Source organism: Eleutherodactylus coqui, chromosome 8, assembly GCF_035609145.1.
Source record: "Eleutherodactylus coqui strain aEleCoq1 chromosome 8, aEleCoq1.hap1, whole genome shotgun sequence".
Taxonomy (NCBI): domain Eukaryota; kingdom Metazoa; phylum Chordata; class Amphibia; order Anura; family Eleutherodactylidae; genus Eleutherodactylus; species Eleutherodactylus coqui.
In genome coordinates, this window is record NC_089844.1 from 102,358,082 (window position 1) to 103,511,514 (window position 1,153,433).

General features: G+C 41.9%; 1 protein-coding gene across 3 annotated transcripts; it reads left to right on the plus strand.

The window, feature by feature from the left end:
* The first annotated feature begins 124,606 nt into the window (after window positions 1–124,606).
* RBFOX1 (RNA binding fox-1 homolog 1) lies at window positions 124,607–869,126 on the plus strand. Of its 3 annotated transcripts, XM_066576152.1 has the most exons (13): window positions 124,607–124,809; window positions 566,064–566,306; window positions 643,446–643,589; window positions 653,904–653,957; window positions 662,319–662,411; window positions 664,740–664,800; window positions 671,099–671,152; window positions 748,697–748,829; window positions 764,400–764,439; window positions 801,853–801,917; window positions 840,503–840,555; window positions 864,744–864,819; window positions 867,563–867,697. In XM_066576152.1, coding segments are annotated over exons 1-13 (1,161 nt in total). In that variant the 5' UTR covers window positions 124,607–124,665; the 3' UTR covers window positions 867,564–867,697. The 3 variants fall into 3 exon arrangements, with proteins under 3 accessions (XP_066432249.1, XP_066432248.1, XP_066432250.1); XM_066576151.1 differs by lacking the exon at window positions 840,503–840,555 and having other exon boundaries at window positions 867,563–869,126; XM_066576153.1 differs by lacking the exons at window positions 124,607–124,809; window positions 840,503–840,555 and adding an exon at window positions 534,406–534,533 and having other exon boundaries at window positions 867,563–869,126.
* The last annotated feature ends 284,307 nt before the right edge of the window (window positions 869,127–1,153,433 follow it).

Sequence of the window (1,153,433 nt, forward strand, 5' to 3'; positions counted from 1 at the left end):
CCCACCCCCAGAATTGCGGGCCCCAGATCGGTGCTGGTATCTGCGGCGGTGTATGCCACCTCCACTAAACCTTCTTCCTCCTCCTCCAACGCAACCTCTGTCTTGCAATCAAGACTTGTCACCAGCAGCACGTCGTCAGCAGTCAGTGTCGTGCGGCGCGGCAGCACAGCGGTGGGCAAGCGTCAGCAGGCCGTGCTGAAACTACTCAGCTTAGGAGAGAAGAGGCCCACGGCCCACGAACTGTTGCACAGTCTGACAGAGCAGACCGACCGCTGGCTTGTGCCACTGAGCCTCCAACCGGGCATGGTCGTGTGTGACAACGGCCGTAACCTTGTGGCGGCTCTGCAGCTCGGCAGCCTCACGCACGTGCCATGCCTGACCCACGTCTTTAATTTGGTGGTTCAGCGGTTTCTGAAGGGCTACCCACACTTGTCAGACCTCCTCGTCAAGGTGCGCCGGGTCAGCGCACATTTCCGCAAGTCCAACACGGACGCTACCACCCTGCGCACCCTGCATAATCGGTTTAATCTGCCAGTGCACCGACTGCTTTGCGATGTGCCCACACGGTGGAACTCTACGCTTCACATGTTGTCCCGGCTGTATGAGCAGCGTAGAGCTATAGTGGAATACCAACTCCAACATGGCCGGCAAAGTGGGAGTCAGCCTCCTCAATTCTTTACAGAGGAGTGGGCCTGAATCGCAGATATCTGCCAGGTCCTTGGAAACTTTGAGGAGTCCACCCTGATGGTGAGCGGCGATGCTGCAATCATTAGCGTCACCATTCCCCTGCTATGCCTGTTGAGAAGTTCCCTGCAAAGCATAAAGGCTGCTTCTTTGGGGGCGGAAACGGAGGTGGGGGAAGACAGTATGTCGCTGGATAGTCAGAGCACCCTCATGTCTATATCTCAGCGTGTTGAGGAGGAGGAGGAGGAAGAGGGGGAGGAGCCTGAGGAGGAAGAGACAGCTGGGCCCACTGCAGAGGGTGCCCATCCAGCTTGCCTCTCATGCATTCAGCGTGTATGGCCTGAGGAGGAGGAGGAGGAGGATACTCAAAGTGATCTTACTAGTGAAGACAGCCATATGTTGCGTACAGGTACCCTGGCACACCTAGCTGACTTTATGTTAGCATGCCTTTCTCGTGACCCTCGTGTTAGACGCATTCTGGCCACTACGGATTACTGGGTATACACACTGCTTGACCCACGGTATAAGGAGAACCTTTCCACTCTCATTCCCGAAGAGGAAAGGGGTTTGAGAGTGATGCAATACCACAAGGCCCTGGTGGACAAACTGATGGTAAACTTCCCATCTGATAGCGCTAGTGGCAGAAGGCACAGTTCCGAGGGCCACGTAGAAGGGGAGGCGCGGAGATCAGGCAGCATGTTCAGCGCAGGCAGGGGAACACTTTCCAAGGCCTTTGCCAGCTTTATGGCTCCCCAGCAAGACTGTCTCTCACCTCCCCAGTCCAGGCTGAGTTGGAGGGAGCACTGTAAGAAGATGGTGAGGGAGTACGCAGCCGATCGTACCACCGTCCTCCGTGACGCCTCTGCACCGTACAACTACTGGGTGTCAAAGCTGGACATGTGGCCCGAACTCGCGCTGCATGCCCTGGAGGTGTTGGCGTGCCTTGCGGCTAGCGTCTTGCCAGAGAGGGTGTTTAGTGCAGCTGGGGGAATCATCATGGACAAGCGTACCTGCCTGTCAACTGACAGCGCCGACAGGCTTACACTCATCAAGATGAACAAAGCCTGGATTTCCCCAGACTTCTCTTCTCCACCAGCGGACAGCAGCGCTACCTAAAGAACTTTGTCAATTTGTGTATGGCATTCGTCCTCCTCCTCCGGCTCCTCCTCCTGAAACCTCTCGTAATCACTGCGAATGGGCAATTTTTCTGTGGGCCAAAAGGCTCATATAACTTTTCTAAATAATATTTATCTGTTTTAATTCTCATTAGAGCATTGCAACTTCCACCTGAACCAATTGTTTTTTAGACTGGGCTGCCTCCAGGCCTAGTTAATAATAAAGCCACAGTACGCTAAGCGATTAATGGGTTTCACCTGCCCTCTGGGTTGGGCATGGGCAATTTTTCTGGGGTACATTTGTACTGTCGGTACAACAATTTTTCGGGCCCTCGTCTACAATGTAATCCAAGTAATTTTTATGGGCTTCGCCTGCACTCATGGTACACCACTGTGTCTGGGGTTGGCCTACACTTTTGCTACAGAAATGTAACTCAGTTCTGCCTACCTATACTTCTGCCACAGTAATGCTACAGGGGTCTGACTATACTTCAGCAACAGAAATGTTACTTCGGTCTGACGATACTTCTGCTCCTGAAATGTTACCTTGGTTGGTGTATACTGTTACTACTGTAATTTTACTAATACTGGGCTCTGCCCATAATGCTTCAACGGAAATGTTACTGTGGCAGGTCTATACTGCTATAACAGAAATGTAACTAATAGTGGGCTTTGCCCATACTGCTTCTACGTTAATGTTACTGGGGCCTGTCTATACTCCAACTACTGAAATCTTACCAATACTATGCTCTCCCTACACTGCTACCAGGGAAATGTGAATCTGCTGTTTTGTCCCTACTGCTTCTATGTTACTGTTGCTGGGACCTGTCTATACTCCTACTACTGAAATCTTACCAATACTATGCTCTCCCTACACTGCTGCCAGGGAAATGTGAATCTGCTGCTTTGTCCCTACTGCTTCTACGTTACTGTTGCTGGGGCCTGACTATACTCCTACTACTGAAATCGTACCAATACTATGCTCTCCCTACACTGCTGCCCGGGAAATGTGAATCTGCTGCTTTGTCCCTACTGCTTCTACGTTACTGTTGCTGGGGCCTGACTATACTCCTACTACTGAAATTTTACCAATACTATGCTCTCTCTACACTGCTGCCAGGGAAATGTGAATCTGCTGCTTTGCCCATACTGCTTCTACGTTACTGTTGCTGGGGCCTGACTGTACTCCTACTACTGAAATCATACCAAAACTATGCTCTCCCTACACTGCTGCCAGGTAAATGTGAATCTGCTGCTTTGCCCATACTGCTTCTACGTTACTGTTACTGGGGTCTGTCTATACTGATACTACTGAAATGTTACTGGGGTCTGTGTATACTGCTGCAAATGAAATGTTAGAGGGGTCTGTCCTCACTGCTGCCAATGAAATGTTACAGGGGTTTGTGCATACTTACCGCTGAAATGTAACTAATTCTCGGCTCTGCCTATACTGCTGCTACTGCAATGTTACAGGGTAGTGGAAACGGAGGCTTCCCAAAGACATGATGGTGGCGAGGCCACGCTACTAGGTTCCACAAGCGCGACAACTTTCCAGCGACGTGGTCACTGGGAAGGTGCATATAACCACGGACACTGGGACAGGACACGTACTGCCTCAAAAACTTTCCCGTCCTCCTCCTCCAACAATGAAAACATTCTTGGCTGAAGCCCACCTGCATTTAATCTGACGTTAGCTCTGCTGTCCAGGGCACTGCAATGGGATATATTTATGTACCGCCAGTGGCTTCCTGGGCCGAAGCCCACCTGCATCTAATCTGACGTTACCTCAGCTGTGCTGGGCACTGCAATGGGATATATTTATGTACCGCTGGTGGGTTCCAGGGAGCCACCCATGCTGTGGGTCCACAGGGACTTCACATAGGGGATTTGTACCTGCCTGTGTCTATGAACTAAAAACCCCGGTCAGGTTGGGGCATGCAGTGTGGGCCCAATCCCACCTGCATTTAATCTGACGTTACCTCAGCTGTGCTGGGCAATGCAATGGGATTTATTTATGTACCGCCGGTGGTTTCCTGCTGCCAGGGAAATGTGAATCTGCTGCTTTGCCCATACTGCTTCAACGTTACTGTTACTGGGGTCTGTCTATACTGATACTACTGAAATGTTACTGGGGTCTGTGTATACTGCTGCAAATGAAATGTTAGTGGGGTCTGTCCTCACTGCTGCCAATGAAATGTTACAGGGGTTTGTGCATACTCTTACCGCTGAAATGTTACTAATTCTTGGCTCTGCCTATACTGCTTCTACGTTACTGTTACTGGGGTCTGTCTATACTGATACTACTGAAATGTTACTGGGGTCTGCGTATACTGCTGCAAATGAAATGTTAGAGGGGTCTGTCCTCACTGCTGCCAATAAAATGTTACAGGGGTTTGTGCATACTCTCACCGCTGAAATGTTACTAATTCTCAGCTCTGCCTATACTGCTGCTACTGCAATGTTACAGGGTAGTGGAAACGGAGGCTTCCCAAAGACATGATGGTGGCGAGGCCACGCTACTAGGTTCCACAAGCGCGACAACTTTTCAGCGATGTGGTCACTGGGAAGGTGCATATAACCACGGACACTGGGACAGGACATGTACTGCCTCAAAAACTTTCCCGTCCTCCTCCTCCAACAATGAAAACATTCTTGGCTGAAGCCCACCTGCATTTAATTTGACGTTAGCTCTGCTGTCCAGGGCACTGCAATGGGATATATTTATGTACCGCCAGTGACTTCCTGGGCCGAAGCCCACCTGCATCTAATCTGACGTTACCTCAGCTGTGCTGGGCACTGCAATGGGATATATTTATGTACCGCTGGTGGGTTCCAGGGAGCCACCCATGCTGTGGGTCCACAGGGACTTCACATAGGGGATTTGTACCTGCCTGTGTCTATGAACTAAAAACCCCGGTCAGGTTGGGGCATGCAGTGTGGGCCGAAGCCCACCTGCATTTAATCTGACGTTACCTCAGCTGTGCTGGGCAATGCAATGGGATTTATTTAGGTACCGCCGGTGGCTTCCTGGGACCCACCCATGCTGTCGGTCCACACGGAGTTGTAACTGCATGTGTCTACTTATAAAGAACCGCAGTCTGACTGGGGCAGGCAGTGTGGGCCGAAGCCAAACTGCATCTAATCTGACGTTACCTCAGCTGTGCTGGGCACTGCAATGGGATATATTTATGTACCGCCGGTGGGTTCCAGGGAGCCACCCATGCTGTGGGTCCACAGGGACTTCACATATGGGATTTGTACCTGCCTGTGTCTATGAATTAAAAACCCCAGTCTGACTGGGGCATGCAGTGTGGGCCGAAGCCAAACTGCATTAAATCTGACGTTACCTCAGCTGTGCTGGGCACTGCAATGGGATTTATTTATGTACCGCCGGTGGGTTCCAGGGAGCCACCCATGCTGTGGGTCCACAAGGACTTCACATAGGGGATTTGTACCTGCCTGTGTCTATGAACTAAAAACCCCGGTCAGGTTGGGGCATGCAGTGTGGGCCGAAGCCCACCTGCATTTAATCTGACGTTACCTCAGCTGTGCTGGGCAATGCAATGGGATTTATTTATGTACCGCCGGTGGCTTCCTGGGACCCTCCCATGCTGTTAGTCCACAAGGACTTCACAATAGGGAGTTGTACCTGCCTGTGTCTACTTATAAAAAACCCCAGTCTGACTGGGGCATGCAGTGTGGGCCGAAGTCCACCTGCATTTAATCTGACGATAGCTCTGCTGTCCAGGGCACTGCAATGGGATATATTAATGTACCGCCGGTGGGTTCCAGGGAGCCACCCATGCTGTGGGTGCACACGGAATTCCCATTGCGGAGTTGTACCTGCCTGTGCCTATTTATAAAAAAACGCGGTCAGACTGGGGCATGCAGTGTGGGCCGAAGCCCACCTGTATTTAATCTGATGTTAGCTCTACTATCTGGGGCACTGCATTGGGACAAACTACAGGAGCAATACAGCGCTAATGAGACGTGCACAGCTACGCTAGCATAGGAGTCCGCTGTAGGCCCGCGATTGCTGAGGGTTTGTGCAGAGGCCTATGTCCTGGGTGCAGTGAAAGTCCGCTTCCTGCCAAGGATTGCTGAAGCTGTGGGCCGAGGCCTATGTCCTGGGCGCGGTGCAAGTCTGCCATGTTTGGCCGCTCAGATCAATTTTTTGTTCATGTCTTGGGCTTCCTAGGACCCACCTATGCTGTTGGTGCAAACTTAGTTCCCATCGCGGTGTTTGACCTGTCTGGCACAAAGACACTGACTGACTTGGGTAGGGGGCAGAGCGCTGACGGCTTTCCCCTTGCAGTGTGGATTGAGCTATGCGACACCTTGACAGAATGAATACTGTGTGGCACATGGATTCCCCATTGCTATGCCCACGTTTGCAGCTTCTGACGGAGGTGGCACAGGATTGGATGTCTCATTGCTTCTGTACAGCATTGTGGGCTATTGCCCCGCCCCTTTTAAAGAGGGTGGCTGCCTGGCCCTGCCAACCCTCTGCAGTGTGTGCCTCCGGTTCCTCTTCATGGCTGACGCACTTATAAATAGACATGAGGGTGGTGTGGCTGTGAGGCTAGCGTGTGGCATGAGGGCAGCTGAAGGCTGCGCAGGGACACTTTGGTGTGCGCTGTGGACACTGGGTCGTGCGGGGGGGTTGGGCAGCATGTAACCCAGGAGAAGAGGCAGGGGTGTGTCCCGCAGGCAGTGCTTGTGCTTAGTTCGAGGTAGTGTGGTGCTTAGCTAAGGTGTGCCTTACTAATGAGGGTTTGTCCGAAGTAAAAATTGTTAGGGGGGGGCCCACTCTTAGCGCTATTGTGGCTGAATAGTGGGACCTGGGAACCTGAAATGCAGCCCAGCATGTTGCCCCTCGCCTCCCCTATCCGTTTCTGTGTCGTTTCCATCACTTTCTTGGGTTTTGCAGATTTTCACCAATGAAAACCTTAGCGGAGCATGGGTCATATACAAAAATGCTCGGGTCGCCCATTGACTTCAATGGGGTTCGTTACTCGAAACAAACCCTCGAGCATCGAGGAAAGTTCAACTCGAGCAACGAGCACCCGAGCATTTTGGTGCTCGCTCATTTCTATCTGCTATCCCTTTGACATCATCTTTTAGATGTGGCATGCAACTGTGATCGCTATTCGCTTTGCAATGTGAATGACAACGACAACACTACGCAAATAGCAGAGCGTTATTGACATAATATGCCAGCGATCAGGATGACACATGCTACATTTATACATATGAGGTGGGCATCGCTCAGTGGTTAGACGTACAGCCTTGCAACACTGGTGTTCCTGTTTTAAATTTGACTTTAGCATTATTCGCATGAGATTGGTATTTTTTCTTATTTTTGCATGGGCCAACCTACTTTTCCCCAACCTTTCAAAACATGGTGCCAGTTAAAACTATGTGGACAAAGATTATAAGTGCATTATCTAGACAATGAATGTCAGCCATACAGTACATAAAAATAAATAAGCAAGCCAAACTTAGTGAAACCACAGATGGGCATTTGCTCTAAGGTGGGTTTCACACGAAGCAGAATTGCCGCAGAATGTCTGTGTGGACCCTCCGCACGGAAATTCCGCTGCATTTACAGTAGCGGAAACTGACTTGACCTGTGCGGAAACTGACTTACGATGCAGAATTCAAATCCGCGACATGTCACATTTGCACTTTACATTTTGTGTTGGTGCTTACTGAATGCAGAAACAGTAACACTGTGAAACCAAAGTTCACCTTAAAGGATTCATTTTAATCTTGTAACAGTAAATATATATCCAAGGGAGTATCCAAAATAAACAGGAATCTTCTTCTGGTTTAGCGGGGCATTACTAGTAAAGGCTTCTGTTGCTAGGTGAATGTCTGCGGAACCCTTCTGAGAAGGTGTTTCAGCCAACGTTGTAGGGAAAGGTTGGGTCCGGAACCCAGTTTCTTTTTTTCAACAAGTGTTTCAGTTTTTCACCAATTTTGTGATGATGGATTCATACAAACAACATGCAGCCATGAAATGTTGTGTCCTTTTCCACTGCTCAAAGGAGTATTAAGAAAAAGTTGAACAGAGTTAGATTGGGTAAATAGGGAAGGTGAGGCTTGTACACCTGCAACATCAAAAATATAACTAAATTATATTTACTTATGAGTAATTTGACCCTACTGAAGAGTGATACCACTTACTATCCTTTCCCTAACATTTCTACTTATAGACCACTCTCTACCTAGTTTTCATAGTTTGCCATTAAAATTCAAAGTTTTGAATTTTTACATTTTTTCCAATGCACAGCATAATCTAAAGAGGTATCATGGGTTCAGCACATAAAGGTCAATCTTTGTATAAAGAAAAGTTATACAATTGTCCAATATACTTTCTGTAACAGTTCCTTTTAGTTTTCAAGATCCCTGTAAGAGGTAGTTTAGATGACACCTGCAACCACTTCTTAGATCTCCTTGCCAACTATGTGTCTAAACTGAATACTATCATTGTATACTGAACTGTAATTATTCTAGTAAAGACAACTGAGGCTGGCAATACAGAGTTATGTTTTGCACTATTTGAAACCACTGTGTGCTATAACTTTTTTCTTTGCAGTTACTGTGTTTTATAACAGTTTGCAGATGGCTATGTAACTTGTGCGTGGTTACAAGTGGGCACCAGGGTCACAGCGTTCTCTTACCACGAGTGTAAAAACTACAGCATGGTGTTGCAAGGTAACACCCAATTTAATAACTAGCAAAATTGAAAATCACTTTATTTACTTAAAATGATGCTTTTCTGCTGAAAAATCCCTCCAAACTGTAACCCTTTATTCTAATTTGCTGTCCACTGTTTCTTAAGTGGTCCCATTTCCAATAACAGATATGAGCACAGAGAACAAGAAGTGGAAAAAGAAGGTGACTCATGATGGCCACAGAAATCTGAGGGGAGGCAAAAGCAGAGACTTATACAGATGTGCTACTGGAGCTAATGATGAGTTATGTACTATGTTACAGCTACTGAAATTACATCTACACTATTCAGTACATCTGTATAATGTACTATCTGTGTACGTCAGGTAGTTAAGGTGCAGAATCTGCTGTTTTCTCCATGTGCAGTGCATAGAGCACAGAATAACCGCTACTCACATCCCACCATCTCAAAGAGGACTGAAAATTAGATATAACGCCTGCAGGTGCTGTCCCCATATGATAACTTATTCTGAAAAGTTATCTGAAAGTCAGACCACGTTAAGCTTTTTCATATTTTCTTTTGGGGATATTTGGACTAGTATGAACATTAATAAATTATTATTATTGCTAGAATCCTTAAAGTCACATTGGATATTAACAAACAATATTAGTATCTCTAATTAAGCAATGCACTTAAAACATATAACGTAGGAAGGAAATCAAAATGACTACTATTATATTATTTTAGGAGTAATCTTGCCTTCAATTGCAGTCTTAAGTTTTGGAGTACAAATGAAATTATCACCCTCAACTGGACTGAATTTACTTCTTGCCAGAAACCCCCCTACACTAAATTGGCTCATGCTAATTTTTTTATTCTGTAAGACTACTTTCAGATGGTAACAAGGGTAGATTTTAGCATTCATATTCCAAAAAAATGAAAACTTCCGCAGAACAGCGGGACATCCAGGTACCACATTGTGATAGTGATATAGATGATGATCTAAGTCCATTTCAGTAGAGCTGTGTGAGGTTGCATTGGGATAGTGCCCAGCCCATATAGCAAACATTTCCACAGGGTCCTATTCACCCAACATATCCCAAAGAGTGTACTTCTGACATCCAATGGACTAGTATTAGAGATGAGCGAACGTACTCGTTTCGAGTACTTACGCACCCGAGTACCGCCATTTTCGAGTACTTCAGTACTCGGGTGAAAAGATTCGGGGGGCGCCGGGGGGCGGGGAGAGGCGTGGCGGTGCGGAGGGTAGCAGCGGGGAACAGGGGGGAGCCCTCTCTCTCTCCCTCTCCCCCCCCCACTCCCCACTGCTACCCCCCGTGCCACCACGGCGCCCCCCGAATTTTTTCGCCCGAGTACGGAAGTACTCGGAAATCACGGTATTCGGGCGAAAAAGGGGCGTGGGGCGAGCACGTTCGCTCATCTCTAACTAGTATGCATTGGTATACCTTTTTCTATTTGTATATGAACTGTGTTTCTGTTTTGTCTTTTTTTTTTGTACAAAGTATCCCACAAAAATGTTTATTATTTGATAAATCATTTTTCTATAATATAAATGTATTTGCGACAAATGCCACTGAATGCCTATACATGTGGGAGGCTTCTGTTGGAGGTGTATATCAGAAGTATTTCCCAACATATAGCTCTGAAATACACTGCAAACACAGTTTGAACACATCCTTTAAGAGATGAGCGAGCGTACTCAGTAAGGACAAATACTCGAGCGAGTATCGTCCTTACCGAGTACCTGCCTGCTCGCCCGCAAAGATTCGGGTGCCGGTGTGGTTGAGCGCTGTGTTGTGGGAGTGAGCAGGAGGGAGCAGGGGGGAGAGAGATGTCCCTCCCGTTCCCCCTCGCTCTCCCCCACCGCTCCCCGCCCCCCGCCGGCACCCGAATCTTTGCGGGCGAGCAGGCAGGTACTCGGTAAGGACGATACTCGTTCAAGTATCTGTCCTTACCGAGTACACTCGCTCATCACTAACCCTTATCTAAACACAATGTATTTTTGATTTTGACATTTTCTTTTCCTCTTTGTTTCTTTTTTTGGTTAGTTTTTTAATGCACTAAAATGTGTCGTCTAAGGGGTTTTCTGAAACTCACAAACCCAATTAAATGAATCATAATACTGTAGTTACAAGTGGAATAGCCCAATGTATAAGGTGAAGTGTGCTGATGTATTAAATGTGACGCTTTTAAAACATTCTTTGAATTATACCTGTATATATATCTACTCATACGCATCTGAGATAAAATTATAAATTTGTGTAAAAAAATGACCATGACATCACAAAAGGTCATTTGTGCTGCTAGGACACATTTTTGCAGTTTCTCAACTGACCTTTATTAGGTTCTTATTCCTGCAGCTGTAGTAAAAATGAAATATGAGCTCTATGAAAATGGGTGATTCTGAAGGAAATAGCTTGTTGGAAATTAATTACAGAAACTGCTCTTTTCCTAATCATTTCAAATTCATTGTAAGAGAAATCACTTTCATTAGATCAAAACTAAGGATGTCGATGGAATTTGTTTTTTTTATTTATTTATTTTTTTACAGTATTATGCTGCACCTTACGTATAGTTTTCCTCCACTTTATGCATGATTTTCAGTGACATTTTACTATAGAACTGCCTGTAACACATATTTTATTGTATAAATAAATAATTTATCTTGATTAATTGTTTCTATTGTGGGGAATCAAAGTTGATCCTTTTTTCACCCCCCCCCCCCCCCCCCTTAATATTTGCAAGCAATATTATTTCTCTGGTAATGGAAGTCCTGCAACAATTCCTGCCCCCGTTAGCAAAGGAAGTGTGACAAGTCATAATGTACAGTACTCTCTATATGGTCCCAAGGCAGCTACATTATGTGCTTCTTTCGTATGCATTTCACTGATTAAAGGACCGATTGTGGTAAGGGCTATTTAAACAGGATGATTATCACTCAAAATTCGTTCAAACAAACAAATTTGGGTGATAATCGTCCCGTGTAAATGCAAAAAGTTGTTTACTCTTCGTTAACATGACTTTCAGTCAGCATAAAATACATTATTGAATGGTGCAAACACATCCCACTCAGCACTTCACACAGAAAGTGAAGCACTGAGCAAGAAGTCAGCAAGAAGCTCGCAATCCAGTGGTGATCTCGGCCTGTCTAAATGCTCTGCACAAGCGCTAATGACCTTAGTGGTGACTTCAGCACTTGCGCAGTCATTTAGTTGACTATCATCCTATCTAAATGGGACATTACTGTGAAATGATTCCCATTTCCATCGCAATGAACTAGATGATATAGATATCTAGATGATATAGATATAGTTCACAGTAGAAAAATACATGGATTTCGAGGTACAACGATTCCCTTTTCTGGGTCATTCTGATCATGGGATTACCAGCAATAGCTGTTTCAGGGTTTTTTTTTGCCAAACGTCTCTGTTTATTTAGAAAAAACAAAAAAACACAGCATAGACTGTATACACGTTTCAAGGTCATCCAGACCTCTTCCTCTGTACTTTCTGGGGAAACATATCTGGATGCTGATGGTGTGTTTGAGAGGTGGGGCAGATTGTAACTCAGACTGACTGTTTTCGAGTTGCCCCATCACGGAGAGTTGTCTAGCCCCACCATTATCAGGAGGTATGGACGAATAAACTCTAATGTGTTCCAGTTTTTTTTTAGTAAGGAATCAGCTATATCAAAAATTGATAAATGTCTTTCATAGTCTGTTAAGTCTTTTCATAGAGTTGTGGCAACTTTAACGCATGTTTAGGCTTACTTTTCACATTATCTGATTCCCGCTTTATCTATTTAGGGCTCATTTGCATGCTCGTGTTTTGCGTCCATATAATGCACACACTCAGTATAAACACAGAAGGCACAAACATGTAATAAGGAAACTTAAAATAGGAAACCAGGGAAATCTAACCCTAACCTTTTTGATGATCACTTAACAACATGTTCTAATTACAATCAAAAACACCCTGTTGTCTACCAACTTTCATCACCTATCCACAGAATAGGCAATAAATGTATGATCATTTGGGGTCTGATCAGGAGGTTTCTGCTTGTGTAAGAGGAGCTGATAATATTCATGGGTCTTATTGCTTCTTTAAATCTTTTGCTCCTGCAAATGTTTACCAGGTCTCCTTATGCCTCGTCAAATAATTATATTAATGGTACAAAATGTATGTGTAGTCCTCATTCATGAGGTTATTAACTCGTGTCACAGGGAAGCTTTAATGAGCAAAAACTTACTACTCCTAGTTCAGAGTGGGTGGGTGAAATTTGACAAGATCAATGACTTAGACATGCAGTTCGTTAACTTAATTTGCAATCTCTTTATGAAAAATATCAATGTTCTAATAACACCTGCTGTGCTACACTATTGACAAGTTTAATATATGTTGAATAGTGTATATATGTATGCGGTGAAGTTCACAATAATTAAACTTGTAAAAGGCCAAAAACGTGTATAGTCGCATGGAATACTATTGGTAAGCTTGTGTTTTATTCAATTTTTTTCTTAAAAACTACTGGAATTAAAATATCTTATGACTAGAGATGAGCGAACGTACTCGTCCGAGCTTGATATTCGTGCGAATATTAGGGTGTTCGGGATGCTCGTTACTCTTAAGGAGCACCACGCGGTGTTCCGGTTACTTTCAGTTTCCTCTCTGAGACGTTAGCGCGCTTTTCTGGCCAATTGAAAGACAGGGAAGGCATTACAACTTCCCCCTGTGACGTTCAAGCCCTATACCACCCCCCTACTGTGAGTGGCTGGGGAGATCTGATGTCACCCGAGTATAAAAATCGGCCCCTCCCGCGGCTCGCCACACATGCCTTGTGACTTAGCTGAGGGAAAGTACTATCGTTCTGGAGCTGCTGTAGGGAGAGCATTAGGAGTTAGTGTAGGCTTCAAGAACCCCAACGGCCCTTCTTAGGGCCACATCTACTAGTGTGCAGTACTGTGTTAGCACAGTATTTTTTTTTTTTTTCCAAAATTGGATCTGCAGAGCATTGCGCCCTGCAATAGGGACAGAAGTGGGGGTTAGGCAGGGAGAGTGTTAGGAGTTAGTGTAGGCTTCAAGAACCCCAACGGTCCTTTCTAGGGCCACATCTATCCGTGTGCAGTACTGTCCAGGCTGCTGTTAGCAGTGTTGCATATTTTTTTTTTTTTCTCAAAACCGGCTGTGCAGAGCATTGCACCCGGCATTAATACTACAGGGATAGAATTGTGTAGGCAGGGCCAGAAGACATACATTATTCATTGAATACACGCAGTGTGGGTGTTCCTTGTAAAAAGCAGGGAAAAAATTCTATTTGGCCTGCCTGTGTCAGTCCTAAGGGCTCTGGGTACGTGTGTGCTGCGTGGAGAACGTAAAAAAATCAGACGCAACCAGCTACGGTTGAGTGCAGCCTTGCGCCAATTTCTTTCCTGCCTGGGAAATACCTGCTCTGCCACAGTTAGTAACTCTGCAACAGTAAAGTTCTGTGACAGTTTTGCAGGGCCGCAACACAGTTATTAAAATTATTATTCAGTGAATAGACGCAGTGGGCCTATCCTTTTAAACAAAAGGGAAGAAAGTATATTTGCCCTGCCTGTGTCAGTCCTAAGGGATCTGGGTACGTGTGTGCTGCGTGGAAAACGTAAAAAAATCAGACGCAACCAGCTACGGTTGAGTGCAGCCTTGCGCCAATTTCTTTCCTGCCTGGGAAATCAAATCACTGGTAATACAGCATGCTGAGGGGTAGGGGTAGGCCTAGAGGATGTGGACGCGGCCGAGGACGCGGAGGGCCAAGTGAGGGTGTGGGCACAGGCCGAGCCAGTGCGGTGGCCAGGGGTAGAGGCAGGGCCAGACCGAATAATCCACCAACTGTTTCCCAAAGCGCCCCCTCGCGCCATGCCACCCTGCACAGGTCAAGGTGCTCTACGGTGTGGCAGTTTTTCACAGAGACGCCTGACGACCGACGAACAGTGGTGTGCAACCTTTGTCGCGCCAAGATCAGCTGGGGAGGCACCACCAACAGCATGCGCAGGCATATGATGGCCAAGCACCCCACAAGGTGGGACGATGCCCGTTCACCGCCTCCGGTTTGCACCACTGCCTCTCCCCCTGTGCCCCAACCTGCCACTGAGATCCAACCCCCCTCTGAGGACACAGGCACTACCGTCTCCTGGCCTGCACCCACAACCTCACCTCCGCTGTCCTCGGCCCCATCCAGCAATGTCTCTCAGCGCAGCGTCCAGACGTCGCTAGTGCCACAGTTTGAGCGCAAGTACGACGCCACGCACCCGCACGCTCAAGCGTTAAACGTGCACATTGCAAAATTGATCAGCCTAGAGATGCTGCCGTATAGGCTTGTGGAAACGGAGGCTTTCAAAAGCATGATGGCGGCGGCTGCCCCGCGCTACTCGGTTCCCAGTCGCCACTACTTTTCCCGATGTGCCGTCCCAGCCCTGCACGACCACGTCTCCCGCAACATTGTACGCGCCCTCACCAACGCGGTTACTGCCAAGGTCCACTTAACAACGGACACGTGGACAAGCACAGGCGGGAAGGGCCACTATATCTCCCTGACGGCACATTGGGTGAATTTAGTGGAGGCTGGGACAGAGTCAGAGCCTGGGACCGCTCACATCCTACCCACCCCCAGAATTGCGGGCTACAGCTCGGTGGTGGTATCTGCGGCGGCGTATGCTTCCTCCACTAAAGCACCTTCCTCCTCCTCCTCCTACAACGCAACCTCTGTCTCGCAATCAAGATGTGTCAGCAGCACGTCGCCAGCAGTCGGTGTCACGCGGCGTGGCAGCACAGCGGTGGGCAAGCGTCAGCAGGCCATGCTGAAACTACTCAGCTTAGGAGAGAAGAGGCACACGGTCCACGAACTGCTGCAGGGTCTGACAGAGCAGACCGACCACTGGCTTGCGCCGCTGAGCCTCCAACCGGGCATGGTCGTGTGTGACAACGGCCGTAAGCTGGTGGCGGCTTTGCAGCTCGGCAGCCTCACGCACGTGCCATGCCGGGCCTATGTCTTTAATTTGGTGGTTCAGCGCTTTCTGAAAAGCTACCCCCACTTGTCATACCTGCTCGGAAAGGCGCGCCAGCTCTGCGCACGTTTCCGCAAATCCCACACGCACACTGCCACCCTGCGGACACTGCAACACAGGTTTAATCTGCCAGTGCACCGACTGCTGTGCGACGTGCCCACACAGTGGAACTCTACGCTCCACATGTTGGCCAGACTCTATGAGCAGCGTAGAGCTATAGTGGAATACCAACTCCAACTTGCGCGACGCTGTGGGAGTCAGCCTCCTCAATTATCTACAGAAGAGTGGCCCTGGTTGGCAGCCATCTGCCAGGTCCTTGGAAAATTTGAGGAGTCTACCCAGGTGGTGAGCGGCGATGCTGCAATCATTAGCGTCACCATTCCTCTGCTATGCATCTTGAGAAGTTCCCTGCAAAGCATAAAGGCAGATGCTTTGCGCTCGGAAACAGAGCCGGGGGAAGACAGTATGTCGCTGGATAGTCAGGGCACCCTCCTGTCTATATCTCAGCGCGTTCAGGAGGAGGAGGAGGAGCATGAGGAGGATGAGGAGGAGGGGGAAGAGACAGCTTGGCCCACTGCTGACGGTACCCATGCTGCTTGCCTGTCATCATTTCAGCGTGTATGGCCTGAGGAGGCGGAGGAGGAGGAGGAGGAGGAGGAGGATCCTGAAAGTGATCTTCCTAGTGAAGACAGCCATGTGTTGCGTACAGGTACCCTGGCACACATGGCTGACTTCATGTTAGGATGCCTTTCTCGTGACCCTCGCGTTACACGCATTCTGGCCACTACGGATTACTGGGTGTACACACTGCTCAATCCACGGTATAAGGAGAGCCTTTGCACTCTCATTCCCGAAGAGGAAAGGGGTTCGAGAATGATGCTATACCACAGGGCGCTGGTGGACAAACTGATGGTAAACTTCCCATCCGACAGCGCTAGTGGCAGAAGGCGCAGTTCCGAGGGCCAGGTAGCAGGGGAGGCGCAGAGATCAGGCAGCATGTACAGCGCAGGCAGGGGAACATTCTCCAAGGCCTTTGCCAGCTTTATGGCTCCCCAGCAAGACTGTGTCACCGCTCCCCAGTCAAGGCTGAGTCGGCGGGAGCACTGTAAAAGGATGGTGAGGGAGTACGTAGCCGATCGCACGACCGTCCTCGGTGACGCCTCTGCCCCCTACAACTACTGGGTGTCGAAGCTGGACACGTGGCCTGAACTTGCGCTGTATGCCCTGGAGGTGCTTGCTTGTCCTGCGGCTAGCGTCTTGTCAGAGAGTGTGTTTAGTGTGGCTAGGGGAATCATCACGGATAAGCGTACCCACCTGTCAACCGACAGTGCCGACAGGCTTACACTCATCAAGATGAACAAAGCCTGGATTTCCCCAGACTTCTCTTCTCCACTAGCGGACAGCAGCGATACGTAAGCAATACGTAGGCTGCACCCGCGGATGGAAGCTACGTTCTCTCTCACCATCCAAAACGGGGACATTTGTGCTTCATCAATCTGTGTCTAATATTCCTCCTCCTCCTCCTGCTCCTCCTCCTGAAACCTCACGTAATCACGCTGAACGGGCAATTTTTTTCTTAGGGCCACAAGGCTCACTCATATAATTTTTCTAAACAATTTTTATATGTTTCAATGCTCTTAAAAGCGTTGAAACTTTAACTTGAACCAATTTTTCGTTAAACTGGGCTGCCTCCAGGCCTAGTTACCACTTAAGCCACATTAACCAAAGCGATTAATGGGTTTCACCTGCCCTCTTGGTTCGCCATGGCCAATTTTTTTGATGTACATTAGTACTGTTGATACAGCAATTTTTGTGGGCCCTCGCCTACAGTGTAATCAAATGAATTTTTAGCCCACCTGCATTACAGCTGACGTTACATCCGCTGTGTTGGGCAATGCAATGTGATATTTCTGTGTACCGCCGGTGGCTTCCTGGCACCCACCCATGCTGTGGGTCCACAGGGAATTATAAATGCATCTGATTCCACTTGTAAAGAACCCCAGTCTGACTGGGGCATGCAGTGTGGGCCGAAGCCTCCTGCATTAAGCACGACATTACTACCTCAGCTGTGTTGGGCAATGCAATGGGATATTTTTGTGTATCGCCGGTGGCTTCCTGGCACCCACCCATGCTGTGGGTCCACAGCGAGTTGTTACTACATCTGTCCACTTGTAAAGAACCCCAGTCTGACTGGGGCATGCAGTGTGGGCCAAAGCCCACCTGCATTAAGCACGACATTACTACCTCAGCTGTGATGGGCACTGCAATGGGATATTTTTATGTACCGCCGGTGGGTTCCAGGGAGCCACCCATGCTGTGGGTCCACAGGGAATTATAAATGCATCTGTTTCCACTTCTAAAGAACCCCAGTCAGACTGGGGCATGCAGTGTGGGCCGAACCCCACCTGCATTAAGCACGACATTACTACCTCAGCTGTGATGGGCACTGCAATGGGATATTTTTATGTACCGTCGGTGGGTTCCAGGGAGCCACCCATGCTGTGGGTCCACAGGGAATTATAAATGCATCTGTTTCCACTTCTAAAGAACCCCAGTCAGACTGGGGCATGCAGTGTGGGCCGAAGCCCACCTGCATTAAGCACGACATTACTACGTCAGCTGTGTTGGGCAATGCAATGGGATATTTTTATGTACCGCCGGTGGGTTCCAGGGAGCCACCCATGCTGTAGGTGCACACGGAGATTAACCTACATCTGTCCACTTGTAAAGAACCCCAGTCTGACTGGGGCATGCAGTGTGGGCCGAAGCCCACCTGTATTAAGCACGACATTACTACCTCAGCTGTGTTGAGCAATGCAATGGGATATATTTATGTACCGCCGGTGGCTTCCTGGCACCCACCCATGCTGTGGGTCCACAGGGAATTATAAATGCATCTGTTTCCACTTCTAAAGAACCCCAGTCTGACTGGGGCATGCAGTGTGGGCCGAAGCCCACCTGCATTAAACATGACATTACTACCTCAGCTGTGATGGGCACTGCAATGGGATATTTTTATGTACCGCCGGTGGGTTCCAGGGAGCCACCCATGCTGTCGGTCCACAGGGACTTCACAATAGGGAGTTGTACCTGCCTGTGTCTATGAATTAAAAAGCCCGGTCTGACTGGGGCATGCAGACACCTTGACAGAATGAATAGTGTGTGGCACATAGGTTCCCCATTGCTATGCCCACGTGTGCAGCTCCTGATGGCGGTGGCACAGGATTCTATTTCTCATTGCTTCTGTACAGCATTGTGGGCTATCGCCCCGCCCCTTTTAAAGAGGGTCGCTGCCTAGCCGTGCCAACCCTCTGCAGTGTGTGCCTGCGGTTCCTCCTCATGGCAGACGCACTTATAAATAGACATGAGTGTGGCGTGGCATGAGGGCAGCTGAAGGCTGCGCAGGGACAATTTGGTGTGCGCTGTGGACACTGGGTCGTGCGGGGGGGAGGGGTGGGCAGCATGTAACCCAGGAGAAGTGGCAGCGGAGTGTCATGCAGGCAGTGATTGTGCTTTGTTGGAGGTAGTGTGGTGCTTAGCTAAGGTATGCATTGCTAATGAGGGCTTTTCAGAAGTAAAAGTTGTTGGGAGGGGGGGGCCCACTCTTGCCGGTATTGTGGCTTAATAGTGGGACCTGTGAACTTGAGATGCAGCCCAACATGTAGCCCCTCGCCTGCCCTATCCGTTGCTGTGTTGTTCCCATCACTTTCTTGAATTGCCCAGATTTTCACACATGAAAACCTTAGCGAGCATCGGCGAAATACAAAAATGCTCGGGTCGCCCATTGACTTTAATGGGGTTCGTTACTCGAAACGAACCCTCGAGCATCGCGATAATTTCGTCCCGAGTAAGGAGCACCCGAGCATTTTGGTGCTCGCTCATCTCTACTTATGACATTAACATATTCATTTTGGATTCCAACGGAATACAACAATAAACTGAAAAAATAAATTGGTGCTTATTCTAAGAAGAGCGAATGATTCAAATGTTACTATTACGCTATCAAGAGAATTAAAGAAGGTGTCCAGGGTTAGAAAAACAAGTTTCTTTCTTCCAAACACCGTGATTCCATTGTCCTTGGCTTGTTTCTGGTATTGTTGCTTAGCTCCCATTCACTTCGATGCAGCAGATCTGCAATACCACAAACAACCCTATGGACAGGGTTTTTCTAACCCTGAACAACCCCTTTAATCCCTTCAATGGCGGGTTTCCTACCACCCTGTCAGACCCACCAGGGCAGGTTTTCTTTAAATGGTCCAATCATTTAATTTCCACTAATTTTGCAGTCGCGTTCCAAGAGCCATAACTTTTTCCTTTCTCCATTGACACAGCCATATGAGGGCTTGTTTTTTGCGGGACAAGTTGTATTTTCGATGGCATCATTTTTGGGTATATATAATGCATTGCATAACTTTTGTGAAAAAAATTGTAGGGAGATTGGGGGGAAAAAAGAAACTCTGCCATTTGTTTTTTGGATTTCATTTTTACGGTGTTCAGCATTCAAAATAAATAATGTGCTAACATTATTCTCTGAGTGAACATGATTCCAGCGATATTAAGTTTATACAGTTTTTTTATGTTTTGCTATTTTCGTACATTTAAAACTTTTTTTCTTAAAGGTTTGCTTTTGTGTCGCCACATTCCAAGAGCCGTATTCATTTTTTTTCTATTGCCAGAGCTCTAGAAGGGCTTGTTTTTTTTGTAGGATGAATTCTTGTCTTCATTTATTAATTTTTAGGAACATGTAAAATTTTGATCGCTTTTTATTCCATTTTTCTAGGGGCAAAATTGACAAAATCTGTAATTTTGGCATGTTTTTTATTTTTATTTTTCACTGCATTCTCTGAGCAGCATAAATAATATATTAAAGTCATTCTACAGGCCAGTACGATTATGCCCATGCTAAATTGTAATAGTTTTTTTCTTTTTCGTGACTTTTTCACAGTTTAAAAAAAAAAAAAGTAATAAAAGTTTAAACCACCCTCCTTTTGCCATATCTATAATAAAAAAAATCTAAATCATAAAAGAAAAATACATATTTGGTATTAGTGCATCCATAAAAGTCCGATCTATCAAATTAGTGCATTATTTACCCCACACAGTGAACATAGTCCGAAAAAAAATAAAGAACGCCAGAAATGCACTTTTTCAGTCACCCTGTCTCCCAGACAAAATGCAATAAAAAGCGATCGAAAAGTCATATGTATGCCAAATATGTACTAGCATAAACTACAGGACATCCCACAAAAAAATGAGCCCTTGCTCAACTACATTGACAGAAAAATAAAAAAGTTGTTGTATCCAATTAAATGTCTTTGAAAAAAATGCTAAGTACTACAAAGTACTACAGCAAAAAAAAAAAGCCTATACAAGTTTGGTATCGTAGTGATTGTACCGACCCATAGAATAAAGTCATCATGTCATTTTTGTTGCAGTTTGAATGCCGTAGAAACAAAACGTACTGAATGATGGTGGAATGTCATTTTTTGTTTTTATTTTACTCCACTTAGAATTTTGTAAAAGTTTTTCAGTACATTACATGGTACTTTAAATAGCACCATTAAAAAATGTGTCCCGCAAAAAACACGCTGTCATACAGCGACGTCAATGGATAAATAAAGGAATTATGATCTTTTAAAAGGGGGGAGGAAAAAACGAAAAGGGGGGAAAAAAGGAGCCACGTCATTAAGGGATTAAATAATGTACTAACTTCCTTCTCTGGGTCATTGCGATGCAGGCATATCACATGTGTAATTTTGTTTTGAATTTTTTACAAAGTAAAGGGAGAAAGGTGTTTTTTATTTTTTTTTATTTTTTTTACTATTTTTTTTTTTATTTTTTTTAAATTTTTTGTCCCTATAGGTAACTTCCACAGAGACCCATCAGGACCCCCTGATCCCATTGCAGGGGTCCAATGGTGTCAGCCTTTTATATGTTGCGGCCGCAACAGCAGAGTTAAACAGGGTTAAACAGCAGAGATTGGAGGTTTTCTCCATTCTCTGCTGTGCAAGAGCTGGTGCCCAGCTATCCTCTGACAGAGGGAGCCCCCTCCCTCTGTCAGTCCTTTACATGCTGCGGTCACATAGACCGTTGCATGTAAAGGGTTAACACAGCAGAGATCTGAGGTTTTCTTCATTCTCTGCTGTGTAATTGCTGGTGCCCGGCTATCCTCTGACAGTCAAGCACCAGCCCTTACCCTGCCACAGAGACCATTGGCCGGCTTCGTACAAGCCGATGGTCTCCGTGTGGCAACCTGTACACAAAGCAGTGCAGGAGTTTAAAAATAGAAGCGGGAAGTTGCCCGCAGATCGGTAATATCTTCCTGCTTCTTTGTTTAAAGTACTGCACTGTTCTGTGTGGGACTGTGCAGGCAGAGCACAATGCCACAGCTTATGGCATTGTGGTCTGCAGGTCCAGGCTATATCACTATGGTCAGTGGAGCTTGTCCCGGAAAAGTTCCGGGCGTGCCACTCAAGAGGTTAATGAAACTATTTACACCAGTTTTTTGACATATGAAAGTTGCAGATATTGCCATATTTAATATTTGCACTAAAGTTTGCAATTTTACATTTTTTCCGCACTTTTGAGAAGTGTGAGAAAAAGGGTGGGAGTCTAGTGGAGGGGCATGGCTTTCCACAAACAAACACATTTACTATAGATTACTTGAGAAATTGGTATAAATTATTGTTCAAATTTATGCCTGCTCATAGCAGGTGTATATTAGATTTTTTCTGGTGTGTGGACAGGCAAATATGCAAGAAATTTATTAAAAAACTTGCACCCCATAATACCTTTCTCACTTCCTACTCCAGCACACTTAGCTTTATGACTGGCATGCAAGATGCTAGTCTTAACAAAGCTCTCCTTTATCATACTTTTCAGTATGTGTCCACATGGAGCGTATTTTTGTGCAGATCCACACCAAAATGAACAGCAAAAGCCACACCATTTGGTGTGGATTTTGACATAGTTTTTTGACATGGATTTGCAGCAGATTCCAACCTTTAAATTGAAGAGGCATCATTTAATCAACATTTCCATTTTTGATGGATCCACATCAAAATCGATGTCATAATCCTCATCACTGATGAAAATTTTGATAACACCTATATGTAGATAACACAGGTTCCTCTATTCATAATAGGTATAAGCTTTGGCTATGTATTCCTTCTCCCTGTAAAATGACCTCTACACATGTCACAGAACATGTCCAGAACAGTCTCCCATACAAGTCAAACAATAGAGAAAGAGTACAAAATCGAGACAGAATCAAGCTAACTTTTAGTTTGTAAATTCTCATACCATTCATGGCTTTCTTATTGAAAATGATCACTTTTCTCTTAGGGCGAAGTCAGACGAGCGCTTTTTTGCACGTAAAAATTTGATTTCAATGAAAGGCTGGGAACTGCCTCTGATTGGCTGAGCGCTGTGACCAATCACAGGCAGCGCTCAACTGTCATTCAATGATTGGCTGAGTGTAGCTGAGTGCTGCCTGTGATTGGCTGAGCGCTCAGCCAATCAGAAACAGCCCTTTCAGGAGGCAGGGATTTTTGAATCCTGGCAGGAGAATAAGCTGCAGAAGAGTGCCAGGGAACCAGCGACAGCGGCAGAAGGTGATTTTTTTGTTTTTTTTTTACAGCAGCTAGGGATGATTTTCAGGGAAGGGCTTATATTTCAAGGTTGCCTGCATCCCATTGCTTTCAATGGGGCCAGCGCTACATCGAAAGCAATGGGAATGGAGCTTCGGTCACGAGCCTTTATAACATGCATGGACAGGGTTTTTTTGTGCATATAGATTCACAAAAAACAATGCTTTTCTGACTGAGCCCTTAGGAGGCAGCTGTTCTTTAGTGACATTTAGAACATTGTCCTTACATAGTAACATAGTATCATAGTAACATAGTATGTAAGGCCGAATGAAGACAATGTCCATCTAGTTCAGCCTGTTAACCTCCTTGTTGATCCAGAGGAAGGCAAAAAAAAACAAGAGGCAGAAGCCAATTAGCCCTTTTGGGGGAAAATTTCCTTTCCGACTCCCTAATGGCAGTCAGACTAATCCCTGGATCAACCTCTAGTAGTTCCTACCTGTCTGTAAACCCAGATCAACAACCATAACCTAAAATTTATATCCTGTAATATCCTTCCAGTCTAGAAAGACATCAAGTCCCCTCTTAAACTCCTCTATGGATTTTGCCATCACCACACCCTCAGGGAGAGAGTTCCACAGTCTCACTGCTCTTACAGTAAAGAACCCTTTTCTGTGTTGGCCATGAAACCTACATTCTTCTAGACATAGCGGATGCCCTCTTGTTACCGTCGCAGTCCTGCGTATGAACAGATCATGGGAGAGATCCTTGTATTGTCCCCTCATGTATTTATACATATTTATATGGTCGCCCCTTAGCCATCTTTTTTCCAGGGTAAATAATCCCAATTTGGATAGCCTCTCTGGGTATTCCAGTCCCTTCATTCCATGTATTACTTCAGTTACCCTTCTTTGAACACCTTCAAGAACTGTAACATCTTTCCTGAGTACCGGTGTCCAAAACTGTACACAGTATTCCATGCAGGGCCTGACAAGTGCCTTATATAGTGGTAGAATAATGTTCTCATCCTTCACCCCTATACCTCTTTTAATGCACCCCAAGACTTTATTAGCTTTTGCAGCAGCTGACTGGCATTGGTTACTCCAGTTGTCATATTAGATGTCATTAATATGGTTAGGGTCCTCTATAGGCCTGTTTATATGCAAAGAATTTTTCAAAAGACTGGAAGATTGAAAGATTTTGCAATTTATTTGCATAAAGTGTTAATGGTCATTTATGGCCATTAACATTTTATCATATTCATTTGCATGTGAAAGGGCCTCCAGGAGCTGTTTGCAGAGCCCAGCATGTGTTTAATCAAATACACAGCTGTGCAAACAGCTGCATTGTTCTCCTTGTGATTGCCAGCAAATTACAATGTTGCCTGCCGACTCCCATGGGGATAACAGCATGTGGTCTATTAAGAGATACTTTATCTCTCACTAGCTGAATGATCGATTTTAAGTTCACCTTAAAATCATTGTTCAAGTGAAAACTGCCTAATGCTTGCATGTACATGATAATCATTGCATGTCAATGGGCCTTAACAGTGTCAATGAGATGCAGCTGGAGAAGGTGATATTATTTGTGTCTTTTATGTGTTTGAATGCAGTACGTTAAGGCTTTTGTAAATGGTGATCAAAGGTAAGCTAATATCCCAATCCTGATTGTTAATTATTAGAGATGAGCGAGCACCAAAATGCTCGGGTGCTTGTTGCTCGAGTCGAGCTTTCCACGATGCTGGAGGGTTCGTTTCGAGTAACGAACCCCATTGAAGTCAATGGGCGACTCGAGCATTTTTGTATATGACCGATGCTCGCTAAGGTTTTCATTTGTGCAAATCTGCATAACCTATGAAAGTGATGGAAACGACACAGAAACGGACAGGGCAGGCGAGGGGCAACATGCAGGGCTGCATCTCAGGTTCCCAGGTCTCACTATTAAGCCACAATAGCGGCAAGAGTGCCCCCCCCCTAACTATTTTTACTTCAGATAAACCCCCATTAGCAAGGCACACCTTAGCTAAGCACCACACTACCTCCAACCAAGCACAATCACTGCCTGCGGGACACACCGCTGCCTCTTCTCCTGGGTTACATGCTGCCCAACCCCCCCCCCCCCCCCCGCATGACCCTGCGTCCGCGGCGCACACAAAAGTGCCCCTGCGCAGCCCTCAGCTGCCCTCATGCCACACGCTGGCCTCATAGCCACACCACCCTCATGTCTATTTATAAGTGCATCTGTCATGAGGAGGAAGCGGAGGCACACACTGCAAAGGGTTGGCAGGGCCAGGCAGCGACCCTCTTCGAAAGTGTGGGTGATAGCCCACAATGCTGTGGAGAATTAATAATAGATTGACGTTCCATCTTCATTCCAATCCTTTGCCACCTCCGTCAGGAGCTGCAAACGTGGGCATAAAGGGGACTCCGCTGCCAGCCCAGCACTTCTACACATCTCCACAATGCAGCAATACTCTGTGTGGGAAGTATGTGAGCAGGCCCTGGGTAAGCGTCTGTCCCAGCAAGCACCTTGTGTGGCCCAAGGTGCTGCGAGTGACATAGCAATGGGGACTCCATGTGTCCACACACTACTCATTCTGTTTGGGTGTCGGATACCTCATTGACAACGCAAGGAGTAAACCATCCGCACTCTGCACCCTACCCAAGTCTGTCAGTGTTTTGGGGACAGACAGGTACAACTCCGCTATGGCAAGTCTGTTTGCACCCACAGCATGGGTGGCTAGCAGGTACACACAGACGGTACATAAAGAAATCCCATTGCAGTTACCCGGATAACTGAGGTTACGTGAGAGGGAATACATGTTGGCTGCGGCCCACACGCCATGACCTAGACATTCTGTTGTTTTTTTAAATGCCAGGCAGGTACAACTCCGCTATGGCAAGTCTGTGTGCACCCACAGCATGGGGGGCTAGCAGGAACACACAGACGGTACATAAAGAAATCCCATTGCAGTGCCCTGGATAGCTGAGGTTACGTGAGAGGGAATACATGTTGGCTGTGGCCCACACGCCATGCCCTAGACATTCTGTTTTGTTTTTTTTTAAATGCCAGGCAGGTACAACTCCGCTATGGCAAGTCTGTGTGCACCCGCAGCATGGGGGGCTAGCAGGAACACAAAGGCGGTACAGAAAAAAATCCCATTGCAGTGCCTGGATAGCTGAGGTTACGGGAGAGGAAATACATGTTGGCTGCGGCCCACACGCCATGCCCGAGGACAGCGGAGGTGAGGGTGTGGGTGCAGGCTGGGAGACGCTTGTGCCTGTGTCCTGAGAGGGGGGTTGGATCTGAGTGGCAGGTTGGGGCCCTGGGGAAGCGGCAGTGGTGCAAACCGGAGGCGGTGAACGGCCTTCGTCCCACCTTGTGGGCTGCTTGGCTATCATATGCCTGTGCATGCTAGTGGTGGTGAGGCTGGTACTGGTGGCTCCCCGGCTGATCTTGGCGCGACACAGGTTGCACACCACTGTTCGTCGGTCGTCCGCACTCTCACTGAAAAACATCCACACCTTTGAAGACCTAGGCCTCTGCAGGGTGGCTTGGCGCGAGAGGGTGCTTTGGGAAACAGTTGGGGGAGTCTTCGCTCTGGCCCTGTCTCTACCCCTGGCCACCCCACTGCCTCTTCCAACCTGTCCTGCTGCTGCACTTGCCTCCCCCTCTGAAGACCTCTCCTCAGTTGGCTTAGCAAACCAGGTGGGGTCAGTCACCTCATCGTCCAGCGGCTCTTCCTCCGAATCCTCTGTGCGCTCCTCCCTCGAACTCACTGCCCTTACTACTACCTCACAGATAGACAACTGTGTCTCATCATCATCGGCCTCCTCACCCACTGAAAGCTCCTGAGACAGTTTCCGGAAGTCCCCAGCCCCATCACCCGGACCCCGGGAGCTTTCCAAAGGTTGGGCATCGGTCACGACAAACTCCTCAGGTGGGAGAGGAACTATTTTTTCCCAATCAAGGCAGAGGCCCGAGAACAGTTCATGGGAGTCTGTCTGCTCATCAGAATGTGTCATTTTCATGGAGTGAGGAGGCTGGGAGGAAGGAGGATCAGCAGCGAGAGGATACAGAGTTGCAGCAGTGGACAGCGTAGAAGACTGGGTGGTTGATACATTGCTGGATGCATTTTCTGCCATCCACTATAGGAGCTGCTCACACTGCTCATTTTGTAATAAAGGTCTACCACGTGGACCCATAAATTGTGATATGAAGCTGGGGACCCCAGAAACTTGCCTCACTCCTAATCCTGCAGCAGCCGGCTGCGATTCTCCAGGACCAGGAACTCGGCCTGTGCCCACACCCTCACTTGGACCTCCGCGTCCTCGCCTGCGTCCACGGCCACAGCCACGTCCTCTAGGCCTACCCCTACCCCTCAGCATGGTGTATTACGAATAGAGCAGACACAGAGCGGTGTGAATAATTATGCAATTAGTGGCCTGCAGTTGGAGGCTGACAGCAGTTAAGTTACGCACACTGCAGTCCGCAAAACATTATACGCTTGGCTGCAAAAAGGCCTATCTGGGTAATAGTAAACCACTACAACTCCCAGCGGCCACGCAGTAAAATGCACACGGTCACAGGTAGCCCTAAGAAGGAGCTTTTTTTCAAATTTTTTTGAAAAAGCAAACAGCCTAGATAGCGTGTATATGTCTTTCCCTCTATCACCAGCAGTGGGCGAATGCTGCGAGTGAAGTTGACGGGACGCACAGAGCGGTGTAAAAAATTAGGGAATTATTGGCCTGCACTTGGAGGGTCATAGCGGTTATGTAACGCACACTGTAGGCCGAAAAAAATATACGCTGGGCTGCAGAAAGGCCTAGCTGGCTAATAGTGAGCCACTACAACAGTAATGCACACGCTCACAGGTAGTCCTAAGGAGAAGTGTTTTTTCTGTTTTTTTTTTAAACCAGCAGCCTAGATAGCATGTATATGTCTTTCCCTCTATCAGCGGCTGTGGGCGTACGCTGTGCGTGAAGTTGACGGGACGCACAGAGCAGTGTAAAAAATTAGGCAATTATTGGCCTGCACTTGGAGGGTCACAGCGGTTATGTAACGCACACTGTAGGCCGAAAAAAATATACACTGGGCTGCAGAAAGGCCTAGCTGGCTAATAGTGAGCCACTACAACAGTAATGCACACGCTCACAGGTAGCCCTAAGTAGGAGCTTTTTTTGGGGTACTTGTTGACAGGATTCTACACTACCACTGTCCCTGCTTGACGAGTACTGCCCCTATACTCTGTATAATTGGCTGCAGACTGAGAGCGCAATAGTCTGCATAGCCCAAGATGAAAAAAAAAAGTGCAAAACTGCTCCCAGCTGCCACAACAGTAATGCACACGGTCACAGGTAGCCCAAAGAAGGACCGTTGGGTACTTGTTGACATGATTCTACACTACCACTGTCCCTGCCTGACCAGTACTGCCCCTATACTCTGTATAATAGACTGCAGGCTGAGAATGCTATAGCTGTAATAGCCTGCACAGCCCGAGATGGAAAAAAAAAAAAAATGTGCAAAACTGCTCCCAGCAGCCACAACAGTAATGCACACGGTCAGATGTGGCCCTAAGAAGGACCGTTGGGGTTCTTGAAGACACTAACACTATGCCTGAATGAGCAACAGCACCTTCCCTAATCTCTGCCAGCGTTTGTCTGAGGCGAGCCGCGGGCGGGACCGCTTTAAGTACTGGGCGGTCACTTGATCTCCCCAGCCACTCACTGCAGGGGGGTGGGATAGGGCTGGAACATCACAGGAGGAAGTTGGAATGCCTTCCCTGCATGTCTATTGGCCAGAAAGTGGCACAAAACATGCAGGGAAGGAAATAGAATTGACTCGAGTACCGCGTGGTGCTCGTCTCGAGTAATGAGCATCTCGAGTACCCTAATATTCGAGCGAGCATCAAGCTCAGACAAGTACGTTCGCTCATCTCTATTATTATATTTTCTGCATCTTACTGTATAATTGGGCCAGTAAATCAGTCAGTCTTTTGTTACTAGTTCCCTAGTGGTATGAACTCTGCAATTGGTACTGAAAGGTGCAGTCAACTAAAGGTTGCCCCATTGAGTGCTTTGTAAATGGCGTCCAATGATTAATCATTGATATGGTGTCTGGAGGTTAGTGTTCATCATGTGCTCCATGGTAGTCAGTAAAAAGCTCAGCTATTCCTTTCACTATATAAATGCATTGCTATATTGCTGACTCATAGGTTGGTCAAAATAGTTGGAGAAGAAGGTGTTTGCACTCCACAAGGGAAATAGTGTATTTCTTCAAGATCATCCCAGGAATTGGGAGCCGTAGGTAACTGTTCAGTAACCTAAAACACACACGCACAAAGGGGTATTTCTAGTACTTCTTTCCTCCCTGTCTCCCTGCCACATACAGGACCTCTGGCACATCAAAAAAACCTTTGGAATTGTGTCACCCCCTGGCATGCTGTCGTGTTGAATCCAGTCGAACTGACGAATTGACTCGGCCCCGAAATGCGTTTTCACTTGCTGTTTTTTATTTTGGTAAATAATAAAAAAGAAGTGCTTTCACTATCGCATATTGGACCTTAATCTTCTAGGAGCTTAGAGTGTTGCGCCTTCACACCAGTATTTTTCCACACTCTTTTCATTATACTCACGCCCACCTGGGTGGAGCGTCATCTAGTTGGCAGCACCTCCATCATTTGAAACACTTCGTACTCCAGAACTATTTCACCATTCTCACTGGGTCTTTCTCCTCCCTCCTTTTTCATCTCTTTTACTCACATTACTGGTACCGTATATACCGGCGTATAAGACGACTTTTGAACCCCGAAAAATCTGCTCTGCAGTCGGGGGTCGTCTTATGCGCCGGTAATACAAAAAAAAAAAAAGTGTAAAAAAAAAAAATTTATTACTCACCTCCCACGGCGTTCTGTCGCGCTCCGGCAGGATGTCGCTCGCTCCGGCAGGCTGTCGCTCGCTCCTCGTCCCCGGCGCAGCATAGCTTTCTGAATGCGGGGCTTGAAATCCCCGCTTCCAGAAAGCTAATACACACGCCGGCAGCCATGACAGCATTGAATGGCTGTGATTGGCTGAAGGCGCACGTGTTAGCAATCACACCCATTCAATGATGTCATTGAATAGTGTGATTGGCTGAAGCCACGTGTGCTTTAGCCAATCACAGCCATTCAATGATGTCATGGCTGCCGGCGTGTGTATTAGCTTTCTGGAAGCGGGGATTTCAAGCCCCGCATTCAGAAAGCTATGCTGCGGCGGGGACGAGGAGCGAGCGACAGCCTGCCGGAGCGAGCGACATCCTGCCGGAGCGCGACAGAACGCCGTGGGAGGTGAGTAATGAATTTTTTTTTTTTTCTCCACTGAATACCGGCGTATAAGGTGACAGTTGGGGGGTCGTCTTATACGCCCCGTCGCCTTATACGCCGGTATATACGGTAGTTGTAGCTGGTGGCCGGTCTGGGAGCTAGTATGTAGGTGCTCCAGAGATCCTGGCCACCCAGCAGAGCATTGCCTAGGGAGTGTGCAACCACCAGCCATCTCAATAGTGGAGGTGGTCAGTTTTCCCTAGCAATAAACAGTGAACAACTTGAAAGAACACAACGGTCTTTCAATAGAAAGGGGCATTTTTCAAACAGGCATGTAATGGGTGAGTGCTCTACTCTCATATTTGCGGCACATTGAAATGGGGTTCCTAAGATGAGAATACCCCTTTAAGCCGGTGATTACTGAACTCATTACCAAGTACTTTTTATTTGGGGTTTACCAAGTAATAAAAAATCTTCCTTTGTTTTTTAGTCTGTTTCCTCCTACATTATAAACATACATTACTATTCTCACTTCTATAAATTTTAATTGAAAATATAACATAAAAAGAAAAAATCCATTGATAAGAGAATTTGCAGGCCTGACACGGCAACAAGGAGTTATTTTAAATTTGATCGGGATTTAATTTTAAAATAAATTGTCAGTATGTTGCTGCCAACTGGTTAAAACGTTAGACACATTTAATTAATAATTTTAAGGTACTCATGAATATGATTTTATGCCAGCTTTATACAGCATAATATCACAATGCAGAACTTCCTGCGTATTGAGTTAAACTTCTTTGACAAGTTATTAAATTAAGACATCAGTAATGAACCAAGTTATTCAGCTCTCCCTTCAAAATGAGCAGTCATATGTAGTAAGGGGTGTCAATCAAACATAAACATTGTGATAGTCTGAACATCTAATCAGGATTATTTCTACTCAATTGTCAAACCTGACTATATGATTTCTGCCGCTTGTTTATTCTGCGGCACTTTGTAGTAAGTAGTCATTTCAATCCTTCTATTGTCTCTACCATTCTATAAGGATATTAGTATCTTTAAATATCTGAGAGCAAATATCTGTATCATTTATACTGTATGATTATCTTAGCTCCCCACTTTAATCCATTAACCACGCACACCAAGTATTATATTGTTATTCAGCACCATCTGTCAGCCCCCTCTTGGCAGGGTTGGCAAGAACACGGGTTGTACATATGCAGCCACGCAGCCAATCAGAGGACTAGCTGCCATATTTAAAATGGCAACACAATGCGAAGTGCCAAGTTTCCATAGCTAGACTTGTTTGTTGCAGCACATTTGTTGTATTAGAATTTGACTTCCTATTTAAACATTGGCTTGACTACTCTTCTGGTTCATCGCTGCTGTACTACATACTCTGCTATGTTACATCTCCAGAAATGAACATTGGCGTATCTCTTTTTCTGTACTACTGCTACTGTACCTCCTACTAGGCTATGACACTTTACTGTTACCAACCTATGCATCTGTCTCTGATCTGACTTCCTTGGGCTACTTCTGAGCTGTCCTGGGTCTGCTCAGTACCTTGACCCTAACCAAAGTCATGGAAAAGGGGCTTTGTAGTTGAAATTTTTGGATACTTTTCTGTGTATTGCAAGACTGAGATTATTATATTTCCATATATAAAAGAATGTGAACAATTGTTGTAAGAAACCTTGGTAACAGTGTTATTTGTCACTGTGAGTTAATTATTGCACTTGTTCCACAAACATCATTGTGTTGCTTCTCAACGCTGCCCTACTCTTTGCTAGAGTGTACGAAGTATATTAGCCATCAAAGAGTTTGTGAGGCTGACACAAGCTAAGAACATTTGCTGAGACTTACAGTACAATTACTTGTATCACCTTAACCCCTTCCCAACATTTACTGTACAAGTATGGCTGATGCTGGACTACCGATCCTGGTAGTTAATCCTTTAGATGTTGTTAATTCTGAGAACAACATTTAAATGGCCTAATAGAGAGAGAAGGCTCCGTCTGCCACCCGAATGCCCACCTGCAACATGATAGTGAGCATCTGCTCAGTTACTGTGACCTCCTGGTGCCCTTAATCCAACCATGGATGTCTTCAAGTTAAGCCCTATCTGTAGCAGGGTTTTGTCACAGCACCTACAGCGATGTGACTTCCTAGCCATTGATCCTGGTGTGGGGTTACGTAACAATATCATTCCTGGACCATGTGATGCATGTGCAGTATGATTAAGTGCTGGACACCAAGGGATTAACATCCCTCTTTGGTTCCAGTGCTGACAGGCTAGCTGGGCAGTCTTTCAGCCAAGTCAGCCTATCAGTTTATCTGCGAGGGTATTTGAACTACCTCCTATGTGCAAAGGATGCTGGTAATACTTCTTATGGTTCTAGCCAGTGTTTTGTGGACTGTAATCAGTAGTTCTATGCTTAATGGTCCTGTATCCAGAGGTGTAGTGCTCAGTTTCTCTGTATTTTGTGCCTAATACTCTAGTACTTTGTGACTCGGGGTTCAAAAGCCAGCGCTGCATATTCATCTTGGACCTTCTCTCCCGAAGCAGGTTTGCCCTTTTCAGGGTGGGTTCTTTGCATGGATGTGTTTTAATCTCCTTCATTTGACCAAAGATATCCTGTCAATCCGTCCTCTGGTCTAACCCTGCGCCTAGCTCTGGAATTTGATTGTACCAACAAGTCTCATCATACATAACCGATTTAATAGAATACCTGTAAAAGAATAATATGCTGCAATACTAAAGTACTGCAGTGTATTGTTAATGTGATCAAATGATTGTCAGCTCAAGTTCCCTGTGGGGAATTTAAAAAAGTAAAAAGAGTAATAACGTTTTTTAATTATTAGTACATTAAAAAGTATTAAAACTTTAAAAGAAACATTCATTTTCCAAGTTGTCATTTTTATCCCATGCTTAAAATGCTGGCAGAAACCATTTTTTAAAAGACTCCATTCACAGTAAAGAAGATTCACTCATAAATTGAGCAACTCCTATTTACACTGAGCAAGAAGCCACTCAGCAGTTGTTCCATTTCAATGAGCTGAAATAGAATGACTAGTCACAACCAAGAGACATTTTGCACAGTGCTCTTTTAGGGGTGATGTGTACACAAGCTGAAAACGATCGTATGAGCAATTACTCTGTTGTTCCGTGTAAAGGTACCTTAACAAAAAAACTCCTGTTGCATAATGCCCTTTCTACATGACACAAGAATCTCATGATTTTCGTTTGCTTGAGCGAACGAGCTGGTGACGTCATCACCACTTCATTTGCACTTGGGCAGCATGTTTAGACTGCATGATTCTCACTGTGAATCATGCAGTTATCATGCACTAATTGCACTAATTTCACATTCCTATGTGAAACACTGAACGATCAGTGTTTAAATGGCACAATCAGTGCACGGACCAGCGCTGATTTTTATGCCAGCTGAAACTGAATGAAGAAAAAGAAGCACACAATTTTTTATTCGTCATTCAATCACTGGCTGTGTTTAAACTAAACAATTATACTGGGTCACAATTTGGAACAAAATTTTTGTTGACTTCATTTTTACAGGCTATTTAAACTAAAATATGCATGCTGATTTCAAAAATGCAGTTTGTTTTCTTCTATTGTGTCAGTTTTTTTTTCTCTACAGCTTATCTAAAAGTGATTACTCAAGCCTGAGTTGAGTGGAGCACTATTATTCTTCTGTTGGCCAAGAGTAAAGCTCCCTTGAGTTGGGAGGGGTGGAAGATGTCCTTGGCGACCGGCAACCGGTTGTTATTTGTCTAGGCTATTCAGTTACACGTGCGACAGTGTGGTGAAACGTGATGTGCTGCTCTATATAGTGAATTAGCAAAAAAATTTGTATTTATTTACACACTTATTTCCTTTCCTTCAGATTGTGTCTGCATCTGCTATTTCTCGTCATAGGTGCCTAAACAGCCCTGATTCCTTTTGCTATATCAGTAGCAGTTTCACCATTCCCAGTCAAAGGTGAACATCAGCACATTTGTCAAGTAAGCCTATTTTGCATATTTCAAAGCTACACTTGATGATCAAGATAAGTCTTGGCCCCCTTACAAGGTGTGCAGGCAGTGTGTTGAGAGTTTATGGATGCGGATGAAGGGAACATGTTGCCTTTTGGTGTACTTATGGTTTGGTGAGAACCAAAAGATCATTCCAGTGAAAACTTCAGAATATAACAGGAAAAAATTATGTAAAATAGAGTACCCTAGTCTACCATCAGCTATACCTCCAGTGTCTCATTCAGCTGAAATCCCAGTGTCAGTTTTCGTTGAACTACTCTCTCTTGAAGAACATGATTATGGTGAATAACGAAGTGAGAGCAATGGTGAAGATTTTGAAATTGAAGATGACTTAGTTCATAAGGGATTTGATCAGCATGAGCTGAATGATTTGGCACGAAATTTGGAACTATCAAAAAAGACTTCAAAACTCCTACCATCAAGACTGCATGATGAAAACTTGCTTGGAAAAGGACCAAAGGTATCCTACTTTCCATCCAGAGCAATTGCATTTCTGCAATACTTTAGAAGTGACAGTGGCTTTATATATTGCCATAACATACATGTTTGGATGGTGGAATTGGGAAATCCAATCTATATCTCAACTGAATGGCAACTGTTCATCAATAGCTCAAAGCGGAGCATAAAGCGTGTTCTCCTTCACAATGAAAATGTATTTGGTGCAGTCCCACTTGACCATTCAGTTTCTGTTTGTAAAGAATATGGAGACATAAAGAGAGTCATTGAGTTGTTGCAATATCACAAACACAATTGGATCATCTGTGTTGATCTGTAAATCTTATTGGTCAGCAACACGGATACACCAAGTATCCCTGTTATCTGTGTATGTCGGACAGCGGAGCTCGTGAGAAACATTGGGTGGAAAGGAATTGGCCTTCAAGATCTTACCTCAAACCTGGTAATTCAAACATTCTATAAGAGCCACGTGTTGACAGAAAGAACATTATATTCCCATCTCGGCACATGAAACTGGGTCTCATGAAACAATTCATTAAAGCTTTGCCAAGTGAAGGAGACTGTTTCAATTACCTAATTTTGGCATTTCCTAGCCTGTAATTTGAAAAAATAAAAGGCAGTGTTTTTGATGGTTCACAAATTTGGCAACTCATCAAAGATGAACATTTCATTGGGACAATGTCAGAATTCCAAAAGAATGCTTGGTTATCATTCAAAGACATTGTCAAGGACTTTCTTGGAAATAAGCGAGCAAAGAATTATACCAAAATTGGCCAGAAACTCTTGGAAAGCTGCAAAATGCTTGGTTGCAACATGAATATCAGGGTGCATTTTTTGCATAGCCATCTTGATAACTTCCCAGAAAACCTTGGTGCAGTCAGTGATGGCCAAGGGAACAATTCCACCAAGATTTGAAAGTCATGGAGGAATGATATCAGGGTAGATGGGATGTACATATGATGGTCAACTATTGTTGGAGCATCAGGGAAGATTGTCCGCAGATTGAACACTCCAGGAAATGCTATAAACATACGTTTTTACCTTAACTGCTACTCCATGCACACAATTTGACATAGAAAAACAATATACCGTATATACTCGAGTATAAGCCGAGGCAATAAGTTTTACCACAAAAACTGGTAAAACCTATTGACTCGAGTATAAGCCTAGCTATACTCGAGTATATACTAGGTAAAAAAAAAAACACAATACTCAGCTCCCAGCCGGCGTCTGTGCCCCTGGCGCAATGGTCTCCCCGGCGGTGCGGCAAGCTGCTTCAGACTTCTCCCCGCTCTCATATCCCTGCTTGGTTTTCAATTCCCCTGCCGTCAGCACTGTGTAAGTAAGCACTGTGATTGGATTGAGCGACAGCCAATCCCAGCTGGCGTTCCATAAACCAATCACAGCCATTCAGTGATGTCATTCATTGAATGGCTGTGAATGATCGAGCTTCAGCTGTGATTGGCTGACGCTCGATCCAATCACAGCACTTACCTACACAGCGCTGACGGCTGGGTAATTCAAAGCTGAGCAGGGAGATGACAGCGAGGACAATTCTCAATCAGCTTGCCTCATGGTGTTTGTACACTATTCAGCCTTCTTGCAGTCCTATCATTTAAGTCAAGTTTTGGCATTTAGCATACAGTTGGCATTGTTACAGCTACCCCATAGTCTGTTGTAGAAATAATTTAATAGGTATGAAACCCACACCAAAGGTTATGCTGATGTTCTTTCTGTCAATGGTTGACATGATCCTTCAAGAAACCTGTAGTGGAAATATCAGGAAAAGTACTGATATCAGACATGCAGTAAAGGAAAACTTTACCAGGACTCACTAGGATTTGTAAGTACTCAGAGGAGCTCAAAAGTCCACATACAATAAATCAAGAGTAGTCACTGCAGTGAAGGATATATAATATATGAGTGCATCTCCCTCATCAAGATTTCATAATCTGTTAAGTGTCTATATTTGCATATATTACTATTAGAGATGAGCGAACACCAAAATGTTCGGGTGTTCGTTATTCGTAACGAACTTCCCGTGATGCTCGAGGGTTCGTTTCGAACAACGAACCCCATTGAAGTCAATGGGCGACCAGAACATTTTTGTATTTCGCCGATGCTCGCTAAGGTTTTCATGTGTGAAAATCTGGGCAATTCAGGAAAGTGATGGGAATGACACAGTGACGGATAGGGCAGGCGAGGGGCTACATGTTGGGCTGCATCCTAAGTTCACAGGTCCCACTATTAAGCCACAATAGCGGCAAGAGTGGGCCCCCCCCCCTCCCAACAACTTTTACTTCTGAAAAGCCCTCATTAGCATGGCATACCTTTGCTAAGCACCACACTACCTCCAACAAAGCACAATCACTGCCTGCATGACACTCCACTGCCACTTCTCCTGAGTTACATGCTGCCCAACCGCACCCCCTCCCCCCCACAGCGCACACCAAAGTGTCCCTGCGCAGCCTTCAGCTGCCCTCATGCCACACCACGCTCATGTCTATTTAGAATTGCGTCTGCCATGACGAGGGACCTCAGGCATACACTGCAGAGGTTGGCACGGCTAGGCAGCGACCCTCTTTAAAAGTGGCGGAGCGATAGCCCACAATGCTGTACAGAAGCAATGAGAAATAGAATCCTGTGCCACCGCCATCAGGAGCTGCACACGTGGGCATAGCAATGGGGAACCTATGTGCCACACACTATTCATTCTGTCAAGGTGTCTGCATGCCCCAGTCAGACCGGGCTTTTTAATTCATAGACACAGGCAGGTACAACTCCCTATTGTGAAGTCCCTGTCGACCCACAGCATGGGTGGCTCCCTGGAACCCACCGGCGGTACACAGAAATATCCCATTGCATTGCCCAACACAGCTGAGGTAGTAATGTCGTGCTTAATGCAGGTGGGCTTCGGCCCACACTGCATGCCCCAGTCAGACTGGGGTTCTTTACAAGTGGACACATGTAGGTTTAACTCCCTGTGGACCCACTGCCTGGGTGGGTGCCAGGAAGCCACCGGCGGTACATAGAAATATCCCATTGCATTGCCCAACACAGCTGAGGTAGTAATGTCGTGCGTAATACAGGTGGGCTTCGGCCCACACTGCATGCCCCAGTCAGACGGGTTCTTTAGAAGTGTACAGATGTATTAAAAACTCAGTGTGCACCTACAGCATGGGTGGCTCCCTGGAACCCACCGGCGGTACACAAAAATATCCCATTGCATTGCCCAACACAGCTGAGGTAGTAATGTCGTGCGTAATACAGGTGGGCTTCGGCCCACACTGCATGCCCCAGTCAGACTGGGGTTCTTTACAAGTGGACACATGTAGGTTTAACTCCCTGTGGACCCACTGCCTGGGTGGGTGCCAGGAAGCCACCGGCGGTACATAGAAATATCCCATTGCATTGCCCAACACAGCTGAGGTAGTAATGTCGTGCGTAATACAGGTGGGCTTCGGCCCACACTGCATGCCCCAGTCAGACGGGTTCTTTAGAAGTGTACAGATGTATTAAAAACTCAGTGTGCACCTACAGCATGGGTGGCTCCCTGGAACCCACCGGCGGTACACAAAAATATCCCATTGCATTGCCCAACACAGCTGAGGTAGTAATGTCGTGCGTAATACAGGTGGGCTTCGGCCCACACTGCATGCCCCAGTCAGACGGGTTCTTTAGAAGTGTACAGATGTATTAAAAACTCAGTGTGCACCTACAGCATGGGTGGCTCCCTGGAACCCACCGGCGGTACACAAAAATATCCCATTGCATTGCCCAACACAGCTGAGGTAGTAATGTCGTGCGTAATACAGGTGGGCTTCGGCCCACACTGCATGCCCCAGTCAGACGGGTTCTTTAGAAGTGTACAGATGTATTAAAAACTCAGTGTGCACCTACAGCATGGGTGGCTCCCTGGAACCCACCGGCGGTACACAAAAATATCCCATTGCATTGCCCAACACAGCTGAGGTAGTAATGTCGTGCGTAATACAGGTGGGCTTCGGCCCACACTGCATGCCCCAGTCAGACTGGGGTTCTTTACAAGTGGACACATGTAGGTTTAACTCCCTGTGGACCCACTGCCTGGGTGGGTGCCAGGAAGCCACCGGCGGTACATAGAAATATCCCATTGCATTGCCCAACACAGCTGAGGTAACGTCAGCTGTAATGCAGGTGGGCTAAAAATTAATTTGATTACACTGTAGGCGAGGGCCCACAAAAATTGCTGTATCAACAGTACTAATGTACATCCCAAAAATTGGCCATGGCCAGCCAAGAGGGCAGGTGAAACCCATTAATCGCTTTGGTTAATGTGGCTTAAGTGGTAACTAGGCCTGGAGGCAGCCCAGTGTAACGAAAAATTGGTTCAAGTTAAAGTTCCAACGCTTTTAAGCTAATTGAAACTTATAAAAATTGTTCTGAAAAATTATTTGAGTGAGCCTTGTGGCCCTAAGAAAAATTGCCCGTTCAGCGTGATTACGTGAGGTTTCAGGAGGAGGAGCAGGAGGAGGAGGAGGAGGAATATTAGACACAGATTGATGAAGCACAAATGTCCCCGTTTTGGATGGTGAGAGAGAACGTAGCTTCCATCCGCGGGTGCAGCCTACGTATTGCTTACGTATCGCTGCTGTCCGCTGGTGGAGAACAGAAGTCTGGCGAAATCCAGCCTTTGTTCATCTTGATGAGTGTTAGCCTGTCGGCACTGTCGGTTGACAAGCGGCTACGCTTATCGGTGATGATTCCCCCAGCCGCACTAAACACCCTCTCCGACAACACGCTAGCCGCAGGACAAGCAAGCACCTCAAGGGCATACAGGGCTAGTTCAGGCCACGTGTCCAGCTTCGACACCCAGTAGTTGTAGGGGGCAGAGGCGTCACCAAGGATGGTCGTGCGATCCGCTACGTACTCCCTCACCATCCTTTTGCAGTGCTCCCGCCGACTCAGCCGTGACTGGGGAGCGGTGACACAGTCTTGGTGGGGAGCCATAAAGCTGGCCAGGCCCTTAAAGACTGTTGCACTGCCTGGGATGTACATGCTGCTCGATCTACGCACATCCCCTGCAACATGGCCCTCGGAACTGCGCCTTCTGCCACTAGCGCTGTCGGCTGGGAATTTTACCATCAGCTTGTCCGCAAGGGTCCTGTGGTATAGCAACACTCTCGAACCCCTTTCCTCTTCGGGAATCAGAGTGGGCAGGTTCTCCTTATACCGTGGATCGAGCAGTGTGTACACCCAGTAATCCGTAGTGGCCAGAATGCGTGCAACGCGAGGGTCACGAGAAAGGCATCCTAACATGAAGTCAGCCATGTGTGCCAGGGTACCTGTACGCAACACATGGCTGTCTTCACTAGGAAGATCACTTTCAGGATCCTCCTCCTCCTCCTCCTCCTCAGGCCATACACGCTGAAAGGATGACAGGCAATCAGCCGGTGTACCGTCAGCAGCGGGCCAAGCTGTCTCTTCCCCCTCCTCCTCATCCTCCTCCTCCTCCTGTACGCGCTGTGAAATAGACAGGAGGGTGCCCTGACTATCCAGCGGCATACTGTCTTCCCCCGCCCCCGTTTCCGAGCGCAAAGCAGCTGCCTTTATGGTTTGCAGGGAATTTCTCAAGATGCATAGCAGAGGAATGGTGACGCTAATGATTGTAGCATCGCCGCTCACCACCTGGGTAGACTCCTCAAAATTACCAAGGACATGGCAGATGTCTGCCAACCAGGCCCACTCTTCTGAAAGGAATTGAGGAGGCTGACTCCCACTGCGCCGCCCATGTTGGAGTTGGTATTCGACTATAGCTCTACGCTGTTCATAGAGCCTGGCCAACATGTGGAGCGTAGAGTTCCACCGTGTGGGCACGTCGCACAGCAGTCGGTGCACTGGCAGCTTAAAGTGATGTTGCAGGGTGCGCAGGGTGGCAGCGTCCGTGTGGGACTTGCGGAAATGTGCGCAGAGCCGGCGCGCCTTTACGAGCAGGTCTGACAAGCGTGGGTAGCTTTTCAGAAACCGCTGAACCACCAAATTAAAGACGTGGGCCAGGCATGGCACGTGCGTGAGGCTGCCGAGCTGCAGAGCCGCCACCAGGTTACGGCCGTTGTCACACACGACCATGCCCGGTTGGAGGCTCAGCGGCGCAAGCCAGCGGTCGGTCTGCTGTGTCAGACCCTGCAGCAGTTCGTGGGCCGTGTGCCTCTTATCGCCTAAGCTGAGTAGTTTCAGCACGGCCTGCTGACGCTTGCCCACCGCTGTGCTGCCACACCGCGCGACACCGACTGCTGGCGACATGCTGCTGCTAACACATCTTGATTGTGAGACAGAGGAGGAGGAGGAGGAGGAGGAGGGTGCTTTAGTGGAGGAAGCATACACCTCCGCAGATACCACCACCGAGCTGGGGCCCGCAATTCTGGGGGTGGGTAGGACGTGAGCGGTCCCAGGCTCTGACTCTGTCCCAGCCTCCACTAAATTCACCCAATGTGCCGTCAGGGAGATGTAGTGGCCCTGCCCGCCTGTGCTTGTCCACGTGTCCGTAGTTAAGTGGACCGTGGCAGTAACCGCGTTGGTGAGGGCGCGCACAATGTTGCGGGAGACGTGGTCGTGCAGGGCTGGGACGGCACATCGGGAAAAGTAGTGGCGACTGGGAACTGAGTAGCGCGGGGCCGCCGCCTCCATGATACTTTTGAAGGACTCCGTTTCCACAACCCTATACGGCAGCATCTCAAGGCTGATGAATTTTGCGATGCGGACGGTTAACGTTTGAGCGTGCGGGTGCGTGGCGGCGTACTTGCGCTTGCGCTCGAACACTTGCGCAAGCGACGGCTGAACGGTGCGCTGAACTACACTGCTGGATGGGGCCGAGGACAGCGGAGATGAGGGTGTGGGTGCAGGCCATGAGGCGGTAGTGCCTGTGTCCTGAGAGGGGGGTTGCATCTCAGTGGCAGGTTGGGGCACAGGGGGAGAGGCAGGGGTGCAAACCGGAGGCGGTGAACGGCCTTCGTCCCACCTTGTGGGGTGCTTGGCCATCATATGTCTGCGCATGGTGGTGGTGGTGAGGCTGTTGGTGTTGGCTCCCCGGCTGAGCTTTGCGCAACAAAGGTTGCACACCACTGTTCGTCGGTCGTCAGGCGTCTCTGTGAAAAACTGCCAGACCTTAGAGCACCTCGGCCTCTGCAGGGTGGCATGGCGCGGGGGGGCGCTTTGGGAAACACTTGGTGGATTATTCGGTCTGGCCCTGCCTCTACCCCTGGCCCTGGCCACCGCACTGCCTCTTGCAACCTGCCCTGCTGATGCCCTTGACTCCCCCTCTGAAGACCTGTCCTCCTGAGTAAGCGTTGCACACCAGGTGGGGTCAGTCACCTCATCGTCCTGCTGCTCTTCCTCCGAATCCTCTGTGCGCTGCTCCCTGGGACTTACTGCCCTTACTACTACCTCACTGCAAGACAACTGTGTCTGATCGTCATCGTCCTCCTCACCCACAGAAAGTTGTTGAGACAGTTGGCGGAAGTCCCCAGCCTCTTCCCCCGGACCCCGGGAACTTTCGAATGGTTGGGCATCAGTGACGATAAACTCCTCTGGTGGGAGAGGAACCGCTGCTGCCCAATCTAAGCAGGGGCCCGAGAACAGTTCCTGGGAGTGTTCCCGCTCCTGAGCAGGTGTCATTGTAGTGGAGTGAGGAGGCTGGGAGGAAGGAGGAGCAGCAGACAGAGGATTCGGATTGGCAGCAGTGGACGGCGCAGAACTGCGGGTAGACGATAGGTTGCTCGAAGCACTTTCTGCCATCCAGGACAGGACCTGCTCACACTGCTCATTTTCTAATAACCGTCTCCCGCGTGGACCCATTAATTGGGCGATGAATGTGGGGACGCCAGAAACGTGCCTCTCTCCTAATCGCGCAGCAGACAGCTGCGACACACCTGGATCAGGAGCTTGGCCTGTGCCCACACCCTCACTTGGCCCTCCGCGTCCTCGGCCACGTCCACGTCCACGTCCTCTAGGCTTACCCCTACCCCTCAGCATGCTGTATTACCAGTGATTAGATTTCCCAGGCAGGAAATAAATTGGCGCAAGACTGCAGGCCAAATATAATTTTTGCCCTTTTTGGAAAACGAAAGGCCCCACTGCCTCTAGTGAATGAATTATCTAAGTTTAATAACTGCGCTGTGTCCCTGCTTATGTGTCACAGAACGTGAGGGTAGCAGAGTTATTAACTGTGGCAGAGCAGGTATTTTTTTTCCCAATTAAGGAAAGCAAATGGCGAAGCCAGCAGTAAAGCGTAGCTGGCTGCGTATGATTTAGCAATGTTTTTCACGCAGCTCACACGTCTCCACAGGCGTAAGGACGGACACAGGCTGGACAAATAGATTTCTTTTCAGTTTTTTCCCACCAACAGGCAGCACTGCGTATATTCAATGAACCTGCGAAGTTTAATAACTGCGCTGTGTCCCTGCTTATGTGTCACAGAACGTGAGGGTAGCAGAGTTATTAACTGTGGCAGAGCAGGTATTTTTTTTCCCAATTAAGGAAAGCAAATGGCGAAGCCAGCAGTAAAGCGTAGCTGGCTGCGTATGATTTAGCAATGTTTTTCACGCAGCTCACACGTCTCCACAGGCGTAAGGACGGACACAGGCTGGACAAATAGATTTCTTTTCAGTTTTTTCCCACCAACAGGCAGCACTGCGTATATTCAATGAACCTGCGAAGTTTAATAACTGCGCTGTGTCCCTGCTTATGTGTCACAGAACGTGAGGGTAGCAGAGTTATTATAACTCTTGGAGAGCAGGTATTTTTTTTCCCAATTAAGGAAAGCAAATGGCGAAGCCAGCAGTAAAGCGTAGCTGGCTGCGTATGATTTAGCAATGTTTTTCACGCAGCTCACACGTCTCCACAGGCGTAAGGACGGACACAGGCTGGACAAATAGATTTCTTTTCAGTTTTTTCCCACCAACAGGCAGCACTGCGTATATTCAATGAACCTGCGAAGTTTAATAACTGCGCTGTGTCCCTGCTTATGTGTCACAGAACGTGAGGGTAGCAGAGTTATTAACTGTGGCAGAGCAGGTATTTTTTTTCCCAATTAAGGAAAGCAAATGGCGAAGCCAGCAGTAAAGCGTAGCTGGCTGCGTATGATTTAGCAATGTTTTTCACGCAGCTCACACGTCTCCACAGGCGTAAGGACGGACACAGGCTGGACAAATAGATTTCTTTTCAGTTTTTTCCCACCAACAGGCAGCACTGCGTATATTCAATGAACCTGCGAAGTTTAATAACTGCGCTGTGTCCCTGCTTATGTGTCACAGAACGTGAGGGTAGCAGAGTTATTAACTGTGGCAGAGCAGGTATTTTTTTTCCCAATTAAGGAAAGCAAATGGCGAAGCCAGCAGTAAAGCGTAGCTGGCTGCGTATGATTTAGCAATGTTTTTCACGCAGCTCACACGTCTCCACAGGCGTAAGGACGGACACAGGCTGGACAAATAGATTTCTTTTCAGTTTTTTCCCACCAACAGGCAGCACTGCGTATATTCAATGAACCTGCGAAGTTTAATAACTGCGCTGTGTCCCTGCTTATGTGTCACAGAACGTGAGGGTAGCAGAGTTATTATAACTCTTGGAGAGCAGGTATTTTTTTTCCCAATTAAGGAAAGCAAATGGCGAAGCCAGCAGTAAAGCGTAGCTGGCTGCGTATGATTTAGCAATGTTTTTCACGCAGCTCACACGTCTCCACAGGCGTTAGGACGGACACAGGCTGGACAAATAGATTTCTTTTCAGTTTTTTCCCACCAACAGGCAGCACTGCGTATATTCAATGAACCTGAGAAGTTTAATAACTGCGCTGTGTCCCTGCTTATGTGTCACAGAACGTGAGGGTAGCAGAGTTATTAACTGTGGCAGAGCAGGTATTTTTTTTCCCAATTAAGGAAAGCAAATGGCGAAGCCAGCAGTAAAGCGTAGCTGGGTGCGTATGATTTAGCAATGTTTTTCACGCAGCTCACACGTGTCCACAGGCGTTAGGACGGACAGAGGCTGGACAAATAGATTTGTTTTCAGGTTTTTCCCACCAACAGGCAGCACTGCGTATATTCTATGAATAATAACTGTGTTGTGGCCCTGCCTATACAATTCTTTCCCTGCAGTATCAATGGAGGGTGGAATGCTCTGCAGAGGCGATTTTGAGAAGCCCAAAAAAAATGCAGCACAGCCAACAGCAGCCTGGACAGTACTGCACACGGATAAATATGGCCCTAGAAAGGACCGTTGAGGTTCTTGAAGGCTACACTCACTCCTAACACTCTCCCTGCCTATGCAGCACTTCTGTCCCTAATGCCAGGTGCAACGGTCTGCAGAGGCGACTTTGAGAAAAAAAAAAATCCCACTGCTAACAGCAGCCAACACACAGCTATCAGTGGCCCTAATAAGGACCTTTGGGGGGTCTTGAAGCCTACACTAACTACCAATTCTTTCCCTACAGCAGCTCCGGTATAAACAGCACTGTCCCTCATCTAACTCACACCGCATCTGAGGCGAGCCGCGGGAGGGGCCGACTTTTATATTAGGCGAACACCTGATCTCGCCAGCCACTCACAGCAGGGGGGTGGTATAGGGCTTAAACGTTGCAGGGGGAAGTTGTAATGCCTTCCCTGTCTTTCAATTGGCCAGAAAAGCGCGCTAACGTCTCAGGGAAGGAAGTGAAAGTAACCAGAACACCGCATGGTGTTCGTCACGAATAACGAACATCCCGAACACCCTAATATTCGCACGAATATCAAGCTCGGACGAACGCGTTCGCTCATCTCTAATTACTATCCAAACTATTCTCCCTTCTTATTCATATACAATCAAAACTTAATTTGTTGTGTCAATTATAATGTTTCTTGTGGCTACCAGAGCTTTTACCTTCAAATCTCAGATTGTATTAGACTTACTTATGGAGATCCAGCTGGTACACAGAGTTTTAGAAGCAATGCTTCCTGGGAAAAAGTATGCAAATTAGCTCTTCTCCAAAAGGGGGGAAGCTGTTTTTCTAGGGCCACCCATAAGTAGGTAAGCCAATGTCTGACCTATTAAAGAGCCTAGAACCATAACTGAAGATATCAACCAAACCAGAGACACATGTCTGTAGACAACTGTGTCAGAGCTCTTGCTGCTCATCAGTATATAGCAGGGTAACTGGTTGAGGTGCTTTTGCAGCAGCTCTCAGGGTTATTAGTTTTTCATGTGGACAGATGGTCCATGTAAAAGGAATTGCTGCATGTCCTATTCTAACCTGTTTTAATGGAAGAGATTAGGACATGGAGTTTATGGGATATGGGTACATTGTACAAAACCTTGACAGCGTCCATGTGCTGAGCAATGTTTTTCGCACCCTTTTTATAAAGGCATAACTTGGACACAAAAGTCAAAGTAAAGACTTTTTAGTATAATTTATGTTCCTGTGAAGCAATGACATTCTGTAAATTTACCAATGTAAGAGTTTTTATGCTGAAAGATAACTTCTGCACTATGATATTTTACCTGTTTCTGGTGAAAATGTCTAGACTGGACATGACAATAATAAAATTATTAAAAGAAATCTATTGTACTTGGCTTAGTAAACATACTTCTTTTGGCATATAGAATGCTTAAAATATGTCATACATAAATACACATTTTATTAAATGCTCATCTCTGAAGACATGGAATTCAAGCATTTCAGAGGGGGATTTGTCAGTGTCGTGAATTAGAATTTTTCATCTGTGATTTTCAATACAGCTATAAGTATATTTTCTTTTATAGTTTTCCCAATAAAATTATATTTACTTTAAACCTTTTTTATAAAGTTTAAAGGGGCAATAACTTTTCAGACAACTTATGCTTATGTAATAGCCTATGTGTGCCCCATCAATCTTGCAATATACTTTCATTAAAAATGCTGTTGTTTTACTGCTGTAAATCAAGTTTGAAGTGTCTGCCACTAAGGGTCTCCCTTTCAGCTTTTCTGTAATCCACTGTCTGTTGTTCGGTATTAGACTTCAGTAGTTACTGGGATGCTGTGGAGGGGAGACTATCTTCACAGGCTGACAGGTCTGCAGACACAATGTCTGCAATCTTAAAGGGGTTTTCCAGGGAGAATACTATTTATGACCTATCCTTAGGATAGGTCATCAATAGTTGATTGGTTGGGGTCTGTCACTTGGGAGATTGACTGATCAGCTGAGCAGGTGCATGCTGCCAGCGCCACAAATATACAGAGGTCAGAATGGAAGCAGCAGAAGCAGGCCGATGCTTAAAAACTGCAGGCACAGCTTGTGTTGATTTCAATGAGAGCTGTGCCTGCAGTTACAAGCACCAGCCAATACACAGAATCCGGCATGGAGACTTATGCTGCTTCCACTCCAACCTCTGTGTATTTGCAGCGCTGACAGCACGCTTCTACTCAGCTGATTGGTTGGGGTCCCAAGCGATGGATCCCAGCCGATGAACTATTGATGTCCTATCCTGAGGATAGGTCATCAGTAGTATTCTCCCTGAAAAACACCTTTAGGAATACATGCCTCTCCTGCTGTTACAGCAAATACATATGTGTGTGTTTGTGTGTGTACATCATATTGTGTTTACTAACCATTTGGGCAGAATATCTCTGAATGCCTTATTCATACAATCATCCTTGGAAATCAGATGGGTGAACATTGCCTCTCTGCCGATTGGACCAAAGAAAAAGCAAAGAAGCATGGAAAGTGAGGGAAAGGTAGTACAGGGTTGTGAATTACTGGTAGAATGGTAGGCTTGTGAAACATCCCCTACCTGAAAGTGGATTGCAAACAGCAGATGACAGAAAAATTGGAAAGATCACCTAAGAATCTGAACCTATGAACATGAAACAGGATGCAAACAGCAGCAAATGGGCGGGTAATGAGAACCTGGTCTATTTTAGAAAACTCGTTGAATACTCTGGTATGCTTTAATTTTACCCCAATACGTGTCTTCAACATAACATAACTTTAGACAAAGTCTTGCAATCATATAGCCATGGCAGTCATGAGCATCTTGTAACTCATTAATGCAAGTGGCGTAAGATAGGAAGCCCCTATCTGTCTAACCACTTAAATACCATTGTTGCTATTAATCGTAAGGGGTTAAATGACCAAAAAAAAAGTTATCTCCTACTCTGTTACAGCAAGATATTAGTTGTATATTACAGCTGACACCAACTAATGATACAGGCACAACTTTAGCACCCAAGTTAACCCAATAGAATCATAGAATGGTGGAGTTGGAAGGGACCTCCAGGGTCATCGGGTCCAACCCCCTGCTCAGTGCAGTGTTTACTAAATCATCCCAGACAGATGTCTGTCCAGCCTTTGTTTGAACACTTCCATTGAAGGATAACTCACCACCTCCCGTGGTAACCTGTTCCACTCATTGATCACCCTCACTTTTAGAAAGTTTTTTCTAATATCTAATTTGTGTCTCCTTCCTTTCAGTTTCATCCCATTGCTTCTAGTCTTTCCTTGTGCAAATGAGAATAGGGCTGATCCCTCTGACAGTCCTTCAGATATTTGTAGACAGCTATTAAGTCTCCTCTCAGCCTTCTTTTTTGCAAGCTAAACATTCCCAGATCCTTTACTGCAATACTGTTCACTAATGACACGGTGTGGAAAGTTCTTCTAACCCATACCGTAAATGTGTGCTGAAGGAACGGATTAATGAGATTGGTAATTTAGGGAATACAGAAATTGTAGTCATAGGTAAGGGAATAGATTGGCCCCCCACAGCATGCAGCCTCACATATATAATTAGAGAAAGACATTTAGATTGCATTCTATATGTATTGGTTTAAACTACAAGGTCTTCTTTTTTAAACTGGCCATGTTTCTGGCAGCAATAGAGATATTGTACGGCGCTGGGCAGCAGGGCTGGTTTCAGGGGTGGAGTAAGTGGCTCTGACAGAAGGTCAGAAAGATGCTATTTTACTATATTTTACTAAATTTTTATACATTTACATGTACAGCACTGTATTCACATCTACTGTAAAAACAAACAGCGAGAAAAACTAATAATTCACTTAGGAAATGAGTGGGAATTTGTGCACAATGTTAAAGTATATATTATAAATAGAGATGAGCGAACGTACTCGTCCGAGCTTGATGCTCGGGCGAATATTAGGGTGTTCGGGATGTTCGTTATTCGTAACGAACACCACACGATGTTCGGATGTTCGGGTTACTTTAACTTTCTTCCCTGAGAAATCATTTCTATATGCGCTCAATGGGGCCGGCGGCAGCAGCGCCAACCCCATTGAGAACATATAGAAGACAAATCCTTCTTCTCTGCCACAGCTGTAACAGCTGTGACAGAGAAGAACGATGTTTGCCCATTGAATTCAATGGAACCAGCAATACAGCCGACTCCACTGAATGCAATGGGCTGCCGGCGATCGCGGGATGAATTGTCGGAAAGGGGTTAAATATATAAGCCCTTTCCTGCAATTCATCCAGAAATGTGTAAAAATAAAAAATATATATATACTCACCTGGTGCCGACAGACGGAGTTCAGCGCAGCAGGCTGCAGTTCTCCTGAACTGCTCTGAACAGCTGTGAGTAGTATTCAGCAGCCGGGGATTTAAAATCCCCGCCTGCTGAATAAGATGCCTCTGAATGGTCACAGCCTGACCAATCAGAGGCCAGCCCTCACTCACACCCATTCATGAATTCATGAATGGGTGAGTGAGGGCTGGCCTCTGATTGGTCAGGCTGTGACCATTCAGAGGCATCTTATTCAGCAGGCGGGGATTTTAAATCCCCGGCTGCTGAATATTACTCACAGCTGTTCAGAGCAGTTCAGGAGAACTGCAGCCTGCCGCGCTGAACTCCGTCTGTCGGCACCAGGTGAGTATATATATATTTTTTATTTTTACACATTTCTGGATGAATTGCAGGAAAGGGCTTATATATTTAACCCCTTTCCGACAATTCATCCCGTGATCGCCGGCAGCCCATTGCATTCAGTGGAGTCGGCTGTATTGACGGCTCCATTGAATTCAATGGGCTAACATCGTTCTTCTCTGCCACAGCTGTTACAGCTGTGGCAGAGGAGAACTTGCTGTGTCGTTCCCATCATTTTCTTGAATTGCCAAGATTTTCACACATGAAAACCTTAGCGAGCATCGGCGAAATACAAAAATGTTCCGGTCGCCCATTGACTTCAATGGGGTTCGTTATTCGAAACGAACACCCGAACATCGCGGGAAGTTCGTTTCGAATAACGCGAACCCGAACATTTTGGTGTTCGCTCATCTTTAATTATAAAGCATCATCTTGTAGACGTTGAGTCACGTCCTCATTGTACTGTATTGTGCTGTACTGAATGGCGTAGAGCTATGATTTTTCTCTGGGATATATCAGGATATAATGTAGTATTATACTGCAAATCAAATTCTTTATGTTATCATTGACTAAATGGCATAACTCTATTAACAACTACAATATAAGAATAAGAGTGCAAATAATTAGAGGAAGTAAGAAGTATTGAAGGTCATCCATCACAAGCAGCAATGAAAAGGAATATCAAAAAAGTTTTAACTATAACAAAAGATCATATAGGAAGAATAACTTCAAATAGTATAAATAAAGTGCACAAGTTTGTTAGGTAGGAAATTACTTTAAATTGAGCTAATTATTGTCGTTATATTTATATATCTCTAGCATCTGTTTAGTCGTGGCTGACTCTCGGACACTTTATGGATCACCCCTCTACCCTTTGTCTCTTTCAATTAAATCATTTTTATGTTGGTGATGGCTTTGATAGTATCAGGCCAGTGTGTTCTTTGGTGGCCAGATCTTCTTTTGCTGCTGACCACTCCAAACATTATTGATGTTTCTAATGAATTATCTTGCATTATGTGGCTGAAGTATGAGAGTCTCTGCTTCATAATTTTGCCGTCCAATGAAAACTTTCCTTTGATGTGTCTAGGACTGTTTTGTTCATGGCCTTAGTTGTTCAAAGAATTCACAAGAGTTTCCTCCAGCACCAAAGTTTGAAGGCATCAATCTTCCTCCAGTCTGTCATTCACAGCTATAAGTTCTGATTGGGAAGATGATTAACTTGACTATCCAGCATTTCAATCCTTATGTCTTAGTTTTTCCAGATCTTTTCCATACTCAACAATACTCTGCGACCTAATGCAATTTGTCCTTTTATTTGAGTTTTGATTCTCCACTGCAGTCGATTTTCGATCCGAGGAAGTTGAAGTTGAATTGCTTTGATTTCTTTATTGTTGAGTTTGTTTTTTCCAGTACCATTACCGGCTGTTGTCATGATCTTAGTTTTATTAATACTCAACTATAGGCCTGCTTTTTCACTTTCTTCTTTAACTTTTAGTATAAATTGTTAAAGATGTTTCTGAATTTCTGCAAGCAAGGTTGCAGCATCTGCATATCTGAGATTGTTGAGGTTTCTTCCACTGATCTTGACTCCAATGTTGGATTCATCTGAATTGCATTGCCTCAAGATTGCCTCTGCATACAGGTTAAACAATGCACAGGATAAGACACAGCCTTGGTGTATGCCTTTCCAAATTCCGAACCATTCTGTGTTACAATTGGAAGTGCTGACTGTAGTCTCTTGGTTCACATGTAATGACTGTGTGAGTTGCCCCAGATGCCCTGGGACCCACATTTGTTTTAGGCATGGCCACAGCTTGCCATGTTCAATGCATACGAAGGCTTTCCTGTAATGGATAAAGCATATGTACACCTTGTGGTATTCCTAGGCCTTTCCCATGATCCATCAGAGATTTACAATGTAGTCTCTTGTTTCTATTTCTTTGCAAAAAAACCAGCATGTGCATTATGGAGTTACCATTCCACTATCATCATCATGCATTTTTGTATAATCTTTAGTAGGCTTTTGCTTGCATGCGACATTAGGGCTATCATGCAGTAGTTTAAGCATTTTCTCAGGTCGCCTTTTTTTGGGAAGCGGCATTTAAACTGGCCTTGCCCAATCTTTTGGCCCCAATTTGGTTTCCCAAATCTTGCGACAAAGTGTTGTTAATGTCTGGACTGGCAAGGGTTTGAGCAGCTCAACAGGTATGCAGGTGATTCTATGGGCTTTCGATCAGTGCCCACTCAACTTCATCCTCCAGGTTATCAGGTTCTAATTCTGTTAGTTCTTGTGTTTGCGGTTGATGGTTTCCACAAGCGTTTACATACAGACCTTCTTTATATCCCTACCATCTATGCTCGATTTGTTCAGGATCATGTAAAACCTTGCCACTGTGATAAAAAAATTGAGGTTGCATTGTGCGACGCAAAAGTAACACAAGCCTTTTTAACATGAGTGAAGAGATCTGGTGTGTCTTTTTTTGTTTGCTTTTACCAATTCCATGCAGCGTGCATTTCAAAACCGTTCTCTGTTTTTCCCCGCTTAATGCTGAAACGGGACATTCAGTCACCAGAAATCTTTCCTGTTTCCAGTAGCTTTTGCTACTCGTTGCATGTTGGCGATTCTGATGGTGTCTGCTGATAGCCAGGTTGTTTTTCTTTTTGCTTTTTTTTGCACTGCATATTTTTCTTTGCTGTTTTGATTGTAATGCTTTTTATTTCCTCCATGGATCTTTTTCAAAGGTATTAATGCATATGAAACAATTCATTACTCCTACTGCATAATCGAGAGGCACTGAGTCAGTGTTGAAATTCAATGCTGCTGCTGTTTTTCTGCGATTGCAGAAACATAGTTTGAGTTTGGCAACAAGCAGTCAGTGGTCAGAACTAGAATCTGTGCCTGGGAAAGTTTTTGCTGCTAGAGCACAACTTTTCTACTTTTGGGGGCACAAGATGTAATTGATTTGATTGTGGTGAACTTTGTTAGGCGACGTCCAGGTGTACAAGTAACGTTTTCGTTGTGCAAACAATGTGTTCATAATCATTAATTGGTTTTCTTGGCAAAATTGGAAAAGTCAATCACCACCAGCATCATTTCGTTCTCCTAGTCCAAATTTTCTACTATTGGTGTTTCTTCTCCTGCACCAATTTTTGAATTGAAATCGACAATGATGTAAATGGTGTCCTTTTCTGGGATTTGCAAGGTTTCTTGGATGTCAGCATGACATTTTTTGATTTGTTAATCTGTTGTGTTACTGGTAGGGGCATACATTTGTACTACAAATATGATGCGAGGGTTTCCCATTGATGCGGATGGTTATGATACTATCACTTATGACATGGAAAACATGAACAGCTTTATTAATCTTTATGTTTCCAATGCAAGAGACACCATTCCTTCAGATGTTTTCATTTCCTGAGTAGTTTACTATGAAATCACCGCTGGTAAAATATTTGTTTCCTGTCCTGTGAAGTTCACTGATTTCCAGAAGTTTGATGCCTAATCATTACATTTCGTTCTTTTGAATGTCTAATTTGCCAATGTTCATTCCATGTATGTTCCAATTTTATGTATTTAAGTAAAGTGTGTGTGATCTCTTTCACCGCAGGAAACATCAGGAGGCTGATGGGTTTCCACTGTCAGCATCACAAATTCTTAGTTACTTGAAACTCCATGAAGCATTCTGGTGGTGTATAGTGGAGTCGGTCACCACGTTTTTCTCCACCTCTCTCCATTGCCAGGCTTGGGACTGGCATATAGCTATGCTATGAAAGCTGTGTTTAGTTGCTAAAACAATCATGCAGCTGAGTTGTTTATATATAAGGATCTGGAAGAAAGATGTAATGAACTTTTTGCATGACAGGTTCATAGGTGACAAAATGACATCCACTGCAACAAAAAGAAAGATGGTTTCGCTATCACAATAGTAATTGGTTATTCCGCCTGAAGTTATTTAGTCTATAAGATTCTCTATCAAGGGAGGTGCTGATGGCAGATTTACTAACTGGATTTAAATTGAACTGAAGGACTTTCTGGTAAGAAATTATATTATAGTTGTGATTACAGATCATTCTCACAGCTATAGCAGATCTAAGAAATTCACCCTTATGGTAAAAGGAAGTTCATGGACACAGGAAAGAAATGTTTTTCCTAAGGGCATTGGAGATATTATTAATCATTTTCTAGCAGAACAGGTGTACTGTTTTTAATATTATTTGCAGTTATAACCATTTTGGAGTTGTAGCAAATTTGCTTTTAATGATTTTTTTGGAAGGAGCCATAGGGTATTCCACTTCAAGGGGTTTTCCAAGATTCAGATTTTGATGACTAGAGATGAGCGAGCACCAAAATGCTCGGGTACTCGTTACTCGGGATGAAATTATCGTGATGCTCGAGGGTTCGTTTCGAGTAACGAACCCCATTGAAGTCAATGGGCGACCCGAGCATTTTTGTATTTCGCCGATGCTTGCTAAGGTTTTCATGTGTGAAAATCTGGGCAATTCAAGAAAGTGATGGGAATGACACAGCAACGGATAGGGCAGGCGAGGGGCTACATGTTGGGCTGCATCTCAAGTTCACAGGTCCCACTATTAAGCCACAATACCGGCAAGAGTGGGCCCCCCCCCCTCCCAACAACTTTTACTTCTGAAAAGCCCTCATTAGCAATGCATACCTTAGCTAAGCACCACACTACCTCCAGCAAAGCACAATCACTGCCTGCATGACACTCCGCTGCCACTTCTCCTGGGTTACATGCTGCCCAACCCCCCCCCCCCCCGCACGACAGTGTCCACAGCGTACACCAAATTGTCCCTGCCCAGCCTTCAGCTGCCCTCATGCCACGCCACCCTCATGTCTATTTATAAGTGCGTCTGCCAGAGGAAAAGCAGGTACACACTGCAGAGGGTTGGCATGGCTAGGCAGCGACCCCCCCATAAAAGGGGCGGGCCGATAGTCCACAATGCTGTACAGAAGGAATGAGAAATCCAATCCTGTGCCACCTCCATCTGGAGCTGCACACGTGGGCATAGCAATGTGGAACCTATGTGCCACACACTATTCATTCTGTCAAGGTGTCTGCATGCCCCAGTCAGACCGCGGTTTTTTATAAATAGTCACAGGCAGGTACAACTCCGCAATGGGAATGCCGTGTGCACCCACAGCATGGGTGGCTCCCTGGAACCCACCGGCGGTACATAAAAATATCCCATTGCATTGCCCATCACAGCTGAGGTAATGTCGTGGTTAATGCAGGTGGGCTTCGGCCCACACTGCATGCCCCAGTCAGACTGGGGTTCTTTACAAGTGGACAGATGTAGTAACAACTCCCTGTGGACCCACAGCATGGGTGGGTGCCAGGAAGCTACCGGCGGTACATAAAAAAATCCCATTGCATTGCCCATCACAGCTGAGGTAATGTCGTGGTTAATGCAGGTAGGCTTCGGCCCACACTGCATGCCCCAGTCAGACTGGGGTTCTTTACAAGTGGACACATGTAGGTTAAACTCCGTGTGCACCTACAGCATGGGTGGCTCCCTGGAACCCACCGGTGGTACATAAAAAAATCCCATTGCATTGCCCATCACAGCTGAGGTAATGTCGTGGTTAATGCAGGTGGGCTTCGGCCCACACTGCATGCCCCAGTCAGACTGGGGTTCTTTACAAGTGGACAGATGTAGGTTAAACTCCGTGTGCACCTACAGCATGGGTGGCTCCCTGGAACCCACCGCTGGTACATAAAAAAATCCCATTGCATTGCCCATCACAGCTGAGGTAATGTCGTGGTTAATGCAGGTGGGCTTCGGCCCACACTGCATGCCCCAGTCAGACTGGGGTTCTTTACAAGTGGACAGATGTAGTAACAACTCCCTGTGGACCCACAGCATGGGTGGGTGCCAGGAAGCCACCGGCGGTACATAAATAAATCCCATTGCATTGCCCATCACAGCTGAGGTAATGTCGTGGTTAACGCAGGTGGGCTTCGGCCCACACTGCATGCCCCAGTCAGACTGGGGTTCTTTACAAGTGGACAGATGTAGGTTAAACTCCGTGTGCACCTACAGCATGGGTGGCTCCCTGGAACCCACCGGCGGTACATAAATATATCCCATTGCAGTGCCCTACTCAGCAGAGCTAACGTCAGATACAATACAGGTGGGCTCCAGCCCACACTGCATGCCCCAGTCAGACTGGTAATATGTACCTTAACAGTAACCTCGTTGGTGGTAATGTGGTGGTGACTGCGGACCTAGTAGCGCGGTTTTATGTAGTTGGTTTTCGGAATGTGGCCAGGATTAAGTGGGCCGTGGCGGGGGGATGGTGGTGGTGCTCTCTTGTTGTGTCGTTGAAGGTGAAATTCTTGGACTGCCACCAGACGGACCAATGCAAAGGTATTTGCCAAGAATGTTTTCATTGTTGGAGGAGGAGGGGGATGTTTTGGAGGCACTATGTGTCCTCTACACGTGTCCGTGGTTATATGCACCTTAACAGTAACAGCGTTGGTGGGAAATGGCCTCGCCGCCATCATGTCTTTGTGAAGCCTCTGTTTCCACACCCCAGTGACATACCATTAGCAGCGGTATAGGCAGAGCCCAGAATTATTAACATTTCAGCGGTAGCATTAGGGACAGGCCCCACTAACATATCACTAGCAGCAGTATAGGGGGAGCGCAGTCTTAGTTCCATTTCAGTAATAGTAGCACGCAAGACAGGCCCCAGTAACATTACCATTGCAGCAGTTTAGGGAGATAACAGTCTCTTTTACATTTCAGTAGCTGCAGTATAGACAAGGCCCCAGTTACATTTATGTAGCTAAAGTGTAGGCCAACCCCACACACCTTTCTGTACCATGAGTGCAGGCGAAGAACATAGAAATTACTATGATTACACTGTAGGTGAGGGCCCAAAAAAATTGGTGTACCAACAGTACTAATGTACCTCAGAAAAAATTGGCCATGCCCAACCAAGATGGCAGGTTAAACCCATTAATCGCTTTGGTTAATGTGGCTTAAGTGGTAAAACTAGGCCTGGAGGCAGCCCAGTTTAATGAACAATTGGTTCAAGTTAAAGTTTCAACGCTTTTAAGAGCATTGAAACGTATAAAAATGGTTTAGAAAAATTATATGAGTGAGCCTTGTGGCCCTAAGAAAAATTGCCCGTTCGGCGCGATTACGTGAGGTTTCAGGAGGAGGAGCAGGAGAAGGAGGAGGAATATTATACACAGATTGATGAAGCAGAAATGTCCCCGTTTTGGATGGTGATTGAGAACGATGCTTCCATCCGCGGGTGCAGCCTACGTATTGCTTATGTATCGCTGCTGTCCGCTGGTGGAGAAGAGAAGTCTGGGGAAATCCAGGCTTTGTTCATCTTGATGAGTGTAAGCCTGTCGGCACTGTCGGTTGACAGGCGGGTACGCTTATCTGTGATGATTCCCCCAGCCGCACTAATCACCCTCTCTGACAAGACGCTAGCCGCAGGACAAGCAAGCACCTCCAGGGCATACAGCGCGAGTTCAGGCCACGTGTCCAGCTTCGATACCCAGTAGTTGTAGGGGGCAGAGGCGTCACGGAGGACGGTCGTGCGATCGGCTGCGTACTCCCTCACCATCCTTTTACAGTGCTCCCGCCGACTCAGCCTTGACTGGGGAGCGGTGACACAGTCTTGCTGGGGAGCCATAAAGCTGTCCAGGGCCTTAGAGAGTGTTGCACTGCCTGTGCTGTACATGCTGCTCGATCTCCGCACCTCCCCTGCTACCTGGCCCTCGGAACTGCGCCTTCTGCCACTAGCGCCGTCGGATGGGAATTTTACCATCAGCTTGTCCACCAGGGTCCTGTGGTATAGCAACACTCTCGAACCCCTTTCCTCTTCGGGAATAAGAGTGGAAAGGCTCTCCTTATACCGTGGGTCGAGCAGTGTGTACACCCAGTAATCCGTAGTGGCCAGAATACGTGCAACGCGAGGGTCACGAGAAAGGCATCCTAACATGAAGTCAGCCATGTGTGCCAGGGTACCTGTACGCAACACATGGTTGTCTTCACTAGGAAGATCACTTTCAGGATCCTCCTCCTCCTCCTCCTCCGGCCATACACGCTGAAAGGATGACAGGCAAGCAGCATGGGTACCGTCAGCAGTGGGCCAAGCTGTCTCTTCCCCCTCCTCCTCATCCTCCTCCCCCTCCTCCTCCTCCTCCTCAACGCGCTGAGATATAGACAGGAGGGTGCTCTGACTATCCAGCGACATACTGTCTTCCTCCGCCTCCGTTTCCGAGCGCAAAGCATCTGCCTTTATGCTTTGCAGGGAACTTCTCAAGAGGCATAGCAGAGGAATGGTGACGCTAATGATTGCAGCATCGCCGCTCACCACCTGGGTAGACTGCTCAAACTTTCCAAGGACCTGGCAGATGTCTGCCAACCAGGCCCACTCTTCTGAAAATAATTGAGGAGGCTGACTCCCACTGCGCCGCCCATGTTGGAGTTGGTATTCCACTATAGCTCTACGCTGCTCATAGAGCCTGGCCAACATGTGGAGCGTAGAGTTCCACCGTGTCGGCACGTCGCACAGCAGTCGGTGCACTGGCAGATTAAACCGATGTTGCAGGGTGCGCAGGGTGGCAGCGTCCGTGTGGGACTTGCGGAAATGTGCGCAGAGCCGGCGCACCTTTACGAGCAGGTCTGACAAGCGTGGGTAGCTTTTCAGAAAGCGCTGAACCACCAAATTAAAGACGTGGGCCAGGCATGGCACGTGCGTGAGGCTGCCGAGCTGCAGAGCCGCCACCAGGTTACGGCCGTTGTCACACACGACCATGCCCGGTTGGAGGCTCAGCGGCGCAAGCCAACGGTCGGTCTGCTCTGTTAGACCCCGCAGCAGTTTGTGGGCCGTGTGCCTCTTATCTCCTAAGCTGAGTAGTTTCAGCACGGCCTGCTGACGCTTGCCCACCGCTGTGCTGCCACGCCGCACTACACCGACTGCTGGCGACGTCCTGCTGCTGCTGACACATCTAGATTGCGAGACAGAGGTTGCGGAGGAGGAGGAGGAGTGTGGTTTAGTGGAGGAAGCATACACCGCCGAAGATACCACCACCGAGCTGGGGCCTGCAATTCTGGGGGTGGGTAGGACGTGAGCGGTCCCAGGCTCTGACTCTGTCCCAGCCTCCACTAAATTCACCGAATGTGCCGTCAGGGAGATGTAGTGGCCCTGCCCGCCTGTGCTTGTCCACGTGTCCGTTGTTAAGTGGACCTTGGCAGTAACCGCGTTAGTGAGGGCGCGTACAATGTTCCGGGAGACGTGGTCGTGCAGGGCTGGGATGGCACATCGGGAAAAGTATCGCCGCCGCCATCATACTTTTGAAGGACTCTGTTTCCACAACCCTATATGGCAGCATCTCAAGGCTGATAAATTTCGCTATGTAGACGGTTAACGCTTGAGTGTGCGGGTGCGTGGCGGCGTACTTGCGCTTGCGCTCAAAGACTTGCGCTAGCGACGGCTGGACGGTGCGGTGCGAGACATTGCTGGACGGGGCCGAGGACAGCGGAGGTGAGGGTGTGGGTGCAGGCCAGGAGACGGTAGTGCCTGTGTCCTCAGAGGGGGGTTGGATCTCAGTGGCAGGTTGGGGCACAGGGGGAGAGGCAGCGGTGCAAACCGGAGGCGGTGAACGGCCTTCGTCCCACCTTGTGGGGTGCTTGGCCATCATATGTCTGCGCATGCTGGTGGTGGTGAGGCTGTTGGTGGTGGCTCCCCGGCTGATCTTGGCGCGACAAAGGTTGCACACCACTGTTCGTCGGTCGTCAGGCGTCTCTGTGAAAAACTGCCAGACCTTAGAGCACCTCGGCCTCTGCAGGGTGGCATGGCGCGAGGGTGCTCTTTGGGAAACAGTTGGTGGATTATTCAGTCTGGCCCTGCCTCTACCCCTGGACACCACACTGCCTCTTGCAACCTGCCCTGCTGCTGCCCTTGCCTCCCCCTCTGAAGACCTGTCCTGAGTAGGCGTTGCAAACCAGGTGGGGTCAGTCACCTCATCGTCCTGCTGCTCTTCCTCCGAATCCTCTGTGCGCTCCTCCCTCGGACTTACTGCCCTTACTACTACCTCACCGATAGACAACTGTGTCTCATCGTCATCGTCCTCCTCACCCACTGAAAGGTCTTGAGACAGTTGCCGGAAGTCCCCAGCCTCATCCCCCGGACCCCGGGAACTTTCCAATGGTTGGGCATCAGTGACGATAAACTCCTCTGGTGGGAGAGGAACCACTGCGGCCCAATCTGAGCAGGGGCCCGAGAACAGTTCCTGGGAGTCTTCCCGCTCCTGAGCATGTGTCATTGTAGTGGAGTGAGGAGGCTGGGAGGAAGGAGGAGCAGCAGCCAGAGGATTCGGATTTGCAGCACTGGACGGCGCAGAACTGTGGGTGGATGATAGGTTGCTCGAAGCACTTTCTGCCATCCACGACAGGACCTGCTCACACTGCTGATTTTCTAATAAAGGTCTCCCGCGTGGACCCATTAATTGTGCGATGAATGTGGGGACGCCAGAAACGTGCCTCTCTCCTAATCGCGCAGCAGTCGGCTGCGATACACCTGGATCAGGAGCTCGGCCTGTGCCCACACCCTCACTTGGGCCTACGCGTCCTCGGCCGCGTCCACGTCCTCTAGGCCTACCCCTACCCCTCAGCATGCTGTATTACTAGTGATTTGATTTCCCAGCCAGGAAAGAAATTGGCGCAAGCCTGCAGGCCAAATAGAATTTTTGCCCTTTTTTTTTAAAAGGAAAGGCCCACTGACTATATTCAATTAATAATGTGTTGTGGCCCTGCTGTGTGTCACAGAACTGCAGTGCTATTAACTGCAGCAGAGCTGTGATTTCCCAGCCAGGAAATAAATTGGCGCAAGCCTGCTGTTAAACTTAGCTGGCTGCGTATGATTTTTTTTACCTTCTCCAACCAGCACACACGTACCCAGAACGCTGAGGACTGTCAGAGACAGGCCAAATAGAATTTTTTTGCCCTTTTTTTTAAAAGGAAAGGCCCACTGACTATATTCCATCAATAATGTGTTGTGGCCCTGCTGTGTGTCACAGAACTGCAGTGTTATTAACTGCAGCAGAGCGGTGATTTCCCAGTCAGGAAATAAATTGGCGCAAGCCTGCAGGCCAAATAGAATTTTTGCCCTTTTTTTTTAAAGGAAAGGCCCACTGCGTATATTCAATCAATAAAATATGTCTTCTGGCCCCTGCCTACACAATTCTGTCCCTGGAGTAATATTGCAGGGCGCAATGCTCTGCACGGCCGATTTGGAAAAAAAAAAAAGTGCAACACTGCTAACAGCAGCCTCCACAGTACTGCACACTGTTAGATGTGGCCCTAAGAAGTACCGTTGGGGTTCTTGAAGCCTACACTAACTCCTAACACTCTCCCTGCCTAACCACCACTTCTGTCCCTGTAGTATTACTGCAGGGCGCAATGCTCTGCATGGCCGATTTGGGAAAAAAAAAAAAATGTGCAACACTGCTAACAGCAGCCTCCACACTACTGCACACTGTTAGATGTGGCCCTAAGAAGGACCGTTGGGGTTCTTGAAGCCTACACTAACTCCTAACGCTCTCCCTACAGCAGCTCCAACACTATAGCACTGTCCCTCAGCTATCTCACAAGGCATCTGAAGCGAGCCGCGGGAGGGGCCGACTTTTATACTCGGGTGACATCTGATCTCCCCAGCCACTCACAGCAGGGGGGTGGTATAGGGCTGGAACATCACAGGGGGAAGTTGTAATGCCTTCCCTGTCTTTCAATTGGCCAGAAAAGCGCGCTAACGTCTCAGAGATGAAAGTGAAAGTAACCCGAACATCACGTGGTACTCGTTACGAGTAACGAGCATCCCGAACACCCTAATATTCGCCCGAGCATCAAGCTCGGACGAGTACGTTCGCTCATCTCTATTGATGACTCATCCTCTGGATAAGTCATCAATATAAAATCAGAGGAGGTCCGCTGCTTGGGGCGCCCACTGATCAGCTGAGAATGTGGTGAGATTTCCTTGTTCATCAGTCACATGACCTTAAAGCAGCTAAATCCAATCCAACTTAATAAGATTGAGCTACTAGCCACTATACAGTCCTGATATGCACTGACTTTGTCATGGTGCTCACCTAACAACTTCAAACAGGAAATTGGTGGGGTCCTGTGTCATAGACCACCATCAATTTGATATTAATGACGTGTTTTGAAGAAAGGTGATCAATATCTGATTATCTGAAAATCCCTTTAACAAATTTACTGCTTATAGTGTTAAACTGATTTGTAATGGTAGAATGAGAAATCTCATAATACAAAAAAGTTACTGTTACGATCGTGTGGGCGACTAAGCACAGGGCCCACACGATCGTGACCAAAGAATACACACGGGTTTCAGACAACTGATCATGAACTACAGGGAGGCTGAGATGGCCCTACCTAAGTGGGGACATCATCCCAATAAAGGGCGGCCCAGCGGTCTTTGGATCTGGGCCCTAGCTACTCCTAGGAACCATGCACCAGAACAGGACACATAAACATGCCACATTAGAGGGACAAGTGGACAGAGCAAGCTGGCAAACAAAGCTGGAATTACACCATACAGCAGCCAAAATGCAAACACTAATAGCAGATAGTAAAGCTGAATATAAATGCCAGGTATTAGTTGACATTTTGATCAAAACATGGAAGCTAGTGAGCCACTTCATGGCTCCTGGCTATACCGCTAGTCCCTACACTAACCAGGAGTCCAGCAGCACTAGAGACAGTTCACACCGCAAGCTGCAACAGCACAGATAACAGGACAAATCACACGGCAAGCTGCAACAGCAGACAACAGGTCACAAGTCGCACAGCAAGCTGTACAGGACTGACAACAGGACACAAGTCACACAGAAAGCTGTATAGGACAGACAACAGGGCACAGGTCACACAGCAAGCTGTACAGGACAGACAACAGGTCACAAGTCACACAGCAAGCTGCATGCTGAAGTAACATGACTGCTCACCCTGAACACCAGCCAAACACTGATAGGACTTGGGTTTATATGTGCTGCAGACTAAAGGAGATTGGCTGCTGGAGAATACCACAACCAGCCAGCTCAATTACCCCTACCTGTGAAGGTGTGCTCCTGGAACCCTGTAGTACAACAGATCCCAGCAGCCCACCCTGAAAGTTACCTTCTTCAAAATTTTAAAGGGATACTCTGGTGAATTTCTTTTCTATTCATTATGTAACTAGCTCCCCTGTATGTCAGGAAAGGTACCATTTCTCCTTAGGGAGAGCACTTAGAAGGTGTGAGGAGACTTATAAGGCAATCCATGCCAGAAACCTACTGCACACAGTTGTATGTTTATGGTTAGCGTTGGCTCAGAATTCCCAGTTATTGTTACAAGGCTTGATAAAAGGTCTGATATTGACTCTTGGAAGCCCTGCCATGAGATAATGATAATCTTTATTTATATAGTGCCAATATATTCCACAGAAGTTAAGAGGCAACATATGGCTGCAGGATGTCCTGAACCTATCACTGAGTTGTCATTGCCCATCATTTCACTATTAGGGGTGACCAACTGTTGTATCCTATGCCCCCCTAGACCATCACACAAGCAGTGGAAATAGGGTGCCACTCCACAGCAAAATCTGGATTGAAGCCCTCGCCCATAGATCTCCAGACATGAACACAACTGTTCTCAGTGCCAAAACTAAACCTGGATTCATCACTAAAGACAACTCAGTACCCCACCCCCAGCAATCCAGTTTCAATGTTCACAACACTACTGAAAATGGAGGTGAGGGTTTGTGGGTGTCAACGGTAGTACACATAATGGGATCTCTGCAACCAAATGTCCTTCACCCAAGTGCTTGGAAATGGTTCCAACAGACACAGGGGCCTGTAATGATGGTGCCACCTTTCTTTAGATGGCAGACAACAAAACAGTTGGAGCTGCTCGTTCTTCTTGGATGATCAAATGATCCTCTCTACTGGTGGTTTGTCAAGGGTTTCCTTAATCCAGTCACCTTGTGTGTGTGCCCTCATGCATCCACTGGTCTCAACACCTCCTAACAGTCCGATCAGAATGGCTCAGATAGCAGGCAATTTGTCGATACGACCATCCAGCTTCTTGCATTCCAATAATGTACCCCTTCTCAAACTCTGTTAACATGACAAATTCTCTTTGATTGCTTCATAAAGGCATGTTTAGTAGTCAACAAGCTCTACACAAGCTAAAAAAGAGGTCCACTACACACAAGTAGCCTCTGAGAGCATTTTTATACGCCAAGGGTAGAAACACTTTTAATGCCTCAAGTGGCAATACGGTTCATCTAATCATGTCACAAGTCTAATCATTTGCATACCTGCCTGAAATGTAACTGCATGCGGTATTTAGCAGCAAAACAACAACTCCTTCTAGGAGCTTTATTTTTTTCTTTTTGACAAAAAGTGTACATTAGATAGCTAGTATTACCTTAGTTAGCTATTCCTTTCTTCCTGACACTTCCTGCAGTCCTTCTCCTCAGATAGGTCATATGATCTAATTTTGACCACCTGAGATTTAGTTGCCTTTCTATTCTCTCACAATGTCAATTTTCTCAGTTATTATAATTCCTGTGTATTGATATTACATGGATTCTACCACATAAGCTCTTCATGGGGGATACATAAACTCCTATCACAGTTATTGCTGATGATTAGAGACTACTGTCACACAGTTATAATGTAGAAGATCACAGCTGAGCTCCTTGACTGTATAATTATGGTCTATCGTTTATTTAGGTGTTTATAGAATGCAGACAGGAATGCCAGTAACTGCCAGCAGGCAGGGATGGTACTAGCACTAGTTGGTCATGTTATGCTGTGCTAAAGCATCGTTGGCGTATTAGCAGACCATAGGTAAAATGAGCATGGAGAAATCTCAATATCAAAATGGTGCCTGATAAGTATCGGAAAGGAGGCTGCACTGCATTTAAGAGAGTGCAATATACATAGGAGATGTCCAGAGTGTAACAGGCAATCAGGTGAGGAGGCAAGCATAGAAATATTTGTTTTTGGCACAGTGCCCCCTTAAAAAAAATACAGTTCTTGATACAGTTATCCTTGGAATTCTTCATTGTTCCCTTGCCAGATTTTTTTGAGGTCCCTTTTGTAGTCCCATTTACACTTGAATGCCATGATGTTTCATGCATAGTGTCAACACACCCGTTATAGTGAGGTCACTATCATTGACAAGTCATTCCAGTGGCCTGTGATTGGCCAGCCTTTTCACTGATGGCCATCATGCAAATGTGTAAGCAGATGTAAAGCAAAAATAAATATTGTAATGGATTGTAATAAAAAGTAAAATGCCTATTGCAAATATGTGCTTCTGTTCTACACTTCCTAACACAGCTACCTGCTAAAGTGCTGACCAACGACTCACTCCCCCCTCCACCGTGCTTCTAACAGTATACTCAAGATGATGCCTCCAGAGAGGAATGCAACCAAGATACCACAGATGATGACATCAGCTCCTAGGCAATAACCAATCAGCTACAGATTCATACTTCGTGATGTACTAACTATGCATACTATCTATAAAACCCCATGCAGCTCGATTAGATAAAGGAAGTGTCATTCAACTGAACTTTGTGTCAGCGTGTGATTCTTCGTTCTAGTGCATGCACTTGTTTCTTAATTAGTAAGGGGAAGATATTCATTAGGCACACTCAGTACCAACACAGCCATGAGAGGAGTTGCTAGGACTGGCCGAGCAGACAGACGCAGTTGGAGACTGATCACCTCCTAGAGTTCGTTAGGACACCTTCTGTTACCTTGCCCATACACCTGTCTCCCTCTTGGATGGTTTCTGTGACTTACACGGCTGTGTCTATGGCCACCAAAGACAGGTAATATTCTTGCCCGGTGTCTGATAACCCAAACCTGTCATATAGAATATCTGCTGTCCAGTTTTATGTTATGTGTGCGATGCTGATTGGAAGAAACTTGGAGGATTAAGTGAACCGGCGGTTAAGTCTGCAGGAAATTAGCGCAGGTATACTGCCTTAGTGACATTGCGGTAAAGAAAGCCACTGAAGCAGGGTGCTGGATATATGCTCACGGTAGAGTGAAGCGAGGATGCCCTTAGGAACAAGTATCCTCCATAGTCTCTTATGACCGGTGTTGTCTAATATTATGTCATGTGTTAAGAGTGTTACTGGACTTAGGTTGGTATAGATGAGGGTGAATGGGGTCTAGTTAACACTAAGAGACCAGGATTTGAGGTTAGAGTGCCACCCCATTAAGCCATATTCACCTGAAGTCCTGGTTTTCCACCTTAACGTTCAATACCCAGTTGAAGAGAAGGTGGGATTGTCTCTGAGGAGCAAGGGATATCAAGTGAACATGGTATTGAGTGTCCACACCACCAGAATCAGCCAGAGATAGAACTGGCTGTGAGAAAACAGAGCAGGAAAGGGTTAATCAGTTAGAGTTTCAGTTAAGGAATCCGAAGGACAAGCAAGGGGGAGAAGATGGGTGCTAAACAATCTAAACCTCAGGAAGGCAGTTTAGCATGTGACCTTGTAGCATCACGAGAGGGTGAACAATGCCATAAGAAGTTAAAAAAGTTAATGAAAGTTTGCTGGTTACCATACACAGAGAGTGGGAGATTACAGGTGGAGGAATGGCGGAAAGTCATAAGGGACAAGAAAGGAGTATTAATATATAACAATCTGCTTAAATCAGTAGAAGGTTTGTATAACATAGCTAGGGCAATACATAGAGACCATTGGGTGAAGAGATTTGTGAAAAAACACTCCCTTGAACCTAAATAGGACTGTCCCTACCAGGTGCTACTGACCATAGCCACGTCCGTGAAACTAGACGGAAAGAGCTCCTGGATCCACGCCTCCCATTGCAAGAAGGCTGAGGCGCAGACATAATTATGCTATATATCCTTCTCCTACTGGGGCTGTTTAGGGAGGGGGCAGATCTCAGGTAGCCATCACAAGAGAAAAGGATGGGAACTGGAACCCCTGGTTGATGGCATACGAGGGTACAGTTACATTCTGGTAAATTCATCCAACACCCATGTAGCCACATTCTCATTTGATTATTGTGACCTAGCCCCCTGCCCTCATGCTTCATGGTAGTGTAACGGATACGTGGGCATAATATACATATGCATCACGGATTCTTACTGGAGACGGGATTATAGCTATTGGGGATCCGTGGGGTGGAACACAGGGACAGACTGGGGCTACAAACCACCGAGTGCCTTAGACAAGAAAGACAGAAACAGGAAATCCTAATTAGTCACATGACCCTACTCCAGACTGGTAGATGCCTCCACATCGGAAGATCAGACTTCAGCATGCTCCTCACCCTAACTGTAGAAAGTCCTGGGGATGCCGGAATATATTTGTTGGGGACCAATATATTGGTGGGCTCAGACTGTTCCCTTGGGAAATCCGAACTAGGGGACATGATAGACGCCCCAGAGTGGAAACATTCCCCCAGTCCTGCACCTGTAGCCAACCCCCTATGCCCTAAAATACAAACTTTGAACAACATGATAGCTATAGCTGACCCTACCTTTGAGGACACCTGACAACTTGCCATGTGGACCATCCGCAGCACAGATTGAAAACTGAAAGTACAGGTAAACACGGACACCGCTGCTCCCAGTGCCAGATTCTGCTGCAGGATTCCGCATGCGAAATCCGTCCCTGCCATGTGCAAGTGCCTTTGTCTCTCTTGGGGCTCCTGCACACTTGCGTTTTTCTTGCGTGTTTTTTTTTCACGCAATATCGCTGCGTTTTTTAAACGCGATTGTCATTCGGACTTTCGAATGTTAAAAACGCATTGCAGCAAAATTGCAAAGCACCAACTTGCGATGTGTTTTTAACATTTGAAATTCCCATTGACAATCGGGTAAAAAAACTCAGCAATATCGCATGGAAAAAACACGCAAGAAAAATGCAAGTGTGCAGGAGCCCTTATTGAGAACAATAACATTTTTCTCTACTTGCTAACACTGTACCAAACTATTTTTTTTCCAGAAATGGTATCATGTCTGTCCATGGGCTGTGGCTATCGTTGCATGGAGATGAACTCCAAGATTACACACAGCCCATATACAGACGTGGCACTGTTTCTGGATAAAAACAGACCTCTTTTGCTAGTCCTGGACAATACCCTATAATTTATCCTAGGTTCATGCACTGTTTGCATACAGAGTGTGTCACCAACAATATTCATGCATATGTTCTTAGTTTAAAAAAAAGTTTCAACATTCTAATTGCTTGATTTACACTCATTTATGTGTATTTGAAGTGGTCTATCCAGAATGAAATTTTATTACAGGCATCAACAACCAGATCATAGAGGCAAAATTGCTATAGTCCTAGACATGAGTTTAAGTATTTAATCTCAATTGCTGAAATATTGGAATCCCATTTGGAAGCTAGGGATGTAATATATTATACATCATCTAAATTTTGGGGTTTCTGCATTCTGCCATTAATCACTTGAGTCTGAAATTAAACACTAAATGACTGACACTTTTCTAAGAGAGGAAATGGGTCTTGAACCGGAGAATGAAAGCTTTATCTTTCTGAAAAAAAACTGTAGGAATCATTTAGACTATTTTTAAAGGAAATACAAGTGGAAACTACATCTAGAAGACAATGTATCAAGCTTTACTTACTGATGCAAATTGTCAGCAGCTCTGCAAAGTGTAAGCAGTTCTACAGCTGGCTTGCTTCTCTTCCTTTAGGTCTAATAATTGATGCATATTTTAGGGTGTGATTAGGTTGGATTTAAGGTTCTACAATTGAATTTTATGGTATTAAAGGTATTATTTCATTCTGATTCAAATTTAATATGAGTTTTGTATAATACAGAAGGCACGACCTATTATTTGAAGCCAAGAGCTTTGTCCAGAAGAGGAAGTCCAATGCGGCAGACTAAAATGGCCATTACAAGCATAATTAAACCATTTACAATTAAACTGAACAGTTTTCTGCATATTTGACTCTGATGCCACTTATCTGAGGTAAAACAATGAAATGGGACAGTTGGTTTGATTATTTGTACAATAGAATAGCAGGTATTGCAGCTATTAGAACAAGATCACCTCCAGTGATCTGTTGACAATATGCTAACGTTTAATATATGTTGCACTAGACTATTGCTATGCCACTTCATCTGCTGTAGTTTTGATTGTCCTTTCTAGGTAACCACATGGATGGCCATTAGGGTCAATGATAAAGATGAGCGAACGTACTCGTCCGAGCTTAATACTCGTTCGAGTATTAGCGTGTTCGGGATGCTCGTTACTCGTAACGAGTACCACGCGATGTTCGGGTTACTTTCACTTTCATCTCTGAGACGTTAGCGCGCTTTTCTGGCCAATTGAAAGACAGGGAAGGCATTACAACTTCCCCCTGCGACGTTCAAGCCCTATACCACCCCCCTGCAGTGAGTGGCTGGGGAGATCAGGTGTCACCCAAGTATAAAAATCGGCCCCTCCCGCGGCTCGCCTCAGATGCGTTGTGAGATAGCTGAGGGACAGTGCTGTTGGTGCCGGAGCTGCTATAGGGAGAGTGTTAGGAGTTAGTGTAGGCTTCAAGAACCCCAACGGTCCTTCTTAGGGCCACATCTAACCGTGTGCAGTAGTGTGGAGGCTGCTTTTAGCAGTGTTGCACATTATTTTTTTTTGGTATATCGGCCGTGCAGAGCATTGCGCCCTGCAGTAATACTCCAGGGACAGAAGTGTGTAGGCAGGGACAGAAGACATATATTATAGATTGAATATACGCAGTGGTCCTTTTGAAAAAAATATTGGAAAAAAATCTATTTGGCCTGCCTGTCACTGTGCTCAGTGTTCTGGGTCCGTGTCTGCTGGGGGTAGTAGTTCTCCAAATAAATACGCAGCCAGCTAAGTGTTAGAGCAGGCTTGCGCCAAATTATTTCCTGGCTCTGAAATCACCGGTCTGTTGCAGTTAATAACAGTGCAACACTGCAGTTCCGTGACACACACATCAGGGACAGAATTGTGTAGGCAGGGCCAGAAGACATATATTATAGATTGAATATACGCAGTGGTCCTTTTCAAAAAAATATTGGAAAAAAATCTATTTGGCCTGCTGTCACTGTGCTCAGTGTTCTGGGTCCGTGTCTGCTGGGGGTAGTAGTTCTTCAAATAAATACGCAGCCAGCTAAGTGTTACAGCAGGCGTGCGCCAAATTATTTCCTGGGGTTCCGTAAACGAAGTCAGCCTCCAACCACAGGCCAATAAGCGGCACATTTAATTACAGCGTTCTGTTTCTGCACTACTGCTAATACACCATGCTGAGGGGTAGGGGTAGGCCTATAGGACGTGGACGCGGGCAAGGACGCAGAGGCCCAAGTCAGGGTGTGGGCACAGGCCGAGCCAGTGCGGTGGCCAGGGGTAGAGGCAGGGCCAGACCGAATAATCCACCAACTGGTTCCCAAAGCGCCCCCTCGCGCCATGCCACCCTGCAGAGGTCAAGGTGCTCTACGGTGTGGCAGTTTTTCACAAAGACGCCTGATGACCGACGAACAGTGGTGTGCAACCTTTGTCGCGCCAAGATCAGCTGGGGAGGCACCACCACTAGCATGCGCAGGCATATGATGGCCAAGCACCCCACAAGGTGGGACGATGCCCGTTCACCGCCTCCGGTTTGCACCACTGCCTCTCCCCCTGTGCCCCAACCTGCCACTGAGATCCAACCCCCCTCTGAGGACACAGGCAGTACCGTCTCCTGGCCTGCACCCACACCCTCACCTCCGCTGTCCTCGGCCCCATCCAGCAATGTCTCTCAGCGTAGCGTCCAGACGTCGCTAGCGCCACAGTTTGAGCGCAAGCGCAAGTGCGACGCCACGCACCCGCACGCTCAAGCGTTAAACGTGCACATTGCAAAATTGATCAGCCTAGAGATGCTGCCGTATAGGCTTGTGGAAACGGAGGCTTTCAAAAGCATGATGGCGGCGGCGGCCCCGCGCTACTCGGTTCCCAGTCGCCACTACTTTTCCCGGTGTGCCGTCCCAGGCCTGCACGACCACGTCTCCCGCAACATTGTACGCGCCCTCACCAACGCGGTTACTGCCAAGGTCCACTTAACAACAGACACGTGGACAAGCACAGGCGGGCAGGGCCACTATATCTCCCTGACGGCACATTGGGTGAATTTAGTGGAGGCTGGGACTGAGTCAGAGCCTGGGACCGCTCACGTCCTACCCACCCCCGGAATTGCGTGCCCCAGCTCTGTGGTGGTATCTGCGGGGGTGTATGCTTCCTCCACTAAGCCACCCTCCTCCTCCTCCTACGCAACCTCTGTCTCGCAATCAAGATGTGTCAGCAGCAGCACGTCGCCAGCAGTCGGTGTCACGCGGCGTGGCAGCACAGCGGTGGGCAAGCGTCAGCAGGCCGTGCTGAAACTACTCAGCTTAGGAGAGAAGAGCCACACGGCCCACGAACTGCTGCAGGGTCTGACAGAGCAGACCGACCGCTGGCTTGCGCCGCTGAGCCTCCAACCGGGCATGGTCGTGTGTGACAACGGCCGTAACCTGGTGGCAGCTCTGCAGCTCGGCAGCCTCACGCACGTGCCATGCCTGGCCCATGTCTTTAATTTTGTGGTTCAGCGCTTTCTGAAAAGCTACCCCCACTTGTCATACCTGCTCGGAAAGGTGCGCCAGCTCTGCGCACATTTCCGCAAATCCCACACGCACACTGCCACCCTGCGGACACTGCAACATCGGTTTAATCTGCCAGTGCACCGACTGCTGTGCGACGTGCCCACACAGTGGAACTCTATGCTCCACATGTTGGCCAGACTCTATGAGCAGCGTAGAGCTATAGTGGAATACCAACTCCAACTTGCGCGGCGCAGTGGGAGTCAGCCTCCTCAATTATTTTCAGAAGAGTGGGCCTGGTTGGCAGTCATCTGCCAGGTCCTTGGAAAATTTGAGGAGTCTACCCAGATGGTGAGCGGGGATGCTGCAATCATTAGCGTCACCATTCCTCTGCTATGCCTCTTGAGAAGTTCCCTGCAAAGCATAAAGGCAGACGCTTTGGAATCAGAAACGGAGGCGGGGAGAGACAGTATGTCGCTGGATAGTCAGAGCAACCTCATGTCTATATCTCATTGCGTTGAGGAGGAGGGGGAGGAGCATGAGGAGGAGGAGGAAGAGACAGCTTGGCCCACTGCTGAGGGGACAGATACTGCTTGCCTGTCATCCTTTCAGCGTGTATGGCCAGAGGAGGAGGAGGGGGAGGAGCATGAGGAGGAGGGGGAAGAGACAGCTTGGCCCACTGCTGAGGGTACAGATGCAGCTTGCCTGTCATCCTTTCAGCGTGTATGGCTAGAGGAGGAGGAGGAGGAGGAGGATCCTGAAAGTGATCTTCCGAGTGAGGACAGCCATGTGTTGCGTACAGGTACCCTGGCACACATGGCTGACTTCATGTTAGGATGCCTTTCTCGTGACCCTCGCGTTACGCGCATTATGGCCACTACGGATTACTGGGTGTACACACTGCTCGATCCACGGTATAAGGAGAGCCTTTCCACTCTCATTCCCGAAGAGGAAAGGGGTTCGAGAATGATGCTATACCACAGGGCGCTGGTGGACAAACTGATGGTAAAATTCCCATCCGACAGCGCTAGTGGCCGAAGGCGCATTTCCGCGGCCCAGGTAGCAGGGGAGGCGCAGAGATCGGGCAGCATGTACAGCGCAGGCAGGGGAACACTCTCTAAGGCCTTTGACAGCTTTATGGCTCCCCAGCAAGACTGTGTCACCGGTCCCCAGTCAAGGCTGAGTTGGCGGAAGCACTGTAAAAGGATGGTGACTGAGTACGTAGCCGATTGCACCACCGTCCTCGGTGACGCCTCTGCCCCCTACAACTACTGGGTGTTGAAGCTGGACATGTGGCCTGAACTCGCGCTGTATGCCCTGGAGGTGCTTGCTTGTCCTGCGGCTAGCGTCTTGTCAGAGAGGGTGATTAGTGCGGCTGGGGGAATCATCACGGATAAGCGTACCCACCTGTCAACCGACAGTGCCGACAGGCTTACACTCATCAAGATGAACAAAGCCTGGATTTCACCAGACTTCTCTTCTCCACCAGCGGACAGCAGCGATACCTAAGCAATACGTAGGCTGCACCCGCGGATGGAGGCATTGTTCTCTATCACCATCCAAAACGGGGACCTTTTTGCTTCATCAATCTGTGTATAATATTCATCCTCCTCCTCCTGCTCCTCCTCCTGAAACCTGACGTAATCACGCCGAACGTGCAATTTTTCTTAGGCCCACAAGGCTCAGTCATATAATTTTTCTAAACAATTTTTATACGTTTCAATGCTCATTAAAGCGTTGAAACTTTCACCTCAACCAATTATTATTTTAACTGGGCTGCCTCCAGGCCTAGTTACCAATTAAGCCACATTAACCAAAGCCATTAATGGGTTTCACCTGCCCTCTCGGTTGGGCATGGGCAATTTTTCTCAGGTACATTAGTACTGTTGGTACACCAATTTTTGTGGGCCCTCGCCTACAGTGTAATCCAATAAATGTTTGGCCCACCTGCATTACAGCTGACATAACATCAGCTGTGATGGGCAATGCAATGGGATATATTTATGTACCGCCGGTGGGTTCCAGGGAGCCACCCATGCCGTGGGTCCACAGGGAGTTGTAAATGCATCTGTTTCCACTTCTAAAGAACCCCAGTCTGACTGGGGCATGCAGTGTGGGCCGAAGCCCACCTGCATTAAACATGACATTACTACCTCAGCTGTGATGGGCAATGCAATGTGATATTGTTATGTACTGCCGGTGGCTTCCTGGCACCCACCCATGCTGTGGGTCCACAGGGAGTTGTAAATGCATCTGTTTCCACTTCTAAAGAACCCCAGTCTGACTGGGGCATGCAGTGTGGGCCGAAGCCCACCTGCATTAAACATGACATTATTACCTCAGCTGTGATGGGCAATGCAATGGGATATTTTTATCTACCGCCGGTGAGTTCCAGGGAGCCACCCATGCTGTGGGTCCACAGGGAGTTGTAAATGCATCTGTTTCCACTTCTAAAGAACCCCAGTGTGACTGGGGCATGCAGTGTGGGCCGAAGCCCACCTGCATTAAACATGACATTACTACCTCAGCTGTGATGGGCAATGCAATGGGATATTGTTATGTACCGCCGGTGGCTTCCTGGCACCCACCCATGCTGTGGGTCCACAGGGAGTTGTAAATGCATCTGTTTCCACTTCTAAAGAACCCCAGTCTGACTGGGGCATGCAGTGTGGGCCGAAGCCCACCTGCATTAAACATGACATTATTACCTCAGCTGTGATGGGCAATGCAATGGGATATATTTATGTACCGCCGGTGGGTTCCAGGGAGCCACCCATGCTGTGGGTGCACACGGAATTCCCATTGCGGAGTTGTACCTGCCTGTGACTATTTATAAAAAACCGCGGTCTGACTGGGGCATGCAGACACCTTGACAGAATGAATAGTGTGTGGCACATAGGTTCCCCATTGCTATGCCCACGTGTGCAGCTCCAGATGGAGGTGGCACAGGATTGGATTTCTCATTGCTTCTGTACAGCATTGTGGACTATCGCCCAGCCCCTTTTAAAGAGGGTCGCTGCCTTGCCGTGCCAACCCTCTGCAGTGTGTGCCTGCGGTTCCTCTGGCAGACGCACTTATAAATAGACATGAGTGTGGCGTGGCATGAGGGCAGCTGAAGGCTGCGCAGGGACAATTTGGTGTGCGCTGTGGACACTGGGTCGTGCAGGGGGGGTTGGGCAGCATGTAACCCAGGAGATGTGGCAGCGGAGTGTCATGCAGGCAGTGATTGTGCTTTGTTGGAGGTAGTGTGGTGCTTAGCTAAGGTATGCATTGCTAATGAGGGTTTTTCAGAAGTAAAAATTGTTGGGAGGGGGGGGCCCACTCTTGCCGCTATTGTGGCTTAATAGTGGGACCTGGGAACTTGAGATGCAGCCCAACATGTAGCCCCTCGCCTGCCCTATCCGTTGCTGTGTTGTTCCCATCACTTTCTTGAATTGCCCAGATTTTCACAAATGAAAACCTTAGCGAGCATCGGCGATATACAAAAATGCTCGGGTCGCCCATTGACTTCAATGGGGTTCGTTACTCCAAACGAACCCTCGAGCATCGCGAAAAGTTCGTCTCGAGTAACGAGCACCCAAGCATTTTGGTGCTCGCTCATCTCTAGTCAATGATCATTCATTTGCCTGACATTGGCAGCATATTTAAGGTCTTTCGTTGAGACAATCCCTTTAAAGGAATTATTCTTTTGACAGAAGGATTAGTAAATATTCTGATATATACCTTGTATTGATTTTGCTTCCTTTACTAATTGCAGTTTTTGTTAGTACAGGTAGTGGAACTGTAGAAGAACTAGTTTAACTAGTCCAGGAAGTGTTTTTCTAAGGTTCAGAGCTGGCACTTTTTTGCATATAGGGGACTACTGCTGATTATCAGCAAGTATGCACATATCTACTGATGACATCTCTCTTAACTTGGCCCTTAACTCAACATGTCCTGTGATGTGTGATGCAAGTTGGAAAAAAAGTCTTTAAGTCTGATTAGGTGCCTCCGACGAAAGCCATTGAGAAAGTATCAAGATGATCTGTGTTACACTTGTCTTTCATGGGTTACTACAACTTTTAGGCTGAAGCTCTTAAAGCAGCACAGACCTGACTGAGCTATTCTAGATAGGCGGGAGGTTTAAACATTCCCTAGAGACCATACTTAAGGACCACTTAGATACAACAAAATTCACTCAAAAGCCGTCTTTTGATGACAATCGTGTTTAAGCGCACGGCCATTATGCACTTTTTTTCTTACACTATTCGTTCATCGCTAACTTTTAGCAAGCTAAAAGTCAGCGATGACTCTTATTAGCACCACGCGCTGAGTACTCAGCGGGATACCACTGATACTATTCTTTCAGCTAGTATCCTGCTCAGAGCTCTTAGTGATAGCTCAGAGAACAAAGCAGCTGTTAGTGCTCTTGCTGTACTCGGAGCTATTAGCTCAGCGGGATACCAGCTGAGAGCTGCAAGAACAAAGCAGCTGTATGCAGATGACTGCACTCCCGCTGTTTTCTGCATACAGCGACTGCCGTGATTTACACGCTAATAAACTCTTAAATAGCTAATTAGCTGCTTAAGAGTTTATGCAAAGTGATCGTTCAAAACTGTCACTCAAACTGCGGTTTGAACGATTTTTAAGTAATCATCTTCCGCGTAAATGGGCCCTTAGTCATTGTATCCGCATTTCTGAACTCTTATCATTAAAAGATAATGTATCCATACTGAAGTGTTAGACTTTTGTAGGAATTGTTACTTTTTACAGCATAGGACATTGTCCATAGTGATTGGTCTATTATAGACCTTTTTTGTTCAAGTTTTTGCAGCTCTTGGTTTTAGAAGGGCATTGGAACAACACTGGATTGTTCCATGTTGTGTTCTCCTCTAGTGCACCATACAGATAATTGGGCATACTTGGTTGATGAGGCTTTGGTACCCCTTGAGTATCACCTAAATTTTGCATTGTGAGATTTAAAACCAAAGACAGTGACCTGAGCTGAACTGTAGTGGCTATTCTCATGATCCCATGTGCCCCGGTAGAATAGGAAGAAATCACTTTTGACTGGTGAATCTGCACTTTGTTCTTTTGTTCTATGCTCAAGAGACAGATCTTGATTGGGTCATACGAAATAAAGCATGTGCTCAAGGTTAGATAAATAGACTTGTTTGTAATTGTAGAGGACTGCATGTGAATAACCTATACAAATGAATGTAACATTGTTGTGAGATTAATCTACATTAGATAGATGTGCGTTGTGTCAAAGATGTCACTCTCATACTGATAGTTTTGTGTTTATTTGGTCTGTGGATTTGTTATACAGTTGTTATAGATCAGAGAAAGAGCTACCCGACTACCAAGTTGGTGTAATTAAAGTCAAAGATTCCTCCCAAAAACAAATTATAAGCTTCTGTCAAGAAGCTGCAGCACAGCCCATTTGAGATGAGCACTCAAAGCAATTAATGTCCAAGGGGACAAAGCAATGACCAGGGTGGGGCCATGCTAATTTATTCTGGCAAATGGGCACTTTAGGAGTCCAAAAAATATTTAAGAATGCGGGTATGCCAAAGACAGGATATCTGGATGTAGGAAAGTGGAGAACATTTGAAAGATAATGTAATGGTTCATGAGGTAAAGAAAGAAGTGGATGAGTAAATTAAAATGTCACAGAAAGTATGTACTGGAGGTTACAATGAAGTTGAATTGAAAGGTTGTTCTATGTACAGTGACTTGAATTTGGCTTGAAACAAATAAGGGCATGGAGAGCAGGGCAACTTCACTTGGAGTGGCCTTGGCCCCACTTTTGTGTCTTTCACTGACTCGTTATCACAATGTAACAAAGCAGTAGAGTTGGACTTATACTAACTGTGGCCAACAGAACCCACCTATTGCTGATTAATAAAATGGCGACAGACAGATATATCTGGAACCTTTGCATTACAAGACAATGTTCCTCCTCAGCAAAGGAGAGATCCAACATGGTCCAAATGTTACAATTGCCAGCAAGTGGGCTACTAGGCTTGCAATTGTCCACAAAACTATCTGCAGAAGCCATATGGCAGTGCCCCAAGCCAATTAGGAAATCTTGATGTTCCATATCCACTAGACAATAGAAAATCTTGATGTTTCATATCCCCTTACTGCACCTGCCTTCCTGTGAGAAGAGAGTCAACCTGCTACAACCACTCTCACCCTACAGGAAAGTGAACCCATCAGTTGCTTAGTGAAAATGAGAGAAGCCAGATCAGTTTTAAGGGCATCTGATGTACGAACAGAATTGCTTTCGGGAGTAGTGGCATATAGAATGGCAATAGGAGGAAAAGAGATGTAGTTACAAGAGACAAAACAATTGATTTACATGACACTCAAAAAGTTGTAGGTATGTTTTTGGTGTCGGAGACCTGTTCAGTTAATCTATTAGGGGCAGATATACTTGCAGCAATGCAAGTGACAATCGATACCCCAAATTGTATCAAGGAAATTAGCTCTCTAACTAACCAACAGTTAACTATCATTTGCGCTGTGCTTACTGTTACAGACTCTCAGGAAAATGTGTCTGCCTATATGCAATACATTCTTGCTGAAATGCTGTGGGCTAAAACAAAATGGATGTTGGATGGCTATCTGTTACTCCAGTTGATTTACAAATCAAACCTGGCATACAACAGCCCAACATCAAACAATACCTTTAGAGTACTGCTCAGGAGGCCGGTATTGATGAGCAAGTCCAGGCCTACCTAGAAAATAGGATTATAAAGGAATGTCATTCTCCTTAAAACATTTCCAGTCAAAACAAAGGTTGCCAAAGGACAACCTCAAACTTTTGCATGGTCCATGACCTGTGAGCAGTAAATGTTGTTAGGATTGTAAACACTCTATGAGTACTGAACCCCCACACCTTACTGTCTCAGGTGCCAGACAACTATACCTTGTTATGGAAGTGGATCTCACAAACCTCACCGAAGGGACAAAAAGTTTCAATAAAGACCTATGAAAGACCCTGTGAACCCTCCATGTAGCTGGCAAGTCCAGTTCATAGGCAAGAGGATTCACTACACGTGTGACAACAAAGGGCCCCACGTAACGCGGCGCCAGCTTCAAAGACGGGACCTTTAATTTGAGATTTTTAGAAGACAGGTATACCTTCTGCCCTACGCTGTAAGGTCCAGACACAAGCAGACTCCTCCCACTATGCAAATGCATACGAGCCCCCATTGCTTCCAAGTTTTTCTGTACTTCTTTCCATACTCCTTGCAGCGTATCTGTGGCGACGTCAGCTGCAGGGCAGACAGAGTAGAAATCGTTGTATGAAAGCGAGGATGCTGCCCGTATACACAAAAGAATGGAGACACCCCAGTGGAAGAACAAGTGCGGTTGTGCAGCACAAACTCTGCCAACGGCAGGAACTCTGCCCACTGATGAGCCCTTTCACTAGCAAACAACCGTAGATATTGCAGTAAATCTTGTTTCTTCCTCTCAGTCTGACCATTAGTTTGCGGGTGGAATGCTGACGAGAATAAAAGCGACGTTTCTAGATTTCTGCAGAAGGCTCGCCAAAACTGCGCAACAAACTGAACCTCGCAAACAGATACAAATGTTTTCAGGGACCCCATGTAGGCGAATGATTTCTTTTACAAAAATCCTAGAAAATTCTATTGCCGAAGGTAGCTTCTTTAACCCCACAAAATGTGTCATCTTCGAGAACCGATCGACAACCACTAAAATAGTGGTGAACTTCTAAAATCCCTAGGTCGGTGATAAAATCTACCGCTACCTGCGACCACGGGCACGAAGGTACCAGTAACTATCTCAGAGGCCCCTCTGGAGGACGCTGCCGACTTTTATTGCGTGCACAGACAGAGCATCCCTTAACAAAGTCGTGGATCTCCTAAGCCATGCCTGGCCACCAGAAGTGTCTGGAACAAAGATCCAGAGTCCCCTGTACCCCCGGATGGCCTGCGAAAACCGAAGAGTGAGATTCTTCAATGATTCTGAGACGTAAGGTCTCTGGCACAAACCATCTGCCCTCTGGCACCCTCGAAGGAGCATCCTGCTGACAGTTCTGTAGTTCAGGGACGAGGTTAGTTTATACAGCTGCCACCACCACCCCAGGTGCCAATATACTCTCAGGAGTAACTGTCTCACTTTCCGGCGACCCGAAACTCCGTGACAGGGCATCCGCCTTCACATTCTTTTCTCTCGGAATATAAGTCATGACGAAATTAAACCTGGCGAAAAACAATGCCAACCTGGCTTGACGAGCGGTGAGTCTTTTAGCATTGGTGAGATATACCAAGTTTTTGTGATCGGTATACACGTTAATGGGGTGTCTAGCTCCCTCAAGATGGTGTCACCACTCTTCAAGGGCCCATTTGATCGCAAGTAACTCACGGTTACCAACGTCATAGTTACGTTCTGCTGAGCTAAACTTCCGTGAAAAGAACGCACATGGGCAATACCTGGATCTCCCACTGACTTCCTGAGACAACAAAGCTCTTGCTCCTACCTCAAATGCATCTGCCTCAACGAAAAATGGTCGCCACGCGTCCAGCTGTACTAACACAGGGGCAGTAGTAAATGCTCCTTTTAGATGACTAAAAGCCTCTAGGGCCACAGGCAACCATCTTACCAAGTCGGCCCCTTTCTTAGTAAGATCGGTCAAGGGTTGAGCAATAACTGAGTAATTCTTAATGAACTTTCGGTAAAAATTTGCGAAACCTAAAAACCACTGGAGAGCCTTAAGGTTATCTGGTCTGACCCATTGAAAGATTGCTGCTACTTTATCAGACTCCATCTGATTCTCCGTGGGTGAAATCACGTAACCCAGGAAAGATACTTGTTTGGTACCAAATATACATTTCTCCAACTTGACAAACAATTTGTACTCGCGCAAACAGGTCAGAACCAACCTCAATCTGCCACACATGTGAATCTCAGTCAGGGGAATACACCAGAATGTCATCAAGATATATGACCAGAAACACCCCCAAGAAGTCGTGGAAGACCGCTTTCATAAAACCCTGAAACACAGCAGGGGCGTTACAGAGTCCGAAGGGCATAACCAGACATTCAAAATGTCCTAACGGGGTGTTGAATGCGGTCTTCCATTCATCTCCTTCTCGAATGCGAATTAAATTGTAAGCCTCCCTTAAGTCCAGTTTGGAAAACCAGTGAGCCCCTACCACTTGACTCAACAAGTCCGGAATCAGAGGCATGGAGCACTGGTTCTTCACTGTAATTTTATTCAGAGCCCGATAATCCACACAAGGCCTCAATGTCCCATTCTTCTTCTCTACAAAGAAGAGACCTGACCCAGCAGGGGACCTGGACGGATATTTTGTTTGGCCAGAGACTCTGAGATATAGGACTTAAAGGCTTCGTGCTCACACCCCGACAAATTGAAAATGGCTCCCTTAGGGATGGGACTGTCGAGAATCAAATCAATACCACAGTCCCACTCCCTATGGGGAGGCAAAGTCTTAGACAGTTTCTTAGAGAATACATCCTGAAAATCAGACAAATACTCCGGGACAAGCATGGTACCTGCTGAGCACAGGGATATAGTAATTAAGGGATTATGACAGGACGACCACCAATGTGTCAATTCCTGGGTGGACCAATCAAATTGGGGGTTGTGCAGTGCCAACCAGGTCATTCCAAGCACCACATCAACAGACATGCTTTCCATAACCAGGAAGGACAGATTCTCAGAATGGAGAACACCCACAGTGAACTGTAGAATGGGAGTCCTCCATTGGACAACACCTGCAGACAGAGGAGTTGAATCAATACTGGTAAAGTGTATGGGGGACTTTAGCGTGGAGAATTCGGTTATCAGGGGTCGGACAAAATTTAAATTAATCAGATTGGTAGCAGCACCCGAATCAATAAAGGCTTGACCGGACCGAATAAAATCCTGGAAGCCAACCCGACAAGGCACCCACAACTTAGGGAGTACCTGTGATCCTAGGCGATCTTCCCAACAATCACCTAGGAACTGTAGTTTTCCGCCACTTCAGACTGATGTTGCCATTGCTTCTGTGGACAGGTTGCTACCCTATGTCTGGCTTCCCCACAGTAGAGGCAAAGACGGTGAGTCATCCGGAACCATTGCCGTTCCTTGGGACTTAGCTGGTCCACTTCCATAAGCTCGGCTCCAGGAGTTGGCATGGGAGAAGTAGGAGCGGGTCTGTAGGAATCCCTAGTTTTACAGGCCTGTCGTTCCTTTTGTCTACATCTTAGCCTCCTGTCAGCTTTTACTGCTAATTCCATCGCCTCGCTAAGTGTTGCGGGAGCGGGACGGGAAATAAGTAGATCCTTTACAGCCTCAGAAAGGCCCACCAAAAACAAATCTTTGAAGGCACTATCGTTCCAGGAGGTTTCACCGGCATATTGTCCAAACTTAGAGCAATAATCTTCAGCACATTGCTGCCCCTGATGAGATACTGCTAACCCCGCCCGGTCCGGATCATCAAAAATACCTCCTAGTTCCCGAAAAAACGAATCAACAGACTGCAAGCAAGCCAAATGCTGGGGGAAGGAGTAGGCCTATGTCTGGGGGGGCTGCTGCATCACATTGTTAACTCATGTTCAGTCTATGATCTATTAGTATACCCAAGTCTTTTTCACATGTGCTGCAACTTCACCCAATTCCTCCCAATCTCTATGTGCTTTTTTCTTTTTTCTTATCCAGATGTAGGACTTTGCATTTCTCCTTGTTAAATACCACTCTGTTAGCCGCCGTCCACTGTTCAAGCTTTCCTAAATCTTTTTGAGTACTTTTTCTATCTTCCCTAGTGTTAGCTATCCCTCCTAGCTTTGTGTCATTGGCAAATTTGGTCAGTTTCCATCAATTCTCTCCTCTAGATTATTTATAAAAATATTGAATGACATGTTGAGAAAGCCAAACTTTTAAATTCCTATTTTGTATCTTTTTTCTCTTAGAAAGTAGATGGAACATCAACTGATCTTTCCTGTGCTAATGGGGGGAATAAAAGAATGTCACCATGGGTGGTGATGAGTTTTCAAGTGTTTAGTCAAAGGCTAGACAAATATCTGTCTGGGATGATTCAGTGAATCCTGCACTGAGCAGGGGGTTGGACTAGATGACCCTAGAGGTCTCTTCCAACTCTACCATTCTATGATCCTATGAGGAAAGGTAAACACCTGTGCCTCCCTTGAACACTCTACTCTTTGATGTCACATTTGGGCCACAGACCAACTCACCAGTTAAAGAAGGGAATGTGTGGTGTAGTGTCTTTTGCTTGGATTGCCCCAGGATTCCCCTGTGACCAGGATTGTGCAGGGATACATGACTTGCTCCCGACACAACTCAAGAAAAGTTGCCAAATTACCACCTTGCTGTATTCCTAGGCCAGGCTACTTATTCCAGCGACTGCAGATTGACTGCTTAAGGTAGGTACATGGGAGTTTGTGTTGGTTTGCATAGACCTCTTTTCTGGTTGACTGGAGGCATGGCCTATAAAAAATGCCAATGCCAAGACTACAGCTAAAAAATTGCTGAGCAAAGTAATTTGTAGATATGGTGTACCACTAGCCATAGAAAGTGCTAGAGGTACACATTTTACTGCCCAAATTCTTCAGGAGATCCCAGAGGGGTCAGGAATTATGCAAGCATTTGGTAGAAAGGTCTAATAGTACCTTGAAGTTGAAAATACAGAAAGCCATGAAGAAGACAGGGAAACCATGGTCAAAGTGTCTTCTATTAGCTCTCTATTTAGTAAGAACCATACCTATGGGGAAGACCAAGCTGTAACAGGCCTTTATTTTCCCCAACAGTTGCAGGCCCAGCATGGGGACTAGAGATGAGCAAACGTACTCGGATAAGCACTACTCGTCCTAGTAATGTGCTTTATCCGAGTATCTCTCCGCTCGTCCTGAAAGATTCGGGGCGCTCCGCTGCTGACAGGTGAGTCGCAGCGGGGAGCGGGGCAGAGCGGGCGGGAGAGAAGGAGAGAAAGATCTCTCCTCCGTTCCTCCCCGCTCTCCCCTGCAGCTCCCCGCTCCGCAGCGCGTCCCGAATCTTTCAGGACGAGCGGGGAGGTACTCGGATAAAGCACATTACTCGGACGAGTAGTGCTTATCTGAGTACGTTCGCTCATCTCTAATGGGGACCTTACCTCCTATGTAAGTGCTCTCCACCATAAATTGACTGCCACACATTAACGTGTATTTTTTTCACTTCCAGATTAAGACTAAAAAGAGGGGTCACCTAACTTGCTTCTAGGAGACTGGATTGTCCTCAAAAGACATGTATGAAAAGTTTAGGACTGAGATTTGATGCTCCATATCAAATTCAGCAGGCAACTGCCACTTCAGTCAAAAAGGAAGGAAAGGACACCTGGTACATGACAACCATTGCAAAAACTTTCTGGCTTCAGAGTCTGAGAAATGCTTGGAAGTAGAAACTATTATGGCCAATTCTCAGTACAGAGGAACTTAATGTTGTACTAATGGATGATTGGGAGAATACGTTTGTTAAGCATTGTTAGACTATTGTTAAAGCTTTTGATAATTTAGAAAAACTTAAAAACTGTTGTATATGTACACATAGCCCCATAATTGCAAAAAAACTATGCCTTATATAGCTATTCCTCTTAATGCATCAGAATGAAGTGAATACTCCCATACCTCATTATATATGGGGGTAAGTAGTAATCTAAGAACAAAGCAGTCTTCACTCTCGGTGCCCATCTGATATCAAGATCCCCGGTTGATTCTTAAACGATCATTGCTTGATGAGGAAACTTAGTGCATAAGGGGTATCAGGGATCAAGGGAGGGGTGGAATTACATTGTGTTCATTACACAATCCAATAAGCCAGATGTACTTGCAGATGTGGGACACGTTAGTAGTGGCTACTGACTATTTAGATGACCAAATATTTGCTGTATTAGGTTTAGTAAATCAAACTAATGCGGTACAAGCCTAGTTGATTGTGTTAGCCAATCAACATACCATAGTACTGGATTACCTAACAGCTGCACAGGGTGGGATGTGCCAAATTATGGGACAGAGTTGTTGCCATTATGTGGATCTTGAAGGCAATATGCAAGTTAAAACTAGTGTGCAGGTAGTGGCTGAGATGAGAGGCAAATGACTACAAAAACATGAGCAAAGGAGGATACATGGTAGAGTGACATTTTTGCAGTATGCAATCCTTGTAATTGGTTCAAATCCATTAAAGGATAGACTGTGTATAGTTCAAGCTTTATTCCAAATGTTATTGTTATGCCTAGCTGTTTATGTTAAAACTTTAATGATTTGTATACCTTATTTCTTTAAAATGTGTAAGAAACAAACCAAATGAGTTACCAAAGTTGTACACCCTAGGGAATACCAATGTGAAGATGCTCACCCCCTGTCACAACTATAATCTGCAATACCGAGCACTCAAGGATTCTCTAACCCAGAGGAGTTCTCAAATTGGGGAACGGAGTAAAGACAAGTCCTCCCTAGGGGCTAGCTCCAAGACATTGAAGCACTGAAGTCTCCCGTGTGGGACTAACCCATGGGATATACCTAGTTTGTGAATAAACGTGTCATCAAAAGGGGAGAAGATGTAAAAGTATTAAGATGATCTGTGTTACACTTGTCATTCATAGGTTAATACAACTTTAAGTCTGAGACTCTTAAGGCAGCACAGACCTGCCTAAGCTGTTCTCGGTGGGGGGAGGTTTGAGCATTTCCCAGAAACTATATTTAATCCTTATATCCACATTTCTGTACTCCTATCAGTAAAAGATAATGTATTAATATGGAAAAGTGCTTTACACAGAACGATTATCGTATGGATTCCCGTGATCCATCAAGAATCTGAACAATTATCATTCAGTGCAAATGCATACAGCAACTGAACAATGAATGAGGACTAGCTTGTTTCTTCTCCATCTTTCAGTTTCTGCATGCAGAAAACTGAATGATGTATCATTCCATGTAAACAGACAGTCATTCACTTATGAACAACTGTCTGCTTACTGTGAATGTAGGTGGGTGGGAACAATCTGCGCTCTGCTCCACCTCCATTCAATTAGCGATATTTGTACTTGTGTAAAACCACAGGAATGACTATCGCTGAGATGAATGGACAGACAATCTGTGCCCAACAGATTGTTCTGTATAAAATCACCCTAAGTATTAGACTTTTGTAGGATTTGTTACTTTTTACAGCAAAGAGATGTAACATAGGGCGTTGTATATAGTGATCGGTCTATTATAGACTTCTTTGTTCAAGTTTTTGCAATAAAATCTCTGGTAGCCAAGCTCTTTCTTTTAGAGGGGCTTTGGAACAACACTTGGCTGCTCCATGTTGTGTTCTTCTCCAGTGCACTGTACTGAAAATTGGGCACACCTGGTTGATGAGGCTTCGATGACACTTGAGTATCACATACATTAAAAGACAACTCTTGACACAATCCATTGGCCACCCATCACCATACACTCTCATTTTAAAGATAAATGTATACATTTAACATGTACTTTTCTACTGCATGGTTGTGATGGATGCCTCTGACTTATGCCATCCATCAGCAATCTGCCATCCACAGACTCCCATGTTAAATAAAGAAAGCATATACACTATTCTATCAAAAGTATCTGGACCCATGAGCAAAAATCAAAGGTAGTATTTTTTACATAATACTTAGAGGGGCCTCATTTGGCCCTAATGACATTGGATACTCTCTATGGCATACTTTTTTCTATGATACACTCCACTGGCATTTCCTTTCATTTATCCTGCAAACATCTGAAAGTTCTCTAAAGAAAATGGACACTGTTCAAATTTACCAAACTGACATTCCACTTTGACCCAAAGATCTTCAATAGGGTTTGGATCTGGACTCCATACAGGCCAGTCCAATCATGGAACATTCATATCCTCAAACCAATGTAAAACAGTGTTGGATTTGTGATAAGACGCGTTGTCTTGTTGAAAGTATTGCTGACCATTCTCAGAGTATTGCCACATTGTCAACAGCACATTATTGTCTAGAATATGAAGGTACACCTCCATGTTTATGGGCTTTGCTGATACAACCAATGGACAGAGACCATGGCATGTAAAATATCCCCAAACGATAATGGAACTTCTGCTTTACTTAACTGTTAAAGAGTCCAATATCTTTTTTGTATAATGAGAGATTGTGTTCCTTAATTAAATCGAAGCCTACATAGAAGTGGATACCTCTCTATATCCTTAACACAGCCCCTTCAAGGGCAGATTAAGATATACATAGCATAACACAACAAAAATATAATCAATGAGATAAACGCCAATCTTAAAACGTGTGAAAGAAGTGAAAAAAAGTTGCCATATTGAACAATCAATAATATTTCTTTACCTACTGTATGTAAATAAGAATGAAACAATTTTAGTGCGTACATAGCAATGGAAGGAAGGGGTATATAACAAGGGTATAAGGCATATATAACAAAATTTAAAAAGGACAGCATTTTATATGAGCTATGCATTAAATTCCTGGCAGGACAATTAAGTTGGTACTATGTGTAAGTACAAAGTCTCTATGAGAGTCATCTGTTGCAGCAATGGGCTGTGAGTCTGTATCATCACTTAGTAAGGTAGCTGCACGCATTTCTATTCTTGTCTTGCCATGGTGTCCATTTCCATATAGTGTGATCTATATCATTCTTTAAAAAGGTAGAATATCTCTTGTACTTTATTGAGCCATTGCCATACCTATGCAAGGTTCTCTTTGCAGAAGATAAAAATGATAAGCAGATAGCAGATGTCAATAGGGGTATAACTAAATTATGCTTACAAGGATGATTGTTTCTCAGGGTTACTACAAATATAAAAAGCATAAACAATGTTACTGAGCAACAGTAATCAGATTCTAAAAGGATTCTTGCCAGTGGTACCCCTTACGATAAGTGATACATTTCAAATGCATTTACTTGACAGACAACCTTGGAGATATTGTTGGAAGAGCAAAATAACTGCTTGATACAATAGAAACTTAAGTCTATTTGTATCGTTCTATCTTTTACACTTACACTCATTTCAATTTGCCTTGAAATAATCAATATATTTTTGTTTCCAGTGGTTTATTTACCTTTTTTTTATTTTGTTTCTGTTTCGTTTTGCATTGAAGTATGAAGTATTTTGATAGTGTGTACAGAAACATTCAACACAGAGCACTGAGGTGGCATCGTCTCTTACAAGGACTGTAACAAGAGGGACTTAACATTGTGATCTTGGAACAAGCCTTTTCCTCTTATTTTACAAAGTACACACTCCAGATTATTTGTCTGAAATGTTTTCAAATTGAATAAACTGCAATAGTTGTAAGGTTAGTGATGTTTTATCTAAAGCGCTTACACTGATTATAGTATAGCTGAATACGCTTTGTTCTCTTTGAATGTCTAAGTGCTTTCTAAGAGGATACCATGGGGCACTGGGCTTGCCTTTCTATTATTCTGTACAAGAAATTTTCAAAGGCTCACTTGCAGGTTCTAAATTGACCCTTTTACAAATTCTGCCATTTTTCCTGTTGTGGCACAATAATGAGACACTTTGGAGACTGCTCACATGTAGAACTGCCAGAAAAACATGATTCACGTGTCACCGCTTGCTATTATATAGAACTATGCCTGACAACAATGTTGAGACTGCTCCTTTCCAGCATCACAACAGACATACTGTATGCCTTCTGTTGCCGGCATGGATGATCACACAACGCATGATGTAGTCCAGACCCTGGAATAGATCTTATGAGATGAAAAGTCTCCAATGTCGTTTAGAAAATGAGATGAAAAAGCTAAATAATGTTATTACATTTCAAAAGTAGATTGGAATAGTTTCTTTTGCTTAAGTAGAAATGTTCAAGTAGATAGATAGATCGATAGATTGATTATAAGCTGGATATTCAGTCCATCATATAAATGTAGTAGAACTCAATGCAATGGAGAAGAGTTGTCATGTGGTACAGGGGATGCAACGTGTTATGTATTATCTGTTTTGCACAATACTAAAAAAAACAGTCCACTTATACACTTTTTTTACTCAGTCTTTGGTTACTTCTGATGCAGGAGGGTGAAAGAGGCTGGAATAGATACAAAAATGAGTCTATATATATCTATTGTACAAGAAGGTTTGTATGTATGCATATATATATATATATATATATATATATATATATGGAAATATGTGTGTAGATAGATAGATAGATATACATCTATATGTATAGATCTCTCTCTCTCTCATATATATATATATATATATATATATATATATATATATATATCATAGGAATGTTATTTGCCAAACAAAGCAGTTTAGTAACAAACTGGGATCTGCTACATCTGTAGTTACCTGCAGTTAATATCTACGTTTCCATCATTCACATATCTAAGGGAATACAGTATTGGTAGCACTATTTGACATGTATGCTTTTTGCTAAATAATTTTACTTCTTTGCATCATCTTACTCATTTGTGCTTTTTCTTTTTGGGCAAACATTTTGTTTTGCATTTGCTTACAACATAACTACTTACTTCCAGATTACAGCCCATGGATAATAAAAAAAAGTTTGTGTGCATCCAGTATTATTAATTATCCCATAAAGTTCTTGCAAATTATAGTTTTATTAAAGCGTCATTGTCTTATTTACAACTATAACATTGTTTGGAGTCTGCTTAAAGGTCTTACTGTATATAACCAGTGCTTTATTTATATACATTGAAACACGCAATTTATGCTTTATGGCGCTATGAAAGATCAAACATGGTCAAAAATAGCAAAATACATATTGTATACTTAAGCCAGAGGGAGAGTCTATAAATTTCTATAAGTAGTTACTACCCTTATGAAATACCCATAAGGAAAATACAGAGAATCTAAAACAATATATATTTATTTGGCAGTAAAATCCACTTTATTTACTGCATATTTTTGAGAATGTGTCTGCTAAATACATTTTATCTGTGCCAGTAATTTTCCAGCCATTTGCCCCTAGGAAGCCATGTTAGTGTTCATAAATTGTCCTAATTATATATTCAGCTTAATTAGAATTCGTTTTCATGAATACATGGTTTCTCTATAACGTGTGTGCAGTGATCCCTATGACAGCCCCCAATGCTTTTGGTGTGGGAATTTGAATTTAATACTATGTATACTGTTTCCAAGCTCAATACACAGAGATAGTGTGGTATCATTACTATTTTTATTAATATTGAAGTGCCATTAAGGTACTTTTGAGTCCTGGTGAACATGCAAATAGCAATTTTCCAGTAAAGCGGGTTTTCTTTAACTTGACTCTAATGCAACGTGATATCATGGTGCGCCGTGCTATCAGGGTGGTTTATTTACACTTCAAATAGCTTTACAATGCATTTTGTTGTGTTAAGGTAAGAAAACAATGGCTTTTTAATGGATTAAAATAAGATAACTTTCTGCACTTTTGCTATCATAGTCAAGGTAAAATTTTCTGCATTTGTACGTCCTCTCTTCTATTTGGGTATTCAGGCTTACAGAATCAAACAAGAGCATATAAATGTGTTTCTAAAAGGAGTGGAGTATTGGCGGGTCCTCCATAGTCCCAACTAGTGATAAGCAAACGTTTCAAAAGCTTGGTTTGGGCAAAAAGTTTTTTTTTTAATCTAAATTAGTTCTAACCGAACCCAAACTTTTCCAATACTCCTAAAATTGGTGTATAACACGGTCTAAGAGCCATTAAAGTCTTCCATAATACTCTTTGGTCACCTAGGAGTGTATCTAAGTGACTGAAGAGTATTAGGAGAGTATTGAGCTGTTTTTAACCCCTTAAGGACCAGGTTGTTTTGTACCTTAAGGACCAGACACTTTTTAGGGATTTTACCCATGTAGCAGTTTTACTGCTCCATTTTTTTCCTTTAGCTACCAAAATTATTTTTGCTGCATTTTTTTTTCCGTGACATATAGGACTATTTTTAAAATATCTTTTTCACTGACTTTTTTTTCCGTTTTTTAGTTTTATTGGGGGTAAAATGCTAAAAAATATGATTTTTTTTAACATTTATAGCTTTTTTAAAAATTATTTTTATATTTACACTAAAATAAAGTATGGGAATGGGTTTCTCTATTTGTTTCGGACGTTTTGATATATAGTATGTATGGTTTTGGTTTACAGGGCGCATACGGCGACGGTTTTTGTTGGCGTCTGCTTTGTGTTATTCTCTTTCTTATGTATGTATTGTTGTTTTATTCTGTTATTTTGGCTTACTTATGTATGTAATTATGTTTTTTTACTATCTGTGTCCCCCATGACATCATATAAGACCTCTGGGGGACATTCCCTTTTTTTTTTTTTTACTTTATTTGACACTTTCCCACTATAGTTGGGGTGTCCATAGGAGCCCTAATTATAGGGGAAAGCAACCCCTCTAGTGACTTTAGTCACCTGCAGAGCTGCCAGGGTCTAAGACTGACCCTCCAGCTCTGCATAGCAGGGAATCCCGGGAGGTCACATGACCCCCCGAGGCTCCCGTAGTGAAAGAACATGTTACTTTCACTTTGCCCAGACAGTGCTCATTGAGCACTGTATATCGGGGAAGCAGAAGGCAGGAAGGGTAAAAAACCCCTCCTGCCTTCTGCCCCGGGTTATCAGCTGTCACTAACAGCTGATAACCCGTTCCTGCCTCTGACTGATTGCAGAGGCAGGAGACTTAGAGCACCGCCGTATTTTTACCGTCGGCGGTCCTCTAAGCCTAGGACCAGACGCCGTATATATACAGTGGCTGGTCTTAAATGGGTTAAGACAAAGTTAATGTGAACGTTATGGCAACATGTATGACTACAGGTAAGACTGCTTTCACACCTGCGTTAAGGTTCATTTCAGGGTTTCTATCTCTGTGCTCCATTTTTGGAGGAGAGAAACTGAAATAAAGCTAGAAAAAACTATCTGTTTTTTTCCCATTCGATTTGAATGGGATTACAAAAAAAAAGGAAAACATACAATAAGGCTCCCACTTGCTTCCATTCCATCAGGTTTCCATTTATTTTTATAGAAAAATAATGCTGCAGACTGCGCTTTTTTTCCATCCAAATAAACAGAAACCTGTCAGGAGGAAGCAAACGGAAGCCTTTCTGTTTGCTTTCTGCTTTCTGAGAGCTGCCCCTGATTGGTCCCTGCGTTGAGCCAATCAGAGGCAGCACTTACTCACCCATTCATGAATTCATGAATGGGTAAGTGAGAGCTGCTTCTGATTGGTGAGGCTGTGACCAATCAGAGGCAGCTCATTCAGCAGGCGGGGATTTTAAATCCCCGGCTGCTGAATACTACTCAGAGCAGTTCAGGAGAACTGCCGGCCGGCCACGGCTGAACTCCGTCTGCCGGGACCAGGTGAGTATATATATTTTTTTTGTTTTTACACATTTCTGGATGAATTTCAGGGAAGGGCTTATATTTTTAAGCCCTTCTCAACAATACATCGTGCGATTGCCGACAGCCCATTGCTTTCAATGGAGCCGGCTGTATTGCCGGCTCCATAGAATTCAATGGGCAAACATCATTTTTCTCTGCCACAGCTGTTACAGCTGTGGCAGAGGAGAATGATTTGTCTTGTATATGTTCTCAATGGGGTCGGCGCTGCTGATAGGTGCGATCTGTGATTTCTGTTCTATAATTTATCGGACGAGCGCATAAAAAGCGCTCATGTGTCCGATACCATTGCAAAGCAATGGTTTTATAAAATCGCCGGACGCATGCGCAAATCGCGTGAAAAAACGCCCATCTGACCGAGGCCTTAAGCAATAGACAGGATAGTAAATTTGTGGTTGTATAGGCCTGGTAGTATTGGCAGCTGCAGGTGTGGTGGAGCATTGACTCACAGGAGGGTGGAGATTTTCCCCCCACCTCAGTCAGACATAGGCCCCCTGCACAGGGGCGGAAATTCCGTGGCGGGATTTCACACAGAATTTTTGCCCGTGCCCACCTGCATAGGATTGCATTACAAAACACAATCCTAGGCAGACGGCTGTGATTAGTCTGCGTGAAAATACATGCAGAAAACAAATCGCGGCATGTTCTATTTCTGTGCGGGTCTCGCAGAGGCCTGCACAGAAATGTCTCTCCCAACGCGCCGGCTCTGCTCTGCACATGCACCGGCTGGGCGGCAGCCGGCACATCACATAGAGGAGAATATGTGGAAGCAGGTAAGCCGCACTGCTCACTGCAGGGCGTGGGTCGGATCCTGCTGCTAGAATTCTCGCAGCGGATCTGACTTGGCCATCTGCAAGCCGCCATACTTGTGGCAGATGTCTGTTGTTTGAAAGCCATGCCAAGTTGTTTTCATTTGAGCTTCTCGTAGCTTCTCTCCATATAAAGCCAATTAAAGCCTTTCTTTATGCTAACAATATGGCTACCAGCATACAAGCAACAAAGCATACAGCCATATTATTATGGTTGTTCATTAACATAGTCATCATCGACACCATCACTGTCATCATGTTGGATGTCTGCCTTGCGATTTGAGCCTTCTTTCGTCTCCTTTCTGTCATGCGGCAGACACCATTTTAGTGGGTTCGGGACTGACTTAAAAGTGTTCTTGTTACGTCTGCAAATGACGTGCTGGACCTGCACCTGTGGTTATGCACAATAGTAGCCCAAAGTGCAGCAACTGAAATAAACAACAAAAAATAAATGGGAAGCCTTTCCCTAAATACATGACGACAAGGGAGAGGGCCCTGCCTAACACGGCAGACTGATCGTCCGATAGATGCGGGCCTGCACTCGTTCCTGGAACCTATGTAACCCTACTTGGCCAACAACATAAAGGACAAAGCAAACCCCAAAGGGAAATACAACTAAAACACCACACTTAGCTGGTGGTGAAGCCGCAGCACACAGAGCCATCCTCTGTTCATGTCACAATGGAGACCACACTGTCCACGGGAGCCACTTACTACCAGCTGAGACAGCGAGCAACTGGTAATACACAGCAGTTTAGCTCAGGATGAAGCCAAGGTAAATAGCAAGCTAATCACCCCCAGGTGTGACTACATTACATCACACCTACTGCGCTAGAAGATGCAGAACCAAGTCTAAAACCTGCATCAGACTTCGTTAATTCGGCAGCGATCTCAGCACTGCTGCAAAGGTTCCACCAGGATCACAAGCTATCCCTTATTCACAGTATAGGAGATAACTTGCTGATTGTTGGGGTTTCACCGCTGAGACCCCCACCAATAAAGAGAGCACGGTTCTCATGTCCCCTGTCTTTCTTATTGCAGGCTTACTGCACCCCTCCCAGCAGTGAGTAGGGGACTGAATGGAGCGCTGGTTGTGCAAGCTTGGCCAGCCCTCCATTCACTCAGACATAGCTGAAGTGGTTGGGTAGACTGAACCAAAAAGAGGCCTATAACGACGCCTGTAACCTTAAACTTAATCATCATTTGGGTCCAAAGAAGATTTATTTTAATTCGGGAATAGTCTTAGCCATGGGTTCCACGTCTCATTAAATTTCAGAATCGTGTCGTTTCGTAAGGAAATTATTTTTTCAAATGAGCTATGTTAAGATATCAGGTGTATGAGTTCTGATCGATTTGGTGGAGTTTCAGATTTCCATTTTTTAGTAACTAAATATTTTGCGCCCAATAGGATATGTCCTATAAGGTTTTTTGATTGGGGATCTATTACACCCGGATCTATCAAAAGAAGGGCTAATTTCGGATTGAAGGGCAGGAGTATACCAGAAACATCCTGTATTATTTTGTAGGTTTCCTTCCAGAAAGATTTCAAATGTGGGCATGTCCAGAAAATATGTAGCAGGGATCCTCAACCCCCACACCCTCTCCAACATAAATCATTTGGGGATATTTCTCAACTTTTTAGCAAAGTTGGAGTGAAATACCATCTGGTGAGTAGTTTTAAATGAGTTTCTATCAGGTTTGCCCCACGTGAGGCCCGTCTTACCCATCTAAAGGCTTTCAGCCATTGGTCTATGGGTATTTCTTGCTCTAAGTCTTTTTCCCAATTCAGTAAGTGACATTTTTTCGTTGGTCTTAACAGACCTGTGAAAATATCATAAAATGATCTTGTGTTAAATTTCTTTTGGGTGCTATTAAGTATAGATAGTGCTGTTTTTGGGATTTTCAAAGACTTAGTATCTTGTGTTTGAAGGAAAGAGGCGATCTGTAGGTGTTTGAAGACTTCGGAAGCTGTTATGTGATATTTAGATTGAAGGTCTTGGAAGGAGATAAGATGTTCCTTGGAGAACAAATCTGAGATGAATAGAATTCCTCTGTCTGTCCACGATTTTAACTGAAGGTTGGGTATAAAATATTCCAGTGTTCTAAGGGGTATGTTGTGCAAGGCACCAAGAGAGTCCTTTTCAGTTTTTTGTAGTAGTTCTTTCCTGGCTTCTATCGAGGCCTGCATGGGAGGAGATAAACTAGATAGATTTAGGTGTTTCTTAAAGTAGGGGACGAATGTGGCCAAAGTTTGCGCATAAAGCAGTAAATTTAAAGGTCTTTGTCTATTGTGTTCTAACTCTAGAGCAGGCCAGCTTATGTTTGGATTGTAACTAGAGATGAGCAAGCATACTCGTCCGAGCTTGATACTCGTTCGAGTATTAAGGTGTTCGAGAAGCTCGTTACTCGTAACGAGTACCACGCGGTGTTCGGGTTACTTTCATTTTCTTCGCTGAGAAATTTACGCGCTTTTCTGGCCAATAGAAAGACAGGGAAGGCATTACAACTTCCCCCTGCAACGTTCAAGCCCTATACCACCCCCCTGCAGTGAGTGGCTGGCGAGATTAGGTGTCACCGGAGTATTAAAATCTGCCCCTCCCGCGGCTCGCCACAGATGCGTTCTGACATAGTTCAGGGAAAGTGGTATCTTGGTGGAGCTGCTATAGGGAGAGTGTTAGGAGTGATTTTAGGTTTCAAGAACTCCAACGGTCCTTCTTAAGGCCATAAATCTTCTCTATATGCGCTCAATGGGGCCGGCGGCAGCAGCGCCGACCCCATTGAGAACATATAGAAGACAAATCCTTCTTCTCTGCCACAGCTGTAACAGCTGTGGAAGAGAAGAACGATGTTTGCCTATTGAATTCAATGGAGCCAGCAATACAGCAGGTTCCACTGAAAGCAATGGGCTGCCGGCGAGCGCGGGGATGAATTGTCGGGAAGGGCTTAAATATATAAGCCCTTCCCTGCAATTCATCCAGAAATGTGTTACAATAAAAATATATACCGGCGTATAAGGCGACGGGGCGTATAAGACGACCCCCCAACTGTCACCTTATACGCCGGCAATACAGTGGAGCAAAGAATAAAAATCATTACTCACTTCTTCTGACGTTCTGCGCCGCTGCTGCAGGCTGTCGCTCCCTCCTGGTTCCCAGCAGAGCATTGATTTCTCTACGAAGGGCTTTAAATCCCCGCCTCCAGAAACACACGTGCCTTCAGCCAATCACAGCCAATGACAATGATGTCATTGAATGGCTGTGATTGGCTGTGTTTCTGGAGGCGGGGATTTCAAGCCCTGCGTCCAGAAAGCAATGCTCTGCCGTGGAACCAGGAGGGAGCGACAGCCTGCAGGAGCGGCGCAGAACGTCAGAAGAAGTGAGTAATGATTTTCATTCTTTGCTCCACTGTATTGCCGGCGTATAAGGTGACAGTTGGGGGGTCGTCTTATACGCCCCATCGCCTTATACGCCGGTATATATTTTTATTGTAACACATTTCTGGATGAATTGCAGGGAAGGGCTTATATATTTAACCCCTTCCCGACAATTCATCCTGCGATCGCCGTCAGCCCATTGCTTTCAGTGGAACCTGCTGTATTGCTGGCTCCATTGAATTCAATGGGTAAACATCGTTCTTCTCTGCCACAGCTGTTACAGCTATGGCAGAGGAGAACGATCTTTACGCTGACAGTGCGGGGCGGGGGGGCCCACTCTTGCCGCTATTGTGGCCTAATAGTGGGACCTGTGAACTTGAGATGCAGCCCAACATGTAGCCCCTCGCCTGCCCTATCCGTTGCTGTGTCGTTCCCATCACTTTCTTGAATTGCCCAGATTTTCACAAACGAAAACCTTAGCGAGCATCGGCGATATACAAAAATGCTCGGGTCGCCCATTGACTTCAATGGGGTTCGTTACTCGAAACGAACCCTCGAGCATTGCGAAAATTTCGTCCCGAGTAACGAGCACCCGAGCATTTTGGTGCTCGCTCATCTCTAATTGTAACGAATCCAGGAGGATAGTTGGCTTAGAATCGTGGATTTGCGATAGGATTCCAGGTTGGGAAGGCCCAAACCTCCTTGTTCTCTATTTAATGATAAGATAGAAAGGGCTATTCTTGGTTTTTTATTTTGCCAGATATATTTGGATAGTTGTTTTTGAAAACTTTCAATCGTTTGCTTCGGGACTTGTATAGGTAGAGTTCGGAAGAAATGGAGAATTTTAGGCAGGATAATCATCTTGTATGTTATCACTCTTCCCAGCCACGATAAAGGACGTGAGCTGAAGGAATCTAGTTCTTTCTGTATATCCGTAAGCAGAGGGGGAAAGTTAACAGAGATTAAATCTGAAATGGGAAAGCATAATTTTATCCCTAAATATGGGATACTTTTAGTTTGCCATTGAATCAGAAATTCTCTTTTAATATCTTGTTTTAGATTTTCATTTATGTGCATGCCCAGAATTTGAGATTTAGTAATGTTTAGTTTGTAGAAGGATGCCTCTGCGAATTTAGTTAGGGTGTGGTGAACTTTCCTAAGGGACTGGAGTGGGTTTGTAAGGGTGAGTAAGATGTCGTCCGCAAATAGACTAATTTTGTGCTGACGTGATCCTGCGTGTATTCCTTGTATGTCAGGGTTGTTTCTAATGTGTTCAGCTAAGGGTTCCATGACCAATGTGAACAGTAAAGGTGACAAGGGACAGCCTTGGCGGGTACCATTGGTTATGGGAAATGAGTTTGATAGTGTTCCATCAACTAGTACCTTTGCAGATGGGACTGTATATAATGCTGTTATTGCGTTAAAGATATTGCCACAGAATCCGAATTTATTTAATGTAGAAAAAGCAAATTCCCAATTTGGCGGTCAAATGCTTTTTCAGCATCAAGGGCAACTAGTATTGAGGGGGAATGTGTACTGGTATTTTTGTGGATCAGATTTAGGATTCTTCTGGTCGCATTTGATGCCTGCCTTCCACTGGTGAAACCCACCTGATCTGAATGCACTATGTCGGGTAGAATTTTTAGGAGTCTGCGGGCAATGGTTTTTGCGTATATTTTAATATCGCAGTTTAATAGCGAGATGGGCCTAAAGTTAGCAGGTGAGATAGGATTTTTCCTGGGTTTAGGTATTGTCACTATTGTTGCTTCCAGCATCTCTGGAGGGGAGGAACATTGCTGGATGCCTTGATTGAATGCTTGCGACATATGGGAGATGAGAGGCGAGTAGAAAATTTTATAATAATCGTTCGAGAATCCATCTGGTCCAGGTGCTTTCTGGGGTTTTAGAGATTGGATGGTGTCTTTGATTTCCGTTGGTGAGATAGGGGTGTTTAGGTGGATAAGATGTTTTTTTGTGAGAGTTGGGAGTTTTATCCCTTTTAGAAAAGAGTCTATTATTTGGGCTGTCGGTTGGGGTGTGTCTTTGTCGTCCTTTAGGTTGTAGAGTCTATTGTAATATTGCCGAAAGGCTTCTGCAATTCGGAGAGGGTGATATAATTTGGTCTTTTGGTTATTTGGGTCTAAGATGTAGGGGATTGAAGATTTTTGTATTCTTTTTTTATATATTGTAGCCAGCATGCATGAGGGTTTATTATTTGAAATGTAAAAGGTAGAGCCGAAGGATTTTTGTTCCCTATCATAATTGTCTAACAGAGTGTTTCTAAGTTTGTGTCTTAGTTCAAAAAGCTCCTTATGTAAATTTTCCGTAGGGAGCTCCCGCATTTTTTGTTCTGTATTGGAGATTTGTGTTATAAGTGTGTCCAGCTGCTTCGTTTTCTCTTTTTTGTGTTGTGAACTGATTTTAATTAAAGTTCCTCTTATGTATGCTTTATGGGCATTCCATATGGTGAGTGGAGATACTTCAGGGGTGGTGTTCTTTACGAAATATTCTTTAAGGTCTGCTAGGATCTTTTCACGAAATTTTGGGAGTTTCATGAGATAGATGTTGTTCCTCCAGGTTTTTGTTTTATCCTGTGTGTTCTCCAAGTTTATGGAGAGTAATGTTGGGGCATGGTCAGACCAAGTTATTGTGCCTATTTGAGCTTCTTTGAGCAGTGGAAGAGCGTTTTTGTTGACTAAAATCAGATCAATTCTGGAGAAGGACTTGTATCTGGCCGAGTAGAAAGAAAATTCTTTCGAAGATGCGTTTAAACATCTAAATGTGTCGAAGATATTTTCTTTATGTAGCCAAGGTAGCAAGGAGGGAGAGGATCTCAGGAGACCTCTTGACGAGTCCATTAGTTTACCCGGAACCGCATTGAAGTCTCCGCATATAATTAAGGTTCCCGTTTCGCATTTCCTAATTTTCCTCATTATTTTGTTTAAGAAACGCAGCGGGGCGTGGTTAGGCGCGTATAGATTGACAAGCGTGAAAGGTTTGGAGTTTATCAGCCCCCTCAGGATGAGGTATCTACCACCAGAGTCTGCGGTTTGCGAAAGAATTTCAGTGTGTATGGTTTCCCTGAACGCAATTAGGACCCCTGCTTGCTTTTTGGAGGAGCATGCTGTAAAAAGTTTTGGGAATTTTTTGTGGAGTAATGTTAAGGATGTGGAGGATGCGAGGTGGGTCTCCTGCACACATACAATGTCCGCATTAGAAGAGATTGCTTCTTTCCATAGGGAGGATCTTTTAAAGGGGGAATTTAGCCCATTAGCGTTAATAGAAAATATTTTTATTGGCATTTTGTCTTTGTTTATGGGAGATCGACGTTTGAGACGTGGATAGTTAAGTACTACGTGGACCTATAAATGGGTAAAAAAATTAACAATGTAGAGAAGAGAACTAGAATATTTCTATTGCATAACAATTAGCTGATATTCCTTAATACACCTAAAATTGTTGTCTCAGAATTTAGCTATAAGAAAATGCAAGTGTGAAACAAACAGGAGAATTTCACTTTTCAGATGTGAAATAAGGGGGGTAGAATTTGTCTCAGGCTAGGAGCCTGTACAATATTGGTGGGGGGAAAAGTTTGCCTGGGATTAGCCGGGCATAACCACCTCACATTTTTGAGGGGGGGGGAACTTCCTCTTCCTGAGAGGTGCTCATTTGTAGGGCAATTCTTGATCTTTCGCATGAGAATTCTTCTGAGAGGGATGTTGGTTTTGAGGCGAAGGTATATTTATCCCCCACGATCTACAAATCTGGATAGCGTCCTCAGGATTGAGAATTACGTGGGTAGTGTCGTCCTTCCTTATCAGGATTTTGGTCGGAAAGCCCCATCTATAAGGAATTTTTGCTGGGCGTAAAGCAGCGGTGATCAAGGAGAATTTCTTCCTTTCAAGCATAGTAGTTTTGGATAGATCTGTAAATAGGCGGATATTTTCGTAGGGAGCTGGTAGCGGATTAAATTTCCGCACAGCTAGCATGAGGGCTTCCTTTGTCTGAAAGAAATGTATTCTTGCAATAATGTCTCTTGGGATGGAGTCGGCGAGGTATCTCGGCTTAGGCAGCCTATGCGCTCTGTCGATAGATAGATCTATATGGGAGGCGTTAGGAAGCAGAGTGACCATTAAGCGGTTTAAGTATACAGGAATCTCAGATGTTGTGATATTTTCCGGTACTCCACGGATTTTAATGTTATTTCTCCTATTCCTATCCTCCATATCCGCTATTTTCGTTTTGAGTTGGGCTACTTCATCTACCAACTCGTAATGCGCATCTATCAATGCGTTGTGCGACTGTGAGAATTCTCCCATTTTATTTTCTGTGTGTGATACTCTTTCTCCTATATCCTCTATTGTGGTTTTCAGGGAGGTTTTCAGAGAGTTGAAGTTAAGTTGTAGGGAGTCGCTTAAAGTGATTACCATATCTTTAATAAAAGATTCCGAAGCTGGTTGAGAGGATGAAGGGAGAGCCGTGATGCATTCTTTCAGAGAAGGAGTTTGCTGCTCTATATTTAATGGATCTTCTATCCTGGGCCTCTGTTTGAGCGGGCTTACTGTGGGGGACTGATCTTCCATAGCATGTATAGAAGAGGCCGACGCCATTTTGTGGGCAGCGTGTGAAATTGTGTTGTGTCTTTTTTCCGGAGTTTTTTGTTGTGCAGGGGATTTATGAAGCTCACTTCCAGAATTGTGTAGTGAGCGTTCTGTTGAAGAGCTCTCCCGGGACCAAGATCTCTGCTTAGTCGGGCTACTTGAGGCAGTTTTCTCTTGTGGCATATGCTTAGGGGTGTCGGGCGCCATTTTGTGGGCATGTTGTGGGGCACTGCTATGTCTCTTGTCTGCCTTTTTGTGGTGTGCAGAGGTGTTTGCTGCTTCACTCACCGATTTTCTAGAAGAGCGTTCCGGTGGGGATCCCTCATGTGCCGGTGGGGAGAGTGAGCCCTCTCTTCTGCTTCCCGCACTAGACAGGGGAGAAGTCGGAGCGCTCGCTGCAGGGGCTTGTCTGGCTGTCGGCGTTGCAAAGAAGTCGTCCAGCCGCTTCGGTTGCGGGCGCTGAGTTCGGCGTCGGGACATCTCCGTGTGAGTGCTTTGATCTAGAGAGGTTGCTGGGGTCAAACTGCAGGAGAGGAAGCTTTTTAGTTGGCTATGGGTTGCTTTTAGGTGGTGTGCCGAGCGGAGCTCCGGGATTACGCTGCCATCTTGAGCTCGTCCAGGCCACGCCCCCCCATCTAAATTTGGTTTTATCATAATTATACTGACCCACAGGATGAAGTTATCATTTCCGTTTTGCCGCAGTATGTGCACTCTAAAAAGAAGTCCCTCTCAGAGATGGGGGAATTGTGTATTTGTTTCCATTTTCCACTCCATTTGGAAATGTTTTTAAGTTTTTTTGGTAAATTATATTAAATAGTATCATCAAGACAGACAGACAGCTACATCAATAAACAAAAGAGTTATAATTTTTTGAAAGTGGGGGCTAAAAAACGAAAATGAAAATGGAAAAAAAAAAGGCCGTGCCTTAACCCCTTCATGACGCGGCCCTTTTTCTTTCCATTTTCGTTTTTTCCTCCCCCCCTTAAAAAAATCATAACTCCTTTATTTATAAATCAACATCGCTGTATGAGGGCTTGTTTTTGCAGGACGAGTTGCATTTTTCCATGGTGCTATTTAATGTACCATATAATGTACTGAAAAACTTTTAAAAATTCTAAGTGGAGTAAAATGAAAAAAAAAAAACATTCCACCATCTTTCAGTACGTCTTGTTTCTACGGCGCACAAACTGCAACAAGAATGACATGGTAACTTTATTCTATGGGTCAGCACGATTGCTACGATACCCAACTTGTATATTTTTTTTTTACTATACTACTCTTTTTTTCTTCTCATAGACATTTAATTTTTTTAAATTATTTTCTGCAGTCATCTTGTGCGCGCAATAACTTTTTTATTTTTCTGTCGACGTAGTTCAGCAATAACTCATTACGGAATGCCCCGTAGTTTCTGTTAGTACTAATTGGGAATACGTACAACTTTTTGATAGCTTTTTATTGCGTTTTTTCTGGGAGACAGGGTGACTAAAAAAGTGCAATTCTGGCGTTCTTTTTTTTTTTTTTGGAAGACGTTCACCGCGCAGGGTAAATAATGCTCTACTTTGATAGATCGGACTTTTACAGACGTGGCGATACCAAATATGTATTTTTATTTTATTATTTAGACTTTTTAATTATAGATATGGCAAAAAGGGGGTGATTTAAACATTTATTACTTTTTTTTTACAATTAAAAAAACTTTATTGCTCTTTTTTTCACTTTACTTTTAAGTCCCCCAGGGGGACTACAATATGCAATACTTTGATCGCTCCTGCATTATGACGTAATGCTATAGCATTACGTCATACTGCATTCTGACAGGCAGCCTATCAAGCCACCCCACGGGGATGGCTTGATAGGTAATCTCTCAAGGCAGCCCTGGGGCCTTTCAGAAGGCCCCCAGCAACCATGACAACTGCACGGCTCCCCCTATCTCACCGTGGGGGGGCGTACGGGACCCCCGAACAGCGGGGGCTTTAAATGTCGCTGTCAGAACTGACAGCGGCATTTAAAGGGTTAATAGCCACGATCGGCCATTCGGCTATTGCCCACTGACGCCCACGCTGTATGCAGAGACGTCGCCCTGCGACCTCTCTGCATACATACCCAAACGCTCCAAGATGAAAATGTACGCCCTGAAGTGGGAAGGGGTTAATGGAGTTTTCCAGGCAGCACTGGCTGGCAATGCCAGGCTACATTTATTTTGTGAGCTGCGCTTGCATTTACAGGCCCCAGCCACTGCACTTCTGCTCTCACCCTGGTGTGGCCCGGCACTGAAAGCTGGCACTGCATGGAAAACCCCTTTAATGGGTTAAACGTAAATGCATCTTACTCATGGTCTGTGGGCTCCTTCTGGCTATCAGCCACTGACCTAATGCCACAATAGTCACCCAACCCCCCCCCCCCCAGTGTCATTTGTCTAGTGTAAACTGTAGCCGAATCTGCACATTTCATCTTGTTCCCCTTATGAGTGTTTTTGTGATTTACAATACGAAATACAAAACCATCTTACTCATAAAATATTTATTCATTCGTCTGTTCGCTCACATCATTTCTAAATTCACAATCAGCAGTTTTGCAATTCACTTCATTAGCAGGAACCATGGAGTAATTATGTATCATAACTCTCACCTACGGGGTATTCTTCCCAGCAAAGTATGAAAATGTAACATTACTGTACGTACAGTGCCCGTAATTAATGGAATCTTTAAATACAAATCAGCTATCGATCAAAAGCATTCTAATGGATGCTACGGAGAAGATCTCTAATCCTTTGTATATTAAAGGAGTTTTTGAGACTTATGAGCACATACGTATCTGCTTGAGCAAGAGCATAGCATTTTTGCGGAACGAATGTTGCTTTTTTTTTTGATCGCATTGGCGTATTTTACTGTACTTTTTGCGTGCACAAAAAAATATGCACTGTTACTCCCTAATTACTCCCTAATTAGTCTAATGAGTTAAAAAGTGTTATTTCTCCTGCACAATTACACAATATTTCACGCATCTCACATTTGTGCTGTGAATAAGGCGCTTTTGCGTGAATGTTGGCACATTGTACTGTGCTGCATATGCAGGCCATGTTCACATGGGCATAGGACACCCCCCCCCCCCCCCCCTATCAAGTCCAGATGTGTTCTTTTTTCATGGAGTTCTGCAGCATATTGCTCATTTGCGTATGCATTGAGCACGCTTTTGCGCACCTCCCATAGACTTGGATCCTTGGTGCGGAAATGCTCACAAAAATAGAGCATGTCCTAGGTTTTTTTTCGCACATGCAAAAAAGGAGAATGAGAATGCACCCATCTAAATCAATTGGTTCCATTCTCTGCATATTGCCTGTGTGATGTATTTCATTTAAAACCTGTGATATGCATCAGATTTACTTTCGTTTTTCATGTGCATTAAAGTAGTTGCAATAGTTAAAAAATGCATCACACTCGCATCCAAATCGGCAAAAATTGGGGATTATTGCAGAGGAATTGCCCAAAAATAAGACATGCTGCAATTTCTTGATCTGTGAGAGCAAAAAATCACTTGTGTATAAAACTATTGAAAATATATATATTTTTTTTTCACGTGCGAATTCTGACCATATCACAATTGAATGGAACTTGCATGGGAAAATTACCCATATGTATTCACCCTAATCAAATTTCTGAGCCCCGCTTCCCCATACATAAGCTTATTAACCCTTAAGTACCTTTGCACAGGACGATTATCACCCAAATTCCCACTTGGAAACAGCGAATTCAAATGATAACACGCGGCCACCGACGGGTTACTAAGCGAGAAATAGCTCACTTGTTGGAGTCATTTGGTTTTTAGCAGAACTAAAGCAAAGCCACAATTTGGGTCGTGCAAACATGAGCCGCTCCTGTTCAATGTGAATGGAGGTGGGCGGGCCAAAATAATTCCGCCTCCATTCACTTGAATGACTATTGCTCCTGTGTAAAAAAAGAAAAGAAGAGCGGTCTAGAGAAGAAGAGCTGTCCTGTAAAGCAAGTGGGAGATACAGACACCAGCCTGAACTTCTGATGAGAAAGTTGAATGCACATTACCTTAAACAATGCAGCCAAAGCTAAATTCTGTTTTTTTGCACTTATGGCACATAAAGAGGAAAGCTAGTGGCATTAACCATATAAAGTAATTAAAACATGGTGGAAGTATGACCCAACTGGCTGTTAATGGACATATTACTTGGTTACTTGGAGAACTGCACAATTCAAACCCAACTTTTACACATTAAAGGGATTGGCCACCTTATACAGTATTTACTCATGCAGCAAAGTGGTTTATAAGAATATTGGTAATTTACTAGTATGCAGTGTTCAGAAGTATTGACTATTTTTTTTGAGGTCGTCAGGTCATGCCTTCTTCCTTTCCTCAATTGTTGCAGGTAGGTGGTATTGCAATGCAGATTCAGGAAATGATGCAGCATATGCAGTCACAAAACAATGTTTGCTTGCTAACACAGAAATTGAAATGAGTAGTGTTATAACAACAAACTAGCAGGTTAACTTTTACTGCAGAGTCACCTGTCGCCAGCAACAGCTAACAAATCCTAGGTGTGTTAGGGTGCATTCACACGACCATATATCGGCTGGGTTTTCACGCCCATCCGATATACGGCATATCTCTCTGCAGGGGGAGGAGGCAGGAAGAGCCAGGACCAGTGCTCTGAGCTCCCGCCCCCTCTCTGCCTCCTCTCCACCCCCCTGCACTATTTTCAATGAGGAGAGGTAGGGCGTCGGCAGAGCTAATTCCCAGAACTTACCCCCGCCCCCGTCCCACCTCCTCTCATTGCAAATAGTGCAGAGGGACAGAGAGGATGTGGAGAGGAGGCAGAGAGGGGGCGGGAGCTCAGAGCACTGCTCCCGGCTCTTCCAGCCTCCTCCCACTGCAGAGAGAGATGCCGTATATTGGCTGGGCTTAAAAACCCAGCCGATATATGGTCGTGTGTATGCACCCTTAGGTTGTGCTATCGGAACCTGTTGTTCTATGGGTTTCCAGCAGGACAGCTTCACAGGTGTGGGATAATTGTGCTGTCTGGGTGTTGAGTTCTCCAGCAAGCCAATCCCCACTGGTCTGATGCACATATATATCAGCCTCGCTGGAAAGAGGTTGCTGGTTTTCCAATACCCTGGTGTTTACAGTAATGGATGTTGTTGTGTAGGTATGAACAGTGTCGAGTTATGTGTGTCTTTGCAGGTGGCCGGACATGTAGTGAACATGCATGTTCAGTTTGTGTAGGTTTGAACAGTGTCATGTTCGACATGACTGTGCAGATGGCTGGACATGGGGTTAACAGACATGTTCAGTGTGAATTGGTGTGAACAGCGACTTGTTCCATGTGTCTGTCCAGGTAGCTGGACATGTTGTGTGAACAGTCCTGCTCAGGGTGCATGGTGTTCTGTGTGGTATACAATCCCTGGGTGTTGGTATGCACAGTGCCCTGTCTGATTGAATTGTTTACTACCATGGACAAATTAGGTCTTTAGGTTTCAGCGGGGGCCATCCCTGTTGGGACGATCGCCCCACTGGCAGGCAGGATTCATAGAGTATGTTGTCTTGAGAGAGTAGGGACCCACAAGACAATGAGATCCCTTGTCAGCAGACTTGGGGGTTAAGCATGTTTCCCAGAATACAGACGAATATCTTGTACCATATCTATTCCATCTGTGTATGCATGCAGATATGCTAAGTGAATGTTTGGGGAGTTTTTCAGTTCTGTTGGTGGTCTGGTGGGAGCAGGTTGGAGCCTCTATTCTGAAGTCATCTCCATACAGATAAGTGCTAATTTATCTTTCCTTTCTTTATTGGTGTTTTTCACAATAGCTTTGCTTTATTTAGTACATCATTTCAGGTACCCTCTTAGGGATAATCAGGTCCCAGGAGAAGACCATGGTGCTGTCCTTATCAGGTGCTAACTCTGCGATCAGGCAGGGGTCCCCCATCTTCCTGTTATGTAAGGGACTGGTATTTTCCACCTTCTCTAGCCTGGTGTGGCTCAAAGCATCAAACTGCAGGTATCTTTGCAATTCCTGCGTCCCTGGCTGGGCATAGTGTCTAGTGCCACTCGGGCGCAACACTAGGATTAATACTTTATGTGTGATCAGAAACAGTAATACTTTTTATTTAGCATGAAATAATAACAGCTCCAGCTAAACAATATCAAGAATGTTGTAACGGGATCAGTTCTGTAGAACAGAAATATAAACCTCACAACATAATGCACAGTTCATCCATGAAAAGGTTAACACTTCCCTTTCTGCCTTTCTGTGATCAATACTTCACTAAGTCCTTTAAAAAAAGCTGGTTTCTCTATCCAAGTACAGCGTCTCTTTAAATATTACAAGTCCATAACCTAGATTCAAGCACTTGGAATTTACACAATTTCAGTGTCCATACTAATAGAACTTCCTAAAGCAAGCTAATGTATCATCCCTAGCGATGTGCACACCTAGTAGTTTTACTGAGGGTTGCCTCACTTACAACTTCTTGCCAACACACTCATTGGTCTTGATCAGTGGCTCTACAGCACAATCCCATTGTCACATCTGTCTGAGACTGCTGATAAAACTAGAGAAGAAGGTATGGGAGGGGTCTGGACGGGCATGCGTACACGAGACTTATGGTGACTTGGTGTAGGACAGAAACAAACACAGGGCTACAGATTTGAGCGGAATCCCGGAACCTCTACAACAGGACCTGCCTTGAAGCGGAGCAGCCATCCCGGAAGGGACGACCCCACTGCTTGAATCAGGTGAGGTCCAAAGTCAGAGAGGAACTGGGGAACTGAACCAGGGTCTAAAACATGGAACTCCAACAAAACTGATAGTAAACAAGCAGACTTCAGACAATAGACAAAAATGCAGACAATAAAAAACAGACAGAAACATTGAGTGTAACAAGTACTAAGAAGACCAGGATAATAGAAGTATAATCACCACTTTCAGCCAGGCAGAGACAGATTATATATCAAAGGGGAAGTTGCTGATTGGTTGACAGAGCTGTCAATCCTCACTGACAGCACAGTTGCTGACATAATTAATGAGGATACTGATTAGCTGACAGAGCTGTAAATCACCAACTAGAACTTCTACTAAACAGCAGAAAGGAGAGGTTTAACCCTAGCTAGTCAGGATTAACTGGTGTGTGTGCCGGTGGCAACATGACACCCGCACTCTCATTTGCTGGCAGCAAACAGTCTCAATTTCCTCTGCACAGTACTCTCCGCCTTCAATAAACAGCAACTCTCTAAGGGCTCCTTTCCACTGGCGAGGTAATCGCACATTTTCAGTGCGATGCGAGAGTGCGAGATCTCACAAGAAAGTCCCACAAATGTTCTATGACAGCCTTTCCACTAGCGATGTTTGAGGGCAAGCTGCGATGTGAGGATTAAAAATCGCAGCAGGAGGATTGTTTCAGCGTTTTGCATTTTTCTGTCACCCATATAGTGCAATGGCAAAACAGATTCTCGCATCGCAATGCAGAAGCTTGCAATTTTGCAGCGTTGCGATGCGTTTTTAACATTGCGATTTTCTTGCAGCGATATCTCTATCGCCAGTGGAAAGGAGCCCCTAGGGTGACTACCAACTACAGTTTTTTTTCACTGCGAAATTCGCAGCATTTTTTTTTCTGCAGGCGTCTATGGGACTTGTAATGTTAAAATCACGATCGTGCGATCACGATTTTAACATTACAGGTCCCATAGACGCCTGCAGAAAAAAAAACGCTGCGAATTTCGCAGTGAAAAAAAACTGTAGTGTGTAGTCACTAAGGATGAGTGAGTATACTCGCTAAAGCACTACTCGCTCGAGTATCTCCCCACTCGTCCCTGAAGATTCGGTGGACACCGCAGCTGACAGGTGAGTTGTGGCGGGGAGCGGGGCAGAGCGGGCGGGAGAGAGAGATCTCCCCTCTGTTCCTCCCCGCTCTCCCCTGCAGCTCCCCACCCCGCGCTGGCCCACGAATCTTCAGGGACGAGCAGGGAGATACTCGTCTAAAGCACATTACTCGAGCGAGTAGTGCTTTGGCGAGTATACTCGCTCATCCCTAGTACTCACCCTAAAATTCAGGATTTTAGGCTCCTGCTGTTCTACTGCAGATCATTGTGCCCTTTCAGCAGCATCTCAGCTCATTTACACATTTATTTCTCTATTGTGATACACTTCCAAAACCTTATAAAGTGCTCATATCATATCACTAGAAAGTTTCCAGGGAAACCATCTTGGTGCTCCACTGAGAAGCCCAGTACACCCTTCAGGCTGGGATCACACGAACGGGTCAGATTCTGCTTGCAGATATCCACAGCAGAAGACCTGCAAGTGATCGCAGAAACGAATTGCGAATGGTCACATATGCATGCAGTTTTCCGCGCGGATATACATGGATGGACAGCGTATTGTTCGCGCAGAAGAAAGATTGCAAGCTGGGAATGACATCAGAAAGTATCCCAACCCCCCAGAAGCCCCCTTCTATCGCTCTAGCGACCAGCCAGGCGACATTCTTTTGTGCTATCATGCTGAGAGATGTTCTGAGAGCTTTTTTAGAACGGGAGGTCTAGGCTTGGTTGGTTTTATACTACTTATTTTGGAAGTAGCATACACTATTTAAAAAAACATAAAACACTTATTCGTGTGGGGGAAGAGCCCAGAAGAATAAGCGTCGGTTGCACACAGCAGTCTGGATGGGGGTGTTGCTCCCCAGTCTCTGTCCTGCATTGCCTGTCCATAAAATCCTGCTTTCTTTATTCCATTTGTATCTGGTCTGCTAGCAACTTACGAGCAAATCCGCGTCCTTACACAATGCATACACATAATTGCGTATGTACTGCAGATCGAACACTTCCATGGAGATCAATGGAACCCATATGCGTGGAATCAGCAGTAAAATAGAGCATGCTATGATTTTCCTTCCGCTTGCAGAATCCGCAATTCCTATACACAAGTGTGAGCGAAACGGCGATAGTCTATGCCTTTCAATGCCTGCTTATTACCAGACGGTAATTGTGGAATCTGCAATTGAAATCCTTTTGTGTGAGACCGACCTTAGAGGAGTCCCTTCCCCTAACAGCTGCACTGCTCTAGACCTGGAGAGGTAAGTGAAATTGACATCATCTATCAGCACCGCCCACTGAAGCAAACTGTGCCAGTTTCCTACCTGGACACAGGTCTTGGACAAGCAACCGGCTGGTGTGGGCGCTGTGCATTTCAGTGGGAGGCAATGCTGGACAGGATTGCATCTTGTATCCTCCATCAGTGGCCATTTGCAAGATGGAAGGGAAGAAAAAGGGGGCATGGCTACTAAAAGAAAAAGAAGTCTTACCTACCTCATTGCCTCCTTACCAACTGTGTTGCACTAAGTAAATATAGGGTAACCAGGTATATTTAAGGTAACCATCCACTTTAAAGGGGTCACCTGGTTAGAAATTGACTTTTTAAATCTACTTAAAACAATAAAACAAATGGGTACTTACCTTCATTAGCCCCAGCGATGCACCTCGGCTATTCTCCTGATCTTTACTGACAGCTGAAGTCAGGTGACTGCTGTTTTCCAATCAGAGGCGCTCACATCCTGGGCGCCATTATGCCAAGAGTTCCGATTGATGATGCTGCAGCTCTGATTGTCACTTAGCTTCCATTGTCAATCGAGATTAGGAGAATCGCAGAGCTAGATCGCTGGGGCTGAGGGAGGTAAGTACCGTTCATTTAATTGTTTTAAGTGATTTGGCCATAAATTTAAAAAGTGAATTTCTAACTGGGCAACCCCTTTAAGTGACGATCTAACATCTATTTAGGAAAATCTTTGAACTGCCAACTAGTTCTCAGCATACCTGCCTATAGTTTTAGTACCATCTCACATTTCCCTACCTGCTTGTGTGGCTCTGTCTTTTCACGGTTTCCCAATTATGCATATGTGTGTGCTTTATTCTTGTCTAGCTAGATTTGCTTTTTGATTTATTGTTAAGTAAACATTTATTGATGTCGACATGTTCCTATAATTGGATGCTCTTAGACCCAGGGCAGAGATCAAAGACTTTCCTTCCTTTTTTGGCTCTTTATACATTATTCTAAATGATTAGATAACCCCAGAGGTATTACTATATCCAGCTTTGGGGACATAACGATAATCATCACACATTTTCTAATGTAATAATATAAGTTTGGATAGAACTGATTTCAAAGATTGGCGATACACAACTGAAATGAAACAACCTATACTGGATTGAGGCCTTGTCATTTACATTCCATTAAAAGGTGGATACATCCTGTAACAGTGAGGTTCGCAGATCCTGATACCCGTACCCAGCATTTACAATAATGTGTTATGTACAGCGGTTTTCTGCAATGTATATAGAAGTTACAGAAAATTGCATTCAGCAAGATTCAAGCAGTGCAAAATAAATAATTCATATGTTATAACTTGTGACACAGAGGCACATCATAAACCATGCATGTGATATAAATTCTGTATGAATATACCAAGTTTTCGGAAGGGGGGGATTTTTTCTTGATGGTGATGGTGGGGGGAAATCCATCACAATATTGCCGACCTCTGCTGTGAAGAATCCAGTTCTGTAGCTCACTGTTACCATACAGCGCGGCACGGGATCCCGCGGTCGGCGCGCGTCGCTCCGGCGTCGGCTCCAGCAGCCTGGAGCCCTGTGTCGAGGTTATCCCAGCAGCTTGGGACGGCCGGTGGGCGGCGGCATGGGCGTGTCCACCCGTAGGGTGCCGCCCGCACTCCTCCGTTCGTCTTATACAGCAGTGGGTGGAGTTGCCTCCTCCCACTCTCCGCCCGGGGGCGGAACCTTGTGGTTAAGAGACTGGCAGTGATGTGAGCTCACTGCCAGTTATTGGTTCTGCTAGCCTCTAGTCAGGTCTATTCTAGTCTGTCCTAGTTGCTTGTCAGTTTCCTTTCGTTTGCCTGTGAGCTCCACCTCCAGCCTTGTTTCACCTCGTAGTTTTGTTGGTCTGTTTCACCTGCCTCTTCTGTCGGCACTCTGTCCCCTGTTAGTTGTTCCATCCAGGTAGTCGCCAGGTCCCTAGCCAGTGCAGGGACTGCCGCCCAGTTGTCCGCCTGGGGTTAGCCAGGGCCGAGGCAAGTAGGCAGGGACAGTGGGGTGCAGGAGATCAGGGCACCCCAACTGGCGCTCGGGGGGCAGAGTGCCGTAACATAATAACTGGCCCTTTAAAACCGTTTTTGTCATGGAGGCGATCAGTTCCCTCACGAACCAGCTGCAGGCCCTGGTGCCTGTGATCCAGGATTTATCCGCCCGCATGGTGACCGCCCAGGTGGGTCACATTCTCGGGTTGGTACAGCGTTTTCGCAGCCGCCTCCTGGATAAGTCTGGTCGAGTTTCCGGGGGCCCGGAGGTCCCCCGTCAGAGGGGGGGTAATGTTACCATACAGCGCGGCACGGGATCCCGCGGTCGGCGCGCGTCGCTCCGGCGTCGGCTCCAGCAGCCTGGAGCCCTGTGTCGAGGTTATCCCAGCAGCTTGGGACGGCCGGTGGGCGGCGGCATGGGCGTGTCCACCCGTAGGGTGCCGCCCGCACTCCTCCGTTCGTCTTATACAGCAGTGGGTGGAGTTGCCTCCTCCCACTCTCCGCCCGGGGGCGGAACCTTGTGGTTAAGAGACTGGCAGTGATGTGAGCTCACTGCCAGTTATTGGTTCTGCTAGCCTCTAGTCAGGTCTATTCTAGTCTGTCCTAGTTGCTTGTCAGTTTCCTTTCGTTTGCCTGTGAGCTCCACCTCCAGCCTTGTTTCACCTCGTAGTTTTGTTGGTCTGTTTCACCTGCCTCTTCTGTCGGCACTCTGTCCCCTGTTAGTTGTTCCATCCAGGTAGTCGCCAGGTCCCTAGCCAGTGCAGGGACTGCCGCCCAGTTGTCCGCCTGGGGTTAGCCAGGGCCGAGGCAAGTAGGCAGGGACAGTGGGGTGCAGGAGATCAGGGCACCCCAACTGGCGCTCGGGGGGCAGAGTGCCGTAACACTCACCCTCTCCACTCTGTGTATTCTGCACTTTTTCTGCCAGCCTCCAGCCAATATGACTAGCATTCTGACAACGCTCTGTGCCCTGCAGTTAGTGGGTCAGCTTTATGATACTGCCTAAACTGTCTTTCTTGCCCAAAGCAACCAATCACAGTGCAGCTTTCATTTTACACTCTGCTCTTGAAAAATGGCTGCTATTGGCAAGAAAGACAGTTTTTCTTTATGGTAGATAATATAAAGCTGACCCATTAACTGCAGGACACAGAACATGGTCAGAGTGTTGCTCATGTGACCCAAAGACCGAAAGAAAAAGGGCAAAATGCACAGCCTGGAGTAGATGAGCTACAGAACTAGATTCTTCACAACAGAGGTCATTGATAAAGTGATGTATCCACCCACCAAAAAAAATAGGAAAACCTGGAGTGCTTCTTTAATAAATATGTAAATGTGAATCAACGTAGATTGTCTAGGAAACTGTGAAGAGTAATACTTTTAGTATTCCTTCTAATCTTAGCAATTGAAAAAAGAGGTTCACTTGAAAGATTTGTGAAAAATGTATTTAGGGTTAGGCCTCTTTCACTTGACCGTATGCATTTTTATGCTCTGCCATTCGTGGTGAAAAATCGCATAAAAGAAGAAAAGCCGCAATCAAGTCCTGATCTTAATTAGCATTTTATAGGCCATTCACATGGGTGGCTGCCACGTGATGGCAAAACAATACGCTGCAGCAAGGAAATCCCTCGGAATGAATGCTAATTCTTAAATAGAGCCAGCTGTCTTGTTTTCCAAGCGTTGGGCACAGCTAGACTCCCTCCTCCTCCCTTTTATTTAGCTCCCATAGTCTTATATGGGACCTTCTAGCATATCTCGGCAAAAGATAGGGCAAGACCGTCTTATTCTTCCCGGCGCAATTTCTCCTTTACATGCCCAAACATCATTCATCTGAATGAATACATTGGAATCCAATGCTTCGGATAGTCACGAGAGAGGTGTTGTGATCTGACAAGCTTGTTGCTAGGATAATGTGATAATGTTGCTTTTTACTATCTCTGGTGGAGATAGTGAATAGGGCAGTAGTTAAGCATACACACCACAACTCCTTTCATTTGAGTCCAGAGGATTCGGAGTGCACTGTTCTCATGATCCCTAGTGGTTCCAGCAATTAGATCCCCAGCGATAAAATATTTATCACTTCTCCTGGTGATGGGTGATCAATAATTTTGGTGGCATAACCCATTAAAGTATGAATGCTATACTAGTGTCCCAATTTTAGTGCTGGTCCTCTGGATGAGGACGCTCTACGTCCATATTTCTTCCAACACATGCAGAGAGCTCCCCCTCTCTCTATCTGTTAGTGACATGATTGAAGAGGGCTGGCTGTCTGGCTCAGTTCAATAGCTAAGCTAGCCCTGTTCTTTGTCATGGCTGATTAAGAGACAGAGAAGGAATCTGGCGTATCTAAACATTTTATTTTGTGTTACATACGGAGACCCATGCTCTTCCCCTAAGGCTACATTATCTCCATCATTACAGCCTACACTACATAGAAGATACTGTATTCTTGTACACAATATTGCACCTTGCGGATATGCACCCGAGTTATGCTCCGTCAGTGCAGTGCGACAAATAATATGGATGGCTAATTGAAAATGTCCAAACATCTCAGTTTCTGATTGCTTGCTCACTTGTTCGTTGCTCACATTCACTTAGCTTATAATACCTAATGACACATTCTATGGGTTTCCTAAGGTATAGGCAGCAGACTTGTGATATACTATACAAATGTCTAAGCATGAAACAGCATTTAATCCTCTCCTGTGCATTAGCAATGCATTATTATTGATCCTAATTATTTCTAGACCCACAATAAGAGCTCTAGATTGGTTTTGCTTATCCATTATTAATATTACACATGTCAGATTGAAGCAAAACGATAAAGTATGAGTGCATGTACAATGACTATGCCTGCAGATACATGTGTGTGAATGGGGCGGTATTAGTGTAAATGTATGGTATAAGGGTATATAAGCGTGTATCTCTAGTAGTGTGTATGTACAATGACTATGCCTGCAGATACATGTGTGTGAATGGGGCGGTATTAGTGTAAATGTATAGTATAAGGGTATATAAGCGTGTATCTCTAGTAACGTGTATGTACAATGACTATGCCTGCTGATACATGTGTGTGAATGGGGTGGTATTAGTGTAAATGTATAGTATAAGGGTATATAAGTATGTATCTCTAGTAGTGTGTATGTACAATGACTATGCCTGCAGATACATGTGTGTGTGAATGGGGTGGTATTAGTGTAAATGTATGGTATAAGGGTATATAAGCGTGTATCTCTAGTAGTGTGTATGTACAATGACTATGCCTGCAGATACATGTGTGTGTGAATGGGGTGGTATTAGTGTAAATGTATGGTATAAGGGTATATAAGCGTGTATCTCTAGTAGTGTGTATGTACAATGACTATGTCTGCAGATACATGAGTGTGAATGGGGTGGTATTAGTGTAAATGTATAGTATAAGGGTATATAAGCATGTATTTCTAGTAGTGTGTATGTACAATGACTATGCCTGCAGATACATGAGTGTGAATGGGATGGTATTAGTGTAAATGTATGGTATAAGGGTATATAAGCGTGTATCTCTAGTAGTGTGTATGTACAATGACTATGTCTGCAGATACATGAGTGTAAATGGGGTGATATTAGTGTATGGTATAAGGGTATATAAGCATGTATCTCTAGTAGTGTGTATGTACAATGACTATGTCTGCAGATACATGAGTGTGAATGGGGTGATAGTAGTGTAAATGTATGGTATAAGGGTATATAAGCGTGTATCTCTAGTAGTGTGTATGTACAATGACTATGCCTGCAGATACATGTGTGTGAATGGGGTGGTATTAGTGTAAATGTATGGTATAAGGGTATATAAGCGTGTATCTCTAGTAGTGTGTATGTACAATGACTATGTCTGCAGATACATGAGTGTAAATGGGGTGATATTAGTGTATGGTATAAGGGTATATAAGCATGTATCTCTAGTAGTGTGTATGTACAATGACTATGCCTGCAGATACATGTGTGTGTGAATGGGGTGGTATTAGTGTAAATGTATGGTATAAGGGTATATAAGCATGTATCTCTAGTAGTGTGTATGTACAATGACTATGCCTGCAGATACATGTGCGTGTGAATGGGGTGGTATTAGTGTAAATGTATAGTATAAGGGTATATAAGCGTGTATCTCTAGTAGTGTGTATGTACAATGACTATGCCTGCAGATACATGTGCGTGAATGGGGCGGTATTAGTGTAAATGTATAGTATAAGGGTATATAAGCGTGTATCTCTAGTAGTGTGTATGTACAATGACTATGCCTGCAGATACATGAGTGTGAATGGGGTGATATTAGTGTATGGTATAAGGGTATATAAGCGTGTATCTTTAGTAGTGTGTATGTACAATGACTATGCCTGCAGATACATGTGTGTGAATGGGGTGGTATTAGTGTAAATGTATAGTATAAGGGTATATAAGCGTGTATCTCTAGTAGTGTGTATGTACAATGACTATGCCTGCAGATACATGTGTGTGTGAATGGGGTGGTATTAGTGTAAATGTATGGTATAAGGGTATATAAGCGTGTATCTCTAGTAGTGTGTATGTACAATGACTATGCCTGCAGATACATGTGTGTGTGAATGGGGTGGTATTAGTGTAAATGTATGGTATAAGGGTATATAAGCGTGTATCTCTAGTAGTGTGTATGTACAATGACTATGCCTGCAGATACATGTGTGTGAATGGGGTGGTATTAGTGTAAATGTATAGTATAAGGGTATATAAGCGTGTATCTCTAGTAGTGTGTATGTACAATGACTATGTCTGCAGATACATGAGTGTAAATGGGGTGATATTAGTGTATGGTATAAGGGTATATAAGCATGTATCTCTAGTAGTGTGTATGTACAATGACTATGCCTGCAGATACATGTGTGTGTGAATGGGGTGGTATTAGTGTAAATGTATGGTATAAGGGTATATAAGCATGTATCTCTAGTAGTGTGTATGTACAATGACTATGCCTGCAGATACATGTGCGTGTGAATGGGGTGGTATTAGTGTAAATGTATAGTATAAGGGTATATATAAGCGTGTATCTCTAGTAGTGTGTATGTACAATGACTATGCCTGCAGATACATGTGCGTGAATGGGGCGGTATTAGTGTAAATGTATAGTATAAGGGTATATAAGCGTGTATCTCTAGTAGTGTGTATGTACAATGACTATGCCTGCAGATACATGAGTGTGAATGGGGTGATATTAGTGTATGGTATAAGGGTATATAAGCGTGTATCTTTAGTAGTGTGTATGTACAATGACTATGCCTGCAGATACATGTGTGTGAATGGGGTGGTATTAGTGTAAATGTATAGTATAAGGGTATATAAGCGTGTATCTCTAGTAGTGTGTATGTACAATGACTATGCCTGCATATACATGTGTGTGTGAATGGGGTGGTATTAGTGTAAATGTATGGTATAAGGGTATATAAGCGTGTATCTCTAGTAGTGTGTATGTACAATGACTATGCCTGCAGATACATGTGCGTGAATGGGGCGGTATTAGTGTAAATGTATAGTATAAGGGTATATAAGCGTGTATCTCTAGTAGTGTGTATGTACAATGACTATGCCTGCAGATACATGAGTGTGAATGGGGTGATATTAGTGTATGGTATAAGGGTATATAAGCGTGTATCTCTAGTAGTGTGTATGTACAATGACTATGCCTGCAGATACATGTGTGTGAATGGGGTGGTATTAGTGTAAATGTATGGTATAAGGGTATATAAGCGTGTATCTCTAGTAGTGTGTATGTACAATGACTATGCCTGCTGATACGAGTGTGAATGGGGTGATATTAGTGTATGGTATAAGGGTATATAAGCGTGTATCTCTAGTAGTGTGCATGTACAATGACTATGTCTGCAGATACATGTGTGTGAATGGGGTGGTATTAGTGTAAATGTATGGTATAAGGGTATATAAGCGTGTATCTCTAGTAGTGTGTATGTACAATGACTATGTCTGCAGATACATGAGTGTAAATGGGGTGGTATTAGTGTAAATGTATAGTATAAGGGTATATAAGCGTGTATCTCTAGTAGTGTGTATGTACAATGACTATGCCTGCTGATACGAGTGTGAATGGGGTGATATTAGTGTATGGTATAAGGGTATATAAGCGTGTATCTCTAGTAGTGTGCATGTACAATGACTATGTCTGCAGATACATGTGTGTGTGAATGGGGTGGTATTAGTGTAAATGTATAGTATAAGGGTATATAAGCGTGTATCTCTAGTAGTGTGTATGTGGTGAAATTGTGGAAACCAGTGAGTGCGTGTGAAAGGCCTGGTCACATTCACATTTTTGGGTTCTGTCTTCCTGCTTCATTATGGATAAGAAAAACGACACCAAGTGCCCAAAAGAAATCATAGAACAGAACCAAACAGCGCCAAATGGACCCTATTGTCTATAATGGCGTCTCTTTGGTTTCCGGCCAGGGTTCCTGCATCTTACACAGTGAAATAACACACCGAGCAGAAACTCCAACACTGATAGGCATGAGTCCCGCGAAATGTATACGCAAATACGCTTGCTGCAACGGAGCGTATTTATGCATGAAAAAGGTTTGTTCGCGGGGTCACACACCCCCCCCCCCCCTTGCTTTTTTTAACCTGCCATAGAATTCTATGGCGGCTTTCTGTGTAACACACAGAAAGATAGGATAGGTCCTATCTTTTCTTGTGCGCATGAAACGTGTTTGCGCAGGTTTTTGCATGCATGAAACTCATGGCCGTAAAATGTAATAAATTAAACCTATTAATTTCAAGAGGTTCGTTCTCACAAACGTGTTTCTCGCATGCAAATTCTGGACCCTGCTCGCTTTTTGCAGGATGCTGCCATAGAAGTCTATGAAATCACAGTGAAGGGTATGACAACCCTTGCTCATGTGCAAATTCACACTGTTGCGGCGACCGTATTTACGCATACATTTGCTTGTGGAAGCCCTTAGGCCACTCTCACACAGGGACGCGGCAAAGCATCGTGATTTTACTTTCGTTTTTTGCCGACAGCCTGTCTTAGCGCATCCCATCGTTGTGATGGGCGATGAGGTGCGCAAACGCAGAAAAATAGAGCAGACAGCTCTCGAAAATCGTGGCGCTGGAAAGCGTCATCCAACGCCCTGAATTGAACGCATGTCTGCGAGGCCCCGTTGAAATCAATGGGAGCGTTATATGACGATTACCGCGGCATTTAAAACGCTGCAGTAATCGTGGTAAACAGCGCCTGTGTGAGAGAGGCCTTCATTTGTATTGTGTGTGTGTGATGAGAGGGTGTATGATTGTTTGATCTGTTGATATGTGTGTTTGCAGTGTATGTGAGAGATGTGTAGGGGTATGAGAATTCTGTGTGTAGTATGAGGGTGTAAGCATATCTGTGATGGTGGGGTGTATGAGTATCTGTGGATGGATGTATTTGTATTAGGCTTCATGTCCACGGGCAGAACGGGTTCCGTGGGCGGCAGCCCCGCCACAGGATCCCACCCTGCCCGCAGCATGAAGACATTCTGGATGCCTACGGGTCGTCCGGCGTCTCCTCCATGCATGTTGGTGGGCACGCCGGCCGGCACCCCCCCCCCCATCCCCTCACATGCGCAGTGCAGATTTTTTTTTTTTTTAAATCTCCTGCTTTCCCGCAGCACACCCAGAGTGACAGTTCCGGGTGTGCCGCACACCAGACGGCTTCCATTAATTTCAATAGAAGCCGTCCCTGTGGGTCCCGTGGCAAAACGCAGCATGCTGCGACCTGTGTTTTCGGACCTTCAGGCCCTAAAAACAAACCCACATGCTTTAAGTAAGCTGCGGGTGCCCATGCTTGAACTCCGGATCGTCCGCGCGGGTGCCCCACATGGATTTTCGGGGGGGAGCTTGAAATATAAGCCCTACTTGGAAAATAAGCCCTCGCTCCAGATTTTTATATATTTTTTAAAGTATACATCACCTTAGAAGCGCTGTCCGGCGCTGCTGTATCCTCTTCCGGTCCCCGGAACTGTTTGTCATTTCTTTTGGCCGGAGATTGAAAAATCTCTGCCCCCTGGAAGCACTAGCTGAGATTGGCTGACTCTTATCTAATCAGAGCCAGAGCCCGATCAATGGCTGTGATTGATTCATCGAGCGCTGGCTGTGATTGTCTAAGCGTGAACCAATCAGATGCAGCACTTCCAGGAGGCAGGGATTTTTCAATCCCCGGCCAGAAGAGATGAAGGGGAATAGTGCCGGTGACTGCGGAAAAGACGCGATGGAGATGACAGCGCTTCTAAGGTGATGTATACTTTTTTTTTTTTAATTTCCTGCAGCTACGGCTTAGGTTATGGCTTTGACAGTAGGATTTCCTACTATCAAAGTAGCATCGCACCGCACGAAAAGTGCGTTTTCGTGCGATGCGATGCAACAGAGAGGAAGGCTCCATAGGGAAACATGGGCTACAAAAGCTCACGAGTCACGTGCATATCGCACAACCAGCAAGGTTTTTATGTCGGAATGTCCCATGCTACAAAACATTGCATGTGGGAATTAAACCATAGGAAAGCATGGGCTTCACATACATGCGATTTGTAGCATTGTAGCAACGCGACAAAATCGCACGACTTTGTCACACATGTGAACGAGACCTTACTGAAACAGAAAAGCTTAAGAAGCATCATGTGGCGCACTACGTAGTTATTGTACTGCGCCTGCACTATTTGTGTAGCTCAACAGTCATTATATGACAATGTCTATGTAAATAGCATAAGGCGCTATATGAACATTAACCCTTTCCAATCCACTGTCTGACATCTGAAGACATTCTGATTGCAGCCTGTACAGCTTTGATGTCGGAAGACGTCCGGTAGGGTATTCTCACTGTATATTACTGGCCGCTCTGTTGTCGGGGGGCCTCTCCAGCATGTCACATACTGCAGTACTGGCACTAGCGAGCAGATGGCGCCATTGTATAATGGCAGAAAGAGAAAGCCCCCTAGGAAACCCTGAATCCAAAATTGGATAGCAAAGGGTTAAGCGCGTTAAACGAAAAGATGTAGAATTCCGCACATTTGTTTGGCACCTTTTTGGTTGCCATATGTGGACTGTAAGGGTGTACGGCCTCTTTCACACGGGTGACAGTGATATTGCCGTGAGAAAATCACAGCCATATCGCATCAGTGTTCTGTGCAATACCGCTGCATTTTCTCACTGCGATATCGCGATTATGAGTATCGCGACTTTGTAGCTCTCTTTTGCTGGGATTTTTAGGGGTGGTGGGGTGATCTTGAAATATAAGCCCTGCCCCGAAAATAAGCCCTAGCTGCATAAAAAAAAATACATCGCATAAGAGGCACTGTCCAGCTCCGCCACACGTCTCCTCAGGTCCCTGACAGACTTGCTTGTAGTTTTCCCTCAGCGCTTCCTGATCAGGAGTGTGAATCAATCACAGCCATTTGATGAATGTAGGATTTCCTACTGTAAAAGTTGCATCGCACCACATAAAAACCGCGTTTTCGTGCGATGCGATGCAACACATAGGAAGGCTCCATAGGGAAACATGGGCTACAAAACCTCGCAAATCACAGCAATATTTAGCAACCCGTAGTTTGCTTTTCTCGCAATGTATCAGGCTACAAAACATGGCTAATGTAAGGGACCCATTGGAAAGCATGGGCCTCACATACATGCGATTTGTAGCGCTGTCGCATCGCAAGAAAAGTGCGTGATTTTGTCACCCGGGTGATACTGGCCTAGGTGTATTATTAGTGATGTGAGGGTACATGAGTGAATAACTGTGAATGTGTCTGTTTCTATTGATTGTGTATATCTCTGATGTGAGGCTGTATGATTAAAAGCAGTTTTATACGGACATATTTGCGTGTGTTTTGGGCACACAAAAATCACGTGCGCAATACACAAAGAACAGAACCCTTTGATATCAGTGAGTTATTTCTCATTTCCCATTATTGTGCGTTAAAAAAAAGACCTGCTCTATTTTCCTGCGTATTTGGGCACCAAGACCCCCATAGAAGTCTATGGGAGTTGCGCAAGTACACATGCAAAACACAAGAACATGCACATTACGATGTGCAATTTCCGGGAAAGGAGAACACATCTGGACCTCATTACGCTAAACCAGGGTGGGGGGGGGTCACATGTGCATGTGAACAGTCCCTGGATGTGCAGAAAAATTACAGCCAATATGCGCAAATCAACCTTGTTCACCGCGCAAATATGTTGCACTGAGGCAAGTGTATTTGTGCCTGCGCTTGACACAGCACGGTGTATTTGCGTATGTGCGAGGTTTGGAGATGTATATAATATACATCTTGCACGTGTGTTTGCATTAAATACTGTAATTATTGACCATGTAAGGCCAGTTGCCACATCCTTTTTGTGGATTTCAAGGCTATTTAAAGCCTAATGAGCTGCAGATGTGTTCTTTCCCCTGCATTCGCGCAGTGTCACACCTTTCCTCTTGCGTATTTTCACACCTCCCATAGACTTCTATGGGACCATTGATGCACCAAATGTAGGTCATACTTTTTTACGTGTGTGTGAAGTGTGTGCACAAAACACGCTTATAAGAATGAACCCATTCAAATCAATGGGTTCTATTCTCTGTGTTTAGCGCGTGCAGATTTTGCTGTTGCAAATACCTGCGCAAACACGGTCGTGTGAAGAAGCCGTTATGGGTGAATTAGTTGATGTATTTGATTTAAGTATTTCTGAGTGCCTGTTAGTGTTATTTGTGAATGTGTGTGATGTGAAGCTATGTAAGTGTATAGTAAATGCATGATTGAGGGCTCCTTCAGATGAGCATATTCCAAAACACGCTTGCTCCTGCAGCATTTCTTTGCGCAGAGAACAAGTGTACTTTGCATGCGTGCCTGCGCAAATACTGTACGTATTTTCACAGGCGCCGCTAGTTCACATGGGCAGGGGAATCACCCTACCCCGATTTAAATGGCTATTAAGCAAAACAAGGTGCCGGTGTTCATTCCGCGTAAATTAATGCAGAGACTGAGCGATGAACAATAATTCATTTGTTTATCGTTCGTCATTCAGTTTATGCATGCAGAAAACTGAATGATGACCAGCCCATGTTTACTGTGAATGGAGGCGGGTTGGTTGGAATGCCTCCATTCACTCAGTAATGATCACTCCTGTGTAAAAGTACAGGAACGATCATGGCTGGGCCGACCGGTTGGGCATCTGCACCCAACAAGTCATCCCATGTGAAAGGGCCATAAGTGCGTATTATGAATGTATGCGTTAGTATTACTTGGGTGAGTGTATGATGCAAGTGTCTGAATTTGTATGTGTTTGGTCATGTGTTGGCATTACATATATGTGACATGAAGACGTATGAGTGTATGAGTATATCTGTGAGTGCATGTGTTTGTAAACATGACGGGAAAGCACATGAGTTGCATCCTTGCATGCATGCCTTTGTCTTATGTGTGTGATGTGAAGGTGTGTGAGCCTGCGCCTATCAGCATGTATGTTTGCACTCCGTATCTGTGCCCTATATGTTTCGTGATGACGCATATACCAACTGCTTATACTTCCCTATCTCAGCAATCTAATGTTAATGAGTTCATCGCAATTATAATATTTAAATGCTTCTAAAGTTTTTAAGCCAACCCCAAACTTCATCGGATCCCTTAAAGCTTCTGCAGGCAACCTAATATTCTCCTACACAACCCCTACAGAATCCACACGTGTTCCAAACCTAGACCCTAACCCCTCAGTCCAAGCATATAGTGTCAATCCTCCTATCGCCTCTCCACAAGGACACCTAAAGTAAAAAAAAAATACTTTGATCTGCAAGTCACATTCTGTTTTATTACATAAAGGTTAACTAGCCCTCCTAATGAACAATTATGACTCTATAAAACAAAGAAAAAGAGTGTGCAAGAGCGGAATATTAATTTGAAACATAGGTAATTCTATTCGCAAAGGGAAAAAAGTACATATTAAATAATAAAAAGACAAATTTCATTTTAAAAATGGATTCTGATAGACTAATCTCCTGTAATAGACTGAATATAAGACCAATTTAAATTCTAATTGTAGTTGAAGATGGTGTCTAAGCCTTTTCGCCATTTAAAAAAAAAAAACAAGTCTGGATCCTAGTGAATTGTTAACTTTGCTACTGTATAGCAGGGACGTGGAATCCTGCAAAGTAGGATGTAATAAGGATTAAAAAAAAAAAAGATGGTATTGGCTAACTAAGATAAGGATCATCATCAATGTACATACAGTATCTGGCAAAAAAAAAAAAGAAAATATATATGATTTGGTGCTGAGTCTGCTGACCAACAGCAATGCAAAAGAAATTCTAATAGACACTGGGTCCCAGCTGGGCAATGACATTAATTGCCTAAATCTCACGGTTGTCTGTGATGCAGCTTTCTCATTCAATCCCTTGCTCTCTCCCTCTCTCTCTCTCTCTCTCCTTCTCACTAGCTCACTCGATCTCTCTCTATTTCTCTCCACCCTCCCTGGGGATTTTAAAAATGCAGTATTTGAATTTTGGTGAGTGGTAAAGCCTCTGCCCTAGGACCCATTTGACAAATGAGAAGCCGTGCAGCATCAACACCAGCCGACTGAGCTTCAGTGAGTCAATCTCTCTGCTAGTCAGCAAGCTCCTGTTGGGAAACGCCGAAGCTCCCTTCTCTTCGCTGTCATTGAGGAAGTTACATTGACTCTTCATTAAGGCTGCAGGCTTTGGTTTAAATCCCTCGTTTTTGTATTCTATCCATTTAAGCGGTTTCACTTTTAATTTGCCTAGTTGCCTTAGCTGACAAATGAACACACGTTTCCAGCAGTAAGGATAGCAAAGGGGACATTTAAAAAAAAAAAAAAAAAGACTTTTTTTTTTCTTTTTTTGGTAACTTTAAGTAACCGCAACTTAAAAAAAAAAGACGATTTAAAAGCTGCTGACAAGACAGGACAAACGTGCTTGCATGCTAGCCCCTTCACTTGTTCTACGTCGACTCCAGAGCAACACCATGCAGCATCCTCTGACGGGTGCAACCTGCGTGGCACTGCCGAATGTGGGCATGTGTCCACAGCTCTCTTGTGCCTTGACTTTTATGTACTTGCAGCAGGTAAGTTTTCTTCTTGCTTTGCTCTTTTCTCATGTTGCTTTTTTTTGTAACAGATGAACTTGACTGTAGCTTTCTAGTCTCATTCTGAATGTAACCTATTATTTAACAAGTTGGGAGAAAGCAGCGATAAGACTGGCATAGATTGCTTCCACTGGAATGTCTTCTAGGTTGTGAGGTTAAGATGTGAGTGTGCTGTATAGAATCTCAGCAGCTTCTTCTTCCTGCAATAGGCATCTTATCTGGGAATCATGGATTCAGGCTGCTGCTGCTGTTAGAAAACATAACCTGGACATTAAATGATAACATGTAAACCCATTCTGCATCATTCTAATTCAGGCTTGTGTATCTGTCCATGACTTGCTGCAGTCCTGGGGAAGTGTCTGCTTTAGTGGCTTTCTCTAAAATACTAGGCAGCATTATTTTAATGAGATGTAAATGTCTCCTTTTGTGAACTTGAAACGTTCTGTTAAAGCTAATAACCTAATAATAGGGAGAGAAGCAATGGATGTTGCCTGCAAAACCTTGGCTTCCTAGGACATGAAAAGAGTTAACGCATAGGAATTAAGCATTGCACCAGTGTAAGTGGTTAAAGTGTGATCTTATTGCCTGATCCTGCTTCATAGGCTTGCAGAAGCAAAATGCCTTGATATATATCTCAGGAGGGTGTCTATTTTCTAATCTCTCTCTAGTCTGGACTGTATTAATTTCCTCACCTGTGACTTAAGTCTTCACAATGGCTATCTTTGTGCTGCATAATCATAAATGGACCTTTTCAGTGATATTAAATGGTAATGACTGTGCACATGTAGTACATGGAGAAAGCAGCATTCATATACATTGTCATGTGGGGTATAGCAATCTGTTTATGCACCAGTGTGGTCCTATTCATAGACACCTACTTACATACAAACTTTATCTGTAGACCGCCTGTGCATGTCACCGAGGAGAGACATATATGTATATGAGACGTACCTGCTGCAATATTTGTACACAGTCTTTGCTGCATTAGTGGGGTGCGCTGCTATCTCCATTGTACCGTATTTACATATCATAATTTATAGCGAACTACATTGGGCAGGTTAGAAAGGAAGCAATATAGGCGACACTTTACTGTATATTTATGTGAATTTTATTGCAATTTTGCAAAAAAAAACCTAAACTTGGATTTGTATCATGTGACTTAGTGTAAACTATACTACAGTAGCAGTCTTTTTTTTTTTTATTACCCATGCAGTAATAATAATATCCTGCACAGGACTGAGTGTGATGCATACATGCTGTTCTAGTAAAAGGTCCATACATTTTATTTGGTTATTCTTCACGCTGGCTCGTAAGTAATTTAATTAAACAATGCTAGATTTCCTCTATAATATCCTGGTATGGTGTGGTTCACCTGGTGTCCTGATATAGCATGAGTTTCTTGCCTATGCAAAGGGCAAGGCAGTAAACAATAAGACCTGCAGCTTATTCTCTGCTGCCCTATGGGCTTTGTTGTCACTTTAGCATATTATAATATATGCATACTAAAAGATTTATGTGTACATAGATTGTGACGGTGATTTGGGAACAGCAATGCGAGTTCATGTTTTTGCATTCCCAATTCGAATTTGCATTTGATAAATGCTGAATACATCAACTTTCTAGGATTGTCTTTTTAATTACCTCTTCCCTAATAACTGGCTGTCCTTTTGCTTTAAATAAATCTTTCATAGATCTAATCTGCACCACAGCTCCTTTTTTTTTTTAATTAGCTTTGCTTTAGGTATTGGTCAAAGTCTTGCTATTGTATATGACCTGCTTGGTCATCTGTTTGCACTATTTCTTTCATGATTTGGATATTTAGTATTAGCAGTAAAGAGTGAAATGCATTTGGAGGTGAGAGGTCAGAAGGACCTTACGAAGGGTTGGGAGATTTACATGGGGGCAATTGTGATTTAATGTGATCATTCCACTCCATCTGCAGTCCTATGCAAGCACATTACTACTGCAGGTAAGGTGCAACCTCTCTTTAAATATGTTCTCAATACAGTAACGTGACTGATAGTGTATTACTGTATGGATTTAGCTATAGGGAAAACCGCATTAACCATTTACACTCTCGCTGGACCTGATGTGCACTAAGAACATAATCCATTCCTGGACTCAGTGGCACCAGGAGTGGCTGATACAAATTCCATTCCATCAGTAACTTGTCTGATTGCATATAGGTTTGATGTGTAACCAAGGCATATACGCATTTCATTGACTCGTTTTTCCTTATGTAATATGGAAGCCGTCTGCATATAGTAATAAGGGATAGACCATTACGACGTAAACAATGTGCAATAAAAGCCCACCAATATTTATTGCCACTAACTCCAAACGCAGTGTAAATTTTAGATTTGTCTTGAATATTTTAACAGATACTTTTCGCCTTTGCCAGTAGTTTTTAACAGTTGTCTGCATTATTTATAAACCAGGAAAATACATGCAGATGTCAACAGGCTGCCGCTATACGCTTTATTATTACAAATAATGCCACATAAAGCACAATAGGAGGGGGACCATATCTGTATGAATGACAAGTTGGATGAAACAGAACTAAATGGAACCAAGAAATTACACCAGTAAAAAAAAACTATTTGGTTTATTGTCATTTTTTCATTGTAAAGAATCTTAAAGGACTTCTGGTGAGCAGATATTATGGAAATACATGATTTTCTTGTCAACGGTTTTTTTTTTTCCCGCTACCGTGCCAACTATAGCTCCTTAAAGAATTGCCAATTTTTGCATTGAGAGCGTCTGCATTATACACAACATAATTCTCTATAAAAATACACACACTCTGCAGGGTACGACTATAGTATTCTGATATAGTTTACAAAGGAACATTCACTGTTGTTGTGTACTGCCAGGCTTTTACTATGCAGCATAGAGTAGTTCTGCTTTCAAAAGAATATTTCCGCTTTTGAAGCCACACAAATAGTTAATGTGCAAGATACACACATGAACCTGCATAATGTTTATATCCATACAATAGTAGACATTGGACAACTCCATAGAATATACACTATATCATCATACAATAATACTCATCCTTACAAGATAAATTTACATGAACATCTATGTAATATACACCTATTCAATAATATATCCATACACCGCTAACATTTATACAGATATACACACCCATACAATAATACGCATCCAATAATACACGTCTATACATTCATACAATATGACACATCCATTCAACATTACACATCTCTACATGTCAATACAAAAGTACACAGTGATACGCCTACACATCTATATACTACACTACATATCTACAGACCAGACATCCCATTACACCTCATATTCGCAGACAGTAATACGCCTTAATTCAATTATTCACTTCTAGACACAACCATGCAGTAATATGCATATATATACTGCACAGCAATACAAATCTGAACACTGTACACATTCATGTAATAATACTCATATACATTTACACATCCAGACAAATATACACATTTATATGAAAATGCATATGCATTCATGAACACATATCTGTACATGGCACACATGTATGATACATACATGCATAGAATGTACATGGTTATACAACAAGATACATTTATGCCACAAACACACAATAATAATAATAATGAAAAGAATAACAATATACAAAATACATATCCAAACACTGTACATATTGATACACATCTACACAACACTCACATCTGTACAATAATACACATGCATACATGGTACACAACACTACTGTATTACACATTGATTGGCTGTCACGCTATAAATTGGTTATAGACTGATGGGATGGCTTTAACAAGCTGTTTGATGCAAAGTTCTGCATAGGCTTATACTTGTTAGCCATTTGTATCGGGAAGGTAAAATATCAGAGAACTGAATGTTGTCACTTAGCACTTTGGGCTGCATTGTTTTTCCATTCTTTTAACTCTAAAACTTATAACAACTCGTAGCATCACAGCGTAGTAGCAATATTTGCAGTCCTATGCAAAAAAAAAAAGACAACTCTGCTACATTTATGCCATAATAGAAAAGGCGCCACTCATTTTTTACTTTATGTCATAGTGGGAAAAAGCGGCAGTGCAACATACCTTCAGGAAAGAGAAAGTCCCGATTTTGCCAAATTTGAATGTAATGAAAAAATGTATAAAATGAATCACAATTGTGTATCTTTACAGTTCATGTATCGGTAGTATGTTATATACCTAGCACATAACTAACACCTTTTATAAATTACCAAATAACTATCCATGTGTCCCATATCTGGAACCAGCAGACCGTGAACGCGGCTCACTTATAATGCGATCGCCTCCCTTTGTAGATGCTTGAAGAGCCTATAGAATTGTCCAGTATAAATGTTACTAATTGATTGTTTCCTGTTGATTATCAGACAGGTATGGCCTACAAAATCCTCTTCTAGGTACAAAGTTCATAGCATTGCACTTAAGAGACCCTTACAAGTTTCATACCTACTTTGTTACTTTGCAGTTTTATTTTAGAGTGACATTTATAATGTTTAGTTGGTGTTGAATTAACATATAGTGCGTGTGCATCCATGTTTTCATCTACGACATATGTTTCTGCATGCATTTTTGTACATGTATGTTTTTTCTTTAGTGATACTTTATATCACAAGTACTCTTTGCGCGTATTTGCTGTGTATATTTGTGTATATCTGCTTAATATTTCATACATGCACATCCTTAGTTACGCTCATATGATGTGATATGCGTATGTTGTCTGTTTGTTTACTGTATGGGTATTTCCTTATATGTGTGTTTGCATGAATTGTATTTCATATATACATATTTCTATTAGCTTTATCCATATATCCCAATGTGATATTGTGTATGCTTGCTGGTATGTTTGTGTATGACTCTGTCTTCATATACGCATGTGTGTTTGTGAAATACTTGATATGTATGTTCCTGCTAAATTCATGCACATATTTATGTGTTTTGCTACTCTGTATCATAATATAGTCTCCCACCATACAGAACTTTGTGTCTAACAAAAATATAAAACATCCCTTAGTGTAGAAAAACATGTTTTCCCCCCCATGTAGAATAACTGCCTTGCTGTGGATAATAATCCTAGTCCACCTTAGTAGTAATATCTTACTACATTACACAATGTATTCTATTTACTCACAAGAAAGCAAAGTTTTGTTACATGTTGCTCTAAACATTCGTTTTAACCAGTGGTCAAACTGCCATCTGTTCAAGTACACTACAATAAGTTATCTTACAGTGGGCCATGCCCTTGTCAACGTGCTTGAAATGTTAATTTGTATTCCTCACTTAATGATGATGCATTGGGTTTATTTTTCAAAATGAAGTCATCCGTAATCTGGGAATAATTTAGCTAAAATGGAGACATTGCTCAAGGTGGACATACCTAGATCGAAAGCAATTGAACTAAAACTTCTGGATCAACTTTTTTTTAATTAGAAAGTAGCCTGCAGTAGATCATTAATGGCGGCTGTGACTGGTCATTCTTAAGTGCTTAAACAGTAGAAAATTGGCATTTGGGAAGTGCTGGGCTTGCAGGAATAGGTATCAGCTGTGCAGGCCGATGGCCCTAAGGAGATGAAGAGAAGTAGAGCTGTTAACCGTGTTCTTTAAATAGTGCGCAATAAGTCAATCAGCATCTTCAATAAGTTAATTTGCTGTCCGGTGGTTAGTCGTCTTTGCTGCTTAATAAATAAGTCAAGTCGAACAATAATATGAATTATTTAGTTTGGATTTTGCCTTGAAAACCTGTCATTTTGTTTAGCCATAGAAATAAAAAGGGGCATTGAAATAGTTTATGATAGATCTGCATATTTGATGAGTTGGATTGAGCAATATACAATAATAGAGTAGAATTATCTACAACCGTATGCATATTGTATAGGATGCTAGGAGACGTTACATTTATCCTATTTATATCCTTAGCTCTGCATGTTTAAGCAAATTTAGTATAAAAATCCGAGGTGTAACCGCTGCCTGCTTGTATAATTCGAAGCTACACTGCATAGAGTCCTAGCTGAATATACTTTGTTTCCTTTGTAAGCTCCAGCTATCAGCATGCAAAAAGATCTGTCATACGATGATACGTAGCACTTTAAAGCTATGTTTCCAGAAGAGACTTGTGCCGCAGGAACATAATCACTGCGGCAATTCACCTAAAATGTGAACCCATATGTTGGATAGAGCTTACTCTGCAATCGACTGTAACAGTCTATGGTGGAAGTACTGCATGTGTTATCTGCACTGCAGTCTAATGATGCTGCAGGCAGATTGTTCTATACTGCTTCTTGTCATTGCAATTCCCAGTTGATAGGGAAGCTGCCTGGAATCTCAGCAGTGACGTGCGAGATGGGAAAAACCCCATCCTCCCTCCTCCCAGCAATTGTGATCTCATGCAGCAGAAATTGCAACTCCAAATAGGGTTTGTGGAAAACATGACCGTCATCTTGGTGGTAGACACTTGCCCTAAGCTTGAACTGGAGAGCAGCTCAATAGATCATGCTGTGATAACTGGATGTGATTACATAACCATGTCTGATAATATAAGCTGCACATCCAGAAGGACCGGGGGAGAAATGCCTGAGCTGCTCTTTTATAGAGTTCTGAAATACATGAGCATCAGGCTGGACATTGTATCGAGGAACAAGATTTTAAATACAGAAAGCGTAATTCAGGCATGTGTGAGCAATCAAGCATACTGGAAGCATTGTTCCTGGTTATCACAAATCAGCAATCATTTTAACCTTCATTTGGAGGAACAGTAAAGATACAATAAAACGAGGATAGATATAAGATAGATAGATATGAAATAGATATAGATTTGAGATGGATGGATGGATGGATGGATGGATAATGGGGAGACATATTAGATAAATATTGGAAAAGAGATGAAAACTAAGAGATGGTAAGACAGAGGGAAAGTGAGAGAGCGAGAGAAAAATAGATGTGTATATATAGAACAGTGAATATACAATAATAGGATGATAGATAGATAGATAGATAGATAGATAGATAGATAGATAGATAGATAGATAGATAGATATGAGATGCATGCATGGCCTAACATGTACTGTTCTTTTGAGGTGCAAAAAAGGAGGGTCTCAAAGGTGAAATAAGCTACTGACAGAGGTGGCTCATGGTATCTTTTGTTAAAAGATAGATAGAGAGATATTAGATATGAGATAGATAGATAAAAATATAGATATGAAATAGGGGTATATAGATTTGTAAAGTATAGGGGACAGATAGATGGATAGATATGAGACGTATAGACATTAGACGCATAGACATTAGACGCATAGACATTAGACGCATAGACATTAGACGCATAGACATTAGACGCATAGACATTAGACGCATAGACATTAGACGCATAGACATTGGACGCATAGACATTGGACGCATAGACATTAGACGGATGTACATTAGGTGGATAGATATTAGATGGATAGGTATGAGACGGATAGATGAATAGATGTCAGATGAATAGATGAATAGATATCAGACAGTTAGATATGAGACAGATAGATATTATACGGATTGATATGAGACGGATAGATATGAAACAGATATCTATATCTAAATACAAATAGATGTATAGATATGAGCCGGAGAGATGGACAGATATGAGATGGAGAGATGGACAGATATGAGCTGGAGAGACAGATAGAGAGATACATTAGATTGATAGATATGATATGTATGCAGGGCCTAACATGTACTGTTCTTACTAAACTTGAGGTGCAAAAAAGGGGTTGTTATAGGTGGAATAAGCTACTAACCGAGGTAGCTCATGGTATATTTTGTTAAAAGATAGATAGATATTAGATATGGGAAAGATAGAAAAAAAGACACACATAAAATAGAGACATATAGATTTTTTCAAAAGGATATGAGACAGATAGATATGAGACGTATAGATGGATAGATATAAGCTGCATTGATATGAGACCGATAAGATGGGTAAATAAGAGACACATAGATGGATAGATATGAAACATATAGACATTAGACAGATAGATATTAAATGGGTAGATATGAGACAGATAGATGGATAGATATGAGACGGAAAGATAGATAGATATGAGACGGAAAGATGGATAGATATGAGACGGATAGATATAAGACGGATAGCTGAATAGATATGAGACGGAAAGATGGATAGATATGAGATGGACTGATATGAGATGGATAGATATGAGACAGATAGATGGATAGATATGAGACCGATTAGATGGATAAATAAGAGACGCATAGATGGATAGATATGAGACGTATAGACATTAGACGGATGTACATTAGGCGGATAGGTATGAGACGGATAGATGTATAGATATGAGATGAATAGATATGGGACGGATAGACATAGGATGGATAAATGGATAAATATGAGATGAATAGATGGATAGATATGAGACGGATAGATATAAGTCAGATAGCCGAATAGATATGAGACGGAAAGATGGATAGATATGAGATGAATAGATGGATAGATATGAGACGGATAGATACAAGACGGATAGCCAAATAGATATGAGACGGAAGGATGGATAGATATGAGACGGATAGATGGATAGATACGAAACGGATAGATCAATAGATATGAGCCGCAGAGATGGACAGATATGAGCCGGAGAGATGGATAAATAGATTAGATATTAGAAAAAAGATGAAAACTAAGAGATGGCAAGACACAAGGAAAGTAAGAGAACGAGTGAAAAATAGATGTGTATCTATATATATATGGAGTGCAAAAGACAAGAAATGGATACACAGGGAGAGAGAGATAAAAAATTGGAGTGTGAGATCAATAAGATTAATAGATTATCTGCGTTTGTTAATAGAAAATTAGAATATTGCGTGATTTAAAATCCCTGTTCTTCATTTTCCGTAAACCCTGATTGGCCGCAGTCTGTTACTCACTAATTATTCTGCATGTATTAAACCAGTAAAGATGCATTTTTCTCAGCACATTGTACATACGCAGTGCCATTTTCACATGAGAAATGTCAGTGCTTTGCCTACTTGAGTGAAAAGGAGCCCACATTACCACTAATGCTCATTCGCCATCTGTTTTCCTTACAGCTGGGCCTTGACGGATTGTCCGGGGCAGGGAGTAGATGTTTTTGTTTTGTTTTCTGATTAATGTAACTGCTGTACAGTAGATGATGTGAAAGAGAGAGCAACTGCTCCGTATTCACTAACACACAGGCCCATTGTCTAACAAATTAAGCTTTGTAAATGTGCACCATGGTGTTATGCAGATTATGACTCCACGCTTGTCTCTTCACCAGAGGGGGCAGTGTGGCACTCATGTACAGCATCTCCACTTAGGGGAACGTATAGTCTATGCATGACTGCAGCATCTGGAGCTACCTTAAATTACATAAGAGGGATATCCATGAGTGTTGTGTTCCTTTTAATTATATGCATTCATTATAATCTGGTTAGGTCTTTGTTTTGCATTTTACAGCAATAATATGCAATACTTTATAAGGCTGCAGTGTACAAGCAGTATCAGGTCAACACACAGCGAGAAGATTAAGATTTTATTTGTAGTCATGTCTGCTGATATCTAGAAACCAAGTGCAGATCTCAGGGACTGTGGTGATCTTCATAAGCATGTGTGTATAACAACCCATATGGATGTGATGTGTTCATAAACATCGTGGATGTATTTATGTGTCTCCATATAGACTACTATGGGAACACATATATATGCCCATTTACATGAAATAATAAAAAAATAAACAAAATACAAATATGTGTTATATATTTTTAAATCATTCATTTGCATTTTAAGCGTTTCCAGTGCAAAAGATTATTTGATGACATTCTAGAATGATTGTTGGTTAATTTACATTCATTGCCTGATTGAGCCATATTGTACTTTAATATGCCTTACTTTTCCTATGCAAATGCCCATAGTTTTAATAATAATAGAGTTATTCACCCAAGAAACCATGGTATAGCTATAGGGGGTACAGAGGAAACAGTTGCATCTGAGCCTTGGGGCAAAGCTACATAAGAAGTGACTAGTACAATCGACGGCATATAGAATATTAGATGCCCTGTTACAGTTTTAGCATTGAGGCCCACGATCTTTAAAAAAGTTATCTGTCTCTGTCAAATTGATGGTCAATCCTGAGGATAGGCCATCATCAATATTAGATTGTGGGGGTCCAACTCTTAGCACCCACGCTCATTAGCTGATTCAAGGGATGTCGTATCCCCTTCTTTGTTTACACAGGTTCATACTGCAGAGCGCCATACGTTTAGTAGTGACTGTATTTGGTATTGTAGCTTTGTCTCATTCACTTTAATGTGATTACACCCCCACTGATCTTAAATAGATACCTGTTCTAAGTAGAGGCCGTCGATTTTAAAGACCTGAATAGCCCCTTACAGCTATGCTTCTGACTAGAAGCATAACTTTTAGCAGAAAATACGACCGTGATACGATGCTGTACAAAGGTAGCAAATAGGCATCAGGAAAAATCATTTATTTTTTGTCTACTACTAATAAGCTGTATGACTCTACAAAATAAAAGATGGCTATACAGTGACTTCAGCTTGAATAATTTTCAGATTAGAGATCTGCATTGGAATAGCTATTAAAAGGGTATTCCGGGACTTTGTTAACTTTTTATTGGCGGTCATTAATAGAAAAAGTTAGCAAAGTCCCAGAATACCCCTTTAATACTGTACATAAATAGCTTGATGTGAATAAAGGCCCCACTATTGTATTAATTATCTTTTGTATCCCTTTTTATTTTATAAGCCGTCGGTGGAATATTCCTTTTGTACAAGTTCTAGAAATACTTTTTTCTGTTGCTCTAAGATTAAGTGAAAATTCAGCTTTATCTAGGATAGGGTCAATTTTTCTTTAACCTTTTTTCCCACTAAATTTTACTTACTTTGAAGTAGGCCACAATAATCTCAAACCTTTCGCATTCTAGAATGCTTTGTAAGGCTTTTTTTATAATATGGACTTCCTTAGAGCCCATATGATGATTGCAACATGTGGATCCCCACAGTTCAGGAATTATAAGGTTAAATGGGGATCAGTTGACCCACAAAGGTTCTGAGTCTTGCAGCCATAATAAGGACCTTAAATGTGAGGTTATTACAGTCATCTGAAATAGGCAACAGTGAGATTCTAGGGACTGAAATGCAAAGCCTATTTAGGTATACAGGGCGTAGTCGCACCACATTTTCGATGCCTGGGGTGGCCCAAAGACCTTTTTTACCATGTAAGAAGACCCCAATATTATAAATGATACTATACTAAATGGGTTCATCATTGCAGATTTTGCATCAGGGCCCAGGAACTTCAAGTTATGTTCCTGGCTCAAATCCAGATGAACATTTTTACTTTAAAGGAGCCAGCTAAGAATTAAATATTAGGATAGGTAATCAATGTCAGAACAATGGGGGTGCAGCTTCCAGCACCAAAATCATTAATATTGGAACCTGCAGATCCATCTTCCAGCATGCTTCTAATCAGAAGGGGCTATTGCACTCTGACTCTGCCTGGTTTTACAACTCACTGTCATTCTTTTGAATAGGATTGATCTACTAAACCATGTGATGATGAACATGACATCACAGGTTGCAGAAGAGACCGCAGAGCTCACTTGAGTGCTATAACTAAAGATGAGCGAGTATACTCGCTAAGGGCAATTGCTCGAGTGAGCATTGCCCTTAGCGAGTACCTGTCCGCTCGGGAGCAAAGATTCGGCTGCCGGCGGCGGGCGGGGAGAGCGGGGAGGAACGGAGGGGAGATCTCTCTCTCCCTCTCTCCCCCCCGCTCCCCCCTGCTGACTGCCGCAACTCACCTGTCACCCGCGCCGGCAGCCGAACCTTCTCTGCCGGCGCGGGTGACATACTCGCTAAGGACAATGCTCAATCGAGCAGTTGTCCTTAGCGAGTATACTCGCTCATCTCTAGCTAAAACCCTTTCAGTTAGGTGATCAGAGGGGGTGCTAGAGTTGGATCTCCACCAATTTGAGACTAATCACCTATCCAAATAGTCAATGGTCCTTTTACACACTGTCGGGCAAATGACTCCCGACACTCATCCCAGTAATGCTCGCTCCTGTACTATTACATATAAGTGAGTATCGTTGGCATCCCTCACAGCACTGCCAGACTAGAAGTGGAGTGGGCCGGGTAGCATTCCCCCGTCCCCCTATCTGCCTCCATTCACAGTAAACAGAAAGTTGTTCAAAAGGCAACGACTGCTACTTACCCAGAACGTCTCGTCGTTCAGTTTCCTGCATGATCTGAATGACTAAACTACTTGTTCAGTTGCATGCATTTACCTGGGACAATCATAATTGAAATTCCCGCGGCAGCCTGAACAATTTTGAGCGATAACAGTTCCATGTAAAAGCGCCATAAGGATACAGTAGGCCATCAATACGTCCTAGATAACGTCTTTAACTTTCCCTAGTTATTGCTGTAGTCTTGATGCTAATAAGCTTTGCTCCAGATCGTGCGGGAGACATAAATTCTGGCTGCACATTCCATGTTGTGAGCTCTGCTAAAATATGGAGGTTAACATTCCAGTTTGTAGTGTTTTTCTGCCCTAATTATTTGCCGGTTGATTATATGAGCACTTGGTTTGTGAGGCAAGAGCTATTTACAGCCGTCTGCTCATTGGAATGCACTGCATAGAACTGTGATATTTTTATAGTCTTCCGTATAAGTGGCTTTATTGTATTATTTACCAAGCAAAGATAAAGTTGTTTTCCTTTTCTGCCTCACACGCCGTGCTTTATTTTATTACATGTTTTTTTTGTTTGCCACATAATGTACACAAAGAAAGTCTATTGTGCTGTCTCTGTCTTAAGCTTTGGTAAAATCCTGCAGGCTTTGAGGTGGAGAAAAGAAAAAAAGAAGTGACAATGGCTTTCTGCAACAGAGTATATCACTTTGCATTAAGAGCCGTAATGACATTAGTGAGAGCTGAAGCTGAACCTTTCCATATGAAAAGATCCCTAAAGGTCTGCAGTCTTTTCAAGGCACTGGTGAAATTGATTTATCAGTTTGAAATTGAAGTATTTAATGCATTGGATTCTCTTGAGGAAATTATGCCATTCCTCTGCTAGCATCTCTCATTTACCTCCTGACTAGACCAATGCACAATCATTTTACTTCTTTTGCATTATATTCCCTTTCCTGGCAGTGCTGTAAACTTAATTAGACAAAAACTAGACTTATGAGCTGAGCGAAAGGGCTATTAATATTATGCGGCATTGAGGTTCAGCGTCAGTGTATTTCTTAATTTGTGCTAGGATGAAGAAAAATTAACTAAATTGGATCAACAGAATGAAATCCCCCAACAGGATGTCATTAGAGTCGTTCACCACGGAGGTGTCCACTTGGACGGTTAAGGGTATATTCACACACAGTCGATGTATTCCAGAAAATTAGTTCATACATCTGGATGGGGTGTTTCTGCCACATGTGCATGAATTTCTGTAAGCCCCATTAACATGAACGAGACGGAATGTTGCAACAAATATGTGAATCCTCGTACCCTAGAGGCTTTGCTTCCAGTGGAGAACCTAAATTGGACAGTATCAGTGTAAAGGGTACTCGAAGAGGAGCAGATCACGCTGTAATAGTTTGTGCGTGGTTAGAATTTGGAGAAGGTTAATATACGTATGAGGGTTAGAGCGCTTTCATATATGCGTATTTGCACGCGCAGTACGCATAGAATAGAAGTCAGGAATTCAGTGGGTGCATTCACATTTCTTTTTTGGCGTGCATATTTGGAGCACGTACAAAAAAAATATGACCTGCTCTATTTTTGTGCACATTTACGCAACAAGGGTCCCAATAGAAGTCTATGGAAGGTGCGCAAATGCGTGTGTAATGCGGACACAGATGCAGAACATGTGAATAAAAAAACACATCTGGAACTCATTAGGCTGAATAGCCATTTAAATCGGGATGTGTCCGTCTGCCTCACGCAAACGAACATGCCCTGCGTTCGCGAAAAGTACAGTAAAATACGCTAATATGTTGCACTGGGGCATGCACAAAAACACATATACCCAAGTGAAGGAGCCCTAAGGCTAACCTCACAGCGTGATATGGGAGTGGGATTCAGAGCCCTATATTGCACTGCTCACCATATGAATTCCCCAGGGATGCGAGGCGTTTACATGGGAAAACAGCCTCATATCACTTTGAGGAAGAAGCAATCCTTCGCCGCGGCTGTCGCACCCAGAGGATCGCGGAGTTTGCTTTTAATGGGGACAACATTGTAAAAAATGGAGCTGCCATGCGAGAGGACGCAACAAGATAGAACATGCCGCGCTTTGTTTCCCACATAGATTGCGTCAAGGTGCATGCAGGAAAACATCGCTCATGTATATGACTCCATAAAAAAGAATGGCGTCATACACGAATCTCGTGCAGTTTTTCATGCCTGTGTGAGGGCGGCCGCAGTGTTTAGTGAATGTTGTGCCTTTATTCAATGCACACAACCATTCAATGAGAAATCTATGGAACTAAGCAGAGAAATAAGACAAGCCACAACCTAAAACTAATATGCTTTCTGTTAATACTGTATAGTTCTTAAGGCTGTAGGGGCCAATGCTTGTTTCTATATATCTTAGGGCCCTCTCATGTGAGCGTTCTTTGTGGGCATATCTCCCGCATGAGAAGCACGCAATGCATTATGTACTGCTGTGTACCGAAAAATCCCCATACACTATCTTGACGTATATGTGTGTGTAATAAGCAACAGATAGAGCATAATGCATTCTTTTCTTCACAGGTATTTCACATGCTGTGTGTGAGAGGCACTGTTGAAAGCAATGTAAAGTTTATTTCCGTGTATTATATGCGCAAAACTCTCGAGCATAAAACGCAATACCAAATGCTCATGTGAGAGAGTCCTTAGTGGGGGACATTTGGCTCAGACATGTGTGTGTGTTCCAAATCTATGGGCAAAGTATAAATCATGCTCTCCACCAAGGGCATAACTATAGAGGATGCAGGGGATGCGGTTGACCCGGGCCCAGGAGCCTTAGGGGGCCCATAACACCTCTCTTTTCCATATATGGAGCCCAGTACTATGAATAAAGCATTATAGTTCGGGGCCCGGTTACAGGTTTTGCATTGAGGCCCAGAAGCTTCGAGTTATGCCTCTGCTCTCCACCATTCTTTAGCTCCATCCTATGCTTTGTTACTATACTTCTACTTTAGGTGGCTATGCACATTCAATAACTGTCGTTCGGCTCACAGGTATTCCCCCGACTTCCCTTATATACATGCATGCTCGTTTGGCCAAGCATGTATTTGTTCTCAATGGGGAGAGTGAATAAACTGCTGCCGGACACCCCTGTTGGCAGCTTATAGCCTTTGAGGACAGAGGATTGACATGTTGAAATTCAACATGCTGGTCTTTTTTCCCAACATCTGCAGAATGAATGTTTTCTGATTGGTTAGTCCCACTGGAATCAATGAGTTTGGCCAAATTTAGTTTACGTTCTATGGCCACCTTTAGGGCTTAGTAATAATTGCTGTTTTAATCTTTATTGGTTTTAACTAATATAACTACTATGCACAATCTATCCATAAATATAATGAACTAGTTTAATCTCTTATGTTCCACTGCATTGATAATCATTCAGTTCAATGTATGGGGAGATGATCATATAGAAAGTCGACAAAAATCAATATGATTCAGACTGGGTTCCACGGTGCGCCAGCAGAAAAATGGGACCAGGGTGATGTCATAGTGGCAGCCTTGGTCCATGTGATCTTCTTTCTAGTGCATTCTCACTGTCATTTTGGCACTGAATGCCGACAGAAATACATCTATTCTGCAGTTCTGACTGATTGGTTGGCCTGCTAGAGGAACCGACTAAGCCAGCTAATGAGCATTTGTCTGCGTACATTTATTCCTACTGCTACTCTCATAGAGTGCGAGTTAAATTTTTGGTCAAGTCTGAGAATACACAGGTCTGAAAGTATTCTTCGTTTGGTCTGCGGGCTTTTGTCTGAAAAATGCTGTCTTAAGGTGTTCTTGTCCTGGCTGCGGTTTCCTGCCTGATCTGAGTCTCCAGCCAAACGAGATTTGCTGCACATTCACTTTAACACCTGTGAAGCTGTTTAACATTTGCTGTCCTGGGTCTTAGTGGTTAGTCACATATTATAGTGTCATCTATCCTTTGCCACAATTCCCTGTCAGCACTTAGGGAGAGTCAGGATCACCTCAAGTTCCTGATGTGGGGTTGCTCTTATCAGGGTAAGCACTCTGCTTTTAGGCAGGGATATCAGAAGTCTAGAATCAGATTCCCATATGCCCTTTTTGTGTTTCCTTTTATAGATATTTTGTGCCCTTCTCATTAGTATTTTGTGGGTGTATCTGCCTTGTTTGGATATTATATATACACCCATATAGGCCACATTTGATAAGCCCTGCAGAGATTTAGCAATGGGCTTAGGCATCGTTCAGACGAGCGTGGTTTATACGCTGTTACAACAGCGTGTAAACCTTGCTGCTGATATGCAAGAAATCTGCGGTGAATAAGCTGCTTCGTGGAGCAGCCTGTTCACATGTCCGTGCTGCAGGCAGAGTGCTGCCATGGCTCCCATAGGAGCCGATGATCAGCACCATGGTCAGTACCTATTGTTTGCTATAGAAGCGTGGTTTACACGCTGTCGTAACAGCCTGTAAACTACCCTCATGTGAACGAGGCCTTAAACACTATAACTGTGATAGTGTTAGATACAAAAACTAATTGAATTATTATGATTACAAGAATTGTACAAAGAGTGTGAGATTTATCAAAACTGGTACAAAGGACAAGTAAAGTAGTTGTCCATTGCAACAAATCATATTCTATATCTAATTTTTTAGAGACCCTTTTGGAAATTGTTTATTTAATCAGATGATTGTTGTGGGCAACTCTTCCACATTTCATTTACACAGTTTCATAAATGTTAATGCACAACAATGGAAACGATTAAATAGCATTTTACAGTGCAGAACATTCATTTGTGTCGTATCTTGATGACATAAAAGACTCTATTGAAACTAAAAAAAAATAGGGCTCATTGGTGTAAGGACACAAATTGTGACATAACCGATTCATTTCAATCACAGAGCCAATGATTATCATAAAATGAAAATTGTTCTTACAGGTCATTTACATAGAACATATTAGGATGGGTTCATACAGCATTTCTGTGTGCACCCAACATTTCCATCCGGGATTCTGTCTGAATTACCTAAAACAACATTCATATGGAATCCTGGCTGGAACCATTGGCTTTTGTTAGTTACCCCTTTAGTTTCTGCTTGACTAAGTTTTCATTCACTCCTGGCATATTTGCCTGCAAGGAATGCAAACTAGGTCAAATGGAGACCAAAGTGGTCTCCCTTTGACTACTTAAAGCCTGTGGTTTCATCCAAGGTTCCATCTGGATGCTATCTTGGGGGATTCAGATGGATACCTGGTGCAGAAAGGCTGGATAAACACCGACATGTAATGTGACCTAAGCCTTAATTGGGTCTCAGAAAATGTTATATCATACAAACACACCCAAAAACATAGTGCCTGATGAGTGGATCCATCCAAGTTCACCTATATTATGACTTCCACACACATAGGTAAAAAAACATGATCATTTTATAAAGAAAACTGTATGTATGAGAGGAGTCAAGTTTTTGTTATATGGTATAGGGTGTATTTTGAGTGGAACATTGGGAAGGTTCCCTTATATATGCCCTTTTACTTCCTGCCTGTGCAATGATTGCCACATTCATTAACTATCACACAAAAAACAGGTCTGCCACAGTGCTGCTAGCACCAGTGGCTTCCGTGTCTTGGGATTGGGTCTGGGTGATGTCCCTTCATCAGCCCTGGATCATGTGATGCACACGTGTTTTAGTCAGTCATCAAGGGTTAAACATGTCTTTGCAACTGTTCATCTGAAGGAATGGCTGATGATTGACAGTCCAGCCAGCTAAACAGTAATCTTATTAGAAGTGTTTAGCTGTTGGGCTGGCTGGATTGATTGGCAGCCTAGTCAGGCAGTGTGCTGCTTTCTTTTTATATACAATTCAGCTCCTCCTTGCTGAGGGTGTTGGTTATAATTCTTGTATTCTGGGCCTGGCTAGACTTTCAGCTTATCTGTCTGTTACCAGTGTTCTATGTCCAATCCTTCCATAGTCCCTGGTCCGGTTCATTTCTGACTTTAGACTTTGTTTCAAACAAGCAGTGGGGTCGTCCTTTTCAGGACGGGAGCTCTGCTTTGAGACAGGTCCAGACTAGAATGTTCAGGGTGTTTTGTTCATAACTGTACCCCAGTGTTCAGTCTGGTCCTGTATCTAACTACCATTAGTCTCCTGTATTCACACCTGTCTAGACTGCTCTGGTATTCATCGGCAGTTTCGCCAGCAGTATCCGACAGCTGCGACAGGGCAGAAGGGACTTCACAAATATGGCACTCAGCCAAAAACAGACATTTGTTAATTTGTTCATACCAGTAAATTACCCTAAATGCATTTAATGAATTTGTCATTATGGTCTGTTTTGTTTGTTTGCCCTTAAAGCTAGAGCCACACAGCAACTTGGGTTTTGTGATTGTGAGTTACACAAGCAAAATTGTGTCACATTGATTTTATGTGACTATTTCATGGTGTTATTTTGCATGCAATTTAACATTTTTAACACCCTTTACACACCCAAAAAAATGCAGACCTCACAAGGGAGTCGCACACATCTTCCATTGAAGTCTATGCTGGTGCGTCATATAGCCTGTGACCAAAAATCCCAAAGTTTACATTTTTCATAACTGTCATGTCGCAGTCACGGTAGGTTATGTGCCGCAGATTCCCATTCATTACTTACGATGCTGCATTATGACATTGCGTTCTTCATATCACATGACTCCTATTTCTGGGTATAAAATGTAGCATGCAACCAAAACGAAACAACAAATAAGGCTCATTTTAGCGCATTTCACGGCTGAGCCTGCATTACCGAGTCAGATGCGGTGCTGGACGGCGCATACAGATGTATTGTGTAGATTTCTTTCTACTGAATCAGGTGAAAGTTTTGTATTTGTGAAAAGATAATAAGCAGGCAGGCTTTCTTCTCTCCGAATGAGGCAGTACTCTGTCTCAGTTGTAACATAACTGCACAGCTCAATTAATGCACCGTGGCAGGAGGAGGAAAAAATGGTCTCTCTCTTGTCAGAAGCCAAGTTATTTACTTTCAAAGGCTGACAGAATAGCACTGCAGGGGCTTCATTTATTTCCATTCAGAATGTCATTATTGGGTAATACAGAGTGACTCCTTCATGCAGTTTGGGCTTATTCTTATAATCTTTATTATTCTCAAACACTTAAGTGTTTATTTACACCCTAGGTGTCAGAATAACCTGCAATGCAATGAGGAACAATGTTCGCTCGCTTGCTTTCTAAATATTTTTGTGTTGAGTATCATTAGCCGTGTTATTTTAGTGGCTGGTTAAAAGTCTAAAAAAAAATATTAGTATGAATGAAGAACTATAAATGGGAACTTATCTATGGACAGAAGTAGCAGAGCTGAAAATTACAATGCGCCAGGTAGTTTCTCACGCAGCCTTTTTTTTTAATAGAAAATGTCACTGCGGTATTTGATGCAGCTCCAAAGCCAGAAGTGGATCCAGCAGGACGGAGAAGTAGAAGTCCTTTCTTTATATTTCCTACTCCTTTAAATCCACTTTTGGCTTTGGCATGAAATACTACATGAAGAACTGCCATGTTTTCCCTAAAAATGGGTAAAACTCCCCTTAAAGGGGTATTCCAACTAGAAATGTATTCCATGTTGTTTCTATAAACTCCATATAGTTTGTATGAAGCCGTGCACATGCTGCTCCGTACAAGCTGATTCTCATTGCAGATGTATGGTTGTGGGGACGGGAGAGAAGGAGGGTCCTTGGTTCTGGCAATCTTAGAGGTGGCGTTTCAGCCTCAAGAACACCATGAGTCTGCCTTAATTTCATAATAATGATTGATTGGATTTGCTTCCGTATTTGCTGTCATTAGTTTAATTTTCTATTGATTCCTATTTGCCTAGTAGAAAATCATACTAATACGAAGGCTAAAATGGACAAAAAAATAGGTCATGCTGTGTTTTTGAAAAATATGGCCCTGCGAATAGATACTATTTATCTATATTAGTCCCCAAAATACGGACTACATACGTACTTAAAATACACTCAAAATGGCCTAAAAAGGTGTAGTTTCTTGTTTGAACAGCGGAGCCCCACCGCCGCCACTAACATTTGTCCCATATATGCTTATAGCGGGAAGACTCCTTTAACTCTTGATGGTGTACCGTGCCGACTTTCTACGTTAAAGTCCTAGTCATCATCACAGACGATATCCCAACGAGTGATTCCAAATCTGCTGTGATATACTTGCCCCAACATAACAGTGCTAATAGATCATGTACCCCCACCCTCATTGACTTTTCCTTACCCCTTCCCCACCCCATATATACATTAGCCTTCTTCTTCTACTATACCATAATTAAATTCTGTGCACAAAAATGCCTTGACATCTAATTTCATTCCCCCGCATGCTATTGCTATTTTTTAGGGTAACGATCTAACTGTATGGATATAGAAGAGCTGTATATATCATTTAACTCCTTGTGCGCAGTGTTTGTGCATCCCGCTGATGTGAGATAGCATAATGCAGTAGGTTTGCCTGCAGATGTATAGATAACAATAGATACCACTTCGTGACATTACGATGAGTTGAGCTAAAGCACTAATTCGGCTCTGCTACATTTTAATGCAATGCTTCAAATCTGTTTATTAAATGTATTATTTTGTTACAGTATTACTTATGCTACTGATTAATTCTGTAATTAGTCCAATAAAACGCTTCAATGTCTTCTTCATCCCAGAAATAATTAGATTAAAAACGGATCCTAAGGTCTTGTGTTTTTTTTATCTCTTTATTCTGAAATTCTTTAATACGTGACTGTACTCAATAAACAAGTGTCAAAACCCAACAGACCTCATTTGACAAAGTGCATCATTGTATCTGCAGAACTGTCTGTTTTCGGATGATGTGTCTTTTTATTTCACAGCATGCTACTGGTGTAAACGATATTAACATTTTCCTCCATGCTTTATTGTCAATTACTTTTCAGAATTCTAATGTATCATTATTGTTATTATTTTTTCTTATTATCCCCAGAATAATTTTCCATCAGTCGCAGAGCTGTGATGATATGTCACTTGTGCTCATTGTTGCAGTGACATCAAACAAAAGGAAGATGCAAATCTATTTTAATTGCTTAGTTTTATTTTAATATGTATGGCCATGTAATGCATCAGAATGGGGGCTAAGAGCAAATGTAGCAGAGCTGAGTTTACTCTTAGCCCCCATTTTACTCCAACTCAGGCAAATTATCTGTGGTTTTACATAAGATTGCAGATACACCAGCTTCTATACTACTACAACACAATGAATTACAACTTTTTACAGCCCCAATGAGATAAATTTAAAATATTCAGTTCTGCTACATCTGTAGTTCTTTATAGTCTTCCTTTGTTACATACAGGTGTCTATTCGTATTTGCTATACTTTACAGATATGAGAACCTTTTGCACTTTGCCGGTTATTCAAGAGGGATAGTAGACTGTAGATTTTAAAATCTGAAGGTTTAAGACACTAATGTTAATGTCTTTTATCCTTAGTATTTCACGGCATGATAAATTATAGTACTTCATCGATTTAAGCATTTCTATATAGGAAACAATTTGTCCAAGTTTATTTATCATCTACTTACATTGAAAACAGAAGAATTTAAAAGCATACTTCCAGGAATTGTCTGTAGATGCAGATGGGTGTGATATATAGAAAGCCAATCCTATGCTAAATATATAATTTATATGTTTAGTATTGAAGTTGCCATCTATATATCAGATCCATCTCTGTCTACAGACAATTCCCCGAAGTGTGCTTTTAAGGTTTCTTGCATACTCCATTTAAAATGCAACCGTAATAGTGTTACCATTGATGCCCTGTAATGTACCTCCGTATGCCAAGTCCAATGGAGCCTATACTGCAGGGTATGTAGCCAGGAGTGTAACTAAAGGCTCAGGGGCCCGGGTGCAAAAGTTTAGCTGGAGCTCCCCTTCCTCTGTACCCATACCCAGAGGCTTAACATGAAGATTCGGGCCGCCAATGCAAAATCTGTAACAGGGCCCCTCAACTATAATGCTTTATTCATACTACTAGGCTCTCTATATGTAGAAGAAATGCCTTATAGGCCCCCTAAGGGTCCTAGGCCTGGGTGCTACCGCATCTATTGCATCCCCTATAGTTACGCCACTTTATGTAGCCTGTATGGCCCCATGCGAAGGAAAAATACCAATGGTCCAACCATATGTAGACCCCAGGACTCACATAGTTAAAGGGGTTGTCCCGCGGCAGCAAGTGGGTCTATACACTTCTGTATGGCCATATTAATGCACTTTGTAATGTACATTGTGCATTAATTATGAGCCATACAGAAGTTATAAAAAGTTTTATACTTACCTGCTCCGTTGCTGGCGTCCTCGTTCCCATGGAGCCGACTAATTTTCGCCCTCCGATGGCCAAATTAGCCGCGCTTGCGCAGTCCGGGTCTTCTGCTCTCTTCAATGGAGCCGCTCGTGCAGAATGCCGGCTCCGTGTAGCTCCGCCCCGTCACGTGCCGATTCCAGCCAATCAGGAGGCTGGAATCGGCAATGGACTGCACAGAAGAGCTGCGGTCCACGGAGGGAGCAGACCCCGGCGGCCATCTTCAGCAGGTAAGTATGAAGACGCCGGACCGCCGGGATTCAGGTAAGCGCTGAGCGGTTTGTTTTTTTAACCCCTGCATTGGGGTTGTCTCGCGCCGAACAGGGGGGGGGGGGTGTTAAAAAAAAAAACCCGTTTCGGCGCGGGACAACCCCTTTAAATACCACCTTTTATGACACTTATTAACCATACCCAATGATGAGTCACTGGAACCATTGTTTTGTTACTGGGCAGCATGAGGTGTACTGGGAACTAGAGTGCTGTAATATCTACACTGATGTAACCTATTGGTGACGTAAATCACTCAAACTGATCATCCCTTTTTCATCAGTGGAGGATGAGACACCTCCTTTTTATGCCGATTTTCCCCAGTCATTTATGCCTTATCTTTGTGATGCTTTTTTATGCCCGTTTTAGGTCCTACTGCATTATGCCTTCTGAAATATGTCATTATGGCTCCTGAAACATCTGAGTCTTTATGGAGTTTAGTGATGGCTTGATATTATTTCTTTTGTAAAAGAAGAAAGAACTCTGTATCCATGAACTACAAATTGTCTTGAAAGGAAATGTATCCTTGACTTTACAATGAAGTTTTTGGTCCACAGAAAGTTTCAAGGCTGTATGCAGTATTAAGAGTGTTAATCCCTATCATTCCCAGCAGTATCAAAGCAAGAAGGGCCTAAGAATTCAGCTTTTCCTTTGGTGAATATCTACAAATATATTAGGGAATTGCTAATGTAATGATGAATGATGCTGCTATAATGATGAATTGCTGATGTGCCAATGTAATAAATTCCCATTACCATAATCTCTCATTTAAAGGGGCGTTGAATAAATCATTATCATGCAAAACTGGCATAAAATACCTCTTTCATCATTTTTCCATGTGACCTCCTTTGCTGCTGGGGGCGGGCTTTGGACAGAATCAGTCTCCTTCCCCTTCTGGTAGCTGTCAATATAGGCCCTTCTTACTTTCCCTGTAGAAGGCAGCTTCTAAGTTATACTGCCATATTACTGCTGATACTACCGACAGCCAATATATGTCCAAACATTTGCAGACTCCTTTATACCGGACCAGTCTGCCTTTATATTTGACATCCCTGATCACTGCCTATTACTCACATAATGTAGTTTTGAGGATATTTTTATGCTTTAATTAACCAAACTAACATTGTATTCAAGAAGGGGGCTAATATAATTCCTTCTTTACACCTCTCCCCAATGGATCCATTTCTGGACGCATCAAAATTGCTTCAAACTACATTGTGTGAACCTGGCATTGGGCCCATGCAGAAATGCAGCTATTCAAATGTTTGCTATTATCTGAATTTCATATTTTCTGATCACCGTATGTATCTTAGCATGTTAGCAGATGAACAACTATCTGTTTACAGCTGGCCATAGAGGTAATGACTATCATTAACAATAATCACTAGGTCTGCGGTACTAAAAATGATCTATTACTAGACGCTTGGCATAAGTGCCCAATGAACTCTTGCTTTATTGGTTCTCTTGGGCAGGGGTGTTTGCTGTGGTCCTTTTCTGTTGCCTTATATTGATTGGTTCCGACTCATAAAAATCTGCTGCACTGGTCCTGCAAATGCGCAACACTTTTTTATAACTCCTATTATAAGCAATATGGTTGTATATGTCTCCTTTCCTGACAAGCCCCCAAAAATCTGAATGCTTGCCGCATTGTCTTCTATGTTTAGTACTCTTAGCTTATAGTTAACAAAAAAGGTCAGAAATCATCTTTACATAATAAACGCTTCCTAAACCAACGTCAGCCAGTCCTAGGGTATGCGTGAAATGACACACATATCATGACAGCCCCATAGCTAGGGTGGTCTTGTACAGATCAGAAGTAATACATAGCAGATAATGCAGTGTATTTAAGTGCACACACTTAACGAGCAGCGTTCTGCATCTATGTGCACTGCACACAATGTGTATCTCACAATGTAGATAGTCCCAACCTCTGCATAGGTGGAATAGCACCGGCTCTGAACCTATAGCTATTTGTTGGATGTATTTACTTGAATCCTACTGCAGTGAAGGGTGTGAAAGAAGCAGAAAGCTGCAGCAAAGATGAAGTCAGAGAGAATGATGGAGTGTATTTCATAGCAGCCAATTCTATCCCCCAAATCCCTGTTGTGCAGAAAGGTTTTCCTGCTAACGCAGCAAATTCAGCCATTGCATAGCATAGTATTAATGATTTATACACACCGCACCAGTGCTTTTGTTCACTAGAAAGGCTCAACTGTATTAATAAACTAATTTCAGGGAACAGACTACTGCATAGAGATTTAGGAAAGCTTTTAGCCGTATCTACGAACGGTTTTGTCTTCCGTTTCCATTTACTTGTAGGATAAAATGTAGGATATTTATTAAAAGGAAAGCCTCCCTTTCCCTGCGTTGGTACAGTCTGCCTCTGCATCTTCTGTCTCGTGTCTATATAGGGTTTCACCAGATTATACCGTTTTCCGAAATGTTAATAGGTTTGCTATGAAATTGGCCCTCTGTGCGTGGTGTATGAATATGGATTTGGGCTGAGATTTATATCAGGGAGTGCAATCTGTGTACGGCACTGCAGAATATACGTAATGCTATATAGATATGAGGACATAGTGCCACATACAGCATATATAGTCCTCCTACTACATAATATAGTCTCTTTTCATTGCAGTCCCTGGGCGCTGATCTCAGAACTGCAGCTGTATGCTGTACCATTCTCTCCTGCTAATATGCTGGATGTTGGCAGTTCTGCTCTGAATTATGACTTCCCACAGGGGACAGTATTTATAACTGATGTATATCTAATGTATGTAATATGATGAAAGCAAAAATGTACATTCATTATTGCGATACTGTATCATACTGTATCAAACTAATGCATTACTTGCAAATCCTATGCAATTCCTGTGCTAAAGGGTTTCATTATGTTTGTGGCATGCCAGCAAAAGGGGCTCCTGTATGTAACAGGGAACGTGCTGTGTTGTACTCCTAGAGGGCCCAGCTGGTTTATCATTTACATTCACTTTGTATGTGACCTTTTTTGGGACCATTTAGACGTTTCGGGATATTTCTTCCACTAAAAGATGCAGAAATTCTGCACCATAATCTGCATGTGTGAATGTGGATAATGGAGTAAGAATCCGCAGCAGCAGATTAAGGAGATAGACGTATTTGTGCGGCACATTATGTGCGTGGAATTAGCACATGCAATACGCATAGAATAGAATTACTTGATGTCAATGGGTTTATTTTTTATTAAAGATTTTTTGTGCATATTTTGTGTGCGCACAAAAAAAGGTCCTATTTTATTTTTTTGCATATTTGCGCAGCAAAGAGCCCCATGGAAATCTATGGGAGGTGCACAAATTAGCGCGCAATACGCTGCGCAAAACCACAGGGAAAATAATACATCTGGACCTCATTAGGCTAAGTAGCCTTTTAAATCAGGGTGCTGGTGTGTCACATGTGCATAGGAACAGGCCCAGTGTGCACAAAAACGTGCACAGACATGCACAAAAATCAACCTAGCTCACTGCGCAAATACGTTGTGCTAAGGCGAGCGTATGCACAAATAAAAAATGAAAAAGCGCTAACCTGAGTCTTTAGGTGAATATGGCAGAAATATTCTGCACGTGTGAAATGTCCCTTAGTAGTCCTAACATAACCACATTAGTAGCAAATTACATTTAGGTATAAAATGTGGTGTGGCAGGAACTGATTATTGTGGAATATAGAATGCAATTCTAAATTCTGCCATACTGCATCATGCTGGTGTGTGGTGTACACCTCAGGTTTAGGGTAATGTGCACTATTACTGTACATTAGGTGATTGCATGCTATACTTTGACTAGGAGATTTAGGAATAGTAGTGATCTGATGGTAAAGGAGGGCAGCCAAGGAAAGATCTAATTCCCTGCACAGGAAGCTTGTCACCCATTTACAGACTGCTGCATGTAAAAAGCTGTAGTCCACCATACATAATGACCTGTATGTTTAGCAATGGACTAAAGGCAGGAACGATTAAAAGTGCATCAAGACCTTGCATGCAAGTCTGCTTCACACATGCAGTTTTTGGAGAATTTTTTTTTAATGCCCAACACAGGAGTGTAGACATTCAAGAGATGAGAAGCTCACAACTTTCTTTTTATGCTCTAGTTTTTTAATACTTTCCTGGCTTTGGCTGCAAAAGACTATGTAAAAAAATGGCAGAAAAAAAGAATATATGTGAATTCAGTTTAAGGCAATACCCTAGTGTTGGAGGTCAGCTATAGTAACTATAAAGTGGAGGTACGGTATAATTAACACACTCCAAACCCCACAATGTACAGCATTTGCATCATTACCGTATATTTTAGTGTAGGAAAGCAATATACAAAGCAGCTGAGCTTAACCAATAGGTCTATCTCTATCTATCTATCTATCTATCTATCTATCTATCTATCTATCTATCTATCTATCTATCTGTCTATCTGTCTATCTATCTATCTCATATCTATTTCCCTATCTATCTATCTATCTATCTATCTATCCCTATATCTATCTATCTATCTATCTATCTATCTATCTATCTATCTATCTATCTATCTATCTATCTATCTATCTATCTATCTATCTATCCCTATATCTATCTATCTATCTATCTATCTATCTATCTATCTATCTATCTATCTATCTATCTATCTATCCCTATATCTATCTCTCATATATTTTTATTATATACAGGTGTTGATTTGCCATGTGTTCCATTTGAAAATTTCTTTAGGGTGGATTTTAGCCCAAATCAGCATCAAAATTCGCATCATATTTTACACTGCATCACTTTTGTGTGGATTTTACAGCATATTTTGCAGCATCGTAGATTTCATCCGTTCAATTGAAGTGATGAAGTCTGCTAAGGATCCCTGGCAAAACACATCAAATTCTGCACCAATGGTGATTCTGCTGCAGAACATCCGCACTAAATCATTACATGTGAATACACCCTCAGGGTATGTCTAGACAGAGCGGAATTTTGCTGCAAAGTATCCGCAGTGGATATTCTGCAGCAGATCTGCAGCATAAAACCTGCACTATTTGGTGTCAATTTTGACTCAGATTTTAATGCAGCTTTTGGTGTGGAATTCACCCCCTTATTTAAAGAAATGGAATCCCCACCACAAACCCGCTGCAGCTAATTTTCTCTGCAATGTGAGAACAAGATTTTGAAAATCTCATTCCTACTGCTGCTACTGTAAATGCTGCGATCTCCCCCGTGTGAACACACCCTTTAGATGGTTTAGTTTCTTTGCTCTTGAGAACATGAAAAACTAAAATATGAACATGACTTTTTCATCATTAGGATACATTAACATAACGAATTTTCCTCGCTGGAAAGTCTGCCATGTATGTGATCCAACCCGATGTGGATTATGGATGGTTTCCGCATGCTATCAGTAAGCAGTTGCCACTTTTTCCCGTCCCTAATACAGATTCCAAAACTCCATGGAATTCAGTAGGATGCAAAAACCTAATGATTATTTTTTGTTTAGATTGCTATTCCTAATATTTATGGAATATAACATTGTTTGCCATCGTATGTGATGTTAAATATGCTTGTATAACAAGACCCCTACCAAAATCATGGTCTTGGGAAAAGTGTCTAAACAGTTTAACTCTTTAATAGGTTGCATCATCTATAATCTACTCCTCGTCTAACCTGTATGTCAACAGCCATTCTGTGGCCACTAAGAGAGTTCATGGTCAAACAAAGAGTTGGTGGAGTCAAGTGACAAGAGCCATTCATTGTGAATGCAGAGTTTGTTTAGTTCCAATTTTTGGAGCCTAATTGAGAAGCATATTGTGGAGAATACATAGTGTCCTAATGTGGATTAATAACAGGCAGGTGTCCTTTAAATGACGCTCGTGTTTACACTGTACAGTTTTTATTTGTTTGTCCTCTATTATTCGGTTGCATGAGTGTCTCATTGTGTTTAATTATGTCTATGAAGCGTAAGACAGCAGTCAACATCTGCTCTATTGTTTCCTCGATTTACACAGAACTTTGATGGGTTAGTAAGCAATCTATTTTTGAACTAAAAGAAAGAAACAGCCAAATTGTATAATATCATACAAAGGTGCATTATCCAATATCCGCCATCACTTGTTACACCAGACAAACTGATTCATACAAAGAAAAACTCCGGTGCATTACATAAACAAGTGCAGATGAAAGGCAGAACCTCCTTATGGAAGACAAGAGCATCAATAGACAGGAAGGTAATGAAGAAATATTAGACTGTCAAAAGCCACCTCTGATTATTATGAAAATTGGTTATGATTGTACGGTAATTCATGTTTTAAAAACATTTATGACAGAGATGATTGGCTGTTATGTATGCAAATTGTTTGCTTTGCCTCTTTTGCATTCCTTTTACATACTTTTCTTAGCAAAAAAAAAAAAATCCAGTGCGGCAATAAAGTTAAGAATCTTATCAGCAATGATATCTTGCTATATCAACTATAACTGATACATGATACAATATTATCACATAGGGAAGAGCAGAGCCTGAGGTCGCACTTATGCCACCGATCACTAGTATACTGTTCACATATACTACAGCAGAGATTATTATATCCCATGCCCAAGCATTCATTCCCTCTACTGCATACCTTTTCATTCATAATTAATATCCTTGGGATTACACCTTTGTAATTCTGCTAAAGGGTGGCATTAAATGTTCTTAAAAAAGAGGGTGACTCTTAGAGAATTTTCGCCTATATATAAGAGAACTGTATATCAATTCTCCAATGCAACATACTGTATACCCATTGCCAGCATTGCTTCACTAGCAAGGGAGAGCGAGTATAAAGAAATAAGATGCCCTGCCGCATGGAGCAACTGTCAAGAGAAAGGGGATAATTAATTAAAACAAGACAGCGCTCTGACAATAAGTACAATAAGGGCAAGAAATATGGTGGAAAAGTAGTATGGGGCTTCCCAGATGGGGCAGAAATGCCCAAATAGGGCACCCCATGACATCAACAGTCTTAAATAGGGCACCCCATGACATCAACAATCTCAGAGAGCCTTGTAACAATTCAAGAATCTGGTTTCGGTTTGGTATCAATTTTCCCCCTAGGATATGCACAAAAGTGAGAATGCTTTTAGTAAAAAATCCCAAGGTCCCAGTGAGTCTTGGTCACAGTAGGAAAAACATCGAAGAGACAAAATAGCACTAGCGCACAGGGGTGAATGCTATATTATGTCAGTTCATAGAAGAAATAGATATATTAGAGAATGGAGAACCTTTTTTTAAGGGGGATAGTGAAATACACTAACACCTCCAAATCCAGAAGCACATGTATGTTAATCACTTTCGAGTTTCAGGGTGCTGGTTCAAAGCATGAAGACCATCAGGGAGCTTCCATACATTTATTGTGGTAACCCACAGCAATAACACAACCTGCGACGCCTTTCGAAGAACTACAAACCTATTGCTCCCTTTCTAAAGCAGAAATACAAAGATGCTAAACCACAGAAATACCAAAAATGTATAGCAACTTACATTATTGGTATCTATGGCATAAATGTCGCTTTCGCTCTGCAGCGATCGGTAGGCTTATGTCACCAAAGATGGCTCTGTGTTCCAGAGAACGGTAATGGCATTAAGCTGTATGCAAAAACCAATCCAAGGAAATCCACGGCCAAATATGCACCAGTTAGGTGCGGATTTGGGGACTGCGGATCTCAAGCATATTTGCTGCGGGTTTTCCACTGCAGAGAGCCCTCAGCAGATACGCAGTGTGTGAAGCTGCCCCAAGGCTGCAAATGCTGCAGAATTGCTGTGGAAGTACAAGCTATATGGGGGAGATTTAAAAAATCTACTTCACACATCGCAGAAAAGTTGCACAAAGAATTTGCAGCATTTTTCAAAAAAATGCTGTTCTAAATTTGCAGCATGCCTATTTATGCTACAGACTTAGGCCTCTTTCACAAGTGCTTTGCGATTTTCGCTGATTCACACTGCTGGGTGTGGTATATATACTGCATATTTGGCCGCAATGTCTTATCTTCGCTAGCTGAGATGTTGTGACGCGGCTGAAAATCGTCCATCTGAACAAATACATTACAATCCAATGGTTCAGATGGTCGCGATGTTCAACATTTAATGATGGCAAAATAGCTGTGATAAAATGCTTGCATGAAGAAGGCCTTATGCTGCGATTTTCAATCCTTGAAATACAAGTGTTAAAACCCATAGCAGATCAGCAAAGATATACTAGGCCAAATATGCTCTATTTAGGAACATATTTAGCAGATATGCCTTTTGTGAAGTTGACTTTGGTGTAATACATTTTTTTTTAACAATGGTGACTCTTTCTTATAGATAGATAGATAGATAGATAGATAGATAGATAGATAGATAGATAGATAGATAGATAGATGGATATGAGATAGATGGATATGAGATAGATGGATATGAGATAGATAGATAGATAGATAGATAGATAGATAGATAGATAGATAGATAGATAGATAGATAGATAGATAGGAGATAGATATGAGATAGATAGATAGGAGATAGATGGATATGAGATAGATAGATAGATAGATATGAGATAGATAGATATGAGATAGATGGATATGAGATGGATATGAGATAGATAGATAGATAGATAGATAGATAGATAGATAGATAGATAGATAGGAGATAGATGGATATGAGATAGATAGATAGATAGATGGATGGATATGAGATAGATGGATATGAGATAGATGGATATGAGATAGATAGATAGATAGATAGATATCAATAGCGGATTTACTGGATATAACAGTACAGAATGCATCATGTGTATATTTATGCCAGAACGCGGTGTATGTATATTTTTCTGGTAAAGTAATAATTTGTTTAACAGAAAGTATAGCAGAGGAATAGTTTTGCTTCCTGTGACGTTGTAAGTAAGAACACTTGCTAACCTCCCACTCAGCTTTCAATCAGGTTGGGGCTTACTGCAATTTGACACCAATTTAGAAAGTTGTCCCTTTAAATGTCACCATACAATCTATACTTTTTTAAAGATTTTCAACTGCTTCTGACAGGTGGTAATTTAAACCAGAACAATATCTAGCACCTTTCCAAAAGATATGCAATTATAGCTAACCTTTCAAATCCAGAACACTGCAGCAATTTATGCTCGGGATATATTATTGTAAGTTCAGCACCAATGTATTTTTCTTACAATTATCATGTCCTGAACCTACTAATATTTGGGGTCAAAATTGGTTTTACTTAACTAAAATCAGGTGGCAGTGTTAATAAAAAAAAACGTTAACAATAAACTGATGAGTAATTTAATTAACAGACGTTACAATAGATGACAGTGTGACAAATCAACCTCTGCCTTTTCTTCCTCTTTAGAGATGTTCTCAGCTCTTCCTCCCACATTAGTCACAAAGTATTATGCCTTTTCCTATATTTTCCTCCAACCTCAGCCCTAAATCAATCTTATGATTGACAGAAACATCCAATGCTCATAGCACTTCTCTTAAACACAAAACGTGTCAAAAGGTAAAATCCCTTAGCAGGTACATGCATGTAAGAATGTATTTTAGATGAGATGACAGTGGGTGAATGGGGATGGCATAACTAAGGGTGAATCCAAAAAGTCCATGTATTTTGGAGAATTAGGAGTACAATTTTATATGATCTTTTTTTCCCTTTAGTCAGTCAAGTATGCTGGACATCAAGAGAACATGATCCTTCAACAGCTGTAAACTACATCCTCTGGAATCTCATATTACAGTATATATTGAAACTTGTATGTTAACAATTAATATTTTTTGTTTTGTTGCTGATCTATTTTGATCGATTTTTAAAGGCATTGTCTACTTTGAAAAATTCCCTTATGGAGCATGACTTCCCCAATGGTTGTTTGGCGCAATCAGGAAGTGGAGCTGGGGTAACTTCACAACATCAGCCGAGGTCCACGTGACCTTAGCTTTGGCACTGGGTACTGATGAGTGCCTTCTTCCTGTCACTACCGAAGGCCCATGAAGAGTCATCTGTCGGAAATCTCTCAGTAGGGGTTCAGTGCCTTTCTTCCAACCCTGCTACAATATCTCCTGTGGTGTTTGGATTTATTGGGCAACAGGAAGGTTTTTCACTTAGCTGACCAATCAGCCATAATGGAAGTATATTTATTCCGGGTCAACCTCTACATGGATGCTGGCTATTGCCCTGACGGAGGTGTCTGGGTTGGTAGCAGTCATCTGCAGATGATTACCAATGGTTATACATTTTCTGTGGGGTTTATTCACCTTATTATAGATTACTTTTCTATTTGCATTATATTCTTTTCTACCCTCCAACTGGGTCCGCTGCTTTCAAGATGTGGGGCCAATCCTATTGGGATGATCACCCAACGTTTAAGCAGGTTACGGCACAAAAGTTGATTAGGGGTAGCATTGCCACCCCTGTATTTTTGTTATGGTTTTTTGACCCCTTCTGTGTTCCCTTTGTTTTTAGTGTTTAACACTTTGCAATCCAATATTGGATTCAGAATTTCCTAGGGGGCTTTCTCTTTCTGCCATTATGGCACTGTCTGCTGGCTAGAGCCAGTACTGCGTTATGGGACATGCTGGAAAGGCCCCTGACAACAGAGCGGCCAGTGATATACAGTAAGAATACCCTGCCGGGCGTCTTCCGACATCGGAGCTGTACAGCCTTAAATCAGAATGTCTTCAGATGTCAGACAGTGGATTGGAAAGGGTTAAATATATGTCTATATATTTGTCCCTCATTGACAAGAGAAACGTCTTGGTGAGATGCGTCTATGACACCTGTGAGTGGTGCCATTTCTAAGCTCCACACGAATGTAACAATGGTAAGCTGATTATTGGGAGTCCCACTACTGAGACCCCCAGTGATCAGCAGTAATCTGCAGTTGAACCTGGTGTCAAATATTAAATTCCCCTGCGGTGCTTGTACAGGGTTAATTAAGTATTACACAGTTCTTATTGAAATTACTATGCTGTCTGCGTAGTGGCTTATTCAGACAAGTGTATTTCACATTTGTATACTGTCAATATGCCCAATGGACATCACACAGACCAATAGAACGCATACATCGTTTTTTTTATGCACTATTCTGGTTGGGACAAGACTCACCCATTCATGTTAATAGGTCCGTGAAATACGGTGTCCATGTGCCGTCTTTCTTCTTTTTTGTGGATGTAACTCAGAAACTCTGAATAAGCCCTTATTCATTAATGTTCTGGTTCCTCCAGACTGAGTGATGCTCATTATAGCCGACATTGACTTTGACTAACAGATGAGACTTCTGAATAGGGGACCTTCTGTATCAACCCCTCTAATGGGCTTTCTAAAGTAGAAAATGAATTTAAGGTCAATAGACCGGTAATTTGCTGCAGCAAATCTAATACTTAACCAGCTATGCAGTTACTGCAGTCTTATTTCATACTGCAGGTTAAAGCTATACGTCTATGCATATTTTTCAGTAAAAATATGGTCAAACCGTTTCAAAAGTTACATAGTAAATAATCTTAATAACTTTCTAGCATAGAACTTTGAACAGTGATTTAACAGCTCAAGCTCTGTAATCAAGTTGATCATATTTTAGCCAGTCTCGATGGCTGCCTGGAGAGTTTATTTACAACATCATTATACGGGGGACAGATCTGAACATTCACAATTTGGACCCTAGACTGCACATAGCTGCAAACAGCAAGTGCTTGTCACATTTTCAGACAGAATGCTGCACAGACGGGCTACTAGAGGTCAACGTTTTGACCACAATTATATCTTGTGCTCATTTTACATATACTGACAGTCTTTTGCTCCTGGACAATATAGACTGTAAAAAATTACTAGGAAGTATGAGGCAAGCTCAGTTATGTTTGTTTGACTCTCCATGCTGTATGGTAAACTATGAGAAGAGAACCATACTGTTTGCTCCACCTATTCTGCATATTTCTTCTGAATTAGCATATTTTATTTCAGCAATACTTGACTACTAGAAATCAGAATAGACATCTTGGAAATGAAATATCTAAAGTGCTCAAAGTAAAGGACAGAATGCCTTTCATGTATGGCTAACCAGCTTTGATGTTATGCAATGTAAATGCACTTATTCTCCTTAAAGGGCTTGTACCAAGATACACACTATTCATAGTATAGGTGACAAGTCTGATTGGTGGGATTCTCAGCGCTGAGACCCCCCTTCCAATCCTGAGAATGGGGGTCACTGCGGGCATGCTTCTCCCACCAACAGTAACATCAGTATAAATGGATCTGTGTCCGTGTATGAGCAGCCATCACTCCATTCATTTCGTGGGGCTGACAGAAATAGCAGAGCACTTGTACTTGGCTATTTCCAGCAGTCCCATTGAAAATTAATGGAGCAGCACAGCACATGTGCAGCCATAGCTCTAGTTAATCTCCTCACTGTGGAGTCCTGCAATGAGGAGGACAGGGGAAACGGACCCCAATCTCAGGATTAATGGGGGGTCTCAACTGTGAGTTTGTGTATCTTATAGATCACAGACTGAATATGAGTCAACAATGTGATGCAGCAGCAAAAAAGGCAAACACAGTTCTGGGATGTATTAAGAGAAGCATAGAGTCTAGATCACGTGAGGTAATTATCCCCCTCTACTCTTCCTTGGCCAGACCTCATCTGGAATACTGTGTCCAGTTCTGGGCACCCCAATTAAAAAAAAACATAAACAACCTAGAGAAAGTTCAGAGAAGAGCTACTAGGAAATCATGTCCTATGAGGAATGGTTAATGGATCTGGGAATGTTTAGCTTGCAAAAAAGAAGGCTGAAAGGAGATTTAATAACTGTCTACAAATATCTAAATGGCTGTCACAATGCAGAGGGAACAGCCCATTCTCAGCTGCACAAGGAAAGACTAGAAGCAATGAGATGAAACTGAAAGGGAGGAGACACAAATTAGATATTAGAAAATTTATCTGACAGTGAGGGTGATCAATGAATGGAACAGGTTGCCACAGGGAGTGGTGAGTTCTCCTTCAATGGAGGTCTTCAAACAGAGGCTGGACAGACATCTGTCTGGGATGATTTAGTGAATCCTGCACTGAGCAGGGGGTTGGACCAGATGACCCCACCATTCTATGATTCTATGCAACTCCTTTAATCCAATTATAAGAGTTGTTTCAGCCAAGCAACTTTTTCCACATGCCCTGTATAAAGGTCTATAGACAGGATTGGTGGGAGGCCTATAAAAAGCTTCTGTTACAAAGACCTTTCTGCAACCATATATAACATGGTCACCAAGTCATTGTGGTGGTTATTTTTTAACCCCATATCTGCCATTTAAGACTCTGTTGATACCATATTTGTGGTGCATGATGCTGAATAGATAGTTCTGATGTATAAGACTCCTAGAGGTGTGTTCCCATTTCAGCCTTTCATGGCCAGGATGAGAATACCCATTTGGATACTGTGGCCTGAAGTAAAGAAATAGCCCAGCAGACTGCAGTATGCTGTTTCCATAACTCCCATAAAAGCAAATGGGAGTTACGGAAAAAGCGTAGCAGAGTGATCTACGCTATTTCCGCAACTTAGGCATTGCAAACATTGCATAGATTGCTGTGCTGCCCTGTTTGCATAACTTATGAAAACAGCCTATTCAGCTATTTCTACAACTCCTGACTATCCCTGATCACTGCATACTGTTGGGCCAACTGTGATTGGGCTCAGATCTTGAGATAGGTGCGGGTCCTACCTTTGGAATCTGCTCCTGTCGGACTTTTGTGGCATATCCTGTGAATATGCCATAAAGTTCAAGGTGGAGTATTGTAAAAAAGCAAACAGACAAAAAATGTATGTAATATATGCCTAAATGACACCCTTAGAATAAGTCAGCCCTATTATACAATTATGCCCAATGGTCTCATTCATTGTAAATGCCTGACTCCTGAACCATCTTCTATAATGAAACTACACTCAAAAGCTATTGAAAATATATTATCCATTACTTTATTTGTAGGTTTGCTCACCGTTTATGAGTGGTCATTTTTTAAAGTAAGGCACATCTTGGCAAGTGAAAAAGTCCTCCTGTAAAGACGTATTTCTTATAGTGTAGGTTTATTTCTCTCTTTTCTCCTATGTATTTATTTTTGCTAAATGTACACTTTTCTACAGATTGACTGTAATATAACCAGGCTGTCAAATAAAGACATGTAGACACCTATTACAAAGATGATCCTTATGGGTGCCATGATATACTGTAACCTAGATTTAGTGTCTGCAGTGAAATGGAAAATATTTAAATAATAAAACTCAAATCTTCGTTATAGCAGAGTCCAGAGTGTTTATAGCTATCGATTCATGTGTTGAAATCCATAGCGAAGAATTGTATGACATACTCAAGTAACATGATATCAACAAAAAGCTGAATCATTTATAACCCATAAGTAGTCTGATGTTTTTGGAAAGCTGAGATAGTTAATGGTTTTCCAGTCATTGTTAACAAAATGACTAAATGTAAATCCTTTGTAGAGGTAATATTAATATGACCACATAATACATGACATAATGTAATTTCTGGAGTATTACAAAGACTATGCTTTATATCTACCATATAGAGATAAGCTTGATTTTATATATGCTGTTGTGTATTTATTTCCTACCAATGTGGAGACATGGAAGGACGTATTATCACTTCTACTGTACCTTAAGTGTTTGACTGAGGTCCCTTGGGCCTATCAGAGGAAATCACTGGGAGGGTTCACTTTCCATCTAAACAGAACATCCAACTTTAAAGCAACCCTCTGGTGTTTTGGGACACAATTTTGTCCTGGGACTCGAGGAGTGAGAGGATATACTATCTGCAGTTGTTCTTCTCCGCTGCCCTAACGATCTGCTGGTTTCATCCATCCAAGATGGTTGCAGCAATTTTTATATCTACCTAATGCATGCTGTGTACTGCCCTCCGATTGGCCAGTGCTGATCACATGAGCAGTTCTGGCCATAGAGCAGGTATAATGCATTAGTAGTCCAACACCACCAATGCACTGTGGAGATTAGGTAGTCTGAAGATTGTGTTGGCCATTTAGATGGCTGAAAACAGGACCTGGAACCAGTAGATTGGAGGGATGGCAGAGAATAACAACTGCAGGTAATTAACCCTCTGCTTTCTCCAGTCCCAGGACATAATGTTGTCCCAAATAGGTTATTTGTGAATCAACCTAAGAAATAGACCCTAGTAATAGGATGTTGACTCTAAAGTCAACGCCAAATGAGGCTGTCTTCTACTGAGCTTTTTGTGTTAGGGTCAAACCGTACCAGAACATCCTACTGTGTGCCAGGCAATGTCTAGATTCTAGTTATTATGGTAAGAAGGAAACTGATAGAAATAGATTGGTTCCTCCACAGTTATGTTCAACATATGCCTGGGGATAGCTCTCATATACGAATATATGTCCCATTGTTTCTGATGTATACCTCTGGGGGAAGGGTCTAGCACAGTGTGAATAGAGCATAAGCTGCTATTGTCTGCTTGTTATAGAGGAGAAGCTCTGAAGAGCTTCATATCATCTTTGAGGTAGCGCATAATGTTAAGGATTAGCTTGGCCATACCACATTAGATGTACATTAGATGAACCCACCAATTTCAGAGGGTAGAGCTGATCATCTAATATGCATAGTGGCATCCCGACTCTCCCAGTGGCAGATATTGGGGGAAATAAGGCTCAGGAAGTTAGATTTCAACTGCCAGATCCTTTTTTATATCACGGGGATATTCCACTACCAGAGGTATCTACATTTAGAGCATAAGCACACTATCAGGAAAGATATCTGTCAAACAAGCATTTGGCCAAAAATTTTCAAATGTGTATGGCTACCCTTAGGCATCTAAAGACATAAAATCTATTAGTACATATAGTATCTTTTGCATGATTAATATATCTAGTATGCCCGGAGCCTATAGGATTAGGGATTTGAGTTTGTTAAATATATTTATTTATGTATCTATTTTATATTGGGTTACTACTCTTAATTTCTTCTCTTGTCTTGTGGTATATCAAAACGTCCAAGTGCAGGAGATTTCTGCAACATACTATGTGAGGATCACCACATAACATTAAAATTATATAATATTGGTAAATATTAGAAAATGCTAAGTGAACATAGACTAGCTTATGCATGAAAACTACCATATTGCTGCTCTGAATTATTTGTAGAGTGCTTACTCATTTTCATGGCCCGCAGTCCAACACTATATTTTCCTGACTGGTTTATTGCAGGAGCTGCTTACAACACAGTGAATTACATTTTATGGTAAAGGCCAGTGGTTGTTAATAAGAATCAATGGATTGTCAGATAGAAATAAAAGTGATAGATTCAATTATATCCATTCTTGCATGTATAAGCATACATGAATTTCTGGGAGTAATGTACAGATATGAACTATTCAATGAGTCTTGCTTTACTTTTCTAATATTTGCCATAAACCATCATGTTAGAATAAAGAGATTTACTAAAGTCCTGCAGTGTGCACTGCGTTCATTAATACTTGTACACAATATTACAGAGACCTTTATTCCCACATGAATCCTTCTTCTTGCACATTCCTCATGATTCCTGTGGTCACATGCTCGACAAAACACACCATTTTGAATATTAGATATTGAATATCAAACAAGAACATGACTGAAAGTAAATCTTAAAGGGGTAGTCTGGATCTGAACTATTCATGACCTATCCTCAGGATAAGCCTTCAATAGTTGATCGTCAGTGGACTACCACTTTGCACCCCGATAATTAGCTGTTATCCAGTCCTGTTGTCAGTGTGTACAAAACTGTAAGCAGACCGCTCTGTATACATTGCAGCTACAAAAAGTTGGGTACAGCTCCCATTGAATTCAACCAATGCTTATCTTGAGGATAGATCATCAATACTTCGGACCTGGACAATCCCTTAAAAAGAGTTGCCTTGTTTTATAAAACCAGCTCAAAGATCTTGTTAGAGAATGTTAAAGTATAACTAACTTTTTAAAAAACTTTTGACATGTCATAGTGACATTTCAGAAGATTTGATTGGTGGAGTTTGGGTGCTGAAACCCAATCAATCGCTAAAACGAACAGGCACAAGCATTTAGCTGAGCACTATGCTCCTTCGGCTGTCATTACGAGCAGTATAGGGGCTCCATAGACTTTATATGTAGCCTATACTCTGCCTCGGGTAATGCAGAAACAGTTGAATGTTTCTGTCCATTTGTTTTAGCAACTGGTGAGGGTTTCTAGACCTGGACCCTACCAATCAAAACTTTGGACATGTCACTATGATATGTCAGAAATGTATAAACAGGTTAATTAGCTTTTAAGTTTATAGAGAGGTCCTCCATTTTGAACTCCCTGTGGTGATGTTGCAGTGATATTGAAAGCTTGGGACCTGGTTCCTCTAAAAACTGCAGCTGGGCACTGAGGGGTTCAGCAGCATGACAGCTGGTGATAGTTCATCAATGGGCACCCTCCTAACCAAAAAAGATTTGACATAAGCGGACAACTTCTTTAACCAAAAAGTGTAGAGCGTAATCGATAAAGACACGTAGCAACATGAACTTTTACAACTGTAAAAACTTTTGGCCTTAATGGATCTGAGGGCTGACAGCAAAAACTGGTGAAAATCAAGAGCAATTAGAACGGGCTGTTGACTCACCCATCAGCATGAACTGTTTTGGTTTTGTCAGGCAAATGTCTTTCGACACACCGATTTGGCTTTGGGCTAACTGAGGAGGCAGCACTTGGGGAAGCCGGGTTTTCACCCATTACCTCTCCAAGCCTGATTCACTCTTTGCTGTGGGGTTTCCAAGCTCTTACTCACACTGACAGTACTGAAAGTGTGGCTGTTGATGTTGCACGGAACCAAGGTGCAGTACTTGATGGTGTGAACAGGAGGTTGACCAGTAATGTAGCCGACATCAGAGCCGGTGGCACAGAATCAAGAATGAAATCCAAGCAGAAGGTCAGGTTAGGCAGCGAACAATAACATAGTCCGGAAGTAAGAGCCAAGGTCATGGCATACAGAAGTCAGAGTAGTCAAAGGTTGGGCAGAAGTCAAAATCAAAGTACACAGAAACAGGGGCTTTATCACAAATGGCATAAGGAGACCTATTGCTTAGACATCCGTTCTAGGGTGTGGATGTGTAATATAGGAGGTGGACAGATATAAACAGTATGCACTGGCCATATAGAAGGAGGATGGAAATGTGCCCAGCAGAGGAGTGAGATCCGCATGTAGTGCGTGAACAACAGCGGCTCCTGAGCACAGTCCCAACAACAGGTGAGTGCGATGGGCAGCTCTGACCTACAGGTCTTGGAACTTATCTAAATATGGAGTACCAAAATGCATGATGACCTTAGTAGTACACATCACCATGCCTGAGTAAGTACTCAATCAATATGCACAATTTAGTTCACATCTGCATTGGGCTTTCCATGTCAATTGCATCTCTGTTTCATTTTTGGAGCAAAAAATAGAATTTAACCGGAATTAAACATTTTCAAACAGTGCTTATGAGAGAGAACCCATTGGAATTAATGGGTTCTATTCTCTGTGTTTTGCGTGCACAAAAACACGCGCAAACACGGCCGTATGAAGCCGTCCTTAGATTATCACCTTCTTTTTTGATTTCCGAATGGTTAAGACTGAACTGTGTAATATAACTACATGATTATGCTGTAAATAACTATTAGTTTGCATATAAGCATTACAGTTTGTGCATTAGATATGATGCTAATTTCTTATTACGTGTTGAAGCATATGGAGGAAGGTGAACAGTTGATATCCCCTCATCTATATTTGTAATTTCATCCTATTACATCATCTTCATCTTGCTATCACCGAATGCTGAGAACAGACACAGCTTCTTACTTCTTGCCTTCGTGCTTATGCTTTCATGCTGAGAGTACATATCTGGGCAGTCGGCCAGTAATCATGCTGTAGTTTAGGTTTTTTGTTTTTTCTTAAGTAGTCAAATGCCACACACTCTTCATAGTATTGATACCCCTGCAAGTGCGCGGTATATGACAAGATTTTGCTCATCAGCATCACAAAGCTATTTCTAAATGGAACACCTGTGTAGTTATGAATGCATGTGTATATAGTATATATTCCATTAATAAAGCTACAATGTAAGACAATGAGAGAGGTTTCTCCAAAATCAAACTGGTGACCAAGAACCAGAATGTTCAATTTGCCCAAAAGGCATTTAGTCTGTGTTTTGTCATCTGTATTGCTGTATATATTACTGTGCAATAGTTTTAGGCAAGTGTTGAAAAAATGCTGCAAAGTAAGAATGATTTCAAACATAGAGGCGCTAATACATTTTTGGTCCGTTAACAAAATGCAAAGTTAGGGCTCATTCAGAAGAGCAAAAAAAAGTGCTTCACGCATGTTCAAAATGCACGTGACCGTAGCTCTGTGCCCATTGCTTTCAATGTGGCCGGCGCTACTGCCACCGGCCCCATTGAAAACAATGGGATGCAGGCAACCCCTGCAGTGATTTTCAGGGAAGGGCTTTAAATATAAGCCCTTCCCTGAAAATCATCCCTAGCTGCTGTAAAAAAAAAAAAAAAAACATCACCTCTCTGCCGCTGTCGGGGCTCCGGCGCGTCTTCTCTCTGGCATCCCGGCACTGATCTAAAGCACTTTCTCCTGGCCGGGGATTTGAAAATCCCTGCCTCTTGAAAGTGCTGGGTCTGATTAGTCACAGCAATCTGCCAATCAGAGACAGTGCTCAGCTAGTCATTGAATTCACATAGGCGTGGCCAAAAAACGCTTGTCTTACTTCACCCTAAATTAACAAAAGAGAAGTCAAAATCAAATGAATATTTGGTGTGACCATCCTTTGCCTTCAAAACAGCATCAATTCTACTAGGTACACTTGCACACAGTTTTTGAAGGAACTCGGCAGGGAGGTTGCTCCAGACATCTTGGAGAACTAACTACAAATCTTTTGTGGATGTAAGCTCACTCAAATCCTTCTGTCTCTTCATGTAAGCCCAGACAGACTGGATGATGTTGAGGTCAGGGCTCTGTGGGGCCATATCATCACTTCCAGGACTCCTTGTTCTTCTTTATGCTAAGGATAGTTCTTAAAGAAGTTGTCTGAGTTATAGTTTATAGGTAAAAGCTCTTCTGCATCCAGTAAAATAACAAATAAAAGTGATGTCCCGTAAACTAGGAGGGACTGCAGCCTGTACACAAACACAGACGCGGAGGACCGAGCAGCACCGTGTGACACAGCGGGAGTGGGGGGAGGTGCACATTTCACTATTAGCCATTTTACTGCATGTTTTTACCTATAAGCTATAACTCGGGCAGCCCTGTTAGGCTGGTGTCACACGGGCATAAGTACGTTTATGTGAACATTTGCGCTGCATTTCTTCACAATAAGCATTGTGTATGTGCGTGTTTTAATGTACTTTTTACGCTCACAAATTGTACACGTTTGTGCATGCAAAAAAGCATTCAATCATGCTCCTATTCATTGAAGTGGGCAATTTAGATAATTGGTTCAATATATGGCATTTTCATGCACAGATATGCAGGAAAAAAGCATGCAGCATATTTTTTGCATGACCAAAATGCGCACGCAAAATGCACTCATTTGAACAAACCCATTAAAATGAACTAGTCACAGAGTGCAGGATAGTCTAAGAAACTCTGAATAGCCCTTCACAGAGTAGACTATTACTAAAATCCTTGCTTTATTAAATTCAATTAAAAAACACACACATAAGGGCACAGACGGACCCTAGAAGACACCCTCACTTGGGTGGGAAGTCAGGACCGGTCGACGACAACAATCTTAATGCACACTAGGACATTAACATATAAAGCTGATAACCAGAGGACCAGTAAGTTGAGTACACTTTAATGGCTCCCTGTACAGGATTCAGTGTTGTGTTTAAATAGGAAACGAGTCCTTAAAGACCCATCTGATTTCCAGTAGATGCTGGTTCCTATAATGCCTAGACCCGTAGAGATAGCGTCTTTCCCTAAATAGTAGGTAGACGCATGGTCTAGGTTTAATACAGTGGCTCAAACAATTTAAGCTATACACACTCGAGAGTTACCAACTCATACCTAGACCCGTAAAAGTGGTGTCTTTCCCTAGATTTTAAGTAGACGCCTGGTCCAGGTTTATTACGGTGGCTCAAACAATTTAAGCTAAACACACTCGAGAGTTACCAACTCATACCTAGACCCGTAAAAGTGGTGTCTTTCCCTAGATTTTAAGTAGACGCCTGGTCCAGGTTTATTACGGTGGCTCAAACAATTTAAGCTAAACACACTCGAGAGTTACCAACTCATGCCTAGACCCGTAAAGGTGGTGTCTTTCCCTAGATTGTAAGTAGACAACTGGTCCAGGTTTAATACGGTGGGTCAAACATTTAAGCTAAACACACTCAAAGGTTACCTACTCAACGCATTTCACCGCTGATTTAGCAGATCTTCAGGAGGTTGGCAAGCTATAGAGTGTTGTATAAGCCAAAACAGAAAAGAGAAAGACAGAAAGAACAGGTAATTTAAAGCCTGAGTGTAGGCGTAGCAGTCGCCAATGGTCCTGCAGGATTTATTGACTTGTGAATAACAATACATGCAGGAGATTGTGGCGAGTCTGTTGAGTATTTAGTATGGGTAGATGCCCATAGGTGCAAAGTCTCTCTGCTGGAGGAGGATGTTTGGAGTCAATCAAACGCCTTTTACTTTCCAGCAGTTTTTTCACACCTGGCAGAAAAAATATTATTACTATTATTATTGTGCCAAACAGCAACCTTTTATTTAGTAAACATGGGTTGTATTGCATGGAATATATTTTAATAACAGATGTAATAAACGTACTAAAATATAGAAACCAAATGAAATAAGATTTTGCTGAATAAACAGGTTGAATGATTTTTATACATCACTATCCGAGTGGATATTCATTGACATATTGGGCACAGATATGAGAAATGCACACAGAGATGGTTTCAAACATGGAAACATAATATTAAAACATTGCCTCTAGTTGAGGCACGCAGCGCAGGACGGGTCGCTTCAGGCAAGCCTCTGAATATAAAGCAAATAGTGGAACGGTTCCAAGCATAATAACACGCTCCACATGTAGTAAGTATAGGGGTGCTCGGGTTAAAAGGAGCCCCCTACCTCTCAACCATAAGCAGGATAAATACAGCTCTACAGTTTTGATAGAAAACATTTCATATTAGACATTAGGAATGATTATAAGTAGCAGAGAAGCAATTAAATAAACCGATTTTACTAGTTGGAAATGATTGTATCAAAAAAAGACAAAAGTGTGGGAAGTGAGGCTGTATACGAATTAAAGCCTGTAAATGATGGCGATATTAATAGGATAATTAGAAAGAGAAGCTTATCATGACTGTTAAGCAGTAAGTCCCATGGGTATTGTGGTTTACAGTGAAAATCTGTATTTCATTGCACATTTACAAAGCTGGAAAAATAAATAGTCAATATAAGAAAAAACAGCCCAATCAATGCGACATATTTGTATTGAATGCTGAAATTCATGCAAAACAAATCAATGTTATTAAAAGCTGGAATATATTGACATAATTTTTTTAATGTATCAAATCTCCTTTTGTTAGGTGCCCATTATGCATTCACAACTCTCTATTCATTACTATGCCATGTGCATACTGCTACGGCACCACCATCTGCCACACTGCCACCAATTGCTCAATGCATTGTCCTATCCATTTTTCTAGGAGATCAATCACCCGGTCATGGGACCCCTCACAGGGCTGTTTTCCCAAGTTCCAATGATGTTGCGTTCATTCTGTTCTCCAGTACTTCTGGCCAGCTTCATCTGCAGCGGCATCATTGCACATGCTCAGTCTGGAATAGTAGGTGGGACAAACAGGATTTATGTGCACACTAAAAGGGCAAAAGTCGAGCATGGAAGCTAGTGCTACTGTGGATGGGTAATGACCCCGTTGGCTGGAATCAGAAGCGATGTGGCTGCTCTTCCGGGACCTTAACAAAGCTGCAGAAGCAATGTACAGATGCAGCACATCACATCACATCTTGAATTTTGCAGGACACTATGTCATTAACATAGAACACCTACGCTATTTGCATAGCCTGACAGTTATTTAGCTGTAATGACTATGTAAATAGCATAACACGCCAAACTATTGTGCGATGCATTAAATAAACAGGCCTAGTGCGCCAAAAACATGCTAGATCTGTACATGGAATAGGAGAGAAGTGCGCGAAGGTGAAAAACTACTTTAAGGCTAGGTTCACACGGGGTGGATTTGCTGTGGAATTTCCGTGCGGATTGTCCGCACGGAAATTCCACACGCGGCTCCTAATCCCTGGATTAGCCAGCAAAGTGAACAAGATTTAGCAAAAATCTCTTCCACATGCTGCGGCCAATCCATTGCGGAAAAAGGCTGCGGAAATGACCATGCGGCGCAGAAATGAAACATGCAGCATGTCAATTCTTTTTTTTTTCTCCAGCGATCTCTCTTCTCTTTATGGGGAGAGATGGCCACAGCGGAAATACAGGATCCAAAATCCACAGCTACGGTTTTCCAGCAAAATTCTCGCAGATTTTCGGTGTGGTCAATCCATGAGAATTCCGCAGCAAATCCTCCCCATGGGAACTTAGCCTTAGAGATTGCTAATGCTGTGCAGGACACTTTTAGGGGCAACTAAAAAATAAACCATTGGAGTGGGAAAATCCCTTTACAAAAGTTATCCAAAAGAAGGTGCCCTGACAACTGGCTGATCCCCTTGGGTTTAGCAGCTGAGACTTGCAGCCATTACTCACTGTAGGACAAAGGCAGTATAAGAGTACATTCACATGTATTGGAAATACTGCAAAGTGGCAAATTCCACAGTGTTTCCACATAGAAATCTGCATCATATCAAAATTACCTGACCAGTGGCTTGGTTCTCACTAGTGGCTGCCAGGTGATGTGTGATGTGGAACGATGTAGCTGCTAAAATCAGCTACAGATAGGCATCTGATTCTTGGGTCAAAATTCACATTGATGGTTATGCGTTGTGTGAATTTTGCAGTATTTCCGCCATGTGTGAACGTACCTTAACATAGACCCCATTCAAAGGAATGGGTGACTGCAATACAAGCAGTCCAAGTTTTCAACAGCTGCCATCTCTAAATAAGGGCCCATTCACACGGCCCTGTGCTGTCTGATCTTCACACCGACCAAAGGCCTACATTGAAAGATAAAAATCAGCATGTCCTATTCTCCTTCTTTTTACACAGACAAGAGTAAGATGAACCGTGTATGATGTGCAGGAATATCGCACAGCACATGGACTGTGCTCGTGGGCAGTGCAATTTTAGTGTACCTATGTTGTACAGGCACAACGTTCACATGGCCATGTGAATACAGTCTAACAGAAAGGGGGCAGAGTGAGGGATTTCTACATGTCCAAATGTTCTAATACACAATATAGACAAAGTTTGTTCAATTGGGACAACCCCTTTAATTCTATAATCAAGCAGTTATTGAATATAAGATTTTTTGATAGGATACTATACAATGATGTGCTATTAAAATATCTTTCATAGCGTCTGCTCTAAAAAAAATCTAAGAATAAGCATAAATGACATTCACATTAATAGCAAGCATCTATATATTAGCCATATCAATAATTACTACAGTTCCCAATATATAAATGTCTTCAACTGACCCTCCACCACTTCTTCACTATGACACTGTATTGTCCTTTATATCACTCTGCTCCACATATTTACTACACCTGCTCAGGGACACTTTCTAAACATGTCCTCAAATGATATGTAGTGATATTAGCTTTATTCAACAAGAGGATCCATCAACAGCCGGATTGTATCTGCTGACTGTTCCTTCTTACAAACCGTAATTTTCCAGGAGCCAATAATGCAAACTGAAGAAAAAGATGAAGTAAATAAAATAAAGGACCACTCCAGGCACTGTGTTATGTCAATCGTAGTGCCTGAGGGGGCTCCACGTGACACAAAGATTCAAAGAACACCAAAAAGAATTTCATTGTCAAACACCGCCCCCTCAGGCCCTATGGTAGGCACAGCATAATCTACCAGTTTTGCCTGGAGGGTTTCTTTAAATATTTAGTATAAATTACAAAGCTGTATTTGCTGATCATTATTAATTAAAATGCACCAAAATGTGAAGTTTCACATAATTTGGCCGATGATATTTAAAGTTAACTTTAAGGCATATAGTAGTTCCTCCTAGTTGCACATGAAGCCATAACTTTTGTCAATGTTTCATCAGTTTAATAAGGCACACCTAGGCAGTAAAGAGAATCTCCTGCTGAATCATGACAGCACCTCATCATTATGGAAGATCAGAACCGACGAGGGGTGAAATATTGTATTATTTCGCCAGACCAAAAAAGAAGCTGTTACTGGAGTTTATCTTTATGTAGCCCATACTAATGTAAATATCTGAAATACAAAATAACAACTGAAAAAATAATAAACAATGATAGTAGCAACAACAATGATAGTAATAGCAACAGCAATGGAAAGAACAAGCTGTTGGTACAATATATCATACAGCCTCAGTGCTTTTTCATTACAGACATGACATTGACTTTATAACAGCATTTAGGTTATTTGGATTATCAACCCCATTTGCACAGATCATTAACACATTTTCTCCATTCAAGCGCACAAGAATAGTCTGTGACATGATGTATCACTGTTCATTCAAGTCTGCTGCATCTGTATATTTGTTTTCTTCAATAGATGCCTTTATATCACTGATGCCCAACTGGCAGCCCTCTAGTACTTTACCTGAGGCCTTTAACCTTGGAGGAATAGCAGCAGAAAATAAGTCCTTTCTGTCAATGCCAGTGATCTTAGAAGCAACATTGTGATGTTAGACATCCTGGAAGAATTGTTAGGCAATTGTAGGAGATTTTATTTTTTACTTAAAGACTTACAGCTCATGCAGACAACACTATTACAACTCTGTACAATCTCCAAGTTTTATGAAGCTGTAATACTGAACTCATAAAGGTACATGGGAACTTATTGTACCTCTCTGTCCTTCCATATTACATCCTGTCAAATTTTGGGGACAAAAAAGGAAGAAGGACCTTAAATAAATCTATCCAGTATATTATCAGCAATGCAAATGCTCACAGGGAATGGCTTATAATATTAAAATGTAACATCAATTAGATACACATAAAATAGGTAATAAAAAAGATGAACACAGCACTTGACAAATAACCTCATGTATCCAGTATATAAGGTAGAGATATATATCAATGTTTTAAACCTCCACTGTACGTGTGGAGCATAGAAAAGCATAACTATCTCACCAAACCAAAGATGGTTTCCAACTAAGGTCAGATGGTAGCGCTTGAGGATCCTAAATCTGTAGTACGGATTTAAATCAAGCAGTATACCAGCAGCACAGCAGAAGGAACAGAAATGGGATTCTGTCAATGACCTATTGTTCCCTGCAGACTATAACATCCTATGATGACGGCGTGGCCGCCCTGATCAGAGCGACAACCTATTAAAGAGACCCTAATGAAGTCACTATTAGGTGATATGTATTCAGCAATGTTTGGAGGTTTAAAACACTGATGTGTATATATATATATATATATATATATCTTTTATACTGGATACAAATTGTTGTTTGATGGTTATCAGGTGGTGTTTTAAATGTCACATTTTAGTATAAGCCATTCCCCCATTTTACGTGAGCAAATTTTGGAGACGGCACACAGCTGCACAACTGTATAAACAAATGTCATTGATCTTTATAGATTGGTGCTGATCATTCATGTCAGCATTCATTTATTCTGTGAAGATTATAACGAGCAAATGTAGGAATCAAGGGAACTTTACACCTTTTGTTTATTTCAGTAAAATAAATGAGAAAATATGATATACATGGTCATTGTTACTTTCCTATTATCATCTTCTTGCATATTATGTTCATACATCATTATTTTTTCTCAGAGGAACTATAATAACGTGTAAATGAAATGCTGTCACTTCCCAAATAGTCCTGTGGTTCCAATTCTGTTATACAAATTTATGGAGAATCTAACTTTAATTGTTCCTTCATTTTCCTTAAATGGTCGCTAACTTTTTAACAAATGTGAAAGCCAATATGATAACCAGCAAAAGTGCAATTCACTTTAGTTAAACCTAATATGTTGAGTTTTATTGTGCTGAAATATTGCTTCAAAGTGCTAGCCACTGGAGTCTCACTTTTTTCTAATTCATCGTCCACTGCCTGTTGTCAAGTGAAATGTGGAGATGGATTACAAAAAGGTTGTGGGCATCTTTGCTTGTTGCTTTCTTAGTCTATGGGGAGCTGAAGGGAGAGGAGGAAGTTGCTCAAGGCAGAAGCAGAGAGACACACGGAGACAGGGCTGCCATTTCTAGTAAGTGTTTTAGTTCACTCCAGTGCAGTATTCACAGCTGTACTGCTGTAATGTCCACCATGTTGTTGCTGATTCTTCTATATCACAGATAGAGAATACAAAATTTTGTTTCTTGTCTCTATGTGCTGTAAATAGGAGACATCATAGCAGCTAGTCTATACCCACCAGCTCGGTAAAAACTCAGACTTGGAGACAAAACATACAAAGGGTGAAAAATGCCATATACCATTGATATAATGGCCAGAAATAGCAGCTTGGGACACATAGGTCAGAGGCAGTGCTAATAGGCCTTCATGGCCCAGGTCAGGCCATACCAGGTCAATCTGGGCCCATGATAGTGCATGGACCCGCAGGCGGCCATAAGTTGTATGTTCACTCAACCCCATTGTGTTGCTCATAAAACTTTAATGCAAACATCAGCAAAGGAAAAGCTAGAATCAAAATTCATTTTGAAAGATTACAATATTGCCCGATCGATGGTTGGTTCTCAAGACCGTTGAGCGAGGCAAATGCTTTCCAAGGAATCTGAGATACTTACAAGCCACACACATGACCGCTTATGCTGAAAAGTTGGATACATTTTGTACAAAGCATACTATACCTTTAAAATTGCGATAGAATAATTTCTGTGGGATACAGTGAATTTGATTATTTTACACTCCAAGCAGGCAGCTATGAGAGTCCTCCTTTGTGTTCCCCTGTAATCTATTACTTTCTCTTGCCCCTAGCTTTCTCATCTGTAAAGAAAGATTTGATAAGAAGACGACTTACTTTGCTTCTGCCATCATCTGAGTGTTAATGGGAAAGCAGTGATACTTTATGTTGTAGTTTATTTTATCAGATATTTATTTAGAGGCTAGGAAGATAATGGGGAGAAGAGTTGAGAATAGCGTATTTGTTATGGCTACTGTGTACAGACAAGATCAAACTATTTCATTAAAAAAATATATTTTACTTTTGGATAAGTAAAAAGATCCTCCTGTTTTCTGAACAGGATGAACGGGAATAGAAAAGATTTAGGCGTACACAAGCAGATCAGTAGCCAGGCTGCATAGCAATACACTTTTATACATTAGATTCCATTGAAGATTGTAGAATGCTTTCTGGCACTAAAATGCCATTAGTAGTTCTCAAGTATCTGTTAATTCTTGTAGGAACCATTGTATATGGGGACAACCTACGTTTTTAAGTCTGTAGCTCAATGCTCTACAAGTTTGAAATGTAGCAAATCTCTGGTCTTTTGATACTTTAGAACTTTCAAGTTTAAGTAGGTTGTCCGTCTTTGCTTTGCTATAACTTGTTACTATTGAGGGTTACAATGGAAAGCTGTCCAGTTTTTCAAATAACAATTGGGGCTTATTTAGTTATTCTTGTACACCAGATTATTGGTGAAGTTACAGAAGTCACAGTTGTAGTGCAAGTACTAAAACTGTTACTTTTCTATGTTTTATTACAAGCCTTGCCACGTTTTTAAAAAGTGGGCAGGGCCTAGAATTAGGGGATGTAGTTGTGCTTGACCAATCAAATGTACTCTTATCTATTTCAGAAACTGGTATAAATTATAGCTGAGACCTCTGCTAGCTCATAGCGGACATACGTTTCAGTCTGGTGCGTGGAGATGACACTAGCAATGACATATTTATTAGGGGGCTTGTGCCTTTTAATACATTAGTCACACTTATGCCAACACATGTTTTACTTAGACTGCCATATGAAAGATCGGTCTAAGTAAATGTGCCCCAACATTTTTAAGGAGCCTTCTCTACTTTGTGCAATACCAAGTGTATAACAGAAAAACTGGATTTGTTGGGCATAGCCATCAATCAGACCACAGCTTTTATTTCCTAAACTCCTATGGCAACAAGAAGGCTGTGCTGTGATTGGTTGATATGGGCAACAAAGAAAGTTTTTTTTTAAATCTTATAAATCAAAAATGGGGCAAAGTACTTCCTCTGATAGTCCTTCAACAACAAATAGGCAAAATGAATACAAATGGCTGCTCACCTCTGATTGTTGTGCATAGCCACAACTACTGATATGTCACCTTCCAGGGTTTGTTGCACTCATAAATACCAGTGCATGCCGTGGGCTGATTGAGATAACCAGCTTCCAAAAAATACACAAATGTGCATCTATAAGGGTTGTAAATGCACCAATAGTTCCGATATGAAGTCGCATCAATTTGCTAAAATATCACAGAGATGCGTTTTCAAAGTAGCAAACTCCTTTCTCAATCCACAGACATGTAAAAGCCAATGCTCGTCCCAGTGATACTTACTGTATACCCATTACATATTTATATTATATTTTGGTTATTACATGTTTGCGGCCTGAGAAATCGGTTTCTTACTCTGAAACGTATCTCTGTGACAATTTAATAAATTCAAGCTATTTTACGTAGGAACTATTGGGAACACTAGTCTGGCCCATTCACTACCGTAGGGGTATATATTTGTGTATTTTTGGAAGCTATTTTTCCTTTTAGACGCTTTTGATATTTATGGCCTTATGTGTTTATGCTTTGATTAATGATGTTTGTTTCACGTACACGCTTCTGCTACTGGTGGTCCTCCATGATCTTAATAGGGCTTTGAGTATGTCTGTTGGTTCTCACCATGTGCATCTTTAATCCTTTGGTAGGTTATATTGCCATGTATATTTCCTTTATACAGTTCATTTTTTGTGATTTAAAGATTGTTCTTGGAATTAAATATTGATGAACTATCCTTACGATAGGTCACCAATCTCAGATCACAAGGGGGCTGATGTCTGGCATACCCATTGGTCAGCTTTTTGAAACCAAGCACAAGCACCCTATATTATACAGTGGCTGTGCCTGGTACTGCAGCTCAATTCCATTAATTTGAATTTGACTAAGCTGCAGAAAGGCCATGTGACTAATTAACGTGACATCACAGGCTAATCACCTGAGCACCATGGCCTCTGCAAAAAGTTGATCAATGAGGGTACTGGTAGTCGTAAGGATTTTGACCCTATCAATATCTGAGTACCAGTAAACTCCTTTTTTTAAGTCTGCAAAGCCTAGGAATTTCTATATTCGGTCTACTACACCATGTATGCCCTTGCTGGTACTCCTTTATAATTTTGATGGCCACATACATTACACTATTGATAGCCTACATGTTCTTGTAACTTAGATAATATTTGATCTACTGCTTGTATTAATTACACTAGCAATCAGAAAAAAGAGAAATAATACCTCCATGGGCTTTGATTTCTTTCTTCCTTTTACCTGATTTCCCATTTCTGTCTATGCCATTAAACTGTTGTAAACAAACTCTTTGGATTTGTAACAGCATTGTAACGTAAATGTTTGGGAAATTAGCGCAACCATTTTCTTTCAGCTTCCTGTTGAGGTTGGACAAGTAAGTGGAAAAAACTAAGTACATCAGAGTTTTACCTTACTTACAAAGTCATTAAACCATGTCTGGTAAATTAGCATTAGAGCCGACAACCTCATCTTTTGTTGCTAATGACTAATCAGTTTCAGTCTCTCAGAAGATTTTTCTTACCATTAAACTGTTTTGCTGCTGGAAACTTTAATGCAATGCTTATTAGTCGCCTGTGAGTATGCCTACCTGTTAAGGCTACAGAGAAAGTGAATCAGCTGACATATAAGATTTATAGGTTAGGTTATCACCTCTAAGAATAGAACTACTATTAGGCCATTCATAGCAGGGGCTACTATGTCACTTCTGAAGGTAACTTTAATTCATTTGGTACTCTAACTGTCTTATATAGGAGTCAATTATTGACAATGTGTTATATATGACATTAAGCTCTAGAATATTTTTCTGATAGCAGCAGTAACAAACCCATTGCTCTACCTGTATGATTATATTCACTATGTTGTTAAACTGTATTATATTGTGTAAGCAAGCATATTAAAAAGACTACTACATAGTATTTTGTAAAATGTTATACTAGAAGTTATAAATTCAGTGATGTACTAGGGTTCCTAGAGCCCACTGGAAGTAATAAAGAAGCTTGCAATGACCACAAATTGGTTCTCACTATTAGACCAGTTTCACTATAGGGCATTTGTGCACTCACAAGTATGAGTGTCCGAGGCCAACTACGGGTATCTTGACCCAAGCTGAGAGCATCATAGATTCCCATTATATGCTCATGTGAAACAGGCCTTTTAGACAATAGGGTGGATTCATTATTCCCGGGCTTCATCTTTCAGTGATTTGTGCATTTTCTTTGGCTGTCATTTACTAGCCAAGGACTACATGGCGACTTTTGGCTGTGATAGTGGTCTCACGGCCACAGATTGCTTTATAGCCCTGGGACCTGGCACTCTAATTAAGGTCAATGGAGATATTTAGTGAGTTGCAAGTGGCTGTGACCACAACCAGCAGATAGGATAAAATACAACCTTGTGGATTTTTTGTGACCTGCAGTTCATGGTCACAGCCACTAGTGACTTGCACCACAACCCCAGTGACCTTGATAAGAGAATCAAGTTACAGGACTACACAGTGATCTTTAGTTTTAAGACCCCTGTCTCAGTCACTGTGCAGCCCTAGCCTTATTATCTTGGTTCAAAAAAAGTACAGTACTTTATAACACAGTCGCCAGCCGGAGTTAAAGTAGAAAAAAAAGAGGTGCTCCAGACAAGGGATAAAATCCAATTAACTTCATCCAATCACCATTAAAATCCAGCATATGCAGCATTCGAACCCCAGGTCCAGTGCTCTAGTTCAAGCCCGTTTCAAACCTTGCAGTTCTTACTCATGGCATGAACAAAGTGGTATGCATGCTTGCTGTAAGAACCAAATGGACCAATAGGATATTGCCATTAGCCCTTCCAAAACCATGTAGTACATTTCTCACAAATATCTATTACATAACTTATTACAAGACCATTATGCTTACAAAACAATTATCATGTTAATGCTAATAAAATTATAATGCATCTTGTTTCATATTCATGCCATTGGGTGCTCTGGTATTGCAAAACAAAATCCAATGAGTCTCCCGAGAATATAGTTTATGTTGCCAGTTCCCAATCGTCAAGGGTTTATTAACCGTCTCTATATCGAAGAATGAAAGAGACTTTGTATCTTGTGTGTGTATAAAAGGACATGCTGCTCCTGATGGCTGGGGATTGTTTTTATATATGTAAGGGCGCTTGCACATGAGCGGAAATTCCGCGGCGGGATTTCCGCCGCTGGAAGCTTGCATAGGATTGTGTTAACTAACGCAATCCTATGCAGCCGGCCGCGGTTTGGCCGCGCGAAAGTTTGAGCGGCAAACAAACCGCGGCATGTTCTATTTCTCTGCGGGGCTTGCTTCACTCACTCGCCGCCAGCTCCGGTCTGCGCATGCGCCGGCTGCCCGGCAAGCTGGCACATCAAACAGCCGGAGCCGCGGGCACAGGTGAGTACGCGCCGCTCTCTGCAGGCGCTCGGGTCGGGTCCCGTGGCGAGAATCCTCGCCGCCGGATCCAACCCGCCCGTCTGCAGGCGGCCTAAGAAAGATGTTCTGATATTCTCATTGTAAGCATGCAGGATGTGCATGCAATAGATTTGATATTATAAGTAGTGTATTGTATACCATACATGTTAAGTTCTACAATTGATAAACACATTAAAATGACTTCCTTATCCAAATGACTTCCTACCAGACTGCACATTGGGAAAAAACGCATTTGTAAAAACCTTTTGAAGACAATCACATAGTCTGAAGAGCGGACCTATGATAATCACTGAGCGATACAATATTTCACAGTATCAATCCTCATTTAGCAATTACTCATGACTAAGAACAGTATGTAAACTTTCATTTTTGTGTAAAATGGGAAAATGTCTGAAAAAAACATTTTTAATTTGTGAAAAAACATTACTATATGGTGTAGAAAAAAACGGGTACACTTTTCTCATTTTTATTTGCATTATTAGGAGTTCGGGAAAAAAGATCATGTCTAGCTAGATATATTGTAATTAAGGCAGATGCCCTCTGTAGCACCCAAGGCTTGTATTGTCTTTCTCTGAATCTGGTCTGTAAATTCTTTGTTTTCATGACAATTCCTGAAATCTGAATGTGCTCGTTTCATTCTGGTAAATTCTCCCACAGGTATAGATTTTATTGTATGTCTGGGGTGGCTAGATGTAGTTTGCGATATGGAATCTACTGAGAGGGATTTTATATAGATAGTAGATAAAGTCCTGCTAACCACAATATCCCCTCTGAGTGTTAAGTCCAAAGAATTAATTTTATTGTTAGAACAATTCCCCATGAATTTCAGATTCTAGGTGTTATCATTAACGAAATGAAAGAACCCTGATAAGGACGTCTCATTGTGACCCCACACAATGAGCAGGTCATTGATGAACTGTCCATACCATATAATGTATTAATGGAAAGGATTACCAAATGTAAACATATATTTTTTTATTCCCAATAAGCCATCACTATATTGGCCAGGGATGGGGAGAATTTAAATCCCATAGGGGCTCCCTAGGTCTGCAGGCAAAAATCAGCATCAAACCTAAAATAGTTATGTTCAAGCAAACATGAGACTGAAATCATTATAAATTCACAAAAATCCTTGTTATATTGACTATATTTGTTCAAGTGATTTTGTAGAGCTTGTAATGCAATGATCTATGGTATGTAAGAATATAATGCAATTACATCCTATGTCATGTATATGGCCCACTCCATGAAAAGTGAGAGAACGTCTGCAGCAACTGTTTGCTGTCTCCCAAATAACCAGGAGAGGATTGTACCAGTGGTTGTAGATGACAGTCCACCCATTGTGATAATCTTTGACATAGGGAGCCTATTCCCGCAATGATGGGACGGAGAGGGGGGCAGGGGGTGTACATTTTTATTTACCTTAGGGGCTCCATGTAAGATTGCTGTCACAGTATGTGCTACTAGCAAATATCACATATTATATCTAGAAATAACTCCTACGCTATGGCCCTACTTAATCAGATTAGACGGGAAATGTTTGACTACACCAGTAGGATCGCTTGTCAGCTTGCAGTATGTGTGAACACAGTGTAATATAGACAGAACCTGTAACTGATACTGATTTTTATCCAGGACTACAACTGCTCCTCCCTTGTCAGCACAACATATAATTATGTGAGAATTGTTTTTAAGGCCACAAATTGCTTGTTGTGACCTAGTAAAACTGCATTGAAGGGGCGGTGCAGTTATCTAGAAATTCTCTCTATAGAGGTGTAGTAAATTAACTCCATTGCCTGAAACTTGTCCGTTACTGGTGACCTCGAATTGATGGGGTAAAAGTTAGAATTCCGTGCCTTAAAGTGTACAGTCGGTGACACATGTGTATTGGGTCTGTTTAGACTAGCCTATTAGTTTGAATGAGCGAACAATGTCAGAGTTGGCCCGTTCACTCGGGCAGCCTGTTTATATGGGCAGATACATTGTCGGTTCCTTCAAATGGGAATCGTTCAGTCTTTCACATTTACTGTATAAAGTCCTTGGGTTGTTGACTTTGATTATTGGCATGGTTATGGCTACCACCAAGCCTCATTTATTAAAGTTTGGTATTGGCACACAGAAAATTGATGCTTTGTATACTAGTGCCTATTCTACTTGGTTTAAACTGAGACCACCAAGCAAGACAATGTTCTGACTCAGTCTGGCACAAGTGCCAATGTGTCCAATTGATGTAGTTCCATAAATCAGAATAATAAATCAAACACAATTAGAACTACCTGACCCAGATTTAGCAAGCACAAAGAAAGACACAAATAGTAAATCTGTTCTAATGCTTTATTAGATATTTCGAGCCATTGTGTGTAGGATTATAAAAAAAGATTCAATTAAAAGGATACTTTTTCTAAACCTATCTAGGAATAAAAGAATAATTAAGCAAAAGGTCAATTATCTGCAATTAACATTTTAACTAATTGAACCGAGAAAATGTTAACAAAACTTTATGGAGCATTTTCATACAGAAGGTACTTTAACTTTGCATAGTTTATAACAGAGCTCTTATTCTTGGCCCCACCATCAAGGTGAATGAAGACCAATTCACTTACAGTATTTTCATTCTTGTCAAGGTTTATCTCTCAAACTTTGCTTCGGCAATAACAAGACCGTGCTTCATTGATGATGCTTATCTTACAGTTTACAAGGCACTGACTATACCACGCACAGGCTCAGATCATGCATAGTTGTCAATGTAATTTGGGGCATTTAAGCTCCACTGTAAGACCACTAAGGAACCCCACCCCCCCACCCCCAATCTGCGGGACTTTCCACAAACCTCCCACATTGGGGTAAATTTGCACAAATCGCAACCCCTTTGCAAATTTTTCCCATGGATGATGACAACTATGTTTATTTAACAGATAAGAATAGATTGCATTGATAAGGGTGGTTTCCCAAATTGAAGTAATATTGCCATTAAAATGCATATAAATATATATACATTTATGAAAACCTATTATTTTCCTTTTCCTTTTCCCTCACTTCTAATTCCCTATTTTTCAGTGATATCCAGCATACCTTTATAGCTATATCTACTATAATAATAAATCAAGTAATCAGACTTCTTTATCTCCAGTGTATTACATTCTACAAAAGAAACTACTGCTATAAAAATATGAAATTATAGTTGGAAAGGAATGGCAGACAGGCCAATAATAAAAGAAGCGAGGCACCTTTATCTTGAAATTGTTGTCTTTTTAGAAAATACTTAGCTCTAATACCTGCTGCCGATGACTCTGGCCTGTCGGAGATAATCTTGCCTCGAGCTCACAAGTTCAGATGGGCTGTTTTGATGTTCCTTTGACTTTTCACTGATGTGTTTAGCTATAGAGGGACTTATGCAATCAGTCAAATCATGCTGTCATCTCAAGGAGTTTTGTCACATCCCCATGGACTGGCCATGATTCTGTCTGTAGATCCATACTTCACAGGAGTTATTCAGGTAATACAAGGCCACTTGCAACAAGCAGCTTAACTCTAGTGCACTTAGTGTAATAATTGGAATTTTTATGGTTGAGAAAGCAAACACTTTTAATACAGGCAAAAGCTCTCATGTAGTCACTGAGAAGACAGTAGGAAATCAAAAAGATGGATCACCCTAATCTGTATATTGACATCTCTCATGGCTGAATAAATGGTGTAGTTGAGCTATATTTGCTTGTATTGATCTGACTCCTGTTTAAAATTCATACCATCACTTTGCAAGGTTGACCACAGGGCAGAGAAGAGGATTTTCTATCCATTTCAGCTTTCTAAGGGACTCAGCATTCCCATGACTGATCATAAAGCATAGCAGAAGATTATGGTGTGGCTGTAATGTTCAGCATAAGTACCATATAAAGACATAGTCATTTATAAAACTCAGGATTCCATCTCTAGATCTGTCCTTTAAGATGTAATTTTCCTTTTTTTTTTGTTGCAATGGCATGGAAAGGTTTAAATAAATTAAGGTTTAATTATGATCATTGACATATGTAACTTTTACATGCAAACCTGTTTACAGTGGCATGCTACATAATAACACAATATCTTCATCATCACCTCTGGGGGAAACGGAGTAAGTTCAAAAACCCTTGAAATTTCAGTAGATGCTTTTTTCTGGATCTGTAGCATGACTAAATGAATCAGTACGGGGGTAGTACCATGGAAATGACCTTTTTCCAATTACAAGGTGTGGGAAGTAAATGATCCTGAAATCTGTTATTCTGCTAAGAATGATAGGTGCGCACAGATTTGCCATTTCCACCGCATGAAGTTAGATGTGGGTCAAAATGCCAAATAATTAATGTTTCTATTATTCATCTGTCTGCATACATGAGACCCACAGCATTATTTTGCCCTTTGAAAACTACGATACAATGTAGATGTGCTCATAACAGTTTATTAATGAGCATGATCTTGTTAAGATTACTGCCAGACAATGGGCATGTCACATTCTCCTTTTCTCTGTAAGGCAAAATCATATATAGTTCAGATTTGATACATCTTTCCACTCCATAGGAGGGTACTTTAAACATTACGTATTAACTTTAACCGGAAGTTACAGTTACAATATATAGCATTCTTGGAACTGCAAGGCACTTGTATCACAACTACATCAATGCATCTCCGTTGTCATACTTCACGCTATCATCATCGTCGTTTTTAAGGGTGCTTGGCATGACACAAACGTCGTGGTCCTATGCACCGTAGAGGCAAATGTCTGCACGTGATATAGACCGTTTCTCCCATTTATATGTAATTACAGAACTTCGAACTCACAACACCATAGGGGCAAAGTACATCATCTTTGTGTAAGTGCCTTGCTTTCCCGTTACACAGCATCTTCATGCAACATCAATTAACTTCCAACCCCCATTAACCAGTTTTCTAACTCTCTTCAACTTGCTACTATTATTAATATAGTACCTATAATGTGACGTCACCATCCCCATGTAACTTAGTCCTCTTTGAAGGAGATGGTCCCTCAGTCCATATCCATCACATCATCATTTTCCGTCAAGTATGCACACACTTAGTCGCCGGAAAGCAGCCTCACGTGTGTCTGGCAGCCTCTGACCTCCAGCGTCATGTGAACCAAAGACTGCAATGTTTAGTGATTACATCAAAATGTGTGTCATGTGATTTTCTAGCCTACTTGTCCCAACCTTAGATGGAACAAGGCAGTGGAACAAAGAAACAAACTGCTTACTCCACTATGTGCTTCGGCTGTTATGCTCGATGGAAGTGGTGAGATGAGCAGGCAGTGGTTACTAGTGATTATATAAGTAACTTAATAATGACCCTTTACTTTGAGTGCAGCCGCTGATGCCTGTTGTACCACAGGGTGATGAGAACTTAAGACTGTGGTGTTACAGCAGGATCACATTGCCAATCATGTGATCTTCTCCCTTGCCTATCCCACTACTTCTATGGACCATGACAGCTGACTGCTCCATTCTACAGCCAAAGTCCATAGTGGAGCAGTAGGTTGTATGTTTGTATCAAAGTCTTGTTCCATTTAAGGGTAGGACTAGTAGGCTAGAAGATCACATGATCAACAGACAGATGTCTTGCGCAGCCACTGAACATCACTGTCTTCGGGTCACATGGTTCTCGGGATCAGAGACTGCACTCCAAATAAAGGGCTATTGGTAAGTTATTTGTATAAATGCTACTAAATCATTGCCATAGTTTATTAAACAAACAACCCTTTCAAGTGTCAAGTTGTTTGCTATATCTATGCATGAGCATGTATATGTATGTACAGAAGTCGGAAACGTTGACTTGGTACAAAGCTTTAAATGCAGTTTCAGTGCACTGTAAATCAACACTTAATGCAACAACCCATTGAAAAAATCAAGTTACAGTATAGGAGTGATAGTCAGGCGGCAACCCATGGGACAGCTGTTGGGCGCTTATGTGCCCAATAGTCGTACCATGTAAAGGTACCCTTATTCTGAAAAGTTATCTTAAAACTCTGCTACGGTTTAAAGTTTGCTGTACCTGTAAATGCATAAAATTGAAATGTAATTACTGAATAGGCTTGGACTCTGAACAGCTCATTATCACCATACTACATACTACAGACTGGTATATTAACCCATAAATATCTGATGCAAAAATTAGACACTCATACATTATTTATATGTTAATGGACACTGGGTATGTCAGAGATAATGCTTAAGCAGCAGTTTTTCTGCTTGTGACAGGTTCCCAAATTTTTTTTTCTACAATGCACATAGTACATATAAACTGAAAAATAAGGAAAACCAGAAGAAAGCCACATAAATAACAAAACAGGTGCAGCCTCGCCTATTAGATGGCCCTATGGAGTCCAACAGGAAACACATGACATGTTCAGAGCGGAACTTCTCTCTCATCGATTGATCTATCTGTCCATAGTATTGAAGTGCTCATTCATCTTCAACAGCTATTGGTTGAAGACAGCTATTTCCCCAACTTCCCCAAGCATGTGAATGTTAAGTTCAGCCAAGCGTTTGTGTTTTCAATGGTAAGAAGGAAGTAAACCGAGCAGCCAGGGTAGCAAAAGGATCAGGCATTGAAATTCAGTATTCCCGACCCTCGTTTTTTTCCTGACGTCAGCTTGCATAAACATGCAAGAGTTGTCCGGTGTCGCTGAAATTGTCGGGTCTGGACGACTAAACTCCAATTCGTGTCACCTTTAGGTTTGCTGATTTTTTGCTGTTTCTTTGTTAGGCTTATTGCTTAGGCATTTGTAGTCACAAGATACAGCTTCTAGACACCTAACCATTAGTAAACAATTTATCTAATCTGCAAATGAAGTGTGGAAGCCGCTAACTTTAGCTGAGCTTTAATTTGTTTAGCTCAGGTGTTATAATAACAAAATTAGAATGTATTCATCATTTTCATTTAAATAGATGCTTTCAATTTGTATAATTAGAATGCATATGAATAAATGATCAAGTTAATGAGCTAATCCTCATTATTAAACATGCTCTGTTCCTAAATAAACTTTTCTGCAGCAGTAACAATTTTTGATTGAAGGTATTAAAGAAAGAGAAACATAATTTAAGTCATTTCAAGACCACAGTAAAAATAGAACGCGCTGGCATCATTTACATTCATTACTACATTTTCAGAAGATTCTCTTTGGGCGCACTAAATAATAATGATAGTTTACTATTTAATCTTGGATAAAATATTCCTAATTTTTCATATTTAATCATATGAGTAATGTGTGTTTTAAGAACTAGAAGCTATGTTGAATTATTACTATTGGCCCCACCTGGCCAGTAATCTTGATTAATTCAGATTTTTGCACACATCATATTTATGTATAGTAAGTCATTAAAAACCTGTTCCAATTTGGAGATAACTGGGCCTAAAAATGACTCCACTCTTTTATGTACAATTCTTGACTATACGTCATTGGCTTAAAAGTCCTTATGTAAGCAGAAGAGATGTAATTACAAGGAGAGTGGCAACCACAAAGAATTCAGATTTGTTGTCTTTAGAGCCCACCGACTCTTTTCTATGCCAGGACTGAAGGGGTACAGAGATTTCATGAGACATGGATTCTGTTTTACTGTTTGTAGAGTCCATATGTCTTGGGTTGTACTGCTTCTACTTGTGAAGAAAGTCACAATAGTGTTTGGAGTCTTATATGCCAAGCTGTGCTTCCTGGGAAACGTCTATGGAAATGGGGATGCAACAGTGCCTCCATAGCACCACATATTAGAAAGTAGCTACACTATAAGTCAATATGTGACCTTTCAACAGGTTTTTCAAAAGAACTAGAAAAAACACCAATCTGGAGACAACTGTTTTGGGGTTTTTGCCCCTCATCAATGTAGAGCAGGGTTCTGGTTGGCTGGGTGAGAGGCCTGTAACGTCTGACCTCCACACCCATGTCAAAGGTCTCTCATTCATTAGTCATGTTGAAAGTCAACCACAAAGAATTCAGTTTTGCTGGCTTTAGAGCCCATTGGCATACCTCTACAACTGGTGCAGGACCGAAGGGAAGCAAGGCTTTCGCAATCAAGGAATTCTAAATTTGGTGTTTTTTTAGTCACTGTCTAGGATAGTTTTTCCCAAACGTCAGTCCTCATGGACCCCCACAGTCATGTTTTATGGATTTCCTCAGTGTTGCACGGGTGTAATCATCAGTACCTCTGACATTGCCACAGGTTTTCTTTCTATAGAATATCCTGAAAAAAATGACCCGTGGGGTCGATGAGGACTGGAGTTTGGGAAACACTGGTCTAGAGGAGCACAGATTCGACTTGTGAAGAATGTTACAATACTGTAAGGAGTCATATATACCATGCAATGCTCCCTGGGAAAAGTATATAGAAATGCAGGATTAAAAAATTCCTTCATAGCGCCAACTATGGCAGGTAACTACTATATAAGTCAATGTCCGACCTCCTAACAGGCTTTGCAATATGACTAAGAATGTAAGCCAAACCATAGTCTTCTCCATAAAGAAAAGGCACCAATTTACAGATAGCTATTTTGGGGTTCTTGCCCTTCATCATTATGGAAAAGGGTTCTGTCTGGCAGCGTGAATGGCCTCTGAATTCTGACCATGAGACCCATTTCAAAAGTCTCTCAATCTTTAGTCAAGGCCTGTTGACAGGTTAGTCATTGATTTATAGGATAACTACCTTCTGAGAGGTGGCACTATGGAGAAAATATTCCATCCCCTATTTGCCTATATTTAGTACCTTTTGCCATGCATTACCTTCTCAAGCATTGTATTAGGCATAATGTAGTATTGGTTTTAATATGGTGTTTGTAGGAAGTACAGCAATAAGGCTCTGATAGATGTCCATGAGGCCTCTGGGTGCCTCTCAACACCTCTGACTTCATATTCCATCATATAGAGTTTTTTCAGCTCTTTAATTCCATACTAATCTGACAATAAAAAACCCTCATAACATTGTTTCTAGGGGAGAATATCTTTGTGCGGTCAGAATCTGTACTAAGAAGCTGCATTGCCTTTGTGCACTGCCATATAGGCTGTTACTCTTTTCTGCAGTGAGCATGTAGTCTGCCTATGGGATGCATGCACACTGCAGTAAGGGAATATGAATTCCCCATCATGGCTCTTCACCTCTGTGTTTGAAATGTTCCTGCTACTTCGGCTTGCCTTGTTACCTGCAGCAGTACATTCACATAGTGTATTCTTGCCAATACATTTGCAGTAACAGTTGTGAAACTTTTTCCAGCATATAGAACTGAACTACAGTTTAGCTCCACCTTGCAACTAATAGTTCTACCAGTTCTTATGGAATTGTTGATAAGGGCTCCCTTCATATGAACGTATTTGTGCTGCACATTGCGTGTGCGGAATTGGCGCACACAATACACAGAGAATAGAAACCATTGATGTCAATAGGTTCGTTTACATTAATTATTTATTTGTGCGCACAAAACATAGGAACTGCTCTAATTTGTGAACTAAAGAGTCCCATAGAAGTCTATGGGAGGTGTGCATATGTGTGCGCAATATGTAATATGATGCACAATACACTGCACAAAACCACAGGGGAAAAAACACATCTGAACATCACTAGGCTAAATAGACTTTTAAATCAGGGCTGGGAGTGGAGTTGCGCATGTATATGAACATGTCTTGAGTGAACAAAAAAGTATAGTACAATGTGTCTACATGCACGGAAATCAACCTTGTTCAATGCGCAAATACGTTGCACTGAGGTGAACGTATTTTTGCACATACACTCGTCTGAAGGAATCCTAATAGAAACATTTACTAAATATTAGAGATGAGCGAGTATACTCGCTAAGGCACATTACTCGAGGTGAGGAGTGCCTTAGCCGAGTATCTCCCCGCTCGTCTCTAAAGATTCAAGGGCCGGCGCGGGTGACAGATGAGTTGCGGCGGGGAGCAGGGGGGAGTAGGGGGGGGGGGGGAAGAGGGAGAGAGAGATCTCCCCTCCGTTCCTCCCCGCTCTCCCGCACTGCTCCCTGCCCCCCCCCCACCCCGGCCCCCAAATCTTTAGAGGCGAGCGGGGAGATACTCGGCTAAGGCACTACTCGCTCGAGTAATGTGCCTTAGCGAGTATACTCGCTCATCTCTACTAAATATGTCAATTAATTCTTGATCTTCTTTGTTTCAATTTCTCACCATTTCAAAGAGCTTTGCATACTGTCAAGAACTTAAGGTGCATTTAAACTAAAAGATGATTGCTCAAAAATCGCTTAAGTGGCAGTTTGAGTGACAGTTTTGAGCGATCATCTTTGCATAACTCTTAAGTAGCTAATTAGCTACTTAAAGAGTTAAATGCAGGCGGGGCCGGACATCCCTGATAACTCAGAGAAAGCAGCTGTTTTGTACATGCAAATAGCTGCTTTGTTATCACAGTTATCAGCGGTGTCCTGCTGAGCTGATAGCTCCAAGAAACAGCAGGAGCGCTGACAGGTCCTTTGTTCTTGGAGCTTTTAGCTGGTATCTTGCTGGGAAGCCCCAGGACGATTCCAGCTGAAAGAATGCTATCAGCGTGCGACGCTGATAACAGTCATAGGTGATTTCTAGTTTGCTAGAAATCAGCAATGAACGAATAATGCACGATGACAACATGTTTAGACACAACGATTATCGCTCAAAAGATGGCTTTCGAGCGAATTTCGACCTATAATCGCTGTGTTACAAAAATGGGCCTTAGACAATCTTATGTACAGAGGCTACAAACTTGCCCTTAGTTCATTAACTGTTGGCACAAAAGGTTTTCCCCAGGCATTCTCATCACCCAGGTATGTCCATGTAATTAGAAGATTAAATAGCATGATTTGTCACTCCACATAGCATTCTTCCATTGCTCGACTGTCCAATGACAATCGGCAGAGGCATCTTCTTTGAGTGAACTTGCCATTTATTTGCAGGATGAATGGAGGGAAATTCCAACTGAATTGTATCAGATATTAGTAGAAAGTATACCATGAAGAGTATCCAATGTCATTAGAGCCAAAGGTGGGCCAATAAGTATGAGTATTTGTGAATAAAACTACTTATGATTCTTCTCAGGTGTCCAGTTACTTTTGAGAGGATGGTATATAGCGCTGCGGAATATGTTGTCGCTATACAAATAAAGATTATTATTATTATGTCCAAATGATAGAAAAAGACATCTCTTTTGACCAGCACTTCAGGTTTAGACCTCCGAATGTTTCTATTCACAGACCACAGGTAGAGATTTTGAAAATAGTCAGGAATTGATACACACAGCATCAATCTCATAGTGTCATAAAACTTGTTGTATCTTTAGTCAGTTGCAAAGATATTTCTGGTGATTACTATATCCTATATCACTGAGGTCAGTGATAGACTTGTTTACGGTATATGGCAATTTCCTAGGGTGAAAATAGGACATCCAAAAAGGAGTCACTACATTTTAAGATGACCACTTTGCACATCATCAATGATACCTATTTGCCCCAGAAGTATTACCACCACTAACTGTGTTAGGACAGATATCTGGCAATATGGTCTAATATTAACTATTAATTCTATTTGGTTTTATGATAATAACATGGAACAGTGTAAATATTGGAAACACTAAACTGTCCATCACATCTTTTTTTTGTTTTGGATGAGTGAAGGTCGGATTTTGGAGCTCAGTCAAACCCATTGCCATCCAGTCCAATAAATAATTACAAGAAAATTGTGCCTTTCACTATATGCTGATTGATGCTCAAATTGCTTTTGAAAGTTCTCATAAGTTCCTGTTATAGATTAAGTGCCGGTGTAGGAAAAATAACTGCACCCAACTGAAATGGGTGAATGTAATCAGGTTTAATGGACTTGAGAGCTTGTTGGGAATTAAATAACTATTGATTCTTTGGGATGTTGCTGTCATTACAAAATGCCAAATCTGCAAGCATTACGAGGGTGGATAGATTAGAGCCAGGGACAACTCTTAAATAAAATAAAGAGATAAACATATTTAAAACATTTATAAAGTGAACAGTGTTATAGAAAATTTAAGTACCAGAAAGCAGGTATGAGAGATGAATGAAATGGAAAACTGAAATGCCGAGCTGAGAAATTAAGTTTCTTAACTTTTAAACATGTTTTCCAGTAGTAAACTGCTTATGGTCTATTCTCAGGACAGGTCATCAATAGTAGAATGGTGGGGGTCCATCATTCATGACCCCCACCCATTCGCTCTTTGCTAGGCCGGTGCATGTGTATACTGAACAGATTTCTATAGGAAGCAGACAGCTCCAATTGGATCCCCTATGATCTATGATTGATGACCTGTCCTTAGGATAGATCATCAATAGTTTATACCTGGAAAACCACTTTAAAGCAAACCTGAGTTTTCAAGAAATTTTCTGAATTATACCAGGTTCTCCTTACCCACTCATTTGCTGCTATTTGCACCCTGTTTCATGCCTGTAAGTTTTGATTTTCAGGTGGTCTTCCCCATTTTTCTGTTGCCTTGCTGTTTGCATTCCACTCTCAGGGAAGAGGTCTGTAGCAAGCCTAGCATTCTGTTAGTACTTCACTGTCCTGTACTTCCTTTCCCTCACTTCCAATGCTTTACACTGTTTCTGGTCCAATCAGGGGGGGGAGGTAGTATCTGAATGCCCACTTCTCTGCTTTCACAGGATGATCAGGCATTTAGAGACATTCTGGCCAAATAGTTAGTAAACCTACTATAAAGTGTGCACACACAGACACAGACCCAGCTGTAGTAACAGTAGAAGAGGCAGAGAATATGGAGATCATTATCACAGTGTCTGCAGATCTGTCGGCCTGCAGTCTGTAGGTGTAGTGGAGTCACCTTTGAAGATAGCTCCTCCCCTGTTGCAATGCAATTGTTCTTGTTACTTAGAAAAGTCTGTACCTAATGACAGAGACTGAATCGCAGAGAAGCTGGAAGGGAGACTCCTAGTGACGGCCTCTTTAAATGTGATTTACTGGGGTAAAGCAACTACATTTTTAATGCAAGTATATTGCAGAGATTATAGGACTAAAAAAAGGTAGTAGATGTGTTAGTCCTACTTTGTGCCCCTTAAAGTAAAATTCTAGTCATTCTATAATACTAAATGGAGGAGATCTTTCTAGAGTGATGATTACACTTGAAGATTCATAATTGGCAACATATGCAAACTTTATTGTTTTCTTTTTATGTCTCATAAGATTATGTATTGTCAAGTGGTTGACAAAATCGGCTCAAAGTAGAGTTGTCTCTTGCCAGACTCTTGAGCATTCTTATATTAGGAAATAGGCAAATAACTTATGGAGGTGGAATCTGATGCAATCACTAGCTACTACAATGTAGAAAGCATATTGTAACAGCTCATATAGTGAGCACATGCAATAGCTTTTATATAGTCAAAAAACAGATACTTTTGCTGCAGCTTCTCTACCGCAACATTTTAATTGTATTTCAAATAGTTGAAAAAAATGTAGAACATGAAATGAAAGAACACATGCATGTCTAACATTGCTATAGATTTAGCAGGGCTCAGTTTGTCATTTTGTTAGGGGCACTCATTTATGTTTTAGTATTTGTTCTTCAGCAATGTTTGTTGTATAGCACTGTCACTTAGTGGTGATGTTTCTAGACTAGACTGGCTACTAAGATAATGTAAATTTGTGATTGCCTGCCTAAGGTGAGGACTGACCATCACAGCGTGAGGCCATATATAAAAGGATGTTGTGACCCTGGAAGGTAAGAATTGAGAAGAATCTTTAGGGCAAGCAGAGGGAGGGTATTAGTGTATCTTGACACCACCAGGAACTACTGGTGGAGTAAAGTTTGACGGGGAGGTGACGCCCCCTGAACATGATTGGCTGCTGAGGTGGATGGAATTTAGGTCCTGGCTGCCCACTAAGGATTGTCGCGGAAAGCCCAAACATTCCCCTGCGGCAGGTCCGCTGCCAGCTGCAGCTGAAATGTATTTCCCCGCCGCCGGTGCAGAATGCATCTGATCATGCCGCTGGTTGCCGGCGGCTCACTCACTGGACAGGGTGCGACTCAGCAGGGACAGCAGAGGAGCGTGAAGCCGCTTTCCTGGCAGTGCATCAGCACGGAGGGCACACCGCCCGCGGACACTTAGTGGAAGCCGGCACCTGGGTACACTAACTGTAAGCCACCGGCTGCAGGTACCCCGCAGGTCCCCCACTCCAGCCACGCATTTGTAGTTCTGAAAGGGGCTTCCCCGGTCACGTTAGCACCCTCTATCTTACACTGCAGAGCGTGGTCAGCCTCAGGCAGTGGACAGGCAGGTAAAGCGGTTTTGGTGGCACTGGCCCCCTTCCCTGACCCTCATCATCCGCTGGCATATTACTGTAGTATAAGCAGGTCGCCAGCACCGAGAACACAGCATGGGGGGTACAGTGCAGCACTCCAGGGAGCCATAATGCAGCAGGGTCGGGGGACATGCTGCCATCTGCGGTGCAGCACACGGAGCGATTCTCTGTGACAGCACAGAAACCATGGCCAGGGAACAGCCATGTAACACCACCTTGTAGGACCTTCCGATCCTGACCCAATCGGCAGCTAGGTATGTGACGGGCGTATCCCCTGTCAAACCCCTAGTTTCCAGTGGCGTCAAGATACACTAATACCCAGAGGGAGTTACTTCAGTCTCTCTCCCCCTCCCCCAATGTGTTTGCCCTACGCAGTACCTCTGAGGCCTCAGTCAGACGGGCGTTTTTTCGCCCGATTTGCGCATGCGCATGTGTCCGGCGATTTTTAAAAATCATTGTTTTGCAATAGTATCGGACACATGAGCGCTTTTTATGCGCTCGTCCGATAAATTATAGAACAGAAATCGCAGATCGCACCTATCTGCGATCTGCGATTCCTGTTCTCTTCTCTATATGCGCTCAATGGGGCTGGCGGCAGCAGCGCCAACCCCGTTGAGAACATATAGAAGACAAATCATTCTTCTCTGCCACAGCTGTAACAGCTGTGGCAGAGAAGAACGATGTTTGCCCATTGAATTCAATGGAGCCGGCAATACAGCCGGCTCCATTGAAAGCAATGGGCTGCCGGACAGCGCTGGATGAATTGTCGGGAAGGGCTTAAATATATAAGCCCTTCCCTGCAATTCATCCAGAAATGTGTTAAAATAAAAAATATATATATACTTACCTTGTCCCGGCAGACGGAGTTCAGCGCGGCCGGCCTGCAGTGGGTGTGAAGGGGGTGTGAGTCAGACCTGCCCCTGATTGGCTCAGCCTGAGCCAATCAGAGGCAGGTCTCACTCAAACCCATTCATGAACACCCCCTTCACACCCACTGCAGACTGGCCCGCGCTGAACTCCGTCTGCCGGGACAAGGTAAGTATATATATTTTTTTTATTTTAACACATTTCTGGATGAATTGCAGGGAAGGGCTTATATATTTAAGCCCTTCCCGACAGTTCATCCCGCGCTCGCCCGCAGCGCATTGCTTTCAATGGAGCCGGCTCATTGAATGCAATGCGCTGGACAGCTCCGGCCCGTTTCTAATGAAACGCGGCTAGGAGCAGATTTTCGGGCGATTTTTGGGCATCGGTCACGCGATTTGCAGATGCGCATCCGTCATGCGATCCGCAAATCGCGCGAAAAAACACCCGTGTGACTAAGGCCTGAGGCACACAGAGTGGCGGTATCTACTGCTGTACCACAAAAAGCAATAGGAACGAAGATGAATGGGAAGACTCGATTTGAGCCTAATTGTGAGAAATCCTGACTGGGCCTTACGCCCTTGCTGGTCTCCCTTTCCTACGGGATTCTTCAGCAGCAAGCGACCACTCATTATTCCAGTTCCAAGTTTGAAGCATTCAGATGGAGCAAGAGTCATCCATTTTTCACAACCTGGCCTTACAGTAACTAGGCGAAACATCTGCCGCCGCACCAATTTTGCCAAACACCTCATCACGACGGGGCCATACATGGACTATATTCCATATCCCAGAGGGGCTATAACCCTGCAGATTCTACCTCATAACCCGCAGGCCCCTTAGGAAAGATCCTGGCCGAGATCCTTAATACCACCCTGGGGCTCCTATTACAATTGAATGGTTTCTTTTGTACATAGTGATAGGTAACAAAGATTAACCTGCATTTCTATAGAAAACTACAGATACCATAATATAGCACTACATGTCAAATGACAAACCCAGCTCTGAGTATTGTCAATTGAGCTTTGTTTTATGCGTATGCCGATTGATCGTACTGACAAACTGCATTTTCTCATATTATTTATTGACTTCAAGAAAAAGCTGCAGTGGACATGTTGCCAAAATCTAAATAATATACACAATTTCAAAGACTATACAAAATGTATTGATTTGTGGTCAGAAAACAACATACTTTGGGCCAAAATAAGATTGCAAGTACTTGAGAATCTGTCATGTAAAATGTCCCCATACAGTCTATAGAACATTATCAGGGAATAGAAGTGGTAGACGACTTATACTTAATATTTGAGTCACAAATTAGACATTAATCATTATAACAGTTGAATTGACCATTGAAACCAGGTCTTCTTTCCCTCTTTAAAATGCATTTTGACCAGTTATCAGTTACTTACGATGTCAACCATCTTGAGTGCTGTCACTGAATATGACACATCTCAAGATACAATTATTTGTGAATGTTACAAGATGACTTCATATTGGATGAGATTTGTCTGAGACGTATAGCTTCAGGCTGGTACATTTGACAACTTCTGTGGAATAATATTGTCAGGCTCTTTGGGGACATTGTAAATGATTACCTGTTTGACAATGATAAAATCGGCTGATGTCGGCATGGTCATTTAGGTTATACCATGGTGAGATAGTTCAGATGGGACATACTGCAGACAGATGTACTGTACGCTCGACATTTGGAGACTGACCAGGGGTATGGTAGCTCTTTACAATATAACCCTAAATATATAGACAAAATAATCATATCCATACAAGATATTGCAATAAGATTGTATTTATGAGCCAAGAAGCCTAAATTATCAGCAATAGAAGCCCTGGCAGTGAGGAAACTACATTGCAGGAGCTTATTTCTGGATATTAGAATGCATTGGTTTTCTATGCTTATGTATATCAAAGCTTGAAATCTGCAGACTGGCTTTTTTTTCTATTGGAAAATGACTATCTAATCTCTTTAGCCAGTTATCTTAATCCTCTACATAAAATGATCTAAATACCATGACAGAGGCAGAGTGGCTTGCTGGCAATCCCCTCCCGGCACCCAGTACCTGGAGTATGTCTTGCCAATCCTTCTTCCTCCCTGGCTACACCGCTGGCTTGAGCAATGACTTTCACTAAATAAATGCAACATTATTATTATACCCAAAAAGCAGTACAACACGAGAACACAATCATAGTTTGGTAGTTTGTCTTCATAGTACATCAGGAAACACTAAGGAACCTAGGAAGACATTCTGTATCATGCATGATGCATGCAAAGCCCAGCAGTGTGACCTTTTGTAACTGACAGATGTAAATATTGAGTTTTTTTCAATAATATTGAAACCGCAATATTTTTAACAATATTGAGTTGTTTCAAATGTTGGTCAAGGTCTTTAAGCACGGCACCCAGTGTGCCAATAACTACCTGAACCATCACTGTTGGCTTGTGCCAGAGATGCTGTATTTCGACCTTCAAATCTTCATATTTGGCCATTTTCTTGTGTTGTTTCTCATTGACCCTGCCATCACCAAGTATAGCAATGTTAGGAAGTCACACCATTTTCTTATCAATGATGGTCAAAGCAGTCGTATTATGGGCCAAGACTTTGTCTTTTTGTATACGGAAATTCTACTGTATTTTACAACTTCATTTTAAACCACTTTTTTGGCTTTTAGTCCCACAACTTCTTCATTGTGACTAGATATTAGTTTTTGTAGAGGTTTCAATGAATTATCTTTGCCAGCAAATTGTGTCTTTGTACTCAGCCTGTGCAATTCTTCTTTTATAACAGTTGAGTACATGGTCGTCTGTTTCATCAGCATCTTTGCAGCTAGATGTTTCCACCCTGGCTGTTATCACATTAGTCCTGATTGCCCGTTCTTGTGCTACTAATTTAAGTCCTTCTGGTTTATGTTTTTCAGAGTGCCTGATGTCAACCATAGCCAGGTCTTTTATTTATCTACTTTACCGTTGATTTCTGTCTAGAAACTGGCCATGTAATGCTTTGTTGTGCCACAGCAATCTAAGGAGTAATCCTGGCTTGAGCAAGAATTTTCAATGGAGCAAAGCAATATTATTATTATTGTACTATTTTTTAAAACCATAATTTTCACAATGTCACTTAAGCTAGAATTGAAAAAAAACTCAGAAGTGGGGGCATGACTGGATTTTGTTACATCTGCACTCAAGTGTGCTAAGCTGGCCAGAGATTTTAGACATCTGCTTTTTGAAAGATGTATTGTCCTTGGTAGGTCTGTGAAGGCTATCATTATGGATGACAATGCCATAAGTTACAATGATAAGTTGACAATAATTGGCTGATTGATCTCTCCAGTGATCTGGGCTAGGCTTCTATTGATGGGATCTAAATCTATTGTTCGGTTAAGATTACTTTCCAAGTATTGCCAACCACTGCAACCAACAATGATCGGAAAAAAAATTGCAACAGGTCAAATTTTGCCTTTGGTGGACGTCTTTTTAGTGCTTGTGCTTCATTGATTACAATAAACAGAAAGTGGTATAAATTGGGTATCTGAAATCTTCAGCAGAAAAAAACAACTATCAGATATGCTTCTTATTAGATTTAGGACCTGTCAATATTTTTTGTTTAGGTATATGCTCGCTCTATGTAGTAATGCTGAGGATGGTTATTTATTATTAAGCAATAATGTAGTAGAATACAAGAACTGGAAATAAAGTTGTAATAGTTGTCTATTAATGGGAGCCAGTGCATTTTCTATGATAGTTATATGCACCACCTAACTGTGTATACAGGACTATTGTTAGAGTGAAAAAGTCTTTAACTTCATCAGTGAGCAAAGGAGGCAGGAGGTGAGACAATGTTTCTTCTCCAGAGAACCCATAGTTGGAGGATGGTCTGTTAAAAATTCTTAGTAGTTTAACAAAAGGGATTTCATTTCGCATGAGCAACTAAAGATCTCCTAGGTAGTTGGGAGACATTATCCTTTGCCATCTTTAAGCTACAGATATAGTGATTGCCACCTTGATCGTCATGACATGCAGACCTGAAGGTCGATATCGTTCATTGTTATAGATTAAATTTGCTCCTGTCATGTACTGGAAATAGAATTGATTTTTTTTGCCCACCTTTTATACCCGATCATCAAATTGAAATAATACATCTTTAAATTATTACTACCTAATTCCTTTTTACTACAATTCTCTTCAATGGCAATCCTCCAATTACACTAAAATGCAGCCAAATGAAACAAATTGAATATTTCTGTGCAGCTTCTTTCTTGTTGAGGTTTGTGACCTTTAACTTTCTCAATGGGACATCACATGTCAGTGAATGCCTTGTGTACAGAGATTTGTTCTCAATTACTATGCAAATTTTGGGAGCAGCTGTGGTTGAATCTACTTTTTTTTATATCCAAACATTGGATTTCCCTGCATGTAAACATAAATAGTGATCAGGAATCCTTGTGATGTAATTCAGTTTCTCTCTCAGCCATGTATAATATATTTAAACATAGCTAGTTTTTGCAATAATAGAATTTATCAACCACAGATAGATAGATAGATAGATAGATAGATAGATAGATAGATAGACAGACCAGAAGTCTGATCTGCTTTTCCCATATACGTAACCCTGTGTGGTCTGATCCTACAGTCATAGTGCTTTCTATATGACCCATATTTCTTGCTTCCCTACTGAATGTAAATAAGGAAGAAGCAGGGAACAGAAATAAGGAAGTTTAACTTTAGGATCAGACTACTCACGGTTTGTTTGTAGTCTGTTGTCATGGAAACATACATTTGCAAAGAAGCTGTAAATATTAAATAGTGGAGTATTTTTAATCAGCGTTACACAGGTTGTAAGAAGACAAAAGTCTATCAAGTTCAACCTTTTTTCACCCATTATACATCATTATTTGTTTGATTAATTCTAAAATTAATGCAATCAGTAATTACATGAGCATTTAGTTCTTTATAAATGATGTCATTGTCTCTGCCATTACTACCCCTTGGGTAAAGTATTCCATAGTTTAATTACTCTAACTGTAAAGAACCTTTCCCTGTATATATGCCTATATCACTTTTCCTCCACATGTAATGAATGTCACCTGGTTTTTTGAAAGGCCTTGGGAAGAATATATCCTGTGCTAGTTCTTTGCCTTGCATGCACATATAATGTAGTCACTGAACTTTCAACCCTCTCCAACTCTACTATATCATTTTTAGAGGGATTCCTAGAGGGGTAATACTAAATTGGAATCACCTTTCCTTTTATACATCCCAAAATTTCATTTGCTTTTGCAGCTGCTGCTTGACATTGAGTATTGTTGCTTAGTTTACTTGCAACCAGAATACACAAGTCCTTCTCTTGTTCTGTTATACCCAGTTTTATTCCATTTACTTTATATACAGTAATATGATTATGGCAAGACATTTAAAAACATCCAACCTTAGGGTTGATCCCCGATATCACTTGTAATATGGCAATGTATCTTTCTAGCATTCAAGACTGACCAAAAATTTATAGTTTGTCTAATGCAGAAAGAACTTGTCAAATTAATTGCTATGTGTGTTTTTCCTTCCTCAGAAATCTTCAATGCTTAATATAGAAGGGCACAGCTCCTGTACGTTTCCTTTAATATTCAGTGCAGGAGATTTATGAATCTGCATTAGCTTTCTCTGAAGTCTCTTTTACTCCCAGCAGACCAGTAGTGAAATGTTTATTTCATTTTCCCCGTTCATATCTTTTGTTCGGAACTTGGAAAGTCCTTTAAATTTACATGTTCAGGACTTTTGTGAGCAAATGTTCTTGTTTTTACATAAAACTTACTGTCCTATAATTAAAAGATTAAAACAACTTTGTCAATCTCTTCTGATTAAGATCAGCAAGCCAACAAAAATATTTGCTTCTGCAGTTACCATCTGTCATTCTGACAATTTTAAAGACCTGCAGCCTCAGCAAGTATGCCTTTTTTAGAATAAATTGGCATTGTGGTATGTAGGGACCACAAAAGCCAGAATATTAGATTCGCCCTTAGAGGATTTTATACACTAAAATTCAAATATAGAAGCAAACAACTTCAAAAATGTAATTTCCTGTGAACTCTGTAGGTTTATGTATTCCATACATTATATGAACTGCATACAGAGTGTAGTTTTGCTTATATCGCCTATGTTCACAATAAACAATAGCAGGGAAGAAATGTAATAGAGCAGTCGGTCAATAGAACAAGGCTATCCCTTTGACAATGCTTTGCCCAGGATCCTGAATAACATCTGAGGTTCTAAATACGTAACTTATCTTGTCGGGAACTCTTAAATGATGTCTTCATGATGATGAAAAACCAAAAACCAATAGAATTACTGTAAAGTACCACTGATTTAGCATCACTTTCAAACAGTCCATTGGCGGACAGAACTAACTTTGTGAAAGGAATACAAGGTGGAAACCTTCTTTTATCCAACTTCTACTGTGTAGAATCTCCTTAGTGAAGGAGATCTGATGTGAGATGTTATTGTGTTTCCTGTGGTTTTTGCTTACAAGAAAGTACTAATGATGCTATATGTATTTCCACAGTTTAGCATACCATAATGCCACAGTACATACGTTTACATCCTGGCAGGGTAATAGGTAATGCAACAGGATGTATACCTACATCCTGTCGATGGCACGGGCTCAGAAGTGAGACTGTGCCATACTATGCCCTGTGGGAGCTGGCTTTGACTGTCAGCCAGCCTCCCGCTGCAATAGTCAGGATCAGTGAGAAATCCTTTGTGACGTCATCAGCCCTCTGCTATATAATCATGTAGGGCTGATGGATTGCCATGGCAACTGGATGCCAGACACTGGGGTCCGGGCCTACCCTGGCCTGTGAATGCTATTGTAAGCGATTATGCATTTCAGTACAGAAGTATTGCAATGCATTATCATAGCTATCAGAACTTTTATGGGTCAAATTCCCTACAGGGAAATTAAAAATACAAAGAAAAAAATGGTCTAAAAAAACATGTAAAAAATACCCAACTTTTTTGCAAACTTTCCCCCATTTGTATAAAATTAATAAAAAAAAAACATATTTAGTATCATCGTATCTGTAAGAACCTGTACAATAAATTGAACACACTATTTATCATGCACAGCAAAAGACATTAAAAAAACCCTAAAAAATGGAGGCAAAATGATAATTTAGTTAATTTTACCTCTCTCCAAAAAAACACAATAAGGCCTTAGTCACACGGGCGTTTTTTCCCGCGATTTGCGGATCGCATGACGGATGCGCATCCGCAAATCGCGTGACCGGGCCGAAAAATCGCCCGAAAAAACTGCTCCTAGCCGCGTTTCAATAGAAACGGGCCGGAGCTGTCCAGCGCATTGAATTCAATGGAGCCGGTAATACAGCCGGCTCCATTGAAAGCAATGCGCTGCGGGCGATCTCACGATGAATTGTCGGAAAGGGCTTAACTATATAAGCCCTTCCCTGCAATTCATCCAGAAATGTGTAAAAAAAAAAAATATATATATATACTCACCTTGTCTCGGCAGACGGAGTTCAGCCGCGGCCGCCGGCAGTTCTCCTGAACTGCTCTCTGTAGTATTCAGCAGCCAGGGATTTAAAATCCCCGCCTGCTGAATGAGCTGCCTCTGATTGGTCACAGCCTGACCAATCAGAGGCAGCTCTTAGTCACACCCATCCATTCATGAATGGGTGTGACTAAGAGCTGCCTCTGATTGGTCAGGCTGTGACCAATCAGAGGCAGCTCATTCAGCAGGCGGGGATTTTAAATCCCCGGCTGCTGAATACCACAGAGAGCAGTTCAGGAGAACTGCCGGCGGCTGCGGCTGAACTCCGTCTGCCGGGACAAGGTGAGTATATATATATTTTTTTATTTTTACACATTTCTGGATGAATTGCAGGGAAGGGCTTATATATTTAAGCCCTTTCCGACAATTCATCCCGCGATCGCCGGCAGCCCATTGCTTTCAATGGAGCCGGCTGTATTGCCGGCTCCATTGAATTCAATGGGCAAACATCATTCTTCTCTGCCACAGCTGTTACAGCTGTGGCAGAGAAGAATGATTTGTCTAGTATATGTTCTCAATGGGGTCGGCGCTGCTGCCGCCGGCCCCATTGAGCGCATATAGAGAAGAGAACAGGAATCGCAGATCGCAGATAGGTGCGATCTGCAATTTCTGTTCTATAATTTATTGGACGAGCGCATAACAAGTGCTCATGTGTCTGATACCATTGCAAAGCAATGGTTTTATAAAATCGCCGGACGCATGCGCATGCGCAAATCGCGCGAAAAAACGCCCGTCTGACTAAGCCCTAAAAGTGATCAAAAAAGCCTTGTGTACTCCAAAATGGTACTGCTAAAAACTACAACTCATCATGCAAAAAAAAAGACCTCATGGAGCTCCATCCATGAATGCAATAATGTAAGAAAAAAATGATTTCCAAAATAAAGGGCTTTAATTGTGCAAAAGTGGGTTTTAATCGTCATGATCGTACCGACCCGCAGAAAAGAATTGATCATGCCATTTATGCTCCTTGATTAATGCTGTAAAAATAAATAAACAATGTCAGTATTGATGTTTTTTTTTCTTGCTGCCCTCCAAAACATATAGATAAAAGTTTTACAAAACATTATATGTATCCAAAAATGATGCCAATAAAAACTACAGTTTGTAATGCAAAAAAAAGCCCAAGTATGGCAATGTTGACGGTAAAAATAAAAAGTTATGGCTTTTGAAAAGTGGAGATGAAAATCTTCAAAAAACATTGCAGTAAAGTTTTGACGCACTGAAACGTTCTCTATTTACAGGGGCATCTGCTATTAGGCCTAATGAATTCAAGTCACACATTTCAAGCTTTTCCAAGTTGTAAAAAAACACCCAGATGAAGTGCCAAAGCTGTTCTGCCTGTTATGAGCCTTGGTAGAGATCCTTACTCATGGACTCTCATAAATGTTATCATTCGACATGTCTTACAGACATGGTAGAGGATAATTGAATTTCCCCCTGAGGCTGGGTTCATATACATTAGTTGTGTCTGTCCAGTTATTTCATGATGGAGCTATATGTAACTAATAGTATTTTTCTGCACACGTCCAGCATCCATGGCCAGATGTTGCCAGACAAAAAAAATACCTTGCATCAAAGCTAAAGACTCATAAGCAATTCCATAGATAGAAAAATTTGGAATCAGTTCTGCCATGAGTTTTCCCCTGGCATTTCCCTACAACGATGGAAAGAGAAAAAAAGTTGAAAATTGGATATATGGAAACTCGGTCCGAGGTGGATCCTCAATGGTAGAATAGCAGAAAGTTTTCCCAGACCACTAATATCCTAAGGGGTACAAAGAGAAAGAGATTTCCCATGTAAAGTAATGTGTAATATAATACGTTCCTCACCATCTCCTCAGTTATGGCCACTTTAAAACTTTTTATAGGTAAATAGATTGCTTTATAGAAATCCTCATGACATCATGAGAAGGATGGGGACTTAGCGTATAATTATATGACATCATATAATTGGTATTAGCAATTGTGTTCTCTCTCTCTTTCTTTCTCTCTGTTTAGGAATTTCATTGCAGCATTCACTGCCGTCTGTTGCTTCTCCTCTGTTTATAAATCTATCCTATTCCTGTCTATATGGTCTTATACTTCAACGTCATTGACACCAATCTTGTTGGGTCAATTCAATTACTGCACCTTTACCCCATCCCCCATTACAAATACACAGCTGCTTTATACCTAGTGGTTTCCTCTTGCCGGTATTCTTTGTACAACTGCAAGGTTTTCTGAACTGGTCTGTCTGCTCTACACATATACTATTGATACATAAAGTCACATTGATGCAATTTAAATATTGGTAATTCTTCATACTTGATCTTAACACACAAAGGAAAGGAACAGGAAACATGTTGATAGAAACTTGTTATTTGATCTTAATCATTTTCAAACATTTTCTTCGTAATTTAGTTTCTATTTTTTTTCTAAATCCAAAGGGAATTAATTGTGTCTATGACTGCATTTATAAATGAGGATTTTGGTCCCATGGAATGTTCCAGTAATTCATGATTGAGGCATATTTCAGAACTGACCACTTACTGTAGAGTAATGTTGGCACTACGGGAACAGGAGTAATTGGTCCCATGGTAACAAAATAAATATCTGCTGTTCCTAATGATGATCAGTGACTATATTATCCCTAATTATCATCATTATCACACAATGTTATAGATGCTGAAATAAATAGGCCTTTTAATTCCTAATAGTTTTGACTGATTTGCAGTCATCACCAAAATGTTGATCCGATTTGGATTTTTTACACATCCTAGATTATCATACCGCAATTAGCAATAATCACTACAATCAGATGATAGTAAGAAATTCTACATTTTAAAGGGCTCTTCCAATCTCAGCAATCTTATTTCACCCATTACAGAATATCATTTAGTTAGTTTAGCAAATACATGTTTTTTTTCGAAGCTGTGCCATTATGAAGATATAGATTTCTCTCTCTCCAATATTCCCTTTATTGTTTTTCAGTTGTTCCATATGGTTGAGCTTGTGCTGTTACGTATAGTGCTTGTGCTGGTCTTTCTAATTATATTAGTATTAGTATTGACCTCAGGAGCACACATGCTAGAGCACTTGCAGTAACTCCCTGCCCGGCCAACTCTTTACAACTCCCTTGATGCAAGGGGCAGCGTACAATCTACAAATCATCTGGACAGGGGAGTGGAGCTTGAAAAAGAAGTTGGGAAAAGAAGATTTCCTGATAGGAAATCTGAATGAAGAAGATGGATAGCATTGTTTTTTAGTGGTTTAAGCTAGGCCAAAAAAAAAGAGGGGTGGGGGGCAAGCCTAGATTGTAATCAGTCACTTGACATCATTTACAGTCTTTCAGGATATGTAGTATTGTATTTTATATTGACATTTTGTATAAACTATGGGGTGAACATAGTGAGACTAAGCATAATAAGATACAAAAATCTAAAATGCCTAAAAGTATAATAGAAATAAGGACTATGTGGGAAGTAAGAATAGAAATATCAGTAAACCAATCAAAGTAAGATACTTTCTGATGTATTGGTCCTTTTATATGGGCCAAATTTTTCGCCCAATGTAACTATTGCTGATTGATGCGCATGTCAATCGGAACTTGTTTCTTTTTTTTCACACAGAAGCCAAAAATTGGCCTATGCATATGAGTGATTGCTAATACAATCATTCATCCATTGGGTCAGCTGTATGAATATATGAGATGATACACCGCCAACCAGCAACCATGTTTATGCTTGCATAAATGAGCCAATCAGGTGACAAATGGGGTTTGCTCATTTGTCTTCTGATCGTGTGTCCCTTCCATGGCCCAATTGTTAGATGAACAAGCTTTGTTGGAATGCTCAGTCCCGATAATTAACTCGGGTAAAAAGACCATTAGTCTTACTGAAGTTGTGTGAGATTATTAATAAACATGTCTGCTTTCTTCCAGAAATGGTTCCAGTCTTGAACTACCGTACATGCGCTATTGCAGTTTTCAATGGAATGAGGCTGAGGTGCAATATCAGCCACAGCCCATAGACTAGAGTAGCATCTTTTTTTTAAGAAAGCAGCCATGTTTTCTAGTTTTCTACAACCCCTTTAATCTTATTTTATTTAGAAACAAAATGATAGTGAATGACACTAAAGTAGGCAAAAATAACAGGCTCGGTTCTACCTTGAACATTGCCAATGTCTGTAGCAGGAATAACTCCCGTGAACCTTCTGTTCTTCATCTTTTATAATTCCTTTCATTTGCCATTCCAGCAGAATAGTAATTTTCTCCGTGAAGTTTATATGCACAAAAATAGCATTCAATTATACATTGTCATTATTAGTAGGTAGACCCCGCTACACATCCTATTTTCTCTTCAGCTATACGTTGATGTGATTTGTGTTATGTTCACATCAAGTCCTCACATAATTATGGTGCAGTTCATTCAGTGTTCCAATGTCGTGGACCGTTGTCATTGTCATTGATAGATAACTCAGATTCCCACTTCTTAAGAAGATGTAGTGCTAGATCATGACAAAGGAAGCAAAGAACCATGATAAGGTGGGTGACATGGCCTGTATTTATTTGTTTACAATGACTCCTTTGCAGTTATCAGTGTCTCAAGCTCCGGGAAAGATGGCTTCAATTTCAGATTTAAAACATGGATCAAGCAATGTTACCAACACATATTCTCTGTCAAACTTGTCAGTTGCTCTTGAGGCTGTAAGCAGCTCGAGAGCTATGTATTCTATCAATGTTACTGCCAGAGTATATCTATTTTCCCTATACTATATTTTTGATGTGTTCCTGTAGAAATGTGTAGATGTCAAATATGTAGAAAGTTTCCATATAAAAAAGTACTGACACTGCCTTTACTTGTGACCTTCACTATTTAGCTTCTTTGGGGTTTCAGCAGTTATTATATCAATATCCAAAGTCGACCTATTTTTGGAGAACTAGATCAGAATATTGTTATTCTGTTACAATGTGCAGCATAACACCACTTGTATCTAATAAACTGCTTCTTCCTTTCGGTTCATTCGTCCCAGTTAATGCATATCAATATTTTAGCCATTTCAGGGTGAATTTACACATACAAGTGCAATATCGTTCCGAGAAAATCGGATCCACATTGCACTCATAAACCTGTGAATTTGCAGTGATTGCAAGGCATTTCGGCTTTAAAAATGCATATATATGCGATTTTCAAACACATTTTTCATGCGTGTGAAAAATTGTATGTTGTTCCAATAGTAAAACAGAAAAAAACGCATTATACTCACATGGCATGCAGATGTGATGTGATTTTTTTGGCACCCACAGGAAATAATGGGTGATTCTTGAACAAGAATTACCCCAAAGTCGGACATGCTTTATTCCTTCTATCTCAGACTCTTGGTTCAGAGAGAAAAATCGCTGATGTGCAGAGGCGTAACTTGAAGCTGCTGGGTCCCAGTGCAAAATCTGGAACTAGCCCCCCACTATAAAGCTTCATTGATAGTATTGTTTTGCAATATGGGGGAGAGAGACTTTATGGACCCCTCAGGGCTCCTCGGCCCAGGTGTGACCGCACCCTCTGTACCCCCTTTACTTACACCCATGCCCATGTGTATAAACCCATAGAAGATAATGGATTATTTACTTGTGCTCTTTTCTTTCATATTGCATGAGATGGAATTTCCTTCCCATGTAAATACTTTTCATTGAGCTTAAATTTCAACTACCTGTAAAGAGTATGATATACCAGCTCACACAATAGCGGCTATAACAGAGATTGGAGTCATGATGCACAATCATACCTTGTACTTTTTCTCCTGGGCGGCATGAGAAAAAGTACAAGGTATGATTGTCAATGCAGATTGTTTCTGCTCCCATGAATGTAAAATTCTATCATGTCAACCTGGATTCCATGGCTGACATACAGTGACATACAAAGCTGTTCCTTTGTAAAAGCTCTCTCATCATATTGACCTAAACTGCTGAAGAAGTTTCGGTTGCATCCCCCTTTCCAGTCTGTCACAACCTTTTGCTCTCACCTAGTTGAAGACCAGTTACAATTAGTTTTTATTGGCATTTTGAAATCATTATAAGTAAGAAATATTGATCCAATTAAGTAGCATTTGGAGCTGCATCTCATTTGTGTTTTAATGTGCTGAGTGGAATACTACAAAGGCATTTCTCTTTGTTTCCCCATTCACAAGCTAGTTTCTCTACAGGTGTTTGCAGGTGGTTTAATGATATTTCAAGACAGGAGTTTTCATCATTTTTTATTTCTGCTCTACATATTTTATGTCATATTGTACCACCACTTAACGATATACCTCTAACTCTAATTAATAGGTTTTATAGTAAAAAACAGTAGACAGCATATGAATAAAAATTGTTTCTAGTCTCCATAGGCTGATGACCATTATTGTAAGCCTAATCTTTGTACTGGGATCATTCCCTTTAACCCTTAAATTCATCCAACACTATATTTGCCTTATGTTGCGTTCACATATTGTTGATTTGATGCAGGTTTTGTCACAACTTTTTGTGTAGATCTGTAGCAGATTTCACCCATTCAATTGAATTCACATTGATGGAATGGAATTTGCTGCAGATCGCAACAAAATCTGCAGCAAATCAGCAACTCGTGAACACACCCTTAAAGTGGTATTTCAGACTCCAAAATTGATTACCACTATCTGATAGGTGAGGATCCACCACTTGGAACCCATTTCGATCAGCACTTGGGTTAGTGCCCTAGCCTTTTCACTGTATACCTGGTACAATACCATACATTTCATAGCAGTGGTGCCTGGTATAACGACTGAACCTCATTCAAACAGCTGATTGGGAGGGGTGCAAAAGTGTGGACTCATGCCAATCAAGTATTGATGAAGCTATACTAAGGATTGGTCATCATTATAGGAGTCCTAGAAAGCTAATTCATGCTCCCATACACTTCAGATAGCTATTAGATGGGATAACTGTCTTGCCTATCCCTCCCACTACACAAGCACACTTGTTTGGCCAACAGCTATATTGTGGGGCAAACAGGCACTCTCGGTCAATTGTTCATGTCTTGTGAATAAAGGGAGAGAAGAAAACCAGTGCCAGGCACCTTTGGTGTGGCTTATCCCAGAAGAACAAGAGCATCAGGCAGTTGAAATCCAACTGTTCTATCCTTATCTTCCCTGACATCTGCCATCGGAATAGTCAGAAGGCCCTCATATTAGATGATTGAACAGTCTTGCCAAAACCAGAGAGTGGTTGAGAAAGACTGCTGATGCTGGCAGACAGGACCTTCCAGCACTCTAAAGTGCACATGAGCAATACAGATTAGCTCCTGTCAATCTTTTACTGCTTACGAGATGTTGGAGGCTATGGACAAGGAAGGAAGTGGCAAATGTGGACAAGATGGGGAGATATGTTTCATGCGACGGGTCATGTGACATAGAAAAGGACGGAAGTAGCTAAACCTGGTACAGTAAACCTGGTACCAAACAACTTATTGTGATGATGTACATTAGATTTTAAAATGCTGGTCTATGCCTGCAATACCCCTTTAGGATGTCAGGAAGATATTGAAAGCTAGTTGGTTTTCTTATTGCTACCTACGCAGCATTTTAAAGCTGAATGGATTGTGTTACATTACAGATCCTTATGGGAAACAACTGAGTTGTGGTACATGAGTAAGAAACACATAATTTGCTCAAAGGATAAGGCCCTTTTACATGGAATGATTATTGTTGGGATTCTCGCTTCATCGTGGGAATCTGAATGATCACTCAGTGTAACCGCTGCCAGCGACTGAATGACAACTGATAACTTGTTCACTTATCGTTTGTTGTTCAATTGGTGGATACATAAAATCAAACATTGATGGGCCTATGTAAACAGCAGTCATTCATCTATTAAAGTACAGGAATAGTCATTGTTGGGAAGACTGTCGGATGGCTAAGCACCCAATAATCATCCCGTGTAAAAGAACCCTAAGTGTCTCTATAAATTAGCCTCCTTGTTTTCTTGGTTGAACCTTCATGCAGATGGTTTTATGATTTTGTTGAATTGGATTGCTAATGTTTAACCCTTTCCAATCCAATTTGTATCCTGGTTTTCCTAGGGGGTTTACTCTTTTTACTCGGCGCTATATGCTGGCTAAAGCCAGTACTGCATGAGGTGATATGTTGGATAGGCTCCAACAGCAGAGAGCCTGGCAATATACAGTAAGAGAACCCGGACGGACGTCTTCCAACATCGGAGCTGTATAGCCTTAAATCATAATGTCTTCAGAGGTCAAACAGTGGATTGGAAAGGGTTAATGGCTCATATTGTATTTTTGTATTCCCTAACCAGTGGCATAGGAGCAACATGTGGTTTTTGGGCACTCTCCAGGTGTCTTTCAGTTGGCAACTACAGATACTATTGTGCACTAGTGACATCAGGAAGGTCAAAGTACTAATAGGAGCTGTTACCAGAATGAAAACCATATTACCACATATGGATAAGAGCCATATCACTCAGTTATATATTTTTGCATTTTAATATTCGGTGTGGCTGACAACCACATGTTATATTAGAAAATGGCTCTCAGCCCACAAAAGGTTGGGGACCTCTGCTGTAAGTAAAGAATAATTGATAGAGAACAAGATATGCATTACTAATATCTGTCACATATAAGTCCATAAGCATTTCCTTGACTAAGACTATGAAGTATGGACACTCATACGTCCCTTCATTATACATTAATCTTCATGGTGTCCAACGATGGGATGTAGTAAACAAACAATTTCACCTTCTCGTCCAGCCGCAATCCTACATTTCAGTGTTCAGGAAATACATAGTAACAAATAGTGTTAAAGGAAAGTAGGGCATCTTGTGCTCTGTCAAGTATCTGCTCCTGGAGAACCTCCTTCAAATAACCATTCTTATAAGACGCACAATGGATTATCACAGAATAATCAATGGATGCCTACATTTTAATTATCCTGAGTACTCGGTCATATACAAGATACATGATGTTAAAATATTTTTTCGTGATTAGATACCTTGATATTTCATCTCTGAGATATCTTATGCATTTTTACTCTTTGTAATAAATCCTTGCACATAAACACAGACAAAATGCAAATAGCAGAATTGGCTATATCAATAGAGAGCCTTGCACTTTATGGTAATGATCTCATAAAGAGTGGGGGAAGAAGAGCAAGAGAATATTGAATGCTATCAAGTGTGAAACATCTAATAAAATAACCTGTAATGACATTTTTTATTAATATAATATAAACTGCAACCAGTGTGGAACAAAGGTATGTTTAAAGAATGTGCTAAATGAAAAAATAAGGGGGGGGGGTAAAGACAAGGGAAAATCCAGTCGTCCTAATTTATCTCATAAATAACATAGTAGATTTGTACCATATTATTGATGGCACTATAGACGTGGGAAATGGGGCAATTACCCTTGGACGTCTACTACCTATGGACCATATTTTGGGCATTGACCTTCCATACAGCAAAATAACTCTCCAATATTGTATGGCTGATAATTTAGATACTGTGATGCTACTATTATTTTAGGCAAGTATGAGCGGTGGCATGCAGGATAACAGTACTATTTGGGTATGGTAATTGAACTGTTCTGTTCATCCTCATCCCAAGAAAGAAGCAAAAGGGACTATATACGTTTTACCCAGCACCTCCACAGTGCATTTTCTTGCCCTCGCTATACCCATGAGGTTGATGCATGTAACTGTATGTTTCATACAATATATTATATTAGAAGCTCTTTTCCAAAATGAGTCAAGTCTGTTTTTAAAGATTTCATGCCTTATGATACAATATGAGTTTCCTTATGATACAATATGAGTTTCTTTGCTTCTGTTCACATGTCTACAAGGCAATATTTAAGCAAAGTGCATTATTTCTCATTGTATAACAACTTTATTTAATGCCGCCAGAACAAAATAAATAGTACAGTTCTTAAGAGTTAGATTTTCTCTGAAACATTTCCTTGTGACTTGACTCATTTTGGAAAAAAATGCACCTCATATGCACTCAGGGGTGCATTTTACCTAAATGACCTGTTGTGCTTCTATATAACATCGACACTAGTTCTCATTCATAAATCCCCATTTACACGCAAAGATGATCACTCAAAATTTGTTGAAAAGATAGGGAGAATGACAGTTTAAGTGATCATTTTGCACAAGCTGCTAATGGGCACTAATGCCCATTAGGGGCTTATTAGCTTCATTTGCATGTAATTGAGCCTCCTTGAGCTGTATGTATAGAACAGTAGGGGGTCTGTTATCCGCATACAACCCCTTTGTTCTGCCATGGGATTGCAGCTGAATACAATGTTATCAGTGCTCCCGTGGAGAATCCCAGCGTGTGGTCCCTGCTATCAGCTCTCAGTCCGAACAATGGATTTTAAACTCAACTAAAAATCATCATTCAGACAAAAAGCAAACGATGGTAGCATTTATACGCAGCTATTATCGCTAAAAATACATTGAGCGAATTTTGAGCGATGATCATTGCGTGTAAATAGGGCTTTACATTGTAGTTTACCTTCACTGGATCAAGGACATCTGCAATGTCTCTTAGGCCTTGTTTCGATGACAGTATTTTGGTCAATATTTTGCATAAGTATTTGTAAACCAAAATCAGAAGTGGGTTCAATACACAGAAGGGTTGCAAATCTTTCCATTATAGTTTTTGTCTCTTTATGATCCACTCCTAGTTTTGGCAAGACACTGATGAGAGCACTGCAATCTGAATGACGCCTAAGTGAGAGGGAAAAAACAACTGAACAACTAGCTAATGTGTCTGAAATTACATTGCAGCGGGGAAATGAATAACAACAGTTTTGAACAGAAGATAGTTTTGAGAAGTATAATGAACACCTTAAAAAGCAAACATATGCCTAATGATTTAATTCTGGTTCGTTCTAAGAAGTATACAAAGCTTTGTATAGCTTCAAGATACTTTTGCTATTTGTCAATCGCCATTCTTTACCTGTATAGCGGACTAAGATACGTAAGAAAAAAAACTCCAGCAGCAATATTAAAAGATATAACTGAAGCTCGTGGTCCCTTTTCTCCATATAATTGTCTTGATTTTTGAGGGTAACAATCTTGGAAGTTAATTCACCAAAGATAATTTCCACAAATTTACATGAGGATTTGAAAATATCTATCTATCTATCTATCTATCTATCTATCTATCTATCTATCTATCTATCTATCTATCTCCTATTTAGCTATCTATCTCATATCTATCTATCCTATCTATCTATCTATCTATCTATCTATCTATCTATCTCCTATCTATCTATCTATCTCATATCTATCCATCTCCTATTTATCTATTTATCTATCTATCTCATATCTATCTATCTATATCTATCTCCTATCTATCTATCTATCTATCTATCTATCTATCTCCTATTTATCTATCTATCTCCTATCTATCTATCTATCTATCTATCTATCTATCTATCTATCTCCTATCTATCTATCTATCTCATATCTATCCATCTCCTATTTATCTATTTATCTATCTATCTATCTCATATCTATCTATCTATATCTATCTCCTATCTATCTATCTATCTATCTCCTATTTATCTATCTATCTCCTATCTATCTATCTATCTATCTATCTATCTATCTATCTATCTATCTATCTATCTCCTATTTATCTATCTATCTCATATCTATCCATCTCCTATTTATCTATATCTATCTATCTATCTATCTATCTATCTCATATCTATCTATCTATCTATCTATCTCCTATTTATCTATCTATCTCATATCTATCTATCTCCTATCTATCTATCTATCTCATATCTATCTATCTCCTATCTATCTATCTATCTATCTATCTATCTATCTATCTATCTATCTATCTATCTATCTCCTATTTATCTATCTATCTCATATCTATCTATCTCCTATTTATCTATTTATCTATCTATCTCATATCTATCTAGTTTGCAGTATGTATGGTATTTATGTTCACTGTTGAATTTCTTTCTCTCACTTTTTCCTTTTTGGTCTAAGCAGTGCAAAAACACAGTTACATTTTATTCTCAAAGCCAACCTTTCTTCCTTTGAATAGAGCTAGAATGGATGCAGAAATCATGAAGAGAAAGTATTTATTCAATATCAAAGTCTCCCTTTTACAGACTCACTTAATTTCCCAGGTGGACGCTTTTAAAATTGGCAAAACAGGCTTTACCAACAAAGAACAATACATGACAAGAATAAGCTGAGGAGTGCAATCTCACAGTTAGGCAAGCATGCTATCAGAACAAGGCACTGCATCAGCTTGCAAGCTGTCAGAAGTACATCCACAAAAAATAGAATATTACACAAGTCAGAGACATACTCCAGGTTTGGCATTAGAAAACTGAACGTGGTTTTATTTCACTACAGTAATTCTATGTAGTCTAGAAAATATCTAAAAGTCTTGGAACAAAAGGAAAGACAGAGAAAACAAAAGGGAATAAGACAGAGGGAAGGCGGGTAGGAAGCATTGAGAAGAGGGAGGCAAGGAAGGAAGAATGGAAGGAAGAGAGGAAGGTGTTATGTAAGAGGAGGAAGGAGGTGAAGAACAAAGAGCAAAAGGAAGGAAGGGTGGAAAGCGGAGAAGAAAGAGATAGATATGATAAAGTAAGAGACATAAGTGAAAGAAGAGTGATGTGAAGAACAAATGAAAGAATAGGGAGAGAGATAGAAGTTTGGAAACCTAATTATAGTGTAAACCATATAGTTGAGAATTGTATAAAAAAAACTATTCCATAATATTGTTCATAACAATTACCAAAATTGCTCTCTTTAGTTTAGGGTGAATGCAGACGGCCGGGTCGGATTCTGACTGCAAGATCCTCGCAGCGGGATGCGACCCATGCCCCTGCAGTGACCCCCGGCTTACCTGCCCAGCGTCTTCGCTCTGCTCTGGGGATGTGCTGGCAGGTGCACAGCTGCACATGTGCAGTGCAGAGCCGGCACGTTAACGATCGCACTGTAATAGGACATGCCGCGATTTTGTTATTGCACAAGTTTTCTGCAATCTAAATCCCAGCTGTCTGCATAGGATTGCATAAACCAATGCAATCCTATGGCAGCGTGCAACGGCGGAAATTCCATGTGAAATCTCCCCGCGGAATTTCTGCCTGTGTGCATTCAGCCTAATGTGATCCAATATTATAGCACAGATGGAGTCATGACTGTCAGTCCATCAATGAATAAAAGCTAGTAAAGTCCTTGGAGCTCTTTATTCCTACTATTGAAATACTTCTGCTTCTACTTGCTGTTAGGCCGCCTGCAGATGGGCAGAAATTCCGCAGCGGGATTTCCCGCAGAATTTCCGCCCTTGGAAGCTGCCATAGGATTGCGTTAGCAAACGCAATCCTATGCAGACGGACGGTTTCCCCACACAGAAACGTCACTCACCCACCGCCGGCACATGAAAGATACGGAGCTGCAGGACGCGGGTGATTACGCGCTCCTCTCTGCAGGCGATCGGGTTGGGTCTCGTGGCGAGAATTCTTGCTGCAGGATCCGACCCGGCCGTCTGCAGGCGGCCTTATTCACATATAACTAATTGCTATTTATGTAATTCTGTAATGTATGCAAATATTCACCACAACGTCTGTATACGGTCAATAGAAGGACTACATACAGCTTCAGTGCAGTTTATATTTTAATAGTAAAGTAATATCTAACATCTCTGAGGTTATAAGGCTTTTTAAATAAATGGCTTTATTAATGACTGAAGAAGTTTATACAGTAAGAGTGGTGAAGCTAGAAAATATCCTAAAATATGGATTTCTCAAAAAAGGAATAGATGCTTATAATGATTAGTATTAGGGATGAGCGAGTATACTCGCTAAGGCACTACTCGCTCGAGTAATGTGCCTTAGACGAGTATCTCCCTGCTTGTCCCTAAAGATTCGGGGGCCGCCGCAGCTGACAGGGGAGTTATGGCGGGGAGCAGGGGAGAGCGGGCGGGAGAGAGGGAGAGAGAGATCTCCCCTCCGTTCCTCTCCACTCTCCCCCGCCCCACGCCGGCCCCGAATCTTTAGGGACCAGCGGGGAGATACTCGGCTAAGGCACATTACTCGAGCAAGTAGTGCCTTAGCGAGTATACTCGCTCATCCCTAATTAGTATCACAAGTTGTAGCTAGGCTTTCCTTCACAAAGATTTTGTTCGCTGCTCAGGGCCCGTTCACATTATGTTTCCTCTAACATCCTGGGGTTTTGTCATGGCTAATGTCTAAAATTCTGCAAATGGGATCGAGAAAGATTCCATAGATGGAAGCTATCTTTGCAATTGTGGAAATCTGCTGTAAAGTAGATATACAGGTTTCCGATTTAGCAGGCTTCCATTAGTTTGTGGCATTTTTTACGGAAAACAATAATGTGGTCCTCCATTGACATTCAAGTTTTTTTAATGTCTTTTTTAACCTTATGTAAACATATAACATTACTGTTACAACTATTAGGAAACTCATTAAATTACAGGGTATCTTTGATATTAAAGGTCCACAAAAATGACCATTTAGTTTTATTTTGCATTATGATTAAATAAGAGTAATAATAATAGTCTTTTTTCATAGGCAAAATGAATTTAGAATGCAGGCATCATAAAAGACATGTGCTTTTTCTCAGATAAATAAAAACTGTCATCGCACTTGGCAAATATGTCCACGCACATTAATTATCAGAATTTCAGTACAAAAATGCCTATTCAGCAGTTAATTAGCATGCACAACACCATTGGCTCATGTACTGCACATATGTCAGAAAGACCAAATCTGGCAATATACCAGTGTTTTCCAAGAATATGCAGCTGACTTGGAAAATAACTCATTGAATTTTACTTTTTGTTTACTGCTTATTAATTCTGTATGCGGTTGAAGCAGATGAAGCATTTTTTACATGCTCAGTATTTACCCATAAACAGTAAGAGTCATCATTGACTCCATGAGCTTTCTGCATATAATTCACAATGGGCGATATATACATAAGCTTGTAGTCTAGCAACCATAGTGGATTGAAACAAGTTAATGAACAATCTAGATTGCATTAAATGTAACTGATTTTGCGTTCTTAGTAAGCCTGGCATTGTGAGACTAAAATAGAGGGGATGAAGATCATAACAAAGCTTTTCATGAATGAATTCCCCCTCCTCAAAAAAAAAGTAATTTTAGATTACTAGCTAGTGATACATAAAAGAAAGGAGTAGAGCAGCCCCAATAGAAAGTGGATCGGATAGAATAAAGATTCTCAGTTGGAAGAATTTCTTTTGACCGGTCTATGCATAAAGTGGCAGGTGCAGCCAACCCAGATAATGTCAATCCCGCAAGGAAGAAACCCTTTAAAGTAAACCTATCACATTGAACATGCTGTGTGATTGGCAGACAGCATCTAAAAGAGTACAATAAGCTGTGCAGATTGATAAATGGCTTTGTGGGAGAAGATTCAGTATATCTTGTATTTTATGCATTTAATTCCCTGCTCTTTTTATGTGTTAGGAGTCTAGTAGGCGGTCCTATTTACTAGTCACTAAGTAGCACCGCCCACTGGACTCCTATGCCCAGAAAGAGGAGGGATTTCAATAAATAAAGCACAAGATATTTGGAATCCTTTCTCAGAAAAGTATACAACAATCTACTTGGCTATTCCTGCTCTATGATATGATCCCCTTAAATAAGCTTACATGTACAACATGACAGGTTTCCTTAAAGCAATTGCTTTCCTACTATTGGAAACCTTTTTTGTTTGCTCCATGTCCTCATTATGCAATTGTCTTGTACATAAATACGCTTAATTACACACAAATTATTGTTACATTTTTAGAATTATTGTATCTTTATTATATTTTTTGGACAAACATTAATGTAATAGGTATCTTTTTCAAAATAATATTATGACTATATAATTAGTTTGAATATAATCTTTCTGGCATCCGAGCTGAAGAAATGCAGCTATATACAGGCATATGAAAATATTTGAAGTCTATTTTGTGCTAAGAGCATCTTCAATCACTTCAGAGGTTGACACGTAGGCTTCCTATCATACATATGAATAAAATACCACATGGAACATTCATTAGTGAGAAGGATAAATATGTTTCAAGCTAAAAACAGATTGGATTACATAATACAGATGCCAAGCATATTTATCATGAAAATAATGCCTTCTGTGGCCTAATTAAAAGTGCAGTCAATGTAACTCTGTTTAAAAACATCTTTTACTTGACATTATAAAAAATAAAGCATGTACTCTTAATTATCCAGTAAGTAAGCAATGGGTTATATTTCAGTATTCTTTGAATAACATAAAATGAGCATTTTGTCAAAAACTGTCATGGACAATATCAGAAGGGTGCAAGTTCTTGGGGTATGCTCTATGTCCAAATTGGGCATTGGCCTCAGTGGACACAGCCAAGACCTGTGATTCAGTAGTGTTTCCTGCTGAGTAGAGATGAGCGAGTATACTCGCTAAGGCACATTACTCGGCGCGGGTGACAGGTGAGTTGCGGCGGGGAGCGGAGGGAGAGAGGGAGAGAAAGATCTCCCCTCCGTTCCTCCCTGCTCTCCCCCGCCGCTCCCCGGCCCCTGAATCTTTAGAGACGAGCAGGGAGATACTCAGCTAAGGCACTACTCGCTCAAGTAATGTGCCTTAGCGAGTATATTCGCTCATCTCTACTCCTGAGTGTTCTCACATGATTTGGCTTTGGGGAAAGGTTCCCTCTTGGGTTTCTATAATTTATAAATGCCCAAATGCCGGTGTTTCTCTCAATGGTCAATCATTCCCCTGCTTACTTTGCACTGCAGCACTTGTCAAGGATGTCCTTTGTTTCCCCTTCTTTTTGCTATTTTTATAGAGTCCCTTTCCCTTAAATTTTGAATGTCCCCAATTTATTAAGGTATTTCCTATGGTCCCTGTACTGATAAAAATGGCCTCTATGTGGACAACCTTATTCTTTTTATGCCTTTCCCTAATTTGTGATTACCAGGGAACCTCATCTAGAGTAGAATAAGAGTGAAATATTGCAGCCTTATTAGAGTATGTCAAGTTTGCCGTTTGGAAGGGTCTCCTATTTAATGTAGCTGGACAAACTAATTTAGTTAAAATGATAATTATGCCTAAATTCTTTTATACAATATATCATGTATCTAACCCGATCCCCTGATCTTTTTTTCATTAGGTGAATTCCCTCATTGCTCCATTTATAAGGGGGTCCTTTCATCATAAGCTTAAATTATCTACCCTGCGACATCCTATGGATATGGGAGGGCTGATGTCAGTTTTATACCTTATCTAGCTGGACAATTGTGATTTGTAAAATATTCCGTTAATACTAACCCACTTCCCAGCTTGGTTTCCTATAGGATGACATTCTTTGTGGCCTATAATAGAATATCCTGTTTTAGCTACTCGCCTTCCAATACCTGTACTGAAATTTGCCCATGGAGTGTGGGTTGCAGTAGTGGAAAAATTGTTTTTACTGGCTTTTGTCACAGATATGCCCCTGTGGCATAAGCCCATAATGACTCTTGACTGCTCCCTTTGTTGGGAATCATGTGGAGTACGTAAACCAGTATATGTTTACCCAGAGGGGGGGGGGGGGGGGGCAGACCTTATGGCCATAGAAAACCTTCATAAAAAGGCAGAATCCAACCAACCACATGTAGATGTATTCCTGCCAATGTCCGGCACATGTAATGACATTGCCCATCTCTTTAATATATTTATTTGACATTCTTGATGTTGAGCAGTGGCAGCACTATCACCATATTTGTTTTATTAGGGAAGCATTGTTTTTGCTTGTTAGGCCATTGCTCTGCACTTGTGTTTATAGAAATCTATAGTTAATCAGAAGATCTCATATGAGAAGATAGTCTGCAAAAATCACTTCCGATCACCTGCCTCCATTCACAGTAAACAGGCAGTTGTTTATAGATGAATGATTGTTTGCACAGGCCGATCGTTGTTTGATTTTTATGCTTGCAGGAAATGAACAATAAGTGAACAAATTATCATTAGTTGTTCAGTTGCTGGCAGCGTTCACACTGAATGATTATCATTCAGATTTGCACGATCCAGCGAGAATCTGATTAATAATCCTTCTGTTTAAATGAGCCATAAAGCTGCCTATATACATTAGATATCAATTGGCTGAACTCTTGATTTTTGGCAGGCCTGACAGATTATCCAGATAAGGATTGGACAGTTGGATTACATCTACCTAATTCTTTTGTTTTCAGGGAGATAGACAGCTTTCTACCCTATCTAAGCCAGGTATTGATATGTATGGGGGTGATGGACCTGATAGCTGTTGGCCAAGCAAGTATTATGTGTATGGGCAGCCTTAGCTTTTCTCAGAAAGCAAAACCAACAGCCAACTCTTTGAGTTCCATTCCAGCACCTAGAGTCTGGTGTGTAACACTACACAAGTAAATCCCCCCCACCTCCACAATAACAACCAAGCAGAGAGGTTCCAGGAACCAGACCTGCAACAATCATCTCATCAATGAGTTGTCTGTCTTCGAACAACGGGTTGTCTTCATGAGATGACCTCTTTAAGGCCCCTAAGTGCAAATAAAACCACATAAGAGAACTTATGGTGCTGTACTCCTCTAAATCTATAGTACATAAGAGTACAATTGGGTGTTTATTCCAACCTTGTGTATTCTCAGTAGTTATTGAATGAACCAAATGCTTTTTTTTATAATCAGTATTAGGCCTTAGTCACACGGGCGTTTATTGCCGCGATTTGCGCATGCGCATGCGTCCGGCGATTTTTTAAAACCATTGCTTTGCAATGGTATCGGACACATGAGCGCTTTTTATGTGCTCGTCCGATAAATTATAGAACAGAAATCGCAGATCGCACCTATCTGCGATCTGCGATTCCTGTTCTCTTCTCTATATGCGCTCAATGGGGCTCAGCGCTGAGCCAATCAGGGGGCAGGTCTGACACCCCCTTCACACCCACTGCAGGCCGGCCGCACGGAACTCCGGCTGCCGGGAGCAGGTAAGTATATATATATTTTTTTTATTTTAACACTTTTCTGGATGAATTGCAGGGAAGGGCTTATATATTTAAGCCCTTCCCGACAATTCATCGCGCGCACGCCGGCAGCCCATTGCTTTCAATGGAGCGGCTGTATTGCCGCTCCATTGAATTCAATGGGCAAACATCGTTCTTCTCTGCCACAGCTGTTACAGCTGTGGCAGAGAAGAATGATTTGTCTTCTATATGTTCTCAGTGGGGTCGGCGCTGCTGCCGCCGGCCCCATTGAGCGCATATAGAGAAGAGAACAGGAATCGCAGATCGCAGATAGGTGCGATCTGCGATTTCTGTTCTGTAATTTATCGGACGAGCGCATAAAAAGCGCTCATGTGTCCGATACCATTGCAAAGCAATGGTTTTAAAAAATCGCCGGACGCATGCGCATGCGCAAATCGCGCAAAAAAAACGCCCGTCTGACTAAGGCCTAAGGCCTCAAACTGTATTCTATGTGAAGTGTATTAAAAGGTTATTCCGGTGATTCAAAGTGAAAGTTAGGGCAGTTTCACATGTGCGTCGGAACCTCCGGCTGAAGGGTCCGTCACAGATCCTGTTTAAAATACCGTAAGAAAAAACGCCCAAAAGCCGAGCACCTGGGCAGAAAGTTGACAGACTCTATTATAGTCAATGGGGTCTGTCCGACACTGATTGGTTTTGTCCAAAAATGGAACCATGGGGATTCCCCTTTCCTGCTCCCCAAATGGAGCAGAAAAGGGGAATCTTCAGTGCAGGTGTAAAACCACCCTCATAAGGTGATAGCATGTAATTTTGCAATAAAATGTTATACCTTATTTTACAAAGCTGTAGAGATATTGGTTAACCTTTGGTCCTCCCACCCCATACCGCTTAGTTTTCCATTGGTATCCAATAGTTACAATCTGTATGCTCCACTGTCTTACTGGTCAGGCATTCTCAATGTCTTCAAATTCTGCAATTACGGCAGTTTATACAGTCATGAATGTGCACTCCTCCGTAACTGGCCATGATGCATTATGGACATGTAGTCTTTGTACTCCCGGGTAGCCATTTAAAATAACAATGTGGAGATCTGAAGCTGGCTGGAAAGCAGATTGGCAAAAAAAGTTACTGGAGTTCAGTTTGATAATTGAGATGGATGTTTGGAATAATGGCTATAAGGGCTCAGTCACACGGGCGCATCGGCACCCGTACACCGGCGCCGATGCGCCCGTGTGACTGACAGTTAGAAGACGGCCGTACCTGAAGACGGACGTTTCTCTGCAGCGCTGATGAAAGAACACATGACCGGCAATGAAGCCGGTCACATGTTCTTTCCTCCGGCGCTGCAGAGAGACGTCTGTCTTGAGGTATGACCCTCTGCTACCTACAGTCACACGGGCGCCGATGCGCCCATGTGACTGAGCCCTAAGTTGAAACATTTTGCCAAATCTCTGGAATACTCTTTTAAATTTCCCAACACATAATTATCATAAAGTATATGTAATTGTTGCTAATGCTACTAAATACTAAATTGGTCCACTTCCGGTATAAAGAAGCTGGTTATACATAGCTTTTTATAATTAACTTCAGGCTCAGGTTTATTAAATTCCTGAAAATGATTTGTTGAAATCAAGGAGGGGATGAGATACGACACAAGAAATGCTTAATATCTCTTAAAATGAAATGTACAGGGTGTAATTAAAGAGATGCTTACGCCTTCTTTGTTTTCATTAATGTACTTAATGTATTCCGTTTGAACATCAGAAACATGTAACTTCTAATTGTATGGAATTCAGTGGTTCAATGCTTTGGGCTGTTTAAAACGCCTTCCTTCCATTTCATGCCTAAGTAATATAGAGCTGTATCTCTGTAAAATGCCCACTGGATTAAAAAAACATTATGTCACATGTTTATCAAAGCCGAGTCCTGTATAAATGCTTTACACTTCAGAGGCATGAGTTATAGCTGTGTTCTATTAAAGCGGCTTGCTATATTACCTTCACAGAAGCATTTCTATGTCTTTTCCGCCCCTGAATCTGTATGCTATTAGAGATATCAGGATTCTATTAATATAAAATAGCAATAATTTAGCACATGCAATAAATTACCCAACAGACAATTCCTCACATACAATGAGTCCCAAGTCTGTTCACTGTGGATAAAAAGCTTAGATTTTGCATCCTTTCTTTAACCAAATGCTGAATTTCTTGCTGGAAGTTGGTAACTTATTCAACCCCGGCAATGAAAAATATAAAATATAACACACATTTTAAAAAGTAGAAAAAATAGGAAAATATATGTGTGTGTGTGTGTGTGTGTGTGTGTGTATATATATATATATATATATATATATATATATATATATATATATATATATATATATATATATATATATATATATACACACAAAAATAAATAAATAGCTATATTTACATACATATATATATATATATATATATATATATATATATATATATATATATGTATGTAAATATAGCTATTTATTTATTTTTTTATAAATATAAAATGGTTGGAAAAAAGTAAGTGAACCCCTTGGAATTACTTGGGGAACCTTTGTAAAAATGCATGCATTTTTAAAATCGTATGTATGGTGTCCAATTTTTTTATATATATGAAAAGCTTATGCTTTTCAATATAAACTCTTTATTTCTTAAAAAAGTTTTGTAGTTCAACAATTTTTTTCCTTAATGAAAAAAACCCATATACATTATGTGGATGGGATCATATATGGTAGCCATACGTTTCCATCAGTTTTCCATTGACTGCAATCTTGCAATCTTAAAAAAGAAATGTGCATTTCCTTACATTTTTTGGTGGCACAGAAAAGCATAGTAAGCGACGCTTTTCAACCCCATACTAAAAAAAAAGAAAAACACAGTAAGGTATGTCTTGCGAAGCTTAGCAAAAAAATGCATTGTTTGACTATGTTTAACCACCTATAGCCTATGGGTCCACTAAACGCTACATTTTCATCTGTTTTTGCGAGCAAAAACATGTATGTTTCACGGAGAACCATATGACAGTGTGGATAGGTCCTAAATCACAATTATAGACAAACACAATTTAATTAAACTAAAAACATAAATAGTTATAAGATTTCTCTATTTTATTGAGCACAGTAAGTACACATCCACAGTGTAGGTGGAAAAAGTAAGTGAACCTCTGTGTTAATGACTTTTGCAGAAATGCAGAGTTTCCAGTATTTTGACAGCAAAAATAGCCTAATCTATCCTAAATACCAAAACCTGATAGAAACCATCAGTTGGATTCATCAGGATTTTTAGTATCCATTTAGAAATGCATCCAACATCGCTGTCATGGAGGAGATATATATATAGTTAATGATTCATGGATTTCAGGCAGCTCTCGTCATTTTCTACACTTATGAGAAGATACAGCTTTTACGCATTTTATTGAATTATAGAAACGTGACCCTTATAATTGGGACATTGAGAAGACGACTGCTGTAATTGCAAATCTTCCTTTGTGTTATTAACATACAGTTCACTTTGAAACTCTCGTTCTAAGGCTGATATTATGTGAGGAATATTACTTTGCCAGATGGTGAAAATTTATTACAGACAACAATGATTATGCCGAGAATTGCATTTATTGATACAATGCATATTTCTATGTGTTCAGTCATCAGTCTCTTATCTTCCTGTAGACACGGCAGATGATAGTGGTTTTACTGTTGGGTTTCCCATTCTGTATTACGAGAGTATTTCTAGTTTGATGTGTGTGTGTGTGTGTGTAGTAACAAATCCCATTAAAAAGTAAGAAAATGACTGTAAAACCCAATAGCTTTGATGTCTCAGATTAAAATGTATTTTCTGGGTTCATTGATTTGATACCAAATGGAAAAATTGAAACCTGGTGTTTTCTGCTACTATGTATTTTAATGAAATATACTATAAATCAGCAACCTTTGTAGATAACTCATATTATGCCTTTAAGCAACACCAAAGACATTGCCATAAGAAAAAGGAGGCAAATCAGGGTCCTCTGTGCTTTAGAAAGCCAATGGTGAACTGTGTAAACATGGTCTACTCTTGTCAAGATGTAGGTGGTGTATATACGGCTCTCCCTGTACTCTCTCACTCAAGGGCCCACATATATCCAAGCCTGTTTCTTTTGAAATTTATAGCTACACAATGGCTACTATGCTGGGAGGTGCAGAGAACACCTAGAGAAGTATTGCTTCTTATCTATTTTTAAGGAAAAGGAGTCCCATAGCAAAATCCTCCTCTGGAACATAAGAAAATTGCACCTTAAAGTGGTTTTCCAGTATTATAATTTTGATGAGCTATCCCAGGGTTGTCCATCAATATCAGATAAGTAAGGTGCCACAACCAGCATCCTAGCTGATCAGCTGTTCCCTGAACCAAAAAGCATCGAAAAAAGTACAAAACCATTCACTGTGTAGTGGTCCGGAATGGTACTGCAGCAGTCTTCCAATCAGTCTAGTTAGAGGGAGCTTCAGTACCATTCCAAGCTACTGTACAGTGAACAGTAGAGATGAGTGAACTTTTCAAAAGTTCAGTTCAGCCAGCTCGTTGAGTTTCTTTGAGTTTGGGTGGGTCTTAAATAGTTCCACCCAAACTGAAAGCTCATAAAGAACATTATAGCTAGTATTAGACATTGTCTAAGAGCCCTGAAATGAAGATGGCGGTGCTGTAATGGATGTGGTTCAGTTGTTAGCACTGCTGCCTTGCAGCGCTGAGGTCCTAGGTTCAAATCTGACTTTGTAAAACTCCATGTAGATGTTGTCCTCAGTCAGATTTGAACCTAAAGAGAATGTGATAAAATACTGGTGGTGAAGGCGCAATACTCTAAACTAGTTGAAAGCTAAAGGTCCAAAATGCAATAGTGAAGGCACTTCTATTTATTTAACAACATAGAGAACCAGCAACTGAATATGCATTTCGTGGGTCGAGCCCCTTCGTCAATTCGGCTGGATTAAACATGGCAGGAGGCCTGGGGGTGACACAATTCCAAAGGTCTTCCAAAGGATGTGCCAGAAGTCCTGTATGTAACACGAAGACAGGGAGGAAAGAGGTGCTTCAGCCCACCTTGGTAGCATTATTTGGTTGGCAGCACCTCCATCATTTGAATCACTTTTTACTCCAGAATCATTCCACCACTCTCACTGGGTCTTCCTCCACCATCATTTTTTATCTCCGCTACTCAAATTTGAACCTAAGACTCCAGCACTATATGGTAACAGTGCTAATCACTGAGACACCTTCTTCTCTCGCCCTTTTCTTCCTTCTTTCTACTCTGGAGGATGACAAGAACAAGAAGAAGCACAGGGGAACATATAAGCTCCATGCAAATGTTGTCCACAGTCAAATTCTAACCTAGGACTCCAGTATTGCAAGGCAGCCGTGTTAACCATTGAACCACCACCACTGCTGTCATTTTAGCATTCTTAGACAGTGTTCAGTACTACATTTAGGAATTTTTATGATCTTCCAGTTTGGCAGAAAGTAACTGTCTGAGTTTTGGGTTCTCACCGAACCAGATTTTTAGCAAAGTTCGACCCGGAACAGAGTTTTACTGGTTTGGTTCTCTCAACACCAGTGAACAGTATTGTGCTCCTTCACAACTGTGGCTTCTTCACATCAGCTGACCTTCTCTGATATAATATTAATGACTATTCTAAGGATAGAGCATCAAAATTATAATACTAGAAATCCCATTTATGGAAATGGTTGCACATTGTGAAAATGCTGCTGATTTTCCACATAGCATTGGCTGAGGAAAATCTGCAGTATTTTACAGTACCATCTGGGTGAATGAGTTTTCAAGAAATGTTATCAACACAATGCACAAAAAAAAAATCAACAGCATAAATTAACATACAGTTTGGATTTTAAATCTGCAGCCTGTCAATTTATGCTATGGATTTTTGGTATGGATTTTTCAATCAGCATCAAAATCAAATTTGCAGCGGATCAATGTGAATGTAGCCTAACGGTGGTGTGATGCAGAGTTGGAGGCTGTAAAGGTGCTTTCACAGGGGAAGAATTAATCTGCCAGGATGCAGCGGACTTTGTGGAATATTCTCTACTGAAATTCACATGGCTAATGTATGGATTTTGACGCAGAATTGAAAATGGCCTAATCCTGTCTGTAATACCACATCAAAATCCACATTTAGCCTTGCCTATTTTGCTCCAGATTGGTGCAACTGCAAATTCTGCTGCACCACTGCAAAATATTTCCAGACAAGCAGAATATTTCTGCAAGGCACATCTAAATACACATCTTAATCTGCTGCTGTGGATTTCTGCTCCATAACCCGCGTGTATACATGCAGATTCTGTATACATGCAATTTCTTGCATCTATAGGTGTGTCTTGCAGAAATTCCGCACGTGTGAAAGGTCCCTTGTGGTTCACAACTCCTAAGGGGAAAAATGTGGCTCAGGGAAACTCTCTTATCCAACACATTTCCGTTTCTATGAGCAAAAGTATAAATGCAGCTTGTATCTCCACCATGTCGCTGTAAGGTATATCTCGTTTTACCTTATGCAGCAATTTCTAGGCTCGAATAGTCATTCGCTGCATCTTGCAAAGTGCTACAATGCAGCGGCTACATCTGTATCACACCATTTTTATGTAATGCACTTTGTCATTTTGTTTAGACTCATTTTATCTTTTAGTAGCTGTCATTTAATATTACAGCACATAGCACTTCACATCTCAAAGAAGGCAAACAATTTAAACACAAATCATTCACAAATCACTTTTATTTAGGTTAAATTTAGAATCAAGGCCAACATGTATTACTAGATGACAATGTTACTTTATGTTCACTGCTGATTTTCAGGTCAGTATTCACCCTTTTAGCCAACCAGCTGATAACATATTTTTATTCTTTATACTTCTTCTAGACACCTGCATTTTTTTCGGTTCAGGGATGTTATAGTAGCGGTTTGTCTTCCATGCTTATTATTGTGTCTTGGAGAGATTCCGATACAAGATTGTGGAGCTATTAGGAGATACTAAGTAAAATGAAGGAACACCTCGGGGCACAAAATAAACCCCCTCAGTACTAGGCCTTGCTAGATAGGTGCTGTGGAAAAGGTTGAAATGTCATCACGAGAACAAGATGTAGGAGAATTACTATTAATGAGAAAACAATGGACACAGAGCTGAACTTCATTTACTCTACCATGGCTGCCTTAGGCCACTGAGAGCATATCATGAAGTGCCGTCAGTATATGTAATCTAATTCTATAAAGAATACCTCTCCATCTTAGTCATCAGAGAAAAATTGAAGCCGCAATCCTATAATGCAATAAATGATGTGGACCTGAGCGATGGAAAGTCTCAGTTACTTTGCCTTTAACCTTTCTCTCAAACTGCATCTCTGGTAGATCCTAGTGATAAGTTAAATGAGTAGCATAAATCGTGAATGCTGGCAATGTCCAGGGAAATGACCATCTTTCATCACTTCAATTAAATGTAAATGCTTTGTCTTCAGAACTTAAGGACACCTTTTACCCAGTAGCTAGAAGTAATTGGATGTACAATAAGTATTTGACATCCAAAGTTCTGCTCTATAGTATATCATATAAGATACATATAGAAATACCTATCTATCTATCTATCTATCTATCTATCTATCTATCTCATATCTATCTATCTATCTATCTATCTATCTATCTATCTCATATCTATCTATCTATCTATCTATCTCATATCTATCTATCTATCTCATATCTATCTATCTATCTATCTCATATCTATCTATCTATCTATCTATCTATCTATCTATCTTCTATCTATCTATCTATGTTTTAACAAAAGATACTGTAAGCCACCTTGGTTAGTAGCTTATACCACCTAGAACAACCCTTTTTTTCTACTTCAAGGTTAGTAAAGAACACTACATTAGGCTGTGCATACATGCGGCAGATACATTCTGCTGCAAACATGACCCGGCATAACTCACATTGCGTTTCATATTGATTTTGCCATGCATTGTGATACAATTTTTTAAAAATCCAGAAGAAAAAAAAAAAACGACTTTTGCTGCTCTCTCCTCAGTAACATCAGAATTGAGGGAGAGCTTGGCCAAGTATTCATAATTAGCACTCCATTTATTTCAGTGGGGCTAACCGAAATATCTGAGAGCTTCACGCTCAGCTATCTCTGCCTTCCTGTTAAAACTGAATGGAGCATCAGGATTCTTGCATGACCAGCACAACATTCAGTCTCTTCTTCACTGCGCAGGGTGCAGTAAACCCACAGTGAGGAGGATGGGGAACACAGGATTGTGGGTGTTTCAGTGGTGAAGCCCCCCACTGACCAGCAAGTTATCTCTATCTTGTGGATAGGGGATAACTTGTGATCCTGGTACAACCCCCATAAATAGCACCGCTTGCTGTGCTATATTGTCCAAAAGAATGTCAGAAGAACATGACAGAAACCCAGAGAACCCCATTATAGTCAATGGAATCTGTCAGACACCATTCATTTCCCATGTAGGATGTATATGTCCCCAGATGGCATAATGAAATGCCCAATTGCAAGTGTGGACAAAGACTTAATGCTTTCTAATCCAATTTTGGATTCAGGTTTTCCTAATAGGTTTTCTCTTTTTGCTGTTATACAACAGTGACATCTGCTGGCTAAAGCCAGTGTCTGTGCGCCAGAGAGACTCTGACAACAGAGTGGCTGGCAATAGACGGTAAGAATACCCTGTCAGACGTCTTCTGACATTAAAGCCGTACAAGCTTCAATCAGAATGTAGGAAGACGTCAGACAGTGGATTGGAAAGGGTTAATATCGTAGCGTGCTGGTGTTGATATTTACAAATACTATATTTGTTTATTTATTGGGGCAACTTTATTAAACACAATACACCAAAAAAGTGTTGCTAAACAAGTGGCATAAGGGGCTGACCCTTTTAGACGGGCATCCTTTTATCTTGTTTGTAACATGCTTGCATTATAGGGGAGTTTCTCAGTTTGAGCCAATTTATTGTGGACTTACATCATAATAAGGCATTTTTTAGAAGACATTTATTCCCAGGCGCCATACAAGTGTTTTGGTTGCTCACATAAGAAATCCTTACTGCGGTATATTACCTAGCAGACGCATACCTGTCAAGAGGCTTTTTTTAAAGCCTAAACTAAATTTTCACAGTCATATTTCCTCGAAGTTAATGAATTCTTATTTCAACACTGATGCAAAGGTATTGAAATAAAAGTATTAGTGACCTACAACATCCATTTATTCAAGTGTATCTATCATGGGTCTATGAGGTTAATTAAAGTATTATTTTGACCAAAGGAAATGTTTGACTATTTGAATAGTAGATAATTTACTTAAGCAATAAATCTCTCAAAGCTCATATTAAGAATCAGTTAATTTTCTCACTGGCAGAACCACAGAGTAAAAATAGGTTTCCTGCGTGTTGTATTTTCAGAATGTGTTTGATAGATGGAATATCCTTTAGAGCATTTATATCAATTATGGGTAAGGCATATGTTTCTATGACTTCACACACTAAGCAATTGACTCTGGGTCTTTATTTTTAGTGAAACAAAGGCAAATGCATTATATTTCTCTTATACAAAATTGAAAAAAAAATGAAAATTGTACAATGTGTGTAAATGCAGTACCCTATACAGATCAACATTGGAGTTTCTGTTATGCCTCCTGGTGGAGAATAGGGTTAATGCAGTTTGCTGAATAGCCTCTAACAATTCGCTAATATATTTTACTCATCATCATACTTTCTTAATCATTAAACTTTTTCCCCCCCTAAATACATCCAAAATTCTAGGCTGATCATTGCTTCAAAATATCTTTATAGACGCTGGAGGTTCATTTTCCCTAAATTCCCTTAAAGGGATATTCCCGAAATCATGATGATGGCTCATTGTCCTATTTATGTAAAATAAATTAATTTAGAAAAGTCATATATTTTTTTATAAATGTCCCATTGCTGTATACAGACACCTCCACCGCCCATAATGTTATATTGTTGATCATTGCTACTGGACACATCCTCTAGTAGTTTTCTTCACATGATGAGCATGTGCCCTTGTGAAGCACTATCTCAGTATAATGGTTTATTTGCTCTTCCATTTCAGTAAGTCTATGCATGTGCAGTTTACCTGTCCTTGCTGCACATATTGGGTATGTGCAGTGGAGACAGTTGTGCTCAGCTGCTTAGTCTGATCAAGCAGTTCCTGCACAGCCGATCTGTGCAGCTCAGTTGTGTTACAGGTATAGCTGAGCATGTGTAGAAGATTATCCATCAATATAGAACCCCCAATGAATTAAGGTTTGTTCCCATGTACAGATAATGGCTTGCTGCTGAGATTCCACAAAGACGGCTGTCAAGGAAAGACGAGGCTTGCCAATAAGGTCAACAAGATCATGCAGCTATTGGCAGCCATGGTTGAACGGGAATAAACCCTTAATGTATGTATAATACGTTATCTTACCAAAAGTAATTGGACACCTGAGCAAAAATCAAAAGTAGCATTTATTTCTATATGTTAATTCTTAGAGAGGCCTCCTTTGGCCCTAATGACATTTGATACTCTCCATTGCATACTTTCTGCTCCGATACACTTCAGCTGATATTTCCCTCCATTTATCTTGCCAATGTCTGGAACTTTCTCCCAAAGAAGATGGACACTGTTCATATTTCCTGTCCCAACATTCCAGTTCATCCCAAAGATGTTCACGAGGTTTCACGTCTGGACTCTGCGCAGGCCAGTCCAATCATAGGACATTCATATTCTCAAACCAATATAAAGCATAATGTGGCATAAAAGGCACGTTGTCTTGTTGGAAGTGTTGTTGACCATTTCCAGAATATTGCCACATTGTCGAATGTCAAAGTACAACTCCGTCTTCATGGTTCTTGCCCCTACAATCAGTGGACCAAGCCATGTAAAACATGCGCAGGCCATATTGGAATCTTTTCCATGCTTAAATATTCGCACAATACACTCAGGCAAAAGGCATTCTCCATGCTCCTCCACACACAGGTGTGTCCATCTGATTTGAAGAAGGAGTAGTGTGATTCATCACTCCATAGAACTTTCTTCCATTGCTTAACTGTCCAATGATGATGCCCATTGCACCATTGTAGATGGCCCAATGCATCTTCTATGAGAGAACCAGTGCGATGCTTGCAGGACAAATAGAGGGAAATACCAGCTATAGTGTATCCGACGTTAGTAGAAAGTATACTATAGAGTGTATTCAATGTCATTAGGGCCAAGGGAAGCCCCATTTAGTATTAACATATGTAAATAAATACTCTTTGCTCAGGTGTCCAAATAATTTGGTAGGATAATATAAAGAAGGGCATGCCTATTTATGATGCTACCCATAACTAAGCAGCATACACTATGTAGGGTGGTTTTGGAAATTGAAGTCCAAGCCTCAAATGTGGGCTGAGCATCAGGACCACCCTGTTTACACAGTAAACATTGGAGGAGCAATGCGAGTCCAAAACAAATGAAGGAAATCACTTACCAAGTATATTTCAACAGTCTATTATCATAAGTTAAGAAGTTAGTTGGCTTTGGAAAACAAATATCCGATTGTGAAACAACCCATTCCATAGAAAAAGAGTTACATGATTAATTCTTTGTTGTCTGCAGCCACCTCTAGAGGGAGCTTAGCAACTTTCTGCTTCCTCTTTGTGGATTTAATAAAAAAGTAAGTACTGAGCTCATTATCTCACCCTAGTTGTGGTGTCAGGAAGCTAGAATTTCATCATTTAACTCTGTCTATACAAGGGATTTGCAGCTCTGAAGCACTAAAAGGGAGCTTGAACTACTATAAAATTATATTAGGAAATTAATTAGAACAGAATGTTGGAACCTAAAGTGACATAGTGTTAAAAGGTGGACATTTGCTTTAATATTAATAACCCACAAGGATGCACTTAAGGCTTTGGAATCTTACAGGCACTTATGGGAAAACTCAGTAGCTAATGGGAGCAGCTCTGATAATTACTTACAGGACTACATAGAAGTTAAGACAATGTCTATAGTGCACCCCCTCCAGGTTATTAATTGGATTACCCCATAGTTACAAATATCATATTTGTGCAATTTCCTGATACTGTATGTTATTTAATGTGATCACAGAGATCATCCCCCCTATTAGCTGTCAACAAATAGACTGCTAGATTTAGTGCTAGACTGGAAAAGTTTTGAAACATGTAGAATTGCCATTAGTGTAGTCTTTATAGTATACTTTTCTTGAAAGGAGCTAAATGGAGACACAGGTTAAGTTGTAATATTGCACTAGAAATGACATTGCCTATTTCAAATGGAATGGCAACCTATCACAATGTGTATTTGAGTCAGCAAACATTTGCTTTCTTATCTCTACCAAAGATATGAATGTCATACAGTGTGTATATTCATTTTCATCTTGTTTACTTGGTGATGCACTAGGACTGTTTATTTAGTCACTGGTCAAATAATTGCCTAGATTAATTAGAAAACAAGTCATCCCATTGGCATTATTTGACTGTTGACTTTGCGGAAATATGAATAAAATAAAACATATATTACATTCTCATCTTCCAAGTTCTTTGTAAGTTGTTCTTGTTTCTAGTACTCTTAGAAGCACTGGTGTGATTTAGATTTAGGCCACCGAGTCTCATTTGTAGAGATGAGCTAAACTTTAAAACTTTGCTGCACCATCATTTTGCTGGTGGGCAGAATCTCTGAAACAGAATTGTATGTGCGTTCTGCAAAAGTGGTTTCATAGACAGTTTCTTTTTCCTTTAGAAGAAAAGCTGCAGTTTTTCTGTGGCCGTCTTTGATGTCGTTATTTTGGAGCCAAAGCCAAAAGTGGATCCAGCAGAAAGGAGAAGTCCTTTTTTTAATATTTCCTTTTCCTTTTGAATACACTCCTGGCTTAGGCTCAAAAACGACATCAAAGACAGACAAAAACTTGCTGGCTTTTTAATAAAAAAAAACTAAACATTGTGCATGAAACCACCCTAGAGGCCCATTCAGAAAAGCATATTTTGAGTCCCTGTGCTGTCCATGTATTCCAAAGACAGCAATGGTGCATGTGAAAAATATCACTGCATGTCTTATTTTTATCCATTTTCACAGACAAGAATGGGGTCTGTGAAAATTGGACAGCATATGACCTAAGACAATAATGGGTGGATGATGGACCTTTATCTCAGCATTTTAGCGTCCCTTGTTTTATAATGGGAAGTTCTTCCATTGCCAAAGTGCCAGCGAAGTATATTCCCTTAATAATTAGGTATGGTAGTAGATGTAAAGTACATTTTTTACAGTAAAAAATCATTATAGTGTTCTTTCTCAGGACAGATAATCAACTAAATAAGTGTTCATATGAATACTTCTTGTCGATTATTGCCCTTCCTAAACAGGACAGTGATCAGCCAACAAACAAGAGTGTTTTGTGCCGACACAAAAATTATCGTTGTCGGCAGCACATCTCCCCAAGTAAATAAGGGATGTGCTGTCAACAATAATGAAGAGTATGCAGAGCAAATGATTGTAACTAGAGATGAGCGAGCATACTCGGAAAAGCACTACTCGCTCGAGTAATTTGCTTTATCCGAGTATCGCTGTGCTCGTCCCTGAAGATTCGGGTGCCGGCACGGAGCAGGGAGCTGCAGGGGAGAGGGGGGGAGGAACGGAGGTAAGATCTTTCTCTCCCTCTCTCCCGCCCACTCTCCCCTGCTCCCCACTGCGGCTCACCTGTCAGCCGCAGCGGCACCCGAATCTTCAGACCCGAGCACAGCGATACTCGGATAAAGCAAATTACTCGAGCGAGTAGTGCTTTTCCGAGTACGCTCGCTCATCTCTAATTGTAACCTCTTCTGTGAAGGCCCTTTAAATGAGGTTTGATATTGTTGATCATTAATAGTGAAAAACAAACTTTTGAAAAGTTGGCTAGTTGGCTAGTTCGATGAACTTTTGCAAAAAGTTCAATTTGGCCCAAATGATCTCAAACCAAATGACATATGTATCAATATCCCTAAAACTGGTGTGTAACACTGTCTAAGAGCCATAATAGCCCTGAATAACATTCTCAGAGCTTTTGTAGCTCTTAGACAGTGTTACACACCAGTGTTCCGGACCATTGTTGAATGAACTAAACCAGTAGAACCCTGTTTTGAATAGAACTTTGTTAAAAGCTCAGCTTGTATTCATGCTGAACCGAACCCAAAACAGGCTTCTACTAGTTCAGTTCGCTCAACACTAATCAGCAATCATCATCTGGCGCAAACCGATCTGTCTAAAAGGGCTGTGAGTGTTGTTCATGCTGCTACACTCTATTTGATCTTTGACAAAATCCACAGCCCCCCATATCAATGAGCTCTGTCCAACTATTAGGACGGCCAATGAGAGACTCTAGGGACTTGACTACTCCCCATCCCAAACTTTATAAGATCTTTTAAAATGGGGTACTATAGATAATACTGCACATTCTTTTTGCCAACGGGCTACCAAAGCTCAAGTATCAATAGGTTTGCACAGTAAAAGTGTTTCAAACAACAGATACAATGTTATTGAAAACACGTTGTTCTACTATGCATTGTTATTCGACCTCAATACCTCTGCATGGCTTTTCTACATAACCGTGTAGCTATAGACATGCATTGCTGAGCCACCTGAAATGGGTGCTAACTTCTTTTTATAGGTGCTAAAAGTGTAACAAGGTTGGTAAACTGCTATAAATGGAAAATGGAAAACAGATAAAGAAGAAGCCTGGGATTACACAAGCTCATCTCTTAGATGCTCCAGGAATCCAAATGCCAGAATAAATAAAGCAGAGCCATTAGAGCTAAAATGACAGGGTGCTTTTATTAGCAAAAAATGTGAGCCATAAAAGCCTGATAGTAAGAAGTGCTGAAACAGCTCTCACAGAAACTTTGACTACAGGTTATGATTTTCATATTGACGTCCGTCCGTTGTCTCTGGTCTAGCGATATTTACATGTAATCTTTGCAGAATTGTAAAGGCCTTGAAGGGCTACAAAGAAAGACAGATGGTTTCCCACAGACTTCCCCTGCAGCTCTTTCATCTTTCATCTAACTATTAATTTATCTGTTTGGATGGATAGATTCAAGCATGGAACTAAGAGGAATAATAATGAGATTTTTAATAACTCGATACATTTGCATTCCTGGTAACTCTTTACATGGGTCTGCCTGATTAAAATGAATCATTTACATAATTAACATATGGTTACACTGTTGGCTTTAATATGCTGATTATCTCAATACTTTTGTCTAGAGTCAATTGGATTCAAACTGTAACAATTGTTTGAAGCAAGAATAGTTTATTCCTGTGAGGGTTGGGGAATAAGTGCCATAGGGACTGATTAAATATAGCTGAACTGTCCATTGAATCTATTTAAAGCAATTGAGCAAGCGCTTTAGAAAAAGTAGAGCTGTGTGTTGTTAGTGTGCTTGCATCTACACCATTTACCCTGGTTATACATACTATTAGCACAATAGTATACATATTAGATAGATTAAGTAGGGTATGAATAGTAGTGAGTTGCTCAAGATCTCATCCGGTCTCACATCATGGTCTGTGTCCTAGAATGACCCTGGACTTTTAAGTTACTATTGTGTGTCCTCAGCAGACATTTGGAAGACGCAGCAATTTCTTATCTTTGCTTTCTGTGGATAAAGTCCCATCATGAAGTCAATGATTTATTATATTAGGATTGTGTGCAGGCCTGTGTACATGGGGAGATTAATGTTACAGTGCTAATGATAACGAACAGTCATAATGATAATCAGCTCACGTAAATGAGAGAAAAATGTGATTTTTTTATTTATTTAGGAAATTAATTTTCATGCCAAAAAAGGAAAATAATTGTCAACATTCTGTGACGTGAACTTACGTGTACCACAGAGTATGGAAGTCCAATGGTCTTCTTACAAAAGGAACAATCATTGTGGAAAAAGCTAAAAAAAATGTTTGTCATAAAGGATAATTAAATTTTTTTCCCCATAAAAGTGAACTATATAATCATTTTCATTGAAGTAGGATATGTGATAAATGCTCGGCGGGGGCCCAGTGGTAATGGGAATTGGGGTCTTGTGTACTGTTGCTCCTTATATACTAGTCACCAAGGGGCACACATGTTAGAAAGTTGACTTTTTTTTTAGTACCTCCCCTTATAGTGCAAAGGAAGTGCAGAGGGAGGTGGAGCTACTCCAACAGACTCAGGAGTCCGAATGGGCATGACTATATGTGATAGTGATAAAGTGATTTCAGAGTACACCACAGGTATATAACAGACGTGCCAATATAGCTGAGGCAGAAAGAAGAAAAACTGAGCAACTGGTGCAGCTCTTTTTTTTACCAGTAATGGTTGAAACCAGGAATATAACAGTAACACCTCTTTATTAGAAAACAGAGCTAGCACATTGATGCATTTCGGGGACACAGCCCCTAGCTTGGTAGAACACAGCTTCTAAGTGGTGTGCAGCTTGAATGCGTCAACTCTTTTCACTGTGAACATGTCCAGGCTGCACACCACTTAGGAGCCATGTTCTACTTAGCCATTCTGAGGAAGGGGCTATGTCCCAGAAACACGTCAATGTGCTGGTTCAAAGGAGTCAGGTTCAAATTCCCGGTCTCAGGCATTATTTGTAAAAAAGGGCTATGCCACTTGCCCAGTTTTTCTTCTTTCTCCTCATGTAATGGACATCTGATTCTCCCCTGCTTCTCCCTCTCATGTCATCTAAGTTCTAAGGAGCAATAGGTAACATGGGTTACTTGGTCTGATTTTGTGGAGGGCTCATTGAGGCGACCCCACCTGTCAATCGTTTATAGCATTTGGATAGTTCCTATTGAAGCTATGTTCTTTGCTTAAAGCATATTCAATATGGTATAGTAATACTTTCTGGAATTATTTACACATGAAATAACTATTAAAATATTTTAGAATTTAGTCAGTTGTGAAGAAAAAGGTAATAATTAACCTCTGATTGACATATTTTCTAATGTGAACCAATATAGGATACAGAAATAACAGCCTTTGGCTGCTACAATGCGGAAACTATACTGTAACAGGGAATACAAGGAGCCCAGTCTTTTCAATGTGGATTAGGCTGGTCAGTGGCTTATATTCATTTTTGAGTGTTTTCCTTTAAGTTTTATAATTTGAAAGAATAGTCAGACTTGGAAGCAATGTCCATTAGGCCTTTTTCGAGAAGATATGCTTACCATTGTCATTACGCAGCCTACACAAATCAATGGACTTAAAGAATGAGCGGAATATATTGTATATTTGGTCTTAAAGGAATGGGACACCACTGTCAATAAATCAATTGTAATAAATTGTGTATGTGTGTTACATTGTTATTTATTGCAGTGTTTGGCTATAGTCATGTGTAATGTCGAGCTGCAAATTATGCATATTGACATATCTCATCCTACCACCTCTGCCAACAATAGATAGCATACAATTTCATGTAGAGGTACAATTAATTAGAAATATGCTCTTTGGTTAAAACCAATTAGTATAAATTTAGTTTTTTCATTAGTGCAACCCTTTATTATGCCAATAAGTATATCTTTTAGTTGTAAAAGTGCATGTCCTACTCTACTCTTTCACGTCCGAACAGGCAGTGTTGTATCAGTGAAAATGGATGGTTAGTAAGTTATATTTTAGTTAGTCATTACTAATGTATAGATAACCAACATTCAGCTTCTATATGAATAGTTATCATGGCAAACTCTTCTAGTAAGTATCTCTCAGGGAAAGTTGGGTAGAAGACCGCTGATCAGGCGAATACAAAGTAATTGAGAGTTCTGACTTTAAAGATTTTATCTACAACCAGAAATCAAATGTTCCCTTATTGATAGAGATTTAATGTTAATCAACAATTTAATATTTTTTTAAATTAAGTCATAAGGCCCATTTAGACACAACGATTATCGCTCAAAGCTGTCTTTTGAGTCATCATCGTTGTGTGTAACTGCACTGACATTGTGCAGTTTTCGTTAAGCGGTCGCTTATTGTTGTCTTTCAGCATGCTGAAAGACAATGATGAGCCTTATCAGAGATTCACAGTGCGATACAGCTGATACTATTGTTTCAGCTGTATCCCGCTCCCTGATGACAGCTGGATATGAAGAACAGACCGGTCCAGCTCAGTTCTCCCTACCCCGCGCAAAGCGCCCGGCTGTATTACAGCCAGGCGCTCAGAGCAGAGAACAGCTGGATGCAGAAAGCAAGTGGGGACGACCTGCTTGTCTTCTGCATCCTCCGCTCAGAGCACTAGGCTGTATAACAGCCAGGCGCTCCATGCAGAAAACAGCTGGATGCAGAAGGCAAGCAGGGACACCCCCCTTGTCTTCTGCATCCTCCGCTCAGAGCGCTCAACTGTATAACAGCTGGATGCTTGGAGGAAAGAACAGCTGGATGCAGAAGACAAGTGGGGACACAAAGCGGGGAACAGCTGGATGCAGAGAACAAGCGGCCCCCCGCTTATCTCCTGCATCCTCCGGAGCACAAGGTGATCGCTCAACATTTGAGCGATCATCTTGCGATGTAAATGACACAACGATTATCACTAAAAAGTCACTCAAAAGACATCTTTTGAGTGAAAATCGTTGTGTCTAAATGGGCCTTTAGAATTAGCAACAATGTCCATTGTGCGATAAAATACAACAGGCTCTAAAAAATGTCACTGATCATTCTGCAGATTTAACACCGTTTTCACATGGATTTAGCTTCAAATTCATCACCAGTCTGAATCCATTAGAGCTCCTGCACACTTGCCTTTTTTTCACGTGATATTGCTGCTTTTTTTTCACGCGATTGTCAATGGGACTTACTAATGTTAAAAACTCTTTGCAACTTGGTGCGTTTTTTAACATTAGACAGTCCCATTGACAATCGCGTGAAAAAAAAGCAGTGATATCACGTGTAAAAAAGGGCAAGCTATAATATGTGGAAAAAACGCAAGTGTGCAGGAGCCCTTAAAGGGGTTGTCCCGCGGCAGCAAGTGGGGTTATACACTTCTGTATGGCCATATTAATGCACTTTGTAATATACATCGTGCATTAAATATGAGCCATACAGAAGTTATTCACTTACCTGCTCCGTTGCTGGCATCCCCGTCGCCATGGTGCCGTCTAGTTTCAGCGTCTAATCGCCGGATTAGACGTGCTTGCGCAGATGGGTCTTTTCCCTTCGGCTCGCTCCGGCAGTAGCGGCGTTCTGGCTCCGTCCCCTTGTACGCGTCATCGCGTAGCTCCGCCCCCCGTCACATGTGCCGATTCCAGCCAATCAGGAGTTGTGGAATTAGGAAGGAAATGTTTCCTTTTCCAAAGCTTGCCCAATTTGAAACACACATTCTCATGTACCTCATAAGGCCTTGTCCACATCTGCGCCAGAGGTGCAGGGCAGAAGTGAACTAAGGAACAGCCTATCACTGGTGTGAATTCTGAGTTCATAGAATGAACCCTTTGTTTATGATCCTTAACTCTTAGTCGAAATCCAAGAAGGAGAACACTTTGTGGTTTGCTTGTTGCCAATGCATCATTCTAACAAGTACAGATAGTCCAGAATAGAGATCTCTTTAAGGGCTCGTATTTAATCTTTACTTTTTACCTTTCTGTAGATCAACAATGGAAACCAAAATGTAACTCCCCCACACCACCTTTCCCTCTTCCTCTGGTTGAATTTCATTGACTTGTAGCTTTTACAACCATACTAACTATGCAACTACAGTATGTATCTTTAGATTAATGTTTGCTCTAGCTGCATCTCAGCACTACAGTGGGCATTTCCATTTGTTATTTTGAAATCATTTTTTTAGTTAAAAGACTAAATATAGAGATGAGCGAGTATACTCGCCAAAGCACTACTCATCCGAGTAATGTGCCTTAGCCGAGTATCTCCCTGCTCGTCCCTAAAGATTCGGGGGCCGCCGCAGCTGACAGGTGAGTTGCGGCCGGGAGCGGGGCAGAGCGGGTGGGAGAGAGAGATCTCCCCTCCGTTCCTCCCTGCTCTCCCCCGCGGCAGCACCCGAATCTTTCGGGACGAGCGGGGAGATACTCGGCTAAGGCACATTATTCGAGCGAGTAGTGCCTTAGCGAGTATACTCACTCATCCCTAATTAAATACATTGTACGAAATTAAAATACTGTCTACAATACCAGACATAGCCCAAAAGTAGCAGTGGTGGTAATTCTATAAAAATCAGCTTTCTTCTATTCTCATACCACTCCTTTAAGGGCATCATTAAAGAGCATCACACATTTTCAATTACATGAAAGTCACGTCAAGATTGTGCTGCACACCACATATCACAGTCTGTTGTTTATGTCTAGTCTAAAATGAAGATGAGATCCTAATTAATGGGGAATGTTGTGCTCCTAAAGCTGCCTTCATACATAGCGTAAATGCTGTTTAATTTGTGTAGCGGATTTAGTTGTGGAAATTCCACAGCATTTATAGTATAGGCCATGTGGAGGATATCTCCTCACAAAAAGTGAAATATTTCTATTCCAAATCTGCAGAATATGTGAGGAACACTGAAGAATTTAAATCCGCAGCTTGCATATTTACTCTGCGGATCTCAATCCTTGAATTACTGTACAAGGGTTAAAATTCACAGCAGATCCGCAAGAAAATCTGCGACAAAGTCTGCATCACTTATGTGTGGATTTGCCCATTGTGGACTTGCAGTGTATTCGCTTATGTTTCCTTAAACTATTGCAAACTGGTAAATTGTAAGTTGTGTATAAAAGTAGATGTAAGCAATATCATTTAATATTATTATTACATTGGAACACAATTGTATAGGTCATAGTTTATAAATGTAACGACTCAAAGTGCATACATCATTTCAGTTTCTGTAAATGCTATACTAATTAATTTTATATTATGTGGATTTTTGTGTTGGGGGGCAGAACTTCCCTTTACAGGGTCACAGAGTTAAAATTCTGACTCTTTGCAGCTGTCACTAGGGGGTGCTTAGAAGCTTACTGATGTATTATTGATTTCTGTATAAATCTATCTTCACCCTAGTCCTGATCACATGCTGCCAGAATTTCATAAAGGGAACCTGCAAGTAGATTAATGTTGCCTTTTTGTCCACATTTCAAAGAACTATGTGTTATTCTGAAATGCTGCAAATGTTCCAGAGAAAACATATAGCGTAGCTTTAAAAAAAAACCTGAGCACAGCTAGAAGTGTCTGCAGGGCAACCGGCTTGACTTGCATGACAGGCCTCTCCCTATTTACTTCTAAAGAGAGACCTGTCAATTAAGTCAAATAATATGGCGAGATGCAAGAAATGAGTTTAGAGTTAAGCGAACATACTCTGCCGAGCTTGATGCTGGTTCGAGTATTAGCGTACTCGATGGTGCTCGTTACTCGAATGAGCATCAAGCCGTGTTCGACCCCGCCCCAGTTTTTGGCTCCTCCCCGCTGTGACATGCCTGTTTTGGCCCCTCCCTGCCGCATCGTGTGTCATTGGCAAATTTTTTGTCTGGCAGGCAGGGGGGAGAGAGAGAGAGAGAGAGAGAGAGAGAGAGACAAACTTAGAAAAAAAAAAGGCTCGGCACCCAGCGTCCCACATACAAAAATGCTCGAGTCTCCCATTGTAGTCAATGGGGTTCGTTACTCGAGTAAAGCTCTCGAATTTTACGAAAAGCTCGACTCGAATAACGCGGACCCGAGCATTTGGGTGCTCACTCATCTCCAAATGAGTTGTCCAACAGATACTTCTTCTTATGCCCAGCTGTTTTTAAAACTATAGTATGCTTTCTCTGAAACACTACAGCATTTCATAGTTCTTTGTAACATAGGAGCCTATCAGTATTCCATGCTGCCCATGGTTAGGGAAGCATGACTCTACAGACAAGTTCCCTTTAAGTTTATGGCTGTATGAAGATAGGCAGAGGATTTGGAGCTTTGAACTTGAAAATTAACCCCAATCCCTAATATACATAATGAAATAAAATGGTTACTGTGTATAAAATAATAATCTACTCAATTCACAGATTTAGTACAAGCACAGACACACTTTAGTGGCAAAGATGATTCATTGGGACCTTTACAACAATTACTATCTGCCTACAACGAAGAATCGGTAGAACCATAAACCCGAAAAAGTGTTCAAAATGAAGCAGTAAAAATACTGCTATATTTACGTATACAAACAAAGTCTTGGCCTATAACATACACCATTTGACCATCTTTAAAAAGAAAAGGGTATAAGTTGCCAACATTGCTGAACACGGTGATGGCAGGGTCGGTGAGAAACAATAGCAGAAAACAGACAAACATGATGATTTGAAGGTCAAAATACAGCATCTCTGGCACAAGCCAGCAGTTGTGGTCCCAGTGGCAATCGACACATTGGGTGTCATGCCTAAAGACATTCACCGGCACGTAAAATAACTCCCTATTGACAAATTATATGTCACAAAAGGCCACACTGCTGGGCAGTGCAAGCATTTTACGCTGAAACATGTTATTCTAGGTTCCTGGGTGGCTCCTGATGGTTATCAAGATGAACCTCCAAGCTAAGATCTCATGCTTTGTTTTGTACTACTTTTTTTGTTTATAATATTAATTACACTTTAGTGGTCATGTGTATATTGTGAAGTAATTCAACTAAAGCTTCTTTTTGAGGTCGTCCATAACAATAACCACCACTATTTTCTAAGCATTACACCATTTTGAATACTATTCATTCATTTATAAACTCTCCCAACAATCCAAAAATTTAATACTGTATTAGGACATGTTCATACTGCCTTTTACATAGGCAGCGCCATATTGAATTATTTTGTTGTAGATCTTTCACAATAACGTGTGTCAGAGGTCCAAGGCTGATCTTCGGATTTACATGTGGATATAGCCCCAATGAATGTGGCAAATACATGTGCGGCTGCCAGACGCAGTCTCCATGTGACAACTCTGTCAAGAACTTGGTGAACAAAAAGTAAACCATTAAGGAGTAATGTTGGATGATTTGGATTGGATGATAAAAGTTCCTAGAAGAGAATTGACCAAAAATGTAACAATGATTTTTGTGGCTGACTTAAAGGGGTTTTCTGAGTTATTGAGTTTATATAGTTTTTGGCTCCTTATATCCAAGACTATATAAAATCAATATACTCACCATGGCACTGGACGCTTCTTTGGTGGTCCATCACTGCAGCATCTGACAGGTGACATAACCCAGCCAGAGGGCCTGATGATGTCCCAAAAAACAGTCACATGAGCTTCTCATTTAAAAGCCCTGAATCAGATGTACAGGACCTCATTGATGATGTCCCTTTCTGGCCTCGTATTGGCTGCAGTGGTTAAGTGGGTAAACAGCCTATATAATTGAGAGACAGAGCGCAGTGGGACAGCAGGAGGCACGTATTTAGCTTTATTTTTTTATATACAATGTATCCCTCCATTGCCACCCATGTTAGGGGTACTTGGAAAACCCCCTTTAACTGTAACCGACAATTTCAGACTCCATTACCATATAAAATGTCACACATTTAATTGCTCTTTGCTCATACAATTGGGAGTTTCCTTTCTAAATAAAAATAGAGGATTGCATTCTTTACACATCATGTTAATGGCATTGCCTTAGTTTGCATTGCAGATTTTGTGACAGGTTCTCCTGTGTTAGAATATAAATTTACTGATGATTAAGAACATGTTGTTTCACAGACTGAGAGCTTGCTGGTCAGAAAAGGTAACGTTAATATCTGAATTAAAGATATTAATCTCTTGCAGCCTGGTAATAAATGTTGGAATGTTGAAAGGCAATGACTGGGAAACAGAGTGCCTGTGCAAACCTTAATCTCTTGTAAGGTGCAGTGCTAGTCTATAACTGTCAGGGGATGACAGAGGAACAGCGCCTTCTCAAAACCTGCTTAGAATTGAAATATGGCACTTGTCTTAGGAAGCTTTTTTTAATTTGGAATGCAAACCAGTGATTATCTATTTATTCACCGTAAATTGGTTTATATAGTGATGTAGCACAATTTAATATCATTAATATGTTTTGTGCACGGTGATAACTGGATACGTTAAGATAACTCAAAAAATATACTTGCGGTATATGGAAATACACTGATGACCCAACACATCATAATACACAGATGCAAGAGCAAAAAATAATGAACTTTTTGTGATTACCTGGATTTTTGCATTGTTTACTAATAAAATGTGGTTTTATTGCTACACAAGAACCAATTATAGACAAACACAATCTAAACAAATAACACTAACGATTATACTACTCACTTCTTTTAATGGACACATTGACTAAACATCCACAGTGCAGGGATAAAAAGTAAGTGAACCCTTGAATTTAATCAATTATACATTCCCTTTATTACTAATCACGTCCACCAAGCTGCAAATATGATTTATGCAATATTAAGAAAGAAGCAATCTTCAACCACTCCTCTTTACAAATGTGCTTCAGTTTATTACTATTTCATCAGGTCTACCATAGTATTTCATTAGGGCTTAGTCAGACGGGCGTTTTTAGCCGCGATTTGCGCATGCGCATGCGTCCGGCGATTTTTTAAAACCATTGCTTTGCAATGGTATCGGACACATGAGCGCTTTTTATGCGCTCGTCCGATAAATTATAGAACAAAAAATCGCAGATCGCACCTATCTGCGATTCCTGTTCTCTTCTGTATATGCGCTCAATGGGGCCGGCGGCTGCAGCGCCGACCCCATTGAGAACATATAGAAGACATATGAAAGCAATGGGCTGCCGGCGTGCGCGGGGTGAATTGTCGGGAAGGGGTTAAATATATAACCCCTTCCCGGCAATTCATCCTAAAATGTGTTAAAATAAAAAAAAATTGTATACTCACCTTTCCGCTGCAGCCGGAGTCCAGCCGCGGCCGCTGTCAGTTCTCCTGAACTGCTTCTCGGCACTATTCAGCCGGTGGGGCTTTAAAATCCCTGCCTGCTGAATGATCTGCCTCTGATTGGTCACAGCCCTGACCAATCAGAGGCTGAAAACACTCACACACCCATTCATGAATTCATGAATGGGTGAGTGACTGCTGCCTTAGGGGCAGGTCTGACTCACATCCATTCATGAATTCATGAATGGGTGTGAGTGAGGCATGCCTCTGATTGGCTCAGCGCTGAGCCAATCAGGGGGCAGGTCTGACTCACACCCCCTTCACACCCACTGCAGGAACGGCCGCGCGGAGCTTCGGCTGCCGGCAGAAGGTGAGTATACAATTTTTTTTTATTTTAACACATTTTAGGATGAATTGCAGGTAAGGGCTTATATATTTAAGCCCTTACCGACAATTCATCCCGGGCTCGCCCGCAGCGCATTGCTTTCAATGGAGACGGCTGTATTGCCGTCTCCATTGAATGCACTGCGCTGGACAGCTCCGGCCCGTTTCTAATGAAACGCGGCTAGGAGCAGATTTTCGGGCGATTTGCGGATGCGCATCCGTCATGCGATCTGCAAATCGCGCGAAAAAACGCCCGTCTGACTGAGCCCTCAGGGTTAAGATCAGGACTCTGATTTGGCCATTCCAAAAAAGGAACTCCCTATTAACCATTCTTTAGTTTGAGGTCATGGACGGCTGCCATTACATTCTCCTGTAAAATGTTTTGATATACCTTAGAATTAAAGGAGATGTCCCGAGGCAGCAAGTGGGTCTATACACTTCTGTATGGCCATAATAATGCACTTTGTAATGTACATTGTGCATTAATTATGAGCCATACAGAAGTTATAAAAAGTTTTTTACTTACCTGCTCCGTTGCTGGCGTCCTCGTCTCCATGGAGCCGACTAATTTTTGGCCTCCGATGGCCAAATTAGCCGCGCTTGCGCAGTCCGGGTCTTCTGCAGTCTTCTATGGGGCTCCGTGTAGCTCCGTGTAGCTCCGCCCCGTCACGTGCCGATTCCAGCCAATCAGGAGGCTGGAATCGGCAGTGGACCGCACAGAAGAGCTGCGGTCCACGGAGGAAGAGGCCATCTTCAGCGGTGAGTAGAGAAGTCACCGGAGCGCGGGGATTAAGGTAAGCGCTCCGGTGAGCTTTCTTTACCTCCCTGCATCGGGGTTGTCTCGCGCCGAACGGGGGGGGGGTTGAAAAAAAAAAAAACCCGTTTCGGCGCGGGACAACCCCTTTAATGATTTCCTCAATAATTGCAAGGCGTCCAGACCCTGAGGCAGCAAAGCAGTCCCAAACCATGATACTCTCTACACCATGCTTCACAGTTGGGATGAGGTTTGGGTGTTGGGTACGAATGTTTTTCAACCAAACATAGTATTGTGCATTTGTGCAAAAAATGACCCTCTTCTGATAGACATAGACAACTATTTGCTGCCATAAGCATCAGAAGCACTTCCCTATTTCTTTCTATGCTCTTTCTGGTTCAGCTCCTATCGACATAACCACATGAATATCCAAGAATACCTAATAACATGGGATCGGTGGCAGGGAAAAAAATGGAGGTAACCAACAGAGGACTTTAAAATGCGAAAAAATAACAAAAACAATAACATGTGCTTCTTATGTTAATTCTACTTTTGTCCGATTAATAGAAAGTCCTTATATAATTTACTACCACATAAATTGTTATACACACAGACAATATACAATCGCTATGATGCCTGGAAACAGTTTAGAAATATATGTACGTTTTTGCCCTTTGCTGTTAACGTTTGACTTTCATTTCTGTAGTTCACACACAAAAAGAAAAAAAAACAATTTTCTTTTTATACTTTGTTTTTATGAAACTGCTTTACAAGGATATAACATAAAGTGGACATGTCATTCCCATATAAACTTACCTTGGTATCTCCAACACATCAAAGATTTATCTAACTTTAGTTTAAACAAAACTGGAACAATAAAAGCGCAGGCTCAAGTATATAGTACAATTATCTTTATTTTACCAGAATTCAGCTGAATGTTTTCCCATCATGTAGTTACTTACTGAGGTCATTTCCATCTGAAATACAAATTTAACTGTCATTACAACCACAAAACCGCATTCCAAATGGTGAAAATAGCATTGTGAAGACATAGGAGAGGATTTTGTTTTGAACACCATTTTATGCTTCTATATAATATCAAGTAATAGTGCCAATAATTCCCTTTACTGATCTTGCACTTAGACTCAGTTCACATCCAAAGTTTCAGTTCTAAGCTTACATCTTCTAACGATTCCTACTGGTTCAGATTATATACAGAGCATATTCGGATGGTGAACATTTTTGGTTGGGATACTATCATTTTACTAGGATGTCGAATAGTCTACTGAAGAATTGGGCTAGGCTTTCTTTGGTCTAACAGGAGAAATTATTCAGTTTACTCACTATGCATACAGAACATGTGCATGTCCACTCTTACTGCAGTAACGTGAAATCGGTAGTCAGTAGAGATGAGCGAGCATATACACTAAGGGCAAATACTCGAGCGAGTATTGCCTTTTTCGAGTACATGCCCAATCGTCTCAAAAGATTCGGGTGCCGGCGGGGTGGAACGATGAGTTGCGGGAGTGAGCAGGGGGGAGAAAGAGATCTACCCCCCCCATTCCTTCCTGCTCTCCCCCACTGGCACCCGAGTATTTGCCCTTAGCGAGTATGCTCGCTCATCTCTAGTGGTCAGTGAAGCAACCCAATCCTAATGGCAAATAATTGATTGCAAAGTCAACTCCAAATAGCATTATATTGCATTATGATCCAAAACTCAGCAGTGGATGGTCTGGGAATCTAGTGGTTTAGTTTGACCTTGGTCTGATGTAGTACAGACTCAGCATTGCATTATAGTACAGAAGCATTGCATTATGGTAAAGTAGCTCCAATTAGAGTTTAGGGTTTTGTCAATGCATCAGTGTTCCTTGTCAACACGGGGAAATGTCCATTAACCATCAGAATTGTGGAGGCATTATTCTTCATGAGTACTATTAAGTTCATGTAGGGCAAGAAAATGGCACTTCTCACAGACATCATGGATACATAACACCTAGATGTTACTTTTGTCCATTAGGGACAAATATAGAGATATACAGTATTTAAAAACCAAAAAACAGGGAACACAGAAGGGATCAAAAAACTATAATAAAATGTGTGTGGTGGACGCTACCTAAAAGTGAGGTGATCATTTCTATAGGGACAGCCCCACATCTCAAATCTAGGGGACCTAGTCTATCCTTGAATAGTGGGGAAAGAAATATATAGATTATCCCCACAATAAAAGAATCACCACCAGTAGTTAGCTACAGATGACTGTTGCCACACCAAACCCATCAGGCAGAAAAATAACAAGCACCCATATAGAGGCGGACCCAGAATAAATGCATTTCCATTACGGCCAGCCTCCCTGTTGGTTGATCAGTCCCTTAGATGTTGTGGCATGGTTGACAAGAAGGGCATATAATACACTGACCCCTACTGACGGATTTTCAACAGACAACATCTCAGGGACCTTCCACAGTAATAGGAAGAAGGCACTCATCAATGCCCAGTGCCAAGGGTACAGTCATATGGACCTGGGCTGAGGTCATGACACTAGCCCGACTCCACTTTTTGATCATGCAGCAACACATATGCAGCAATTTAAGATCAGTAAAGTAAATTTTTGCAACATTACTTATTATTAGACTTCATTCACATGAACATATTAAAATAATGTTGAAATATGGGGACAAGCATAGTCACAAATTATGGATTATATTATATGTATTTACCCCAGTGTTTATGTTCTGATTGATCTTTTAGGATTTGTGTTGTCAATATTCTTTATTCTTCATACCATTGCCTTACCGCAAAACGGATCCAATACCGATAGACATAAAAGACTACAGATTCTAGGGTAAGGAGGAAGCCTCCATTACTTATAGCGAGAGAATCTGGACAATATAACAATGTGCATATCTATCTATAATGTTAGATTGTGCTCAGAAGTTCTGAAATCCTGAAAGCCACTTTTATTCCTATGAGATTATTGTTACTTTACCATCTTTTTTACTTTCTCTTCTCAAAACAGAAGGGAAAAAGACTCCTAAACTGTCAGTGTACCTAAATTTGTTTGCTTTCGTTAGAATATAAAGACCATTGAAATGTAATTTCAATGCTATTATAAACGAGTATCCCTATTGTATTCCAGGCATGGCAGCAGTCCTTCCATAATTAATTAAAATAATCACGGTATTGGTTATCTTGATATTTACAAAATATTCATTACATTTTTACTAATGCAACAATTTTCCTGCTGTGAAAACATTGCTGATTTTCTGGAGTCATGATTGGAAAACCAATGTGAGCCACACAGCTAATCAAGTGTAAATTCATTATTAATGAATGTACTGCATTCGCAATGATATTGCCTTTACCTGGAGATAATGTTATAATGTAAATGACCTACATAAGGAATGAAGTAACATTTCGTTGATTCTGTTGTTGCACTCGCTGCCTTTTCTATTATATTTGCAGTTAATAAATATCTGTATTTCTTTTATGTGTTTACAAAGGACATTGCTATCACAAGCATTATATTATTGTACTGTGCAGTGTGAGTTTAACAGGGGCCCATAATTCAATGAAATTCCTTTATGTACAATTACTTTGGTAAGAATTAGTCACCATAGATAAGAAGTTATCTAAGATGAATTAGAAGCTCCGGGTTCGAGCCACTTGGGCTTTTATTCTAGAAAATGATATTATGAACAATGCTCTCATCTTATGTTTTGCAGCCTTTCAGATTACAGATGTTGTTTAAAGCAACCTGTATTCTGTTAATGGACCTTTGTCAGTGCTAGCAAGCAATTTATTGGAGGGAAGTAATGATAATTGAATTCCTCTAGAGCACTGCAAGCAAGGGGCATAACTATAGGGGATGCAGAGGATGCGGTTGCTCCCAGGCCCAGGAGCCTCAGGGGGCCCGTAAGGCCCATCTTCTCCATATAGTAAGCCTAGTAGTATGAATAAAGCATTATAGTTGGGGGCCCTGTTACAGGTTTTACATTGGGGCCCAGAAGCTTCAAGTTACACCTATGCTGCAGGCTAATATGGGAATCTCTCATGTAACCTGAGGGAAAACACAAATGAACATTGCCGTAACTCATGTGCCAACATCTGAGTGAGAGGGGGACAGGAAGGCACCTAGAAGCGGAACTTCTCGTTGTGAGGGGTAAGTAATGTGATAACTCTTATGGAAGCCATTTTGTAGCACCAAAATGCTTGCAAATCTTTGTACCAGGTAATACGCTGCAGCTTAATGAATCAACTGCATTATATACTGCTACACAAACTGCACCTAGAGTGGTCTCCTCATGGAAATGTTCTTTAAAGATTTTATCCATGGTCAATTATTTTTTTCAAAGCCTCTCAGCCTGCCGTAAAGAAAAAAATTAAGTGAATATAGACTTCAAGAACTATCACTTAAGGGTGCTTCTTGCTAAACGGTCTTGGGATTCACTATGTAGTTTCTAAAAATGGTACTATCACAATACAGTCATCTGTAGCTTAACGATTTTATTGTGGCATAAATAGCACTCACAGGAATAGTACAGGGTGAGAGAATGCAGCCCTGTCGGACGATCCCAAACCGATCTGTGTCCCCATACTGTGTTCTCACACTGGCTTCTTGATTGGTATAAAGTGATTTTATTAGCTTGACTAGATGTGCCGATACGCCCAGCTCTTGTAGGCCCTGCCATAGCTTGTCATGGTCGAGGCAGTCAAAGGCCTTGATGTATTCAATGGGTTGATTTAACAAGCAATGCCCTCTTATGATGGCTCTTGAAGTCTAGGTTCATTTAAGTGGGTTGAGTTTTTTGTATCTGAATGTTCCCGCTCCCCTCATGGCTTGAAGTGGTTAACCTTGGATACTACAGATATATAGTACATAAACTATTGGAGCAGTGCCCAACTTTGCACTACAATATCAGGTGAGAGTTTATATATCACCTCTTGCATTTATATTCACCAGTTTAATCCATTACGCTTAGATCTGTGCCCAAATCTCTCTTATTTTTATCTGGTTGGGTCCTTGAAAAAAGAAAAACAATTTCACCTAACCTGATCTCTTACCACTTTTGTTCTTCTGGTGCCCCGTCCCCAGCTGTTCTTTACTTTTGGGTGCAGCAGCAATGTTTTCTGAATAACTGGACACATGACTATAGCAACCAATCACTGGCCACAATGAATAGATGCAGCAGTCACATATTCCTTCTGTTGGTAATATCATCACTGGCCTGATATGGAGAGCATCGGGACTCTGCATTGACAGAATGCGAGCGAGAGGGCATCATGTAAGATGAGTTAGGCTACTTTTGTCTTTGAAGAGGTTTGCAAAAAATGTTTTCTTAAAATGGGGTATGTACTAAAGTATAGAAATAGCATTACAATAACACACAGAATGCACTCTTCTTCACTTGTTTTGTATCTTTTTTAATTTCAGAGCCCTAATGGAATAGTTTTTGCTATAAATATATGAAACTCTGAAAATAATTCGCAAATAATAACAATGCTTTCGCTAACTAAGCATCATAATTGACTAATATAGCAGGGCTCGCACATTTCACTTGTGACTGTTATTTCTCTATTACACCAGATTTCGAAAAATTGTTTTATTTATTTTTTTCTGGAACTCACCCACATAAATGCCTGTCAAAGAATAAAGTTCAATAACAAAACCGAAGTGACAATGCCTAACATTATGGTGTCATCCAGCAGAATGACAGCATAATCATGAAAAATTCTTCTACTGACCAGAATGAGAGGCTCTGACAAGCTCAGTTAGGATGTTACTCTTAAGCTGTGCTTTCTGTCACTGCTTGCTAAAGGCTATATTTTTATTTTGCTAATGAATGAAGGACGTGGAATTATTTTCTACCTATACCTCATTTTTCCTTCATTACAATTTATTGTTATACTAAGTCTAAAGTTAATCATCACAGATTATATATTTCTAAATACACTAATTGGTTGGCATAGATTAGTTATTTTATGAAATAATGCGAAGAAGAAACAGAACTAGCCATTTGGAGTAAGTCTTCAATTATTACTATTACACTGTATAGAGTTTAATACATTTGCAACTACTTTTTCCTATGAGGGGCTTAAAACCTTATTCACTTTGTACATAGTACCACTGACCAGAGCAGTAACTATATGCCATAAAGACCCCTACATGAAAAATTGGCAGCTTTAATTTCAAACTCTATACTGTAGTTGAGTCAGATTAATGCTTAAAGGGGTTGTCTGTTTACTGGATAACATGCTTCCTTTAATTCCTCTTGTGCCAAAATAAAAAAGGAGCAGTACTTACCTGTTCCCTGCCACCACACTCCATCACTGCAGCCCCACTGTGGTCCCAGTGTTTGTTGTGACAGCTGACGGCATCGGAAGTCAGGTGACCGCTGCAGCCAACAAAAGGCTGCAGCATCATGTTCCCAAACAACTGGCATGATAGTGCCAAGGATGTGAGTGTTGATGCCAGGAGTATGAACAGTTATGCTGCAGCCTCTGATTGGCTACCACAGTCATCTGACTATTGGTGACTTCAGCTGTCATAGCAAACAGTACTGCAGCACTGGATTGCAGTAGTAGGGAGCAGGAAAGTACTTCTCCTTTTCTTATTTTATCACAGGGGGCACTAAAGTGGGCATGTTGTCCAGTAACCGGATAATCTCTTTCACTGCCTGACCTGCATGTTTTTTTTCAAATCAAGCCAAAATTGACATTATAATTAGAACATTTTCATTCTTGTAAACATCCCTGTTTGTAAATTGTCATATCAAGCTGAAACAAAAGTAATTGGAAGGAAAGATTTGTCTTATCGAAGACGAAATGTTAAACGAGTTGTCCCAACTAGACATTGTCATCTGCTTTACTAAAGCATATGGATCTTTTTCGGGACTCTTCTCTGTAATGTAGAAGGCACCTGATAACAAATGTTTCCCCTCTAGTGGACCAAGTATTACCATTTGTGGCCATCCACAGCTTCCTCCAGTTGAAGAATTTTAGAAATCTGAACCTGCACAAATCTACTGATCTTGGGAGAGACTTCAAGAGTTTTTGACAAGGCGATTTCTAAATAGGGAATTCCTGAAGGGCGAATTTGCACATCACATATCTGTTTCGGAACTTTGCTTGCAGAATCCACAACACATTTCTGCAGCAAAGTATGTTACAATGTAAGCAAATTAGGGTTTAGCAAACCCCATTTGCTCACGGTATAAAAATATGCTGTTGTGTAAGTGAAATCCATGGCTCAATCCACACCAAGATCAACAATTAAATCCTAATTGAAAATATGCTCTTTCATTATGGATTTTGTGCGGACATTTAGGAGGGTTCCATGGGGTTATTTTAACACTGTGTGGGCACATACCATTATTGTGTAGACCCTGGTTAGGACATGAACCGCTTTAAAGAACATTTTAGAGTAAAAAAACAAATAGTCAGTTGTTCATTCCCATTTGTCTACTCTACTAATTATTACTATTTCATTATGAAAGTGCATTTTAAAAGCTTCCAGTGACAGAGATTTATCATACAAAAATGACCAATTAATGCTTCAAGAAATTTTAATAGCACAATCTAAAATATTTTAGTTTAGTTGTTTCAAAAAAACAATGCATTCAAGTAAGGACTAATTGCTTCTTTTTTATTCAATGTGACAAAAGCCAATACATCACACTTAGGCACAAAGAGAACTCCTTTTCAAGAAACTAATTAAACTTCATCCTATCTATATTCATTACTCCCTGTTCAACTAAATATTTGAAAACCTTCCATTCTATTAGATTACGTAAATTATATTACTCATAGGAAGCATATGATGATGTTTGGATAAGTAGCAATTGTTACATCCCAGAAATGTAATAAACATCTTTGAAAGTATAATTTGACTTAATTGTTTCTTCATATTTTAAAATGAAACATTAATTAAATGAATTTGGTTTATAGTGTATTCGTCTTGTGCTGGTATTAGTAAATTAATATTTACTAATAATTTGCTAAACGATACCTCTGTCTCTCTATTGTGACTTTAAAATGTGGAAATAATATATACCGTATTATACTGTATTGTGTATTGCTGTCACAAAACTTCCAATAGTATGCCAAGTAAAGATAAAACTCATTCCAGACATACTGATTTAAACCCTTAACGACCGCCCATCCGTCTTTTGATGGCAGACATTAATAGGTTTATTCTGACGCAATTGCCTTTTTATGGCGGCTACACAGGAGCCTGGCATGGGTCTACTGTGCCAGGAGGTCAGGGTGCTCAGCTGTTGATAACAGCCAGGCACCTGCTCAAACAGCAGGGACTAGGGAAACCTCCAATCCTTGCTGTTTAACTCTTTACATGCCATGGTCAATGCCATCGCGGCATGTAAAAGGCTGATAGAGGGAGGAGGCTCCCTCTCTCACCCATCGGATTCCAATGTGATTTCGGGGTCCTGGTAGGTTGTTATGGCAAGTGGAGCCTTGAATATGGTCTCAGGGTCTGCCAGCAATGTTGGCCTATGAGGCTTAGCCTCAGAATGAGCTACCTAGGCTTTATAATACACTGATAAACTAAAGTGCAGTAGTGTATTATAAGTAATAAAATATAGTGATATTCAAGTCTGCTAGGACAAAAATAAAAAGTTTAAAGTATTAAAAAATAGTGAAAACATCATAAAAATAAAAAGATCAAAACCACCTTTTACTATGTAAAAAAGAAAAAAAATTACAAATCTGGTATCACTGCATTTGTAATAACCCAGAGAAAAAAGTTAGCACATTATTTAACCCGTGCGGTGCACGCCATGAAAATAAGATGCAAAAAACGTGGCAAAAACAGCTAATATTGCCTATCTCACCTTCTAAAAAATGGAATAAAAAGAGATCAAAATGTCACATGGATCAACAAAATGTAGTATTAAAATGTACAACTCATTCTGCAAAAAAAGAAAACCCTCCCACAGCACCATTGACAAGAAAGAATATTGCTAAGGGTCTTTGAATGCAGCGATAACAAAAAAATAAAAAGTTGCAAAAGAAACCCTAAATAAATTTTGCTGAATTAATACAGCCTATTATTTATAGTGCACTGTGAACGCTAAAAATAAAAAACATGCCACAATTGCAGATTTTGTTAACCTTGCCTCTAGAAAAAAAAATGGAATAAAAAGCAATCAAAATGTTATATGTTCCCAAAGATTGGATAACTGAAGACGAGAGGTCATCCCGCAAAAAAAACAAGCCCTTATAGAGCTTCGTCCATGGAAAAATAAAATAGTTATGGTTATTGGAATGCGGCAACAAAAAGCACATCTTACAAAAAAATAAAAGGATTTTTAGTGCACAAAAATAGCAAAACACAAAAAAACTGTATAAACTCGGTATCACCGAAATCATGCTGACCCAGAGAATAACATTATCACACATAAAAATGAAATCTAAAGAACAAATGGCAGAATTTCTTTTTTTTTCCACAATCCCCCTAAAAAATGAATGAAAGTTATACAATACATTATATTATTCCCAAAAATGATGTTAATAAAAATACAACAAAAAATACAAAAAACAAGCCCCCATATGGCTATGTCGATGGAAATATTAAAAAGTTACGGCTCTAAAGAAAAAAAATAGGTATTTGGAAATTGTCTAAAACCCATGGATATAATTATCAGAAAGTACACATTGCTGAGCTATAAAATACTGCTAATGTGCCTGCTCTACGTTATATTGCTAGATAAATTTATAGCCCACTCATCAGTTTAATTAGATTTGTAACAGCTTTTCTAGAATTTTGTTTTCTAATTTATATAATCTACAATTTTAACCTTAAACAAAGAAATTCATCAAAGCTTGATCTCTTCTTTTTTATTATACATTAAAGGTAACTACACCCAAAGTGTCTACTGCCAAAACCCATAGAGTGAATGTGCTCCCCGTGTGATATATTAATAGAAATGATAGGAGCTCGAGTACATTAGGTAATGTTTCTTCCTGTCAAGAAAGACCAAAATGAATAGTGTTACTGAACTCCACTCAGAGATAAGCTTTACATTCCTAATTCTTTAAATTGTTTCGCATGCTACATGCTTTAGGCTGGCTTGATACAGACTTATTTCTTATTAACCTTAAGACACCATGCACACAGCGGAGCAGTATACATCAAGCCTGTATGGAGATATATAGAGTGCCTATATACAGAGCCAAAGACACTCAATGTGCCAGTATATGGAATCTTTATAGTGTAATGTGCTACTAATACATTCTCTCCTCCAACCAATGCTTTTAGGGAAGAATAATTTAATAACACATATTTGGGGTAGCATGCCAAAAAATTGGATTCATACGTGCCAACAGAAGTATAGTAGAGTTCCATAGACTTCAGAGATTAAAGCACTGCTGACAGCTATATAATGTATATGGGTAAGGCCGGCTTCACGCAGCCGATAAAATCATGTGAGATTTGTGCGTTGTGAGATACACAAATCTTGCATTATTATGAACCGCATTCAAATTGGATCATACACATGAGCGATGCGATGCAATGCGGAAAAAATTAATTGTGGCATGTTCTATCTGGCTGCGTGATCTCGCATCACAGCCTCATTGCTTCTAATAGGGCTGGCGGCAGCAGTACCAGCCCCATTGAAAGAAATGGAATCCTTTGCCACAGCTGTCACAGTGATGCAAGGCTGTGTTAACATGAATACGCCTCGCATCCATGGGGCTTTCACATGATGGGGAGCGCGATATGGGGCGCGATTCATATCGTGTGTTAGGTACCATTACACAGGACGACTATCGGGTGCATAAATGCCCGTCAGGCATCCCACGGACTGCTGCCCGACTATTGCTCCTGTATTTATACAGGAGTGATAGTCATTCGAGAGAATGGATCATTCCAGCCCACTCACCTCCATTCACAGTAGACAGTAGTTGCCCAAACATTGAGTGGCTTTTGTTTATACGGCCAATAGTTGCTTAATTTTTTAGTTTTGCTAAAAACCAAACAACTCCGACAAGTGAGCGATTTCTCTCCCAGTGCCCTCTCGGTGGCCGGATGTACACGGGACAACTATCATCCAAATGTGCTGTTTTCAGCAAGAATTCGGGCTATAATTGCCCAATGCAAAGTACCCTTAACTTCCACTCTGTCTGCATTGTCCTTCCAGCCATCTAGTAAGGATAGAATCTAGCCATGTATGGCAAATCTAAGCCTTCTAAAGCATTGGATGCTTCATTCTAGCTACAAACGTATTTGAATGTAGCATATTGCTCACATTATTCCACCCGTTGAACATAGCAGATCCATTCTCCTTTTCAAGCTGTATGTCTACCTGCAGAACAGATAAGGTTTATTAACAGGGCATTATGAAGAATACTGTACACAATTATTTAGACAAGCAGAATCAATATAGAGAGTTGAGGATAATGCATATGATTATAGCAAAGGTGAGAAGTCAGAGAGGTAATGTTTTCATATAATTATTCTTAGTAAAAATAAGTACCTGAATAAATCATAGGTACAATACATGGTAAACAAGGTATACATATTAAGAAGCACTTAGTAAACACATATTTACATGTCAAGAGTACTCAGGGGTTAAGTCAATAGAATGCATTATCTATTAACAAGAGTGCTTCAGAAAAGCTGAAAAGGAAAAATACATAAGTGCACACCACTTGAAACTAAATTGCTGACTACTTACACAAGTGTAATGCAATTAAGCAACTAGCTATAAGCTTTAGAAAATGGTCAAATTTACTTTAGATGTTCACACTTTTGGAATTTTAGAGAGCTCTTAGTTAAAGTGCTCTCGTAAAGCATATTTAAGAAGGAAAGTGTGTTTCCTGGAACAATAACAGTAAAGGAAAAAGTCCCAATTAGAAAGGAGAGTTGTATCCTCAGCCAAAACACGGAGAGCTTATTTATGAAGTGGGAGAAAGGAGCATTAGTTCCTTTTAATTTGTTACCAGCTAAAATATGTTAAATGTCCATTAGAATGGTTGTTATGGGCTGTTACCCAACATACAAAACATGTTAATGGGGTTAAAGGAAACATGTTAGCAAGTCATTTGTTTGTGTTAAGTCATTTGAGATAGATAGATAGATAGATAGATGATAGATAGATAGATAGATAGATAGATAGATAGATAGATAGATAGATGTGGGATAGATAGATAGATAGATAGATAGATATGAGATTGATAGATATGAGATAGATAGTTTGATAGATATGAGATAGATAGTTTGATAGATATGAGATCGATAGATAGATATGAGATAGATTTTAGATAGATATGAGATAGATAGATAGACACATAGATAGGTAGATATGAGATAGATAGACAGGTAGATAGATAAATACCGTAGATAGATAGATAGATATGAGATCGATAGATAGATAGATAGATAGATATGAGATAGACAGATATTAGATGGATATGAGATAGATAGATATTAGATAGATATTAGATGGATATGAGATAGATAGATAGATATTAGATAGATATGAGATCGATGGATAGACACATAGATAGGTAGATAGAGATAGATTGACAGGTCGATAGATAAATACTGTAGATAGATAGATATGAGATACATAGATCAGAGATCACACTTGAAGATTATACATGATTACAAAGTTACTTCACTTTGAAAATGTCCTAAACTATAGTTTTACATTAAGAGACCATGTTTGGAATTTGTGGTGGCACAGTCCATTAATTTCAAAGTACTATTGGTTTGTCTCCCACCCTTCCCAATATGCATTTGCATTCTTGATACTATGAAGACCCCTATATATCCATCTTTAAGTAAGTACATCTGCTGGACATATAAATGTTGTGTAGTTTTACATCACTGGTTTATCTTTACACATTTTGGAAAGAGAAACCTTCAGTAAGATTGTGCTTGGAACCTGTGATCAATATAGCAATTATCTTTTCATTATCTGTTGACATCTAGAAGCAAGGGAAAAGCTACCAGTCCCTTCAATCCATGGATTAAGGCAACAGACATATCTAAATGAAATACAGCTCTTTGAGATTTATTTTTGTTTTAGGGTTACCCGAGGGCAGAGGAGAAGTCACAGTGACATATCAAAGAAAGAGACATTGCTACATCCAGGTTGAAATGTGGAGACAGTTGCAGAATTCAATACCTTTATTACCTATTGATAGAAGGTTATAAAAGAAAATGCATTTTCCTATGTACTGTACATTTTGGCATTGACTTTTCGCATTAATGGGACATTTGACTTTGACAATATTGCGGTTGGAGCTTGTGATAAACAAAACAACATGTATTTCCTCGGAGACCATACAAGAGATCAAATTTGAGGATAATAATTCAATACCGCATGCGTTGTTTACAGTTTGATGTTATAAAAGGAACATGAATGATGAAGAGGATTTATAGTGTTATTACTAGAAATATGATTAGTAATAGGGGTACAGATTTGCACAGAAGATTTCCAACTCATATACTGTGAGTTTGTAGCTACGCATGATCTACCAATAGGATATCAATAATAGAAAAGAGTTGGGCACAGCCTAATAACCCTATCCAAGGGAGGGCGCACTACAACCAAAGCATGCAAAAAGAGAAAATAGTTGCATGCAAATTGTGAGTCACACCAACAGAAACGGTAAGCTAAAATGTCATGTTTTATTGAGGCACAAATATCAATATAAACACAAGACAAGTTTAAAAACATTATAAAACACACATGTGGAAACATAGTAACCACCGTGATAAGTAGTCCCTATCCTAACCACGCCTACGCCAAAATACGGCACATGAAAAAATGGTCCACAGTTATACCGTATCAAAAAAATGCAAGTGCAAGTGATAATTGTATCCAATATAGATAGATGAGATAAACAAATATCATATTTCCCAAACATTATTGAGGCTGCATGCCAATATTCCTCAATAGAAAAAGTCAAACCCAATATGGAGCACCAGGCGAGGGTGGAATAAAAATAGACCTTGCGCGTATGGCTAGGGACAACCTAGCTTTATCAGGGATAGTCATTAACTCTCCTGTGATAAATATATGGTACAAATAATAAAGATCCCACCGATTGGTGAGTAATTAGTCTCAAAAACTCTCATAATGAAGAGCATCGGTAGTAGTGTACTTGTGCCAGGCATGCCGGTTATCTGGTCAACCAGGGAGTAAGCATCACTAAAAATGCCAGCCACATGATAACATAACCATTAGAGTTGAGCGGACGTACTCTGCTGAGCTTGATGTTCGTTCGAGTATTATCGCACTCGATGGTGCTCGTTACTCGAGCGAGCATCAAGCCGTGTTCGACCCCGCCCCAGTTTTGGCTCCTCCCCTCTGTGACGTGCCTATTTTGGCCCCTCCCTGCCTCGATGCAGCATGCATCAATGGCAAATTTTTGGTCTGGCAAGCAGGAGAGAGAGAGAGAGAGAGAGAGAGAGAGAGAGACGAACCTAGAAAAAATAAATAAATAAAAGCTCAGCACCCGGCGTCCGACATACAAAAATGCTCGAGTCTCCCATTGTAGTCAATGGGGTTCATTACTCGAGTAGAGCTCTCGAATTTTACAAAAAGCTCGACTCGAAAAACGCGGACCCGAGCATTTGGGTGTTCGCTCATCTCAATAACCATGCGTGTTATAAACGTAATCTTTCACAAACCTGTAAAGTGCATGCACAACAAACCACCATGAAAACAATGTTCCATGTGAAAGATAGTATTTCATAAAGTAACGAACATTTCATATAATGGCACAATCGCATAGTAACTTATACAGCCCGATTTTAGTTCAGATCTGCATCTTCTAAAAAAAAAAAAAAGCGCTAACTGCTGCATACCAAGTTATCATGAAAGAGGATATTAAGGATATATATCACTCAGAGAACCACGTAACACCTAGTTGTAAGCTAAGTGCATAAATAGCTACATATAGGATATAATCACAAACATTGATAACACATCAGGTACCAATTTATGCATAGGTTACCTGGTCTACCAGGAAGCCAATGTCACTAAGTACGCCATTCACACGGTATCACCGGCTCATGTATTATAAGAATGATAATTGATAATCCATTCAAGTGTGTCCCCCAACTGATAAATAATATACACGACAGCAAACCACAATATATACAGTGATCCATAACCACCATGAATATTATTGTTGTTGTCTGTGGTTTGTAATAATACTATGAGCACCAATTGTATGTGGTCTATATAATTTTGTAATTAACATCGATTTCTGGGCTGTGATATGCACAAATTTGTTATTAATGTCCATGACTATTTGATCTGTTGGGGCTTTGAACTGTGTTATATATAAATTTATGATTTATATACAGTAACCTATGGGAAACGTCTATTAGAATAGTACTTTTTTCATTCATAGATTTCATTTGGCATCTCCCTTCAACCGCCTTTTCTTACATCCTTTGAATGGGTCAGATTCCATACGTGTTTCATTGTGTTATATAGACTCGAATTAACCATGACGTTAATTATGCACTGTGCTGACACATTTCTCTTATATAGAGCACTATATATATTGTGGTTTGCTGTGCATGTGTATAATGTATCGGTTGGGTGACACATTAGCATGGATTGTCAAGCCTATAATACATTTGCCTGCAATACCGGGTGATCTTGGCTTCCTGGTTGACTGGGTGACCTATGCATTATTGCCATTCTGATTCCATCTTGCTCTGGCTGGCTTTTCATCTCTGTGCACTTGAGGCTAATTACCTACTAATTGGTGGGATCTTTATTATTTGTACTATATATTTACTCACAGAAGAGGTAATGGCCATTCCCTGATGAAGCTCGGTTGTCCCTAGCGATACACATGGGGTCTATTCTTATTTCCACCCCTCCGTCTGCTCTGCTTTGGGTTTGACCTTGTTTATGGGGAGATATTGGTATGATGTGTTTTTTAGCTATTTGGGTGAGGGTGCATTCACACGAACGTATATCGGCTCGGTTTTCACGCTGAGCCGATATACGTTGTCCTCGTGTGCAGAGGGGGGAGGATGGAAGAGCCAGGGCCAGGAAATGTGCTCCCGCCCCCTCTCTGCCTCCTCTCCGCCCCTCTGCACTATTTGCAATGAGAGGAGGCAGGGCGGGGGCGGGGCTAAGGTCCGGGAATTAGCCCTGCCCCCGTCCTGCCTCCTCTCATTGCAAATAGTGCAGAGGGGCGGAGAGGAGGCAGAGAGGGGGCGGGAGCACATTTCCTGGCCCTGGCTCTTCCATCCTCCCCCCTCTGCACACGAGGACAACGTATATCGGCTCAGCGTGAAAACCGAGCCGATATACGTTCGTGTGAATGCACCCTGATATTGTATTTTTTTACCTCATATATCTGTATTGAATACAAACCTTACACTTGTACTTTTTCTGATATAACTATATAGCATTTTTAGCCATATTTTGGCAAGGGAGGGGTTAGGATGGGGACTATTTATTATCATGTTTGCTATTTTTCTATGTGTGTTTTTTGAAGCTTTTAATCTTGTCTTGTGATTGCTTATATTAATATTGTGTCAATAAAACATGAAATGTTAGCTTCGCAATTGTCTTGGTGACCTACCAACATGTACAGCAAGACCTGCATAGGCTTTAACTGTAGCACAGAAAGTATGTAATTGCATACAAACATGTCCTTTGCCTCTAGGAAATTAATGTTCTGTGCAAAGAAGAAAGTCCAACTGTGAGTGAAGACTGATGATTGATGAAACATGTTCTTTTAGATGTTGAACAGCAGGATAAAGGGACACTATGTTTACTCATTGTTGGGTTACTATAAAATGTATTCTCTCTTTTTATATATATATTAATAAGCTTGATTAGGATATTCCCCATTGGGGATTATTCACCATTCATCCATAACGGTAGAAACAGCTGCCTAATATTGTGTAGGACTCCCTTGCAATGCCAAAACAGCACTCACCCAATGAGGTATGGACTCTACAAGACTGATGAAGGTGTCTTGCAGTATTTGGCACCAGGATGTTTGCAAAAAAAATTAAGTCCAGTAGGTTATCAGATGAAATTTGTATGGATCAGACTTATTTTTCCAGCACATTCCATAGATGCTCAATCCAATTGATAGCTGATGAGTTTGGAGGCCAAGTCAATGCCTTGAGCTCTTTGGCCTGTTCCTCAAAGCATCCCTGTATAAATTTTGCAGTTAAAAGGGTATTAAAAATATGCAGACATTGCATTCCATCACCATAGATCCTATATATTAGGCTTCTGTGTTATACAACTGTTCTTATAGGAAACATGCAGAACGCATATGAGATTAATGTCTACAAAGCACAATCTATGTGGCTACTTGGTTCTAAATATGTAATGACCAAAAAGCAAATACCTTAATAAAGTACTGAAGTATTAAGAGTACTTAATAAATGATCCTTGTATTATATGTAATCTGTAAAGATTATTATTTGGGACTTCAGTACATGTTGATTTAAAATATTAATGATTTATCTACATTAATGGATTAACTATATTATCATGCTTTAGGGCTTTGACTGAGCCCTCACTGCAGGAAGAAGACGGCCGTACTTCAAGACGGACGACTCCCCGCAGCAATGAAGAAAGAACACATGACCGGCAATGAAGCCGGTCACATGTTCTTCCTTCCAGCGCTGCAGAGACGTCCGTCCTGAAGTGCGGCCGTCTTCTACCTGCAGTAACACGGGCGTTGATGCGCCCATGTGACTAAGCCCTTAAGGTGCATTTAGACACAAAGATGATCGCTCAAAAGATGGCTTTTGAGTAATCATTTTGCATAATCTACTAATTGGTACTAACTAATGCCTATTAGTACCAATTAGTAGCGTGTGAGCCGCCTGGAGCTGAATTTATTCAGAGAACCACCTGCAGTTCTCTGAATAAATTATCTTTGTTCTGCCGCGCTGATTACAGCTGAGACAATGTAATCAGCTGTTATCAGTGGTCCCTCCACAGAACACAGTGTGCAAGCCATCTTATCAGCTATTTTGCTGGAGAACGGATTAAAAGCCGAACTGAAGTCCATCGTTTGGCAGAAAACTGAAAGATGGGCACATTTACACGCAATGATTATCGGTCAAAAGATGGCTTTAGAGCGAATTTTGAGCAATAATTGTTGAGTCTAAATGGGCCTTTGGCCTAACTGCAACACAAAAGATGTATATTCCGACATACTGATGATAATGATACATTTCTATGCCTAACTTTGTTTTGAAAACACAACAAAGTCAGACCCACTTAATTTAATCTAAAAGTATAGGACTGTATCACTCATTTAGTTCATTGCATTATATAGACAGCTATATAGTGGGTGTTCCTAAAATAAAATGAATACAGTAAATAGCTTTACAAATGCATGTCAGTGCAGTAAAATATATATATTGAAGAAGGTGGATTTTTTGTACAATACGTAATTGCAGTAGTATTCTGAAATTTTGTAGACATAGCTAAAATACAAAGAAAAATCAGTACTCTAATACCCTAATATAATTTGGATTAACAATTGATCCAGAATGCTAATCTCGAAGACCACAATTGGGTAGTAGTGGGTTTTTATATTTGTTTCAACCATTTTGGCTACCCTATAAAACATACATGGAATTTTTCCATTAGTTTAAAAAAAATGCGAAATCCTATGCACAAAACTCTCCCTTAAATCGATAGCTAGAATTTGCATTATGCAAAATATTATGGAGCCATGTAAGGGTTTTATAATGCAGAGGATGGATTGAATATAGCATCAAACCATGTCTGCATCCTAAACATAGATATCTACATAATGAGTCCCACAATTTTCTCATAAAAAGACTGACAGGAGATTTGTAAGCTACTTCTATCTAAGTGCTCCAGGTCAGAGTCCCTTAACACTGCAATCCTCACTATAGTTATCTCAGTATTATTCTTGCCTAGCCGAATCTGCCAACATGAATTAATAGGACTGTAATTTATCTTCTAGGTGTCAGAAGAACATCAATAAATACCTTTCTCTGACAAGCTACTGTGTTTGATACATCAGTTACTTCTTTTTGTAAACTCCATTGGGGGCTGTTTATATATTGACCTAGCTGTAAGGAATTTGGGTGATTTTGCATAGAAATCAGCACTGACATAATATGAGCTGATTAAAATGCACAGACGATATTATAAGAAAGAGAAAACAAACAATTGTAAAATATCAGTTTAACATATCAAAGCAAGTACAGAATGTCCTATCCAAATGAGGTGGTCACCAGTGACAGACATCCCTTTGTAGATTACTTTTATCTCAAACTCAATGGATATATTGTCTTCTATATTGTAAATATTGTTTTAATGATGGAATGAATATATTCCTCAGATTCTTGTTATCTATCCCATTTAGAGTCTATTGCAAATGGTACACAGCAGAACTTGGCAAATGTACACTTTATATCATTGCTTTGAGAGTCTTAAGAACCTTTAGCACTACCTGATAATCGTGAAGGTGCCATGTGACTGTGCCGTCTATCACCATATGGACGAGCAAACGCTTGTTTGTCAAGTGATAGTATCTTTCATGTGCTACAAAAAAGTCATAGCCAGTGACACATTTCCTTGTAGGAACGGGGGATGTATTACTGACATCAATGAAACCGAATGGTGGATGAATCATGAATGATTCCCCCCCCCCCCTCCCATTCTTTATGAATCAGCCTATATGAGATCCAGAAGATTTGGTGCCAACCTTATTGATCGGAACTCATTATATGACTCAGATCATGCCATGTAAACGAAGCCATAGGGTAGCTGTATACATTAAATGTATATAGGTTGAATATGAGCCCAATTCCACTGGGTCCAGACTATCCTCCATTCTGTCTTCCAATTCTCTCCCAATGGTAGATGTTGGAAGAGATGAAGATAGAGCAGTTGGAGGTGCCAGAGATGCCCAGAAAAGTCTTACCACACACTACGTACAAAACACATGTTGTGTATGGCGAGGATTGGGAGAGATAGCTGTTGGCCAGATGAGCATTCAGTCAACAGCTATCTAATGTGTATGGTCACCCTTTGTTAAGAAGGATCTTTTATTGTGTCTTGGGATGGTTTAAAACATGTAGCCTTTTTAAATTTCACTATATGTAACAATATCACCATTCACAATATGTAATGATAACAATATGCAAACCTATATGCAGAATGATATAGAATGTATAGGGTATGCTGCAATATTCAGACCTCAGCACACATTAAAGTTATATTCTAATCTCAGATTTTCATAACTGAAATTGGAAACCGCTGCTTTAGTTACCGGCCACCGGATTGGTAACTATGAGATAGCTGAGCACTTCAGTGCAGCTTTGCTTGCGTAGCCCTCATTGAAGGTAATGATCAGTTAATTTTAACAGCATATTTAATGCTATGTTATTTATCTAGTTCTCATTCACTTCAATAAGAGCTACACCGAAGCTTTCGGCTGTTTCCGACAGGTGGTCAGATATAGAGGGCCAAGTTTTCTTATATCAGCTATGAAACCCCCCTTTGATATTAAGAACTCAGGGTACTCAACTCATGGAAAGTAGAGGTAATTCCCTCAGGATTCAAGTGAACCACTGTAGAATGGTCTATGATTGATGAAATACACAATACATATTCTTCAACACTACCAATGAATTACAACACATGGAAAATGCCACCACGGTACATTCTAATACAGTGTACTCTACATATCAATTCATTGGTTATTCCCATCTTATAATGTTATGGTGTATACTGTGTATATATAACATATGCCATAATATTATGATCAGTGAAGGTCCAACTTCTGGGACCACCTCCAATCCTGAGAATGAAGGTTCCTTTGGCTTCTTTACTTAACCATAGCCACCAACGTCTACCTCTACAGGGAGTAAAAGCCGGAATGTGCAAATCTCTAGGCTCAGCCTTATATTTTGTTACCTACTCCAGCACTTATGCATACTCAAAGTCATGCAAAAATATGAATAGAAATTACGTTAGCAGTAATAATGGTGTATAAACATATGTAGTTATACGTGGAATTTACATTCAACCAAAAATGACTTCTCAGTATGACCTTAGATGAATCATTTTCAGTGTATCTATACTCCTCAAGTGTTACAAATTGTAAGCAGCCTGAGTACTCATTATTCTAGTGAGTACTGTTCTATTATCTGAAGTACCACCACGTGCAACGGGATTGCATTGTTTCAATAATTCTTTGCCAAGTCAGCAGCTTCTCTGCTCTCTGGAAATCTCTCTGTCCAAAGGTTAAACAGCTCTAATCGATTAATAATAAAATCATTGCTTTCTCTAATTTGGAAAGATGCCTTTATGAGGATAGGTTTCCATTCCTAGCGTGATACATGTCTGGAATAATACAAAGTGTGCAGACAATAAAATCCCTCTAAAATGCTAATAATATAGCAGCCCCAGATTAACTATTGCAGCAATTGTAAAATCAGGACAACCAGCTAAAAAATTAAATCCATAAACATCAATGGAGTCTCAAAAAAAATAAAAACTAGTAATGTTTGAAATGAGATCCTAGATTTTTATTACACATTTGTAGATATCTATATACTCTCTCTGCATATATTATAGCAGCACTTCCTTTGACCACAAATGTATATAGCATGTGTAGACAGTTTTAATTTTTTTAAATAGAACATTGGATGGCACTAATCAGGGTGCCATATTTCCAAATCCTTTGAGGATTTTTTTTAAGATACTCAATTGTATATTTTACATCGGATCATTTTTAACCCTTTGCAATCCAATTTTGGATTCAGAGTTTCCTAGGGGGCGTTCTCTTTCTGCCATTATACAATGGCACCATCTGCTGGCCAGAGCTAGTACTGCAGTATTGGACATGCTGGAGAGGCCCCCTACAATAGACCGGCCAGTAATTTACAGTAAGAATACCCTGCCGGATTTCTTCCAACATCAGAGCTGTACAACTCTCAATCAGAATGTCTTTAGACGTCAGACAGTAGATTGGAAAGGGTTAAAGTGGTTTTTCACACAAATACTATTGCTGAGCTATGCTCAGCATAGGTCATCCATAGTTGACTGGTCTGCCACTCAGGACCCCAGCCGATCAGCTCACAAGTCTACATGGCATGTGTAGACAGCTTTAAATTTACAGACGCCCTACAAGTTAACTGAATACACCTCTTTATGACAGGAACACTTTTTATACTAATATATACTATGGAAATGCTATGCATGCACCTTCCTTATATAATATTTAAAGTGTTTCCAAAAGTTGCACTTCACTTTAATAATTCACATACCTATACATTTTTTATGTTATTATGAGAAAACTTGAACTATTAACCGCATCAGTTAGTTAAATAACAATGAATATAGCAACTTGTAGACATTCCAGATAATGCATTTTTCATTTGACTACTAAATCTTAAGGGGATTATCCAGGACGTAAATATTAATGACTTATTCTTAGGATAGGTCATCAATATCAGAGTGGTGGGGCCCAACTCCTGGCACCCTTGACGATCGGCTATTAGAAGGGGCTGCAGCATTCAGCCTAGTGTTGTGGCCTTTTACTGTGCCTAGTAAAGCAGCTCAATCCCATTCACTTGATTAGGACTGAGCCGCAGAAAAGCCATTTGACCAATAATTGTGATATCACCGAAGAAGAGGCCACAGCACTTACCTGACTGACAGGGCTCATTCAAACACCGGACTGGAGAGTTGGACACACACCAATCTGATATTCATGACCTATATTAAGGAGAGGTCATCAATATTTAAGTCCCAAATAACCTCCAACTCTAAGGGTCCATTTAGACGGGGTGAATGTCGGGCAGACGTTGCCCTACACTTATTCCCGAATACACTAGCTCCATGCTGTTACACGGGAGCTAGTATCACTGGCTCACTCACAGAGCCGCCAGCAGGAGGCCGGGGAGGCTGCAGGAGATTTCACTCCTCGCCCTGCCCTGCCCCTCTCCATTGACTTAACATAGCAGCATAAACGATGGGCGATGAGCTGAACGCTGATCGCTCAGTGTAAATAGCAGCCGTTTAGTACTGAACAGCTGCTATGTTAAGTCAATAGAGAGGTGCGGGGGAGAGAGCAAGGAGAGAAATCTTCTCCTGCTGCGCCGCTGTCAGCCAGCGATACTAGCTCCCGTGCAGCAGCATGAGAGCGAGTATGTGCGGGGATGGGTGTCGGGCATCGTTTGCCCGACATTCGTCCCATCTAAATGGACAAACTTAGCTGTGTAAGTGGTGCAGATAAAAAAAGGGACCCATATCAAGATCAAAATTGGCAATCCAGTATGATTTCAAATTCCATCACTCAGTACAGAAGGATGTAGTGTTGTTGATTCCTCCCCCCCCCCCCTTTTATAACCAATGGCAATTCACCAACCTCTTTTTTGCTTAAAATTAATTTTTTTTGGAAAGGTTAATCCCACACTGGCTTTTGTCACCCAATAGAACAGTCAATGGCACTAAACAGGGAGCCAAATTTCCAAATTCTCAGAGGATTTTCTGTAATATATTCAATTGTATATTTTACATCAGATCATTTTAAAGTGTTTTTTCACACAAATACTATTTATGAGCTATCCTCAGGATAGGTAGTTAATAGTTGGTTAATAGTTGGTTGGTCCACCAGTCAGGACCCCAGCCAATTAGCTCATCTGCTGCCCACTGTCAGTTCCACAATACACAGGGTACGGAGCGGAAGCAGTTGGCTTCGACCTCTGTAATTGCAGGCACCGCTCTCATTAAAATCAATTGCAATTGTGTCTGCAATTATAAGCGCCAGCTACTACACAGACGTTAAAGCCAACTACTTCTGCTCCATACCCTGTGCATTGTGGCATTGACAGCAGGCACCCGGTCAGCTGACTGGCCGTAGTACTGAGTGGTGGACCCCAACTGTTCGAATGTTGATGACCTATCCTTAGGATGAGTCAGCAATAATATTTTGCCTGGAAAACCCCTTTAAATACAATTTTTGGATGCTTTATCAAAGAAATCAGCATTTTCCCACCAGCAGGGATTACAGTAACATGTCTTTGTATTACAAATGCTTAATACACAATCCAAGAACCCAAACAATATTCTATTTCTTACCAATGTTTCAGGAAACACAATAATCATTAAAATTAATAATGCTGAATTATTAATGGATGATATTAGTAGCAATGTCTGACTTTCCTGTTCCACATTAACATGGCCTAAATCTGTCACCAAACATGGATCTTAACATTTTTCAATTACCATTATTGAACTCCTAACCATGCGCAACTTTAGTGGTTTATAAAATATATGTATTCTTCCAAGAAGATTTTTATAAAACAATAGACTGTGGCTATAATAAATGGATTAGTTACGTATGAAGGAGCATCTGCTTTTCTCTTTTCCGGATTCCTCATACTGTTTTACATTATTTTTTTCATATCACTGTAGATTAATGTTGGAAAAAAAATAACAGAAAGGTACAAATAGCTGCTTGCATGCAGGGCCCATAGATTCACCAATATTGTATCTTATCCTACCCTCATTTAGCAGTTAGAGTGATATGACGTGATAAATCAGGTCATCATAGCTTGCAAAACAATAGGTTTGACAAATAGAAATGTATTACAGCGGGGTCAATTAACATGCTGTAGATTCATCAAAGGAGTTTCTGCAGCTGAAAACATATTTTAAACATTTGAATGGAGTTTATTCTGCAAAATATGCATAGATTTATGAAAGAATCATTCAGAGAAATGGAACAAAAGCAGAAATATATGCTACAAGTCTAAGGGCTTCTTCACATGAGTCCATTTTTGCATGTAATATGCAGAGAATAGAACCCATTGATTTCAATGAGTTCTCTCACATTATGCATTTTTGGACGCGCATTTGCGTGCACAAAAAAAAATGCAACGTGCTCTAATTTGGTGCGCATTTGCACACCAAAAGTCCCCATAGGAGTCATATGTATGCACAAGTACACCGCGAACATCGGCACTTCATAGACATTTAAATCAGGGCAAGGGTGATTCCCCTCTCCCGTGTGAATTTGCGATGCCTGCACAAATACTCCTTCACTGCACAAATACATTGCGCAGGAGCGAGCATTTTTGAGCTCACGCTTGTGTGAAGAAGCCCTAACACATGAGCTTATACTTAGGCCTTAGTCAGACGGGCGTTTTGAGCCGCGATTTGCGCATGCGTCCGGCGATTTTTTAAAACCATTGCTTTGCAATGGTATCGGACACATGAGCGCTTTTTATGCGCTCGTCCGATAAATTATAGAACAAAAAATCGCAGATTGCACCTATCTGCGATCTGCGATTTCTGTTCTCTTCTGTATATGCACTCAATGGGGCCGGCGGCAGCAGCGCCGACCCCATTGAGAACATATAGAAGACAAATCATTCTTCTCTGCCACAGCTGTAACAGCTGTGGCAGAGAAGAACGATGTTTGCCCATTGAATTCAATGGAGCGGCAATACAGCCGCTCCATTGAAAGCAATGGGCTGCCGGCGTGCGCGGGGTGAATTGTCGGGAAGGGGTTAAATATATAAGCCCTTCCCGGCAATTCAACCTAAAATGTGTTAAAATAAAAAAAAATTGTATACTCACCTTTCCGCTGCAGCCGGAGTCCAGCCGCGGCCGCTGTCAGTTCTCCTGAACTGCTTCTCGGCACTATTCAGCCGGCGGGGCTTTAAAATCCCCGCCTGCTAAATGATCTGTCTCTGATTGGTCACAGCCCTGACCAATCAGAGGCTGAAAACACTCACACACCCATTCATGAATTCATGAATGGGTGAGTGACTGCTGCCTCTCAGCGCTGAGCCAATCAGGGGCAGGTCTGACTCACATCCATTCATGAATTCATGAATGGGAGTGAGTGAGGCATGCCTCTGATTGGCTCAGCGCTGAGCCAATCAGGGGGCAGGTCTGACTCACACCCCTTCACACCCACTGCAGGACGGCCGCGCTGAGCTCCGGCTGCCGGCAGAAGGTGAGTATACAATTTTTTTTAATTTTTACACATTTTAGGATGAATTGCAGGTAAGGGCTTATATATTTAAGCCCTTACCGACAATTCATCCCGGGCTCGCCCGCAGCGCATTGCTTTAAATGGAGCCAGCTCTATTGCCGTCTCCATTGAATGCAATGCCCTGGACAGCTCCGGCCCGTTTCTAATGAAACGCGGCTAAGAGCAGATTTTCGGGCGATTTGCGGGCGACTTGCGCGCACCGGTCACGCGATTTGCGGATGCGCATCCGTCATGCGATCCGCAAATCGCGCGAAAAAACGCCCGTCTGACTAAGGCCTTAGGCCTTACTCAGATGGCCATATGTGAGTTGCAAGTCACATCGGACAGTACATGCGCTATTCTCATCCTTGAAAATGGAAGAGAATAAGATATGCAGCTAGTCTCAATGGTCCGTGTGAAACAATATTCTTGTGAATAGCCTCATAGGCTATTATTGGGCTGTCTGCTGTCTGTGGAATACAAGGGTAGCACATAGCCCACCTGGCCTAAATATACAGGCATCTGATTGGATCCTTAAAGCGTGATACACATGGTTATAATTAGTGATGAGCAAAGTTTTAAAAGTTGAGTTCGGACAGTTTACTAGAGTTTTGTAAAAAAGTTTGGTTCGGTCTGAATTAGTTCGAACCAAACCAGAAATTCACCAAAACCCCTAAGACTGGTGTATAACATTGTCCTCTAACAGTGTTATACAGGGCTTTCATGGCTCTTAGACGGTGTTATACAACAGTATTCACGATTAATGTTGAGTGAAGCAAACCAGAAGAACTTTGTTTTGGGTAGAACTTTGTTAAAATGCTCATTTTGGGTTTTTGTCGAACTGAACTTCTAGCAAAGTGCAGCCCAAAACAGAGTTCTGTTGGTTTGGTTCGCTCAACATTAGTTATAATACAGCTCCATATAATCTTTGTGTTGTGTGAAGCGGTATATATTATAGTATAGCTACCCCTATGCCACAGTGTAGTACTTGTAAACAATCTACATATCAGGAGATCATCTACATATCAGAGATGAGTCACGCCTCTGTACAATGAGATAGGGAGTTCCTTCTAAGGTACAATGTTGCCTCTTGGACTTCTCTGGGTCCTTTTGGGTACTTATATATATTCCGGTTTTGACGGCAGAGGCCAACTATCTAATATGTTTGGGAGTCTTCCTACTGTCACCCAACTCAACAGCAGATGTCAGGGAAGGTAAGGATATGGCAAACTGCCAAATCTTTTTGTTTTCAGTAAAGTCAATGTCGGCAGTAGCTTTTTCTCCTCACCACATACAAAACACATGCATGCTCGGCTAATCTGAGCATGCATGTGTATAGGGTGGGGTCAGGAGAGACAACTGTAGGTTAAACAAGCATTCAGTTGACGCCTTTGAGATATGTATACACAGCCTTATCTATTTGGTCAATTATCTTTAATGAAATAACAGACTGTATTGAGAAGGGCTCGTCATGCAACGGTTTTAGCTTTTATATTTTTTTTAAGTCATGTTGCTTAAAAAATTGTATTCCACAGATTTTAGTGAGCTTGGATAGCAGAATCCTTTTTTTTCCAAAAAGAATTGACATTCAATGCTTTTCGAAAAAACTCTCACCCACTCAGCAAAACGAAAAAAGAGCTGCATCTTAACTAACTAGCCAAACTATATTTTTTTCTGAAGCTATTCCCTTTTTGTTCGTTTTTTTCTTTTAAAAACCTGTGACGTTCTAGATCAATGCAGAAGCTCAGAGGACCCGCTCTAACCAGCTTCCTCTAATTAAGTGATTTGTAGTGCGGCTCCTATTTATCATATAAACAGGTACTGCAGGGATCCTCCACAATGCCGGCTCCATCACAGTTATTTATAAATGTGCCTCATTTGTTAGACCTATTGCTGTACATCTGGGGGATTTTTTTCCAATACATTCTGTCATGGTTTAGTCTACCTATCAGGGCATCTTTCTGTTAAAATTTTGTAGCTGTTCATCTGACATAAGAATAACGTCCCTAAGGACATGAACTGAAGCAATTACTTATTGTATCCTAACAGCAGAACATTCTTCTCATGGGAGTTTGAGTTGGGAGAGGGGTTTTTTTCATAATCTGAGTGTTTTCCATGTTAAACTGTAGCTGAATTCTAGATGATCACATCTAAAGTAACCGAGTTTTACTTAGCATTCAGATTAGTAAAAACTGCTTTAATAGCTTGATAATCTTAGTCTTAAAAAAGGGGCTTTGTATTTAACAACGGCTAAATAAATGATCCACATGCTATTATTTTCAGATTTTTTTTTGCCTGGCCCACACCTAAACCCCATGTGATGACATCATACTGTATATATAGTTTATAGAGGATTAGATTTTTGCCTATGAATCCGATATATGGTGTCCCTGTTACTTTAGGTGGCTTATAGACCCCTTTCTTGTCCATGTCACGAAGCCAATATGATGGTAATGCAATTCCGAAAGCTTAGAGGGGTGTTCTGGAGGTGTAAAATTAATTAACAACTGCTCTGTCCTTCCTGGTTGCTGCTGACCAGGGCATGTGACTGCTGCAGCCAATCACTGGTTTTAGAAGGTCACTGCTATGGGCCTGTTTCATGTACCAATGTATCCTTGAACAGCTGTATAAAATGTGAGCTCGTTGTACATTTAGAAGTCGAGATCCTGGATGTAAATGAGCAGCTTGCAATACTGAGATCCATTAGTAACAAGGAAAGGGGTTTGCTGCTTACTGAGCAGGCACTCTCTGGGGTAGATGTGGGGCTCCCATAGGAGTCAATGGAAACTCCTGCCCGTCACGCACCGAAGATAGTGCATGTTCTATCTTGCTTAGGTGCATGGTGTTTAGTGGTCCTAACTTGGCTCATCTAAACAACTTCTATAGGAATCCATTGGTTCTTTTAGAAGAGGTAATTTTGCTCGCACAAAAAGCACGCTCATCTGACCGAGGCCTAAATGAGTTTTCCTGTATTAGAGAAGAATGGGCCATTTTTTTTCCAGAAAAATGCCACTATTGACCATGGGTTGTATGCAATACAGCATCTCTGCTGCATTTACTAGAATGGTGGAATTAAATGCTTAAGAATGAACTGTGATTTAAATAGCAATACCAATCACAGCCAATGGTGAAGAGCGGTGCTGTTTCTGGAAAAAGTTGACTTTTTTTTCTAACCACAGCACCTTTAATTTAAAAAAAAAAATATATATATATATATATATATATATATATATATACCACAACACATAGCTATACCTATTCTATACCGAAGTCTAGTATGACACATAGCAACTATTAGAAAATACAAGTATTATTGTATTAGCAAGTCAATATAATCTGGTGAATTTTATATAAGGCTGAGCTGCACTTTAGAAATGACACTCGTCTGGATTCATGCAGACAAATTAAAACACTGTCAAATCCAATACAGTAAATAATAATTGAGCAATTCCCAATTTAACTAATGGTATTCCTAATTGTTATTCCTCTTGTGTTCCTTTCTTGGCAGCCAGGCATATATCTAGCTAGCAATTATTATGTGCACCTTTATGTATCCTATGATGGTTATCATACTTGAGAAAAACCTACATGGTATAAAATTAATTGCAGGGACATCTTTAGTTTCATCTGGAGAAGTAGTGTGGTACTCCTCTAGGACCCTGACCTTTACGATGAAGGTTTATAATCTAATTACTGGTTTTCTTTTATCACATATGATCCTTATTTATTTGCTTTTCCTTGTAATTAATATAGTTAAAATGGATATAAATAAAACCAAGCACATGTTTAATTCTGATCACATTCAACATGAGATAGCAATAGCGTTCCTATTTCCCTATAAGAAACAAGCCTCAAGAAAACATGGAATTTGATGGCAGATAAGGCTTACTTTAATCATGTCACCCATTTCCTTATCGGTTCTAAAACATTGCTCTATTTGTGACTTTGCTAATGTAGAAGGGGTGATATAGAGTGTGTTACAGGGTCCACATGGGTATAGAAAGATAGGAAGGGCAACATCTTAAGAGCAAGGTATGTGGAGGAGAGTAGAAATAATTTACAAAAGTTCTTAAATATTAAGTTCAATACATGAGTTCACTTTTAAGGGTCTGACGGTCGAATGGTGGTACATGTCTGGTTATGATAAGGGTAGGGGTCTACAGATTCTCACTGCAAATTGTGTGGCTGGCAATCAACATAGAGAAGTAGAAAACAGGCAATATGTACCTTATATAAAAGAGGGGTAATATAAAAATTATATAACATTGACATAGCCGCCCCTTTAATATTGTTCTCTAGAGCCCAGAAGACAACAATCTGGGTACCAAATAATGACATTGATAGTTTCTCCCATCTGAATTGTCCTACAGCTTATTAAATCGGCAACCTCTTATCAATATCTCCAACCTCTTTCTCTGCATTCACACTTTAGATTTGGTTTATTTATAGCACTAATACTAATATTAAGTAGTTGAAATCATTTTCTTACAGTTATAAAGACATTTTAGATAAGCCTTAGTTTAAATCAGATATCAAATGGGTTTTCCTTGACTTTTCAAAAAGTTTTTAAGAGCAAGGAATGCACTACAATGGAAAAATAAGCAGCACTTATCCATTAAAAGTTTTGCTGATCCAGCATGGTTGCTCCAGTCCCCGTAAACTCCCATAGTGGTCATGTGCGCTATTTATCATTCTTATATCCACTGCAGTCAATCACTAGCTTCTGTAGTCATGTTGTCTTAATGCACACATGGCCACTAAAGCCAGTGATTGGTTGCAGCAGTCACATGAATGATGAATGGCATGTAACTTTCTAGACCAGAACAGTGGAGACTAGGGTAATTGCAGTGAACTAGTAAAGTTAACGAGTGAGTACTGCTTAGTGTTATTTTAGTCCATGACCTGTTTTTACCAGCTTTTGAAAAGTCCCTGAAAACCCCTCTAAAGTTTGACCTCATTTAAACACAAAATCCAACTCTAACGTACTTAAAGATTTTCAAGAAGCTGAGATATATGAAGTTTTTTTTTACAAGGTCTTCAGGCAAAAGAGCTTCTTTAGGCATACCTGTGCTTTCCTGTGACTTGGAGGAAGCAAGGGGATTGAGGTGAATGTACAGTATTTTCAAGACTAGAGACTCCTCTAGTTTTAGTCTTACAAATGGAATTTTTTGACCCTACAGAAATGTCCTTCTTTTAGTGAATTAAATAAAAAAAACCATAGGTGGCCTGCATACAGCTTCTTATAAACATATGAATATGAAATAAGGTGTTGGATATTTAGAGTTAGGGTTCATTCACATCAGGGTCGGAGATTCCATTCGGAACCTCCATCGCTGATTTCCTGCAAAAAAAAAAAAAACAGGACAAAATAGTACTGCAAGCAGCGCTATTTTGTCCTGTAAAATCCAGCAAAATGTCAGACTGCTCATTGGAAACCCAACAGATCCCCATTAAATGCCAATGGTGGCTGTTTGGTTCCATTACATGGGACCATTTGGCCTGGTTGTGCCATTTTCCTGCTCCCCGAACAGTGCAGGAAAATGGAATACCTAACACTGATGTGACCAAGCCCTTAACTGTAGTGACATCTAAATATTTAGTGGATTTAGGCCTTAAAGGTGTGGTGACACGTTCCCTTTAAATATTTCAATGATGGTAAAATCCATAGTATCTCCAGAGATCTTAAACCGGTGCTTTTTGATGCAATCAAGCCAACACAGCTGAGAGGAAGTGTAGGGTTTTATTAAATACTGTATAGTTAATGGATGGTGTGAAATGTGCAATAAAAGCGAGGCCCTAATGTGCTCACAGCATAGTACAGTATTTCTCCATTAACTTGAATTGAACAGGATGATACTACAAGACAATGCCAATCTTAGATATGTGATGAAGAAGATGAGAAAACATGTCTACATAACCCGAAATTAGGACATGTCTTGGTGGGTTTGATAACACATAAAAAAACAACGTATTATTTTCCTTCATTTTCCTTCATACAGACCACCTACATGCAACTCTCTATTATGAGCAGCTATTTTCATATATTGTTAGCAGTCTTACTGATTCAGCAACCCAAAAGTAAATGTTAATACTAGGCATCAGTTTTATCGAACTTCTGATTATGTTATACTAATGCTGTCAGGATTCCTTTTTGATAAAGTCTATATGTGTTTGCTGTATTTATAAATGTGAACATTACGCAGCACAGGGATGATGGTTAGGTGCCATACGGTGGAAGTGAGGATTAAGGCACCGACTACCACTCCTATGCTTCCACACAGAATAGTCATTCAGAGAATAGAGGCAGAGTGGCCGGAGATCTCTTCTGGCTGCTCGCCTCCAATCACTGCAAAATGCAGTTGTTCATAGATGAATGACTACCTGTTTACATGGGCCAATAGTCACTTGGTTTTATAGGTGAGCTGAAAACCAAGCAATTCTAACAGGCGAACAATTCTGAAAGGTTACAATGACTATGTAACTGTTTTTTGGATGGTGGATAACAAAACAGTTGGAGCTGCTTGTACTCGTCGGATGATGAGACGATCCTCTCTACTGGTGGTCTGTTGAGGGTGTCCTGAGCCCAATCCTCTTGTGTGCAGGCCCTCATGCATCCGCTGGTCCCAACGCCTCCTAACAGTCTGGTCAGAATGACCCAAGTGGTTGGAAATTTGCTATTACAACCATTCAACTTTTCGCATTCCAATAATGTGCCCCCTCTCAAACTGTGTGAAATATCTTTGATGACATCATAGAGGAAATGTCTAGTGGTCCAAAAGCTCTACACAAGTGGAAAAAAGGTCCACAACGCACAAGTAGCCTCTGAAAGCCTTTTTATAAGCCAAGGAGGAACCACTTTTAGGGCCTTGGGTGGGAAGACAGTTCATCTAATCGCGCCACAACTCTAATCATTTACATATCCGCCTGAGATGTAACTGTATGCCAGGTTTTGCAGTAAAACAACAACTCCTTCTAGGTGCTTGTTTTTATTTTTTTTCACAAACTGTGTAATAGATAATTTTAGCTATCTTTCCCAAAAGACAGCTCAGAGTGAGATACTCCTAGTAGAAGATCAACAGGAAAACAAAGCAATGGAAGTTGAAATCCTGCATGGTCGTAAAAGCTGCAATTTATTAAACTAACTCCATTAAAGATAAAAGGAGGGGAAAAGAACAAATGACACACAAGCACAATTCACATTCAAGGTGCTTACTCATTGAGTTTAATGGAGTTTGTCTAATAAATTCAAGCTTTTATGTGCACTGAAGTCTCTGGCGTTAGCTACTTCTTTTTTCATTTAGGTGATAGGTGAATAATTGAGGAGCAATTTTGGTGAATTATTATTCGGTTTCCTGACCATAAACAATGTAATTTCTAAGTAATTGTCTATGTATCTGGAAATATATTGTATTCAAATTACTATATTTTATATAAAATTTTCATTTGTGTAATCAATGCTATATATATATTTAATATATTCAAATAGATATCTACGTCAGTAAACTATCATGCATCAGAATACCCTCAAACCCACTGAGCTACATAATCAGGTTGTTTCATTAAAATTACCCCTCAATTCATTATTATCTAGAATTTTGAGGGTACGATCCATTGATATGGGGCTGTATTGATGCAGCACCATAACTGCACTGGAGTCATGGTAAACTACAGCATAAACAATATGTATTTACATGTGGCATTGCTACAGTGCAATAATAGTGCAACACCCTTCTATACCATTACTGCCCAATGTGATTGTACCACAATACTGTATACGGAAGTGACAGGGCCCATAGGGGCACCCTTGTGTTGCTGGCTAACACAAACACAACTATAACCACAATGTGTAGTCCTCCATTCGTTCTTTTGACCATTGTCAATAGCCACTCTAAGTGAAATATGGCTGACCTCAATAATTTGCACCTTGTACGGTTGGACACAGTGCTTGGTTATCACTATCTCTTTTTTGTGAACCTCAGTTTATTTTGCACACCATTGTTTCCTAATATTACAAACTTGAGAAAGAAGAGAGGAGTGATATACAAAAGAGTGAAGATGCTGCCAGCCTAGTACGCTGGTCGGCCTGTGGTTAAATTAGCATATAATGGCATGATGAAGAGGAGGCTAAAAAGCTAGGATTCTGGCGCAACCTGTTGGTGACCGTTATCTTAAGTGGTTCATAAAGTCAATGGTCTACATAAAAATGATGCTTTATGTAAAACCGGCGAATGTTATGTGTTTTGAAGTTCACAGAGCTCTTCATCAAACAGCTGGGTGAACATGTGACAGCATATTCAGCATCTTAAAAACTTAAAAAAAATTTCTAAGTGGAGTGAAATGGAAAAACACCATTTGCCTTTTTTAAGGGGGGAGGTTAGAGCATACATACTGTGGCAAAAACATGACATAACATTATTCTGTACAGTTTCGATGATGCCAAATTTGTAGCATTTTTGTGTTGTACTACTTTTAAAAAATGAAATATCTTAAAAAAACAAAATTTGTGTCACCCTTGTCTGACTGCTGTGCACTGCAGGCGTCATCCAGAGGGTTAACACCATGCATGTTTTTTGGTTAATACGGCACAACTATTAGGACAACTTCCATGCAACATATACGTTTTATCCAACATTTCATAAGTATTTAGGCTAGGCATTGTACTTAGTTTTGATACTGTATCTTTGTAGTAAGCTTGGTTCTGGTACCGGTATGTTATAAGCCCAGGTTTGGTATCATATCAATGCAGTAAGTACAATTTTTCTTACCTTTTCATTGTAGTATGCTCGGTTCTGGTATCATATTTATGTAGTAAGTTCTGTTCTGTTACTGCATCTATACAGTAAGCTTGGTTCTGGTATCATATATGTGGTAAGTTTTCATCTGGTATCATATTTATGTAGAAAGCTTGGTTCCGTTACCGTATCTATGTAGTAAGCTCAGTTCTGGTACTGTATCTAGGTAGTATGCCTATTTTTGGTACCATGTCTATTCAATATGAATCAGATCCTTTTAAATCTTTAGACTGGTGAAGGTCCATATTCTTCATACAGTCCAGGTCACATACAATGTGCCAATAAGAGTTTGTTCCAATCTGTATTAGGGCTCCATTTGGACTTTTCATCTCGCTGTTCCATTTCTACAGCAGAGAAACTGAATAAAAACAGAATTAAATGCTTCCATTTTTTCCCCATTGATTGTAATTGGTTTTCAAAAAACGCAATGCCTTCAGTTTGTTTCCATTCTGTTACGTTTTTGTTCTTTAGACCGGGTATTGGTTGCTGTAAAAAACATAGAAACCTAATGGAACAGAAGCAAATAAACTCTTCTGTTTGCTTTCTATTTTTTGTACCAGGGCCTATGGGTCTTTTGCTGTGCCCCTAGGGAACACTGTAACTGTTTGGGAGAGTGCAGCACTGTAATTGTAGGGGTGGCAGAAGAAGACATTATAACTGTATGGGGCAAATGGAGGGAAGCAATGTAATTGTGGGAGACAAGAGAGGGGTGCACTACTAGTGTGAAGGAAGCACTCAGAGGAGTTGGGAGCAGCAGGATAGGGAGTACATGCAGAGTTGAGTAGTGGCTGGAAGATATTATAACGGTCAGATAGAAGAAAACTAAAAATGGATGACGCCAATCAAAGAGGGTATAACCTGTGATCACTAGAGGTAACTGCATTGTAATCACTACCACTGTATAGAACTGGCATCTGACTGCTGTTATTACTGCATTATTTAGAGGTACACTAGAGCTGAGCTGCTGTATTTAAGCCTGCTGAGTTACAAAAGTTTTCTAACAAATATGTCCTCTGTGCTTTTTTTTCTCTTTTTGTACGTGAGGGTGGGGGATGATGCATGTGTTTCGGAGCTTGTGACCTTAATACTTAAAAAACTCTAGCAATGCCCCTTGCTGTTAGTGCTGTGCCTTTGGGCTACTTAAGAGACCCAGCTATGCAGGAGAATGTTTCAGGCAAACCACTGCCAACAGCTATGAAGAGCATTAGGGAGGTGTGCCCAAGATGAACATCTTACGTCCGAGTCCATGGACATTTGACCAGGCCCCTGGCCATCATCCATAGTCTAGTTTCCCTATTCTGATCTGTAGTGTAAGATTTACAGCTACTTAAGAGACCTAGCTATGCAGGAGAATGTTTCAGGCAAACCACTGCCAACAGCTATGAAGAGCAGTAGGGAGGTGAGCCCAAGATGAACATCTTACATCCGAGCCCATGGACATTTGGCCAGGCCCCTTGTGATCATCCATAGTCTAGTTTCCCTATTCCAATCTGTAGTGTAAGATTTACAGCTAACTTTCCATAGGTTCCTTACATGTAAGTTGCTCTCCAAGGCGCCGTTGAAGAAATTGAGATTATATGAGACTGTAGAAAATTGAATTAAATAAATTCAGACATCGGAATGAAAAAATTCCATAGTTTTGCAGTCTTGTAACCCATTTACTTCGGTGACAGTATAATTTTATCAACATCTTGCGCTTCGATCCATGCCGCCTTAACACGTTGGTATTTTTTACACACATTTGCTTGTGACAAAGAAAACCATTTATTGATCCAAACTGATTTTTTTTTTCTGTCGCAGCCTGATCTTTTCAGGAGAATTGCTGACCACAGCATAAAGCTAATTGCATTTTTTTTCCATTTTGACAGACCCGGCCAAGTAACTCTTCACTGATCCATGTAACTGCTTTGTGTGCATTACAAAGAATATGCTACAGAATTGTTCTCAGTTTCGCCAACTTATACACACCTGTCTTCTGACTAGGCGAGAATGCATAAGTCATCGTTTCTTCAGGAAGCCAAACAGATGATTGAAATTATTTCTCACTACTAATTCCCCTTTTAGCAGAGATAAGCTGCTTTGTTCAGCTGTAAATGAAACATTAGGGTATTAGCTGTCAAGGCAAAAGTATTGGGGAAGCTGAGATTTTATCAGCAGTTGTAACATTTTGGGCAATAAATTGTTTTGTTGGATTGAATACTAATCTCTTGTGGGACAAAGAACCAAAGCTCATTAAGGTAAATGCTTAAAGCAGGCAAAAAAAAGCCAAGGCAAAAGCATATTACTTTTGCTATGGAAACAGAAAATGAGCTTCCACTACACACATCCTCATAGACATTGCTGTATGCCTGGTTATAGCGGATGCTGCAGTAGTATATAATGTAACTATTATTACTGAAAAGCTGCAGACTAAATTGTATTATGGAATCCGCTGAGTAAAATGATAAACTAATTCAAAAATAATTAAATACTGGATGTGAATTGTGCATTTCAGTAAAGCAATGGAATAGTTTCATTGCCTAAATGTGATATCTGTTTATGGACAATATACTGTATGTAGAGGAGCTGAATGTGTTATTTTACTGAGACTGCAATGTTTCTGCTCACTGATAACTTACGGAATTAAAGGGAAGGTCCGCTCTTAAGCAACGATTTACGATATTCTATTTATAAAAATCTACATGAACATTGAGTAACTTTTTAAACTATTCGATTTACTTTTTTTTGTACCGAGTAATAAATCACATCATGCTGTTTTTTCTCCATTAATGTCTAAGGGCTCAGTCACATGGGTGCATCGGCGCCCGTGTTACTGCAGGTAGCAGACGGCCGTACCTCAAGATGGACGTCTCTCTGCAGTGGCGGTAGAAAGAACATGTGACCGGCTTCATTGCCGGTCATGTGTTCTTTCATCAACGCTGCAGAGAGACATCTGTCTTGAGGTACAGCCGTCTTCTAATTGTCAGTCACACGGGCGCATCGGCGCCGGTGTACGGGTGCCGATACGCCCGTGTGACTGAGCCCTCAAGCTAAGTTCTGAATTCTACTGGTTTCCTGTTGTCTGAGAGCAGAAGCCAGTACACATTTAATGCTCACACACACTACCATATTATTGCTCCTTACAAGCTCCATATTGCACATACCCAGAATATAACACCCATACAAATCTAAGGAACCCTACTGTACCTCTCTATGTCACCAACTTAATATGGAAGTATTGCATCATGTTCCACTGGATGCTGTATCTATCGTGTGTGTGAAACCTTACAACTGAGCTGTTAGGTCACATGTCTAAAGGCCCTTCTACACGCAAAGATAATCTTTCAAGCGACTGAAAGATAAAGCAATCTATTTGCATAGAGTGTTAATGGCCATTAACACTTTATCAGATTTATTTGCATGCAAAAGGACATCCATGAGTTGTTTGCAGAGCCCAGTGTGTGTTTAAACACACTCACAGCAGTGCAAACAGCTGCTGGCATATTCCATTGCTCTGCTCGCGGCTGCTGGCAGATTGCATTGTTCTCCTCGCGGCTAGTGTAAACATGCCGTGGGGAGAATGTACTGCAGGCTTTTGAAAGATGAGCGAAATGCATTCAAATGGAAGGTAGTTGCTCAGTCTTTCAGCGGCTGAACAATTAATTTTATGTGAACTAAAATCCATAATTCAAACGAAAAGTGCATGATGCCCACACTTACATGTAATGATTATCGCTCATTTTCGGCCGTTTGGGCAAATTTTGAGAGATAATCTTTGCATGTAAAAGGGCCTTAACAGAGAGTTTAAGATTAGAGATGAGCGAGCGAGTAGTGCCTTATGCGAGTACTTGCCCGCTCATCTCAAAAGATTTGAGTGTCGGCGGGGGAGAGCGGGGATGAACGGGGGGGGGGGGGAGATCACTCTCTCACTCTCCCCCTGCTCCCCCCCCCCTGCTCACACCTGCAACTCACCGCTCTCCCCCACCGTCACCCGAATCTTTTGAGATGAGCAGGCAGGTACTCGCATAAGGCACTGCTCGCTCGAGTAGCTTGCCTTAGCGAGTACGCTCGCTCATTTCTATTTAAGATCAATTGTTAACTGTTTCCAAATTAATCCAGAAAAAATGTTTAAAGTAGAATAGGAATTGTGATGGGGAAAAAAATGATGTGAAATAACCTTAAAATGAAATACAAATTATAAAACAAGTGTTAGCAAAGTTACTCAACTCCTCCACACATATTAAAAATGTGAGATTTTGTTAAAATTGCTCTTGCATCTGAAAAACTTCCTAAGGGCTTAGTCACACGGGCACATCCGGGTGCCGATGCGCCCTTCTTCCTGCAGGATAAGACGGCCGCACTGCAGGTACGGACGATTCTCCGCACCGCCAGCAGAAAGAACACATGACCGGCTCCATTGCTGGTCATGTGTTCTTTCTTCCGGCGCTGCAGAGAGTCGTCCGCACTGCAGGTTATTATTAACCTAATGGCACCTTTACAAGATACAAGTCTCAGGCGCATTAGTGCCCGACAGCCATGCCAGTAACTATCGCTCCTTGTTCAAGTGAATGGAAGCAGAGCAGGCTGGAATCTTTCCGACCTACCCGCCTCCATTCACATTCAGCAGTCGTCACCCAAAAATTGAGAGATTCCTGTTTACACGGCTCAACAGTCACTTGATTCTTAGTTCTGCTTAAAGTAAGCAACTCCAACAAATGAAGTGATATGATATTCAGTGCCCTGTCAGCGACTGCTTGTATATGCGATTATTATTGCCTAAATTCTCTTTTCCTACCAATGATTTGGGTGATAACTGCCCCGTGTTAAGACACCTTTATTAGTGGTCAATGTGAAAACTGCAAGATACTAGGATTTTGTAAAAAAAAATCATACATAGTGAAGTAGAAAATAAAAAAAAAAATCACCAAAAAGTTTATAAAAATTGTTTTTAACATAAAAACTTGATTTAAATAGTAGCTCAGTGTGCATGATACATACTCGTTAAATGGGTTGCCTACAGTATTCTCTTTGGGAAAAGCTGAATGAATAGAGGGAGATTCTCCACTCATGACCCTATGCATTAGTCATAAATGAGAAGATCTACAAAGTGCATCTCTTACTGAGAACCCAGCACATTCATGCATTACATGGACGGCCTTAGATTTCAACAATAACTGTATAAAGCCTTTTTTCCCTGTGGTGGTGCTGCGGGGGAATTGTACACTTATATCTAGCTTCCCTCACATGTTAGCTGGGGTCCTAGATAGACAAGTAGGTAGATATGAATCTTTTATGTTCCTTACATAATTTACAGTTCAATTAGACACAAATTTATGTTGCATAGCAAAGCTAATTCCAATGCATTTAATTAACATTATCACCATTTACCAACCAGGAGCGTATATTGTGCCAGTAGAGGAAATGTGCTATGTATTTATTACTTATTATAGACACACACAAAGTGCATTCTGCTGATACTGGGAATCTTTTTTCTTCCCGCTCAGTCACATGTTGCTGTTGGTTAGAAGACAACCGGAACAAAGAGCATGTGATTTTACCTTCTATATAAATTCAAATGCTATTATGTTGAAGACTTTTTGCAGACTTGCAGTCTTCTGGATGACAGAGAAACTAGGAAAATCCATCAGCAAAGGCACACAATGGATAAGCAACATTCCTCAAATAATCCAGTCAATTAAAAATTGATTTTTGTTCTAGGCAGCATGGCGGTAATGTAGTGGGAAGCGGGTATATGCATTACCAACAGAGCGCACATCAGTTAAGTGATATTTAGGTGATCTTCTATCATGGGAGAAAGCAGTGCAGTTGATGATCTTTGCTGCTGAAGAAGCTAAATTGAAGTGTCAGATACTAGAATTGCATTTTATTTCTAATATGTTGCCCTGCCAGCGTGGTAGAAGCTATGTGTAGTCTGTGAATACAAAGGGACAAAAGTGTTAAATCTAGCAGAAGCCTATTGCTTTAGGAAAGATTACACTTAAAACACAGCTTTTAAAGCATTGAGTGATAAAAAATTGTTTAAATACACCCGGAGTTCACAAACAGTTTTTGCTGAGAGGCTATGTGACCTCATAGAAAATAAATATACTTACATGCATTTCAGTGTACTGTAGTTTTGCCTTAAATCGTTTTTTTGTATTATTTGTACAGATATACTTTTAGCCTAGTATAAATCATTACAATGAGATTTAGAAAAAAGAATCCCAAGCTGTATTGAATACAATGAGAAGGAAACAACGAACCATAGGAAGCATTCACTGATAATTATATTAGAGATTAGATGCTCTTATTCATTCATGTATAGAAATGCTGAAAGAAATAGTAAAGTCTTTCTATATATTATGTATAATAATGTAGGGAAGAGAAGAGGGACATTCTACATGGTCCATTCCAAAAACTAGTTATAGCACCCAAACGTGGTTTTGTAAGGCTCCATCTACTTGGCAGAGCTGTGTGCATGGAGCCTGTTTGGTGATACATGGACTCCCTACAGCTCTGTATTATGGAGCCATAGACCCTTGCTGCGCCACCGTATGGCCCCTCTGCACCACAATGTATAATAGAGATATTCTTCCTTCTAGGGAAGACTATCTCTGCAACAGGGCATCAATAGGAAAATTGAACAATGTCTCTACAACACTAGCTATTGGAAGGCAGCATTCCTACAAGTCAATATCAGAACTTTTAACAAGCCTTGTAACAAAGACTGGGAATGTAGTCCAAAGCTTGAGTCTTCTCCAGAAGGAAAAGATAACCATGCACAAACAGCCTGTTTTGGGGTTTTTGCTTCTGATCAGTGTGCAGTAGGTGGCTGGCTTGGCTAGGTGAGAGGCCTACAACATAGGTTAAGAAGGGTATGGTTTCTCCTTAGGGAGAGCACCTCAAAGGTGTGAGGAGACTTATAAGGTTATAAATGCTCTTCCTAAGGAGAAACCATACCCTTCCTGACTCATGTCACATGCCTCTCACCTAGCCAAGCCAGCAAAGTACTGCACACTGATGTAGGTCCAAACCCTGAAAGAGGCTGTCTGGGAATATAAGCCAAAGCTAGAGTCTTCTCCGCAAGGGAAAAATAAATCATGCACAGTCATTAATACAAGACTCATTAAAAGATCTGACATGGACTTGCAGGAATGCTGCCTTCCAATACATGACAAAATTAGGAAAGCATCTCAGAAAGAGATTCAACAAAAATTAATAAAGTCTAGATAAAAAACATGTAAGGACTCACCTGGTGTGGTCACCTGGACCCAAGAAGGGATAACCAGGTGCCACACCTGTAGTCCTGGTCTTTGTTTCTGAATTGATCTTTCTTATGCCTTAGGTATCCAGTCATATGAAGAAGAGCTGCATGGATTTCAGAGGACTCTAAAAAGAGATCTCCGAAGCATAAAACAAATACTAAGTCCAAGTTTGTAGGAGGAAATGTAGAGGTGTTGTTCCATCGTCTAAATTTCCCATAGGAGCATGCATGACCTTAAAGGTCTTCTCCCACTAGATGCTCTCCCTAAGAAGAAACCATACCCTTCCTGACCTATAGCATCAATAGAGCATGCTCCATTTTTTCATTATTGATTCTGATTTCCTACAGAGCTCCAATATATAGTATGACTGCATACATCCCAATACTTAGTATTGCAGTTTATTAAAACGAAACAAACCACTGAACAAAATCCCAAACTACTAATATATTGAACGTACATATCAATCTGAAACCGTGGTTTAAAATATTACTGCTGTACAATGCTCAAATGCATTTACAGTCGTGATCTATCATAGCAGCCATGTCTGATAGGTACAGATGCAGAAGAGCTGAACTAGTCATTGAACGCTTTTGTTTTTTAGATAGCTGGGCCACATTTGTATTTGCTCCCAGTACAATAATATAAACCAATCAATTTAAGAACAATGACTGACTTTTCATAGATATTCTCAGTCCAATAATGGCTTTGAGTCCTTTGTTTATGCCTGCACTGCTGGACATCATTATTCTAGTTCTCCAAATTGCCCAGCGCACAATCATCACAATAACTCATCCTGTCAATTTACTAGGAAATAAATAAAGGTTCCCGTCATTATATGACTATTTTATTTACTCTAACTTCTAAATATTTCCTCATATTCTCTACACAAATAAAGTAAATGTGCTTGTGGATAATGACATGTAGAATCATGCCATAGTCCCATCTCCTTTCATGACAGTCTAATGCATTGTTAATCGCAGCATCTGGTACATTAACCGTAATGTACTAACAAATGCCAACAGGTGCAGTAACGTCTACTAAATCTATAGTAGTCATTTATGTTTTCGTCTGTACAGTCTATTCATCTTTTATATGATCATTTTGTAAATTTATATGTGGCTTGTGTTCTGTTTATCTATTAGTGTTCACATAAAACTGGCTTTCATGGTCTCCCATAATTTTGCATGCAGTAACTGTGAAAACACACACACTTTATTCATGCAAAAAACACACATTGGACATAAATAGCGGAAATTGTACAATATAATATAATATCACCAATATATTTATACCCACAAATTCCCCTATATCCACCAATATCCCCAGCTCTATGTACAGTTCTATAGTCTCCATTGTGAGAATGCTGAAAGGCATTTTCCCAATTAAAATAAAGTGTGCTAAAGTGCTAAAAAGTGAAAAAATAAACATATTTGTAATCTATTTCAGTTTCTGAGGCCTCGTTCAGATGAGCATGGTTTACACGCTGCTACAGCAGTGTGTAAACTACGCTTTTATAGCAATCAATAGGTTGCTATGGAAGTGCTCACATGGAGCTTTTTTACCAGTGCAGAATCTGCGCTAGTAAAAAAAGATAGGATAGCGAATGTTGACTTGCCTGTCAGCTCCGTGCTGCAGCACTGTCCATGGTGCTGACCACAGGCATTTATGGGAGCCATGGCAGCACACTGTTTGCGGCACCAACATGTGAATAGGCTGCTCCATGGAGCAGATTGGTTACCGCAGGATTCCTGCATGTCAGCAGCGTGGTTTACACGCTGCTGTAGCAGCATGTAAACCTTGCTCATCTGAATGAGGCCTAATATTGCACTATTTGTAAATGAGCTATGTACTTGTCCTCCATGTGTTTTGAGGTCCGGTTGCTGATAGTTTACCACCAGTGGAAATTGATTTTGGTGGTCACACATGGGCAGTGCAGTTCTATTCTTCTATCTCTGTACAGAGACAACTACTACAAGGGGAGCTGTGGGCATCCCACGACAGCACAGCATCATGTAACCATAGACCTGGGGAATTGTTTGAGAGTAGCAATATAGAATATAAATGCAAAATAAAAGGTTAAAAAAAACACAGCTCATAGCCTTTGAATGAATTGCTAGAGACACATGTGGTCCTCAGTATCTAGATGAAAGGTGGACGGAGAAATGGAAGATACCAGTGCAGATCCTGGGAAATTCATCAAAGAACAAAGTGAAAAACGTCTAGTGGTATCCTTGTCAATTAAAGGGGTTTTACCAGAATTAGAAATGATCCCTTATCCACAAGATAGGAGAAAAATTGCTGATTGGTGGGTCTCACCACTGAGACCCCTGCTGATCTTAAGAACGGGTCTCCTGCATCCCCCTCTGCCTGTCACTGCTGGGGATGCAGCAGTGATGACACTTTGAATGGAGTGCTGTCCGAGCATGTGCAGTGAGCGCTCTATTCACTTTCAGTGGGAGTGCGGAGGTACCCGAGTTATGCCGGCTCCGGTATTTCCGTCACTCCCATTGAAATGAATAGGAAGTAGATAGTAGGTTTAGTTTTCTCTTACAGTGTGTATTTTACTTAAGTAAGGGTCTATTGTCTAGCTTTTACCATATATTTTGTTTCTTCTGACTCTCCTGCTATAAGAATGATAACATATACCACAATTTTGTTGCATGTGATTTCTATCGCTTGTAAAGTTTGTTATACAATTTTTAAAAAAGTTTAACTTTTTAACATAAAAAAAACTTGATTTAAACAATAGTTCATTTTCTGAACACTTTCTTACTTTTAAGCTTTGCTAATTAGCAATGAGAAAATTGTAAGGTCGTGTCGTCAAACGTAAATGTACATGTGGGGACATTTATTATTAACAAGCCCAGTGAATATACTAAAAGGCATTGCAATAAAGAAAGAGCGAGGAAAAAAATGGAAGGCAACGTCTATGATATGAATATGCATACAATTAGAGTTATTGGTTTTGTCCTTTTCCCATCCCATCTGCCCTTAGGATGTTCAATCAGCATTTCATGCAAACCTAGATAAAGGCTGCAAGCCATTTCATGAGTATCCATAAAATGTGCTATTCATTATCTGTTTTATAATGTGCAGAAGCACTGCAGAGACCTGCAGAATCCAGAAAACAATATAGAAAAAGGAGACTGCTATTTTTCCTAAGCCCTTTACAGTATTTCATCTCATTTGAACAACTTACTAGACTCTGGTAGAAATTACAATAATGCTATGGTTTGAGCAGACGTGCCATATATATAACTTTTTACATTCAATGTGTAGGTAAACATACTAATGAAGATACATCTGCTGCTCGGACCATGATTTTCTCATTTTTTCTCTCTATTATGATGATCCAATTGTCTCAGTCCAATGAAATCTTGTTTCATTGTTTGAAAACTTTACTAAACATGTTTATGAATGATTTTTGATTTTTGCTACAACATTGTTTACCAACATTTGAAAAAAAAACGTCACATACGGAGTTATACACATAGCAGATCCATGTGTACAGAGCTGGACAGAGACTCACAGCATCTCTGTACTGCGGAGCCACAGGCACTCTGTGTGCTGCCATATGGTGTCTCCATATGGCAGCACATTATGTAGGTATTCTCCCCTAGACACTTATATTGCAGAATACCTCCATAATATGACATCTGAATGAGCATGATTATGTATATAGAGCTGTAGTAGGCTCTATGGACCTTTTCAGTTGCCATACGTTGTCTCCATGCAACTTAGGAGTTAATGCAGCTGGTAATAATATGTGCATAAGGCTTTGGGGTCAGTGCAATAATATCTAAATACTCGTTTTATACTTAAAAAAGAAAAAATGTCTAACTTCTTTTATACATTAAATAATTGCATCTGGAACTCATTAAATATTCAATGGTCCAGCACAGTGCTAAAAAGACAATAACTGCTAATTGATGGCTCTGTTCAAAGTGGGGCTTCGTCTTTGGTGGAACTACATTTCTGTATAAAGTGACTACGTTGACAGCAAATTCCTAGTAATGTACCGTATATTGGTGTTGTCTTATTTTTTTCCTATACAAGGTGGCGTGATTTGAGTAATAGTGGAGAGTAGACTGGAGAATAAGATCTGTCAGCATAATATCCAGACTGTTTGTGACACCTGCTTTTAATCAATGAAGGTTGAAAATGGCTGTGACGATAAGTGTGGTGACAAGTGTCTACATTCAGAGAACAAAGAGACTATACATGGCACCTGTATTCTGCCTAAAGTATTGAGGAGAGCTAAACAATATAGGAAAAAATATATAAAAGCTCCGCTCACCCCAATATGTTCACTTCACTTTCGTGTGCGGCTGCTGCTGATATAAGGACAGTGCTTGGAAGTTCCGGAGGACAACCAGGTCAGAGAAGCACAATTCAAATACTCTATTTAATCCATGAATAAAATATTCCACTGACATCACTGAATAGGGCCAATTTAACTTGTTTACAGTCATGGCAATGTGAAAAATAATATTAAAAACATTAAGAGCATCTTGGGACTCATTTTCTGCTTCTCCTGGGGTCATGGCCCTGGCCATCAGTACTTTTGGGTCCATATCCCTGCAGTTCTAAGAGTGACTGATGAAGGGCTTCACCCCGAAATGCAAATCTTCTGCTGGCTTTTAAATGTATTTGATAAGGAAGTTAGATATTTCATCCTATTGTCTTATGACTTGGAGAGTGCCACCAAGATACCAGTTTTTTGATTTCGCACATGGGTACATTTTCTCCTACAAATTTGTATCTCTAAAAGTTCTTTTACATGAGCCGATGAATAGGCATGAATTTGTCTGACCATTGGCCCATCTGACATAACAAGCAAACACTCATTCATTGGTTGATTTGATCTTCTATATGGGCATAAAAATGTTTGCCCTTCAGCAGCACATACCCCCGTGTAAACATGGTATGTCTTGTAGATGAATGTATGGGGAGAAACAATTGTATCAATTATTGTTTCACCACCTAACTATTGATCTTCTGTTGCATGTAAATGACAGTAACGAGCGCTGATCGACATGCTATTTGTCAATTGGTGCTCCTTAAATCTGCAGATAAGAATTGGCCCTTCTAAAAGGGCCCTTACTCATCTTCATTTGTGTATTAGGTCCATAGCGAAAGAATTGCTGCATAGGTGGTTCCTTTGATACCTAAGTAACAACATCACTTTAAGATAAAACAATCTTCTGTATGGTCTACATTAAGCAAAACAAGGCTTAAGGCTTGAGTGGATAAATGATGTGGGTTGTGGTAGTACTCACCTGTGCTGACCTCAAGATGTTCACAAAGAGCTGTAAGGTACTGTACATGGTTAAACACTGCAGTGAAACTACTGCAGCGAAAATAACATTCGTTTTATAGTGGCAGAAGCTATAAGGAAATTGTGCAGGGATGGAGTAGTTAAGATGCAAACTGCAGACTGTATAAAAGATACAGACCGGCAAGGCTATCTTAATGATCCTTGTAATGTGAATATTAACAAAAGGTATAATTACTGTTTGAATATTAGGGCAGGACTTCAATTACTGGATGGATGCTCATTACCTGCCTGTTGTTATGAATACATACATTTTTAGCTCACATTGTATAATTAGTCTTATGGGGGAATGAAATCCATGGCCGAATCTCATATTTACTAGCATGCGTCAGGAAAACTGGATGGCATTTAATCAAAACAAGCCAAAGAGGTTGCCCCAATATTTGCTATATGGATTATGTGTCTTACCTTCAGAATGAAAATACAAATGACTTTTCTTTACTGAAATTGCATTTATTTTAACATTTTATTCTATAAGCTTATCATGGAGGATGGTCGCCATCAATTATTTGCTAATAGAGAGTGCAATGTATTCATTTTTCCTATAGTTACTCAAGGTAAAATAAAGCATCATAAGGTGTCCATAAGGCAGGTCATATGGCTTCTAGGGGCCCACCCATAGTTGTTGCATACTCTATTTTAAAGGGTGGAATGAAGCTGTGCAGGCATTCTGCCTCCCTAAAACGTTAGCAAATAAGATTATAAGAAATAGAGATGGGGTAGGGGAGCAAATAAGTATCAAGTAAACTTGTCCCTAGTGGTAAGGGACATGTCCCTTGGAAATCCACTCTGCTCAAGCCCATTACTCTGTTACCCAGTATTTAGGGGTATGAGTTCCCAGCACTACTGATGAAAGGGTTTACCCCGAAACGCGTTTATTAGCTGGATTTTAAATTTTAATATTCTAAATATTCATCTATGTGTTCTGGTACCTTTATTAGCACCTCCAGTTGTGCCTACACAGCAGATTTAACTTTTAGCATATTCTACCCTCCCACCATTGGTGGGTTAATCTGGGTGGCAGCACCTCCTGTTATCTACCATATCCACTCTAAGCACTTTAAGACCAGGGTATCTTCCCAGGCATTTAGTCCCAGTCTTCACTGTGGGTTTGCTCCACGTCTCTCTTCACCTATTTCCCTAGTGGTAAGGGGCATGGTGATTGATAAAAGCAGGAGACCCAATATTATTCTTTGCTATAGGACCCCATCATCTCATTGTATGCCTATAGCCCATATTGATATAATAGGATGTCCATCCATTCCACCTTTGGCAGCAGAGCCCACTTCTGTGCCAGCTATATATTAACATGGTTAGTTCAGTATGAGCTGTTACATACCATACAACCACATTATATCTAAAATAATACTAAGGTGTGAATAGCGCCAGGAAATTGTTTTTACAGGTCCTTGTCATAACAAATAATCCACATTTTAGATTTCTATAATCATTTCTACTCTAAAAGGGTTGTGCCACTATTCACTAGCTACTTTATATACAATATTCTCCAAAGTCTGTATCCCTGAATGTTCAGATCATCTTTTTTTCACTTTTTTCATCTACTCTCTTCAACAGAAAATTAAGTCTCCAATGGTTTTTTAAAAGGTTATTGTTAGGCATAAAATGCCCCTGGGTTTTGGTGCAATGATAATGGAAAATATATTTCTTAGATTTCAACCACTTTAACATGATTTGAATACAAGTGGCTTACTGCGATAAGTATGTTAGGTTCCCTTATGTTAATTACAGTATTTTAAATGAGGCTAATTTGACAGCCACTGGCATATTATATGCTAAATAGTTCATATACCATCTCAAAGAAAACGCAGGCTTGCCTCCTGTGAATACCTTCTTATAGGACAATGATGTCCTGAAGTACTGGTCTGTTAAAAGATAATATCCAATTACAAATCCGAGCCATGTTCACCGATATATCCTAAATAAGAAGAAATTAAAACCTTAACAATAACTACTTTGCCTGTTATTAATTCTGCAGAATAGGATTTTGCAAGACTTACTGTATGTCCTGAAGTAAGTCATTCAGTCAGCAAAGTATTCATCAAATAATACAATCTGATCTGGGGCCCCCTCTCTCCAAGGGCCCCAGAGCAGCCACATAGTCTGCATCTATGGTATGTACACCCTTAGACCTTGACTGAAGCGCCATTTACACGCATTGATGATCGCTCAAAATTTGTTCAAAAGATAGGGAGAATGACAGTTAAAGTGACGATTTTGCATAAGCATTTTGCACTAATGCCCATTAGCAGCTTATTCGCTTCATTTGCATGTAAATGAGCCTCCCTAAGCTGTATGCAGAGAACAGCAGGTGGTCTGTTATTTGCATGCAGCCTCTTTGTTCTGCTTATTGATTTCACTTTTGAATTGTGGCACCACCTGAGCATTTAGGTATGTTTGAAATGTGTATATTTATTTCTTGTCACATATGGTTGTGGCCAAGGCTGTTTGGATCCTTGTATACATTTCTGTGGATGTCCTGGATTGGATGAGATGTTTTTGGTTACACTCGCCATTGAAGCTTCAAGGCTATTCTGGACTATGGGTGTGACTGTTTGTCCTCAATGGAAATACTGATCACACCAGGTGAGTCCTCCATTATTTTGCTTCTTTGTACACCGCATTCCGGAGTGATGTCATATATATTTTTTAATTGTGACTTTTTGTAAAGAAAAAAAAGTGTATACTAAAACTAAGCAAGGACACCTATCAGTTAGCTGTAATCTGTTGGAGAACCAAGCATCAAATATGCAATTTCTTCACAGACCAGGGACATTAAGCATTGCATGATGCCCATTAAAATCAGTGGGTTGCCCTTACACTACATGGGCAGGCTGGGTTCTCCAGAGAGAGAAAGTGATACTCTTTATAGCTGCCATGGTCAGACTGCCCATCTGGCAATTCTGGCAAATGTTAGATGGGCCATTATTGGCAGTAGGCTTCTGTGCCCCGTGCCCCAGGCAAGCGTCATTTTCAACTGTATTTGTGTCCACAGGACAAAGGTCCAGTTGAAAACTCTGGCAGAGCAGACAGCCATCAACTCCCTGTTCCACTTAGTCTCATTTGGCACAGGCTGCTTTAGGCCTGTGGCCTATGAGAGGTTGGCAGCATGTAAAGCCCAGCTGGAATAATAAAATGTTCATTTTAATATCAGGTGGGAAAACTTTCAGAAAAGATTATACAGCCATTCTGACATGCATTTTCAAAATCAGTATACCAGTCTTATCAGGTCAAAGAGATCTATTTAGTATTTATGCAATTTTTTATTGTGAAATATGATAATAGATCCTCTTTAATGCAGATTTATGTCTTCCTCTTCTCGGAACACTGAGTTAATCATCAGAACCATTCCTTTTTAATTTCCCATTCACTTTATATGAATGCTAATAGTATAGTGAGGGTTCTGACCATTTCACTTGTAGTCAATGGAAAATAAATGATCAAGATATTGAATTTTTGGGGTAGGGTTTATAACCCAATAGACAACCCATTCCCTTCTCTAATATTATATCGGTGGATTACGAATAGCTCAAAACAAGTTCTTCTGTCCTTGGTGCTGAAATGAAAGCTGCCACAAGGACATTTGGTTGTTTGCATTCATTTTAGAAAACATTAATATACTGACATTGTCACAGTATAGTAAATACCTGCTAACTTCCAAACTGCCAGCACACATTTATTTCCCAGTTGGAAGTCCCAGATGAACTACAAGGATATAGGTACTGAAGAGGAAAAGTGGGATTATTAAAAATTGAAGCTGTACAAGTATGTGACAAAAATATTCAACATTCACTTTATTGTTATGTATCTGCTTCTGTTCATCAAATTAAGTTTAATACAGTTATACCCAAATAAGTGGCTTTGAATAAAACAATATTAATTGATCATTTAGAATAGGGTGCACTATTGTAAAAAAAATAGCTTTCATTCTTCTATTTTCATCTAATTCAAATCTCTCCAGAGTTGCAGCATGTTTTATGGAAATTGCAATTCTATCAGACTGTGAGAACCATGATCATTCACTTCTTGATCATTTACTACTAGATCTGAACATAGCATTGTGACATTTTCAAATTAGATTAATTTATCCTATTTTGCATCCAGGTATGCCACATAGACCACAACAAAGACGGAAATGTCGACATATGGATATATATTTTAGTCTCCATTATCTTTCTGGTGGTAGATTTATTTAATAGCAAATTCATCTAGCTGATGCAAAGTTTCAAAGTTTTGCTCATCTATAGTTAAAGGAGTTGTTTCATGAAGATATCCTTCCTCGATATTAGTTGATCTCTGCAAGTTTGGCTTTACAAGCCTTTAGTAATCAACTGTCATCACCAGAGAACTCTGCAGACAACTATACAATGTCTGATCTATCATGTATTACATGGATGAACAGAGTCGCCCAGAGTAAAAGCCACTTTAGCTAATAGAGGTGCCAGGTGGGCAACCCTAATCTGTTAGGCCGTTGTGTGCTAAAAAATCGTAAATTTTGTCAGAAAACTGGCACATGACTTTTGTTTTTGAATTTTTGGATACACTCAGTGCTTTACAAGAAGAGGGTGGAACTTATCCGGAGAGGAAATTGCCTCTCATTTCCCAACAACATTAATAAAAATTTATCCTAGTAACTTGCAAATGTACGCTAGCTCATAGCTAGCCTAGATTTCTCTTGCAGGCGAAAGGACAGTCAAAAGATGCCCCAAACTTATTAGGTGTGCGCCTTTCAATTAATTAGACAAAAAAGAGAATAGCAAGTGTGTATATAAAAACATCAGCACACCAATATCAATGTAACCAAAGGGGGATTTTTCTATAACAAACTTTATTATACACTTATGAGTATATCGACAAACAAATTAAAAATAACTAAAAAACTGTTGAGACAAAACTGATCACAGCTCAACACAATCACTATAAGGGCTCAGTCAGAAGAGTGTTTGTTTGCTCGCACCTATGCGCAAAAAAGTGCGCTCCACGAATGAGCAAAATGCGTGTGACCGAAGGTCCATGATTGTGCTCTGTAGAAGCGCAGCTGCTCCAGGAAGGTCCCCTCATCACTGAACACCGTGATACCGCTGTCACAGTGTTCAGTGATGAGGGGACACCCCACGGGGGTTAAAGAATTCCCTGCCATAGCTATGAACAGCTGTGGCAGAGGACCACAGTGCTATCCCATTGAATTTAAGGGCTCAGTCACATGAGCGCATCGGCGCCCGTGTTACTGCAGGAGGAAGACGGCCGTACCTCAAGATGGACGTCTCTCTGCAGCGCCGGGAGAAAGAACATGTGACGGCTTCACTGCCAGTCATGGTTCTTTCTTCAGCGCTGCAGAGAGACGTCCGTCTTGAGGTACAGCCATCTTCTTCCTGCAGGAAGTGCCAATGCGCCCGTGTGACTGAGCCCTAATGGAACCAATGCTACAACTGGCTCCATTGAAAGCAGTGAGATGCTGGCCACCCCACCGCAGTGATTTTCAGGTAAGGGCTTGAAATACAAGCCCTTCCCTGAAAATAAGCCCTAGGTAAAAGGGGAAAAAAATGAATACATCACCTAGCGGCGCTGTCCAGGGTTCGGTGCGCCTTCTGGGCTCAGTCACATGGGCTCTGACCCACCTGTGTTTCTGGACGATAAGATGCCCCCACTGCGTGCGGACGACTCTCTGCATGACCGGCTACATTGCTGGCCATTTGTTCTTTTTTCCGGTGTGTCTATATATTCATATGTGGTTTAATAAAGTTTGTTGTAGTTGGTGTGCTGAGGTTTTTATATACACACTTGCTATTTTATTATTTTTTGTCTAACATTACAGTTTTCAGTGTGTTGCCTTCAGCACCCTACTTATTGTGTTTGTTTTTTTATTCAAGCTGTGCCCCTTCTCTTTCATTGTTATTACTGGACTTGTAATAAATGAAGTGCATCTTGCTCCAGCAGACTTTATATTAAAACAGACGTTTGAAACACCTGCCTTAATAAATCTGGATCATTGTGTTTCTACAGTTTATAGTAAGGTCAGTTTCACCATAGCTTTCATTTCGTAAAAGTTTTATAATAGTCAAGTTTATAATAAACACAATTTTTTACTTTATGGGACTTCTTTAGACTTAGGATACTTTTAAACAGGCCAACTATGGGCTCAAAAATTACACAAATGAGCGATTTTGACCAATAGTTCCCCGGGCAGGGTACTGAGCAATGAATCGCTCATTGAAAAGAACCTGTCATGTCCCCATAGCACCATAAACTAACTTATAGTGCTGTTAGAGCATATAACAGGGAGCTGGGTGATGTATTTTTTATACTCACTTGTTCCCATGGTGTTCCCCTCTGAAGTCAGCATGCAGCACAAAAATCTGACTCTCGTCCATGTCCCGTACATGCACTCTTCCATAGACTTGTAGAGGAGAACGCACGCACAGGATTCTGAAAAAGTCAGATTTCCAAGCCACAAGATCTTCACTGGATGACAGCACTAGATGGCAAGAGCAGGTGAGTATAAAAAATGCATCACCCAGCTCCCTGTCACATCCCCTAACAGCACCATAACTTTGTGTATGGTGCTGTGGTGATGTAACATGTTTCCTTTAATCGCTAGTCCCTTTGTATCAGCTCACTGAAATGAAATTATTAAAGAGGAACTTCTCATTTAGTATAAACAGGCAGTTGTTTACTTTTGAGCAACTTCCTGTTCACAGTGAATGAAGGCAGCTAGCCATGGAAGATCTCCGGTGCGCTCCATCTCTACTCACTGAATGACTATTGCTCCTTTGTAAAAGCTCAGGAGTAAAGATGAGTGAGCGTGCTCGTTTAAGCCTACTACTCGAGCAAGTAGCAGTCTTTTCAAGTAACTGTGTACTCGCCAGAGAAGCATGCGGGGGGGGGGAGCTGGAGGGAACGGGGGAGAGGGAGAGAGATCTCCCCCCCCCCCGCGCTGCCCCCCGCCCCCGCATGCTGCTCTGGCGAGTACACAGTTACTCTAAAAGACTGCTACTCGCTTGAGTAGTAGGCTTAAACAAGCATGCTTGCTAATCTCTACCCAGGAGCAGTAGTCATTGGGTGGACTGTTGGGCACTTAAGCACAATCATCCTATCTAAGAGTATTCTAAGGTTGGGTTCAGTTGCAAATTACAATGCAATTTATATGCATGAGGCTTTGAAAACCTCAATCACGTGCAGCAAAAAATATCGGAGCAGAAAAATTAGTATTCTGTGGATTGTCAAATCTACAACATTTTAATTCAGTTGCCGATTTGTTGTGGATTTCCACCATGGCTTTCACTCCTTTAGGATGGCCTTACATGGGCATATACGCTCGCTATCACAAGACATATATGCGCTTTGCAGGGCACACAATTGTGGGTTACTGTGCCTGCATCGACGCATTGACTATACTTTATTACGCTTACGGGACCGCTCACATCGGCATGGTCCCAGCAGCGTCATGTTTGAGTAGGTGGGACAGCCAACTTAGTAGCTCGGTCAGCTGACTTGGTTAGCAGGTCAGATGATTTGGTAGGTGGGTCAGCTCACCTAGTACGCCCAGATGGCATTGTTCTGTGCTTAATTTCGGGTAGACAGAGGCCTTCATGCGCAATCACGCCTGAAAATAGAGAATGTTTCGTTTTTTTCCCCCCACATTCAAAAAGTGCTTGTAAAAAACATGTGAAGGAACCCATTAAAGTCAATGGGCTCTATTTGCTGTGCATTGCGAGTGCAGACTTTGCTGCCGCAAATACGCCTGTGTGAGGCCGCCGTTATTGTATACAGTTAAAGGGGTTGTCCCGCGCCGAAACGGGTTTTTTTTTTTTTCAACCCCCCCCCCCCCGGTCGGCGCGAGACAACCCCGATGCAGGGAGGTAAAGAAAGCTTACCGGAGCGCTTACCTTAATCCCCGCGCTCCGGTGACTTCAATACTTACCGCTGAAGATGGCCGCCGGGATCCTCTGTCTCCGTGGACCGCAGCTCTTCTGTGCGGTCCATTGCCGATTCCAGCCTCCTGATTGGCTGGAATCGGCACGTGACGGGGCGGAGCTACACGGAGCCTGCATTCTGCACTAGCGGCTCCATAGAAGACTGCAGAAGACCCGGACTGCGCAAGCGCGGCTAATTTGGCCATCGGAGGGCGAAAATTAGTCGGCACCATGGAGACGAGGACGCCAGCAACGGAGCAGGTAAGTATAAAACTTTTTATAACTTCTGTATGGCTCATAATTAATGCACAATGTATATTACAAAGTGCATTAATATGGCCATACAGAAGTGTATAGACCCACTTGCTGCCGCGGGACAACCCCTTTAATTCCAGAGTGTATCTGCGGCACAACCTGCCTAAAATCCCCATATAACACATGGATTTTGTTTAAGAATGCCTGTTGGTTTGTGGAGGCTTTTTTTCCCACTGCACATGGAGCCAGCCTAAAGCAAACACATTAATAAAATGTGCATTTATTTATTGCTTAGCTTTGTGAGATTTTATGTTTTTTTGTTTCCATGGTAATATCTATCAATCAAATAAATAGGTAAACATTAAAACAGTATTAAAAAGCATTCAAATCCATTCATTATAAACATTTCAGAATTCCTTCCTTTATATTCATGTTTTCTCTGCACACCAAATGTAGGTGTTTCTTCAGAATATGCTGTCAGCTGATATGCTTTATGATTTCAATTACACATTTAACCTCATCTTCCAGAGCTTTCTCTGTTTGTTTTCTACAGTAACATCGGGAGTTCTGGATAGATTGAAGACAGCAGTGTGGCATAGTAATCGGGTCGCTGGAGATGCATTGTGGCATTTTAATTGCCATTAAAATAATTACTCCATTGGGAAATAGATGTGGATTGCAAATGTTTTGATTAGAATTGTTGTAATTTTGCCATTACCATCATGAAATTGAAACAGAGTAAATAGAATGAATAATAATATTTAAAAATGGGGGAAAATACATACTTTAATGAAGTCAGCCCTTGATATGTAAGCTACTAAGGGTTTAACCGTTATCTAAAAAAAAGTCTATTCCCATTGCAGAACAAGCATAGTGTATGTAGAAATGTAATAGAAATCTACTGGGCTTTGTTTGTACGTTTGTTTATTTCTTTTTTTTTTTTTTTTTTTTAGTTTTACTGCAAAAAGACTAAGGCCAGTAATGCAGGGATCATCGACTTAGTGGACCTCATTTATAAAACATGCTCTAATGAATAGTGTTGCCTATAGCGACCAATTACATTACATATGGTTGAAAATTAGAAATGCAGCCTGATCAGTGGCCTTGGTCAACATTCAAAGGCTTTGTTAATATACAATATGCCCCAAGGATGCAAACAATGAGTTGATTCCAAAGTCTTTAGATTATTGTTTATTTGTATATACAAAAACATTTCTTGTAGAGGCCAAAACCTAGCAAAGAAAAAAGGTAGGTCATAGAGCTGCTTTAATTTTTTAGAGGATCTTAATAAGAGATGGAATTAAATTTGTTGGTATGGAAAACTACTCCAAGCCTTCTCAATGTATGTGCATTGTAGCTTTCTTGCTCAGGGCTCAGTCACACGGGCGCATCGGCGCCCGTGTTACTGCAGGTAGCTGACGGCTGTACCTGAAGACGGACGTCTCTCTGCAGCGCCGGAGGAAAGAATATGTGACCGGCTTCATTGTCTTCTAACTGTCAGTCACACGGGCACATCGGCGCCGGTGTACGGGTGCCGATGCGCCCGTGTGACTGAGCCCTTAATAAGATTGATTACAAGTGGAATATATTTTCTTTAATAACATTTTTTTATCTGTTCATATTGAGTAATAATATAAAAGTTTACAACATCATTTAAGGCAAATGTCTAGACCACTGATCCCCAACCAGTGACTTCGGAGCCCAATGTGGCTCTTGACCCTTTGCTATGTGGCTGACAATAGGAGTCCTCAGTTATGATAGTATGTACTGTCAATTGACATTATTGTACAAATATCCTAACTAGAGATGAGCGAACACCAAAATGCTCGGGTTCTTGTTATTCGACCTGAGCTTTTTGTAATATTCGAGAGCTCTGTTCGAGTAACGAACCCCATTGAAGTCAACGGGAGACTCGAGCATTTCTGCAATGGACCCGCCAGGTGTCGAGCCTTTTTTTTCTCTCTCTCTCTCTCTCCCTCTTTCTTTATATCTCTCTCTCCTCCAGCCAGTCACTGCTGTAGACATGCACATGTTTGGCACGTCTCAGCAGGAAGTGGTAAAGCGGGGAGTGGCCATAAAATTTTCACGAACATGTCGTAGTACTCGCTCAAGTAACGAGCTATTACTCGAACGAGCATCAAGCTCGGACGAGCTAGCTCGCTCATCTCTAATCCTAACCATTGAACAGTTTTGATGCTGATTAGAGATAAGCGAGCATACTCGTCCGAGCTTGATACTCGTTCGAGTATTAGGGTGTTCGAGATGCTCGTTACTCGTGACAAGTACCACGCGATGTTCGGGTTACTTTCATTTTCTTCCCTGAGAAATTTGCGCGCTTTTCTGGCCAATAGAAAGACAGGGAAGGCATTACAACTTCCCCCTGCGACGTTCAAGCCCTATACCACCCCCCTGCAGTGAGTGGCTGGCGAGATCAGGTGTCACCCGAGTATATAAATCGGCCCCTCCCGCGGCTCGCCACAGATGCATTCTGACATAGTTCAGGGAAAGTGTTGTTGATGCCGGAGCTGCTATAGGGAGAGTGTTAGGAGTGATTTTAGGTTTCAAGAACCCCAACGGTCCTTCTTAGGCCATAGAAATCGCAGATCGCACCCATGTGCGATCTGCGATTTCTGTTCTCTTCTCTATATGCGCTCAATGGGGCCGGCGGCAGCAGCGCCGACCCCATTGAGAACATGTAGAAGACAAATCATTCTTCTCTGCCACAGCTGTAACAGCTGTGGCAGAGAAGAACGATGTTTGCCCATTGAATTCAATGGAGCCAGCAATACAGCAGGTTCCACTGAAAGCAATGGGCTGCCGGCGTGCATGGGATGAATTGTCGGGAAGGGCTTAAATATAGAAGCCCTTCCCTGCAATTCATCCAGAAATGTGTTACAATAAAAATATATACCGGCGTATAAGGCGACGGGGCGTATAAGACGACCCCCCAACTGTCACCTTATACGCCGGTAATACAGCGGAGCAAAGAATAAAAATCATTACTCACTTCACCGGGCGTTCTGCGGTGCTCCTGCAGGCTGTCGCTCCCTCCTGGTCCCCGGCAGAGCATTGCTTTCTCTACGAAGGGCTTTAAATCCCCGCCTCCAGAAACACACGTGCCTTCAGCCAATCACAGCCAATGACAATGATGTCATTGAATGGCTTGGATTGGCTGAAGGCACGTGTGTTTCTGGAGGCGGGGATTTCAACCACTGTGTCCAGAAAGCAATGCTCTGCCTGGGACCAGGAGGGAGCGACAGCCTGCAGGAGCACCGCAGAACGCCCGGGGAAGTGAGTAATGATTTTTATTCTTTGCTCCGCTGTATTCCCGGCGTATAAGGTGACAGTTGGGGGGTCGTCTTATACGCCCCATCGCCTTATACGCCGGTATATATTTTTATTGTAACACATTTCTGGATGAATTGCAGGGAAGGGCTTCTATATTTAAGCCCTTCCCGACAATTCATCCCGCGATCGCCGGGAGCCCATTGCTTTCAGTGGAACCTGCTGTATTGCTGGCTCCATTGAATTCAATGGTCTAACATTGTTCTTCTCTGCCACAGCTGTTACAGCAGTGGCAGAGGAGAACGATCTTTATGCTGACAGTGCGGGGGGAGGGGGGGGCCCACTCTTGCCGCTATTGTGGCTTAATAGTGGGACCTGGGAACTTGAGATGCAGCCCAACATGTAGCCCCTCGCCTGCCCTATCCGTTGCTGTGTCGTTCCCATCACTTTCTTGAATTGCCCCGATTTTCACAAATGAAAACCTTAGCGAGCATCGGCGATATACAAAAATGCTCGGGTCGCCCATTGACTTCAATGGGGTTCGTTACTCGAAACGAACCCCCGAGCATCGCGAAAAGTTCGTCCCGAGTAACGAGCACCCGAGCATTTTGGTGCTCGCTCATCTCTAATGCTGATTCTAGTGTTAAATGTTGCACATACGTATATATAAATGCAAGTGTTAGCAAATGTGTAATTTTTGTTTCTCCATATATATGTCTCTTCTCCATTTTTGAGTTGAATGTTGCTGCCAACCAACACAAACATTGACTGTAGCTCAAAAGGTAAAAAAAAAAAGCTTGGGGTCTTCTAGTCTCCCCAGTAATTTGCAGTTTTTCCCATAAGGAATTTTTGAAAGCTTGCGATCACGCTTTGTTCATGGAAGCATAGTTTCTTATCTGTACCCATGTTGAATCACACCACAAATGTATTAGCCTATCATCCTGAAGACAGAAAAAAGATAACGATACTAAAAATTGTATATTTTTTTAGATTTTGGGATTAGGTAAAAATATAAATAGAAAAACAATTATTGTATCTGAGGTTAAATGCAATTGTGAGGATCTTCACTAACTATATATAGAAATAAAGCAGTAAACATTATGTAAGCCATCACATTGGTTGGATATAAGACAACATGTTTATTGTTTTGTGTCTTCTCTTCGAGGGAATTCAATATCCCCCTTTTTATTTAATGCTATAAGCTGAATCGCTGCATGTCATCCTATAAGGATAAGTTAGCAGAAACTGATTGCAGACATCAATCACTGCCTCTGTTACATTTCCATTGACAAGTAGATGTTAGTCATATTAGTGATGGTTGGTATTCTAGTGTCAAGAATTCATGTAAACACGACAAGTCAAGTATAAAAAGTCGGAAAAGTCAAACACATTGTATACATTGTAAGCTGATGAGCACAGAAATCTAGACCGATAAAACTCAACAATGCAAACTATAATGAGAATGAAAAAGTATCTGTAAGCAGATTCATGAGTTCAATGAGACGGTCTAAACTACAAATGGGTGTACTGCACCCGTATTGAAAAGGATTGTTTGGAATTAGCGAGAAGAGGACTATTTTTATTTATTTTTTTAATTAGCTGAAATTCTTGTCTATATGTTTGGAAATAAAACTCTGTAATAGCAGAACCAGCCCATGTACAGGAATCACACTAGTCCGGGTGAAAAGCTGAAATATTTTCTCTAGTCTCGGACAACTATTTTAACTGCCCACTTTAGGGATGTAATGCATGGACTCCCAAGGTTCAACTGAATCAAATTTCAATCACTAAAAAACTATGGCTTTATTTATTAAAATTGAGCTTTGACTCTTACTTTCATTCTATGGCCTCCAACACACTAGCATATTTAGGTTTGTGTGCTGTCTAATTAATGGATAGCACATATTGATCAGTTATAGCCTATGGAGATATACACACTGCCTATTTTTCACATGGACCATGGCATCTCATAGCATATCTTATTCTTGTCCGTATGATGGACAAAAATTAGGACATGCAAATACATGTCAATGAGCAGGCCATCCATGCATCAGACAGTACAAAGACAGGTGTCCATGTGATGTCCAATGCGAGTTGTACCTGAGCCTTTCAGGTACAACTCGCACACACGGCAATTGTCTGCCCAGCCGTAGAATGAGGTTTATTCAAAGACGGTCATTCCAGAGGTCAAACTAATTTGCTAACTGACCCATAAAATAAGCATGTCTGACAGTTCAACCCACTTGCTATAAAAAAAATTTCACTTTCATATGAAGCATCTGTGCAACAACTATTCTAAAATGGGGCTGTTAGCCATAAAATTGTATACTTGGATATCATTTTGCAACAATTTGACAAGATCATTTTTTTTGCTATTCTAGTATTTCTATACCCTGCTACTGTGAACTGCTAACAAAGTGGTTTACCCCCAGGCTTTACACTATCCTGGTACATAGGCAGATCCATCATCTTCCAACCTTATTTAATCCAAACTATCTGCCTGGGGTGTAGTCAGTTGAAGTCCCCTCAGTGGTACTATCTATGTACTTGTTGTTTCAGGATGACAAAGTTGTTAAGGGCCCATAATGTCAGTCCGCATACATATAATGGAAAGCCAATTGAGGAATATGCTTTATGTACCTATACATGTCAATGCCATTAGTTTGCTGCTGTTATGCGTCATGTAGTATATTAGAAAAACGACTTTCTTAGACACTGGCCAAAAACTGGCAAATATCTCTATGACATTACACAGGTTGGTTATGGTTGGAGAAGCACATTTTGCATATGGATTTATCACCATCCATGGAGCATTCTGCAGAAATCCAAATTGAGTCATTGTGGGTGTTTGCAGTGGTGTATAAAGATAAACATGAATTCATTGTATGTAACTTTTCTTTTTCATCTGCTTCTATATTGCTTCATCTGTTTTGTGCAGAATAGGAATCCACATGCAATAAATAATTGTCTTCTAGCTCTGGTCTGCATGTTGTATAGTAACAGCAAAATATAATGAATGAATTAGTGTAATTTTACCCAGATTCCACCAGGTGCTGCCAAAGAACATTTTGCTTAAGAGAGTTTAGCGTAGAAGAAACAAGATCCAATTAACATCTATGAATTTGTAAGTGCATAATTAAAACTGAAATGAGATGTTTGTTTATCTTTATATACCTTTGATGTCACAAGGGAAAAGTACAGGAAAGCTGCATCACAATACCATGCATAACATTGGAATGTAATACATTTCTGGAACTAATGTGTAAGTGTAGATAGATAATTAGATGACAGATAATGTCTGGTAAATAACACTTGTTTTGTACAGTTCCTACAGTACTTAACAAGATATATGTCCATTCTCATATCCCTAAGAGTATGTTCATATAGGGCGTATATGTATGCCGCAGATTTTTCACATGAAAATCCACAGCATTTACACTACAAAGCAATGGAATGAGATTTAATCAAGATCATCCACATGGTGTGGAAAAAATTTCTGCAGAATCCAGATTGGAATGGTCGCACGCTGTGGATTTTAAATGTTGGCTGTGGATCTGAGGGAAGATTTTACCCTTTGCAATATAGGCACAGGTTTCGCCACTGGGGTTTAGCTTCTGCAAATGCAGCTGGTATACCCTAAAGGTTGCTGGTGAACAGTGGCTATCTGATCTTACCCGCACTAGGCACAATTTCATGCAAGACTAAAAATTATGATAATAATGTATTGTATATCCATCCGTAGTCCAATCTAACCAATGTTTAAAAACAGTTTGTTAGTTTTCTTGATTTTCCTAAGAGTCAAACTTAGATTTCCTCAACATTAACTGTGTTCTGTTCATTTCTTATGTGCTTTACTGCTTGGTCAGCAGGTTACTCTCCTGACACTATGTTCCTCTTATATCTGGGTTCCGTAAACAGCAGACTCCCTTATTGATTAGGAATCAATTCATCACAAAGTCGTATAGACATTATAAGAAAATATAGTCTCTGTTTTCCCCTCCCTCATTTCCTCTCTTCTCTGTCTTTCTCTCACTGTAGCTTCTCTGCTTGCCTTTAGATTGGAATTAGTATTGAGTGAACTGGAAAAGTAGAACCCTGTTTCAATTTGAACTTTACTAAAAGTTCGTTTCAGCGCCAAGCCGAACTTCTGTCAGTTTATCTTAGCAAAACCCACTAAAAATGTTGTTTTCTTCTTCCTATTTATATTCCTTTCCCTTCTTTCTCTTCTTCTTCCTCTTTCTATTACTTTCCCTTGTTCCTTTTCCTTTGCCCCTTCCTTTTCTCCATTTCTTCTCCGTCTTCTTTCTATTCCTTTTCATTCTTCTTCCATTGCCCGTTCCTTTTCTTCCTTTGCTTCTTCCTCTTCTTCTTTATTAACTTTGCTGCAAAACAAACTAAAATTACTTAGATATACTGCTAGGTGACATAAGAGTGTTATTCAGGGCTTTTATGGCTTTTAGACAGTGTTATACATCAGTTTTAGGAGTATTGGTGAAGTTGCAGTTTTGTTTGAACTAACTTGGACCAAACTAAACTTTTTGCAGAAATTCGTCGAACCAACCAAACTGAACTCTTGAAAGTTTGCTCATCAATAATTGGAAGTTAAGGCCTAAAAAAATAATTTAAGACTAGGGATGAGCGAGTATACTCGCTAAGGCACTACTCGCTCGAGTAATGTGCCTTAGCCGAGTATCTCTCTGCTCGTCCCTAAAGATTCGGGGGCTGCCGCAGCTGACAGGTGAGTTGCGGCGGGGAGCGGGGCAGAGTGGGCGGGAGAGAGGGAGAGAGAAATCTCCCTTCCATTCCTCCCTGCTCTCCCCCGCAGCTCCCCGCCCCGCGGCGGCAGCCGAATCTTTCGGGACGAGCAGGGAGATACTCGGCTATGGCACATTACACGAGCGAGTAGTGCCTTATGAGTATACTCGCTCATCCCTATTTAACCCCTTAACGACCAGCCCATAGTGTTTTTACGTCCTCCCGAAGTGGGCTCTATTCTCTGAGGACGTAAAAACATGCTTCCTGCAGAGAATAGTGCCCCTCGGGCTGTGGACGTGACAGCTCCATGCTGTCGGTGTCCGCAGGTAGCTGACAGCATGGAGCTGTCATCCCGGGCTGTTCGGAGCCCCCCCCCGGCATTGCGATCGGCGCTATGCAATGGATAGCGCCGATCGCAAAAAAAGTAAATAAAAGTGCCCAAAAAGTTAAAGATTCAGCTGCTCTGATGGATCGGATCCATCGGAGCAGCTGAAATTACTCACCGAGGTCTGGCACGCTGCTCCCCGCTCTCCTGCCGCTCCGGGGCCCGAAGCCGGTCTTCTGCGCATGCGCGCCAGGCGGCATTACGTCAGCCGCATGCGCAGAAGGCCCGGCGGCGCGGGAGATTTAAAATCTCCTGGCTCCCGGCTCCTGTAGGTAGCCGGGAGGCAGGAGATGTCAGCGGGGACTGCGGTGAGCGGTCCCCGGTACCGCGATCGCCGTTATCCAATGGTTAGCGGCGATCGCGAAAAAGTTAAAAAAAAGTTTTAAAGAAGTCAGTTTCACCTCCCCTCATGGATCGGATCCATGAGGGGAGGTGAAAATACTCACCCCCAGTCCTCAGCGGTGTCCCGATGTCCCGAGACCCGAATCCCCGTCTGCGCATGCGCGCCCGATGATTGACATCGGGCGCGTGCACAGACGGGCTCGAGCCCCGGGAAATTTAAAATCCCTCTGCTTCTGGCTGCCATGTGTAGCTAGGAGCAGAGAGATTATACCGGGGACATGATCACTGTCATCCAATGGATGACAGTGATCATGTAAAGTGAAAAAAAAGTGTAAAAAAGTAAAAAAAAAAAAAAGTAAAAAAAAAGTTTTTAAAAGTTTAAAAAGCGTACGTTTCATCTCCCCTCATGGATCATATCCGTGAGGGAGGATGAAAGTACGTACCTAAGGCCCCCAGATTTATCCGCGGACCTTACCACAGCTTCTGCACACGCGCCCGTCGCCAAAATGGCGGGCGCATGCGCAAAAGCTGTGGATTGCCAGGATAATTTAAATTCTCCCTGCTCCTGGCTACAAAACGTAGCCAAGAGCATGGAGATTTCACAGGGGGCCGCGGTGAGCGGTTCCTGATCACGTGTTCGCCATTATCCAATAATGGCGATCACGTAAAAGTTTAAAAAAAAATTTGAAGTTTCATCTCCCCTCACTGATGCGATCGGTGAGAGGAGATGAAACTTTTTACCGGAGGCCTGCGTATTTGAATCCCGACGCGATCTTCCTCCGTGGACCTTCCAGGATTCTGCACATGCGATTGCCGGCAAAAAGCCGGACACATGCGCAGGAGTCAGGGAGCCCAGGAAACTTAAAATCTCCTTGCTCCCAGCGACCAATGGTCACCGAGAGCCTGGAGCAGTGACGGATGGCCTCGTTGAGCGGTCCCCGGTCACGTGATAAAAAGGTAGCGATCTACCTTAGGCCGGTCTCACATGACCGGATAGGAATGACGGATTCCGCATGTGTCTGATCCGTGGTATTATGCAGATCAATCGCATTGGATTACACAATTCCGCTCACATTAGCGGGTCGGAATTGCGTAATCCACTCGCAGAAAAGAGAACGCAGCAGGTTCTATTTTACTGCGGATATCGGCAACATAGAGCCCATTGTGCTCCATGGTCGCGGATATACCCGCAGCCCATACACAACTACATTGTATACGGGCTGCGGGTACCCGCGTCATCGCTAAGCGATGGTGCGGGAAATACAAACAAAAAAAAGGTGTATTGTGCATGACCGCCTGTGTGAGTAGGCAGTTATGCGCAGTACATTACGCGGCCGTACGCAGGGTCACAGCCGGGCTCACAGATGGGATCCGCTGTGGGCCTCCGCAAGCGGATTCCGCCTGCACCCGCGTGAGCCCGGCGTTATTCAGACCGCTACCTGTGATACGTATTTTACAAGAAGCCCCGGGAACGCTCGCTTTCCTGCAGTTCCAGGAGCACCTTGTTGAGCGCCTTCTGTGTGAGACCGCCGCACCTCATCAAGCTTACGGAGACTCACGGAACGCCACTTTTTACACCCCATACCCGCCACTGAGGTCATGAAATACCCCCAAAAAGCATGAGAGGAGGGGGGGGGGATACCCGGTTTTATTGCCCCATGGGCCCATTCCAACCAGCCTCCGTAATTACCCCTGTCTTCGGAAATACTACACAGTTCACATTTTTACTTTTATCTAAGATTTGCGAACGCCAAAAAGGGCGTGGAGGGGGAGGGGGGGAGTTTTTAGGGAGTCAATCTTTATTCTGTACAAATAAGCAATGGGGCCTGGAATTTATTCAGTTGTGCCCTAAAATCCAACAGGTGTTCCGTCCTTTATAGGCCTTGCCATGCGTCCTGTAAGTAGATTAGGGCCACAATGGGTATGTTTCTGAACTCGGGACAAACGGGGGTATCCATTTTGGGGTGAACGTCTTCATTCCTATGTGCACTGTACAAAAAAACTGTTTTTAAATTGAAAAAATTGCCAAAAAAATTGAAAATCGTAACTTTTTCCTTCTGCTTTGCTTAGATTCATTCAAATACTGTGGGGTCAAAATACGCAGTACACCCCTAGATGAATTCGTTAAGGGGTCTAGTTTTCAAAATGGGGTCATTTGAGGGGGTTCTTTATAGTTTTGGCCGCTCAATGGCTCTACAAGTGGGCAATGGGGCCTGAAATTTATTCAGTGGTACCCTGAAATCCAACGGGTATTCCTTTCATTGTAGGCCTAGCCATGGGTCCTGTAAGTCTATTAGGGCCACAATGGGTATGTTTCTGAACACGGGACAAACAGGGGTATCCATTTTGGGGTGAAAGCCTTCATTATATGTGTGCTGTACAAAAAAACCTGTTTTTAAATTGACACAATAGCCCAAAAAATGAAAATCCTATTTTTTTCCTTTTGCTTTGCTTGAATTTATTCAAAAACTGTGGGGTCAAAATATGCAGTACATCCCTAGATAAATTCGTTAAGGGGTCTAGTTTTCAAAATGGGGTCATTTGTGGGGGTTCTATATGGTTTTGGGCGCTCAAGAACTCTACAAGTGGGCAATGGGGCCTAAAAGGACTTCAAGCAAAATCTATGTTCTGAAAGCCACCGATTACTCCTTTTATTTTGGGCCCCGTTGTGCATGCGGACATAAGATTAGGGCCACAATGGGTATATTTCTGAAAACAGCACAAACAGGGGTATCCATTTTGGGGTGTAAGTCTTCCTTCATATGTGTGCTGTACAAAAAAAGCTGTTTTTAAAATGACAGAATTGCCAAAAAAACAAAAATCCAAATTTTTTCCTTTTGCTTTGCTTGAATTTATTCAAAAACTGTGGGGTCAAAATGCGCAGTACACCCCTAGATAAATTCGTTAAGGAGTCTAGTTTTCAAAATGGGGTCATTTGTGGGGGTTCTCTATGGTTTTGGGCGCTCAAGAACTCTACAAGTGGGCAATGGGGCCTAAAAGGACTTCAAGCAAAATTTGTGTTCCGAAAGCCACCGGTCGCTCCTTTCATTTTGGGCTCCGTTGTGTATCCAGACATAAGATTAGGGCCACAATGGGTATGTCTCTGAACACGGGACAAACAGGGGTATCCATTTTTGGGTGCAAGTCTTCCTTCATATGTGTGCTGTACAAAAAAAGCTGTTTTTAAAATGACAGAATTGCCAAAAAAACGAAAATCACAATTTTTTCCTTTTGCTTGGTTTGAATTCATTCAAAAACTGTGGGGTCAAAATATGCAGTACACCCCTAGATAAATTCCTTAAGGGGTCTAGTTTTCAAAATGGGGTCATTTGTGGGGGTTTTCTATGGTTTTGGGCGCTCAAGAACTCTACATGTGTGCTATGGGGCCTAAAAGGACTTCAAGCAAAATTTCTGTTTTGAAAGACACTGACTACTCCTTTCATTTTGGGCCCCGTTGTGGACTCAGATATAACAATAGGGCCACAATGGGTATATTTCTGAACACGGGAGAAATAGGGGTATCCATTTTGGGGTGTAAATCCTGATTTTCATGTAAACTATAGGAAAAAAATATGTCTTTAAAATGACAGATTTGCAAAAATATGAAATTTTACTTTTTCTCCTCTAAATTGAATTAATTCCTGAAAAAAAACTGTGGGGTCAAAATACTCATGACACCACTCAGTGAATACGTTAAGGGGTGTAGTTTTTAAAATGAGGTCATTTGGGGGGGTATCTATTATTCTGACACTCATGAGCCTTTCCAATCTCGGCTTGGTATAGGAAAACAAAGTGTTCCTCAAAATGCTAAAAAGTAATGTTAAATTTGTACGTCTCCTAAATAGTTAAAAAAAAACAAAAGTTTTTCCAATGTGCGCCCAAAATAAAGTAAACGGGTGGAAATATAAATCTTAGCAAAAATTTCTATATTATGTTTGCACATATTTAAGATATTGCAGTTGGAAATGTGAAAAAATGACGATTTTTTCAAAATTTTCCCAATTTTGGCGCTTTTAATAAATAAACACAATTTCTATCGGTCTATTTTTTCCGCCTAAATGAAGCACAACATGTGGCGAAAAAACAATGTCAGAATCGCTTGGATATGCAAAACCTTTCTGGTGTTTTTCCATGTTAAAGTGACACATGTCAGATTTGCAAAATTTGGCCTGGTCATTAAGGCGCAAACAGGCTTGGTCACTAAGGGGTTAAGACATTAGTATAAATTTGAAGAAACCTACTGATAAAGGCCACTGATAGTTTGCCTTAAGCTTCACCAGTCCACAAAAGTAAAGTCGGTGCAGGATATATTAATACTAATGTTTCACTATGTTACAGTGAGTCATTTTAGTTCACAGTTAACTCTGCACAGTGAGATATTTTAATGACAGATTTGTTTCTCACATACAGTATTAGGATAACATACATATCAGTTATAGCTACCAGAGAGACCACACTTTAGTAATTTGTAAGCTGACTTGCTAATATTATGTTTCTAATACTTAACAGCGGAGGTTCATTTCTATATAAATGTCATTTCAATTGTTGCAGTAAATTTCACATACTTAAAGCCAGATCACCTGTATCGAGCCAGCAATTTACATCCTTTCATTTTAAGAAGAAAGCAATTTAATTGATTGGTTATTCATATACAATATTTTGGATCATGCTAAGCTAGGAAACCGTTTGAACTTAAGAGGGTTGATGCTAAGATTGTAATCACTGCAGTCAACAATCTATTAAATATGAAGGCTCTGCAATTTTAATAGATTGGTAGCTCATGAAATGTTAGTTAAATAAGCCTCTGTAATTATGGGAATTTTGGAATTGCTAATCACAGTATATTAAATGAGAGATGACAGAATTTGAAAATAAGCATGAATTGTGTTGGCACATAAGAATTTATTATTTATTATACATGCCAGGCATCATGACTTCTCCTAACAGAATGCTAAAAAATAATTAATATTCTCTAGATATGTGTTTTGTAGTGATTAAACCTTTATACGCTTTGGAGAACTGCCACCCGTGTTGTCCAAAAAGATTGCTGGGAAATGAGGAAATCCATTTGAACAGATCCTATGAGATCTCTGGTTTCCAGTTCATGTAGAGCAACATGGCTTCTGGCAGTCACATGACACGCCTTTTGTTTCAAGTAGAAATCCAGAGAAGCAACTGTGAATTTCATGGACATCTCTCAATTTAATGCCACTAGCTTTTGAAAATGTCCAATAGAGTAGTGTTGATTTATAAGTATTATTGGGAACATTAAAGCCACCTTTCAGTACCATTTTCATTCAATTGTGTAGTTAGGGGTGCAAGTCCCTGTGGAGTAGAGGCACCAACAAGCCAACCTGTCTTGACTGGGTTATTTCCACATAGGGCTAGGGCTATGTCAGCAAACTGAATCTTTGCCCAGTCTCAGGCTGCATTCAGACGAACGTATATCGGTTCGGTTTTCACGCCGAGCCGATATACGTTGTCCTCGTGTGCAGGGGGGGGGATGGAAGAGCCAGGAGCAGGAACTGAGCTACCGCCCCCTCTCTGCCTCCTCTCCGCCCCTCTATATACCGATATACGTTCATGTGAATCCAGCCTTAAAGAGTTTGTCCCACCAAATGAAGTTATTAATAGTGATGAGTGAGCATATTCACTAAGGGCAATTGCTCGAACAAACATTGCCCTTAGCGAGTACCTGCCCGCTCGAGAGAAAACGTTCAGGTGCCGGCGACGGACAGGGAGCTGCAGCGGAGAGCGGGGAGGAATGGAGGGGAGATCTCTCTTTCCCTCTCTTCCCCCTGCTCCCCCCTGCTGACTGCCACAACTCACGGCTCCCCCGCGCCGGCACCCGAACTTTTTCTCTCGAGCGGGCAGGTACTCGCTAAGTGCAATGCTCGCTCAAGCAATTGCCCTTAGCGAGTATGCTCACTCATCTCTAGGTATTAACTATTGACCGCTACTACAAACCTGAGTCTTGAAGACTTCTGAATGGTTTGATCACTGTTTGAGCATGCATATTACAGCTCAATTCGTTTTAATGGCACTGCTGGAGATATCCGAGCGCTTGAATTCTTAGCAGTCCTATTGAAATGCATGGAGCAGTAGTATACATGCTCAACCATTCATTCACGGACTTTTAGAGGTTTAATTCTTGGGAATGGTGGAGTTCCAGCAGATAGAGGATAACTTAATTTGGTTTGACCATCATTTTAAGGGAGGTCCAGTTATGCCTCCGCATAACAACTTACTAATGTGCAGTAGTTATTGAAGTATGCAATGCAGAGTTGGATTGCACATCAGATTCATTGTTTGACTAGATATTGTTGATCTTTATGTTTGTGTTAAATTGCAGCATAACTTCCATATATTTCTGCTTGTAAATTGATTACTAAGATGGTCGTCTCTGACCATATAGGATCACATGTCAGAGCACATATCTGGACATTGAAAACCAGTATTCATCATTTCCCTTCCATGACACGTAACTGCACTGCATGGAAATGACTGCAATATACAGAGCGGATATCTAGAGTGTGACAGCCAATCAGGTGATGGGTTAAGGATGGAACAATGTGTTTTGCTGGAGTGGCCCTTTAAAGGGTTTTAAACTCCCAATAACTCAATTCCTACTGCTGGGAACCCACACGATCAGATCTAATTTGAAGGGGTAAGGACAGAAAAAGTTTCATTCCCCTGCAGTAACTTCACAAGCAGTACATTGTGGTCATTTAAATTAATGGACTGCCTGTATAATGCAATTTCACTAACTTATGTCAGAATTCTCAATAGATTACTTAAAAATGGCTTTTTGAAACCAGCTAAAAATAAAATCGATTTATTTCTGATTAGTACTCAAACTTTCCACATTTGTTTTGCTGCATTGTGTTCTATTAAATGTTACTATAGCGGATTTTGCTTCAGCACTGCATTAACATAGGAGTCAACTGGCAACCACAGTCATATAGAAGTGGAAGCTAGAGTAGAATATGTAATATATGGATGTTAATATATTGCAGGAGACTTATAAACTGTCTTAGATTTGTGTTCTGTCTCCTGGAAGATTTACTTTCAAGAAAGAAGAGTGTTTCAAGTACTTACTGCTGTTCTTCCGTATAATATAGCAGGGCATTTGCCAATGAGTGTCTCTGCTGTGTCTCAATAAAAACTCTAAGCCATCTCTAAGGAAGTAGACAAGCAGAGCTCTATTTGCTAAAACAGACACAGCTGCTTGTGTAAATATGAAAGGGAAATTCAGTTCCATCAACCCAGTCAAATAAAATCATATCAGAAAAACTGCAAATTCTTTCGAGACAGACAGTATGGATTGCACTTGAAATATATAGATCACCATATAGACATAAAAGTAGCCAATAGCCTCAAACGTGTAAATTGTGCTTTGCGCTACATCAAAAAGTGCGAGAATTATGTAGAATTACTACAGTTGCAGGTGGATTAAATTCATGGTATTTTCCCTTGCCATTGGTGCGTTCTATTGGCAATTTATAGACTATGATAGCAGCAGATTATAGTCAGGACAACCACTACCGTACATCAAGGGCTAGAAAACAAAAAGCCATGGTCCTTCCCATTGTACACTGTGTGGATAATACAAAGATACACAGGCAAGCAGCTGGTGATCTGCTCACAAAATATGTGTGAATGTTGTTTTTTTTTTTTTTTTTGCTGACATACTACACTGTATTACTATATCTACTTATGTATTGCAGTGTAGTATGCCTGTGCGATATTACCTATTAGACCTTACCAAAAACAGGGGCTAATAGGCCAACTTACATGGCAGCCTTGACTAAGGGTAGCTTTACATAGGTAAACTATCAGCCCAAAAAAAATCACTGAAACAAAGCAACTACTGAGTGAGTTCTTACTTAGTATAAACAAGCAGTTCATCTTTGAATGACTGCCTGTTCACTGTCCTGTATGTCACTAGTTTATTATCAGCTTGCATCTTACGCCCAGCTTTATCCATTTTTGATTGTATTATTATTAGAAAGTAGTCTCTTCTTTGACGGGTCTCTTGTGATCCTTTCAGTCTGATTTCTTCTTAAATGTATGATTATAGGCACTACAGGTAACTTCTGAAACTTTCTGTTTCTGTCCTCCCTGAGCTTGCCTTAGGACATCTAGTTTACGGTTTGACAGGTGTACCGCCATGGTCAAACTCCCCACCTGTTGCTGTTCTTGGACTATTCTTTACCTGGTGTAAGATGTTTCTTGCTTATTGAGCATAAATAGAATTCTGTGGTGGTTAGAGAGATGTGTGATGGTGTGTTATAGTGCCACTGTGTCTTTGCATTTCTATTGGCACTGCCGCAACCATATCTGACTACCATAAACTATTAAGTAATTCTTTTGCTGACCCTGTTATGTAGCTGGCACAACTGTATGCATAATTATGCATGGTAGGCTCAACAGTATGCGTAAATAAATGTGTATATTAAAAGATGCATTAATGCTATTAATGGACCAACACTAGTGTATGGACCCTGCAGTGTGAAATATCTACAAAGCAGCACAATAGTGTATGGGGTATCTGACAATATTGTGGGGCAGTTTGCTGGGTTCTGCCTATCATCAGGGATGAACATGAAGAGAACACTATTATAAGTACAATCAGTGGAGGTTTTTTGAGATGTGGAAAAAACATTTTCGTTGTCTATCCTTGTGTTCGGCTTGCATTAAAAAAATAACATGTTGGCCACTTAAAGCATATCTGTAATGTCACAAATTCCTAGGGATCAAATGGCAACCCTGGTTAATATGTATGTATTCCATGATTTACAACTAGAGATGAGCGAACGCGTTCGTCCGAGCTTGATATTCGTGCGAATATTAGGGTGTTCGGGATGTTCGTTATTCGTGACGAACACCATGCGGTGTTCTGGTTACTTTCACTTCCTTCCCTGAGACGTTAGCGCGCTTTTCTGGCCAATTGAAAGACAGGGAAGGCATTACAACTTCCCCCTGCAACGTTTAAGCCCTATACCACCCCCCTGCTGTGAGTGGCTGGCGAGATCAGGTGTTCGCCTAATATAAAAGTCGGCCCCTCCCGCGGCTCGCCTCAGATGCGGTGTGAGTTAGATGAGGGACAGTGCTGTTTATACCGGAGCTGCTGTAGGGAAAGAATTGGTAGTTAGTGTAGGCTTCAAGACCCCCCAAAGGTCCTTATTAGGGCCACTGATAGCTGTGTGTTGGCTGCTGTTAGCAGTGGGATTTTTTTTTTCTCAAAATCGCCTCTGCAGACCGTTGCACCTGGCATTAGGGACAGAAGTGCTGCATAGGCAGGGAGAGTGTTAGGAGTGAGTGTAGCCTTCAAGAACCTCAACGGTCCTTTCTAGGGCCATATTTATCCGTGTGCAGTACTGTCCAGGCTGCTGTTGGCTGTGCTGCATTTTTTTTGGGCTTCTCAAAATCGCCTCTGCAGAGCATTCCACCCTCCATTGATACTGCAGGGAAAGAATTGTATAGGCAGGGCCACAACACAGTTATTATTCATAGAATATACGCAGTGCTGCCTGTTGGTGGGAAAAAACTGAAAACAAATCTATTTGTCCAGCCTGTGTCCGTCCTTACGGGCGGTGGACACGTGTGAGCTGCGTGAAAAACATTGCTAAATCATACGCAGCCAGCTACGCTTTACTGCTGGGTTCGCCATTTGCTTTCCTTAATTGGGAAAAAAAATACCTGCTCTCCAAGAGTTATAATAACTCTGCTACCCTCACGTTCTGTGACACATAAGCAGGGACACAGCACAGTTATTAAACTTCTCAGGTTCATTGAATATACGCAGTGCTGCCTGTTGGTGGGAAAAAACTGAAAACAAATCTATTTGTCCAGCCTGTGTCCGTCCTTACGCCTGTGGAGACGTGTGAGCTGCGTGAAAAACATTGCTAAATCATACGCAGCCAGCTACGCTTTACTGCTGGGTTCGCCATTTGCTTTCCTTAAGTGGGAAAAAAAATACCTGCTCTGCCACAGTTAATAACTCTGCTACCCTCACGTTCTGTGACACATAAGCAGGGACACAGCACAGTTATTAAACTTCTCAGGTTCATTGAATATACGCAGTGCTGCCTGTTGGTGGGAAAAAACTGAAAACAAATCTATTTGTCCAGCCTGTGTCCGTCCTTACGCCTGTGGAGACGTGTGAGCTGCGTGAAAAACATTGCTAAATCATACGCAGCCAGCTACGCTTTACTGCTGGGTTCGCCATTTGCTTTCCTTAAGTGGGAAAAAAAATACCTGCTCTGCCACAGTTAATAACTCTGCTACCCTCACGTTCTGTGACACATAAGCAGGGACACAGCACAGTTATTAAACTTCTCAGGTTCATTGAATATACGCAGTGCTGCCTGTTGGTGGGAAAAAACTGAAAACAAATCTATTTGTCCAGCCTCTGTCCGTCCTTACGGGCGGTGGACACGTGTGAGCTGCGTGAAAAACATTGCTAAATCATACGCAGCCAGCTACGCTTTACTGCTGGGTTCGCCATTTGCTTTCCTTAATTGGGAAAAAAAATACCTGCTCTCCAAGAGTTATAATAACTCTGCTACCCTCACGTTCTGTGACACATAAGCAGGGACACAGCACAGTTATTAAACTTCTCAGGTTCATTGAATATACGCAGTGCTGCCTGTTGGTGGGAAAAAACTGAAAACAAATCTATTTGTCCAGCCTGTGTCCGTCCTTACGCCTGTGGAGACGTGTGAGCTGCGTGAAAAACATTGCTAAATCATACGCAGCCAGCTACGCTTTACTGCTGGGTTCGCCATTTGCTTTCCTTAATTGGGAAAAAAAATACCTGCTCTCCAAGAGTTATAATAACTCTGCTACCCTCACGTTCTGTGACACATAAGCAGGGACACAGCACAGTTATTAAACTTAGATTATTCATTCACTAGAGGCAGTGGGGCCTTTCGTTTTCCAAAAAGGGCAAAAATTATATTTGGCCTGCAGTCTTGCGCCAATTTATTTCCTGCCTGGGAAATCTAATCACTGGTAATACAGCATGCTGAGGGGTAGGGGTAAGCCTAGAGGACGTGGACGTGGACGTGGCCGAGGACGCGGAGGGCCAAGTCAGGGTGTGGGCACAGGCCAAGCTCCTGATCCAGGTGTGTCGCAGCCGACTGCTGCGCGATTAGGAGAGAGGCACGTTTCTGGCGTCCCCACATTCATCGCCCAATTAATGGGTCCACGCGGGAGACGGTTATTAGAAAATGAGCAGTGTGAGCAGGTCCTGTCCTGGATGGCAGAAAGTGCTTCGAGCAACCTATCGTCTACCCGCAGTTCTGCGCCGTCCACTGCTGCCAATCCGAATCCTCTGTCTGCTGCTCCTCCTTCCTCCCAGCCTCCTCACTCCACTACAATAACACCTGCTCAGGAGCGGGAACACTCCCAGGAACTGTTCTCGGGCCCCTGCTTAGATTGGGCAGCAGCGGTTCCTCTCCCACCAGAGGAGTTTATCGTCACTGATGCCCAACCATTCGAAAGTTCCCGGGGTCCGGGGGAAGAGGCTGGGGACTTCCGCCAACTGTCTCAACAACTTTCTGTGGAGGACGATGACGATCAGACACAGTTGTCTTGCAGTGAGGTAGTAGTAAGGGCAGTAAGTCCGAGGGAGCAGCGCACAGAGGATTCGGAGGAAGAGCAGCAGGACGATGAGGTGACTGACCCCACCTGGTGTGCAACGCTTACTCAGGAGGACAGGTCTTCAGAGGGGGAGTCAAGGGCATCAGCAGGGCAGGTTGCAAGAGGCAGTGCGGTGGCCAGGGGTAGAGGCAGGGCCAGACCGAATAATCCACCAAGTGTTTCCCAAAGCGCCCCCTCGCGCCATGCCACCCTGCAGAGGCCGAGGTGCTCTAAGGTCTGGCAGTTTTTCACAGAGACGCCTGACGACCGACGAACAGTGGTGTGCAACCTTTGTTGCGCAAAGCTCAGCCGGGGAGCCAACACCAACAGCCTCACCACCACCAGCATGCGCAGACATATGATGGCCAAGCACCCCACAAGGTGGGATGAAGGCCGTTCACCGCCTCCGGTTTGCACCCCTGCCTCTCCCCCTGTGCCCCAACCTGCCACTGAGATGCAACCCCCCTCTCAGGACACAGGCACTACCGCCTCATGGCCTGCACCCACACCCTCATCTCCGCTGTCCTCGGCCCCATCCAGCAGTGTAGTTCAGCGCACCGTTCAGCCGTCGCTTGCGCAAGTGTTCGAGCGCAAGCGCAAGTACGCCGCCACGCACCCGCACGCTCAAACGTTAACCGTCCGCATCGCAAAATTCATCAGCCTTGAGATGCTGCCGTATAGGGTTGTGGAAACGGAGTCCTTCAAAAGTATCATGGAGGCGGCGGCCCCGCGCTACTCAGTTCCCAGTCGCCACTACTTTTCCCGATGTGCCGTCCCAGCCCTGCACGACCACGTCTCCCGCAACATTGTGCGCGCCCTCACCAACGCGGTTACTGCCACGGTCCACTTAACTACGGACACGTGGACAAGCACAGGCGGGCAGGGCCACTACATCTCCCTGACGGCACATTGGGTGAATTTAGTGGAGGCTGGGACAGAGTCAGAGCCTGGGACCGCTCACGTCCTACCCACCCCCAGAATTGCGGGCCCCAGCTCGGTGCTGGTATCTGCGGAGGTGTATGCTTCCTCCACTAAAGCACCCTCCTCCTCCTCCTCCTCCTCTGTCTCACAATCAAGATGTGTTAGCAGCAGCATGTCGCCAGCAGTCGGTGTCGCGCGGTGTGGCAGCACAGCGGTGGGCAAGCGTCAGCAGGCCGTGCTGAAACTACTCAGCTTAGGCGATAAGAGGCACACGGCCCACGAACTGCTGCAGGGTCTGACACAGCAGACCGACCGCTGGCTTGCGCCGCTGAGCCTCCAACCGGGCATGGTCGTGTGTGACAACGGCCGTAACCTGGTGGCGGCTCTGCAGCTCGGCAGCCTCACGCACGTGCCATGCCTGGCCCACGTCTTTAATTTGGTGGTTCAGCGCTTTCTGAAAAGCTACCCACGCTTGTCAGACCTGCTCGTAAAGGCGCGCCGGCTCTGCGCACATTTCCGCAAGTCCCACACGGACGCTGCCACCCTGCGCACCCTGCAACATCACTTTAAGCTGCCAGTGCACCGACTGCTGTGCGACGTGCCCACACGGTGGAACTCTACGCTCCACATGTTGGCCAGGCTCTATGAACAGCGTAGAGCTATAGTCGAATACCAACTCCAACATGGGCGGCGCAGTGGGAGTCAGCCTCCTCAATTCCTTTCAGAAGAGTGGGCCTGGTTGGCAGACATCTGCCATGTCCTTGGTAATTTTGAGGAGTCTACCCAGGTGGTGAGCGGCGATGCTACAATCATTAGCGTCACCATTCCTCTGCTATGCATCTTGAGAAATTCCCTGCAAACCATAAAGGCAGCTGCTTTGCGCTCGGAAACGGGGGCGGGGGAAGACAGTATGCCGCTGGATAGTCAGGGCACCCTCCTGTCTATTTCTCAGCGCGTACAGGAGGAGGAGGAGGAGGAGGATGAGGAGGAGGGGGAAGAGACAGCTTGGGCCGCTGCTGACGGTACACCGGCTGATTGCCTGTCATCCTTTCAGCGTGTATGGCCTGAGGAGGAGGAGGAGGAGGAGGAGGAGGATCCTGAAAGTGATCTTCCTAGTGAAGACAGCCATGTGTTGCGTACAGGTACCCTGGCACACATGGCTGACTTCATGTTAGGATGCCTTTCTCGTGACCCTCGCGTTGCACGCATTCTGGCCACTACGGATTACTGGGTGTACACACTGCTCGATCCACGGTATAAGGAGAACCTGCCCACTCTGATTCCCGAAGAGGAAAGGGGTTCGAGAGTGTTGCTATACCACAGGACCCTTGCGGACAAGCTGATGGTAAAATTCCCAGCCGACAGCGCTAGTGGCAGAAGGCGCAGTTCCGAGGGCCATGTTGCAGGGGATGTGCGTAGATCGAGCAGCATGTACATCCCAGGCAGTGCAACAGTCTTTAAGGGCCTGGCCAGCTTTATGGCTCCCCACCAAGACTGTGTCACCGCTCCCCAGTCACGGCTGAGTCGGCGGGAGCACTGCAAAAGGATGGTGAGGGAGTACGTAGCGGATCGCACGACCATCCTTGGTGACGCCTCTGCCCCCTACAACTACTGGGTGTCGAAGCTGGACACGTGGCCTGAACTAGCCCTGTATGCCCTTGAGGTGCTTGCTTGTCCTGCGGCTAGCGTGTTGTCGGAGAGGGTGTTTAGTGCGGCTGGGGGAATCATCACAGATAAGCGTAGCCGCTTGTCAACCGACAGTGCCGACAGGCTAACACTCATCAAGATGAACAAAGGCTGGATTTCGCCAGACTTCTGTTCTCCACCAGCGGACAGCAGCGATACGTAAGCAATACGTAGGCTGCACCCGCGGATGGAAGCTACGTTCTCTCTCACCATCCAAAACGGGGACATTTCTGCTTCATCAATCTGTGTCTAATATTCCTCCTCCTCCTCCTCCTGCTCCTCCTCCTGAAACCTCACGTAATCACGCTGAACGGGCAATTTTTCTTAGGGCCACAAGGCTCACTCAAATAATTTTTCTGAACAATTTTTATAAGTTTCAATGCGCTTAAAAGCATTGGAACTTTAACTTGAACCAATTTTTCGTTACACTGGGCTGCCTCCAGGCCTAGTTACCACTTAAGCCACATTAACCAAAGCGATTAATGGGTTTCACCTGCCCTCTTGGCTGGCCATGGCCAATTTTTGGGATGTACATTAGTACTGTTGATACAGCAATTTTTGTGGGCCCTCGCCTACAGTGTAATCAAATTAATTTTTAGCCCACCTGCATTACAGCTGACGTTACCTCAGCTGTGTTGGGCAATGCAATGGGATATTTTTGTGTACCGCCGGTGGGTTCCAGGGAGCCACCCATGCTGTAGGTGCACACTGAGTTTTTAATACTTCTGTACACTTCTAAAGAACCCGTCTGACTGGGGCATGCAGTGTGGGCCGAAGCCCACCTGTATTACGCACGACATTACTACCTCAGCTGTGTTGGGCAATGCAATGGGATATTTCTATGTACCGCCGGTGGCTTCCTGGCACCCACCCAGGCAGTGGGTCCACAGGGAGTTAAACCTACATGTGTCCACTTGTAAAGAACCCCAGTCTGACTGGGGCATGCAGTGTGGGCCGAAGCCCACCTGCATTACGCACGACATTACTACCTCAGCTGTGTTGGGCAATGCAATGGGATATTTTTGTGTACCGCCGGTGGGTTCCAGGGAGCCACCCATGCTGTAGGTGCACACTGAGTTTTTAATACTTCTGTACACTTCTAAAGAACCCGTCTGACTGGGGCATGCAGTGTGGGCCGAAGCCCACCTGTATTACGCACGACATTACTACCTCAGCTGTGTTGGGCAATGCAATGGGATATTTCTATGTACCGCCGGTGGCTTCCTGGCACCCACCCAGGCAGTGGGTCCACAGGGAGTTAAACCTACATGTGTCCACTTGTAAAGAACCCCAGTCTGACTGGGGCATGCAGTGTGGGCCGAAGCCCACCTGCATTACGCACGACATTACTACCTCAGCTGTGTTGGGCAATGCAATGGGATATTTTTGTGTACCGCCGGTGGGTTCCAGGGAGCCACCCATGCTGTAGGTGCACACTGAGTTTTTAATACTTCTGTACACTTCTAAAGAACCCGTCTGACTGGGGCATGCAGTGTGGGCCGAAGCCCACCTGTATTACGCACGACATTACTACCTCAGCTGTGTTGGGCAATGCAATGGGATATTTCTATGTACCGCCGGTGGCTTCCTGGCACCCACCCAGGCAGTGGGTCCACAGGGAGTTAAACCTACATGTGTCCACTTGTAAAGAACCCCAGTCTGACTGGGGCATGCAGTGTGGGCCGAAGCCCACCTGCATTAACCCTTTCCAGTCCACTGTGTGACCTGTGAAGACATTAGGGTTTAAGGCTGTACAGCTCCGTTGTTGGTAGACGTCCGTCGGGGTTCTCTTACTGTATATTGCCAGCCTCTCTGCTGTCGGAGCCTATCCTACGTGTCAGCTCATGCAGTACTGGCTTTAGCCAGCATATAGCGCCGTTGTATAACAGCAGAAAAAGAGTAAGCCCCCTAGGAAAACCATATACAAATTGGATTGGAAAGGGTTAAGCACAACATTACTACCTCAGCTGTGTTGGGCAATGCAATGGGATATTTCTATGTACCGCCGGTGGCTTCCTGGCACCCACCCATGCTGTAGGTGCACACGGAGTTTTTACTACATCTGTACACTTATAAAGAACCCCAGTCAGACTGGGGCATGCAGTGTGGGCCGAAGCCCACCTGCATTAAGCACGACATTACTACCTCAGCTGTGTTGGGCAATGCAATGGGATATTTCTGTGTACCGCCAGTGGGTTCCAGGGAGCCACCCATGCTGTGGGTCGACAGGGACTTCACAATAGGGAGTTGTACCTGCCTGTGTCTATGAATTAAAAAGCCCGGTCTGACTGGGGCATGCAGACACCTTGACAGAATGAATAGTGTGTGGCACATAGGTTCCCCATTGCTATGCCCACGTGTGCAGCTCCTGATGGCGGTGGCACAGGATTCTATTTCTCATTGCTTCTGTACAGCATTGTGGGCTATCGCTCCGCCACTTTTAAAGAGGGTCGCTGCCTAGCCGTGCCAACCTCTGCAGTGTGTGCCTGCGGTCCCTCGTCATGGCAGACGCAATTCTAAATAGACATGAGCGTGGTGTGGCATGAGGGCAGCTGAAGGCTGCGCAGGGACACTTTGGTGTGCGCTGTGGGGGGGAGGGGGGGCGGTTGGGCAGCATGTAACCCAGGAGAAGTGTCAGTGGAGTGTCATGCAGGCAGTGATTGTGCTTTGTTGGAGGTAGTGTGGTGCTTAGCAAAGGTATGCCATGCTAATGAGGGCTTTTCAGAAGTAAAAGTTGTTGGGAGGGGGGGGGGCCCACTCTTGCCGGTATTGTGGCTTAATAGTGGGACCTGGGAACTTGAGATGCAGCCCAACATGTAGCCCCTCGCCTGCCCTATCCGTCACTGTGTCATTCCCATCACTTTCCTGAATTGCCCAGATTTTCACACATGAAAACCTTAGCGAGCATCGGCGAAATACAAAAATGTTCTGGTCGCCCATTGACTTCAATGGGGTTCGTTGTTCGAAACGAACCCTCGAGCATCACGGGAAGTTCGTTACGAATAACGAACACCCGAACATTTTGGTGTTCGCTCATCTCTATTTACAACTAATAGCCCTTCTGCACAGGACAATTATCATCCAGAATCGTGCAGATTCCTGCGATCCCGTGGGAATTTGTAGGATAATCGTCCCGTGTAAGTGCATACAGAAAACTGAACGCCACAAGATTCAGTGTAAACAGCTGTCATTCACCTTTGATCGACTGTCCGCTCGCTCTGAATAGAGGCGGGTGGGAGGAGAATGCGCCTTGGCCAACTCAACCTCCATGCCAGCAGCGCTGTGACCGATGCCAGCAATACTCACTCCTGTTTGCCTGACAGCTCATCCCATCTAAATGGGCCATAAACCAGTGATCAATTACTAATGAAGTCATCACCATTTGTTTTATACTTTTAAGAGCCTATTATTTTTTTAAATGACCAATAGCCTCTAAAAGCCACCAAATGAAGTATATATGAAATCTTTGACCCATCTTAATGGAAAGATATTTTATATTGTTCCCATTTTCTGAGATGAGACATGATATTTAGCCAGTTCTGGGAACAAATATAGGTTATAGACTTTATGGAGTGTGTGGACATCTGCATTCTACAATAGAGAATTGGTATGATATTCAGTAAGGAATTCTGCTATTTGTATTCACTCTTTTAGGTGAATAGTTGCGTAGCTAATATCAATTTCATTGAGAATTTGTGCAGAGATTGCAGTTGTTTTCCCTTTCATATAGTAATCTACAGGGTATTTTCCTCATGCATTTTCCAAAGGACACAACCAGCTTTTGATAATGTTTTTAAGTGCTTTTTATCCGCCATAGGCAGCAGTTGGACTAATGCTATATAACATACTCCAAATGCCATGAGAAGTGCATTATCCTGTAAATGTTAGATTAGATCAAAATTACACCCTGATAAGCATAATCGAGATGCTGTGATCAGGTGCTCAGAGCCAAAGAACCTCACAGCTATGCAGCTATTCCAATCAAAGGTAGATTGAGCAGTTTCTCTGATGTGGTCTTATCAGTCTCAGTTTAATGTAAATCCTGTTACAGCAGCTTTGTCCGATGTGCCTGTAGCTTTGTTCTGAACCTTTCAGTAACAACTCATTGAAGCAGAAACAGCTCTGTGAATTGATATTATAAGCCTGCTTGTTTTATTCATTGTTGAGGCAACAGTATATAACAAAAAAAGTATCTGTTTTAGATACATTTCCTGTTTGGTGAGAGAAAAAAAATGTGCTTGGTTGCCCTCTATAAATAAATAGCTTTGACATCAAAAGAATAAACAGTCTTAAGTGCATAGAACAAGGCAAAACATATTTCCAAGTGAAACAGTAGATCAGGAATGATCCTTCTTCTATCAGAATGTCTTGTGTAGGGGTGTAGCTCTAGAAAGGTAGAAGACACTTATGAATCCTGGTCATTAAAGACCTTAATTACTTATCTAAAGGTCCCCCTAGGTAATGGACTGATGGTGCACATACATCACTTCTATGGGACCAAGGTAGATAGCCAAGCTCATCGCTCACTAGCTTCATAGACAGTGAATGAATGCATGCACACTACTACTTCATTCACAAGAGGGACTTGGGGTGCAGCGTGCTTCAGGCCATCGTTCTTGTGATCCCTGGGGTGTTGCAGCTGTTGGACCCCAAGCTACCATACATTTATCACCTATCCCATGGATACGTGATAAATATGTTTAGTGGGAAATCCCTTTAAGGAGTCCAAAGGCTTACTTGTCATATGAAAAGGAAACAGTATTATAAATACCGTAGCACATGATTGGTGGAGGGCTCTGTTCCAAGTTTCGGACTTGGAGCTAAGAACTTCAAGATATTAAAAAATTGGACAGTTCATATAGAGCGGAATGGTATAAACCCAAAGGTTGGGAATAGGGTGCAACCCTTAAATGGACATGCCCATACATAGGTGTTTCATATAGAGGAATGAAACAATGCCATGGTAAAGTGTGGCAAAATTATACATAGTCAAATGGTGGGAATAATTATATGTAAAGCACAAAAGGGGAAATAATAAATAAATGGATAGAGTAGATGAGAAACCCAGTAAATATTTGCACAAATAAAGAAAATCAAAGAGGGAGAACAGTGAAGAGCGAATATGGGGGAATATGCTTGTATAAAACTTGGTAACGGAATTACAGTCCAATTGGGAGTATTGATAGACAGCTGGTGGTGACGGTTAAAATGTGAAAAGGGAAGGAGTCAGGGTATGGGCAGAGCTTATTTTGAGACCTGAGAAAATAGATATGAAGATGTTTTTTCAAGCTGCTACATCATGGTTGAGCAGAGGGAATTATCTTCATATGGTTTTATTTGCACATCACCCTCTTTTTGTCTGAAATGGCCAATGTACATTACATAATTTTCACCGATGTCAGAATGCTCAGTCCTTTACTTTGCCAGGAGATAAGCCCTCATTATAAGTGTCCTACAGTGCCTTGTGGCTCATATTGCTCTTCGCTTTCACAAAAACATGCCTGCAGGGTCAAACGTGTACGCTAGGCTTGGCTGGGTAGATATCTATTGGGAGGTTGGGCAGATACAGTGGTGTCTTATGTGTATGGCCAGCATTAATGTGCACATCATGATCTTACAATTCTTAATATTTTTTTCCCTTATATCAGGATTCGTTTCATATTTCTTTTCCCAGACCAGACATATCCCAGTGATCTTTTTCTCTTGTTTTTATCTTTTTCTACTGAATTCATTGCCAGGTGAAGGCTGTGTTTCCTGGAAAGAAACAGGGGTGTTTTCTGGCTTTACAGTAAAGCCATTCAGCTAATCAAAGCTTAGTGAATCCCTCTGATAGTAATAGATAGTAATTCTTAACCATAAGACTTGGGTCAAGAATGATAAGTTAAAAGTCAATGTAGGAAAAACACATCCATCTAACCTGGATTGTAGCCAGAGCTGATGCAAAACCTTTTATGAATCACATTGTGTTTCAATTAAGGGAATTAACTCAGTTTTTGACCATAGAAAATGTTTAATGTGTGCTTATTATGATGATTCCTATTGTTCACGGCTAGAATAAAATGAAGACGCTAATTAAATAAGTCTATGATACTCAAAGGCGTTCAACCATTACTTAAATTATGTTACATTGCTAATGTATTCCTTCTCTGTATATTATTTCATCCAGTAGTTAAACTTTTTGTGACACCTAAGGAACATTCTGCAATACAACTTAATTTTATTTCGCCCTTCACTCATTTTCCTGCTAGCGTTCATCTCATCACTAGACGATTTCAGTCAAAATTATTCAATTTTGGTGGCCTAGCAAGCGAGGAGAGAAGTCGCACGTTGCCCTGCTCCTCCATAGAACCCACACTTTAAGTGTTTTCTGGACCCAATCCAGGGACCCAAACAGGGACAAAACACCCAGGGACCCTCCAGAACCTGTACCTGACCCGGTGAGAGCTTACCCGGAGTCCCTCATCGCCGGGAAAGAGCCGGAGAGCCACGGCCCTGCACAGCAGCACGCGCCTGCCTACACCCTGTACCGGGAGACCCGCGCCTGGAGGCACCCAGCGGAGACCAGCAGCGGAGTTTCAGACAGGAGAGAACAGCTTAAGGTAACCCCCGCAGAGGGGAACCTCCATTACCACCGGCAGCCGCCCTCCCGCTAAGCATACCACCACCAGCACTGTCGGCCCATAACCCACTTACTGCGGGCGATCCCCTGCTCACTGGGACCCTCGGGCAGCGCTCTCACCCCTCACTCTGCTCCTCAGAAGCAGCAGCTAACAAAGCCCCACAGACAGTTGCACCCGGAGATCAGCTCCCAGCTCTGTGAAGCGGCGGCCATCTTGCCCCCCAGGAGATAACAAGCTGCCCAATAAATCATCCGGAGTACAAACTGCTAACGGAGCAGGGCAGCAAACCCAAGCAGGGAGAAATCTGTAACCCCAGCCCACTCATACCGGCAGCAAGGGGGAATCTAAAGTAAAGCACACACCCCACAGCATTACTCACCATATTCGGAGTCCAGCAGGGGCACGGAGACTTGCTTCCCGGGACTCTCAGTTATCAGCAGGCTCCATTAAGTAAATCCCCTGCCTTCTCATCAAAGTGTACCACAGCACCATCTAGTGGCCAAAATCAATAAAAGCAGGACCTGACATCCTATTCATTACTGCTTCAAAGCATCCTGAACTATATTATAAAGCCAATCCTAGCTGCCAGGCAAAGAAAGATTTACACTCTCTCTCCCCCCTTGCAATTAAAGTTTACAAAGCCGGGAAAGTGTCTCACCCCGCAAAACACCTGTCAAACAACGCTATACTAGGGGGCGTGGCCTAACCTGCATAGTGTGAAGGCGCACTGAAACTGGGCTCCCGAGCCATAGAAGCTTTACAGCCTCTATTATTACCCCTAAACGGGCAGTTTCACTCCACACCAGCTAGAACAACCCAGACGGCAGTGCAGGGAACGTTTGCAGTGGTCTCCTGACAAAATCGGAGGAGCTGTATACAAGGGCATAGCCCTAATTTTTCCGGAGCTGGCTCGCCCAGCTCCATAAAAAAAAAAAAAAAAAAAAACACAATTTTTTCTTTTCCCTAAAGGCAATAGCTGCCTGTTGACCAGAAACAAACCTGTCTAAACCACCTGATACGACACACAGTTTCGCCCCCCACAGGATATTACCTGACGCCCATTAACACAAGAAACCTCTTAAGAGCATTGCTTAAAAAAAAAAAAAAAAAAAAAAAAATTTTTTATGGAACTGAACCTCTCAGATCTGCTGCAAACATAATTTTTCTTTGTTGAAGAACTCGTGATCAAAGTTCACTCCAACTACAAAACTTCATTTTCTAAAGGTCAGGCTTGACCGCTGAGAGACATGGCGGCCGAGAACTGAACCTCCGTGCAGTGGCGCCTAACCAGACCGACAGTAACAGCAAATAGATGCGGAGGATGGTGAAAACAACAAAGGAAAAGGGCAGAGAACACCTCGGCACCCCGCGACCGGCCAGGAACCAAGCAGACATGCAAAGGTACTTAAAAGAGAGGGCATCTCGCTCCCCCCACATGGCCGGCAGGGGGACACCGAGCCAAGACTCGGCTACTATAGCTACAGAGGAGCGGGAAGATGACTCTTACTCAGAAGGGGAGGAGAGCGATAGAATCTCAAAAGGATTCATGAAGGATCTACTAGCCAAAACTATGCGCCCAGTTCTTGCAGAACTAATGGAGATAAAAGAGGAAGTTAAAAGCACGGGAAAGAGAGTGGAGGACTTGGAGACCGCTACCTCCTCTATCACCTCACACTCCCTGGAGATGGCCCAGACGCTGAACGAACATCATGCCTATTTAAACAAAATGCTTCTCTCACAAGAGGACCTCGAAAACAGAAATAGGCGCAATAACATCAGGATAAAGAACTTACCTGAGTCCTGGGCGTCAGAGGCCCTTCCTAAAATTGCGAAAGAGCTCTTTACCTCACTCCTAGGCGCAGAGAAAGCTGACGCAATGATAATTGAGCGTATTCATAGAGCCCTTCGTCCACCTCCAGCACACTCTGAACCACCGAGAGACATTATTTGCAAATTTCTCTCCTTTCAAGATGCAGCGGCGGTTCTTAACGCTGCGAGAAATTTCCAGAACCTGCAGTATGGCAATATAACAATAAAAATTTTCCAGGATCTCACTCCCTCTACCCTTTCAAAACGCCGCCTACTCCGCCCACTAACAGACGCCCTTCGTTCAAAAGAAATACGATATGCATGGCTCTTTCCTTTTGGCATAGGGTTTACCTATAAAGAAAGAAGGCACAACATCCGCACGCCAGAGGACCTAAAGAACTGTTGGCATCACCTGGGACTTGATCCAATAGAAATACCAAATTGGATGCCACTCCCAGAGCCACCCTCGTTCTCGCAGCTACTGACATCAGATACCTGGCAACTCGTGGGACCCGCCAAATCTCCTAAAAGCAAAAAGAAGAAGAGCAAAGAAGACCTAAATAGAAGCGGAACATGAAGCTAAAGCCAAGCGTGGCTTGGGAAATCCAGACTTCTCCCTGAGATTCCGCTGATTACTGTTGTTGTAGCATCATCGCTACTCACATTCCTTTTACAATTTTGAAGGACTTTGATCCTCACATTATTTAGTCGGTTTCGTTGGCGCCTGCACCGATCAGGCCCACTTTGATACTTTGATACGTTTTATTTCTAACCAATATCCTGTTGATATTGATATTGATATTATTGTTACACCTCCTCCCTGTTCTTTACTCAGAGTGACCCACCGAGCGGGATTATCCCAACTGTCGGACGGCCAGATTGGTGGATACCTGAGGACTAGAACAGGCTTTTGCCTAACTTTGCTCCCTACCTAATAACTCTTTTACCCTTGTGTGTCTCTCCCCACCTCTTCCAGTCTCCCTGAGCCTTCCCAACACCTCCGGATCTCTATTTCTACAGACTCTCTGGTGTGACCCCATACAAGGTGCTCTTAAAGGCATAGAATAAATCTGTCTAACTGTTTGTAAACCTTTATATTTAGTCGCCTCAGTTGAGAGGAGAGAACTCTCCTTTCTGACGCCAGAAAACTCCAATGGCAGACATTCGGATCACTACATTCAACATACGAGGTTTGAACTCCCCACTTAAGAGGCACAACCTCTCCCTCCTGCTGAGAAGGTATGGCACGAAAATACTATTTTTACAAGAGACACATTTTAAAGGTGATAGGTGTCTGGCCTTACCAGGCAAACACTTTCCTCAAGCCTTCCACAACACACACCCTACTTCGGCTTCAAAAGGGGTATCCATTCTATTCCACAAATCGCTGGTCTTTAAATGCGAGGCACAATATGCAGATGGCGAGGGTAGGGCCTTGTTCCTCAGGGGATCGCTTAATAACACCAAAGTGACTTTGGCGAACTTGTACGCTCCTAATGTAGATCAGGTATCTTGGCTAATTAAGCAACTGGAGGCGCTTGGTAGCTTCGCCTCAGGCCAGGTCATTGTGGGGGGCGATTGGAATTTGACTCTCAACCCATTGCTGGACTCCTCCGGGGGTAGGTCCCAGGTCTCGCAGAGGAAACTGAGGGCACTGGGCAGACACCTCCAAAAATTAAATGTAATAGATACCTGGCGACATCTTTACCCAGCCTCTAAAGATTTCACCTATTATTCCACAGTGCATTCTTCTTATCAGAGGTTGGATTACCTCTGTGTCTCCTCCAGGCTCCTGCCCTCCCTAAAGAGTGCCAATATTGACCCCATGACGATTTCGGATCACGCCCCCTTACATGTCAATATCCGATCTTTCCAAGAAGGCCCAAAAGAGTGGAGATGGCGCCTTAACGATTCACTATTAGACACACCAGAAAACCAATCGCTGATAGCGGAATTGCTCCAAGAATACTTCCAGCTTAACAATAACGGCGAAACAAGTACCCCGATAGTGTGGGAAGCCCATAAAGCGTTTATAAGAGGCCGCCTCATCGACTTAGGGTCAAGAACCAAAAAGCAGCAACAAAAAGACATAGATGAGAAACTCACACAAATAGCGGCCCTTGAACAAGTTGCTAAAAGCTCCCAAAATAAAGATAACTTAGAAAAATTAACGGATCTGCGACGAGAGCTACGAAATACCCTTGAGTCAAGATTTAATAAGAAATACCTCTACTTAAAACATACCCTTTACGCACATGGAAACAGAGGGAGTAAATTTGTGACAGCCCTAATAAAAAAAAACCGCAGCAGAAATCACATAAATTCCATAAAGACCCAAACAGGGGAAGTGGCGTCCTCATCAAAGGGAATTGCCGGGGAGTTCCACCAATTTTACTCGTCACTCTACGACCTACAGGGACAAAACCCCAACACAGACCCACAGCAAACTAGAGAACAAATTAAGGCATTCCTAGACTCAGTACACTTACCCAAAATGGAAATAGAGAACGCTCAATCCCTTCTGACCCCAATAACCCAAAAGGAAATCGAAGAGACAATAGATTCCTGCGCACAGGGAAAAAGCCCCGGTCCAGACGGCCTCACCTTGACTTACTTTAAAGCTTTTAAATCAATTCTAATCCCACAGTTAACAAGTCTATTTAACGCACTACTACAGGGGGAACCCCTACCTAAACAGGCACTAGAAGCTCAGATTTCGTTAATACATAAAGAAGGCAAAGACCCCCAAGAGTGTAGTAGCTACAGGCCGATATCTCTAATTAATTTAGATTTGAAATTATGGGCCAAACTGCTATCTAAACGCCTGGAAAACTACATACCCTCGCTAATTAATAGCGAACAAGCAGGCTTTGTGAGGGGAAGGGAGGGCCGCGACAATTGCTACCGCTTGCTACACGCAATAAGATATGCACGGACCCAGAATATCCCAATGGTCATCGCTAGCACTGACGCTGAAAAAGCGTTCGATAGGGTTAGTTGGACCTACATGGCAGCGGTGCTGGAAAAGTTCGGCCTTCCTGAACCCTTCATCAGAGCCATATTCTCACTATACTCCAAACCATATGCCAGAATAAAGACCAATGAAATATTATCAGCCCCATTAGATATACATAATGGGACGCGACAAGGCTGCCCATTATCCCCCTCTCTCTTCATCTTAACACTCGAGCCTCTCCTACAGAGTATTAGACAAGACCCACATATACACGGCCTAAAGTACGGCCAAGACACCCTCTCGACCGCAGCATTCGCAGACGACATAGCAATAGTCATCACAGAGCCAGAAAAAAGTCTGCCCAATTTGATCACGCAACTAAAAGATTTCGGGAAAATATCAAACTTTAAAATCAACTTCTCAAAGTCCACCATCCTAAATATTTCAGTACCAGAACTGACTTTTCGCAATCTAAAATCCCGCTCTCCCTTCACATGGTCAAACTCGGCAATCGATTATCTTGGCATTAAATTGACCAAAAAAATTGAGGACCTCTACACCTATAACTTTAAGCCCCTCATAATACACATAAAAAGCAAGTTATCCTCCTTCGACCTTCCCTTTCTGTCGTGGTTCGGCAGAAAAAACATAATAAAAGCATATGTCTTACCAATAATATTGTATAAAATACGCATGATCCCGATCTCTCTACCTAGAACCTTTTTTGAAAGCATAAGGAGAGCTTTCTCCAGCTATGTTTGGAGACAGAGGAGACCGCGTTTGGCATATAGCCTAATGGTGAGGCGACGATCAGAAGGAGGAATTGACTTACCCTGCATAAGGGAGTACCATAAAGCAACCCAGTTAAGCTACTGGATGGAGCTGGCACACCCTACGAAAGATTGTCGGCTATTTAACCTAGCAGAAAAATCACACGGCCCATCTTTAATGGAGGACTTATGGTATCCCACGAAACCCAAATATAAAACAACAAACTTTAACCCCCTCCTTAGGGGCCCCTGCGAGGCCTGGGACGACCTTAGAGAATCCCTAGCCCCCACACCCTCCCCGCTCTCCCCACTGAGAGCCCTACATAAGTTAATAGGGGTCCCCCCAGACCCTGCAACGGAGAGCCTTTGGAAAAGCTTCTCCTCAAAGAAGGTGGAGGAGATACAACTCCAAGCCCACAAAAAACCTGAGGAGATCCTCCAGAACCTACTTCCCAACCATAAATTCTCATACCTACAGACAGCCCACATAACCAGCTCTATAGGGAAATTCTTGAACTCCTACAAATCTACAAGACCCAAAACCCCCTTCGAAAAGATCCTAGGCGAGGGGTCCACTGTACCAAGAAAAATTTCTAACTTAAGGAGGAAGTTCACCTCCCCAGCCACAGCTACCAAGACTGCATTCTTAACATCATGGGAAAAGGAACTGAATATATCACTTTCCCCAGCAGAAGTAAAACTCATTTTAAACACAGCATTCGGCCTTTCCCCATGTGTACTAATGCAAGAATGCCATTATAAGCTCTTGGTACGGTGGTATAAAACCCCTCAATGGTTGGCCGCCTATAAACTAACCACCCAAGACAAGTGTTGGAGGTGTAACCAGGGAGTGGGCTCATATCTTCACATATGGTGGGAATGCCCTCTTATCATCCCATTCTGGAAGGGAGTAGAAAAAATGCTAATAGGCATATCTCCAGACCTAAAACTTAGTGCCGATCTGATCTTTCTCTGGAGACCCTCTGCAGCCTTCCATCCTCTAAGGAACAAACTAATCGCCCTAGCCATTGATGCAGCAAAGGCCCTGATCCCCCTATTGTGGCTAAAGGAACTTCCCCCATCACTGAATCAGTGGAGGGAAAAAGTAGACTTGATCTGCAACATAGAAGAACTAGCGAGCTGGGGAAGAGGAAAACATGACGAATTCATTCAGAGATGGAGCCCGTGGAAGGCCCTGGTGTGGAAGGACTGATAAAGTATATATGAGATGGTTTGTGCCGTACCTTCTCAGAGGACCCTCTCCCCCCACAAATGGATTACCACATACACACTAAGACAAACCTACATAAGCAAAGAACCTAAAATACACCTATAGAGTGATCTGAAGCATAGAAGAGATGATCTGACTGCCGCACTAAGATTGCTTACAGGATACACCAGGAGAGCTGTGGAATGGAAAGACGGGTGAAAAACTCGGACGCATGACACCTTACTTATCCCACACCCCTTTCCCTCTCCTATCTACCCCGCCCCCGCAGTTCTTCCCACTCCCACTCCTCCGTACACCCCCCCCCCCCCACTGTATTGTCTAACAATATAATATGCACCAAGAGCTATTCACGAGAGACATTAGAATACCCGGTGTAAGGGTGAAAGCTGGTGCTAAACATTATGTTTATTTACAGTTGCTATTTTTTATGGCTGCCATATAGCTCCTAGCCCAATGGACTAGGCTTTAAATTGATTCTTATATCTGCCAAATTACATGTATGTTTATACAATGATACAAAAAATCCAATAAAACTGATTTTCAAAAAAAAAAAAATTATTCAATTTTATGTTGATAGCAGATCAAATAAAACTTATGGAGAGCCTGATCTAAGGTGTAACTTTAAGCTTGCCTACAATAATGCTTGCACATCGTTACTATGGTCTAATATTTACATAAATGTGGTCACTTCAACCATTATATACTTTAAGTACATTTTCAGTTCTTAACCATCTCCAGTGTCCCATACTGTACAATGCCCACACATCAGACTGCAATATGACTTTTGAGTAGATCTTCAATTAATAATACCATTGAGAAATTTATAGAACAGTTTCATTTTGATACTTTTGCAGAATTACATGAAAAACCTAAAACTATTAAATAATAATGGATTCCCTGATAACTGTTTTATATAGATGCAGCGGTGTTGTCTTTCAAAGCAACTAAGCTAAAGTGGGTATACAATTTTGGCTGTTTCCATCCTCAAGGCCGGAGTCGACAAACTGGTCTCTGTTGGATGTGTGTAGCACGGCTACATCTGTACCTTCAAAGGAAATACAGCAACGCATCCACATTGCTGCTATATTCCCTATGTGCTCAGGATGCATTCATGGGAGACCAGGATGTTTACTTCAGCCCTAAGAGAGGATACAGATGAAAGTGAAGAGATCCGTCACATAAAATGCCTGCAAAACTAAACCTGCAACTCCACTAGTTGAGATAGAAAATAAAAAATTGAAACCCAAACATCAAACCCAATAACTGTTTGATATTTAAATATCATTACATTTCTCATATTGTATCCTTTAGCATAATTATCATTTAACAAAGAACTAAATAAGATTGTAGTATTATTCACTGATGCTAGTAAAAAGATGACCATGATAACATCCCATGAAGAGACAATAGTTATTAGGCTGGGTTCACACAGTGTTTAGCACTACTTTGAATTTTTCAGTCCCAGTATTTAGTTTGAAAAGTTGAAAGTGATATTGAAATGGAATCCAGAATGAAGTCATTGACTTTCATGAGGCAAATGGAAACGAAAAGTGCAAATTTTGGTCTCCATTTGACCTTGTTTCTGTTTGTTTCAGTTTTTTTTGAGAATGCAATAGTGTAGTCAACTGGATGGAAACCATGTCAAATGGAAACCCAAGTGTTAGGTATAGCAGACCGGTCTGCTGCTCTGCCCTTTCTGCTATCTGAGTTTGTATTTCTTCTGCTCCAGCATCTCCGGAGTTAACAGTCCTCACTACTCCACTCAGATGGAGGCTGTTTGCCAATCACTCCACAATATAGTTGCACCAGATCTGCTATTCAGTGCTTCTGGGTTGTTGTACTCCTATGATGGCACATGGCTGCTGCTCCTGCAGTCTCTCTGTGACTACTGATCTCAAGTCTGCTATAGCTGTAAGCTACTTGTGCTTTATCCTGATCTTTTGTTCCTGCTCATATCCTCGGTTCCTGTTTCTGCTCAGTACATCCTGTTCTGGTTAGGGCCTTGACAGGGTTTACAGCAGCCAGGTTCCAGCTCGCGGCCAACCTTGTTGGGATGATCACTACGATCTGTTAGGCAGGGACTTTATTAACCCTCACCAGCTCAGGGCTAGCTCAGTTCCAGTCTCTGCCTTGTACCAAGCTTCATTTTTGGCTTTTCAAACCGAACCGTGGGATGCTGTGTGAACCCAATGCTACCAACTCAAAAAGAAATACATATCCTTGTATTATTAAAGGGTATGCTATTTTTTGACAATTGATTTTTTTAGAATGGTTTTTAAATGCTTAGCTGTTCATATTGTATTCTAGCCAACTGAGGCTATCTGCCGCAAAACCTGGCAGGAAGTGCTCAATTTTACTACATGATAGCCATAAGTGGATGCACCTCTTCCATCAAATCATAATTCTATAAAGCAGTACAGATGTGTCTACGCTTAACTTTTCTTCAATTTAATTAAGGTATGCAATTTGTCATTTTACTAATTCGATATGATCTCATGCTATGCAGTAAAAAAGTGCATTAAAAATATTTGGTTTTGGGGGCCTATGGTGACAGGTAGTGGATGGATGGCATCTGTTCAGACAACAGTTAGATGTATACCTTTTTTATGTTAGTTTAACATCTCATATCATACATCGTTGGTTATGTCCTATTTAGAGACTAATGTAACGACACATTTTATATCTGAAAATTAATTTTTCAAATCCCTTTCAAAGTAGATTTTCTCCTGAATCTCACATTCCATTATAAGGCCGAGGTCAGACGAGTGTGTTTTTTTGCACGGAAAACGCGTGAACGAACAAAGTTTCATATGTGCAGTGCACAAAACTTTGCCCGTTCACTGGAGCAGCTGTGCTTAGAGAAGTGCATCTTCTCCACGAATCTCCCCTCATCACTGAACACTGTGACAGCACTGTTACAGTGTTCAGTGATGACAGGACTCCCCGCGGGGATGAAAGAATCCCCTGTCACAGCTGCTGCTGCCCCATTGAAAGCAATGGGATGAAGGCAACCCCCGCAGCAATGATTTTTGGGATGGGGTGGGGCTTGAAACATAAGCCCTACCCTGAAAATCATCCCTAGCTGAAAAAAAAATCGTAACTCACCTAGAAGTGCTGTCTGGCTCTTCTCTGTGGACCCCAGTCTTCTTTTGTTTTTCTTCTGTGCGAGGATTGGATATTCCATGCCTCCTGAAAGCACTGCCTCTAATTGGCTGAGCACTGTAACCACAGCTGAGTGCTGCCTCTGATTGAACACAGCGCTCAGCCAATCAGAGGCAGCACTTTAAGGAGGCAGAGATTTTTCAATCCCCACACAGAAGAAGACTGCTGAGGAGCATAGAGAAGAGACAGACAGCGCTTCTAGGTGAGTTTTTTTTCTGCAACTAGGAATGATTTTCATGGTAGGGCTTATATTTCAAGCCACCACCCCACCCAAAAATCATCGCTGCAGGGCTTGCCTTCATCCCATTGCTTTCAATGGGGTGGCATCAGCGCAGGCCCCATTAAAAGCAATGGGAGACGATTACAGCTGTAATGGCTGTGGCAGGGGATTCTTTCATTACCATGGGGAGTCTCCTGATCACTGAACACTGTGGCAGTGCTGTCACAGTGTTCAGTGATGAGGGGACTCTTCGTGGTGATTGACAGAACTCTCTTGGAGTCCCCTCATCTCTGTTGGGACTAAGGACTTAACAACGGGACTTTTAAAATGTGCTTCTGGCCAGAAGCATTTTAAATGTCCTGCTGTAAGCAGCGGGAAAGCTTTTGGCAGTGCAGGAGTTTCTATTAACTCCTGCTCCCATAGGAGTCAATGGAAACTCCTGCAAAACACGGCCAAAGATATTGCATGTCCTATGTTTTTCAGGTGCGTTTTGCGCTTCAAATATGAGCACTTCTATAGGTACCCATTGGTTCTTTTGGAAGTGTGCATTATGCGCATGCAAAACACACACTCGTCTGAACGAGCCCTAAAGGAAGTGCTATCCAAATAATAAAGTACCTTAATTTGCTATATTCTCCCTGGTATATTTATTGTATAAGGCAAGATTCACAAAAACACATTTTGACAGCCAAAACAAGAAGTGGAAAAAAAATTAAAAAAGAGAATTCTTCTCTTTGTACATTTCCTTCCTTTAGGATCTACTTCTGGCTCCAACTCTGCAATAATTGCATTCCAAACTGCACCACAGTGTAAAATTAGCAAAGTAATAAGGCAACTTAGTTTTTGGGTGTTGCTGTCTTTTATTGTATTGAGATGCAATTCTTAATACTTTCTTTTGAAAATATTGTTACTTAGTGTGTTTTTCTAGACCTTTTGCAAAATATTTCAGTATGACTTAACCTCTCATTTAAGGCTTTACATGTTTTACGACTTGCATGTATCTCATTATTAGATGATTTGATTCCAAGTTGTTCTCCAGAGGGATAATGGTAGAGAGAAGCAAACCTTCAGAGAACTAGATCTAAAGTATATCTTAAAGCTTGGCTGTAATAAGGCCTCTGCAAAAATGTACCAAACGGGTTTCCAGATAGTTTTAATGTCTGCAACAATTATATATTTAGATTTTATATATTTAGATTTTCAAAGTGCATTTTAAGGGCACATTCAGTGGTGTGCTGGAATATGAACCATACCATGAAAAAAAAGTACATATTCCTTGACTGTAATATGGCTACTGGCCTGTCATTAATTTCAATGACTGTGTGTATAATAAAAATGCCCATTAAGGCCTTAGTCAGAGGGGCGTTTTTTCGCACGATTTGCGCATGCGTCCGGCGATTTTATAAAACCATTGCTTTGCAATGGTATCGGACACATGAGCGCTTTTTATGCTCTCGTCCGATAAATTATAGAACAGAAATCGCAGATCGCACCTATCTGCGATCTGCGATTCCTGTTCTCTTCTCTATATGAGCTCAATGGGGCCGCCGGCAGCAGCGCCGACCCCATTGAGAATATATACTAGACACATCATTCTCCTCTGCCATAGCTGTAACAGCTGTGGCAGAGAAGAACGATGTTTGCCCATTGAAAGCAATGGGCTGCCGGCGAGCGCGGGATGAATTTTCGGGAAGGGCTTAAATATATAAGCCCTTCCCTGCAATTCATCCAGAAATGTGTAAAAATGAAAAAAAAAATATATACTCACCTTGTCCCGGCAGACGGAGTTCAGCGCGGCCGGCCGGCAGTTCTCTGAACTGCTCTCTGTAGTATTCAGCAGCCGGGGAATTAAAATCCCTGCCTGCTGAATGAGCTGCCTCTGATTGGTCACAGCCTGACCAATCAGAGGCAGCTCTCACTCACACCCATCCATGAATTCATGAGCTCCCTCTAATTGGCTCAGCTCAGGGACCAATCAGGGGCAGCTCTCACTCACGGCCGGCCGCGCTGAACTCCGTCTGCCGGGACAAGGTGAGTATATATATTTTTTTTATTTTTACACATTTCTGGATGAATTGCAGGGAAGGGCTTATATATTTAAGCCCTTCCCAACAATTCATCCCGCGCTCGCCCGCAGCGCATTGCTTTCAATGGAGCCGGCTGTATTGCTGGCTCCATTGAATTCAATGAGCTGGACAGCTCCGGCCCGTTTCTATTGAAAAGCGGCTAGGAGCAGTTTTTTCGGGCGATTTTTCGGCCCCGGTCAAGCGATTTGCGGATGCGCATCCGTCATGCGATCCGCAAATCGCGACAAAGAACGCCCGTGTGACTAAGGCCTAATAGAGTATAAGTTGTGAGCATACTGAGCATGTTGCTTTCAATTTTGTAAGATAGGCAGTGTTATATATGTTATCAAATTCCCACTGATTAATCCCATTGTTGTTAGCTGTGTTTTTCAGCAGTTCTATATAATGAGCCCTGTGTGGCACAGAGTGCTAAGGCAGCAGAAATGCAGTCCTAAGCTCTTGCTCACAACCTGAAGGTTGCAAGTTCAATCCCTGATTGGTTCAGGTAGCTAGAGCAAGGTTAACTTAGCCTTCCATCCTTCTGAGATCCGTAAAATGAGGTGAGATTTTCAAAAATGTAGCGTTCCGGAATAAGTTGTCACTATAAAATAACAAGATTTATTTATAATGTTACATATTTGAAAATCTCACCTTTTTTGAGTAAAAACGTAATCACCACCACCTTTGTTTACTACCATGTGAAATTTGAGACAGAAATCAATGAATTAACAAATTGAATGCACTAGTTCACCTATACATGTGGAAGTGCCTATACCAATGCAAGTGAGCCTTCTTTAATATACACCTCAAACCAGACACTTTACTATAAAATGATGTATATTTATAAACTTAATTGAGTCAAATGAAATCCAGACTTATGAAAACCAGTCTATGAGAAGAAGGTTGCACAGACAATTGGAGGCAGTAGACTAGGGTGAACATACTATATCCTACACATTATCACAAATGTATAGTCCATACCATCGAAAACTCCATACTAGAAATGTAGGGTGACAGTAAAGTGCCCCATAATGGTGTTCATATAACTTTTTCTTACATTGCTTGAAATGTACCTGAACTTTCAGATGACTTTTCAGAATAGCCTTTCATATGTGTACATGAAGAATAACACTATTTCCACTCCGCAGGCTGTATCTGTAATTTTCATTTTTTTTTCTCTGGCAGCAAGTCTCTGTGAGTGTTTATCCCTCTTCTCCCCCTCCCCTTTCCTCTCTATAGACTTCAATGGGCTGGATGAGTCATGTTCTTTCTTTATTTCCTGTGTCAACCTTGTTATCCCTATTGCTGGAGATGTATTTTTCCGAAATGAGCAGGTGTTGACTTTCCAATTATTCAATGTGTTATATGAAAGCAATATTTACAGCTATGAATATGATGTACCCTCAATTATCTAGTCCTAAAGAGCATTACTATAGCTTCAATGGTAGAGATAAGACAATGAACAATGAGTATGTCACAAACATCTAAGTAATTACAAATATAAATGATTGTGACATGATCATAAGTCATTGCTTTTATAAGCCGGAACCGTTGGGATAGACTGTACCCGAGGTGATACCTCTGTTGCAGGGTTAACTATCATTTTCTGCACTATTCTCAAAGTTATAACACCTCTAATTGCCTGTAGCTGTTGTTATTGATTTTTATTGCCTTTCACAGCCAAAAGACTCAAAAAAATGAGTGTACTTCTCCTCTTTTCATTTGAAGTTGCAGCAAGTTTACACTTGTAGATCATGGTTCATTGCCTGTGACCTGTTCTTCTGCTTCATAAAAATTCATAAATTGTGTTGTGTGTCATTTACTGCAGGCCACAATAGGACTGAATGCATAAAACCTTCCCCAGTGATGTTCGGCTAGTATGTTTGCTACCGCTATGTTGCCTACTGAGACCTTTTTGATGGTATAGCTGAAAATGCAATCAGTGTGCACAAATGTGAAGACATCTTCACTTAGTACAACATAGAAGTGAATTCTAGCCCATTACACAGGGCTTGAACTTCAATATTTTTTGTGGTAAGCTATTTTGATCTTGATCCATTTGCTTTGCTTGAGTATCATTTAATTTGAAGACTGAAGGCAACCCAGTTGTGATGATTTCAACCTTTGCTTGTTCATTTATAAATATTGGGTTAGTTCAACCAAATAAGAGTTATTTAACAGTTTTTGCTGCAAGAAGAGTCAATGTCTCTCTGGGGAAAGTTTGATTTTGTTCTTTGCCCGAGGATATCACTACTGTAAGTGACCTGTACCGGTAACTACAAAGTTTTTAGAACTCTATGGAGAGAAATTAGAGGGCTCAATTATATTTCTCAGCTGTAGCTTTCAAAAATTGGGACAGTGGGTATTTGGTGAGTAAATACCTCAAGAACTTGTTACAACGTATACAGAACTATACTGTGTGTAGTGTAACCTATTGGATTACTCATCATTAAATCACAGAAAACACTTTATTGGGAGAATGTAATATTTAAAAAGTTATTTTTTTAGTTGTTATGAGAATTATTGAGCTATTTCTGTACTTTGTGGTCAATATGTCTGAACACCATAAATATATAACTGTATCTTGCCTAAGTAATTAAATGCTGTAGGCGATGTATGAAAATGGGACAACAGTTACCAGAGTGAATTGGGGGGATTTAACCATTTTATGAACAAGGGTCATTAATGCTCCTGTGTCCAAGTTACATTCTGCAGTTCTGGTATTGCCACTTTAAAAAAAAACATAATTTTTTTTATATTTCTGGTGACATATCTACATGAGGCCTTATTTTTGTGGGACAAGTTATAGTTTTCAATTGTATCATTTAAGACATACCACAAGCACATCTTAATAGACAAACAATCATGGCAACCCTTGGGGCCTTCAGAAGGCCACAGGGTACCATGACACCTAGATAGCACTCCCATGATCTTATTGTGGCGGAGCCATTTTTGCAAATTTAAATAAGGATTGAGCAAGTTATTTTAATGCCACTGTGAGGATTGAGTCATCTCCAATTGAGGCTGTTGCAGGCAGGTGTTAGTCTGTCAAAGACAGTCCATATCCACCGAGTATGGCAAGAGCTTGACTCCTGAGCCTGCTCTACGTGTAGCATGTGCTGCGGATGTCTATAATTGTACAGGGTATATGCAGTTAGGATGTATATAGATGTATGTCTGACGGGTAGGAGTTTAGGAAATAGTAGTACACCTATGCAGATTACGTCAGAACATTTCAATCCCACACAACTCCAACATGCTAATGTTTAAAAAACATTTTATTTGAGATGATAGATTATGTAAATGGGAACCTATTTTTGTAAAATGTTAAAGGTTCTTCAGATGTGTAAAGATACCTTTCGACCTAATAAGCACTCAAAAGAGCAAATTCAAACAATGGGTTCTGCATGGGTTTTGTGTCAAGAATTTATTCAACTTTGGCACCAATTTCTATTGAAAATAGTAGAATGTGGAAACTAAGTGGATCCTGATGTGGATCAGCATTGGAATCTGCGCACACAATCCACTATGTGGATAAAACCTTATACCTGAAACCATCAGCTTTCTAATTAATTCAAGCTAATAAAAAGTTTCTGTCTTTATACATTACTGTATGAAGACAAGACACTACTTGACTGTGATGTTTTCAATAGTTTAAAGAAATAAGGACAAATTTGTTTTTAGATGTAATATCTTACTGGCCATTATATGTAATTGCCTGGAAGTAAGGGGAGAAACTTTTTTTTACCAATTAGAAATAACTGCACTATGTGCCACCATTATAATTGCTACCATGATACCTTGACCAGGAAACTCAGATGTTCCTCTCCCATCCTGAAGTCATATCACTAGTAAGAGAATTAAGCCAATGTGACTTGGAGAAACACCATTTAGAAAGTTAACAATGTCTCTGGGGTTTTAAGGCAAAGCTTAATGTGTAATTAAGGTCTAATTATGTTGCCAGTAACATCTCATCTTGTATTTTATTCCTACACTGTGGATTTAAGTATGTACTAAGGGTTCTTTCCACTCATTGCAATCCTACTTTGAAAATTACCTTCACTTATGAAGCATTAAAATAGCAAAGGGGTCTGAAGAAAATAAACTCATTTTAATATTTCATGGGCTATTGCATTATTGGATTTAATATATTAATGCAGTTGTAAGGCTCAATATAGTCCTGTTAACCATTGTGTAAGTTTTTAGTTAAAAGGACAAATTTGCACATGGCATGGTAGAAAACCTTCGCATGGTCTTATGACCAATTACTGGTTTACATTTTACTAAGCCTGCTCTTCTTGAATTGAGTTTCATAACCGATAATGTCATCATAAGTAAAAGTGTGCAAATAAAATCCGTAATCCTGTAGAAACATTGCCTTTCCATCTGCACTTCAACTTTTGTTGGGGCCTTTTCTAAGAATAAAATACACAATAACATGCACTGGGCAGACCTTCAAACCAAACAGAGTGCAAAACCTCAATACACTGTTTCTTTTGTAGTGGCTACTATTGTATTTTCCTTGTGCCTGTCAAGCAAGAGATCAAATGGGTGCTGAAAAACAGGAAGGATCCTATGTAGAACTTTTCAAGTACTGTTTTCCTGCTGCTAGAAAGAAAGCCCTAGAATACAGAGGGATTTTTCAGTAGCTTTTGTCTAGTTCTTGACATGCTCTTGTGCGAGTTGTTTCTTAGATTTTTTTTAGATGTCCACTCGGTTCTTTAGTTGGCTGTAACATATACCCAAAAGTCAGCACTACTTATTACACATATTTATTTTTCAGGAGGAATTTTTATTTGACCATATATATATATATATATATATATATATATATATATATATATAAGCCTACTATAAAGAAATTAACCAGCCCTAAGAGTTTCACTTTTAAAGCTACTCAGCATGGTGGAATACTATGCCAATAGACTTACTCCCCCAATTCCTTGCTGCTCCCTTTCCAATAGTTCCAAGTCCCCTGAAGCTCTCTACTTTCTACTTCAGTGATAACATTCTGACAATGGGATATGTGACCACTGAAGCAAATAACTGACCAAAGTAAGCCAAGGACTGACTGTTGGTCACATGTCCTATTGCTGGGACATCATTGCTGCAGGAAGTAGAGCGCAGCGGTAGACTGTGCACCGTTAGAACATGACCAGTGGGGATTCGAGAAAGAGTGAATTTTTTCATGTTTTCCCATAATGTTAAGCAGCTTTCAAAATTATTTTTGGAGTGGGTTGGATAACCCTTTTAATCTAGCTGTATGCTAAAAAAATTAGCAGTTGGTTGATATACAGTTTTGACCTATTGTAATTGAATGTGTGATACACAGTATGTCCTGTTCATAGACTCGATATAATATTGCAGAATTATTGTACAGAATCCCCATCCTGATGTTAATTATTTCTGAATATCCTTGCATCCTCCTCAAGTTATCAGGCACGGTGTATCCTGTTTAGTATTCTGAAGGGGTAGTAGTTGACCAGTGATGAGCTTTATTCACGAGTTTGTTAACTGAAATAAGAAGTGACAGACTTACTAAAAGAACATTTCAATGCCAAAGGAAGATATTATTCCTTTTTCACATATTGCTTTGTGACTGATCATTGCAGACAGAGTACCTTCAGACAGGCCAATGATTTACATTGATCCATCTCAGGTTAATTTAATCCATATACAATGCTCTATATACTGTAATGCATCTTTTTTTTAGGAATTATTAAACTGTACACGATAGCCATGTCACTGTGACAATGGAACAGTAAAGTCGTGAAATCCATCATATCATAATATGACATATTGTATTTATAGAAAAAAAGGGCACTGTGATATTTCAAAAACATTACATATACAGGATTAAAGCGGCCCTCTGGCTTCAAGACAAAATTCGGCCCTGGGGCCAGAGTGTGGAGGCAATAGATTACCTGATCTTCTCAGTGGTCTCTACATTCTCTTGGTTAAAGGAGGGGGGTGTTGAGTGATCAACAGGACCACCACCATCCTTAGACAACCCAGTCACACATAGTGCAATATCAGAAGTTTGAAAGACCATTACAAGTCAATATGATTCATCAAATGTCATCGGCATCCATTCAAAAATCTGGCATAGCTCCAATGGAAGTGATAAGGCTAGTGTGAAAATAGCGTAAATGATTTAAAAAGGTTCTCTCACCAAATTTCACAATATAAACAGCATCATTTTTTTAGATTGTAGATCTCTTACGGTGGCCATACACGTTAGATAGAAATAGGGTGATGGTTGGGCAATGTTAAACGAAGAATACCTGGTGACTGATTGTTTTGCAAATGCAGCATGCACATTTTAGTCCATACTAGCTATTATACTTTTTCAAACTGGCCATACATATTCAATGACACCAGGTGAAGAATGAAAGGTCTTTCAGGAAACATTCTTTCACAAAAAGACTTTGCTTGGATGAACATCTTACATGAAAACAAAATCTCTCTTTTTTTCAAATAGTGGATGAAAATTTAAACTTCCTTTCAGATCATGATCGCCTTTCATCAGTTGTCTCAAACCATCGTTCATTGTTACATCTCAGCCGACGAATAATTGTATTTGTAGAAATCATCCCTTTTCATCAACTTTAATGTAATGCATATTAGCACCTTTAAACCGAATGAGGCTGGTGTACTTATTTTGAAAATCCATGTCAGAAGGGCTATATAATCTTTTTTGAAAGTTTTCCCACCTGATATTAAAATTAGTATTTTTTGGATTTTCAAGGTAAGTAAACCAGGCTCATCTGGTCTAAGAAATCTGTTTAATAATGTATGCCGTTTATATTGTGAAATCTGGTGACAGATCCTCTTTAAATATGTTCAAAGACTGCCAACTACTTGTCAGTCTACATTCATGTTTATTTAGTGCCAGTCCAGTGTGCTTTAGAACAAAAGTTCATTTCCAACTACACTTTTCTTTTGCATCAGTTTTGATACATCTTCCCTGATGTTCTTTTTTTGCTTCTTACAAAACACAGCATGCTGTAGATATGATATTTTTGAGGATTTTTCCATTTACTGATGTCAATTCCAACAAAAATAGAAGGAATAACTGTAATCATGTGTGACCAACTCTACTGGTTTTGGAGCAGAATTTTAATGACCTCTTTTTGATAAATTTAATAAATGCACAAAAATAAACATACAAGAAAGTAATTTCATGTACAGTGTTTTTTTGGGGGTTTAGGGAGGGGGGAGGGACATTTTTAGTTTAGTGGTAGAAGTCTGACCAATAAGACTGATTATTTGTCTAAAAAAAACTATGATATAGTCAGAATAACTGAGACCTGGTTGGATGAAAGCTGTGACTGCGCAGTGAAATTACAGGATTACTGTCTGTTCAGAAGAGATAGTAGAAACCAGGAAGGGAGAGGTGGGTTGTCATTATGTAACATCCTGTTTGAAGCCCACACTACGAGAATATATATGTTAGGGAGATGAACATGTGTAGTCTCTATGAGTAGAGGGAAAAACTCATAGGGGTTTTCTATAAACCACCAAATATAACAGAAGTCATTAAAAATCCATCACTGAGGCAAAAAGATAAATCAGCAAATCACAATGAGGTAATTATTATGGGAGACTAAATATCTGGATACAACACCCAGAGAGGTTATTAAAATTGAGGTTATTTAGTCTAAAGAATAGATGGGCAACCTAATAACTATGTATAGATATATTAGGGGCCAATATAAGGAACTCTCCCATCATCTATTTACACCCAGGAGTGTGACTGTAACAAGGGGGCATCCTCTACATCTAGAGAAAAGAAGGTGTCTACACTGACATAGAAGGGGTTTTTTTACTGTAAACGTAGTGAGAGTATGGAACTCTCTATCTGAGGACGTGGTGATGTCAAACTTACTAAAAAGGTTCAAGAGGGGCATGGACACCTTTGCTGAGTGCAACAATATTACAAGTTATAGTCACTGATTAATTCAGAAGGGTTGATTCAGGGAGTTATTCAGATTGCCAGATTTAGAGTTAGGAAGGATTTTTCTTCCTAGAATGAGGAAAATTACCTTCTACATCACTGTTTTGGTTTTTTTTGCCTTCCTCTGGATCAACATCGAGGGTAATAAGCTGAACTTGAGGGACGCAAGTCTGTTTTAAACCCAACATACTATGTTACTACATAATATAATGAATCATCATTATGCTGTTGCCGATTTTTGCTACTTTTCTCCCCAGTCCACATACCGTACTTATTGATGTAGCCTTTTAACAGTGAAACATATCAAAACTGTAACATAAATGTATGAATATATATATATATTGTTCCAATTTACACCCCATGTTACAATGCATGCGTAAATTATATTGTCATGAGTTTTATGAATTGCTTGTGACTTGTAAATTTTTAGCCACCCGCACTGAAAGAGAGAGAAGTTAATTACATGCAGTTAATTTATGGGCATGCAATGTATTAATCTACAGTCTGCTCAGATCATCCCAAATTGAAAACACTACTACAGATATAATTGCAATTTAGTGGTTGCTACCCTTGCTGTGCAGAATATCTCAACTGGAATGATTCTGTAAGGGAATTAATGGTGTGATCTCCGGTGTATTTGTATCACACGTACAGATTCAAACTGGTGGCTTGGGTTATAAAATACTGATTGTCTCAATCCTTTCCACAGCAATGGGCATATGGAGATGCTATTATAAGATTAAAGTGACTTTAAAGGCAACTGAAAGTGAGCAACAGGTTGACACTAATGTAAGGTAAAAATCCCGAACTGATCTCTTCATATATCTCCCGCAGCAGTCTGTGGATTCTGTTATCACAGCTCAATGGGATACGAGCTGGTTTACAGAGCAATCTTGTTCAGATAGGAACACAAATATTGGAATTCATGGTTTGGTAGAGCTCTGTAGTCTATCTGCAGCCTGAATGTTAGTGTTTTTGCAGCAGTTAGATTTCCCTTTTGTTCATTCACTTTGCATTTTGTTATTTGACAAAAAAAGTATTAAAAATTAACTATTGTATTTTTGAAAGATTTTTTCCACTGCAGCATTTTTTCCACACCTGCCTTGAATATATATATATATATATATATATGTGTGTGTCTGTATATATATATATATATATATATATATATATATATATATGTGTGTGTGTGTGTGTGTGTGTGTATATATATATATATATATATATATATATATATATATATATATATATATATATATATATATATATATACATGTGTGTGTGTGTATGTGTATATATATATATATATATATATATATATATATATATATATATATAAAATTCACCAGAGGCACCTTCTGCTACTCAGATCAATTCCCTGTGTATTTCCACTTTGTGCAATTGGGCATTGAACAGCTGTCCAGCTTAACAGCTATTATGCTGGCTGTAGGCATTAGATAATTGTCCAAGGATCCCGCTGATTTTCCCTGCCTACTGGAATCATGTATGGGACAAGTTGAATTTTAACTAATCAGATTCTTTGTGTCCTCTGAGACAAAGGTTGACATGGAGTAGTCTAGCAATCGCTTATCACTTTAGAAATAACACACCCATTCAGCTTTTATATCAATGATGGAGCCAAGAAAGATATATCTGTGTCCAGCTTTACTGCATCCTTTTCATAGGCTGATTATAAATTAGTATTTCCTACATACAAACATAATACACACTGCATATATTAGTTATATCTCCCATTGGGAGGTATTAAATGCTATTAATGTAACTTATTTTTTTTATTTAGTACGTTTCAAGGCTGCATTTCCTTTTACATCTGCTGCCTGGCATTGAGTGCTAACGCTAGTTCATGGCTATGCAGGGTTTCTAAGTCCTTCTAGAGCCATGTTTCCAATGTAGACTGTGTGTTATTTAAATACATGACCTTACATTTATTAACTTTACACTTCATGTACAATTTTACAGTCCATGCTGTCATTCTCTCAATGACTATCTATGACAACTACCAGTCATTACAAGCTCTAATAATTTAATACACCATCAAGAGCAAAAACAATGCCATTGGCTTCTATTTTATCCACCTAGACATTAATAATTGATTTAAATCATCCATTATTTTGAGTAGTCTCCAAATACGTCTAAGAGTACGGTATGTGACTACAGAAACCCCAAAGAAGGTGATCCAACATTTGCACCTTTCACTTTGCTCTGAAATTATTGAGGTATTGTGCTTTGTCCAAGTTAGGGCTTATTCCCAAGAGTGTATATCGGACGGCGTTTTCACGTCTGGCCGATATACGCTTCCATCTAAGCAGTCCCCCCCCCCCCCTTCCCTCACCGGCTCTCAGCTTCTCTCCTCCCCTCTGAGCGGTTTACAATGGGAGTGGGCAGGGTGGGGGTGGAGGTAAGCCCCCACCCCTCCCCACCCCTTGTCCATAGCCAGCAATGGGCGTGGGCAGGACAGAGTGGAGCTTAGCTCCGCCCTGCCCAGCCCCCTCCCATTGCAAATGCTGGAGTGGAGGAGAGAAGCAGAGAGCCGGTGAGGGGGAGGGAACGGGGGACTGCTTAGATGGAAGCATATATCAGCTGGCCGTGAAAACACCGGACGATGTACGCTTGTGGGAAAAAGCCCTTAGACAACGGAAGCTTAAAAAATGAATACGTAAATTATATTGAAGACCCCTAATATGCTTTGAAGACTCCATTTTCTTAGCTGAGCCAAATCCAGCTCTAAAATAAGAATTTTATGAGCAAATTCCAAAATTGTCCATCTTAGGTATGCACATCATCTGTCGTGCATAAAGTATAATGGCACAAAGAATTTTTATTCTGAACTTCTTTACGCATTCCCCGATCATCCTAATTATTGAGACCTATAGTACATGTACAGAACAGATTTAAAATGGTGATATACAACTTACACATTTGGTTGCCTATTACATCGTTTGCAATAGTGTATACAACAATTCACACTGATGAAGAGCAAAACCCCCGAAATAGCTGGCTGTGTATGGATTCTAGCTTGGCTTTCAATTCCCGGTCATTGTTACAAGGCTTGTATAAAGAGTCTAACATTGACTTGCAGGAATGCTGCCTTCCAATAGGTGGCGCTACATAGGTATTTTTCCATCCCCGTTATTTGCATACAGCAATTCAGAAACTCCCAAATCATATCATAAGGCAATAATCATATTTTACCTTCAAGAGTGGAATTTCTAAAGTATCTTTTGCAGTGTGATTTTTTTTGTATCCTTCTAGCTATGCAATCTTTTATATACATGAGAATTGTAATGCTTTTTGTTGTAATAAAAAGCTACTAGAGACCACTCACTGCTGTTCTAGAGACAACTGCAAATACTTGCCAAGATAAGCAGACACAAGTTACCATGTCAACAACTACACTAGGCGGAAATCCAGACATGTGCAGATGGGTACTACAATACTGTCGCAATCTGTTTTGTTTTTTTTTTTTTCCCGAACGCAAATGCTCTGCAGCAGCCAGTCCTGATGAATGGCTTCAGATCTAGCAGTCCAGTCTGTGACCAATGTATATAATGCAAGTATAAAAAATTTCACATAATGATTTAAGCCACTTAGGTTATTATTTGTAAATAGCATTTAAACTGCTACAATGGGATGAGAATCAGAGAAGTTACAGTCCTAATGTAGTTTTAGGATGACCATACATTTCAGCCCAAATTCATTTGGGCTGGATAGATCTGATGCCAGTAAAACAATACATAATTCATCTTTTCTTCTAAAGAACACCGCAGTAATGGGATGCCTGGTCACTCACTATAATGTAGTAATAAATAATAAAGGCAGCAGTGCTTGGTGGGCAGAATTCTAAAGCAGAGAAGTGTAGATGTTACTTATATAAAGACAGCAATGTTCAGATGGGGATTTCCTAAAACAGCTTATGAAATAACAAACTGCTGCTAAACAAATTGTTTATTAAAAAAAAAAACTCCCATCAGAGCAGAAGTTCTTGATGACAATTTAAGAAATCAGTGCAGTATCATTGATGCCACTGATCTTTGGAGAGCACCTGGACCAGATTTTCTGCAATATGCTCTTGCCTCTCCTGTGACTTCTGATTGGCCAATAACGATAGATTTGATATAATTAACTTCAGTCACTGTTAATGAGGTTTTTATGTCTGGAGAGTATAACAAAAAACAACAACATGACACATTTAGGCTGCAATAACAACAACAGCCCTGACTGAGGCAATGCATCAATATCAACACGTAGCTCAGAAATTTCATTTCCTTAGATTGTGTTCTTCATCGGAGAGATGTTGGGCGTAGACAAGACATTTTATATCAGTCGAGTAACTTGCAGCTTCTGAACCTCGAGACAAAGTGTAGACGTGGTCTTTCAACTGCCACGTGCCATCTATAATGTGGTTATACCACAGAAATGTCTTGGGGGTTCCTAAATACCGATGTCTGCTATATGTGTGATTGCAAACTTGGCTATTCCACTGGTTGGTGTGTAATGCATGTACAGATGTGGACTTCTTAACTTTTTGCCTGTTTTGAGATATCCCAAGATAACTGCTGCAAGATGACCAGCTTTGAAAATAAAATGTTTGAATTAAGGGCCTTTTATATGCCCTGATGATTGAGAAAGAATGCTCCTAGGAACATTCATTTGTCTGATCAGTGGGTCACGTGAAGGTCTTGCCGATCACTTGATGAACGAGCCAATGTTCATCCGGTGATTGCGTCATTCATGCAGTACAAAAATAAAATCATAATTGTTAATTACATCTCCCCATATAATGAGAGGACATGCATCCAACAGTGATGATACTATATGGGGTCAAACAATTGTATAAATGATCATTCATCCCTCAATAGAGTCTGAATTGACTGTGTGAAGACCAGGTAAACGAATGTCAAGCTTGTTGAAAGGTGCTCATCATAGGTGCCCACAGGGTAGGGGATAACTTACTGATCAGTGGGGGTCTCATTGCTAAGACCCATGCTGATCTTGAGAACTATATCCCCCCCACCTCATCACTGGGGGCTTACTGCACCCCCCCACAGTAAGGAGGAGACTGAATGAAGTGCTAGTAGTGCAAGAGCTTTGGCACTCCATTTATTTTCAATGCGACTGCAAGAGATAGCCCAGGGATAAGCGCTTGGGTATTTCCGTCAGCCCCATTGTAATGAATGAAGCGCTAACTGTGCATGCTCTGCCAGTTCCCCTTTCATTCTGATGTCACTACAGGGAGAGAAGCAACCGAATAGGTGCAAGCAAAGAGGTGACATGGGTCCCTTGTTCTTATGATTGATGGAAGTCTCAGCAGTGAGACCCCCACTGATCACAAAGTCATCCTCCATCCTGTGGATAGGGGATAGCTTGTGATTCTGGTATAACACCTTTAAATAATACATGTTTCAATAAAGTATAATTATTCGAGTCATTCATAAAGTATCATTATATAGTCATTGTACTTCCTCATAATCTCTCACATCACCATACAGCCATTGTACCCCATATAATGTAACGCAACATAGCAAGCATATCTGTATATAATCTCACATACCACCAGAAAGCCGGGATGCCTCCACATTTCATCACTAGCAACCATGCAGTCAATATATCATTGTATAACATCACACACTACCATACAAGCAGTAAACATCCATACAACGTCACACACCATCATATAGCCAGTATGTCTCTGTACGACCAGTCAGGAGGGGTAGCGTCACTCCTTAAGGAGAGCACCTAGGAGGTCAGTGAGGAGACTTATAAGGCCACTCATGATCCTCTGGGAAATATATGTAAATAAGGAAGATAGAACAATACTTCTGCAGTGCCACCTATCCAAAGACCTGTATAAAGGGTCGGACATCGATTTGCAGTTATGCTGCCATCCAATAGTTGGCGATGCAGAGGTATTGTTCCATCTTCCTTGTCTGTACCACCAAACATACTGTTGGACAGTAGGTTAGATCAACATACAATCATATAACCATATAACCATACAGGCAGTATACACCTAGACACTCTTTCACACATATAGACAGGCAATAAGTTTTCATTAAGACTGTACACAACCATGCTGTTATACCCAGTATGCCTACAAATCATGAAACCAGACTACATGCAATTGGACTAGAGATGAGCGAGCATACTCGCTAAGGGCAATTGCTCAAGCGAGCATTGTCCTTAGCGAGTACCTGCCCGCTCGAGAGACAAGGTTCGGGTGCCGGCGCAGGGGAGCGGTGAGTTGCGGCAGTCAGCAGGGGGGAGCAGGGGGGAGAGAGATCTCCCCTCCGTTCCTCCCCGCTCTCCCTCGCCGCTTCCTGCCCGCCGCTGGCAGCCGAACCTTGTCTCTCGAGCGGGCAAGTACTCGCTAAGGGCAATGCCCGCTCAAGCAATTGCCCTTAGCGACTATGCTCGCTCATCACTAAATTGGACAGTGAGTCCACCAAGCAACATGCTATAATTTTTTCTTTTTAAAACCCACACATTGGCAACATTTGAAAACTGTTCACACCCCAGTGCATATGTCCATCGGCTAGAAACCGCAAATTCTGCATTAAAAAAGAACATGTTTCTAATTATGCGATCTATAGAAATGTCTTTATATTGAATTACCATATACAGGTTTGGAATACACATATGTCCCTTCCCTACTTTTCCTCGACATATTCTGAGATGAGTGGCGCAAGATGACCAGCTTTGGAAAAAAAAGACAATTTAGCGATACTCCGTCAGGAGATGTCTATGATATATTTGTCTATGTGTAGCCACCCAGTGGTTGTGCCATGATTTGCAGCCTGTTGAGGATCTTATTAGTATGTCGCGAGAACATATTGAATTTGTGTAATAAAAAGTTTGAGCCCTTAACGACACTGAAGATTGTAAAGTTACACTGGATCTATATTTCGGCCATTCCAGCAGGTCGTGCTATAAATCTGTGAATAAAAGATTGACATAAAATAAGATATTTCATCTCCATTCCCTAGTAAATGAATTTCTGCAGTCCTCTTGGTTCACCAAAACAAGTGCCGGCAGCTTCCTGTATATAAATTTGATGTCAGATATTTAATATACAACAATACTGTGCACACTTTGCTTCTTAAAATGACTTGTCAAAAAGACCTGACTGAAAGCTATTGAACTTCCCAGACTCTTTGTTATTAGAGAGGCTTTGGGGGCATACATAGGGACTGAAATCAATAAGTACACAGTGTGTGATGAACTACTCTGAAATCATGAATTCCTTGTGGATCTTCTTTTAACCTATTAAATTCTGTAGAATTCCTTCAGCAGAGACTGGTGTCTTAAAATGACTTGTCAAAAAAGTGCTCCTGACTGAAAGCTATGAAACCGCATAGCCCCTTTGTTATTAGATAGGCTTTTGGGGCATATATTGTGAGTAAAATCAATAAGGACCTAGTCTGAGATGAATTAGTTAGAAGTCTGATTCCTGAAAGATTTTTTTTAAACTATTAAATTTGGTTCCAAAGCTGCCTCCATAACAGTGCAAGGTCAAATTGGCCACGTCTACTGAAAAAATAGACTTATTTTAAAGTCTGTTAGGGCTTCTACACGCTAGCGTTTTTTTTTTAGTGCTGCGATATCACTGCCTTTTTTTCAATGGGACTTTCTAATGTTAAAATCGCATCGCACAAAAATCGCAAGTTTGTGCTTTTGCGTTTTTTGCGCGATGCAATTCTAACATTAGAGAGTCCCATTGAAAAAACGCAGCGATATCGTAGCGTTAAAAAAAACCAAAAACTAGTGGGTAGAAGCCCTAATGTAGGATAATCTCTCTCTCTATCTAATCTCTTTCATTTCTATCTAGCTAGCTATCTCATATCTAACTAGCTATCTCATATCTATCTATCTATCTATCTATCTCATATCTATCTATCTCATATCTATCTATCCATCTATCTTATATCTATCTATCTATCTATCTATCTATCTATCTATCTATCTATCTCATATCTATCTATCTCATATCTATCTATCTATGTCATATCTATCTATCTATCTCATATCTGTCTGATATCTATCTATCTATCTATCTATCTATCTCATATCTATCTATCTCCTATCTATCTCATATCTATCTATCTCTCTCATATCTATCTATCTCATATCTATCTATCTATCTATCTATCTATCTCATATCTGTCTGATATCTATCTATCTCATATCTATCTATCTCATATCTATCTATCTATCTATCTATCTATCTATCTATCTATCTCATATCTATCTATCTATCTATCTATCTATCTATCTATCTATCTATCTATCTATCTATCTCATATCTATCTATCCCATATCTATCTATCTATCTATCTATCTATCTCATATCTATCTATCCCATATCTATCTATCTATCTATCTATCTATCTATCTCCTATCTATCTATCTATCTATCTATCTATCTATCCCATATCTATCTATCTCATAATCTATCTATCTCATATCTATCTATCTATCTATCTATCTATCTCCTATCTATCTATCTATCTATCTATCTATCTCCTATCTATCTATCTATCTATCTATCTCCTATCTATCTATCTATCTATCTATCTATGAATAAGAACCATTGTTAGGAACTGAAATACTTTAGAACGGGGGTGTCAAACTGTCAAACTTACTTTCGCCGAGGTCCACATCAGCACTATGGTTGCCTTCAAAAGGCTATTTGTAAGGGTTCATTCACACAGGTGTATTTTTGCTTCTAATTACATGCATATTTTTAACTTGCGTAAATCCGGACAGCTTAAACCCCATTGATTCATATTGGGGTATTCCGACGTGTTTTTCTTGCGTGTATTTTACACTCATGAAAAAAACTGCAACATGTCCTATTTCGGTCTGTATTATGGACCAAAATTGTCCATCAAGTCAATGGAATAGTGTAAATACGTAGTGAAAACATATGATTCATGTGTATTTACGCATAAAGGCAGGAGAAATTTATGGGACCTTCTTGCACGCAATACATGCGCCAAAAAAAGTGCAGGAAGGTCCAAATACTCATTGAAAACGCTGTATATTTCATGGAACAAGGGTAAGGGTATGATTATTTGGGATGCATTAGCTGTACAAAATGTGCATGATTATGGATTTGTCTCTGCAAAACAGTTAAAGGACAAAACATTTATTTACTCATCTTCATCATGTTTTCCAAGCTCCTATGAAGAATCTTGCCTGCTCCCCACTGGTTAGTCCTAGCCTCCAGCAATGACATCTCAACCCATGTGACTGTTGCAGCCTGTAATTGGCTGCTGTGATCACATGTCTGTAGGACATGTCATCTTTGGTAGCAAGGATGCAGGAACCGGCAGTCAGCAGGCAAGACGTTTCCTAGGAGATCAGAGAAGATGAGTAAATATATGTTTTTTACAACACTATTTCACAGATTCTTTTATTTTACAACTTTTTTTCCCCAGTGTTATCCTTTTATATTCTGCCGCTGAAATGGCTTAATAGGGTGACTATGATGGTAGACCTAGGGGCCTGCATTATGCTCCTGGCTGCCATGACAATCCATTAGCAATCCTAATCCTCTGTCTAACTACTTAGATGCCATGGTTGTTAATGACCACAATATATAAAAAGAACCTGTCACCTCCCAACAGCACCATAAACAAAGTGGTGATGTGTTTCTTTTTACAATCACCTGTTCCAGCTCCGTCACCCACAGAAGATTGTGTAGTATGAAAATCGGACTAATTTCAGACTCCCATAGGGAGAGTGCATGCATGACAATCTGCAAAGTGATATAGTGTGGCATCGGGAGAACAAGTGAGTGTAAAACACACATTACCTAGCTCTCCATCACGTCCTCTTAGTTTATGGTGCTGTTGGGAGGTGATAGGTTCCCTCTAAGGGGTTTAACAGCCAGCATCAGATTTATCTCTGATCCTTGCCAATGCCGCAATGTGTCAGCTATAATATAGAGTGCACATTCACTTCATATGGAGTGAGTTCAACTATATGTGAACAGCCGCTCTATATACTACTTGGTGTCTTCTGTCAAAAATATACTGCAGACCTAGCAGTTTAGGATGGGCATTTTTAAATCTACCCCCCGCCCCCCTCCTCTCAGAGCTCTGATTGAAGGAGAGCTGGAACAATCATCCAATAGCAATGCTTATGCAGTAGTATGGAGAAAAACTATAAACTGCAGTGTATGAAAATGCATTGATTATTTTCACCTATGTATATATATCCAATGTTCTGAACAAAATCAGATTCATCAAAGTAAATGTACTGGTGTGGAGTCACTATGTATTTCACACTAGATTATTGTCAACTTTCATAAGTCTACTTAAGGGATGGAGCAATCAGTCTTTATTTTCTTTCACGCACAAAAATACATCCCTGACAAGAATTCAGCTGGTTCCTATGTGAGATTGTCCCTTGCAAAGAGATAAGCTGTTTCACTGTACAGAATATTGTTGACGAGTCAGAAACAGAGCAGGGGATCAATTATCATGGTCTCATGGGAGATGCAAGTGCTTTGAATTGCAGCTATTCCATCAACTGAGACAACATATGACCACAGCAATCAGCACTATTTTACCATCCAAATAATTTAGTAGTCTCCGGTGAAAAAACACGAATGTGCTGTGTTAAAACTGCAATGCAAAGAAATAAGGAGAAAACTCTCTGCTGCCTTTCTAAATTTCGAGATTAATAATCTTATGAAAACCCTTCCTGATTTTGGAACAAGCTATTAAAAGACCCTTGATGCAGGAATTCTTAGTGCTTGTGCTCCTTTTACACTGACCTCCGGCGAAATAAACCAAGCGACCATTATTGTAGTCCAAGGGGACATTCATAAGCAGCACAAAGGGGTCAGAGAGGAGATTATTCATAACCCAGATGTCTAACAATGCTGAATATAAATCTCCTTCCATAGATCTGGCATTATTCCCACAGTCCACCTTATTGTATTTGTTTAGATGTTGTTAATATGATACTAAATTATCTACTGTAATCTGCAACGTTGATCATCTACAACAGGGGTGTCAAACTCATTTTCACCGAGGGCCACATCAGGTTTTTGGTGAACTTCAAAGGGCCGATTGTAAGACAGTACAGTAAGGGCTCGTTCACACCAGCGTATTTGCGTACATAATATGCAGAGAACAGAAGCCATTGATGTCAATGATTTCATTCACATGATGTATATTCTCACACAGCACGACCTATATTGTTTCAAACTACGCACCCCGATAGGCCATTGAAGTGAATGGGCCGCGCAAATACGTGGTGAATGCGCAGGAAGCCTATGTATTCAATGCATATTTGCGCACCATCTCAGGGGCCCATCTGCGTTCTTTTCTGCGTGCCCAAATACGCAGGCATAAGCGATTTTCGATTGCGCAAATACGTAGCGTATTTGTGCGACCGAAATGCAATTACGCCCGTGTGAACGAGCCCTAATAGTGACCCCCATAGTGGTCGCAGTAGTAATAGTGACTCTGATAGTGGCCTCAGTAAAAATAGTGACCCCTATAGTGGTCGCAGTAATAATAGTGACTCTCATAGTTGCTCTAGTAAAAATATTGACCCCCACAGTAGACCAGTTAGTAATAGCGATCCCCACAGTGGCCCCAGTAGTAATAGCGACCCCTACAGTAATATTACCCCCTCCCAGCAGCAATATTACCCCCTCCCAGCAGCAATATTAACCCCCACCAGCAATATTACCACCCCACCCGACCCCCGCAGCAATATTAACCCCCTGCCAGCAACAATTTAATATTAACTCCCTCAGCCCCGGCAGCAATCAGCATTATTAACCTTCTCCCAGCAACAACAATATTAACCCTCACCCCCCAGCAGCAATATTAACTTCCCCCTTCCCCAGCCATATGCTTACCTCCTCCTTGCTGTCAGCACCGTTCCTCCTCGGATCGTGCTGAGCCCGGGTGGCATATGAACTTTTCCCACAAGACTTCTGCACTATTGAGCAATTCCAGCAACCTGATTGGTTGTTTGGTTCTCTGGGTTGGCTGATTCCCCAATCAGATTGCTGGAATTGCTGACAAGTGCAGAAGTCTTGTGGAAAAAGTTCATATGCGTCCGGGTGTGCACTGACATCAGTGAGCAGCACGGCACGCTTCCTCCCTGAGTCCTCTCCTGCGGAACTGAAGAGCAGGGGACTCAGGGGAGAAGGGATCAGCGCTGTCAGTGTGATTACCAGCGGGGAGCTGCGGCACCCCAGCTGGTAATCACTACTCGGCACGCCGCGGGCCACATAACACAAGGCAGCGGGCCGGATTCGGCCCGCGGGCCTTGTGTTTGACACATGTGATCTACAAGATATAAAGTAAAGAGATCTCTTGACAGAGTATCGCGAAATCATGTTTTTTTTTATTTTTAAAGCTTGCTGATTGGTGGGGGTCTGGACCAATGTGATCTTCACTGATCTCAGAAATGGAGATCCCATGTCCCCCTCTGCTTGTCACTGTGGGGGTTTGCTTTCCACCACAGTGATGTCTGAATGAATGGAGCATTGGCTCATCGACGCTCCATTCATTTCAATGGGGCTGACTGAAATATCTCAGCACTTGCCACTTGGCTATCATCAAAGTCCCTTTGAAAGTGAATGGAGTTTCAGCACCCTTGCACGACCAGCACTTCATTCAGTCTCCTCCTTACTGCCAGGGGCGCAGTAATTCCGTAGTGAGGAGGACAGGGAGCACAGGACCCCTTTTCTTGAAATTGGCAGGGTTTTTAGTGGTGAGACCCTCATTGATCAGCAAGTTATTCCCTATACTATGGATGTTATTCAGCAATTTCTAGGGCTGTGTCCATCTCATAATTGGGATGTGTGTTTGGTGTATATGCCAAAAAAACTTTTGACATACAGAGGTGTGTGCAAAACATTTGCATCACGTGCTCCACTTGGCGTTTGGTACTGAAAATAGCAAGTGAGCTGCATAAAACCTCCATGAATTGCTGTAAATATTAGAAGAAAAAACCTTAAAAAATTAATTACATTTTATTGAAGAAAATATTTACAACAGTTCACAGAGGCTTTAATGAGTTAACTTGTTGTTTTCGATATTAAACACTGAAGGGAGTGTGGGATGCAATTTGTTTGCACATCTCTGTATATGATGATGGGCTTATAGACTTTCATATCTAAATATATGCCAAAAAAGTATCCTTTTGGCTCATGTTTAGTGAGTGTATTATAGGTCTCTTTTTAACCATATTGAAAAGTGTAACTTCAAGTTTCGAATTTGAAGTCTACCATGTGGTATATTTATGGGTTCATCCTTTCTTATAATTAGAGTCAATGGCGAACATGTGAATCTACAACGGCATGTAATTGCATATGTCTGGGGCATATGTTCAGCAGTGCACTTCAGACCAGACTGCCAAGCATATGCTGTGAATGCAGTGTGAACAGAGTCTTAGTTACAGAAATGTATACATTTTGTTTCCGCCAAATTGACATTAGAGTCAGAGACGTAAGTGATCTAAACAAAAATACAAGTTTCAATCAGACATCAGAGAATAAAGAGAATGACATTTGACATAAGCCTTAGCATGAACCTTCCTTTGAGGAAATCCTAGGTAGAATGCTGTCTTGTACAGTCAAGATAAGTACTATATTCGCAATGATTAAAGGGAACCTGTCAGTTTGAAAATGCAGTCCATTCTACGGGCATCATGTTATAGAGCAGGGGGAGCTGAGCAGATTAATATATAGGCTTGTGGGAAAATTTCCAGTATAACTTGTATTTTACTCATTTTAATCTCCCCTCTTCCTGAGCCCCGCAGTCCAGTGGGCGGTCCTACCAGTGATTGACAGCCACCTCTGTATACACAGATATTCCCAGACAGCTGTCAATCACTGATAGGACCGCCCACTGGACCATTAAGCTCACATAGAACAGAGATCAAAATGAGTAAAATACAACTTATACTTAATCTTTCCCCATAATACAATATATCAATCTGTTCAGCTCCTCCTGCTCTATAACATGCTGCCTGCAGAATGGACTGCATTTCCATGCTGACAGGTTCCCTTTAAAATATATAGGATTGTAGAAGTGATTTCTTAATATTAAATCTAGATTGGTAGAATACCTTCAGTATCACAGAAATAGAAGATGGAATTGTGTTATACATTTTTTTACTTGTTTGTGAAAGTGATATCATATGTAATTTTAATGAGATTCTCAACATGATTTATTGAAGATGATGTTAGGTCATTAAGCTACTACACCATTCAATACAATGTGGTAACAAAAAAACAAAAAACACAACAAAATAAAGGCAAGCCGATATATAACAGAGACAGATAATGGACAGACTCAAATGTAGTGGAGCTGACTTTGTCAGTATAATGGTAGAATCTGTCATTTGTCACAACTCAACCTAATATCATCATGTATTATCTACAGTACTGCAGGTAAATCTATTGAAGCACTCAGTAATTCAGCGAGTTATCACAGCATATACAGCAAAGAGGATAGTTAAGCGATGAAGTAAGCACTGCTACATCTTTTCAAAGTGACGGATAGATAGATAGATAGATAGATAGATAGATAGATAGATAGATAGATAGATAGACTGCCCCTACCTTTGTGACCATTGTTTAGTAACCTAGTGGTGGCCTTACCACATATCCCTCTGTGTATCTGGCCTACCATGGCTAATGATTTTCTTGATCATGTTGTTCCGCATGAGATACCTTGTGAACTTCTATACGCAATGTTGCACTACTACTCTAATGACCCATCAAGTGTCCAGTGCATCTGTATTGACTTAGATGGAAATGGCATTCCATTTTGTTTTGTAATTATACTTTGGGGATTTAGATCTACTTACTTGAAATCGATCCTGGTAAAAGCTGTACAAGGCTTAGACTAAAAATGGAAAACTTTAGAATATTTCTCGAAAAAAATGTTTATGATCCATGAAGACCTATGCAGTGACACAATATTTGGGTATTGTTAGGTTCTGTCATTTAAACTTTATGAGTTTTATATGTATGATATATATAGTTGTGTGCTTCTTCCAAATGATGTTGCCTGTTAACACAATATCTTACTGCTGAATGTTACCCTTTTCATATCTAGAGGGTTTTCACCCACTTATCTTTTTAATTTGAACCTGATACTGTAGAATTGTCCCGTGTGATCATATTTGAGCCAGTGGCCCTCATTTCTTAAACTGTCTAGCACAGGACCCATCCTTATTGACCATAGCAGCCAATCATAGATCGGCTTTAAATCAGCAGGCACAAAAGGCACAGTGTGGTTTGATCTTTTAATTAGTGATGAGCAAATGTTTGAAAAGTTTGGTTTAGCCCGTTCGCCAAACTTTTGCAAAACGTTCGATTCAGTCCGAGTAAGTTCGAACTGACTCGAACGTTCACCAAAACCCCTAAAACTGGTGTATAGCACTAGCTAAGAACCATAATAGACCTGTATAACACTCTGAGAGTTTTACGCTGAGTTTTTATGGCTCTTAGACAGTGTTACACATCAGTGTTCTGGACTAGTGTTGAGCAAACTGAACCAGTAAAACCCTGTTTTGGGTAGAACTTTAGTAAAAGCTCGGTTCTGGGTTGTGTTCAACTTAACTTTTAGCAAAGTTTTACCTGAAACAGGGTTCTACTGGTTTGGTTCGCTCAACACTGCTTTTAACTAAATCCTCCATACACAAATAATGAAAAGTCATTAGCAATCACTGATTACTGCAGAAACAGCAGACAGTTTTATGTGTATGAGGCCTCCTGACTTTCCACCAGTAGATGAATTTCAACACCACTCATTTTTTCTTCCCGGAGATGACCACCATCAAAGGTGTCTGGCTGCGGCTTTCTCCATCCTCAACATGGAAAACAGAACTGGACATTAATGATTATAGGCGAGTTTGTTGAAGAAGCTGTTTGCTGAACCACTAGTCGGCTGACAACTATTAAAATTGTAATGGCAGTTTTAAGATAAGTGAGCATCTTCCATTTGCTAATAAAATAAGCCCCATCACTGGTACATTGACCTCTTTTGGCATACGCCTTCACCAATATAACTGATGGACATGTTCAGGGTAAACATTGGGATCCTTTCGTAACATATACAAAACATATATTCTAAATGTGCACATGGCCAAACTGCTGCTTGCGAAGGCACTCATTTTAGTCTGGCCCAGATCAATCAGCTAGGTAATGCAAAATGTATGTTAATTATTGGTAATATTAAGATGGATTGTAACTAGGCTGATAGATGTAACTGTTGAGTGGGCCGTTTTACTCAATTTACTTTTTTAATTTCTTTTTTTATGATTCCTTTTTTAATATCGCATGATTATATTTTAATTTTTTTTATAGGCTTAGTGTTAAAGGAGTTATCCAGCCTTTAAAAATTGATGACCTATCATCAGGATATCTGATCAATGGGGGTCCACCACTGGAATCTCCATTTATCAGCTGAATGAAGAGGTCGCAGTGCTGTTTGAGTACTGCAGACTCTTCAATGTTTATATCTGAGCACAAAGCTGTTCAATCTTAATATATTAGTTATAGCACCTGTCCTGAGTACTACAGGTTTTTCCCATTCACTGCATTGGGACAAACCTATAGTACTCAGAACAGCCTCTATAAATAATATGGTGTTCTGTTTATGAACAGGTTCACGCTTAGATGAAAACATTGAAAATGCTGCACCTCTTGCACCAGTGACGCAGCCCCTTCAATCAGCTCATTGGCAAGGAGCATGAATTGCGGACCCCAATGCTCTGATATATATACAAAGACAAAGACTCTGATCTGTTTGCGAGGCTCTAAAACTATAAGTTGTCAGGGCTCTATACACACTATATGTTTCCTATCCAGCCCTGGTTCCATCCTGGTTTCCATCTTTCATGCAGGAAACCATATGGGGATGGAAACCAGGAAAGAACCCAGACAGTACCATAGGGTGTAAAAGACTCACATGGATGGGAACCAAAGAGGTCTCCATCTCACTTAGTCTCCCGTATGGTGCTCTCCAGTTTCTGCAGTTTTCCTTATGGGAGACGGAAAGCAGGGACAGAACCAGCACTGGATTGAACTGTGCAATGTGAGGTTTGCCATAATACCCTTGGGTTATATTCCGAATCAGTAGTTGTTTATGGCTTAACTCAAATAGATAAGAAGGTGAGCTTACCATTTTCTTATATGTAATCAAACCCCATAGTCCTCATCTGAATTGTAAGCACATCTCCGATGCATCTCCATTTGAAATGTTAGTCTTTATGGCTATCTTTAATATGTGACTTCTCTGGGGTTTTATATGAGCTTATGATCACCATTACAATTCTTTCTCTAAAAGTATAGGATGTCACCTGAAATTATCGTCTGTTCTCCCCGACTTTTATATCCCTATTTTTCATGTCCACAGAGAGAATGCGGTGATTCTACGCCGCTATGAAATATGTTCATAGTTTGGACTTGAAGCATTCATGAAATATCAATACAATTTATTTTCTTTATTTGTTCTTATGTGAAGATATTTCTGCAGCACCTCTGAATAAGAAGATTGCATTCTGCCTTGTCACAATTGCAAATGCTTTTGTTTTGTCTGCCATTTGAATAATACATTTGATTACTGTGGCAAATGTGCGCAGGCCTGACTGTAGTGCCTAATTAACTGATGATAACAAGGCAGGATTGCCCTCTTCCCTTTCATAAGCAATCATATACATGACAGTTCTTTTATCCTTCCTCAAAATTGACTTGCTCTTCTGACCTCTTTGCAGCTCCCGTTTTGTGTGTTTACCTCTGATGTCTTTGCAAGACTGTTAATTTTGTATGGCACATCGTATCTGCTCGCAATTAACACATTGAAAGCTGGAGATGTAGTTCTGCATGTAAATGTCTGATAGAGCAATATGTTCTTCGCTTACTTACAGCACAATCTACAAGCTGTTTATTATAATTAAATGGGAACCCATCTAAAGCATCTGAAATTCTAGGATAGGTTCACTGCAAGGACCCTGAAATACCAAAATCTAAGACAGTATTAGGTTGGTGACTTAAAGGGGTTGTGTCAGGTTATACAGTTATCCCCCCATACGATAGGGGATAACTTTGATTGGTAGGGACCTGAATACCAGGACTTCTACCAATCCTGAGAATTAGGGTCCAGTTGGTCCTCGAATGAATGGAGTTGAGGTCGCTCAGGTGCTCCACCACTTCATTCATTTTGATGATGCCACCGGAGATAACCAAAGCACTTGAACTTGGCAATCTCTGTTGCTATCACTGAAATACATGAAGCCGTTGTGTGACTGCATGGTCTCTGCTTCATTTACTCAGGGGCCAGTCAGGTCTCTGTCCTCAAGATTAGTTGGGGTCTCAGCAGTCAGACCACCACTCATCAAAAGTGATCCCCTATCCTGTTGACCCATCTAAAGCATCTGAAATTCTAGAATAGGTTCATTGCAAGGACCCTGAAATACCAAAATCGCAGACAGTATTAGGTTGGGTTAGTGACTTAAAGGGGTTGTGTCAGGTTATATAGTTGTCCCCCCATAGGATAGAGAATAACTTTGATTGGTGGGGACCTGAATGCCAGTACTTCTACCAATCCTGAGAATGGGGGTCCAGTTGGTCCTTGAATGAATGGAGTGGAGGTTGCTCAGGCGTTCCACCACTTCATTCATTTTCATTTACTCAGGGGCCAGCCAGGCCTCTGTCCTCAAGATTAGTTTGGGTCTCAGCAGTCAGACCACCACTCATCAAAAGTGATCCCCTATCCTTTGGATAGGGTATAACTTTTAAACTTGGCACAACCCCTTTAGAGCAGTAATCAATTTTTGGTAAATAAAGTTAAAACTATTCTCTTAAATAACTTTATGTATTAATTCATTATTGTTTATAAGATCTCTGATTGGATACATTGAATGGAAAGAAGCTTTAAGGCTTACAACCACATTGGGCAGCATTTCTGCAGCAGATATTCTGCTGTGAATGTAAACATTGAAAGAGGCCATTTTGAACATAATTACAAAATTTTAAATTGAAAGTAATTAATATTTAAGTGGATCCTGACTTTTGAATCTATTGATTTGATCTAAGCTTCAAATAAGCATAGACCATACCGTATGTACATCTTATGTTGTGTATTTCTGTTTGGAAGGTATATAGGCATATACTGTCATTTCCTCTAGACCTCTACTATTATTACAAACCCCAAAAGAGTGCCATTTAGGCTTGTTTCTCAGGTGTTCCAAATGTTATTAAAAAATTCTGAACATTTCATTGCATTTTATTTGGTGATTTTGATACCAGAGGTGTTATGAGTTTCCGCTAAGAAGGCTCATTACTTGTTGTTGTAAGAAAAATGTATTACATTTATGGCCAGAAAAACTCGGCCTTATGGGCTTTCTTTTTTATTGATTTGAAGTTAAAATTAGATTGTAAGTTCCGCTAGTGGAGCATGTATGTGACTGAATGTAGCTGTAGTGTTTTTGGAGGTATATAAATATAAAAAAAATGAAATTTTTTTTTTTTTGGAAAGTAAATGTAATTAGTACATCCAATATTTAAAGTGAAATGTCAATTTACTGTCCATCTTGCTGAAGGCTAGTTGAAGGCAAAGGAAGAAGTATCTAGAGAGACATAACAGATGGTGCATTACATTGTGAGTTCTACAAAGCGAAACACAGAAATATACTCATAATAATGAAAATGTAACACTTAAGGCATGACTAAAAATCATACAAATAAGACAACACCAAATGTCATATGTAAAAACAAAGGGATTGACATAGTGAGCCATGTTCCTTTTTAGCGTGTCACCCCTTCATCATGTTCCCCTGCAAAACATGGATTGAATTTAGTAGGTATGTAATTGAGAAAGTGGAACTAATAACAAGATTAAGAAGGATTAGTCATCCCCTATCTGAGAAATAACCTACATTGTACAGATCTTGTTATGGATTACTAACCTTATGTTCAGCTAAAGGACTATCCATCCATTGCCAAGTTATCAAAATATTCTGCCTTACTCCATGATGTCTTTTTTTTTTAGGTTATTATTAGCAAACCACTAGATAAGCACTACATCTAATACATATGAATGTCTATCAAATTACCAGACTGTCATCTAGAAAAAAGAGCGGACCTTTTAAAACAAGTGCATAAAATAAAATTCAAATATTTGTGCATTAGAGGTATCATCAGTGGTACACGTCTGGATAATCAACTAGAGTAGATTGCCGAGTCCACAGGAATAATGGCTGTCAATCCCCTTTACAGTTTCACCCCACTTAACATTAATCAGATGAATGCAAGCTGGAATGGGCGCATTTCGTTAAAAAAGCTTTATGTGTTTATTACAGGAAAAACGCTAACACATGCAAACATTAGTGAGGACGGACCTCGCGCTCGGAGGTCAACCTCATCTTCCTGGCATGTGTTGTATCATTTCGGAAGATAACTATACTCCTTTTAGCCTGTTTTATATTAACTACTTAGCATACAGTATTTTGTCAGGGTTATTGGTCATTTTGAGCCTTGTTTGAAGGTAGAAACGCATCAAGACATAAAAATATCCAAGGCACCATTAGAGGAGATAACACTAATGGCATTTCGCTTCCATTTCATTTCTCTGTGTAAAAGAAAAACACAGAACTATTCTTTATTGCAATTAATTATTTAGATAGTACTAAAGTATTCAGTACACCGGGAAAGTAATGATTACACTGAAAGTCAGATACAACCTAATGTAAATGACGATGAGCTCTATCTCGGGAGCTCCTCCTCTATAGAACATGGGCCATCCATTTGTTTTATACTAATAAACTCGTAGACTGTAAGAGCATGTCATCCACAAGGGATAGGTCTTACAGTTCGGCTATCAATATGCCATTTTTCAGTCTTTCTTTTAGACTTGTTTGATATGTTTGTGATGTTTTTTCAGAATCAGATTTAAAACTACAGAAGTAAAAGTCCTCATTACTGCGATTATATTATGGCTCTGGATAAACGTTGAGTTATACGGACCTGTAATACAGCATTCACATCTATAGGGTCCTATCTTAAGTCTTTAGCCCCTCAATTTTCAGAATCTGTGAGATTGTGTATGAATTAGGCCTCCTTCACATGAGCGTATATCGGCCGCCATTTTCACGGCCGGCCGATATACGCTATGATCAGATGCATCAGATCACATGGCCATATTCCCGTGGTGTGAGTGCTTTCACGATGGCCTGCAGATAGTCCTGGAACTATCTTTCAGGCCGGAATACGTCGGCCGCTGTATGGGCTCCTATGGTAGCCAATGACAGCCGCCAGAGAAGGGAGGTGGGAGGGAGCTTAGCATGTGACTGCTAAACTCCCTCCCTTTTCTCTCCTCCCCTGCGGCTGTTTGCAATAGGAGGGGGCGGGGCGGGGGCAGAGCTAAGGACGGGAGGAGAGAGGAGGTGAGCCAGCGAGGGGCAAGGAGGGGAGGCCCAATGGCATTGAAGCTTCGGGGTGTATGCGTCGGGGACTGTGCCGTCTGAACGGGCGCACAAATGTTAGATTTATCCGCCCGTTCATGCGTTTTTACGGCACCGGCGGGCGCACGTAAAAATGCCTACAGCCGTGTGAATGAGCACTTAGAAAAGAATTCTGCTGTCTTGAATGGGACAACATATTATGGAGCTACTGTATTTTCCTCTAGAAGCCTTGTTTCAATAGGAGGTTATTTCTGCATTACAACACTGTCTGAATTATGTTCCAAACTGGAGGGTCGCTTTAATAGGTTTTCTGGAACTTTAATGTTGATGCCTGTCCTTAGGATAGACCATCAATGTCGGATTGATGAGGCTTTGACTACTGGCACCCCTTCTGATCATCTGATTTTTGGTGCTCAAGTGAGTGCTATGACCTCTTCTGTTACATTCGTGTGGGCTAGTGAGCACCGGGCCTACACAAACATTACCTGGATAGGGATCACCAGGTGAAACAACCACCGATTAACACCTCTCCCTATCTTCTACAAAGGAAGATGACCAAGGACCTACCTGAGTGGTGACATCACCCCAATAGGGGGTGGCCAAGTGGTCTTCAGATCTTGGCCCTTGTTGCCCCTAGGAACCCACACACCCAGGCTAGGACACATACACATGTCACTACCCACAGGGACAACTGGACAGGATAAGAAGACACACGCAGCCAAAATCACGTCATACAGCAGCCAATATGCAAACACTAGTAGCAGATGTTAATGCTATAAATGCCAGGTATTTGTTGACATTTTGGCCAAAATATGGAAGTGGGCCACATCACGGCTCCTGGCTATACCGCTAGTCCTTACACTAACCAGGCGTCCAGCAACATAACCAAACAAAACCACAAGACACAAACCTTTCTTGCAGCCACCACACATAGAACCTGCTCACACATCACAGAGAGAGAAATAAGAACAGAGAAAGCTGAACACTGACCAGTAGTGATTGGCTGACTGGAGACACACACACACACCAGCCAGCACAATCCCCCACACATGAGCAGGAAAACTCCATTCCACCTGTAGTACAACAGATCTCAGTAGACAGATGTGACATCTTCATTGATTACTAGACACAGCTCTGTACATTTTTGAGTGGATGTGCCTGGTACTGCAGCTTGGAATCTAACATGCATCTGTCCAAAATAACTTCATTGCATGCTGGCAAGTTGCAGCAGCTGTACACATTGAAATATTCAATCTCAACTATATAGATTGCAGAGAGATGCCATGTAATTTGGAAAGAAATGACCTCAATATGATCTCATTCTCTGTCTCTCAGTTACCCGTGAATTAAATGAATGAAGGAAAGCTGAGGCCTAGTGAAGCTACTGATGCATAGAATAGAAGATACAAACTAGTTCTTGTCATGTTTCTCAGTAAAAGTGTTGGAAATCTGTCTAAAGCCATTTTCACGCATCAGTATTTGTAAGCCAAAACCAGGGTGCAAAATGCAGAAGGGGTGCAAATCTTTCCACTCTAGTTTTTCTCTTTTTATGTCCTACTCCTGGTTTTTGGCTCACAACGACAGATGGAAATGCTAACCAGAATGCTGTCATGTGAAAATGGCCCTTGGCACAGTTAAACAACAGTAATGTATGGACATTTTAGAACCCATATACATATGTATGCCTGGACCTTCTATGGCTCAACTTTGGCCAACTAAGACCACCACAACATTCTGTGGTGAAATAAGTTTGATTCAGTTGAACCACTGTGGGTCCAATTATTGCATATGTAGTATGGATGCCAAACTTTGTTTGCATTGTGCTGAAAGAGCAGCCTAAGGGATCCAGTGAGCATCATATGCCTAATTTATGACATGATGAAGGTGATAGTCTAATGGTGAAACGAGTTGCCTGTAAACTGCTATAAAGGAGTTTTATACTTATCTTTCTTGTTCCCTGGTGTGTGCCTTTTAAACCCCCAGGGATTACGGTAACAGGATCTAGGAGGTTTAAGATAGCACAGTGGGGCAACCACTAAAATGGCTTAGTGCTTACCAGCATCCAGATGGCTAGGCACTAGTATTGCTGCGGTCACCAGTTGCTATAATGCCTGTACTGGCTTAGGGCAAATTCAGACAAGCGTTTTTTTGCGTGTGCCTATGTGCACAAAAAAAAGCACATCTGATAAAGCCATTGCTTCCCTATGGTGTGTTCACATGTCTGTCTTTTACAGGCACAAAAAACTTGCATCTCCAAAAGATAGGGCATCCGTGCGTCGGGAAGGTCCATGCTGCGCATAAAGGTTCCCCGTAGGTAGTCCCCTCATCACTGAACACTGTAACAGCATTGTCACAGTGTTCAGTGACAAGGGGACTTCCCACGGGGATGATTATGACAGCTGTAGCAAAGGACTATGATGCCATCCCAATGCTATCACTGGGGCCGGTGCTATTGCCACTGGCCCCATTGAAAGCAATTGGATGCAGGCAACCTCCACAGTGATTTTCAGGGAAGAGCTTGAAATATCATCCCTAGCTGCTGTAAAAAATAAAAAAAAAGACTATTCATCACCTCTTTGCCACTGTCAGGGCTCCAGCGTGTCTTCTGCCTGGCTCCTGGCACTGCTCTGAAGCACTTTCGGCTGGCGAAGGATTTAAAAATCCCCATCTCCTGAAAGTGCTGTGTCTGATTTGCTGAGCGCTCAGCCATTCATTGAATGACAGCTAAGCGCTGCCTGTGATTGGTCACAGCACTCAGCCAATCTGAGGCAGCGCTCAGCCATTCATTGATTCAGGCAACTGTGCGGTTGCCTGCAGCACAACCCAGTTCGGTTCTTGTGGTACTTGTTTGTGGAGGAAGGTTTGATGTTGACTGATTGTCAGGATTCTCTACCCTCTCCTTGCAACCGTTTTTCTACGCTTCCTCCCTGGCAGCATTAGATGGAGATGACTGGTTGGCAATAACCCACAAATGTAACAAAATATGCGTCAGCATAGATCCGGTGAAGATAACATTTTTAAATCTTTATTCCTCCATGATTAAGAATGCAACGTTTCAACCTCTCTAGGTCTTTCTCAAGCATGGTTGGCAATAAGTGGCGGCACCCCCTTCAAAGGACACAGGCCCTTTTATAGCCTTCCAATCCCATTCCCTCTCATAAGAGTTACTTGCTGCACTTCATGCTCAACTGACAACCTGGATACTGACCTGCATTTAAAGAGACAGAAGCCTTTTAAGGGCTTATTCACACAACCGTATTTGCGCAGCTTATTAAACACAAAAAAATGTGTGCATGCAATACGCAATGAATAGAACCATTGATTTTAATGTGTTTGTTCACAAAAGCATATTTTGCGCACACATTTTGTTTGCACCAAAAATACACTACTTGTTCTATTTTCCTACATATTTGCACAGGGAAAGAGCACATAATGAACTAATTGCTCTAATTGCCCATTTCAATGGATGGAAGCATGATTGTGCATGCAAAAATTACAATAAAATACGCACATGCCAAATGCAAATGCGCAACGCCCATTGCACAAAACCATTCCTAAATGTGCTTACGCCCATGTGCCACCAGTGTAGGAACAACAATAATAAAATGTAAGTGTACATAACATTACAGCATGCATCTTAGCCAACAGACTAAACTTTGTAGACCCCCCTCGGGTGAGTAGCACTGTTTCGGGGCTTTTATCAGATATCAGTAGGTGCGACACATGGCGCTTCTTTTTCATTCTTTACATATCTTAATATGTCATCTGACAATTCTATAAATGTGATGCAGACATTAAAACGTAGATTAAAAAAATGATAGTTTTTAGCACTTTGCAGAATTAAAGCTAAGGCCTGAGTAGTTGTCATTGGCGGGAGAATCTTCTCTGTACCGCTACCTGTTTATAAAGTTTCATAAATGGATAAAGTTGTCAAATATATGGAAAGGTATAAAATGGAACAGTTTTTGTTTACTATTTCATACATAAAGTTTAGATTGAATAGCAGAAATGATGAGAAGTTCAAATGTATGAGGTGTAAGAGGAAGGTTTGTAGATTCTGCAATAAAAACAGGGCCAAAGGAGCAACTTTCCTGAAGGACTCAGGCTAGAATAATAATGATAGAATTGTCTAAATCGATATACCTCTTGTCAGCCTTATGTCTGATGTTTGAATCAGCTCAGGCCTCTTCCGCTAGAGCTTTCCTCAGGAATATTGAATTATTTATTATTTGTGTCCTTTTTTTCTTCTCTTTTCTGATGATATTCCACTATTTTTTCAGACCTAGTAAAATTTGTTTTTATGCTGCCAGGTTTTATGTTATCTTCTCTTTGATAAATAGCAGTAATTGGGAGTAGAGCAGAAGTTGGGTAAAATGTATGACTTCAATTACATCCACTGTGATTTTTTTATATTGATCTTTTATTTCTTCTAAAATATGTTCTCTATAGTTTACAGTGCAAAGCTGTTTGAAAAAGCATATGTCCAATGTGCCCACGTGTAAACCTCACCTTTGGGAATAAAATTCACATACGTTGTTTCCAAAGATCCCTCTGGATAATTTTAGTGTGACTTATGTTAGTATCCCAGTGGCTTTGCTGGTTTGGTTAAATAGGCAGGCTAACTGCTGAATTAACAATAGACCGAACAATTACATTTTTTAAGGTTTAGATAGCCTATATTGTACAGTAAAAAATGACTTTTTAACATAGTTATATATTTTTTTCTTTATAGCTGAGTTAAAGGCAGCAGGAGAGACACAAATGTGTATTCCCTGCTTTTTCTTATGTACAGAGATAACAGTTATCTAAAGGTGTTACTGGAGGTTGTTGGAGACAGGAAAATGCAGGGAAGACATATATTGGGGCACATTTCTGAAGCCTTTTACACTAGTTTCTGGCATTAAAAATTTTACATAGAAGGGTATTTATGCTAAAATTTGCAACTTTTCTTCTTTTTCCTCATTTCCAAAAACTGGTGTAAATGATACCATGATGTGTATGCCAGGTTGGACCTGGTATACATCACTCTGAAGGTGCCAGAATGCGCCTAATACATGAAGAGGTGCAGTGTGCATTGGGATAAATTATTCTAAGACCGGCTTTGGAAATGCTGGCCTTTGTAAATTTTCCTCCTTATGTCTTCCAAGTAATTCAAAGCCATCTCTCCTGAAGCCAATGTTGTCACTTATTAATACAGTCCTAAGAAAGTTAAACTCGACCGTGATAATTTTTTGTGCCAAATTATCTTGTCTTAAGCCATTGAAAAGCTATTCTTTTCCTAACAGAACAAAAGTCATTGAAAAGCCATTTAAATGGCAAATATGCCATAAAACTGAACTTTTTTAATGCATTAAATCCCAAGCTAAACTTTGCTGCAATTGTAGTTCCCTTTTACATTTCTAAAATAGTCTCAGTGACAGGTGCGATAGCCCATCTTATAATGGTAATGTGACATTGAAGGGTTGTCTAGGGAAATAGACTTACTTGAATTCAGTTCGGGTATAGGGGTACTGGCACCTTCCTCCCTCTTCCCTATGTTGATGATGTGTAGGGGGCTGGCTAACTGGACAATTTCAATAATAGTCATTCCTACTCAGTCACAGCCACAGTCTGCAATAGAGTTACAGCTATAAATATGACATTATTTAAGTGCATAACATGAAGAATTAGTCAAAGACTTTATAACTTGTACTATTAAATATAAGCTTTTTATATCATAATTTCATCTGATCTTGTGTACTATTTTTTTCCATGCTCATATATATATATATATATATATATATATATATATATATATATATATATATATATATATATATATATATATATATATATTCTAATGTAAAGGTGTATTTTCATGTATGTAATCACAACTACATTGCTCACTTTCTTAGCTTAAACCAAGATAATTGATGTTATTTATGTTATAAATTTTTGACAGGGACACTATATTGGCCATTGTAGTAAAATTAGAGCCGCAGCAGTGAGCGAAAAAAAATTACAGACTAGAGAATTTACAGATTTTTTTATGTTCTCAACCCCTTATTTAGCTGTTCTTTAGGTATAAAAGCTGAAAAATTATATTAACATAAAGCATACAACATGAACGCAATGTATATGATTGCTCCCACCAGTCTTATAGCTACAAGCAACTTCTTTATTTGTAATTACAAAAATGTGAGTGTGGCCTTCCTATCACATGAGTGCAACAGGAATGCATCCTTTAGTAGCCTGCTATTCAGAGTACCTGATGCTTCAGGAGAATGTTTCAGAATAAGATGTCATATGTGTGTACATGAGGAATGTCACCAGGGTATTTCTGGCAATTATACTTGTTTGTTTGTAATTTCTCCCTGTACAAGTTTCATCTCTAATTTTCAGTTTTCTGAGAGACTCTGCTCCCCCATCACTATTTATCATATGCAGAGAAGCAGCAGAAACATGGAAGACATTGTAGAGTAGTACTGAGCAGCGTTGATGTGATTTCACCAGCTGCAAGACAGTACAAAACTCACTACTATAGTCTGCCTTGTGAAGAGAATACAGCTGATAGCAGCATCATTGAGTTAATCACTCCACTGTTTGTGGTTAGAGGATTAGTCAACTGTGACAAACATCACAGGTGCCAATCACATGGCTGTCTCTGTTAACTAGAGGGGAGGCATCTTCTCACCACAAAGAACACAATGATACATGCAAGTTTACCGCAATCGGCTGCATTATCTTTGTGAGACAGATTATAGCTACAGCAACCTATAAAAATTCTCTCAGAAGCTACTTGTTTGTATTGGACCTCTTGTGTAGAGCTTTTTGACTATTAAACATGTCTCTACGATGAAATGAAATAGATTTTAACCAAATAACAGAGTTTGAGAGCTGGCATGAAATTGGAATGCAAGAAGCTGTATGGTTGTATCAACAAGTTTCCTTCCACCTGGGCCATTGTGACTAGACTGTTAGGAAGTTTTGAGACCAGTGGATGCATGAGGGCTCGCATACAAGATGACTGGGCTCAGGACACCCTCGACATACCACCAGTAGAGAGGATTGTCTGATCATCCGACAAGCATGAGCAGCTCCAACTCTTTCATTGGCCGCCATTCAGAGAAAGGTGGCATTATTTTTACAGGCCCCTGGGTCAGTCGTAACTATTTCCAGGTGCTTGGCTGATGGACATTTGGTCTCACGGCTCCCATTATGTGTGCCCCCTTTGACACCCATTCACTCTAACCTCTGTTTGCAGTGTTGCCATGAATGATAAAACTGGAAAGCTGCAGAGTTGAACCAGATTGTCTTCTGCAATAAATCCAGGTTCAGTTTTGGCACTGACGATGGCTGTGTTAGTGTATGCAGACCTAGGGGTGAGTGCCTTAATCCTACCTTTGCTATGGAGTGGCACACTGCTTCCATTGCTGGTGTGATGATCTGGGTGGGTCATCACATAGGATAGTCAGTCATCTCTAGTAGTGGTATGAGGGACAATGACAGCTTAGTGATATTTTCAGGACATCCTCAAGCCACATGTGTTGCATCTCATGAGAGGGTTTCCAAGAGATATTTTCCAGCAGGATAATGTTCGGTTGCACACAGCAAGGGTGTCACAGGAATGCCTCCACAACATTGCCACACTCATGTGGCCTGCAGGGTTGTCAGATTTATTGCCAGTAAATCATGTATGGGTCCATCTGAGACATCAACTTCAACAGCCTATGAGTTTGTACATTCTAGATGTACAATCTCGTCCACACGGGACGGCAAATACGCTGCGGCTAAGCCGGCAGAAGCCGCTGCTGCGGAGCGGATTAGCCTACTGCAGCATGTCTATTTTTTTCTTTTCCGCTGCGGCCGCACTCTCCTCTATGGAAGCGTCGGCCGCAGCAGAAGTGCGAGCGGCTGGGCTGCTTCAAAGCCACCGCGGCTCTAGCTGTGGTGGTTCTCCCAGCGGAAATGTCATGGTTTTTCGCTGCGGCCAAACCGCAACATTTCCGTCGGGAATCCGCCCTGTGTGACCGTGACCTAAAGTGAAGGGGTCTGTTTCAATGAATTGGCTCATAGCCAATGTGGTACCAATATTCACAAAGGGGTCAAAAAGTGAACCAGGAAACAGCAGGCTGGTAAGTCTTACTTCTATTGTGTGTAAAATGTTTGAGGATTTCTAAGAGATACTATTCTGGAGTACCTCAATGAAAATAGGTGTATAACACCCTATTAGCATGGATCTATGATGGGTTACTCATGTCAAGCCAACCTGATCAGCTTCTTTGAGGAGGTAAGTTCTAGACTGGATCGAGGAGAGTCATTGGATTTCGCATATCTTGACATTTCCAAAGTGTTTGATACTATGCCACATAAAAGGTTTGTATATAAAAGGAGAATGCTTGGTTTGGGTGAAAATGTGTAACTGGTTTAATGATAGAAAGTAGAGGGTGGTTATTAATGGGTCACCATTACTAGTAGGGTACAACAGGGGGCAGTATTGGGCCCTATTCTTTTTAATATATTTATTAATGACCTGGTAGAAGGACTACACAGTAAAATAGCAATATTTTCAAATGATACAAAACTATGCAGAGTAATTAACACAAGAGAGGACAGAATGCGGTTGCAAAGGGATCTGTATATTTTGGAGGATTAGGCAGAAAAGTGGCAAATGAGGTTTAAGGGTGGCTTCGCACGAGCATATATGCTGACCTCAGCACAACATATTCACGCCAAGAACAAGGTTGGTGAGGTTGATTTGTGCATATATTAGTGCATAGTACTGTACGTTTTTACACAGCCAGGGTTAGTTTACTAGCTCACATGACACTCGCCTTTCGTAGTTTAAAAAGCTATATTTCCTGATGAGGTCCAAATGTGTTCTTTTTCCCATGGAGTTCCACAGTGTATTGCGCATTTGCATGCGTATTGAGTGTGTATTTGTGTGCATATTGAGTGTGTATTTGCACACCTCCCGTAGACTTCTATGGGGCCCTTGGTGAGCAAATACGCATGAAAATAGAGCAGCACCTATTTTTCTGTTCTCACAAATCACGCTCATGAAAACGAATCCTTTGACATCATTCTCTGCACAAAACGTGGACACACATGGACAAATATAGCATATATGCTATACCAAATACAGCTTAAAGGGGTTGTCCCGCGCCGAAACGGGTTTTTTTTTTTTCAATAGCCCCCCCGTTCGGCGCGAGACAAACCCGATGCAGGGATAAAAAAAAAAAACGGGTAGTACTTACCCGAATCCCCACGCTCCGGTGACTTCTTACTTACCTTGTGAAGATGGCCGCCGGGATCTTCACCCTCGGTGGACCGCAGGTCTTCTGTGCGGTCCATTGCCGATTCCAGCCTCCTGATTGGCTGGAATTGGCACACGTGACGGGGCGGAGCTACGAGGAGCAGCTCTCCAGCACGAGCGCCCCATTCAACACAGAGAAGACCGGACTGCGCAAGCGCATCTAATCGGGCGATTAGACGCTGAAAATTAGAGGGCACCATGGAGACGAGGATGCTAACAACGGAGCAGGTAAGTGAATAACTTCTGTATGGCTCATAATTAATGCACGATGTACATTACAAAGTGCATTAATATGGCCATACAGAAGTGTATACCCCCACTTGCTTTCGCGGGACAACCCCTTTAAACATCTCCTGACAGAGTATCACAAAGCCAAGTTTTTTTCTTGCTAAGGCCAGTCATTGTATCTCACATAGGTCAGATATACAGTATTTAGCCAAGAGGAAAAGCAAGGAGGAATTGCGTATGTATATGTGTAACTTTTACATGCATGTATATGTATGTATATATAGATCTGTATAGATGTATAAAGTGTGTATATATAAATATATGAGGTGTTGACCTCATATGTGTGGTTGTGTGTGATTAACATTTGGATCGGCAGTGATCATCAAAGTTTGCGTCATTGTGGCTCTATTTAAAATGCATGTAAATGTTTGCTAGTAATAACTAATGAAACGTGAGGAAATGAGTGCATGTCACAATAGCTAAAACATTGCTTTCATCTATTTCGAAGGTGTTTAACTATCAATTAAAATTAATTTTAAAATATCTAGGGCTCCCTATGTGTTTTCAAAAGTGAGGCATCCTTAGATCTTGATCAATAAGCGTGCTGGAAACTGACAGAATAAAAGACGTGTTGGAAGCACCTGACAATCACAGCAGGGAGATCTCATTAGAAACACAAAATACAACTGAGCTATAACTGGGAAATTTAAATTTTCTTGGGAAATCTGGCAGAAATCCAGATTTAGGGAAACACTAATAAATGGTTCACCATTTGTTTAAACAAGGAGCTTTAGCTTATTTGTCTAAACAATTATGGCAGACAGGGGCCGGTGCATTTCTTTGGTTCAGATATTGACTTCTGAAACCTTTTCAGGCTGTTATGTTTACTCCTCTGTCATTATGAACACAAATATTGAATATATTTCTGTCTTGATTCTAAAGGGGTTCAGCCATTTCCTATACATATCACTAATAGAACAAGATGTATCAGTCAAATGTGCCCCTGCTCCCAGTGGCTTGGAGCGTGTTTTTTGCAATACGCACTTCAGTATGTGGCATTCAGGTTCTTCGAGTGTATGTTTTCTTGTTGATGTAGCCTCTTCACAATAACAACCCTTATAGGAATCGAATAGCTTGAATAATGCAGAAATAGGATGAACAAACTCATTGGAAAAGTGTAATGCCCTAGTAATTGCTCTCAATTAAAACTCAGCTTACTGCTAGAGATGAGCGAGCATACTCGCTAAGGGCAATTACTCGAGCGAGTATTGTCCTTAGCGAGTACCTGCCTGCTTGGAAGAAAAGATTCGGGTGCCTGCGGGGGAGAACGGTGAGTTGTGGGAATGAGCAGGGGGGAGTGTGGGGGGGGGGGGGGGAGAGGAAGAGAGAGATCTCCCCTCCGTCCCCCCTCGCTTCCCCCCGCCGGCACCTGAATCTTTTCTTCCGAGCAGGCAGGTACTCGCTAAGGACAATGCTCATTTGAGTAATTGCCCTTAGCGAGTATGCTCGCTCATCTCTGTTTACTGCCCATCTTTTCTTATGAAGATTGAATGCTTATATGTTTTAGTTCATGTATCTGTTGCACTGGCATGTAGCTGAAATAACTCATCTTCCACTAAGGACCATTTACATATTTCTAATAGATAGCATACTTAGACTGCTATAAATAACTATTCCAGAAGGTTCCACAAATTGCCCTTAGAAATGAATTAGTGTTTACGGGTAGTAATAATAATATTTTATAAATAATCATCATCTTGGCCGATAGCATACCTGATTTGAACATCATCGAAAAGAAAAGGGTGTTGACATTGTTAACCCTGGTGATGAGAAACAACAACAGAAAATGGCCAAATAGGAAGAGTTGAACGTCTAAGAACAGCGTTTCAGGCACAAGCTGGCAGTGGTGGTCCCAATGGTTATTGGCATACTGGTTGCCATGCCTAAAGACCTTGAGTGGCACTTGAAATAACTCAATATCAACAGAATTAACATGTGTCAGTTACAAAAGACCACCCTGCTGGGCTCTGCATTCATCATGCATGATACATAATGTCATCCTAGGCTCCTGGGTGGTCACCATTGCGTTATGAAGATGAACTACCAAGCTATGATATTGTGCTTGTGTTGTACTGCTTTTCTGTATATAATCATCATCATCAGGATATAACCAATTGAGTATATTTGGTATGCTCTCACTGGATTCCATTACCACATCACTTTCCTAACAGACTGTTCACATCTAATTTTTGGGTTATATTTAGCATATATGCTGGGAAAACCTCCCGATGTATACATTAAATGGAGGCTGTGACAAATGCCTATCAGTGGCATTAGCCCAGCATAGACTAATATGCGATCCATTAAAAGGACACATTGTAAGCTTTTTGATGCCACTGTTTTGCTTTCAGATCATTATTCATAGACTATAATGGTATCCATTTAACAGATCCATCATGAAAAGCCTATAATGCATCCGTTAAATGGATGCTGGTGACTGATGCCATATAGGTGCATCACCACCCATACTCTAATAAGATATCTGCTTAGTGACAGCAGACTTCAGTGGATGCGTTTCGAAAGCCACATCAATTGGTACAGATTTTGATGCAGATTTTTCCACTGCGGTGTCCATATTTAGCAGATATGTTTTTTGACAGAACTCAATGGAATGGAATAGAATAATCTACTACATTTTTCCATGCCTCTTTTGGCCTCAGTCTGATAATGGACCCCATAGACATATTTAGCGCATATGTTGGAAGCTATCCCGATGTTCATCCTAAAGGTGACCAAATATGTAAACATGTTAAATGAACGTCAGCTGAACCCGCTTTGTTCTCATAGGAAATAAGCAGCTGCCAATGTTCCTATTGATGGCACTGAAATGTTTTGTTCTATCTGGAAACCACTGTACATTTCAATTATTTAGAGGATAATTATGCGTATACTGCTCTTAATTAACTTCAGATAATGTGATCATTCATTTCCAAGTTGCTATTTGACTTATTGTAAAATCTATAGAAAAAGTAATTAATTCTATGATTAGTAGAGCAATAGGTTTATATATGCTAAAGCGGTTGAGTATATAATATCGCTAGCATTAATGTATTTTACTAATGTAACTTCCAATTAATGTATCTGTGCTCTGTTGAATATCGCTTTATTACCTCTCTTCATTCTAACGTTCAAAGATGCTGCCTGTGATATTTGGCCATTTCTGTGGTCTACCATTATCTAGAGCAGATGAAGGATAAACACAAATGCCTGACCCTTGCAGCTATGTAGTCGTGAATCCCATGTCCATATGGCAAATTACAATAATATATGCTCAAATGTTAATGGGAATATATATTGACGGTGATATAATGGGCATTTTGTCAAATTGAAAAATTTTTTTTTGAATATGTTGAAAAATTAACCAAAATGAGCAGATCCATTGGACTCCATTCATGTCCATAGCATTTAAATGGATGCCAACACACTAAAGGCTTTCATCAGTTTTTTTTTTCCACATTTTTTGGATGGAAATAAGTCAGAAAAATCACAAATGCTCCTCTTTGTCTGGTGCCTGTGTTTAATTAGAGACTTTTGTGAGGATTTTGATGCGGAATTGAAAGTGGCTTAATTCTGCTGGCAATTCCACATCAAAATCTGCTATGAGACTTGGTGCAGAATTTGCAGTGGCGGATTAAGCTACGGATTTGGGTACTCAATGCAGGCTAATTCCGGCCCATGTGACAGCACTCTTTTTTGGTGGCAGTTATTAGTCACACAAGCATTTTTTTATTTAGCATTTTTTTCCTATAGAGACGCCTAAGAAAAAGTACCAGAAAAAAAACGCCATACCAACCACATGCAACGATTTGTAAAACACACCAAGGAGCTAAAAAGAAAGGCAGTGAAATTAAGAAAAAAACAAAACAAAAATACATCGTTTTTACATCATTTCATATTTTACTATTACCTTCAGCAAATACCTGGAGGCAACTATTTGGGCTGGAAAAACATGTGCGACAAATCGCCAAAGCATGGGGCATTTTTGCAAAAAGTCGGTGTGTAAAGCCACCATTAGGCTAGTTTCAGAAAAAAATGAAGAAAAAAACACGTCCATAACATGGATCCGTATTACGGACGTCTTTCAAAACTCATTACATCCGTATGTCATCGGTTTTTTTCGTACATCCGTATTTTTTTCCGTATTTGTATTATTTTCTATTGGGCAAGTACTGATCTGTATTTGAACAATAGAAACGAATACGCAAACAAAGGTAAATACGCAAAAAATAGATCATGCTTCGTTTTCAAAAAACAGCCATTAAAAATACAGACTTTTTTTTAGCCCTGTAGATTTATCTCCGTATTGCGGGCGCCTCAACAGATACCTAATACGGAGCAGAAATACGCTAGTCTGAAAGCGGCCTTATTCTACTTTTTCCAATAGACTAAAAAAGTAATAATGTAATCGGGATTCAATTGTCCAATCACCTTGGTTCCATTGTAAGAATGTAAGAAAACATTTTGGGACAATTTGTGTGTTGGAATCATCATAGGAATTTACAATGTGGGATGCCTGGTTGAATTTAGCCCTTAGAATGTTATATTCATGAAGTGCTTCCATAAGAAAATGCGACAGAGAAAAAATAAAATTTGTTTTTTGGCTTTAAACATCAACAAACGAGGAAAATTGTAAAACTGGGCCATAAAATATTTATTTTCCACATTTTTGGGCTTGAAATGCCGTCTTGACCTTCTTGTTGGATTTTTCTTCCAATTATTTGCCGGCATAGAAAATGTTATGTTCATCATTTTCAATTTTTAATCATATTAAAAATCTTAATCTATCACGTCATCAGAATTGATTTAGCTGTCAGAGCAATCCCGTTGTTTAACAATTATTCTTTTCCTCGTCCTACTGAGTTTCTTGATAGTTGACAACAGTCACTGGGAGCACATATCCTTTCTGCTTGATTGAAAAGGATACAGTATATCTTGTTCTCCATGCAGGGTCATGCTGATTCAGCCTTGCAGTGCTTTGTACATGGGGAGAAGAGGATTACTTATCAAAGTGTTCCAGCTGCAAAACTGGGATAATACATAAGCAAACACAGGGGGGGATTCATTAAACTTCGTTAAGGGTTAACTTGGCTGTTCAGACTGCAACTTTGATTCAGGTCATTGGTCCAGAGTCAATAGAAAATCTTAAGCTGTGGCAAATCTAAACTCCTCTCCATGCAGTTTAGTGCCCATTAGTGGATCCTTTGTCAATATGAGCGACAGCTCAAAAGTTTAGTTTAACCCTAGATCTTAATAATGACTCATGCCTTATTCTAGGAGCCTGCTGATCTGTATGTAGGGAAACTGCTGCGCAAAGACATTCATTCTTAGGCAATCAAAACTATTGCTTCTGCGATCCTTTCCACCAGCTGTGCAGCCATGCAGCCATTTATAGGTCATCCCCCCCCCCCTGGAAATTAGGAGGCAAGTAGAGAACATATACATGTATATGCACCTGTATACATGCAAAAATGGGTTATCAAAGACCTAAACGAATGTATATATGGATATATACTGCCCACATTCATTCAGTTATGTTAATAATGTGATTACTTTACCTATAATGCCTTTTTTGGGTCATGTATTGTATTCTGCACAGATACATAGCGTCTATGGGTTTGGGGATACTTTAGTAGCAACATGTAATCTGCAAGCTTTCCTACATTGGTTCTGCATAAATAATATTAACCCTGAAGGTTTACATTGTAAAGTGCACCTTTTCTGTCGATTGCACAGAAGAGGGAAAATGGAACATCACTTAAATATTTATAATGAACGCAATTCATATAAAAAAAAAAAAACACGTCAATTGGAAACAGCCAAAAGCCAGACAAGATTAACCCTTTCGAGACTAGCGCATTTTAGAGCAAAATGATCCAACGTCGTAAATACCGAGAAACGGTTAACAGCAAGAGTTGTGATACCCATAAAGTGCAAGCATCCTAACGTGCCCTCCCTTGATTTCAGTCCTGTTTATACGGCTGTCTGTCTCGCCGCTGATTTGTCTAGAGCCAGCAAACACACCATTTTCAATAAATCATAGAAGCTGTGTAATGAAAATGCACCCATAAAGAGAAAAAAAAAAAAGAATACATTTATTTAAATCCCAGCTCTCTTCTACTGTCCAGCCTTCCCTTCGCCCTCCCTTCCTATGTAAGGGGATCATACTGACAAAATTGTCTTTACTATCAGCAGCCTGTTAGGTTGCTTTCACAGACAAAACCCTATTGTTTTAGATTTTCTTTCATATCATGTAGGTGTCTATGCCATGCCACCCACACAGTAAAGCAAGTGAGCTGTGAAATATATTCATTGTTAGAGTACAGGGGAAATGGAGGCAAGCAATCGGCAGTAATAATGTACGACAGCAATGGGAGGCTGGCAACATTACCTGCATTATTTCGGTTGCCTTTTTCATTATAGGTTTGGGAAATAGGCAGCAATTCGATTATGGTATGATTTGGGATGGAATTGCTTGCCGTTCACTGACCCTGTCACAGGGGTATCAAATGGGAAATCAGCTCAAATAAAGTTTATAGTGCATTAACTGGACAAAAGCATTGCCTAGCCTGAGAGAAGGGTTTTTCATCTTCCAGGGTTTTGTAACTGCTTCACAGATATACAGTATTTGTACCTTTAGGCAAAAAACGAAGGATTGGCTGTGATGTATAGGAATGAGCACAGTCGGCCAATGATGTCTGCTCCCCTCCCCTACCCATGTGCAAATCTCAGCTCCTCTCGAGCTTGTGAGAAGCAGCATGATTAATAACACTGAGAGAACCTGCCTGTTGGATTATTAATTTCCCATCCCTCTTTCTTTCTCTTGCGCCTTCCACTGATGCTTTTTTTAATGCTTTTTGTCTTCCTTTTTTTGCATGGAGCTACCTAGTAGCCACTAGCACTGTCTCGTGGCTAGCCAACCTCGCAAGAGGCACACTTCACAGTGGGGTGAGTTTGTATATTTAATGTAAGCAATTTTAGCCATAAAGACCGTCAGAAAGGGGAAGCGTTAAATGCTTGATCACAGTTGCTGTCGCCTTCACGTGCTGTAACAACTGTTAAGAATGACCTACAAAGCAGGTGGAATAGAACTGCATTGGCAGGCTGACAATATTATACTCAGCTGCAATGAGTCCAGTACATTGCTTGTAGAACACAATGAAAAATGTTGCCATTTCAGCGAGTTTCATATGTCCCCTTTGAAGTCTTTATTTCAATGAGGGGGGACAAATTGAAAGGCACTGGGACTTTGTGGTGAGTAATTGCACAAGCTGTGATTGTTGTTGCAATTCAGCCTCATTATATTAGAAGCGGTTGTGTCTGCATCAAGGTTACAATTACATATACATAACTCCTCGTGTTTGTTTATGGCTGTGGAATAAGGAATTCTGCATACACTTGACTAGTCGATGGCGTTGATTTAATTGCACCGGCGTGACGACTGTGTTTGTTTTGGATGGAAGGACCATTTATACTGTGTCGTTTTTTTTTTTTTTTGCCTCTTATACCAGTCTGTTGTGATTGGCTGACCTGGTCATGTGTCCAGCCGTATAAAAAGTGGCTCCACACTGGCGTGCCATAGGCTATGTAACGTAATAGGTGTGTCTGCAAACTTCACTGGGACAATTGGTGCAGCGTCATTATTGGAGCATCTATACTTTGGATGGACTAGTTTGGAAAAGCTTCAGAGCTTCTTGCACATATGTAATGAGCATTCTGCATGTGTCACATCGGGATAGTGTGTGATACATATTGATGATAGCATTCCTTTTTTTTTTTGAAACCTAATTTTGAAGTGTTTACCCTGTAATGAGAGAGAATCTTCGATCCCCTATTTACCCTGATAACATCAGACTGCTGGATTGAAATAATATCACCACCCCAAAATGTGGTCCTATTTTAGGGCATAAGGAAGAAAGTGATGTATGTACTATTAAAAAGGAGTCAGTTGATTGGCTGTATGGCTTCTATATAACAAAGGTGCCATGGAGCTTGCCAAGTGATTCTCGTTGCCTGATGAGACGCATTATTACACACACGGCCTTACTTACAGCGCCTTGACTTTGGGGGTGCTGTTCTGTAAGTGCTATTGGGTAAGGTTATTAATAAAGCTATACCTTATTATTATTAGGAATTCAAGTAGTCACCCCAAATAGTCTCTGACATATTCTCAGAATGTTATATAAAAATATACAGCAGCATTTTACCATTACGTCCATTGGGATAGTGTATATAGGGCGAAAACAACACCGCACATTTTATGCTATTTACTAATATATGCTTTATACACCTGAACTCTGAACAAACAATTTGCTACATCTCTATGGATGGCTACATGGAATGGCTACATAATGCTATGTTTGTATCTATGTTATCATAGTAGGTTCGCTATTAGCTACAAATAAACAAATATTGCTCCATCCCTATAGTGGCCGTTATGATACAGTTGTAACATGATATATTTTAGTATCGTCTGAACATGTAGCCGCCCACCTGAGGTCCCCGTGATCAATGTTTGATACCAGACTAGTGCAAATTAGTCAATTGGAGCGCTAAACTTCAGTGTTACTTTAGGCCACTTTCTGAGTAGCATATTTTACCTCCGTATTCGGTCTGTGTTTTGTGGACCGTAATACGGAACTAATGTTTATCTATGTGTTTATGAACATGCCCGTATTTTTCATGGCCATTTTTTTTAATGCAACATGACCTTTTTTTCTGAATTTGCCTCCGGGTTGCTATTCTTTTCTATTGCGTAAAAATGGATCGGTATTTGACCAGCTGACCAAAAAATATATGAAGGTAAATACTGATCAAATAGTGATGACATACGGTTGTGATGTCATCTGTAGCATGTCTGTAATATGGATCCGTATTATGGACATATGACTATACGATCGTTGGGGTATGTGCACACAGCGCAGAGAAAATCTGCATAAAAATCAACACCATATCCATGTGTGTATGTTGATGAACATTTTGGTGTGGATTTTGACCAATAAATGAATTTCACGTTCAAAATCTGCAACATCTGGGGTTCCTTCACATGGGTGTATGCGCACGCACAATATGCAAAGAATAGAACCCAATGATTTCAATGGGTTCATTCTCAATTAATTTTTTTGCATCCACGGAAGAAAATACAGCATGCTCTACTTTTGTGCGTAGACTTCTATGAGAGTGCGCAAAGGAATGCGCAATTATACAGGAAAAAGAACACAACTGGAACTCATAAGGCTAAATGGTTATTTAAATCGGGGCGTGTTTATCTACCACGAGCAAATAAAGATGCCCTGCGCGCGCAATTGCGCCTAGGACTTTGTGAAGGAGCCCATAGAGCATGCCGCAGGTTCCAAAGTCCACAGCATGACACTCTTCCACTGTGGATTTTTTCTGCTGTAAGTGTACAGGATTTGATACAACCCAATGCACTTACATTTTGCTGTACATTGTTGGATAATTTTGGTGCAAAATTTGCAACCGAAATTCCACAGCAAATCCGAAATGTGTGAACTCGCCAATTCCCATAAACATGGTACACTATTATGCTGCCATGCCATATGGGGAAAACCTATCAACACGTTTTGGTGCTGACTTTTTTCTTTTTCAATTTTGCCACTTTTCTTTTATAAGTGGCCAGGGCATGGCCTTATGTAGCCGCAGAGTTTTTTATTATATACTCCAAAAACTGGCACAGATTCTAGCACACATCTGCTCATAGTGCATATATTTTGCTTTCAGATACATAGGCAATTGAGAGATGCACCAAATTTATTAATAAGCATGACCTCTTAATAACTTAGGCCCATCTTACTTCTGTACACCTCATAGTAAGAGCTTCTTCAGACAACCCTATTTGCACACATCTTGATGTGCGAATATTGCACGTGCACAAAGCACAGGCTATAAAACTCATTGACGTTCATGGGTTCATTCTTAGGAACGTGTTTTGCGCACACATTTCATGCATGCGCAAAAAAATAGGACCTGCTATATCTTTCTGTGTATTGCACAACAAAGGTCCCCATAAAAGTCTATGGGAGATGTGCAAATACGTGCTCAGTGCGTGCGTGAGGGCTTATTAAGATGACCATATTTACGCAGGTATTTAGCGGCGTTAAAAAAAAAATCGGTAAAAAAACGCGACCATGCTAAGCTTTGCATTCCAGTGAGTTCCTTCAGGTGAATGATTTATGCCATGTAAAATAACTGCGCCGGGAAAAATAGCACATGCACCACCGCTTTCGTTCCCGATTTTATACACTGCGTGAAAAGATAGGTTTTCCCCTATCTTTGCCGAAATACGCAGCAAGCTCCCATAGACTTCTATGGAAGCTGGAAAAAAGGGAGGGGGAGGGAGTTACCCCTCATACAACGCTGGGAAAAGAACACAGCTGGCCCAATTTAAGCATTAGTCATTCCAAGGATTTCTGCCGATTGCTGGTTGCCAACGTTTCAGCGTACTTTCTTGCCTATACTCAGCAGCTCGTTGTGTGAATGGCATGAAATACGTGAATAGGGATCAGATCTCGATTGAGGCAAATCTTAATTTATGTGATTATACGGTGTGTATGGGTGGACGTAAGAACACATACGGTTGTATGAAAGAGGCCTAAAAGTGCAGTATGCTGCGCAATTCTGTGAAAAACAACACATTGGGACCTCTTTAGTCTAAATAGCCTTTTAAATCAGGACAGGGGTGTTTTGTGTGTGCATGTGAACAGGCCCTGCAGGGGCAAAGACTATAGTACTATGGGCCGATATGCATGCAATCTACCTCGTTCACAGCGCAACTGCGTATACGCTCATCCGAATCTGCTGTAAGACAGGTGTAAGGAATGCCAGGGTTTATTCATATGTGCCATTAAGTTTATTTTTACATATACATTCTTATAGACACATCCCCATACATACACGCCATATATATACCGCTCACACATACTTTGATAGAAATACATACATAGTCATACATACATACATAATATATATGTATGTATATAGACACATAAGTACGTAATCATATATGTAGACACACACAGTACACATATATACAGTACATAGACTTAACCTACACATAGTTTCATCGACATACATGCATACATACATTTATACATAAACACATATAGAAAACCCATAAATACATTCAAACATACCTATCCATTCTTATAGCCACACAGTACATACATATAACCACATATACAGTATATACACATTTATATGCACACACATACTCAGGGCGGCTTCAGATGACTGTATGCGCAAATACGCTCGCCTCGGCACAATATACTTGCACAGCGAATGAGTTTTTATTTGCGCACGTATCGGCACATTGTACTGTACTTTTTGCGCACGCATGGCCTGTTTACACGTAACGCACCCCTTCCATGATTTGAAGGGCTATTTATTCTAATGAGGACGATATGAGTTCTTTTTCCAGTGGAATTGCACAGCATATTGCTCACTCCATTGCATATTGCGTGCGCATATTTGTGCAGCCCCATAGACTTCTGTGAACAAAAGTAGAGCATGCTGTGTTTTTTTCCGTAAAAAAAAAAGACAATTTGGGATTTCTCTGCGTACTACACATGCAAATACGCCTGTGTGAAGGAGTCCTAAAGGCTCCTTCACACTGGCGATCGCGATATCGCCTCGATAAAATCACGGCAAAGATGCAACCTTTTTCGACAATTTTTGAGCTTCAGCTCTGCTTTTTCTCGCAATATCATCGCTGCTTGCGAATTTCTTGCGCCCTTTTTTGCCCGATTTTGCAGCACTTTTCTTAGCCCGAAACTCAAAAGGACTTTCTAATGTTAAAAACACATCACACAAAAATTGCACGTTTGTGCTTTATGATGCAATAAAAAGGGGAACATGGGAAATTTTTAAAAAACGCAGAAAGATACGGGCAAGCCACATTTTTTTTTCCTCACTACATCACATCAGTCAAAACATCGTAAATGTGAAGGAAACCATTGAAAATCATTGGTTTCATAATTCCTTTTTCATTCACTCTCACATCGGTGGAAAAATCGTGCAATTTTCTCGCTAGTGTGCAGGCAGCCTAAGTGTTGCAGAAATAGTACGGATTTTCAACGTGAAACATTCAGTGCATTTGCCTATTCAGTGTGCACCTCCTATAGACTTCTATGGGGCCCCTGGTGCGAAAATACACCGGAAAGTAGAGCAAGGCCTATTTTCGCTCATTAGAACGAACCCATTGACATCAATGGGTTCTACTCTCTGCACATTGCGCGCGTATATTTCACTCGTGCATCTGAAGAAGCCACATGTGTTCTCACAAGCACAACTGGTCGGGTACAGTAAGGGCGTGAATGACAGGACAATTTGTGGCCAATGCCTGTATTTGGATGAAGGGATCCAGGTTTTTACAAGGTAAATACTGCTTTCCCGTAGAATGCTTTACTATACTTAGCCCATCAAGCTGTTGATCCATTAATAACACTACAGATCATTTCTGCCTTTTTCCTCCGGTAGCTGTGTTTTCACAGTTGTTTTCCCACTTCTCCTGGCAATCTCACTTCAGCTAATATACAATTAATGTTTATTAAAAGCAGTTTTGCTATCAGGGATAATACAGGAGCTATTCAACTTTAATTGCTGCGAAGGATATTTTTGGCAATAGCTGAAGAACAATTATTTTCACAGGAGCAAACAAGCTTGTCGGTGGCTTTTGTTCTTCTTATCTAGATAAATAAATATGTTATTAGGAAATAATAGGAAGCGAGCGGTAATTGTTGTCATGTATGTCTCCATCCAGCAGGCTTTGGGTGGACGCGGTGAAGAATTCGCACCCCTAGCATGCTTGCATTCCAATATGCTTGCAAAGAAGATAGAAATGTAATTCGGGCCTGACACAGTTAATGCAAGCAGAAGCAAAGACAAGTTTTTTCTTCTCTAGTCTGAATCATAAGTAGGAGTAGAGAAGTAACACTGGTGATATGGCTGTTGGCTGTCATTGATTTAGCACATATTGGCTTCCCCCCCGCCACCCCCTCCGCTTGTGCTTTATTTCTTTTTTTCTTCCTCTGACTTGATTGGTTACTGCACATTAGAGCAAAAATATTTAACCAATTTGATGCCAAATCGATGGAAGACATAAATATTTGATTTCCGCGAGCTTGAGTGGAAAAAAAAAATGTTTAACGACAAATCAAGTCTATACAGTTCCATCTTCTGCTTATTGAAGTCGGCACGTACAGTATACTGAAAGACGCCATAAAACCTTGCGAATAATGAATACTAATGAGTCTATTACAGAGGAGTTAAAATCTTCTGATTCCTTGGCCTAAAAATGCATTTGAAGCTATTTATGCCGAAATACTAAAGAACAAATAATGTAAATGCGAAGTAGGCTGAATGGGGAAGGTGTAGTGGAATACCTCAGCTGTTGCACGAGCAGCTGTTTGATCTTTCTGTTTTTTAATGAGTCTCTGACTCTGAAGGTTTTGAGGACAGAAGGGTTGATCAAAAGCATAATACATGGCATTATCATAAGACTGTATAAAGGCGCATCTGCAGTCATTTTCCTTCATGAACCAGAAAACATAGGAAATACAGGAACTACAATAATACAGAGATACAAGGACTAGTTCTCAGTATCTGATTGTTTACACTAAAACACAGGCAGCCATTTTCCGGCGTGGAGAATATTGATTCCCTTGGCAAAGTCCCAAGCCCTGGTACAAAAACTATGCTTGTGCCCGCTCCACCAGCCCTAGAAGTGGTGGCTCAGCATGGCACTGTATGAAAAGATGTCCTATACCACATAGCTGTATAGGCTATATTAAAGTATTTATTATATCCCTACACACAGAATAATTTGCCTTAGCTCCTTTCCCTCGAACGTATATCAGACGCCATTTTTAAGGCCAGATGATATACGCTACGTTGGGAGAGATAAAACTGGAGAACAGGCACACAAATCAAATGTTTGTGCGCCTGTTCAGACGGCATGGGTACCGGCACATATACACCGCGATAACCATGCCATCGGCTATTTCCCCTCCCTCTGCATCGCAGGCTCACTTCTGCTCTCTTCCCCGCTCGTTCTATGGACAAGGGACAGGGAGAGGGTGGAAGCTTAGCTCTGCCCCCATCCAACCCCCTCCTATTGCAGAGAGTCAGCGGGGAGGAGAGCAGAGGTGAGTCTGCATGGGGGGGAGGAGAGCAGCCATGCTGCTAAACTCTCTCCTCCGGCCGCTGCCATGGGCTCCCGAGCCCATGCAGCAGCCAACGTATTCCAGCCCAAAAGATAGTTCCAGGACTATCTTTTGGGCTCAACGTAAAAACGCCTAGCTCTATATTGGCTGGCCAGGAGCTTCTACGTCTTAGGAATACAGCGTATATCACAGCATATATCAGCCAGCCGTGAAATGGCCGGCTGATATATGCTTGTGGGAAAGAGGCCTTAGGTTGGTCTCACGCGACCAGATTTCAATTGCGAAATCCGTGATCATCACCTGCACTGATGATCTGTGGTATTCTGCACACATTGAAAAAATAGAACATTCTCAGATGAGCAGATAGCGATTGTGATTTCTGCAAGGGGAAATAAAATTGTAGCATGTACTATTTTTGTGTAAACTCCGCATGGACGGCTTCCATCAAAGTCAATGGAAGCCATCTGACCAGCAGTCCATCTGCAATTGATATTGCATGTAGGCCATGGGTATTCACATCATTGCCTAGTGACATCGCCGATCGCATCCGACCCGTCCGTGTAAGACCAGCCTTGCTTCCCAGTTTGTGCAGCAGATCTCTAGCTCTACTGTTCTCTTCCGTAGCAGCCTACAACTTATCTACCATATTTCTCGGACTATAAGATGCATCTGACCATAGTACACACCCTAGATTTAAACTTATGAAAATAGGGGGGGGGGAAATGTTTTGGTCTTGGTCAGATGTTTCTTATAGCAGTTGAAAAATTATACCGGACATAGCTCCGCTGTGTAGTCAGGGGGCAGGAGCTAGATGCCTTCATTGCTGTCTAGTTTCTGCTCTTTCAACTTCTTGCACCCTGCTGTCATATCAGTCTATCATACCTACATGTGTTTCCCTTACATTTGACCCTTGTCTGCTCCTGTCACTGCCTTGCCTAACCTATTGCATGAAGCAGGAGGATCAGGCCTCCCAAGATAGAGGAACAGTATGCCACTGGTCTTTTTACTAGGTTTCCACTCAGTAAGAACACTGTCACCAGGCATTTTCTACTTTAAGCCACAATCAGACGAGCAATTTTTTTTGCGCGCCTATGTGCGCAAAAAAAAATCACGTCTATTAGAACCATTAGTTTCCTATGCAGTGATCACATGTCCATTTTTTTTAGAGGCACAAAATACTTGCACCTGCAATAGATAGGACATGTGTGCCTATAATGCACGCCTGTAAGGTCTGCGCTGCGCGTAAATGCTTCGTGTGGTGTTCCGTTAATCCCCGTGGGGAGTCCCTTTATTACTGAACACTGTGATAGCACTGTCACACTGTTCAGTGATGTGGGTAGTCCATGTGGGGATGAAAGAATTCCCTGCCACAGCTGTGGCAGAGGACTGCAATGCTATCCCATTGCTCTCAATGCCCTACACTAGGACTGGGCAATTAATTAAATTAATTTGTTTAATTATTATTTTATTGAGGTACAATTCTAGCTCTCATCAGAATTGTAAAATTGAGATTAGCCCTGCCCCTGTAGGTGGGGATAATATCAAGCAGGGGGGAGTGGAGTGTGCAGGATCATTAGGAGGGGGACTGTGATAAGTTGTCTGGCAGCAGCTTTGTCCACTGTTCCCATGGAAAAGACATGAACGCTCAGCCAAAACCAAGCATTCATGTGTATGAGAGAGTTGGGAGAAATAGCTACCAGATGAACAACAGTTTAGCCAATAGCTACTGAAGGTTCATGGGAACCTTAAGACATCTGCATGTGTGTTGTAACCATTTTTTACATTAATGGATAGCTTTAAAATTGGAACAGCCAACACAATGGAAGTGGATTATAGTGCAAAAATTACACATTAATCATTTTTACAATATACAATACAAATACAACCAAACTTGTAAATTTAAATAAATAAAAAATAATAAAATATATGTAGGGTTTTTTTAACCAGTCAGTTTTATGAAATTGAGACTCAGCTAATCTGTAAAGCAACGGATTATCAACGGATTATCATGGATTATCAAGTGCTATGTGTAACTCACACCGGAAAGACTCAACATGGCATTAAAGAATGATAAATACATTTCATATCCTAAATATGTTTCTTCCTATAGCACCTATAGTGCATAAAATAATATACAAAAATGTAAAATATCTTGTATATGTTGCAGGCAATGTGTGAAATGCATAATTATATAAAATGCCTAGGTAATCTATAGAATACAAAAATATTTCATACATTTCTTAGACATTCTATATCATGCCAAAAGGCAAACCAGCAAAACATAAAATACTTTCACCTGCAGTTGACCCACCCATTCTTCCCCCAGAAACACCATTTTTCCCTTACAGTAAAAATATGATTCCACCCTTTGCATAACCAACCCCAATCATCTTCTTCCAATGTCCCACAATCAACCCCATCATCTTCTTCCAATGTCCTACAACCCAACCCTCATCATCTTCCAATGTCCCACAATCCAACCCTCATCCTTCTCCATCTTCTTCCAATGTACGACAATCCAGCCCCCATCATCTTCCAATGTCCAACAATCAACCACCATCATCATCTTCCAATGTCCCACAATCCGACTCTCATCCTCCTCCATCTTCTTCCAATGTACAACAGTCCAACCCCCATCATCATCTTTCAATGTCCAGCAATCCAACTCTGATCCTTCTCCATCTTCTTCCAATGTACGACACACCAACCCCCATGATCTTTTCGAATGTCCAACAATCCAACTCTCATCCTTCTCTATCTTATTTTAATGTCCGGAAATCCAACCCCCACCATCTTTTTTTTCAATGTACTACAATCAATACCCACCATCTTCCAATGTCCCACAACCCAAACCTCATCTTCCTTCAAGGTGCACTACTACAGTCCCACGGCCAGTCACCAATGACAGAGCCAGCCCGACCCCTGCTATCTAGCTCCTCCACTGCACTCACACTGATAGACACTTTCAGACTCCAGAAACCACACCACCTGTAGGCTGGACAGGTCTGGCTCTCTGTCTGCCAGCGCGATGCTACCACCACATAGTTTCAGGGCACAAGTCCTCTTCGGCTCCCCTTACTCAGTACCCTATGCACTGTAAAACCCATGCCACAGGAGTCAAGAAAAATTCAACTCCCCACTTCCCCTGGCGTCGAAAATCTGACTTACTAAGAAAAAAAAAGATAGACAATGTAGGGCTAACTCACCACCATGGAGCCCTGAAGGACTCGGAAACACCGGTACTTTCTGCCGCTAGGGCAATATTGTTTTTTTCCCCCTTTTTCACTAAAAAAATCTGTACTTTAGTTTTATATTTTTTATATACATCTTTTTTTCCATAAAGACCTTTTCATGACTCTCTTTTCATACTTTGTCTAAATAGCACTTGTCGTTCTGTAGAATGTATTCTATACAGTGCCCAGGGAAAGTATATATCATATTCAAATAAAGTACACATTTTGTACATTGCCTGCTTTTGACACATTGCCTGTAACATATATCATTATTATTATTTCATAATAAATATACATTTCCCCCTTAGGTCTGGAATCAAGCAGTATTTAATGCATATCCCTTGCCATTTCTAATGCCTCCTTTTTATATCATGATTTCATTGTCATCCTTCAATGCCACTTTTATGCAGGGCAAACCTTATCTTGCACAAACCAAGATAAATATCACAAAAGTAGGTACGACTGAACTGCGTAGGTGTGACACCATACCATGCGAGATATCTAAGTGTATAATAATAGCCATATTATAATACTGATTGACAGGATAGTGTACCGTATTTGATAGACCATAACCTATAACTAGTCATCTACAACCTAGAACTAGACAAGACCAAAAACTACAATCTACTTAATTCCCCACTCACCTTGCTATCATAAACCAATCTCTATCCTGCCCTCCAGCCCCGCACTGGAGTTCAATGATAAGAGGACATCACTACATGTTGACATCTTTCATGAACGCAAGGGTGAAACTATTTTACTTTTCTCACTGCCAGGCTGATCCTTGTCTCCTTTATCTGTCAGGTTTGTAAGCTACTGACAGTGACAGATATCATCCACCATAACCAATGTGTTCATTAAACCATTCAGTATCATACAGTATAATGGAAATGAAATAATGGAGTTTTCACTATGTAGAGCATATGTATCCTATGCTATAAACATGACGATGAAAACATATGCGCTGCGTAAATGTACAATTAACTCTAGCCCGTCATTTTGCTAATTATTTAAGGTACAGATGGAATGAATGTTGGCAATTTAAAGGAACAGATTTTGGCCCACGTTCTTTTCTTCATGACTAAAAGACTTTCTCTCCTTTTTAATGGTTATTTTTGCACTAATTTCTCAGCCCACAGCACTAATTATTCCCTTTGGCAATACAGTAAATCCACAGAGCTTTACAAGGAATAAACCATATGCATATTTTATCTGAACACAATCTATTTACTTTGCCATTGCAATTTCAGACAATGCCATGTGGCTGCTACGTGAATGTAGAAAACGGCTCAAGTAGCCATTTCTAGCTTTGTAAAGGAAGTGATTATAGAGTCGGGATGGATTGCAAATTGAGCCCCTTTTCAGCCTGACATTGATCCTATGATCGTTTTCATACTTAATGCTCGCTAGCAATTTGCCTATGGTTGCAGCTTGCAGGAGGTGATTACAGGGGAGTTCTCTGTCGCTGTTTTAGGGCTCTGGAAACGGCATGCTAGACAGAGGCAAGTGAATCAATGCTGTTTTTTCTATTAGCTCAACACCTCCTCACACATTAGGCTCACAGTTATCTAATAACTGAGAAACACCACTAATGCAGCTGTACATGTACAATTTTATTCAAATGGGTATTATAAAAATATCCAGCAGAGTATATGAACGCTCACATTTTACTTTCTTCAGCCTTGCAGTGAATATATTTGCTGTTTGCAGCATTTTCGAAATTCCTTGATTATGGGAATGAGTTAAGTACTGAGATGTTAAATGTGTTTTACTATAGAAAATAGCTACCTATTGTACTCGCTCCATTCATCGGTCTATGCAGAAAGACTCATACAACATATACCTCACACTGGTGGTGAATGTATGGGGAATAGTCAATGAATGTGACAATCAAGGAGGTAGAAAAGGAGTGCAACATACAATAAATAGACAATGTACAGGAATAGGCCGGATTTGGCCTTGTATTGACTTGGTATAACAATGGAGAGCAAGAGAGGATGGGAGGCAGCTTGTTTTGCTAGTCGGGTCCTGCTTTTTATATCTGGTTATTGGCCTTGAAAGTAAATCTCATTCATTGTATAATGACGAGTTCTGCAACTTTGTAGTATATATTGCATATCAGCTCCTCAAAATCTTCAAGATACTATACCTTCTTATTTAAGTGAATGGAAACATTTGTGTACCCTTGCTGAGGCTTATAGCACAGCCTGACGATTTTATGCTCATAAGGATGGTGTCACATGAGCGTACTGCAAAATATACGCACTCCTATGCACCTTTTTTTGCACGGTGATCAAGGGTACTGTGCAAATTTGTGCAGGCACTAGTTAAGATGGGCAGAGGAATCACCCCTGTCCTGATTTAAATGGCTATTAAGTCAAATGCGGTGCTGGTGTGTGGGGGTTTGTGTAATGTTTTGTGCATACCCGTGCGTATATCTGTAAATCCATGGGTTCTATTCTCTGTGTTCTGCATGCAAAGACGCCCTAAAATATGGTTGTGTGACTGAGCCCTAAAGTTGTAGATTGGCGCAGCGTATCAGTGTTGTATTGGATAGAAAGGATTGCCTGTACAGATACATTATAGCATACCAGTTGTGTAAGCAGAATGGGGCCACGGCTGTATTTTCCTTTGAACTTCTGGATATAAGTAATGAATATATCAATTCAGTAAGGGTCCTTTTACACGAGACGATTGTGGGGCACTTAAGCACCACACAAACATTGCAGAAATAATCACTCCTGTTCCTTCATGCAGAAGCAATGATCGCTCAGTGAATGGAGGGGGTGCGGGCAAGAGATCGCTTCCACCCTCCAGCACTTTGCATGGCCTATTTGATGGTGTTTTTTTTACCAAATATTTTGTGGACAAATGTCTTAGGGGTTGCACCAGAATTTGGAATGATCCCCTAGCCATGGAATAGGGCATTACTTGCTAATCGTTGGGGGTATGACTAGTGATACTCTGCCGATCCTGAGAACTGGACTCCCGTGTCCAGCTCTCCTGTCACTGTGGGGCTTTCTTCTCCTCCAGCAGGGCCATCATCATGAAGGGAGCACTGCCGAGCATGAGTGACTAGTGCATCATTTATTCCATTCAGTCTCCTTATCACTGTGAGGGAGGGGTACAATAACCCACCAATAAGCAACTTCAAATTATACTACAACCCCTTTAAAGTTTGTAGCAAATTTTTGAAAGGTCTACATACACAGCATTTCGTTTTTGCTGTTTTAACATTTTGGATTTGTGGCATTTTTTTCTCAAAATGCAGTGTACTCTGGGCCTTGAACTTTCTATAGTGTTTTTTTTCTATGGGCTTCTCTTTAGGACTTGAAAAATGGCAGAAAAAAACACATAACAAATGTAACAAAATAAAAACTGCCACTAAAACATTTGTAAGGATGATTTCACAAGCCGTGTTCCATTGAAATATACCACTGCAGTTTTTGGTGCAGTTTTATGATCAAAGCCAAGAGTACTTTCACAAAGAATGTGAAATATATAGGAAGGACTTGTACTTCTCCTTCCTGCTGGATCCACTTCTGGATTTGACTCAATAAACTGCTGGCATTTTTTCTCAAAAAAGCTGTGTGAAACTATTCTTAAGAACTCTAGCAGGAATGCTATCTTTTCTCCTTAGGGAGAGCACCCAGAAGGTGAGTGAGGACACTTATAAGGCCATTCCTGCTCCTCTGGGTAATATGCAAATAAGGGAGATAGAACAATACCTCTGCAGCGCCACCTATTGGAAGACAGCTTCCTGCAAGTCAATGTTAGACCCTTTATACAAGCCTTGTAACAATGAATAGGAATTGAAAGCCTAGCCAGAATACCATTCACAGACAGCTGTTTCAGGGTGTTTGCCCCTCATCAGTGTGCAATAGGTTTCTGGCTTGTATAGAAATAGAACATGTCGCGTTGTTTTCACGCGAGTGCAAAAAGCACCAGTGAGAAGGAACCCATAATGGGCTCTATTCTCTGTGTATTGTTTATGCAGTCTTTGCTCAAGTGAGCACACCCATGTAATTAAGCCCTAAAGATAAGACTGGTATTTGTCTCTTTTGTATTCTCCTGTGTTTGGCTCAATAACTGTCACAAAATATGCATGTATGATTCAACCCAATGTTTGCTTTCACAGCAGTGGAATATTTAGGCAATCCACACATAAAGACACTAGAAACTCAGCACCAAATTCCATATGTAGACAAGCGAATTACGCCGTGCAGACAGGCGATTTTGCGTAGAACCCATTCATTTCAATAGGTTCTCTCACATGCAGCATTTTTGCGCTATATTTTCATGTGTGAAAATATACACGACATGCTCTGATTTTATGCGCAAGGCACCATAGAAGAAGCCCATCCGCATGAAATTTAATAGTGTTAATCGATAACACTCAGGACTAATAAGGCTGCCCAGCCGGTTCAATCACGGGGCGAATGTGTCCCGCGCCAATGTGTACGGCCCTGCAGCATAGAAAAGTACAATAGAATGCTCGGTTATGCTCACGGAAGCACATGGTAGTGCTCTCTCCACAGCGCGATCACGTCACGCTCTCACGAGCGTATATATGCCTACGCTTGTCTTCAGGACCATAAGTTGCTGCTTTAGGTGCAGATTCCAGAAGTTCATCTTGTGTGAAAGCACCTTAAAGGGGTTGTCTCGCGAAATCAAGTGGGGTTATACACTTCTGTATGGCCATATTAATGCACTTTGTAATATACATCGTGCATTAATTATGAGCCATACAGAAGTTATACACTTACCTGCTCCGTTGCTAGCGTCCCCGTCGCCATGGTTCCGTCTAATTTCGGTGTCTTCTTGCTTTTTTAGACGCGCTTGCGCTGTGCAGTCTTCTCCCTTCGGCTCCGCTCGGCAGCATCGGCGTTTTGGCTCTGCCCCCTTGTACGCGTCATCGCGTAGCTCCGCCCCCGTCATGTGCCGTTTCCAGCCAATCAGGAGGCTGGAACCGGCACACGTCATGGGGTGGAGCTACGCGGTGACGCGTACAAGGGGGCAGAGCCAAAACGCCGATGCTGCCGAGCGGAGCCGAAGGGAGAAGACTGCACAGCGCAAGCGCGTCTAAAAAAGCAAGAAGACACCGAAATTAGACGGAACCATGGCGACGGGGACGCTAGCAACGGAGCAGGTAAGCGATAACTTCTGTATGGCTCATATTTAATGCACGATGTATATTACAAAGTGCATTAATATGGCCATACAAAAGTGTATAACCCCACTTGATTTCGCAAGACAACCCCTTTAAGATCGGCTTTAGATGGACATATTTATGCGTGTTTTTGCGCACATAATATATACACGTTCAATACACAGAGAATAGAACCCATTGATATCAATGTGTTCATTCAGATTTACAAATTATGTGCGCAAATGTCTCTTGACCCATGTCACAGGCCTCTCAGTAGCCAAACCAGAATGTTACTGTACACTGATGAGGGCCAACCCCCCCCCCGAAACAGCTGTCTGTGTATGGATTCTAGATTGGCTTTTAATTCTCAATCATTGTTTTACAGACTTGTTAAAGAGTCGTACATTGATTTGCAGGAATGCTGCCATCCAATAGGTGGCGCTGCAGAGGTATCACTCCATCTTCCTTATTTGCAAAAAAAATAGAGCATGCTCTATTTTCTAGCATATTTGCGCACCAAAGGGCCCCATAGAGATCTATGGGGTGTGTACAAATTTGCACGCAATATGCTGCGCAATTCCACAGGAAAAGGAACACATCTGGAACTCATTAGCGTAAATAGCCTTTTAAATCATGGCGGGGTGTCCCTCACCCATGTAAGCATGGCGTGCAGCGTTTTCGGCGCGTTTTTGCCCTGTTTTCCGTGCATTTTTCGCGGCGTTTTTTGCGGGGTTTTCGCGGCTTTTTCGCGCCTTTTCCATTAATTTCCATTGACATTCATGGGTGCATTAGGAGAAAAATTAGGACACATATGCAACTGACAGTTCCTATGTTAAAAATTGCAACGGACTGAAAAAAAAAACGCAAGTGGACAGGAACACATTCAATTCTAATTGCTCTTGAGAAAAAACGCAAAACGCAAAGGGAAAAAAATCGCCAGTGGGTGGGCGCCCTAAGGGCAAAATATGAGCGCAGATCCGTAGCAAAAACTGCGGCAGAAAGCCACAGATTTTAATGTGGTTTTTTTAGACCGAATTCACCACGGAAAATTGAGCCATGATCCCTCCATCTGAACATGACCTAAGGCCGACTTCACACAGTGGGGTAGATGCAGTAATCCGACAGTGTAAAGTTAAACCAGACAGTCTAAGACCATATGCGCAACTATGCTCGCTGCTACGGAGCATAGTTGCGCATGAACAGGGTTTTCTTTTTTAGCGGGCCATTCAAACTCTGCGACAAAGTGTGTGAGTTTGAAAAAAAACCAGCAGAAATATACGTCCTGCCCGATCTTTTCTCAGCCGTACTACTAACGGGCAACAATACGGCTAGTGAAAATGAAACCATTGACATTTTTCCCCTTATGCAGCCGTGATTATCCCATCACGGCCGTGTAAAAAACCTTAAAAATGTGCTAATTATCACAATGTGTAAATGTGGATGATAAACGTGTTGCATCTTTATACACTTTGGTCCAACTTTATACCACCAACCTCCAAAATTTGGGGCATTTTGTCACATTTAGACCACACCCCTCTCCACTATCACACTGGGGTTTGTTTCTGTGTTTAGCACTGCGTTTTCAGTACAGCGCTAAATGCTGTCAATCACTATCATTGCTTTCAATGGGGCTTCTTAGACAAGCGTTAAAACGCAGCATTTTTCAAGCACTGTCCTATTTTCATACGTGCTTTGCCCATCAAAATGAATGGGATACATTTTCAGCGCTGCTGAAAATTTTGTAGATTGTGGTTACCGCGTTTGTGACTGCATTTTGAGCTGTTTTTTCCGTTCTGTCATAGTCAGCTTACTTGGCTGCGTTTATAACTGTGCTGAAAACGTTATAAAAAATGCATGTCGTTACAGCAAACGCAGCGTTAAAAAAAGTCAACATTTTTACAAGAACATGTGTGAAAGTGGCCTTAGGCCTCCTGCACACAGGCGGGTCAGACCCCGTATCTGGGATTCCCATAGCGGAGTTTGACCCAGTGCCCGGCTGGTGACCCCTGCATACCTGTCCGGTGTCTTCTGTTCAGCACTGCGTCATGCATGTGCAGTGGCGGCCGGCACTCTGCGGTGACATGGATCCCGCGATACTTCCTCAGTGCTCACTGTGGAAGTGACACAGGACGGGCAGCTTCCATTGACTTCAATGGGAGCCGGTCGTGCGTAGCCCGCACAAAATCGCAGATTGCTGCGATTTCTCATAATTGATTTCTGCTTGTGGGCAGGAAATTGCAGATTGTCATTGCATGCTATGAGCTGGATTTGCTGCAGAATCCAGAGTCACAATCCTGCTCCAGATTTCACAATGCAAATCCGCCGGTGTGCAGGAGGCCTTAGACCTCCCTCACACACGCGATCGAGTAGCTGTCCGAGAGGCTCCATTGTAAACAAAGGGAGCGTTATATCGCGATTAGCATGACGCTGGCAACTCCACGCTAATCGCAGAAAAAAATATCTGCATGAGGGAGGCCTTAGTCACACTTTTTCCCTAAAACCCATGCCCGCTTTGATAGCATTTTGGCACATCTGCTTCGTATGTTTCTAAGTGTGCTTTCACACAAGCAAAATATTTCCACAATCCGCACCTAAAGACGCAGTTTAATTGCTGCTGTGGATTTTTGTTCCATGACTGTAGCGTATACACGCAGATTTTGCTGCAGGATGTTCTTTTGTGATACATTTGACTATCCGTTGGGTGAAGCGTTGCGAGGGAATGCGGATAAATAGAACATGTCATGCTTTTTTTCCCCTTGCAGCATCACTGTGAGGGAACAAAAAATCGCTCATGTTTATGACTCCATTAAAAAAATAGAGGTAATATTTGCGTGATTTTTGTGCGTCTCCCAACTCACAAAACTCGCCCAAGATTCACGCTCGCTTAGTGTAAAACATATTTTATTAAAAGAATTTTGGTGACTTTTTTTTAATGTTTTCATCCACAATCTATATTTTTCAAGAAATCATAAAATCCTGCATTTTTCGTACTGACCACAGAGCCTAATAATAGTTTGACACTTCCCGGTCTGAAGAGAAAGCTTCGCAGCAGGCATCTCGTTAACATCACAGGCAGGATTACACTGACCGGTAACACCTATATGTAGATAACAAAAGATCCACCAATCCCAATAGGTATAAGCTGGGACTTTCTACTCCCCCTCCCTGCAAAATAACCCCTGCACAGGTCACAGAATCACAGAACATGTCGAGAACAATCTCCCTTACAAGTCAATGGGTCCCCTTGGGTGAGTGGCCCATGAAGCTGCTGTAAGGCATATCTTCTAAATGCTATTAAATGTAGCTCAGGAAAGATGCCCCCCCCCCCCCCTCATAGTCACATACAGACAATAGAATAATAAATCCTGCAATTAGTAGAAAATTAAACCTGGTTAGAAAAATCTGATTTTAATTATACAGAAAAAAAATATTGCTGATCTAATCCCTTTTAAAATGGCTAATTCAATGGACATACTCTCGTTAGTGAATATTTCCCCTTTTATCTCGCACCTCCCTCCTTCTATCTGCAGAGTATACTAGAAATGTAACATATTTGCTCTTTTTCAGCTGTATTACATAAAGCTATAGAGCCCTTTTAAATTCTGCTTTCAGTGATTAACCACCATCTTTAACATTGGGATTGATTTTCCATCATCATGAAGTAGTTAATACACTGCATTTATTGCTGACTTGAAATGTTCTCTTAAGTATGGCAAGACAAGAAGCTCTGTAGACTGGTTACGTCCTAAAATGAGAAAAAGCCACATGTTGCCTGTCACTACGCTGCTGCCTCTGGTACAGATAGAGTTGCAACATCCCGTCTCTGCTGACAAAGTGCTGCATTGCAGCAATGGCTACAGTAACACTATACCAATCTGTGCACACATTCACTCTTTATTTATTAATGTCTGATTGATTGATCTGTGATCCGCTAGGATATCCTCTAAGATTGTCTGCTGGAAGGATTGGAGTATTAGATTTGCTGTGCTGACCTGACTAATGATCCTGAACAAGTGAAATTTGTAGGAGCCTCCAGGTGACGCAATGTCGGATGTTAGTAACTCGATGTTGTTGGCAGCACATATTTTATTCAGCAAAGTGGGGGCAGCATGCTAAAATATTAAGCATTAGAGACCACATAGAATTACATTGTAAGTCATTCATTTATACTGCAGAATTTTCCAATCTGTTGTATAGATGAATGAAATATATTTTATACATTCTACATACTTTATAGTATCAGTTCGCCATTGGTGCATTACTTTATATAACACTCTTAATTTCTACTTTTATTGTATTTATTTTTTAGCTCAAGCTTATACAAATACAATTTTGGTAATTAGTTTATTAAGATGCACAACTGACAATTATGTATACATAGTACTTGGACCCCATGGATAACTCCCTTCCATGTATTCTATGCTTCCCACTTTGGATTCTCTTCTATTAGAGATGTTATTGCACTTGGTCTACGGCTCTTGGGGACTTCTCTGGTTCCTATTGATTTCGGTAGGTGCCATGTAATGCTTCCTCTTCTAGAAATCGTCACTGTACTGAAATTGAGCAATTAGCAGCCATTTCCTCCAGCAAGAACAATTGATCATTGCAGTTTCCATCGTCAAGACCCTCCAGAATTATCATCAAAAAGCTTAATAACTGAAAAGTGGCTTGTTTAAGGTGCCAGAGTCCAAACTATATTGCTGGCAGTCAACATAGGGATAAAAACTATATTACTTAGGTATATAGTATATTAATAGGTTTTATCCATTTAAATATTCATTGCAGCTCAATCCTAAAAAGGTTGAGGACCACAAGTTACAGTTGTTTCATAGAGTATAACTGTTATGGTGCGTCTGTGAAGGAACAGGATGAGGCTGACGTCACAGCACTAGCCCTGGTCCATTTGATCCAATTTCCTGCACCCGTGCCCTGTCATTGCAGAAGTTGCCTTAAGTGTTGTCTGTCAGAACTCTCTCAGCGAGGCTCAGTCTAATTATGTGTCCTGTCAATGCAGTAAGTTTCTTAAGGTTTAGACTATCGGAAATCTTTCAGTGGGCCCTTCTTCATAACCCTGCTACAGCATCTCCTATGGTGTATGGACAGATTGGCCAACAAGATCCATTTTTTTCCCCAGTAAACCAATCAGCACTAATGGTTGTGTATTAATCCAGTCCCACCTCCAAATGGGTGCTGGTTATTTTGCCTGTCTATGGTGTTTGGTGAAGCAGCAGACTCCTGTCAGCTAAGTGTCTCTAACTGTATGTTAATCTTTCTTTTTGCCTTTATCATCTTCCCTTTCAACCATCTAGGGACAGTCCAGGCCCCCTAGGTTCCGGACGTGAGGCCATCCTTATCACGATGATCACTTTGCATTTATTTATTTTTTAATCAAGTTTTATTAACATTTTCCAATATTTTCCATGCATAGCATCGGCGAATTGAAACAAGATATTTTTAACATAATCCCTTCTTTGGGACTAATAAAGAAAAAAAAGTCGTACAGCAAATACTGTGGTACTGTTTAGCATTATCCAAAAGAACGGCACAATATCATATCTTCTCATTTGTGCCAGTAAATATTTCCAAACTAAAAAGGAAAACCAGGGAAGAGGAAAGGAAAGGGTAAGACAGAGAAGGAGGAGGCAGGGGGTACAAGGGGGAGGGGAGAGGAGGGGGGCCCTGAGATATACGCACTTCTTCACTACCTTGTTCCTCATTGGGCCCATCAAGGTCTCCACTGTTCACGCCCATGACCATGGCCTCAACACTTAGTGATGGTGAGAGAAATACCTTAAGAAACCAGGGAGCACTTCAGTACTTAGCCAGTTATTTTGTCCACATTTGCATTAAGTAACCGTGTCCATACCGCCTAGGGTCTCTGGCCCAGGGATCGCCAGGGGCTCCACAATCTCACGAATCCATCATGGTTGCCCTTAGACCAGCTCGAAAATTCCTCCAAATTGTATATTAAGTCCACCTTCTCTCCCCACTGAGCTAGAGAAGGTGGATCACTTTGCTTTTAGGCAGGGTCTGCCCTACCTAAATTGGTTAGGGATAGCGTTCCTATCCCCATATTTATGTTACCATTATTTGCTCTCTTTCTGTGTTCCTCGCATTTCAGTACTATTTTATATTCTTAGTCTGGTCCGCTTAGGACCTTTATTACATCTAGCTCTGTTGTGTTGGTGATGACTGTGAAGGCCATGGTATTTGTGCACTGCATGAACATAACAGTAACATTAGTATCCTATCCTTAGTACCCAGCACAATGCAGGGTCCATATAAGAAAGCCTTTGTGGTACTGAAACTCATCCATGCCCAGCCCCATTCACTTGTTTGGACTGATCTGCAATGCCAGGCTCAACCACACTTACACGAGTGTCACTGTGGCTGCTACTAGAGTGAACGGATCGTAGAATTTGCAGAGCATCAAACTTTGATGGTCTATCCTCTAAAACATATTTAAAGCAACAAATCTAATGTATTTCATACAGTTTGCTTTATGCAAAAAAGTTGCATAAGGTAGCCTTATTGTTTATCTAAAAATGCATTAATATTCATATGCTAAGATGTTCAATAATATTTGCCAGTCTAAATACTACCTGTCTGGTTACATCTAAGGAAACAAATTATAAGCTTCATACAAATAATGTGCCTAGAAAGACAAGAGAGCAAATCACATCTGAAATGCAGTTGATTAGTAAATGTTATATCTGCAGTACCTGTATGCACATCTTTAACACACAGCCTCTCCTTACACAATGGTCAGAGGCGTTCAACACTGAGGGAGATTACTATACTCAGGAATATTGAATTGAAAGCACATATTGCCAGATAAAGCCCCAGACACCTGCACTGGTATCTAATTCATTTTCCTTCTGCTGCATTCTTTCTTCCAGCTTTGCTGAGAACTAAGACCTCTACTATTTGCTTTGATGCTACATTATGCTGAGTTCTGTTGACAAACACTTTCACGTCACTTATCATTACTTCCAAATAGATCATTTTTTCAGTTCTCAAAATTACGTCCTTTATACAGTATTTCCAAATCACATGTAAACTCCCCAGACTAACAATCCATAATTAATCTACAATTGGGTGCACATTACTCAATCCTGTGCAGCAGCATAACTAGCAGTAGTTCTTCATCCTTGTTCAAGTGGGTTCACATGTATCGTTTTTTTTTTTACAATTTCGCTAAATCCTTTTAAGACCATAAGCCCGAACCCATGGGCATGTTGTGTGTTTCAGGTTCCCATAAATAACCCTTATTGACTGTATAATCAAAAGTTTTGCACATTTCTAATATAATTAGTTTTTAATTTTCTTGCTATTATGGAATAAGAACATTCTTCTTAACATGCTGAAAAGTTATCCTGATGATGCTTAGCTCACACAGGCTGATAGATATAGATGCATGGACCAAAGTGGTGAAGTTAAAGCCCTTAGTGATTACTATTAGAGATGAGCGAACGTGCTCGGCCCCGCCCCTTTTTCGCCCGAATACCGCGATTTTCGAGTACTTCTGTACTCGGGCGAAAAAATTCGGGGGGCGCCGTGGCGGCGCGGGGGGTTGCAGCGGGGAGTGGGGGGGGGAGGGAGAGAGGGCTCCCCCCTGTTCCCCTCTGCTACCCCCCGCACCGCCGCGCCTCTCCCCGCCCCCCGGCGCCCCCCGAATCTTTACGCGCGAGTACTGAAGTACTCGAAAATGGCGGTACTCGGGTGCGTAAGTACTCATTACGAGTACGTTCGCTCATCTCTAATTACTATACATTGTAGCACCAGACTGGAAGCTTCATTGGGAAGCCTAATGAAGGCACCAGTTTGGTGCTACAAAATATAGTAATCACTAAGGGCTTTAATTTCACCACTTTGGTCCATGCATCTATATCTATCAGCCTGTGTGAGTTTAGCGTCATCGGGATAACTTTTCAACATGTTCCTATTCTGTGACAGCACTGTGTTCCCAACATTTATATCCAACAGTTGCAGAGTTGATCCACAAGTCTTCATTTCTACAGTGAAGCAACTGAAGACTGTAATAATCTCACCCCTGTGCTAGATTCACATCTACACTGCTCAGTACTACTCCATGATGTCCTTCATGGTGCTCCTGCTTCTGAGAGTATGCTACAGAAAGAAATGAAAGTCGGATCTCCTCTTCTCTGTGTGTGGTGTATGGAGACATTACAATACTTAGCCTTCACCCATCACCTCAGGAAAAATTGAGAATTTGAAATGAAGCCAACTGAGGGGAAATCTGCCATTTACAAGTGATATAATGGCTAGAAATAATGCCAATCCTCATAGACACACATGAAAGCTTATTCTGAAATTGTCTACAATGAAAGATAAGCTTAAGGGCTCATGCCCACGGCCGTGACGGGCTCCGCAAGTGGAATTCCGCAGTGACATCCGTCATGGTGCCCCCCAAAGACCCCATACTCACCTGCCGGATCCGCAGTTAGAGTCCCGCATGACGCGCCGGCAGTGTCATATGACGCGACCAGTGGTGGGCAGGTAAGTGTATTCATGCTATACTGCCGCTGTGCTACAGCAGAAGTATAGCGTGACAGCCGGCTTCCATTGATTACAATGGAAGCCGGCTGCGCATATTCCCGCGACAAATAGGACATGCCGCATGTTATTTCAGGCTGCAGAATTCCACAGCGTGAACATTGAGCTAATAGGTTCAATAGAACCTAATAACTGTGGTGTAACGCCGCGGATTCATGCTACAGCGGAAGTATAGCGTGATGGCTGGCTTCCATTGACTACAATGGAAGCCGGCCGTGCGTATTCTCGCGGCAAATAGGACATGCCGCAGGTTATTTCAGGCTGCGGAAATTCCACAGTGTGAACATTGAGCTATTAGGTTCACTAGAACCTAATAGCTGCGGTGTTTTACGTGGTGAAAATCCGTCCGTGGGCATTAGCCCTAAAAGGGTTGCCCAAGTTGTATCATCTCTGGACAACTCCTTCACCTTGCACTAATATAACAAACTCAGCTCCGCTCTTGCTGTGTCTCGCATTGGTTCTCGGTCCCCCACTCCGGTTGACAGCTGTAGTCCCGGAAAGGTTACGGGATGTCACAGAGGCTGCAGCCAATAACAGAGCTCAGCGATCGATCGAGACTGCAGCTGCCAACAGAGACCGAGACGGGGCATCGAATGTCGTGGGACACAGCAGGAGCGGGGAGAGGTGAGTATATGACAGAGGGGGTACAACTCAGACAAACCCTTTGACACATACTTTTTACTTGGCAGCTTTAAAAGTGTTTTTATAGCATTTTTTACAAAGTGTTTTTAGTGTTGTTATTACGCTGTGATGTTTAAAGCATGCTTTTCTTTTTTGGAATTTTTCAAGCACCTGCATCTATACTATGTCCTGCATGGTAGAGATGCTGTACTTTTTTTCTGTCAGTTTCCCGTCGGTTTCTTTGTCCGACTTATGCATGACTTAAATGTTACAAAATAACATTTTTGTTTGATAAAAACCACTTGACTTTTTTTTACAAACATTTAAAAACTTGGAAAAATGTGTATGTGAAGCATGTGTTAAGGAGATTTTCTGGTGTGGATAATCCTTTTTCATACGCCCATGAGTTGTATTAGGACATGCTGAGCAAGGGACCTTTCACACGGGATGCAATTGGCAATGGAATTTGCTGTTGTGCGGAAAATTCCACACCAAAATCCACGTCTATGATGTAGAATGTGATGCAGAATTGAAAATGGTTTAAATCTACTAGCAATTCCACATCAAAATCTGCCTTTTGTAGATTTTAGTTTGGATTTCTGCATCTGTACATTCCACTCCTTGTTGCTGAAAAATTCCATCCCGTGTGAAAGGTCCCTAAAAGAGCCTCCATCTGTCAGGACTTCTGTGAAAAATAATGGGCACCAATGTTTTCAATGGCGTCTATGCAATATTTTGTATTTCCTAAAGCACCTCTTTATGCAAAAGCAGGATCCCCACACTCAGCTTCAGAGAATTCGTCAATTTACAAACCCCCTTTAATCCAGCATTAAAGTGATCCTCCGGTCCTGGGCAAACAAAGATGGCTGCAACACTTCTCTGACTACCTGAGGCACACTGTGCATTAGTATGCAATAGTAGTCAAAAGACACTACATGCTGCTCTGACTGGCTGGCATTGATCATATGGGAAGCTCTGGTCAATCAATGCAGGTATAGATAATGATGATACATATTAATGCACAGTGTGCATTAGGTAGTCCGAAAAGCCGATGCAGCCAACTCTGTTTGTCCAGGTCCAAAGGGTAACTTTAACCATTTATGCTGTCAGTGAAGGAGCTTGCTATTGCTCTATCCATACTTGTTGTCTGTTTTGCAGGGACACATCACAAAAAAGGCGTCAAATCTGCTTAAAATCACAAAAGATTTACTGAAACAAGGGCAGGTGCAAACACCAATTCCCAACATCATGCAAAGCCATAATGATATATGGGTGGGAGGAACAGGTGCAAAATACTGATGATCAGCCGCTCGTGCATGTACCATCCATTGGGGGTGGCTGCTTAGTATCATAGTAACCCATAGATAATCCTTCTATATGGTCCAGTCGCAGGTTACATGTAGTGCACCTCATAGGTTTGCAGTCTATTAGTTGAGCTCATACTATTAGTATGTGCAAGGACGCCTGCATAATCTAAGTGTACCACACAAAGCACTGACACCTCCGGCTCTCCCGACATCTCAGGGTAAAACTGCTTCTGCAAATGTAATAGGAAATATAAGGTATAAGTTGATATTTTGGCTAAAATACACCCACATCAAGGCTCCTTGTGTCTTGCAAGTCCCTACAATAAGCTTACAAACAAATCACAGAAAAAGTGATCAAATCTGTTCAGAACTCACTGGAAAAAGTCATATTTAGGGCTCATTCACACGGCCATATGCATTTCCCTGCCATGTGATCCGGTTATCACCGCCTATGGCAGCAACTATGCACAATGCATAACAGAGTATCTCACGCATGCTAGTAACTAGACTAGTACCTTCTTTTTTTAAAGGGGTTGTCTCGCGGCAGCAAGTGGGGTTAAGCACTTCTGTATGGCCATATTAATGCACTTTGTAATATACATCGTGCATTAAATATGAGCCATACAGAAGTTATTCACTTACCTGCTCCGTTGCTAGCGTCCCCGTCTCCATGGCTCCGACTAATTCTGATGTCTTCTGGCGTTTTTAGACGCGCTTGCGCAGTCCGTGCTTCTGCCTGGTGAATGGGGCCGCTCGTGCCGGAGAGCTGGTCACTGCGTCATCATCGTAGCTCCGCCCCGTCACGTGTGCCGATTCCAGCCAATCAGGAGGCTGGAATCGGCAATGGAACGCACAGAGCCCATGGTGCACCGTGGGAGAAGACCCGCGGTGCACCATGGGAGAAAACCGCAGTGCATCCCTGGGAAAGGACCGGCGGCCATCTTAGAGAGAAGATTTTTAAAACTTCATATTTCGTCGGATCAGTGAGTAGCAAGCGGTTTAAAAACCGCTTTAATTTGCTATTTTATGCCGGGGGGGGGGGGGGTAACAGGGGTAATGGGGTAATGTAACATTTTGATGTGTGCCGCGAGACAACCCCTTTAATACGCAACCTATAGAGAACAATAGTGCTGTAAGCTGTAAAATAGGACATGCTGTGTTCTTTTTTATGTGTGTATTGCACGTAGTTTATATATGCTAATGTGAATGGAGCAATGAAAAGTAATGCACTTTCATTGACCCCATTCACAGCGTATTTCACACCTGTAATACGTGTCAAAATTACACTCATGGGAATGAGCCTTTACTGATATACTGATTCACAGGTAGAAGGACAAGTACAAACAGCAATACCCACAGCAGTATGCAGAAAAGGCAAAATACTATAAGGAGGAAATGGCACAGATGCAAAATACCACTGAACAACCACTCACACTAACCATACATTGGAGGTGGGGGGCTGCTTAGTACACTAATTGTCAAAAAAATCCCTCCCCTAGAAGGAGTTGTCAGAACCAAATGAAACTTTCTGTGTGTGATTGTAACATTGATATAAGTAAGTGATTGCAATATCAGAGCAAAGGAATCATTTATTGTGGAAAATGGAACACTGAATGGGAGGCTCCAGTACCCTGTTGTACCGCCTCTAGCTTGAATACAAGATGTGATATGAGGGGCATGGAGGCTCTAGTACCCTGTTGTACCACCTCTAGTTTGAATGCAAGATATCATATGGGTGGGCATGGAGGATCTAGTACCCTGTTGTTCTGACTCTAGCTTGGATACAAGATGTGATATGAGGGGCATGGAGGCTCTAGTACCCTGTTGTACCACCTCTAGCTTGGATACAAGATGTGATATGGGGGACATGGAGGCTCTAGTACCCTGTTGTACCACCTCTAGCTTGGATACACAATGTGATACAGGTGGGCATGGAGGCTCTAGTACCCTGTTAGGCCACCTCTAGCTTGGATACAAGATGTGATATAGGCAGGCATGGAGGCTCTAGTACCCTGTTGTACCACCTCTAGCTTGGATACACAATGTGATACAGGTGGGCATGGAGGCTCTAGTACCCTGTTAGGCCACCTCTAGCTTGGATACAAGATGTGATATAGGCAGGCATGGAGGCTCTAGTACCCTGTTGTACCACCTCTAGCTTGGATACACAATGTGATACAGGTGGGCATGGAGGCTCTAGTACCCTGTTAGGCCACCTCTAGCTTGGATACAAGATGTGATACGGGCGGGCATAGAGGCTCTAGTACCCTGTTGTACTGACTCTAGCTTCGATACAAGATGTGATATGGGCAGGCATGGAGGCATAAAGGCTCCATATACTATCCTGTGGTATATCAATCCACATTTGCTGTAACTGAGCCTCTAGATCATGTAAACTCATAGGTTGTCAAAGTTTGTGTCCCAGATGGTCTTATACATGCTCTATTGGCGATAAATCTGGTGACTGGGTAGGATGTTGTGAAGACATTCCTGTGACACCTTGATGTTTGCAGCGGGGCATTATCTTGCTGTAAAATGCCTCTTGGAAGCCCTGCCATCAGAGGACACACAATCACAACTGCACCAAAGACTTAGTGAAGGAGTGACACTGTCTTCTTGTGGATGGAGATTCGGGATCACCAGGGGAGGGTTGGTTGGGTTGCTGCACTGCACCTTCGGTTAACATATTTTCCCCTAACTTTTGAGACAGGTTGCAATTGTGACCCCTGCGTCCCCTATAGGTATGCCACTGACTTACAAATAGATAAGATATATAAAGTGCACCAGTCACACAGATACATGTAGTGCACCATACATGCTTATAGCCTATTAGTGATTCTCATACTGTTAGATCAGGTGGGCTGTTTTGCATCTTCTAAGAGTACCACACAAAGCACTCACATCCATGTAGAAGTCTTATCTAGGCGTAAGTATGATACGAAGCAGTCAGCCCCCATTGAATGGTAGGTGTGTAAAAGAGTGATAATCAGTATTTTCTACCTGTGCCCTTCCGCCCTATAACATTTTGCCTTTTAGGAATTAGTGTTCATACCTGCCCTCGTATCAGTAAATATGGCTGGTTTCTGTGATTTTTAACTGTTTTGCAGGGATTATCTAAAGCTATTCCCATGTACAGACATAAAATATCATTTATATCCCAACCTTTCTAATGTCACCTATAAATAGCATTTGCTATATTTACTTTAAGCTATATCCCTTTATTTAATATAGTTTCCTTCCTTCCATGAAATAGTCGCGTAGATTGTAATTGTGAATTGAATTGCTATTGAAACCATAAGCCAATTGCAGAAAATAGAAAGTAATTAAATGATTCAAGCAGATAATAAATTAGATATTACCTTGACAGCTTGCATTGTTCTGGCAGAATGATAGATATCAGTATTGTATGTAGAAAAACAGCCATGCAACCGTATGATTTTGTTCCAAAAAAACAGATAAAACATATAAAACACAGTTATCGAGTGTATTACATTTTGTGTGCAAAAAGCATTTAACATCAAATCTCAGGCAGCAGCATTACCAGATAGGGCAAGGGGCCAGGAATGTTCTCAGAAACTTCAGCTTTCTAGATACTGTATTGCACTGAAACGCTAATGGGCGAATTTAAGGGATATTAGTGAAATTGGGCGCAATGTGTATTAGGGAACATGACATCCAATTCCTTGTTCTATCTAGTTTCCTTCTTTTCTTCTAATACAGCTGGATTTACCCTTGTTTTGCTCCAGTTTACAATAAAGCATTGGAAGCAACCATCTCATGTGATCAGTTAGTGCTTCGTCTACATGACAGACATATTTGGGTCAACCCTTATACATGCTTTAGCTGTCTATTTTGAGTATTTACGTGTTTATGAAGCATAAATAGAGAAAATAAATTTCCGAATGCACAGAAAATATTGTGTCTTGATTTACTTATATAATAAGTCTATATAACATCTCTCTGAAGATGGGCAACTATTGTGATGGATACATGTCAGATCTCATCCATGTTTTCTTTACAAAAAAAAAAAATATATATATATATACATATATATATATATATATATATATATATATATATATATATATATATATATATATATATATATATATATATATATATTACTTTCTAGCCATAGTATATGAAATTAATAAATCAATCATTTAATTAATGACCCAATCAATCATTTAATAGGGGTCCATCAATTACACTCATGCATAATATTGATGCTGGGCCATGCTGTCTGCAAGCAGTATAATGACCCTGCAAAGCATATGGGCCAGGTTGCAATTTGTCTGCTGTTTATCATATCACCATAAACCATTTATTTTTGGCTGTAGAGTTAGATTGTCCATGCATATTATATAGATGTCCGCCAAAAGCTTGTTTGACCAAAGCTACCTCCCTTGATGCCCCTACAAACATGGATGCCCAGCTGAGCGTGCATGTTGTGTGTAACAAGGGTAAAAAAAATCACTACCGGACTTTCCTGCCATTAAAGCTGAGTTGGGAGGCTCCTGTAACATTAGACAATTGGCCAATCCCACCTAGGTCAATGAGTTTGGCCTATTTATATCTAATATGTATGGCCACCCTTAGTATTAGTATTGAACTGCTATCTTTAAATTGTACATAAATGCATATACAGTAGTAGAAAGACCACCCTAAGTCCAATAACTGCAATCAAAATACTATGCTAACGACCACCTGTCTGTAAGTGTTGGATGACGGTGGGAGATACATGTGATGATGTCACCATCACGTGATCAGTCACCAGGGCTCTGAGCTCCGCCCCTTATCACATGACGGTGATGTCATCACAGGTCCTAAATCATGCAGAGTCTGACAGCAGCCTTAAGCTTACAGGACCTGTGATGATTAGTAAGTGGTGCATTGCATCACCAGTAACACTAGTACTAGTCTACTAATATATAAATATCTATGATCAGAAAAAATATTCAATAGATTTAAGAATAATAGTTATAATACAAAGGTGTCAGCTATTTCAAGTGCACAAAATACTCAAGTCAAACCAACATGGAGGTCCCATTGCCTGTTGCCCCATTGGCCTACTTTTGTAGACACTAGTGAAATTTTTCAAGTTTCCACAGAGTTTTCTTGTATTCTTAATGCATCTAATTAAAATATTTCCCAGTAAACAATATTCCAATGAAATGTGTAGTACAGAGTGAGCTGTCTAAAAGAATATGTTCATTGCCTATAACAACCAATCACAACACAGCTTTCATTTTTCCCCAGCAGTATAAGAAATGAAAGGTGCGCTGTGATTGCTTGCTATGGGCAACAAAGACAGATTTTCTTTTAGACAGTACTAATAAGAGTGTGGTGCCAGGCTATTTTTTTGTGGCCCACCCTGTTGATGCTATGGTGATGATGAGTGAGTGTGAGGCATATTATTTAGTTACATAATGCAAAAACACAAGGGCAGAATTGTTTTCATAACAAACAGTACCACATCATCTAAGATCTATATATATTAGATTGGCACAGGCCAGGATTAATATGATGTAAATAACAAACGTGAGCTGTCGCAATATCTCAGCCTTTTGGTATTTTCCCATGATAAAGACACTGGTTGTTAAGCTGGCTATACACATTAAATAATGGTCAGATGATCCTACCACTTTTGCTAGGATCGGCCAACCATCTAATGTGTATGATGATGTCATGACTTTCCCCCAATGGCAGATTTCTCTGGTGGTGGCTCTTCTCTCCCAATTATTTTGTTTGAAGTTACTCTCCTCATCCAATTAGAACACATACATGCGTGACCAAGCTGTTGATATCTATCTAAAGTGTATGACCAGATTTACACTTGCAAGGTTGTCTGCTTTATATAACTTTATCCCATGACATTCATGTATTAAGTTATGGAATACAGCACTATTAAACAAAGACTTGTGGCCATGGAGGACCTTGAAGAAGAACAATAATTCTAAAAATTAGCTCCTCCTTCACTCTGGGTGTTCCCTATCATCCGGGAATAATATTTCAAGTTTTAGAATAAGAATTTAGGATGATGGCTTTAAACAATATCAAAATCCTAATTATAACAAGCAGCTCGTGGTCTTCATAAGTTAGCCGCATTGGAGGCTGTTTTATTTAAGTCTTGATCTAATGTATAATTTGTCTCCCAATATAACCTTCTCTGTTGTCTCTTCATTTTAGTCATTCAATCATAATTTTGTACATCTGTAGGTCTTCATTCATAGTCACAGATTTTAGTCTAAATAAATGAGATTTGTGAACAGATTCATCCCCAAACCTGGAGCAGAGAACTTACATTTTTCATGTCTGCTGAAACACCTGAGATCTCATTAGAGAAATTGTATTTTTACATTCAGGAGAGCAGACCATAATATCCCATTTAATGTTTCTTACTATGCTAAAATTCAAGACTTTCCAGTATGAGTCACTTTCCCTGCACAGCAGATTTGTTTCTAAAACTTTGAGTGAGCGTTCCATCCGGCAATTAAAAAGTTAGACTTCATGTTCGAATTTAGAGGTCATTTCAAAACATAAAAGCCAGACCGTTGGTTCCATTATTTTAATCCTTCGCCTATTTATGAGAATGGTGGAGTCTTAATGCTATAGACATCAGCTTTGTATAGTATCAGCTGCATTTCCCTTTGTAGCTCAGTTGTACTACCATGTGCTAACAGCTAGCATGAACAATTGCTCATTTTAAACCTATTTCTGTAAATTTGTCAAATATACTCAATTCATTATTTTTTATGTAAAGTAACAATATTTGCAAAGACGTATCTGTATTAGTTGTACATCTTAAACAGCTTATTCTATCAGAGCAATTATTTTTCATATGTTCTGTTTGGGCATGTGGAAATTAAAGGGAGGTCACCCATTATGATTCCAAGCAGAGAACCGGTGCAAGGAAAGGCTCCAATTCTGGAGAACTTTACACAACCATGTATTACATGTTGTCCATTCATTTAAATCGGCATTGTATAATTCTACATTTTTGCAGGGAAGATAAATGTCCACATGAAGCTTCCTCCAATGATAACATATGATTTTTAGGGCTTAGAGATGCCAGACTCTTGATCATTTCTTTTTTTCTGAAAACAACTGTTTCAGATTAAGGACAGGCTAATTGTTGTATTCTTCATCATTAGGAATATTGGCCTGAAGTCTATAAAATGTCTCTCTTCACAGATTTATCTCATATAGTTCCATTTCTGAAAACCTCCAGAAATTCAATATATCATTGAGCTAATTTTCTCGTATATCCAGATGATTGGACCTCCATTCATTTGCTCCATAGAATATTTGCTGTTTATTATTATGACACTGGAAAGATGATGCTAGGGCTCAGAATCTACTTCCAGTCTTGACATCAATAAACACTTATGACATTAAGATCCATGTTTACCATTAGTGCTGAGTCAGATGAACCAGTAGAATCCTATTTCAGGTCAAACTTTACTAAAAGTTCAATCCAAAACAGAGTTCTACTGGTTTGATCCGCTCAACACTAACCTAGTCCTGAATATTGGTGTGTAACACTGTCTGAGAATCAAAAAAAGGCCTGCAAAATGTTTATACAGGGCTTTGATGGCTCTTAGACAGTGTTATACACCACTTTTAGGGATTATTGGTGAACTTTCGGTTTGGTTCGAACTAACTTGGACTGAACCAAACTTTTTGTAAAAGTTCAGCAAAAAAGCCAAACCAAACTTTGCAAAAATTCACTCATCACTATTTGCCATATTGATGCACAATGCATATGCAATTATAACATTTAAATTCAATCAAAGTGGGATCACTAAAAAATGTATTGTTTAGCAATTACAAATTCAATTCTAAGCCTTCCATCTCAGAAATCTGGATTAGCGATAGTTATCAGAGTTTTCTATTGTGTACAGAGCAGAGAGGCAGAAGACATAGTTTTGGCATACATCCTGGCCAGTTCTGTTCACTATTGATGGAAATGCTAGCTAAGGCTGGAAAGTAAAACTATGCCCAGAATCTCAGAAATACAAAATCCTTGCTAAGTAATCCTTGTGGGTGATGGAAAAGTGTTGCCTGGAGATTGATTTTGACTTTTCACTAATAGACCATACTTTCCAAACAAATACATTTTCCATCAAATTTTGTATGTTCCAAAAAACAAAATTGAAAAAAATACTGAAAACTGTTGAAGAGGGTGTATTTAATGGCAAACATTTAAATCCCATAACATACCAAATACTGTATAACAAACACTTCAATAGATATTCCTCCTTAAATATCTAATTCTTAAGAATTGCCAAGAGAGTCCAAATGACTAGCAATTAAAAAGTTATGTTATAGCTATTAAATGTCTACATAGCCAATAGGTAAGTAATTTAAACACAAGAAGGGTTATATTTTATAGTTCTATAAATGAATTAGTTCATTTCCATTTTTATGACAAGTCATAATCGTTGTATTTTTTCAATCTAAAGGGTTCCACCATTGGGTAAACTCTCAGTGACTCCATAACTTATAGAAAGCAAGTTATAGTGATTTTATGTAGTATGATGGTCCATAAACATTTGAAATTACAAAAGTCACGAGAAGGCTGCAGAGATTTCTTGTCAACAGACTATAAATAATATATTCAGCTCTAAATGTTAGGTAATGGAAAATCATTTGATTGCTATTGGTTTCTCAGAAGAGATCAGTAACAAACCAATTAGATTTCTGCCTGTTAGAAAATAAAGGTCTTACATTAAAGTGAATGTCGACATGATTTTTTTTTCCAGCTAAATGAGTTCAAACTTCTGTGCCAATTAACTTTTTATTTTATCTATATTTAATCCTCAAAATAGAAATAAAAGACAAAAATAAGGGAAGCGCTGAGGTAGAGGACTTGTGAATATGTTAGAAGTAGCTAAACAAGAGTACTTACTTCACTGAGGGAGGGCTGCATTTTCGAGTGAAGGGTGTGTTTCAGAGTCAGAATGACTCCTTCTTCAGGCCTTATCATATGCTTGGACTGAGGAAGGGGTCATTCTGACCCTGAAATACATTGCCTGCCCTTTGGTAATATGGTTTGCATAGAGTCTATTGATGTGCTTATACAAGAGATGTCCTTCCATCTGTGATCTCCCCTGCCACTGTTGATGAATAAACGTTTGGATAAAACTTCACAACTTTTGGACTACAGTTTCCTTCTGATATTGTGACAGGTACCTTTGGATTAGATGAGTGACCAGTATACCTCTCTCAGGGAAGTAATTGTCTTTATCATATTCACAAGTCCTCAACCTGAGCGCTGGAGTGGCAGAGCCGAGTGACTATATCTTGGAATTCAGGATCACATGATTGTTGCTGAATCCAGCATATTTTTTGCAACACCAGTATGATCTACTGCCTAAGAAATGTGGATCTGGCTGTGGACCAACTAAGGCCGCCTGCAGGTGGCCGGGTCGGATATGGCTGCGAGTATTCTCGCAGCAGGACCCAACCCGAGCGTCTGCAAGAGCAGAGTGACACTCACCTGCTCCCGTGGCCGCGGCCCTTTCATGTGCCGGCTGCCGGGCAGCCGGCACATGCGCGGAGCGGAGCTGGTGGCCGGTGAGTGACGCTTCTGTGTGGGGCTCTGCGAGCCCCGCACAGAAATAGAGCATGCCGCGGTTTGTTTGCCGTGCGAGATTTCACGCGCCCAAATCGCGGCCGTCTGCATAGGATTGCGTTTGTTAACGCAAACCTATGGCAGCTTCCAGGGGCGGAAATTCCGCGGGAAAGCCTGACGCGGAATTTCCACCCGTCTGCAGGCAGCCTAAGTGGGCAACACCTGGGGAACCCTGTTTTCCATGCTTAACCCCTCCAAGTGGGATACCAGCTTTGCTGCTGGGTCCCCAGGCTGTTACATACACAGATCCACACACACAGGTCCAGGCTGTAGGTCAGGACAGGTAGCAATAATAGCACAGTCCAAGATAGTGAGTTGAGGACAGGGAGCACAGAAGTTAGAATAGTCAATAAACAGGCAAGGGTCAGAGCCAGGAATACACATGAACTGGGGCTTTGTCACAATGGCTGTATGAGACCAATTGCTTAGGCATCCACCTTAGGGTGTGGATGCCTAATGTAGCATATGTCAACTGGTCATTGGTGGAGTCCAAAGCAGGAAGATTAATTGTTAGTTTACTCATGTAGGATGAAGCACGGCTGGCTGGATCAAAAACTGCAAATGGTGCATAGTTCATGACAGCTACCCTTATTTTCCTCTTTTGTTTCTATGCCAATTCGGTATCCTAGTTGAATAGTGGACCATGGTCCAGCATTCTTCTCTTGCTGGATGTCGAGGACAGGGAGGCTGGAGCATTATTGAGTACTGCAGTGTTTTTCTGGGCCTCAGATATACAGGGGTATATTAGTATATCCTCTGTACATTTCAAGTAAGTTCTTTCCTCACCTTTCTTTTCTTCATACATTTTGCTGGGTCTTCCTAGTCCATTTAGAGCGTGGATCTGTTTTTCACATTATTTTTTTAACCCTCAAAATAGTCATAGATTTATATGATAAATGTTCAGGCGGCCTGCATATGCCACTTTGGGCTATGGAGAGCTTATTGCTTAACTCCTAAGCTTACCCTGGTGATCGCTGCATGCAGTTTGAATTTTATTATTTAACTCTTCCGAAATAATTCTTTAATACTAGCCAACATAGTGATTCTTATGAGGCACATCATGATGACACCAATGGTACAGGCAGTACATTAGCTAATAGCATTGAGATATTGAAATGTTGAGCAATCTTGATACCGCGACATTAGGGGCTAACATAATGCTTGTAATGCTGAATGTAAGACTGACTGAAGTGGACAGCCATTGAGAGCGATTACTATGATGTCTGCATGCTATTGAGAGATCCATGCTCATATTGTGCTCAGTCAGACAGGAAGTTCTGTCCCCTGTAAAGGGGCTCATTTTCACAAACTCCTATTGTAAATTCCCAGCGAAGATTTTATTCTTTATGTGGCTTGATCTAATCCAGTTATAAACATGTTGTTCCGGCTCGCGTCATTTAGGATTTCATCATTTTTACTACAAATACAAGGAATTGGAAGCATATTTGAAATTTATATTTCTGTATTTTAATAAATAACCCTTTAAAGCTTCAGTGAGAACGGTTGGCCTAAACAATTCGCTATGGACCTTTTCATGGACCATATACTGTATTAAAGGGATTGTACCAGAATCGCAAGTTGTGCCCAATCAACAAGATAGGAGATAACTTGCTGATTGGTGTGGAATCACTGCTGAGACCCCTGACAATCTTGAGTACTGGGGACAAGACTGCGGGTGAGCGTGTGCACAGCAATCTGAAAAGTGTCAGATTCTCATGCGATGCAAGACTTTTAGTGGCAGACACTGTGGGAACCAAGGATCGGGTGAGCATAAAAAATATATCACCCGGCTCCCTGTAATCTTCCCTATCTGCACCGTAACTTAGTTTAAGTTGTTATAGGGAGGTGACGGGTTCTCATTAAGGTGTTCATTTGTACAAACCGATAACGGTTTTGTTTCCTCTGCATTTGTTCGGCATACAGGATATGAAGTGCACCTGTATTCCGATGCCTCAGGCTATATTTATACTACGTTTGCAGGCATTTTTCCAGCGCATATGTCGAATGTATCTATAGGGCACCATAAACCTAACAGATGCCAAATGAGTGTCCTTTTGGCATCTGCAAAGCAGTTATGCATTAGTATAATTAGTTTTAATGTTCTAAGTAGGCATATTCTGCTGTGCTTTCCTATACAGTAAGCATCCCCTCCCAAAAAACAAATACTGTACAACGCATTATATTTTTTTGCATAAAGGTCTATGCATGATGTTTGCCGCAGTCCAGCATACAGTGGTATATGCTTGGCTGTACATAGGGTGCATACACTGGGAGATTTCCCAAGCTTATGCACCAATTAGAGATGAGCGAGCATACTCGCTAAGACAAACTACTCGAGTGAGTAGTGCCTTTTTCAAGTACCTGCCCGCTTGTCTCTAAAGATTCAGCTGCCGGCTGGGGGTGGGGGCGGGGAGCGGCGTGGGAGAGCGGGGAGGAACGGAGGTAAGATCTCTCTCCCACTCTCTCCCCCCCCCCCCCCCCCGCTTCCCCTGCTCACTCCCGCAACTCACCTGTCACCCGCATCGGCCCCTGAATCTTTAGAGACGAGTGGGCAGGTACTGGAATAAGGCACTACTCGCTCGAGTAGTTTGCCTTAGCGAGTATGCTCGCTCATCTCTAGCACCAATCTTCAGCCCAAATGTGGTTTGAGGAGAGCCTTCGACATATTAGGTGTCTTAAACTGTAGATAGCCAAATTAAAAGGAACCTAACCTAGAAAACAATCTGAATATTTTCCTGTACATTTTGTATGAGCTTACTCTGTAGCAGAAGTTCTCTTCATTTTTATACTTTGTGAGCCACACTCAGCTTTGACTGGTTCTTGGACGCCACATTCAAGTAAAAGACATTAATATATTAAACATGAAGAAACAAAAAATCATGAAATTTCTATTTGGAGATAAATATTTCAGTTTCAAACTTATACTCTGGTATTACATTGCCCAAGTTGTGAATTTTCTGAGGATAGGGTAAATCTGTAATGTTGTTAGTGAATGTAAATCTGATCGAAACGTTGTATGGTGCTTGGAGGAATAAAGAAGCTTTTTATTTAAACTGCATCGTTGCTTGCTGCCACGGTCCTTCTTTTCCCGTTGTGCTGTTTGGGGTCAAGCGATCCGGATCCCTTCCGTGGCTTGCACATGGACAGTCCCACCCTGAGGGTTTGATGGAGTAGTGCTGCCTTGCATTCTATTTCACAACTTCTCTGAAACTTACTGAAATAGTAAAGCACAGGGTGTGTTATGTTTGAGCCAGATGCCAAAATTACCTCATTCAGGTGGGAAATAATAGTTGTGTCATGAACTATGGACTTCTTGCGCTGTGTTTGATCCTGCTGGATCTGTTATTCCATTTCCTGGGTCTACTGTTCTGTTTCCCGGTTCTGCTACATGTCATTCTTCAGTCAAGAGACAGTTAATCCTTTCCTGTGTTGGACTTTACAATACTTCACTTGTTTACAGTTTTCAATTAGGTTTTGCTATATCTACCTTGTCAGTTTGCTCATTCATTGCTTGATGGTCAGTGTCCATGCCATATCTCATGTTTTGTAGTGTCCCGTTCCTGTTTCCTGACCCTAGCCATCGGTACCACTTATGCCCTGTTTTCATGACTGTTCCTGCCTTGTTCTTCTGAGTTATTTTCTGTTTAAGAAATGTTGTCTTCACATGAAAAGTTGTCCAAAAGGAAGGATTTACAGACTTGCAATAACTTGGAGAACAAAATGACTCAACAAAGCAAAACAATGGGAAAAAGGGAAATTTCACCCTGATAATCGAATACGGGAAAACCCTGCCTAGAATAGTGCAATCACCCTAACTAGGTCAGTCCACGTTCGGAACCTGGGGGCTTCCTAGTCTGTCCCTAGATGATAAAAAGGATACAATTTCTTGTACATCTGCTACTGTAGTTCAGCTGTTATTACTATTGATATTTAAAAACCAGATAAGAGTATTAAGACCAGGGACTTATCTGAGTAAGAGTTGGTACCCAGAGAACGTGGACTGGACCAGAACTCCACTGGTACCCTCTAAGTGGAAGACACTGAAATATATACATTAGTATTATGGTTAATTGGTTGGTTATGGAAACCACCTTCACACTGGCCAAACCCACCCCATTACAGCAGATGATAAGCCCACTGCGGAATGACAAGACTGATGCCATAGTCACATGGGCTGTGCTGATGGCACGACTTGCTTCCATAACACTGTCACAGTTAACATGCTGTGACAGGGTGCTTGGCTGTTTCCGTAAAACCCTGCCACCTCTTGTATGTTGCTAGATGGGCTCGAAGACCCTCTTTCTAAATATATATATATAGATAGAGATAGAGTTGGAAATATCCCTTTAAGATAAAATAAAGAGTCCAATGTCCAATTAATCAGTTATTTCACTTTAAGACCATATTTCAGTACATGAGCATAAGGGAGAAATTAATGCTTGAGTTGGCCAAGGAGAATACATAGTATAACATCTAGAAATAGAAATATCTACATTGCTTAGGGTAAAATAAGGAGCACAAAGAGTATTAACCATGTTACAACTTGGTTGTATAGACCTTGCGTACCAGAATCGATATACACAAGTCAATACTGTTCAGTTGTAGACGTTCCTTTAGATTTTAAAGGCAGCTAAAGAGCAACTTACAAAAGAAGGAGAAAATAATTCCAAGTCCATTTGTAAAATGTTCCAGACATACAGTACCTATGCAGTGCCCTGCCCTAAATACCAATCATCTGCTTAATTATATCCTTATTCCTAGATGAAGTGTCTGGCCTGAAAAGATCACAGTCTAATATACACAAATATGGAAATTGCTTCTAATTCAAGTCTTAAGTGGGCAACAGCAGCCCCGTGGTGTCCTGCTTGGGGAAATTATTTCAGTCCAGGCAGAGGACACTGTGATTTTAATGTTCAAGGATTGGTGATTTCTGTGCAGTGTGATTTTCTAATTAGAGGAAGAGCCAGAGAGGACCATTTTCTTAATCAGCTAGGGAGTATAAACTCAGCACATTTCTGTGTATTTGCAATGAAAATGCTTCATGGCAACATACAAATGGCTTTTATTATATAAAGGCTGTAATTAGAGTAAGTCAAATCAGTTGGAAATGACTCAAGCTGGAGATGGCTAAGCTGCCTTCTGAATTTTGGTCTAGAGATTAGCGCTACTGTTATAGCCTCTGAGAAGCATCTTTGATTTACTTATAATGCTTGACGTAGCAAATATAATCCAGCAGAAATAAAACGAACATAAATTTAGTTGTACTGTTAGAATCTCTTTGTGATTTGACAGAAAGTGGCACATTGCGAGTGATGTAGGGAAAATGAGTATAGGGTCTTATTGGGCAAATTATTTTAAAAAGCTCCTTTTGAAGATTCCCATTATTTGAAGTCTCATAGTTTTCGAAGCTTTTAGGATGCACTTTAATAGTCCACATGGAATATTTTTGTGCACGTCAGTGAGACAGTTGACGCGTGCCTCATTGTGTTTTAAATTATAGTCCTAACATGGGACTTCCAGCATGTTGCTTATCTGACATCAGTTATTTAAATGCATATAAAGCTTGGCAGGTATAAATTTAAAGAAGAAAAGAGATTATTCCGAAGAATAGAATTTGTTAATATGAATGTGCGGTTCCCGGATTTTAGGCTTTTTTTGTGTGTGTTGAAGAATGTAGCATTATAAGCTACTTCTTTACACCGCACATCCACTGCTCAGGCACTTACTATTAAGATATGCTTGTTTGTACGACGGACCATTCTAATTTCCAGAAAAAAATACATAGTATCTGTGGTGCCAAAAAAACTATGTTTCTTTTTAGGAGTTGTTTGTATCACGTTTTTTGTTTAACTGTAGCATGTATGCAGGGAAAACTCCGAGCATGCGCAATCCACATAGCCATAGAGGTGCATTCGGTAGACAGAAGACAGAAAAGTGTCCTTTTGGCCTTAGGCCTCCTTCCCACGAACGGATTTACGCCGCGTAAATTCGCGGCAAAAATCCGCTGCGTTGCCCGCAGCTATTAGGTTCTATTGAACCTAATAGCACAATGCTCACGATGCGGAATTCCACCGCGGAATTTCGCACCGTGAAATCTCCCGTCCTCACCCGCAGCATGCTCTATTTGCCGCGGGTGTACGCGCTGACGGCTTCCATTGCAGTCAATGGAAGCCGTCCGTTCACGCTATCTCCCGCTGTAACACAGCGGAAGATAGCGTGAAAACGCTTCCCCGCCTACCGCCGCCGTGTCATATGACGCGGCCGGCGCGTCACGTGACACGGCCGGCAGCGTCATGTGGCACGGTGGGCGTGTCACATGACGCGACGGCGGTGGGCGGGGAAGCGTCTTCACGCTATCTTCCGCTGGTAAGTATGGGGTCTCTGGGGGGCGCCGTGACGGGCTTCACTGCGGAATATTCCGCGGCGGAGCCCGTCACGCTCGTGTGAAGCTGGCCTTAATCTGACCAGTATATGTCAGTATAAGGGCTCCCACACACTTGCGTTTGCGTTTTTTGTTAACGCGATTGTCAATGGGACTTTCTAATGTTAAAAACGCATTGCAATGCACCAAAAACGCAAGTTGCTTTGCGTTTTTTACATTAGAAAGTCTCATTGACAATCGAGTTAACAAAAAGTGCAACGCAAGTGTGTGGGAGCCATAAAGCAAAAGAAAGTCAGCAAAAAAATGGATATGTTAAACAAACATATTGTATACATTTCTTTTAACATGGTAACATATATGTGGTAGAAGCCACTGTATGGCAACCGTTATAGGCATCTGTTCAACATGCACATCACAAGCTTTTCATGAACTACTCATTAAACTAGAGGAATTACCCTATGAGTGAAGGATGCGTTAAATGGGTGCCTATAGGTGGCATCAGACACTCATAGATTGTATTGACATCTGGCGAATGGATACATCATGAAAGGCTATTTAAAATATGTATTAAAGGGCTATCCCGGGCACAAAAGAACATTTGAAAATATATAATGCACAGCAGTGTATTCAGGCTTTTTGTGATATGGTTACTTTACCCTTTCTCGCTCCTTATTTCATTCTTCTTGCCAGTCACATGACCCTTCACCAGAATAATTGCGCCGCTTCCTCTAATGTCTTGTTCCCATCTGCACTTCCTTCCCTGTCCATAGCCTTCAGAAAAAATAAAAATAAATAAATCTTGTTATTTGTATAGCGCCAACTTATTTCGCAGCACTTTCTGGTAATTTATTTATTACACTCCACCAAGCCAGGTACTCATTTTACCAACCTTGGAAAGATGGAAGACTGAGTTTACCTTGAGCCGGCTACCTGAACCATACAGGGATAAAACTTGCAACCTTCAGGTCGTGAGCAAGAGCTTAGAAGTGCATTTCTGCTGCCTTAACACTCTGCACCACACAAGAGTAGTGCAGGGTGGAAGGACAGGATTGGACAGGAGCCAATGTGCTGAACTGTACAGTGCAGAGTGACAGAATATCCTGTGTGCCTGATTTGGGCATGCTCCTTATGGTGACAGTGATCCAGGAAAATGGCTAGCAGCGCCGCTGATGGGTGCAGAGGGAAATGCCACATTAGTTAGTTGCACGACCCGTCAAAGGTGGTCTGGGCTACAACACTGGACTGGAGACCAGTGCTATGCGTCCTGGAAGTTATAGACAAGATGTTGCCGCTGTGTTTACTGTGGAAGTGAAGCATGTAAAAAAAAGCATCAGATCGGCACTAGAACGGGAATGATGAACAGGGCAGAGTGCGCTGTTACAAAGTACTGGTTACTACTCCCTTCTAGTAGCTTCTAAATACTTTGGTTGTAGAATTTTTGCATTGAGCCTGGAAAATCTATGTCAACTGATACACTAAGGCTGGTCTCAAATGACTGGATTTCTGTTGCGGAATCAGCGATCGTCACCCATGCGGATGTATTCTGCACAGATTAAAATAATAGAACATCTGCATATCAGATGAGTGGATAGCGATTGCAATTTCCACGAGCGGAAATAAAACCGCAGCATGTTCTATTTTTGTGTGGACTCTGCATGGACGGCTTCCATGGAAGTCAAGGGAAGCCATCTGACCCGCGTCATCGCCTAGCCACGGCATGGGAAATACAAATATAAATATTTTAAAATCCCTACCACACATGACCAACGGTCATTTGCGGTAAAGATAATTCAGGTACGCAGGGTCCCCGGCCACGGCCAGAGCCGGATTCTGCTGTGGGCTCCTGCATGTGGAATCTGACCGGTCCGTGTAAGACTGGCCTTATAGTCTATGGATGACAGATGGCACTGTTTGGCATCCGTCACAACCTCTGTTTAGCATACGCAATGGGAACTTTACCCAATATATCCTGTACATTATACAGAGACAAAACATGATGTGAACAGGGCCAAATACTGTGTTCAAGGACTCCACATAGGCATATTATTTATACATGTACAGGTATATAGGGTGTAAAATCTATTTGCATTGTAATAGCAGCACAAAACATATAGACGCAGTGTAAGTGCTTTAAGCATTGAAAACAAGTTTGGACAAGGTAACCGGTATAGTCTGAAAGGCAACCTCTTAAATGAAGAGAATTCATAAGAGGCTCATAGTATTGTGCTTCAACTTACGCTGTTGCAACTGCTGATTGCCACTTTGATCTCCTGTTCTGCGCCTCCCAGCCTGATTGAAAAGGCACCACAGAGTTGCAGCTGCAAATCCTTTTGGCACACACTTGGCATGGCTATGATGCCTCTCTGCAAATCAGATTGGTTAGGGGCACTATAATTAGCAAAATGCACACGCTTTTGTTAAATGCCTTGCAGTGGAGTTTGGGGTGCTGTTTAACACCCACTGAAGCACAATGCTATGAAGATGTTACAGATTGTTACATATTATAAAATTGTGACAACTTTCCTTTAGCATATAGTAAATGACAACTATTTATCCTCACTGTTACTTCTCTTGGGTGCAAGAATTTTTAGAAATTGTGCTGCTTTCACTCGTGTGTATAATAATCTATTGCTGTACAGCAAAGTTTGTTCTTTAAGGCACAATTCTCACATATAGGCTATGCAGTGCCTTTTAAAGGGGCACTGACTTTTCAGACAACTTAAGCTCATCTGATAGCCTGTGTATGTCTCATCAATCTGGTAATATACTTTGATTAAAAATGTGTTTTTTTTACCAATGTAAATCCAGTTTGAAATGGCTGCCACTAGGGATATCCTTACTAGCCCTCTGAAATACACTGCTTGTTGTTAGGTATTGAGCTTCTGTAGTTACTGGGGTGCTAGAACATTTTCTTAGCTGAGGGGTGGAGCTTTCCTCATAGGCTACTCCCTTACACCCCCAGACTGACAGATCTGCAGACACTGGGGCTTAATTACTAATAATATATAAAAGTTAGACAGTGATAACTTAGTCTAGACAGTTTTAAAATGCATCAGTTTATCACAATAGCTATGCTGAATGATAATTCTGTCAAATTTTAAGATTGTCTAGTTTAAGTTTTAAACCACCTATAAGTTTGCTTGTCAAAATTTTGGTGCAATTCATGGCAATTTGGCACAATTTTTGGCACTCCTTGGAAAAGTCAGAGAAACTGTCTGAAAATGTCTAAAAACACATAGTAAATGTGGTGCAGAGCATGTAGGACAGTTTTCTGGAGTAATTTGCACAAGAAAACTGTCATATTTTGAATAGCAACTAAGCACCCTTTTCTCTCCTGCTGTTACAGCACATGTTTGTGTGTGTGTTTTGTATGTGTGTGTACAATACTTTGGGTCTACTAACCATTTGGCTGGAATGTCTGTGAATATGTACATTGTCTTGGGACAGCAGAGGGTACTACCTCCCTGCTGATTAATCTAGAGACAATTCAATACAGCATGGGAAGTGAGGAAAAGGAAATACAGGACAGTAAACTACTGGCAAAATGCTCGGCTGGTTAAATGAACCCTGCTTGAAAGTGGATCCCAAACACAGGGCAGCAGAAAAATGGGAAAGACCACCTGAAAATCAGAACTTAAAAACATGAAATAGGGTGCAAACATCAGCAACTGAGTGGGTAAGGAGAACCTGTTATGTTTTGGAAAACCTGTTGAAAACTCAAGTATGCATTAATTGAGGAAAGACTTCTCATAGACATCAAATGGTCACATTTTTATACACAGTAGCTGTTGCTCAATGCCAGACTATTATCCAAACCTTGCAACCTAAAAGTTTGACAAGCAAGATTAACTTCTCTAACTATATGCTAAAATTAAATGCAGAGGCAATAATAAAATACCCTTTAAAACACTTTAAAGTGTGTATAGAAATAACCTATATAGCATACACCTGTTGTTTTAAGATCTTTGGCACAACATAAAACGTGCTACTAAACCAACTGTTCGTGGGAATTGCTAATTCTATCACTTGAGGAAACTTGCTACGGTTTGGTTACTAAAATACATTCTGCAGCTATACAATGTGTGCTAGTGCAAGTGAAAGGGGAATAGCTCAGTAGGAAGCAACACATACTGTGACAGAATCTGAAGCAGGGAAGCCTGGTTTGATTCCTGCGTCCCAAGTTCCTCGTGACCTTGGGCAAGTCATTTTATCTTTCAGTGCCTCAGGCAGAGACTCACTGTGCCTGAAACTTCTTTCAGTACATTGCCAGCATTATATGAAAAAACTAATACCATGCAGGAGTTAAGTACATGTAAGTAATAACAGTGGAACTCGGATACAGCTCTAATTACAGATGAAAACACTGCTCTGTTATAGTCAGTGCATTTGTTTAATAGTTAAATCTAATTCAAACTAGATATTCTACAAAGGGTGGAAACTAGAAATGCTTTTAAAATCTTTTTGGCTGTCATTATCCTTATAGAGATATAGTAAAACGTAACTTGGCACTTAACGCGTTACAATCACATTCGCAACAAACTTTAACCAACTTTATCAATGGCTTTTATTGTGTTTAAGGGAACCTCTTACTAGATTCCTGCTGTCCAAACTATGTAGTCCGGATAGGCGGTCACATTAGGGATAGGTATGTTTTATTCTGAAGCGCTGCGGCATTTTAGAAAAAACATACTTTAGAAAGCAGCCAGGAAAGGGGAGAAGAGTCATGGGGGCGGCTCCCTACTGGCTTTTCCACAACCTGAAGGCTGCACAGAAAAAAGTCTCCTTATACAAAAACAGCCGATCTGGGGTTTACCTATGGTTCCTCAGCAGCAAATGTTTATCACTGTGGTGCGGTAGGATGGCATGTGACCAAAGTTAGCCAAACACAATGTAATGTTTTTTGAAGATTCACCAAAGGAGCAGTGTATTCAACAACTTGAACTATCATAAGGCTATATTCGCACGACCGATATTCCCACACGAAGTCCGTCTGATTTTGATATGGACAAAACTTGAACGACAAAAGGACTCATTGATTTGAATGGATGCATGCACATGAGTGATTTTTCATTCAGAATGGTTGTCCAAGTTTGAAAAATCTCACACGAGAATAGAACATGTAATGTGTGGTGCACCGTACATCGCACAGCGCAAGGATGGTGGGTCCATGTGCTGTGCAATTCAAGTTTCACGTGAGAAACTTGGCTGCAACTCACTCTCAGCCACGTGCACATGTCCTGAGTGATGTCAACTAATCTAATCTGTTTTTCTATAGTATTAATCTCCAACCTGTAAATTTCCAGATTTTGGGAAACTACAACTACCAATATGCCCTTATAGCTCGATTGTCACGGCACACTGAAAGTTGTAGTTTTTCAACATCACTCTACAGAAAGCATCATGCAATAGATGTTTTGGCGTCAGTTCAGGGTAGCTCAGAACCTTGTCCTACCATGTGTTCGCGAAAATTAGACCTACCCAAAAAATAAGCCTTATCTTGATTTTTTGGGATGTTTGGGGGGTGGGAAGGGGGGCTTGAAATTTACCCTGAAAATAAACCCTAAGATCACTTCTCAGTTACGGGATTCATAAATCCCACCTCCAGGAAGTGATGGTTCTGATCAGTTCTGCCAATCAGTGCAGTGCTTGATTAATCAATGTGATGGCTTGATTGATTCATTGAGCACTGCATTGATTGGCTGAGCAGCAGTCAAAGAATCAATCACAATAATTGCGTTGTGGAAGCGAGATTTATGAATTGACTGAGCATTCATTGGCCAATCATAAATCCCACCTCCACAACTCGATGGCTGTGATTGGTTCATTGACCGCTGTTCAGCCGATCAATGCAACATTCGAGAACTAATCACACCCATCACACTACTGGCCCAGCGATCACAGAAAAGAGGGCAACCCACTGTAGTTTTTCAGGGAATGTAAGTCGTGCTAATATGAAATAATAGTAAGGGGAATGTCTTCACGTTGTATTCTATATATGCATCTGGGGGAAAGAAACTGATGCGGAAAAAAAAACCCTTTTCATATAAAAACTTTAAATATAGTTTCTGTTTCCATCAATACAAAAACTATAATTAGTCATAGCCAAAGCCATGCATTCCAGGACAAACTTCACAAAGCAATATAGTTTACGGAGTAACTTTTCCCCTGCTTTAATACTTCTAAAAAGTTTGTGTTTCCATCTTGCCATTTAACCACAGTAAATCTAATCAGTCTAATGCATTCTTTTATTGAATTTTAAACTAGCCCATTAAAACCCCTTTAACGTGCTAAAGTAAGCTTCAGAGACTGTTTCCATTTCATCTTTATTGAACTGAGACTGTAGCACTCCTTTCCTTTGCACCACTCTGAGAGGCTGTCAATAATTCAATAGCCATGGCCTTGATGGGCCAAGGCCTAAGTTAGACTTTAAACAGCACCAAACAGCTTGTCAAAGTCTGATGCGCTGTCAATGTCTGACTGATCTATACTGCATGAATTCCCCCTTAGCTCTTGATGTGTTCCTGCGAGTAAAAAGAAAGCAATTTTAGAAGTATACCCAGTGTGAAACACCTGTTTGTTGAGAATCTCTAATGAGCAGAGGCTGCGACAGCATCCGAGTCCTGTTGTCATTGCACCTCTGTAAATCCGTGACAGCCCGATAACTTTTGTAGGCTACCGCTCAATAGCGAGTTTGTTTATACGTGACCCTGACAATATTAGAAGCATAAGTATTTATCTTCAATTATTGGCTAACCCTATACTTTGTTGCAAGATTTTTACCGCATGATTCCAGTTGCTATAGCAACTTCCTTGTATTTAATGTTTGTAAATGCTACCAGCCATCTAATAATGGGGAGGTATGTTTTCAGAAGCCCCCCAGAGTGTGACCATAGGTTCTGAAATGTACCTATTATTTTTTCCAAGCAGAGAGAAACGCTTTTTCACACTAAAATGAAAGAAAAAAGATATCAGGAGAAGCATTAATATTCCTGTGCTCTTGCTGGTGTTCAGCCTAACAGTGTGCACAGCTATGATAAATTCTCTCCACACTTTCATTGGCTTCATTCTGCTCCTGGCTTTTCTAGGCAGTCTGATGATGCTGCAGCTCCTTTATGTATCCCTGGCCTGTTCATGCTTCTGTTCTCACTCTGTTCTTTTGCCTGCTGCAGTCAATTTGTTCACAATCTTAACTCATCTTGTGTATTAGCCGCAATATTCCAGCCATAGCAAGCTGGAAAATTCTGTTCTACTTCTAATATAACATGAATTCTAAGTTATATTATGTTTGAAGCAAATATTATCACCCTTGTACGATGAGAGATGAAATAAAGTAGGTGAGGAAAAATGTTGTCATTTCCAGTGAAATTCCTATGGTCCAGTATCTGAATGATTGGAGTTTCTACTTTTTTTTGAATCAAAGTAGTCTCAAACTCAATTCCATATGTACAATGGTAATACAATGAAGTTAATTTGTGGAGGTCACCACTAGATCAAAGAATTAAGGCGGCCAAAGATATTAGATTTTTGGTAGTTGATCCAGCCAATTTTGGCAAAATCTGTTGACAATCTAATACCCGTGACCCATTAAAGACGTTACATTGTTAGCAAATGATATCTTTACTGGGCTATTTGTAAGTTTAGCTTACGGTAGAAGTTTAGCTTATGGTAGAAAGAGTTTTTTAGATTCTGGCTTGTTTGTGAAGAAGGCTTAGAACGGCTGCACACGAACGGGTCGGATTCCGGATGTGGGATCCCACAGCAGAATCCGACCCTGTGCCCAGCTGGTCACCCCTTGTACCTGTCTTCTTTCTTCTTTATCTGTACTGCGGATGGTCCAGATGGCTCGCTGTTGCACATGTGCAGTAAAGATTTTACTAGCAATGATGCCGGTACCGTGACCTTTCCGCAATATTGATTGCAGAAGGGCTGCAGGTCAGATGGCTTCCATTGACTTCCTTGGAAGCTGTCCATGCGGACACCGCACAAAAATAGAGTATTCTGCGGGTTTTTCCTCCGCGAGCGGAAAATCGCAATTGATGTTGTTATAGGAATAAATCACATTCCAGAAGATTTCACTGGTTTGCTCCAAATTGGTTATAATGAGAAGCTTCATGCATGAATATATGTATTTGGACTGAGGGGTATTCCCCTTAAGCCCCCATACCCTTCTGCTTTCTTGTAAGGAAGTACAATACAGTTATACTGAATACCCCTACCCATCCCGACATCATAACAACTCATGATTGGCCTAGTATGTAACAACACTGATGATTAACATATGTTTACGCCCCAGGTGTATGTTGCTATGTGAACACGTAATTTCTAGGAAACACAACTGGAATAGACTTTCAATATCTCTGCCTGGACTTAGGAATCCAAGACATAGATAAGAAGTAGCCCCCCTTTTATGAGCGGAGGGCATCACAGATGTGTTTCTCATGAAAAACACATCTTAGGACCTTGTAGAACTTGTGTAGGAGTGTATTTCAGTATACCAGCATAAGAATGAACCAGTTAACCATTTCACTGCTAGCTATTTTCTATGAAGGTGGATATATGAATATATACATACATATATTTGCATAGGCTACTTTAAGAAACACATTTATATTATTATTACTACAACAATGTCCACTCATGTGCAGGAAAAAGCTCTTTTCTATAGCATGCTCTGGATGGTATTTGCTGAGGAACCATTGGTCAGATGCCCGGCCCAGATTCCACAATGCAAATATGTCCGTGTGCAGGCTGCCAATATCTCACAATGTTTACATCCATTGCATTTTGACAATTTAGGTTGGAGAAACCATTCATTTTTAGTAGTTGGATCTTCCAGTGATGGCGGACCATACTCTTTCTTGCATTTTAACTGAACACAACTAATATCTTTGTATTGTATATGTATAGTCTTCACACAGTCTGCAACACTATACAAAGAAGATATTTATGTATATAAGGACTTCTTTAGAGAGACGGGTATTTTTGCACACACCTAGGCGCAACGCATTTGTGTCATGAAAGAGGCACTTTTGCGCGCATATCGACTTTTTACTATACTTTTTTGCATATATAGGGCATGTTTACATGGTTTAGGACACCCCCCACCCTCATTTAATTGACTATTTAGTCTAATTAGGTCCAGATGTGTTCTTTTTCCCATGATTTGCGCTGTATTTTGCATTTCCCTTTGCGTATTGTGTGCACATTCTATGGGGCCCTTTGGTGCACAAATGTGCACAAAATAGAGCATGTTCTATATCTATATAGGAAATGTGAATTAACCCATTGAAATCAATGGGTTCAATTCTGTATGTATTGCGCACACAATTTTTGCATGTGCAAGTATGCTTGTGTGAAGGAGCCCTAAGCCTCAAACACCACACAGACATGCCTATAATAGGAACAATGTCATGAGAAGACTGACATCCTAAAGGTAAATATAAGACAAAATTCGACTCACAAATAAAAAAAAAATAATGAGTGATTATTTAGTATTATTTTTTTAATGCACTGGCAGTAAACGCTAAGCAAGTTCTTTTATTATAGGAATTATCCCCAATAAACGTCAAGAGGGCAGTTTTCTGCAATGGGAATTCCTCCCAGCAAAAGCTAGAGGAGATGTGTTCTGCAATGGGGTTACTGACCCAGTAACGTCTGACGTTTCGTGCAGTAGGCATTACCCCCAATAAAAGCTTAAGCAGATGTTTTCTGCAGTATGCCTTGTCCCTAGCAAAAGCTAGATGAGGAGTATTCTGTAATGAGCATTATCCTCCATTAAAAGCTAGAAGAGGAGTTTTCTGCAGTAGGCATTACCCCCAGCAAAAGCTAGAGGAAGAGTGTGCTGTAGAGATGAGCGAACGTACTCGTTTCGAGTAATTACTCGATCGAGCACCGTGATTTTCGAGTACTTCAGTACTCGGGTGAAAAGATTTGGGGGGCGCCGGGGGGCGGGGGGAGGCGTGGCAGCGCGGGGGGTAGCAGCGGGGAACATGGGGGAGCCCTCTCTCTCTCCCTCTCCCCCCCACTCTCCGTTGCAACCCCCCACTCACCCACGGCGCCCCCCGAATCGTTTCGCCCGAGTACGGAAGTACTCGAAAATCGCGGTACTCGGGTGAAAAAGGAGCGTGGCCGAGTAGTGTTCTGCAATGGGTATTACCCCACCCAATAAACGCTAGAGGAGGATGTTTCTGCACTTGGCATCCTTCTAGTAGGCATTATCCCTAACAAAGACTGTAGCTATCAACCCCCAACTAAAAGCTAGAGGAGTAGTTTTCTGCCATGAGCATTACCCCCTTGAAAATCCAGAGGACCAGCAGGTTACAAGTGACAGCATCTCTGAGCTGTAGATAAAGCCGTCCTTTAATGAATCAATTGGCCTAACCGGTGATGGGAAATTAGTCCGACTTATACTTTTTATTTTTTTAACTGTGTTTCATTATGATTTCCAATTGTCAGTAAATATCATTCAGTTAAAATGTATTTAATTAGGATTCTCTCCTAATGCTATTACAGCTAATATCTTATTGGCTGCTATGGTAACAGAACATAGTTGCCATATAAGCCATCTTGCTTATTCTAAAATGTCTATTTTTTTAACCTGCCAAAACGTGAGACATTTCCAGCTATGTTTACTAATGCAGCTTTAATATCTATACATCCTTCTGGTTGTTATCCTCAATAGAATATAGATAAACTCATTCAATAATACAATACATGAAATAGCACTAACTAGCAAGATTAGATGCATTTGTACAAGCACTCTCTCTATTCTCGTGAGATAACACATTAGCACTTGAACAGTAGAAATGAGCAAGATTGAGTAGCATCTATGAATGTGGCTATAAAGCCCTTGGGGCTATGTTGTTCTGCCTTATTCCTGTGCAGCATGTACATTGATGATGATGGCAATAATCAGGCCAACTCCTTATGTATGGAAGATTAAGGTTCAGTCAGCACTATGATAGCTTCTTTCATGCCAAGAAAGGTCATTTGGCAAGCTGCAATAATGCAAATGCATTAAGAAATGGATGTCTGTTTATTGGCCATACTGTATATGGAACTGTCGTTTGATGATAAACTGTAATGCACATTAAGTACACCATAGATTTGCTGTATTTGCGTTTGGGATGCTGACTACATCTGTAAGTACATTAAAGTTTTAAGAAGGAAGTGAATCTAGTATAATCTGACAGCTTCTAAATGTCGTGTGCAAATTCAATGATTTGCCATTGTGTATTATTGCGAGATGTAGTGTATTTGCACTTTGCAATCATTGGTAAAATATTTCTTCTACTGATAAATTAAGGACTTGCTGGGTACAAGAGGTTAATATGTCCCTTAAGCTTGCAGAAATAAAATGTTTAGATTGGTCAAGAGGGTCAAGACTTTTAACTATAGCATTGACCAGAAATAAAAAAAAAAATATATATATATATAGAGCTTTCTTTAACATTTTGACCCCACAATTTAAAAATTTTATGTCTGCAAGCTTAAGGTACACACTAACCTCTTGTACCCAGAGCAAATCCTTAATCCTGCTCCCTAACTCTCTGAAGCACACATACTGAAATAACAGCAGCATAGAAAACATTATAGAGAGGTCCTGAGCAGTGTAGATGTGATTTCAGTGGTTATTAGACAGTAAACACTGACTATTAGCTGCAGCTGCATGTCTGTGTGATTCCCTTTGCTCATTCTTCAGTAGCTCCTTCCTCCTCTCTCCTCTCCATAAACTTCTATGTACAACATGAGACAACACCAACCCTCACTTCCTATAATCCCTTTCAGTATCTCTGTTGCAAGAGACGAACTTCACACAACAACTGGCAGTGTTAAGTTCCTCAACTAGCCATAAAATCACCCATACATAGATCATACAGAACCAAATCTACCTTCTACTTTGGAATCGGTCAATGATCTAATGTAATTCTTCCCGATAGTTTCTCGAAAAAGCAAGCGGTACATTGAGCATGTTGCAAGCCAAATTCAGGTAATTTGTTGCAAATGAGGCCTGGCAATTGCCTACCGTCTTTCCCACTGTCTACTAAAACCAACATGAACACTTAGCCGAGTATATATATTTTTATGGGACAGTTGGAAAAAATAGTTTTTGACTGAATGAACACTCGACTAACAATCCAGTGTGTGGCTCGATAGAGTAAAGCAAATTTGCATAATTAAATTATAACCCCACCCAAAACATTTCAGAATTCTTCCAAACTATGGTTGAGGAAATTTTATACATAATAGACCTTTTTATCTCTGAAGTGGCATAATAATCAACATTCTGAATGCATGTGCAAGAATACATCCAAATGCTAGATTTAAAGGCCCTTTAGGCTGGGTTCACTCAGGGCATAATTGACGCAGAATTTTCGTGCGAAAAGTCCACACGGCTATTCCGCCTGCTGCTCCTAATCCCGGGATTAGCCAGCAAAGTGGACGAGATTTTGCAAAAAAAGCTGCAAGAAAGCTGACATGCGTTGCAGAATTCAATTCCGCAACATGTCAATTCTTTTTTTTTCTGCCGCGGCCTCTCTCCTCTCAATCCATTCCAAATCCCACGGTTTTTCGGTGCGGTCATTCCACGAGATTTCTGTGGGATTTCCATCCTGTGTGACCCCAGCCTTAACCCTTTCCAATCCAATTAGTATCCTGGTTTTCCTAGGGGGCTTACTCTTTTACTGCCATTATACAACAGCGCTATCTGCTGGCTAAAGCCAGCACTGCATGAGGTGACACGTTGGATAGTTGAACAGCAGAGAGGCTGGCAATATGCAGTAAGAGAACCCTGACAGACGTCTTCCAACGTCGGAGCTCTACAGCCTTAAATCATAATGTCTCAAGACATCAGACAGTGGATTGGAAAGGGTTAAAGGGGCCGATGATCAACCAAATGAAAATTAATTCCTGAACAGTGCCCAACGTCAATATGATCAACAACACAATAAGAAGTGATAAAACGCTTGTTTGTTACTTCTTTTATGTGGGTGCAAAAACGATTGCTTGTTGGTAGAACATCTCCCCGTGAACAGAGAGGTTGTGCTGCCAACATAATGTAGAGTGTATGGGAGAAAACAGTGATTCCATTACTGCACCTCATCACCCCTTCACAATCAATGCAACCCGTGAAACTGAAAGTTAAATGAGTGCCTAACGACTTGCATATAGTCGATCCCCACTCGCTATGGCCAGATAATCTGCCTGTGTAACAGGACCCTTGCTTTCACGAAAATGTGGAACAGAGAAATGTGTGTAAAAATAGCTTGGTGTATAAATAAGCCTGGAAACCGATTAATGTTACAACGGCATTTTACACTTGCTGAAGAAACATGATTCGTATACCTCTGTGTCTCTTGTTCCCTTTCTGTCATTAATTTGGCACTTAACCATCAAAAGCGATATAAATTAGCAGAGCTGCATTAGCTTTGGCAAGCGTAAAGGAGCTGTATTTGTAAGCTGCTGCGAATCGGAGGCCTCAAAACAGTCCTGCTTATTGTACAGAATCATTAAAAGCTCAGTATCCGGCAAACACAAGAAACTCAAATGGTTAGGTGAAAGTGAATAAAAATGAGGAAGCTTGCAAACTGCTTTCGCTCCAGGGCTGGTTTTAATGAGCCTGTCCCTAATGAGTTGTCCCCGCAACTAGCTTCAGGCCTAAACAGATGAGGCAGGGGTTCTACTAAATTTTTGATGGGATTTGCACTGTTTTTGTGAGAAAGCAAGCATACGAAAGTGCAAAGTTGTGTCATGAATCTTTTACGAGACAGGATTGTTGTCCATGTTGCCATAAGGGATGATGAAACATGATTGCTTAAAGAAGATGTGGCACCTACATATTTTACTTGCAAATGTAGATAAATAGTAGAGCTTTTATTTCACTGGAAACATTTAAATTGACAGGGGTTTGACAAGCAGTTTATGAGTAATTTTCATGTGATTGCTCTTGGTTACTAAATAAACATCATGTCTAAAGCGATTCTCTGTGTATGTCAGCATTATGTAACCCCTAGAATTATACTAAAACGTTAACACATACCGAGTTCTGTAGAAACAATCTTTTTATGAAATGACATTTTTGAAATACACAGTATTTGGATAGTCCTGTCTCCTCTCCTGGTAGTAAATAAAGTCTTGTGAGTTGCTTGACCAGCAAATGGGTAATGCTACAGTGTTTTCCTGAAAATAAGCCCTACCCTGAAAATAAGCCCTAGCTAGATTACATTAAAAAAAGGAACACATCACCTAGCATGCACAGTCTGGATCTCTCATGCTGCTCTCCAGAGGTCCGCGCTCAGCCAATTCATAAATCCAAATTCCACAACGTGATGGCTGTATTGAAAAAAATAAAAAATTACTTCCAAATCGCCCATGGCTCTAGTGCCGCCATGCCATCCTACATGTCACTCTGGCTGTAGTGGTGACTAGCTTGTACAGCCACATGACTGATTCAACCAGGCTTCTGCTAGCAGCCTGCCCTGAACAGAACATTACCATTGATCTGCTGTATGAAGGATTAGAACTTACTCCTTCAAGCCCATGTTAACTGTATATGAGATGTTGCTGGGCCATGATGCAAACAGGTCATGTGACAGACCACTGTGTAGAAGAATGAGTGCATTGGCAGAGTGGTATACGCACTCTCTGTCAAAAAAAAAATATTAGAGTTGTGCTGATGAATAGTCTTGTCACCTGAGGCCCTAAAACTGGTTCCACCCTTGGCCTATTAAAAGGTGCTCAGAGGCTTCTTGCGTGTAGTGGACCACTTTTTCCACTTGTATAGAGCTGGTTGACCATTAGACATGCCTCTATGATACAATCGAAGAGTTGTATTGTTTCTGGATGATTTTTTTAAATTATAGGTTCTAACAAATTAAAATAACAAAAGCAAGGGTACTTACTTACCCCTCCTCTACCCCAGTGATCCAGCATTGCTGGCCAGCGGTACTCCCATTCTTTGCTGTGGAATGGCTACCATCTGACTGCTACAACCAATCAGACTCCATAGTGGTCAGGTAGCATTCTCTCTGGCATCATGGCTCCCACCATCTGAGCAGTGATGTCAGGAGAATGACACATGACTGCAGTAGTCAGGTAGTAGGAGGACCGCGGGGCTGTAGCTCTGGATAGCCGGGGCAGAGGACTGGTAAGTACCTCTGCTTTTGTTATTTTAACCCATTTACACCTATATTTAAAAAAAATGTTCGGCAACCAGAAAACTCCTTTAAGTTCCAATATTCTGATCCTTAAGCTAAATGTGAATAAACTCAACCCATTTTGACAAATTGTCCTCTCTTTAATGTAGTCCTCAGTAAATTTACCTCATTTACCTTAAAGTGGTATTACTTAAAACAAATGCTCTTTTTAATAAAGCTAATGCTGTCAGCTATAGGATGCAACATTTGCACTGTACACTGTGACTACTGATGGTATGACCAAGAATTCTCTTACTCTCATCAGAGTATCAGGAACATTAATCTGAGCTAGTTAAAACTAACATCTATTGCAGTTAAACCCTTGAACTCTGGGGTTAATGTGCAAAGTAGACTAAGGTGGATCAATGGCCTTCTGGTTATCTAACTTTCACAGGCAACAAGGTAATCAGTAATTTGAAGCTAGACTGTATTATTCAGGGGATTGAAAATTGTGAAAAATATACTAAAATTCATCTTCACGTAAAGATGTCCACAAAATGTAAATATTCTTAGAAATTAGGTTTTTCGAAAGCAATTATCAGAAAAATCACTGTTATTGAAGTGGGTCGTATAGCTTTTTATCTCTCTCTCTTTCTCTCTCTCTCTAGATATATATATATATAGATAGATAGATAGATAGATAGATATATTATATATATATATATATATATATATATATATATATATATATATATATGAAATATTATACAAATGAATATCTCACTTCACATTCTATGTTATATTAGATGAAGGGGCCGTTATTGCAGATATTCTGCTTATTATTCATATGATCATAAAAGTTTTATTACAAAATGACAATACCCTTTTCTTGCACTACAGGAGACATTAGTTTCCTATTAATTCCTTATTGGCAAAAGTTCAAAGCAACTGCAAACTTTTAAGAGTTAATTCATATTGTATAAAAATCTGAAACCCACAACCGAAAAATTCTATTTTCTGTCTACAGCACAATGATAAATTCATTGACTTTGTCTCTAGGGCAGTCAAAGCAGCAAAAGCAATTTTAAAAATCAATACATCTGCCGAAAATGGCCGTACGTGAATCAGATTACAAAATATAGTCCATGCAAACATAAAACAGTCCTATTTTCCATTTTTGTGGATATATAGAAAAATGATGATTCAAATTGGTAGCAAAAGTGCTGTTAAATGTCGTAATCTAAAATAGATAGCAGACTTAATGGATAATATCTGGATGGATAGATACGGAGATGCTTTTCTGAGAAAATGCAATGTATATGGTCTCGGGGCCCTATTGAACAGAACAGATAATTGATGGATACAGCGCTAAATGATAATTGTTCTGTGTACAAACGACTAACGATTCAATGACAAACAATAATTTGTTTGCTTTTTGTTTGTCGTTCATTTTGTTTAGGCATATAAACCGGATGACAGTTGGCCCATATAAACAGGCAGTCATTCATCTATGAAGGACTGCCTGTTTACTCTGAATAGAGGAGGGGGTCTGAGGGCTCTTTCACATTAGCGTTGTTTTAACACTCTAAAACAGCACGTTAAATTGGGTGAACGGATAGCAGCCGCGAGCAAATCGCAACTGCTTTTAGGGAGTATGCAGCTCTCCCTTCCTCCCCCTGTTCCCTCTCTTTGCCGGATGGCTCCCACAGGTGTCTATGGGAGCTGCCGGTGCTGTGCCGTCAAAAGATAGGACATGTCCTGTCTTTTGATGGAGAGAAATCTCTGCATCAATAAAACGCCCCTATTGAGCTATCTTTTGACGTAAATTTTTTTGGATGCGTCACAAAATCGTTGATCTGAAAGAATCCATAGAAAACCATGGGTTCTTTTAGATGCAATTGTTTGACGCACCTACTCAGCATTAAAACGACGCTCGTGTAAAAGTGCCCTCCATTAAGTGAGTGATTACTGTTGCTGTCGGAAAACATAGGAACAACAATTGTTGGTATGGCTGTCCCATGTGAAACCACCCCAATATAACCCTTCATAACCTACACACAATGGTCCTGAAACCCCTCAATACTGTTGAAAAAAAGACTCATCAATAAATGATTCCGTTAAATCAAATGCATATAATTATATCTTTAAAGAGGCTTTGCGATAGTATATTATGTTTTGGTCACACAGTAAAATGAACAAGTGGGCGATAATGATACAGTGCGCACACATTTATCAATGGGCTGTCCTTTCCAGACCTATTTAGAAAAAACTTCAATACATACTGTACAAATACTTAAGGGCTTATTCACGGAGGTGTATTGTCACCACGTGTTATGCATGTGTATATCCCGTGCATAACACACAGTGAATGGAGGCAATGAAAGTCAATGGACTTTCATTCCTCTATGCATACCTGCATGTGGGCACTGCGTATCGATACGCAGGAGAAAGAAATCACATTTTTCTGCAAATCATACACAGCCTTTGTATGGGCTTCATATGAAATTCTGTCCATACGCATTTCAATACGCATTCCCATTCTGAAATGAGCGGAGAATAGAAAAAAAATCACACTGCGCTTGTCAGTGATCGCATCATTCGCAACGAATGCAGCCCAAATGTGGTCTCTGCCAGCAGAGCGTAAGTGCTGTAATGTGTACAACACTGCGGGAGATCCGCAGCGTTGTACGTATACGCCCATGTGAACGAACCCTAATACACAATGGGGAAAATTTACTGAACCTGACGATTTTGGCAGGATCAGCCACCTGTCACATATGTATCAAGGCTTTCCAATTCTTCCACAGCAGATGATATGCAGGCAATAGAATCGGGCATGTTGAATTTTAATGCCTAATCCTTTTGTACTCCATGGATATGTCACCACCAGAGCTGTCTGGCGCTGCTTACCTACCTCTGTCCATTCAAAACACACTCAGTGGAATCAAATGTTCAATGTGTATAGGGGATTTAGGAGAAATAGCTGTCCGCTACATACTATATGTAAACTAGTATTAATTTGCGACACATGCCCCAAAAAAACATTTCCATGAGAACAAAGTAAGATATATCACCTAAATATACCAAACGACCACAGTGATGACATGTGACATCCCAATGGGTGAAATTATGCAATTATCATCTCCTCATTGTAAACTGATTTTCCAAGACCCCTATCAGCCAGGATGCAATTCAATCTCTAGATTACAATTACCAAAAAATCATACATTCCCCAAAAAACAGGAGAAGTCTATCAGTATACTTGAGCAAGAAGATGATTCCCATGTAATAGATAGGTAGGCAGTAGTTGTTGACCTCAGTGTAATTCAGTGCAAGCAATTCTAGAAGAAAGCTAGTAGGACAAGATATTTAAGATATTTAACTTGTATCTTGCCACTGAGTTGAGCTACCATGGTACTTACAGATTTCTTCTTGCCTGAGTGCACATAGCAAAGGAATAAAATTGGTTACCAAGGTCTGTTGCTCAAAAATAATACTTGTTTTTACAGCATGTCCTTTACTCCCCAAATGACTGAAATACCTGGAACTTTTTAAAGCCAGATACTTTCACATTTTCGACGTGTTGCTTTGAAGTCATTGCGGTTTTCTTAAAACAATTAAGGCTACATATAATCTTTGTTTTGTGTTAGGCTTTAATTCTTTTGTGTTAACCACTTATGTGATAGCCTTTGTGTGTAGGAGAAAATTAAAACTTATAGGCCATAATACAAATTTGTTGTCAGGACTAGTGATGAGCGAGCATACTCGCTAAGGGCAATTGCTCGAGCGAGCATTGCCCTTAGCGAGTACCTGCCCGCTCGAGAGGAAAGGTTCGGGTGCCAGCGGCGGGCAGGGAGCTGCGGGGGAGGAACGGAGGGGAGATCTCTCTCTCCCTCTCTCCCCCCTGCTCACTCCCGCAATCACCGCTCCCCCATGCCGGCACCCGAACCTTTTCTCTCGAGCGGGCAGGTACTCGCTAAGGGCAATGCTCGCTCGAGTAATTGCCCTTAGCAAGTATGCTTGCTCATTTCTAGTCAGGACCCTCAAGACTGTTATAATATAACCTGTCTATAGGATCTATGGAGATTCTTTATATATACTTGAACCTACAGTGAAACATAGTCTATTTCGATTTGGGATAGTCCTAGTCATGTGACTTGCACAGAACTTTTTCATGTCATGTCTTTCTTATTAGTTTTTGTGGCATAGAAGTTGCATACCATAGTGTTGTACAACTTAATAATATTTCTGTAGACTATGTGATTTTTACCATATTGCAACAAAATATCTGCTTGAAGACCTGAATTGTGTAAAAAAGTTTCTTTAGAGCCATACCCAGTTATCACCAGAGGTGCAGTATTTATGATGTTCTTTTTGATACCTTTATTAATTATACTGGTATAAATATCCCATACACAGTTCCTATGCTGAGATCAAAAGTGATTAGGAACTATCATAAAATACAATAGAAGATAATTTACTTAGGCAATTAATACTATTGTTTTCTGAACAAGGGAAAAATAGGATGTATTAATTAACTTTGTCATAAAGTAACAAGTGTTCTTTTTTTGTTCTCTCTTTCTCTCCTGTCACGATAAGATTTATTTTCCGATATCTATAATGACAATATGCATGTGTTAAAAATAACATGTTACAGGCATAAAAAGCATGAAAGTCTGGAAATTGAACGTGTGCGTTTTATAGTCATTGTGAGATTCTCACCTTGTTATATTTTTGTATTAATATGAAAATGTAATTACTAGTCAACATGTCTTACCTTCTCACAGCAAACATAGTAACTCATCTAAATTGATGCAGAACAGCTAATCAGCAGTGATGCAGCAGCAGTTTGATTGTGCAGCTCACAACCTATCTTTCACTTCTATTCCATAAAAGGGAAAATTGATCCACTCCAACAGGCTCCCCTTTCACAAGAATAAATGGTTTATTGGGAAAAGCTATGGTGTTTCAGAGAAAGCATAACTTTAAAAAGAGCTAAGTTCCAAAAGCAGTGTCTAAGCAACTCTCTTTTGTCTTTTCCCTATCTGGCTTGCCTTGATTAACATATCTCTCCCTATAAGTCTTTAAATAGTGACCTGTCAATCAAGCTGCAGAGGTAGGGGAAGCCAGAGGGGAGCTACTCAGTGAACATTTTTCCCCATGGCTGGCTCTTAATAAAAGGACACTAACTTTTCAGATAATGTTTGATCATCTAATAGCCTGAGTATGTCTTAGCAATCTTGGAATATACTTTCATTAATCTTTTTTTGGTTTGCCACTGTAAATCAAGTTTAAAATAGAGCCCCTCTGTAATCCACTGCCTGTTGTTTGGCATTCAGCTGCTAAAGAAGCTAGGATATTAAGATGGTTTCTTAGCTGTGGGGGAGGGACTGTCTGTACAGGCTCAGCTAGCACTGGTACTGCTTTCAGATCTGCAGTTAGTGTGTTAGAATCTCTGCCTCTGCTATGTCCAGTTATCTTTACTGCATATTGTAAGCAAAAAGCATATTTTGGAGGGATTTTTCTTTATTAGCTGCTTTACTAGGCCTGCATGTTCAAATCATGCATAGACCTGATATAGAGATCTTTGGAAATCTTCAGAAATGCTGTGATCATGCAAACACACAAGACTTGGTAAAGCAGCTAATAAAGATTAGTCTAATGTGAATTATGATGCTTTCCCTACAATATAAAGATAAGCGCACATACCAAATTAGTTAAATCTAACATCAGGAGAGACAGAGCTTGTGTACATACCTACTGCAGATCTGAGTGCAGTGTGTGTGCAAGGAAGCAGAACCTGTGAAGACAGCCTCTCTACCACAGCTAAGGAGGTGTCCTAACATCCTTGTTGCTAAAGAAGCTGAATGACTAACAATAGGCAGTGGATTGAAGGGGGCTGCAGTTCAAGCTTAATTTGCAAATTTAATGAACATAACTTGAAAGATGGATGAGACACAAAGCCTATTAGATGACAATAAGTTGTCTGCAAAGTTAGTGTTGCCTTAAAACTATGTTTCCGATGAGTTTCATAGAGTTTCAGAGTAAAGCAAAGGCTTCTGTCATGAAATTGACTGCACTGAAGTAAAAAGTGCCCCATTTTTAAGAGGCACACAACTCTTAACTGTTTCAGTACTACACCTTCCCGGATAGAAGACAACATTACATCAGGGTGAATTTTCACCTAGTCTGCTTTTTGACATAAAAGCAAAAAAATATATGCAGATAATAACTTTATTTTTCAAAAGTAGTTGTACAGTAATTGCCATATATATCATCATACATAAAAAAGCTTAAAGGGGTGGTCTCGCGAAACCAAGTGGGGTTATACACTTCCGTATGGCCATATTAATGCACTTTGTAATATACATCGTGCATTAAATATGAGCCATACAGAAGTTATTCCACTTACCTGCTCCGTTGCTAGCGTCCTCGTCTCCATGGTTCCGTCTAAATTCGCTGGCAGCTTGCTTTTTTAGACGCGCTTGCGCAGTCCGGTCTTCTCCATTCAGCACGAGCCGCTTCAGTGTGCTCCCCGCTACAGCTCTTCTGCGCATGCGCAGACGAGCTGTCACTGCTCGGGAGCGCGCTGAAGCGGCCATTCTGCACCATCCTCTGTTAGAGGAAGGTGCAGAAACTGGAGCTGCCCAGCGGAGAAGACCAGCCCAGCCCAGCCCAGCAGCCCCGAGAAGCCTCCCAGGTAAGTGATGGGTCGGGGGGGGCTGCCGCTGCGCCGGGCTGCGCCGGGGGGGGCTGCCGCTGCGCCGGGGGAGCTAGCGCTAGGCCGGGGGGGCTGTCGCTGCGATGGGGGGGGGCTGTCGCTAGGCCGGGGGGGCTGTCGCTAGGCCGGGGGGGCTGCCGCTGCGCCGGGGGAGCTAGCGCTAGGCCGGGGGGGCTGTCGCTGCGATGGGGGGGGCTGTCGCTGCGCCGGGGGAGCTAGCGCTAGGCCGGGGGGGCTGTCGCTAGGCCGGGGGGGCTGTCGCTAGGCCGGGGGGGCTGTCGCTAGGCCGGGGGGGCTGTCGCTAGGCCGGGGGAGCTAGCGCTAGGCCGGGGGGGCTGTCGCTGCGCCGGGGGAGCTAGCGCTAGGCCGGGGGGGCTGTCGCTGCGATGGGGGGGGCTGTCGCTGCGCCGGGGGAGCTAGCGCTGGGGAGCCGGGGGCTAGCGCCGGTTACCTGCTGTCTGGTCGGCGGCTGCGGGGCGTCTGGTCGGCGGCTGCGATGCGTCCGGTTGCCATGGAGACACAGCTGGCGGCGTCTCGGGAGCGCGCACGTCGGGCTGCAGCGAGCGACGGGGAAAGAGCCGGCGGCCATCTTGAGGAAACTTTTATAACTTGCTGAAACGCTGGAACGGTAAGTACGAACCAGCTAGAAATGTCATTTACAGGGGGGCTTAGTAATGTGTGTTTAATGGGGGGGACTGGGCAAAAAAAAAAATTAACTGCTTCCTCGAGACATCTCCTTTAACACAGTTTGGTTGTAATAAAACAAAAGGCACCAATTTCAAAATTCAATCAGGTGAGTTTTCATCCAGGCTAGCATTCCAGGGTTAATACATTTAAAGTTTCTTTTAGCAGTCCATGCACCACAGACAAAATGTAGGTCACCTATGTGCTGATATAGATTTTCTCCATGATTTCTATCAGATTCTGGCATAAACTATGCTAAATATGGTAGGCCATGTCAGGCTGCGCCCTCTCAAAGAAAGCAATGCCCAATTTTTTGAAAAAGTGGGAAGTGTTCCATAAAAACTTTAAAAACACCCCAAATATTATAATAATGGAACCGCACAGCCAACAATAGGTGCTCAGTGGAAGGACTCTTCAATCCCCTACAGACTTCCTCTCCCTCAGTTTGACTCAGCTGCACATTAATTTAGGGCTTTAGGTGCTCATATCTGACCCAACTCGAAAAAAGGTCTGTGACAGACAGGTATTCTAGTCATGATATATCTTTCTTTTAGATGAATGGAGTTTGCATTCAAAGTCATCTATCTGTGAAGCATAATAAAAAAATCAAGTACCGTATATACCGGCGTATAAGACGACTTTTGAACCCCGAAAAATCTGCTCTGCAGTCGGGGGTCGTCTTATGCGCCGGTAAAACAAAAAAAAAAAAAGTGTAAAAAAAAAAAATTTTATTACTCACCTCCCACGACGTTCTGTCGCGCTCCGGCAGGATGTCGCTCGCTCCGGCAGGCTGTCGCTCGCTCCTCGTCCCCGCCGCAGCATAGCTTTCTGAATGCGGGGCTTGAAATCCCCGCTTCCAGAAAGCTAATACACACGCCGGCAGCCATGACAGCATTGAATGGCTGTGATTGGCTAAAGCACATGTGGCTTCAGCCAATCACACTATTCAATGACATCATTGAATGGCTGTGATTGGCTGAAGGCGCACGTGTTAGCAATCACACCCATTCAATGATGTCATTGAATAGTGTGATTGGCTGAAGCCACGTGTGCTTTAGCCAATCACAGCCATTCAATGATGTCATGGCTGCCGGCGTGTGTATTAGCTTTCTGGAAGCGGGGATTTCAAGCCCCACATTCAGAAAGCTATGCTGCGCCGGGGACGAGGAGCGAGCGACAGCCTGCCGGAGCGAGCGACATCCTGCCGGAGCGCGACAGAACGCCGTGGGAGGTGAGTAATAAAATTTTTTTTTTTTTCTCCACTGAATACCGGCGTATAAGGTGACAGTTGGGGGGTCGTCTTATACGCCCCGTCGCCTTATACGCCGGTATATACGGTAACAAGTAAAACAAATATAATTTATTAATTGTTTTAAAGAGTGTGCCTTGGTTTTCCATATAACTGTAAAAAACTAAAATGTCACACTTTTTTGGTTAAAAAAAGCTGACGTCAAAATTTGCAGTTTCTCAACAGCTAAAAACTGGCACAAGTGCCTTGATAAATCAAGTCCATTGTTCTTTGTAATGCACCTTTTACATGGAACAATTCTTGTTTGAATGAGCGAGTCATCCCTAGTTGTTTGTGCTCATGCTGAATGTCTAGCTAGTCAGATCATCACTGAGAATTGTTCACTTCTCGCTCACGTCTTGCTCATTGCTCACATTCCTATGTGAAATACTGAGCGGAGAGTTTTTAGGCCTTACGAGAAGTGTGCAAGCCGGCAATGATTTTTATGCAGACTGAAACTGAGCGACAAACGAAAAGCAAAAAAGAAGTGCCTGATGGCTCGTGTTTACATGTAACAATTATCATGCACTCTTGCCCCTGATTGGCTCAGCGCAGGGACCAATCAGGGGCAGCTCTCAGCTGTCATTCAATAGCTGAGAGCTGCCCTTGATTGGTCCTTGCGCTGAGCCAATCAGAGGCAGCACTCACTCACCCATTCATGAATTCATGAATGGGTGAGTGAGAGCTGCCTCTGATTGGTGAGGGCTGTGACAAATCAGAGGCAGCCCATTCAGCAGGCAGGGATTTTAAATCCCCGTCTGCTGAATACTACACAGAGCAGTTCAGGAGAACTGCCGGCCGGCCGGCCGTGGATGAACTCCGGCTGCAGGGACAAGGTGAGTATATTTTTTATTTTTTTTTTTTACACATTTTTGGATGTTTTTCAGGGAAGGGCTTATATTTTTAAGCCCTTCCCGAAAAGTCATCCAGCGCTCGCCAGCAGCCCATTGCTTTCAATGGAGCCGGCTGTATTGCCGGCTCCATTGAATTCAATGGGCGAACATCGTTCTTCTCTGCCACAGCTGTTACAGCTATGGCAGAGGAGAATAATCTTTGTAGTATATGTTCTCAATGGGGTCGGCGCTGCTGCCGCCGGCCCCTTTGAGCGCATATATAGAACACAAGGAATTGCAGAACGCAGATAGGTGCGATCTGCTATTCCTCATGTCCTATAATTTATCGGACATCCGCATAAAAAGCGGCCATGTGACCGATCCCATTGCAAAGCAATGGTTCTATATATGCGCAGATCGCATGCACAAATCGCGCGAAAAAAAAACGCCCGTCTGACCGAGGCCTAAAGAGGGAATCTATCAATGTTTCAGGCCATTCTTAATTAGGTTAGCATCAAACTGATGATAGGTTCACTTTAACATGAAGGCTAGTTTCAGGAGTGTAGCTTGGAGCTCTTGGGCCCCAGTGTAAAGCAGTAACAGGACCTCTCAGCTATTGTATATAATTTATAGTGCTGTCTCCAAATGTGGGACAGTTCAGACAAGGATAAAACGACATTTGACCCATGTAAGCAGGCAGTCGTTTATCTATGAGTGACTTCCTGTTCACTGTGAATGGATACGGGTGGCCAGAAGAAATCTCCGGCCCGCTCAACCTCCATTCATTGAGCGATCATCACTGGGACATTTGTTGGACCCTTAAGCATCCCACAATCGTCTCGTCTAAAAGGGCCATAAGTGAACTGCATTTACTATACTATGCAGTATCTACCACATGGAAAAGAACAGATATACTTTCTTTATCCTACATGCTATTCCCCTTTGGATTTCTTCTAGCCATTATACTATGCTGAGATGGCAATAAGGTGCAGCTGCTGGATCAGCTATAGAGACATCACTAAGTAGCAGTAAAGCCTTCTGAGATCCAAGTAGGGCTCTTTATGTGATGTATTGTAATACTCTTTATAAAATGACATTTCATGACCAGCACATTTATTAAAAATAACAATCCTCCAACCAAAAATACACAAAAAACAATTAAAGTTTTCACAGAAGTAGAAATATAATGAAAGAACTTTAAGGATTTCTTTTCCTCAAAGGATTACCACAATACAGGCATAACGTAAACTGAAGAATTGTGTCACTGTGTTGTAGAATCAATTAGGAAGATACATTTTAGGTTTGACATTTGTAAATGTAAGCTTATATTAATCATTTGCATTTGGCAAACACAGGTCAAAAAAAAGTACAGAGACAGACACCCAATCCAAGAATGTTAATGTAGCCTTTATGCAGAAGCTCATGTCTGGCTGCCATTTACCACTGAGAAATAGTACTGATTTAACCATTGTACACAAGGTTCTAGGAGCAGACCTTTGTCGTAAATCAGCCATTAAGCAGATTAAAACAAATGTTTGGACTCATTTAATTATTGGAACATCTTTGCTTGCGCTCTGTCTGGGATGCCTACGCTAAAATGGTGGTCAACTTTGCATTACAAGCATTTACATATATTTCGGTAATTACGCCTATGAAGTTAATATGGGGCTCATGGAGAGAATAACAAATCAGCATTCTCTTTTATAGTAGATATAGCAATGTCAACTTCAAAGTCCAACTTCTTTCCCAAGTGGAGTATGAATTAGGAACAAGTAACATAAAGGAAACTGTTCACATTGTGCATGCAGTCCTATGTGTGGGCAGCATGTATAGAGCAAGAGGAGCTGAGCAGATTGATATATATATATATAGTTTTGTGGAAATAGATTCAGTATAACTTCATTTATTTAAATCCCTTCTTGCACTAAGCTTAGAGGTCCAGTGGATGGTCCTATGTGGTGCTTCACATGTTCCCTTTCAAGGGTTGTAGAAGAATTTTGGGAACAAAGAGTATCTTTTTCTAGAGACAGTAACACATTTGTTGTGTTTAGTATTACATTTCAGGTCTATTCATTTGGATAGGAAGAAGATGTAATACCACTCACAACCTGTACAGAAGGGTGGCACTGTTTCTAGAAGAAAAACAGTTTTGAGTCCCAGACCATGCTTTTAACTAATAGCAGATATTCATGTGCAGAATAATCATAAACCAGTCTCTAGTCCTTTATGGACCATGGTGCCAAGATTGGACCAATGTACAATGATAATCTTGGGCAGATATGTTAAGACTGGTGTTTTATGCATGGGTCTTAATGTGCTGCCTGCCATCAGAAGATATGTATGTCACTTAATTCATTCATGAGCCATAGAAAGCAATCTACATTGTCTATGATATGGTGTAGATCTCAGCTCTAATTTTGATAGATTCTGGTGTAGAGTAAAGTAAATGTCATGGGCTGGGAGCAGACATTCCCCACTGCTAAGCGCCATCCACTTTTTTAAAAGGGCAAGGCTGACGTAAAACATCAAAAAGTCACAATTTTGTCACAAAAGCTCAGTGAAAATTGTGTTTTTTTTAACTCCAGAATTCGAGTGTAAATGGGTTAATAAATACCCTCTCTTGTGATTTACTGTTGAAAAGGTCTCCACTAAGGGTTGTCCAGGTGTAAACTGTTGATGGCCTGTCCACAGGAAAGGTCATTAAGAGTAGTGGGGTGTTTACTGAGTTGGGATGCTTTTACGTTGAACTGATTTCCACAGGAAGTAGACAACTGTGTTCTCACTGCAGTGGCCCAACTTGGTATTACAGGCCAAGCTCCCATTCACTTCAATGCAAACATTGCCTGCAACACCAAACTTTGCCTCTGCAGTGGAAACAAAGCTGTGTGAAGAAAGAGCATGGAGTGGCTCAAAATCACCAAAAAATATATAACTCAAAAACAGTAATATGCTAAAAAAGAAGAAAAACAATTAAATAGGAAACCGCAGAGCAAAGTTTAGAAGTAATTTGTCAACAAACCAGATTTATTCATGTATTCTGGTAATTTTAATATTTAATCTTACGGAATGGGTTACCTAGTTTTCTGTCCAGTTGTTCAGTCTTGCTCCGGGCATTATATTTTAATAATACTATATGTTAGCATAGTTTATGAACATATTTGACAAGCGACATATGTCATTTTAAGAGTAGACCAAGGTTACAGATATTTGCATAATCCCATAATTACCATTTACGGGAAAGATTAGCAGGCACCATTAGCAGTATTGTATGTATTTGCTAGCATTGGCTTGGATGTATTGTATTTTGAAGAGTCGGGGTCAAAAAGGAATATCATCGGACCTTTATAATCGATCTGTATAAAGGTGTGTGAATAAACCCCGTCACTCTGTGACTGCATTAGGCCCTAGGTTACTATCAATACTATTTGCGTACTCTTAGGACATCTTGAAATACTACTGCTTGAAATTGCTTATTTAAAGGGGTTATCCGGAGGGAAAAAAAGGAAAAGTGCTCAGCCTACAATACAACGAAAAAGAAGACATACTCACATCACCCAAACAAGGGAGGAGTAGCCCATCGAGAGCAAATGTGCATCCACAAAGAGGCTTTGCACTGGATACTTCTAGGGGCCTCAGTTTTTTAACCTTTAACCCCTTTAAGAGGGATATGGCTTTGGCTGCTTACGATCCTCAGGTTGTGTCCTCAGACCACCTGCTGGTTTGTGGTGCTAACAGGCAACAGAGTTAGGCTGCTTTCACATCTGCATTAGGGCTCAGTTTAGGGTTTTCTCTCTGCTTAGTTTTTTTAGAGGAGAGAAACTAAAATAAAACAGAAAATATATATATATTTTCCCATTAATTTAAATGGGGTTTCAAAAAATGGAAAGGCTTCTATTTTCTTCCATTCCATCAGGTTTCCACTTTTCCTGTAGGAAAAAATAATACTGCAGACTGCCTTTCCGTTTTTTTTAAAGCCTATTGAAATCAATTGGGGGAAAAAAGCGATCAGATTTTTACCATTTTGTTTCAGTTTATCTCCTCCAAAAATAAAGCAGAGAAACGGAAACCCTGAGCTCAGCCCTAATACAGGCGTGAAAGCAGCCTTAGACAAGCCAGAGAGGTTAGGACCAGAGTATAAGAAGTTATATTAAAGCTAAAGGATAATATATCAGAGTCAGGGATAGAGCAGGAACCGACACCTAAAGGACTACAAGAAACAACAGGCAAACAAAAAGTCAGACAGGCCAAAGTCAGATTGCAGGTACCTAGGAGTACAGGTAATCTGATTAAATTATCCCATATGAACTGATCTGATCTGAATCAGAAAAACAGAGACCAGAGAGTGGAATATATACCAGGAAAACTCTATAACTACAGACAGGGTATGAAGGGCTGAGTAGATATAATTAGAGCAGCGAGCACATTCATTTAATATTTGGCACTGTACGCGAATGGTATGGCATATATACTGCAGCTGGTGAAAGGACTCTGTCAATCCATTATTCAGATTGCTACAGTACAACTGCAGTGCTATGGCTCTCACATTGCCTGTACGTGACTTACTGATTGAGCTTTATTAACAGCATATGTACAAGAAGCATATATAGAACCATATCTATAGTTTTTTCACCATGGTAAGCTATCCTATAGTAACCATAATCATGTCACAAACCACAATGGATTATTCTTAGCCATTAATTGTGATGAACTCCTATATCTTACACTTCAATGGTACCACAAACCACATATTTCCCTGGCATCAACATTCGGTACTATTTTTTTTTTTGAGAAATCTAAGCCCCATAGTCCACTATGTATACACACCAACTTTTATTGGATTCCGACCCATATTGTTTTTGCTAGAGACCTTTGAACACCTGTAGTTTCATTATGTGAACCCTGTAGATAAAGCATTACGGATATCATTGTATTATTAAATATGGCCCATTCTACCACCATGGCTTTCTTGCTCTATCAAGTCTTTGGAGTGAGGTGACATTCATGCAGATATCACATGACCATGGAGGCCAATCACAGCTCATCATAGTGGACACAATATTTAACAATGCAGCAACAATTAGGAGGAAACACCTTTTATGATACAGCTAACTGAGCCAAGTATAATATCTGAAACCTTTTCTGATTTGACTATATGAATGCATCTCATGCCATATTTTACATTGCACTATACAATGTTGAACTAGTTGAGTAGTACTTTTTTTTTCATCATCATTATTAAACTATTTTTTGACACATATTGCACCCTTATTTCAATTGAAGCAACTCATTTGGAACCATTAAATAAGGGTATCGGTAGTAAGTAGAGATGAGCGAGCATACTAGATACTTCGGCTGCCGGCGCGAGTGACAGGTGAGTTGTGGCGGTGAGCAGGGGGGAGCGGGGGGAGAGAGAGATCTCCCTTCCGCTCCTCCCCGCTCTCCCCTGCCGCTCCCTGCCCTCTGCCGGCACCCGAATCTTTAGAGACGAGCAGGCAGGTACTCGAATAAGGCACTACTCGATCGAGTAGTTTGCCTTATCTAGTATGCTCGCTCATCTCTAGTAGTAAGTTCTCTAATCTGACTTGCTTTATAGGAAATGCAAAATTCATCTTGGCCCCTCAAATTGCTATCCAAACACCACGACCACTAAATGTAGCGATTTCAGTAATCTCATATGGATTATCTATTTATGCAATTCCAAATAAGTTGTTTCATGTGAATTCTCTTTAAGAAAATGAAAATCATGAAAACAATGTCAACTCTACATTATAGCGGTATTAGCATCAATTATCACAAATGGGAAATATGAAGCATTGTGTCAAGGGAAGTATACAACAGGAGACATTTGTTGAAAACCAATTTTCTCAGGCAGGGGAAGCTATTAGAATTTAATGAAGTAGTTAGTCAGCTTTGTATAAATTTCAAACATGCATCATTTGCAAAGTCCATGCACGATTAGTGCAAACCATCTTTCAAACACATTTGATCTAAGTATCAAAAATTGATGACAGGTCCGTCGATCAAAAGGCTGGAATCTGACTGGAAAGATCAAAGTAACATTTAAAAATAGGCCTGTTTTTTCAATCTGAGCAAATCATAAGTGTGGATCTTATAGAAAAGTATAAAATGTAGCCTAGACTCTCACCTCATTAGAACATGAACGTATATTAAATTGTCCTGGTGTGATTCTTATTCATTAATTTGTTTATTGATCTTCTGGTCAGGAACATTCATTGACTTTCAGAAGTATCATTAGGAATCCTGAACAGTGCTTTTTGACTATGCTTCACTGAATTACTGATGGATATACTGATCTGTAAAATGGTTCACCCAGCTCAAGATACATACCATATGTACAGATGCCATCTTGACATTGAGTTCACTATGCAATTAGTATAGTAGTACCACAATATTTGAGTAGTGTGGCGCAGAGTGTTTAGGCAGCAGAACTGCAGTCTTAAGCTCTCACTCACAACCTGAAGGTTGTGGGTTCATGGTTGACTCAGCTTTCCATCCTTCCAAGGTCGGTAAAATGAGCACTCAGCTGCTGGGGGTGAAAAAGATGACTTGGGATTGGGAAGTCAATGGTAAACTACCCCAAAAAACAGTCTGCCGAGAATGCATCACATTGTGACATCACCCGAGGAGTTCGTCATGACTCGGTGATTGCATCAGGGGGCTTTACCTTTATCTTCTACGATATCTAGTGCAGCCATTGACATTCATTTTGAATGGCCTACATGCCACATAAATAGTATAGTAAGACCACACTGCTATCAACATAGCATGCTAAAGTGATATGTGTTAGTGCTAGATAGATAGACACAGTACTGTGGAAACGTTTTAGACAGGAAAAAAAAAATGCTGCAAAATAAGATTTTTTTTCAAAAATAGAAGCATCTGATTGACTCCAAATTTATTCTGCAGCAAGACAGCAACCCCAAACATACAGCCAATGTCATTAGGAACTATCTTTAGCGTAAAGAAGAACATGGAGTCCTGGAAGTGATGATGTGGCCACCACAGAGCCCCGATCTCAACATTATAAGTCTGTCTGGGATTACGTGAAGAGACAGAAGGATTTGAGGAAGTGTACATCTACAGAAGATCTGTGGTTAGTTCTCCAAGATGTTTAGAACAACCCCCCCTACCAAGTTCCATCAAAACTGTGTGCAAGTGTACCTAGAAGAATTGATGCTGTTGGGAAAGCAAAGGAGGGTAGTCACCCCAAATATTGATTTGATTTAGATTTATCTTTTTTTCATTCACTTTGCATTTGGTAATTGACCAAAAACCTATTAAAACTTCTATTTTTAAAAGTATTCTTACTTTGCAGCATTTTTTGCACACCTGTCTAAAACCTTTGCACGTCACTCTATATATAGTCTGCTGCTTAACACTAGGTAAAGATCCAGAGATCTAAAGTACTTGATCAAGAAAATAAAGCGTAATTAAAAAGAAGTGTACATACAACCAAATAATTACAAACATGTGAGAATCAATTCTTTGAAACTCTCAGCACTTCTAAGTTTAAGGGAGATCCAAAGATCATGGATGTAACTACAAGCAGGCATAACAGTCATTCTGGGGTCCAGCAGCTAGAGGGCACTATAACATTTAAAGATGAGGGCAGCTTAATGGAAAGACAGTAGAAAGTTGAATGCAGTAGGACAGAGATGCGTCCAAAATACAGTAATTATTAGTTGTTGCATGTTCTAAACTCATTTCCTATTGAAGTTAGTCATGGACAGGCTTCCGTATGATATTTAGCTATGAGGATCCATAGTTCCTTGTTTTACCCACTTAGATGCCCATTAAGTTAACCCTTTCCAATCCAATTTCTATACAGGTTTTCCTAGGGGGCTTACTCTTTTTCTGCCGTTACGCAACGGCACTATATGCTGGCTAAAGCCAGTACTGCATGAGGTGACACGTTGGATAGGTTCCGACAGCAGAGAGGCTGGCAATATACAGTAAGAGAACCCCGACGGACGTCTTCCAACATCGAAGCTGTACAGCCTTCAATCAAAATGTCTTTAGATGTCAGACAATGGATTGGAAAGGGTTAATTACTTAGATCCCTTTGGCACTGCTTATATATTGTATCTGCAATTATATATATTATATCTGCAATTATAAAGCCAGTATGTTTTGTTTTGTACTGCCTGATATACTGTAGGATATAAAGCAGTATAAAAATGGTTCCGAAGTGGCTGGCGTTGGCATGATTTAGAAAAATTATGAGATTCCTGGGAAATAAAAATGTACACATTATCATTAATTGTTTCATTAGCCTGAATTTCTTCTTTGATTTGTAGCTGTTTCTAAGTGGAAATTAGGGGAGGTTCGCGTAGCATTTTGCTCTGCATTTACCCTTTCTTTTCCACGGTTTATCTGTATCACTGACAGCAGCATTCAGATGAAACCCTGGACAGAACTATAGGTTTGCATTACCCAAATAGAAAGAAAATGTGCAAGCTTGGGTTTCCATTTCAACAGGTTTTTATTCATTTCTATTTTTGCTAGTCAAAATAGCGTAGTCAGCTTTCCTATTCTGTCCTGCAAAAATGGAAAGGACTGGAAATCTGGTCAAATGCATATTATAGCTTTCCATTTATGTAATGAAAGTATATGGGGGGAAATTTACTAAGGCCGTCTTTTTAATGCTAGTCTTAATATAATTTGCACAGGTTCATAATATATATTGCTAATACATGAGGAGGCGCACACCTTTTCATATCTTAGGTGTGTCTTGGTTCCTCTATGCACTTACACAGAAATCTAGGAGCTGCCGTAGATTTCTGGTATAATTTATGCTATTTTTTCTGACATAAATTACACATAATATTTCAGTCCATGCTCCTTCGTAACAAGCCATGCTCCCTTTTCGGGAAAGTGGTGCAGAGCAGTATATGACTCAAAAAGGAACATAATTTTTCCCCATGCTTGTGCCAAATTGGGCAACTTTTTCACAACAAAAGAAGTGTTGATGAGTTCCAAAGTTTCATATAAATTCCATTTTTCGAGATTCAGGCAGAATCCCTGGGATTAAAGGGGTGCACTTACTTTGAGAGTTTAGGCTTAGAAGCTCATGACTGGTAGACAAGTTTGATTGTATGCAATAATGCAGTCAGGACAACCCAAGACAACGGGAGGTTTGACCCGATTTTGTTCTTTTCATATATATATATATATATATATATATATATATATATATATATATATATATATATATATATATATGTATATATGTATATATATATATATATATATATATATATATATATATATATAATGATATACCACTATGCTGGTATATCATAATATTTAGCTTCCATGCTGCACAGTTTAAATAGCTGCATGTTATTGTATTATACATAGTTGACATATGCAGTACACTTAAAACTAACTGAAAAAGTTAATTCCTTTTTATATATAAAAGTTTTTAAAAAGCATACAAAGCAATAAATATATGATTACTTATATACAAAATCAAATTCTGAGAGTAGAAAATATCAATTCTATTGCTTTAGTAGAGTAAGAAATGCGTTACATATAAAAAAGCATATTCAGCACCTCTGACAGCTCCTATCTGGTTCATTTGAGACCAGTGGCCATGCTTTCTGCACATATCCCAATTCCCTAATCTAATCTAACTCTGTGGGGTTTATGGGGGTTCATTTACGCAGCAGAAGCTGTACTATAATTGTCACATGTGCCAGCAGTGCTTTGTGCCATCTGGGTATAAAAAAAGAGCAGATACTACTACCAGAGAGAAAGATCTTTATTCGATTACCAAGGTAATATAAAATAAGAGCGGCTGCAGAGCAATTGCAGGCTGAGAAATAGCCAGCTATGTAGTTATAGTGAAATGTCAAAGTATAATGAAACAGGGGAACTGTACTGCTTTATGATATGAGCTGAGTTACAAGCAGGTGGCAGCAGTAAATATGTATATAAATAACAATGTGAAGACATGTCAGAACTATACCTCATCTCTTACAGCAAGTCTTCTAGGAAATAGCATTGGAGACTTTTTACAACTTTACTTTTATATTAGCATTTGTAGTATGAAACATCTTACTTGTTAGGAAACTATATGTTTATCAAAGCTGTTTATTTAATAATAAACGGGACCCTGGATAGTAAACAAAGTGGAACCTGCACATTCTTCATTCCCAATACAACAGTCTACTTAGTGACCACATAGTACTACAATAAATGTCTAACAAATATCTCCAAACACTACCTAAATAATGCTACTATGATACTACCATCAAATACCTAAATAAAACTGCCCTTCAGTGTTCAAATAATAACTCGTTATTTTGTGTAACTCATAAAGTCTGCCATGGCTTAAAGGGGTCTTCCGGCATTGAACTATTCATAACCTATACTCAGGATCGGTTATCAATGGTTGATCAGTGGGGTTCTGCCACTCAGGTGATCACCGCTGTCACTTCAGTCCATACCAGACACAGTGCCTTATATTGTATAGTGGCTGTGCCTGGTATTACAGCTCAGTCCTATTCCCTTGAATAGAGCTGAGCTGCTCTCAGTCCTTGTGACCAATGAAAGAGATGTTGCATGCACGATGCCACAGCAGTCACCCAAGTGCCACAGCCTCTGATCAGCGGGGATCACAAGATGCAGACCCCCACCAATCAACTATTGAATAAGCCATCAATAGTTTAGTCCTGGAAAAACCTCTTAACTCAGTGAAGTAGTTAAAGGCAAATTTCCTTATGATCTAGGAAAGTGAAATTTTACATGTTCTACTCTCATTTATTCATGGGGGTTCAGTCCTTCGGGGCATGCCAAAAAGCAGGGTCCCTGAGCAAAGTCACAGTTCGCTATGCCCAAAGACTTACCCTGCTTACGCATATACTCATTTTGTAGAGCATAGATATATATAGCATAGTTGATTTTGTAATTGAATGTAACACAGCAGGTTAACTGGCAGTCCTATGTAAAAAAAAATAGAATAGAATAAAATAAAAACAACACTGAACTTGTTTTGTTGGCTTCATTTGGCATTATTTCTATTATTGTCAGTCAGTTTAGCAAGCAATAAAACAACAAAGCCAAGCTGAAGTCCCATTTTCAATGCCAACTGAGCTTAAACAGTCTTATGCCACCTGTCTATTGTCGTATTTGCTAAGTGAGCACAGCCAGAGAATATTTTGTTCATTGCTGCCTCTAAGCATTGTACCTCTGTAAAACACACTACATGCATTCACTCTTCTAAACTGCTCTCACCTGTAAGAAGATGCCAGTAATGAAACTAGCTGGCACCTTAGATGTGTTACTAATGATGTTCTGCAATGGTTCATGTTTCTTTTATACCTGTGTATAGTTCCTAAAATGCGTCTGTCTTATTGATATATTAGAGGTTTCTATAGGCAACGGCTTCCTCTAGTGTAAACACCTTGGCCTATTAGAAATGGATGCATGTCATCTAACAAAGCAACATAAATACCTACTGTGCATTGTACCTGGTAAGATGCCATTGGTACGCCTTCTTCGTCATGCCGGTGAAGCTGTGTAGGCATGGAGTAAACATTTTATCTTGCCTTATGTTTGTGCCCAAAAGACAAAGGACGTCAGCAACTGGCACTATAGCCAGGTAATAGTAAACTGCATATATATCTACAGTATATTATTCTGGGGCAAGAGACCCTTACACTAGCCCATTCGTAAATAAACTGTGGTTGTGCTCAAGCAGTCAAACAGTACAGTAAATAGCAATCTACTTAGACTTCAGAACAGGGAATGAAGCCTTCAGAGACTTTAGCATAAATGTCTTCCCTATGTACACATGATATGGCAGTATTATTTGGTCCCCGAGTGGCAGTTTTATTTAGGTATTTAATGACAGTGTTAGTTCACCAGGCCATTTATTGCTGGCTTCAACATAGAAGTATGCAAGTAAACTAGGTATACAATAGTTTCTGCTTCAGCTTTATTTTAGCAAATTGCTCATTGAGGAATTGATAGGCACGTATGAGTCTCAATCAGTCCTTGTTTAGGTCTCATACACTCCTTTATCCACTCTGGCCATTGCTGTGGCGAAAATGTAAGAAGTAATTGATGATTGCGGATCACTATTTTGGGAACACTAGGGCATCTGAAAAAGGAACATGCAAATCACGTGCAGAAATGGCTTCCACATACAGCATAATCCTATGCTTGGTCCCCTGGTCTACAAGCGAAAAGAGTTTGTCAACTCCTTTCTTAACCAAAGGTCAATAGCATAGTCAATGTCCAGTCTAGATCAAATCTTGATGTCCAGTCAGTGTTCAGTAGTATACATCTCAATAACCACCATCATTGACCTTGTATACATATGAAAAAAGTATAAAAGCTTTAAAGGGGTTGCCCCATCAGAGACAACACTGTTCAGAGTAAAGCCCTTGGGGAAATCAGCTGATTACCTCAAGTCCTTCTTGCGGCATTATTGTTGAGCGAACTGAACCAGTTGAACCTTAATAAAAGTTGACTTCACCTGAACCTCAGTCAGTTTGTCACGACTAAACCACAGGTGTAGAAGTAGATTCTTTTCTCCTGCGGCTCAGCAATTAGCAGTGTTGTCTTCTGATCCTGGGATGCTAGGTTCAAATCTTACAGCTTCTGCATGGAGTTTGTATGTTCTCCCTGTGTTTCATAATAATCCCATTTATTTAACTCGATGCAGATATTGCACTTGGTCAGATTTGAACCTAGGACCCCGATGCGTCAAGGCAACAGTGCTAACCACTGAGCCAATGTATCCACTACATTAATAGTAGTGATTACTATTATTATGAAGAAAATCACACAACCAACATGAAAACTCCATGCAGACATTGCTCTTGGTCAGAGTTGAAACATGGGCCCTAGCACTGCAAGGCAACAGTGCTAACTACTGTGCCACAGGAGAAGAGGAACCATGACCACCACAAACTCGACTACCATCATTTTTACTGCTAAAGGTTTGGTTTTAACTAACTCGGGCCGATCCAAACTTTTAGGTGAACTGGCCGAACCAAACCTTTCAAAGATTCGCTCATCACTACCCAGCCCCCCATCAAATGATTTTGCTAGGGAAAGCTGCAGTCAGCCAGACACGCTTCAGGGAAAATGTAGCATTATATGATGACCATTCAGATGAGTGGCTATCTTTGTTATACAAGTATGGTTCTAGGTCTGTTCCCACTCTATTATATCCATATGCCCTAATGGGGATAACCTCTGTAAGCAGATATCCTACATTCTGTATAGCTATAAATGCCAATGATTTCATTAGGAGCTGTACAATGTGAAGGTCAAATCTGAATGTAACTTGTTCAGAATTGACACATTTCTTTATTTCACGCTCCAAGTTTCTTCATTCTTCAATAAACTCTTATAGAGAAATCCCACAAAGTAGCACTGGACAAACATGCAGTAATAGTCTAATTACCTCACTGCTCAGAGCAATGTAGAATTTCTACTGATAGCCAAATTGCTTTCTGTTTTTCAAACAACCCAGCAGCTTTGTTACACAATAGTATAAACAGCATTGAGAGCTGCACTTTATGAATCTATCTGAACCGCTCACATTTCTCTACATGTCACTTTGAAGTTAATTTGTAAGTGAATGCCGAACAAAAGTTGTACGTAATACAAAAATTTACCTAATCGGCACGCACAAATGCCTCCTTCATTTAAATAATTTGTAATTACAGCGACTTGAGGAAGCATTCTGTATAGATTGGCTCTAATTTAGTTCCCACTGAATAATCTTGAGCTGCAGAAGTTCAACTGCACAGATACAAGTTTATTAAAACAACAATTTAGATGACTGCCAGTGATGACTCCATAATATTCAGTTTCCTTGGCTTGATACGTTTATTTTTCCTTTTCAGAAAATAAATATGATTACATTTTGCAGTTTAATTCGTTTCCAAACCAATGGTTGTTTTTGCTTGGAACTTGTTTTCCACAATGTAACAGTTTTGTATTATATAGTCATAGCAATCTCATGACTGCTGTTGGTGATTACTCAAAAGATTGTCATAATATGAGTGTATGTACATATGATTGTAATATTTGTGCTTTATATGTACAGTATACATGTATGTTTGTGTATTCTTATATGTGTATATACTGTATAGGCACTAGCGTAACTATAGGGGATGCAGGGGATGCGGTTGCACCCGGGCCCAGGAGCCTTAGGGGGCCCATAAGGCATCTCTTCTCCAGATAGGGAGCCCAGTAATATGAATAAAGCATTATAGTTGGGGGCCCTGTTACAGGTTTTGCATTGGGGCCCAGGAGCTTCAAGGTACGCCTCAGTGTATACACATGAGTATACAATGTGCGTGTGTATCTGTTTGCAGTGTTTTTAGGGTTGAGCAGATTGTGTGGTACATTTGAATGAATTTGAATGTGGTGGCTATGAATTAGAACTGTGTTTTTAGGCTTGAACCCACAGAAGTGCAGGAGTTTTGCTTCTATTGCTGTTCATGGTGTAACTGCACTTGTACATGCACCCAGTAGGAAGTGTATCCATATGGTGAGCTGGCAGTTGGAGTAGCATTGGATTTAGGTGAATAATGCATGCTGCATGCTGTGAAATTACACCATTTGAATAGGGCCTAAGGGGAAGTTGGTGATCAAAAGTGCCTAACATTAATATTAAAGGAGTTGTACCAAAGTATAAAGCTATTCCCTATCCAAAAGATATGGGATAATTATTTGATCAGTGGGTGTCCGACTGCTAGGACTCCCACTAATCCCAAGAATAGGAACCCAACAATCCCTGAATGAATTAAGTAGCGATTGCAAATTTGTGTTACTGCACAATTCATTTCACTGACTGCATTGTAAATTGACCAGTTTGAGCACTCGGCAGTATCTGGTGCTGTCATTGAAATGAATGGAGTGATGGTGAACATGTTCGAACACTGCTTCATTCATGTACAGACCATCGGAAAGTTCTCAGAATCAGTGGTGGACCCAGCAGTCAGAACCTTTCTGAAAAGGCTTTCAGAGGCTACTTGCGTATAGTGGACCTCTTCTTCCCTTGTATAGAGCTTGTTGACCACTAGACGCCTCTATGATGCAATCGAAGAGCTTTCATTTAGTTAGAGAGAGGGATTTGAGAGGGGTGCATTATTGAAATGCGAGGAGCTGGATGGTCATATTAACGAACTGCTCACCACCTGGGCTGTTCTGATCAGACTGTCAGGAGGTGTTGGGACAAGAGGATGCATGAGGGCACGGACACAAGGCAACCGGGCTCAGGAAGATCTCAACAGACCACAAGTAGAGAGGATAATCTGATCATCTGACAAACATGAGCAGCTCCAACTGTTTCATTGTCCGCCATCCAGAAACAGGTGGCACCATCATTACAGGCACCTGTGTGTCTGACCCATTATCAGGCATTTAGCTGAGGGACAATGACAGCTCAGCGATATCTTCAGGACATCCTGCAGTCACGTGTTCCTCTCATGGTGGCTTCCAAGAGGCATTTTCCAGCAGGATAATGCTTAGACGCATACACAAGGGTGTCGCAGAAATGCCTCAACAATATGGTCACACTTCTGTGGCCTGTCCAGTGGCTAGATTTATCAGCAATAGAACATGTATGAGACCATCTGGGAAACTAATGTTGGCAGATTACGAGTTTGCACAATCTTGAGGCTCAGTTACAGCAAATCTAGACCAATATGCTGCAGGATGCAATACAGAACCTGTATGCCCTCATGTCTACTCTTATCACATCATGTATTCAAGCAAGAGGCAGTATAACATGGTACTAGAGCCTCCACGCCCCCCGTATCACATCTTGTATCCAAGCTAGAGGTGGTACAACAGGGTACTAGAGCCTCCATGCCCGCCCGTATCACATCTTGCATCCAAGCTAGAGGTGGTACAACAGGGTACTAGAGCCTCCATGCCCTCTCCCCCCATATCACATATTGTATCTAAGCTAGAGGCGGTACAACAGGGTACTAGAGCCTCCCTTCAAGTGTTTAGTTTTCCGCAATAAATTATGGCTTTGCTCTGATATTGTAATCACTCATATCAATGTTACTTTCGCACTTAGAAAGTTTGATTTGATTCTGACAACTCCTTCTAGGTGCTTGATTTTTTTTGACAATGAGTATATTAAAGCTAATTAAAGTAAGCATTTCTATTTTTCAATACACATTAAGCAATCAAAGTCTAATAGTCTAACAAAGATGAAGAAATAAAATCTAAGAACATTCAATGGCTAATGGAAGTGAGTCTAACCCGTGTATGAACTGCATTGTACAACCTCACAATGTTTCAGAAAGCTTCACAAAATGCTTCACAAGCTGCTCACCACAGGACTCCAGCTGACATTCAGATCTAGTTCTAGCAAATCAGAGGAACCCTGCTATGACATTAGCCGTTTGTGGGAAACATTACCACTGGATTCCTAGGACAGTTATAGGATTAGAATCGAAATCCATATTGCAGCTATACATGGTGGAAGTTTTTCTCCACATTATCGTGCTTAGGAAAAATAGTAGATAGAGCCATGCAATAAGCATTAATAGGCAAAATTGGAGACTATGGGAATGTAATTCTCCCTTATACTGTCTATCTAGTAGCAATATCTAAATAATATCAATAGCAATATCCAAATTTTGTAATTAGGTAGGCAAGTGAATTTTCAGATGAAATGTACTAGAATGACAAAGGAGGAGATGTGGAACCTCTCAAGTGTGTTGCTGTCTATATCGTTAGTACCTGTATTCCAGTCTGAATACATTTGGATGGCACAGTGTTACCATACAGCACGGCACGGGGTCCCGCGGTCGGCGCGCGTCGCTCCGGCGTCAGCTCCGGCGGCCTGGAGCCCTGTGTCGAGGTTATCCCAGCAGCTTGGGGCGGCCAGTGGGCGGCGGCGTGGGCGTGTCCGCCCGTAGGGTGCCGCCCGCACTCCTCCGTTCTTCTTATACAGCAGTGGGTGGAGTTGCCTCCTCCCACTCTCCGCCCCTGGGTGGAACCTTGTGGTTAAAAGACTGGCAGTGAAGTGAGCTCACTGCCAGTTATTGGTTCTGCTTGCACCTAGCCAGTCTGTCTGCGGTTATCCTCAGCCAGTCCCTAGTTGCCGGTCAGCTCCTTCTGGTTCCCTATTTTTCTGTTTGTTCTTGTTAGTTCGTTTAGCCTCTAGTCTAGTCTGGCCCAGTCAGCACTAGTTGCTATCCAGCATCCTTCCAGTTTGCCTGTGAGCTCCATCTCCAGCCTTGTAAGTTTTGTTGGTCTGATCCATCTGCCTCCCCTGTCGGCACTCTGTTCCCCCCTATTAGGTAGCTTTCTTCTTGTCAGCCGCCAGGTCCCTAGCCAGGGCAGGGACCGCCGTCCAGTTGTCCGTCTGGGGTTAGCCAGGGCCGAGGCAAGTAGGCAGGGACAGTGGGGTGCGGGAAGATCAGGGCACCCCACTTGGCGCTCGGGGGGCAGAGTGCCGTAACACACAGCCATTGACTGAAGTCTGATTGAGACTATGTGATATTGAACTATGGGCATGCTGGTAGTGGAGGGTGGGGAGTGAGGTCCTTAGGTGCCTATACACACAACCGCCTTTGGGGAGCAGGTAATGTTTCCACTATTCTGGATTTCTTATAATTTCCTGTCTGAATTGCACTCATCTGAGCGCTGTAATATATATATATATATATACATTTTCTTTACTTTGTATCTGGTATATAATCTATCATGTCCAACTGAATTCTTGAACTTTATATGGTGCCCTTCAACTTGGATGCCATGAAGAGACTAGGGAAGCCCCCATGCTAGTAGGGTTTACTTGAAGACTTTCCTGGCTTATGATGGAGGACCCCACAACTGTGGGTCTCACTGAGACACTGGAGGACTTTGTTCTACTCTTGATTTTTTCTCTTTATTCTTTCTTTTAGTCCATCTCAAAGAGCTGTCTATTTTGGATATTGATTTTGTTTATCAGTGGTAGATTGACTATTTATGTAATCAAGCACATGGGGGCCGAGAGCTTTGGGGATCCATAGCCCCAAACCTAAAAACTGTATCAAATATCTTCAATTATAAAATTCTGACTGCCACCAGTAACTACTAAGAAGAACTCGCTGCACGCAGATTCAAGCAGCTGAAAATATTCAGATTTTTTTTGCAGCTGTTGTATCAAGTTTAAGACATATGCCTTATCAATAGGATAGGTAATAGCTGTCTGATTGGTGAGGGTCTGACCACTGGGATCCACACTGATCACAAGAATAGGGGTCCCATTACCCCTCATTAGAATGGAGCAACAAATGTGTGCCGCTGCTCCATTCAACTCTGCCAGAGACTGCAAGGTGCTTCTATTTATCTATCACCAACAGTCCCATAGAGGTGAATTGAGCAGCATTAAGCATGCTCAACTAATACTCCATTTATATGGGTAGCCACAGGAATACCGTACTCATGATTAGTGGGGGTCACAGCAACTGTACCTTCTCAATCTGGTACATATTCCCTATTCTGTGGGGGAGGGGGGTAAGTTGTAACCCTTTCCAATCCACTGTCTGACGTCTTCCTATATTCTGACTGAAGCTTGAACAGCTCAAATGTCAGAAGACGTCCGACAGGGTATTCTTACCATCAATTGCCAGCCACTCCACTGTCAGAGCCTCCTGGCGCACACACACTGGCTTTATCCAGCAGATGGCACCATTGTATAACAGTAAAAAGAGAAATCCTTATAGGAAACCCTGAATCCAAAATTAGATTGGAAAGGGTTACAATTGGCAAAACTCCTTTTTCATACAACTTAAAATTACTTTACAACCACTCTCTCCTTCTTGGTTGCTGCTGATCAGGATGTGTAACTGCTGCAGCCAATCATTGGCTATAGAAGGTCACTGCTGTGGCAAGTGATTGGCTGCAGCAATCACATATCTTGGTCAGCAGGAACCAAGGAGGACAGAGTGGTTGTAAAGTAATTATAAGTCATAAGAAAACCGCTTTAAGCAAATACAACGAAAATGCACTATTAAAAAATATTGCACTTTGGGTGGTAAATGGGCCTATAACTCTTATTGCCCCAGGGACACAAAGAATTCTTGATCTGCCACTTCTCACTATTTTGCTTAGTTATCATATATTTATTTGAAATATAACATAAAAAGAGAACCTTTTTTTTAAGAAAAAAATGCAATTCGTCAAAACATGACCTGAATTTCTTGATAATGTATTTCCATGCACACACTTCTTATGTCCACAGGTTGGCCTGTTACACTGTTAAGTGAAGTATTTCTTTGAATATTCAGTTTAATTCCCACTACACAACTGCCGGCTGATAAACATCTTACCCAGTGCTGTAAGAAGATATAGCAGAACATTATCTGTTCAGATTAAGATAAACCACTTTTTCTCATAAAGTCTGTTTGCCTAGTGGGTTGAAGAACATGACAATAAATAGCAGGAGATGCAGAATGAATCACCCCTCAGACCCTGTAATGTAAATACGATGGGTGAAAAAAAAGCAAAGAAACTGCGAAATATAGAGGATTTAAAGAACAAAAAGCATGCACAAGCAGGGGCTTAACTACTGCGAATGCAATGCCATTGCACACAAGCGCAAAACTGTACAAGTACACTGTGCCAAGGTATATACAGTAGATCCTTTCTCTCCGCATATTCATTTGTTAGTCATTTAGAAGATGGGTATCGTTTCTGTTTTTTATATAAGTAATGTGGTAATATATGTAGTAGTATATGTAGTTTATCTGTCGTTAAACCCTTATTCTTTAATGGCGATTTAAGATAAATAATAATAATAACTTGGGAACTCTAAAAAAAAGAACAGAAGGACTGAATTTAGCCGCACAATAACAGGGGATCAGAACTAAAGCGATAAAAGCCAGAGTGGAAAAATCTATAATAGATGCAAAATGCAGACTCTGTAAAGAAGCTGATGAAACAATCGACCACATACTCAGCTGTCGTGAAAAAAATGGCATGGACTTATAGAAGCCAAAATTTAGATTAAAAGGAAAATTTAGCTAACTCAAAAATGGCACAAGATAGAAACTAAGGATATTATGTCTTATCAAAACTTTACGCAACTTTCACCCCTATAAAGTTTTCATCTAAATAATATGAACTTTGAGTACAAATTTTGCAATGTCAGAATCTAATACTTGTGAACATACATTATCATTTTGAATATACATAACGTTGTTTAACCTTGCTTTGTATAATTCCTATTAGAAAACAATAAACCCTTTAGAATTGAAAAAAATTGCGCAGGCTGAGTACAAACAAAGACACAGGTCGGTGGCAGATAGCTGATTCATTGGAACCTCTGTGAAAACTACCATCTGCCCACAGCGAAGAACGGTTAGGACCATAAGCCTGGAAAAGTGGCTCAAAATGAAGCAGTAAAAATACTGTGTGATTTTCGTATACAAACAGATGAAGTATTGTCCCATAACATGGCCGATTTGACCATCGTTGAAAAGAGAAGGGTGTAGTTAATCGACATTTCAATACCCGGTGATGGCAGGGTAAATGATAAGCAACAATAGAAAATGGCCAAATATGAAGCTTTGAAGGTGTAAATACAGCGACTCTACCACTGGGACCATAACTGCCAGTTTGTGCCAATCGGCACACTGGGTGCTCTGCCTAAAGACCTTGACCGGCACTTAAAACAACTCAATATTGACAAAATTAACACCTGTCTTTTACAGAAGGCAACACTGCTGAACTTTTCAGTATTTTACACCTATATATAACATCATCCTAGGTTCCTAGGCGGATCCCAATGCTTTATGAAGATGAGCTACTAAGTTGTGATCATGTGCTCGTGTTGTACTCCTTTTTATGTATAAAAATAATATTTCTAAATGTAACTATACGGAGCTGTAGCTAAACTGTTTTGGTCCCCAGTCTAAAATCTGTAACAGGGTTCCTACTTACCTTGCTGGTGTCTTTTTTATGTGACAGAGGGTTCTTTGGGACAACTCATGTACCAGGGCCAAAGAGTGACTGCTACTTCTGCATCCCTTTAGCTACTCCTCAACTTCTTACGGTGGAGTAGACACAGTATTACTGAAGCAGACCCGATCATCTGGTAGAATAACAGGGTTAACGCAGGGGAAATGACTCTATTGTGTCCTCCCTTGTCACTCGAAGATGGCATAGTAAATGAGGAGTACACCAGTGATTGACCCAAGAATACTTTGCTCCATAGATGAAACAAGCAATAGTAAGTGTTTGGTAATTATAGGGTCTATATAAAGCCCTGTGCTTGGTGGTTACAGCCTCCCACTGAGGGCACTTAGCTTGGCTGCTGCAGATAACAATAAATAGTCATTTCCCAGGGCACATAGTTTAAAGGAGTATTCTCATCTTGGCTTTTGATGGTCAAAATGGGAAAACCTCAATGCTCTGTTCCGACCACCAGTCAGGGCGTTAAAGAAGCCGTATATGGGCTGTGCTATGCTGTTTTCATACCACTCATTCACTTCAATGAGAGCTACAGAAACAGCACAGAACTAAGCACTTGGCTTTTTCATAGACTTCGTAGGTGTTCAGTAGCCATATCAGAAAATTCCCACATTGGCTATTAAAAGCCAAGATAAGAATACCAATTTAATGGTTACATCATAGGGAACTCGCTTGAACAGAACAATAGATTATGTCCAACATATGGCTCTTTTACTCCAGTCATTCTAGGCTCATGGACATTGTTCACTGACTCAGACTCTGCCCTTCACGAAACCAGTGTGTCGCTATGCTCAGCATCTGTACCCGTGACACAGGACCAATCCTATGCAAGATAACATATTTGGTAGTTAACTGTATAGACTCAACAATACTTGCAAATGAACATGGCATGTTAAACATTGCAACAGACACACCACAATGCTAAACATTATAGTCCTAGTTATGGTGACTTGGACCTCTGCAGTAATAACAACACTCAGTTCTCATGCAGTATTGGTAAAGGAGTGCGGTAAATGGTTGTAGACAGTACATTTTAACCCCCCCTCTCCCCATACCATAAATATTTGATAGGTTTGGCAACTGATAATCAAATAATTCAATGTATAGACTGTATCATCTAAAGTGTTTGATAAGGGCAAACTGAGTGTTCTACAAAGAGGAAGTGCCTGATAGCCTTACAACTGCATTTACCCACAGGGCCTCCCTATGCCCCTTGATAATGATGGACCCTACTGGTAGATCCTTGTCTGAAGTTGACTGCCTTACACTACTGTATACTCACTGAGAAATATTTGACAGCTGGGAGTCTCAGATTTAATGATAACACCATGTCTACATGGTAAGGTCACTAATTCCCATCTGGGGCCATCAGACATTATTAAAAGTTACAGCTTTTTATTGTCTATGGTTTAAAAAAAACCCACAAATGTTTATAGTTTTTTGGTGAAATGCAGAGTAGCTTTATATGTATGATAGCACTGTGTTTTATTATTTACTTGTGAAAAGTCTGTGTTTTCAAGCAGAAATAAATAATCAAAATGTGTCACTTCTTATGCAAATGAGATTAGGATTTTGCTTTATTTTTTCCGAACAGTATGTTCTTTGGTATTTGTGGTAGATTGAGCCGAGAACACAGTGACAGCCTGGAGTTATAATTTCTTTGGTTTTATTGGTTTGTGTGTGAACTCTAACATTGTTTTAATGTAGTTTTTATAATACATGTATACGGCTAATAATTGAACTCTGCCTAGCTGAGAAATAATGCTGTAATTCAGCGAATTGACATCAAGAATAGCCTATAATTCACTGTAGTGATGTCACACACTTGAGTTATAGCATGCTATATCACAGAGGAAAGAGAAAGTGGTGATGAAGGAGGTAGCGTACAATATACTCAGATGCATTGCACTATAAAGAAAAGAAGGAGATCACTGTAAATCAACTGGCAGGACAATTCTGTAAGTACCACTAGCATTCAAAACATTTGGGTGTAAAACAAACTAATGTTCTGCATTGTGCACGATCCAGTGCAGAAAATGGAATTTGCTATATTTCTACTTTGATGCAATGAACAAGAATAAAATGCAATTAGTACAAGGAGAGTAGCAACAAATGTTCTGTGTAATCAAAGGAAGAGGAAATATAGGGTTAAAATGCGGTTAGCTATGAATATTCTCATAAATTGTACAATACTATTGTATGATTTATTTTATTGTGTTATTAGCTTCCAGGGCTGTGTAATGTACATATAAAATACACATCACATATGCTGTGTATGAACACATAACTACAATAGACTACACAAGCATATAAAGTAACAGACTAACATGGAAGAACAGAGGGCTATGGCCAAGAAAACTTACAATCTACGATGCAGCAAATTAAAAAGTAAGGGGATGCATTAAAGAATTCTTAGAGATAAATGTTGCATGGTGCTTATGGGTGGGAAGGCATCAAGAGCAGAGGTTAGTGCAGAAATGTATGGAGCACCTTGTATATCTTTGCAATTGCCATTTTGAAATGTGCTAGTTTATGGGTAGCCAATGAAGGGAGTAGCACAAAGGAGAGGTGGTATCATGGTACCGACAGCACCGTGACTTCAGGGTTGTGTTGACTGGTCAAGGGTGACATCACAGGGCAGTGCATGCGTGATGTCATTCTGTATTTAACACTGACGGAATAACTTCTCCATCTGGTGCCAGCACTGATGGGCTGGCTTGTCTTTCAGTACAGTCAGCCTATCAGTCTTCTTCTAAAAGTATTTAAACCAGCCACTTGGTGCAACCGCTGCCAGTCATACTTCCTGAAAACTGGCATCAAACTGTGCCAGTGTGTTCAATGGTTTACAGTTCAGAGTCCCTATGTTTAGCATTTCTGTGCAGTTAGTTATGTTCTTAGTTAATGTTTAGTATTTGGTGTTACCAGTATGATTTGGACTGGTATTTGGTCTCTTTCCTGCAGTGGAGTCGCCCTATTCAGGGCAGTTGCCCAGTTTGATGGACCAATCTGATTCAGGTGATTCTGTAAATTAGTTTGCAAATTTCCATGTTTCCTGTTGCACTTTGCTATAGTATTCATTGCTAATCTAAAAAAAATTCAGACCACCCGCCCACTGGTTTGACTCTGTCTTCAGACCTGGAATTTGTTACCCACAGTTGTGCTACTGGTCAGATGCAACAGGTAGCTTTTCTGTGTTGTAGAGTTGTGGATGAATAAGATGGGTAAGATTACAAAGAAAATGTTGCAGTAGTCTAGACACAATATAATGATGGCATGTGCAATCATTTTGGTTGACTCAAGGTTTAGGAAAGGGCAGATTCAGAACTTGGATGTGTAGTCTGAAGGGCAATTTGGAATAAAAGGTTACCCCTTGTAAGACTGGTGAAAGTATTTATTGTGGGGAAAGCTGACGAATTTGGTATTATTCTTGTTGAGCTTTAGAAATTGAGAGGAAAAGGAGAAGGAGATAGAGAATTTGGAATTATGGCTAGGATTTAGGTAATATCAGTACCAGAAAGGTAAATTTGAGTATTGTAAAGTGTGCTGCATAGCTAATACCCTGTTTCCCTGAAAATAAGACATACCCTGAATATAAGACATAGTATGATTTTCCAGAATTTTTGAGGATACAAAATGATTTTTCAGGTTTTTTGAGGATGCTTGAAATATAAGCCCTACTCCATAATTAAGCCCTGCTAACAGTTAATTTAAAAAGTCAATTTAAATAGTGTCCAGGCAGCTATACATGTAAAAAAGTTAAACCTTTTTGAACAAAAATTAATATAAGACACTGTCCTATTTTCAGGGAAACAAGGTAGTTTACTCTGACATCAAATACCTTCCATATGTTGGTATCATAAATTCAGCTACATACCACAAAAAATGTCCTCAATCTATAGGATGTTTGGGAGTGGGTTGCTGAATTGCAGAAAGAGAGCTGAACCGCAACATGCTGTGCAGCAACTTTAATAACTGCTGAATCTCTACCGATATATCTTTTTGGTGTCGTGGAACCAGCCTGCAGTATGGTGATGGTTTGTGTGATGGCAGCTTTATGTTCTTATATCCCACAGTGTTATTGCATTCTCCACCAAGTGTCCAATAATACTCAGACACTTTGTCATGGTAATGACTGCTGTATCGCCAGCTGGTGGTTCCTGCCCAAAGTTTACCTTAGAGCTAAAATGCAAGCCAGATGTATCTCCTCTCCTGATCAACACTCATTGTTCTCCTGCTTCTTCTTTTGTCTCCCTCTCTCTACTACGTCATCAAGCTCATGTAGTTTCTTTTACTTTCCAGAAGGGACTGTTGCATGTTATCGGTCACTCTCCTATACAGATCCCTGCTGCTCTATACCCTATCACCCTACAACATCATGAGTGTAACAATGGTATTAAAGCAGTAAGAGCTTAGTTAACTAGTTCTTCAATAAAGTGGTTGCATGAGGTTAATACAAATGTTGCTGTTTTTTTTTTTTTTTTTAAGAAACAGTGCCATTCTTATACATGGGCTGTCTGATACCGCAGCTCAGCCTGAATCACCTTAATGGAGCCGAGCTGCAGTGCCATAAACATCCCATGTAAACAAATAAGATTTAAATGACTCTTAACTTATAACCTATAAATATACAGGAACACAAACAAATGTATCAACTTGAGTGTATAAAAAAGAATACTATACACATACAAATAAATACACTCAAACACAAAAGTTCAATTATACATATTTTCTTATGAAAACTCATACAATACATAAACAATGGGTGAGAAGATCATAAAATGGCTACGCCACAGGTATGATTAATTACAAAACATGATCAAAAGGGTGCTATATGAGTAACTGAATAGTAAAGTGCAATAACCAGCAACCTGATATGGGAAAACTACTTCATAAATGACAAGCAATGACATAAAAAAATAAAGACCCAGATGACAGCTTACTATTCAGTTACTGATATAGTACCTTTTTGATCATGTTTTGTGGTTAATTATACCTGTGATGGAACTTCATATGAGTTTCTGTCCTCATCGTTTTTGTATTTTATAAGTTTTCATAATAAAATATGTGTAGTTTTACTCTTACATTGGAGAGTATTTACTTGTAGGTGTAAAGTATTGACTCTAAAGGTACCATTACATAGAACAATTGTCAGGCGCATAAGCATCTGACAGCCATCCCGTAGACTATCACTCCTGAGCTTTCACACGGTAGTCGTAGTCATTCAGGGAATGGAGGCGGAGCTGCTGTAGATGAATGACTTCCTGTTTACACCGGCCAATAGTGTCAGTGGCTGAGTGTACACAAGATGACTATCAACCACAATTGCTATTTGCAGTGATGATTCAGTGATAATCCTCCTATAAAACATTGCTGCATCGGTACAAGAATGGCGCCATTTATGCAAATAAATAGCAGACCCTTTTTTATAATCTAATACAACCACTTTAAGATAACATTTTGATTAGCAAATTGAGCTATTGAGTATATTGATGCAGGTCCTGAAAAATCACAACATTTTAGTTTTTTAAGTAAAATTTATTTCATATTTCTATGAATTTAACGTTCTATAAATCGTGAGTCGTGGAATGGAAAACATAATTCTGTTGATTTTTATAGTTAGAAATATTGCGTTAGCCTTTTTCCCTTTCCACAAGCACATAACTAATGTGGCCATATTCACCTTTTAATATTTAATATTCCATTTACAGGACTACGTGTGAAGCAATGCAACACTGAATAATACATATTTTATAGCCATGCTGAATTATATGGGATGCCTAGTGGCACTGCATATAAGTCATTATTTGTTTGAGCGGCCAGCACCCTGTAGTTTATTGGAATACACGTGTTAGTATGTGTGTCAAGGGAAGAGTATCAATGAAATAGTAAAGTACATAAATAAATAAACACAATTCATACAACTTTCTTTTCAGTGCTCAAGGAATAATAAAAAAAAGGTAAGAAATCGTGGGGAAAAGGTGAAATAAGCTAACATACTGTATTCTTGGTCTGTAGGGTAGTACGCAACCATTTTGGTAAAAGCATATTTGTATTTTTCTTTGTATGTTGGTTAAAAGATTGCATGACATTAAAGAAGTTCTGCTTTTTCTACACACAGCACTGCTACTTTTCATGGTTTTTCCCCCATGTTATAGCTTAACTACATTTGTTTCAAGTTGAGTTATAATACCAGTTACTGACTCGCTTGCTTTGGACCTGACTTTGCCTTCACCTGACCCCTTGTACCGCGTTCTCTCCTGTTTCCGACTCGGATTGCCTGACCAGCTTTTGTGTTTGCTTGTTTTCCTGTATTTGTCTGTGAATCTAATTCCTTTCCCACATCCCTAGTGATGCTAGAGACTGTTGCCCAGTTGTCGCCCCAGGGCCTAGCCTAGGGGGGCAAGTAGGTAAGGACAGGGGTTGCGGGTAGGACTAGGGACTTCCACCTGCCTGGACTCCAGTCGTGACAGTTACAGTCCATGGACAAGAGTGGTGTTGTTTTTTATACAACCCCTATGATGTATACTTAAAGTGTGTCCATAATGTCACAAATTGCTTTATGCAAAAGTGTAAGTTATTTTATTATAACAGCATGTTTTATACATGTCCCTCTAGATATCTAAAGCACAAGTCCACTTTCACTAAGGCTAACATTATGTCATGCTCCTTAGGCCATAGCAGAAACTGGACAGTGATGTCATCAGCCAGTTGGAGTATTTTGTCAGCTAAATTTAATATGTGGCTCAGTGTCATGTCGAACATGTAGAAAAACAAAAGCTTTACAAGGGGTTTTTTCCAACGTTCTACTATTGATGGCCTATCCTCAGGATTGATTTATTTGTAGTTAATAATCGGGAATCCATTGTCCATAAACCATGCTAATTCACTGATTGCGAGGTGTCTGCTGTCTAGGACCCCCGTCAATCAACTAATTGCCAGGCCAGTGCACTAGTGTATGGAGCTGATGTGTTGCCAGAAACATACCGTTTCCTACACAATGCAGTGGCCTAAAATGGTGTAATCGGCAAAATTCCCATTTACTTGAATAGGAAGTTTGCCTGTAATGCCTACCGAGACCATTGAAGTTTATACAGAGCTGTGCTTTTCTGGCAATACATTGATTTGTATGGCTTGGTGATCAGCTGACTGGTGGGTGCGCCAGATAGTGGATCCCCACCAATGAATTGTTGATTACCTATCCTGAAGATAGGCTGTCTTATACTGTCAAAAACCTCCTTAATAATGGTGTCATCAAGGCAAAAAAAACTTTGGGAGAATGCAAAATATGTCAGCTAAATTTTTTTGTGTCAAAATCAGAGCAGAGTATAACCAAAATGATGTCTATTTTGTGTGGGTTTACAAAATTTTATGTGTGCTATGTGCCTTCAAATCTTGTAAGACCATAAGAGTACCATTTTTGTAATACTTTTGAAATTGTTTGACACAAAAGTTCTAAGTGCATACTGATCTGAATGGCTAAGTTGGCACATCATTAAAGGGTATTCTGCTCTTTTTTTTTTAGACCATCAGAAGTTGATGGATGGGGGATCCATTATTTGAGACCCCCTGTCCATCAACTGATCATCCAGCCTGCTGTGCAGTGCAGTGGGCCAGATATTGTCCTAAGCGGACATGGAAGGAAGTGGGAGCACTGACTTCACTCCCTTTGAAATAAATGGGGGTGCTGTGCTGCTATTCCTCTTCCAGCTCAGGATGGGATTATCTCAATGGGAGTGAAGCCTCCACTCCCATTTTGTACCCTTTCTGCTAATGACAATGTCCGATCCGGGCTGGTTGATCAGCTAATGGATGGGGACCCCAAGTGCTGGACCCCTGTCCATCAACTACTGATGGCATATCCAGAGGAAAAGTCATCATTAGAAAAGTGCCTAGACTACCTCCTTACTTTTTTTCCATGATCTTGCTGAAATGGCATCATCACATTCCCTTTTTCCCACTTTTCAGTAAAAGTGATAAAGAACTACAAATTACCGAATTATAATATATAAATTTGACTGGAATATTTACACGATAATTGAACACATACCTATATAACAGATTATACGGCCAACATGACCTTTGTAACCATTGACCCGGAGACATCCTTGACCACATGCTTGTGTTTCTAATCTTCAATGATTCAAGAGGACAAGTTCAAAAACCCAATTCATGTTTCAGCTTCTAAAACTCTTCCTTCCTACTTAGTATATAAATTTGCCCTGCACAGTTTTTTGTTGCTACTGCATAATATGATTCTAGACATTATCCAAGCATATTGTACAAAGCATGTTTCAAATTGTCTCCTTCAATATAAGTGAATACCCAAAAGAGGCTCCCTGGAGATGTAATGTTGCATATATGCGAGAGAAATTTAGAGATGCATGGTCTAGCTCAGAGGATCCTTAAGGCTACAAAAGTGGATTCATGCCAAAAGTCAACTACAGGAGATATTATTATACAAGGCATGGAAAACAAACCAACTGACTAGATTTTACATGTTCCTTCTGCCATTTTTATCTATGTGCTTTGTCAGGTAGAAGGCTTAAAATGATCTCCAATCTCAGAACATAGGACTGCTCTGTGTTGTTGTAGGTATTGTGTTGTTGCCCGTGGAGCAGTCTAATTATTCCTTATTTTACAGTCAAACACATGTTAATTTAAAATTGAATTTTTTGGTTCAGTACTCCAGCCTGTACCAGTATTAGCCTGAAGATCTCAACAGCATTCTGTTTATTCACATCTAGTTTGCCTGACTGACTCCCCACAGCTAAAATTCACTAAGTGAACTTGACAGATTCCAGGCTGACTCCATATGGCAGGGATTGGGCTGCAGTGTCTGAATCTGCCGGGGACTCGGAAACTGCTCTCACCTTATTAAGATGGCAGCAGTTACATGCAATTCAGACTCATAGGAGCTTGTTTTCACTTTTTTTTTTTTTTAGTTTGCTCTTGAGACTTGGTTTCAGATTTCAGTTTTTGAAATTAGCCTTAACATGACTTGAAGGAAATGGCATTTTTCTTTACTGTAACTAAAATATTTAAAATGACAGGTTACAGCCACACGTGGAGTCAGGCTGCTGTTTTTACAAGTTGCCTTCAGTGATCTTTATGAAGCGACTCAAAATAATGTTAAACTCTCGAATTTAGGAATGATACTGTAAAATATGGAGCTTGTTTATCCTAAGGCTTCTACTACAAGTTTATGCTTCTTGCTGATGGTTTACAAGATGTTCAGCTTCAAATCTGTATCATTGAATTTAAAAAAGACGCTACATATGTATGGCACCAATATGGTATCCAAACAGCTTCATTCGTATACAAAAGACACAAAACATGTTGATAAAGAGAACGGAATAATTACAATTAAAAACCATATCCAGGCGGAACATAAAAAACCATCTAAAACCCATAGAATGATGGGAAGAGAAAGACCATATTAGCTAGTCACAATGGAAATAGGATGGTATTAATGCACTATAATGAATCGCTCCAGAAATATTACATTGTGTTGTATAGGTGGCAATTATGCAATACGAAATGCAAAGCAATGGTACATGCTAAGCACTGGAGATAAGGCAAACCTGGAGACCATATAGAAAAAATGTGAAATGTCAGAGAATATACCCATCCATGGAATAGTGTCAACGAAGGGAAATATCCCACTTGTATCACTACGCCATGGGTAGCTTCATCGAACTATATGATATGGAGTTTGTTCATTCCAAGTCTTCTATTACAAGTCTATGCTTCTTTCTGATGGTTTACAAGTTTGAAATCCATACTTAGGGAAGATTATTACCCATGTGAATGCACACTTAGGTCTTATTCACACGACCGTGTATACGCAGCTAGCTGCGTCCAAAAATTGCGACCATCTGAAGAATTCGATTCCAATCTATTCATTCAGATGAGCAATTTTTGGCCATGTATAAAAATCATGCTGGCAAAAATAGCATATTGGTGACTGTTTTCAGTCCTCGATTTTATACGCTGTGTCCAAAGACAGGTCTTCCCTATCTTTGGCCGAGCTATGCTGAAAGCTCCCACAGTCTCCAATGGTAGCTGAAAGAAGAGGGGGGGAGTTTATCTGCATCCAACGCTGGGAAAAGAAGACAATTGGCTCTATTTAAGCATTAGCAGTCATTCTGGGGATTTCTGCCGATCGAGGGATTTTTGCGCAGAAGCGTCTTTTTTGTCGATTCACTGCAGCCGCCCATGTGAACGGCAGAAAATAAGTGGCTGAAGATCGGGACTCACATGCGGCTATTCTTCATTCATGCGATTCTACTTCAGTCTACTTTTCACATGATTTCTATCCCTGTCAGTAATTTTAGCTGAATGGAAAAGTGTTAATGACGATAAAGAGGTACCTGTTACACACATTAAAATCTATGGCTCTATCCCACTTTTGTCCAGGTTTCCATATCCATGCTGTTCTTGGTAGAAAAAATGGAAACCCAAGACAGAGTTGGTGCTGGATTCAAAAACATTATGTAAAAAAGCCTAATGGACCGATAATGAAAAATTAGAAATTTAATTGGAATTATGCACATGGGCATATTGCAGCTTTGTAAAAACTCTGAGTTATATGTAACTATAATATCTAATATAGTAACATGATGATCACCTGTGCAGCACTGTGATACATACTAAAGTCTAGCAATACACTTAACATACTGCAATATATTTTTGACCAAGCTGCATATTTATTTTTACAAACATAAATAAATGAATGAATAAATAAATGAGTAAATAGGTAAATTAAATACAATATTAAAAGAATGCATTAATATATATAAAAGTATCAAATATGTCGTTGAAATATTTTTACTAAAGCGTAATTAGAATAATCCGTGTTTTTTTATCTTTTCCACTCAGTTTCCATTCTTCTACATTACAGGCGCTTTTTTTTTATTTTTACCAAGGTTGAAACTGTCTGTCTTTATTACCTCACTTTTTCTTTGCCAACGCCAGCCTAGTGCTTATGGTGTTTAGAGCTTTCTCTGCAGGATTAAATTCATGTGCACTAGATTTATACAGATTATCCCTTAAATCTAATTTATGTAAAGGCTAAAGAGATCAGAAAAAGACTTTATTGGTCAACTGTTGCGCTGTAATGCCATCATGATATTGTATCACAACAAATACATTTAGCACTGAAGTATCATTCAATATGGACTGATAATAGTCATTAATTAATGACCATACTGTTATCCATGGGGAATTATGGACAGTGGAGATAACATAGAACATTTTATTCTATTAGGACCATTTTCAAAGACATAATCTACAGATAATGCGTCGGCTATGTCTTCACATTGTTATTTGTACATGTTAGTTAGAGGATGGATCTGATATATTGTGGAACATATGGTATCGATGTGATCAGCTAAATCATTCTTTGTAAAGATGCAAAAATTAAGCGAAACTCCATCTTATGTACTTGAGTTAAATGTAACCTGGAAAACCCTAATCACATAACCTTAGAAATATATTATGAGTAGTGTTGAGCGAACTAAACCAGTAGAGCCCTGTTTCGGGTCGAACGTTGTTAAAAGTTTGGTTCTGCATAAACTCAAACTGAATTTTTAGCCAAGTTCTAACTGAAAAATGGTTCAACTGGGTTTGCTAAAACACTAGTCCTGAACACTGCTGTATAGCACTGGTGTGAACTCCTTGTTCAGTTTGAAGTAATTTGCACCAAATCAAATTTTTGTAAAAGTTTGGGAAGCCAGCTGAACCAAACTTTTCAAAAGTTTGCTCATCTCTAATTATGAATGTAAAAATAGAAATTATACTTAGTAGATAAATACATTAGAGGAGAGGATGCATTGAATCAGTTGTGACATGAAAAGGACGGAAAGGACTTTTGCATTTAAGTAGCAATTATCGTCTAGAAAACATTGACTGTGTGATCTCATGGTGCAAAAGGGAGTGTAAGATCGTCTTACAAACGTTGGTAAAATTGATCCACTTAATTATTGAGTTAAAGATGACTAACCCCTGAGTATGATCTTTGGAAAATGAGAAGCAAAGCTGCTGATAAAATGTGTAGAATCAGTCACAGCTGGTGCCATGACCAGGCAAACCTAGGAAGGTGCCAGAGTTAAGGCCCATTTACACATACAGATATCTTTCAAAAGATTAAAAGATCTGTGATCGTTTGGCATAAGATATTAATAGGCACTTATTGCTCTTAGTACTTTATTAGTTTCATTTACATGCAAATCAGCTTCTGGACCTGTTATAGAACTCAGCAGGAGGTCTGAGCTCTGTTATTAACTCAATTCTTTAGCCCCGGGCTCCCCATGGAGAATTTAGCAAGATGGACAGCAGACACAGCATGCGGTCATGCTTATCAGCTGTTCTGCATTTGGGGCAGAGAACTGAGAACAGCTGTCACAATGTAATCAGCTGTAATCAGCTCTCTGCAGGCAGAACACAGCATGCAGTCCAGCTTATCAGCTGCTCTGCTGAACAATGGTTTTCAAGCAGAGCTGAAAACCATCGTTCGGCTGAACAGTGAAAGATGGGCACATTAGGACACAAAGATTATCGCTCAAAAGACGGCTTTTGAGCGAATTTTGAGTAATAATCGTTGTGTCTAAATGGGCCTTTACTGAGCTTGGAGGACCCAGGTTAAGCTTGAAAAACATAGTGCCAATGTGTGAAGCCAAGATTGAAGTGGACAGGAAGCCCACTCTATGTTTGGTAGAATTCTTATTGTTATTTGGCACATTTTGATTATGTTGGTTAACATCTAGGGCCTATATGTAGACGATTTTGGACAAGACACCCAAAAATGTATATGCATTCTTTTTATGGCTCAGGATAAGCTTTATAGAGTGCTATTGTATTCTTCTTGGTATGGCAAAAAATATGACTGACATTTTTTTTTCAATCAGACAGTTATCAGATGCAAAAGAAGAGAAAAAACACTGAATTATGTAACAGCTACACTATGTCACAGGCCAGGTTACATACAAAGCTACATAAATAGCAATAAGAATCTCCAAGTGTTAAATAAAAGTTGCATTACATTACAGGGTGCTTTTATTATTCCCACCTGCGGAGCCGTCATAGAATATTTTGCTGTACTTAACACACATTTTTCCCTTAGATTTTTCTAATCACTACATTTTTGTCTTATTTAGCTAGATAGAGAATTTAAGATTTATCACCAAAGAATTGTGCTGCAATCTACTTGTAAAGCAACAAATATTTCTAATAAATGTAATTTTAAACAAACATTTACATGGAGGAAAGAAAAGCACAATCCAGCATTATGTTCTGTGGCCATAAATATTATAAAGCACAAATTCCATGTTTATTCATTTGGTGTGATTTTAGAAGAGAGATAAGATGATTTACGGTCTGTGTTTATTATAATGCTCATGGTGTGTCATCCATAGTGCAGAAATGTAAGATATTCATAGACTAAAGCTCTTTCGAAGAAATACAGTTACAGTGACATCTTCAGGTTTCTGCAGAGTATGAAGTTAAGGTGGAGGAGCAACACAACAGTAAATGGAACTGATAAAACACACTGAATCTTGGGCCAAACTCTATGAAGTCTTTAAATGACTATTTTAAGACCCAATGGCAAAATATAAAGAATTACTGTTGTATGCAGGTTCTATAGGTTAAAGCGAATGTATCAACTATATTATTTTTTTACTTTCATAATATCAGTGAGTGAAACATTTTACATTTTCTAATGCTCTTTTGTGATTATAGATTTTTTTCTTATTGTCTTTACATGACTATAGGGGTGGCAGGCATCTTGCCTGAGTTGCTACTAACAGCAGTTTTACTGCAAAACTCATGTGCCATTCACACAATAGACAGGAGGGGACCCATTGACTTCTATGGTCGATTGTTGTAGAGATGCTCTGTGGCTAGTGCAAAGGCAATTGGGAGGGGAGGAGGGGAGTAGAAGAGATGTTGCCATCTCCTGTTGTGAATGGTGGATTCTGGGTTATGTGTATATATATATATATATATATATATATATATATATATATATATATAGTCTGTGTGCGCGCCAACTAGCTGTAAATGTAAAAGTATCTTTCTAGCATTGTGTAGATGGAATTTACAAGACTTCTGAGGGTGTTCTCTGGTATTTGGCACCAAGATAGTAGTAGCAGATCCTTTAGGTCATTCAAGTTGTGAGGTGGAACCTCCATGGCCTGGACTTATTTTACCAGCATGTCCTACACAAGCTCCAGCAGATGATCAGGTTGAAGTCTGGGGAGTTTGGAAGATAAATTTATACCTTGAACTTTTTGTTATATTCCTCAAGCCATTCCTGAACAAATTTTGCAGTGTGGTGGGACACAATATCTTGCTGAAAGAGGCCACTGCCATTAGGGAATACTGTCACAATGAATGGGTGTAAACAATAATGTTTTGGTAAATGGTAAGTATGCACCCAGCCATGTACATAATGTAAAAGAAAATGTGATACATCAAATCAGACCACTTTCTTTCATTTCTTCATATCCATGCTCACATGTGCATTGAAGGCATTTTCATCAATATGGTCAGTAGGAACACTCTGACTAGTCTGGATCTACATAGCCCCATACACCAGCATGCTGTGTGTTCTAACATCTTTCTATCATAGCCATCAGTAACTTTATCAGTGTTTTGAGCTGCAGTAACTCCTCTGTGGGTTTGGATCAGATAGGCTAGAGTTTGCTCTCAGTGTACATTACTGAGCCTTGAGCAGCCAAGATGTTGGCTGCTCAAGGCTTATCAATTGCCTTTCCATGAATCACTATAGGTAGGTACTAATCATTGCATATCCGGAGGACACCTAAGGGCTGACATTTTGGAGATAATCTGACCCAATAGTTTAGCCATCACAATTTGGCCCCTGTGAAAATTACAAATACTTACACTTGACAATTTTTCCTGCTTGAAACCATTAACTTCTAAAACTGACTGTTCACTTGCTGCCTAATATATTCCCCTCTTTGACAGGTGCCATTGTCACAAGATAATTATATTTGTTCACTTCGCTTGCCAGGGATTTAATGCTATGGCTCATCAATGTGTAGAGATAGATGGATAGACAGATGGATAGATAGATAGATAGATAGATAGATAGATAGATAGATAGATAGATAGATAGATATGAGGTAGCCTAGCACCAGTGTTTCTAGAGGTGCAATGTACCACTTACTAATATAATATAATGAAAGGGATTGGAGTTGGTCAAAATATTTCCACGCAAATAGTAAGCTATTGCCATTATTGGAGTCTCCACACAGGTGTGCAGCTGTCTCACAATCAGTTACAAAGTTCCAGACTGAGTACTGCTGTATCCATAGCAACTGAGGTCACGGGGGTTTGTGGGGGATGTAGTCCGCCCATAATCCCTCATTCAGGGCACAGGGATGGAGAACCTGTAATGACATCACCATCATGTGACCGGAGCAGAGCTCAGAGCCCTGGTGACTGATCACATGACAGTGATATCATCACATGTAACTAACACAGTAAACTCATCACTCACAGACAGGTGGTCATTAGTATTTTGATGGATGGATGGATGTGTATGGAAAAAAGATAAAATGAAGAGCCATGTGTTCAGCATTTGTGTGCAGTCCTCAGGGCATGGACCCATTGTCTCACTGATATCAGAATCAAGAATCAAAATTAGAGAGCAAAGTATTAAAGTAAGAAAAAGGGTTGCTTTAGTCACCCATATGTGCAATGTTTCAGCCCAAATTTATGAAGCCTTTTTCAACTGTAATTCTTTTCTTCATTTTACAGCTATGCAGAAGTTATACTGTGCTATGAAAATACATAAAGCCACCGATAGTCACAAATTACCCTGCACAATAAAAAGATATGCTTAAGTCTGAAGCTGCCGTAAGATGTTTCATAAAAAATTAATTAGAAATCCTGTTAGTGGGTTTGATGGTTGGACTTTAATGCCTTTCTAAGACCATTTCTTTTCCAGATAACTTTGTGAATGCACGTTCCAGCCATGCATAAAGAAGTTATTGGACTATGTGCTTTTAGAAAATCTAAAATTCACATTTGCTAGAATTAAGCTGTAGGATGTTTTTGTTTACTTTACCACCATCCCTGACTTGCATTAAGTTAAGTAAATGCCTCACACACTTAAAGAGTTTTATCTCATGAATTATTGTTGTACCAAAAGTCCACAAAGACTGTTAACAGTGTTCTTAATATATATATATGTATATAAAAACTTTCTTTTTAAATTCATTTTTACTTCATTATGCCCCCCCTTTAGTACTGCTGCTAACCTGTGCTGCTGCAAGCAGGCTCTGGACAGAATAACTCTCCTACCCCCTCTGGCAGCTGATAATCTAGTCCCATCTTATCCTGCAGAATGAGTTCTTTTCAGCTATATTGCCATCCTACCGCAGAGGCTCAGGTCATTCTCTGAAATGCAGAAAACTATTTATATGGGCTCCCCTGCAGCGGATAGGGAATTGCTATGCAGAGACTTGAGTGTGACTGAGTGTCATCAGCGCTCAGCTAATTTAATTACGGGGATCTGTACATTGCTTTATTTTAAAACACCAGTTGGCACCATGCTTTGTAAGTAAATATCTTAGCTTTCAACTGGATATTTTTAAAGTATCATATAAATTGAAAGCACTCTTAAAGGGACACTGTCATCGCCTAGACTGTTATGGGTCTCAAAGGTGGGGGAACAGTGAGTCCAGGGAGCTGTGTTTCATTCTCACTGGGTGTCCCATTCCAGCACCGTGTCTCCTTGAAGTCTCTATGGGAGATGCACACGCTGAAAGAGTCAAGCTGCTGGCACACGGCAACTTCACGGGCACACAGTATTGGAACAGGATGCCTAGTAAAATAAAACAAAGCTTCTCAAACTGCCTGTTCCCTCACCTTTTAGCCTCATAATGTAGTTTATGGATCTCAAGGGTGATGACAAAGCATAAGATATTCATAGCTGAAGATAAGTTTTAAAAGATAGACACCATAATCTTTATATTTGTAACCATGTCATGGTTAGTTTATTTCCTAATGTGGAATGAAGAAAATATCTCCTGGTCAGTAGCAACCAGAAAGAACAGAATGGTTGTGAGTCAATTTGAAGTAATGGGAAAACCCCTTTAATTAAGCGAATAGCAGGAGCAATACAAACAGTCTTAGGCCTAGTACCCACGGCCGTGACAGGCTCCGCAAGCGGAATACAGCAGCGGAACCTGTCACAGCGCCCCCCCAGAGACCCCATACTTACCTCCAGATCCGCCGCCCGACGTCCTGCATGACGATCCGGAGCGCATGCGCAGTAGAGCACATGACGCGCCGGCAGTGTCATGCGACACGCTGGCAGTGTCATGTGACGCACCGGCAGTGTCATATGACGCGCCGGTAGCGTCACATGATGCACCGGCCGCTTCATATGACATAGCTGGCGGTGGGCGGGGAAGCATTTTCACGCTATCTTCAGCTGTGCTACAGTGTAAGATAGCGTGACGGACGGCTTCCATTGACTGCAATGGAAGCCAATCGCGCGTACAAAATAGAGCATGCCGCGGGTGAGTACGTGTGATTTCACAGTGCGGTATTCCACAGTGGAATTCCGCACCGTGAGCATTGCGCTATTAGGTTCAATAGAACCTAATAGCTGCGGGGCAACTCGGCAGAAATCCGCCTGTGGGAATTAGCCCTTATCTATGTATATAATATATACTGTTGCTATCCTGCCTTCTGTACACCTCCACCAGCACAGCTGTCATCTGTCATTAAACACGTACTCTCTAATAAGACGTCTCTTTCCCGGTCTATATAGGAGAGTTGACGACTACGGTAAAGTCAGCCTATTGTATGTGCTCCAGTGGCTAGTGTAAAAGCTAGTATATGTTAGGATTTATTATATCTGTATAGTCATATAGGAAAAGTAAAAAAATATATATTTATATAGTAAAACCTGATATGGAATTTGTATCCCCTTTAGGGCTCAGTCACACGGGCGTTTTTTTGCCCGATTTGCAGATGTGCTTGTGATCCGCATATATATACACAATGCTTTGCAATGGGATCGGTCACATGTCCGTTTTTTATGCGGATGTGCCGAAAATTATATGACACAACGATTCGCAAAACGCATGTAACTGCGTTCAGCTTCGGTCACGCGATTTTTTTGTGCGCATCAGTTTTGCGCACAAAAAAATCGCACGAAAAAACGCCCGTGTGACTAAGCCCTTAAAGTAAAACCAAAGAAAGGACTTAATTTTATACCTTTCCTATATACTATGTATATGATTACTATGCCTATGTATATGATTGCAATGTCTTATAAGAGGGATTACAATTAATAATACGCAGTAAGTGGCCATGTGTTTATATTCCCTGTTTGCCTAAAAGGAGAAAAAAAGAGTGTTAAAGTTTAATTTCACATCAGAAAATCCCATGCCGAGTGCTCTTTAGGAGCTGAATTTTCTGTGCCACACAGCTCATAATAATGCATTTACATAATAGGGAAACTACACATGATTTTCTCAATTCAAAGCAGTCAAGTTGTTAAAGTTTATATGAAAATCCCCAAGGTCTGAGATACCAGAAATGCAGGATAATGTCTGACTGTTAATGCATTTTAAACTATTTCTGTGTTTAATTCAGCCAACATCCAGTGAATCTGAGCTACTTAGGTTAGGAATGGAAGTGAAACAATCTACTATACATTGTTAACATATCAGCACTTCTTAAAGCTAACCTCCAGTTATACAAACATTGCTGCCCTCTGCCACATTCCCGCATTATCAGATTCTTCTGACTGCTTGTTTTCACCATCTATCCTTTGGCTGGGTACTATCTTCCAGCTTCCTGCCTGTATCCGTAAGCAGATCACCAGTGATGTTCAGTGACCACATCTATTGTATCTTTTATACTGTATATATACACATAATGGTTACCAATACCATTAATTAATTATTATTAGTGAAGTACAGAAAAAAGGAGTAATATATTTTTATTATATTCTCCCTTCTCTATCAAAATGTAGCATTAAATAAGACAGTAAAGGGACTGTCTAATTGTAAACTATTGATGAGGTATCTTCAAAGATGGCGATCAACAGGAACTCTGGCAATCCACTGTGCACTGGCCGTTACGCTATTGACTGGAGCTGATTTACACTGGAAGTAAGCAACTCTTTTCCCATCGTAGTTGCCCAACTTAGTATTACATGCAAAGTTCCCATTCACTTCAATGGGAACTTGGCATGTAATACCAATTCAGGTTCCTGTTTCTGGCAGAAATCAACTCTGGGCCTAAGCGCACCAGCTCAGCACACAACTGATCATCGGAGGTCCCATACGGTGCGCCCTGCCAATCTACTATTGAGGTTACAACTGTACCTATTGTACATTACAAACCATCACTGATGATAAGCATCCAATTCCCCTTTTTGATATTCAAGGGATTAATTACGTATCCTCTGGTATTGCTTTTTAATATGTGCCATCGCCAACTCTGATCTATAGCAAGTAGCATTATTTAACTTCTCTGTTACCTAGCATGCACCAATACTGAGAAAAGTATATGCTTTAACCTTATGCTTAGCACATTACATAATTGTATTCAGCAAATTTTAAATTGACATTATCAATGGTATGAGATGTAAAAAATGTCAAGTTAAATTTTGTTGCATAGTGGTATGTAATTTGTTAAAGTTCAAGTTAAAATGTGCTAAATCTGTTCTAGAAAGGATGAAGGACATCTGAGTGAACAGTTACAATGGGAAGCTTTGTTTTCACTGGTGCTTTTCTGAATGCATAACACTGGGAAATTTCAGAGGAAGCAGTTGTTTGACCCACTCAAAGTAGACCTGTCACCACTCCTGCCATGTCTGTTTAGTAAATAGTTTGAATCCTCCTATGTAATCAAGTTTATTAACATTTCAAAAAGAACACAAACATACAATCCAGCAGTAAAGTAATCAGTATCAGAGAAATACCAAATGGCATATGATAACTTGTGACACAAAGAGAAATCGGGAATGGTTTAAAATACCACAGACCCAAGGCCTGTAGAAATGCACAAAAAACACAAAACAAGCAAAATATAAGACGCAGCACGAACACCAATAAAAAACAGAACCAAACACACAAAGTAAAAAGAGGAAAGAAAAAAAAGAGAGGGGAGGGAATTAAGGGGGACATTACATAGTAACATAGTATGTTAGACTGAAAGAAGACAATGTCCATCTAGCTCAGCCTGTTTCCATCCCCACCCCCCTTGTTAATCCAGAGGAAGGCTAAAAAAACATCCAATGAGGCAGAAGCCAATTTAGCCAATTTGGGGGAAAAATATATTTTCCAACTCCATAATAGCAATCGGAATAATCCCTGCATCAACGTTTGAAAGTTCCTACCCCATGCCAAGCCCCAGATAAACAACGCCGCTGGTTATTTAATGTCTATATCCTGTAATGTGATAGTGTTCTAGAAAGGCATCCAGTCCCCTCTTAAAACCCTCTATGGATTTTGCCATCATCATGTCCTTAGGCAGAGAGTTCCACAGTCTCACTGTTCTTACAGTAAAGAACCCCCTTCTATGTTGGTGATGAAACCTTCTTTCTTCTAGAAGTAGAGGATGCCATCTTGTTACCAACGCAGTCCTGGGCATAAACAGATCATGGGAGAGATCCTTGTATTGCCTCCTATTGTATTTATACATAGTTATTGGGTAGCCCCTTAAACGTCTTTTTCCAGGGTGAATAATCCTAATTTTGATAGCCTCTCTGGGTATTCCAGTCCTCCCATTCCATTTAATAATTTAGTTGCCCTTCTTTGAACCCCCTCAAGCACTGTGACATCCTTCTTGAGCATCGGTGTCCAGAACTGTACACAGTATTCCATGTGAGGCCTGACAAGTGCCTTATATAGTGGAAGAATAATGTTCTCATCCCTCGCCCCTATACCTCTTTTAATGCACCCAAGACTTTATTTGTAGCAGCTGACTGGCATTGATTGCTCAAGTGAAGTCTACAGGCCACTAGTACCCCCAGGTCTTTTTCCATATCACTTTTCCCTAGCGGTACCCCATTTAGTGTGTATTGGTGACATCCATTTCTTCTGCCCATGTGCAAAGCCTTTCTTTTCTACCCAAGCCCCCAATCTATCTAGGTCCATTTGCAGCCGTATATTGTCCTTTGCTGTATTAATGACCTTACATTATTTCGTATCGTCTGCAAATATCGAAATATTACTGTGCAGTCCTTCTATCAGGTCATTGCTAAATATATTGAACAGAATTAGGTTACAAGATGGTCAAAAATGATGTTGTGCCATTCCTCTGCTATTACTCCTAGAAATGTATGAATCAAGTAACAATTGGTTGTTATCATTGCATTTGCCAAAAGGGTGTGTCCTGACTCACTCTCACTGTCAGCACTAATTTGAAAATGTCTTACTGTGTAGACAAACTGGTAACAGTCAGCTGTCAATTTATTCTTACACTAATAGAAAGCCCATCCCAGGATGTAGTCTAAATAAATATATTTGCTCTGGAAAATAATGAAATGGAATTACCAAGGTGTCGGTTATTTCGAATATATGAAATACTCAATGCAAACTAATGTGGGAGTTACTTTGCATGTCGCCTCACTGGCCTCCTTTTATAGAAACTAGAAGAATTTTTTAAAAGCCTCTGCAGGATTTTCTTTTATTCCTAGCACATCGAATTAAAAGACTTCCCTGTAAACAGCATTGCAATAAAGTTTGTTTTACAGGTTTCACCACACTCTAATTAAAGCTGTATATAGCAACCAATCACAGCACAGCTTTCTTTTCATTTCAGCAGTATAATAAATAAAAGCTGAGCTGTGATTGGTCGCTATGGGCCACAGCAATAGATTTTCTTTTAGACAGCTCTCATAAGAGCCTGGTGTTGGGCTACTTTTCCATGGCCCACCCTGTTGATGCTATGGTGACGATGAGTGAGTGTGAGACATAGCGTGAAGTTACATAATGCATACATATGAGGTCAGACTTGTTTTGATAACACACCCCACCACATCTGGCTTAGATGTACAGTCAGTATATTATATTTCTAGGCGGAATAACAGAGAAACGGCGCAAGACAGAGTTCGAATAGAAGGTGGTCCAGAATTGTTAGAATATGGGGAAGTTGTCACTAATCCCCATCATGTTTCAGATTTCAATTTTATTTTATCCTAGAATGGACCTTTGGTTTTATTCTTTCTATCTCCACAAGCTTTTTTTTAAATAAGATTTTATCCATATCTAAACCCAAGTCATACAAGTGAAAATGTCAAATGCAATTCGTATTTTACCATTGGTATGTTACTTTAAAATGCCATGCCTGTTACAGGATATGCTGCATATTTGATGAGAACACAATGACCTTGTCCAGCTGTTTGATGTGAGCTCTGAAGTATCTATTGTTCCCATAGATCCATTTAATATACAGGAACCGGTCTGTAGAAGTTATAATTAATGATTGATGTGTTTTCAGCAAACTGTTTATATTCCCAACAATGCAGTATCCTTGAGATTCTCCATATATTGTCAAGCAATGCCTGTCATGGTTATCATGCTCCTTGCAGATCTCATTTTGCACATCTGTCTTATCTGGAGAACTAAGAACCTGCTTACTTTGTTAAGAATTCTAATAGTAGTTTACACACATAAAGAAAGCTCTCCATAATGAACCTGACAGAATGCATGTGATTGAAACTTGGTCTAGAGTCCCTTGTTCTGTGAAGGATTTGGCACAGCAACAGATGGAAAATCGCATGCATATTCTTGACATTGATCCCAACTCTTGGATCAATAGCTGTGCCAAGTCCTTGACTAAATAACAAGTTTGATTCTTTTTGCAGTTCTCTGTTGTTCTTTTCATGATGGATTTAGGCAAAACAAGGTTGTCTCTTCCTGCAAGGAAAATATAAGTTGTTGATTTTCCCATAGAAGAATATAAGCACTTAATCTTACGACTTTAGAACTTCAGAATTAAATATATTATGTCTTATTCACTCGCATTAGGATTTATTCGAACGCAGGACTAGGCCTTTGATCAAGTAGACTGCAGCAGATGGCCCATGTAAGGTCCAAAAAATATAGAGAATGAATGAATAAATGGATGAATGAATGTAGTGTATGGTACATTAGTAGATTAATAAAATGGGTCTTATATTTATAGAATGATGTTTGCCTAAAGCATCAAGTCCAGCAAGCAATGCAGCAAAACTTGTAATAGTATTTGTCTCTATTTAATGTGGCGAGCCAATATGCATCATGTCATGGACCATTTTGGATGACCTTATTATATGAAAATTATTATATACCTCTCATTGTACAGTGAGGGAACGTCTTAAAGGGAACATAACACTGGAACATGGTCTCTTTACATTAGGGCATTTAAAAAATATATAAGTTGGAAGCTGAAAAAATAGTGCTAGTCAAAAGACCATAAGAAATGTGTCCAGCCTTGAATAACCTTTATGGACAGGGATCTTCCTATTTTTGGTCAGTCAGGTCATCAGGGGAAAAGAACAACAATATGTGACCCTTCTGAATAATTGGCTGGGGATGAGGGACATATGTAGCACAATATTTTCCAACTCCATGATTAATTTTTTTGGCTACTATTAAGTAGACACAATTTCACCCTAGAACTGAACATCACTAATACATCTGTTCACCATGTCTATGGGGTACGGAAAGACAGCTAACCTGAGCTGGAGTTTCCTTTCCTCCGGGCTTCTTAACAACTGGCAAAGCTCCTCGTATGTATATCCTTGATTATTATAAACTAGGGGTGCACAGGCTTTTCTTGTTCAAGAGCCATAATGATACTATTCCCAAGAGTTCCTATAAAACTTTATGGGGTAATCCCCATCTGTGACATTTATGGCAGTAAATGCAGAAAACGACTGATTGGTTTGGTTTAACGTCTGAGATTCCTGAAGTTTAAAAAAATTAAGGTGCCCTGCTTGGAACTCAAGAAAAGAGCATATGAGGTGTTAATTTTCATTGTAGTCTGCTTCTCTCTGATATGCTGGACCTATCAGAAATTTATGGTACATACTGTGGCTATGCCATATATGTGTCAGGAAGGAAGATGCAATCTGGGTAAAACTGATGGTCATGCACTAGGCATAGCACAGAAACTTCTTTGCTTGAATTACTCCTTAAGGTTGCTTAAAATGACACTCATACAGCCCTATAGCACCTGCCACACAATACCCTATGTAACAAGGCCAGCCATACAGTACCCATCATAACAGTGCCATCAGTAGGATCGATTTGTCAAAGCTGTTTATTCCTAAAGTACCAGTATGTCTGTGTCTTGATGGTTGAGGGCTATAGTAAAGGGCATTGTAGACCACATGTGGCACCCAGGCTGCAGGTTGTGTTACCATGTTATAAAAAATGTTTCGATATTAGAAGATTAGAGATGAGGTTATTATTCTAGAGCCTCGGTATCAATTAATATTATACCTGCCTGCATACAATGACCCCACTGTAAGCTAAACTAATACTTTTAACACTATACTTTGTTCCTGATCCAGCTGTAAATGAGACACTAGTCGAATAACTTGACTTTTCCAGTAAATGGCACTGTTTCTCTGTTTTAGCTGAATAAATTATTTAGATATCACTTGTACTAGGAATAGTATTATAAGACTTCACTCATACGAAAAAAAAGGACTCGGTTCTCATAAAACCTCTTGTATGAGGAAACCTGACATTTATGACAAAGATACAACAGGACTAATAGATACTATTGGTTTACAGATAAATGCAATCCTGGTACGTGAATATTCATTAGAGTTTCTTACACAAAGCCATGAGAAAAAAATGCATTTGCCATAAAAGAAACCTGTGATCAGGTCTTTAATGTCTTAAAGGGAATCTGTCATCACCTTTAAGCCCCATAAACTCCGTTATGGGACTCAAAGGTGAGGCAGAGAGGTGCATAGAGCCCTGTTTTACACTCACCTGGTGCCCTATTCCTTTGCTGTGTCCATGGTAAGTTGGCGCATGCACAGAGCTTGACTCTTTTTAGACGGTTCTTATGAGAATAATGGGAAAGTGCATGTACAGAACCATATAAAAAAGTCAAGCTGTGTACCGGCGCCAACTTTGCGGGGACATGGTTCAGGGACAGGAGACCCAGTGAATATCAAACACAGATCCCTGGACTTCCCGTTCACTTAACTTTAAGCTCCATAACAAAGTTTATGGGCTGAAAGGTGATGACAGATTCCCTTTAATGAAGTTCGACTAGTGGGTTCAGTTGTATGCAGTTGTATGCCCCATACTTTATATCAAACTGCTGCAAGGTGACCTAGCGCATGCTATGCAATGCAGTATCACAGTTCATTGTTACATTGCAATGTTATGTGATGTTGTATCACAGAAAAAAAAAAATGTCTGCACTTTCCGGGTGAAAGCTTTCTTTGTGAAGGGGAAAAAATGGCCATATGTAAGCATAAGTCACATACTGTATATACTCGAGTATAAGCCCACTTTTTCAGCACTTTTTTTTGTGCTGAAAAAGCCCCTCTCTGCTTATATTCGAGTCAGGGGAGGCTTAAAAAAACCTTTCCATACTCACCTCCCAGCCGGCGTCTGTGTCCCCGGTGGCGGTGTGGCAGGCTGCTTGAATTCTCCCCGCTGTCATCCCCCGCCGTCCTCTTTGCTCAGCTCTGTCATCCCCCACTGTCAGCGCTGTGTAAGTAAGAGCTGTGATTGGATCGAGCATCAGCCAATCACAGCCTTTGCTCGATCATTCACAGCCAATCAAGCTGCTTTAGAATTCTCCCTGCTGTCATCTCCCTGCTCTGCTTCCAAATCCCCTGCCATCAGTGCTGTGTAAGTAAGCGCTGTGATTGGATCGAGCGCCAGCTGTGATTGGATCGAGCGCCAGCTGTGATTGGCTGGCGCTCAATCCAATCACAGCGCTTACTTACATAGCACTGACAAAGCCAAGCAGAGAGGACAGCGGGGGGGATGACAGCGGGGAGAACTCAAGCAGCTTGTCGCACAGACACAGACGCCGGCTGGGAGGCGAGTATGGAGGTTTTTTTTTTTACCTAGTATATACTTGAGTCTAGCTCGGCTTATACTCGAGTCAATAAGTTTTCCCAGTCTTTTGTGGTGAAACTTATTGTCTCGGCTTATACTCGGGTCGGCTAATACTCGAGTATATACAGTAATTTGCAATAATCACAAGCAAAAAAAATATGTATTTTTTAAAGACTTACACGAGTAATAGTTAAGGGATGAGGGTGACGGCAGGCTTTGTGTCCCAAATGATGAGTCCTGGGGAATGGTGCAACAAGGCACCCTGTCTTGGCCAGGTTATTTAGAAACAGGGCTAACAAACTACAGTTCTGCCCCTGGTGAAAGAAAAACATTTAGAAGTAATGTTGAAACACTGATGTAAAATAAGCTGATAATGTGTATGTTGCTTCATTTTATTTGTAGGCTCTTTAAGAACCGATGTCACAATATGTCTCTAAATTTTAAATGTTTTTCTATTTAAAAAAAATACCATTTCTTCAATGTGATCAACCATGGCAGTATAAATAAATAAGCTCTAATATAATGATGCAGATTTTAATTTGCATGTAGGGACTTGTCCAGTTAACCCAATATCAAACAATGGTGAACTGTACATTTGTCCATTATTAACATGTCACCAGGGATCATGGTTGATAGGCAGTTTAATGACTCAGTAATTAGCAACTACTATACTCTCTGCACTATCATTTACTGCTAATATAGTACATGCTGGAAAGGATTAGGGCTCTTGTGTGGAAGTAAGACACATAATATATCTAGGTGACCATGATACTTGACATATATTGGAATCTATAGTGGTATAAAGGGATGATACCTGAGTATTTAACAGAGGTATAAACTTTATTGATACCTGACTATTCAAGAGAGACATATAGTGCCTCTTTGAATGTTCATAAATGGCATAATGCTTAGGATTGCTTCAGAAACAAGATAAATGTAAGTGTCTCAACATTAAAGTAAAATTCTAACTTTTAAGAAATTGTAAAGGCAATATTTGAAAAATTCTCAATTAAATAAATTTTAAATATAATATTTTTTATACATTTATTTACATTGATAACCTAGACTGGGCCGATATATTAAGGGGATTTTTCAAGAATACATGTTGATGGCCTATTCGTGTGAAGGTACCCCTCAGGGTCGCTGGGTTGGTCATATGCAGGAAGAAGGGGCATAGGGAGAGCCATTTCATACGTCAGGTACATGGGTGATAGGGTTGCAGAGCAGTCTTGGGTTGGAACTGTAAGTGACTTGGGGTACATAATATTCTCAGCAGTTGCAGTTCACAAGACCAATCAATAGATCTTATTTAAATGCTGGCACACAAATTTACTGTGGATGACTGTAACAGGTCCCTTAACCCTTTCCAATCCAATTTGTATCCTGGTTTTCCTAGGGGGCTTACTCTTTTTCTGCCATTCTACAATGGCGCTATCTGCTGGCTAAAGCCAGTACTGCATAAGGTGACATGTTGAATAGGCTCCGACAGCAGAGAGGCTGGCAATATACAGTAAGACAACCCTAACGGATGTCTTCCAACATCGGAGCTGTACAGCATTAAATCATAATGTCTTTAGACGTCAGACAGTGGATTGGAAAGGGTTAACAACTATGGTGCTAATTCTGGCTGAGGCAGAGAAGCTGTACACTAATTAGAGGCTGTACGTTGACAAAAGGTCGTACACGGATGAGAGTCCAGCAAGCGATTTGTCCTCCAACTGAACCAAATGTGATGTTTGTCCCATAGGAGTGGCGTCCGTTATCACTTTCCCCCCATGTACAAGACATCAGAGGTGCCTTTCTCACTCACACTCCTCTGCGGCCTTAGGTAGCAAGCCTCCTTTATCTCCTCCTACCACATAAAGTCTCCTCCAACACAGGAACTGGCATCACAAGCACTTAAAGAGACACAACTTATAAAAATTTACATAAGATAGGATATAATCATTCAATTAAACTCAATGCTCCAATCATTGTAATGAGGGTTACCACACCCCCCATTACACTTATGAGATCAGGGGCTCTAACCCCAGGACCTGAACCAATCAGCAAAATTAAAATGGGACTTTAATGTATTTTTTTAGGAGCAGCACCATCTCAATAGTACTTGTAGCTGTTCTTGGTACTAAAGCTCAGCCCCATTCTTGATAGTCCATCAATGCATATTCCCAAAAAAGCCTCTTTAAATCCGGATGAAATAAATCCCTTAAGACATCTTCAAAAAATACGTTTTTTATTATGCTAATTTTTATTATCATTCTATTATATGGTAAACTGTGATAGGAAGTTATGATTTAATATTGTAAAAATCAAGGCCCATAAGCTGCTTAATCACCTCCTACATCTTTCATGTGTGTAAGTGAATAATTCACCTCTGAATAGGTGATATTTCTTGGACCTATTCCTGAATCAATTAAAAACTTCATCCTTAATATCAACCATTAAAGTTTGCCTTCCTTTAGCAGTCAGTGTTACAAGATCAAGTCTCCACAAAGGTTTTCATAATGCTTCATTAGTACTGCAGTGCTGCTCTTGTACCTGCCCTGGCCCTTTCTCAGGGCATCCTGACAAGTCACGGTTCAGAGTGAGAAGCCTAAATTTAATGATGGCTATTTAACTTGTTATTTTAAGTCCAAAGAATGGCAAATCTTAATAATATATGTATGGATAATTTCTGTTCAGGGAATATCACCAGTGCTTAATGAATATTTTTTCTCATGGTTTTTTTTTCTAATTAACTCCAGTGTGTAGATTAGGGAAAGCTAGCCTTCAGTACTGAGCCCTTCATTGGTAATAGGCACTTGAGGTGATGTTTAATTAAACTGGAGTGGTGATCGGAAAGAGACCTGTGCAGACTGAAGTGCTAATCCTTTTGCTTTACTTGGTGTCCCTGTGAGGTTGTGATTGATGAGCTGATTTCTTTTTACATCTTCATTTGCATCTTCTGCTAATACCCATAGACAGAGGTGTTTTGCATTACCATATAAGAACTCTCAATTAATGTGGTGCTCTATTGTAATGTGCTGTTGCTTTCTGAACATCTTACCTTGGCTCAACTTGGAGTAAAAGGACTTTTACATTGTCTGTGTGAAAATGCTGGGAAACACTCATTTGGCATCTTTCATGCAATACCAAAAATCATCTGTTGTCAGCGGTACATCACCCTGTGTAAACAGGGATGTGCTGCCAATAACAATGGAACCATATGTGCTTGAATGACGCCACTAACAAGGCACTATGCAAATAGTGTAAAATGCTAGAGTGAAATGACGCCAAATGAATGCTGATTGACTAGCAAAAATCCCAATCAGATTAATTCCCGGCAGAAAATCTGGCAACCTTAATTCTAACTAGAACATATAAGTTTTCACCCATCCACTAGATAAGTGATTGAAAGAAGTAACCCAACAAATGAGAAATGGGGGGGGGGGGGTCTCGCGTTCTCAGGATTTGTAGGGTTCAACGGTTGAACCCCCACCAATCTCTCAGTTTTCACAATTCCAAAGAATGGCTTAAAACTTTTAATCTCTCGAATACCCCTTTAATTATTGAGCTCTATGACCCGCTTCACACACAGACTTTTAGTTTTTGATAAAGCAGGGCTAAAAACACTATAAACATGAATATTGAGGTTTAGCAGTCCCTAAAAAATACTACATCTAGAGCATGTTACATTTTGTAGAAATAGTGCCATCAAGACAAAATACAGGACTAGAATTTTGGTTCATTGCAAGCCCGAACCTGAGCCTCTTCATTTTGGATAAACCCACTAAAATGTTTATTTTTCTTCTCCTGCTTCTCTACTTCCTCTTCCTCCTCCTTACTCCTCCTCTTCCCTTTTCTCCTTCTCTTCTCCATTCATCTTGTTTTTCTCGTCCTAAGGAGGAGAAAGTAGGGGGAAGAAGAAAGCAGAAGCATGGTGGTTTCGTGGTCACACTGTTGCCTTGCAGCGCTGAGGTCCTAGGGTCAAATCTGATCAAAGACAATATCTACATGGAGTTTGTGTCCTCCTCCTCCTCCTCCTCCTCCTCCTCCAGAAGAATTAAGGCAGAAGAAGCATGGTGGCTCAGTGGTTAGCACTTTGGCCTTGCAGTGCTGGGGTTCTAGGCTTGAATCTGACCAAGTAGATGTTGTCCTTGATTGCATTTGAATCTAGGAGGCTAGGAGCACAGAAATTTAAGTCACTGAAAGTTGTTATATGGCTCTTAGACAATCCTATACAACAGTTTTAGAGGTTTTGGCAAAATTCTGGTTGATTTCAAAGTAATTCAGTCTGATCCAAACTTTTTGTTGACATCCGGCAGACTGGCCAAACCCAACTTTTCAAACGTCAGCTCAACACTATCTAAAACCATAACTAAATCACCAAACAACTGGATTCAAAGCCTGTATGAGGTACAAAATAAACTAGACATATGACAATAAAATAGACTAATGGATGCAAGTGAATGTGGCTCCCTAGCACAGCAATCATAGTAAGTGGACTTTGGACAGTGCCATTGTTAGAGGAGCAATAAAAATGAAATGCTCAATCAATAAATGTTTGTAGCAGGAGCAAATGTATACATATGGAGCCCACTGCTCATACAGTATGTTCTATGACACCTTAAAATGTAATGTGCTGAGTCCTACTACCATTGCCTATAGATGCACACTATTTAACTAGTTATTGGTTGCAGCAGAGAGCTCTAATCCATGCACAACCAACATGCAGTACATTTCCCTAAGCAATATTCTCAGTATAAATGGAAGAAGTGTATAAAATAAGTGTATTTATAATCAGAATTCCACATTTCTGTAGAATTGCAAGATAGGGAAGGAAGCAATAGTAAGAGGGAACAGTTTTCTAATTATGCAATTCTGGCTGGCTGTCACAAAAATTGAAATGTCCACTATTCAAGGGATAACAATAATGATGTTATATCTGCATTCTAAAACCGACCAGATAAGTCAATATATTGGTCTTTTTTACTTTGGAATGAGCAGCTAATAAAGAAATAGATTTAGTAAAAATATTTACTCTTTGCAATGGGAAAATAGGTTAACACTTGCTTATCTCATAATGAAGAATAAAGATCCATTGTATAGTTCTTTGTAAACAACATGAGAAAGTGAACCATACCTGCATGGGGACTGTGCTTCAGACAGAATAATTCATTATCATGGAGAAAGGCTATACTTTATTTAGTTTGAAGTTAAGACCTGTGAAGTGTCTCGCAAGGATTGTTATATAATATTGTGCATCAGGAGATTCACGATTCTACAACAAAGTCAAGAAACCAATTCAGTAATGATTCCCACGTATTCTAATCAAGTTCTTTTATCACAAACTGGTAATTAGAAGTTACTTTGGTTACAATTGCTCAATATAGTATGAGTTCACTGCTTCTAAATCTCATGTAGAATTGTATATTAGGATTAGAGAAATTGCTCCCTCTGCTGGCAGAATTAATATTATAATGTGACAAAGCAGTGTGTGGGGGCAAAGTCCTAGGTTGGAGCATTATGTTTAAAAGGGTTTAGCCAGGACTCAGACATTGGTGTGCTTAGACTGGTGTGTGTCTGACTCCTGGCACCACCGCTAATCAGCTGTTTGAAGGAGTCGTGGCACTTAGGCAAGCGATACGGCCTCTTCCTCGGTCCAGGATATCAGGTATATCTGTCACATGGCTTTTGTGCCCTTCTGCTTGGTATACTATTGAGAGGCTGCAACATCACCCCCATCCCTTCAACCAACTAATCTCTGGGAGATCTGAGTTGCAAAAATTTATATTATATGTAATATATTACCGTATCTTTAAATCCTTACTCCTTTTTCGTAATAAAGATCCTGGTTAACTGTAATACCTTTTAGCTCTGGTCCCCCAATGTGAAATCTAACAGGGCTCTCAAATTATCATGACACAATTGGGGCCCATTCCCAAGGGCGTTTTTCTCACCCGTGTGTTCTTTATATTTGTTATTGACTGAATACGGACAGTGCATGGACCCATTACAGTAAGTTGGGCTAGTCACAAGTGTGTTTTTTATGTTGGCCGATTGTCTGTGTAAAAAAATTGCAACATAACTTATTCTGGTCCATATTCATGGAACAAAACAGAGCATAAAAGTTTATGGGAGTGTTAAAAAGAAAACGACAAACATGGATATTTTATCCATGTAGAGATGAGCGAGCATACTCGGTAAAGCAAACTACTCGAGCGAGTAGTGCCTTATTCGAGTACCTGCCCGCTCGTCTCTAAAGATTCGGGTTCCGGCGGGGGAGAGCGGTGAGTTGTGGGAGTGGGCAGGGAGGAGCGGGGGGTAGAGAGTGAGAGAGAGATCTCCCCCCCCCGTTCCTCCCCGCTCTCCCCCGCCGCTCCCCGCCTCCCGCCGGCAGCCAAATCTTTAGAGATGAGCGTGCAGGTACTCGAATAAGGCACTACTCGCTCGAGTAGTTTGCCTTACCGAGCATGCTCGCTCATCTCTATATCCATGTGTTCTTCAATTTTGACGCATGTTCCTGGAGACGGTAAAAAAAAAGTGATATAAATTGGCCTTTTTAATTTTTTTGCATGTGTGAAAAAAGGATTACACACAGATAACTCATAGACATATAATAAAGCACACATACACAACAAAAATGCATGCAACACGCACATACGCATGCAGTAAAATCAGTTCTCTATCACACAACTGTCATTTCGATGCTAAGTTAGCAGCGCAAAAAAATTGCGACTAACTCAGTTGTAAATTGGATGAACTTAGAATAGCCACAACGAGCTCGTTATGAGCTCTTCACGATTATATCGTTTATTCACATGGTTGGCTGAGTTGAAATAATGCCGCAGTCCCGAAAACACACTGTCGGCGGAAGTAGTTTAATGACTTTTAAATACCTCAACTAAAGGCACCTGTCAATGTTTAGCATGGCTCGCCGCTGCTAAACTCCCCCCCCCCCCACTGCTTTTTTTGGACAGCTCCCGTAGACTCCTCAAAGAGTCTATGGAGCCTCCTGGGCTAGTCTGTCAAAAGATAGGACAAGACCTATCTTTCAGCGCAGCAAGAAATTTTGGCATTGACATAACGCCCTTATGTCCTATCTTTTGTGGTACAAATTCTTTGTTGCATCAAAAACTCGTTCATCTGAAGAAATCCATAGGAAATCATTGGTTCTAATGGCCGCGATTTTTTGAAGCGCCTACTTAGCATCAAAGTAACGCTCGTGTGGCCTAAGGGTTGCTTCACATGTGCGTAATTTGCTGTGCATCACTGGCATCAGACAATCGTGCAGCAAGTACACAATGACATTGTGTACTTGCTGTGTGCCACCAATCGCTGTACACTAACTTGGCATGTATGCAAGTGTAATATGTGCCAAGATAGCACATTCTGCGATCTTTTTTGCATGCGTATTTTGTGCGATTTATGTGAAGGCCAACATGGAAGCCTATGGCAGATTGATTTAGTGTGTACACATACAAAACCTGTACGTTTAATATGCTGCAACCATACATTTGTGTAAAGGAGCCTTGAAATTGCATATGCACATGCGAATAAGCCCTTATAGTACTGTTCTCCTCATATGGGCAGAGGGACCTGTTGGGGCTCTCGCAGGGTTCAGTGCACAGTCTGACTACAGCCTCACAACCTTCTATAGTTAGTCCTTTGCCTTTTCTATTAATATAAAGGTGAAAGCCCTCACTGACTGACTTGCCACTAATTCTCTAACTTCCCGGTGTCGTACAAACATGAAATTTGGCACAAGCATTCTTTAGGTCCTAAATAGAAAAAATAAAGGGGGCGCAACACAATTATTTAATGCTAAGTGCAAAAGTATTGATACCCCTGTATAATTAACCTAACCTAATTATCTAACGTCCCTGTGTCGTACAAATAGGAAAAGTAAACTGGTCACAACTCAATTATACAATGCTAATTGCAAAAGTAAGTGCACCCCTATGTGATATAACTTCCTGATGACATACAAGCATGAAATTTGGTGTGAGCATTCTTTAGGTCCTAAATGAGGAGAATGGGAGGGGTGGTACATTCTGCAGAGGGACATCAGTATATGCAGCCTGAGGAGAATCCAACGCTTCTCTATGTGTATACATATTTTACTCCTCGGTTCCTCTAAAGTGACCTTGACTTCATAACATTTTCCATGTGAACAACATGTAAGCACCTGTATCAAATTAACTCGGGCGAAGCCAGGTATATCAGCTAGTCATTTTATAGGGACTTGAATATGGTTGTTGGTCTAGGCTTAGATAAAACTTTACAGATAGGCTGAATTCTTTGCAGACGCCTTCACTGTATAAGGGCTCATTCACACATCTGTATCTGTAAAACACTGCAGGGGTCCCATAGCATTTTACCGGTCTGTCTGAACCGACAGAAACCACATATGGCAGCAATTGCACTGTTCATGACCACATACCTCACACACGCAGTGTGACTCTGTCTTTTTTTCTTTTTTAACTCCCTGCTTTTTTTCATAGCAGGGTTGAGTATGGATCACCGCCCATATGCAATGTATTGCGTATGGACACCCTTGCATATGCTGCCTATACAAAAGTATAGGACTCATGCTGCATGGTACGCGGAGAAATAGAGCATGCTGCAATCTTTTTTCGTGCGTGCCTACGTGCTCATGTGAACGAATCAATGCAAGTCTATTTACTTTCATTGACTCCATTCACCGCGAGTCACACGGCCTTGCATCGCGGCTGTAATATGTGCCGAAATCACGGTCGTGTGACGGAGCCCTAAAGCAGAGGTGGGGAGAAAGCAAAATACTGGAAAAAAGTATAAGGTTAATGCGTCTCTGTCTCCCGCAGAACTGAATTTTTTGCTCTTTTTACATATAATGCATTAAATGATGCTTTTTGCAAATACTGTACAATATCGTTAGTGACCAGATGATAGGATTTCTTCAGCTTCACTGTATCATCTATGGTTACTAAGTATACTGGCCTACACTATATCTTTCTCACTATCCCTCTCTGTTAGAAACATCAGATTAAATTTCACCTCTCCAAGCAGTAGATGCTACATCTTTTACTATGAAACCCTGAACATTATCCACATTCTATAACCACAGAACTCCAGAGGGATCTTCTTAAATACTGCTGTGGTGACACATAGGTCATTTTTTTTCTTTTACCTTTTAGCTCTGGTAACAGTGAGTGTTTGATTTGATAAATAACTGTTTTAGTGTTGCAGCCATGCTGGCATTCTCATTTTTCATCTACGTAGGAACTCATTTTATCCCTCCATGGGGTTATAATATAAAATAAATATACATACATAGTAATGGAAAAGGATTCAGTCCAACAGATCCTTTGTATATTTCAATGCTGAACTGAATATTAACAGTGGAATAGCTATATAAATTATTTGATTGTAGAAGCACAGTGGTTATTTCAATTCCCCACAGTATGACCTTTCTGAATTGCACATAAATATAATGCATACATTATAATATTACCCGTTTGCAAGGCATAATCCTTTATTTACCACCTTCTCATCAGGGATCCTTCTCATTTTATATATCAGCTACCTGGTTTGTATTTCCGTATTTTAATTAATTCATTACTGGGAAACAACATTTTCTACCAGTTTATCATTTTTAATATAATCAGCACTATATAAAATGGCCATACAGTTGCATATATCAGCTCGATGCCGCCGGTGATGTTAAGGTTGTTATGATAATAGCAATGCAGAAACGTAGCAAGCATCATTGTATGATCTAGGCCTGCACTAGATAGTGGGAGGATTGCTATAAAAAGACCCGAAGCGTTTCCATTTCATGCATGTAATTTGAACACAGCACACTTTATGCAGTATCCCAGGGACTTGTATCTTGTACTTGGATATATCTTGTATCTGTTGTAACCAAGCAGGATTTTTCTTAGAATAGGAGCAGAGTATACGAAGAATAAGGCATGTCCTACTATTATGTAATGATTATGAAAGCAATATGAAGAATAAAATAAGCTAATTGAGATTAGTTGAATTAAAAAAATAAATGATTTCTCGGCTAAATACATGTATGTAGGGCCAACAAATTACAGATACAGGTCCATAAAATTAGATCAATGGCACAAAATTGAATTTGTCTAATACGAGCGATGAAAGAATACAACAGACTCGTAGTCATGTATCTGTTGTATTCATGGGTAGAGTGCTCCTCCGCCTTTCCTCACATCCTTCTCATCACTCGTGGTGGTGATTGACAGGCTGATGTGTATACATGTATACACATCATTCTGTAAGCCCCAGTGGGGAGAGCTGAGGGAGTGCCCTTTCCCATGGATACAGTTGACTTGGTAAACTAAACTTCCGACTTCAATTCCTTGATAAAGCATGATGCCATATGAAATAGACGGAATGCTGGAATTTGTATCTACATTCTGTAATCATTCATTCATAATACCAAAGATTCAATGCCTACTTGGTGAATGCCATTGTCTTATTGTCTGTGGGTTATATTGGTGAAGACTGGTGTTAAGTTGGTGCAGGGTGCAAGTATGGCAACCTTCACAGATGTCACCAACACATAAGACCTAGACATAATTAATGTACACAATGGACCAATATAGACATAGAATGGTAGATTTGGAAGGGACCTCCAGGATCATTGGGTCCAACCCCCTGATCAGAGCAGGATTCACTAAATCATCCCAGACAGATATTTGTCCAGCCTTTGTTTGAACACTTCCATTGAAGGAGAACTCACTATCTCCTGTGGTAACCTGTTCCACTCATTGATCACCCTCACTGTCAGAAAGGTTTTTCTAATATCTAATATCTAAATTGTGTCTCCTCCCTTTCAGTTTCATCCCATTGCTTCTAGTCTTTCCTTGTGCAGATGAGAATAGGGCTGATCCCTCTGCACTGTGACAGTCCTTCAGATATTTGCAGACAGCTATTAAGTCTCCTCTCAACATATATCACCAAAACAACATCACCAAAACACGGAGAACACAAAAAAAGGGGAAATCATCGTAACAGAATTATGAGGATGGGAATATTATCCCTATCCGACTTTGCCGTGGAAGGCCCTTCCTTGAAAGTGATCACCCTGATAGTGTCAGCTCCATGTCAGGAACCTAAGGGACCTAGTCTTTCCCTAGATGGAAGATAGACAAAATGTTTAATGTAGATCAAAAGAGCAATACATATAATACAGTATTTGGTAGAGGTGCATAAGACCTGCACAGAATAAATATCTATAGCTAACAGGAGTTACCTCACCAAAAACCTCAAGCAGGACAATAACCAGCACCCATTTAGAGGTGGGCCCAGGATCAATACACTTTCACTATTGTTCATTGGCCAACTAGGAAAAATGCCTTCCTGTCAGCCAATCAGTCCATGCACCACAGGAGATGTTGTAGTAGGGTTGTGAGGAGGGTCACATTATACATCAAGCCCATTGAGGAGTTCCCAACAGATGACACTTCAAGGACCTCCTGCAGTGACAGGAAGATGGCACTCATTATCATCCAGCGTCAAATGACAGGGCATATACATCATCCCGGCTCCACTACCTGATTTTGGTGAACACGCCGCAACAACTGGCCTGTAGAACACCGCAATTGGCATTTGAACAGCTAATTCTGTATTGTTATTCTATAACAAAACACTGCAGAACAATGCCAGTGCCTATTAACTTTTATTGATCTATTATATATAATATTCAATATTTTCTTTTAATACCCAAGTTGAAGTCAGTGTATTTCTACTCCAAACAAAACTTACTGACTCCACAGCCCTGCTGACGACTACAAGTCCACTGTATTCTTTGTTTCATTGTTCCTATTCATCCTATTAGGAAAATAGACCTGTCTTTGTCATATGATATCCTTACATAGAGCAGCATATACAGATCTGCTTTAAATGACTTGTATGAGATTAAAGTGAAGGGTTTACGGTTTTTTTTTCCAGAAACAGTAACACTCTTATTTATTGACTGGGCCTTGTGGTGCAGCTCAGCCTCATGGACCTGAATGGGTCTGAGCTGCAATACAAGAAGCAACTCATAGACAACAATGTCACTGTTTCAGAAAAAAAATAGCAGATCCTTATTTAATCGATATATATTGACTGCAAGGCCTCATTCACATTGGAGTTTTGGTGCAGATGTAGGTGTGGATTCTGCAGCCAAATCTGTGAAATCCACCATTTAACATTCCATTAAATCTCAGGACTTTCTGCGCCATAAGTAATATGGAAGAGATTTTTCCGCAAGCGCATTCTGAAATGACAATTTTTTTGTGCGTTCTCCATGCAGAATCAGTATAAGGTAGCAACACGAGGATTTTCCTCATTGACTGATGCTAAATGCATATGCAGATCTGCATGACAATGCATAGCAGAACTCCGAGGCTCAGACTTGGTGTTCTGCCGTGGATTAAAGTATCAGATTCACGTCAGAAAAGTATGACGGTGATCTGACATACATAAAGCTCATGTGAACATGCCCTAAAGGGAATTATTACATTCAGTAATAGTATAGAAGGTCACTATTTTGAGCTATTGGGTTTAGTATTCTTCTTGTATGATTATTATAGAGTAATGTACAGGTATTACATTTCGGCTTTATGAATTACAAATTCCACAATGCACTGCATATTTTTTAGCCTCCGCTTTCAAAAGTATATGCGCTTGTATTTACAAAACTTGAATCACAAAGAGGAATAACTGAGCATGCATTTCAGAGATAAGCGACTCGATCCGAAAAGTTTAGAGCATATATTGTATGCACCTTTGAGCATCTTCTGACATGTCATTGAGACATGTTAGAAGATGCTATCGGCTGAGCCTGCTATTATCGCTGGAATGAAAAAGGTGCATGCATATTACATTCCCATTGATTTCAATAGAAGCGTCATCAGCTTCACTTAAGGATACTGAGATGTAGTGAAATAACCGAAGTGAACCAAAGGGGTTCAGTGCTTGTTACAGAGTGCTATATGCCTTTGGTAGGAGTCTTGGCTCAGACTAACACCATTAACATCCTTCTGGTATGTCTCAATAATTTATCAGAAGATGTTCAAAGGTACGCATAACCTTTAAGACTCACAGTTCAGAATATGATTTGCACACCTTTTGGTCAATTTTCAGAGCTGGAAAATAAAATTCACATAACCACTTAACATTTTGTTTCAAATTTGGAATATGACTTTTCTCATAATTGGAAGGGTTTGTCTGGTATAAGGAAGATATTTTTTAAACTCCCTTTAAAAAAATTCCAAGTTAATAGCAAAATACTCTAATTTCAGGATGCTGACCTATAAGGGAGCAGCTATTAATCTGGAGGACCCAGCATGTTCATGCAGTATATGCACAGCCTGTTAATATTAGTGTTAATTGTGTAATGCTTTATTTACCCTGTGGGGGTGCTGCAGGGAAGCTTAACAGTTCATGCATAAAGATTACAGCTGATCACTGTGGGTCCTAGCAGCAGCCAGACTTGTGATATGTGTTGATCATCAAAGGACCTTTAAAAAAAAAAAAAGAATTGTACAAATCCAAAGATTGTACTATTCTTTTAAACTAAATATGTGCATACTGATTCTAGCTTTCCAATTACATTCTTTTAACAGTGTGTCTGTCTCCAAATCCATTGTACAAAATTTGCATTCAAATTGCGACAAACGATCATGCAAATTCCTATAGAATCTATAAGCACTTTAAGCTGGCACAATATAAATGAACTTGAAGTGAATAGTTCACTCCCATTTGCAAGTGGTTCACTAATTTCAATATGATCCTTAATTCGCTTTTTAATGATGTGCCTTTTCCTGACAACAGCCGGGGAAATGCAATAAATAAAAATGAGGCTATTTTATCAAGTGGAAGACCAAAGGATGCCGGTGGGACTTCTGCTTTCAGGCTACTGGAGATCAGGTGCACTGCAGAGGTGAAATGTCTCAAGGGAGGAATACAGAATGTTCCTTTTGTAGAAGGCTCCATGGTTCAGAAACATCTAATTAATACATTAGCAGCTGTCAAACAAACAGACTCCTTGGGAGATTTTTTATCTTTGTGTTTTAATCAGAATTGTATAGCATTTTGGTGTGATATAAAACAGATACATATTTATTCAGAGACGCTGCTTTGCTTTGTGCCTAAGAATGTGACATAGACGATAAAACCTCTAGTAATAAATATGACGTTATGACAAGCTGGCAGTAAAAGTAAATGAACTGAATTATACAAATTCTATAGAGTGCTGTATGTGCTCTGACAAAGTGACAGATGAATGTAGGCTCTATTTAGAATATGTCCATCATTAATATAACCATGCGGGGCTATGTTATAATGTGATTGAAGGTCTTGTGTGATATATTCCATTCTATGTCTACTGGTATACATTGATATTCTGCATTACTGCTAATTTTTGCACACATTTGGAAAATTCATGTTCCAGTTCAGTCAGTATACAAAAACTCCAAAGAGAAAAGCAATCTCAGAGCTAGACCATCTAAAGTATGTGACTGGCCAGGTGCTCGGGCCCTAGAACAATTCATCCTCCATGGCAGGGGCATAGTTGTAGGGGCTAGTGGGGCATGTATTTTGAGTGCCAGCTACCTGGGTAAGTTGACTCAATAAAACTCAGTAATTTATTAGATATACCCAAAAATATTTACATAAACAGTAATATTAGAATAAAAATGTGGCATACAGTGAAATTAAGAAAATAGATAATCGCTTTGTCATACACTGAAGATAATAGTATAAATAGTCACTTACTTTAAGATGTTTACAAATCAACTTAGAGATGATATATCCATATATTCTATAAGTAACGATGTACTATATTGATTAGAGATGAGCGAGTATACTCGCTCAGGCACATTACTCGAGCGAGTAGTGCCTTAGCCGAGTATCTCCCCGCTCCTCTCTAAAGATTAGGGGGCCGTCGGGGGGCGGAGAGCGGCAGGGAGAGCGGGGAGGAACGGAGGGGAGATCTCTCTCTCCCTCTCTCCCCCCCCGCCGCAACTCACCTGTCACCAGCGCCGGCCCCCGAATCTTTAGAGACGAGCGGGCAGATACTCGGCTAATGCACTACTCGCTCGAGTAATGTGCCTTAGCGAGTATACTCGCTCATCTCTAATATTGATAGCTGGCATCAAGTTGTAAGAAGGTGATAATAATAAGGAAACAAGGTCACTAAGTAAAAAGCCCCTAGCTTGTCTCCTGCACTGACCCTTACCTACCTGCAGGGCAACTACCCTGAGAAGGATGCCCCTACTCAACTGGTAGCTGTCACCTGTCTAGCACCTAATGCATCCTAACTATTAAATACACATCCCAACGTGTTTTCCCAGAACTGTAACTGCTGGGATCATCAAAGTGATAGAAAACAAAGAGTAAGGTCCAAACTGGGTCAGTCAGATAATCTCCTTAAAACAATAAGGCCATCCTGATGGTGGACATGGTGGACATGCTCAAGCACCACAAATTGTGGGATATGTAAGCTATTCCTAGATCCTCCTTCATAAGAAAACAACCAATGTTAGCATTCTACTAATGGCATTAGCCTTTAATACTGGCCCCACAGCCATGACAGCTTCTGTCTGCTGGGTACACGGAAGTTTTTATTTTGCTGCACAGTAATTATAGAATGTAGAGCTTCATTTACAGGTATTTATCAGTGAAGTGATAATTTGTGGCAGATCTCATACTATTTATAAGGGAGGTGATAATTTGTGAAAGTATTAGAGTAAGAAAATTGCTTTTCATTGTCAATGTTTTAATGCACAAATGGTGTTACACGTACTGTGAAACTAAAGCCGAATACAGTAAACACATGTAATGTTGTGTGGTAACAGAATTCACCCTTTTATCGTGGGAATGGAAGCAAACAACATGGGATAAAAGATTTCATTGTATTCCTGTAGTGGTTGTAGTAGAACAGCAAACTGTGTGCTATCTCTTGTAGCGATGAGCGAACTTTTGAAAAGTTAAGCTCAGCTGAAAATGTGCAACACGTACAGTTTGGGCCAAATAAGTTTGAACCGAACCAAAAGTTCACCAAAACTCCTAAAACTGGTCTATAATACTGCGTAAGAGCCATAAAAGCCTCTCAGAGTGTTATAGATGGACCTTATGGCCCTTAGGGCATGTTATAACCAATGTTCAGAACTAGTGTAGAACTCCGCTCAAAGCTCACTTCAGGTTTGTGCCAAATCGTGCCGACCCGAAACTGTTCTACCGTTTGGTTCACTCAACACTAATCTCTTGTATACAGCCAAGCTAAAGATTCTGTACATAGAGACATAAATATCTCAACATATATTACATGGACATCATCTAAAACAAATGCTTGACAAACACTGAGGCATAATATTAGGCTAGATAGGGAGAAATTCAGCACTGAGATGGTCAGGCATTCTCAATTATCACGCAAGCAGATTTTCCATCCTCTGTGCAAATAATTGATCCTAGCTCTTTCTTCTAGGAAGGTGACCCTAGGCATATGGGGGAGAGACAGCTGTTTGAAAGCACTTGATAAAATCACCCTCAGCTCCACTGGATTTCTGATTCATTATGACCAAATAGAAGAGTATTTGGTAAAGGCATAGCTTTATTTTATTTTTGTATATGAAAGGGGCAATCAACAGAATATTATGATATGCAATCACTAGGAGAGAGCTAAACCTATACATAACGCACTCCATACAGTTAGAGGCTGTGTATACCTTCACAGTACATTTTTCTTGTCCCAATAAATAGATCTTAAAGGGTTTCTGGGCTATTTATATTCAAGATATTTTTAATTTCAGTATAGGTCCTCAACAGTTGATTGACTGGAGTCTTCCGCTTGAGACTCCAACCAATCAGGTATTCGGGAGCCCATTGATTGTAATGGGAGCTGCGCCTGCAATTACCAGCACTGGCTACTACACAGTGGTTGGAGCTATCTGCTTGTTCTCCGTACACTGTGTTTTGCCAGTGTCAGCGGGCACCTAAACAGCTTATCGTCTGTGGTCCTAAGCTGTGGACCCCAGTCGATAAACTATTGATAACCTATCCTGAGGATAGATCATCAATAAAAATATCTTGGAAAATCCCTTAGATTAAAAATTTCCTTTTGTTTTGTTGCAACAGCTCCTATCCAGGCTATGTGTCGCCATGGTAACAAACAACAAACTCCATAATGTAATCCTGCAGTCTCATACTTTCTTCCATTTATCCCCTACTTTACGTGAACAAATATTTGGTGGTTTATGCAGAAGTAGAGGACAGATAGAAATGAATATGATATCAGGAGTGTACTACACAGAGTTTGGTAACTGAAGAGAAAAAAATAGGCATCTTTAAACACAACCTTTTACAAATTTGCTACATTCATTTTTTTAAATACAAAGAAAGAATACAAAAAAATGCCTGAAAAGGTAAACTTTAAAGGAGTTATCCTACTTTTTAAAATTGATGGCCTATGCTTAGTATCAATACTAGTACCAGTGTTTCTGGTTTCGTAATGCGCCACATACTAATATAATATAGTGAAAGGGATTGGAGTTGGTCACAGGTCCTAAACCAGCAGAGCTGGACAGCAGCCGTGTACTTATAGGACCTTTGATGATGTTACTATTATGTGATCAGCCACCGGGGGCTCTGAGCTCTGCCCCTGATCACATGATGGTGACATCATAGTCCTGTAAGCACACGGCTGCTGTCGGGCTCTGCATGTTTTAAGACCTGTGATGACATTACCGTCATGTGATCAGGGGTGGAGCTCAGAGCCCTGGTGACTGATCACATGATGGTGACATCATCACATGTAACACACAGTCACTCACAGACAGCTTGTCATTAGTATTTTGATTATATTAGTGAGGGGGAGTGCTCAAGCGAGCACTTCAACTTCTTCAATAGTTACATCAGCTTCAGCCTCGTTCACATTTACAAGCATCATACACTTTGTATCAGTGGTTCAAAGTACTGCAGTGCTGTCCCATTCACTTTAAGAGGACAACACTACAATATCTTGCACCGTCCCTATGAAAAATAAAGCATTTGCAAATTCAAACTAAAGCTGATTATAATTCTTGCACGTTTTTGCAGGTGAAATAGCTATTTTTTAGCAAAGTCATGCAGCCACTTAACAATCAATTTAAAAACCACAGCAGCCGTGTCAGAGCTGCTTCACTGCTCCGTGTGTCTCGATCCTTATGTTCATACCACTCCTCTCTTCTATAAGATGTAGGAAGAAAAAGGCTAAAAGCACCAAGCCCTCATGTCCTGGGATAAAGGTAATTGGGATACATCAGATTATTCCTCTATGGGCATCTCTGAGGACTACTCCTCTATAGACCTCCCCCTACTATATACTCAACTGCACTTTCCATACTAGCAAAATCTTGTGTGTCTTGCTTTTGTGCAGTGCTCAAAACATTACTGTAATTGATTCCTTGAAATTGCATGCGCACAGTTTAACCACAAAATAAATATGTCCATTAGCAACAATGTGAAGGGATAAAATTGTGTATAGCTGCTTAGTATTCACAGCACTGAAAGAATATTGTGGGCAATGCTGAATCACAAAATCTTATACACAGTAATAATTTGTACTTGCTGAGTTTAGAATGTTTTCACATAAGATCTATCATTGATTTTCCAGGTATGCTAATACGCATTTTCTGTGAACAGATGTCATACATGTCTATTTCTTGATGCCATGAACTAATTTGTCTTGGGGCCATATCCAGGGGCAGCACCTTGGGCTCCCCAGTTTTTACCCTTCCACCCAACAAATTGAGGATCTGGTCTTTGCTGTAGGAATCCCCAGTCCATTGTCCTAGAAACCAACTAACACAGTTGCCTAAATTTTCCCTAATGTGGCACTGGATGGTGTAGGCATGGACATAGCCACAGAATGAAGCATCAACTGTGGCAGTCGGAGTACTTTTACTACATAGAACAGGCCAAGGTGCAGAGCAGGCAACAGACAAGGTAAAGCATAAGGTCAGGATTGGAGAGGTCAGAAAAGCTGGGTAGTTCAGGCATGGATCAAGTACTAGTAGATCAGACAGAAACGCATGTTCACCATGACACAGTAAAGAGAGTCGAGGAATGGGCAGAATAGCCCTAAATAGCCCAAGAACTGTGAGGATTGCTTGGGGACTGAATAGCTGGGTGCACATGCTGGCCATTCAAGAGGTAGACCGACATGTGTGTACATTCCATGAGGACCTAGAAACTGATAGGAGATGTGTTGTTTGCTGCAGACAACAGAGGAGACAGGATGTTGTCTATGCCCATCGGCAGGAGGGGGTAGAGGTGCTGCTGGTTATAACTAGTGGCCATGGCGATACATACATCAATAGATGTATAAATAAATATTAGAGAGATACTGGCATACATCAATAGAGATATTAGATTGCCAGATAAATAGATAGACAGATAGATAGACAGACAAACAGACAGACAGATAGACAGACAGACAGATAGATAGATAGATAGATAGATAGATAGATAGATATGTGATAGATAGATAGATATATAGATAGATAGATATGTAATAGATAGATAGATATGTAATAGATAGATAGATATGTGATAGATAGATATGTGATAGATAGATATGAGATAGATAGATAGATAGATAGATAATTAGATAGATAGACACAATCTAAAATAGTATCGTTTCTGAAAGAAAATCCAATGACCAGATTATCATTTTAATTCCAGACAAAGAAAATTTGAGCAAAAACACTATCTTTCTGTATGTTCTATAATTCAGGTGACTTAGCTAAGTTTTAAGGCAGGTGTCTCCTGAATAAGCAATCAATCTTATCCAGTATGTTAGTGTGACCCGGCTAAAGTTATGCATGAAAAAAGTGTGCTTGCCTTATTATCTATCAAAGACTTCCAAGGTTATGCAAAATCCTCTGAAACAGAATTATCTTAAAGAGCAACTCCTGAGAGATATGATTTTTTTTATCTCTTCAGGCCCTTAATGTTGTCCTTAGGGTGCAGTATTATAATAGTTACTGCCGGTATGGTAGAGCTATTTAGCTTAGACACCTTGTACATCACGTTCTGAAGATCCGTTCTCCCGTACATCTTTTTTAATTAAAAGCGGACGGATCCCAGTAAAAGGAAGAGAGGAAACAGCTAATATTTTCTTAGGGACTGTTTCCTTCTCTTTTTGCTAAGATCGAAACTTCTGGATAGCAGAACTCTTAAATATAATGTGCAAGGGTCCTAAACTTGTCAAATCCATGGCTGAATGAGGTAATAAAGGGACATCCACTTTTCTGACTGATAAATGTGTTCAGAGCAGTTGCTACTTCCTTATTCAGATGGGCGTAATTCTTGTCCGTGTGTGCAACTGACTGTACATGGATAGCCCATGTACCCATTACAGTCAATAGGGCTATTCAGACATGTTTTAAACTGACTGTCATTTGAAAATATTGTAGCATGTCCTATTCTGGTCTGATTTATTGGTTGACAATTGCCTAATCATGTCAATGGGTGCGCTAAAAGCTAGGTGCACACTAGCCATAAGCACAACTCACATCAGATAGCACATAAATACCAGTACATGTGCTGTATGATTTATGCAGAGATGGGATATTGACATACGCTGGCATGTCCTATTTCTCATCCATGAAACAGATAGGAATAGGTAATGATATGAGTTTTTTTCATGAAGAACGCTGGTCCGCTTAAAAAATAAAATCAGTTTGCATAGCCTCATAGGCATATAGCGAGGCCGTGGGCTGTCCGTGGATTAACACAGCACATGGCCCAAAATATGATAGTGTGCTGGGGTCCTTCCACAGATAACATCGATGATTACTCTGCTTCTCACAGGATGTTGCTGAACACTGCTTGAAAGAAAAATGGGCTTCCTATTTTTTCGGGATGCAAGGAAGGCCTCCTGTTCACGGGTGGATATTTGCTGCGGAATCTGCGTCGGGTGTCCGCATTGCGGATCCGCAGCAACTACCACCCATAGCATTCTATGGGAAATGCGAGCCGTGTGGACGATCCACAGTATAGATACATACAAAAGTGACAAGGTATGTGCAGATGCCGCTGCTCCCAGGACCAGATTCTGCTGTGGGATTCCGCATGCAGAATCCACCTCTGCCATGTGCAGGAGTCCTGAAGCAGATGGCATACAGAAGTAAAAAATGGACACATGAAATGCATATGGATAACACTCTCATGCACACGGATTATAATAAATCAATTTTTTCCGGACCGAAATCTGACAACATCATTAGAATAAGCTCTTATATACTTGACGAGAAACGGTTCATCAATTCAATCTGCTTGCGCCAAATTCTGACCTCCCATTAACATGGCGCAACAGAAATCTGCATTCATCTGACCAGGCGATGTTTTCCACTGCTCAGTGATCCAAGTTTTGCACTCTTTGGCTCACTGGAGTCTCACCTTTCTGTTTCTCTTAATTTTCCCTGGAGCTGGTCGCTTGTTGTTTCTATGGAATGACAATTTGCGCATTCAGACATGCTAGATGGAACACCAGTGCTGGATTCAATGCATTTGATTTACTTGACTGTGCACTGATTGTTCATCAGAACAATTCTTGACGTTCTTCTCTCACCCCTTTCGTCAATCAGCTGCTTACGTCCACAGTATTCCTTCACACCATTTTCCACACACTTGCCAATATTACATGAGAAAAACACACAAAGTTGGCAATTTTTCTAAAATTTGGTCCCAGTTAGTCTAGCACCAATGAACGGGCCTCACTTGACGTTGTTCAGATCTTTTCCCATTCTATTGTGGATTCACATTGAAACTAATAAAAAAAATGCTACACTCTGGGGGTCACATGACTAATTTCAGCACAAGGAAGCTCCAATCATGGAATCGTAGGTCTATATACAGTAGCCATTCGGTATATGAAAAAATTCTCAAAATTCAATGAAAAAATATTTAATGTTAAAGTGAATCTTAGTGTTAAGTAAAAAATTCAGTTTAACTCTGTGTAATTAATTGGATCTGGTGGGGCTCTTTAAAGGAATATTATAGGCAAACCTGATTCTGCTTTATTACGTAATGCAAGGCCTGATTCGGAGGCGCATGGGTTCTCTCTCCTGTTTGTTTGAGAATCTGACTAATGCATTGCCCTTTCACTGGACATACAGTAATACAGTGTAACAGTTTCTTTTAGATTAATTACTTATTCCTTTGCTATCTGACACATACACAAGCCCTTTCACCTGGAACTTGCTATGCTTGCTGTAAATAGACCAATCATCTGAAATGTATAGGTTTCTTAACTCAGAATTATTAAGTGTTGCGTACCATGGGATATACCGTGTTGCGTACCATGGGATATACCGTGTAAAGTGTTGGCTAAAGGGGGTACAGAGGTTGCAGTCACATTTAGACTATGGAATATATACACAATAAGTAATTTGGATGTTGTCTAAAATGCAATATTTCAATATTTGTTACTGTTACCGGAAGAAATAATACTGTCTAGTTGGTTATATCTAACTAATGTCCCTTTTACACGGGCCGACAGTTGGGTAAATGACTGCATGAGCGTTGAGGTCGTTAGCGCTCGCGTAGAGAGTTTAACTTCACCGTTGGATCGCGGGCTTCTCACTCAGCGCTTCAGTTCCTATGTAAAGCGCTGAGCGGGCTGCGTTTACAGTGAACAACAAGCCCGCGATCCAGCAATGGATTTTATGCTGATTAAAAGTCAGTGATAAGAACCTGTGAGCAAATAGTAAGCGATAATCGTCCCATAATGTAAATGGTCCATAAATCTCATGGAAGACTGATCAAAATTCATGATTGATGAGATAGGTGCAAACTTACGGCATGTGTCTCCTATTGTATAATATCAGGATTGTAGCTATAGGGGGGCATAGAGTTACCAATTACATCCAAAGGCTGGTTAAGGCTCAAAAGTCCAATATTATAAATGTCACATGGCAGCTTAGGGGCTTTGGTAGGGATTGTGCATTGAGGCTCAGAGTCTTCATCTGTGCCTCCACAAAGTAGACCTTGTAAGTGCAGTTCATATATACGGTATATACAGCAGGTAGACAGACTCACAGTATAGCCTAATACTGGTCAACTTCTAGCCTTAAACTAAGTGACAGCGTCTTCAGCTATGTACTTCCCATAGCATTCTGTCTATTAGGGCTCACACTCACTTGCGATAGTGTTTTTGCGAGAAAAAAATCGCAGTGATATCGCAGGTACAAATTTGCATCTTCTGTGTGATTGCGATGCGTTTTAGTTCTCTGAAAACTCGCATTGCATGGCAGGAGTATTTAATGCCTCTCTTGCGTTTTATTATGGTCTTCTTTGGTCTAAACTTCCTCCGCACTGCTGACGTACTGCTGTTTCCTTGTAAAAGCCGTCCTTCCCATTAGTCACTATTCCACACAGAAAACATAGCACCATCGCACCGCATTCTCGCACACGTTATGCATTTTGCGATGCGATAGTACAGCACTCCATTGATTTACATGGGTGAGAAGAAAATAGCACATCGCAAGGAAATAGGACCATTGCACGCAAGAAAAAAACGCAACCTCGCAGACGTGAAAACATCGCAATGACGACAATGTTATATAAAAAAACCACAGCCAAGATCGCAAAAACACTATTGCAAGTGAGTGTGAGCCCTTAGTCATCCTAAGGCCTTAGTCAGACGGGCGTTTTTTCGCGCGATTTGCGGATCGCATGACGGATGCGCATCCGCAAATCGCGTGACCGGTGCGCGCAAGTCGCCCGCAAATCGCCCGAAAATCTGATCCTAGCCGCGTTTCATTAGAAACGGGCCGGAGCTGTCCAGCGCATTGCATTCAATGGAGACAGCAATAGAGCCGGCTCCATTTAAAGCAATGCGCTGCGGGCGAGCCCGGGATGAATTGTCGGTAAGGGCTTAAATATATAAGCCCTTCCCTGCAATTCATCCTAAAATGTGTAAAAATAAAAAATATATGTACTCACCTTCTCCCGGCAGCCGGAGCTCCGCGCGGCCGTCCTGCAGTGGGTGTGAAGGGGGTGTGAGTCAGACCTGCCCCCTGATTGGCTCAGCGCTGAGCCAATCAGAGGCATGTCTCACTCACACCCATTCATGAATTCATGAATGGATGTGAGTCAGACCTGTCCCTGATTGGCTCAGCGCTGAGAGGCAGCAGTCACTCACCCATTCATGAATTCATGAATGGGTGTCTGAGTGAAACCTGCCTCTGATTGGTCAGGGCTGTGACCAATCAGAGGCAGATCATTAAGCAGGCGGGGATTTTAAAGCCCCGCCGGCTGAATAGTGCCGAGAAGCAGTTCAGGAGAACTGACAGCGGCCGCGGCTGGACTCCGGCTGCAGCGGAAAGGTGAGTATACAATTTTTTTTATTTTAACACATTTTAGGATGAATTGCAGGGAAGGGCTTATATATTTAAGCCCTTCCCGACAATTCACCCCGCGCACACCGGCAGCCCATTGCTTTCAATGGAGCGGCTGTATTGCCGCCTCCATTGAATTCAATGGGCAAACATCGTTCTTCTCTGCCACAGCTGTTACAGCTGTGGCAGAGAAGAATGATTTGTCTTCTATATGTTCTCAATGGGGTCGGCGCTGCTGCCGCCGGCCCCATTGAGCGCATATACAGAAGAGAACAGGAATCGCAGATCGCAGATAGGTGCGATCTGCGATTTTTTGTTCTATAATTTATCGGACGAGCGCATAAAAAGCGCTCATGTGTCCGATACCATTGCAAAGCAATGGTTTTATAAAATCGCCGGACGCATGCGCATGCGCAAATCGCGGCTAAAAACGCCCGTCTGACTAAGGCCTAAGGAGAAAGTTTGGTACTGTGTTAGCCATAACGTTTTTATTCTCTTAGTTGTCTGTCATGGATTCTGTGGCTGTTAGTTCTGACTCTCTTTAGACCTTTTTTGAGTCTTTACTACTCTCTATTTTTTGTTCATTGTTCTTAGAGCTAAAAGTGGATATGTCATCATTATAATTGATGGAAACATTTGGTCCATAATTGGGACATGTTTACAACTTTAGTCTGTTGAAGTGACTATAGAACCAATACAAACAGACATAGCAGAGATTAATATGCCAATAAACTCTAATATGGTCTCAGTTTGTATTGTGTTCTTAGTACTAATTGTACCACCCATTACACCAGAATTCCCCCAAATTAGTTATTGGGTATCTGTAAACAATGCGATCATAAAAAGGTCTTTTTACGTATATTTTTATTAAGAAACCCTTTAATATTAGTGTCAATTTACATATCCATTACCTAACTATTGTACTTACAGTGTTAGGCCTCAATCACACGGGCGCATCGGCATCCGTGCACCGGCGCCGATGCGCCTGTGTGACTGCAGGAAGGAGACGTACGTACCTAAAGATGGCCGTCTCTCTGCAGCGCCGGAGGAAAGAACACATGACAGGCAATGAAGCCAGTCACATGTTCTTTCCTCCGGCGCTGCAGAGAGACGGCCGTCTTCAGGTACGTCCGTCTGCTGTCGTCAGCTACATGGGCGCATCGGCGCCGGTGTACGGGTGCCAATGCGCCCGTGTGACTGAGGCCTAAGTGTTAAAGGACTTGTACCAGGGTTACAAGTTATCCATTATGTGCAGGACAGTGGATAACTTGCTGATCAGTGGGAGTCTCAATGTTGAGATGCCCACCAATCCCAAGAACAGAGGTCCATTGTGCCCCCCACCTTTCCTTTTCACTGCAGTGTGATTGCACCCCCCACAGTCAAAAGGGGTCTGAATGGAGTGATAATCACGCAGGTGAGCTGCTGCTCCATTGATTTTTGATAGTTCTGCTGGAGATAGGTAAGCAGCAAGCGCTCAGGTATTTCCATCAATCAATTGAAATGAATGGAGCGCCAACCATGCATGCTCGGTCAGTACTCCTTTTAGTGTGAAGTAAATGTGGGTGAGAGAGCCATCCCCGCGGTGACAAGAACATGGGGACATGGGCCCCTTGTTCTCAAATTTGCTTGGGGTCTCGGCAGCAAGGCCTCCACCGATCAGCATGTTATCTCTTATCCTGTGGATAGGGGATAACTTGTCATTCTGGTACAATCCCTTTAAGGCCGGATTCACATGAGCGTGTGGTAAAACGCTGTGTGTATAATCCAAACATTTTGCTGCTGTGTGAGTCGGCATATCGCTGCATATGGCAGCAATTTCTGGCTGTGCATGACAGCGTATTTCATATGACAGCATATATTATGGACCCATAGAGAACAACAGGGCTCTATCATGTGTAATATGCGGTAGAATTAACATGCTGTGTTCCTTTTTATGTGCAATTATTATTATTCATAATGAATATATGCAAGTGTGAATGGATTAATGAAAATCAATGTACTTTCATGCACCGCATAATATGCGTGAATATACAGCATGCGTAATACGTAATGAAACTATGAGCGTGTGAGCCTAATACTGCATTACAATCAGCAATATATTTACTGTAAAGGCATAATGAATACTTGCAGTGTGGTGGCTCAGTGGTTAGCAATGTTGCAGCATTGAGGTCCTGGGTTGAAATCCAAACAAGGACAACATCTGCATGGAGTTTGTATGTTCTCCCCAGTTTTCATGTTTGCTTGGGGTTCCTCGCACACTCTAAAACACAGGTGAATATCATCTCACCCCCATGAGGACTGAGTCCAATGTAAAGGGATGACAGTCTGAATAGCGCTACAGAATATGTATTCACTATATAAATGAGTAAAATAAATACATTTGTGTATGTCAGCATACAGTAACAATTTTGCTAGTCCAATTTATCTATGCCGGCTACACACAGGCATATCTGCATTGTGGAATCCGGAGCGGGCATCCACCTATGGATTCCACAGCAAATACAGCCCATAGCATGCTATGGAAAAATGTTTTTTTTTTGGTGCACGAGAGGAAAGCAATTGCGATTTTACGCTCACGGAGGAAAAATTGCAGCATGCTCTATTCCGCGGATTCTGCACGGACGGCTTCCATTGAACTCAATGGAAGCCATCTGAGCCACGGCCCTTCCGCATAGACATTGCGGAAAGGTCGCAGGTACAAAAAACTCTACTGCGCATGTCCGAAGGCTTGCCGTGCGGACCATCTGCAGTGCAGAAAAGAAGAAGAAAAAACAGTTACGCGCGAATGCCGGCAAGACACAGGGTCAGATTCCGCTGCAGGCTCCCGCAAGCGAAATCTGACCCAGTTGTGTGCAGTCCCCTGTAGTTTTACCAGAATGTAGCTTCTCAGTCTGCTGCAATAACATAAAAGACAACATACTGGAATCCCCTGATTCCCTGCCGCTCCTCTTCCTCCCCATGCTGCTCTCCACTTCCAGGTGCATTGAAGCAGCAATGACGTCACTAACATCAAGGGCATGTGGCTACTGCAGCCAATCACCTGCTCAGTTCTGCTGGTGATTACCTGCAGTGGTCACATGTCCCTGTGGCGGGATGTCTACACTGCTGCAGCCGGAAGTGGATACCGGCGGCAGTGCAATTACACAATGGCAGAATGAGAGCAATTGGGGATCGGATGAGGCGAGTATCCCCTCTTGTATTTTTTCATAGCATTCTGAGCAGCTCCGAATTTTTTTTTGTCCCCGGATAAACTCTAAAATAAATGCGGTGTATACTTTACCACAGCCTACAACATCCTCCGCTACACACAGCCTATTAGGGAATCAATATTCGTCCAGCTATATATTCTTTGATACGACTACCTAAATATAGCAAATGATCTTACCCTTCCCCAAGGGAAAGAAGCCCACCAGAAATCCAGCACTAGAATGCTATATTATTTAGTAGACTTTATATGTGAAATGGAAGAGTCCCTACAAAACAAATTTTAGTGTAAAAGATGAATAAATCTTTTTAAAAATATGTAAAAAAGCATCGTTATATTAATATATTCATTTTCAGGGATCCTCTAAGCTGTGTTAAGCCAGGAAGCATCTCAGGCCCATAGCTTGTAATATTCTGCTGTATTTTATGCATGCAGATGCCGTATGACTGGAGTGCCTTTAGAATAATATCGGAGAAGCAAAGATGCCGCCCAGATAAATCTCTGCACCTATTGTTTACATCCTGATGACATTAAACTTTCGATCTCCATACTATACAGAATACCTTGCGCTTAGATCAGACTCAATGCGCTCCCAATTCTCCAATTGTGCTTGTATCCATCTCAGCTTGTGTCGCCTCCTTGCCGTGGCCAGAACTGGCCTTGTGTGACTTGTTTAATGACATGTAGATGTTCCTGCTGCATCCTGCAATTTGTTGTGCTACCTCAGAACACAGACATTAGTCCTCTTACTTTTCCCTAGAAAGAAAGACTAATTTGTGAATAAACAACTTTGCTGCACTCTCCCTTGCATATTTAACACATTCTTTCCAATTTGCATATTTATTGCTTTCCCTCTTAACACTTGTTTACAACATCGGTGACCTTCCTTTATAGGCTCTTATGCAAATCACTTGGCTTCCTTGGTCACCTTGAGTGCAAGTTAAAAAAAATATATATGGTATGATCCAGGAGTATTTGTTATGTCTTCTGTTTATAAATAGTATTCATTTTGTATCAACCTTTGTAACTATTTACTTTTCTCTTTTAGATACACTTTCTTATTTTGTATTTGACGTTAGTCATCGAAAGGTTAAGAAAAAAAAAAAATCATATTTACTTTGTTCTTTTCCATGTAATCATCTTCCCAGCAGTGTGCTATAGGGTCTGGCAATGATAGACAGAGGCGTGCCTTGCTGTGATTGATGGAGTGAGCTGCAGCAAGCTAAAAGAGTCCCATCTGGATTAGGTTTTAGGAGCAGTCAGATGTTGAGTGGGAGGTCAGTAAGGCTTGAATGTAGCTCCCCCTCCTTCGACACCCCTGCCATCTACACTTATACACACATTACACAGAATATGCACGCCTTCATCCATAATTGATGCTTGCTTTTGGGCAGATGCTGCAGGGCCTGGGACTCAAACAGCTGCTAAGTTTATGGAGAAGAAAGGGAGCAGGATGGTACAGCAGGTATATTGACTTTCTTTCTCTATTACATTGGCATTGCACATGCTAGAAGTGTAGTAGGCTTCACACACTGCAAGCAAGCAAGAAGGCTTCCACTGTCTTAAGATGTATTTTGCTTCTGATAGCATTCTGGAGGATGGAGAGAATGCAGCAGTGTGTTTTTCTGCTTTGCTTGATCCATCTATCTGAGTTGCTTTTCTAACCAGCAGGTTTACAGAGTAATTTTGCATTTCTCTTCTTTGTTTCCATGCCCTGAGGAAAAAGACACTGCTTGGCTCATTTAACTACTGTAGGAGAGGCGTCCTTTGCATATGCAATGCTGTTGGCAGGAGCAATGGAACACAGGAAAACAAATCTAATACAAAGGCAATTTGTCAGCTAGAGGTAAACTGGGTACAGGCACATAGAGGAGTGCAGCGTGATATAACAGAGCCAAGGAAAATAAATGCATTGTGTCACAAACAGGAGCTTTTTAATAGATTTAAGGAACTCAAAACAGAGCTGAAGTCTATATTGGGGTTTAAATATTGTCTTATTACGCTTGTGATTGGAATTTTTTTTTTTTCGCGAAAGTTTTGTGTTCGCTGGGAACCGGCGGCAGCAGAATGAAATATGTTTTTATTCATCGCAGTTTCTGGCTTTAAAATTACCATTCTGAGCATTGGAGAAGTCCCTGTAAAGCATATCATTTTCCCCGTTTCTGGTTCGTTCGGGTTCATGGCAGAAAGGCAATAAACTATATTTAATACACTGCCACGTAATGCATATTTTGGAGTTGAAATGTGGTTTTCATTAAATTTCTGTCCAAAACATTTAGCAAATGCTGACTGTCTGCCATCCTTCGTTTCTCTCTCCATTGCCAGCAAGTTACTTTAAAAGGGCTTACAACCTTCACAGCAGCTTAAGAAACCTAATGACTAAAATATTAGAATCCCAAGAACACTGGGGAACGGCCTTCACTTGTAGCGTACACACTCACTGTATAGCAACCTAATAGAAAGAAATTAGACAAAACCTCAGTGCTCTTAATTAAATATTAGTTGTAATTAGCACTAAGTGAGAACTCTTTGAATATTAATTTGGGTCTCCTGGAACTCCTGCCAGTGTTAATGAGAAACTACAGGGGTCCCAGTAACATCTGTTTTATAACTCAAGGTAGCCTAAAAGGCTTTAGATGACATGCACCTGCATATTTCGGGGATGTTTCCGTCGTTAGTATCATTTTTTTTAACCAAAGTCTGATTATTACCGATGTTTAGATTAGGTGCGTTAGATAAATTCCAACTTTTTGCTCATTTTCTTGTTATCTATCACTCACACATAAATAAACGGGCTGCATTTGTCACTTCACTACCTCTTTTGCACTGTTTGGGGTAATGCAATGTGTGTTTGCTTGCAGTCCTATGTAAAATTGTGCTTCATTGATGCACACAGCTATATTTCATGTTTATAGCCTTCTGCTGTGGTTTGATTAACATTAGAAGGGCATTCGAGGAATTCCATGACGTTATGCAAAGCCACAGACCGGCCACTGTCATCTGTTATAATGTTGTTAGAAATACAGTCATTTGAAACATATATTATATGGATGAGTAAATGAAGTAATAAAGAACATAATGAAACGAGAACATGCAATCATGGTTAGTGCATTGCAAGACATTCCTTGTCGGTTTTCTCTGAATTAATGGATGACCTGGCAGCGGTTTGTGCAGAGGTTGACAGTGATGAGGATATCACACACATTGGCTTGTGCATATAAACAATGTGATCTCTAATTTGATCATAACTACCATGGCCTGTATTTGGATAAGAAAAGCTGTTGTAGGCCTTACGTGGGGAGCTAAAGCTTTATTCATTCCATTTACAGAAATAGGTCAGAAAATGGTAGCAGACATGGAGTTGACTATTTTGCGGTATGTTGGGATAAGTTGATTTCTGAACAGCAAGGAACTAGATTAGTAAACTTTTGTGACTATTGGATATTTTAAGACTTAAAGGGGTTGTCCCGCGAAAGCAAGTGGGGTTAAGCACTTCTGTATGGCCATATAAATGCACTTTGTAATATACATCGTGCATTAAATATTGGCCATACAGAAGTTATATACTTACCCCCTCCGGTGCTGGCGTCCCCGTTTCCATGGCTCCGACCGAAGCCTTCTTCTCCCTCGATTAGACGCGCTTGCGCAGTCTGCTCTTCTGTCCCGTTGAATGGGGCCGCTCCGGCGTGCTCGCGCCGCACAGGGCTTCTGCTTTAAGGCCGTTTTACATGGCATGACTATTGTGAGAATATTCAGAAAATCAAGTGGATTGCATGGTAATGTGTTGTGACTAGAGATGAGCGAGCATCAAAATGCTCGGGTGCTCGTTATTCGAGTCGAGCTTTTTGTAATATTCGAGAGCTCTATTCGAGTAACGAACCCCATTGAAGTCAATGGGCGACTCGAGCATTTTTGCAATGGACCCGCCGAGTGCCGAGCTTTTTTTTTTCTCTCTCTCTCTATCTCTCACCCTCCCCCCCCAGTCAGCCACATACTGCTGTGGACGTGCGTGCGTGCATGACAAGTTAATGCGGGGAGGGGTCAAAACAGGGAGGGGTCGAACATGGCTTGGTACTCGCTCGAGTAACGAGCACCATCGAGTATGCCAATACTCAAACGAGCATCAAGCTCGGACGAGCATGTTCGCTCATCTCTAGTTGTGACCAAACGATCAGTGATAAATCATTAGACCTAAAAATCATTCATTTGTCTGCTGCAAATCATTTGGTATAAACAGGCGTCGTAACGATTTGCTGAATAGAAAGCAGTGGTAGAAGGGTTGACTAGAGGCCTGGTTATGATTCAATGAATGGTTGAAACTATCCAATTATTGTTCAGTGTAAATGCATGCCGAATGAAAGATATACGATCACTACTTCACCTCTGGTTGCAGCTCATTCCAGTTTATCTTGCGGTCTAGAAGGGTCTTTGCCCAGGTCTGCACAGGTTGTCCCCAGAACATCTCTATTGCCTATAAACATGCTTTTGAAATATTGTATTTCCTAACCTTTGGGTAATTCCAAGTATTCCCACATTGGGATTAAAGGGGTTGTCCCGCGCCGAAACGGGTTTTTTTGGTTTTTTTTAACCCCCACCCATCCCCCGTTCGGCGCGAGACAACCCCCGATGCAGGGACTTTAAAAAAAAACAGCACAGCGCTTACCTGAATCCCCGCGCTCCAGTGACTTCTTACTTACCGGTTGAAGATGGCCGCCGGGGTCTTCTCCCTCCGTGGACCGCAGCTCTTCTGTGCGGTCCATTGCCGATTCCAGCCTCCTGATTGGCTGGAATCGGCACGTGACGGGGCGGAGCTATACGGAGCTACACGGAGCCCCATTGAGAAGATAAGAAGACCCGGACTGCGCAAGCGCGTCTAATTTGGCCATTAGACGGCGAAAATTAGACGGCAAGCATGGAGACGAGGACGCTAGCAACGGAGCAGGTAAGTGAAAAACTTTTTATAACTTCTGTATGGCTCATAATTAATGCACAATGTACATTACAAAGTGCATTATTATGGCCATACAGAAGTGTATAGACCCACTTGCTGCCGCGGGACAACCCCTTTAAGTTTACTGGATGCCAATTGACAAGGTTTACAGCATGATCAGGATAGGGGATAAATGTCTGATAACTGAGAGACCCACTGTTTGGATTCCTATGTTCACTTGAACGGAGGTCCTGAGTCATCACTTCTTCCTCACTACATAACTGCAGTCAGGAGGAGTTTGAATGGAGTGGCAGTAGAGCATGCGTGCTTCCTTTACATTCATCGTCTATGAAGCAGTTGGAAACAGCGGAGTGATGTGCCTGGCTGCCTTCGTTAGTCCTATGTACTTCCAATGTTGCAGAAGGGTACCTGCTTGACCCTGACTCCATTCAAACTCCTTACGGCATAACCTTGGGATCTCCATTGCAATGATAGTTGGTGTCCCCAGCAATCAGATAACTGAAAAATGTCTTTTGTGTGAAAACCCCACAAAAGCATCTGACCACCTCTTTCCTTATTATTTAGATGTTAATATTTATATGTCTATTTTATTTTTAACTTAAGGCCTCAGTCAGATGAGTGTGTTTTTTGTGCGCCTGTGTGCTCAAAAAAAGTGCTCCGTGGATGTGCAAAATGCGTGTAAATGTGTGCATTGGCACTCGCATGTCCTATCTTTTGCAAGTATTTTACGCCTCTCAAAAACTGACATGTGGACACTTCATGGGAAACCAATGGTTCTAATAGATGCAATTTTTTCCGCGTGCATAGACGCACAAAAAGGCACGCTCATCTGACCACGGCCTGAAGTGGCAGTACAGTTACGGTAAGTTGCTGTCAAATGACTGCTAATGAAATGTTATTAAAGTTTGCAAAGTGGTGCTGCTTCATATTTTGTGCCTGTAGCTCTATAAGCTATTACCTTTTCCTGGCACTTTAGAAATGTTTATTCCCAGGTTGTCCTGGATATGACCAGTAGGCAGTCTAGCACTACAGGTTGGGCTTAAGGCTGGTTTAGACACAACGATTATCGCTCTTTTGAGCGATAATCGTTGTGTTCTTTTTACAGTTTGAACGATCACCTTGCACTCCGAGCAGAGGATGCATAAGTCAAGCGGGGTGTCTTCTACATCCAGTTGTTCCCCGCTCGGAGTGCCCAGCTTTTATTCTGCTGTTATTCTGCTCGTCTTCTGCATCCAGCTGTTCCCTGCTCGGAGTGCCCGACTGTTATACAGCCGAGCGCTCCGAGCGGGAGATGCAGAAGACAAGCATGGCCGCTTGTCCTCTGCATCCAGCTGTTTCCCACTTGGAGTGCCTGGCTGTTATACAGCTAGGCACTCTGAGCGGAGGATGCAGAAGACAATCAGGGTGTCCCTGCTTGTCTTCTGCATCCAGCTGTTCCCTGCTCGGAGTGCCCGGCTGTTATACAGCCGGGCACTCTGAGTGGAGGATACAGAAGACAAGTAGGGTGGCCCCGCTTGTTTTCTGCATCCAGCTATTCTCTGCTCGGAGCGCCCTGCTGTTATACAGCCGAGTGCTCCAAGTGGGGTATGGAAAACACAGCTGGACAGCTCTGTTCTTCATACCCAGCCTGTCATCAGGGAGCGGGATACAGCTGAGACAATAGTATCAGCTGTATCCCGCTGTGAATTCCTGATAACCGTGATCAGCAACGGCTTAACGAAAACTGTACGATGTCAATGCAGTTAGATACAACGATTATCGCTGAAAAGATGGCTTTGAGCGATTTCTGAGCGAAAATAATTGTGTCTAAAAGGGCCTTTACTTAGTAAGAATGATCTGGGACAATTTTTTTGTATATTCAGCATTGCTGACTAATAATGGGGCAGTGCTTGCATAAACATGGCACAAACACCCTTCATATCTGATATTTTTGAAAATTAACTTTACAGCCAGAATATGCCTTTAAGAACAATTTATCTATTAATTATGATCCAGTACTTAAGGAGATGTCTAGGAATTTTCCCATATGTTTGACAACATGCTGGTATTTTTGACACTGATTAGGCCTTAATAGTAAAAGCTGTTCATTCACTGCAATGTAAAACTGTCCACATTTTGTACAGTTATTAACACCTTTCTACTAAAGACATCATCCTGATATTTCCTCATTGCCTGACATTCATATGCTTGTACAACAGTGAGATGGAGACAGCTAATAAGGACATTTTTCTCCAATGTTTTAAGCAGTATTTTTTCAATTCTTCATCTTGTTATTTGCTGTAATGTTAATTTTCCACTTATAAGTGATAATGCTTTGTGTCGATCCCACATACTCTGGGCATGACGAGTTGACCTAGATTTATAAGTTTCAAAGGCAGCATTTTCACATGATTGCAACTGCTTTTCTGCTTTCATAATTTAGGCTTTCTGGCCTATTTCAAAGATCAAACTTACTTGATAAAACAGAGTATCCCTAGGGCATTATGTGAATTGTATTATATTTGTGAGTTCAATTGTTTGCAATTAACTTGATGCTGTTTAGGGGGGAGTACTTTCTTGAATTAAAAGTGTATGAAGCAATCTTCAGTCAACCTGGACAAATTCACTGAGCATTAGTAAATGGAAACATGTCCTTATTGCAGAAAGGAGCCATTGGTTGTTTTATTCATTTGAGTACTATTTTGGGTGTCAGTATGCAATTCGACAGTATATGAATGTTGCTTCCAATAGATATAGACCTAAAGATTTGCCCCCCAATCACATCAACCATCCTCCAATATTTAATTGATATCTGATAATTTTTATAATACCAACAGTCACGACAGTTTTTGCCCCAATTAGCCCACACAGCATATTCTCCTGAAATTCTTGTCGTTATGATGACTGACCAAGAATAATTTCGGTTAACCATTATATTTATGTGAGCCATCTTTCAACTTTTTTCTGCCTCTCTGTTCCCACCCAAAGAAAGGCGTGAAGTCCAGTGCAAGGATCTCTATCTAAGGCCTTAGTCACACGGGCGTTTTTTCACGCGATTTGCGGATCGCATGACGGATGCGCATCCGCAAATCGCGTGACCGGTGTGCGCAAGTCGCCGCAAATCGCCCGAAAATCTGCTCCTAGCCGCGTTTCATTAGAAACGGGCCGGAGCTGTCCAGCGCATTGCATTCAATGGAGACGGCAATAGAGCCGGCTCCATTTAAAGCAATGCGCTGCGGGCGAGCCTGGGATGAATTGTCGGGAAGGGCTTTAATATATAAGCCCTTCCCTGCAATTCATCCTAAAATGTGTAAAAATAAAAAATATATATTTACTCACCTTCTTCCGGCAGCCGGAGCTCCGCGCGGCCGTCCTGCAGTGGGTGTGAAGGGGGTGTGAGTCAGACCTGCCCCCTGATTGGCTCAGCGCTGAGCCAATCAGAGGCATGTCTCACTCACACCCATTCATGAATTCATGAATGGATGTGAGTCAGACCTGCCCCTGATTGCTCAGCGCTGAGAGGCAGCAGTCACTCACCCATTCATGAATTCATGAATGGGTGTGTGAGTGAAACCTGCCTCTGATTGGTCAGGGCTGTGACCAATCAGAGGCAGATCATTCAGCAGGCAGGGATTTTAAAGCCCCGCCGGCTGAATAGTGCCGAGAAGCAGTTCAGGAGAACTGACAGCGGCCGCGGCTGGACTCCGGCTGCAGCGGAAAGGTGAGTATACAATTTTTTTTTTATTTTAACACATTTTAGGATAAATTGCAGGGAAGGGCTTATATATTTAAGCCATTCCCGACAATTCACCCCACGCACGCCGGCAGCCCATTGCTTTCAATGGAGTGGCTGTATTGTCGGCTCCATTGAATTCAATGGGCAAACATCGTTCTTCTCTGTCACAGCTGTTACAGCTGTGGCAGAGAAGAATGATTTGTCTTCTATATGTTCTCAATGGGGTCGGCGCTGCTGCCGCCGGCCCCATTGAGCGCATATAGAGAAGAGAACAGGAATCGCAGAACGCAGATAGGTGCGATCTGCGATTTCTGTTCTATAATTTATCGGACGAGCGCATAAAAAGCGCTCATGTGTCCGATACCATTGCAAAGCAATGGCTTTATAAAATCGCCGGACGCATGCGCATGCGCAAATCGCGACAAAAAACGCCCGTCTGACTAAGGCCTAAGATGTCAATATGTCGTAATAGACCATGCGAAAAAGCGTTGACTCCATCAGACAACTGCTTTCAAAATATTATTTTTAGCAGATTTGATACATTTTTGTATTATGAGAACCACAATAATCGGAAATAAATAGACCGGCTGCAGCGATTATCAAGATTGGGCCAACATCGTTACTTCTATGTCTGTCTTCATCTTTCACTTTATCATTGGGATTATAGTTGGTCGTCAAGAACAATTTATAAGGTAAAAAGAGGTACAGAACTGAGGCTCATGCATAACCTGTTGGAAGGTGGTAGCTCGAAGGAAAGTGAAGATGATGGAATAGGTAGAATTAAAGCAATACTTTATTCCAAAGCCTCAGGCAACGTATTTCAAGTTACACAGACATCTTCATCAGACCCTAGATTCATATATCGAAATGCAAATTCCTCAGGGTCCAATATTCATAAACCTCTTGACCATTGGTGGCCAGTGGATAGGCATGAGTGGCCCAGAGCAATAAATGCTTTTAAGAACAATTTCTGGACTTATGGAACTAATTTCATATCAGGACCAAAGGTTATTGTACTTGGGGCCAGCAATATTGGATCCACATTTAGGACCATCTTTATTTTTGCTCCCTAAACCTACCATATTTTATGATCTATAGTGTTTGAATTGTTTAGCTGTCTTGATGTACAGTTTGGTATTGAGAATGTTTGTTGATAGATCTTTGGTGCTCATAGATAAATGATAAGTGTTTTGTTTTGTTGTATGAGCTTAATTACATTGCTATAAATCTGTACATGTCTAGATGTTTTCCAGTTCACAAGAACAAACCTTGTATTGTGTATCTGAATCTATACTTTTCAGTTAGTAATGGATATTTGACCCACATTAAGCAAGATACACTGGGGTCGGATGTCTGATTTATAGTATCATTAACTATGCAGAGCAGTGGGTCGATTTTGTATTATTTATAGCATTTTTATGACTTCATCCATTTTTACATTTTTTTTCTCCACAGTAAACTGCACGTGCTACCATGGCCTACGTGCCAGTTATACAGCTTTTAGCAAATGTACACTTAGTACCAAAATAGGTCAAGCACCTAGAAGGAATTGTTGGAATCAAGTTAAACTTTCTCTGTGTGATTGTATTGTTGATTTAAGTAAGTGATTACAATATCAGAGCAAAAGGATAATTTATTGCGAAAAACTGAACACTTGAAAGAGGCTCTGGTACCAAGTTGTACCACCTGTAGCTTGGATACAAGATGTAATACAGGTGGGCATGGAGATATACAGGCTCCATATTCTATCGTGTGGCATATCACTCCAAATTTGTTGTAACTGAAACTCTAGATTGCGCAAACTCGTAGGCTGTCGAAGCTGGCATCCCCGATGGTCCCATATATGTTCTGCTCGTGATATATCAGGTGACCTGGCAGGCCATGGAAGTGTGGCAATGTTGTGGAGGCATTCCTGTGACACCGTTGCTGTGTGTGTCTGAACATTATCCTGCTGAAAAATGCCTCTTGGAAGCCGGCATGAGAGGAACACATGTGGCTGCAGGATGTCCTGAACATATCGCTGAGCTGTCATTGTCCCTCATACCACTACTAGGGGGGACTGACTATCATATGCAATGGCCTTCTAGACCATCAGACCAGCAGTGGGAACAATGTGCTGCTGCACAGCATTGATAGGATTGAATTGCTCTAGGTCTGCAGACACTAAACAGCCATTGTCAGTCCCCAAATAACCCCTGGATTTGTCACTAAAGACAATCTGGTTCCACTCTGTAGGAGTCCAGTTTCGTTGTTCACGTCACCACTGCAAATGGAGATGATGATGGGTGGTTGTCAAAGGCTGTAAATGTAATGGGCTCTGTGATACCAAATGTAGGGGCAGGGGCCTGTAACAATGGTGCCACTTGTTTATGCATGGTGGACAATGAAACAGTTGGAGCTACTCATGCTTGTTGGAAGATCAGATGTTCCTCTCTACTGGTGGTCTGTTGAGGGTATCCTGAGCCCGGTTGCCTTATAGGTGTTGAGTGTATTTATTACTTCATTTGCAAGGCCTAAATTTGTAATATCCTATTGCAATGTTTATTCTTGTAGGCATGAATGTTGTGAGTAGCTGTCGAGTAATTTCAAAGCACACTGAGATTTTTTTATCACCTGACTATTCCCATTTCATTGGGGTAAACAACATCTGAACAGTATTGAGGGGTTTAGGGAATGGGAAGTTGCCTGGTCAACCATACTTGTTAGCAAGTGATGTATGCAGGGGCGTAACTATAGAGGATGCAGGGGATGCGGTTGCACCCGGGACCAGGAGCATTAGGGGACCCATAATGCCTCTCTTCTCCATATAGGTAACCCAGTACTTTGAGTAAAGCATTATAGTTGGGGGCCCTGTTACAAGTTTTGCATCGGGGCCCGGGAGCTTCAAGTTACTAAGACTCTGTTTAGACTGAGGGTTTTTTTTGTGTGACTTCTGCACTGAAAGTTGTGTCGAAATCTGCATCACTTTAATATGCAATTGAGTTCAAGGCGAATCCAAACTCATATGGCAAGAATTTGGAATCTACATTGTGGGGGGAAAAAATTGCGGTTTCCACGTCAGGTTGCCACATGCAGATTTGCACCATTGAATAGGGTTAAATTTATGTGTACGCACGTCCGTCGCATTTTAAAACGTAAATTCACATCAGATTTTTCCTCCAGAAGAATCCGCTATGTGAACATGCTGTACGAATTCTTGCCTAGTACAGCATGTGTGGTAACATTATTTATTCTTACAAATTGCATGAAAATTACAAATCCCAAGGCATATATAGGTACAGTATGGCCTATAGAATTTTCTCGGTTGTCTCATTGTGGTTCCTTGCAGCATGGATCATACAACTGTGTACATGAGGTCTTAGGTTATTATAACAATCTGTATTGACTTCTAAAAGATAACTAGAGCATTCCATCCATATGTACATGATAAATCTGGTAACACTCTATATACTGTTCACTACATATACAGCATGATCCACTATAACACTTTGTATTTTAACAGGCCTAACTGCCATTTTGCTATTTGTTTATGGTGGTGTCTTGGAAAAAGTGACACTGCCCAAATCAGTGAAATGGACATTTAATGTAGTGTATTGATTTGCCCATAAATATATTTTCCACAGTGAGCAGTATTTATTGACAAAGCGATCTAAATTTAATTGCCTTTTCACCAAAAAAGCTGAGTCAGATGCTGCTGACTTTACTGAGTGTCTCCACCTGTGACTTCATTTTTATCTACCCTTTCAGTCTAGTTTCAGTTTGATTATAAAGTTGGCCGGCGCGACCAAAGAGATTCAAGCTTTGACTTTGTAGAAGAGATAATATTATGTTTTGATTGGTTGATAAGGGCAATACTTCTGCTTTTTGCCTGCATTAGTCTTCATACATGTGGCCGAGCAGGGCATAGATATATGGGATGTAGAGGTAGCACTCATCCATGACTAGACACTGATCATTCTAAAATCTAAGGAATATTATTGGTAGAAGAACTAGATCAGCTTTTGCTTTTATATGGCTCAGACTGAAATAACCCAATCTATATAGCAATGCCTGAATTCCTAGACGTAGTGTTAGAGTTTCCAACTCTAATATATTTCCAGTGTGAAGCAGAATTAAAAGGATTTTCTCACCAAAACCAGTTTTAGTCACGTTTCAGAAAAAAAAAGTTGTACTTCTTCCAGGTTTGTGAGTCAATGCTGAACATAGGTTTCCATGGGCTGGATAGAAATTTGAGCTTGGAACTATTTAGGGGAATATAAACTAGTAGGAACTATTTGTTGTCAAGTGAGAAACATGCAAATGTACCTTATTTTAAAGAGAAATATGTTCATTACATTCTGTTCTCATTCTTCTCAAAACTATTTTTAGTTTTGGAAATATCCATACACTTGCTTATTGTTGCAGCTCGCTGGCCACAATTAGGAAGTGGCGCTGGAGTTACATCACTATGTCAGCCCTGACCTACTTGATTATGCCTTAGGTGCACAATCATGCCTTGGATGCATGCCCCTACCATTTGGTGTTGGTCATTCAAGAATGCCCCGTCTGGCAGAAATCCCTTTGCTTTTCCTGCCATTGCAGAAGGTTCCTTAGGTGGTGTTTGTCAAAACATTTTCAGTCATTGATGTCCTCTTCTTCTCTTCCCTCTTTCAACATCTCCTGTGGTGTATAGACTGGTTGGCTGAGAGGCAGTTGTTGTCCCTAGCCGGCCTACCAGCCATAATGGAAGTATATTTATTCCAGGATGCTGATTATTTTCCTGCCTGTGGTGCTTGATGTGGGATAAGACCCCTGCCAGCAAAGTACTACCTAATACTATACCTACCTAATACTATGTTATATACACTGTCTTTCCTTTGGCATTAAACATCTTCCCCATCCTCCATCTAGGGAAGGTATAAACCCCCTATGTTCTTAAAGTGGTCTGCCACACCAAAATTGGTTAGGGATAGCATTTCCATCCCCATATTTCAGTTACTTTTACTTGCCCTATTTTGTGTATCCCTTGTTTTGGTGATATTATACATGTATATATAGGTTGACTGTGAACATTAATTATGTTTTAGTTAGATGTGTTATTGACATCTGTGTGAGAGATGCCGTACTTTATACCATGCATGAGCATGACTCTTAGTTTTAGTCAAAGTATAATATGAAAACTAGAGATGAGCGAGCACCAAAATGCTCGGGTGCTCGTTACTCGAGTCGAACTTTCAGTGATGCTCGAGAGTTCGTTTCGAGTAACGAACCCCATTGAAGTCAATGGGTGACTCGAGCATTTTTGTATATCGCCGATGCTCGCTAAGGTTTTCATTTGTGAAAATCTGCAAAACACAAGAAAGTGATGGAAACGACACAGAAAAGAATAGAGCAGGCGAGGAGCTACATTTTGGGCTGTATCTCAAGTTCCCAGGTCCCACTATTAAGCCACAGTAGCGGCAAGAGTGAGACCCCCCCCCCCCCCCCACTGTCAGCATAAAGATCGTTCTCCTCTGCCACAGCTGTAACAGCTGTGGCAGAGAAGTACGATGTTAGCCCATTGAATTCAATGGAGCCGTCAATACAGCCGACTCCATTGAAAGTAATGGGCTGCCGGCGATCGCGGGATGAATTGTCGGAAAGGGGTTAAATATATAAGCCCTTCCCTGCAATTCATCCAGAAATGTGTAAAAATAAAAAATATATATATACTCACCTGGTGCCGGCAGACGGAGTTCAGCGCGGCAGGCTGCAGTTCTCCTGAACTGCTCTGAACAGCTGTGAGTAGTATTCAGCAGCCGGGGATTTAAAATCCCCGCCTGCTGAATAAGATGCCTCTGATTGGTCACAGCCTGACCAATCAGAGGCCAGCCCTCACTCACACCCATTCATGAATTCATGAATTTGGGTATCGTCTGAACTTTTTTTTTGCATATATTTTATATAATGTAGTTTCCCTTACCAGATAAAGATTCAGTAATTGATTTTGCAATGACTTTCTTTAGAAAGCTATGTATGTTTTATGTGCTTATATGTATGGTTCTTTCTATCGCAGAGAAAGCAAACTTTGACTCGGTCACGTAACATAAATGAAATTCTGATTGTGTAAGTTACCATGTACAGACAGGGATGTAGATAGTGGAGAAAGTTGAAAAGTGCCAAAATGTAGAGGTCAAGAAAAGGAGGACATGCAGGATATGACAGACTTCTCAATAGGACCATTTGGCCGATGGCCGGCTGTTGACCGCGCTGTCACACAGAGCCTGTGTCATGTGATCAAATGAAATCATTCTTATATTGGGCTTGTAACAGATGGAGAGGTAAATCTGAGTTTGTATGATGGTGTAATATGGCTCAGCTGTTCTCATGGGGCAATGAAGGGTGAACATTTTTTTTCTGTAATAGTGTCTATGGGTGTATTTAATCAATAACCAATAAAAGGGGTAAAGTAAATGAATGATCCGTCTTCTAAGTCATAATTGAAAGATCAGATGAACAGAATTTAGGTCCTTTACAGCTCTGGATATATACATATAACATATGTCCAGGTTAACTCAGAAAATACCGTATATGCAGTCATTTCTTTATGGAGCTGAAGCCTGACAGTTTGCAGTGAGTTATAATGAAGCAATCAAGGAGAATAGTGCTGCAAACTATGCTAAAATATGTGTGTTTTTCTTAAGATGTTCTATCAGCTCTTAGCACTGGAGGATTCAGTTTACTAATTATTGCAGTTTCATATACTGTAGGATATTACTCTCCCTGTCAAGGCTTCTGACAGCAGAATTGGGCACATTTCAGCTTCAATGCAGTATAGAATCAATGAACTGAAACTGCTATTTTATTAATTAGAGAGAGAATGAAAGAGCAATGGCAAAAGGAAAACGCATTAAGAACTTTCCATTGACAAAATTGTTGGTTTCACAGATTTGAATACATGTATTATAGTATATAAAAGGTTGCAAATTGCTAGTGTAGAACAGTAAAAAAAGCCAATATCAGAATTTCAATAGATTATATTAGGAAGTGAAGAATGTAATTAAACACTCATTTATCTTAGATATAAAATGCTCCCATTTTTCTCAGGCCATGTTACGATGGTTAGATAAGTGCAAGCTTTGCAGTAAAGTAGTGAGAGATTAATGGCTACATTGTATGTCAGATATTTTAGACTTCTTTTTCTCCTTCAAGTCCAATCTTGAATACCCTTTTCTTTTAACAATTTTTCATCTTGACTCTTGATGGAAGCTGAAAGCTATGAAAGGATCAGAAAAAGTAGGTTAATAAAGTCAAATAGGCACACTTAACATTAACAACTGTAAATAATGACAGAGAAGTGTTCTCCGCTCCATGAATAACTTGTTTATAAAGTGCTGGCAAATTGGCAGCACGCTCATTGTAAAGACTGTTTCTTTGTAAGGATACAAAGCCGGTACTAGTGAATGAAGAACCAGCAATGTAGAAAAGAGTTTCAACGTATATTAATGAATAAAAAATGCATCTTCTCAAAAGTATCTTGTTAGAAAGTATATTTCTTTATGGTTTCTTTCTGTGTTTTATACTTAACAGCTCAATTTTAATTACAATACACATTGATGTTGTAGTACTGATGCCTTGGCTTGACTGTCCATCAGGGCATCGCTTACATTAACTATATATGTTCTTCTATGTTTTCAGGGATAGTTCATTAATAGAGATGAGCAAGTATACTCGCTAAAGCCAATTGCTCGAGTGAGCATTGCCTTTAGCGAGTACCTGCCCGCTTGAGACGAAAGGTTCGGGTGCCAGCGGCGGGCAGGGAGCTGCAGGGGAGAATGGGGCGGAACGGAGGGGGGATCTCTCTCTCCCTCTCTCCCCCCCGCTCCCTCCTGCTGACTGCCGCTACTCACCGCTCCCCCGCGCCGGCACCCGAACCTTTCGTCTCAAGCGGGCAGGTACTCGCTAAAGGCAATGCTCGCTTGAGCAATTGCCTTTAGCGAGTATACTCGCTCATCTCTATTCATTAAGAGTTATCTTGAGCTCTGAATTGCTTAATTGTAAAAAGAAGAAAATGATGGACTATGGGCACAGTCCTTGCAGTGCATAAAAGCATAGGATTAGCCAAATTTCTTCTTTATTAATTAAATTATAGCCAGCATAAATAACAGGTTTCGGGGATGCAAACGCTACTTCAGAAATTGCAGGAAAGACGACAGCGATGTTGCTGGATATTTATGTCCTATACTCCCAGGAAAGAAGAAATGGCGGTTCACCCATTCCCGTAGTTTGCTGCATACAGTACTTTCTATCCTGCATCATCTGGCTATTGATGTTTGACCGATGCAGGAAGGGGAGTAAAATGTCATCAGTTGTGACCAGCTCCAGCATAAAACCACTGGCCAGACACATCTCATATATGGGAACCTAGACTAAAACTCTTAGTTATGATAACTTCTAGGCCCATAGGATGGTAGAGTTGCAGATAGGTTTTACTTCATTAATGGCCGCCCTAGTCAATGTTCCCACTAAGATATGTGCTTCATAAGTGATACAGTTGAAAGTTTCAAAATCTGTAGACGTGGAGCTGCTATTGGCCTCATTAATCTTCATTAATATGTTGTTTAAAAGGGTCACTCCAGTAATTGTTTTTTCTATTCATGATGTAACTAGCCACCCAAGGTATATAAATGAGCTAATGTTACCTTGGTTAGTTATTTCTTCTTGTGAAACTCCTGGCCTTTTTTTTTTCTTACATGATCATGTGATCTCAGTCCCGACCAGTTACTTGGGGCTATGCTGTCTAACACTAGGCAGTTTCTGTATGATGCTATTACATGGATCCGACCACAGAAACTGCCTAGAGTGAGACACAGAGACTCTTATCACAGCCACTGATGATGATCACACAGCTCTTGTCACATGGTTATAATAGAGGAGATCACAGCCCGTCCTCCTGACTGTATATTTATGGTCTGTAGCTTATTTAGGTAGATATAAAAGGTGATGGTAATGAAACTGTTCCCCCAGCAAGCAAAAATGGTATAGCCTCAGCTAATGCTGGGCTCATACATCATTGGATAGATGCTGGAGATGGGGAGACCCGGAGATCTATGAGTCTGCCATCTTGAGGATCTGGTGTCTTGACATGCCATTTGGTGGAGACTACTTAAAGCCTATCTATCCACAAAAAGGGGGTCTCCAAGGAGGGGACCTCCCTAAGAAGCAAGTGCTTCTATAGAAAAGAGAAAATATACATGTATATTTTACACTTCATCCCTATAAGAAGCGCAGCACTACCATATATTTTTTTTTTCTATGATTGGATAGATGTGAGACTGAAAGTAAAGGTTCTCACTCTCAATATGGTGCCTGATAAGCATCAGACAGAGAGCTACACTGCAGGGTAGTGGCTGGAATACAGAGAAGAGACCTCCAAAGTATGACAGGCAATCAGGCGAGGAAGGGGGGGGCAGGGATGGAAAGATGTTTTTTTTGTTTTTGCTGGAGAGGCTCTTTAATTAATTATTTTCTTTCTAGAGTGCAGAGCTTAGTGGGAACAGCCACTCTAGCCCTGTGCAAAAGTATCTTGAACAAGGAAGAGTGACTTGTTGGCTCTCTCCTCCCAGGGTAAAACATTCTGGGCATATGCAACACTAGGTTTCCCCGTTACCTGTCGGGCCTCAGGTGCTAGTCGCCTGAGCCCTACCAGATTTGACTTTTTGATAGTGGAATACATTACTATCAGCACATTTTGACAATTGCGTTATTGAACTGTAATCCTAAATAAGCAACAGTATAAACCACCAATCTTCTTAAATACCTTAAAACCATAATTACAAGATTTCTCTAATCATACAGTTGCAGTAGATTCATTACAATTTTGATTATAAAGATGGACTAGCTTCTAATGTTTCCATAAAATTAATTTAAGGTCTAAACATTCCAGTCTAGATCTCGGTAAAAATTGCAGATGAGGGTCTTCCAAGCTTCTTTGTAAGGGATTTTTTTACAGCGTTATTTACTGCGCTGTAGGATTACATCAAGTGTTCCGTCACAGCTGCCAAAAACATCCACTGTGATGGAATCCCTGAACGGAAAGGAACAAAACCATTCACTGTCATTAAGGCAAGGGACACCACTTTGGTTTGTTTCCATTATATTTTGAGTATAGAATAGCTGAGTTGACTTCATTATTCTATACCCCAAATATAACAGGAACAAACAGAACCCTTGTAAAACAGACACCGAAGTGGTGTCCCTTTCAGTAATGACAGTGAATAGTTCTGTTCCTTTCCATTCAAGGATTCCGTCAAAGTGCTATTTTTGGCAGCTATGATGGAATCCATGACATAATCCCACAGTATAGTAAAAAATGCTGTGGGAACGCTCCCTGAGTAATATTTTACCATAGATGATAGTACAAACTAGTATGCAGAGACGGGACGATGAATAAGTGATAGTTGCTTAGAATACCACCATGGAGGAAAGACAGAGTCTATGAATAAAGCAATGTACAGATTTTATCAAATTAAGCAGTGTTTAACTATGTAAACAATAAAATTAAGAATGCTAGAGATGCAACCGAGAACAGTTAAAAAATGTTCCAGGCAAAAACTACAGAAGTGTCCTTCCTTACGTCTCTTCTTAGCTCAATATACTGTGTCCAGGGATGTGTGGTGCAAAAGAACCAGCTTTGAAATAAAGATATGGGGAAAAAAAGAGTATAGAGCGGCATTGCTGAGACCGGACCACAATCCAGAAGTGTTGAGCATTCAAATCTATTAGACAACACGTTTTGGTATCAGAATCGCACCTTCCTCAGGCCATTTGCAAAACAGATGCACTAAGTGCAGCGAGTTGGGCCATCCGAACACATGATCACTAATAGTGATCAATGATGAAGCACATGCAATAAAAACAACTGAAATTATGCATTAAAAATCCCATCAATTGGTACATAAAAATAAAACATAAAAAACACACAAGAAAACAAAGGATTTGGTAAATTCTGTTTTAAGCTTGTTTGCGTTCCTTTGCATATGCATATAAGTGTTAAAAACCTTTTTAACAAATCCTTTGTTTATTTGCTTTATTTTTACATACCCATTAATGTTACTGTATAGGTTTGGTTGATTTTATTGCTTGTGTTTCGTCAAATTGGTCACAATTGATGCCATTCACTGTATTTAGTGCATTTATTTTGTGCAATCTTGTACCATAACGCATTGCTTAACCCCTTCCAATCCACTGTCTGATGTCTTAAGATATTATGATTTAAGGCTGTACAGCTCAGATGTTGGAAGACGTCCACCAGGGTTCTCTTACTGCATATTGCCAGCCTCTCTGCTGTCGGAGCCTATTCAACGTGTCACCTCATGCAGTACTGGATTTAGCCAGCAAATAGCAACATTGTATAATGGCAGAAAAAGAGTAAGCCCCCTAGGAAAACCAAGATACAAATTGGATTGGAAAGGATTAATAAACATGAATTCTCAACACTTCTGGATTGTGTTCTGGTTTCAGCAGTGCCAGCTTTATCTTCCTTTTCCCCATATCCTAATCAACCACCTAATGTCCAAAAAACTGAAAAAACATCTAATAATTGAGGGCATGGATAATGATGTCATTATCCACAAAGCAGTGCTAGATAGCAGAAGGTCACTCACTTGCACCTGAGTGGATCTCCTCAACCTTTGGGTCCCATAACATCTGGTATAGCTTCTACAGTTACACGCATTGGAGGAAACATCTGCTGAACTTTTAGTGGCCAAGAGAGAAGGAAGGAGGGGGGTGCGTTTTGACACCGCAAGAGCTTCCCTGTTCCCAATGCACACTATAAACCCATGTAAAACATTCTATAGTCTGATGTTGAACTGCATGAAAGCAAAACTATTGAGAATTTGAAGGGAAGAGAATCCAATTCACTGTACTAATGTATTCGGTAATGTACCTAAAATAGTGGATGTAGATTCGAAATTCACTATATATTGCCATAGATATGATGTAGAAAATGTCCTGAGTACAATTCTGGCAAGAGTAAATCAGATCCAGATGGTGTATACTTCTGCTTAGCAAGATGACACCTTAGCTAAATACACAAATACCGGCCTTGGATGAAGGAATTATTTAGGATCTAACATTTCCTTCCTATAAAACATGAATTGGAACTATTCTGCTATTTTGGATTTGAATGCTTCTGCTACAGTTTGCTGCGCACATAGGTGTAAATGTGCTTTCCACAAGCTGTCACATTTAACATAACAGAAGATAACTTAAGAAAATCTATCTCCTGGTGAAAAATCTATTTCCTTATGGCTGCTTCACATGGTAATTGTATATGCTTTATATTCTAGGTATTTGGGGCACAAAGCATCCAATTCTTTTATATCTACTCCTACACTGAGTTTAACAGAATTCTAGAAACTGAATAAGGTCAAAGTCAACGCGCACGCACATTTTTAATTTGGAAAACATAAAGGACATCTGTTTGATTGCCATTTTCCTAACACTACAGGATAGTTGAATTTCATTTTTCCCCCTGTAACATGAACAGCATTGAATATCCTTTACCTTAATGAGCACTGAAAATGTCAGCAAATCTGTGCACCTGGAAATGTTATTAATAGAGATACTAAGGCAAAACGTATGACTTTATTATGGCAGTTAGTACTGCAGATACCATACAGCAACTTACTAAAATCTCTGACTTGGTGCCAACATCCGTATAATATTTGTACTCAACAAAATTAGAGTTGTATTTTAATATCTTAAAACTGCCAATTTATTCCAATAAAATAAAGCATTGGAATTACTCCTATTAATACAGCTTGACGCTGGTATAACTTGGTGTAATACAATTATCAGCTTATGTTCAGAAGCAGAACCTAAGCTGCAGACTGTGCAGTAGTGGGCCATTGACAAGGCTGTACATTTTAGCTTTAGTTCATGCTTTATAGAGATGTTAGACATGTATGTAAATAAGGCTTCAGTAGCCAAGTGGATATTATGCTCTGGCTTGATAATATATGGTCATTTTGATTACAGGTTGGTATACAGATGCAGAATGTGCATTAAAAGGAAAATCTCAGCATGAAAATGCAGTTCTAACCGCAGATATCATGTTATAGAGCAGGAGGAGCTGAACAGATTGATATATTGTTTTATGGGGAAAGATTCAGTATAACTTGTATTTTATTCATTTATATCTCTGCTCATTCTGAGCTGAACAGTCCAATGGGCGGAGCTATCAGTGAATGACAGCTATCAGACTGTATGACTGTACATACCAGGAAAGCGATCGATCACTGATAGGGCCGCCCTCTGGACTGTTCAGCTCCGATATTAATAAATAAAATATGAGTTATACTGAATCTTTCTCCATAAAACTATACATCTTCTCATCTCCTCCTTTTCTATAACATGATGCCCGCTTTTGACAGAATTTTGAAGCCGACAGATTCCCTTTAATTCCTGTATATTTCACCCATATAGTACATAGTTCTATTTAAATACAGTACATTTTGTCTGAAGCATTTGGTTTAAATAGCCTTTGTATGTGTATGTATAGATGCAGTAGTGAACCAATAACATCTGGTGTTGCAACTTTGTAAAGTTTTGTATTATAGTTTTGTCTACAAGCAACATTTAAGAGGCACTAAGTTTTCAAACAACTTATGCTCATTTACTAGCAAGTGTTAGGCATCATGTCCATGGGCACGCACGGTTTCCAAGTGTGGAATCCCGCAGTGGTTTCCACCCGTGCCCACAGCCATGAGGGCAAAAATGACATTTACTCAGCTATCCGGACGCTGCGAGACTATGCTCTGTTGCGGCCGGATCTTCTTTCTTCTGCCTGGTGGATGCACTTGGCACGCATGCGCCATGCTTTCTTTTTTTTTTTTTTGAATCTCCTGCTTTCCCCCAGTGACATCTGTGGCTGTGCCGTGGATATGACGGGTTCCATTGACTTCAATGGAAGCCGTCCTTGCGGGATCCGCAGAAAAATGGAGCATGCTGCGATTTCTTCCCACATATGGAAAAATCACATCCACATGCATTAAATTGCCCTGCGGATGCTTATGCATTCCTATGGGCTTCTAGATCTGCGGATCTCCCGCTCTGCAGATATGCACAGATTTTATAATTAAATTCTGCCTGTAGACATTGGGCCTTGGTCTCATCATTTTTGTAATATACTTCCAGTAAAAATATACTACTGTAAATCATATTTGAAGTGGCTGCTTCTGGAGGTCTCAATCCAGCTTTTCTGGTATCCACTATCTGTCATTAGGTACAGAGTGTTAGGGCTCTGGCTGTGAATCCACTGTGCTAACCAACCAAACCTGGCTTTTAGACCAGACGGCTGGCAGCTGACCCCAGTGATCAGAGGTACAGAGGCAGGGAAAACTCAGATGGGTTACTTGCCCTTAGCTAAGCAGGAAAATGGGAAGACCCCTGCCTATAAGCAGGGTAAGCATCCTGATAAGAACGGCCCAGCACTGGAAACTTGGGGCTGATTATACCTGACAGGAAATAGAGACAGTGTACACAAAGCACAGAACAGAGCTGACTACCACAGAAACAGGAACAATGCACAGACAGGACAGAAATGGACAAACACACACAGGCTAAAGCATAGGACAAAGAACATACACAATAAACAGATGCAGATACCAGCTCAAAAGACAGAATACAGATACTAGCTCAAAAGACAGAACAATCTTAAGACAGGTGTCCTAGATGTGCTGGACGTCCGAAGCAAACATACATCAATTCTGAGGCAAAGAGGGAGGGTCTCCAGTTTGCTAAAATAGAAGAGTAATTGCTATTTAAGCTGCAGCTCGGCTGTGAGCACTGAGTGGAGTTAACTCCCTCATTGCTGGTAGAAAATAGAACAAAGTGTACATTCAACTAGAAGAAGAGTGATGCCTGCATCTTCCGGAATAGCAAGAGGGCTGCAGACAGAGGTAGCAGACCTAAAATAGAGCTTCTGTAGTAAGGACACAGAAATGTTTCCTTAGCAACTGGAGAGGAGCTATCTTCACAGGGGTACACTCAGAGACTGCAGGCTGACAGATGTACAGACATTGTGATAACAAACTCCACAATCTCTGCCTCTCTAGGGAATGTGCCTCTGTGTGTACACACATTATATTAGGTTCACTCACCATTTGACTAGGATGCCTGAATTACCCCAGGGAAGCAGTGGAGCAGGCATTCAGATACTGCCCCCATGCTTATTGGACCAGGGAAAGTGCAATGCAGCATGGGAAGTCAGTGCAAGGAAGTTCACGACAGTAAACTACAGATTTGCTACATGGTACATGCCCCCTGCATGAAGTGAATTGCAAACAGCAAAGAAACAGAAAAAGTGGAGAGGAGCTCCTGATAATCAGAACTTACAGACATAAAATAGGGTGCAATCTGCAGCAAATGAGTGGGTAAAGAGAACCTGTTATATTCTAGAAAACCTGTTGCAAACTCAGTTATGCTTTAAAGACTGCTATATGTATGTATTATTATCTTGATTTCTGTGGACATCATACTTATGTCGCAGTTACATCTGGATGAACACTGTTACAATGCTCATTTTGGCTTAAACTGTCGCTTTAATATAGGTTTAGGAGTTTGCACAAATACTAATTCTATATTCAGCAAATCTATAATGTAAACTGAATGGCCATTTTATTAGGGAGACCAATCTAGTACCATGTAGACTTCCTTTGGTCATTAGCACTGTAGCAATTCACCATGACATAGATTCTACTAGATGTTGAAATCATTCTGCTGGAATATTGGCCCATGCCGACTGCTTGTTGCAGTAGACGCAGACTAGATGATGGAACTGATATGCTCTGAATAGCTGGCAGGAAGGGTTCATCAATTCTTGCTGCTTATGCCAAATTCTGACCCTCTCATCAGCATGGTGCAACACAAATCTGGGTTCACCTAACCAGGCAATGTTTTTCCACAGCTCAGTAATCCAATTTTTGTTCCGTGCGCTAAGGTAGTGCGCAGTGGTGCTGCAGTTTGCCTGACTGGTCAGAAGAAAATGTCAAGAATTGCTTTGACAAATGGGTAGTGCAAACTTTCATTAATAGTTATTTATAGCCTTAGTATCCATTTTCACTGGATGTTTTTTCATGATCACACCATTCTTAGTATACTCTCGGCACTATTGCATGCAAAACCCCCACAAGATTGGGAGCTTTTGAAATTCTGGCCCTGGCTAGTATATCACCAATGACTAGTGATGAACGAGCGTACTCGCTAAGGGCAATTGCTCGAGCGAGCATTGCCCTTAGCGAATACCTGCCCGCTCGAGAGAAAAGGTTCGGGTGCCGACACGGGGGAGCGGTGAGTTGCGGCAGTCAGCAGGGGGGAGCGGGGGGAAGAGAGGGAGAGAGAGATCTTCCCTCTGTTCCGCCCTGCTCTCCCCCGCAGCTCCCTGCCCGCCGCCAGCAGCCGAACCTTTTCTCTCGAGCGGGCAGGTACTCGCTAAGGGCAATGCTCGCTCGAGCAATTGCCGTTAGCAAGTATGCTCGCTCATCTCTACCAATGACCATACCTCGTGGAAAGTCACTCGGATTTAGATTATTTAGATTCACACTGAAACTGATCCATGGTAAACTTGCTCACTTGATTTTAGGCTATACTCCAGGATCATATGTCTAATTTCCATACAGGAAAGCTCCAATCTTGAAAGGGAATTATCTCTAATAAAGTGAACATTCTGAATCCTCTGTGTTACAATCAGTCCCAAGAACTTGATCGCAGCTTTTCTGCAGCACTGCTTATGTACATGTATTCTTATAGGCTACACTTAATATGCACAACAGTAGCTGAGCACATATAGAAATTTCACTATGTCATACATGTTCTTACAATTCATACTGAGCCTAGAAATTAATGTTACTTTGTTACAGTTTGCTTACATATAGTTTTCAATTTCCTTGAGCAATGTGGACACGCCACGTCTCAATATATTGTACTTATCTACCCAATCACCTGATATCCCACCCATGCCATTTTTTAGCTGCACTTCCCAAATCAATAGTCTTCAGGCACTTAACTGTAACACAAAACACATTGCAAAACTTGACCACTCCATATGCATAGTTATAAAAGCTAGACTACCAGAAACATATTTAACCCTTTAAATGGTACCTATGTTTAAAAAAAAAAAAAAGAAAAAACTTTCCCCAAATGTTTTATGCAGTGGTCGCTGCACTTTGTAGCTGCACAGATGCTGCAGTTTTGTTTTTAACTACCAACTTGTTAGTCTAGTTTTTATTTATGGATCTTGACTTTGAATGAAAATGAATGAAAAAGTTTCATATAAGAGCCAGGAGCTTATATGTAACCTGCAGCTTGTCATATAGATTCCTTATTTCAGCAAGATTCCATTATTAACAGGCAGTGGGGACATCTGCTGGAGTAGCTATGTAATCATTCGGAGTAATAAAGGAGGGAGGGATCTTATACAGAGGCTAAAATAAAGGAAATTTAGTTCTATATGATATTTCACATGATATTTTTAGCCCGTTGACAGGCGGTTCGGCTTCCCTTCTGCAGTACTATATATCAACAATCTAAATAGGGTATTTCGCTACAGTATGTAACCTTGCTACATTAAGCAAACAGTGGGATGCTCATGTTTTTGCATCCCTACATCTGTAGAGCTTTTGATACATAGGAGGAATTGTGCATATATGCTATATTTTCCATATTTATTGGAAACTTGCTACAGCATTGAAGCCAATTGATTATGGTGGTAATGTGTAAGACTTGCACATCCTTTGTACTGTTAATGTTGTTGATCTGTTCATATCCATGACAGACAGATATTTCCTAGGTAACAGAACTCCCTTAATCGGATCAGCATAGTCCCATCTCTTAAAACTGCAGTTATATAATATTCTGCCAAGTCTAGAAAATATTAAACCTGGAGAACACTTTAAAGAGGTTATCCAGCACCAAGCATTTTTTTGAAACCTGTCTAGGGTGGTGGAAAAGAACATAAAAAAGCTCTACTCACCTCATCTGATGCCCCACTACACCCATTCTGTTAGTCCCCGATCCCTTACTGCTCTACATTTCCTTCCACCATAGAGTTGATGTCCTGACATATAGACATGTGACTGCTGCAGCTAATCATTGACTGAAGTGAGACAATGATTGGCTGCAGTCGTCACATGTTTCTGGTGTTGGTGATGTCATTGTTGCAGTAGGAAGTGGAAAGCAGCATTGGATTCGGCACTGGTGGAATAGAAGTAGTAGGGGTTTGAGTGAGGTCTGTCTAAATTTTTTATGTTTTTATACCACCCTGGGTAAGTTTAAAAAAAAAAATGGGGGGTTGAATAACCCATTTTAATACTGACTAAAAGTAATATCACAAGCATCTCCAAATTGATCTAGTTCAATTGTGATTCTCTTGAAACCAAGAAAGTTTGTATACCCTCTGAATTTGAGGGTTCAGATTTTTCTCCAATTTAGCAATTTATATGGGAGGACAAATTTAGATTATGGGTTTAGTATCAGAACTGGCTAGTATTTCACATGTAGGGATGATATGGCGTATTTAAAGGGGATGCTCAGTTGCAAACTTACTTTTTTTTAAAATCAAAGCCGAATGATTTAAAAGAATGAAAAAAAGCAGTACTTGCCTGTCCTCAGCCCCGGCAATCCAGTTCTGCAACTCCATGATCCTCCTGGTCTGTGTTCACAGTGGAAGTCAGGTGACTGCATGCTGCCAATCGTAGGATGCAACATTGCCACCTGTTCTCCTTGCATCAGCACTCACATCCTAGGTGCCATGATGCTAGGAGTTTTTAACAGTTACTACTAATTGGTAGGCAATGGTCACCTGACCTCTGCTGTCAACACAGACAGGGAGAATTGCAAAGCTAAGGATCGGAAAGTACCCTTGGTTTTATTGTATTAACTTATTTGGCTCTGATTTTTAAAAGTGAATTTGTACCAGACAACTCCTTTAATATCCAAAGAAAATTGGGGCAATGCATCTCCCCAAGGATCAATAGAGAGGACAAGTTATGATCTAATACTTTTTGACTGCTTTATACTATTCATTTTTACTATATCTAGCTTTATGGTATAAAGGACAATGATTACAGCAGCAATAATCAAATGGCATAGCTTTAAATGAAGTGCTTTCTAAATGTCATGAAATCCCTTACTTGGGGATTTGTCATTAGTACAATAATTCCATGCACGGAAATGATACATTTATTTTTATAAGAGGAATATGCATATTTTTGTGATAAGGCAAAATTAGAACTTGAATATGAAAAAGCAATATATGAAGTCACATCTAACATCATCTCAGCCAATTCATCTGACTAGCTGACTAAGCGGTTCTGAAATTATATTTTCTAATTTAACTTGGCTGTTTCTCAAAAACATTATAGTCTGGAGGATTCGGTGTCATAAATCTTCTGTGCTGAGAACATAAAACTGTATTCGTAGATGTGGCTTTTAGTTTTCAAGTAGATGTTTATAAAGTTTGCAGAAAGTGAGCAATTGGTGTAAAATCAGGACTGAATATTAGTGATATTTGCAATAAAATATAATTGTATTCAACATTGGGCCTCATTTATGACAACTGGTAAGGCCGAATAAGGATAGAGTTGTCCTTATTGCCGGTCATACCCTTCACTTTCTACCTCAATGCCAATTGGAATCTGGAATCCCATTGGTAATTTTGGGCAACTCCTGCTATATATAAATGACAATACCAACAGGGGAGATATAAAAACCATGATATTTGTGCTACATTATTGTACTAGGAAGCGACTCATATTCATGAATGTACGCAGCCATCTATCCCACTTTACACCACAATGACAACACGCATGTTCTTATCCAATAAATTCATGATGAGATTCATTAAGACTGGCATGCCACTCCGGAGTATGCCAACCAGACTTGACGGGAGATTATATTCACCATATCACCTAACAAGGCTCACTGTTGAGGAATGATGAGTAGGCCGCTGAATACTTACCACATTGTACATGAAGCTGTTCTCACCTCTTTTTCCTAAACAGAAAAGTGTCAGCAATAAGTCATATTTGGCACATCATGACCTCCTTTTACCCACACAAACAACATTTAATGAAATTGTTGCTAATGCAGTTGCTATCTTCTTTCTGTATTTGGCTGCACATGTACCGTATACTCAGGACTTAAGTCAAAAGTGGAGTTGAAGCTTTTTCAAAGACAGCTGCATTTCTCGTTTAAGGAGGAAGTTCAGCAAAACCTCTGTTGATTCACTCATTGCATGCTACAGTCATTACTGATTGGAGTGTAAAGAAGGGAAACTGGAACAACTTTTGGTAGTATTTGAACAGTAAAGGCTTTTTACATGGATAGATGATCATGAACAAATATTCTTCAAAATGTTTGTTCACTTGATTATCTGCCCATGGGAAGGTGATGCCGATCACCCAATAATGTACAAATACTCATTTGTTGGGCGATTGTATCTTTTGTGGAACCAAAAATCATGTATTATAGGCAGTACATTGCCTTATGTAAGCAGCAATGTGCTGCTGACATAAGTGGAACTGCATGTTCCTGAACAATTGCATTAACAAATTGTTTGGGCACATATAGTGCCATGGCATAGCTCCATGAAAATGATGCTAAACAAGCCTTGATCAACTTGCAAAACTGTCGATCAGGCTTAAACTACACTACATGTCCTTTGAAAAGGCCATACAGCTGTAGTTCAAAGAACAAATAATATGCAAAGTTTTATATGCATAAACCCATATGTTGTTTTTAGCTGTTTAGTCGTTCACGATTGTCGGTGACCCTAAAGACAAGCTCCCTCCATGTTTGTTGGTTTTGCACTGCTTCTTTCAGTTGGTTGATATTCATGCCACTATCAGCTTTGACAGTATCAAGCATATAACAATCCATAATGTAAAAAGCAGTTAATGCATACTAATAAATGATGATCAGTGAAAGATGTGCAAAAGGACAGGGAAGGGGTTACTGTTTTACATCCCCCCCCCCCCCCCATGATAGAAATTTATAAATTCTAAATTGATATTAAATGGGTATACCTATCTCAGCTTTTCATAACCAAGATGGGAAAACCCAGCCCCCTGTCACTGATCACCTTTCGGAAACAGTTGAATGCTCCAGCACAGCGTTATTTGTGTAGCTCTTATTATAGTGAATGGGAGCTATGTGGATGCAGAATAGCATGCTGGGCTGAAACGCTCGACTGTATTCTTAGTTACCGGACATATTGCTGTGTTAATGATCATCTTGATTAGTATTGGATAACCATATTGGGGAGCATCCATATAAATGGTGAACCTTGTCCACGTTGCTCTAGCCCTCTAAAAGAAATGGATATTTCATCCTTTTTGAATAGACTCAACAATTATATAATGATACAAAGGAATAGAGGTTACTTTAAAACATTATGGAGTACAGGAATTAAAACAGCTATAGAGATACACTAGCCCACTATTGGGTTAATATGATTCATGACCTGTGATTGGCATGTTTTCCCGGTTGGGCTGTGCTGTGGGCGACAATACATGCATGTGCGACTGTGTGGACGTCAGTGTCAGCCGTGTGTGCTGTGGTGCTGGCTATGATGCGTGTGCTGGATGGTAGACCATTCCGACGGCTTATTCAGAAATGGGTGAAGGCAGGAATGGGCAAGCATTTGGCCTTAGATACTCGACGTCCATGCTGATACCATGCTATTATCAACATAATACCCAGCCTACCATCAAGGCTGGGCATCCTTTATTATTTTATATTTATCTCTATATCTAGTAATGGTGTGACTATTGATCTAGTATCATGCCCCTGATAAGGCAGGTTAGGTTATATGGATGAAACACGTGATAGTTTGGTTACTAGTTATCAGATTAGTCTTATCTACACCAACTTATTAAGTATTAATATATGCAAGTTTATTATTGGAAATTGACTGTTTAGGGTCTTACTGATGGAAGATATAGGGATGAGATAGCCTTTAGGAAGGAATAAACTAGTCAGGGAGTATCTGACTGATTGACTGACTGAGTGATATTATAAGTACAAATGGATATCCCTTCTTCTAGTTTTGATCTTTCCATGTGAGACAAGGGATTGAACCAGCTAGTTGCATGCTTGATGTATTACAGTATCTTTGGATTCATTATCAGCTCCATGTGTTTTTAATATGTATGAAATAAAAGTTATGCTTTATATTTTGTAACTCTCCTGCAGTGAATAGAGAACTGAAAATCAAAATGATGTAATATAATATAATGTAGTAAGGAGATAAAGAGGTGAACTTTTTAATTGTTATTTGGAATTGCACTTCTAGTTTCTTTTGCACAGAAACAGTCAAATATTAAACATTAGCGGAGCTCACGCTCATTGAAATACAAGCCTATTGTCTTTGAAATATTTATACCATCATTTAAATGTCATGCTTCAGGTTATTCACTCACAGACAAAACAACTTGTTTACCAAAGAAATAATCTATGAGTTTCAAACATAATTTTCTACTGCAGTCATAAAGGCCACATGCTATTGTGGTAATAAAGACTATGATGTACTGACGTGACTTTAGGGCTGCCACCTGGCACATGAACAGCCTACGATGTTCCTTTACTAAGGCCTTGAGGTATAATTAGGGAAATTCCGCTTGAAGTGAGATTACTCAGACACCTGTTTAAAGGGAAACCAAACATTTTTTCCTTAAGTATAATAAAGTTTTCCTTATAAATTTTGCTCCATGAATATCCTCTATTTTCCCACTGTGAAATACATCTCAGTACGTAATATCTCTCTTCTTAAGTTTAGTAGTTATATCAATATTCACTATGTTGTAATGGGGTGTAAAGGTACCTTCTAGAGATGAGCGAGCGTACTCTGATAAGCACTACTCGCTCGAGTAATTGGCTTTATCCGAGTATCGCTGTGCTCGTCCCTGAAGATTCGGGTGTCGGCACGGAGCGGGGAGCTGCAGGGGAGAGCGGGGAGGAACGGAGGTAAGATCTTTCTCTCCTTCTCTCCCGCCCGCTCTCCCCTGCTCCCCGCTGCGACTCACCTGTCAGCCGCAGCGGCACCCGAATCTTTAGCCCCGAGCACAGCGATACTCGGATAGAGCCAATTACTCGAGAGAGTAGTGCTTATCCGAGTACGCTCGCTCATCTCTAGTACCTTCCCATTCAGTATATCTGCTGTGGGAATTTTGCAACAAGAAACCTGCAGCGATTAGTGCGTAAGCGCATATACTGTCCCATATATGCGCTATGCAGGTTGTGTGGCCGACTGCTATCGCGCCTGCATCAGTGCTTTTTATTGTACTTTTTTGTATTGCCGGGACCGCTCATATCGGCACTGTCCCAGCAGTACCATATTTTAGTTGGCCGACTAGGTAGGTGGACCAGCCTGCTTAGTCCCAGGTGTTTTCAGTTTTCACCATAAAAACGCGCATCTCAGTGCACAGTTTTGTGCAGACCAAAATAGAGCATGGCACCTTTTTTTTCCATGCGCTCAGAACGCGTGCAGAAAAAAACACCAAGTAAAGGAATCCATTTCAATCAATGGATTCTATTCGCTGCGTATTTCGCATGAAGATTTCGTAGGTGCAAATACGCACACAAATGCGCCCATGTGCGGGAGCCCTTACAATGGAAAATCATACTGGGCAGATACGCACTTAAATGGTGCATATTTGACTGTTGATTTTTGTAGCTGATCTGTTAGGTGATTTAGGCCTCTCTGACACATATTTATGCGGCGTTTTGAATATCGCGTTAATCTCAGTATAACACTCCCTTTGAAATCAATGGGGCCTCACAGACATGCGCTCCATTGCGGCGCTAGATGTCGCTTTCCAGCACCACAATTTTCGAGTCTGCTCTATCTTTGTCTGTTTAGCGCACCTCATCACCCATCACAATGATGGGGTGTACTAAAACACGCTTTCGGAGGCAGGGAGCTGGAGTCGAAAGCGAAGCTAAAATCACGGCAAAGCGCCGCAGCATTTCCCCCATGTGTCAAGATGCCCTAACATGAGCAAATCCTCTTCCTACACAACAAAGTTGTGAAAGGGAACTTGTCACCGGCTATGAGCATCATAATCTTAGTTATAGTACTCATAGAACAGGTTCGCAGGAGCCACGGGGAGTATTTTTTATTCTGTCTCCCAGTGCCCGCCAAAAGCTGGTGCATGGCCCGTGCATTCAGATAGTGCACCGTGTCATCAGACGTATAACTGTCTGAGTAATACTTACAGATTCTACGGGGTAACTGATTACAATGATGATTTCTGTCAATATCTGTCAGTAAAAATCCAATATTGAATGTCTGAATTTCTTTTTTTTAGGGTAATCAGGAAGCTACAGCACCTCCCGATACAATGGCTCAACCTTATGCTTCTGCTCAGTTTGCTCCACCCCAAAATGGTATTCCGGCAGAATACACAACTCCACATCCTCACCCCGCTCCAGACTACACAGGCCAGTCCACAGTTCCAGAGCACACGTTAAGTATTTACACCCCGGCGCAGACACACTCTGAACAGAGTGCTACAGATTCAAATGCACAAACTGTCTCTGGCACAGCAACAGTAAGTCAACACAAAATTATAGTATTCTTTGCTAATGTATTACGTTTTACGCACTTTTTCTTAGTCTACTGTATTTGTCATTTTCGGGTGCTCCTTTGTTTGATGAGATAAGTACTGATTGATATAGAGCTACTGTTTGGCCGATCTTTGAATATGCTGAGTGAAGTTCTAGTGTACTGTAAAGAGAAACAGAATGCTCCAGAAAGTGCAGAATGCAAAACAGCAAAAAAGCTAATAAAGAGACAAATAAGACAAACACTCAGCTGGTTGTGTTGCGGCAAAACAGTCACAAAACTACTATTAATGGTTAGTGAACAGTTAGAAAAGCTGCTGCTATGGGCTTAATTTGAGGATTCAGCTTTTAGGAATTTTGACAGACTATGGTACAATCTGCCTGGGAACGTGATGATGGCAAAATCGATAGAGGAGTCTAAGAGGGGACTAGATGTCTTTCTAGAGCGCTACGGTATTACAGAATATAGACATTAAAAAGCCACAAGGGTTACTGATCCGGGGATCTTCCGACTGCCGTACTTGGAGTCAGGAGGCAAGCTTCTCTGAAGAGTGTTGATCCAGGGATTATTCTGACTATCATTATGGAGTCAGGAAGGATTATTGTCCCCACGGTGGGATAAATTGGCTTCTGCCTCATTGGGGTTTTTTTTGCCTTCCTCTGGGTCAACATGGGAGGGCAGAAACAGGCTGAACTAGATGAACAATTGTCTTTATTCAGCCTAGCATACTATGGTATTATCTTGGGTTCCATGGATTGAAGGTGATTGAGTTGATAAAGCTACACGCAGTCTTCACATAAAGGAGTGAAGGAAACTAGTTTATTTATCAAACGTTTAGGTCTTCTTAAGAAAAGAACAAGTCTGTGCAGCGATCCTAGAAAGGGCGAAGTTTTAATTGAAACTTCATTTGATAACGACATTTAAAAATATCCATGGTCACCATAAAGGGGTAGTATGATTAAAACATATATTTTTTTAAGGCTGGGCAGGTGATAAAATAAGAAGAAACTGCATACTCACCTGTCTTTGGCCCGCTGTTACCCAACTGAGTGCCCCCCGATGTCTTGTCCCTGGTGCGGACAGATTCCAGAATTCAGGTGACTTCTGTGGCCAATCAGAGGCTGCAGCGTCACTGTACCAAACTCCTGACATCATGGTGTCCAGCATGTGAGAACTGATGCCAAGAGTTTGAAGGTCACCTGCCTTCCAACAGCCATTGACGTTGGGTGATGGAAATGTGACAGTGGGATGCACTCAGCTATGACCCAGGGGGCTGAATGAAGGTGAGTATATGTTTTGTTTTGTTTTTTTCACCTGCCAGTTGTTATAAAATTGCATAGCCCCTTTAACGGTTCGTAGACACATAACAGATTTTAGTGTGGATTGGCATCAAAGTCTGTAATAGGTTTTGCGCTGTGCATTTTAAGGCCTCATTCACATGAGTTTGTGTTTTGCGCATGCATAATGCACACTTCTAAAAGAACCAATGGGTTCCTATAGAAGCGTTCATATGTGCGGAATTTGAAGCACAAAACAGCGCGCACTTACAAAATATAGGACATGCACTATCTTTGGTGCGAGTTTTGCAGGAATTTCCTTTGACTCCTATGGAAGCAGGAGTAAATGGAAACTACTGCGCATAGAACTGATTCCCCGCTGCTTACAGCAGGACATTTAAAAGGTGCTTCTGGCCAGAAGCACCTTTTAAATGTCACGCTTTTAACTCCTTCGTCCCCGTGTTCAGTGATGAGGGGACTGCAACGGGGATGAAGGAATCCCCTGCCACAGTTGTGACTGAAATAAATGGGAGCGGATCGCTATCCCCTGCTGTGGCTGTGACAGCTGCAGCAGGGGATTCCCTGCATGTGATACCTCTGGATGCTCTCACATCTAGGGGCTTCACCTTGTTGTCAATGGGGCCGGCAGCAGCGCCGGCCCCATTGAAAACATAGGGAGAAAATGCGCTCCTCTGTCACAACTATGGCAGCTATGAAGGAATCCCCTGTCATAGCTGTGGCAGAGGAGCGCAATGCCCTCCCATTGCTTTTAATGGGGCCGTCGCTGGCACCATTGAAAGCAATAGGATGAAGGCAATCCCTGCAGCAATGATTTTCGGGGAAGGGCTTGAAATGTGGCAGGGGATGCAGTCCCCTCATCCCTGAACACCGTGACAATGCTGTCACAGCGATCAGTGATAAGGGGACCTTCGAGAAGCAGCTGCTACAGTGAACGGGCAAAATTTCATGCACAAACTTTACCCGCTCACGCGTTTTCTGCTTACGCAAGCAGCGGGTCTTTTTCATGCACATAGGCGCACAAAAAAACACATTTGTGTTAATAAGGCCTAATGCAGATCTGCACCATGTGATGTAGATTTTGATATGGACTGTAGTGCAGATCTGCCCAAGATTTTACTCTTTCAGGGCTCAGTCAGACAAGCGTTTTTTTTTTGTGCACCTACGTGCACAAAAAATCTGCACTCCACGCATGTTCAAAATGCGCGTGACCATAGCTCCATTCCCATTGCTTTCAATGGGGCCAGTTCTACTGCTGCCGGCCGCATTGAAAGCAATAAGATGCAGGCAACCCCCACAGTGATTTCCGGGGAAGGGCTTGAAATATAAGCCCTTCTCTGAAAATGATCCCTATGCTGTAAAGAATATAAAAAAAATACATCACCTCTCTGCCGCTGTCGGGGCTCCAACGCTTCTTCTCTCTGGCATCCCGGCACTGATCTAAAGCATTTTCTCCTCTTGAAAGTGCTGCCTCTGATTGGCTGAGCACCATTGAAATCAGAGGCAGCGCTTTCTGGAAGCGGGAAATTTTCAATCCCTGGCCACTAGAAGACAGATGAAGACTGCTGGGGAGCCATAGAGAAGAAGTGCAGGAGCCCCCTCAGCGCTGCTAGGTGAGTTAATGTTTTTTTTTTCTACAGCTAGGGATGATTTTCAGGGAAGGGCTTACATTTAAAGCCCTTCCCCGAAAATCACTGTGGGAATTGCCTGCATCCCATTGCTTTCACTGGGGCCAGTGGAAGCAGTGATGGCCCCATTAAAAGCAATAGGAGAACATTGTGTTCCTTTGCCACAGCTGTCACATAGCTTCCACAGCTTCCCTGCAGAAAGTCCCATCATCACTGAACACTGTGACAGTGCTGTCACAGTGTTCAATGATGAGGGGACTCCCTGTGGGGAATCTTTACGCGCAGTACGGACCTCCTCAGCGCACGAATGTCCTATCTTTTGCAGGTGCGAGTATTTTGCGCCTGTAGAAGATGGACATGTGAACACATCATAGTGAACCGATGGTTCTATCAGACGCGTTTTTTTGCGCACATAGTCGTGCACATAAAAACGCTCATCTGACTTCGCCCTCAATTAAAGGGGTGAAGTTTGTTGCAGATCCATGTCAAAACCTACATTAAAATCCGCACCAATGGTGCCGATTTTGTTGCGGATTGTTCATTGCACAAAATGCACACCAATTCCACTGTGTGTGAATGTTCCCAAAGACTGCCGATACCCAGATCCTCTGTAGTCCTACTGAAACTTATCTAGATCACGATATCGTAATCCTACTGTAATGTAAGCTAGATTCAGTACAACTGTAAAAGATCTGATAATGGGGGTTCAAACATTTGCAGCATGCCCTCAAATCTGTACTGATTTTGTCTGTTGCATATAAATAGGGTTTTATAAAACCCCATTGACTAAGGGCTTCTTCAGACGAGCACATGCGCATATACGCTCACATGAACCAGTCAGAAGTCTCATTAAAAAATCAAAAAGATAGAATCGGACCTATCTTTTCTCGCATGTATAAATATTTGCTTGGTCACATTTTTCGGTGTGATTTTCACTCCCGCAAAACGATTTGAAAACACGCTTGTCTGTTTAAGCCCTGAGGCCTTAGTCAGACGGGCGTTTTTTCGCGCGATTTGCGGATCGCATGACGGATGCGCATCCGCAAATCGCGTGACTGGTGCCCGAAAATCGCCCGAAAATCTGCTCCTAGCCGCATTTCATTAGAAACGGGCCGGAGCTGTCCAGCGCATTGCATTCAATGGAGACGGCACTAGAGTCGGCTCCATTTAAAGCAATGCGCTGCGGGCGATCCCGGGATGAATTGTCGGGAAGGGCTTAAATATATAAGCCCTTCCCTGCAATTCATCCTAAAATGTGTAAAAATAAAAAATATATATATACTCACCTTCTCCCGGCAGCCGGAGCTCCACGCAGCCGTCCTGCAGTGGGTGTGAAGGGGGTGTGAGTCAGACCTGCCCCCTGATTGGCTCAGCGCTGAGCCAATCAGAGGCATGTCTCACTCACACCCATTCATGAATTCATGAATGGATGTGAGTCAGACCTGCCCCTGATTGGCTCAGCGCTGAGAGGCAGCAGTCACTCACCCATTCATGAATTCATGAATGGGTGTGTGAGTGAAACCTGCCTCTGATTGGTCAGGGCTGTGACCAATCAGAGGCAGATCATTCAGCAGGCGGGGATTTTAAAGCCCCGCCGGCTGAATAGTGCCGTGAAGCAGTTCAGGAGAACTGACAGCGGCCGCGGCTGGACTCCGGCTGCAGCGGAAAGGTGAGTATCCAATTTTTTTTTATTTTAACACATTTTAGGATGAATTGCAGGGAAGGGCTTATATATTTAAGCCCTTCCCGACAATTCACCCCACGCACGCCGGCAGCCCATTGCTTTCAATGGAGCGGCTGTATTGCCGGCTCCATTGAATTCAATGGGCAAACATCGTTCTTCTCTGTCACAGCTGTTACTGCTGTGGCAGAGAAGAATGATTTGTCTTCTATATGTTCTCAATGGGGTCGGCGCTGCTGCCGCCGGCCCCATTGAGCGCATATAGAGAAGAGAACAGGAATCGCAGATCGCAGATAGGTGCGATCTGCGATTTCTGTTCTATAATTTATCGGACGAGCGCATAAAAAGCGCTCATGTGTCCGATACCATTGCAAAGCAATGGTTTTATAAAATCGCCGGACGCATGCGCATGTGCAAATCGCGGCTAAAAACGCCCGTCTGACTAAGGCCTTATACTGTATATTAAAGCTTACTCAGATGACCGTATGTGCAAAGATGTTCGCCGTAATGCAATGTATTTGCGCACAAATGAGGAAAGCTGAGGTACATTTGTGCATGTATCTGCGCATATTACAGTACTTTTTGCTTACGCAGGTCTAGTTCACAAGCATGCGCGACACACCTTTTCCATAGCTTTAGGCCTCATGTCCACGGGATAAAATCTGCAGCGTTTTTCCGGCACGCAGATCCGCGCCCCATAGGGATGCATTAGACACCCGCAGGTAGTTAAATACCTGCGGATGTCATTTTTCCCTTCAGGCGCGGATCCACGTGCGGGAAAAAAAATGCAACATGCTCCATTTTCGTGCGGGTCTCCCGCGGGGACGGCTCCCTGGCTTTTATTGAAGCCTACGGAAGCCGTCCGGATCCGCGGAACACCCGTACCAGAATTAAAACTTACCTGTCAGGACGCTGCGGAACTTCCCTCCGTCGCAGACGGATCTTCTTTCTTCGGCCCAGCGGATGTGCCCGGCACATGCGCTCGGCCCGCTGCCGGCGTGCCGAGCACATGCGCCGGGCCGAAGAAAGAAGATCCGGCTGCGACGGAGGGAAGATCTGCAGCGTCCAGACAGGTGAGTTTATTCTTATTTTCAGCCTCATGTCCCTGGGAAAGGAGGGACCCGCTGCGGGATTCTGCATGGAGAATCCGCGGCGGGCCTGAATTTCCCCGTGGACATGAGGCCTAAAAGGCTAATGAGGTCCAGATGTATTCTTTTCCCTGCATTTTGTGCAGTGTTTCAGGCTTCCCCTTGCGTATTTGTATATTTTCCATAGACATCTATAGGGCCCTTACTGCGCAAAACGCAAGAAAATAGAATTGGTCCTACTTTTTTTCCGCAAGTGTGAAATGCAGGTTAAAAAAATGCTCATGGGAACAAACCCATTGATTTCAATGGGTTCTATTCTCCGTACTTAGTGTGTGCTGATTTTGCGTGCTCAAATACTGGCGCAAACACGGTCGTGTGAAGAAGCCCTTATTCTGTTTAGGATTTTTGGCCCAGAATATGCACCTAAAATCCCCAATAAGTACTAGACATGTGAACGAGGCCAAAGGGAAATCATGACTTATACTAGGATGTTTTATGTGCAAAGCCATCACTGCTCTTATCCACTACTCATGTGTCCTACTTCCTTATAAGAAGAGAAAAGTCTTCCAAGGGTTCATTTTCCTTCACACAACCGTCATTCCTCTCCTTCACATCATCTGTTTGATATGTTAAATATCTTTTCCTTATCCAATAATTTATTTTACTGATAACGACAGGTTCCTAATTCCCTGTGCTTTGGTGGCTGCAGGATTCAAATGTCTTTCTTAAGCAGTCGGTATTAAGACAGCAGGGGGTATCGCAGCATAAAAGAAGTCACCTTAAATCACAGCCAAGTGTTTTTTCTTGTCATTGCCTTTGGTATTTACTTTCTATGCAATTTACCTTTGTAAATTGTAGCATTTCATATTTTGACTCAGCAGATGCATTTTTACGGAGCTCATGCAGGCGACTTATCTCCCCTTATTATTTCCTAATCTGTTGTGAATGGAGTCGATAGGTGTTGAAAGAAAAAATATTGTCTTCAAGAAGTCACAGGAAAAAAGCTTTCTAATGCATTCCTTGTAAAATGTCCAACTAACCCAAGCAGTCAGAAAACACATGGAGAATACATTCTCTGATTGTCTGCATCAATACTTTCTCAGAGCTATGGGGAAGAAAATATCCCATTCTGTAAAAGCAACTCTACCTGGAATTGCTCTGCAGTGGTGTGGTGCAGAATATAATTGAAGATCCTGCAGCATTTGGGCTGTTCATACAGGGCAGTGTTAATGCTGGCTTTAATTTCACTTCTTTTATTTGAAACCAGAAGTGAATCCTATAGGAAGGAGAATCACTAGGGAAAGCTACATAAATCTAGACTCTCAAACTGCCTGTAACTGACTTATGCTACATTTCTTTACTGTACTTCAGCTATAGAGCCAGGAGTAGAAATCAGAGTCTTTAAAAAAAACTCCCCATTAAAGTGGCAATTAGGCCGGCTTCACACGGGCGATAAAATCGCACAAGATTTATGCGTTGCAAGACGCATAAATCTCGCATCAAATATGAACCCCATTCTTTTGAATGGGGTCATATACATGAGCGATGCATGGCACCGCGATGTGGGAAACAAATCGCGGCATGTTCTATCTTGTGTGTGCACTTGCGTTGCACCGTCCATTGTTTTCAATGAGGTTGATGGCAGCATTGCACCATGTACAAAGTGCACGGGATGCGAGGTCTCCCATTGAAAACTATGGGAGAAACTCCACGAACCTCAACGCGGCTGATATGAAAACACCTCGCATTGTCGGGGATTTCATATGGATGGCGAACGCGATATGGGGGCGGGATTAACGGCCCCATGTTGCGCTCGGCCGTGTAAAGTTGACCTCAGAGTTATTTCTTCATCTCCACCAGTTGTCCTTGCCCTCCTAGAATTCATCTACTAGGCACTTTCTGACAGCATTGGGCTCCTGTATATGTGCACAAGTTATCAATAATTTGTTACAAAGTTAAATTCTTTAATTTTTAGTTTTATATCAGTGAGGCCTTAGTCAGACGGCCGTTTTTAACCGCGATTTGCGCATGCGCATGCGTCCGGCGATTTTTTAAAACCATTGCTTTGCAATGGTATCGGACACATGAGCGCTTTTTATGCGCTCGTCCGATAAATTATAGAACAAAAAATCGCAGATCGCACCTATCTGCGATCTGCGATTCCTGTTCTCTTCTGTATATGCGCTCAATGGGGCCGTCGGCAGCAGCGCCGACCCCATTGAGAACATATAGAAGACAAATCATTCTTCTCTGCCACAGCTGTAACAGCTGTGACAGAGAAGAACGATGTTTGCCCATTGAATTCAATGGAGCCAGCAATACAACCGTCTCCATTGAAAGCAATGGGCTGCCGGCGTGCGCGGGGTGAATTGTCGGGAAGGGGTTAAATATATAAACCCTTCCCTGCAATTCATCCTAAAATGTGTTAAAATAAAAAAAAAATGTATACTCACCTTTCCGCTGCAGCCGGAGTCCAGCCGCGGCCGCTGTCAGTTCTCCTGAACTGCTTCTTGGCACTATTCAGCCGGCGGGGCTTTAAAATCCCCGCCTGCTGAATGATCTGCCTCTGATTGGTCACAGCCCTGACCAATCAGAGGCTGAAAACACTCACACACCCATTCATGAATTCATGAATGGGTGAGTGACTGCTGCCTCTCAGCGCTGAGCCAATCAGGGGCAGGTCTGACTCACATCCATTCATGAATTCATGAATGGGTGTGAGTGAGGCATGCCTCTGATTGGCTCAGCGCTGAGCCAATCAGGGGGCAGGTCTGACTCACACCCCCTTCACACCCACTGCAGGACGGCCGCACGGAGCTCCGGCTGCAGGCAGAAGGTGAGTATACAATTTTTTTTTATTTTAACACATTTTAGGATGGCTTGCAGGGAAGGGCTTATATACTTAAGCCCTTCCCGACAATTCATCCCGGGCTCGCCCGCAGCGCATTGCTTTCAATGGAGACGACTGTATTGCCGTCTCCATTGAATGCAATGCGCTGGACAGCTCCGGCCCGTTTCTAATGAAACGCGGCTAGGAGCAGATTTTTGGGCGATTTGCGGGCGACTTGCGCGCACCGGTCACGTGATTTGTGGATGCGCATCCGTCATGCGATCCGCAAATCGCGCGAAAAATCGCCCGTCTGACTAAGGCCTTAACCAGATTGTGTGAATTATCAACCAGTCATAATGTAAAAGCATTGTAGAAGTGATATCTTTATTAGCTAACCAGAAAAAGTATAAATGCAAGATATAGCCTTTGGCAGCCAGGAGCTGGGAGATTTTTAAATTTACCGGGCAATCCTTGACTTTTGCGCATGTGCCTGCCAATATGTTGACCTGCGCATGTGCCGAAGCCTGGATAAGATCCGTGGATAGAGATCCCATCGGGGGACAAATCCAGGGACCTTAGTTATGTAATTGTGGCTCCCCTTATGGATACAATCTGTAAGGGGAGATGAAACTTTAACGTTTTAAACTTTTTTTTTTTTTTTACACTTTTTATCTTTCTATGATCACTGTTATCCAGTGGATAACAGTGATCATGTGACCAGGGACTGCATACAGTGGTCCTTGCGACATCTCCCTGCACTCAACTATCTTTGACAGCTGGGTGCAGGGAAATTTTAAATTTGCCGGACTCTCCGGCCTTCTGCACATGCGCGCCCCATCGACGCAAGCCCTTGGCAGTTCCTGATCTCCGTGGGACATCACGGAGGACCGGGGTGAGTATTTTCACCTCCCCTCATGGATCCAATCCATGAGGGGAAATGAAACTTTAACTTTTATTAACCTTTTTTTCACTTTTCCGTGATCACCATTATCCATTGGATAATGGCGATCACAGGCTCGGGGACTGCCCATCGTGGTTTCCAGTGACATCTCCTGCCTCCTGGCTACCTTCAGGAGCCAGGAGCCTGGAGATTTCAAATTTGCCGGGGTTCCTGGCCTCCTGCGCATGTGGCTGACATAATGAGGCCTGGCGCGCATGCGCAGAAGTCCATCGTCAGGTCCTGGAGGACCAGTTCACCACAGAACAGCATAGAGGACCGGGGTGAGTAATCTTAGCTGCCCCCATGGATTTAATCCATGAGGGCAGCTGAATCTATGACTTTTTAAAAACTTTTTTGCACTTTATTGCGATCAGCGCTATCCACTGGTCACTAAGGGGTTAAAGGCAGAAAGTCTAAAATATTCTTTCCAAAAATAGAAATGAATACACCTTACAGAAACAGTATAGCACAGCAAGGGTAGTTACGCATAGTAGCACGGTAGTAACGCAAATAGCATAACATTCTGGGCTATGCTGTTTCTGTAACTCCTATTCATTTTAGTGGGGGTTACGAAAAGGGTGTAAGAATGCCATACTCGGCTGTTTCTGAGATTGGACAACCCCTTTAACAAAAAATTTCCTACCTTCTTTTAATTTTTAAGCAGAGTAATTTCCTGTTTTGTTTCAACCTTTTTAGCATTTCGTCTTGTAAAATTTCATAATATATTGTAATTCTCACCATGTTTGATAAAACAAGAGTCCTATGTAAATAGACAGACAGAGAGACAGTCTGATGATAGATAGATAGATAGATAGATAGATAGATAGATAGATAGATAGATAGATAGATAGATAATGATAGATAGATAGATAGATAGATAGATAGATAGATAGACTGTATGCAATAACCCAGATAGATAGATAGATATGAGATAGATAGATAGATAATGATAGATAGATAGATAGATAGATAGATAGATAGATAGATAGATAATGATAGATAGATAGATAGATAGATAGATAGACAGATAAATAGATATGAGATAGATATATATAAGATAGATAAATAGGAGAGAGATAGTTAGATAGATATATAGATATGAGATAGATAGATGTATAGATATGAGATAGATAGATGTATAGATGTGAGATAGATAGATAGATAGATATGAGATAGATAGATAGATAGATAGATATGAGATAGATAGATAGATATGAGATAGATAGATAGATAGATAGATAGATAGATAATGATAGATAGATAGATAGATAATGATAGATAGATAGATAGATAGATAGATAGATAGATAGATAGATAGATAGATAGATAATGATAGATAGATAGATAGATAGATAGATAGATAGATAGATAGATAGATAGATAGATAGATAGATAATGATAGATAGATAGACAGATAAATAGATATGAGATAGATATATATATATATAAGATAGATAAATAGGAGAGAGATAGTTAGATAGATATATAGATATGAGATAGATAGATGTATAGATATGAGATAGATAGATGTATAGATATGAGATAGATAGATAGATATGAGATAGATAGATAGATATGAGATAGATAGATAGATAGATATGAGATAGATAGATATAAGATAGATATAAGATAGATGTGAGATAGATAGATAGATAGATAGATAGATTTGTGATAGATAGATAGATAGATATAAGATAGATGTGAGATAGATAGATAGATAGAATAAATTTGATCCTTTAAAACGATCCGTGTCATGTAATCCTCTACTATTTATTATCCACATTTTACAGATGTTCTGTCAATTGAACACATATTCCCTAGATTAACAAAAGCAAGCTTATGTTGTAAGCCTGACAAATAATTCTAAATATCAGTGTGTGACCCTTGTCTTGCAATGTGTTCTCACGTATGGTGCTGATTTAAGAATTAAATATTCATGAAGCATTCATGAATAGATTTTAAAAATTGCTTACTTACTGTACTTCATCCTATAACAGTCCATGACCATAACTGACTTTACATTGGCACAATATCTTTTTCTCTCCCTCCATGTAAGCACACATCAGACATCAGCTTCAGCTGTGTTATTAAGCACATTTTAAAAATATGGAAGCATTTACGACTTGGATAAGAATTGCAGTAGGTTTTATATTCAGAATGTGAGCGATGGTCTCCATGATATAGAGCAAGAAATAACAGTGAATTTATAGAATTAAATAAATATGGCTGCTCACATAGATTTGGGGTTTAACATATCCAATACACAAAACACTCAGCCTATTTCAATTTATCAAATGCATCTCTATGCGATATAAACTGAGGCTAAAATGTTACAGTCCTTATTTTTTCAGTGCTAATTTTTTTTTCCATGCGTTCTTTTTGTATTATTAAGCCTCATTCACACGATTGTGTGTTTTGCCCACGCATAATGCACGCTTTTAAAAGAGCCAATGGGATCCTATAGAAGCATTCATATGCGCAGAATTAGAAGCGCAAATCAGCACGCACCTAAAATAGATAGGACATCGGCTATCTTTGGTGCGCGTTTTGCCAGAGTTACCATTGAGTCAATTGAATTTAATAAATGGCTGAGCACTGGCTCTGATTGGCTGAGCGCAGGGACCAATCACAGCCATTCAATGATTGACAAACAATTAGAGGCAGCGCTTCCAGGAGGTGGGGATTTTTAAATCCCCGGCCAGAAGAACATGATGCAGAACAGTGCTGTGGAGCCAAGGAGAAGACGTGCCAGAGCCCCGACAGCGCTGCCAGGTGAGTTAAGATTTTTTTCATTTTCAGCATCTGGGGGTTATTTTCAGGGAAGGGCTTATATTTTAACTCTTTTTACCCTGAAAATCCCTGCGGGGTTGCCTTCAACTCATTGTTCTCAATGGGGCAGCAGCAGCACCTTCCCCATTGGAAGCAATGGAATAGCATCGGGGTCCTCTGCCACAACTGTGACATCAGTGGCAGGGGATTCTTTCATCCTCGCAGGGAGTCCCATTATCACTGAACGTTGTGACAGTGCTGTCACAGTGTTCAGTGATGAGGGGACCTTCATGGAGCAGCTGCTTCAGTGAACGGCAAAGTTTTATGAGCGACTTTGCCCGTTCACGTGTTTCCCACGTAGCGATGAGCGCATTTTTTTCACGCATATAGGCGTGCAAAAAAGCACGCTCGTCTGAATGAGGCCTTAAAGTAAGAGCTAGACTGCAAACATACTGCAAAAAACAAAAGTGTGAAAATATGCTAAAAACTATTTATGCATGCTAGAACGGCTCAAGGAGTTTATTGTATAATTTGATGTGATTTCATACAAGCGTGTTTTAAATCCATATTTGATCTTTGATCTGTGCTTTGTGGAACATAATACAGAGCTAATAAAAATCTATAGGGCTCTTCACAGTGCTTTTTTTTCACAGGCGTGTTCAAAATATGCGGCACGTGCTACTTTTGTCAGCGTTTGATGAAAAATATGCCCATTATAGTCTATGGAAAGGGATTAAAATACGGATGCATCTGTACCGCATCCATGTTTTGTCGGTATTTCATCTGTATAGTATTTGCCTTCATATCTACATTTGCTTCCATAATTCATCTGTATTTGCCTATTATTTTCCAATGGGCAAAAAAAGAATCTGTTTTTTTTAGCCAGTAAACCAATAAAAGCAAATATTGATGAAATGCTGATAAAATACAAATGTAGCATGTATGAAATGTCATAATACATCTGTATTACAGGCATATACAAATCCACTTATGTGAAACTAGCCATATAGACATTTTAGGTGGTGTTGCTGTGGATTAGTTACAGATTTGAAGTTGTGGAATTTGCATGAAAATTTTCAATTTAAATACAATAAAATGCAAGTTGTTGGGGTTGAATAAAATAATATACACATGCAGCTAAAAAATATGCATGGATTTAATATTCTGCTGCTGTTTTTCAAGTATCTGCTGTGGATTTTTTCCTGATTTGCTGCAGCAAAATCAACATGTAGCGTAAGGAATTTGTTGAAGATTTCAATCCCTCTTGGGGCATCAGTCACTGGGTTTTCTCGGGCTGGGGGGGGGGGGGGGGGTCTTACTTCTAGTGTGGGAGCAGAAGCACGTCTCATCCGGTCTGTATGGGCCCAGGTCTGGAGAAGAGCTGTCAAAAAATTCTTTATCATAGCAGTTACATTTGGCCCGGGCTGAGGCTGCAAGAAAAGCATGTCTGTTCCACATTTTACTTAAACAGGAATGGGTTTATTAAACAACTCTGTAACCTCCCAACTCTTTCCGTAAGGGAGGTTTCACGTCTTTGTTGGAACCTCCGTCCGGAAGTTCCGTCACAGATCCGCCTGAAAATGCTGCATGCAGCGCTTTTTCTTCTGTCCATAAGCCGGGCAGCTTTTAGCCAATGGGGTCCATCCAATGCGGTTCGGTTCCATCCATTCGGCTGCAGGTATTCCCCTTTCCTGCTTGCCGGGTAGAGCAGGGAAGTGGAAACTCTGCTGCAGATGTGAAACTACCCTATAAACTTCATACTAAACAATTTCCAATTGCTCAGAATCAATCTCTTTTAGTGAGTGGCTCAGAGCAATCACAAATATGATTGTTCCAGTGTTCGACCTATCTCTCTTTGGCACATGCTACTTGATCACAGGAGTTGGGCACTTGCAGTATAGGAGACTCAGCAACTTTCTCAGTCCTTACATAGTTCTCCAGTTGATTTTGATGAACTGACACCCTAGGACCATTGCACAGCTACAGAGGCTGCCAGGCCTCTATGGTGCTTTTACGAACACAGCTGCTTTTTTTGATGGCTACCTCCAAATTACACCAAAACAAGATGGTGCCACTGGCGCTTCTGCCTACAGTAACCCATGGGTCTCTCCCCCTCTTAAAGCAACAATACCCCTAGTAATAAAATTCACTGCACAATGCTGAATATGGTAGCATGGAGAACCGCATCAAATTGCATTAAATGTTTTGCAACTCTACAAACACTGATTTTAAGACCAGGAAACTGTATCTTGGGAAGACATAGTTCGGGACTAGTCCTTCTTACCTCCTTTCATCTTATTAAGAGCTAATATAATACTCTGCATTTCATGTAACAAACACATTATCTATCTATCTATCTATCTATCTATCTATCTATCTATCTATCTATCTCATATCTATCTATTTATTTATCTCATGTCTTTCTATCATCTATCTATCTATTTATCTCATGTCAATCTATCTCGTATCTATCTCATTATCTATCTATCCATCTATCTCATATCTATCTATCTCTTATCTATCTATCTATCTATCTATTTATCTCTTATCTATCTATCTCCTATCTATCTCATATCTATCAATCTATCTCTCATCTATCTAACTGTCTATCTCCTATCCATCTCCTATCTATCTATCTCCTATCTATCTATCTATCTATCTATCTATCTATCTATCTATCTATCTATCTATCTATCTCATATCTATCTCGTATCTATCTCATATCTATCTATCTGTCTCATATCTATCTATCTATCTATCTATCTATCTATCTATCTAAACTAAGCTCACTACCAACTAAATCCCACCTTTCAATAATATCAATATACCATTGCATTACAAGCTTTGTATTATTCCCCATACCCAGAAAGCATTTTGCATTCCCCATTCCAGCCAAATTACACCTAAATTTCTCCATTTGCACCTAAGCCACAATAATACATCAGGGGACGTGGTAATGAGAAATGATTGTATTCTATGGCATCTGTTTACCTCAGCTTCATGATTAAAAGAAAGACACCAAATATCTTTGTAAAATCTGCTCTCCAATATCTATATGCCTCCATCCCGTGAAAAATTCACATTCTTAATATGTTCTAAAGAGAATAAAATGTCCAAACAGCTGCAGACCACCATCAGTGAAAACTAATGGTGTGCTCAGATACTGCCATTACATTCCACTATATTTGAAATTGCTCAAGGTGACTGCTTGAGATGTACTTGCAGAGCTGGAATGATGTGCAGAAAGATTAACAGAGGTTAGCAGAGGTTGTCGGAATAACAAGAATACTTTTATTTGATAGCAGGACTATGTTTGCCTGAAAGGCTGATGGCACCACATATCTACGCCGGCCTGCGCCATGGAGAACGGAGGCATGCTTATTTTTATATTTCACTTACTTTTAAAAATCTTTTTCTTATTCCTGTAAATTGTTTACTCCTTGTTAATGTATAGAACATTTGCAAACGTCTCAGCTAGAGTTTTGAATACCCAATTTGATTGTTGTGGAATGAACTGGAAGTCATTCTATGCGTGTATGCCCAAGAAAATGGCATAAATATTAATTAAAATCAAACTATCAACCAATCAAAATATTTAAATTAGTTTTTGTGACTTAAATATTGATGACTCATTTAATCTGTATCTTTTGAATTTGAAAAAATCACTGAAGAGAACTAAAACGTATACTTGTATTAATATTTGTTTAAAACTTTTGGCACGTGCGGACAAAGCAGTTACTCCAGCGAGCATCACTCTTCTCGAGTAACTGCTTACTGGCTTACTGATTCGAGCAGGCTCGGGGGAGGGGAGTGTCGGGGGGTAGAGAGAGAGCTCTCTCACTCTCCCCCCACTACCCTCCCGCTCACCCCCGCCGCCCTCCCCCCCCCCCGAGCCTGCTCGGACTAGTAAGCAGTTACTCGAGAAGAGCGATGCTCGCTCGAGTAACTGCTTTATCCGAGTGGGCTTGCTCATCTCTAACGCTTTCCCTTCTATAAATTAGTATCTACAGATAATTTTTGGCTTGCCAAGTAATATCTCACTCATTTACTATGTCTTTTTTTTAGCTCTTATGTGTCTATATACGGATCTATGATGGTATTTTTATATATAAGTGATGTTCCTTAGTATACTTCCTATATGTCTTTTAGAGTTCTTTACTAACTCCCTAGTACCAAGAGGTGCTGTACAAAGATGCACAGAACATCATCAGTGGATTGCTGAGTGTTTGGAGATGCATAGAAATTCTATCTATATATAAAAAGAGTGTTTGGGCAAATGCTATGGGTTCTTCATTGGCCTGTGACATCAGGTTGATCAGTCACACATGGCTTCTCTGTAGCTCAGTAGCATTCAAGTGAATGGGGTTGAGTTATAATAGCACACGCTGCTGTAAGGCAATGTATAGCTAGTTCTCTGTCTGGTATATAATGAAGAAGTTGCATTGCTCAACCAAGCACCACAGACTATGGTAATAGAGGTTATTAAGTCAAACTACCTCACTGGGTTCCATACATACTTACCAACATTTGAATCCCAAATCACAGTTATATTTTAAACTCTGCCCCAATGTACCAAGGAATCATTGGAATGCCCCCAAAACAATTAGGACCACCCCCTTTCAATTTATATGTTACACATTTATATAGCACATACTTGTTCTGCAGCACTGTACATCATTGTATGTTCCCATTGTGGCTCACAGTCTAAGTTTACCTATTAATAAGTTTTTGGAGATGTTGCCCCTAATAGGATTTGAACCCAGGACTCTAGTGTGCTAACCACTGAGCCAACGTGCTGGCCTAAATACCTATTTCGTGATTCAGTTTATTGAAATTAGGACTGTTGGAAAACATGTTCAATGTAGTCTTTTCAATTGAGTCAAGACTCATTTATCAAAATGCTATAATCTAAAACCAATCATGTATTGTACATTTTAGTTGATGAAATTAAATCTGAGTTCTGAAGAGCCGATAGGGGCGACCACACAGGTTTAATAAATGAGTTCATAGTATTTTTGGGAAATTGCATTTCCACTATAGTTTCGGTCAGATGGAATAGATCTCACCAGATATTGCCAGTCTGCTCTACACATTAATGGACACCTTAAAGGGGTTGTCCAGTTACCAGGCAACATTTGCTGTATGGGTCCAGTTGTGCTAAAATATTAAAAGGAGCTGCACTTACCCACGATCCAGTCCTGCAGCCTCACCATGGTTGCAGGCTTAGTTGTGGAGGATGACGTCACTAGTTGTCGCCTAACTGCTGCATCCAATCATTATCATGCTGCAGCATCATCAATCTGAAATCCTGGCATCAGCGCTCACAATCTGTGCGCCATGATGCCAGGAGTTCAGAACAATGATGCTGCAGCTTCTGATTGGCTGCAGCGGTCAGGTGACATCCGGTGATGGTATCCTGCACAACAAAGGCCAGGAGTGCAGTGGGGCTGCAGCGTTGGGTCACAGTGGCTGAGGACAGGTAAGTTCAGCTTCTTTTGTTATGTTAACACAGCTGGGGGCAATGGAGGAAATGTTGTCTGGTAACCAGACAACCCCTTTAAGTCAGAAGTTGCAGCTTTTTTCATAATACTTTATGCTTAATGCAAAACAGATTTTACTAAAAACAGTTTTTAAGCTAAAGATTTTAAAAGCTTAATAACCAACATTCATGGTTGCATTGTGCATTGTAGAGGTCATGCAGACATTAATAAAACATTGCCTTCATGTGAGAATTCCATTAAAATAATGTTTTATTTATAAATTCTGTATAAAGTTGTATTTTACATCCCCGTAATATTTCCATGCTTTGCAAGAAATTGCACAAATTGAGGTGGTCTGGGACACACTAAACTGCATTTAGTTGCCTTTGATAGAAATTTAAATGATTGCATGATTGTTTAGAGTTTACAATGCTGTGCATACATAAGATGACAAATGGAATATGCATTCTGAGAGCCTTGTATACATATTTTTAAACTTATCCTAATGCCCCTTACTCCTTTAGTTGGAACTAATAAATTAACTTTTTTTTCTTAAAGGGTCACTCCAGTGATTTTTTTTCATTCAATCTGCAGCTAGTCCTCTTGCATACATACATGGGCTAGTGTTGCCTAGGTTAGTTAGCCCTTTTGTATCTGAAACTCTTTTCCTCTTCCTCCTCAGATGGTCATGTGATCTCAGTTCTGACCAGCTCAGAATTACTTGTGGTTATGGTGTCTGAAACTAGTCAATTCTCAGTCTGTGTGATGTTGTTACATGGACCTTACCATGCAAACTGTCTAGAGGGGGATACGGACTCTCCTATCACAGTTACCGATGATGATAACACAGCTCCTGTCACATGGTTATAATAGAGGAGATAACAGCTCATCCTCCTGACTGTATACTGTGGTAGTGCAGTATCAGAATGGCCTTCAGAGTGTTAGACAAAGGCATTCTGGTACAGAGAGGGTTAACACCTTTTGGGTGTGGCAGGAAGGAAAACATAAACACCAGTTCCTGCCAGACTCAGAGGGCAGACAGTTATAGTTAGCCCGCCGTCCAGTTTAGACTAGTGAGGTCCCATGTGGACCAGTTCTGGGCGGACACTAGTCTGAAACAGGAAGACGCCCTCTAGACGCTTGGTGTGATGTCTACATGTAGGGTATGCCATTTCCCAGATGGTGAGGCCAGCAATCTGCAGGCGAGAAACCCCCTTACCATAATAGTTATTGTCTGTAGCTTATTTAGGTGACTATAGATAGAAGATAATGATAATTACGCTATCCACCCAGCAGTCACAGATTGTAAAAGCCTCTAGCTAATGCTGTACTGATGTATCATGGGATTGATGTGAAAATGAAAGTAAACAAATCTCACCCCCAATCAAGACGGTGTCTGATAAGCATCAGACAGGTGGCTGCATTGCATGGAAATGGCTGCAATACACAGGGGAGACCTTCAGTGTGTGACAGGCAATCAGCTGAGGGGGGGGGGCAGAGATGGAAAATGTGTTTTCGACAGAGTAGCCCTTTAAAATGCAAAGGTGTGCCTGATAAAATGTATTTGAAATTCATATGTGGTGAAGATAGGGGATCCTAAAATAATACATGATTATGTAAGTATATTATGAAACAACCTACATAGATCCATTATATCCCTATGAGAATGAGGATATGGAAAATGTATGCAATTACTAGAGAGGTTTAATTAAGGTGATAAATGAAAATGCACGGCAAGTTTGTCTGTATTGTCCTATGGGACGTAGAAATGGTGCATGCTTCTCAGGGTTATATAACATAATACATATATTTACTTACTAGCAAAAAAAGGTGCCACACACATACATACTGTACGTATACGCAGAGCAATGTTTTGGCTTGGGTTCTCCGTTTTGGCAAGAGATTTTGATTCTGACATTGGATCTGGATTTTGATTTGAAACAAAGAGGTCATAAAAAAGTTTTAAATTCTTTTTGTACTATTTTTGTTAATACTAATATCGTAGACCTGAATTACCTCTGTGCTACCACTACCATGTAGGGTCTAAATAATACCATCACACATTGCATACATACGACTGCAATAGAAGCTCCAAAGGTTAGTTTTGATCACTCACGGTTAACATTCAACATAATCATTGACTTTAGTCCTATGTAGATTGTAAGCCTTCGTGGGTCCTCTTTTCCTCTGTAACTCATTTACTTATGTTATATGTGCTCCTCAGCCTCCATGTCTTTACTTCTTTTCCTCTTCTGTCATTCTCTTCTTTCTTTATGTCATTCCCTTTTATATTTCATGACCTCTCTCATCCTCCTAATACACTTCATCCTCCTAATGTACCTCTGTGCCATATATTCGGCATAGAAGCGCATAGGGATAACCAAAAGGACAGGGAGAGAACAAGCGAAAAAAGTAAATGGCCAAGGACAGCACAGGACAATAGCTACATGGTAAAACCTATACAATGAGGCGGAAATGCATGATAATTTAAAGGGCCAGTACCACAATCTTACACACTTTTTATACTAATTTCCTAATACCCACTTACCCCTAATGTGACTACGCCTAGCATTTTACTTATCCCACCTGTTTATGTTGACTACACTGACTAGTAATTTGGACACTCCTACAGCTTGAGCCACTTTTCTCAATCGACCCTCTGATCATCGGTATTATGCTTGTGAAATTGTGCCTAACTATAGCTTCTATTAGTTGCATTTTTCCTCTCTAGTTTATGACAGCCATCTCTTCAAATCTAATAGTAGTTTTCACCCTGGCAACATTTTTGTACAACTCTTTTCTTCCCTTTTGGCAGTAGTTTTCACTGTGAGTAGTTTTCTTCTCCCTCCAATCTCTCCTGACAGTTTTCATCCCTCTTTCAACCCTCATTAGCAGCAGTATTCTCCACTTTCCTTTTTCCTTTTATAACAATATTCTCTCCCCTTCGCCTCTACATTTTTGTGGAATATGCCCCTTTTCCAATTTTAGAGAGTCCTGATGAGTAATATGCAAGCTAGACTGTGAGCCTCTAAACACTTACAATATAATATATAAAGAAGACAGCACTAATCCGAACTTTGTTGCATATAAAATGTATTGTATTTCACAGCCACATATATGGTGCAATTTTTTTGTTAACAAGCACCCTACTTTAGGCTAATTTATGGCCATGTATTAAATGGATTTGCTCGATTGGCCCTGTTTCAATATTCTGTTGCTATATATACAAAAGCAAATTGGGAAATGAGTCCTTTATATCTTCAAGGCCAGTCCAGCTCATCAACTTAACATATGGTCATAAAAGTAGACATAAACTTGGTCCCTTGAAATGTTGCACCACATATCTGCCTGCAAAAGCCATACATTTTATGCGTAAAAAGCTCTTAGGAGTGCTCTCTCCACTTTCTGAATATTTGCAGGAAAGACCAGTGGCAGAAAGGTTAACGGGATGTGCACCATACCTGTAAAAAAATTCTTGTTGTACACCCCCTGATGTTTATTAAGACATGTGCTTTAATCAGATTGAGTCGATCAATACCTTGCTTAGAAGATCCCCTCCCAAAAAATGGGCTCTATGAAGACTCTGGTTTGGCTTACCTTCATAGTTATGTTGCGAAGCCTGTTAAAAGGTTAGACACTGACTTATTGGTTAGCTACATTTCAATAGGAGGCATTTTTATATATTTCTATTTTCCTGAGATAGCATTGCATGGTTTATAATACTCCCTACACCTTCATGGCCCTTTCTCTAGGAGAAACCCTAACCCTCAGACCCATGTCAATGGATTTTCATCCAGCCAACCAGAGCCCTACTCTGCACTGATGGAGGGGCAAGAATTCTGAAATGTAGATAGAAAAGACTCTGGTTTGGCTTACATCCTTAGTCATGTTGCAAGGTCTGTCAATAGGTCAAAAATTAACCCTTTCATGACTGTATGATTCAAACAAAATTTGTGGGCAGTTTAAAACTTTGAAACAAATATGTCCCTTGGTCCTCAAAGTGTTAACTTGCAGGAGAGCTACCTCCCAATAAATAGCAATGTAGAAACATTTTTCCATCTAGCTATTTGATATGTATTTCCAAGAGAGTATTGCATGGCCTATAAGACTCCCTACACCTTCATGGCATTCTCCTCAGGAAGAAACAGTAACTCCCAGGCCCCATTTAATCGGAAAATTGAATCCACACCTTAGAACTCCATCATAGGATGCCGACCCCAGAATGTATAGCCTGCTGGGACACATCTGTATATAAATATCAAATTAGAAATATATAAAAACATATAAAATGCTATAAATAAAAATATCAGAAGTGTATATTAAGATATTTCCCTATTGATTACATGTATCATCATTAATCACTATGTGGTATCATGTTTTATTTTTATTATATTGTAGACATCGCCTTCCCACACTATGCCCCACAAGTACAGTGGAGATTCAAGCAAATTGATCTGGCAGCTTTGATGTAGTCTCAGTGGATGAGAGTTGATCCATGTTGCCTTGCCAACATAGATGCCATTTTCTTCTGACTCGTCTCAGATCCAGAGGAATTTGTGTACTTTTATCTGTTTGCAAATAAGGTTTAGAGCAAATCTCTTCCAAATCCCCTAGAGAGGTTTTGCCAGCACACAAGAAGCTAAAACTCTCTTCTTGCTTGCTGTTAACATGTAATTTCCCTTCAGTATATAAAGGCACTCATTTGCTTTTCTGTTTAATAGTGATAATGTTAATTATATGCTAAAGCAGGTCAATATTCGAGATCTCGCTTTTTTTTTTTTTAATTTAGGATAATGGTGCAGTCAGTTGCCCAGCACTATAATACCTGTGATGCCAAATGCTTTTAAAACAGAAGTGGTAGGACTTATCTAATCAGCATCATTTACTGTTGTATGTTCACTAACATATAAAATGAACTTAGAAATTTACATTTATTTCATAACCTACAAAATATCAGAATTGCACAGATGGGAAATCTAGAATAATGTGTTTGATCTGAATGACTGCCTTCAACTGTGGAAGTGACTGGAATCCACTGCAGTGCTATCCCTTATACGTGTCTGCACGTTGTATTCTGTAGGTGATAAATGGGATGGGATGTAGACTATCGCTAATTATAAATCAATGTATAATTTATTAATGAGTAGCAGAAAGGATGTTGCTATGTGCCATCTTGCTGGCTTTATACACAGAGCATTGTATTGTGCATGGGTCCTTAACCCCTTTTGGTCCTGTGTAGAGATGATCGAACATGTTCGGCCCCGCCCCTTTTCGCCCGAACACCGAACTTTGCGAGTACTTCCGTGTTCGGGCGAAAAATGTTCGGCGGTCGCCGTGGCAGCGCGGGGGGGTGCGGCGGGGAGTGGGGGGGAGAGGGAGAGAGAGAGGGCTCCCCCCTGTTCCCCGCTGCTGCCGCCCGCGCTGCCACGGCGACCCCCGCCTCCCGGCGGCCCCCGAACCTTTACGCCCGAACGCCGGTGTCCGGGTGCGTAAGTGTCCGTTACGGACACGTTCGATCATCTCTAGTCCTGTGCCATACTAATGTGTTACAGGACCTATATAGTTCTTGCAAGCTGATATAGTGTTACTGCAGAATCATGGCACAGGCTTAGGAACCATGGCTGTTCTTTCATTTGTGGTTGCCAGCTGTAGTAAACAGCTCACATCACACTCGAATGGTCAAGTTCATAAATAAATGTGATCCGGGCTATTTAAGCACTTAGTTGTAATGGTCAAGTCTAACTGCAGCATCTAAGTTGTTAACAGAGGGAAGGAGCTCACTCTGTCACTCTATCAGCCCTACTAGCATCAGTGATGCATTTGTGGGATGCCAGTGAGTTGCCATTGTAGCATATGGCCTCCACACCTGCCATGTTCAAATATCTACAAGGCCCTGCAAAGACATGGTCTGACCCAATCCTGACATCTCCATCTCAGTGTGTGGCGCCACCATAACTCCCAGACAACATGCTCGCTACCTTGGGGTCATATACGACTCCGATCTCTCCTTTACCCCCTACATCCAATTTCTTGCCTGAACATGTCACCTGCACCTCAAGAATATCGCAAGAATCCGCTCTTTTCTCACCGTAGACACGCTAAAAATGCTTATTGCTGCCCTCATCCACTCTCAGCTTGATTATTGCAACTCGTTGCTGATCGGCCTCCCCTGCATCAGACTGTACCCCCTCCAATCCATCCTGAATGCAGCAGCCAGGCTCATCTTCCTGTCCAGCCGCTACTCAGACGCCTCTGCCCTGTGCCAATCACTGCACTGGCTGCCCGTTAAATACAGAAGTCAATTTAAACTCACTACCTTCATCCACAAAGCCCTTCACAGCACAGCACCACCCGATATTGCCTCCCTCATCTCAATACATCACCCAGCCCGGGCTCTCCGCTCTGCTAACGAAACTAGATTGCGCGCCCCTCTAATTCGAACTTCTTATTCCCACCTCCAAAACTTCTCCAGAGCAGCACCGGTCCTCTGGAACGCACTACCAAAGGCTACCCAGGCAATCCAGGACTCACAAAACTTCAGGCGTGCTCTAAAAACGCACCTCTTCAGGGAGGCATACCGCATTCTCTAAACAAACCCCTCTGTACTCCGCCTGATAACATGCTCCCTAACCTACTGACTGCAATCGTTGCCAGCGACCATCAACTGCCACTGCAGTCATACTGATTCTGCCGTCACACTGCTAAATATCTGACCATTGTCTATGTGTATAGTATCCCTCACTCTCCACCTCACCATACCGTGCACATCTCCAGCCCCTTTACCTTCTGTATCACTCCATTACTTGTAGTATGTAAGCTCGTTAGAGCAGGACCCTCACCTCTATTGTTTCCATCAACTGATTACTATATGTAACCGTGGTTCTGTAATTTTTGTACTTTTGTCTTTCCGTATTCCCCCTGTCTTTGTAAGCACTGCGGAATATGTTGGCGCTTTACAAATAAAGATTATTATTAATGTACTGCTTGTAAAATTTACAGTAAGGCCTCGGTCAGAGGACCGTTTTTTGCCACGATTTGCGGATGCGCATGCAATCTGCGCATATATAGAACCATTGCTTCGCAATAGGATCAGTCACATGGCCACTTTTTATGCGGATGTCCGATAAATTATAGGACACGAGGAATCGCAGATCACGCCTATCTGCGTTCTGCGATTCCTTGTGTTCTATATATGCGCTCAATGGGGCCGGCGGCAGAAGCGCCGACCCCATTGAGAACATATACTATAAAGATCATTCTCCTCTGCCACAGCTATAACAGCTGTGGCAGAGAAGAATGATGTTCGCACATTGAATTCAAAGGAGTCGGCAATACAGCCACCTCCATTGAAAGCAATGGGCTGCCGGCGAGCACGACATGAATTTTTGGGAAGGGCTTAAAAATATAAGCCCTTCCCTGAAAAACATCCAAAAATGTGTAAAAAAAAAAAATATATATATACTCACCTTGTCCCTGCAGCCGGAGTTCAGCCGCGGCCGGCCGGCAGTTCTCCTGAACTGCTCTGTGTAGTATTCAGCAGGCGGGGATTTAAAATCCCTGCCTGCTGAATGGGCTGCCTCTGATTGGTCACAGCCCTCACCAATCAGAGGCAGCTCTCACTCACCCATTCATGAATTTATGAATGGGTGAGTGAGAGCTGCCTCTGATTGGTGAGGGCTGTGACTAATCAGAGGCAGCCCATTCAGCAGTCAGGGATTTTAAATCCCCGCCTGCTGAATACTACACAGAGCAGTTCAGGAGAACTGCCGGCCGGCCGCGGCTGGACTCCGGCTGCAGGGACAAGGTGAGTATATATATATATATATATATTTTTTATTTTTTTTTTTACACATTTTTGGATGTTTTTCAGGGAAGAGCTTATATTTTTAAGCCCTTCCCGAAAATTCATGCCGCGCTCGCCAGCAGCCCATTGCTTTCAATGGAGCCGGCTGTATTGCCGACTCCATTGAATTTCAATGGGTTGGACAGCGCTCCTTTGATCGGGCCCGTTTCGCCGAAAACGCTGCTAACTGCAGATTTTTCGGTGACTCGTCAGCCCGGTCACGCGATTTGCGGATGCACATCCGTCATGCGATCCGCAAATCGCGGCAAAAAAACGGTCGTCTGACCGAGGCCTCACAGAGTAACAGACAAAATATAGTGCAATACACTTATTAATAAGCGATCACAGGATTTCAAGTGTTTTATTGTGGAAAGGTAGAAAAAAAAAAAAAAACCTTGCTTTTAACTACCAAACTAAACCACATCCTTCAGGGGATAAGGCTTTCTTCATCTTGATAAATTAACACCATTGTGGTAGGTGGAAATCATCCAACCAACACGTCTAAAGCATCTCTGGTAAAAAAAAATTAATAAAGTCTCTGACTGACAAAATTGATATCCATCTGTCTGAAGCAATAATTTTGTTTCCATAAAATCAGATTATGAGTACAAATCTTTGGTTGTATTGGCCAAATTGCATAGATTTGAACAGCTTTACAAAATTATATCCTTACCTACGTCACATGGCCTGATAACTCTTTTTCTAAATTTGTTTAAAGAAGAGACTTTCTATGATCTTGTCAATATTTTGTACAGATTTCATAGTTTAACTCGCGGAGGAGAAACAGATCGAAAGACTGAAGAATCTGTCATACAACCTAAGGTGTTTTTTTTAACTAACTTGGGACTCCATTAACCCCTTAACGACTGCCCATATGCATTTTGACTGTGGCCATTAAAGGCTTTATTCTGATGTGCAGTCTTTTGAAGACGGCTGCATCAACAGCCTTGCATGGGTCTTTCCTTGCCAATGGGTGCTCAGATGTTGGGTAACAGCTTGGTACCTACTCATACAGTGGGGACCAGAGAAACCTTCAAACCTGCTGTTTAACTCCTTACATATCATGGTCAGTGTAAAGTAAAATGAGGGGATTATTCTCTCACCCATTGGACCCAGAGATTTGGTTGCAGGATCTCCATTGGTTGCTATGGCACCTCAAGGCTTGAATATAGTCTCTGAGTCTACCAGCTACGGTGACCTATGAGGCTCAGCCTCTGGCTGAGCTTCATAGGCTTTGCAACACAATGTTATACTGAAGCATAGTAGTATATTATAAAAATGATAAAATATGGTGATATTTAAGTCCCCTAGTGAGACAAAAATAAAAATTTTAAAAAGTATAAAAAAATATTTTTTTAAAAATAGAAAAGACAAATAAAACATCAACACCCCACCTTCCCCCCTTTTACTATGTAAACAAAGAATTAGAAAAGTCACACATGTGGTATTGCTGGGTTCATAATGTCCCAGAGAAAGAAAAAGTTTAGTACATTATTTTACCCGCACAGTGCATGTCATGAAAAATGTATAAAAAACATGGCTAATTTTGTCTATCTTGCCTTACAAAAAATGGTCAAAACATTGCATGGATCAACAAATAGTACCCTTAAAAAGTACAACTTATCCCACAAAAAAAACCTCTTAGGGCTTCTGCACACTTCCGTTTTTGTTGTGCATTTTTTTTTCCATGTGTTATCGCGTCCATTTACACGCACAGATGATTGCTCAAAATTAATCAGAAACTGACAGATTTGAGCAATCATTTTGCATTAGCTACTAGTAGACTAATCAGCCCATTAGTAGCTAACTAGTTTCATTTGCATGTATTTAGAGAACAGCGGGTGGTCTGTTCTCTAAATACATCACTATTGTTCTCCAGCAGGGCAGCTGCTGAAAGAATGTTACCAGCACTTCCCGTGGAAAACTCAGTGTGCAGTTCATTTTATCAGTCCCAGTGGATTTTAAGCTGAGCTGAACTCAGCGATGGACAAAAAGTGCACGGTAAGTGCATGATGGGCACACATTTACAAGCAATGATTATCGCTCAAAAGATGGCTTTTCAGCAATAATTGTTGTGTGTAAAAGGGCCTTTAGCTTGTACTGTATTGTCACATCCATGTTATACATGAACCTGTGCATTTTATTTGGTTGTAAGAAGTGCTAATTGATTTTTTTTCCAGTTGCAAATGTGGAGAAGTGGCTGCCTCTATATCTGTTGTGCACCCTATGTCCTTATATGTCCAAAGCTTTTTAATTAAAGTATGTAGTTATCACACTTTCTCTGAATACATTTGGAGGCCTAGGCCTAAATAGAGATGTGTCTGTCAGTTTAGGGTCCCATATACATAAGGTTGCCTTGACCTGGCAGACGGGCTCACATATTTTGATCAAAATGAGCATTAAGAGCATGACATTTCGATGAGGTTGTGAATATAACAGTTATGCTATTTTAATTCAGATATTAAACGTTGTGGAGTGTTGTAGCCATGTGTTTGTGTTTCCACCATTTTGTGTTGATTGAGCCATTTTGTCTGGTAAAATGCTGAATGCACAATATCATTGCATACTGACTGCGTGCCGTGTGTGCATATATTGCAGCCTGCACTCTGCAAAATACTCCTGTGTGAGCCTGGCCTTAGATGCAATTGCTGATCATTCCTGTCCCCTACTGTCCCATACTTTAAATAAGTATTAAGCATTATCTAAAAACAATGACTTGTACTATATATACTCTTTTTGAACACACCTGGACATCAGCTCATATTTTTCCTTTACTAGCCTTATCATATATATTGGCAAGACGGTGCACAGAATGGCCTGCAGGGGTCTGTAAACAGGCCTTTTGTATACTTGAATGTGTGCTAATCAGCAGGGACAGCTGTGTGGTGTGTCTGAAGGAGTTAAAACTTCAGACATATTGAGTTCCCTGCTGAAAGCCAGGGAAAGAGGCTGCTGAAGCAGCTGTAAGCCTTAGGTCCAGTGTGGACTAGACTGTGTCCATCATGAGTCTGACAGGGAGGGACGCCCCCTAGACATCCCGGGTGGGGTAAGTGACAAAGACACGGCTGGTTGTAAACCCAGATTACAAGTCTGACAGGGAAGGATGCCCTGGTAAGGGATAGCCACAGGGATACTACAGGGTGTAAACCCTGAAGTTGTATCATGTTCCGGGTGTATATACCATGTGTGATGCTATAAGCGTGTAATGCATGCTATCTGACACTAGATATTTGAAGAGATCTGGTTATCCTGAGTCTCTGTAGGAGTGGTGCAAACCATCTTGCCATCTTGGGTGGAGCTGATGGCGGTCCCTGTGAGCGACTAACCCCCAAATTACCACTATATATATATATATATATATATATATGTAATATTTTTTAATTTTTAATAGAATAAGCCCCATAGCCAGTTGAAATTGTTAAAAATCTCAACAAATGTCAACAAATGAATAGATGTACATAATGAAATGCTGGGGGCATGAGTGTGTATATTTGTACTGTCTTTGCATTTTTAATGAAATTTTAACTACAATGCTATAGCTGATTACATTTTATAAAGTTTTAAAAGGTTTTTCTCCCATAGCAAGCTAGAACAGCTTTTGTCTAGACTGCCTGACAAGCTTCATGTTTGTCCTTTATCTTAGGCAATCTGAAATTAAATGCGCAGACTATCTGCAATGTAAAAATCTGCATATATCCTGCTGAGAATGCATTTTTATGTGTAGGGTCATTAATTTCCCATTAAAAATGCATTTTGAATATAGCTCTGGAAAAGTCTCTTCTTGTGGCAGCTTCTTATGTAATCAATTTTACTTCGGCATTAAGACTAGGGTGTTTTTGTTTAATAAGATGTTGATATGGACAAGGGATTTAAGCGTCTCTGCTAACTGAAATGTAGTATAATGGACATGCTCTGCAAAGGTGAGTGAGGGGGAAGAGAAGAAATTGCTTTCTTGATAACTATTTCTGCCATTTTTTATTTCTGGTCTAAAATATAATCCTGACACCGATTAGATATGAATGTATTTTATGCACACACACATTTACATGCATCAAGAAAAGACACATTAAGGGCTTTGACAGAAATACGCTCGCCGCAACGGAGCGTATTTGCACATGGACATGGTTTGGCGATGGCAATTCTCAGACTGATATACGCGTTTCACCGCATAGTGCTGTACATTTTGCGCTCACAATGCCAGTTCAAACTCACGTATGCGACTCCCTTTCCATGGAATCGCGTGATTTTCTCAACAGTGTGATGAATCGCATATATATGAAGCCCCAGAGGCGTAACTTGAAGCTCCTGGGCCCCAATGCAAAATCTGGAACAGGGCCCCCAACTATAATGCTTTACACATAGTACTGGGCTCCCTATATGGAGAAGAGAGGCCTTATGGGCCCCCCAAGGCTCCTGGGCCCGGGTGCAACAGCATGGCCTGCATCCTCTATAGTTACGCCCCTGTGAAGCCCATGCTTTCCTATGGGTTCTTTCACAATAGCAATATTTTGTAGCCTGCAAGAAAAAATTGCGAGAAAAAAATCACGGGTCGCTAGATATGCCCGCGACTTGCAATGTTTTACAGCCCACGTTCCCCTATAGAGCTCCTAGTTTATCACATGGCACAAATTTGCGATTTTCATGCTATGAGATTTTAACATTAGAGAGTCCAATTAACTTTCTCGCTATAAAATCGTGCGATAAAAAATTGCAGGGAGCAGCGAAACAATGCTATATTTTTCCCAAGAAAAAAGCATCACTGATGCTACAAAATCGCATGTATATAGCAGCAATATCATATACACCTTCCCCCTGGTTTATTTAACTTGCCTCAGGCTTCTATGGTAGCTTTCTGTGTAACACGCAGAAAGAAAGGGCGTCATATCTTTTTGTTTTGTGCGCAGGAATTGCGTGAGAAACACGCTCATGAGAAGGAACCTATTAAAATCCCACAAAAGCATTCATATACATACGCACAGTCACACCAGCATACACACAATCACGTGCATGTACAGTACACATTCACATGCGTACATACAAACATACACACATTCCCACTTTTAGGGCTTCTGCACATAGGCGTGTTTGTGTGCACAAAATTTGCATGTACAATACTCAGAGAGTACAACCCATGCATTCATTCTAATTTTTGCTTTTATGTTCGCATTTTGCTCTCGCCAAAAAATTGCTAAATGATCTATTTGGGTGCGCATTTGCATGAAATGCGTAATACTGCGGGAAAAATAATACATGATTGACTAATTAAGGCCGCACAGCCTTTTAAATCACAGCGCAGGTGTGTCCCTTGGCAGATGTAATGTTCTCCAGCAGCGCAAAAAATCCAATAAAAAGCGCAGATACGCACACGATACCACGACCTTCACTGTGCAAAAATGGCTTCCTCACACAAGCTACTGCAAGCGCTTTTGCGCTTACGCTTGTGAAGAAGCCCTTAGGCTTCATGTCCACTTGCACGCCTGGATACTACTGCTGAATGCCACATGGAGAGTGTAAAAACAATTTCTTCCCTGTCAGGGTCCAGCGCGGATCTTCTTTCTTCAGCACGGCAGATGTTTCTCTGAGCGCCGGCCGACGCTCCCGGTGCATGCGCAGTGCTATCTTTTTTATTTTAAATCTCCTGCTTTTCTGCGTATCCACAGCACAGAACAAAAACAGCTGTGGCTGTGCCGCGGATACGGACGGCTTTCATTGGCTTCAATGGCAGCCACGGGAGCCGTCTATATGGGAGACAGGCAGGAAAATGGAGCATGTTGCTTTTTTTTCCTGTGCGTGCGACCCACACACTGGGAAGAAATGACATCCGCATGCTTTTAGCTGCCCTTCGATAATAGAACAGGCTGCGTCTTTTTTCGCGAGCAATGAGCTTGAACCCATTGAAACCAATTGATTCTTTTCTCTGCGTATTTGCGCCCATTTTCTGCATGCAAAATATACATAGAGGATAGAACCCATTCACGTCTACGTTTTTTTTTTCACATGAACTTTTTTTGCGTGCATTTCGGTTGTGCGCAAAAACAAATTGGACCTGCTCTATTTACCTGCATGTTTGCTTAGCAAAGGGCCCTACAGAAGTCTATGGGAGGGTTACAAATGGGAGTGCAATGGGATGCAGGAAACAATGAGCAAAACCAGGGCAGGAAGAACACATTATTCTCATTCAAATGACAATTAATTTATTGGAAACAATGGGTTCTATTCTCGGCACATTGCACGCAGTGCGCATACACGCTTGTCGCCGCCCTGGCATACAAATTCACATACACGCAATCACATTTGCTAGCATACACACATTTGCTAGTCAGAAAATGATATTTTCCAGTAACTGCACTGTACACATGGTCAGTTCTGCTGGTTATAGTCTGAGATCAGAGAGCGTTAACTGTATGTTTCAGCTGAAGTTACAAATAATATTGTTTCCATCGCTTCTTGCTTTGTTGCTGGATTCCTTTTGTACAGCAATGCAAACATGGGTTAAGGTAAAGGGAGAAGGATAAAAATGGTGTTTTTAGGGTGGAACATGCAACCATAGGACTCGAAAGAAAAATGTGATAGTAGTACGGGCAATGAAATCAGATTGGGTCAATTGGACTCGTTTTTTAGCAAAATGAAAGAGAGAAAGTGTTTAGACAACATCTGCATGGAATTTGAAAAGCTCCATCCAGATGTTGAGCTTGGTCAGATTTGAACCTAGCATTCCAGTACTGCAAAGCAGCTGTGGTAGCAACTAAGTCACTACACTTGCCTGCTCTGCTCAGGAGGAGAAGAACAACAATAAACACAAAGACAACACAATAACACCATTGAGATGTTGCCATTGGTCAAATTTGAATCTAAAACTCCAGCACTGCAAAGTGGCAGTGTTATCAGCTGAACCACCACACTTTTCTATTCTGCTCCAGAGGAGGAAAACATCCAGAATAAAACACAAAGAACATAAAAACCCAATCCAGATGTTGCCCTCCATCAGATTTGAACTTAAAACTCCAGTGCTGCAAGGCAACAGAGCTAAAAAACTGAGCCACCATACTTGGTCTTCCTTCTTTGGAGAAGGAGGGGAAACACAAAGAGAATATACAAAGCCCACGCAGATGTTGTCCTTGGACATACTTGAAAATAGGACCCCAGCATTAAAAGGTAACAGGGCTAATGACTGAGCCATGCTTGTTCTTCCTTCTTCCTCTTTCTTCCTCCTCCTCAAGAAGAGAAGGAGAAGAAAAAGAAAGTGACAGAGAAGAATTTAAATGGAAAGAGAGAGGAGAAGTAGAAGAACAAAGAAAAAGGGCAGAAGGAGATGATAGAAAATAAGATGTTTTCCCCTTTTTATCCTCTGAAGAAGAAGAAGCAGAAGGAGGATGGAGGAATGAAGCTTGGTGGCTCAGTGACTAGCACTATTACCTTGTAGAAATGAGGTTCTAGGTTCACAGCTGATAATGGACAACATTGGCAGGAAGTTTGTATGTTCTTTTTTTGTTATTTTTATTATTATTCATCTTCTCCTCTACTAGAGAAGGGAAAAGAAAGAAGTGTGATGGCTTAGTTGTTAGCACTGCTGCCTTGCAGCACTGGAATTCAGAGTTCAAATTTGTCCACGTCTAACATCTGGATGGTGATTTTGTGTTCTCTCTATGCTTATTTTTTCTGTTCTTATGCTCTTTTGGAACAGAAATGACAGGTGTGGCGGCTCAGTTGTTAGCATTGGTACCTTCCAGTGCTGGAGTTCTAGGTTCAAATCTGTCCAAATGCAACATCTGCATGGCGTTTTTCGAAGACCTATGGCATGGAAAGGCAACAGTACTAACAACTGAGCTGCATCCATAGAAGACACACACACACTGAATATTTCATTCTCAACTGCAGCATAAAAAACTAGGTCAGTCTAAAGCAATCGAAAAAGAGTTTGCATCCGCAGCGAAATGCAGTACCAAATTATGATGCCAGTTATCATGACATTTTCCACATAGTGGAAACAATAATTTGTAATTTTTTGCACATTGGTACAAGAGCAAATCATGCAAATAAAGGCTCATTTAATGAATGTCAAATACACAAGGCGGGCAACAGAAAAGTAGGCCGACACTATACTCTTATGAAAGTTGTCTACAAAGAACTGCCTTTATTGCTTGTTGCAGTTCTTTTTAGTCTAACTAAATCTAAAATGTATTATTGGGGCCTAATTCATTTCATTTCTGTGTATACTTGGTGAACCCACCGAATATTCTTTAACACCATTTTGCAATTTATATTCTATTCTAAAGTTGAGTACCTCTGTAATTAAATTGCATTATTCAATGGAGCATGTTTGCCAACTTGTTTTAATGATCATTGGGAGTCTCAGGACCCGGGCCCTCTCCAATCACAACTTCTGACACATATCTATGACATGTGAGAGTTTGTTTAAGTGATAAGTATACCTTATGCCTTTTTCTAATGCACTTTGATTGGTCCATTGAAGGTCCTTTCCAGTTTTGTTTATTTTCTTTTTATCTATGGCTATATATTTTGCTCGTTTCTTTCTTATTTTTCTATTATATTATACAATGAAAGGTTGTGAAACAGTCTCGTTTTAAGAACATAGCATTAAAACACTACAGACCTTGATGTTTAACACCCCAAAAGAAAGAAAATTGACTTTTAACGTAGCAACCTTCCTTAAATAATGTAAAATATCAAAGCAGATGGCACAGTAGGTGATGAGCAAATGTAACTGGAGGCCATTTTTATGCAGTACACAGTGTCCTTGGAACAAGGATTTTGTTAATACTAAGACTACAACAGCTCTTTTCATGTCTTTGTTTTTACTGTTGAAACAAACACCCTACTATATATAAGTGACAGAAACATGGACACAATTGTATGAGTTACTAAAATATTTTCATCTAAAACTGGCTGAAGAAATGGAATTATAGGCATTCGGGGAAATCAAAAGCTACAAACCTGAGTAGTTATTATTCTGGATCCTTTGCCGGAAGCTATTATATTCTATTACCAATACTTAAGTAGGTCAAAGAATCTTACATTAAAATTGCTCTGTAACCAAAATTAGTCACAACATAATTTAACAATATAGACAGTTTTGGACAACCCTTTCGCATATTGAAGGTATTTATAGGAAGATAACTGTGACCAATCAGATTAGGACTCAATGCGGAGAGCTTAGTTAGTTCACTTGTTGGAGGAAGTGAAACTTTACGGAACATTTTTTATGAATTTTGTCTTTAAGTAGCCATAGACCTGAAAATAGTCCAATGATATACTAGTCCATATTTATGAAGCATCTGCTGCCATCTTTTTGCAGATTTCTTCTTGTGTTTAGTCTAGTTTGTCACGATCTTGCCCTAAATTTATAAAGCACGTGCAATAATTTTTCAGTCTGGATTGGTCTTGAATTGTGGAGTTTTATAAAGATCAGCTCTAAATCTAATCATATATGGAGACATAAAGATTTTTTTTTCTGTTAGATTTCACATGTGTGACAGTAGAAATTGAAAGAACGTGCAAATGGAAATGGAGCTACTACATTTGGCTATCCAGTTAGTGTGGTTGTGTGTGAGGGAAAATACTGGACACAATCTATTTCTAAGGTGCTGCCAGACCAGAATGCCCCACAGCAATGGCCTAACTATAGGGGATGCGGTTGCACCGGGGCCCAGGAGCCTTAGGGGGCCCATAAGGCCTCTCCTCTCCATATAGGGAGCCTATGAAAAGAAGAAATATTCTGCAGCACACAATGTATCACCCCAGGTTGAAGGCTTCAATATGTCTGCACGCTCTGTAACAGATCCTGACCCTGGAGCCACAAACCAATCAGCCAAAACTAGAAAGTTGAGCAGCAGACGGGTGCAAGTAACATCATCTTCTTTATTCTTTCCACATAGTGACAACGTTTCGGCTGTAATACACAGCCTTTGTCAAGTCCTAGTGACAAAGGCTGTGTATTACAGCCGAAACGTTGTCACTATGTGGATATAATAAAGAAGATGATGTTACTTGCACCCGTCTGCTGCTCAATTTTCTAGTTTTGCCATATAGGGAGCCTAGTAGTATGAATAAACCATTATAGTTTGTGGCCCTGTTACACATTTTGCATTGGAGTCCAGAAGCTTTAAGTTACGCCTCTGCCCCACAGTCATGTAACGATGGAAAGAAGAAAACATAAATACTGGCTTTAACCCCTCTCATAAACCAAGGTTGAGGCCAGGAGAGTAAACTTGACTCCTCTTTATTTAACAAATATACCATTACATTGATGCGTTTTGGGGATACAGCCCCTTCCTCAGAATAGCTGGATAAAATGCAGCTCCTAGAGCAGAGGCGTAACTTGAAGCTTCTAGGCCCCAATGCAAAATTGGTAACAGGGCCCTTAACTGTAATGCTTTATTCATAGTACATAGTACTTTGCCTATATGGAGAAGATAGACCTTATGGGCCCCCTTAGGCTTGTGGGCCCATGTGCAACCGCATTCTCTGCATCCCCTATAGTTACACCTATATCCTAGAGGAAAGGCAGCTTAAGCGCATCCAGTAAGAGAGGAAATGACAAGTCACCACAAATTTATAAAGCGTAATATTTTTTCAGTCTGGATCGGACTTGAATTGGGGAGTCTTCTAAAGTGCAGCACAGCATCTAAATGGAGATATAAAGCCTTTTACATTTCTTATGAATGTGACAGTAAAATTGCAGCATACTCCATTGGATGTCGATTTTGGAGCATTGCTTTTAGTGTAGAATAAACCCATAACATGGCACCTTACAGAGGCAACTACCACCAGAGCTCTTTCATGTGGATATGGCCTAAATGAAGTATCTGCAAAGCAAAGAAGTAGCTGTTATCAACATTTTTAATTGTTTTATTCAAGCCATTCTCCTTTAATTTAGATATAGACAATTATTAATACAGGATCAACAGTATAAACTTGTGTGTGACTTTATTGGCTGTATCCGTTGTCTTCCATCTTCTCAGCTTAGTGTATTATATATGATACCGAGGATCGGAAATGACAGCTTACCCTTTTTAAGGCCAATAACTATGATTTAAGAAATAACTATATATTTAGTTATATGTGCCTGCACTTTTAGAACCACAATTTTGCGCTCTGGGAAATTAGAGTTTTGCAGAAAACATACATTTATGGAGAACTCAACCAGACAAACAAACCACCAGCACTCCTCTGACATTTGCTTAGCACGTACTGAAAAAACAAGCAGTAAAATCAAAGTAAAGGTAAATGTTTCATTGGCTTCACAAAAGAACAACTAAAACGTGTTCCGCATGATAATGCTCCTGTTTGTATATTTTACAGCAATATTCAAGAGAGAAAAAATGACTGAAACCCTTGCAAAAGTCCATGTTAGTTTCAAAGAAAATATGAAATGTTTCCATTTTGCATGTTTACACAAGCAAAACGAATAGATCAAAATGGGATAAATTGTCAGTAGGAAATTCCTACTAAACGAATGTTTTTTTTAAATTTTAATTTGTCACAGTACATATAATTTAGAATATTAGCCATGATTTTTGCTTTACTGATAAAAGAAAGTTGATGCATAGAACTGGTAATGGGGTCATTAGTGACTGTGGGTACACTTACATGGGCCGACTATCAGCCGAAAAATCGCTCCAATGACGATTCAGCTCACTGATACAAAGCCACTAATGAGCAACTTCTCGCTCAGTGTAAACAGGCAGTCATTCATCTTTGAATGACTGCCTTTTCACTGTGAATGGAGCCGGGTGGCCAGAAGAGATCTCCAGTGTGTTCTGCCTCTATTCACCAAACGATTATAGCTCCTGTGTGAAAGCCGAGGAGAGATACTTGTTGGGATGGCTACTGGGTACTTGAACGCCCGACAGTCGCTCTGTGTCAAAAGTATCTATGCAAATTTCTGCTTTCCCTTTGAATTGTTCATGTGTTACCTATTGTTCTGCTCATGGCTCTGACCTGGAGTTTCATTTGTGACAATACTCTTGTCTCATTCTTTTGCATCTTGATCGCTCTCCCGGTGACTACTCTTGGCTTTGCTCTTGACCATTCTTCTACTCTATCAGCACTTTTACTTCCAATCTGTAACTATTCTCAAGACTACAACCTGGGTATCTTCCTGCAGTAAAGCCCATACCTACTTGTGTGGGTTAAGAGTGAAAACCAGAGGATCTTTTGGACTCCTCACCCCAGTCTAGTCAACACTAAATAGACTGTGGTCCTAAGCCCTTAGCGTACTCTAATAGGCAGAGTGGAAAGCTGCTGCAAAGAGCAACTCCCATTTTAGAGGAATCAACATGACCATTAATGATATGAATGCCCAACAATTTGAAGAAGTGCCATGTAATTCTACATTTCCTAGTCACGTCAGGAGAAATATGTAAATACCTGCAGATTTCCCTGATGATAGTTGATTGTCAATGGGTCTCATGTATAAAAAGGGTAGTTTAGATTGAACACCTCTTAAAAAGATATCTTAAAGGGGTTGTCCCGCACCTAAACAGTGAAATTGTTTTTTTGCCCAGTCCCCCAGGTACTCCAAAGGAATACCGCTGCCATGTGTTATTTAAAAAAAAAAAAATTCTCTTACCTGAATCCCCGTTCAGCATCTTTAAAAAGTCTTCTGTCCAAGATGGCGCCACTGGTCTTCTCCCATGGTGCACCGTGGATGTTCTTCTGCAGTCTGCGTTCCACTGCCGATTACAGCCACCCCATTGGCTGATCGGCACCACGTGACGGAGGTGGAGCTACGCGATGACGCGGAGAAGAGGGAGGAGCCAGGACGCAGCTCGTGAGCCCGGACCATCCAGAAGAGGAATCGTCTCTGCGCAAGCGCGACTGTTCCTGCGACCAGAGGAGAAGTTTGGTCGGCGCCATGGAAACGGGGACGCCAGCACAGGGGGGGGGGGGGGGACCCCCTGTAGGTAAGTAAATAACTTTTGTATGGCCAATATTTAATGCACGATGTATATTACAAAGTGCATTTATATGGCCATACAGAAGTGTGTAACCCCACTTGCTTTCGCGGGACAACCCCTTTAAGGGTTCCAAGAACAACTTTAAACCAGAGCAGAAAAATAATGTCTAGTTTCGCCATGAGCTCTAATGTGGTAAAATTATTGCCACATGTCTAATCACATAAATACATAATCTTACACATTTGAAAGTAAATATTCTGATGACATGAATAAGTGATGTGATTTCTTTAAATCTTATATGGCAATAATTCCATTGTTTGTTAGACTTGATCAATATATCCTCACAGAATTCATTGGCATTCATGTACATTACTTTTATTTGTTTAGCCCTGGCCTCATACAGTTCATGTCAATCTCTACACGGCTGCTGTGATCATTCGGTAAACTTACGTAAAAGCTAAATATTTCTGCACTTCTTCGTATAATAAACTATTTGGGGTCTTGGCATACTCTAACATTGTAGAGCATAAATCCAGAAGGTGACCAGCACTGTAATGCAAGTCTTGTATCCGAGTATGGGATTGAACTTTCCATCCTTTGAAAGCACACATTTTATATTTATGATGTAATTATCTGACTTAACAGCAGGGCATTCAATTGTACATACCTATATGGAAAAAACAGTAGACCCTATATAATATACCCTACTAGTCAACAGAAGGTTTAATTTTCTCTATCCAATCATAAATGGAATGCAATCCTTCCAGTCAATTTCACTGAACAATATGACAGGAAAAGCCACAAGTATCAAAAATGACAAGTAGAAATGTCAAGAATTCTTGATTCATGACACATAAATGGTATTGCAAAAAAAGGGCCCGCTGAATTCATATTATATGTATTTTTTCAGTTGAAACAGACGCCTTAGGTAAGAGAATATTCTTAATGCATTTCCATCAATCATTTGAAAAGTTTATCACCAGAAATATAATTTTGAAGTCTCAAGTTTGTTTTGAAAAGTTCCCAGACAAATTCACTTTTTTGCCTTTTAAACAGGAAACTGTTTAAATATTCATTAAAAGATACGTCATGATATGTACTTTGTGGGGGTTTTTCATCCACGTTTATTTTGTCACTCCGGAGCTGCAATGCAGGTTTTTCTTTCAAGTGTGGATGCAATTCAAGTAACAACTTTCAGCAGTTTTCTCTTGTAGAGGGAAAATCCTTCCAACACGTATAATGAATAGAAATTGTTGTTTTTTAGAGCTATATATTTGACTGTTTATTCTTTACTTGATTTTTTTCCTAAAATCCGCTGAACTCATGGATTCTATTTCTTCCTTTTTCCCCTAATGTTTACCCTAGGATACTTTCCTGCATTTAAAGAGGAATAGATTATTTGTGTTTGTCTTCTTTATAAGAAGCAGTATATACAGCCATTATGTTTTGAAGTGTATTACGATCCCTTCCAATGAAAATTTAAATTCCTCCTTATATTTATGAGACTGCTGCCGCTGCTGGAATATTCAAGATATTTACACATCTTTAAGAGGATGGAGACAACAAGGAATCATTTTTAATTCCTTTTGTTTATATAGAAGGTCAGATACAAAAAGATTCTTTGATTTGTTCATCTTTGCTAAAAGCATGAAAATGTGTTAAAGAATGCCGATCTGTAAATCTGGGTTTTATACAATTTCAGACTATAAATATACTGAGACTGAATATCTGCATATCATCTACAGCAGAGGTAGCACTAAAAGTACAGCCAGGTGACAAGCTTCCATGGTTGACATTTCATTAAGCAACAAATCATAGACAAAAGTAGACCCCCTCATCTTCAAAGCTCTTCTGTCACCTGTTACTCCTGGCATGCCTGCTTTGATCTTCTGTTATATGTCTAAAGCGATACTTCTTTACATCCCTGCCGTATCAAGTACTCTCTTTCATATTAAACTTTATATGCCTAAAGCCTATTCACTTGGTGTAACTGATTTGTTTTCAAGAGGAAAAGCTATATTACTAGATTTTGCAGTCTATAGACACTTTAAAACCAAATGAACATCAATTGACCAGCACAGGGCTAGATTATAACATGGCCAAAGGTGTCAATTGTCCCACTGTTTCCAGCATTACGAAGCCTGCTGTAAATTTCCCTGCTGGTAGGTTATTAACACAATTACTTTCCGTTTTCCATTGGGATTCTTCCAACACACATTTTGACCATATCTCTCCATAGGCTTTGGCCTATGAGATGACCTATCTTCAGGATGGGTCATCAATAGTTGATCGGCCAGGGTCTGTCGCTTGGGACTCCAACCGATCAGCTGTGCGGGCACATGCTGTCAGCACCACAATAAATACAAAGGGTGGAGCGGATGCCTCCCTCCTGCCGACCTCTGTGTAGTGCCCGATGTTTGTAACTGCAGGCATGGCTCTTATTGAAATCAGTGGGAGCCGTGCCTGCAGTTATATGCGCCAGCTACTACACAGTGGTTGGCTCAGAGGCTTCCGCTGACGCGCCGGCTCTGCTCTGAGCATTTGCGGCTTTGCGCCAGTCGTCACATCGCAGAGCTAAGAGAGAAGACGCCGGACAAGTAAGCGGGAGGTCACTGCAGGAGCACTGTTCACATCCCGCTGTGAGAATCTCGCAGTCGGAATCCAACCCAGCCATGTGCATGAGGCCTTAGTCTTCACTCTTAGGCTACCTTCATATGGGCCAGAAATGTTGCCAAATTTCTGTTGCTGGAATTGGAAATTTCACAGCATATATAGTACAAGCCACGTGGAGGGGCTTTAAAAAATCTTCTTCACATGATGCAGAAAATTCAGCAATGAATCTACAGTGTTTTTGAAAACTTTGTCTATTTATGCTGCTGAATTCAACCCTACCTGAAGTACAAGGGTTAAATCCCACAACAGATCTGCAATTAAAAACACAGCCAAATACACATCATTTAGGTGCGGATTTGGTCACTGCAGATTTACAGCAAAAGTGCTTAGAGTTTTGCCCATGCAATGCCCGTGGCAATTATGCTGTATGTGAAGGCAGCCTTAGGGTAGGTGGATAGTTACTGCTGTGGATTTGGTTGAGAACTCATGTCGAATCAGCAATGAATCCATAGAAAAATTTATGCTGATTTGGTCATGGATTTATCTGTGGATTTAATGTGAATTTCACCCTACTGAATTGCAAAGCATTGCAATGCAGGAAGGCCATGGGGAAAATCAGTGTCTTTACTGCACTTGAATAAGCATGCTAAGGATAAGAAAATTTGCAGCGTGCTCTGATTTTCAAATAGATTTTCTCTGCTACATGAGGATAGTGATATGCAAAACCCATCCACTTAAGCCCCATTTACACACAACGATTACCGCTCAAAATTTGTTTAAACGATAGCATATGAGTGATAATCATTGCGTGTAAATGCTACCATCATTTACTTTTCGTCTGAACGATGATTTTAAGGTGAGTTTAAAATTCATCGTTCAACTGGACAGTAGATAACACAGACCACACGCTGTGTTCTGCATGGGAGTAAGAGATTACATTGAATTCAGTCGACAGTGCATGCCAGAACAATGCAACTGTGTGTAGAGCTCAGAACACAGCAGTACTCTGCAAACAGCTCCAGGAGGCCCTTTTACATGCAAATGGAGATTATAAAATGGTAATGGATATTAGTGTCCATTAGCATTTTATGCAAAATGATCACTAAAACTGTCAATCTTTCAATTGTTTGAAAGATTGTCTTTGTGTGTAAATGGGCCTTTAGACTTTACTGTAAATTACTATGAATTTGCACTGCATATCTGGGCAGCACAGTGGCTTTGCAGTGCTGCGGTCTTGGGTTAAAATCTGACCAAGGAAAGCATCTAAATTTGTATGTTCTTCCTATGCTTGCATTATTTTCCTCTGGGTACTCTGGTGTCCTCCTACACTCAAAAACATACTTATAGGGGAATTTAGATTGTGAGCCCACATGGAGACAGGGCTTAATGTAAGTGATTACAATCTCTGTAGAGTGCTGTAGAATACGTATGCGCAATATAAATGAATAAAATAATATACTTAGACATACCCTTAAAGAAACACTAAGGGAGTGTGGCATCATAAAGGGATTCTCTTTTTGAATACTTGTGTTATGAACGGTATTCATTTTGACTGTAATTTTACTTTAAATTGGAAATGTTTAAACTTTCAACTAGTTCCCATAGGTTCAGTTAATTAAATGAAACTTTCACTTATATAAATTTATTATGTCCTTATGGGAACCTTGTAAAACACCTCATAAACTGCTCATAAAAATATGGAGCCCTTGGCTCAATCCTAATGCAGTTCTTTTTTAATGGGATGTGTCCTGCAATTACATCAGATTATAACTGTAGTATGACTATCTACTATTGTCTGAATGGAATGTTGCTTACCTACCGTATATTCCGGCGTAAAAGATGACTTTTTAACCCAAGAAAATCTTCTCCAAAGTCGGGGGTCGTCTTATACGCCAGGAATATGCTGTAGAAAAAAAAAATCAATCCTCATCTCCCACGGCATTCTGCGATGATCTGCGGCGCTGCTGCAGGCTGTCGCTCCCTCCTCCACGCCGACAGAGCATTTCCTTTCTGGATGCGGGGCTTGAATGCCCCGCCTCCAGAAAGCTAATGCTCTGATTGGCTAACTCAGCGCGGCATCAGCCAATGAAAGCCGGTGCTGGGTTAACCCATCACAGCCATTCAATGACATCATTGAATGGCTGTGATTGGTTAATGCAGCGCTGGCTGTGCTCACCTCTCTGGCCGCGAGAGGTGAGTATTGATTTTTTTTCCTACAGCGTATTCCTGGCGTATAAGGCGACAGGCAGTTAGTTTCCCCATTGGATAAGTTAGGGGTCGTCTTATACGCCCAGTCGTCTTATACACCGGAAAATACGGTACATATATTTCAATATCAGATTGCTTTTTATATATGTTTTCCTTATGATAGACTGACAATGTTTGAATACTGGGGGTTTGACACCATGTGGCCCGAGTGATTCGTAAATTGAGGGAGACTGAGCTGCAGTACCTGCAGTCCCCTCAGGTCATGTCACCGCAAACCGTCCGGATCCTCTTCTTCTGTAATGCTGCGGCTTTTTTCTTCTGGCAGGACTAGCAGGAAGCGCTATGCCGGGCTCTTGCCACTACTGTGCATGCGTCCTGTTTTGCGGCATTAGTATAGGCACTCTCATGACGAGACTGCACACATGTGTAGTCTCGGCATTAGCCCGACATAGCATCCAGTGCTTCCTGCTAGGCACTAGTAACGTAGCGTGCAATGACCTGCAGGAAGATGACTGCAGCTAATGGATGCTTCGTCACCGGAAGATGAAATATCAGGTGGCTGGAGGTGCGGTGAACCCAGAGGGACTGCAGGAGCCAGGAGAAAATCGGCAGGGAGAAGGTGTGTTAAGTAGACTGCCTGGGGAGGAATAGGTAAGTATTGGTTTTTTTTAATGATAGAACCCCTTTAAGATATTGATCAGCCGCAATGTGTCCGATTTTTCATTTGTAGGATTGTTTGCATAAACATTCCCACCTGTACAGTAAAGACTCCAGGACTAAAAAAAATATAGCCATGAAATAGTGTAAAATAAATAACCCATACTGCCTCCTTACGTGTCTTCCTGTCTAGAGTAGGAGCCCTGGACACTGCCTCTAAGCCCAGAAGAAGTTAGTAGTGGTCACATGCTCAATGAATGGATTCGGTCAATTATGATATAAACCTGCAATTTCAACCTCGGCCAGTCAAAATTTTCAAACACGGCCAATCACATTTTTGGCAGACAGAAGTAAGCTATAAGCTATTGAGAACTGTCATTTACTTTCATTTTGCAGCTGATGTTACCTGAATTGGATACAATTTACTATTTCAGGTGACTTTTCTCTCAATTGCATGGCCGTCATTACAAAGTTCACATTAAAGGGGTGTAGCTATATGGAGTGCAGATTTTGCAGTCTCAACTGCGTCATATCACCTGATGGATGTTATAACTTAAAGATGGCTTATATACCAGTTATGGATGTCTACCTAAATGCTATTTAAATGCTACAGACTGGGCTCTCTTGGTCAAATAACTAGGAAGATCTTATGGCTTTACATAATAATCCTCCAGGGAAGGAGGAGTTATGGAAAGGTAGTAGGCACTGGATATATTCCCTGCCAGAAAGTTCATACCCAACTACTGTGGTGAGTCGATTCATTTACATAATGTGTGCACAACTTACCTAAGTAGCATTTTTATTTACTTATTTTATATTTTTTTAATTACCATATATACTCAAGTATAAGCCTAGTTTTTCAGCACATTTTTTAATGCGGAAAAAGCCCCCCTCGGCTTATACTCGAGTGAGGTGTAAAAAAAACAAAAAAACCCCGAAATACTCACCTTCCAGTCTGCGTCTCTGTCCCCGGCACGATGGTCTTCCCGGCGGGGAGTATTCTCCCCGCTGTCATCTCCATGCTCAGCTTTGAATTCCCCCGCCATGAGTGCTGTGCAGGTAAGCGCTGTGATTGGATTGAGGACCAGCCAATCACAACTGGAGCTCGATCATTCACAGCCATTCAGTGTATGACATCTCTGAATGGCAGTGATTGGTTTATCGAGTGCCAGCTATTATTGGCTGGCACTCAGTCCAATCACAGGGCTTACTTATACAGTGCTGGCGGCGGGGGGAATTCAAAGCCAACAGGGAGATGACAGCGGGGAGAATTCTCAAGCAGCTTGCCCCACCGCCGGGGAGACCATTGCGCCAGGGACACAGGCGCCGGCTGGGAGGTGAGTATTACACTTTTTCTTTACCTAGTATGTACTCGAGTATAGCTAGGCTTATACTCGAGTCAATACGTTTTACCAGTTTTTTCTGGTAAAACGTATTGACTCGGAGTATATACGGTAATTATATATAGTTATTTATTTTTGTGGGGCTAATAGTTTTGGCACAACATATCATGTTTTACAGGTGGTGTGTAGAATTCCAATCCTTTTACTATTTCCAGCATTTCTTTACACGTGCATGCGTTCAAGTATGTTTTATGGAATTGAATTGGTTGGTGGTTTTAGTATATGTATAAAAAGCCAGTCAATTTATCAAAATGATTGGAGTAAAAGGCGAGGAAAGTTAAGCATATTCCTAAACAATGGTGGCTTATCCACAGCACTAAAAATTAGCTTTCAGTTTGATTAATACTGTTATATGAGGTCATAAATACTTGCAGTACAAAAGGTTAATGTAGTGTGAAGGGTTGTAAAACATGGAGAGCAGCCCGCTAGATCATGATGAGACATTTGCTCCAGCTTATATATGAGTGGCAATGTTTATAGTCTGTGCAAAGGGTCTGTCAACGATTAAACTATATTTGTTCATTTATTATACTATTATTTAGTGCTTTTTAACTGCAGAAGTTTGGATTTCCAAGAACAGTCGTAGAAGTAATCTAAGCAAAGATTCGCAATTTAATTTAATTTCTGCCTTGTGTGGTAAACTAAATAATTGAACATTTTTCCATATTAATCCTCCCAAATAAATATTTATGAATTTCTGAAATCTGCAATGAAGAGAATGTCTACTCTTTCTTGCATCAATTGTAATTCAAATGAAAGCGGAATGGATGGTATTATAAAAAGGGGTTATGAATTTCCACTGGCTAGAAAAATAGCTAGCACAATGCAGCACAAGTGACTACCCAGCTTGATTTTGGATAATCTGTTGATCTTTTGTCGGAGGTCAAGTAATGAAAGCCTGGCATCTAATAGTGACCTTTTATTTCTGTGTTAAAAGTAGCTTTCTACAGTGATGAGACTTTTTTCACAGCACGAAACTGATCTGGCAAGTCCACTCAGCAGTAGGTTGTGTCAACACAACTCTTACAACAAAAGGGGCTTTACATACATGACATGAGCCAACTTCACAGGGAAAAATGATGGAGAGTGTGGTACTTGTTCGCCTTGAGCTGAAGACAGATATTGGAAGATTAAAAGAACTCCAGACAGGATTGATTTGCTAAGAAGGTGCTATTCACTTTGTTCTTGACATTTATTTTGTATGGGGAAGTAACTTTTTCCACATGTATAAATCTCTCATACTGAAATATACTGTAGTTCTCTGTGTTCAGGGCCGGCGGTATAAGGTAAATGATAGAACCAGCATATTTAACCAGGGCTGGATTCTGCTGCCGTGACTTATAGCACTTACTGTACATTTATTACTTTTTCTGCTATTGTAGTTTTTTTTTTTTATACATTTTTATATTGAAAAATGACAATATATTTATAGAGCTGTGTATATACCTGTATAGAATATAAGGTACTGTGCAGTTATCATGCTTAGTAGAGTCTTTGGGGCTCCAGGTATTCTCTGTTTCCCTCCTCATAGGGGGTTTAACTGCAAGGAGCCCCCTGGTTATGTTTACCGAGCAACTGTTGACCCACAGGAAGAGCGTGAACCATGAAGAGGGTAGAGAACAAGTCAGAGGTCTGTACCGAGTAGTCAGAAGAAAATGTCAAAGCTAAAGGATATACAGAATAAAAAGTCAACTGCTCAGAACCAGTCCAAAATAAATGAGTCAGAAACACAGGAAGACAAACAGACTATATCACATACTGACTAGCAGCAATAGACTGGAGGAACAGAGCTATATAGTCAGATAATACTTAAAAGAATTCTGTTTTTAGAAAAAAAAATCAATACTTTCCTATTCCTCCCCAGGCAGTTTTCTTACCGGATCTTCTCTTCCTCGATCTTCTCCTGGCTCCTCCATTCCCCCAGGTCATGTCACTTCCAGCCAACCGGATACTGTTCTTCTTGTGACATTACGTATATTGCCGGAATACTGCATCCTACAGATCAGTGTATGCTATGTCAGAGAATGCTGAATGCTATGCCAGGCTATTGCTGAGACTGCATATGCATGCTGTCTTGCCACGAGTGTTCACATACTATTGCCGCGAGACAGCACGCATGAGCAGTCTCAGCAATAGGCCGACATAGGATTTGGCATGCTCTGCTGAGCAGCGAAAGCTACGTCACGAGTGACATAGCATACACTGACCTGCAGGATGCAGAATGCCGGAAATGTATGTAACATCACAGGAAGAAGAGGATTCGGCTAGCTGGAGGTGTGGTGACCTAGGGGGGCTGAAGGAGCCAGGAGAAGATCGGGGAGAGGATGCAATAAGAAGACAGCCTGGGGAGGAAAAGGTAAGTATTGATTTTTTTTCTAATAACAGAGCCCCTTTAAAGGCTAACAACTGAGTGACTTGAAACTAGCAGGATAATTAAAGAAGAATGACAGGGCGATCAGCTGACAACCATTGATCCCAAGCGCGTGGATCCCACGATCATATATTGATGACCTATCACCCAGATATTTGCCCAGAAAACCCCTTTAACCATTGCTAATCAGAAATAGGGTGTGGAGATGCAGCAGAACTAGGGAAGGAAAAGCAATAGCAGAGCTTAACAGATAGTGAGAATAGGACGTGCATTCATACACTCTAACCAGAATGGCGACCGCAGGTCAAAGCACAAATCTTGATATTAGGAAGCATCAGTCAGATGATCAATGGCCTGGCTATATTAAAAGTAGTTCACCTATTTTTTTACTCTCTACCTTAACGGGTTATACCAGGCCAATTTATGTCCACATGTCATATAGGGGGTCTATTTGATCACCTATTGCTCTATTAGCTAAACGCTAGAGCTTACAGCAACCAGGATAATGTAGTTTCATTTTGAGAAGGTGTTTTCAATTTTGGACAACCCCTTTAAGCCTTCAACCTATATGGTGGGCTGCATTCCTACGAACGTATATCGGCTCGGTTTTTACGCCGAGCCAATATACGTCGTCCTCATGTGCAGGGGGGGGGGGGGGTGGAAGAGCCAGGAGCAGGAACTGAGCTCCCGCCCCCTCTCTGCCTCCTCTCCACCCCTCTTCACTATTTGCAATGGGGAGATTGCAAGCACATGTTTCTCACATAGCATACTAAAAAGCGGGATAACCTTTAGTATATATATTTCTGCACTTGACATAAAGCTTCACTGTAAATAGGCCAGCCTTGACATGTAATGTTTGTGTACCTTTTTTAGCTCTGTAAAAAAGCATGAATTTCATGCATTTTTGCACACATTTTCTCCCATAAAGAAGCTCATAGGAAAATGCCAGAAAAAAAATGCCATATCTAGAGTATGCTGCAATCGGCAAAATATCATGGAACTAAAAAAAATACACAAAGTAAGAAAAAAAGGCACAAAAAAGACAGCACTGTTTTCACCATGTTTCTTAATGCCTTATTGACCACCAGATAACGTCTGGATCAGGAGCGTAGCTAAATCCCCCCTTCCCTTTGGCGCACAAGTTCTCTTCCCATCTGTCATCCTTGTACCTTTCAGCTGCATTGCTGGGTCTCTTAAATGACCCTTTGATGCAGCACAAGCAGCCAGGGGCATTGCTAGGGTCTTTCAGGAATAGCTTCTTAGTGAACAATGGCCTATTTTAAGCTAGAGAGAAACAGTCTTGCAGCACTTGGCTAAAAAAAAAATTACCCACATACAGAAAATAAGGATTCTTGGTGCACATGACAAAGGAAGTGGATCAGCTGGACTGCACCAGCGGCCAGGGAGGTATAGTTTTATAATTCCCAATAAAGTTAAGAAAAGAGCTGAAAACAGTAGTACTCCCATTATCAGCACTTCCAGTCCTTGCTTCCAGGTAGGGGAAAATGGCAAACATGGTCCACATGTCCCCCTGCCTTATGTGTGACATATGGGGGAAGCATCAGCAGATGCTGCTTAAGTCTCCCATGGATCCTGGGCTATCAAAAGAGTGTAAGCCCCCCACAGTCTGTAGAATTAAAATCATCTGACTCTTATTACATAGGTAACAGAACCAAGCTTACTGACTTGATACACTACTGAAACTGAGCTAACCTCATACATACAGTAACAAAACCAAGCATTTAAAGTAAAGTAACAGTACCGGAACCAACCTTAGTACATAGATACTGTAACAGAATTGAGCTTAATATGTAGATACAGTACCATAACCTAGCTTACTACATAGATACAGTACCATAACCAAGCTTACTGCAAAGATACAGTATCAGAAGCAAGCTAATTACATAGATACAGTACCAAAAACAATCTCAATGCATAGATACTTCCAAAGTCTTGGAAAAGAAATGTGCTGCTTGGAAATTACGTATTGTCATCATTTATGATATTCATCAAGTAGCACGCATTGTGTTGTCAAAGACTGTGAGCACCTCGTTGAAGTACAGCCACTTGGGGCAGATCTGCTGCAGATTTTTGACAGTGTAAAAAGCACAGAAAATTGGTAGCATAAGTTGACTGCAGGCCAATTAAGGGTGCATTCACACAAGCGTGTGCGTGTGCCATACGTAGGTGCGCACAAACCCGCGCACCCACGTATGTGCAGAAACACGCATGAATGCTGGTCCATGCAGCTTTGCTTTCAAAGGGGCCACGGCTGCTGCCGGCGGCCTCATTGAACACAGAAGGATGCCGGCAACCCCTGCAGTGATTTTCAGGGAAGGGCTTGAAATATAAGCCCTTCCCTGAAAGCCACCTGTAGTTTGTGTAAAAAAATAATTTTATATATATATTATACTCACTTCTCCGCTGCTGCCATGTAAATATTTCCCGCGTGGAGTCCCCTTGTCACTGAACACTGTAACAGCACTGTCACAGTGTACATGACAAGGGGACTCCCGGCAGGGAGTAAAGAATCCCCTGCCACAGCTGTCAGAGCTGTCACAGCTGCGGCAGAGGATCGCAATGTTCCCCCATTGCTTTCAATGGAACCAACACTTCTTCAGTCCCATTGAAAGCAATGGGCTGCCTGCAAGCTCCTCAGGGATTTTTAGGGAAGGACTTTAAATATAAGCCCTTCCCTGAAAATCATCCCTAGAATGTGTTAAAAATAAAAAAATATATATATACTCACTTCTGCTGAGCTGCCGGGGCTCAAGTGCATCCAGCCTGTCTTCTCCTTGCACTGCTCTGACTCTGTTTCAGCAGGCGGGGATTTGAAATCCCCACCTGCTGAAAGGGCTGTATCTGATTGGCTGAAAGCTCAGCCAATCAGATACAGCACTCAGCCTTTCATTGAATGACAGCTAAGTTCTGCCTATGGTTGTTCACGGCACTCAGCCAATCACAGGCAGCTCTTGGTCATTCATAGAATTCTATGAATGGCCAAGAGCTGCCTGTGATTGGCTGAGTGTTGTGACCAATCACAGGCGACACTTAGCTGTCATGAATGGCTGAGTGCAGCCTCTGATTGGCTGTACAATTGTACATACATAAACATGCTCATGTGAATCCACCCTGAGGGTGCCTACCCACTTGTGATTTTTTTTCCTGTGATGTTTTGCGTTTTTTCTCAAGAGCAATTAGTATAGAATGTGTTCTTGTCCATCTGGGTTTTTTTTCCGTTTCGTGGGGTTTTTTCACATAGGAACTGTCAGTTGCATATGTCTCCTTATTTTTCTCTTAATGCACCCATGATTGTCAATGGAGGTCTGCAAAAAACGCCACGAAAAATGCGCGGAAAATGCGCAAAAAATGCGCGAAAACGCCGCGTTTTTCACGCGCGAAAATCGGCAACGCAAGTGGGTAGGCGCCCTTACGCTGCAATTTTTTTCCCTAGATTGTGTATGAGATTTCTTGAAATCTTACCCACATTGCTTGCACTGAGGATTTTCTGTGGATAATTTTGCTATGAAAAGTCAGATGCATTTTCATGACATATGGCCCTGAAAGTTATATAGTAGAGGTATGATCACAGGGGGCATAAATGCAGTGGAAAATCCATAGCATTCAAGTAGAAGCCATGTAGGTGAGATTTAAAAAACCTCATCAACATGGTGGTGTAGCAAAATTCTGTACGGAATTCACATACACTGCAGATTTTAAATCCGCAGCATGTCAATTGTTTACTCTGGCTTTTAACCTTTGCAATGGAAAGGGTGAAATCTGTAGCAGGTCCACACGAGTAGTTGCAGATTTGGCCGCTGAAGGTTAACTGTGGAGTCACAGTCCTCATAAACATACCTTAGGGGGTATTCCCATCTTGGCTTTTCATAGCCAAAATGGGAAACCGTTGTCCTGACTACTGGTCACTTGGATGGAGCCAACGAAAGGATTCGAGTGCAGTCCAGTTTTAGTAGCTGTCATTGAAGTGAAAGGTTGCTATGGAAATAGCATAGTGCAGTGTGTTACACTGTTTTCTTAGCTCTCACTTATTTCTTTGAGAACTATAGAAACAATGCTTTACTAAGCACTCAGCTCTTTCCGACAGGTGGTCAGCACACAGCAGCCATGAAAAGCTGAGATAGGACTACCACTTCAAGACCCCAAGCTTAGTAAAAACATGCACATACAACATTTTACAAACATGCAGGCACAATTTTCCAATTATATGTTATATACAGACACAAAAAAGCATAATTTTACAAATAAGTATAAACACACATGCACAGGATTCTTCATACATACAGACATAAACAGGCATACTTTTTATGCCTCATTCACACAAGCGTTTTTACGTGACTAGTTTAGCCACAATAAAAAATTGTGAGCATCTGAAGCATTGGTTTACAATGTATTCCCTTAGATGAGCAATTTTTAGTCACGTAAAAACGTTGCTCTGGGAATAATAGGACATCTGCAACCGAAAACGGTGACTGATTTTATATGCATCCAGAAAAGGTAGGTCTTGCCCTATCTTTTGCCGAAATACGCTGGAAGCTCCCATAGGCTTCTATGGGAGTTGAAAAAAGGAGAGGCAGAGAGTTTAGCAGCGTCCATGGCTGTGAACTGACTGCAGCTGGCTCTATTTAACTATTAGACGTCATTCTGAGGATTTATGCCAACCAAGGAATTTCTGCGCTGCAGCGTATTTTTTCGCTAATACGTTGCTGCCACCCATGTGAATGGACGAGGGAACGCGCCTGAAACTCAGGACTTGATCACAGCTATTCTTCATTCACGCAATTTTCTACGGCAATTTGGCCAGCATGAAAAGGCATTGTTCATGTGAATGAAGCCTTAGGTGCACACGTCATACCTAGCTTCATGAAAATTGCAGAAATTGATTGGCATCTAATGACCAGCCGCAGAGAGTAGTGCAAAACACTCCAGCTAGGGTCAACACCAACACTATTTCTGCGTAGGTTTAGGCAGATGGCTGCAAACGGAAAAAAAAACGGACCTCAATTCAGGGTATACTCTCTCCCCCTCCTTCTCCTCTTGCAACATCTGGTAAGCAGCAGTGTTCGGAACACTTAGCAAGGGAACTTTTCTTCCTGCTAAGTGGCTCTTCCTCAGTGGACACTGTCTTGCACTACCAGTTGCCAGACATTGGAAGGCCATGGGAGGGTAATGCAAGTTATGCAGTTCATTTGGTGTTGTGAGGGGGGCCTGTTGGCAACTACAACCTCTGCAACCCCTATAACTACACCACTGTTCTGGATGTGGTGTTTTGCTGTAAAAATGTATCAAAGGAAGCTATCGCCAAAATCACTAGAGCCACAGCTTTCAAAGTAAGACTATGTGTGAAACTACCCTATAATAACTTTATTTGTTATATTAGGCAGTAGTTATGGACCGATTCCAAAGATATCCAATGGATATTAACATAGGTCACCTATTTGCTTCCTTTATAAGTATGGTAATCAATTTTGAAATAAAATTGAACATTTTTGGCCAGTTACAATTTCTTCCTAGTTACAACATAGATTATTAAGTACACATTTTGTTAGATTTGTTTGTAATCTGTTGTTGTTTACACGTCATGCATTTTACCTTATTACATATCATACTCAAGCTTTATTGTATGGAATAGCCTCGTATGTATAATATGCAAACAGTAAGTTTAGTGTTTAAGACAGTCTAGCTTGTAACAAATATAAAATCTAAGCAACACAAAAGTGAAATCTGCATTACTTTGATCCAAAGCATAACAGCAGGTTACTTGTTAATTTATTGTCCTTCACATGATAGTTTTCATGTTTTTGAATGAGAACATTATGTAAAAGTGGCATAAAATAATTTGTAAGGATGGCAAATATTTCACTGTGTGACAATTGAAAATATGTTGCTAATTTAGAAACAGATGTTAAGTGCATACTTCATCAGCAGCTCTGAAACATTTCTTCTTACTTTCTTGTTTATGCGGTAAGAATGCTGAAAACTTAAGAGAACAGGTGACTCTGCTCTGCTGCATGGACTTTTAATCTCCATAGTATAATAGAGTAAAACATTTGGAGTTGATATTTCTATTGTATTCAAAATGTATCTCAGCAGTGCATTAAAGTAAACCATTTGTTAAATTCATCACTGGAAATTTTCCAAGTTTGTTCCGAATCCCACACTGTACAATCTCTGACTTTATAAACAACGTTTTCACTATTTATACATATCTGAAAGACACAATTATTTGCAAGTTGCCTCTTTGTCTTTTTAGAAACATAGTGACATAAGCAAATGTGGGTCCAAGTCTTACTAAGATAGGTCACCTGATCACATAAAAATCTGTAGGTAATTTTTTTATATTCTTTAAGCCCCTTTTACCAGGGTCAATGATCAAGAATAGAGATGAGTGAATCTACTCGGCCACACCCCTTTTTCGCCCGAGCGCCACGATTTTCGAGTACTTCTGTACTCGGGCGAAAAGATTTGGGGGGCGCCGTGGGTGAGTGGGGGGTTGCAGCGGGGAGTGGGGGGGAGAGGGAGAGAGAGAGGGCTCCCCCCTGTTCCCCGCTGCTACCCCCGGCTCCGCCACGCCTCCCCCCACCTCCCGGCGCCCCCCGAATCTTTTCACCCGAGTACGGAAGTACTCAAAAATCGCGGTGCTCGATCGAGTAATTACTCGAAATGAGTACGTTCGCTCATCTCTAATCAAGAACATAAACATTCATATGAACGTTCTTTTTCCGATCATAAGCCCATATAAACATGTCTGCAATCAGACGACTTACCAGGAAAAGTAGCGCATCTCCCCAGGGCAGTGTTTCCCAACTACAGTCCTCAAGGCACCCAAACAGGTCATGTTTTCAGGATATCCTATAGTGAGAACAGCTGTGGCAATGTCTGAGGCACCGACAATAATTACATCACCTGTGCAACACTGAGGAAATCCTGAAAACTTGATCTGTTTGGGTGCCTTGAGGACCGGAGTTGGGAAACACTGCCCCAGGGAATGTGCAACAGATTAATGTATACTGTATAATTGTAAATTGATCATCTCCACATGCAATATTGTTGATTGCTGCATGTTGACAGGCAGAAAATATGCCCATGTAAAGATACCTTGAGAGTGGTTTCACATAAAAAAGCCACCATTTTTGTGGCAATCCTTCATGCAGCCAGAAGAGGATCCATCATGAAGGAGATGTAGTCCTTTCTTAATATTTCCCATATATTTTGTATCCACTTCTGGTTTTGGCTTAAAGAAATATGAAATGTATGTGAAATTACCCCAATGGTATCCGGAAACAATTTTTTTCTGGCATCTTTTGGGCGAAAAAAAACATGACAGAAAAATTGCAATCATTTTTTAACTGATACCTGTGGTTTTTTTATTGACCTTTTTGGTGACGATTTGTATTCACGTTATATATTCTTTTTAACATGTTTTATTTTTCCACTATAGAAGTATTTAAGAAATCACCAGAACAAGTGCTAGAGCATGCTGCACAGACCAAAACCATGCTTAAAAAAAAAAAAATAAATAACAAAAGTGCAGAAAACCGCCACCACAAAAAACACAGTTTGTAGGGCTTCTCAAATTTTACCATTGGCCTTCAGCAAATATCTGGATGCAGCATATTTTTGCCAAAAAACCCCAACTGTGTTAAATACAATTAAAATAGCATTTTTTTCAAAAAAGACCATGTGTGAAACCCTCCTGAGGGCTCAGCCATATGAGCGCCAATCCGCCCGTGTTTCAGGACGGAAAGCACCGCGTGTCGGACGAATCTCTACATGACCGGCTCCATTGCCAGCCATGTGCTCTTTTTCCGGCAGGTGCGGAGATTCGTCCGCACTGCTGTCTTCCCATCCAGAAATACGGGCAGAGCGGCGCCCGTATAACTCAGCCCTTGGGGTAAGTTAACATCTGCATGCTCATTTTCCATCTATCTGTTCCGTCATGGGAGCAGCTAAACGGAAAGAAAATGATCCGTTTTTGTGCCCAATTGAAACTGAAGACCTTCAGATTTAATCTGTTTGCATGTTTTCTGTTTGTAGTCTTTGTTTCCAGCTTAAAAAAAAACTGAACCATAACAGAATGGTTGCTTTCTATGTTTTTTTTTAATCTTTGTGGTCAAGTAGGGACGTAAAAGAAGAGATGTGCATTTGTTTCCATTTTTCCGTTTTTTTTTTCAGAGTATGCACAGAGGCTAAATAATGGAATTCTAAAAAATGGATCTGTTTACATTTATTAAAAACAAAAATCAAACAGAAATTTTTGGAACGCGTTGTTTCTGCTTTTGACGGATCCTGCAGATGGATCTGTAGAAAAAGACACAGAAAAAAAAGGCTTTCATTTCTATTTGATTTCCGTTTTGTTTTGCTGCTTTTTTAAATCAGGAACTATCTAAGGGCCCTTTTGCATGGATTATTGTTCAAATTCTCGTCGGATTGCAGGGAAAGGAACAATATGGCGCAAAGTGCTAAGGCATTAGAAATGCAGTCCTAAGCTCTCGCTCATGACCTGAAGGTTGCAGGTTCAATTCCTGCATGGTTCAGGTAGCTGGCTTAAGGTTGACTCATCCTTCCAAGGTCAGTAAAATGAGTACCCAGCTTGGTGGGGGGTAATAAATAAATTACCCGAAAGCGCTGTGGAATAAGTTGGCGCTATACAAATAACAAGATTTATTTATTATTTAATAGTTGTTTAGTTTAAATGCTTGAAGCGACTGAATGATGAAAAATAATTTGTTTTACGTATACATAAAACTGAACGTTGATCGGCCTGTGTAAACAGGCAGTCTTTCATCTATGAATGACTACCTGTTTATCGTGGATGGGGTTGGACTGGTGGCACAATTTCTAGCCTGCTCCTTCTCCATACACTTAATTATTGCTCTTTTGTAAAAGCAGAGGAACAATTATGGCTGTAATTATGCACCCAACAATTGGCCAGTGTAATAGGGCCCTGAACAGAAAGGAAAACACAACTGTGAACTCGCCCTTAAAGGGATTTTTCAGGATTTTACATAGATAGTTTTATCCTTAGGATGGTTCATCAATGTGTGATTGATTGCCACAATGCTTACTTGAGCTCACTGAGTACGATTGAGCTGTAGTGAAGGTACTATGGCATTCCAGTAGGCACCACAAACCCTTAATTGTGCTGATTGTGAAGGTCTCCAGCAATAGTATGTACTCAATTTAAAGGGGGTGATACTTTTCAATTTATGTGGCTAAATAGACATCACATCATTCTCATTCATATTGAAAGGATTGTACCCACAGTTCCTTATAGTCTATTGATGTAATCTGTGGATGAGAAATAACTTCATAAACTGTACACCCCTTGGTATACCCACAGCACATGCTGTATACCTGCAGTGCCATAAAGGATAGAAGTTGGGAACCAGATTGTAACACATATATTATTACAGAATATGTAGTGTAATCTTCTAGTGATATTTGTTAAAAGCTATACAACTCCTTGAAGTTTACACGAGAAGTGCTATGCAAATAGACAGGAAAGATGACAAATTCAGTGGGAATGGGAAACTTTCTGAACTTAGTCAGATAAAGTAGACAATCCGAAGCTACATTCTAAACAGAAAAGTTTCTGGTGTCTGTGTTTCAGAGAAAAGAAATAGAAAGCTGGTAATACTGGTGCTGAATGTATGAATCTGAATTAATATGCATGATATTCTTCAGCTTTATACACATTCAATGTACTCATATTTTTCTCAGGACTCATATATATTTGTGCCCTGAACTTTTCTCGATTGCTTTTTTATCAGGTTTACAAATCAAATCAAATAGGTATATTGCAGAGCTCTGTGATATTATTTTCTCTGCTTATAGCAGAATGTATTGAATTATGCTTTGCTCCTGTAAGGCTGCTGCTATTCTCTTCACATTGAGTGAGAATGACTGTGGGGGCTGTAAATTCACTTGGCTTCCAGCATTACTGGTTAAATCAAGAGCCCTATTCAAGCTTAGAGAAGAGACAGAGCAAGTGTTCATTACACAAATCAATTTGGTCAAAAGTACAGCACAGTGGGTACTCAAGCGTTGCTCACATAATATTGTCAACTTAATCATATAATGCCTAGAAGAAATTCACATGCTTTTCTCCTTGTGAAATAGCTTGATTGGTACATCTGATGTCTAAGAAAATAGAATTTTGTGTTACTTACTACAAGTTCTTCCTATATAGAAGCAAAGTAAATTCATTTAGAAGTTTGCTATACTGGTCCAGCTTATAAGTAGCAATTCTGTCAAATTGCTGGGGTTTAAAAAAAATGGTTTTTACAATACATAGAAATCAAGTAGAGAGAGTTGCTTTAATACTAGTTCTTTAATAGTGTTGAATGAAGAGAACCAGAACAACCATGTTTTGGATAGAACTTTGCTAATTGTTCGTACAGGAAATCTAAACCAAACTTTTAGCAGGTTCAGTTTGCGCAGCACTTGTCCTGAACACTGGTTTATAACATTGTCTAAGAGCCATAAAACCCTGTATACATTCTTAGATTGCTATACAAGGATTTTATGGCTTTCAGACAGTGTTATACACCAGTTTTGGAGGTTTTGGTGAACTTCTGGTTTGGTATGAATTAATTACAGATGAACCAAACGTTTTGCAAAAGTTCGATGAAGCGGCAGAACCAACATTTTCAAAAGTTCGCTCCTCGCTAATCTTTAATCCAATGCTATGATACGGCTAGGGTACTGTCTAATTAACAATAATTAGGCAATGACACCTTTGCTCAAGGGTCTATAGGGCAAATAGGACTAAAAATCTGCTTGGTCAAAAAGCAATCCAGTAATTCATACCAACTGAGACCTTAAGATTAAATATGCACTTCTTAAAGAACACTTATCTGAACCTTTTTATGTGGCTTGATCGTTCGGTGTGACAAAAAATGTGAAAAAGCTAGTTGTGTTCCGAAAAATTGCAGTCATGGTAAAATGCCTTAATTATTCATTTGAAGTGACCTTTCACATGGGCAGAATTAGCCCACATTACTCACCCAAATCTGCACTTTAATCCGCCGCTGGGAATTCCGAACCAAAGACCGCAAGTTTCATTGTGGATTTTGATGAAGAATTGGTGGCAGAAATAAGGATTTTGGTGTGGAATTTAACTCAGCTTGCAGTGCATCCTGCGGGCCAATTCCACCCATGTCAAAGTTTCAAAAGGGCTTCTGCACACAACAATGTCATATGTACCATGCCTATATGTAATATAGACTGTATTGGTCTATATAACATACTTGTAGGCACCCTGTAAGACAATATATGGTCAAAAGGCCATTAATAGAGAAAATATTGAGGGCTCAGTCACACGGGCGCATCGGCGCCCGTGTTACTGCAGATAGCAGACGGCCGTACCTGAAGACGGACGTCTCTCTGCAGGAAACAACATGGACCGGCTTCATTGCCGAGACGTCTGTCTTCAGGTACTGCCGTCTTTTTCTGCAGTAACGGCTCAGTCACACGGGCACACCGGCGCCGGTGTACGGGTGCCGATGCGCCCGTGTGACTGAGCCCTAAGGGTGTTTTCAGATGTGGCAGATTTTGGTGTGGATCCACATCAGAGTCGACAGTACACTTTGCTGTGTAGATTTTGGTGTAGATCTGCACCAAAATCTGCATGAAAATCTGCCACAAAAGCCTCTATATATTATGGATGAATAGTAGGCTATTGGCACCATATCATGTGCAATACCACCATGTGGATTAGGGTTCACTGTGTTTTTATTTGGTTTGAAATTTTTTTCCAGAGCAGTCTGCAATGTAAGCAAATTGTACTGCTACTATATCCAGTTCATACTGATTAGATTACCTGGATGTGCCTCCTGTCTAAAATATATTATGAAAGGGTCCTAGCCTAGGACTTTTGAGAATTTCACTAATATAAAAGCACATACTTGTGTAGATTTTTTTACCTTTATAAACCCAAATGGTTAGATATTTCTGCAAAACAAAAAACAAACAAAATGAACTATTATATGTCATACAAAGGAACTATACATTACATATATAGTAGATAGATAGATTGATTTGATATTATTTTTAATATACAGTGGAGCTTATTTATTATTGAAAATTCAATAATTTTCTAGTACAAATTGCATCAGAAAAATGCCTATCTTGCTTCCACTGTGTCCAACAAAGGGGCATTTCTATGTAGAAAAGGGTGAATAACCGTGTGCCAAAAATGGAACCATTTTTTGTAAACTGAGCCAATTAAAAGGTGGCATAACGTTAGAACAGACAGTCTTGAAATTTGACAGATTTATAATTCAGCAGAGCTACTGTGATAAATCTGGTGCATTTTAAGACTGTTGGCTCTAAAGTTTGCACTCACTATGCAGTCATCCAAAGGTATGGTGGTGACACATGCATAAATGGAAATTGGTGGTTGGGAACACCATCCTATGTAAGACATGTTATTAAGAAGAAAAGGCAAATCTGAGAGGGATGGTTTCCAACATGGTGGCCATTTTGAAAGTCGATATTTTCAAATGATGAAAGACAATGGCCGAGCAAATCCCAAAAATGTATCAAAATCCTGACTCCCAAGTATGAGCTCTGGACCCAAAAGCATTCAGGTGGTTATCAGATACAAGTGGTGGAGGTGCTGCAAACTACGTGGACCCACCAAATGGTGGGTGGACTGAGTGTGCAGATATAAAGAACTGGTGCAATAGGATAAAATATCCAACTTCTCTTTTTTTAAGTATATTAGAACCAGCAGTAGGTAGACATTTTGAGGTGGATCCTCTCAATAGTCATTCTGGAGGGTACATAACTTGTAGCAGAGTGGTAATATGTACCCAGCAAGTAGGGTAGTGATATCAGAAGTGGAGAGACTTGAGATGGTGACACCAGGAAGGAAGGATGTCCCTGAAAACTGCTGATTAGGGATGAGCGAGTATACTCGCTAAGGCACTACTCGCTCGAGTAATGTGCCTTAGCCGACTATCTCCCTGCTTGTCCCTAAAGATTCGGGGGCCGCCACAGGTGAGTTGCGGCGGGGAGCGGGGCAGAGCAGGCGGGAGAGAGGGAGAGAGAGATCTCCCCTCCGTTCCTCCCTGCTCTCCAGCGCAGCTCCCCGCCCCGTGGCGGCGCCCGAATCTTTCGGGACGAGTGGGGAGATACTCGGCTAAGGCACATTACTCGAGCAAGTAGTGTCTTAGCGAGTATACTCGCTCATCCCTACTGCTGATACAAAAACTCACAGACATCTTCTATGGATCTTCTATAAATGCCATTTGTGTATAGGCAGTATCTGCCCAATGATGGTTTGATTCACTCCATTTTCCTGTGACAGATGCCAGATGCTATGATGTGGGCTCCTGCAAAAGGATACCAGAACAACTATTGTTGCTATGTTTGAGGGCAAAACACAGAACCTATTAGGCAAAATTTGGCAAGCAATTTGTCAACTGTGATATGGTGGATGGGTGGTCTGTCAGGGTGTTGACCATTGAAATCCACTGCGATGTCTTGGGTAACATGTTTCCCGGAGAGCAGCACAATCTCTGTCCTTTTTTTCTGTGTTAATCGTGCGCATTCAAGCATAGATTTGTATTTCTCATCAAATTCTCTCTCAGGTACATTTGTCACACGCACCTCTTCCATTTGGAAAATATCACCTTGGTTCCAAGATGGCGGCTTTCAAAATAGCCCCCATGTTGGACCCTGCCCCTTCCTCTCAGCAACATGCCAAACATAGGATGGTGTTCCCAGCCACCATTTTATTTTTACTCAGATGTCTCCATACCTTTGATCCATCCTGTATTAGACAGTATTAGAAAATATGCCCCAATAAATCCAACAGTTTTGGATTTGTAAATGTTATGTGAAATAAATATGGAAATAAAATGAAAATTCTTACAAAATGAAAATCTTTGTTATTTACCAATTACTTTTGTACTCAAACCTCTTTCTAAATCTTCATTATTTCTTTATTTATTGATTATGGAATAAAAGATGAAAGTATGATGGAACACCAAGGTAAACATTTAATTATGTAGAAGGCCTAGAAAATAAACTTTAAACCAGGTCACTGTGTTTTCTTGAGTTGATACAGAGAGCATAAATGCGTTGTTAATTGCAAAGAGTCATGGTGTGCATGTAGACCAGTAATTTACACAGGAACTAAAGGCCATGGAAGAGCTGCTAATCATAACGAATGGAGAAACTAATAATTAATATATGACCGCATTGGATTACACTGTATATTTAACAAACATAATTCACTCGTAGACATTTAAAGGAACCCAGGTTAGGCTAATTTTCTGCAAGTCCATCTCTTATTAGTGGACAATGTTACTGATATCTAACAAGTTTAAGGCATCTCTGTACTAATGTTTAAAGTTTCCTTCAAATGTAATATTCAACATTTTGCACATTATATGCCAATTTAGATCTTACTTGAAAATACCCTGTAAAGCATTTTGCTACCCAAGCAAATGCAAGTGTCATAACAGCGATGGTTGTGATTGGTTCAGTGAGCGTTGCTCTCAGCCAATTACAGCTATTGTGGTAGTTCAGCGAGTGCTGCATTGATTGGCTGAGAGCAGCGCTCGCTGAACCAATCAGAGCCATTGCTTTCTGGAGGCGGGATTTATGAATCCCGCAACCAGGAAGTGATCTTCTGTCGGCGGCCGAGGAGTGCAGGAGGGACCCGGACCGCGTCTCCTAGATAATGTACTTATTTTTTTAATGTAGTCTAGGTTTATTTTTGGGGTAGGGCTTATACTTTAAGACTCCCCAAAAATAGCCAAAATTCGGGGTAGGGCTTATTTTCTGGGTAGAGTTTATTTTCGGGAAACACGGTTTTAATAAAATATATTAGAGTAGCAATTAGAGATGAGCGAACGTACTCATCCGAGCTTGATACTCGTTCGAGTATTAGCGTGTTCGAGATGCTCGTTACTAGAGGCGAGTACCACGCGATGTTCGAGTTACTTTCACTTTCATCTCTGAGACGTTAGCGCGCTTTTCTGGCCAATAGAAAGACAGGGAAGGCATTACAACTCCCCCCTGCGACGTTCAAGCCCTATACCACCCCCCTGCAGTGAGTGGCTGGCGAGATCAGGTGTCACCCAAGTAAATAAATCGGCCCCTCCCGCAGCTCGCCACAGATGCATTCTGACAGAGATCAGGGAAAGTGTTGCTGATGCCGGAGCTGCTATAGGGAGAGCGTTAGGAGTGATTTTAGGCTTCAAGAACCCCAACGGTCCTTCTTAGGGCCACATCTGACCGTGTGCAGTACTGTTGAGGCTGCTTTTTGCAGTGTTGCACAATGTTTTTGTATATCGGCCGTGCAGAGCATTGCGTCCTGCAGTAAATTTACATAGTCCACGGCCAGTAGTGGTGGTGAGGCAGGGACAGTGAAAGACATATCCAGTCTATATACGCAGTGGGCTTTTCCAAAAAAATTTGGGAAAAAAAATCTATTTGCGCTGCCTGTGACCGTCCTGACTGTACTGCGTCTCTGCTGGGGGTAGTTGTCCTAATTCATACGCAGCCAGCTAAGTGTTACAGCAGGCTTGCGCAAAATTCTTTCCTGCCTCTGCGTTGCCTCTTACATCACCGCTGTCATCCTGTCCAGAGTGAAACAGTCTGCAGTAATTTTACATAGTCCACGGCCAGTAGTGGTGGTGAGGCAGGGACAGTGAAAGACATATCCAGTCTATATACGCAGTGGGCTTTTCCAAAAAAATTTGGGAAAAAAAATCTATTTGGGCTGCCTGTGACCGTCCTGACTGTACTGCGTCTCTGCTGGAGGTAGTTGTCCTAATTAATACGCAGCCAGCTAAGTGTTACAGCAGGCTTGCGCAAAATTCTTTCCTGCCTCTGCGTTGCCTCTTACATCACCGCTGTCATCCTGTCCAGAGTGAAACAGTCTGCAGTAATTTTACATAGTCCACGGCCAGTAGTGGTGGTGAGGCAGGGACAGTGTAAAAGACATATCCAGTCTATATACGCAGTGGGCTTTTCCAACAAAATTTGGGAAAAAAAATCTATTTGGGCTGCCTGTGACCGTCCTGACTGTACTGCGTCTCTGCTGGGGGTAGTTGTCCTAATTCATACGCAGCCAGCTAAGTGTTACAGCAGGCTTGCGCAAAATTCTTTCCTGCCTCTGCTGTGCGTTCCGTAAGCGAAGTCAGCCTCCAACCACAGGCCAATAAGCGGCACATTTAATTACAGCGTTCTGTTTCTGCACTACTGGTAATACAGCATGCTGAGGGGTAGGGGTAGGCCTAGAGGACGTGGACGCGGGCGAGGACGCGGAGGCCCAAGTCAGGGTGTGGGCACAGGCCGAGCTCCTGATCCAGGTGTATCGCAGCCGACCGCTGCGGGATTAGGAGAGAGGCACGTTTCTGGCGTCCCCACATTCATCTCACAATTAATGGGTCCACGTGGTAGACCTTTATTAGAAAATGAGCAGTGTGAGCAGGTCCTGTCGTGGATGGCAGAAAGTGCATCCAGCAATCTATCGACCACCCAGAATTCTGCGCCGTCCACTGCTGCAACTCAGAATCCTCTGGCTGCTGCTCCTCCTTCCTCCCAGCCTCCTCACTCCATTACAATGACACATTCTGAGGAGGCAGACTCCCAGGAACTGTTCTCGGGCCCCTGCCCAGAATGGGCAGCAATGGTTCCAAATCCTCTCCCACTGGAGGAGTTTGTCGTGACCGATGCCCAACCTTTGGAAAGTTCCCGGGGACCGGGGGATGAGGCTGGGGACTGCCGGCAACTGTCTCAAGAGCTTTCAGTGGGTGAGGAGGACGATGACAATGAGGCACAGTTGTCTATCACTCAGGTAGTAGTAATTGGAGTAAGTCCGAGGGAGGAGCGCACAGAGGATTCGGAGGAAGAGCAGCAGGACGATGAGGTGACTGACCCCACCAGGTTTGCTACGCCTACTGAGGACAGGTCTTCAGAGGCGGAGGCAAGTGCAGCAGCAGGGCAGGTTGGAAGAGGCAGTGCGGTGGCCAGGGGTAGAGGCAGGGCCAGACCGAATAATCCACCAACTGTTTCCCAAAGCGCCCCCTCGCGCCATGCCACCCTGCAGAGGCTTAGGTGCTCAAAGGTCTGGCAGCTTTTCACTGAGAGTGCAGACGACCGACGAATAGTGGTGTGCAACCCTTGTCGCGCCAAGATCAGCCGGGGAGCCACCACCACCAGCCTCACCACCACCAGCATGCGCAGACATATGATGGCCAAGCACCCCACAAGGTGGGACGAAGGCCGTTCACCGCCTCCGGTTTGCACTGCTGCCTCTCCCCCTGTGCCCCTTCCTGCCACTGAGATCCAACCCCCCTCTCAGGACACAGACACTACCGTCTCCTGGCCTGCACCCACACCCTCAACTCCGCTGACCTCGGCCCCATCCACCAATATCTCTCAGCGCACCGACCAGCCGTCGCTAGCGCAAGTGTTGGAGCGCAAGCGCAAGTACGCCGCCACGCACCCGCATGCTCAAGCGTTAAACGTGCACATAGCTAAATTTATCAGCCTGGAGATGCTGCCGTATAGGGTTGTGGAAACGGAGGCTTTCAAAGGTATGATGGCGGCGGCGGCCCCGCGCTACTCAGTTCCCAGTCGCCACTACTTTTCCCGATGTGCCGTCCCAGCCCTGCATGACCACGTCTCCCGCAACATTGTACGCGCCCTCACCAACGCGGTTACTGCCAAGGTCCACATAACAACGGACACGTGGACAAGCACAGGCGGGCAGGGCCACTATATCTCCCTGACGGCACATTGGGTGAATTTAGTGGAGGCTGGGACAGAGTCAGAGCCTGGGACCGCTCACGTCCTACCCACCCCCAGAATTGCGGGCCCCAGCTTGGTGGTGGTATCTGCGGCGGTGTATGCTTCCTCCACTAAACCACCCTCCTCCTCCTCCTCCTACGCAACCTCTGTCTCGCAATCAAGATGTGTCAGCAGCAGCACATCGCCAGCAGTCGGTGTCGCGCGGCGTGACAGCACAGCGGTGGGCAAGCGTCAGCAGGCCGTGCTGAAACTACTTAGCTTAGGACAGAAGAGGCCCACGGCCCACGAACTGCTGCAGGGTCTGACAGAGCAGACCGACCGCTGGCTTGCGCCGCTGAGCCTCCAACCGGGCATGGTCGTGTGTGACAACGGCCGTAACCTGGTGGCGGCTCTGCAGCTCGGCAGCCTCACACACGTGCCATGCCTGGCCCACGTCTTTAATTTGGTGGTTCAGCGCTTTCTGAAAAGCTACCCACGCTTGTCAGACCTGCTCAAAAAGGTGCTCCGGCTCTGCGCACATTTCCGTAAGTCCCACACGGACGCTACCACCCTGCGCACCCTGCAACATCGGTTTCACCTGCCAGTGCACCAACTGCTGTGCGACGTGCCCACACGGTGGAACTCTACGCTCCACATGTTGGCCAGGCTCTATGAGCAGCGTAGAGCTATAGTGGAATACCAACTCCAACATGGGTGGTGCAGTGGGAGTCAGCCCCCTCAATTCTTTACAGAAGAGTGAGCCTGGTTGGCAGACATCTGCCAGGTCCTTGGAAACTTTGAGGAGTCTACCCAGATGGTGAGTGGCGATGCTGCAATCATTAGCGTCACCATTCCTCTGCTATGCCTCTTGAGAAGTTCCCTGCAAAGCATAAAGGCAGACGCTTTGCGCTCGGAAACAGAGGCGGGGGAAGACAGTATGTCGCTGGATAGTCAGAGCACCCTCCTGTCTATATCTCAGCGCGTTGAGGAGGAGTAGGAGGGGGAGGAGGAGGAGGAGGAGGCGGGAGAAGAGACAGCTTGGCCCACTGCTGAGGGTACCCATGCTGCTTGCCTGTCATCCTTTCAGCGTGTATGGCCTGAGAAGGAGGAGGAGGAGGAGGATCCTGAAAGTGATCTTCCTAGTGAGGACGGCCATGTGTTGCGTACAGGTACCCTGGCACACATGGCAGACTTCATGTTAGGATGCCTTTCTCGTGACCCTCGCGTTACACGCATTCTGGCCACTACGGATTACTGGGTGTACACACTGCTCGACCCACGCTATAAGGAGAACCTTTCCACTCTCATACCCGAAGAGGAAAGGGGTTCGAGAGTGATGCTATACCACAGGACCCTGGCGGACAAACTGATGGTAAAATTCCCATCCGACAGTGCTAGTGGCCGAAGGCGCAGTTCCGAGGGCCAGGTAGCAGGGGAGGCGCGGAGATCAGGCAGCATGTACAGCACAGGCAGGGGAACACTCTCTAAGGCCTTTGACAGCTTTCTGGCTCACCAGCAAGACTGTGTCACCGCTCCCCAGTCAAGGCTGAGTCGGCAGGAGCGGTGTAAAAGGATGGTGAGGGAGTACGTAGCCGATCGCATGACCGTCCTCCGTGACGCCTCTGCCCCCTACAACTACTGGGTGTCGAAGCTGGACACGTGGCCTGAACTCGCGCTGTATGCCCTGGAGGTGCTTGCTTGTCCTGCGGCTAGCGTCTTGTCAGAGAGGGTGTTTAGTGCAGCTGGGGGAATCATCACAGATAAGCGTACCCACCTGTCAACCGACAGTGCCGACAGGCTTACACTCATCAAGATGAACAAAGCCTGGATTTCCCCAAACTTCTCTTCTCCACCAGCGGACAGCAGCGATACCTAAACAATACGTAGGCTGCACCCGCGGATGGAAGCATTGTTCTCTATCACCATCAAAAACGTGGACCTTTTAGCTTCATCAATTTGTGTATAATATTCATCCTCCTCCTGCTCCTCCTCCTGAAACCTGACGTAATCACGCCGAACGGGCAATTTTTCTTAGGCCCACAAGGCTCAGTCATATAATTTTTGTAAACAATTTTTATACGTTTCAATGCTCATTAAAGCGTTGAAACTTGCACCTGAACCAATTTTTATTTTAACTGGGCTGCCTCCAGGCCTAGTTACAAATTAAGCCACATTAACCAAAGCGATTAATGGGTTTCACCTGCCCTCTTGGTTGGGCATGGGCAATTTTTCTGACGTACATTAGTACTGTGGGTACACCAATTTTTTGGGGCCCTCGCCTACAGTGTAATCCAATTAATTTTTTGCCCACCTGCATTAAAGCTGACGTTACATCAGCTGTGCTGGGCACTGCAATGGGATATATTTATGTACCGCCGGTGGGTTCCAGGGAGCCACCCATGCTGTCGATCCACACGGAGTTGTAACTGCATGTGTCCACTTCTAAAGAACCCCAGTCTGACTGGGGCATGCAGTGTGGGCCGAAGCCCACCTGCATTAAACATGACATTACCTCAGCTGTGATGGGCAATGCAATGGGATATATTTATGTACCGCCGGTGGCTTCCTGGCACCCACCCATGCTGTCGGTCCACACGGAGTTGTAACTGCATGTGTCCACTTCTAAAGAACCCCAGTCTGACTGGGGCATGCAGTGTGGGCCGAAGCCCACCTGCATTAAACATGACATTACCTCAGCTGTGATGGGCAATGCAATGGGATATATTTATGTACCGCCGGTGGCTTCCTGGCACCCACCCATGCTGTCGGTCCACACGGAGTTGTAACTGCATGTGTCCACTTCTAAAGAACCCCAGTCTGACTGGGGCATGCAGTGTGGGCCGAAGCCCACCTGCATTAAACATGACATTACCTCAGCTGTGCTGGGCACTGCAATGGGATATATTTATGTACCGTCGGTGGGTTCCAGGGAGCCACCCATGCTGTCGGTCCACACGGAGTTGTAACTGCATGTCTCCACTTCTAAAGAACCCCAGTCTGACTGGGGCATGCAGTGTGGGCCGAAGCCCACCTGCATTAAACATTACATTACCTCAGCTGTGATGGGCACTACAATGGGATATATTTATGTACCGCCGGTGGGTTCCAGGGAGCCACCCATGCTGTGGGTCCACAGGGACTTCACAATAGGGAGTTGTACCTGCCTGTGTCTATGAATTAAAAACCCCGGTCAGGTTGGGGTATGCAGTGTGGGCCGAAGCCCACCTGCATTTAATCTGACGTTAGCTCTGCTGTCCAGGGCACTGCAATGGGATACATTTATGTACAGCCGGTGGGTTCCAAGGAGCCACCCATGCTGTGGGTGCACACGGAATTCCCATTGCGGAGTTGTACCTGCCTGTGACTATTTATAAAAAACCGCGGTCTGACTGGGGCATGCAGACACCTTGACAGAATGAATAGTGTGTGGCAATAGGTTCCCCATTGCTATGCCCACGTGTGCAGCTCCTGATGGCGGTGGCACAGGATTATATTTCTCATTGCTTCTGTACAGCATTGTGGGCTATCGCCCCGCCCCTTTTAAAGAGGGTCGCTGCCTAGCCATGCCAACCCTCTGCAGTGTGTGGCTGCGGTTCCTGCTCATGGCAGACGCACTTATAAATAGACATGAGGGTGGTGTGGCATGAGGGCAGCTGAAGGCTGCGCAGGGACACTTTGGTGTGCGCTGTGGGGGGAGAGGGGGCGGTTGGGCAGCATGTAACCCAGGAGAAGTGGCAGCGGAGTGTCATGCAGGCAGTGATTGTGCTTTGTTGGAGGTAGTGTGGTGCTTAGCTAAGGTATGCATTGCTAATGAGGGCTTTTCAGAAGTAAAAATTGTTGGGAGGGGGAGGCACTCTTGCCGCTATTGTGGCTTAATAGTGGGACCTGGGAACTTGAGATGCAGCCCAACATGTAGCCCCTCGCCTGCCCTATCCGTTGCTGTGTCGTTCCCATCACTTTCTTGAATTGCCCAGATTTTCACAAATGGAAACCTTAGCGAGCATCGGCGATATACAAAAATGCTCGGGTCGCCCATTGACTTCAATAGGGTTCGTTACTCGAAACGAACCCTCGAGCATCGCGAAAATTTCGTCCCGAGTAACGAGCACCCGAGCATTTTGGTGCTCGCTCATCTCTAGTAGCAATGAATTGAAAAGATCAGAGTCTCAATGTAGTGTGAGTGAATGCAATACAATAGACAAAACTGGTCTATGAGAAACAATATCCTGCCTTGCTCAAATATCCTGCCTTATGCACAAATATCAGCATCATGACTAACACTTGCTGCAGATGGTGCATGCTACCAAGCAGCAGTACATTGCTATGTTCTAAAGATTTTAGGCAAGTGATTAGATCCCTGCATGAACTGCCAGCATGTGTGATAAATGCTGCGAGATAAACTAAGATGAGCTTTTGCAGTATAGACTACATTAGGCTCTGTGCTAAAAGACTAGCAACCCAAATAGGTACACCAGAACTCTGGCGTCATCAGGGGTATTATCACTTTCACATCCAGACCTCCTACCCCTCCTATAAATTAACTGAACTTTGATCACCACAAGGTCCTATTGTGATTTAAGTTTGGTTCAGTAGTATCATGAGGAACCAGGTATACTGACTATAATACAGATGCTATGGTAAAACATTTAAAATATTAGGCATAAGATGATGACCATAACACATCAGAAAAGTATAGTTTTACCAACGTGTTTCTGGTGCAACGAGCACCCTTCGTCGTCAGCTAAACTTATACTTTTTGTATGTATTATGGTCATTATCTGATCTGTAATATTTTTGTTTTACAATAAAAGTTTATTTTTAATTTTTGTTCATCCATGGGCCTAGCTGAGCTTTCCCCTTTATGTCTTCATGCGATTGGTCAGGTGGACGGATGCTGCCAGGCTCAATTCTTGGTATGAAGATGGTTGGTGAGCTGAATTATTCTTTTATATTCTCCCCAGATGTTGTCCGGGATCAGATTTGAACATAGGACTCCAGCATTGCAAGGCAATGGTGTTAAATACTGAGCTGCATCCACTGAAAAACCGCTACAACCATAATTGCTTCATAGCTCTTTGTTTAATACTGATTTTATGGGTTTTATGAACTTTTGGTTCAATTCAAACCAAAGTTTTTGATGAAATTTGGTAAAGCAGCTGAGCCAAACTTCTGAAAAGTTCACTCATCTCTAATTGTAACTATCAAGTGACAGTGTTCACAAGATTGATTGTAACTCAGAATATTCTTTTTGACTATAGCTGTAACCCAAAATCAGTAAGATACATAAAAAATATTTCTGTATAGGTTCAGCCTTAAAGGGGTTATCCCACTTCGAGTTGTGTTGCTGCAGCAAGCAGGCAGCTCCATACACTTCTCACTGGCCCAGGTCGGTACTGCAGGTCCATTCATTTAAATTAGACTTGGCTTGCAGTGCTAACTCTGGCCACTACACAATGTACGGAGTTGTCTGCTTCCTGCAACCAAACAGCTTAAAGTGGGACACCGCCTTTAATATGTGTGAAGGCAGCCTGAGTAACAGTTAACATACACTGCTAAGTGGGCTTGAAACCTACGAGAAGCACATTGTATGCAAGAGAAACTTTAAAAAGTAGACTGTTACTATATTTATTTCTGAGGTCAATTTTCTGTCCTAAATAAATTGAAAAAGATGGCATTCTGGACAGTATGAGAGCTTTAGACACAAAACTGAAGGGTTTTCTTACAATTCATTAAACAAGACAATATTGTAAGTTATTTCTTATTTTATTGTAGATACAGTAGATTAATAAAAAAAAGCTGCAAGACTTGCAAATGAATATTTTTTGGCTCAAAGCAGTTTACTAAAAAAGCATTTTAAAAACTCTGCAATTTTACATCCAGAGTTTCACTATTTGATTTTACAATATGTCAAGTTACATACATATATCATATCAGTGTCTTATTTCTACAAAAAGAGACAGTTTCATGAGCCAAGCAATTTCATGAACACTCTATATGCTTATGCGTAAGTGATTTTCTTGTCACGGTGGCTGCACGATGACTGGCTGATACTGTAGCCATAGCTCCCCAGACATTGCTCATCAATAATGTTCTAATATAAATACTTGTTTGTCTGGGTTTTTAAATTAGAAAGTTAATCTCAACAGCAGACTAGTAGATCTGTAGAGAGTCATGCAGAAAATGAGTGGACATGACCTTTTTGATGAAATGACAAATGATAAGTTCCACTTCAAGTAGTACAAAATGCATTGACAGCATAATCACCAAAACACACGTAAGAAGCGATTAATCTATACAAAATAGAGTATAATTTAAATACATTATCATGTACTGTAAATCAGATAGACTTATGCTAAAATGTATTACAGTTCTAAACATATTTAAGGAGCAATGCAAAATAAGTATGACCATTATCTAATAACCATTATTAAGAGGATAGTAAGCTAGTTAGCATAATAGAACATCTGGTATCCTCATATCATATATAGGGAGGAAAATATAAACAGTGCTAATCAGTGTCCTCCAACTTAATTAATAGGACTTTACATCAAGCTCTCACTTCAGCGAGAGCTGTCTGTGATTGGCTGAGAACCTCAGCCAATCAATGAATGACAGGTGAGAGCTGCCTGTGATTGGCTGAGTACCTCTGCCAGTCAGAAGCAGCTCTTTCAGCAGGTGGGGATTTTAATTCCCCGCCTGCTCAAAGAACTTCATTGCAGAACTGGGGGCAGCACAGACAGGATGCAGCTGAGCCCCGGCAGCTGAAGAAAGGTGAGTATGTGTGTTTTTTTTATTATTTTTTACACTACTTGTTTACGCTGGCTTGTTTTTCAGAGAAGGGCTTATATTTAAAGCTCTTCCCTGAAAAACATTTAAGGGGTCCCAGCAGCTGGATCCTCTACCGCAGCTGTCATCTGTAACAGCTGTGGTAGGGAATTCTTTATTCCCCGTAGGGATTTAGAATTGCTTTGCCGCATCTGTCACATTTGTGACAGGTGCAGCAGAGTATTCTTTATTCCCCACGGGGATGAAGAAAACATCTGCCGCATGTGGCAGATGTGTTCTTCATCCCTGCGGGGGACATGGCAGCAGCGGACAAGTAAGTATATATATTTTTAAGTCTTTTTTTCAAGATTAAATGGGATATTTTTCAGGGAAGAGCTTATACTTTAATATTTTCACTGTCTTTTAATAAAGAAAATTTAGGTTCAAGCCTTGACTCTGTATTTTGTCCTTTGCCATATAATTTGTGTGACATACTCTGTTTTTTTGCATCTACCTTCTCTATATAGTCTACCAGGAAGATATGGTACTGCTCACATGATAAGGAATTATAGGACAGATAGAATATACCAGCAGGAAGAGAAGCCAGGGTGAAATCTAAAATTCAATACGGAGTTTGATCAGAAGCAGACTGGTGGATAAGTTGCAGGAAACTAGGATAATCAATCAGGCCTGATACAGTGAAGGAAACTTGTGGTTCCACTGAAGGTCGTCTTTCACCACTTCCTGAACATACATTATATCTCTCTATTTTTGTTATTACTTTTAGATAATAAGAGAACTTCTTTAAAGAAAAAGAAATTGAATTTGCGATGCCTCATTGCAAGATCTAAAACTTTTTTTTATTTTTCCACCAAGTTATGTAAGCTCAATTTTTTGAAGGAGTTTTTATTGATACCATTTTGGGGTGCATAAAGCTTTTTGTCCACTTTTGATTGTGTTTCTGAAAGACAGATAGACAAAAAATTCTGACACTTTTTTTTTAATTATTTTTTTAATTGTTCACCATGTGGGATAAATAACTAAATATTTTCATTTTTTAGGTTATTGCAAGAACAGTGATACCTATTATGCTCATGTTTTTATTTTTTTTAATTTAAAACGTGTTTTGTGCTGATTTTTTTTTACACTGAATTTTTAAAAACTAAACTTAATTGAACTTTTTTACACAATTTATTAATCCTTTAAGGAGACTTGAAGATGCGATCATTTAATTGCTAGCATAGTACATGCAGTGTACTGTGCCTATGATGTTAGCCTATTAGACTCTACCGCAAGCAGGGTCTGATAGACAGATTAACATGGCAAGCATCGAGGCTTTTGTCAGACTTCTGGTTGCCAAAGGAACCCATCAGCACCTCGCGATCACATCACAATGCTTGGGAGGGCCTTTTGCCCTTTCACCCACTTACACATCTTGATTATTATTGGTCATGGCATGGACGGGATTAAATGTTAGGAAACCATTTTCTCTGCTCCCAGCCATTAGAGAAGAAGACAATCTCTTAGTAGACAGCCAAATTAGATTGCAGGAGCTTTAAACCCACGTTGCATATTTACAATGACATGGATTTACAGCCCAGGATCAAGCACCATATATTCACGGTGCTTAGTCACTAATTAGTAGAGATGAGCGAGCACCCAAATGCTCGAGTCCACGTTATTTGAGTCGAGCTTTTCGTAAAATTTGAGAGCTCTACTCGAGTAATGAACCCCATTGACTACAATGGGAGACTCGAGCATTTTTGTATGTGGGACACCAGGTGCCGAGCTTTTTTTTTTTTCCTAGGTTCTCTCTCTCTCTCACCAGCCAGCCAAAAAATCTGCCAATGACACACGCTGCGTCGCGGCCGGGAGGGGCCAAAACAGGCACGTCACAGCGGGGAGTATCCAAAAACTGGGGCGGGGTCGAACACAGCTCGATGCTCGTTCGAGTAACAAGCACCATCGAGTACGCTAATGCTCGAACTAGCATCAAGCTTGGCTGAGTATGTTTGCTCAACTCTACTAATTAGTTAACTAATAACACACAATGAATTGTGTGTTATTAGTGTATTTCATTGAGCATTTTGCGTAAACATCCAATATTATTATGTATAATGGCAAATATTACCTTAATATGTCTTGGATCATCTTATAACTGAGAACTCTTATTAAATCATTATTTTTACCATTGTACAGCTTACAAAAATAATTTTCTGTATAAAGACAGCTGGTAAATGTTGGCAAAGATTAATAAAAGAAAACCTGCAGAAAGTAAAATATGAGTTTGCATTGTAATTATATCAGATCAGAGTTACAGTTACATTAAATATGGATGCAAATGATACAACAAAATAGATATTGTCTGAAGCTGGCAGATTCTCAATAGTAAAACCTGTTACTGTGTGTAATTTTATAATTGTGTAATTTAGCACTTATGTAAATGCTTCTAATCTCTTAGAAAGATAGATCAGGCTTCTTATGAAACTGCATGTAATCTCACAAATGGATTATTGCCAAAATGAAAGATGGCAGAAAAATTGGGATGAAAAACTATTGAAATGAATGTTAAATATTGTAGCTTTTATACTTACAGTGAGCATAACTAATAATAAAATGTTCTTACTTTAGTTTCCTTTTTTACAATATACATTTTTTGTATTTTGCTTAACTTAATGATATTTTTAATAATAAGAATATCAAAAACTTTTTTAACTTATGAGGAACATATAAGAAGTCATGTTGAGTCATATCACCACTCTATCGAAGATATATTTAAAGTAACAAATCACAAAAATATATAGCCCCAAGCAATGATCTTATTGTGATTGTACAAGGATTAAATCAGAGTGTGAGCATTGGTGTGATATTTAGAAGCCACAATTCTGTATTTAGTCTGGCATTGACAACCTGTCATATGGTTCTTATAAGTATTTACAGTGGCCAAAGCTAGGGAACTACAAGCAGTGGGATAAAAACTACAAGTTACTAGTTGGAGAATATCTGATCCCGGACTAAATCAAATAAAACATTCTATTAGTACATCAATCAACAGAGCAAAATTATGTTACTTTGAACATAGAATAACTAGAATAAACCAGGAGACTAAACCCTCTACAAAAGGTAGTTGTGTACAGAAAAGTTATTTATAATAATTTTATTATATTTTCCATATCAAACAAAAAGAAAGGGATAAAAAAAATTAATAATAAACAAAGCAAAATGTATATTTTTATACACAGCTTTCCTCCTTTTCTGTAATCAGCCTCACCTGCATATCTAATTCCTACCCAAATGAAATGTTAAAATAATTCATTATATGTTGTCTATCTTCTACTGAAATTTTCCTCTCAGTACCCTCTTGTCTCCTTCTCTACTTCCAATTCTTCTGAGCACCTAAGTTTTCTATGCTACTCTAATCACAAGTCCACACCTGGTGGTTAAATATAGATCAATTGATCTAATGTAGATCCTTTCATTATTTCATAGAGGCAGTTTTGATCACATTGATAAATGAGACCTCTTTACATTTCTTAAGCATAGCAGATATCACTTTAGAGCATATTTCACCATATGCATTTAAAGGTACTCCTCTGATATAACTTGGCCAACTAGAAATTAAGCAGGTACTTCAACTCTCTTCTGAGTTCTCCTAGTTGTCCCCGCACCTTCGCCACCTGGGAGAGTTTGTCAATGCTTTGTAGTGTAGAAATTTGAGCAAGGATGGAGTTAAGTTTAGCAGAACGTTGTCTTTTAAACTTTGTGTCCATAGCTATTAGCTCACCATGAATGAAAACTTTATATGTTTTCCAAATCACTGGGGAAGGAATATCTGGAAATAAGTTTCTGGAAAAGAAGGCTTTTAGAGCTTCATTTAAAGAGTCAATGTGGTGTGGGGAGTCTAGAAGCATTTCATTCAGGATCCATATCCAAGTCCTAGAAATTAGTCCTAGATATTAGAAAGAGAGAGGAAAAGTGAAGTTGGGGCATGGTCGAATAGGGTAATGGAGTCAATATGGGGGAAGTGTGCTAAAGCCAAGTTTCTTTTGTTGATAAGGTAATTCAATCTATAGTAAGATTTAGGGCTACCACCCACTTGCATTTTTTAATGTGATTGTCAATGGGACTTTCGAATGTTAAAAAAAACGCATCACAAGTTTGTGCTTTGTGATTTTTGTGCTATGCGTTTTTAACATTAGAAAGTCCTACTGACAATCACAATAAAAAAAATGCGGCCATATCGCAGAGTTAAAAAAACGCAAGTGGGTGATAGCCCTTATGGACATGAGAGAAATAAGTGTTAGAATTTTTTTATGTGTGGGCCCCTTTAAGGTCTGCTCCAACTATCGTGATAACTTCTAGAAACATTTTGAATTTTTCTCAAGTCTATATAATCCACATAATCTATTGGTGGTTTGGGGGATCTAATATAGATCATTTGGCCACCAGTAGCATTATGTAGACTATATTCAAAGATAATACAGATGGTTAGGTCATCAAGAAAGCCTAATGAAAAACCATATTCTACTGTCTTTAATCAGATACAGGAGTAATGATATTCCTGTATCAGAAAAGTTACAGGATTAAATGGATATATGAGTGGATGGACTTGCTTAAGGAAATCATTAGCATATGATTCAGAACCTGCAAGCAGAAAATGAAGTACTTTGGCGAATTACTATTTATGCGTTCCAGTAGAATTCATAAGCAACTACAGAATTATAATATAATCTGCATACATTGTATATTGAAAAAGAAAATATTTAATTTACCAGTTTTATATATTTCAATGTAACTATTGTTTTTAGTGATAATATCAGAAATAATTCATAATAATTTTGTTTAATGTTTTTACATTCTAGCAAACAGATGAGTCCGCACAGACTGATGGACAACAACAAACACAGTCTTCTGAAAACACAGAAAACAAAACACAGCCGAAGAGACTCCATGTTTCAAATATTCCATTCAGATTTAGAGATCCAGATCTTAGACAAATGTTTGGGGTAAGTAAAAGTCACAATTTTTTTCAATGTAATGACTTCAATGTGCATATTTAAGGCTCAGCCACACGGGTGCATCGGCACCCATACACAGGTGCCCATGCGCCCATGTGGCTGAGCCCTTCCTGCTTGAAGAATACGGCCATACCTCAAGACGGACGCCTCTCTGCAGCGCTGAAGAAAGAACACATGACTGGCAATGAAGCTGGTCACATGTTCTCTCTCCCGGCGCTTCAGAGAGACGTCCGTCTTGAGGTACGACCGTCTTCCTCCGGCAGTAACACGGGCGCCGATGCGCCCGTGTGACTGAGCCCTAATGATCACAAATGTGAGATGATATAAAAACTTTCCTGTTCTTTGAGTAAAAAATCCTGCCATAAAGTAGGCCATATATCATCAACCTGATTCTCCAGTTGGAAGGAGTGACAAATAGACCAGGTGGAAACACTACCTTTAAGGCAAGCTTTACCACTTTAGACACCTTAGTCTATTATTTTACTTTGTTGTTACTTTAATCAGTATTTAAAGCAGGAAAATATAAATCAATGTGTTCCCTATGATCATACTACTTCAGGATTCATCAAGAAGCAGTCTCATACACAGCCTTTAACTTGTTAGTGTAGAGGTGATGTATTATAGCAGTGGACTGATGGAATTTTACACGTGCACATAAGGTTGACAACTTCTTCTAAATCAACTCTTGAAGATTTCATTAGCTGCAAGATTAAATCTCCTGGATGTCCTAGAAAATCCAGCTATGTGCTATCTAGATTTAATTCCAATAGACTCCAAGTCAGTTCAGAAAAGCTTAGGATAATTGTAAAGGCTTGACAATCCCTTCACATTGCTGGCTTATAAAGTTACTTCTCAATTGCCAATTTTCCAGTTTATTTAAGATAATTAAAAAGGGGTGTTGACTTTGTTTGAAGTACTTGGTGCAAAGTCACAAACAGTTATTTCCTAATGGCCAAGTCTATTCCTTACCGTTGGTGGGCTCTTCTGTATGTTTACTTGCAGTATCACAGAAAACCACAAATAACATATTATATCAACATGGGTTGTGTAAATGTAGCTTTTCTGTATTGACAAACCATGCCTTGCTACATATAAATCGATCTCACCATTGTTCTCTATTTCTACAATGTAAGTGTCCATTCTTCATGGTCATTAAGAAATTGTTTCTTCAGTTTCATGTTTGCGTCTGTGAAAAGTACTAAGAAACCAGAAGTAAATAGGTTGTAAAGAAAATCAATAATAGTAAAATAGTAATCTACAGCAAATTTAGAAAACATGCAGACACAATACTTACAGATATAAGGCAGATTGGCGCTCCAATAGAAAAGCAACTAATACCTAAATAACATCTCAAAGGGAGAGTCAATTTAGTATGTGATTTTTTTTTTTATTAAAAACCAAAAAACATTTCATACATTTTTTCACAATCTGCAAAGGTCTACTGCAAGTTAACTATTGAACTAAGGGCACCACTTATTTTTAACTGTAAAATCTCCTTTTATGATTGTAATGCTGCTGATCATTAACACTGTTCAATAAGAGCAGCTTAGGTAACTGTTCAGCTGTGTTACTTTGTTACAGCTACATTGCATATGAATGTCACTATCAAAATAATATTTTCTAATTGTACCTTTGTTCCAACTAATCCCTTATTTTGCTTTTTTTGAGATGTATGTTCTTATAAACAGCTTTTGACAATGTGCTATGATTAATAACTTTAAATTACACTATTCAGTATTATGTTATTCTGCTTAAGTAATGAAAACATGAAATATTCTTCAGTGGCAGAAAATCAGGCAAAAGACTATAACACAAGTACAGTATTATAATAAAAATAAATGGCATTAGGAAGGATTTTTCCACCTAAATTGGGAAAAACTGGCTTCTTCCTTGTGGATTTTTTTGCTTTTTTTTCTGGATCAACATTAGGAGGGTTGGTAGGCTGAACTAGATGGACATATGTCTTTTTTCAACATTACCCACTATGTTAGGGCTCGGTCGGACGTGCATGTTTTAGGTCCGTGTAAAATGAACGCTTCTAAAAGAAGCAATGAGTTCTTATAGAGGCGTTCATATGCACAGAATTTTCAGCGCAAAATAGCACACACCTAAAAAAGATAGAGCATAGGTGTGTTTTGCGTAGGAGTTACCATTGACTCCTATGGGAGCAGGAGTTCTCCTGCATTGGGAATTCACGGGCATTCACGGGGATGAGGGGACTCCTTGAGGATTCTGTTAATCCCCACGGGGACTAACAGGATTTTACAATGGGACATTTAAAAGGTGCTTATGGGCAGTGCCTTTTAAATGTCCTGCTGTAAGCAGTGGGGTTCTTCCATTGCTTTGAATGGGGCCGGCGCTGCTGCCGCCCAATTCAAAACAATGGTATGAAGGCAACTACCACATGTATTTTCAGCGAAGGAATTGTAATATAAGCCCTACCCCGAAAATAAGCTATAGCTGCTATAAAAAGAATAAAAATACATCACCTCTCCGGCGCTGTCCAGCTCAGGCACATTCTTCCCGGGTCCCAGGCACCGTACTTCTGCATTTCTTCTGCCCGAGGATTTAAAAATCTCCACCTCCTAGTAAGCACTAACTCTGATTGGCTGAACGCAGGGACCAATTACAGCTATTGAATTATTGAATGGCTATGATTGGTATCTGTGCTCAGCCAGTTAGAAGCAGTACTTCCAGGAGGTGGGGATTTTTATTGCAGTAAGGATAACATTAATTCATTATCTGACTATCACAGATGTAGTATAAGATCATAGAAAGGAAAATAACAACTATCCACATGAGAATTATGGAAGGAAAATGTTATAGCGGTTAGTCTGATCCTCAGCATATCTGCAGAGCATTTGTTGATTAAATACAGCTGTTTGTTACACTTGGATGTGGATTGGAACATAAAGGAACACTTCTTTTATACAGCAGGCTTCCGTATATGGGTCATGTGATATGACCTTGCAACATCTGTCATGTGTCACGAGGTACGGCTTTGGATGCCGCCCCCGGACTCCTGTGTGAGACACAGCGCAGCGCTGTCTTTTACACAGTGCAGCTCTGTCATGTGTCACGGGGCACAGCTTTGGATGCCGCCCCCGGACACTGACTCCTGTGTGAGACGCGGCACTGCGCTGTCTTTTACACAGTGCAGCTCCGTCATGTGTCACGAGGTACGGCTTAGGTTGCCGCCCCCGGACCCTGTGTGGAACGCAGCGCTGCGTGTCTTGTATACAGCGCAGCTCTGCAATACGAGTCATGTGATGAAGCCCCGTACGTCGGCTCCTAGACTCAGAGGAGCTCCATAGAATATTAGGAGATAACGTCATCACTCATGGCCCAAGATGGCGCTATACACCGGAACCATACACAACTCCGGTGACCTTTCAGGGAAGGGTATGTAATTGTGAATGATTTATTGTGCTATATATACCTGGCTCTGTTGGTCTTATGTATGCTTGAGAAAGACGTCTAGCACGTCGAAACGCGTCGCATATTTGTCCCGCAAGTATCTACTTATTTTTATATGAGGCTGTGACCTTAGATTGTAGTAATAAATGTTTCTTTGACTATTAACTGATACTGACCGTTGGAATCTTTCAAAAGAATCGGTCTTTGTTATATAAAGTAGCGCAGGAGCACCATTTTTTTCTGTTCTCCAGCCAAAAGAAATGATTCAGAAGAGTGCCAGGGAGAAGATGTGCCAGAGCCCCAACAGCACTGCTAGTTGATATATAGTTATTTTTTTTGCCAGCAGCTAGGGCTTTTTTCCAGAGAAGGACTTATATTTCAAGCCCTTCCCCCAAGATCTCTGCAGGGGTTGCCTTCACTAGATTGCTTTCAATGGGGTGGCAGCAGCGCTGGCCCCATTGAAAGCAATGGGATAGCATTGTGGTCCTCTGCCACAGCTGTGACAACTGTGGCAGGGGATTCTTTCATGTTCTGTCACAGTGTTCAATGATGAGGGGACGTTCATGGAGCGGCTGCTCCAATGAACGGTCAAAGCTTAATGCGCTGCGCATATGAAACTTTGCCCGTACTTTCGTTTCCAGCTTATGCGAGGAGCACATTTTTTTCACACACATAGGCATGCAAAAAAACGCGCTCGTGTGACTGTGGCATTACTATGTAAAAGGAATTTTAAAAAATCCAGAGTCCAAATATAATAATACGTACAACCATGCAGGACTTTGTTTATTGCTAAAATTGTTACCATAAAATCATCAAAAAGTATGAACTTTTCATCTCTGAGACAAAAATTTTTAAGATTTCGCCACTGGGAGAAGACTATAGCCCCAAAAGAATATATCAAGAAGCCATTATTGAGAAAAGGTAAATGGGAAGATTGCACAATACCTCTCCAGAGCCACCTATGGCTTTGGCTCACAATTCCCAATCATTGTTATAGGGCTTGTTTAAAAAGTCTGACATTGACTTGCAGGAGTGCTGCCTTTCAATAGTTTGTACTGCAGATGTATTGCACAACCTTGCATATTTCCAGGAATAGCATGGATGGCCTTATAAGTCTTCTCACACACCTTCTAGGTGTTCTCCTTAAGGAGAAATAATATCCTTTCTGAACTGAGAAAAGGTATAGACACAAACAATTTGTATCAAAGCTGTAAAACTGAACATCTGAGATGCGGAGTAAAGTTCTTTGGGCTGGTAATTCTAAAGGTAGCCATGAACATTATATAGAAGTAAGTTAATTAACTGTACAAGAATTGAATGAATGTTCATCTGGTAAACAGTCCTTCTGCCGACACCACCATATACATTTTAAAGGGGAGATTAATGTTCAAGCACTTGGCAATCCCCAGCTCTCTCATTAAAATTAAGCAGCAATGTGTCTGTGCACACCTATGCTGTATTCCCTTGGAGACCAACCAAACCCCAGTGGTGAGGCTCCCATTGATCTATCAATTCTCACATATCAGCTTGAAAAACATTAAAGTCTCCTCAATACCCATTTAATGCACATTGGCTGTTATAATCATTCAAATTGGTCAAACAGTACAGGCTCAAAGATACTAGTTAAAGGACAAAGGAGCTTTCATGTAACGATCATTAATTTATCAGGTGAAAACTTCAAAGACAGCTGAGTTCATCCCAGACAAGGAAGGTGTGTTATGATGAATTGGCTAAAATTGTCATTCATTGTTAAATTGCCCCCGAAAATAGTTTGTTATGTTCGGTTTGAAATAATCCTTTTTCATCAACTTTCGTCTAAACTGTATGGGTACCTTAAATGTGAGATCTCTGGGAGCAATAGAAGGCTTAATGAATATAACTGAAGTAGTAAAATACTTTCTTCAACCGTTTCTACAACTATCAGTCAAGCATAGTGGAGGATCAGAGCAAGTTTAAGGATACAACATCTGGCACTGATCATTTGTTTTTCTGTAATACCCTCTGGCAAACATTTACCTGAATAAATTTAATTGTGCGGCAATATAACATTCTCACAAAAAAAGCTGCTAGTGTTTTCCAGAACATAGATGGAACACCTCAGAGCTCAGATCTCTTTGGATTACTAGGAAGTAGAAAATGTAAGACCTAACTTAGGGGAAAACAAAAAAACATGGGGTCATATCGAAATTAAGTTTTTGCACAAATAAAAGTAAGTCTCCCGAAAAGAGGGAAAGCTGTAACAAATGCAAACGGTCGATTCAGGAAATAATGAGAATTAACTATACTATTATATTGAGTTCTTGAGGCTCCTGTGTGATATTCTGTTAAATATTTGTTCTACTTTATGTCCTGGCACTAGAAAATGAATAAAACCAGTTTGCACATTGAGTTTGGGCATTACATTTGATAGGAACATTTAAAACATTCCACCCAACATACCCCAAGATGTAATATGAATCCAGAAAGTCTTCAGAATCTCTCTCTTTTTTTTACATTTTATTATGTTGTGGCCTTGTACAAATTTAAAAAAAAATCAAGTTTTCCCCATCATTCTGTACACAATATCCCATAATAACAAAGTGAAAAGAGAATGTTTGAAAAATGTGTACAATTTCCAAAAATAAAAAACAACATTTTTTAGTTGAAGCACCTTAGGCCTCCTTCCCACGAACGGATTTCCGCCGCGTAATTCGCGGCGAAAATCCGCTGCGTTGCCCGCAGCTATTAGGTTCTATTGAACCTAATAGCACAATGCTCACGATGCGTAATTCCACCGCGGAATTACGCACCGCGATTTCTCCCGTCCTCACCCGCAGCATGCTCTATTTTCTGCGGGTGAGGACGGGCTGTACGCACTGACGGCTTCCATTGCAGTCAATGGAAGCCGTCCATTCACGCTATCTCCCGCTGTAACCAGCGGGAGATAGCGTGAAAAAACGCTTTCCCGCCCACCGCCGAGCGTCATATGACGCCAAATGACGCGGTCCGGCCGCGTCACGTGACACGGCCGGCCGTGCACGTGACACGGCTGGTGACGCGAGGGCGGTGGGCGGTGATGGGCGGTGACGCGCGGCGGTGGGCGGGGAAGCGATTTCACGCTATCTCCCGCAGGTAAGTATAGGGGCTCTGGGGGGCGCCGTGACGGGCTTCACAGCGGAATATTACGCTGCGGAGCCCGTCACGCTCGTGGGAAGGAGGCCTTAGGCAGCAATCACAGCCTCCAGTCATTAGGGACAGCTTCATGTCAGGACCCCAAGGGCCATCTAGTCTGTCCCTAGATGAAGGTTAGGGAAAATGTTTAACGCACTAGGAAAGAGCTATATATATAACACAGTATTTGGTATTTAGTGAAGAAGCCCCAAACAGAATAAATATCCACGGGCACGAATCTGACAAGAGGCTGCTGCCTCACCAAATACCTTAGCCAGTGCAATAACGCCCATGTAGAGGCAGACCTAGAATAAATAGTCCTCTGTCATGGCTGATTGGTTTGCTAAGGGAAACAGCTCCCTGTTGGCCAATCAGTCCATACATCGCTGGAGATGTTTGAGCAAGGTTGTAAAGAAAGGAACAATATATACTGAACATGCTGAGGGATTTCTAACAGACGACATCCAAGTTGCCTTCTACAGTAGCAGGAAGAAAGCACTCATTGGCACTCAGTGCCGAATGACAAAGCGCATGTGACGAAAGGGCAGACACATGGACCAGGGCCGACATTGTGACATCATCCCGGCTCCACTTTCTAAATATGCCACAACACATAATTGACTTTTCGATATAGTTGAGACAAAAGCTTAGCCATTTATAATTAAACATATGCCTAAGAGACAAGTGAGAATACAAGAACTTTGGAGGTAATCATTGCTTTTGTTGGAATATATGTGTAGATACACATATTATTGTCTCTTATTTCAAAGAAAGAAGAAAATAACCTAATTCATAGTTGGTTAGTTGCTTTTGCACCTACAGTATCCTCAACCTACCTACCTATTTCTGTGAAAAATAATTTGTAATCACTTCCTGCTGAGAATTCAGACCCATTTAGACTAATGATAGCACAATAATTAGTTTGTGGAAAAGGAACACATCTAAACTTACTGCACTGATGACTAAATAATGTCTTTTGGTAATAAGGTCATTTGCCAAGGGATGTAAAAACTACAAGCCATTTTCTTGCAGTCAGAATAACAAAAGCATATTACAGATTTTACAATCAATATTTTTTTATGAAACTGTCAAAATTTACACTGATCATTTTCTTATATGCTTACTGCATAGTGTGTCCATAAATATGTAAGGCAAGTACAAGTGTTTAGTTTTTCAAAAGTGGGAGTAGCTGTAATTTACTTTAGGGATTTTCTAAGCATCTTCATATCAGTTTCTTAATAGAGCACAAGCCTTAAAGGGAACATGTAACTCCCTATAAGCACAATAAATTAAGTTATGGTGATTATAGGATAGGTCCCACTGAGTCTAGGGGTGTAGTTTATATACTTACTGGCTCCCTGTTCCTGTGCTGTCATCCCAAGAAGTTGCCACTTCGTCTATTAGTATGACTCTTCATTCAGTACAAGTGCACAAACTCCCATAGAGAATGGTGGAGCATGTGCACAGGCTGAATGAAAGGAGTCATACTTATAGATGGAATATAGACTTTTCAGGTGACAGTATGGTAATGGAGAGCCTGGTAAGTTTTAAAAAATTACAACCCCCGACTTAGCAGGACCTGTCCTATAAGCACCATAACTTAGTAAAATGTTTGAAAGTTATAAGGTGATTTTTCAAATCTCCCTTCTTATAGCTCATTGCATAGGGCTATATTAGACCTCATAATATACAGTTGTACTGTACAGAGTGCCTATGGCTGAATAGTACAGAGACTGCAGTACAGGACATGGATTTGCCATGTGCATGGAGCCTAAGTGGAATTCATTGCATAGAACAATTACCCCTTGCATTTGAAAAGCTCCATTGAACAGTTCAAATGTTAACTACTTTATTTGTCATTATAATGGCGAGATACAGTAATACTACAATGTTTAAAACTGTGGAATTTTACAATTTGCAGCCTGCCCTTGGGATTTGTGGTTTACACACTACTTTTAAGGGAAAATACTAAAACATACGGAGACCTACAATAACTGCACACAGAGACACATGGGCTGAAAAATAAACTTAAAGGGACCTTCCAGTTTCAGGCCAAATTCTGTCCTTAGATCGGAGGGTATAGGAGGTATATTACCTATACTTGATCTCCTCAGCCGTCCCTCTATTCTGACCTCTCTGTGTCCTGTTTTCTAGTGGCTAAGAGGGCCACCACTATTTTCTAATTACACTTTTGCATTGCTCTGTGATTGACCAATGCTGATCACATGAACATCACTGGCCAATCACAGAGCAGGTAAAGTACATTGGAAGTCCTAACACTACCAATGCACTGTAGATGAGAAGGTAGTCTTAAGATGGTGGTGGCCATCTTGACTGCTCAAAAGTGTGAACAAGAAGCAGTGGAAAGAAAGTACAGGTGAGAGAATCTTTTACTGGTAATAAACCTCCTCCACCCTCCAGTCCTGGGACAGATTTTTGTCCTGAAACTGGAAAGTCACTTTAAATTCCAGACTCTAACTGCAGTTGATGAGATGCTTCTTTTACATGCATGAGACCTTTACTCCATCTTTTTTGTTTTTTTCAATGGTAGCATTTAGGGTGGATTCAGACTAGCGTGTTTATGTTCGCTCAATTGTGCGCACAAAAACGCGCACCTATTAGAACCATTGGTTTCCTATGGTGTGTTCACATGTCCGTGTTTTACAGGCATGCAAACGCGTGTACCTGCAAAACATAGGACATGTGTGCACTATAGGTCCAGCGGGGAGTCCCCTTGTCGCTGAACACTGTGACAGCACTGCCACTGTGTTCAGTGACAAGGGAACTCCCTGCAGGGAGTAAAGAATCCCCTGCCAAAGCTGTCACAGCTGTGACAGTTGTGGCAGAGGATTTCTTCATCTCCGCAGGGAGTAAAGAATCTCCTGCCCCAGCTGTCACAGTTATGGCAGAGGATCACGATGCCGGCACCCCTGAAGTGATTTTCAGGGAAGGCCTTTAAATATAAGCCCTTCACTGAAAAATCATTCCTATCTGGTGTAAAAAATAAATAAATACTATATGATTCATGTTCTTCTATTTCTTCATCTTCTCCTCCTCCCCCGGGAAGGAAGAAGAAGCATGGTGGTTTAGTGGTGAGCACTTTTGTCTTGTATTGCTGGAGTCCTAGGATTAAATATGACTAAATACATCTGCATGGAGTCTTCCAGTTCCATGCAGAGGCTGTTCTTGGTCATATTTGAGCCAGCATTGCAAGGCAATAGTGCTAACCAGCAATAGTGCTAACCACTTAGCTACATCCAATGCAGAACTACCACCATCACCACCATTGTTTCAGAGTTCTTGAGCAGAAACAAACTGCCTGAGGTTTGGGTTCTCACCAAACCAAATTTTTTAGCAAAGTTCAATCCAAATTCATGTTCTACGGGTTTGGTTTACTCATCTCTAATAACGACTAAGGTTTAATATAGGCAATGAGCTATTACAGGACAAGAAGAAGATGGTTCTATTTGGAGCTCAGTTTAGTTTCCATCAAGGTCTATTTCATCAGCTGATTCACAAATTTCCTAATAAACCTTATTAATAATATGCCTTGAATATGCAATAATATCAACACAGTTTATGATGAAATGTGGTTCTCTAGAAGTTTTGTATAGATGGAGTGTTGACCATACAATAATTTCTTCCATTAATAGAAGTAACCTTGTTATAAAATGTTTTGCCTTTTTAATAATTTATTTTGAGTATTATAATCATTGTTTGTTTTTTGTCCTACAGCAATTCGGTAAAATCTTAGATGTTGAAATAATTTTTAATGAACGGGGATCAAAGGTAAGCTATTCTTTTTATTCAATATTTTTAGTGAATGTTGATTCATTATTTGTGAAGTATTTTAAATGCAAAGTAGTTTTTGGGTCCTTAGGTCATCAGTGATAAATTGGTGAGGGGTCTACTCTCGGAACCCCAACTGATCCGGTGTTTCAAGTGACTGAAGTGCTCTTGCAAGGGCTATGTTCCAATCACTGTTTACCAGGAATAGCTCCATATTTTTAGTAGTGGCTGCGTTACAGCTTTACAGCATTAGGGTGGCTTCACAAGAGAGTGTGTGTACATAGGTGCGTACAAAGGTGTGCACCCCTGTACGCCCAAAAACACCTGTCAGTCATTCAGTGAGAGCTGCCTGTGATTGGCTGAGGTGCTCAGCCAATCACAGACAGCTGCTTCTGATTGGCCGAGCACCTAAGCCAATCACAGGCAGCTCTCGCTGAATGAATGACAGGCGAGAGCTGCCTGTGATTGGCTGAGTACCTCAGCCAATCAGAAGCAACTCTTTCAGCAGGCGGAGATTTTAAATCCCCGCCTGCGGAAAGAACTGCATTGGAGAGCCAGGGACAGGGCTGAGAGGACGCGGCTGAGGCCCGGCAGCTGAAGGAAGGTGAGTATGTGGTGTTTATTATTTTTTACACCACTTTTCCTTGTTTTTCAGGGAAGAGCTTATATTTAAAGCCCTTCCCTGAAAAACAATTACAGGATGCCGGCAGCTAGATCCCCTACCGCAGCTGTCATCTGTGACAGCTGTGGTAGGGAATTCTTTATTCCCTGCAGGGATGATGAATTCCTTTGCTGCATCTGTCACAGATGTGGCAAGTGCAGCAGGGAATTCTCTTTCCTTGCGGGGATGAAGGTAACATCTGCCGCATGTGGCAGATGTTTCCTTTACCCACACGGGGACACGCGGCGACGGACAGGTAAGTTTTTTTTTTTTACACTAAAATTCTTATTTTTCAGGTAAGAGCTTATATTTAAAGCTCTTCCCTGAAAAACAATTACTGGGTGCCAGCAGACCATTGTCTTCAATGGAGCCACCGACAGCAGTCCTGGCTCCATTGAAGACAATGCGTGCATTCCCTATGATGCACGCATGTCCTATCTTTGCAGGCACACGCCTGTGAAGTATGGACATGTGCACACATAATTGGGAATGCATTGGTTCTAACAGAAGTGTGTTTTTGTGCGCGTATGCACACACAAAAGCAAGCTTGAGTGAAGCCACCCTTATAGCCTGTTTTATTTATAAATTGCTTACTTGCAATTAATGCACTTCTTCTTTAACCCAAAACCTAAACTTAACTTTTATTCATATTAATAAATAATATTGAATATGAACCTTAAGTGTCAACATAATTATTATTATTGCTTCTGATAGGTAGCTCCTACACAATGTGATAGTAGCTGGGAAGATGTTAAATCAAACTAACATGATTAGATAGCATGGCTGAAGTCCCTGCAGTCACTGAAGTCAGTGTAAACACACATAGTGCAGTTAAAGACCTCATAAACATAAAATTAAATACACACTCATATCTAGCCCCTCCCACCAACATGTTTCACCTACTCAAGGTGAGAGAAGTGATCGGACAGGTTTCAAACGTCATTACAAAACTGAGCTTTTATATGGCTCATGCGAATGCCATAACACCATACTTAGACCCAGACCCTTGAGAATGCTTTGAATAGGCAGTACATATTGCCAAGGCAAAGATATGAATGTTTAATTTTAATTTTGCGAGGCCTCTAACTGCTCGGTTAGTGCTTACAATGACTTAAGTGATAGTGTGGACTAGTCCTGCTGTCTAATCACAATATTTTGACTTGACATCTGCCTTGCTATTCACAGAATATATGGGAGCTATTTTTTAGGAACAGTAATAATCCCTATGTAGAGACTTAAGGCCCATTTACACGTAACGATTATCGCTCAAAATCCGTTCAAACAGCCGAAAATGAGCGATACTCATTAAATATAAATGCGAACATCGTGCACTTTTCGCCTGAACAATGATTTTAAGGTGAACTTAAAATCCATCATTCAGCCGCAGAGAGATAAAATATCTCTTAATAGGCCGCATGCTCTGTTCTCCGCGGGAGTTGGGAGATTACATTGTATTCTGCCGGCAGCCCTACGAGAACAATGCAGCTGTTTACACAGCAGGGCATGTGATTAGTCACAAGCTGGGTTCTGCAAACAGCTTGTGGAGGCCCATTTACATGCAAATGAAGATGATAAAGTGTTAGTGAACATTAGTGTCTTTTAACACTTTATGCAAAAAGATAGTTAAAACTTTTAATCTTTCAATCATTTGAAAGATTGTCTTGGCATGTAAATGGGCTTTTACTTATGCAGGGTGATGGTGATTTTAATCTATATTTATCTGACTTATCATTAGATATTATGTAACGGCATGAATAAAAGTTAGGTCTTTAAGCTGTGAGTTAAAGAGTAATGGCATTAATTGCCAGTAGACAAATTATAAATAATAAGGGTTCTTTTACACAGGACAATTATCGGGCACTTAAGCGCCCGACAGTCATCCCAGCAATTATGACTCCTGTAATTTCAGAGGAGTGATAATCATTCAGTGAATGGTGGAGAGGGCCAGAGATCGCTTCCAGCCACCCGCCTTCAGTCAGAGTAAACAGGCAGTAATTCATAGATGAAAAACACACAGGCTGATCATTGTTTGAGTTTTATGCCGAAAGAGGAACAATAAATGAGCAAATTATTGTTTGTTGTTCAGTCACTGGCAGTGTTTACACTGAAGGAGTATTGTTCGGTTTCACACAATCCAATGATAAACTGAACAATAATTTTTCCATGTAAAATAACCCTTCATACAAGGGCTTACCACCCACAAGAGTCTTTTTTTAAAACTTTTGGTCTTTCCCCAATGAATATTAGGCCCAGTCACTACTAAACTACTGAGCTGTGTAAACAGTGAAGGGAAAGCTTCAATTAGCTGAATGGTGGGATGTTCCAAGAGTTAGACTCTCATGAATCTAAAAGCCTTTTTCTAAGAATCAACAAAGTTAATATCTGTCTACGTATCTATATAGTATCTGTCATCTGTTGAACTAATTGTTAAGTGTCTTTATAACATCTAAACAATCTCATTTAGTTTCCCCTTGATATTGTGCAGTGCTCCCTTACAGAAGAAAGAGAATTGCCTCTCCAATACCACCGATGGGTGTGAGACACTCAAAACAAATTTCAAGGCTCTTTAAAATGACAGACGTTGTTTTTAAGGGTAACCACATGAACACCGCAGTACAATATGGGCCTATATTACAGAAGTGGGGCCCATATTACAGAATTATATAGCATAAATCCATTATGTCATGTGTATGAGGACAATTTTTTTTGTTATCACATAATCAAATACTTAATACATAAGTTTTAGTAAGTGTAGCAAACCATAATTTTTGCACTTGGTATAAAGGTAAAATATATCATGGGCAATGGTCATACACCTTCAACAGCTGTTAAAATGTTCATTCGATCAACAGCTGTTTCCCTCGGCTCCCCCATGAACATGAAAGTTCGGCTTGGCTGAACATTTGTGTGTTTAGAGAATTAAGGTGCAGCCTGACTGCTCTGGTGCCAGACTATTTTGCGAGAAACAAAAAGATTAAAATTCGACACTCCTGATGCTTCTTTCTTTATGCTGAAATCACCTGTTGGAGCAAAGTTGACCCACCCCCATACACATTAAACAGGATCTGTATAGCTAAACTCTATTGTGTATAGGGGGCCTTTAGTTTACCACTCTCAATAACAACACATGCAGTTGAACATTAGGATATCATAATTCATAAATGAGACCTCTTTATATTTTACTCTACCATTTTTATGTATTTCCTGAATATTTGTTTGGTTGAGTAAAAAAAATGCAGTATTTAGTAGATAAGAGGTTATGGACTGTGAGCTTAAAATAGAATTACTGCTTTCTTTATAAAGATAATCAAGGGTTTTACATTTTTTCTCCTTATCCCCTAGTGATAATTACATTTCTCATCACAGAAAATGAGTTCATGTTTGTGGAATAAAAAAAAAACATTTGCTGGAATAGGTATTTTCCTGTTATTGAAGTGAAAGTTGGTAATATAATCTAATATGCTCTCAAGCAATTACCCTGTGTATTGCTCCAATTTACTCTGGTGCAGGGTTTTTCTATCAAGAAAAAGAATCTCTTTACTCCAAGCCTTTGAATACATAATGTGATTTGTATATATTTTTGTTACTGATAAATGTTGTACTCGAGCTATTCTGAGCAAATTATTTTCCCATAGTTGTGTGGAATAGACTCGAGGAAGAGAAACATGCAATGGTCCTTGGGGCTAATAAAATTCAATAATGTATAGACTGTATATTGCGTATCAAAATACTTTTGGTACCTTTATTTAAATAAAGAAGGACAAGAGGACCATTTAGACTGTAATTGTAGTGGCTGCCTCAAAGTCTTTGTACTGCATATAGAGTTTTCGAAAGTTAATAATAAGAATAGAATGCAAGTTGTCCCAACCATGATCCGACAATCACAAAAAATGCTTCAGCCATCAGGACACAGTAAACTTACAAGTCGCAATGTGACCGAATTATTATCATTAGTAGTAGTAAAGTAACATTTATTTATATTGTGCAAACATATTCTGCAGTACTTATCAGCTCACAAGGTATATGAACAGATGCAATCAGACATCATATACATTACTCCTTTACAGATTCACCTGAACATGCAGCAAAATCTAACCTGACTGTGATAATTTTCTTCGACAAGTTATCTTGTCTTAAATCATTGAAAAGCTATTGCCATCTTAACTCAACAAAACCATTGCAAAGCTATTGAAAGGACAAATAAACTGTGGCGCAGAGTCAAGTTCAACTTTGTTAAATCTGTACATGCATGTAAGGCAGCTAAATGCTGTGCTCTTTGACTGGGCAACTTGTGTCATGGACAAAGTCGCAATGCGGCCCTAAGCTAAAGTTGACTGTGCACTGAATTTACATATATCGATTAACAATGGTGTACACAGATGTAGGCCTTCCAGTTGCTTTTTTCAAAAACTAAATAACTCACCAAGTAACATATAATAACTACACTCAGCATGCCATTCAGTCTCCAGTGATAGAATGTGCTATTTTATAATTGTGTATGTTCCTCATTTTTGCTGCTTGCACCTTCCACCCACAGCACATCTATCAAACCTCCAAAACGAGCCCTTATTTAAGTTGGTATGCTGGTGGATATGGTTATACTTTGGAACACTTCAGTAAACATAAGATCCTTATTGGGAAGCATTTTTAGACCCTGAATAGAAATAAAGGAGTAGAGCTAGGATTAGGAATGCCATCAGCTTCAGCGAGAGATTTTTTAAAATTTTTCTGTAACATAATAATATAAAATATATTGTTTTATATATCATATTATACCTCCATAAGGTGCGGTAGATCAACTTCTAATGGCTTCACATCATTAGAAGTAATAACAATAACTTTTTTGTGTGCAGCTATTCTAAGATACATTACTTGTTTCTCTGATCAGAACCACTTATAGACAAAGTATTCGTGGTGTTTCCTCCATTTATTCAACCAACTCCCTGAAAATCATATTAACCCTTTCCAGTCCACTGTCTGACCTCTGAAGACATTATGATTTAAGGCTGTACAGCTCCGATGTTGGAAGACATCCGTCTGGGTTCTCTTACTGAATATTGCCAGCCTCTCTGCTGTCGGAGCCTATCCAATGTGTCACCTCAAGCAGTACTGGCTTTAGCCAGCATGCAGCGCTGTTGTATAACAGCAGAAAAAGAGTAAGCCCCCTAGGAAAACCAGGATACAAATTGGATTGGAAAGGGTTAATACTCGCCATATTATACTTTTGTCCAATGATGACAGTAAAGGAGAAAATAATTTGCAGCGTATGTAAGTCGTTGTGTAGCTACGAAGGTCCAGATATTCAACCACTCACATTTTCTATATCAGATGCTATCAAAAACTTTGACCTCTAATATTTAGTTAATAATATGTGATATAACACACAATTGCCGTATGTACAAAATTGCTAGCATGTTTGCGTTTCCCTTTTTGCCTGTGACTTGTGTCCTAATATTGTTTACTTGTCCTGACTCACTAACGAATACTTGACACAAATTGTTCTCAATGTTTAATTGTCTAAATTAGTTGTGGCTATTATATTTCTTGTTGTTTCCCCACTAAGTGATTGTTCTATCAAAGTCTGTCTACATTTCCACAGTGGTACTAAATGATTATGTCAAGTCTATTTATCTATGTGGTATTTTGGTAACCTTTTAAAATGCTTGTTTAATTTGTTTTCATAATGTATTGATTTAAAACCCCATTTCTATTCTACAAATGAATACATAAGGGAAAATCTAGTTATATAAAATGTTGTGTTTTTTCCTTTGAGTTTTACATGTAGCATTTAGTCTAAATAGTTTGTCAGAAATAACATAACTACACCCCTTACAGGCACCTTCTCAGTTTTGTTGACTAGATAGGACAGGTAGTATACTCATGGAGGAGCCTGAATTGTTTCCCATGATGTTTTGTTTTTCCCAAAGTAATCCCATATTAGACGCAAAAGATGAAAGTAACCAGGAACTGCATAAAACTACATATTTTAGCCTTTGATGCATGATATTAAATAGGAATAGCAATGTGATATCAGAATAGCTACAGTAGTCACAGTGTTACCAACTGCTTCTTTCACACGAGCGCATATCGTCCGGCCATTTTCACAGCTGGCCGATGTACGCTACGTTGTTAGTGAAAAATCTGGTGAACGGGCGCACAAATCAAACGTTTGTGCACCCGTTCATATGGCCTAGTAAGCCCGGTGCAAATGCACCGAGCTCACCAGGCCATCGTCCATTTCCCCTCCCTTCCCATCGCAGGCTCACCTGTCGTTTCTCCCCACTCGTTCTGTGCAATGGGAGGGGGTGGGATGGGGGTGGAGCTAAGTGCCAGTCCGCCCCACCTCCTTCCATTGATGGCTATGAAAAATGGGTGGGGAGAGGGCAGGCACTTAGCTCTACCCATGTCCTGCCCCTTGTCCATAGCCATCAATGGGAGAAGGCTGGCGGACCAGTGCTTAGCTCTGCCTCCACCCCACCCACTCCCATTGCACAGAATGAGCGGGAAGGAACGACAGGTGAGCCTGCATGGCGGGAGAAGAACAGAGGGAGGGAGTTTAGCAGCCATGCTGCTAAACTCCCTCCCACCTGGGGCCACTGCCATGGGTTCCCACAAGAGCCCATGCAGCGGCTGACGTATTCTCAGCCCAAAAGACAGTTCCAGGACTATCTTTTGGGCTCGACGTAAAAACGCCCGGTGCTATATTGGCTTGGCCGGGCGTTTTTACGTCACAGAAATACGCCCACGTGATCTGATGCATTTGAATCCAATGCATCAGATCACAGCGCATAACGGCCAGCTGTAAAAACGGCCGGCCGATATGTGCTTATGTGAAAGAAGCCTTAAGTTGTATACATGAGCCTGACAATATATGAAATTTAGACCACTAGGGTTTATTTATGCAGTACTATGCTTAGCTATATTATACTAATATTATGTTTAGTTTTATACCATGAATTGTGAATTTCTGTGTAACTCTTTTTACTTGTAGTTATGCAACAGTTGTATCTTGTTTGTTTCTTTGACATTCATTATCTATGTGATGTTAATGGCAAAATCTGTTTATCTTGTTACTTTTTAGGTGGAAGTCTTAAAAACTAGTCTAGATGTATAATTCAATTTAAAAGTTGTATTTAAATATTAAGTATATTTAGTTTTATTAAAAAAATTATCGTATTTGTTCATATCTAAAAAGTTTAGGGCCATTTTCCAAGTAGCTTCACAATTTTCCTAGATGAAGTAGGTTCTGGCAATGAATCAGTTTGTGGCTCTTACGCCGAAATACCAGAACCCACTTCAATAATTGAATTTTACCTGTAAAATGGCTGTCACCAGAATTTCAAAGTTGATTTCTATAGAGAAAATAGAATAATGATTATATAATAAGTAATTATTAAATTCTACTACTGGATGATACTATTTTATTTTTTATTAGATATTAAATTATCTACAGTGACATGAAAAGGTACATCCACTCTATTATCTCCTTGTCTGATACTTGATTTGTTGCTGAACGTAAAATAATATTTCACATATTGGGAATAACTATTTTATTATTTACACTCCTTGAAGATGCATGTTACAAATTAGCTTATGATGTTTTAATTGAAAAAAATGAATTAAAAGCAAAAAACAAACAAACTATGAAAACTGAAATATTAATATGCATGTTATTCTTCCCTTCTCCCTCCTGCATGCAGGGATTTGGTTTCGTAACTTTCGAAAATAGTGCTGATGCGGACAGGGCGAGGGAGAAATTACACGGCACGGTGGTAGAGGGCCGTAAAATAGAGGTGCATGTTAAAAATATTTTTATTGTCTCTTTATTCTATTTCTTGACTTTTTTGCTGTTTCACTGTAAATTTGATGATTTTTGTGTCTGCTTTTATTTTCCATTTTTTTAATTTGAAATGTCTTTCAGCCACATATAATTTTATTATTTATTGCTTGTGAAATTTTTCATTGTTCTGTATTTTTTTTTAATATGACTGACTGATGATAACACTTCAGCAAAAAACATTCCTATAGGGATATCAAAACAGGTCTGATTGATTTAAGTTAATTTAGTTTTATGGCCAAAAAATGTCTGCAAAGGTTTCCATTGTGACAACAGACATTTACGACAGACAGGGAAACATTAAATGCACATACAGTAAAGGGGCTCATTCACATGGGCGCTGTCAGACCACAGTGTAGCCGCCTGCGCAGGTCATGGCTGCACTGCTCTAAAGATCACGTGCACGGTTTAATTCAAGTTGCTTGAAATAGCCCGTTCACACAATCCATGGGTTACTTGCGTGCTTTCCAGCTCCCACAGGAGCCTATGGAAAGCACGTAGCAAAGATAGAACAGGCCCCATCTTTGGCACACCACGGAGCTAGGTGCAGGCATAGCACTCACATGTCCTATCTTGCAAACATGCAAGTGCTTTGCATGGCTGTACTTCCTGCACTTGAACACTTCTATAGGAAACAATTGTTTCTTATAGAAGCGCTTTCTGTGTGCTCCTAACCAGGATGCCCACAGCGCCTGTGTAAAAGAGCCCTATTAGTAACTTTATTTTTTCCCTCCAGTATATAGTTAATTCTGAAATACATTGTCAAAGAATTCATCTCTAAGGGCTCAGTCAGACAAGCGTTTTTCCTCTGCATCTATAGATGCGGAAAAAAAAACACAGAACGCATGTATACAAAAACGCATGACCTAAGCTATACACGCGTTTTTTATTTGCACTTCTTGTGCAGTTACACGATGATAAAATGCGGACGTAAAAGTGCGGTGCCATCGCTATCCCCTGCTGCGGCTGTGACAGCTACAGCAGGGAATTCCTTGGTTGTGATTGGCTGGAGTGCTCAGCCAATCAGACCCAGAGCTTTCAGGAGGAAGAGATTTTTAAATCTCCAGCCAGGAGAAAGTGCTTCAGAACAGTGCCGGGGTACCAGGAAGAAGACGTGCCGGAGCTGCACAGTGGCAGAGAGGTGATGTATATGTTTTTCAAATTTTTTCCAGTAGGTAGGGATGATTTTCAGGGAAGGGCTTAATTTTTAAACCCTTCCCCGAAAATCACTGTGAGGATTGCCTGCATTCCATTGCTCTCCATAGCGCCGGCTCCATTGAAAGCCATGGGTGAACATCGCGATCCTCTGCCACAGCTGTGACAGCTGTGGCAGGGGATTCTTTCATCCCCGCTGCAGTCCCCTCATCACTGAACACTGTGACAGTGCTGTCACAGTGTTCAGTGATGAGGGAACTCACTGTAAAAGTATTTAGCACCTATAAAAAACGGACATGTGAACAAATCATAGAAAACCAACGGTTCTAGTAGATGCACATTTTTTGCTCAAATAGGCACGCGCCAAAAAAAAAAACGCTTGTCTGACTTCGACCTTACAAAGTATTCCATATTTCTATTCTCTCACTTGATCTCATATTGAAAAAGAAAATTCATTTGATAATTCAGTTAACTACAGAGAGAAGAATTATTAATGTGAGAGCCAGTTTTTTTTTTTACATTGAAAAACTAAAAGTTCCATCTTTGACTAGCTTTAATATTACATCTTTTATAATTTCTGCAATTTTTTTGTTAGGAATGATTTTGACAAGTTTATGCCATATTGTGACACTGATATTTTTGCTTCAAATGGTGAACGTTTGATGGGATTCTAAGCTATCTTTTTTTCCTGTATTTTTATTTTACACCTAGATTTCTTTGTTAGTTTTGACAGTTTCAGTTCATCCTTATTATCTCATCCACTTTTTTCACTGCATGCTGCTTCATATAACATTCTTCTTTGATTATTTTAAATATTTATCATTTCAGTGTTCTCATACAATATGAGCATGCTCTTGAATTCTAAATTATGCAAAACCTTTTAATTTCCTTTTAATGTCTCTTTATTAAATTTTAATTGATATGCTGTTGCTTTATTGAAATGATTTGTATTTTTATAATGATTAAATGTAATTAGAAGTAATTTCATTTTTTTCCTACACCTATGTGTATTTTTTTTTCAATTTCATACAATTATAATACATTAACATTTATTTAAAAATATATATGCATGAAAATATCAGGCCTGCACCAGCAAAGCAAACGCTAATTCACTTTTGTATATGCTCAGGTTAATAACGCCACAGCACGTGTTATGACAAATAAGAAGACGTTGAATCCTTACACAAATGGTAAGTTTTTATTTGATTTGCTCGAGATATACATTATTTATTGATAAGAATTAGAGATAAGCGAGCACGCTTGGTTAAGGCAGTTACTCGAGCAAGCATCGGTCTTCTCGAGTAACTACATACTCGCCCGAGCAGATTCGGGGGGCGGCGGAGGGGAGAGGGGGGGGGAGAGTGAGAGAGATCTTTTTTCTCCTCCCTGCTACCCCCGCCGCTCCCCCAAATCTGCTCGGGCGAGTATGCAGTTACTCGAGAAAAGCGATGCTTGCTCGAGTAACTGCCTTAACCGAGCGTGCTCGCTCATCTCTAATAAGAATACAAAAATATACTTTTTATTTTCTAGCTTTTGTAGCTAAAAGAAACTGTTAGCCTCATATATTAAAACTGTTATTTTATGACATTAAGAAATGTCAGTTTTATCGAAAGATTTTAGTTTTCTTTATAATTTTCACAGTTCAAATGCTAAAACAACAAAAAAAAGTGATCTTATTAATTGCTATGGGCAACATAAATGCTTCATCAGAACAGTTTTATGCACAAAAGCCAAACTGTTGCAGGGTAAAAAGAATCTCTTCTCCAATCACAGCTGCCAGGTGCCCCCACATTAATGTCATATGCTGCCATGTTGAAATGCATTGCCTTAACCCTTTCCAATCCAATTAGTATCCTGGTTGTCCTTGGGGGCTTACTCTTTTTCTGCCGTTATACAACAGCGCTATATGCTGGCTAAAGCCAGTACTGCATGAGTTGACACGTTGGATAGGCTCCGACAGCAGAGAGGCTGGCCATATACAGTAAGAGAACCCCGACGGACGTCTTCCAACATCGAAGCTGTATAGCTTTAAATCATAATGTCTTCAGAGGTCATACAGTGGATTGGAAAGGGTTAATATTGCATGATATAGTCAGAAATTGTAATTGAAATCTCCAATATTTCTCTAAATTGATGGCATTTCCTTTACTGGTTGTAATTGGTAACCCATCATAGTATTCACAATAGGAACAGCAAAATAATGGAAAATATCAAGTTAAATGTAGAACAATGGTTGGAAAATTTCATTACTAAAACAGCATAAGCATTTAAGCAGTAGAAAAGAGCAGTGATTTCTCTAATGACCCGCCATTTGCAATGGCAAATGTCAAAGAATAATTGACATTTAATGCATGAAGACAAATATAGCCATTAACACCCACAACAAAAAACTTACCTCCATAAATGACAACATCAGGCTCAGTGGTGGTTCTTTTACTAGAACAGTGACATTAGCTTTTCTCACACATGATTAACCCACACATTTATGAGCCAGCACATATCTTTGTGACAAGATAAAGTAAATTTTAATTGGTGTTATTTTCATCATGATGAATTAAGTCTTTCCTACATTGACTCTGAAAAAAGTTGGCTAATACAGCCATCAGAAAATGGAGTAGGAAGAAAATGAGATATGAAGGTATTTCTCAGCTGTGTGCATCGACCTGGAGCTGAGAAACAAAATTCATGGACAAATTGAAGACCCGTTAGTGAAACCTGAAATGTGATATAGATTCTTAAGACGTCTTGACAGAATTGTCGGAAGGATGTGAGAATCATTAAAATCACTTATCTCTGTGGCAGAATTCAATCACATTGTTATAAAGTTATTAATTATAAAAATTCACAAAAACATACAATGACTTGATTGAAATGTTGGCACAGCTCAAAGTTCTTATTATGGTGACAAGAATAGTGTCTTAATCTTTTACCATCAATGCTGCGGAAAAATATCATAAAGTAATATTACATATAAAAATTGTAAAGTGTATATTTTACATGAACATTTCTTCAACTTTTACAAAACGTTTTAAAAAAAATACATTGCTTACCTTAAAGGGTTTGCCTAGGCTATTTCACTTGGCTATTCATTGACTTTGAATAGAGCAGTAGTGCATATGTTCAACTGCTGCTCCATTCAAATTTGGGTCACAGGACCCTTGTCCTTAGAGTTCTTTCTGACGAGCGTGTGCTTATACAGGTGCGCACAAAACCATGTATCTATTAGAACCATTAGTTCCCTATGCTGTGTTCATATGTCCGTGTTTTATAGGTGTGCAAACACATGTTCCTGCAAAATACAGGACATGCGTGCATCATAGGTCTGTGGTGCATGTCAATATTGCCCAGTGGGGAGTCTCCTTGTCACTGAACACTGTGACAGCTCTGACACACTGTTCGGTGACAAGGAGACTTCCCGCGGGGAGTAAAGAATCCCCTGCCACAGCTGTCACAGCAATGGGCTGCCGGCAAACCATGCAGGGATTTTCGGGGAAGGGCTTTAAATATAAGCCCTTCCCTGAAAATCATCCATAGAATGTGTTAAAAATAAAAAAAATATATATAGTCACCTCTCTGCAGCTGCCGGGGCTCAGGCACATCCAGCCGCGTCTTCTCCCTGCACTGCTCTGTATCTCTTTCAGCAGGCGGGAATTTAAAATCCCCGCCTGCTGAAAGGGCTGTATCTGGTTGGCTGAGCGGTCAGCCAATCAGATGCAGTGCTCAGCCATTCATTGAATGACTGCTGAGTGCTGCCTGTGATTGGTCACAGGACTCAGCCAATCATATGCAGAGCTTGGCCATTCATTGAATTCAATTTTTAAAATATTTTTAAAATATGTGCCCTTCCGTTAATATAAGCCCTTTAAATATAAGCCCTTATATTTAAAGCCCTTCCCCGAAAATCCCTGCAAGGCTTGCCAGCAGCCCATTGCTTTCAATGGGACTGCAGAAGCACCCTTCCCATTGAAAGCAATGGGTGAACATCACGATCCTCTGCCACAGCTGTGACAGCTGTGGCAGGGGATTCTTTATTCCCCACGGGGAGTCTCCTTGTCACTGAATACTGTCACAGTGCTATCACAGTGTTCAGTGACAAGGGGACTCCCAGCGGGGAATATTTACATGGCAGCGGCAGAGAGGTGAATATATATATATATTTTACACAAACCAGAGATGATTTTCAGGGAAGGGTTTATATTTCAAGCCCTTCCCTGAAAATCACTGCAGGGGTTGCCGCCTTCTGTGTTCAATGAGGCCGCCGGCAGCAGCCGTGGCCCCTTTGAAAGCAAAGCTGCATGGACCAGCATTCATGAGTGTTTCTGCACATACGTGGGTGCGCGGGTTTGTGCACACCTATGTATGCACATGCACACTCATGTGAATGCACCCTTAGAATGTGAGGGTCCCAGCAATTAAACCCCCAATGATCAGACACTTATCATCTATCCTTCATATAGTTGATAAGTGTTGATTCTGAGACAGCGCCTCCTTCAATCACCAGTCAGATATTTTAAAAAGGGTTGTAGAGGAGAGTGTTCTTACAAGTACGCTTCCATAACTTTGGCTCAATGTGTGCAGCAAAGCCATGTGCCGGGGGCCTTTGTATTGGCTTAAACCCTCCTGCTATATGGTGGACATTTACATCCTGTGGGGTCGGGGTATGTATTAAGGGAGATCGTGTGGTGACCTCCCTTCATACAGCATGGGTGACGGCTGTTTATTACAACCAACCCCAACCAGCAACAGCTCCACTCAGTTGCTTGGCTGTATGGAGCTATTAACCTTTAAATGCCATTGTCAATTTTGACAGCGGCATTTAAAGCTCCCAAACAATGTTCGGGGATCCCGTGCGGCCCCCTGCAAGGAGATTGTGCAGGTGTCATGGCAGCTGGGGACCTTCTGAAAGGCCCCAGGGCTGTTTTGGCAGAATGCCTATTAAGCCATCCCAATGCGGTGGCTTGATTGATTGCCGGCCCAATTGCAGTATGATGTAATGCCATGCCATTATATCATACTACAGTAGCGATCAAATCATCGCACATTGTTGTAATAAAAGTAAAAAAAAAATCTTTTGCCATATCTACAATAAAATAATCTAAATAAAACAAAAATACATATTTGGTATCACTGCATCCGTAAAAGTCTGATCTATCACAGTAATGCATTATGTACTCCACACGATGAACGTTGTCCAAAAAAAACTAAGAATGCCAGAAATGCGCTTTTTTGGTCACCCTGTCTCCAAGAAAAAATAAATAAAAATTAAACGCAGAAGATGGCGTCCGAAAAGAATTTTGAAAAATTTAATGTCCTTGAAAAAATTAAAAGTAGTATTGCAAAAAAAAAACTATGTAAGTTTGGTATCGTATAAATCATATTGACCAATAGAATAAAGTTATCATTTCATTTTTGTTGCAGTTTGTGCGCCGTAGAAACAAGACGCACCGAAATTTGGTGGAAGCTCATTTATTTTTCATTTTTCTTCACTTAGAATTTTTTTTAAGTTTTTCAGTACATTACGTGGTACATTAAATAGTACCATTGAAAAATACAACTCGTCCTACAAAAAACAAGCCCTGTGCGCTCCTGCACACTTACGTTTTTCTTGCACATTTTTCTCACGCAATATCGCTGTGTTTTTTTTAAGCGATTGTCAATGTGACTTTCTAACGTTAAAAACACATCACAAGTTTGTGCTTTGCAATTTTTGTGCGATGCGTTTTTAACATCAGAAAGTCACATTGACAATCGCTTACAAAAAATGCAGCGATATCGCGTGAAAGAACGCGCAAGAAAAACGCGAGTGTGCAGGTGCCCTTATACAGCGATGTCTATGGATAAATAAAGGAGTTACGATTTTTTAAAAAGGGTGAGGAAAAAACTAAAATGAAAATACAAAAAAAGGTCCGTGTCGTTAAGGGGTTAATGAGTCCTTGCAGTTATCTATAGGGCCTCAGTCATATGAGCATTTTTTCCAGGCATGAATAGGCACATGAAAAGAGTGCTTCTAAAAGAACCAATGGGTTCCTATAGAAGCATTCACATGAACTATTTTTAGGCGCGCAAAATATTCACACCTGTCAAAGATAGGACATGCAACTGCAACTCGCATCTAAGTTCCGTGGTGCGCGCAAAGATAATACCTGTCCTATCTTTGAAGTGTGCTTTCCTTAGACTCCTATGAGAGCTGCATGCACCACGCACCTCCGATCTTGTGAACACGCTACATCAAGTAGTTGGAATTCACCTTATTCGCGTGATCTTTTCCACAAGTGAGGGGGGATTTTTTTTTCCGTGCCTATTCATGTATGGAAAAAAAGGCTTGTTTGAGCAAGGCCTAAAGAAGTGGTAGGCACTCTATTGTGCAATTTGGTGCATCCGTATGACAACATTCTTCCCTAGAAGCAGAACCTCTAGTGAATAACACCTCCATAGTATGGTATGCACTGTAATATCAGGCAATTGTTTCCTCATGGATTTTGTGAGATAGCATGCCTGCATGCTTCCATATGAAATCAGAGAAACGCAGGGTACAGTATGCCCCATCAATTTCTAGGGATGCCATACTGCAAATCCATACAACAAAGATCCGTTACACAGCCATGAGCTCTAGCACTAGATTCAATGAATACATGCATGTAGGGTCATCTCTTTAGGGTCATTTTATTCACAGTTGAGACATGTTTATTTCCAGTTACACTTTGCATATGTAAGCTGATATACCATATATACTCGAGTATAAGTCTAGTTTTTCATGACATGTTTTAATGCTAAAAAAGCCCCCCTCAACTTATACTCGAGTGAGGTAAAAACAAAAAAACCCCTGCAATACTCACTTCCCAGCCTGCGTCTGTTTCCCCGGCGTGATGGTCTCCCCGGCGGTACGGCAAGCTGCTTGAGAATTCTCCCCGCTATCATCTCTATGCTCAGCTTTGAATTCCCCCACCGTCAGCGCTGTGTAGGTAAGCGCTGTGATTGGATTGACAACCGACGCTCGATCATCACTGAATGGCTGTGATTGGTTTATCGAGCACTGGCTGTGATTGGCTGGCGCTCGATCCAATCACAGCGCTTACTTACATAGCGCTGACGGCGGGGGAATTCAAAGCCAAGCAGGGAGATGACAGCAGGGAGAATTCTCAAGCAGCTTGCCGCACCGCCGGGGGAGACCATCGCGCTGGGGACACAGATGGTATGGTAATTTTTTTTAATCTAGTATGTACTCGAGTATAGCTATGCTTATACTTGAGTCAATAAGTTTTACCAGTTTTTTGTACTTATACTTGGGTCGGCTAATACTCGAGTATATACGGTAACTGAAATTCTGCATTAAAATAAACATTACCAGCATAAGTTTTGGTTTCTAAATGTAAATTTTCCTTTCATTTAAGACCTTATAGAAGTTTCTTAAACTAGTTACAACAATCTAACTATATTTTAGACATGACTTATTATGCATTTAATATATTTTTTATACCTGCTTTATAGGGTGGAAGTTAAACCCTGTTGTTGGTGCAGTTTACAGTCCTGAATTCTATGCAGGTAAGATTCAAGTCAATTTAATGGTTTACTGATTAAAAGAACTGAATATTGCAAATGAAGGGTGGATGCTATCTTCTTACAACTATTGCTATATGGATGTAGAAGCACCAACCATGATCACTGACACACTGCCCTAATAGCATAAGCATGCCGCAATACTCAGTTTTCTATGCTATTTCTGTAGTTTAGTCAATGGTTCTTGTCTTGAATGGTTTACGCTATACAAATAGTGTAAGTGCACTATATTATCATAGTACTTTGCTGGCACGATCTTGGTGGCACTTTGCCACATCTTGCTTAACATAATGTAGAATAAATTACAAGGAAATGGAAGAAACATTTTCTGCATTACTTGTGTTATTATACATTATGCCTTATTTATCCAAACTATATAGTACAAGCCCTATGCAGATACATGAGACTCTATCAGGAATTTCAGCAATAAATCTGTCAGATAGGAATAGACCTCTGTGTAAGGAAGGTGGGGAGATGATTTTTTTTTACAAACAATGGGCTTACATGGTTCTACTGCAAATTCTGACAATTTTAAAACACTTATTATTTTCCACACATTTGCAGCTATACAATTGCTGTTATGGGTATCTATACTTTTCTTAGTAGAGAAAGCTCTAAAAGATGTGTGCCATTTTTTTGGCACAAAATACTGGTATGAATGTTTGCCAAGTATGAAAGAAGAGAAATGTGTCTAACATACATAGCTAGTGTCACCAACATGCATCATTTTGATAAATGTATTTTCATTCTCATTTTCCATGGATCTTACAACAGTTCTGAGAATCTAGCATTTATAATGTGACAAGAAATACAAGGATACTAAAAAGAGTTATGCCAAGAACACAATACATGCTCATATGCATTAATTTCATAGGTTGGGGTCCCCAGCTTGAAACCTTCCCCTCTATGAGCCAGTATGGACAACCATTCTGGAAGATTTTGAGCCATCTTTTTTATTACATAAACAGCCATGCATCTGAACAGCTATCTTTCATAGTAACATAGTATACTAGGCTGAATAAAGACAATTGTTCATGTAGTTCAGCTTATTTCCGCCCACCCATGTTGGTGCAGAGGAAGGCAAAAAACTCCCAATGAGCCAGAAGCCAATTTTCCCCACCCTGGTGGAAAAAAAAGCCTTCCCGACTCTATTGTGGCAGTCAGAATAATCCCTGGATCGACATTCTTCAGAGAAGGTTCCTTTCCAAGTCCGGCAGTCGGAAGATCCCTAAATCAGCAACGCTTATGACTATTTAATGTCTATATCCTGTAATGTTGTAGTGCTCTAAATTGACGCCTAGTCTTCTCCTAAACTCTTGTAACATTAAATGTTTCCTTAACTGGCCACCAGACGGGAAATTCCTGGCTGGCTACAACTTCCTTGGACAAGATCAGCTGTTTGCTGAGGGTGCCAAGAGTGGGGCCTGGAGAGATCAACTTTTCATTTGAGGGATGCATTCTGAAGGTTTTTTTTCTGATAAGAGAACCCTTTTAAATATACCACATACTTAATAATATATAGCACTCTATGTTAAGTAAAACCTAAGTATGGCTAAGTGCAGAGTGTATTTGTGCATCACATTTTATGTATATGCTGAGAACATAGTCCGGTGCTGCTCTCCAATGAATTTCAACAGGCAGTGGGATAAGATTTATCCAACTTCCCTTTTTATTGTGCAAATATGCGTTTCGGGGTAGGCCCCTTCATCAGTCAAGCTGGGTTAGGCATAACTCTTTGGGCTGGAGAATAAACCCAAAAGGGCTGGTGTTACCAGAAGACACTGTGAGCCTACCAGGGAACACCAGGAGAGTGGTCATTGGATAAATCTTATCCCACTGCCTGTTGAAATTCATTGGAGAGCACACCGGACTACCAGTATTGTTTCTCCATGCACTCCATTTTGTCCACCAGTTGGTAGATTTATCTGGTTGACAGCACCTCCTAGTGAAGTCAATTTTCACGCAAATCTATACTCTGTTTTTCTTCAGCTCCTTGAGGCTTCTGGTTCCCGGACATCCTACCGGGCTCTGGATCCTCATACACATTGGGTTTGCTCCACCCCTTTCCTATCTATTTGGCCTCCGTCAGGGTAGTATGCATCATTATACCATTTCTTCAACTGTATATGAAAATGTAGCAGATTGAGGGCCACTTTAAAAAAGTACAATATTACGCCATATACATTTTTTTTTATCATGAGAACCTATAGGATATGACATCCATGACTGTTTACCCTTGGAAATATACATCCTCAACGTATACCTCTGACACAATTTGGTGAATACATTGTATACAAAATCTAAATCTGGTTTTCTCAAACGCGAAGTCATTGACATCATTCAAATATAGGCAGTTTTTTCTTTCTTAATATTGCTTGAAACTCTTGAGAGCGCTGATCATTCTGCCAAATTCTGTATAATTTTTACATCTATGCTCCCAGACTGATTAATGTACACACAGACACAATACAGAGCAGTTTTGTTCTTGAAGCCAACATATCAAATGAATATTTGATGCATATAAAGTGATGCTTTTCATTTTGTTCTTTATGTCTCAGGGCATATTTCGGAATATGTCAAATGTTCATATGAGGCTATATGATGTTGGTGTGATGTAGTGGGACATTTCTTGATGGCTATCTGTGTAACTTGATAAAGGCACTAAACCTGAATTGACCCCTTTTGGCAAAATAGAAGATATTTGTAAAATGGAACTGTAGCGATCATATCATTTGAGATGCAAGATCTATAATGCTGCATAACATTTAAATAAGCTTAAAAGAGGATTATGCATTTTCAGACCTTTAAAAATATGCAAGCATGGAGGATATCAATTTATGGATGATGAAATTATACAGCACTTTCATTTTCTGTGATACAGCATTATTAAGTGCTCAACAATATAATCAATTTGCTATAATCTTGTTCTAGTTAACTCTTCGTGAATGGAGGGCTCACAACCCTTGGTACTAGAACAAAAGCTCCAGTTTTTGCCAACTCTCACATTGCGTTAATAGTCTTGCTTTTTCTGCTCAAATATTTATTTTTCTGCATGAAGATTTACCTTTATATCAAAATGAAAATAATACGTAGGTAGTAATTTTTTAAAGGTGTTTTCCAAGGTTAGAAAAATATGTCTGCTTTCTTCCAAACACAGCGCCCCCCTTGTCCATGGGTTTGTGTCTGGTATTGCAGCTCAACTCCATTGAGGTAAGTGGGAGCTGAGCAACAATATCAAACACAATCCATGGACAGGGGTGATGCTGTGTTTGGAAAAAAGCATTCAAGTTTTTCTAACCCTGGACAACTCCTTCAGGCCTCATTCAGACCAGCGTGTGTTTTGTGCGTGCATAGAAGCGTTCATATGCACGGAATTTGAAGCGCAAAACAGCACGCACCTAAAAAAGATAGGACATAGGTGCATGTTTTGCAGGAGATTACATTGACTCCTATGGGAGCAGGAGTTAATGGAAACTCCTGCGCACGGAACCGTTTCCCCACTGCGGACAGCAGGGCATTTAAAAGGTGCTTCTGGCCAGAAGCACCTTTTAAATGTCCCACTGTTAACTCCTTCATCCCTGATGAGGGGACTCCCGAAGGGTTTCGTTAATCCCTGTGGGGAGTCCCCTCATCACTGAACACTGTGACAGTGCTGTCACAGTGTTCAGTGACAAGCGGTCTTGCCGCTGGGGAATATTGGCATGCACCACGGACCTACGGTGCACTCATGTTTTATGTTTTGCAGGTATGTGTGTTTGACCGCCTGTAAACACGGACAAGTGAACACACCATAGTGAACCAATGGTTGTAATAGATGCTCGGTTATATGTGCACAATTGTCCCTGTCACAGTGATGAGGAGAAATATAATCCCTTCCCTGAAAATCATCCCTAGCTGTAGAAACAAAAAACATTAACTCACCTAGAAGCGCTGTCCAGCTCTTCTCCCCATCCTCAGCAGTCTTCTTCTGTATTTTGGTGGCCAGGGATTGAAAACTCCCAACCTCCAGAAAGCACTGCCTCTGATTGGCTGAGTGGTGTGACCAATGGCTGAGCACTGTCTCAGATTGGTCACAGCGCTCAGCCAATCAGAGGCAGCACTTTCTGGAGGCAGGGATTTTTCAATCCCCGGCCACCAGAATACAGAAGACTGCCAGGGATGGGGAGAATAGCCAGACAGGACTTCTAGGTGAGTTAATGTTTTTTTGGGGGAGGGGGTTTCTTCAGCTAGGGATGATTTTTATATTTTTATATTTCAAGCCCTTCCCCGAAAATCATCGCTGCAGTGGTTGCCTTCATCCCATTGCTTTTAGTAGGCCGGCAGCAGCACCGGCCCCATTGAAATCAATGGGATAGCATTGCGGTCCTCTGCCACAGCTGATACAGCTATGCAGGGGATTATTTTGTTCCCACTGCAGTCCCCAAGTGCAGTCACAGTGTTCAGTGATGAGGGGACCATCGTGGAGCAGCTGCTCTAGTGAAAAGCAAAGTTTCATGCGCAAACTTTGCCTGTTCATGAGTTTTGCACTCATGTGAGCAGCGTTTTTATTTCCTCACTAAGGTCGGCTTCACACGAGCGTGACGGGATCCGCCGCGGAATATTCCGCGGCGAAGCCCGTCACGGCGCCCCCCCAGAGACCCCATATTTACCAGCGGAAGATAGCGTGAAGACGCTTCCCCGCCTACTGCCGCCGCGTCATGTGACACGCCCACCGCGTCATATGACGCGGCGGCGGTAGGCGGGAAAGCGTTTTCACGCTATCTTCCGCTGTGTTACAGCGGGAGATAGCGTGAACGGACGGCTTCCATTGACTGCAATGGAAGCCGTCAGCGCGTACACCCACGGCAAATAGAGCATGCCGCGGGTGAGGACGGGAGATTTCACGGTGCGGAATTCCACGGTGGAATTCCGCATCGTGAGCATTGTGCTATTAGGTTCAATAGAACCTAATAGCAGCGGGCAACGCAGCGGATTTTTGCCGCGAATTATGCGGCGTAAATCCGTTCGTGGGAAGGAGGCCTTAAGCGTGCAAAAAAAAACACGCTCATCTGAATGAGGCCTTAAGCATTAGGACTCTATAGATGACTGTATGTAGCATGTGTATCACACAGATGCCTAGTAAGGTGATAATGCGCTTTAAGGGTGCTCACCCACTGGCGTTTGCGATTTTCGTGTGTGAAAAACGCAGCGTTTTCTGTGCGTTTTTTGCGGTATTTTCACGGCTTTTTCGCGCCTTTTCCGTTAATTTCCATTGACATTCATGGGTGCATTAAGAGAAAAATAAGGACACATATGCAACTGACAGTTCCTATGTTAAAAATTGCAACGGACTGAAACAAAAACCGCAAGTGGACAGGAACACATTCAATTCTAATTGCTCTTGAGAAAAAACACAAAACGCAAAGGAAAAAAAATCGCCAGTGGGTGGGCGCCCTAATAGAGCCATACACAATCTGCATATACAATGTGTCTGCTCCAGTATATGCATACATGTTTTCAGTCGTTGGTCTTAACACGGTATCCCTCATGGAACTATGTGACCTACAATATGCTGCATAATGCGGTTTTGTATTGTGTACCATTTTTGGGGGTAAAAGCATATGGCCATCAGACGTTATCTAGGGAGTAATGTATGGATATAGACAACTTTCTTTGGTTATTTCTATTTATACCATATTTTATTTTGTTCATCCATTAAAATTTAAACCAGAAAACGTTCTTTCATTTTCTAGGTGTATAGCAAGGCCAAATATCTGCAGTTTATCAATTGTTTGATGTGCTTATGGTACAAAGTCTGAAAACAAAGTGCACATTAAACTTTTATCTCCTATGCAAGGCGTGCATAATTTATAACATGTCTGTAACTTTTTATACATTGCAGTTACAAACATTTTGTACTATGCATTGCTGCATAAGTGTTAGGCCGGCTTCACACGGGCGTTTCTGCGTGCCGAAAATGTATGTGTGCAATATACAGAAAATAGAACCCATTGATTTTAAGGGCTTCATTCACATTTCTGTATTTTGCATGGTCATTTCAGTCGAGCAAAAAAAACCAGAACATGCTTTATTTTTCTGCGTATTTGCACACCAAAGGACCCTATAGAAGTCAATGGGAGGTGCGCACATGTACATAGAATATGCAAGGAGAGGCTTGAAACATTGCTTAATTTTACTTGAAAGAGAGCATATCTGGAAATAATTAGCCATTTCAATTGGTGTGCCTTTGTTCGCCTGCACATGAACATACCTTACAGGGGCAAAAAGTACAGTAAAATATACTGATGCATGCGGAAAAAAGGATTGTTCATTCCCCAAATACACAGCGCAATGGCACATACAAATGCGTTTAGGCCCATGTGAAGTCAGCATAAGGCTATGTTCACACTATTGGTTTTTCAACTGATCCAGTTTTATTAAAAAATGAAAACAGAAAGCATCTGCAAGCTTTCTGCTGACATCTCTTTTCAACATGTGGTGGTGCCAGTCCAATGCATGAGGCTCAGTGGTTAGCCACATGCATTGCACTAGGGTCCTAGGTTCAAACCTCATCAAAAGCAATATCAACTTGAAAAACTCCATACAGCCATCACTCTGGGTCAGATGTGAACCTACAACTCCTGAGCTGCAAGTCAGCAACTAATGCCACCACACTTATTCTTTCATTCCCAGAGAAATAGAAGAGTGAGAAAAATAAACTCAGCAAGAACATAAAAAATCCAATACAGTCATGACCTTTGGTTAGGTTTTAAACACTGGCAAGGCAACAGTGCTAATGACTGAGCTACCACGGTTAAGAAGAACACAATAAAAACATAAAACCTCCATACAGATGTTGTCTATAGTCAGACATGAACCTAGAACCCCAGCATCAGGGACGTAGCTAAAGGCTTATGGGCCTGGGTGCAAAAGTTTTTCTTGGGGTCCCCCAACTTCTCTTAATCCCTTAATGCAGAGGCATAACTTGAAGCTCCTGGGCCCCAATGTAAAACCTGTTACAGGCCTCCAACTATAATGCTTTATTCATAGTACTGGGATCCCTATATAGAGAAGAGAGGCCTTATGGGCCCCCAAAGGCTCCTGGGCCCGGGTGCAACTGTATCAATTCCCCCTCACCACAGAAGCAGCAGGCGCTGCATTTAACTCACACGTCACACACGGACAAGTGGTCAATAGCACTAAGATTATTATTATAATGAAACCCACACAAACACTGGGAGAACATACAAACTCCATACAGATGTTGTCTTTGCTCAGATTTGAATCAGGAATCCAAGCGCTAAAAGGCAAGAGTAATAACCATGCTTCTTCCTTATTACTCCTCCACCAGAGGTTCGAGTATGCTTCGAATGAAACTTTTAGCGAAATTCGACCCAAAACAAGGTGTGATTAGCTTATAGAGCATGCTCCTCTATAATTGTATGAATTGTCTGATGAAGCAACAATTGTAGTGATACAGGTGGAGCACTTTCAATAGCCTATTTTCCTGTTATTTTACAGCTCCCTGGCAGGATTGTGTTTGTTTGCATAATATTGCTAATCATTCATAGACTTCATTTTCTTTTGTATTGCTTTACATTGAAATGCACTATATGTTATATTGAAATACACATTCGCACTTTATATGGTTCTTCAAGAAGACTCCTATTATTCTTCATATATTTTCTGATTGGGGGCTGTTTTGGATTACATTAATATCTATATTAATTACTATTGGCTGTTGTTATAATTGACAATCCACAAATGACAATTTATTATGTTGTCAACTGTGGATTGATCATGCAATTGTAGTTTTTTATTTATTTTTTAACCCCTTTTATATCAATAAATGGATTTGATTCATTACATGGGTGTGCACTTGCAATTTTGTGTCACTTTTATTTCTCTTTTGTGCTCAGTCAGTCAGACACATATGAGGCATCCGGATATATGATTGTTAGGCATTTTATATATTTGTGTAGTGCTTGCCAAATTTCTTTGTTTCCTTTTATTGCAAAGGTGTATGACACCCATACAGAATGAATCGTTAGATAGGCAAGATAACATTGGAATTTTAGGAGGGGTATACTCATTTAGTTTCTGCAAAATACAATAATGGAGTGCAGAATTGAAATATTTGAGTACAGCAGAATCATTGGTTACCACTTCAAAAGAAGTTTTTAAATACAGCATGAATAGAAAGTAATAGAAGGACAAAATAGATGGACCATGTGGTCTTTTATTTCTGTCAATCAGTTATATTAATATAATTCTATGATTTTAAAATGCTATCAAAATGTATTGGAGCACCAAAATGGCTAAAAAAAGCAAATATGTAGTTTAATGTGTGCTTGCTTTTAACTGCCATTTTAATGTGTAGTTTCTTCCTTGTTGAGCTTACTGCCCAGTTGAAGGGGTTTTCCATGAAAAACAAACAAAAACGTAAACCACCGTATAATGAAAGTTTTGTAACTTTCTTCAGCATTCTGTGTCATTTCCCTCTGCTTGCTTAATTATTTTAGACATATTATAGCAAATATTTACAGACAAATTTGAGCTTATACATTGCAAATGTTAAAGTTTTAAATCTGTCATTGCAGTTAAAATACATAACTTGTTTAATAGTACTTAAGACCAATTGCACACCAAATCAAGTAAATGAGAATTAAAGTTTCAGCCTGGCGGGATAGAAATCTTCAGAAATTACTTTGTCTTAATGAAAAATAACTCTGTGCTCCAATCTCATAATTATTGATTTTATTTTCAAGTTTATGCAGAATTAACAACCTAACTTTTAATTGTCTTCTTGTGGAGGGCACAGGGAGTTCACATATTTGGTAAATTAAAATCAATATTTTCAATCTTTCCTTAAGTAATTTTCCTAATTTAGCACATTTTTCCCTAACATTTATTTTGTCTTTTAATTATAAAATGGCAGGTTATTGATTTTTTGTATAACCACTTGAATTCCCAAATGCAGTTTTACTGCTAGCACAAGGGAGACATTTGTACCTTCTAATGAGAATCTTTAATTACCATTACAACTGTATTAATTTAGAATTATGAATCATGTTTTATCACCATCCTCAACACAACTTGAAGAATGCACTGTAGTTATGTAAAAAATCTTCTACTACATAAATGTGACACTTTATTTTATTAGTACAGTTATTATTGATACTATTTTCATGGCTTCATTAAAATAGGATTTGCAGGGAAAAACAAATTGGTCACCAATTTATGATGTATCCCTCCATTATATAGACATTCTATGTTCATAAACCTTAAAGAGTACCTCCACTTTCCCCTTTGGAGCGCTCCTGCTCTGGCAGCTGTTTTTAGCTCCTTCCGGCAGCCCCATATAGTACTATATAGCATTTATATAGCACTATATGGAGCTGTATTCAGCAGCCAAAAGGAGCCAAAAACAGCCGACTGAGCAGGAGTGCTCCGAAGGGGAAAGTTCAAGTTCTTCTAAGAGGAACTTCAGGCCTCTTGATAGAAGTTCCAATTTGTCCTGAATTTATCATGCAAAACACCATAAGGCTTTATCCATAATACATACTTTGGCTTTGTACAAGTTCGGAGTTATGCAGAGTTATAATCACACCTATAGTAGTCTAGGAGCCATACGGTACCCCTACATGCCTTAGATTTCATACCGAGACATACAAAGATTTATCTTGCATATTCATATGGCTTTCATGGGAAAAATAGTGATGTATTCCATCAGATGCTGTGCTATGAAGCTATTCTCCCTTAAAGCAATGACTCTATGGGAGACTACAGCTTTAATTTGGGAACACCAAAAAGCACCACATGGAGACAAACCTTAAAGAAACACTCTAAAAGAAGAAAAACTGATACACTGTGCTGTGTCTCATGCAATTCCCAAAATTGGCATACATGACTTATGTCTTTTGTGTTCTTTGTAACTCTGAGCTGTACGCTTGCTTATAACACAATCTATATTTTTTCTTGCAATTTTCTTTTTACAGTATTCAGTTAAGAGATTTAAATTTAATGTTGCTCCCAAAGAATAGCTATATGTGCACAATGGGGTATATTTACTTAAACTGACATTTCATACACCGGTCTGAGTAAGGTGTGCATCAAATGTATTAAGAAGCCCAAGCATCTTAAGACATTGGCCCAATCTGATGGTATATTTGTGTGGCAGATGGAAACTTATGCCAATTAGGAGCTGGCATAGGCTTCTAATATAATTGATACCAGTTTCTGGCATGCATCCTAGCAAATGTGATAGTCCATGCAACCTTGCCACCTAATGCTTGTCACCACCCACTTTTTGAAAAGTGGCAGGACTTGGCCTAAGAATCCTAAAATAGATTTTGCTTGATGCTTAGTATTACAGTTGTGTCTTGTATTATAGTTCTTGTTCTTATAACTCTTCTCCTTTCTATTTATTTGCAATGATGTGGTAGTATCAGTGAGGAACACGGTTCCATTTAGGAACTCGAGGAATTATTTATGTAATTAGGTAATGGCTAACGTTTACGAGAAAAGAGAAGATTATTTACATTATATTATCATAATCTGTTTTTAGCATAAACTGTGCCGGCAAACACTTTCAAGCAGAATGACTTCCAAAATTTGTCATAGCTGAGCTTGCCCACTTTTATAGATGTGAATGGCCCTTTAGTGAGATATACTCTTTGACTGATGGTAGATTATAAAATGCCAGCCAAGGATCTTGTTTTGTCACATACAAAAGGTTGGCATGAGAGTAGATATTTAGATCCTTGCTGATGTTTAATATGCACTTAGATCAACAAGGGAGAAGGGCTAGTGAATAAAGAAATTTTGTCTTTGTAGGTTCACTAAAAGGTCAATTTACGTAAGATGTCCTCCTGCTTAGAACCCCATGGAACAGCTGTACTCTGCAGGGGCTGGGGGGCACATAACAAGAAGTGTTCCATTTTCCTTCAAGGCCATAACAGAGAAAATTAAGCATTACACAGTTCTCATTAATATGACCTGAATGAATGTCAAGTTTGGTCCTCCAAAGAGGGAGATATTCTGCTCTGGCTAACAGATGAAGATCATACACATGTTACCGTGATCTATAAAGTCATAATTCCCTGATAGGTTTTCAAACCAGAATATGCCAAACCAAACAAAGAATTTATAATTGTGCAAGTTTTACAGGCAATTCCTATTGATGACCTATCCTAAGGATAGGTCATCTATAGTTCAGTCACTTCGGTCTGCTGCTTCGGGACCCTAGTTGATCAGCTGTTCGGGTACCTGCGGTCAGCGCAACAACACAGTGTACGGAGTTTAAGCAAATCCCTACACCCTGTGTAGTGGCCAGTGCTGATAGTTGCAGGCAAAGCTTTCATTAATTTCAATGGGAGCCCTGGAACAGCTGATCAACTCATGCTCCAAGTATCAGGCCCATGCTTGAGAATATCTCCTCAATAGAAATTGCCCACAAAACTCCTTTAATGAACCTCACAAATGCAACCCACAGCTCCTTAATTTGTCAAACCATATCAGATATCTAAATGTTTATAGATGCATAAATTAAAACGGGCAAATACCCTTTGATATCAATTTTTTTTTAGATCCAGTTGTTTGGTGCAGAGAAGCTCAAGCCAAAACAACAAATTGTATAACTAATGACCGTGTAAAAACCCTGTTCAGTTCACTAGATTTTATATCCTCCAGAAGTTGAGCTGGCGATGGTTAGTAAACATTAGTATGCAAGCAAAGGCAGTAATTATAAAGTATATCTCATGATTAATCAGTGCAGTATTCTTGGCTTATAGTGAGATCTGAGAATTGTTAATCAGTGTAAACTTGTAAGCCCTTTTTTTACAGAAGTCATTCTTCCAAAGTTGGCTTTTGTTTTAATGAGAAGCTCTCTTTTACTGGCTATGTAAATGATGAAAAAATGGCCACTTTGGAAATAAAAATGATATATCTACAGGCAAAGTGTTGATTTAAAGCACCTTTAATCTTCATAAATAAGTAAGAAAACAGAAGGTTACACAAAGCTGTCAAGATAGGACTGATAAATGGCAAATTCACCTGTTCCTCAATTGCCAGTGAAGACACATGCTGCAAGGCTTAACCACATTGTATATCATATCTGCCAACTCATTTCTGTGATTAAATATTCCGTCAGTGAGAGCTGTAAGGCGGTAAAGCTTAACAAGATTCATAAGATGCGCCACTTGAATACACATAACTCACTTCCGTGGATGGAGAGCACCCCGCATGCAAAAGAAAATTAGAATTGTGTTAAATTACTTCAGAAGACAAGATCAGAAGAGATAGGAAGGAAAGATCCCCTAATGCAATGCAAATCTAAGATATGGTTATGTCCTGACAACTTGAAGCAGATAATTAAAGTCAAAACTAAAGAAACACATTGTAAATCAAATTCAAAACCTTTTAGGTTAATAGTTGAGCTGAGGTTTCGGCTGTATTATTGTTGTTTTATGTTATTTCGCCTTTTTCATCTCATTTTTCAAGTGCAGTTTCCAGAATTAAGCATTCTTGATACTTTGCAAACAGGAGTTTTAAACAAATAGTAGTTATGTCATGACCTCGCGTAATTATATAACATTTGCATGTAGTAAAGTATCGTTTAAGATTTGTTCCAAATTTATTATATGCTCCATGTGATCCTAAAAAATTCTGGTTTATATGTCTCCTTTATGGGTGTGCGAAACATAAAAAGAAATCTAAATATGCACCTAGTCTTGAGATTCTATCTATCTATTCATCTATCACCCCCAATTCAACCCTGATAATTAGTTTTTAAGTATTTAATCATTACATAGTGTATAGCATATCATTAGAGTATGAATAATCCTCTTTTTAGTCTCAAAACTTAATAACCCTATGCATTTTCTTTATAATATGAGATGGTGTAAGATACAATCTATGAAAGCAGCGAATAATACAGAATAAATGTGATTCAGCCTTGTGATTAGAATATAGAATCAGCTTTTTCTTCCAGAAACAGCACCTCTTCTGCACTGTTTTGTATTGTACTTCAGTGTAAGTTCTCTAATTTCTTCCTACACAACCCCTTTAATATCGAAGTTAAATAATCTTTTAGGGTTCATTAACTTTCTTTGAAACCTATATTTCAAGATGTAATGGTTGAATTATTGTTTGGAATTTTTTAAGACATTTTACCTGCAAGTTGAGTAGTACAATTTTTTCTCCAGTTATCTATGTAGGTAATCAATCACATTAATTGAATAATTAAGGGGACATGGACCCTATTAAAGGAGTTAATATGAAGGCCTGCACATTTCAGTAATCAAATGTAATGTAATCCAGTCACCTAAGTTCTAATTGAGAAGATTGAAATTATTTAATGAAAAGGGTTGTGTGGGACGTAGATATTGATGATCTATCCTTGAGATAGTAATATAAGATCGGTGTGGTCCAACTCCTGGCACTACCACTGATCATCTTTTTGTAGTGACCCAAGCATCATGGTCTCTTTAATTATATACCAGGCACAGCACCATACATTTTGTAGTGGCTGTGCCTGGTATTGTACATCATTTCTATTCCCTTCAATGGGACTGGGCTAAAGAAATGCTGTGTGATTCATGAACATGACATCACGGGCTAAGGAATATGCGGTAATTTTTATCCAAGAGTTGTGGGCCATTCAAACAGCTGATCATCATGGGTATCATGAATCATGCCTCCAACAATCTGATATTGACAAATTATCGTAAGGGGCCATTCAGAGGTGTGTATACAAGTTGAGCTTGAAATTCTTGGTTGCAACTCACATCAGATGGCACACAGGCAAACGATCATGTGCTTTCTGAGTGACGGGGGCAGTGGACATTACATGTCCTACTCTCACCCATGATATGGACCAGAATAAAACATGGAGCAATTTTTATTCACACAGACCATTAGTCTTCATGTAAGAGTACTCATGTGAATAGCCACATTAGCTATAATGAGTCTGTGTGTTGTCCATGAAATACATGAACAGCACATGGACATGAAATAGACCCATCTAAATGGACCCTTAGGACAGGTCATCAGTATCTAAGGGTCCTTTCACATGGTATGATTGTCGGGCACCCCAATGCCCGACAGTCATTCCAATGATAATTGTTCCTGTTCTTTCACACAGCACAAAGGATTCCTTAGTGAATGAAGGTGGAATAGCTGGAGATCATTCTGATGAACAATGGCCTGTTTCACAGATGAAGAGTGATCATAGATAAACAATGGTCTGTTTAAAAAAGCAAAAATTGTCATTTGACTTTTATGCCTGCAGAAGCTGAAAGACAAACAAATTATTGTACGTTATTTGCTCACTGTTGACATATACACTAAGCAATTATCATTCAGATTCCCGCAATCCAGTGAGAATCTGAACAATTACCATTCACTGTAAAAGGTCTCTAAATCCCGGATATACCTTTAGGAAGCTACATGTGAAATGGTGATAGTTCTTGAGTTGACTTGCTGAGATATTATATGACCTAAGGCTAATTTCACACTGGCGAGTGCGATATTGGGCCAGGAAACTGGGCCCAGTATTGTAGTCACCAGCATGCGATGTTCCCACAGATGCAAGGAGTTTTTGTGTTAAAACTGCCTCGCATCACTTTGGGGAAGTAGTGATCCTCCGCTGTGGCTTTTAGCTACAGCGGAGGATCATGGAGTGTTTCCCATTGTTTCTCAATGGGTAAACCTCGCATCACACTCGTGTGCACCTCATACGCTGTGCAATGCTGTGCTGGTTCCATTGAAAATAATGATAATGGGCGATGCAAGGCATTCTAAGGGAATGCCCAAAGATAGGACATGCCGCAGGAAAAAATTGCTCATATGTATGACCCCATTCAAAAGAATGGGTTTCATATTTGGCAGAAGCTTATACAGTTTTTTGTAATTGTCAGTAGTCTTTATGTTGGTTGTTATTCAAACATTCGATAAACCAGTAGAGATTACACAGGCAATAGAAACCAGAATACCCATCTGCCACATAAGAAGGCATTAGCACTGTAAATGGGTAGTGCACTAGTGTCATGTCATAATATAAGCATAATAATATAAGCATGCCACACATATTAATAATACTTCATAGCTTTTTAATATCCACTAAAATGTCAAGTTATTGTGCATTTTTTGGAAAGCCCTGGTATACATGCAATACTACATATCTTGGAACTTTAAATTTGTACCTTAGCACAAGGTTTAGTACTTATCAAGTATTCGTAGTATATTTTTGCCGTGAATTAACCCGTCCTAAAAGCATACTGCAGTAAGTAGATTTCAGTAAAGGATAGGTCTAATAAACCAGTAACAAGTTCAAGAAGTACTCTTAAATTGCATGTATGCCTATTTGCATTTTAATGGAACACTTAAGCAATTCTGGTTCAATATGTTGTCCCTTTCAACATGCTGGTTTACAGGAGAGAATTGAGCTGATTGTTTCAGGAGTTAGAAGAACTGATCTCTTCTCTTGGGATGTAAATGTGATTTCTTGTTATTTGGAGTTTAGTTCCTAAACAAAGAAATATTACACTTAGTCAAACTTTTCAAAGAGCAAAGAGTTTTCTTGAAAAACTGATGTACATGCTGGAGATTTGTGACAGATTAAACATTTAATGGATTGGGGTAGATATGTGTCTGTGTTTTATAGTCCTAATGCCAAATAGAAGTGACGGTATATGTCACAGCTTATCAGCATGAATACATATTAAAAAGTGCACTCTGGAACTGCTGTTCACTTCTCTGGTGTACTTGTTACCCACAGCTACTGGATATCACAAGACATTTAAAAGTTTTGTTTGCTAACAGTTATTGCTTTTAGCTGTTATGCCCCTTTTACACGGGCCAACAGTTGGGTAAACGACTGCATGAGCTTTGACGACAACGCTAAGATCATTAGCACTCGTGCAGAGCGCTTACACTGATAGACTTCATCACTAGATCACGGGCCTCCCGCTTAGTGCATTTTTGTGATATTCAGCAGTTACCTGTGAAAAAGTGGCAATAGGAAAGTAAACAATAACTCCACCCTGTCCTGACTAAAGGTACTTTTACATGGTACAACTGTTGGGCACATAAGTACCCAACTGCCGTACCATCGACTATCACTCCTGTGTTCTACACAGGAGCAATAGTTGTTCAAGTGAATGGAGGCAGAGTAAGCTGGGTATCATTCCATCCTGTCCGCCTCCATTCACTGTAAATAGGCAATTGCTCATATATTTAGTGACTCCTGTTTACACTGAGCAAGCAGCCACTCAGTAGTCGTTCTTTTTCAGTGAGCTGAAATAGAAGGACTAGCAACAACCGAGTGACTCCTCTCTCAGTGTCCTGTTGCTGGCTGTATGTACACCAGCCGACAGTCATCCGAAATCACGCATTTGAGCGATTATTCAGGAGACTACAGGTATTGACCTGTGTGAAAGAACTTTAAGGGTCTTTTTAAGTGCCCTACAGTCGTCACAACAGTTATTGCTCTCATTTGTGCTTTTATACAGAGATAATAATCGATCACTGAATGGGGGTGGAGTGCAACGAAGATCTCTCTTTTGACCACCTATCTCCATTCGAAGTAAACAGCCACTTGTTCTTAAATGAATGACTGCCTGCTTAAATGGGCCAATAGTCATTTGATTTTATGTCTGCCTAAACTGAATGACAAAGATAAGTAAAAGGATACACTGTACAAGGAATTTTTAAAAAATTTTCATAAAAGAAAGTAATTGATATGTTTCTGTAAAATTAAAACATGCTGATTACACTGGTAACATTGAATAATAGCTAGCAAGTTTAATTTTTAGGTTATGAATAGAGATGAGCAAGCGTACTCGGAAAAGCACTACTCGCTCGAGTAATTTGCTTTATCCGAGTATCGCTGTGCTCGTCCCTGAAGATTCGGGTGCCGCTGCGGCTGACAGGTGAGTCGCAGCGGGGAGCAGGGGAGAGCGGGTGGGAGAGAGGAAGAGAAAGATCTCCCCTCCGTTCCTCCCCGCTCTCCCCTGCAGCTCCCCGCTCCGTGCCGGCACCCGAATCTTCAGGGACGAGCACAGCGATACTCAGATAAAGCAAATTACTCGAGCGAGTAGTGCTTTTCCGAGAACACTCGCTCATCTCTAGTTATGAACCATTTCCCTTATTTAAGATGATAACAGTTTGGACATGCTGCAATATTACTATTCGACTGTTTTTGGTGGAAAATGATGCTTCAATCTTGACTTCCTCCTGTAAGAAACATTACTTTCCCTCTGTAAGAACCAGCAAACGTCGCTTATCATATTCAGATTGCACTTCCCTTTGTAACGGTCTTCAATGACTAAGATGTCTTGTGTGCTAAATACACAATGAATAGAACCAATAGATTTCAATGGGTCCGTTCACATGAGAGTATTTTTATCGCACAATGTACAATTGCATGAAAAAATAGGCAGCATAACCTTGTTGGGGCATATTACACACTTGTACATTTGTGCACTTAAAAACACGCAGGCATAACCGATTTTTGGTCGTGCAAATATATATCGCATAGTAGTAATAGTGACCCTCACAGTGGCCTCAGTAGTGATAGTGACCCCCATAGTGGCCACAGTAGTAACAATGTCCTTTATATTGGCCCGAGTAGTAATAGTGACCATCATAGTAGTCCCAGGGATGCTGCGCAGCCAGAGGCCAATAGCAACCCCCCTAATGGATAAGGAATAGGTAATCTGGCATCATGAGGCACAGGTTTTATTGCAGAAGGTATATCTGGATACAAAATGTTATCATTCTGTTTACTGGGGAAACCTTTGGATTTGTCATGCAGAAATAACAGTCAGTATGGTGGTCTCTTTGTTCTCGCCATACTATCGGAATGGCGAATGGCATATTACATTTGCCTTTCAGTCGCCATGTGAGATGAGTGTTACATGACACACAGATGATGTGCAGTGCCCACTTCTTATTTTGGTCAACAAGCTTTATTCCGAAAGACTTGTGATAAGCCCACTTTACCAAGGATGTTATTTTCCTCCACTGTGTATTTGTTGTGAACTGTCTGCAGACATAGCAGAAATTCTCTGGGTTGTTCAGACATACACGCTGTTTAGCCATATTGTTATTACATTTTGAAAAATAGTCCTAGTCTAAACAATGACTTGTAAAAACAGTTCATTAGTTACAGCTTACTGGTGGATGATCCGCAGCGCTTCCTCCTTGTGGAAACATACCCTATATGTTACATAAACCTACCCTTATAGTGTTCAGTCAGTGCATGGTGTGCAACAGTGATTGTGAAATAGTTGCGCAATCACTTGTGTTTTTCTTTTTATTAAGCAAGGTTAATGATAAGCCTACTGGATTAAGTATATAGGCATATTTCCAAAAAATAAAGTACAACGGCAATTGAATTACATTATTTCTCATAACAGGAAAACCATAAGTGGCAGAAAAAATACATATCATATTTGAATTCAGCACACTAAAGTTACTATGAGCTGCCTATCTGCTTATCTGTTACAAAAATTGTGTTTCACAGTGTTATCATTGTTTTGCACAATCCAGCAATTAAATGAATAAGTGTTCCATGTAAAAGGCTCTTAAACTAGCCATACACATTAGATAGCTGCCCATGAATACTTGGTTGTGCATTTGTGTGTGTTATGACTACAGAAAAGGGAGAAATCCAGTGCTAGAGCAGCTTATTTCATAAGAGACAATGGATCTGGCAGTTGAAATCCATCTCACCAATCCTTATGTCCCCTGACATCTGCCGTCAGGGGTAGAGTTAGGAAACCACCATATATGTTAGGTGATGGCTTGGACTTAACACAGTCAGTGGATTCCACTGATCTACACCTAATGTGTATGGGCAGCTTTATATGTATTCATGTTTATGAGTTCATTTTAACTACCATGGAATGCATGAGGACTGGCGTTAGGGTAAGGTTGGGACATCGAAAACTGATATATCGAAATATAGATATATCGCTAATGCTTTGGCGATACTTTTCATCGATATTGTTATGTCCGATACATCGGTAACATCGATAGTTTAAGGCGATATAATATTGATTTTTGTAAAGAAGAAACATGTCTTGTGGTCTGGTGACCAGATTTTCTTTCTTTACATTCTGCCCTTTCCTTTGTGTTGGTACAGGATGTAGTTTTGCTCCAGGCACTAATGAACTTATAAACAAGTTCTAGAAACTTTTGGAAAGTGTGAGGTGATTCTTTGTCCCCAATAAGGTTTGCTCCAGGCAAAACGACTCTCAGAAAAAGTGGGGTCTTAGGCCCCTTTTCCACATGCATTTGTTCATCGTCTGAGTGCTTGCGTCTAACACAATGGCTGTGAGCAATGCTTTCTAAATGAAAGCATTTCCACATGCAGATAGAGGGCTGCACTGAACGCACGAAGGTCGCGTCCAGAAAAGGAGTCGCGACCTGTCGTGCGTTCAGCGTCTAACGCGAACACAGTACCCATAGAAAAGATAGGAGACCAATCTAATACAATGATAATTGCGTTCAGGGCACTGCGTTTGCGTTACCGGGCCCTGCATTGTTTACAAGTTGCCATGGAGACCGTTGGTCCCTCAGCGGCAACTTGAAAAAATGCAGGGCACGCAGCCCCACAAACACACACACACAGATCATACTCACATCCCGTCAGGATGTGTTGCTTTATTAACCCTAGACCTGTTTTATTTTTATACAGCATTTAAAAAAGTCGATATATCGAAATATCGATAGTTTTCAACCAATGTTTTACACTAATTGATAGTTTGTTCAGCGATAGTCGATGCTATCGACTATCGATATTTTTGTGTCGATGTCCCAACCTTACGTTAGGGGGAACTGGCAAGCATGGTGTTTAAGATCTCACTACTAGCAGTATGAGATCTACAGTGTAATATATATGTTTGCTACCCTCTGAACTTAGGATGTAACTCATCAAGTTCATAAGGCATGTCCTATAGTGTGCATCTTTCTTTCTCTCTCCTGATAGAAGTAGTCACAGTAAGGTAATTTTAATTGAACATTGATGTAATTCTGAATAATTAATTATAACCCAACAATTAAAATCTTGCAGATGGGTTTATCATCTGTTATGCACTTAATTATATTGCACAATAGTTGGAAACAGTCGGTACAGTAATAGATTGTAGTCTGCAGGCTTAATAAAAAAAAATATACTGCTCTTGATGAGATTCATTGCAACAAAAGATATACAGATGAATTTTTATAATTGCTTTTGTTTGCTGCATATTGTACATTGGCTCTTTATCATTTGTACTCTGTGTCATTTAGGAGATATATTTTGTTTTACTCCTAATGGATCTGTTATGAAATGGGAAATGTGATTGTGTAATAATTCAGATGACTTACTATAGCTGAAGTCTGATGGTGGGATTCTGCATTGTGTTTTAAATGTGGTTTAATGTATGTAATGTGATATAGTACTTAATATTTCATCTTAGTATGTAAGTTGTAAAAAAAATGTGAAAATATATCATAAGTCCATCGGTTTTCAAAAATTGCTTATATGGTATGTAGTTGGCACCTCTCTTCGATGTTGTTCACATTTAAAATGCAAAACTCCACAGTCTGCAGCTCTGTTTATGCCATAAAAAATGCCAGAACCCTGATGGAATCCTGTATCCCCCAATAAAGTATGGCTAGGGCCAAACATTTATGCATCCATAATACGGATGAGTGTACTGGCTTGACTGCAAGTATCCTGACCCGAACTCTGAATATCATAGGAATCTACGATGTTTGGAGTTTTGGTTAGAAGATCAGTGGTCAGGCTAAGACACTTGTCCGTATTGTTACCAGACTAGAATCATAGAATTTTAGAGTTGGAAGCAACCCAAAGGGTCATCTGGTTCACCCCTGTTCAATGCAGGACTCATTAAATCATCCTAGCTTTGTGTCAGTGACAAAATTGATCAGTTTCACCTTAATTCCCTTCTCCAGATTATTTATAAAAATGGGCATAGGGCAGAGTTTTGTGGTACCCCATTTAAGACATTCTTCCACTTGGATGGGTAGCCATTCATGACGACTCTTTGAGTATGATCACTCAGCCATTTATAAATCCACCTAACAGTTGCCTGGTTAATCCCACATTTAGTATTTTTTTTTTTCAACTAGAATGGTATGACATACTTTGGTCAATGCTTTACTAAAGTCAAGATATACTATATCTACTGCCATTCCCTGATCAACCCAGTCGGTGATTCTGTAACAGTAGGAAATTAAGATAGTCTAGCATAACTTGTTTGTTAGAAATCCATGCTGGGTCTGGTTAATTACTCCATTCTCATCCAAATACGTGCATGCATGCTGTTTAATAATTTGCTCAAAGATCTTTTCCGGTATAGAAGTCAGGCTCACAGGCCTGTAGTTTCCTGGATCCAACTTCTTCCCTTTTTTGAAAATGGGGACAACATTTTCCCTTCTTCAATCTTCTGAGACTTCTCCAGGAATTTTCAAAGATTACATTGAGTGATTCAGCAATTACCTCTGCTGCTCCCTTCAGTATCCTAGGATGTAATTCATCTGGACCTGGAGACTTGATACATCTATTAAGTTAGCTAATTGTTCCCTCAACATTTTGCTGTTTACAGATAGCTGGCATTCTATTATTTCTTCAATATTACAGGGAAGATCAGCTGATGTTACATTTACCTTATGAGAGAAAACAGATACAAAATAGGAATGTAAAGGTTTGGCCTTCTCAACACTATTTTAAACCAATTCACCATTTTCATCCTGTAAATTTCTTATAGCATTTTTGACTTTTCTTTTGCTTTTGACATACCCCCCAAATCATTTTTTATTGCTTTTGACCTCTCTGTCAACTTTCAATTCATTATTATTATTAGACGCATTAAAGCATCTTTGACTTTTCTCTTGACATATCCCCAAATCTTTTTTTTATTGCTTTTGGCCTCTCTTGCAAGCCTCCATTCATTATGATTAGACTGCATTATATTCTTCTTTAGATATGCCCCTTCTTTCTATTTGATAAACATAGTTTCCTTCCTTATTAGTATGTATTTAAGTTGTGTGTTCATCCATCCTGGTCTCTTTAAATGCTTCCCATTCTTCCTTGTTTTAGCAATTGTTAATGATTGTGCTTTGAGAATCTCATTTTGCAATATTTCCCAACCTTCTTGGACATTTCTTACCCTCTTTCTGAGTTCATTAAACACTGCCTTTCTGAAATTCAAACTCAAAGTTTGATTTTTCTAAGGTCCTATCCTCTTGTTATCCTTTTGTTATCAAAAATTCAATGATAACATGATCACGGCTTCCTCAACCATTTCTTCCCCATTGGTACGAATTTGGTCCAAAATAGTAGACTCTCTTGTATTTTCTTTTACCTTTTTGAAAGCTAAAGTTGTTATCAATAGAGGATAGAAATTTGTTGGACCCATTGCTTTTGCCTGAGAGAGATTCCCACCAAATGTCTAGATAGTTAAAATCTCCCATGATCACTATTTCTCACTTTTTGAGAACTTGGCCATCTGAGGTAGAAAGTGTTTATCCATGTCTTCTGCTTGTCTAACTGGCCTATAGTAAATGCCTACAATGTATCATTTTTGTTATTCTCTCCTTGTATTCTTACCCAAACAGTTTTTACAGAACTAACATTCTCCAAAGCTTGAATCTCTCTGGAGATGTATGCTTTCTTAACATACAATGCAACTAAGTGGGGTCCATCAGTGAACACTTTGACAACAAATCTTTATAACCACATAATAGCTGCTGTAATTAATGGAAGTCATGTTAGGATGAACAGGACCTAAGACATAGTAACATAGTATGTTAGGCTGAAAAAAGACATATGTCCATCCAGTTCAGCCTATTTCCCCTTCAATGTTGATTCAGAGGAAGGCAAAAAAAAAAATTCCCAATGAGGTAGAAGCTAATTTTCCCCATTAAAGGGAACAAAAATTCCTTCCTAACTCTAATTCGGCAATCAGAATAATCCCTGGATCAACAACCCTTTTAAATTAATTAGTGACTATAACCTGTCACTAATATTAAACTCTTTTATTGAGTTTGCCATCATCACATCCACATCACAGACAGAGAGTTCCATTGTCCCATTGCTCTTACTTAAAGAACCCCTTCTATGTCAGTGTAGAAATCTTCTTTTCTCTAGATGTAGAGGGCGCCCTCTTGTTACTGTCACAGTCCTCGGTATAAATAGATGGTTGGAGAGATCTCTGTGTTGTCCTCTTGTATATTTATACCTAATTATTAGAGCGCCCTCTTGTTACAGTCCTGGATATAAACAGATGATGGGTGAGATCTCTGTATTGTTCCCTGATATATTTATACATAGTTATTAGGTCGCCCCTCAGCGTCTTTTTTCTAAACTAAATAACCCAAATTTTGATAGCCCTTTTGGGTATTGTAGACCGCCCATTGCATTTATTACTTTAGTTGCCGGCTTTGAAATTGCTCAAGCTCTGATATGTCCTTTGTGATTACTGGTGCCCAAAACTGTCCACAATATTCCATGTGTGGTCTGACCAGTAACTTATAAAGAGGAAGAACAATGTTCTCATCATGTGCCCCTAGACCGCTTTTGATGCACCCCATGATCCTACTTGCCTTGGCAGAAAGCTGAAAGATGGAACATTTTGTGTAAGTGAGACTTGCGTGAACATTTTCAACATTTGCAAGCCAGAATTCTGGTGCAAGGCACTTTATGAATGTCTCCTCAATGTTCTGTGTGAATTGATATCTGATATTGAATACAGATAAAGATGTGCAGATCAATGAGATAATTAAGTCATTTTCAGCTTTCAATGCTTGGTTTTGAAAATATCTAGCCATTAATAGAAATTGTAAAACTGATTTGGCAACTTTGAGATGCAGAGGTTATTTACTGTCATTACAGACTTCACTGCAGTGTTAAAAAATAAACATATACAGATAGTCCCCTACTTGTGAACAGGTTCCGTTCCAGGAGCCTGTTCGCAAGTCCGAACAAATGGTTGTATGGAGCGGGATCGCGGGTGGATCCCTCTCCATATGTCGGGTGCTGGCTGTTCTTACAGAGGGCACCCGGCGGCAGCAGTTCCGACGAGCCGCGCTGCTTGTTGGAACTGTTAACACTTTAAATACCACTCTGACAGTGGTGTTTAAAGTGTTAACAGTTCTAACGAGCGGTGTGGCTCGTCGGAACTGCTGCCGCCGGGTGCCCGCTGTAAGAAACAGCCTGCAGCCGATGTTCAGGGGGCATGTACAGCGTCCCATGATGAGATCGCGGGACGCTGTGCGGTTGCTAGGCAGCCAGGGACCTCCTGAAAGGCCCCAGGGCTGCCTATGCAGAGTGCCCATCAAGCGCACGGCTTGATAGGCGCTCTGCATAGACAGCCCTAGGGCCTTTCAGAAGGCCCCTGGCTGTCTAGCAACCGCACAGCGTCCCGCGATATGACTGGACAGGCTTCTATCAGGCTTGATAGAAGCTTGCCCGGTCCCTGCACAGTATGATGTAATGCCATAGCATTACATCATACTGTGCAGAACAGATTGTTCGCATCTTGTGAAATTCGTAAATCAAATGTTCGTAAGTAGGGGACTATCTGTACACAAATACAAACACACACCCCTAAAAAAAGGAAATGTAGGCTAATGAAAAGTTCTATAATGAAACACAGTCAATATGCAGTAATAAATGTGATACTACGTCTTCTCAAAGCTTCTTGGATAGAACCCACTTTTGCTGATGATGTAAGCAAGATGGTGTTGGACTATATAACTGCAGCTACACCTAGTGGTTGCCTAGAAAACATATACCAATGTGAATAAAATGACTTAAAGTCTTACTTTAACACCCTTCACTGACCTTATTACCATTGCTTACAGTCTTGAAATTGATCTACCATTGCAAACCAGCAGTGTGAATTATATGAATGACAAGAATTGACCTTTTCTGTGAAACTGAGCACTGTTTTCCAATTCACCATTATATATATTCATAACACTATTAGTATCCTTCCTCCACTTGAATTTGATTTGTATACACTTATATATTGCTTTTACTCAGGTCAATTGGAACTGTAAACACCTGTATGTGGATTGGATATTCTAGTGATGGAAACAGTCACTGGTATTTTGACCAGTTAAAGGGGTTGTCCCGCGACAGCAAGTGGGGTTAAACACTTCTGTATGGCCATATTAATGTACTTTGTAATATACATCGTGCATTAAATATTGGCCATACAGAAGTTATTTACTTACCTACAGGGCCCCCCCCCCCTGTGCTGGCGTCCCCGTTTCCATGGCGCCGACCAAACTTCTCCTCTGGTCGCAGGAACAGTCGCGCTTGCGCACTGAAGATTCGTCTTCTGGATGGTCCGGGCTCACAAGCTGCGTCCTGGCTCCTCCCTCTTCTCCGCGTCATCGCATAGCTCCGCCCCCGTCACGTGGTGCCGATCAGCCAATGAGGTGGCTGTAATCGGCAGTGGAGCTCAGACTGGAGAAGAGCATCCACGGTGCACCATGGGAGAAGACCCACGGTGCACCCTGGGAGATGACCAGCGGTGTACCTTGAGAAATGACGGCAGCCATCTTGGAAGAAGAATTTTATAACTTCATAAAACTGCTTCATGGTGAGTAGAAACGCTCTATACAAACGATTTACATGGGTAGTTTGTGATGTTTGCTGAACATGGGGGACTGAGCTGTGAAAAAATTTTCATTTTGGCCGCGGGACAACCCCTTTAACTATGTAGGAGAACAATGTATCAGTTCTCTCCATTAAATGGCCACTTCAGAGAAAACTAATTTTTTATCCCTGACCCCTCACCTGCATATCATACTCTGAGTGTCTCTTATGCATATTGCAGTCACTTCCACACAGTGCAGTCTCCTTTCTGAAACTTATCAGGCATCATCTTGATGCTGAAATTTCTCTCTGTTCACTTCCTCTATGCTCTGCTAACACTCCCATGATGCATCACATAACCAGCTAGAATCAGTATAATTTCTGCCTGCTGGGAAGACACTACCAGTACCTTCTGTATTGTATATTCCCCTAAGTTAACTACAGACCATAAGTATACAGTCAAGGATGAACTGTGATCTCCTTTATTATAACTGTTTAATAAATTTCAGGTGGTTACAAAGAGATCACATGACTAACCTGGAGAGAAAGAATTTTGAGATTGAAAGGAGTAACTAAAAATGTAATACTGGCCGACATATATACTGGGGGACGAGTTAACTAATGAAAGTAAAATAAATTCAATGGAGTGGCCCTTAAAGAGATATTATACTACAGTATTGTCTAATCAATGTATATTAGGAAAACACTTCATATTATTTATGCTGCTAGATTCAAGAAAAGGAAACTAACAGTAACATACTAACATAGTACGCAAGGCTGAAAAAAGAAAAATGTTTATCCAGTTCAGCCTTTTTCAACCCCTCCCTTGTTGATTTAGAGGAAGGCCAAAAACCGCAATGAGGCAGGAGCAATTATCCTGCAATTAGCCCATTTGGGGGGAAAATTTCCTTCCCAACTCCATAATGGCAGTCAGAATGATCCCTGGATCAACATTTGAAAGTTCCTACCTGAGATCAACAACCCCGCTGGTTATTTAATGTCTATATCCTGCAATGTTGTAGCACTCCAAAAAGATATCTAGTCCCCTCTTGAACTTGTCCATTGATTTTGCCATCACCACATTCTCAGGCAGAGAGTTCCATAGTCTCATTGCTCTTACAGTAAAGAACCCACTTCTATGTTGGAGATGAAACCTGCTTTCTTCTAGGCGTAGAGGATGCCCTCTTGTTAATGTTGCAGTCCTGGGTATAAACAGATCATGGGAGAGATCCTTGTATTGTCCCCTAATGTAGTTATACATAGTTATTTGCTCACCCCTTACCCGCCTTTTTCAAGGGTGAATAATCCCAATTTTGATAGCTTCTCTGGGTATTCCAGTCCTCTCATTCCGTTTATTAATTTAGTTGCCCTTCTTTGAACCCCTTCAAGCACTGCGACATCCTTCCTGGGCACCGGTGTCCAGAACTGTACACAGTATTCCATGAGGTCTGACAAGTGCCTTATATAGTGGAAGAATAATATTCTCGTCTCTCGTCCCTATACCGCTTTTAATTCCCCCCAAAAACTTTATTTCCTTTTGCAGCAGCTGACTCGCAGTGATTGCTCCAGTTAAGTCTTCTACAGTCAACTATTACCCCCCATATCACTTTTCCCTAGCAGAACCCCATTTAGTGTATATTGGTGACATTAGTCCATTTTGCATAACCTTACATTTATCAATACTGAACTTCATTTGCCATTTTTCCACCCAAGCCCCCAGCTTTTGCAGCTATACATGGTTTGCCAATGCACACTTAAAATCCTTGTAAACGTGATAGACTATCAGAAAAAAAAGACAAACCGTATAAAACTTGGCACCATATGATGATATATAGCAAAATCCCTTTAAGGCCTCAGTCACACGGGCGCATCGGCACCCGTACACCGGCGCTGATCCGCCGTGTGACTGCAGGAAGGAGACGGCCGTCTGCAGGTACATCCGTCTGCTGGTGTCAGTCACACGGGCGCATCGGCGCCGGTGTACAGGTGCCGATGCGTCCGTGTGACTGAGGCCTCATACTGTATCTAAAAATAAATTTTTCCATAAATGCCCAGTAATCTAAAATATGTCATAATTCAACACCAATCAAATGCTATTGATGACAGATTAAAGGAATTTTACTGTAGCAACAAAAATGTTTATGCTATATTTTACAACGGATCCAAGTAACTAAAATGTGCAGGTGAAGTTTTTACAATGCTGCTTGCAATGGGTTACTATGATTGTAAGCGTTGATGCTGTTCATTAGTGAGTGTTTGACCACCTGTAGGATAAAATTCAAGAATGTCTGACAATGTCATTTGGATTGCAGCAGTGCACAGTCATGCTTGGTACAAGGGTATGAAAACATAAATAATTATTTATGAGGCTTACATTAATTTCTTGCTGTGAACAATTGTTCCCAGCAAGAGATTAATGTAGGTCTCATAAACTGTGCCCACATTGGTTCCAGTATGAAATAAATGACAGAATATTAAAGGAGATTTCACAAAAACCCCGGTTTACCGCCCACTGCTAATGAAGATGGGGGTCTAAACATACACAGTGTAGTTGCCTTCATTTTTTGTTACTATTGAAAGACAAAAACAAGACATTTCTAATAAAAACAAGTGTTTAAAAGTCTCTTCCATATTTTGCTTTTGCCTAAGGCTGTTTTAAATATGTATTCCTGGTGGCAATGATCCGAAAACAGTCCACTATTTGACAGATACATAAATGTAACCATAGTGCAATTAATATATAGACATTTATTTTGTGTGTTCTGTATACTATCAGCTGTCTAATGAAATAATGGAGATAAACAGACCTTGATTGAGTAATGGACATTGACTTGTCCAAATGCAAAATCAATACAGTTGTAAGAAAAGTTTAGTAAACCATTTCAAATTACCTGGAATCCTGCATTGATCACTAATTGATTGATTACTACTGTGATCTGAATGTTACCTGGGTTTGCATTATAGATAAATACAGTCTAAGGGCTCTTTCACACGGCCATTGGCATTTTTACGTGCGCCCACCAGCGCCTTAAAAACGCATGAACGGGCACACAAATTTAACGTTTCTGCACCTGTATTAGATGGCACGGGTCCCGGCGCATACACGCCGAGGTCGCAATGCCGTTAGGCCTCACCTCCCTCCCCCTCGCCGGCTCATCTCCTCTCTTCTCCCGTCTGGCTGTGTGCAATGGGAGGAGGCAGGACGGGGCAGAGCTAATCTCCTGCCCCCTCCTTGCCCTTTGTCAGCAGCCAGCAATGGGAGGGGTGTAGCTTAGCTCCGCCCCCTCCCATTGCAAACAGACGGAGGGTAGGAGATAGGAGGAGAGAAGAAGGAGGGAGTTTAGTAGTCATGCTGCTAAACTCCCTCCCACCTCCCTTTTCTGGCCACTGTCATTGGCTCCCATTGGAGCCCATGCAGCGGCCAACGTATTCCGGACCAAAAGATAGTTCCAGGACTATCTTTGCGGGCCAGCGTAAAAGCACTCGGCGCTATATTGGCCCGGCTGGGCGCTTTTACGCTGTGGGAATATTTTATGTGATCTGATGCATTGGAATCCAATACATCAAATCATAGTGTACATTGGCCGGTCGTGAAAACGGTGGCCGATATACGCTCTTGTGAAAGAGGCCTAAGGGCTCTTTCACATGAGCATAGCAATTTTCGGTCTACTGTGTCATGGCCACAGCGCGACCGAAAATCAGGGGAGTGAGCGCACAAATCTGCCGTTTGTGCGCTCGTTCAATCAGCCTGGGTCTGGCACATACACGCTGAGCTCTGATTGCCATCGGGCAGAGGGAGACAGCTTAGCTCTGCTAAATTGCCTCCTCTTTCTGCTCCTCCGCCATCTCTCGGCAAGGGAAGAGGGCTGGATGGGGTGGAGCTAGTGTGCTAAGCTCTAGCCCCCTCTTTGCCGCTTGTTGGCTGCCACCAATGGGAGGGAGCAGGAGCTTAGCAACTAGCTCCCGTCCCATCCCACCCCCTTCCATTACAAACATTTGGCAAGGGGAGGAGAGAAAGAGGGAACGCTGCTAAACTCCCTCCCACTTCCCTTCTCCGGCAACTTCCATAAGCTCCCATAGGAGTCTATGGGAGCTGCCGCCATATTCTGGCCAGAAAGATAGTTCCTGAACTATCTTTCTTGGCCGACATAAAAGTGCCTGGCCAAAATGCGCTCCTATGCGCTGCATTCGCCAGCTGAGCTCTTTTACGCCACGGAAACATGCCCATCTGAACTGATGCATTGTAAACCAGTGCATCAGATGAGCAGCGTATATTGGCTGGGAGTTGAAGTGCAGTTGATATACGCTCGTGTAAATAAAGCCTAAGGGCTCTTTTACACGGGCCCTGTGATTTTTGGTCGGCAACAGCACGGCTGCAGTGTGGACAAAAATCGCATGAACGAGAGGCATTTGTGACCAAGTCATGGTTGTATCTCCCATTTATGCACCTGTTCAGATGGCCCGGGTGTGGCGAGTATATGCTGCACCCAGAATTCCGTTGGGCAGGGGTAGAGAGTTTAGCTCTGCTAAACTGCCTCCCCCTCTCCACCCTCTTGCCGCCCCTTGCCGGCTGCCAGCAATGGGAGGGTGCAGGACAAGGCAGGAGCTAGTGTGCTAATCTCCTGCCTAATCCTGCCCCCTCCCCTTGCTGGCAGCTGGCAAGGGGCAAAGAGGGGAAAGGAAGGGGGAAGGAAGGGGAGGGAATTTAGTAGAGCTTCTGCTAAACTCCCTCCCACCTCCCTTTTTCGGCAGCTCCCATAGGCTCCCAAAGGAGTCTGTAGGACCGTCCGCATATTCCGGCCAGAAGATAGTTTCAGAACTATCTTTTCCGGCCAACGTGAAAACGGCCGGCTGGAATGCACACCATATACACTATCTTTTTTGGCCATCTAAACTGATGCATTGGAATCCAATGCATCAGATGGTTGCGTATAATTGGGCCGGCTGTGAAAACGGGGCCAATATATGCTTGTGTGAATAAGCCCTTACTAAGGCCCCCTGCACACAGCAAAGACCGATCCTGCATGAGGAACCCAGCTCTGGCAGCAGCTGCGTTCGCACGTACCTTTTCATCTTCTTTTTCTTCTGTACTGCAGATGGTCCACACGGCAAGCCGCCGGACATGCGCAGTACAGATTATTTTTTTAAACTACTACTTCTCCCGTGTCATCCCAGAATCTGCGACCTTTCCGCAATGCCATTGCGAAGGGCCGCGGATCGGATAGCTTCCATTAACTTCAATAGAAGCTGTCTGCGCCGATTCCACAGTGAAATGGAGTATGCTGCGATTTTTCCTGCACTTGTGGAAACTGCAATTGCTTTCCGTAAGTGTGTAGAAAAATCTATTGGATGCGGATCCCCGCCGCAGTTTCCGCAGCAAATATCCAGCAGTGGGCAGGAGCCCTAAACAATAACACACAAACAGTTGTACTATTCATGTTTTTTATTGAGCATATTGAGTGTATGTACATAGTGCAGGGAGGAAAAATAAGTGAACCCCGGAACTTAAAAAGCTGTAGATCTTTCTTTAGCAGCAATCACCTCCACAAAATGTTTCCTGTAGCTGCAAATAAAATCTGCTCTATATTGAAAAGTAATTTTGACCATCCCTCCCTGCATGTCATGCCACAGCATCTTGATAGGATTAAGGTCAGGACTTAGACTTGGCCATTCCAAAATTTTTTTCACTCATTCCTTAGTTGATATACTTGTGTATTTTAGGCCACTGTTTAATATCACCAAGTCATTAAGTCTCTTCAGCTTGAAGTCATCGACTGCTGCCCTTGCATTCTCCTGTGAAATGTTTTGATACACCTTAAAATTCATTGTTCTCTCAATGATCACAAAGCATCCAGACTCTGAGACAGCAAAGCAGCCCTAAACCATGATAGCCTTCCAGCATGCATCACAGTTGAGATGAGGATTTGGTGTACAGTGTTCTTTTTCCTCCAAACATAGTTATGCATTTGTTGTAAAAATTCCATTTTTTATTCATACATCGTTTTCACAGAAACATTGTTGAATATCCAGAAGGTTTCAGTAAAACTAGAGATGGACTGTACTTGTTTTTTCTGGACAGTAGCAGTTTCTATTCTTGTTCAGTGTTTTTCTAATAGTGGAATTATGAACACAGATTTTTTGGCAGTTTGTAGACTCACCAGTACTTCTTTTGCTATTATCCGTGGGATCTTTCTCACTTGTTTATCCACTTCCCAACGTACACTGCCAGGCATTATTTTATGGAATGGGCTCAGAAAGGGATTAAAAGCTATGGACTCCTTTGGGGTGCTTTTTTTTTTTGCTTATACGCATCTCTTTTGGGCTAACAGTCATTTTAGCAACCGGGTTTGATTAAAAATTTTGCACCATTTGTCTTCTGCAGCTTCTATATATTATTGTATATAGACACTGCCATCTAAGTCTCATTAGGAGATCTGTTACTGAAGCTGATCTTAGTTTCACTCTCTCCACTCCTGCACCTTCTTAGGGTCCTTTTACTCGGGACAATTGTTGGGCACATACATCCTAGTTGGGTCCAGTTACAGATTTTGCTTTGTGGCCAAGTAATTTCAAGTTACAGCACCAGGAATTGTCAGTCTTTTTCTATGTAGGTGCCAGTGAAAACATGGAGGTGCAAGAGTTGGCAACCTTCAGCATAAAATAAAAAATCTAGCTTTCATAGTAGTTTCACAACAACTGGAGAATCACATGTAGGGAACACTGCTCTGTGGCATTAAATGTATTATTATTGGATAGTTTGTGAATACATTGATAAAAGGCAGAGTTATAAGGTCGGTAATATGTGCATGGCCATACCACTGAAGGTATCTAAAGAACCTGCTCAGAGTGCGAGAGCACAGCAGGCCATTGTGGAGTCTGCACTAGCCTGTAGAGGCTCAGTATGACATGGATCCTGAGTGAACTGGTGCAGCATGGTCAAGTGGAGCCACTATGAGATTGCGGGCAAACCAAAATGAGAGACGAGAGGTTCCAGAGTCCCTGAGTGGCTGCTTCACAGGTACTGTTAACTTGAGGTAAGCTGCGGTAGATGGAGACAGCTCACATTAGGGAGCAATGACTGGTTCAATGTGGACTGTGGAAACACCAACCCAGAGGTTAGAGAGAAAGTGACCAGTGGATAGTGAGAGCCTGGTTGGCAAGAAGCCTATGCTTCAAGCTGTAGTTGATGTAAGATGTTACTACTCTTATTAATGCTGTTATTGTTGGTGAGCAAGTTGAGCCAAGCGGTCTTTAAAGGATTGGATACCCCTTTTTTTAAATAAGAACCTGGATTTGACTTTGTTAGCCAATTGGTGGCTTGGGACCATATTTATTTTGAACCAAGAATTGTGTGACATCCATATTTCAAACTCACATCCGAAGGTAATTGGGCAGTCTGAGAAAGTTAGTGGTGCAGTTGCCATGAGAACTCACTGAGATGCAAGGCAGATGGCTAGTCAAAATGGCTGTTTCAACCCCACCTAAAACACCTAGGTGGGGCACACTGTGGCAGGAAGTCACATCCCAGAAAACCACAGCAGCATTGTAAGATGGAAAAAAATTCAACAGTCACCTGTTAGAACACCTCAAAGTCCCTTGCCTTGGTCAAGGAGCACTCAGAAAGTTCTGCCACTGAAGAAAATAATGTTATTTGTTGAACCACAAACAATTTGTGCCACTTTACAAGGGGAGCCCTGCTTACAAGCCCAGTAACCAGGGCATATACCTTCCAGGCCTCCTAGCCCTGAGAAATATTGATATTTGTATAGGATACACTTAATAATACAGGTCAAATATTTTTTTTGCATAAGTACTATTAGTCACACACACTATTTACACTGTTAATTGGTCACAAAAGTTAATTTAGAGTATAGAAAACAAAGCTTTAACCATAGTTAAAAATAAAGTGGTAAAGTGCTTTCAGATGTAATGTGAAACCACAGTTACATTAACAACACTGATGACAGTTAATGCATTTCTAAAACTTCCACACGGCTCTTACAAACCATTACAGTGGAAATATTGGTTTATGAAAAATTAATAAAGTCAGTAGAAAATGGAACTTAGCATCTGCACAAGCTATTTACTCAGAATCACCCAGAATTAATTATTCCTTATGCTTGGTAGTAATGAGTTTTGCATTAAAATGTATATACTATTATAATAACTATGCAAAATAGCCCAAAGAATGACGCTAAAGGCTGTGTTCTTAGAGAATAAATTAGTTAATGCATTATATATTTAAATTTGGTCTAAGGTTAATGATGACATTTGTCATGGCATAGAATGGGGCTTGTTTTTTTCTGTAAAAAGTATAGGATATATAGTATAAACTATTAAAATGTAGAGGGAATATCTAGTGAAAACATTCTATATTCAAAGGTACTTGGGTTGGAAAAAACACTTGTCTATCAAGTTCAACCTTTCTCAGACCTAGCAGATTGATTCAGAGGGAAGCAGTGCATTGAAAGTATAATGGATGATATGTCATTGTGGTGTCCTCAAGCTAAGGGTCAGTGTAATGAGATCTTAACTGTTTCCCAATTGTATAACCGCTGTCAGCAAATTTTAAACAGAAAAGTATGAGGCTTGATGACATAGCAGACAAACTGCAGCGTGTGTCCAGATAAAATACAGAAAAAACTCACGTTTATAGGGTTGTGAGCAGCATGATGGAAAATGAGTCTAGAAATGTTTGCTATTCTCGGCTGTTTGTGGTAAGAACAAGGTGCTCCCAGCCTAGGTATGCTGACAACCAGCGGTTATGTTAATGTCAGTGGAGGTATACTGAGGATTAGCAAAACAAGCTAGGATCTGGTGCAACCTTTTTGGTAGAAAATAGTACTTATGAAGACACTAGTACCCTGTTTCCCTGAAAATAAGACACACCCTGAAAGTAAGACATAGCATGATTTTCCAGAATCTTTGAGGATGCAGAATGATTTTTCAGGCTTTTTGAGGATGCTTGAAATATAAGCCCTACTCCAAAATTAATCCCTGCTAACAGTTGATTAAAAAAGTCAATTTAAATAGTGTCCAGGCAGCTATACATGTAAAAAAGTTAAACCTTTTTGAACAAAAATTAATATAAGACACTGTCTTATTTTTGGGGAAACACGGTAGTAGTAAAGAGAATCTTTATTGAGACCAGCAGAGTAATTCATTTTGAGGCATTGTGGCTCTTTATCAGAGCACTACTGTGGTAGTGTGAACAACAGGTCTTTGCATACCCCCCTCAGGGTTTACACATGTACTGAAAAGACAGGAAAAAAAATGTGAAGGACTTTCTCTTCCTGTTGGTAGCTGCGGGAAAGTAGACTCGGGTGGTTTCAATAGAGAACTTCTTTTCCACTATTGCCATCTTCATAAGCACTGTTTTCTACCAAAAAGGATCCTAGATCGTTTTGCTATAGTCTGTCTCACAAAGAGAATACAGTATCACCCTGTCGTTTTTAGTTGGGAAAACGCAGTTTCACTCTGTCATTTCTGGTTGAGGATTGGCCACTTGTAGCAACCGTCACTATTGACCGGAGGAGAGGCGAGGAAAAGGCAGATGACTAATCCTCCAACCACAAATGTTGCAGTGATGCACTTAATGTTACCGCTATTGGCTGCATTCTCTTCACGAGACAGTCTATAGTCTTCATTATTTACTCCAGAAAGAGCACTTCTGTTATACATAAACGGTATGTCTCATATTGAAGTTTAGCCCTACTGAAGCAAATAAGGCCGAGCTGTAGTTCTAAACATAGCCTGCAGACAACAGAGGTGCTGTTTCTGGAAGAAGGCAGCCATATTTTTCCCATACAACCTACATGCACATGTATTATTTTTAAGAAGGAAACATTTTTGCTTTTTAGATAAGGATTGAGTTCTCAGTTTACCTGAGACTATCTACCAAAGCAATAATAAATTCTTGCTATAAGAATAGTATCTGCATGTAGTATGTGTTTGTATTGTGCAAATAATATCAACTGCAAGTAGCCTTTAGCCAAACTCTTGAGATCTCTTCCTATCTGTATAAAGTAATTGTATTGCTTAGATATGAAAACCAATACAGTAGTCAAGAGTAAAGCGCAAAAAGAAGAAAGTTAGACTCAGAAGTGAGGCCTCAGTCACACGGGCGCATCGGCGCCCGTATTACTGCAGGAAGGAGACGGACGTACCTGAAGACGGCCGTCTCTCTGCAGTGCCGGAGGAAAGAACATGTGACCGGCTTCATTGCCGGTCATGTGTTCTTTCATCAGCGCTGGAGAGAGACGTCCATCTTCAGGTACGGCTGTCTTCTAACTGTCAGTCACACGGGCGCATCGCGCCGGTGTACGGGTGCCGATGCGCCCGTGTGACTGAGCCCTTAAGGGTGAAAGGTTGTTTGAGATAACTTGAAATTCAAGTCCATTCTTCGATGCATGCATATTGCAAGATTCAGATTATGGACCATGTTACCATTTTTTCCCATGTGATTTCTAATTAATGTTAAAATTATTATGACACAAAAAAGTATATACTGATGCTTAGGAGACTAGAATTTCAAGGCAGGTTGATAAGAGACTAACATGTATGCTTTATATTGCAAATGCACTTTATCTGCTTTAATAGTCTGTCATGCCAGCTATATAGCTTTCATAGCTAAAACAGACAATCATATAGATTGCAGCACAATGTTAGGACAGCTGGCCTTACATATAGCAGCATCTGCCATGTAGCTTTATCCTATATCTTAAAATGTAAGTTTGCAGGCTTAGACAAATGGGTCTAAATATATAGCTATTAAATTATATTATATAGCAGGACAGCTACGTTTAAGATATTGGGTATCAAATGAACCTCTAGGTAATGCTGGACATGATTTGATATACTATTTCTTTTCTGCTATCCCATTGATAGTATTGGTAAACCAAAAATTATACTCTAAACAAGATTCACACAAGAATCGCGCATTCACACAATGGAATGGGAGTGGCTATCAGCACAGTCTTCTCTATATTTGCAAAAAGGTATTTTTGGGTGGAAAATCTTAGGATAATAGTCCGATGCATACATATATAAGCAAGCATACTTAAACGTTTGGCTTTGGAAAAGTGATGCTTACACATTCAAACGAATAGGAGATAAATACCCGCGGATGGTCAATAAAAGGGATTTTAAAAAAAATGGAGCATGAAAAAATCTGGACCATGCTCCATTTTCGTCCGAGTCTCCCGCGGGGACGGCTCCCGCGGGCTTCTATTGAAGCCTATGGAAGCCGTCCGGATCCGCGGGAGACCTAAAATAGGAATTTAAAAGAATTTACCCATCCGGAGCGGACCGGGAAGGTCTTCTCTTCCTCATGGCCGGATCTTTCTTGCTTCGGCTCGGAAAAAGAAGATCCGGCCGTGAGGAAGAGCAGACCTTCCCCGCCCGCTACGGATAGGTAAATTCTTTTAAATTCTTATTTTCAGCGCTCATGTCCGCGGGGCAGGAGGGACCCGCTACGGATTCTACATGTAGAATCCGTAGCGGACCTGATTTTCCCCGTGGACATGGGGCCTGAATGTTTCTGTAGGAAACCATTGGTTCTATTAGATGCAATTTTTTTGACGCACCTATTCTGCGCTAAAACCACGCTCGTGTGAACGAGGTCTTTCTTAGTCAATTTGTTTGACTCCCTGTTCTGAAAACCTGTTTTTAAGGCCTCCTAAGTGTTGAACAATGGCAGCACCATTTTGTGACATTGTATATGTAATATACAACCATCTCTTATGAAACAATTGCTATTAAAACATAAAATGTCCTGAAAAATTTCACAAGATATGGGATATGTGGTATAGTTACTTAAATGCTGTTTTCACTCAAAATCTTCATCAATTCTTACTAAACCAATTAACATTTTCATAATACTATCAAATAACACAAACTATGCTAACTATACGTGTTATTTCTAAATCAATTTATAAGTATACGCAAAAAAAGTTCCATATTTTAAGATTCTAGTAATTGTAATAATACATTTAATAATTTTAAATATATTTAACATATTTTATGTATTGAAAACCTAATACATTGTAACTGCCTTTGTTGTGGAATATGTTATTCTTCAATAAAGAAAGTAAAAAAAATATGGCTATAGCATATCAAAGATTGCTATTACTCAAGGCATCAAACGTGATTAGCAAAAGGTTTAAATATACATATTTTGAAGTGAGTTTGTTTGACAACTGTGTGAAAAGTCTTCTATTTGTGGAGCTAGGCTAGTTTGGGAAAGTTTGACACTGGCGTTAGAGTAAATCGGTCATACCAAAAGATAGCCCTGGACCAACTTGGAAGTGGTAAGAGACCATTAAAACGTCAGCTGTGATGGAATTAGCCTGCATTATGGTGGCCAGTAGCAGTGGCACACACTTCACCGATAAGCCACGTCCCCCAAAGTAAATGTGATTCAGTATGCGATTGGTGGGATTTCAACTCTAACCAACCAGCAGAATGAAGGGCCCACTTTAATGTAGCTGAGTTGTAGCACCTGAAAAATATACACTTAAGGCCTCCTGTAGACGGCCGGGTCGGATCCCGCTGAGAGAATTCTTGCAGCGGGATGCGACCCTGTGCTCCTGCAGTGACCACTGTGATTCACCTCCTCCCGGTGTCTCCCCACTCTGCTATGTGCGGGCTGCCGCCCAGCTGGCACATGCGCAGAGCGGAGCTGGCTTGTCACTAGTGACGTTTCTGTGCGGGCCTCTGCAAGGCTTGCACAGAAAAAGGACATGCCGCGATTTGTTTACCGCGCGTTTTCACGCAGTCAAATCACGTCTGTCTGCATAGAATTGCATTATCTAATAGCAGCATGCACGGGTGGAAATTCAGTGGAAAATCCTGCCGAAGAATTTCCACCCGTGTGCAGGGGGCGTAAGGGTGAGCCACTGTGTATGGATAAGCCACACTGGGTCCTAAGGATAGACAAAGTATTCATGTTATATCCAAGAATATCAGATTAAAGATGGACACAAGTTAAATAGAAAAAAGTGTGAACAAGTACCATAACTCTGTTGGCCCTTGACTAATTTACATACCTGTATTGATATATTTAAAAGTGTTGTCCAGGAATTCAACAAAATAGCCATCCGTGTAGCAAGTAAAATCTGCAGCTAGAAAAGGTGCGGGAGGATGAGTTGGCTGCTTATCTTGACCAAAAGGGGAAGGAGTTTTTTTCTGTTAGGCTAAATGGTAAGTTCATCAAAAATGAAAAGTGTGCTTTTAGACTCTGCCCCTTTCATGTGGCCCCTCTCCCAGTCATGCCTCATGCTCCTTCAAATCTAGAGATGCATTCGTTTGTCCATGGAAGGCAGCCATTTTGTTGAATTTCTGAACAACCCCTTGAAAATTTCTTAGCTCCATCAAATACATTTTTAAGTATATGTTTGAATCTATGCTGAAAGAATAAGAAGAAAATAATATTTCTTCATGTTAACTTAGTTACTCTGAAAAAGGTTTATATTTAACTTTGGAGCTTTGCTGAATTGCATTGGGGCCTGACATTTTGGGATCGAGAAAAAGGCATTTAGGAATTGTATTTTATTTTTGCAAAGTATACAAATTTGGCATTCACCACCATGATTAAGCTGGTTCATTATGACAATAGCATAGTGCAGCTACATTGTTTGCATAGCACATCAGCCATTAAGAGTGAATAGCAATGACTATGCTTCGAAAATAGCAAATAGATAGCAACATACCTATGATATGGTATTTGTGTTGTGTGCCAGCTTTAAACCTGGCCTTCTTTTTTGTTTAGCTTGCAAAAAGGAAGGCTGAGAGGAGACTTAATAGCTGTCTACAGATATCTGAAGGGTTGTCACAGTGCAGAGGGATCAGCCCTATTCTCATTTGGACAAGGAAAGACTAGAAGCAATCGAATGAAACTGAAAGAGAGGAGACACAAAGTAGATATTAGAAAAAACTTTCACACATTGAGGGTGATCAATGAGTGGAACAGGTTACCACAGGAAGGTGGTGAGTTCTCCTTCAATGGAAGTCTTCAAACAAAGGCTGGACAAATATCTGTCTGGGATGATTTAGTGAATCCTGCACTGAGCAGGGGGTTGGACCTGATGACCCTGGAGGTCCCTTCCAACCCTACCATTCTATTGAGTTTCTGATTCTCAATACAAAATTTCTAAAAAGGCCCACCAAATATTATGTTTAACTTAAAGTACCAATCTCCTCATATAGGACATTTTGGGCTTTCATAGGCTCCAGGGCCCAGGTGAAGCTACAACATCTACAGCTCTTATACTCACATTGCTGTCGATATTATTACTATTTTAAAAATGTAATTTCCAATAAATGTTATATGAAAAGGTCTATAAATATATTTGTTTGAAATGTATATAATTTAAATTACATTAAATTCCCTCAGTGTGTATAATGTTATTACTATAAATCATGAGCTATATAGGAAAGGGTTCATTAATTTTCCCATGTATTTAGCAATTAGAAAATAAAAAAGAAACTCTGACTTTTTATTATGCTCAATTTGTTACATTCCACTCGGGAATTTGCAAATTGCTTTCTGTACATTTATTATTTCCCCTAAGGAACTTATTGTAAAATAATTAAATCTACAGGATATATTTTCTGCTGTTTCCATATTTTTAATTCCTGGATCTAGGCATCCCAGAAATTCCTGTCCTCATTAGATCTGAATCTTTTAAAGAAATATCCATCATATAAGAGCCTCCACTGTAAAGCCATAATACATGGCAATGGAGAAATATGATTTAAATAAGCTTTCATTTTAAAGTTACTTCTATATGGACTTTAGCAGTAAAATCCTAGTAACAAGTATACGTTTATATAATTATAAGCTTTTACATTTTATTTGGGGGTAAGCACATTTTACCAGACTGTTCCCCCAAAACCAACAGATCAAAAAGTAAACAACGATACAACTAAGCCCACATATACCATATTGGAGTTAAATCCTGCTAGCCATGACCTCATGCTTATGAGCCGACATTAGTCTAAATATTGTCCAATTAAAATATAGGTAAATATGACTTCTAATGTTCCAAACTCACAACTACCATAAGTCATCTGTACTATTTGTGCTCAAAGAATCTAAAACTTTTACTTTCAGATTTGAATCCTTGGAAGTTTAGCTTATTGAGTCATTCCAAATTTAAATACAGTGCAACTATTTTAGGTGTATATCAGAGCATAAGAGTTTCTAGATCAAAGTGTTTCATTTTTAACATGTATTTGTGTTCTAATGGAAAGTGCTAATAGTTAATGGACCTATAAAGGAATGCAGTAAACACGTTTTAAAATGTTATACTTTACTTTAATGACTCTGCTGTAATATCATGTTGGCAGAAGGTCTGCCAAAATGGGAGAAGCTCTTAATCAGCCACTCTCCATTTTGGGTCATGAGGACATAGGGGGCGGGGGTGAGTGGGTAGGTGGGTTCCGAAGCAGATTTCTGCACTCTATGATGTTTTCATGCCTTAATTAAACACATGATAATAATATAATAGCATAGTTTTTTAGGCTAAAAAAAGACATAAGTCTGTCTACTTCATCCTATTGTCTTACAATATTATCTATGGAAAAAAAAAAATGTGAGGCACACTTTTTCTCATGTTAAGGACAAAAAATATTACTGATTCCAAATACGGCAATCAAAATAAACACCTAGATTACAAACTCACCTGCATTGGTTTAACCCTTTCCAATCCACTGTCTGACGTCTGAAGACAATACGATTTAAGGCTGTACAGCTCCGATGTTGGAAGACGTCCGTCAGGGCTCTCTTAGGCCTTAGTCAGACGGGCGTTTTTTCGCGCGATTTGCGGATCGCATGACGGATGCGCATCCGCAAATCGCGTGACCGGTGCGCGCAAGTCGCCCGCAAATCGCCCGAAAATTTGCTCCTAGCCGCGTTTCATTAGAAACGGGCCGGAGCTGTCCAGCGCATTGCATTCAATGGAGACGGCAATACAGCCGTCTCCATTGAAACCAATGCGCTGCGGGCGAGCCCGGGATGAATTGTCGGTAAGGGCTTAAATATATAAGCCCTTACCTGCAATGCATCCTAAAATGTGTAAAAATTAAAAAAAATTGTATACTCACCTTCTGCCTGCAGCCGGAGCTCCGTGCGGCCGTCCTGCAGTGGGTGTGAAGGGGGTGTGAGTCAGACCTGCCCTCTGATTGGCTCAGCGCTGAGCCAATCAGAGGCATGCCTCACTCACATCCATTCATGAATTCATGAATGGATGTGAGTCAGACCTGCCCCTGATTGGCTCAGCGCTGAGAGGCAGCAGTCACTCACCCATTCATGAATTCATGAATGGGTGTGTGAGTGTTTTCAGCCTCTGATTGGTCAGGGCTTTGACCAATCAGAGGCAGATCATTCAGCAGGCGGGGATTTTAAAGCCCCGCCGGCTGAATAGTGCCGAGAAGCAGTTCAGGAGAACTGACAGCGGCCGCGGCTGGACTCCGGCTGCAGCGGAAAGGTGAGTATACAATTTTTTTTTATTTTAACACATTTTAGGATGAATTGCCGGGAAGGGTTTATATATTTAACCCCTTCCCGACAATTCACCCCGCGCACGCCGGCAGCCCATTGCTTTCAATGGAGCGGCTGTATTGCCGCTCCATTGAATTCAATGGGCAAACATCGTTCTTCTCTGCCACAGCTGTTACAGCTGTGGCAGAGAAGAATGATTTGTCTTCTATATGTTCTCAATGGGGTCGGCGCTGCTGCCGCCGGCCCCATTGAGCGCATATAGAGAAGAGAACAGGAATCGCAGATCGCAGATAGGTGCGATCTGCGATTTTTTGTTCTATAATTTATCGGACGAGCGCATAAAAAGCGCTCATGTGTCCGATACCATTGCAAAGCAATGGTTTTAAAAAATCGACGGACGCATGCGCAAATCGCGGCTAAAAACGCCCATCTGACTAAGGCCTTACTGTATTTTGCCAGCCTCTCTGCTGTCGGAGCCTATCCAATGTGCTACCTCATGCAGTACTGCCTTTAGCCAGCATATAGCGCCATTGTGTAACGGCACAAAAAGAGTAAGCCCCCTAGGAAAACCAGGATACATATTGGATTACACTCAACAAAGTCACCCAGGCCCCTTTTGAAGTTTTTTAGTGAATTTACCATGACAACTTAGTCTGCCAGAGAGTTCCACAGACTAACTGTTTTTATAGTAAAGAATTCCTTTCTACGTACTGTCAAAGTAAAAACCTGTTTTCCTTTAAACATACAGGATTTCCCGTGTCCTGGGCATAAATAGATCGTGGGACAGAGCTCTGAATTAATCTGCGATATTGTCAGATTCACAGTGACTCTGCACCGAATGGCTTAGAGCTAGATTCAAGGACTGCACCTGGGAGTCCCCAATTTTCACCTTTTAACCCCACCAATCAGGAGCTAGTCTTTGTTGAAGTAAATCCCAGACTGTTTCTCAGACATGTTTGTGGAATAGAGCCATGGTCCCGTCATGTGCGATTCTTATATAACTAGAAAGCAAACTAAGAGTCAGAGAAGAAAGACAGAGCAGCATGCTCAATAAACAAGCCAAAGTTAGGAGTGGAAAAATGAGGAAAAACTTGGTGAAAGAAGCACAGATAAAAACTAAGAGCTGTAGTGCCAGTACAGTAAACACGTTTGAATACTATAGACACTGATTTTTCAGTTATTCTCTAGTGGGGGAAGTGATCTAAATAGACAGTAGCTCATGCAGTTTGGCCAGGAACTGGAAAGCTAGGTGCAAGCGCTGACCCTTTAAGAGTTGGGCTGAGCATGCATGCGCTCTTTGGGTATCTAAAATCACTCAATGTTTCTCCTAGTTGTAACTGTCCAGTTGGCGTAAGAAGACTAATAGGCCAGGCAATTCTCCCTGAGAAAAAAAAGATGGCAGAGTATTTCTCCGGCAGGAATAAGGAAAACGGATTCTCTAGTGTTATGGTTACTGTGCAAGTTAACATTTTACCCTTTAACAGGACTTACATTATGACTGAGTATATAAGTCAAACCCGAAGCGTCTTCATAAAGAACTTACTTACTGTTACTTATAACATCAGACATTGATTTTTAGGATGGCTACCTCTAATGGGTGTCAGTAGAAAGTCAGTTTTCCTTCTTTCTGCAGCAGAGCTACTTTACACACTCAAGAAATGCTTTAGATAAAGACACAGCCCCACACTCGCTTTTCCAGCTATCTTTTAAAACTGCTTTTTTCCACTTAGTTCCAAGAGATCCTACAAGTAGTTCCTGTTAGAAATTGATATTATTGTTGTGTTTGAAAAAAATACCCAAATAAAATTCTAATTTTATTTTGGTGAAATTTACCTTTAGGGCGCCCACCCACTGGCGATTTTTTTTCCTTTGCGTTTTGCGTTTTTTCTCAAGAGCAATTAGTTTTGAATGTACTCCTGTCCACTGGCGTTTTTTTTTTCAGTCCGTTGCAATTTTTAACATAGGAACTGTCAGTTGCATATGTGTCCTTATTTTTCTCTTAATGCACCCATGAATGTCAATGTAAATTAACGAAAAAAGCCGCGAAAAACGCCGCGGAAAACGCGCCAAAAATGCACCGAAAACGCTGCGTTTTTCACGCACGAAAATCGCAAACGCCAGTGGGTGGGCGCCCTAATGGTAAAAAAAAAATATAACTGGACTTCCAAAAAATATAAAAGATTATTTTTTAAACATAGGCTACAAACATTTTATTAAAATTAATCAGCCTCACATTTTATAGCCCGAATAATATACTCATCATTATCTTTCTATCGTTATAATGTGGTAGCTTGAAACTTTCTTGTCTTTGCCTCCAGCTCATGTATTCTTACTGTGTAATTAAGAGGTATTAATTCATGCTTCTTTCCAAGGTCACCAGCTCATGCCCTCACTCACAGGTAAAGTGACAGGGTTTAGTTTGTCTCGTAGTAATAGCGCCCATTGAACGTGGTATTCTGTAAGGCGAAGAAGAGTCTGATATATTTTCTCGAAGCTGTTTTCATGATAAATAACAAGGGAAAAATCCTCAGCAGCTTGAATTCTTCTTTTGATAATTGTTGAGCTACAATGAACATTGCTCTCGGTGACACAAAACACTGGCAGCAGATTTCAGAACAGATGTATTGATTGTAGATTGTAATCAGTTCCATTGTCGACTGTAGCAATATGATTTAGGAAGCACAACAGTGTATAAATCAGTCCATGTTTTTGCTCTTCATGTAATTGTCTGATAAAACTTCAATCAGTTTCTGTAATTAAACTAATGGTCTAAATTAATTTCCAGATCACTAGTTATTCACTTCAATTTTGAAAATGACATAACATTAAGTCCAATTAATAGGAGGCAAGTTAACGGTTGAATAGAAAAAATGGACTGTAATGGGCTTTTTTTCCCCTGTCTTAAACACCTGTCACATCGAAATAATTTTGCAGGAGTTCATTAGATATATGAATGTGTTCTAGAAGCAGTAATGTGTGCATGTGTAGACAGATGGAGGCTAGTTCCTTACAATGAATGGTGCATTTGATATCGCAGAATTTCCCATTAATTTAGATTCATGGTCAAGGCAGCACGGCTTTAGTACCCAGTCAATAATAACTGCAGACTATCCACTGCAACATACTTTATCTTTTTTTCCTTGGATTCAGACAGTCATAGTAGACCTGAGGCTGTCAGTGTGGCAATGCTGGCTTTGTAATTTGGCACAACTAAGCAAGACATTGCAATATTACAAGTACTCTACTTATTTATCTTAAAGAGGCTTTACATTTTGTAAAACGCTTTAATTATGTAATTGGTCTGCTGAGTCTTCACAACAGGTGGAGGAAGTGTCTGATAGCGTTCATTTCTCCTACAGTGAGATTGCAGGAGGAATGAAGAATAAAATGGGCCCCATTAAAATCAATTGGCAATCTGTGTAATGTTTGAGTGTCTTGATATGAGAAACCCAGAGCAGAGGTGACAAGTGGGCCTGGTGTTGACCACCTAACAGCAATGTAAAGACTATAAATTTTCAGATTCGTTGTCACTAGACTAATTATTTACTATTTTTCTCATCCCTCCGTCATATTTATCTAAGTGCTATTAATTACAATGTCTGTGCCCTCTCATTATGTCTCTGATATTTATCTAGTGCAAATTAAGTTCACCATGTCTGTACCTTCCCATGTGATCATGTGTATATGTTTTAATATAAATAGATCTGTAGATTTGTTCCATTATGCCTGAAGAAGAACCCTCTGTAGGTTTGAAAGCTCGCTATAATATCATGTATTTTTATTAGCCATTAAAAGGTATCATATCTACAAGATTACTTGGTTTCTCTTACTGAGAACAATCACACTTGGATCATACAGAGGGACGGCTAGGCTTTGTAGAAGCTATCAACTTACACTAATAAGGGTGGTCCTGAGCATATGAAACCTCCCCTTACATTTACATTCCATGACAGGATTTTTGAAAAGAGGTTGTCTAGAGGCACTTTTACATGGCTCAGTGATCAGGAACAAACTTTCATATGAACATAGAAACACGGAAAATTGATGGCAGAAAAAGATCACATGGTCCATTCAGTCTGCCCTTATATAATTTTCTTTTCATTTCCCTGTTTGAGGGTAGATATATGCTTCGTTGATATTCAATAATGCAAGCTTGAAAAGACCCAAGGCAGGTCGAAACGTTGCAGCATCATGTCTTGCTGAGGAATAAAGGTATATATGTTGTGAAGAAACTCCTGTGTGCTGATCCACTTATTGAATATCTAAAAAATTATGCAAATGGATCTCTGAGTTTGGATCAATCAAGGATTGTGCACCTTCTCCCGTGCTGTATCGGTTGGAGTACTGGTTGTGCTGCTTTCCACGTATCTTATCACTTTGGGTAGATATATGCTCATCCCAGTCATGCTTGAATTTATTTATTAATCATATTAATAATCATTTTTCCTAATACTGTCTGCATCAACTTGTGGGAGGGTCATTTACACAAGCACCAATATTGTCGATTAGTGCACATCCCCTGGCTTATATTGAGCCATCTAAGAGGACTTTTAAGCAGACAACCTATTTAACTCTTTTGCTTATCACTGGTCTGTTGTCAGGGTAAATAAAAGGAGCTAAACTTATTAAATTTACTTTTCTTTTTTACATAGGAATTTACAAATTAACTACAGTGAAGAATATCTAAATTAGTCTGTTAAATTTAATGAAATATGTGTTTGAGTAAATATTTTTTTTAATGATCTTCTATGGTCATTTAAAAGATGCTCTACACAAAATTATTTCACGTCTATCTACAGTATTTGGGGTTTGTGAATAAAACATTCTAGAAAGCATAAATAGTAATTTAAGAATATTTTATTAATAGGGACCAGCATTATCTTTCAGCAGGAGTTATCTGGAAATGAAGAAGGCAGCTTGGGGGATTTCAAATTCCCCGCGGTTGTCCTGAGATTCTCTTTGCTTTATGTGAACTGCATTTTGAAAATATGTAATTCGTATTAAAAGAGTAGATATCTCTATCATATGTGACAGAGATAGGAGAGACACTTTATTTTGTCATATAGATATAAAAGATAACCCCTGTTATCCTGGGAGGCTGTTAAGAACAACCCAGCAGAGGTTGATGAGGCATTTGTACATGTCAGTCCTCAAGACACAATTGATTCTCTATAGTATCTGCAAGATACATTTTAATAGACAACATTTTGCTCAGTGCTCATATTTTCATATTATTTGGCTGATATTTGATTTCTGTTATATATATTTTTTAACAATCCATTTCTTCGTCTTGATTCTTTAGTTCTCAGCTTTCTAATAAGATTTCCTCAGTGTGCAGCCAGCCTGCCTTGGAGGTAATTTCAGCATTACAAATACAAATAATAGAGGAAGGTTACATAAGGTCTCCAGTCAAGAGACCGCAAAGATAGTACCTTCAATGAGAGAACATATTCCCCATTCAGACAAAGCTGAATAGAAATTCACTATGTGGCAATCTGAAAACAGTTTAACACGTTCATTACAATAAAAATTACTTTTCTTCATATATTACATTGAGACAATGATTAATTATAGATTGATGATATATAAATCATTAAATATATAATAAATAATAAAATACAGTATATTGAAAGCCAAACCATTTCTAAAGTCATACTGTCTTGGCTGTGGTAAATATATCAATATTAACATATGCACGTCAGAGCTATGACAGATCAGCTCTGCCAGTGACTATTTTGACTACTGGGGAATGTTTTTCCCTGTAAGTGAAACTCCCATGGAAAAGTGTGAATATCCCTGCAATGTTTTATATGACATCATGGGGGACATTGATGTTAATAAAAATAGTTACAAAACTAAGTTAAAAAAATAAAGAAAATATTTTTTTTAAAATGACCCACCTCCAACGCCAACCTATACCATCGCCAGATGTGTCCTATAGTCTGAGGCTATACAAATTATATATTAAAATGATCAAAACAAAATGGGAAACACATTCCTGTACTTTATTTCAGCATAAGAATTCTCATTTTAATAAAAAGCTACACATTTTAAAAAATCTGTTTTTTTCAGCTTTTGGCTCACAATAAACAAAAAAAGATGGGAGATAATTCAATGGAAAAAATTATAGTAAAAAATAGTGTTGTATGCCATGAAAAAATGCTGAAAAAATATTTTGATAGCTGAAGAAAAAAAGGGCCTTAAAACCACCACTTGAGTAAAATCCCTAAATCTATTTGGTCCATTAAGACTGAAACACCCTGGTTATTACACAATTACAGTAGATTTGTATCCAGGTCCTTTAATATATTTGATTTGTATTCAGTGAATTATACACTGTATATAAAGTAAAAATGGGAGCCCTTTTTTCTTTGGAGTTGCCATATTCTCTTGTGTATAATATTGACTCTTTGAGTGGCAACTGCTTCTCTTAAAGGTCTTGGACAACTACTATTAAGTATATCTCTGTAGCAGAAGTGCCTACCTGGGCCTTGGCAATATTTATAAGAGAAATGATCTTCTGGGAAAAGCGAACTCAGTGGGTATCCCATGTTTTTCTTTCTATACATTGCTCAATGGTCTGTGGACAAAGCAAATACATCTGAGTATGAACCAGATGACAAGGCTGTTATACTACAAGAACAATATGGTGTGTGCTAATGTATTACACCATTACATATAAAAATATGAGTTAATTTAGATCACTATTAAGATTTTTTTACAAAGCTACCTAGACAGCAACTGTTAGACTTTAAATTATGTTCTTATCATATTGATAGTTGGTAACACAGGTGGAGATTGGACAGGTCCATGGGGTTGCCTGTGGGTGAATAAAAATACATCCTCATGGAAATCAGTACAAATAACATTTCCAAACTACAAGGGTCTCTTATTTTTACACTAAAATGCACTAATTCACTAATGCATTCATATATTTAGGTCTCAAAGATATTTATTCCATACCTTTAGATCAGTGGTGTTTGAACTGTAAGGTGGGTCTGACTGGTAAAGGTCCAGTAAAATACTGTTGAGAAGCCCTGTTCTGGACTAGTCTGCAACCTGTCACTCACTAGTTGCTCCAAAGTTGCTCACCTAATGCAATCTTTCATGTTGGCCGAAAAATAATGGCTGGTAAACAACACCTCTTCCCATATAAATAGGGAGACGTATTGCAGAGTATGGAGAGGAATAATTATTATAGTAACAATCATTTGCCCCTATTACAGCAATCTTCTTTTGGCATGAACAGCATTAACGACCATCGATTAGTACATTGTTTGGTGAACAATAGAGATGAGCGAGCACCAAAATGCTCGGGTGCTCGTTACTCGGGACGAAATTATTGCGATGCTCGAGGGTTCGTTTCGATTAACGAACCCCATTGAAGTCAATGGGCGACCCGAGCATTTTTGTATTTCGCCGATGCTCGCTAAGGTTTTCATTTGTGAAAATCTGGGCAATTCAAGAAAGTGATGGGAACGACACAGCAACGGATAGGGCAGGCGAGGGGCTACATGTTGGGCTGCATCTCAAGTTCCCAGGTCCCACTATTAAGCCACAATAGCGGCAAGAGTGCCCCCCCCCCTCCCAACAATTTTTACTTCTGAAAAACCCTCATTAGCAATGCATACCTTAGCTAAGCACCACACTACCTCTAACAAAGCACAATCACTGCCTGCATGACACTCCGTTGCCACTTCTCCTGGGTTACATGCTTATAAATAAAAAATATATATATACTTACCTTGTCCCGGCAGACGGAGTTCAGCGCGGCCTACAGTGGGTGTGAAGGGGGTGTGGGTCAGACCTGCCCCCTGATTGGCTCAGCCTGAGCCAATCAGGGGGCCCTTAGACAAGCAAAAGTGCCCTTAGACAAGCAAATGTCAACAATTATTCAAGGAGAGTATTGAGTGCTATGCGTTACAGAGATATCTAAGCAGCATTGTAATGGTTCTGATGATTCAAAAAATAGTACACCTAAATATGTTTAGGATAGCAGCAAGTGACCCTTCACAATAACTCACTAGGAAGTAGGAATTCTAAATAAAATACAAATTAACTTTAATTTAACACATATAAACACGTATATCATAACTACCGCACCATCCATCTACTAAATCTTTGTAAGTGATCCAAAATGTATTCAACACTCACATGCCAATACTCCATTGCCCATCCTAGCTTAACTATTGCAGACCAATAAATACTTTAAGGTGAATTTATCTTGCACCTCAGTAATGGAATCTGACTGTGAGAGTGTTTGTTAGCACTGTCATAGCAATCAAAGTAAATGAATCACATTGCTGCCCTTTGGCAACAACTGTGATTTGGGTAATTAACGTTTGACAAGTAGTAACAATGAAAAGAAATTAGCCAACATTAACAGTTGGAGTTACAAATGAATCTAAAAAAGGAATAGACCAGTTTACTCCCTTATGTGAATGACATAGAAGCTTTCGTAATATAATGATGTGAAGAACATTATAAAATTAACAGACATCTGCCCCTGGCAGTAAAATATTATTTGATTTACTTACAGAGGGAAAGAGCAAAAAGTAAATTATACTGTGATCAAGAGTCAAAATCAAGATTTTAATTAAACTGCTCCTGCCAGTAGCAGTTAAAAACCTAATTTCATTTCTGCCACACAGGCAAAATCTAGATATGAGTATAGAAAGGTTCCTTATAAATATTCAATATGAGATGGATTTTGCAGTATGTTGTAAATTCAGTGAGTCAATACTGTAGTAACAAGTGGAACCTGGTATACGTCTTTCCTGCTTTTCAGATAAAATGCATTGCCTTTCGTATACATCTCAGCAAGTGATACATTGTTAATATGGCACAGCTTCACAGGTCTAATAAGAAAAATCTCATTGGGGCTTACTTACTAATACTGTCTAAAAGTTAGACAGTGCATATTTAGACTAGACAGTCTTAAAATGTACCAGTAGCTCTGCTGAATGATAAAGCTGTTTAGTTTTAAGACAGTCTAGTCTAAGTTTAGACCACCTATCAGTTGGCTTTATGTAATTCAAAAATTGTGGTGCAATTTGCGGCAATTTGTCATGATGTTTGGTGCAATTTAGGCCACACCTCTTTTTTAGACAAGTTGCAAAATCGGATCAAAAGTGTCTAAAAGCACATAATAATTGTTGGGCAAGCATAATTTCATGCTAGAATAAATAAGCCCAATTGTGTCCATAAACAGTAGCCTTGATGTCTGTCTTCTTGAAATACATGTACTCTATCAAGATTTCAGATGGTGCTGTAGCTACCGTAACAGAAACATAGAATTGACTTTATTTATGCCTTATTTTATATCAATTACTGATCACAAAAATGAAGAGGCCACTATTTTAGATCCAGCATTGTGGCACGTCTTATTTCTTTTCCAGATACATTGCTGCTCATAGCAAGGAGATGTGTTTAGTATTGCTCTCCTGTTCACTAATCAATAATTTGCTTATTTTCAAGTTGGCATTTTTCCCTGTTCTTTTTAAATCTTTGATATCTGTGGCTGTCAGGAATTGACGGAGCAATTAAGTAATCCTTGGCCTCACTTCTCTCCTATATGCCAAAACACTAAACTGATTGATATGCTTAAAGAGTTGATATAGTTTAGATACACCACCAATATATCAAAAAGAAAAAAAATACTTATGTATTATTCAAATATTGTCTTAACCCAAATTGAATCACGTGAATTTGCTGACTTATCAGTGAAGTTTGGTGTTGTACCTCTAAAACAAATTAAACAGCTTAAAAAACTGTGCAAGTTATAAGGGTAGTATACTATATCTTTCTAAATATGTTTTCAATCCATATTTTCTATGCTTTATCCCATTAAGTTCCAAACGTATATATATTAAAGTATCCCTTCTCAAATGTGGATATTAAACATTCCATTCTAACTAAAGTAAAGTGGAAATGAAGTGACTGCTTTTGGGCTTTAAGAAAGATCTAATAGTTTAGGTAGCTGTTTTATCTTGAAAGAATAAAGGCTCTCAAGCATTCAACAGCTGCAGTACTTGGCAATGTTTCCATATCTCTAGTGCTCAACAGTACAAGTGCCTCTTGTATCTCTTCAGTCCCTTAGAACTGACAAGGCAATGAGTACTGATCTTTCTCCCTTAGATATGTTGCTCTGTTTTCACCATCCCCCAAGCTTTGAGTTCCTCAAGAGTTCCATATTATAAATATTTCAGACAAGTTTGGTAAAAGTTCATAGTGTCTAAACATAGTCTTGCAGTGAAGCTAAGCTTAAAGATAAAAAATACAAACCTTCCACATAGTACACTCGGCTACGTGTGAACTGAAGAGATGAATTTGGGACTTATATTCTTATAAAAATATCTATGTACAGATAGAAAATTATTGTTTTAATTACATCCCTACAATAATTTTAATGATGACAATATAGATTTATCATGCAACACTTTTCAAATCTAAAACTGAGCAATTTCTGAAGTTGTCTGAAACATTAAGAAAATACATCAACATTTTTTAGAAAGTCAAAAAGTTGGACTCGGTGACCATTTTAGAGACATATTGAGGGCCTTGTAAGATTATTATCAGAAGCATAGAAATACGCAATCACACAACTCAAGTTATTCAATGTATATAAAAATTATAATTGACACCAAATATGCAGTTGATTGCAAGTTAAGGTACCTTTACATGGGCCGACAGTTGCTCAAATAATCACTGAAATGAGCAATTGTGGGCAATTATCAACCTGTGTATAGACAGCCCCTGACAGGGTACTCCCCAAACAGGGCACTCAATTGTTGTCTGTCATTCCGTTTCAGCCCACTGGAGGCAGGAAGGAACGATCTTTGGCCTGCTCCACCTCCATTCATTTGAATGACTATTGCTACTGTGTAAAGCACAGGATTGATAGTCACTGATACGGCTGTCAGCGCTTATCCTTGTAAAGATACCCTTAGACATAACAAGCTATAGTCAAATTCCACATAAAACCCAATTAGGACCAAGACAACATTTTTCCTGTGCAAACAGATTCCTAAATAGGCAGAGATTTACGTACTACTATTCAAATTCCTCTGTATACCTCAAATTTAAAATCTAGATTAATTTATGAAGCATGCCACCTCTGCTGCCCAAATTTAACCTGACAAGACTAACATTCATCGGACAAAGAAACCTCACCTAAAGTGTCTGTGCCTTAGCAAATGGCCCACACTGTTTGCACCACAGTGCCTCCAACTACCAGTGGTTTAAAGGGGCTGTGTGAAATGAGAATGAAGGGGCTACTTTTACCGAAATGCAAAAGCCTTCTTCATAATAGTTCAAGTAAATGGGGCTGAGTTGCAATACAAGACACAAACCATAGGCAACAGTTGCACTTTTTCACTGAGAAAAAAAATAAACAGCAAAAAACAGGCCCCTCTTTTAAATCGTTATGTTACTTTAAACAGCAGAAAAACATTCATTACATGGTGTTGGCCCATGAACAACATTTATCACCTAATCACAGATTAGATGATGTATGCATGATCACTGGGGGGTCTGACCACTGGGACTCCCACTGATCACAAGAATGGGGGGCCTGAGTTTCTCATTTTAATGAAACTGTGGTCATGCATGCTTACTATTGCTCCATTCACTGTCTATGACACTGAGGCTTTGTTCCCACGAGCGTATATCGGCCCGCCATTTTCACAGTCGGCCGATATACACTACGATCTGATGCATTGGATTCCAATATATCACATCACATGGCCATATTCCCGCGACGTAAAAGCGCCGGCCAATATAGCATCGGGTGTCTTTATGTTGAGCCCAAAAGATAGTCCTGGAACTATCTTTTGGGCTAGAATATGGTAAGCTCCCGCCCCCTCCACACCCCTTGTCCACAGCCAGCAATGGGAGAAGGCAGGGCAGTGCTTAGCTCCGTCCCAATCCCACCCTCTCCCATTGCAATCAGCCGGAGGGAAGGAGAGAGAAGGTGAGCCAGCGAGGGGGAGGAAAGAGGAAGGGGCAACAGCATGGCAGCCTTGGCGTATATGCACTGGGGCCTATGCCATCTGAATGGGTGCTCAGATATCAGATTTGTGCACCAATTCACAAGTTTCAACTCTTCAGATCGTAGCGTATATCGGTTGGCCATAAAAACGGCGGCCAATATATGCTTGTGGGAACAAAGCCTGAGAGAGATGCTGGGCACTATGCTTCGTTATCTCCATTAGTCCCGTAGACAGTGAATAGAGCAGTAATGTGAATGTGCGATCTGTAGATAGGTGATAAATGTTGTTTATAGGCTAATCTCTTTATTCGGTATGTTTTCTTTCCACTTTTAAATGTTTTATTGGAATAATAACAACTGCCATTGAATGTACAGTTCTTTATAGGTTAGATACTGTGCTTGATTATACTGGTAGAAAAAAAACCCCATGTAATTACACATGACATCAAGGTACAAAGGTGTCTACCTTAGTAGTCTCAAAAGCACTTTTACAACACATCTGTGTAATTCTTCTACACAGCTTCAATAAAATGGACTTCAGCCTGAGAAGAATCCTTTTACAGGCTTATAATTATAACTATTGATATTTTGCTAGCTGGGGCACATCTGTGACCTACCAACGAGCAGAGAATAAGAGCTAGAATATAAATATTGCTCTAGCATTACGCTTGTTGCTTATTTAGAGCGCACTGCTTTAGTGGAATAAAAATGTTGATAATTCTTCTTAGCTTCACACCAAAAGGAACAATTGCCAGCCAGATTAACATTGAAATTTGGACTAATCTGTGTTTGACTAAAACCTTTCTACCGTGACTTTGTGTAAAAGGATTCAATTACAGTGCGCAATGTTTTGTAAATAACTATCTCACATAAAAAGTTAATTAATCAGGGCTGTGTCAATTTCCTTGTGCCATGTCAATTTGCAGCAAGGTAATTAATCACTAATCGCCCAGCGTGAAGCAAGCTGAGGGACAATTCACAAGTCATTTATTGTCTTTTTGTAAAACAAATTGTAACACCGAGTCGTGAAGAAACACATCTCGCCTTTCATAATATTTTTTTATCATGTTTTTCCATGTTGTAATAGACCGCAGCAACAAGCAGTTGTATTTCTCTTCAATAAGAATAATAAAGAAACTAATGGGAGTGGATTGATTGCCCATTGCTTTCCTGTAATGTCAGTTTTGAGATTACATTGAAAAAAACGAACAGTGAAAAATGACTTTTCCATGTGGGGAATGGTGATTAGGCCTGTTCATTAATTAGAATTTTTTTTTGTTTTCCTTCAATGCATTTTAAATTAGAAGATCCTTTATGAAAAGCAGAAGAGAGTTACATAAAATATAGGCTCAAGCTATGGTTTTATCCCATCACTAAGCAACATGATGGAAATAAGGCTGTAATTTTAATGGAACAGTAAAAATTATTGTTTTAATTATATCAATCCTCCCATTCTATTGCCAATAAACTTGAAATGAAGTTTGTTTAAATTACATTGAGCTGTGGAAAATATTGCATAGACCCTATGGTACGGGCAGATATTCATTATATTCGAGGCCTAACAATAATTATCAGAATAATATTACAGGTAATATTCCTCATTTCCCAAAACATAGTTATATGTAATATAATGTGTATGTAATTCTGCACAGTTTGATGTGGTCAAGCATTCATTGACCTAATATAGAATAGATAAACTCCACAATTCGGCTCTGCATTCAGTCTGGGAAGTTCTCATGATGTACAGTGTAAAAGGTTTAGGCAGGTATGCAAAAAGTAACAATGCTTTCAAAAATAGATGTTTTAATTGTTTTTTGATCAAGTAGCAAAATGCAAAGAGAATAAACGAAAGAGGAGTATAGAGTAAATCAATAGTGTGACCACGCTTTGCCTTCAAAACAACATTAATTCTTCTAGGTACACGTACATGCAGTTTTTCAAAAAAATGTGAAGAACCAACCACAGATCTTCTGTGGATTTAGGCTTGCTGAAATCCTTCTGTCTTTTCATCTAATCCCAGATAGAGTGGATGTTGAGATTAGGGAGCTGTGGGGGCCATATCATCACTTACAGGATCCCGGTGAAGATAGTTGTTAATGACACTGGCTTTAAAGTTAGTAAATAGGTTACAGAAGTTACTCTTCTATTTAGACGTAGACTTCGTTCCGAAGAAGTAATCAGCTTATAGAGTAAGGACCAAATATTCTTTCAAGTACATGACAGAGCTCAAACTTCATAATTCAATAATAGCAACTTACTCAAGGCCAGAAGTAGCAAGCACCCCAACTTCATCACATTACCACTAGGCTCGGACTGGCCCAGCAAGTTGCTGGTGAATCTCCTGGTTCGGCCCCCAAACTCAGTACAGGGCCTTCCTGTATATCTGCACGCTCCCCCCATGAGTGATGTGCAAACTAATTGCTTGCCATTCCACTTGCAGCTGCACGGTGCAGCAAGGCCTGTCGCCTCTCGTCAGTGGGCACTGTCTTCTGACAATTAGTTTAGCAGGGCCACTGCAGCTACTCACTACCTGTCAGTGCATCAGCATGTCAGCTCATGCAAGTAGCATGCTTCAGATCTAGTTGTCCTCAGGGGCTCAGAATTCAGGAGGGCCCATGAAAAGGACTGACCTAGAAGAGGCAAGCACCTGTGGAGGATGATAGAAGTGACTACAAGAGGAACCTTATCTGATCTGGCTCCGCATATTTGTGTGTAAACTATACAATGTACAGTATAGCTATATGTAATGTATATAATGTATGGTGTATTTTGTATGTAGTGTGTATGTAATATGTAGATAATGTATGGTTTATCTGTATGTGATGTGTATAATATACAATGCATTTTTATGTAACATATAGAATTCACAGGCATTTATATGCAATGTGCATAATGTACAGTGCATCTGTATGTAACGTATATAATGTATGGTGCATCTGCATGCATTGTGCATAATGTAAGGTGCATTTGTATGTAATGTGTATGATGTAATGTTGTATCTACATGTAATTTGTATGTAATGTGTATAATGTAAAGTGCATCTGTACGTAACGTGTATAAGGTACAGCATATGTAAGCATGCAACTTCCAAGAAAGAGGCCATTCAACATAAGGTTCAGGGATATTCCTAAGATTCCTGCTGGATTGCTAAAAGGAGCATCCAGTCAAAACACTAGACGGGAATAGGTTTTCACTAATACATATGAGGGGGTATTTATTAAGGTGCATTTACACAGCAAAGATGATGGCTCAAAAGATGGCTTTTGTATGATCATTTTGCATAAACTATGTTTATGTTTATTAGTACCAATTAGTAGCATGTGAGCCACCAGGAGCTGTATGGAGGGAACACACCATCCACTGCTCGCTGATTACATTCCCTTTGTTCTGCCATGGGGGTGACACCTGACAGAATGCAATCAGCTTTAATCAGAGCTGCCCGGGCAGAACACAGCATGTGGTCCTGCTTATCAGCTGTTCTGCGGAATGATGGTGTTCAAGCAGCACTGAAAACCATCCTTCAACAGAAAACTGAAAGATTGGCACATTTACATCCAACGATTATCACTCAAAAGATGGCTTTTGAGCGAATGTTCAGTGATAATCGTTGTGTCTAAATAGGCCTTTAGTTTCATATTTGTGTTAGATAGAAATCATGAGGGGTCACAGAGACAGATAGATCCCCACCGTTATGAAGGGTTCACTGTAGAGGACAACTCAACAAGGTCCTCTACAGTGAACCCCAGATAGAAAAGCATAGTTGATTACGTATTTCTGTCATCCACAAATGCAGAAATTATTGGAAATAGGCTTGCAGCTTTTGTCCGTTATGTAGTAATGAAACCCTATGGTTCCATCCAGGATTCCATCTGGATGCTGTTTTCATCAATCCCAATAGAATCCTGGGGGGAAATCTGGGACATAGCCAAGAATGTGATGAGAATGGCCCCTTATACATACATTTTTCTCCAGGCACATAGGAATCTATGCAGCATGCTTGATTCTGGTATTGTAATAGTAAATCAAGCTGGACTGTGTTATGGTATGTATGCTCGAAGCTTGGTTTTGGTACCATATTTATACAGTAAGCACAACTCTGTTACTGAATCTGTGTAGTTAGCCTTGTACTGATAACATATATATGTAGTAAGTTTGTTTTTGGTACCATATCTACATAGTAAGCTTGGTTGTGATACTGTATCTATATTTTCAGCTTGGTTCTGGAACTATCTCTATATAGTAAGCTTGGCCCTGATACCATAAATATGTAGCAGCCTTGCCTTTACTATCCTAAGGCCTCCTTCAAATGGGCGTGTTTGTGTACGTTTTTGCACGAACTTTGCATGAAATTTGTGTATGCAATATGCAGATGCTAGGGCACATTGATTAGAATGGGTTTCTACACATTTCCGTATTTTGCACACCAAAGATCCCCATAGAAGTCTAAGGTGGGTTGTGCACATTGCTGAGCAATTCGCGCAGAGATGTGCAATACACTGTGCAATCCTGCTGAAAAAAAAAACATCTGGAACTCATTAGGCTAAATAGCCATTTAAATTGAGGCACTTTGTGTCTCGCACGCTAATGAACATGGCAAGCGAGCAGAAAAAGTTAAATACAATGCACGGATACCTGCGCAAAAAAGTCTAATTCACGTTGTGCTACAACGTGCGCAATTGCGCATACGCCCGTGTGATGCCACACTAATATATAATTCTGCTGGTATTTGCATGTAATTATAGGGTGGGCCCTCAGAGTCAGTTCTACTGGTGGGCCATATGAATGTTGATATGATATTTGTCTTTGGTGACATGTTGTATTTGTTTTACAAAGAAATCCATTTCTGGGTGGGCCCCCAGAGTCAGTGCTACTGGTGGGCCGTATGAATGTTGGTATGATATTTGACTGAGGTCACATGATGTATTTGTTTTACAAAGAAATCCAATTTTTGCCCATCTGCCCATTGAATATCATGATAAGTACAGCAATGATTTTTGTCTTTCTACTCACCCATGAGTTCTATTTTTGTGCACTTTTCTGAATCCATGGGCCTGAGCTAGAGCGCTCTGCAGTTCAGTTAAATGGAAGATGCATATTTGATTAACCTCGGCTATGCAGTCAGCAGATGTAACACCTACAATATAATGCAATTTCTGACAAGCTTGTAACATCTCTTTATTACTATTTTTTGCAATCTTTTCTTTTTATCTTATGCCATGTGTAAGCATAGGCAAGTGCGTTATCTACTAGTTACAATTTTTATCATGACTTGTGCACATATCTGGCACAGCTCAGTGCATGAACATAAAAGTATGTTATATCCATCAAAGTTGGGATCACTGATGCCATTTTTCCTGTATTTTCTGCCACAATTTTCGGTATGTTTTTTGGTAGAAGAGGCAGTAAAATATTATTTTATAATGAGTTCTAGGATCTGAGAAAAAATAGATTCATGTACAAATATTAAGCCTTGATAAAATTTACTCAGTGAATGTACCCTTACTATCCAATCTACCCCTGGTTTTAAGAATTAAAACAATTAGCTTAAACCAATAACATGTTCCACTACAAGTTAAAAATAGTCAAATATTTACAAGATCCTCCAAGTTCATCTCCCAAGCAACCAGTTAAAATAATTGAGAATATTATACAGATAAATACCCTACAGTTATTCCTCAGTGATATTTGTGAGATTAAAATACTACTTTTATGTTGTTTTCCTATGCCTGTTACTGCTAATCAAAACTTACATCGTCACAATTGGGCTTCAGAGCAAAAATCAAAAGACAGAAAATCAAACTGGTGTGTTATCTTCTTTTGTAAAGGTCTTCTTTCTTCTTATACGCTAAAGCTGTAATGTCTCTGGTTCATGGAAATGACCTATTGTCAAGGTACCTCCACTGCTTTCCTTGATTGACCAAAAAACACACCCTTTACAACTTTGATGGACTGTCTCAGTCTTTACCCCTCCTTTATCTGTATTGATATAGCATATGAGGATAGTGCAAGTGCATGTGTCTATGGCTGACTATAGCATCCTTTTTCTGTGGAAACATCCACTGTGCAGGATTTGTTGTCTGTGATTTGCAGGGAGGAGCTTTGATGTATGACCATCTCCCTTATTCTTTGATCAGCAAAGCTAAATTGAAAAATTCCCAATATTCCAGCGGAATAGCTCAATCCATAATTAACTTAATTCAAATATAGCCCAGTCCAGAAAAAGCATAAAATCATGCTTTTCATGCTGTGGGGGTAGATACGAAAACTTCTTAGTACTGAATGTACTGTTAACCACCACTTCATCAAATGAATGAAAAAATCTGAAATTTGATGCTTCAGTTCTTCATTCCGACTAGAAAAAGCTAACTTGACCACGCCCAGAAAGACCTCTCAGTGTTTTGTAAGAACAAATACATATTTCCTAACCTCTTTGTTAAATGGGCCTAATCCCATTGCCTCTACAGAAAGATATAGTCTAAATACTTGTGTTTATTCCTAATCCTTAAACATTTGTTAAGTTAATAAACCAAAAACAATTGACAAATATGGTATGTTACACTAAGAACATATTATTCCAACTACTATGAATAATACATCAAAATATTAAAATTATAAACTTGGTTCATCACTTGTTGTCACTCTTTAGAATAAAATACTGTTCCGCATACATATAAATAATGTTTGTTTAATCATGCACCTTGACTTGGTACACTGGCTCTAAATGTAACACAATTTAAGGGCTTAGTCACACGGGCGCATCCGGGTGCTGATGCGCCCGTCTTCCTGCATGAAGAAGACGGCCGCACTGCAGGAAAAAAGAACACATGACTGGCAATGGAGCTGGTCATGTGTTCTTTCTCCGCACCTGCAGTGCGGCTGTCTTATCCTGCAGGAAGACGGGCGCATCGGCGCCTGGATGCACCCCTGTGACTAAGCCCTAACTGGAACTCAATATACCCTTTTAATTAGTTTTTCAATTGACCCCGTAACAGTTGAAAATTTTGTTTGCAAACATTCTTCTTACCTTAATTACATAATTGTTTCTTTATAATTTACAAATATTTTTTTAAAACCAAAGTCCCATGAAAACTGATATTATCCAAAGAAATAAAACACAAGTAAACAAACTCAACAAAGAATACAAACAGAATATGCAAACACCCTTAAACACTAAGTACTTGAAGTACTTAAACAGCCAGAGTTCAAAAGTAGATTTCTGCACCTATATAGCTATATATTGGACCCCACCAACTTTTCATCTAAAACAACTTTAAATACTATGGATGAAGCTACATTATGTTTTTACAGGATATCCAGTAAGACATTCTACCGCCATACTTTCATCACTTAGGAAGGCTCTCCGAGTGTCCAAATATCTTCCCATAAAGAATCTTAAGCTGGATGAATGTTAAAGCCAATGAACCATTACGCGAAGTGAATGTATCCTTACTACACAATTATTTTACTGTCATTTAAAAAAATCAGTATGTGTGAACTCAGCCTAAAGTTCAGGGAATAGGGGGCTAAGATTAGACAAAATTAAAAATAATGTCCATTTGTTAATATGGCTTACCTTTAATGTATTAATTGATTTTGTACTTTTAAAAGGCCATAATTAAAAAAAAATAGAAAAACTTAGCCTGAAGAACATTAGATATTCAAAATCATAGATCTTGCACAGTTATATGCTATTTTGTACTTTAAGTACTAAATTTAGATATACTAAAATCAGCAAACAGCAGCTTGTCGATAGTTTTCATGTGTCAAGCGTTAATTAAAACATTTGGATCGGGAGTGCCCAACACAATTTTCAAAAATGAATCATGAATCGGGACAGACAATTCCGACTCCCATTGAAATCAGTGAAAGTCGGATTCACTAAACTGCCCTCTAGGGGGTGGGGGTGTGTGTTTATTTTTCTTTAAATGTGCCTAAGTTGTTAACACTGTTGTCTTTCAGTGCTGGTGTCACAGCTTCAAATATCATCAAGGATGTCACCTAGACATAATTTCATCCAGATATGTTCTTTGGACAGATTTTAGCATAGAACACCAGCGCTGCAAGACAGCAGTGCTAACAACTAAGCCACCACACCTGTTTTTTCTGCTCTAGAGGAGGAGAAGAAAAGGGAAGATCAAGATAAAGGAAGAATAATAAAAGGGAAGAGCGAGTATGGTGGCTAAGTCAATAGTATTGTTGCCTTGCAGTGCTTAATCCTAAATTCACATCTGTCCAAGGAGAACATCTACATGGACTTTGTATGTTCTCTTTGTGTTTCTCTGTCTCATCCAGAGAAGAAAGGCAAAGCACTGCAATGCCTTGCAACGCTGGAGTTCTAGGTTCAATCTGTCCATGGTCAACATCTGGATTTTTTTATATTGTGTTTATTCTTTTTGTACGTCTCCCTCCTGTGGAGCAGAACAAGCAAGTGTGATGGTTCAGTTGTTAGTACCGCTGCTTTGATATGCTGGAATAGTAGGTTCAGATCTGACCAATAGCAACATTGGGATGGAGTTTTGCAAAGTCCATGCAAATTTTAACCTTGATTGTATTTGAACCTAGGTTGAAGCACTGAAAGACCACAGTGCTTAGCCACATTAATAAAAAAAAAAAACAGTCACCCTCTAGAGGGCAATTTAGTAAATATGTCTCCCATTGATTTCAACTGAGCCTCATTCATAGAACACACACAGCTACCTCTTGTTTATACAATGATTTTCTGGCAATTTTTGCTGAAATTCAGGTTGGGATGACCCGTTACGCTTTATCAAAAATCGGCCCAATTTTATCACCCGGCCTATCATGGCGAGCAACATTATTTTCAAGTACTAAGAGGACATTTGTACATTGCACAGAGTAAAATTAAGAAAAAATAAATGAACCCATTAGAGGACAAAAGTGAAGTTAAAACCACAAATGATAAATTCTGCATTTACTGCAACACATCAGTGAATGTTATTCAAAAATGGAGCTTTAATATCAGACATCGTTATTATTCACAAAGAAAAAAAGCAATAATGTACATAGGTATTATAAAATTTAGTATAATACAAATAAAGCTACTTTTGACATATTTGCAGTCTTGCAGCATTATTCATGAATCTTTGCAGAAAATGAACATATTGTATTATGTTAAGTCCTGAATATCATAACAATCTTTGAACAGCTGCAAAACCTGATCTTTAACTCCTGATATTGTCAGTCAGTATGATACAAATGGTCCTATTTGTCCCACCCCAGCATGCTTCCTATTATACCGTTCTGTTTCTAATTTATTGTCCAGCATCTCTGATAGATTGTCTCCATAGGTGTTCTCTTCTGTGCAAACCGCAACAGTGCTATGGATTTAGTTTTGTGCATTGCTCTAATTTCATATTTCACATTTGTTTGTTTCAGTTGAGATTTCCAATCACAAATTAACTCCATACTGTTGTGTCCTAGATACATTGTTAATATTTCTAGATCTTTAGTGTGTAACATGTTGCTATGTGAAAACATATCAGTAGCATCATGCATAATATATATCTATATTTCTGGTCGATGGCACACCTTTGGCTCAGCATATAGAATTTTGATGTAAATTTCCACCATTCCACAAATTAAAAGAATAATTGCCTATTTCTATGCGTTTATACTTTTATGAGTCTATTGCAAGCTTTGCCCCCTGTTGGTTTTTGTATCTGCCGCTTATTGCACTAAGACTTTAATGTGACATTTGTAGCCCTTAAGTTTTTTGCTGTTTTGTAGGTGTGTATGTTTTTTTTTAATTGTATTTAGAGAATAAATAATGTACTAACATTTCAACAATCAGGTTATAAATATTATTTTTTTTATTGACTCATTGTAGCATCATTATATAAACAACAAGCAATGCATCATTTTTATTTTTTTCTATACTGAAAAAAGGAAGTAAACACAGTAGGCATTTCATTGCCTGCATAACGCATATAATTTATTATGAATTAATTTTTAACAGCTTTAATTGATACATTAATGAATGCAATCCATGTGTTTTGTATACATAAGCCCCCTTCATGTGGCAGTAGGCGTTTTTACGTTCGCCCGCCGGCGCCGTAAAAACACGTGAACGGGCATACAAATCTAACGTTTGTGCACCCGTTCACACGGCACATGTTTGTGCACCCGTTCAACATTTAGCTCCGCCCCGGTTCCTGCCTCTTCCCATTGCAAACAGCCAGAGGGTAGGAAAGAGAAGGAGAGAAGAGGTAGGGAGTTTAGCAGTCATGCTGCTAAACTCTCTCCCACCTCTCTGCTCCCGCTGCTATCATTAGCTGCCATAGGGGCCCATGCAGTGGCCGACATATTCCGGACTGAAAGATAGTTCCAAGACTATCTTTTCAGCCCATCGTGAAAGCGCCCGGTGCTATATTGGCCCGCAGGGAGCTTATATGCCGCTGGAATCCAATGCATCAGACCATAACATATATCGGCCCGGCCGTGAAAACTGTGGCCGATATACGATCGTGTAAAAGCGCCCTGAAGTTGTTGAATAATTTATGACCAGTGTGTTTGTTCCAACTATCTTTCCTTCAACTTCACCCCTATGCTTGCACTGCCCTTCTCCGCAATCTTCTGAGTATTCCTTCCACATATTTACCTAGATCATAGAATTATAGAATGGTAGAGTTGGAAGGGACCTCCAGGGTCATCTGTTCCAACGCCCTGCTCAGTGCAGGATTCACTAAATTATCCGAGACAGATATTTGTCCAGACTTTGTTTGAACACTTCCAGTGAAGGAGACCTCGCTACCTCCCATGGTAACCTGTTCCACTCATTGATCACCCTCACTGTCAGTAATTTTTTTCTAATATCTAATTTGTGTCTCCTCTCTTTCAGTTTCATTCCATTGCTTATAATCTTTCCTTGTGCAAATGAGAATAGGGCTGATCCCTCTGCACTGTGACAGCCCTTCAGATATTTGTAGACAGCTATTAAATCTCCTCCCAGCCTTCTTTTTTGCAAGCTAAACATTCCGAGATCCTTTAACCACTCCTCATAGGACATTATTTGCAGACTGCTCACCATCTTGGTAACTCTTCTCTGAACTTGCTCCAGTTTGTCTATGTATTTTTTAAAATGGGGTGCCCAGAATGGATACAGTATTCCAGATGAGGTCTGACCAAGGAAGTGTAGAGGGGGATAATTACCTTGCGTGATCTAGACTCTATGCTTCTCTTAATACATCCCAGAATTGTGTTTGCCTTTTGGGCTGCTGCATCACATTGTTGACTCATGTTCAGTCTATGATCTATTAGTATACCCAAGTCTTTTTCAAATGTGCTGTGGTTTAGCCCAATTCCTCCAATTATGTATGTGCTTTTTTCATTTTTCTTGCCCAGATGCAGGACTTTGCATTTCTCCTTGCTAAATACCATTCTGTTAGTCGCTGCCCACTGTTCAATCTTTTCTAGATCTTTTTAAAAACTCTCTCTACCTTCTGTAATGTTAGCTATCCCTCCTAGCTTTGTGTTTTCGACAAATTTAATCAGTTTCCCATTAATTTCTTTCTCCAGATCACTTATAAAAATGTTGAACAACACTGGGCCTAGGACAGAGCCTTATGGTACCCAACTTGATACACTACACTCCTCACCTTGGATGTGCAGCCATTTATGACCACTCTTTGAGTATGATCACTCAGCCACTTGTGAATCCACCTAACGTTGCCTTGTCAATCCTATATTTGGTCATATATTCAATAAGTATGGTATGAGATACTTTGTCAAATGCTTTACTAAAGTCAAGATATACTATATCCACCGCATTTCCCTGATCAACCCAGTCGGTGATTCTGTCATAGAAGGAATTTAGATTAGTCTGGTATGACTTGTTTCTTACAAACCCATGCTGGCTCTGGTTAATTACTCCATTTTTATCCAAGTACTTGCATACATGTTGTTTACTAATTTGTTCAAAGATCTTTCCTGGTATAAAAGTCAGGCTCACAGGCCTGTAGTTTCCTGGATCCACCTTCTTCCCTTTTTTGAAAATAGGGACTTCTCCTTTTCTCCAGGAGTTTTCGAAGATTATGGCAAGTAGCTCAGCAATTACCTCTGCAGCTTCCTTTAGTATCCTAGCATAAAATTCATCTGGACCTTGAGACTTAAATTCATTTAAGTCAGCTAAGTGTTCCCTCACCATCTCTCTGCTTATAGATAGTCTGCATTCTGTTATTCCCCCAATAGCACAGGGAACATCAGTTGATGTTCCATCTACTTTCTAAGGGAAAACAGATACAACATAGGAATTTAAAAGTTCAGCCTTCTCAACATCAATTTTAACCAATTCACCATTTTCATCTTGTTAGCATTAAATAGCATCTTTGACTTTTCCTATGCTTTTGATATACACACAAAATCCTTTTTTATTGCTTTTGGACTCCGTTGCAACCCTCAATTCATTATCAGCTTTAGCTTTTCTGACACTTGCCCTACAGTTTTTGCAGAATGCATTATATTCTTCTTTAGATATTCCCCCCTCTTTCCATTTGATAAACATATTTTTTTTTCATTTTTAACATGTGTGCAAGTTTTGTGTTCATCCATCCTGGTCTCTTTAAATGCTTCCCATTCTTAATTCTTTTAGGGATTGTTAACGATTGTGCTTTGAAAATCCTATTTCGATATATTTCACAACCTTATTTAACATTTCTGTCCTTAAGAACATTCAGCCATTGGATTCTTCCTACCCTCTTTTTGAGTTCGTTAAAATCTGCCTTTCTGAAATCCAACCTTGAGGTCTGAGCCTTCTCAGGTCTTCCTCCCCTTGTTATACAACATTCAAGGATATCATGATCACTGCCTCCTAAGGCCCCAGCCACCCTTTCCTCCTCAACCATTCCCTCCATGTTGGTAAGAATTAGTTCCAAGATAGCAGATCCCATTGTTTTTTCTTCTACCTTTTGGAAGACAAAGTTGTCAGCAAGAGTGGATAAGAATTTTACCTGAGAGAGATCCCCAACAAATGTCTGGATAGTTAAAATCTCCCATGATCACTATGTCATGCTTTTTTGAAAGCTTGGCCATCTGATGTAGAAAGAGTTCATCAATATTGTCTGCTTGTCCAGGTGGCTTATAGTAAATGCCTACAATAGTGTCCTTGCTGTTGTTCTCTCCTTGTATTCTTACCCAAACAGTTTCTACAGAACTACCATGCTCTGAAGCTTGAATCTCTGTGGAGATGAATATTTTCCTAACATACAACGCAATACCTTCTCCCCTTTTTTTAGATCTGTTTCTTATAAATAAGTTGGATCCTTCAAATCTTGTATTCCAATCATGTGTATCATTCCACCAAGTTTCCGTGATACCTATGACATCATAAATACCGATATGTATTTTGAATTTTTGCCCTTACATTGTTGATGTCTGAATGGAGCAAGTGCTTTACAATATTTACTTTCCATTTCTTAAAATACAATAGTCTCGCTGTGCTTCTCCATCTCCACCCTTTCAGAGTAAAGACGTGCTTTGATTTGTGTAGTTCACATACTCACGGTTCATGTATCAGACGCTAAACAGTGCTTTGATGTGCATGTTTTAGTTACCAATAGCACCATGGGTATCAGGAGATATATTCTTATAAATTTGCTAGTAACTGCATCATGTTAAACGAGGGACTAGAAAGGAAGAAGCAAAGGAGCCAACTGTAATGGTCCATTGCATATCCGCTGCATTTCTGTTCAGTAATCTTGAGATTTTTTGCATGTCTGCATTCCATGGTAGTGTTGAGCAAACCGGACTAGTTGAAACCTGTTTCGGGTTGAACTTTGCTAAAAGTTCGGTTTGGCATAAACCCAAACTGAGCTTTTAACAAACTTCTACCTGAAAATGGGTTCTACTGGTCGGGTTTACTCAACACTATTCCTGAACACTAGTCTATAACACCATCTAAGAGCCATACAATTCATTCAGAGTATTATATAGGGCTTTCATGGCTCTTAGATAGTGTAATACACCAGTTTTAAGGGTTTGGGTGATCTTTCAGATCCAAATTAGTTTGAAATTTATGGTGATTTGAGCTGTATTTTTCTGATACAGAACTCTAAATCCCTTCCATAGACATAGAAGCATATGATGAAATTCTTGCTTCCTTCAGCCGCCGCTAGGAAGAGCTAAGAAACGTACTGCATACTTGTCTCAGTACTGAGTTTAAGAGTTTTATATTTAAATATATGCAATACGTTTTTTTTCTAATGGTTTTATTGTAGTATCAGGATGAAAATTGGGGTTCCAACGACTATGAGGACTATATATATATATATATATTTTTTTATTTATTTATATATATATATATATATATATATATATACACACACACACTATATATATATATTTCCATCTCAAGCATATATATACACACACACACTATATATATATACACACACACACATATATATATATATATATATATATATATATATTTCCATGTCAAGCACAAAAGAAAAAGTCATTATGAGCAATGCGTGTTCAACTACAAAACAATGCATCCGCCGAATGTTTCACAAAACAATTGCTGGATATTGGGAATTATATATATATATATATATATATATATATATATATATATATATATATATATATAGTGTGTGTGTGTTATCACAGGATTGTAAATCTAGTTAGAATAAAAAAGCAACACAAAAATGAAGGATAATGGTGTTCCATTCTTGCTACTTTTCTGTATGTGTCTTGTCAGCCATTCATCCATTTGTCCTACTTTCGCCTCCTTACTCAGATTTGTGATTTGTTTTCTTGAAAATGCCTACTGATCTGTTCAAGGGAAGTGGAAGGTTTTCAAAATGTGAATTCTCATGAGTCCACTAGATGATGTTATCACTTTACAACTCTCTTGTGAGGATTCACAAGCTAAAAAGCTTCTATATCTGTAAGGTCATATGTACACTGTATAGTTCTATAAATATGTACCTTGTACATAAAATGTACACCGCTGTGCTACATTTTTTTTCTGATTGTTTTGTTTGCCTTTCACTGTATCTTATATAATGTGGGTGTATTGCAGGCTTATGCTGTATATAAGAAAAAAAGCTTTAGTCATAATATATATTTTACTAAACAATAAGATATATAGATTTTGTACGTTAATAAGACAAAGTTACACAACTGAGAGAAATACCTTTTATTGTCTGTCTTACATTTATACTTGGCATTAAACAACTTGTCTAACATCTCCATATAATGAAGCAGATACTTAGAAATTGACATCCCCTTCTTAGTTAGTACAACATTGTAGTAGCAATGCTAGTAAAAGCCTTTTGGGAAAAGCAAAATTGGCACGTCTTGTACTGCATCCTGTACTAGGTATATACATATAATATATATTTGTATGATAGTATAGGATAATTATGCAATATTGAAGATAAAGCAGTAAGATTAGGGGCTCGTTCAGACGAGTGTTGTTTTTGCGCACTATAGCCACGAGAAAAGATTGCGGCTATAGTGCTGTTAAGATTGCATGAATGGGCTACTTCAAGCTGCTTGAAGTAGCCCATTGACACGATCCGAGGTGCGTGCTACATGCTTTTAGGGCTTCCATAGGAGCCTATGGAAAGCACACAGCAAAGATAGGACGGGTCTTATCTTTTCACGCACCTCGGGGCCAACATGCGAGTTTGCACTTGCATGTCCTATCTTTTGTTAGCTGTGCTGATTCAGTGCGTCTAACATTCTCTCATGTGAATGCTTCTATAGGAACCTATTGGTTCCTATTAGAAATGCGTTCTGTGCACTGCTAACAGTGCAAAAACAGCGCTCGTCTGAGCGAGCCCTAAAAGTGACCATACACATTGAGTAGCTGCCTGCTAAATGATCATTTGTTAGACAGCTATTCTTCCTGACTTCTCCATGCAGATGCACTCTTGGGTGATCTTGCATGTGTTTTCCCATGGGGAAAGCCAAAAAGTTGTAGTAATAGATTATGGCAAGGGAGAAGAAAAGAAATGGGCATTGAAATTCAACATGCCTGATTCTTCTTTCCTCTGATTTCATCTGCCAGGGGAGAGTTGGGAAAAGCCCTACTTACATTTAACAGTCAGCCCATCCTACCAAAAACAGCGTGTATAGACTTGCATACACAAAAGATAACATAATGGGAAATGTCATTGTTACAACACACCATTGAAAGTAACTAAAAAACAAAATTTGTTCTTGAGCAGCAATAGTCTAAATTTAGGATTTTAATCAAAGGGCTTTTTCAGGGAAGACCTCAAGGACAGCTGTTCCATAGCACAGAAATTAAATTATGGTTTGAAATTAGATGCAAACTATTTATGCAGGCATCTCAACAGTTGTAGATTACTTTCAAACCCTCTTATTCTATATAACCAGTGTTGGAACAGAATGTATTACAACTAGAGATGAGCGAGCACCAAAATGCTCGAGTGCTCGTTACTCGAGTCGAACTTTCAGTGATGCTCGAGAGTTTGTTTCGAGTAACGAACCCCATTGAAGTCAATGGGCGACTCGAGCATTTTTGTATATCGCCGATGCTCGCTAAGGTTTTCATTTGTGAAAACCTGGGAAATTCAAGAAAGTGTGAATTCATGAATTTCATAAATTCAGTGAATTCATGAATGGGTAAGTGAGAGCTGCCTCTGATTGGTGAGGCTGTGACCAATCAGAGGCAGCTCATTCAGCAGGCGGGGATTTTAAATCCCCGGCTGCTGAATACTACTCAGAGCAGTTCAGGAGAACTGCCGCCGGCCGCGGCTGAACTCCGTCTGCCGGGACCAGGTGAGTATATATATTTTTTTTGTTTTCACACATTTCTGGATGAATTTCAGGGAAGGGCTTATATATTTAAGCCCTTCCCGACAATTCATCCCGCGATCGCCGGCAGCCCATTGCTTTCTATGGAGCCGGCTGTATTGCCGGCTCCATTGAATTCAATGGTCATTGCTCGTTTAATCAAGACGAGTACCGCGTGGTGCTCATCTCAAGTAACGAGCATCTTGAGCACCCTAATACTCGAACGAGCATCAAGCTCGGACAAGTATGCTCGCTCATCTCTAATTACAACCCTCTCTAAGGCAGGATTTGGACAGTTTTGCTCTTCACCATAGAGCACATTGCCATGATAGTGGCAAGTAAAAAGCAATTAACCAAAGAATACAGACAATTATAAGTATTAGAAGTTTAGGTCTGTCCTACAGAGAAGTTGGCAAAAAAGCCAAGATGACAGTCAGTACAGTTTCCTATACCATCAGCAGACACTTGGAAACTGGAGGTCTAGCAGACAAAAGGGCATAACAAAATCAAATGACAACATTTTGAGAGTTCACAGTTTGTGTGATCAGCAGTGCACAACACAGATTCTTCAAGTACAGCTTAATGCAGCAAAAAATCGACACGTTTCCATTTCAACTGTGAAGAGAAAACTTCTATCTGCAGGTTTGACAGGTAGATAATCAGTTAGAAAGCCACTGCTAAAATTGGAAAATAAAAAAAGACTTACCTTGGCCAAGCAGCACCTCCAGCGGACCACTGCAGAGTCAATCAAAATTTGACATCTTTGGTAAATCACGCAGAGTGTTTTTACACCATACAGTAGGTGAAAGTATGGTTCCTGAGGGTGTGACACCAACTGTCACACATGGAGGAGGAAGCGTGATGGTCTGGAGGTCTTTTACTGGATCTAGAGTTGGCAACATGCACAGGGTGACTGGCACACTGAACAAAAAGGGCTACCACAGTATTTTGATATGCCATGCAATACCCTTTGGTGCACACATAGATGGTCAGGGGTTCATATTACAGCAAGACAATAATCCAAAACATACTTCTAGGCTATGTCAGAACTACTTAAGAAGACCAGAAGCTGATAGGCTTCAAAGAATGGAATAGCCAGCATAATCTTCAGTCTTATACCCCATTGAGCTTGTTTGGGATGAACTGGACAGAAGAGTGAAAGTGAAGTAACCTAAAAGTGCAGCAGATTCCTGGGAACTTCTGTAACAATGTTGGGAAGAAATTTTTGACCAATATCTGGATGCAATTGCAGGAAAAAATGCCTTAATTGTCTTAAGGTGTTATATCAGCTAGATGTGGCTATGTTGAAGAGTCAAAAATCTAGATTTAATTTGGTGAATCAAAGTTAATCTATTAGGGCTCTTTCACACGGGCACTATGGGACCAATGGGTTCCTATAGAAGCATTCACATGGACGATTGTTAGATGCGCAGAATCTGCTCATCTAACAAAGATAGGACATGCAAGTGCAAACTCCCATGTCAGCTCCGAGGTACACACAAAGATAGGACCTGTTCTATCTTTGCTGTACTTTCCATACACTCCTATGGGAGCTTAAAAGCATGCAGCCTGCACCTCGGATCGTGTGAATGGGCTATTTCAATTAGCTTGAATTAGTCTGTTCACAGGATCTTTAGAGCAGTGTAGCTACAAACAGCTACACCGTGGGCGGACAGAGCCCATCTGAAAGAGCCCTATATTTAGTCACCTTGTTTATTTGTTATTGTTATTTTAAAGTACATTGGAAACATTGCAAAATCAAAAAAAGATTAACATTGGCCCAGTAGCACCTCCTGTGGACTACTGCAGAGTGGAAAGAGGTCTTATGAACTGAGGAATCAAAATCTGACATCTTTGGTACATCACATAGGGTTTTCTTATGCCGTCAAGTAGGTGATAGAATGGTTCCTGAGTGAACTGAAAGAACTGTGTAAATAAATATCAATAAAAACTAAAAGAATTGTGGAATTCTAAAACTTTTGACCGGGAGTGTATGTGTATTGGATTTGGAATAATCCATATGCTTACTGCCAAAACAACCCCATTCAAATGAATGGAACTAATTTTAAATCACGGAAACTTTATGTAAAGAATTTTCCATGTATAATTTAACCTTAAATCTATTAGACTGTCATCAGTACTGTGTGAAATATGTAATGATTAGAGATGAGCGAACACGTTCGGCCCCGCCCCTTTTTCGCCCGAACACCGAACTTTGCGAACACTTCAGTGTTCGGGCGAAAAAGTTCGGGGGCCGCCGTGGCAGCGCGGGGGGGTGCGGCGGGGGGGTGCGGCGGGGAGTGGGGGGGAGAGGGAGAGAGAGAGGGCTCCCCCCTGTTCCCCGCTACTGCCGCCCGCGCCGCCGCGCATCTCCCCGCCCCCCGGCGGCACCCGGACCTTTACGCGCGAACACTGCAGTGTTCGGCAAAGCCGGTGTCCGGGTGCGGATGTGTCCGTAACGGACACGTTCGCTCATCTCTAGTAATGATCAATACTATAACATGTTGCATTAAAAATATTCTAGTGATCTAAAAAAACACGACTAAAACACAGCAAAACTTCTAACTGCATCATTTTTGTCCAAAAAGAAAGCAAAATAATAGGCACTCAAATCGCCATGAAAAACACCAGAACACTATTATTTTTATAACCTCTCACCTTTATATGTTATTGTCATGTATTTACATTTGCTGCATTACTGAAGGACGTCGCATGGCGTAAACCTGCGGTATTCCATATTCTGCTCCCTTAAACAGAATGCTCTATTCCTCTTCATTGTTGACATTCTGTTTCATGTTATATCTCAGCATCTAAATCCTGACAGAATTACTGTAAACCCTGCTCTTTGCTGAAAGGAATCTCGTAAAGCCTGGAAGGTACTGTAGCCAGGTGATAATGGATGGGTTAGCATGATTTCAGTAATGCCTCTCACAGGCATTACAAGCCGAGCTTTCTGCAGATCATAAATGTTCTTTTTTGTTTTCTCATTTCCGTTACTTCAAAACCTGCTACTCTGCTATCAAGAAATATTACAGACAGTGAAATACTTTGGTTTTCTGTGCCTTACTGGAAATATAGTCGAGAATAAATAAATAATGCGAAATGAATATAGAACATCCGGAACACAGTCATTTATATGCCGCAGCAAAAGTTTTCCTTTCCAATTTGCAGATGGTATATAGATTTCATTTTGGAAAGTTGCTGTGTCTTAAAAATCTTTTTTCGATCCTTTTTTGTTTGCTCGTATTCGAAGTATAATGTTGCAATTGATATGTTGCACTTCTATAGCAGATTAATTGGTGCATAATCTAAGAGTACTTTCACACCGAGTAGCTATTGTTTAGACGGTCCTTTGGCAAGGTCGCTGAAGCCTACGAACAACGGTTGTTTGAAAGTTGTTAACCACAGTGTTCATGAGTTGTTCATTGACATATCAGTCATATAGGGGATTTACAATCTAATTCATACACACGTCGTTCAAATATGACTGTACATCAGATGATATTCGGTCAACCAGTGAGAGATTTTCGGGTGAGCAGAGATGAAATGACTAGCGACTAGTGTAAAAATGATTGCTTGTCCCCCTGTTGGTGGCCATGTTACATGAAACAACTGTTCTTTGCATTCGATCTTTCGAATGGTTATTCAAATAAGGGCTTATTCCCACAGGTGTATATTGTCTGGGTTTTCATGCCCCCAGGGATATATGCTGCCCCTCTAATGCATTGGTTTACATTAGTGTACAATGCATCAGTGCACATGGGTGTTTCACCGCAGCGTAAAAGTGCCCTGTCGGGCACTTTTACATCGGTGTTGGCAGCTGCGATGACTCCTTTATGAGCCAATGACAGTTGCAGGAGAAGAGAGAGGGGAGGGAGTTTAGCAGCGTGACTGCTAAACTCTATCCCCCATCTCTTCTCCTTTCTAACCCTTGCTGCTGTTTGCAACGGGAGGGGCGAGGGTGAAGCTAAGCCCTGCCCATGCCCCGCCCCTCCCATTGCAAATAGCAGCAAGGGGCAGAAAAGGGGCGGGAGCTCATCACACTAGCTCCCATCTCCTCCCTTTGCCGTTGGGCAGGGGGGAAACAGTCCTTCCCTCCCCCTCGCCGGCTCTCTGCGTATATGGCCTATATACACTCGTGTGAATAGGCCCTAATAGTCATCCTGTGTAAAGTCATCCTAAGGACTTCTTCACATGGACATATGCACAGTTGTGCACACCATAGCATATTTGCTCCATGAGAGGTAGATTTGCAAAAGGGAACATACCAGACTGTTTATTTGGGAATTGCAAAATAGTAATTTCCTTATTTTGTGTTCTTATCAGCATTGTCTAAATTCTGATAATATGGAAAGGCATGCGGGAATTCAAATGCAGAGCGGTTTCCTTGCCATCTGTAGTTTGCTGATGGATTTGCATTTGGAATTTGCACAGCACAGCAGTATTTTCTAACATTTTCACTTCTAAATCGAGAGTTTCCAATGATAGTCTTATATTATAGAATTACTGTATTTACTTTAAACTTCCAGTACAAATTATATAAACTGGAATATAAACTGATACTAAAAGAGAAGTAAAAGAAAATCCTATCAGCCCAACTTTAGATTGCATGAGGGTGAGGTCACACAGAGCGGAATGACTGTGAGATTTTGGTTGCAGAATGCAAGCCAAAATTTTGCAGCAATGTACAGTGCGATGTAGGTGAGTAGGGTTTCATAACAGAAAATATCATCAGCAGAAGATAGTCATGCTGCAGATTCTCAAATTTTGATTCAGATTAAGAGCTCCTTCACATGGGCGTATTTGATACTCAGGAAGCTCCCATAGACTTTTATGGAAGTGGGAAAAAATGTATGGGGAGGGAATTACTTGGTATATAAGAAGAAGACAGCTAGCTCTATTTAAGCATTAGTAGTAGAGATGAGCGAACGTGCTCGGCCCCGCCCCTTTTTCACCCGAATACCGCGATTTTCGAGTACTTCCGTACTCGGGCGAAAAAATTCGGGTGGCGCCGTGGCGGCGCGGGGGGGTGCGGCGGGGAGTGGGGGGGAGAGGGAGAGAGAGAGGGCTCCCCCCTGTTCCCCGCTGCTACCCCCCGCACCGCCGCGCCTCTCCCCGCCCCCCGGCGCCCCCCAAATCTTTACGTGCGAGTACTGAAGTACTCGAAAATGGCGGTACTCGGGTGCGTAAGTACTCATTACGAGTACGTTCGCTCATCTCTAATTAGTAGTCATTCCAAGGATTTCTGTCGATCAATAGTTTTCCGCACTTCTGCAGTGGCCCGTGTGAATGGCACAAAATGCATGGCTAAAGTTAAGGACTCGATCATGACCAGTCTTCATTTATGCGATTCTATGGTGCGTATGGGTGAACGGAAAAGTGCATACAATGAGCGTATGTTAGCTCCATATTTGGTCCATGTTTTGCGTATTTTTCACAGAAAACATTTTTAAAACATGGTCATGAAAAATATGCCCTTGTAAAGTGATTCATAGATTTTCCTCTGCTCCACATTATGGTCCACAAAACATGGATCAAATATGAAATAAAAATTTGCCTGTGGAAAACCAGCCTGTGTTGTTTTTTTTTTTTTTTTGGGGGGGGGGGGGGGTCTATGACATTTTTTTGTAAAATGCAGCATGTTTTGGGTATGGTGTAGTTCCTATCATTTTTGACTAGACTTCTCTACAGGGAAAAAGCATCAAAATAAAAACAGATATTACTAACAAACGCTACCAAAAATGCCAGTAAGATAAAGCAGATATCATTAACAAAATGCATATTATTTCTCTTGCATTATTTTTACTCAAAATGCATGAATAAAAAGAATACTGTATATCTAAAGGATGCCTTAGAGATGAAAAAGGATATTTTCTAGTAGGTGGTTGCAGATTTAATAGCATAAACCAGAATTCTACCTTGTGAATGCAGAAGCTAGAAATTGATAGAAAGAAGATGTGTTGAAAAGTACAGTTCTGCACAAACCCAAACCAAGCTTTTAGCAAAGTTCTACCCGAAACAGGGTTCTACTAGTTTGTTTCACTCAACACTAGCTGTGAACACTAGTCTAAGAGCCATAAAGGACTACTAAGAGCCATAAAAGACTGTCTAAGTGCCATACAAGTTCTGGGCTTTTATGGCTCTTTGACTGTATGTATTATACACCTGTTAAGGGTTTTGGTGAACTTCCAGTTGGGTTGAGACTAATTTGGGCAAACCAAACTTTTTGCAAAGGTTTGTTGAATCAGCCAAACCGAACTTTGCAACATTTTGCTCTTTGCTACAAAGAAAAATAGAAACATCTTATGGTTCTTCTTTTTGCTACTTTTAGATTATGCCCCTTAATTGAGTAGACTTTTTTTTAATATGTGTTATATTATATGGGAGGACTGTGCCAATTGCCAGCAGAAGAGACGCTTTTCACTTTCTGTCTGAAGATTGTCTGGTTACTCCCATAGGTAGGGAAAGATCTGTTGGATCAGCTGTTGTGCTGATCACAGTTCTATAAAGATCACACAGGGGTAGTACAATGCAAGAATTCATTTGATCACTAATTAATATGGCATATGTAGATGTATGACATGAATTCATTATGGTGTATTATGAATTGGATTGCTATAACTTTAATAACTGTAATATGGTTGTGTTCTATTCTAGTACCTGGCTTCCCTTATCCTGCTGCAACAGCTGCTGCTGCATACAGAGGAGCACACCTCAGAGGCAGAGGACGCACTGTCTACAACACGTTTCGTGCTGCAGCACCTCCGCCTCCAATCCCTGCTTACGGCGGGTAAGAACTACATTGCATTATACTATTATATTACTTTCCCGGCAGCAAAAATAATCTTTGCTAGGGAGAAATGCATGCTGTTCTTGTCTTCCCCCAGAAACTAACACAGCATGTTGCCAGGCCAAGAGCCTGAAGTTGTGCACCTTGCACAGGCTATTGAAAAATGACTGTAATTTGTACTGTCATGGTTGGTGGCTTTGAGCATTTGATATGTCACATGTTGTTATGTAAATTCTACTAGAGCTTAAATGCTGCAGAAACAAAGAAATTGTTACAATTGAAGATGTATCTTTGATGATTGCAAACATCTGGTCATTAAGGAGGTTGGATGAAGCTGAGACTGTGCAACTCCCCTTAGATTCTGATTAATATGGTTTCAGTGCACCAATAAAAATCCATTTTTTTGTGTTAGCCAAGGATGCAGGTGCCTCTATGAGAAAATGCATGATCCACCATAGCCTACAATATATTCCCTATACTCAGAAACAAAGGAAATTGTTCAGGCATTGCTTGGCTTTATTTCACTTACATGGATTAAATTCATATATCTAAGGCTGCTTTCACACCTGCATTAGGGCTCAGTTCAGGGTTTTCGCCTCTCTGCTCCATTCTAGGAGGAAAAAAACTGCTAAAAATTGCTTAGTTTTCCCCACTAATTTCAACAGGGTTTCAAAAAATGGAGAGGAAATGGAAAGGCTTCCGTTTGCCTCCTTTCCATCAAGTTTTCGTTTTTTTGGATGTTGAGTGCGCTATTTTTCCATCCCCCCAAAAAAATGGAAACCTGATGGAATAGAAGGGCTTCCATTTGCTTTCTCCTTTTTTGAAACCTCGTTGAAATCAATGGGAAAAAACATAAATCCGTTTTTTTTTCCGTTTTATTCCAGTTTCTCTCCTCCAAAAATGGAGCAGAGAGACGGAAACCCAGGAAGTGAGCCCTAACGCAGGTGTGGAAGCAGCCTAATAGTTTAATGGCCTGCACTTTATCATTACTTGAGCATTGCAGAAGACGTTGAAGATATAAAATTTATCACCAAAGTAAATAAATATGGCATAAATGTAATGCTGCAAGCTAGTAAATGTGCAGTAAAGCTATTATTTATTAAAATGGGAGTTCAGGAAAGTTGACATTGTACGGTACTTAGAAATGCAATATCTCAGTTTTCAGTTACCTCATTTTGTAAAAGGAAGACTTCATAGGTAAAAACTTCCATTTCAGAAGACAGACAGAAAGTACATATGTAGCAGAGCCATATTTGTCATTTGGCATAATTCATCACTGTGTTCTCACAGTAGTTTTCCAAGGGATGCTGTTAAATTTAGATCCGCAGTGTATAAATAAAATAGTCAAATAAATTTAGTTTTGCTACACTTTAACAGCATGAAATGTATTATTCTGGAAGATACAGTATACACAGAAGAAGTGTGTGAGAACACAGAGGCACACGAAAGACGGCCGCACATGAGCGTTTTTTGACAATATGCAGAGAATAGAATCCATTGATGTCATGTTTGCGCAGCATTTCCTTCTCACGCAAAAAAAAAAATCCGTGAAAAAAGAACACATCTGGAAGTCATTAGGTTAAATAATAGAGATGAGCGAACACCAAAATGTTCGGGTGTTCGTTATTCGTAACGAACTTCCCGTGATGCTCGAGGGTTCGTTTCGAACAACGAACCCCATTGAAGTCAATGGGCGACCAGAACATTTTTGTATTTCGCCGATGCTCGCTAAGGTTTTCATGTGTGAAAATCTGGGCAATTCAGGAAAGTGATGGGAATGACACAGTGACGGATAGGGCAGGCGAGGGGCTACATGTTGGGCTGCATCTCAAGTTCCCAGGTCCCACTATTAAGCCACAATACCGGCAAGAGTGGGCCCCCCCCCTCCCAACAACTTTTACTTCTGAAAAGCCCTCATTAGCATGGCATACCTTTGCTAAGCACCACACTACCTCCAACAAAGCACAATCACTGCCTGCATGACACTCCGCTGCCACTTCTCCTGGGTTACATGCTGCCCAACCGCCCCCCCTCCCCCCCACAGCGCACACCAAAGTGTCCCTGCGCAGCCTTCAGCTGCCCTCATGCCACACCACGCTCATGTCTATTTAGAATTGCGTCTGCCATGACGAGGGACCGCAGGCACACACTGCAGAGGTTGGCACGGCTAGGCAGCGACCCTCTTTAAAAGTGGCGGAGCGATAGCCCACAATGCTGTACAGAAGCAATGAGAAATAGAATCCTGTGCCACCGCCATCAGGAGCTGCACACGTGGGCATAGCAATGGGGAACCTATGTGCCACACACTATTCATTCTGTCAAGGTGTCTGCATGCCCCAGTCAGACCGGGCTTTTTAATTCATAGACACAGGCAGGTACAACTCCCTATTGTGAAGTCCCTGTCGACCCACAGCATGGGTGGCTCCCTGGAACCCACTGGCGGTACACAGAAATATCCCATTGCATTGCCCAACACAGCTGAGGTAGTAATGTCGTGCTTAATGCAGGTGGGCTTCGGCCCACACTGCATGCCCCAGTCTGACTGGGGTTCTTTATAAGTGTACAGATGTAGTAAAAACTCCGTGTGCACCTACAGCATGGGTGGGTGCCAGGAAGCCACCGGCGGTACATAGAAATATCCCATTGCATTGCCCAACACAGCTGAGGTAGTAATGTTGTGCTTAACCCTTTCCAATCCAATTTGTATATGGTTTTCCTAGGGGGCTTACTCTTTTTCTGCTGTTATACAACGGCGCTATATGCTGGCTAAAGCCAGTACTGCATGAGCTGACACGTAGGATAGGCTCCGACAGCAGAGAGGCTGGCAATATACAGTAAGAGAACCCCGACGGACGTCTACCAACAACGGAGCTGTACAGCCTTAAACCCTAATGTCTTCACAGGTCACACAGTGGACTGGAAAGGGTTAATGCAGGTGGGCTTCGGCCCACACTGCATGCCCCAGTCAGACTGGGGTTCTTTACAAGTGGACACATGTAGGTTTAACTCCCTGTGGACCCACTGCCTGGGTGGGTGCCAGGAAGCCACCGGCGGTACATAGAAATATCCCATTGCATTGCCCAACACAGCTGAGGTAGTAATGTCGTGCGTAATACAGGTGGGCTTCGGCCCACACTGCATGCCCCAGTCAGACGGGTTCTTTAGAAGTGTACAGAAGTATTAAAAACTCAGTGTGCACCTACAGCATGGGTGGCTCCCTGGAACCCACCGGCGGTACACAAAAATATCCCATTGCATTGCCCAACACAGCTGAGGTAGTAATGTCGTGCGTAATGCAGGTGGGCTTCGGCCCACACTGCATGCCCCAGTCAGACTGGGGTTCTTTACAAGTGGACACATGTAGGTTTAACTCCCTGTGGACCCACTGCCTGGGTGGGTGCCAGGAAGCCACCGGCGGTACATAGAAATATCCCATTGCATTGCCCAACACAGCTGAGGTAGTAATGTCGTGCGTAATACAGGTGGGCTTCGGCCCACACTGCATGCCCCAGTCAGACGGGTTCTTTAGAAGTGTACAGAAGTATTAAAAACTCAGTGTGCACCTACAGCATGGGTGGCTCCCTGGAACCCACCGGCGGTACACAAAAATATCCCATTGCATTGCCCAACACAGCTGAGGTAGTAATGTCGTGCGTAATGCAGGTGGGCTTCGGCCCACACTGCATGCCCCAGTCAGACTGGGGTTCTTTACAAGTGGACACATGTAGGTTTAACTCCCTGTGGACCCACTGCCTGGGTGGGTGCCAGGAAGCCACCGGCGGTACATAGAAATATCCCATTGCATTGCCCAACACAGCTGAGGTAGTAATGTCGTGCGTAATACAGGTGGGCTTCGGCCCACACTGCATGCCCCAGTCAGACGGGTTCTTTAGAAGTGTACAGAAGTATTAAAAACTCAGTGTGCACCTACAGCATGGGTGGCTCCCTGGAACCCACCGGCGGTACACAAAAATATCCCATTGCATTGCCCAACACAGCTGAGGTAACGTCAGCTGTAATGCAGGTGGGCTAAAAATTAATTTGATTACACTGTAGGCGAGGGCCCACACAAATTGCTGTATCAACAGTACTAATGTACATCCCAAAAATTGGCCATGGCCAGCCAAGAGGGCAGGTGAAACCCATTAATCGCTTTGGTTAATGTGGCTTAAGTGGTAACTAGGCCTGGAGGCAGCCCAGTGTAACGAAAAATTGGTTCAAGTTAAAGTTCCAATGCTTTTAAGCGCATTGAAACTTATAAAAATTGTTCTGAAAAATTATTTGAGTGAGCCTTGTGGCCCTAAGAAAAATTGCCCGTTCAGCGTGATTACGTGAGGTTTCAGGAGGTGGAGCAGGAGGAGGAGGAGGAGGAATATTAGACACAGATTGATGAAGCAGAAATGTCCCCGTTTTGGATGGTGAGAGAGAACGTAGCTTCCATCCGCGGGTGCAGCCTACGTATTGCTTACGTATCGCTGCTGTCCGCTGGTGGAGAACAGAAGTCTGGGGAAATCCAGCCTTTGTTCATCTTGATGAGTGTTAGCCTGTCGGCACTGTCGGTTGACAAGCGGCTACGCTTATCTGTGATGATTCCCCCAGCCGCACTAAACACCCTCTCCGACAACACGCTAGCCGCAGGACAAGCAAGCACCTCAAGGGCATACAGGGCTAGTTCAGGCCACGTGTCCAGCTTCGACACCCAGTAGTTGTAGGGGGCAGAGGCGTCACCAAGGATGGTCGTGCGATCCGCTACGTACTCCCTCACCATCCTTTTGCAGTGCTCCCGCCGACTCAGCCGTGACTGGGGAGCGGTGACACAGTCTTGGTGGGGAGCCATAAAGCTGGCCAGGCCCTTAAAGACTGTTGCACTGCCTGGGATGTACATGCTGCTCGATCTACGCACATCCCCTGCAACATGGCCCTCGGAACTGCGCCTTCTGCCACTAGCGCTGTCGGCTGGGAATTTTACCATCAGCTTGTCCGCAAGGGTCCTGTGGTATAGCAACACTCTCGAACCCCTTTCCTCTTCGGGAATCAGAGTGGGCAGGTTCTCCTTATACCGTGGATCGAGCAGTGTGTACACCCAGTAATCCGTCGTGGCCAGAATGCGTGCAACGCGAGGGTCACGAGAAAGGCATCCTAACATGAAGTCAGCCATGTGTGCCAGGGTACCTGTACGCAACACATGGCTGTCTTCACTAGGAAGATCACTTTCAGGATCCTCCTCCTCCTCCTCCTCCTCCTCAGGCCATACACGCTGAAAGGATGACAGGCAATCAGCCGGTGTACCGTCAGCAGCGGGCCAAGCTGTCTCTTCCCCCTCCTCCTCATCCTCCTCATGCTCCTCCTCCTCCTCCTGTACGCGCTGAGAAATAGACAGGAGGGTGCCCTGACTATCCAGCGGCATACTGTCTTCCCCCGCCCCCGTTTCCGAGCGCAAAGCAGCTGCCTTTATGGTTTGCAGGGAATTTCTCAAGATGCATAGCAGAGGAATGGTGACGCTAATGATTGTAGCATCGCCGCTCACCACCTGGGTAGACTCCTCAAAATTACCAAGGACATGGCAGATGTCTGCCAACCAGGCCCACTCTTCTGAAAGGAATTGAGGAGGCTGACTCCCACTGCGCCGCCCATGTTGGAGTTGGTATTCGACTATAGCTCTCCGTTGTTCATAGAGCCTGGCCAACATGTGGAGCGTAGAGTTCCACCGTGTGGGCACGTCGCACAGCAGTCGGTGCACTGGCAGCTTAAAGTGATGTTGCAGGGTGCGCAGGGTGGCAGCGTCCGTGTGGGACTTGCGGAAATGTGCGCAGAGCCGGCGCGCCTTTACGAGCAGGTCTGACAAGCGTGGGTAGCTTTTCAGAAACCGCTGAACCACCAAATTAAAGACGTGGGCCAGGCATGGCACGTGCGTGAGGCTGCCAAGCTGCAGAGCCGCCACCAGGTTACGGCCGTTGTCACACACGACCATGCCCGGTTGGAGGCTCAGCGGCGCAAGCCAGCGGTCGGTCTGCTGTGTCAGACCCTGCAGCAGTTCGTGGGCCGTGTGCCTCTTATCGCCTAAGCTGAGTAGTTTCAGCACGGCCTGCTGACGCTTGCCCACCGCTGTGATGCCACACCGCGCGACACCGACTGCTGGCGACATGCTGCTGCTAACACATCTTGATTGTGAGACAGAGGAGGAGGAGGAGGAGGGTGCTTTAGTGGAGGAAGCATACACCTCCGCAGATACCAGCACCGAGCTGGGGCCCGCAATTCTGGGGGTGGGTAGGACGTGAGCGGTCCCAGGCTCTGACTCTGTCCCAGCCTCCACTAAATTCACCCAATGTGCCGTCAGGGAGATGTAGTGGCCCTGCCCGCCTGTGCTTGTCCACGTGTCCGTAGTTAAGTGGACCGTGGCAGTAACCGCGTTGGTGAGGGCGCGCACAATGTTGCGGGAGACGTGGTCGTGCAGGGCTGGGACGGCACATCGGGAAAAGTAGTGGCGACTGGGAACTGAGTAGCGCGGGGCCGCCGCCTCCATGATACTTTTGAAGGACTCCGTTTCCACAACCCTATACGGCAGCATCTCAAGGCTGATGAATTTTGCGATGCGGACGGTTAACGTTTGAGCGTGCGGGTGCGTGGCGGCGTACTTGCGCTTGCGCTCGAACACTTGCGCAAGCGACGGCTGAACGGTGCGCTGAACTACACTGCTGGATGGGGCCGAGGACAGCGGAGATGAGGGTGTGGGTGCAGGCCATGAGGCGGTAGTGCCTGTGTCCTGAGAGGGGGGTTGCATCTCAGTGGCAGGTTGGGGCACAGGGGGAGAGGCAGGGGTGCAAACCGGAGACGGTGAACGGCCTTTGTCCCACCTTGCGGGGTGCTTGGCCATCATATGTCTGCGCATGGTGGTGGTGGTGAGGCTGTTGGTGTTGGCTCCCCGGCTGAGCTTTGCGCGACAAAGGTTGCACACCACTGTTCGTCGGTCGTCAGGCGTCTCTGTGAAAAACTGCCAGACCTTAGAGCACCTCGGCCTACGCAGGGTGGCATGGCGCGAGGGGGCGCTTTGGGAAACACTTGGTGGATTATTCGGTCTGGCCCTGCCTCTACCCCTGGCCACCGCACTGCCTCTTGCAACCTGCCCTGCTGATGCCCTTGACTCCCCCTCTGAAGACCTGTCCTCCTGAGTAAGCGTTGCACACCAGGTGGGGTCAGTCACCTCATCGTCCTGCTGCTCTTCCTCCGAATCCTCTGTGCGCTGCTCCCTGGGACTTACTGCCCTTACTACTACCTCACTGCAAGACAACTGTGTCTGATCGTCATCGTCCTCCTCACCCACAGAAAGTTGTTGAGACAGTTGGCGGAAGTCCCCAGCCTCTTCCCCCGGACCCCGGGAACTTTCGAATGGTTGGGCATCAGTGACGATAAACTCCTCTGGTGGGAGAGGAACCGCTGCTGCCCAATCTAAGCAGGGGCCCGAGAACAGTTCCTGGGAGTGTTCCCGCTCCTGAGCAGGTGTCATTGTAGTGGACTGAGGAGGCTGGGAGGAAGGAGGAGCAGCAGACAGAGGATTCGGATTGGCAGCAGTGGACGGCGCAGAACTGCGGGTAGACGATAGGTTGCTCGAAGCACTTTCTGCCATCCAGGACAGGACCTGCTCACACTGCTCATTTTCTAATAACCGTCTCCCGCGTGGACCCATTAATTGGGCGATGAATGTGGGGACGCCAGAAACGTGCCTCTCTCCTAATCGCGCAGCAGACAGCTGCGACACACCTGGATCAGGAGCTTGGCCTGTGCCCACACCCTCACTTGGCCCTCCGCGTCCTCGGCCACGTCCACGTCCACGTCCTCTAGGCTTACCCCTACCCCTCAGCATGCTGTATTACCAGTGATTAGATTTCCCAGGCAGGAAATAAATTGGCGCAAGACTGCAGGCCAAATATAATTTTTGCCCTTTTTGGAAAACGAAAGGCCCCACTGCCTCTAGTGAATGAATTATCTAAGTTTAATAACTGTGCTGTGTCCCTGCTTATGTGTCACAGAACGTGAGGGTAGCAGAGTTATTATAACTCTTGGAGAGCAGGTATTTTTTTTCCCAATTAAGGAAAGCAAATGGCGAACCCAGCAGTAAAGCGTAGCTGGGTGCGTATGATTTAGCAATGTTTTTCACGCAGCTCACACGTCTACACAGGCGTAAGGACGGACACAGGCTGGACAAATAGATTTGTTTTCAGTTTTTTCCCACCAACAGGCAGCACTGCGTATATTCAATGAACCTGCGAAGTTTAATAACTGCGCTGTGTCCCTGCTTATGTGTCACAGAACGTGAGGGTAGCAGAGTTATTATAACTCTTGGAGAGCAGGTATTTTTTTTTCCCAATTAAGGAAAGCAAATGGCGAACCCAGCAGTAAAGCGTAGCTGGCTGCGTATGATTTAGCAATGTTTTTCACGCAGCTCACACGTCTACACAGGCGTAAGGACGGACACAGGCTGGACAAATAGATTTGTTTTCAGTTTTTTCCCACCAACAGGCAGCACTGCGTATATTCAATGAACCTGCGAAGTTTAATAACTGCGCTGTGTCCCTGCTTATGTGTCACAGAACGTGAGGGTAGCAGAGTTATTATAACTCTTGGAGAGCAGGTATTTTTTTTCCCAATTAAGGAAAGCAAATGGCGAACCCAGCAGTAAAGCGTAGCTGGGTGCGTATGATTTAGCAATGTTTTTCACGCAGCTCACACGTCTACACAGGCGTAAGGACGGACACAGGCTGGACAAATAGATTTGTTTTCAGTTTTTTCCCACCAACAGGCAGCACTGCGTATATTCAATGAACCTGCGAAGTTTAATAACTGCGCTGTGTCCCTGCTTATGTGTCACAGAACGTGAGGGTAGCAGAGTTATTATAACTCTTGGAGAGCAGGTATTTTTTTTCCCAATTAAGGAAAGCAAATGGCGAACCCAGCAGTAAAGCGTAGCTGGGTGCGTATGATTTAGCAATGTTTTTCACGCAGCTCACACGTCTACACAGGCGTAAGGACGGACACAGGCTGGACAAATAGATTTGTTTTCAGTTTTTTCCCACCAACAGGCAGCACTGCGTATATTCAATGAACCTGCGAAGTTTAATAACTGCGCTGTGTCCCTGCTTATGTGTCACAGAACGTGAGGGTAGCAGAGTTATTATAACTCTTGGAGAGCAGGTATTTTTTTTTCCCAATTAAGGAAAGCAAATGGCGAACCCAGCAGTAAAGCGTAGCTGGCTGCGTATGATTTAGCAATGTTTTTCACGCAGCTCACACGTCTACACAGGCGTAAGGACGGACACAGGCTGGACAAATAGATTTGTTTTCAGTTTTTTCCCACCAACAGGCAGCACTGCGTATATTCAATGAACCTGCGAAGTTTAATAACTGCGCTGTGTCCCTGCTTATGTGTCACAGAACGTGAGGGTAGCAGAGTTATTATAACTCTTGGAGAGCAGGTATTTTTTTTTCCCAATTAAGGAAAGCAAATGGCGAACCCAGCAGTAAAGCGTAGCTGGCTGCGTATGATTTAGCAATGTTTTTCACGCAGCTCACACGTCTACACAGGCGTAAGGACGGACACAGGCTGGACAAATAGATTTGTTTTCAGTTTTTTCCCACCAACAGGCAGCACTGCGTATATTCTATGAATAATAACTGTGTTGTGGCCCTGCCTATACAATTCTTTCCCTGCAGTATCAATGGAGGGTGCAATGCTCTGCAGAGGCGATTTTGAGAAGCCCAAAAAAAATGCAGCACAGCCAACAGCAGCCTGGACAGTACTGCACACGGATAAATATGGCCCTAGAAAGGACCGTTGAGGTTCTTGAAGGCTACACTCACTCCTAACACTCTCCCTGCCTATGCAGCACTTCTGTCCCTAATGCCAGGTGCAACGGTCTGCAGAGGCGATTTTGAGAAAAAAAAAAAAATCCCACTGCTAACAGCAGCCAACACACAGCTATCAGTGGCCCTAATAAGGACCTTTGGGGGGTCTTGAAGCCTACACTAACTACCAATTCTTTCCCTACAGCAGCTCCGGTATAAACAGCACTGTCCCTCATCTAACTCACACCGCATCTGAGGCGAGCCGCGGGAGGGGCCGACTTTTATATTAGGCGAACACCTGATCTCGCCAGCCACTCACAGCAGGGGGGTGGTATAGGGCTTAAACGTTGCAGGGGGAAGTTGTAATGCCTTCCCTGTCTTTCAATTGGCCAGAAAAGCGCGCTAACGTCTCAGGGAAGGAAGTGAAAGTAACCAGAACACCGCATGGTGTTCGTCACGAATAACGAACATCCCGAACACCCTAATATTCGCACGAATATCAAGCTCGGACGAACGCGTTCGCTCATCTCTATTAAATAACCATTTTAATGGGAGTGTGCTTGTCTGCTACGCACAAATGAACATGCCCTGGTGTCCAAAACATACAATAAAACATGCCAAAACGACTGCAAAAAACACTCATTAATAGTACAAATATGTTGTGCTAAGTTGCACAAAAAACATTTGTAGTCACCCTAAGGGCTCCTGCAGATGAGTCTAGGTGTATATACGCTTGCAATAGCGTGACATAATTGGGCCGTGAAGGGAGCGCTATCACTTGTTTTTGCGCATGTATTGGCACATTCTACTGTGCTTCTCTATGTTGTTGAGCCCATTCACATTGCCCACCTGCATGATCCCAGAGAGTGGGATTTTGTCCCGTTATCATGGCCATGAAAATCACAGCCGCATAACGGAACAATACAAAACCATTGATATTAAGGGTTTCGTTTCCACTATCGGGATTCCCGAGTGTAATTACTACATGCAAAAAAAGATAGGACTTGCCCTATCTTTTTCGCATCTAGTCAATGCTATGTTCGAGAAAGATAAGGCAGGACCTATCTTCCCACTTTTTTTCATGCACTTGCTCAGAGTTTGAATAGTCCGGAAAAAGGGCAACCTGCCAAACTATTATGGTGTCATTAATAGGTTGCTGGTCTGCATGGTGCACTACATGTATCAGAAGGTCTGCCACTTTGTATCTACTCTGTGTGGGAGTATACAAGAAGCAGCTACCCCCCTCTATATTAAGAGGCTGTGTGAGTGGCTGCCTCATCAGTGTCCCTCACAGATGCAATTAGCTCCATCATTTGGTAGTCTGCTACCTGCGTGGTGAGAGGATGCAGCTATCTGCCCTCCTTAGTCAGTAAGTATATGACCATTTTCTGTGATTGTTTTTATGTTTTTATATTTCCCCTTCTGTGACGTAAATCACAATTGTGATTTAAATCAATGGGTTCTATTTTCTGAGCATTGCACACAAAAATTTCATATGCAAATATGTCTATGTGAATCCAGCTTTAGGGCTTATTCCGCCGAGTTTTTACGCCCGGTCGATATATGCTGTCTTTCTCTGCAGGGGGAGGAGGTGGGATGGGCCAGGGACAGTGCACTGAGCTCCTACCCCCTCTCCGCCCCTTGCCACTATTTGCAATGGGAGGGTGGGACAGAACTTAGCTCCGCCCCGTCCCACCCTTCCCATTGCAAACAGTGGTGAGGGTGGAGAGGGGGCGGGGCTCAGTGCACTGCTCCTGGCCCGGCCTGCCTCCTCCCCCTGCAGAGAGGGACGGCGTATATCGGCTGGGCGTGAAATCCCGGCTGATATACTTATGTCGGAATAAGCCCTTAGGAATATGTTTAAATACAACTATCAGTGTGCCTCTGTGTTCTCACACACTTTATCTGTTTTTACTGTATAATTGATTAATGTGGGACCTGTAGTGCAGCTTTCCAAAATATTTCATTATGCATTCACCGTTCTCACCTTTTTGTTTTCATTGGTAGATACAATATGAAATTATACAGTCAAGAAAAACTAAGTACACTCTCTTTGAATTCTATGGTTATATATATTAGGTTATAATTTAAAAATCTGGTCTGTAGAATGTCTTTTAAAAAGAAAATACAGTCTCAGATGAGCAACAACACATGACAAATTGCATCATGTCATTTTTATTTAGCAAAAGTAGGCCCAAATGTTGAAGCAGTGATGGAAAAATTAAATATATCTTTATTGCTTTCATAGGAATTAAGAAGGTAAGAAGCAGCCAAATGCTGCTAATTAAATGAGCTTGATTAATTGATCATCAGAAAGTGTTACCACCTCTATAAAAGTAGAGGTTTGGACAGTTTGCTGGTCTGGAGCATTCAGGCGTGTGTTAATCATATATAGGTGTAAAACCAAAGAGTATGTATTTAGTTTTTCTCATGACTGTAAGTAATGTGCTTTATTGATATGAATTTGATGGCCTAATGGGCTAAAGCTAAGCATAAGGCATATATTTGGAAATAGCAGACCATTTGAGTGTCCCGAGGCTTAGTCTTAGAATAAATACTGTGATAAAATGCCTGTGTATAGAATCAGAAACCATAAGTGTACTGAATTTCATTAGTGCAATTTTGCTCTGTAAAGTTAGTGGCAAACAGCTGTAACTGCTAGCTGTGCCTGAGGGACTCGGATCAGACTTAACTTACATCAACATTACATGGACACTCTTCCCTGTGCTTTACCATATACACGGATACAGCACATTCACAGACATTGCATGTCCAATTTCTCATCTGTACCATGACAAGAATAGGACATGCCATTAATTTTTTCACACAGATCATGGGTCCATCTAAAAAAATGTCCATGTGTATAGGCTATTTAGACAGCGCAAGGCCTGAAAATACACCCATGGGTCACTACCCTAAGGGCACCTTCATGCGAGTGTATGCACAATTGCACATGTTTCAGCGCGACATATTTGCACTATGAACGAGGTTGATTTGCAAGCGTGTCTGTGCATTGTACTGTACTTTCTGTGCATGTAGGGCTTGTTCATATGCACTCTGAATGCACTCATGTCCTAATTTAAATGGGTATTTAGCCTAATGAGGTTCAGATGTGTTCTTTTTTTTTTACCGAATTGCGCAGCATCTTTGCACATTTTTGTTAACATTGCGCACCTTCCATTGATTTCTATGAGGATCTTTGGTATGTGAATGCTCTCAAAATAGAGCAGGTCCTATTTTCTTGCATGTGCGAGAAATGTATGTACAAAATACAGAAAATTTGTTCAAACCCTTTGATATCAATGGGTTCTATTCTCTGTATATTGTGCACACAAATATGATCATGTGAAGAAGCCCCAAGTCACGCAACACAGGAACACTCAGCATGCTGTTCTAGTATAGAAAGAAAAGAATTCACCTACTTGCTGTAGGGCAGCTTCCCATGAGCATAGACACAAAAACGTTATATGAAATGTAAACGCAAAATCGCCCATGTGAAGGTGCCCTAAAACACATAAAAAGTCTTGCAGAAGGCAAGCAAGCTGTTTTTTTGGTGCAATTAATTCTGAATTCTGGCACATTTAGCTTAGCAATTTGCCCATACACATATAAGCTTAATACACATATAGGTCTTATATGCCCATACACATATAAGTCTTTAATTTCTATGAAGTGCATACAATATTTGGTTGGAAAACTGCCTAAACTGCAGTGATAGAATTTTACACAAAGAGAAGAGAGGTATTACAGAAGAGATCTTCCTCACTCTATTTTGAGTTCACTCCTAAGGCCTCGTTCAAATGAGCGTGGTTTACACGCTGCTACAGCAGCATGTAAACCACGCTGCTGACATGCAGGAATTCTGCAGTGAACGAGCTACTCTGTGCTCTGTGGAGCACCCCGTTCACATGCCCGTGCTGCGGGCAGAGTGCTGCTGCAGCTACCATAGAAGCCTGTCATCAGCACCATGGACAGCGCCGCAGCACGGAGCTGACAGGCAAGTCTTATTCTGAGCTATTAAAAAAGCTTAGTGTAAGCGCTTCCATAGCAACCTATTGTTTGCTACAGAAGCATAGTTTACAGGCTGCTGTAGCAGCGTGTAAACCACGCTTGTGTGAATGAGGCCTAGGACAAATAATTCCATTTATTTTGATGATACTCTATCAATACTATACCAAATGCTGCTTTTTTTTTTGCTTGAATTTGGTTTAGAATTGCTTCAGACTTGGCACAAATTTCACTCCCTCATAGGAAGGGAAAAATTAACAGTGAACATTTTCAGCATTAATTGACATCATATACATTACTAATTCTTTTTGTGGAAAATCTGCAGTACTGCTGCAATGGGTGAACATACCCAAAAGAGTATGTCCAATTTTGGGAACTGTTTCACAGTTTATGCGTAAAGCTTTACACAAAAGGTTAAATAGAATGACCTGTATTGCCCCCATTCTGGTGATAGCCTGTATTATAGCCCATTGACAATGCTGCTGGCTATTTTTGGAAACAGACAATGGATAAACTTGCAACAGCCTAGCGGAACTTCAGTGCCTGATTCACTGAATAATAATAGAGACTGAGATTTATAGTTTATTATTTAAAGAGGTTACCCAGCTGTAAAGTATTGATAGCCTATCCACAGGCTAGGCCATCAATACTAGATCAACAAGGGTCTGCCGCCCAGGACTCCCCACTGATAAGTTGGTCACTAGGTCTATGTGTTTGTATATGGAGCTGATTACGGAGCTCCATTCCTGCTCTAGTGACCAGACTTGGTATTATACCCATTCACTTCAATGGCAACTTTGCCTGTAATACCAAGCCTGGCCACTGCAGTGAGAATGGAGCTGTCTGCTTCCTCTAAAAATCAGCTCGGCGAACAGCAGAAGTTCCTGGCAACAAACCCCTGCTGATTTACTGTTGATGACAGGGCATCAATAGTTTACAACTATACAACCCCTTTAAAATATAAATATCCCATTCAGTCTATTTGAATGTCCAATAGCTATACTACAGACTAATTGGTCCAGCTTGGTAGTCTGGTGGAAGGATTCTTATTCAGTGAATCAGCCTCTTTTTTGAGAGACAAATATTATATATACCACAGGGGGACAACTGGTTTTCTGCATCAAATTATCGTATAGTCGCTATGAACTTTCAGTGATATGAGAACTGTGAATGCAATTCAATACATCCTTCTGATGTATCAAAATAAGAGCTATGCATTATGACTAGCTGTCAATGTAAAAAGTGATAACTCATTTTTAAAGAGAAATGACTTAGGAATCAATTATTTCTTGAAAGTGATTGTGTACTTTGTGTTTACTCATATGTTTTCTATAAGGCAGTAGAACATATTCTACATCACGCTTCCATTGGACTCTAATATCTAGAGCCAACTTAATTTACATTAATGTATGCATTTAAAATTATAATGGGAAGTCTGATCCGATGCTGCACTTCATTAAGCCCTGAAAACATCTTTAGCACACGACTATTCTGCAGTCTGCACAGAATCTGCCCTCAACATATCGGAATTATCTAGGCCAAACTCAACATTAACTAGAGCATGCAATGCTGGAATGAACATGTGAATATGCACACTGCTTTATCATGTGTAAACACACAAAGAGAAGAGAGGTATTACATCAAAATCTCATTTGCAGGCTTAGTTGGCTGTGTGTTTTCTTGCACTGATTGGGCCATTTTTTTCTGTGTTTGTATTTGCAGTGTTGTTTACCAGGACGGATTTTATGGTGCAGATATTTATGTAAGTATCTTTGTGCATATTATTTTGTAGGCATGCTGATTTCTTTATGTCAATCATGAAAGAAGATGGTTTTGTCTAATTTCAATCGTACAGAAAGATATTTAATTTTCCTTTTCATGCACGCATTTAATTCGACCTATTTTGATTCATACTTCAATGTATTCATTGCACTTTGAATACATACCTGACAAGATCAATATTTGCTCATAGATTCAAGCATAAAAAAGTATTGCTTATATCAGAAATACTGTCTCTGGCCGTAGAATTAATGTAAGTAGGGTCAATAAGTCACTGCCGCCACCGGTGATCGGCAAGCAAGGTCACATATTGTAATGTGCCGTAATTGCAGCTGTAGTAGGTTACTGTTGGCTTGGGTGGGCAGTAATAGAGATGAGCGAGCATACTTGTTAAGGCAATTTACTCGAGAGAGCATCGCCTTTTTCGAGTACCTGCTGACTCGTCCCTGAAGATTCAGGGGGTCTGCGGGGGGCAGGTGGCGGCGCAGGGCGGTGGAGGGGAGCAGGGTGGAGAGTGAGAGAGATCTCTCTCTCTCTCCCTCCTGATCCCCTCCGCAACCCCCCGCTCACTCCCGCAGCACCCCAAATCTTCAGGGACGAGCCAGCAGGTACTCGAAAAAGGCGATGCTCTCTCGAGTAAATTGCCTTAACGAGTATGCTCGCTCATCTCTAGCGAGCACCCATATGCTCAGGTCCGTGCTACTCGAGTCAAGCTTTTCGTAAAATTTGAGAGCTCTACTCGAGTAACGAATCCCATTGCCTACAATGGGAGACTTGAGCATTTTTGTATGTGGGACGCCGGGTGCCGTGCTTTTTTTTTTTTTTACTAGGTTCGTTTCTCTCTCTTTCTCTCTTTTGAAAAATGATGTGTAACATTAGGTTTCAGTATGTTTCAATTTTGTTATATATATTTCAAAAATTGCTATTTGTGTTCCTAGAAGATGCACAATGTGCAACAAATGTAGCCATATTTTTCCCCCAAAATTGTAATTATTGTGTTATTTTAGTAATAATGATGAAAAATGTTAAAGGGGTTGTCCGGCCATAAACATTAGGTCTCATTACTTCTGTTTGCCCATTTCCATGCACTTTGTAATATACATTGTGCATGGAAAATGAAGCAAACAGAAGTTTTGGACTTACCTGAAGGGATGCCCCCCCCCCTGTGTTGCTCCTCCGTCGTCCCTGGTTACCACAAGAATCTTCTCCTCTTCTTGTCGGGCCGCAGCAGCTCTTGTCGGCGCGGGAACGAGCCCCTTCTCATCCGCGCATGCGCAGTTCTTCTCTCTGCAGCCGGGACCGATATACGATCTTCTTGTGTGCAGGGGGGGAGGATGGAAGAGCCTCAGAGCGGGAACTGAGCTCCCGCCCCCTCTCTGCCTCTTCTCCGCCCCATTTGCAATGGGGAGAGCCGAGACGGGGGCGGGGCTAATTCTCGGACCTTAGCTCCGCCCCCGTCCCGCCTCTCCTCATTGAAAATAGTGCAGAGGGGCGGAGTGGAGGCAGAGAGGGGGCGGGAGCTCAGTTCCTGCTCTGAGGCTCTTCCATCCTCCCCCCCTGCACACAAGAAGATCGTATATCGGTCCCGGCTGCAGAGAGAAGAACTGCGCATGCGCGGATGAGAAGGGGCTCGTTCCCGCGCCGACAAGAGCTGCTGCGGCCCGACAAGAAGAGGAGAAGATTCTTGTGGTAACCAGGGACGACGGAGGAGCAACACAGGGGGGGGCATCCCTTCAGGTAAGTCCAAAACTTCTGTTTGCTTCATTTTCCATGCACAATGTATATTACAAAGTGCATGGAAATGGGCAAACAAAAGTAATGAGACCTAATGTTTATGGCCGGACAACCCCTTTAAGTTAACTGAACCAAAGGAAACCTGTTCTGAGTCAAATATTGCTAAAATTTCAGTTCAGCATGGATAAGGGAGGTGCAGAGGAGTACTTCCAGTGTGGCTCAGGGGTTGGCACTCTTATCTTACAGTGCTGGGATTGTAAACTAAAATCTGACAGGCAACATCTGTATGGAGCTTGTATGTTCTCCTTGTGTTTGAGCACTATATTAGGTAATTAACATGAATAAACCTATGCAAACTCCATGCATATGTGATCCTAGGACACCATCACTGCAAGGAAACATTGCTAACCACTGAGCCCCCTTCAGAGATGGAAGAGGAAGAATAAGAAACACAAGGAAAACATACAGACTGCATGATAATGTTGTCCTTGGTCAGAATTGAACTTCAGACCCCAGCATTGCAAGGGAATAGTGCTGATCACTGATCCACAGAGCCTGTCCTTCTTTCTTTCTCTTTTCTCCCTCCTTCAGAGGAGGAGAATAATAAGAAGAAACATTTCCCTTTCTTCTTCTCTTTCTCCTCCGCCTGTGTGTGGAACCCTAATTAAACTCATAGTGATGATCTATCCTGACGATATCCAGCTTGCAAATAAACCTTTTAGCATAACTGAAATTATCACATAAACATCATAAGTTGTCAATCTATCCTTTTATGGATAGATGTCATATTTTATACTTCTAGACATAGATAACGCTTATTACATAGGGATTTATCCTAGATGTATTTTTAAACATCAGTTTACCACTAATCTCAGTACTTTATCCAAAAACAAATCTCATTCTGCACAAACCCTTAGGTTTTGTTGTAGGTGTGGTCCCAAAGCTATGGACTTATTGCTGGGTTTACATGGGACGACTGTCGGCTAAACAACTGCACGAGCGCTGATGTCACCGCTAAGATTGGCAGTGCTTGTGCAGAGCATTTAGGCAGGCAGATCACTGCTGGCTTCTCGCTCACAGGGGTGTGCCGTGCTCTATTTCTATGTGAAGCGCTGAGCGGAGAGCATTGACATACAGTGAGAAATCAGCAATGATTTTTATACAGTTTGAATGGATTTTGCTCGATAATTGTCCCATGTAAATGTCCATTAATTAAAACAGCAGTTTCACCACAGTGCTTAAATTGTGTTTGCATTGTATTATTTACATCAAAATCTTATTATAAGTCTTTCTGGCAGCTGGCTTGCTTAAAGATAAGTAACTTTTTTGTACTACTCCTAGAGGTCCCTTTACACTGAGCAATAGGGTCGCAGTATTAAAGTATCGTTTATGCAATAAGGCATTTCACTCATGTAAATTTTATTTACATATTAGCTTACCTCTGATGAGATAGGCATAAATTCAAGCTGCAAGGCCACAATACAAAATAATCTTTAATTTATAATACCGGTCTCCTCATGTGGAGCATAGAGAAGTTAGGGGCTCCTATGACTGTAGGACCCACTTGTAACATACCGTATTTCCCCAAAAGTAATACATACCCTGAAAATAAGCCCTACCTTGATTTTTGGGGGATAAGAGGGCTTGAAATATAAGCCATACCCCGAAAATAAGCCCTAGCTACACTAAATTAAAAAAACAATACTTACCTAGCAGACACCGTCTAGGTCCCTCATGCCACTCACGGTAGCTTGCTTGCAGTCCTCATCAGCCAAAAGAAGATTGCTTTCTGGTAACGGAATTCGTAAACCCTGCCTCCAGAAAGTGATGGTTTTGATTGGTTTATTGGGCACTGGATTGATTGGCTCAGCCGTGGCGCTTGAGAACCAATCAAAGCCATCTCTTCCTGGAGGCGGGGGTTACGAACCCTGTTACCAAAAAGCAATCTTCTGTCGGCGACCGCAAAAAAGCTGCCGGAAATCGCAGACAAGTGGGAGGGACTGGACCATGCTAGGTAACTAGCACACAGACTTTTTACCACGATTACCGCAGGGTTTTGAATGCCGCCTTAAACGTGGAAAACGCTCCCATTAATTTCAGTGTGAGCCTCGCAAACGTGCGCTTGAACATGATTTTCAAGTGCTGTCTGCTCTATTCTTTGCATTTAGCGCACCTAATCAGTGATGGGTTGTGTTAAAGCCGATGTCAGAGGCAGGAATGCTGTCTCTGAAACCTAAAGTAAAATTGCGGTGCTCTGCCGCTGTTATAAGACAAAATTGGACCCTACGCCTCTTTTGGGGCAAAAATTTATATGAAAGGGTCTTATTTTCGGGTAGTACACCCTGCTTTGGACTATAATAGAGTAGGAGTCTTTGTATTATATTGACCATTGCCCCAGTACACTAATTAAAATATATTTGCATTATTTATCTGAAACTTTTAATAGCCTTTCCAGCACCTGTCTGGCATTATGTGCCACCAGTTGGATAACTGTCATGTACTATACATTAAATAATTGTCATTGCACTAGGGATTGCATTGTCATAGTAATGCTCCTGCTTACAAACAGTATGATATACGTATGGTGCTGTAGCAATTGCCGTAATTCATCCCATTTTTATACTATTTACATGGGCTGATTTTTGTTAGAAACAATATCAGGCACATTGGGCCAATTATCTATTACACAAGATCATGTTAGAAGAAAGCTGCAGGTTGCTGAGCTTGGTGATTACTAAAACTCCCCCTTTTAATAGTGTTCTACATCATAGCAATATTTAATCTACCACTGGACACAATGGTAAAAGCTGCAAAACGTCTCGTATTTGAAGCAGAGATCTGTAATTAATTTTGTCAGGGATGTAATAAAGGCATTGTACTAATTTCCCACAGGATTTTACTTATGCTGTGCTGGAGTTATAGGAAGTAGGCCTGGGTTAGCTGGATATTGGTAGTGTACTGCAATGTCGAGGTCAGAAAATGTATTCTAATTTATTGCATAATGAATCAAGTAGAAGAAATCTTTAGTGTGTAAGATTGGCCGTCTACATATCTACAGTATGCATTGTGATATAAACATAAAAATACGAAGCCCATGGAAGACTACAATGAAATAGTCTTCAATAGGATTACGTTCTCTAGCCATTTTATTTTGGGAATTACAATTACATCTCAGCAGTGAGAAACTGATTTAAAATACATTGAAGAAGTGATCAAAATTTCATTATGGAAGCGCAGAACGCGTCTTATACACATTGTCAATAATCTTTGAAAAATATTGTACAGCAATCATAAAATTGTGCATAATGGGTAAAAAAAAGTTTGCAGTTACAGAAGTAAAATTTGATCCAGCTGCTCAATCGATTTTCTCTGTACTCTTTATTCCCTGGCACATTTTATTTAATTTTACAGCCATCGCCTAAAATGTATTTTTTATTTTTGTGAGACATTTTTTCTCATTTAAGTATCACTTGGAAATAGTTGGTTTGCGTAAAGCATATACTTATTTTTATTTCACAGACAAGTACCCATTATACAAACAATATATTGGAATATTTCCACAACTAATAGTAGGTTCCCTGCAAAATATATTAAGTCAGTATAACACAATTTGCCCTTATGCTTGTAAAAGCTAGAAATGTAATTTCCTCAGAGATAACCAATCATATCTATTAAAGGGTTGTGCCAAGAAGGCAACCTATGTACATATACCCTATTAGGGCATATAAACATCACAAAGAGTGGTTCCCCACTCAGTACCTCCTCTATGAGCCAGACCGGAGAGCCTCTGTGTAAATATGGCTCCCATTCGGGTGGATTTTGTGCCATCTTTGAATTACAGGATGACCATTCATCTGAATGGCTGTCATGTCATACTACACTTCCACAGCATCCCTGCAGGGAAAAGGCCTGGCTATCCATGGCTTCCCCAAGCTGATTTTGGTGCTTGGTGAGCAGAACCTGGGACTGTGATTGGAGTGACAACACTGCACATATTTAATTAGAGCAAGGGGTGAAAGTGTTGTGTCTCGCCTCTGTGACAAATATATTGGATTCAGTAACTATCAGTGGCACACAACCATTACCGTTCATTGTTCTATTCCTTTTAATAACCGTTCTTGGGGTTGGCTACCTTATATAAAGTAAGTACAGGCAGTAGATGTGTCGTATTTGGGCAAATTGCTAATATAATGTAATTACAGTGTCTTCCCAAAAATAAGACCCTGTCATATTAATTTTTGCCCCCAAAAAGGTGTTAGGTCTTATTTTTGGGGATGTCTTTTTATACTTACCTAGCAGGCTCGGTCCAGGTCACTCCCACTGCTCTCCAGAGCTCTGACACACTGAGCCTCGGCATTGATTGGCTAATTCATAAATCCCACCTCCACAACGCGATGGCTGCGATTGGTTCTTCGGCTGCTGCTGAGCCAATCAATGTAGTGCCTAATGAACTAATTGCAGCCATTGTATTGGTTCATCAAGCACTGCATTGATTAGCTGAGCAGCGCGTGAGAACCAGTCAGAGCCATTGCTTCCTGAAGGTGGGAATTATGAATCCTGTAACCAGGAAGTGATCTTCTGTGGGCAGCCGAGGACCGCGAGAAGCGCATCGGAGCTCCGGAGAGCAGCGGGAGGGACCTGGACTGAGCCTGCTGGGTAATGTATTCTTTTTTTATGTAATGCAGCTGGGGGTTGTTTTGGGGTAGGGCTTATATTTCAAGCCTCCCCAAAAATCCTGAAAAATCAGGGTAGGGCTTATTTTCAGGATATGTCTTATTTTTGGGGAAACAGGTTAAGAGTTCTGTTTTGTTTTTCTTTTTTTATAAAAGAGGCTTTACCCCCTTGTCACTAAAATCATCCTCTTGTGCTGCTACATTAAGCAAATGGCAACTGATAGAAGGGCACATAATAGAAACCATCCATATGTGCCTCTCAATCTGCACCTGTGCTAGTTTCCTTCCTGGATGCAGGAGAGTTGACTCTGGAACCTGACTTTAAGGCGTTATTCACATGAGTGTTTTTAGGCAACTAATTTAGCCATGATAAAAAATCGCGACTATATGAAGCATTGGTTTCCAATATATTCATTCAGATGAGCGATTTTTAGCTTTGTAAAAATGTCATGCCAGAAATAATAGAACATCAGTGACCGAAAACGGCGACTGATTTTATACACAGCCAGAAAAGATAGGTCTTGCCCTGTCTTTTGCCAAGATATGTTGGAGGTTCTCATAGGCTTCTATGGGAACTAAACAAAAAGGGAGAGGGAGGGAGTTTAGCTGTGTCTAAGGGCGCCCACCCACTGGCGTTTTTTTACCTGCGTTTTGCGTTTTTCCTGCACAGGCATAGAGATAAAGTGTGCTCATGTCCACTGGCGTTTTTAAAATCGCCCCGCCCCGCAAAATCGCATCGCAGCTGTCCTTACACTCTGGCTCCTTTTTTTAATCTAACTTCTCCCATGGTTTTCAATGCTCCCGGAAAAAACGCAACGCAACGCAATTCGCATGCGCCGCGTGGCGTTTTTGCAGACAACATTACTGAAGACTGTGGAAGGGCGGGCATTCTTCACAGGTGCTGTAGGGTGTGTTGGTATAGAAACGCTATGCAACATTTTAGGATGAGACATTCTCCGCGTTTTGCGTAAAAAAAACGCAGCGAAAAACGCGCGAAAAACACAAACGCGTAGATGCGAAATCGCTGCGTTTTTCACGCACTAACAACGCAAACGCCAGTGGGTGGGCGCCCTAACACTGCAAAAAGATTACAGGTGGCTCATTAGAAGTCATTCCGAGGATTTATGCCGACTGAGGGATTTCCGTGCTGCAGCATAAATTTTCAATAATACACCATTGCCGTTCATATGAATGGATGAGAAAACACAAATGTTGATCGGGGTACGATCGCGGCTTTTTTTTCGTTCACGTTTTTCAGCCACAATCCGGCCTGTGTGAAAATGCCTTGCTCGTGTGAAAGAGGCCTAAGGCTTTCCTTTCCACCTGATCTAGGATTCATTAGATGGATATTATCCATGAGCAATCACTTGGTATGCAGCATAACCTCAGGGCTCAGTCACACGGGCGCATCGGCACCCGTACACAGGCGTCGATGCGCCCGTGTGACTGAGCCTTTCCTGCAGAAAGAAGATGACCGTACTTCAAGACGGACAACTCCCCGCAGCGCTGAAGAAAGAACACATGACCGGCAATGAAGCCGGTCACATGTTCTTTCTCCCGGCGCTGCAGAGCGACTTCTGTCTTGAGGTACGACCGTCTTCCTTCTGCAGTAACACGGGCGCCGATGCGCCCGTGTGACTGAGCCCTGATAGTGAGCTCTTTTTGAACCAGTAAGCTGAGTTAATTTTGATATACAAATGGCAACACAAGTTGGTGAATTTATATTAGCTCGCTAACAAGCAATAAACATTTATTGCCCCTTTGTGTTCTAGCGGTCATAAGTTTTTAACATTTTTTTTCAGTACAGCTATATGAAACCTAGTATTTTTCGGAAAGCTTTGAGTTCTTATAAGGCCTCGTTCAGACAAGTGGTTTTTGCACACAAATAGCGGGGCAAAAAGAATGTGCCTATTGCCAATGGTTTTCTATTGGAGCGCTCACATGAACGATTTTTAGAAGCCAAAATACTCGCACCTGGAAAAGATAGGGCATGCATGGCTACAATACATGCACCTAAGGTGTGTGCTGTGTGAAAGATAGGACCTCACCTGACCTATCTTTGGTGCGTGTTGCGCACGAGTTCCCATTGACTCCTATGGGAGCTGGATTAACATGCAGCATGCACCACGGATCATATAAACGAGCAAATTATGCGCAAATGTAGATCGTGAACTGCAATCTTTTTGCGGGCTATTTGGGCGCAAAAAAATGCTCGTCTGGAGGCCTACGAAACATTTTAAGGTACAAAAAAGTGTAATTAATAATTTATATTAATTTTATTTACAAGAGAAAAAAAAATGACTGTAATTTTGCCTTTGACTTTTAGGATTTATTTTTTACATTACTCACCATGCTGTATAAATAATATCTTATCTGCACTCTGTGGATCGATATGATTATAGCAACGTCAAATTTCTATAGTTTTTTTGTTTTACTTCTTTTTGGTTTTTTTTGCATTAAAACACTTTTTTTGCATGATATTTTCTATCGCAGAACCGATAAAAATTTTTATTTTTGGTTGACATATTTGTATGAAGAATTGTTTTTTGTTGGACAACTTTTTGTTTTTATTGATATCAATATTGGGTTCATAGGCTTTTTGACTATTTTTTATTTTTGTTTTGGGGAGAACAGAAAAACAGCCGTTCTCTGAATAATTCTCTATTATTTATGACAGAAGCTGTCATACATTATATCTTAAAGCTATGCCAGCTCAAAGTTGGCATAGATTTCAGCTTTGCCCCATAGACGTCCCAAAGATGCATCAAATGTATTTAAAGGTTTGTCCTGCCTAATACTTTAGGGGTATTTTCACTCTTTACTTAGTTTGGCATATAAAACACTGGTCAAGGTAAATATGCCCCTATATTTGACTTTTTTTTACATTAGGGAACCATCAATAACCATTCACAACCCAGGTGGATGCATTGCAGGGCATCAATGGGCTTACACATGGAGCTCCCTCCCTTTGTAAAACCACTTAGGTGCTGTAGTCAGCAATGACCGCATCATAGAATCATGGAATGGTAGAGTTGGATGGGACCTTCAGAGTGATCGGGGTCCAAGCTCCTGCCGAATGTAGAATTCACTAAATAATCCCAGATAGATGCCTGTCCAGCCTCTGTTTGAACATTTTCATTGAAGGAGAACTCCCCACTTCCTGTGGCAACCTGCCCACTCATTGATCACCCTCTCTGTCAGAAAGTTTTTTTAATATTTAATTTGTGTCCCCTCCATATCAGTTTCATCCCATTTCTTCCAGTTTTTCCTTGTGCAAATGAGAATAGGGCTGATCCCTCTGCACTGTGACAGCCCTTCAGATATTTGTGGACAGCTATTAATTCTTCTCTCAGCCTTCTTTTTTGCAAGCTAAACATTCCCAGATCCTTTAACCGTTCCTTATAGGACATGATTTGCAGACCACTCACCATCTTGGTGCTTCTTCTTTGAACTTTCTCCAGTTTGTCAATGTCTTTTTAAAATGGGGTGCCCAGAACTGGATACAGTATTCCAGATGAGGTCTGACTAAGGAAGAGTAGAGGGGAATAATTACCTCATGTGATCTAGACTCTATGCCTCTCTTAATGCATCCAAGAATTGTGTTTGCCTTTTTTGCTGTTGCATCACATTGTTGACTCATCTTCAGTCTGTGATCTGTTAGTATACCTAAATCTTTTTCATATGTGCTGCTGCTTAGCCCAATTCTTCCCATTCTGTATGTGTTTTTTTCATTTTTCTTGCCCAGATGTAGGATTTTGCATTTCTCCTTGTTAAATACCATAAACTGAAAGGATAAATGTAGTGTCATTTTAAGATTGACCAATTATTAAACTCAATTTTTATATTAAACATATATATGTTTCCCCATGCCATTATTTATATTTATGAGAAAACCTAAATAACTCCATTGAGTGAACAATAATCTCTGGGACAACTATCCAGTGCTTAAGCGCCTGGCAGTTTTCCTATAAAAAGCCACCCTGAGCCTAATAATAGACTGAGACTTCTTGTTCTGTAGAGATGACTTTTCATTAGTCATAGCAGACATGAATAAAATGAAAGACAATACCTATATGTAGATACCTTAGGACCCATCGTTCACAATAGGTAATGGTCACAGCTCACTTCCTCCTCCCTCTGCACAATGATCTCTACACAAGCCACAGAGCATTCCTAGTACACTCTCCAAAAGAAGTCAATGATTCTTCTCCGGTTTATTGTTTACTAGGATCTATAATGCTGCTGTTCAGAACAGGCAGTCTCAGTCTATTATTCTATTATAAGGTTTAGTGGCTTAAGTGAAAACTATGTACATAGTTACATGGAAAGTAAACAAAAATCGTCACATATAAAAAAAAGTTTTTTGACTTAAATCTTACCTTCTTCAAACTGTAGATAATACCTACCATCACATGTTTCTGGCTCCTACAGACCCTTTGCAAAACCTGCTTCTTCTCTAGGCTGGGGACATTATCTGAGAAGCTCACACTTGTCTTATTGAGTTCTTTCAGGGGATTTTAAATTAACCTTATTGGACAGTTCTAAAGTAGAAACCCTTTCCATGCTGAACACACTCCCTGTATGCCTTCAATTTGACCCTTTAGTGGCATAAATATGCCATTCAAGTAGCCACACTGCCACAGTAGTTATTACATTGGAGTTAGGTTTTCCATTTTTGTGCATTAATTGGGAGAGATTTATTAACATGGTCTTAAATTTAGGCAGCATAAAACTACACAAGACAGGCAGAAGCTGTACCAAATTTATCAAGTTGCATGTCCTATGTAATAAATTTAGAGCATCTTGCTACAGATGTTTAGACATTTTTCTTGTTCTTACTTTCTTCTTTACGGCACTTTTTTATTGCCTTAGGTTGCAGAAATATTTTCACGCAAAACAAATAATAAATCTGGCTCATATCATGTATGACAGTTTTTCAGAGCAACTTGTTCTAGAACTGTGGCACATTTTGCTTAGTAAATCTTCCCCATAGAGAGATAAAAGTTCTGTTACAAGAAGTTAATTGCTATATGTAGTGCAGCTGCTAATTGGTACAGTACTTGAAACTTTTCTGGTACTTCCCACTTGAAGAGAAGTTGCTCACATGACTGAGGAGACCAACCCACACATTGTGATACAAAAATATGAAAAAATATAGGGGCTATTTGTCATCAGGAGAATTTTTGATGACAGTTTTCTGGCATAATTTTTCCCTTCTCCAGTTTAAAGGTGCAACAAACGCATCAAATGTTGCTCGATGTTGCTAAATTTCTTGCACCCTTGAATATGTCTAGAGGTGTTGAGTATGGTCTCACTTTGTATGCCATCCAGCTACTGGAGTGAGATTGCAACAAGTTTTGAAGGTTCCACTCGATTCAGAGTAAACATGCATTCATTCATCATTCTGTGTAGAGCCATAAAATCCCTGTATAACAGTCTCAGTGTGTTATACAGTGTTTTTATGACTCTTAGGCCTTAGTCAGACGGGCGTTTTTAGCCACGATTTGCGCATGCGCATGCGTCCGGCGATTTTATAAAACCATTGCTTTGCAATGGTATCGGACACATGAGCGCTTTTTATGCGCTCGTCCGATAAATTATAGAACAAAAAATCGCAGATCGCACCTATCTGCGATCTGCGATTCCTGTTCTCTTCTGTATATGCGCTCAATGGGGCCGGCGGCAGCAGCGCCGACCCTATTGAGAACATATAGAAGACAAATCATTCTTCTCTGCCACAGCTGTAACAGCTGTGGCAGAGAAGAACGATGTTTGCCCATTGAATTCAATGGAGCGGCAATACAGCCGCTCCATTGAAAGCAATGGGCTGCCGGCGTGCGCTGGGTGAATTGTCGGGAAGGGCTTAAATATATAAGCCCTTCCCTGCAATTCATCCTAAAATGTGTTAAAATAAAAAAAAATTGTATACTCACCTTTCCGCTGCAGCCGGAGTCCAGCCGCGGCCGCTGTCAGTTCTCCTGGACTGCTTCTCGGCACTATACTTTAAAATCCCCACCTGCTGAATAGAATGCAAAAAAAGCTATCAGCAAACAAGAATATTTTCTGCGCTCACAAAATAGTGCGCATCCACAAATAGTAATCTGTCAAGGAAAATGCATAGGAGTTACACTTACTGGGGAGGAGGGGGGTATGATGACCATGAGCCCCCTCCTTGAAGTAATGTCTTAAACTTAAACTCGAGGGAGTGGGGACTTGAGTTTACAGGAAGCTTCAGCCAAAATAGTATAGTCTTTCTGGACGTTGAAATATTTATTGATAAGAAAATAATTAATACAAAAAATTACTTCAAACCCACCGATACAAACAGCTACTTAAAGTTCACTAGCTGCCACGCGAAATCTTGGAAAAATAACATCCCATATGGTCAGTTTGTACGTATGCGTCGGAACTGTACTAAAGTCGAGGATTTCATCACACAATCAGGAATACTAAAACAAGGATTTCATGAAAAACGATACCCAATACAGCTTGTAGAATCAGCCTACAAAAAAGCGTTGGCAGGAACAACTGAACAAGGAATAGGTGATCAGGAACGAAAAAAGAAAATGGGAAGAGAAGAGACTCATACCCTCCAATCAAGATTTATAACGAAATACAACACACAACATGGAGGAATTCGAAAAATTTTGCAAAAACACTGGAATATTTTAAAAGATGACCCTTTTTTACAAAAAGATATATCTGAAAGACCAATAGTAACGTTCAGAAGAAATAAGACACTAAAAGATATACTAGCCCCCTCCTGTCCTTTCAAAAAACAAAAAAATAAACAAAATAAAGTTACTAACGACGCAAACCAATTCTTAAAACCCATTCAAGGTGCATACAAGTGCGGGATATCCAGATGTAAATGCTGTACACATATTACACATGGAAGAAAAGAAGTACCATTCTCGCTAACATCTCCAAAAAAAACACATAAGATCCAATCCTTTTTAACATGTAGTTCAAAATTTGTGATCTACCTTCTGCAATGCCCGTGCGGATTAAGATACATAGGACGCACTATTAACCCTCTACGAACACGTATTAACAGACACCGCAATAACATAGTGAATGGTTTTGAGAAACACAGCGTCTCAAGACATTTTAAAAAAGAGCATAATAAAGATGCCAGAGATTTAAAAGTCACGCCACTAGAGAAAGTGAAACCTGAAATATTTTCTCTCCTTAAAAAACGGGAGATGTATTGGATTTTTCGATTACAAACACTGAATCCAATGGGCTTGAACGAAACTCTGGAAAAAAACTTTAAAAAAAAAAAAAAAAAAAAAAATTTTTTTTTTTTTTTTTTTAATCCATTAAGTCTTTTTTAATCAAAAAATATAGTCATGTTCTAGTATGTAAGGATATATAAAGGCAGCAAAAATGTTTTGTTGTATATACGTCCATAATCTATGCCTTATGAATGATATATCTCTTTATTCTAGATAAGTTTTTATGGTGAACACATTATGCGGGTGTACACTAAAAATATTGTCCTTTTTGTAAGTACAATTTTGCAACTATTTTAATAAGTCTATAAATGTATTGCGTTATCAGCAAAACAAGGAAGACCATAGTGATATGTATAAGATATAAACAACAGAACAATCCGCATGATACAGGTGCACCCTCTACGTACTACATGACAGAGAGAATGAAGGCAGTTTTATTGATTTGACATTATTATTTTTAATTTAGAGATTAGGGTCCGAATAGTGGTTGATTCCATGACCATAACGATGTATGACATACTAAATATGATTCTAACAATCTTTTAAATACATTTCTGTCCTTCTGAAAGTGATATGCACAAATACTGCACTTTGTTTAACGCTAAACCCTCCATTAAGATGGCCGCCACCATCGGGAGACACTATTCATAATGGTGTGTCAGAACGCTGGTCACGTGACCAGCGTGATGACGTGGGCTTTGAAAAGTGATATATATAAATACCGCACTTTGTTTAATGTTAAACCCTCCATTAAGATGGCCGCCTCCATCGGGAGACACTATTCAGAATGGTATGTCGGAACGCTGGTCACGTGACCAGCGTGATGACGTGGGCTTTTTAGAACACGCCCCTAATATGGCCGTTATCATTAGGCCATACCGGCAGAGGCAGAACGTCATCCGCGCCGACTACACGATCGGCAGGATGACGTTCGTTAAAAACTTGCCTCTAAATATAACCACAACCCCCGGGAGACATCAGTAATGAGGCACGTCGGAACGCTGGTCATGTGACCGGCGCGATGACGTGGGCCTGCTATAACACGCCCCCAAGATGGCCGCTGACACCGGATCCCATCAGCACTGAGGGAATGTCATGTGACCGGCGTGATGACGCTGGAAAATTGAGACACACCTCCAATATGGCCGCGGCCACTGAGGAACATGCAATGTAAGTGACTCTTACACTATATATATGTAATGATCATACTGTCTTGTTATGGCTTGAGAAAGGTGCCTGTGCGCACTGAAACGCGTTGCCCATTATTTTACTGAAGTCTGAGAATAAAAGGTGTTATTGTTTCATCTCGTATACGTGTGGAAACATCTATTTGGAGACATCACTTCAAGGAGGGGGCTCATGGTCATCATACCCCCCTCCTCCCCAGTAAGTGTAACTCCTATGCATTTTCCTTGACAGATTACTATTTGTGGATGCGCACTATTTTGTGAGCGCAGAAAATATTCTTGTTTGCTGATAGCTTTTTTTGCATTCTATTTCTTTGGGACCACTCTCTTCTGAGAGACCCCAATTATCTCTGCAGCTCTCCCCCTTGCATTGGAGGATTAGAATAGTGTCGTTTTCCACTGAATGACAACCTGAGGCGCTATCTGGCTATATCTCCTCGCCACCTGCTGAATGATCTGCTTCTGATTGGTCACAGCCCTGACCAATCAGAGGCCGGTTTCACTCACACACCCATTCATGAATTCATGAATGGGTGAGTGACTGCTGCCTCTCAGCGCTGAGCCAATCAGGGGCAGGTCTGACTCACATCCATTCATGAATTCATGAATGGGTGTGAGTGAGGCATGCCTCTGATTGGCTCAGCGCTGAGCCAATCAGGGGGCAGGTCTGACTCACACCCCCTTCACACCCACTGCAGGACGGCCGCGCGGAGTTCCGGCTGCCGGGAGAAGGTGAGTATACAATTTTTTTTTATTTTAACACATTTTAGGATGAATTGCAGGGAAGGGCTTATATATTTAAGCCCTTACCGACAATTCATCCCGGGCTCGCCCGCAGCGCATTGCTTTAAATGGAGGCGGCTCTATTGCCGTCTCCATTGAATGCAATGTGCTGGACAGCTCCGGCCCGTTTCTAATGAAACGCGGCTAGGAGCAGATTTTCGGGCGATTTGCGGGCGACTTGCGCGCACCGGTCACGCAATTTGCGGATGCGCATCCGTCATGCGATCCACAAATCGCGCGAAAAAACGCCCGTCTGACTAAGGCCTTAGACAGTGTTATACGTTTGTTTTAGGGGATTTTGTGAACTCCAAGTTCACTACCAACCAATTCAGACTGAACTGAACTTTTCACAGAAGTTTGGCAAATTAACGGAACCAAACTTTTCAAAACTTCGCTCATTATGAGTGCCAACATCAGTTAAACAGTCCTAGGAAGTGCCGGTAATAGAGACATTGAATGTGTGAAGACGGGAAGGAGTATGGAACCAATGCATTAATATTTTATACGGGGCTTCCTTTTAAGTGGTACAGATGGAAGATTTTACAGTTCTAGCCTTGTATTCCTAATGGGAATACAAAACAATGTTAACGCAGTCATGTGAAAGAACTGTAATACACAAAAGTTCATATGGTTGGGAGGACCCCCACTTTTTCTTCTCCATGATACCTACAGTAGGTAAATTTCTCCAGAGCGTTACTCCTTAGCAGTTAGTGTAGCCCAGTTTATCTGTAGTCACTCACAAGAGCTTACAACCAAAGTGCATTGTAAATACCATATAACTAGTGTTGAATAGATACTTTTAGATGTTGTTTTCACTTATTTAGAACAGAAATGTTGACTTATTTTACGTTTTTATTTATTTGTATTCAATCCATTACATTTCTTTTTCCTTATAGAGTAGTGTGCCAAGAGCCTCTGTTTGGTAATAGATTTTCTCAGGTATGAAGTCTGCTGGTGATGCAAAAACTTTCTCACTGAATGCTGTTTGCTATGTAATACTAACAGCAAAAAATGTTATGTCCTACTATATCCTATCATGTGCACAATTAAACATGAAAGTGGCAATGTTGTGGCCAATTGAGCATCTATTTGTTCTTCTTAAAAAACAATCACACTAAGCTTGCTGGATGGTGCATGTGTTTCACTATCACAAACTGTATTCTTGAATGTTGTTCACTTATAATATTCTTAATTACACGTATAAAAAAGAATGACTCCTTGTAAGTCTGAAAAAGGAGACCACTAACTTCCTAATATAAGACAGAAAAATGTATTTTCTACAAGTCTATTTTTTCTTATTGTTTATCTCCTATTCCTATTTGAGCAGCATGTACATGACAATAAATGTTTACAGTTGCAAGAAAAAGTAAGTGAAGCCTTTGGAATTATCTGAATTTCTGCATTGATTACTAACGTTGTCTGATTGTTATCTTAAGTCACAATTCTAGACATACACAATATAAAAGAAATAATAACACATAAACAGCTATACCATTCATGTCTTTTATTAATCAAATGTAGTAAACATCAACAGTGCAGGGAGAAAAAGTAAGTGAACCTCTGTGATAAGGACTTCTTCAAGAGCTAATTGGCCCAATGTGTTAAGGCCCTTTTACACAGGACGATTATTGTTCTAGTCGTACAAAACCCCATGTTCCCACGGGGTTTTGAATGATAATTATCCCATGTAAAAGCATGCAGAAACTGAATGACTGGACGAGAGGCATCCAGTCGTTCAATTTTAAACATGCTTAAAATCCTGAACGACCATAGTACAGTGTAAACAGCAGTCATTCAGTACTGAATGGCCACTGCATACAGTGAATGGAGAGGGGTGGGGGGAGAGTGAGAAGAGAACTCTCCTCCAGCCACCCGCCTCGCTGTTGGCCGAGCTGTGATCCAGCGATGCTCACTGTGTAACAGCATGGGAGCGAGGATACACGGGGAGGAGTGTTGAGCATCATTTGCCCGACACTCATCCCGTGTAAAGGGACCTTTAGAGTTTAGGATATAAAATTGGAAATGTGGGTTTCCATGTGCTTTGCATATTAATAAAGGAGCTTAAAGCTTGGTTACTGATAAACCTGTATTTCTCAAGAAAGATTGGTTAGCGTGAACTACATCTCGATGCAAACAAAGTTCAGAAGACCTCAGAGGACATGTTAGCAAGATGAATGAAGCTGAAAACAGTTACAACAGCATTGCTAAAGACCTGGATGTCCATCAATCCTGGGATAGGCAAATTGTCAGCAAATCAAGAAAATTCACGACTGATGATACTCTCTCTAGGAGTGGGTATCTTGTTAAGATCAGTGCAAGAGCAGAATAGATGAAGTTGAAAGAGGGAGAAAGAACCTAAAGGTAACAGCAAAAGACCTACAGAAAACTACAAATTTCAAAAACCAATATCAATGTGTCCAGTATTAGAAAAACACTGAACAAGAATGGTGTTCATGGAAGAACATCATGAAGGAAGCTGCCGCTTTTCTTTAAATAACATATGCAGCCTAGCTTAAGTTTACCTGCGACCATCTGGATATTCTACAGTGCTTCTGGGAACATTTTACATGGACAGATCATACAAAAGAGGAACTTTTTAGCACAAACATGGCATGCTATATTTGGAAGAAAAAGCACACTGCACATCAACACCAAAACCTCATCCCAACTGCTTTACAGCCCTAGGTCCTGATTGCATTGTGATCATTGATTGAACAATGAATTCTAAGATACATCAAAGCAATTTATAGGAGAATGTAAGGGCAGCAGTCCATGATCTCCAAATAAAGAAAAATTGGGCGATGTAACAAGACACTGACCCAAAGCACAGAAGTAAATCAGCTAAGGACAAGTTATCCCAGAAATATTGATAAACTGAAGCACTATTGCAGAAATGATTCAAAATTCCTCCACAGAATTGTGCAAATCTTATTTGCAGCTTTAAGACTTGTTTGATTGAGATGACTGCTGCCAAAGAAGGATTTACGGGTTATTAAATTCAAGGGGTCACTTATTTTTATTCCCTGCACTGTGATTGTTGACTCAATTGGAGTTATTTACTAATACCGTTTAATAGTTAAACAGTACAAACTTAGACTAGGCAGTCTTAAAAGATACCGGAATTATCCCAGTAGCCCTGCTTATTAATAAATAAGTCAATTTTAAAAGAATTTAGACAAAATATTAGTTGGCTTAATTTTCAACAAATATTGCGCCATTATTTGGTGCATATTTGGCCCCCCTTTTTGGTCTACTGTGTCACACCTGGGCCACACACCCTTTTCAACAAAGGAATGCCCTTTGTTGGACGCAACAAAAAAAGTGACAGAAAGTATCTAAAACACATATCTGGTCAAGGCATGTTTAACACTTTAAGGCCTTAGTCACACGGGCGTTTTTTCACGCGATTTGCGGATCGCATGACGGATGCGCATCCGCAAATCGCGTGACCGGTGCGCGCAAGTCGCCCGCAAATCACCCGAAAATCTGCTCCTAGCCGCGTTTCATTAGAAACGGGCCGGAGTTGTCCAGCGCATTGCATTCAATGGAGACGGCAATAGAGCCGGCTCCATTGAAAGCAATGCGCTGCGGGCGAGCCCGGGATGAATTGTCGGGAAGGGCTTAAATATATAAGCCCTTCCCTGCAATTCATCCTAAAATGTGTAAAAATAAAAAAAATATATATACTCACCTTCTCCCGGCAGCCGGAGCTCCGCGCGGCCGTCCTGCAGTGGGTGTGAAGGGGGTGTGAGTCAGACCTGCCCCCTGCTTGGCTCAGCGCTGAGCCAATCAGAGGCATGTCTCACTCACACCCATTCATGAATTCATGAATGGATGTGAGTCAGACCTGCCCCTGATTGGCTCAGCGCTGAGAGGCAGCAGTCACTCACCCATTCATGAATTCATGAATGGGTGTGTGAGTGAAACCTGCCTCTGATTGGTCAGGGCTGTGACCAATCAGAGGCAGATCATTCAGCAGGCGGGGATTTTAAAGCCCCGCCGGCTGAATAGTGCCGAGAAGCAGTTCAGGAGAACTGACAGCGGCCGCGGCTGGACTCTGGCTGCAGCGGAAAGGTGAGTATACAATTTTTTTTTATTTTAACACATTTTAGGATGAATTGCAGGGAAGGGCTTATATATTTAAGCCCTTCCCGACAATTCCCCCCGCGCACGCCGGCAGCCCATTGCTTTCAATGGAGCGGCTGTATTGCCGGCTCCATTGAATTCAATGGGCAAACATCGTTCTTCTCTGTCACAGCTGTTACAGCTGTGGCAGAGAAGAATGATTTGTCTTCTATATGTTCTCAATGGGGTCGGCGCTGCTGCCGCCGGCCCCATTGAGCGCATATACAGAAGAGAACAGGAATCGCAGATCGCAGATAGGTGCGATCTGCGATTTCTGTTCTATAATTTATCGGACGAGCGCATAAAAAGCGCTCATGTGTCCGATACCATTGCAAAGCAATGGTTTTATAAAATCGCCGGACGCATGCGCATGCGCAAATCGCGGCTAAAAACGCCCGTCTGACTAAGGCCTAATCGTACAATTTGTGCCATAAAATAACCAAATTAATCAATAGTAAATAAGGACTTTTGTGCTCAATTAAAGACATGAACGGTATAACATTTTATGTGTTATTAGTTTAGTTAGATTGTACTTGTCTATGTTGGTGACTTAGAAATCCAGGCAATGCCAAAGGGTTCACTTACTTTTTCTTGTAAGTATATATGCTTAATCGATATTCATGTTGAACTACTACTACAACTGGCCACCATTGCTATCCAAAGTACAACTATCCAATGCTTTATGCTGAGACTCAGCACAAGTGTCTAATCATTAAGCCCATGAGACTTATGTAAGACTTTATTTACACAACTTTTTTCACGCCATATCCTTTTATACATATTGTTTATCAGCGTTTCAAGTCTCACATAGATGCATTGTAAAAAATGTTGCATCACAAGCATATGTTAAGTTTATTATTTCAGGGCTCCATGTAATGCAATATTTCTGTTGCTTAAAAAACACATGTTAACAGTTTTAATAAAGATTATCTAGGGGCAACACACAATGTCACTCGTGGCCTACAGCTTCACTAAATATACTACAGCTTTATTAACATTTTTGTCACCATTCTGTTGCTAAGGGCTCAGTTAGACGATCAAATGTTTCATGCATGTATAGGCACGTTTTCAAAACGGATCTAGTAGAACCAATGCTTTCCAATGAAAGGGGTCACATGTCTGGTTTTTAGAAGCGGAAAAAAATTGCACCGGCGAAAGATAGGACATGTGAGTGCAAAAGCACCCGGTCACGCAATTGTTTCTTCACGCAATGTATATTTTTTTTCCCCCTGTGCTTATAATGCGTGAAAAATTTGCTCGTCTGACTGGGTCCTAAATGTAAAATGATTTGCTAATTAGCTGTATAAGGGAACTTTGTTTTTCAGAATCATAACTGATATATGTTTATTCTGGTTACATGCAGATGCTACTACAGGGAGCTAAATACATTTAGATATATACAGGTAGAATTAAAGAGTAACTAATAGAGATGAGCGTACGTACTCGTTTCGAGTAATTACTCGATCGAGCACCGTGATTTTCGAGTACTTCAGTACTCGGGTAAAAAGTTTCGGGGGGCGGGGGGAGGCATGGCGGCATGGGGGGTAGCAGCGGGGAACAGGGGGGAGCCCTCTCTCTCTCCCCCCCTCCCCGCTGCAACCCCCTACTCACCCACGGCGCCCCCCGAATCTTTTCGCCCGAGTACGGAAGTACTCGAAAATCGGGGCGTTAGGGCGAAAAAGGGGCGTGGCCGAGTACGCTCGCTCATCTCTAGAAACTAAGCTTTTCATCATATATCAACAGTAAATAGGCTATAAAGAAAACCAGCAATATGTTTTTGTAACCGAACTTTGATTCCGCCCTAGTGAAAATAACACCTGAAGTTCCAATCAGGCATCCTACTAGGTGAAGTCTGTATACCATTTCACAGCACTAGGTGTACGAACTGAGAGCTGGGAGTTTGGATGGGGAGAGCCTGGCTGCACATGCTAGTTTTCGCATTAGCTGCTATGTGTTACGTCCGCACAACACTAGGGCACCAAGCCTCAGCATGGACGCAAGACAGTGTTCACACAAACACCATATGCACACACACAATGCATACTGAATGTAAGATAGGACTGCGTACTGGTCTCACAGGCAGACATAACATATAACTACTCTAACGGGACAACCACCACGTGAAAACTTGCCTGCAAGCAGGGCGATTGTCCCGATAGGCGCGACCCTGCACGGAACCTAAGGACCTACCAATCTCTGGATGGCAAACAATCCACAGCAGGACAGGACGCAGCTCACACCAACTCACATAATAGGACTCTTCACACATGGTGTCTGGAAACCTCCACAGACACTGAACATGTCACTGTTCACACCAACACCCCAGGGACATGCAAGCAAGATAGAACAGGACTGTTCATACTCCTAGTCTGGCACCTACACAGACCCAATGAACACAACATTGTTCACAAACATGTCCAGCCATGCACAGACACGCACCACACATCATGCATAAAAGCAAACTCCTAGGGTGACAGAGAAAGCCCAAACCCCTCTCTGAGCTCAATTGAATATAGATAACCTATAGCTAGCACAAGTGTCCTCACACCAAAGGGAAACAGTCAGACACTGTACTGACATACAGGGTCTGCATCAAATGGAGACAGGAAATACAGGTGTTCAGACCGTCCTCTGGGAAAGTGAGAGACACACTACAGATTAGACATGCATAAAACCAAGCTCAGAGAGGGATTATCACAGAATGCATAAACATGATAAAATGACTTCCATTCTCTGGCAAGAGTAGCTGGTATTTATGTGCAGCAGACCAGGCCAATTGGCTGGCTGGTGAATACCACCCCAGCCAGCTCAATTAACCCCCACCTTTGAAGGTGTGCTTATGGACACCTGTAGAACCACAGGTCCCAGCTGCACAACCTAACACTATGATCCCATGAATTTGAAAGCAATATAAAGTTTTGTGGATAAATACATAGACATATACATAGAAATCAGAGCCACTATATAGACAAGTGTGTTAGGACAGGCAGTATCCCCAATGCGTGTACAAAGTGGTACTAACCAAAGAGGAAGTGCAGCACTCTGCTCAGTTCCTGCAGATTTCCCCACATGGGTACCAGTGGAGTGCTTTATTTCCTTTTTGTCCAGTACCACTTTGTACACACATGGGGGAAACTTCTATATAATGGCTTTGATATCTGTCATCCTCCTCTGAGCAGTAGGTAACAGCTCAGAGGATTACAGATATCAAAGTCACTACATAGATGATACAGCTAAGTACTATACGAGGGAAGAGCAGATATGCAGGAGTTGTGTGTAGGGTGCCCCTTGCCTTTTTCTCTATGATATAGCCCGGGCTCTTGTTTCCTGAATTGCTAGCCACCTATAAATTCAGTCTGTTTGCTCTGCACGGGTCACTAGCTCAGGAGCAAGCATGCATGGCCAAGCCTTGCCCATGCGTACTCCTAGACATTTCTCAGTCCAAACTGGGCAACTACCATTAGCAACAAGGAAAGCCTGCAAGTAGAAGAGGCAGGCAGATGGTGTCTGCATGGAACTTTGGATGGCTCGGTAATAAAACATATAGCTAGTTTTCTTATTAGCAATTTACTGTTGATATATGAAAAGAATAAAAAGTTTAGTAATTCTTTAATGTGAGCTCTATAAATCTCCTATAGTAGAGGCTGCAAGTAACCATTATGTCAGCATTATTGGTAATCATAGTTCTGTGCCACCTCCCACCATGGGCCCTATACCAGTTGTGTAGCCTGTCTACACACTATTTAGATTATTATGACTAGTACCCTTGTCTTTAGAGAGGTTTTCAGATTCTTACAGTATTTTATATATTCACCCGTTCCTAACATCGAAAAGAATGGCTATTAATTTTACTTAACAATTCTGCCTCCTTTATTTGTTTCTTGGACCAGTAACGTGACCTGCACTATTTTAGATTTGTACCCAAGGTGTAGACATCATGTACGTAGAACAGGTGATCTTACTTTGGAGCGCAACTCGCCCAGTGTACTGGTTCATCAATGATGTCCCTTTCGGGGACTGGATCAGCTCTCCCTGCTACTGAGCAGGTGTAGTTTCTGTACTAATGTGTTATTATACTGTATATTATTATGGGGGAAGGGGGTAGTGAGGAGGCAGTACTTGACAAACACTATGAAATTTTGGGGGATTTAGTTTTCAGCATGATGTTGATACTGCTGATGCCCTACAAATAGAAGTGGATGAAAATCACAAATGGGGCAAACTGTACATGCCAATCACAGTAAGTAGGTTTTGTTTTTTTAAACTAGGTCTGGAAGATTGAGAGCATTAACGTGGGTGGGCCTTTTATTAAAAACATCTTTAAATACATTTAGGGTGGCTTCACACAAGTGTGTTTTTGTGCGTACATAGGTGTGCACCCATGTACGTGCAAAAACACGCATTAATGCAGGTCGGTGCATTGTTTTCAATGGAGCCGTGGCTGCTGCCAGCGGGACATTGAAAACAAAGGTCTGACGGCACCCCTGCATTCTTTTTCAGGAAAGGGCTTTACATATAAGCCCTTCTCTGAAAAAGAAAAATTTTAGCGTAAAAAAAAATATATATATACTTACGTGTCCGCCACTGCTGTGACCCCCCGGGGAGGAAGAACACATCTGCCGCATGCGGCAGATGTTTCCTTCATTCCAGCTAGTAAAAATAATTCCCTGCTGCTACATTTGTCACATGTGTGACAGATGCAGCAGAGGAATTCTTCAATTCTCTACCGCAGCTGTCACACATGTCAGCTGTGGGAGAGGATTCTGCTGCCATCAATTGATTTCAGGGAAGGGCTTTAAATATAAGCCCTTCCCTGAAAATCAAGTAAAAGTGGTTTAAAAAAGAAAAAAAATACATACTTACCTTCCTTCGGCTGCCGGGGCTCCGCTGCGTCTTCTCCTCGCTGTCTCCAGGTCCCCACCTGCTGAAAGAGCTGTTTGTGATTGGCGGACATGTTCAGCCAATCACAGGTAGCTCTCGCCGAATGAATTACAGCAGCAGAATCCTCTATTGACGGCAGCAGAATCCTCTCCCGCAGCTGACATGTGTGACAGCTGCGGTAGAGAATTGAAAGATTCCTCTGCTGCATCTGTCACAGATGTAGGAGCAGGGAATTCTTTTTACTAGCGGGGATTAAGGAAACATCTGCAGCATGTGACAGATGAGTTCTTCATCCCCGCAGGGGTCACGGCAGCATCGGACAAGTAAGTATATATATATATATTTTTAAACACTAACATTTTTGTTTTTCTGGGAAGGGCTTATATGTAAAGCCCTTCCCTGAAAAAGAATGCAGGGGTGCCGGCAGACCATTGTTTCCAATGGAGCCGTCGGCAGCAGCCACGGCTCCATTGAAAACAAGGTGTGCATTCCCTCTAGTGCACTCATGTCCTATCTTTGCAGGCACACGCCTGTAAAGCACAGACATGTGCGCACACCATAGGGAATGCAATGTTGCTCATAGAAGCGTGTTTTTGTGCGTGCGTATGCATGCACAAAAACAAGCTGGTGTGAAGTCACCCTAAGTCATAGTTAGATATGATGGAATCAATTCGGGATTCACCAGTCAGAGTCTGCATTTGCCATACGTCAATATTCATATTGCAAATTATCTTCTTGAGCTTATTTTGTGTGGGCAAAACAAACCTAGAAATCTGGAAATTGATTCCTACAGCCAAGTTTTGTAGGCTGTTGAACTACAATAGCTGATCGGAAGTGCACAGTTCTACATGCATACATGTTTATGGAAACCTAATTTTAAAAAAAATGGTTTTTTTTCATGGTTCCTTGCTTCTTTCTCTTCTATTGGCAATTGCTAAGGAATTTATTGATTTATGTAAAATTATATAATTATAATCAATATAATTTATAGTACTGAAAACTGACATACACCAGAATACTTCATGGTGCAGAACAATGGTATGTTACTAATTCAAAAACATTATTGTATTTAATATATTGGCAGCTTACATGTAAGATTAGGTGGAGAAGTATTTATGAGACTGTTGCAAATACCGATATTAGTTTAACTTGTCTCCACTGGAAGTATGGGTGGAGACATGGGTTGGCCAGTCTTGGGAAAGGGAACGCCCCCAACCGCTGATTGGCTGCTGGAGTAACCCCCTTCCCTGTGATGACAGGCCGGACTGCTCCTCTATTCCCTGCACCGCGGCGCTGTCTGTGGTGCTAGCTATTTCCAGAGCCAGCACCTTGGCATACATGCCCCCGTGCCCGCAGACCTTGCTCAGCCCTTTTTACATCTCTTTCCCCTTCTTGCCGCCGGCTCACCCTCTCGCTGCCATCGGGGCAGTTGGGCGTGTCTTGTGGCTGAGTGGTTGAACAGTGCGGCAGTAATGAGATACGGAGCAGTGAGTGCAGGCTGCGGCACTGGGGGGCCATGTGCAGGGGTGGGCGAACACTGCAAACAGCAACCACTACAGCCAGCCTGCCGCAGGGCAGGAAATATCGGACCCATGCGGCCTGTCGGTGTGGAGATACAGTTTACGGGCTTCTACGGTGTATGTAGGGTAGCCTGCCGGGTATCTCTGAAGATGTGTCTCCAGCCAATCACCAGCAGGGGGCGTTTCCTTTCTCTCAGCCCGGCCAACCCATGTCTCCACCTATAATTCTAGTGGAGACAAGTTGAACTAATACCACAAATACCTATGTACATTTCTGAGTGCTTCACTGCTTACAAATCATAATAGTCTTATAGTTTATATATTGTACCCATATTTGTTTTTCCTAGAGTTTACATACATTGCATTGAGGGTTATATTAATATACATTATTATATACAACAATACACACAGTTGCTAGTGTGTTCAATCTCCAGTGTGTAGTACAGGTGATTAACTAGGAGCAGGGTTACCTAATTAAGATGTGTTAAATGGCATCTGTTGAGCTGGCTGTGCCTTTCCAAAAAGAGGACTCATAGCAGCAGTTGCTGCAGTTGAGAGCTTTATAAGCAAACAGAAAAAGTGAGTGAAAGACCTGTATGTGTTGTGATCAAAAAGTATATGACTTGAGGTTAAATGACTTTAGAATCAGGGATTTTAGAAGAAAGTCACTTATATTTATTCAGTGTTTGTCATTTTGATTTGCATAAAGTACTTTAACCTTTATCTGTACTATCCCAGTTATTTATAATGTGCTCCAAAATTGACAATGCGACCCAGTGTACATTTTGTGTCATGTACAGATGTAGCAAAGTTTAAGTTAGCACTGATAACTTTCTGCAATACGTTTTCTTATCTTAAGCTATTTGAAATTCGCTTATCTTAAGAAGAAAAAAAAAATCAATGACGTAAAAAGTAAATAAAAGCAGCAAAGGTGGACACGGAGTGACTTATTGCCAGGGTGCATTTAGAAAGGAGAGTGCAATATCAGTCCAAAAAACCCAGACTAATATCGCATTTGTAAATCCCAGATTCTTTTATGCGATTGAAATGTGTTTTGCGTTAAAAACATCCCATTACAAAGCTACACTTGCAATTTCCCTGCACATGTTGTTTCTGATAGCAAAAATAGAAAATTACATCACACACACATGAAACTCACATTTATAGATGGGACTCCCAGAGGATTCCGTTACTCCCCACGGGGAGTCCCCTCAACACTGAACACTGGGACAGCACTGTCACAGTGTTTAGTGATGATGGGTCTGCATCGGAGATGAAAGAATGATTGGTCACAGTGCTCAGCCAATCAGAGGCAGAGCTTTCTGGAGGCAGGGATTTTTCAATCCCCAGCCACCAGAATACAGATGAAGACTGACGGGGACAGGGAGAAGAGCTGGACAGTGCTTCTAGGTGACTTAACTTTTTTTTTTTTATTTTACAGCTATGGATAATTTTTGGGATAGGGCTTATACGTCAAACCCCCTACCCCCCCCCCCCTATGAAAACCATCGCTGCAGGGTTTGCCTTCATCCCTTCCTGTCAGTTGGGCGGCAGCAGCGCCGGCCCCATTGAAAGCAATGATATAGCATCGCGGTCCACTGCCACAGGATTCTTTCATCCCCGTGGGGAGTGCCCTTGTCATTGAACACTGTGACAGTGCTATCACAGTGTTCAGTGAAGAAGGGACCGTCGTGGAGCAGCTGCGCTTCTACAAGCATAAAACACTCCCTAAACTGTTCTTCAATAATATAAATAGTAGAAGGATTAATACTGAAAGTTTAGGCTCTGTAAAATGGAATGAGAGAAGAATTGTAAAGGGTGATGTGGAGAAAGCAAGGGTTGCACAGCTACTATTGTAATCGATATGTTCATTTTCATATAATACATTTTCATGCCATGTCTTGGATGAGAGTCAGGAATGGTATGGTTTCTTCTTAAGGAGAGCATCTAGTGAGGAGACTTATGAGGCTATGCATTCTCAATTGGGAAATTTATGCAAATGGGAAGATAGAATGATGTCACTACAGTGCTACCTTTTGGAGGGTTGCATTCCTGCAAGTCAGTTCCTCTGCATGATGTATCTTTTCCTACTGGAGAAGGCTTGGCTTGTATTCCCAATCATTGCTATACGGCCTGTTAAAACATCTGACATTGAGTTGCAGGAAAGCTCTGGCAAACAGATCATTATATTGCATCGGGGATTGCCCTATATTAACTCAGAACTCACTAAATTAGTTTTCTAAACCAGACCACCCTTCTTACTGTCTAAGTGTAGTTGGAGTGGTGTAAAGCTGTGTAACACAAAGTGATGTAAAGCTGTCTTACACAAGAATAAAAAACACAAATATGATAATAACTAAAAATGCACTTGTATGTCTTGGAATTAAAAGTTCAACCAATTTTAGAAAGGCTTACTGTTTGGTATAATCTGTGCTCATTTTTGTATAAGTTTATGGATCACTAAAATTATTTTTGTGACTCTCCATCTTTTCATTATTTTTTTAAGACCATAGCTACCCATCACACTATTTTGCAAGCAAATTATACAATCAGAAATGAATTCTAGACATTGCAAGTAAAATTTGACTAGATAAGGGGTCAGAGTAATGATATGACCTCCCTAGCAGAATTTAATGTGAATGATAAAACTATTGGTAATTATGATCATAATAACCTCTATAAGTAACCCACTGTAATTTTTTTTAATACAGTAGCTGGAAATACAGCCCCCCATTTTTATGTCTTTGAATGTACAGATGGTTGGCAATCCTGTTCATTATTCAACAAATTTCTGAACACCCGAGAAAAAGCATTCCAATGATTACAGCAAATTGCTCTTTATTGGTTCGTAAGGGCAATACAGCCAAAAAAAGAGCACATTTCTAGCCTTGTTGAGTCTTTTTTTTTTTTTTTCAAATCCATTTTTATTGGAATTTTTATGTATTTATAAAGACATACAGGTGAAGTCAAAAGATTAGCAGGTTGTCAGGCTTATTACAATCTTATGAAACATTATGAACAGATGTGCTCAACCCGGGGGGGGGGGGGTGCAGGTGCGGGCCAAACTGCCACACCCGGGTTAAAGCCAGTCATGGCCCCCCCAGGGAGCAGAACTACTGGTCCATGACAGAGTGACGGACCGACAACAAAGACAGGACAGTGGGGGGTGGGGGGAGAAGGGGTGGAGGGAGTGGGGGGAGGGTTAGAGGGCTTGGGGAAGGAGCGAGGTGGTCTACCGTGGTTGTTGGTAAATTTGCACGAAGTCTAGGAGGCCCTGCTTGAGCACGGAAGCTCACAGGGGTCAGAGTAGGAGCTGACATCCACATCCCCGTCCGGCACACCACGCCCAACCGAACCAGGACACCCTAGCCTGAAGAATTAGAATTTGTTTCTCAGTACTTGCCAGGGGGACCAAATTTTTTGGTATTTATGGTGGGTTCCATTTGACCAACTGACCAGTTCCTCCAAGCTAGCAATAAGGTCAACCTTGTCTCTCCACTGCAGCAGCGATGGAGAGGTTTGTTGGCGCCAAAGTAGTGGGATAAGTGCTTTGGCTGCATCTATGAGGAAGGCCAAGAGTTGGTGTTTAAGGGGGTGGAAGGCTGGGGAAGGCTTCCACAGGAGAACCAATTCAGGGGAAAGTTTCAGAGATGGGGATAGCTTCTTTAAGATTACCTCAACGTCATTCCAAAAAGGGGAAACCAGCGGGCAATTCCACCACAAGTGTAGGTAGGAGCCGGTATCCGCGTCACATCTCCAGCACCTTTCGTGCGAGGCCAGTGCGTGGTCAAACAGCCATTGCGGGGTCCTGTACCACCTCGCCAAGAGCTTATAGTGGCTCTCCTGGGAGGTGACACAAGGGGAGAGGCCAAAGGCCGTCCGCAGAATCAATTTAGTGTCACTCTGGGAAAGGGAGATGTGGAGCTCTCTCTCCCAAGAGGTCAGGAAAGCCGGTTTTGAAGATGAGGGGGGGGAGATAAAATGCTTACGTAGAAAAGCTATTTTCCTGTTAGACCCCCTATCTCCCAGTAAGGCTGATTCAAATTCAGATCTTGGTCTAGTAGACTTGAATTTTGAGATGAAATCCCTGAGTACTTTGGTTATGTGGAGGGACTGTAATGGGTGGGGAGTCCAGCAAGGGAGAAGCTCCCGGACAATTTCGCTAGGAGGCCTATGTGCTCGAACCTGGATATCACTAATTTTCTTATCCTTGAAAATACTCCAGACGTCGGCAGAGCACGGGTCAAGTGGAAGGTCCATGATTCTATATAAAGAGCTCATAGGGGCACAGGGGGATGGAGAAGGAGCCAAGCTCTCTCTCATGCTGTTCCAGGCCTCGAATGGGCCTCTAAGTAAGGGGTCCCCCCTTGCCCTCCTCGAGCCTCCCCTGTCCGGATATCACAGGTCCTCTCTGATTGTTGAGTCTTTTTTAACCCTAATAAAACCATTACCACGCAAGATATTTATAGAGGTACCCACCAAATCTATAATTCTTCATCATCATAAATATATAATGAGTTTTCCATGGCATAATTTTTCTTAATCCATAAAACATGGGTTAAAAAAAACATACATTTTGCCAATATTTTTTTTTTCATTTTAAAAAACACTGTATCTATACATTTAATGTCTATACAGTCATCCTTCAAGTTATAATGGCCTCAGGATACAATATTGTCAACACTGAATGGTCTTTCCTGGGCCATTGTAACTTTAAATGAGGTTCAATATATCAATACAGCAGACAGTCCCGATCTGTGGCACATGTACTTTGCTTGAAAATCCAGCCAATCAGCATGGGCATGTCACTAGTTAGACACCTTTATTACTGCAATGCATAACTAATTAGCTAAGTGGAGTTCTGTACTGCACGTTACCTATGCCAAGATGAGCTAATCCTTTGGACACTAAGTGAGGTCATCTTCTTTTTATGTTTTTGGTTCACTGAGCCCTGTACATGACCCTTAAGAAACTTCTATCCTCAACATAGAATGTGAGAAACTGTTTACAGTTTCTATCAGCCTTTTCTGAGTTTTTTTTGGTAAGAACTTGCGTTTAATTTTCTTTAATTTTCATTTTGTATTACTTTTGGATGACACTTTGATGCTTCGGAACTAATTATCCACTTTCTATAGGGTTATGGTTTGGGTATACGATTTCAACATACAATCATTGTCCCGTGACCAATTAATATTGAATGTACATGACATATACATGGGGCTGCAGTCTCCCCATTGAAGGGAATGGGTTGTAGGCAACCCCGCAGTGATTTTTGGGGAAGGGCTTGAAATATAAACCCTTCCATGAAAATCATCCCTAGCTGCTGTAAAAAAGAAAATAAATATATACATCACCTCTCCACCGCTGTCAGAGGCTCTGCGTGTCTGCTCACTGGCTCCCCGACACCGTTGTAGAGCTCTTTCTCCTGCCGGGGATTTAAAAATCACAGGCAGCGCTCATCCATTCATTAAATGACAGCTAAAGTGCTGCCTGTGATTGGTCACAGCACTCAGCAAACCACAGGCAGCGCTCAGCCATTCATTGAAAGCAATGGGCACGAAGCGTCAGTCACGCACATCTTTAACATGCGTAGAGCACATTTTTTTGTGTACATAGCTGCGTTAAAAAATGCTCATCTGACTGAGCCTGTACACTGTAAACTGGAGGATTAAAGTTCTTACAATGTCTGTCAGGGCTGTTTCACAGAAGCATATGTGTTATTGCTTTCTCTCGGCACCGTAAAATTGCATGGATGACCGTTTTTTCGCGTTCACGGCTAGAGTTTTCTCACCCATTCACATGACTGGGAGCGACGTTTTTAGCAAAGAAATACGTAGCATCCCTTGAAAACCCTCGCTCTGGAAAAATCCTCTGGATTCCTTCCAATGCCTATATAGAGGCACCTATAAGTTTTTTGCAGCATTGGACGCTCCCCCTCCCTTTTTTCACTAGCTCCCATAGGAGTTTATGGGAGCCGCCGCTGAATATTGGGCAAAAGATAGTTCCAGAACACTCTTTTTTAGTCACCGTATATACGCAGTCCTTATTTCAATCACGTATGTTCCATTTTTGACGGTCTGATGTATTTACGTGCCGTATATTCACCCATGTGAATGAATGCATTGCAAACCAATGCCTCAGATGGTCATGTATGTCAGTCGCCATAAAAATGACTCCGTTAATGCGCTGGTTTGAATGAAGCCTCAGTCTGACTAGCTGATGAGTTCTACAGCTGGTGTACGGTTTGTTCATGGGCCAACTCATGGGGAGGGGAATGGAGATATCGCATATAAAATATGCAGTCAGGAAGAGGAAGCTTGACATGGGCCTAGAAGCTTCTATAATATCGTAACTAATTCTTTGTATTCTGTAATTCAGCTCAGAAGTGTGAGTGGCCAGTCTTACTTACTGCTTGTGCTGAAAGCAATCTCTGTAAGTGATGTGAACTGGGTCCATCTGGAAACAGTATAGATTTTTTTTGGCAGGTCTTTCTGCTGCCTCCACTGCCCATGGTCAAATTTCTCTTCCTCTTCCGTCACCTGATCCCCTCGCAGTGACAGAAGGTAGAGAGGAATGATCTAAAATTCTTTCTCAGTGTCAAATACATTTTTGTAGATGCGAGACACATATGGATGAGGTGATTGCTTCTATAGGGAGATCTACAACTTTTTATATTTAAGTATTCATTTAACTTTTCTCCTTGCACTGTGCCTGTTTTACTGAGGGTGCGGGCAGACGAGCGTAGGCGTATTTATGTTCGCACGAGCGCAACGTATAATCGCCCGAGCGATCGTTTTTCACCGATCACGACCAGAGCTAGAAAGCGTATTTTCGTTTGTTCCTACTTTGCAAACGGTCTTTTCGGCAATCGAATATGCGTTGGCGCGTATTTCGGTCGCATATGTTCCGTTTTTTTTCGAATTGCCGTTTTTACGCGCCGTAAAATCGCCCATGTGAACGAATACATTCGAAACCATTGCCTCAGGTGGTTACGTATATACGTTTGGTCGCAAAAACGCGCCGTTTATGCGCTCGTCTGCCCGCACCCTGAAGGTGTGCAATAAAAGGCATGAATGGTGCAACTGTTTGTGTGTTACTAATTTAAAGGGGTTGTCCCGCGGCAGCAAGTGGGTCTATACACTTCTGTATGGCCATATTAATGCACTTTGTAATGTACATTGTGCATTAATTATGAGCCATACAGAAGTTATCAAAAGTTTTATACTTACCTGCTCCGTTGCTGGCGTCCTCGTCTCCATGGTGCCGACTAATTTTCGGCCTCCGATGGCCAAATTAGCCGCGCTTGCGCAGTCCGGGTCTTCTTCTTTTATGAATGGGATCGCTCGTGCAGGATGCCGGCTCCGTGTAGCTCCGCCCCGTCACGTGCCGATTCCAGCCAATCAGGAGGCTGGAATCGGCAATGGACCGCACAGAAGAGCTGCGGTCCACGGAGGGAGCAGACCCCGGCGGCCATCTTCAGCAGGTGAGTATGAAGACGCTGGACCGCCGGGATTCAGGTAAGCGCTGTGCTGTTTGCTTTTTTAACCCCTGCATCGGGGTTGTCTCGTGCCGAACAGGAAGGGGGGGGTAAAAAAAAAAAAACCCGTTTCGGCGCGGGACAACCCCTTTAATTAAATTGAGCAAACACTGAAAGACTCATTTATGTGACAATAAAAATGCTTACTACTTGGACATCTCCCCATCTGAACAATACGCTCATTGTGGGTCAATGCTTGACACACAGGCAGATGATCTCCCTTAGATAAAAATGACCCTTAGATAACAATCAGATATATTATTATCAACTATTGCAGAAACAGAAATCCAGGTAATTTCATAGTCACTAACTTTATCTTGTGAGGAATAGATAGATAGATAGATAGATAGATAGATAGATAGATAGATAGATAGATAGATAGATAGATAGATAGATCGATCGATCTAAGAGCTCTTAATGTCATGAGATATGAAGGCCAAAAGCGGCAGAAAATATATCCTTAGAGACAACAGGGTGGTGGATTCTAATTAGAACATAAATGGTGTTTCTCCTATCTATAGAGAATGGCCTCAGTTTCTTAATTGGCATGCTGAGATGTTTTTGAAATGGTTGATATAATATTGTGGTCCACTGAACAAGAAGCTCTGCTGTTTTCACAGTTTGATAATCAATGCATCACTGAACACAATTCTTTGAAATACATGTTTTTGTTTGTCCTGTGCTTAAACGAACAGCTGCAGTTACTGTTACATATAACTGAAAGTTAATTTGAAAAAAAAAAAATTATATCTATTTGCAAATTCCAAACGACCACTTTTTATTCTCACTGCAAAATAATACACTTATCTTAAAGTGCAGCAGTTGCATTGGGTGTGATGTCTGCTGTGCATGTTTGTAAAGATATTGCTGAATGATGATAAAGCATAAAATTCACACAGTACTGGATTATACTTGCTAATTTACTATGAACAAACTGGAATACTTTGTATTAAATTAGACTAAATGTCTTAGTAATTTATTTCTTCCCTTAGGGATGGTAAGTTACCATTACGAAAACAGTAAAGGCCACTTCATACAACAAAAGAAAGTTGACATGAATGTTAATATTTTCTAAGAGCTCAACAATCTACAGTTTCAATGAATTTAAAGGATGTTGTTTCACTAAAGACATTGACATACAGTATCACAAGAACATGCCGCTGAAGTCTGATCAGTGGAGATTCAACAATTGTGATACCCTTCACTACCTAGAGTAAAGGCCAAATGGTTAGCATTTGAGTATAGTAGGCTGGTGATGTGATCATAAAAGCAGTCAGTAAAGGCCCATTTAGACACAATGATTATCGCTCAAAATTCACTCAAAATTCGCTCTAAAGCCATCTTTTGAGCAATAATCGTTCTGTCTAAATGCGATGCCATCATGCACTATTCGTTCATCTGTGATTTCTGGCAAGCTAGAAATCACTGATGACTCTTATCAGTGCCGCATGTTGATTTTCTAAGCGGGCGGTGCTGATAGTATTCTTTCAGCTGCTATCCTGCTGGTAGTTTTCAGTGGGATACCATCTAAAAGCTCCGAGAACAATGCAGCTGTTTGCATATACAAACAGCTGCTTTCTTCTCGGAGCTATCAAGGCTGTATCCCTCTCCGCCTGCATTAACTCTTAAGTAGCCAATTAGCTACTTAGAGTTATGCAAATATGATCACTCAAAACTGTCACTCAAATGATCGTTTGAGCGATTGTAAGCGATTATTTTTCAGTGTAAATGGGCCTTAAGACTTTTTCTTTCTTAAAAAAGTTTTTCTGTGCCACTGGTATCATTAATTCACTTAAATGCTGCTTAGGATGGTTTCACACACAGGTTTTTGTGGCGGTTTTTCATGCAGTGTTGGTAAATACAAGGGAAAGACCAACGCCAACTGTTGGATCCACTTCTGGCTTCGACTCAGGAAGTTTCATGAAAAACTGCCACAAAAACCTGTATGTGAAAGGAAAATAATTAAATAGTCACACTAACACAGACAGGGAAGATTTACTTAAACTGTTATTTTATGCACCAGTCTAAGGGCTCTTTTACACGGTACATTCTGTCAAGTAACAGATACCTGACAGGTCATTTCAGCAATGATCATTCCTGTGCCTTTACACAGGAATAAGCATCACTGACTGAATGAAGGTGCAATAGTGAATGGAGACGGAGCAGGGCTGGGGATCATTCTGGCCTACCAAACTCCATTCAAAGTAAGCAGGCAGTGGTTTATAAGTGAACGACTGCCTGTTTACATGGAATGGCACATTGTTCAGTTTTCTGCATGCAGGAACTAAATGCCGCATGAGTAGTGAATAATTTCTCATCTGTTGTTCAGTTGCTGCATGAATTTTCAATGAATGACAATTGTTCAGATTCTCATTGGATTGTGGGAGTTTTAAATGATAGTTGTTCCATGTAAAAGCTTCTTAAACCGAAAATAATGTATGTTGAAGTAAAACTTTCCAAATTTGCAGACATAGATTTTTGCCTGCTTTTGTGTGATTTTTTTGCATAAAATCTTGCCCCCTCTAGGTTCAATCCATACCCTTTTATCAAAACTGGGATCAATGAAAAAAGTCATACATTTTTGTAAAAATGTGCCATGAGGCAACATTTCGGCCAGAAAGTTAGCACAAAGCTGTTAAAAAAATTGCCAACATCATTTTGGTATCATAGATTCACAGGTTATTACTCAATATTAAAGTCCACTTCTGTTTTGAGCAAAACATCTGTACAGATATGGTTATGTTCATATCAAGTGAGCGCTATAGATTGTATTACAAAAGTGCTCCTGATATATATGCCAAATGTGCCTACAGTCCGAAGTGGGTCTGACAAAAGCAAAAAAAATGTGTCCTTTTGGCTTTTCAATGTGTGAACAAAACTAAGACTATCTGATTCTTAACATTTTGAGCTCCTTCACGCGGGTTTATTTGTGTGCACATTTGCACATGCAATACACAGAGAAGAGAACCCATTGATTTCAATGGGTTCATTGACACTTCGCTATTTTCACATGCATTACTTGTGCGTGCAAAACAAATAAAAAATGCCCTATTTTGCGTGCATTTGTGCACCAAAAGCCCCATAGAAATCTATTTGAGTGGTGAGGGGGGGGGGGGGGTCAAATGCTCACGCAATGCGCACAGGATGTTTAAAATACAGGTCCAAAGCATGCGGAAAAGAACACATCTGGACCCCTTTAGGCTAATTAGCCTTTTAAAATCAGGGTGGGGGGGGGGAGGTTGCGCACGCATACAAACAATCCCTGCATGTGCAAAAAAGTGCAGTTAAATCCGCAGACAAGCACGCAAGTTACCCTGTCTATAGCGCAAATACATTGTGCTGAAATGTGCACATTTGTGCATACACTTGTGTGAAGCCGCCCTTTAGGTTGGACCCACCTCTCGCCTAAACCCCAAGTGCAAAGATTATGCACTTGGTGAAACGAAATAACAATACCAGCTTGATTTATCATTTCTACAGTGCATGACTGCTGCTAACATTACTAAGCCTATTTCTAGTTTCTCAAATTGTTTTAGTGTCAGTTTTCATATGTAATTTCTCTGTTCCCTCCTCTGTTAACAAATGTACAAACTTCTACATTAAGATTTGCTCTTATTTGGATCATATTTACGTATATTTTGCTTGTGTCTCAGCACAATGATGTTACATTTTACAACAATATAAAAAAGAGTTGAACATTTTTATTAACTTTTTTTAGGGTGGTTATGCTGCCTATCGATATGCTCAGCCTGCAACAGCCACAGCAGCTGCGTATAGTGACAGGTAAGGACTGTTTATTTACATTTTTATGTGTCTCATTGGTTCACTTAAAGCTGCAGGCTATACTAGGGTATTCAAGCATATGAAAAGTTAGAATTAGGGTGGTTGCACCCTTGTCATGGCCTAAATCAAAACTATCTGGAAACTTGTGAATATATAAAAAACTATTAAAATGTAATTTATTTTAATCAAGATTGCAACTTATACATCTGGACACAAAACCAATATAAAATATATTCCAGCTTAGTATACAAGAAAATATCAGTCGGAAGGGTTTCATAAGTAATATTTTACTATACAATTACAATAGTCACTATACGTTTTTTTGCATTATGGAACATTATTAGAACATTGGAACAGCTTTTCATTTAAAGGAATACTTAAGGAAAAACATATTCTACTGTCTTACATATAATGCAGAGCATGAATGGGTGATGTTTGACAGTTATTGTTGCTGTTCTTGGATCATCTTCCCTTCAGCGCCCTGCACTAGGCATAATGCAGTGCATCAATTTTCCAGGGAGTATTTCTTTAAGGCTATATTATGGATCAGATTTTACTTTTTACAGTTATTCTTACTTCTTTTGTTGTTCATATATTCCATGTTTTATAAATACAATTACTTTACAATGCAGTTTGTAACCATTAGGCCAATTTATGTACACAATTTACATTCACAATTTTAGAAAATATAATCCCAGGTAACAACTTGTAATAATAATAATAGTAATACTAAATACATGGCACAGTTTCAAGATGTTTCTAGACCTGGGCACATACACAAACCATACACAGGTTTAAATTTTGCATTGCTTTGGTCGCTCTGCCTTGACCATTGTCCGGCTTAGCACTTGGTACCAGTATTAATCGAGTTAAACATTTAACACATAATAATAATTCACCTTCAAAATACTTTCTCTTACGTGTCAAGTGTCTTACTTAAGACTTCCTTATTTTCTTGCTCACATCTTATTTTAAAAGTGTTATTAAACAAATCTTCAAGCAGCCTTTTACACATGAATAAATTTTCGCTTTAAAAATAGGATTTTAAACCTGAAAATACCTATTGCATACTAATATGGCAAGTATATGCAGATATTAATTGCTAATTAATTAGGGAAGATTGCAATTTATTCCAAATTAATAGAGAATTACCGTCCAGATTTTCATGATATTAGTTTAATTGTAGGAATTATAAAAGTAATAGAGAATAATAGAATTATTAATATTTGAAATAAGTCATTCTACTGTCTCTAATTATTGTCATTTGTGGATGCTAAAGGTACAACTGTGCAAGTGTGTTTGCAATTATGCAAATGTTGTACAAAGTGATATCTGTAAAATACTGCTTAACTGGGTTGGCCACTCTAATGCAAAATATACGCTTTTGTTATAAACATTAAAGAACTAAAACAGTTTACTAGATTTGCAAAGCCTACTTTATTAGACATTATGCTGCTTGATCCATAATATAGTAACATATGAATGGACAAATGACAAGAGACATCTAAACACAACCTTTATTAAAAGCCTATGCACCAGTGTTAATTTTCTTGGCACTTGCATACATCCTGTACAGTCAAGGCACTGGATTTGATTGGAAGTTGTGCACAGCCATGTCTTGTCATGTGTCACATTCAGCCGTATGATGGACAGTGCACCTTGCTTTCCAATTGAAGGGTATGCAAAACAAGTGTGGCTTTGTGGATTATGAGAATGAAGGAGGACCTCTAAAACATGTATGATAGTAAGTTGCTTATTTTAATGTTCAATACAAAAGTCTATATTGCGTACCTGGAATAGCCGACCCATTTAAGGGTAAATTCACATGTGGCAGATTAGTTTGCAGAAATCTTTGCACCTGCCCCATTTATTTGATTGGGGTTTGCAGAAATTCATGTACTTGCTGCAAAAACAGGTATATTCAGATAGATGAAACTGATTTTAAGTTGCAGAAATTTATGTAATAAATCTTACTATAAAATTGTTTTACCACCAAAACCTTTCATTGTATATAAGCTAGATAAGTTATAGATGTTACATTCCAACAGCTGGGGCCACCAACATTACAAGAGCAAGGGTGATTTCTCCTTATTCCTGGCAGAGGAGAAATAGTTGCACATTCTCATCTAATCTCAATTCATGTTATTGAGAAATATGGAAACAAATAATATAATTTGGCTTGTATTCCTTATTCATTTTATTGGAGACTGATCTCATATGTGTGGTTACTTCTCCTCTTGGAATGCATGTCTGCAATACTAAAACCCCTACCCATTTGACCTCAACGATATATCAAGATCAGATGTCCTCAACCCACAGTCTACTCTTAAATTTAACAGGGGTGACAAGACATACCGGGTATTAAAATAGAAAAAATCCATACATATGACTAAGTCATATGGCCCTTACTGTAGTGTTGACTGCTAGTGATATGGATTTGACTCTAGTATCAGGTTTCAGAAAAACGATGACAATATCCCTGGTGCCACTAAGACATAATATTATTTAAAGCTACCATTAAATGCTGAGTCACATGCAAGGGTCCCAACAGAGACATGTGGGTCCCAAGCTACTGATCTAGAAGACATACTGTGAAAGTAGTGAATCAAACTAACAAAAAAGTAACTATTCCCTAGAGTCCCATTATGTATATCTACTATATAATGAATGATGAAACATTGCCTAACTTCAAAAATGATAAACTTTTCATAATAGTTATATATTTAGTTAAGTCAAAGAAGTGAAACACGGCCATTTCTACAAAAAATATATTAACACATTAGTAATTGATAGTCTAGTTATTTATTTATACATTTCTTATCACTTATCAAACAATGTACAAAGAAACATTTAAAAATGTTTGTTAGCAAAATGGCCCTTTTGCAAAGTGTACCCGATTTCAGAAAAAATATGAAATCTACTACTGCATGTTCAGATATATTAAATATCATTCTACTCCAAATATTATATGCATGATGCCAAAACATATTTATTTTTTCTCTCTACTATATTTTTCTTTAGAAAGGAAATAAATAGACAAATCTAAACATATCTAAACAATTGAAAAAAACTGTTTTCAAGCATTTTGAAATCTTAAAAATTAATTTCTCTTAAAAGGCAACTGCCAGGTTGAACGTAGTATCTGCAGGTAGCATGTTATAGAGCAGATGGAGTAAAGCAGATTAATATATAGTTTTGTTGGGAAAGATTCAGTATGAGGCCTTAGACACACGGGCATCCGCAAATCGCATGACCGATGCCCAAAAATCACCTGAAAATCTGCTCCTAGCCGCGTTTTATTAGAAACGGGCCGGAGCTGTCCAGCGCATTGCATTCAATGGAGCCGGCAATACAGCCGGCTCCATTGAAAGCAATGCGCTGCGGGCGAGCGCAGGATGAATTGTCGGGAAGGGCTTAAATATATAAGCCCTTCCCTGCAATTCATCCAGAAATATGTTAAAATAAAAAAATATATATACTTACCTTGTCCCGGCAGACGGAGTTCAGCGCGGCCGGCCTGCAGTGGGTGTGAAGGGGGTGTGACTCAGACCTGACCCTGATTGGCTCAGCCTGAGCCAATCAGAGGCAGGTCTCACTCACACCCATGACTCAGACCTGCCCCTGATTGGCTCAGCCTGAGCCAATCAGAGGCAGGTCTCACTCACACCCATTCATGAATGGTTATATATTTAAGCCCTTCCCGAAAATTCATCCAGCGCTGTCCGGGATCCCATTGCTTTCAATGGAGCCAGCTGTATTGCCGGCTCCATTGAATTCAATGGGCAAACATCGTTCTTCTCTGCCACAGCTGTTACAGCTGTGGCAGAGAAGAATGATTTGTCTTCTATATGTTCTCAATGGGGTCGGCGCTGCTGCCGCCAGCCCCATTGAGCGCATATAGAGAAGAGAACAGGAATCGCAGATCGCAGACAGGTGCGATCTGCGATTTCTGTTCTATAATTTATCGGACGAGCGCATAAAAAGCGCCCATGTGTCCGATACCATTGCAAAGCAATGGTTTTAAAAAATCGCCAGACGCATGCGCATGCGCAAATCGCGCGAAAAAACGCCCGTCTGACTGAGGCCTAACTCGTATTATATTTGCTTAAATCCCTGCTGTTTTTATGCTTAGGTGTCTAGTGGGCTATACATCGAGATACTATCAATTCACTGCTAGGACTGCCCCCTGGACTCCTAAGCCTAGAAATAGCTAGGATTTAAATGAATAAAATACTAGTTATACTGAAACTCCTCCCCATAAAACTACATATTCATATGCTTTTACTTCTCTAACTTTCTCCCCTTATATCAGACTGCACATTCAATGTGACACGTTCCTGTTAAACACTTACTGCATACTGATCTTTTGGTAAAGAAAGTATATTAAATATTATAAAAATATATTTATTTGAGTCTGATCTCTACATGAGAACAGGAGATATTTTTCCCCCTTTAGGGCAGACTTATGTATTTTTCCTTGCCTTTGGACCAAGAAGAGAAATTATGTTGTACGATTTACCTTTTCTCTCTTTCCTTCTATCCATGTTCCCTTTCCCCTTGTTGAACATTATGGAACTACTTTTGTAACTGAAGTTAACATCCATAGTAGAGCCACATGTAGTGAATGCTCTTCAGCCAAAGTGAAGCTTGCAAACTATGTTAATATGTAGCTTTACTCTAATGTCCCTCCCTCCAATTTTATACTCATTTGAATACAGGAAGATTAGATATTTAAGATTATTTTTCCTGGATCCTCAATCCAAAGAGTTGATGGTCTCTAATGATTTGTTTTCTTGACTAACAAAATATCTCAATATCTCTAGCAATAATAAGGCCAGTCTCACTTAAATTGTGAGGGCATTTTTTTTATTTTTAACAGAAGAATTGTGGTTAGAGGGGTATACAGGACTTTTATCCCTTGTACTGCTGATGACCTATCCTTCAGATAGGTCATCAACATTTAATTGGTGGGAATCTGCCACTCAGGAGACCCAGCAATCAGGTTATCTCATCATTTATACTCATTGCCCCCAAGCTGGATGCTGACCTCATTGCGGTTGGAGTCGGAAGTGTAATAGCAGGCATAGCTTCTATTGATATCAATGGTAACTATGCCTTTTATTACACTTCTTGCTCCGTTCACAAGATGGAGCTGTCATAATCCAGCTCAGACACAATGAGTGTAGAAGCTAAGATCAGCTGATTGCCAGGAATGCCAAGCAGTGGACCCTCGCCAATCAACTACTAATGACCTATCCTGATAGGTCGTCAATAGTACAAGATGTAAAGGTTCTGGAATACCCCTTTAAAGTGTCAATCATTAGTACATTTTCACATCCTGAACATTTATAATTTAGCCTCTGACGACAACCTGCCACTTTCTTAGCACTCTCTTAATATGTGAGTCCTTCAAGGCTGTGTGTTACTATTCATGTGCTCCAATTGGCAGAGTCTGAATAATGACATTAAGCAAATGTGAACTTCAATTAACACTTTGCTATTTCTAAGCCCTAATATTCCACAACAAATAAATCCAACAAAATCTAGTAATAATCATAACACACTTTAGTTGGATGAACTTCTCCATGACCATTCTTGTTCCCCCTAAAAACATCCTTTATGTCTGTGAAGTTGAGTAAGCCTAATATGGTCCAAATTCTTATGCTCACGTGAAAATTGGACTAAGTATTGAGTACAATAGGGAAAAATTGCTGAGCACTTCTGGTAACATTTATCAAACTGCATTCAACTTTAACTTTTCATATAAAGAAAAAGAAAGATCAAACCACTTGTGATTCGTAGGACTAAAAATACACATTTCAGGAAATACTTGGAGATCAGAGTTTTCCAAAGTCAATAACATTTAGAAATAACAAATTTAAATGTTATAAAATCCTTCCGATTGATAAATTAAGATATGACTTACAATAATGCACTCTGTAGTTGTCATCCCCATCTCACATTTCTGAATACCGATGTATCTGCCCTTAATTTTTCCTTTATTCAGTACTTTAATTTCTCATAATTCAAATTCAATACATTATTGTGACGTGCTAGCAAAACCCTCTTCAGTCTGCAATTCGCATCACAATCTCTGGGTTGCTAGACTAAGTCAAATATTGCATATTCATGTCACAACAGAGTATCATGAAATCATGTTTTTTTTCAAAGCAAGTACATGTCAGGAAGTACCAAGTCAATGGGAGAGGTAAAGAAGGACACATCTATATTCACGGCTAGTATTAATATCAATGAGCTACATGGCTAGCTATATTTATTAAAGAGGCTGTCACTATTTTTTCACAGCTCTCTCTGAGAGCAGCACAGGGTAGTGTTTAGGTGTGCTGATTACAGTGATATGTCTGCTGTATGTATCTGTGCAGTAGTTTGGGAGAAATACAGTGCAGAGACAGAGAGCTACAGGAAGTAATCCTTGATGTTCATGAGCTGCAGCTAGCCACACCAAACCTCCAGTCACAGATTGACAGCTCTCTCTCTATGCATAGTAATAGGCAGACAGGAGTCGACCAGTGACTGGAGGATGGGGTGGGTGAAGCTAGCCACAGCTGATGAATATCTAGGACTACTTTAAGGTTTTGCCCAACTACTGCGCAAACACATACAGCCGACATACCATTGTAATCAATGAAGCGATCACTTCTTAGTGCTGCTCTTAGAGAGGGCTGTGAAAAGATCATAATGACAGAGTGTCTTTAAATGATATATAATAAATAAGTACACTATATAGCCAGATGATAGAAATATTCTAACTCAGACGATTACCCCCAATATATCCAATAATATTTACTATAAACAGTTTTCAATTTTCTTACATTTGTTTGTGCATGAAGAAAATAATTCTTCAACACCCATGTACATTATAGCCTCAAGACTGTATGTATCTGGTGAACATTGGTATTGGAACCCATAATTGGTATACATGCACATATTTTATATGTGGTGGCAGAAGTGGCCATCTGAAGGTGTCACAAGGAAAAATATACTGGATTCATTTCAATTATTTGATGAATTTTGGGAAGATTTACCCACAAAAAAATGTTCTGTTGTATTGTTTTTTTTAGTATGCATAACTATACATAAATATTGTGTGGAATGATTGATAATGTGCAGTGCATGAATACTTTGCAGTAATCCTTGATTAGTGGGACAGGTAGATTCATGAAAAGGAAAGCAGTTGCATGTGTAGCTGACGCATGCTTTGTCAGACAGGTAAGAATGTTTCTGTTGTCTTTATTGATATGCTCTTTTATTATTGCGTATTTGAAAATTGCTTCCCGGAATGCTGTGGAGGTTTTAATCACTAAACACAAAGCTAAGGGAGTGCTGCATATCTGTTGCCATTCCGTTCCCAAGAAAAAGAGCAATGCAAGCATGTTATGGTTTTTTCAAAAATTTTGTGGTTTCCTTTTTCCAATCCATTATTTTACTTACCAAATGCTCTGCTGCAATGTGATTATGCACACATAAAATGTTGGATTTAAGCCTTTGCATGTGTTTTGGTATACACTGTAATGATTGTGCATATACAAATAGTAATAGGTGTTTTTGTTTTCGAAAAAATTGCATGTTTGATATTTTTTCTTTTATAGCAATGTTGTGCTGTACATAAGTTATATGTGAAGATGTTCATTATTACTGATACTATGTATGCTGAATACAATTAGTAATCACGAGACAAGATTTTGAAGCAAGCATGGAAATCAGACATAACAAGAACTACAGTGTGACCAAACAAGCCATATTAATTCCAATTACTTAATAGCAACACTCTGGTCAAAGATGAAAAATTGGGCATCATATTGTGTTTCTTTATGTTCCTTACCGTTACATTGTAATAGGTTTGTGTTATTTGCTGTTACTGCATATTTTCTATATTCTGGCTTTTAGTGGCTTTTATCTCCATAACGCAAATTGTTTTGGGGCAGTAATTGACTCCCTATGTAGATGACAGTGGGCAAATCTATACAACTAAGCTCCTCCTAGAAAACATAATGGGCCAGAAGAACATTAAAATGAAGTATTTGTGCATCTTAACATTTTCTAAGCCCCATTTTCACTGGTCTCCAATTAAAATTCAGCAGGTGGTTAGTCACTATTGTATAGCTAGTAGAGACTTCAGCTGCAGCCCAGTAAAAGACAGCAGGAGATTTTAGTAATGGTATTATTCAGGTAAAAGACACTATGGGAGTATGTAGAGCTTTTTGATATTATCCAAAATCTTTTTTTTTTCCTTTTCTTGGAGTTTCTCTTCAATTTCAATCTATCTTGCAATTACTTTACAAAGTGTAAACGGTGTTTCTGAGCCGATACATATTAGATATTGATATCCACAGTTTTTTATGGTTATTTATTCCTTTACTGTGCAATGTCTGGTTTTGTTATTTAATTCTAAGCAGTTATCCAGCACTATTTTCCTATATGCTGGATATGTATTGGCTGCAATAATAATTCAATCAATTCCAACAATTATCAATTAAATAACTTGCATTTTTCACAGCATTAGTCCATAAGAATTTAGTCATACACATATGCTTAATTTTGTTTTATAATTAGAATCAATATATTTGCTTCTTTCTTCTCCCAATTTTTTTAAGTGTGTGATTTAAAAAAATATGGATCGTAGAATTCTACTATTTTAGACACAGAAAGTCTCAAATATCAATAATTCCCCAGTATAAACAGTGGCATTGTTGCCTATAGCAAATAAAGTTCAGTATTCATTTCAGTATTGTATTCTGAACTTAATGGAAAATTAAACTGGATAATGGTTAGCTGCGATGAGCAACAAGGCCATGTTTTCATCATATACAGCTAAAATAGCCTGGTCAAATAACTTGGACAGTTTTGACATACAAGGTTTAGTGATGAAATATTACTATTAATGCTAAATATTGCTAAAACGCTATCATTTTAGTGAATAGTTCTCACGACAGTTATCATGTTGATTAGAAACATGCTAAACATGTACTTCAATTAGTACTTTTTAAGTCTTGCAACATATACCATGTCTAGAGATGAGCGAACGTACTCGGATAAGCACTACTCGTCCGAGTAATGTGCCTTATCCGAGTACCGCTGTACTCGTGCTGAAAGATTCGGGACGCGCTGCGGAGCGGGGAGCTGCAGGGGAGAGCCGGGAGGAACGGAGGGGAGATCTTTCTCTCCTTCTCTCCCGCCCGCTCTGCCCCGCTCCCCGCTGCGACTCACCTGTCAGCAGCGGAGCGCCCCGAATCTTTCAGCACGAGTACAGAGGTACTCGGATAAGGCACATTACTCGGACGAGTAGTGCTTATCCGAGTAGGTTCGCTCATCTCTAACCATGTCCTTACCATGTTATATTATTATTATTGAACTAGTAATTATTAGGAAATTAATAGTACTGTGTTTTTGGTGGTGCAATGCACCACACAGCTGTGCTACATGGTACATCCATTATGATCCCCACATCTCACACACAGCTCTACTACATGCATCCTGATTCACACACATCACAAACACACAGCTGTGGTACATCCATGCTGATTTCCAGACATCAGCAACTCAGCAAACTCCTGGATATAGTGATCAGCCCCTGGTCATGTAATCCCTGACTTGACCCAGACAGGTGATTACATGACAGTAACATCATCACAGATCCTGGTGGCTGCTGTCGGCTTATCCAGTATGCAGTACTTTCTACCAAACTGCGCAATGGCTCCTTCCACAGCAGTGATGTCACCGCAGGTCCTTCAGCCCACCGGATCTCTGTGGTGGTGGTAGGTCGGTGTATTCTGTCAAGAATGCTGAGTTGTGTCTGAGATAATAATGGTTTAGTTGTATTCTCATTTTGTTATTTTTGTCCTGCCCTTCCAAGAACCCTAAGTTTGTTGTTTTTCTATCAGTCAGGCTCTGTTTTGTATATATATTATAAGACCTGCGATAATGTCACCAGGGGTGGAACGATGACGTCACCAGGGGCGGAGCATGAGAAGCACCCACACACATACATACATATAACAGACAAATGGTCGTTAGTAGTTTGATTAATAAAAAACTATTGATCATTACTACATAAGTGTAGGGCAGAAACACACAAGGCACAATGGCTTTTTTTTTACTGAGATGCCCTTGAGAACACTATGACAGTATCGGAGAACACTATTATATTCAAGTATTTAGAATCCTTGGTTGTCAATTTCAAGGGTTGCCTGAAAAGCTGCTAGAGTTACTGTACCAAAAACAGTATGTTGCTAATTAAGCAAACAACAGATCTAAATTTTGAGGTATTACGAACCCCAAAATATAAATATATTAAGATAATACAATGCATTCAGTAAAATATAAAACATGCACTTTCTTTTTCTATAACTATGTTCTCTACTATGAATGAGGGAGTTCATGAAACATACCCCACAGATTTTTGATTTAAGATTTTTTTTATAATTTACTGAACTAGTATTAATGCTTTGAACTTTGGCTGTACTTTGACTTATATCATACTTGAATAACTGCAGTGTATTGTCTTGAGCAGGGAACATTCTTGACATTTTATTACTGCTGTATGATAATGCTGCAGTTTGAGAAGAAAGATACTGGAAGCATAAAGCATCATCAGTGCAGTTTGCATAGGAAAGGCCATACCATAATCCTATCTTTGTTACTTACTATGTGTGACCTTGGGCAGGCACTTTGCTTCCCATAAATTGTACAATGGAGAGGAAATTTGCATCTTAATTGTGATTTCTGTCATGAATAATAAAAAAGGCGTATAGGCTGTATATAGAATTTTCTGTATTACAGATGTAAATATGAACATGGGATTCCTAATACTCTGATCACTCAAAGTGTAGTAGCTAAGAAAGATACTTTTAAATGAAAACTTCACTTGAGTTTTATAGGTTTCCAACTTCCTAGATATTGAGTGCCATTTTGGTACTGTTATTTTTATTTGTAGCTAAAACATGGAGTGGATAAAAAAGAGGAGTAAATATTTTGTAAAAAAAACCTGCACCTAAAACTGCACTGTGTAAACAAGTCCTTTTAGCTTGGTATAATACAATATAATCTTTTAAAGAAGACCTGTCAGTTCAGCTGACCAGCAGCATGGGCTGCATACCTTTATAGCCAAATCTCCAATGATTCTTCGGGTGTTTATATTTTTTTGTTACCCCACCTACATTTTCCCGCAATGGCCCCTATTACTTATAGAAACCAATACAGTTCAAATGCCAAGTATTCAGTCTCTACCATCCAGTATTAGTGGCTGATGTGATGTTTGATGCGGTTGACACTGAGCGGTTGAGACCACCCTTTTGACAGTGGACTAGTGTGAAGTGCTGTATGTAATAAGAATTATTATGGATGAAAAGTGAGTGATATAGGAAAAATAAAAAGTCTAGAAGAATTAGCAGGAATGTGGCTGTACACATATGCCATGCATCGTGCTTGGCAAAGGACTTGATAGGTTTTCTTTAAATTATATTATTTTCGAAAATGGAAATAATGCTTTTCCTAGCATTGTGTCAGAATACTGACCACATCTGGCAGGAGGCATAGATTGTACATAAGATGTATAAGATAGTGTGTCAGAGTCAGACTGAGGTTCCTTAGGCTCAGCAGAGTACATTTTTCTGAGGCCCATCCTTCTATGCCGGACATGTGAAATAAACCATAGTGGGAAGTAATTATTTTCAAAGTCAGCAGCAATGTGGCTGTCTTCTGCTGGACCTTTGAAGTCCACTGTTGTGTCAGATCATGGGCTTATAGGCTGATCTTCTTTTACTCTGGTAGACCAGACACTACTTTGTGTGCACAGATGTTAGGTGAACATCCTGAATATCATGGGAGGTTGTTATATGAGTTGTTATATGAGTTGTTATATGAGTAATAGGAATCTATACAAGTACAAACCTCAAAGGGACCTTTCGCATGGGATTGCATGTTCCATAACAATGTTGTGAAATATGCCATCCCTGAATTCCGCACCAAAGTTTGTAGTGCTATTTGTGGATTGTGATGCGGAATTACCAGCAGAATTCAGCTTTTTTCAATTCTGCACCAAAATCTGTGCATTAGCAGTACAGATTCTGGTGTTGAATATTCCGCAGTAGAGCATATTCTACAACATTGTTGAGGAATTTTCTGACCTGTCTCAAAGGTCCCAAAGGGTCTCCGTCTCTTAAAAAGCTAATCCAGTAAAATCTTAATATTTCAAGTTTTCTAAAAGTTCTAGACAATGAGCAAGGACAATTTCCAACTGACTTTTAAAGCATTCTTGTATATTTACAAGTTTGAACTCTCTTACCAAGAATTATGTGCCACTATTGAAATGAATTAAAATGAGTGCCTATGTGCAAGAAGTTTCCGGTTATGAAAGACAAGTTGATTATGTTTTCTAAGGGTCTGATTTTCTTTGAAAGTGGGGTTGATTTAGATTTACATCATATCTGAAGTGTCAGGTCTTGGTGCTCAACCAATATTTTTGTCACGGTTACACTTTATGCCTCTATTATTGCTACTACTAAAATATTATTATTAGCAAGTTAAGTAAAATGGCTCTTAAAGTTTTATTTCCCATCTTATAAAGTGATAGTGTATCACTAAGATATGTCATTACTTTACTATCAGCAGGGGTCCAATCTCTGGGACTCTTAATAATCCTGAGATTGAAGTGCTATCACTGTTTTTATCTTGCACAGGGATATGCCATCACTTTATGAGATGGGAAAACCCCTTTAAAATGGGCGAGCCTGAGCCTCAATGATTTTATAGTATATAGTAACAATGAAGCAATGCACAGTTTTACTCTAAGACTATCCTGAAAACATTTAGTTGATTTTAAGGCACTTTATTATAATGATAAAAATGAAGTGATTTTTTAAAAATTCTTAATTATTAAAAGACCTTCACGACCTTATAAAACCAAAGCTTCACTTTCTTATTTCTGTAATTGTCTTGACTTATCAACAAAGAATAAACCCACTCCAATTTTCATTACTAAATTTCTAACGTATATCTCTGATGAAAAGTTGCAATGTATCACATTGTATAAGCATACAGTGAGATATGTCATCCATAGGATCCTTTAATGAAAATAAAGTACACCGAAAACCGGTGGGTAGATTTACTATTAAAAATGGGACCACCTTCTTCTTTACAATATATTTTTGATGTGTTTTATACAGTTTCAGATGCTTTTTATAATATAGGAAAGGGGGCAAATGACCTTGTGCACAAAATACTTGATATGCTTAAGTTGTCTTTACACCTCTGCAATGGCTTCCGTCATAATCAGAAAATACTATGCAGTGCCTGATTCATTTCACAATAGGCAGTGGAAATAGTAGACAGATCATATTGACAGATAATGGGTTCTACAGGTTCTGCCATGGTGTCCATTGTTTTGATTGTTTTGACAAGAAGAACAGCACTGCATACTTTAATATCTTTTCTGTCAAATATGATACAATCTGTGATGGAGGCCCGTGATTGAACTGGAACCTTTCCTGTCATACATAGATTTTTAATACAACGGGGACAGGTCCTAAAAAAACAATAAATGGCAAATATGCATTAAGCAGCACTGAATTCCATGTGCATTTGCCATTTATTGTTACTTTAGTGTTTTGTTCAATGCCACCTTTCTGCCCAATTGCTACCAATTGTCTATTTAGTGCCCTTCTATTCAGGTTACTTTGGTGACTATTTGCTATTTATTCTTCCTTTAGCATCCTTTTGTCATAGAAGATTGCATGAAGTGCAGTTAGTGGAGAATGGAGGCAATTGGTTCTGTGCCCATTTGACATTTATTGCCTTATCCGGGTCTCTTAAATTCCTGGATGCCCCCATTTAATCAATTTAAACCCACAGTAACTGACCTACTGGGCTTTGTACTTCTGAAAGCCTCAACTTGCGATTGTGGTGCTAGTCTCAACACTCATCAGGGTTCCACAGAAGAAAAGTCCTTTTGTGCAGCTCCCCACCCCATCTTGTGACCTGGCTCCTAAAGTACTTATGTAGACAGGTATGATAATATCATTGAATTGGTTTATATCTGATATCTATAATAAAGAGACAAAATACAAGATTGAAAGCCATGTTGCTGCACGGTTCTTCTCTTCCTCTTTGAATCCTCACTAATCGGTGACAGTATGGCAGAGAGTGGTACACTTAGTAAGTCACACCTGATCTGCTGTCTCCCTCTCACAATCTATGTAGATGTAGGATCCAACAGCACTCACTCAAATAACAAAGTCCAAAAGCAGGATGGGGAGGAAAAAATACATGCAAAGCCATATGGGGTCAATGAACAAAAAACACCCCCAAGAAATCCTAGGCTTGACAAAGACCATACAGGTCGAAATGTTGCCGATCCTTCCTGTTTTAATATGGAACAAATAAAGGTTTGAAGAAAGTTCTTTCTACCTCCAATGCTGCCATATCTCTACTAATATTAGGATCCCTCTCACAATCTGTCAGCCAGCACCCACGTGGCCACATAGCTAAGATTGCCAAGGTTGTTGTAACCACATAGATGGCAAAACTTTCCTTCCCGATTATACTTACTTTGCAAACTTACGGTGTACTACGATCCCACATTTGTGCATAGGGTGTTTTTTTCAGCAGTTAGGGAATTCTGAAATATATTACAGGGTTTTTTTGATACAGAGCAGTATAACTCATTCTCTTCTCACAATAATCCAGTTAAATGATAACATTTTGCCTTACTTATGTGTCTTACTTGGAAAAACATGTAGAAAAAAGATAGGTATTACTTTACTTATATTCATTACGGAAACTGTAGATGTTATTATACATTAGTTTACTCTTGGCACAGTGAGTGTATAACTATGTCTTTTATGGACTGAACTAGGTAGACAAAAATCCTCCCTCTGAGAGAATTCAATCCTAATCTTTGCAAAAAGCATACAGCTATTATATGAACTGTTTGTGGTGCTATGTGAAGCTGTGCATTTACACACAGCAGGTTTGTTGTAGAAAAATGTCCTATATGTAAATCTATTCATAGGACTTTAAGGATACAATCCAACAATGCCACCAAAGACCTGTCCACTCACAACAGCCAATGACTGTAGATTTTACCAATGATACTGCTCTCGTATTGGCAAAACCTTCTGGTTATTGGCCACTGTGGGTAGGTGGGGTATAAGTCGTATGCAATTGGTGAATTGTGGGGCGGTAGCACAAGATCTTGCACTGAATAACATAGTGCAACACATGCAGGTGTGTGCAACAATATTGAATTTATTGGCACATCCCATTTAAACATAATTCTACTAAAAATTGAGTCAGAACGCTTTACAGTATGCAATCAGTATCTAAAATCACAGGCAATTATTAAATCAGTAAAATTGAGGCCAGGCAACCCTGGAAATGATGTAGTTTTCATTATAGCTTGTATTTGCATTTTTATCATTACTTAGTATTTAAGTCAGAGTGCTAGTGCTATTAAACAAGTGTTAGCAACCATTGCTAGAGTTCATGTATTACTGATAAATGCAAGGCTCAAGGCGAAGTCAGACAAGCATTTTTTTTTTGTGCGCACCTATGTGTGCAAAAAAAGTGTGGCTGAAAAAACCATTGGTTTTCAAAGGTGTGTTCACATGTCTGTCTTTGACGGGTGCAAAATATTAGCACCTGCAAAAAAAAGGATACCCGTGCAGTGGCAAGGTCCATGCTGTGCAAAAAGTGTTCAGTGGCAAGGGAACTCCCTGCGGGAATGAAGGAATCCCTTGCTACAGCTGTGGCAGAGGATCGCCATGTTCTCTCATTACTTTCAATAGGGTCGGTGCTGCAGCTGAAAATCTCCCCTAGCTTGTGTAAAAAATAAAAAAAATATATACTTACCTCTCTGCCACGTCTTGCCGCTTCACTGTCCGGCAGTGTTCTAAAGCTCTTTAAGCAGGCGGGGATTTAAAAATCCCCACCTCCTGAAAGGGCTGTGTCCAATTGGCTGAGCGCTCAGCCAATCGGAAAGAACATGTGACCGGCTTCATTGCCGGTCATGTGTTCTTTCAACAGTGCTGTGTTCTTTCAACTAATCTTCAGGTACGGCCGTCTTCTAACTGTCAGTCACAAGGGCGCATCGGCGTCGGTGTACGGGTGCCGATGCGCCTGTGTGACTGAGCCCTCAGAGTGTGTAAAACTCTGTTCACACAACATTGAATCTATAAGGTCATCAATTCACCACATTGACTTTAATAGGTTCAGCCAGTTTTATCTAATTTTATTCCATGTAAACATCGGGGGCTTTTATAAAGTGCTTTTTTATGATCTCAAACAGGTACATTTCAACAACAATATTTAAATAACAATATATTTTCCTATTGCTCTAATTGTTTAGTGCCCTGGGTCTAACAGTTTTACTATATTAAAGAAATAATCTTCTACATTCTACAATGTATATTCCAACAACAACTAAAAAACTAAAATACAGATATATAAAGGCTAATATGTACATGCAAAAACAACAGGTTTCTCCAGGTAATGACAAAATATGTGTTGTCATAATATAGCAAAGCTGTCATACATACATTTACAGAGGCCTGTAAAGCCACAAACAAGTATATTAAAACCATAAATTTCCAGTGTCATTGCCCCAGAGGACTCAAACTGTGTTAGTTGCATGTCAAAAACAGTCATACAAGATGTACATTGCTTATTTTTCCAAAAGGAAAAAAATAGTCCAGTTTATTATTAATTTAATTAAAACTGAGCCCAGAAGAAGCTACATTATATTGATTTAGGTAAAGAAACATTAACCCTTTCCAATCCACTGTCTGACGTCTGAAGAAATTCTAATTGAAGGATGTACAGCTCCGATGTCGGAAGATGTCCGGCAGAGTATTCTTACTGTATATTACTGGCTCTGTTGCTGAGGGCCTCTCAAGCATGTCCCATACCACAGTACTGGCTCTAGCCAGCAGATGGCGCCATTGTATAATAGAAGAAAGAGAAAGCCCCCTAGGAAACCCCGAATCCAAAATTGGATTGCAAAGCGTTAAAGCACCCAATTTATTGTGATATTACAGAAGTTGGACCCCATTTTAAAGAGGTTAACCGATAACAGACTCTTATGGTACATGAACTAGTTTTGATAGTCTGATTGGTGGAGTCTAATGGTTGGAACCCCATGATCTCCAAAAGGGGAGTTCTAGGTGCTCATAATATGTGGCTGCATAAACATAGTTATCATCCATGAAAAACAATGGAAAATATAGAACTATACTAACATGTTCACTTTAAGGCCTTAGTCACACGGGCGTTTTTAAAATCCCCGCCTGCTGAATGAGCTGCCTCTGATTGGTCCCTGCGATGAGCCAATCAGAGGCAGCACTTACTCACCCATTCATGAATTCATGAATGGGTAAGTGAGAGCTGCCTCTGATTGGTGAGGCTGTGACCAATCAGAGGCAGCTCATTCAGCAGGCGGGGATTTTAAATCTCCGGCTGCTGAATACTACTCAGAGCAGTTCAGGAGAACTGCTGGCGGCCGCGGCTGAACTCTGTCTGCCGGGACCAGGTGAGTATATATATTTTTTTGTTTTACACATTTCTGGATGAATTTCCAGGAAGGGCTTATATCTTTAAGCCCTTCTCGAAAATTCATCGTGCGATCGCCGGCAGCCCATTGCTTTCAATGGAGCCGGCTGTATTGCCGGCTCCATTGAATTCAATGGGCAAACATCATTCTTCTCTGCCACAGCTGTTACAGCTGTGGCAGAGGAGAATGATTTGTCTACTATATGTTCTCAATGGGTTCGGCGCTCCTGCCGCCGGCCCCATTGAGCTCATATAGAGAAGAGAACAGGAATCGCAGATCGCAGATAGGTGCGATCTGCGATTTCTGTTCTATAATTTATCGGACGAGCGCATAAAAAGCGCCCACGTGTCCGATACCATTGCAAAGCAATGGTCTTATAAAATCGCCGGACGCATGCACATGCGCAAATCGCGCAAAAAAACTCCCATCTGACTGAGCCCTAATAGTTGCATCTAATAGACATAGTTAAAAGTCCTTAATAGACAGGCCCTTAAAATGTGTGTTTTGCTGCTATTCAGTGAGAAAAAAGGGAGGTGGCATTTGTTGTGGATAGCAGGGTAAAAGGTGAGCACACAATAGTGCAAATATTTACGTTTGAGCTTGGTTAACAATAGAAAAATATAGCTACAGCCAGCCTCTGTATGCTGATAAATCAATGGCTATGTTAGCCTCAAATAGACATAAGGTTTATAACCGTAAAAGGCAAGGATTCAGCTTAACCTTTTTGCACAAAGAAAATGGTGTTTCCACTATTACCATTTTCTTCATGCATAACGTTTGAGCTAGATCCCAGTTTTATATCCTTGTATATACCTTATTTGCTGCTGATATAGATCACTTTTAGACCTCATGTACACAGCTGTGTGATTTGCACAAAGGACTATGGAGGCAAACTACCGTATATACTCGAGTATTAGCCGACCCGAGTATAAGCCGAGTCAATAAGTTTTACCACAAAAAAAGCTAAAACTTATTGACTTGAGTATAAGCCCAGCTATACTCTAGTATATACTAGGTAAAGAAAAAATGCAATATTCACCTCCCAGCCGGCATCTGTGTCCCCGGCGTGATTGTCTCCCCGGCGTGCTGCAAGCTGCTTGAAAATTCTCCCCGCTGTCATCTCCCTGCTTGGCTTTGAATTCCCCCACCATCAGTGCTGTGTAAGTAAGCGGTGTGATTGGATCGAGCACCAGCCAATCACAGCCGGCACTCGATAAACCAATCACAGCCATTCAGTGATGTCATCCACTGAATGGCTGTGAATGATCGAGTGCCGGGTGTGATTGGCTGGCGCTCCATCCAATCACAGCACTTACCTACACAGCGCTGATGGCATGGGGATTTCAAGCTGAGCAGGGAGATGACAGTGGGGAGAATTCTCAAGCAGCTTGCCGCACTGCCGGGGTGACCATCACGCCGGGGAGACAGACGCAGGCTGGGAGGTAAGTATTGCAGGTTTTTTGTTGTTGTTTTTTTTTACCTCCCTCGAGTATAAGCCAAGGGGGGCTTTTTCAGCACAAAAAATGTGCTGAAAAACTAGGCTTATACTCGAGTATATATAGTATGTTCCTCCAGTTCTGTGCTATAAACTCTTAGAGCTCCTTCACACGGGCGTATGGTCAGCACGTACTACGGACACATACTTCTCATGTGTAACACAGTGAATGGAGGCAATGAAAGTCTATGGACTTTCATTCTTCCATTCACACCTGTGTTGGAGCTGTGAGGGGACATCCGTATAAAATGCAGGAGAAATAAATCGCAGCATGCTCTATTTCTCTGCCTTTCATATGGATCCCTTGAAGGGCTGCATATTGAAACGCTACCTTTTTGCAATGCCTGCAAGCGGGGAATTTGAATTTGAAAAAAAAAAACTCTCACTCCGTGACGTCCTAATCCCGGGCACGTGCAGCGCCTATCGCAGCCTAACGCAATTTCTGACGGCAGAGTGTATGGCCTGCAATGACACTGCGAGACTGTACTCATAGATCCATGTGAACAACCTGTTAGATACTCTGTTTGCTACTATTTCTACTATCTGGTGCCTTCATATTGCTCTGCAATAGTGAGATAATCTACCATAGACGTAATGATGAGACTACCTTCGTAAAGCAGCATCCAGAGCATGGCATTATTTTCTTCAGGGTTCATATAGCATTTGACTGAAGAATTTTCTCAGGTCTCCATAGGAAATTTGAAGCATAGGGATATATACATATATATATATATATATATATATATATATATATATATATATATATATATATATATATATATATATATATATAATAAATATATATTATATATATTATAAATATATATGTGTATATGTAAGCGATTGCCATATTATACCTCCCTGCAGTGTGCCAGTGTGCATGGGCCATCATACGTACTGGTGAATCATAGCTTTGTAGAATAATGCAAATGCTGCTTTTTGCCTATTGTTAGTGCATAGATGTATACACTGTCAGAGATATTGCTACTGAGCAGAATAAATTTAATCCTACGCAGGGATAAAGGAATAATAAATACACAAGACACATATGTTATGTAAAAAAAATGTCCATAAGTGAAAACAATATTTTATGATCGCACTTGTATATATTGCTTTAAGCAAGATTTGTCATTTTTATGAGAAATATTGTTACGGAGAAGTCAGACTCAACAAGCATATGTTACACAGAGGAGATTAAAAATAAAACAGGTTGCAAAATCTCTTCAGAGTGATTTATTTCTATATATTGTTCTAGCAAATTACATGCACTGTTTCAGTAAAAAGGACAAGGCTATATGACCCGAATGGACTTTGTTTTCTTGTGACAACAATTTGCATTTCCCTCTAATGACTTGTACTGTTTCTTGGGTTTCACGAGCCTGCTGTGCTTATTAAATTGAATAGCATGGGAAAATACATTCACGTATCTACTGCTTATAGCTGTAGAATATACTGTGAAGATATTTTGTGTTTATTGAATGGATGTGCTTTGTTTAATATGAAAATTGGATTTAGATATTCTGTAGCATTGCATTGTTTAGTAATAACCGGATTAATCGCTGCACACAGAGTGTATTTTTCTTCCATTTATTACTAGCCATTCTCCTCATTTAGTATTTAGGACAGACTGCAAGTAAGGAGTTAATTCAATTTGAAAAGTCATTCCATTCAATTGAAAACTGAAAGGTTTCAACTTGGTTCTCTGTGTTTCTAACTCCCAGCTATTAACATCTCGGTTGGACATTAACTGCATGAGATGCACAGTAATGTGCACCCTGGGTGCTGTTTTGCCGATGTGAGCAAAAATACCCATGTAGGATTTATATGACTTACTGCTTCAGGGTTTTTTAACTCATTTGGGAAGGCCACGTGCACTTTTCTTTCAAAGGTAAAACTCATCCATCTGATAATTCCCATTTTAAATCTTGAGATAAAGAATTTTCCTTAGATTCATGGGTCAGAGCAGGAAAACCCTTTGGGGTAATCCATTCTTCTTATTCTTACTGCAATGCTATGCAGTTCTGCTGATTGTATGGGAATGCTGACATCTGGGGGGTGAGTAGGGTTTGTCACTTACACTTGGCAAATTTAGCAAATCTCAACCTGTAGTGATTGCTGCAGCTAGGCTGTTCTGTGGAAATGTTGTTTGTTAACAGTGCAGAATGTAACAATGTATACAGTATAACCAAACCTTATTTAAAATAAACAGTCATGTTTCACAATTTGACACAAGATTAGAATGTAGTTGCTAAATACATTCTAATTTTTATGGACAGGCATGCAAAATATGTAGGGCTATTTTATATCCACACATTACAAAGTACTGGTTTCTTCTTCATTATTAATGATTATAAGTTGGCAAAGTTTTACCAAATGTAAAGTGAAATTAAAATATTCCTTAATACTATAAAGATGTCGGCTGGACACTAGACAGCAGAACTGGACTTCACATATAGCAGCTGCTTTCCCTAGGTACCAACAATGTCTAACAGTGTTCAGACCCCCCTCCCCCCAAGGATTTACAGTAAGGCCAAATTATGTAACAACTGGTCAGTCAAATGAGAAATTCTATTAAGCATATATCAGCACTAGTTGGTAATGCAAAAATGGAAACTTTCTAAAAGAGAACAGGAACAGGGTGATGAGGCTAATCAGATGAAGGCACAAATAAATGAGGATGATAGTAGTCAAGTAATGGGAGCGGATGTGTGGTGAAGACAAGAATACCAACCTGACAACAGCTAAACCAAAGCAGTCTATCCCTAAGTTACTCCCTAATCTTACCTTGGCACTGACCCAACACCAGACAAGAGTGATCCTTAGTGACCCTATGATATCCCTAATGGAACTCCTATCTGGAATACTGCTTCTGACACCCAATAAGAAGGCACGAGAACCCTGACACAAGAAAGTCGAAATGAGCAGAACTAAACTAGAAGCAAAACAAGGCAGATACAAACAGGAAAAAGCTAACAAGCTACACGGCTAAGAACAGGAACTGAACTAGAAAGCCACAAGAGCAAACTATACTGACAAAGGTTAATGCTAGGCTAGAAGTATACAAGGAATTAAAAGGCTAGGCTAGGAGATAGAAACTAAAAGCAAACAAGGAATACCGGATTTAATTTCATATAGCATATGCTACAGCCAGCTATACACCGCTGAAGCCAGGTATATTTAAGGAGAGGCTAGCTAATAGAAACTCATTTTAAAAATGAGCCTGAGTTGCAGCAGTGTGGATCAGCAGTGGGACTGTTGCAAAGCAACTACCCTAACAGCAAACTAGTACGGATGAGAAGATGAAATAGCAATAGCATTGCTACTGATCATAACTAGAGATGAGCGAACACATTCGGCTCCGCCCCTTTTTCGCCCGAACACCGAACTTTGCGAACACTTCAGTGTTCGGGCGAAAAAGTTCGGGGGCCGCCGTGGCAGCGCGGGGGGGTGCGGCGGGGAGTGGGGGGGAGAGGGAGAGAGAGAGGGCTCCCCCCTGTTCCCCGCTACTGCCGCCCGCGCCGCCGCGCATCTCCCCGCCCCCCGGCGGCACCCGGACACTTACGCGCGAACACTGCAGTGTTCGGCAAAGCCGGTGTCCGGGTGCGGATGTGTCCGTAACGGACACGTTCGCTCATCCCTAATCATAACCAATATCAATAGCGGGATACAATTAGTGATTAGTTTCTTTATATTATGTTAAATAGAGATGCATTTTGGATCTCTCAAGAGTAATGTCTCCTTATTATGCCAAGTTCACACCTTGCAATTGTGAGTGTATTTATGTATGTACATCCAAAAGCAGTCTCCTGTAGAGTCTTTAGAAATTACCAACGTATTTGCAGACCATCATTATTTTGTGGCTTGGTAGTGGTAATAGCAGTCAGACCCTCTTCAATCACCTTTATGACATACTATGTTAATACACCTACATTTAAAGTTTAATGGACAACCCATACAAGTAGTTAGTTAGACAATAAAAGTGTGAAGGAAACCTCCTCTTTATTTTTGGATCCAATAACAGTTTGAGTGAGAAATTGTAACAAAACTGCATTAGAAATGTACTGTGTCATCAAAGCCTTAAAGGGAAGTAAACCAAAGTTGGTGACAGGTAGCCCATTGAATCTGAGTCCTGACATAATTATACTTGTGACATAATTATGTAATCAGTTTACATATAGCTATGTATAAATCTTATTTTATAGTATGCACAGATCTTAAATTGAATGACATGATAGATGCTGGTCTATGAATTTATAGGTAGCAATGAAAGCTTGCCAAATGTAGACATAAAACTTTCTGCAGTGTTGAAATGAATGTTCGCAAAGTAGTCACTTTTGAGGGCAAATTCATAGCAGAAAACTATTTTAGCATGGGGATCCCCTGAAAAATGTCCCCTCATACGGAATCCCTACAACTTCCAAACCCTATTGTATAAACAATGCCTCTTAATATTGCTCTCTTTTGTGGAACATTAATATGCAGCTTACTTAAATCCCAACAGTTCCACAGACCCCTAACTGGGAAACAGCAATCTGCAGAATCCAAATCCAAACTGATGTATCTAAATGTATACATGTAGAGATGAGCGAGCGTACTCGGAAAAGCACTACTCGAGTAATTTGCTTTATCCGAGTATCGCTGTGCTCGTCCCTGAAGATTCGGGTGCACGGAGCGGGGAGCTGCAGGGGAGAGCGGGGAGGAACGGAGGGGAGATCTTTCTCTCCCTCTCTCCCACCCGCTCTCCCCTGCTCCCCGCTGCGACTCACCTGTCAGCCGCAGCGGCACCCGAATCTTCAGGGACGAGCACAGCGATACTCGGATAAAGCACATTACTCGAGCGAGTAGTGCTTATCCGAGTACGCTCGCTCATCTCTATATACATGCTATAAATGAGATTCTTCTAGTTCTAATATATTAGTAAATAAGGAATAATACAGATGCCTTATGTATGAAGCGGTGTACCTCCAAACTGTAGATACATGAATATATGGAATTAGTCAAGACAGCTGTCTTAAGGTCCATCAACACAAAACAATTTATCGTTTGACCGAATGAACATTGTCAGAGTTCACTTATTTCCTCGGGCAGCCTGTTTGTACCTAAAGATACATCGTGGGCTCGTTCAAACAAGAAATCATTCAGTCATTCACATTCACTGTATAGGTGAATAAGAACTACTGAGTTATCAATATTTAAACCGAATAATTATTGAATGAGCCAACAGTGATTTTTATGCGTGCATAAAATGAATGATGAACAAAAAGCAAATGATTTATTGCTCTTCATTCGATCGTTGGCTGTGTTTACACTGAAGGATTGTCGTTAATTTTCACTCATTTGAGCAATTTTTTTTAAAGGGCCTTTATTTAAATGTATGGAATCTGTATCCATATGTTCATTTGAAATCAGTCTAAATTGGAGTTTATAGCTAATAATGTTTAGGATTGACCACTAAAGTGATAGAATAAGAATTGAACATAGTATAACGGGTCATGTATCTAAAGGACTTTAATTAGACATTCTAAAGACACCTAAATATTTTGTTAACAAAACAAATGGGACATTATATTTAGCATCTCAACACGGTAACACCTGAAAATTACAGTAAATTCACTCGTTTTCTTAAGTATTAACTTTCCATGATTAAAGAATTTCCTACTTACTTTTAATTTGTGATAGTTCAAAGGTTAAGTGGGAATTATTCCTCACATGTTTGTGGACACCTTGGGATGCTAATATTTCCTCATGGAAGAAGTATTGAATTAATTTGTCCAAATGATATGTGTTTGTGTGTAGGCATTATTTTTGTGGTGTATCATTGGTTTGTTACACATACTGTGTGGTACATTACTTACAAATATCTGAATTTTAATTGCGATTTATGTTGGTAATGTATATACTCTTAAAAATAGCAATTTCTGTTTTGTATTTTATAAAAATGTGTTCATTTTTATGGAAATTTTTTCTTAAAAATCCATCCTTGTAAAATTGCAAGCCCTGATACACTGTAATTGATTTAATATATGAAGTTTATCGCTAATTACTTAGAACTTCTCTGGACTATGCTAGTTATCCCAGCATATTACCTTTGTGTTTGCATGTTTGTGACTGTTAATGAGCATGCATTAACCAATTTAGTGGCTGTATAGACATTTATAGATTTGCCTGGATTGCTTTTGCAAGCATTTGATGTCCGTGTGGCTGTCAGCTTTTTGCACAAAATATAGCTACTCTGAGGATTGGTTTGATTGGAGATTCAATTTTTAAAAGTCACTACTACTGAATTCATTACCTGCTGGGAAAGACTAATCAATCACAGAAAGACAACATATCTTGCACAACAGCATATGTAAAATAGATGCCAGACATATATATATATATATATATATATATATATATATATATATATATATATATATATATATAATCTTACAGCACTACAGACACAATAAGGCACTTCTTTGGCAATAAGGCAGGAAAAGTTCAGCTTGTCATCAAGTCCATATTACAGTACCCCTGTGTCCCTCTAGTGCAATGGAGGCACACAGAGGTTTTCTTTTTGGAGTAGATGATGTTTTATAGAAGTATTTCTGTCTAGAACATTGTCTCTAAGAGGAAATATATTGACTTACTCAGGTGACACACAGGGTGCCTGCCTATCTGTGACATGGACGCATAGGGACTCAGTATGTGGATGCACTGGGTCCTTATTTTATTCCAAATGCTTAAACAGTCATTTTAAAGACTGGTATACAAAAACAGCCATGTGAATTTATACATAGATTTACATTAGCTTTGTATTAGAAATAATCACTAAAGAGAGCTAAAAATTAACTTAATTTTTTTTTTCAGTTTTAAAATATTATGGCATGTGCACTATTATAATAACTACTATACAGTTAAGCATAAATCTTGAATCTCTGTTATGTCATTTAGGACTACAACATATATCTAGATGATTCATCTACATATTATAATAGTGCACATGCCATAATATTTTAAAACTGAAAAAAATTTAAGTTAATTTTTAGCTCTCTTTAGTGATTCTTTATCATTTATAGGTACTTTTTCTGCCGCTGTGTCTAAGCTTTGTATTATGATCCACAAAACACGGGCCAAATGCAGAGCTACAATATGATCATCTGAAATCGGTCAAAGTGCCATGACTGCTCACTGTCACAATAAGGCCTCGTTCGCATGAGCGTTGTTTTAGCGCAGTATGGGCACGTGAAAAGATTGCAGCTATACTGCACTAAAGATCGCGTGAACGGGTGATTTCCAGCTATTTTATTAGCCCATTCACACAATTGGAAGTGCCTGGTACGTGTTATCCAGCTCCCATAGGAGTCTATGGAAAGCACGCACCAAAGATAGGTCATGTCCTATCTTTTCATGCACCATGGACCTTTAGATGCGAGTATTGTAGTCGCATGTCCTAACTTTGATAGGTGCGAGTATTTAGTGCGTCTAAAATTCCTTCATCTGAACGGTTCTATAGGAAACTATTGGTTCTAATAGACGTGATCTTTTCACACACCTCTAATGTGTGAAAAAAAGTGCTCATGTGAATGAGGCCTCAGATAAATATTTTTTGCCATGGCTAGTGGAAATAGATCTCTTACTTTTTTCTTTTAAGTTTTCCAACCAAAGTAAACAATTTTGGTGAGGGTTTGAAAAATTGTTAGGAACTACTTAAAACAGATTTCTGTTTATTGAGGTGACTTGCACATAAATTGACACACTTAAAATAAATTTGGAGTTACTAAAGCTTTTAGGATTTGTGCACACATAGCAGAGAAACCTCACATGAAAATCTGCACTGCAATGGATGAATTCCGTAGTGGAAATCTGCGCCACCTCCGCAACTAATTAAATGATTATTTTCTGCTGCAGATTTTTTTCCGCTGCAAGCAGATAGGTTTGTTGAAACACTGTTCCCTTATATTCTACAGTATATTGCTGCATAATTTGAAATCCGCAACTGAAATTCTACAGCACATCTGCAATGTATGAAATCACTCTAATTTCAAAATGATGTACATCATCTGCTGGGGCTTGTTAAAGCACAATGATGTTTTCAGCACACCAAAGCATTATATAAGCAATCAAACAATCACTTTGGGAAGTTCCCTAGTGGAACGTTAATATTATTTTTTAATAATTTTTTAAAGAGTGCATAGGAAAAAATAAAAACAAAGCATTTTTCTATAAAAACTGGTTTTATTTTTTAAAAGTGCTAAAGAAAACATAAACTATATGGTATTGCTGTAATGAAAACAGCTAGCATGATAAATTTAACATGTTATTCTCCTGCATCTTGCACACTATTAAAATGCAAAAAACATTACAAATTAGAATTTTTCTACCCCCCCCCCCAAATTGTAATAGTTAATCAAAATCCCATAGGTCCCAAAATTTTACCAATGATAACTCAAGTGCATCTTGTCCAGCAAGACACAAGCCCATATACAGATACATCAACAGAAGCATGGAAGCCCATATATATTTTGTATCGCAATGATGAGACCAGCCCGTAGAATAAAAGAAATACGTTATTTACTCTGCATGCTGAGGGCTTAGTCACAGGGGCGCATCCAGGCGCCGATGCGGCGGTCTTCTTGCATGAAAAAGACAGCCGCATTGCAGGTATGGACGACTCTGCTCAGCGCTGGAAGAAAGAACACATGACCGGCAATGGAGCCGGTCATGTGTTCTTTCTCCGCACATACAGTGTGGTCATCTTATCTTGCAGGAAGACTGGCGCATCGGTGCACCGATGCACCCGTGTGACTACGCCCTGAATAGCACAAAATTTAAAATGCAAAATAAACTATATCAGAATTGTTGTTTTTTATTTGCCTCAGAAAGAGTTAATAAAAGTTACTCAACAAATTATGTGTATGCCAAAATGATGTCATTGAAAAGTACATCCATATTAATATAAAAGTAAAAAGGTTATGGCTCTTGAAATGCAACAATGGAAAAACAAAACAAGGACCTTGTTCCTTATATGAAAAAACAGGCTTTGCATAAATTATTATAAAACGTGTTTATTTTCTTCAATGTGGTCTTCTTTAACCTGTTAGCAACAAAACCTATTTTAGTCCTAAAGCAGTCTTCCAGGCAATTGTTTTTTATGACCTATCCTCTGGATAGGTCATGAATAGCTGATTTGCTAGGGTCCGCTGCTTAGGACTCCGACTGATCAGTTGTTTGCACTGTCAGCACCACAACACATGGAGCGATTCACTCAAAACTCTGTGTAGTGGCCAGTGCTGGTAATTGCAGGCATAACCCGAATAGCTGCCCAGTTGGGGTCCTGAGCAGCGGACTCAGCCAATCAGGTATTGATTACCTATCCTGAGGATAGATCATCAATAACAATTTCATGGAAAGCCCCTTCAAGGCCAAAATAGATTTAATTGCTAAGAGGTTAAGGGAGGCCAACCAGAAGAAAACAAGTTCTCATAGTCAATAGTAATTTAAGTTATGACTGTTTTTTCTTATATCACTTCTAAAAATGGTTCTAATGATCATTTCTGTCAGGTTCATTGTTGTCATTGAGACCTTGTACGCACCTAAATCATCAAACACATGGCTTCTCCCACATTTACACACCTAACTGCTATATATCTAGCTAGGTAGGAAGCAGAAATGATTATTGGAGATTTTAGTCTGCTCATGTCTCCATCAAAACACTGTACCTGAAAAGAATCAAAAGTAGTGCTGACGAATTTTTGAAAACTTCCAGTTCAAATTAGTTCTAACCAAACCAGAAGTTCACCCAAACCCTAGAATTGATGTATAGCACTGTTTAAGAGCCATAAAAGCTCTGTATAACATTCTGAGAGTGTTATACAGGGCTTTTATGGCTCTTAGATGGTGTCATACACCAGTGTTCAGGACTAGTGTTGAGCAAACGGAACCAGTAGAGCCCTGTTTCGGGTAGAACTTTGCTAAAAGCTTGGTTCAGGTTCATGCCTACCCGAACCTTTAGCGAAGTTTGACCTGAAGCAGGGTTCTACTGATTCAGTTCACTCAACACTAATATAGAGATATGTTGCTACCAGAATATCTCAAGAATAAAGACTAGTCTTATGGTCTGTAACTTAAGATATTCATATTTCAACATATAAGTAAGATATTCAACTAAGGTTTTAGCATTTTAATGTATATTAGAGCGTCTTTCTACCCCATTTCAGTTATTTTCAATATACAATACAATATTTGATAGTAGCATGAAAGACTGTTCTAATAGTCTATAATCTAATTATATAATTAATAGAGATGAGCGAGCACCAAAATGCTCGGGTGCTCGTTACTCGGGACGAACTTTTCGTGATGCTCGAGGGTTCGTTTCGAGTAACGAACCCCATTGAAGTCAATGGGCGACCCGAGCATTTTTGTATATCGCCGATGCTCGCTAAGGTTTTCATTTGTGAAAATCTGGGCAATTCAAGAAAGTGATGGGAACGACACAGCAACGGATAGGGCAGGCGAGGGGCTACATGTTGGGCTGCATCTCAAGTTCCCAGGTCCCACTATTAAGCCACAATAGCGGCAAGAGTGGGCCCCCCCCCCACTGTCAGCATAAAGATCGTTCTCCTCTGCCATAGCTGTAACAGCTGTGGCAGAGAAAAACGATGTTTGCCCATTGAATTCAATGGAGCCGGCAATACAGCAGGTTCCACTGAAAGCAATGGGCTGCCAGCGATCGCGGGATGAATTGTCGGGAAGGGCTTAAATATATAAGCCCTTCCCTGCAATTCATCCAGAAATGTGTTACAATAAAAATATATACCGGCGTATAAGGTGACAGTTGGGGGGTCGTCTTATACGCCCGTATAAGACGACCCCCCAACTGTCACCTTATACGCCGGAAATACAGCGGAGCAAAGAATAAAAATCATTACTCACTTCTCCTGGTGTTCTGCAGCGCTGCTGCAGGCTGTCGCTCCCTCCTGGTCCCCGGTAGAGCATTGCTTTCTGGACGCAGTGGTTGAAATCCCCGCCTCCAGAAACACACGTGCCTTCAGCCAATCACAGCCATTCAATGACATCATTGTCATTGGCTGTGATTGGCTGAAGGCACGTGTGTTTCTGGAGGCGGGGATTTAAAGCCCTTCGTAGAGAAAGCAATGCTCTGCCGGGAACCAGGTGGGAGCGACAGCCTGCAGCAGCGGCGCAGAACGCCAGGAGAAGTGAGTAATGATTTTTATTCTTTGCTCCACTGTATTCCCGGCGTATAAGGTGACAGTTGGGGGGTCATCTTATACGCCCCATCGCCTTATACGCCGGTATATATTTTTATTGTAACACATTTCTGGATGAATTGCAGGGAAGGGCTTATATATTTAAGCCCTTCCCGACAATTTATCCCACGATCGCTGGCAGCCCATTGCTTTCAGTGGAACCTGCTGTATTGCCGGCTCCATTGAATTCAATGGGCAAACATCGTTCTTCTCTGCCACAGCTGTTACAGCTGTGGCAGAGAAGAATGATTTGTCTTCTATATGTTCTCAATGGGGTCGGCGCTGCTGCCGCCGGCCCCATTGAGCGCATATAGAGAAGAGAACAGAAATCGCAGATCGCACATAGGTGCGATCTGCGATTTCTATGGCCTAAGAAGGACCGTTGGGTTCTTGAAGCCTAAAATCACTCCTAACACTCTCCCTATAGCAGCTCCGGCATCAACAACACTTTCCCTGAACTATGTCAGAATGCATCTGTGGCGAGCCGCGGGAGGGGCAGATTTTAATACTCGGGTGACACCTAATCTCGCCAGCCACTCACTGCAGGGGGGTGGTATAGGGCTTGAACGTTGCAGGGGGAAGTTGTAATGCCTTCCCTGTCTTTCTATTGGCCAGAAAAGCGCGCAAATTTGTTAGGGAAGAAAATGAAAGTAACCCGAACATCGCGTGGTACTCGTTACGAGTAACGAGCATCTCGAACACCCTAATACTCGAACGAGTATCAAGCTCGGACGAGTATGCTCGCTCATCTCTAATAATTAACAAGAATAGCGCAGAAATGTTATGATGAAATTTCAATGTCCAGTGGTCACCCTGTATTTCCTGCAAAATGCTGTAGACCATAGACCAGGTGTAGTCAATCATGAAAAGGTAGAAATCTACTTTTGAAATGTAAAAGTCGCTAAAAATCCTCCATGATTAAAAGTAAAATCATGCTGTTTTCACACAGAAGAGAAGTGACTATGTTTAGGTTTCAAACCACTTCTATTCATTGTCCTCACCATTTTACATTTATTTCGGCTTAGACAACTGTTTTATTTTCACATGATGATTTTTTGCACCTTTTTTTTGTATACACATATTCCAAAACAAGCAAAGACAAGGTATATATGCAGTATTTTAACATCTTATCTGCAGAGCTTATTAGAATAGAAGAGGGAAAGTTGTGTCAGTTTGATAAAATGACTAAAACTTAACTGAACTAAAACTGGCAATACACTACGGATTTTTGTCATCCATAAGGGTGCAGTCACACGAGACATTTTTTTAAGCGCATGTATAGGTGTGATTTCAAATTGCCTCCAAATAGAACCAATGCTTTCCAATGGAAACCATCACATGTCCGACTTTTACAAGAGTGAAAAAATCGTTCCTGTAAAAAATAGGATAGCTTTTATCGCATGTGTTAAAAACGCGTGACCGAAGGAAAAATGTAAAACCCCTGTATGCTGCCACATCCAGGGGTTTCATCCTGTTGTCAATGGGGCCGGTGACAGCAGCACCAGCCCAATTGAAAACATAGGAAGTAGATCGCACTTCATGGCCACATTTGTTACAGCTGTGACAGCTGTGGGGGAGGAGCGCAATGCTATTCCATTGCTTTCAATGGAGCCAGCGCTGCTGCCACTCAATTGAAGGCAATGGGATGAAGGCAACCCCTGCAGCGATTATTTTTCTTTGGGGGGAGGGGGCTTGAAATATAAGCTTTACCCCGAAAATCATCCCTAGCTGTAGAAAAAAAAGGTAACTGTCCAGCTCTTCTTCCCATCCTTTGTGGTCTTCTTCTGTATTCTGGTGGCCAGGAATTAAAAAATCTCCACCTCCAGAAAGCACTGCCTCTGATTAGCTAAGCATTGGGACCAATCAGAGGCAGCGCTTTCTGGAGGTTGGGATTTTTCAATCCCCGGCCACCAGAATACAGAAGAAGACTGACGTGGACTGGGGAGAAGAGTCAGACAGCGCTTTTATGTAAGTTAACTTTTTTTTTCTATAGCTGCGGATGTTTTTTTGAGGCTTATATTTCAAGCCCCCCCCCCCCCAAAGTCATTGATGCAGGGCTTGCCTTCATCCTATTGCTTTCAATAAGGGAGGCGGCAGCGCCGGTCTGATTAAAAGCAATGGGATAGCATTGCGTCTCTCTGCCACAGCTGTCACAGCTGTGGCAGGGAAGCGCCACCTACTCCCTATGATTTAATTGGGCCAGAGGTGCTGCCATTGGCATCAAGGGGAAACCGCTGAGTTTCACATCCAAGGAATTCCCTGCTGCGGCTGTGACAGCTGCAGCAGGGGATACCAATCGCATTATTATGTGCGATTTTTATGTGCATTGTTTTTGCTTTGTTCACGCAATTTTTAACAAACGCGATGTGCAATTTTTTTATCACACATATACATGCGCTAAATAATCACTTGTGTGACTACACCCTTAGGCCTTAGTCAGACGGGCGTTTTTTGCCGCGATTTGCGCATGCGCATGCGTCCGGCGATTTTATAAAACCATTGCTTTGCAATGGTATCGGACACATGAGCGCTTTTTATGTGCTCGTCCGATAAATTATAGAACAGAAATCGCAGATCGAAACTATCTGCGATCTGCGATTCCTGTTCTCTTCTCTATATGCGCTCAATGGGGCCGGCGGCAGCAGCGCCGACCCCATTGAGAACATATAGAAGACAAACCATTCTTCTCTGCCACAGCTGTAACAGCTGTGGCAGAGAAGAACGATGTTTGCCCATTGAATTCAATGGAGCCGGCAATACAGCCGCCTCCATTGAAAGCAATGGGCTGCCGGCGAGCGCAGGATGAATTGTCGGGAACGGCTTAAATATATAAGCCCTTCTCTGCAATTCATCCAGAAAAGTGTTAAAATAAAAAATATATACATACTCACCTGCTCCCGGCAGCCGGAGTTCCGTGTGGCCAGCCTGCAGTGGGTGTAAAGGGGGTGTGAGTCAGACCTGTCCCCTGATTGGCTCAGCGCTGAGCCAATCAGGGGGCAGGTCTGACTCACACCCCCTTCACACCCACTGCAGGCCGGCCGTGCGGAACTCCGGCTGCCGGGAGCAGGTAAGTATATATATATTCTTTATTTTAACACTTTTCTGGATGAATTGCAGGGAAGGGCTTATATATTTAAGCCCTTCCCGACAATTCATGCCACACTCGCCCGCAGCGCATTGCTTTCAATGGAGCGGGCTGTATTGCCGCTCCATTGAATGCAATGCGCTGGACAGCTCCGGCCCGTTTCTAATGAAACGCGGCTAGGAGCAGATTTTCCGGCGATTTTCGGGCACCGGTCACGCGATTTGCGGATGCGCATCCGTCATGCGATCCGCAAATCGCGCGAAAAAACGCCCGTCTGACTAAGGCCTTATAAAGGATTTCAAATACTTGCTTTTGTCAGTCACCCTATTTATGTAACATGAAAAACTATGCTGGACATTGACCACAAGACATTTCTATTATAATCTGATGTGTTGGATTTGTCAGATGCAACCATTGCTTCGGCTCACATAGAGATTATATTCCCTGCATTGGTTCCATCTCTTATGCAGAAAACTGCAAAGGGAAAGATACCAGGACAGACCATAATGTTCAATATGTGAGATGGAGACCTCTTTGGTCTTTATTTCACATGGTTTCCATCCCCGTCAGTCTTTTTACTGAATAGAAAATCGCTAAGAATAGCTAAGTACACTGACAAACAGATAACGTGAAATAGAGACCAAAGAGGGCTGTATCTAACATATTAAACTCTATGGTTCCATCCTGGTTTTCATACTTATGCAGTTTTCTGCATAGAAGATGGACACCAAAGATAGAACCAGTGCTGAAAGTAAAATCACAATATGAAAGCAGCCTAAAACTAGTAAAATTGTTGGTACCAAACAACAGGTTTACACCCCATAAATAGAAGCCCTAATCCCAGATTAGGACAGAAGTCCAAATCATCAATTTTTAATTTTAATTTATGTTGTTGTCATCTAAAACAACAACCTCTGCAGACCAAGGAAGGTCAAGTCAATTAGAAAACTGAAAACTCTAGTATATGACAAGCTTAAAGGGGTTGTCCCGCGCCGAAACGGGTTTTTTTTTTTTTTTAAACCCCCCCCCCCCGTTCGGCGCGAGACAACCCCGATGCAGGGGTTAAAAAAACCACCCGCACAGCGCTTACCTGAATCCCGGCGGTCCGGCGTCTTCATACTCACCTGCTGAAGATGGCCGCCGGGATCCTCTGTCTTCATGGACCGCAGGGCTTCTGTGCGGTCCATTGCCGATTCCAGCCTCCTGATTGGCTGGAATCGGCACGTGACGGGGCGGAGCTACACGGAGACCCATAGAGAACAGGAGAAGACCCGGACTGCGCAAGTGCGGCTAATTTGGCCATCGGAGGGCGAAAATTAGTCGGCACCATGGAGACGAGGACGCCAGCAACGGAGCAGGTAAGTATAAAACTTTTTATAACTTCTGCATGGCTCATAATTAATGCACAATGTACATTACAAAGTGCATTAATATGGCCATACAGAAGTGTATAGACCCACTTGCTGCCTCGGGACAACCCCTTTAAAGCATTATGATCTACTCAGGACCTCTCAGTAATCTACAACTAAATTATGATGTATTAGTTGCCTAAATAGGCTATACAATAACATTTATTGCAATCATTATTCTGTAAATAGGAAGCAGAATATAGACTATGATTGAGACAGAACAGGTGTAATAAAACTGTTCAGGCCATGTGCATTTAGTTTCTAGAGATGTTTTATCATTGGTTATAATTAGAGATGAGCGAGCATGCTCGTTCGAGCATTAGCATAATCGAATGTACTTGTTACTCGAGCCGAGCACCACGCGGTGCTCGAGAAAATTTCACCCTCTCCTCCCCACATGTTTTTAATGGTGCTGTGGCTGCTGCCGGCGGCTCCATTGAAAACAATGGTCTGCCAGCACCCCTGCATTGTTTTTCATGGAAGGGCTTTAGATATAAGCCCTTCCCTAAAAAACAATAATTTTAGTGTAAAAAAAAACAAAACTTACCATCCGCCGCTGCCGTGTCCCCCACAGGGATGAAGAAAACATCTTCTGCATGCGGCAGATGTTTCCTTCATCCCCGCTAGTAAAAAGAATTCCCTGCTGCTACATCTGCCACATCTATGACAGATTCAGCAGAGGAATTCTTCAATTCTCTACCGCAGCTGTCACACATGACAGCTGCGGTAGAGGATCCTGCTGCTGGCCCCCCAGTAATTGGATTTCAGGGAAGGGCTTTAAATATAAGCCCTTCCCTGAAATTTATTGTTTTTCAAGGAAGGGCTTATATGTAAAGCCCTTCCACGAAAAACAATTCAGGGGTGCCGGCAGACCATTGTTTTCAATAGAGCTGTCAGCAGCAGCCGCGACTCCATTGAAAACAATGCAGAGCATGGGGCACCTTGAAAAATGCTCGAGTTTCCCATTGACTTCAATGGGGTTCATTACTCGAGCTCTCGAGCATTACAAAAAGCTCGGCTCGAGTAACAAGCACCCGAGCATTTTTGTGCTCGCTCATCTCTAGTTATAATCCCTTTCTGATTCATTGCTTCTAAATTATACATTGTCCTCCTTTTTGCACTGTGAACCCACTAGACACTTTTTGCTTCTTGTGGGAAAAGCAATGAATGAGAAATAAAGTGAAAAATGAGGATTTGCTATTTAATAGCACTGTACTATTTAGTTAGAATAGAATTTCCTAAAACCCACCAATACTTCCATGATATATCCAAAAAAAATTAAATTGGATCAAAATATATAGAATCCTAGAGAGAACTATTAGAAATATTACTTTATGTATACTATGGGTGTATTATTGTATTTGCCATATATTTAATTTTGATAACATTTAGTACAATACATATAATAAAAGTCACATAAACTTACTGGTCAGTAAAAGGGAATCTGTCAGCTACTTTGAGTCCTATAAGCTAAGTTCATGGGCTTAAAGTAGCTGACCTGCTGATTCCAGGTCTGTAACTTTTATACTTACCTTCCCCACTGCTCCCCCATTGTTAAATCTGCCACTGAATGTATTAAGTGGACTACACGGGCATGCACTAAGTAAGCCTCCCATTCTATTCATTCTACTTAGCGATGAGCTCAATGCATTCAGTGGTGGGTCTGAGCACTGACAACAGGGGAATGGCAAGGAAGGTAAGTATAAAACTTACATCCCTGAAGTCAGCAGGTCAGCTACTTTCAGCCCATAAACTCATCTTATGGTAGCTGACAGAGTCTCTTTAAATATAAAGTTATATTTCATGAATTTATAGATTCATATACAGGAACATTTAATAACTGATTTGTTCCAGAATTCTGGCATTCAAAAGTCACAAATTGTTTCTGCGCTGGCCTCACCACTTTGCCAGAAACTAGCAAATATTATACTAGAAATGTACGCCAGGTGTACATTTCTGTGTAGGCACATGGCGATGCTGGTACACGCCTACTATTTGAAGAAGCATGTGCCTCTTCATGTATTAAGCTGATCGTGCAGTAAGGGAAATTATACTAAGACCAGCGTTGTAAACGCCAGTCTTAGAACATTTCCACCATAGTGTTTATGTAAATCCTGTATCATTTTGCTAAAACAGCATTGGTAACAGTTAAATGCCTTTTTGCAAAAATATGGTGGGTTGGTTGGCTAGTTGGCAGTAAGATATAGAGAAATGACTTGTGAAAGTCATTCAAAGTATCATTGACCTTCTCTGCTTACAGTTCACTTGCAATTGTGCCTTGCAATTTAGGCTTGAGTAGGGACAAGATTAATGGCAACCCCATTGAAAAGATTGCCATTTTTAGGCAATATATCCCTAGCAGTCAGATGTTATACAACACTCAAGACTGACTTGGCACAATATTACAGCAGAAAATTAGTTAAAGAGCATTAAAATTGTCCTACCATACCCCAACTTATGCTTACTTCTACAACTGAAGCTGGTCCTGTAAATCAAGTATTACATAAAAATTAGTAAAAAAAATGGCTGACCATGTAACTGCCAGGGTAGGCTATGTCCACAAGAGCCCTTTTTTTATAACATTTTGGCAGCTCTGCGCTCTAGTTCAATGAAAGGAGTACTAAGCAGAGTTCTCCTTCTATCCCTAATAATGTATATGAATAGGAGTTGCTTAATAAGACAAAAAGTTTGAGTGGACTCACACATGACATAAAAATCTGCCAAAAACAAATATGCACCAAAATCCTCATGTCTTACATGCAGATTTTGTTGTGGATTTGATGGGAATTTGCCACAAAAATGTGGATTCTGTTCTTTGCAATGAGTATCATCCACAGCAGTTCCACACCAATTCTTTGGCAAATATGCACCAAAATCTGCAAGTAAGACATATGAATTTTGGAGCAGATTGATATGTGGCAGAATTTTACACCAGGTGTAAATCCAAGCATCACTCTGGGCAAAACTGATACACTTTGTATGTCTACTGGAGATCATGAGGGAGGGATGCATGACACAAAGATTTTTTCTTCTGTGTCCTTTAAAAGCCCCATCAAGCCTTGCATTAAACATAACATAGTGTATACAGTTCGCCTAACGTGTTCCTTTGATTTCTAAAAATGCACCAAGCAAATCTCTTTCATCGAGTTGACATTCTTTATATACTCTATAACCAGTGTTATATGGCACCATTTGTCTGAAATAAACTTCCTTTATCTAGAACTGATTTGCATTCACTCTGGAGGCAAATCAATTATTGCTATACCTACTGCCTTATTATTCATAAACTATCAGTGTAGTATAATACTGCTGGAATATATATGATTTAATTGCACATTTGCTTTTTTTTAATACCTACTGCAGGTATAAAGTATATCTTTCATGCAGTCACTAGATCTGAACAACAGTAACTCAGGCTCTATAGGACACAGTGTTCGCATCAGTCATATCATATAACACCTTCTATAAATCACAACCAGAAACACTGGCTTTGGGTTTACACTTACAAAAACATATTTCTTAGTTTGAACAATCTGTAGCCTTGAAGCACTTTGTGATAGAATTGTCCATCATTCATATTCAACTTCATAATACCCTGTAACCATTCTTCATGACAACACTTATGAATTCTGTAGATCTAAAATCTGTCAACATGTGTTCCTTCCACATTCATTAAAATTAAATTCCTTCCCAATGTCCCATCTATACATATCAAGTCAACTGGCAGCTACTACATTTTCTAGTCAGCAAGCAGTATTGTGAATTTTATCTTCTTTTACAGAAATCAATTCGTCTTCGTTGCAGCAGATGAAATTTCTTGTAACTCCTCTTCAGGTAACAACCATTGATACTTCTTGATGCATCCGTCCAGGTCTCAATATCCTTTTTACACAAACTGCAGTTAATCACTCTAGAATGCTCAGTTAGAATCAGGCTATCAATCTTGGTTTCACCAATGTATCAGAAGCCTGTAGGCTCTGCTCTATTATGAGCATTACACAATTTTGCTGACTGTAATACTTTATTTGCAGCTTTGGTTTTATTTGTCACATTGATCTAAAGCTGCAGAAACTTGAATTGGGAATATGAGTGGAGGAGTAATATATTGCCATATTCCTAAAGCATATAGTTAAAGGTTATCTGCTAGTCAAGTATATGATGAGATAGATAATATCCATACATCTATACAGAGAATACATCATACTGTTTTCACTGTGTGTTCTCAACTACATCTACATCAGTTTGGGTTTCTCGTGGATATATAGATTTTGGTTTGATTTCACATCAATGTATCGGGAATCGCATGTTTCTCATTCACATATGCATGAGTTCTTCTGATTTAAAGTTCTCTGTTTTGAAAACATACATTCACTGTCAATACATTATTTTAGGTTTAGATACTTTCCTTATAAGTGCATGACAATACAATAACTAGATCTGGAAACACTGCAGTAATAGGCTTTGGGGGGAAAAAACAGGATCAATTATTTGTATTTCCGGTACTGTACTGTTTTATGTTTAATCTTGGAAACTTCAGCTAGGCACATTGATGAATATATTTGTAATTATAGTGGAGATATAAATTAGTGGGAACAAACCAGTATGGAAATTGTCAATGTTTCAAGCAACGCAACATAATTCAGTTTTGTGTATTAATGAACATTAAGGGAGTTATTTGATATAATTGTATGGAAGAGAAATGGCATTCAGCATGAATGCCTTATGTACTTAGGTTCCCCTATATTCTTTCATTCTTGACAGCAAAATGAGGCATGGTTTTCTGCTTGCACAAGTACTACTGATTTACTTATTGTGCTTTTACACGGGACGATTGTAGGGTGCTTAAGTGTCTGACAGTTACCCCAAAGATTATCGCTTCTGTTCTTTCACACAGGAGCAATGATCACTCAGTGAATGGAGATGGAGTGGCCGAAGACTGCTTCTGGCCACCTACCTCCATTCTCCATTACGATCCAGCAAGAACCTGAATGATAATTGTTATGTATAAAAATGTCCTTGCTGTTCTCTTCCACTTTTCTTAGAAAAGTGGTGGTAAACAAAGGCAGGTGAGTCATGAGGACTGCATTCATCATCATGCATGTATTGGAGGAATACGGCTCATCTTATGTTGATTCCCATACTTGTGCTTAACTAGTACCAAAATCTTTCTGACCCTTCATGAGTCTCAGATTATATTCATGAGCAAACAGAACACAATGAAATAATAAGCAAATGAAAATTGTAACTTTAATTGGCCAAACCATTGTATTTGTTGCGTGGATTTATTTAATGTCATGTGTAATGGCGAAATGTTATGACAGCATGTTTATTTTGAAACATATAAAATGTAAGTGAGGAGCCAATTTTTAATTTATTATCATATTTCACATGTGGTATTTATATGGTATACACTAAGGGATACCCTGGATACCCAATTTAGGACTATAGATTCCTTGCACAATGACATCAGTTAATGTAAGATTGACATTGTCAATGACACAGACTGTTAGTAGAGCAGAAAGTAAGTGGCTACACTGACAAATTTATGATTGCAATGCTGTGTCTGGTTATCAGTATGATGGGAGGGGGCAGTGACATTGTCTGTGCCTGACTGCTCAGGTTCTGAATGTTTCTGGCTAGCAAGTGGTTACAGTAAATAGGTTTACTGCATCACTTTTTGTGTTACAGCTAAATAATTCACTTGGTGAAATGCTTGTTGTTAGCCGTTTAGTCGTTCACGACCCTCGGCGACCCTAAGGGCTTCCTTCTTCCATTTTTTTCGGTTTTGCACTGCTTCTTTGAGATGTATGATATCCATGCCAATATCAGCTTTGACAGTATCAGCCATCATGTCCTTTGATGGCCAGGTCTTCTTTTGCCACTGATCTGTCCAAGCATTATAGATTTTTCTAGCTACTCCGCTCGCATTACATGGCCAAAATATGTGAGTCTGAGTCCGGTCATCTTGCCTTCCAGTGATATATTGGGTCTTATACGATTCACGACTTCTCTGTTTGTTGATGAAATGGAATAACCCTTAAACCTCTATTTTACTTTTCTGTATTATATGAACATAAATAACACTCTCTACTGTGCATACCTTCATTCATATTCCATCCATTTTTATACTGGCCAATTGTACATTGAATTAAGGTCAAAAGTTTCCTTTGGAAATACAATTGTAAGCATGCAGCACTGTTGTGTGGTATACAAAATGTGACAGCAATCTGAACAATTAGCACATGATGCATTTATTAAAACATCATTTAGGTTTTGTTCACATTAGCTTTATGGGTTCCATTTTCCTGCTGTGTTATAGGAGCAGGAAAACAGAATCCACTTGCCGAATGGATCTGTCTTACGACGTAGCCGAACAGCGCAGAACAGACCACCATTGACTGTAATGGGATCTGATCAGTTTCCATCATGTTGACCAGCATTTTAAACAGAATTCAGCAGCTGAGGCTCTGAGTAGAGCCATGAACACTGACGTGAACAAAGCCTAGCAGAAAATTACAAAAGTGGGAATTGTTTCTTCATTGTTCATACTTCTGTCCGAATCCAGATGTTTGAAAGATTTTTTATTTTTAAGGCACATACATACCTTTACTTCTACTAATGTTCTGACAAGCCAGGTAAATCTCAGTGTTTTTTCATGACCTTAAACTAGCTCTCCTTCAGGCCTCAGTCAGACAAGCGTTTTTTCCATGCACAAATAGGGGCGCAAAAAGATTGCCTCTCACGTGTGGAAAAAATCGCATGACCGCTTAATTTCCAGCTATTTGAAGTAGCCCATTCATAAGACCGGAGGTGTGTGGTGCATGTTTTGCAGCTCCCTTAGGAGTCTATGGAAAGCATGCTCCAAAGATAGGACAGGTTCTATCTTTGCGCGCACCACGAACCTTAGATGTGAGTTGCACTAGCATATCCTATCTTTTGCAGGTGCGAGTAATGTGTTCCTCTAAAAAACATACATGCGAACACTTTCATAGGAAAGCATTGGTACTAATAAATGCAATCTTTTTACACACCTATTCATGTGTGGAAAAAAACGCTTGTCTGACCGAGGCCTCAGAAGGAAGAAAACTGTCTCCTTAAAGCCACCTGTTGGTAGCTAACCTGTAAATTAATTTCTGACTCATCAAAGTCTTGAAACATGACAAGGGATTTAATTCCTTCAAAATAAAGGGACATTCATCTGTAAACAGCTGTGCCAGGGTTCTTGACCCTCATCACTACAGGCAGGATAGCTCCTTGTGTGGCTTTAACCTCTAAATCTCTTTCCGCCATAAATATACAGCAGGCAGTCATGGGTGGTGTATGGAGTGAGCTTGGGAGTCAAGCCCAGTCCATACCCAGCAGATACGGGCTGTTTTTGACAGCTGGCATTTGCCTTGCAACAGCTGTAAATGGAGCTAGCTCAGAACATGTCTGTTTAACTCTCTGGATGCAGCAGCTGGCAGGACAGGGGTCACCTCTGGCACCCCATCAAACCTCATGCACCATGGTTGCAAGATGCCAATAGATTTGCATGGCAGCCAAGAGCCTAGTGAAGGGTCTCAGGACTGCCTTGCATTGTAGTCTATTAAGTTCTGCATGTGTCAAGGTTTAATAGATAAAAATTTAAATTCACAATATACTGCAGTACAGAAATATTGCAGTGTATTGTGCAAGCAATCAAGTGAACACAAGTTCAGATACCCCATGAGAACTAAAAAAGAAAAAAAAGGTTAAGAATCATTTTAAATATTGAAAAAAAGAAAATATTTATTGCAATTTTTTTTTCAATTTTTAATATAAAAAAACAAAAAAATCTAAAAGGTTTTGCAGCATTCATAAAAACCCAGAATATTAAGATGTAGCATTATTTATCTTACAGAGTAAGGGCTTAGTCACACGGGCGTTTATTGCCGCGATTTGCGCATGCGCATGCGTCCGGCGACTTTTTAAAACCATTGCTTTGCAATGGTATCGGACACATGAGCGCTTTTTATGCGCTCGTCCGATAAATTAGAGAACAGAAATCGCAGATCGCACCTATCTGCGATCTGCGATTCCTGTTCTCTTCTCTATATGCGCTCAACGGGGCCGGCGGCAGCAGCGCCGACCCCATTGAGAACATATAGAAGACAAATCATTCTTCTCTGCCACAGCTGGAACAGCTGTGGCAGAGAAGAACGATGTTTGCCCATTGAATTCAATGGAGCGGCAATACAGCCGCTCCATTGAAAGCAATGGGCTGCCGGCGTGCGCGGGGTTAATTGTCGGGAAGGGGTTAAATATATAACCCCTTACCTGCAATGCATCCTTAAATGTGAAAAAATTAAAAAAAAGGATGTTCTCACCTGCTCCCGGCAGCTGGAGATCCCGGCGGTCGGCCTGCAGTGGGTGTGAAGGAGGTGTGACTCAGGCTTGCCCCTGATTGGCTCAGCCTGAGCCAATCAGAGGCTGAGCTCAGTCACACCCATTCATGAATTCATGAATGGGTGTGACTGAGACTTGCTTCTGATTGGCTCAGCGCTGAGCCAATCAGGGGCAAGCCTGAGTCACACCTCCTTCACACCCACTGCAGGCCGACCGCCGGGATCTCCAGCTGCCGGGAGCAGGTGAGTACATCCTTTTTTTTTATTTTTTCACATTTAAGGATGCATTGCAGGTAAGGGGTTATATATTTAACCCCTTCCCGACAATTAACCCCGCGCACGCCCGCAGCGCTTGCATTCAATGGAGCCGCTGTATTGCCGGCTCCATTGAATGCAATGCGCTGGACAGCTCCGGCCCGTTTCTAATGAAACGCGGCTAGGAGCAGATTTTCGGGCGATTTTTGGGCCGATTTTTCGGCGCCGGTCACGCGATTTGCGCATGCGCATCCGTCATGCGATGCGCAAATCGCGTGAAAAAACGCCCGTGTGACTAAGGCCTAAACATCGTAAGAAAAAAAAATGACATAATTGCAATTTTTTCGGCACCCCATCTCCTAAAGAATGGATTAAAAATTGATCAAAAAGTTGAATGTACCTCAAAGTGGTACCAATACAAACTTCAGATCGCCCCACAAAAATACAACTCCATCAGTCGGAAAATAAAGAAGTTATAAGTCTCAGAATATGGTGACAGAAAATAATTTTTTAAAGGTTCTTTTATTTCTAAAAGTAATAATGCATAAACACTGTATAAATATGGTATTACCATGTTTGTACCGATTCACAGACTATTTGCTGCATCTTGAAAAACAGTAAAAACAAAACCCAAATAGCAATGGCACAATTATGGGGGTTTTTTCACACCACTTAAACATTTTTGAAAGTTTTCAATACACTATATGGTACATTAAATAGTAAATACAGTTTGCCTGACAAAAAAATGAGCCCTCATATGTTTATGTTGACAAGAAAAAATGTATAGTTCTTGAAAAGCGTGGATGAAAAAAATGAAAGGGAAATTTGAAAAATTGCTGGTCTCTAAAGATAGTTCTATCCTTCTGTAGGGTAACTAATTTGCATGCATTGTGTCAGGGAGCATTACCCAGAAGGCTCTGTATGTCTGTAAGACTTCACAAAGAGAGTACCCATCAGTACCCATCAGCTTATGACCCCAATTATGGAGTCGCTATTCTTCTTTTTCTAGTCCTCTACTCTTTGCAGTTTGTGCAGCTACTCTCCAATATGAAATATAGTGTGAAGCAACACTGAATACTATTAGAAAAAAACTTTTTACATATATCAAAAAGTGATATAGCCCTTACCCTAGTGTTAACAGAGAGTAATATGTTCTCACCCTAGTGTTTACTTTATAGGTTTGACTTTGGGGCCAAGTTCTTGTAATGATATGACTTCCTTGGTGCCTCTACTGCACAATACTTTCTGTTGCAGCCAACAACTGGAGAGTCATATAAAGGGTGGAAGAAATGGGGCTTCCAAGCCACTCATTGAGGAACACTGGTTTAAACTATTACAAACTCAAACTTTTGTTGATTGTTCAACTTGTAAATATGTTTCATAATGAGAATATTTTTGGCTTTTTTTTGTTATTTGCAGTAATGTTTGACAATTTGTAAATCATAAGAAAAGTTTGCACTTCATAGTGCTTTAATAAAATATCACTACTTACAGATACTTTGTTCCCGTGAAAGTTCATCATGTATTATTCAAGATCATGAATGTTACATTGGTGTGGAGAAAATGTTTTAGAAATGCTGTTTCAAACTAAAAAAATTGAAATCTTTTGCATTGTGCTATCGTCTGAAAAAGCTTCATACCGTATGGCTTTTTACACTGATTAAAATAAGTTATATAAACTTTACTATGAAGAAAAATATCATCATTAGCCATATTTTAGTTATTTCCAATCAAAATATCATATTTGTTCATATGTCCAGTACTGCCTTTGCGATTGTTATACCACCCTTCTGAGGTTACACAAGTGTCACAGACATGTAAAAGACATGGCTGACAGATGTGACTTGTCTTTTCTATATTGGTCTTAAAGGTGTTTTGGGGCAAGAAACATAATTGCCTATTTAATAGGTAATCAATGAGTCATCAAATTAAGGCCTAATTTGCATGACCAGAATCTATAATTCAACTAGACTCGGACAGCATATGGACCTATAATAGCCAATGACTAGAGATGAGCGAATGTACTCGTCCGAGCTTGATACTCGTTCGAATATTAGCGTGTTCGAGATGCTCGTTACTAGAGGCGAGCACCACGCGATGTTCGAGTTACTTTCACTTTCATCTCTGAGACGTTAGCGCGCTTTTCTGGCCAATAGAAAGACAGGGAAGGCATTACAACTTCCCCCTGCGACGTTCAAGCCCTATACCACCCCCCTGCAGTGAGTGGCTGGCGAGATCAGGTGTCACCCGAGTATATAAATCGGCCCCTCCCGCGGCTCGCCACAGATGCATTCTGACAGAGATCAGGGAAAGTGCTGCTGATACCGGAGCTGCTATAGGGAGAGCGTTAGGAGTGATTTTAGGCTTCAAGAACCCCAACGGTCCTTCTTAGGGCCACATCTGACCGTGTGCAGTACTGTTGAGGCTGCTTTTTGCAGTGTTGCACATTTTTTTTTTGTATATCGGCCGTGTAGAGCATTGCGTCCAGAGCATTGCGTCCTGCAGTAATTTTACATAGTCCACAGCCAAAAGTGGTGGTGAGGCAGGGACAATGAAAGACATATCCAGTCTATATACGCAGTGGGCTTTTCCAAAACAATTTGGGAAAAAAAATTTATTTGGGCTGCCTGTGACCGTCCTGACTGTACTGCGTCTCTGCTGGGGGTAGTTGTCCTAATTCATACGCAGCCAGCTAAGTGTTACAGCAGGCTTGCGCAAATTTCTTTCCTGCCTCTGCGTTGCCTCTTACATCACCGCTGTCATCCTGTCCAGAGTGAAACAGTCTGCAGTAATTTTATATAGTCCACGGCCAGTAGTGGTGGTGAGGCAGGGACAGTGAAAGACATATCCAGTCTATATGCGCAGTGGGCTTTTCCAAAAAAATTTGGGAAAAAAAATCTATTTGGGCTGCCTGTGACCGTCCTGACTGTACTGCGTCTCTGCTGGGGGTAGTTGTCCTAATTCATACACAGCCAGCTAAGTGTTACAGCAGGCTTGCGCAAAATTCTTTCCTGCCTCTGCTGTGCGTTCCGTAAGCGAAGTCAGCCTCCAACCACAGGCCAATAAGCAGCACATTTAATTACAGCGTTCTGTTTCTGCACCACTGGTAATACAGTATGCTGAGGGGTAGGGGTAGGCCTAGAGGACGTGGATGCGGGCGAGGACGCGGAGGCCCAAGTCAGGGTGTGGGCACAGGCCGAGCTCCTGATCCAGGTGTATCGCAGCCGACTGCTGCGGGATTAGGAGAGAGGCACGTTTCTGGCGTCCCCACATTCATCTCACAATTAATGGGTCCACGCGGTAGACCTTTATTAGAAAATGAGCAGCGTGAGCAGGTCCTGTCGTGGATGGCAGAAAGTGCATCCAGCAATCTATCGACCACCCAGAATTCTGCGCCGTCCACTGCTGCAACTCTGAATCCTCTGGCTGCTGCTCCTCCTTCCTCCCAGCCTCCTCACTCCATTACAATGACACATTCTGAGGAGCAGGAAGACTCCAAGGAACTGTTCCCGGGCCCCTGCCCAGAATGGCCAGCAATGGTTCCTCTCCCACCAGAGGAGTTTGTCGTGACCGATGCCCAACCTTTGGAAAGTTCCTGGGGTCCGGGGGATGAGGCTGGGGACTTCCGGCAACTGTCTCAAGAGCTTTCAGTGGGTGAGGAGGACGATGACGATGAGACACAGTTGTCTATCACTCAGGTAGTAGTAATTGGAGTAAGTCCGAGGGAGGAGCGCACAGAGGATTCGGAGGAAGAGCAGCAGGATGATGAGGTGACTGACCCCACCTGGTTTGCTACGCCTACTGAGGACAGGTCTTCAGAGGGGGAGGCAAGGGCAGCAGCAGGGCAGGTTGGAAGAGGCAGTGCGGTGGCCAGGGGTAGAGGCAGGGCCAGACCGAATAATCCACCAACTGTTTCCCAAAGCGCCCCCTTGCGCCATGCCACCCTGCAGAGGCCGAGGTGCTCAAAGGTCTGGCAGTTTTTCACTGAGAGTGCAGACGACCGACGAACAGTGGTGTGCAACCTTTGTCGCGCCAAGATCAGCCGGGGAGCCACCACCACCAGCCTCACCACCACCAGCATGCGCAGACATATGATGGCCAAGCACCCCACAAGGTGGGACGAAGGCCGTTCACCGCCTCCGGTTTGCACCGCTGCCTCTCCCCCTGTGCCCCAACCTGCCACTGAGATCCAACCCCCCTCTCAGGACACAGGCACTACCGTCTCCTGGCCTACACCCACACCCTCACCTCCGCTGTCCTCGGCCCCATCCACCAATGTCTCTCAGCGCACCATCCAGCCGTCGCTAGCGCAAGTGTTGGAGCGCAAGCGCAAGTACGCCGCCACACACCCGCACGCTCAAGCGTTAAACGTGCACATAGCCAAATTTATCAGCCTGGAGATGCTGCCGTATAGGGTTGTGGAAACGGAGAAACGCTATTGACATTTTTATGTCATCGAAAGAAGTTGTTCAAATCTTTCATTTGTAAGAAAAACAGCGGTCCAGAGGGCATTTGCACCCCTGACCCATTTCCACCTAACCCAGGAATATTTGTTTTATCTACTGCAATCACATGATAGTGAGTGATTCACAGGATATATCATACCTAATTGGTGCATCTAAAGTGCCTTTGTATATATCAGTGAATTACAATGTGACAAATACATATTGCGGATTGTTTTCTGATATCTAATTGTGCTTTCATTCTAGTAAAGAGATTGCAAAGAGATGAAGGGACAGGGAACACCTCTGCCTTGTTCCCTACTCTAACACCATGCATCTGAAAATATGACCATTTAGCTTCACTCTTTCCCCAAGCATTGAATAGAGCAGTTTAACCCATGCCTAAAATTTCTCAACAAAACCCATCCTATGAAGAACAGCCCACAAATAATTTCACTCAATGCTATCTAAAGCTTTGGCAGCGTTGAGTAAAAAAACAGTCATGTTCCCACAAACTTGATCCGCCTGAAGATTCAGATATAACCTCCTTAAATTAATAGCAGTTGATTTATTTGGCATAAAGCCAGACTGATCCTCATGTCTTAAATGAGTCGTTACTGGAAGTAATCTATTTGCAAGAACCTTCACCAAGATTTTAACATCAGTGGTCAACAGTGATATTGAGTGATAAGAATTGAGAAGAGTCAAATCATTTCACGGTTTAGAAAAGCATATATCATAAATCATATAATCCAAATAGCTTTTTCAAAGATTATCTTACTGCTAAAATGCAAAGCAGAACATGACAGCTAAAATGGCCACATTGCTGCATTTTAGATTAAACGTAGGTCGAGGGGGGGGGGGTAAAATCACTCCTTAGGGAGAGCACCAAGAAGGTGAGTGAGGAGACTTATAAGGCCATCCATACTTCTCTTGGTAATATGGAAATAGGAAAGATGGAACAATACCTCTGCAGCGCTACCTATTGGCCTCTCACTAGCCAAACCAGGATCCTCCTGCACACTGATGAGGGGCAAAAACCCTGAAACAGCTGTTTGTGTATGGATTTTGGCTTGGTTTTCAATTCGCAATCATTGCTCTACAGACCTGTATAAAGGGTCAAGCATTGATTTGAAGAAATGCTGCAGAGATATTGTTCCATCTCCCTTCTTTGCAGAATAAACTTATTTTCTATTAAAATGTTCATTGCTCCTAGTCTTAAAGTTATAAAATGTGATTAATCTGGTTACATCTTCTGCTAGAGCTAAGTATAGCCCAACAAGATTTACATTCAAGAACAACAGTGCGAATACTTGCAAAAAAGTTTATTAGAGCAATTATACTTCTTGTGGCTCTGCAGGGGAAGATATTGTTATTTATTACTTTGTAAAAGTACTTTTAATTATACATTATATCATTGAAGAATCAACATATATGTCATTAAGTAGAGTTGCTCCATTTAAAAATATAAAATCCCAACATTTTATAATTCATTGTGTTTTTCATTGTTTCTATAAAAAATGGACTACAATTTCATATAATAACTAACTATATCCACTTTATGGTATACATTTCATGATAACTAAAAAGTAATATTACACAGGCTTACTATTCCCATAATCTTAATTTAATTATATATAAGATATCCTTAAGTGCCCCCCTATCGTACAAAGTAAGAACAGTTTAACATAAACATGAGACTGATCAAGTAAGCTATCACCAGAGAAATGTATGAATAAGTTTGACAATTGGAATTAGAAAAAACAAGGATTATCTTTTTTTTTCCTGGGGAACAGTAGCACTCTTGCCAATGGGCTAAAGATGTAGCATTGTTAAAATTAACATTTAGCGTGCCAAAAACGTTTATATGGCAAGGTGAATATTCTTATGCAATTTGTGTAGTGCAGCCACAGCAATTCCATTTAAATAGCCAGTTGCACTTTAAAAATAGCATATCTAAACCAAGCTATTGCCATAAGCACTAACGCAAGATGTGTTAGCTTTGCTACATTGGTATGTGCAGTGTTGCAGCTCATCCCTATTTACGTCAGTGAAGGCACGTTTCAATAGCGAACACAATCCATAAACATTTGTGATGTTGTTTCCAAAAGAGAGCAGCCATGTTTTTCTAATCCCTTACAACCCCCTTAAGGGTTAAAAAATGATAATGAGTAAAATTGTTAATTTTTCTGTATATGTTTTACAATATCATTACCAGCAATAAGATTTACACAATGTATCATAAGGATATTATATATTAAAAATAACAAGAAAAAATATAGATGCTTAGGCAGTATATCCGTATCGGCAAATTCTGCCATCCATCGAAGGTGCTTAACATGTACTTCTACTTCACATCTTATTAACAATGCCATTTTGCCCAAAGTTTCTTTTTAGACATTTTCATAAGTTGAAGTATTTTCCAATGTTTGCTCTATGATTGTTACATCCCAGCACTGCTAATAAAATTTTTATTATTTGTGCTTTTAAAATCACATATAGCCTGTGGTACTGACCTAATTTCAGAAGGGCTTGGAATAGCAATTAAGACAGATGTTACTAAATTATACAGTTGTTGTGCTGCTGATTATGCAGCCATCGTAAAAAAGATAGGAACCAAATAAAAGGATTATCACTATTTGCCTGCTTCCACATACATTTGATTTGCTGTTGCTTCCTTATTCAAAGCATGTCTATCATACTGTCTTCTGTCACTGCAAACCTTTTCAAATTTAGCCGTAAAGAGGATTAGCCATAACATGAAAAGTACTCAAAATTGTACTGCCACAGTGACTGGGAGTTTATCTCTCGACAAAAAAATGAAATTCCTTCTCCCTGTTCTCATTCAAGCTTGCTGTCAATGGAAAACATGAAACATGTATCAAATGATAAGAATCCATAAACACTTGGATCCCTTCCTTATTTTTGTAGGTTACATTGATTAATCTGTCTTTTTTACCCAGAGAAGCACTCTGGCCTTTTTTTGGCATTATTGTCATTATCATTTTGACAGTCTTGACTGTTCCTTTGGTTCTAGGTCAGTTCGCATGGCTGGTCAAATGTGACAACATGACAAGATATTAAGTATAGATGGACATTTTCAAAAATGTGAAACTAAGAGAGGGGTAATCAGGATGCTACAGTATAATTAATGTACGCAGTCATACAGGGGAACTGCACAGCAAAAATATTCAGTATTTATATATATGAATGGTTTGCAGGAGTTAGAAATACAGCAAAAAAGCAATATATAAATGAATCATGAGCTAAAATTGTACAAATAAATACATATGTGTAAGGCTGCTTTCACATCTGCGCTGATACCTCCATTTGGAGGTTCCATTGCAGATCCAGCACAAAATACCGGTAGATAAAGTCCTGCATGCAGGTCTTTTTTGGCCGGTAGAATGTCGGACAGCTGAGCGCAAAACTAAACGGACCCCATTGTAGTCAATGCTGTCCATTTGGTGCTGTTTGGTACCATCTGAGATGGCTCCATCCGGACAGTGGATTTCCCTTTCCTGCCCCCATAACAGAGCAAAAAAATGGAACCCTCAATGCAGATGGGAAAGCAGCCTAAGTGTATTAACTGTTTTATTAAGGAACTCTTCCAGATTCCCCCATAGACTGGAGTTTCTGATACAGAATTGCTTACTGATGAACATCTTGTTTTATTTCTGTCTTCCCTTCCCACAATAATATGTACTGCAGCATTTGCCTATATCCACAGGACTTTTAAGACAATTGCTATAGCCAACAGTTCTTCTTGCTTAATGAATTTAATAACACAAGCAAAATAGTAAAATAATAAAAGCTAAGAAGGCCAAACAATGTTCTGGCATAGAAAATGTAGCTGTATAAGCCATTTGCCACACTGCTTATAGCGCCATGACCTCTAGGTTCCAGGAGGGGTTGAGGGTGATATCAGCATGCCAACCCAGAACATGTAATGCACCATGCAGTGCGTGCTTGCTGTCATTTAACACTTGACACCGAGATAGTAATTTCTCCTTCTGGTGCCACATGTTGATGTCTGTACATATGGTGCCATTCTGTATTAGGTAGATAAGGTACTATATTATATATAAAACAGCCTTTGGAATGTTTAGGGAACTCTACCTAATACATAATGGCTCCATATGTACAGACATCAACGTGCTAAGGACCATAAGGACCAACTGTAATTCTAAATAATATGCTAATTGAATACAAATCTCTGAATATGCCTATAGTCTGAATCAATTATCTACAGGTAGCACTACAGACTCTTTGTATGTGATAACTCGAGAAAGCCCTATAAGCAAATGCAAAGATACATGGTATGTATTGCCTTTCTTTAATGACTAGGTGATCAGGACAGTGAGAATAATAGGGGTGCAGTATAATAAACCTTCAAGGGAATTTACATATAGTACTACCAATAGTAGATGCTTTTGGCCTATGTAAAATTTCACTGAGGGTTCAACTTAACTCTAAAACATAACTTTTCATAAATATATTGATTAAAAAGGCTTGTCACGCAAGTCTTAGGTGAGACACACACGAAAAAAAACACAAAAGTTACTCCTAGACCAAGACCCCTGATAATCTATGGGGAACTGAACTGGAGATGAGAAACAACTATTAGTACGAGTTTCTCCAAAGGTGTAGCCAAGTTTTATATAGCGAGAACACCAGCGACGTATAATAGTTACATCAACTGGGTATACGTAAGAGGTCAGCTTTATGCATGAACAGGCGTTCCTGTTTTAGTAACAGAGGTGGATCAGTTGATGACTACCTATTGATTGTAGTTCCACCAGTAGAGGTAAAGTCCCCAAACAGACCTGAGCCAATCTTTAAAGTAACAACACGGTGGCTCAATCGTTCAGGTCTGACTGGAGGCTGAGGAGCCAATGAGAAAGAAAATTGTGTACCCCGCAGAGGTTCAAATGAAAGAACCAACTGAAGGATCTCAAGTCAAGGCTCCAAGTAGTGTAGCTCAATCAGATCTAAAAAGATCAAAGGTTGGCGGTTCAAGTATAGCTCAAGAGGAAAAAAGATCTACGTAAGGGGTTCAACGCATTTCCGCTACTAGTGATGTAGCATCATCAGGAACCAGGTCTGTATCTTGATGAAAAATCAGAGATAACTCAAAACTCTATACTGAATCTAATATCATAGTAAAAATGCTGAGAAAGATCCTAAACTAATATAACCACACTAGTAGAATCTTTTAGGTGAGGGATAGACGATCCTATTATCTTAGGTTTGTATCTAAGTCCCAAGAAATCCCCACCCCAGTAGCAGCAGGAACAGAAAATAAAAAAGCAGCAGCACCAGCCCTTATGATAGGCTGGCGGCTGATAAGATGGTAGGAACGTCAATCCCTCACCTAAAAGATTCTACTAGTGTGGTTTTCTCATTGACTCCTCAGCCCCCAGTCAGACCTTGAGCCACCATGTTGTTACTTTAAAGATTGGCTCAGGTCTGTTTGGGGACTTTACCTCTACTGGTGGAACTACAATCAATAGGTAGTCATCAACTGATTCACCTCTGTTACTAAGACAGGAACGCCTGTTCATGCATAAAGCTGACCTCTTACGTATACCCAGTTGATGTAACTATTATACGTCGCTGGTGTTCTCGTTATAAAGAACCTGGCTACACTTTTGGAGAAACTCGTACTAATAGTTGTTTCTCATCTCCAGCTCAGTTCCCCATACGATTATCAGGGGTCTTGGTCTAGGAGTAACTTTTGTGGTTTTTTTCGTGTGTGTCTCACCTAAGACTTGTGTGACAAGCCTTTTTAATCAATATATATTTATTAAAAGTTATGTTTTAGAGCTAAAGGGGTTGTCCCGTGCAAGCAAGCGGTGTTAAGCACTTCTGTATGGCCATATTAATGCACTTTGTAATATACATCGTGCATTAAATAATGGCCATACAGAAGTTATACACTTACCCCCTCCGGTGTTGGCGTCCCCGTCTCCATGGCGCCGACCGAAGCCTTCTTCTCCCTCGATTAGACGTGCTTGCGCAGTCTTCTCTTCTGTTCTGTTGAATGGGGCCGCTCCGGCGCATGCGCAGAAGACCTGTGCGGCGCGAGCACGTGCATTAATATGGCCATACAGAAGTGCTTAACACCGCCTGCTTGCGCGGGACAACCCCTTTAAGTTGAACCCTCACAGTGAAATTTAATTTAGTCATCTAGGTGTTCCTCCTGCTTCTGTGAAACCACCCTATTGGCCTATGTAATCCTTGTATTTTTAGGATTTGCTATTAGTAAAACAGAAAATCCTGAAAATGCTAAAAGTGCTAAACTGATTAGAACTGTAATAACTGAGTACTAGATGCATTGAGAAATGTAATACTGAGCACTATGGCACAGGAAGTGGCCAGGATACCAACACTATAGAGCTAAGGGTTCAGTTTATATACACTAAATTACAACTGATTGGCTGACTGGATTAACAGGCAACTCAGATAGACTATCCCTGCTGGCACCAGAGGGAGAAATTACCCTCTCAGTGTCCAGTGTGTATATGTATATATATATATATATATATATATATATATATATATATATATATATATATATATATAGCGAGAGAGAGATAGAGAGAGAGAGAGAGAGAGAGAGCAGTGCAGTTTTTGAGCTATACATTGAAAATTATTTCCACACAACAGAAAAACGACAGGTGGTGATGATGGATGTTACGCTGAGAGGCACTGATCTCATGAGGATGTGTTGTGGTGCAATGTGGTATTTCCTTAAGTCCACATTGTACCAAATAAGCTTTTCAGTTCATTTCTTTTGTATTGGCTGTAACTATGATGACTATCACCTGCTAGGAGACCAATGCGAGCCTCTTTTGTATACTGGGTGAATGGACTTGAATGTGCTGTGGCGTACTATTGGCCTAATGCTGTGTATGCGCTGGATAGGTGGAGCTATGTGCACTCTGGGACTGATTATTGGCATCTGTTGTGCATGAACCTTACCAGTAAGGGCATGTGCAATTTGGGCTGATGGATTGCTGGCCGCACGCCATTCCATTGGTACAAGGAGACTAGACCTTTGTGAGTAGGCAGGATTTAAGTTATTTAACCCGGAGTCCCTTGAGACTCCAGGTTCTTTGCAGATGGTGCCCAGACTACCATTAAGGCTGGTCGTTTTTTAAATATTTTCCTCTTTCTGATTTATTTTTATCCTACTTTTCTTATGATATATTTATGACCCTGATGAGGTAGTTAGGGTCAGTGCTACTGAAATGCATAGAAAAGGTTGTGTGATAGGAATATAATTCCAGTATGAGGGTCTAACAGTTCCGTTTATGAGCTTCTGGAATTAAGTCATCAGTTACATCAAATGTAACTATTTCTGAAAAGGGTGGACATGTATAGTCTTTCGACCAATACAAGCGAAATTGCAATCTATGGAGTTGGGAATCCTCTTTGATAAAGGCAGATTGAATATTTGTTCACTTCTTTTTTTGATAGTAACTAGATCTGATGGTGACTTATTTTATCCAATAACTAGTCTCCTCATTGGTTTGAGAATTTGAGTATTATGTTAAATGGTTTATCAGCTCAATTATGTTTTCAAAGTTTAGGAATAAAAGTTAAGTTTAAGTTATTCTCTCGGTAATACTCTTTTTCAATAAGGTAGATTAGGAGTGACCTTCTTTCAGGGAGTTTACCTTCTGGTTAGTTAGGCTCATATGTTTAGCATTTAGTCTAGTGATCACTAGTTACGCTTGGATTGGTGTCTTGTGTGTCTCCTGTAGTGGGACTTCCCTTTTTGGCGCAGGTACTGGCCAATTTATAAGTATAGTTCTCCATGCTTAGCATTCCTAGTCTTGGTATCCTTCATTAGTTTGAAAAGACCTGTATCTATGGTTACTAGTTCAATCTTGTCTATTTCTCTGAGATTTGTCACCTCTGGTTGTGCAAACTACTTGTGCCAGTCATGCCCAGTGGGCACCTGGGTGAAAACACATATGGGCACTGTAATGTTGACTATTTGTGGTTCCCACCCAGTATATAGTTGTGTAGGAGAAATAGCCAAGTAAAAAGAGGAGAGAAGCAAAGAGATGATGGAATGGCATAACAATAAAGTTTCTAATGACATCTGCGTATATGTCATCTGCAAATACTTGGGAATACATTACTGCTTAAAATACACATTTGAATACCCTATTTATTAAAGTGGTTTTTCAGGACATAAAAAAAAAATTCTGGGCAAGGACGAGTGGAAAATAAAACAATAAGCAGTATTCGCTTCTTAAATGGTCTCTGAGCCAGTGAAGCTACCTCAGTGCCTGCTGGTCTGGTCTCAAAATAAGCTGCTGTAGTCACCTGCCTTTCATTGTACGTGATTACTCACCAAATCACTGGCTTCAATGGTAATACCTACATGAACGGCAAATGACCACGGAAGCCAGTGATTGGCAGGGCAGTCTTGGGCACAATAAATGCCACATAATCGCTGCAGCCTCCTCTGGAAATGGATCACCAGGGACCAGGTTGGCTGCCCTGGACCAGAAGGCCATTTAAGAGGTGAGTAGTGCTTGTTTTTTTTCTACCATTCCTTGCCCATAAATGTTTTCATTTTAGGGTGCATTTAGACGAGTGTATGCGCATGCGTACATAGGTGCGCACAAAAACACGCACACACGTACATGCACTAACACACGTGAATGCAGGTCTGTGCAGCATTGCTTTCAATGCAGCTGCAGCTGCTGCCGCAGCCCAATTTAAGGCAATAGGATGCCGACAACCCCTGCAGTAATTTTCAGGGAAGGGCTTGAAATATAAGCCCTTCCCTGAAAATCATCCCTGGTTTGTATGAAAAAAAATTTATATATATATATATATATATATATATATATATATATATATATACTCACCTCTCCGCTGCTGTTGTGTAAATATTCCCCGCAGGGAGTCTCCTTGTCACTGAACACTGTGACAGCGCTGTCACAGTGTTCAGTGACAAGGGGACTCGCCATGGGGAGTGAAGAGTCCCCTGCCACAGCTGTAACAGCTGTGACAGCTGCAGCAGAGAATTTCTTCATCTCAATGGGGAGTACCTTTGTCACTGAACACTGAATGATTTCACCAGGAAATAAGGACCATGGAAGAACAGTACTGTGGACGATGGGATACACATGTAATGGCACACTACTGTTGAAATATTCAGCGCAAATGTCCAGGAATATCTAATCGCAGGAAATCACAAAAATGTAGTTTCATCAACATGTCTCAATGGAAAAACTTTTGATTTATTTCTGTTCTAGGCTTCTATGGATTTATCTTTGTACCTCCAGCTTTTTATTGGCAGTCATTACATATGCATAACAATATGTGTACATGTATACATTTGTATGGACATATGTCATATCTTGATAATGAAGAAAAACTAATACCATTTTCAAAATCTATGACCCCAAAATACCCCAAATAAGTCACCAAAAATTGTTTTACTCAGTGTAATTGATTGGCGTGATATTCTTTTGAAAAAGTCTTCAACATCTAAAGTATATATTATAGTATTACAAGAACATACTAGTATAAATCCTCATCTTGTTGCAAATACAGACACATCCGTATAGGAGGGCAACATTTTGGCAAAATAGACTGCCTTTGGGATCAGTCAGACAAGCATTTCTTTCTTTGCATTTACTAGCGTGAAACGCACGCAAGATGCATGCGGCAAAAATTTGCATAACCGTAGTGGGCATCACGGTTAAAAAATCACACTTGGGTGCATTCAAAATTTGCACATAAAGTTTTTGCGCCGGTAAAAATCGGACATTTGGCAGCTGCTATTGAAAAGCATTGGTTCTAATACATGAGAATCGCAAATGCAAAAAACATGCGCAACACAAAACGCTCATGTGACTGAGCCCTTTCTCAAACAAATTATAGTGTAGAAAATGCACACCTTGTTCCCAGTTGCTCATGGGATAAATTGCATGTGGGCAGCAAGAATGGATGTTACCAATATTCACTTAATGGGGTACCGCTAGGGAAAAGTGATATGGAAAAAGACCTGGGGGTACTAGTGGACAATAGACTAAACTGGAGTAACCAATGCCAATCAGCTGCTGCAAAGGCAAATAAAGTTTTGGGATGCATTAAAAGAGGTATAGGAGCGAAGGACGAGAACATTATCCTTCCAGTATATAAGGCACTTGTCAGGCCTCACATGGAATACCGCGTACAGTTCTGGTCACCGGTGCTCAGGAAAGATGTTACGGTATTGGAGGGGGTTCAAAGAAGGGCAACTAAACTAATACATGGAATGACGGGACTGGAATACCCAGAGAGGCTATCCAAACTGGGATTATTTACTCTAGAAAAAAGAAGGTTAAGAGGCGACATGAGGGGACAATACAAGGATCTCTCCCAGGATCTGTTTATACCCAGGACTGCAGCGGTAACAAGAGGGCATCCGCTACGTTTAGAGGAAAGCAGGTTTCATCACTAACATAGAAAGGGGTTCTTTACTGTTAGAGCAGTTAGACTGTGGAACTCTCTGCCTGAGGACGTAGTGTTGGCAAAATCCTTAGAGGAGTTTAAAAGGGGTCTTGATGTCTTTCTGGAGAGGAAGGATATTATAGGCTATAAATCTAAGATTATTTGTTAATTCGGGTATACAGGCAGGTAGGAACTATTAGGGGTTGATCCAGGGAACAGTCTGATTGCAATTAGGGAGTCGGGAAGGAATTTTTTCCCCAAAAGGGCTAATTGGCTTCTGCTCTTGGGGTTTTTTGCCTTCCTCTGGATCAACAAAACAGGAGGCTAGACAGGCTGGACTAGATGGACATTGTCTTCATTCAGCCTTACGAACTATGTTACTATGTTACTATGTGTGCATAATATATAATCAATTGTTAAGGTAACTGCTACCAACATCACTAAAGAATGCAGTTACTCGAGAAGAGCAATGCTCGCTCTACTAACTGCCTTATCCGAGCGTGCTCGCTCATCCCAAATCACTAAACATCATAAGCATTAAATGAATTACAAAATAGATAATTTTTATATTTATTTGGGGATATGATGTTGTAGAAATATTTTTTATAGATTTCCCGATGGAGTATACGGAATTTCCGAATATATTAAATATTATAGTAAGCGTACATACTGTAAGTATCATGTAGTCAAGTACATTTTATTATTTTAGGTAGAAAACAGTTTTAGAATTTGCTGATATCAAAACACTAGTCAGTCTTGAAATGTTTACTTGCTGTGCTATATTAAAAAACTAAAGGATTGCTAGTGAACAATCCTAACCTTTCAGGCCCTTAATTGTCAATGTCAAGCATAGGTGAGTCTTTTAAAATCAGCTTTAAAAATAAGCTTTGCATTTGGAGAATAAACTGACACTTTCTATTTTCTTTAGGAAATAGCAAATATTAATCATAACAACAAAGCACCCACATTAGAAGGTGAAGGTCAGCTCAAACAAATACAATGATTTCTAGTAAATGTAAAGATGTTATTTTACTGTAACACCTAATTAAATAACAACCGAGATACGTTCAAGCAAACTTGTCGGCCAACAGTTAGAAATGCTGGACGTCATGTAATGAGTTGATTGCCATGCAGGTTTCCATTAGAAATTCCCTTTAACCTAGTGTAGCTCTCGGTATTCTTGTGGAAATAGGTATATCACTGTCTCTAGTGATAATTTATCTGGTTTCACGTTTTCACCCTGCCATAATAGCCCTCCTGATTCATAGCAACTGTAATCCATACTCCACTGGACCTCATGTAATGAGTTGATTGCCATGCAGGTTTCCATTAGAAATTCCCTTTAACCTAGTGTAGCTCTCGGTATTCTTGTGGAAACGGGTATATCATTGTCTCTAGTGATAATTTATCTGGTTTCACGTTTTCACCCTGCCATAATAGCCCTCCTGATTCATAGCAACTGTAATCCATACTCCACTGGTAAGATGTTATGTACAGACGCTGCAAGATTAGATTTACACTTAATGTGCTAAATAAACTGTGGCACAGAACTTTTTCTTGTCTTTTCAATAACTTTTCAATGGCTCTTGTTATCAGTGTAGGTTAAATATCGCTACATCACTAAAATCAGCCTTTCACATGTTAAAGTTTTAAACTCCTTGGCCCCGGTGCAAAAGCTTTAAAGGGGTTGTCCCGCGGCAGCAAGTGGGTCTATACACTTCTGTATGGCCATATTAATGCACTTTGTAATGTACATTGTGCATTAATTATGAGCCATACAGAAGTTATTCACTTACCTGCTCCGTTGCTGGCGTCCTCGTCTCCATGGTTGCCGTCTAATTTTCGCCGTCTAATGGCCAAATTAGACGCGCTTGCGCAGTCCAGGTCTTCTTATCTTCTCAATGGGGCTCCGTGTAGCTCCGCCCCATCACGTGCCGATTCCAGCCAATTAGGAGGCTGGAATCGGCAATGGACCGCACAGAAGCCCTGCGGTCCACGGAGGGAGAAGATGCCGGCGGCCATCTTCACCGGGTAAGTAAGAAGTCACCGGAGCGCGGGGATTAAGGTAAGCGCTGTCCGGTGATCTTTTTTAACCCCTGCATCGGGGTTGTCTCGTGCCGAACGGGGGGGGGGGGGGGGTTTGAAAAAAAAAAAAACCCGTTTCGGCGCGGGACAACCCCTTTAATTGGGCATATGATATGGCAACTTGTGTTCTACAGAGTGTAATTGTATAGCACTAATTTTTATAATGAGATATCTTAGATTATGACAATGTACGGTCAGCATGATAACTTACTATAACTCCATGCCACCCACATACATGTGATCAAAAAAGAAAAAATGAGACCAGTTTGTTTTATTTCATTTTGTGGTCTTTTTTACCAAACATGAACCTACACTAGAGACTGAAAGTCTCAAAAGATGTAAAGCAAAGAATTGACTTGAAGTAGTTTATAATCCACTGAATGGTGGAGAGCTGCAAGTCTAAAGGAGATACCAGAAAACAATCTGTGATCCAGGTACCAATAGTACAAAAGAGTAAACAATCTCCCAAAGTGAGACTGCACTGCTTAAATAAGTGCTGTATTACACTGAGACTTACTGGAATAAGGGAAGCCCCTGCACATGAAGTGAACTTCCGTTAATGAATCACCAAAGAGACTATGTTCATTCCCTCCAGGATAGGTAGTGGTTGACAACGATAAATCCACGGCAAACCAAGGCCTTCATGTAAGGTTTTAATACAACATAAAGGGTAATACAAAACACAGACAAAAAGTCCAGACAGGAGTCTTGCGACGCGTTTTGGGGTATGAACATAACTCCTTCTTCAAGCATAAACACATAACAAATCGCTCCATTTTTATAATAAGACATCATTACAAATAGTGAAAAAGTAAGTCTCAGTGCAATACAGTACTTATTTAAGCAGCGCAGTCTCACTTTGGGGAGTTTTTTCACTCTTTTGTACATATTTGTAGTTCTATGGTTTCCCACTACTAGGAAATGTGCACTCTCTTTAGCTAGTCTGGTCATCATTCATGTTCTTAGTTTTGATATATTATCTATATATTATGTTTTCTGGATAACCAGGACCATTATTTTCATGTTTTGATTTCAGCCAATGAAATACGGCTCTTTGACAGCAGTAATAGCAGAGCATGCAGCACTATTCTTGTAGTCAACACAATGTAAACCTCAGTGGAACACTAATGGTGGTTATTATAAGTCAATGGGATCAGACAGTCTCTATTTGGATCTATGATATGAGAGATCTGTTACAGAGCTCTGGGTTACATTGTAGAAGTCATGAATCTAGTGTGAATAGATCCTAATATTATTTTTTATCTTCTAATTGTACTGATATATGGTATTGAACACTATAATAACATTTTCCATTCATAAAATCCATTATGTAGTCAGACAAAACAACATTTGTTAGTAATAGAAGAAATTGTCCCTGAATGTCAAAGAAACAGGATGGCAGAACAGTGGCAAATACTATGATAACTTATGAAATTATAATTTTAGATAACACCAGTAAATGGCTTGGAATTGCAAAATAGTATGATGGCACATTGAACTTCAGTTTATTAAAAAAGAAAATGTGCAAAACTGATTATTTCTGAATATTATCTAGCTGCTCATGTAATTCAGTAATGTAAATATGAATAGCCCCATAAAAAGCATAAAGTAGATGGTTTTATTTGCAGACTTGTAATTAACTGGATACCCTTGACTCCAAGTAATATGGATAATCCATTACACATCACATTTAAGCATAGAAGAATAGAGTACCTTATAGTATGGATATCCTGATAGGTGATTATATGTAAATTGGATTTTGTACTTACCACTCTAAGCAAAAAAAATAAGACTTTATGAACGCCCTTTTGCATTTTTTAAACATTGATACAATAAAAATGGCAAAAATATAATTTTTTTGTAAAGCAATTTTTATTTTCTTAAATTTGAGAATAATCTCCTATTATAGAACCACATTTTTTTCAGTAGTAGCTTTTCAGAATTTTGTTATACTTTATATTACGTACATTGTGGTAAGATGCATTTACAAGCTCTTACAATATTGACTGCTAGATGGGAGAATGAAAGAACATTTTAGTAATTGGACATCTTCCAAGAACAGTATCTTGGCTAATATTTATCAATGTCCTGAGCTGGATTACCTGTTGTACTTCAGTATACAGAGCGGTGTGATTACTTTTCTACACTCATTTAAAGTGTTGGCTTCAGTTCAAAATTTACTGCTCTAGTTTCCAAGGTAAAACATCTGGTCTATATGTAGTAAAAGACATCATTTGGGGCCAATTTCAGGGTTGTAGCAAAATGATTTATGGCATGAAAATAATGTAGAATGTACATGGGAACTGCAAGCAGAAAAGAAAAAAAAACATTCTCTTGATGAAATAATTAAATTACGATTTCTTTTTTTCTCACTTATTATTAATCCACATACATTATGTTTTTCTATTTTCAGTTACGGACGAGTTTATGCTGCCGACCCCTACCACCACACACTTGCTCCAGCAGCCACCTACGGCGTTGGTACCGTGGTAAGCTTTTCTTCTTCATTTTCTTTTTATGTCTTTCTTTTTTCATCACAGAATTCTGTTAATTACTTTATCTTTATTGTGGTTAGGTGTGAGCCCCGTGTTATTTTTTTAGGTATAACTGGTGTGCATGATATTATAGATTTTTGGGGGGGAATTCAGATTTATTAGTCATACAAAAGGCTACTAATGAATGTTTTTAATACAATCCTTCGATTCGGTATATATAAATAAGAGCAAGTTCTGATAATTTCTAATCCAGGAGAAATGTGAATTAAATCACTAAAAACATCTAATCATCACCAGGTATTTCCATTACATGGCAGGTATTTATTGTCTTCCAATAAAGCTTCAATAAACATACTGTATATTTTAAATGATATTGAAAATATATACTAAGTTACTCTTGGGAGACACAGTAAATCATGCCTTCCTTCTCTTATACAGATTGATTAACAGCTTTTCTAATATATGTTTTTATGCAACAAGAGATATTAATTTCTTTATGTGGGCAGGGGGAGAAAGACTCTCAAGCTTTCTCTGTTATTTGATATCCACTAACAGGGCATATATCCAAACAGGTTGTCTTCATGGGACAATCTAATTACTTAATATTCTTGTTAAAAATCCATATATTGTACAAAAATAAATTTACATTGTTGGAAATATCAGATTAATGAATAACTGATTAACAAATACCATTTAAAACCAAATATGCAGTTATTTACATTCTAATGTTTCCTACCTCCTTTGAAGAATTCCCTTAATGTAATACTGTAGATAAACAGGACACCAGGATTCATGCTTAAATTAGGTATAAATTTAAAGTTTTAAATGTATTCTCTATTCTATGGATAGAGGATAAGAGTTTGATTGGTGGGTGTCTGACTTCTGGCATCTCCAGCGATCATGAGAAGAGGGATCTCTTGTCCCTCTATATGGATGGAGCAGCAGTCAAGCATGCACGCTGCTGCTCAGTTCATCTCTATGGGACAGCTGATCTCCAGCTATCTCATAGAGATGAATGGAGCTGTAGCATGCATGCTCTAACACTAATTATTTCATACAGGGGCTCCCATTCTCATGACTGGTGGGGTCCAAGTGATTGAACCCTCACCAATCAACTACTTATCACCTCTCCTATGTATAGGAGATACGTTTAAACGTGGGACAAACCCTTTAATGTTTACCTGGTTATCAAAGTACAATAATTAAGCAGTAGTGAAGATGACATGCTGCAGAAGAAATTGGATGGAATTGGTGCTTTATGCCTATAGAAGCAAGCAACATGTAATAATCAAAGGAAATGTGATTTGCTTGAAACTGGATATATACCAATTAAAAGAATAGATTAGAGAATTCAAAACAGATGAGCAGCTGATTGTTTTCCATTTAAGAATGCATACATTTATTTTCACAAGTACTTTCAAAAGTTAATCTTTAAAGGGATTGTTTTATCAAAACCCCTTCTCCATAAACATTCACCTGATGATCACCTGATGATCAGCTGATTACTGCAGTTCTGTCTCCAGGAACAGGTGGTATCATCAAAGTGCTGCCCACAAAATATTACAGTTTATATGTAATATATGACCAGGCTGAGTGTCCCAAGCAGGACCAGTTTTTTTACTCTAACTCTCTGCTCTGGCCTATAGAGAAAAAAGGTGCTTCAAGTGGTGGACTCAGTCTAAGGATTCTTTCCACAGCCGGCCGATATATGCTACCATCTAGGGTGTAGAAGCTCATGAACAGACGCACAAATCTAATGTTTGTGTGCCCATTCACACAGCTTTGGTCCCGGTGCATATACATCGAGGTCACCATGCTGTCACCCCTTTCCCCTTCATCCCCCTTGCAGTCTCACCTTTGCTCTCCTCACCACTCATTCTTTGCAATAAGAAGGGGCGGGATAGGAGCAGAGATAAGTGCTGCCCCATCATGCTTCCTCCTGTTGCGGGCTAAAGACAAGGGGCGGGGAGGGGGTAGCACCTAGCTCCACCCCTGTCCCACCCCCTGTCCACAGCCAGCAATGGGAGGAGGCGGCATGGGGCAGTGCTTAGCTCCCCCTGCCCCCTTCCATTGCAAAGAACAAGCAGGGAGGAGAGCAGAGGGAGGGAGTGTAGCAGCCACGCTGCTGAACTCCCACCTCTGGCCGCTATCAGCGGCCGATGTTTTGCACCGAAAAGATAGTTCCAGGACTATCTTTTGGGCCCAACGTAAAAATGCCCGGCTGCGTGCTTTTACGTCTCAGGTATACGGCCATGTGATCTGATGCATTGGAATCCAACTCATCAGATCACAGAGTATATCAGCCAGCCATGAAAACAGTGGGCCGATATACGCGCGTGGGAAAGAAGCCTAAGGCATCCAGGAGCACAATAGGGTAACTTGCACACACTGAAATAATTAAATAAAGACAAAGAGGCAAAAACTTATAGCTTAAAAAAATGGCAAAAACACATATAAATCTGTGTAACATTGTATCCACAGTTCAGCCCATACATGCACCTTTACCATATATGTATAAACAGCTCTCTATAAAGATAACCATTATCCTGGATAACCTAAGATTATGATAGGTCCTGATATATGATCAGTTAGCTAGTAAAATAATCAATGCTTTTACTTTTTGATGGTAACTGATTTCTGGGAAGGTGGGTGGTGGTAAAATATTTTAAGTTATGACCTTGATTTTTTAAAAAGAAACAATCTTAAAAAACAAACCCATGAAATTGCTTTGTTTCAGAATGCTTTTGCACCCTTCACTGATGCCAAGACTAGGAGCCATGCTGATGATGTCGGTCTCGTTCTTTCTTCATTACAGGCTAGTATATACCGAGGGGGATACAGCCGTTTTGCTCCATACTAAATGACAAAACCATAAAACTCTTCCAGTGTGGGGGAAAAGAAGCTTTCCGAGGCCTGGGTATTGCAATACATGCAGTAGTGCATCATTTTAGCAACTCTAAATAACTAAATAAAACTCAAAGAGAGTAAAATTACATTTTTTATCTTATACCTCAGATATTTTGTTCTGTGTATTTTAATATTGTGGGTCTTTAATTTCTCAAGGTTCTGTAGTTGATTGTTGGCTGTAGATTTTTTGTGGTTGACCTAGAAAGCTACTACTGTAGATATGAATTAAAAAACTATTTTAGGGCCACAATCAAGAGTGCTATAATATGTAAATTAATTATATATGCTAAATATTAAGCTATTGGAATTATCACATTTTGTAAGCGTGTGACTATAGTAGTCATTTCTGCATTTACATATATTTCAGTTTATTTGGGAGGGCTAAAATGCTGATACATCTGAGCAAAAAGGTTGCCACTGCACCAAACTTCATTTAGTGACTGTCCTAAATTATTTATTAATTGTCCAGAGCCAAAGGTTGTGTTTAAATTTGTGAATTTGACTCTTTGTACATAAAATCTGATGAAATGCTATCCTAGCTTACCCTTTTTAAGCATTCCACCAGACAGTATTCAGCTATTAATAATAATCTTGGCATACAACAGTTTAAAAAAATCAAGAAAAGATAAAAATCACAGGAAAAAAAAACAAAAAAATAAGTGAAAATAAGAAAAAAAGGTAAAAAAAAATAATATATAAAAAAAAAACAAGCTGGTTAGTTCATCTACATTCTTTTTTATATTTCTTCCAGTATAATAAATTATTGATATCATTGCTGATTTTTATAATGTGGGAGGGGGAGTATTATTAAAAAGATGACAAAAGCACTGTTTCTATTTTTTTCTTTTTTTGAAAGTTGTAAAGGGAAAGTAATAAAAAGAAACTTAAATTGTTTGTACCAGTTAAAATGTACAAAATTTACATCTGTGCAGTGGAGTTGTTATGTTCTAAAAATATACGCAGCCTATTATGCTTTAGTTTTAGCCTATTAGAACAACTATTAGAGAAAATTATCATTTTTATGGAGTTACTTACTAAATATATCAAGATTTATATAAACATTTTACAAGTATTGCATTCATTACATAGAGATAATCACGGTATTTTCAACTGCTTGGTTGCTGCTTTTTTTTAAACATTATGCTGTGTAAACAATCTGCAATTTTTCAGTTGTACAAAACTCTATCTATGTAACTTATGTTTTATTGAAAAACATTTTGAATTACTGTATGCCAGTTAATTTATATGACTGACCCACAGTAACCACTCTTTATACTTAGTTTTAAGCTGACCTGTAAAAATCCAAATTTTCTAGAAAATATGGATTATGTGTCGTACACTTTAGTTTATTCTTCATGTTTACTAAACCATAATCCTTAATAACACATTTTTTTACAAACAATGTTTCATCTATTTGAATTCTATAAGTCTTGTAACTTTTTAATTAATTTATTTTTCTTTTATTTCAAGTAAGTGGTAGTTTACAGCTAAAATTGCTTAATTAAGGTGTACATTATATTTAAATAGGGAATCCTATTATAATAGACTATTTAATAATTTATAAAAATCTGTATACTTCAAACTGTTTTAAAATGCACCCAAAAGCTACCCAAAAACAAATCAAACCAAAAATGAAAAATAATTGAATAAGGAATTTGATCAAAGTGTGCACTATTAGGTGTGAGCCTGGAACAGCAAAAAAGTAGATAATAAAGTCTCATATTTAAAAAATGCACATACAAGAAAAAGTATAAAAATGTCCTTACTTATTAATTGTCAAAACTATCAAAAAAACAAAATCATTGAATGTTAAATGCATCTAATAATAAACCAACATATCAATAATACTTCAAACTTATGCAACATATTCCCTTTCATTATTGATGTGTTTGTATATTATATAATATATAAAATACTAATTAAAGCTATAACTGGAAATTATGAAAACAGAAACGAATCTTGCAGTCAACTTATAATATATTCTCTTGGATATATTTAATTAAATAATGTTTGTTGCTTACTTGGGGTCCCATTGACTTACTTAGTGTCTTATTGAGCTAATTTTCAGGAATTCTTAATGAAGTGCAAATTAATCTAAAGATGTAGTTCATCCCTGAAGTAGTCTACATTATGGAGCATGTAGACTTCTCTAGTGATGAATTCAAGTAATCATATCTCCTTTCACAGGGATGTGATTGTGGGGTTGGAAGACAGATCAGTTAGTTGTTAATAAGTAGACAAAGCTGCTAAATTATATATCCTGAGAAGCCTGCACAGGGGGTATCTCCTAATGAATATTCTGTGAGCAACTATTTTCATCAAGAAACACAGAATAAAGCATGGGGGCGGGGCATTACAAATTATTGGAGAAAAACAATTCTTACACAGTGACCTTTATTACATTTCTTTATTGAATTCATCTTAAAAATGGTCCAAAACATACTAAAAGAGCATTTTGACAATAGATGGTCTTTAGCTAAATAGGAGTGAAACACTTAGCAACAGGATATTCTTTTTCATGTACATAAAAATATGCAAATAGTAATTTTATAATGTTTTCTAAGCGTACTATATTAAAAAGATTCATAGCATACAATATAAATGGTTACTGGTTACAATATCATCAACATTGAGCACAGATAGTTCAAGCCTATTGTTCTGAGTGGTGAGAAATATGCAATGAAATTCATAATAATTCCATTTGTCAAGTTACTGAAAAATTGCAGTTTGTCTGTGCATACATGTAGATTCTCTTCCATGGTGTCCTGTTTATGAGCTAAAATGAGCTATGGTAATCTCATCAGGAGTTTTGTTTTTGTACTTGTAATAATAAATGCAATTAGCTGGGAGGGGAGGGGGGTCAAAATGTGGGTATATTGCCCATTCTTTCTATTTTTTGTTCATTGCAAATAATATCCTCATATGTACTGTGCCCGTCCACTGAGACGACCACTGTATTCAATGAATCACTGCTGTAAACCTACCAACTTGCTATAAAAACTGCTTTAAATACAAGTGTTTGTGACCAGATTTTCTCTTTGTCATCGTATGTGCATGCAAGTATGATCAGTTGAACATACATCAATAAAGATCCACAAAAGATGAAATGTTTTCAGTAGTGTTTCTAAGTATAGAGAGTATCTTTTATGTTTAGAAGTTAGAAAAAAAGTTGCAAATAGAAAAAAAGAAAACTTTCTGTATTGTGTGTTATTTTCAGTATAAAAGAAAAGGGATATTCCCTCCAGTATATTTAAAGTATATGCAAATCCAATATAAAATGTACTGTAACACTGGGGAAAAAGACAATATTTTTTTAGTAGATCGGCATCACCTCAAATCGACAATGGGGGTTTGCATCATTTTTTTAAGACACCTCATAGATACTGATTTTAAAATCAGATTTACTTAAAACTTTATGATGTGAATGAATGGCATTATAATTCTTGAAGAAAAAAGAAAAAAAGAAACAAAAAAAAAATCAAATCTGGAATGGAACGACATTTATCAGAAGGAAAAAGGTATCCATATTTCGCAAAAAATATCAAAAAGATTTTTCACTGGTTGCAATTTAATTAAAAATGTTTATCTGGGATAGCTATATTTGGATTTTTTTTATTTATGTTCTTTTCTTTTTTTAACAATATATATTTGGAATGTTTTCATGTATGTAAATAATTACTGATGCTATCAGCTATCAAATAAATTATAAAATACCATGTGTGGATTATAGTGACTTCAAAACAGATTATCAAAGAAATCTGCAAACCCAGAAAATGTGTATATCTGTCTTTAGAAATGAGTGTTTATATCACTACAGTGGTTTGTGAATAAAGAACAATGGTTTGTAATATTAAAAAATAAAAAAAATAAAAGCTTAGTCTCAAATGTATAAATAACACCCAGAGTGTGTCATTTGTGTGTTTTTAAAATACAACATGTCGCAATAGGAGATTAATTCATATTGGATTTGTGATATGGCTACTACTAACAGAACCAATGAATGGCAGAGCACTGCCTGTGATTGGCTGAGCTCTGTGACCAATCATATGCAGTGCTCATCTGTCATTCAATGAATGGCTGAGTGCTGCCTGTGATTGGCTAAGTGCTCAGCCAATCAGGCGCAGCCCTTTCAGCATGTGGGGATTTAAAATCCCCGCCTGCTGAAAGAGCTTCAGCGCAGTGCAGGGAGAACAAGCGGCTAGATGTGCCTGAGCCCCGGCAGCGACGGACAGGTTAGTATACATTTTTTTTATTTTTTACTACAGCTAGGGATGATTTTCAGGAAAGGTTTATTTTTAAAGCCTTTACCCGAAAATCACTGCAGGGGTTGACGGCAGGCCATTGCTTTCAATGGGGCCACTGGCAGCAGCTGCGACCCCATTGAAAGCAATGCTGCACGGAGCTTTCTTCACGCGTGTTTTGGATGCGCGGATTTGTGCACACCTACGCACGTGCAAATGCACGCTTGTATGAACGACTCCTGAGTTGAAGGAAAAGTTAAAGAGAAAACAGTTCATATGTTGGATCTGCTTGTTTTAGCTAAAAAAAAACCTTATCAAAAGTTATACAGTATGAGGCCTTGGTCACACTAGCGATTTTTTAGTGCATGCATAGATGCACAAAAGACATCGCACATCGTATTTGTAAAAAAAACGCATGACCAAAGCAAAAAGTCGCACAGAAATAGTGCGATCGGTATCGCCTGCTGTTTCTGTGACAGCTGCAGCAGGGGATTCCTTGGATGTGAAACCCCTGGATACTGTCACATCCAGGGGTTTCACTTTGTTGTCAATGGAGTTGACGGCAGCAGAGCTGGCCCCATTGAGAACATAAGGAGAAGAAGCGCTACTCTGCCAGAGATGTCACAGCTTTGGCAAAGGAGCGTGATGCTATCCCCTTGCTTTCAATGTGGCCGGTGCTGCTGCCACACCCATATAAAGCAATTTGATGAAGGCAACCCCCGCAGGGAGGATTTTCAGGGGGGGCTTAAAATATATGCCCTACCACAAAAATATAAGCAATGGGATAGCATTGCGCTCCTCTGCCACAGCTGTGACAGCTGTGGCAGGGAATTCCTTCATCGCCGTGAGGAGTCCCCCATCAATAAGCACTGTGACGGTACTGCCATAGTGTCCTGTGATGAGGGGGTCCCCGTGGAGATAAAAGAATTCCCTGCCAGAGCCGACAGCTGTGAAAGGGGATTCCTGCAGTGCGATGTGCGCTTACAAATGCTGTCCTATCTTTTACAGGTGCAATTTTTTTGCTCTTGTAAAAATCAGACATGTGACCGCTTTCATTGGAAAGCATTGGTTCTTATAGTCACGATTTTTTAGCGCGCCTATATATGCACTAGAAAATCGCTTGTCTGACCAAAGCCTGAATCTAGCATTAAATCCGTAAAATCCATACTTTAGGGTTTAATAATCTGGACATAATATGGTTTCACTATGTGTACAGTGACAATAGGGCTGCTATTGACATGAAGTAATAGAAAAACAGCTCCCCAGCTCTATTCTTTCAATTCACCACATATGGACCTCAATTTTGGTTGAGTTCAATAGACATCCAAAGCAATTTTTAGTCCAGCATTTAGATAAAAGAGTAATACAAACTTTATTCAATAAACAAGATCCACTTGAATGAGAGGAGGATGCTTTTCAAGAACTTTCTGCAGTCTAAATCATAGCACTTGTTCACTAAAGCTCACCATGAGGAAGCACCATCCAAAAAAGGAGTATGTTATTTATTGGCTAAGAACATCAATAGCAAATGACATATATGAATATTATGATCCTAACAATTAGGGATTAATGATAGAACATTATCTCTTTCCTTAAATTAAGGCTATCTGCAAATCTAGTAAATATAAATATCCTATTAGGGGGTAGCATCTTAAGCCACCTCTTGTTGCACATCTTTCACTGCTTCTGAATGAGTTAATGCTACCTTTATGGCGAGTAATAAAGTTTGGATCTTGAGGGAAATGGGACATCAGAAAATGACCTGTTGTACAAATGAAATTTTTATATTAAACATGCTTTAAAAAAATTGTTTCTTTTTTTTGCTACGTTAGGATACTTATGTCAGTATATAATAAAATTCCTAAATACCCCCAACTTTCACACTGACCACTTAGCCTAATAATCGTGTTATGTTTCATGTTCTACAGAGAAAACTCTATAGCAGTCATCTAATCATCACAAGTTGGAATACAATAAAAGGTAACACCTGCAGTACATAGTGATAACACAGGATCTATGGTTCACACCATTTACAATAGTGCTAGCCAAGAGTCACCTCTAACAATTGGCTATAGGTTTTATGGTAGATTGTATATGGTAAATTCACACATGGTGTTGTGAAAGGTGGAATCTGTGTCATGTAAATTTTCATGTGAACATGTGTATTACTGTGGATTTTACAATGTATTTTAATATTTCCATGGCTACTCTCATACAGCCATATTTTGGACAGTATTTTCCATCGATATTTGTAAGTCAAAACTCAGAGTTGGTCCAAAACACAGAAAAGGTTCAAATATTTCCATTATACTTTTCTCTGCCTATGTTTTACTTCTGATTTTGGCTTAAGGTACCTTCACACAGGACAACTGTTGAGTACATGAGCGCCAGACAGTTGTCCCAACAACTATCTCTCCTGTTCTTTCACAGAGAAGCGATAGGCATTCAGTGAATGGAGGTGGAGCACACTAGAGATCTTTTCCAGTCACCCACCTCCATTTATTGAAAACTAGCAGCCGTTCAAATGTGAATAACTGCCTGTTTACATGGGCCAATAGTTGCCTGGTTTTTAGGTGAGCTAAAAACCAAGCAAGTCCAGAAAGTGAGCGATTTCTTGCTCAGTGTCCTATCATTGGCCTTGTGTACATGGACCAACTATTGCTGGAAATTGCTGTTTCCAGTGATTGTGTTTCAATAATCTCCCCATGTAAAGGCAGCCTCATATAGGCATATACATTTTTGCATGGGCTAAAGCACAACACATTTGCGCGGAGAATAAGACGTCCCCCGCCTCAATTTAAATGGCTATTTAGCCTAATGAGTCGCAGGTGTGCTTTTTTTTTCCTAAGGAATTTAGCGCACACAGATTTTGTTCGTGCAAATACCTACACAAATACAGTTGTGTGAAGAAGCCCAAAATGAAAGGAGAAGAACACACATGTGTGACCTGGCCCTGTGTGTGCAAAAAGTATAGTAATATGCACAGACATGCATGCAAATGTACCTCATCCAACCTCATTCATGTTCAAATGCCCTGCACTGTGGCAGTTTTATTTGCACATACAGTTGTCTGAATTAAGGTTCCTTCAGACAAACATATGCACGATTTCACATGCTTCAGCACAACACATTTGTGCAGTGAACTAGGTTGATTTGCACGCGCGTCACACCCCTACCCTAATTTAAAAGGTTATTTAGCCTAATGAGCTGTTTTTTGCGTGCAAGTATGTCTATAGGAAGCCACCCTAAAGGGCAACTTCAAATCCCAGAGAGAAAGAAGAGTATGGGAACACTAATTTGTATAAATCTATGATACTTTGAACACAGGACAGAATCTATCGGAGGGATTTATGGCAGGCTGAAGCATCTAAACTCTCACTCTTATCTGTGGAGCAATTAAGGATTTACTCTCCAAGCTCATTATGTTTTGTGTTCTTTGGAATAACAATTATGCTGTTTATATACTGGGTTCATTTGGCATTTTAGCAAATTTTGCTTGAAGAAGAAACTTAAGTGGCCTCGAAAACTTGCTGTAATATTGTTTGTTTTTGGTAGCCTTATAAAATATAACATCTACAATATTAATTTTGTTTTTTTACCACTGGTATCTGATATTAACTATGAGTCACACCTGCATTTATTTACTTATTTCCATGTTAGAAGTTGGTAGTATGAATACGCAAGACACAAAATTATATCAGGAAAAAGAAACCATGCAAAGCGTCTGTGAAAATATTCAACTCCCCAATTTTTTCAACTGTATTTAGGGTACATTCATATAAGAATGGTGAAATACAGAGTTGCACCATTAACACCATGCCATGTGTAATTGCACTTTGCTGTCTGTCACACCCTTAGCACCCAGCCAGAATGTACCCCTGAATTCTCACCTTCAGCATGTATTATCTATTTCCAGATAAACACATAACAGTTTGCCAATGGTACTCTATACAGCAGACGGAAATTTATATTAAATTTCTGCAGTTCTCACCCATCTGGAGATCTTGAGGGGGATGTGTAAGATTAGAAAACCACAGCTGCTTTCTTCAAAAAAACTGTGCCACTATTGGCCATGGACTTACTTTAGCATTACAGCTCAGCTCTATATGCTTAAATGAAAATGAGCTGTAATACTAGAAACAGCCTGTAAAAAGAGTGGGAGGAGAGAGGTAAGGTGCTGCCAGACAGCTCTGAATGTCACCTACTGTATTTTTAGGGGGAACAAAAGGATTGAGCATTGAAATGAAACATGCCAATCCTTTCCTATACACATGTAATAGTTGTCCAGTTCTGCCAACAACCACCAGTCCAGACAACTTATTAACATTGAAATGTTTTAAACCACACGTCGTCAAGAGCAAATGGTTTATTTTGTGAATAGAAAGGGCAGTGGATTGAAGACATGATATGTTCCGTAATTTCAAGAGTTTTTAGTCGGTTAAATTAGCGGACAGCCCAATCTTCAGATATCAATTGGTCTAAATCTAAATGAAGTTTAAAAATATTCAATACTGAAGTACATGATTAGTAGAAGGCTATATTTTTTTCTAAAGCCAATATGTCATCAAATCAGCTTTAAATATGTAAGGGCAGTACAATGCATGCACAAGTCCACTCTTTTATTTGTCACAAATTATGGAAATTTCAGCATGCCACATAAAAGAGGTAAGAAGTAGCTCAAATGAAAGAGTTGTAAGAAAAGATGAGGTGCTAAAGAATAAGTATAGAATAAAAAATCAGGTAGTTGATCCAAAAACGAGAATAATATTTTTTTAACAAATGAATGAATTTAATCTTTTGGCATCAACAGTGAAATGTACAAAGGTAGGAGTAGCCATCATGAAGGGCAAGATTATGAGGAGCATTTCAGTTGAGTAGGAAGCAGAAGAAAAGAGTCAATAAAGTAGCACTATAAATTGTACATCATCCATTGGCCCCTTGGATTTCAATGAGCTTTGCAGTACAATATATTAATTTACATTATAAAATCTGTCAATTACAGAGTCATAATCAGTAAATTGAGAGAAGGAAACTATGTATCGTATGAGAAGAATGAGAGAGATCTAGGCTCTGGCACAACCTGTTGGTAGATGTACAATGTAAAAGGACTAGTCAATAAAATCAGTGTTTTTGAAGTACACTTTATTAGAACCAGCAAGTAAAATGTCTTTGGATATGCAGATCACCTCACCAGACAGCTGGATTATTTATTATTGTGCAGATAATACAAACTCCTCAAGGTCCAGTTAGCGGTTTCACACAAAGTAACCCTGAGGGCTTAGTCACACGGGCGCATCCCGGCGCCGCTGCGCCTGTCTTCCTGCAGGATAAGATGACCGCACTGCCGGTGCGGAGAAAGAACACATGACCAGCTCCATTGCCGCTCATGTGTTCTTTCTTCCGGCGCTGCGGAGAGACGTCCGTACCTGCAGTGCGTCCGTCTTCTTCATGCAGGAAGACGGGCGCACGTGACTAAGCCCTGAGTGTGTTTACACCAATGCTCATTTTGTCACATTAACTGGACCATGAGGCCTTAGTCACACTGGCGTTTTTTTGCGCGATTTGCGGATCGCATGACGGATGCGCATCCGCAAAACCCATGACCGGGGCCAAAAAATCGCCCGAAAAATCTGCTCCTAGCCGCGTTTCATTAGAAACGGGCCGGAGCTGTCCAGTGCATTGAATTCAACGGAGCCGGCAATACAGCCGGCTCCATTGAAAGCAATGCGCTGCGGGCGATCGCGGGATGAATTGTCGGGAAGGGCTTAAATATATAAGCCCTTCCCTGCAATTCATCCAGAAATGTGTAAAATTCATGAATTTGAATTCATGAATGGGTGTGAGTGAGAGCTGCCTCTGATTGGCTCAGCGCTGAGCCAATCAGGGGCAGCTCTGACTCACACCCACTGCAGGCCGGCCGCGCTGAACTCCGTCTGCCGGGAGCAGGTGAGTATGTATATATTTTTTATTTTAACACATTTTGGAATGAATTGCAGGGAAGGGCTTATATATTTAAGCCCTTCCTGACAATTCATCCAGCGCTGTCTGGCAGCCCATTGCTTTCAATGGAGCCGGCTGTATTGCCGGATCCAGTGAATTCAATGGGCAAACATCGTTCTTCTCTGCCACAGCTGTTACAGCTGTGGCAGAGAAGAATGATTTGTCTTCTATATGTTCTCAATGGGGTCGGCGCTGCTGCCGCCGGCCCCATTGAGCGCATATAGAGAAGAGAACAGGAATCGCAGATAGGTGCGATCTGCAATTTCTGTTCTATAATTTATCGGACAAGCGCATAAAAAGCGCTCATGTGTCCGATACCATTGCAAAGCAATGGTTTTAAAAAAATCGCCGGACGCATGCGCATGCGCAAATCGCGCGAAAAAACGCCCGTCTGATTGAGGCCTGAGGAGTTTGTATTATCTGCACAATAATAACTATTGTAGTTCTGATGAAGGGATCTGTACACCCTGAAATGTGTTACATGTTTGTTCTATTAAAGAGCACTTCTAAAACACAGATTTCATTGACTCTAGTCCATTTACATTGTATGTCTATCAACCGGTTGTACCAAAGTCTAGATCTCTTTTATCCTTCTCCATCCCATACAATAAATAGTTGCCTTCATGCCTCACTGTAATTGGTAGCACAAATTTTATAATATAAATTAATATATATTGTACAATTTTTCTTAATATGTTGGAGTTGTTTGACAAGCTGCTGTGGCCAATAAATATCCACTTATGAAGAATTAACTGGTCAGTGTCTGTTTTGACTGAAAAAAACATGAAAAATTGCATTAAGCAACCTTAAACTACTTTAAACTGCTTAAGGGGTTTGTTTGACATCAACAAAAAGCTAAAAGCTAAGATAATTGTAAGAAACACCATAAAATAATAAAAGAAACAGTACTTAGCTATCAGATAGCCTGACTTTTTTTAGGACAGTGGCTCTGGTGTCCTCCTTTATTGTATGTTTTTTTTACTGTACTGCAGGACTGGTGTAACTTCAAACACACGTGACCATAGCAGCCTATCATTGGCAGAGCTAAAACAGCATGGGATTTAATATGCAAATGTTGATTCTTATTATTTCATGGCATTTCCTGCCAGTGCTTCATTTTTTGCTGATCCTGGACATTTTTAGTTTATTTCTGAACAGATCAGTAAGGCCCTGCTCAGAAAAGTGCAGTTTGGGTGCCTTTTTTTAACCGCTAGGATTTAGAATGGAGAGGGAGTTTAATCATTTTGTTTGTATTTGTCCTCCCTCTCTACTGCAGCTTTTTTGTTTATTTAAAAAAAGAATACCTAAGAAACCTAATAAAAACACTCAACAGAATACATTATTCTTCACACACATGTGCATTCCTTACTAATGATGAATCAATGGTTTAATAGAAGATGAAAAGCACAAGTCTTTCTAGTTAGGTTAGGTTTTTTTCACCCTGTAAAGCCACAATTTTTAGTTGGTTACCTACATTGTTATTGCCCTATGGTTGCTAAAACTACTGGCTGCTTTGTTCATTGTTCAGCTTATCTAGGGATGTAAAGGACTACATTGATGTGCAGGAAATTATGCTTCTATTTGACTAGATCCTTTGCTGCTAAAAAGATACTTTTCAGAAGCAGCCTTTACTTTACTGTTCATCACCCATTGGAATTTCAAACCATATTTCCTGGTCAGATTGTATAAGCATCACAGAACTCTCGGTGATTACCCCATGTAGCACAACTGCAAAGCTCAGAACATGTTTTTAGAGTGTGAACACTGGAAGATCTGGATGAGGCCTCCTGGTTTTCAGTGGGACAGGTAGCTGCATAAACAACATTATCTGACTTTTTTGGAATAGGCACTCAAATTGATGAAACAAAAGATGTTGGCTGCAGACTGGTGCCACAGCAAGAAAATATTAAGTAGCAAAAAAGTAGAATCATGGAGTGCTGAGGCAGGAAACCCGAGACCAGGCAATAAAAAGAAAATCCATTGATTGAAATGTGTTTTGGTATCACAATGGCATCTTCCTTGGGTCTTTGACAATAGACAATGGACAAGCAACATTTAAAAAGCCACTCTAGATGTGGTGGATGATCTCACCAGCTCATATGATCATTCACAGCTGGCCAATTGACATAACACAAACAACAAAAGCAAGCAAGTTCATACAAAGAAATACATCAATTAGTATATTAGAGTAAGCAAGAAACAAAACAAGAAAATGAACAATTTGTTAAAAGGTTTAAAAAGCTATATGCCTATGCAAATTATATTATAATATGAAGTCTCAGTGGATGCACAGTGCAAGGTCTTTGCAAACAGTAGTCCACTTCCATATCTTTTTCTGCAAATAGAACAGAAGAATAAAGTTTTTAGATTACTCATAGTTCATAGCACTGCATAACATCTTACTAGTTAAAAATATATATATATAGGATACACATGTACACATATATCTAAAAATTAATCAATGAACCAAAACCAAAGGTTACTCAACTCAAGGATGAAACCATATCAGAATAACTCATAGCTTTAAATTAAATCACCAACAGATGACAGTACTGGTTCAAACACACTGATGGTTTTCTTCCAGACAAAGCAATTTATGAGCAAAATTTACCAGTTAAGAGACAGGCAACTTGAGTTGAGCCACTTTATAGATTTACACCTGACTAAGTGAGTGGTTAAATTCCCATCTTACCTGACGGATTCTACCCAGCTGATTTGGAAGCTAAAAAACATGGACCATGACTGGTTAAAGGTTAGTTGCCTTACGGCTCATGTAACAGGTCTATACTCTAATATTCCACATGGCCGGTAAGTCTCACTTCAATAATTGGAAAAATATTCAAGGGGTTTCTGAGTGATGCCATCCTGGAATACCTCAAAGAAAACAATGGTATAAATCCTCATTAGCACAGGTTCATGAGAGGATGATCAAGTCAAACAAACGTGATCAGCTTCTACAACGAAGTAAGTGCTAGGCTGGAGATGGGAGAGCCTATTGTTCTTGCATATCTGGATTTTTCTAAAGCATTCGACACCATAATAGGTTAGTATATAAAATGAAACAGCTCAGTCTAGGAAAAAATGTGTGTAGCTCGGTAAAGAACTGGCTCGGAGATAGAAAGCAGAGGTGGTAATAAATAGTTTGATTGGGCCACCGTTGCTAGTGGGCTGCACCGGGTTCAGTATTGGGCCCCATTCTGTTCAATATATTTATAAATGACCTGATAGATGGACTATATATTAAAATATCGATATTTGCAGACAATACAAAATTCTACAAGATAATTAATACAATGGAGGGCAATGTATGACTGCAAATGGACTTAGATAAACTGAGGGCTTGGGTAGAAAAATTGCAAATGAAGTTCAACATTGATAAATGTAAGGTTATTCACATGGGCAGGAGAAATGGATGTCACCAATATATACTAAATGGGGTACTGCTAGGGAAATGTAATCTGGAAAAAGACCTGGGGGTACTAGTTGAATGTAGACTTAACTGGTGGCGTCACAGAAGGGGAAATCAAGAATTAAAAACAATCACAGAAAATGGCCGTTACTTACTGACTGAGGAGTGCATATGGATGCATCCTCCTCTCACCATGCAGGTAGCTGACTACCAGATGTTATGGGCTCCTCCATTTGGTAGTCAGCTACCTGCATGGTGAGAGGAGGATGCATGCATATTAGAGATGAGCGAGCACCAAAATGCTCGGGTGCTCATTACTTCCGGCGATGCTCTAGGGTTCGTTTCGAGTAACGAACCCCATTGAAGTCAATGGGCGACCCGAGCATTTTTGTATGGGACCTATGCTCCGCTAAGGTTTTCATTTGTGAAAATCTGGGAAATTCAAGAAAGTGATGGGAACGACACAGAAACGGATAGGGCAGGCGAGGGGCTACATGTTGGGCTGCATCTCAAGTTCCCAGGTCCCACTATTAAACCACAATAGCGGCAAGAATGGGCCCCCCCCAACAATTTTTACTTCTAAAAAAACCCTCATTAGCAAGGCATACCTTAGCTAAGCACCACACTACCTCCAACAAAGCACAATCACTGCCTGCATGACACTCCGCTGCCACTTCTCGTGGGTAACATGCTGCCCAACCGCCCATTTCAGAAATAGTAGCAGTCAAGACAGGCCCCGGTAACAATTCCGAAGCAGCAGTATAGGGGGAACACAGTATTAGTTCCATTTCAGTAGTAGTAGCAGTCTATACAGGCCCCAGTAACATATTACTAGCAGCAGTATAGGGGGAGCACAGTATTTGTTCCATTTCAGTAGTAGTAGCAGTCAAGACAGGCCACAGTAACATTCCCATTGCAGCAGTTTAGGGAGATAACAGTCTTTCACATTTCAGTAGTTGCAGTATAGACAAGGCCCCAGTTACATTTATGTAGCAAAAGTGTAGGCCAACCCCACACACCTTGCTGTACCATGAGTGCAGGCGAAGCCCATGAAAATTACTAGGATTACACTATAGGCGAGGGCCCAAAAAAATTGGTGTACCAACAGTACTAATGTACCTCAGAAAAATTGCCCATGCCCAACCAAGAGGGTAGGTGAAACCCATTAATCGCTTTGGTTACTGTGGCTTAATTTGTAACTAGGCCTGGAGGCAGCCCAGTTAAAATAAAAATTGGTTCAGGTGCAAGTTTCAACGCTTTAATGAGAATTGAAACGTATAAACATTGTTTACAAAAGTAATATGACTGAGCCTTGTGGGCCAAAGAAAAATTGCCCATTCAGTGTGATTACGTGAGGTTTCAGGAGGGGGAGCAGGAGGATAAATATAATACACAGATTGATGAAGCTAAAAGGTCCCCGTTTTTTATGGTGATAGAGAACGATGCTTCCATCTGCGGGTGCAGCCTACGTATTGTTTAGGTACCGCTGCTGTCCGCTGGTGGAGAAGAGAAGTCTGGGGAAATCCACGCTTATCCGTGATGATTCCCCCAGCCGCACTAAACACCCTCTCTGACAAGACGCTAGCCGCAGGGGAAGCAAGCACCTCCAGGGCATACAGCGAGAGTTCAGGCCACGTGTCCAACTTCGACACCCAGTAGTTGTACGGAGCAGAGACGTCATGGAGGACGGTCATGCGATCGGCTACTTACTCCCTCACCATCCTTTTACAGTGCTCCCGCTGACTCAGCCTTGACTGTGGAGCGGTGACACAGTTTTGCTGGGGAGCCATAAAGCTGGCAAAGGCCTTGGAGAGTGTTCCCCTGCCTGCGCTGTACATGCTGCTTGATCTCGCCTCCCCTGCTACCTGGCCCTCGGAACTGCGCCTTCTGCCACTAGCACTGTCAGATGGGAATTTTACCATCAGTTTGTCCACCAGGGTCCTGTGGTATAGCATCACTCTCGAACCCCTTTCCTCTTTGGGTATGAGAGTGGAAAGGTGCTCCTTATACCGTGGGTCGAGCAGTGTGTACACCCAGTAATCCGTAGTGGCCAGAATGCGTGTAACGCGAGGGTCACGAGAAAGGCATCCTAACATGAAGTCAGCCATGTGTGCCAGGGTAGCTGTATGCAACACATGGCTGTCCTCACTAAGAAGATCACTTTCAGGATCCTCCTCCTCCTCAGGCCATACACGCTGAAAGGATGACAGGCAAGCAGCATGGGTACCCTCAGCAGTGGGCCCGGCTGTCTCTTCCCCCTGCTCCTCCTCAGGCTCCTCCCCCTCCCCCTCCTCTTCCTCCTCCTCAACGCGCTGAGATATAGACATGAGGGTGCTCTGACTATCCAGCGACATACTGTCTTCCCCCGCCTCCGTTTCTGAGCGCAAAGCATCTGCCTTTATGCTTTGCAGGGAACTTCTCAAGAGGCATAGCAGAGGAATGGTGACGCTAATGATTGCAGCATCGCCGCTCACCATCTGGGTAGACTCCTCAAAGTTTCCAAGGACCTGGCAGATGTCTGCCAACCAGGCCCACTCTTCTGTAAAGAATTGAGGAGGCTGACTCCCACTACACCACCCATGTTGGAGTTGGTATTCCACTATAGCTCTATGCTGCTTATAGAGCCTGGCCAACATGTGGAGCGTAGAGTTCCACCATGTGGGCACGTCGCACAGCAGTCGGTGCACTGGCAGATTAAACCGATGTTGCAGGGTCCGCAGGGTGGCAGCGTCCGTGTTGTACTTGCAGAAATGTGCGCTGACCCGGCGCACCTTTCCGAGCAGGTCTAACAAGTGTGGGTAGCTTTTCAGAAACCGCTGAACCACCAAATTAAAGACGTGGGCCAGGCATGGCACGTGCCTGAGGCTGCCGAGCTGCAGAGCCGCCACCAGGTTACGGCCGTTGTCACACACGACCATGCCCGGTTGGAGGCTCAGCGGCGAAAGCCAGCGGTCGGTCTGTTCTGTCAGACCCTGCAGCAGTTCGTGGGCCGTGTGCCTCTTCTCTCCTAAGCGGAGTAGTTTCAGCACGGCCTGCTGGCGCTTGCCCACCACTGTGCTGCCGCGCCGCGCGACACCGACTGCTGGCGACGTGCTGCTGCTGACACATTTTGATTGTGAGACAGAGGTTGCGTAGGAGGAGGAGGAGGAGTGTGCTTTAGTGGAGGAAGCATACACCGCCGCAGATACCAGCACCGAGTTGGGGCCCACAATTCTGGGGGTGGGTAGGACGTGAGCGGTCCCAGGCTCTGACTCAGTCCTAGTCTCCACTAAATTCACCCAATGTGCCGTCAGGGGGATATAGTGGCCCTGCCCGCCTGTGCTTGTCCACGTGTCCGTTGTTAAGTGGACCTTGCCAGTAACCACGTTGGTGAGGGCGCATACAATGTTGTGGGAGATGTAGTCATGCAGGGCTGGGACGGCACATCGGGAAAAGTAGTGGCGACTGGGAACCGAGTAGCGCGGGGCCGCCGCCACCATCATGTTTTTGAAAGCCTCCATTTCCAGAAGCCTATATGGCAGCATCTCCAGGAAGATCAATTTGGCTATGTGCACGTTTAACGCTTGAGCATGCGGGTGCGTGGCGGCGTACTTGCGCTTGCGCTCAAACAGTTGCGTTAGCGACGGCTGGACGCTGCGCTGAGAGACATTGCTGGACGGGGCCGAGGACAGCGGTGATAAGGGTGTGGGTGCAGGCCGGGAGACGGTCGTGCCTGTGTCCTGAGAGGGGGGTTGGATCTCAGTGGCAGGTTGGGGCACAGGGGGAGAGGCAGTGGTGCAAACCGGAGGCGGTGAACGGCCTTCGTCCCACCTTGTGGGGTGCTTGGCCATCATATGCCTGCACATGCTGGTGGTGGTGAGGCTGGTGGTGGTGGCTCCCCGGCTGATCTTGGCGCGAAAAACCTTGCACACCACAGTTCGTCGGTCGTCTGCACTCTCAGTGAAAATCTGCCAGACCTTTGAGCACCTCGGCCTCTGCAGGGTGGCATGGCGCGAGGGGGCGCTTTGGGAAACAGTTGGTGGATTATTCGGTCTGGCCCTGCCTCTACCCTTGGCCACCGCACTGCCTCTTCCAACCTGCCCTGCTGCTGCACTTGACTCCCCCTCTTAAGACCTGTCCTCAGTAGGCTTAGCAAACCAGGTGGGGTCAGTCACCTCATCGTCCAGCTGCTCTTCCTCCGAATCCTCTGTGCGCTCCTCCCTCGGACTTACTGCCCTTACTACTACCTCACTGATAGACAACTGTGTCCCATCGTCATCGTCCTCCTCACCCACTGAAAGCTCTTGAGACAGTTGCCGGAAGTCCCCAGTCTCATCCCCCGGACCCCGGGAACTTTCCAAAGGTTGGGCATCGGTCACAACAAACTCCTCCGGTGGGAGAGGAACCATTGCGGCCCAATCTCGGCAGGGGCCCAAGAACAGTTCCTGGGAGTCATTCTGCTCCTCAGAATGTGTCATTTTCATGGAGTGAGGAGGCTGGGAGGAAGGAGGAGCAGCAGCCAGAGGATTCAGAGTTGCAGCTGTGGACGGCGTAGAAGACTGGGTGGTCGATAGATTGCTGGATGCACTTTCTGCCATCCACGACAGGACCTGCTCACACTGCTCAGTTTCTAATAGAGATCTACCGCGTGGACCCATTAATTGTGAGATGAATCTGGGGTCACCAGAAACTTGCCTCTCTCCTAATCCCGCAGCAGTCGGCTGCAATACACCTGGACCAGGAGCTCGGCCTGTGCCCACACCCTGACTTGGGCCTCCGCGTCCTCGCCCGCATCCACGTCCTCTAGGCCTACCCCTACCCCTCAGCATGGTATATTACGAGTAGAGCAGAAACAGAACGCTTTAATTAAATGTGCCGCTTATTGGCCTGTGGTTGGAGGCTGACTTCGCTTACGGAACGCACAGCAGAGCCAGGAAACAATTATGCGCAAGCCTGTAGTCAGACCTAGATGCGTATGACTGAGCTGCTGGAATTCACAGGGCAGAACCAGTCAAGTGGCCAAAGGCCAGTGGTAGGCCTTAAGTATTTTGCTTCAATTTTTTAAAATGGTGAGGTGAAAAAACAGACAGACACCGTATGCAGCGTATATATGTATACTCTTTCCCTCTGGCGGGATGACGGCGATCATGTAACGGACACAGCAGAGCCAGGAAACAATTATGCGCAAGGCTGGGTATTAATGTGCAACTACTACCCCCAGCACACACGCAGTAAACTGAAGACGGTCACAGGCAGGCCAAATATAGTATTTTCTTTACAATTTTTGGGAAAAAGCCCACTGCCTGTGATATAGCCTGTATATGGATTTCCCTTTTGGAGGATGACTGTGGTTATTGAAAGCACAGTGCAGCCAGAAAAAATTATGCGCAAGGCTGGGTATTAATGAGCGACTACTACCCCCAGCACACACGCAGTAAACTGAAGACGGTCACAGGCAAGCCAAATATAGTATTTTTTTACAATTTTTGGGAAAAGCTCACTGCCTGTATATGGATTTCCCTGTTGGAGGATGACTGCGGTTATTGGAAGCACAGTGCAACCAGAAAAAATTATGCGCAAGGCTGGGTATTAATGAGCGACTACTACCCCCAGCACACACGCAGTAAACTGAAGACGGTCACAGGCAGGCCAAATATAGTATTTTTCTCTAATTTGTGGGAAAAAGCCCACTGCCTATATAGCCTGTATATGGATTTCCCTGTTGGAGGATGACTGTGGTTATTGAAAGCACAGTGCTGCCTGAAAAATTATGCGCAAGGCTGGGTATTAATGAGCGACTACTACCCCCAGCACACACGCAGTAAACTGAAGACGGTCACAGGCAAGCCAGATATAGTATTTTTTTTAAACTTTTGGGAAAAAGCCCACTGCCTGTATATGGATTTCCCTGTTGGAGGATAACTGTGGTTATTGAAAGCACAGTGCAGCCTGAAAAAATTATGCGCAAGGCTGGGTATTAATCAGCGACTACTACCCCCAGCACACATGCAGTAAACTGAAGACGGTCACAGGCAGGCCAAATATAGTATTTTTTTTACAATTTTTGGGAAAAAGCCCACTGCCTGTGATATAGCCTGTATATGGATTTCCCTGTTGGAGGATGACTGTGGTTATTGAAAGCACAGTGCAGCCTGAAAAAATTATGCGCAAGGCTGGGTATTAATGAGTAGAGATGAGCGAACGTACTCATCCGAGCTTGATACTCGTTCGAGTATTAGGGCGCCCACCCACTGGCGTTTGCGTTTTCCGCGGGAAAAAAACGTTTTCGCGGCGTTTTCGCGGCTTTTCCGTTAATTTCCATTGACATTCATGGGTGCATTAGGAGAAAAATAAGGACACATATGCAACTGACAGTTCCTATGTTAAAAACGCAAACGCAACGCAAAAAAAACGCCAGTGGACAGGAACACATGTTATCTCTATGCCTGTGCAGGAAAAACGCAAAACGCAAAACGCAGGTAAAAAAACGCCAGTGGGTGGGCGCCCTTAGTGTGTTCGAGATGCTCGTTACTCGTGACGAGTACCACGCGATGTTCGGGTTACTTTCACTTTCATCTCTGAGACGTTAGCGCGCTTTTCTGGCCAATAGAAAGACAGGGAAGGCATTACAACTTCCCCCTGCGACGTTCAAGCCCTATATCACCCCCCTGCAGTGAGTGGCTGGCGAGATCAGGTGTCACCCGAGTATAAAAATCGGCCCCTCCCGCGGCTCGCCACAGATTTGTTCTGACATAGAGGAGGGAAAGTGCTGTCTTGTTGGAGCTGCTATAGGGAGAGTGTTAGGAGTATTTTAGGCTTCAAGAACCCCAACGGCCACATCTAACCGTGTGCAGTACTGTGGAGGTAGCTTTTTGCAGTGTTGCACATTTTTTTTTTGGTATATCGGCCGTGCAGAAGATTGCGCCCTGCAGTAATACTCCAGGGCCAGAAGCGCTTAGGCAGGGACAGAAGACATATTGATTGAATATAGGCAGTGGGCCTTTGCAAAAAAATTTGGGGAAAAAAATCTATTTGGGCTGCCTGTGACTGTCCTCAGTGTTCTGGGTCTCTGCTCGGTTTAGTAGTTCTCCAAATTCATACGCAGCCAACTAAGTGTTACAGCAGGCTTGCGCAAAATTATTTCCTGGCTCTGTCTGGGCTGTGAAATCACCGCTGTATTGCAGTTCACAGTGCAACACTCTGCAGTTATTTGACATACTCCAGGGACAGAAGCGCTTAGGCAGGGACAGAAGACATATTGATTGAATATAGGCAGTGGGCCTTTGCAAAAAAATTTGGGGAAAAAAATCTATTTGGGCTGCCTGTGACTGTCCTCAGTGTTCTGGGTCTCTGCTGGGTGTAGTAGTTCTCCAAATTCATACGCAGCCAGCTAAGTGTTACAGCAGGCTTGCGCAAAATTATTTCCTGGCTCTGTCTGGGCTGTGAAATCACCGCTGTATTGCAGTTCACAGTGCAACACTCTGCAGTTCTTTGACATACTCCAGGGCCAGAAGCGCTTAGGCAGGGACAGAAGACATATTGATTGAATATAGGCAGTGGGCCTTTGCAAAAAGATTTTGGGAAAAAAATCTATTTGGGCTGCCTGTCACTGTCCTCAGTGTTCTGGGTCTCTGCTGGGTGTAGTACTTCTCCAAATTCATACGCAGCCAGCTAAGTGTTACAGCAGGCTTGCGCAAAATTATTTCCTGGTGTTCCATAAGCGAAGTCAGCCTCTAACCACAGGCCAATAAGCGGCACATTTAATTACAGCGTTCTGTTTTTGCATTACTGGTAATACAGCATGCTGAGGGGTAGGGGTAGGCCTAGGTGACGTGGACGCGGCCGAGGACGCGGAGGACCAAGTCAGGGTGTGGGCGCAGGCCGAGCTCCTGATCCAGGTGTATCGCAGCCGACTGCTGCGGGATTAGGAGAGAGGCACGTTTCTGGCGTCCCCACATTCATCGCACAATTAATTGGTCCACGCGGTAGACCTTTATTAGAAAATGAGCAGTGTGAGCAGGTCCTGTCGTGGATGGCAGAAAGTGCATCCAGCAATCTATCGTCCACCCACAGTTCTGCGCCGTCCACTGCTGCAACTCAGAATCCTCTGGCTGCTGCTCCTCCTTCCTCCCAGCCTCCTCAATCCATTACAATGACACATTCTGAGGATCGGGCAGACTCCCAGGAACTGTTCTCGGGCCCCTGCTCAGATTGGGCAGCAGTGGTTCCTCTCCCACCAGAGGAGTTCATCGTGACTGATGCCCAACCATTGGAAAGTTCCTGGGGTCCGGGAGATGAGGCTGGGGACTTCCGGCAACTGTCTCAAGACCTTTCAGTGGGTGAGGAGGACGATGACGTTGAGACACAGTTGTCTATCAGTGAGGTAGTAGTAAGGGCAGGAAGTCCGAGGGAGGAGCACACAGAGGATTCGGAGAAAGAGCAGCAGGACAATGAGGTGACTGACCCCACCTGGTTTGCTACGCCTACTGAGGACAGGTCTTCAGAGGGGGAGGCAAGGGCAGCAGCAGGGCAGGTTGCAAGAGGCAGTGCGGTGTCCAGGGGTAGAGGCAGGGCCAGACCGAATAATCCACCAACTGTTTCCCAAAGCGCCCCCTCGCGCCATGCCACCCTGCAGAGGCCGAGGTGCTCAAAGGTCTGGCAGTTTTTCACTGAGAGTGCAGACGACCGACGAACTGTGGTGTGCAAGGTTTTTCGCGCCAAGATCAGCCGGGGAGCCACCACCACCAGCCTCACCACCACCAGCATGTGCAGGCATATGATGGCCAAGCACCCCACAAGGTGGGCCGAAGGCCGTTCACCGCCTCCGGTTTGCACCGCTGCCTCTCCCACTGTGCCCAACCTGCCACTGAGATCCAACCCCCCTCTCAGGGCACAGGCACTACCGTCTCCTGGCCTGCACCCACACCCTCACCTCCGCTGTCCTCGGCCCCATCCAGCAATGTCTGCCAGCGCACCATCCAGACGTCGCTAGCGCAAGTGTTTGAGCGCAAGCGCAAGTACGCCGCCACGCACCCGCACGCTCAAGCGTTAAACGTGCACATAGCCAAATTTATCAGCCTGGAGATGCTGCCGTATAGGGTTGTGGAAATGGAGTATTTCAAAAGTATGATGGCGGCGGCGGCCCCGCGCTACTCAGTTCCCAGTCGCCACTACTTTTCCTGATGTGCTGTCCCAGCCCTGCACGACCACGTCTCCCGCAACATTATACGCGCCCTCACCAACGCGGTTACTGCCAAGGTCCACTTAACAACGGACACGTGGACAAGCACGGGCGGGCAGGGCCACTATATCTCCCTGACGGCACATTGGGTGAATTTAGTGGAGGCTGGGACCGAGTCAGAGCCTGGGACCGCTCACGTCCTACCCACCCCCAGAATTGCGTGCCCCAGCTCGGTGGTGGTATCTGCGGCGGTGTATGCTTCCTCCACTAAAGCACCCTCCTCCTCCTCCTCCAACGCAACCTCTGTCTCGCAATCAAGATGTGTCAGCAGCAGCACGTCGCCAGCAGTCGGTGTCGTGCGGTGTGAGATAAATAAAGTTGAACAGCAGCACTCACCACTACCAGTTCGGGGGGGAAAAAAATCCTAAGCTGTATCCTTCAGCCTTGTCTGCACGCCCAGACCGGGAACGAGTCCAGATTCCCAAAGATATGCACATAGTAAGAAAGACGTCAGGCAGCAGGTTTGGTGCGATTGTATTTTATGCATTCATGAGAATACACAGATAGTAATGCCTCCTCAACACACAAGATGGCGACGTTTCGACTCTAAAGTATGAGTCTTTGTCAAGCGGTGTGGCAGCACTGCGGTGGGCAAGCGTCAGCAGGCTGTGCTGAAACTACTCAGCTTAGGAGAGAAGAGGCACACGGCCCACGAACTACTGCAGGGTCTGACAGAGCAGACCGACCGCTGGCTTGCGCCGCTGAGCCTCCAACCGGGCATGGTCGTGTGTGACAACGGCCGTAACCTGGTGGCAGCTCGGCAGCCTCACGCACGTGCTATGCCTGGCCCACGTCTTTAATTTGGTGGTTCAGCGCTTTCTGAAAAGCTACCCACGCTTGTCAGACCTGCTCGGAAAGGTGCGCCGGCTCTGCGCACATTTCCGCAAGTCCCACACGGACGCTGCCACCCTGCGCACCCTGCAACATCGGTTTAATACGCCAATGCACCGACTGCTGTGCGACGTGCCCACACGGTGGAACTCTACGCTCCACATGTTGGCCAGGCTCTATGAGCAGCGTAGAGCTATAGTGGAATACCAACTCCAACATGGGCGGCGCAGTGGGAGTCAGCCTCCTCAATTCTTTACAGAAGAGTGGGCCTGGTTGGCAGACATCTGCCAGGTCCTTGGAAACTTTGAGGAGTCTACCCAGGTGGTGAGCGGCGATGCTGCAATCATTAGCGTCACCATTCCTCTGCTATGCCTCTTGAGAAGTTTCCTGCAAAGCATAAAGGCAGACGCTTTGCACTCGGAAACAGAGCCGGGGGAAGACAGTATGTCGCTGGATAGTCAGAGCACCCTCCTGTCTATATCTCAGCGCGTTGAGGAGGAGGAGGGGGAGGAGGATGAGGAGGAGGGGGAAGAGACAGCTTGGCCCACTGCTGAGGGTACACATGCTGCTTGCCTGTCATCCTTTCAGCGTGTATGGCCTGAGGAGGAGGAGGAGGAGGATCCTGAAAGTGATCTTCCTAGTGAGGACAGCCATGTGTTGCGTACAGGTACCCTGGCACACATGGCGGACTTCATGTTAGGATGCCTTTCTCGTGACCCTCGCGTTACTCGCATTCTGGCCACTACGGATTACTGGGTGTATACACTGCTCGACCCACGGTATAAGGAGAACCTTTCCACTCTCATACCCGAAGAGGAAAGGGGTTCGCGAGTGATGCTATACCACAGGACCCTGGCGGACAAACTGATGGTAAAATTCCCATCCGACAGTGCTAGTGGCCGAAGGCGCAGTTCCGAGGGGCAGGTAGCAGGGGAGGCGCGGAGATCAGGCAGAATGTACAGCACAGGCAGGGGAACACTCTCTAAGGCCCTTGACAGCTTTATGGCTCCCCAGCAAGACTGTGTCACCGCTCCCCAGTCAAGGCTGAGTCGGCGGGAGCACTGTAAAAGGATGGTGAGGGAGTACGTAGCCGATCGCACGACCGTCCTCCGTGACACCTCTGCCCCCTACAACTACTGGGTGTCGAAAGTGGACACGTGGCCTGAACTCGCACTGTATGCCCTGGAGGTGCTTGCTTGTCCTGCGGCTAGCGTCTTGTCAGAGAGGGTGTTTAGTGTGGCTGGGGGAATCATCACAGATAAGCGTAGCCGCCTGTCAACCGACAGTGCCGACAGGCTAACACTCATCAAGATGAACAAAGCCTGGATTTCCCCAGACTTCTCTTCTCCACCAGTGGACAGCAGCGATACCTAAGCAATACGTAGGCTGCACCCATGGATGGAAGCATCGTTCTCTATCCCCATCAAAAACGGGGACCTTTTTGCTTCATCAATCTGTGTCTAATATTCCTCCTCCTCCTCCTGCTCCTCCTCCTGAAACCTTACATAATCACGCCGAACGGGCAATTTTTCTTAGGCCCACAAGGCCAAGTCATATAATTTTTGTAAACAATTTTTATGCGTTTCAATGCTCATTAAAGCGTTGAAACTTTCACCTCAACCAATTTTTATTTTAACTGGGCTGCCTCCAGGCCTAGTTACCAATTAAGCCACATTAACTAAAGCGATTAATGGGTTTCACCTGCTCTCTTGGTTGGGCATGGGCAATTTTTCTCAGGTACATTAGTACTGTTGGTACACCAATTTTTGGGGGCCCTCGCCTACAGTGTAGTTGTAACTGCATGTGTCCACTTCTAAAGAAGCCCAGTCTGACTGGGGCATGCAGTGTGGGCCAAAGACCACCTGCATTAAGCACAACATTACCTCAGCTGTGTTGGGCACTGCAATGGGATATATTTATGTACCGCCGGTGGTTTCCTGGCACCCACCCATGCTGTCGGTCCACAGGGACTTCACAATAGGGAGTTGTACCTGCCTGTGTCTATGAATTAAAAAGCCCGGTCAGGTTGGGGCATGCAGTGTGGGCCGAAGCCCACCTGCATTTAATCTGACGTTAGCTCTGCTGTCCAGGGCACTGCAATGGGATACATTTATGTACAGCCGGTGGGTTCCAGGGACCCACCCATGTTGTGGGTGCACACGGAATTCCCATTGCGGAGTTGTACCTGCCTGTGACTATTTATAAAAAACCGCGGTCTGACTGGGGCATGCAGACACCTTGACAGAATGAATAGTGTGTGGCACATAGGTTCCCCATTGCTATGCCCACGTGTGCAGCTCCAGATGGAGGTGGCACAGGATTGGATTTCTCATTGCTTCTGTACAGCATTGTGGACTATTGCCCCGCCCCTTTTAAAGAGGGTCGCTGCCTAGCCGTGCCAACCCTCTGCAGTGTGTGCCTGCTTTTCCTCTGGCAGACGCACTTATAAATAGACATGAGGGTGGCGTGGCATGAGGGCAGCTGAAGGCTGGGCAGGGACAGTTTGGTGTGCGCTGTGGACACTGGGTCGTGGGGGGGGGGGCAGCATGTAACTCAGGAGAAGTGGCAGCTGAGTGTCATGCAGGCAGTGATTGTGCTTTGTTGGAGGTAGTGTGGTGCTTAGCTAAGGTATGCATTGCTAATGAGGGCTTTTCAGAAGTAAAAGTTGTTGGGAGGGGGGGCCCACTCTTGCCGCTATTGTGGCTTAATAGTGGGACCTGGGAACTTGAGATGCAGCCCAACATGTAGCCCCTCGCCTGCCCTATCTGTTGCTGTGTCGTTCCCATCACTTTCTTGAATTGCCTAGATTTTCACAAATGAAAACCTTAGCGAGCATCGGCGATATACAAAAATGCTCGGGTCGCACATTGACTTCAATGGGGTTCGTTACTCGAAACGAACCCTCGAGCATCGCGAAAAGTTCGTCTCGAGCATTTTGGTGCTCGCTCATCTCTATTAATGAGCGATTACTACCCCCAGCACACACGCAGTAAACTGAAGACGGTCACAGGCAGGCCAAATATAGTATTTTTTTTTACAATTTTTGGGAAAAAGCCCACTGCCTGTGATATAGCCTGTATATGGATTTCCCTGTTGGAGGATGACTGTGGTTATTGAAAGCACAGTGCAGCCAGAAAAAAATTATGCGCAAGGCTGGGTATTAATCAGCGACTACTACCCCCAGCAGACATGCAGTAAACTGAAGACGGTCACAGGCAGCCCAAATATAGTATTTTTTTCCAATTTTTTTGTAAAAGCCCACTGCCTATATAGCCAGTATATCTCTTTCCCTGTAACACTGTCCCTGCCTCAGCAGTACTGCCCCTATACTCTGTAAAATGACTGCAGACTGAGGACGCTATGGTCTGCACGCCCGATATACAAAAAGAAAATTGTGCAAAACTGCTAAAATCAGCCTCAACAGTACTGCACACGGTCAGATTTGGCCCTAAGATTGACCGTTGGGGTTCTTGAAGACTAAAATAACACCTAACACTCTCCCTATAGCAGCTACAAAAGCAACAGCACTTTCCCTGATCTCTCTTAGCTTGTGTCTGTGGCGAGCCGCGGGCGGGGCAGATTTAAATACTCGGGTGTCACCTGATCTCCCCAGCCACTCACTGCAGGGGGGTGGGATAGGGCTGGAATGTCACAGGAGGAAGTTGTAATGCCTTCCCTGTGTTTCTATTGGCCAGAAAAGCACACAAATTTCTCAGGGAAGGAAATGTAATGGAGTCGAGCACCGTGTGGTGCTCGTCTCGAGTAACGAGCATCTCGAACACCCTAATACTCAAACGAGCATCAAGTTCGGACGAGTACGCTCGCTCATCTTTAATTATAGACAGATACTGCATACATGAAACAATACTACAGAAACTGCTTCATTATTTAAGTGCTACACTGCAAAGGAAGTTAGTGGACTTTCGCCATAACATATATATATATATTCCTACAGTTCTTTCTCAGTTTCAAGTATTTACTAGGGCTGCATGCTATCAACTTTGTCAGTAATTTTTTGCAAATACTAGAGTGGCATGAACAAAAATATCCTCAAGTTATACTCTCGATAATTTGCTCCCAGCAGCCGGTAAGCACATTCAAATAATGTTTTGTACTTGCATAATATAATAAAGTAGCTTTTTTGATGTTATTTGGCTATTTCTACATTCTTTTATGGTTGCAATATGCGGCGGTTATATATATATGTGCACATATTACATAAGCAAGCACATTAGTACAGTAACTTATGTATATTATTCGGCAATCATAATCAAGTGACTTTCTAGTTCTATGTCTATCTGTATTCATTTGACCCTGTATTGTAGGTCAGTAGAGAAGGAAATAAAATGTAAATGTGTTTTACAAACATGTATCAAGTAACATAAAGATTCATAGAATATGGATGTCTGTAATGCATTTTCCATGTGCATATCCTTCTCATACTGTACCATTGCATGCTTAGTAGGTATATGCAAGTTTATCTGCATGTGATGCAGCAGATGAGCCCTCCAGTGGCAGTAAAAAGTACAACCATGGAAAAAATGTATAATTAATTATTTTATAAGTTTAATCTATGTGTTTGATTCTATGGGATATATGCAAGGATAAATAGTAATAGCATGTGTTAATGATCACAGCAGTTTATACTATAAGCTGTCAATATTGAATCTAAAGTGTACAATATTTGCATGCTTTAAAATGTTTAGGAGCATGCATATGCCACAAAAAGTACACAAGAACATACAATAAACTTTACAAAGTTTAAAGTCACTTAACTGATTATAAAATAGATGGAATAAATGTATAAATAAATTTAATGTAAGGCACTGGATTTCTTGTTCCCTGTACGTGTTAATGAAGTTAACAATTATAGTACAGAGTACAGTATAAACATTTACTTAAACATAAGGGAACAATTACTAGACAGCATGATAGAGCATAGTATCCTGAGCAGCATCAACAATTCTTTATAGCACTATATGCTTTCATGATTGTTGATATAGCAACCATTCTTCAAAGAGATGGAGCTCGTATGGTAGCATTGATAAAAGTTGGGGCAGAAACCAACTGATTTCTCCCTGGAAAAGCTCTACTTAAAATAAATGCTCAACTTTGTCTCTTTATTCTGTATTATATTTATACCTCATTTTTAAGGGATATTCCCAACCTTGACAAGCTTATGGCATATCTATGGGATACAGCTGCCACCTTTTGAATCTGCATCTATTTCTAGAATAAGGAACCCAGACCATATGGAGAATAAATGGAGAGGTGACTGGGCATGTGTGTATCTCTCCTGTCACCTCTATGACTAAAACATGATAGTCTAATCAACTAACTCCCAAAAAAGTGAATTGAGACACATACACACATGTGCATCCATCTTTCCAATCATTGCTAAATCTGGATTCACTGGCAGGCTGTCCACCTCACTAGGAAGAACAGGGGACTGTGAATCACCATTCTAGAGATGTTAATTAGAGCTATATGCTGTGGAACATCTGAAAGTTGCCCAACGTTTCCATAGTTTTTGGAAAATGTGACAGAAAAGAGTTTCCCAGGAAGATAGTTTTTTCATATGGTAAATGTCTTCCACTATTTAGATCCATGGTGCTATGGTTGGTGAAAGAGATTGATTCCAGTTAAGTACAGCATAGATAATAATTCCTGAATTTTTATCAACATAGGAGATAGGCAGATCTTAAGAAAGGGCACTGCAGGGGAAGGCTTGAGCAGATCTTCTGAATTAAGAAGCATACTATGGTCCAGAAGTGTTGAGCGTATTGACAATACTACTACATATGTATTGTACTTAGGTTCCAGCTTCTTCTAGACATCTCTAACAGTCAACTAATTTAGTTACCTCATAAATTAAAGTCTAGATGGAGTAAGATGCCATTATGAGACAATTCTATAGGAATTCGTCTGTATTACTACATAGCATGGCAGGTTATGTGAAAGGGCAAATGTTTGTAATGTTTCTCCGTCATCAAGGTCAGAGTCCCATGAAAAGATAAACTGTCCTTTTAGTGGTAAATTAAGTGGCTGGAAATGGCTATAGACCCTGGATAACATGTGTTTGATGGAATTGCCTGTGCAATCCATATTTAAAATTCAGTGAGGCTTCTGGTGTTTGTGAGGGTGGTACTAGAAAGTTAGTTTAGCATTTGTAGGTGAGAAAGCTCGATGTGATAGACGTTAGCCAATAAAATTAGGGACAGATTGTCAGAGGTGCCAGTGAGGAAATCACAGATGTCAAGAACCAGTGGTCTGATAGTTTAAGAAGTTTAGGTAAGGAGTAGAGATGAGCGAGCATACTCGTCCGAGCTTGATGCTCGTTCGAGTATTGAGTGCTCGAGATGCTCGTTACTCGAGACGAGCACCACGCGGTGCTCGTCTCGATTAAACGAGCACTGACCATTGAATTCAATGGAGCCGGCATTACAGCCGGCTCCATTGAAAGCAATGGGCTGCCGGCGATCGCGGGATGAATTTTCGGGAAGGGCTTAAAAATATAAGCCCTTGCCTGAAAATCATCCTAAAATGTGTAAAAAGTTAAAAAAAATATATACTCACCTTATCCCGGCAGAACGATGTTAGCCCATTGAATTCAATGGAGTCGGCAATACAGCCGGCTCCATTGAAAGCAATGGGATGCCGGCGATCGCACAATGAATTTTCGGGAAGGGCTTAAATATATAAGCCCTTCCCTGCAATTCATCCAGAAATGTGTAAAAATAAAAAAAATATATATACTCACCTGCTCCCGGCAGACGGAGTTCAGCTGCGGCCAGCTGGCAGTTCTCCTGAACTGCTCTCTGTAGTATTCAGCAGCCGGGGATTTAAAATCCCCGCCTGCTGAATGAGCTGTCTCTGATTGGTCACAGCCTGACCAATCAGAGGCAGATCTCACTCACACCCATTCATGAATTCATGAATGGGTGAGTGAATGCTGCCTCTGATTGGCTCAGCGCAGCTTTCAGCTGAATGAAAGCAGTTCAGCACCACAGTGCAGGGGACAGCAGGAGAAGACGCGGCTGTGCCCCGGCAGCTGAAGGGAGGTGAGTATCTATTTTTTTTGTTTTTTAAATCACTTTTAATTCATTTCCAGGGAATGGCTTATATGTAAAGCCCTTCCCTGAAAAAGAATTCAGGTGTGCCAGTGGACCATTGCCTTCAATGGAGTCACCGGCAGCAGCAGCGGCTCCATTGAAGAGAATGCCTGCATTTTTATTCTTTTTTACACTAAAATCTTTCTTTTTCAGATAAGGGATTATATTTTTAAGCCCTTCCCGAAAATTCATCCCGCGCTCGCCAGCAGCCCATTGCTTTCAATGGAGCCGGCTGTATTGCCGGCTCCATTGAATTCAATGGGCTAACATCGTTCTTCTCTGCCACAGCTGTTACAGCTATGGCAGAGGAGAACGATCGTTATGCTGGCAGTGGGGGGGGGGGGGTGTCTCACTCTTGCCACTATTGTGGCTTAATAGTGAGACCTCGGAGCCCGAAATGCAGCCCTGCGTGTTGCTCCTCGCCTGCCCTATCCATTTCTGTGTTTTTTACATGACTTTGGTGATTTGCTAAGATTTTCACAAATGAAAACCTTAGCGGAGCACCAGTCATATACAAAAATGCTCGAGTCACCCATTGACTTCAATGGGGTTCGTTACTCGAAACGAACTCTCGAGCATCACTGAAAGTTCGACTCGAGTAACGAGCACTCGAGCATTTTGGTGCTCGCTCATCTCTAGTAAGGAGTCCAAGAATTTACTTGGGCAGCCCTCTCTAGTGCTATTTAATATCTTGAAAGCAAAGTATTAACACACAATTTGGCTGAAGAATGGGAATACATTGTGAATATAGTGTCTATGAAGGTACGAGAAAAGCCTAAGGCTCAGAGGATTTTCATATATGTGCAGTCCATCCTATTGAAGGACGTTTTGGCATCAGTGCCAGAAGGACTATAGGAAGTTTTTATGTTTCGCTGTCTGGATAATGTACAAGATTTGTCTAGTGCTGTTCTTGCATTCCCTCCCTGCTATAAAGCCCACCTACTTCAGGTAAATAAATGATGGGATGATAACTTTTAGTTTCTGATCAATTACACTAGTGAATAATTTTAGGTGCAAATTTAGAAGGGATATAGGTCTGTAATTCTTTAAAGAATTAATATATTTCCTTTCTTTATTGATAGTAGAGATGTGTGCTTCAAGAAATTGTTTGGGCTGGATTCCTTCTTTCATTATGGAGTTTTAAGCTTAAAAGAGATAGAGAAGAAAGGTATCTTTGAATGATTTATAATAAGAAGAGGGCATTTCATCTGGACCTGGAGATTTATTTACAGGGCACTTCCACAAAATGGACTGGTGCTCCTTCATTGTGGATGGGTAAATGAGTGTCTTTGGTTAAAAGAGAAATATTGGGGAGGTTCATATGGGAGAGGAAATAACTTTTTTGGGGGTTCTTTTTTGCCTATCTGGGAAGGATTCATCAAATGCTCTATAAATTTGTGTGCTTTCCAAAGGATTGTAGGTGAAGTAGCGTGACTTGGATAGGAAGCCCCACTAACAGTTTGCTCAGAGCTGTTTATTTGCCTCTCTTCTTTGGAATGTGCACTCTCCAGTTAGCGCTCTGTAGGTTCAGATGTAAGAGAGCTTCTGTGTAAACTGCTGGCAATGTCATCTTGGTTTTTCGCTGACAGCTGAGAAAAGTAAAAGTTAATGAGCTTCTCTGTTTTGGCTGATGATCGCTTTCCCCTTTGCAGCATCTTGGATGCCTAAGCTGCAGGTGAGGCCCATTTGGCTGTGATTTTAGCACTTTGGAGTGGCTGTGGAGTCTTGGTGGTTCAGGAGCTCTGTAAATAGGCAGCCATTCACTTTGACAGCCAAGCCACGTTTCATATTGTCCCTTTTTAATAATATTCAAGTCACTGGGGAAATTCTGAAAGAGATGTTATGTGCCACTATTATAACCTTACCTAAATCATGGAAAACTCCAGATAAAACTGGAAATTTCTGTCCAATTTCACTGCTTGATACAGATTTGAAAATAAATTCTAAGATATTAGCCAATAGGTTGGCAGACATATTAATGACTCTATTTTCTCAGGACCAAGTTGGATTTGTTAATGGCAGGTACTCGCTGGATGGTGCCCGCCGATTTATAAACATTAGAGATGAGTGAGCATGCTCGTCCAAGCTTGATGCTCATTCGAGAATTAGCATACTTAAAAGTACTCATTACTTGAGCGAGCACCATGGGGTGCTCAGGAAAATTTCATGCTCTTCTCCCCACATGTTTATTTTTTGCTAAAGTGTAACATTTAGCAAAAAATAGACAGTGTAAAATGCGTACAGTCTTGTTATATAGTGCGGATGGACAGGACACACACTAAATTGTTTTCAATGGAGACGCGGCTGCTGCAGGCGGCTCCATTGAAGACAATGGTCTGCCGACACCCCTGTCTATTACTAGGCGGGGATTTAAAATCCCCGCCTGCTGAAAGAGCTGATTGTGATTGGCTGAGGTGCTCAGCCAATCACAGGCAGCTCTCGCCTGTCATTCCTTCTGCCTGTGATATGTGGCAGATGTGTTCTGCATCCCCGTGGGGAAACGGCAGGGGCGGAGAGGTAAGTTGTTTTTTTTTATACACTAAAATTATTGTTTTTCTAGGGAAGGGCTTATATGTAAAGCCCTTCCATTCACCCCTTAGTGACGGAGCTTTTTTGCTTTTTTCCTTTTTTCCTCCTTCCTTTAAAAAAATCGTAGTTCCTTTATTTATCCATCAACGTCGCTGTATGAGCTCTTGTTTTTTGTGGGATGAGTTGTATTTTTTAATGGTACTATTTATTCTATCATATAATGTACTGAAAAACGTTTTAAAAAATCTAAGCGGAGAGAAATGGGAAAAAAACGACATTCCACCATCTTTCGGTGCGTCCTCTTTCTACGGCGCACAAACTGCAACAAAAATGACCTGATAACATTATTCTATGGGTCAGTACGATTACTACGATACCAAACTTAGGGCGCCCACCCACTGGCGTTTGCGATTTTCGTGCGTGAAAAACGCAGCGTTTTCGGCGCGTTTTTGCCGCGTTTTCCGTGCGTTTTTCGCGGCGTTTTTGCGGCTTTTTCGCGCCTTTTCCATTAATTTCCATTGACATTCATGGGTGCATTAGGAGAAAAATAAGGACACATATGCAACTGACAGTTCCTATGTTAAAAATCGCAACGCACCGCAAAAAAAACCCGCCAGTGGACAGGAGTACATTCAATTCTAATTGCTCTTGAGAAAAAACGCAAAACGCAAAGAAAAAAAAATCGCCAGTGGGTGGGTGCCCTTATATAGTTTATTTTTTTTGCTGTACTACTTGAATTTTTTTTTGAGATATTTAATTTTTTAAAATTATTTTCTGTGTCCATTTTCTGCGCACAATAACTTTTTAATTTTTCTGTCGACATAGTTATTTCAGGGCTCATTTTGTGTGGTATGTCCTGTCGTTTCCGTTGGTACAATTTTTGCATACAATTGACTTTTTGATTGCTTTTTATTACATTTTATCTCGGAGATAGAGAGACCAAAAAAGCGTATTTCTGGCGTTCTTTATTTTTTTTTTCGGACCACATTCACCGTGCGGGGTAAATAATACATTACTTCGATAGATTGGACTTTTACGTCCGCACTGATACCAAACACGTATTTTTGGTTTATTATTTTGATTTTTTATTGCAAATATGGCATAGGTTTTTTTTTTTTTTAACTTTTATTACTTTTTTTTAATAATTACTAAAACTTTATTGATTTCATTTTTACACTTTCCTTTAGTCCTCCTAGAGGACCACAACCAGCGATGCTTTGATCGCTCCTGCATACTGCTTTTGACAGGCAGTCTATCAAGCCACCCCATGGGGATAGCTTGATAGGCAGTCTGCTAAGGCAGCCCTTGGGCCTTTCAGAAGGCCCCTGGTTGCCATGACACCTGCACAGCTCCCCCAATCTCACCATAGGACCCCCGAACATTGTTTGGGGCATTTAAAGGGTTAATAGCAGCGCTCGGCCGGATGGTCGATCGCTGCTATTGCCCGTGGGTGTCAGCTGTAATAAACAGCTGACGCCCGCGCTGTATGAAGGGAGATAGCGGCGCTATCTCCCTCCATACAAGTCCTGCAATGGCAGGAAGTAAAAACACTATAGGGCCATCACTAAGGGGTTAAAACCCATTCAGGGGTGCCGACAGACCATTGTTTTCAATGGAGCCGCTGGCAGCAGCTGCGACTCCATTGAAAAATGCTCGAGTCTCCCATTGATTTCAATGGGGTTCGTTACTCGAAATGAGCTCTCGACCATTACAAAATGTTCGGCTCGAGTAATGAGAATCCAAACATTTTGGTGCTCGCTCATCTCTAATAAACATCATTAATTATGTTGAGAAAACTGAGATACCTTCTCTGCTTCTTTCCTTGGATGCAGAGAAGGCGTTTGACAAAGTACATTGGAGACTCTTGAATACAGTGCTTCATAATTTTTGCATTATGGGTAGAGATGAGTGAGCACCAAAATGCTTGGGTGCTCGTTGCTCGAGTCGAACTTTCGCGATGCTCGAGAGTTCGTTTCAAGTAACGAACCCCATTGAAGTCAATGGGCGACTCGAGCATTTTTGTATATGACCGGTGTTCCGCTAAGGTTTTCATTTGTGAAAATCTGGAAAACCCAAGAAGGTGATGGAAACGACACAGAAACGGATAGGGCAGTCGAGGGGCAACATGCTGGGCTGCATCTCAGGCTCCCTGGTCCCACTATTAAGGCACAAGAGTGAACCACCCCCTAACAATTTTTACTTCGGATAAACCCTTATTAGCAAGGCACACCTTAGCTAAGCACCACACTACCTCCAACCAAGCACAAGCACTGCCTGCAGGACACACCGCTGCCTCTTCTCCTGGGTTACATGCTGCCCAACCCCCCCCCCCCCCCCGCACGACCCTGCGTCTGCAGCGCACACAAAAGTGTCCCCGCGCAGCCTTCAGCTGCCCTCATGCCACACGCTGGCTGCATAGCCACACCACCCTCATGTCTATTTATAAGTGCGTCTGCGATGAGGAGGAACCGGAGGCACACACTGCAGAGGGTTGGCAGGGCCAGGTAGCAACCCTCTTTAAAAGGGGCAGGGCGATAGCCCACAATGCTGTAGAGAATCAATGAGAAATTGAAGTTCGATTTTCATTCCAATACTGTGCCACCTCAGTCAGGAACAATAAATAAATCAGAGCGGTTAAACATGGCAGACTTGCACCGCGCCGACGACATAGTCCTCGGCCCACAGCTTCCGGAATCGTAGGCATGAAGCGGACTTCGATGCTAGTTCATCTGTGACAGGCTCATTAAATCAGTTACCTTTCCTTTCACCGCTCCAATGACTGGATTAGCAGGAAAAAGCTCCAGAGCCCCAACCTGGCATACTTGCACTTCCCCCGGGACTTAGACCTCAGCCCACACCCTCAGCAAACACTGGCATGAAGCAGACTTCAATGCTAGTTCATTTGCGACGGGCTCAGTAAATCAGTTACCTTTCCTTTCACTGCTCCAATGACTGGATTAGCAGGAAAAAGCTCCATAGCCCCAACCTGGCATAGTTGCACTTCCCCTGGGACATAGGCCTCAGCCCACACCCTCAGCAAACGTGGGCATGAAGCGGACTTCGATGCTAGTTCATCTGCGACGGGCTCATTAAATCAGTTTGCTTTCCTTTCACCGCTCCAATGACTGGATTACCAGGAAAAAGCTCCACAGCCCCAACCTGGCGTACTTGCACTTCCCCCGGGACATAGGCCTCAGCCCACACCCTCAGCAAACACTGGCATGAAGCAGACTTCAATGCTAGTTCATTTGCGACGGGCTCATTAAATCAGTTACCTTTCCTTTCACTGCTCCAATGACTGGATTAGCAGGAAAAAGCTCCATAGCCCCAACCTGGCGTAGTTGCACTTCCCCTGGGACATAGGCCTCAGCTCACACCCTCAGCAAACGCGGGCATGAAGCGGACTTCGATGCTAGTTCATCTGCGACGGGCTCAGTAAATCAGTTACGTTTTCTTTCCCCGCTCCAATGACTGAATTAGCCAGGAAAAAGTTGCACAGCCCCAACCTGGCGCAGTTGCAGTTCCCCCGGGACATAGGGCTCGGCCAACAGCTTCAGCAATCGTAGGCAGGAAGCAGACTTTCACTGCACCCAGGACATAGGCCTGCACAAACCCTCAGCAATCGCAGGCCTAGGGCGGAGTCCAATGCTAGCGTAGCTGTGAACATCTCATTAGTGCTGTATCGCTCCTCTTGTTTGTCCCAATGCAGTGCCCCGGATAGCTGCGGTAACATGAGATAAAATACAGGTTGGCTTCGGCCCACACTCCATGCCCTAGTCAGTCTGTGTTTTTTTTCATAGTGCCAGGCAGGTACAACTCCACTATGGGAAGTCTGTGTGCACCCAGAGCATGGGTGGCTCCCTCGAACCCACCGACGGTACATAAATAAATCCCATTGCAGTGCCCTGGATAGCTGAGGTAACTTGAGATAAAATATAGGTTGGCTTCGGCCTACACTGCATGCCCTAGCCAATCTGTTTTTTTTTCATAGTGCCAGGCAGGTATAACTCCACTATGGGAAGTCTGTGTGGACCCACAGCATGGGTGGGTCCCAGGAAGCCACTGACGGTACATTAATAAATCCCATTGTAGTGCCTCGGATAGCTGAGGTAATGTGAGATAAAATACAGGTTGGCTTCGGCCCACACTCCATGCCCTAGTCAGGCTGGGTTTTTTTCATAGTCACAAGCAGGTACAACTCCGCTATGGGAAGTCTGTGTGCACCCACAGCATGGGTGGCTCCCTGGAACCCACCGACGGTACATAAATAAATCCCATTGCAGTGCCCCAGATAGCTGAGCTAACGTGAGATACAGTACAGGTTGGCTTCGGCCCACACTCCATGCCCTAGTTAGTCTGGGCTTTTTTCATAGTCACAGGCAGGTACAACTCCGCTATGGGAAGTCTGTGTGGACCCACAGCATGGGTGGGTCCCAGGAAGCCACCGATGGTACATAAATAAATCCTATTGCAGTGCCCCGGATAGCTGAGCTAACGTGAGATAAAGTACAGGTTGGCTTTGGCCCACACTGCATGCCTTGTCAGTCTGGGCTTTTTTCATAGTCACAGGCAGGTACAACTCCGCTATGGGAAGTCTGTGTGCACCCACAGCATGGGTGGCTCCCTCGAACCCACCGACGGTACATAAATAAATCCCATTGCAGTGCCCTGGATAGCTGAGGTAACTTGAGATAAAATATAGGTTGGCTTCGGCCTACACTGCATGCCCTAGCCAATCTGTTTTTTTTTCATAGTGCCAGGCAGGTATAACTCCACTATGGGAAGTCTGTGTGGACCCACAGCATGGGTGGGTCCCAGGAAGCCACCGATGGTACATAAATAAATCCTATTGCAGTGCCCCGGATAGCTGAGCTAACGTGAGATAAAGTACAGGTTGGCTTTGGCCCACACTGCATGCCTTGTCAGTCTGGGCTTTTTTCATAGTCACAGGCAGGTACAACTCCGCTATGGGAAGTCTGTGTGCACCCACAGCATGGGTGGCACCCTTGGACCCACCAACGGTACATTAATAAATCCCATTGCAGTGCCCCGGATAGCTGAGGTAACGTGAGATAAAATACAAGTTGGCTTCGGCCCACACTCCATGCCCTAGTCAGTCTGGGTTTTTTTTTTAGGGCCAGATACGTAGAACACCGCAATGGGAAGACTTAATACACCCATACTATGCACAGACCCCTGTAATATTCCTGTAGCAAAGGTCTAAGCTGACCCCACTAACAGTTATGTTGCAGAAGTCTAGGGAGACTCCAGTAACATTTCTGTAGTTACAGTATAGACAGACCCCAGTAACATTTCCGTAGCAGCAGTATAGACAGAGCCCAGTAACATTTCAGTAGCAGCAGTATAGGCAGGGCCCAGTATTAGTAACATTTCAGTGGTAACAGTACAGACAGACCCAAGTAACATTTCAGTAGTAACAATATAGACAGACCCCAGTAACATTTCCGTAGCAGCAGTATAGGCATAGCCCAGTATTAGTAACATTTCAGTAGTAACAGTATAGACAGACCCCAGTAACATTTCAGTTGCAGCAGTATAGGCAGAGCCCAGTAACATTTCAGTAGCAGCAGTATAGGCAGAGCCCAGAATTAGTAACATTTCAGTAGTAACAGTATAGACAGACCCCAGTAACATTTCAGTAGCAGCAGTATAGGCATAACCCAGTATTAGTAACATTTCAGTACTAACAGTATAGACAGACCCCAGTAACATTTCAGTTGCAGAAGTATAGGCAGAGCCCAGTAACATTTCAGTAGCAGCAGTATAGGCAGAGCCCAGTATTAATAACATTTCAGTAGTAACAGTATAGACAGACCCCAGTAACATTTCAGTTGCAGCAGTATAGGCATAGCCCAGTAACATTTCAGTAGTAACAGTATAGACAGACACCAGTAACATTTCAGTTGCAGCAGTATAGGCAGAGCCCTGTAACATTTCAGTAGCAGCACTATAGACAGAGCCCAGTATTAGTAACATTTCAGTAGTAACAGTATAGACAGACCCCAGTTACATTTCAATAGCAGCAGTATAGGCATAGCCCAGTATTAGTAACATTTCAGTACTAACAGTATTGACAGACCCCAGTAACATTTCAGTTGCAGCAGTATAGGCAGAGCCCAGTAACATTTTAGTAGCAGCAGTATAGGCAGAGCCCAGTATTAGTAACATTTCAGTAGTAACAGTATAGACAGACTCCAGTAACATTTCAGTTGCAGCAGTATAGGCAGAGCCCAGTAACATTTCAGTAGTAACAGTATAGACAGACCCCAGTAACATTTCAGTTGCAGCAGTATAGGCAGAGCCCAGTAACATTTCAGTAGTAACAGTAGAGACAGACCCCAGTAACATTTCAGTTGCAGCAGTATAGGCAGAGCCCAGTAACATTTCAGTAGTAACAGTATAGACAGACCCCAGTAACATTTCCGTAGCAGCAGTATAGGCATAGCCCAGTATTAGTAACATTTCAGTAGTAACAGTATAGACAGACCCCAGTAACTTTTCAGTTGCAGCAGTATAGGCAGAGCCCAGTAACATTTCAGTAGTAACAGTATAGACAGACTCCAGTAACATTTCCATAGCAGCAGTATAGGCATAGCCCAGTATTAATAACATTTCAGTACTAACAGTATAGACAGACCTCAGTAACATTTCAGTAGCAGCAGTATAGGCAGAGCCCAGTATTAGTAACATTTCAGTAGTAACAGTATAGACAGACCCAGTAACATTTCAGTTGCAGCAGTATAGGCAGAGCCCAGTAACATTTCAGTAGTAACAGTATAGACAGACCCCAGTAACATTTCAGTTGCAGCAGTATAGGCAGAGCCCAGTAACATTTCAGTAGTAACAGTATAGACAGACCCCAGTAACATTTCAGTAGCAGCTGTATAGGCATAGCCCAGTATTAGTAACATTTCAGTAGTAACAGTATAGACAGACCCCAGTAACATTTCAGTTGCAGCAGTATAGGCAGAGCCCAGTAACACTTCAGTAGCAGCAGTATAGGCAGAGCCCAGTATTAGTAACATTTCAGTAGTAACAGTATAGACAGACCCCAGTTACATTTCAGTTGCAGCAGTATAGGCAGAGCCCAGTAACATTTCAGTAGCAACAGTATAAACAGACCCCAGTAACATTTCAGTTGCAGCGGCAATAGTGATGCAATAGTGATGCACCTCAACTCCCAGCAGCCACACAGTTAAATGCACACGGTCACAGGTAGCCCTAAGAAGGATTTTTTTTTTTAAATGCAATGCAGGCGATATAGCGTGTATCTGACTTTCCCTCTATCAGGGGCTATCGCCGTACGCTGTGCGTGCAGTTGACGGCAGACACAGAGCGGTGTAAAAAATTTTTGAATTATTGGCGTGCAGTTGGAGGCAGACAGCGTCTATGTTACGCAAACTGCAGCCAGAAAAAAATTATACAGAAGCCTAGCTGTGCAATAGTGAGGTACTACAACTCCCAGCAGCCACGGAGTTAAATGCACACGGTCACAGGTAGCCCTAAGAAGGACCGTTGGGGTTCTTGTAGACAGGATTCCACACTACCACTGTCCCTGCCTCACCACTACTCTCCCTATACTATGTAGTACAGACTGCAGCCTGAGAACGCTATAGCCTGCACGCCCGATATAAAAAAAAAAAGGGCAAAACTGCTACCAGCAGCCACAACAGTAATGCACACAGTTAGATGTGGCCCTGAGAAGGACCATTGGGGTTCTTGTACACAGGATCCTACACTAACACTATCCCTTAATAAGCAGCAGCACTTTCCCTGATCTCTCCCAGTGTGTGTCTGTGGCGAGCCACGGGCGGCCCCACTTTAAGTACTCGACGGTGACTTGATCTCACCAGCCACTCACTGCAGGGGGGTGGGATAGGGCTGAAACGTCACAGGAGGAAGTTGTAATGCCTTCCCTGCATGTCTATTGGCCAGAAAATGGCGCAAAACTTTTAAGGGAAGGAAATGGAATTGACTCGAGTACCGCGTGGTGCTCGTCTCGAGTAACAAGCATCTCGAGTACCCTAATACTCGAACCAGCATCAAGCTTGGACGAGTACTCTCGCTCATATCTAATTATGGGTAAAGCCTTTACATCAATTATGGATTAGTATTCTTATCCTTCTGCTGCTGTAATGGCTACAGGTTACACTTCAACAGTGTTTAAAATCTATAATGGTTGCCATTAGCTTACCCTATTAGGGATAGGGGAATAACACAGAAACAAGAAGAAATAAATATAAACTGCTGTACTCAGCTTTGCATAGTCACAGGTAACAGAGAAACCAGCTCCAAGCTCTTGGCTTCCTCCACAGGCAGCAAATGACTGAAAATAAAGCGCACCCAAGACAAGCTCCAGGCCAGGCTAAATAGCCCTGACAAAATACCCACACAAGCATGCCTCATCTAATACCACCCAGGTCTATGCAATCCAGTCCCTGAAATGGTTAGTCTGGCTTGCAGCAAGGAAGACATGGGTACATTGACCAGTTGGTCTGGATTGTAATAGGCACATATCGTGCAGCCCAGTACAAACCGTGTCGCAGCAGAGTTCAACCCTGGGGAAAATCAAACAGAATACACTATACCACATAGTATCTTCTAAGATCGATGAGATAGCTCATGGCTCAGGTGTGACATCATGGTGTAGAACGTGTTGAGAAAACTCAGGAGTTTATCCTTCCTCCAGACTCTGTCAGTGTGTGGTCCGTTCTTCTTTCATCTACCAGTCATAGCCTCCTAGAGACTTGTCCCTGAAATCTAAGCAACAGAAAGATATTCACACCCATTCTGGGTGAAACCAAGTTAGCAGCCGTCCCTTAGTTAAGGAGAATCCATCTACATCTTTAGAACCTCAGGAGTTACATCCTGTGAGCTCTGGCAGAGATCTAAGGTAGGCAAACGCAAAGTCCCCTGGTGCAAGCAGATTGTTTTTGTGGGGTGGTTTGTCATATCCTTCCCCAGTCATCTTTTACCTTCCCACAAGCTTGGTATTCATTTTATCAATGAAAGGCTGAGTCAACCTTGGGCCAGCTACCTGAACCACATGGGCATTGAACCTTGCACCTTCAGGTCATGAGCGAGAGCTTATGACTGCATTTCTGCCACCTTAACACTTGGGAAGATCTGTGTGGACTTGTACAAAGACAATGAAACACTGCTTCTGTGTTCTAGATTGGTTTACTCAATGGTTGAAAAAAAAAACAATTTTCACTGCACAACAAAGGTGTGAAATCGAAAGTGATTCTAAAAGTGTACCTCAGGTCTGTGTTTACCTTCAAGTCTGTCCACACATTGCAGTGAGTGCCATCATCTCCAACCTCCTCAGATATGTCACAGAAAAGGAGTGTTTTTTCCTCCCAATTATAATATTGGTCATCAATGTATAACCCGTTCTGCTTGTCCATCATGATATTCTGGAAAAATCTACAAAAAAACTCAAACCTTGCATTAGCAATTGGTTTATCTTCAACATTTTCCAAAGCTATTTAGTTCTGTAGGATCTAGTGATTTAAAATACAGAGTATTTTCAGTCTGCTTAGGGATTACTGTTCCATTCCCCCCCCCCCTTTGAATCCCTGCAAAAATAATTTAGCAGGATTCAACATAGTTAATTTTATGCCCCCGACCTGTAGTAAAGTAAGAATTGTTACTTCAATTGCTGCCTCTTGTGCGGGACTCATGCGAGAGGTAGCAGGTCTCAGGATGTATTTAGATGTGCAAGGAAAAAAGCCCCCTTTGTGATCAAGACAGGTGGGATCGAAAGCTTTCCAATTCCTGTTTTGATCGGTATATAACCTTGTTGTATTTAATGTAAGCCATTTGTATGTCCTCTCTCCACGCACAATGTAGATATCTGGAGGCATAACTACAATGCTATTATTCAAGATGCACATCAGCAATTACTTTTTGAGCTCATACTCCTTGGGAATGATCTCTACTCTTATAAACCTATAAAATGAATTTTATATATCATTCCAGAAATGTCCAATAAGTCAGAATTTAGAGGCCACACCCACAGGCCTCCCAATGGTTTATGTAACTGGATCACAACCTCCATAGGCACTGTAATTGCTTCCATTAAACTTGTCACATACTAAGAGTCAAGTGTTACAGTACCTTCAGGTGAAAAGTGGAAAATCTGTAGCACATCTGCAGTGCTGCTGACTAGGAACTGCATCAGTCTTATGCATGAAGGAGACAATTCTGCAACTGTAGTTAATATCTGCCTTAAGGGTGAATACCCACTTGCGTTTTTCTTGCACGTTTTTTTCTCGCAATATCACTGTGTTTTTTTAACGCGATTGTCAATGGGACTTTCTAATGTTAAAAACGTATCGCAAGTTGGTGCTTTGCAATTTTTGTGCGATGCGTTTTTAACATTAGAAAGTCCCATTGAGAATCGCATAAAGAAATGCACCGATATTGTGTGAAGAAAACACACAAGAAAAACACAAGTGGGTATTCACCCTTAGATATGAGAGTTTAAACAACCTTTTTTTCCAAAAGTCCCCTGCTAGTTTCACTGCCCCTTATTTCATTTGCTCCTAAAATCTGTTGTGTAAGCATACTTTTACTTTGTAGGTACATTAACCTCTTAGTGATGGCCCCATTGCCTTTATAAGTCCTCACTAAGTGGGCTTTAATCCTAGAGGATGTAAATACATACATCCTCTTTGGATTAATGCCCTCTTAGCTGAGAACGTGACAGCTCCATGCTGTCAGTGCCCGCAGGTAGCCGACAGCATGGAGCTATCATCCTTGGCAGGGGAGAAGTCCCCCCCGGCAATGCGATCGGCGCTATTCAATGGATAGTGCTGATCGCAATAAAGTTTAAAAAAAAGTGAAAAAAGTTAAAGATTCAGCTGCCCTGATGGATCGGATCCATCAGGGCAGCTGAAATTACTTATCCGCCTTCCCCAAAGTGTGCCGCGGTGAATGGGTCCTCCGGGATCCGGCACCGCTGTTCTGCGCACGCACGCCAGACGTATGACGTCACGCGCATGCGCAGAAGGCCAGGAGCCCTGGCAAATTTAAAATCTCCTGGCTCCCAGTTCCCAGAAATTCATTCAAAAACTGTGGGGTCAAAATGGGCAGTACACCCCTAAATAAATTCGTTAAGGGGTCTAGTTTTCAAAATGGGGTCATTTGTGGGGATTCTATATGGTTTTGGCCACTCAAGAGCTCTACAAGAGTGCTATGGGGCCTAAAAGGCCTTGAAGCAAAATTTATGTTCTGAAAGACACTGACTACTCCTTTCGTTTTGGGCCCCGTTGTGCATCCAGACATAAGATTAGGGCCACAATGGGTAAATTTCTGAACATAGGAGAAACAGGGGTATCCGTTTTGGGGTGTCAATCCTCATTTTCATGTGCACTATAGGAAAAAAAATATGTCTTTAAAATGACATATTTGCAAAAATATAAAATTTTATTTTTTCTCCTCTAAATTGAATTAATTCCTGAAAAAAAAACTGTGGGGTCAAAATACTCATGACACGGGGCGTGGCCTAGATGCAGACCCGGGCAGACGTGTTTCCTTGAGCTCTTCTCGTACCTAGCCTTAAAGCAACGTTAAAAGCATCCCCAGCGAAGCCAACCTGCTCAAATCTACTGCTGAAGTTCCCTACAGCGGTGGGGGCATAGTTTGAACACTGAGAAGCGTGGAGGAGAGGAACAGTAACCTCCGTTACTCAGCGTATCCCAGAGAAGTAAAGCCAGCTAAAGACATCTGGAGACATATCAAAGGTCTTACCCGTCCTCGAGGGCAATCTCCACAACGGAGGAGAAGGATCAGAGCCCCAGCACTGACAGCGCGATACTAGCCAGTGAGTTGCTGCAAGAGGAAGCTAGGTGAAGCGCGGGAACGGGGCGCCATCTTGGACTCCGGTGGCTGTGGCTGAGTGTGTAGTGCGGAGTATAGCAGCTGTTACAGCATCAGACAGCGTGCCGTAGCCCCAAGCCCTCCGAGATAACAAAGCTCACAGCTGCTGCTCAGATAAGCTAGACGGCTGAGTACAGAGGAACTCTCTGCCCGAGCAGCGCTTTGAACTGATAACAGAGAGAATAGCTCTGCAGTTTCAGAGCGCCGGAGATAAGACCCTCAGGGACTGTGACTCCCCTGCACTGGGGCTTAAAAGAGTGAGTTCTCACAACAGTGATAGCACTATAATTGACCATAAACCGGGTCAAATATAAGCACAAACACACCATAATCAAATTTAACAGAGAGCTCCCTTGGAGGGGGAGTGGTCTGAACGCAGGCAGGCACAACTTCACAATACAGAGATCTGACTGCCTCCGGTCCACACAAAGATTGAAAGGGATACTGCTCTCCTTTGAAACTTCTAAAAACAGACCAAAAGACCCTCTATAGTAAAAAAAAATTTAAAAAAATGCCCAAAACAAGAAGCACCAGAACACCATTAAATAAAGTCTCGGACATTTTACCACTCGTGGCCCAAAAAAACAGGGATCATTAAACAAAGATGGCTCCCCCCCACCTGCGAGCCCCAAAGAGAGAACGGATCTCTCTCCTTCTCAATCACTCGGTGCCAGAAGCCAAAACTCCGACCAAGAATTACAAGGAGAGGAGACACTGAGGAGCACATCCAGATGTGGGGCGAGTGTTTCCCCTGAGGAAAAAGATAGTACCACCCCACATGGCCGAAAAATGGCGCCGATGGCCTCCCGACCACCATCCACCCCCTCCACCCCTTTATCAAGCCCTGAAAAGCAACGTCCACGACTATCCCCGTCCACCAATCAACTCCAGGAGGACCCCGCATTTGAGCCTGACCTCATCACAAGTGTTCCATCATCCAATATGCCTGCCACAGAGGATTTTATAAAACAAATGATCCTAGCTTTAAGAGGATCCTTACAAAAGGACATTAAGTCTCTGTCAAATTCTCTAAACACCTCTATATAAGAACTGGAAGAAAGGACCGATCATATTGAAACCAAAATTGGAGAAGTAACTGCATCCCACAATAAGCTAATTGATGCACACTACTCCCTGGAGGAGGAAGTAGAAGACATAAAGAAAAAACTCACAGATCTGGAGGATAGGAGCAGGAGATGCAACGTCAAATTCAGAGGCATCCCAGAGAGTGTTCCACAGCATGAGCTAAAAAGTTTTCTCACCAAGCTAATCAAAAGTATCCTCCCAGAGGTCTCCGAACTGGACTGTACAATTGATAGAGCGCACAGATTGTTAAAGCCGAACTTTCTCCCAGATTCTGTCCGAAGAGATGTAATCGCCAAATTCCATTTTTTCCATATAAAAGACGCCCTTATGACAGCTGTAAGAAAACAGAGCACCTTACCATCTCCATTTACAAACATCAGCCTTTTCACCGATTTATCACAGAATACAATTCAAGCAAGAAAGGCTTTTTCTTTAATCACCTCTTCCCTAAGAGCTGCAAAAATCCCCTACAAAGTGGGTTTCCCTGCTAAAATAATAATTCACAAGGATAATACAGTGCACGCTCTAAACTCTCCAGAAGATGGCGCCAACATCCTCTCAAAGTGGAATATTCTACTCCCGGAAGAACCACAAACAAGCAAGTCCCAAAGGTCTTCCAAATCCTCCTACCGCCGCACGCTCCCCACCACCCCTTCGTGAGAACATAATGAATACCCTCAAGTGTTCTTCTTCATATGTCGCTGGTTACATCCTTTGTCGACCTTCAAAACCAGGCTGATGATCTGCAAGCCGAACTTTCCCCCCCCCCCCACAACAGGATTCAGGTTTTTATACCTGTTATTATCCAAAGTTTTATCTGTTTTGTTTTACAGGTTCATTGCTTATTGCATAGAGGACTAATCCTAATGCTTTATTCAAATAATGCATTTCACATATCTTTAAATGTTGACAGGCATATTACTGTTTCCGCCTGTATTTCTGGATTAAGTTTGTATGTTTACTATGCTGCCAAAGTACCCCAAACACATACGCTCATAATTTACCTTTATAATGCATATAAAAATCTGCTCCCAAAACGTTAGGGGTTTAAACTCCCCATTTAAGCGCTCAATGGTCTGGAAGGACACTAAAGCGTCCAATATAGACATTCTATGTTTACAGGAAACACATTTTGCTCAGCAGTCTTGCCCTACATTTTCAAATAAACAATACCCTCATGTTTTCTTTTCGAATGCCCACAAAAAGCATGCAGGAGTACTGATTGCTTTAAGGGATAACCTTCACTTCTCTCTCCACAAACAAATGTCAGATGACAAAGGCAGATATCTGATATTACAAGGTACTATTAAAAATTCACCGATTACTCTTGTAAATATTTACACACCTAACAAATCCCAGGTCTCCTTCTTGAACAAAGTAATCAAGAAGGTCAGAAAAACCCTCTCGGGAAAATTGATAATCTGTGGAGATTTTAATATAATAGTAGACAAAGAAATGGACTCCACAGCGCCCACCAGAAATATGTCAGTCCTCCGCCCTTGGTTACATAAAGAGGGGCTATATGACACGTTTAGATGTCTTAATTCCTCCTCAAAGGAATACACTTTTTTCTCCCCAAGACACAAAACATATTCGAGGATAGACATGTTTTTGGTGGACAGAGAGACCTTCACATCAATTACCAACTCCACAATTGGAGTCTCGACTTGGTCAGACCATTCGTCGATACATATGGCATTGAATGTGGGCGCACCATGCACTCTAACAAAAATCTGGCGTAACGACACAAACCTATACAATATTCCCGAGAATCAAAAAATTATAAACAAAGCCCTAGAGGAATATTTCTCCTTCAACTCCACCCCGGATATAAGTAACGCCACACTCTGGAACGCCCACAAGGCAGTTATAAGAGGAGTGCTTGCAACCCACTCCGGAGATAATAAACAAATTCTTGGATGGAATAGCTCTCCCCACGCTAGACAACCAAGAAGATATCTTAAGCAAACCAATCTCGGACGCAGAAATCCACAAAGCCATACATGACCTGAAAAGTCACAAATCCCCTGGACCTGATGGTCTTTCAAACGAATACTGCAAAAATTTCGCTCACATGCTGACTCCCCACCTAAACTTGCTATTTAATGAGACGATGGAACAAGGCATTATGCATGAAGAAATACTCCAAGCCACCATCGTCACCATACCCAACCAGGCAAACCCCCCACAACACCAGCAAATTTTAGGCCTATCTCCCTTCTAAATTCTGATTTAAAAATATATGCCAAAATATTGGCCTATAGGCTCCTAGAGGTCCTGCGCAGGGTCATACACAATGACCAAGTAGGTTTTACGAAAGGAAGAAGTGCTGCGGACGGCACACGCAAAATCGAGAACTTGCTGGAACAGATAAACTCGAGTCGGATGCCTTCTCTCCTCCTTTCCCTGGATGCAGAGAAGGCGTTCAATAGAGTGCACTGGGGCTTTGCTTTTGAAGTGCTCCAGAGATTTGGAGTGGGCGAGGGCTTTATACGGGCGGTCCAAGCTCTCTACACGAAACCCTCGGCCAGAGTACTAGCTGATGGGGTGTTGTCTTCATCCTTTTCTATATCGAATGGTACCCGACAGGGCTGCCCTCTGTCCCCATTATTATTTGTTATGACGAAAGAGCCCCTTGCGGAAATGATTAGATCCTCCCCAGAAATAAGAGGAGTTTCTATGGGATTAAGACAACACAAAATCGGTCTTTTTGCCGATGACATTATTGTCACCATGACAGACCCCCTAAACTCCCTAAGAGAAGTAAACAACTGTATCACCCAATATAGCAGAGCCTCATTATACAAGCTAAACTCTGACAAATCCCAGATATTGGGGATTAATATCGATTCTGATTTAAAATCAGATATACAAAGGGAGTTTCCTTTCCAATGGAAAAACGAGATACCATACTTAGGCACCAACATATGCCAAAACCCATTGGAAACAATCTCTGCAAACTTTGACCCCCTATATGTTTCCCTCCAAACAGAGATGGAAGAGATGGGCAAAAAAGAATTATCTTGGTTTGGCAGAATGGCACTTTATAAAATGATATTACTCCCGAAAATCCTATATCTGTTCCGCACACTGGCCTATCCAATTAAAACATTCTAGAGACAACTACTCAACTTCATTTGGAGCGGCAAAAAACCGAGACTGGCAGCGTCCATACTATACCAACATAGGAAACAAGGAGGCCTCAGTGTACCCAACCTCCAATCCTACTATAAAGCTTCTCTATTAAGCCAATCTAGTATATGGCTGAAGCCCCAACCATCTCCATCCTGGTGCCACATAGAGAAAAATAGAAATGGAGATAAACACCTAAGCTCTTTAATTAGAGCCTCAATTCTGGGGGCTCTGATTCAGAAGATCCAACCATTAATAGATCTTCAAAATATCCCCTTATTAATGTCAAACACCCTACATTATTGGAACCAATTCGCCCTTGGATATAAGATTGATTCAAAGGGCTCACCAGCGGAGCTTCCATTTGAAATCCTCTCGTATTTTATACGAGACCTAAATCTAAACAGATGGCTGGTGAAGGGAGTAAGATCTATCTCCGACATACCAAATAATGGTAAACCTATACCTTTTTAAATAATCCAAAACAAATTCAATATACCCGACTCAGAAGCTTTCTCATATATAAAGATTATCTCCTTTCTCAAACATGCCGATATATATAGCTTCTCCTTCCCAAAAGAACTGGAGATCATGTTTCTCAGATGCAGAAAATCCCAAACTTCCCAAATTAAAATTTTTTACAACGCACTCACTCAAAATTTTAACAGATCAAAAAAGATTCACTTATTGAACTGGGAACACACAATAAAAGAAAACATACCACTCCCCAAATCGTTGAAAGCCTTTGAATGGGCAAACAAAGCTACTTTGTCGGCCAACATTCTCCAAACCCACTACAAGGTGTTAACCAACTGGTACTACACACCCTCAAAAATGGCAAGATTCTTTCTGGCTCACTCTAATTCATGCTGGAGAGGCTGCGGACAAGAGGGTACCCTATATCATTTGTTCTGGGAGTGCCCCCAAATTCATGGTTACTGGAAAGAAGTATTCAATACCATTCAATTTATAACTGGCACACGTCTACAATGCCTACCCCAACTAGCACTTCTTCTCATCGATTGCCAAACAATACCAAAAAAGAAAAGAAAGTGGATATGCCATTTTCTACTAATGGCCAAAAACATCATAGCAAAAAAATGGAGAGAGGTTTCCCCACCCTCAGTGAGGGACCTCCTAGGCGCAGTTTCAGATCACTATTGCTATGAAAAAATATATGCAAAATTTAATAACTGTCTCCCAAAATTTAATAGCACTTGGAATAAATGGCAGCAATTCGAGTTAAAAATTAAGCTTTGCCATGGTTAAAAACTGTTTTGTTGATCGTTTCAACTACTGATTAAACTTAATATTCACTGGGTATATCCCTTAAAATATAACTTTTATTAATCAATAAATATAAAATGATTGGGCCTCACAAAAAACAGACAAACTGGAACTAACAAACACAGAGCAAGAATTTTAAACCCTGGAAAAGGACCAGAGAAAATACATGCAATTGACACCTCTATTACAATGCAGAAGTATCCTGCAACATGAGACACTCTAATGCACTCTTTTTCAGTCACCATTGGGGATGGATGTCACCCAATAAAGATTAGAGGACCATATTAGGATGCGTCCTTCACAAAAAGATGAAAGGAGGATGATCGTTCCATCAAGGTTAGTGGTTTACGGAACACCTCCAATGGTGACGTACATTCGGGCTCCTATTGTGTCTCATCAACAAGGATCAGAATTATTAGAGGTGAAATGACAAGAGGCCACCAGGCCTATGTCTTCTTAGTACACAAACCCTCTTAAATAAGAGATAAAATCTGGTTCTTGACCAGGTAACTGCCCTATCTGGATAATAGCACCGGGCTAAAGATGCTGAAACAGTAGGACACCAGCAGCAGCCTATGATAGGTCCTTGTCCGTGATGAAAAAAAGAACTGTATATAGTTTCGTTTAGAATGGACAAACCACAAGCAAAGCTTCTGCTGATGCCCCCCGAGAAAAAATACACAAGTGGCTGATAGATTATCAACCACAGGTTATCAATCAATGAAGAATCAAATTCTGCTAGAAATATCCAGAGAACCACCATTAAGGTACTGATGCGTTCACATGCAGAATATAGCTTCAATAACCATTCAGGACGAGATTCAGAAAAACCTTCTGAGAGAATTATTAATGCAGAAATGGTTCGTACTGGTTCAACGCGTTTCTGTCATACACAGACTCATCAGGAACCGTAATCTATGATGGTGTCATCAAACACGAAATTGTCCTTGGTAGTTATAACGTTTCTCTAATCTATGATACAAAGGTGCCATACACTGAAAATAATGCTGTTATCAGGCAATGAATATGCTACCCTGAACTTCCCTAAGTAATTAAGTCCTCCTAGATGAGAAAAGGAGGAAATCGCTCCTCTAGATAAACCTAACCAGATTAAAACGGGACACTAAAATAGAAGATAACGCGTCCCACATAACCCAAAAATTGATTAAACCCCTAAAAAAGGGGAGTTTTGGGATAGAAATGACAAACTGGGAACAATATCCACAGAAAACCAGCAACCCCACGATATGTGGAGAAAGCTTCTAACACAAAGGTAAACCCTAATCCGGTAGGAGACAGAGCAAAAAGTTGGAAGAAAAGAGTGAGAACAGCAGCTCCTGTCTTGATGGTAGACAGGAGGGAAATGATGACTGCACAGGAGTTGTGTGTCTTAAATGAGGAAAGGAGGCTAACGCCCCACTTGGGGGCACGTCCCTGTAAGCCAATGAGTGACCATCCATAATAAAAAAAAAAAAAAAAAAAAAAAAGGAAAACCACCCCCTTGCAATGTTGTGGACAGGGCGGGGGCCTGCTGATGTGAGAGGGAGGGGTTAAGCCGCAGGATGGCACATGTGCTTGTGGCTAGTAGGTAAACAAACAGCAGTCCGTAGTCATGGAGACCGGAGAGATATGCTCGTTCGTTATTAGGTGCTTATGACTATACGATTTTGATTAAACTTAAAGAGTATTTCATCATATTTAGAATTTATATCACTGCATAAAATGTAGAATTTGAAACACTCAGTAACAAGAACTTTATAACGATGTATACAATGTCTACTGCATATGTAATGTTTGTATATGTACTCTTGATCTATTATAAAACCCAATAAAAATTATTTGAGAAAAAAAAAAATACTCATGACACCCCTCAGTGGATACATTAAGGGATGTAGTTTTTAAAATGTGGTCATTTGGGGGGTATCTATCATTCTGACACTCATGAGCCTTTGCAAACTTGGCTTGCTGTAAGAAAACAAAGTGTTCCTCAAAATGCTGAAAAGTAATGTTAAATTTGTACGTCATCTAAATGGTTAAAAAAAACACAAAAGTTTTTCAAATGTGCATTCAGAATAAAGTAAACAGATGGAAATATATATCCTATCAAAAATTTGTACAGTATGTTTGCACATATTTGAGATATTACAGTTGAAAATGTGAAAAAATGATAATTTTTTCAACATTTTTCCAATATTGGTACTTTTAATAAATATACACAAATTATATCAGTCTATTTTTACGACCTAAATGAAGTACAACGTTTCAACCTTATTAGGTCTTTTTCAAGCCACTAGCAACTGAAACAAGACATAGCATCCATGTTCCAGATCAAAACAATGAAACAATAAAGATGTTCCTTAGAATTAAGAATTGGGTGTTGCACCTTTCATGCTGCCACTTCTTCTATGTCTCCAATGAACTGCAAGATGGGTACATGTCCATGACCCTGAAGTTGGCTTTGCATACTCTAAATGAATGAGAGCTTTTGGAAATTGATCTCCTTCCCCGAATGAGAGTAACAGGGGATTAAGTGAGTGCTGTGGTAAAACTCTGTTTGTCTAAATGAAGTACAACATGTGGCGAAAAAACAATGTCAGAATTACTTGGATATGCAAAACCTTTACGGAGTTATGCTATGTTGAACGATACATGTCAGATTTCCAAAATTTGGCTTCGTCACTAAGGCGCAAACAGGCTTCATCACTAAGGGGTTAAAAATTAAGATAGAACATTTGTTGCTTGGTATCAACAGATTATAGCTGGTCACAGGGCAACCCTCCCCAGCTGGTCAACCCATGGGCAGCTTATTGTCTGGGTGAGCTTTCTAACTAAAAAGGAATTTTTCAAGTAAACTATATTCCATACTGTAGAGTGAAAAATGTAGAAAATTAAAATCCATATACTTCATTTTTGAATGTAGGGTGTTGAAAATTCTATTGTATCATTAACCAAATAATCTAAACCCATTTTTCTTTCTTGTCCGATTCCCTATGAATACATTAGGAGATAATATTACCATACATCAACCAACACCCTATTAGGGATATCTAGAATCAATGCTTCCAGGAGAGAGCACAGCCACGAGGGTTCACTGATAAGCTTAATAAACACACATTCTTTGCCCGCTTACAAATTTTAGCAGAAAGAATGTATCTGAATTTGCAATTATGGAAATATATTTTAATTGTGAGTGTTTTATTAATTTAAAAGTGGAAAAGCTATAATAAGGCAACAGAATCCACAAAATCTATCTACATTGGAAATGTGATATACTTTAAACAAATTCATTATTAATCTGATTCTGTTTGCAATGCCCTCATCAGATTTGTCAAATGCAAAAAAATTCTTTATCCATCCAATTTTTTTCTCATAGTCCAAGATTTGGCTTTCAGCGTTCAGTATCTCAGAGCCTTTGATTCTCACCCCCTCCTTTGCTGAGGAGAGGGCTAACCTATTGTGCACCCTTATATCATCTAGCCTCACCCCATTTGAACCTGGCTACTTGTCTGATTCTTCTTGCTCTCATTTGAAATTTGCTGTCTCCACATTCACATCACAGACGAGTCTTTTATCACATTCTTGTATCTTTCCTATTCAACTTTCTTTTTGCCTTGTACACACACATACTTGCTAAAACCATTTAATTCACGCCTTTCATTTTTTTCCATAATTACTTTATCCAACATTTTACCTCTGCAATCAACCCATATAACATGCCTTTTTCTTCTGTCTACTGCAATATCTCCCCTATGCTGATACTGCATTAAATTACATCCTTTATATGGAAATTACCTTCTCACCATATACATTAAGCACCAGTCAGCTCCATCACTGTGCACACAACCAAAACATCACACAGTTCTAAAACCACAATCAATTCAAAACCTGCAACAACATGCTACACAGTGTTTCATTCTGTCCCAGCAAGCAGGAGTTAATTTTCACAGCGACTCACGTTTCATGCTCCCCACCGCTCCTTTTCTGTGTCCTTGAGCACAGCTTCTTATTGAAGTGTGAGAAATGATAGCCCCACCTTTGCTATAACTTTGGCAACTCTCTTGCAAAAGATATTAGACAACACACAGAATCTTTAAACCACTTCAAATATTAGTTATTAATAATTTTAAAAAAGTCCTCTATGTTCACAGATACATTTTTTGAGAGTCTCTGATTGCGTTTTTGCCCTCGCTCTTTCTCCTACAATCTGTTTGGCGGTCTTTCGGACAATGCCCAGTTCAGCACCATTATTTAACATGTTCTCCATAATTTCCTGTTACCTGTTGTATTTTACCTGAATGCTCAACAAGGATTTGCTGGCCAGCCTGGCTACTCTTTCCTGGTAGCCTAGGTGATACTATTCTATCCTGATAGTACACCTGGGTGAGCAACACACTATTCGCCAGGTAGTGCATTCTATATTATTCTATCCTGATAATAAACCTAAGCAATAAACAGCTGACCACTTCTATCGCTGCCAATCAGCAGTCAAAAGGACACACACCCGAAAGAAGGGCAGGAAAAACAAACACTTCACCCTGATGCATCTACTGCGCCCTCAATGGATCCTCAAGCCCATAAGCTGAAGCAAGCAGATGCTGATCTGAAAGATTATGTTGGTTATAGCCCATCGGTAATCTGGCAAAGAATTTCTCTACTGTCTCATATTTCTGTGTCATGTCAGTCAGAATTTGTCCTGGACATATACAAACTGAACATACTGTAAATGATGCTTGCATGTCCAATATGGTGCATTGCTAAAAGTTACTGTCAGCATATAGTCGAGATTCTCTCTGTCACATTTGTGATTAAAACCACATCTTGTCACCTCCTCTGACACCTTTGTCCACTCTCTCTCTCCCACACAATCTGCTCTGTGGTCTTCCAGCCTGTTCAACACTATTACTTAGCATACCACCCATAGATTGCCTAAGGCTTCTCTCTGTCATACAAAACAGGTCTTGGCGTACCACAACCACTCTACACACTAACACAAGCACTTACAGTTTCATCTCCGGGTCGCAATTTAGAATAACCCCTGCAGCAGGTTTCTTTCCACCGCTTACAGCAGAAATAATACGGATCTGTATTATAAAAAGGATTCCTAAGCCCTCTCCTAACAGTCTGCAGAGCTCTCCGTAATTAGTAAAAACTGCTCAATGCATGCCTTATGCTACTCTTTGTAGTAGCACAATATCAAGGCACTTCACCTGGGTGATATACTCAAACAACATTGCTAAGCACTTCTATCATCCTGCTTTAATCTTAGTCAATACAGAAAGACACACAATTGGCAGATTAGAGGAAAACAAACCCAACATTTCACTTTAAAAAGTATGCCAAATTAAGATATTCTCTGTCTATCCCAACAACAAGAGGGTCTGAAGAAACCCTTTCTTTGGTCAGATACAATATTTAAAATACATTTATATTTACCAAATTTGCCAAATTCAATTGCTATCATCTACAGTGTTAAGGTTAAAGAAGGGGGGGGGGAGTGAAATGTCACTAAGACTCACTCATACCAAAGACGCAATGGTAAGACATAGCGTATAACACAGCTTCAGTACTTATTAGACTATCAAATCATTTTGATCACTCAGCAAACTTTTTCCCTTCACATTCACTCAATTTGCTACTGTAGCATTCATTCACAATCTCATCTCAGGACAAGAAAATCATGCAAGTTTATAGCACTCAACTCAAATGTCCAGACAGCATTCACATACAGATTCCAAAATTACACAAAATCGTACCAATCTGCCGAGTTCTTTGCATGGATCAAAGCATGACAGGTGTGCCCGCCATCCTCCAGTGCAGATGGTCAATCAAAGCCTCAGGTAAACCAGACACTTTGTAAGAGATCTTACTTTTGTAGAGCACGCTCTGTCTGCATTTTCCCGGGGGAAGTGAAAGTTACTGAATTCTGCACTGGGGTCTGGAAAAGATCCCATTCTCCACATTGGGCACCAAAATGTTAGTGAAAACATAACTATTTGCTATATGATATGCTTCTGGTGTCCAAATTCAGTTAGAGGATAGCCGAGCTTGGGAAATAACTTTTCAACCACACCACTTAGCGTGATCAAAGTTATCCATTTATTAATTGGCAGGCACCAGTTTTTATAAAGGTACATGCTTCGAATACAATAATTTAAATCTATTATAATTCTTTTATTACCATTGGTCGATAAAAAATAAACACAATGAATATGAATATGCACGATAAGGAATTTACATCTAAAATGCCAGGCAAACGCATGCAAGCACAGTAGAATCATATATGTTCAGTTTCTCAGAACACAAAAGTACAGTAAGGCCTTAGTCACACGGGCGTTTTTTCGCGCGATTTGCGCATCGCATGTCGGATGCGCATGCGCAAATCGCGTGACCGGAGGCGAAAAATCGCGGGAAAAATCTGCACCTACCCGCGTTTATCGTCACTGCAAAACGCCCGTCTGACCGGAGAAAAATCGCCGTGCGCATCAAAATGCGCATGAAACTTCGTCTGACCAGCGAAAAAAATGATTTTGGTGCGCACAATAATCGCAAAACGCCGATAGCCGCGATTTGCGAATCGCCTTGTCCTATAATTTTTCGCAAAAGCGGACATGTGACCGATGCCATAGCGAACCATTGGTTCCATATATGCGCAAAACGCATGCGCATGCGCAAAACGCGCGAAAAAACGCTCGTGTGACTAAGGCCGAATTCTAAACAATAAGTTGTTTAGAGAGAATATTTTGGAACATATGTAAGCAGCAAGTGACATGTCATCTTGATCCGCAGGCCAGTTTAAATGCTACATAGCTATCTCCTGCAGCTCTGGCCTTGGTTATTAACTCAATGGTTTTTGAGTAACTATTTAATATCTATAAATCTTCAAGAAAGAGGAGAAATTAATATAAAGAAAAGAGGCATACAAGATGGCTACCTGACACAAAATGGCTGTGCATAGGATAGAACATTAAGTCATATTCATTTCACTAACACCTCTATCATCGTTAATCTGTACTTTAGTTATGGAACCCTTGGCAAAATGGATAAGAGGTGCAGAGGGGTAACTAGAATAACCAGTGGTGAACAAGAACATACAATAGAACTCTTCAGAGAGGATGCAATTATTCCCTTACGCAAGCCAGAAACTACTTTATGTGTAGTTAAAAATACATTAAGAAAGTTTAGTGATATTTCCTACTACAAACTGATTATTAAGTCACAAATTTTGGGAATGTACATACCTGTTTCTTTTTTTAAAACAATGTTTTTATAGAATTTTTGACAAGTTTGCTTAATTAAGAAAACAAAGCAAAATTTGAGTATAGATATACAAATTAATAAAGTTATAGGTTTCATTGCTTAAACTGAAACAAATAAAACAGTTTGGATATAAAAGTAAGTGAAAGTGAACTGGTCAAGTTATGATATCTCATATCAAATATAGTAAGCTAGAGCGGCTGGATCAAATGTGCTGTATACTGACTGTTGTTAGAACGTTAGATTAGAGAAACAATAAAAGCTCTGGAGCCAAGCTGCCCAATCACGCCTGAATCTATCTTTTTTATTGAAAGCACTGGAATGCGTGTCTTCATACCAGCAATTATTATTAACTGACTTAATTATGTCAGTTGAAGCAGCCCTGTGCTCTTTATAATGATGGAGGTAAAAATCATATGTTGTGATAAGCCCTGCCCCCTGGCGTGTTAGCAATTTGATATAAATAAGTGGGTTTTTGGTTGCAGTTTGGGCACTCAGTCTCTAAAAGTTTTTCCATCATTGATGTAGACTCTCTAAATACCCCGATTACTAGCCACGAAATCTTGAAAATAATAAATAACACAAAAAAGACAAAGCCCCAGGCCCTGAAGGGATTTTAAATGAACATTATCAAATGTTTCTAAACGAACTGACGCCAAGCTTAACTAAAATATTCAACAAAGCTATTACCCAGGGAAGCCTTCCACCTGAGATCTGGCATGCCACAATAGTGGCAATTCCCAAACCGGACAAAGATTCCACCTCTCAGACAAACTTTAGGCCTATGCCCCTGCTAAACAGCAACACAAAAATATTCTCAACATTTACTCAAAATTATACCAACAATAGTCCATAATGACCAAGTAGGCTTCACACAAGGCTTGCAAGCACCAGATGGCACAAGAAGGATTATAGATCTGATGACTTGGGCAGGGGACCTTTGAACACCTTTTCTACTCTTCACATTTGACGTGGAGAAGGCATTCAATACGATCCACTGGGGATATGCATTTTTGGTCCTTGGAAAATTTGGGTTCCAAGGTAATATATTAAGAACAATTCAAGCCCTTTATTCTGACCCATCAGTTAGGGGACTGGTAAATGGAGTTCTCTCCAGCCATTTCAAAATCTCACCACTTCTATTTATGTTTACAATGGAACCATTTGCTGAAACAATAAGAATGGATTCGGAAATAAGAGTAGTGCTTCCACCTTTTCCACAACATAAAATAAGAATCTTTTCAGATGATGTAGTGCTGCTACTATCCCACCCTCTAACCTCTCTGTGTGAGGTTACTAAAATAATAAACTGCTTTGGTCAAATCTCATATTACAAAGTTAACTCTCATAATTCTCAAATCCTAGGCATCAATATCACTAGCTCTCTCAAAGAACTGATTAAACAACAATTCCTTTACTCGTGGGAAGCTGGAGTTACTTTTTTTTAGGTATAAAACTCTCTCTTTATCTTAGTGGTGGGGCTGCAACAAACCTAAACTTAATACTCAACACACTTCAGAAAGAACTTACTGAATTTTCCAGAGTAGACCCCTCATGATTGGGCAGAATTGTGCTATACAAAATGATGCTGCTCCCAAAAATCCTTTATGTACTTCAAACCATGACAATTGCCTGTCTCCAGAGATACTTAAAAGCACTTCAAAAAGAAATGATGTCCTTTTTTTCTGGAAAGGCAAGAAACCAAGAATAGCAGCTTCCATATTATGGGGGAAAAAACTAATTAAAGAGACAGTACTCTAAAGTTACACATGTATTGAATTGTATTGCTGAAAAGTGAGGGACTCACCTTTGGTTTGTGGTTAAGACCCTATAGAGAGCCAACCGCAAACTTTGATGGTGTCCCAAAAGGTTGTATACTTGATCCAATATTTCAGATCACAGTATGTCCCAAATCCACCTCAAGCGGAGAGCAAATGAACCAGATTACACCAGAGAGCATCACAAAGCAATCCAGGAATAAACACACAAATAGATAAAAGATTGTCAAATGCTGGAGGGATAAAGTCTTGTAAATATAGGGAATAGGACTTACAATTGGAGGAGGTCTCTCTCCAGGAGACTTCACAGGAATGACTTTCAGGCTGAAAGGAAATATATAAGATCTTGTCCAGAAAACTTCAGTTCAAAAAATTTTCAGTTCCAAAAAAATGTAATCCTCCAAAATAAAACAAACAGTTAAAAAGTGGGAACATAAAGTACAGTTGCAATGCGTTTTGGGGCTGCTTTGGGCCCCTTTTTTAAGCTTTGGTTGCTTGAAAAAAGGGGCCCAAAGCAGACCCAAAATGCATTGCAACTGTACTTTATGTTCCAACTTTTTAACTGTTTTATTTTGGAGGATTACATTTTTTTTAACTGAAAAGCTTCCATATTGCGCTCCTCTAGAAGGAGAGTAGGATTGGGGGTCCTGAATCTCATGGCATATTATAGAACTAACTTGGTACAACAGATTAGTTCTTGGTGTTTTGCTTTGAATTCCATCAGCTGGCCATCTATTGAACAACACTTGGGAAGAGACCAAAATGTCTGGACGATATTATTAGCTGTCTCACCTAACTCAAAGATACAGCTGCCCACCTGCTCTACTATTAGAGTGTCAATAGAAGCATAGACCCACTTGGTAAACCCTTCCAAATCTCACTTCCTTAGAAGTCAAGTGCTCCTTCCAATAGCGATTCTAGACTTTCTCATTCCCAACCTTTCAATAAAACAGTGAAGGAAAAGGGAATTCTAATTTCAGACATACAAAAAACTTCCAAACTAAAAACCCTTGAGACACTATGCAAGGAAACACAGCTCTCTAGCTGAGATCTATTAAAATACCTGCGAATAAAAAGTTATCTGTCAACTTAAACACCAATAACACTGTACTTACATGCCTACTTATATATTATTTTATTTAAGCAAGCTACCCATAAAATACAGATGAAGTCCCTATATGACATCTTTAATGGGGAAGCTGAGGACCAAATTTTAAAAAGTCCACCTCCTTAATTGGGAAAAAGATTTGAAAGTCACGCATGACCTAGCACAATGGGCCAAGGCTTTTGCATGGGCTTACAAGAGCACCTCATGCGCTAGCTCACTGGAAGTACATCATAAGCTGGTAACCAAATTGTACTATTGTCCCAGCAGGGTAGCCAGACTTTTTCTGGGGACCTCTAGCACTTGTTGAAGAGCATGTGGAGAGGCAAGCACTCTTTTCCACTTATTCTGGGAATGCCCCCCTATCCTTTCCCTATGGTCCTCTGTGTTTGCACCAATTCACAAGTACACGGGCATAAAAAATAAACTCAACCCACAACTTTCCATACTCTTGTTAGACATACAGAATGTTCCTCTCCGGTTTAGGAAGCTTATCTCACATATTCTGCTCATTGTAAGGCTATTAATAGCCAGAAGGCGGAGATCACTTAGCCCGCCCTCAATTCAAAATATAATCAATATAACCTCTGAGCATTGCTCGGATGAAAAACTATTTGCTTCATGGCAGAACAGAATGCTATATTTCAAGAAATATGGCAGCCATGGTTAAACTCTGTAAATAAGAGGCTGATATAAAAAAAAGAGTTAAGATCCAACCCTTCCTGAGGAAAATAAGGATCCTATAAGGAAGGTCTAGAAGGGACCACTTCCTTCATCTTTGTAAGGCATAATGGTTCTGGGAAAGCATTCTATATTGCAACCGTTGTTCCCCCCTCTGCTCCCTCCTAACCCAAACCTTTCCCCCCCCTCCCCTTATTCTTCCCCAGTTCATGTTACAATTGTATGTGTACAAATGTGTACAGGTATTCCACCTGATTGTATATGGTGACATGTAACAAAGTGTTGTTCAATTTGATATTTCAATAAGAATTATTGATACAAAAAAATACGCTCTGTAGCATTGAGCATATTTGTGCCTGTACTCATCTGCTGAAGCCCTTTGTGGTTTACAATAAATTGGATATACTATATCCTGGCATTGTGAATGTCTTAGTATTACCACTCGTCTTAGCATCTTTCTTGTTAAGCTTCATTGTCCACACCTTTTTAGCAACATGGCTGTAACTGCCAAGGGGAGCTTTATTGTGTTTGCTGCGTACAAATCCTTAGGTGACTTATAAGGTCATGCTGATACAGTGTGTTTTTGCTGGCTTCTAAATTTTCGATGCATCACTTAAGAAAAATTTATATTGTGATCATTTAAAAATAAACTTTCTTCAAATGTTCACCCAGTATAATTCACAAATATGTTGTCTAGCTCTTAGCCTTCAAAATGTATAATATATGTTCTATCTTAGGAAAGTAGATTGAATGAAAAAAATATATAGAGAGAGCAATTTGGCAATTCAGTATTAGTGCATTTGCCAGTTATTTGCTAATGGCATAATGTATTTCAAGAAGATCAGTTCTTTTATTTTATTTCTATCAGCATCAGAGACTTTGCTTGAAAAAAATATAAGAAACATTTTAAAAGGACGATTTACATACATATACATTCATAAACACAATACTGAGCATTGCAAAGTGACAAAAGTAGTTATCAGAAAGTCAAAATATTTATTCATGAAGAGAATAAAACAATGCAAGATTGTTAGGAAAAAGACAAAGGTTTAAGCAGCAGAAAAGTATGCTCTGCCTCAATAACTTGCAATTATATCAGAATACATAATTTTTTATTCAGATGTAATTACAGTAACTGTGCATAACTTATAGGGGGCATTGAATGGTAACAAAGGAATTTAATCACATTAAATAGAATTATTTAGGGTGAGCTGAAGTCTTTGGGAAACAGGAATAAAGAATAGTTGACATAATTCTAATTAAAAGTAAAATATTAAACCTCATATAATGTTTTTTTTTCTTTTTTTCTAATTACAGATTTACACGCTGGCAACCATAAGACCATATTTCATGTACTTTAACTGAACAAATGTATCAAGAGAAAATGAAACGATTAGCATAGCTTTAATTCCATTCAGGTATCTGTTAGTAAAACAATTAACAGAGATACATTTCACAGAATTTTCTGGGTCTACTGCATTGCAACTTTTCTCATCTATACGGCAGTTTTAAAAATGAACTGGCATACCAGCACTAAGGATACTAAAGGGAAAACAATTTCTGAAATGTTGTGAATTCTAAAAATTGCCCACCTACTTTAAATTGAAAGAATATTATCAGTCAGTAAGAAGTAAAATGAACATATAAAGCACAAGGCTGCAGGCCAATTGCATTTTCATAGGTCATGGAACTTGAAGAAGGTGCCTAATATTCTTTATAATTTATAGTAGCTAGCTAAAGTATTACATATACACATAACTGGGTTAAAAAAAGAGCATGGCCATGTAAAATGTATACTGAAATATATAACTGCATAAAATAATTACATATTTGAGCATTACATACAAAAAGTTGCATTTACATAGAAAAACACTTAAAGGGGTTGTCCCGCGCCGAAACGGGTTTTTTTTTTTAACCCCCCCCCCCCCCTTCGGCGCGAGACAACCCCGATGCAGGGGTTAAAAAAACAACCCGCACAGCGCTTACCTGAATCCCGGCGGTCCGGCGTCTTCATACTTACCTGCTGAAGATGGCCGCCGGGATCCTCTGTCTCCGTGGACCGCAGGGCTTCTGTGCGGTCCATTGCCGATTCCAGCCTCCTGATTGGCTGGAATCGGCACGTGACGGGGCGGAGCTACACGGAGCCGGCATTCTGCAGAAGCGGCCCCATTGAAGACAGGAGAAGACCCGGACTGCGCAAGCGTGGCTAATTTGGCCATCGGAGGGCGAAAATTAGTCGGCTCCATGGGAACGAGGACGCCAGCAACGGAGCAGGTAAGTATAAAACTTTTTATAACTTCTGTATGGCTCATAATTAATGCACAATGTACATTACAAAGTGCATTATTATGGCCATACAGAAGTGTATAGACCCACTTGCTGCCGCGGGACAACCCCTTTAAGTCCAGTCAATCAACCCTTCTACGGCAGTCACTAAGGGGGCTAATTCTGATGCATATGCTTTTTAAAGAACCTTTCACATGGAGTTGCGGAATATACTTTCACGGAATTCCACATCAAAATTCGTACCCCTAACTGTGGATTTTGATGCAGAATTGCTGGCAGGATTTTGCTATTTTAATTATGCACCACATTCCACACATTAGCATTGCAAATTTTGGTGCTGAATATACAGCAGGATGGCATATTCTGCAAGAATTTCCGTTCTGACCCTCATGGCAACAGTGGAGATGTGAATTCTTAGAATCAGAACATAAACAAACAGCAGCAACTTCTTAGGATGTTCTCCATCATGTTGTTCCTCTACTGGCTCTTTCTCATCTGAGACAACTGAACAAAGCTCTGCTTCCAGAGAGGTCACTAAAATTGGTATTTGGGGCTCCCTAGAGGACTTCCCCAACTGTAAAGGCTCTTCTTACTAAGAAGAACTCATTCTACCACTGCAGATGATATAAACATGAAGATTCTCTCTTGTTACATTCATATCAGATTGTACAGATAGTCCTTTAACCACTAATGCATTGAAGGAGCTGCTTTTGTCTCTTCAAAAGGGCATTTCTCAAAATATGCAAACAATTTCTAATGAAACTTCAATCCAATATTGACCACCGTGCCATACGTGGAGCCCATATTAAACAAAAAATGAGCGCATTCTCCACTGCCCACAATAAGTTGGTAGATGCTCACAATTTCTTAGAATAGATCTCACAACTACGTGCTAAAGTTAAAGATCTTACTCAATACCTACTCCAACTCTTTCAAACTTTACTTCCATTCCTTTTTATCAGACCAATGAGAAACTTCTAAATAAAGGAAGGCAAAGAGGATCTTTACTAGACCGATATTATGCCATACTGATGTTCCCTGATCTCGTTCCAGCAACTTTGCAACACCGAAAACAATTCTCATTAGTAACCTCTGCTTTTCATGGTGCCAATATTAAATATAAATAGGGTTTCCTTACTATGCTTCTCATCTCAAGAAATGGTGTGTCCTATGTAGCAGCTTCTGTGATGGACACACTGTCACATCTGAAGAAGTGGGACATTTCTATTGATCAACGTATACTTCCTTCAACAAGTAGGCCCCCACTTCAGATGACATACCAATGGTGTTCTGCTGGCAAGAATGGTTGTTATACCCAATTGATAAAGACCTTAATGATAATGTTATCTTTTTGTACTTTTCAAATACTTTCTTATTTTATTACTTTATTTGCATTATGGAATGATTCATGATGTTTGGATATGTTAATATCCCCAAATTATTATCCACCTTTAGTCCAATGGGCACTACGTGAGCACTGTAATATTGCTTTTCAGTTTTTTTATTTGTTGTTTTTGTCTTTCTTTCTGCTACATATCCAGCACTCTCTGTCCACCAAGAAGTCAGCATAGCTTTTTTTTGTTTATTTATACATCACACCTATTACTGTTTTTTTTGCTAAATTTTAAGTACTTGAACAGTTCATTTAACCCCTTGAGTGGCGGGTTTCCTACCACCCTGTCGTGCCCACCAGGGCAGGTTTTTTAAAATGGTCTAATCATTGAATTTCAACTAATTTTGCAGTTGCATCTCAAGAGCCATAACTTTTTCATTTTTCCATTGACATGGCCATGTGAGGGCTTGTTTTTTGCGGGACAAGTTGTGATTTTTTAAACAGGGGGGAGGAAAAAAAGAAATGGGGAAAAAAGAAAAAAAGGGGCCATGTCATTAAGGGGTTAAATAATGTATTAACTTCCTTCTCTGGGTCATTACGACGCATGGATACCACATGTGTGATTGTATTTTTGATTTTTTTTACAAAGTAAAGGGAGACAAGTGTTTTTATTATTTTTTTTTTATAATTTTTTAACTTTTTTTTTTTTTTAATTTTTTTTTGTCCCTTTAGGGGACTTCCACGGGGACCCATCAGGACCCCTGATCACATTCCGGGGGTCCGATGGTGACAGCCCTTTACATGCTGCAGTGACAGCCCTTTACATGCTGCAGTCACATAGACTGCAGCATGTAAAGGGTTAACACAGCAGAGATCGGAGGTTTTCTCTGATCTCTGCTGTAAGAGCTGGTACCTAGCTGTCCTCTGACAGCCAAACACCAAGCTCTCCCTGCCACAGAGACCATCGGCTTGCTTCTGACAAGCCGATGGTCTCTATGGCAACCTGTAAACAAACCAGTGCTGGAGATTGCCGGCATGTCTGCAATATCTTCTGCTGGTTTTTCAAAGCCCTGGCTTTGTTCTCTGTGGGACTGTGCAGGCAGAGCACACTGTCACAGCTTGTGGCATTGTGCTCTGCAGCTCCCATAGGCCTCCTTCCCACGAGCGTGACGGGCTCCACCGCGTAATATTCCGCAGTGAAGCCCGTCACGGCGCCCCCCAGAGACCCCATACTTACCAGCGGAAGATAGCGTGAAGACGCTTCCCCGCCCACCGCCGTCGCGTCACGTGACGCGCCGGCCGCGTCATATGACGCGCGGCGGTAGGCGGGGAAGCGTTTTTTCACGCTATCTTCCGCTGGTTGACTGCAATGGAAGCCGTCAGCGCGTACACCCGCAGCAAATAGAACATGCTGCGGGTGAGGACGGGAGATTTCACGGTGCGTAATTCCGCGGTGGAATTACGCATCGTGAGCATTGTGCTATTAGGTTCAATAGAACCTAATAGCAGGGGGCAACGCAGCGGATTTTTGCCGCGGATTTACGCGGCGTAAATCCGTTCGTGGGAAGGAGGCCATAGTGATACATAGCCCGGAAATCTTCCGGGCGTGCCACTCAAGGGGTTAAATGCAGTTTGCTGTGGTGCAAAACATTCAAGCTACATGCTGTATTCGTTGCTCAAGAAACACATTTTATAAAAGATAAACATTCCAACTACTCTCATTTTAAATTCTCGCATTTTTCATTTTTTGCTTCAACCCCTTATAGGAAAAAAGAGGAATATAAATTGCACTCGGTAATTTGGTATCATTTTCTCAGCAGATCTCTTGGGTTGTTTCACAATTTTTATAATTCTTGTCTGTGAGATTATTAATTATTAATTATAATGCCTATTTCACTTTAGTGTATATATATTTCCTGTAGAAGCGACAGGTTACATTTTTTTCACATGCTTTGAATTGAGTTGACCCCCAATAATCCAAGTTTTCTTTCATATCTTAGAAGTTTCTTTAAGTTATGGGTCTGACTCTGGATTCCATTTCTGGATCTACATTAACATCCCCTAGAGTCCCGCTTTTTCAGAGAGAGGATTTACATGATGTTTGTTTTTTCTTCGTGGCTCTGAGAGAGACTCTACCTTTTTATCTTTGCCTCATTCTTCCTATTCAAGTATTGGTCTGTTTCTCTTGGATGCCAGACGATTGAGGGAAGTTATTTATCAGTATTTTTGCAACAAGCAGTATGTTTTTAAATGTTGGGGGAGCCTAGAGTGTCAGTGCCAGAGTGGTTCACCTTTGAGGTGCAGGGCGACTAGGTTGAATGATATGTGCAGTCATTAATAGATTGTAAGGTTGCATGATGCACTGCATGTTTCATTTGGCATGGCACCATTTGTATGCTTTATCTATGTTCAACAATGTTTTAGGCAGCCACTCCTCTCAGTATAAGAAAGGTGTGGGAGTGGTAGTTCATCACTGTTTTGCTCCTGTACAATGCTTCTCTACTTAGCAGTTTGGTTGCCTGCGTGCTGAGAGGTGTGGTGCTTCTACCTGCCCTTCTATTTTGTATTAGTATATTGGTAAGTATATGGCCAATTTCTGTGATCTTTTTTTTGTATATCTCTTTTTCTATGATTTGCTTCCTGTATGTATGGAATTACAATTCCATACCTTATCTAGGCTTTCACTTAACAAGACCTAGCTTCTAATCATTCACCAAAAATATTTTCTAATGCTTAACTACATGCAGCAACTCTTAAACTTTAATAAACCCTTTATTTTCTGGGCTGCAAGGATAGCTGTGGTTAAAATAATGGTTTTACACACATTCTCTACATTTTTAGAACTATTTATATTCTATCTCATACTCCTTCTTCGCTAAACTACATACTGTTCTTACCAATTTCATTTGTGGTGGCGCTCATGCTAGAATTGAATTTTGCACTTTAGCTATGAAATAAGTGGTATGACAGTGGTATGCCTATGAAATAAATGGTATGAAAGCCCCAGGCCCTGACAATAAACCTTATTATCACGCAGCAATATTGTACCAAATTAAACTTTCGTGGACATCTTTTTCATTGGAAAGGTGGGTATCAATTGAGTCCACCATCATAGCAGCCGCTCTGTTTTCTCTTTTAGGGCTCAGTCAGATGAGCGTTGTTTGTTGTGCACCTACGTGCACAAAAAAGACCCACTCCACGCATGTTAAAAATGCGCATGACTGAAACTCTATGCCCATTGCTTTTTCAATGGGGCAGGAGCTACTGCAGCCAGCCGCATTGAAAGCAATGGATGCAGGCAACCCCCACAGTGATTTTCAGGGAAGGTCTTGAAATATAAGCCCTTCCTTAAAAAAAATCATCTCTAACTGCTGTTAAAAAAATATATATATATACATCACCTTCTGCCACTGTTGGGGCTCCGGCATGTCTTCTTGCTTGGTCCCCAGCACTGCTCTGAAGCACTTTCTGCTGGCCTAGCATTTAAAAAATTCTGCCCTCTAGAAAGTGCTGGGTCTGATTGGCTGAATGCTCAGCCAATCACAGGTGGCACTCAGCCATTTATAGAATGACAGCTGAGCACTGCCTGTGATTGGTCACAGCACTCAGCCAATCAAAGGCAGCGCTCAGCAATTCATTGATTGCATTGGTATCTGACTTCGCCCTTAGGAGTTAAATCTCCCCCTGAATCATCTCACTTGTTACCTAGCTTGCTAATCTCAGCTCATGTCTGGCAGCAATATTTTTCTTCATCAGTATCTTTACATATATATGGTTCTGATTTTGGTCCTTCCCTTACATTTTTAGGCTTTGGGAGTCATCACAAAAAATATTTATGCATTGGTATCTAATTCCTGCTGGACTTGCCAAAATAAACAATTCTATCCCTGAAACATGTTGTCAAGGATGTTCTCTCAAGAGTACCTACTTCTATATGTGGTGGTCCTGCCCTGTCATTCATTCTATTGGGAATATGAGTTTTAATTTTGTTTATACTGTAATTTTTGGCCCTGGTTCTTTGCTTTTTGTTTACAGATAAACTCCCATCATTTTCGTCAGTTATTATCTTCCATATCTTTCTTGCATTTCGCTTGGCAATTGCCAAAAAATTGAATTCTTCAGAAGCACCTTTTTTGAATCAAGTTATCAATTCCATTGATATAACGTATTATTTAGAGGAATAGTATTGTTATAGACACATTACAAAACCTCATCATATTCTTTCTGGGCATGGAATATTTGGCTAACCACCCCCCCCCCCTCATAATGTCCACATTACCTACATTTTTTTTCTTTCTGAGATGTGCTATTGCTTTGATCAGATTAACCCCTGCTTCTTTCTGTTTCCTTTCTATGGTACTTAGTGATGGTTGACACTTAGCTCCTACTATTATTATTTTTAATATTTATGTATTATCTTTTTGTACACTCAAGCAATTATTTTTAATGTATACGATCTTTTTAATACCCATTGTTCCCATTTTGTGATGTGCCTACCTAGTCTTTGCTTTAGTTCTGAGCTATTACCTCTCATGTCTTTTTTTATGTTAATTATTTCAAAATAATTGTTAGAAAAAAAACTGCATCAGAAAATCTGAATTTTTGTGGAAATTGCGCCTCTAAAAACCAATGCAAAATCTGTAGCATTCTGCTGCAATCTTTTTCCCTGGATTGCACGTGAATGTAACCCTCCCAATAGCCAAGATCTGTGTACAGATGTACAGATGTGAAAACACTAGTATCCGCATCAAAAAGGGACATGTCATTTCCTGATGTGGAAACTCACAGAAATGCATTGTAATTCTCTATGCAGATTTTGCCCATTGACAGAGCTAAATCCATGTGTGGATCCACAGCTCTTACGCTGATTCTGCAGCAGTTTTTAGAGCAGGAATTTGCATGGAAAATTCTGCAGCGATTTCTGCCATGTGAGCATACCCTGGGGGTGGCTTTACACGCAACGTAAATGCTACTGGATTTCTGTAGCAGATTATGCTGTGGAAATTATGCAGCATTTACAGTACAAACCATGTGGAGGGCATTTCTAGAATCTCTTTCATGTCGCGCTAAAAATGTTCGCTACAAATTTGCAAATTTTTTGGAAAGCTCTGCAGATTCTAAAGCTATAGCATTAAGGTTGCAGATTTATGCTGCCAAATTAAACTCTTCAAATTGAAGGTTTAAAGTCTTCAACAGATCCATGATTATTAAATGCAACCAAATCTGCACCATTAAGGCCACTCTCACACATGAGTCCGGAAAATACTGCTCAAAATCGTGGCATTTTTAGTGCAATTTTGGATGCACGTTACAGCGTTTGACAGCACTTTTTAACGCACCCCTTCCTTGTGATGAGATGCACTTAAAAGCACTAAAATGCATGAAAATAGAACAGACAGTGCTCGAAAAGTGAGCGCTGGTCTACGAGGCCTCATTAAAATCAATCGGAGTGATGTACCACAATTAGCGCGGTACTTGGGATGCCATACTGTGAAAAGTGGCTGGTGTGAGAGTGGCCTTAGGTATGGATTTGGCCACTGCAAATTTCCAGTGTATTTGCTTCAGGATTTCCATTGTGAAAAGTGTAAGGGGGTACACCCTTGGTTTATGTTATTTCTTGCATTTTAATCTGCTATTATTACTTTGTGGTGTAAATCTGGCAGCTGTTGCTTTAAGAGGTGATGTCTGTGGGAGGGAGAGGACTCTCACCAGCTTGGGCACAGGAAGTCCAGTGTGTCAGAGTTCAGTTCTGGCCATGTGAGGAAAGAGCAAAGTTGCTGCAAAAAAGCTACTGAAGATTCTGCTCAGAACATTGTTCTGCACTGGACCCTGTACAAGGGAGCTCCGCTCTAACTGCTGATGCCTGTTTCTGCTGGGAGGCTTCTCAATACCGCATTACTTCCCTTCTGAAAGCTGACAGTTACTGCCTTGATTAATCAGGTGGCCTGTGAAAATAACAGACGTGAGAGAGACTTATCGGATGTTACTACTACACCCACTGTCTGTGAAGCTCCAAACAAATAGCAGGAGGAAAGAGACACTATTTAACCCTATGTTATCCCACTGTGCTGTGAATCCAACAACTCAGATGCATTTCTATATTATCCACCAGTTGTTGTTCATATTTAAAAAGTTTCAGCATCTGTCATGTGGTCTCCGTAAGTATGTCTGGTCACCAATTCTTTATATGTGCCCTATGTGAGTGATTATTCACTATTTCAGTAGTCAGTTAATTGGCCCTCAGCTCCACCACTTTACCCCTGTCCTCTAGTATGCTGCGCCCACTTTCACCCAGCCCATTACTGGACTTGATTCAAAAGCCCAAAGCACATATGGCCTGTGTGAAGTTGGCATAACATTCTCTTAATGGATAAACAATAGAAATGAGCGAGCATACTCGTCCGAGCTTGATGCTCGTTCGAGTATTAGGGTGCTCGAGATGCTCGTTACTCGAGACGAGCACCACGCGGTACTCGTCTCGATTAAACGAGCACTGACCATTGAATTCAATGGAGCCGGCAATACAGCCGGCTCTATTGAAAGCAATGGGCTGCCAGCGATTGCGGGATGAATTGTCGGGAAGAGCTTAAATATATAAGCCCTTCCCTGCAATTCATCTAGAAATGTGTAAAAATAAAAAATATATATATACTCACCTGGTCCCGGCAGAACGATGTTAGCCCATTGAATTCAATGGAGCCGGCAATACAGCCGACTCCATTGAAAGCAATGGGATGCCGGCGATCGCGGGATGAATTGTCGGGAAGGGGTTAAATATATAAGCCCTTCCCTGCAATTCATCCAGAAATGTGTAAAAATAAAAAATATATACATTCTCACCTGGTCCCGGCAGACGGAGTTCAGCGCGGCAGGCTGCAGTTCTCCTGAACTGCTCTGAACAGCTGTAAGTAGTATTCAGCAGCCGGGGATTTGAAATCCCCGCCTGCTGAATAAGATGCCTCTGATTGGTCACAGCCTGACCAATCAGAGGCATCCCTCACTCACACCCATTCATGAATTCATGAATGGGTGAGTGAAGGCTGCCTCTGATTGGCTCAGCGCAGGGACAGCTGAGAGCTGCCCCTGAGCCAATCAGAGGCAGCCCTCACTCACCCATTCATGAATTCATGAATGGGTGTGAGTGAGGGATGCCTCTGATTGGTCAGGCTGTGACCAATCAGAGGCATCTTATTCAGCAGGCGGGGATTTTAAATCCCCGGCTGCTGAATACTACTCACAGCTGTTCAGAGCAGTTCAGGAGAACTGCAGCTTGCCGCGCTGAACTCCGTCTGCCGGGACCAGGTGAGAATGTATATATTTTTTATTTTTACACATTTCTGGATGAATTGCAGGGAAGGGCTTATATATTTAACCCCTTCCCGACAATTCATCCCGCGATCGCTGGCAGCCCATTGCTTTCAATGGAGACGGCTGTATTGCAGGCTACATTGAATTCAATGGGCTAACATCGTTCTGCCGGGACCAGGTGAGTATATATATATTTTTTTTATTTTTACACATTTCTAGATGAATTGCAGGGAAGGGCTTATATATTTAACCCCTTCCCGACAATTCATCCCGCGATCGCCGGCAGCCCATTGCTTTCAATGGAGTCGGCTGTATTGCCGGCTCCATTGAATTCAATGGGCTAACATCGTTCTTCTCTGCCACAGCCGTTACAGCTGTGGCAGAGGAGAACGATCTTTACGCTGACAGTGGGGGGGGGGGGGGTCTCACTCTTGCCGCTATTGTGGCTTAATAGTGGGACCTGGGAACTTGAGATGCAGCCCAAAATGTAGCTCCTCGCCTGCCCTATTCGTTTCTGTGTCGTTTCCATCACTTTCTTGTGTTTTGCAGATTTTCACAAATGAAAACCTTAGCGAGCATCGGCGATATACAAAAATGCTCGAGTCACCCATTGACTTCAATGGGGTTCGTTACTCGAAACGAACTCTCGAGCATCACTGAAAGTTCGACTCGAGTAACGAGCACCCGAGCATTTTGGTGCTCGCTCATCTCTAATAAACAAGTGAAACATTGTTGATCTGTATTTTGGAAAAATGGGATACATTGCTACGCATAAATTACATATTACAAAGTATCAATACTGTATGTAGCATGTTATTTTGCAAAAACTGTGATATTTTCAAATCTGAACTACCATGTTGCAATGACTGTATGGAGAGTTCCAGAGTAGTTTTATCTCTACAAGTTGGCACCTTGTTAGGCTGAGTTCACCCTTCCATTTTCTGTTGCTATTATATTATTTCTGAGTTCCTCAGCACTTAACTTCAATGATACAAAATGATCATAACAACTTGTATAAAACAAACAGATTTCTAAAGCAAACTCAAGTAAATATAAACACACATGCAGTGAGTAACATTGCCATTTAAAGGGTTGTCTGTATACAGGTGATCCCTTTATATGAAATCTGGCGAGCTGGTAGCTAAATATAACGTGTGGACATTCCTTTGAATGACCATCCATGTATAGACACTGTTTGTTAGTAGCGCCCATGAATATGTTTTAATAGACCCTATGGCAAGGGGATGGAAAGATAAGAAAACCACTTTAACAAAACAATTTCATTAAACCCCTAGTAGTATGAAAAGATTATAGAAGAATAAAAACATAAATAAACATATAAAAGTAATGAAAAATAGCATTAGTGAAAATAAACGGTTTAATAGAGCAAATATTTAAAAAAATATCAACATATATTCTGAGCTAATAAACGTTAGGCAAAATATATTTTGTAATTTATCTAGCAGAATAAATGTTGTAAATAATTATACTAAAGCAGAATGACAATTGATAAAAAGAAATGTTGTTCATAAACAGAATCAGTAAAATTATGCATTAATATAAAGTTCCTAAATACATCGCAATTATTCAACACAACATTTAAGCCAAGAAAGAATAATTTTGCTTTAAAGGCTTTTATTTAAGAATGTACTGTATTCATGTTCCTCACACTGGGGTTATAAATACAAAGCCTCACATAAAGCCTAAAAACATAACTTACTTTGAACGTCTACATTAAAACTACACATTAATTTTCAGAACAACATAAAAGTAAAAAATAAAACACAAATATTTTCTATACTGGTGTAATAATAAACCATTTGATAAAAATATGGCATGTGTTTAAAAAACTGTTCAACACATTGCTCTGTGACTTCTTGGGTTGGGGTTGTAAGAAGAATTCCTAAGGTCCCATACTATAGTCAGCTCATTGAAAATAATGTAATATATTGGTATTTGATGAACAAACTGGTGGCAAGTCATTATTTTTGCACAATGAAGATGTATACTTATTAGAGATGAGCGAGCATGCTTGTTCGAGTATTAGGGTACTCGAGATGCTCGGTACTCGAGTCGAACACCATGCGGTACTCAAGTCAATTTCATTATTCCTCCCCACAGCAGTGAGTGGCTGGGCCGATCAGGTGACCGCCGAGTACTTAAAGTGGTGCCGCCCACAGCTCGCCTCAGACGCATGCTGGCAGAGGTTTGGGAAAGAGCTGTAGCTGAGATAGGGAAAGTATTAGACTAGGGATCCTCTCTTCAAGAACCCAACGGTCCTTCTTAAGGCTACTCCTCATTGTGTGCATTACTTCTTTTGCTGGCTGGGAGCAGTAGCGCACCAATTCTTTTTTTCAAGCATCTAGGCCTGTGCAGACTATCTCACATATCCCATTCGCTGTGTGGACTGAATTAGCCACATTTCTCATCGCTCATCTGTGCCGCACCAAGATCAGCTGGGGAGCCACCACTACCAGCCTCACCACCACCAGCATGCGCAGGCATATGATGGCCAAGCAACCCACAAGGTGGGACAACTGCCATTTACCCCCTCAGGGTCACACCACAGCCTCTTCCCCTGTGCCACAACCTGGCACACAGATCCAATCCCCCTCCCAGGACGCAGGCACGAGCGCCTCCTGGCCTGCACCCACACCCTTACCTCCACGGTCCTCCACGGCCTCTAGCAATGTCTCCCAGTGCAGCATTCAGCTGTCGCTAACACAAGTGTTGGAACGAAAGCGGAAATACGCTGCCACCCACCTCACGCACAAGCTTTAAACATGCACATTGCCAAATTATTCAGCCTGGAGATGCTGCCGTACAGGCTTATGGAAACAGAGGCTTTCAAAAGCCCTCACCAACGCGGTTACTGGGAAGGTGCACTTAACCATTGACATGTGGACAAGGACTGGCGGGCAGGGACACTATATCTACCTGACGGCACATTGGGTGAACTTGGTGGAGGCTGGGACCGGGTCAGAGCCTGGGACCTCTCATGTGCTACCCACACTGAGGATAGCGGGTCCTACCTCGGTGATGGTTTCTGCGGCTCAGCTGCTCGGCAGCCTCACACACGTGCCATGCCTGGCCTACATCTTCAAACTGGTGGTTCAGCGGTTTCTGAAAAACTACCCCCACTTGTCTGACCTGCTCGGCAAGGTGTGCCGCGTGTGCGCACATTTCCGCAAGTCCACCATGGATGCTGCCACCTTCAGGACACTGCAACATCGGTTTCAGCTGCCAGAGCACCGACTGCTGTGCGACATGCCCACGCGCTGAAATTCTACGCTGCACATGCTTTACAAACAGCGTAGAGCAATAGTGGAATACTAGCTGCAACATGGCCGGCGGAGTGGTAGTCAGTCTCCGCAGTTCTTCACAGAGGAGTGGGCATGGATGGCAGACATCTGTCAGGTCCTCGGAAACTTTGAGGAGTCTACCTAAATGTTAAGCAGCCATGCAACCATAATTAGCGTTACCATCCCTCTGCTTTGCCTGCTGAGAAGTTCGCTGCTAAGCATGAAGGCCGACGCTTGGCGGTTAGAACAGGAGATGGGGGATGACAGTATGTCACTTGATAGCCAGACCACCCTAACGTCTACATCTCAGCGCGTTTTGAAGGAGGGGAGAAGAGACCGCTGCCCACACTGCAGAGGGTACCCATGCTGCTTCCTTCACATCTGTTCAGTGTGTATGGGCTGAAGAGAGGCAGGAGGAGAAGGAGGAGGAGGAGCATCCTCCTACTGAGGATAGACATGTGTTGTGTACTGGGACTCTGGCACACAGGGCTGACTTCATGGTAGGCCGCCTTTCTCGTGACCCTCACGTTAGACGCATTCTGGCCAACACAGATTACTGGGTGTACACCCTTCTAGACCCACGGTATAAAGAGAACCTTTCCACTCTCATTCCCCAAGGGGAAAGGGGTACGAGAGTGATGCAATACCACAGGGCCCTGGTGGAAAAACTGATGCAAATGTTCCCATCTGACAGCGCTAGCGGTAGAAGACGCAGTTCAGAGGGTCAACTAGTAGGGGAGGCGTGGGGATCAGGCAGCATGTTGAGCGCAGGCAGGGGAGCACTCTCCAAGGCCTTTGCCAGTTTTATGGCTCCCCAGCAAGACTGTGTCACCACTCCCCAGTCAAGACTGAGTCAGAGGGAGCACTGTAAAAAGATGGTGAGGGAGTACATAGCCAATCGTACCACCATCCTCCGTGATCCCTCAGCTCCATACAACTATTGGGTGTCAAAGCTGGACACGTGGCACGAACTTGCGCTGTACGCCCAGGAGGTGCTGGCCTGCCCTGCCGCTAGTGTCTTGTCAGAGAGGTTGTTTAGTGCAGCTGGGGGGTTCATCACGGATAAGCGTACCCGCCTGTTAACTTCCAGCGCTGACATGCTTATACTCGTTAAGATGAACAAAGGCTGGATTTCCCCAGACTTCTCTTCTCCACCAGTGGAAAGCAGCAGATCATAAAGATTCTTTTAGCTGCAACAGGAGAAATATGCATCCGCTAACACCCCAAAAAAAGATGTAGCTTGGTCTATCTCTCTTGGATCTTACTCCTCCTCCTCTTAAAACAGCATGTCATCACGCTGAGCTGCCAATTTTTCTGCGGGCCAAAAGGCTGTTAAAATCAATTTTTTCGGAGGGCTGCCTCCAGGCTCTGTTACAAATTAAGCAACAACAACCTCTATCTTTAAAAAATGTTTATGGGTTACACCTGCCCTCGGGGTAAACCAATTTTTCAGGGGTACACTTGTACTCTTGGTACACCTATTTTTCAGGCATTCGCCTATACTCTTAGCAAAGTAATTTTTCCGGCCTCTGCCTATACTCTTGGTAAACAAATTTTTTCAGGTGTTCGCCTATACTCTTGGTACACCCATGTTTCAGGTGTTCGCCTATACTATAGGTACACCAATGTTTCAGGGATTCGCCTATACTCTTGGTACACTAATGTTTCAGGGGTCCGTCTATACTCTTGGTACACAAATGTTTCAGGGGTTCATCTATACTATTGCTACAGAAAGGTTTAAGGGGTTCGCTTATACTCTTGTTAGAGAAGTGTTTCAGGGGTTCGCCTATACTATAGCTACAGAAAGGTTTGAGGGGTTCGCCTATACTATTGCTACAGAAATGTTTCAGGGGTCCGCCTATACCTTTGCCACAGAAATGTTCTTCTGGTGTTTGCCGATAGTCTTGCTACACAAATGTTTCAGGGGACTGCCTATACTCTTGCTACAGAAATGTTTCAGGGGTTCGCCTATACTAGTGCTTCAGAAAGGTTTGAGGGGTTCGCTTATACTCTTGCTACAGAAATGTTTCAGGGATCTGCCTACACACTTGCCACAGAAATGGTTCAGGGGTTCGCCTATACTATTGCAACAGAAAGGTATGAGGGGTTCGCTTATACTCTTGCTACAGAAATGTTTCAGGGGTTTGCCTATACTATAGCTACAGAAAGGTTTGAGGGGTTCGCCTATACTATTGCTACACAAATGTTTCAGGGGACTGCCTATACTCTTGCCACAGAAATGTTTCAGGGGTTCGCCTATACTAGTGCTTCAGAAAGGTTTGAGGGGTTCGCTTATACTCTTGCTACAGAAATGTTTCAGGGATCTGCCTACACACTTGCCACAGAAATGGTTCAGGGGTTCGCCTATACTATTGCAACAGAAAGGTATGAGGGGTTCGCTTATACTCTTGCTACAGAAATGTTTCAGGGGTTTGCCTATACTATAGCTACAGAAAGGTATGAGGGGTTCGCCTATACTATTGCTGCAGAAATGTTTCAGGGGTCCGCCTATACTATTGCTGCAGAAAGGTTTGATAGGTTTGCCTATACTGTGGGTGCACAAAGGCTTTCCCATTGCATTGTTCAGCTATCTGACACATGCACATAATGAATTGGGCAGAAGTGTGGGCAGAGGCCGAAGTCCTGGGCAGGGTGAAACTCTGCCATGTTTGGGCACTCTGATTTCTTCATATTTAATACTGTTCCTGAGTTTCAGGGGCTCGCCTGTGCTGTGGGTGCAGCTATCTGGCACAAATACACTGAATGACTTGGGTAGGGTGCAGACGGCTTTCCCATTGCGGTGTTCAGCTATCTGACACATGCGCAGAAGGAATTGGGCAGAAGTGTTGTCAGAGGCCGAGGTCCTGGGCGGGGTGAAACTCTGATTTCTTCATATTTAATACTGCCCCTGGGTTTCAGGGGCTCGCCTATGCTGTGGGTGCACAAAGGTTTCCCAAAACGGTGTTTTAGCTATCTGGCATAAATACACTGTATGACTTGGGTAGGGCACAGAAGGCTTTCTCATTGCGGTGTTCAGCTATCTGACACATGCACAGAATGAATTGTGTGGGGACACATGGGTTTCCCATAGCTATGTAACTCACGGCACCTTGGGTCACACCAGTTTGAGGCTGGGATTGAGCCTGACCCTGGGCCTGCTCACATGCTTCCCACATAGAGGATTGCGGGTCCTACCTCAGGCACCGTTTCTCAGGTTTATTATGCCACCTCCTCTTCCTGCTTGGGGTTTGGGGATCAGCGCTGGTCGACATGTATTTGCTCTCGTGTTACCACAGTTATCTGAGACACTGGTTTGGACCAATCAAAAGAAGCGTAACTAGCATCCGAGTCCGCTTTATGCCCACAATTGCTGAGGGTGTGGGCAGAGGCCGAGGTCCTGGGGGGGATGCAACTGCACCAGGTTTGGCCTGTGGAACTTCTTTGTGGTTCATCCAGTCTTTGGAGAAATGAAAGCAACCGTAACTGATTTAATGAGATGCTCACAGCAGTACTAGCATCCGAGTCCGCTTTATGCCCACAATTGCTTTGGGTGTGGGCAGAGGCAGAGGTCCTCAAGTGGGATGCAACTGTGGCAGGTTTGGCCTGTGGAAGTTTTTCATGATTCATCCAGTCTTTGGAGCGATGAAAGGAACTGTAACTGATGGCACATTGGGTCAACCAGGTGGAGGCTGGGACCGAGTCTGACCCTGGGCCTGCTCACGTGCTTGCCACACAGAGTACTGCGGTCCTACCTCGGTCACGGTTTCTCAGGCTTATTATGCCACCTCCCCCTCCTGCTTGGGGTCTGGGGATCAGCGCTAGTTGACATGTATTTGCTCTTGTGTTACCACAGTTATCTGAGACACGGGTTTGGACCAATCAAAAGAAGCGTAACTGAATTAATGAGACATTCACAGCAGTACTAGCATCCGAGTCCGCTTTATGCCCACGATTGCTGAGGGTGTGGGCAGAGGCAGAGGTCCTGGGGGGTTAGGGGGGTGCAACTGTGCCAGGTTTGACCTGTGGAACTTCTTCGTGGTTCATCCAGTCTTTGGAGTGATGAATGGAACCTTAACTGACTGCACATTGGGTCAACCAGGTGGAGGCTGGGACTGAGTCTGACACTGGGCCTGCTCACGTGCTTGCCACACAGAGTACTGCGGGTCCTACCTTGGTCACAGTTTCTCGGGCTTATTATGCCACCTCCTCCTTCTCCTTGAGGTCTGGGGAGCAGCGATGGTCGGCATGTATTATCTCTCTTGTTACAAATTACCATAGTTATCCGAGATAGGGGATTGGAGTGTTCACAGAAAGCATAACTGATTTAATGAGATGTTCACAGGGTCACTGTATACCTGTGGTGGCTGCTTTTGTGACACCTCCTGCTTCAAACCAATCTTTGGTGTTATTATGCGCTGCTGCATTGTGAGAGATGTGTAGAAGTAGCATCTGAGTCCCCATTATGCCCACATTTGTGGCTCCTGACAATTTTGTGACGGAGGTGGCACGAGATTGGAATTATGATCGTACATCAATTTATCATCAATTCTCATCAGCATTGTGGGCTATCGCCCATACTTTCAAGGAGAACACTGCCTGGCCCTACCAGCCCTCTGCAGTGTGTGTCTCCGGTTCCTCCTCATCCAATACGCACTTATAAATAGACATGAGGGTGGTGTGGCTATAAAGCGAGCATGTGGCATTAGGGCAGCCGAACGCTGCGCAGGGAAAATTTTGTGTGCGCTGTGAATGCAGGCTTGTGCGGGGGGTTGGACAGCAATGCCAGCATGTAACCCAGGAGAATAGGCAGCAGTGTCACCCGCAGGCAGTGATTTCCTTGGTTGCAGCTAGTGTGGTGCTTAGCTAAGATGTGCCAGCGCATGTGCCTTGCTGCTTATGGTCTGTCCCAAGTAAATTGTTAGTGGGGTGACCGCCAGGCCCCAAATTTGGCTTAATAGTGAGACCTGGGAGCCTCAGATGTACCCATGCATGCTGCCCCTGCTGTTTCCTATCCGTTTCTGTAGTGTTTCTATGACTTTCTGATGTTTTCAGGTGTTTTTACACAACCTTCCCAATGCAGAGCATCGGCCAGCTTGAAAAATGCTTGAGTCTCCCATTGACTTCAATGGGGTTCTTTACTCGAAACAAGCTCTCGAGCATAATTAGAGATGAGCGAATATACTCGTTTCGAGTAATTACTCGATCGAGCACCGCGATTTTCGAGTACTTCCGTACTCGGGTGAAAAGATTCAGGGGTTGCCAGGGGGCGGGGGGAGGCGTGGCGGAGCGGGGGGTAGCAGCGGGTAACAGGGGGAGCCCTCTCTCTCTCCCTCTCCCCCCCACTCCCCACTGCAACCCCCCACTCACCCACGGCGCCCCCCGAATCTTTTCGCCCGAGTACGGAAGTACTCGAAAATCGCGGCGCTCGGGCGAAAAAGGGGCATGGCCGAGTAGGTTCTCTCATCTCTAAGCATAATGAAAAGTTCGACTTGAGTAAGGAGCACCTGAGCATTTTGGTACTCGCTCATCTCTAATACTTATCTACAGTAGAATATATTTTAAAAAAGCACATTTTTAATGTACAATTGAGGACTTTTTTCATTTTCTTCTTGTAGTAAATTCTTCTGCAAACAAGAAATTTGGAGAAACAATTATAAATGTTTGCCTATATTATTTCCATATTCTCATATATTTCATTACTTTAAATTATTGGTACTACAAAATAAAGTTTCTTCTGTCAGTGTGCATTACATACTTTATTCCTGGATTCTAGAACTGACATAATGGAACTTTATATACGAAGAGACATGGGAAATATACAGGCATCTAAAATCTAGCTAGTCTGAAATAGAGCAAAAGAAAAACAATTGGGCTATTGCCTGGTTTAGAAAACCCATTCCTAAGTGTGCCTATTATTTAGTTAATATAGGTGTGGTTCCCTGTTTAAGAACTTCAAGAATTATCTAGATGAAAGATCCATTATCAATAGCATCTCTTACTGGAGGACCTGACATGACTGTGGATTACATGAATGGTGTCACGGTTGTGACAATGTGTCCCTTGTCTTGCTGGTGGTAAGCACTGACAGGAGCACTTCTCCACATATGGTGGTTGTTTTGGTTGGTTCTGAGGTGAATTTTCTAAGACAGCCAATCACTACTTGTGTGTTCTTTTATTCTGGCCCCTCCTCTCAGATGGTGCTGTTTATTCTCTTGACTTTATTTTAGATTGAGCGTGCAAGCTGGTCACATCTCAGTCTGTTGCTTTGTCTGTATTATGTCTAACTCATATCTGAATTTCTGTCTGAGTCATGTCAGAATCCTGATTCTGCAGCATCCAAGGAGCAGGCCCTCAGCCAAAGAGACAGCCAGGTAGAGATGTTAACTTTGTCATGGGTCTCTGCGATCTCCTTCCTAAGTGTAGCTCGGGACCCGACCTCGTTACTGCTGGGGGAGTTCACAAGGATAGTAACCATTGTTATCTGTAGTCCAATTTGTCACTTGTGATGCCAACGTTCCGTCCTCTTCAGTGGATCTTTGGAAATGTGAAACCCAAGAAATAAAGTAGTCCATGCACAAAGTATACTTTTTCTGAACAGAAACCAAGAATGTTCAGTTCTGCTCATTTACTTCTGGTATCAACGACAACAGTCCATCAGTTCTTATAATGGTGATACAGGAAGGATTCACGGGGTATTTGCATCTCTACAGTCCCAGTTATCTGAAGGCATTAACTCTACCGGTAACTCTCTTTCTCTCTTCCGCCAGTCACTCACACTTCTCGCTTGCTAGCAGTTTCTTACTCTCTCTCTGGACCCATTTGGTTTTCCATGCATTACTCTCAGTCCGGGGTACATTCACTTCTTGGTAGATGGCAGTAAAGGCTAGGCAAAGGTGTGATCAATGAACCGCCTCTGGGACTCTTCCATTCTCCAAGCCTAGTGTCTGTCACTCACTAGTCCTCAGACTGCCAGACAGACTAACATACCAGACTCCTCGACTCTCAACTCCCTCTCTTACTGACTCCCTTGCATTCTACAAACACATATATCATGCATCATCACATGACCACAAACAATACACACAAAACGATAGATTCTCGAGACAGGACAGGACATAGCAGACATTAACCCTGTCAGTCCTGCAAACACCCAATACATATACCTTATGCATCCCACAAACAAGACACAGAGAAGACAGTGACATGAAACAAACATAGAACATTCTGGAGGGGACCCCATTAACTCTGGACCACTACAATTTTATGTCTGAACCATGTTTGGAACATGTCTGATTCTATGTCTGATTCATGTATGAAAAATGTCAGACAAAACATCTGACTTTATGTCTGAATCTGAATCTAGTCCGATTGTCTGAATTGTATCAGATATAATATCTGATGCCTGAGTCTAGTCTAAACTGTGTCTGATCTGTAATCCCTTAGATGATATGTCTTGTTGTCCATGACTGGGTCTTATCCAAACCTGAGTCTAGTCTGAACGCTGCCTGATGTAATGTCTGAGTCTTGCCTGATGCTTGTCTAACTCTTGGCTGAAACTATCTGAGGGCTCATTCAGATGAACATAATTTTTGTGCTGCTTGCAGTGCACAGAATACGTTTCTATTAGGAACCAGTAGATTCCTATAGAAGCGTTCACATACGAGAATGTTAGGCGTGCGAAATAGCACGCACCTAACAAAGATAGGACATTTGAGTGCAAGTCGCATGTAAGGGTGCCTACCCACTGGCGATTTTTTTTCCTGCGATGCTAAATTGCGTTTTGCGTTTTTTCTGAAGAGCAATTAGCATAGAATGTGTTCTTGTCCATTTGGGTTTTTTTTTTCGTTTCGTTGCAATTTTTCACATAGGAACTGTCAGTTGCATATGTCTCCTTATTTTTCTCTTAATGCACCCATGATTGTCAATGGAAATGAACAAAAAACGCAGCGAAAAAGGCGCGAAAAACGCCACGAAAAAGGCGCGGAAAACGCTGCGTTTTTCACGCACGAAAATCGGCAACGCCAGAGGGTAGGCGCCCTAACTCTGTGGTGCGTACAAAAGATAGGACCTGTCCTATCTTTGCTGCGTGCTGTGCAGGACTTTCCATTGACTCCTATTGGGAGCTGGATAGTGCACAGCATGCACCTGCGATCGTGTGAACAGGCTACTTCAAGTAGCTGGAAGCAGCCCGTTCATGCGATCTTTACAGCACTGTTAGCAGCGATCTTTTTGCGCTGCTAGTACGGCAAGAATTACATTCGTCTGAATGAGCTCGGACTGTGGTCTGACTCCTGGCTGGAACCTGTCTGAGTCTTGTCTGATGCCTGTTTAAATACCGGTTTGAATCCTGTATAATTTTTGGTTTAAACCCTGCCTTATTTCTTCACTCAGTCTCTAGTTACTTTTGATCTCATTGGTTACACCTGCTCCTATTCTGCACCTTGGAAGAGTTAGGCAGCGCGCCAAGAGGAAAACACAATGGATCTTCTTAGATTATAAAGGGAGGAGAAGAGAAAGGGATCTGCTAATCAGGAAAGAAATCCCACGTGTTGCGGGAGAGCGGCCTGAGTATACTCCAATCATAAAATTATGACAGAGAAGGAGATAAAGGACAAAGAAAAAAATCTCTCAATGCTCTGGCAGTATTTCTAATTGAAATGAGGAAAATAGTAAGATGCAACAACTTACTTTATGGGGGTGCCTGTGCTCAGGCGCCCCCAATCCCAGCAGACGTGTAGAAAGTGGTCGGCAGTAGAAAGGTTCCACAATTTTAATTCTGTACAATGCGTTTCGGCTGTTACACCAGTAGGCCCTTTTCAAGTACAATAAAGTACTTTATTGTACTTGAAAATCCCTTCCCTGAAAACCATCCTAAAAAAGTGTAGAAAATAAAAAAAAATCTATACTCTACAGCTGCCGGGGCTCAGCCGCGTCCAGCTGGCTCTTCTCCTGAACTGCTTTCAGTAGTATTCAGCAGGCGGGGATTTAAAATCCCTGCTTGCTGAATGCGCTGCCTCTGATTGGCTGAGCGCTGTGACCATTTAGAGGCAGCTCTCAGCTATTGAATGACAACTGAGAGCTGCCTCTGATTGGTCACAGCGCTCAGCCAATCAGAGGCAGCACTCACTCACCCATTCATGAATTCACTACTCAATATAATCTTTATTCACAATTTCTGCTCCGATATGATGTTTATTTAAAATTGCTACTCGATATGTTTCTCCACCAGGAGCAAGATATCTAAGTCAAAAAGACTAACTATCGAATCAAGGTAGTTACAATAAACTTTAAAAGTGGTTTCCAACATCAAATAGCATTTCACTATGGTATTGCCTTCAAAATAAGATGAATAATGCATTCGCTCCTATAATCATCTAACCAAGTAACACGATAACTTTGCATAAATTATAGAGATGAGCGAGCACCAAAATGCTCGAGTGCTCGTTACTCGAGTCGAACTTTCAGTGATGCTCGAGAGTTCGTTTCGAGTAACAAACCCCTTTGAAGTCAATGGGCGACTCGAGCATCTTTGTATATCGCCAATGCTCGCTAAGGTTTTCATTTGTGAAAATCTTAGCAAATCACCAAAGTCATGTAAAAAACACAGAAATGGATAGGGCAGGCGAGGAGCAACATGCAGGGCTGCATTTCGGGCTCCGAGGTCTCACTATTAAGCCACAATAGTGGCAAGAGTGAGACCCCCCCCCCCCCGCACTGTCAGCATAAAGATCGTTCTCCTCTGCCACAGCTGTAACAGCTGTGGCAGGGAAGAATGATGTTAGCCCATTGAATTCAATGGAGCCAGCAATACAGCCGGCTCCATTGAAAGCAATGGGCTGCGGGCGAGCGCGGGATGAATTTTCGGGAAGGGCTTAAAAATATAAGCCCTTACCTGAAAATCATCCTAAAATGTGTAAAAATAAAAAAAAAATGTATACTCACCTTTCCGCTGCAGTCGGAGTTCAGCCGCATCTGGCTGGCAGTTCTCCTGAACTGCTCTGAGTAGTATTCAGCAGCCGGGGATTTAAAATCCCCGCCCGCTGAATGAGCTGCCTCTGATTGGTCACAGCCTCACCAATCAGAGGCAGCTCTCACTCACACCCATTCATGAATTCATGAATGGGTGAGTGCTGCCTCTGATTGGCTCAGCGCAGGGACCAATCAGGGGCAGCTCTCAGCTGTCATTCAGCTGAGAGCTGCCCCTGATTGGTCCCTGCACTGAGTCAATGCGCGTGGTGCTCGTCTCGAGTAACAAGCATCTCGAGCACCCTAATACTCGAACGAGCATCAAGTTTGGACGAGTATGCTCGCTCATCTCTAATAAATTACTAATTCTGTACCTACTATAATAAAGTCAAAAAGGCAGAGCTGATTGCTATACTACCGTAGTTAAAAGACTTCTACACTCTACATTTATATAGTTAGGATTTCTAGTTATGTTATATGCCTTTAGCATATATATATATATATATATATATATATATATATATATATATATACAGAGAGAGAGAGAGAGAGAGAGAGAGAGAAGCAGTCTTAAGACATTAACATTGACTAGCCAATGGTGTGCACTTGTTTTAAGCACATCATCTCTGTTATAGTGCATATTTCTCAGTTATGATTGAACCTTCATTAATATGGGGAAGAGGTTTATGTGCATGGCACATTTTCAGAAACTATTTCATGCACACATCGACATACCTGTATTTGTGATTTATTATATTTTTTATGCTCTTTTTTCACTTTAGAAGCCTATTAATCAAAAGTTGAACCACTACTATATTTCTATATTTACAGTCATAGAATTCTGAGAAAGGTACAACATTAAATGAAAACATTTCACAGGGCAGTAATCACACACCCCTAAGAAGAGATGTGCAATTATGATATGAGCATTAAATTAAGACTTTCAGATATTAAACATTTTTTGCAAAATGCTGTTCATAGTTTGCTGCCAAATACATTTATTTATAGTAAAAGTAAGATTAAAAATAAATCAGTGTTTTTATTTTTAGATCATTTCTATCAATATGCATGAGATTTTTTGATTTTCTATAGTACAGATGTAATGAAAATATTATTAATATGTAATATTAATATAACATCTGATTTTTTTAGGTAAAATATGGACACAATGATGCATATAGCTCCAGCACTTCTCATAAGAAAATTAATCTTTATTAGAAGATATTCATAAAAAAGGTAAAAATGCTCACATGTGCAAACAGGGACTTACGCGGTTTAGCAAAAAACTAAGCTTGGACCCAATGTACACGGGGCAGATTTAATTTGCTTTAAGGAAATCCCGAAGCCCTATGTGGCTTCTTTTCTCTTATCCTGGAGCAGCTGGGCTTCTCCAAGTGCAGCAGCTCCAGTGAATGGGCAATGTTTCATGCGATGCGCGTATGAAACATTGCCCATTCACGCGTTTTCTGCACATGCTCATCTGATGAAGGCCTTTATTTGATTTTACATAATTTATTTTTTTCCCTATAGGTTTTTAGTGCTTCTTCGCTGCATACTTATTTTAGTAGTTGCTGTTTATTGCACCCTTTACATCTTTATTGAGCCACATTGTTTTTCTCCTATTCCTAACCCTTTTATTTCTGTAAGGTATTAAACGCTCATAGTAAGTATTTATGATGTTTTTAAATATTTCCCATTTATTGACCATATTCTTATTCTTGAGGACATTGTCCCAGTCAATATGGTTTAGGGCATCACTGGTCTGGTTAAATGTTGCCTTCTAAAGTTTAGTAGCTCCCCGATAATACCCTATCTTTAAAGATAAGTTCAAATATATTTAACTATGGTCACTATATCCCAGGTGCCTCCCTGTTTTCACCCTTGTTATTCTGTAAGGTCTGTTGGTTAATATTAAGTCCAAAATGTCTGTCCCTCATAATTTTTCTCAGACGCTATTACTTCCAGTTTATCTACTTTATTGGTCAGACTTCTAGCATTATTCACAATACATTTTAGAAGATTTTGGTTAATTTTTACATTACGTGTATTCCTACTAAATGTTCTTCCAGTTCTAACTGTACTAACCCCTCTGGCCGGTCCACCCCCATTTCTATTTCTTAGTCCCAGGTCACTGTTTACACTTTCTTTCCATCTATTTCTCTGATTGCACTCTCCCCAGTCCCTAGTTTAAAAGCTCCTCCAACCTTCGAGTCATCTTCTCAAGTACCCAAGTACCACTGCACAATACTCAGTGAGATGCAGCGCATCCCTACAGTGGAATATTTAGCCGACTGAATTAAAAAAGCCACTAATTTCTGGAATGAATAGATTTTATCCAGATAAAAGATTGATGCTCCTTTAACATTCAGAGTATAAGCATAAACCATACCCAAAGCTGATTCTATTGTAAGCCTTTGAAAAAAATGTCTTTATTAAGGGGAAGCTTGAAAAGACAAACTTAGGCCTCAGTCACACGGGCGCATCGGCACCCGTACACCGGCGCCGATGCGCCCTTGTGACTGACACCAGCAGACGGACGTACCTGCGACGGCCATCTCTCTGCAGCGCTGGAGGAAAGAACATGTGACCGGCTTCATTGCCAGTCATGTGTTCTTTCCTCCGGCTCTGCAGAGAGACGGCCGTCTGCAGGTACGTCCGTCTCCTTCCAGCAGTCACACGGGCGCATCGGCGCCAGTGTACAGGTGCGATGCGCCCGTGTGACTGAGGCCTCAGGAAGAAATCCTGGAACAGTTCTTAGAATTAAAGCATCCAGACAAATTTTTGGAACGGATCCCTTAACACTAAGACCAGCAATTCACCAACCCTTTTTGCTGTAGATATAGTCACTAGAGATGAGCGAACGTACTCGTCCGAGCTTGATATTCGTGCGAATATTAGGGTGTTCGGGATGCTCGTTACTCGTAACGAGTACCACGCGATGTTCTGGTTACTTTCAGTTTCCTCTCTGAGACGTTAGCGCGCTTTTCTGGCCAATTGAAAGACAGGGAAGGCATTACAACTTCCCCCTGTGACGTTCAAGCCCTATACCACCCCCCTGCTGTGAGTGGCTGGGAAGATCAGATGTCACCCGAGTATAAAAGTCGGCCCCTCCCGCGGCTCGCCACACATGCCTTGTGAGATAGCTGAGGGACAGTGCTGCTGGTGCCTGAGCTGCTGTAGGGAGAGTGTTAGTAGTGAGTGTAGGCTTCAAGAACCCCAAAGGTCCTTCTTAGGGCCACATCTACCTGTGTGCAGGCTGCTGCTAGCAGTGTTTTTTTTTTTTTTTTCTCAAAATCGGCAGTGCAGAGCATTGCACCCGGCATTAGGGACAGAAGTGGTGCTTAGGCAGGGAGAGTGTTAGGAGTGAGTGTAGCCTTCAAGAACCTCAACGGTCCTTTCTAGGGCCAAATTTAACCGTGTGCAGTACTGTGCTGTCTGCTGTTAGCAGTGTTGCATTTTTTTTTCTTTCTAAAAATCGTCTGTGCAGAGCATTGCACCCTCCATTGATACTACAGGGACAGAATTGTGTAGGCAGGGCCACAACACAGTTATTGTTCATTGAATATACGCAGTGGGGCCCTCCCTTTGCAAAAAAGCAGGGAAAAAATTATATTTGGCCTGCCTGTGTCAGTCCTAAGGTCTCCGTGTACGTGTGTGCTGCATGGAGAACGTACAAAAATCAAACGCAACCAGCTACGGTTTACTGCAGGCTTTCGCCATTGTCTTTCCTGACTGGCAAATACCTGCTCTGCCAGAGTTGATAACTCTGCTACACTAAAGTTGTGTGACACTTTTTCAGGGCCACACCACAGTTATAAAAGTTATTGTTCATTGAATATACGCAGTAGGGACCTCCCTTTGCAAAAAAGCAGGGAAAAAATTATATTTGGCCTGCCTGTGTCAGTCCTAAGGTCTGCGTGTACGTGTGTGCTGCGTGGAGAACGTACAAAAATCAAACGCAACCAGCTACGGTTTACTGCAGGCTTGCGCCATTGTCTTTCCTGACTGGCAAATACCTGCTCTGCCAGAGTTAATAACTCTGCTACACTAAAGTTGTGTGACACTTTTTCAGGGCCACACCACAGTAATAAAAGTTATTGTTCATTGAATATACGCAGTAGGGACCTCCCTTTGCAAAAAAGCGAAAAAATTATATTTGGCCTGCCTGTGTCAGTCCTAAGGTCTCCGTGTACGTGTGTGCTGCGTGGAGAACGTACAAAAATCAAACGCAACCAGCTACGGTTTACTGCAGGCTTGCGCCATTGTCTTTCCTGACTGGCAAATACCTGCTCTGCCAGAGTTAATAACTCTGCTACACTAAAGTTGTGTGACACTTTTTCAGGGCCACACCACAGTTATAAAAGTTATTGTTCATTGAATATACGCAGTAGGGACCTCCCTTTGCAAAAAAGCGAAAAAATTATATTTGGCCTGCCTGTGTCAGTCCTAAGGTCTCCGTGTACGTGTGTGCTGCGTGGAGAACGTACAAAAATCAAACGCAACCAGCTACGGTTTACTGCAGGCTTGCGCCATTGTCTTTCCTGACTGGCAAATACCTGCTCTGCCAGAGTTAATAACTCTGCTACACTAAAGTTGTGTGACACTTTTTTAGGGCCACACCACAGTTATAAAAGTTATTGTTCATTGAATATACGCAGTAGGGACCTCCCTTTGCAAAAAAGCGAAAAAAATATATTTGGCCTGCAGGCTTGCGCCAATTCATTTCCTGCCTAGGAAATCAAATCACTGGTAATACAGCATGCTGAGGGGTAGGGGTAGGCCTAGAGGACGTGGACACTGCCGAGGACGCGGAGGGCCAAGTGAGGGTGTGGGCACAGGCCGAGCTCCTGATCCAGGTGTGTCGCAGCCGACTGCTGCGCGATTAGGAGAGAGGCACGTTTCTGGCGTCCCCACATTCATCGCCCAATTAATGGGTCCACGCGGGAGACCTTTATTATAAAAAGAGCAGTGTGAGCAGGTCCTGTCCTGGATGGCAGAAAGTGCTTCGAGCAAGCTATCATCCACCCACAGTTCTGCGCCGTCCAGTGCTGCAAATCCGAATCCTCTGTCTGCTGCTCCTCCTTCCTCCCAGCCTCCTCACTCCACTACAATGACACCTGCTCAGGAGTGGGAACACTCCCAGGAACTGTTCTCGGGCCCCTGCTTAGATTGGGCAGCAGTGGTTCCTCTCCCACCAGAGGAGTTTATCGTCACTGATGCCCAACCATTCGAAAGTTCCCGGGGTCCGGGGGAAGAGGCTGGGGACTTCCGCCAACTGTCTCAAGAACTTTCTGTGGGTGAGGAGGACGATGACGATGAGACACAGTTGTCTTGCAGTGAGGTAGTAGTAAGGGCAGTAAGTCCGAGGGAGCAGCGCACAGAGGATTCGGAGGAAGAGCAGCAGGACGATGAGGTGACTGACCCCACCTGGTGTGCAACGCCTACACAGGACAGGTCTTCAGAGGGGGAGGCACGGGCAGCAGCAGGGAAGGTTGCAAGAGGCAGTGCGGTGGCCAGGGGTAGAGGCAGGGCCAGACCGAATAATCCACCAAGTGTTTACCAAAGCGCCCCCTCACGCCATGCCACCCTGCAGAGGCCGAGGTGCTCTAAGGTCTGGCAGTTTTTCACAGAGACGCCTGACGACCGACGAACAGTGGTGTGCAACCTTTGTCGCGCCAAGGTCAGCCGGGGAGCCACCACCAACCGCCTCACCACCACCAGCATGCGCAGACATATGATGGCCAAGCACCCCACAAGGTGGGACGAAGGCCGTTCACCGCCTCCGGTTTGCACCACTGCCTCTCCCCCTGTGCCCCAACCTGCCACTGAGATACAACTCCCCTCTCAGGACACAGGCACGACCGTCTCATGGCCTGCACCCACACCCTCACCTCCGCTGTCCTCGGCCCAATCCAGCAATGTCTCGCACCGCACCGTCCAGCCGTCGCTAGCGCAACTGTTGGAGCGCAAGCGCAAGTACGTCGCCACGCACCCGCACGCTCAATCGTTAACCGTCCACATAGCCAAATTTATCAGCCTTGAGATGCTGCCGTATAGGGTTGTGGAAACGGAGTCCTTCAAAGCTATGATGGCGGCGGCGGCCCCGCGCTACTCAGTTCCCAGTCGCCACTAGTTTTCCCGATGTGCCGTCCCAGCCCTGCACGACCACGTCTCCCGCAACATTGTACGCGCCCTCACCAATGTGGTTAGCGGCAAGGTCCACTTAACTACGGACACGTGGACAAGCACAGGCGGGCAGGGCCACTACATCTCCCTGACGGCACATTGGGTGAATTTAGTGGAGGCTGGGACAGAGTCAGAGCCTGGGACCGCTCACGTCCTACCCACCCCCAGAATTGCGGGCCCCAGCTCGGTGCTGGTATCTGCGGCGGTGTATGCTTCTTCCACTAAAGCACCCTCCTCCTCCTCCTCCTCCTCAACCTCTGTCTCGCAATCAAGATGTGTCAGCAGCAGCAGGACGTCGCCAGCAGTCGGTGTCGCGCGGCGTGGCAGCACAGCGGTGGGCAAGCGTCAGCAGGCCGTGCTGAAACTACTCAGCTTAGGAGATAGGAGGCACACAGCCCACGAACTGCTGCAGGGTCTGACAGAGCAGACCGACCGTTGGCTTGCGCCGCTGAGCCTCCAACCGGGCATGGTCGTGTGTAACAACGGCCGTAACCTGGTGGCGGCTCTGCAGCTCGGCAGCCTCACGCACGTGCCATGCCTGGCCCACGTCTTTAATTTGGTGGTTCAGCGCTTTCTGAAAAGCTACCGACGCTTGTCAGACCTGCTCGTAAAGGTGCGCCGGCTCTGCGCACATTTCCGCAAGTCCCACACGGACGCTGCCACCCTGCGCACCCTGCAACATCGCTTTAATCTGCCAGTGTACCGACTGCTGTGTGACGTGCCCACACTGTGGAACTCTACGCTCCACATGTTGGCTAGGCTCTATGAGCAGCGTAGAGCTATAGTGGAATACCAACTCCAACATGGGCGGCGCAGTGGGAGTCAGCCTCCTCAATACTTTTCAGAAGAGTGGGCCTGGTTGGCAGACATCTGCCAGGTCCTTCGAAACTTTGAGCAGTCTACCCAGGTGGTGAGCGGCGATGCTGCAATCATTAGCGTCACCATTCCTCTGCTATGCATCTTGAGAACTTCCCTGCAAACCATAAAGGCAGCCGCTTTGCGCTCGGAAACCGAGCCGGGGGAAGACAGTATGTCGCTGGATAGTCAGAGCACCCTCCTGTCTATATCTCAACGCGTTCAGGAGGAGGAGGAGGAGCATGAGGAGGATGAGGAGGAGGGGGAAGAGACAGCTTGGCCCACTGCTGACGGTACCCATGCTGCTTGCCTGTCATCATTTCAGCGTGTATGGCCTGAGGAGGAGGAGGAGGATCCTGAAAGTGATCTTCCTAGTGAAGACAGCCATGTGTTGCGTACAGGTACCCTGGCACACATGGCTGACTTCATGTTAGGATGCCTTTCTCGTGACCCTCGTATTCAACGCATTCTGGCCACTACGGATTACTGGGTGTACACACTGCTCGACCCACGCTATAAGGAGAACCTTCCCACTCTCGTTCCCGAAGAGGAAAGGGGTTCGAGAGTGTTGCTATACCACAGGACCCTGGCGGACAAGCTGATGGTAAAATTCCCATCCGACAGCGGTAGTGGCAGAAGGCGCAGTTCCGAGGGCCAGGTAGCAGGGGAGGTGCGTAGATCGAGCAGCATGTACAGCCCAGGCAGTGCAACAGTCTTTAAGGGCCTGGCCAGCTTTATGGCTCCCCAGCAAGACTGTGTCACCGCTCCCCAGTCAAGGCTGAGTCGGTGGGAGCACTGTAAAAGGATGGTGAGGGAGTACGTAGCCGATCGCACGACCATCCTCGGTGACGCCTCTGCCCCCTACAACTACTGGGTGTCGAAGCTGGACACGTGGCCTGAACTAGCGCTGTATGCCCTGGAGGTGCTTGCTTGTCCTGCGGCTAGCGTCTTGTCGGAGAGGGTGTTTAGTGCGGCTGGGGGAATCATCACAGATAAGCGTACCCGCCTGTCAACCGACAGTGCCGACAGGCTTACACTCATCAAGATGAACAAAGCCTGGATTTCCCCAGACTTCTCTTCTCCACCAGCGGACAGCAGCGATACGTAAGCAATACGTAGGCTGCACCCGCGGATGGAAGCTACGTTCTCTCTCACCATCCAAAACGGGGACATTTCTGCTTCATCAATCTGTGTCTAATATTCCTCCTCCTCCTCCGGCTCCTCCTCCTGAAACCTCACGTAATCACGCTGAACGGGCAATTTTTCTTAGGGCCACAAGGCTCACTCATCTAATTTTTCGAAACAATTTTTATATGTTTCAATGCTCTTAAAAGCGTTGAAACTTTAACTTGAACCAATTTTTCGTTAAACTGGGCTGCCTCCAGGCCTAGTTACCACTTAAGCCACATTAACCAAAGCGATTAATGGGTTTCACCTGCCATCTTGGTTGGGCATGGCCAATTTTTACTGAGGTACATTAGTACTGTTGGTACACCAATTTTTTGGGGCCCTCACCTACAGTGTAATGATAGCAATTTGTATGTTCTTCGCCTGCACTCATGGTACAGAAGTGTGTGTGGGGTTGGCCTACACTTTAGCTACATAAATGTAACTTGGGTCTTGGCTATACTGCAGCTACTGAAATGGAACTAAGACTGCGCTCCCACTATACTGCTGCTTCGGAATTGTTACTGGGGCCTGTCTTGAGTGCTACTATTGCTGACATGGAATTAAGACTGCGCTCCCGCTATACTGCTGCTTCGGAATTGTTACTGGGGCCTGTCTTGAGTGCTACTATTGCTGACATGGAACGAAGACTGCGCTCCCGCTATACTGCTGCTTCGGAATTGTTACTGGGGCCTGTCTTGAGTGCTACTATTGCTGACATGGAATGAAGACTGCGCTCCCGCTATACTGCTGCTTCGGAATTGTTACTGGGGCCTGTCTTGAGTGCTACTATTGCTGACATGGAACGAAGACTGCGCTCCTCCTATAATGCTGCTAGTGATATGTTAGTGGGGCCTGTCCTAATGCTACGGCTGAAATGTTACGAATTATGGGCTCTGCCTATGCCGCTGCTAATGGTATGTCTCTGGGGTGTGGAAACAGAGGCTTCCCAAAGACATGATGGCGGCGAGGCCATTTCCCACCAACGCGGTTACTGTTAAGGTGCATATAACCACGGACACGTGGAGAGGACACGTAGTGCCTCAAAAACATCCCCCTCCTCCTCCAACAGGGAAAACATTCTTGGCAAATGCCTTTGCATTGGTTCGTCTGGTGGCAGTCCAAGAATTTCACCTTTACCGACACTACAAGAGAGCCCCCCCACCATCCCCCCGCCACGGCCCACTTAATCCTGGCCACATTCCGAAAACCAACAAAATACAACCGCACTACTAGGTCTGCAGTCACCACCACATTACCACCAATGGGGTTCGTTATTCGAAACGAACCCTCGAGCATCGCGAAAAGTTCGTTCCGAGTAACGAGCACCCGAGCATTTTGGTGCTCGCTCATCTCTAATAGTCACTAAAAACAGAGTTTTTTATGGTAAGTAAACAAAGACTGGTTTTCTGTACAGGTTCAAAGGGGGATTTATGTATGTTTCAGAACTAAGGACAAGAGGAGACTAGTGATCTGACTGAAGCTTTGTAGTGCTGAAGAATCTTTTAATCAAAGGTTGATCTAAGAATATCTGACAAGAGGTTAATGGCTGAGAAGTTCACTTAAAGTGTAATAAATTTCAGCCCATTATCGAGCTCATTCTTAACAAACTAAAAGGCAGCTGGCAATTCAGATAACAAAAAATTATTCTCAGAATACCAAGACAAGAATTTCCTCCACACATTTCTGTAAACTAATAAGGTAGTACATTAGCGAGTGCAAAGTAAAGCATTGCTAATAGAGATGAGCGACCACTAAAATGCTCAGGCGCTCGTTACTCGGGACGAAATTTTCGCGATGCTCGAAGCTTCGTTTCGAGTAACGAACCCCATTGGAGTCAATGGGCAACCCGAGCATTTTTGTATATCGCCGATTCTCGCTAAGGTTCCCATTTGTGAAAATCTGGGCAATTCAAGAAAGTGATGGGAACGACACAGCAACGGATAGGGCAGGCGAGGGGCTACATGTTGGGCTGCATCTCAAGTTCCCAGGTCCCACTATTAAGCCACAATAGCGGCAAGAGTGGGCCCCCCCCTCCCAACAATTTTTACTTCTGAAAAGCCCTCATTAGCAATGCATACCTTAGCTAAGCACCACACTACCTCCAACAAAGCACAATCAGTGCCTGCATGACACTCCGCTGCCACTTCTCCTGGGTTACATGCTGCCCAACCCCCCCCCCCCCCCCGCACGACCCAGTGTCCACAGCGCACACAAAAGTGTCCCTGCGCAGCCTTCAGCTGCACTCATGCCACACCACCCTCATGTCTATTTATAAGTGCGTCTGCCATGAGGAGGAACCGCAGGCACACACTGCAGAGGGTTGGCATGGCTAGGCAGCGACCCTCTTTAAAAGGGGCAGGGCGATAGCCCACAATGCTGTACAGAAGCAATGAGAAATATAATCCTGTGCCACCGCCATCAGGAGCTGCACACGTGGGCATAGCAATGGGGAACCTATGTGCCACACACTATTCATTCTGTCAAGGTGTCTGCATGCTCCAGTCAGACCGCGTTTTTTTATAAATAGTCACAGGCAGGTACAACTCCGCAATGGGAATTCCGTGTGCACCCACAGCATGGGTGGCTCCCTGGAACCCACCGGCTGTACATAAATGTATCCCATTGCAGTGCCCTGGACAGCAGAGCTAACGTCAGATTAAATGCAGGTGGGCTTCGGCCCACACTGCATGCCCCAACCTGACCGGGGTTTTTAATTCATAGACACAGGCAGGTACAACTCCCTATTGTGAAGTCCCTGTGGACCGACAGCATGGGTGGGTGCCAGGAAGCCATCGGCGGTACATAAATATATCCCATTGCATTGCCCATCACAGCTGAGGTAATGTCATGTTTAATGCAGGTGGGCTTTGGCCCACACTGCATGCCCCAGTCAGACTGGGGTTCTTTATAAGTAGACACAGGCAGGTACAACTCCCTATTGTGAAGTCCGTGTGGACCGACAGCATGGGAGGGTCCCAGGAAGCCACAGGCAGTACATAAATAAATCCCATTGCATTGCCCAGCACAGCTGAGGTAATGTCATGTTTAATGCAGGTGGGCTTCGGCCCACACTGCATGCCCCAGTCAGACTGGGGTTCTTTAGAAGTGGACACATGCAGTTACAACTCCGTGTGGACCGACACCATGGGTGGGTGCCAGGAAGCCACCGGCGGTACATAAATATATCCCATTGCAGTGCCCAGCACAGCTGATTAGAGATGAGCGAACGTGTTCTTAACGAACACTTACGCTCCCGGACACCGGCTTTGCCGAGGACTTCAGTGTCCGCGCGTAAAGCTTCGGGGGGCGCCGGGGGGCGGGGAGAGGCGCGGCGGCGCGGGCGGCAGCAGCGGGGAACAGGGGGGAGCCCTCTCTCTCTCCCTCTCCCCCCCACTCCCCGCTGCACCCCCCCGCGCTGCCACGGCGACCCCCGAACTTTTTTCGCCTGAGCACGGAATTGCTCGCAAAGTTCGGTGTTCGGGCGAAAAGGGGCGGAGCCGAACACGTTCGCTCATCTCTACAGCTGATGTAACGTCAGCTTTAATGCAGGTGGGCAAAAAATTAATTGGATTACACTGTAGGCGAGGGCCCCAAAAAATTGGTGTACCAACAGTACTAATGTACGTCAGAAAAATTGCCCATGCCCAACCAAGAGGGCAGGTGAAACCCATTAATCGCTTTGGTTAATGTGGCTTAATTTGTAACTAGGCCTGGAGGCAGCCCAGTTAAAAAAAAACTTGGTTCAGGTGCAAGTTTCAACGCTTTAATGAGCATTAAAACATATAAAAATTGTTTACAAAAATTATATGACTGAGCCTTGTGGGCCTAAGAAAAATTGCCCGTTCGGCGTGATTACGTCAGGTTTCAGGAGGAGGAGGATGAATATTATACACAGATTGATGAAGCTAAAAGGTCCACGTTTTTGATGGTGATAGAGAACAATGCTTCCATCCGCAGGTGCAGCCTACGTATTGTTTAGGTATCGCTGCTGTCCGCTGGTGGAGAAGAGAAGTCTGGGGAAATCCAGGCTTTGTTCATCTTGATGAGTGTAAGCTTGTCGGCACTGTCGCTTGACAGGCGGGTACGCTTATCTGTGATGATTCCCCCAGCCGCACTTAACACCCTCTCTGACAAGACGCTAGCCGCAGGACAAGCAAGCACCTCCAGGACACAGACTGCTGGCGACGTGCTACTGCTGACACATCTTGATTGCGAGACAGAGGTTGAGGAGGAGGAGGAGGAGGAGCGTGGTTTAGTGGAGGAAGCATACACCGCCACAGATACCACCACCGAGCTGGGGCCCGCAATTCTGGGGGTGGGTAGGACGTGAGCGGTCCCAGGCTTTGACTCTGTCCCAGCCTCCACTAAATTCACCCAATATGCCGTCAGGGAGATATAGTGGCCATGCCCGCCTGTGCTTGTCCACGTGTCCGTTGTTAAGTGGACCTTGGCAGTAACCGCGTTGGTGAGGGCGCGTACAATGTTGCGGGAGACGTGGTCATGCAGGGCTGGGACGGCACATCGGGAAAAGTAGTGGCGACTGGGAACTGAGTAGCGCAGGGCCGCCGCCGCCATCATACCTTTGAAAGCCTCCGTTTCCACAACCCTATACGGCAGCATCTCCAGGCTGATAAGTTTGGCTATGTGCACGTTTAACGCTTGAGCGTGCGGGTGCGTGGCGGCGTACTTGCGCTTGCGCTCCAACACTTGCGCTAGCGACGGCTGGACGGTGCGCTGAGAGACATTGGTGGATGGGGCCGAGGACAGCGGAGGTGAGGGTGTGGGTGCAGGCCAGGAGACGGTAGTGCCTGTGTCCTTAGAGGGGGGTTGGATCTCAGTGGCAGGTTGGGGCACAGGGGGAGAGGCAGCGGTGCAAACCGGAGGCGGTGAACGGCCTTCGTCCCACCCTGTGGGGTGCTTGGCCATCATATGTCTGCACATGCTGGTGGTGGTGGCTCCCCGGCTGATCTTGACGCGACAAAGGTTGCACACCACTGTTCGTCGGTCGTCTGCAATCTCAGTGAAAAACTGCCAGACCTTTGAGCACCTCGGCCTCTGCAGGGTGGCATGGCGCAAGGGGGCGCTTTGGTAAACACTTGGTGGATTATTCGGTCTGGCCCTGCCTCTACCCCTGGCCACCGCACTGCCTCTTCCAACCTGCCCTGCTGCTGCACTTGCCTCCCCCTCTGAAGACCTGTCCTCAGTAGGCGTAGCAAACCAGGTGGGGTCAGTCACCTTATCGTCCTGCTGCTCTTCCTCCGAATCCTCTGTGCGCTCCTCCCTCGGACTTACTCCAATTACTACTACCTGAGTGATAGACAACTGTGTCTCATCGTCATCGTCCTCCTCACCCACTGAAAGCTCTTAAGACAGTTGCCGGAAGGGGCCAGCCTCATCCCCCGGACCCCGGGAACTTTCCAAAGGTTGGGCATCGGTCACGACAAACTCCTCCAGTGGGAGAGGATTCGGAACCATTGCTGCCCATTCTGGGCAGGGGCCCGAGAACAGTTCCTGGGAGTCTGCCTGCTCCTCAGAATGTGTCATTGTAATGGAGTGAGGAGGCTGGGAGGAAGGAGGAGCAACAGCCAGAGGATTCAGAGTTGCAGCAGTGGACGGCGCAGAATTCTGGGTGGTCGATAGATTGCTGGATGCACTTTCTGCCATCCACGACAGGACCTGCTCACACTGCTCATTTTCTAATAAAGGTCTACCGCGTGGACCCATTAATTGTGAGATGAATGTGGGGACGCCAGAAACGTGCCTATCTCCTAATCCCGCAGCAGTCGGCTCCGATACACCTGGATCAGGAGCTCGGCCTGTGCCCACACCCTGACTTGGGCCTCCGCGTCCTCGCCTGCGTCCACATCCTCTAGGCCTACCCCTACCCCTCAGCATGCTGTATTACCAGTAGTGCAGAAACAGAACGCTGTAATTAAATGTGCCGCTTATTGGCCTGTGGTTGGAGGCTGACTTCGCTTACGGAACGCACAGCAGAGGCAGGAAAGAATTTTGCGCAAGCCTGCTGTAACACTTAGCTGGCTGCGTATGAATTAGGACAACTACCCCCAGCAGAGACGCAGTACAGTCAGGACAGTCACAGGCAGCCCAAATAGATTTTTTTTCCCAAATTTTTTTGGAAAAGCCCACTGCCTATATAGACTGGATATGTCTTTCACTGTCCCTGCCTCACCACCACTACTGGCCCTGGACTAAGTAAAATTACTGCAGGACGCAATGCTCTGCACGGCCGATATACAAAAAAAAAAAAATGTGCAACACTGCAAAAAGCAGCCTCAACAGTACTGCACACGGTCAGATGTGGCCCTAAGAAGGACCGTTGGGGTTCTTGAAGCCTAAAATCACTCCTAACGCTCTCCCTATAGCAGCTAGGGCATCAGCAGCACTTTCCCTGATCTCTGTCAGAATGCATCTGTGCCGAGCCGCGGGAGGGGCCGATTTATATACTCGGGTGACACCTGATCTCGCCAGCCACTCACTGCAGGGGGGTGGTATAGGACTTGAACGTCGCAGGGGGAAGTTGTAATGCCTTCCCTGTCTTTCTATTGGCCAGAAAAGCGCGCTAACGTCTCAGAGATGAAAGTGAAAGTAACTCAAATATCGCATGGTGTTCGCCTCTAGTAACGAGCATCTCGAACACGCTAATACTCGAACGAGTATCAAGCTCGGACGAGTACGTTCGCTCATCTCTAATTGCTAACTCTTTCCAATATCCCATTGGTATTTAACTTTCTTCTGTTTATCTCCATGCAGTCATATGCAACCATGTTGGATCTGGATGATGCACCCATTTCTGCAGAAGAAGATCTTGAATTATTAGAAGTTTCTAGCATTTCTCTTTTGAAAGCTCTAAGGCCTCATGTCCATGGCACCCGCAGATTTTTCATGTTGATATCCACAGCGGATACATTGACTTATTTTTGCTCATGGTAGATCGCAGATTGTGTTTTTTCCCCTGCACGGATGTACACAGATGCACTGTGGATCATCTGCGTGGAAAATATCCGCAACCTCACCTCCCAGCCTTTTCCCCACCTCCCTAATTGATTTTAACCTTCAAATCCCCAGTGATTCTGCAAATGTATTTTAAATGTATTTGCGGATGCACTGTGGATCATTCGCAACCATAGAGATGAATGAGGACCTTCCGCGTGTCATCCGTGGTAAAATAGAGCATGCTGCAATTTTTAACCAGCGTATGAGATCCGGAAAAAAAAACATCTGCAGGTATTTAATTACCTGCAGATGCCCAATGATTCCTTATGGACAGATTTAACTGTGGATTGCATGTGCAGGTGAGACACAGCAATTCTGCAAAAAAGTCATACTCGTGGACATGAGGCCTAACATCTCTAACATGAGTGTAAACCAATCTCTACAAGGCCTTCTCTTTTTTTATTTTCCATAATACTCTGAAGATTAGAAGTAGAGAGAGAGCAAAATCTCCAGGTCTTGCAATTGAAGTGATGTGGTCATTACATCTATCATTAGAACCCCAGACTAAAGTACATACGCTGAAAGATCTCACGCCATGGTGTGAGGCATTCTAGAAAATTGAGCTAAGTATTTCTTCATTATTGTATTTTTGCACAGCTATTTATACTATTTTTTATATGTGCTGCTTTATTAGTTTGCACTTGCACTTCAATTGATATTCTACATATGACCTCTTGTGGATAATTTACTAATGTATTTGTCTCGGGATTCTTCAAACATGGCTCAGTCTTTTTCTTATGGTGATTCATCTTTTTAAGATACTAGTTTTTAATGCGTTTACAATAAAATATTGTTTTAATGAGGCATTTTTGTGCACATTTTTTGTTGTTGGTTTATGATATTTGTACAGCCAATTAGACTGGTTTCACACTTCACCTTATTGTTACCATATTCTTGAGATATGGTGGTTTTCTGTCCTGTTTTTTTTCTTCCATAGGTCTTGTCTATCACTGGACACCTGAATTTGGATTGCAGATGTCCAGAGTAAGACTCCACTCTGTCACAGTCTTTTGATCGTGATCGGGTCGTGGCACAGTGCTCTCGATGCTTAAAAGGGCTGGATGCACTATTCCAGTCTGTCCAACAGGTTGCTGTTTATGTTTTTGGTGGGGTTTTTTTTCTTTAGGTGTTACTTTCATCATTTGTTTGTATTCCCTCAGTGTTTCATCTGTCACTGATTTTGTTCTCCTGTTTCGTATGTGGATTTTACCCTGATGTTTGTGGAACTCTGTCTGTCCAATTGCAGTGCCCCGGTCATTATTTAAATCTGCCTCTGGGTCTTGTTGTTGCTAATTATTTTCTCAATCTTTGTGAAGAGTGGACATGTTTGTGTAAGTAAGAGTTCTGCTGTAAAGCTAAGTTGTACTTTTGCTTTCTCAGTGTTTTCCTTGTTTTAGTTGCTAGAGTTAGTAGCCGAAGCACGAGATGTGGGGCCATCTTTATCAAGGCAATAACCTTGTTTTGAGGCAGGGCAGTTCTTGTCCTAATAGTCAGGGTGAGGTTGTCCCTTCCTTCTTTTGTTTAGTTTATATGATATTTTACTCTATTCCACAGTCTGCTTCCTGTATGAACACAACCTTACTTTTGTCCAGGGCATGGTACATCCTGTGCTCAGGGTGAACATCACACACTCCCTAGGCTCTAAGAAGCTGCATATGAGCCAGTTTTCCTTTGAACTTAAACATCTGTGGTCAGATGATAGTTCTGGCACTTTCCTCTCTGCGCATGGTTAATTGTAGCATGACTGTAATGTTGAAGAAAAGGGGCAAAGTGAAGATGAGTGAGTATACCACTTTGAGTTTCCTTAAATTGGATAATTTCCCTGAATCCCTGCCAGACCATTTCTGTAGACCCAGATCTGATTCACATGAGCCTCCCAACCTTCATTTGAAATGTCCATTGTTAGCACCACCTGAGGGGATAGTCTCCGAGATCTCCCTTGTGACAAATGAGCTGAATGAAGTCAACACTGTAGATCCATCTACATTAATGTTGAGAGACATCAACTTTTTGGAGCAAAATGAAACTTTTCTTAAGTTTACTATGAAGCCCAGATTGGGGAGAGTCCATAGATTCAGCTCCAAATGACCCAAACATTTCTGTTCTGATGAGGCTCTAAGAAACCAGTTGTTAAAGTATGGTAATAAATATACTCCCTTTAATCTGAGAAATGGTGCCAGAATAGCCACAACTTTGGTGAACAGTCTAGGAGAGGATGCCAGGTCAAAATGAAGTCAGGCAAAATGAAGGTGCCTGGTGCATAGCCCCTCCTGGTTCATCCATTCTAAGGAACGAAGAACATCGGGTAAATCCATAGAACAAGAACATGCAAGAAAGCATCTTTCAAGTCAATAGTTCCCATACAATTCCACTCCTGAAAGATTGGAATAATTGATCCTATAAATTCCATCTTGAATTTTGTTCTTCCGATAAATCTGTTCACAAAAGTTCATGCTTGATTGTGATATGTAATGGGACATCCTCCAAGGATCCTTTCTCTATACATTCGTGTACAAGCTGATAAATCACCAGATTTTTTTCCAGGATTTAGAAAAAAAATGATTTGGAGAAAAGATACAGATTCAAGACAATCCCCTCTTTTGACAGTGGACAGAACCCAGACATCAATAGACACTGTGTGCCAGTTGGAGCAAAACTCCTGAAAACATGCTCTTACTTTTAATTAATTTTTGTCATCCTAATTTGTTCCACTTAAATTCATAGTGTGATTGTTCTTGTACCAAAGCTTTTTTTCATTTTACTTCAATTCATAAAACACCTTTCTTTTATAGAAGGAGGAAGCAGAGTATACCTGTTGATTAGATTTCTGCCTGTTTTGTACAGATCTGAAATCTTTCCAATTACTAGGAGATCTTCTAGCTAGGGGACAAAAATTATATTTTTTCTTAGAAGTTTGAAAAAAATACATGTCATTTTTAAGAGGTTTCAGGATTTTTTGAAGTTGAGGACTGTTAGGATGAAATGAGAAGGCACACAAATTATTTATGAAGGGGACGTCCCCAACCCATTCCTTTAACCAAAGACTTCTTCAGGCATGTTTGAAAAGGGATGAGTTTTTTATAGTTAAGACAAAGAACATCAAGAGGAAAGTCTGCCACTTTGGCTCCGGTGCCATGGAGTAAGCAGTAGGGAAGAAGAGCTACCGGACTTTGGCTCTGGTAAAAAGCCAAACTCCACTCTAGATGTCTGCTCAGCTGGACCAGTGGGGTTTGAAAGACAGTGGGGATAGAGAGGTCACAGCGGCACCAAATATATCAGCCCTGTTATTGGCCACGCGACAGCTCTGCCATTGTTTCTGACCGGGACACATTGAGACACTAGGGAGAGAAGACGGACCTGCTGGGGATTACTCAGGGAACTACCACTGCCCAAAAACAGACCCACATTAAGTAGGGGAACCTTAATAAAGCACCCAGCACCCAGTAAGCCCAGCTGGGGTGCCAAGACAGGACCAGAGCGGTGGGAAAGCACATGTTCCTCTCCCCCCTGAGGCAGTGGTGGCCATTTTGTTCATACTAAGATCACAGAAGAGACACATAACCCACAGAGTAAGAGGATATTAGAAGGGTGAAACTTTCCTTATCCACCTCACTACCAGTAACCCCCTACCAGTGGGCTACAGGAATCAGAGCCTATTTTATCATATAGAAGCAATACGAAAACAAAGCTCAGAAAGCAAAACTAGAAAAAGGGAGAGACAGCAACGAGAAGATATTGTGGGAGCTGATTGATAACAGATCTTCCACGTATTTCCATTCTTTCTGGCTCACGTTACAACATTATATATAAATAAATCCATGGCCAAGCCACTGTATGGAAGAATTTGTTGTTAAGATGGGACGTACTAAAGCAAAGCACACAGAAGTAAATGCAAATGCCATGGCAAAAGCAATAGCAGATATGGAAGCTATTCCTAAAAATGGACTCTTACCGGGGACCCCCCGCTTCTCCCCCACCATGTGTTCATAATAATGATAACCTTGCAATGAGAGGAACATCTGTGCTAGATTATAAATCTTGCGATCGAAGTGGCAAAACTCATTTCTCCTGATAAGCAAGAGACTTTAGTGACTACGATGGCTGGCTCATTATGTGATCTTTGGGAAATGGTGTCACAACATGGTAACCATCTAGATTCAATCGAATATGAGATGGAAACCATGTCCTCAGAGCAGAGCTCCACAGCTAAATGTGTAGAAAATCTGAAATAGGACCGTCTGGAAGATCTGGAAAACAGGTCCAGATGAAACAATTTGCCCATCATTGGGGTCCCAGAATCCTATCTACAAAAGGACTTACTCCAGCTGTGCAAATTTACAATGGCTAACATTGTTGGGATAGCACACAATTGCAAAGTTGAACAAGCTCACCCATTGGGACCTCCACAAGAAACAACAAAGGTTCGTATTACTATATCCAACAACACTGAAGGTATTCTGCACTGATGGTGCCACCCTCCCTTTCTGTGATCCAGAAAATGCAGAGCAAGAGCTAAACTCAAAGTCATCCAGAGGCTCGCCAGACAGACGTGGGGGATGAGCCTCCCCCTTGACACGAGAAAATAGAAGCTGGCAGGATGACATCCTGCGTCCTTCTGTCGCACCCAAGGAACACTGTCGCAAGACTGTACCATCACCAGCTCCTTCCCTGTGAGGCCCTCCGGCGGGGTTGTGAGTATGCAACAATATAAGAGAGATACTCAGAAAAGAAGGACTGTCACAGGACATTAGACAAAAGGGATTATTGAATTTTTATTAGAGTGCCAATTTTCATATTCCTTGATGTTTGTTGTAATTTTCTGGAGCGGAGAGAAAATGCATTTGAAAGCAAAAGTGGAGTTATATTCCGTTTGATTCCATGTCATGATCTACATGGGGAGCATAGATGGAAAAGGTGATATAGATACTGGTACGGTCGCAAGTAGGAGGCTCTAGTTAGACTTTGACCCCAAACATTTCTTACGAAGTAGAATTAAGGGAAGTCGACTCATGCACTCTTCTTTTGGGCTTATGCTAGGCATTTCACCCTAAAGGAGACAGCATTTTTACTTTTTTTTCTTTGCTGTTCAGATCTAGGTTAAGCACCAAGCACTAGACGCATCGGCAAGAACATTAGGTTCATTGGTTTTATTTAAAAGTTTAGGGTTACATTTTGGTTACCCATGCAGGCGGGGGTGGAGGGGGGGGGGGCTTACTGGCAATCAGTTATAGTCTAACGATAAGATATAAGTAAAGACAAATAATAACATGCAAATTATTTCCTGGAATGTCAAGGGACTCAGATCACCCCAGAAATGGCCGGTAATACACCGTCATTTAAAACAAATGAAAGCAAACAGCATTATGCGAAGAAACACATTTGGCGGAGAATGACTATTTTTGTATGCACAGTTTATGGGTTGGGGAAGTATATAGTTCACCAGCAGTGAATTCAAAAGTAGGGGTGTTGATACTCTTTAGAAAAGATTTCAACCTTGAAGTACAAGATCAGTGGCATGATTCAGGCGGGAGGATTGAGTTGGACCTGATGACCCTGGAGATCCCTTCCAACTGTACAATTTTATGATTATTACTGCCTACTCATGTATGTATACCATAAAAATGTCAATAAAATAGAGTTAAAAAAAGAGGAAAATCAGCCAAGAACTCAGAAGCCAATTTAAGGTTAAGAATATTTTGGAATGTTTCCTCTCTAGGGATATCATCTTGTAAGACTCTTGTTAGCTGACTTAACCATAGCCTCGACAATTACCCTAGCATTTGGCACTGAATCTAAAGCAACTTTAGAAACAACAATAGAGGAAGCATGCCTATGCCTGAGGAGAGACTCAGCTTTTCTGACCATAGGGGCTTTGAGAAGTGGTGACTCCTCCAAAGAGAACACTGACATTTTAGACAAATATACAGTTGAAAGGTGCACTATAAATGAATTTTCTCATTCCTCTAGTTGCTTTTGATTATATATATATATATATATATATATATATATATATAAACCTGTGACCCAGGTGAAACATATCTGGTTCAGGCCAGTCAACGTCAAGAAAGTCTTTAAATAAGAGATAGTCTAGCAGTCCTTTACCCTATTTATTTTCTTTTTTTTGAGGGTGGTGGATGAATAGAAAATCTGCTGTTTCTTACTTTTATCTTCATTAAGAAAATCTGATTCGGCAGTCAATTTGACCGCTTTGATAAAATCATTAACCTTATCTTTATTAAATAAGCAGAAATAATCTACAATTCCCATATTAGGGATGTCAGATTCCAACAAAATCTCCATTTTTAAAAGGGACTGCACAGAATAGAACTCAGGGTAAACAGTCTAGTTAGAACATAATAATCTTTGGACCGCTGCACAATCCACAAATGCTGATTGCCATTGGTATCTTTTTCTGCTCCTCCTCCTTATTTCTTCTTCTCCTCTTCCTTCTTCAGAGAAGAATGAAAAAAAGAGCAACAGGAAGTTAGGAGAAAGGCAGAAGAAGCAGCATGGTGGCTGAATGGTTAGCACCGTCATCTTACAGTGCTGGGGTCCTACGTTCAAATCTGATGAAGGATGCCATGTATGGAGTTTGTATGTTCCCTTTGGGATTTTTACTCGTCTCCTCTTACACAGAAAAAAAAATGTGGTGGCTGACTGGTTAGAAGTGTTGCCTTGTAGTGCCTGAGTCCTATGTACAAATACGACCAAGGACAACCACTACTACCATTGTTTTAGGGCTGCTAGGGTTTTTTAAATTAACTTTTTAGTTGGTTTGAGCTAAGTATGACTGAACCAAAGTTTTTTTTATGAAATTCGACATACTGGTTGAACTGAGCTTTTGAAAGTCTCACTCATCTCTACCCTTTAATTTCACTAAAAGTCTCTAAAAGTTCAGTTTAAAATGATCTGCAGAATTCATTAGCTTCATTTTATACAACAAAATATTCAGGAGCCTCAGAGGTGCAACAAACATCTGAAAGTTTGATTACATAGGTTACACAATCTGTACTAGGCTTCATTGATCTCCCCCCCCCCCCCCATTATGATGACAACAAGCCATCTAAAATATATAAATCCAAGAGATGCACACATAGCTCAGGTCATTAGGCCATGCCTAATTAAACAAGGAATGCTGTGGTTAGCAAAAGCTTCAGGGAAGGCAATGTGGATGTGCCAAACATTTTCCTGGGTTTCCACAGGGTGTCTGGAATGTTAAAAGTAAAAAAAACTAATGAAAAAAATTTAATCCTGCAAAAATGGAATTCAAAACACAACTTGCCATTCTCTAGCACATGCTTTGTATGGCTGCTTGACTCCTGATAGCCTTATTTGGCCATTGTTTCATTAATTAAGATTGATGCTGTCTTTTTTATTCAGTCCTAGGTGGGCGCACTTAGAATAAGCATCATTCATTTGCGCCTCAGAATGACAAGGAAATTAAAAATTTAAAGCTTAACCACTACATATTTTGATAAGTCAATAATAATACTAAAAAATAATCTGCCTCAATTAAATAATATTGTTGACATTTATAGATACTTAACTTTTAAACTCATTGTGGTTAATAGAGACAGAAGTATAAGTGCGTCAGACAGATTTGTTGAACATATCAAATGGAAATACATCTGTTGTTTTAAATTAGTACAAGCATCAAGTGTATCAAGATTCTGATTTCAAGGCTTATTTTAATTCTTGATTTGATGCAAAGTCATTTAAATATAGCTTACATCTGTAATAAAGAACAGCTTGCAGCACAGACAATAAGAAATAACATTTAGGTGGCATGCACAAAAAATTCAATCAACTGAAGAAATATTTAGCAATTTTTGATAAAAAAAAGCAATTAACATTTTGTGGTTTGTTATGTAAATGTATAAAAAATATTTAATTTACCAGATACATCTGATTGTTAATATATTAGCATATTGTTTACTTTTAAAAATTAGGCATTTAGATTGGAAATATAGAGCTTGTACAGAATGTGCTCTTGAGATTCACATGAGTATCTTCTTTGTCATCCAGTTGGCCCTCTACACCTGATCCATAAGCATACAGCTATGTCAATTCTTTTAGCATAAAATCAATAGATACTATTCTGTGTAAGAATAAATTTGTAAGTTATACTGATACAGAACCATGAATAAATCAAAGAAGGAAAAGAACACACTTTACTGAATAGATTTAGTAGACACTCATTTACAATTTTTATCAGACTCATAGATTTTTTTAGGCCATGTGCAAATGTAGATTAGTTGTGGATTAGTCGTGCATGTTTTTGGTGTGGAATCTACAAAGAAAATCTGCAACAAACGTAAATTACAATGCATGCACAGTGAAACCAAATTTGTTAATGTCTTAAGAATGGGTGAAACCAGCAACAACATTCACATTATTGTCTGATGCAAAATCCACAGCTTTGAGGCTTATGCACAGGTCTGTCTATTGGTTCCATTTTGCATAAAGGCATAGCTGCCATAGATGTCTAAGAGAAAAAAAATGCAGCATGTTTCATCAGAATTCATATGTATGGAGGTATTTTTGCCAAGAAATATTGTTTCCAGGGAAAAATACAGTACATCCATACACATGGAGTCTGATGGAACCTGTACTGCAGTGAATAGAGTGTACACTCTGTACTAAGGAGCTGTACAGGCTACATACAAGTGCACATGAGCCTTTAGAACAAATCACAAATCCTACACTCTACCTAAACATTAGATCTCTTCCTGATGAGCATCTCAGAGACAGTATAACACTTTGGGCTCATGTCAACAGCCATGTTTTCACCTCATATTATGTGTGTGTTGCACGGCTGAGTGATATGCAGTGAATGGAGTCAATTAAAGTCAATGGACTTACTTCTGGTTCCAGCTTTGCCATGTGAGAAGGGAATAGAGGGAGCTCCCACACAAATCAAGGCTGCAGAAAGCGGATTATTGGAGCAGCACACAGTTAGTCACCTCTACTAGAGGAGATAAGGTCCAGCATATACAAAGAGAGAATTTTGAGATTTATGGACCGTTATTAACGAGACTACAGAGCGGACAGAAAGCTCATCCAGCACATTCTTCACACAGTTCTGACAAGATGGCGCATGCACAGGAGCTCATCATGCTGGCGAGCAGAGGCCAGGCAAAGAGCGAGCAGCAGAACTTACAATTAATCCCTGCAGCTGAGGTGAGCAGACATACTTTTGACCTTAAGCAGCTAGCACAAGAAGTGGCACAGCAGATAGCTGCAGACATACAAAAAACACTGGAGCGTGCCCTGCAGTCCTCTTTTTTGCATACCTTCATGAAGAAATTGCATCTACTGTGCAGAGTGGATGTGCTGGAGCAGTCCGTGCAGCAGCTACATAACATGAAGAATGGGGTAGAATTGGCACTAACAGAACAGTCTCTAACTATCCAATGCATGACAGATAAAATAGACGACCTAGAAAATCACTCATGAAGAAACAATTTGAGAATAGTGGGACTATCAGAAGATATAAAGCAATGGAATCAGTTTAACATATGTGAGAAAGAGCCACCAGACATTCTTGGACTGAACTACTATTGTAGGGTGGAAAGGGTCCATCGTATAGGCCCAGAGCTGGCAGCTCGGAGGGGCTCCCCCTAGAGAAACACACAGCAAGTGCGTCTACGCCAAATTATCAGGCGCCTACTAGATTTTAATGATAAAGTTGCACTTCTACAGGCTTTTTGAGCTAGAAAGAAGCCCCTACGCATAAACTTTTGTGAAATTCTAGTGTTTGAGGACTACTCTGCAGAGGTAGCGAAATGCAGGAGAGTGTTCAGCACCATATGCACATCACTGTACAAAAAAAGACCAGGTTCCAAGTCCAGTATCCAGCAGTGCTTAAAGGGTTTAATGCAGATGGCACTTTCAGGGTTTTCTCGACCCCAGAAGCTGCAGAGGCGACACTACTACAGACTCCACATAGAGGTGCATGCCAACTCTCCCCAGCTATGCTTGACACACCAGAGAGGCAAGGGCAGAGAGGACATACAACACCAGAGCCCCCAACAGGACAGTAACCAGGGAACAGATAAAGTAGTAATGTCTTCTTCAGCCTGCAAATACAAGAGACCGTCTGATCCACTGTGAGTAGAATTACTAAATGTGTGACACTATAGAAAGTGTGGTTGATTACCACAACTTCATGATAAAAATATAACTTTGAACCATGGACACTGAAAATGCTGGAAGAAGGCAAGTTAGAGGAGTGAAAATTATCAGAATCCTTCCCCTTCCACTATCGCTACACTGAACAGCTAGAGACTTAGAGGATATTTGCAAATTTTTAAAGGACTAACGGGGATAACTGTGAGCCCAGAAGCAGTTCTTTCTGTTATATGTTGCACTTCCATATGGTTTTCTTTTTTTTTTTTCTCTTTCTTTTTTTTCTTCTCCTCTCTCCTGTGGTATGTTAAAGTAAGGGGAGTGGGTACAATCCAGCCTTAAAGTGAAGGCTCCTACATCGCAGAAAAAGGCGAAGTCTCAAACCTAACGTGGTTACACTGCAAAACACCACAGGGTTAAATCAAGATTTGGAGAGGGAGGTGTGGTAGTACAACCTTTCTGTAAACAATAGATCAGGTACAATTTTGGTGAAACTAAGAATCGCGAGGCACACAGTATTCGGATTGTGAATAAGTTGATTGCTGACAATTAGATCAAGCTATATATATAGACATTCATTGGACCTACCCTCTTTTTCCTTGATTTTCATCTTTTCCTCTCCTTTTTTTCCCCTCATCATCCCTCTCTCTTCTCTTTTCCTCAGAACTTAGGAGGGAATCGGCTCACTTTTGCTTCTGAGAAACTCCACGCTTGGAAAAAGGCAGCAGAGGTGGACCGATACTCTATTCATATTTGGTTAGTTTTGGCATAATCATTTATTAGCTCTGCTAAAAATGCATGTCATAACATGGAATGCGAAGGGGTTGCGATCCCCGAACAAATGAACTAAGATATTGCGCCATCTCAAGAGGTTTAAGCTAGACATTGTAATACTACAAGAGACACATCTAGTAGAGTCTGATTTCTACAGAATGAAAATGTTTTGGGGGGGGAGAGTTGATAGGCTCTCCAGCAAGGGAGGATAAGACAGGAGTGATAATTCTCATTAGTAGGACATTCAGGGGGAACTTAAAGGGGTTGTCCCGCGGCAGCAAGTGGGTCTATACACTTCTGTATGGCCATATTAATGCACTTTGTAATGTACATTGTGCATTAATTATGAGCCATACAGAAGTTATCAAAAGTTTTTCACTTACCTGTTCCATTGCTGGCGTCCTCGTCTCCATGGTTGCCGTCTAATTTTCGCCGTCTAATGGCCAAATTAGACGCGCTTGCGCAGTCCGGGTCTTCTTATCTTCTCAATGGGGCTCCGTGTAGCTCTGTGTAGCTCCGCCCCGTCACGTGCCGATTCCAGCCAATCAGGAGGCTGGAATCGGCAATGGACCGCACAGAAGCCCTGCGGTCCACGGAGGGAGAAGATGCCGGCGGCCATCTTCACCGGGTAAGTAAGAAGTCACCGGAGCGCGGGGATTCAGGTAAGCGCTGTCCGGTGTTCTTTTTTAACCCCTGCATCGGGGTTGTCTCGCGCCGAACGGGGGGGGGGGGGGGGGGGTTGAAAAAAAAAAAAAAACGTTTCGGCGCGGGACAACCCCTTTAATTTCTGAAGATCAGGACCAGGGGGGACGTTGGTCATATGTGTGTCTTGATCATGAAGATAGTAGATATAGCTTATATAATTTGTATGTTCTAAACGGGGAAAATAGGTCATTTTTCACCTAGATTAAACAATTAATCCTTAGTGACCCAGTTAAGCAAAAAAAATTATAGGGGGGGGGGGGCATAAACACAGGGATGTGTTCTCAGGAAGACTGCAAAAACACAGAGAAGGAAGTAAGCCATAGGGACAAAAGCCTAGGCCCTTTTACAGAGTCCATTGGGCTCCTAGGTGTATGTGATTACACCACCCAGACACAAGGGAATTCACTTTTTTCCCATAATCATCAAAGCTGGTCACGTATAGACTACATGCTGACACAGGGGCAGGTGGTTCAGAATATAAAATCAATTGAAATTCTACACATGGTCCTTTCGGATCATGCTCCGGTGTCACTAGATTCACGAGATAGATACCCTAGAGGTAGTGACTTCCTGGTCAAAGATGAGAACATTGTTGACTTGCTCAAGCACTGGTGGTTGGAATATAACTTTGACAATCAGGAAAATAGAGATGATGCAATAAAGTATTGGTAGATGGCGAAGATCGTACTAAGAGGAAGGTTACTGAGCTATATGGCTGGCTTGCGCAAACGTATAAATCAGCAGTATTACACAGCAAGTGAGAACTTGCGCAAAGCCTATACTATCTTTCTGCAACACCCAAATTCACAACATAAAGAGACTTGGAACCAGGCAAGAGCAGACTTTGATCTGTGGATGAATAGAAGGGAGAGAGCATATAATTACTATTACCAGGCAGAACTCAATAAATTTGAAAACAAGGGAGGGCATGTACTGGCATGGCTAGCAAAATGCAAGTACCTAACTACACACATCACAGCATTGAAAGATGAATAAAACTGATATGTGGGCATCCCCAACAGATAAATGAAACACTACAAAAATTATATGAAGCACTATATGAGAGCCCAAAACAGTATGATAAGGAAGGTAGACAATTCCTAGACAAAATTGAACTACCATGCCTTGATCCTTTACAAGTGGAGGTTAACTAGAGATATAACAGAGGAGGAGGTGACCCAAACAATATGGTCTTTAAACAATGGCAAGGCACCAGGCCCAGATAGGTATACAGAAGAGCACTACAAGACATTAAAGGAACATATTGTACCCACTTTAACAAAATGTTTTACCAAATTGTTATGATCAGGGGAGATTCCACAGCAATCCAATGTGGCACATAAAATTAATTCTTAAGCCCGACAAGGATCCCTCTTTACCAGGATCTTCCAGACCAATATTCTTCATAAATCAAGACCTCAAGAGAGTATCTAAATTGATGGCAGACAGATTAAGGCTGGGTTCACACAGGGCGGATTTGTCGCGGAAATGTCGCGGTTTTGCCGCTGCGGTTTTGCCGCAACCTTTCCGTTTCTGCGGCAAATCCGCATGCAATGGGCAAATTTAGACGCGGTTTTCACCGCGTATTTATCAGCAGTTCTACCGCTGGTAAATCCGCAGGCCCTTTGCTGCAGAAAAAAACGCTGCGGTTATTTTGGGAGAGGCGCGGGTTTTGTTGCTGATTTGCTTGTGTATTTTACTAGGTGCAGATTCTAAAAAAAACTGTTTCCTGTGAGGTCATCGTTCCCACCCATTTCTGCATAGGGTAGGAAGAGCTTTGTATTTGTGGCCATTTTGTCAGCAGACATGGAGCGAGGAACTGTCCGTCTCAGGCGCGCCTACCGACGCAGACTGACTGCCTTTGTGCTTCTGATGGATAGAGAACAATCTGAAAAGGTGAGCGATTTGTTTTTATGGTCATTGTGTGCTTAGTTTCCTTGTTGTTTGTTGATGCACTTTGGACTAGAGTACGATTGCGGCCATGTGCTTTAATTCATGTGCTTTAATTCCTGCTAATATTCTTTTACAGACTGATCGTGCTTCCCGGCGTCAGAGACGCTATTGGGTTCATCCCCTACTGACACAGAGGGGGACGAAGGGCCATTTTGCAAGCCTCTACCAAGATCTTATAAAGTAAGTGAAGTGTAGCATGGGAATAGGTTTGATGTTGCGCTAAGAATTTTTATTTATTTTATCCTGCTCTCCCTTTCTCTCTCTGCAGCCATCCTGAGAAGTTCGTAGCTTTCTGCAGGCTGCCTATGGAGGCCTTTCAGCGCCTTCTGGAGCTGGTGCGCCGGGATCTGACCTACCAGGATACGCAGATGAGGAATGCGATCACTGCAGAAGAAAGGCTGCTCATCACCCTTCGGTAAGTAACCGTTCTTATCCTTTCACTGTTGTTCTATCTGTAATGTAATTTGCGAGTGTACAGCCAATTTTTTTTTTTAATTTTATTGTTTCCGTGATTTTTGCGCAGTATCAGTTTTTATGCTCTGATTGCTCCGGCAGTAGGACGTAATGCTATAGCATTACGTCACACTGCTTTTTGACAGCTAGGCTATCGAGCACCCCTTTTATTAGCAGCACAGCCATCATGACACCTGCACGGCTACCCCGATCTCACCGGGCGGGTGGGTGTTTGGTTGCCCGTGCGTGACACCAAAACAGCATCATCTTGTGCCTGGTTGACTTCAGATACAGTGTCAGCAGTGAGATTGTTGAACTTACCATACTAGCAAACTTGGGCAACCTTTGTTGTGCACCCGCAGTGAACGGGACCAAGTTACCTTCCTGAGTGTGGCAGGAACATGTTTGCATTTTCTCATTCTCTCTCCCCTTTTGTTGTGGATGGGGAGAATGGAAATCTGAACCATGTGTGGCGTGGAAAGTGAGAATTTCACCCCCCCCCCCCATGTATACCTTTCAATTGCAAATCGTATTTCCTTCACACGAATTCTACTGTGTTCTCCAATCAATTTCGTGTTGAGAACAATATATCTGAATACTGTATATATAGAAGTGTTGATGTAATGCAAGTCTTCAGTGTGTACTAACTTTTGTTTCTCTTCTCTGCTTCTTTTCAGCTTCTTGGCCACAGGAGAGAGCTATGCATCCCTGCATCTCCAATTTCGTGTTGGTAAATCTACCATCACCGAAATTGTGAGGTGCACATGCAGCGCCATCTGGCAGAAGTTGCAGCCCATCGTGATGCCTTCACCTATCGGGGACACTTGGCAACGTGTTGCAGCAGGCTTTCAAGATGTTGCCAAATTTCCTAACTGCATAGGCGCCATTGACGGCAAACATGTGCGTGTGCTTCAGCCAGCCCACTCAGGCTCCAAATTTTTCAATTACAAAAATTTTTTTTCAATTGACCTGATGGCCGTGGCTGATGCACATAGCAAATTTGTTTGCATCGACGTCGGTGCCTATGGCAGTACTGGAGATTCTCGGGTGCTGCGAACATCACAGATTGGGATGCAAATTCTCCGAGATGGCGTTACGCTCCCAGCCCCACAACCTTTCCCGGGAACCACACATCCAGTCCCCTTTGTGATGGTATCAGATGAGGCTTTCCCGTTGATGCCAAACCCGTTGCGCCCATACCCGCGAAGAGGACTGAATGCCCGGAAAAGGATTTTTAATTATCAGCTGAGCCGGGCACGTCGTGTGGTTGAGTGTGGCTTCGGGATTATGGTAAGTCAGTGGAGAGTTCTAGGGACTACAGTGTTAGTAGACCCTAACACAGTTGATGACCTTGTCAAGGCATGTTGTGTTCTTCACAACTACCTCCGGGACTATCGCCCCGAGGTAGATGTGGAAGAACTCGATCCTGCCTTTGACACGGTCATCAACTGGGGGGGAGGTAGGACGCCTGCTACTGCAGTGCAGGTACGAGAACTTCACTGACTATTTCCTTAGTCACCAAGGCACTGTGCCATGGCAGTTCTCCTGTGTCGGTGGTGTACAGCCCTAACTGCAGTGTACCCCTCCCCCGGCGCCCAGCCCCAGAAGGACGCGGAAAACAAAGTACGTGGAGAAAAACGTATTTTATTAAAGGCACAAAAGGTCACTCCTCCACCTTTAATTTCAAATTTTCAGAAATTGTTCAACCGTTTGCAGAATAAAATGTGTTTATATTTCAAGAAAAAAATTAGTTCTTCCATTTTTTTCGCCGCACAAAATACATAAACTTTATTGTAAAATTCACGAAAATTGTTAGGCTATGATGGTTTTTTATTAATAGCTAAATGAACATTGCATGAGTTGAACCGTATCCTTCTTTTCAGCGTAGTTAACGATTACCACTACATGAATAGAACACATTTTGCACCAGCAATGGAACCAGTTTCGCAAGCTTGACGACACACCATAATGTAGCATTACATTAGCCACGCACCGGGAGTGCATCAAATCACCTTTTTTTTTTCATTGCTACATTTTTTAGAACACGTTCATCCAGACACAATTTTACATCACTGTCGGGTAGCGGTATTGTGTGTTTGCTTTATATTTCTAGCAACAAATAAGGAGGGCCTGTAGTTGCACACATTTCGCACGTGGTAACGGTACAATGTGGTGTAAAGTTTTTCTCCGTCACTGGCCAATCCACAACCAGTTTAGTTTTGGCCACACTTGACTGACATGCCGCAAGCGAAAATGATGATGGGAACAGGCACGCAGACTGCCCCTGTTCTCATCACCATTTTTTGTATTTTTTTTCATGCTCGAACTCCGCTAACATACATTACACTAGAGCGAGCATGAAGATAGACAGGAAAATAAATAAAGGAAAACAAAGGACAATGAGTCCGAGAAGTGATTTACCCCAACCTTGGAGGACAGCAAGGCAGCGGAAAAAAACAAAAAAAACCACGCGCAAACACAGTCCTTCTCGTACAGTGGCACAGCCATCGAAGAACTTAACGGTCATGCCACTGACGGGAAGGAATGAGTGCGCCTAGCCTTTTTTGCAGCAGAGCACATAGTAGACAGCAGTGAGCGATGTTAAGAAATTGCAACCCCAATCTTTCCCATGACCATCCGTAGGATTTCTGGGACACCAGCCAACTCCATGCAGTGTGAGACAAGGCAACAGCACAAAGGAACCTGCACTTTCCAATGGTAGCGTCTAAGACATTGCAGATATCCCAAAGTAAACGTTTGTGATCACTGCAATGTCGTATAACTAAAAGAGCTTTCTCCTATACTGCATTGAGATGCATTTGGTGGCGAGCACAGTCGCGCGGTTGAGTGTTGCGATGTCTGTTGCAGAGGGCTGTTCATCAGTGAGAGAAACGACGATTGTGACGGGGAACCGCCAGAGACCGTGTCGCCGTAGCCAGTGTCTTGAGAGCCATGGTGCATGGGGTATGCCGTTGTCCTAGAAACCCTGGCAGGTTGATCAGGGAAAGATTGGGGTGCAGGCAACATGCGGTTTGAGGGTTGTACTGGAAAGGCTGCATTTTTCATTGCCACAATAATGGCAGTGCTATCGGCAATGGGTCTTTGAGAACCAAAAATCTCTAACACAGTGTAAAGAACTGGCGGAATAGTCCACTGACGCTCCGAGCTCAGTTCACGAATGCATGACGCAATGGCGGTACCCATTGTGTCCCACTGATCCTCCGTCTCAGACCGCCGCAATAAAGACAGCGCCTCTTGGGTGGCATCTGGCTTGTTATTCTTCCGACGCGGGCAAGCAGCAACGCTGCAGCTCGTCCGCTCGAAACTCACCGCCCTGCTACGACATGCTCTGCTAGCAGGGGCAGTAGTACTGCCACACGACACATTTTGTTCCCCCACTTCCGGAGTTACTGAAGTGGGGTACAAATCGGGTGTGCTACGCTGGCTGTCTTCCAAGGCTGGGGTACCTTCTCTGGGCTCATCATCCCGCGACTCCTGTCCCGGCCCATCTTTGTCGGGTGAAGCGGTTGTGACCGTGGGAGGCGCAGCCGTGATGTTCCCGCTGGATCTGTGGACGAAACAAGAGTACCGTTTAGAGACATAGAACATCAAAATGCGACGCCATCGAAGCCGAGCTTGCTTAGATATTTGCACTTACGCACGCAATGCTCGACTTGTTCTGAGGAAGTGCAGTACCTCCTGGTGTGGGCACTTTTTTCTGACGGGGACATGCCGCTTTTTTCACAATCCTTTTCGTGCTTCTTGTAGCAGTCCCTAACAGACCACCAACAATTCTTGACGTCTTTAACTGCAAAATTACAGATGGCAATTAAACATGGTACAAGCAGTCTGCAAAAGGATGCAATCCACCGACAGCTGCAATAAACAGTGTGGTTAGATGCAGTACAGTTCTGAGTACATCCAAGAAAGAAACAACAAAGCGTTACCAATAGTGTAAACTTACGGATTTCACTGTGGACGGCAGCATTGGCGGAGTCCCAATCTGGATACATCCCTGTGCAGACCGCAAGCCAGGCGTCCGCCTTTAAATCTCGGTCACTGTAGCCCGGCTCGGCTAGGTCCCAAATCTCAGGCCTACTTTCAACCTGCAGGGGGGAGGAAAGAAGAAAACAAGTTGAATAGCATTCCGAGGGGGGTGGATATGGTTGTGTCAGCGCACACTACACTCACCAATGTTATCATCCTGACAACGTTGATCCCCATTCGCTGATACCACGCCATTGTCCGGAAATGTGCTTGGCGACAACTGAAAATGGTTTTCGTCCTGTGAGCAATCAGAAAATGGTTACATTTCACTAGATAAACAACATTATTGCCCACTAGCGCACAATTGCAAGTCGCCAAAAATAACAACGAGGCTAACATCTACACACGTGAGATGCCGAAGGGTGAGCAATTCTAAAAAAGGATAAAAGTGATGAAAAATATTTTCAGCTTCCTATTTGTAAGTTAGGGCAGGCAATGCAAAAAGGGACTAAACGCGTGGCCTCGCCCGTGCAAAGGAATGCCATGCAACCGGGTGGGGGGCCATATAATGGTGGAAAGGACTGACTTAACGCCAACCGTGCCCCACGAACAGTTACGCCATAAATTGTGGAGCAAAGCAAGGGAGGAAAAAAGCGGATAACATGCGTTGCAATGCAAAAGAAAAAGGCCATAAATTGTGGAGCAAAGCAAGGGAGGAAAAAAACGGATAACATGCGTTGCAATGCAAAAGAAAAAGGCCATAAATTGTGGAGCAAAGCAAGGGAGGAAAAAAGCGGATAACATGCGTTGCAATGCAAAAGAAAAAGGCCATAAATTGTGCAGCAAAGCAAGGGAGGAAAAAAGCGGATAACGTGCGTTACAATGCAAAAGAAAAAGGCCATAAATTGTGGAGCAAAGCAAGGGAGGAAAAAAGCGGATAACGTGCGTTGCAATGCAAAAGAAAAAGGACGCAAAAGAGCGCGAAGCGGGCAGGAGAGAGCAAAATATGGTGCGGTAGAGCTGGACGCGTCTTGCCTGCAATGATTGGCGAAGTAGTGCATTACCTTCTTTATCCGAGGTTGAGGATTTTCCCGCTGCTCGTGTCGCTGGGTTGCATGCCCCGCTGGGGGTAGTGGTGGTGCCTCCGCGGGGGGTTGTAGTGGTGGTGCCTCCGCTGATGGCGGTGCTTTTCCCGCCACTGACGTTGTGGAGTTTCCCGCCTGTGGCCCAGTATTTTCCCCTGGGCTGGTGCTGCTGCCAATCGCTGTGGTGCCGCTGTGGAGGGGTCTGGTGCCGCTGTGGAGGGGTCTGGTGCTGCCGGCAGAGCTCCTGCTCGCAGCTTCCACTCTCCATGAAGTCCAGGCTGAAATGGTGCCAAGCGGCTAAAATGGCCGCTGAACCACTTCCTGTGAACAAACTTTATTGCCCCTCTTTCTCATGCGAACAATATGCTGCGGAACCGCATGGAAAAACCGCTACAAAACAAGCAATAGCGGTTTTCATTGCGGTTTTAGCTGCGTTCATGGGGCCCTATGGAAAAAAAACCGCTGCGGAAAGGTCGAAAGATTGGACATGCTGCATCTTTCAAAACCGTGACGCAGTTGCTTATCCGCACTGCGGCTCTGCGGTAAATTTTACGCCCTGTGAGAACGAGATTTTGGCCAATCACATTGGCACTGCATTGCACTGCAACCGCGACGGAATGGCCGCAATGCGGATATGCAGCGGCAAACCGTGGCAAATAAGCACCAAATCCGCCCTGTGTGAACCCAGGCTAAGCGTTCTGATTTAATTACTGATAGGCCCCTCACAGGTGGGATTCATTAATGAAAGATCGGCAGTAACAAATATCCGAAAGGTGATGGCAGCACCAGACACGACACAACACAGAGGATCCAAAATCACCACAGATTATAAATCAATATTACTGTCCCTGGATGCGGAAAAGCCTTTTGATAATGTCAGGTACGATAGGTTGAAGATGGTGCTAGATAAAATGGGATTTGAAGTGTCCTGCAGACAGTTTTTCGGTGGTCTTTATAGGAATCCCATGGCTAGAATTCACACGCCTGTTTTTTTTTTATCCAAACCATTCAAAATCTACAGAGGAACAAGGCAGGGATGTCTCCTCTCCCCCTTGATGTTAAATTTAGCCCTGGAATCTCTGTTTCAATACTTTGAAAAATTGAACTTGTATCAGGGGATACATTTAGGTTCCCATGAACCCATGTTCGCAGATGATGTCCTTATTTTTATGTCCAAACCAGAGAGGCATCTTAGATCCCTCCTTGAGGAAATTACATGCTTTGGTTCTATCTCGAGGTATAATATTAATCCAGCAAAAAGCGAAGCAATTTAGCTAGGCGGGCTCTGTACACAGCAATTTTAGACATCATTGGGAAGAGGGAAACCAGTGGTCAAACCATTTATCAAATACTTGGGTCTGAAAATAGGGAGAACATCTAACTAAATTTACTCCTTAAACTACCTTCCACTCTTTGAAAAAATGACAGCAGAACTAAGACAAAGCGTTCACCTGCCATTGTCCCTGATGGGTCGCTGCCACTTTATCAAGATGATGAGCTTCTCTAAATTTCTATACCCCATGCAAACTATCCTGATGCTACTCAAACACAGAGATATTCAGCATTCACAAAAAATTCACAATTCAGCACTCACAAAAATTATTTGTGCAAATGAAAAGCCACGAATCTCGCTACAAAAATTGATGTTGAATAGATTGGAAGGTGGGTTAAATTTCCCCAATATCAGGAGCTACAATGTAGCCTGTTTAATGCACTATGTAGTTGATTGGTTAAAGGGCGCAGACCATTTTACTTGCCGTACAGTTGAATCTAACTTTGCAAAACCATTGAATTTAGTTGCTATTTTACATACACGTTTCTCTTGTCTGCTGCCACAGGTCAAAGGCTTTATACTATTACAAGACACAATAAGGACCGGGAAGGAATTACGTAAAATCTCAGGCCTTCTATTTTTGATATTGAAGTACATGCCATTGATAGGCCACCCGGAGTTCTCTAGGGGGATTGATAACAGGATTTCTTTGAATTAGAAGGAAAGGGGCCTGAGTACCGCCAAACACTTGATGCATGAAAGCAAGAATAGATGGCTTAAGCCTCATGATTTGAGAACCAAATTTAATTTACCAGATTCACATTTTCTACAGACAAGGCAGGAGTATGCTAATAAACCCTCAAAAAGAAGTGACAAGCACGGATTTTGATACATGGCTGGGTCCCCTTGTGGGGAGACCTTCGCTGTTTTGCATACAGGAAAAAGTGGGGGGATATCTTTGAAAATAGAAGCTCATGAGATCTTTCAGCAACACAGGATCAGGACATAAGGCAAAAAATTCTACAAGGGGGGGGGGGGTGTCAACGGATAAGAAATGTATAGTGGGGGAGACCTGGAGGGAATATTTTTTTAAGATAATGCATAATATAAGCTACGGTTTTAACCTGCCTGCCAAAAGTGCCTTCCCAGAATGTATTATGCATTGCCCAAAGTGTAAAACCCCAGCAAAAGATCTTGCACATGGATTATGGTTTTGCGATCGCTCACAAGAGTTTTGGGACTGTATTCTATAGTATGTCAAAACACATTGGAAGGAAAAACTCCAGACTCTGATATTACATTATTCTCCCACAGAAGCTTTGCCTCCTGTTAGGGATATTCCAGGGAGCCCAAATGATATGTTGCTGAGTTCCAAATTAATATATGTATAGCAGGCCTGTGGAATTCAAATGCGACACAGACATGTAGCTGTATTCCAAAGTTTATTGCTACAAAAAGAGTTTTTATCAAGAAAAGAAGAGGGAGTAAACATGGCTTTATGTCAAAGCTTCACATAAGGTTTCGTGTGAAACTATTAGTTCATGTAAACAATTTTTCATTCTCATGTGAAACTAACACACAGTACATATCTTCAAAAACGTGTAACATTTCTACTGTGGAATTCTGAGATAACGGAACAAGCTATATTTTATGAGAGATTCAAAGGAATGGCTGTATGCCCAGATGAATGCTCATCTTAGATTGAAAAGAGAATTGAGCTAAAGTTCATAGTTAGTGTTGTATGAGACAAGACAAAATGGAGAGTAACAGAACTTTAGCCTTAACATTTCCCCTTTTTAAAATAGTTCATCTGAAGATTCTTGGGGACGTTGCATTAAAGGTACTCTGACAGATTCCCACAGTCAGCAACTCTTCAGTGGCTGTTTTATTTACAGGTCGGCATTCTGAAGTCTCCTTGCTTGTCTCTGTACCCAGCGGAACCAAAATGTTTATGTTGCCATGCGGCGGTTGCTGGTCCTCCCAGGGTAGTGGTCCCGTAGTCGGGTCGCATCCCCCCAGCTTGTTGTCTGGCTGCCAGGGGCGCAGGTGCCCAGCCAGCGTGGGCGGCGGGTTGCTGGTGGCGCGGAGGCTTTTGTTTAAAGGTCGGGCAGAGACTTGCAATCACTGCCAGTTATTGGTTTCCCTCAGTGTGCTAGCATGTTCCCCCCAGACATGGGCCTACTCCTTACCCGAGAGTTCAGCTTGCCTGCAGTCAGTTGATTTGTTTTTTTTTGGGAACTTGGAGGTATTTTTGATGAGCCGGTGGTATCTCATCTCATGTCTCTACATCAGGGGCAGCAGTGGGTAGAGGACTACTGCTCGAAATTTAAACTGTTTGCAGGTGAAACCCCTTGGAATGATAGCGCCCTTAAAGATGTGTTTTAGTTGGGTCTTCTGACGCAAGGATCTACTCATTTCTCATCCCGCTACCGTGACACTCAATGATGCGATTGAATTGGCGGCTAAGACTGGGGAATCCAGCAGACCCGCTCCCACTTCTCCCATGCCAACTTCTGGTGCTATGGAAGTGGATCAGTTAAGTCCCGAGGAACGACGACGGTTCCGGATGATTCATCGTCTCTGTCTCTATTGTGGGAAAGCCGGACATCATGTAGCGACCTTTTCTCAAAAGTGTCTACAACATCAGTCTGAACCAGTGGAAAACTTCAGAGCCTAGGCGATTTCTGGGAGGATCGCCTAGGATCACAGGTACTCCATAAGTTATTGATGCCTTGTCAGATTGGCTTCTGGAATTTCACTCATTCCGGTCAAGCTTTTATTGATTCGGGTGCTGCCGCCAATTTGATTAGTTTAAGTTTTGTCAGACCTCTGATGACTGAATTCTCAGCGTTAAAAATTCCTATACGCTTCACTAGTATTGATTCTACCCCTCTGTCTGCAGGAGTTGTACAATGGAGGACCCCCATTTTACAGTTCACTGTGGGTGTCCTCCATTCTGAGAATCTGTTGTTCATGGTAATGGAAAGGATGTCCGTTGATGTAGTGCTTGGTATGCCCTGGTTGGCACTGCACAATCCCCGATTTGATTGGTCCACTCGGGAATTGACACATTGGGGGTTGTCCTGTCATAGTCACTTTGCTACTATATCCATGTGTTCAGCAGATACCATACTTATTCCTGAGTATTTGTCTGATTTTCGTGACGTATTTTCCAAGAGACTGTTTGAGACTTTGCCTCCCCATAGGAAGTGGGACTGTGGTATTGATTTGATCCCCGACAGTCCCATCCCTAGGGGAGCCATTTTCAATTTGTCTGGGTGTGAGCACGAAGCCCTTAAGTCCGGGGCAGCACTCTTTTCTGTAGAGAAGAAGGATGGGACATTGAGGCCTTGTGTGGATTATCGGGCTTTGAATAAAATTACAGTGAAGAACCAGTGCTCCTTTCCCCCTGATTCCTGATTTATTGAATCAGGTGGTAGGGGCCCACTGGTTTTCCAAATTGGACTTAACGGGGGCTTACAATTTAATTTGCATCCAAAAGGGAGATGAGTGGAAGACCGTGTTCAACACATCGTTCGGACATTTTGAATGTCTAGTCATGCCCTTCGGACTTTGTAATGCCCCCCGCTGTGTTCCAGGGGTTTATGAACACAGTCTTCAAATATAAAATGACAAAGAAAAACAAAACAAAATTACCACAGAGTACAGTAACAGATTGCATTATTATTATTTCTGTTTATCGCGTGGTTACGCTAAGAGTTTCATGGAGACTTTTTCTGGCGTGTCCAAAACATCCCATACATAGAGATATTAAAGAAGGTATACATTGTATGCAGCAACATCCAATGTATACAATCAAACAACTAATCAAACCATCCCTGATCCTTGTCCTGTTTGATCGATTGTACTATGCTTTGTATCCCCTTTATCTTTTTATGTATGGATTCTGCATTGTTAGTCAAATCAAAACAGCACATTCCCTCAAACTTCTTACACTGGTAATATAAGGCCAGCAGCATGTAGTCAATTATGGCCCTATTCTGTAAAGTGGCTTTACGCACCCCTTGTACATCTAAGAGCAACAAGTCCAGGGCTTGAGCTTTGGCCATGTCATATTCTATCCCATGTATTACTCGTCCATTGTATATTGCCTAGCTCCATACTCCTATTATGGAGGCTCCCAATGCTATCACCTCAGAATTACTTAAAATGGCTGGAGTGCCTTCACAGTTCTCATCTAGTCCTTTTGTTTCTCTCTTACTCCGGTGCAGAGGTTCCGGCTTCTGGTACATAAAAATACTTAGATGGGACAGTGCACATGGTCCTTCAGTAATATTTACAGGAATGTAGGTATATGTAATATTCCCAGAAGAAAAGACCGAACCGGTAGGTAACTTGACATGTCTATTATGGCTTGGAATTTTTACACTGTTAAATTTTATACCATTGGTCATATTTTGGCACTTTGTTCAGTTACACAGAATCATTGAGTCTTTTGTCAGTGTTCACCAAGGGTTATATGGGCGCACTTCCCTATCTTAGATTTATTGCAGGTAAAAGTTATAACAGACTTCTGCTCCCGCCACCTGTCTGATTTGAAACTTGGTCATATTTGCCCCCTGGGTGTGTTCTGCTTGTGGGCACCCTGGACAGTAGTCATAGATATTTACAAAATTCTGGATATCACTGTCCTCTACCTCAGTGTCATTATGAATCATTGAGAATACACTTTTTAATACTGAAGTTGAGGGGGGTACTGTCAACAGGCAGGTACGCAGTATGTCCTCACTGCTCTTAAGATTTGCCATACACATATTGGTAATATTTAATACATCCTGGGCCAGGTATTCCCACATATTGGCATACCCTTCTGCCCATTGCATCCACCTCCTTTCATGCCTTTTGTATTTTTAACTTCAGAGTACCATTCATCCTTTCCACTTTCCCACTACTTTGTGGATGATACCATGTTTCCATGAAAATAAGACACCCCCTGAAAATAAGACCCAGTAGAGGTTTAGCTGAAGTGCTAAATATAAGTCAGCCACCAAAAGTAAGACCTAGCTCTGTCCCTGCTATGCGAGTCTGCTGTGATGAGCTCCCCCTGGTGGCCGGAAGCTGCAATACCGTCCCTGCTGTATAAGTTGTCCAGGAACTGCTGTGGGTGATCGTCACAGTCTCCAAACAGTGTGTGGGAGCCAGGTACTTTACAGCCCTTATTTTTTGTAGCCCTGTGTGTGAGTCAGGCAACCAGTGTGTCACTTTGATTCTTTAGAGGTTTGTTACAGTTTGTCTGGTTATGCTGGTTTGTGATGACAACTACTGTACAGTATATAATAAATGTTAATTTTTTTTTTGTTCAACAATAAATGTGAATTCTTCTTCATGGAAAAATAATCATCCTCTGAAAATAAGATCCAGAACATTTTCGGGAGCAAAAATTAATATAAGACAGTGTTTTATTTTCAGGGAAACAGGGTAGGGTGTGTGAAAGGCCTGGGATACACCCAGAGCAGACATAATGTCTAGCATTATTTCACCTGTGAAGTGTGTAATTCTGTCTGACTCAATCACTTCTGGTACCTCGTACGTGCAGATTACCTCACTCATGAGCTTCTTTGCGATTACCTGCTTGGTTACCTTGGTAACAGGGTAGACCTCCAACCTGAAAAGACATCAACAATAACAAGCATATATTCATACTTCCCAACAGGTGGGAGCTAAATGTAATCAATTTGAAATCTCTGAAATGGGTAGAATGGCCTAGGCAAATGTTTTTATGGCACATTTACCTTCTTCCCCGGGTTGCTTATGGCACAGATTATGCAAGATTGGACAAATGATGCAGCAGCTACAGAGAACCCAGGAGCCACCCATCCTCGCTTAAGTGTCGACATCATTGCTGCTTTTGATAGATGCGTATTTCTGTGCGTCAGCTGGGCCATCATGGGAAACAGGGACCGTAGAAGGCAAGTTCTGTTGACTGTTCGCCATATGCTGTCCTGTTCTGTTGCTCCCATCTTAGTCCATTTAGCCTTTTCTTCCTTGCTGGCTTGTAACTGTAAAGTCCTTAGCATATCAATGTCCAAGTTTTTTGTCTCTGACTTGTGCTGTCAGTATCTTTGCTGTGCTGTTGGTGAGTGCATTGCCTCTTGCTTCTCCAGTGTCAGTTCTGGTGTGCGCTTTTACCTTAAGGACTGCTACTTTGTCAGGTAGAAGTAGGGCCTCCATGAGACTCTGCACTGCTGCACCATTCTTAATTGGTTGTCCTGCTTAGGTAAGAAACTGTCTTGCCTTCCATATTGGGCCGTAATCATGAGCTATGCCAAATGCATACTGGGTATCAGTGTAAATGTTTGCCGTCTTACCTTCTGCCACTCTAAACGCCTCAGTGAGGGCTTTCAGTTACGCTTCTTGTGCTGAGACCTGCGAAGGCAGAGCTTCTGCTTTTAGGACATCATGTTGTGTGACCACTGCATATCCGGTGTGGAATTATCCATTCTCACCCTGGTACCTGCAACCCTCTACAAAAAGCTCAAAATGTGCATTGTCAAAAGGAGTTTCAGTAACTGTTTCAAAACCTGCAGTTTCTTGTTGCATTAATATTAGACAATCATGCTGATGTTCTACTTAAAAAAGATCAGAATATTGCTGCAAAGAATTTAGAATTAACTGATCTGCAGTGCCCATGTCTTCTCCCCCCATTTGAACCAGGGTACTCGATTGGAAGAAGAGTAGCCGGGCTCAACGTAGTGCACCATTGAAAAGAGATGCTAGAAGGCATGAGGAGGGCACATCGTAGGTAAAAGTACATCCTATGGAGCAAAAGCTGAGCAAAAAATCTCAGAACTTCTGTCCAGCTCCAGTTGGGCCGCCTGCCCACGTGCGTTCCGGATTACGCGAGCGGATTTTCATGTGCGGGAGACCTGCGTATGGCACCTAAATGTGCTTGCGGATAGGTGCGGATATAAGTGGATGTGCGGCGGAAAAAAACGTGCGAAAAAACCAGCAGCTGCCTCATATAGTAACCCAACCCCTAGAGAACTGCCCAATTCCTAGGAAAACAGCATAAAAACCAACACCCAGTCTCCATTTTGTCCCTCTTGCTTGTGAGAGCAAGGCTGGTGGCTGGTGGCTGCAGGCTGGTGGCTGGTGGCTGCAGGCTGGTGGATGCTGGCTGCAGGCTGGTGGCTGCTGGATGAGGTGACTGAGGGCAGTGGTGCGGCCGAAATTTGCCTATGGAGCCTCCTACCACGCCTACTTCCTCTAATGTCATAGCAACCAGTGCCTTCATCCGCAGCTGCACCGCGGATGTACTGCGTGAAAAAAAGCGTCCATTCACTTGTATTGGAGTCTCCAAGCACAGAATCCGACCCAAATTAGGACATACTGCTTTTTTTTTCTAGTGCGTGAAAATCCTCGATGCAAATTTGTCCGTCTGGGGACAACTGCGGATCCCCATAGAAGTATATTGGCTGCGGTCAGAGGCAGACAATGTGCTTAAAATACCGCGGCAGAAATTCCGCCCGTGTGCAGGCACCCTTAGTGTTTCTAATACAAGAGGTCGCAACACAAGCAAAAGGGTGAAGGCGTGCTGTGTAATATGCCACAGGGCGCTACCAACCAGTCTGAGCTGGAATGAGGACAGCAAAACTAAACAATTCCTTTCTTTTAATCAAAGCCTGGGCAAGCAAGGTGGAAAAGGCTTTACTGGAGAGGCAAAATTTATCACTGCTTATCTTGGGTTTCTTGCTTACTCCTGAGTTCATGGATAGAATATCACAACTGCAGTGAAAACTGACACTGACATATACAAAGGCATAGAAATAGAAAAACAAAAATGCGGCTGAAATTTACATCCTACTCAGAGCGGTCATTAAAGTCTTATGCGTAGGAGAGAAATTTTTATCCCCAGTCAATATCTGCATCACATATTTTACATTCATCACAGCCTGAACACTGGTCATTAACTCTCATCCATCCATGCAGTCAGTCAAGTCTGTCTCTCTCTTATAAATATTAAGAGCAATATAATCCTCCACAGAAAGGCTGACTAGAGACAGGTCAGACAAAACTCAGACTGCAGACAGAGCTCAGAGAGCGGGGCACAATTGAGACAGAACAGAGTAACAGAGTAACCAGAAAAGACTGAGTGTCAGGAACAAATAAACACCAAGTGAAAGGCATTAAAGTGCATCAGTTCATCTTAAATAGGGGTGTAATGACTAATAAACCCCTCAGGTGAGCTCAGAGGAGAGATCTGGGTAACCCTGTCAGTGCTGGACAGAAGCAGACAGGGAAAGCAGAGAGATGCTAGCAACAGCATCACACAAGTAGTACAACCCTCCTCATTCGCATACAAATGCATTCAATCGCTACCACCTCCCTCTGGAATTCCTGTTATCAGGGAGAGTAGCAAAGAGAAGAAGAACATTCAAACTGTTTGTAACACTAGAGCTGTACAACAGATTCCACAGCAACCACTAGTATCACTAATATTTTCCCATAATAGGAACACTCAGGTCTCACAGAGGTTATTAACAACTCATTTTTTCTACAGGACATTCTCACAGAAAAAAAACACAACAGTAACAGCATTTAGCAAGTATACACACATCCAAACAATCACAGAACTGACATTTACACAAATAACGGCAAGAATATACCTTAAAATTCCTATATCGTTCCTATTTTTTAAGACAGTATAATTCACTTGCATTATTACAAGTTTCTATTCCATTCACAGAAGGAGTACCGCTGCAACATTTTGCAAGGTCAATCACACACTACTCCCCCTGTCCCTTCTGTTCCCTGTTAAACCTTCTTCTATCTTTCCTTTACTCATTGTTTAGTTGCTTTTTTTCATTTTGCTGTCCGCTATATTTTGCTATCTGACACTAAGATGTACAACTAAGACTAAGACGTACAACTAAGATCAGATTACATAACATCAAGACATACAAGATGAACAGTAGTGGTTATTTGTCACATAATTGTCCACAGATCCTGCATGAACTTTTTTCATAGAGGGACACAGACTATAAAAGGATTCCCTTTCCCTGATAACCAATTACTGCCATGTCTATATTTGCCTTAATCCAACTGTCCAACATATCTCCCAATCTATTACTACTTTTATCTAACCTCCGTGACTATCTCTTAATCTTTCCCAAACTTGCTAGTCTAAGACTCCCTCTCCCCAAATGCCTGCTTTTCTCAACAACTTACTACATTCTTTCCCCACAGCTTGTTTACCTTCCCTCTCCTCCACAATTTCTTTGGCTGTTTTCCATATAGGCGTACTCTTGCCCTGTACATTTCCCATATTGTCTGTCATTAGTGTGCTATACTTCCGTCCTCTCTTATTTCTTCCAGGATTCTATTTTCCCTTCTTTTACAAAAGAAGTTTTCTTCAGGAGTTACTATTGAAAGTTAGTCCTGTTCTACCTAGGCTTCTTGCAATTCAAAGGTTGTACTTATTTAGAGGTCAGTAAGGGGGCTCCACGGCTTATTACTGTCTGTATCTCTGTGCTACCTTCACAATACCCAGACTAGAAATAGTACATATAAACAAATACCAACAGCCAAGCAAATATCTTCACACTCAAGCAACATATCAGCCTATCTGGGTTCTTATGTATTCGAGGACTTACAAGGAAACATGCACACCTACCCTCAGACAGGAGAAGGATTAACCAAGAAGCACAGACCAGGTTGGCAAGATAATGTCCTATCGTATAGCGCTGCTCCCTCCTGCTAGCAGTCTGAGAATCGGAGTACAATGATCATCCTTCTGTTGCCTCAAGCCCCAATGTTGGGTGCCAAGTTTGTTATTCCAGGGACTCTAAATGATATGTTGCTGAGTTCCAAATTAGTATATGTATAGCAGGCCTGCGGAATTCAAATGTGACACAGACATGTAGCTGTATTCCAAAGTTTATTGCTGCAAAAAGAGTTTTTATCAAGAAAAGAAGGAGTAAACATGGCTTTATGCCAAAGCTTCACATGTCTCGTGTGAAACTATTATTTCACGTAAACAATTTTTCATTTTCATGTGAAGCAACACACAGTAGGGGACTTGTTATTTGTATAGCGCCAACTTATTCTGCAGCGCTTTCAGGTAGTTTTTAAAAATTTTTTATTTATTACCCCCCAGCAAGCTGGGTACTCATTTTACCGACCTTGGAAGGCTGAGTCAACCTTGAGCCAGCTACCTGAACTGTGTGGGGATTGAACTCTGCTTAACACTGCTTAACACTTTTGCCCACACAAGGCCCATATCTTCAAAAACTTATAATATTTCTACTGTGGAATTTTGAGATAACTGAATAAGCCATATTTTATGAGAGATTCAGAGAAAACAAAGGAATGACTGTATGCCGAGATGAATCCTCATCTCAGGTTGAAAAGAGAATTGGGCTAAAGTTTATAGTTAGTGTTGTAACAGAACTTCAGTCTTAACACCTCCCCACAATATAAACAACATATCACCATTTATACACATAGTACTATATATAGCAAAAAGGGCACTATTATCCCACTGGATAAAAGGTACAACCCCGGTAATGGGGGAAATTATTACACAACTCAAAGATTTGATGGGATTTGATCGCATAGAGATGGAAATACATAAAGAAAGAGGAGCGAAAAAATTCTTCAGGAAATGGAAACTTTTCTTGATCTCACATTTCGCGGATTCAGATATCGCAAATATTGTGACACCTTTTCAACACACATCATGGTATCTCAGGGAGGAGTTGAATGGGTTCATGGGCAGGTTAAGACTCCCTACAATAGGTGATAGAGAAAGTAGTGGCACTCAGTAAAGAGACAGGCTCTGCTGAAGTGATATCCTTTTCCTCTCCCCTCTATCTCTCCTTTTCATTTTGTTTTCTTCTCCCCTCTCCCTCTCTTACTTGCATTTTCCAACTTTTCTACGAAAGATGAAGGTTTAGTTCTGGTTTAGAAGTTACAAGCACAAAGAAGTTGTTCAAGCGTTTTCATAACGATCATATAAATATCGGTCCTGCGGGACTGAACTCACATATGTTAACAAAATACTGGCCCTGCGAGGCTTTCACCAAACTTGTAGTAACTTACTTAAATTTTAACATGCTGACAAAATACTGTGAAGAAAAAAGTAATAAAAAGATGTTTAAAAAAAAAAAAGTCAATGGACTTTCATTGATCCATGCACATGTGCATGTAGACTCTGCATATCGATACGCGCAAGAAATAGATTTCAGCAAGCTCTATTTCTCTGTATACCACACTGCATGAGCCCTATACTTTGCGTATTGGCAGCGTTTTCATTATCATCCCCATTCTGAAACAGAGAGGGGAATTTAAAAGAAAAGAGTCACACTGCACATGTCCATGCACAGCTTACTCACAGCCATACACGGTCTTTGCCAGCACAGCCGTTGTTTACAAAATCAGTAAAACGCAAAGTTTTACGCATATGCCCATGGACAGGAGCCCTTGATTACTGCCAATACACCTTCTTACAGTGGTCTTTAAGGAACATTATTCTAGGGTAAAATTTTTGTTGCTATGGAAAAGTAGGTGCACAGATAATGAACAGAGCAATAGGTTGAGTGCGCGGCTGTGAGAGATAACCATTCTCATGATTTGGGGCTGCTGCCGTGGCCTCTGATGTACCTCACCTCTTCCTTCTGTTGCCTGCAGCTTCTATATCTTTTTTCCTGTCATATGCAGAAAACTCTTCCAGGCTTTGAACTATTTAGGGCTTTCCCTCCCACTTTAGAGAGCCTAAAAGCAATGAACAATTAGTGTAATAATCAGTTCATGTCGATTCTGACTCCAATTAGAGTCACTGGAGTAATAATAAGGTTCACTAATTTGTCCACAGAATGTCCTGAAATGCAGCCAAAGCCCCACAAATTGCATGAGAATACAGTTATACCTCTGGAGAACATAGTGATCCCCTAAAAAATTATTGTACAGTAGTTAATTTATTATTGTACAGGGGTTAATTATAGGATATGGGTGTCACTGACAACAAATGAAGGCTTGCATAAATCAAAAACTGCACTACGTAAGATAGCAGGTGTGGTGCTTGCTTGAAGAGCAATGTCATAGATTTTACAAGAGAAATTCTGCCAGGTGAAGGCAACACTCAAGCACTGACCTGCTCCAAGGAACAGCTGTAGAGCTACAAAATTTCACTATGCAAAACAGCAGGCGTGCTGCTTGTTTTACAAGAAATGTCATAAACTTTACAAGGAGAAATTCTGCCAGCTGAAGGTAACACTCAAGCACAGGTTTGCTCCAAGGAACAGCTGTAAAGCTACAAAATATTTTGCTATGCAAGACAGCAGGTGTGCTGCTTGCTTAAAAAACAATGTCATAGATTTTACACACAGAAATTCTGCAAGCGGAACACAACACTCAAGTATGAGCCCCCTACTCCTCCGACACCAAGATAAAGCAGGAGAGATACAAAAAATTATGCCAAGGGAGATAGCGGGTGTTTTGCTCGTTTTAAAAGCAATGTCAAAGTTTGCAAAGGGCAAATACTACCAGTTGAACAGAAAAGCCAAGCACAGACCTTCTTCAAAGAAAAGCTGTAGACCAAACAAAAATGTTACTATACAAGACAGCAGGTCTGCTGCTTGTTTTAAGAGCTATGTCATAAACTTTGTAAAGCACAGATTCTACCAGGTGAACAGAACAGCCAAGAATGGGCCTTCTACTAGGAAAAGCTGTAGAGATACAACTGTTTCTTCTGCTTTAGAAAATTTTCAGTTTGGGAGGAGGATAAAGGGGGTAATGAGGGTACAGACAAGGATGAATGTCCCACAACTCTTTGGGGTACCATGATAAATGGATCACCACTTTTGGCTTCATGCCCCATCTCTAGGACATTGACCCAGTGTGCTGTTAAAGATGTGTAATGTTCCTGACTATTCTTGCTGGACTATGTATCCAGGTGCACCCTGCCACTGACAGCATTCTTTAATGCCAGAGACTTGTTATCACTTCCATGGCAGTTCAGGGCAGGGACAGCTTTCTGGGCAAAGAAATAGCAGCTAGGCATCTGGTACTGTGGGATAACACTGAGCATCAAGTTGCAGAAGGTGTCTGTGTCCACTAGCCAGAAGGGCAGCTTTCAATTGCAAGCAACTATGCAATGCTTGCATTCAGGATCTGTGTTTGTGGATTGTTAGGGTGGTTTTTTTTTACACTCATGTAGCTGGAGATTGGAGAAACAGCTTCTGATCTGGGGACACTCTGGAATATGCGGTAGATGTCAATGTCTGTGAAGGTGGTGGTGATGATGGTGGCTCAGTTTCTGCTCTCTATTTTTCACTCTTGGCTCTGAAGCCTTCAGTCTGATTGTCAAATTTGGAGTAGAGGCCTGAAGTAGGCATGCCACTACCCCTAAGCAAAACTGCATCTCTTTGCTCAGAGCCTACTGCATGAACAATGAGGGAGATGGAAAAGACGGCTGAAGAGAGAGCAAGATGAAACTGACTCTTTGATCTCCAACTGAGGTGGGCTCTTCAAGGCAACGGGTGGTGGGAGTTCATGTGACTGCTCACACACATTGTGTTGTCATTGCTTGCATTCTTCCCGAATTTTAAATGCTTACTGCAGATCTTACAGATGACCATTCTTCTGTAAACACCTGCAGTTCCAAAAATGACCAGGCTGCACAAGGCCTGTGAGCAGACTTAGCTATGGGCCTCATGTTGCTGTGACTAGTAGTAGCTCAGAGTGGTGGCACTGCCCTTTTGTTTTTCTGCGACACCCTACTCACTGCCTTTCCAGGATGCTATCCCTGCAAGCTACTGTCTTTGCATGTTGGATCAAGTATCTTATCATCTTCTATCTCTTCTTCATCATCCTTTTCTTACTGAGTGGACTATGTCACAGTGAACTCCAGGAGCTGGCACCTTTGTTTTCATATGCCCTTGAGTTCACATAACTGCGTACACTAATCCATCTTCATCTTCCTCTTTGAAGAAAAAAAGTGGTTGGGCAAAAGTGCATTCAATGTCTTGGTCTTCTCCCTCTGGTTGTTTGGAGTGCCCAGTTGACTTCCATGACAATAAATGATCAAACAGCTCCTCACACTAATTCTTGTGGACTGCTTCAGAGGGTGTGGGGTATTTAGCACAGGGTAAAGTAGAGGGGGAATATTCATGGATTGCTGGTGCAGACTGACTGCTCTGTGCCTGGGACTAGGAGGAAGAGGAGGTGGTAGTAAATTAGGCATGCTACATCGTCCACTCTACAACCTGTTCTGCATGCTACTGATGTAAAACATGGACAGAACCACTTCTATGGAATGGCAGAATGTGGAGCTGTTGCTTCAGTGGGAGCCACTTGAAGTGTCAACTTGGCCTGTCCTCTACCACTTCCACCACCAACATGCCCGCTACTCCTTGCATTCTTCGTGTTTCCTTATTATTTTTATTTAATTTATTTTTGGGGGGTTCATGGTTCAGTGTAGTTTTATGTAACTTATCAGCTAACTTTGTAGTTTGCAGAAAATCAACAAAAAAGCACTGCCAACTAAATAAACTATAAACCCTGGGAGGAACAATATGTGAGAATAGAAGCCCACAGAGTATAACTTGTATCTTTGGGCACTGTCCCTGTTTGGGACAGTGTCTGAGGCAATAGACAGAGAACTGCAAAATCCCCCCCCCCCCCCACCGCCACCAAAACACAATTTGTCCATCTGGTTTGCTGCTATATATGTTGACAGCAGCAGAAATTTACCCTCTCCCAATGTACAGACCACATTTTGTATAAACAAATAAATATACTGCAGCAACGTTCTCTGCTCCCTCCAATAGAAGCCCATTTAAGTTATCTGCTAGTACACAAGCTTTTACCCCCCAGCAGCAATATATTCTCTCTAGAATATCTGTCCTTGTTAACAACAGACCACATGTTATATAGGCATATACAGTGGATATAACAAATCTGCACACCCCTATTAAAATGCCAGGTTTTTGTAATGTTAAAAAATCTAACAAAAATTAGTCATTTTTTATTTATTTCCACCTTCAATGTGACCCATTATCTGTACAATTCTATTGAAAAACAAAATTTAATAATTTGGGGTGAAAAAATAAAAATAGCACAACTAAAATAATGTGGTTGCATAAACACCCTCCTATTTTTGAGTATGTGGTTGTGTTGGATAGTGGTCAATACACAGCTGCCATTATTAAAAGGGATTCTGATTCACCCCATATAAAGTTCAGCTGTTTTAATAGGATTTTAGCAAAAGCCATGGTCCGTAAAGAGCTTACAACACATCGAATGGATCTGATTGTTAAAATATATCAGATAAAAGGTACTAAAAATGTCCATGACATTACATATACCATAGAACACAGTGAAGACCTTCATCAAGAAGTGGATAATTTGGCACAACAGTGACATTACCAAAAACTGGATGTCCCTCAATAATTGATGAAAAGACCAAAAGAAAATTGGTTCGCTGTCTGCCAGAAGGCCTACAGCAACATTAAAGGAGCTGCAGGAATTTCTGGCAAGTAAAATTATTGTAGTGCATGTGATAATCATCTCCCATATTCTTCACATGACTGGGCTGTAGGTTAGGGTGGCAAGACAGAAGACTTTCCTAACAAAGAAAAACATCCAAGACGGGCTATGTTTTGCCAAAACCTACAAGTCTGTGAAAAGTATGTGGTAGAAGGTGTTATGGCCTGATGAGACCAAGGTTGAACTCTTTGGCCGTAATTCTAAAAGGTATGTTTGGCACAAAGCCATTATTTTACATCACCAAAAGAACATCATGCCCACAGTGAAGCATGGTGGAGGTGTTTGTGGCTATTTTTTATGCTGCTGGAACTGGATTCTTGGAAGGTGGAAGAAATTATGAACAGTTCCAGATATCAGTCCACTTTGACACAACACCTTCAGGCCTTTGCTAAAAAGCTGAAGATGAAGAGCATGACAAAGCATACCCCCAAATCAATAAAAGAATGGCTTTGCCAGAAGATCACAGTTTTGAAATGGTCCAGTCATAACCTTGATCTGAATTCCACAAAAAATCTGTGGGTTGACCTGAAGAGGGTTGTACACACAATATGTCCTTGCACGCTGACAGATTTGGAGTGCTTTTGCAAAAGAGGGGGCAAAGATTGCCCAGTCAAGAGGTGCCATCCTGATAGACACCTAGCCAAAAAGACTGAAGGCTGTAATAAAGTTAAAGGGTACCTCAAAAAAGTATTCGTTTTAGGGTATGCATAATTTTGCAACAACTTAATTTTAGTTTTTTTCTACACTCAAGGATTTCAGTTTGCTTTTAAATGTTATTGTAAAGATAATGGGTCACACTGAAAGTGTAAGGAAATCTGAAATGATTCATATGTCAGGTTTTTTTTTTACAAAAAGATGGCATTTTAACAGGTATATGAAGACTTTTTATATCTACTGTAAACATGATGCAGCTTCTCTATCCTGTGCTCAACTGTAAAATGATTGCATTGTGCCTTTGTTAAATATGGCTAGGTCATGTGATACAGGCGTCCAATAAAACTGCTGCCTATATGCAAAATGGAGGACACATTTGGTGACATTAGCCAGGTGCCCTGACTGCTGGTTGGCTGCATGCTGACCCCTGCAGCAAACATTATTGGAAATTCGATTTTCCTGCAATTTTGACCAAAAAAAAATCGGTTCAGACTAATCTGATTAGATTTTTCAAAAATTGGGTTGATTTTATCAACATGAGCAACAGTAATGCCTAGCAATTTGCCTCTCTTTCATGCAAAGGTGTTTTGCGTTCTGCCAGTTCTGGTTTTGATTCATGCTAATTCTACTCAACTTTCTCATATTCTCTATAGCTGACCTAAACTAGCTATTTGAGCAAATCCTGTCTCTCTCTGCCCTGATCCATTGCCTGTTTCACCATCAAAAAAGTATTTCAACTTTACCTTGCCCTAGCTTTCTTCTATGACCACCACCTCCAGTACTGCATTACAGAAACTTCTACTAGTTTGTGTTATCAGTCTTACAGCTGAGATTATTTCTGAGGTTATGGCCTGCAGCCTTGACAGTCTGCTAGGTAATGAATTTTACAGACACCCAAAAGATTATTGACTGTACTGCAACGTCTAAAGAGTGGGCCCACAGCCTAGGAGACAGTGGGGTAGAGTTTGTGACTTGTCAAGGGGCTCTACCATCTTCTAACCTGAGGGTAGCACGGTACCAGTCCACATCAACGCTGGGGAGAACTTGCACAGGGGTAATACAATATGTGGTTTACCTTAAGTTATTTTGTCATGGGTGATGCTACTGTTCCTCTGTGGTGAATTCGGATTATAAAATAAGTGATCCAGACACACAGGGAAACTTTTAGTAGCTAAGCCGGGAATGGTCAGCAGTGCTCGTTTACTTGTAAACTCTTTACAGTCTAACAGCAAAATTATGCATCCCAGCAGGAAAATGATGCAGAATCACAAAGTGGTGCAACATGGAGGACATCACAGGACATCAGAAGAATCTACAGTCCACATTATCTGCAGAGTTCTGTTCCTGGTACCAACTCCTTCACTCACGCCAGCTCTCCAACAGTCAGCACTCACATTGGCAAGCGGGCACTCCACGCTGCATGGCGGCTCCACTCTCACTCTTCTGCTCAGTGGTTTAGGATACCAATGGCATCTCCTGGTTAAAGCAGACCCAAGGAAGGCTGAGGATACATTTTAGCCTCTTCCATTCTGGCCCACACAGAACTGAAGGTGTCTGTGTGGCTTACTTGCAGATCCTCACAACGCTCTTCACTCTTGCAAGACCAGAACAGAAGACCAACTCTCTTGAAGAACACCTTGCAATCACATAAATATCACGATCACATACCAGATAGTTAACTCATTCAGTGCTGCAGTTATGCAATACACATCATATTCATAAGGTAAAAGACACTGACAACACATAGGCATGAGACAAATGCATTCATACATTATGGAGGGGCCCTGATATTCCGGGCCACTACAGTCCCTCTTACTTAGAACAAGCCGACCCTGGCACCTCCCCAAAACGGAGTATATGTCTGGAGTGGGTCAGTCTCGGTGCGCTACCCAAAAATCACTGAGATAGCTCACTGTTCAGTCATGGAGAGTACAAGGTGCAGCCTTAACACTTACTGCCCCTCTGGTTACTACTCAGAGCTTACCCATCCCAGTGTACATAGACTACCTCAGATGTCAGTTTCTTTGTACAGCACTATTATATGACAGCATGTATGAAAAATGGTTTGGCCATAACCACTGGAGATTACTGCTAGGTTGGACAGAATCCAAGATACACTAGCATTGCTATGGGGCACTTACATAACTACAGAAGACTGAAAAATGAGTACTTCACTGTAGCTATACAAAAAATAGAAGATGGCGACTGACAGGCTTAAAGAACACAGGACAAGTGGAATGACCAATACTTTCCCAGAAAAACTACTTGAAGGGCGGTAGTTTAAAATCAATACCCCAACAGAGTTGAGAAAAAATTATGAGGCTGAATCCCCTGTTACAGACGAGATTACAATCAGGCACTGGCACACACTTAAAGTGGATTAGATGGAGACATGCAGAAAAATCCTCCTGAACACATTTGCATACAATTCACTCAAACACAGACATTCTTTTACAAAGCATATGGCTTTACTTCAGACTTTCATTACCCTCCTGCACATCACTTAAACATTGCATTAAACATGGCACAAATCACCTTATGCAAATCACATTATAAAACATTGCAAAATTATGTACATAGAAAACAGTGCCATTATAGAAACTATGAAAGGAAAATATTAACTTTTGAGTCAATTTTGGCATAACAGGAAAAACATAGTAAAGTCTCTTAAAGGAGAGTCCATTAGGCAATACAGGAGTCTAATTAGCACCAAGCGACCCTACTGTAAGGAACAGAGGGCTCCTCTACTTCCGATTCAGTAGTAAGTCCTGTAGGAGGCAGATTTGTACTCCAAGAGTCTATGTCAAAGGAAGAGCACAGAGAAGGACTTTTACGTAGGAAGACTCTTACCTCGCAGTCCTCACTGTCCGCTGCTGGCTTAAAACAGTCCTGGGCGGACTGCCGCTGCGTGATATGAAAATCCTGGACAATCCTCTGTTGCGATGGGCCAGTGGGCAGACTTGACGGGCTGCTGAAAGACTGAAGCAAGCTTTTCGAGGGCTCCCTTCAACTTCCAACCGAGAAATAAAGCCTAACGCCAGGCTCCCCAAAGTCCCGAACGAAAAGGGCAGAAAGCTGGGGGAATGGCCGCTCTCGCCTCCCGGTTGTTCTTGTGGATGACGATCCAGAGCAAATCTGGCCAGTTGCACACTCTCAGAGGGGCTACCTCAATTAGCCCCTTCATTTTCCGAGGAAATGGCAGCAGGAAGTGTAATATCCCTTGCAGTCATCAAGTCTCGCGGGTCCGGTCGCGGTCCCAGGCTCCTTTTTCTTGGCAGTGAGGCGCGGAAGAGATGCTTGCTGTGAGCTCTTGTAACTCAGATTCATCCCTCCAGTAAAACCTGGGTTAAGGCAATGGATACCCAGCTGGCACATAGCGTAGAGTGGTGGAGGAGGCCATGTTTTCTTCCACTGAACTTTTGAGAATCTGCAAGTCAAATCCAGAGGTCCACTCACTGAGCTGGATGACTCCTCCCTGGGGCTGTCCTCAGCTTGCTGTAACTGTATTGGATTTTTACTTTGCTCTGCGGTAGGGTTGACCCCCCTTCTTTTCTCACAACCTAGCGGGAACACTGAGGCGGGAAACTTTTGGGGGCTTGGGTGTAGGTGAAGGACAAGAACAGGAAGGCTGGGTGCCATCTTGCGCCAGCACACAGTTTAAGTCCACCATGTTAGCCAGTAGAGCAAAATGTGATTGTTCCCAGCAGGAGAAACCATGTAATCTTGTAGATATGAGACCTTTTAATGGCTAACAAAAATGCATGATGTTAATGTGAGCTTCCGAACCAATGCAGGGTTCTTCTTCAGGCTTAAACGAAATAGATTAGAAGAGGCATGCATATTTATACACACTTATGACACAGACTTATGACAAGGCATAGACATGGATGTGATTGGTGGCACTTAAAGAAATACTGCAAACATTTTTAACTAGACACTGATAAAGGAGTGAAAGTTGTATGGTCCCTGAATTACTATTGGGGGTGGGTGTCATCAGGCCAGTGGTCTTATCTGTGTTATAGATGTCTTTTACCTCCCATTCATGCATAAATCCTTGTGAATAATTTAACCCTCCATTGAAAGTGTCAAAAATGGTTATAAATTTATATTCCAAAATTCTTCTATAGCTTTGTGACTTGAAATCACCCTTCAATATCATAACTCTCTAACTTAGAAAATATGAGAGTTATGATATTGAAGGTTGGTTTCAAGTCACAAAGCATAGTAAGTAGAGATGAGCGAACGTACTCGTTTCGAGTAATTACTCGATCGAGCACCGCGATTTCCGAGTACTTCAGTACTCGGGCGAAAAGATTCGGGGGGCGGGGGGGGCGGGGTGGCGCGGGGGGTAGCTGCAGGGAACAGGAGGGAGCTCTCTACCTCTCCCCCCCTCTCCCCGCTGCAACCCCCCACTCACCCACGGCACCCCCCGAATCTTTTCGCCCGAGTATGGAAGTACTCGAAAATCGCGGTACACGGGCAAAAAAGGGGCGTTGCCGAGTACGCTCGCTCATCTCTAATCGTAAGTTGTTGTCCTCTCTGGGTACTAAAAAAAGTAAAAATAAGATCAATAAAACTTTAATAATTATTTTTTTTAAAAAGTAATAAAAGTAAAAAAAAACCTTTTGCCATATTTATAATAAAAGAATCTAAATATTAAAACAAAAATACATATTTGGTATTGCATCAAAAAAAAAAAAAAGGTCAATCAAACTAATGCATTATTTACCTCGCATGGTGAACGTCACTAGAAAAAAAGAATGCCAGAAATGCACTTCCTTGGTCACCCTGTCTCCAAGAAAAGATGCAATGAAAAGTGATCAAGAAGTCGTACGTATTCCAAAATGGTCCCAACACAGGTCGTCCTGCAAAAAATGAGCCCTCGCACATCCATGTCAATGGGGAAAAAAAGCTATTGCGCACAGAAGATGGCGGCAGAAAATAATGTTAAAAAACTAAAAATCTTTGGGGCGTGGCTTTGAGAGGCACCGAGACGGCAGCAGTTGCTTAGGCTCCTCTCGGCAAAGGCATTAACAGCAACTTAAAAGCCTGTAGCAGAGAAAGAAAAACTGCTTAGCTGCTTCAGGAAAGCTCCAGGACAGAGGATATGTCCAGAAGAAGGTCCTCTAAACCAGTGCCTACAAGGCTGGAGTCCTCCTTTGTCGTGCGTGGGTCTGCTGCAGAAATGGCTGTGGGGAATCCCCCTATCCCGCTCCCTGAAGAGAGAACACAGCAGAGAAACAGTACCTGCCACAGATGAGGGAATAGTTAAGACGGCTTCCGGCAGAGACTCTTACACAAGCGGTGGTGTTGAGCAGGGAATAGAAGCTTCTGCAGATGAAAGGTTGGTGACAGAGGGGGTCCCTGCTTCAGTGCACATGTTAGCTAAGATGGTGCCGACAGAGCAGTTGCTGAACTGTTCATCTCCCTCTGGCAGCCCAGAAAACCAGAGAATGTCCCCTATAAGTGAGTTTGTGTGTGCTGCTGTGGGGATGCTGCAGAATGCTGGGGAGGGAGGGTATAGACACCCTTGTTGCATCTAACAAGCCAGCTGCAGAGCTTTATATAAAAGAAATCATGGTTGCTCTCAGAGACTCTATCCTCTGATGTAAATGCAACTGTTCTTGATGTAAAAAACAGGATGGATAAATCTAAAAGTAAAATGGAGGAGATTGTCAAATCACACAATTCTCTAATTGATGCTCACCATGAGCTGGAAGACACAGTCTCTAAATTGCAAAGCAAATTAACTGATCTTGAAGATAGAAACAGGCGCAATAATGTCAGGATCCGTGGAGCTCCTGAAAAAAAATATAATGATGATATTCCTGGCTATGTCACATGTTTTATGAAAATGCTTCTGCCAAATATACCTGAACAAGAGCTTATGGTAGACAGAGTGCATAGACTCCCACGCCTGAAGTTCCTTAAAGTAGAGAGTCCCGGAGACATTATTAAACATTCACCAAAGAAGCCTTGATGAATGTGGCCAGGAAATCTCTGCCACTTCTGAGCCTGTACTCTGATATTCGTCTTTGTACAGCTATCTCAAGCAACTATGGAGGCAAGGAGGGGATTTGCAAATGCAACATCAGCCCTGAGGAAAGTGGGCATTCTATACAGATGGGGGTTCCCCACAAAAATTATTGCTACCAAGGACAATGAAACTCATATATTCCTCACCTCCGGGGCGGCAGAACAAGCCTTGAAAACCTGGGGAATACCTCTTCAGGTTACTCCACAACCTCATAATACGTCTGGTCCCAAGTGGCGACAAAGTAATGACTCCCAAAAAGCTTCCACCCTGGAGTAAGGGACCCCATGTGTCCCTATTTTATTTTTTCTTCTCTCCTTTCTCTGTTGCAATATGGAGATAATAAAAAAAAAGTGCCTGCCGTCTGAGTCGGACTCTTCACCCCCCAAATGTCCATACAAGCAATGTCTTGCTATGCCATTCTTGTATTGTTTGATGTTATTTTTCTCTGTGAGCCCCTTCTTGTTTGTGGCATCCCAAGAAACACATTTACTAGAATCTGATACCAAACATATGTCCCATAAGAAGTTTCATCAAACTGTCTTTGCTTGTGCTCCAAAGAAACATGCAGGGGTCTTGATTGCCTTTTAGAGACAATATTACTTTCACTATTGATAAACAAATATGTGACTCTAGAGATCTGTATATAATTCTGGTGGGCTCTCTTAACAATACACAAATTACAAAAGTGAATGTTTATGTCCCAAATTCAAAACAAATTAATTTCCTTAATAATCTCTTGAAAAAAATAACTTGTGTGGCTAAAGGCCCAATAATTATGTGCAGAGACTTTAATCTGGTCCCGGATGAAGAAACTGACACCACTAACCATGCATATAAAAAAGGAAATATGTTAAGGGAATGGTTGCATAGACCAGCATTATATGATACCTTCCGATGCATCAATGCATCTGCAAGAGAATTTTCTTACTTCTCTCCCAGACAGGGATCCTTTTCCCATATTGATCTATGCTTAGTGGACAAAAGCCTCCTAACATCAATATCTAAGGCAAAGATAGGTACCGCCACGTGGTCCGATCATGCCCCAATAATAACACAATTAAATTTTGAGGGAAAGCCCCAACTAAATAAATTATGGAGAAACAATACCTATTTAATGAGGCTACCGAACCAAAAAAAAACCCATTCAAAATGCTTCGGAGGAATTCTTTAAATTTAACAACAGCCCAGGAATAGATCCTATAATTTTGTGGGACACTCATAAAGCATTCATGAGAGGTATCCTAATCAAAATGGGAGCTAAATACAAAAAAGAAAAAAAGAAAAAGACAGATGATCTTTTGTCCCAAATTTCCTCTCTAGAAAAAGTGTTGCAATGTTCCCTCTCCTCAAAAATACATGACGATCTACATAAGCTATGACTTGATCTCCGTAAAGTGTTGTTAGGAGATTTGGACAGATAAGTGAATGCCCAACGGGCAAATATCTACTCCTCCCTGAATATACCCTCAAAATGGATGCCCTCTTTAATGAGAAGAAAAACGATAAAAGCCAACATTCCCTATATTTGGAATTCTAATAAGAAAGAACACAAATTAACCCACCCAAAACATATAGCAGAAGCGTTCTGGTGATATTATAGTAAATTGTGTAATTTAAAAGAAGATACACAACTAATCCAGCCAAACAGTGTTACAATAAAAGAATTTCTACATAAAACTAATCTTCCATCGGTGGACTCCAAACAATCTGCAATATTAGACCAACAATGTACAATGCCTAAACTAGCGAAAACAATCTGATCTCTAAAAAACAAAAAGCTCCGGGGCCCGATGAATATTCAGCAGAATATTACCAAGCTTTCTGGGTAATATTGTCCCCATTTATAGTTAATACTTTCAATGCTGCTATGCAGAGAGGCAGTTTTCCGAGGAAAATGCTCCAGGCTACAATTGTAGTTATACCTAAACCTGGTAAAGAACTAAATGACCCTGCTAATTTTTGACCAATTTCGTTGCTCAACACTGACATAAAAATTTATGCAAAAACTTTGGCAAATAGATTGTTGGAGGTTCTCTCAGGGTTGGTTCATACGGACCAGGTATGCTTTGTCAGGGGCAGACAGGCCTCGGATGGCACAAGAAAAATTATAAATTTAATTCACTCGGTGGATTTCTCCCAAACACCGACTATTATGTTAGCTTTAGACACTGAAAAAGCATTTGATACAGTCCATTGGAGAAATGCTTTTGAAACATTGAAAATTTTTGGGTTGGGGGAAGGTGTAATACATGCCATCCAGGCCCTGTATTCATCCCCGACGGCCAGAGTGTTAATTGATGGAGCCCTGTTGGATTCGCTAGAAATAACAAATGGTACAAGACAAGGTTGTCCACTCTCCCCGATTCTGTATGTGCTCACAGTTGAGCCTTTGGCAGAAACAATACACTTATCATCCGAAATGAGAGGTATTTCATTGAATTTGAGACAACATAAAATATGTCTGTTCGCGGATGATATTATCCTGACTATATCCCACCCCTTGGAGTCTGTAAGAGCTGCCCACCAGATCGTGGAACAATTTAGTAATGTTTCTATGTACAAATTAAATGTGAACAAATCTCTTATTCTTAGAATACATATACCAATTAATTTAAAAGCTGCAAATGAATCTGAGTTTCCTTTTGAGTGGAAGAAGAAATCTATACCATACTTAGGTGTAAATTTGACATCCAATCTTAAACATATGGAACATGCTAACTTTCCGTCACTGATTAATTCCACCCAGGAGGAAATTGACCACCTATCTAAATTGAACTTAACATGGTATGGCAAGATTATGTCCTACAGGATAAAAATTTTACCCAAAATATTATATTTTTTTCAGAGTCATCTCAATTCCAATCTCAAATTCTATTTTAAACAATTTATAGAAACAGTTAAATAATTTTATTTGTGGAGGGAAAAAACCCTGTTTATCGTTATCAGTTCTAACATTACATCACAAGAATGGTGGAGCAGATATCCCCAACCTAAAGATGTACTACAAAGCTATAGTGCTTAAAGGGGTTCTGACATTTAAAAAAAAAATTTTTTTACTCACCTTGCCTGGCTAGGACCGATCGCCAGGCATGTCCCCTCCAGTCGGCATCTTTTTCTGTGGCTTGTAGAAGCAGAGCAGGAGCAGTCAAAATGACCGCTTCCGGCTCTGCTCCGTCCGTCAGCCACTTCCGAGGTGAACGGACGGGCCGCCCACAGCAAGCACGTCACAAGCAGGAAGAAGAGGAAGAACAGCGCCTGCTGGGAGATGACCCCCCTGATGTCAACAACAACAGGAGACAAGGTAAGTATCATGTTTTTATGCTTTAACAGCCTTTAAATCGTGGGTTCCCGGTGTCCATTAGGCAGACCAGGGAACAATGGCTGCTAAAGCATAAAAACATTATTCATGTCAGAACCCCTTTAACCAATCTAGACACTGGGTGGATGAAGAGTGTGCTATGAGTTGGATAAGTATAGAAAAAAAATTAGCAAAAGGAGCCTCAGGTCAAGCATTATTATATGCAGTGTCACTATTGAGTCTATCCAAATTACCAGATCTGAAGCTTCATGTATCAGGACTGTCCTCCACCATGTTAGCATCTATCAAAGCTTGGAATGCGTTTTCGCAGAAAGCAACTATATCTGACAGCCTGCTTAGATCTTCTCTGCCACTCGATACTTTAGGCTTCTTAATACCTGATTTATATTTGCGAGAATGGAAGGCAAGGGGGGTAAGAAAGCTAGATGATCTTTTGTCTGCTAACACTATTAGATCGTTTCCAGTGCTGAGCTCCAGGTACAATTTGCCACAAAAAGAACTATTTGGTCATTTTAGAATCAACTCTTTTTTACAAAGTTTACCTATACATAAAATACAACTCCCTAATACAATTATACAAAGAATTAATACAAATAAAAGTGCTTCTAAAGCTGAAACCAGTTTTTTTTAGATATGACAGACAACGGAATTCTAAAGAAAAAGTCTCATATATTAAATTGGGAAAAAGAGCTGGGGAGGTGATACCCATTGATTCCTGGCAAAAGGCCTATATAAACACTTCAAATTTACCAAAGGTATGGAAATATTTGAATCCCAATCAAAATTGCAACTGAGGTCTCGGTCACACGGCAAATTTCCGTGCAATCTGCTGATGCACATGCGATGTGCGATTTTATTAAACTATTGCTTTGCAATGGACACATGAGCGCTTTTTATGCGCTCATCCGATAAATTATAGAACAGAAATTGCAGATCGCACCTATCTGCGATCTGCGATTCCTGTTCTCTTCTCTATATGCGCTCAATGGGGCCGGCGGCAGCAGCGCCGACCCCATTGAGAACATATACTAGACAAATCATTCTCCTCTGCCACAGCCGTAACAGCTGTGGCAGAGAAAAATGATGTTTGCCCATTGAATTCAATGGAGCCGGCTGTATTGCAATGGGCTGCGGGCGATCTCCCAATGAATTTTCGAGAAGGGCTTAAAAATATAAGCCCTTCCCTGAAATTCATCCAGAAATGTGTAAAAAGTTTAAAAAAAAAATACTCACCTTGTCCCAGCAGACGGAGTTCAGTCGCGGCCGGCCAGCAGTTCTCCTGAACTATCATGAGTAGTATTCAGCAGCCGGGGATTTAAAATCCCCGCCTGCTGAATGAGCTGCCTCTGATTGGTCACAGCCCTCACCAATCAGAGGCAGCTCTCACTTTCATGAATGGGTGAGTGAGTGCTGCCTCTGATTGGCTCAGCGCAGGGACCAATCAGGGGCAGCTCTCAGCTGTCTCGGCTGTATTGACGGCTCCATTGAATTCAATGCGCTGGACAGCGCTGCACTGCTCCGGCCCGTTTCTAATGAAACGCGGCTAGGAGCAGAGTTTGTGAGTCGTAGGGCAGATCAATGTATATTCGAAAAGTGGTTACCTATTCATAACAATTCTTTGAAAAAATATGTTGAGGCCTGGGACTAGTGGGAAACTTAACTAAGCCATTGGTCTGATGCTAATAATATATTGATGCCTAGTTAGTGTTAACTTTTCGTCTATATGATTTTTTTTCTTGTATCTACTTTGATGTCATTAATATGGGAAAATAATATAAGATACTTATTCACAATTACAGTTTTAGCTTAAACACATTTACTAGTAACAGAAAAGAATACACAGAATTGGTGTAATCTGTTTATTAATCAATCTGTAACTATATTGTTGTTATGATCTACATTGTATGGTTAAATATATGGATGTATTATACATAGAGATGAGCGAGCACCAAAATGCTCGGGTGCTCGTTGCTCGAGTCGAACTTTTCGTAATGCCCAAGAGCTCATTTTAAGTAACAAACCTCATTGAAGTCAATGGGCAACTCGAGCATTTTTGTATGGGACCGATGCTCCGCACAGGTGATGACTTGTGAAACACCAGAAAACTTCAGAAAGTCATGGAAACACCACAGAAACGGATAGGGAAGGGCAGGGGTAGTATGCATGGCTGCATCTGAGGCTCCCAGGTTCCACTATTAAGCCAAAATGGGGGCAAGAGTCTGGCGTCACCCCCCTAACAATTTACTTTGGACAAACCCTCATTAGCAAGGCACATGCGCTGGCACATCTTAGCTAAACACCACACTACCTGCAAGGACAATCACTGCCTGCAGGTGACATTGCTGCCACTACTCCTGGGTTACATGCTGGCATTGCTGTCCAACACCCCCATCCCCCCATCCGAATGACCCTGCGTCCACAGCGCACACAAAAGTTTCCCTGCGCAGCGTTCAGCTGCCCTCATGCCACACGCTCGCTTCATGGCCACACCAACCTCATGTCTATTTATAAGTGCATACAGGATGAGGAGGAACAGGAGGCACACACTGCAGAGGGTTGGCAGGGCCAGGCAGTGACCCTCTTTGAAAGTATGGGCGATAGCCCACAATGCTGTTGAGAATTGATGATAAATTCACGTACGATCATCATTCCAATCCCATGCCACCTCCGTCACAAAATTGTCAGGAGCCGCAAATGTGGGCATAAAGGGGACTCAGGTGCCAGCACTTCTACACATCTCCACAATGCAGCAATACTCTGTGTGGAAAGCACGTGAGCGGGCCCAGGGTCAGGCTTGGTCCAAGTCTCTACCTTGTGTGACCCAAGGTGCCGCGAGTTACATAGCAATGGGAAATCCATGTGTCCCCACACAATTTATTCTGTGTAGGTGTCAGATAGCTCAACACCGCAATGGGAAGTTTTTGAGTTCCTTGGGTTCGCCTATGCTGTCTGTACACAAAGATGGTATTACACAAGAAGAAATCAGAGTGCCCAAACATGGCAGAGTTTCACCCCGCTAAGGACCTCGGCCTTGGCCCACATTTCTGCCCAAGTCAGTCAGTGTATTTGTGCCAGATAGGTAAAACAACACGATGGGAAGTCTTTGTGCACCCACAGCATTGCCAGACCCCAGTAACATTCCTATAGCAAGAGTATAGGCGGACCCCAGTAACATTTCTGTAGCCAAAGTATAGAGAGACCCCAGTAACATTTCTGTAGCAAGAGAGCCTGCGCTGGACATGCTGCCTGATCCCCACGCCTCCCCTGCTACTTGGCCCTCGAAACTGCCTCTTCCAACCTGTCCTGCTGCTGCACTTGCCTCCCCCTCTGAAGCCCTGTCCTCAGTAGGCTTAGCAAACCAGGTGGGGTCAGTCACCTCATTGTCCAGCAGCTCTTCCTCCGAATCCTCTATACGCTTGCACTTAAAGCCCTTACTACTGCCTCCCTGACAGACAACTGTGTCTCATCATCCTCATCCACAAAAAGCTCTTGAGACAGTTGCCGGAAGTCCCCAGCCTCATCACCCAGACTCCGGGAACTTTCCAAAGGTTGGGCATCGGTCACGACAAAACCATTTTTTCCCACTCATGGCAGGGACCCCAGAACAGTTCCTTGGAGTCTGCCTGCTCAGAATATGTCATTTTCATGGAGTGAGTAGGCTGGGAGGAAGGAGGAGCAGCCAGAGGATTCAGAGTTGCAGTCCCTAGGCCGGCAGTAGTGGACTGCGTAAAAGACTGGGTGGTCGATACATTGCTGGATGCGTTTTCTGCCATTCATGACAGGACCTGCTCGCACTGCTCTGTTTGTAATAAAGGTCTACCAGGCGGACCTGTAAATTGTGATATGAAGCTGGAGAGCCCAGAAACTTGCCTCTCTCCTAATCCCACAGCAGCCGGCTGTGATTCACCTGGACCAGGAACTTGGCCTCTGCCCACACCGTCACTTAGACGCCCACGTCCGCGTCCTAAACCCTTACCCCTACTGCTCATCATGGGGGATTAAGAATAGAGCAGGGCCCAAATAAATTACCCCACTGTACAGCACTGACAGCTGTGGCTTAATTCACCGCACACAGAGACTTGTAGATAGCAGAGGCTCCATGCTGTGATTGAAAAAATGAACCCACTGTCTTGTGCTGATACCTAGGGGTAATTTACCGCTTGCAGAGACTCGTAGAGAAGAGAGGCTGTATGGAGTGGGAGAAGACTCTCAAGCCAGTGGATAGTGCTGGTAACTGTGGCTATCTCAACCCCACCAAGGAAAGGGTATTGTGAGACGCTCTACACAGTAGCAGAGCTGAAATACTTTGCAGTTGCCCAGGAAATATTTCACTACTGTTTAGCGGTGAGACCTCTGTCTAATGCACTGCAGACATAGAATGATATAATTGAAATAGTTTGCAGTAGCCCAGGAAATATTACAGTACTGTTTAGCGGTGAGACCTCTGTCTAATGCACTGCAGACACAGAACGGTATAACTGAACTAGTTTGCAGTAGGCTAGGAAATGTTAGAGTGCAGTTTCAAGGTGAGAGCTTGTTGTACGGCACTGCAGGCTGAGAACGCTATTACTGAAAAGGTGGGAACAGGCCAAGGTGCGTAATACAAAAATTGATGCACTACTGTTCCCAGCCAGCCACAACTGTAAAGCACACAGTCAGATGAAGCCCTAAGAAGGACCGTTGGGGTTCTTGCACAGAGGATCAGGACTGTATAACTTTCCCTATAGAAGTCGCTGTGTCCCTAAACTCTGCGTTATGCACAGCACACACAGAACGGTATAACTGAAGTAGTTTGCAGTAGGCTAGGAAATGTTAGAGTGCAGTTTCACGGTGAGAGCTAGTTGTACGGCACTGCAGGCTGAGAACGCTATTACGGAAAGGCTGGGAACAGGCCTAGGTGTGTAATAGAAAAATTGATGCACTACTGCTCCCAGCCAGCCACAACTGTAAAGCACACGGTCAGATGTAGCCCTAAGAAGGACCGTTGGGGTTCTTGCACAGCGGATCCGGACTGTATAACTTTCCCTATAGAAGCAGCTCTGTCCCTAAACTATGCGTTATGCACTGCAGGCTGAGAACGCTATTACTGAAAGACTGGGAACAGGCCTAGATACGTAATACAAAAATTAATGCACTACTGCTCCCAGTCAGCCGAAACAGTAAAGCACAAGGTCAGATGTAGCCCTAAGAAGGACCGTTGGGGTTCTTGCACAGAGGATCCGGACTGTATAACTTTCCCTATAGAAGCAGCTCTGTCCCTAAACTCTGCGTTATGCACTGCAGACTAAGAACGCTATAGTTGAAATGGCCTGCACAGCCCGAGATGCTTAAAAAAAAATATTGGTGGACTACTGCTCCCAGCCAGCCACAACAGTAATGCACACTATGTAGAGTAGCCTAAGAAGGACCGTTGGGGTTCTTGACGACAGGATCCTACTCTAACACTGTCCCTATATCAGCAGCAGCACTATTCCTAACCTCTGCCAGCATGAGGCGAGCCGCGGGCAGGACCACTTTAAGTACTCGGCGGTCACCTGATCGGCCCAGCCACTGACTACTGGGGGGGGGGGGGGGGGAGAGGGTTGGCACGTCACAGCAGGAAGTGGTAATGTCTTCCCTGCATATCTATTGGCTAGAAAATGGTGCTTAACATGCGGGAGAGGAACTGCAATTGACTCGAATACCGAGTGGTGTTCGTCTCGAGTAACGAGCATCTTGTGTACCCTAATACTTGAACGAGCAACAAGCTCTTACGAGTGTGCTTGCTCATCTCTAATTATATACAGTCGTCTGGATTACAACTATCTCATTGTGTATAATCCTATCAAATTTTTTCAATAAAAATCTAATGTTGAAAACAAAAATTAAATATCTTTGAAAAAAATACAAGTAGTATTGCAAAAAAACTATATAAGTTTGGTATCATAGTAATTATACTGACCCATAGAATAAAGTTATCATGTCATTTTTGTTGCAGTTTGTGCACCGTAGAAAAAAGATGCACCGAGAGATGGTGGAATTTCATTTTTTTTTTCTCTCCACTTAGAATTTTTTTTAAGTTTCTCCCTAGATTATATGGTACATTAAATAGTACCATTAAAAAATACAACTCATCCTGCAAAAAATAATCCCTCATACAGCTATGTTGATCGAGAAATAAAGGATTTAGGATTTTTTTAAAAGGGGGGAGGAAAAAACGAAAATGGAAAAACCAAAAAAAAGCTTTGTCACTAAAGGGCTAAATCTCGTAAAGGTGTTTTCTGGAAGTAGTTAATCTAACTAAGCTTCTTAGACACCTTATCCACATCACAGTAAATGGATGTCAACTATATACATATCTTCTAACAATATATTTAGTAGTAAAAAAGAGAAAAAACCTAAATATCTAAAATTACTTAATGTAACTTTTTCATAGCTCTTCTTTCAGCCTCTTAAAAGAGCTAATGTGCTTTACAGTCAATGTCAAAATAAATAACTTTGTACAAGGCTGTTCATATACAGTATATTGCTTTTCACTTGAATAGTTTCTTCTCAGTGAAAGCATTCTTTCTACAAATGTAGCTTACTCTCTTTGAAGTATATCTGCACTGTACATAAAACAGAGAACCCAGCTGTGCATCACATATCAGTTACAGTACAACATATGCACAAGGGGAATCATGCTGTTTGCAACTAATGCTGAACTGCTATGCCAAAAGGAACATATCTGACCATTGCATTTCATCTTTTCATTTTAGAACATAGACTAAATAAATAAACAAATATATAAATAAATACATTATTTTAAAAATTCCTTTTCTATTAACTTTTTTTTACTATCTATATTAACATTAAACATATTTTATTACAAACAAATGTACGATTTCATTAATAGTTCACATACAGTAGATGTAAAGTCATCAAACTTCAGATATGAAGGAAATAACATTTAGAATTTATATTGTTAAAGCAAAATACCCTTTTCTCCATTTTGTATGAAAAAGAGAGAGAAGGCCGTTATAGACTATTTTTTAAATACAAGTTGCATAGGACTAAAAGAGCATAGCTAGGATAGACAAGAAGTAAATAGCCAGTATTAAATTTGGCTATATTCTGGTTTGGGTTTCTGGCACCATATCCCTCCCCTCCTGAGGCTTCTTTCCCACGAGCGTATATCAGCCGGCCATTTTCACGGCCGGCTGATATACGCTGTGATCTGATGCATTGGATTCCAATGCATTAGATCACATGGCCGTATTCCTGAGATGTAAAAGTGCCCAGCCGGCCAATATAGCGCTGAGCGTTTTTACGTCAGGCCCAAAAGATAGTCCTGGATCTTTTGGGCCGGAATACGTCGGCAGCTGCATTGGTTCCTATGGGAGCCCATGGCAGCGGCAGCAGGTGGGAGAGAATTTAGCAGCGTGGCTCTGCTCTCCTTCCCCTGTGCAGACTCACGTGTCCTCTCCTCCCCACACGTTCTTTACAATAGGAGGGCCTGGGACAGGGGCGGAGCTAAGCACCAACTCACCCCGCCTTGTCCCATAGCTGGCTGTGGACAAGGGGCAGGATGTGGGTGGAGCTAAGCCATCAATGGGAGGGGGCAGGGTGGGATATCGCTTAGCTATGCCCCCTTTACCGCCCCTTTCCATTGCAAAGAATGAGCAGGGAGGAGAGGACAGGTGAGCCTGCGATGGGGAGGGAGGAAAAAAGGGCGACGGCATGGTAGTCTCGGCGTATATGCGCTGGGACCCATGCCATCCAAACGGGCTTACAAAGGTTTGATTTGTGCGCCCGTTCACGGGTTTTAGCTCTCCTAACGTAACATATATCGGCCAGCCATGAAAACGGTGACCGATATACGCTCGTGGGAAAGAATCCAGAGACAGTATGCATTTATAGCCTTGCTTTGTACACCATTGGGCTACTTTACCAATGAAAATATACAAATTAGCTAATTTGGCACATAGTGACAGTTTATACTGATAGAGGCCATATCCTTAACCCCTTAGTGACCACCCAGACATGTTTTCTTGTCCTGAGTTTCTGGGCTTTTTTTCTACAGGGCTGTAAACACACCTTGACCTTGTAGAATAAAGCTGTGGGGCCAGGGAGTGTGACAGCTCCCTGCTTGGAGCTGTCACCATGGGCCTGTGATACTTCTTTTAGTGACTTCTCTAGAAGCAGAGATTTGTTCCACTTTCTCAGATAAGGAAGAGCTAGTAGAGAAATGTTGATGCAAAAGGAGTGAATTAAATAAAAAAACAGAGTACATGTAGGTCCACATTTAGCATATTTCCTGTAGAAAATTTCGGCAGCATATCCACAGAAATATGCAATGAATTCCTAAGCAGTAAATCTATACCAAATTGTGTGGATTTTGGAAGAAAAGCTAAGTACCAGGGGTGGTGAGTATACCAGTTTTCTTTTAAAAATTACATAGAACATTTTTTTTGGCTTTTTTTTCACTACCTACTATGACTTTTAGAGTTTAAGGATCTGCAGGCAATTAACATCAAAATCTGCAACAATTGGGTATTGTTGCAGGTTTTAACTTTTCGATTGAACTCAAATGGAGAAAACCTGCAACTTTAAAACTGCAGCCAATCCGCAACATGAATTGACATGAGACAGATTTAAGTATCCACATTGCAGGTCTAGTTCTGTAACATGTGGATGAAATTTGTTTAAATCTCACCTACTTTGTTGTTACTCTATTCCATTGTAGATTTTTAGTCCACAAATCTAGATAGAAGATCCACGCTCCATTCTTTAGCTTAAAAAAACTGCATTAAAATGGAAAAAGTGAAATCACTCTTGGGGTGCTTTCATGTGTTACAAATGTTACAAAAATATCTGCACCTAAAGTCTTATGAGGATGTTGCTACTGATTTGCAGATCCACATCAACATCTACACATTAGACAAAAGTGGAAGCATGCTCAGTGTGTTCTGTGGTGGTAAGGGTCGCACCTGTTGAATATGAAAAGTGAGAAGTGTGCAAAATATAAGACCCTTGTGAGTTAGGAATTGTGAATCTTTTTTTTTATCAATGAATTTTTTACTGTATCAAATATCATAAAATCCAGACAACCAGCAGTTGTAAGGGCTGCACAAAAAAAATTAAAATGTGATTATCAAATCTAAAGTTTCAGACAAATGTATATCAATAAGATATGTTTTCCATAAAAAGAAGAGAAGGAGGAGCAGGGGTAAGGGTTGCATTGAGTAAGGGAAAATTTAAAAAAAAACAAAAGTAAAAAAAAAAGGCATACAAAATTCACCAACAAAGATGGAACAAAATTTCAGACATCACGACAGGAACAATTTATTCCATGGGTTCCACATAGCTTCATATTTAGTTATAGCGTCATTTCTAAGGTCAAAGAATTTTTTATAAATGCCATGTTCAGACATGATTTGTATAAGATCCTTTAATGAAGGGGATTCACTCGTTCTCCATTTCCTAGCTATTAATGTTTTTGCTCCTAACAAAAGATGACTAATCAAACGTCTATTTTTTGGGTTAATTTTCTCTAAGTCTAAAAGTAGCAAGGCAACAGCTGTGTTCTTTGGGACCGGATTTTCTTTTACTTTATTTAATATCATATAAAGCTCTTGCCAAAAGTTTCCAATTAATGGGCATGACCAAAATATGTATAAAAGCGATCCCTCCCTGCCACAATTCCTCCAACATAAGGCCTCTGCAATTAGATGTCTATTTTTAAGTTGTAGAGGAGTAAAATACCAGCTTGTAAACACTTTCAGATGTACTTTTATCAAATTTGTGCACCTGGAGGCTTGTTTTGTCCAACTAAAGGATTTTAGCCAATCTTCTAATTAGATTCCCAAGCTGAGATCTCTCTCCCAGTTCAAAAGATGACACTTTTCCCCTCCTCTCAAGTCCCCCACCATATAATCATAGAAGTTCCTTGTTTGGGATTTTTCTTTTGTCTGACAATTGTTAAGCTTATTTAGATTGGTTTTGGAACTTTAACTTTATGTATATGAGTCCTCTGGAGGAATGATCTGATCTGTAGTAGAGATGAGCGAGCATACTCGTCCGAGCTTGATACTCGTTCGAGTATTAGGGTGTTCGAGATGCTCGTTACTCGAGACGAGTACCACGCGATGTTCGAGTTACTTTCATTTTCTTCCCTGAGAAATTTGCGCGCTTTTCTGGCCAATAGAAAGACAGGGAAGGCATTACAACTTCCCCCTGCAACGTTCAAGCCCTATACCACCCCCCTGCAGTGAGTGGCTGAAGGCACGTGTGTTTTCTGGAGGCGAGGATTTCAAGCCCTGTGTCCAGAAAGCAATGCTCTGCCGGGAACCAGGAGGGAGCGACAGCCTGCAGCAGTGCCGCAGAACGCCAGGAGAAGTGAGTAATGATTTTTATTCTTTGCTCCGCTGTATTCCCGGCGTATAAGGTGACAGTTGGGGGGTCGTCTTATACACCCCGTCGCCTTATACGCCGGTATATACGGTATATATTTTTATTTTTACACATTTCTGGATGAATTGCAGGGAAGGGCTTATATATTTAAGCCCTTCCCGACAATTCATCCTGCGATCGCCAGCAGCCCATTGCTTTCAGTGGAACCTGCTGTATTGCCGGCTCCATTGAATTCAATGGGCTAACATCGTTCTTCTCTGCCACAGCTGTTACAGCTATGGCAGAGCAGAACGATCTTTATGCTGACAGTGGGGGGTGGGGGCCCACTCTTGCCGCTATTGTGGCTTAATAGTGGGACCTGTGAACTTGAGATGCAGCCCAACATGTAGCCCCTCGCCTGCCCTATCCGTTTCTGTTTCGTTCCCATCACTTTCTTGAATTGCCCAGATTTTCACAAATGAAAACCTTAGCGAGCATCGGCGATATACAAAAATGCTCGGGTCGCCCATTGACTTCAATGGGGTTCGTTACTCGAAACGAACCCTCGAGCATCGCGAAAAGTTCGTCCCGAGTAACGAGCACCCGAGCATTTTGGTGCTCGCTCATCTCTAATCTGTAGACATTTGAACAAATCTGTTTTAGGTATTCCAAACTCCTCAACCAAAGACATGAAGGGCTTAAAGGGGTTGTCCGGCCAGAAACATCAGGTCTCATTACTTCTGTTTGCCCATTTCCATGCACTTTGTAATATACATTGTGCATGGAAAATGAAGCAAACAGAAGTTTTGGACTTACCTTTAGGGGTGCCCCCCCCTGTGTTGACCCTCGGTCGTCCCAGGTTACGACAAGAAATCTTCTGCATTTCTTGTCAGGCCGGCAGCAGCTCTCGTCGGCGCTGGAACGCTCCTCTTCCCTTCCGCGCATGCGCAGTCCTTCTTTCTTCTGCCGGGACCGCGCTCTTTACCTCATCATCGCAGGGGACGCGCGCCGCCGGTCGGCGCATGCGCAGTACACTCACTTCCTGGTTTCATATACCAGAGCGGAGTGAGTGACTGCCTGCCGCTGCTGCTTGGACAAGAGCCAAGAAGACACCGTCGGGACTTTTAAAGTATGTGAAAGGGGAGAAGGGGAGTAGGGGAGAAGGGGAGAAATGTTGGAGAGATGGATGGATGGGTGTGTGCACGGGGGGGGGGGGGTGTGCAGTGATGTGTGTGTATGTGCACGGACCGGCTGACAGAAGTCCCGGGGGAAGGGGGGGGGTGTGGAGTGGGAAAGATCGATGGATGGATGGATGGATGTGTGCAGGGGAAGGGGGGGTGCAGTGATGTGTGTGTATGTGCACGGACCGGCTGACAGAAGTCCCGGGGGAAGGGGGGGGTGGAGTGGGAGAGATCGATGGATGGATGGATGGATGGATGTGTGCAGGGGAAGGGGGGGTGCAGTGATGTGTGTGTATGTGCACGGACCGGCTGACAGAAGTCCCGGGGGAAGGGGGGGGGGGGTGGAGTGGGAGAGATCGATGGATGGATGGATGGATGGATGTGTGCAGGGGAAGGGGGGGTGCAGTGATGTGTGTGTATGTGCACAGACCGGCTGACAGAAGTCCCGGGGGAAGGGGGGGGGGGTGGAGTGGGAGAGATCGATGGATGGATGGATGGATGTGTGCAGGGGAAGGGGGGGGGGGGTGCAGTGATGTGTATGTGCATTGACCCGGCTGACAGAAGTGTGGGGGGGGGTCATTGTGAGAGGGGCACTATGAGGGCATGTGTGTATGGGGAAATGTTTTACTTTACTTTAGCAGGGGGCGGGGCCTGGGCGGGGAGAGACTGTAGAGCAGTTCAATAGAGGTGGGCGTGTCGTGGGCGGGGCTAGGACGTGAGCTGAGGGAAATCCTGCCTTTTCATGTCTTACTACCATCGGGAGCGCGCACACAGAAGAGGGGGGAGCGCAGGGCATCTGAGAAGGCAGCACAGAGGCGCCATCTTTGAAAACTGCAGAGAAGATCAGTCTAAGGTAATAAACTGACATTGCAGCTGATCTGCTGGCCGGTTTGAGCCCCTGTATGCTGTCTGTTACTATCCTTACTGAAAGGGAAGCAGCAGCATTATAAAAATTTTTACCCTGTGTGGCCGGACAACTCCTTTAATAATATCTTCCTTGAAAAGATTTGCCATAAATTTTACCTCTCTCTTGACCCAAGAGCTGAATTGCAGATCTTGAATAAAAATTTCCACAGTTCTTATAGGGATCTGTTTTAATTGGCAGGTAAACGTTGCATCCGAGAGTTTTAGAAATTTACCCCAGACCTCTAAAAGTCGCCTTAATAGGAAGAGAAGGGGGGGGGGGCATATATGAATTTAATATGAGAGAAGGAGATGTAGCATTTATGAGTTTTGCATATATCAATGAAGATAAGGGGATTAAGCCAGCCATTCTGTTTATATACTAGGCCAGCTGATCGCTGAGGATTGTGTAAACCAGAAGATAGACTATTGTAGGAGCAAGGCATTGTGATACGCCTCTAAATTAGGCTTACCAGTTTCACCTTGGGCTCTGTGAAGAGATAAAATAGAGAAAGATACTCTAGGTGGTTTCCCCAGCCAGACATAATTTGCCAATTGTTTTTGGAATTTTGACAAGATTGTTTGCGGGATTGGTATTGGTAGAGTGTAAAGTGTAAAAATAGTATAGTATCATGGGGAGAATTAGCATCTTATAAGGTACCATACATCTGATCCAAGTAGTATGTCGTCTCTTAAAAGCATCCAATTCTTCTTGGATCTCTTCTCATAGAGGGAGAAAGTTATTAGACACCAATTTTGATAGGGAAAAGCATATGTTAATACCTAAGTAGGGTATATTTTTTGTTTGCCATTGAAAAGGAAATTCTTGTTCTTGTTCTATCTCTCTGCTTTGCTCTCCATTTATATGTATACCCAGAATTTGTGATTTGGACACATTCAGTTTATAATAGGAGATAGCGGAAACCTGTGAGAGAGTTGAGTATACATTACAAAGAGAAGTCTATAGGTTTTGTTAATGTCAATAGTATATCGTTTGCAAATAAGCTTATTTTATGAGGTCTAGTGCCGCATGTACCCCATGTATATTAGGATGTTGTCTGATATATTCTGCTAAAGGTTCTAACACTAGAGTAAAATTAAGAGGAGACAGTGGACAGCCCTGTCGGGTTCAATTTGTTATATGGAAAGAATTGGAAAGAGTACTGTCTTCTAAGACTTTAGCTGAGGGGGAAGTGTATTTAAGTGATTTAATTGCTTTAAGAATATTTTCATCAAAGCTAACTTTTTCAAAAACTAAGAAGGCATAGCTCCAATGTAGCCTGTCAAAGGCCTTCTTAGCATCTAGAGCAAGAAAAATGGCACGCTAGTTTTGACATAGGATTCTTCTCGTTCCGTCAGGTGCCTGTCTCCCTTTTGTAAAACCTACTTGGTCTGAATGTATAATGTCTGGCATAATTTTTAGAAGTCGTTGGGCTATAATTTTTAAATAAAGTTTCGTATCGCAGTTTAATAAAAAGATAGGTCAGAAATTGGCTGGAGACGAAGGATCTTTACCTGCTTTAGGGATGGCGACTATCGTAGCTTCCAGCATTTCTATCGGGAGTTTGCCTTGTGTTATACCTTGATTGAATGCTAAAGTCATATGGGGAGTTAACATATTAGCAAAGTGTTTATAATACTCATTAGATAATCAGTCTGGACCTGGGGATTTTTGTTTTTCAGCAGTTTAATTCTCTCTAAAATTTCATTATGTGAGATGGGTTCGTTCAAGAAACTACCCTGGGCCACTGGACGGAGGTTAACCTTAGACAGAAATGATAGGATCCCTTGTCGTGTCTGCTGGGGAATGGAGGTGTCATCTTTCAAATTATACATTTTTTTGTAAAATGTACTTAAGCAGTCTGCTATTTGTGTTGGGTGGAATATTTTTTCCCTGGCATGTCTGGGCATGAAATAAAAGGTACCATTGCTTTTAAATTCCTCTTTTTTACTAATCCTTCCATCATTCGGAAGGGTTTGTTGTTTGATATATAATAATTTGCTCTAGAGCATTTCATGTCCAAAATTTTCTAGTAAGAGACTGCACAGTTTCTGACGTAGCTTAAAAAGATTATTATGTTCCACTTCTGAGGGGGAGGATTGAAGATTTTTTTCTGTGTTTGAAAATTTGTAGGAGCACTTCAGATACCCATATTTCCTTTTCTTTTTTAAATTTGGCACTCATCTTAATGAGGACTCCCCTGATAAAGGCTTTATGTGTGTTCCAGACCGTAAGAGGTGAAATCTCCGGAGTGGAGTTAATGGTAAAATATTCTGTTAAAACCTCAAAAATATCTTCAAGATGTTGCAGGAGACCCATCAAGAAGAGGTTATTCCTCCAAGTCTTGGCCCCTCCTGGCACTTTGTCTCCACAAGAAGATAGCTAATATTGGTGCATGGTCAGACCAGGTGGCAGTACCAATTTTCGCATCTGTAACACAAGGTAATGGCCATCTATCTACCAATATGAGGTCTATTCGAGAGAAGGTTCTATGTTGAGGGGAGTAGAAAGTATATTCTCTAGATGAAGCATTTAAGCATCGGAATACATCATAAAATGCCTCTTTCTGGAGCCAGTGCTGCAAGGAAGGGGTTTTCCTGGGAACGTGACATGAAGAATCAATAGCTCTATCCGTAATGAGATTAAAATCTCCACATATTATTAATGTGCCTTTTTCATGCCTAAGCAGTTTCTTAATAGTTTTGTTCAGAAACCTTATCTGTGTGGAATTAGGTGCATAGCTATTTAGTAAAGTAAAAGGCATAGAGTTCAGTTTACCCAAGAGAAGTATGTATCTTCCCCTAGGGCCCTGCTCTAAAACTGAAATGTCCATGTTGATAGTGTCTTTGAACACAATCAGAACACCTGCTTTCTTTTCAGATGCACAGGCTAAATAGATGTTGGAGAATTTGTTATGGGCCATTTTGGGGCATGCGGAGGAATCATCAAAATGAGTTTCTTGAATACAAACAATATCGGCATTATTGGCGAGAGCCTCTCTCCCCACTGCAGACCTTTTGAATGGCGACTGCAGCCAATTGGCATTTATGTAGAGAAACTTAACAGCCATATATAACATATATGATGCTATAAGATAATGTGGAATTGGTTGGATGTAGAGATGAGCGAGCACCAAAATGCTCGGGTGCTCGTTACTCGGGACGAAATTTTTGCAATGCTCGAGGGTTCGTTTCGAGTAACGAACCCCATTGAAGTCAATGGGCGACCCGAGCATTTTTGTATATCGCTGATGCTCGCTAAGGTTTTTGTTTGTGAAAATCTGGGCAATTCAAGAAAGTGATGGGAACGACACAGCAACGGATAGGGCAGGCGAGGGGCTACATGGTGGGCTGCATCTCAAGTTCCCAGGTCCCACTATTAAGCCACAATAGCGGCAAGAGTGGCCCCCCCCCCCCCGCACTGTCAGCGTAAAGATCGTTCTCCTCTGCCATAGCTGTAACAGCTGTGGCAGAGAAGAACGATGTTTGCCCATTGAATTCAATGGAGCCAGCAATACAGCAGGTTCCACTGAAAGTAATGGGCTGCCGGCGAGCGCGGGGATGAATTGTCGGGAAGGGGTTAAATATATAAGCCGTTCCCTGCAATTCATCCAGAAATGTGTTACAATAAAAATATATACCGGCGTATAAGGCGACGGGGCGTATAAGACGACCCCCCAACTGTCACCTTATACGCCGGTAATACAGTGGAGCAAAGAATAAAAATCATTACTTACTTCTTCTGACGTTCTGCGGCGCTCCTGCAGGCTGTTGCTCCCTCCTGGTCCACGGCAGAGTATTGCTTTCTGGACGCAGGGCTTGAAATCCCCGCCTCCAGAAGCACAGCCAATCCCAGCTATTCAATGACATCATTGTCATTGGCTGTGATTGGCTGAAGGCACGTGTGTTTCTGGAGGCGGGGATTTAAAGCTCTTCGTAGAGAAATCAATGCTCTGCCGGGAACCAGGAGGGAGCAACAGCCTGCAGGAGCGCTGCAGAACGTCAGAAGAAGTAAGTAATGATCTTTATTCTTTGCTCCACTGTATTGCCAGCGTATAAGGTGACAGTTGGGGGGGGTCGTCTTATACGCCCCGTCGCCTTATACGCCGGTATATATTTTTATTGTAACACATTTCTGGATGAATTGCAGGGAACGGCTTATATATTTAACCCCTTCCCGACAATTCATCCCCGCGCACGCCGGCAGCCCATTGCTTTCAGTGGAACCTGCTGTATTGCTGGCTCCATTGAATTCAATGGGCAAACATCGTTCTTCTCTGCCACAGCTGTTACAGCTGTGGCAGAGAAGAAGGATTTGTCTTCTATATGTTCTCAATGGGGTCGGCGCTGCTGCCGCCGGCCCCATTGAGCGCATATAGAGAAGATTTATGGCCTTAAGAAGGACCGTTGGGGTTCTTGAAACCTAAAATACTCCTAACACTCTCCCTATAGCAGCTCCAACACGATAGCACTTTCCCTGAACTAATGTCAGAATGCATCTGTGGCGAGCCGCGGGAGGGGCAGATTTCAATACTCGGGTGACACCTAATCTCGCCAGCCACTCACTGCAGGGGGGTGGTATAGGGCTTGAACGTTGCAGGGGGAAGTTGTAATGCCTTCCCTGTCTTTCTATTGACCAGAAAAGCGCGCAAATTTCTCAGGGAAGAAAGTGAAAGTAACTCGAACACCGCGTGGTACTCGTTACGAGTAACGAGCATCTCGAACACCCTAATACTCGAACGAGTATCAAGCTCGGACGAGTATGCTCGCTCATCTCTAGTTGGATGTCTTCTACTAACAGGTAAAACAAACATTACTGTAAATACAGCCTTAGATTCTTTATAGACATTCAGAACAAATCAGAGCAAGAAGCTCGTAAAGCATAAAATTGGGCTTGTACGTAGGGTGTGGAAAAAAGTTCACACAAATCCGTAAAGCATAAATTGGGCTTGGGGGTAGGCAAAGTCCACATGTTTGAGAACTACAACTGAAATATCAGGAAGTCCCTCTTGGACACCATTGTTAATATTCATAGACCTAGATCGTTAGATGTAGGGTTTTTCTCGTGAGTTCTAGGTCACCTAGATGGGACTGCAGGAGTGGTTTCTGTCATGCCTATACCCCAGGAGGACAGTAGGCTAGTCGCTTCTTCCCGTTTAGAAAAAATGTGGGTAATTCCATCTTTTTGGATTATTAGCTTAGGGGGAAAACCCCATTTATAGAGAATTTTTTCCTGCCTGAGGGCGTTGGTAATATTAGAAAATTTTCTTCTTGCCTGTAAAGTAGTTTGGGATAAATCTATGTAGAGGAGCACATCACCGAAAGGTGCTGGTAGTTGGTTTATTTTCCGAACTGCCTGCATGACAGCTTCCTTTACATGAAAGTAGTGTATTTGTGCAATTACATCTCTTGGTATTTTTTCTGGTATGAACTTAGGTTTAGGCAGTCTGTGAGCTCTATCAATAATTAGCTCTGTAGAAGATATGTCTGGGAGGATGGCTTTTATCAGTTGTTGTAGATACTTAGTAAGCTCCATTGGTGAGACCAACTCCGGTATTCCTCTAACATTGTTATGGAGGTTTCTATCCTCCATGTCAGCTTGTTTAATTTTTATTTTATCCACCTCGTCGGACAAAGCATAGTGAGAGTCAGTAAGGTCATTGTGTGAATGAGGTAATTCACCCATTTTGTTTTCAGTATGCGTAATCCTCTCATCAAACTCCATTAAACTAGCCTTTAATGTAGATTTCAGAGAATCAAAGTTCGCTTGCAAGGAATTTTTTAAAGCTACCACTATTTCTTTCATGAAAGTTTCTGTAACTGGCTTTTCAGAAGTTGGCATGTCAGAAATCATATCCTCCATATTAGATGCTATTGAATCTTCTATTTGATCCTGCATGAGCTTCTGCCTCTGTTTAAGCGAGCTGGCAGAGGGAGAGACATGTGGTTGTTCCTGAGTGCGGGGAGATGGCGCCATCTTGCGCACATGTTGTGCTCCTTTATGTGCATTTTTTCCTCTAGAGGTCATTGTTGTTTCTTCTGCGCCGAAAGGGAGTCTAGCAGAGGGGTCTTGAGGGACACTAACTTGTAGTACCCTTCCCTGGGCAAGTCCTGGCAGTGAGGGATTAACAGATGTATGGCACTCACCCCTATCCTCCGTCAGAGCATGCAGAGATATCCGAGTCTCAGACGCAGCAGTGGCCAACAGTGCGGGGCTAGCTTGTGGAGGGAAGTCACCTCCACCCTCCAACAGAGCGAGCAGGAAGATCGGGACCACAGGAGCAGCAGTGATCGGCAGTGGGGAGTTGACAGGAGTGAAGGGCTCATCCCTATCTTCTGTCAGCTCAGGCAGCCCAGTTGGGACCTCCGAAACAGCAGCGGTTGGCTGCGGGGAGTTGACAAGTGCGTGAACTCACCCCTGTCCCCCGTCAGAGCAGGCAGACAGATCGGGAACATAGGAGCAGCAGCGGTTGGTAGAAAGGCGTTGGCAGGAGTGGCGAACTCACCCCCAACCTCCGTCGGAGGGGGCAAAGACTCCAAGGCTTCGAGAGCAGCGCCGCTCTTTCTGGTGCAGGTGATAAAGAAGTCCTCCAGGTGTCCTGGGAGAATGTGAGAGGACTTTCGGCGTCTCATCAGCTAATGAAGGAGGCTTCAGGAATCCCAGTGGTGAAGGTAAGGTGCCTCTATAGGTGCTTTTAGTAGTTTTCGGAGCTCCAATCTTAAGCAGCCTTTTCAGTGCTCAGTTAGGCCACGCCCTAGGAATTGTGACTCTTGAGGGTAAGAAGAAAGTTGTGATGGACAACTTTGTTAGTGTGTTGTTTGAGTGAGACTGAGTGAGGTTACATAGTCTGTGTATAGTCTCTGTGGGAAAAATGGGGTGCTGTCAAGGAATGCTCTACAAATATTATATGTTCTATAAAGATCTTTAGCAACATTCTAGAAATTCTACCACTTTGTTGTAATCGCTAAGAAATGTAGAACCTTTATAAGAGATAGTAACCAATATACTTGAAAGCCACTGCAATTGCAATTATGTTAGTAAAGTTTATCTGTTGTATCTTTATTTGGTCTGTGATTGTCTTCTATCTTAAAGGGAACTAACATCATCCTCATCCACATTACAAATATTTACCATAGGCGACAACATATTTCATTTTTAACCCTAAGGCCTCATTCACACAGGCGTTTTTACATGGCTAATTTAGCTGCAATTAAAAAATCGCGACGATCTAAAGCATTGGATTCCACGTAAAAATGTTGTGCTGGGAGAGATAGAACATCGGCAACTGAATACAACGTGCGATTTTATACGCAGCCGGGAAAAGATAGGTCTCGCCCTATCTTTCGGCCAATATATGCTAACGGCTCCCATACGCTTCTATGGGAGCTGCCGAAAAAGAGAGGGGGAGGAGTTTAGCAGCATCCAACACTGCTAAAACATGGCAGTTAACTCTATTGAGCCATTAGAATATAATTCCAAGGATTTAATCCGACCAAGGATTTTCAGAGTTGCAGCATATATATGCCGCAGCCACTCATGTAAATGGACGAGAAAACGTGAATTTTGGCCACGACTTGCTCATGGCTATTCTTCATTCACGCGATTTTCAACCGCGATCCAGCCAACATGAAAGTAGAGAGCTGGTGTGAATTGGGCCTAAAAAAAAGAAAAAAAGATGGAAACCGCTTGCTATGTGCAAACTAAGGCCTCATTCACACGAGTGTATGCGTTTTTATGGTCGCCCGCAGGTTCCATAAAATTGCATCAATGAGGAATAACCGCGCTCTAGTGCCGAGCTTAATTAGCATTTTCTCGTCCATTCACGCGCCATATCAGTAGAAAAATTTGCTGCAGCACGGAAATCTTTTGATCGGCAGAAACCCATGGAATGACTAGTAATAGCTTAAACAGAGGCAGCTGTCATCTTTTTCGAGCGTCGGACGCAGGTAAACTCCCTCTGTCTCCTTTCTTTCCAGCTCCCATAGGAGTCTATGGGAGCTTTCAGCATTTTTTAGCAGAAGATAGGTCAGGATTAGAGATGAGCGAACTTACTCGTTTAGGGCGTTTTTGCACTCGAGCACCAGTTTTTCCGAGTAACTGACTACTGGCGGCGTGGTGGAGTGGGGGGTAGCAGTGGGGAACAGGGGGGAGCTCTCTCTATCTCCCCCCCCCCCACTCCCCACTGCAACCCCCCCGCTCACTCCTGGCGCCCCCCGAATCTTTTCGCCCGAGTAGTCAGTTACTCGGAAAAAGCGGTGCTCGAGTGCAAAAATGCCCTAAACAAGTAAGTTCGCTCATCTCTAGTCAGGACCTATCTTTTCATGCAGTGACAAAAATCAGTAACCAAAAAAAGTCATCGATGTTCGAATTTTGACGACACAATTTTTTTACACACCCGAAAATCGCTCATTTGAATTAATGCATTGGAATTGAATGCTTCACATGGTTGCGATCTTTGGCCGACGTATTTACGCGTAAATGAGGCCTAAAACTGAACAGTTCCTATGTATGATGGGCAGTATTTTTATGAATTAGCAATAGAAGTTAAACAATTAGATACTAGAAAAATTATTAAAGGCTTTCATAGTCCTGTGTTTCATCGAATGCGATAAGATCCACAGTAACTCTAAATTCACACAATGGTTGATTATTATTCTTTTCATTGCTAAAATATGCATCTTAAATCATGTAGATAATTGGTTAACTCAGTGGGATGTTTCTCTCCTCAGAACTTTTACTACAGGTGGTCATTTCATGTAACAAGAATGAATGTAGAAGGAAGTCACCTAATTATAATTAATGAATCTAAACTCCTTTTGATTATCCATCACCATAGTAATTTGAGAAAATGAAAAAAAACTTGTAACTTTTATGAAAGAAACATACATGAGATGTAAAAATACAGAAAAATAACCCGTCACATTCCTGAAAATGTCTGAAATGTGATTTTGGATGTCTTAGGTCTATGCAAGACTAGACAAGTTCTGTTTTTCATAATGGCAACACCAATTGTATATTTGTCAAAGAATGCTGTTATTGATATTGTTTAAGGAAAAAGATAGCAAATTAAGCTTCTTTAAGCAAGAATAGGGGTATGTTCACAAGAGGCAAATACACTGTGCATTTTCTGTTACAACTCTTCATGTGAAAAATTTGCAGAGCATTACAGCAGCAAAGTGGCTGGGGTTTACAGAAATCTCATTCACACTTTCCATAAAAGAAATCAGTAGAGTAAATTGACCTGTGGTACTTATTTTAAATTTACAGGATGTCAATTTATGGTGGCTTCACACATTGTGAAGTTGCTGCAGAATTTTAACTGCAGATTTCATGCTAAAATTTAGGAGCAATGAAAGGCAATGTAAGACAAATGAAAGAAAAATTCTGCAGTGGAATACGATAGTGACATGGTTTTTAAATACACAGCATGCTCTGTTTGATGAAAAAATGCAGTGGATTTTCACAGTGGAATTTATTCATTGTAATGCAGTAAGTGAATTCTGCAGTGAAAATTGCATCAAAATCCAGGCCAAAACTGCGCACAGATTTTTGGGTTTGATTTTGGTGTGGGATTTGTCACAGAATTTTATCTGCAATATGAGAATCTGATCTTATGCTGCATATGGCAGCATTGGCAGATTTGTTGCGGATTTTCTTCATGGAGTTCAATAAGTAAGTCAAAATCCACAATAAATCACACTTTGTGAATTTCCTTGGTGATTACCCACAGATAAGCAGCAACATATATATATATATGTATGAACATTTTGTAAAATATAAAAACAGGTGTAAAATATAAAAAAAAAGATGCATATATACTAACCTACTGGATTGATCTTCTTTTCACTCCTATGAAGGCACCTGTCTGCTCCACTGCCAGTTCCTGCATCTTGGCCTGCAGTGCTGATGCATCATACGTGACAGCTGCAGCCAGTTGCAGGCTGCAGTGGTCAAACTGGACAAGATGTCATCATTGCAGGCCAGGAGCCCATTGATTCAGCTGACAAGAGTCCTCAGAGAGAGTAGGGAGAAGATCCAGGATATCACATTTTTTTGAGAGGGGGATCCCATTCTGCAGCGGCTAATCCACAAGCAAACCTACACCGAAATGGTACAGATTTGCTGCAGCGGAATTCTCTGTGGATTTGTTGTAGAAAACTTAGGCAGATGACTAGGGACAGTTATTTTTATTTTCTTACTGAATTTTGGGGCAGGATTTAGATGTGACTGAAGAATCTGGTTTGAAATGTCATTCCTTTAATCCATCTGGGGTTTTATCTAGCCAAGCCAGGTATCTGTGTGTCTGAGGAAAAAGAGCAGTTCACTATCAAATTTAGATTTAAAAATCTATGCAAAACTGCTGGCATAGGTTAAAGGTTTTGCCCCAAGCTTATAAACCCAGGTCAAGTGATTTTCATCCCACAAAGAGAGAGAGGAAAACACATACAGGAGGTATTAGTGTATCTTGACGCCACCAGAAGTACAGGTGGAGTCAAGATGCAAGGAGTTTGACAGGGGTTTGGACGCCCCCTGTTACTCATTGGGTATCCTGCATTCTGGGCGTCTTCACCCTCACAGGTCCTGTAGCCACCCCCGGCCGCCGTGGAGGCAGCACTCAGTACTTCTAAGCGGTTGTGGCTAGCAGACGAGGCCGTTGAGGAAGCAACGACCAGTCGGTCTGCACTGTGCAGCGCAGTTGTACGTGGGAGCAGTGACATGCGGCCCGGTGAACTTCCGAAAGTTGTGCTGTGGCCCAGAGCGGTGAGCATCGCTGCTCCATTTATGGCTCTGCTGCTGTGGTCCGCAACGCTGAGCGCTGCCGCTCCTGACTTCAGACGCAGGTTTTAGTTATCGCAACAGAGCGCCGTGGGCACTGGCGGCGGTGGGGGGGAATGTATACTCACCTTTTCAGTTGCAGTCCTCTGTGCCTCCCCTACACTCACAGCGTGGAAGGGTGCAGGAAGGGTTGCTAGGGAGAGTAACAGTGCCCTGCTCGAAGGCAGCGGAGGTGAAAGCAGGGCCAACAGCAAAATCTGTAATGGCCGAAAAAGGGGCTGCCAGGGACAGTGAGACCGGGGATGCTGGAACACCTGCTACAGTCAGCGCTGGGGAAAAAAGAGGACCTGTGAGCCCGAGAAAGCGAACAATGGCCTGCAGCCAATAATGAACAGGGGGCGTCAACCCCTTGTCAAACACCTTCTATCTTGGCTCCATCAGTACTTCCGGTTGCGTCAATATACACTAATACCCATACAGGATTCTGCAGTTCATTCAATACATGAGAAACAAACACACCCCAACTACGCTCCTGACGAATTTAAGAAAATCAGTTGGCCAAACATGAGAGAAGTACTTAAAAATGTAATTTACCCAACAAATTTATTGAAGCTATTTTTTCTATGTATCAGCGTCCAATCTCTAAAGTTGGTGTTCAATAAGATTTTTTCTCTCTCTTTTCTATAATTAATGGCACAAGACAGGGTTGTTCTTTCACCCTTACTTTTTGTGATTGTCATTGAAACTCTCCAACAGAGTGTCCAAATCTAAGAGGACACAATATAGCAGCATATGTTGACAATTTAGTAATTTTTGGTAATCCACAATTTGCATTATCACATATTCAGAATCTTTTAAAATCTTTTGGTTTTCTCTTGACTTTTAAAATTAATGCATCAAAGTCTCAGGTCCTGCATAGCAACCTAAGAAACCAACTGAACTGCTTATATCTCACTTTGACTGGTCCAAGAATTTTAGCAGATATCTGGATATCAATATTTCTTCAGCTATATCCTCCATTTATCAATTGAATTATCTTCCATTACTTGACCAATTACCTGAAACACTCAACTCTATACTCTTTGCATCATAAATGGGACATAATAACCTTAGTAAGTGCCTAATAATTTCCAAAGTCATGTACTTATTGCAGGCCCTACCTATTCACCTGCCATTACCCTTCTTCATCACACTAATATAATGTATATTTGAAAATAATTGTGACCTCGGATAGCATATAGAACACTAATAAGACTAGATGCTAAAGGGGGTATTGGCCTTCTAGATCCTCTACTCTAATACAAAGCAATATATTTAAATAGAGTCATACACTGACTTTGACAGCCAGAGCCTAAACATTGAATTTAAAGAAGGTTATGTTTCGCAATACCTCTAAGACAGTTAATATTAAAAAGAGAAAAATATTACTAACGTGTCTATAATACGGAAATTATTTACCAAAGTAACCTTTGAGATTTGACATTCCATTAACTCACTGAATAGATTAATCCCCTTATGGCAGCCAGCTCAAGGTTTACTCAGCCATCCTTACTTCCATGCTTCCGAGGTCAGTAAAATGAGTACCCAACTTGCTGGGGGGTAAAATATTACTGGGGAAGGCAATGGCAAACCACCCCACAAAAACAGTCTGTCAAGAAAATGTCACAATGTGACATCATCCTGGGAGTCAGTCATGACTCGGTGCTTGCACCAGTGGATTTACCTTTACCTACTTCCTCCTACAAGTAAGGGATTATTACTAACTTTGGAAAATACTATTAATGAAACTATACCTGAAGTACTTAGAATGAGTAAGACTCTTTCTCACTTTTGGTAGAGGATGGTCTAATTTCCATTTTAAAGGAGGCCAGGGATATCCTATGCATCAAAACTAGAGATGAGAGAGCACGCTCGGTAAGGTCAGTTACTCGAGCGAGCCTCGCTCATCTCGAGTAACTGCCTTCTCCTCCAAGTGTGCTTGTGGGGCAGCGGGGGAGAGCGGAGGGGGAAGTGAGAGAGATCTCTCTCTCTATCCTGCCCACTTTCTCCTGCCGCTCACCCCCACCACCCCCCGAGCACGCTTGGAGGAGAAAGCAGTTACTTGAGATAAGTGAGGCTCGCTCGAGTAACTGACCTTACAGAGCTTGCTCGCTCATCTCTAATCAAAACGCATCATTAATTATAATACAGTAGCTATAGCCCTCAAAACCTTACTGAAAAATCTGCCAAATAATAACTCACCAACTAAGTTTGAATAGATAGTTCTTTTCAGACCATGCTGCGTAAAACAATAATTTCATCTATTTATAAGATGCTATTGCCTGCAACAGCCCAAGTAGAGATAACGTGTCCTTTGTTTTCACGTGGGAGAAAGAAATACAAACCAAGTTCTCTGAAGAGATAATGTCCTCCACCTTGGCAGTACCTAGATGTATGATATCCTATAAAATGCCCTCAAAGTCCTAACTAGATGGTATATGACCTCATTAACATAGCATAATATGGAAACATTCTGTTCCAAAGCTATGTTGGAAATGTCAAAAAGAAATAGAGTCATACTTTAATATGTGGTGGACTTGTCCAAAGATCTAAACTTTCTCGAGTAATATCAAAGGCTTCTGAAAGTTATATTCATTCTTAGTATAGCCTTTCTATCTATTCTCTATTATGCTAGACAAACTTTCTCAGTCCATCAAGTCTCAAATCAGACCTCTCCTGGCTATGACCAAATTAGTACTGCATCTTGGAAGCACACAGATCTTCTTTTTATGAGACAATGGATTAGGATATTGGATCAAATTTTCAGGCTAGAGGAGCTGTCTTCCTGAGAACACAGGAAATAGAAATTTTGCCCTAATGCTGCGTGTTAAAAAACTTTTGAAATCTTAAATAGGTTAATAAAAATGTATATATCCTACCCAACTATTTGGTCTTACCTTGAGCAGAGATAAATTTACGAATAGACTAGTAAGATCCCAGAACAATTATCTTTACATTATATACCTTTTCTCTTTCTCTCTTTTTTTTACCTTTCACACATATATTACATCTAATGGATGAGAAAGTTTCCATTTTCCCCTTGCCCCCTATTTGACCTTTTTTTATTTTAATTATTTACTTATGCACAATTCATTTTTGGGGAGATGACCATCATTTCCCATACACTTCCCACATTTGTTTTTCAGCTGTTAGAACTATTATGTTTGTTGTCTTTAATGCAAAAACTTTTTTATTAATCTATGGTCTAATTCTGATGCTAATGTGGCCATCGTAAATGCTTTTGGCAGTGAACAAGGGTCAGCATGGTTGGTGTGTACCCAGCCATATATGCAGCAAGATGTGATGTACATGTGTCCTGACACCTTTCTGTCATAGTCAAAAGTAACTTTTTAATCAATCTTCATCAAATTTTAATCAGATCTTATATGAAAATGGGCAGAGACACAATGTAAAACCTAAGATAATACAATAGACATTAAAAGTAGAGGCTTATACTTGTTTTGAAATTAGTGTTGTCTATTAAATTTAACAATTACCTTGAATCATGCAAGAAAGTAAATTATGGCTGGCATGATTTCAAATGAAATCTAGTATTAATCTGTTTTTAATTGCTATCATTATGATCTATATACAGTAGCTAATTAACCCAGATTTGAATATATTTTCAGCCTTAGAAATAGTTTTGTTTCCTAACTGTCATTTTCTTAGTATTGCTGATTTTAATATAGCACTAGCATTTGTTTTTATTATAAACTGTGGCTATAATCTGAGTTAATACAATACAGCAGGGTTGTCTTACAATACATATATAACTGTGTATATATATATATATATATATATATATATATATATATATATATATATATATATATATATATATATAAGTTTGTAGGTTACTAATTGCCTTTAATAAGCACAAATGTTCCTCAATAGCGTAAAAGAAAAAACCTTTCTTACTGCGCTTCAGTGGAATAGCCTTCAGAGTCCGAAGAGAGGTGGATTTGTACAAGTTTTATAACAAAATTTATTGCATAAAAGAATAACAAGAGGCAATAATACCTCTATTTTACAGGGACTAGACAAGTATAATGCAACGCCTTTCGTCGTCAAAAAACGCCTTTATCAAGCATACATAAACAATACATACCCTGCTATTAATAGTTTAACAAACATACCATGTGATAGAAGTTAAAGAGACATCAGTTAGGGGCCGCCAGCGTGGGAGGCCGATCGGGCGCAAAGATACACTCGAGTTTCTCAATCATATGTTCATATGCCTTCTTGTTTTGTTCTGATTGTATTGTCTTACTTGTGTTTCAGACATGACATGGAATATGGGTGTGCTCTACACATAGGAGTAAAAGAACAATAACTGTAAATTAAATGAGCTTTTCCATGAAAAATACTGTTTCTAATTAAATCCAGCCACATTATAAACATTTTTTGCATTTACAAATTAAAAAAAAATGTTTCTATTCCCAGATATTCTAGGACTAATATTAGAATATTGTCCCCTGCTGTTTCTACTGAAGAGCCTTTCTGTGCCTGTCTCAGTAATGTTCCCAGGTAGTCACACTTACTCAGTTTTGCTTCTCTGCAGTAATGCTGTATCACTTTCTTATCACTTGCTCACAATCCTTTCTGACAACAGTGACGACTCAGAACTTCAGCAGTAGCTGCTCAGCACACCAGGGATCTCTCCACATATCCAGTGAAACAGAGAAAGAAGACTGAGCATGTGTGACCACCTTGGAACAATTACTGAAGTGCACACAGAATAGAACAGCAGGTGGAGCTATTCTAACATTAATCTTGGAATATTTGGAGAGTTACACATTTTATTTAATAAATGTACTGTAAATACAACAAAGGTTTAGAATTATGGGTTGGATAAAACTACTAAAGCTATACACGTGTGTGTTGGTGCTGTGAATCTACGCTATCTAACAACAGTATACACACTTTAAATTTTTGGGGGGCCTGCTGATAGCGTACGGTATATATCCGTGTCTGGGTGCTGTCAATCTACGCTATCTAACAACAGTATACATGTTACGGTATACTACCCTTGATACGCCAGCCCGGGTGCCCTAGATCTTACCCACAACCCCTGTCCCTGCCTACTTGCCTCCACTCCTGGCTAACCCCAGGCGGGCAACTGGGTGATGGTCCCTACTCAATAGGGACCGAAAAAGAGATGCTGGCATACAAGGATGGATAGGGTAGAATACCGACAGAATAGGCAGATGAAAATAACCAACACAAACAATACAAAGCAGAACTGAGGCAAATGAAAAAAACAGGCAGATAATAGCAAAGCATAGCAGACAAGCTGACAGTAGCAGGAGACCAACAAAGGCAGACTAGCTATAGCACACTGAGGGAAACAAATAACTAGCAGTGATTGCAAGTCTCTCATCGAAGGGACAAAAGGTTTCAATAATGACTTATGAAAAACCCTGTGAACCCTCCATGTAGCTGGCAAAACAAGTTCATAAGCAAGCGGGTTTACTACACGCGTGATGATAGAGGGACCTACGTAACACGACACCAGTTTCAAAGAAGAAACCTTAAATTTGAGATTTCTAGAAGACAAATATACCTTCTGTCCCATCCTGTAAGGTTCAGATACTGACAGACTCCGCCCACTACGCAACTGCATACGAGCCCCCGTTGCTTCCGAGTTCTTCTGTACTTCTTTCCATACCCCCTGCAGCGCATCTCTGGTGACATCAGCTGCAGGACAGGCAGATGACGCAGAAATAGCTGTAAGTAAGCGAGGATGCTGACCATATACGCAAAGGAATGGAGACACCCCAGTGGAAGAACAAGTACACTTGTTTAGCGCAAACTCTGCCAATTGCAGGAATTCTGCCCACTTTTCGCTAGCAAACAACCGTAAATATTGCACTAAATCCTGTTTTTTTCGCTCAGTCTGACCATTAGTTTGCGGGTGGAATACTGACGAGAAGGAAAGTGACGTCCCCAGGTTTCTACAGAAGGCTTGCCAAAATTGCGCAACAAACTGAACACCCCGATCAGATACGATGTTTTCGGGAACCTCATGTAGACGAAGGATTTCTTTTTAAAAAATCTTGGAAAATTCTATCGCATAAGGTAGCTTCTTTAATGCCACGAAATGTGCCATTTTTGAGAAACGGCCTACAACAACTAGGTGTGGGAGATTAGCTCGGTAGCATGTGGGTTTAGCGATATTCATAGAGGAAACACCAGCGGATGCAGTCCAAAGCATGCGTGGCCTGCGTTTATTTTTATAACAGCAACATAAACAGTCCAACCTTAGCTTCCGGCAAACACATAATAGTCCAAAATCCCGCTATCAGGCCGTCCCGGCCTGATCAGGTCCCACTTAGCAGGTGCAGCGTACAGCAGGGCTTCTAACTCCAGCCGCTCACACAGGCTGCCAGGGTCCAGCAGCCATCTCAGCTACCCTGTGCCCGTGCACCTGCTATTTATGTGCACACTGGCTCAGCCTCAGCACCTGGGCTGATTGAGCTCGCCCACACCCTGGAGTGGAGGAGGTGGAACGGATATTTTTAAAGAACAGATCTCCAGCAACTGCTTGCTGGAGACCACATTATGCTTCTGGTTTCTTACGTCTCCGAGAGCGGGACATGACTTTCCTCCAGTCCCCTTATGCATAGTACCGGAACCTAGGGGTGACGTAGCGACCGTCCACCACTACGCCCCTCAGTATCTCACATAGGATAGTAGTGAACTTCTGAGACTCAGGTAGATCAGTGATAAAATCTACAGATAAATGCGACCACGGACGAGAAGGCACCGGTAACGGTCTCAGAGGCCCTTCCGGATGACGCAGCCGACTTTTACTGCGTGCACAGACAGAGCATCCCTTAACAAAATCACGGATCTCCCGAGACATGCCTGGCCCCCAGTAGTGTCTAGTACAAAGATCCAGAGCCCCTTGAACCCCCTGGATGGCCTGCGAGAAAAGATGACTGAGGCTCTTCAATGACTCTAGGACGCAAGGTCTCTGGCACAAACCATCTGCCCTCCGGCACCCCCGAGGGAGCATCCTGCTGACAATTTTGTGGATGAGGAACGAGATCAGACTTTACAACTGCGACCACCACCCCAGATGCCAAGATATTCTTGGGAGGCACTGTCTCACTTTCCGGCGAACCGAAACTCCGTGAGTGGGCATCTGCCTTCACGTTCTTATCCCCTGGAATATATGTAACGACGAGGTTAAACCTGGCGAAAAACAACGCCCACCTGGCCTGACGAGCTGTGAGTCTCTTAGCGTTGGCGAGATATGCCAAGCTTTTATGATCAGTATACACGGTAATGGGATGCCTTGCCCCCTCAAGATGGTGGCACCACTCTTCTAGAGACCACTTAATCGCCAATAACTCACGATTACCCATGTCATAGTTACGTTCTGCTGAACTGAACTTCCGCGAGAAGAACGCACATGGACTATACCCAGATCTCCCGTTGACTTCCTAAGGCAATACAGCCCCCGCCCCTACCTCAGACGCATCGACCTCAACGAAGAACGGTCGCCACGCGTCAGGCTGTACTAGCACCGGGGCAGCAGTAAACTCCCTTTTGAGTTGACTAAAAGCCTCTAGGGCCTCTCGCGGCCATCTTACCCAGTCGGCACCCTTCTTGGTAAGATCGGTCAGGGATTGAGCAATGACAGAATAATTCTTAATGAATTTACGGTAAAAATTAGCAAAACCTAAAAACCGCTGGAGAGCTTTCAGGTTATCTGGTCTGACCCATTGGGAGATTGCTGCCACTTTATCATACTCCATTTGAATCTCTGTGGGTGAAATCACATAACCAAGGAAAGATACTTGTTTAGTACCAAAAATGAATTTCTCCAACTTGACAAAAAGTTGGTACTCACGCAAATGGGTCAGAACCATCCTCAGGTGCCGCACATGTAAATCCCAGTCTGGGGAATACACCAGAATGTCATTGAGATATATGACCAAAAATACCCCCAGGAAGTCGTAGAAGACCGCGTTCATAAACCCCTGGAACACAGCGGGGGCATTACAAAGTCCGAAAGGCATGACTAGACATTCAAAATGTCTGAATGAGGTGTTGAACACGGTCTTCCACTAATATCCCTTTCGGATGTGAAATAAATTGTAATCCCCCCTTAAGTCCAATTTGGAAAACCAGTGGGCCCCTACCACCTGATTCAATAAATCAGGAATCAGGGGCAAGGAGCACTGGTTCTTCGCTGTGATTTTATTCAAAGCCTGATAATTCACATAAGGCCTCAATGTCCCATCCTTCTTCTCTACAAAGAAGAGACCTGCCTTGGCAGGGGACCTGGACAGCCTGATATGTCGTTTGGCAGGAGACTCTGAGATATAGGACTTAAGGGCTTCATGCTTAAGCCCAGACAAATTGAAAATGGCTCCCTTAGGGATGGGACTGTCGAGGATCAAATCAATACCACAGTCCCACTCCCTATAGGGAGGCAAAGTCTCAGACAGTTTCTTGGAAAATACGTCACGAAAATCAGACAAATACTCAGGAATAAGTATGGTATCTGCTGAACACATGGATTTAGTAGCTAAGTGACGATGACAGGACAACCCCCAATGTGTCAATTCCCGAGTGGACCAATCAAATTGGGGATTGTGCAGTGCCAACCAGGACATACCAAGCACTACATCAACGGACATCCTTTCCATTACCAAAAACGACAGATTCTCAGAATGGAGAACACCCACAGTGAACTGTAAAATGGGAGTCCTCCATTGTACAACACCTGCAGACAGAGGGGTAGAATCAATACTAGTGAAGCGTGTGGGAATCTTTAATGCCGAGAACTCAGTCATCAGAGGTCTGACAAAATTTAAACTAATCAAATTGGCGGCAGCATCCGAATCAATAAAAGCTTGACCGGACCGAGTGAAATTCCAGAAGCCAATCTGACAAGGCACCAACAACTTAGGGAGTACCTGTGATACTAGGCGATCCTCCCAAAAATCGCCTAGGATCTGAAGTTTTCCGCATGTTCAGACTGATGTTGTAGACACTTCTGAGGACAGGTCGCTACACGATGTCCGGCTTTCCCACAATAGAGGCAGAGATGATGAATCATCCGTAACCCTCGCTGTTCCTCGGGACTTAACCGATCCACTTCCATAGGCTTGGCACCAGAAGTTGGCATGGGAGAAGTGGGAGCGGGTCTGCTGGATTCCCTAGCCTTACGGGCCTGACTTACCCCTTTTCTAGATCTCAGCCTCCTGTCAGCTTCAACTATCAATTCCATCGCATTATTGAGTGTCCCGGGAGCGGGATGAGAAATGAGTAGATCCTTGACAGCGTCAGAAAGACCCAACAAAAACACATCTTTAAGGGCGCTATCATTCCAAGAGGTTTCACCTACATACAGTCTAAATTTAGAGCAATTTTGACACCGTACCGCATAAGAAGCAGATATATAAAATGAGGCAGCTCGGATTGGGTGAAAACGTGTGTATCTGGGTAAAGAATTGGTTCAGAGATAAAAGGCAGAGGGTGGTAATAAATGGTTCGTACTCTGATTGGGCCACCGTCGCTAGCGGGGTGCCACAGGGTTCAGTATTGGGCCCCATTCTGTTCAACATATTTATCAATGACCTGATAGAGGGGCTGCACAGTAAAATATCAATATTTGCAGATGACACAAAATTATACAATATAACCAATGCAACGGAGGACAAACTACGGCTACAAACCGACATAGATAAGCTGGGGGCTTGTTCAGAAAAATTACAAATGAAGTTCAATGTTGAAAAATGGAAAGTTATGCATATGGGCAGGAGAAACGGATGTCACCCATATACACTAAATGGGGTACTGCTAGGGAAAAGTGATGTGGAAAAGGACCTGCGGGTACTAGTGGATTTTAGACTAAACTGGAGTAACCAAAGCCAGTCAGCTGCTGCAAAAGCTAATAAAGTCTTGGGGTGCATTAAAAGAGGTATAGGGGCGAGGGCCGAGAACATTATCCTCCCACTATATAAGGCACTTGTCAGGCCTCACATGGAATACTGCGCACAGTTCTGGTCACCGGAGCTCAGGAAAGATGTTATAGTGCTGGATGGGGTTCACAGAAGGGCAACTAAACTAATAAATGGAATGATGGGACTGGAATAACCAGAGAGGCTATCAAAATTGGGATTATTTGCTCTAGAAAAAAGACGGCTAAGGGGTAATCAAATAACTATGTATAAATACATGAGGGGACAATACAGGGATCTCTCCCCTGTTCTCTTTATACCCAGGGCTGTGACTGTAACAAGAGGGCATCCGCTACGTCTAGAGGAAAGCAGGTTTCATAACCAACACAGAAAAGGGGTTTTTACTGTAAGAGCAGTGAGACTGTGGAACTCTCTACCTGAGGATGTGGTGATGGCAAAATCCATAGAGGAGTTTAAAAGGGGACTTGATGTCTTTCTAGAGCGGAAGGATATTAGGGCGCCCACCCACTGGCGATTTTTTTTTCTTTGCATTTTGCGTTTTTTCTCAAGAGCAATTAGAATTGAATGTACTCCTGTCCACTGGCGTTTTTTTTTGCGTTGCGTTGCGTTGCGTTTTTTAACATAGGAACTGTCAGTTGCATATGTGTCCTTATTTTTCTCCTAATGCACCCATGAAAGTCAATGGAAATTAATGGAAAAGCCGCGAAAACGCCACGAAAACGCGGCAAAAAACGCAGCGAAAACGCTGCGTTTTTCACGCACGAAAATCGCAAACGCCAGTGGGTGGGCGCCCTAACAGGATATAAATCTTAGGTTAATCGTTAATCCGGGTATACAGGTAGGTAGGAACTATTAGGGGTTGATCCAGGGATTAGTCTGATTGCCATTAGGGAGTCGGGAAGGAATTTTTCCCCCAAAAGGGCAAATTGCCAGAGGAGTGGGGCCGCAACCGAAAGTACAATCTGCATGCCTGCTGAAAAACAAAAAACTTGCTCCTCTCCCCTGAAAATACCTCAGGAAGTGGACACTTGGGCTTAGGGATAGAAGGGGTGATAGAAACATGCACTAACTCCCGCTGCTCCTGAGCCACCATACGACCGGACAGGTCTTGGATCACGACCACTAAATCTTGCAACCGACTTGCGAGGGTACTCATGGCCTCCATTGGAGAGCAATTTTAAGGGCCAGTTATTATGTTACGGTATACTACCCTTGATACGCCAGCCCTGGTGCCCTAGATCTCACTCACAACCCCTGTCCCTGCCTACTTGCTTCCACTCCTGGCTAACCCCAGGCTGGCAACCGGGCGACGGTCCCTACTTTCACTAGGGACTAAAAAAGGGACGCTGGCATACCTGGATGGAAAGGGTAGAATACCAACAGAATAGGCAGATGAAAATAACCAACACGAACAATACAAAGCAGAACTGAGGCAGATGGAAAAACCTGGCGGATAATAGCAAAGTATAGCAGACAAGCTGACAGAAGCAGGAGACCAACAGAGGCAGACTAGCTAGCACAGTGAGGGAAACCAATAACTGGCAGTGATTGCAAGTCTCTGCCCGACCTTTAAACAAAAGCCTCCACCCAGGAATGGAGAGAGGGAGACAGCCAACCCCCAACAGAAAACAACAAAAGGCAGCTCGTGCACGGCAGCTGCACTCACAGGTGCGTGTGCATACGGCGCCGCACGCCACCAGCACCATGCTGGCCAGGCACTTGTGCCCCCGGCAGCCGGACAGCAGGCCGGGGGGATGCGCTCCGACCGCGGGACCCTGCACACCGCCGCCCTGGGAGGACCAGCAACCGCCGCATTGTAACAATACACACTTTAAATTTTTTGCACACAGAGTAGATAGGAAGCAACAAAACTCCTATCATTTTTCATTTTAGTTTTTTTGCCTGCTGAAAGCATACGCTATACCCATGTCTGGGTGCTGTCAATCTACGCTATCTAACAACAGTGTACACACTTTACATTTTTGGGGGGGGGGGGGGCTGCTAAAAGTGTACGCTATATACCCGTGCCTGGGTGATGTCAATCTACGCTATCTAACAGTATACGCACTTTAAATTTTTTGGGAGCCTGCTAATAGCGTACGGTATATACCCGTGTCTGGGTGCTGTAAATCTAAGCTATCTAACAATAGTATACACACTTTACATTTTTTGGGGGCCCGCTGATAGCGTACGGTATATACTCGCGTCTGGGTGCTGTCAATCTATGCTATCTAACAACAGTCTACACACTTTAATTTTTTGTTTATGCCTGCTGAAAGGGTACGCTATACATTCGTGTGTTGGTGCTGTGAATCTACACTATCTAACAACAGTATACACTCTAAATTTTTGGGGGGCCTGCTGATAGCATACGGTATATACCCGTGTCTGGGTGCTGTCAATCTCCGCTATCTAACAGTATACACACTTTACATTTTTTGGGGGCCTGCTGATAGTGTACGGTATATAACTGGGTCTGCGTGCTGTCAATCTCCACTATCTAACAACAGTATACACCGTTTAATTTTTTGGGGGACCTGCTGATAGTGTATGATATATACCCGTGTCTGGATGCTGTAAATCTACGCTATCTAACAACAGTATACACACTTTAATTTTTTTTTGTGCCTGCTGAAAGCCTATGGTATATACTCATGTCTGGGTGCTGTCAATCAATGCTATCTAACAACAGTATACACTGTTTATTGTGTCTATTTTGGCCTATAAGCATACGCAAAATAACTTGCATTTTGAGTAGCATTTTGTCCAAATGCATTATCCAACATGATGAAGACTAGGGGTAAGGGTCGAGGTCGAGGACGTGGGCATCTGAATGAGGGTATGGGCAGAGGCCAAGGTCCTGGGTGGGGTGAAACTTTGCCTGTTGCTGAGGGATTAGTAGAGCGCCGTATATCTACGCTACCTAGCTTCATCTCACATTTCGCAGGTCCGCGTAGTAGACCATTATTAAAAGCTCAACAGTGCAATCAGGTGATGACGTGGATAGATGATAACGCGTCCAGTAATTTATCCAACACCCAGTCTTCCACACTGTCCACTCAGACTAGCCAAGGGACTGCACCTCTGAATCCTCCCAGGCTGCTCCTCCTTCCTTCCAGCCTGGTCACTTCCGGAAAAGGAGAGATTCAAAACAGGCATACTCTCCGGAACTGTTCTCGGGTAGCTGCCCTGAGTCAGAAAAAACTGTTCATCAGCCACCTGAGGAGTTTGTCGTGACCGATGCCCAAAATTTTGACCTTTCACAGACTCAGGTTGATGAGGCTGGGGACTTCCATGTAGTGTCTCAAGAGCTATTTGTGGATGATGATGATGAGACACAGTTGTCTGTCAGTGAGGTTGTTGTTATGGCAGTAAGTCTAAAGGGAGGAGCAGACTGAGTATTCAGAGGAAGAGGTGGTGTATGAGGAGGTGACTGACCCCACCTGGGTTGCTAAGCCTACTGAAGACAGGGCTTCAGAGGTGGAGGCAAGTGCAGCAGCAGAACAGGTTGGAAGAGGCAGTGGGGTGGCCAGGGGGAGAAGCAGGGCCACAGCAAATAATCCCCCAACTGTTGCCCACAGCACCTCTTCGCAGCAAACCTCCGTGCAGAGGGCTAGGTGTTCGAAGGTGCGGACGACTGATGCACAGTGGTGTGCAACCTGTGCCACACCAAGATCAGCAGGGGAGCCACTACTACCAGCCTGACCATCACCAGCATGCACAAGCATATGATGGCTAAGCACCCGACAAGGTGGAACGAAGGCTATTCACCGGCTGCAGGTCACACCACTGCCTCTTCCCCTGTGTCACATCCTGGCACTGAGATACAATACCCCTCCCAGGACACAGGCACGAGCGTCTCCCGGCCTGCAACCACACCTTCACGGTCGTCCACTGCCTCCACCAATGTGTCTCAGCGCAGCATTCAGCTGTCGATAATCTAAGCATGGGAACGCAAGCAGAAATATGCTGCCACCCACCCACATGCACAATCGCTAAGCATGCATATTTCAAAACTACTCAGCCTGGAGATGCTGCCATATAAGCTAGTAGAAATGGAGGCTTTTCGCAACCTCATGGCGGCGGCCGTACCTCGGTACTCGGTCCCCAGTCGCCACTATTTTTCCCGCTGCGCCGTCCCCGCCCTACACCAGCACATGTCACGGAATATAAACCGTGCCCTCACCAACGCGGTTACTGGGATGGTCCACTTAACCACCGACATGTGGACAAGTGCTGGCGGGCAGGGACACTACATCTCCCTGATGGCACATTGGGTTAACCTGGTGGAGGCTGGGACCGAGTCTGACCCTGGGACCACTCACGTGCTACCTACACCGAGGATTGTGGGTCCTACCTTGGTCATGGTTTCCCTGGCCTATTATGCCACCTCCTCCAAACCCCTCCTTCCTCCTCCACCTCTCAATTACCATGTGTGAGCACGTTGCCTTCAGTCGGTAGCTTGAGGCACTGCAGCGCTGCCATGGGGAAGCGCCAGCAGGCCGTACTGAAACTCCTCAGCTTAGGTGACTAGAGGCACACTGCCCAAGAGCTGTTACAGGCTTTGAAGGAGCAGGCAGATCTGTGGTTTTCGCCGCTGAACCTCCAACCAGGCATGGTCATGTGTGACAATGGTCGTAACCTTGTGGCGGCTCTGCAGCTTGGCAGACTAACACACTTGCCATGCCTGGCCCACGTGTTCAATCTGGTGGTTCAGCGTTTTCTTAAAAACTGCCCCAATTTGTCTGAGCTGCTCAGCAAGGTGCATCGCGTGTGCGCACATTTCTGAAAGTCCACCACAGATGCTGCCACCCTCAGTACACTGCAACATCACTTCCAGCTGCCAGTGCACCGACTGTTGTGCGACATGCCCACGTGCTGGCATTCAACGTTGCACATGTTGGCCAGGGTTTATGAGCAGCGCAGAGCCATTGTTGAATATCAGCTGCAACATGGCCGTCGGAGTGGTAGTCAGCCTCCGTAGTTGTTCACAGAGGAGTGGGTATGGATGTCTGACATCTGTCAGCTCTTAGGAAACTTTGAGTTTCTTAGCGCTTATTGGAGGAGGAGGAGGAGGAGGAAGAGACTGCTGCCCACACTGCAGAGGGTACCCATGCTACTTTCTTCACATCTCTTCAGCGTGTATGGGCTGAAGAGAAGGAGACTGAGAGTCATCCTTCTAGTGAGGAAAGCAATGTGTTGCGTACTGGGACTCTGGCACACTTGGCTGACTTCATACTAAGCTGCCTTTTCTGTAACCCTCACATTAGACGCATTCTGGCCAACACGGATTACTAAGTGTTCACCCATCTCGACCAACAGTATAAGGAGAACCTTTTCACTCTCATTCCCGAAGAGGAAAGGAGTACGAGAGTGATGCAATACCACAAGGCCCTGGTGGAAAAGCTAATACTAAAGTTCCCATCTGACAACGCTAGCAGTAGAGGACGTAGTTCAGTGGGCCAACTAGCAGGGGAGATGTGGGGAACAGTCAGCATGTCCAGCGCAGGCAGGGGAACACTCTCCAAGGCCTTTGCCAGTTTTATAGCACCCCATCCAGACTGTGTCACCACTCCCCAGTCTAGGCTGAGTAGGAGGGAACACTGTAAAAAGATGGTGAGGGAGTACATAGCCGATCGTACCACCATCCTCCGTGATCCCTCTGCTCCATACAACTTTTGGTTGTCAAAGCTGGACACGTGGCACGAACTTGCGCTGTATGTCTTGGAGGTGCTGGCCTTACCCTACTGCTAGTGTGTTATCAGAGAGGGTGTTTAGTGCTGCTGGGGGGCTTATTACGGATAAGCATACCCGCCTGTTAACTGACAGCGCTGACAGGCTTACACTCATTAAGATGCACAAAGCCTGGATTTCCCCTGACTTCTCTTCTCCACTGGTGGAAAGCAGCGTAGCATAAAGAATCTTTAAGCTGGAACAGAAGAACCATGCACCCTCTATCACCCCAAAAAAGGAGAGAAGTACCTTGGTCTATCCTTCTCTGATCTTCCTTCTAAACCAGCATGTCAGCACACGGAACAGCCAATTCTTCAGAGGACCAAAAGGCACTGTAAAAACTAATTTTTTCAGAGGGCTGCCTCCAGGCTCAGTTAGCAAATTAAGCAAGTACAAGCTGTATTTAAAAAAAATTTCTGGGTTTCACCTGCACTCTGGGTAAACAATTTTTTCAGGGGTACAACTATGCTCTTGTCACACAAATTTTTCTGGGGTTCGCATATACTTTTAATAAACAAATTTTTTCTGGGCTTCCCCTATACTCTTAGTAAACACAGTTTTCAGAGGTTCACCTATATTCTTAGTAAACAAAATTTTCAGGAGTTTACCTATATTCTTAGTAAACAAATTTTTCAATGTTTTGCCTATACTCTTAGTAAACAAATTTTTGAGGGGTTCGCCTATACTCTTGGTACAAGCAGAACTCTAGGAAACTCTTTCAAGAAATCCTTAGGTAGTCTTCATATGGTAAAAAATCCAAACGGCATCTTTATTATTAAAAGGACTCCATGCATTTGGTGGAGCTTGCAGTCTGGGTACAAAAATCTTTGGTTGTAGAATGGGTTGTTGAATTGTGCAGATGTGTAGAAGTACTGGCATCTGAGTCCCCTTTATGGCTCCTGACAATTTTGTGATAGAGGGGGCATGGGATTGGAATTATTGGAACCCAACAGTCCTTTCCAGGACTACAACTCTTCTCATTGTGTGCATCATTAGTTTGGCTGCCTGGGACCACTAGTGGCTCCAAAGCATTCACAAGCATCCTGGCTGTATACCGCATACTGTTACCGCTTCTTTACAGTATACTGCTACTGGTGTACACAGACTATATAGGAACTAACAAAACTCTCATTTTTCATTCTTTTATTAATTTTGTTTTGAAAGCATCTGCATAATAGGCCCAAGTGTGTGTCCCATTGATAGAAGTAGCTTGGTCTATCCTTCTCTGATCTTCCTCCTCCTCCTAAACCAGCATGTCAGCATGCTAAGCAGCCAATTCTTCAGAGGGCCTCATAGGCTCTTTAAAAACAATTTTTTTTACCAGGGCTGCCTCCAGCCTCTGTCAAAGCAATTTTCTTGGAGGGCCACCTCCAGGTTCTTGCCCCCAATTTTGAAGAGCTTCACCACTAGAGTTCAGCAAAAGTCCTAGTTCCAGCTTCATACGCCCACAGAGTCCACAAATGTACCCCAGCAGTGTCCGGCTATCTGACACCTAGACAGAATGAATTGTCCTGCTTTGGCCACTCAAATTTCTTCATGTGTCCTGCTGTCCTTGTAGCGATCAAAGGAAGCGTAACTGATTTCATGAGACATTTAGAGTTTCACTGTATGCCTGTGGTGGCAACGTTTGTGACACCTTCTGCTTAAAACCAATCTTTGTGTGTTGCTGAATTATGCAGATGGTTAGAAGTACTAGCATCTATGTCCACTTTATGGCCACGTTTGTGGCTCCTGACAATTTTGTGATGGATGTGGCATGGGATTGCAATTCTTATCAGCACTGTATTACAAGACAGAAGTCATTGCACACTGTCTATTTTTGGATTTAAGCGGACGTAAAATACCCTGAGTGGTAAACAGACGGTCTGGTTTGGGTCTGATAAATGCACGCATCCCTGGGGGTCAGCGCTGGTCTGTATGTATTATCTCTCATTTTACCACAGTTATCCGAGATACTAGATTGGAGTGTTCACAGGAAGCATAACTGATTTAATGAGACTTTGACAGGTTCACTGTATACCTGTGGTGGCTACTTTTGTGACACCTCCTGCTTCAAACTAATCTTTGATTTTAGAATGCGTTGCTGAATTGTGGAGATGGGTAGAAGTACTGGCATCTGATTCCTCTTTTGGGCCAGACATTATTGTCACGGAGGTGGCATGGGATTGGACTTCTGATCATACGTTAATTTATCATCAATTCTCATCAGCATAGTGGGATATTGCCCACAATTTCAAAGGGGGTCGCTGCCAGGCCCTGCCAACCCTCTGCAGTGTTTGTCTCCGGTTCCTCTTCATCCAATACACACTTATAAATAGACATGAGGGTGGTGTGGCTATCAAGTGACCGCGTGGTATGAGGACAGCTGAACGCTGCACTGGGGAAAATTTGAGTATGCTGTGGACGCAGGCTCGTGCCTGCGTTCTGGGGGGGATTGGACAGCAGGAGAAGAGGCAGTGGTGTCACCTACAGTTGGTCATTGGCATTCATTGCACCTAGTGTGGTGCTTAGCTAAGATACGCCAAAGCATGTGCCTTGCTGATTATGGTCTATCCCAACTACATTGTTAGGTGGGTGACCGCCAGGCTCTTGCCCACAATTTGGCTTAATAGTGCGACCTGGGAGCCTCAGATGCATCCATGCATGATGGCCCAGCTGTTCCCTATCTGTTTCTGTGGTGTTTCCATCACTTTCTGATGTTTTTAGGTGATTCACACAACCTCCCCTATGCGGAGCATGGGTCACCCTAAAAAATGCTTGAGTCTCCCATTGACTTCAATTTGGTTCGTTACTCAAAACGAGCTCTCAAGCATTCCAAAAAGCTCGACTCGAGCAACGAGCACCGGAGCATTTTGGTGCTCGCTCATCTCTATTCATACAGTAAAGTAATGCTTTAGAACTTTATGATGAAATTGCACTTCTTTTAAGCAGTCATCCCAAATAATGTGTTGCATGTGTCAGAATAAAGTGTTAACCTTCCAATAAAAATTGGTTTGACTATCCTTAAAATAACTTTGTGAGTGCATATTGGTAGCCATTGTTTCTATCCCCAAGATTCAAGAGTTAGTAAGAGGTAGTTTTTTTCCATGTTATCTCCCTCATGGAGCCATGGAGTCTTTTAAAATGGATGAAGATTTAACTTCAATTTTTCGTAGCAACAAATCTATAAAGTGCAAAAGTTGATTGGCAAGGGAGCTAATCTTTGATATGATTGTTCTCTCACGAGAGATATATGCATCTGTATGGATTTTAGGGAGATGATAAAAAACAGTGTTTGTGGCATATGCACTGAGAGAATTCTTTATCTTCTTATGAAGTATTCCTATTTGTAAAAGCAGCACAGATCAAATCCATATATTCAATTTTCTATTCAATGGTGGGGTCCTTATCTATTTTATTCTAATAAAAATTATACAAAATGCATAAAGATTTTCTTTGATAGAAGTCACATTATTGTGCCACTGTACTGCCCCCTTCTCTGCTGACCTACTAATTAAATTTCCATTATTTTTTAATTTCTTAACAGCTATTTGTTCCCTATTTTTGAGGTCGGGTTTACTCATTTGTGTTTCAGAGATTTTTAAAATTAATTTACTGCTAATGATTAGAGATGAGCGAGCATGCTCGTCCGAGCTTGATGCTCGTTCAAGCATTAGCATACTTGAAAGTACTCGTTACTCGAGTGAGCAGCACGCTGTGCTCGGGTGCTCAAGAAAATTTCACCCTCTCCTCCCCACATGTTTATTTTTTGCTAAAGTGTATGCAAAATAGTATTTTGCATATACTTTAGCAAAAAATAAGCAGTGTAAAATGAGTACAGTCTTGTTATATAGTGCGGATGGACAGGACACGCACTAAACTGTTTTCAATGGAGCCGCAGCTGCTGGTGGCTCCATTGAAGACAATGGTCTGCCAGCACCCCTGAATTGTTTTTCATGGAAGGGCTTTGCATATAAGCCCTTTCCTGAAAAACAATAATTTTTGTGTAAAAAAACAAACAAAAAAAAAACAACTTACCTCTCCACCGCTACCGTGTCCCCAACGGAAATGCAGAACACATCTGCTGCATGCGGCAGATGTTTCCTTCATCCCTGCTAGTAAAAAGAATTCCCTGTTTCTGCACCTACCACATTGGTGACAGATGCAGCAGAGGAATTCTTAAATTCCCTACCGCAGCTGTCACACAATACAGTTGCGGTAGAGGATCCTGCTGCCCGCACCCCCGTCAATGGATTTCAGGGAAGGGCTTTACATATAAGCCCTTCCCTGAAAAACCAGTAAAAGTAGTGTAAAAAACAAGAAAAATACCTACTCACCTCCCTTCAGCTGCCGGGGGTCAGCCACATCTTCTCTGCGCTGTCCCCGGTTCTGTAGTGCTGAGCTATCAGCAGGTGGGGATTTAAAACCCCCGCCTGCTGAAAGAGCTGATTATTATAGGCTGAGGCACTCAGCCATACACAGACAGCTCTCACCAAATAAATATAAGGCGACAGCTGCCTGTGATTGGCTGAGCACCTCAGTCAATCACAATCAGCTCTTTCAGCATGTGGGGCTTTTAAATCCCCACCTGCTGATAGATCAGCACTACATGCGGCAGATGTGTTCTGCATCCCCGCGGGGGACACGCTAGCGGCAAAGAGGTAAGTTTTTTACTTTAAAAAATTTTATTTAGTTTTTTTTTACACTAAAATTCTTGTTTTTCAGGGTAGGGCTTATATGAAAAACAATTTAGGGGTGCCGGTAGACCATTGTTTTCAATGGAGCTGCCGAGCATTGAAAATTGCTCCAGTCTCCCATTGACTTCAATGGGGTTTGTTACTCAATATGAGCTCTCAAGCATTACAAAAATGCCCATATGCATTATTATTTACAGTGCAAGTGGGTATTGGTCATTTTGATCACTGTCCTTTTTTTCAGCACCAGTTGAAAGTGATGCCATAATGACAACTTTCAAGCAATTCCACAGAGCATGCATGCTACAATTGGTTGCTGTTCTTGGTCTGACTTGAACTCAGAACCTCTGCATTGCATGGCAGCAGTGTTAGCCACTGAGTCACTATAATGCTAAAACTATTTTCCAAAATTAGCAATAACCAGGGCTAGGTACAGTAAATCAATTAACTAACAATATTATGTCCTGGTCTATATTTTTTTATATTATTAATTTTATTATTTCTTTTCTTTGTTTCTTCATCTAGTTCCTATTCCATTAACTCACAAGGCATTTATATCCAAGAATAATTGAAACTTACTTGTTTTTTGTGTTGGACAATTTGACAGGCCTTTTGGAAGTGAAGACTATTCATTTTACAAGAATATGTGTGAAGTCCAATTAAAAATCCTAATCAGTTCAGTTTGTCCTTTTTAAATATGGCATTCCTTACATTTTCTATTATGGTCCCTTCTTCCTTTGCATCTTCTCCTCTTTCTGTTCTTCTGGTTGATCCTCGCACATTTGTATTACTGTAAGTGATGGTTTGAAATATTGGGTGACTTTGTTCCTCTGAAACTTCATGTTTTGATCATATATGAATATCTGGGGGATCACTCTCATAGGAGGAAACTCTGGAAAAAACACTTGAGACCATACTATTAATTTCAGAAATGCTGCAGCATATGGCAGAGTGAGCTAATAACCAGAGAGGCCTTCTTAGGTTGCTACTTGTGCAAACATTTAAAAGTGGTAACAGCAGGGAACTATACAGTGACAACATGTATAAGAGGGATGTCATGATACACTTTAAAAGCAAAACCAGTTTCTTGTACAAAATTCATGCTAAAAAATTAGTGCAGTAACGTGTCAGCTAGAAAAATACTTATATTTTTAAATACTCCTATATAAAAAAGACAAAGTATTACAGAGATGATGCTTTATTAACTAACCAGAAAAATTATATATACAAACTTTCAAGGCTGCTAAATGCCCCTTTATCAGGTTTGTCAGATTATAATTGAGGAAACATATTTATACAGAACAGATCAGAGATTTTCTGATTACAACTGAGGAAACACAACTCATTAGAGACAGTGTAACTAATTTATTTTTAAAAACAAATGGAAGAAAAAGCACAGCACTCACAGAATAATAAAGTTTCTGTTTAAGATTAAAGGGGGGAGGTGATGATTGAGGAAGTCATCAATTAAGTTTATGGGAATGACGTTTCTATATAAAGAGACATAAAGCCCATGTGTTAATGTCTACAAAGTCCTCATCATTTTAAATTCACATATCTTTCGTTCTGTTATTTAAAAAAAAAAAAGACATTTGAGTACTAAAACGCTTAAACCATTAACCCCTTCCCGCTCCAGGATGTACATTTACGTCTTGGAGTGTCGGGGTATGTATGAAGAAAGGTCACATGGCGACCTCTCTTCATACAGCACGGGCATCAGTTGTTTATTACAGCTGACACTTACGGGCAATAGCTGCAATCGACTGTGTGGCCAATAGCGGCTATTATCCCTTTAAATGCCCTGAACGATATTCAGGGGTCCCGTGGTGAGATCGGGGGAGCTGTGCAGGTGTCATGGCAGCCGGGGGCCTTCTGAAAGGGCAGCTTGATAGACTGCCTGTCAAAAAGCAGTATGATGTAATGCTATTGTATTATGTCATACTGCAGGAGCGATCAAAGCATCGCATGTTGTAGTTCCCCAGGGGGACTTAAAAGTAAAATTTTAAAAAAAATCTATGAAGTTTTTTTAATTGTTACTCCACACAGTGAACGTCGTCTGAAAAAAAAACAAGCCTTTATACAGCGACGTCGATTGATAAATACGGAGTTACAATTTTTTTAAAGGGGGGAGGAAAAAACGAAAATGAAAAAAAAAAAAAAGGGCCGCGTCATTAAGGGGTTAAACTGGGATCTGGTCCAGAAAAATGGTTCATCACAGGTGTATCCAGCTTCTTTGTTATTGTATGTCCATGCACATTCATCCTGGACTGTAGTTTTCATTTAATTTCTCCACTATAAATTCCATTAGGGCATATTCTACAGTGTATCATGTACACGACACTGATAGATTCTCCTGGTGTGGTGTTCTTTCCATTTGTTTTCCTGACTTTTTAAAAATGTAAGCTGTTCTGTTCTGATCCTTGCCTATATTACATAGTAACATAGTAACATAGTATGTAAGGCCGAATGAAGACATTGTCCATCTAGTCCAGCCTGTCTATCCTACTGTGTTGATCCAGAGGAAGGCAAAAAACCCCAAGGCCAGAAGCCAATTAGCCCTTTTGGGGGAAAAATTCCTTCCCGACTCCCTAATGGCAATCAGACTGTTCCCTGGATCAACCCCTAATAGTTCCTACCTGCCTGTATACCAGGATTGACACTTAACCTAATATTTATATCCTGTAATATACTTCTTCTCCAGAAAGACATCAAGTCCCCTTTTAAACTCCTCTATCGATTTTGCCATCACCACTTCCTCCGGTAGAGAGTTCCACAGTCTAACTGCTCTTACAGTAAAGAACCCCTTTCTGTGTTGGTGATGAAACCTACTTTCCTCTAATCGTAGCGGATGTCCTCTTGTTACCTTTGTGGTCCTGGGTGTAAACAGATCACGGGAGAGATCCATGTGTTGTCCCCTCATGTACTTATACATGGTTATTTGGTCGCCTCTTAGCCTTCTTTTTTCTAGAGTAAATAGTCCCAATTTGGATAGCCTCTCTGGGTATTCCAGTCCCGTCATTCCATTTATTAGTTTAGTTGCTCTTCTTTGAACCCCTTCAAGCACTGTGACATCTTTCCTGAGCACCGGTGTCCAGAATTGTACGCAGTACTCCATGTGAGGCCTGACAAGTGCCTTATATAGTGGAAGGATAATGTTCCCGTCCTTCGCCCCTATACCTCTTTTAATGCACCCCAAGACTTTATTTGCCTTTGCAGCAGCTGATTGGCATTGGTTACTCCAGTTTAGTCTATTATCCACTAATACCCCTAGATCCTTTTCCATATCACTTTTCCCCAGCGGTACCCCATTAAGTGAATATTTGTGACATCCGTTCCTCCTGCCCATGTGCATAGTCTTACATTTTTCAACATTGAACTTCATTTGCCATTTTCCTGCCCAAGCCCCCAGCTTATCCAGGTCCGTTTGTAGCCGCACATTGTCCTCCGTTGCATTAATTATATTGTATAATTTTGTGTCATCTGCAAATATTGATATTTTGCTGTGCAGCCCCTCTATCAGGTCATTAATAAATATGTTGAACAGAGTGGGGCCTAATACTGAACCCTGTGGCACCCCGCTAGCGACTGTGGTCCAAGCAGAGTACGAACCATTTATTACCACCCTCTGCTTTCTATCTCTGAGCCAATTTTTTACCCACTTACACATGTTTTCACCCAATCCGAGCTGCCTCATTTTGTATATTAGCCTATTATGTGGCACGGTGTCAAAGGCTTTAGAGAAGTCCAGATATACAAGATCAATAGATTCTCCCTGGTCCAGCTTAGAGCTTACTTCGTCGTAGAAACTGATCAGATTTGTCTGACATGATCGACCCTTCATGAATCCATGCTGGTGAGGAGTTATTCCCTTAATCTTCTTGAGGTACTCATCGATGGCGTCTCTCAGAATCCCCTCGAAAATTTTTCCCGTTACTGAAGTGAGACTTACTGGCCTGTAGTTACCAGGCTCACTTTTGCTCCCTTTTTTGTAAATTGGAACCACGTTGGCAATGCGCCAGTCCAATGGTACTACTCCGGTCTTGATAGTGTCTAGAAATATTAGGTATAGCGGCCTAGCTATCTCGTCACTTAGTTCCTTTAGTATCCTTGGGTGTAATCCATCTGGGCCCGGTGATTTATCAATTTTAGTTTTCTTTAGACGCTTCCGCACCTCCTCCTGCGTTAGGTATGAGATATTTTGTGAGGGGTTCGTTTTATTCCCCTGCATCTCGTGTGGCATTTCCTTTTCTTTGGTGAAAACACTTGAGAAGAAGCTGTTTAGTAGATTTGCTTTCCCTTCGTCATCATCAATGATTTCTCCTGCATTGTTTTTTAAAGGGCCAGCGCTCTCCCTGCAAATCCTTTTGCTGTTTATGTAGTTGAAAAATAGCTTCGGGTTGTTTCTGCTCTCTTTTGCGATCCGTCTTTCTGCTTCCTCCTTGGCAGTTTTGATCGTATCTTTGCATATTTTGTTTTTTTCCCTGTATGATTTTAGCGCTTCTTCGCTGCCTTCTTGCTTTAGTAGTTTGAACGCTTTCTTCTTTTCGTTTATTGCCCCTCATACCGTCTTGTCGAGCCACATTGGTTTCCTTTTAGCTGAGTTTCTTTTATTTTTAAAGGGAATGAACTGCTCACATGAGGTGATTAGGATCCTTTTGAACTTTTCCCATTTTTCCTCCGTACTGATATTTTTGAGGATGTTGTCCCAATTAATGTTACCGATAGTAGTTCTAAGCTCATCAAATTTTGCTTTACTAAAGTTTAGTCTCTTTGTCACTCCCTGATAAGGCTTCCTATTGATTAACAGCTGGAAGTTGATTATATTGTGGTCGCTGTTCCCCAAGTGCCCCTCAACCTGCACCCCCCTTATACGTTCCGGTTTGTTAGTTAGTACTAGGTCCAGAATGGCCCTCCCTCTTGTTGGTTCCTGCACAAGTTGGTTCAGGTAATTGTCTTTAATATTACACTGGATTAATATATTAAATATTAAAATTAAAACACTATATTAAATCTGTACACTGTATCTTTCCATAAAGTGCAGCCCCCTATTTGATGCTTATCAGGCACTATCCTGAGAGTGAGAATTATTTACTTTCAGTTTCACATCTATCCTATAATGCATCAGCACAGCATTAATTGAGGTTATACTATTGTTTGCATGCTTTAGGGACAATTTAATTATCACTACCTGTTACAATGCATTCATAAAGTCTTCAGGCCTATTCACTTTTTTCACATTTTGTTGTGTTGTGAACTTGTGTAAATTAAAAAAAATAAAGTTTCTTTTCCCATCATTCTGCACTCACTACCCCATAATGACAAAGTGAAAACAGAATGTTAGAAATCTTTGACATTTTTTAAATGAAAAACTAATATTTTGCATTGATATAAGTATTTAGACCCTTTGGTATGACACTTAAATTTTAGTTTTGGTCACCTCCCATTTCTCCTGATTATTTTTGAAATGTTTCTACACCTTGATTGGAGTCATATGTGGTAAATTCAGTTGATTGGACATAATTTGAAAAGACACACTCCTGTCTATGTAAGATGCATATTAGAGCCAAAACGAAGCCATGAGGGGAAATAACTGTCTGTAGACCTTAGAGACAGTCTTGTGTGGAGACACAGATATGAAGACTACAAAAAATTTCTGCTCCATTGAAAGTTACCAAGAAAACAGTAGCCTCAAAAATTCTTAAATGGAAGAAGTTTGTAACAAACTTTTTTAAACCAACAAACTAGCAAAAAAAACTGTGGTCACTTTACCTGAGCCCCAAAGGTTATGTGTGCAGATGAGAGAATCTTCCAGAAGGTCAACCATTAGTGCAGAAGCGGAGTTTGCTAAAAGGCACCTAAGGGACTTTCAATTTGGGAGAAACAAGATTCTCTGGTCTGATAAAGCCAAGATTAAACGTTTTGGCCTCAATTTTAATTGTAATGCCTGAAGGAAACCAGGCAATGTTCATCACAATCACAATCCAATACAATCCTTACAGAAAATCATGGTAGTGGCAGTATCATGCTGTGGAACATGTAGACTGGTCAGGGTTGAAAGAAAGCTGAATGGTGCAAAGTACAGAGATATTCTTACTAGAGATGAGCGAACGTGTTCTTCCGAGCTTGATATTCGTGCGAATATTAGGGTGTTCGGGATGTTCGTTATTCGTAACGAACACCATGCGGTGTTCGGGTTACTTTCACTTCCTTCCCTGAGACGTTAGCGCGCTTTTCTGGCCAATTGAAAGACAGGGAAGGCATTACAACTTCCCCCTGTGACATTCAAGCCCTATACCACCCCCCTGCTGTGAGTGGCTGGGAAGATCAGGTGTCACCCGAACATAAAAGTCGGCCCCTCCCGCGGTTCGCCTCAGATGCCGTGTGAGTTAGATGAGGGACAGTGCTGTTTGTACCGGAGCTGCTGTAGGGAAAGAATTGGTAGTTAGTGTAGGCTTCAAGACCCCCCAAAGGTCCTTATTAGGGCCACTGATAGCTGTGTGTTGGCTGCTGTTAGCAGTGGCAATTTTTTTTTTCTCAAAATCGGCTCTGCAGAGCGTTGCACCCGGCATTAGGGACAGAAGTGCTGCATAGGCAGGGAGAGTGTTAGGAGTGAGTGTAGCCTTCAAGAACCTCAACGGTCCTTTCTAGGGCCATATTTAACCGTGTGCAGTACTGTCCAGGCTGCTGTTAGCTGTGCTGCATTTTTTTTTGCTTCTCAAAATCGCCTCTGCAGAGCATTGCACCCTCCATTGATACTGCAGGGAAAGAATTGTATAGGCAGGGCCACAACACAGTTATTATTCATTGAATATACGCAGTGCTGCCTTTTGCTTGTAAAACAAGTGAAAATAATTCTATTTGTCCTGCCTCTGTCCGTCCTAAGGGCGGTGGACACGTGTCGGCTGTGTGTGCAACCTGTAAAAATCAGACGCACCCAGCTACGTTTTACTCCTGGCTTCGCCATTTGCTTTCCTTAATTGGGAAAAAAAATACCTGCTCTGCCACAGTTAATAACTCTGCTACCCTCACGTTCTGTGACACATTAGCAGGAAAACAGCACAGTTATTAAACTTCTCATGTTCATAGAATATACGCAGTGCTGCCTTTTGGTGCAAAAAAACGGAAAATAATTCTATTTGTCCTGCCTCTGTCCGTCCTAAGGGCGGTGGACACGTGTCGGCTGCGTGTGCAACCTGTAAAAATCAGACGCACCCAGCTACGTTTTACTCCTGGCTTCGCCATTTGCTTTCCTTAATTGGGAAAAAAAATACCTGCTCTGCCACAGTTAATAACTCTGCTACCCTCACGTTCTGTGACACATTAGCAGGAAAACAGCACAGTTATTAAACTTCTCATGTTCATAGAATAAACGCAGTGCTGCCTTTTGGTGCAAAAAACCGGAAAATAATTCTATTTGTCCTGCCTCTGTCCGTCCTAAGGGCGGTGGACACGTGTCGGCTGCGTGTGCAACCTGTAAAAATCAGACGCACCCAGCTACGTTTTACTCCTTGCTTCGCCATTTGCTTTCCTTAATTGGGAAAAAAAATACCTGCTCTGCCACAGTTAATAACTCTGCTACCCTCACGTTCTGTGACACATTAGCAGGAAAACAGCACAGTTATTAAACTTAGATTATACATTCACTAGAGGCAGTGGGGCCTTTCGTTTTCAAAAAAGGGAAAAAATTATATTTGGCCTGCAGTCTTGCGCCAATTTATTAGCTGCCTGTGAAATCAAATCACTGGTAATACAGCATGCTGAGGGGTAGAGGTAGGCCTAGAGGACGTGGACGCGGCCGAGGATGCGGAGGGCCAAGTCAGGGTGTGGGCACAGGCCGAGCTCCTGATCCAGGTGTGTTGCAGCCGACTGCTGCGCGATTAGGAGAGAGGCACGTTTCTGGTGTCCCCACATTCATCGCCCAATTAATGGGTCCACGCGGGAGACGGTTATTAGAAAATGAGCAGTGTGAGCAGGTCCTGTCCTGGATGGCAGAAAGTGCTTCGAGCAACCTATCGTCTACCCGCAGTTCTGCGCCGTCCACTGCTGCAAATCCGAATCCTCTGTCTGCTGCTCCTCCTTCCTCCCAGCCTCCTCACTCCACTACAATGACACCTGCTCAGGAGCGGGAACACTCCCAGGAACTGTTCTCGGGCCCCTGCTTAGATTGGGCAGCAGCGGTTCCTCTCCCACCAGAGGAGTTTATCGTCACTGATGCCCAACCATTCGAAAGTTCCCGGGGTCCGGGGGAAGAGGCTGGGGACTTCCGCCAACTGTCTCAACAACTTTCTGTGGGTGAGGAGGACGATGACGATCAGACACAGTTGTCTTGCAGTGAGGTAGTAGTAAGGGCAGTAAGTCCCAGGGAGCAGCGCACAGAGGATTCGGAGGAAGAGCAGCAGGACGATGAGGTGACTGACCCCACCTGGTGTGCAACGCTTACTCAGGAGGACAGGTCTTCAGAGGGGGAGTCAAGGGCATCAGCAGGGCAGGTTGCAAGAGGCAGTGCGGTGGCCAGGGGTAGAGGCAGGGCCAGACCGAATAATCCACCAAGTGTTTCCCAAAGCGCCCCCTCGCGCCATGCCACCCTGCAGAGGCCGAGGTGCTCAAAGGTCTGGCAGTTTTTCACAGAGACGCCTGACGACCGACGAACAGTGGTGTGCAACCTTTGTCGCGCAAAGCTCAGCCGGGGAGCCAACACCAACAGCCTCACCACCACCACCATGCGCAGACATATGATGGCCAAGCACCCCGCAAGGTGGGACGAAGGCCGTTCAGCGCCTCCGGTTTGCACCCCTGCCTCTCCCCCTGTGCCCCAACCTGCCACTGAGATGCAACCCCCCTCTCAGGACACAGGCACTACCGTCTCCTGGCCTGCACCCACACCCTCACCTCCGCTGTCCTCGGCCCCATCCAGCAGTGTAGTTCAGCGCACCGTCCAGCCGTCGCTTGCGCAACTGTTGGAGCGCAAGCGCAAGTACGCCGCCACGCACCCGCACGCTCAAACGTTAACCGTCCGCATAGCAAAATTCATCAGCCTTGAGATGCTGCCGTATAGGGTTGTGGAAACGGAGTCCTTCAAAAGTATCATGGAGGCGGCGGCCCCGCGCTACTCAGTTCCCAGTCGCCACTACTTTTCCCCATGTGCCGTCCCAGCCCTGCACGACCACGTCTCCCGCAACATTGTACGCGCCCTCACCAACGCGGTTACTGCCACGGTCCACTTAACTATGGACACGTGGACAAGCACAGGCGGGCAGGGCCACTACATCTCCCTGACGGCACATTGGGTGAATTTAGTGGAGGCTGGGACAGAGTCAGAGCCTGGGACCGCTCATGTCCTACCCACCCCCAGAATTGCGGGCCCCAGCTCGGTGGTGGTATCTGCGGAGGTGTATGCTTCCTCCACTAAAGCACCCTCCTCCTCCTCCTCCTCTGTCTCGCAATCAAGATGTGTTAGCAGCAGCATGTCGCCAGCAGTCGGTGTCGCGCGGTGTGGCAGCACAGCGGTGGGCAAGCGTCAGCAGGCCGTGCTGAAACTACTCAGCTTAGGCGATAAGAGGCACACGGCCCACGAACTGCTGCAGGGTCTGACACAGCAGACCGACCGCTGGCTTGCGCCGCTGAGCCTCCAACCGGGCATGGTCGTGTGTGACAACGGCCGTAACCTGGTGGCGGCTCTGCAGCTCGGCAGCCTCACGCACGTGCCATGCCTGGCCCACGTCTTTAATTTGGTGGTTCAGCGCTTTCTGAAAAGCTACCCATGCTTGTCAGACCTGCTCGTAAAGGCGCGCCGGCTCTGCGCACATTTTCGCAAGTCCCACACGGACGCTGCCACCCTGCGCACCCTGCAACATCACTTTAAGCTGCCAGTGCACCGACTGCTGTGCGACGTGCCCACACGGTGGAACTCTACGCTCCACATGTTGGCCAGGCTCTATGAACAACATAGAGCTATAGTCGAATACCAACTCCAACATGGGCGGCGCAGTGGGAGTCAGCCTCCTCAATTCCTTTCAGAAGAGTTGGGCCTGGTTGGCAGACATCTGCCATGTCCTTGGTAATTTTGAGGAGTCTACCCAGGTGGTGAGCGGCGATGCTACAATCATTAGCGTCACCATTCCTCTGCTATGCATCTTGAGAAATTCCCTGCAAACCATAAAGGCAGCTGCTTTGCGCTCGGAAACGGGGGCGGGGGAAGACAGTATGCCGCTGGATAGTCAGGGCACCCTCCTGTCTATTTCTCAGCGCGTACAGGAGGAGGAGGAGGAGCATGAGGAGGATGAGGAGGAGGGGGAAGAGACAGCTTGGGCCGCTGCTGACGGTACACCGGCTGATTGCCTGTCATCCCTTCAGCGTGTATGGCCTGAGGAGGAGGAGGAGGAGGAGGAGGAGGATCCTGAAAGTGATCTTCCTAGTGAAGACAGCCATGTGTTGCGTACAGGTACCCTGGCACACATGGCTGACTTCATGTTAGGATGCCTTTCTCGTGACCCTCGCGTTGCACGCATTCTGGCCACGACAGATTACTGGGTGTACACACTGCTCGATCCACGGTATAAGGATAACCTGCCCACTCTGATTCCCGAAGAGGAAAGGGGTTCGAGAGTGTTGCTATACCACAGGACCCTTGCGGACAAGCTGATGGTAAAATTCCCAGCCGACAGCGCTAGTGGCAGAAGGCGCAGTACCGAGGGCAAGGTAGCAGGGGATGTGCGTAGATCGAGCAGCATGTACATCCCAGGCAGTGCAACAGTCTTTAAGGGCCTGGCCAGCTTTATGGCTCCCCACCAAGACTGTGTCACCGCTCCCCAGTCACGGCTGAGTCGGCGGGAGCACTGTAAAAGGATGGTGAGGGAGTACGTAGCGGATCGCACGACCATCCTTGGTGACGCCTCTGCCCCCTACAACTACTGGGTGTCGAAGCTGGACACGTGGCCTGAACTAGCGCTGTATGCCCTGGAGGTGCTTGCTTGTCCTGCGGCTAGCGTCTTGTCGGAGAGGGTGTTTAGTGCGGCTGGGGGAATCATCACAGATAAGCGTAGCCGCTTGTCAACCGACAGTGCCGACAGGCTAACACTCATCAAGATGAACAAAGGCTGGATTTCCCCAGACTTCTGTTCTCCACCAGCGGACAGCAGCGATACGTAAGCAATACGTAGGCTGCACCCGCGGATGGAAGCTCTCACCATCCAAAACGGGGACATTTCTGCTTCATCAATCTGTGTCTAATATTCCTCCTCCTCCTCCTGCTCCTCCTCCTGAAACCTAACGTAATCACGCTGAACGGGCAATTTTTCTTAGGCCCACAAGGCTCACTCAAATAATTTTTCTGAACAATTTTTATAAGTTTCAATGCGCTTAAAAGCATTGGAACTTTAACTTGAACCAATTTTTCGCTACACTGGGCTGCCTCCAGGCCTAGTTACCACTTAAGCCACATTAACCAAAGCGATTAATGGGTTTCACCTGCCCTCTTGGCTGGCCATGGCCAATTTTTGGGATGTACATTAGTACTGTTGATACAGCAATTTTTGTGGGCCCTCGCCTACAGTGTAATCAAATTAATTTTTAGCCCACCTGCATTACAGCTGACGTTACCTCAGCTGTGTTGGGCAATGCAATGGAATATTTTTGTGTACCGCCGGTGGGTTCCAGGGAGCCACCCATGCTGTAGGTGCACACGGAGTGTAACCTACATGTGTCCACTTGTAAAGAACCCCGGTCAGACTGGGGCATGCAGTGTGGGCCGAAGCCCACCTGTATTACGCACGACATTACTACCTCAGCTGTGTTGGGCAATGCAATGGGATATTTCTATGTACCGCCGGTGGCTTCCTGGCACCCACCCAGGCAGTGGGTCCACAGGGAGTTTAACCTACATGTGTCCACTTCTAAAGAACCCCAGTCTGACTGGGGCATGCAGTGTGGGCCGAAGCCCACCTGCATTAAGCATGACATTACTACCTCAGCTGTGTTGGGCAATGCAATGGGATATTTTTATGTACCGCCGGTGGGTTCCAGGGAGCCACCCATGCTGTAGGTGCACACAGAGTGTAACCTACATGTGTCCACTTGTAAAGAACCCCGGTCAGACTGGGGCATGCAGTGTGGGCCGAAGCCCACCTGTATTACGCACGACATTACTACCTCAGCTGTGTTGGGCAATGCAATGGGATATTTCTATGTACCGCCGGTGGCTTCCTGGCACCCACCCATGCTGTGGGTCGACAGGGACTTCACAATAGGGAGTTGTACCTGCCTGTGTCTATGAATTAAAAAGCCCGGTCTAACTGGGGCATGCAGACACCTTGACAGAATGAATAGTGTGTGGCACATAGGTTCCCCATTGCTATGCCTACGTGTGCAGCTCCTGATGGCGGTGGCACAGGATTCTATTTCTCATTGCTTCTGTACAGCATTGTGGGCTATCGCCCCGCCCCTTTTAAAGAGGGCCGCTGCCTAGTCATGCCAACCCTCTGCAGTGTGTGCCTGCGGTTTCTCCTCATGGCAGACGCACTTCTAAATAGACATGAGTGTGGCGTGGCATGAGGGCAGCTGAAGGCTGCGCAGGGACACTTTGGTGTGCGCTGTGGGGGGGGAGGGGGGGCGGTTGGGCAGCATGTAACCCAGGAGAAGTGGCAGCGGAGTGTCATCCAGGCAGTGATTGTGCTTTGTTGTAGCTAGTGTGGTGCTTAGCAAAGGTATGCCATGCTAATGAGGGCTTTTCAGAAGTAAAAGTTGTTGGGAGGGGGGGGGGGCCCACTCTTGCCGGTATTGTGGCTTAATAGTGGGACCTGTGAACTTGAGATGCAGCCCAACATGTAGCCCCTCGCCTTCCCTATCCGTTTCTGTGTCATTCCCATCACTTTCTTGAATTGCCCAGATTTTCACACATGAAAACCTTAGCGAGCATCGGCGAAATACAAAAATGCTCTGGTCGCCCATTGACTTCAATGGGGTTCGTTGTTCGAAACGAACCCTCGAACATCGCGGGAAGTTCGTTCCGAATAACGAACACCCGAACATTTTGGTGTTCGCTCATCTCTAATTCTTACTTAAAACCTGATTCAGAGTGCAAGGGACCTCAGACTGGGCAGAAGGTCCACCTTCCAGGGCAGTGACCCTACGTACACATCCAAGACAACACAGAAGTGGCTTTTGAACAACTCTTTGAATGTCCTTAAGTGACCCAACCAGAGTCCTGGCTAGAGACTTGAAAATGGCTGTATACAGATGTCTCCCTTCTAACCTGACAAAGCTCAGAAGATTTGCAAAGAAGAATGGCAGAAAATCCCCAAATCCAGATGTGCAAATCTTGTAGCATCATACCCAAGATGACTGGAGGCTGTAATAGCTGCAAAAAGGGCTTCAACTAAGCATAGGGTGTAAACACTTGTGAATGAAAAAAGGTTGGTTTTTCATTATTTTTTAAATGACAAAGATTTTGAGATATTAAGTGCAGAATGATGAGGAAAACTGGTTATGTTTTAAAATTTGCAAAAGGCACAACATAACAAAATATAAAACAGTGAAATGGTCTGAAATTTTTCTGAATTCATTATGTATTCACCTAAATAAGCTTCAGACCATAGGTATATAGCAAGAAGGTGATACAAAGCTGTGATACCTCTACTATAACTGTGTTACAGGAGCTGTGTGATCATTATCAGTAACTGTAACAGAAGTGCCTGTGTTCCCCTCTGGGCGGTTTCTGTGGTAGAGATCATGTAACAGCATCACACAGACTGAAAATCTGACTACAAAATGAACACATAACCTCAAATAGATCAGAAATAACTAACCAAGATAACCCTGGCTCACGTATATATACTGGGGGGAAAGCTAGATAGTAAATGAATTTTAAAAATGTACCAAAGTGAACTTTTTTTAAATTACAATGCTTCAGAAACCAAATTGTTATCCTAATCTTCTGAACACTGCAGTATGCCTAAATGGCAATTAATGTCCACATAATCTATATGGCATTTTCATACCAAGAAGAACCTGCTTAACAATTTATTCAGCGTGTTTCTTTATTGGCACATGCTGAGCACAATAGAAAACAAACCTTAATAAATGCATTAAAGGGGTTGTCCCGCGCCAAAACTAGTTTTTTTGTTTTTTTTTTGCATAGGCCCCCGTTCAGCGCAGAACAAACCCAAGGGATGTGGTGAAATTAAAAAAAAAATGTTACTTACCCGAATCCCCTCTCTGCAACTTCTTCCTTCTTTTCCTCAGATGGCCACCGGGATCTTCACCCACGATGCACCGCGGGTCTTCTCCCATGGTGCACCGTGAGCTCTGTGCGGTCCATTGCCGATTCCAGCCTCCTGATTGGCTGGAATCGGCACACGTGATGGGGCGGAGCTACGCGATGACGCGTAGAAGGGGGTGGAGCCAGAACGCCGCTCGTGCCCGGACCGACCAGAAGGGAGAAGACCATTCTGCGCAAGTGCGTCTAATCGGGCGATTAGACGCTGAAATTAGACTGCACCATGGAGACGGGAACGCCAGCGCAGGGAAGGTGAGTATATAACTTTTGTATGGCACATATTTAATGCACGATGTACATTACAAAGTGCATTAATATGGCCATACAGAAGTGTATAACCCCACTTGCTATCGCGGGACAACCCCTTTAAGAGATGTAGTTTCCTAAATGGGGTAACTTGGGGGGTTTGTTTATCTTCTCTTTCACTTCAGCTCTATTATAATTATTGGCCAATGATGTGTAATTTACCAAATTAGGCCTGCAAGGTACATACCTGACCCCTTCCATATATCCATAAAAAATTAGGGCCACATGTAGAGTGTTTATAAAACCAAGAAACATATAATAATTATTAGATACTTGTGTATTCACAGTGATGCAAGCTGGGCTCAAAATATTAGGAATGTAAAATGGCATATCTATGGATAAATAGCAAATTTAACTCTGCAAAATCCACACTGGACTCATTTCTTAAAAACACTAGCATGGTCAAAATGCTCATTAACCCCTAAATAAATGGCCTTAGTTTCCTAAACGTGAGCTCAAGTGGGGTTACCTCTGTTATGGTCACTTAAGGGCCTTGCAAATATGATATAGTGCCTGAAAACCATTCCAGCAAAATCTGTACTCCAAATGGAAAATGCCATTTTAAGCCCTGCTGTGTACCCCTCAAAGCCACTTCAGAACTAAATTGGTCCGTAGAAAAATGGGTTTAAAAATTAAGTTGAAAAGCTGAAACTACTGCTAAACTCATAGGTCTCTTAATATCATAAAAAATAAGAGTATATCAAAATAACATAGCCATGGTAAATGTCAATTAACTATTTTGTGACTGTATTAAAAGCAAAAAAAGAAAATTTGAAAATGTTTCCCTTTTTTGATAAATGTTTCTGTTTTTCACAAACACAAAATGTATCAAACTAATTTACCAGTACCGTACAGTTATTATATCTTAAAAAACAAATCTCAGAATCACTTGGATAAGTAAAGGCATTCCAAAGTTATTAGCACATAAACTGACATGTAAGATTTGAAAAATAGAGCTGTGATCACAAAACTGTCTGCGTCCTTAAAGTGTTAAGTATAGCAGCACACTTTTGGTGAAATTCAGTGTTACAAAAATTTGAGAAAAATACAGATTCCAGCTTAAAAGCTTTATATTTTTAAGAGTTTGGATTTCAACAAGGTTATTTTAGTTATATATGAACAATAGTTTTTGTCCAGTTTAATGATCATTGTAGATACCCTCTTTGAGTTATGCGACTACGGATATTAATTAATGCCTGGAATCTTTTCCTATGTGTAAGGTTGCTTTCACATGTCACAGAATATTCTGCAGGATGCAGAGAAATATTTCACTGTCAAAATCTGCAACAAAACCCATACTCTAAATCCAGATTTTGACTTGAAATTGCTCGAATTTTGCCCTTTTCAGTTCTGCATTCCACAAAGTCATACAGAATATTCTGTCCCATGTGAAAACACACTAAGCTAGCCCCCTTACCCTTCCCTAATGCTCCCCACACCTTCCACCCTGCCAATCGCATACCTCTACCCCTGCACCCCCTTACCGCTCCCACCCCGTTTGCTTCCTAATAACTGATTTCCACATGTAATTCTCATACTGCCTGTGTTCCCCTTGCCTCATCTTCCCCCCTTGTACCTCCTGTATCACCCCCACCCCATTTGTTTCAAACTGATTGTATATCACATGTATTGTCTGTGTTCTCCCATGCTTGAAAGCTCTGCGGATTAAGTTGGCGCTATACAAATAAAAATTATTATTAATAACAAGGAAAGACATTCCACAAAATAACTTAAAGGACTTCTTCAGATGAAGGTATGCACAAATACGCTCACCTCAGTGCGAAGCATTTGCACATGAACGAGACATTTTTGCGAGTGTATCAGTGCATAGTACTGTATTTTTTGCGTACACGTGGCAAAACATCCTGATTTAAACAGCTATTTAGCCTAGTGAGGTCCAAATGTGTTGTTTTTTTTCTGTGGGTATGCACAGTGTATTTGCACAAGTATTGACTGCATATTTGCGTACCTTCCATAAACTTCTATGGGGCCATTGGTGAGCACATACACAGGAAAATAGAGCAGGTCTTACTTTTTTGCACGTGTGGGGAATGCATGCGTAAAAAAAATGTTCATGAGAGCAAACCCATTAAAATCTCTGGATTCTATTCTCTGTGCATTACATACAAATATTTTACATATGCAAAAACTGGCAAATACGGTCGTCTGAAGAATTGTTAAAAGACATTTACTTTTTATGTACAATTTCCACAAACTCACTTGGTTCACCTTATGAATTATGAGGAAATATGTTCAAGATCTTCTGTCAAAAAATAAGCATCGTTACAAAACTTACCATTTCCTTATACATAACCATTAGAGATGAGCGAGCATACGCGTTTCGAGTAATTACTCGATCGAGCACCGCGATTTTCGAGTACTTCCGTACTCGGGTGAAAAGATTCGGGGGGCGGGGGGAGGCGTGGCGGAGCGGGGGGTAGCAGCAGGGAACAGGGGGGAGCCCTCTCTCTCCCTCTCCCCCACACTCCCCGCTGCAACCCCCCCCCCCAATCCCACACGGCGCCCCCCGAATCTTTTAGCCCGAGTACGGAACTACTCGAAAATCGCGGCTCTCGGGCGAAAAAGGGGCGTGGCCGAGTAGGTTCCCTCATCTCTAATAAGCATCAATTGCAATTTTTATAGATCAAAATGTATTTGAATTTAAAAAAAAACAACATTCAGTCAAGTGTGACTTTTGACTGGTACTGTTCATGCAATGAAAGTAGCCAATATCTCAGGTCAATTGCTAAATTGTTACAGCAGTTACAAACATTTAGCAGGTGTTGTGTTTCATTGAATTTAGACCTGTGCATAGCTGCTTATGTAAGCAGATATGTATGCTGATTTTTTTTCAACTGCAACTGAAGTTTTTAATAATAAATTAAATAGGTCTAATGAACAATTATGATTCCTATTCCAATTGTGTTTTCCCATAAACTCTCATTGAAATTTCATTGAAAATTTGATAAGGATAAGTAAAATTAAAACCTATCTTGATATATGATTCATGCTCAGTTGATTTCCCCAAGATATCATTAAACATGAAGAAATTATACCTAAATGAAAAATATTGACAAAAAGAAAGTCTGTAATGTAACCTAATTATAGCTTATTATCATAAAATTGTTATGGTGTAAAGCCAGATGCTGACTTCTTGCTTTGAATGCTTTTCATTCTCTAGTTAATTATGCAAAATTTCCCTCTTGATGTAATAATTTACTCGCAGTTGCGTCATCTTTAAGAACCCTAATGTGACTGAGCATATGTGGGAACATGTAGTGTCTTTTATGTAGAAACACCATCAAATTTAGTCAGATCTATGTTAAATTGTGTAAAAGGTGACCAAAAATGTACTTATGCTGTATGTCCTACTAGGATATTTATCTAACCTGTGTAAATAGTACATAAAATCTGATTTATTAAACATATGTGTATGAAACATAGAAAGATTTTCGCTCATTTATACAAGAAATCAACAGCTTAAAATGGACCCTTACTGTATGAGGTTTAGCAAAAAAAGGTGTTGTGGTAAAACTGAAAATGGTCTGCAATATTGGGGTGATTAATGTGGAAATATAGTGCCTACTCCAGATTCTCAATCAGTAATAGTTGAAGTTTGTCCTATGTGCAGAACATATGACCTTACCTGCCACACTAAAATCTCCATCTATACTCACACATGCAGTGGCATTACCCAATGTCTACATAACAACTAATTACGTTTAGGCTACTGCTTTTGTCAGGCAGGTAGACATGGATCCACCTTGCCACACACCAGTTTGACTTTGGCCTATTTGTAGATGGAGCACCTGCGATACCCTGGTTTTCACCCTTGACCCCTTCAAGTGGCATAATTTTTTTGCTTCAGGGCCCCCAAGCCATTGGACAAAGAGATAGTTTGAATAATGTGGCTGCTGACTCTCCACTGGGCCGAAGCATGGTACTTCAAGGTGTCAACAAGAATATATTAGAGAAACAGGTTGCAGTCATGGCTGGAGGCACAGATCCCAAAAAAGGCCAAGCTGAAGGTCAGGGCAGGCAGCTGGCTACAACAAAGCCCAGAGGGTTGATAAAGACTGACTGCGTTCAGTCGAAACGTGGCTGTTTTATATGCAAGGTTGTGGCAATAAAAATGAGCTTTTATGAGAATATCATGCTGTCTGTGAAATCTCGTAGTACCCCGGGTGCTGCTTCACTACTGATTGATGTTACATTGATATGGGATGACGGGTCCTCATCCGGAGAGCGTGCATCATTAGCCACAAAAGCTCCCCTGTGAGTAGAAGGTGGATTATTTCTGTGTGCTACATCCATACTCATTAGTATACTATGCAACAATGGACAATCACTGCCTGCGGGTGACACCGCTGCCTCTTTTCCTGGGTTATATGCTGGAATTGCTGTCCAGACCTCCGCACGACCCTGCGTCCACAGAGCACACAAAAGTTTCCCTGCGCAGCATTCAGCTAGCCTCATGCCACACGCTCGCTTGATAGCCACACCACCCTCATGTCTCTTTATAAGTGCGTACTGGATGAGGAGGAACTGGAGGCACACTCTGCAGAGGGTTTGCAAGGCTAGGCAGCGACCCTCTTTGAAAGTGTGAGCGATAACCAACAATGCTGTTGAGAATTGATGATAAATTGATGTACGATTTTCATTCCAATCCCGTGCCACCTCCGTCACAAAATTGTCAGGAGCCGCAAGCGTGGGCATAAAGGGGACTCAGGTGCCAGCACTTCTACACATCTCCACAATGCAGCAATACTCTGTGTGGGAAGCACGTGAGCAGGCCCAGGGTCAGGCTCGGTCCCAGCCTCCACCTTGTGTGACCCAAGGTGCCACGAGTTACATAGCAATGGGAAATCCATGTGTCCCCACACAATTCATTCTGCGTAGGTGTCAGATAGCTCAACAACTCAATGGGAAGTCTTTGAGTTCCTTGGGCTCGCCTATGCTGTCAGTGCACAAAGATGGTATTACACAGGAAGAAATAAGAGTGCCCAAACATGGCAGAGTTTCACCCCGCCAAGGGCCTCGTCCCACATTTCTACCATAGTCAGTCAGTGTATTTGTGCCAGACAGGTAAAACACCGCGGTAGGAAGTCTTTGTGCACCCACAGCATAGGCGAGCCCAAGGAACTGAAAGATCATATTACACATGAGGAAAACAGAGTGCCCAAACATGGCAGAGTTTCACCCCACCAAGGGCCTCAGCCTAGGCCCACATTTCTGCCCTAGTCAGTCAGTGTATTTGTGCCAGACAGGTAAAACAACGCAATGGGAAGTCTTTGTGCACCCACAGCATAGGCGAGCCCCTGGAACCCAAGGAAAGTATTACACATGAAGAAATCAGAGTGCCCAAACATGGCAGAGTTTCACCCTACCAGGGACCTCTGCCTCGGCCCACATTTCTGCCCAATTCATTCTTTGTATGTGTCAGATAACTGAACAATGCAATGGGGAAGCCTTTGTGCATCCACAGTATAGGCGAGCGCCTGGAAACCAGGGACAAAATTAAACAGGAAGAAAAGGGAGTGCTCAAACATGGCAGAGTTTCACCCCACCCAGGACCTTGGCCTCGCCCCACATTTCTGTTCAATTCATTCTTTGTATGTGTCAGATAGCTGAACAAAACAATGCAATGTGAAAGCCTTTGTGCACCCACAGCATAGGCTAGCCCATGAAACTCAAAGACAGTATTAAACATGAAGAAAAGAGAGTTTCACCCCACCCAGGACCTCGGTCCACACTTCTGCCCTAGTCATTCAGTGTATTTGTGCCAGATAGGTAAAACACCGCAATGGGAAAGCCGTCTGCACCCTAGCCAAGTCAGTCAGTGTATTTCTGCCACACAGGTAAACAATCCAATGGGAAGCCTTTGTGCACCCACAGCATAAGCAAGCCCATGAAACTCAAAGAAGGTATTACGCATAAAGAAATCAGAGCGCCCAAACAAGGCAGTTTCACCTCGCCAAGGACCTCGACCTTGGCTCATACCCTCAGTAATCGTGGGCATAAAGCGGACTCGGATGCTAGTACAGCTGTGAACGTCTTTTTAAAGCAGTTATGGTCGCTTTCATCGCTCCAAAGACTGGATGAACCACAAAGAAGTTCCACTGGCCATATCTGGTGCAGTTGATTCTCCTCCCCCCCCCCCCCCCCCAGGACCTTGGCCTCTGCCCTCAATCTCAGTAATCGTGTGCCTCAAGTGGACATGGATGCTAGTGCAGCTGTGAATGTCTCATTAATGTAGTAACACTCCTTTTGTTTGACACAAACCACTGTCTCAGATAACTGTGGTAACACAAGAGAAAATACATGTTGCCCACCGCTGATCCCCAGATCCCAAGCAGGAGGAGGAGGTGGCATAATAAGGCCGAGAAACCATGACCGAGGTAGGACCTGCAATACTCTGTGTGGGAAGTACGTGAGCCCTGGTTCAGGCTCGGTCCCAGCCTCCACCTTGTGTGACCCAAGGTGCCATGAGTTAAAAAGCTATGGGAAATCCATGTGTCCCCACACACTTCATTCTGTGTATGTGTCAGGCAGAAAACCACAATGGAAAACCTTTGTGCACCCACAGTATAGGCGGACCCCAGTAACATTTATGTAGCAAGAGTATAGGCGAACCCCTGTAACATTTCTGTAGCAAGAGTATGGACGGACCCCAGTAACATTTATGTAGCAACAGTATAGGTGGACCCCTGTAACATTTCTGTAGCAAAAGTATAGGCAGACCACAGTAACATTTATGTAGCAAGAGTATAGGCAGACCCCTGTAACATTTCTGTAGCAAGAGTATAGGCGAACTCCAATAACATTTATGTAGCAAGAATATAGGCAGACCCCTGTAACATGTCTGTAGCAAGAGTATAGGCGGACCCCTGTAAAATTTATGTAGCAAGAGTATAAGTGGACCCCAGTAACATGTCTGTAGCAAGAGTACAGGCGGACCTCTGTAACATTTCTGTAGCAAGAGTGTAAGCGAACCCCTGAAACATTGGTGTACCAAGAGTATAGGCGAACACCTGAAAAACTTTGGTTACCAAGAGTGTAGAAGAAGGCCGGAAAAATTAGTTAGATAAAAGTATAGGCAAGTGCCTGAAAAATTGGTGTACCAAGAGTACAAATGTACCCCTGAAAAACTGCTCAACCACAATGGCAGATGAAACCCATAAACATTTTTTAAAGATACAGCTCGCTGTTGCTTAATTTGTAACAGAGCTTGGAGGCAGCCCTGTGAAAAAATTGGATTCTGTTAAAGTATCAATAATTTTGAAACTTCGAAAAATTGTAAAAAACTTTTAAAGAGCCTTTTGGGATGCTGAAAAATTGGCAGTTCAGCGTGATGACATGCTGTTTAAGGTGGAGGAGTAGGAGAAGTATTAATATCTGAGAGTGATTGATAAAGCTAATTCCCCCTTTTTTTGTGGTGATAGAGGATGCATTTTTCTCCTGCTGCAGCGAAAAGAATCATTAGGTTCCGCTGCTTTCCACCGGTAGAGAAGAGAAGTCTGAGGAAATCTAGCCTTTGTTCATCTTTATGAGTGTAAGCATGGTGGCACTGGCAGTTGACAGGTGGGTACGCTTATCCGTGATGATTCCCCCAGCTGCAGTAAACACCCTCTCTGACAAGACGCCAGCGGCAGGGCAGGCCAGCACCTCCAGGGCGTACAGCGCAAGTTCGTGCCACGTGTCCAGCTTTGACACTCAATAGTTGTATGGAGCAGAGGCATCACGGAGGACGGTTGTAGGATCGGCTACGTACTCCTTCACCATCTATTTACAGTGCTCCCTCCGACTCAGCTCTGACTGGGGAGTGGTGACACAGTCTTGCTGTGGAGCCATAAAGCTGGCAAATGGCCTTGGAGAGTGTTCCCCTGCCTGCGCTGTACATGCTACCTGATCCCCGCACCTCCCCTGCTACCTGGCCCTCGGAACTGCGCCTTCTGCCACTAGCGCTGTCGGATGGGAATGTTACCATCAGTTTGTCCGCCAGGGTCCTGTGGTATAGCATCACTCTCGAACCCCTTTCCTCTTCGGGTATGAGAGTGGAAAGGTTCTCCTTATACCGTGGGTCGAGCAGTGTGTACACCCAGTAATTCGTAGTGGCCAGAATGCGTGTAACGCGAGGGTCACGAGAAAGGCATCCTAACATGAAGTCAGCCATGTGTGCCAGGGTACCTGTACGCAACACATGGCTGTCCTCACTAGGAAGATCACTTTCAGGATCCTCCTCCTCCTCCTCAGGCCATACACGCTGAAAGGATGACAGGCAAGCAGCATGGGTACCCTCTGCAGTGTGACCAGCTGTCTCTTCCCCCTCCTCCTCCTCCTTCCCCTCCCTCTCCTCCTCCTTTTCCAAAATGCACTGAGATATAGACATGAGAGGGGTCTGGCTATCAAGTGACATACTGGCATCCGCCGTCTCCTGTACCAACTGCAAAGCGTCGGCCTTTATGCTTAGCAGCGAACTTCTCAGCAGGATGGTAACGCTAATGATGGCCGCATCACCGCTCATCATCTAAGTAGACACCTCAAAGTTTCTGAGGACCTGGCAGATATCTGCCATCCATGCCCACTCCTCAGTAAAGAATTGTGGAGGCTGACTACCACTCCGCCGCACATGTTGTAGCTGGTATTCCACTATTGCTCTATGCTGCTCATAGAGCCTGGCCAACATGTGCAGCGTAGAATTCCAGCGTGTGGGCACATCGCACAGCAGTGGGTGCTCTGGCAGCTGAAACCAACGCTGCAGGGTTCTCAGGGTGGCAGTGTCCGTGGTGGACTTGTGGAAATGAGCACTGACACGGCGCACTTTGCTGAGCAGGTCAGACAAGCAAGGATCGTTTTTCAGAAACCGCTGAACCACCAGATTCAAAACATGAGTCAGGCATGGCACGTGTGTGAGGCTGCCAAGCTGCAGAGCCACCACCAGGTAACATCTGTTGTCACACACGACCATGCCCAGTTGGAGGCTCAGCGGCGAAAGCCAGAGGTCTGTCTGCTCTGTCAGACCCTGCAACAGCTCGGGGGCCGTGTGCCTCTTGTCACCTAAGCTGATTGGTTTCAACACGGCTTGCTGACGCTTGCTTACCGCTGTGTTGCCACACTACGCGCTACCGACTGCTGGCAGCCTGCTCACACTTCTTAATTGAGAGGTAGACGTGGCAGAGAACGGGGAGGGTTTGGAGAAGGTGGCATAAAACCCCGCAGATACCAGCATAGAGGTAGGACCCGCTTTTCTGGGTGTGGGTAGAATGTGAACGGTCCCAGGCTCTGACTCGGTCCCATCCTCCACCAAGTTCACCCAATGTGGCATCAGGGAGATACAGTGGCCCTGCCTGCCAGTACTTGCCTACGTTTCCATGGTTAAGTGGACCTTGACAGTAACCGCGTTGGTGAGGGCACGATGTATTTTGCGCGAAACGTGCTGGTGTAGGGCGGGGACGGCACACCGGGAAAAATAGTGACGACTGGGGACCGAGTAGCGTTGGACTGCCGCCGCCATCATGTTTTTGAAAGCCTCCTTTTCCACAAGCCTGTATGGCAGCATCTCCAGGCTGATTAATTTGGCAATGTGCACAGTTAAAGCTTGCGCATGTGGGTTAGTAGCGGCGTATTTCCACTTTCGATCCAACACTTGTGTTAGCGACAGCTGAACGCTGCACTCAGACATTGCTGGATTGAGTGGAGGACGGTGGAGATGAGGGTATGGGTGCAGGCCGGGAGGCGCTCGTGCCTGCATCCTGGGAGGAGGATTGGATCTGTGTGGCAGGTGGTTGCACAGGGGAAGAGGGAGTGGTGTGACCCGAAGGCGGTGAATGTCCGTCCCACCTTGCGGGGTGCTTGGCCATCATATGCCTGCGGATGCTGGTGGTGGTCAGGCTGGTAGTGGTGGCTCCCCAGCTGATCTTGGTGCGGCACAGGTTGCACACCACTGTTCGACGGTCGTCCGCGCTCTCACTAAAAACATCCACACCTTTGAACACCTAGCCCTCTGCACGGAGGCTTGCTGCAAGGGGGTGCTTTGGGAAACAGTTGGGGGATTCTTTGCTCTGGCCCTGCCTCTACCCCTGGCCACTCCACTGCCTCTTCCAACATGTCCAGCTACTGCACTTGCCTCCCCCTCTGAAGCCCTGTCCTTAGTAGCCTTTTGCAAACCAGGTGGGGTCAGTCAACTCATCATCCAGCAGATCTTTCTCCGAATCCTCTGTGCGCTCCTCCCTCGGACTTACTGCCCTTACTACTACCTCACTGACAGACAACTGTGTGTCATCATCCTCATCCACAAAAAGCTCTTGAGACAGTTGCCGGAAGTCCCCAGCCTCATCACCTGGACTCCGGGAACTTTCCAAAGGTTGGGCATCGGTCATGACAAACTCCTCAGGTGAGAGAGGAACCATTTTTTTCCACTCAGGGCAGGGACCTGGGATTTCTCCTGCTCAGAATATGTCATTTTCATGGAGTGAGAAGGCTGGGAGGAAGGAGGAGCAGCCAGAAGATTCAGATGGTGAACAAGGCTTTACGCCGATACGCGTTCTTGTACTTGTAAAACCATGTACCTGTGAAACCATGTACCTGACTATGCAAGCTTGATATGGAAATAAAGCAAAGGAAAAATTTTATCCATGTGTCCGGATTCCCACACCTTTTTTTGCAGAAGATTCAGAGTTGCAGTCCCTAGGCCGGGAGTAGTAGACTGGGTGGTCGATACATTGCTGGACGCGGTTTCTGCCATCCACCTGCTCGCACTGCTCTGTTTCTAATAAAGGTCTACCACGCGGACCCGCAAATTGTGATATGAAGCTGGGGAGGCCAGAAACTTGCCTCTCTCCTAATTCCTCAGCAGCTGGCTGTGATTCACCATGCCCAGGAACTTGGCCTGTGCCCACACCCTCACTTGGACGCTCGCGTCAACGTCCTCGACCCTAACCCCTACTCCTCATCCTGGTGGATTAAGAAGCAGGGCCCAAATAATTTACCCCACTGTACAGCGCTGACAACTGTGGCTAATTCACCACACACAGAGACTTGTAGATAGCAGAAGGTCTATGCTGTGGCTTGAAAAAATTAAGCCGCTATCTTGCGCTGATACCTTGGGGTAATTTACCGCTCGTAGAGACTTGTAGATAAGAGAGGCTGTATGGAGTGGGAGAAGACTCTAAAGCCAGTGGATAGTGCTAGTAACTGCTGCTATCTTAACAGCCCTCAAGGAAAGGGTATTGTGAGACGCTCTGCACAGTGGCAGAGCTGAAATACTTTGCAGTGGCCTAGAAAATATTAGAGTACTGTTTCACGGTGAGAGGCACTGCAGGCTGAGAACGCTATAACTGCAAGACTGTGAACAGGCCCAGATGCATAATACAAAAGTTGGTGCACTACTGCTCCCAGCCAGCCACAACTATAATGCACACAGTGAGATGTAGCCCTAAGAAGGACTGTTAGGGTTCTCGCACAGAGGATCAGGAGTCCTGTAAAACTTTCCCTATATAGGCAGCTCTGTCCCTAAACTCTGCGTAATGCACTGCAGACTGAGAACGCTATAGCTGAAGTACTTTGCAGTAGCCTAGGTAATTTTAGAGTGCAGTTTCACAGTGAGAGTTCATTGCAAGGCACTGCATGCTGAGTATGCTATAACCGAAAGGCTGGGAACAGGCCTAGATGCGCAATACAAAAGTTGGTGCACTACTGCTCACAGCCAGCCACAACTATAATGCACACAGTGAGATGTAGCCCTAAGAAGGACCGTTGGGGTTCTTGCACAGAGGCTCAGGAGTCCTGTAAAACTTTCCCTATATAGGCAGCTCTGTCCCTAAACTCTGCATAATGCACTGCAGACTGGAAACGCTATAGCTGAAATGGCCTGCACAGCCTGAGATGCTTAAAAAAAAATTGGTGCACTACTGCTCCAAGCCAACCAGAACTATAATGCACACGATGAGAAGTAGCCCTAAGAAGGACCGTTGGGGTTCTTGAACACAGGATCCTACGCTAACACTATCCCTGTATAAGCAGCACTTTCCCTAACCTCTGCCAGCATGTGTCTGAGGCGAGCCGCGGGCAGGACCATTTTAAGTACTCAGTGATCACCTGATCATCTCACTGCTGTTGGCGGACAGAGGGCTGGCACATCACAACAGGAAGTGGTAATGCCTTCCTTGCCTGTTTATTAGCTAGAAAATGGCGCTAAACATGCAGGGAAGGAAATGCAATTTACTTGAGTACCGCGTGGTGTTCGTCTCGAGTAACGAGCATTTCGAGTACCCTAATACTCAATCGAGCATCAAGCTCGGACGAGTGTGGTCGCTCATCTCAAGTACCAGTAGGGGGGGATAATTACTTCACTTGATCTAGACTCTATGCTTCTCCTAATACATCCTAGAATTGTGTTTGCCTTTTTTGCTGCTGCATCACATTGTTCACTCATGTTCAGTCTATAATCTATTAGTATTACTAAGTTTATTTCACATGTGCTGCTGCTTAGGCCAATTCCTCCCATTATGTATGTGCTTTCTTCATTTTTCTTACCCGAATGTAGGACTTTGCATTTCTCCTTGCTAAATACCATTCTGTTAGTGGCTGCCCACTGTGCAAGCTTTTCCAGATATTTTTGAATACTCTCTCTCTTCCCTAGTGTTAGCTTTCTCTCCTATCTTTGTGTCGTCAGCAAATTTGATCAGTTTCCCATCAATTCCCTCCTCTAGATCATTTATAAAAATGTTGAACAACACTAGGCCTAGGACACAGCCTTGTGTTACCCCACTTGATACATTTTAAATGGTTTGCAAAAATAGAGGACTCTCCAAGACATATCAAGCCATTTCTGACAGTGTCCTGCCTGCTCTACCTCCATGTGTGGCTAGATGGGAAAGAGGTTTAAATATTATAGGGAATATTTCCACTTGGTATAAAGCTTTCCAGGCAACTAATAAATATTCTCGCTATTACCATTTCTATAATTCTAGATAGGCAATGTGGCAGGAGAACTTGAACTAGAATGGGTTATATTCTTTATTAAATATGGATGATTCTAGGTACTTTGTTCCACTGGTTTCAACTTATCTATCAGTGTTGCAATGGGCTTAGCAAATATACTTTCACTAGCTTAACTACCAGGTATTTCCTAATGTTCTTCGGTTTTTGTTATTTTAGACTTTTTTTATGATTTATCTCTGTATGTGCTTTTGTCTGTAGAAGGTCTTGTCACATGTGAACACACCCTTAAAAACGTAATTTATTTCTAGATAGATTGATAAAAATGAAACCTATACTATGCAATTGCCTATACTAACTAAGTAGTTTAATTGATTGTAATAGAAGGGGTTAATGTGTGCTGATTTGCTCCTTATCTTTCCCACAATATTGCAGGAGAGCAGAGAAAAGATAGGGAGAGAGGCTGATGCAGTTTGTGCAAATAAGAAAGATGAAAGCATGGGCACATGCACCCTATGACCAATGGACAGAGGCAAAGCTCATGCTAAAGCCAGGCATCTGCAAAGGTGATAGAAACAATGTGCGCCACAGTTACCAGAAGAATGGAGATAAGATGGTAGCTGTGGCTATAAATTTTAACATCTTATTCTGCACATGCTGGTTCAGATCTCCTGTGAGCAGAGACAGAAATATACAGTCTTTGCTCCAATTTTTCTTCTACAGTTTTGGGTGTGCTTGCATCTATTTATCTTTGGAGAGACAGCAGTTGATATACTATATGCTTCAGTGTGTTGTGCCTGCTTACACAACTTGACATGATGAGCTCTATTTCTTTTGTCTGTCAGCCACCTGTCAAAGTTTCCCTCAGTGGTCCCCTGCACTATGGAGCACTTTTTTTTTTTATTCTAGTATTATATTGTATTGTCTCATGGCCACATCACATCTATTATACATGTTAGGAGGGAGATGGTCTGGCAAAAAAATGAATTCCCTAAAATAAGGCAAAAATGTAACTTACTAAAGATAACTCTATGTATTAAAATATTTAATTAATATACCTAAAAATGTCATATTCCATCTGCTCAACTATTAGATAAAGTGTGAAAAACAAAAGTAAAGGTGAAACAAATCTACGGTTGATATTCAATAAACAGATAGTAGATAGAATACAGTCAAGGAATACAGCAAGGGTGCAAAGGATCCATTTGCAAAGAATGTACCTCCTCTCCCCCCCAAAAAAAACCAAAACAAGAGTAACAAAAAATCTACATGCACATAAAAATATAGTTTGTTAATAAAAAAAACATCATAGAAATTCAAAACCACAGAAAACTATATTGTACATTTTATTATAAGTTTACAACATAAGTAACAAAACTAAACAACACTTTTAAGTTTCATATTTAAATGGATTTTCCAGTAGACAACTACTGGTGACTAAAGATGAGCGAGCACGCTCGGATACAGCAGTTACTCGAGTGAGCATCGCTCTTCTCGAGTAACTGCTTACTGGTCCGAGCGTGCTCGGAGGGGCAGCAGGGCGTAACAGGGGGGAGAAAGAGAAAGATCTCTCTCTCTCCCCACACTTCCCCCAGCCGCCCCCCTCCCCCCCCTTCCCGAGCACGCTCGGACCAGTAAGCAGTTGCTCGAATAACTGCTGTATCCGAGTGTTCTCGCTCATCTCTACTGGTGACCCATCTTCAGTATAGATCACTAATAGTAAATGAACTTGAGACAATCACTGATAAGTGGATTAGAAGTCACTATGAAATGCCAAACTGTCACCTGTAAAGTTATAAAAAAAATACCATATTACCCCCATCCAGTGACCTTATAGCAGAATATACCAGCTCTACAGAGACCCTTTGTAGATTGTATAAGTGATTACAGTACTGTTATATTGACTGGAGTGGTTCCCTTTCCTTTTTCTTCTCCATTTGACCCAGACCACCATGATAACTTCTTTCAGCCACAATTTGTCTTTGCAGAATTTAACACGCAGACATCTCTGACGCCTCAATTTCCAACCACCTGGCTTTGATTTCTAAATGTCTACACAATACACCCATTCATAGTACCCCAGGTAGTAATAATGCTACCCATGTTGCCCACAGACTAAGAGTATACTCCTTTTAATGCTCTCTGTAGGCTCCAGACAATAAGTGCCACTTTTAGGGCAACACACAGTAAAAATTCTACCACTCATTAATAATGCCTTGTTGTTCCCTTCACTCAGTAGAAATACCCTTCATGCTCTAATTCAATGATAGTTCCCCTCGTGGCCCCATTAAGTAATAAATAATGAACCTCATGGCGATCCGTGTTGCATAATAATGCCCTTCACGGACCCATTTAGTAGTAATGCCCATTGTATACAATAAAATAAACAGTTATACACACCTGTATCCCTCCCACTCCTGGCCTCTTCTATTGATGCCGCTCGAGTTCCTGGCTAACTTCCAGGTAGTGTGATCACTGTAGACAGTCCTTGGCCTCAGCATTTGTATGTTTGTCATATCGTTGCTCTACCCAGAAGTCCATGGGCGAACAGTCTAGAGGTCAAGAGAAGGATGAATTATGCAGGGGTTAAAACATTTATATATCTGTCCTAAACTGGTTCCAGGACCTTACCAGCTCACCAAGATTTTTCCTGGTGGGTTCAATAGCTAGTTCACCCATGACTGGGATGGCCAGTGACGCTACTTTCAGTCAGCTGGTAGCAGGACCCCACAATCCCCTTTGGTATCTGTGCAGCTGAACTGGTTGCGCAGGCAGTATGTCCACCCTTGAATAAAGCAATTATTTAGACAACAAAAAACATCAATGTAGTTAAACAGAGTAACAGATGTTAGGAACAGTGCCTTGGGAACAGAGGTAATTGAAGGGAGCCAGAAGGAGTCCCAGTGAGGTCTTCTCCAATTCACTTGTGACCATCAGTGGAGAGCCGCATATGCAGAATAAAAAGAACCCCCCACCAACCAGTGGTGGGGGTGAATAATAAGGAAGGATAAAAATATATGCGCTCCATTCATGCAGACCAAGAATGTGGAGGGTAGTCACTCAGGAGGGGGGAGAGAAACGGCTCCGTGCTCCTCCCTCTAGGTCCTGGAAAGCCTCAATCAAAAGTGGAATGAATCACGTATCTACTGAGGGTAGTGATGATCCAGAAGGTATCAACGTTAACTCCAAATATAGATAGTCAGATTTATTACCAAAGTACAAAAACCTCCTCCGGAGCTGTGCAGACGATACAACGCATTTCGGCTGTATATACAGCTTTTTTCAAGTATACAATATATGACACATATTAAAACTTTTAAATAACATATGGAATACACATACCATCCAGCGGGAGGTCCGGTTCACATACGGCGCCATCTTGATTACGCTACGTGACGCTGGGGGTTGGGGGTCACATGATGCCCTGTCGGTACTTGCATCATCGGGGCGGAGTCTACTAAAGGAAGGACCAAGCTGGAACGCCATGTGCATTCCACAGAAGATCATGTGACCCATCAGCCCCACTTCTTATAATTTCAAGTGGCAAAAACTTTATTGTTATAATGCTTAGCATTAGAAAAAGGAATGCTGACCTTCCCTAGTTATAAACAACGTTATTATCATGATGTAATGCACTGCTTTTAAAATAAATAGTTATAAAATATATGAATATTGATTCCTATCTTGATATAATGAACTTTATAATAATGGAATGTGGATGGTTGGTGAATAAAGATACTCACAAAAAATCCCGACAGAGATGTGGATTAGTAAAAAATGTACACTGGCTTAATGGTGGGATGTTAAGCAGAATGAAAAAAAAAGGGGATTTTAATGAATTTGGAAAATTATTGATGTGCATGAACATGTACATAAGCATCAATGTAGAATTGCTGTGTGAACTATAGTGGAATGAACTATATATAAAGAAAGGGAAAGGGAGAGAAAAAAAAGGTAAAAATATTAAATGTATATGAACACGTACATGAGCATGAATGTAGAGTCGCTGGGTGAACTATAATAGAGAAAAAAAAAACTTCAGATTTTTTCTAGTATGTCATTCAAATCGGATGGTGTTAGAATATTCACTTTATAGATCCAAAACATTTTGCATGTTTTGCGAAGCGAAAAGGACCAGGACCGTACTTTTTCTAAAGGGGTAACCCTCAAATCATCAATATTACAGTTGTGTTTTTCGCTGAAGTGTCTTGACACACTATGTTTTGAATATCCACTAAGGATATTGAACCAGTGGTTGTTAATTCTCATTCTTAACGTGTTTGTCGTTCGCCCTATGTAGACTAAGCCACAAGGGCATTCCAAAAGATATATTACATAGGTAGAATCACAATTTAAAAAATCTTTTATCTTAATATGTTCGCGGTCTACAGGAACAGACTTCCTTCCAGTATAAATTATTTGGCAGCACTTACAACGACTAGTGTGATAGTGGGTTCATATAAATGTGGCCGTAGTCGTTGTAAGTACTGCCAAATTATTTATAACGGAAGTCCATTCCGGAACATATTAAAATAAAAGATTTTTTAAATCATGGTTCTATCTTCATGCGCACCACGGACCTTAGATGCGAGTTGCATCTATCTTTGGGAGGTGTGAGTATTTTGCGCGTCTAAAAATCGTTCATGTAAACGCTTCTATAGGAACTAGAGATGAGCGAGCACCAAAATGCTCGGGTGCTCGTTACTCGGGACGAAATTATCACGATGCTCGAGGGTTCGTTTCGAGTAACGAACCCCATTGAAGTCAATGGGCGACCCGAGCATTTTTGTATATCGCCGATGCTCGCTAAGGTTTTCATTTGTGAACATCTGGGCAATTCAAGAAAGTGATGGGAACGACACAGCAACGGATAGGGCAGGCGAGGGGCTACATGTTGGGCTGCATCTCAAGTTCCCAGGTCCCACTATTAAGCCACAATAGCGGCAAGAGTGGGCCCCCCCCTCCCAACAATTTTTACTTCTGAAAAGCCCTCATTACCAAAGCATACCTTAGCGAAGCACCACACTACCTCCAACAAAGCACAATCACTGCCTGCATGACACTCCGCTGCTGGGTTACATGCTGACCAACCCCCCCCCCCCCCCCGCACGACCCAGTGTCCACAGCGCACACCAAACTGTCCCTGCCCAGCCTTCAGCTGCCCTCATGCCACGCCACACTCATGTCTATTTATAAGTGCGTCTGCCATGAGGAGGAACCGCAGGCACACACTGCAGAGGGTTGGCACGGCTAGGCAGCGACCTTCTTTAAAAGGGGCGGAGCGATAGCCCACAATGCTGTACAGAAGCAATGAGAAATCCAATCCTGTGCCACCTCCATCTGGAGCTGCACACGTGGGCATAGCAATGGGGAACCTATGTGCCACACACTATTCATTCTGTCAAGGTGTCTGCATGCCCCAGTCAGAAAGCGTTTTTTTATAAATAGTCACAGGCAGGTACAACTCCGCAATGGGAATTCCGTGTGCACCAACAGCATGGGTGGCTCCCTGGAACCCACCGGCGGTACATAAATATTTCCAATTGCATTGCCCATCACAGCTGAGGTAATGTCGTGCTTAATGCAGGTGGGCTTCGACCCACACTGCATGCCCCAGTCAGACTGGGGTTCTTTAGACGTGGACACATGCAGTTACAACTTCGTGTGGACCGACAGCATGGGTGGGTGCCAGGAAGCCACCGGCGGTACATACATATATCCCATTGCATTGCCCATCACAGCTGAGGTAATGTCGTGCTTAATGCAGGTGGGCTTCGGCCCACACTGCATGCCCCAGTCAGACTGGGGTTCTTTAGAAGTGGACACATGCAGTTACAACTCCGTGTGGACCGACAGCATGGGTGGGTGCCAGGAAGCCACCGGCAGTACATAAATATATCCCATTGCAGTGCCCAACACAGCTGATGTAACGTCAGCTGTAATGCAGGTGGGCTAAAAATTAATTTGATTACACTGTAGGCGAGGGCCCCCAAAAATTGGTGTACCAACAGTACTAATGTACCTCAGAAAAATTGCCCATGCCCAACCAAGAGGGCAGGTGAAACGCATTAATCGCTTTGGTTAATGTGGCTTAATTGGTAACTAGGCCTGGAGGCAGCCCATTTAAAATAAAAATTGGTTGAGGTGAAAGTTTCAACGCTTTAATGAGCATTGAAACGTATAAAAATTGTTTAGAAAAATTATATGACTGAGCCTTGTGGGCCTAAGAAAAATTGCCCGTTCGGCGTGATTATGTGAGGTTTCAGGAGGAGGAGCAGGAGGTGGAGGAGGAATATTATACACAGATAGATGAAGCAAAAAGGTCCCCGTTTTGGATGGTGATAGAGAACGATGCTTCCATCCGCGGGTGCAGCCTACGTATTGTTTAGGTATCGCTGCTGTCCGCTGGTGGAGAAGAGAAGTCTGGGGAAATCCAGGCTTTGTTCATCTGGATGAGTGTAAGCCTGTCGGCACTGTCGGTTGACAGGTGGGTACGCTTATCCGTGATGATGCCCCCAGCCGCACTAAACACACCCTCTGACAACACGCTAGCCGCAGGACAAGCAAGCACCTCCAGGGCATACAGCGCGAGTTCAGGCCACGTGTCCAGCTTCGACACCCAGTAGTTGTAGGGGGCAGAGGCGTCACCGAGGACGGTCGTGCGATCGGCTACGTACTCCCTCACCATCCTTTTACAGTGCTCCCGCCAACTCAGCCTTGACTGGGGACCGGTGACACAGTCTTGCTGGGGAGCCAGAAAGCTGGCAAAGGCCTTGGATAATGGTCCCCTGCCTGCGCTGTACATGCTGCCTGATCTCTGCGCCTCCCCTGCTACCTGGCCCTCGGAACTGCGCCTTTGGCCACTAGCGCTTCCGGATGGGAAGTTTATCATCAGTTTGTCCACCAGCGCCCTATGGTATAGCATCATTCTCGAACCCCTTTCCTCTTCGGGAATGAGAGTGGAAAGGTTCTCCTTATACCGTGGGTCGAGCAGTGTGTACACCCAGTAATCCGTAGTGGCCAGAATGCATGTTACACGAGGGTCACGAGAAAGGCATCCTAACATGAAGTTAGCCATGTGTGCCAGGGTACCTGTACGCAACACATGGCTGTCCTCACTAGTAAGATCACTTTCAGGATCCTCCTCCTCCTCCTCCTCCTCTGGCCATACACGCTGAAAGGATGACAGGCAAGCAGCATGTGTACCCTCAGCAGTGGGCCAAGCTGTCTCTTCCCCCTCCTCCTCATGCTCCTCCCCCTCCTCCTCCTCCTCCTCTGGCGATACACGCTGAAAGGATGACAGGCAAGCAGCATGTGTACCCTCAGCAGTGGGCCAAGCTGTCTCTTCCCCCTCCTCCTCATGCTCCTCCCCCTCCTCCTCCCCCTCAACGCGCTGAGATATAGACATGACGGTGCTCTGACTATCCAGCGACATACTGTCTTCCCCCGCCTCCATTTCCGAGTGCAAAGCGTCTGCCTTTATGCTTTGCAGGGAACTTCTCAAGAGGCATAGCAGAGGAATGGTGACGCTAATGATTGCAGCATCCCCGCTCAGCATCTGGGTAGACTCCTCAAAGTTTCCAAGGACCTGGCAGATGTCTGCCAACCAGGCCCACTCTTCTGTAAATAATTGGGGAGGCTGACTCCCACTACGCCGCCCATGTTGGAGTTGGTATTCCGCAATAGCTCTACGCTGCTCATAGAGCCTGGCCAACATGTGGAGCGTAAAGTTCCACTGTGTGGGCACGTCGCACAGCAATCGGTGCACTGGCAAATGAAACCGATGTTGCAGGGTCCGCAGGTTGGCAGCGTCTGTCTTGGAGTTGCGAAAATGTGCGCTGACCTGGCGCACCTTTCCGAGCAGGTATGACAAGTGTGGGTAGCTTTTCAGAAAGCGCTGAACCACCAAATTAAAGACATGGGCTAGTTATGCACGTGCGTGAGGCTGCCGAGCTGCAGAGTCTCCATCAGATTACGGCCATTGTCACACACGACCATGCCCGGTTGGAGGCTCAGCGGCGCAAGCCAGCGGTCGGTCTGCTCTGTCAGACCCTGCAGCAGTTCGTTGGCCGTGTGCCTCTTCTCTCCTAAGCTGAGTAGTTTCAGCACGGCCTGCTGACGCTTGCCCACCGCTGTGCTGCCGTGCTGCGCGACACCGACTGCTGGCGACGTGCTGCTGCTGACACATCTTGATTGCGAGACAGAGGTTGCGTAGGAGGAGGAGGAGGAGGAGGAAGGTGGTTTAGTGGAGGAAGCAGATACCACCACCGAGCTGAGGCACGCAATTCGGGGGTGGGTAGGACGTGAGCGGTCCCAGGCTCTGACTCTGTCCCAGCCTCCACTAAATTCACCCAATGTGTCGTCAGGGAGATATAGTGGCCCTGCCCGCCTGTGCTTGTCCACGTGTCTGTTCTTAAGTGGACCTTGGCAGTAACCGCGTTGGTGAGGGTGCGTACAATGTTGCGGGAGACGTGGTCGTGCAGGGCTGGGACGGCACATCGGGAAAAGTAGTGGCGACTGGGAACCGAGTAGCGCAGGGCCGCCGCCGCCATCATGCTTTTGAAAGCCTCCGTTTCCACAAGCCTATACGGCAGCATCTCCAGGCTGATCAATTTGGCAATGTGCACATTTAACGCTTGAGCGTGCAGGTGCGTGGCGGCGTACTTGCGCTTGTGCTCAAACATTGGCGCTAGCGACGTCTGGACGCTGCGCTGAGAGACATTGCTGGATGGGGCCGAGGACAGCGGAGGTGAGGGTGTGGGTGCAGGCCAGGAGACGGTAGTGCCTGTGTCCTCAGAGGGGGGTTGGATCTCAGTGGCAGGTTGGGGCACAGGGGGAGAGGCAGTGGTGCAAACCGAAGGCGGTGAACGGCCTTCGTCCCACCTTGTGGGGTGCTTGGCCATCATATGCCTGCGCATGCTGGTGGTGGTGGCTCCCCAGCTGATCTTGGCGCGACAAAGGTTGCACACCACTGTTCGTCGGTCGTCAGGCGTCTCTGTGAAAAACTGCCACACCGTAGAGCACCTTGACCTCTGCAGGGTGGCATGGCGCGAGAGGGCGCTTTGGGAAACAGTTGGTGGATTATTCGGTCTGGCCCTGCCTCTACCCCTGGCCACCGCACTGGCTCGGCCTGTGCCCACACCCTGACTTGGGCCTCCGCGTCCTCGTCCGCGTCCACGTCCTATAGGCCTATCCCTACCCCTCAGCATGGTGTATTACCAGTAGTGCAGAAACAGAACGCTGTAATTAAATGTGCCGCTTATTGGCCTGTGGTTGGAGGCTGACTTCGCTTAGGGAACGCCAGGAAATAATTTTGCGCAAGCCTGCTGTAACACTTAGCTGGCTGCGTATGAATTAGGAGGACTACTACACCCAGCACAGACCCAGAACACTGAGGACAGTCACAGGCAGCCCAAATAGATTTTTTTCCCCAAATGTTTTTGCAAAGGCCCACTGCCTATATTCAATAAATATATCTCTTATCTCTCTGCGTCACCGCTACTGGCCCTGGAGTATGTCAAATAACTGCAGAGTGTTGCACTGTGGACTGGAATACAGCGGTGATTTAACAGCCAACACAGAGCCAGGAAATAATTTTGCGCAAGCCTGTTGTAACACTTAGCTGGCTGCGTATGAATTAGGAGGACTACTACACCCAGCACAGACCCAGAACACTGAGGACAGTCACAGGCAGCCCAAATAGATGTTTTTCCCCAAATGTTTTTGCAAAGGCCCACTGCCTATATTCAATAAATATATCTCTTCTCTCTCTGCGTCACCGCTACTGGCCCTGGAGTATGTCAAATAACTGCAGAGTGTTGCACTGTGGACTGGAATACAGCGGTGATTTAACAGCCCAGACAGAGCCAGGAAATAATTTTGCGCAAGCCTGCTGTAACACTTAGCTGGCTACGTATGAATTAGGAGGACTACTACACCCAGCACAGACCCAGAACACTGAGGACAGTGACAGGCAGCCCAAATAGATTTTTTTCCCTAAATGTTTTTGCAAAGGCCCACTGCCTATATTCAATAAATATATCTCTTCTCTCTCTGCGTCACCGCTACTGGCCCTGGAGTATGTCAAATAACTGCAGAGTGTTGCACTGTGGACTGGAATACAGCGGTGATTTAACAGCCCAGACAGAGCCAGGAAATAATTTTGCGCAAGCCTGCTGTAACACTTAGCTGGCTGCGTGTGAATTAGAAGGACTACTACACCCAGCACAGACCCAAAACACTGAGGACAGTCACAGGCAGCCCAAATAGATTTTTTTCCCCAAATGTTTTTGCAAAGGCCCACTGCCTATATTTAATAAATATGTCTTCTGTCCCTGCCTCACAATATATATGTTCTGTCCCTGCCTCACAATATATGTCTTCTGTCCCTGCCTAACCACCACTTCTGGCCCTGGAGTATTACTGCAGGGCGCAATGCTCTGCACGGCCGATATACAAAAAAAAAAATGTGCAACACTGCAAAAAGCAGCCTCCACAGTACTGCACACGGTTAGATGTGGCCCTAAGAAGGACAGTTGGGGTTCTTGAAGCCTAAAATACTCCTAACGCTCTCCCTATAGCAACTCCACCAAGACAGCACTTTCCCTAAACTATGTCAGAACGCATCTGTGGAGAGCCACGGGAGGGGCCGATTTTTATATTCGGGTGACACCTGATCTCGCCAGCCACTCACTGCAGGGGGGTGGTATAGGGCTTGAACGTCGCAGGGGGAAGTTGTAATGCCTCCCCTGTCTTTCTATTGGCCAGAAAAGCGCGCTAACGTCTCAGAGATGAAAGTGAAAGTAACTCGAACATCGCGTGGTACTCGTCACGAGTAACGAGCATCTCGAACACGCTAATACTCGAACGAGTATCAAGCTCGGACGAGTACGTTCGCTCATCTCTAATAGGAACCCATTGGTTCTTTTAGGAGTGCTCTTTTCACATACCTATTAATGAGTAGGAAAAAATGCTCGTGTGACTGAGGCCTAAGATAGAAAAGAGTCTTTTTGGACTGCATGGTTGAAGATCTCTAAGAGATATGGGGCGAGAGTGTTGTAGAATTTTTTGGGATATTCGTTCGAGACCATCTGGCCCCGGGGATTTGTTTTGTTTTAAAGAGGAAATGTTGTCTAAGATCTCTTTTATGGAAATGTTTTTATTGAGAAATGCGTTTTGAGAACTAGAAAGAAAAGGAAGAGAAACATTATTTAAAAAGCGTTTAATAAGTGGTGAGTTAAGATATGAAATGCTTGAGTCATCTTTTAAGTTATAAAGTGAGCTGCAGTAACGAGCAAATTCCTCTGCTATTTCACTTGGGTTAATAATGACCTTATTGTTAAGGGAGTTGAACAAGAATGGGATTCTAATTTTAGCTTCTTTGACCCTGATCCTTTTAGCTAAAAGTTTAGAAGCTTTATTTCCTTGGCTGTAATTGATAAGCTTCGATTTACGAAGATATAGTTCGTATTTATTTAGCATTAGGTTTTGTAGCTGGAAGCGCATCATTTTTAATTCTAATAGACTTCTATCTGAAATATTATTTTTATTTAGGTTTTCTAGGCGCTTAATATGTGCTAATAAGTCATCTATTTCTTTCAACCGTTTTCTCTCATTACAACTTTGTGTGCACACCATACAGATGTAATTCTATTGTGGATAGAATTATTAAGCCTCTAAGGGGATGATGGAACTAGCTTGACTTCTTCTCTAATGGTAATAGACATAGGGGTATGATTGGACCAGGATATGATATCTATGCTAGAAGGGGGAATTTTTGCAGTAGCCATTCATCTACCAGAAAAAAAATCAATGCGCAAATATATTTTATTGAAGTGTGAGAAGAATGAGTAGTCACATTTATTAGCATGTTGTATTTTACAATCATAGTTCAGATAATTTTGGAAAATTAGATCCTGTAGGTAGTTGGACATGTAATACTTTGTCTAAGGAATTATTTGGGAGAACGTTAAAGTCGCCACAGACTGTTGTTGTTAGCTGTTTAGTCGTTCACGACCCTCGGTAACCCTAGAGGCGAGCTCCCTCCATGTTTTTTTGGTTTTGCACTGCTTCTTTCAGTTGTTGATATCCATGCCACAGATTAGCGCCTTGTTTGATAATAGACAGATGGTCCAGTGTGCTACGAATAAAAAAGGATTGCTTAGTATTGGTGAAATAGAGATTTACAGTATTATGGTAAATAGGATATTGTTGATCAAACAAATTAGAATAGGAAATCTCCTCTAATCATCTGAGATTTCGTCAAGACATTGAAACACTACAGTGTGTTTAATAACGATGAAGACACCCTCTTTGGGAAATATGTGAGGGAAGGCTTTATTTTTTGGCCTAACAATTAGAGATGAGCGAGCACCAAAATGCTCGGGTGCTCGTTACTCGAGACGAATTTTTCGCGATGCTCGAGGGTTCGTTTCGAGTAACGAACCCCATTGAAGTCAATGGGCGACTCGAGCATTTTTGTATATCGCCGATGCTCGCTAAGGTTTTCATTTGTGAAAATCGGGGCAATTCAAGAAAGTGATGGGAACGACACAGAAACGGATAGGGCAGGCGAGGGGCTACATGTTGGGCTGCATCTCAAGTTCCCAGGTCCCACAATTAAGCCACAATAGCAGCAAGAGTGCCCCCCCCCAACAACTTTTACATCTGAAAAGCCCTCATTAGCAATGCATACCTTAGCTAAGCACCACACTACCTCCAACAAAGCACAATCACTGCCTGCATGACACTCCGCTGCCACTTCTCCTGGGTTACATGCTGACCAACCACACCCCCACTCCCGCACGACCCAGTGTCCACAGCGCACACCAAACTGTCCCTGCCCAGCCTTCAGCTGCCCTCATGCCACGCCACCCTCATGTCTATTTATAAGTGCGTCTGCCACAGGAAAAGCAGGCACACACTGCAGAGGGTTGGCATGGCTAGGCAGCGACCCTCTTTAAAAGGGGCGGGGCGATAGCCCACAATGCTGTACAGAAGCAATGAGAAATCCAATCCTGTGCCACCTCCATCTGGAGCTGCACACGTGGGCATAGCAATGGGGAACCTATGTGCCACACACTATTCATTCTGTCAAGGTGTCTGCACGCCCCAGTCAGACCGCGGTTTTTCATAAATAGTCACAGGCAGGTACAACTCCGCAATGGGAATTCCGTGTGCACCCACAGCATGGGTGCCTCCCTGGAACCCACCGGCGGTACATAAAAATATCCCATTGCAGTGCCCATCACAGCTGAGGTAGTAATGTCATGTTTAATGCAGGTGGGCTTCGGCCCACACTGCATGCCCCAGTCAGACGGGTTCTTTAGAAGTGGAAACATGCATTTACAACTCCCTGTGGACCCACAGCATGGGTGGGTGCCAGGAAGCCAACGGCGGTACATAAATATATCCCATTGCATTGCCCAACACAGCTGAGGTAGTAATGTCATGTTTAATGCAGGTGGGCTTCGGCCCACACTGCATGCCCCAGTCAGACTGGGGTTCTTTAGAAGTGGAAACAGATGCATTTACAAATCCCTGTGGACCCACAGCATGGGTGGCTCCCTGGAACCCACAGGCGGTACATAAAAATATCCCATTGCATTGCCCATCACAGCTGAGGTAGTAATGTCATGTTTAATGCAGGTGGGCTTCGGCCCACACTGCATGCCCCAGTCAGACTGGGGTTCTTTAGAAGTGGAAACAGATGCATTTACAAATCCCTGTGGACCCACAGCATGGGTGGGTGCCAGGAAGCCACCGGCGGTTCATAAATATATCCCATTGCATTGCCCATCACAGCTGAGGTAGTAATGTCATGTTTAATGCAGGTGGGCTTCGGCCCACACTGCATGCCCCAGTCAGACGGGGGTTCTTTAGAAGTGGAAACAGATGCATTTACAAATCCCTGTGGACCCACAGCATGGGTGGGTGCCAGGAAGCCACTGGCGGTACAAAAATATATCCCATTGCATTGCCCATCACAGCTGAGGTAGTAATGTCATGTTTAATGCAGGTGGGCTTCGGCCCACACTGCATGCCCCAGTCAGACTGGGGTTCTTTAGAAGTGGAAGCAGATGCATTTACAAATCCCTGTGGACCCACAGCATGGGTGGCTCCCTGGAACCCACCGGCGGTACATAAAAATATCCCATTGCATTGCCCATCACAGCTGAGGTAGTAATGTCATGTTTAATGCAGGTGGGCTTCGGCCCACACTGCATGCCCCAGTCAGACTGGGGTTCTTTAGAAGTGGAAACATATGCATTTACAACTCCCTGTGGACCAACAGCATGGGTGGGTGCCAGGAAGCCACCGGCGGTACATAAATATATCCCATTGCATTGCCCAACACAGCTGAGGTAGTAATGTCATGTTTAATGCAGGTGGGCTTCGGCCCACACTGCATGCCCCAGTCAGACTGGGGTTCTTTAGAAGTGGAAACAGATGCATTTACAACTCCCTGTGGACCCACAGCATGGGTGGCTCCCTGGAACCCACCGGCGGTACATAAAAATATCCCATTGCATTGCCCAACACAGCGGATGTAACGTCAGCTGTAATGCAGGTGGGCTAAAAATTCATTTGATTACACTGTAGGCGAGGGCCCCCAAAAATTGCTGTATCAACAGTACTAATGTACATCAGAAAAATTGGCCATGGCCAACCAAGAGGGCAGGTGAAACCCATTAATCGCTTTGGTTAATGTGGCTTAATTGGTAACTAGGCCAGGAGGCAGCCCAGTTAAAATAAAAATTGGTGTAGGTGAAAGTTTCAACGCTTTAATGAGCATTGAAACGTATAAAAATTGTTTAGAAAAATTATATGACTGAGCCTTGTGGGCCTAAGAAAAATTGCCCGTTCGGCGTGATTATGTGAGGTTTCAGGAGGAGGAGCAGGAGGAGGAGGAGGAATATTATACACAGATTGATGAAGCAAAAGGTCCCCTTTTTGATGGGGATACAGAACGTTGCTTCCATCCGCGGGTGCAGCCTACCTATTGCTTAGGTATCGCTGCTGTCCGCTGGTGGAGAAGAGAAGTCTGGGGAAATCCAGGCTTTGTTCATCTTGATGAGTGTTAGCCTGTCGGCACTGTCGGTTGACAGGCGGGTACGCTTATCTGTGATGATTCCCCCAGCCGCACTAAACACCCTCTCTGACAAGACACTAGCCGCAGGACAAGCAAGCACCTCCAGGGCATACAGCGCGAGTTCAGGCCACGTGTCCAGCTTCGACACACAGTAGTTGTAGGGGGCAGAGGCGTCACGGAGGACGGTCGTGCGATCGGCTACGTACTCCCTCACCATCCTTTTACAGTGCTCCCGCCGACTCAGCCGTGACTGGGGAGCAGTGACACAGTCTTGCTGGGGAGCCATAAAGCTGTCAAGGGCCTTAAAGAGTGTTGGCCTGCCTGTGCTGTACATGCTGCCTGATCTCCACGCCTCCCCTGCTACCTGGCCCTCGGAACTGCGCCTTCTGCCACTAGCGCTGTCTTATGGGAATTTTACCATCAGTTTGTCCGCCAGGGTCCTGTGGTATAGCAACACTCTCGAACCCCTTTCCTCTTCGGGTATGAGAGTGGAAAGGTTCTCCTTATACTGTGGGTCGAGCAGTGTGTACACCCAGTAATCCGTAGTGGCCAAAATGCGTGTGACGCGAGGGTCACGAGAAAGGCATCCTAACATGAAGTCAGCCATGTGTGCCAGGGTACCTGTACGCAACACATGGCTGTCCTCACTAGGAAGATCACTTTCAGGATCCTCCTCCTCCTCCTCCTCAGGCCATACACGCTGAAAGGATGACAGGCCAGCAGCATGTGTACCCTCACCAGTGGGCCAAGCTGTGTCTTCCCCCTCCTCCTCATCTTCCTCCTCCTCCTCCTCACCGCGCTGAGATATAGACAGGAGGGTGCTCAGACTATCCAGCGACATACTGTCTTCCCCCGGCTCTGTTTCCGAGTGCAAAGCATCTGCCTTTATGCTTTGCAGGGAACTTCTCAAGAGGCATAAAAGAGGAATGGTGACGCTAATGATTGCAGCATCGCCGCTCACCACCTGGGTAGACTCCTCAAAGTTTCGAAGGACCTGGGAGATGTCTGCCAACCACTCTTCTGAAAAGAATTGAGGAGGCTGACTCCCACTGCGCCGCCCATGTTGGAGTTGGTATTCCACTATAGATCTACGCTGCTCATAGAGCCTGGCCAACATGTGGAGCATAGAGTTCCACCGTGTGGGCAAGTCGCACAGCAGTCGGTGCACTGGCAGATTAAACCGATGTTGCAGGGTGAGCAGGGTGGCAGCGTCCATGTGGGACTTGCGGAAATGTGCGCAGAGCCGGCGCACCTTTCCGAGCAGGTCTGACAAGCGTGGGTAGCTTTTCAGAAAGCGCTGAACCACCAAATTAAAGACGTGGGCCAGGCATGGCATGTGCGTGAGGCTGCCGAGCTGCAGAGCCGCCACCAGGTTACGGCCGTTGTCACACACGACCATGCCCGGCTGGAGGCTCAGCGGCGCAAGCCAGCGGTCGGTCTGCTCTGTCAGACCCTGCAGCAGTTCGTGGGCCGTGTGCCTGCTATCTCCTAAGCTGAGTAGTTTCAGCACAGCCTGCTGACGCTTGCCCACCGCTGTGCTGCCACGACGCGCGACACCGACTGCTGGCGTCGTGCTGCTGCTGCTGACACATCTTGATTGCGAGACAGAGGTTGCGTTGGAGGAGGAGGAGGAGGAGGAGGAGGAGGAGGGTGGTTTAGTGGAGGAAGCATACACTGCCGCAGATACCACCACCGAGCTGTGGCCCGCAATTCTGGGGGTGGGTAGGACGTGAGCGGTCCCAGGCTCTGACTCTGTCCCAGCCTCCACTAAATTCACCCAATGTGCCGTCAGGGAGATATAGTGGCCCTGCCCGCCTGTGCTTGTCCACGTGTCCATTGTTAAGTGGACCTTGGCAGTAACCGCGTTGGTGAGGGCGCGTACAATGTTGCGGGAGACGTGGTCGTGCAGGGCTGGGACTGCACATCGGGAAAAGTAGTGGCGACTGGGAACTGAGTAGCGCGGGGCCGCCGCCATCATACTTTTGAAGGACTCCGTTTCCACAACCCTATACGGCAGCATCTCCAGGCTGAAAAATTTGGCTACGTGCACGTTTAACGCTTGAGCGTGCGGGTGCGTGGCGGCGTACTTGCGCTTGCGCTCAAACACTTACGCTAGCGACGGCTGGACGCTGCGCTGACAGACATTGCTGGATGGGGCCGAGGACAGCGGAGGTGAGGGTGTGGGTGCAGGCCAGGAGACGGTAGTGCCTGTGTCCTCAGAGGGGGGTTGGATCTCAGTGGCAGGTTGGGGCACAGGGGGAGAGGCAGCAGTGCAAACTGGAGGCGGTGAACGGCCTTCGTCCCACCTTGTGGGGTGCTTGGCCATCATATGTCTGCGCATGCTGGTGGTGGTGAGGCTGCTGGTGGTGGCTCCCCGGCTGATCTTGGCGCGACAAAGGTTGCACACCACTGTTCGTCGGTCGTCTGCACTCTCAGTGAAAAACTGCCAGACCTTTGAGCACCTCGGCCTCTGCAGGGTGGCATGGCGCGAGGGGGCGCTTTGGGAAACAGTTGGTGGATTGCAACCTGCAACCTGCCCTGCTGCTGCCCTTGCCTCCCCCTCTGAAGACCTGTCCTCAGTAGGCGTAGCAAACCAGGTGGGGTCAGTCACCTCATTGTCCGGCTGCTCTTCCTCAGAATCCTCGGTGCGCTCCTCCCTCGGACTTAATGCCCTTACTACTACCTCACTGATAGACAACTGTGTCTCATCGTCATCGGCCTCCTCACCCACTGAAAGGTCTTGAGACAGTTGCCGGAAGTCCCCAACCTCATCCCCCGGACCCCGGGAACTTTCCAATGGTTGGGCATCAGTCACGATAAACTCCTCTGGTGGGAGAGGAACCACTGCTGCCCAATCTGAGCAGGGGCCCGAGAACAGTTCCTGGGAGTCTGCCCGCTCCTCAGAATGTCTCATTTTCATGGAGTGAGGAGGCTGGGAGGAAGGAGGAGCAGCAGCCAGAGGATTCAGAGTTGCAGCAGTGGACGGCGCAGAACTGTGGGTGGACGATAGGTTGCTGGAAGCACTTTCTGCCATCCACGGCAGGACCTGCTCACACTGCTCATTTTCTAATAAAGGTCTACCGCGTGGACCCATTAAATGTGCTATGAATGTGGGGACGCCAGAAACGTGCCTCTCTCCTAATCCCGCAGCAGTCGGCTGCGATACACCTGGATCAGGAGCTCGGCCTGTGCCCACACCCTGACTAGGGCCTCCGCGTCCTCGGCCGCGCCCACGTCCTCTAGGCCTACCCCTACCCCTCAGCATGCTGTATTACCAGGAATGCAGAAACACAACACTGTAATTAAATGTGCCGCTTATTGGCCTGTGGTTGGAGGCTGAGTTCGCTTACGGAACGCCAGGAAATAATTTGGCGCAAGCCTGCTGTAACTCTTAGCTGGCTGCGTATTTATTTGGAGAACTACTACCCCCAGCAGACACGGACACAGAACACTGAGCAGAGTGACAGGCAGGCGAAATAGATTTTTTTCCAATATTTTTTTCAAAAGGACCACTGCGTATATTCAATCTATAATATGTCTTCTGGCCCTGCCTACACAATTCTGTCCCTGATGTGTGTGTCACGGAACTGCAGTGTTGCAGTGTTATTAACTGCAACAGACCGGTGATTTCAGAGCCAGGAAATAATTTGGCGCAAGCCTGCTGTAACACTTAGCTGGCTGCGTATTTATTTGGAGAAACACTACCCCCAGCAGACACGGACCCAGAGCACTGAGCAGAGTGACAGGCAGGTCAAATAGATTTTTTTCCAATATTTTTTTCAAAAGGACCACTGCGTATATTCAATCTATGATATATGTCTTCTGGCCCTGCCTACACAATTCTGTCCCTGATGTGTGTGTCACGGAACTGCAGTGTTGCACTGTTATTAACTGCAACAGACCGGTGATTTCAGAGCTAGGAAATAATTTGGCGCAAGCCTGCTGTAACACTTAGCTGGCTGCGTATTTATTTGGAGAACTACTACCCCCAGCAGACACGGACCCAGAACACTGAGCAGAGTGACAGGCAGGCCAAATAGATTTTTTCCAAATATTTTTTTCAAAAGGACCACTGCGTATATTCAATCTATATATATGTCTTCTGGCCCTGCCTACACAATTCTATCCCTGGAGTATTACTGCAGGGCGCAATGCTCTGCACGGCCGATATAGCAAAAAAAAAAAAAATGTGCAACACTGCTAAAAGCAGCCTCCACAGTACTGCACACGGTTAGATGTGGCCCTAAGAAGGACCGTTGGGGTTCTTGAAGCCTACACTAACTCCTTACACTCTCCCTGCCTCCACACTTCGGTCCCTGGACTATTACTGCAGGGCGCAATGCTCTGCACGGCCGATATAGCAAAAAAAAAAAAATGTGCAACACTGCTAAAAGCAGCCTCCACAGTACTGCACACGGTTAGATGTGGCCCTAAGAAGGACCCTTTGGGGTTCTTGAAGCCTACACTAACTCCTAACACTCTCCCTACAGCAGCTCCAGCACAATAGCACTTTCCCTCAGCTAAGTCACAACGCATCTGAGGCGAGCCGCGGGAGGGGCCGATTTTTATACTCGGGTGACACCTGATCTCCCCAGCCACTCACTGCAGAGGGGTGGTATAGGGCTTGAACGTCGCAGGGGGAAGTTGTAATGCCTTCCCTGTCTTTCAATTGGCCAGAAAAGCGCGCTAACGTCTCAGAGAGGAAAGTGAAAGTAACCCGAACATCGCGTGGTACTCGTTACGAGTAACGAGCATCTCGAACACGCTAATACTCGAACGAGTATCAAGCTCGGACGAGTACGTTCGCTCATCTCTACTAACAATGTCTGCTGCATGATGTGTGTATATTCTGTGATTTCAGTGCTTCTGGTGTTCTTAATCCCTTAGTGACCAAGCCTGGTTGCCCCTTAATGACCAGGCCAAATTTTGGAAATCTAACATGTGTCACTTTAACATAGAATAACTCCATAAAGGTTTTGAGTATGCAAGTAATTTTTGACATTGCTTTTTTGCTACATATTGTACTTCATTTAAGTGGTAAAAATAGACTGATAGAATTTGTGTATATTTAATAAAAGCTCTAAAATTTGGAAACAAATTTTGAACTGCACTATGTCAAATATGTGCAAACATACTGTAGAAATTTTTGATGATATATATATATATATATATATATATATATATATATATTTCCATCTGTTTACTTTATTATGGGAGCACATTTGAAAAGCTTTAGTCTTTTTTAACCATTTAGGAGACATACAAATTTAACACTGATTATTACAATTTTGAGGAACATTTTTTTCCCTACACCAAGCCAAGATTGCAAAGGCTCATAGATGTCAGAATGATAGATACTCCACAAAATGACCCCATTTAAAAAAAAAAAACCTCTTAATGAATTGACTGAGGAGTGTCATGAGTATTTTGACCTCACTTTTTTTCAGGAGTTAATGCAGCTTAGAAGCGAAAAAGTAAACTTTAGTATTTTTGCAAATATGTTGTTTTAAAGAAAAGTTTTTTTTTGTGAACATGAACATGAGGACTTGCACCCCAAAATTGATACCCCTGTCTGTCCTCTGTTCAGAAACATACCAATTATGGCTCTAATATTATGTCTTTATGCACAACAGGTCCCAGAACAAAAGGAGCAGCCGGTGGCTTTCAGAACAGAAATTTTGAGCAGCCACAAATGAACCCATTTTGAAAACTAGACCATTAAACTGATTAATTAAGGGGTGTACTGCATACTATGACCCCACCGTTTTTAAATGAATCTGAGCAAAGCAGAAGGAAAATAATTAGGGTTTTCATTTTTTTGGCAATTGTGTCATTTTAAAAACAGTTTTTTTTGTACAGCACACATCTGAATGAAGACTTTCACCCCAAAATGGATACCCCTGTTTTCCCTGTGTCCAGAAACATACCCATTGTGGCCCTAATCTTATATCTGTATGCACAACGGGGTGCAAACCAAAAGGAGCAGCCGGTGGCTTTCAGAACAGAAATTTTGCTTGAAGGTGTTAAAGGCCTCATTCCATACGTGTAGGCCGTTGAAAATGATAGGAAACCCCCACAAATGACACAATTTTGAAAACTAAACCCCTTAACAAACTCATCTAGGGGTGTACTGTGTATTTTGACCACACAATTTTTGAATGAATGTAGGCAATGCAGAATGAAAAATTAACGTTTTTCCCTTTTTTAGACAATTGTGTAATTTTAAAAAAATGTTTTAAAATCGTTAGAGGCTTTAGATAAGTAGTTTAATCTCCTCTCATGGATTTTTTAAATTACTTTTACATGATTGCCATTATCCATTGGATAATGATGATCACGTGACTGGGGCCTGCACACATCAGCCTCCGATGACATCTCCAGGTTCTTAGCTACTTTTGGTAGGTAGACGCAGAGAAATCTTAATTTGCCCCGGTCCTACCCAGCTTCTGCTCATATGTCTGCCATTTTGTTGACGGGCGCATGAGCAGAAGCCAGGGAAAGATTCGTGAATAAAGATCCCATTGGGGGGACAAATTCGTGTAATTTTAAAAACAGTTTTAAAATCGTTGGAAACCTTAGGTAAGTGATTTCATCTCCCCGCATGGATCCAATCCAGCGACCACACATCGTGGCCCCCCGTGAAATTTCCTGACTCTTAGCATCTGCTCATGCAACCGACATTTTGCAGCTGGTGCGCATGCACAGAGGCCAGGAGCAGGTTGTTGCAGGGACAGGTTCTTGCCAGAGGTGAGTAGTTTCATCTGCTCTCATGGTTCCATCTGTGATGAGAGATTAAACTTTAACTCTTTTTAACTTTTTTTTAACTTTTATGTGATTGCTGTTATCCATTTGATAATGGCGATCACGTGACTGGGGGCTGCACACCACAGCCCTCAATGATAGCCCCAGGCTCACAACTACTTCTGGTAGCCGATAGATAGGAGCTGTCACACTGCCAGAACCCAAGGCTTTATTCTACAGGGCCAGCGTGTTTTTACAGCCCCGTAGAATAAAGCCCAGACACCGAGGATGTGAAAACACATATGGGTTGTCACTAGAGATGAGCGAGCATACTCGTCCGAGCTTGATACTCGTTCGAGTATTAGGGTGTTCGAGATGCTCGTTACTCGAGACGAGTACCACGTGATGTTCGAGTCACTTTCATTTTCTTCCCTGAGAAATTTGCGCGCTTTTCTGGCCAATAGAAAGACAGGGAAGGCATTACAACTTCCCCCTGCGATGTTCAAGCCCTATACCACCCCCCTGCAGTGAGAGGCTGGCGAGATTAGGTGTCACCCGAGTATTAAAATCTGCCCGCCCGCGGCTCGCCACAGATGCATTCTGACATAGTTCAGGGAAAGTGCTGTTGGTGCCGGAGCTGCTATAGGGAGAGCGTTAGGAGTGATTTTAGGCTTCAAGAACCCCAACGGTCCTTCTTAGGCCATAGAAATCGCAGATCGCACCTATGTGCGATCTGCGATTCCTGTTCTCTTCTCTATATGCGCTCAATGGGGCCGGCGGCAGCAGCGCCGACCCCATTGAGAACATATAGAAGACAAATCATTCTTCTCTGCCACAGCTGTAACAGCTGTGGCAGAGAAGAACAATGTTTGCCCATTGAATTCAATGGAGCCGGCAATACAGCAGGTTCCACTGAAAGCAATGGGCTGCCGGCGTGCGCGGGATGAATTGTCGGGAAGGGCTTAAATATATAAGCCCTTCCCTGCAATTTATCCAGAAATGTGTTACAATAAAAATATATACCGGCGTATAAGGCGACGGGGCGTATAAGACGACCCCCCAACTGTCACCTTATACGCCGGGAATACAGCAGAGCAAAGAATAAAAATCATTACTCACTTCCCCCGGCGGTCTGCGGTGCTGCTGCAGGCTGTCGCTCCCTCCTGGTCCCCGGCAGAGCATTGCTTTCTGGACGCAGGGCTTTAAATCCCTGCCTCCAGAAAACACACGTGCCTTCAGCCAATCACAGCCAATGACAATGATGTCATTGAATGATTACTATGCAACTAGCCAAAATGATGCCTAGTGACTCAATAAATTAAAATGTTTACTCTATTACTATCTATCATACAAGTGCAATAAACATATAATCACTCATTCACAGGGTTGTATTTCGGCCCGGGAACAATGCACTGTTATTACTGTGTGTGTATGTGCATGATGCGTGTGTTTCTGATGCATGTGCACATTTTTAACATCCACATTGCATCCGTATTCACTGCGTTTTTCACACAAACCAAAAATGAAACAAAGAAGGCCTATGGCTGGCTTCACACAGGCGATGCACAACTCTAGCACAAATATGAACCCCATTCATTTGAATAGGTTCATACACATGAACGATGCTTTCCCGCATGGCACCACAATACTATGCAGGAAACAAATCACACCATGTTCTATCTGGCTGCATGATCTTGCATCGCAGCTCCTTTGTTTTTAATAGGGCCGGTGGCAGTAGCATCAGCCCCATATAAGGCAGTAGGAGAACTCTGCGATCCTCTGCCACAGCTGTGACAGCCACGCTGAAAGACCCTGCATGTAAGGCTGTTTTAACATGAGGGGCTTTCACATGGTGGGGAGCACGATATGGGGGTAGGATTGACAGACCTATTTCCTGTTCGCCCATGTGAGGTTAGCCTTAGGGTGGTCCCACATAAGCAAGTTTGTGCACGCTTTGTGCAGAGAATAGAACCCATTGTTTTCAATGGGTTCATTCTCAGTTCACTTTTGCGCATGAAAAAAAAAGCGTGACATGCTCTGAGGCACCATAAGAATCTATGAGGGTTTACAAATGCACACCTGATTTCTGTGAAATTGCCCTTGTAGAAGCACAGCTGCTCCACGAAGGTCCTCGCATCAATGAACACTGTGACAGCACTGTCACAGCTGTGGCAGAGGACCGCGATACTATCCCATTGCTTTCATTGGGCCGGCGCTGCTGCTGCCCCATTGAAAGCAATGGGGTGAAGGCAACTCCTGCAGCGATGATTTTTGTAGGGTGGCTTAAAATATAAGCCCTACCCCGAAAATCATCCCTAGCTGTAAAAAAAAATGTAACTCACCTAGAAGCGCTGTCTGGCCCTTCTACCCGTCCCCGGCAGTCTTCTTCTGTATTCTGGTGGCTGGAGATTGAAAAATCCCTGCCTGAAGAAAGCTCTGCCTCTGATTGGCTGAGTACTGTGATCAATCAAAAACAGCGCTCAGCTATTGAGTGACAGACCCAAAAATTATTGCTGCAGGGGTTGCCCCGAGTTTAGGGCTTATTCAGACTGCCATAGGCACAACTACACTCACTGGCACAGAACATAGTTGTACCAGAATGAGGGGATTTCCTTCCCCTTCTCTGGCAGTCAAATTGCACACCAGAGCACAGGAGTTTGAAAAAAAAGAGGTGGGAACACAGAAGCTGCTCGATCTTTCCCGCACATGGCTTTCACTATGTACGGGGAAGATAAGGCTGGTCCTATCTTTTCCTGGCCTTACAAATCATGGCTGGAAAAAGAGGTGGTGAATATGAAACCACTGAAATTCCATAGAGATTAGAGGTTTTGTTTTGTCCCGTAATATGGCAGTGATTATCACCACCATATAAAGGGGCAAAACTACACTCGTCTGAATCCATCGTTAAATGGCTATTTAGCCTAATGAGTTCCTTGTTATTTTCCCCACATAATTTCGCAGTGTATTGTGGAATCGCATGGGTATTGAGCGTGCACCTCCCATAGGCTTCTAAGGGGCCTTTGGTGTGCAAATGTGCACTAAAATTGAGCATGTAGAGTTTTTCTTGTGCACCCGTAATGCATGTGCAAAAGCAAAAAGTGGGAATGAACCCTTTGAAATCAATGGGCTTCTATTCTCTGTTCATTGTGCACGCAAATATGTTTGTATAAATCTGGCATATTACAGACACAAAACATGCCATTGCGAATGGGCCCTAAAGCATAAAGTATTAATTTATTTTTTGCCTTGGTTATAAATTTAATATATTACAAATGCAAATGTAAAATCACTGTTATGCTTTGTTTTAAGTCTGAAGGTCATCATGCTAATTTTGTGTTTTATTTTTTTGTGTGTAAACACTGTACTGTACATCCAGATGCTCACTGTGTGAGTAAACCAGAAAACATGTTTCTGTTAACACAATGGGGACCTTGCATAACACTAGTGCAAGGAAAAATAAAGCACTTGACAAGCAATCAGATAACTTTTTTTAAATTTCTAACTGCACTTGAAAGTAGCCAATTGGTCACAATAAATGACTGTTAAGGAACAAGCACACAATATCAACTTCACGGGTAAAATGAAGATCAATTCAGTTCAAGCCAGGTGTGTTGGTATGAGTGGGAACCCATTGAAAGGCAAACAAAAGGTTCAGCACTCTATAGAAGGAATACTAGCCAGAAATCTTTATTTCAAGCATTATAAAATTCTATTAGTGCGGTAAAATTGTATACTCTATTTGGATTACATTATCCATTAGTCATAGCTAATTTCCTACTAAAAGGACTTCAATTACATTTTGAAATAGAGCCAATCCAATTGAGAAAAAAAGAAAGTAAAATAAATATATCAGTGGGGCACTAAACAAGTGAGAGGCATTTCATCTAAAACTTTCAACATATTGCATTGATTATAACTAGAGATGAGCGAGCGTACTCGGATAAGCACTACTCGCTCGAGTAATTTGCTTTATCCGAGTATCGGTGTGCTCGTCCCTGAAGATTCGGGTGCCGGCATGGAGCGGGGAGCTGCAGGGGAGAGCGGGGAGGAACGGAGGTAAGATCTTTCTCTCCCTCTCTCCCGCCCGCTCTCCCCTGCTCCCCGCTGCGACTCACCTGTCAGCCGCAGCGGCACCTGAATCTTCAGGAACGAGCACAGCGATACTCGGATAAAGCAAATTACTCGAGCGAGTAGTGCTTTTCCGAGTACGCTCGCTCATCTCTAATTATAACACCAAAACTAATATGTCATAGCTTGCAGATTGTGGGGGTCCATTGTATAGTCAATGGTTGACTTTACAGTGTGTGACCTGTACAGTAACACAAGGAACATCTCTTTTCACGAATTAAGGATAAGCCGCTGGCTCTTGCCTAGGAACTGACAGCCTTGATTCCACACTTGTTACCTTAACCTATGCAGAGGCAAGTAACAGGATGAGGCTACATTCCCTACTTGATTGAGTGATTAAATGGTGTTATGTAAGCTATGGTATGACACTGATTCTTGGGCAGTGTATGGTCGGCAGCATTGTGTTATTTGGGCATTATATGTACACTGCATTAGGCACTGCACTGATGACCATCCCACCTAAGGCAAGCTTTGCCTATGGTACTCCCATTAATCCATAGCAAGAAAAATATGGTCTGTAGCACCAATAAAGCACAAATATACCAGAAATATATATTTTCTATAAATGAAATCTGTAAATATTAAGACAACGAACAGATCCTACCGGTATTATATATTCCACAAAATATTTATAGTTTACAATATTTTCATAATGTTCCTTGTTAAGCATATCTATATTTAGATATATGTTTGGCAAATTAGATCTGTATTGATATGAATGTACACAAATATAATGCAGCAAGATTTCCTGCCTTCCTACAGAAACATTATGTTGTTTTGCTGTTCTGAATCACCCAATTACTGTAAACTCTAAATTACAGAAGTAATACCTAACCCACCAACTGTTCTTGGAATGGCTAGGATGTGCAGTGTTGCAAAACTGTAGCATAAAGTATAAACAATGGAACCCTACTGAATGAGAAGACAGACGGTCTAAATATGCCAGTCCCAGAGGCTTCAATCAAAGGAGAAACTGCTTCCTGAATAAACAAATACAGTGTACCTAATAAACTCCTTCTCTAATTACTGGTTGCATATTTATCAACTGAAGCAAATAAAATTCAAAAATGCATTAATTATCTAATGGGGCCAGCAGTGTTCTCGGTGAAGTTGGACTGATTAAATATTAAAGTCTAGCATATGGAGACTGCCAGAAACAAAAAAAAAGCATGAATGTATTAAAATGGGAGGGAGTAAAATTCACATAAAACAGCTATGCTAACAACTATAGTTTTTTTTTCCTTTTGTTATTTTTCTAGAAGAAAACAACAGTTAAAGTAAAAATAGAAACAAAAAAAGTCAAAGTGATTCAAGTGAAACCTGACTTCTAAAGGTGTACTCAGATAAAAGGATTTTACATTAGAACAATGCCAAAAATATCTAGAAATTTCAGTCGTCACCTCTTTGCTTAACCTGTCTCATTTAGAAAGGCTGTGAACAGTGTGACTGTGTTATGAAGAAAGATGAAGTATCTAGACAAACCTATGTCAAAAACATCTACAACATATTTGTCATTCTGAAATGTATACAGGGCATTTCTTTATCATTTCTAAAATAAAAGTTCATATAAATGGTGTAAAAAAAATTAGTTATTTTGTCAGCCTGAATAAATTGAAGCCTTTCACTGTACATATTAACACATTATTTTTTGACGCATAATATTGGAAATCTATTATGACCTTCTTTATTCCATGTGAAATCAGCACTTCTACGGGCTTATTCACACAGACGATTTTTATGTCCGACTTCAAAACTGACAGAAATCAGACTGGACAGAACTCAGAACCATTAAAGTCAATGTGTGTATTCACATGTACAATTATTTCACAAATTGCTGATCCGTGTAAAATTATCAGGGGATGTCCTGTTCTGGTATATTTTACAGACCAGATTTACCCATTCAAGTCAATGGGTGCATTAAAAAGGGAACAGAATGCACTCACATGGCATGCGTGTGTATTTCGCTTTTTCTTTTCACACACCCATTGACATCAGTGGGAGATTTAAATTACATCAGTCGGGCCATATTTTGCTTTTTTCAGATGAGTGAATAACAGATGGCACTCATGAGTTAAAAACACAAAAACTGAACAAAAATAATGTTACATGCACATAAACTCACAGTGAGATCAGTTAGTTTTCACTGGCAAAAAGTGCACCTGCCTTGTGAATAAGGCCTAAGGGAAAATTCAACCCAAAAAATGTAATCTGAATTCGCTGTCCGTTTTTTATTTTCATATAGTGGTTTGCATTTTCTTATTGAAAAGCACTTGCACTATATTTAGGGCCAATTTACACAGCCGTAGGCGTTTTACATGCACTCACCGGTGCCGTAAAAATGCCTTAACAGCAAAGGGCGCTGGCACATATACGCCGGGGCTGCAATGCCATGGGGCCTGGGGAGACATTCCCCCTTCGCTCCCCCCGCCAGCTTACCTCCACTCTCCTCCCTTCCAGCCATGTGTAATGGGAGGGGGTGGGAAGGGGGTAGAGCTAAGCTCCCACTCCCTCCGTGCACCTTGTCCGCAGCCAGCAATGGGAGGGGGCGGAGCAGGTAGAGCTTAGCTCCGCCCCCTCCCATTGAAAACAGTGGTTAGGGGCAGAAAGGAGAAGAGAAGAGGGAGTTTAGCAGTCACGCTTTTTCCCTAAGAAGCCTCCTTTTATAGCAACGCAACAAACTTGTGTTGTGATGTGATTTTAACATTAGGAAGTTCTATTGACTTTCACAAAAAAATTGCAGCGAAATTACACGAGAAAAACGCATGAGAAAATTGCGAGCTGTAGCAATGATTTTGCAAGTAAAAGCAGTGCTGATCTTCAAAAATTGCAGGGAAAAAAAAACACGATTTTGCCTCGATTTTCTCGTGGCAAAATTGCAATCACCCGTGTGGAATTAGCCTAATAGAGAAAGTATTTGGCATTAATATTTAGGAAGAAAATATAAATAATTATGTAAGTAAGCAGAAAAAAACAAAGAAGATTTTAGGGTACATAAAAAGAAAAGCTTAAGGGCTGCAATTCAAATCTAGCATCCCTCCACAAAAAACTACTTGTTGGTATGTTTCACATTTTAAAAAAATATCAAAGAGCTGGTGAGACATTGGGACGTGTTGCAGTTAATCACTGGTCTAAGTGGACTAATGATTGGCTGCAGCAGTCACATGTACCTGGTGTTGGTGATACTGGTGATTGAAGACCATTGAGAAACTGGACATTAGCATAACTATACCGACCCATAGAAAATAAATCATAACATACTATTTATGCTCTATGATGACCGGAATAAATTTAAAATGCAAAAAAGAAATTGTGAAATTTAGAGATGAGCGAACATGCTCGTTTAGAGCAATTACTTGATCGAGCATCGCTTTTTTCGAGCAACTGGCCTAATCAGGCAAAAAGATTCAGGGGGACGCCGGGGGTGAGCGGGGGGTTGCGGGGTGGGAGAGAGAGAGAGAGCTCCCCCCTCGAAAAAAGCAATGCTCGATCGAGTAATTGTCCTAAACGAGCACGTTCGCTCATCTCTAGTGAAATTGCATGGGTTTTTTTTTTCCGCCTCAAACATTAATATAATTAAAAATATGTTAAATGCACACCAAAACAATGATGTTAAAAATACCAACTATATGCAACTCCTCCAAACCGTGCACGTGTACAGGATTTATCTAAAAAGGACCTGACACCAAGGCAAAGATGGCAAAATGGGAGAGAGTAAGGAAATTACTAAGCTGGACGGAACCGGGACTGGAATACAGACTGCATAACGCAGGACGGGTAGCAGACAGAGATGGAACTCAGACACAACATGCATGCCACCAAAGTTCTACGGAGCCACCACACCCACCGCACAAGGGGAAGGACCGCCAGAACACCTATCTGGCCTATAAGGAAAATCATCGCCGGCATCATCAGCTCACACCACGCACACGAAATCAGATGTTTGGAGGCCGCACCTGCCCAGGAACAGGAGAAACCTGCGAGTGGCTGCACTTGCGCAGTCACCGTACCACACCTACTGAGTGCACCACCCCAGAACGGGTCAGTGCTAATAACTGCGGCTACTTCACCGCACCCAAGGAAAGGGTATTGTGGGACGCTCTGCACAGGGGCAGAAAGCTATACAGCCAGTGGATAGTGCAAATAACTGTGGCTACTTTACCGCACCCAAGGAAAGGGTATTGTGAGACACTCTGCACAGGGGCAGAAAGCTGTACAGCAAGTGGACAGTGCTAATAACTGCAACTACTTCACTACACCCAAGGAAAGGGTATTGTGAGATGCTCTGCACAGGGGCAGAAAGCTATAAAGCCAGTGGATAGTTTGAATAACTGCAGCTACTTCACCACACCCAAGGAAAGGGTATTGTGAGACGCTCTGCACAGGGGCAGAAAGCTATAAAGCCAATGGATAGTGCTAATAACTGCGGCTACTTCACCGCACCCAAGGAAATGGTATTGTGAGACACTCTGACCAGGGGCAGAAAGCTATACAGCCAGTGTAAAGTGCTGGTAACTGCAGCTACCTCAACCACCCCAAGAAAAGGGTATTGTGAGATGCTCTGCACTGGGCCAGAAAACTCTAAAGCTCGTGGGTAGTGCTAATAACTGCAGCTACTTCACCCAAGACAGAGAATGGTATCTGTGAAATGCTGTTCTGCAATGGCCCAGGAAATATTAGCGTACTATTTAGCGATGAGACCTCTGCCTAATGCACTGCACACATAGAACGGTATAGCTGAAATGCTCTGCAGTGGCCCAGGAAATATTAGCGTACTATTTAGCGATGAGACCTCTGCTTAATGCACTGCACACATAGAACGGTATTGCTGAAATGCTCTGCAGTGGACCAGGAAATATTAGTACTGTTTAATGATGAGAAATCTGCCTAATGCACTGCACACATAGAACGGTATAGCTGAAATGCTCTGCACAGGCCGAGATGATTTAAAAAGAATCGGCCCACTACTGCTCCCAGCCAGCCACAACAGTAATGCACACTATGAAGAGTAGCCCTAAGAAGGACCGTTGAGGTTTTTGAAGAGAGGATCCCTACTTTAACACTTTCCCTATATCAGCAGCAGCACTTTCCCTAACCTCTGCCAGCATGCGTCTGAAGCGAGCCGCGGGCGGCTCCAGTTTAAGTATTTGGCGATCACCTGATCCTGCCAGCCACTCACTGCTGTAGACATGCAGAGGGCTGGCACGTCACAGCAGGAAGTGGTAATGCCTTGCCTGCATGTTTATTGGCTAGAAAATGGCGCTAAACATGTGGGGAGGGGAAAGAAATTGACTCGAGTACCGCGTGGTGTACATCTCGAGTATCCTAATACTTGAACGAGTATTAAGCTCGAACGAGTGTGCTCGCTCATTTCTAATTAACTGCTGATTGTGTGCTAAGAGTATGACAGTACTGTATTTTGTTATATAACAATATGCAGACATTAAATTTCATATTGATGTAACTTATTGAACTAAAATTCAACTATGTAGAGTGTAGGAAAGGGAGGAAGCACAGCATGCAGCTGTTAGCTAGCTAGAAGGTAAGATGGGATAATATTCCTTCATGCTTTTATCATCATTCTCAGAGGAACTGGTAATAATATTAATTCCTTTCAATTGAACATGTTAATAGATTTTTGCATTTACTTTTATGAAGTTAATAGTATATCAGATAATATTTTGATGATCATTTGAGTAAGGCCTTGTACACTTGAGTGGATATTTGTGTGCGAAAAAAATGCGTTCCCCACTTATGCAGAGAACTCATGAATGGGCAAAGTTTGCGCACGACACTTTGCCTGTTCACTGGAGCAGCTGCTCCACGAAGGTCTCCTCATCACTGAATACTGTTACAGCACTGTTACAGTGTTCAGTGATGAGGGGACTGCAGCAGGGATGAAAGAATCCCCTGCCACAGCTGTCACAGCTGTGGCAAAGGATCACAAAGCTCTCCCATTGATTTCAATGGGGCCAGGGCTGCTGCCCCCCTATTGGAAGCAATGGGATGAAGGCAAGCCCCGTAGGGATTTTGGGGGAAGGGCTTGAAATATTAGCTTTCCTGAAAATCATCCGTATCTGCTTGGAAAAATAAAAGAAATATTCTCACCTCTTCCGGGGCTCATGTGTGTCTTGTCCCTGGATTCCCCAGCAGTGTTTTGAAGCTCTTTCCATAGGCGGGGATTTGAAAATCCCTGCCTCCTGAAAGGGCTGTGTCTGATTGGCTGAGCGCTCATTGAATTCAATGAATGGCTGAGCACTGCCTGTGATTGGTCACAGTGCTCAGCTGTCATTCAGTGAATGGCTGAGCGCTCTGCCAATCAGACACAGTGTTTTCCCCCGGGTGGGGATTTTTAAATTCCCACATAGGGAACATGCTTCTGAACACTGCCAGGGATGCCAGAGCGAATATGCTCTTGAGCCTGGACAGCACAGCTAGGTGAGTAATTTCTTTTTTTCCAACACTTAGGGATAATTTTCAGGGAAGGGCTTATATTTAAAGCCCGTCCCCAAAAATCACTGCAGTGGTTGCCTGCATCCCATTGCTTTCGGCGGCCCAATTGAAAGCAATGGGAGAACATTGTGTTCCTTTGCCACAGCTATCACAGCTGTGACAGTTGTGGCAGGGGATTCCTTACTCTCCGCGGGTGGTGCCATCATCACTGAACACTGTGACAGTGCTGCCGCAGTGTTCAGTGATGAGGGGACTCCGCGCGGGGAATATTTACATGCAGCATGGATCTTCCCGGCACATGGATGTTCTATCTTTTGCAGGTGTGCGCATTTGCATAAAACACGGACATGTGAACACACCATAGGAAAACAATGGTTTTAATAGATGTGGTGTTTTGTGCGCACATACACGTGCACAAATACACGCTTGTGTGAACAAGGCCTAAGGCTACTCCAACCCCTTCCCCCACCAACTTTTCTGCTATTCATTTTTCTGGCTTGTTAAAAATGCCCTGAAGTTTATGCATGTTTGGTGTTTTTTTTTCTATGAACAGTGTGAAAAATGTTTGAACAAAAAAATGCCATACCAAGAGCATGCTGTGTAAAAAGACACAAATGCACCAAGAGTTAAGAAGAATGTAAAAAAATACATTATCTGTAGTGCATTTAACATTTCCCTGTTGTCTTTAGAGTCACAGTGTTTTTGTAGAATGTTACAAAACTTTTCCCAAAAATGATACAGTATGTGTGAAATCACCCTAAGGCCTTAGTCACACGGGCGTTTTTTCACGTGATTTGCGTATCGCATGACGGATGCGCATCCGCAAATCGCGTGACCGGGGCCGAAAAATCGCCCGAAAAAATGCTCCTAGCCGCGTTTCAATAGAAACGGGCCGGAGCTGTCCAGCGCATTGAATTCAATGGAGCCGGCAGTACAGCCGGCTCCATTGAAAGCAATGCGCTGCGGGCGATCGTGGGATGAATTGTCGGGAAGGGCTTAAATATATAAGCCCTTCCTTGCAATTCATCCAGAAATGTGTAAAAATAAAAAAAAATATATATATATACTCACCTTGTTCCAGCAGACGGAGTTCAGCGCGGCCGGCCTGCAGTGGGTGTGAGTGGGTGTGAGTGAGAGCTGCCCCTGATTGGCTCAGCGCTGAGCCAATCAGAGGCAGCTCTCACTCACACCCATTCATGAATTCATGAATAGGTGTGAGTGAGAGCTGCCTCTAACTGGCTCAGCGCTGAGCCAATCAGGGGCAGCTCTCACTCACACCCACTCACACCCATCAGAGGCAGCTCTCACTCACACCCATTTATGAATTCATGAATGGGTGTGAGTGAGAGCTGCCTCTGATTGGCTCAGCGCTGAGCCAATCAGGGGCAGCTCTCACTCACACCCACTCACACCCACTGCAGGCCGGCCGCGCTGAACTCCGTCTGCCGGGACAAGGTGAGTATATATTTTTTTTATTTTTACACATTTCTGGATGAATTGCAGGGAAGGGCTTATATATTTAAGCCCTTCCCGACAATTCATCCCGCGATCGCCGGCAGCCCATTGCTTTCAATGGAGCCAGCTGTATTGCCGGCTCCTTTGAATTCAATGGGCAAACATCGTTCTTCTCTGCCACAGCTGTTACAGCTGTGGCAGAGAAGAATGATTTGTCTTCTATATGTTCTCAATGGGGTCGGCGCTGCTGCCGCCGGCCCCATTGAGCGCATATAGAGAAGAGAACAGAAATCGCAGATCGCAGATAGGTGCGATCTGCGATTTCTGTTCTAGAATTTATCGGACGAGCGCATAAAAAGCACTCATGTGTCCGATACCATTGCAAAGCAATGGTTTAAAAAAATCGCCGGACGCATGCGCAAATCGCGTGAAAAAACGCCCGTCTGACTAAGCCTAATAGAGAAAGATCAGTATGTGATTAGAAGTACTGCATTTTCATTAGTTACAAAATATGAAGAGTGGGTAATATTTTGAGATGATTTTAAAATCCCCATAGAGCATGCATATTTCTCGAAAAAGAAATGTTGGTACATTATTTTCTTCTCTTCTATGCTGACAGACTGGTAGTGTAGTATTATTGTTACCCAAACCATTCCTCAAACCTCCTTGTAACCTAGAAGTTAAACTTACCAGCTGGTTTCTGCGTTCACTTTTTTACCCCTTTTTGAACATTGGTACTACATTTCTATAGCATTTTCCTGTGGAACAGACCCCATCACTTCATCACTTTAGAGTCCTTAACCCCTCAAGGACATAGTACTTATTTTTTAATTTTTTGTTTTTCCTCCGCACTTTTAAAAATCAAAACTCTTTTAATTATCCATCAATGTAGCTGTCTGAGAGCTTGTTTTTTTGCAGGACTAGTTGTATTCTTCAATGTTAATATTTATGGACCACATAATATACAGAAAAACGTTAACATTTTTTAAGTGAAATGGTCATGACTGGTAAAGTTTGCTGAAAGTTTCTAGCTTAGAGACTTGCACCACCGCCCATTAAGCCATAATTTGCCCTTATATCTTTCAGCTTTCTACTGAGTCCTTCAACTCCACCTTTATGAGCCTAGTGCATTTATCCCATACCATTAGCTTAGTCTTTTTCAGCACCTCCGCCATATTACTCTGCTCTGATATGTTGCACAAAGGGGTGTCTCTACTTGCATCAGATGTAAGGGCAGTTTAAATAGAAGAATACGCTGTCTTACCTCCATCTAGTAATGTGGCAGCAATGCCAGAAGAGGTAATAGTCAAGGCTATACCATGATCTTTCAGTATTCTGGCTAGTAGTAGATTTAGGACAAATGTTTTGCCAATACCCCCAGGAGCATCCTCGAAAAATATTTGACCAATGCCTTTCCAAGCACTTAAATTTGGTTGTAAACTGGACACTGTTCTTCAGTTAACAAACTTTTGTTATTAGACACTACTTGCGCCCAGAGATTTGTGTCGTAACTAGAGATGAGCGAACGCGTTCGTCCGAGCTTGATATTCGTGCGAATATTAGGGTGTTCGGGATGTTCGTTATTCGTAACGAACACCATGCGGTGTTCTGGTTACTTTCACTTCCTTCCCTGAGACGTTAGCGCGCTTTTCTGGCCAATTGAAAGACAGGGAAGGCATTACAACTTCCCCCTGCAACGTTTAAGCCCTATACCACCCCCCTGCTGTGAGTGGCTGGCGAGATCAGGTGTTCGCCTAATATAAAAGTCGGCCCCTCCCGCGGCTCGCCTCAGATGCGGTGTGAGTTAGATGAGGGACAGTGCTGTTTATACCGGAGCTGCTGTAGGGAAAGAATTGGTAGTTAGTGTAGGCTTCAAGACCCCCCAAAGGTCCTTATTAGGGCCACTGATAGCTGTGTGTTGGCTGCTGTTAGCAGTGGAATTTTTTTTTTTCTCAAAATCGGCTCTGCAGAGCGTTGCACCTGGCATTAGGGACAGAAGTGCTGCATAGGCAGGGAGAGTGTTAGGAGTGAGTGTAGCCTTCAAGAACCTCAACGGTCCTTTCTAGGGCCATATTTATCCGTGTGCAGTACTGTCCAGGCTGCTGTTAGCTGTGCTGCATTTTTTTTGGGCTTCTCAAAATCGCCTCTGCAGAGCATTCCACCCTCCATTGATACTGCAGGGAAAGAAGTGTATAGGCAGGGCCACAACACAGTTATTATTCATAGAATATACGCAGTGCTGCCTTTTGGCGGAAAAACAAGTGGAAACAAATCTATTTGTCCAGCCTGTGTCCGTCCTTACGGGCGGTGGACACGTGTGAGCTGCGTGAAAAACATTGCTAAATCATACGCACCCAGCTACGCTTTACTGCTGGCTTCGCCATTTGCTTTCCTTAATTGGGAAAAAAAATATCTGCTCTGCCAGAGTTATAATAACTCTGCTACCCTCACGTTCTGTGACACATAAGCAGGGACACAGCACAGTTATTACACTTCTCATGTTCATTGAATATACGCAGTGCTGCCTTTTGGTGGGAAAAAACTGAAAACAAATCTATTTGTCCAGCCTGTGTCCGTCCTTACGGGCGGTGGACACGTGTGAGCTGCGTGAAAAACATTGCTAAATCATACGCACCCAGCTACGCTTTACTGCTGGCTTCGCCATTTGCTTTCCTTAATTGGGAAAAAAAATACCTGCTCTGCCAGAGTTATAATAACTCTGCTACCCTCACGTTCTGTGACACATAAGCAGGGACACAGCACAGTTATTACACTTCTCATGTTCATTGAATATACGCAGTGCTGCCTTTTGGTGGGAAAAAACTGAAAACAAATCTATTTGTCCAGCCTCTGTCCGTCCTAACGCCTGTGGACACGTGTGAGCTGCGTGAAAAACCTTGCTAAATCATACGCACCCAGCTACGCTTTACTGCTGGCTTCGCCATTTGCTTTCCTTAATTGGGAAAAAAAATACCTGCTCTGCCAGAGTTATAATAACTCTGCTACCCTCACGTTCTGTGACACATAAGCAGGGACACAGCACAGTTATTACACTTCTCATGTTCATTGAATATACGCAGTGCTGCCTTTTGGTGGGAAAAAACTGAAAACAAATCTATTTGTCCAGCCTCTGTCCGTCCTAACGCCTGTGGACACGTGTGAGCTGCGTGAAAAACATTGCTAAATCATACGCACCCAGCTACGCTTTACTGCTGGCTTCGCCATTTGCTTTCCTTAATTGGGAAAAAAAATACCTGCTCTGCCAGAGTTATAATAACTCTGCTACCCTCACGTTCTGTGACACATAAGCAGGGACACAGCACAGTTATTAAACTGAGATTATTCATTCACTAGAGGCAGTGGGGCCTTTCGTTTTCCCAAAAGGGCAAAAATTATATTTGGCCTGCAGTCTTGCGCCAATTTATTTCCTGCCTGTTAAATCAAATCACTGGTAATACAGCATGCTGAGGGGTAGGGGTAGGCCTAGAGGACGTGGACGCGGCCGAGGACGCGGAGGGCCAAGTCAGGGTGTGGGCACAGCCCGAGCTCCTGATCCCGGTGTGTCGCAGCCGACTGCTGCGCGATTAGGAGAGAGGCACGTTTCTGGCGTCCCCACATTCATCGCCCAATTAATGGGTCCACGCGGGAGACGGTTATTAGAAAATGAGCAGTGTGAGCAGGTCCTGTCCTGGATGGCAGAAAGTGCTTCGAGCAACCTATCGTCAACACGCAGTTCTGCGCCGTCCACTGCTGCAAATCCGAATCCTCTGTCTGCTGCTCCTCCTTCCTCCCAGCCTCCTCACTCCACTACAATGACACCTGCTCAGGAGCGGGAACACTCCCAGGAACTGTTCTCGGGCCCCTGCTTAGATTGGGCAGCAGCGGTTCCTCTCCCCCCAGAGGAGTTTATCGTCACTGATGCCCAACCATTCGAAAGTTCCCGGGGTCCGAGGGAAGAGGCTGGGGACTTCCGCCAACTGTCTCAACAACTTTCTGTGGGTGAGGAGGATGATGACGATCAGACACAGTTGTCTTGCAGTGAGGTAGTAGTAAGGGCAGTAAGTCCAAGGGAGCAGCGCACAGAGGATTCGGAGGAAGAGCAGCAGGACGATGAGGTGACTGACCCCACCTGGTGTGCAACGCTTACTCAGGAGGACAGGTCTTCAGAGGGGGAGTCAAGGGCATCAGCAGGGCAGGTTGCAAGAGGCAGTGCGGTGTCCAGGGGTAGAGGCAGGGCCAGACCGAATAATCCACCAAGTGTTTCCCAAAGCGCCCCCTCGCGCCATGCCACCCTGCAGAGGCCGAGGTGCTCTAAGGTCTGGCAGTTTTTCACAGAGACGCCTGACGACCGACGAACAGTGGTGTGCAACCTTTGTTGCGCAAAGCTCAGCCGGGGAGCCAACACCAACAGCCTCACCACCACCACCATGCGCAGACATATGATGGCCAAGCACCCCACAAGGTGGGACGAAGGCCGTTCACCGCCTCCGGTTTGCACCCCTGCCTCTCCCCCTGTGCCCCAACCTGCCACTGAGATGCAACCCCCCTCTCAGGACACAGGCACTACCGCCTCATGGCCTGCACCCACACCCTCATCTCCGCTGTCCTCGGCCCCATCCAGCAGTGTAGTTCAGCGCACCGTTCAGCCGTCGCTTGCGCAAGTGTTCGAGCGCAAGCGCAAGTACGCCGCCACGCACCCGCACGCTCAAACGTTAACCGTCCGCATAGCAAAATTCATCAGCCTTGAGATGCTGCCGTATAGGGTTGTGGAAACTGAGTCCTTCAAAAGTATCATGGAGGCGGCGGCCCCGCGCTACTCAGTTCCCAGTCGCCACTACTTTTCCCAATGTGCCGTCCCAGCCCTGCACGACCACGTCTCCCGCAACATTGTGCGCGCCCTCACCAACGCGGTTACTGCCACGGTCCACTTAACTACGGACACGTGGACAAGCACAGGCGGGCAGGGCCACTACATCTCCCTGACGGCACATTGGGTGAATTTAGTAGAGGCTGGGACAGAGTCAGAGCCTGGGACCGCTCACGTCCTACCCACCCCCAGAATTGCGGGCCCCAGCTCGGTGGTGGTATCTGCGGAGGTGTATGCTTCCTCCACTAAAGCACCCTCCTCCTCCTCCTCCTCTGTCTCGCAATCAAGATGTGTTAGCAGCAGCATGTCGCCAGCAGTCGGTGTCGCGCGGTGTGGCAGCACAGCGGTGGGCAAGCGTCAGCAGGCCGTGCTGAAACTACTCAGCTTAGGCGATAAGAGGCACACGGCCCACGAACTGCTGCAGGGTCTGACACAGCAGACCGACCGCTGGCTTGCGCCGCTGAGCCTCCAACCGGGCATGGTCGTGTGTGACAACGGGCGTAACCTGGTGGCGGCTCTGCAGCTGGGCAGCCTCACGCACGTGCCATGCCTGGCCCACGTCTTTAATTTGGTGGTTCAGCGGTTTCTGAAAAGCTACCCACGCTTGTCAGACCTGCTCGTAAAGGCGCGCCGGCTCTGCGCACATTTCCGCAAGTCCCACACGGACGCTGCCACCCTGCGCACCCTGCAACATCACTTTAAGCTGCCAGTGCACCGACTGCTGTGCGACGTGCCCACACGGTGGAACTCTACGCTCCACATGTTGGCCAGGCTCTATGAACAACGTAGAGCTATAGTCGAATACCAACTCCAACATGGGCGGCGCAGTGGGAGTCAGCCTCCTCAATTCCTTTCAGAAGAGTGGGCCTGGTTGGCAGACATCTGGCATGTCCTTGGTAATTTTGAGGAGTCTACCCAGGTGGTGAGCGGCGATGCTACAATCATTAGCGTCACCATTCCTCTGCTATGCATCTTGAGAAATTCCCTGCAAACCATAAAGGCAGCTGCTTTGCGCTCGGAAACGGGGGCGGGGGAAGACAGTATGCCGCTGGATAGTCAGGGCACCCTCCTGTCTATTTCTCAGCGCGTACAGGAGGAGGAGGAGGAGCATGAGGAGGATGAGGGGGAAGAGACAGCTTGGGCCGCTGCTGACGGTACACCGGCTGATTGCCTGTCATCCTTTCAGCGTGTATGGCCTGAGGAGGAGGAGGAGGAGGAGGAGGAGGATCCTGAAAGTGATCTTCCTAGTGAGGACAGCCATGTGTTGCGTACTGGTACCCTGGCACACATGGCTGACTTCATGTTAGGATGCCTTTCTCGTGACCCTCGCGTTGCACGCATTCTGGCCACGACGGATTACTGGGTGTACACACTGCTCGATCCACGGTATAAGGAGAACCTGCCCACTCTGATTCCCGAAGAGGAAAGGGGTTCGAGAGTGTTGCTATACCACAGGACCCTTGCGGACAAGCTGATGGTAAAATTCCCAGCCGACAGCGCTAGTGGCAGAAGGCGCAGTTCCGAGGGCCATGTTGCAGGGGATGTGCGTAGATTGAGCAGCATGTACATCCCAGGCAGTGCAACAGTCTTTAAGGGCCTGGCCAGCTTTATGGCTCCCCACCAAGACTGTGTCACCGCTGCCCAGTCACGGCTGAGTCGGCGGGAGCACTGCAAAAGGATGGTGAGGGAGTACGTAGCGGATCGCACGACCATCCTTGGTGACACCTCTGCCCCCTACAACTACTGGGTGTCGAAGCTGGACACGTGGCCTGAACTAGCCCTGTATGCCCTTGAGGTGCTTGCTTGTCCTGCGGCTAGCGTCTTGTCGGAAAGGGTGTTTAGTGCGGCTGGGGGAATCATCACAGATAAGCGTAGCCGCTTGTCAACCGACAGTGCCGACAGGCTAACACTCATCAAGATGAACAAAGGCTGGATTTCCCCAGACTTCTGTTCTCCACCAGCGGACAGCAGCGATACCTAAGCAATATGTAGGCTGCACCCGCGGATGGAAGCTACGTTCTCTCTCACCATCCAAAACGGGGACATTTCTGCTTCATCAATCTGTGTCTAATATTCCTCCTCCTCCTCCTCCTGCTCCTCCTCCTGAAACCTCACGTAATCACGCTGAACGGGCAATTTTTCTTAGGGCCACAAGGCTCACTCAAATAATTTTTCAGAACAATTTTTATAAGTTTCAATTAGCTTAAAAGCGTTGGAACTTTAACTTGAACCAATTTTTCGTTACACTGGGCTGCCTCCAGGCCTAGTTACCACTTAAGCCACATTAACCAAAGCGATTCACCTGCCATCTTGGTTGGGCATGGCCAATTTTTACTGAGGTACATTAGTACTGTTGGTACACCAATTTTTTGGGGCCCTCACCTACAGTGTAATCATAGTAATTTCTATGTTCTTCGCCTGCACTCATGGTACAGAAAGGTGTGTGGGGTTGGCCTACACTTTAGCTACATAAATGTCACTTGTGCCTTGGCTATACTAAGGCTACTGAAATGGAACTAAGACTGCGCTCCCGCTATACTGCTGCTTCAGAATTGTTACTGGGGCCTGTCTTGAGTGCTACTATTGCTTACATGGAACGAAGACTGCGCTCCCGCTATACTGCTGCTTCAGAATTGTTACTGGGGCCTGTCTTGAGTGCTACTATTGCTTACATGGAACGAAGACTGCGCTCCCGCTATACTGCTGCTTCAGAATTGTTACTGGGGCCTGTCTTGAGTGCTACTATTGCTTACATGGAACGAAGACTGCGCTCCCGCTATACTGCTGCTTCAGAATTGTTACTGGGGCCTGTCTTGAGTGCTACTATTGCTTACATGGAACGAAGACTGCGCTCCCGCTATACTGCTGCTTCAGAATTGTTACTGGGGCCTGTCTTGAGTGCTACTATTGCTTACATGGAACGAAGACTGCGCTCCCGCTATACTGCTGCTTCAGAATTGTTACTGGGGCCTGTCTTGAGTGCTACTATTGCTTACATGGAACGGACACGTGGAGAGGACACGTAGTGCCTCAAAAACATCCCCCTCCTCCTCCAACAGGGAAAACATTGTTGGCAAATGCCTTTGCATTGGTTCGTCTGGTGGCAGTCCAAGAATTTCACCTTTACCGACACTACAAGAGAGCCCCCCCACCATCCCCCCGCCACGGCCCACTTAATCCTGGCCACATTCCGAAAACCAACAAAATACAACCGTGGTACTAGGTCCGCAGTCACCACCACATTACCACCAACGCGGTTACTGTTAAGGTGCATATAACCAGTCTGACTGGGGCATGCAGACACCTTGACAGAATGAATAGTGTGTGGCACATAGGTTCCCCATTGCTATGCCCACGTGTGCAGCTCCTGATGGCGGTGGCACAGGATTATATTTCTCATTGCTTCTGTACAGCATTGTGGGCTATCGCCCCGCCCCTTTTAAAGAGGGTCGCTGCCTAGCCGTGCCAACCCTGTGCAGTGTGTGCCTGCGGTCCCTCGTCGTGGCAGACGCACTTCTAAATAGACATGAGGGTGGTGTGGCATGAGGGCAGCTGAAGGCTGCGCAGGGACAGTTTGGTGTGCGCTGTGGGGGGGAGGGGGTGCGGTTGGGCAGCATGTAACACAGAAGAAGTGGCAGTGGAGTGTCATGCAGGCGGTGATTGTGCTTTGTTGGAGGTAGTGTGGTGCTTAGCAAAGGTATGCCATGCTAATGAGGGCTTTTCAGAAGTAAAAGTTGTTGGGGGGGGGGGGCCACTCTTGCCGCTATTGTGGCTTAATAGTGGGACCTGTGAACTTGAGATGCAGCCCAACATGTAGCCCCTCGCCTGCCCTATCCGTCACTGTGTCATTCCCATCACTTTCCTGAATTGCCCAGATTTTCACACATGAAAACCTTAGCGAGCATCGGCGAAATACAAAAATGTTCTGGTCGCCCATTGACTTCAATGGGGTTCGTTGTTCGAAACGAACCCTCGAGCATCACGGGAAGTTCGTTCCGAATAACGAACACCCGAACATTTTGGTGTTCGCTCATCTCTAGTCGTAACTGATCTCTGTAAGGTTATCTCTATTTTGTAAGACTGTATCACATCTTGTAGGTTGAGGTAAGCCATAATGTTCTAAACATTGTCCTCCCAAAGACAAGACTGCGTCTTCAATAGAAATCAGGCATTTATTATAAATTTCATCCATAATGTGGCGAACATTTTCTTGCGATTCTGACACTATATGATGCTTTATGTCCTCCGACATACTATCCTCGTATTTTTCCCAAAGACATAAAGCGTCTGATAGTTGACAAAATATCAGCAATACTGAGAAAAGTTTGCATAGTCACAAAAAAAAGCTTCTTCCACAGTAGCATTCCAGTACTCGTCATCCTCTACAAGCCTAGAGCCTTACAGACTGATTGATAAGTCATGTGAACAATGCTTTTAACAGTCTTCAATTACAAGAATTACGTTAGCCCTCTAATTTCATGAAGTATAAATCAAAGACAATAGCACTCAGCATTATTAGGGTGGACAGTAGAGATGAGCGAACCTACTCGGCCACGCCCCTTTTTCGCCCGAGCGCTGCGATTTTCGAGTACTTCCGTACTCGGGCAAAAAGATTCGGGGGGCGCCGTGGGTGAGTGGGGGGTTGCAGCGGGGAGTGAGGGGGAGAGGGAGGGCTCCCCCTGTTCCCCGCTGCTACCCCCCACTCTGCCACGCCTCCCCCCGCCCCCCAAATCTTTTCACCCGAGTACGCTAGTACTCGAAAATCGCGGTGCTCGATCGAGTAATTACTCGAATCGAGTATATTCGCTCATCTCTAGTGGACAGTGTACACTCTGCCCAAAGCTTGATCCCTTTTTACTTTTGGCCAACCATCAACGTCATTTCCACCTTTTCTGCTCTCAAATCTGTTACTTTTCCATACATATTGGAAGGAATTTCCACATAAAGAGGTTTTGCTAAATATTATGTTTTGCATAGGTTGAAAAATGCTGAGAGTGTAGTTTTCTGGTGGATGTTAACCTTCTGTAGAAAATTGTTGATGGTATTTTGAGGTATTTTCTCTAGAGTAGTTTTTAAGCTTGTTATGTATGAGTTCTTATTGTGCAGCATGGCTTGCAAATTTTTAACCAAATTGTGTTTTACGCCAGGCAAATTGCTGCATCTCAAGCTTGTTTCTCGTTCATCTTCACCAACTAAATCAATTTGTAGAAATTGAGGTTTATGCTGGGACAATGGCAGAAGATTACCAACTAAGTGGTAAACTTGTCCTTGCAATGGTGCAGGACTAACTTGAAACTTTGCCGCTGCCTGCTGTCAGCATCTTCTTACTTCTGTCTTTTTCACTGTGCTTTACTAATGTCAAAAGACTCTTGATGCATTGATTTCAGAATTCCATCAATGCTACCAATTAAACATGTCCGAATTTGCATCTGCAAATAGACCTAACTTTCATCAGCAAAGGAATAAATTACTTCAAAACTACATTTCTAAAGTATTATCTTAAACGGGATTTCCTACAAAAGCACGTTATCCCCTATACACAGGATAGGGGAAAACTTAAGGTCCATTTACACTGGACGAATGTCAGGCAAATGATGCCCGACACTCGTCCCTGTGTGTACTCGCTCCCATGCTGCTGCACAGGAGCGAGTATCGCTGGCTCGCTCACAGAGCGGCCAGCAGGGGGCCGGGACGGCTGGAGCAGATTTCACTCCTCGCTCTCTCCCGCCCCTCTTCATTTACTTTACACAGTGTCCGTTTAATACTGAACGGCTACTGTTTATGCTGAATGATCATCGTTCAGGATTTTATGCAGATTAAAATCCTGAATGATGATAGTTCAGTGTAAACAGCAGCCGTTCTTCAACAGCTAGTATAGCATCCACAGACTCCTGATCTCAGCACCAAATTGGTATGGAATTACCTGTAGAGTTAGCGTAAGTGGTCTTGAGTAGCATTTACTGCATCAATTTTCCTCTCCTAATATGCAAACAATCCATATGTAAATCTGTAAAATTTGCACCAAGTCATGTGGAATTTCCTGCAAATTATGCAAAACAAACCCCAATTCTTTTCAAACTCACAGCTGCAGATTTTCCTGTAGATCAGCAGGTAATCTGCAGCTAAATTTAAGCCAATACATTTTATTGTAGGTTCTTTGCGGATTTTGACTTTCTCTTTCAGGTCAATGAGGAAAGTACACTCGGTATATAGAAAGATAGCAAATATCTACAGAACAGATAGTCATCTTCCCCTAATATTCTCTCAAATTGTGTTCATTTTTTTTATAAGGCAGCATAATATTGTAACTAGAATGCCTTTTACAACATTAACCCCTTCTCGCTTCAGGGCGTAAGTTTAGATGATTTTTCTCATATTAGCATAAAAAATGTGAGACAAAATTAAATTCCCACATATTTGGTATCGTCATGTCCATATTGATGTGTACAATAAGTTCCACATGCTTTTTATCATACACGGCAAAAAGCGTAAAAAAAACCACTAAAAAACTGAGGCAAAATGCTAATTTTTTGCCCCCCAAAAAACGCAATCAAAGTGATCAAAAAAGCCTTATGTACCCCAAAATGGTGCCATTAAATCTATAGCTCATCTCGCAAAAAATAAGCCCTCACAGATCTCCGTATATAAAAAAAGGAACAGGATTTTGAGTGCAGCGATTTAGAAAAAAAAAGATTTCCAATAAAAGGGTTTTTACTGCAGAAAAGTGGAAAAACCTAAAAAAAAATGGCATTGTTGTAATCGTATCGACCCGCTGAAAAAATATATTGTGTCATTTATGCTGCATAATTAACACTATAAAAAAAATGTATGGCAGAATTTATGCATTTTCTCTCCCTATTATCATAAAAAAAATTAAAAGTTTTACAATATAGTCTATGTATCCAAGAATGGCACCATCAAAAACTACAGTTTGCCATGCAAAAAACAACTCCTTATACAGCCACGTTGACGGAAAAATAAAAAAGTTATGGCTTTTGAAAAATGGAGATGAAAATCCGACAAAAATCGTTGCGTCCTTAAGCCCAAATAGGCCATGTCATTAAGGGGCTAAAGATAGAGTGTTGACAATAGATTGACTTTTTATTCCTAAGTATTTTATTTTGGAAAAGTTTTCTCTCGTTCATTGCTTTCCATTTTTTTGTTTATATACGATTGAAATTTTTCATTAAATATATGAGGAAGTTTTACGAGGTCATGAAATTAACAATTAGATACTGTTTTAGTAGTGACCTGGATCAAACACTTGAAAGCAGCACAGTGGGCAGCAAAAGGAGTGAGCTGAAAAAAAAAACTTATCATTAAATTTTAATTTTTTTTCAAAGCAGAAAACAAACACAACTTGGGGCAAATAACTGGAAGGCAAATATAAAACAATATTAGAAAAACCCTGCTGTCATGGGGCAATGATGTTCAGTTATGAACAGCATCAATGTTTATTTCTAGCTAAACATGAGATTTATAACCATTCTGAGAGCTAGACATTTTGACTAAGCGTAATGCAGATGTAGTGGCTCTCTTTAAAACAGCATACTTTGAAAACGTAATTAAATATACTGAAACAAATAATGTTTTCATTAAATCATTTAGAAATTGCTGTAACCATGCAGAACCAAAAATTTACAAATTTAAATTTACAGCTTAGGTATAGAAACAAAGAGATCCAGCATAAAATTAAATATTTAATGCAATCATACTGATAGTACCAATCAAATGAAACTATTGACTAAGTAGATATTGGCATTGTAGGAACTTTTATAATTTCTCTTATTGACGTGTCTAAGGGCATACAACCCTTAAGGCTCCTGCACACTTGCGTTTTTCTTGCACGTTTTTTTCACGCAATATTGCTGCGTTTTTTTCACGCAATTGTCAATGGGACTTTCTAATGCTAAAAACGCATTGCACAAAAATTTCAAAGCACCAACTTGCGATGCGTTTTTAACATTAGAAAGTCCCATTGACAATCGCGTGAAAAAACGCAGTGATATTGCATGAAAAAAGCACAGCAATATCGCATGAAAAAACACGCAAGAAAAATGCAAGTGTGCAGGAGCCCTTACTCAAACCATGAGAATATGCTATAGCATACAGACAAAAAATTGGCATTGACAGCACCTCTGATTTATAACCAAATTAGATACATTACACCAATCCCACAACTATAATAATATAGAGCGAGCGAGCGAGAATGTACCCAGCCTTATAGTACACGTGAAATTGACATATATAACCTCGGAACCACTACGGTAGCTGATAAGAATAGAGGAGTGGTGTTTTCTGTATCTGAGCAAAGACTTTAACAACCATTTAGAACTATGTCCTGCACAAGCATGATTAATAATGTGCTATTGGAAGTTTATCAAATTACCAGTCCAAGATAGAGAAATCAAAATAGATAAGCAAAAACTTTGCAAAACACACGCACAACATTAACACATGCATATAATCTCTGCAGAGGCTCTAAAGCTCTGTCAGTTTGGATGGGGATTGTCTGTGGACATTTTCAGGTCTCTCCAGAGACTGCATTGTAAGCTGTGAGACCGTATATAGACAGGAGTGTGTCTTTTAAAATTCTGTCCATATACCAATGAACATTCGCCATGCTTTGAGATGGAGGAATAAAAGTGTTTTACTTTTCTACTACATCGTTGTGCTGCTACAGACTATGTGTCTCTTATGGGTGCTCAGGAAAAATGTTGTAGTGCTTGAGGGGGTACAAAGAAGGGCAACTAAATTAATAAATGGAATGGAAGGACTAGAATACCCAGAAAGGCTGTCAAAATTGGGATTATTCGGGGGCGGAGCCTGACTGCTGAGCCTAATGGTTGCCTGAGCACAGAGCTCTGTCAGTGCGGTTCTTCCTGAGACCTTTGCAGTAGCTATTTTCTGCCAAAAATGAGGAAAACTGAAGACAGAAGGGTACAGAACATCAGGGGACCCCGTGGGCTAATCGAGGACAAGCCGACATGCAGCGGTATCTAAAAAAATGGAGCACCCGCTCGCGACATGCTGCACCTAAGATGGCACCGATGAGAGACTCCATTGCCACACACAGTAAGGCAGGGGAGGAGGGGGACTCCTCTGAAGGGGGGGGGGGGGGGAGAGAGAGACATTCTCCAGAAGCTTCATGAAGGAGTTTATGATAAAAGCCCTGCACCCTTTCCTGTCTGATCTTGCAGAGATTAAGAACGACTTAAAAGACATGAGGCACAGGGTAGAAGATTTAGAGTCATCTTCAGCCACCCTCACCACACATTCTATAGGGATGATGCAAGCCCTTAAAGACCAGCAAATCCACCTGAATAGAGCCTTTATCATGCAGAAGGACTTAGAGAATAGGAATAAACGCAACAACGTCCATATCAAAGGGCTACCTGAGTCTTGGGCTGCTGATTGCCTCCCTAAGATAGCAAAGGAAATCTTTGCCAGCATGCTGGGAGCTTTAGAGAGCGGCCGCAATCTCAATTGAACGCATCCACAGAGCGCTCAGACCTCCACCTGCACCCACAGACCCACCGAGAGACATTGTGTGCAAGCTTCTCTCCTTCCAGGACGCCTTCACCATTTTGAGGGCTGCTAGAAATCACAAAGATCTAAAGTATGCCGATGCGCCCCTTCAAATTTTCCAGGACTTAGCCCCTTCTACATTGGCCAAATGCAGACGTTTGCGCCCGTTATTAGATGCTCTGCGGGCCAATAACATCAAATACGCATAGCTCTTCCCTTTTGGCCTAGGGATCTCTCACAGAGGGCAGGAAATGAATATCAGAACACCGGAGGACTTACAATCCTGCTGGCAGCTCCTGAATATCGAGCCAATAGAGCTTCCCTGCTGGCTCCCGCTTCCAGATCTTCCAAACTTTACCAATCTGGCAATCCCAGAGGCTTGGCAGCTAGCGGGAAACATCAAATCTCTAAGAAATAAAAAGAAGAAGAGTAAAGAAGCTGCACCAGGGGTCGACATCTGAGCCCGGATCGGCACCTGATGACTTATCACTATGTTACGGATTGTGGTTCTCTCCTGAGGGGGGTCCCGTTCTATTGAGCACTTAGTCTTATGGGACTTTTCTTTATTTTTGGCTGTTCATACCTGGCCGTGGCAGCTCCGATGATACTGGGACTACAGCCTCTCCTCTTTCCGCCCTTGAAGGACTACACTTTGGTGGAGTAGTTGAGATTCTGTTGCATAAGTCCTATGCTTCTACATTTTCCCCTCAAACCATAAGGTTTATTTGAAAGTTCTCACTTATAATGTTCTACTGGTCCTACATCGTGCCTGTCAGACCAGGCCAAGTGTGCTGTTAGCTTAGTCTGCTCCTTTGCAGATTAGCTATCTCACCCTACCAAATTTGGTGGCGTTCTCGGTTTTAGAGAGCCCCTCCAAATATTTTCGGGGCTCTTTTGCTCAGACTTTTATTTACTTCTCTTTTTTATTTACTTCTCGTTTTCTCCCTTGTCTCCCCCACCCCTTGTGCTTTCCCATGATTGTCTTCTACCTTTCCTTCCCTCCTATTCCTGAGGAGTACTCAATAGTTCTGGTGATTGTATACATCCCTTCTAATATCTGTGCTTTTTTCCACGCACTTGTTAGTGGTCCTCTTACTCCAGCGCTGTTCCAAACATGGGAGGCTCTCGTCGTCTCACCTCGTTTAACACAAGGGGCCTGAATTCTCCTTCTAAGAAACATAATGTCGCTCTCCTTCTGAAAAGGTGTAGTACCCAAATTGCTTTCTTACAGGAGACACATTTTAAGAGGGGTAGATGTTTATCTTTACCTGTAAGACAATTTTCACAGGGGTTCCACAGTGCACATCCCACGTCTGCCTCAAAGGGAGTGTCAATTTTTTTCCATAAGTCTATGACTTTTTGCTGTGTCTCCCAACACTCTGACGTAGAGGGTAGAACCCTTATTTTTAAGAAGTTCCATCAACAATGTGAAGATAACTTTAGCTAACCTGTGTGCCCCAAACTCCAATCAGACTTCCTGGTTGGTCAACCAATTGGACGCACTCAAACATTTTGCAGTGGGACCTATCCTGCTTGGAGGGGACTTCAATGTCACTCTTAATCCCCTGTTGGATTCATCAGTGGGTCGCTCCCAGGTCTCGCAGGGGATACTTAAGAAACTAATTTGCTGCTTACAGGAGCTGAATGTCATGGACGCTTGGTGCCTTCTCTCACCCTCCGTTAAAGACTATACCTATTTTTCTCAAGTCCACTCCTCTTTTCAGAGACTTGATTACATTTTCATTTCCACAAGTCTCCTGGCGTCCTTGCTGAAGGCTAGCATTGACTCAATTACAATCTCTGATCACGCACCTCTACATGTTGACCTCCGTCCTCTCCAGGTCACTCCTCGGGAGTGGATATGGCGACTAAGCGCTTCTCTTTTAGACTCACAAGAGGACAAAACCCATCTTAAAAACACAAAGATGAGTTTTTTCAGTTAAATTTCTCTAATGGGCAAATAACACCTGTGGTCTGGGAGACCCACAAGGCGTATGTGAGATTCTAAGTTCTAGGGTTTCTAGGATCAAAATTTGGTTCTAGGATCAAAAAACGGCAACAAAAAGAAATTGACGAAAAATTATCACAACCACCTAAACTTGAATATGTAGCAAAACTCTTCCTGAGCAAAGATAATCTCGAGAAGCTGTCATCCCTGCCTAGAATCGAAATTTAACAGAAAGCATCTCTACTTCAAACAAGTAGTTTATGCCCAGGGGAACCGAGAGAGCAAAAACATGATTGCTTTAATAAAGAAGGCACAAGCAAAAAAACATATTAACTCAATTGAAACCTCCTCAGGTTCTAAGGTCACGTCCACCTCAGGCATCGCCAAAGAATTACAAAAATTCTATTCTCATCTTTATAACCTCAGAGACCAACTATCCCCAGCCAACAAATTAGATATGGAGGCCTGGATTGATTCCTTACTTGGGAAGTTGAATCTCTCTAAGCTAAATGAGGAAAAGGGGACTTCCCTCACGGTTCTGGTCATTGATGCAGAGGTAGAGGACCTTTTTGACTCCTCGCCTCCTGGTAAAAGCCTGGGCCCTGATGGACTTCCCCTTATATATTACAAATCTTTTCGCTCCTCCTTAGTGCCACGTCTAACTGAACTTTTCAACTCCCTGCTCCAGGGTTACCCCCTCCCTAGACAGGCTTAAGAGGTGCACATCACATTGATCCCAAAGGAGAATAAGGACCAAGAGAGCTGCAGTAGTTATAGGCCCATTTCCCTCATTAACCTAGACTTTAAGCTGTGGGCCAAATTACTCGCCAAAACACTAGAAGACCTTATTCCCAACTTGATAAATCCCGAACAGACAGGCTTCGTAAAGGGAAGAGAGGGCAGAGACAATTGCCTCAGGGTTTTGCATGCTACTCAGTTCGCCCGGTCACAAGGTATACCCTTAGCACTGGTAAGCACTGATGCCGAAAAGGCATTTGATGGGGTGGACTGGGTGTACATGCAATCAGTACTGCTACATTTAAAGATACCCCCTGTCCTTGTGGCCGCAATTTTTTCCTTATACGCAAAGCCGTATGCTAGACTTAAAATAAATGGCACTCTGTCCCCCTCTTTTGACATTAGGAATGGCACGTGCCAGGGATGCCCGCTCTCGCCTACTCTTTTTATTCTTGCGCTAGAGCCCCTTCTCCAGAGTGTTAGACTAGATCCCGAGATTCAGGAACTGCAGTTGGGCAAACAAGCACACACAACTGCGGCTTTTGCAGACGATATAGTCTTCTTAATAACATCCCATGACATGGGCCTTCCCAAGCTTACTTCCATATTGGAACAGTTTGGTGACCTATCCAACTTTAAAATTAACTTCTCCAAGTCAACGGTGCTAAATATCCTTATACCCTCAGTCAGATGCCGAACCATGAAGCCCAACTCTCCTTTCTCCTGGTCGGAGTCAGAGATAGATTTTTTAGGTATAAAGCTAACTAAAAGAGCTTAAGACCTTTACGCATCTAATTTCACCACACTTATTGCAAAAGTGAAGAATCTCCTACGCTCTTACGATTTACCCTTTATTTCATGGTTCGGCAGGAAAAATATCCTGAAGTCTTATGTTTTCCCCACAATTCTGTATACAATTCGCTTACTTCTCATATATCTCCCGACAAGTTTCTTCAAAACTCTCAGGTCGACTTTCTCTGGATACGTTTGGAGACATAGGAGACCGAGGCTAGCTTATAGCCTGATGATAAAGAGAGGCTGGGAGGGCAGAATTGGCCTGCCATGCGTTCATGACTTTTATTTAGCCTCCCAACTTGGCTACTGGATGGAACTGGTCAAGCCTGTGAAAGATAGGCTCCTGTGTCTTCTAGCTGAAAAATCATATGGGGTCACTCTCCTTGAGGACCTGTGGTTTCCAAAAAAGAACATTTATAGATCTGTAGGATTCAACCCTCTTTTGAGGGGACACTGTGAGACCTGGGACAGGTTGTAAGAAGACCTAGCACCTAAACCATCCCTGATCACCCCTTTGCACACGCTGTACAAACTCATGGGCAGTGCATCAGACCCCTAAACAGCAAGCTTGTTGTCAGTGTTTGCAGATAGGAATATTAAACACCTACAACTGCTAGCACATAAGAACCCGCTGACTGCTTTTCAATCCCTTGCGCCAACTCAAGCTCTCTCTTTCCTACAGTCATCTCATGTGACCAGAGTGTTTGGGGATTTTCTGGAGACATACAAGTCCACTAGACCCCTCCCCCTCTTTAAGCGGGCCATGGGAGATGACGAGCCCGCCTCTAGGAAAATAGCGCCCCTTCGTAAACGCTTTATTTCCCCTACAGTACTATATAAACCCGCCTTCCTCATCTCTTGGGAGAGAGAGAGAACTGAACATTTCTCTTTCACAGAGTGACATCAAGGTTGTTCTGAAAACGGCTTACGGACTGTCCCCCTGCATTCTGTCACAGGAGGCGCACTATAAGCTTCTGGTGAGGTGGTACAGGACTCCACAATGGCTTCACGACCACAACCTGGCAGTTCATAATAAATGTTGGAGATGTGACAGAGGAATAGGCTCATATCGTTATATTTGGTGGGACTGCCAGATACTGCATTCCTTTTGGCGTGACGTGGGGTGTGCACAGGGAAAAATCTCCCCAAAACTTAGCATAACTCCTGAGATTTTTTTTGCTCTGGAGGCCTTCCTCTGTCTTCCACCCTCTTAAACATAAATTGGTCGCTCTCCTGATTGATGCGGCTAAAGCACTTATTCCAACGCTATGGCTACAAAAACACCCCCGACCCTGACCCAATGGAGAGACAAAGTAGACTTGATCTACAACCTGGAAGAGCTATCAGTTGGTCTAGGGGTACCCATGACAAGTTTCTTCAGATATGGATCTCATGGCGTAGTCTGAGAGATGAGCATTAGGCCTTTGCTTTCCCGGGTGGTGGACGGGGGAGAACGGCGACGTAAACCTTCTACCGTTATCAATGGCTAGTGTGATTCACCTATTGAAACCAACAGGGTCTCGGCTACATCCTTCATAGAGATCAGAGTTCTTGGTCCAGCCCTATCGGGAAGATTCTCGCTCCTCAGTGTTATCTGGGGTCCACTAGGCGTACGCGTACGCCAGCCCCTTTTCCTTCTCCTCTCTTTCAGCTCTTCCTTCTCTTTTCAGTTCTTTCCTGATCCCCCCCCCCTCTCCCCTTTTCCCTCCCACCCTTTCCCCTTCATCCACTCTGTATTATTTATTTTCAGCCACTATTGTTTCTCCTTAGTTCTGTTTCAGGCTGTGTAATAAAATGTAGTCCTCTGTCAACAGGATTTAGTATATTCATACTCAATTCTATGAATGGGGACCTGTTTCATTCTGGGTTCACCACAGTCTAAGTTGTGTGTTCTATTTTTTCGCCATTTGGTGATATCATTACACTGACAGTCTATGTTTCTCATTTCAATGTGCATGTTCTGATGTATCTTATGAAAAACTTTAATAAAAATCTGATTTAAAAAAATGGGATTATTCACCCTGGAAAAAAGATGGTTAAGGTTTGATCAAATAACTATGTATAAATACATTAGGGGACAATACAAGGATCTCTCCCATCATCTGTTTATTCCCAAAACTGTGACTGTAACAAGAGGGCATCCTCTACCTCTAGAAGAAAGCAGGTTTCATCACAACATAGAAGGGGGTTCTTTACTATAAGAGCAGTGAGACTGTGGAACTCTCTGCCTGAGGATGTGGGGATTGTAAAATTGATAAAGGAGTTTAAGAGAGGACTGGATGCGATTCTAGAACTCTATATTACAGGATATAGACATTAAATAACCAGCTGAATTATTGATATGGGTCTTGGAGTCAGGTAGAAACTATCAAATGTTGATCCAGATTTTTTCCCTCAATAGGGCTAATTGGCCTGGCCTCATTGTTTTATTTTTTTGCTTTTCTCAGGATCAACAAGGGGCGATGGAAGCAGGCTAAACAAGATGGACATTGTCTCCTTTCAGTCTAACATACTATGTTACTACCATATGATTTGATTTGGCAAAAACCAAGTCAATTTTATCACCTGACAAACACGACCAACACCACTATTTATAATGTCCATCAAGTCTTAATCAATTAACCCCTTGAGTGGCACGCCCGGAAATTTTCCGGGACGAGCTCCACTGCTCATAGCAACATAGCCCGGAAGATTTCCGTGCTATGTATCACTATGGGAGCTGCAGAGCACAATGCCACAAGCTGTGACAGTGTGCTCTGCCTGCACAGACCCACAGAGAACAAAGCAAGGGCTTTGAAAAACCAGCAGAAGATATTGCCGATATGTCGGCAATCTCCTGCTTTGTTTACAGGTTGCCATAGAGACCATCGGCTTGTCAGAAGCAAGCCGATGGTCTCTGTGGCAGGGAGAGCTTGGTGCTTGGCTGTCAGAGGACAGCTGGGTACTAGCTCTTACAGCAGAGATCAGAGAAAACCTCTGATCTCTGCTGTGTTAACCCCTTACATGCTGCAGTCTATGTGACTGCAGCATGTAAAGGGCTGTCACTGCAGCATGTAAAGGGCTGTCACCATCGGACCCCCAGAATGTGATCAGGGGTCCTGATGGGTCCCTGTGGAAGTCCCCTAAAGGGACAAAAAAAATAAAAAAAATTAAAAAATAATAAAAACACTTGTCTCCCTTTACTTTGTAAAAAAATCAAAAATACAATCACACATGTGGTATCCATGCGTCTTAATGACCCAGAGAAGGAAGTTAATGCATTATTTAACCCCTTAATGACATGGCCCCTTTTTTTCTTTTTTCCCCATTTCTTTTTTTCCTCCCCCCTGTTTAAAAAATCACAACTTGTCCCGCAAAAAACAAGCCCTCACATGGCCATGTCAATGGAAAAATGAAAAAGTTATGGCTCTTGAGACGCAACTGCAAAATTAGTTGAAATTCAATGATTAGACCATTTTAAAAAACCTGCCCTGGTGGGCATGACAGGGTGGTAGGAAACCCGCCACTCAAGGGGTTAAAGGAATGTTGTAAAATATAGTGGTCATTTTTCTGATATATTAGCTCTTGCATTCTGTTATCAGCACCAAATCATACATATACCTTTCCTTATTTTCCTCTTAAAAGAAGGCATCAAACACTTATCCAGCAATCTTTAATGGGATCAATGCATCTTATATATTTTCCTCTTTCCTCCTCTTTTTCGTGATCACCGGTATTTGTATTGTTTTGCCTGCTTAACTAATTCCTACTATTTGCGCATTAGGATAATTTTTTTGAGTTGTTTGCATGTAAGATCAGAATTCTGAGTTGCCTTTTTACTATTGCTTGTAGTAGTACTTGAAATCTATATATATAAAGGTAAAAGCCCTCACTGACTAACTCATTGACTGACTGACAATACATGAAATTTGGCATGACTATTCTTTAGGTTCTAAATAGGAAAAGTAAAGAGATCACAACTCGAAAATTCGATGCTAATTGCAAAAGTATTGGCGCCCCTGTGTAATGTACCTAATTTAATTCTCTAACATCCAGGTGGTGTACAAAGATGAAATTTGGCATGACCATTTTTTAGGTCCTAAATAGGAAAAGTAAAGGGGTCACAACATGATTATTCAATGTTAAGTGCAAAAGTATTGGCACCTCTATGTAATGTAACCTTCTGGTGTTGTACAAACATGAAATTTGGCACAACCATTCTTTAGTTCCTAAATTAAAAAAGTAAAGGGGTCACAACTCGATTATTCAATGCTAATTGCAAAAGTAAGTGCACCCCTATGTAATGTAACTTCCCTGTGTTGTACGAACGTGAAATTTGGCACGAGCACTCTTTAGGTCCTAAGTGAGGAGAGTGAGAGGCGATGGCACATTCTGCAGAAGGACATCGGTACATGCATCTGTATACATATTTTATTCCTCGATTCCTCTAAAGTAACCTTTTCTTCATAAAATTTTCCATGCGAACAACATGTAAAAACCTGTATTAAATTAACTTGGGTGAAGCCGGGTATATCAGCTAATCTATATATATAAAATTGAATGTATGCGTGTATGTCTGTCTGTCTGTCTGTGTGTGTGTTTGTCCTTTATGCGCTACTACACCATCCATCCGATCGCAATGAAACTTTGGGAAGTTGTTGAGTACACTCCTGGGAAGATTATAGGCATAGTACATTTATCCTACGATAAATGGCGCGCGTGCGTGCGTCGTCGACAGTTACGCCCCCCCCACGTAGATCGTTCGATTTCCATCACTGCCACTAATTCTCTCACTTCCCAATGTCGTAGAAACATGAAATTTGGCACGAGCATTGATTATGTCATAAATAGGAAAAGTTAATGGGTCCCAACTCGATTATTCAATTGTAAGCGCCAAAGAATTAGCGTCCAAATTTTACGTACGGAATCTAATTTTCTCGCTTCCCAATGTCATAAAAACGTGAAATTTGGCACGGGCATTGAATATATCATAAATAGGAAACGCTAATCGGTCCCAACTCGATTATTCAATTCTATGCGCCAAAGAATTAGCGTCCAAATTTTACGTACGGAATCGAATTCTCTCGCTTCCCAATGTAATAGAAACGTGAAATTTTGCAGGAGCATTGATTATGTCATAAATAGGAAAAGCTAATGGGTCCCAACTCGATTATTCAATTCTATGCGCAAAAGAATTAGCGTCCAAATTTTACGTACGGAATGTAATTTTCTCACATAGAAACTTGAAATTTGGCACGAGCATTGATTATGTCATAAATAGGAAACGCTAATGGGTCCCAACTCGATTATTCAATTCTATGCGCCAAAGAATTAGCGTCCAAATTTTATGTACGGAATGTAATTTTCTCACATAGAAACTTGAAATTTGGCACGAGCATTGAATATGTCACAAATTGGAAACGCTAATGGGTCCCAACTCGATTATTCAATTCTATGCGCCAAAGAATTAGCGTCCAAATTTTACTTACGGAATCGAATTTTCTCGCTTCCCAATGTCATAGAAACGTGAAATTTGGCACGGGCATTGAATATGTCATAAATAGGAAACGCTAATCGGTCCCAACTCGATTATTCAATTCTATGCGCCAAAGAATTAGCGTCCAAATTTTACGTACGGAATCTAATTTTCTCGCTTCCCAATGTAATAGAAACGTGAAATTTGGCAGGAGCATTGAATATGTCATAAATAGGAAACGCTAATCGGTCCCAACTCGATTATTCAATTCTATGCACCAAAGAATTAGCGTCCAAATTTTACGTACGGAATCTAATTTTCTCGCTTCCCAATGTAATAGAAACGTGAAATTTGGCAGGAGCATTGATTATGTCATAAATAGGAAAAGATAATGGGTCCCAACTCGATTATTCAATTCAATGCGCAAAAGAATTAGCTTCCAAATTTTAGGTACGGAATGAAATTTTCTCACATAGAAACTTGAAATTTGGCAGGAGCATTGAATATGTCATAAATAGGAAAAGCTAATCGGTCCCAACTCGATTATTCAATTCTATGCGCAAAAGAATTAGCGTCCAAATTTTACGTACGAAATCGAATTCTCTTGCTTCCCAATGTAATAGAAACTTGAAATTTGACACGAGCATTGATTATGTCATACATAGGAAAAGTTAATGGGTCCCAACTCGATTATTCAATTTTAAGCGCAAAACAATTGGCGTCCGAATTTTACGCACGGAATCGAATTTTCTCGCTTCCCGATGTAATAGAAACTTGAAATTTGGCACGAGCATGGATTATGTCAGAAATACGAAAAGTTAATGGGAAGTTGTTGAGTACACTCCTGGGAAGATTACTGGCATAGTACATCTATCCTACGATAGGTGGCGCGCGCGTGTGCGAGCGTCGTCGACAGTTATGCCCCCCTAGACAAAGATCGTTTGATTTCCATCTCAAGCACAAAAGCAAAAGGCATTACGAGCAACGGGATGCGTGTTCAACTACAAATTGTAAGCGCCAAAGAATTAGCGTCCAAATTTTACGTACGGAATCTAATTTTCTCGCTTCCCAATGTCATAGAAACGTGAAATTTGGCACGGGCATTGAATATGTCATAAATAGGAAACGCTAATCGGTCCCAACTCGATTATTCAATTCTATGCGCCAAAGAATTAGCGTCCAAATTTTACGTACGGAATCTAATTATCTCGCTTCCCAATGTAATAGAAACGTGAAATTTGGCAGGAGCATTGATTATGTCATAAATAGGAAACGCTAATGGGTCCCAACTCGATTATTCAATTCTATGCGCAAAAGAAGTAGCGTCCAAATTTTACGTACGGAATACAATTTTCTCACATAGAAACTTGAAATTTGGCACAAGCATTGAATATGTCACAAATTGGAAACGCTAATGGGTCCCAACTCGATTATTCAATTCTATACGCCATAGAATTAGCGTCCAAATTTTACGTATGGAATCTAATTTTCTCGCTTTTCAATGTAATAGAAACGTGAAATTTGGGAGGAGCATTGATTATGTCATAAATAGGAAAAGCTAATGGGTCCCAACTCGATTATTCAATTCAATGCGCAAAAGAATTAGCGTCCAAATTTTAGGTACGGAATGTAATTTTCTCACATAGAAACTTGAAATTTGGCAGGAGCATTGAATATGTCATAAATAGGAAAAGCTAATCGGTCCCAACTCGATTATTCAATTCTATGCGCAAAAGAATTAGCGTCCAAATTTTACGTACGGAATCGAATTCTCTCGCTTCCCAATGTAATAGAAAGTTGAAATTTAACACGAGCATTGATTATGTCATACATAGGAAAAGTTAATGGGTCCCAACTCGATTATTCAATTTTAAGCGCAAAACAATTGGCGTCCGAATTTTACGTACAGAATCAAATTTTCTCGCTTCCCGATGTAATAGAAACTTGAAATTTGGCACGAGCATTGATTATGTCATAAATAGGAAAAGTTAATGGGAAGTTGTTGAGTACATTCCTGGGAAGATTACTGGCATAGTACATCTATCCTACGATAGGTGGCGCGCGTGCGAGCGTCGTCAACAGTTATGCCCCCCCAGACAAAGATCGTTTGATTTCCATCTCAAGCACAAAAGCAAAAGGCATTACGAGCAACGGGATGCGTGTTCAACTACAAAATGATGCATCCGCCGAACGTATCACAAGACAATTCCTGGATATTGAGAATGCTGAGGTAAAATAAAAGCTGTGCTGTGATTGGTGGCTACTTCTTATACTACTGAGGTTGCATGAAAGCTGTGCTGCGATTCGTTGTTATATATTATACCACTGATGTAACATGAAAGCTGCGCTGTGATTGGTTGCTATATATTATACCGCTGAGGTAAAATGAATGCTGCGCTGTGATTCGTTGCTATTTTTTATATTGCTGAGGCAGAATAAAAGTTGCGCTGTGATTGGTTGTTATTTCCCTTACTGCTGACGTAACATGAAAGCTGCGCTGTGATTGGTTGTTATATATTATACCGCTGACGTAACATGAAAGCTGCACTGTGATTGGTTGTTATATTTTATACTGCTGAGGTAACATAAAAGCTGTCCTGTGATTGGGTGTTACATATTATAAAGCTGAGGTAACATGAAAGCTGCGCTGTGATTGGTTGTTATATATTATACCACTGAGGTAACCTAAAAAAGCTGCGCTGTGATTGGTTGTTATCTAGATATATAAAAACGAATGTATGTCTGTCTGTCTTCGCAGCAACGCGCGACGGGTAAGCTAGTCTATATATATAAAATTGAATGTATGTCTGCGTGTCTGTCTGTCTGTCTGTGTGTTTGTCCTTTATGCGCTACTACACCATTCATCCGATCGCCATGAAACTTTGGGAAGTTGTTGAGTACACTCCTGGGAAGATTATAGGCATAGTAAAACTATCCTACGATAAATGGCGCGCGTGCGAGCGTCGTCGACAGTTGCGCCCCCCCACGTAGATCGTTTGATTTCCATCACTGCCACCAATTCTCTCACTTCGCGATGTCATAGAAACTTGAAATTTGGCATGAGCATTGATTATGTCATAAATAGGAAAAGGTAATGGGTCCCAACTCGATTATTCAATTGTAAGCGCCAAAGAATTAGCGTCCAAATTTTACGTACGGAATCTAATTCTCTCACTTCCCAATGTCATAGAAACTTGAAATTTGGCACGAGCCATGATTATGTCATAAATAGGAAAAGGTAATAAGTCCCAACCCGATTATTCAATTCTAAGCGCCAAAGAATTAGCGTCCAAATTTTACGTACGGAATCTAATTTTCTCGCTTCCCAATGTCATAGAAACGTGAAATTTGGCACGAGCATTGATTATGTCATAAATAGGAAACGCTAATGGGTCCCAACTTGATTATTCAATTCTATGCGCCAAAGAATTAGCGTCCAAATTTTACGTACAGAATCTAATTTTCTCACATAGAAACTTGAAATTTGGCACGGGCATTGAATATGTCATAAATAGAAAATGCTAATGGGTCCCAACTCGATTATTCAATTCTATGTGCCAAAGAATTAGCGTCCAAATTTTACGTACGGAATCTAATTTTCTCACATAGAAACTTGCAATTTGGCACGGGCATTCAATATGTTATAAATAGGAAAAGCTAATGGGTCCCAACTCGATTATTCAATTCTATGCGCAAAAGAATTAGCGTCCAAATTTTACGTACGGAATGTAATTTTCTCACATAGAAACTTGAAATTTGGCACGGGCATTGAATATGTCATAAATAGGAAAAGCTAATGGGTCCCAACTCGATTATTCAATTCTATGCGCAAAAGAATTAGCGTCCAAATTTTACGTACGGAATGTAATTTTCTCACATAGAAACTTGAAATTTGGCACGGGCATTGAATATGTCATAAATAGGAAAAGCTAATGGGTCCCAACTCCATTATTCAATTCTATGCGCAAAAGAATTAGCGTCCAAATTTTACGTACGGAATGTCATTTTCTCACATAGAAACTTGAAATTTGGCACGGGCATTAATTATGCCATAAATAGGAAAAGTTAATGGGTCCCAAGTCGATTATTCAATTCTATGCGCAAAAAAATTAGCGTCCAAATTTTACCTACGGAATGTAATTTTCTCACTTCCTGATATATATAAATGAATGTACGTCTGTCTGTCTTTTATGCATTACTACACCATTCATCCAATTGCCATGAGACTTTGGGAAGTTGCTGAGTACACTCCTGGGAAGATTATAGGCATAGTACAACTATCCTATGATAGGTGCCGCGCGTACGAGCATTGTCGACAGTTATGCCCCCCAGACAAAGATCGTTTGATTTCCATCTCAAGCACGAAAGCAAAAGGCATTACGAGCAACGGGATAACCAGAAAATGATGCACCGCCAAACGTTTCGCAAGACAATTGCTGGATATTGAGAATGCTGAGGTAAAATGAAAGCTGTGCTGTGATTGGTTGCTATTTCTTATACTGCTGAGGTAACATGAAAGCTGTGCTGTGATTGGTGGCTACTTCTTATACTACTGAGGTTGCATGAAAGCTGTGCTGCGATTCGTTGTTATATATTATACCACTGAGGTAACATGAAAGCTGCGCTGTGATTGGTTGCTATATATAATACCGCAGAGGTAACATGAAAGTTGCGCTGTGATTGGTTGCTATTTTTTATATTGCTGAGGCAGAATAAAAGTTTCGCTGTGATTGGTTGTTATTTCTCTTACTGCTAAGGTAACATGAAAGCTGTGCTGTGATTGGTTGTTATCTAGATATATAAAAACGAATGAATGTATGTCTGTCTGTCTTCGCAGCAATGCGCGACGGGTAAGCTAGTTTACTATAAAAAAACAAACATAAATAGATAAGGATGCATAAAGCTTTAATAAACCACTATATATATATATATATATATATATATATATATATGTATATATATATATATATATATATATGTATATATATATATATATATATATATATGTATATATATATATATATATATAATTTATTTGCTTATGTAGCACCAACATATTTCACAGCACTTTACGAATTACAGGGAACATAGGAGTAAGGGTCCTGCTCACAAAAACTTATAATCTATGAGGAAATAGGGGTGACACAAGAGTTACATGTTCTTCTTTTAGTAGTTTAAATGAATATATATGAGTCAGTCATCAGCTGGTATTTGTGTACATACAGATATGATTTGCATTAGGGTGTATGGGTTTTCCAGGATACATTGAGATGAAGATGGTTGGGTTTTCAGGGGAAATGTAGAAGCTGGATAGAATAGTTAGATTAGAAATTATGGCAAACTGTCCTTAAAAAGATCTGTTTTAGGGCACACTTGAAACTCTGAGTATAGTGGATTAACCTATATGAGGTAGTGAATTCAAGAGAACTGGTGCAGATCGGAAAAAAATCATCAAGACAGGAATGGAATGTTCGTATTAAAGAGAAAATAAGTGTAAAGACATTAGCAGAATGGAAAGCATGAGGAGAGTGATAGACAGAAATATAGGGTGGTGCATCACTGTGGAGAGCATCATGGAGGAGAGTGATGATTTTAAATTGTATTCTATAATTGGCAGGTGTCATGTTATGCTGTCGTTGCTCACCCTGCTCACCTACTCCTGGGGTTGCCATCGGGCATCACTGTCTGTAACATGCTGTATATCATGTTTCCTCCTCTATTAACTTTCAGCTCTCTGCCCATAGGGTACATGTGTGCTCCTGCTCTCTCTTAAGGGGCCAGTACTTACTCCCTAAGTTGTCCCCACTTTCAACATTCTGTTTTATTATGCATCTACTCACTATGAAGGATGCCTAAGCAATTAGTGATATTAAGCCATTGTGACAAGTCCCTTTTTGTGTTTATTGCAGTTCTGACCCTTGCCTGACTCCTGACAATTCTGACTTCTGTGTTCCCTGATCACAGCTCTGTATTCTGGACTTTGTTATTGTCTGCTGTCTGCTCTGACCTTCAGCTTGGACCTTGTAATTGTACCTGTACCATCAGTCCTGACCATAGCAAGTGTTTTGGATATGCACCTTTTCACACCTTCAGGTGCAGCACCTTAGCCCAGAGCAGCATCAGCAGTCAAACTACCAGGACTATCTGTGTGAGTCATGGCTTGGGGACCCTGTTGGAAACACCATATCCCACTTGTAGAGATCAAGGGTGAAAACTAGGCTTTCACAGGTGCTACCTAGTCAGAAAGCCCAAAGCCAAACTGCTATGTGTAAAGATGGATCCACATCTGCCTTCCCGACAGCAGGTAACCACTGAAGTGATAGGCCAAAGTGAAGACATCACTGTAGCTGTTGGACAAAAAGATAAGTCTGGTTACTGCATTCAGGATAGATTGGAAAATGGAGTGTTTAGTGAGGGGAAGATTAATCAGTAGCAAGTTACAGTAAGCAAGCCAAGAATCCTTTTATTTTTTGGATACTGTGGTATATTGATCTGATGATGAATTTATGACAGATTTATACAGGAAACCCACAGGCTGCAATAATCTATTAAGATTTGATACTCACTATCCAAGATCTATGTTGGGGTCATTTCCATATAGAGAAATGCTTAGAATTGAATGGATTGTTCAACATCTAGTTTATTTAGAGGATAAAATGGAGTATATGTGTAATAAATTTCTTGAAAGAAACTATCTGCCACATTTGATAGATTGTCAATGGGGAATAATATATAAAATAGAAATAAATGCAAATGTTTCTGTTAGTCCGTTTCATCGTATATTCAATGGTTAGTGGTAAAGAGGCAAATATTGCCAGATGTGAAAAGGCATTTTGTGTCAAACATTTCCATTTTTTTTTTTTTTAATTACCCGTTACCATGTATGACCTATAGAAGATCTAGAAATCTTTAAGATAGTTTAGTTAAAACCGATGTGAGCCTGGTGTATAATATAAAAGACTGATCGCCAAAGAGAGCAAAAACAACCCGAAACTATTTTTCAACTATATTAACAGCAAAAGGATTTGCAGGGAGAGCACTGGCCTTTTAACAAGTAATGCAGGAGAAATAATTGAAGATGATGGAGGGAAGGCAAATCTATTAAAGTTTCTTTTCAAGTGTATTCACAAATGAAAAGGAAATGCCACACGAGATGCAGGGGAATAAAATGATCTCCTCACAAAATATGTCATACCTAACACAAGAGGAAGTGCGGAAGTGATTAAAGAAGACTAATATCGACAAATCACCAGGCCCAGATGGAATACACCCAAGGATACTAAGGGAACTAAGTGACGAGATAGCTAGGCCGCTATATCTAATATTTCTAGACACTATCAAGACCGGGGTTGTACCATTGGATTGGTGCATTGCCAACGTGGTTCCAATTTACAAAAAGGGGAGCAAAAGTGAGCCTGGTAACTACAGGCCAGTAAGTCTCACTTCCATAACGGGAAAACTTTTCGAGGGGATTCTGAGAGACGCCATCGATGAGTACCTCAAGGAGAACAAGGGAAAAACTCCTCACCAGCATGGATTCATGAAGGGTCATGTCAGACAAATCTGATCAGTTTCTACGATGAAGTAAGCTCTAGGCTGGACCTGGGAGAATCTATTGATCTCGTATATCTGGACTTCTCTAAAGCCTTTGACACCGTGCCACATAATAGGCTAATATACAAAATGAGGCAGCTCGGTTTGGGTGAAAACGTGTGTAATTAGGTAAAGAATTGGCTCAATGATAGAAAGCAGAGGGTGGTAATAAATGGTTCGTACTCTGATTGGACCACAGTCACTAGTGGGGTGCCACAGGGTTCAGTATTAGGCCCCATTCTGTTCAATATATTTATCAATGACCTGATAGAGGGACTGCACAGCAAAATATCAATATTTGCAGATGACACAAAATGATACAATATAAGTAATGCAACGGAGGACAATGTGCGGCTACAAACGGACCTAGATAAACTGGGGGCTTGGGCAGAAAAATGGCAAATGAAGTTTAATATTGAAAAATGTAAGATTATGCACATGGGCAGCAAAAACGGATATCACCAATATTCACTTAATGGGGTACCACTAGGGAAAAGTGATATGGAAAAGGACCTGGGGGTACTAGTGGATAGTAGACTAAACTGGAGTAACCAATGCCAGTCAGCTGCTGCAAAGGCAAATAAAGTCTTGGGGTGTATTAAAAGAGGTATAGGGGCGAGGGATGAGAACATTATCCTTCCATTATACAAGGCACTAGTCAGGCCCCACATGGAATACTGCGCACAGTTCTGGTCACCGGTGCTCAGGAAAGATGCTACAGTACTGGAGGGGGCTCAAAGAAGAGCAACTAAACTGATACATGGAATGACGGGACTGGAATACCCAGAGAGGCTATCCAAATTGGGATTATTTACTCTAGAAAAAAGACGGCTAAGGGGTGATCAAATATCTATGTATAAATACATGAGGGGACAAAACAAGGATCTCTCCCATGATCTGTTTATACCCAGGACTATGACGGTAACAAGAGGGCATCCGCTACGTTTAGAGGAAAGCAGGTTTCATCACCAACATAGAAAGGGATTCTTTACTGTAAGAGCAGTTAGACTGTGGAACTCTCTGCCGGAGGAAGTGGTGATGGCAAAATCAATAGAGGAGTTTAAAAGGGGACTTGATGTCTTTCTGGAGAGGAAGGATATTATAGGTTATAAATCTTAGGTTAAAGGGGTTGTCCCGCGGCGAAACGGCTTTTTTTTTTTTTCAATAGGCCCCCCGTTCGGCGCGAGACAAACATAAGGGATGGGTTAAAAAAAAAAAGTTTAGTACTTACCCAAATCCCCGCTCTGCGGCGACTTCTTACTTACCTTACCAAGATGGCCGCCGGGATCTTCACCCACGATGCACCGCGGGTCTTCTCCCATGGTGCACCGTGGGCTCTGTGCGGTCCATTGCCGATTCCAGCCTCCTGATTGGCTGGAATCGGCACACGTGACGGGGTGGAGCTACGCGATGACGCGTAGAAGGGGGCGGAGCCAGAACGCCACTCGTGCCGAGACCCAAGAGAAGGGAGAAGACCCTTCTGCGCAAGCGCGTCTAATCGGGAGATTAGACGCTGAAATTAGACGGCACCATGGAGACGAGGACGCCAGCAACGGAGCAGGTAAGTGAATAACTTCTGTATGGCTCATATTTAATGCACGATGTATATTACAAAGTGCATTAATATGGCCATACAGAAGTGCTTACCCCCACTTGCTTTCTCGGGACAACCCCTTTAATTGGTAATCCGGGTATACAGCAGGTAGGAACTATTAGGGGTTGATCCAAGGAACAGTTTGATTGCCATTAGGGAGTCGGGAAGGAATTTTTCCCCCCAAAAGGGCTAATTGGCTTCTGTTCTTGGGGTTTTTTGCCTTCCTCTGGATCAACACAGGAGGATAGAAGGCTGGACTAGATGGACATTGTCTTCATTCGGCCTAACAAACTATGTTACTATGTTACATCAGTCTTTGTTTGGTTATCCAAAGCTAGGTTGTTATCTCTGTTTGGGATGTTGTCATTGTAAAAAAAATCGACTTAAAGGCGAGTGATTTACACACAGACACTGGTGTTTGAAATAAAATTAAACTTCTTCTTACACCCTACTCTTGCGAAATATAAGTAAGACTTCAAGGTGCATCTCACCTTGTCTGTGGGTTCCCAATTAATTCTTCCTTCTGGGGAGAGGGACCGTATGGGCTGGCTGGGGAGAGAAATACAATACAGGCACACTTGTATGCATTTGTATTGCTCTCTGGGACATACGTTCAAAAACCACTTTTTTTTCTCCCTGGAATCAGCCCCTTACATCCTTTGAATATGTACAATCACACTATATATATATAAAAGCTATTCTGTGTATGGTCGTAAAGATCCCCTGCAATAGCACTTCCATATTTTTATGGTTATGACTAACAGTCTGAATTGTCTTACTTGCCGGTAGCTAAATCTCAATTCCCTTTGTCCCATAGATAAAAGTGTAAAGTTCCGAAATAACTGCTAACATCCTCAAAAGTTCCTCTTTCCTAATAAACTTGTAAGAATTGTTAGTACAAAGGTTTACAGGAATTCAAATAATTCTAATAATTGATTAGGCAATTAGATTACTACAGGTTATCCAGCAGTGAACTATTGTACCAGATATTGGTACAATTCTATTCATTAAATTAATTTCTTCCACATTTTGCTCCTCTTGAATATAATTTACCACCAGTCATCGATAGTCCACTAGGGCCAATAGCTATTCATCAGCTGGATTCCTGCTTCCAGTGCTGTAATATCAGGAACAGCACAAGGGTAAATATTTAAGGTTTAGGTATTTTGCAGACACTGCAGACTCCTGCGTCATTTGGGCTACAAGTGCTGAATATTGGGCAACACCAGCCATCCCTCAGGTTTTCATGAGATATGCAGGTGCTGTAAATCATATTGTCCTAGATATTCAGTTCTAATTCAGCATATACCTGTCTGTCATACAGTTTGTTGGGGAACACATGT

What these genes read in the sequence shown, in the direction of transcription:
- RBFOX1 (XM_066576151.1), top strand. Translation starts at nt 124,666, where the DNA reads ATGCTAGCCCCTTCACTTGTTCTACGTCGACTCCAGAGCAACACCATG. An exon ending in TAGAGGGCCGTAAAATAGAG is followed by an intron (nt 662,412 to 664,739) that starts GTGCATGTTAAA and finishes GTATATGCTCAG; the next exon opens with GTTAATAACGCCACAGCACG. An exon ending in CCAATCCCTGCTTACGGCGG is followed by an intron (nt 748,830 to 764,399) that starts GTAAGAACTACA and finishes TTGTATTTGCAG; the next exon opens with TGTTGTTTACCAGGACGGAT.